The sequence below is a fragment of the Cavia porcellus genome, unplaced genomic scaffold, assembly GCF_034190915.1.
Source record: "Cavia porcellus strain 051 isolate PalLab524CR breed Dunkin Hartley unplaced genomic scaffold, mCavPor4.1 scaffold_29, whole genome shotgun sequence".
NCBI classification, from domain to species: Eukaryota; Metazoa; Chordata; class Mammalia; order Rodentia; family Caviidae; genus Cavia; species Cavia porcellus.
The window spans coordinates 10,785,747-11,774,464 of NW_026947512.1; the positions used below are offsets into that span (position 1 = coordinate 10,785,747).

General features: G+C 37.5%; 7 protein-coding genes and 3 pseudogenes across 28 annotated transcripts; 3 read left to right on the forward strand and 7 right to left on the reverse strand.

The window, feature by feature from the left end:
* Positions 1-3,708: 3,708 nt before the first annotated feature.
* Positions 3,709-68,008, reverse strand: Tnn (tenascin N). Its single transcript, XM_063240188.1, has 22 exons — positions 67,820-68,008; positions 60,735-61,176; positions 59,285-59,659; positions 58,464-58,727; positions 54,296-54,481; positions 53,028-53,117; positions 46,078-46,341; positions 41,723-41,986; positions 40,817-41,080; positions 35,723-35,986; positions 33,822-34,085; positions 31,714-31,977; positions 29,243-29,506; positions 27,849-28,112; positions 24,254-24,517; positions 22,056-22,186; positions 20,933-21,065; positions 20,241-20,392; positions 14,361-14,457; positions 12,947-13,114; positions 7,207-7,370; positions 3,709-5,276 (listed from the first exon to the last, which is right to left on the reverse strand). The coding sequence occupies exons 2-22, from the start codon at positions 61,141-61,143 to the stop codon at positions 5,136-5,138; spliced, it is 4,686 nt and encodes a 1,561-aa protein (XP_063096258.1). The 5' UTR covers positions 61,144-61,176; positions 67,820-68,008; the 3' UTR covers positions 3,709-5,135.
* A 46,592-nt stretch (positions 68,009-114,600) lies between these two features.
* Mrps14 (mitochondrial ribosomal protein S14) lies at positions 114,601-117,406 on the forward strand. The gene is made up of 3 exons (XM_003474666.5): positions 114,601-114,724; positions 116,435-116,593; positions 116,989-117,406. Exons 1-3 carry the CDS (start codon positions 114,680-114,682, stop codon positions 117,169-117,171), a joined length of 387 nt encoding a protein of 128 aa, XP_003474714.1. The 5' UTR covers positions 114,601-114,679; the 3' UTR covers positions 117,172-117,406.
* A 4,129-nt stretch (positions 117,407-121,535) lies between these two features.
* Cacybp (calcyclin binding protein) lies at positions 121,536-131,717 on the reverse strand. The gene is made up of 6 exons (XM_003474671.5): positions 131,478-131,717; positions 127,551-127,770; positions 126,038-126,134; positions 125,717-125,816; positions 124,163-124,260; positions 121,536-122,375 (listed from the first exon to the last, which is right to left on the reverse strand). The coding sequence occupies exons 1-6, from the start codon at positions 131,496-131,498 to the stop codon at positions 122,219-122,221; spliced, it is 693 nt and encodes a 230-aa protein (XP_003474719.1). The 5' UTR covers positions 131,499-131,717; the 3' UTR covers positions 121,536-122,218.
* A 7,293-nt stretch (positions 131,718-139,010) lies between these two features.
* On the reverse strand, positions 139,011-857,529 carry Rabgap1l (RAB GTPase activating protein 1 like). Of its 14 annotated transcripts, XM_063240009.1 has the most exons (30): positions 857,103-857,529; positions 855,766-855,853; positions 840,929-841,063; positions 799,565-799,749; positions 753,319-753,498; positions 751,509-751,701; positions 744,330-744,540; positions 743,046-743,220; positions 734,822-734,979; positions 733,120-733,230; positions 713,811-713,877; positions 709,374-709,476; positions 706,311-706,477; positions 664,960-665,101; positions 622,191-622,284; positions 605,173-605,202; positions 603,736-603,886; positions 444,158-444,271; positions 406,910-406,984; positions 381,604-381,729; positions 380,006-380,149; positions 346,581-346,622; positions 283,601-283,729; positions 177,274-177,366; positions 166,260-166,370; positions 160,619-160,723; positions 158,297-158,380; positions 150,934-151,005; positions 145,997-146,194; positions 139,011-144,534 (listed from the first exon to the last, which is right to left on the reverse strand). In XM_063240009.1, the coding sequence occupies exons 5-30, from the start codon at positions 753,484-753,486 to the stop codon at positions 144,382-144,384; spliced, it is 3,216 nt and encodes a 1,071-aa protein (XP_063096079.1). In that variant the 5' UTR covers positions 753,487-753,498; positions 799,565-799,749; positions 840,929-841,063; positions 855,766-855,853; positions 857,103-857,529; the 3' UTR covers positions 139,011-144,381. The 14 variants fall into 14 exon arrangements, with proteins under 14 accessions (XP_063096079.1, XP_063096078.1, XP_063096080.1 ...); XM_063240008.1 differs by lacking the exons at positions 799,565-799,749; positions 840,929-841,063; positions 855,766-855,853; positions 857,103-857,529 and adding an exon at positions 799,050-799,195; XM_063240010.1 differs by lacking the exons at positions 605,173-605,202; positions 799,565-799,749; positions 840,929-841,063; positions 855,766-855,853; positions 857,103-857,529 and adding an exon at positions 799,050-799,195.
* On the reverse strand, positions 305,331-336,777 carry LOC134473982 (coenzyme Q-binding protein COQ10 homolog B, mitochondrial-like; annotated as a pseudogene).
* On the reverse strand, positions 557,623-577,987 carry Gpr52 (G protein-coupled receptor 52). Of its 2 annotated transcripts, none has more exons than XM_063240021.1 (2): positions 569,330-577,987; positions 557,623-568,173 (listed from the first exon to the last, which is right to left on the reverse strand). In XM_063240021.1, the coding sequence occupies exon 2, from the start codon at positions 567,954-567,956 to the stop codon at positions 566,871-566,873; it is 1,086 nt and encodes a 361-aa protein (XP_063096091.1). In that variant the 5' UTR covers positions 567,957-568,173; positions 569,330-577,987; the 3' UTR covers positions 557,623-566,870. The 2 variants fall into 2 exon arrangements, with proteins under 2 accessions (XP_063096091.1, XP_063096090.1); XM_063240020.1 differs by having other exon boundaries at positions 569,193-577,987.
* A 15,805-nt stretch (positions 857,530-873,334) lies between the features above and the next one.
* Positions 873,335-882,325, reverse strand: LOC134473878 (uncharacterized). Its single transcript, XM_063239658.1, has 2 exons — positions 881,764-882,325; positions 873,335-876,374 (listed from the first exon to the last, which is right to left on the reverse strand). Exon 2 carries the CDS (start codon positions 876,305-876,307, stop codon positions 874,433-874,435), a length of 1,875 nt encoding a protein of 624 aa, XP_063095728.1. The 5' UTR covers positions 876,308-876,374; positions 881,764-882,325; the 3' UTR covers positions 873,335-874,432.
* A 17,157-nt stretch (positions 882,326-899,482) lies between these two features.
* Positions 899,483-899,893, forward strand: LOC100730211 (ubiquitin-conjugating enzyme E2 D2-like; annotated as a pseudogene).
* A 9,855-nt stretch (positions 899,894-909,748) lies between these two features.
* Rc3h1 (ring finger and CCCH-type domains 1) lies at positions 909,749-981,923 on the forward strand. 8 transcript variants are annotated; one of them, XM_063239999.1, is made up of 20 exons: positions 909,749-909,909; positions 936,993-937,376; positions 940,472-940,592; positions 941,526-941,765; positions 943,134-943,309; positions 946,176-946,376; positions 949,277-949,409; positions 953,101-953,219; positions 955,229-955,341; positions 958,304-958,585; positions 958,906-959,120; positions 961,875-962,248; positions 962,863-963,027; positions 967,765-967,917; positions 969,332-969,545; positions 969,844-970,003; positions 970,258-970,390; positions 972,352-972,522; positions 973,180-973,295; positions 974,411-981,923. In XM_063239999.1, the coding sequence occupies exons 2-20, from the start codon at positions 937,146-937,148 to the stop codon at positions 974,559-974,561; spliced, it is 3,468 nt and encodes a 1,155-aa protein (XP_063096069.1). In that variant the 5' UTR covers positions 909,749-909,909; positions 936,993-937,145; the 3' UTR covers positions 974,562-981,923. The 8 variants fall into 8 exon arrangements, with proteins under 8 accessions (XP_063096069.1, XP_063096071.1, XP_063096072.1 ...); XM_063240001.1 differs by having other exon boundaries at positions 972,379-972,522; XM_063240002.1 differs by having other exon boundaries at positions 969,913-970,003.
* Positions 981,924-987,517: 5,594 nt separating this feature from the next.
* LOC111758345 (U6 spliceosomal RNA) lies at positions 987,518-987,616 on the reverse strand (annotated as a pseudogene).
* Between the last annotated feature and the right edge of the window lie 1,102 nt (positions 987,617-988,718).

Consider the following 988,718-nt stretch of genomic DNA (forward strand, 5'->3'; position numbering starts at 1 on the left):
TTTTTCAGCAGAGAACCTTTTCCAGTAATTAACTAATTTAGCCAATAACTTTTCACCTGCCTTTCTGGGATTCCTTTGGACATGCTGCTGCTCTGACTTGCTTTTCTCCCTGTCCGTCTGTACAAGGTCTTTGCACACCATGAACTGGTCCTTTTCCTTCCTTGATCAAGATGCTTTGAGTCATTCCTTATCTCTCTCCCAGGATCCTTCAGAATTTTCTTTGAATCCCTGAGAATCCTAAATTGCAAAGCAGCTTTTTTGACCTCATTCATCAAACACAAACTTTGGGACCCATTCCCAAAGGAAATTGTTCTATCAGGAACAACCAGTTCCAAACACCATGAAGCAAGGAGCCATCCTCTGGATCCTGTCCATGCACCTTCTTCTTAAAGATCGCTCCTCCTCTTTCCCACTGTCTCAGCTGCACACCAAAAAGTCATTACCTCCTGCTAAGCTATTACAAGAGCCCTAGCCTGTCTGGGAATCTCTATGCTTTACACTCCCTCCCCCAGAGGATGGCCAGTGGGTACAGGGGTGCCCTGGACTCCAGGAACAACTTCTGATGTTCCATCGCTTGGTAGGATAACCAGGGTTGGCAACAATTATTGCATATCCCAAAATAGCTGGTAGAAAGGATTTTCAGTGTTTCCAACACAAACAAATGATGAGTGTCCGAGGTGATGGATGTGCCAATTACCCTGATCTGATGGTTACACGTTGTATACATGTATTGAAATGTCACGCCATAGCACATAAATATGTGCACTTACATGGATCAAAAACGAAAATAGATTTTTCAAAAATTTGACCAACCCCCATTCTCCAGTCCTGCCACCCGACATATTTCCAAAATCCAAGCTTGACTGTGCCACATCATGGTTTAAAACCTACAAGAGTGATCCACTGTCCACATACATCCATATGAGCCCTGAACCCTGGCTCTACCTCACAGCAGGACCCCAGGGCAGCCCAGCAACCTCAGATGCACAGGACTCGCCTGAGACACCAAAGTGGACCCTGGAAGGGACACTCACGCTGACTCTGACAGCAGTGTGAGCTGAGAACCACTGCTCCAGCAAGAATCCCTCCAGCCCAGCTCCCCGGCCCTCCTCATCCCTGAAAATCCACTTTTTGTCCTTCAATATGACAAGACATGCTCCGTGTTCTCATCTCTGCCACTGAGTTCCCCACCGCCACCACCATCCTTCCAGATCCAATGCTGGCATCAGGTCCACAGCTTTCTCCAGCACCCCAGGTAGGATCACTCTCCCCGACTCTGCTGCCCATCCTCCCACGATCCTCTCTCTTGTCTGCCACTGTCCTGGGTGGTGCACACACTGTCCCCACCACCCTGTGAGCCCCACAAGGGCAGCATCCTGTTTGGCTCATCACTGCCTTCCTTGTGTCTTGTGTGGAGTGGACAGTGCTCTCGAAACTTTGGCACAGGCTGTGACTTCTGTCGTGCTCCCGATTCTGGTGCTTCTACACAAACTTCTCCTTGCCTTGGTTTGTCCCAAGGGTAGGAACTGCTTCTTGGAAGCTGCCAAACCTCGGATGGCTCATAATCTGGCTCTCAAAAATGATTGCCCCTCTCTGAAAAGTCAGTCTGCCCAGACAGCCTTTCTATGGCCTATGTGTAAGTACCAGAGGCCAAGCTGCCGCAGCTGGGCCCAGGTTTTCCACAGTCATGATAAACTTTCTTTGCAAATGAGCTCCCGACTTCCTCACCAGCCCCAACAGAACTTTAAAGGACACTGGAGGATTTTTAAGCCCCAGCATAAATCCTATGGGCAAAAAAAACACAAGACCAAACTCCAGTGTCCCAAAAATCCTCTTCACAGGTAGAGATGAAGAAATGTTGGAGTCAAAGAGCCTGGAGCATGAGCTCTGTAATCTGTTGCTAACACAGACTCCACCAGAGTGAAGACCATGAGTGGCCCCCACATCCAAGTTCCGTAGGCTGTGGTCACCAGTTGGGCAGCAAACCCCATCCAACATCTGCTGGCTCAGAACATCTGAGGAGCTCAGAAATCTGTATTTTAATATATATGTTCAAGAAGCATTTTCAAAGTTAAGAAGCACTACCGTCATCCACCATCTCTGCCGCAAAGTCAGTCCCTGAGGGTGGGCTCATGTTGCCAAGATGACATTGTTTACTAAAGAACTTGACCTACCAGAGACAAGCCCAAGGCTTCTGAGTCGCTGAAGTGCGTACTCTGTGCCTACACAGCAGACAGCAGAAGGGAATTCAAGGAGAAGATTTGGAACTAAGCTGGATCAACTAAAAGAAATCTGATAGATTTCCCCCATCTCAGAAAGGCCTCCATAGCCCCTCAGCCCCTGAGAGAACATCACTGTTACAGTTTATATCTAGATGCTCCCCACAAAGCCTCATGTGCTCATAAGGGTGTAATTAGTCAACTTATGATCTTATACGTAAATGAGATGTTGGGAGGTGAAGCTTGATTGGAGGGGCTGTGTTGCTGGGGGCGTGGCCTAGAAGGATGCCTCTCTTTGTCTCTCCCTTTCTTTCTGTCTCTCCCTCTCTGTCTCTGTCTCTCTGTCTCTCTCGCTCTGTCTCTCTCTCTCTCCCCTCCTCTCTCATTCCTCTCTGCTTCCTGCTGCCATGTCATGAGCTGTTTCTTCTCTACCATGCTGACACACCTTGGAACCAGCCGACTATGGACTGAAACCTTCAGAAACTGTGAGCCAAAATAAACCTCCCTTTCCTTAATTGTGGGTGTCAGGTATCATGTCTTAGAGATAAGAGAGTAACTAAGACAGCCACCTCCAGGTTTCACCACCCATCAGCACCTCCAGCTCTTAATCCTGCTTTTTCTCCTGTGCATTTATCACTTCTTGCAATTATACATTTACCCATCATTTATTGTCAGCCTCTACCACTGAAATATAAGTATAATTTATTATTGTTTATCATCAGTCTCCATGTCTAGAATATAAGGAAGGACTAGAATATATAAACAAAATGGATACATGGATATTTTGTTTACCTGAATAGGTCTGATGCTTAGAGTAGAATTGTTGGGGTCTGTACTTAAATGCCCCAAGCCCCCCAAATGGGTGCACAGCAAAGGCCCAAAGGAATAAGACACACAGCATGGTCTTTAGGACTACAGGAGGGTAAAATCCTTAGCAGAGCTCATAACTCTGCTAGCTGGCCAACTGACTGACACTGGGCAGCCTGTACGTAATCAGAACAGGCAAGGAGGTGAGTGGACAATGGAGGAAACCTGAACAGAATCTTGGGAGGGTTCAAGGGCCCCTCAGAGCAACAGATGATGCTAATTAAGGAACACTATCCAGAAAGTCTCCAGGTGGCTTCAGCCATGGCCTATCTTGCCACCGGAAGTGTCTCCTAATTCTCAGTTCAATCATGCCGGGGCCATGCCACAGCCCTGCATGTGTATTCAACTTCAACACCCTCCAACACAGAACCTGGCACTTGATAGGATTTAATCAACAACTACTGAATGAGTGAGTGAATGAATGAATGTGCACCAGCTCTGATAGCTTGAGAACTAGATCTGTCTTGCCCACCTCTGTTTCCTCAGTGCCAAGCACATGCTTCGTTCAAGGCAAGCCAACACTTAATAGATTCTCCATCAATGAGCAACATGCAAACACATTTTTTAATGAGTGGCCCCAACATCAACAGTGGACTTCATTCAGGCCACTCGTTATCCGATCCAGCAGCCGCAGTGGCCTCGTTGATTGTGTCGGTCTGGGAAGTCTTGGGAAAGGGAGAGAGAAGCACACTGAAAATGTAACAGGGAGACCAAACTGCTTGTAGGAATATGGCTTGGCATTTCCCCAGAGGCTAAAACCTGGTGAAAGCTAGACAATGCCCTACACCCCAGCCTGGCAGGGCTCAAGGGCTTCTAGAACATTCACCGTCCTTCCTGCTCACGCACCTCTTCTGCTCTTCAGATGTCCCCATTCGCCATCACACAGCGGGGAGACCAGAGCCCACCGGATTCCACGAGCACACAAACTGTACTTCACTTGTGCTTAGGTTAAACTTAGAATTCAAGTGCACTTATGTGGGGAAAATAACACAAGGCAAGAGATTTTTCTTTCTTTTTTTAACCAAGTGTTTTATTTTCTTGAATAGGAATTTAAGTTACTTTAACGGTCACTGAGTTGGCTACAGAAAACCTTCCAAAATGATAAGAAATAAGAAAAAGGATCTGACTTGCCCAGCATCCAGTCAAAGACTAAGCCTCTCAGTGCCCCACTGCCTGGAAACTCGGGTCCAGCAGTGTGGGGAGCCCGGAAAAGAGGGAGGCTGAGGGCCTGCTAGGGGTGAAAGAGAGTCAGGGGAGAGTCTTGGGGAGAAACTAGTGTTTCAAACAGTCAAATTGTTTAAACTGAAATGAGTGAGACTTTATTTACAACGTATGCAGATCTGTGAAGATGATTATGCAAATGGATCTAAGGGGACTGTTAAAAATAGCAGTAAAATGGAGCTTTGGTTTCCAGCATGCTGGAGACTGTCAGAACCCAGCTAAATGTAAGCACATGTTGGCCCCTTTTTACTCTCTCTGTTCTTCCTCATAACACCAGCAATTAAAAGGGAGTGGGATTTACACTTTCTCCCTGAAAACCCACAGGGAATGGGAGGCAACATTCAACAAGTCATCCTAGCCCTGACTCTGCAGCTGGAACCTCTGTCTGGTGCCTTTCTAGAAAGATTTGTATTAGCAGAGATTTTAAATGCATATGTGTGCACCAGTTCCTAGAGTCTGCCAATCCGTGAGGTCCTGGAAGATTCACTTTTCTATCCTAATCCAGTATATCTGGTACCAAAAATGGGCCGAAAAAATCTTGACGTTCCAAAACGGTCTGTTCACCCTACAGACTACAACTAGGACGGTGCTGACTCGCTGGCCCCCCAGCGGTGATGGGCAAAACTGCAGGTGACAGGGAAGGACCCTGTGGGATTTGAAGCGCGCTGACCTCACTCGTTCTGTGGGTTACCCAGCAATCTCAGAAACCAGAGGCTCTGAGCATCCTCCAACCTTCCGTTCCCCAGCCGCCGCCACCCACCGGCCCCAAACTTTCGCACCCCTGACTCCAACTGGTCTCGTCTCCTGCAAAGATTGTTGGACAGGCCATCAGAACATTCTTGGCTTTCCTCCCAAAGTCCGCTTCTTTCTGCCGCGGAAACGCTCACTGCCGTAGCCATGAGGGCGAATTTTCATTTCCACATAAGGGATGGAGAATTCATGTCCTTTCCATGGCTTCCAGTTCACTCCCTACGCAAAAAAAAAGAAAAAAAAAGTCAACATCAAGAAGATGCAGTTGGGAAGAAGGGAGAGTGGCTTTCAGAACTAAAGAATCATTCTTTGGTAGTCAATCCATTTCCTTTCCCCTGAGCACAGAAAGGAGGTGCAAGGGGGTCCCTGGCGTTGTGATCCGGAAGGTGAGGACCAGAGTTAAGAGCACACGCCCTCTGCTGGCATCTTCGGTTAGACAGGCAGAGAGGACAGAGGCCAGGCCGCTGCAGGACAGTGAGGCTTTCAGTCCAGGATGTGGGTGAGGCCCGGCAGGCACAGAGCTAACACCGGGTCAGCCCGGCCAGACACGTGCAAACTAGGTTCGCCTCACTCTTTACTTTCGCAAAAGTTAAAGGCAAAAATAAACATATTAATTGGCCAATTGTGTACAATCATTTTCAATTTAGACTGTTTAGGTGTTAGCTCTCGGGTAACAAACAGCCTGCCGAAAACTAAATTTCATTTTATGTCTTTTGACTGGTGAGTGCAATAATATTTAATTCACTTAATAACCTTGCAACCTGGCCAATAAAGAGCCCAAGTGACCAATTTTATGTATTTTAATTTGTGAGGTAAATAATAAACAAGAAGCTAAATGCCTTGCAGACTGTGAAAAACACATTAAACAGATGAATGTCTTTTATTAGCAAATATGGGGATGGTTTAGGGCTTGCTGGCTGCTCATTTCAAATATCTGATCTCTGATGGCAGGCTTCTCTGAGCCCGTCCCTACTGCCACCATATTGATGGGCCACCTTCCTTGTCTTGGGGGGTGGGTGGGTACAAATTTCTCTTCCATTTGAAAAGCACATAAGGAGCTGATGAGGATGGAAGTAGTGAAAATGTCCCCAGACTTTCCATGTGCTGATGTTGGCAGTCACATTGGTATGGGGCAAGTTCTGGGGAAAGGGGCTTTCTGAAAGCTAAGGTCAGGACCTGGGAGGTGCAGGTAGAAACCCAGAATCAGGACTCCCAGGTTAGGGAGGGCAGGGATTAAGGATAATTAGGAGCCAAGATGCAGTTTTCAGGAGGCAAGCAGGAGGCTCCAGTACCTGGCAAAGAGTCAAGATAACCCGCGAGGGTCATGGAAGTGTAAGACACTGCCAGTAGGAAGGCATCTGAGCAAGAGAGGGGAGAGAAGCCCTCTCAGGCTCCCAGCCCTGCACACTCCTGACACAGACAGAGCTAGCATGGTGCTCTAGGCAGACTCCGGGTGTCTTTGGGCACAGTGGATCTAAGGAAGGCTCTGAGCTAAAGTGGAGGACTTCACTCTCCTGGTGATCAAAGGACTTGAAAAAATGCTCTGGATTAATGAGGAGAGCAACTAGAAAGTACTACGAAGTACCTGCTATGGACTGAATGTTTGTGTTCACCCAGGATTCACAAGTGGAAGCTCTAACCCACAATGTAATAGTAAGAGGAGGAGGCTTTTAGCAGGTAGTTAGTGAGCTTGATGGGGAGGACTTAAGCATGAGCTCAGTGTCCTTATTAGAAGAGGATAAGGTCAGGACTTCTCTCTCCCTACTACCCACCACCCACCACCCACCCTGTCCTCACAAGAATCCAATCTGCTGTCAGTCTGATCTTGGACTTTCCAGCCCCTAAAACTCATTCAAGCGACCCTCTCTGCAGTGTTTTGTTATGGCAGCCCAAGCCATGACAGCATCCTGGGTGAACTCTAACATGAAATGGTGTATGGCTCACGCCACAGTGAGTCCACAGTGGGGACAACCCGACCTTCCCACCATCCTGCCACTAAAAAAAGTGTGCAGCCCTGGACTGTACAGCAGGCAGTGGCCTGACTGGGAGCCTTAAAAAAAGCGGGCCAGCAGACTAGCCTGCAGGAGTCACTGTGGAAGCTGAATGTGGACAGAGCCTGAGACAGAGCAGACATTTGCCCATCACGTACCTCACTGTGCTTGGTCTCCCCGTATTTGCCATTGGGGTTGGCCAAATGGCAGTTCTTGTACCACCAGCCCCCGTGATGCGTCAGGGCACAGTTGCTGAGGGCGATGTCATTGTCTCTGTCAAAAGTCGTAAACTTCCATCCATTGTGGTATGTAAGAGCGTCCCCTGCAGGAGAGAAGAGGGGAGACCAGAGCCCCTGAGTAGTCATTGAGCACGTGATCACGGTCTGGCCTGAAAGAGGACCCAGCAGGAAACATCTGGGCACGAAAATGCCAAGGACTCAGCCCATTCTACATCACAGATGGTCACCACTCTCAAAATGAGAAAACAACACAGATGAGCAGGTTCTCAGCCTGTCACCCCATGTCCAGGCCTGTTTCTCCAGTGCCCATCACAGCTTTTATGGTTGTAGGCTCCACAGTCTCTAGTCACATAATGTCAAATGTCTGACCACCCCTTGCACAACATAACTGCTCTCTGTCTTCCTGTCTCTGCCACAGTGACCCTAGTCCCTGCCACCCAGTCTTGAAACCCCAGTGCCATGTTCCACAAGCCCTTTGTATCTTTATCCAATCTTTCTTTCTCAGGTAACTCACACACCCTATCACGGCTGCTGGCCTCCGTCTCATCTCACCTCTGTGGGCCCATGTGAATCCAGTGGCTTCCTCCCCAATTTCTTGCCCGCCAACCCCTCTGAAATTCAAACTCCTATTTTCATCTTCTCATCTGCACGCAAGAGGTAAATGACTCCTCCTCGCATTGTAGGATTGTCCCCTGGCGGCCCCTCTGCACAAGCTTGGGTCTCAGTCCCCATCAGGCACCCTCTACTTGCAGAAAGGAAAGGTTCGCCTCCAACAGGTCTTCATTCTGCCTTCCACTGGCCAAACCCTAACCATCCCTCAAGGCCTAACTGCACTCCATACTGAGGAGGGTTCTCACTGCTCTTCCCGCCACCCTCTCCACACAAATGCACACGTGCACACACATATGCACACACAATGGAACTTGCAGGGCCTTTCCAAGGATACATGCACAATTCAGTGCTTCATTACATCCGGTCTGGGATCTACCTTATTTTACCTGTGTCGCACCCATTTTCCTGTATTTGTCATCCTGTTACAAGTTTACTTGCTTTTTCAGCTCATAAAATGTACTAAGGGCTCACATCAATCACAGGATTAAGCAAATTCTGCTCCTGCTATAGTGATAATTCCATTACACCTAACCTCTGAGTCCATGGATAATCTTCACGCCCACGTTCTCATCTGATTCTGAGAAGTGGGCAGAGTGGCTCTTGATCACATGAAGAAATAAATTCACAGGGAGTGGACTTTATGACTTGTCAAGATCCCATAGTCCACAAACGAGAGCCCAGAACTCAACTCTGACCCCTCAGATTCCAAGACCAAGGTTCTTTCCGAGTACCAAGTATCCTATGGCTCCCTTATTTCAACAAAGGCTTTAATTATGAGAGGAAACGAAACCCATCTCTAACAACCAACCTCCAAGTGAGGCCTTCAGCAGCCCCTGAGAATGTGTTAGGAATGCACATTCTAGGATTCATCCCACACTTACAGAACCAGAAACTACACACAGCCTGGGCCCTGCCATCTGCATGGGCCAGCTCTTATGACCACGCTGATACAGGCTCCTGCATCATTCATTTTCCTATGCAGAGAATATTTACCCTCAGAGGACCAGCACCACATTAGGTTCTGGCAATGCAAAAGTGCTCTCAAAGCTTAATTGGGGTGAGTGGGCAGGACCATAAGGGGTTGCTAAGGGAAGAAGATGTAGCTCAGTGGTCAGCTGCATGCTTAGCAAGGGCCTGAGCTGGATTCTGTCCCCAGCACTGCGACAGAGCTGATAGCACCTTGTGTCCTGGTTTTCCCCGCCAGCTCTGCAAATTCAGACAACAGCACTTTCTGCCTCACCCAGCAAAGGCAAGAACAGAGGCAGAGAGGCCTCTTCACTAGGACAGCAAAATAGCTCCGCCCCATCATTGTTCCCAGCTGAAGAAAGGTGCGTTCCCTCCTCCCTCCAGACTCATGCACGTAGTTAACTACAGCTTGAAACAGCACACACGGGCTCCCTTAGTAACATGCTTTGAATGAGTACCGCTTACATTACTTGCACACAGAACTCCCAGGGCTGATTCGAAGGACAGGCAGAGGCTTTCTTAAAAACGGGGTTTGGTTATCTAACCTTGGGCACTGGGCCAAAGATGGGTGAATCAGGTTTAAGTCTATATGGAATTTTTTTCAGCAGGTAGATTTTTCTGCCTTCTAGAAACTGAAGCCATTCTAACGTTCAGAATGTAGACAGTGAGGATACTCGTGAATAAGAAAATAACTTTAGTCGGGTCATCAGGGGCTAGTGAAGACAGCATTCTGATTTAGGAAGCTAATTTCCCTAAGTCAAATGAAGTAAAATAAAACAGTCAAGCCCATGGTGCTCGGACTTCCTCCCTCCTCGGAGTTTTAGGAAAAAGCACAGCATTGGAGATAATTCGAGAGTGATTCCGAATGTCTTTGGTGAGGGGCTGGAACTTCTCAGGTGCAGGCTGGAGAAGCTGATGGAGGACATAAAAGGTCTGAACCCCAGTTCAAGGTAGGGTCACTGGGCCAGTCATCAACCATGTCATCCAAATTTCACTCTGAGCCCAATTCTCCTCCTTCAGCATTTCATGGGACAGAAAGGATGACCCGGGCAGCTACCACCTCAGACCAGGAAAAGCCATTACCAACCATCATATGTCCACAAGTTGCATACACCCTAAGACCGTATGTCTGGGTTGGGATCAGGAGAAAGCAAGCAAGAGTGATGTGACACGGGGCTGGGGATTTAGCTCAGCAGCATAAGTGCCTGCCTTGCAAGCAGGCAGTCATGAGTTTGATCCCTGGTACCAATAAAAAGGAAAAAAGACCAAAAAAAAAAAAAAAAAAAAAAAAGAGTGATGTGACATTTCTGGCTTTCCCTTTTATACACATAACCATTAAGTTATTTTTCCCCTTTCTCTTGTGCCAGGGTTTAAAAAGTTACTTCAAAACAAGGAATGGACTGGCATTCGAGTGGCCCCGGCCCACTCGTTGCTGGTACAGATTCCAAGAGTCTGGACCCATCCCCGAACCCGGGTACAGCTGAGCCCCAGACATTCGGAAGTTGAAATCAGCTGTAAGGAATGAAATCATTCGGCACTACTCTGAATGTCTATCTATGTTTCTATTTTCTTCTCTAAACAGATGAATAGTATGTTGAAGGTAGAGAGTATCCAACAGCCTCTTTGCCCACTCCAAAGCTTAAAATAAGAAAATTTACAGCATTTCATCCCTGCAGTTCATTCTTCATGAGGGAATAATGGATTTTTGGATCTGAGGCCCCCCAGACAGTCTGAGGAGGGGAAAAGCCTTGAACCACACATTTCCTCTGAGACTGCAACTCTCTCAGTTCTCAGTAGAGCTCTAACCAAGTCCGAAGGGAAGAGAGGCAGCACGTGAACAGAGAAATCAAAGTATTCACCTTCTGTTTAAATGCCTTTCCTCTATATAGGGCTTCCTAATTTAGGACAAGAGAAGCCAGAAGCTTCCTAAATTTGAAAGCTCTCCTCGCGGACCCATCAGCATATACAAGGAAAGCTAAAACTCTATTGCTCCCCCAGCCTAATTCAGACTTTAAAGGTGGGAATGATCATATGCACAGGAAGACCAGATTGCCGCCTAAATGCTGAGACTTGAAAGTCTCCCCAGACTACCTATTAAAAAAATATATCCTCCACTGACTGGCACTGTTGCCCTGGACAACTTTAGAATGGGAATTATCCCCTAATCACAGCTAAAATGCAAATAGAGTACCTGGGAGGAAAATCACATTAATCCCCAAATAACACAGACTCCCTTTCATTCGCTTTCCCATTAGCATCAGTTCATTTGCTGGATTATGTTAAACAGGCCCAGAAAAGGCAAATTTTAATGTTCTAGGAAAGCAGAAGGGACAGCCTGAGAGGACAGGCCTGAATAAGGTCCCCAAGAGGTATGGGATGCTGTGTGTGGAGGAGAGAAGTGGGGAACAGGGGCCAACGGGTTGTCCAGGGATCAATGGACCAACAAATGGCACCTGTGAAGGCAGGGACTCCAGGTGAGGAGAAAAAGCTGAGGCCCATGGCCGTGGCAAGAACAGAGAGAGAGTACTGGACACATGGGGATGACCAGAGAGGCTCTGTGTAGACTGAGACCCGAGCAGGAGGCCCCAATAGTGTAAAAGCAACTGGGTTGGGTGCCGAGGACCCATCAGGAAGCTGATGCAGTCCGATCTTATTTAGAGATGGGGTACAGATGGACTTAGTCCTGCAAGACATAAACCAACGGTTCTTGCACACTTTTCCCCACCCAAACCCTGCCTGGAATCCTCGGACAGTTCTATGTGGCCTAAACTCCTCAGGCTCTGGTAAGTGACCACCCTTCCTCCCTCACCCCTTCACCAAACTCACTCCCCCACCAACCCTGGGGGAACCTTTTGGGTCTCGGGAACTACCCTGTGAGACATTACACACTTGTGAGATTATGTTAAAAAGTCCTGCTAGAAATTTCGTTTTTTCAGCTCATTTTCTCTGTGTCAGGCTCTTTGCTAGGCATAGGGAAAGACGAGCAAGATTCATGTGATTTTTTTTTTTAAATGGATGATAGATCTCGAAGAAATTCACAGTTGCCTGCCCACAGGAGGGTGCAGACAATGTTAAGAAGTCCTGTAAGACTACACTGTAATACCCGTGGCTCAGCCCAGTGCTTGCTCTCGCTCAGGGCCCCTCCCTTCCTCCCACCTCTGTTCAGTCCGTCCCCCTGAGCTGCTCCAGCCGCTGCCCGCAGGAAGCTTCTTCCGTCCACACCAATCCTCAGGGCACCTGCTCTCCCCCTCCTTAGCTCCTCACTGGCCTCGCCACTTGGTTGACTCTCTGAAAGTCACCTGATATTTTTGCTGTGTCCATTTGGCTGGTGACACCTTTCAACATAGCTACACTAAAGTGCGAAACACAAAAACCAAAGAACAGACTTACTTAGCTTAAAAACCATAAATATAGATTTTAAATATTAGTATTAAGCAATAACCATTTCTCCTCTTTGAAATGAAATATTTACAGGTATAATTCCAGCATTCCCATTAAATTACTTAGTTTTGTTCCTATCTGTCACCAATAAACATATCAATGGCTAAAATGCAGCAAGCAGCTAATCAGGGCTAACGATTCTCTGCTTTGAGCTGAACGACTCTTTTCTGGGTTATTACAGTTGTTTTAAGTTAATGAGACCTATCCTTCTTGTTTGCACTTTCATTTTTCTGTCTTTATTTATAACAAAGTACCACAAAATTCTTAAATAATAGCATACACACACACTGCTGTGCAGACAACAGCCACAGGACCAAAGCCCTTGAGAGGCTGAATGTACCAGGAAATCATGAGAAAGGCTAATTTTCGTCAGCTAATTCCAACAGCTTCAACTGAGGAAGTATAAGAAAAAGGGTTTTATCTGAAGTGGGTACAAGAGTTCCAGATGCATGAAGGTCAAGGATTGCCTTAACATCTATGTTCACCCCCAGCGCCCTGCGGAAGGCAGGATCCCAACTGTCAAGAACAATTCTTCTCCATAGAATGCTATTCCAGCCCCACCCGCATCCATGGCACCTAGTGAAACAATCCTTGGACAACAGAGAGCAGGAGACCGTTAACAGGAAGGAAACACTCTTACCTGCTGTGCCTCTGTATTTCCCAACTGTTAGCTTATATCGCTCCTTGGGGGAAGCCACTTGGAAAAAATCATACACAGCATAGGCAGATTCATTGGAAGTCTGTAAATCCACTCTGACCTCATACCGGGTAGGAGTGCTGCTAGTGAGATTGTGTAGCTTGTCCAGTCCTAAAAATACAGAATGGAGTTCTAGTGACCATTTATGGTTTCTATATAGATGCCCCCCTCAAAGCCTCCTGTGCTCACAGGTGGAGCTTTTGGAGGTGATTAGATCAAGGGGGTGTGACCTTCATCAGTGGATTACTCCACCGATGTCTTAACTAACGGCGATTCTGGAGTGAAGCCTGGTGAGAGGTGAGTCACTGGGGGCATGGCCTGGGAGGGTCTCTCTCCCTCCTCCTCCTCCCTTCATGGTACTCTGCTTCCTGCTGACATGCCACGGGCTGTTCTCCTTTGCCTGGCCCCGCTGCCTGCCTTGGAGTCAGTCAACTATGGCCTGAAACTTCTACAAACTATTAGCCATCATAATCTTTTCACCTTTAATTTGTTGGTGTCATATATTGTGTCCCAAAAATAAGTAAAGTGACTGGCACACCAACCAACCCATGTGTATGAGCCTCTCCATTTGCATCTGAGACTTTCAAAGCCAAAAGCCATCCTAGCCTTTATGTTTTCTCCCAGTAAAGGGCCTTTCTGACACTTTTTCTTTGGGGGGAAAGGACGAATTTTCTCACTCTATTATTTTTTTTGGCACAGTCATATTAAGGACTCATGTGAAAGAGCATAGTTGGGGGATGGAAAAAATCATGGGGTTAATCTGTCCATCAGCTCTGTGTCTCTAAAACAAAAGTGATTCTTATTGTTCACACATCTCACAAGCAGACAACAGATCAATACTTGTTCTCAGATCCCTGAGGAGATTTTGTACCAAACAAACCACAAACATCTTCTACTCCATTAGACACAGAGTGTTCATATTATGATTTTTTAAATTTTGCAATTCCCAACTGATGCTTTTGGCTGTCTCACTCTCCGTGAACATCTGCTCCAGAGGAGAACAGGGAGAAGGGGGAAAGTGTAATTGCCTGTAAAACCTGGTATTACCATCAGAATTTCAGGGACTCTAGAATATCCCTCCTGTAAGAGCCCAGAATCAAAGCAGACAACTTTTTTTCTACTATTTGGAAGAATTTCAGGCTCCAAGAGATTTTGCAGAGTTTACACACAACACAAAAGCCACCTGGAGTAGTTCTACTTCTTAACAACTCCAGAACTCATGAGAACCTTCCCACTGGCAGGGGATCACCCACACAGCATGTCCCTGTCAGCTGGACCTCTCGTTGAGCTGCGTGACCACTTTGTCAAGGAGGAAATTATCCACACACATTCCACTTTTGATGCTCAGAAACCATACCAAGCCAGAATTCCTGCTTAAGGTCCCCAAAGCCTTCCACATAGCTCCGCCAACGCTTGAAGAAATCCAGCTGCCCGGTGTTCCGTCTCTGGAAGACCTGAAAAGGGATGCAGATGGTTTATCACGACACTCTATACAGAGAGAACGGAGTGAAAGGTGGACCATATCTGTGTGTCTGAAGGTGATATCAACAGTTAGGAAGGACTGACGCTTCCCACAGAGTGACTTCCTCCGCAGCACCACATCGTTCCTGTTCAGAAACGAGTCTAATTTCTATGTAGGTAGTTTCACCATATTTGTCTACAATATTAATAAGAATTTCTGAGCTACAAAGAAGCATGCTAGGTACTAAAACGTGTAATTTACAACAAAGAAGATTCCTTCCCTCAAGAAACTTCAATTAGGAGCACAGAAAAACTCAGGGAAGGGGTGTTACAGTTGCCAGTGGTGGCTTGGGTAGGACAAGACATTCCAGACTTTCGCTAGCTCTGACTCATAACCTTGAACATCTATTCAACTCAACTGAGGTACATTGTATTTATATGTTGTCTTCCTTCTTCCACTTTATATAGTTTGAAAGTGGGAATCATCTTTTAGTTCACTTAATTCCTAATGTAGCAAGTATATAAATTTATGGAGAACAAAGTTCATCCAACAAATATTCATTGAACATCTGTTATGTAGTAGGCACTATGCAAGATGATATGCAAAACTAAAAAACCAAAAATGTCCCTTCACTTCACAGAGCTAACTGTCCAGCAAATGACACAAACATGAATTAAACAACCAAACATGCAATTAAAACAGTAAGTGCTGTGCAAGAGGAGTGTGAGAGAAATAACTAGGAGAACCTGGTCAAGGAGCCAGGAAAGCTCGCCTGAGGAAGCGACTGAGAGCTGCAGGAAGAGTATCACGCATGCTCAGCTCTGTCTAACTGCAGTGCAGAGAAGGGACTGGCCAGGGCAAGAGTAGAAGACGGACAGTCAGTTAGGAGATCACTGCAGTGGACTGGTGAGAGAGGACAGTCCACGTGAAGGTGCCCTGAGGAGAGACAACGGTGGACCGAAAGTAAAACTGACAGTCATGGTAATAGAATGTGAGACTGAAGGAAGAGAAGAGAAAGGCAAGAGTGATTCTGATGGTTCTGGCTTGGAGAACTGGGTGACTATCACTAAACTCTTCACCTAGAGGGGAGATCCTGAGGCAGAACAGGTTTATGAGTACACGGTGAGCTCCTCTGGAAATGCAGTGTGAGATACTTCTGAGGCATGCAGCTGTCCCACAAGCAGCTGAGTGTAAGAGCTAGAGTCCTAAAGAGAAGTCTAAGCTACACTTTAAAGTGATTATGCGTCTTAGAAAATTCTAGTCCTTTTCAATTCCCCTCGCAGTTCAGGTGGAGCTGTGGAATCTCTAACCAAAAGGCTACACACGGGAGCATAGGAGAGTGGGTGGGAGACCCGTGTTATCTTCTACCACCCTGTGCCATGGTACCATGTTGAAGGCCAAATGTCGAAATGACAGAACCACAAGGTAGAAGCAGCCTGAGTCCCTGAGTCACCACTTAGAAGTGTCTGCCAAACCTTCAGAGGACACTGCACACATGAGCAAAAGGCTCATTGTTAGGCCACTAAAACATGGGGGTGGTTTGCTACTGCAACATACCCATTCCATCCTAATGACCAGAGACCCACTGGGACATCGGGGAAAGAGAAGTCCTGTGAACAGCGGAGGCCGTGCAGGAAGAAAATAGGAACTAAAGGGAGAAAATGGCCTGGGATCAAGCCTCAAGGACCGCTAATGTGTAACAGCCTCATGGGGAAGAATTATTTCATTAAAGACAGGAAAGTAGCTGGAAATATGAAAAGAAAGCTAGGAAAATATTGGCTCACAAAGCCACAGAGAAATAATGGTTTGTGGTGCCACATACTCTTGACACGGTGGGGAACAGGGCATCAAAGGACCGCAGTGACAGGGCTCTTCATTGGCTTTACCAGGGCTGTACAGGTGAGAGACAGGGCAGAAGAGAGTGTGAAATGAGATGGAGTTGGATACTGGCAGAAATGGCTTTTTCACAAAAATTCCTCTATTTGGAGAAGGGCAGTTCCCATCAGAGTAAATTGGATTCTTTTATATAAAGTAAATTTAAAAGTATATGAAACCTAAATCCACCTCTGTGCACTACTGGATTTGATCATATATAATTCCACTTGACCTTCAGAACCAAGCTAAAAGCCATCCTAGCTAACCTCAGAAATGATTATCACTAACCAAAAGCCAAAATTGCCTCTTTCTGTCAATTTTCCTCCATTTTCATTCAATCCTAAGCCCCAGCACAAAATCTAATCTCTCTGCTTTCCACCAGGCTTCACAGCAGGTGCCTTGCAGTAAAACACGCTATCCTGAACCTGTTAAAGGAAACCTTCTCATATTTGTGCATTCTTCATGTTTTTCTCTGGGAAGAGTTAGAGGGAGCTGAGGACAGGTTATCTTGCAGCAGCGCTGATACCTCACATGGGCGCTCCCCTTCAACTCCTCCTGAAGCACCGCTGCAGGCTCCCAGGGCCAGTAAGGGCTGAACTAAGGCACTGATAAGTAGGGACAGGTTCCAGGCTCTGGGTCAGCCATAGCCTGTCCCTGGCAGAGGGGAGGTGAGTCAGGCATTTCTGCTCCTGACCTTCTGCCAACTCATTATAAAACAGGGATAGAAGTGGGAAAGAGGGCTGTACCACACAGAGCTGCTGGAAAGGCCAAATGAGATGGCACATGTCCTGTGAAAATGTCCTACAAATGGGAAAGAGCTGAACAACAGAACTTAGGAATGACCACAGCATACAATCACACACTGCATTAACACTGACTTCCCAGGGCTCTGGTAGCTTCCATCCTTCTTCACTGGTTTACTCATTTATTGAGCACCTGTTGAGTGTTTGCTCTGGGCAAGGGTGCATGGTGCCATTTTGCAGATGTGAAGGTCAGAAAAAGCAAGTAGCTGGAGTCATACAGCTACTTAGTGGCTAAAGCAAGGGTAACACACATCTCATCTCTCAGACACTTTGAAAATACCAACTCTACCAAGCCTAGTTCCCAAACACCGTTTCTTAAGACCTAGAAGATATGTTTGTTTCCTAGCAAGATGCCTATGCCAACACCCTCCCAGGCCTCTCCTTGTACAATGTACCATGGAATCCTAGGGTAGATGTGGGACCTACGTTTGCTTCTACACCCACTGTGTCAAGTCACATTCCTAGGAGGTCAGGTTCACATCCAATCCTGCCCTTCCAAGGACAGTTGCATTACAATGGCATTTGGTCTTTATCACTGATCAATAAACATAATGCCCAAGCTTGATAAGGGCTTTCCAGTTGATTCTTTAAAACAATACTGCAGCTTGGCCAGGCAAGCAGCTTCTGGTTCCCCTCCTTCATTGTTTAGACCAGAGCCAGACTGACTAGCTGTGTCCTTGGGCAAGGTCGTCAACCTTGGGAAACTACTTTTTAAAATTATCAGACCAAGATGATAGTTGCTCCTCTGTCATGGACTGAAAGTGAGTTATCAACAAGGTCATTAATCAGAATAACCCATAAAATATTTAGTCCCGAGTCCAGCACAAATACAGTTGTTATTGTATCTCAATAAATGTTAGTTTGCTCTTGATTATATCAAATTCAAATGAACTAGCCTATAGAGATTATTTCTACATCATAAGCAGGCAGCCTTCACTCAGAATCTAGTTCACTCTCATTCTGAGTGAAAACATTATAATAACTATTTTGGAATAACAAGATCTCCTTAGCAAATAAGTCTGAAAAGGAGGGGAAAATTCCTTATGTCTGGTTCTGTTCTCCAGAGTTGTCATTACACTCAGTAACTTAATGTCTTAAATGACTCAATCAAAAAGAAAAAAATCAAAAATGCATTTAAAGACTGGTGGAAAGAGCCCCTAAGTACAATCTTGCAGACTTCCAAGACAGAAAACAAAGCTGGAAACATTTGAGACCTTTAAGTGTTCCCTGATGTTCTTTCCAGCTTCCCACCAGCAGCCTCTGTTACCTCAGGGCAGAGATTGTCTGGCCTGTTCACCAACCAGGGTTCCCGCTGCCTGGTGTGGAGAAGAATTTCCTTAAAAGAATTTTAAAAGTTCAAAAGAAGTAGAGTGATCTAGGTTGTCATTCAGTGACACAAAACCTAAAACACATGAAAACTGTCAGTACAATATGTGGTGACAAAGTTTTCAGACTCCACATGACTTCTGCAGCTTGGAAGAAAACACCATAGAGTCTTATGGATTATTTTCAGGAATCTGGACTAGAAAATAAGGGTTGGAGTGGAGTGCAGTGGGTGACTGGTGTTGGTTACATTGAAGAGTGCTTTCGTATTTCTAGAACTGACTTTGTGTTGGGCCAAGGTCATTTTCAGGGGCAGGATCAGAAGACAAGCTCCTTAAGAGCAGAGGTTTTAGTCTGATTCTTTCATTGCTGCATTTTAAGCATATAAAACAATACCTGATACATAGCAGGTGCTCAATAAATATCTGTGCAAAAATTCATGGACTTCTCAGCCAGACAGACTGACATAGCTGTTTGCTAAAAGCTACTCTAGACAAACATCCCTTTTCCTGTGTGAGCTTGGCTTTCAAAAAGACCATAGTAGACAGTACAAATGTCCTGCCAATGGTCAATTACAAACACAATGCCAGGAAATTGGGCTTCAGGCCTGAAGAGCCCAAAATGTTACAATGGTGCTGATGAAAAGCAGCAGGTACAACCCTATGGGTCTGGTCAGCTGGAAGACCTCCCACATTGCATTCTGTTCAGTTATTTTAGAAATCAATCAGGAATTTCTCCATCCAATCCAGACTGCCTTTCAGCCATCAGATGCCACTGTGCAGTTAATAACTTTGCTCCACCGCTGCTCATCAGATGGTATCATTTTACCCATGGCTGCTCAAGTGTCTCATTTCCCAGACCCATGAGTGAATGTGTAAATGAATGTAGTCTGAGCATCGTATCACGCTTTCTCTCTCCCACCATGAGTTGTACATGCACAGCAGGTGAGGGCTGCATGCTGGCTTGGGACATCAAGGGCTTCTATCAGTCTGAACACAGAGAGAAGCGGGATGTGGGAGATGGAAGGATCAGATCGCAGACTTCAAAGGGAGCTCATCATATAATTGGATCAACATGCAATCAGAGAGGGTGCCATGTGGTTTAAGCAGACGATGACCCAAGAGAACAAAACCTCCACAAGAACAGGAACCATCAGGACACTGCCCAAGCTTCCCTTTTTCAGGTGTTAAGTCTTTCAAATCAAAGCCCAAAAGGCTTTGTTTCTGTCTTGTTGGAATCAAGGCCCAGAACCTGGATAACAGGCTCCAGTTTGGAGAACCAAGCCCCTAAAGAGCTTGTCATGTTTTATCTTAGATGACCCATTGGAAAAACCAATGAGTTAGGAGCCCGGAGGCCTAAAATCAAGACCCAGCTTTGTCATTAATTTGTTTGACTTAAACAAGGTATTTTTCTTTGTGAGGCTCATTTTCTCTATCTGTAAAAGAAAATACTGTCTTGCTTAGCTAAAGCTATCATATGAAGGTCATGTTTTTCAAAATGCTTTGAGGTCGGTACAATTTAGATAATAAATACATATAGCACATTATTGGATGATGATAAACCCACAAGACTATTTAATCCTGATTTAATCACATCTGTTCTATGGCTCTAACCTTACACTCTCTCAAAACAGCTGCAAGTAACCAAAGATCCTCTCTCTCGTGGCTAAACAAGTATACGCCCCCGCCAAGTGCTCCAGGGGCAGCTGTGACCAGCACTTTGGGCAGAGAAACAAGGTGTTTCATGGAGCTCCCCTGGGCTTTGCAGGACTCACAATCCAGCCGCCTCCATCCGTGTCCATGTCACAGTACACCTCCAGGGGCCGGCTGACATCACCGTTCAGGTAGATGGTGTAGAGCCCACTGGCGGCATCGCTGTTCTGCTGAACTTGACTGCAATCCGAGGGGTGTGGAAAACGGGCATCCACTGGGAGCCAAGCAGAAGGGCAGTGTTGTTAGAAGAAATGCAAGGAAGAAAAGAATTATTTCTTTCTTTAAGGCCTCTACTTTGTTTTGCTTTGTTTTTTATACTGGGGATTGAACTCACAACCTTACACTTGCCAGGCAAGCACTTGTGCCACTGAACTAAACCCCTGGCAAGGACTCTACATTTTAAGGCAATTTATTTTGTTTGGAAATTATTTCATAACCCTCATTATCTTTCTTCTTCTAAATCTTGACTCACATCTTTTTTTCTCCCTCGCTCTGCTCTCATCAAACTCTGCAAATGCACCAGAACCAAGATCAAATTCATAGCTCTTCTTTCTCCAAACCATTCCACAAAGGAATGCTCTATTTCACTCCCTTCTGTGCTTCTTGCTGTGGGTAGATTTGTTTTGAACCCATCACCCCATTTTCAATTCCCCAGAGGAGAAGTCCACAGCTGAATATGCATTTGCTCCTCCCTGACCTCTCTCCCACTCAGCTGCTACCGCACTATCATCCTAGTGACAGGATTCCAAGGTACCTGTGGAAAGGGAGGTGGATACACTCCTGCTCTGCTGATCACCCTTAAAAGCAACCAGGGAAGCAGGGTAGGTGATGCCCTGTGAAAGGCCTTGCAACTCAAACCTCTCTTGGCCTCTTCCAAGCTTCACCTCCTACCAAACAAAAGAGATAGTAAGTAGAGAAACAGTGATCAGTGTACGATTCCCCCAGCACCCTAGCTGCAAACAGCATTCCCTGGGGCTACTGATAGATGCTCTCCTAGTGCCCAGTAGCAGCTCAGAAGCCCCATAGGCCCCAGTCACTTCTCTGGTGGCCTGTGTCACAGAGATTCAATCCTATTAGAAGCACTAGCTGAGACATCACCCCATGCACTGCCACTTGGGGAGCACAGTTAGTCTTTCCAGGGATGCTTGCTTTCAGATACGTACTATAGCATAGACTATAGCCATTACCAGCACCAACAAGGAGACAATGTTGGTCTAAAGAAACACTAAAAGAGGGCCCAAAACCTGGCCATTGATATCTGAGAGACAGAAATAATTGGTATTTCAGTACATCCTTTTGAATCTGTCTTACTTCCTCTATAAGTACAGGACTATTTGTAGACAGCCAGAGCATTAATTGCAATCAGGAATAAAGTTCCCTTCCTGTTTTTCCTACCACTTTCTTTCTTCCTTACCAAGAAGAAAGAATGACAATTTTCCATCTGGGCAAGTTTTACACATTTGCTGGCCTTCAGATTCGAGGGGGTGATATACGCTCAAAATAAGCACCTACCATGTGCTAAGCACGACCCTAAGTACTTTAGATACAAAAATAAACAAAACAGACAAAATTCCTTGCTCATGGAGCTTGTATTTATTAGGGAAAACAGACAATAATAATAATTTTTTAAAAGCGCAGATATGTGACCAGTAAATAGGCCAGTAAATGTGGCCAGTAGGAGCAGGCACAAAGGGCAGTCCTTAATGAGACCACAGTGGTCACAAATGACTGTACTTAGCACTGTCCCTTGTACGTAGCAGGTGATCAATAAGGATCAACTGATTGATCAGCAGGTTGCCAGCTGGCCAGCAGTCAAGCTGACTTTTCCAAGTCAGATGCTTCACAGAGAGGCACCAAGAGAAAAGAAGATTCAGTACCTTCAGGGTACCATTGGGGAACTGGTAGGTGAGGATGTAGCCATCAATCTGAGCGGAGGGGGGCATCCAGGTCAAGACCCCTCCAGAATGTGTTATACCAAATGGACGAAAGTTTGTGGGAGGATCGAGTTCTATAAATTAAAAAACCAAGTGATTATTATTACTAAAAATGCAACCAGACAAGGTAATTTGTGAGCTGTTAATTTCTACTTTCTTCCCTCATATTCCCATTCCTGTTCCTCCCTCCAAACAGGCAGCAAATCTGTTCTGCCTTGCTAGGGAGCTTTTCCCCACCCTCCTGCCCTTTATTTCCAAAAATAAAGGCCCTCTAAGGACAAGAAGATTAACGAGTGGGACACCGAGCTGACTGACAGGGAAGGGACTCGGGCCCCTTGCCTAGCAGATTCCCAGGAGATCTGGGCTCTGTGCAGTCTGGATAACACACGGGTTCTCCGAGAAGGCAGGGCTTCCAAAGATGTAGAAAAATGAGAGAACCGCAGGCCTGCACACAGAGCCCTACACACAGAAACCAGGGTGAACCCAGCACACACCTGCCTGAAGAAATGACAAAATGCCTACACTGGGGAACTGCTGAGGACTTACACAGCTTGGAAAGGGCACAACTCTTAATGTTCTTAAGTTTCTGACCATCAAACAGAATGGGGCTTATGATGGAAGTTAGTACAGAAACATAAAGTTGTACTTTTTAAATATACAAGTATGTGGCCTTACATGCATCCCCACTACAGAGAGAAGAGCAGACAGGAGAGTGTTTATAACAAAAAAAGAAGGTGGGAGGGAAAAGTAGAGAGCTATTCTTGTATGTATTTTTTCACCCAAACACCAAACATATGTGATAGACTAGGAAAACTGAAGCTCAGCAAAAATACTAGCCACCACCCTAACAACCGGCCAGACAGCTTGTTATTTTAACTAAATAAGATATGAATGGAAATTTCCATTTTGAAGAAACATCATAGAAGGCAGTTTTAATTTGGAAGCACCCAAAAAGGTCTCCGGGCTATTTTCTACCCAGTAGCATTTTAGCTGAGAACTGAATTGCAATATTTTAATAGAAATCAGACAGCTGTTGCTTTGAATTAGTTTGTTTTGACAAATTTTGAGCTTCTATGATATCAGCTTGGTTTGATTTTCTAAAGCATAACATCTGGCATGGATCTTATTCTATTTGTCACATAGAAAACTGGATTTTTTTTCAAAAATGAAAGCAAAGTAGTAACTATTTAAATATTTGAAATTCATTTCTGCCCCCCTTTTCCCGTGCCCACCGTCCCCACCATGGATGTGAGATGTCTACCTCGGTTAGCTTGTGTTTCTATGGAATAGAAAGATGGCAATTTCATTATCATCTGTTAAAATAGGGAAAGTGAAGCAATGAAAGATAAAGAAGGAAGAGATAACAAAAGGAACAAGGGAGAGGCAGAGAGAGAAAAGTGGATGGGAGGAGGAAGGGAAGCACTGGCTACTTGTTGACTCTGGAGAGCCTCACAGGGTACTAGGACCTCAGGGGCAGAAAAAACAAAAGCTTTCCTCACATGCTTAGTTTGAAACCTGTTGCTATAATAACATACTCATTTTCAGATTTTAAATACTGGCTAATTTTCACTAATAAAAATTACAATGAAGTTTAATTAACAGTAATTTACTTCCACCTGCAGTGGCTCAGTTAGTGCACTTGACTGTGGAAGGGATGGACAGACCTTGCCCAGTTTCTCTAAAGGGCCCTGTAGACCTTCACGTCCCACTAAGCCTGATGTTAAGCCAAGGCTGGAGGCCACATCATGCTCACAAAATACATATAGTGCAGGCATCTCTGACCTTCCCCTGGAAGCCGTGCAGAGGAGGCTGCTCCTCCTGAGGCCCCATCTGGGAAAGGGATACAGAAGTTCCTGCCTGTCTCTCCTCCCGACTGAACCCAAGGCCCAGCCAGACTCTGGGCCTGACATGGGGCTGAGGGAAGTCACCTTGTACACAACCACTGTACCACGTCCTCTGCACTCGGTCATCTTATCTAAACTGTTACACCAAATCACTCCTCAAAAGACAAGTAAAAGACATCTGCAAAAGTATCTTCAGATGAAGCAAAAACCCTTCCTGTTGCCCTCCCTGGCCCAGGCATAGGGGAGGATTCACTCTGGAAAGATCTGAAGGACTCCCCTGGACTGGGCCCACGGTACCTGTCAGCGCCTTGGTGTGGGCCTTCTGGCTCTCCCGGGACCCTTTCGCCGCCCATACTTGCACCGTGTAGGCCGTGCTGGGCTTCAGGCCCGTCACAATGGTGCTGCTCTGCTCCTTTGGCACTGGAATCTCCTTGGTCTTTCCATCCGCAGACGTATAACGCACCACGTACTTGTCTATGGCAGCTCTCACCGGGTCCCAGGAGATGGTAGCTGTAGTCTCTGTCACCCGATTGGTCACCAGGTTTTTGGGGCTGTCAATTTCTTTTTTCAAAAGAGAAAAGGCTGAATTTTAGGGAGCTCTCTGATATGATTATCAATAATCATGGTGTAATTCCATTTAAAGCGGGGTAAGAGGCCCCCTGGTTCCATTTTCCAGGGAAACAAACCAGTGGATATTAAAACTGGAAGGAATCATATCTTCTCTAAGTTTATCAATTTGGAAATTTTTTTGACTGTGTAGTTCTCGCTCAACCATAAAAACCTTAGCAATAGAATAAGTTACTGAAACTGCAGTTGAAACAACCTTTTTTGTAACCTCTCTGGTATCTACTGGCAGTTGTTTAAATGAATTTGAGAGCAAAGTAACAGCTTCTCTTCCATTTGATTTATAAAAGCACGGGAGAATGCAGGCCCAAATTCTTGTTGCTTTCTTGTGTTCAGTGTGAGATAGACCCTCTGTGCTCTGAATTTTGTGGCCTCTCAAGGACTTTGCCCCATTTCATGGGCCCCCTCCCTCCTGCACCATCAGAGTCTTCTCTGCCATCAGTCACAGACAAGCCGGCTCTAGGACGCCATCCCTCCCTGCACTGACAAAGCCAAGGGAAGGGTCTGCCTAGCTCAGCCTCACTCACCTCCCGCTCACTCCTCAACTCAGTCTTGTTTCTGTCTCTCACCACTAAATCTGCTACTCTAGGTCACCAGTGCTCTAGACAGACATCTTTCTAGTGGGCACCAGGCATGCGCACTTGGCTCAAATTTGAGTGGTACCCAGCAGAGTTAATGCACTTCCTCCTTCAGGTCTACACACTTGCTTGGTTTCCTCCTAACTCACTTACTCCTCTGCCGACCCCTCACTCCTTTGTTAGCAACCTAAACCGTGCCCAAAGCTCCCTGTTTTCCTATGTCTCTACATTTCTCCTTGGATAATTCTCCCCGCCACCACCACCACCAATGTCCACAGCTTGAACTTATAACTAGACACTCATTGTTCCGTAAGAACATCAGTTCTGAGCTCCAGGCTTGTAGCTACTACCGCATATCCATTCACAGTGCCTGGCCTATATTAGATACTCACTAAGTACATGTGGAACTAATAAACAAATCACTCAACTAACCGAGGAATCTAACGAGTATCTCAAACTTAAATTTATAAAAGTTGTGACATCATCCACAGTCTCCCTTCTCAAAAAATGGTACATAATTTTTCATTGTGCTCAAATCATACTTGTGAGCTATGGGTACAAAGAAGTGGGGACTCAAGTCCACAGTTGCTATCATTTATACCTCTAAAATACGTCCCCAGACGTCCTCTCTTCTCTCTCCCTACACCATCATGCTTGCTCAGATCATTACCCCTCACCAAGACTTTTATACTAGCTCCTTTACTAATCTTCCCACTTCTACCCTTTAGTCACTTTCATTTATTCCCCTTACTCTGATTTGAAAAATAGTTTTAAATGACTACTTCATGTCTTTTTTCTTCTAATAAATGTAGCACACTTCCTCTTTTAAGCGTCATGTGCTTCTATATGATCTGACCCTGGTCCTTCCACCTTGTGCCGGGACACTAGCTCCCTCATCTTCTATGCTCCAATGACATCAGCCTTGCAGTTCCCCAACTATCTCATGTCTGTTCCTACTTTGGACCATCACAAGTGTTCTTACCTGTGCCAAGAATGCCTACCTTCCCCGGTAGTCATCCTCCCCTTCTTCTATAAGCACACTGCCTAGTAATCTCTCTGCAGTGCCACAAATACTCTGTAATCTACACTGTCCAACGTGGTGGCCATTAGTCACAGGTGGCTACTGACCATCTCAAATGTGGCTGGTTCAACTGAAGAAATACTTTTTTATTTTAACGATTTTAATTAATTAAAATTTAATTAATTGCTACAGGTAGCTATTTAATTTCATTTTACAGTGAAACAGAAGTCAAACCTGGACTCATGAGTCATCCAGCTGAAGACCTCATTTCCAGCCACTTTGCACTGAGATCTGGCACTACGTCTTTTCTTAGACAACAAAGTGTGAGAATGGATGTGTGCAATACTCCAGTTATGCCTTGTCCTTTCCCACGCCCCTGCCCATCGGTGAGAATGCATACAGGGTGTTACCATGTAAATGAAGTCCACTCCCTAAGGATGCTTGAGCCAAAAAGAAAAAAAAAAAAAAAGACAAGAAGGCTGGTTCTCTTGTACAGAGGAGCTGCCCTATCGACCCTGGCTCACTTATCCTCTGCCATTCTATGGGGGTAAATAAATTCATTCATCACTTAAACAACTATCATTTGGGTATCTCTTTTAATGTGTATCCTATTACTATTCACCCCATTTAAGAACCATTCTTACCTGTTATTCTCTATTCCTACACTGCCATCATCTCCCTCATAGAACTTACCATAACTGATAGTTACAAATTTGTTCTCTTGCAGCTCTCTACTGGAGTTCAACAGATCACATTTGTTTTGCTTACTGATGCTACGTAGCAGATGTTCATTAAAAGTTAGCTGCATGTTGAGCACTGGGGTCCAGTTTCACTGGTCATTTGAAAGTTTATACCATTCAGTATTTATTAAGTCAAGGCCTTGTAAAATCACCTGCCACAAAACAGTTCTCCAATCTTTAGTTTTAAGGAGTTTTACATAGGTTTCACATTATTTAGTATAATTTTCTACTGCTGAAAGGCACAAAGTTTAAGAAAGCATTTAAAGACTAGTAGGACAGCTCAGCAATCCTACTCAGGATCTAATGCTATGCTTTGTTCTTTTTTGTTGTTGTTGTTGTTTTACAGCAAACTGTCAGCTATGGTTTGCTCCGAGACCCATGATGAAATTTAATTGCCACTGAGACGGTAATCAGAAGTGGAGTCTCTGAGAGGTGACTGCGCCATCAGGGCTCTGCTGTCTTTGATGGATTAATGTTACTGTCACAGGAGTGGGCTACTACGGTGGAGTAGGTTTAACTCCAGCACCATCTTGCCCTCTCGCTCTATCTCACCTGCCTTCACTTGCCCTTCTGCCATGTCATAAGTAGCATAGAGGCCCTCACCAGAAGCTAGCACCATGCCCTTGAACTCAGCCTGCAGAACTGTGAGCAGATGAACTTGTGTTGTTCATCATTTGCACCAGCTGTGGTATTCAGTTACAGGATAAAATGGACTAAGGCACTCTCCTAAAGCAGTCCACAGGGCCTGAGATCACAGATTCCCATAAGCAGCATTCATCACTTAGCAGCATTAATTACTCCAGCCTGCTTTTCTCCTCCCTCCTACTACATGATAAGGTAAGAAAAGAAAAACAAAACTTGACCTCCCAAAGATTTAACATGGCAGATGTTACATTCTCAAACAACATTACATTCCCAATATCCAGTACCTGTGGGGGCCTTGGTTTTGGCCTTCTTGCTCTGCCGGTTGCCCTTCTGGGCCCACACTTGGACCGTGTAGTCAACACCGGGCCTCAGGCCGGTCAGGACAGTGCTGGTCTTCTCCTTCTTCACTGGAATCTCCCTGATCTCTCCATCAGCAGAGGTGTAGCGCACCACATACCTGTCAATGTTGGCCTGCACCGGGTCCCAGGAGATAGTGGCTGTATTCTCTGTCACCTGGTTGGTTACCAGGTTTTTCGGGCTATCAATTTCTAAAAGGAAAAGGACTGATTAACATTGCTATGGGCAGGCCCAGGGTACAGAAACTGGTAGCCAGGTTGCCCAGGATGAGGCCCCTCATGTTTCGTGGGTTTTCCACTTCCTGTGCTCTTTTCTCATTTTTTAGCTGTTTCATGGATGTACATCTTCTCTCCCCAGACATACGTGTCTCCTCGAGTAGAAAGCACAATCAAGCAGAGTCTGAAGAACTGGGCTATTACCTCTACCAAAATTTTAACAAACCAAATCTCTCTCGTCATTTAGTAGGCTGCACAGAGCCCTCATCCAGTACAAGGCATGTTCTAGGCAGGGTGCAGCTTTCAAAGCTGATTTTAAAAATGCACAAGATCCAGCCACATATCTCTCTCACAATAATAAGGTATGAATGTAGCACAAACATTATCCTGATCCTCAAAACTCTGGATCATTTGTACTTTGCCACTCTACTGAGAAGAATAAACAAACATCTGTCTTGCTTAACTAACTGCTATTAGGTGTTTCCGTCAATTACGACTTACCCTGTACAATCTAAGAAACATCCATACCCCCATTCAATATACAAATATGTCCATATTATCCATAGAGTTATTATTATTTATAGGTGAAAGCAAATTTTATAAATTATGATTAATCCATACTACAGCAAACCACATACCTACTAGCTATAGATACCAAATCTATATTTTTAAAGTCAAATCACTCATACATCATTACTAATAATATTTTTCATGGCATAAGCACCTGCCTTGCAAGCGTGCAGTCGTGAGTTCAATCCTTAGTACCAAAATAATAATAATAGTATTTTTCAGCTTCTGCTTCCATTCACAAACTCACTTCTAGATCATCAATATTGTCTCCAGCAAAAGATTCATATACTTAAAAGAGGTTTTGATAAAGAAAGCTATCCAAAAAGAGTTTGTAGAGTATATGAAGAACTGATTATATACTCCAGAAATTAGATAAATGGAAGTGAGGAATGGTATGCATAATTGATACTGAAGGAACACTATCCTGCTGGTATATATACCATAGATGTTGCCTATGTCACAGGCGGAAAACAGAATTTGACTTCCTTCAGGCTTAGCATGACAGGTGTTACAGTCCAAAGAACAACATCCGTTACCTGTGGGGGCCTCCGTATTGGCCTTCTTGCTCTCCCGGGCTCCCTTCTGGGCCCACACGTCCACCTTGTACTCCACACCTGGCCTCAGGTCTGTCAGGACGGTGCTCTTGTGTTCCTTCCCCACCAGAAATTCCTTGGTTTCTCCATCAGCAGAGGTGTAGCGCACCACATACCTATCAATATCAGCCTCCACTGGATCCCAGGATACAGTGGCAGTGTTCTCGGTCACCTGGTCAGTCACCAGGTTTTTGGGGCTGTCAATGTCTAAAAGAAAAAGTGCTGATCAATAAAAACTACCAATGGCTACCAAACAGTGAGACATTAAGCTTGACATAAGATAGTTTTTTACATCTTATATGTTGGTTTTTATCTGTTTCATAGACAGAGACCTTGTCTGCACAGTGGATTCCTGGATGTTCACAGAGGAAGCATAGGACCATATCCTGGGTGAGCATCATATCCACAGTCAGAAGGGCTGAGTTCTAGGTTCAGGCCAAGGAGCAGATCTCGGGAGCAAGAAGCCCCCCAGTTTGTAGCAAGCAGACCAAAGATCTTATCCTAAACAACTCAGCTGCCTCTCACTGTACCTTAGTTTTGCCATCCAAAAATGTAGGCCTTAAACTTAGGTAGATGTTAAGACTCCCTAATATTCCCTGACTATTTCATGGATCCAGTAGAAATCATGCACCTCACTGTATTAAGCATTCTCAGTTGCAAAATAGGAATACTGATTCCTGCTCTACTGAGTCAATGGGAGGTATGTAAAATGGCATTAACAAGAATGAAAACATTCTCACAATTCCTCAAATATTAAAGATTGAACCATCATATGATCTAGCAATTCCTCTCATTAAGTATGTATGTCCACACAAAAACTGGTACAAAATGTTCAAAGCCTAATTTCTAACAATAGCAAAACCATAGAAACAACTCAAATGTCCAACAGCTGATAAAATGTGGCGCATCCATACAACAGATTATTAATTTACAATAAAATTAAGTCTGTTGTAAGTTACAGCATGGATGAACCTGGAAATATTAAAATGTGTAATTAATACAATATTATTGTATTATATATTGTATGAATCTTAAATGTTCAGAACAGGAAAATCTATAGAGACAGACAGCTGCTGTTACCTAAAGCTGGAAGGAAAAGAGACGAAGAGTGACTGGTATTGAACATGATGTTTCTCCTGGTGATAAAATGTCCTGAATTGAATAATGGTAATAGTTGTACCCCGCTATGCTATGCTATGCTATGCTATGCTGTGCTATGCTGTGCTATGCTATGCTATGCTATGCTATGCCTGCTGATATAAACTTTTAAAGGGTGGATTATTAAGATATATGTAAATAACATACAGATAAGGCTGTTCTCAACAAAGGAGAAAGGAAAAATGAAAAGCTTTAGCATAAATCTTTACTCTATATGCTACAACCACAGAATCCTCAGAGCAAAACATACAGTATTCAAAAGGGAGTATTCACTAATAAAGCAACAATCCTCTCTGTTCCAAACAGATCACAGTAAAAGATATTTCCCTAAAGAAGTGTATTATACTTTAGAAATCCCAACATGAATATGGTTCCTTCATATCCTCTTCCAGGGCTGGGGATTTAGCTCAGCAGCATAAGTGCCTGCCTGGCAAGTGCGAGGTCATGAGTTTGATCCTGATACCAAAAAAAAAAAAAAAAAAATCCTCTTCTATGATTCCCCATTACATTGCTTTTGAAGCCTTATAATGTTTTCATTCATTAGTTGGAATGGTTTTATTCTGTTTTGTTGTATTTTATTACGTGTGATAGTATGAACAGCTACTTTGAAGAAAACAAGACATTATTGGCAGCCATTGCTGATTTAATATCATCTTGCTTTGAAGTCCTACCATGCTTTTGTTCCTCTATTTCCATTGGTTCTATCATGTTGTATTTTATTGGATTTTAATATGTGTGATAGTATAAACAAATTTTTTATGGAAAATGAGATATAGCCATTGTTCATTTTCTGTTATTTGGTTCTGAATGCCCTGTAATACTTTCATTCTCTTGAATGGTTTTATACATTTTGTTATATGTGATACAATGGTATGTGAAAGTATGCTCAACTATTTCAAAGAAAGAGACTTTATGGTAGCTACTGTTAATATCGAGTTGTCTTGTTGGAAGTGCAGTATTACTTACATTGTTCTGTTCTATCTGCTTTGTTCTGTCTTCTTTTGTTTTATTCTCTTTAAAATAAAATTTTTTTTAAAAAAAAGAAATATTTTGAGACTGAACACAAAGGAAATACAAAATTGAAGAGACACTGGGTGAGTGATCAATCACCATTAATCTTAGGAGACTATAAAGAGCAAGGCTGATATCCTTATTTCATATTTAAGGTACTAAGGGATGGTGTAAGTAGTATGACAAAGGTTTACTGTATACGTAGCATGACAGATGTTACATTTCCGAAACACAACGTCCATTACCTGTGGGGGCCTTGGTGGTGACCTTCCTGCTCTCCTGAGTCCCCTTCTGGGCCCACACATCCACCCTGTACTCCACACCTGGCCTCAGGCCTGTCAGGAGGGTGCTACGGTGCTCTTTCCCCACCGGAATCTCCCTGGTATCTCCATCAGCAGAGATGTACCGCACCACATACTGATCAATATCGGCTTCCACAGGGTCCCACGAGACAGTGGCAGTGTTCTCAGTCACCTGGTCAGTTACCAGATTTTTGGGGCTGTCAATATCTAAAAGAAAAAGTATTGATCAATACAAACCACCAACAGGCACCAAAGAGTAAGACCATTTTGCTTGAGCTGAGGCATTTTCTTGTAATTGTAGTTTTCTCATTTCAAAGTTTGGTTTTTTTGTAGTTTCATGGAAACAGACTTTGTCTCTCTAGCTGGGCTCTTGGATTTTCAAGAAGCCAACCCAGGACCACATCCCGGATGAGAATCAGATCCACAGTCAGAGGAACTGAGTCCTAGGCCCAACCAAGAGGCAGAGCAGAGGCAGGACGCCCCTTGGGGTATGACCAGCAGACTGTAGATCTTATCCTAACTCTGCCATGAGCAGGCTGTAGCCTTAAATAACTTGTACGTCTGACTGCGCCTCAGCTCCTGTATCTGCAAATGGAGCCTTACATGAAATACATGTTAAAGCACCAGAATATTCCATGGCTATTTTGTAACTCAAACCCCAAGAATCATACCTAGGTTAGTAATTTGTAGAAATCATAACTTAACTGTATTTGAAGATTCTCTACTGCAAAATAGGGTTACTGGTTCCTGCTCTACTGATTCAACAAATTTATCTGGGGACCAAGTATCCTGAAGAAAACAATTTTCAGTCATTGCTGGCAGGCATGTAAAATGGTATAACCACAGTGGAAACATTCTGGCAGTTCCTCCAAAGTTAAAGATAAATAACAAATGAAACAGGAACTATTTTTAGGCATACATCTTAGAGAAAGGAAGATGTATATGCATCCAAAAACTTGTACATGGTAGGGATGAAAGTATAGCTTTGTGGTAGAGCTGTCTGGCATGTGCCAGCTACTGGGTTCAATCCTCCATGCAGAAAAACAAAACATACAAAGCCCTAGCATCATCATTCTCAGTAGCAACCAAATAAATAGTGCAATTATTGATGAATTGATAGGAAAATGTGGTCTGTCCATACAATGGAATGTTAATTTACAATAAAATTAAGTATTGATATCAGCTTCAACATGGATGACCTGGAATATATTATGGTTTTTGAAAAGAAGTCAGTCACAAAGGCACCTATATATCTCTATGTGTTAAATGTCCCAAACAAGGAAATCTATAGAGACAAACAGCAGTAGTTCCTTAGGGCTGGAAGTGATTGGTAATGGATCTGTACTCCTCTGTGACTATACTAAAACCAATCAATTGCAAACTTTAAAAGGATGGATTTATAGTTTACAGATACATCTTAATAAGCTGATCCTAACAAAGGAAGGAAGACAAATGAAAACCTTCAACACTGTAGATTGTTACTGTATATCATGGCAACCATGGGATTCTTAGAGTAAACACATAATACTCAGAAGACGATTATTCACAAAGAAAGCAACAGCCTCTTTTTTGTTCCTAATAGATCACAGTAAAAGACATCTCCCTAAAGTACACAGTTCCCAGATCCCAACATGAAACCTTTTCTGTTTAAAGGAAAATATTTTGAGACTGACCAAAAGGGAAACAAAATTAGAGAAATGCTGGGTTAGTCTGACCAATCACCGCAATCACAGGAGATTAAAGAGTGAGGCCTTATTATATATATATATATATATATATATATTTTTTTTTTTTTTTTTTTAAATCGGTACTGAGGATCGAACTCATGACCACCTGCTTGCAAGGCAGGTTCTTATGCCGCTGAGCTAAATCCCCAGCCTCTGGCCTTCTTATATATTAAGGGGATAATGTGAAAAGTATGACAGAGGTTTCCTATCCTGGTCTTCTACTAATCACTGATTTCTGCCAATCTCAGAAAAAGAGTACCAAACTCAGTCTTCCACAGACTTAACAAGATAGTTGTTACATTCCCGAAGAACAATGCCCATTACCTGTGGGGGCCTTGGAGTTGACCTTCCTGCTCTCCCGGGTCCCCTTCTGGGCCCACACATCGACCTCGTACTCCACACCTGGCCTCAGGCCTGTCAGGATGGTGCTGCTCTGGTCCTTCCCCACCAGAAATTCCCTGGTCTCTCCGTCGGCAGAGGTGTAGCGCACCACATACCTGTCAATGTCAGCCTCCACTGGGTCCCACGAGACAGTGGCAGTGTTCTCTGTCACCTGGTCAGTCACCAGGTTTTTGGGGCTGTCAATGTCTAAAAGAAAAAGTACTGATCAATAAATACTATTAACAGGCTCCAAGAGAGAAGCTGTTTGGCTATCACTGAGACAGTTTCCTGCATTTATAGTTCTTGCTTCTCATTTCTTGGTTTTCAGTTGCTTCATAGGCACAGACCTTGTCTTCAAAGCAGACTCTTAGATCCTCCAGGAGGCAGAGCAGGATCACATCCTGGTTGAGCATCACATCCACAGTTAGGCTGAGTTCTAAGCCCAGGCCAGAGGGGCTACAGGCAGCAGACCAGAGATCTCACCCCAACTCTGCCACCAGCCAGCTGTGGCCTCAGACAACTTGGCTGGCTCTGACCAAACCTCAGTTTTCCCATCTGTGTATGTGAGCCTTAGACTAAATGAAATGTAATATGCCACAATATTTCATGGATCAATATCCATTAGTCATCGGCTAACTATGCAATCTTGGCAAATCATGCACATCACCATATTTGAGGATTTTCAAATGCAAAAAAATGGTGATATACATTCTTGTTCCACCAATTCAACAAATTCTCCTGAAGACCAAGTAAATGAAGATGATAAATCTCATTCATTTCTGGTGGAAGTGTAAAGTAATACAATCACTTTAAAACTGTTAGTGCTTCAAAAATTAAAGATTGAATTTCTAAATGATCTAATAATTCCACTCATAGGCATATACTGATGAGAAATGAAGGTGAATGTGCACATAAAAAGCTTATATACAGCTTCTCATAATATCTTTATTAACAATAGCCAAAAACCAGAAACAGTTCGAATGTCCAATAACTGTGGAATGGATAGACAAAATGTATATATCCATACAATGAAATATTAATTCCAATAAAATCAAATACTTATCTATAGAAAACATGGATGAACTTAAAGAATATTACGCTTCATGAAAAAAAGACAGTCACAAAAGTTCACATATTGTATAAACTCACACATATAAAATGTCCTGAATAGAGAACTCTATAGCCAAATAGCAGCTGTCACAAAGGCTGGTGGGAGCACAGATGAAAAATGACTAGTTATGGGTATGAGATTCCTCTGGGTGATGGGAATGCTCTGAAATTTACCGTGATAATAGTTATAGAACTAGATGATTATACACTGAATTTTATATTTAAAGAGGGTGAATTTTAAGTGTGTAAACACACCATAAGGTTGTTTTCAACAGCTGAGAAATAGAAATGAAAAAGCTTTAAAACTGTGAGCTGTTATCAAATATCAGTGTACGCACAGGACCTCCAGAGAGAAATCCACAGAACTCAAAAGAGGACTCACTCCTTCAGACAGCAATCACTCCATCTGTTTCCACAGAGATGAGAGAAAAAGCTATTTCCCTAAAGTATTCAGGTCACAGATCTATGTACCATATGTGTTTTCTTTACATACATTCCCTTAAAAAGAAATATTTTGAGACTGGCCACAAAGGAAACACATAATTGGAGGATCAGTGAATAGGTCACTGATAATTGTTGTAAGACATGTACAAAGCCCACATTTTGGGATAACGTGTTAAAGGGTATTGAGGTCTACCACCTGGTCTTGAATAACCATTAATTCCTACACAAACTTGGGCGCCTATAAGATTAGCATAAAAGATGTCGCATTCCCAAAGAACAATGCCCATTACCTGTGGGGGCTTTGGTGTTGGCTTTCCTGCTCTCCCGGGCCCCCTTCTGGGCCCACACATCGACCTCGTACTCCACACCTGGCTTCAGGCCTGTCAGGATGGTCCTGTTCCGGTCCTTCCTCACCGGAACCTCCCTGGTCTCTCCATCCGCGGAGGTGTAACGCACCACATACCTGTCAATGTCAGCCTTTACTGGCTTCCAAGAGACAGTGGCAGTGTTCTCTGTCACCTGGTCAGTCACCAGGTTTTTGGGGCTGTCAATGTCTAAAAAGAAAATTGTTGATCAACACTAACTATCAACAGAGGTAACACCATTTTACTTCAACTGTACTTGAAATCATCTCATCTCATATCTGGGTTTTAGTTGCTTCATGGATACAGAGCCTATCTCCCCAGCTAGGTTCTTGGATCCCAAGAAAGCAGCATAGGACAATGGTGTGAGTAGCACAGCCATGGCTGGGGCAGCTGGCTTCTAGGTCTAGGCCAAGAGAGAGACCTTGGGGACAGGAAACCCCCTGAGCTGCAGTCAGCAGACCAAGGGTCTTGTCCCAGCTCTGCCACCAACCAGTTGTAGCCTTGGGCAATTTGGCTGCCTCTGCCTGTGTCTCAGTTTCTTCCTTTCTAAAATCTGCACTTGGATGGACCTTTAGTTTGATTCTATACTAACATTCCAAGCATGTATCTACTTTCATAAATTACTAACTTGTTTTATGACCTTAGGCAAATTGTTTCAATTTACTTCTATATTTGTAAAATAGAATGTTTAATAGTTATTGTACATAGCTCTCTAGTTAGCTCTGGAAATCAAGATTTTAAAATGGTACACAGAAAAAAGGGCTTTGAAAATGTTAAAGTATTGCAGCATTCCCTGTTCTGAAGCCATGGAACATTCACTCTATAATTCAAAATGTAATCAAGGGTAAATTAGCCTCTTTGCATCAATTTCCTCCACAGGAAAAAAAAGACAAAGGATGTGGAATCTGATATTATTTCTTCATGTCTTGTAGAGTTCCTGTACTATGTGAGCTAATATTGTGTCTCTTGTGATTGCTCTTAGCACTGACCAATGACTATGAACTATCATTATTAGTAATATCATTTTGTCAACATTTTGTAAATGCAAGGTATTGGGTCCCTGCACACCACACACAAGGAAGGTGCTCAAAAATGTATTTTACCAAGAAAATAATACCATCCTTTTTTTCTAAATAGTTCACTGCAAAATCCGTTTTCCTAAATGCTCATATGCCCTATTGCATATATTGATTTAGGCTGTGACTTCAAGAAAACAGATATCCAATTCCAACCTGAGGGTTCCAACCAAGGCAGGATCAACAGTCTCATAACCCTTGACTGACCAACTATCTTTGGCCCACAAAAGAGGCTGGAGAGGCCAGTAAGGTAGGCCTCAGGAGTTATCTGGAAAGAGCTGTATAATTGGTCCCACAAGTGGCAGCCACGCCTTAAACACAGCTTCAATGAGTTCTTTTTTAGAGACTATCAGTCTCTAGAGCAAAAGATCTCAGTAAGTATGATTAGCATTGTCTGAAGACACTTCCGATTGTCAAAACTCAGTGTAAGATGAGGTGATTACTGGCATCTAATATGCAGGTACCAGGGATACTGCTAAATATGCTACAATGCAGAATAAAAATCCGTACAACAGACAATTATCCACCTAAAAATATCAATAGTGCCAAAGTTGAAATTCCTTCCAAAAGCATGGGGAACACCATGAGCTAGTGTCCATTTTAGGGTGATACATCCCTAAAATATCAATAGTGAGAGAACTGCTGGCTGCTCTGATGCAGGAAAAGAGGCTGGAGCACTCAAAAGACCTGTACATCCAGCTGAATAAATAAAGGACACGTGTGATTCCCAGGGGGCCAGACCTGGGCAAAGCAGAGGCCTGCCTGGCTTGTGCTAGAAACTGTCCTAGGGGGCCACCTAGAGGAGCAAGATGACTCCATCAGAGATGCTGGGGTAGATGCTCTCCTTGTGTATGTGTGGAAGAAGTGGAGCAAGAGATCTGAGGAGACAAGCCATTGTCCATAGTATCATTAGTGACAGACCCTCCAGAAAAAGACATGCACAAAGGTACTCCACGGGAGAGTTAGCTTTAAAACTTACAGTCCCACAAAAGGCCCACAGCAGCCATGATTATTATTTGGCTTCTGTGATCTTCCACAAAACTTGGCCTCTCTTCCCTCAGAAACCCTGCGATGGTCTAATCTAAAATGGCTCCCCAAACCTCATGTGTTCGAGGTGGTGCCTGGTCAGAAGAGCCTAGAAAGATATATTCCTGTCCTGAGGTTCTTGGCTCCCTTCTTTCCCCTTCTTCCTCCTTCTCCTTCTCTCTCATTCTTCTCTTCTTCTTCCTTTTATCCCCCCCCCCACACTTTCTCTCTCTTCCTCTTCTCTTTCTCCTTCCTGGTAAGCAGCTCACTTCCATCATGCTGCTTCTGCTTCAGAGCAGATGACGATGAACTGAATGAAACCTGTGAAACTGTGAGGCAAAATAAACCTCTCCTTTAAATTGTGGGTGTCGTGTATTTCCCAGTGATGGGAAAGTGGCTAATCCAGAAAACTGGTACCAGGAGTCAGATCAGTGCTGTGGACTGTACCTCATCGGGTGGCTTACAAGCCTTCAGGACTTTGTAGGAGTTTGGTAAGCTTTGCAGATGAAGACTAAAGAAGTCCTAGGATGATGAAAGCAGAGCCTAATGGGTGATTCTGGGCAGACTCAGAAGGCCAAAATGCTGGTAGGAATGTATACAATAAATGCTCGGATCAAAAGATTTCAGTAGGAAATAAGAATTTGATTGGCAACTGAACTAGAGGCCTTGGGTCTTAATTTTGCCCATGTCATGACACTTTGCAGGACACTGAAATTAAGGGGAGTGGTAAATGATCAAGCAGAGAAAATGTCAAGGCAGCCCAACATTCAGACTATGGCACAGGTACAGCTGGGTTTTTTAGCCAGATTTACAGTGAGATTCAAACAAAAAGCAGAGGTGAATGATTTGAAAATTTTGCAGTTTCATCAGGAAAAAAAAAAACACCTGCAAAGTCTAGGTCAAGGATATCATGGTTGCTAAAAACATTCACATTAAAAAGAAGCCAAGTACTTTCTATCAGGACAGTAGCAAAAATGACTTAAAGACATCCCCATAACTGATCAGACATTATCCTTCAAAAGCTTAAGGGAATAAGGTCCTTTGAAATATCTTGCTTTGAGACAAAAGCCCCAGGATGCTCTGCTCATTCAGGGTTACCTAGAGAAATGTAGCTCTAAATCCTGCTATCTACACATTCAGAGGCTGCTGTGTCAAAGGAGGCCAGGTTCCTTCTTGATCTGACAGCAGACTTTGGCATCATCCATGTGCTTCTGGCTTTTCAGGCATGTAGAATGCAAGAATGGTGGGTCACGGAAGCTTCCAGGCAGAGGAAGGTTTGAGAGGCTACCCAGTGTGCCCAAGAAGCAAGGTGTGAAGCTATGAGAGTGAAGCTCAAGGTGCAATGGAAACTGTAAGATGTTGAAAATTCCAGGAACACGAATTATCTGCTGAGGAAAGCCACACGTAGTGAGAGAGAGGCCATGGGGGCTGCAATCAGCAAGGCCTTAGGACAGGGTTACTCAAACCCCTTGGAAAACACCTCACCACAACTGCTCCAGGTTCCTCCCATGGAGTTGTGGGACTTAATGCATGCCCTGCCGGCTTTCATTCTTGCTTTGATTTGGTATCACTTTATTCCCCTACTCCTTGTCTTTGGAATGGCAGTGCTTACCCTGTGCAACTGTGCATTGGAAGGGTTTAACTTTCTTTTTCATTTCTTACTGTTACTCATAGCTAAGAGTTTGCCTTGAGTGTCAGAGAAGACAGACTTGTCAGCAACGCTGAAACTGTTAAGACTTTGTTAACTTTTAAAGATGGAGTAAAACGTATTTTACATAATGAGAGGGACATGAACTTTTGGGAGCCAGCGTGGAATGTTATGATTTACATACAAAATGATCCCCCAAAAGTCTTGAGCTCAGAGGTAAGGCCTGGTCAGAATGGATGGGTCACTAGGGGAGTGACATGCAAAGGTGTATGCTTTACCTGGCCCTTCCTGACCTCCACCCCGGCATCCTGGCTGAAGGGTGAGCAGCTTTACCCTCCCCTATTTCTGCCTCTCACCCAGCCGTTTAATGGACTGGAATGTCCAAATCTGTGAGCCAAAATAAACTTCTCTTCCTTTGCGCTGCACGTGTCAGGTAGCTTGCCCCAGCAACAGGAAAACTGACTCATATAACCCCTCAGCCCCCTTCCTCTTGACCCCTGGCTTCTCCTCTTCCTCCTCCTCCCCCTCTTCTACTTCCCTCTCCTCATGTTCATCCCTGTTCCTACGACCTCTGACTTCTCCTCAGCTTAATCTCCCAACTGTGCCAAACACAAATGGGTCCGAACTTGTACTTAGCAAACTGGGAAGATTAGTGTTTGAGTACAAGCTGGGAAAAGACAAAAGAAGCTAAGCCATTCCTCCTCTCACTGCAGGCCGTTAGCAGGCAAATGGTCAACGGTCAGTGAAGGGTGGACTATTACATGGGAGTGGACGTTAAAAAGAAGTAACATTCGAGACCTACATTTGCTTGTTTTTAGCAAAAAAAAAAAAAAAGCACTGTAATAATGTTGGCCTAAATTTTCATCCAAAAGGCAAAAACATCATAAAAAGGATTTAAACAGGTGGAAGCTTAAAAAGTTGGTTTTGGAAACATAAAAGTTGGTTTCAGATCATAATTCTCAAATCTGGATTTCTCAGCATGACAGCTGCTGATGCTTTCTTTACATTTATTCTTTACCATAGCAAAGAGGCAAAGAAAAACAAGAGATCAAGAGCAATACCCATCAATCTTTAGAGACCAGGATTTAGAGACCACAGTATGAAACATATTCTAAGACATAAAGGAAGTGAGAGGTACATAATTTACTATGGAGAGATACCAACCTTTAATTTACAAAACCTCCCTGTCTGACAAGATCAAAGAAAAGGAAAAACAACCTAAAGACAGTGAGTTTAGCAATGATACAAGGATCCCACACACTCCATTACCTGTAGGGGCCTGCGCATCAGCCTTTCTGCTCTCCTGGGTCCCCTTCTGTGCCCACACATGAAATTTGTACTCCGTGCCTGGCTTCAGACCTTTCAGGATGGTGCTCCTCTGTTCCTTCCCTACTGGAACCTCCTTGGTCTCTCCATCAGCAGAAGTGTAGCTCACCATATACCTATCAATAGGAGCCTGCACTGGGTCCCAGGAGACAGTGACCATATTCTCTGTCACCTGGTCAGTCACCAGATTTTTAGGACTGTCAATATCTGAAAGAAATATGTTGGGAAAAGCCTTAGCTCAAAAGCTATGGAAGACATATCTACCACCCTGCCATCCTGATTTTCATCTTCTAGAGTTCTCAGCACAAAGCCAAGAGATTCCCACTCTGGGTCTCTAGGAGAAGTCAAGGGAAAAAGTAGCCTCTGGTTCTCAATTTCAAAGGAGGAATTGTTACACACTTCATACCGTTTCTTGGCTTTCAGCTCCTTAAAATGTGGGACAAACAATGTCTTCTTAGTAGTATATGGCTTATTGAGACTGTCCATTAAACATCCGACATGACATCATGTTACCTAATTGATCATTTTATCAAAGGCTATTCACTGGTGGGTACTTTAAAAGTATTATCACAAACACTGCAATAACCAGATCCTGTATCTTGGCTGTATATGCTAAAAATATTGCTACTATGTAACTTTACTTCTCACTTCTGGTGGCCAAGTGGTTTCATAAGTCTCATTAGCAGGGAAGAGTACCCCACAAAGAACAGTTCTCAAGCTCACTGCCAGCCTTGCATATTTAAGATTCCAATTACAGAATCTGTCATGTTGGCCAAACCTTTGGTACCATGCACATTTTAATCTACACATTCAAACTTCAATTCCAATTGATCATGTCCCTCTAGTTACCTGTGGGGGCCTGAGTGTTGGCTTTCTTGCTCTCTCGGTCCCCCTTCTGGGCCCACACATAGACTTTGTACTCCACTCCTGGGCTCAGGCCAGTCAGGTCAGTGCTGGTCTGCTCCTTAGCCACTGGAATCTCCCTGGTCTCTCCATTGGCAGAGGTGTAGCGCACCATATACTTATCAATTTCAGCCTCCACTGGATCCCAGGAGACAGTGAGTGTATTTTCTGTTACCCGATCAGTCACCAAATTTGCTGGGCTATCGATTTCTTTAGGAAAGATACAAAATAAGAGGGTAGCTTTTACCACCTTGGAGCTCCTAAAAAACCAGCCTAGATATAGCCAAAATGATGGTCTCAATAAATTTCATTCTGTTATATGCCAATGATTGAGATGAATCATGGGTGTAATTAAACAAATGATCAGCAATTCTAAGAATAGGCTATTAGCATTTAATGAGAAGCAGTTTTCAGATCAAGCCAATACACAGAAGCCAATCAGATCAAGCCAATATATAACTATAGTTTATATAGGTATAAATTTTTCCCACAAATTGCTTTTAGATAAAAAGAACTGATCTTCACATACAAATTTCTCCTTTACCTGGCAATTATGTAAGGTACTTTTATTCACTTCCTAACTCCTTGGACCTGAAAACAATTACAGTTCAATAAATATCTGCATCCGCTCTAACTTAACTGAGTGTGATTAAAAAAAAGTGTGGTGAAAACACTGTTTAGCACCATTCAGCCAGAAGATAGGGATCTTTCAACATGAGAAGCAGAGCTTCAAACCTTAGTGTGGGAAAAGTTTCAACTTGTTCAGTGCAGTCAATCAGTTGTGAGCTGTAGTTGTGAGAAGGTGTGTTTCAAAGTATGTCATAAATCATGAATCATGAAGCATTACCATGAAATTGGGTCAATTTCAATTGGGTTTGCACCATCCTACCACTTCCGATTGCAGTTTTTTAAGAAATGTCACCATGGACAATGAAACTTGTCTTATAATTATGATTCTGAGACCAAGATTCAGAGTGAAATTCATTCAAATTCTTGTGCAAAAAAGACACACAGCAATCAAGATCCAACAGTAAGTGATGCTGATTGTGTTTTCTGGCCATGATGGAACTGTTTGAGCTGAGTTTCCACTTGGGGACACTACAGTAAACTCTGACTAGCATAAGGGATTATTAGAGAATACAAGAAAAAAGCAGCCTGAGAAATGGACAGATGGTTTCATCCTTCCTCACCACACCTGATATCACACTTCACTTCTGATATGGCAAACTTTTATCCAACAGAACACGACAGTGTGTCCTTATCTGCCTCATTCACTGGATCTGCGCTGTGTGACTTCCAGTGCTTCCCCAAATGACCATGTAAAGTAAATGTTTTGAATCAACTCAGGACATTGAGACAGCCACAAGTGTGCAACTGAAGACCCTCATTGGATGAGGACTCCTACGAGGCTTCAGAAAGTGGCCGGAATGATGGGCTCAGTATGTTTGAAGGAGGGGGCACTGAGGGAGGTCAATGGTGATGGTCTTCTACTATAATAATTTTGTTTCTAATTTAAGCATTCACTGTATGTTTTGGTCACACTTCATATTTCTCCCAAGGAAAACACTCTGTGAGTGGGAGCTGTCAGTTCTTTCCATATAAAACATTATGTCTGTGGCTAGAGATCCAGGAGAGTTTTCAGTTGATGTTATCTGAGATCTGGACCAACAAAAATAAATTCAACTTGTGGGTCCTAGGTTTCTATGTGACTCAATTGTGTTAGAACCTGGCTTCTGCCATTTACTGATTGCCCACATGTGGCAAATTATGTAATTTAAGTCTCAGTTTCTTCACTTCTATAAAGAAGGAAATATTACTACCTACCTCATAGGCCATGATGAATACTAAAGGAGATAAAGCATTGTAAATGTTTGTGTGAGTTGTTAGTATAATGGCATTTGACATGTATAATGACACTTTATTCTCAAAGCATAAATCCTTAGAGTAAGATAATCCAAGTCATTAAGGCTATAGTTAGAAAATGCTATGTCTTTATCACCCTGTTTCAAAGACCAATTCCTTAAGAAAGCTGATCTTCCTGGGAAGGCAAACACACTTCCATCCTGTGCTCCATTGTTTGCCAGGCACGGCATGCCAGCTCGGTGGAGCAGGCAGCCAAGAGAGACAAACGTCCTTCAGGATCACAGAGCTCAGAGTGCACTGCAGACACCTGTGACACAGGCACAGAAGACTTAGCTCCTGAGACTCTGAGTTGGTTTTAATGCTCCAGCCTCACCTTTCCCTTGTGAACCACTTCACAGATCTGTCCACCCCGAAAAGCACTTGCCATTCTCTCACCTGCCACATTCTCACACCTGAGGCCTCTGCACATACTGCTTCCTCTGTTAACACCAGCCGTCCTTCCAGGCTCTGGGCAGAGGATCCCTCCTCCCACTGCCAGCCATGACCCTCAGGCTTTTGTTGCCACCCTTTTCCCCCTTAGGTTACTATACCTGCAAAAACATCTGTTTCCTTCGGAACATAACTCAGTGTACTTTTTACTAGTCTTTTCTACCTAGAGGATTATGAACACTACAAAGACACAGGCAAGAACTCTGTTTCTTATCTTGAGCCCAGCTCCACACCCAAACCCTTCCCCTGTAGCAGTACCATGTCGTATGGAGGGCTGGTGCCCCTGAAGGCAGGAAGATTCTTCTTTAACACAAGCCCTGTTGTCTTAGAAACTCTGCTCCACCTGTTCTCACAATGCTAAAAAAACTCCCAATAAAATGAAAGTCATGTACAATGTAAACCAGGAGGTGGCAGCCTGTAGTTCACTAGCCAAAATCTGAATCACTGCAGACCATTCATTCAAGTGAGATAAAACTTCACTTAGACTAAATTACTAGGCTGGGTTTAAATTTGCAGTCCTCTGCCTCAGCCTCCTAGAATGTTGAGACTGAACTTCAGATCTTTATAAATAAAGTTTTATTGGAATCTAGTCATCCCAGTTCATTTACATGTTACTTACTGTCTATGGCTAGTTTTGTGCTTTCTCAGCACAGGGCAGAGAAGCTGAAACCAAACCAGTTTGGTCTTCAAAGCTAAAAAATGTTTACTCTGTAATCCTTTACAGAAAGTTTGCTGATCGTATTTTTTTTTTTTTTTTAACCCAGGATCAAACTCACAACCTGGTGCTTGCTAGGCAGGCACTTATGCTGCTGAGCTAAATCCCCGGTCCTGCTGATACTGATTTTAAACAAACCTATGCCTCATTGCTGTCAAGTTCTCTCCTTGCCTGGAGAAAAGATCAATTCTTTGAAGCCTACTGGGACCCAGGAGGCTGCACAACACAAAATACTACAAAAACCAAACGTGGATTGCCATTCTAAGAAATAATTATTGCTATTACTTATATAGCACTTGCCATGTGAATCAACTCAGGTAAGCCTCCTCTGTGACGCAGGGACACTTGTGCACTACTTCCCAGCTAAGAACCTGAAGAACAAAGCTGAAGGAACTTGCCTGAAGCTACTCAGCTAGCAAATGGCCGAAATGGAATTAAAACATAGGCAGCTGCAAGCGTGAGGTTATGAGTTCTATCCCAGTACCAAAAAAATAAATACAAAAAAATAAAATGTGGGCAGGCAAGCTTCGGAAACTATGTTCTTAACTATGCACCTGCTTCTCTGACAGCCTCTGTCTATTCAGTGTCCAGATAATAAATGAATCCTTTCCCTCTGATTTCCTGTCTAGTGTTTTGGACCCTGAAGGAGGAACCAAGAACAGGTCTGAATTCAGGGAAGCATCAGGGGAAGTTTAAGCAGGAAGAATGGCCAGGCTCACCTGTAGGCACAAGCTGAGCCGCATGAGTGGGGGAAATGTGGGGACCCTTAAGTTTGTGAAAATGTGAAGGCAAAAATCAGTACATTTGGTGACTGTTGATTCAGAGGATGGAAACTATTTCCATAGTCTGAAAAAGCGTTCCAGATTATATTCAAAGTGCCTACACAGCCCCTACAAACTGAGATAAGTATTCAAATTTTCTTTCAGTGTGTTATTTTGAGTTTTCAAGTTCAAAAAATGAAAATGAGAAAGTGTTGATCTATTCTAAAAGAGGTGCATATGGGATTCCAGCCCAAACAAGAACGACCTTCTGTTTCAAATAAAAAGTCTGGTCTCGTCAGTTTTAGGTGAAGAAAAAAGGAAAATAATCATAAATATGAAACTAAAAATTGTCTTTGCAAATTTCCCCCATTCCTACCAACAAAAGCGCTCATGTCCATGCAATGACCTCCAGATTCAGAATCAACCCTCTCCTTTCCCTGAGGAAACTTGTCACGCTCCCGTTCTCCCATTACCTGTGAGGGCCTTGGCGTCAGCTTTCTTGCTTCCCTGGGTGCCCCTCTCAGCCCACACATAGACTTCGTACGCCTCTCCCGGCTTCAGGCCAGTCAGGGTGGTGCTGCTTCGGTCCTTGGGGACTGCGGTATCTTTGCTGTCTCCATCAGGGGAGATGTGGCGCACCACATATTTGTCGATCTCAGCCTTCACTGGATTCCAGGAGACTACTGCTGTGTCTTCTGTCACTTGATTAGTGACCACATTGGTTGGGCCATCAATTTCTTCATAAGAACACATTTAAAAAGTTAGATAGAGTATTTGGCTGGTCCAGAGCACAGATGCTTTAAGATCTAGTTCATCTTATAGCCCCGTTCAGTAATTGTACAATGCAAAGTGGTCTCCCCATCATTCATTGACTGGTAGATATCTGGCCTCTAAGAAAAGGCTCCCTGATGAACAAAAGAATCCACTGTATTTTCAGATCACTGAATGCATTAGAAAAACTCCTTCAGGTGTAGCTCCTAAATAAGCCTACCTTAGACAGACAAATAGAATCCATCTAATTCCTCTTCCAGGAGACTGCCCACAAAGGTTTCAAGACTATTCGTTATTCCCCTTCCAAATTTTCCTCAAATCAAAGTAACTCACTTCTTTTATCTATTTTTTTCTAAATTTTGCTTTCTAGACTTGACAATTATGTGTGTATAAAGGTCTTTCCTTTCCTTTCACAAATAAAAATCTCCACAGTAATAATTCATTGCACATCTATTATGTGCCAGGGAATGAAATAGCACTCAGCACTCATGAATGAATAAAATGGGCGGAACTCCCTGCCCATGTGACATTTATATTCATAAAAAACTAAGCCAGAACAATATGTTGGCCATATCCTAAACATACATGTGCTTTCTAGTAATATGTCCTCGACCTTAAAAAAATCCCTAATCTTTTTCACACATGTTCCTACTAACCCAGAGGTTCTGAACTTTGGTCAGTATTTGCTAAGTACCATCATTAGACAATCCACGTTAGAAAGTCTTGAGAAAGTTCTGGCATCTCTATTTTTAAAGTAAACTTTCAGGGCTAGGGGTTTAGCTCAGTGGCACAAGCACCTGCCTGGCAAGCACAAGGTTTTGGGTTCAATTTCTGGTACAATAAATAAATAAATAAATAAACTTTCAAAACTGTCAAGCAGCCAGGAATGGTGGTGCATGCCTGTAATCCCAGCACTGTGGAGGCTGAAATAGGAGGATCATCGTGAGTTCAAAGCCAGTCTATACTATATAGGGAAACTGATTTTAAAAAAACCTAAAGAAAAGAAAGAACTCTTAAGTAGCTCTGATACATATCAAAGGTTGGGAACCTCCATATTAAGACATGTTACCCCAAGTTCATCTGTATAAACTATATTTCCTGAACCTGACATTTATTCTTGTTATATTTTTGTATTATAGATTCTTTTTATAATTTAGTCCATTTCAATACCACTTTTTCAGGTCGAATTTATGATGCAACTTCTTATCATTGGACTTACCTCTAAGTAAGCCATCTTTGCACAGTTGCTGATAAACAACTGCACAGAACAAAGCTGGGGTCTCCCGCCCAAGGCTCCCTACATACAGACCAGCATCTTCTTGGCAAAAGACACACAAACACCTACACATGTTCCTCCCTCCCCACGCAGTTCTTGGCCTCTTGATCAAGGGCTCTCCCGAGACAAGGTACAACTTCAAATGGTTCCATTTTGTAATATCAGCTTCAAAGTACCTTTCTCACACACACCTTTCTTGAACACAGTGTTTTATTTGCCTGTCAAGGTGAATTATGTTCCATCACCAAAGGCAGTGAATATTTCACTCAGTAAATCAACTGGCCATAGGCTGAGTGTATATTAAATGTCTGGTACTTTTTATACCTTCTTTCATCAAATTCCAATTCAATTCAGTTTCAGATTTAGAAAAAAAGACATTTATCAGATTTCCTCTGTACCAGTTCAAAAAATCAATAAAGGCTACCACTTTTAGACCAATAGCTACATGCCAAACTGAGAAATGTTAGCTAATCTGTCTATGATCACTCAGCTAAGTTATAGGAGTTATCAACTTCTTCCTCCATCACCAATGTCTAATTAACGCTGGGGATTCAGTAGTGTCATGAATCGAATTGCACCCTCAGCAAAAAAAAAAAATAGTCTTTACAGAGATAATAAAATTCAAATGAAGCATTAGGGTAAACCCAATCCAACATGACTGGCATCCTTGTAAAAGGAAAAAATGTGGACATAGACACAAACATGCACAGCAGGACAAAGATATAAAGACATAAAAAGAGAGGAAAGCCCATGACTTGATGTACCTACAACTCAAGAAACCCCAATGCCCACCACAAGCTAGATTTCTCCACAGGCAAGAAGGATTCTCCCACCAGGCATCAGAGGGAGCCCTGGGGACACCTTGATATCAGAACTCTAATCTCCACAGCTGTGAACAGAAATCTGTATTGTCTGAAGCCACCCAGGTTTGGGTACATTGTTAGCACGACTTTGGGAGCTAATACAACCAATAACCAAAGGCTCTCTTTCTCCAGGGAGCTCACTTTCTCCAGGGAGAAGGTAAACAGTAAACAAAGAGTTCAGTATCACTAGAACAGATACGACAAGGCAAAGAGATTAACATAAATGAAGAGCATGGGCTAGAGGTGTAACCCAGAGACGGGCTGTGAGCTTAGCATTTCCTAGGTTCAATCAACAGTACCAAAAAGACAAAAAAAGAAAATGAGAAGCAAACAATAATCATGACTTTAGGCAAGGAATTCAGGAAAGATCTCACACTGAAAGGGTTACCTCTGAACAAAGACCTAAATGAAATGAGGCAGCTGGCCAGGTGCAGTTTTGGGGAAATTCATTCTAGGAAGAAGGAGCAGCAAGTCCACATGTCCTGCTGCTTCTGTGAGGAGGACAGCAGGAGACACAGAAAAGTCAAGCAGCCAACGGTGAGGCCAGCGAGGTCAGGGCTGAGGGGAGGCGCAGGGCCTTGAAGGCCATGGGAATGACTTTGGCTTTTATTACAAATTAGATGCGAAGTCTCTGCAGTTTTACAAAGAAGAATGAAGCACTCTACCTTATATGATAAAAAGATCACTCTAGCTGCCGTGCAAACTTTAGCAGGTCAAGAGGGAAGGTCACCTAGGAAGTATGTGGTACGTGCAAGGTAGCAGGCACGTGGACAACTGCAGGGAGGAGACTCATGGGAAAGGCTGGGTTTGGAGATGGCAAAGGTAACGCTGTCAAAATCTGCTGATGGACTGGACATGGGATACAAAAAAAAAAAAACGACTGGTTGGTTTGAGACCTGAGCTATTTGAAGAATGGAGTGAACCTTTATAGTGACAGGGATGCCTGAGAGCAGAGTTTGCAGTAGGGGGTAGAGACAGGAAGGGACCACGAGTTTGTTTTGAGACACATTAAGTGGTAGAGTCAAGAGTTAAACCAGTTCCCATCTACTACACATCTCTACTTTCTGCCACGCTATCCTGAGCTGCGCTAGCACTGGTCTGTTTGTATGGAATCACAGATAAGTATAAATAAAGTGTGATCTGTAATCTGAAATCCAGCATCTACAGTAAATTGGAATTTGGAGAGGCAACTAGAGAGAGAACATGATCTGGGCCTGTTGGTTCTGGGAGACAGAACCCAAGTACAGTGTCAAGGGAAAACAGAGGGGACGAGCAGGATGCCGACACCCCAGAGCCCCATCCAGGGCTGCAGGAGGCTCAGGCAGCTGCTACAAGGATGCCCAGGAGAAAAGAGGCACAGAGGTGGGATAGCTCAGTGGCACAGCACCTACCTGGCAAGTGGGAAGTCTGAGTTTGATTTCCGGTACCAAAAACAAAAAGTACACACATTACAGAAGACTCCCTCCCTGCACTGTTGCCCCTTTCTGTTCAAGAAATGATGCTGCACGTGATAGGGAAGGATGACTAGAGCCCTCCAAAGGCCAAATCTCAGTCTGGGGAAATGAGTGATGAACTGGGAATGGGAAAGTAAGCAGAAGAGTGCGAGAACATCCTAACACCCTGCTCCAGAAGTCCCTGGCCCTCACCCTTTCCAAAATGGCCCACCTCTGTACATCCCAGAGTGCCTCGCACCTCCTCGCCCCACCCCGAATCCCCCAGGCCCCGGTGCAGGTCCCCAGCGTGGCAGGGCAGACGTTACCTATGTGTTCTGAGAAGCTTGCCCCGTGGCAACACAGGCAAAGCATGTCCACACAGGCAGACCGAGAACAGAGCTGGTCTCCTTGACTTTCAGGACAATCAGGAAACGTTGAAGCACAAGAATGGGGAAAGAGCTCAGAGATGCAAACCCCCACAATATGCCAGCTCTATAACACCAAAACCTCCCTCTGCAGCAAGAAGGGATATGCAGACTGTTAAATAGTTTTTCCAAAGCAAAAGTTTCCAGTAGCTGAAGTGGCTGGCCAAATCATAGATGAGCCACAGCTGTACCTCAAGCTCCGAGACAAGCTCTCTTCACCGCAGCCTGTTTTCCTCATCAGGCTGCAGCTTCCTACCTGCTGGGCATCAGCAGCTCTGCTAGGTCTTTCTTGGAGTCATTCAAAGTCAGAGGAGTCAGAGAAATTTAAGATGGTATCTGTACGATTTATTATTTTATACTGAGGTAGAATGGAAAGTCCTTGCACCAAGCTGCATCCCCAGCTTGTTTTTATTTTTATTTTGAGATAGGATCTCACTAAGTCATGAAGTAACACAGGCTGGGCTCAAATTTGTGATCCTCCTGCCTCAGCCTCCCAAAGTGCTAGGTATGTTCCACCGCCCTCAGCTTTTAAAATCTACAAAACTTGATGGGTAACTTCCCCTTGAGTACATATGTTAGGTAGAAGACAGGTGAGCCCCAACTCAAAGAAATATAAATTGTAAAATATGAATATGTAGAAGGTCAATTAGAAGCTCTGTTTGCGTGAAGAAAGTTTGTTCCACTTTATGACAAGGTTCAGTATAGGGCTGGGAAGGAGTGGCTGTCTTCAATCTATACTCAATCTGTGGAGATATGAGCACGGGGCCAAAGATGTGGGGAGGTGGGGGCAGCTAGTTCCTATCCTACTGATTTGAAGGTGAGTTCAAATCACCTTAAGCTAGTTACTTACCTTAAACTGCTGTACCCATGCATCCTGCTGGCTCGTTTCCACAGATTTTCCATGGTGGCAACAAAATTATTCAAAAGGCATCATTTGTAGAAAATGCGCTTAAAGAGATCTATCCTTCTTCCTACTCTCTCTAGCTCTTCTTTTGGAAAGGTTAGCAACTGTGGTCTCAAGTGAATTTGAGTTCACTAGCTCACCCAGAGTTTCCTAAACTTTATAGGCTTCAATTCTCTTACCTATAACATGAAATAATACTCAAAATACTATTGTAAGGACCACAGATATTATATATGAAGGTTCACAATATACAGAAGCCCTCCAGAATACAATGGTTATTCAAATGGCTAAGATCACTGTCGTCCAGACTGAGCCCTCAACTTCTCTTATTAGTGTCAGCACTGAACTGAGCTGAACTGAAATGAACTGAATTACAGGACATCCAGTTGGCATTTGATGGAGAATTACTTGGTACATGGGGAAAATGCCCCCACACAGTTTGGGGATCAGAGGTGAATTGTTCTGTCTTTCACTAACAACATAAAAAAAAGAAAAAGCATTTGCCTCTTCCAGAGAGTAGAACTGAGAAGGGCTTTAACTTTTGACTAAACCCAAAGGCTCAGATTTGTACAATATGCATCCAGCTCCAATCTCTGTCATTTCCTAGTTGGTGATCCTGAGTTTAACTTCTCAGAGCCTTGGTTTTCTCATGCATGCCACAAAAATAGTAATATCTACTCTGTAGAATTCCCATAAAAACTAAACGCGATAATTTATGAAAAGTGCTTAGGAAATACAGAGCCTGGAACATAGTAAACTCCCAGTTCACAGCCACAGAGAAAACCATGGGAAGCCAGGAAATACTTGCCATCTTCCAGCTCTCTGAAATTCTTCATTAGTCCACTATGCACACACAACACGACCTATGTTGTCTAATTTATAAATTACACCTTATCCTTCAAAACCACCCAACTGTAATGTTCACACTCCAGTTGGGCAGCCTGATAAGTAGGTGAAATGGTGAACTCAAGTCTTGTGCCTTTTCCCCTTATTCTCACCACCTCGCCAAGCTACTTTCAGGACTGAATTGAAAAGAACTAAGACACTTTTTAAGCGATACTCAAAACTCCAAGTTCCCATCACAGCTCCAAGGATGATCCTCTCCCAGTTTTCCTTACATCCTAGATCACGGGTTCCCAGCCTGGGGCAGGCAGGAGCAGAGTTATTACAGGAGGCTCACGATTCAGTATGGGCTCAAGCAATGTTTAAAAACTAAGTTGCATAGAGGTCTTCTCTGTATGTTGACAACATTTCCAAATTCAGCTCTGATTAATAAATTACAAGTTATTACTTATAGCATTCTGGCATTATCTATTTTCTCAATATACAAATGCTAACAAAACCATCACTCCTGTGTAATCTTTAATACATTTTGAAAGCAGATTGTTCAAGTGTGAACATCAGGAAAAACAGTGCATTAAGAGAAAGAAATCAGAGACCACCTGTCCTTAGCTGTATCCCCAGGCCCAAGATAATAAGCACCTTAAAACCAGTGACTGAAATAAGTAAAAAATAGAATGCCAGAAATCATTGGTTCCTTTAACATCAAGGTTCTAGGGGAGATTTTCTACGGTAAGAAAAATTTGAAATAAAAGTTTGCCTTTCCCCACCTCAAAATAGATGTTCATAGCTAAAGGGGTAGCACCTCTCTACATGTAAATCCCAGAACTTTCTCTCAGAAAGGAGTCATCCAAGAAACACATGAGAATAAGAACATAAGTAAACATCCGCAGTGCCTCCAAATAGCTTACCTGTCCGGCCGTTCAGGTGAATCGGTGTGCCCGCCAGATCTCCTCTTATGGGGACCACAGTGATCTTGTAGTCTGTCCCAGGCTGCAGACCTGGAAATAGGTAGCAGGATGTGAGGACAGGCTCTGGGCCATGTGCAGCGCTGCTCTTCCCTGGATCTCTCTTGTGAGGGGTAGATGCTGGGTTCTGATCCCATGATCAGCAGGACCTGAGGCCCCATCAAGGGGTTGCCCTTTGCAGGAGGACCAGGACAGATGAGGGGTGAGTGGTGGAGGGTGTTTTTTTGTTGGGTCCTCTAGAATTTACTTTTCAATTTTATGTACAGCCCCAATATTTTCTTGTTCCCCAAAATCATTTTCTTTTAAAAATTCCTCTCTTTTTCATTGTAATAGCCTAGATTTTCCCCTATTTTAAAGTTATTTCTCTGCAGAGGCAGAGCCAGCCTAGAACCCAGGGCTCTCTCCACACTTCCACTCTCTCTCTCTCAATTCCCTAGTAACAGCTCAGACCCAAAGGCAGCTCTGCACAGAGCTGGTCTCCTCTCTGCAATACGAATGAATCTTCCTTATGAGACAACATTCAGGCTCCACTGGTGGGAGGAAGTCAAACAGCAGCGTGCATAGGGCTTCCACTCATCCACTCCATAAATGTTGGGAATGCTAAGAGACATTCTCCCAAGGAGGAATGGGGGAGTGGATGGCAAAAAAACGATTCAAAGAGGTCTTATAGCCCTCAGTGGCAAATAGCCCTCAGGACCCTCAGTCTCATGGACTTCTTCCAAAGCACCGTGCCTAACTGGATACTCATGACAGTGTATGCACTTTTTAAAGAGGGCCCCGAAAATTGCATAAATTTCAAACATTATAAAATCGAGTTCCAGCTCTCAGCAGAATGAGCTCAGAGTCTCCACTCCAGGCCTCCTGATACATCATTCTGGGCATCATGCTCAACAAAACAATCTCAACCACCTTCTTACACTTCAACACAGACACACACATACTCCCAAAAGGCAAGTCTGCATGCTACCAAATCCGTCCTAATACACAGACATGGTCTCACTTGGGAGAACATTTCCAAAGTGTGCTGCTAATGAGGTGCTCTGGGAGTCCAGCTCTGGGGTGCTGGGACACAGTCTGCAGGCCTCGGGGACAGGCCCGTGCCTGCCGGTCTCGAGGTCAGGTTTGAGAGAGAAGGTCCCGGGGGCCTCTGTGCACACTGTCCCCACGCAGCATCCCCAGCATCATTTCATGTCCCCCTTGTCAACTCTTACCAGTGATGTCATATCGGCTCTTGGGCTCATGGCTCTTGGGTACAGTGACCTCAGCCACCTCGTGCCCTGTTAGTGGGCCATACTGCAGCTTGTAGTAGTCTACCTCAGTTGGGGGATTCTCCCACTCCACGTCAAGGGAGTTCTCAGTCTCTTCTGTCACCCAGGCAGTGCCAACCACAGCAACATCTAGGCCAGGGGTCAGAGAGGGCAAGAGAAAGTGATGAGCAGAGGTCCTAAAGGTGTGAAACAGGCCTCAGTACCAACTCAGCTCCCTCCCTGACCCACTCAGAGCTTAAGGGGGCTCTCAGAGCCACCCAAGTAACAACTAGCTATTGTTCATATTCACCATGGAAAGAAACTGTGTTCTGAGAAAACCTTGGTGCCCCATCCCATCAGGGGCCATGCAGCCCTTCCTGCCCAAGCTGACTATGCAAAGCTGAGCCATGGCACTCAGGCCAACCATGCACACCACCCTGCCAGGGCTCAGGCTGCTCTAACCAATGCCTACCCTTTGGTTACCAAGTCCCCACCCTCACAGAAAACCTCGGGATGAGGTACACGGCCCTTCCGTGTAAAGTTGGGGACATTTCAAGTTTTCTATACCAGCTCCCTCTTCCAGCACCCAAATTATAGCCCTTTCCCTAAAATTCCCCACTAAAGGTTGACCTATGGCAAAAACAATCAAGTAGGAGACATCTAACTTGGTTTTTCTATGTATCCTCTTTGCCCCTTCTAACAGACATTAGTATTGCCACATCTCTTCTCATGTACCTATGTACGATCTGTGCTATGAATAAGGCGTTATCACACATCTGTATTCATAGGAAAGAACTTAGGGCTAAATGTTTGCCCTTCCACTTGGAAAAAACAGGAAATTGTAATAACTAATACCAAGAAATAGACTTCTGCTCCTGCAGAAGAGCTTTCTGGAGGACAGCGCTAGCATGTTTGAAGAGCACTTTGAATTCCAACTGCTTTATCCCAGGCTGAAGAGGAAGGTTGGCCTTGAAATTTGGAACAGGGAAGACGTAAGTCCCCTAGATTCCCAGCCCTGTCCACTCTGCTGTCTCATCTCCACCGTAACTCTCTGGAAGTTTCTGCTCACTCTGGATGATCACTTGTCAAGGAGACAGACAGGAAACCAGTACATCAGGGAAGGTGTGAATCATTGATCTCAATGTTCCTCAGCCTGCATGGACCGAACTTTCCTGTGTGGATAAAGAACCTCCTTGCACCTCTCCTCCCAAGCATTTCCTCTTACTACCAGCTTTTGCCTGCCAAATCTCCTCCCTGCTCTGTTTCTAGATTTCCTGCAAAGACAGAATTCCCTGAGGGTCATGTGACGGGGAGAGTAATGAAGGTGACTGAAGGGTTGAAGAAGAGTCCTACATGGCTTAAGAGAGCTGGGAGGGAGTCACCAGTGAAAACACAGGGATTTGATGAGAGCATTCAAGACTATGATGGGGGATAAGTACTGTTCAGTCTGAGCTTGCCCTAGGAGGAAAAAAAAAAATAATGGGTTTAACTTGAATCACATTAGACAGAAAGACAAACCTCACAGTAACAGGATTTTACAAGTCTTAGAGGGACTAAACTTTCAGAATACATGTCCCTGTCTGTCACTGGGAGGCTAGACACTGTCCTGGCTGTACACAGACACAGACACAACAAAAGTAGAGGAAGGAGGAAAGCAGCCCCTGCTGGCCAGGAGCTGGCCTGGCTCTCACAGCGTGGTGTTCTCCCCCTGGACATAACCAGTTCAACCTCAGCATCAGACAAGGCCACTCCACGACCACACTAGACCAGGACAAAAACATCTCTTCTGTGACCACAGCTGAACACAAAAAGTTGCTATTGGTTCCACTAATGACCAAATATCCCCTCTCCTGACTAATGGGAATGACAGCTACTTCTTCCCAATTAAAGTTTCAGCCCGCCTCTACATGACATTCGCTAAGATACCAACCACAGAATTACCCCCACTTCTTGAAAGCAACCAGTCAAAACAAATCCCTGTTTCCTTAAATCTTCCCCCAAATTAGCTAACCCAACCCAAATTCTATAATCACTCCATTCCTGAACCCTCTTACTGGGGTATCCCCATGATTTTCCATGGTGGGCACTCTGCCAGGCTAAAACAATCAACCCTGTTCAACTACAGGGGTATTTCTAGGGGTCTCCAGCTGCAGATACTGACGCAGGTCCTCACAAACTGTGCCCTCAAGCTGCCATCTCTCTCTCTGTCTGTCTGTCTCTCTCTGTCTCTCTGTCTGTCTGTCTGTCTGTCTGTCTGTCTCTGTCTGTCTGTCTCTGTCTGTCTCTGTCTGTCTCTCTCTCTCTCTCTCTCTCTCTCTCCCCCCCAGCTTTTTCCAGTGCTGTCCATCCCCATTCTGCCCTATTCTTGCCTCCAAACTAGGACACACAACCTGATGTTTCTGCAAACATAAATGCATCCAAAGTCTCATCCACTTGGGCCCTTCCCCAGGAGCTTAGGGCAGGATGGAGGCACTGAACTGTCATCAGCACATTGTACTGAGCCTACCACACAGTAGGAACTTGGCACAAATGTGTGAAATGGAGAAGTGGATAAGAGTCACTCAACTCAAGGGGAAACCTGCTGCCCTTTAAGACTGTTAACTGCCTTCAAAACTGTTAAAACCGATGCCAGGGATAAAGCTCAGCAGCATAGCATCTGCCTGGCAAGCCTGAGGTCCTGAGTCTGAGTCCTAGAACCTCCACAAAAAAACAGCTGTTAAAACTAAAGGTCTTGGGAGAGATGGACAAGAAACCAGACAAAATGGTCAAATCACTCTGACTCACACTTTTTCATTATAATACTAAATTCCTCCTGCAGAGGTGTTCAAGTCAGACACTTTTTTTTTCATGAGATATATGACCTGAGCATGCTCAGGACTGGATGCATTTCTACATGTGATAAGGAGTATTTCTTACATGAATAACTGTCTCAATAAAAACTCCTTGCTTTCTTTGTTCAGAGGAGAACACCGCTTTTAGTCACCTTTGGGCTTCTCCTTACTTAATGCAGGTAATAAGTCTCTCTCCATTATTTTACTTCTTGGCTGTTTCCTGGATTTGCATTAACCAAGGGGCAAGCCTAGTGCATTGGTGTGGCAGTTAGGGTGAAGGACCCACTTGACTGGCTTTAGAACACACTCAGGGGGCTGATGGAACCCACTGCTGGTGGTGGCTCAGCGAGTCATGCAGGTGTAGCCTTGGGTCTCTGTCTGGTCCCTGTCCCTTCCTCTCTGACACTGTTCCTCTGTTCTGCTTTCTTACAGGCAAGAGCCAGGCAGCTCTGCTTCACCACACCCTTCCACCATGTTTCTGCCTGGAGCCAACCAACCATAGCCTGAATTCACCAGAACCATGCATGGAATTAAACCTCTCCTGTCCTTCTAAGCCAGCCTTCACCAGTTCTCTGTTCTGCTGTTTTTCAATTTATGGACTCTAGGAATTAACTCAGGGCCCTTCCCCTCTGGCCTCTGAGTCCTGCCAGTAGAGGTCACCAGCAGATCAGAGAGCCGGAGAGAGTTCAGGCGACTGATCTTCACTTCCTCCCTGCAGGAATACAGTGGAAAGCCTGCAAGCCTCTACCAAATGACTGTGGCTTTTTCTGGGGCCAAATACTAACACCCACTCTTTTGCCCCATTGAGAAAGGGTGGATCCCAATGATGCTAGAACTAGAGTGTCACTCATACCTCTGTAAAAAACCCCTTCCTTAAACTGCCCGTATGTGTCCTCTTTCCTACCGAGATGGAGCTCATTGATACAGGCAATCTTGGCAGCTCCATACCTATATGTAAACTCATGTGGTCTTGGAGGCCCAGGGAGGGCTTAAGGATGTAAGTGAATTCTTTGGCTTTGGTGGGGGTTTAGGGCAGAGTGCAGAGCAATCTCAGGGATGCCGAGACCTTTTGAATCCCAGTTGGGCAGGATGCCATTACAGGCTCGGAGGACCCATAATCAGGGAGCGGGGAGAGAGAACTGGAACTCTTCTCAGAATCTAGGACTGAAGCAACCCTAACTTTCCAACCCAAAACTAGATCAATGGCCTGATCAACAGAGAGTGTTGTGTCTGTGGGAAGAGTAGAGAAAATAGTACGGGGCCCTTCCTGAAAGAGCAGAGTCAGCTGGCTGCTTCCTCACCTGTGGTGGCGAGCAGGTGCTGCGGGCTGCTGGAGATGTCTTTCTTCACGTTGCGCAGGGTGACGATGTACTTGGTCCCAGGCAGCAGGTCAGGAATCTCATAGGTGTGCTGCTCCTTGGGCACCCGGATCTGCCTCCCGGAGAGCTCGCTCCCCAGGGGATAGTAGCTGAGGAGGTAGTGGTCCACGTCGCTGGAAGGCTCCCAGCCCACCAGCAGCGAGTTCTCGGTGCTCTTCAGCAGCTGCAGGCCCTGAGGGGGGATGACTGATGCAAAACAGGGGCAGGTGAGAGAGGGCCGGGACGAAGGGGTAGAAATCCCTGCCAGTGAGGACCCACTCAGCACTGCCGCGTGCTTAGCACTATGAGGGCAGGGTGGGCTGGGAGGGTGTGGGCCTGCGGGTGGAACCCTTGTCTATACACAGACACCCCAGGAAGTTGTGATCTGGCTGGAGTCAATATGGACTCTCTGCCCTGCAGTGGTCATTCGATTACAAGGAAGACCAGGGGTCCCCAAAGCTCAAGCCCAAACCAGCAGGTCTACTGTAGAAATGCAAATTCTCAGACCCCCTACCTTTGTTTATTTGTTTAGACAGGGTCCAACTAAGTTGCTGAATTGCCCAAGCAGAAATTAAACTTTTGATCCTCCTGCCTCAGCCTCCCAGAGTGCTGGAATTACAGCAGTTTGTTTTAAAGAACCCTCCAGAAGATTCTGCTGTAAGCGGTTGGGACCACTGCACAAGACTATATGCAGCTGATGGTTAAACGTTCGGGGAGACCTCAGGGAAGGGAAAGTGAACGCAAGGATGCATCTCTGCGCTCACCCTGGGAGCAGTCGAGCCCAGTGAAGCCCAGCTCGCAGTAACACTCGCCGGTGTCACAGAAGCCGTGGCCGCTGCAGTCGCCGGGACAGCGCTGCTCACTGCAGTCCTCTGAGGTGAAGTCTTCGTGGCAGTGGCAGACACCACCCACGCACACGCCGTGGCCGCTGCAGTTCTGTGGACAGGGCGGGTACGCGCAGTCGGCGCCCACGTAGGGCTCGTCGCACAGGCAGCGCCCGTCCACGCAGCGCCCGTGGCCACTGCACGCCCCGGGGCAGGTGGGCAGCTCGCACGCGGCGCCCTCCCAGCCCTGCTCGCAGTGGCAGCTGCAGGTGTCGGGGGAGAAGGTGCCGTGCCCGCTGCAGTGGCGGCTCGGATCTGGGAGGAAGAGGAGAAGCATGGTAGACAGTGCGTGGGGGTGGGAGCCTTGCTTGGAGGCAGGTTGGAGAAGACGGTGGCTTCACGACTGTGGAGGAGGATGGGCTCCCCAGGGGAGACTGGGCCGGCTTTCCTGCTGGGTGCTTCTCCTTGGCCTAGGGAGCTACACAACCGCCTCCACCCTTTGCCCTTCCTGAGTGAATTCCCTGGTTCCTTCCGTCTAGAGGGCAGTGATTATTCAGTGCCTTTCTGTGAAAGGGACTTACAGGCTCCTTTGGTGGTGGGACGCTGGCCAGGAAGGTGGACTGAAATCCAGACTGAGATCTAGACTGTTTTCTCCTGAGGGTGGGGGCCTGGACCCTTCTGCTTCTCAGAATACCTATGTTCCTTCCTAAAGACCCTCCCAAAGCTGAGCGCCCCAGAGCAGGTCCACCCTGTTTGATCCATGGCCATGTCCTCAGCTGTTAATACTGCATCTGACATTTCACAAGGATTGATCACCATGGCAGTTCCTTCAGGTATAAAAATGTGTGCCGAACAAGGTACTCACTGTCATCTAGTGCAGTCTGGGCAGTTTATGTTTAGAAAAGGGTAGGCATAGGAAACTTTACCATAAAAATGAAATTGTATCACTTTATAGCTAATAGCTCCAACTTCCTGAATATTTACCATAGGCCAGGGATGTTATACCTACGTCTCTAGTTCTCAGGATGATGCTAGCTGGAAAATTACCCTCACCAGACAGCTGAGGGAACAAGAAGTTTGCCTAAAGTCACACTGGGCCCGACAACTTTCCTCCATTCCCCTTTGAGAAGAGATTGGGTCCATAGGTAAGGGGACCCCTGGAAGCATTTGCATCCAGCAGTATTAACCCAGGAGTCTACTCAAGAGCTGCTGGTCCCTGTTCAGGCCTCCAGATGCACCCACCCATAAAGAGAAGGGAAGTGGCCCCCTCGAGAAACCTCAGAATGAGAGGTGGGAACACCAGCCTCAGAGCACTCATGAGACTGATGGAGCACCTGGCACATAGTAGGTGCTTGTTAAGTGTTGAATGGACACCAGGTGGTACACTCACCAGTGGCCCCTTGGCAGCAGCGCTGGACATTACACTGCTCCTTCATCTCTGCCATCTCTTCCTCCAGTTTCTTCACCCGGGCCAGGAGATCCTGGAAGCTATCTGACAAGTCACAGTCCTTCTGCGGTGTCTGAAGGCGAATGTTGTGCCTGAAGACGAAGTTCTGTCCCTCTGCCTCCTCCCCCGTGGCCAAGAGTGAAGTCCCATTACCACTGAGCAACTTCGGGTCAACCTCCACCTGCACCAGGGGGGACTTGTTCACCTCAATGTTCAAGTTGTGGCTGATGGTGACCTGTTGGTCCTTGTGGCTGCAGTTACGCAGCTCCGGCGTGGCTGGGGCTGAAGTCACCGGGAGCACAGAGCCAAGCAGGAGCCCTAAGAGGAAGCTGAAAGTCCCCTGAAGACCCATCCTCGGAGAGATGGAGCAGACCCTCCAGGAGGGCTGTGCGGAAAGAAAGGTGCAGAGAGAGCCATGAGATCTGCTGAAGGAAACTGGCATTTTTAACAGATTCTAAGAGTCCACAGGAAGCCGAGAAACTGCGAGAAAGAATTCATCCCATCTCTCCTGACGCTCTGAACCAAGTATCTTCCTTTTCTTGCTCACACATCACCCATTCCTGCCTCCAAAGTGACTGTTGTGCTGACCCAGAAGCCCAGAGGATAGAATGGAATGGGTGGGGTGCATTTCTCAATGCCCTGGGATTTGGACTGTGAGGAAGAAGCATCTCCACGTTTGAAAGGAAGCTGCTCTCGTGGAAGGTGAGGGTAAATCAGAGTGAACAGCAGGTGGCAAGAGACAGGTGCCTGACTGGCCAGGAGGACCTTGGTTGGAATGTTCCGCATTCTGGCAGAGACGGGAGGGAGGCTTCCGAGGATGAAGCCTGCAGCTCGGATTTGGAGAGGCCAAGTTCATGCCAACTGAACAGGACCCATCAGAGCCTCCAAGAGGGCAGCTGGGTCTGTGGCATGGGTGGGCACACGTGCCCTGGGCAACCATAGCAGGAGGTGCTGGCAGGTAGGGAGCAGAACCTCTGCAGAAACCACATAGGGTTCTAGAGCAGCACGGGAGGTATTTTGGTTCTGGGCTTCAGCTGGGAGAGAAGAAAAGATGGGGCCGTAGGGGACTGAGCTCTAATACTGGAATGGATTTGCCTTCACAAAAGTGAATCTCTTCTAAGACCAAAGGCAGCCAGGAAAGCTCAGGGATCAGCTTGTGATTCCTAGGGGAGGTGGGGCGTTGGCAGATGTGGGCAGGTGGGTGGCAGGTGTAGAAATAATGTTGTTTCACAATTCCTAGGGGAGGTGGGGCGTTGGCAGATGTGGGCAGGTGGGTGGCAGGTGTAGAAATAATGTTGTTTCACCAATTGCCTTCTTAAAAGTTCAGCCAAATAACAATTCTCCGCTTAATGCTCAGGTTGAGAACTGAGACCTTGTGCAATATCCCACTAATCTAGAGGCTGGGGATTTAGCTCAGCGGCATAAACCTGCCTTGCAAGTGTGTGGTCGTGAGTTCGATCCCCGGTACCAATAAAAAAAAAAGAAGAAGAAAAAGACAAAAAATCCCACTAATCTGCTGCTAATGACTACAGACTCAAACCTGGGAGGGGGCAGGGCCGAGTCTCCATTGTGGCCCTGCTAACCCCTGTGTGCTCCTGGGGTCCTCACAGCAACACAGTGATCAGTGATCACTAAAGCACCTACTGCGTTCAGTGCAGCACATGAGTTTCTGTCATTCAGACTGAACTGCCAGACAATAAGAGGCAGCAAAGCTGTACTCTCTCCCCACCCCTTCCATCCAGCACCCAGCCCCAGCCCCTGCTCTCTGTCCCTGAGACCTAAATGGAATGCAGATGTTTTTCTGAAGAAGTTTTGAACAAATACAAAAAAAAAAAAAAAGGAACTCTTGCCATAAACCACAGCAAGGCTGTCCAGAGCCCCATCTCACAGTGTTTGTTTGTGAAGCCTAGAAATGAGAACTCTCAGAAGCTCCTGTGGAAGATCTTCCTGTCACCTGTCCTGCACTGTAAGGAGACATCCACTCTAATCAGAGCCTCTCAGATCCCACAGGTTGAGCTCAGATTTTCCTGAGCGGGGTGATTGCTCAAAAGAGGAGACAGACAGGAAACCCTCAACCGTAACTCTGTCAAGTGTCATGAACAAGCCGGGAAGCTGCTGGCACTGGGCTGCAACACATACAGGAGACTTTGCTCCTTGAACAGCATGAGAAAGGGGTGACGCCATCCACTTTCCAGTGAACAAAGCACAGTGCAGACTGAGCTCCTAAGGGGGCAAAGTGGCAAGGGGGCACCAAAGCCACCTAGAGGAACGCTGCAGGATTGTTTCTGAGTAGGGGTTATTATTCCAGTGAGATGGAACATCCCACAGAAAGTGGGGTAAATGCTGCTGGAATGCCTGAGGCCAAGGCCATCTACATACAGGAAACCAGGGTTCCCAGGACTGGCTGTCTTGAGGCTGATCACGTTTTTAATTCCGACTGCAGGAGGCCACTGGGTGGTGCGGGATGGTGGCAGCCAGACGCTACTTTATATAGGTTTTCTGCACAGGATTTTCAAGGGGCACACTGCCCACCTCGAGCTGACTGGCTGGTCCCCCTCAACCTGCCCTGAGTCACCGATGTCACAGGCTTCCAGTTCTTCTTGGTAGCTGCTCTAAGCTTTAACTTCCAGCTAGATACTGACTGCTTCCAAGTCTCCACATATGTCTCAGCTATCCCTGCAAGCTCAGCGATGCCACCAACTATATTGGACACTCTGTATCTCCATATCTCACCAGGTATTTGTGAATTAGATAAAGGTTACTAGAATTCCTCTGTTTATTAGATAATGGGAACTGTGCCTCATCACCTGCATTAGTCTCATTTTACCCTCAAAGTGTGGCTATCAATTGACTGCACTCTTTGTTATGAGTGCTCAGTGAGGTTAAGTGATTTGACCAGAGACACACAGCTAGTCAGCAGCAGAGATGGGATCGCACACCAGGTCTATGTCCCAGGCCTGGGTTCTTCATCTCTCTTCAGTGTGTACTGTAGAAAGGGAAAAACAAGCACAAAATTTCCTTTTTCCTGTCATATTTCTTTTAAGAGATAGATTATTATGAAAATAAAGGAAACTTAGGTCAGGTGTGGTGGTGCATACCTATAATTCCAGCCACGGGAGGCTGTCGCAGGAAGATGGCTGTGAGTTTGAGGCCAGCCTGGGATACATAAGCAAGTTCAAGACCAACAAGTGGGATAGGGGAAAGGAGAAAAGAAAGAAGGGAAAAGAATATATATACATATATACATATATATGTATGTATGTATGAGATAGATATACTACTAATCTCTGTTGGTTCATCAAAAAGGACAGTTGTGTTTTCATTGTCTTACTGATTATTTTTTATGCCTAGGTCTTGTGATCAAAACAACTACTTTCAAGATAACACGAAATATGTTAACTAGTGTTAATTTCATAATTTTTTTCAAATTCTGTATCATTTTTATCTTTTTCTGATATTAAAATAACAAAAAGACTAGCCTGGCCTGCATAGTGAGATCTTTCTTAAAAGTAAATAAATAAATAAAATAAACCAGGAAACTCAAAGCATGCTGGGCACTCAATAAACCATTGATAAGTTGATAACTAGGGGCTGGAGTTGGGGTATGGTCAGGGGTAGAGCCCTTGCCTGTGCCTGTGTTTCTCTGAGCACTACCAGGGTAAGTCTCAGAAAGATGAATTGTTTCCCTCACAGGGAGGATAAGTCCAGTCACTTCTGATGAGAAGCTGGAAATCCCCCCTCAGAATTCTACACACAAGTGCACCAAGACCTCTGGCCCGTGGGGCTGACGTCAACCAAACCAGAGTCAGCAGAGAAGGATGGACCCATAGTTCCGATGGTCCTCTCCAACCCAAGGTTGGGTGCCCTCTATATCACTTCATTCTCAACACAGAAGGACACATGTCCTGGGTCGGGGAAACATACCACTAATACTGAAGACAGCAGTAGCCAACTGCTGGCCACCATTACAGATCTTTCTAGTTAAAGTCTGGGCTTTCTCTGACTGCCGCATTACCTCATCCTGACTATGGTTAACCTCAAGCAAATGAGAGCACTGCTTTGGGTTTTAGAAAAACTGTATTATCATGGATTTCCAGTGCGGTCACTTAAGATACTCTCTACCCAAATGACAGGGTGGACATCACTGACCTTTGAAGGAAAATCAAAAGAGATGGCTAGGGATTTACGGGTGTTACGAATGTCACTGGCAAACGAGTCACTCTTTCCTTCACTCTCTTAGGCATATTTTGCTAGTGATCCACAACTCGGGCCTTGGGTGACTCAGAGGTCTTGTGACTCAAGTGCTCGTTTCAGTATAGCAAATTCTCAGTGGCTGAGGAACCAACCCCAGTTCAATGCATCTTGGAGTGGAGATCTCAGGCAACCAATGCACCTCAGCCTCTTTCTCCTTCCATGTGCTGGTGTGTGCCCAAGGGAGCAGTGTTTCTAAGCCAGCCCCCATCTGGCTGAATCAACTACAGTGCACACAACTATTCTTATCTCCAGCCTCTGTGACACTTACCTGTCTACCTAGGTGTTCGTGTAGGATGCAAGATAGGTGCTGGTGAGAAGGAAAAAGACTTAGTGTGAAAAGCTGCATCTGCTCTATAACATATCCTCCGGCCTCCTGCACTCAGAATTCAGTGGGGTCTGCCTGGGAAGTGCTTGTAGCTGACTCTCACCTCTGGGCAATAACCATCTGCCTGCAGAACTCTCCATGGGGGCTGCTACCTGCCAGATGCCGAAAAGATAAATGTGGGAGCCTCTACTCCAGCCTTGGCACTCGATGCTTTCTCAGGGGTCAACCCAGGCTTGTTTTTCTCTGCCAACCCAATTTTAACCTGCCTGGCAAGGGCCCAAATGGGTGATGATTATGGGATCTACCATTCTCTAAGCACTTGTGATGTGCCAGATTCTAAACGCTAAGCACCTTAAAACCTCTCTCTCTGGGGCTGGAAGAGTAACTCAATGGCAGAGCCTGCCCTAGCATGCACAAGGCTCAATATTCAATCCCCAGCACTGAAAAAAATCAAAACAAACACAAACAGACTTGTCCTTGAACACCAAAGACATCCATTCACCCCCATAGGAATGAGCTACTTTTTCACAGAAGGACTTTCTTCCTTTAGCTTTTTGGATCAGGCTCATCCACAATGAGAAGATAAAATAGACACAGGTTCTAAATTCAGAGACCTTCCTTCCCCGCCTCCAACCGAATACCCAATTCCCAGAATGACTAAGTATTACTTGATTCACAATTAGCTCTTTTCCCCACAGGCGTGAAGGACATCTGATGGCAAATGTGCTTCAGCTGCATGAGAAGGAGAGGCACGTAATGACAAGTTACAATTCCTCTCTCTAGTTCAATGTGGTTTTCCACAAACTGGACGAACTTTAAAGCTCTGGCTTTCCATCAAAGAGGAGTGGCTTTGCTAATTTCCAAGGACTTGTGCTGTTCCAGCCACACTCGCTGGGCACATTTGTAGGTGGCAGCTGGTCAGCATTAGCATGAGTCCACTGTGGTGGAGGCAGGCAAAGCCCCTGTCCCTCAAGGACCAGGCCTGAGATCTTAACATCATCAGCTCCCAGACCAGTGGCTCCAGATCTGCTACAGAACCTAACCCGCAATCTCGTGTCTGCAGCCAGACCCTCTTGGCGTAAGCGGTGGATGCTAAGAGTTTCCATGGACCTGGGCATAACTTCCTTGGGCACAGGAGACAGGAACAGACCTCCGTCTAGCCTACATTTCAAACCATAGGACAGCAAAATGGAAACCAAAAGCCATGGGATGATTTGGAGTTATCTGTCTTATTTTCCTTACTTTGGGAGTCAGCCACAGCCCACAAACTTGGGGACACAGCAGGACTCAAAGCTGTATGGAAGAATGTCTGACTTTCTTCCCTCCTCTCTGGGAAAAGATCCCAGCAGTGGCATTACTTCTCCCTGATTCCCTTTTCCCAAGACTGTCACCTTCACCAAGTCTGCAGTGAGCCCTCAGCTGCCAAAGGCACTGGGTCTTCTGCACAGATCCTGGGCTCTGCCAGTTACCAGGGCATAGCTCTGGATGAGCAGGTGTCACCTGGTATCTTGGTGGAATCTTGGCTTCTCTAAGAATCCAGCAACTTTGAGCCCTGGTGCTAGTCTGTGTCTAGATATGGGTCGTTTGTTATTTTGATGGAGAAGCACATTCTTTTTTCTTTCATGCTTATATACATGAGTGAACCCATTAATTGAAATTCTGCCTATTCTTACTTATTTTTTCCTCCCTCTTTCTTCTAAATCTCTCCCAAATGCAAAAGTTATGTGTAAATAAAAAGTCAGACCTCTAAAACCTAGTCTATTGCATCATTTTTTCTTTTCATTTTTTTTTCTACATTAAAGATTGAATTCAGAGCCTTTGCACTGAGTACATCCTCAGCCCATTTTTATTTTATATTTTAAAAGAGGGTCTTGCTAAGTCACTCATGAGATGTTTCTTTGAGACATTGTGAGGACATTGTATGGGAACTTAGAGAAAATAAGTTGTCTTACAAATGATAATTCAAATCTAAACAAACATATGTATAAATCTCAAAACCTTTCAAGTGGATTTGCAAACATCATCTTAATCTATACACACACATAACAAAAAAAGGAAAGTTCTAATAGTTTCATCACAAATGAAAAAAAGTTCTGTTTTAAGATTTAAAAGAGCAGTAAGATAACAGGTAAGAAATTACGAAAAAGAAGATGCCTCTGATATTATAAAGATGTCAACAAAGAAAACACAAGAGAAGGACGTGCTAGACTCAAGTCTTTTATCTGAAAATGTACTGCACCAGGTAGAATCTGGTTCAACACAGACTGCACCTGCCAGGTGAGGCCAGAGCCCTGACTGAGGACAGAATACAGCAGTAGACATGACGATCCTGGGAAATGCAGCACTTTCTACTTCAGGTCTAAGCTAAATGACACTGCCTGCGTGCCTTGACCCCAGTCACCGCCTGGCACCTTCCCCTGGCAGGTAAATCTGCACGGCTGGCTCTTACCTGGGAGGCTGCCGCCCTGCTTCCCGCGCTCGGCCTCCCCTGAGCGCCCAGTGCTGAGACCCTGGTGCCAGAGACCTTGGTGCTGCTCGGCCCCTCGCTGGCTTCTCTGCTCGGATCTTTTCCCTGGGTTTTTAAGTCCTGTCTAGGCCAGAGGAGGAGCCAGCAGGGACTGGGGTGTTTTCCTCCCTTCCCAGCAGAGCTCCCTTCCTGTTAAGGGCTGAGCAGTTCATTCTCTTATTCCAACTAGAAGAGAAAAAAATATACATTTTCATCTTCTTTCTTACTGTTATTACGCAGCTGCTAAAAATACTGGAGGCTGTTTCCATTTAAGTGGATCCAGAAAAAGGATATTAAAAAAGTTTGCATGTTTCTTGGCCAGGAGCTGAGTCTTAGGGTTTGAACATGCATTATAAGGTCACCTTCCTTCCAGGCGCCCTAGGACTTATTGTCTTCTCTCTTTAAAACAGGAAAAGAGAGCACAGAAAGGGCTGAGCAGAGGCTCACAGGGACAGATCCTGCTCTGACCCCCACCTCCGCCCACATCCTGTCACACCTGTGAGAGCCAGGACAGAGATCTGGGGCTCTTGGCACCACAGCTTGCTGATGCCTCCAGCACCCCGGCCACCTGGGAGCCAGGTAAGGCCAGCAGCTGCCCACCCAGCATCAGATAGAAAGGCTTTTGTGCTTTCCATGAACCAGAGTGATTTCAATGGCTGCCCTGCCTGAGGTAGATTCTGGAAGAAGCCAAGGGGTTTCTGTTTTGCACATGGAGCCATTGAGTGTTGCTGGGGAAAAAGAAGGAAGAGGACAGAAGAGAAGAGGGACGGGAGAGTTTCCCTCGGCGCTCTTCCTGATAGCCAGCCGCATTTCTGCTTGTTACTTAGGAGGCCAATGCTGAAGCAATGAACTCTGTTCGTTCACAAGGCAGCCAGTCGGGGGTTGGAGAGGGTCTCAAACTGTCCTCCTGAGGGTTACTAAAGGAACTAAAGAAGCGGGGCAGTGTAACATGGGGGGAAAGGAGACTGCAGGTGAGGACAAGTGATCTAATCAGGAGTCTGCACGTAGAGTCAAATTTCCTCCATTTCCCTGGGATGCATGTTCACGAGATGGCAGCCCTAGTGCACTCTGGGGGGAGTTTCAGCCTTCCAGTGTGAAAGGGTCACCCTCTGACATTTGCACAGGCCCCAGAAATGGGTGGGTAGCTTCCACAGGTTTGAGCTGGACACAAGTGGCCTCCAAGTTTCGGAAGAATGGCTTAGGGAGCCAGTACCATCGTGAGGAGGGGTTACCTAGAGCACAGCTGGTGGGACACTGGTCACCTGCTGCTTAGGCTCGTGACCTCTAAAGTTGTGATGAAAGCAAGCAAGGTGGGTCAAGGGATTTATTCATTTTCCCCAGTCTCAGTTGGATGGGGAGCCAGAGTGCCTGAATGTGAAGCTTGTGTTCTCTACCGGCAGATGACCTTTGATGCAACCTCTGTGTGCCTCTCCTTACTCCCCTTTCAAGCAGGTGTGTTAACCACTGCAAGGACTGAGTTGATGCACATAAAGAACTTAGATTCAACTCAAGGACACTCAGTGAGGATCAGTTGCTTTTGTTGCTATGGGGCATGTGTGTGTTTGTGTGTGTGTGTGTGATACTAACCACTGAACCCAAGGCTTTGCACTGAGCCACATCTCCTCCCATATATATTTTTTTTCTTTTCTTTTTTTTTTTTTTTAACTTTGAGACAGGTTCTTGCTAAGTCAACCAGGCTGGGCTCAAACTAAGATCCTCCTGCCTCAGCCTCCCTGTGCTGGAATTATGGAGGTGTGCACCACACACCCATGTATCCCACTACATGGTCTTGGATCATCTCAGTACAGATGGAATCATAGTTCTCTGCCCTTCTTCACTTAAACCAACATAGTCCTGCTATGTGCCCACAACAGTGACTGGTCAGAAAGCCACCCCTGCCCCAAGCATCTCTCTTCTGCCTTAAACTTTTTTCTTTTCTTTCTTTCTTTCTTTCTTTTTTTTTTTTTTTTTTTTTTTAATACCAGGAATTGAACTCATGACCTCGGGCTTGCTAGGCAGGCACTTTTGCTACTGAACTAAATCCCCAGCTCTTCTCTGCTTCTTAAATTTGAAAATCTCTTCTGGGAACTCCTATTCCCTTAAACTGTTCTATTCTTAATTCCCTTTCACTAATTCACCCCAGAAGAGTAGTTTTCATCTACTCTCTCTGTTACCAGTGCTAAACCAGAGCATCTAGTTCCTCAGGTTCCCCAGGGCAGCAACTTAACCAGAAAGAGGATTCCCTCTCTCACGGAAGTGCAGAGGAACAGTCCAGGGCTCAGAGGGTATTGCCACCTCTCTCCAGGGCCATCCCCCAACCAGTGGGAAAGCATAAGGTATGTGACAGAGTGGAGAGCATATTCATTCCTTAAGGACACACAAAACAATCCAGCTGCAGTGGCATATGCCTGTAATCCCAGCACCCTGACATCTATGCAGAGGGAAGATCCTCCTCAGTTTGCATTTGTCTGATATTTCACACTTACTGGCCTGAGTTTGGTCATGTGCTCATGCAGGAGGATGATCTTGTGCTCACCAGAGCTCAGGAGTAAAGAATGGAATGGAGAATGGCATTTTTGGACAGCTTGATGTCTGCCACAGCACCTATCCACACACCACTGGCAAAACATTCCTGACTCATGAAACTGCATTATACTCCTCCCCAATGTTCTCCAAAAACTCATTTTTTACAGGATCAAGCTTCTAGAGATCTCTGTAACTGCTCCATCACACTTTTTCTTATTTACCCCCATATCCAAACTCTTCTCCCATTACTTACAAATAGTAACTATCAGGGTCAACCGACTCAGACTCCTCCCCATCCCAGGTCAGCAAGGTACCCCTCCCTGTCTGTGTCCCTGGCTTTGCAGTCCCTGCTTCTGGAGACCAGGTCTATCTCTACCTCCATGAAGTTAGCTCTTATTTCTCCACTGCATCACCTGAATCAAGGTAGAATGTTGATTTTTAACAGTTGGCTCCAAAGCTTTCCTTAGAGATGCCTCTTTATTATGGTTTATGTTCAGATGGCAACCCCCCCAAGTCCCATGCAATCATGGCCATGGCCAAATCTGGCATTTGTGATTGCTTTGTTGTCTAGTGCTCAGATTGAGTACTACACCCGCCCAGGGGTGGAGCCATCATACAGAGTACTGCTGGGGAAGAAGGCGTGTCTTTCCTCTTTTTTTCCTTTTTTATGCTTGTTGTTTGTGTTGGCCATGAATGGCTGTACCACCACACCACCCTGCCACTTAGAGCCAACGGAGTGTGGACTGAAACCTCCAAAACTGTAAGAAATGAACTTCCCCTTCCCTAATTTTGGATGTCAGGTATTTTGCCTCAATAATGAGAAAAAAGTAACCAAGACTCTCTTTGTTTAGGAAAATACTAGCTAAGGATGGACTTACAGTGAAACAAACAAACAGAAAAAAGAAACAAACAACCCCTCTCCCAATAAAAAATAACCACTGTGCATGAAATGAATGGGAACTGAGCGTGGGAAAAGGAAGAAGATTGTAGAAGTGTTGAGGCTCAGACTTGGGAAGGAATAAAGTCAGTGAGAGAGGCCTTAGAAATTGAAAAATTTTTAAAAATAAGAATGTCTATTGAATATTAAGTTGTTTGCTCAGATTTATATAAACCTTCCTTTATGACCCCAAATCTTAAATTTGGTCTGCCCACACAAATGCTTTTTTCGACTGATTGGAGGGATGGAAAACAAAGAAAAGACAAGGAACTAGGTCATATCTTGGTCAGTGCTGCCCAGAGAGAAGGAAATGGCCATGTGCTCTAAGTGCCACCGAGTTGAGAAGAATGAATTCACAGCCTGCTCTGGATTCTCCATAGGTTGCAGGACTGAAGTTGGAGTTTGCTTTAACTTCTAGGAAAGGTGACTCTGGCTAGTACTCCCATTAAAGGATTTCTTCCCAGAACCCTCATTTGGAGAACTTTAGTGCTGCTTGCCTGTCAGAGGTGTCCTTACAGACACTACTTAACTTCGTTATGACCTAGAGCCAGAGGACTCTGTTTTCCTTCATTGCCTTCATTGCTTATGCAAAGTATAAAATGAGTTATCTGAAATTTCATCCCATCAGAAGGGTTCCTTGGGACAACATAAGGACAAGATAGTTTGCTAAGCCACGGGGAAGGTACTATTTTGTCTCCTTGGCAACTGCCATGCTCTTCCCAGTGCCCAGGGAACTCAAATTTTACTTCAACATCTACTCCTGTCCTCCTGATATGGAACTTCAGGGAAGTCTGGGGACATTCTCTGGCCCTGGTAGTGGTTTCTGACTATTCTAAACCAATGAGGTGTCATGCAGACACCTGCAATGAATTTGTGGTCAATAAGACATAAAGGAGAGTGTACTGGCAGAGGTTCAAGGAAAGCCCCTCCAGCACACACACACACACACACACACACACACACACACACACACTGACGTAAAGAAGAGCTGACTCTTGTTCCACCTGCATAGATGCCTGGAACTGTGGCAGAAACCCCGTAACTAACCATAGGAATGCTGGCCAGAGACAAAGGAAACACACCAAGGATGCCAGACAGGAAGTGGATGGAATCTGAGTTTCTGACCACAGTGCCAAGTTGTTGGATGAAACTGTCCCTCACATTCGTACTTCAGAACTTTCTAGAGTCAGGATTTTGTCACTTAGAGCTATCACTGTTCCACAGATTCAACAAGGAGTGGCTAATTTCTTAGTAGCAAAGGAATATATTGACATGCTGCTATGAACATAGAGAGAGAAAGCCAGGCATAATCGCAGCATTCTGGGAGGTTGAGGCAAGAGAATCTCAAGCTAGAGCATGGGAAAATTAGGGACTGAGTTCATCCCTGTCTCAAGTTTTTTAAAAAATAATAAATAAAAAAGGGCAAAGGGTGTAACTCAGTGCAAATACCCTGGATTTACTCCTCAGTGCTGTAAGGAGATTCTTTCAAAAGAAAGGAAGAGAGGGATAGAGGGAGAGACAGAGAGAGAGAGAGACAGACAGAGAGAGACAGAGAGACAGAGAGAGAGAGAGTTATAGAAGGAGCTCTGAGAGGAAGTGGAGCATCACAGGCCACAGCAGGGGCTCCAAGTCTTGCGGTCCTTTTAGTTCCACTATGTTGTCTTCAGAATGAGAGTCTCAAGTAGGTTAAAAATGGCTCACAGATCTTCTGCAGCTCCTTCCCTCAAGAAGATGCATCTACTTGCCCACTCCTGAGCCTGGATTAACTTAGTGACTTCCTCTCCCTGCTGGAATATATCTGAGGAACATTGTGCTTCTGAGCTCAGTGGACCTGCAGCTTCTGCCCACCTCCTGTTGGAACAAAGCACCCCAAAGCACAGGAGAGAGAGGCCCAGCCAGCCCATCCAACGCCAGACCCAGTCCGTACCAGGTGAACCATCCTGGTTCACTCTAGCCCCACAGAAGTTGGGGCAGATAAATGATTATTTTAAGTTACTACGGTTTGGAGAGATTTGCTATGCAGCAGTGGAAAAATGATACAAGAACCTACACCCAACCAGGGAAATTAGTTTAACATGAAAACAATTTCAACAGATCATTTCATCCATTCCAGAGCAATCTAGAAAAAAAGTTGCTGGTTCAAGTGATAATTCAACCAACGTATGATTATAGCATGTTCTTTTATTTGAGAAAAATGTAGGATAAAGCATTCTGGTTGCAGCCATCTGCAGTCATCTCCCATTGTATTTGTTCCTAAAAAGAAAAATAACCAAAACCCCAATAGAACAATGTGCTGGCTCTGAGGAAGAATGAATCAATTGTGTATGTCTGGAGAATTGCAGCTGATCTCAGCTGGTCTTGGTGTGTTTGAGCTACTTGGAAGATATGTCTTAGTATCTGTAATTTGGATACTGCTGAATCTAAAGAAATTTAAATCCGACCTGAACAGACGTCTATTGTCAAAATCTTACCTTGGCTTTCACGGGCATGCTCTCGCCCTGTTCTCCTGCCTCACTCTCCCTCCCTTTCTCCAATAATCATATTTATTCTGTATCCATGGGCCTGTCCTCCCCATGTTCCCTTTGTAGTAAATTCCAAATTCATGCCTCTAACGCTTCTTACAGAGATGTGCCGTCTCTGACTTCAGATGTGCAATTGCCTGTAAAAGTAGACAAGAGAATATAGAATTCAGTAAACAGGAAGCTTTATTACTCCCTTCAAGGCAATGCAAGACCTTGATTCTTATTCCATCAATATTTTCTCCTCTTGGGTCAATATTTTTTGATACCATCTCAGCAGAAGTCAGTACCTTCTTATTAATCTCTTTTGGCAATAATAGTTGCTATGAGCCAATGACCTGAAATATATAGGATCAGAGAACCAAATTTATAGCTTGGGCCTGCAATCAGGTAAGAGAAGGTAGTTTTCTTTAGAAGGCTCTTTATGTTTCACAGGCTCAGTGGTATTTTTAAATATGATTATTATGTTCATGATAAAAACAATTTATTGTTACAGACTAACTAGAAAATCAAAAACAAGAAAATTAACATATAATTACCATAATCTGGGGTAACCACCAATGTTTTTCTACAAATACATAAATGTGTGGAGAAATGTACATATCTAAGCACACATACAAAAAAGCATCAACCAATTAAGATTATACTATAGTATACAGGGCATTGTTTTCTGCCTTTCATTTTTTATATAGTAATTTTTCCCCATTTTCTTACATATATTTTCAAGGGCATGTTTTTGAGTGTTGCACAGTATTCTGGTATGTGCCTCTAATGTATTAGGGGAACAACTGCAAAGGAACACAAAACATTGAGGAGGCAAAGAAAATGTCCAATATATTGATTATAGTGGTTATCAGAGAACTTTATACATTTGTCCAAATTCATCAAACTGTTTCTTTCCTTCTGTTTGTCTCTTTCTCTTTCTTTCCTTTTCTTTTTCCATGTTGCTACAGATTGAACTCTGGGTACTATGTGATTAAGCCACACGCCTAGCTACAAAACCAAATACTTTAGAAGGGTAATTGTGTGAGAGAAAAAGATGGGGGGGAGAGACTGTTTATTTGTTTTGAGAGAAAATATTTTTTGTGCCAGGAATCAAACTCAGGACCCTGCACTTACCAGGCAGGCACTGTGTTGCTGAGTTATATCCCCAGCTTGAGACAGAATCTTGTGAAATTGTCAAGCTGGGCTCAAACTTGCAATCTTCCTGTTTCCATCCCCCAGTGCGCTGGGATTACCGGTGTGTACCACCACATCCAGCTGGAAAAGGTGAACTTTTGTGTATATGAATTAGATCTCAACCTGGGCATGGTGGGGCGTTCAACTGTCACACTCCGAGAGGCAGAGGCAGGGAGGCTCAGTGAGACCCTATCTCAAAATGAAAACTAAAACCAGGCTGGGGATGAAGGTCAATATCAAAGCCCTGGGCTCAATCCCCAGTAACACAAAATGTTGGTAAATTACACCAAAGGTGAAGAAGAAAAGATCTGTGAAGGATCAGCCCGCAATCCGGCCCAGCACTGCTGATGTCTTAGTCTACTGCTTCACTCTCTGGGTCTCGGCAGCACAGGGGAATGGCATGAGACCTCATAGACACGATGGCCAGGCTCCAGGTGGAGGGAACAGATAACGCTTGTGTTGGGCCCAGGGACCTGTCTTTTCTAAACACTCTTATGGTGGTTCTAAAAGGTGCAGTAGGCGGCCAGAGTTGAAAACCACTGAGCTACACAGTGAGTCAGACCAATAGGCAGGAAGAGATAAAATGAAGTGGGTGAGTTTCACAATCATAAAATACTTTGATGAATTCTGCAAGACTAAACATTTATTAGACCGCTGATTTTTTATCCTATTTCCCCAAAAGCCCTGCAATAGTCATATAAATACTTTTTACTGAGAAACAATGCATATCACAAAATTCATTCTCTGAAAGTGTTCTATTCAAGTGATTGTGCAGTGAGTGTGTATTCCCAAGGCTGTGCAGCCATTATCACGTTCTAATCTGAGAACATTTCATCAACCCAAAAAGAAACTCCAACCTATTGGCCATCAATTTCCAGGTCCCCTCCCACAGGCTTTGACAACTGCTAACCCCATTCCTACCTCTGTGGATTCGAGTAAAGAACATATAGGTGGGATCATACAGTCTGCAGTCTTTTGGGACTGGCTTCTTTCACTTAGTAGTGTTTTCAAGCTTCATCTGTGTTGCATTCCCTTTTATGGCTGAATGATATTTCATCATGTAGCTATATCATATTTTGTGTATTTATTCATCAGTGTATAGAAATTTGGGCCATTTCCACTTTTTTCTATTGAGAATAATGCTATGTGTACCAGTTTTGAAGGATATATGTTTTCATTTATCTTGTGTACTCACCTAGGAGTGGATTTGGTTATTGAACCATAAGGTAATTACATGTTTAACTTTTTGAGAAACTGCCAGCTTTCCAAAGTGGTGGAACCATTTCACATTTCTCCCAGCATTTCTATCTCTCTTTCTCATTATAGTCATTCTGGTGGATGTGAAGTAGTATCTTCAGGTTTGATTCCCATTTCGGTAATGATTAATGATGCCAAGCAACTTCTCGTGTGCTTCTTGGACGTTCATATATCTTCTTGGGACAAATATTTGTTTAAACTTTTGCCATTTTTTAATTGTGTTATTTGTTATTTGCCTTTTTATCATTGAGTTATAAGAAATTTTTAGTTATTCTGGCTACTAGCCTCTTAATAGCTACATGATTTACAAATATTTTCTCCTATATTTTGGGTTGTCTTTTCAGTTTCTTGACAGTGACTTTTGGAGCATAAACTTTTCATTTTAATGAAGTCCAATTTCTTCTTTTAAATTTTTTTCTCTTGTTACTTGTGTCTTAGGAAAAACCATGGTTTGCAAGCGTATTCTGTTTTGAAAACATGTTTGTAATTCAAAGCACTTACATATCAGAGCAAATATCCCCATAAGAAATAAGAGGAACTCAGATGATTCATTCTACAACCCAAAAATTCATACAAAAATGATACAACACAATAATATAATACAAAATATTACAAAATAAATCAATCTGTACTTACCTCTCAAAACCTTCATGGCTCGGATGAGGGAAATGAGAGAGGAGGGAATCACTGCTATCTACTGGCTCAGTGGAATCTTATTCTTTTCATGCAGCTTTAACAAGGAGCCTATCCAGTGACACTTGCTTTGCTTACTTTTTCGGATGTCACAGAAGTGTCACACGCACTGTCATTAAACACACTCATTGCTTGTACTGATACAGGCTTATTCAGGTGGAGCTTTCCTACCAGATTTTCCATTGCTTCTCATATTTTACACATCCTCCTAATCTCACTCGAAGTGAGAGATTCTGTTGCCCTTCTGTCCTCCTCTTCCATAACCTCTTGCTTTTGGGAGACAATCACCCACAATCCTCCCTGGGGGTGGGGCCCAGGGAGAGAAGAGAAGAACTATTGGCTCAGCTGTGATCACGTGACCTTCAGCGTCCTGTACTACTCATATTGGAAAATGCCACTCATTTATCAAGTTAAAATTTATTAGAAATGTTTGTTTCCCTTACGAAAGTGGGGAATGTTTGTTTCCCCACTTGTAGAACAAGTTACAATTCAAGGTTTACTGTGTTGGAAACTGTTGACTAACAAGCTCATGAGATTTATGGGTTTTCTCCTAAGGTTTTTGTTGTGTGTTTTAGCTCTTACATGCAGGTTAATGATCCACTTTGAGTTAATTTTTTATAAAATGTAAAGAGTTCCACTCCCTTCTTTTAAGTGCTATTAAGGACAGTGCAGTGGTAACAATGGGCCTTGTGCCCTAGAGTTGTGACTTCTATGCACCAGATTCTTTTTTTTTTTTTTTTTTTTTTTTTTTTTTTTGGTCTTTTTCCTTTTTATTGGTACCAGGGATCGAACTCACGACTGCCTGCTTTCAAGAATGCACTAGGTTCTTAACAAATACTTTTTGATAATTTGACTTTGAGGTCAATTTAATAAACATAGGATGATTTGATCAAGTTGATTGGTCTGATTCAAGTGAATCGCTCTGATCTACCAAAAGAACCAAACTGATCTAAGGAATGACACAAGAATCCTTAGGAGGACAGGTGCCTCCAAGCAGACCCACAGTACTGTCTGGGCATTTACCCCTCCCCCATGTGACTCCTAGCTAAATCTAGATTTATTCTAGTATATGTGCTGCTAAAGGAAGCACAACTGGATTTTTTCTAAACCAATCATAGTAGCTCGAGTCTCCCTGACATGATTTGACTCAGGAAAAGATAATTTACACAATTCTACCAAATGGGGCATCTAGAAAAAGTTCTCATAGACGGGAAGAGTTGGCCATTCTCCTGCTAATGACCGTTGCCCATACTTGCCTGGAGAATGAGGGGAGCTAACCAAAGGATGGCACATCTGAAATACAGAAGGAACCTGGATCTTTTATGCCATCCTTGATTCTCTGAGCTAATCAATTTTGGTGTATTCCTACACTGAGATTTCTCATCATCTAACATTATCAGGCTTTTTACTAATTCAGCAAGTTGAGTCAGGGTGTTTTGTTACTTGTACTCAAATTCTAACCAACGCAGACCTCCAGACTTTTCATAGAAAAACGCCCTGAATACTAAAATACTTCAAACTGAACATAGGAAAACCTAGGAATCTCATATTCTCCAAAAGGAGAGCTTTCAAACTTAGCCCAGATGAAACTTTCCTTAAGTCTGCAACAGACTTGCCCTCTAGGCTGGGGATGGTGGGAAACAGATTGTACATGCACTGGACTCATTATCAACCCTGGTCTCTGGCTTCTTCCGGGAGAACAACTCCTCTCTGTTGCTTTTCTAGGAAGAGAGTAAAGTCTCGGTATGAATGTGACTCGTGTAGTCTTAGCCTTTAAAAATGTTACACTCTGAAAGAAGTGCTTTTAAATTCTAGGCGGAATGATAGAATCTGAACATTTGTGGACTAAAAAGGAGTGGGGGGAGGCCATCTCCATCCCAGCAGGGGCCAAGCCAGGGGCTGCCACTCTGCTCAGTAGAAAACCGCAGTGGTGCCTCAAAAGCCAATGATGGCTCTGGAAAGCCAGTTATGTACATCTCTTCCTAACCTGACTTTCAGTGACAGCACATGGGTAATTTAAAAATCAGACATTATAGCTAGGCATGATCAGGCATGCCTCTAATCCCAGCACTTTGAGAGGCTGCAGCAGAAGGATCCCAAGTTCACCCTCAGCCTGGGCAACTTAACAACTCAGCAAAACCCTGTCACAAAATTGAAAAGGGCTGGGACATAGCTCAGTGCAGATGCCCTGGGTTCAAACCCCTGTGCTGAAAAATCAATCAATCAATCAATCAGGCCTTATGGGAGTGTTTCTACCATGGAAATCAGTGAAGTGCTTTTCTCCCTTAGAACTAGCCCAGCCTAGAAGTCCCCTCTGAATTAATTCTACAGGTAAGAGGTTCCTTCATGTCCTACTCTATCCAAGGTGTCACAACTTCTGGGGTGCAAATGGTAAACATGAAAACCTGAGCTGGCCTCTCCTGAAAACAGCTGGCTGCTACAAACAACAGGGAAATGTGATCCTTTTCCTCACCCGCTGAGTCACAGCTCCCCATCACATTTTCCTCCAGGGCCTTGCTGTTCCTGCTTTCTATCTTTCTTAACCCAAGTTTGAGTCTTCTTAATAGCCAATGTTTTGGGGTTTGTTTTGTTTTTTTAATTGTTGTTTTCTCAGAGGGTAGAATTACAGCGGGGCTGTGCTGCGGCTACCGCCCGACAGCGACTGTATCATTGCACACAGGGGCAGAGCTGTGAGTAATCACAAGGTCTTAGCATGGAACTGCTGAGGTCGCCTTCTGAGGCCATCTGCGCTCCCCGCAGATGGGGCCCGGGCCTTGCCCTGGGGACTGGGGCAGAGTCCCACTGCGCATCTCTGCAGACCGACATTCCTGTGCCCCACTGCCAAATCCTTCGGCCCTGTTACCCCTCAGTCCACCCAGAGACGGGCCTCAAGGGCTCTCCTGGCTCCAACCCTCTCGTCAAGCAGGGCTTAGGCGATGCTGATGTGTGGGGAATCACTGTTGACCTGGCCATCAGCACAGGAGCCTGACGCTGAGCAGACATTTCTTTTAAAATCATGAAACAGTTCAGATACACAAAGAGGTATAGAGAAGGGTATTACACGCAGGCTTGTGTCCCTCTCCAGTTTAGGAAATAAAACACAATGATCACTGTTAAAGTCCCAGGGAGCGCTCTCTGATCCTGTCGCCTTCACTCCCAAAGAGAAACACTTGCCGAGAACAGGGATCACTCGGCAGCAGGTCTTCGTGTTTATACTGCACGTCTGTTTGCAAATATAAGCATAGTTTTTTTCCTGGTGAACTTTTAGCTTTTATATATTCTAAGGGTTTTTCTGAGAATAACAAACTTGAAATTATTTCCCTCAACAAGTCTGACAGTTACTTTAACCTATATATCCAATGCTATCAAAATGCAATAATGATTTTAAGTGGTTATTATGTCATAATACGCTCTGTTTTTGGAATGGAACATTGTATATTCTTTTTCTTTTTTAATTTTTTTTATTTTACAAAGGGTAAAATTAAACACAACAAAACAGATCATAAGAAAATAATTTAAGAAACACAGATTTCGAAGCAAGACCACCAGAGATCTTCACTGTCTATCATATTATCTCTTGTTTTCTTCCAAATAGTTGTTCATATCTTCACACACAGTGAATACATACTGAACAATATAGTACTAAACTGATCCAAACAGGATGATGAAAGCATTTTAGGTCTTCAAGACCAGACAATAAGGGAGTCAACAATGGCTGCCATAATGTCTCTCATTCTCTTCGAAATAGCTGTCCATATCTTTATGTTGAAATTAAACAAAAGAAAATAGACTAATATCACTCTGAACATAGAATAATAGTATTGCTAGATTCTATATCATAATGCTACAGAATTAGCACTCAGTATCTTACTGTCTCTTCTTCAGAGTATCTGTTCATTACATCCTGCATTATATAATCTATTGTTGTAAACTGTTTAGAAATTCTACACATGCGAATCTCTATGTATATACCTATCCTTTCTGTATTATAGGGAAAAACAGATCAAAACAAGACAACAAAACAAATTCCTAGAAAAACATGAAATGAAAAAGACATATAAAACCACAATACTAGGTGATCTATAGTAGTTACTATGCTTTCTGTTGTTATTTTCAATAACTGTCTATATCATCAGGCATAATATAATGAAACATCGTACTACATAGCAATATTAATAAAAACACAACATTGGAGACATTGTAGGACTTCAAAAGCAGTTAATAATTAAACCAGAATGGGTATCTTATTGCATCTTGTCATCTTCAGAGTAGTTGCCTCTACTCTTAGACTTGATACTATCAAGCATACCAAATTCAAATAAAATCAGTCAAGACAAACAGCGACCTAACAAACCAGATTCAAATAAGATCAGTCATAGTAAGACAATGGGAGTAATACAGGGCTTCCATTTAAGTTAATAGGAAATTAAGGATAGTTACCGTACTCTATCTTGCTATTTGGGGGATAGCCGTCTGTGCCCTTAAATCTAGTATGAGTAGACAGACTGGAAAAGAATAAAATCAAACTAAACAGAGCAATAAGACTAATGTGGCTTTAAGTCCTGATACACGATTAACAATGTCCTCTGCCTTCTTTTTTTAGACAGTTCCTCCCCTTTCCCTTTCTCAGGGTGCTTTGTACATTTTGGGTCTCACTAAGTCCTTTAGTTTTTACATTAGGGGGGCAACCCATTATCTACCTAAGTGGTGCTGAACCTTTCTACCCCTGAGCTTGATCTTGAGCTGTATTCCTTTACCTACTAAAGCCTCAAGGCTTTCCTTCCTTATAGCTGAGTAGTTCACCACTGCACAAAAGTGTCATGACTTCCAACCTAACTGCAGCTGCTGGATGAGCTGTCCCTATTTCTCTCTGGTTCCCTGTTATATAGAGCATCATTTTCTCATCTTTGACTTTCAGTTTATTAATCCTCTTTCAGGTTGAGTATATTTCCTATTCAGAGCATCTTGATGGATCCTATCTCCTGATCTATTCTGCTTGTGTTTCTTTCTTTTTTTTTTTTTTTTTTTTTTTTTTTTTTTGTCTTTTTCATTTTTATTGGTACCGGGGATCGAACTCACGACCGCCTGCTTGCACGGCAGGTGCTTATGCTGCTGAGCTAAATCCCCAGCCCCTATTCTGCTTGTGTTTCTTTTTGTTAGTGTATCAAGGCTATCTACATTAGAGATTATAGCCCACCTTCTCTGCCTCATCTCTGCTATGCTATTGATTGTCTACTTTTCTCCTTCATTCCACTGTCTGTCCTGTTCATTGAGGCCTCTGTGCCACTGTTGCTGGGATCCTGGTATTTCTCTCTCTCTCTCTCTCTCTCTCTCTCTCTCTCTCATCCTTCAGTCTCTCTCTCTCATCCCTCAGTATTTTTTGTAGGGTTGGATTGGTGGCCATGAACTCCCACAGTTCCTCTTTGTCATGGAACCATCTTGTTTCTCCATTAATTTTGAGAGAGAGTTTTTCAGGGTACATCAATCTGGGTTAGAGGTTATTTTCTTTTAGGGCGTAGACTACTTTACTCCAAGCTCTTCTTGATTTGATAATTTGTGTTGAGAAGTCTGTCGTTATTTTGATGAGTCTTCCTTTATAGGTGATCTGTTTCTTTTCTCCAACCACTTTTAATATTCTGTTCTTGTGATGAATTTCTGGGATCATGATTATTATATGTCTGGGGGTAGATCTGTTTTGACTGTAGTTGGCTGGAGTTCTATATGCCTCATTTATCTGGATATCATTTCCTTTCCCTATGCTTGGGAAATTTTCCTTAATTATTTCTGTGAATAGCCTTTGTAATTCATTTGTGTTTACTCCTGCTTCTTCGCTCATGTTTTTTATTCTTTTTTGTCTTTTTCCTTTTTATCAGTACCGGGGATCGAACTCATGACTGCCTGCTTGCAAGGTAGGTGCTTATGCTGCTGAGCTAACTCCCCAGCCCCCATGTTTTTTATTCTTAAGTTAGAGATCCTCTTGTCATCTTCTAGCCTTTGTATTGCTACTTCCTGGCTCCTTGTTATTTTAAAGAGATCTTTTCTTTCATGATCACACATTTCAAATCTATCTTCAAGTTTTGAAAGTCCAACTTTAGTTTCTGTCAAGGAATTTTGCCAGCTTTCAATGGAGTTTTTAATTTCCTGGTAATCTCTTTGGATCTGTTTCATATATTCTAGATTTTGTTTATATTCTTCATCAAACGTTTCTCTTCTTTTTCTGAGTTCCTGCATTCTTCCATCTGTGTCTTCTTAATAGGGGCTTAACATTTCTTTCATTAATATTTTTATATCTGGCCTCACTTGAATTAGAATTTCAGTTTTAAGTTCATCTATGAGGTCACAAAAGTATTTCTTTGTATCTGCTGATGCTGTGGCCAATATTGCATGATTGTTGCCCTGGATCTCTTCTGTATTTACCTCTACTAGACTTATTTTCCCTGGGTCAGTGGCTGGAGGTTTTTTGTTGTTGTTGTTGCTTTCTTTTGTCATGTTTCTGGTTTCTTTCAGACAGGTGTATGGTGGAGGTCTCAGGCCCTTTCCATATTGCTTACAGTTTTTGTTTTTCTGAAGCATGAGGACTAGGGATTGGTGCCCTCTCCAGTTTACTGTTGATCTGAGGTACACACATAGATGATGTGTGCTGGCCCCTCTCCTCTGAGCCAGTCAACCAGCGAGTGCCTTCAGCATGTTAGTCTGTGCCATGCAGATGTCACAGGTTCAGGATAGTTTTGTCCCTGGCTGTAGGGAGTGGCTCAGAATGGCTGCTGCTGCCCTGCCCCACCCACCTGAGGGCATTTTGTGTGTCAGCCTACATTTCCCATGATCCTCTGCTTGCCTACAGTGCGCACGACGTGAGCAACTTCCCACTTCAGCCTACTTCTCCCATAATCCCCTCTTGTTGACATCATGTCCGCTTACCTATGTGCCTACGTATGACTTCCTGCTAGTCTGGTAGGCCCACTGCATATGAGAAGATCCAAGCTGGCCCATCCTATAAGGCCACGTCCTCTTTGACTCTATATAAGCCATGTACACTTCCTGAATAAATGAGACTCAATTGGAATCTCAACCTGTCTCCATCTCTCTTTTCTCTTGCCCAGCCCTCCATCTCTGTCCCCTCTCCAGGCGAGGCCCACGGACCAATCTGCGGGACGGATCAAGTGGCGCCCAACGTGGGGCAGACCTGGCACGAGGGATAACGACGAGGGACTGTTCACGGGGGTAAAGCGCCGGCCAGTGTGACTGTTTTGGGACTTCATTCCTGTGATCTGTGCAGACAGCCACCTTACGTCTCACCTGAATCACGGTAGGTGAACTGGATTAGCGTGGGGCAAGCACTTAGTGAGCACGAATTGTTCGTGAATGGCCTCAGGGAGGCACTCAAGATTAGAGGGATTAAGATTAAGACAAAAGATTTGATACAGTAATTTCAGTTTATACATTCAGTGTGTCCATGGTTCCCCCTAGAGAGCACCATTAATTTAAACAGGTGGAAAAGACTAGGAGATGCTCTTAAAGACTATTATGAGGTTTTTGGCCCAAAAAAGATTCTGGTAACCGCCTTTTCATATTGGACTTTAATCTCTGAGCTGCTGACACAATGTCACACAGATCCTCAGATCGCAGAGACACTCACACAGGGTGAGACTGCATTATCTGCCTCCTGCAATTGTACTCCACAACCACGGGGCTTATCTAAGGCACCCAGCCCTCCCGGCTCTGTGGTCCTTGATATCCTGGAGCCTTTTCAAGATGGCAAAATGCTGCCCCTCCCTTTGTCTAGAGACCACGAGGGTACTCAAAATGGTGTGCACCACCCCGATACTCAAAATGGTGCCGCCTCCATACTGACTCTGGTGGTGAAAAAAAAAATAGGGGCTGGGGATTTAGCTCAGTGGCATAAGTGCCTACCTTGCAAGCAGGCAGTCCTGAGTTCGATCCCCGGTACCGATAAAAACAAAAAAAGACAAAAAAAAAAAAATGGCGCTGCCATGCTCCCTTCTCCGTACTGCCCTATCTACCCTGGAAATGGGAGCTTATCCATTCTTACAAGTCGAGGTTAAAAAAAAAAAAAAAAGAAAGAAAGAAATGAGAGCTTAGTTGCTGGAAAGACCAAGAGGTGGTTTGGACTTGCGTAGGATCAGGAAGTCCATGGTTTGCGCCCACACCCTGTTTGTTCTTTCCAGGGCTCCAATGTCCCAGACAAAGTCAGTTCTACCTTTGTCCCACAGCAACAAGGGGCAGATCATATTGTAATTCCCCGGGAAAATATTTTTGTGCTTGTTGGGGCTGCAACAAGATGGCAACCCGCCTTCCCCAATAAACACCTTAAACTGACATTGGGGCCTCCAGGGTGCAGCCTAGATGACTACCCACCGGCCAATCAAAGACCTTGTCAGGTTCTAAACATCACTGTCACCAGTCCTGAAGACCCTGGCTGGCTGACAGGACGCACCTGGGGACTTCGAGTCTATGAGTCAGGCAAAGACAGGGGAAATCTTATTCTCATTTGAAAGGTTCCCCTACAGATTTCATCCACACCCATAGGCCCAAATCCTGCTCTAAAGCCAAAATATAATCCAAATCCAAAATACAATCAGTCCAATACAGATCCTGTTACTGTTGTTCAAACAACCACAGTAAGTCACCCAACCATAAGCATTTTTCAAGCCCCCCCACACACCAGGCAGATCATATACCTGCCCCTCAACATTCACATTCTAACCTATTCAGTTTGATTAAAGGAGCATGCACAGCTTTAAATCATACCCAACCTGATCTCACCCAATCCTGTTGGTTATGCTTGGCTGCTCCTCCCCCATATTATGAAGGAAAGGCCCTCAATTTAATCTTTAACAGTTCTTCTAGCTCATCTGCCTGTGACTGGGGCAATCACCACAAGCTGACTCTCCCTGACATCTCAGGTAGAGGGACTTGTCTTGGGGACTCCAGCCATCCACCAGCACTGGCAGCACAACTCTGTGCCCAGCTTCATTCAGAGTTCAAGCCAAATAATTACCTCATTCCACCCCCAGGAATGTCTTGGGCCTGCAATTTCAGCCTTTCTCCCTGTATAGCAACTACTGTTTTTAATAAGTCTACAGATTTTTGTGTTCTTGTACAGGTTCTTCCTCGCATAACCTTCCACCCAGGAGACTACTACCTCCAGGCATCGCAGACCGGCTATATGTATAAGAGAGAACCCACAACATTCACCTTAGCTGTATTACTGGGGTTAGGAGTTGCAATGGGAATAGGAACAAGGACTACAGCTCTAGTGCTGGGAAATCAGCATCTAGCTCAATTACAGGCAGCAGTAGATCAAGATTTAAGAGAAATAGAAATATCTATAACGGCCCTACAAAAGTCCTTAACATCCTTGTCTGAAGTAGTTTTACAAAATAGGAGAGGGCTAGACCTCCTATTTATGAAGGAGGGTGGCTTATGTGCTGCCCTCAAGGAAGAATGTTGTTTTTATGCTGACCACTCAGGAGTCATCAAAGAATCCATGAATAAACTAAGAGAGTGCCTCAAAGAGAGACAAAAAGAGCGCCTCGGAGAAACCACCTTCTTCTCCATGTGGGGGGGTCTCTTCCCTTACATTGCCCCCCTCTTGGGACCCCTAGCTGCCTTGCTGGTACTCCTTACTGTAGGCCCTCGTATTTTTTCAGAGGAACATGATGCTCATTAATAACGTTCATAACAGGATTGACACATTTATGACAAAGCCCATTCAGGTACATTACCACTGGTTGGAAATGGCAGAACAACAAACTTATCGGGAAAGAATACCCACCGACGGCCCACATGATACTGTGGCCCAAATGCCCTGAGACACTGGACAGGCAGCCAGAGACGGGCAACTAGGACACATATGTAGTGCCAATCGGCCACCTAAGACAGGTCCAGGACCAACAGCTGTCCTGCAGGCCCATGACAGGTAAGGCTCGATTGGGTTCATATGAGGAGTCCTTGACCCAAGACAAGTGCTGTCCTCCTAGGGCCTGCCATATTCCTAAAAAATGTATAATAATAAGGGAGGAGATGTAGGGAGCAGCTCAGACTGTCTGCTGCTGCCCTGCCCCTCCCACCTGAGGGCATTTTGTGTGTCAGCCTACATTTCCCATGATCCTCTCCTTGCCTACAGTGCACATGACGTGAGCAACTTCTCGCTTCAGCCTACTTCTCCCATAATCCCCTCTTGTTGACATCATGTCCGCTTACCTATGTGCCTACGTATGACTTCCTGCTAGTCTGGTAGGCCCACTGCATATAGAAGATCCAAGCTGGCCCATCCTATAAGGCCACGTCCCCTTTGACTCTATATAAGCCATGTACACTTCCTGAATAAACAAGACTCGATTGGAATCTCAACCTGTCTCCATCTCTCTGTTCTCTTGCCCAGCCCTCCATCTCTGTCCCCTCTCCAGGCGAGGCCCACGGACCAATCTGCGAGACAGATCACCTGGCTATTAGGTCCTAAACAGGGGCATGACCCAGCACAGGCAGATCCCACCAGTCCTCTTTGGGCTAGGGATGGCTGACTGATACTACTGCAGTTCTGGGTTTAGGCCTGTCCTGCCCAACTCTAATATGTTGTCCAGCCAGTCACACCTGCTGCAGGACCCAATCCTAGCACTCACCACAGATTAATGCAGCTCTCCACATTGGTTCCACTCTGTGTTGCACCACATCCTCCTGCCAAGGGCCCTGGACTCACCAACTCCTGATTTTTGTGGCTGCAACTTCAGCATGACCATGAGTCATCTGACTCCAAGGTGCGCTCAGCACAGCATGGGACAGGCCCCAGTGAGAGCGTCTGGTTCCAGCCTTTCATCCATGTTTTTCCTTTCTTTTTTCCTTTTTTCTCTTTTTCCTCAGTTTCTTCCTGGGTCGTGAAAATCCTTCTCCTTTCATCTGGTCTTCTCCGTGGTGTTAAATTCTAGCATCTGAGTTGTTTTTCTCAGAGTCTCTCTACCCTGCTACCTACCAAGCCACCATCTTCATACCCTAAAACTAAATTTCAAAATATGTCAGTTGGGGGCAACAATGGTACACACATTGTACATTGTCATCCCAAAATCATTCACCAGAGGATAAGACATCTGCGTTGGATTGTCTGAACAACGCTGGCACAAATCTTTCTCTTCAGTGAACTCAGAGAATCAGTAATACAACTATCCCATGTACTTTTTTATGTATATATACATATACATTCACATATGCATGTTGTTTCAGCATCTCACACTAATGAGACAATACAATGTTTACACATGTGTGTCTTATTTATTTCACTAATGACTATAGTCTCAAGTTGCATCCATTTATCTGTAAGTCTCCAGCTTATCCTTCTTTATGGTTGAGTAGTACTCCATTGTATAAATATACCACATCTTTTTTATTCATTCCTCAACTGATGAGCATTTAGGCTGTTTCCAAGATCTAGCTATTATAAATTGTGCTGCTATAAACATGGGTGCACATATATCACTGTGGTATGATGTGTTTAATTCTTTTGGAAAGATACCCAGAAAGGGAATAGCTGGGTTGAATGGGACCTCTAGCCCTAGTTTTTTGAAGAATCTCCACACTGATTTCCATAGTGGTTGCACCAGTCTACATTTCCACTAACAGTGGAGAAGGGTTCCTCTTTCCCACAGCCCCTCCAGCATTTGTTATTGCTTGATTTCTTGATAGTAGCCCTTCCTTTCTGAGTTGAGGTGGAATCTCAGTGTTATTTTAATTTGCATCTCTCAAATGACCAGTGATTTTGATCATTTTTTCACATATTTATTTGCTATTCTTATTTCTTCATCAGAGAAGTGTGTATTCATCTCAGATGCCCATTTTTTAATTGGGTTTTTAAGTCTGAGAGAACTGATTTTTTTTTTTTAGTTGTTTATATGTTTGTCTGAGGTACAGCTAGAAAACATTTTCTCCCATGTTGTGGGTTTTCTCCTCACCCTGTTGGTGGCTTCTCTTGTTATGCAGAAGCTTTTCAATAGGGTGAGATCCCAGTCATTGATTCTTTGTGATAGTTCCTGTGCAATCGGGATTTTGTTCATAAAGTCTTCACCTATACCAATGTCTTCAAGAGTTTTACTTACTCTGTTTTCCAACTGACTTAGTGTTTCTGTTTTAATATTAAGATCTTTGATCTATTCTGATTTTATCTTGGTCCATGATGAAAGATATGGGTCCAGTTTTAATCTTCAGCATGTGCAGAGCCAGTTTTCCTAGCACCATTTATTAAAGAGGCTTTCTTCCTATGAATGTGTTTGGCACCTTTGTCAAAGATAAAGTGGCTTAGTGTGTCTGGAATTATTTCCACATCTTCTAATCTGTTCCATTGGTCTTTGAGTCTGTTTTGTTTGTTTGTATTTTGCCAGTACCACATTGTTTTTATCACAGTAGCTTTATAGAATAATTTCAAGTCAGGAATTATGATGCCCCCTGACTTGTTTTTGTTGCCCAGGATTGCCTTTGCTATTATTTTGGTTCTGGATGAGTTTTAGGATTTTTGTCTATAATTCTATGAGATATGCTATTGGAATTTTGATTGGGATTGCATTGAATCTGTGTAACAGCTTTGAAAGTATGGCCATTTTCACTATGGTGGTTCTTCCTACTGAAGAGCACAGGGTATCTGTCCATTTTCTAATATCCTCTTCAATTTCCTTTTTTTTTTTTTTTTTTTTTGTAAGAGTACTGTAGTTTTCAATGTAGAGGTCTTTTATATCCTTTGTTAGACTGATTCTTAGGTTTTTTGAGGGGGGATGCTATTGTAAAAAGTATTGTTTCCCTGATTTCTCTCTCAGTGAGTTTATTATTAGCTATTAATTTTTGAGTATTGACTTTGTAACCAGCTTTGTTACTGAATTTGCTTACTAAATCTAGAAGTCTTTTGGTGGAGCTTTTGAGGTCAAGTAGAGTAATATGTCATCTGCAAATAACAATAGTTTAACTTCTTCCTTTCCTATCTTTATTCCTTTTATTTCTTTCCTATCTTTATTCCTTTTTTTCTTTCTTTGTCTAATTGTTCCAGTAAAGTTTCTAGGATTGTGTTGAATAAGAGTGGAGACAGTGGACATCCTTGTCTTGTTCCTGATTTTAGAGAGAAAGCATTCAGTTTTTGTCCATTTAGTATGACGGTGGCTGTTGGTTTCTCCTAGATGACTTCTGTCAGATTCCAATTTTCTGCAGGTTTTTTTTTTTTAATAATGAAAGGATGCTGGACTTTGTCAAAGCTTTTTCCACATCTATTGAGATGATCAGATGATTTTTGTCCTTGGTTCTGTTAATATGGTGTATTACATTTATGGATTTACATGTGTTAAGCCATTCCTGCATCCCTGGGGTGAATCATACTTGATCATGGTGTACAATCTTCTTGACAATTTGTTGCAGTTTGTTTGCCAGTATCTTACTGAGGATTTTTGCATAAATGTTCATGAAGGAAATTGGCCTGTGATTCTCTTTCTTAGTTGGGTCCTTCTCTGGTTTTGATATCAGGGTAATGCTTGCTTCCAGGAATGAATTTGGAAATATTGCTTTCCTTCAGTTTCATTAGAGTTTGAGAAGTAGTGATGTTAGGTCTTCTCTAAATTTCTTGTAGAATTCAGCAGTGACTCCATCAGGCCTGAGCTTTGTCGATAAGTTTCTAATCACATCTTTGATTTCATTGATTGATATTGGGTTATTTAGGATTTTTATATCTTCTTGATTCAGTTTTGGTAATTCATATGTATCTAGGAATCTATTTCTTCTGAATTTCCCATCTTATTAGAATACAAATTTTCAAAGTAGGTATAGATGATTTTCTAGATTTCTGCAGGGCCTGTTGTGATTTCACACTTTTTATTCCTAATTGCATGGATTTGAGTCTTTTCTTTCCTTTTTTTGATAAGGTTGGCTAAGGGTTTGTCAATTTTATTTAATCTTTCAGAGAACCAACTCTTCAATTCACTGATTCTTTGTACTGTTTTTATACTCTCCAGTGTGTTAATTTCTGCTCTAATCTTTATATTTATTCCCTTGTATGAGCTTTTGGCTTAGCCTGCTCTTCTTTTTCTAGAAGAAAAGGTTCAACATAAAGTTGTTTCTATGTGCTTGCTCTGTTTTCCTGATACAGGTATTTACTGCTCTAAATTTCCCCTACCTGCTTTCACTGTGTCCCACAAGTTCTGGTATGTTGTATTGTCATAATCATTCAACTGTAAAAACTGTCTAATTTCTTCTTTAATTTCATATATGACCTATTGGTTGTTCAGTGGGGTGCTGTTTAATTTCCATGTGTTTATGAAGTTCTTGTGGTTCCCTTTGGCATGGATTTCCCATTTCACTGAACTGTGGCCTGATAGTATGCATGGGATAATTTCAATTCCTTTGCATTTACTTAAGCATGTTCTATGAGTCAGTCTATGGTCTATTTTGGAGAATGTCCCATGGAACACTGTATATTCTTGCATTACTGATATTTTCTCCTTACTTGTACTTTTCTATTAACTTTCTTTCTGGTATTTTAATATGCAGATGTTTTTCATTTTAATTTGGTCAAATTTATCATCCTTTCCCTTTATGGTTTATTCTTTCTGTGGCTTATTTAGGAAACATTATCCTATTCTGAGGTCATAAAGATAGCCATCTATACTTTCCTATAAAGATTTTACAGCTTTACTTTAACACATTTAGGGTTATGATATACCTGAAATGTATTTTTGTCCAGGATACAAAGAAAGTACCCAGCTGTATTTTTTTATGTGGATACCTCTACTCAGTCAATGATCCAAAACAGCTAGATATCCATACAGAAGAAAATATTTGCCCATTTTTCAAATTTTCTTATACACATGATTTGCTTCTGGACTCTCTATTCTGCCTATTGATCTGTTTGTGGTTCTTCTACCAATATACTCTACCTTAAGTATGTTGTTTCATCGTAAGTCTGTGTATCGTGTCACTCATGTCCTACCATCTAAGTCTTGTCTTCAGAGAGTTTCTAGTCTATGCTTGACCTTTACTTTCTCATATACACTTAGACTCAGATTGCCAGATGCCATATAGGGATTCGGTTGGGGTTGCTTTAATTTGTAGTTTAATTCAGAGAAAGTTATTGGCTGAATAATGGTCCTCCAGATTTATGTGTTGAAGTCCTTACTCTCAGTACCTCAGAATGTCGCTGCAGTTGGAGACAGAATCTTCAAAGGGGCAACTGAACCTTAAGAAGGCCATCGGGATGGGCCGGGGTCCTTCTAAGAAAGGAAAGAGTGTGAGCATGCAGTCGAAGGGAGCTGGCCACCTGTGAGACGTGGAGCGGGGCTCAGAAGAACCAACGTTGCTGATCTCTAGACTCTGAACCCCCAGCCTCCAGCACCGTGAGGAGATAAATTTGTATTGTGTTTGGCCAGAGCTACATGTTGAGTGTTTCTCGCTTAAAATGGTTGGAGCCAGAAGCATTGCAGATTTTTGAGGTTTTTTTTTTTTTAAATATTTGCAAAGACTTAGCCATTGAGCACCCTTAACCTGAAAATGCAAAATTCTCCAGAATCCAAAATTTGGGAGACTAGGGTCAGCAATTAAAAAGCACCAAAAGTTAAGAGCATTTGGATTTCAGATTTTTGGATGTACTTTGTTATGGCAACTCTTATAAAACAAAGGAGAACATAGATGTGGTCACAATATTGAAATTTTTTTGTCTACAAACATGGGCTTTCCTCTCTCCATTCCCTTTATCTCTCCACCTATTACCCTCTATCAACAAACTTTTATAATTTTCTCCTTAGAAATCTTTACATCTTTTATTAGATTTATTTTCTAAGGTACTTTATAGTTTTGTTTTTATTCTCTTAAGTCCCATGTCTCCCCTTGATTTTCACAGGTTCTGGTCCTGCTCTCCAAGAGTTTTCTTCTAAAACATCGAGATCACATGTGTTTCTGAAGGCGATTTTGTCCCCTGGCATCCTGCAGCACGTGCTGTTTTAAAAGCCCGCCTGCCCCCTTCCCTCAGTGCTTTCTCTCTCCCTCCATTATGGTCTGTATGTTCTGTCCCTCACATCTTGGAAATAAAGTGAATAAATGTGTCAGTTCACAAGAAGACACTGACACTGGTCATTAATTGGACGGCAGATTCACATTTTCATGGAAAATCTAGACCCAGGAGGTTACTGACTGTTGGGGCCCCTCTTAAGCATATGACTTCTTTGGCACTTTGTATGTACATATTCAGACCAGACTAATTCAGTTGGAAATAGAAGCAATTTCAAAAATAAGGACCTGATGGTTTCCCACATTTTGATCAAACTACCTACATTCATTCCCTTTTCCCGCCACTGTTTTATGTGGCCTTGGACAAGTGTCTTCTTTGCTCCTATGTCAGTTGCCTGAACTTTCGAATGGGGATCACAGTGGTGACTGCCCATGTGCATGAGGGTGAAATGAATCAGGAATGTAACTCACCACGGCAGGGCCTGGCACATAGCGAGCCCTTGACAAACGTTAGTAAAGCCATGGGATGGTCACCTTTCCACTGTCCCTCCCTTACTGAGTGGATTTTAAGTTGCTTTTTCCTCGTATGTCCTAAATAGTATTAAACTGTCACTCTGTCCCCCATCCACTTTCCTCTGCAGCCAGGCACAGAATATTGCTCTAGTCTGATTATAAGTTTATTCAGGAGCTGGGGATTTAGCTCAGCGGCATAAGCGCCTGCCTTGCAAGCAGGCAGTCCTGAGTTCGATTCCCGGTACTGATAAAAAGGAAAAAGACAAAAAAAAAAAAAAAGTCTCTTCAGCCCTACCTTTCAATAGTCACATTATTATTTTCTTTGCTTTTACTTATTTTTCTTCCTAGTTTTTAGGGTCAGATGTAATGGCTTCCAGGTCACCTTTACACCATCAGTAAAATGCTGAGAAACAAGCTGACAGCACAGAAGGACCCAGTGAAGCCAACCATAGTCGGGGGGGGGGGGGGGCTGGGAACCCTGCGCGCTGGGAGAACCCGTGCGGGCCTGGCTCACATTTCTGCCTTCCATAAACTCTAGTATTACACAGGAGCCCAGCAGCCCTGGTGACCTCAATGACATTCATGCCAGCGTCACAAAGAATGGGGGCTGAAATGGAGAATGACCAGCGTTGCCCTCCTCTCAGTAAAATGCACCAAACACTGAAATTACTGACCTTCATTTCTAGGAGGGCGCCACTTTTGGTCACCATGTTATGCCAACACCTGGCACTCAAATCGATATGAGTGGATAGTGACTTCCCCCTGCACCCAGCCCTAGCAAGGCTTTCCACAGCTCTGGAGATGTGAGTTCTTTGAGGGGTGACTGTACGGGGACAGACACTCACTGTGATATGCTTCTGTTACACGTGTATGACTGCACACATCCTCAATAAACCATGGATAGAGAAAGTAAAGTCAATTTTTAAAATACAGCTGTGTTCACTAAGCAAGACGGCTCGCCTAGAGGAATGACGTATTGGACGTCATTTTCTCAGCAGAGGCAGATGTGCGCCGGGGAACTAAGCCAGGCATGGCACTGTTCCAGTACAGAGGTCTAAAGGGGCACAGGACACGGCTATAGCCTCTGGGGAATTCAGTGAGGCTTCAGGGAACCAGAAGCACAGTGCAGAAGGAGACTGAGAGGGCCAGGAATGCACAGACCGGCACTCAAGTTGGCCTCTGCCTTTTAGAAAACCCAGAATTGCAGGAAACCACAGCTGATGGTCTCAGCTGTGTACAGCACCATGCAGGAAATTCTCAGGTACGTTCCACACGTGGGCCTCCAGAGCCACAGGAGCGGCGGAACCCTCCTGCCCGGCCTCACACCATGTCTCAGGTGGGCGCCCGCATTGGTGGAATCCAGCAAAGGAGTCTGGAAAACGCAGGTCTCTGGCTTTCAGATCCCTAACTAAGGGCAGTGTAGAGAAAGAACGACAGGATACTAACAGGTAATTCAGCAGCATTTCTAAGGTTAAATATGGAAAAACGCTCCAGCGCAGCCGGTCTTCTCTGAGGACCTGAGGAGCAATGCGATCTAGGCTTCACTACAGGTGTGCTCCGGGGAGCTGGAGCCTCTGAAGAAGGCTTGGTCGGAAACCAAGACAAGGCTTCGTCAGTGAGGCAATGAGAACGAATAAGAAGGCACGGGGACCAGGACAATGCCTTTGTTCTCACACCCGCACACTGGTACTGGTCAGTGTCTGGCTGGACACACGGGCTCTGAGGCCCGTGTGAGAAAATGATCTTTAAGAAAGAAAATGACATGAGATCTCTCTGCAGGGAGACCATGTGGACGACACATATCAACACAGACTAAGTTGACCACACTGATGTTCGTGAAGAGAGTGAGTAAACCGTGCCGTTAATGAGAGCAAATCCTATCTGAGGAAGCGCATTTCTTTACAGAGCTGTGTCATATCATCCTTTGAGCCCTCTGCGGGAAGAGTAGAATCAAGTCTGAAACAATGCCTTTTTAATTGTGTCCTTTAGTATTGTAGATGTAGGACAGTACTGTATCATACCTCTGTGAATGTAAAATATCTCGTACCTGCTTTACCATGCGTAGTAGTGACCGTGCTTTATCAGAGCTGTTTTTAATGATGTTACTCTAGAATGTTTTCTTTCCGGATGATGATTAAGAAGCTAATTAAAAAAAATTGGTGCCAGGTACCACAACAGTAACAGAACTTTGCTGTTTTCTGGGTATTTTTCTTTCTTTCTTTCTTTTTTTTTAATGGAGTGTGCTGGATGTCTATAATTTTGTTCAGATGACTGCAGAACCTGGAAAAGCTGTTGCTGCTATTGATGCATAACATACTGCTGTTATTGGTCTTTTATATAAATATAAATATATATACATATATGTATATAATTTGAATCTTCGGAAACTATGCTATCTGGAAAAAGCTATCCCAGTTTACTGTGTTGAGTTGGCATTGTACAGAAATTAACAGCCATATTGGTCTAGAAACATTAAACTTAATTTGTTTTCCATTGGCACAGGGGGTAACGCACTGTATTAAATATGTCTACATGGGTTTGATTACAGAAACTAATACTCTCTGAATTAGAAAAAAAATCTAAAAACAAAACCAAAGTCAACCTCATACCTCAGTGTTAATAGTGTCCTCCAGAAGGGGACATGCAAGCAAGTGACCTTTTCTTTACCTCTGTATTTTCAAATATCCCACAAGAGGATGCATTACCTTTCAGAATAAAACAGATCAAACTTTTAACAGTGCGGAGTTCACACGTTTTGTGAGTTGATGTGCCTTCACGTTTTCCTGTCTACCTTCTGCTCAGGTCTCAGTTGATGATCAAACCTTCCCTTCACGGAAAGCTCGCACTCTCAGCCCCGGCTGTTCCCGGGCCACCTTGTCACTGTGACAAGTGTGCAAGCTCTGGCTTTCTCATGAGAAGGCGACCCCTCCTTCTGGACAGGCACCACCTCTGCCTTGTCCGCAGATGCTTCCCAAGAGCTTGTACCCATGCTTCATTCCGCTGATATTCTTTGAATATGTTAATAATGGCTCTAACGGATGTAAGTGTGCAGACAGAAGCCCTAGGAAGGTGACCCCCGCACTCCAGGCACTGAGGCAGGCGAAGCACTGTGATGAGTTCAAGGCCAGCCTGGGCTATATAGTGAGACTCTATCTCACAAAAGAAGAAGAGGAGGAAGAGGAAGGAGGAGAAGAGGAAGAAGAAGAGGAAAAGTAAGAAGATGAGGAAGAGGAGGAGGGAGAGGCACTAGTGAAGCTAGTAACTACTTGGAGTCATTTGATAAAACATAGAGGTTTGGAGAATATTTTCAAAGTAAAACTCACATGGTGACCAGGCATGGTGGTATACACATACAATCTCAGTACTCTGGAGGCTGAGGCAGGAGAATCTCTAGGAGTTCAAGGGCAACCTGGGTTACATAGGGAGTTCAAGGACAGTTTCAGCTGAGAGGTAAAGAGCAAGGAAGAATCTAGGCTCTGGATTAAAGGTCATCCTCAAACTGAAATTAAAGATGGACCAAGCGCAGGAGCAAAAACTGGATTCTGTTGTGGACATGTTTAATTTGAGCTGTCCCTGCTCAAAGATCCAAGCATTTCCAGTGATACTGAATATCATCAAAGAAGTGCAATGACATTGTAAGGATTTAGATTCAAGAGAGACATCTGGGTAGAACAGGGTACGGCTAGAGACATGGCAGTTAACACCGTCAGAGTAAATGAGAACATGTGTGAGATGAGAAGGACAAAATAGTGACCAACATAAAAGCACTTGGGAGACTGATATTTTCCGAGGAAGAAGCCCACCAAATGGAGACCGGAAGGAACATCAGGTAAGAATATCAGGACAAGCCAGCTGGGTCGCACTAAGGCTAAGGCAAGGACATTGTGAATTTGAGGTCAGCCTGAGCTACATAGTGAGTTCGAGGCCAATCTGAACTACATAACAAAACCCTGTTTGAAAAGAAAAAATACTAAGACGTTATATGAAAAACTGAGAGGCATTTTGATCACAGAAAGAGTCCACCAAAGTGAGTGGTTCACTGCAGGTGAAAGCAGGAGCCAGATTTGGGAGTCCTTGAATGTCAGGCAAAGAAGTTGCCTCTTTAAACAGCCCTTCATGATCAGTGGTGGTGACAGACTGAAATCTGATGGCCTTTGTGGACTGAGGCTCCTGTCTCTCTGGGGAACTAGGAAGCAGTGTGTGTCTGTCAGATTTAAAGGTAGGGCACGGAGAATGGTCTCTTAAGAATATACTTCTCAGTTGGGCATGGTGGCGCATGCCTGTCATCCCAGCACTTAGGAGGTTGAAGCAGGAGGATCAGTGAATTTGAGGCCAGCCTGAACTGCGTAGCAAAACCCTGTCTCAACAAACAAACAAACAAACAAAAATATATTTCTCATCAAAAAAAAAAATGTGTCATTTAACCCAAGTCACCACTGGCTTGAGTAAGCTGGAGAGTAAACCCTCGAATTTCAAGGGCTGTCATTATTTTTGCTTGGTTCCTGTAACCAGTCCCTTGGCAATGATGAAGGACAAAAAAATCCCCCAAGAATCCTGCCCATCTAACCAAGTCCAAAACCAAGGGCAGCTTCTCCAGGAGCCTCTGTGACAAGCCTTTGTCACATAGCCTCGGCGCCACGGGAACCAGGGAGATTTTAGTTTATGTTCCAGCGGGAGCCGTCAGACAGCGCAGAAAACCGTCTGCCACCTTTCCATTACCATGTTCCACGGGAGGAACCAAATGGCCCGAGGCAAGGGAAAGCAGACTTCGTGACTCTTTCAGACTTTGGCTGTCTTATCTTCCACAATGCCAGTGTGGTTTGGGGAGAGGTTCAAAAGTAAGTTTCAAAAACAATCCCAGATGCAAGGTCTGGTTAAGCATAACCACAGAGAGCGACCAAGATGCTCTGGATCTTTGTAGGGAGCTGGGGTACACGGTGAGTGTGTGAGCCTGACCGTAGGGGGAGGCCTTGGGGGGTGCTGCGGATGGGGGAGTGTCCACGGCACAGGAAGCTGCACCCTCTGGGTGGACTGGGAGAAGCACCAGGATTCAGACTGACGGGACAGATGATGGTAACCGCTGTGTGTTTATGAACGTCTGCGTAAGGCTGTGTTTGGCATAAACACTTTGCAGACGCACAGTGTGCAGCTGATTTCTGCAAGTCCTGAAGTTCCAGCCACTGACAGAAGTCAGAAACTGCAAACACTCAACTGAAGAATGAGCAAGACAGATCCGCTGCCCCAGGAAAGGCCTCTCCTGGGGGCCCTTGCTTGGGAGCTGGCTGGGACAAAAGGAAGAGAGTTCAAGAGCAGCGCAGGTGATCGTGACATTCTGTGATCGAAGACTTGACCCGTCTTCTCTCTGACACCTCCCCACCGCAGTTTCACTCTGTGCCAGATTTTTCTTCTTACTGAAAGGCGAGGTAATAGGCAGAGAAATCTTTTGGAGACGACGACGTGAAAGTTAGAGGCTGAGGAGCCGATTCCCAAAGCACCGGAAGCATGTGGCTGAGCTCGCTAGCCTTCCTCAGGACGCACCGTGCAGAAGGCAGGCCTCTTCCTCTTGGCTCATTGGGGAGGCCAAACGTGTTTGGCAAAGTCACCAGAGGGAAAGTTCCAAGTGAACAGGGACCACGAAGGGGAGAAGAATAGCAAGGAATCATAGACGGAGGCTGACTGCTAAGTGAAAAGCAGATAGGGAGCAAAGAGAGAATCTCCACCAGTTCTGTTCTGTCCTGTGCAGCAAATACACGAGCACCAGGCCCCACGCTGATGCTACAAACTGAGAAAATGTGGTTCCTGAGGTCATGGCTCTCTGGACAGCAGTTTGTTACAAAGTGTGATTGAATGTGCTTCAGTACTGGGCACTTTGACTCAGTACTATGAGAAGTACCAGGGAGAGCTCAGGGTCCAAAGGCAAATGAGGAGTGCTCCAATTCTGCCCGGAGTCCCCAGGAAAAGCTTGTAGAACAGGGCATGGAGAGGTGCTCTAGGAACAGGAGAAAATACTGTACATGTGTGCTTGTGAGCGCACAGGGGCATAGTACATATCACTCACAGTCCCTGCACAATATTCTGCATATGGCATGCATAATAAAGGTTGCATTGTAAACATTTTTTCCACCTCTCTGGGTATTCTTCTGCTGCATTCCTAAGTCTTCCTCCTCTTCTTTCCTTTGCTAGAAACACTCATTAAGTTTCATTTGGGGATAACATCCAGTAAATTGGATGACAATCAGACGTCAGTCAGTTATCAGACCTTCATCAGATGAGGCAATGTTAGGACAGGCTACCTGTGGCCTGCAGTTAGAAGCGCACATCGTTGTCATTGGAATCATCCCAGAGCATTTATTGAACACTGGCTGCATCTAGAGTGCTGTGAGTATGAGAAGTGCTGAGCCCTGTCGTCCTCGCAGAAACCCAGTGAGGTGCATGGTATCAAGTGAGGACCGCAGTGCACAGAGGGCTCACGGGGCTGGCTCAAGGTGGCAGCAGCATGGCCAGCACAGCTCAGCCCCAGAACCTGCAGCTCAGACCTAAAAACCTAAGGGCAAAATCATCTTGAATTCTCACCCCAGTAGATAGGCCAGATATTACCAACTATTTTAAAAGGTTTTTAAACTATACAACTTCTACAAGCTCATTCGTCCTAGATTGCTTCTGATTCCCTGTAAGGATTGGCAGGTCCTAAATTCAAAAAGTTTTATTAATAGCCACTTTTCCCAGGGTGTTTTCCTAGTATAAAGAAACATATGCTAGGAAAAAAAACACTACGAGATTAAGTTAGGCACATGGGATTACCATTGTCTTCACCGCGGAGTAGGGACAAATCAAGGTCCTGCCTCATTCTGGCAATCGGAGGCCAGAAGGCCTGGGGACGGCCACAAAAGAGCACAGTCAGGCTCAGCTTTCATGGCACCAGGAAAATATGTATGCTTTGGTGTCACCAGCTGGGAAAAAGGATGTTTTGGCCTCACTGAGCACTGATGACCAGACCCATACCTGTACCTGAGAAGTCTGGTTCTTCTTAGAGAAAGCAAAGATTCCCAAAACATACTAGCCTGAATTACACATTCACAAAAACCTGTGTCAACTTTTGATTCTTCCCAGGAATAAAAACAAGATTAATCAGAAGCCAAACTGAGACTTCCTGGAGAGGGGTAAAGGATCACTCAATGAAGCAAAGTGAAAAAGGGGGTCCTCTGGGAGACCGTGGTCATCCTTCCCAGACCAGTGTGCTCACCGGGAAGCGCCGCCTGCGTGAGGCTGCCCTCCGGTGCTCATTACATCAGCCTTTCCACCGACTCACCATTCCCCTCATTACTGCAAATGCTCCTCCTCTCCCAGAAGCAGGCTCCTGTGGTCACCTGGCATACAAGCCTGAGGTTTTGTACAGAATCCCAGAACAAATCAGAGCGGCAGACACAGTCTGATGTGAAACCCCAAGGATGTGCTCCAAATGTATGAGAAAACTTCGTAATGTCTATTTTGCTGATTCCCACAGTCTCTACGATTATATCAAATACAACCTGAATTCTATTTATTTTTCCACACATGTTCTCTGAGTGTGTGCCATGTGCGAGGCATTGCTCTGTGAGATGGGGATGGAGAACTGAACAAAATAAACTCACCGGCATGCCCACCAGCACTGCTGTCATCGTTCTCCGCACTGTGAAGTTCACCCTTTTAGAGGGAAAGACCGAGCAGCGTTCCCCACAGGAGAAGGGCTGGATATTAATGAAATGTTCTCTGTAGTTCTGGGAGAGAAATAAACGAATTAATGAGAATTTGCACTCATGTCTGTTTGAAGGCAGGTGCACTGTATTTCTCAGTCCTGTGCAGGCAGTGAGAAAAGCCAATGCTATGCCTCGTACCCTATGGAGAGGCAGCAATCTAGGTAGTTACCACTATCATTTTTTCCCCTTCTTTTCCTATATTTAACAGAGATACCAAGAGTACTAATTCATGATGAATTACATTTAAAGAAAAGAAAACAAAACCCCAGTGGAAGCTTGAAAGCAGATATCCAGTAAGCAGAATCCAGTCCTACAACTTAATTATTTGGGATTAAAATAAAAAAAAAAAAAAGATGGGGTCTGCTCTGGGAGGCTGAAGCAGGACGATCACAAGTTTGATCCCAACCTGGGTAACTTAACACCTCTGAGAGTCACTGTCCCAATTTTTTAAAAAGGGAGGGGCCAGCTAGGGGGGAAGGCCCCAGCTTGACGCTCCAGAGCCACAAAGAAGGGAGGTCAGGGTTACTCTGGGCTAAATGCCTTTATGTGCCTAAGCCCCGAGCTGGGCACCAAGAGAAAGTGCTGTGATGTGAATCTTGCTCTCAGGGACAAGATACCAAACAATCAGTAAATACACCAGAAGATTCTGTTAGCTCTTCTGACAGCACAGAACAGAGAGTAAAAAATAGTTCAGACATTCAATTTTAATTTCCTTTTCTAATATAAATCAGGATTCAATGTAAATTTGGCTGATTGACAAATGATAGACCCAGCAGGAGAACAGACATATCCAGGGACGATTTGCTTACCCTAATGTAAGTCATCCTGGATGGGGGTGAGATGGAGCTCAAGGATTTCTTTGAGTTTTTGTTTTGTTTTTAGTTTTAAGATGAGGCCTTGGGAGAAAGATGCGGAGAGTATGTCTTTGACAAACATGAAATGGAAGGATAAGATTCTCTCCCCTTTCTCCTTCCCAGACCCCCAAACTGGCTGTGGACATAACGACATTTCTGCTCCTTTGAGGCTGCTGGGTGGCCTGCAGGATCTCAAGGACCATGTATCCTCTCCAGGAACAGGGACATCTGCCTTAAGCTGACATCATCAGGACTCATCCTGTGGTTTTGCTGAAGTGTTCTGTACTTGGATCCCATTAACGTGGTACTGCTTTTTGATATTTGTGTCCCCATGACTACCAAAAGCAACGCACTCAAGCTAAATTGCTAACATTTTGCCTTTTTCATGAGATGGTTTGGAATTTAGAGGACAGAGAGTAAAGAGACATGATGTGGAAGAAAGACAAAGCTTCTTTCCTACTGACTGTTTATTTCATCAAATGGACATTACAAAAGAAAACCACACAAAATATTTTGTTTCAGCCTGGGCCACAAGCAGCTAGAGGAGCTCCTGAAAGTGTACTGAGTCATATTCAAAGACCCCAAAGGGTAGACTCCCCTCTATGGAGAGGAGAAAAGGGAACTCACTCCCTGGAGAGGCTGGAGTAAGCAGCTGAACCTGCTTAGCTGTACAGAGGCCATGGTTTCAGGAACCCAGGCCACAGGACAAGGAGGTGCTGTGGCATCCTGGAATTCTGCTGAGGCAGGACATCTGCGTCCTTAGCCCCGGGGCCCCTGTCTCTCCAAGCAGCAGGCAGGGCTGTCCTGAGCATTCCGGAGGAGCACAGTGATCACCTTTGTTTGACTATCAGTCAGCTGAAGGTTATGCTTTGTGACCATCGCCACCCTCCCCCACACACAGGGCGGGCTGGGTGCTGGCCCTCTCCGGGGCAGCCTGCTTGGTCCATGAACACCCAGCCCAAGCTTCATCTCTGCCTTTCAGACTTCACTTTGTTCCCAGAAGAACAGGCGTACACTTTGTGGCTGTTAGAGAGACTCAGAAGAACCCTTCCCGCACCACATGGTCCTTTTAAAGATTCTTTCGTTCCTCTCTCTCTCTGGAAGAGACAAAGGTTGCCACTGGCATCATTGTAAGCATGGTTTTTGCCATGGCTGGTTGTGTCCATAGAGGCTGGGCTTGAAGGGAATGTCCAAGAGCAATGAAGAATGACTCGGTGGAGTTTCAGTTCTCTCCCTTTCACAGTGGCAATGTCTGGTTGGGACACAATCACAGGTAAGACTTTGCATCTTTTCAATCCAGGAAATATTTATGAGCACTGTCTGCATACACACCAGACACTTTGCTGGGGACTTGAAAACAACATGTTTCAAGTAAATCGGGGCGAATACTACAAACACTGTGTAACAGTTGTGCATGAAGACGCCAGTCCTTCCCGCCCTGCCCTGACTACCTCTGTGAGAAGCTCTGTGTGTATGTGCTTACTTTGCACATATTTTTAGAGATGCAAAATGGCCAAGTGTTGCACACACAAATTATGAGTCACTCCTAAGGGAGTTAATTAGGGAAAAAAGAACTGAGAGTGGAGAAGGGAGAAAAGAGATGAAGCTGCTGACGTAAGTGGAGGAGCTGGCACTGAAGTCCTGATAGAGCAGAGCGGTGCCCGGAGCTGAACAGAGCCCCTCAGAACTCAACCAGGTGGCCTGCTTTGAAAACAGTGTTTTCAGATGAAACTAAGGTGAAAGCTGAGATGAGATTGTGTGGGATCGGGATGGGCCCCAGATCCAAATCAGGGCGTCTTAGTCTGCGGCAGAACAGGGATGCAGAATCTCACCCAGAGAAGGGGGCCACAGACAGATGAAGTGGGGACTCGATGGTGCCCCAAGCTGGTGACTCGGGAGTAGAAAGGCAAGCGAAGCTCCTCCCGCCGAGCCTTAGAAGGGATGGATCTTCTGCAACTCGATGTTGGACTGGGCCTCCAGGACTGTGAGAGGACATATTGTTGTTGTTTTAAATAACCAAGTTTGTGGCAATGTTTAACGGCAGGAAATTCTTACATCAAAGAAAAGTAAAAGAGATCCTTAAACCAAGAATTAGCTCAGTTTAAGGAAGTTGCTAGCATTGGAAAAAGGAGTCCTCAGTGCGTGCTTCCTCTCACAAGCGCCACAGCTATCACTGAGATTATAAACCCTGTGCACTGGATAGAGGAGATAAGACCTCTTTCCTGAACTGTGCCCCCACTGGTCAAATAAGATTATCCTAAAACCATTTACTTCTCAAGCAGTCACTTAGTCAGCACCTCTGACTGTCAGGCCCCTGTGCCCCTGGCCTGGGCCTGTCCTACAGTGCTGACCTGCATGCTGGGCCCACTGGCCCTGCAGGCAGAGCAAGAGAAATGGAGAAATGACAATTCCAAGGCTTCGAATCAAGAAGACACTGCATATGTGGGTGGGAAACAAGACTCAGAAGGCAAAACTTTTTTGCATGCAACCAATCAAAAAATCTGCAAGCGTCTTCTTAAAACTGCTAGGAAGAAAACTGAACACATGACACCAGGAAGCAAGGTCATTCCGGGAACCAGCACCTTGCTGGGCCACCGCCGGACTGGAACAGACAGACCCCAGCCTCTCTCCATGAGTCAGCGCCATTCATGGACTGGGATAGAGAGAACAAGGCCACACTAGCAAGGAAGCCCAGTCTGGAAACCAGGGCCAGGTGTGAGCTGCCAGCAGACTGGAACAGCCAGCCCCCAGCCCCTTCCAGCACACTCACTGGCAAACAAGAAGTACCGACCCCCCACACCCCTGCTCTGTAAGTGACAGGCTTATCCAGAGAAACATGGACTGCGATGATAGCTATGGAGGTGAAATGCAACTGGATGCCTGAGATGCTTTAGGGTTTCACTAACATTGCAGGTCTAGGGCCAGAGGTCTGATCATAGGTTCAGGGGATAGTGGTACACAGTGTGACATCTAGGGGGGATCTCCTTCTGAGGGTCGTAGCCCATTGTTGATTTCCTATGGTCTTGTTTGGAAGTCCTACATAGTTTCCATTGTTTGTTGGGTTGGGTTTTATTTTCTTTTGTTCTGTTTTATTATGTTAAATCCAATGATAGGAGCAGCTGTTTCAAAGATAGCAAGACATATTATGGTAGCCATTTTGGATTTACTGTTGGCTTGTTTTGAAGTCCTTGATTGCATTCATTGTCTTGTTTTATTGTTTCTATTCTCTTCTGTTCTATTTGGTTTTTACTATGTCCAAAGTTATCTGCAGCTATTTTGAAGACATCAAGAGGCATTACGGTAACTGTTGTTGATTTTGTAATGTTTTGAAGTCCTGTATCTTTTACATTCATTTGTTTTGATTGGTTTTATTCCATTTTATCCTCTTTAAAATAAAAGGAGGTAGAAAATTTAACACATTTCGTGAAAGTCAGAGGTGGTGAGTGGAAATCAAGTATTATATCTGCTACTACAAATTTGAAATTTGCAAAGTGTCACTTGCATTATCTTTATTTAGAAATCAGCCTTGGTGATTATTATAAAGATGAAAAGGTGCTTCCCACATATCCCCTACTCAAAACTTTACCACAAGATGTCAAGTGCTGCAAAGGCCAATTTTCTCATTTCCTTACCAAAATCAAAGCAGTGGCTCTTTTCTGGTGTAAAACTACTTTCAGACCTGTGAGCTGAGGCAAACCAACAAAACCCTTTATATGGAATCGTGTCCCCATGGGTCACATTCTGGGGCATTACCTCCAAGTCTTGTCACTTGCTCTCCAAAATGAGGCATGCCCAGTGCTCAGTCGAGCCCTTGGAGAACTGAGCTGCACAGGGAGGTGAGGAGAGCCAGGGAGAAGGCTTTGAGAGGAAGAGTGACTGCAGGACACACTTGACAGATGTGTTAGGGGGACAAATGCTGATAATGTCCCAGAGATCTGCTGTGGCCACGAATATGGTGCTCAAGAGTTTGAACTTCATTTTTCAGTTGATGGGGAACTACCAAAAGTGATATTTCCTTAAATATCACTTGTGGTATTTTAGAATATTCACCCTGGCAGTAGAAAAGGGTGAATGGTGTTGTAGGGGAGGTGATGGGTCAAATGTTTTTAAAAAACATGGAAGGCTGACAGAGCTCTAGGGAATCCATTTAGTTACAATATGGACAAAAGACCAAGAGGGTCTGATCAAGGGAACAGAGTAGGATAAAGACCATTAATGAGGCTATTTGTAGTAGAATCAACAACTTCAGGACAATTGGATGTTTTTTTTCTTAAATCTTACCTTGAGTGCTCCCCACCAATCCATTCAAAAACAGACTTTGGAATAAAGGCTTTTATGTAAGTATTTGGGAGGTAGGCTGTGGAACATGAATGAGGCATCAGGAAGAGGAAGAAGGAAGAATGGAAGAGAACAAGGAGGCCACTCACCCTATGCCTGCCACAGGCCAGTGGTGCTCACTTGATCTCTGAGACCTAGATCATACAGAGTGTGCTCTCACACGCTTCCACCCCACTGGTTCAAGGTGTCCCCTCAGGGGTCAAGTCCCCTGACCAGCAAGCTGTGTGCATGGTACCGCTGAGCAGGACTCTGGTTTCCTGCGGTCCAAATCAATGCCAGAGAATCCCCAGAGTGAAAAGTAAGAGGTGGACCCAAGCTGCCTCTTACTGCAGCTGAATTAGGGTGGTGGCAGCTGCTCAGAACTGGCCAGCTACACAGCAGCTGGAGCAAGAGGTGGGGCTGGGAAGGTTCACAGTGTGAGGGAAAAGGGACCAAAGGATGCTTGGTGATATTACTAAGTCATGAAGACAATTTAAGGAAGTGGCCTTCACCGAAGTGCATGCTGGGAATGCACCGCTCTCTGTGGCCTGCCCGGAAGTCCCCACTGTTTTGCCCTCACCCACCTTCTCCCTCTTACTAGCTTAGCTCCAGCCCGGCCTCATACTCTCCTCACACCATGCACACTTCCATCTCGAGGCCTTTATCCCCGCCACTCCTTCTGCAGCTTGGAATGGTTCTTCTCCAATGCCTCTTGGCTCAGCCCTTCATGTCCTTTAGGTCCCTGTTCAATGTTATCTTACCGATCTCCGATCACATTAAATAACAGCGCTCCACCCGTTAACTCTTTCCTCCTTCCCTACTCTGCTCCCACAGCATGTCACCACTTGACGTGCAAGCGTGCATTGCTGAGTTGACTCTTCCCCATCCTCCACTAGAGTAAGCTCAATCAATGGCTGCTCACTCTCAGACTGGCATAGGCATAGGGGACGGTGCTCTGACTTGTGGATTAAAACAACTCCTGGAGAGGCAGGCATGATGAGGAGTGGGAAAATGGTGTGGAGATGGCTGCATACAGGCCAGCCCATGGCCAGCTGGTTTCATAGGGATGTCACCTGCAGGCCACACAGGACTCTGCCTCAGAAGAGCCTGGTGCTTGGTTTAATGTTCATCCTGCTATTACTGTTTTTCTCTTCTGTCTCTCTCTCTTTCTATTTTGGAGATGAATTCTCACTAAATTTCCCAGGTTGCCCTAAACTTGCAATACTCCTGCCTCTGCCTCCTGAATAGCTGGGATTACAGGTGTGCACCACCATGTCCACGTCACTATTGTGAAATCCTTAATAATTTTACCTTGTGCCTTGGAAGTGAAGTCCAATGGGACAATGGGGTGCATTCATAGGCAGAGGAGATGCGAGCTCATATGCCTTGCTGCTCCCTCTGTGAACACCCCATTAGCAAGGATCCGGGGGGATCTACTGCGCATGGGAGATCAGCAAGGCTCAAAATGGGTGTGAGGTGAGAATTGTGTTTATGAATGAGTAGGCTGGAGCCTGGTAGCCCCAAGGCCACCAGATGTTGATTCTTACACAGAAAGAAAGGATGGCATTTTGGGGACAGAGGTTTAGCCCCTTTTCCTTCCATTCTTCCCCTACCAGTTAATAAGCTGAAGGTGGATGTTGGTGGAGTATGCACATATCAGACATGAAATCAAGGCTACTGAGTGAGTTTTATGCAGTGATTTCACCATTCTGGAGAGATGAGATGCAGGGGCATGTATACACTATAAAATATGAACGGTGTAAAGTTAAATGCTCTTATATTTCCCTGTTAATTGGCACCACACAACCTGAAGATGAGTGCTAAAATGCATGCTAACGATTGTAAATTAAATTTAGGGGTTTAATTTTTACTAAGAACAACACTCACTAGCAAATTAAAAGCTCATGACAAGTGGAGAGCCTGGAAGGAAGAAAAAAATGATATTTTACTTCCTGTAACAGCATTTTGCTTCCTGCTTTTTGGGCAAGGAGTTTGTGCTTTTATTTTGCACTGGACCCTACAAATCATATAACCTTGTTTGCCTGTGACTCCTACAAAAAGTGTAAGCCTAATCTCAGAGATCCCACCTTGCTTGTAGGAAAAGTTTCTGCTTTATTTGGAACACAGGTGTGTGTGCGCGCGCGCGTGTTCGCGTTTCTGGTTTGCTTCAGGAAGGGTGAGCAGAGCTGGATCGTGTTGAAGCGGACGTAGCACTACCGCCATCTGGCGTCCGATCTCATGCACAGCACACAGCTCCAGGAAGAGGCTCCGTAGGCAAAGACCCAGGCTGCTTCGAGAATTACGGAAGGCCAGGATCGCTAGAGCAAAATTGACAGACCAGTTGGATCACTATGTGGCTGGTGGTATTTACATGAAGGCAGACATGTAGCGAGAGCAGAGGTTTCATCCACTATTCATATATACCATTGCAGACCCAGCGTTGCAAAAGGTGGGGGGAGGGTCCCTTTGCTTTTCCATCCCCCACTGTGAGGGCCCAGGAGAATATGGTCCTGTTGTGTCTACGCACACCCAGCTGACATGAGGAAAACCCAGTGGTCATGGCTTCTCATGGGGAGTAGCGTCATTGTGGAGCCCTGCACAGACACATGAGGAACCTGTTCAAGGACAACGGTGCTGATGACACTCATCAAGGCCCGGACTCTGGGGACCAGAGCTCTTGGGACCATGCTCTTACTGTGCTACTATAACAGCTGCAGCCAGATGAATTCTATTACTCACCAGTTATGAAATAAGAAAATGGAGTCATTAATTAACCCTCCCAAACACAGAGAAGTTACTGTAATGTGCCAGCCTGTATTAGTAGAGATTGTGTACAAAGGGACAGTCATTGGCTGCATAGTAGATACTGAGCAACAGAAGTGAAGACACAGGCAGGGAATGACGTGGTGTGGAGATGAACGAAGCAAACGTCCTCAGTGGTGAGCCGCCTGCCTCTCTGGGCATAGTTCTGATGGCCACATCCCTCTGGGTGAGGGGAGGCTCTTGATGGAGACGGGCTCTTTCCTTCACCACTGCTAACACACTTTTAAAATATTTTGGGTAAAATAATACAGCCATCAAAAGACAGGAGCTAGATAATATTTTTAAGTTAAATTCAACATAAATGAGTCTAAAATTAATACATGTATACTGGAGGCATCACAATACCTAATTTCAAATTAAACTACAGAGCTATAGTAATAGAAACAGTGTGATACTGATTAAAAAAAAATAGACATGTAGACCAGTGGAACAGAGCAGAACACAGAAACAAACCCTACAACTACAGCCATCTGAGTCTGGACACAGAAGCCCAAAATATGTACTGCAAATAAAAACAGTTAAAGAACAATGGTGCTGAGAAAACCAGATAACTACTATAGAAGATAAACTACATCCTTGTCTCTCAACCTCCTCAACACCTGAAGCCAATGGCATGAGCAAAAACTTCAACAGCAGAGGAGATGAGAGAGTGAACAAATGAGGCTAATCGAATTACAAGTTTCTGTAGAGCAAGAGAAACACCCGACAGAGTGAAATGACAGTCTACAAAACGGGACAAAATATCTGCTGGCTGCCCTTCTGCCAGAGTATTAATATCTGGAATGTACAAAAGTTCAAAAACTTTAACACCAAAAAATCAAATAGCCCAACCAATAAGTGGGCAAATGAATTGAACAAAGTACACGCAGTCAATAAGTATATGGAAAAATGTTCAACACCTTTAGTTATTAGGGAAAGGCAAATGAAAACTATATGAGATTCAAGCTGACCCCGTCAGAGTGGCTGCCCTGCAGAATACTAAGTAAACAGAAAAATACATACATAAAAAATAAACACTGGTGAGGACGGAGGGAGAAAGAAACCCTCTATACAGCCAGTGAGAATGTACGTTAGTGTAGCCACTATGGAAAGCAGTGAGGGCTTACTCATAAAATAGAAAATAGAGCCACCCTTTAATCCAGCTCTACCACTCCTTGCTATTTTCCTAAAGGGATTAAAGCAGCACGCTCTCGGGATGCCTGTACACCTGTGTTTACTGCGGCACAATAGACAACAGCTAAAATGTGGGACCAGCCCAGGGGCCCATGGACAAATGAATGAATAAGAAAATGTGGTACATACACAAGGGGGAATTATTCAGCCTCAGGAAGACGTAACTTCTGTTACTGCAGGTAGATCTGGAGACCACGGTATTAAGTAAAGTAAGCCAGACTCAGAAAGACAAATATTGCATGGTCTCCCCGGTAGACAGATCTTTTTTAAAAAGAAATGACAGAAGAGAGACTATTACTAGACAAGAGGAGGAGAGTAAGAGAGGGAGGGAGGGTGTAAGAAGGCAGATAATGAAGGGATAGATACAAGCAAAATGTATACATCCAAAAAATGTGCAGACACGGAGAGAGGGCGGTGAGACTGCGGGCGGGCTGACAGGGGTCAGAGTCTGCTCTGTGCACGCACGCACACATCGCCAAGATGAAACCAAGAAAAAAATCAGTGGGAAAAATTGGAAATTTTTACATCTAAAAAACAGTAACTTTCTCCCTTCTAATCTTTCTTCTATCTAACCTGTATCTATACCTTATCTATGAATGTTTAAAATTTGAAGCCCATCGAACTTTTTTAATTTGTATTTTATCAGTATGTGTTTGCAATACATACTGATTACAATCATTGTGGCATCCGAATTTTTAAAATTTAGAACTGTAATTTTATTTAATTCATTTCATTACTCCTCTACTTTTGTACTTTATTTGCTCTTGTTATGAATAATCCCTTATATAAGGCAAATATCCTTATGTAAAAACTTTAAAGTTTTCCTATTAACCTGATTTGAACCCCTGTATTGCTCTCACCATCTTGTTTTGACTGATTTTCCTCTATTCTGTTTTGTTTGATAGTATCAAGTTTGAGGGTAGAGGCAAGTACTTTGAAGGCAATAAGATTCACTATGATGCACATTCTGCTTTGACTATTATCTTCTTTTGAAGTCCTGTAATGTCTCCAATGGTTTGGTTTTATTGGTTTTGTTCTTTACTGTTTTGTTCAATTTTATTATTACTGATGATATAGGCAATTCTTTTTAAGATAGCAAGAGGCACTATGGTAACCACTGTTGATCACCTTGTATTCTGTTTTTACATCATGTACTATGTCCATCCTTTTTATTTGACTGACTCTGTTTTCTTTTGTCACATTTGGTTTTATTCTCTTCAAAAAAAAAGTAATAAGAACTGTGGGAGAAATAAATCCCAAAATGTGTAATTGTTATTGTAAAAAAGAGAGGAAAAGTAAGTCTTTGCTAATTTGTTAGCTTGAATCTGTCTCATTGTTTTAATTTGCATTTTCTTGGAAACCAGTGATTTGAATTATTTTTAATGTTATTATTATTATTATCTGGGAATTGTCTACTGTGATTTAAATGCTTAAAAAATACAACCATATTTAAGTCTTTACAATTTATTTTGATGCATGGTAAGAACTAAAACTATATTTAGAAAAATTTCCAAAATCTTACCCAGTTACTCCAGGACTACTTCTTCAATGATTTTTATGTTTTAATGTACGACCAAATTCTAATTATATCGGGGTTTATTTCTGACCTATCAGTCTAGCTCATTTAGCTGTCTGTCAACTTGTACTAGGGTTGCAGGACAGAGGAGTGAGAAATTGTTTAATGGTGTGGGGTTTCAGTTTTGGAAGATAAAATTTTGGGGTGGATGATGATAGTTGCACAACAATGTGAAATGTAGTTAACATCACTGAGCACTTAAAACCATCAGGATGGTAGATTTTACATTATGCACTTTGCTTGGAATGTGTCCCCCAAAATTTATGTGCAGGCAATTGAATCCCCAATACAACAGTATTGAGAAGTAAGACATTTAAGAAGTAATTATATCAGTTCTAGTGGGTTCATGTTGCCATTATGGGGGCAGGTTCCTTGTCATGAGAGTAGGCTTGTTATAAAACACCTTAGGATGAACCAGGGAGTTAGCTCAGTGGCATAAGCGCCTGCCTGGCAAGCGTGAGGTTGTGAATTCAATCCCAGTACCAAAACAAAACAATCAAACAAACACCACAGGAAACTGAGACAGATTTTGTGGGGAAGGGGATCTCAGGATGGGCAGGAGATGAGGAGAGTGGAGGTGATGTGACATGTAGTACGTTCTGTGTATGATGAATCCACTGTATTCATTATGATTCACAAACATACCAATAAAAAGCCATTTGCTCTTTAAAAAAGATATAAAAGGGTGGGGATTTAGTTCAGTGGCATAAGCACCTGCCTTGCAAGCAGGCAGTCATGAGTTCAATCCCTGGTACCGATAAAAATGAAAAAGACACACACACAAAAAAAGACATAAAGACAAATTTAAAGATATCTTTAACAAGTGAGCTTGGCTTTCTTGCTCACTCTCATATTATCTTGCCCTTCTGGAATGATGCAGTAAGAAGGCCCTCACAGATGCAGGTCCCTTGATGTTGTGGCTCCTAGCTGCCAGGATATCCTTTATATGTTATGCAGTCTTAGGTAGCCTGTTAGAGCTGCACAAAATGTGCTATGATCACTGCAGATTGTACCACAATTTTTAAAAAGCCACTAATGCCATTGAAAGATGTTTGCAGAAATTTCGGGACAGATGGAGGTGTGGAGGTTCCTGGAGTGTAGAAAAGGCCTGAAAGTTCATGTATCTTCCCCTGTACTAGTGGCAGTGAACCAATAGCACGTGCAATAGTGGGATGTTTGTATCATTAGAAGCTCCAACCATATCTCCAGCACTGCCGTAAATCTTGCCCCATGCACCTCTTGCAACTGGCTGTCCATCTGTACCCTTTGTAATGTCCTTTATAATAAGCTGGCAAACAGCTGGCCGCATCCAAGGTATGAGCACCCACCTGCCACCCCTGACTGCAGGAGATCCACGCCTGCCTCTTCACCCACCATTAATTTACCACAGTCAGAGTAACAAACACTTGGGTTCACCTGGCTCCTGTGACTTCATCTTGGCCTTGCTGGCCACTTCTTAGGAAGATCAGGCGTCAGTCTTGTGCCTGGCCCAGATGTATGTAATCCTCCTGACTGTTCTTCCTATGGGATTGTGGGGGTAGGTTGTTGGCCTTGTTCCCCATCATAACAGTAATGTAGAGTAAGAAAAATCACCTACTGGGAAATTAAAAAGATGTTTCTAACACTATTTCTGAAAAACAAACACACAAGCAGGATTTCAGTGCACCCATTTCACAAGCCAATTACAGGGGTAACCCTCGACTGAAAGGGAGAGACAAAGTGTTACATGGGCTTGAGACAGACGCCTGCCTGAGGCTGATCCAAGACTTTTCTGTTCTAACAGGGGCTCATGTTGTCTTTTCCCACCAGCTGATCTGTCAGATACTCCCCCACTCCATTAGATATGTTCCAGTACACTTGAACCTCCAAATAAAGGAGTTTGCATTCAATTCTCCTTTCTCCCAGAAGGCGCCACTGTAACAATGCAGACATAAATAGAATAAATATGCACCGGTTCATCTATGACACGGGTACTTGCCAAACTAACATATGCTCCTTCTTATAGTTTTAACAGGATGTACGGGATGATATTGCCTTATGTCCAGAGGAGAGGGTCCCAGCTGTTATGAAGAAGACCTAAAGTTCTCTTTACTATACTGAAAACAGCAAGTTTTAAAGGGCGATGCAACCTATCTACCACCAAACAAAAACGTTTAGGCCCTGAAACCCCAATACGGACATAATGTGTATTAAAAACCCTAACATGTATGAGAACTATCCTCATCACACCACCATTATAGTGGAGAAAAAAAGGGACATTTGCAAGATCTATAGGAAATACGACAGAAGGAGCTGGGAACAATTTGTAGGTTTTGCCGACTAGTGCCCCACATGGAGTGGAGAACATAAAGGAGGAGGTTGGACGGGACAGAGAGGGGCCGGGGCAGGGAAGCTGGCAGGGGGGAAGGAAAAGAAGTGGGTGAAAACGTAGGTTGTTCATGACGGAAGTAAAGTGGATGAAAAGGGAGCAAGAGGTGACCAACAGAATGACACTGCACCAGGGACATCAAACCCCACCTTTGTGATTTGCCTAAATTCCTTGAAATACCGCGAGAGCTCAAATCCTATACCTAACCCTCCTTTAAGACCCGCCCGCCGCGCTGCCCCGCCCCCTACGGCTAGGCCCCACCTCCGCATCCAGGCCCCGCCTCTCGCGCTCTGCGTCATTCAGCTGTTGTCAATAAAGTTGTAGCGATTTGTTGTTGCGGCGGACAACATGGCGGCCTCCACGCTGGGGTCGCTGCTGCGGACCTTCCGGCAGGTCAGGCTTGCACTTTACCTCCACCCCTACCCCTCATCTCTGAATTCTATGGACTGCGGGCCGCCCTCGACCCTCCCCTTCACAGCGCCCATTGCATTCCAATCCCTGGGTCTTCGCTCCTCTCCAGCTTGGTTTAGGGCAGGTCCAAGCTACAGATGTCAGTTTGGTGTTAAGCAGATTACAGGAACAGACTGGCGTGAAATTTGCGAGATTGACTCAAGGGAAGGGGTCCGAAAGTTGCGGCCTTAGAGACTCCAGCCGCACAAAATGAAATTGTTAGCTAGGAAGGAAGAAAACCAGGGGAATGTGTGGCCTGGAAGCCAGCGATGACAGAATTTCAATAAGTAGGCTGTGGGCAGCTGAAAAGTTAGCTAAAAACGCTAACTGGCTGTTGAGTTCAGCAGCGCGAAGGTTGCTGGGACCATGAATAAAGCAGTATCCACGGTCTGATGGGGCAGAGACAGTCAACAGAATAGCAGAGAAATTGAAGACGGTGAGCAGGGGCAAAATGTGCCAAATTGATGTTCATTCATGCTTATTTTCAAAAGGTCATACTGGAAGCATTGTATTTCCTCATGGGACTTTTGTGTAGTAATGGAAGTGGAAAAGGGCTTAGTTTCTTTCTGTTAACAGTTTTTTTTTTTTTAAGTTGGTTCCCCTGGGGCTGGGGTTTTAGCTCAGCGGCATAAGTGCCTGCCTTGCAAGCAGGGAGTCATGAGTTCGATCCCCGATACTGATAGAAAAAGACAAAAAAAAAAAAAAAAAAAAAAGAAAAGAAAATTGGTTCCCCTATTCTTATTCTCAGTTTTCCATTTTGCTATGTTTATGTATTTCTTCTATAGACAGCTACAGGAAGCCATCATCATTTTCTGTAATTATAATTTAATATGTATATAACGTTATATACATGTTACAACATGGTATAAGTTAACATGTTGTATTTCTTCTGAAAGACTTACGTTTTTAGCAGTCGGTACCCTTTTGGCTGTTCTGTTGAAATTACAAATTGAGAACTAGTGTTAATTGTGTTATCAGTGATAATTTCGAAGTACTCTTTGACTTTGAAACTCTGCTTTCAAAAATTTATCCTGCAGATCGATCCTGAGATGATTCATACGTTATTCACTGTAGCATTGTTTATAATACGTGGTGAGGTACGTTGTACAGTCTGACCAATAGGTTGCAGGCTAAATAATGAGGTATCCATTCCACTGAACTATGCAATTTAAAGAAATCGAGATATGAAAAGATCTCTCATACTTTGTTAAATGAAAAAGAGGGGGCTGAAAATGGGAGGAGAAATGTATACGTGTATTCATAGAGACAAAAATCTCTAAAGGATGTGTAGGACACGTAACTGCATGTTCATGGCAGGTGGATATGACTGGGCAAGGGAGGAAGGAGGTGAGAGGGAGACTTCACTGTTTATTTTTACTTTTTTGAGATCAGCCTAAGTAAAAATCAAGAATTTCTAAAAATTTCTCATCTTCTAACGCAACTATTGACGTCATGTTAATTTTTACCACTTGGACTTAATGTGTGTTCATGAAAGTTATTCTGAAATAGTCTATTATTTTGAGTTATTACAGTAACAGAACTGTGAAAGAAATACTTGTCATAGTGACCAATGACTTCAGGACTGGGGAACACTCACCAAACCTAGGCCTGACTGTTCTTACCCTCCACATATTCCTTGCCTCTGTCTTTTAGATACTTCCTTCATCAGCTTCCAGCCAAGTGCGAGGTTACTACGTAGACTGGAAAATGTTACGTGATGTGAAGAGAAGAAAAACAGCCTATGAATATGCCGATGCGAGGCTGCGGATCAATTCGCTTAGAAAGAATACCATTTTGCCAAAAGATCTTCAGGTTAGCTATAAGTCCCTTTCTACAAATCATTAATTCACATCAGATCACTTTTTGTTACTGTTTGTTGCAGTATAATTTCTGAAGAATAAGATCAAATATTCCAAGTCAACATACACAAATAGCCTGTAAACTGACTTAAGTTTTAGAATAAAGATGACTTCACTCCTAACGAGCCTTTTAGCAATCTCGTTGTGCAACCCCAGGAAAGTACTGATGAGTGATGAACAGAGAAAGCAGGCTGTTATTTAGACCCCAAGTTTCCCCTGCATTTCATCCCTGTCCCTCTCAAGGGACTGGGAGGTGATAGTGGTCATGTTAGGTGAAGCGTTAGCCTGTGAAGGGAGCCGCAGGTCTGGCCTGGGGTGCTGATCCTGTACGTTTGTGGTTTCTCCTAGGAAGTGGCTGATGAAGAAATCGCTGCCCTTCCCCGGGACAGCTGTCCTGTTAGAATTAGAAACCGCTGTGTTATGACATCCCGTCCCCGTGGAGTGAAGCGGCGCTGGAGGCTTAGTCGTATCGTCTTCCGTCATTTAGCTGACCACGGCCAGCTTTCAGGGGTCCAGCGAGCCATGTGGTAAATCAGTGCCAGAAGCTGCTGAGCATTCAGCAAAGAAGACTTTCCTAATAAACAAAACCCTCATTTTTAAAGGGGTTCAGTATATTTATCCATGTGATGCTGTCTGTAATTAAATTACTTTTTAAGTTTTATATGAAGAAATTGAAATGTTTGTCAGTGAATTACCTTTTTGATTTAATAGTCATACCATTTTCACATAGAGCACAACCTAGAATAAAACGTATGTTCTGTGAAAATATGCTATGATTTCCTTTTCCTGTAAAGGGGTTTGTGTTTTTAAAAGAACTTCATCAAGAGTATTTTCTTAGTCAGGCATGGGGCTCATGCCTGTAATCCCAGCACTCGGGAGGCTGAGGCAGGAGGATCATCGTGAGTTTGAGACCAGCCTGGGCTACAAAGTGAGCTCAAGGCCAGCCTGAACTGCATAGCGTGAGACCCTGTCTCAAAAAAGACAAAAAAAAAGTATTTTCTTACAGATAACCCAGCTGATAGGTCATCTGTGGCATTCTGTAACCCTGGCCTGGCTTGCCTGACCTGCAGAGTTCACCTGACTATTAATTACTGTTAGTGAAATAATAGATTGGAAGTTAAAGCTGAACAAAAAGAACCACTGTGTTTCTGATTCATCTGAGGGTCTCCAGTATAAAATATGCCTCTAAGTCTGATTATAGAAGGAGGAAAAAATGTCTTGGAATAGTAAATATCTCCTCTATTATTTACATGCTGTAATAAACAATAAGGGTAGCAAAAGCTGACTTGTGGAATAACAATAACGTGATCAGCCCAGTGATGAAAAATATACATAGTGTATTTGTATGGAAGAATGTACTTAGGACCAGGAAAATCGTCACGGAGTGGATACCTGAACTTAAATCGGGAGACGAGATGACAGTCACTGCAGTAGGAATGAAGCACAGGAAGAAGAGAAATGAATGTGTCAAACAGAGAAATCAGTCACTTGAGTATATCAGAAATATGAAGCGTAACACAAAAAAAGCCACATTTACAGAGCATTTCACATATCCAATACCAGGTATTGGAGAGTTTTAAATGACATTAAGCCAGGCACAGAGGTGTACACCTGTAATCACAGCATTTGGGAGGCTGAGGTAGGAGGATCCCAAGCCAGCTTGGGCTACATAGTTCAAGGTCAGCCTGAATTGTATAGCTAGATTTTGTCTCAAAAAAAAAAGACAACTTACTCTGTAGATCATGATAGCTAGGTAGATGGTCATGAAAGACAGGCTACAGATAAGACCTCTGTTAGGATATGTGAGTTGCAACTAGAGCATGAACAGTAGCAAAGAAGAGGATTTGTCCTAGGAGTTGTTTTTTTTGTTTTTTACAGGGTCTCACAATGTTCAGGCTGGCCTTGAGCTTGTGGTGATCCTCCTGCCTCAGCCTCCTGAGTGCTAGTAACACAGGTGTGTACTCTCATACACAGCTAAAAATATTTTTTAGAAATCCAGACATAGTTTAAGTGGCAATGCTGGCTTCCTGGGTTCCTGCTGAGACAGATGGCAAAGGCCAACTCCAAAATAAAGAATATGGCCGGGGTGGGGGGGTACGTGCCTGTAATCTCAGCACCTGGGAGGCTGAGGCAAAAGGATCACTGCCAATTTGAGACCAACCTGGGCTACATGGTGAGTTCAAGGTCAGCCTGAACTTCAGTGAGACCCTGTCTCAAAAAGACCCCCCCCCCCAAAAAAATATATATACACATATTTTTATATATATATAAAATAGATCAAGAGAAGCAAGATGGGAATTGAGGTTTCATCGTGCAGTGTTTGGGATACCTGGTGGAGAAATCTAGAATACAACTGAATAGTCTGGAATTCCAACAGGATATAGGAGGGAATTAAGGTACACCTTGGGTTTGCATTTCCTAAATTCATATGGTAATTCACCAAGTGTCCTCTAATATCTCAAATTATAACTAGTATTAAATCCTAGAGCAGATTTGCTGGTTTTCTAGTTTGTTATTGATAGAATACCCTATCCTCTCTCCAACTGTTTGGTCACTTGGTCCTAAACATAATCCACATTTCATTCAGCAACCATTTCCCTACAATCCTTTTTGCTTCACAAGGGCCTTTCTTAGCCTTTTCTCCTTTGTCTTTCATTGGTTGGGGAAAACAAGCTGTCTAACATTTTGGCCATGCTTCTTCAGACCTCCTTTTTTCCTGTCACCTAAGTTTCCTATAAGCCAACAGTTACATCTAGAGGCTGGACTAGATTCAGGACATTTTGCAGTGGTAAATTTTCAATGGTGTTATTTGCTTTTCCAACCACATATGCTTAGACAGATCAGGTAAGGTCAGCTTGGTCCTTGCACTTAAAAGTTCATCACTAATTAATATCTTGCCTTATGGTTTATGTATTTCATTAGTGACTATTACCCTGGCTGTCATTTCATCAAGGGTTGCAAGTGTTTTTCTGATTCCATCATTTTCCTACATTAGCTAAAAACTACTACCTTGGAAGCCGTACCAAAAAACACTAGCACTCTTGAGACTTTTTAGTGTACAAAACTGAGAAATGTTTTTATCACTTAGAAATTATCAAGTATGTTATTTTTGTTATAGCAACCACATAGATCAAGAAAGTTTTGAAGTTTATGTATTTACTTTTTGACCGGGTTTCACTTAAGCTACCTATGTAGCCCAGGCTGGCCTTGATTTCTCAGCAATCCTCCTGCCGCAGCCTCCGAAGTGCCAATTACCAGCATGTGCCACTACAGCTGGCTGCTTTTTTCTGTTAAATTTTATGATTTCAAAGTGGAAACTGTAGGAAGATATTCACAGAAACAGCACTTTCACCTCCAACTTCTCCCCATGGGCAATAATGTACTAGTTTTGGTTTACTAGTTTCTTCTTGAAATAATAGGGGTGTTTTGTAGTTTTCCCACTTAGCTGTATCCTGATGATGGTTACCAGTGTAACCATTTTGACGGTTAAGTTCTCCCTCATATGGAGGTATCTTGGTGTTTTTTATCTAGGGGGCCCCTCCACAGCCTCGTGCTCACGGTGGGGCTTCTGGGAAGCAGCTGGATCACACATGATAACCCTCACTGGACCAGTCCAGAAGGGCTGATCAGTGGGGTGTGCTGTTGGGAGGTGAACCTGGTCTAAGGAGCTGGGTGCCTAGGGGGTGGTGGCTTGGAAGTGTTGCTCTTCTCCCTTGATCCCTCTGCTGCTTCCTGCTGCCATGCTGAGCTTTCTCCTCTGCCATGCGCCCTGGCTTGGTGCCAGTTAAGTATGGACTGAAACTTCTACAAATTGTGAGCCAAAATAAGCCTCTCCTTTAAAATGAGGGTGCTGAGAATTGTCTCACCGAGTGAGATACTTAGTTATGACACAGTCAGGTAACTTGCATTTGACCTTTTCATCTCACACCTTTTCCCACCACCTCAACACTCAAAACAATCTGTTTAGTGAGTTTTTCAGTGAGATAGAAAGTACAGTTTCTGAGTATTTCTTTTCTTGAACAAAGTGAGCACCTATTAAAGGTCATGGCTGGGGACTGAGCTCAGTGGCTCAAGCGCCTGCCTGGTAAGCATGAGTTTGATGCCCAGTACCAATCATTTATCAACCACTCATCATTGCTGGAAACACTCTGCTATTTGTGGTCATAGTAGGTTTCTCACCAAAAGTAATCAATATTATAAAGATTTAGTTTTCCTTTAGATTCCAAGTCAAAGTATAATTTCCCCCCCAATTCTTGGTTGCAGTGAAAATCTGTCTTTTAGTACTTGTATACTTTCATTTTTACATTTAGATCTTTTGATGTTTACGGAATGTATCCACAGTACTGTTTTGTTTTTGTTTTTGTTTTTTATTTTGTTGTTTTTGAGACAGGGTCTCCTGTGTAGCCCAGGCTGGTCTCAAACTCACAGTGCTCCTCCTGCCTCAGCCTCCTAAGTGTCACCATGTTTGCTTAACAGACCTATTTTTAATTGTTAGTCTCATTAAAATCTATCTTTACTGTTTTAAAAAGACATCTATCATATTCTAAAACGGTCATATAAATTGTTTATTCTATCCATTCTATTCTCGTCTTTTTATTCATGTCCAACATCATAGAGACACTATGTTAAGTACTTCCAAAAGCTGTCTACAGGCTTTTTTCTATACATTAACTTGAAATTCTACCACTTTTACCAAATTCTGCCTATCTGTAGTCTGAATGGATACACTTCCTTTCTCCTCCACGCACCTGCTTTCTCGTCACCACACTACTGGCTATTACTTCCATTATGACGTGCTGATGAAGGTCCCTGGCACCTCCCTCTGCCTTCTGAGTTTAAGCCAGCCTAACTTTCCCGTCGTCATACTTGTGGACAAACACATAGTGAAACTACTGTACATAAAAATCCAACTTTATTGAACACAGGAATAGACGATTTTCAAATTAATTATTTTTACTTGATGATTACTAGTTTTGAAGCTATCTGACCCATGGTATAACTTACTGATACTATATGAAGATGCTTGTCTTTTACCTCAATTCCATATTTGTTAACAAATATACTTAAATCTAGAGAGGAACGTTTATGATTGCGTTAGTGCATGGTAATCCCTGCTACTTACACTGCTCCTGGCAATCAGGGATCAATGGCTCTACAGTAAATTTGAAGCACAAATTTGAATTTTATACAAAAACTCAGTTTTACTCTTATTCTTACATTAGTGGGGAATGACATCTGTAACTTACAGGCAAGCAAATACTTTTGTTTTCTATCTCCTAGCTGAACAAAAATATACATAATATATTGTTTTCATTAGGCAAGACTTTTTATATTTTGATGAGAATGCCAGGTAAACCTTTTGTGAACAAAATGGCCAGGGTACAAACCATCGTTGGAGGAAGTACTTAATAAACATATCTCATTTAAATAAATCCTCCAGTAAGAAATGGAGAATTTGGTGCCTTTACTGTGAAGGCTTTGTAGTTATCTGTCAAATTTCTATGTGCAGCTCACCAACATTCCCTTACTGGAAACACCAGTATTTCTGTACTATAGTTCTCAAAAGGACTTGAAAGTCTCAAAATTCTGTGTCGCCTTTGGCTTGCTTCTCTCTTGATTCCACCCAGGCCTTATTAATAGTTCGCTTCATATCATCATCTCCATCTTCATAAATTTTCTTTAGAACGTTCATTAACCCCTCACTAGGATCTGTCTCAGCATCGTAGGATGGCTTTCTGTTAAAACAAAACACAATAATAGGAAAGTCAACACTCGGAACCATATAATTTGAAGTTGTTAACAGAAGAGACAAGAGGAAGCCAGACTGCCCAATCAAAATATTCACAATATAACAGACAAAATCCATCCTAATAATACACACTTGCACACAGTGCAAGAGTGAAAAAGGAAATGTTAGCATATCAGAGAAGTCTACACTATGAAACAGAAAAGACATCTGCTTATTGTCAGCTATTCATTCATAATACAGAAATGATAGAACTTGAAAGAAGTGAAGCTAAAACAAAATTCCAGCAGTGACCAATGATTATAATTCTATGGGTAATGTTGACACAGTTGACAAACGTCTAACAAGCTATCCTGCCATCAAAAAGTGAGAAAAAATATTATTACAAAAATTATTTATGCATCTTCTGGGCCAAACAATATGGAACTTATAATTCATTCAAAACAAGGAGGTTCAAAAAGTCACTTACAATTTAGATCAGATGTAACAGACCAAATAATTGAAAAATATGGGATAGCAAAATGTCAATCAGGATGTCCATCACTGGACATCTTCACCGTTACTTTTACTGGGAGACATTTTATTCAAATTATACTACCCACACACCTTCCCAAAAGAATTAAAAGCATCACTCTACAGTGATATACACACACTCCTGTTTATAGCAGCACAGTTTGTTATAGCTAAATCTTACAAAGAGCCCAAATCCCCTTCAACTGGTGAATAAAGACATGGTTTTTTTTTGGAGTACTACCTCTGCCATAAAGAAGGATAAACCTGAGACATTTCTAGCTAAGGGGATCCACCCTGAGATCATACTAAGTGGAATAAAATAAGACACATGTGTTGTAAACACTGTATTGTTTCTCTGGTATAAGAAACAGAAAAGGTAGAGCCAGGGATTTAGCTTAGTGACATAAGCGCCTGCCTGGCAAGCCCAAGGCCACGAGCTGAATCCCTGGTACCAAAAAAAATGAAACTAAAAGGGTAAGTAAGGACCAAAATGTAAAATAGATGTTGTGAAGTAAGAAGTAACTGTTCAAATGGGAAGGTGCAGAGCGAGGGAGAAGGGGGAAGGAAGGCAGGAAAAAACCTGCAAACAAAGCTTTCGTACGTAAGATGGGGGAGAGGGGCTGAAGGGAAGCAAGAATGGGGAAAAATAGAAGAAGCAAGTTACGTCATGTATAGGTACAAACCCCCTATGGTGAGTATGGTCATTAGTATACCAGGAAATAGTAAAATGTACCAGTAAACTTCATTTTAAAAGAAGAAATTACTATGCCCACAGAATAAGAGGAAAGGCCTATTAACATGACGATGCAAAGTGCTGTTCAAAGACAATAAAGCAAAAAGAGTTCAGAAAGACACTAGGTGTCAGGTATTCTGTCCCAGCAGGGGAAAAGCTGGCCAATAAAAAAAATTTTAATAATCTGAGAAATTAAAAAATGTAATACAGACATCTGAGCCTTTCCAGAGCTCCCAAAACAAAGCACTGGTAACAGGCTCAATTTACGGAGACAAATCTCTACATCTGGGAATAAAAACCAGTACTAAAGAGCCATCTGTAACAATAAAAAACTCCTTACAAACCAGCTCGCTAGGCTATGTCCTCTTCAAGCAGGCTCTGACAGTTGAAAAGCGATTAAGACAATAAAAAAATGACAGCAGGAGATCAATGGTCCATCAAACTTTAAGGACTGCTCTATCATTCACAGTCAAACTATAACCCCAGCAAGAACACTGTTAGAACCTTAAAGAAATGAAAAGCAGACTCACTCTTTTTCTTTGCACTCTTTTTCAACCTGAGTTAAGTACTCCCACTGAACATTTTCCGCTTTCTTTCTACACAAGATAAGAACTGTATCAGTCTTGATCTAAAGGAAAAGTAGGGAAAAAAAAAAGTATGGTTAGAGAATCATTATTTCCTCAGTTAAGTGTCCAGTAAGTGCAGGACTTATCCAGGTGCTAATACGTTATGAATAGGCTAGAGTCTGAAAACTCATTGAGGGGAAAGCGTATGTAAGTAAAATTTCAATACCTTCAACAACTGCTAAGTGCAACCCTCTCCCCAAAACACAGCACAACAAATCAGATGGTTAAGTGTCATCAAGATAAACAAGCAGGCAAGAACCTCATCACAAAGGCTTCTCTGACATACGACTGGAACCCTAAGATCCAGGAGAAGGGCATCCAGGCAGTTGTAGAGCAAGGAGAATGACTTCAGGATGAGCTGCTCTTGGTATGTTTGAAGAAAAGGAGTGTTTGAGTTTCAGTGATTAGAGGAAAGCACAGAGGGTCAAGAGAATGGGAAAGGAAGGTGTGACACATAATTCTTTCAACAATCATCAGTGTAGGGCTAGGGATTTAGCTCAGCGGCTCAAGCGCCTGCCTAGCAAGCATGAGGTTCTGAGTTCAATCCTCGGTATCAAAAAACCCCCCTAAAAAAACAAAAACAACCAAAAAAACAGTCGTCAGTGTAAATGCTAGGAGTCTTCTGAATAGCGCTTCACCTATGGGATTGTGGAAGAACACTGCAGTAACACAAGCTAACACTAAACTGCATTTAATGTTACTTTTAAGCTGCTATACGTGACACAGTAGAATACAATATATATGTACCAAATGTACTAAACTTCATTTATTTGAAGTGAACAGAAAATTGTGTCACTAGTGAAAAGTACGAATTAAGTTTTAAGAAAATTTCAAGCTGGGCATGGTGGTGTACGCCTGTAAACCCAGGTCTTGGGAGGCTGAGCCAGGAGAAGCTGCAAATTTGAGGCCAGCATGAGCCACAAAGTTAAGCACAAGGCTAGGTGAACTGCGCAGTGAGACACTGTCTCAAAAAGACAAAGACCAAAAGAGAGCTTTCAGTATTTTATAACCTCTACTATAAATAGGTTAAGTACTTAGGATTTCCTCTATGTGTTTAAAAAATATATGCACAGTATACCTAAGGGTTGCCATAATGTACATACCTTCTGCTCCCGTATTTAACACAATATTCTTACAACAAGCTGTTGCACAACATGAACTTGCAAATATTTTCCGTGAAGAGCCACACAGTAAACATTTTCTATCATTAGCCCCATGGATCTGCTGTACCTACTTAATTCTGCCATGCAGTATGAAAGCAGCCACGACCAACATACCAGCAGCGGTGATGTTCCAGTCACACCTTATTTACAGAACAGGCAGAGGGCCACAGTCTGGATACTCTAGCACAGTGGGTAAACTAATTCTAATTAGACAGTTATCTCAGTTCCAAATGAGTCATGTTCAATCTAATGAGGTACCACAAAATAATGATTAGAAAGAAAAAAAATCACTCACTTTTTTCGAACTGCCTTCCACTGAGATGGGTTTCAAAAGATTGTTCACAATCATAGAATAACTTTTCCCATTTAAGTTCTTTACCAAAAGATCAAATGACCTAAAAACAACAGTGAATGTATTATCTTTACAGTTCTCATTAAAAAAAAAAGCCAGCATACACATTTGACTATGCCAGATGATTTCTACACCCCTTCAAAGTAAGTATAAAACATATTTCTAGAATTTGAGGAGAATTTATCACCTGTACTGTAGAAAAGAATCCTACAGTAAGGCTGACTCCTAATGATCACTGTCATTCCCGTGATGAGAAAAACTCACCTTTCTGTGAAATACACCTGTACATTCTCAGCAGGAACTTGATGAACTCCAGTTAAGGTAATGTAGATTTTCACAAACTTGTCTGACTGATCCCAACCTACCAACAAAAAGGAAAAGATGAGTTGTAAGTTGGTCTCTCAAACCGTATCTGGAACACCAAGATGCATGTGGTTCATACAAAAACTCAATGATTGAGTCAAAATATGAAAGCCCAGTATAGAAATCAAAGTACAGATATGCCTTATTTAGTAACTGCTTGGTTTTCTGACTTTTACAGCTCTGTACCTTTTCTTTATAGAGCCTCAAAGTTGTTTTGCACAGTTCAGCTTGTTAATACAGTAATTTTTGCTGTCTTTTTTATGTTCTGTTATAGTGTGGTACCTTGGTTCAGAACTTAAATTTTTTCACAATTCTAGTTGCAAACCAAACTGGACAAGAACCAATTCAAATTCAGCGGTTAGGTTCAATGTTGACTTTATGGGAGAATGTGATTTGGTTCTTGTCCAAAATCGTGGAAGGAATTAAGTTCATTAACTAAGGAGCTGTGTAAGAGTTGTGCAAATAAAAGCAACATCATCATGTTGTGAGTTTCCTTTACCCACTGCTTTAGTCTGCATATTAGAATGTACATAGTATATATAGTTCCCCATTTGGCAAAGAGTTCATTAGCAGCGGGACGTTGGAAGACCTGAATTTGGTCATTAAATGGGGAATATCCATGTAAATATTTTAGATGAAGAAACTGATCTTCAAAACAATTAAGTACAAGTTAGAGATCTAACCTGGAAAACTCAGTTTCAAATTCAAAAAAAAATTTTTTTAATCAGTACTGGGGATCAAACTCACGACCACACACTTGCAAGGCAGGCACTTATGCCGCTGAGCTAAATTCCCAGCCCTCAAATTCAAATTTTTAACACAAAGCCTAGATCCTTTTTATTCCTTAGAATAAAAATATGATCAATATATTTTAAGATTAGCAATATACTTTAAGATTAGCTTGCCAGGTGTGTTCCCAGCACTTGGGAGGGTAAGAAGTTCACTGCTGGTGTGAGGTCAGCCCGGGCTAACAGGAAGTCCAAGGCCAGTCTGACCAGTATAGTAAGACCCTGTCTCAGAACAACAAAAGATAACTCATTTACTCTATATGGGAAATAATTCTGACTTACACCTAAATATTAATAATTCTCTACTATGCTGGATGGCTAAACACCCACACTGTTTAATTCTGTAATTTCCACTTCTCTGTGCAGTCCAAATTCAATTCTAGCTTCCTCAATTCCTCTCCAGGACAAGATTAAACACAAGCTTAAAAGACTCCCAATTCCTCATCAAAACTTATCTAGCTAACCTACTAACATCTAATAAACACCATTTCAGTACATACTGTCCCCCTGCAGTCTAACATAGATAAACTCTGTCAACATAAAACACACAAACCACAAAGCTTGAATCGCCAAGCTGGAGGGTGCTGTCTGCGGAGCAGAGGGCTAGATGGAGGGGCAGGTCATACCGTAATTACTGATTTTCACTGTGTATCCTGTTGTGATGGGAGCAACCACAGCAGCTGGTTTTTCACTGTCATGAAGTTCTGGTTTCTTTTGTGACTTCTGTTGCATCTTATTCTTTATTTCTGTTTCAATCTTGCATTTTTCAGCTGTCAGGGCATCACGAACTCTCTTCCTAGTAGCCTTTTCCAGCAACGTCTTTACCTCTTCTAGATCATTCTGCAGCTGTGTTGAAACAGAAGGAAAGTTAGCTATGACTTCTCATCTCAACTCACCAAAAGAAGAGCTAAAAATTAAGAAGTTCATCAATATTTTCCGGAATTGAATTGCATCTTCAGTTTTTTCCTTTAATTTACTGAGTTTTACACAATTCAACTCCAAATTTTTCAATTTTTTACTTTATCTGCCTTTACTTAGAACATTTTATTTGTAAGAAATCTAGAAGAGGGCTTGGGATTTAGCTTGGTGGCACAAGCACCTGCCTTGGCAAGCGGAAGGTCCTGAGTTTGATCTCCAGTACCAAAACAATAACAATGACAAAACCCAGAAACTTGGAAGATTTATAAAAGAACACAAAAATCTTTTTTAAAAAAGGGTTCAGAGATTTCCTTGTTAACATTCAGTGTAGTATAATAAGTTATTAGAAACTTTTTACTATTAAAGACCACTTGCGGGGCTGGAGATTTAGCTCAGTGGCATAAGCGCCTGCCTTGCAAGCAGGCAGTGGTGAGTTCGATCCCCGGTACCGATAAAAAGGAAAAAGACAAAAAAAAAAAAAAAAAAAAAAAAAAAAAAGACCACTTGCGTGTGGCCAAGGGCTATAGCTAGTTGGTGGAGATGAGTGCTCTACTTTCTTTTAATAACTGGTCCTCACTGATCTTCCCAGTCACATGCCTCACATAAAAAGTTTGAAGAGGACTGGGGATATAGCTCAGCAACATAAGCGCCTGCCTGGTAAGCGTGAGGTCATGAGTTTGATCACCAGTAACAACAACAACAAAAAAAAAAGTTTGAAGAAAAAAATTCAGCTTTTAAGAAAAAATCTTGTTTGGCATTTGTCAGTCTTACAGACAGAAGTCTGAGCTTGGCTGCATAGATGGGAAACCTGAGACAGATGTTCCAAAATGCAACGAACTCTTTAAAAACTAACTGAAAAGGTTATTGTGTTCTTCTCATGCATCACTTAATACGTAACCTGTAAGTCCTTCCTATTTTCTGGAGATAGAGCCAACATCTTATGAAAATTTAGTTAAAGATACTTAGAAAATTAATAGGTTTAAGTTCTTTTTTTTTTTTTTTTTAAATCGGTACCAGGGATCAAACTCACGACCGCCTGCTTGCAAGGCAGGTGCTTATGCCGCTGAGCTAAATCTCCAGCCCCTAGGTTTAAGTTCTTTTTCCTAATTATGCTGAGTTATAAAATCAATGCTCTCCATCTTTCCAAAAATCTGATTTCTGTCTTGATATGAGCAACATGGCTGAAAAAAATAAAACTATACAATAGCTCGACATTAAGTAAAAGGCTCAAACTGGGCACAGTGGCATGTGCCTGTAATCTCAGCATTCTGGGAGACTGAGGCAAAAGAAAAGCAAATTTACTAACAGAAAAACAGAAAATAAAATGGAATGCTAAAGAGGAGAGTTGAGCGTAGTAGTGTAAAGGGCGAGTTGTTCAATCCCCAGAAACTAAAAAAATATCCTTTAAACGGTAAGTACAGAATTTTAAAGCTGGTTTCTTAATGATCTAATGCAGTAACAGAAAACTACTTTTCTTTTACCTCATCTTTTATTATGTCATTTAATTCAAATGCCCTATTTCACCAATCTGTAACAAATTAACAGGGTATAAAAAAACAGTACTCAGTGCCTATCCCCAATTTCCCCTCCAATAAAACACATCTTACACAGACCTCCCTCCCAAACACTTCTTCTGAAGCTAGAAGCAATGTTTTAATTCACAATAATCTTTTTTTGTAACAGTTTCAAAAAATTCATGCAGATTCTAATGTGGACATAAACATGTAAAATTACTGTACTTGTTCTCTAAGCAGGGGTTTATTTAAAAAAATGAGTCAGGGGCTCAGCAGCATAAATGCTTGCCTGGCAAGTGCAAGTGCAAAGTTGTGAGTTTGGTACCAAAAATAGCAATAAAAAAAGTACGGTATAAACTAAAGCAACCTGCAGGTTGTAGCTCCTCCGTTTTTGTACCTGCAGACTTGAAAAGAGCAAAGGCGTACCATCAGTTCTGCACTTAGAAAAAGTCATCCTAGGGGCAGAGAGTACTTTCTGACCTAATCAGCATGCCGTTTTCCTGGCTTTCTTGGCATGCGTTTACCAATGGAAAGAATTGCCTTTTATTCCTACTCCATTATTTCTTAACTACTTCACAATTATTCACGAAGGGCTTTACCACCAAATTGCCCCCAAATGAGCAAAGAACCGTAACAGACTTTTCTGTAGATGTACAGACAGAAACCAAAAGGACAGAAGTTGTACACACCACTTCACACCTACCACGATGTACCATAAACACAAAAAAGCCCCAGAAACTCGACTCTTCATAATATTTCTTGTGGTTACTCTAAGATCCAGCAATTCCACTTTTAAGTCTATATCCCAGAGAACTGAAAACATGTTCACAGAAGACCTGTACACAAATATTCACAGCCTTATTCCTAACAGTCAACAAGGGGAAACAACTCGAGTGACCAACTGATAAAGAGATGAGCAAAATATACTATATTTGTACAATGAAATACTATTCGGCCATAAAAAAGAATGACATGATACATGCTTACACCACAGATGCAATGGAACACATTACACTAAGATAAAGGGGCCAAAAACCCAAAATGCCACACAGAGCATGATTCATTTAAAAGACATACCTACAACAGGCAAATTCACAGACACAAAAGATCTACTGGGAGCCAAGGGCTGGGGGTGAGGTGAGGTGAATGGTCACAACTGTCTTAACTGTATGAAGGACATTTAACCGGCTCTTACACTTTGGGGTGATGAAAATATTGTGAGGATGGCTGCACAACACAAAAAATCACCAAGCTCACACTTTAAAGTAGTTAAAAAGATAAATTTTATTTCAAAACCAAACGGAGGCGGTCAGTAATGTTTACAGAATGTTACACCCATAGTAAGGTCACCCAAAAGTCTCCACGGGGCACGTGGTACCCAAAACTAGTTCCCTACTAGACACTCAGACCAACACTTCAACACAAATCCTGAATTTTTCTTTACTTAATTTTTTTAAACGTTAAAAAAAAAAAGCAAATTAAGCATTTCCCAGTACTTGTTATTCTAATCGACTAACATTTTCTACAAGGCAAATCTTAACAGATCCTCAACACTGAGTAACAAACACTACAGTATTTGCCATCCTACAAGGGCAAGGGAAAGTGCAATGCCATTATTATTCCCATTTTATCGCTGAGCAAACCAAGTCTCCAATAAAGTTAAGTCAGCCCACCCTCAGAGCTTTCAGAACTAATAACTACTACTACAACAACAACAACAAAAGCTGCTCAATGTCCTACTAACAACGAACTTTCCGACTGCTTGTTTTAAGTCAGCATATAGTAGACTGCTGTTCGCCAAGCACTGTCTCAAACGTTTGGAATAAATACCTACCCCAGCGACCCTGAGAAGCGGGCGCCACGGCGGCAGGAAGAGGAGCTCGCCCGAGACGGCACGGCTCCCGGGGCAGAGCCCTCGCCACCGCCCGCGGACGCATGGGCCTGAGCAGCGGTCCGGACCTCAGGACGCTTCCCGGCTCCCGCCGCTGGAAGCTAACGGAAAGGGCCTCAGGAAGGCGAGGGGGACCGGCACCGCCCGGCCGGCAGCGCCTCCAGCACAGAGAACCCAGATCGGCCCGCGGGCCGCGCCGGGCGGCGCCGGAGAAGGTCCGGACCCCTTACCTCCTCCAAAACTGAAGCCATGGTCGGGCAGTGTCGGACCTCAAGCCCAGACTGCAGGCAGCACGCGAAGACAGGAACCGCCGGCCACAAAACACCCTCCACAAGCGTGGATCTCACCAGCGAGAGCCGCTAGGAGTGCGTCCGACCTGCGCGATGCCGCCGTCCGCCCTCCGCACGCGGCGACTCTGGAACCTTCGCTAGGCCGCTGCCTCCGCCCACCCCGAGCACCGCCGGCTGCACTCGGCCCCGCCCCGCTGCGCTTGGCCCCGCCTACCGAGCCTCCTAGCAACGCCTAACTCTCGCGATTGCACCAAGCAGTTCGAGAAAAGTGACGCTTTTTCCGTCCCAGCCGGTAACCGTGCGCGTCCAGTAGCCCCGGGTTTGCCGCGGCTGCGCACTCACAACCGGAAACCGCTACTTTATTTCAGCCCCGGAAATAACGTTCAGAGCTTCCGAGTGCAAGTCGGAAGTTGGGTAGAGAGACCGCCGATTCCGTCCTCCTTAGCACACCAGGCTAGGCAGGCAGCCATCTTGTCTAAGGGTGTTCTATGAGCCACCGAGAGAAAACGACAATAAAGGGAGAGGGAACAACCTAGTTATGTTAAAGTGGGAAAAAACGAACATGTTAGTCAGTGGAAGATTCTTGGAGCTAACAGCTTCTTAGGCGCGATGGAGACGTCACTCGCTTAGCACTTCCGACGTGGTGACGTCACCGCTCGCCGCAGTAGAGGGTGAGCGGCTTGCGTCAGCGCTACTGATACAGAGCTGCCCTTTAAGTGTTAAAACTTTCTTTTCCTTTGCTTTCACCTCTTTAACGGGCCTTTCTGTGAGAGTGTACGCGTGGTTGGATTCGATATGTCAGGCAATGTATCCAGGCTTCTTGCAATTGTTCTTTCCTGAAAACCCCATTTTTTAGATTTTATTTTCTGGCCTCATCAAGACGTTTACAACGCAGCTGAAACGTAACAGCCTTGAGAAGTCAGGTAACCAGTATGCAGCTCTACGGATCAACGATTAGAATCAACAAATCAGAGGAAAGAAAAACTGGAAAAAATCAGACTGACCCTTATCGCAGTAAAAAAAATCGGCAGTGCCCTACATACGAATGATCACAACACACAGAGTGACATTAAGGGGAAGAAGCGAGACAAAAAGAGTTCGTATTGTTCAGTTACATTTAAATGAAGTTAAACCAGCAAGCCTGGGGCTGGGGATTTAGCTCAGCGGCATAAGCACCTGCCTTGCAAGCAGGTAGTCGTGAGTTCGATCCCCGGTACCGATAAAAAAATGAGAAAGACAAAAAAAAAAAAAAAAAAAAGCCTATACGCAAACGAATTAAAGATGACCAGTCTTTCCTGGAGTAGGGAAGACAATGACAGATGTTACCACCAGGGGGCATTTCACATTCAGGTAATCTTGGTGAGGATACTGGTTATAGATGAGTGTGCACTTTTTATATAAGAAATTTTACTGAGCTGTAAAATTATATTTGTGCAGTCTTTTTTGTAGATTATACTTAAGGGACAATAGGGATTTTTTTTTCCTGAGGTGATAATATTACAAGCTCTGATGGGAGGGTGAGGAGGAAAGATTACTTGAGCCCACAAGCTGAAGACCAGCACACGTAAGTGGGTCCCGGCATGAATGAAAAGCTGTGTATTTTATTATATGTAAGTTTATGCTCTATTTTTTTAAAAGAAGTGTCCAACAAGTAGCCTGAAATTAAGAACATAATTGGAACAACTATCTCATTGCACTGGGTAAAACCGCCTTAATCACTCAGGCCAAAGGAGCATGTTGAGTCTTCAATATCAGCCAGAGCTGTCTTAATCTTCAAAATGTGGCAGGAATCAAACCACTTCTCATGTTCAGGCTGTCACATTTCCTTCTTCCCCTTTTCAGCTCTAAGAACGAGTGGTTTTATTATTCCTTGAACCCACTGGTGTTGCTCATAGCTCCAGGTCTGTATTCTGTTCTTCCTTTCTGCCTAGAATTTTCTTACAGGTCACATAGATCTTTTCCTTACTGTCTTTAGGTCTCTAAAAAGTGGGGAGGATCATAAGACTATATTAATCAAAGTTCAGTCAGAGAAGCAGAATTAGTAGGAGAGAATAAATAAGGAGTTGGTTTACACAGTGGTAGGAATTGGCTAAGTAAGTCCATACTCAGGCAGAAATGGAAGATCACAGACAGGCTGTGCCCCATGAACACTGGTAGCTTTTATCCATAAATCAGGGAGAGAACTTGACTTCCCAGGTGGGATTCCATTCTTCTCCTGAAAATTTAGGTGATGCTTTTAAGACCTCCAAATTGATTCAGTCAGGGCCATGTAGATTATCCAAGATAGCTCTCTTACTCAGTGAACTGATTAGAACTTTGAATATTTGTGCAAAATGTCTTCACGACAAAATTTAGTGTTTGATGACAGGAGTATAGAGCAACAAAGGATGCGTATCAAAAACCACTGTACCAATTTTAGCCTCAGCAGACTCAACACTTCTCTCTACATTGCCACCTTTTCTTTATACACTTTACCACTGAGATTGCTTAATCATTTTCCTGTTACAGTGGTTGTTCTTAGTTGAGTGCAGTTGTAGATATTTTGCTCACTTCTCTCTCCATGCATTTGGCAATACCTGGAGACATACTTGGTTGTCACAAATATGGGGGAAATACTACTGGCATTCAGTAAGCAGAAGCCAAGGACACTACTAAATATTGTGCAATACAGCCATCCCAAAAAAGAATCAAGGGGCCCAAAATGTCAACAGTGCTGAGGGTAAGAAGTGATATTTGAGTGTAAGCTCTTCAGAGGCAGATTCTCTTAGTTCACCGGGTTACAGGTAGCTGAGTTAGAAATATTATAGGCAGTCAGGGCTGAGCCCTCAAAGGAGCCAGAGCAGAAAACCAGATACCTTGCAGCCTTGGAGGAGACAGACTCCATCTGCTGTGAGCCAGCTCTCAAGACAAAAGGCAAAACAAATGCAACCACACCCTATGTATAAATATTAGGGATTGATATTTAAATACTTGTCTGGACACCTTGAGGAAGCCAGAAGCCACTAATCTAATCCCTTTACCAGTGAAGGTTCCCACTTGCTATGTAACAGGCTTTCCTATTGGATCCTAATTTAATCAATCTTTCCTGAGCAATTAGACTCATATCTTACTGGTTCCATAGTTCTGTCCCACCTCATGCCCATCAGCCTTGAAAGTTCCCATTTTCCCTCACCTTTGACAATGCCTCACCTTGTGGTTTTGCTCTATAAAAATCCCTGGGAAAGAGAGTGTTTGGCAGCCCACTCAGGACCACTTCTGTCTCTCTCCTGAGAAGCTTTGGTTCTCTTAATAAATATATTCTGCGCTTAACCTCCATTGTTCCATTCTTCGATTTTAGAGAACAGGAACTCATACCGGACATCTAGTAGGTTGGGAGTTGCATTCGCCTATATCAGCCTCATTTTCACTACGTCTCACAAAAGACTGCACAGTAGGCAATCTGTGTATGTGCTTTAATGGATTTAATAGACCAGATAATCCATTTTTAACACATCCCTAAATGATTATCGAGGAAGTTGTGAAACAAACCCTCAAAGTTGAGTAAAACTGATTAACTTTATATTGTTTCTACAACTTATTAGCCATATATTAGGGCTATTTAAAATCTCAGAAGCCTCTGTGTTCCTCTGTATAAATGGGACTAGAGTACCTAATAACAGTGTTTGGAGAGGTCTGGGAATATAGCTCAGTGGCACAAGCTCCTGCCTGGCAAGCACAAGGTCCCGAGGTTGATTCCTGGTACCAGCCCCCCCCAACTGTGTTTGACAATACAAAATACGAAAACAAACCAAAAAACCCACCATGGCACAATTTAAAAAAATATACTAGGTATATGTGATAGGATTATTTCCAAAAGATGAAAAGTATTTCCAAAAGATGAGAAGTATAAAACAAAAAGAGGCCTTTATTCTGAGAACATGGAGAGAGATGACCGACTCCCCCCAACACTGGAGTCCAGCGATCTCTCCAGCGGACACGTGCCGTGGGGGGTATGTAAGTAGCCTCGGTTTGGGGTGGAGCCTAAGGGGGCATCAGGGATGCACGGGTAGCCCATTGGTCCTAGGTTTCCCCGACCATAGGTAAATTCCCTGAAGATGGCGGCACAGGTAAATTCCTAGGGGCGGGGGAGATAGGGGCTTTCTGGTTCTGGTCGAGGCTTTCCTGGCTATAGTGTCCTGTCTGGGCCAAAACCCTTTCAATATGTGCTATAAGTGTTAGCTCAGGTTTTATAACAACATCTGTGACTGTGCCTTAAACCTCATCATGTCACAAAGCTGCCCTTTTCCAAAGATACTTTTCTTTTTCCAGCACTCCTGCTCTCTAACTGCCACATTATACATATTGTCCTTCAACATCTCACTTTGTTCCCTCCTGGCCTGTCATGCTCGATTCATGATTGTCAGTTTTATCACTCTTTATACCTGAACCATCCCCTGGCCCCTTTGTCATTCTAAAACACCTACCCTGCAAGACTCCACCTCTGCTTTGGTTTCCTATAAACATGACATGATTACCCTCATTCTCTCCCAGTTTTTCTTTTTACCAGCATTTAAAACAGTTCAGATCTTCCATCCATATGAGTCAACAAAACAAATTCAATTTGGCTTCTCTCTCTAGCTGTAGTCTCTGCCAGTCCATATGTTCACCATACAAAAGGAAAACTCCCTGACCTGCTGCCATTCTAATTGGGCACAGTGGATCCCCGAAGTGAAGAAATAACCCACACACCTCTACCTTGCACCCTGAGATAAAACTAGTGATGAAAACTAAATATGAAAAGCTAGAGGTAGAATGTGGCACCACAACCACATATACATGCGGCAAATTGTCTAGTTCTAGACCTCAATGGAGTTGAAACCTAGAGCCTGTTTTTCCTATAAAATAAGACTCCCTAAAATCAATAGAACAAAACTTCTAGCTTTTGCAGTACAGTTTGAAGATATGCAGTGAGAGTGTGAAGATCGCTTTTTTCCCCACCATGAACCAATTCTAGGTTCAAAAACTTGAAATTGTATGATTTTTAAAAATTTAAATACTGTACTTGTCATCTTTATTTGGCTGAGCCAGTTCTTCCAAAACCTGAACTTCCCAGCTGGTGTTCTTGCCACATTTCTTTGCAAGTAAGTGTTTAAAAGATTTTGCTTAGTCTTCCCTTGATAGTAATCAGAGATTTTGTGGAAGTAGTATTTCAGCAGAGTGTGGGGCGTAATCCCAGCACTTGAGAGGATGAGGCAGGAGGACTGCCACCAGTCTGAGGCCAGCCTGAACTGCATAGCAAAACCCTGTCTCACAAAGACAAAAAATAAAATATTTTAAAAACCCAACCATTTCAAAAAAAAGATAAAATCAAAGTTGTCATGAAAATACAACTATATGTATACATGACAAATAGTTTAGTTACCTCATTAGCAGGTGAGGATATTAGTTAGGATGTTAAAACTGTTTCAAAGTATTTATAAGCAACTTCATGGAACACTAGTACAGCTAGTGTAAAATGCTAGTACAGTTGCAAAGTTAGGTACAAACTGGCTAATACCCTATGGAGTAATAAAGTATAAACTTTGGAGTTATCTGTTCCACTCAAACTAAGGATTTACATTCTACTAGACAAAAACTATACAGATAAAGTACAGGGCCTTTAACCAGGAGTGAACAGCAAGATGCACACTGCAATCCCCTAGTCCTTGGTTTGACATTGAAGGAAGATGTCACTCACCTTTTTACCTTGTTTTCATTTTCGGCAATTTTCCTTTCAAAATTAAGTTCTTTGCAGGGTGTAGTGGCACATGCATGTGATTCCAGCCCTTGGGAGGCTGAGCTGAGGCAAGAGGATCACTGTGAATTGAAGGCCAGCCTGCACTACATAGTGAGATCCTGTCTCAAAAAAAAAAAAAAAAATCAGCCTTCCTGCCTCCCTCAGATATTGTTCATGTCAGACCCACTCACGACCTCCTATAGTGGACATTTTCTGAATAATTTTGACTTTTATTTTTCCTTTAAAATTTCTCATTAAAATACCACATGGGCCAAATATAAGCGGCCTGCACTCTAGATTTGAGCCACCGTCTGTAATTCTATGAGCTGATTAATATCTTTAATAACTCTGAATCCTAACAGTTCTAAGAGGAGCTGGCTAATCTCTTAGCTTTCACTTAGGTTCCATGGACCCCCGGCACACCATATACCAGTGCAACTCTCAAAGTTGGGGGGGAGAGGACTGTGAGAGGGTGGGAAAATAATTAAAAGCAGAGGTCAGGTGGAGCCCCTTCTCCTGATGGGAGGAAAGGCACTGCTCAAACATAGAAGTGTATTTATACACTCAGGAGGAAGATGTCAGTCTCCTCCCCTCTGCCTAGCAACTTGTTTCCTGGCTGGCCTGGGCACCTTGCCTCTTCACAGCTGAACAGCTTGTTTACTGGCTTGCTTTGAGCTCTTCCCATTCTGAACCCACCCCTTACACCAGAACAAAACATAAATGCGGGAAGAGACATGTATTGGGGTCCTCTCTCCACTTGTAGGCAAAACTCTGGAGCTCTGTTTAACTCTGGAGGACAGCATTACCCACTTTTATATTTCTTGAAAGGTTAGCAGCAGCCACTGGACCCAGAATTATCCAATTAGAATTCTGCAAGAATTTGGACTTAGACACTGAGATGGCTACTCCTGTAGGGAGCGGCACGACCGCCCCATCGTTGCCTCCCCATCTCTCTCCTATGGGCATATGATGCATCTGCCTACATTAACCATAATCCTCTCCTGCTTACATCACATACCCAGACGTGACAATGACCCTGTTGTATTCATCCCCGTAGCCTCTTCCTGTCCCACCAGCCCGCCCTTGGCCTATAAAAGATGTAATCACTTCCTGAATAAACGAGACTTGATTGGAATCCTCATCCTGTCTCCATCTCTGTCTCCCCCGTTTCTATTTCATCCCTGTTCCCCCTCCAGGTACACCCCACAGATTGATCCGCAGGCTGGATCATACTCCATCTCTGCTGGTTATTTGAGAGGACTTGTAAAGTTGGTATTCATGTATGTAGAGCAGAGAAAACTTTTTTCCCGAGAGAAAAATGAAACAGATAAGGATTATCTGAGAAGACACACAGGAGAGCCATAATGGAAGTGGTGGTCTTATTTTCTGGTGTCATTTCAGGCTTTCAGGCCCAGTGTTTGGGTTTTGAGACCCTCGCTACAGGTGCCTCTAACGTTCTACATAACTACAGTAACTGCCTTTAAAGGGGTTTTTCTTTTTACTTGCAACCAAAGAATCTCAATAGAAAGAGCACAGCAGTTGGCAGTGCTGCTGTCCACGGCATAATTTTGCAGGGCACTACGGAGAAAATGGTTTCTTTCCCTGGATGCTTTCCTCACAAGTTCACTGAAGCCTAGTGTCAGAAGAGGTGTCAAGACAAAACACGAAGTTCAAGCGATTCAGAGTAAAGTCAACTTGAAAAAAAGCAGACACATATATGGACTTTGGAACAAATGTTTATTACGGCTTAATGGGGCCAAAGAGGCAAACACAAAGCATCAGAAACATCACTGGCTCACAAAAACAGGCACCTTGTTACTTTCTTGGTTGCATCTGTTTATTCACAAGGCTTCATTCACACATAAAAACAAGATACTAATCCAGTTCAAGTTCATAACAATTATAAAAGTAAACATTTGTTGGGACAATGTACAATAAATTGCACTTTTCTTAACAAGCATTACATTTACATTTATAGAGTGTACTATACATAATACATGGAATTGTGGAAACATCTACTTGGTGTTGATAGAAGAGGCTGATACCTAATGTTTCAATTAGTTAATTAGCACTGTTTGTACTAATCAACTTCTTTATTCTACAACCTTATTACAGAAAATGTAGGTAAAATCGTAAGTTTCATAAAAATAGATAGTACAGAATTTCTACTACCTCCTTAGCAAGGGAGAGGTAGGAGTTGGAAGAAAGTGGGCCTGACTGGGAAACTTTTTCCTCTTGTTTGAATCCATGCATTATGCAAATTACCAAAAATAGAGAAACTGATGAAAAAATCTATTGGGACATCTTAGATCCTGGGACCATCTCCAGCTTTATTCATGTGCTTTCATGGTACCAGTCTTTTGATGTATTTATAATAATCTCACAATTCCGTTTCCTTTATCTTATTCCATATATAATATATAGTTATTAGTTACAGCTCATGGAAAATTTTTACATGTTAAAAATCAATAGCTCAGTGGCACAGTGCCTGCCTGGCAAGCGTGAGGTCCTGAGTTTGAGTCCCAGTCCGCCCACCCCCAAATCAATTTCCAGTGGAAAAAAAAAAGTAACTTAAAATGTTTATTTTCTTCTCAATGAATCATTTTTCTTAAACTTTTCAGAACACAACTAAGGGTACACCAGAGATAGAAGTAGAGAGAATGGGGTATATTGGAAATATTTTTATTTAGTTATTTATTTTTAGTTTTTTGAGACAGGGTCTCACTATGCAGTGTAGGTTGACCTTGAACTGACTATGGCCTCAAACTCATGGCAATCCTCCTGCCTTTCCAAGTGCTAGGACCACAGGCATGCACTACCATGCGCAGCTGAAGATATTTTTATTAGCAGGTCGAAAATTCATTTGTAGGTAAGACTGACATACAGTTTGTAAGATGGAAACCTGATATACCAGACAGCTGACTGTAATCACTAAAATCTCATAAACATCTACGTTTTGTTTGCAACTCAAGATGGGCATCACTGTTGAGGTGCAGTCCACAATGTGTCATTTTGTAGATTTTAAAAGGTAAGGAAGTTGCTAAGGTAAAGACCCTTAATTGTACAGACAGCACTCATACAGGAAGAATGTTGCCACACAGTTCCAGCTAAGCATGGGGACTTGAGAGTTGTACTCATACACCTGGTAGCTGGAAACAGGCTGCAGAGCTATTGTCCAGTCTTCTGGTTTTGATCACTGTGTTCTGACATATCAACATGTATTTGGCTGTATCGTATCAATATACAAAAGAGGCAAGGAATTCTATATAAAATATCGCTAATCACACACACACAAACAGAAAGCTAAGCGCTCAAATCATACAACAGAATTTGATCATTCTCCCATTTTCTTGTACTGCAGTAAGACAATCAAAGCTATTATAGTGTTTGTAAGGATAAATTATATAATACAATCATCTTGCTAAATAATTAAGTGTTCTTTCCTGGAGGCAAAACGGTATTTTTAAGTTTTCTCCCTACTTAACGAAGTCCTCGAATCATCCTCCTTAGTGTTTGATGCACAGTGTTGGTGAGACAGTAGACGTGTAGCTACAGTAGCTACAGTAAAGGAAAGCTCAGTCCCTTGCATCAGTCATGTGTGGATTTTTATCCCGGATGACTGACTCCTCTAAGGGTCTAACTCTTCCCTCCTGTGTCTGCACCTTTGCATTGTCTCGGGTTCATCACTTCTGCCATGAAATTAAGCCACTAGTTATTAACTAGAAAATATCTAAGGAAAATTAAAAAAAAAAGAAAATATCTAAGGAACATGGAGGAGTTTGAGAAAAAATAAATAATATACAGTAGGAAAGGATGAGCTTAAAAAACAACCCAGACAAGATAAACACTATTAAATATCCCAATATCGGTATTTGACCAAGAAAATTTAAGAAACTTAAAGAAGAAGAAATTATTACTAGCTAGGAGAAAAGAGAATCTTCATCATATAGAAACATAGGTCATAGGCCTGTTTGATATTTCTACTAATGTTCGTGATACACATTCATATACAGAACATTAGGTAACTGAGAACTTTGTGTTAAATTATATGTACCTAAATATAACCAAATTCTGATCTGGGAAGCTACCAAACATATGCACTGTGAAATTCAGCTCACTTTCTTTCAGCTTTAAAAGAATGTGTTAAATAAGACCCTCAAGATACAAAAGATAATGAACTGAATTACTGAATAAAGTTGAACTATAATCACTTTATTATATGGTATTTAAGGAAAAGAGAAGTGATCACTTTTCAGATATTACAAATATTAGATGTTTAAAGGAATGTTTTATGTAATATACATTCTAGGAAAAGGATGAGAATCAATGGAATGTTTGGGAATCGATATTTGGCTGGCTAATTCCTTTCTAAAAGTAATTCAAGACGAGTTGCGATTCTCAAATGTGTCCCAAAATAAGTGAAATTAAAACTAGTACTGCTTTGTGTTGGGCTGCATGAGTTTTCGAACAGACGTCAAAGGACACGTGGTTTGGAACACAGCCTATTAAAACACACTGTGTGACCCTCAGAGCACACGCCACAGTTTTCACTTTCTGTTGCTACTGACTCAAAGGCAATGCAGTAAGGGAAAATTTAGACTAATAGTATGCCGATATATACATACATAAATATGACTGGAGTTAGAAAGAAAAAGTACATACGGCTCTTATCTTTTGTAGAAGTTAAAATAAAACTCAACATTGATAGCTTTGTCAATTTTCAGAGTCAGGCGTGGTGGCACACGCCTGTAAACCCAGGACTTGGGAGGCTGAGGCAGGAGGACTGTTCTGAGTTTGAGACGAGACTAGGCTACAAAATGAGCTCAAGGCCAGCCTGAACTGCACACAGAGACCCTATTTCAAAAAGACTAATAAGACACTTTTAGAATGTATTACCTTGGGATTTTCTTTAAAGAGAAAAAGAAAAAGGACTACAAAATTGAGCCAACTCTGTAGATAAAGGCTTGACCTGAAGCCATTATTTTCTCTCTCAACAACAATATAAGGAAAACTATGTAATGAGGCATTCTGTGGAATCTGAGAAACCAAAAGGGTCTCCCTGTGGTCCTATGTGTTTACAACATAAAAGTGTGTTTTTAATTTAGCTGGCCATTGGAAAAGGTGATTTGTACAGGGTTTCTTGAATTCAAGGTACCAGTAAACTTAGTATAGTAGATGATTTATAAAAATGAATGCCAAGATATAATTTTCTAGTCATTATATATTACAAAAAAATTATAGCTTATCCAAACTGCCATGTAGGGAATGTTAAAGTCAACACAGACACTTGGACTGCCGGATTTTTTCCTATTTGATAGAAAGGAAGTTATGATGAAAGATATCAAAAATAACAAAAGTATTACTTTGAAAAATATAACACATACCAAAAAAACCTAATCAGTTTGACGAATTGTAAAAACAGATGAAGATTTCACTTTTTAGAATTTAAAGATAATTTAGAGGAAAGTATCTATCATGAGCAACTTGTAGTGTGTCCCCTTGGGGTTATATAAAGGCTGTTACTTGATTCTAACTTCTAAGAATGTGTTAGAGTTGCAACAGATGGCACAGAGAACCATTCTGGCACTACAGAGTATAAGATCCTTTGCAAACAGTATTTGCCATTGAAGCCAAGAATGAGTATCAATAAGTGTTACGGTAGCTAAAGTTGTTTGGTGAGAAAAGACTAGATATGTTTTAGGTTTGTTTTTTTGTTTTTTGTTTTGGTAGCAAGGATTAAACTCACGACCTTGTGCTTACCAGGCAGGCACTTGTGCCAGTGAGCTAAATCCCCAGCCTAAGACCAGATATCTTTTGAATAGCTATAAATGGAAAGTTAGTTTTGCTCTTACTAAACAATTTTCTGCAAGTACTATTTGTATAGTCGTGTTAAATGTAATTTAAAAAATACTTTGGCCAATTTTTAAACAATAGGTTCACCTTTTCTTGAGGCATTTCTATAAAGGTTCTTATATTCAATCAAATATGTTACAAATATATTTGTGTCTCTTCACCTACAGGAACGAAGGACATATTTTTAGGGTGCTAGAGATACAAGAAATGTTCCCTAAATTTAAACTAAGATAATGTAAAGCTGACCTCAATTTTCATCTCAACACTATGTCTTTTGACAAAATTACCAAACATTCGCGTTTCTTTAGCAAGTATGCCAACATCAGAAGACATTACTTTTGTCCCTGGCTCACCAGTGTATTCCATTCTCAGCACAGGTCTGGGCCTTGCCAGACTTCCGGTGCACAGGATCTAAGTCTACAATTCATGATCGCACCTGTCACTCTGCAGTTGCCGGAAGTCAGACCCGTATTTGTGCACAGGCATGCTAGGAACTTCCAAGTCCCATGTGAGTTCTTAAAACGAGCTGCTAGAATACCACAGCTGAAATGGTTTTATTGTGTGTTTCTCAAGATCTCAATTCTGTTCACACAGCGTTCTCAAAAGCTCATCTATCCCACACTTCTTGGCACTTTGTTTCCAGATGTACCTGACATAAAATGAAAATAACCCAAAATCTCTTTGGAGACTTTTCAGCCCCTGGTCTGTTCTTTCCTTGGGACAGGAGTGTTGCTACCCTGGGAATCAATTTCAGGATGAAACCTGACAGTGGTCATGACCAGCCCTACCGTGTGCTTTGTCTGAAAAAATCCTGGAAAGTTAAAGAAGTTTAGTGTAAAAAAAAAAAAAAATGTTTTTCCATGACAAAGATCTTATCTCTTCTACCTTACTATAACAGATGTCTCCAATTTTATGTAAGATGAAAATTATTAGGAATAATTAGTTCTAAATAAAAAACATTTAGTTCTGAATTACTAATTTCCAACTAAATACCAGGCATATAAAGTAATGTGCAATACTATGATGGATCTGAACATGGCCTTCCACTGAAGAAGCTGGAAAACAGGTGTTCGACATAAATCAGGTCAATTGAACGTCCCTTTGAAAAGCGTCATGGAAGAGAGAGCTTCTGGAAGATTCTGGTTTGCTTTCTGGCCTCCTTCAAAGGGACCCCAGGAAGAATCCTAGGTTTTCGTGTTTTGATCGTTGTGCTCTTGGGCTTGAATGAGGCTGGAACTATGTGCTCTCCTTGGGTGGCTGGGTGGCCTGTGGTGGCTGCAGTGGCTGCGTGCCCGTGGCCGTTTTAATAGAGTTCAGGGTTTTGCTAAACCAAGAGTTTTTTGCAGCTTGGATTTCATTCATAAGGGCTCCTCTCTGATGTTCAAGTTCCTAATTAAGGAAAGAAAGTCATTTGAGATATATATATATATATATATATATATACACACACATATATATTTTCTGTCTGCTAAAAGAAACTGAGAATATAACTTTCTGGAATCCCTGGATCTATGCAGCCAGTTTCCCACCCTCAAAACCTAGGAAAGATTTAACTGACCCCTTAATGGACAGAAAAATTTTAGAGCTAAAACAGTTACCACTGAAAGCAGACTCTGCTTTTTCTGAAAAGTAAAATCAAGTTACTATATTTTTTTTCTCCTATAATGTAGGTAAAAATTTAGATTTCAGAAGCCAACCTGTGCCCTCCCATGAGCCAGCCACTGTGCAGGCTGGAGACAAGAAGGAGCCCCCCACGCCCCAGCAAATGGCTCACTGGGGGAATCACAGGCTGAGACAATAGCCACTGAAGTAAAAATACAGCGGAACGCTTGTACTGTTTGATTGACTTTGCAGGCCTAAAGCTGGTAGTCTGAGCATTTATTCAGAGGATAACAGTATGCAATATAGCAACTATGGGGGATTTCCTTCTGTCTTGTATTTGAAATCCAATATTGTTCTCTCTGTTTTGTTTTGTTCTGTTTTATCATTTTGGTTTATTCCCTTAGAAAAAATTTAGGTTTCAGTTGAAACCCAAAATAACATATTCAAAACCACAAAAAAAAAAAAAAAAAAAAACAAAAAAAACACATGGATGTAGTGAGTTTTTACAGTTAGTATAAAGTGTCCCCATTCCAAAGACAAGGCCTTGGTTCATGAAAACACACAGGGCTCCGATCACACACGAGTGAAGGTGGCCGCACGACACAGGTCGGTGTCACGGCAGCACATGGTGGTGGGTAGGGGTCACTGGGGAAAGGAAATGGGGAACAGCCCACTAGAAGCCACAACTCTGTTTCTGGTTATGTTATTTTCCCATATGGAGAGGGAGAGAGCGGAAAGTGATACATGAAAAAAAATCAGCTGAAGATAAAAAAGGTACTTGTAAGAAAAAAAACAGGTATTGCCAATGCTCAGCCGTTGAAATAAAGATAATGGAGCAAACTGGCCTTTCGCTTTCAGTATCAGCCACCAAAGTGACCAAAATCAAAAGAGCATATGCTTAAATTCTCATAAGATACAATTTTACTGATTAAAATTTCATTTAATAGGCCAAGCATGGTGATGCACACCTAATTTCCCAGCAACCTGGAGGCTGAGGCAGGAGGACTGCCATGAGTTCAAGGCCAGCCTAAACTACATAGTGAGACCCTGTCTCAAAATAACAAATAAGTAAATTTTTAAAAAATACATGGTGTAAAATGCGATTTTGCGGGACTTTAGTGGACAAAAAATATATACAACTAATATAGTCAACAGGGTTCTGACCTAGCTGGACGTATTATAAACTACCAAGCCAGCCTGAACCATGACTGCTGGCTTCTCCTCACTGACCGTCGGTCAGCTCACCAACCTGGATTTTACACTTGGCCTCGACCAGCTGTAGTTTAGTTTGTGCCAGTTCCAGCTCCATCTCCCTCAGCTGCTTCTTGAGCGAGTCCTTCTCATCATCTGCTTCAATTCCCTGGTCGTCTCTGCTTATGACTGCCAGTTTCAAAGCACCTTCCTTGCTGAAGATGTCACTGCAGTGTTTGCATGCCATCATCTTACCCTGAAATGCCCAAAAGACAGGATCAACATCAAAGTGTCTTTCACAGGATAAATCATTTCCTAAACTAATGCACGACTTGGCCAGGGGTGCAAGGTTTGAAACCAGGGCCTTCATGCTGACCTATGTCCCACCCCCTGAAGTTCCGAGACAAGTTCTTGATAACTTGCCGAGGCTGGGTTCAAATCTGCACAGCTCTTGCCTCAAGCTCCCAGAGTGCTGGGATTACAGGTGTGTGTCACTACGCCTAGCTGATAGGATTTTTTAAAGATACTGCTTATTGCCATTTGATGCAGTCCCATTTCGGAAGCCATTTTTTTTGTTCTGCAATTAAAATGGTTAGAGTCAGCACAAAACTCAACTACCCAAGACAGTTGTTCCTTTTTCCGTAAGTATCTTTAGAAAGACACTGGTGGGGGATTTAGCTGGCAAACCTGAGGTTGTGAGTTCGCTCTTGGGTACAAAAAAAAAAAAAAAGAAAAGAAAAGAAAGACCCTAGAAACATTTCTGCTTGTCTTTGCAACCTGCTCTGGAAATTTCTACTACCATTCCTCTTACTAGGCACCAAGCCCTGCACTCTGCCCTCTACTTGTACCGTTTCATTTACTCCTCATGATTCTCACTGCATTTTATAAATGAAGTAACTCAGTTAAAGGAACTTGTGTACAGTAGACGGAAGGTCATCTCACCTGACTTGTTACCCTTACAACAAAGTACTTGTCTTATTGTTCAACCTTAAACAAATGCTTTTCAGTGTTTAAAATAATAGAAGCAACTCCACTACTTTTCCCAATTGCCAATCAAGCAACCGACACTGAACAGCAGCAATGCTTCCAACACAGGGATGCTACTGTTTTCCTAAAACACCTGAAATTACAAATGGGGATGGAGATGGGAATGTAGCCAGCAGTGCCCCTTGCCTAGCAGACACAAGGCCTGGGTTCCATCCCTAGCACTATAAAAATTAATTAATTTTAAAAACTTAAAACTTAGAAAATATACTACATGCTGTTTCTATTTTGATGCTTTACTGTTGAAAGTTCAATGTGTCCTTAACCATAATTAAACTTCTCTCTTCACACATCCATAAAATAACTCTGTACCAAGCTGATTGTCACTGTGCTTGGGTCACTCCATCATTGAGTCCTAAAGATTTGAGTGTCATCTATTCATCAGCTACGCCTGCATCAATTTCTCCTCTGACATGTCCAAGATTTTCCCTTCCAAAGCCCAAATACCTAAGTCACCTAGTCTGTTTCTACTGACCTTTTTCTTATCATGTTTGTCTCATGCTTTACATTCCTAATATTCATCAGACATGTAAAAAAAACACATACCATTGTCTTAGATTCTGAAAGAATAAGTAGCCCAGTTCTGACACAAAATACTACAAATATCTGCTGTATATGATAGCCATTCGACTAGGTCCAAAATGATTAAAAGTTTAACAAGCTTTGTAAGCAATTTTATTAGGCTGAACCAGATAAGGAATAGACTAATATCATAAGAGGAAGGCAACACTGTGCCAGAGAAATTAACATGCAAAACTGTAGCACCTTCTGAGAACTTAAAGGATCCAGAAAGGCCAAGAAGAGTATAAGTGATACAAAAGCGGGGGGAGGGGGGTAGGAAGGGAGATACGCGTTTTCTGTGGCCAGGTTGTAAATGTCCTTAAATACCATGCCACCAAATCCTGATTTTACCCTATAGAAAATGCATTCATTCCCTCCGCCTGACCTCACACCACATCAATTGGAGACAGAGCAATCAGCTCCATGGAGCTGCAGTCTATTATGCACGCACACGTGCTAAAACCTGGTAGGATCCTGCTGAATCCACCCAGCACCCTCTCCTTCCTTAGGGACAGACCCTTGGTTTTATTTGAGCTGACACAGAATCCAGAAATACAGTAACATTTCTCAGCCTCTAAGATAGGGGTGGCTGTGAAGCTCCGTTCTGATATATAAGCAGAAATATGGCGCGGAATTCTAAGAAAGTGCTTACCCAGCTGGAATAAGGCCCCTATGTCCTTGCCTCTCCTTTCAGCCTGGAGTCCTGCCCCAGAGTGTGGGTGTGATGACAGAAGCTCCAGCTGGAAGTTCTGATCTTTAGGTGCCACTGAGGATGGTCACCAGTGTGGAGGTCAGTCATGACAATCAAGAATGCAGCTTTGTGGCCCTAGACTGCTCTCACATAGCACGATCAACACTTTTTTGTGCTGAATATAATTAATCTGATTTGACTAGATGTCAGAATAACTCTAAACTGATAGCCAGAAAGACAGAATCAAATTTACACTTGCGAATGCTCATTCTGATTATAGTGTATGGGAGGAGGGGCAGCCATGGTAGAAAAATGATGTTACAGGAAGCTGGGAAAGTAAGAAGCTGACACATCATGCCAAATGCGATGAAGAGGAAGTAGCTCTGGAGAAGGGGAGGTAGAGTAGTCTAGTGGAGAAGAACATGGATTTTAGAATCCGACTCCCTGGGTTCAAGTCCTGGAGTTACTTCTTGACCAATGGTGTAGCTTTGACCAAAGAATTACCTGTTTTGATCCTCATCATTAACATAAGAAGATACAAAACTGTGTTTTCTAGGTAGTTAGAGTTAAGGAGCTAATGCATGTAAAGTCTTAGCACAATGCAGACAAGTGCACGTGTAAGTGATAATAAAGTAAAGGAACACACACGTATTACTGTGGCGAACACCGCGCGTGCCCTTCCTTCGGACCGCCATGACCTTTCATTGGGTGGCCTCACTCACTTATCCAACACTTTTCTCTCTTTCTTAGTACAAACCCTGATCACATCTGTCTCTCCTTCATGAGACACTAACATGCTCATTCTGGGTCTGCGCCTGCAATTTCTTCAGAACGCCCTTCTTTATCCTTTTCTCAACTGTCTAACCATCCTGTTTTAGTCCAACCTCCTCCAAAAAGTCTCCTTTGCTCCGCAGTTCTTATATTTGCTTTCTCTGAGGCCGACATAGTCCCCCTCCGCAACCTGAACTATTTCCTAAATATTTCATGTGTATGCAGTTGTCTTATAGGAGCACTCTGACCTCTTCTTTGTGTGTAATTCTTATAACAAAGTGGCAGTCCGACATCTGTGCACATAGTAGATGCTTATTAAACTCTTAAAATGTGATCAATGTAAATGTTTGCTTCATTTTTATTTACATAAAGATTTCAAGACAGCTAACCCTTTTATGGCAAGATAGTTCATCAATTCAGCCTTGGTTAGTGGACCTATAATATATAAACATTGGTAAATGCTAAGTTAAAAGAAGTACAAAAGTAGATCAGAAGATAAGATCCTAAATTTTACGAAGTTTAGAGAGGGAGACCTTTCTTTACTCACTAATAATCTCAGATCACTGTATTGTAAAATGATATTTTAAAAAACCACTTTTATAATGCAGTGTCAGAACAAGGTTCATATTTTCAGGTTTTAACATAAAATATATACTTACTGTTACTAACCTAAGCACTTTATACACATTCTTATTTAACCACCAAAAGGACTGTATGAACCAGATAGTTATCTCTATTGAACAGAATACAAAATGAAGATTAAAGGCATTATATAACTTTTTAAAGATGTTAATTGTATGCTAAATTGCCCCCACAATTTATTCACTAGTATGAAATCTAAACATACTCAAATACAATGCCATGTTTCTGTGCCATGATCCCAAGAGTTGACTGTGCCAATGCTGCTTCCTAAGAACATAAATCCATTTTGTTTATTGTTTCTAAAACTTTTCCCCCCAACTATAGCAGTAACATAAGGAGTGTTACCACCAGGGGGCAGCATAAAAATCTCTGCTCCAGGTTTTCTTTAAAAACAAATCATTGATAGATGCATCTTGAGATCATACTCTCAAATGAAACAGATTAGACACACATGTAAAATGTCACACTGTTGGCCTGGGGGTTTAGCTCAGCGGCATAAGCACCTGCCTTGCAAGCAGGCCGTCGTGAGTTCGATCCCCGGTACCAATAAAAATGAAAAAGACAAAAAAAATGTCACACTGTTTCTCTGGTGTAAGAAACCAAAAGGTGATCCAGGGACATGGCCTCGGAAACGTGAGGTGAGGTCCTGAGTTTAATTCCCATTACCCACCCACCCCTGCCCCATAAAAAGAAACCAAAAGGGTAAATAAGGACCAAAATGTGTAACAGATGCTGCGAAATAGGAAGGAAATGATCAAATGGGGAGAGGAGCTAGGGAGGGGGAAGGGGAAAAGAAGGAAGGGAAAAGGGAAAAAAAGCATCAGCAGAAAATGGCAACAAAGCTTTTGTAAATAAGGAGGCAAGAGGGCTGAAGGGAGGGGAGGGGAGTGGGGAAAAAAAGATACATCGCGAACAGATACAAACACCCTATAACCAATGTGATCAATATGTGTATCTAAAATACACCAATACAATTAATTTTTAAAAACCCAAACCAAACTAAAACAAAGCCATTGAAAATCTGGTTGAAGAACCAGCCAGTTATCTAACATACACAATTTTTCCAGCTAAATTCCATCCTGCCCTTGGGGTTTACTGTTGAAGACAGCGACAGGATGATGCCGCTGAATCCCACACTGGTTTATGGGCACACACTGTCTCGGTCGCCAGGAAAGGCAGCCGCACCCCAACAGAAGAGAGGTGCGCTCCACACCACAACAGAAAACAGGCAGGGTTGGCTCTTCCACGCTCAGGAGACTCCCGGTGAAAGCCAGGCCACGCCTTACCTTTACCGCTTCCAGCTCCTCCTTGCTCGCGGCTTGCTGCTTCTCCAGCCTGGTACTTAACTGGGAGCAGATCTAAGGCAAAGAAGAGCCTGTTTACTGGAAAGCAGAACAACTGGCTCCCTGCTTACCTACCTAATCACCTGATCGGCTCATGAAGCAGCACAGCTGACCCCGCAGACATGAGCAGATAGCGGCTTGAGCGGCTCTGCCCCCTGCGAAAGGAGCCCAGAGGCCTGAGTTCCACTCATCAGACACAGCTCTGCGTGGACCGCTAGAACAGAGCTGGGATACATGTGGTTTCTTGCCGTGGCTAGCTTTCTGTGACTACTTCCAATTATGCCGGGAACAGGATGAAGAGAATTTTGAACTGGAAACCCCCCTATCTAGTCATCCAAAGAATTTCTTTCTAGTCACAAAGCATTCCTTAAAGGAGCAGAAGCAGAGTGAAGCAAAGAAAGTTAATCAACCAGGAAATAATATAATTAAAACTCTTATTAAATGATTTAGCAACACAGGATGGAAATCAAACGCTTGGCCACTGATGACAAATTCTGCGTTTAAAGCCAGTCCAGTTCTACCGGTTTATAGTGTTGTGACCCTAGACAAACTCATTCCTCTTCGTGAGTCTCGGTTCCCTCACGATGGCAAACTGCCACACACAAGAAGCAAGTGAAAAGCTTGTGCAGAATGAATACAAAGTTGGTAAAGAACATAAAATGTTTATTAAATAATATCTATGATCCATGAGTTTAAAGGAAAAAAGATCTTGTTAAAAATTTGGGTGGTCAGGGGCTGGGGATTTAGCTCAGTGGCATAAGCGCGTGCCTTGCAAGTGCATGGTCGTGAGTTCAATCCCCAGTACCGATAAAAAATTTGGGGGGGGGCCTCTGAATAACATAAGAATGTTTTATTTTAGAGAAACTGATTAAAATTGATTAAAAACAGGAGTTGGGAGCGGAGGCACATGCTAGTGCACTGAGACACTGAAGCAGGAGGACCCCAACTTCGAACCCAGTGTAGGCAAGTTAGTGAGTTAGCAAGACCCTGTTCAAACAATGAAAACAAAAACAGAAAGATAGGGGCTGAGAGGTGGCTCAGTGTGAAGGCCCCAATTCAACCCCCAGAACCAATAAATAAATAAATACAGAAACATTCCATGATGAAAAAAAAGTCAAATTTTAAAGTCTAAGGCTAGAAATAAACATAATATAAATCTACTATCAAAAGACATTTAAAAAAATTCCAATTACTAACAAATAGTTCAAGACCAAGGCTTGCTTATTGAATTCAGTTTCCAATATTTCCAGACCCAAACCTGTGGAATAATTAGAAGGACTATATTATTAAGTAATGTTAAAAAGAAGAGTCACTGAGTATCATGGCACACACATATAACCCCAGCTACTTGGGAGGCTGAGGCAGGAGAATCATAACTTTGAAGCCAGCCAGGTTACCTGTCTCATAGTAAAAAACAAATGAACAAACAAACAAACAAACTAAAAAGGTCCAAGGATGCAGCTCAGTGACTGAGAACATGTTCAGCACAGATATAAGGATTAGGACTCAATTTGGGGGTCAGGTAGGTGGGGATGGAGCACACCCATAATTTTTTTTGTCTTTTTCCTTTTTATCGGTACCGGGGATTGAACTCACGACTGCCTGCTTACAAGGCAGGCGCTTATGCCACTGAGCTAAATCCCCAGCCCCCACACCCATAATTTTTGCAAACCATATACTGTTTCCCAAGAAAGTATTTAATGCCAGGCATGGTGGCACATGTCTGTAATCCCAGCACTTGGGAGGCTAAAGCAGGAGGATCACTCTGAGTTCAAAGCCAGACTGGGCTACAAAGTGACTGATATAATGAGATGCTGTCTCTCAAAAACAGACAAACAACAACCTCCAAAACAAAAGCATTTTGAAACATAGCCAATTCCAGTTACAGCATAAATTTAGAATAAATTTTGCATCCTGCCTATCTTCAAACAGGAAAGTCTGCTACCTTCTACCTTACTTGAAGGGCCTGCAAGATAATAGTCAAGAATAGTCCCAAAGGTTACTGCTTGAAGCCTGTGACATTTACATAGTGGCAAAATGTGGCAATAAGAAAAAAACGCATTTGCAGTGGTGGCAAATTCCACAGCACACAAGGCATGGTTTTTAATGTTCCTTATGTTGATTTATGTCTAACTGTCCCTAGTTACCCTAATTTAAAATCTCAGGATCAGCTTCCATCTTCTTCCTTGTCTATTGACTGGCAAAGACTATCTTTTGTATCCTTCTCTTCTGTTTTCTGATTATTACTTCATTTTAGCTTTTGGTGCCCTTTCTCTTCATACTCTGGTGTTACAGCTTTTTATGACCTGTGATCTTCCTGGGGTCTCTGCCATTAGTGCCACATTCCTTGCTGGGTCAGAGTGATGCCACCAATATATCCCTTGCTCAAAAATCCCTTCTATGGACTTCCGGGAGAACATGGCGGACAGATAACAGCAACTACCGGAGGCTCTCTGAAAGACTCGGCTCAGAAGCCAGGAATGGTGCGGACTAAGGAGACATAAGCAGGTGGAGATATGCTCCGCTGACTCAGGAACGAACTGGGCTGAGAGAAACCAACTTGGAATGCATTCCTGGTGCTAAAACAGGAACAGAAAAGCCTTGGTGTGGAGGCTGGACCCCGCGCCATTGTAAGCCGCGATTTGGATTTCCCGCCACGCGGCGGCTGGCTGCCTCTACAGCGGCTCGGCAAGGAGAGAGACGCGCAGAAGCTCTGAGAACGGCATTCTGCGAACGGCAGGGAGGCGTGCACTGACTTGTGGTGAGGTGAGTGAGAGAAGCTGACACTCTACCACAGTTTGACTCCAGCGGAGGACTTTCTGGGTCCGAGCAGTCCTGCGGGAGCAGGGCGCGGTTGCGACTCCAGCCACACATCCCCCTCTCGGGCGAGATTGGTGAAAAGTGCCTGGCCTGCGTGACGCTGCCGGCGGACCTGGTAGGCTGTCCCAACCCAGATCCCAGAGCCTGACGGTGGCCGGGAGGGGAGACGCGTAGGCTGCCTGGTCCGTAACTCCCTGGTGCGCAGCGGTGAGCGGGAACACCTAACTGGCGCAATTCGATCAGGCTGTGGCTGACTGGGAGAGAAGCTGGGCCTCTTATATAAGCTTGCACATATAAGCAACAGAGAAGAAGAGGCAGCATGGGAAGAGGCAGCAACAAGAAAGGCTCCTCGGACCCCAATTCTGAGAAACAGGCAATAGCAGACACCGCACCAATATACATAAGGCACCATATAGAGAGCCTCATAGACCAATTCAGGAATGAAGTTATCAATGACCTGAAGCTAGAAGTATGCAGAATAGTTAGAGAAATGCTAAGTACCACCCAAGAAAAAACAGGCGGTGGAATGGAAGAACAGAAAAAAAGGGGAGAATTGTTTGATGGAGAAAACAGAGAAAGCATAGAATACGTGAAACAGGTTCAAAGGGACTACCAAGATACTAAGAAGTCTATAGAAGACTGGCATAACAGCTTGAAAGAAACTAAGGACAGACTATCTGAACTGGAGGGCAGACTTGTAATATGGGAGAATGAAATGAAAAACTTCTTAAAAATAACAAAGAAACAAACAGCAATAATACAAAGACAAGAAGATGATAAGAGGATCCATAACTTAAGGATTAAGAACATAAAAGAGGAAGTAGGGACACAAACAAGTGAACTACAAAAGCTACTCACAGAAATAATCCAGGAGAATTTTCCTAATTTAGCAAAAGGTAAAGATACTCAGATGTATGAGGCATACAGGACCCCAGCTACCTACAACCCAAACAGAGCTACACCCAGGCATATAATAATAAAAATTCCAGAAATTCAATACAAGAACAGAATACTAAAAGCTGTCAGAGACAAGAAACAGACCACTTACAAGGGAACACCCATCAGAATTACAGCAGATTTCTCTGCACAAACCATCAAATCACGAAGAGCGTGGGGGGAAATAATTCAAGCTTTGAAAGATAATAATCTCCAGCCAAGATTGAGATATCCTGCACAACTGTCCCTGGAAATTGATGGAAAAACAAGGTGCTTCCAGGATAAAGAGGAACTGGGGGAATTTGCAACCACCAATTCAACTCTACAGAGAGTATTGCAGGATATTCTAAAAAAAGAAAAATACAAAGAATCCAGAAATAATGGCAGAGAGGCCACAATGAATGGAGCAGAGAACAAAATGAAGAAGACAAACTGACAGCTACTGACAGAAAAAGAGCTCAACAGAAATGAGGCAGAGAAGATTGGATGATAGGAACAGCTATTTTGGAGAAAATGACATCTTAATAGGTAATACTGATTTAGTATCATCTTGTTTTGAAGTCTTATCTAGCTTTTGTCCTTCTGTCTCCAATGGTCTAAATAGGTTGTATCTTACTGGATTTTATTATGTATGATAGTATAAGCAAAAACCTTGTAAAGACAAGGAGATTATACAGAAACCATTATTCATTTTCTGTTAGTCGATTCTAAATACTCTGTAATGTTGTCATTCTCTTGAATGGTTTTACATTGTTTTGATATACTTAATGCTACAGTATACGAAGTTGTACTCAAGGATTTCAAAGAAAGAGACAATATGGTAACTACTTTTAGGTTAGGATTATCTGGTGGTGAAACACTATTCTGCTTAAATGGTTATGTTTTGATCTGTGCTGTTTTGTTGTTATGCCCTCTTTTATCTCAATCTCCACTCCATTATTTACTTTTTTATCTTTATCCTTTTAATTAAAGGAAAAAAATAGCAGGATATATTATAGTAACCCACTTTGACTTTTCATTACCTTGATTTAAAGCCCTGTATTACTCTCACCATCTGGTTTTTAACTGATGTTCCCCTATTCTGTTTTGCTGGATAGTATCAGGTTCGAAAGTTTAGGCATCAGCAGTGAAGATAATGAGATTCATTATGACGCCCATTTTTGTTGACTTTTATCTACTTTTGAAGACCTACAATGTCTCCAATGTTTTAGTTTTGTCGGTTTTATTCTTTACTGTTCTGTTCAATTGTATTATAACTAACGATATAGGCAATTCTATTAGAGATAGCGGGAGGCATTATAGTAACCATTGTTGATCACCTTGTATTATGTTTTTACATTATCTATTATGTACACCCTTTTGACTTGACCAATTCTGTTCTGTTATGTCACATTTGGTTTTACTCTCTTCCAAAAAAGTAATAAGAACCGTGGGAGCAATGAAACCCAAAATGTGTAATAGTCATTGTACAAAAGAGAGGAAAAGAAAGTGCTCCAAACTATATAACTGCATGTATATTTAAGTGTGTAAGATAGAAAATGATATCACAGAGTTTTATTGGATCAATGAACAGAACTGATTGCAGTATCATTGATGGAATGTCCACTTTACAAGCTTTAATTTTGTGACTTGAACAATTATTTCTAAGATGGCAATATGTAATCCATTAACTAGTGATTTCCTACTGTTCATTTTTTTTTCTGTAAATCTGTATAACTTGTACCCTTTCCCTGCTTTTTTTTTCTTTTCTCCTTAAATAAAATTAAAAAAAAAATTTAAAAAAAAAATCCCTTCTATGAGCAAAATAAAATCCAAACTTCTACTCAGCCTGAAGACTTTCCCGGATCTGGGCTCCAGAGGACCTCTGCCTCCCTTCTGCGCTTGAACTTCTTACTAACATTTTTTTTTTTCTGTAAATCTCACTTGTGCTGCTCTCTGTCCATCATTTTCATCTCCTCTTCATCCACTTACATACATCTCAGTCTCATCCACGATCTGTAGCACAGCTCGAATCATTCCCTCTCCAGGAAGGGCTCCCTCTTCTCCCACATGTAGTAAGTGCCCTTTCCTCTTATTTCACACAAGGGTATTATCTCCCCATTTACAAGATAAGCTTCTAGAGGACAGATGTTAGATTAATCCAACTTTTGGTCACCAAGCATCAAGCCTCACATATATTATTATCATCATGAAAGAGAGTAAGATAGCTCTAAAATCTTCCATGAATGAGGAATTTTTAGGAGAAAGTGTTCATAACACATGAAGTGACTAATGCTACTCCCAAAAAATAAGATGGACACATAATTCACTGTGTTCATGCACATTATTTACACATCAATACATGCTCAACATATTACAATGAATATGTTTAGTTGGCAAAGTTAAAGGAGGTCTGTTTTCTACATTTTCCTAATTTTCTACACAAAAACACAAATTCCACTAATATAGAGAAAAACAAACAAAAATAGTATGCATCAGATCCTGATATGCTACATATCAGATGATCCCTGGGAAATCCTTGGGTATTGAATTAATTCTGGAAGCCTGGAATATGAATAGCCCAGTGAGTCTCCCTCAGCAATGACCAGAGTCCTTACCATATCCAGCCAATAGAAAGGACAAAAAATATAACGGCAGCTAGAATGAGGGCTTGCTGGGACCGCCTGTGACGGGGCTAGAAATGTCTCCAAGGAGTGCAAGCGCTCCCCTGACTGAGAAGTCACAGCAGAAAGTTTCCGCTAGGCCTGGCCTGCAGTGGGTGAGGTCTTGTTAAGGCTTACATCTACAGATGTGCACCCAGATCCTCATGTGGTTACAGGTGGAGCTTTTCAGAGGTAGCTGGATCTAGGGTGTGTGATGCTAGCAGTAAGGGTGTGATGCGGAGATGATCCATGGTAGTGCTAGGATTGGGGCTGCCCCAGCATGGGCATGAGCGGACAGAAGGTAAGGGGAAGAGAGAGGGCTCTGTTCCCTGCTGCCTTGCCCCCTTCTCCCTTCTGCCCGCCATGAACTATTTCTCCTAGGCCATTCCACCTTTGCAGCCAGCCAACGATGAGCTGAAACCTCTACAAACTGTGAGGTACAATGAACTTTTCCTCTTTAACTTTGGGTATCAGGTATTTTGTGTCAGCAACAACAAAAGTAACTAAGACAGGCCACTAACCATGCAGGAGGAAAAAAGGATTCACATTCTGTACTGTGACAGCAAAAGGTGCACTGATGGCCTAATTGCTTCCATTTAATACAAACATTAAACTCTGCTAAGGGGCAAATGTTACTGGTGATGTACTGGAAATTAGCTTCTGAGTAAGGCAGAAACAGAATTTCAATGATGATAATATTTCCCATCTCTCTAAATCTACCAAACACTATAAACAACGAACAGATTGCTTTGGTCAATTAGACCTTCCAAGTTATTAGCAAGCATATCCAACTGCTGCCTATTTCACAGGAGAGAATAAGTCACCAAATTAATAAATCTAAAAAAACAAACAGCAAAAGTAAAAAGTAATTACTTTTTAGAGCAACATAATCCACGATGGCTCATTACCTGTTTATATTCAGCAATGATTGCTGTGGTCTTTTTTATTTCATATTCTGCTTTCTCTAGCTGTTTCCTGAACACTTCTTTTAACTAGAAAAAAACAAAACAGGTTTCAGGCAAACTCTTGATACATTTTACAAATATCTGTGTTCAAGTTTTCCTGATTCATAGTCGGTGATAATAGTAACATCTATAACTAAATTATAAATTTTTCTCACTGAAGTTGTATTTGATAATTTGAAAATCTAATCACTTCCAGAGATGTAAAATTTTTTCTTTTCTGTAAAGTAGAAGACTTATAGCAACCGGTTATAAAACCATTCATGCTTAATTGACAATCATAATGCTAAGAAATGTCTATTCAGAAGCTGTCTTTATTACCAAGGAAATAGGGCATAGTGAATTCATTACTCGTGATGCTATACTATAAATTACCGAAAAAAAGCATTTTAGGCCTTCCATTGGCACTGTTAGTTCTTCTCTGAATACAGGGGTAGGTGGCTTTGGCATTAGGAAAAGATGGAAGTACAAAAGAATTTTTGAGATGGACCAGAGTTTCTGGGGGCATTTAGAAGAAGCTAAAGAGACACATTATGTAGGCACTTGTTATAGTCACTGAAGGGCTAAATTATGAGTGTTACTCTCAAAACCACAGATGCTTTGTGGCCCCATGGCTCTAAAATTCTGAATACAGAGTAAGTAATAAAAAGGGGTCAGTTGCTAACAGATAAAAAAATAAAGAATTCAATTCTGTCAAATTGTTGACTGAACAATCAAAACATAACTCCAGTTAATCAAGCACATAACTATAATAGCGATGAATTCTCCAAGGCAGCATCCCAAATTATTAGTGCATACATTACTGCAATTATATTAGACTCCATCATTAGAAGATTTCTGAATTTTTCATATCTGCTACATTCTAAAATTTGTAAAGCTATATGTGATTATACTGATTCAAACTTGTTTATATAAGCCTCTACCCTCTGTCTTACACAATTTAGGACATTTCCTGTGATAAGAACATACTGACCACAGGAAAACTTAAGACAGCAGAGATACTTTCAGCGAGTGTCACTAATTTTCTGAAATTAGTGATAGCTTTCTCTTGTGACAAACGAGAAGAAAGATCCCATTTCTTTTCACAAAGGTGCCCAAAATAGACTGTAGGGAGAATGCAGAATATCTCGTATTATTCCTGCCACGTATGTCCTAGGTGAGGACTCACCAAATGTCATCCTTCCCAGCTGAGGTACCAGTTACCCATGGGCTGGTGTGTATCTACTGAACACTGCGTCAGGGACAGCATGAGTTAAGTTAATTTGCCAATAGCTTCTTTTCACCTAAAGTACTAAAGTGGTCCAGGGAAATCCAGAGGTAAAGGAAACAAAACAAAAACAAAAAATCCGATCAAGAGGCCTACAGAGGCCACAAATTGGATAATCAGTCCTTCCAAACTTTTGATTAGCATAAAAAAAGTAGTTGGGCCACATTAAATGCCAGGCTCATTTTAATATATTCTAACAAGGGGGGGAAATCACAGAACACTATATAAATCTTCGAAGGTGTTAAATGACACATCTCTCTATGTGTAATTTCCCTGAACTTTTTTTCTGGTTACCTGGATGAAGGTCTTGGAAGTGCTTTATAGCCTGTTTTACATTTAGGACTACTGACGCTTCAAAATGAAACTCTCTAGTTGTGATAGAAGCTCCCTCACTTTCTCTGTTAGCTCCCTGCAGGACACCGGCCAACGGCCTGCTTTTCCACTCCTCTCTGCCCATCCTGCGCTCCCGAGGTGGTGCTGTTTCCCGCAGACTGGCTTCCCACCTGGCACAGACAGGCAGGAGGCTGGTTCCCCGGGGGTCTCAGTTTCCCCAGGGACCGGAGCTGAGAGCACTGCCAGGAACTCTGTGCTGCTCCCTCTTCCCAGGCGTGAGTCAGGAAAGTGAGCGTGACTGACTGAGGCAGAGGCTCTCCAGCAACCCTCAGGAGACCAGCTTCTTGCTCATCAGCCACTACAGAAAAATCACTTATCTTGGAGACAGGATGCAGAATTCCCAGATTCGTCAAAGCTCTTGGATCATAATCCTAAATTACTAAACTTACAGTAAACTCAACACTCTTACTAAATAGCTCCAAGAAGGTGAATTTCTAAAAGCTGCCTGAGGGGAGAAATACTGCTGCCCTTTCTAATACCCATCAAAAGAAACTCAAAGTTCTTACATTCACTGTTTCAACATGGTCCTTGACCTGGAATACATTTAATGTCACTTCTTTTTTACAGTCTTAGCTCTAGTGGACAGAAAGTGCACCTGGGCTTTTTACCTGGGTAGTCTCCTCTTCCTGCTTCCTCTTCTCCTCCTCGGTCTCCACTAGCCTCTGCTTGGTCAAGAGGAGCTCCTTATTGAGCACATCCGCCTTGTCTTCTGCCTGCAAATCAGGGCACAGCACAGCCGTGAGGAAGGTAAAGGACGTGTGTGCTGTCTCCAAAGCCGGCCTCCATACTGAGTTCAGTAATTATAGAAAGTGGCGGTTAGCTCAGTTGGTTACACCGAGGTGCTAATAGTTACAGAAGGCCTTTCTTCTCTCACGTAGGGGGCAGATGCTTTCTCAGGCCAACTATGTACCCAGCACTTAGCACATACTATTCCTACTCCTCACAATAGTTTATTTTCTAGATAATGACAGTGAGGTCTGGAGAGAGCAAATAGACTGTTTGGATCACATAATCTAGCATCAGAGTCACGATCTGAATTCAGATTTGACAGACCAAAGTCCAGGCTCTTTTAAAACACTTCTTATGCATTTTCAGATGTCATGACACTGTTCACTTTGTAGAGATGGATCTGAGGAGGAGATAAGAGTCCTACAAAGAAGCTTCTAACTGGGGGACTTTGGGGGAGGAACCAGAGGGGACAAGTGGACAGGCTGACCCACAATTGGCAGGTAGGTAAAAAAAATCCAAACACTCACTGACCAGTCACATGGCCTCTCACACAGATCAGTGGGTACAGTAACAAGAAATTAAAACCAAAAAAGTTCACAAAAAATTGTGAACCAAAATTATCTACAAAAGTCCTGTATGTATATTTAACTTGGTTAACACTATGTTTTTTATTTTTTCTTTTTTGTAGTACTGGCATTTGAACCCAGGGTTTTAGTACTGAGCTATATTCCCAGCCATTTTTCTCTTGTTTTAATTTTGCTAAGTCATCCAGAATGGGCTCAAACTTGTGATCCTCCTGCCTCAGTGCTGGGAATACAGGCATGGCATCACACATGGCTAACACTGTCTATTTTATACTCCAGGGTCCTCTCCTTTCAGCTTGAGCTTCATGTTCACGTGGCAGTGAAGCAAGAGCTGAGCTCTGTCCTACTCACTGCTGTCTAGGCAGCTCTGCTGTTACATCTCTGAACACCTTGCCTTAGAGAAGAGACAGCTATTTAAAGAAACTATCCTTGGCTGATAGCAGTCAAACATTATCCAAGTGGTCACATAAATGGTCCAGGTGTCCTTGGCTTTGTTTCACTGTATCTCCCACATATGCAGGTGCCAGGCTGGCACAGTCTGCTAGATGCTGGCAGCAGCCTCTCTCTTCCCACTGCCTTCCAGTTCCTCTGATCCCAGAGCCCAGTGCCACAGTTCTGTTCTCAGAGCATTTGGAACTACTGTATAGTACAGGTGAAAAAGTTCCTTGGAAGTCTTAAAAGATTCTAAGTTTGTTCTGATGCATTAAATTTTAGGAGAGAAAACCTAAGCAGCAAATACACAGGCTAAAATTAGAGACAGACCTACAACATGTAACTTGTAAGTGGTGCAAATTAGTCTTCATACATTGTAGGCTATCTGCCATTGATTATGAAAGCTCAAAACTGAATTCTAGAGCTGCCAATCAGATGACCCAGGTTACTCTCAAAGCAGGGAGATCCCCCACGTTTCTGGTGGACTGTCATAGAGTGGTGTATTGAGAGTTTCTGTACTGATCATGTCAATGTTCTTAAAATTCCATCTACTCTAACTCCCTGCAACTGCAGCTCACTGGTTCAAGGTTCATTCCAGATGTCTGAGTTCTATCAGTAAAAAAAGTCTGCAACTAAATCTTCTCTTACTCTTTCCCAGCAATTCCTACTTTGAAGAGAATAATCTTCTATAACATGCATTGTGACACTTAAAAGCAAATGCTTTTGTAAGTTTGGTCTCTTGAAGATTCATCCAAACTTTTAGCCTTTTGGAAACTTGAATAGTCAGTGCTACGTGACTTCAGAACAAGCTGAAGACCCTATTTGTTTTATTTAAGTTTTCTGATCTTTGTTCTGATGCCATTGATTAGGTCAAAATAAAGCAACCTTATTATTTTGTTGTTGTATCCAGCATCTGGAGCAACTTCTGTGGGTCACAGTAGTATAAGGGAAAAGCTGCGCAGTTTTCTAGGTAGCTTCTCAAGTTGTTCCTCTAGGTTAAATTGTAAAGGAGGAGCAACTGTCCAGCTCATCAAAATGTATAGTAATCTGATCTGAAATAACTTGGTTCTTCTTGTGAAAATAGACTTTTGGGTCTTTGTACAACCAACCATTATCCTTAATTTAAACAGAAATTATCCTTAATGTTGTGAACATAATGTTAAACAGACAGTTATTCCAATTCTGGATTTGGACAAAATTTATCAAACTTTCATCATGCGAGTAAGATTCAATTTCTGAATCACTTATGAACATCTTATCATGTCTTTTTTACTGAAAGTTCTGATTATAATGTAAGGCTACTGTAACAGAACTAACTGAGAGAAACAAGCCCTGCAAAGTGTACTTTAACATAAATCAAGCACGAAGATCTTTCAGGAATGATTCCAGAAAGAACCACCAAGACGGTTGCTCCATTTAAAACAAAATAATGTCAAACTTACTAGTTTCTAGTCTAACACAGAGCTTGCAGTGGTTAAAAGAAACATACATAGCGTCTTTGGTGGCATCGTCTTCTGTGTCTCTTTTTGTTCCCTGAGAATAAGGAAACACAAGGGCTGAAAGCAGGAAGCCACAGACACTAAAATGGAGATGTATCTTTTTTCCTTTCTAATCCCTGAAACATCCCTATTTAGGGAGTTAGAAAAAAAACAAGGCAGTTTCAGTAATAATCTTTGGTTCCCTGGAGGCCTGAAGCCAGCACTACAATGACAAGGTTGAGAAAGGATACCTAATTATCTTCCCAGCGATGGTTTACTTTATATAGTGTCACATATAGCCTGCTTTCATTTTTGCCTAATGTTTGCAGGAGCTTTGCTACTTTGATTAAGAGATCTCATTTTAATAATGAAAAGGTCCTGGACAAAGCTGGGATTCCCCTGGGGCTGATGCCCTTCCAGAGGGCAGGAACCTTAAACTTCAGGGAAGACTGGTGGCAAAAAGTCCCTGCTAAGGCAGAAAGTACAAAACAGAAGTTAGGATGTGTTATGCATGACACAGCAACTTTTATTCTTTCATCTAGATAACTGGGTCCAAAAAGCAGGATCTAGGCCTTAATACTTTTTTAAAAGAAAGGGAGAAAGAGATGGAAAGAGAGAGAGACAAAGAGACAGCAAGACAGAGACAGAGATGCACAGGAGAGAGGAGAGGGACAGAGGGCTAAAGGAACTGTTTCTCTAAGGGCTGATCTTATACCCCCACAGTGAGATACCTGGGTACTAAACAACCCCTTATTCAGAAGTATCTTCTATTAGCAGTCATTTTAGACACAACAAGGATTCTCTTAGATGCGAAATGATTTTTAAAATATTTTTTTCTGATTTTAAAAGTTATGCATATTATATGTAAGAATAAAATTTATTTAAAAAAGATATTGAACAATGTATTATCATTCTCCCTTACTACTAGATAGGCACATTTGGGGGGGGGGTACTGGGGATCAAACTCATGATTTTGTACTACGGTATTTTGATTTTTTATTCTTACAAGTAACACTGAAGTAAACAACTCTGCATATGTATCTTCTACTAAGTATTTTTTTAAGAGTAGCTTTTCTAGTTAAGACTACAGAGATGTTGGTTTCCTCATTCCTAAAATGAGGGATTTAAAATAACACTTGTTTCATGAAATTAGGAAGAGACAGTAAGAAAACACTTAGAAATTGGTGTCTGATGACTATCTCATAATTAAATACCTGGCAAAAATTAGTATTTTTATATCTGAAATCTTATATAGGCTTAATGCATACCAATACAAACAGTATGTTTCTCTCCCTCTTCCCCTCTGGCTTTTTGAGACAGAGTCTCACTATATAGTTTAGGCAGGCCTCGAACTCATACAATCCTACACTCACTTTCCCAGACAACTTTCAGCCTCTCTTCAGCTCATTTCAGTGCATCCCAACACCCACTGTTTAATTTTTTTTCATTAGTCAGTTACCTGATGGAAATTATTAGTGAACGAAAGATTCAAAATGTCAGAAGCAGGCATAGATCAGTTTTGAAAGTGCACGTGTAGTAAGAGTTGTGTTTTCAATGGTACTGGCGGTCTGACTCCTAGTGGAGTTTGGCCCTGTCTGAGTGGAGATCCTTCGGCCTTTTTTGATTCTGGCACTCGTGGCCACGCTTTCCTCACACCACTTTTCTTAACTTCCAAATGGGCTGGTGAACGAAGTCTGTGGTTTAAGGAACCAATTTTTTTTAATGGGTTGTTTTTTCTATGTCCTGCATCCTGTGTCCAAAACAACCTAGATTTTTTCTTTTTAATCACGGCAAAGTCCATTGAGAGGCTGGAGGTATAGCTCAGTGGGACAGCATTTGCCTAGCATGCATGAGGCCCTGGGTTCAGTCCCTGCACGGGGGTGAGGTGGTAGCTGTAGTGGTTCAGTTCCATTTAGTGTTCATTTCTTTAGCTTCCTCCTCTCTGTTAGCCTTACTTTCCTGGGTCTTGGCTGTCACAGTCCTGTGGTTAAAACTTTTGAGCTGTGTATGTAAGAGGAAAAGAAGTAGTAACAGAAGCCATTTTTAGCTATTCTTCAATTTTAAGCACACATGCAGATCTATGTTACTATTTGGTTTGTATCTTAAATTCTGTCAAGGCAGAATTACAGGATAGGTAATGGTTCTTTCACACTCGCCAACGTGAGTTTCCATTTTTCTGATCCTGCACCATCTGTTAGGAATATCTATTGTCAGAAGTCAGAAAATAGGATAATAATTTCAAATCTGCACAAAGCTGCTTCCACCATGCCAGTCATCTCTGAAAATAACAGCAGAAGAAAACAGGAAATCCTGAGATTGTCAGCACTTTTAGGAGAGCAAGGAAGCTAAACAATTGAAGGTCTTCCTAGCAATAACTAACATTTATTGAATACATACTACTGAAGTTCTTTAATTCTTATATCTCTCTATAAGGGAGATACTTTCCTGTATCTGTGAAGGTAAGGAAACGCCTCGGGTCACTCAGATAGTAAGTGGTTGGTGCCAAGATTCACATTCAGGCAGCCTGGCTCTTAGCCCCTAAAATGCCTGTCAAGTCAACAATCCAGCTCGTAATGATTGTACTTCATATAAAACTTCACATTCATTATAGATGAGAATCCCCACTGGAAGAAAAAGTAAGGTGCCTACAAATGTCAGAGCAGCATTAGCGTACTCCTGGGTGACTAATATTCTTCGGTGATTATGCTGGCAGTTCTTGGTTTAGGAAAGTACTGATAGAAGGAGACATCAGAGAAAATTAAAGCCACAAAAAAATAGGTCACGCAAGCTATTTGGAATTGACCCAAAGTAATCTCAAAGGCTTCACTTCCCAGTCTCGCCGATTTGTATGAGATTAGGGTGGAGCTACAGCACTACAGCACTGACTGTGTTGGTCTCCTCCCACTTGTCACCCACTTATTTCGCTATCAAGCAGAGGGAATGGGAGATGTGGGGGAGAGCAGCTTGGTCCCTGCCCTCCAGAAGTTGTCACAGACTCAGTTCTACCTCGTGACCTACAGCGTTACCTGATCCAAGTCGTTCCGCAGAGCAATCTTGCTGGTTACGAGCTCATGGGCAAGGTCATCGTTCTCTTGCTCCAGTCTCATGCTGGCCTCCTGTAATCTTCTGTTCTCCCTCTACAGAAAAACAAGCAACAGCCACGGGTGGGTGTCAGCATCTGCACGTACAGTAGACACGGAAGGAACTAATGGGAAAAATAAGCAACAGCAACAAAGTGAACTTTCGTAGGTGTAAAAGGAGAAGGCGCAAGTGGCACAGGAAGGCAGGATTGCTGTCTGGGAAACAACAGTGAGTTTAGCCAGCAGTGCGGATGCGGTACTCTGCCCAGAGGACTGAACAATTACCCCTCAAACCCTCCGGATAGAACTGAGTAATAAAAGTGAACCACAAGAGCAAAATTTCCAGCCAGACTCCCAATCCCATGGGGTTTTCATGGAGACCTAGAACACAGACACAAGCAATTCTTTGTTTGAAACATGCACAGGAGCGCCACCCTGACTGCGAGAGAGACTGAGAGACACAGTGGGGATGACACTAGACATTTTACCCAACTGTTTTTCCAGGATCAGGGTTCACACTGATGGAGAATATTTAAGAACACTCTAAATCGAGTCAAGATATGTGAGTTCATGATCCTAGTATCAGCTAATTTTTAAAAATTCGTTGAGTAAAGACATTTACTTTTCTGAAAACATATTTTTGTGTTAGTAAAAGCCATAGTACCTATAGTAAGTTTGTAAATATTTATTTTCTTTAAACTTTGGATAAAATGATTCTGGGTAAAATAAGTTACTGGTGTGTTTCTTTCTCCCCATACCCTTGAACTCTCAAAAAAAATCTGAAACAAAATTATGTGATGAAAGTACCAAGTGACTAATTCTTACTAAGCAACATGCTTCCTTAACTAGCCATTATCAACTTGGTATGTTGACATTTATTTTCAGAATAGCAATTTAGTGTCTTCCATTCCAAAGTATCAAGACTGCTGTCTTTGCTACTGGTGCCAGTTGCAAGAGATTCAAGAGCGCCAACAGGAATGACTTCTCGAGATGATGCCTCGCTGGTTTTAGGCTTATGCTCCTGTTTTCTGAAAGGGAGGCAAAACCCTCCCTTACACAAGACTGAGAGGAAGGACTTATTAAAAGAACACAGAAGACAAATATCATGTTCTGGAAGATCGTGCATCATAGTATATGAGGGGGTGTGAAGTTAATTTTATCTGTGTTTCTTATACAAAGAAGAGAACCTAATGTGGTTTTTTTTTTTTTTTTTTTTTTTTTTTTTTTGCTTTTTGCTGTTTTTGTTTTTAAAGAAAGACTGAAAAATAGACAGTAAGGGGAAAGCTGAGGTTCTCCCGGGCCAGAGGACTCATAAACAAGGATGGCCGGCAAACAGGTTAAAGGACAAACCTGTACTTTGACTGTATCTTCTGTCTGTGTGTGTATGGGTGTTTGGGGGGGGGCTGGATGTGAAAATTCTGTATCCCTTAAGTATATTTAGGTAAATTTATGGCAGAATTCTACACAATAGTAAAATACTAGAAAAATAATGACAGAAAATACACTATCTTGCAGGGAAAAAAAAAGATAAAATGTGGAAATTCTATTTTTTAAATAATATAAACACTATAGAAACAGGGTTAGTGGTACATTATTTTTAGTATTATTCTCATCCTTTTTAAATTTTTCCAAGTTATTTACACTGAATATATATAACAGAATTTTTTGAAATTTTTGCTTAAAAATGGGCAATTTAGAATTTCCATTTCACTAGGAGAAGAAAGAGACTGAAATGAGCAAAAAAATATTAAGTCTACTCCTGACAGAAGGTCATTCTACCCAAAACCACAGTGGGTCATCTTTTGGGACAAACTCAGTGTTACCTCTATAAAGCGCTGTCTCGCAAGACCTCTTTCCCCAGATTCTCTGAGAAGGCACGATGCACATCTGCGGAGTCAACTTGTATTCATCAAATTCTGTCTGTTCCCCCAATTTACACAGGTTGTGCCCTCCAACAGGAGCATAATAAATGTGGGAACCAGGTCAGAGCTTCTATGAGTAACCTTCTGATCTTTGGAAAGGAGCCCATTTTCTAGCAAGGGCTAGAGAGCTAGTTTTTATTTCTGATACAGTCATTACTTCTTTTCATGGAAATAACTTTTATACTTACAGAAAACTTAGATTTAAAAAAGAAAAAGGTTTCAGAAATTTCTTCACTAAATTTCCTCCTTGCCAGGAAGGAATAGCAACACCTAGCACAATTTCAACACAACATATTTCACAGTACACATGCTTAGGTGGGGAATTTTTCCCATTTCTTGATAAATACTTTAAAGAGATCAAGTAAGTCTACTACAATACCTAATCCTGAGTGAAATGTCCTATTTCTACTTGAAACTGTACTCAAAGAACTACAAGGTACAAACTGCTTCTTCAGCTATTATTTACTTTACATTAATTTGGCACAAGTAAAAAATGTCACAAGTACCAGTTTTTCAGGTTACAGTTACCTGTTCAGAATTGCATTACGATAACCTCCAGGTAAAGGCACATGATGTTTGTAGGAAAGTACTTTATTAAAGTATTTAAAAAACCGTACCAGGTAGCTAATCCACTACTGATTAAAAACAAATGTCTAATGGATTATATACTACAGAAGAAAGCTATGAGTGAACTCAGCTGAAATCCTGACAGGTAACTTCTCATTACAATGACTGCTAAAACTTAAACCCTTCCTCAGAGGGATACACATAAAGAGGTACGAGTATAGCTGGGGAAAAACTGGGGAGAAATTGAGTGTCTGAAGATCCCTCAAAAGCAGAATAGCCTAGGGGGAGGATCTACTTGCTTTTGCTTTAGCAAGAAGTTTCAGTTTGGTGTCTGCAAAGCAAGCCGCACAGTGGGAAGTGTCAGACTTCTGCTCTGCACTCACAGACAAGTGGGAAAGCAAGCTTCAGGGCCAAAAATGCAGTATCGTCCTCCAAAGTATGAGCCTGAGGGTGTCAACGTGTACTTGCAAGTCCTCAAGTGCCACTGAGTGCTACTGTGAGACGTGGCTACTGAGATGGAGACTCCCTGTGAAGAACTTGCCAGGTACAGATCAACAATCAACAGAGTGGACAGTGCTTAGCTGTCTTTTCCAGCCTTTCCTAAGGAGCCAGAACGCTTTTCAGAACGACTGATTCAAGAAAAGTTTGTTTTTATTGGAATGGAGAAGGAGGTTGGATCTGATGGCTTAGGAAAGTAGTAATCTTGTTTGGTTCATTTGGAAATGTTGGCAAGGCCACTCATAGGACAGACCTAAAGTCAGCCCTGATAACCTCAGTCTGCCCAGAGAGAGCTAATGCTGTAAGTTTGCAAAAGCAGATATATGGAATGCTCAGAGCTTGTAAACAAAACAGGCAGATTGCTTCCTGTGCCTTTCAGAAAAGCTCATAGGAGACACTGGTTACATAACCCTTAGAACTCACCCTGCGCAGTCTGAAACATACTCCGTCTCACACAGTCGGCACTGTTTGAACTAAAAGCAGAAGATAACTTTCCTCATTACTTCTTTCCCCTCTTCCATAGAAGATGGATCACTGGGGAAGTTTGGTTAGTAACTTTTGGGAGGAGGATACTGCATTTTTCAAAGAGACAGACGCTGATACAGACATACATACATTAAAAACTTACCTCTTCAAAAGTCATAGACCAACTACCGTTTTCAACCATAGGTACAAAGACAATTGAAAAAAAAAAAAAAAAAAAAGAAATATCCAATGAAATTGTACACCTACCAATACATTTAGGAAATGGCAGTAACAAAAACAGACATTTGTTAATGCTATTTTTTTCTTCTGTTTTTCTTAGAGTGTCATATACTCTAAGTTCTCTCTGTGACTCCAATTACTCAAGGCAAGAAAGTATACTTGAGGCAGCCAGTGGGCAAGTCTCAACACAGGAAGACTCATACTTAAAAACTCCTCCCTCTCCACACTGCTATTTGCAGTTTGCATGACTTATAGAAATGCTGCCTTTGGAACTATTAGCAACGACAGCAACAGCTTGAGTTGTTTATGCTGTGTTGTGAAAGCTGGGTGGAAGGAACTTCCTTGTATGACAGGATCAGAAGCTTTGCAAAATAGTTCAGGCAAAAGAATGAAATTGTTGAGCTAGGGAATGTGAAAGAAAAACCATTCCCACTTCACTGGCTTCTGACGGCTGAAGTCTGGGTGAAGAACTCCAAGGAATAGAAAATGTCGTTTATTCCGAGAGGAGAAACCAAAGAAATGTGAACTGGCAATCAAAAGAAAATAACTAAGCTTAAAAGGAAAAAATGATGCGGAAGGAGGCGGTTACTAAACTCTGGTAAATATTTTGGGTGTGTTGTCTGCTGCTACGATGAATTCTTGGCACATGCTTTTAAAGATATTTAAGGGTCAGGAAAAATGTGTTTTTAAAAGACCCAACACAGTGTCCTCAGCAACAACACATTCAATTTTTGCCAAAAAAACCCCCAAAACTTTAAGAGTTGACAACCATCATATTTAAATTTTCAGCAGTTTTTTTGGCATACAAAGATAAATGCCTTTCATATGTCAAAGTCTATATCATCTGTAAATGAACATTTAAGGAAGTATGGACATTTAAAACTGTTTTATGCCTTCCTTCTTTCTCACCGGATCCAGTTTTATCTTCCTGGTGGAAATTTCAAATGTCAAACTAAAAACATAATTTTGTCAGTAATAACTGACAGTCGGCAAAACCAGACTGCATTTCTTTTAGCCCTTAAAAAAATAATCTCACATTATATTCAAGTACAGGGGTCAGCAAACCTTCAATGTAAATAGCCAAATAGTAAATATTTTGGGCTTTGCAAGTCACACATCTATGTTGAAATTACTCAGTTCTGTCACTGTCAAGTAACAGCAGCCACAGACAATAACTAGACACAAAGGCGTGGCTGTTTCTAATAAAACATTATTTACAAAAACTGGCAGTGAGTCCAACTTGGCCCACAGGCCTGAATGTGTGGATCTCTGTTTTAACACGGGTAAGATTCTCAAAAAGCAAATGGGTTACAGAAGATGTAGAAACATATTAATGTCACCCAACTTCCTTAAACAGGAAACAAAACTTTCTCAAAACTAAAGGATTGGAGAATTCTGAAGACCATCAATAAGCACACTTAGAAACTCTTTTGGAGTGTAACATGTATACTTCCCCCACACGTTAAGTGTAACAGAGTCAGGGAACCAGCAGCATCAGAAACCGCCTGCTCCTTTTTAGCTACATTGCTTCAGAAGCTTCAAAGGGGCTCAGGCTTGCATTCTTCACCATCCTACAATAACAAATTCACTGTTAACCAGGCTCAAAAAGAAAGTGGAAGCCTTCTCAACTTTGTCATTAAGTTATCACAGACAGGCTGAAACAATCATGTCCATTACTATTCATTAAAAGCACATTATTTCATAAAATAAATATTTCTAAAACTCAGCAATAGTCTCTGTGATATGAAAAACATACTAAAATGTAAGCTTATTTTTATTGGTAAACAGCATTTTCAAATATAGATTATTTTGACTTCCATCAGTAGGCAGGGCCCAGCAGTGAGGAAAAAAAAGTACTCTTCCTTTTTTAATGAGTAACAAATTTAGCATAATGTAAGCATGCTCATTAGTCAAGCTTTTTAAAAATGTGATAGATTTTAATAGATATGTAAAGATGGCAGATAATACAAATACAATTAATTTTTACTCCAAATATTTTAATTATTTTTACTATGCACAATAAAATAGCTTCTAAAAATTATATACAGCAACAGTTGTGCTACATAAATAATAAGTATGTGCAAGAAAAACTTCGTGTAAATTTAGACAAATCATTTCTATTTGGAGTGCTTTTTTTTCTTTGGATGCAGCATTAGGGATGGAATCCAGAGCCTTATATACTATGTAAGCACGCAACTACCTCCATCCCCTTCACTTCTTTTGGTACCAGGAATGGAAGCTAGGATCTTGTGCTTGCCAGGCAGGTGATGTGCCACTGAGCTATATCTCTGGCCCCTATGTATATGTATATTTTTTTCCTTTTGAGACAATGCCTCAATATGTAGGCTGGCCTTGAACTCACTATGTAGCCCAGACTAGCCATGTTCTTGCTGCAATCCTCCTGCCTCCATCTCCTTGGGTATCACACTTCCATTTACATTTTCATTAAAAAGAAATTAAGATTGGGCTTGGCATGACGGCTTATGGTTGTAAACTCAGTACTCAGGAAGCTGAAGCAAGAGGACTGCTTGAGTCTGAGCCTCGCCTAGGCTATATTGTGAGTTCAAGGCCAGCTTGAACTACATAGTGAGACTCTGTCCCCCAAACACCAAAAGTACAAAAAAGATTAAGATCGGCATGATGGCACATGCCTGTTAATCCCAACCACTTGGGAGGCTAAGGGAGAAAGGTCAGAAGTTTGAGGCCAATCTGAGCAACTCAGTGAGACCTTTACTCAAAAAATGAAAAGTGATGCATAACTGCAATCCCAGTACTTGGGCGGCTGAGGTAGAAGGATCAAAGAGTCTGGACCACATATAGAGTTTCACACTAGGTTGAACTCAGAGTGAGACTGTCTAAAAAGAATAATTAAAAAATAAATAGGGGTGACATTCAGCTCAGTGGTTCAACCCCTGTATTGCACATACATACCAAACACACATACTTACCTACCTACATCCATCCATCCATATAGATATACACACTAGGTCTAACTAACCTCAAGAAGGAAGCTGAACATTCTAAATTTAATTATATTGAACTAGGATAATATATTTCAATAAGAAATTATGTACATAATATCTGTATACGGAGCCCAAGAGAGTGTAAGCATTCTATTCTTTCTAGGATTTCCCATTCTGAATAGGTCACCTTTATGGTGCTTTGGGATATTCACTGAATTTAATTAATTAACTATGTTTTTAAAGGCTTAAATTACATTTATGAAAGCAGTTCTTTAATTAAACAAGAAAAGCCTGTCATTCTCCAAAAGCAGATGAAAGCTGCAGTTCTTTAATTGATTACATCACCAGAAACTACTTTTCCCCACAATGCAAACAATTCATTTCCTAAAGAATGAAAATACTATTTTGATTTCTAGAGTTAGTATCTGCTTGGGTGTTTGGTTACTAGTTTTAAAAATGTTCTAAACAGCTATACATACCCATGAATGTGTATTTGCTAGGGACTTGCATAAAATGAAAATTACTCTCTTCATTTGAAAACAGTCAATACATTTACAAACTGAGTTATCAGAGTACATAAAGAATATTACATAAATTTGGTCAGGCATAAGTTCAGGAGGATATCAAAAGAAGTTTAGAATAAATATTTTGTATTTGTCTTCCAGTAAGTTTTCTTTCTGTCTTTTAGTGTTGTCATGAAATTAAACAAAAAGAGAACACTAAAGGCTATTAGAGGTCATTGTGTGGTTCATTGAGTTTTAAATACAAACTGAAGCTGAGAGCAGGTGGTACAGGCAGGGTGCACCTGTGTTGTCTATTCATCTACATAAATTATCTTTATGTGTGTGTATGTGTATTCCATGTACAACATATATTCTACCTAGAAATTAATGAGCATTACTAAAAATGAATGTCACCACTTGTGCTGGTCTTTTGCCTACAAATATGGGTACATATAAGATTAATAATCACTAGTTGGCTTGAGTTTTTATAGTAGGAAGGACTCACTCGTACAAGTATGGATCCTACACCAGTATCTCTGATGTCACTTTGGGCTCATGAACTAAAAATGAAGGGCCTGAGAATCATTTTCTTGGGATGTGTTGCTTGTTTTATAGGGATGGGGAGTAATTTCATTGACAAATTGGAAAATCGTGGTTTCAATGTACAATTCAGTGATTTTAGCATATTTACAAAGTTATGCAATAATCACCACTGCCCAAATTCACAATATTTTCACCATGCTTACTATGTTAAGGTTTAATTTTATACCACTACTATTTTTTCCCTTCTTTGTGGTTGAGACTGAGGTATTGAATACATGTGAATATAATGAAAGAACCTTAGACTGTATGTTTGCATATGTCATAAAAACAGGCACAAAGCACATGTTTAGATTAATAGCATGAGAAGAGTGACTGCTGAGAGCCTTCGTTACATTACTGGGTCTTCAATTCCAACTCTGGCTTTTCTGAAATTGTCCTCTCATCCATCTCTTTTCTTTTTGATACTGGGTCTTTTTATGTTGCCCAAGCTGGTATTGAACTTGTGAGCTCATGATCCTCTTGTCTCAACTACGAAGTACTGGGACTACAGTGTGTGTCACTTATCTATCTGCCTGCAATATCCCTTTAAGGTCTCCTACCAGATCCAAGAGAAACAGCATCAAACTGAAATATACCTTAGAATATCCTGTATGTATGCTGTATGTTATTTCAGAAAAATGATTATCATCACTAAGAGTGTCCCTAACTCCCTTGCCACATGGCAAGTGAGAGGTGGGCATGGCCCTTTAAGCAGTGTGACTCCCATAAGGAGGGTGTTACTCACCACTACATTGACCTCCAAGACTTACTGTGGTTGTTCATAAACTGGGCTCCCAGTCCCAAATCTAGGAATTATGAAGTGCTCACTCCCCATATAGAGATCTTATTCTTGACAAGATCAAATTGAGAAGATCCTTAGAAGTATTTTCTAAGATACTTTATGGCTCTAATTTAGATAATTAGTTTCTTAAACTACACATTGATCATGTGAAGGACCAAATCTGCTGATGGTTAGAAACTATGTTGTTGGGGCTGGGGATTTAGCTCAGCGGCATAAGCACTTGCCTTGCAAGCAGGCAGTTGTGAGTTCGATTCCCGGTACCGATAAAAAGGAAAAAGACAAAAAAAGAAAAGAAACTATGTTGTCAACTATACTGTCAAACTATGTTGTCATCTACCTTGAAAATGTAATTACAACTTCAGGATTGTAACTTTACAAAATGTATCACCAGGAAAAATATCTAGACATTATTAAAGGGTATAAGAATGTTAGATAATGTATGAGAAGCTATTACAGTACTACAAAAGAGCTACAGAGAGTATCTGATATGGGCAAATAAGAGTTTATAATACTGAAATTAACAGTAGCATTTTCTTTCAAAACAAAAACAAGAAAGCTTAACTGTATATCCTTCAATTATACACTATGTTGATAATCTTATAAGTCACTTAAAAAGGAATATATATCATTATTTATTTATACATACCTGCTTTGATACTAAAAGGATTTAAGACTCAATAATAGTTTAGTCTCCTCCAGTTTTTGAATACACAACTTTGATTTTCATTTCCTTCTCTTTCTTTCAGTTGAAAGCACTGTTCACAAATTTTATTCATAATTATGGTGGCATTAAGAAGATCAGAATGATACAACAGTAGGAAGGTTTCATTTGGATCTTTAATAATACTTTTCCATTGCTTGTTTCAAGCTTTTCTAAACCAGTCTGTTACAGGATCTACATTAAGGCTGAACTTATTTTAAAATGAAAAAAGAATACTTACTAAGGGAATAATGATGTTAGACATTACGAGCACCTGACCTGCTAGAAGTTGTCTACCATAGCTACTTAGAGGATTTTATTATCAGTTCTTAAGCCTGTTCTGTAAACAAGAGAGGAAACATACTGACTAATGTCAGATGATCAGGGAACAGTACTTAGGAGAAAAAAGAGGACAGTCCAAGGGACCGAAAGGGCAGGCCCATTTGGGGTTACATGATTATAATAATTCTTGGATAATTCAGTAGTAAACTCCATGAATTATTAATAACCATATTTACTGAACACCAACTACCTGCTAAGTACTTAACATATAGCGTCTGTCATCTTCATAACGGTCCACCAAGAAATCATACACATTACACATTTTACACGTGAGATGTAGGTTCAGTATTTAGTCCAAGATGCTGAACAGGCATAGATATTAAAACCCCCAACTAGGATTCCACGTCCTAGCTGGATATGCTTTAGAGAGCCAGGATTTGAACTCCAGTCTGACTACAAAACCCTCACACACCTTCTATCATGCTCCTCTATCCACAACCCATGCTACTCAATTCAACAACAAAGTGAAGACATACTGTGTGCCTGTGGTGTCCATGTCCAGCTCTCTAACCACAGAGTTAAAGACAACTCTGGTTACAAAAGTGGCGGGCATCCCTAGTAATTTCATTAATGTCACGACAGTACTTTCCTTAGCAGGGTATTTTGGCATTGGCAGGGTGATGATGTGAAGAGGGAGAGAAACACACTGTACAGATCTAAAGAATTAGAGCATGTTGAAGAGAGACAGTAATATTTCACAAGGAAAAAGTACAGCACTGACTCCAGGAGCCAGTATTGCTCAGTACCACTGAGGCAGTCTACCTTCATGAATGGCCCAATTTTTAAAAACACCACAATTAACTAGGATATTAAATTGAAATCATTGAGACTGCAAGCTATATACAATGTCACTGTTATCCATCAATTTGTGGAAATAAACGCTGCGACAAACACCGTTACTGTGCTTGAGATACCTTTGTGCCTTTTATTTTTCTTTCCGAGTGAGTTTATATTTTTTAATATTTGCTATAGACAGAGGTCAGTTTGTAACATCCTTGTGTCAGTCTTGGAACAGTTCACCTTCTAAAAGTCTCTGTGGAAGTGATCATGCACAGCTAACACAGTACTTTGTCATTTTCCTTTATTTTTTCTCCCATTTTGAAAGTAGAAAGCCACTTTCTTTCCTTTTCCCTCTCTTTCTCTCAGCTTCTTATGAAGAGTCCCAGTATAAGGCAACAGCTTGGAGTTACCTACAAATATACAAACTGAAAGAAAAGAAATACGGTTGGCTACTTGGGAGTCTGAAATAAAGACACACCCGGACAGTTAGCGTGTTCAAATAGAATTTAAGCCAATCAGAGTGGAACGGACTTGGCACAGATGCTGCTATAAGGGTAAAAAGCGTTTTGCTGACAGGTGCAAAGTGGATCCCCTACCTTGTATCTATCCATTGGGTCTTCCTGCTGCAGCTGGCTCTCCCGCATTGTCTGATATTCTTTTTCATACTTCTTCAGCTTTTTGGTTGGTACCTGCAAAGTTTGAAGAAGTGCATGTTAGAGAAGACAGTAAATTAGGAACATTTCTAAATGTTATTCCCAACTGTGTCTCTAGCATTCTAAAAGAGCATTCCTAACTCAAAGTTAAGGGGGTGAGGGATCTAGATGCTAGAGTAGGGCCTGGCAAATGTTTCCTATAAAGTTCTAGATAGTATGTATCTTAAGACTCTACACTGTGGGGGTCACAATCATTTTACTCTGCTGTTACTGTACAAAAGTTGTCCCAAAAGATGCATATGCAAGTAAGTGTAGCAGTGTTCCAAGAAAGCTTTATTTTATAAAAACAGTCATAGTTGGCTATCGATATAGCTCAGTGGCATAAGTGCCTGCCTGTCAAGTGCAAAGTCCTGAGTTCGACTTCCAGTACCAAAAAAAATCATAGTTTAGCCAGCTCTGTTCAATAATTTGGTTGATGCCATGACCTTGTCTTAGGTATGTATTTAATAGTGGCATTTATTTTAACTATATTTAGGTATAATTCATTCATAGTCTTTTATCTTGAAAATAAAAATTATTTTATAGAAATAAACTAATAGAATAATAAATATTTTTAAATGGAGTTAATATACTGAAACAATTCTAAAATTTGATGCTGAAACTCAAATACTAAATTCCATTCCATTTCAGTATGCTAACAGGAGTAACAGAAAATAATCTAAACAATACATCATTTTCTTACTAAAATTATGTCACCCTCAAAAGACAGTGGTGTACTCTTTTCTAAAAAGACTAGAACCTTATAGGATCTTAAAATTTTAATGATAAACAAGCACAATATAGCATGCAAGTCATAGAATTTGGCACTACATAAACCAGGGTCTGAATGCCCACTACTTATTTATGAACCACAACGAACAGGTATTTTAGCGCTCAGCCTCAGTTTCTTCATCAATTTGTCTTTTTTGTGTGTGCTGGGAATTGAACTTAGAACCTTGTGCTTGGCAGGCAGGCGCTGTGCTGCTGAGCTATATTTCTAGCCTCCTTTTTTCATCTATAAAACAGTAAGTAAACAAATTTCTACCTCGTAATAGTTGACAGGAGGATCAAATGCTATAACAGAGGTAAAGTATCTAAAATAATGCCTGTCTCATGGAAACTTAAAACTTTTACAAAAATTACTGTCAAAATTAATTTATCAAACTTATTCTGTTCCATATGACAGATGAAATCGACTTTCAGCCTTTCTTTAGACAATCAAAATTATAAAGTTCCTTTAAATACAAAACTTTTTTCTTAATGTTTAAATCTCAAAGAAAGAGATTTGGAAAAATAAATTTGTTTTTAAATTATAAACATGGTATTTTCCTGACTTCTTGAAGAGTCAATGAAGATAAGAATGACAATTAGTCTCAGTATCTACTATGATACGTACCAAAGGAGTTTGCCTGTTCTAAGTCCTCTACGGGTTACATTTCATATTGAATTAAAAATAAAGTATTAAGGGAAAATATATAAATACAAAATACGTAATATATACATATATATTACATAAGAACAAATGCATTAGGGAGAAAAGTGAGAGTGAAAAACTCCCAGCATGAATGTGATTATTATACAGTTTTCCAGATTAAGGATAGTTTCAATTCTCTGAAATCAAGCCAGAGACTTTGTTAAAAAAACAAGAACACTGGGATCATTTTCTTAGTCTTTTTACTTTGTATTGCCATCCACGAGCCCCATGAAATACTGCAATTATCTGCTTCTGACAACAGCTGGGAAGTTTCAGTCTGGGTCCCAGCCCAGTAGGAGTGAACTGTTCAGCAGCCACTCCCCTCAAGTGGCTGAGGGGAAAACTATCTCCCCAGTCAGAGCGGAAAGGGGGACACTTTCCAGGGTGTATCTGACGGCAAAGCCACTGCGGAACACTGCCATTAGGAACACTGATCCTTGATGTCCCATCTCCAGAGCCCTGCGGCAGCACACTGCGACCCACTAGAGTGCAGCAGAAAGGAGGCCCCACCCGCCCACTGTGTGGTCACAGGCCATTAGCTAAACCAGAAAGCACACAGATCATGTGTTAACAAGACAGCAGCAGTGTTTCCTTGATTTTGATGGTGGGGGCTCAATTTCCTTTCATTTTCTTTTCTATGCATATATTAATCATATATTCAAAAAACCAAAAATAGACTCTCCAGATCAGTAGCAAATCACTGACACAAAAATGGCACTGAAGCTAAGAGAAGAGGAAAGAAGTCTCAGGGTTTTAAACCGTGACAAAGCATTTCACGTATATCCCTACAAATGGGCCAATCTAAAGCACTGAGAAGACTTACAGCTAATTTACCCATCACATCAGAAACACTTTAGTGTTTTACAGCTGGAATACCATACTACTGGGTACCAGGCTGACTATCAGTCCTGAGTGTAAATATCCATTACACAGTTCAAAAATGGATCCATTCATTGATGGCTGGATTACATATTGTAAGCTTCTTCCGGAGAATTCTTTTAAAATCTCATTTTTTAGATTCTCACTAATACTGAGGTTTTTTTTCACATGTAAAAAAGTTTTCACTTAAAAGTAACTTGTTATTTATGCTAATGGGTTTATTTCAAAATGATTTTTTTTAATGGGTTAAACACCGTCAATAAGCTAATCCTTTCCCATCTGGCTGAGATGCAAGGATGCTGGCTTCATCTTGTTCAGGGAAACAGAGCAGACTGCCAGAACAATATGTTGCTAGGAAACCTTCCAAGCTTATTCATCTTGTGTTGTGGGGTGATACTGAGCATCTACCCATAAATTAGCACAATGTGAAATGGGGGAAAGGGTGAACGAGGAAGAGAAGAGAGCTGATATGAAACTTGTTATTTATGAAGTGATCAAAGAAAACATTATCTTAAACACTATCTTTCAGACAAAACTGTATTTTCTTTTAGGGAATGGAATACTGAAGTTTGAAATTGTTTTTATTGGAGGAAGGAACTTGTAAAGAAAACTTCTTCAATATTATCATGTAGCTTTAATTAAAAGAATAAATCCTCAAAAATCCCACAACTGTTTATGAATGTAATTAACAACAAACATTCATCACTTCACTACGATATTTATTAAAAACAACCAAGCAAATAAATAGAAAAAAGATAAACAATGTAGGCAAAATAACTTTAATGAGTATGTAGGGAACATTTAAATATCCAGCCAAGGCTTGACATTTTGGATTTGGCAACTACATTTTGGGAAGACAGCATTTTAAGAGACAACCAGTATTTATACCTTTTAAATCATTTATAATCTTTAGTGATATTTCACAATGTGCCTGGCCCTGATCTTTAAATTCATATCATAAATAACTATTTACATGGAACTAATGAATTCAAGCTCAGCCAAGACCGCCTGTGGTGTAAACACTTTCTTTAGGATGAGGAAGCCAAAGCAGTGGCCCAGTAATCTAGAAGTTGGTGGGTCTGGCCCCTGGAGCCTCCATGCCACTGCATATTTTGCCTTGTACTGGACATTTTCAGATGAAAAATTTAGTCTTCAATTTTATTCATTCAAATTCTGTCATTATTTTTGCCATATCCGATGGCATTTTACTATTTTTCTTTAAATGAATTTAGTTTTTTAAACTAGGTAAGGTAGAACACACCTATAATTATAGCACTTTTGGAGACTAAGCTGGAGGTTTGAAAATTTGAGCCCAGCCTGGGTAACTTAGCAACTGAGTGAAGCCTGGCCTAAGAAAAGAAAAGAAGAGAAAAGAAAAAGGGAGGGAGGGGAGGGAATAGGAAGGTAGCTCAGTGTGAAGATCCTGGGTTTCATCCCCAGCAAACCCCTTCCATAAGAAAATAACTTATATTCAACACATATTTATTTTATAAGAAAATAATGTTTGTTATTATATAAGAAAATAAATAGCAGTTAATACAGAAAAAGTGTTTCTCAAAAATGTTGCATTCTAATTCCTAAAGGATGTAAATTGCCACCTTGCATGGCAAAATGGACTTTGCAGATGTGATTAAAGTGAAGGACCTTGCAATGCGAAGATGATTTTAGATTACTGGGTGGTACCAACAAAGTCCTTAAACAGGCAATCTTTCTAGACTTCATTCAGAGAAAGATGTGTTACTGCAGAAGGGCCAAAGAAATCTCACACTGCTAACCCTGAAGACGGAAGCAGAATTCCAAAAATTAGGAAATGTGAGCAGCTGGAAAAGGCAAAGAAATGAATTGTCTCCAAGAACTTCCAGAAAGGAATGCAGTCCTAAAAATACCTTCATTTTAACCCACTGAAACCCACAGAAACCTCCCCAACTGTAGAATAATAAATTCATATTGTTTTAGGCACTTCAATTGTAGTTATTTGTTATGGTAACAGTAAGAAACTAAACATATTAGAAGTAATATCTACTCTTATTAGAGCTATTAAATGCTTACAAACAAAAAGTGGAAACTCCCAATGATGTAGGACCTGGGCGTGGCAAAGCTGGCTGGGGAAATAAGCAGGACCTGTCAGTTATAAGGTCCCAGGGCAGTGCCACATAATTCCCAGACCCCATTATGTGGAACTTTACTCGCTGGCTCTCAGGAGATGTGGAATAATGCAAAAAATGAGACAAGCCACCATGAGGAGCCGTCATGGTGTCTTTTATTTTTGCTTTTATTCTTTCCTTACTTTGGCCAAAATTAACTCTACAGAGCTACTTTTTCCCTTACCCTACACCCATTAACTTTTCAAATAAATTTTTGGTATCACTTTTGGCTGGTCTCATCTATTTCTTTGTGGCAAAAAGGACTTGAAATACATTTAATTGGTGAGCCATTTTTAAAGGAATTATCTGAAAATACTAACATTTTTGCTGAAAGCAAAATACCCTCTCACCCTTCGTATGACATACAAACGTCAGTATAAAATAAACGGCAATTGTTAACCCTCATAAATATCAGGATACCAAACTATATACCAAGCTTCAGCCAATGTACCAACTCATGCATTCTGTTTTCTCCCTTGTATTACTAATCACAACTGGCTGTGATACCTGCATTTGTTAAGTTGCACCTAATTCTTGCTAAGGACCTGGTAATATCCACTGGCATTTCTGTTATGGTTTTACTGTACTCCACATCTTAAATGATTGTTTAGGCCCTCTAAAATGATTTCATGATCAGCACTTTGAAGAACACTACACTAGGGGCTGGGAATTTAGCTCAGTGGCATAAGCACCTTCCTTGCAAGTGTGTGGTCTTGAGTTCGATCCCTCGTACCGATAAAAAAGAAAAAGACAAAAAAAAAAAAAAAAAAAAAGAACACTACACTAAATTGCATTGTTTCCCCCACTCCATCTATGCCCTCTGATGGCAGCATTTAAAAGTCTACACCACTGGGGTAGCTTTATGAACTTCACTGTCCATGATCAGTACCCTCACCTGGCATTTACTGATGAACTGAGTCCTATTCAACTATTATCAGGAATTAAAGAGAAAAGCCTAATAAGTTTAAGAAAAAGGGAAGTGGAAAGGGGATGGTGAGGAAATTTTAGTAACCTTCAGTCACAGGAAAGGAGAAAGAAAGCACGGTGATTATTCACTTGCCCCAATCTTTATGCAGGTCATGCGGGCCTCAGCCAGAGATATGGGAAAAACCAGAAGAGTACAGGTTGAATATCCCTTACAGGAAATAACTAGTAACAGAAATATTTCAGATTTTGGAATATTTGCATATATAGCATGTAATCAAAAGATAAGGTAAATGTTTACATAAACAATAAAATAACTTTAAATCAAGGGGAAGCATTTTGAATATTCTGAGGAGGAGTAAAGGCAACATGTCTTTTACTGTAGTAAATATTAAATGCAAACATTCACTGCTTTTGTTTTTCTTTTTGAGATAGGGTCTTACAGTGTAGTTAGGATTGGCCTTGAACTCATTATACCGCCCAGGCTGACCTTGAACTCACCACAATCTTTCCCCCTAAGCCTCCCAAGTACTCAAGCGCTGGAATTATAGGTGTGTGCCACCAAACCCAGCTCACTAAATTTTTTTAAAAATCACATATCACCAATCAACCATTTGCAGCATTTTCAGTTAAAAATACTGTGATGTGTATGATGTGCCCTCATTCACCATCTTCACTGCACCTGACACCATGTAACTGCTGGCTTCTTCCCTACAGTAAAAATGTCTGGAAGGATAAATATTTTTAATTCAGGACAGCAAGGCAGCTATGACATTGCATCCAAAGACACAAAAGAAGGACTTGCAGAAGTGCTTCAGAAAGTGGTAAGAATGATGGGATAAATGTGTTCAAAGCAAGAGAGAATACTATAAAGGGGATAGATGACCATGTGTCCTTTACTGTAATAATTTTTTTTTATTTTAAAGAGAAAAAAGATAAAACAAAAATTTCAAAACACAATAATTAGAAGGTAACAATGGTTAATACATTATGTATTGCTATCTTCAAATCAGTTACCCAGAGTACAAGCTAACTGCGTTTAACTGTCAGAACAATACTAGCACAAACCTTTCTCTTTAATGAACTCAAGAGAAATCAGCAGTGTAACTATCTTAACTATCATATGCATACATATACATATTATTTCTTTTAGCTTCTCACACTAGAGACAACACAATGTTTACACATGTGAGTCTGATTTATTTCACTTAAGAGTATGATCTCAAGTTGCATCCATTTATCTATGAAAGTCTCAAGTTTATCCTTCTTTATGGCTAGGTAGTACACCTTGTATTAAAATACCATATCTTTTTTTATCTGTTCCTTGGTTGATGGGCATTTAGACTGTTTCCAAGATCTAGCTATTAAAAATTGTGCTACTATGGCTGCACATGTATCACTGTGGTATGTGTAACGAATTGTAACGAATTTTTAAAAATTAAACATTCACTTTTTTTATTATACCACATATACCACATATATATGAGGTATCTTGGGAATGGGAAGCAAACATAAACATGAAATTCATTTATGTTCATATATAGCTTATACACATAATTGTAAGGTGATTTTATACAATATTTTTAGTGCACCTGTGTTTTGAATACATGTCATATGAAGTCATGTGTAGAATTTTCCACTTTTGGCATTGTGTCAGCGCTCAAAAAATTTTAGACTGTGGAGGATTTCAGATTTACAATTTTCAAATTAGGAAGGCTCAATGTGTATATACAACTTCTTTCGTTGCCTATTTCTCTCACTTAACCTATTATTTACTTTTATACGACTCAAGTAGACTGAGTATGTATTAATTATGTGGTATATTATTCTAAATAAACTTGCCTTAATAATCTTTATCTTGCTAGTAGTGCCTACCAGAATAATCATTTTATTATGTATTTTAATGTCACTATCTTGACAGTATTAATATTTAAATTTCACCCAGATTATTTTTAACAAAACCTTTCTTATCTCACAAATATGATTCCTGATTAGCAAATATAATCTTTGTACAATTAGGAGATCAAGTGATCTTAGCTGTGGACAGTCAACGTCATCAATGTCCTCCTGACATTGTGACAATTAAGATGCCTCTACATTCTTCCAAACTGAGGGTAGATGTTGAAGGTTGAAGGTTTGAAGGGCAGATGTTCAGTATGGGATTTGTACTGAAAATTATCAAGGGAGCCTGTGAGTAAAGCAGGGAAGAGGCCTGACCAGATTGTAAGATTATAGCATTGTACTGGTATCCTCTGACGTCCATATCCCTCAACAAGTTTGATCAATAGTAAATGGTATTTTAAAATGTGTCATATTGGGGCTGGGGATTTAGCTCAGTGGCATAAGCACCTGCCTTGCAAGCAGGCAGTTGTGAGTTCAATCCCCGGTACCGATGGAAAAAGAAAAATGTGTCGTGTCAAAAAATTGCAAATCATGTACAATGATAACTTAGAAAAATATATATATTTAATCTTCCCAACAAGACTATTTAGCAAGGGTTGCTCAAATTTTACAAATAAGGTGCTCAGTCTAGACAAAGTACCAAATACCATACATACACTTTCCAAAATACAACAACAGAAGTTCATAAAAGGCACAAGGGCGATCAAGGGGAAATCTCTCTGGGAGGGAGGAACATTTCGGTAATGATTTTATGATTTTCTTTTTTTTGGGGGGGGTACTTTTGAGACAAGGTCTCTATGCAGTTCAGGCTGGCTTTGAACTCACTTTGTAGCCCAGGCTGATCTTGAACTCGCAAAGATCCTCCTGCCTCAGCCTCCCGAGTGCTAGGATTACAGGCGTGAACCACCACACCCAGCTTCGGTAAGGATTTTCATTACAACTGGTTTAGTTAAGTTTCCTTGCCCACTTGAACAATACAATACTTCTCCTGTGCTCAAAATTAACACTGGGCCATTAGCTAGTATTCAGGACTTAAGGATTCTGACTCCATTTTAAATGAAGAATTTTTTTAAAATTAATAATGGATGCAAATGCTGATAACATAAATTACTGTTTATATTTTTTAAATCAGGCTGGTATGAACTCAGGTTAATTTTTTTTAAAGTAAATGTTTTGTTGCTCATAAATTCAAGGGCCTAAAATCTACAGGAATGAAAATGTCAAAGGTGTTTTTGTTCACTCCAACTAATTTCTCAGGATGAATATAAATTACTTCATTTAGTAAAATCATTGGATTAAAAATCAGACTAAAAGTATAGCATCACATGCCTTTGAAAATGGGGGTGGGGCTAGGATTTCAAGTCATAGAGAACTTAATCAAGATCCAGATCATGGATTAGTAGCAACAGAAATTCTAACACTTTGCCATAGTATCATGGACTTGGGAAAAGTAAACGGAAAGACATCAAGAAGACACTTGGGAAAGAAGAGAGACCATGTCCTTTGGGTTTCACCTAATCCTCTTCCTATTGGTCAGCAAAAAAAAATTATGTTGACTTTTTTAGCTTCTGGCACTAAGGAACTGTTGGTCAATGATATGATAATATCAAGTATATTTTAATACTTTAGGAGCATAGCAGTTTAAGCAAGTAGGAACAAAGAATGTATTTCTTTCTAACTGCAACTCTAACACACATCCCAAGGCCTACAGACATCCAATTACTAGTATTTTTTTTTCCCAAATTCACACTAACATGTAATCTACAGTGCCGCAATTGTTTCTGTCTCCTTAGAGGCATCTAACTTTCCCAATTACTCAGGCCTGCAGTGCATACAACTGTGACAAGTTCCTGGACTCAGTCATGAATAATTGCATAAGGATGAGAGGCACCTTCCATCATTCACAGCTCACTTCAGAAGGAACAGTGCTCATCAAAGTGTCTATGGAAGCTTTGAAATATTAATTTCTACTTCCTTTATCACATTCAAAGTTGTCCTGTCTGAATGTTATAGCAACTGTAGAAGACTCCTGCATTTATAGGATTTGCTTATATGTTTATTTATAGTTACTCTTCTCTAGTTCTATAAATCTAACTTTGCATACTATTTTTGTTTAACTCTGGCACTTTTGCTGTAGAGTTCTCTTCTTAATAAGTAATATATAAAGCAGAGGAACTTTTGCATTAAGTGTGGACAACTTTCAAATTTACAGTTTCCAGACTAGAAGTTCTACGGCGCTAAAGCTACATATCTAACAGCTAATTTTATATCATCACTTGGATGGCTCACATTTGAGAAATTTTAAACCTGGACTCATGCCACACCCTGAACCTCTCTACCTACTCTTCTTCCATTATTTATTTTTCATTAAGAAGTTCAAGTCAGAAACTGAGCAGTCACTTTTGACCACTCCCCCAGAGATACTCAAGACACCCAACCTCTACACAGTACACAACACAGCATGCTTCCCAAATGTGGCTCCATCATGGCATCTCTCTTTGAACCTCACTGGCAGTGCCCTGGCTCAAGCCATAATCACCTCAAGACTACTACAATGACCAGCGAACTGGTCCCCCAACTCCATGCTTACTCTACTGCAAATCTCACGATGAGCAGCCGAAGTCCTTTTATCAGATGGAAGTCTGATGTCACTCTCCTTCCTAGAAATGTTTAACTGCTTCTCTTTATACTTAGGAAAGAAGTTCCCAGCATGGCTCTGCTGGTTCTAGAGGATCTGGTCCCTCTATGCTTCCTCCCCTTAACCTCATTGTCCACATTTTATAAACAGCAAAAGGTAATCATCAGAATTTCTTGCCCTATTTAATTCTTCACCTCATATTTTTTAAATACTTTTATCTGCGCCTCATTTTTATAGTGTAGATATGCCATGGGTGGTAGTGCAAGTCTGTCTTCATGGCATTTGGGAGGCTGAGGCAGGAGGATCACTTAGTTCAAGGCCACCCTGGGCTACATAAGGAGCTGCCAGCCTCAACTACAAAGTGAGACTCTCTCAAAAAAATTCCCCCACAAGCAAAACAAACCCCCCGCCCAAAAGCCCAATAAAACAACAACCACCAAAAAACAAAAAACAAAAAAATCCCTCAACTATAGTGCAGGTATATAACTTATTACAAAATGAAAATACATGTTAGAGGTGCGTGCGCAAATGACTTTTTCTAACATGGATGGACAATCAAAGAGTTTTTAGGCAACTAGTCTTTGCTCCAGCCACACTGGACTTCTTTTATTTCCTTTAATACATCATGCTCTGCCCTCCCTCAGGCTTTTGCCAGGTCAGACACAGTGTGTTCCTAGCATGATTCCCAATAAAAGATCTGAGGTGTAGTCAGGCACTTTTATTTTTACAAAGCTTCCCAGGCAATTGTGACACATGGTCCATTTGAAAACTGATGCAGGAAAATACTGAGTCCCAGAATGAGAGAATTCCCAGGGCATTCATCAAAGTGCCTATATCAAAAACAGGTAAGACAGCATTTTATGAATTGGTCTCGAACTACAACTATCAGTTTTTGAGAGAATATCCATTCTGAGTTTCAAACAACAAATTTACAAAAATAAACTTTAAGAGAGAATAAACTATAAGACTAATGAGCTTTATTTTCAATGTTCTAAAGTATTTCAAGAATTTTTTGTTTTGTTTTGTCTTTTTGAGACAGGGTCTCACTATGCAGTTCAGGCTGGCTTTGAGCTCACTTTGTAGCAAAGGCTGGATTTGAACTTGCAAAGATCCTCTCCTGCCTCAGCCTCTTGAGTACTGGGATTACTCCAGAATCTCTTTTTATTGATTTTTTTAAAATTTTATCGGTACCAGGGATCGAACTTACAACTGCATGCATGCGAGGCAAGCGCATATGCCGCTGAGCTAAATCCCCAGCCCCCAGAATCTCTTTTTAAAGATGGGAAGTATCACACTCCAAGAGCAATAATTTGAGCAACACAATTTTTCTTCTACACTGTGTACAAGTTTGCATTTGAAACTTTGCTCTGCCAAATACTAGCTATATAATTTTATAAACAATTCATTTAAGCCTTTTTCTCAGAACATCAATTTTTTATGTTCTGTAATGGAAAACACAACAGTTACTACTACAACCATTTCCTTCCTATTGAGCACAGAGTGCAGGTCACAGCACTGGGCTAAGCGCCTGACATAAACTTGAAGCCTCACAAAAATGAGCTGATGTTACTTCACCTATTTCATAAGGCTAAGTAGCATGCACTGGCACCATAACAAAGTCAAATTCAACAGGCCTTGGTGACACCAAGCTAAAGCCTTAACTTTTGTATTTCATCATCTGAGCTGCTGTTCATTGAGGTGCCATACCTGGTTCTCAAACCCAGGGCCTCGATCAGTCTTCTCAATAGCATGCTGCAGTGAAATTAACTACTTGACTCAAAAATCAGTACAGTGTTATTTTAATACGTGAGCAGGAGATAATGAACATAAAATATTTGTCATATTACCTGCCATTAAAAACATGAATACCCACCAGGTATGGTGGCCTATGTCTATAATCCCAGCACTTGGGAGGCTGAGGCAGAAAGACCGCTAGGAATTTGAGGCCTGCCTGGGCTACATAGTGAGATGCTGTCTCAGAACAAAACAAAACAAAACAAAAACAAACCCCATCTTTACCCTGATAATTCTGGTCAAGCTAGAAAAAAAAAATAACAGCTGGGGTGGTTAACTCAGGAATGTAATTCTGGAGAAGCTTGCTTAAAATTCCATAAAGTCTTAGAGGCATGGATTGAAATGATATATTCTCCTCCTCCCCCAACCTTCTGAAAAAAACAAACCAAAACAAAAAAGCATGTGAAGACATAAAACATTCTGAGATTTACATCTTAGAATAAATCACCTTAAAGTACTGGCGTGGGTCAGTGCGCACACGGAACATGTATTGAGGCCTGCACTTTCCATGAGAAAGCCCTTCTGTGTGCATTATTTCTGCATTTTTTTTCTGTGTTCACTGTGTCTCAAATAAATAATGCTGAGCTCTTTTTTCACTCACATGTAACAGCTGCTGTGGGATTATAAGTATTTCTTTTACCGATTTTTAAGTCTCTTTTTCTTAGATTCTTTGAATTTGAAGGAAAGGAAAAAAAGACATTTAGACTGATTTTTTTTTAAGCAATACAAATTGTTTATCCTCACTTTGGGGCTACTATGAAAACTGAGATTCTTTCCTTTAAAAATTAAGAAGCAATAATATCTTTAGTTAGTGTATGATGTGAACATTTTCATTTCTTTTCCTTTTGGGAGAAGCACTCAAAATCTACTGTAATATCCTGAGTAAAATTCCATTTCTAAATGACCTTTGGATTAGAAAGTTATCACTGAGAAACTTTAGCATAGTGTGTGAAGAATAATAGATTGATAAACAAGTAATAAAAATGAAAATTATGATTATATATATTTATATAACATTAAGTTTGGTTACATGTTGGATGGTACAGGTCTGATTCCAGGGCACACATTAATCATATGTAGTCCCACAACTGGGCTACAGAAGGCCAATAAAGCTGTGTATTCAGAGTGAGCTAACTGAGCTTATTTGAAACTAGACTGTGAGACAGAAGCCAAAGAGTGACTGAGGAGCTAAGCAGGACACTATTCTCTATTACCATCAAATGCTATACTCCTTTGCATAGTGCTTCTGTACCACACAAGTGGTACAAAACCTGAAGGAGTATTTTTATGGCAGTTGTGTTAGCAATTAGATCAATGGTAAACACATCCCTTGCTAAAATACCCACAATAGGCAGAAGACTATAGACATTTATACTGTAAATTTAACTTAAGACTAATGCATAAGACAATATATGTAAATCTATTACACAGATGTAGCTTTACTAGACTAAGGAGAAATAGCTGGGAAAAGAAACAATCGCTTTTACTGTATTCATCTACCTTTATCATCAGCAGTATTACACTGCGTGATGACTGTATTGGCAATATCAATTTCTTTTTTTTTGTCTTTTTCGTTTTCATCGGTACCAGGGATCGAACTCACGACTGCCTGCTTGCAAGGCAGGTGCTTATGCCACTGAGCTAAATCGCCAGCCCCAAAATCAATTTCTTAACATTGAAAGAAAAACATCTCAACAATTTTGCTCATCAAAATCAAAAACAGCCAGGGATTTAGCTCAGAGGCACAAGTGCCAGCCTTGCAAGAGCTCGGTCGTGAGTTTGATCCTCGATCAAAAAAAAAAAAAAAGATCAAAAACAATAAAACCTGTCTACTCATTCCTTCAACAAGTATTTGTTGGCTCTTTACTATGCATCAGGCATAGCCATCCCAGGTCATATGTACAATCCACCCTCTCAAGGAGTTCACAGTCCAGTATGGAGAAAGACTTAAATAATCACACAACTTAAATAAATACTTATTGACAAAGTAAACTAGGTGCTCTAAAAAGTAAATGTGGAATGACAATAGCGCTGAACTCTGAGTAATTCAGCCAATAAGAATGAGCAGGGAGAAACAGTGTTCTGGGCACAGGAACTGATGAGTACAGCATAGAAAAAGGCAAGGCCAGCTATACAATTTAGCAGCTCAGTGTAAAGGAAAAATAAGGTCCCTCGCTTGAAAACTAGCATTTCCTGATGGTGACAGAGCATTAAATCAACTGTAGGGAACTGTGTGACTGCACAGGTCATCCATGAGCCCAGCTCTGGGCAAGACGGATGCATGTTTAGGACTGCAGACCAGATGCGGGAGCACAGCAAGGGAGGAATCAACAGATGAGAATGAGAGGTATGAGAAGCACATGGGCACTAGTGCAAGGTATGGGGCCTCCAAAGAACCATCTAAACAGAGTGCCTACTATGTCTCCTGCACCACTGACCTCAAAGAGCTGCAAAAGAGCTGCTACATAAGCCGGGTGACTAGGTAATTATTCAGTTTGTGCTGACAGTTCTTCTAAGGAGTTTATAATTCTACAATGTAGCACAGAATCTGCTAAATCCCACAAGGAAGTTCTAAGCACTATTTGTGGGGAACACATAAAGATTACTCCCTTGGGGTAGGGAACTGAAAATTGACTGAAATCAACATCCTATTTCCTTTAGGGCAATGATTTGACCCTACCACTGTAGGAAGAGCAAACACATCCAGCACTGTCCATGTCTCAGGCATTGTGCTTCATATGTAGCAAGGTAGGTGTTGTTATAATCCTTAGTGTACAGAAAGGGAAACAGAGGCACAAACGGTAAGTGACTTGCTCAAGGTAACATATCTAATATGATGGAGATCCATTAAAATCCAGGCAGTTTGGGGCCAAAGTCCTTCCCCTGAACTATATTCTATCATTTTACTAACTACATGTTTTGTTTTGTTTTAAAATCTGTATTCTATAATCGTTCCTTTTCTTTTTCTCAGTCTGTTGTCATTTCAATCTTTTTAACTACTTAGTTATTTACACATACTGCTTCAAATTGGCTAGGAGATATAAAACAATAAAAACAGTTGTTTCAAGCAATTATACAGCTTTATCATCCACTAGATCTCAACTTTTAGAGCCAGACTTGGCAGGAGCAGAAGTATAAAAAACATTTAGGTCTGAATTTCTGAAAGATAACATAGATAACACTACTTTTCTCTGTTATTGATGACAATCCCAATCGTTGTATGATGGCCAAGTACTTCAAGCACGATTGCTATTGCCTCGCTGGAAACTCTGAACCCTTCACTGATGGAACTCTGGGAACTCATTCATTGGCTTCAGTGTCCCCATGGCCCAATGCCAGACCTGCTTCTTACAGAACTGCAAAGCACATGGATGCACTCGTTAATTCAACAAAAGTTCACTACGCACAAGGCACTATTCCATGTGCTATGTGGGGGATAAGTTTATCAAGACTTACAGTACTTTAACATTTTATTAATATAACAGAAGTACCAGCCTCAAGTTACCATGGATGAGAGGAGAAAGCTTTCACAAACTCATCAAGAAATTTACGATGGATTTTTAGTAGAAACTGGCATGTAAGAACTGTCATACAGCTGACCATTCAAAACTGTCAGGATTTGGGGGGAGAGGAGCAGTGTAGTTATCAGTTGCCTCCAACAGTTAGAAAAAGGCATGGCAGAAGTATCTTCCACACCACCTTACTATTGGGTAGAGGCAGCCAACAGGCCCAGTATAATTCATTTCAAAAGTCATTCTGCAAGTGTGAAGCTACTAAGCTTGCCAGATATTATATGCAATTTATGCAAAAGACCCTGCATAGTATTTCTAACCAATCCAATTCAAAAGTACTTCTGTCATCATTTATGTTAACTACAAAAAGCCTCTGGTATAGATTCAAGTGTAAGTAGATTAAATTTACAGTAGGTAACTTCTAATTAGGGTCTTTGGAATGCCAATCAACTACTCCCACACTCAGTGTGCTACCCCTATCCCATGTTAGTATATTTCAAATGTTAATTACAGTCTTGTACAAGGTATACATGAACACACTATGTAGGATGAAGAATTTTCATGTAAATTATAGTCAAGTAGCACCACCAGAGGTATGGATGGGGCAAGACCTTTCAAATGGAGGCAACAACTCAGTATTGCTTATTTCTTTCTTCAATCCATAAAGAAGGAAAAGTCTGAAGGCAAAGGCATAGAGCTAAGAAAAATATGCGCCTATGAACTGTGCTAAGCAGTTATGTGTGCCTGGGTGAGGAGTGAGATGACCTAGCAGAGGGCACCTGCAGAGCAGGCGGAAGGAATGCACTCAGGCCATACTGTAGATGATCTGGGTTTGCCTGAATCTATCCTGGTAGTTTTCAGTTAGTTACTACACTCTTTCTGAATTAAAAACCAGACACATGGTTTAAAGAATGTTTGCTTCCATCCTGGATATGAAAAGCAATTAGAAATATGAAAGAACTCAGAAACAGCACATATTTTTGGATTGTTTCAGTGACTTACAGGATTTATTAGTCAGAATATATGAGATTAGAACCCCATTTTAAAAAGAAAGTCTTGTTAAGGTGATGTTAAGAAGTCACTTAAAGTTTTTATTTTATTTACTTACCTTGTAAGTCCTTTATGTATTTATTTTAAAGGAAATAAAAAGACAATAAAATGAAACAAAATAGTGATGAGACAGTAGGAAATCTACAACAGTTACTATATTGCATACTGTTGTCCTCTAATTTAGGCTGGCTCAGAGGAGGAGGGGGCTCTGCCCGGTTCACGCTCCAGCAGGCTCACAGGCAGGGACTTAGCTGCCTTCCTGGTTTTCTCTGGTCTGCACTCCCACAGGCCAAGGCTACTTAGCTTCCTTCCTGGTTCTCCCCGTCTGCATTCTTCACTTAAAAGTTTTAAAATGGGATATTAGGGCCCAGTGGACTTGCCCAATATTCGTGAAGACTTCTGATCCCCAGCACCACAGAAATTAAAATAAAATGATAACTGTACTTTTAAGAATTAGTCTGGAAGTGGTATACATGCTAACCTAGCAAGAAGAGTAAAGAAAACGAGACAGTAAAACCGAATCAGTTGAGAACATTTAGGAAGTTATGAGAATAGATTAGGAACAATGACTGCTGCGAAGAAAGCGATAGTAGATGTGGAAAGGAAGGAACTAATGAAAGAAAAGGTGTTTTGTTTTGTTTGTTGTGTCTTTTTGTTTTGTTTTAACCAGGGATCAAACTCACAACCTCAAACTTGCCAGGCAGGCTCTTGTGCAGCTGAGCTTAACCCCTCGGGCCCTTGTTTTTTTTGTCTTTTTGAGAAAGGGTCTTGCTATGCAGTTCAGGCTGGCCTTGAACCTACTGTGTAGCTCAGGCTGGTCTCAAACTCACAATGATCCTCCTGCCTCAGCCTCCCAAGTGTGGGATTACAGATGTGTGCCACCACACCTGGCAAAAGAAAGATTTTTTTGTTAAACTGGGGTTTGAATTTATGACCTTGCATTTGCCAGGCAGGCACTTGTGCAAAAGAAAGATATTTAAAGTAACTCTTCCCCAGTCCTTTGGCCTGTGATTCCTCCCCTCCTTGAACCTTTTCAGAGTAACTGTATACCCCTCATTTAATAATCAAATATGGCTGGGAGAGCTTTCTCCGGAGTATGGATTTTCTTAACCCCGCTGATATGCCTTAAGGCAAAATCCTTACACAGACTTAGTATCTACTTAAACAGGAATCTGAATACCTAGTTGTTGTCTAGTAGATTTATTCAGATAAGTGTATTCTTAGTGTCTGCTATTTCAAATGGAATTTGTTATTTAGAGTACTTAAATAAAAAGATGAAGACTACACCCACATATTTTCCTGGAGTATAGGTATTATAGGAGATAAGTGATGACAGAGCTGATAAATGAAAAGACATGGAATTCCACTTAATATAGGACATTTTTGTTTCCTAGATTAGAAAATTGTGATAACCAATTAAAATAGCAGTTTTATCTGATATGTTTGACAGAGTCAATAATTATCTCTGCTCTGTGGGGTAATGCCTAAAATAAGGCATAAAAATGAAACTGTTTGAGAATTTTATCTGTTATGCAGTTGTTTCCTAAAACAAAATCCATTTCTTTAATCTAGGAGGAAACAAATAAATAAAAACAATATAATGGGGGCTGGGGATTTAGCTCAGCGGCATAAGCACCTGCCTTGCAAGCAGGCAATCATGAGTTTGATCCCCGGTACTGATAAAAAAAAAGGAAAAAATATATATATAATGCTGAATTCTTAACATGAAAAGTAAAAATATACCTAACAAAAATATGTTGAAGATAATTCTCTAAAAATTGTTTGTTAATAATGTTGAATCATTTTTTATGTGCAGGGTAGATCAAGTGAGAACATATTTGAAATTATGTTTGGCCATACCCAGATAAAGGAAAAGCTGTAGGATCCACTTGTTTTGCGTTTCTCTGTAAGGTCCACTCACTCCAACACACACACACACACACACACACACACACACACACACACACACACACAAGACTGCACTCTGAAGTTTGAGTGGTGAGTGGGGTGGCATTTATAGTCCCATTTCTATGGAAACTGTAGGGCGGTAGAGAAAAATAAGGTATAAGGAAATGTGTTTCAACACCCTCTTCCCATCCACCCATCCAGCCCCTCATTTCCATAGAAACAGACGCTGAAAGACCCCCTCAGAAGCCAAGTGCAAGCTCACCCCTAGACTGCAGCTGTTTGAATGTCAGCTGAGAGCTGCAAATGACAGTTTATGGCTGCTGTTAAAATTTTTAAATGATGTTTTCCCTAATAAATTCTCCACTGTAATATTTACTAGGGGAAACTGAGTATAAAGCTAGTAAAAATAAGAACACTGGAAAGAATTTTTGGAGGCCTTGACTGTTGCTCTTTTGTAATTCTGATATCACTTATTATTGTTAAAAGAATGACTGTAATAGGAAACATAGTGAGATGAAAGTACACTCATCAAGCTACTCAGATGCCACAAACTTCCCTCAAATGGTGAAGTAAAAACAGTTCTGAGAAACTAATTAAACTGAGAGCAAATGGAGGAGGGGAGAAAAAGGGATCTAATTTAACATTTAAATACTATTCAATTATATCTTATCATAAGAAACTATGTGAAAATTGTCAGCTACACCCAGAATTGGAATGCTGGCCCACTAAATTTGGCAAGAGATGTACACTGTTTTTGGAGTGAATTTTATAAACATACAGCACTGCAATCCGAAACACTGGTTCCTGAGTTTGAATGGTGAAGTATATCTATGTTTCTTTACCTTCTGTAGTTGTAAAACACAGGTCAGAATTGGCTCGCTATTTCTCTGTCCCATATATCAAAGGTCTTTACCATAAATATGCTGAATGTTTTATATGGGAAATTTGTGCTATATTATGGGAAATATTCTCATTGATAACTGGAAATGAATCCCATTACATGAAACACATCAAGGTTGAAAAAGGAATAATATATTTTTGTTTTACATGTCCATAACTCAACTTTATGGTATTTTTTACTTTTTATTAGAGAAGTTGCTTTCTCAAATTATTCCCTATAACATGGCTTCTACTCAACACATGCCTCAGACAAATACGAATGCTGTTGATTTTTAATATAATTCAAATGAATGGCGTCAGGAGCATTAGCCAACAGAATAAGAAGAAGCATTCTATGTGGAGTCTAAATGGACTTCTTATTCTTATCCCAATTTCTGGGGTGACATCTCCAAGACAAGAATATGAGAATAAAAGTTCTCACTATTGATTCAGGCAAAATACAATTCTATTTATTTCAAGAAGCATACTTACTTATAACTCAGTTCCAGGTATATCTATATTTATGATAAGATATTCATTTAGATATCTTTTCTTTTTTTCAGTACTGGGTAGTAAGCCTTAAACCCTGGGCCTTTGCACTGAGCTACATCCCCAACCTTCTTTAGTTTTTATTAGTGTCTTGCTAAGTTACCAAGCGGTCCAAACTAGGCTCAAACTTGCAATCATTTTCCCCCATCCTCCCAAAATGCTGAGATTACAGGTATGCTCACCACACCTGGTCATATCAGTTTTTTTAAAAAATGGCCAGGCAGGCAGCTCAGCAGCACAGTGCCCTCCTGGCAAGAACAAAGTCCTGAGTTTCATTTCCAGGATCTCCACACCCCACCAAGGCACTGCTAATTTTAATCATATAAAACAAATATGGTACTTCTTTCTCATCCTTCACTACTTTAATGTTGGTGAAGGTTTACCCACATGAAATATAAGTGAGCTTAAGGACCCAGGATGAGTCGGTGAATATGGGACCTATGCAATTGGTAAATTCTGGCACTTTCCAGTTCTCAATGATGCTGAGTTTCTTCTTTCCCTTTAATCAAACTAGTTTTTCAGAAGCACTTTGTTGTCTCTATAAAGTGTGGGATAATTTACATTCATTAATATAGATGGGAACTATTAGGAAATTTACCAAGGTAAAGAATGCTTTAATTTAATCCAAACTGCTTTTTCCCCTCAAAAATCACCATTTCCTTAGATTTCATGTTCTCAGCAGTTGTACTTTTATCAGTAATAGTTGGCTTCTGTTCTGTTCTTCACTCATGAACGAAATTAGATTTAAATCTACATGTGCAAGAGACAACTGGGGTCATCAAGCCTTACTCCTTAACCAATCTTAGGACTTCTACCAAACTACAAAATGTTACAGTGTCATAGCTCTTAAAGAAATGTCACACAAACACAAATGATAAATTCACAATACATTTTACACAAGATCTATCAGATTACAATTTTCTAAGCTTTTTATATTTCCTTTTTCAAAGCTAATAACTTCCTCAAATATATTTTCGGGAACTATTTATAAGTGAAAATACATAGGAACCAGACAAAACTGAGATAAAGTCCATGCTATATGATTTTTTTAAATTTCATTGACTTTGTAAATGTGATTTGGCAATTAATTATTTGTTTTAGTCTGGAACAAATTAAAGTACTATACTTATAGATTCTCAAAACTAATCACACAAACTCAGAAGCTGAAAACACAGACCATTTACTTATTTTAAGCATGTGAAGCATAATACTGACACTGCATAAAACAGAGACCTGAAGATATAGCTCAGTGATAGAGCACTTACAAGGCCCTGGGTTAGATTCCCAGCATCACAAAAACAAAAACAAAAATATCTGAAACAAACCCATAACCAGTATATGAGAGTCACAGTTCATTAATTATGCATTATATCAGATGTGAGATTAAAAACTGTACAATTTTCATGGTTTTGATACTGATGGTCCCTAGTTTAAATTTATTAGGTTTTAATTTAAAAAAGAAAAGGGAAAGTTCAATTTTTCCATAATGTCTTGATTTTTCCTAGAAGACTGGACTTTCCATGGATGAATGGTAGGTTGAACTGGAGAGATAGTCCAATCCTGAGCCAGGTGAAAGACCTTAATTTCTGGTCCATACCTGGAGATCTTCCTCTCTAGTTTCTTTCCTTTTAGAGCAAATTCTTTATGTCTGCCTGTTTCCTGAAAAGGGGAATCTTGCTACTTTTGCAAGCTGACCTCAAATTCCTGGATTCAGTGATCTCTCTTCAGCCCTCTCAGTAGCTGGGACTCTAAGTGCATTCAGTAAATTCTTGAGTACTCTTCAACCATCCAGTTTTCTTTTGTATCCAAAGCCAAGAATACAAAGTGCAGAGTGGTCTAGAGTCAGGAGCCTGGGATGACCCCATGTAGGGTGTGTACGGTACATACCAAGGGTGATGAGGGCATTTTTTACAGCGTGGCAGCCTGGCATGTGTGTCTCAGAGCACAAGCAGAATGAGGAAGATGTCTGTGGGAGGGTACAATCTGGGATGAGGAGTTAGAGCAGGGTGAGGAGAATGTTTACATAATTTAGGAAGGCAGACTTGGCACATACAGAGTTCAGCATCCAGATTTCTGATTGTCACAGAAGGGAGTTTTAATTAGAAAACTAACAGACAAAAATATAATGAACTTTATGGTGTTAGATTAGAAGAGAGGAAACAGTGCAGTCAGTTTTCAGGCATATATAGTTAAGCGAAATACAGGTGCAAGTACAGGGAGTGTGTGTGTGTGTGTGTGTGTGTGTGTGTGTGTGTGTGTGTGTTCCTAGTTCTGCCTGCTGAGAAGACCTAGAAAGCAACAATATCTACCCCAGGAACAAGAAATGTATCTACTGCTTAGATCTTGGTTTCTGACTACCACAGTCTACTACAAAGAACCAGGCTCCCAGGAAAATACGGAAAGCACCAGGAACATCTTGCTTTTCCAAAGCAAGTTACACGAAAAAAATAATGGGAACATATTAAAAGTACACAAAAGCCATCCTGAAAGAGTTCCCAATGATGAAACATGGGATAATTTCAGTATCTAAATAGACGGAAGAAGATACAACATTGAACAAAATAGGATATAACTTTGAATAAAACATTATACATGAAATACAACCTTACATGAAGAAGTAACACTCCTCGGTCATTTTTCTAGGTCCTTCCTACTTATTAGCCAATCGGACTTTGTTTACTATGTTATTACATTATGTTCATAACAAAAATGCCCCATTAGTTTGAGACAACTAACTTTGGTTCAGCATGGACTACTAAAATGTATTACAGTAACTACTGCTCTTCTGATCTCTTAAAAAAAATTAACAAAATTAACAAAATTAACAAAGTGTATAAAGTACACTTTGATTTGACTCAAGAGCAAAATTCTATTAAGCTTTAAAAAGGTTCACAAAGAATATCCCTGAAAGAATATTAATGAAAAAAAGTATTACATCTTAGAAGTTACAGCAAATGCTTTCCTTATCCCAAGCATTCAAAGCCAGGCTCAGAATTAGAGGACTACACTAGAAGATCAATTTCATCATTCACAGCAGGGACTCTGAATCTGAGTTTCAGAATATAATGCAAAATACATCATATTATCTTTTCCTCTTAAAAGAAATGAAAAATATTCATCATATAAGAAAATAATGTTTTGCTAGACACATGATATGTGATCAAAACTACAGTGAATGTTTAAATTTTTAAAGTTTATTACTGTAAAAGACACACTGCCATTAATTCCCTCAAAGTATTCTGCTCACTTTGAGCACATTCATCTTATCACTCTTCCCAGCTGATGAAGCAGTTGTGGAAGTCCTTTTTTAGAGGTGTCTTTAGCTGTACTGTCTTGGAAGCTTAGATTCCTTGAACTGATTCAAAGAGTTTATTGTTCATGATTGTTATGATTTGGGGGAAGAGCCAGAATAAGGACATACTGTAATATTTTTATGACCCTCTTTTCCATTACATGGCACTTAGCAGCAGCATTCACTACTTCTGATCATACTTTGAAAAGACACTCACAAAAGACAATTTCCAGAACAGCTTCAGAGAGCAGCAAGAATGGTGAGATAAGTGTGCTCAAGTGAGGAGGAGTGTTCTGAAAGGGGTTTGTGACAACATGTCTTTTACTGTGATAATTTAAAAAAGAAATTTAAACATTTACATGTATTTTAACATCCTTTAAATATTTATTTCTACCACCCAGAGTCTGGTCTGGAAAAGCACAAATACATTGTGAAGTACTCTAAGAATAAATGAAATTATACTTTCAGAATATCCACATTAGGTGGGGAATTAACTCAGTGGCATAAGCACCTGCCTGGCAAGCGTGAGGTTGCAAGTTTGATCCCCAGTACACAAAAAAAAGACTATCCATATTACTACCCCTATCACTCATTTATTAAAACAGGGACAATGAAGGAATGATTTTTAAATGTTTCTAGCTAAAAACAAAACAAAGCAACTCCCTTTGAACTTGAGAGTTGAAAAAAAAAAAAAACATTACCCATTTGATTGGAATCTTTTACATTCCTTACCTTGAACATGGGTTGCCTCATATTCATTCCAATTTTTATTTTTTAAATTTTAAAAATGTACCCATTGGCTCTGGGGATTTAGCTCAGTGGCATAAGCGTCTGCCTGGCAAGCATGAGGTTGTGAGTTTGACCCCCAGTACCAAAAAAAAAAAAAAAGTACCCATTATTAGATTATGAAATTTAGTTAGTGTGATATCAATATTATGGTCATGATTTTAAAGTTCTTATTTTTTTTTAACATACACACTTAAGTATTGGAGCAATATGCCTAAAAGTTTTACTATTACACACACAAAAATGACGGAGAAGACAGGATACAGTACAAAAGAAAGAGCAGGCTGAAAACCTTCCGGGTGACGAGTACATGGGTTTTCATAGTACTCAGCTCTCTATCTGCATGGATTTGTCAATTTAAAAAAGGAAAGGAGGGGCCAGAATTTTGGGTTTGACTTACTTTTATAGCATTAGTTTAAAAATCTAACTATGCTAGCTATTGTTCAACAGCTAATGCTATAATTGGAGACACATAATAGCTACAGTCAAATCTAAAATATAACAAAACCAATTTTTATCCATATTCAAATGTTATGAGTCAATAATACATTATTTGTATTTCATAAGTTTATGACATAAATGGTTCCACTGTATTTCAATTTCTGGATTATGTTATTTAAAACACATTTTTTTCTTATCTCTCTCCCAATTTGGAATACAGGAGAGAATAAGCACTAAGTCAACAATCACAAAAAACATCAAATTTTGCCTTGAAACCAGCAGAAATGAACATATTTGCCAAGATGTACAGGAAACCATCATTCATGAGTCATGCCTATCGGGGCATGACTCTTCACCTTCCTGTGAAGCCCAGGAAGACAGGACATCTTCTTGGGTTTAGAACTGTACGTGCGGATCCACAGCCACCATCAAACCCATGTAGGAAGCTGAGGCATTAAGGACTGAAAAAATACTATTCTTGAGAAAAAAATAAAATGAAAATTATAGCTAAAAATTTAAAAAATGAAAGTCAGAGTGACTGCACCAAAACTGTACTCTCCAGTTACTTTTTTTTTTTTTAATTTTATTTAAGGAGAAAAAGAAAAAAAAAACAGAAAAAGGGTACAAGTTATATAGAATTTCAGAAAAAATAAACAGTAGGAAATCACTGTTAATAGATTACATATTGTCATCTTAGAAATAGTTCAAGTTACAAAATTAAAGCATATAAAGTGGACTTTCAAACAGTGAGACTGCAGACAGTTCTGTTCAATGATCCAACAAAACTCAGTAATATGGTTATCTATCTTATACACTTAAATATACATGCAGTTATATCCTTTAGAGCACTTTCTTTTCCTCTCTTTTGTACAATGACAATTACACACTTTGGGTTTTATTACTCCCACAGTTCTTATTACTTTTTTTTGAAGAGAGTAAAACCAAATGTAACATAGCAGAACAGAGTCAGTCAAATCAAAAGAATGGACATAATACATAATGTAAAACAAAATACAAGGTGGTCAACAATGGTTACCATTGCTGCCTCTTGCTATCTTAAAAAGAATTGCCTATATCATCAGTTATAATAAAATTGAACAAAACAGTAAAGAACAAAACCAATAAAACCAAAACACTGGCGACATTACAGGACTTAATAAGAAGATAATAGCCAACCAGAATGGGCGTCATAATGAACCTTATTGTCTTCACAGTTGTTGCCTATACTTTCGAACTTGGTACTATCAAGCAAAACAGAATAGAGGAAAATCAGTCAAAACAAGATGGTGAGAGCAATACAGAGTTTCAAATCAAGTTAATAGGAAATCAAAGTGGGTTACTATAATATATCCTGCTATTTTTTATTTATTTTTCCCTTAATTAAAAAGATAAAAAAGTAAATAATAAAAAAAGGAGATTGAGATTAAACAGGACATAACAACAAAACAGCGCAGGTCAAAACATAACCATTTAAGCAAAATAGTGTTTCACCACAAGATATCCCGACATAAAAATAGTTACCATAGTGTCTCTTTCCTTGAAATCTTTTGAGTATAACTTTGTATACTCTAGCATCAAACATATCAAGACAATGTAAAACCATTCAAGAGAATGACAGTATTACAGGATATTTAGAATCAACTAACAGAAAATGAACAATGGTTTCTGTATAATCTCCTTGTCTATAAAAGTTTTGTTTATATTATCACATAGAATAAAATCCAATAAGATACAACATGTTAAGACCTTTGGAGACAGAAGAACAAAAGCTTGATGGGACTTCAAAACAAGATGATACTAAATCAGCACTAGCTATTATGATGTCTTGTTTTCTCCAAAATAGCTGTTCCTACCATCCAACCTTCTCTGCCTCATTTCTGTTGAGCTCTTTTTCTGTCATTAGTTGTCAGTTTGTTTTCTTCATTTCACTTTCTGCTCCATTCATTGTGGCCTCTCTGCCACTGTTTCTGGAATCTTGGTATTTTTCTTTTTTAGAATATCCTGCAGTATTCTCTGTAGAGTTGAATTGGTGGTTGCAAATTACCTTAGTTCCTCTTTATCCTGGAAGCACCTTGTTTTTCCATCAATTTCTAGGGACAGTTGTACAGGATATATCAATCTTGGCTGGAGGTTATTATCTTTCAAAGCTTGAATTATTTCCTTCCACGCTCTTCATGATTTGATGGTTTATGCCGAGAAGTCTGCTGTAATTCTGATGGGTGTTCCCTTGTAAGTGATCTGTTTCTTGTCTCTGACGGCTTTTAATATTGGATTTCTGGAATTTTGATTATTATATGCCTGGGTGTAGCTCTGTTTGGGTTGTAGGTGGCTGGGGTCCCGTATGCCTCATACATCTGAGTATTTTTACCTTTTGCTAAATTAGGGAAATTCTCTTGGATTATTTCTGTGAATAGCTTTTGTAGTCCATTTGTTTGTATCCCTACTTCTTCTTTTATGTTCTTAATTCTTAAGTTATAGATCCTCTTATCATCTTCTAGCCTTTGTATTATTGCTGTTTGTTTTCTTGTTATTTTTAAAAAGTGTTTCATTTCATGCTCCCACATTACAAATCTGCCCTCCAGTTCAGATAATCTATCCTTAGTTTCTTTCAAGCTGTTATGCCAGCTTTTGATAGTTTTTAGTTTCCTGGTAATCTCTTTGAACCTGTTTCATGTATTTTTAGAGAAATCTATGTTTCCTCTATTTTCTCCATCAAGCAATTCTCCCCTTTTTTTCTGTTCTTTCATTCCACCATCTGTTTTTTCTTGGGCAATGCTTAGCATTTCTCTAACTATTCTACTTATATCTTGCTTTATTTTGTTAAATACTTCACTTTTGAACTCATTTATGAGGCTCCGGAGATATCGCTTTATGTCTATTGGTGCTGTGTCTGATATTGCATGTTTTCTGTCCTCATTCTCCTTTGCTGGATCAGTGTTCTCAGGATTGGTGACTGAGGACCCTTTCTTGTTGCTCCCTCTTCCCATACTTTTTGTTCCTTCCATGCAAGCATATATAGGAGGCCCAGTTTCTTTCTTTGTCGGTTACAGTTTGTTTGAATTGTGCTGGCTAGGTGTTCCCACCCACTGCAGTGTACTAGGGAGACACAGACCCGGGCAGCCTCTGCTGGGCCTGTCCCTCCAGATCAACCTAGTGAAGGCTTCACTGCTAGGGTATACTGCCAGGCTCAGGGACCTGGTTTAGGCTAGCCTACTGGATCTTAGTCCGCGGCGTCACCAGGCCTAGTGCTCCCCACCAATCCCACTTGAGAGGGGAATATGCAACTAAAGTCACTGCAGCGTCCTACTCCGGCTAGTCTGCCCGGTCCCGGAATGTCCTCTTTTGGGGCCTCCTAGTCTATGGAAGGGTCCCCATTCCTCTCACTCACCGCAGGTCGATAAAGGGCCCCCCAGCAGTCCCACTCTCAACTCCATTTGCCGATTCCCGCTCTCAGAGCTTTCGAGTCTCTGTCCCTGCTGTGCCGATTGGGATGCAGCAGCAGTGGCAGGAAATTCAAATCGTGATTTCCAGAGGCACGGGTTCCAGCTTCTGTGCTGAGATTTTATCTGTTCCTGTTATAGCACTGGGATTGCATTTCCAGTTGGTTTCTCTCAGCTTAGTTCGTTCCTGGGTTGGCAGGTTATATCTCTCCTTGCTTAGGTCTCCTCACACTGCACCATTCCTGGATTCTAAGCTGGGTATCTCAGAGAGCCTCTGTAGCTGCTGTTATCTATCTGCCATGTTCTCCCAGAAGTCTCTCCAGTTACTTTCAATACTGTTTCATTTATTTTTTGTGGTGCTGGGGATTGAACCCACAGCCTTTCACAGGTTATGCACTCTACCACTGAGCCATCCCCTCAGCTCAATAGACTTTGAAAGTGGGACTAAAATGTACCCTAAAACATATAAACTGGAAGATCCCAGTACACATTTAGTACTTCCCTGCAAATACAGGGATTACACTTTACTAACCAAAGAGGATTAAAAAAAAGTATCTTATCTCATCAGGGAGATAAGATCTAAATATATAAAACAAGACAAAAAGTCACACCTGATAGACTATAATAAAGTAGTAACTATATGGTTTAGTGAATAAATGCTATTCTGTGATAAATTTTAATCTCCAGCATATTTGAATATCACTGCGACTAAACAGTGCTTGCTGTCTTTGACTACAGTAAATATGCTCAGAACACTCACATCAGCATATGGTTGGGCAAAATCATCTAATATAACTGTTTCTAATAAAGTGTTGAATAGCTTACATAATTTATTGAAAAAATCAAAATCAAACTACAGTTTCTATTAAATATATATCTTAAAGTCAAAACACCATAGGTTGAACCAGTGTAAATTGGGGATTCTCTGAGTACGTGTTATGAGTAACTGGAGCTAAAAAATCATATGAACAAAGGAGGTTACAGAAGACACTTAATCTCTGCACTCACTTTAAAGTCTAGGAAAGCTGACTGACGAGTGACAGATCCAACATAGGCACTTAAGTCTCTTTCACTTCCAGTTCAGGGATCTTTCCAAAACACAATTACTTCATAATTCAATTCTAAATTATAATGACCTTTTATTATTATTCAAACGCAGTATTTCAGGATGAGAAGACTGCTTTCTGCTCAAGGCCAAACATAATTGTATTCCCGGATTCAATGTAACCTGGTAAAACCATGAAGTGAAGAACTACTAAATAAAAGCAGAACAGGAAGTTGTAAATGGTGTAGTCTGGATCTATAGTATTTCAATTTGGAAAAAAAATAGCACTTCAATTTCAGAAGAAAATTCGTTGTCATGATACTAAGATTACTTTTCCTATCACCAATTATTAAATTCTGGAAATCTCACTGAGGGCAATCTTTACAATTCCCAAAATAGTGCCTCAAACATAAATGCTCAGTGTTGACTTTTTGATGTGTATATAGGTAAGCATGACTAGATATACAATTTATAAATATAGGGTTTTGCTTATTGATGAGCTATGTTCTGAAAAATGGATTGTTTTGTCATTATACAAACATCAGAGTTTACTTATACAAATTAAGACGGTTCCATCACTAGGCAACACAATTTTATGGGACCAATATATCATATGCATCCCATTATTGACTTAAATACCATTATGCAGTGCATGTCTATACGTAATATTAATACAACTGTAGGAGTAACCTGCCAATTGCTTCTGAACATACTTTTTCCCAGTATGGACTAAATGTTTCTGTGTCAACCCAAGCCCCCAACTAAAGCGAGATATTAAAGCCCTAAACTCTGATGTGCAATTTCATGACAGGGCCTTTGGGAGCTAATTAGGTTTATATCAGGCCATGAAGGTGGCGTCTCCATGACACAGTGTCTTTATATAGAAGAGTTTCTCCCTCTGTGCCATGTGACAGCGCAGTGAGCAGACAGATATCAGCAAACCAAAATGAGGCCTTTCTCCAAGGCTGAAGCTTCCCAGCCTCTAACTATGTGAAAGTAAATCACTGTTTCAGTCACTTCAGTCAATACTGCTGTTACGGCAGCTCGAGATGACGAGGACCCTCCACTCGTCCTTCAGAACTGTACGTTTTAGCTGGGGACACAACATCCAGCTAACTATTTTGCTTCCAAGATTTCTTTGGTTTTTTTTTTTTGTTTTTTTTTTTTTTTGTCTTTTTCATTTTTATCGGTACCGGGGATTGAACTCACAACTGCCTGCATGCAAGGCAGGCACTTATGCCGCTGAGCTAAATCTCCAGCCCCTAAGATTTCTTTTATCTACTATAGCCAATGATGAATTCTCGCCAATGGAATCTGTGGAACTGACACTGACATTTCTTTCACAGGAAGAGACATGTCCTCCTTTTCGTGTTTGGCCCACTCTCTCCAACTGGAATATGGACCTAAACACATGAAGATGAGAATATGCAACCAATGAGTGGTAAAGTCCTTAAAGATACCAGAGCAACAAGGTAAAATGTGTTTGCATTCCTCATTCATTGCAAACATATCAGACTTGGGCTGTGTACAAAAACTGATAACAAAAGACAAAAATGAAGATCTCTTCTTGTTTAAGGCACTGACAATTAGGTCTCTGGTTAACCTGACATTAATATAACAAATACTTTATTTTTGTGACTGTATGTTTTTTCTCAGTTTTGACCTTTTTGTCCTCTAGATTAACATCTGATCTACAAATTTAAAATTTTATTCACCTCCTAAATCATTTTCTTCAGTGATGTTTAAATGTTATGAGGTCATTTCAGGTTTCATCATTGACAGGAATAGATGACAAAGCAAGATGATAAATCTAGGCAGATAAGGACAAACATACAGATTAATGGGGAAAAAAGAGAGTTCAGATATAAATACTTGTGTTTACAGTCATTTTTTGAAAAGAATGCCAAGGAAATTCAATGGGGAAAAAGAATGATGATTTTTTTTTCTTTAACAAATGGTACCAAAACACCACTTTTGCTGTGGGGCAACAAAAGATTGTAGACTTATTTTACACTAATAATTAAAGAGTAAGATCAAAGACCGAAGTGTAAAGAGTAAAACTTTTAGAAGAAAATATAGAAGAAAATCTCTGTGACCTTGGATTAGGCCAAGAGAAAAAGACTGGTAAATTTAACTTTTTCTCCTTAAAAGATACCATTCATGAAAAGTCACAGACTAGAAGACAATATTCATAAATCATATATTTGAAAAGGACTTGTAGCTGGGGATTTAGCTCAGTGCCATAAGTGCCTGCCTGGCAAATGCAGTGAGTTTGATCCGCAGTACAAAAAAAAAAAAAAAGGACTTGCACTCAGAACAGTATTTAGAGAACTCTCAGAACTCACTAGTAAGACAAACAGCCCAATTTAAAAAGACACACATTCCAAACAGATTTTACCAAAGAAAATACTTGTGACTAATAACAAATAAAATTGTCAAAAGAGATACTACTAGCTATATAACCTCTAGAGTATGCTACAAGGTACAAGACTGAGCTAGTTAGTGTTGTGGGGGATATAAATATCAAAATCCTTATACATTGCTGATAGAAATATAAAACATCATAGCCATTTAGAAAGCAGCTTGGTAATTTCTTAAAAGTTAAACATAGCCTTATTACACTCCTGTGTCTTTATTTAAGAGCAATAAAAACATATTCACATACAACTCAGGAATTTACACAGTAGCATTACTCATAGTAGTAAACAACCTGAAACAAGGAAAAAGTCAGTAAATGCGTAAGTAAAATCTGAGATATTCATATGATGGAATACTATGAAGCAATGAAAAGGAACCAACTCTTGATACACAGTATAACAGGGATGAATCTCACAATTATTATGCTAAATGAAAAAACCCAGGTATAGAAGCCTGTGCCTCACATAATTACACTTACATGAGCTTTTTAGCGAAGGTACATAGAAAGTAGATGGGGTAACTGGGTGTGATGGTAGGATGAGGAGTAAGTAAAAATGACCATGGAGAACCTTTTTGGACTCAAAAAAAGGTTCTAAAACTGAAGGTAATGATGCGTGTACAGCTCTCCAGATCATTAAATATAGTATAACAGTACATTTTAGGGTATTTCAATGATACCTTAATAAAGATATTTTTTAAAAACTAAGAAAAATATCTAGCCAAAATCTTTTTGACAACAGTATAAAGGAAAAGGGAGATGGAGCACTGTGTCATATGTTAATACAAAACTTCACAGTCCCATTTTAAATCTGAGGCCATACATTCATGAACGTACTTAAAGCTATTACTGTGGCCAATACTAATAAAGCTGTCATTCACCATCCAACTCTGCATTTCTTCTTTCAATAAATAATCTTTTCTGAGTTTCAACTGGCTCAAGATTACCCTCAAAAGGATCATCTTTCTCAGCCATTCATTCTTGCAGGTCGCTATGGGCCTATGAATAAGTCTGGCTGCAAACAAAGGTGACACTGTTTCACACTTACTGTGCCCTAGAGCAAAGGGCTGTATCCCGTTTCCTTTCCCTTCTGGCAGCTAGATGGCCAAAGCTCTAACCCTCTCGGGCCCTGAGATGGAGGCAGCTTGTGAGGATGCCAGAGGAATCCTATTGGCTTTTGACCTTTTATCCTAGGACGGCATATGGAAAAAAGCACTAGACTTTAGTAAAGGATGGAGTTCATCTCTAAACATCTGTTAAATGTGTAGTATCTCAGGCAGCAACTATTTTCATAAACTACTTGCAGACCAGCAATTGGAATGTTCTTATCTAATTAAAGAAAATGTATGCAGCAACTTCTGTTGGTTTTCAATATTTAAGATCTGTTGTAGATAAATATGCTGAGAGCTCTATCCTGGACACTAGTATGTATCTAAAGTGTATGTATTTAAAGAATGTTCCAGAAAGTTACGGAAGCTTTGTAATTTGCTTCTATCTTCTGGTGTGTTAAGACCTATATTCTGAAACAATGACTTGCCAGCCATCTTCATTTCATACAAACAGTAACATTAACACAGAACCAAGTGAAACATTGTCTCTTTTCTTTCTGCTACAATCAGTCTGATGAAACTCTAAGGTACAAGCAGTTACACCCTGTAAAAAATTCTTTGTTGGGGGGCTGGGGATTTAGCTCATCGGCATAAGTGCCTGCCTTGCAAGCAGGCAGTCATGAGTTCCATCCCTGGTACCGATAAAAAGGAAAAAGACAAAAAAAAAAAAAAAAAAAAAAAAAAAAACCAAAAACCAAACCAAAAAAAACACCCAAAAAAACCCCTCAAAATTCTTTGTTGGCCAGCTGATTTGTAGACATAAGCTGGGCATGTAGGTACTTGTCACCTGATTTAAATAGAACTGTGACAGTCCTCAGCCAGGAAACTAGAAGTTGGAGTCAGTCCCTTTTACTACAGAAGTTACAGGGTTAAACCTTGTAAAATTTCCAGAAAGAAGAGTTTGCTAAACCTACTCTAAACCTATTTACTTTATCAAGATTGTATCTCAAACAACAGCATGTTGTTCTTCAAGCAAAACAAGAGAAACCGGCTCCCTGCTTGACTGCTCACAGATACAAACCTCCTCTCCAGGAACACAGAGTCTAGTGCTAAGTCTTACTTCCACGACAATGATAAACAAGTCAAAACCTCCGTGAATCCACCAAAATCCGTACAGTGAGATTGTTTTATTTCACAGGTCTTACAAATAGGCATGTAGAGAGGGCACTATGCAGTATACTTCTGCTGTGTCTTAAGGATATAGTGTGTGTCATAAATAATAAAGAGATACAATCTTTCTCACTGTGGTACACAATATTAAACTTGAACACTGTGGTACTAGTGAGGATGAAAACGAAAGCAATTAGAGGCTGATGCCATTAAAACAGCACATATTTCAATGATTTTCAGTTTAAAAAATCTGAAAACATAAATGTATATATATATATATATCAATCATACATATAGATCTGAAATAAAATCTGTTTTTAAATGATTTTTTTCTGTTAATAGATAAGATAAAATTTCAGTTAATTTCAACTGCCTGGCATGTAGCATCTCCCAGGCTAACAGACCTTTTAGATAAAATAAACATCTGATTAGATGCCGTTGACATGGTCCCAAACAGTTCTACCTTTAGAACTGTACTTAGTTATATAATCTGCACTTGTTTATACTTTGCTTTTAAGCCATAAGATATTTCTAGAGGTATATTATTTTTTGAGAATATTGAAACTTAGATCAAAAACCCATGTATTTGACTTTCTCCAGTGTCCCTTATAGCAAAACACAATATATCCTGGCCACCTATACATACATAGTTTTACCTTACACAAGGATGAAGCAAGTTTTTGAACATTTGGGCACATCTTTAAATTACTTTTCCAGGAGAATGTATATGAGCTGATCTGTCTACATTCTTTTTTTTTTTTTTTTTTGTTCCCTTTTGTGAGACAAATTTGAGAGGCAATTGGCAGGGAAACAGTAAAATCCACAGAACAGAACACAATCATCTGTTTCATCTAGATGTAGAGCATATGGCTTGTATCTCATTAACACCTGCCTGCCATGAACAATGCTTCTGACAATCTTTTACAGTTTTGATTTTACCTAAACAATGAGTTCACAAATGCATACATGCTTACCCAACTCAATTTACACTTCAAAAATTCATAGGTAAAAATCAAATTGTACCTACTTACTCGAAATACAAAGAAAAAAAGGTTGCCAACAGTAGGAGCTAATGTGAATAGCAGTGCAAAATGCACAACAAGAAGAATAAATCTCCAAACTGAGCAGGCTTTTTTTTTTTTTTTTTTTTTTTTTAAACTATGTTGCGCCTCCTCAGCAAGCACATCACAGAGCTGGGCTGAGGCTGGGGTGGAGGTGGAGCCTGCCTGGGAGCTTAATAATCACCACCTCCCCTGGGCTTCTTTATATCCATTCTACACTATTCAGACACGCACAGCCTGGTATTCAGAAGCATAAAGCATCCCATACTGCTCAGTCATATGCATCTGTGTTCACCAGCTGAGACGAACTGTACGGTGGGCAAAGGGGCTTTGATTTATACAGCAATGAACAATGATTCAGTTCCATAATAGGAAGATTTGAATGGGCCAGGCATGGTGGCACATGACTGTGATTCCAGCACTTGGGAGGCTGAAGCAGGCTGACTGCTGCGAGTTCAAGGCCAGCCTGAGAATCAAAGTGAGTTCAGGACCAGGCTGAATTACATAGTGAGACTGTCTCAACAAGCAATCAATCAATGAGATTTCATGGAAATTAACTTTCATTAATGAAAAGGAAGGGACAACCTAGCAGAAATTTTTACATATGAGAAAATATTCACAAATCTTGTAGCTGATAAAGATCCAGAATATAAAGAACTCTTCCAACTCAACAACGTAAGACAACCAAACGATTAAAAACTGGGCAAAAGATCTGAATAGGCATTTCTCCAAAAAATATACAAATGGCTAGAAAGTACATGAAAAATATTCAACATCACTCATCATTAAGGAAAGGCAAGCCAGAACCCAATGAGATACTACTTTACACCTTTTTTTTTTTCTCTTTTAGAGACAGGGTTTCTCTATGTAGTTCAGGCTGGCCTGGAGTTCACTTTGAAGCCCAGGGTGATCTCAAACTTGCAATAATCCTCCTGCCTCAGCCTCCCAAGAGCTGTGGAAGAAATAGAATTTTTAAAAATAAAAATAACGGGGCTGGGGATTTAGCTCAGTGGCATAAGCGCCTGCCTTGCAAGCAGGCAGTTGTGAGTTCGATCCCTGGTACTGGTAAAAACGAAAAAGACAAGATAAATAAATAAATAAATAAATAATAACAAGGTTGATGAAGGCTGAAGAAATTAGAACTTTCATACACTGGTAGTAGAAATGTAAAATGATGGGCTGGGGATTTAGCTCAGTGGCATAAGCTCCTGCCTTGCAAGTGTGCGGTTGTGAGTTCGATCCCTGGTACTGATAAAAAACAGACCAAAAAAAAGAACAAAGAAATGTAAAATGATTTATCATAGAATTGGAAAGAAGTATGAAATATAAATGACCTTTATTTTAAGAATGAGGGGAGAGACCCCCGACCCACAGGGGTCTGGCATTCTCTCTGTTGGACACGTGGATGGGGACATACATGTAGCTTAGGTTGGGGGTGGTGCCTGAGGGGCATTAGTGATGCACAGGTAGCCAATTGGTATTCATTTCGCACCACAGGTAAATTCCTAGAGGTGGGGGAAGATACAGCCACAGGTAAGTTCCCTGGGGTGGGGAAGACAGAGCTCCTTGGTTCCACCTCCAAGGCTTTACCGGCTACAGTGTCCCGTCTGGGCCAAAATCCTTTCAGTTTAACTGCTCTGGAAACAGGCAGTTCTGCAATATGTTAAATTTACAGTTAGTATATGATCAAACAATTTCACGTATCAGTTTATAATCAAGAGAATTGAAAACAGGGACTCAGATCCTTGTACATTCATGTTCACTGCAGCATTATCCCTAACAGGTAAAAGGCAGAAATCACTTTTGTCTCCCAACTAACGGATAAGGCAAACTGTAGTATACACACAATGGAATAGTACACAGTCATTAAAAAGAATTATTAATACATACTACAACACAGATGGACCCTGAAAACATTTTTGAAGTAAAATAAGGTAGATACTCAAGGACAGATATACTTCTACTTATGTGAAATATCTATAACAGGCAAGCTAATAATCAGAAAATAGATTACAGCTTTCAAAGTTTGAGGAAGAATGGAAATAAAATGTTTAATTGATATGGGCCAGGGATTTAGCTCAGTGGCATAAGCATCTGCCTGGCAAGTGCAAGGTCATGAGTTCGATTCCTAGTTCAAAAAAAAAAAAAAGAAAAGAAAAGAAAAAAGAAAAAAATGTTTAATGGATATAGTTACTGTTTTAGCAGAAAACTGTTGATATTATTTGTATAATATTGTCACTATAATTAATGCCACTGAATTGTATAACTAAACTGGATAGAAAGGCAAATTTTATGTTACATACATTTTATCACATTAAAAAGAAAAATTCACAAAGAAATATTTTATAACCATTAGAGTGATAATGAGGAAAGAAGTGTTGGCAAGGCCGTGGAAAACTCTGGAGTCCTCATGCACTGCTAGTGGGAATACAGAATATTTTGTGCACTGGAAGAGCAATATGGTGGCTGCTATGATCTACTTGTGACTTTCTAAAATTGATGTATTGAAATCTAATCCCCCAGTGTCATGGTATTGAGGAGTGGAGCCCCTGGGGGTGATCAGCATATGAGGGCCCCATCTACAAGACTGGGATTAGTGCCACTACAAAGGAGATCCCCAAGACACACATAGTGATGGATGCCTGTAAATCCTGGCATGTGGGAGGCTGAGACAGGAGGATCACAGATTCAAGCCCATCCTGGACAACTTAGTAATTTAGGTGAATCCCCTTAAAAGGGCTGGGGATATAGCTCAGCGCAAAAGTCCTGAGATGAACCCTTAGTACCCCAATCACTCAATCAACAGAAAGAAGGAAGAAACGAGTGAACAAACAAAGGAAGGAAGGAAAAAAAAGACCCCAGAGAACTGCTCTTTTCACACAGCAACAAGCACCATCTCAGAAACCATCCCAGAGTGAGTATACTAAATCTGCTAGCAACTTGATCTTAGACTGCCTAGCTTTCAGAACATAAGCAATACATTTGTTTATAAATTATCTGTATTATAGATCTCAAACAGATCAAGACAGTGTTTCCCCAGAAAGTTAGAAGTAGAATTACCACATGATCCTGAAATTAGACTCCCAAGCATATACCCAAAAGAAAACCGGCATCCACATGAGTACATGAACACAGATGCTCATAATGTCACTACACACATCTATCAACAGAGGAGAAGGAACACAGTGTGGCACAGGAGGTACATGTGATGGGATACTAGTCCGCAGTAGAAAGGAATGAGGTACTAATACGTGCTGCACGCTGCGGGTATAGCTCAATGGTTCAGCGCCTGGCACCAAAACAAACAAACAAATGAAAACACACTGCAACAGATAAACACTGAAACACTTTGTGAAAGAAGCAAAACACAGTGGTCACTTATTGTGTGGTTCCACGTGCATGAGACATCCAGAATACGTAAGTCCATAGATACAGAATGTGGACTGGGGTGGCCTGGATTAGGGGAAAGAGGAATGGGAACATAGAGAGAAAGTTCTCAATCAGGAAGAAGTTTTACCTTGCAGCGACATGAATGTTTTAGAGCCAGACAGAGGCAGCAGGTGCACATTATGAAAGTACTAAATGACAATGAGTTGTTCACTTTAAAGTGTTGATTTCATGTGAATTTTACCTCAATAAATTGTTAAGAGAAAATTTTTGCAAGGATCTGACAAGTGATATTAAACTACAGAATTTTTAAAAATGGAATTCATAATTCTCTTTTTTGATGGTCAAAATTCTAATTAAGGTCAGTTTGCAACTAAAGAAAAACAACAGCTTTGACTTTCCATCCTAAGACACCCTTTGTGAAGTAATCACCCTAAACTCTCTGAAACAATCAGACAAAAATAATAATATTCAACAGTGGATGACATAAACACTAGTGTTCCTCACTTGATACGGAATTTTAAACCCAGATTTTCCCCAAGGCAAAGAAATCCTCAGCCGATGAAATACCTTTCCCTTACCATCCAACCCAACCAAAACTTAGTGAAACCATCAAACACTTACTGCCTATCTTAGGAGCCTTTTTAAAAATGCCATATACTTGATACTGCTTAGCTTTTTACTCTGCAAGTCTTTTATAACTACAAACTTTGTGTTATCTTCTAGAAAATGAACCATTTTTATGGCGTAGCTGCCTCCCAACCTAACCCCATAATCATTCTCCCCGGTATGACAGTCTGTATACCCAGATGCCAACATTCCCAAGACTGCAGACAGTTCTCTAGTGTCATTTCAAATTGTTTTTACCTATTTCTTACATACCTATCTAGGACTATATAGTTTTATGCAGTCATACAGGTGGAGTACCCCTTATTTAAAATACTTATGACCCAGATTTCAGAGTTTTTCCCCTAGATTTTTGAATACCTGTTGTATTAAATACCTGAGATGTACAACTTGAGGGAGAAAAAATACATTTTGACTCAGATTTGATGGTTCAGTCCATGGTCAGCTAGCTCCAAGACTAAAATGTCACAGCAGAATGGCAAGGCAGAGGAAAACTCTTAACCCGGCAGCCAAGAAGCAGAGACCAGGAACCATATACAGTCCCCAAGGTCACACCTCAAGCCCACCAAGACACACCAGGAAGTGTGCTTGACTAAGCTTCAAGATGTCTCTCAAGCCAGTCAACCTGACCACCAAGATGAACCATCACATCTAGAACACATCTATAATGAGATACATATGGAATGTGACCAAAGCCTAGACATGAAATCCAGCCATGTTTCACATGCACACATAGCCTGAAGGCAACGTTACAGAGAATTTCAGTGTACCTGTGTCTTGCCTGCCACCCTTCTCTCCATGTCAGGTATGGTATTTTCCACTTGTGCCATCAGGTCAGTGCTCAAAACGTTTTAGATATTGGACTGGGGATGCTCAACCCATAACACGAATTGATTTGTTCAAAAATCTCTTCTCACATCCTCTATATGAAAATTTCTATTTCCCTAGTACACTACCATACATACCAAGTCCACCACTGACTATCAAAAGATACCAAAATTGGGAGACATCTGTGTCACAGGAAAATGTCTGAGAGCTTTTCAGTATGTTTATATATGATCTTAGTGTAAAAGTTCATGTTTCACTAGATGTACATTTCATAAATCCACAGTTTTAATGGGACAACTCCAACAATGGAATTATACCCAATTCTATGGCATACATGGATGCTGAAACTTTAGGCAAAGACAAATGAATTCTGAAGAAGATCTATACTGGTATATATATATATATATATATATATATATATATATATATATATATATATGAATTTTGTGATGAGTTTCCCAAACTCTCCAGGAAGAAAAAGAATTGCACTGTGACTGCTTTATCTCTAATTTATAAGAAAATGCAAACAATGAGAAAAACAGGGCTACTGGAGACGGAAGCTGAATTTAGAATGTAGCCCTCGATAGGTTCCTTAATCCCCACACCTTTAGTCTCCTGTCCTGATAGCTATGCAATAATCTGCCATCTCACAGGTGGTAAAAACAGGACAATACAAAGCCCTAGCACTTTGGGTTTGTCAAACACCTCAAAGTCCGGCAGTGAATACTCAAATAGAAAATGTAATATTCAAATAGAAAGCAGAACTCTGAGGAGGCTGTCCCAGGAAAATGTCTATATAATATTAAAAGAAGTTTCTCAGGATAGAGACTGCTGGCTTGGAAATCTTGTGAAGGCAGAAACTGAATTTACCTTACACTTTTAGTTTTCACACCAACACATAATTAGGCACAAGTAAATAGTAAACATTTTCTTTTAAAAAGGCTTACTATCTTTGCTAAAAATATTAATATACTGCAAATATGCTCCACTATACACTTTACATTTGCTACAGAACAAGGCTTCTTCATACACAAAGCCAAACTCAGAACTTTAGGAATACAGAGAAGCATGATTACTTTACTTTTCAAATACTTTAATGAAAGTGAATAAAAACCTGATAAAAGGCCTAACCATTGTTAAAGCAATCATTCACTTTATGATCCCTGCTTCAAAAATTAAGGGAACTCTAATTATAGATTTGATATCTACTTTTTGACCTTCCTGAGACCCATGAAGCATAGAAAAATTCAGATTCTAATAATCAGAAGGATACACACACACATAATAAATGGAATACTGAGTGTAATGTCTAATGAGTACAAAGCACAAATGCTGTGCATTTTGAATGATTAAGAACACAGCCCTGTAGCCAGTGAGGCTGTGCCCATATCCTGATTTACAACTCTCTAGCACTGTGAAAGATTAGTCTATGACTCATTTTCCCCATATGTACAATAAACCTTAAAAAAATTGTACTTCCCTCATAAAGTTGTTGTGAGTATTAAATAAATACATGGGTTACTCTTTTTATTTGGATTTATGGATTCTGCCCTTCATGTTCCTCACTGTGTCAATTCCTTTTCATCTTAGTTTATGAGAATACTAATTTTCTCTTTTCAACTTTAATCTCCTAATATGAAAGTGCAGAATCAAAAAAAGGAAATTAATTCTTCCCCTTTAAAGGGATATCAACACAGACAACAGGCAAGCACATTCTGCTGTCATATGGGAAATTCTCTAAAAGCTGAGCAACACAGCCTACACAACAGAAGGCTACAGAGACACTCAGAGCAAGGGAGGTCAGTACACTGTGGGCAACGTTCATATCACAGAATCATTTAAGTCTCATAATCACACGCACCCTGGCAAAGCTGACACCTACTGGTTTGATGAAACAGGTCAGAGGTGAGTGAAATTTGAGGTGTGAATTCATGACTTTACATAAATATTCAAATACATGAATATTCAAACATATTCAATGTATAAGAAAAAACTATATAAAGGTTAGAGTAGGCTGAATGTCTTTATTTTACCCTGGATGGAATAATTCCTTTGTCTTGCTGTTTTTGTTTCTGTTTTCTGATTTTTATTTAGGAGGAAGTAACAAGTAGCTTTTCATTATGGGATACTTCAAATCTACAGCCTTTGAATATTTTCAATACTTTATTCTCAAATCCACATTGAGAGTTTTTAGAACAGTTTAAAAACCTAGAATTCAACAGAATGATTTTCATTCATATATTTTATTTGCTGCTTTGACCAACTTTGGCAGAATGTCCACCAGGTAAGAGTTGAGGAAAAGTCCTGTTGTTTGGTAGGAGTCTGTTGAACAACCTGGGTCCAGGCTCAACAGCCCTCTCTTGCAGGCCGTTGGCAGAGGCAGCTTCATTTTTTTTTTTTAAACTAAAATGATGGTTTTTAAAGAGAACCAGAGGTATGGTTACAATTACATAGTCTGACACAAAAAAACTGCAGCTTCGAGGTTGGGGATTTAGCTCAGCGGCATAAGCGTCTGCCTTGCAAGCAGGCAGTCATGAGTTCGATCCCCGGTACCGATAAAAAGGAGAAAGACAAAAAAAAAAAAAAAAATTGCAGCTTCATTTCTTAGCAATAATAAGGAAAAGTGAGCACATGTACTAAGGTGAAATTCCTCGTGAGGAGAAAAACAAACTGGGGACTTCAGCCAACTCAGTCATGCCCTTCTTGGTGAGATAAAATATAGTCAGATCTGTTCCAGCCTTCTCTCGGCGCCCTTCCCATCACTGAAAACACTGACTTCCTGTATAACCATCTTGAGTGATATGTTATATCCTACTTCTCCGTCTTCTTTGAAAAGTTCAAGTCAGTGACAACTTGCACTACACATTTACAGATAACATTAATACTTTAAATGGAAGCTGTATTTCCTGTCTCTTTAATAAGAGGGAAGCTGAGCAGCCTACATCCAAGAGGGAAGGCAATTTACAACTTTTAGGCAGGAGCAATAAAAATGATCCTTTTACATGAAGGAATCAAATTAATGCAACTGCGAGAGGTTGGAGAACACTGGAGTGAGCACTTCAAGATACATTTTAACCATTCTGAATCTTCACATTTATCTCACACTGGGTAGTTCTGAGATTGCCTTGCAGATACAGAATCCCAAATTATTAAAATTGTCACGATGCATCAGCTTGGGGTACTTCAGTAGATAGCTCACTAAATGCATCTAAGACTTTCACTCTACCCCTGTGCTACTCCATTATAATTCTCAGAATGTAATTATGGAGAATGATTTGAAGATACCTTAATGTACTTCTCCAGCAGTAGGATGCATGTGTTCTAATGACATTACTGACTTGGACATACTTTTAACTTCTACATCCAAAGAACAGCCAAGAAACAATATGCCACAAACTGTCCCAACAGGCCCTATGTAACAAGTGAAAGATTTGGCTATTAATAATATTAGAATTATTCCAGAAGAGGATGTTTGAAGCATGAACTGTGGAGTCAGTTTTCTGAAACTTCCCAACCTTTGAGGCATTGTTAAAATTGTTGAGATCTAGGTTAGAAACTATTGCGAGTGCTACAGAAAGAAAAGGGCCACATATAAATTAGATGGCCCTAAAAAGCTTACTGTAAGTCCCTTAGGGGCAATTAAAATAAATTGGCTCCCAAGAAGATCTTCATTGCGCAGTTCTACCGAACAACTATGTGGTGATCTACGTAGGCATATGCATCAGTTTTGCCTCCCCCCCCCCTTTTTCTTTTCTTTTTCTTCTAGAAGGAATCACAAGCATCTACTAACAAGTAGTTGTCCCTGGACACCTATAGTTTGATTTAAACAAATATTATTCATGTTTCAGCTTTTATTTATATGTATTTTCAAAAATTTTATTCTCCCATTAAAGTCTAAGAAGAATTTTTAGAGAACAGACCTATTTGGTGAGCTTTGCTTTAAGTAGAAAAAAATGGTCATTACTTTTGTAACATACATAAACTTATTAAATCATTTCTCAACGCAAAACTTTCTTCTACAGAGTTAAAAATATCAGTTACTTAGCATCATCAAAATTTTTCATGACTAACTCCTACTCTCTCACTACTTCCTGGTCTTACCCAGTTCTGGCCAGATGGAACTAGCTGAAATCCCCACACATGCTTGCTGTCTCCTGTGTGCCTCTGAAAGTGCTAATCCTCCTGTTTAGAACATCCTTCCCTTCCCCTGATGATCAGAAATCGTCTGTAACTTTCTGTAAGTTTTTCTTTAGAATACTGTTCAAAAGTTTGCAGGTATAAATTCTGATAGATAATTAATACATCATATAAGATGAACAATTTGGTTTTATAAAAGTATCAAATCCGTGTGTCCTTCAACTCACCAATTCCACTCTTAAAATTTAACTACAGATAAACACTTTCATGAAATGATGATATACAAGGCTTTTCACTGCAGTATTACAGCAGCAAAATATTAGAAACAACCTATATATCTATATATTGGGAGTTAGTTAAACTTATGGAATCCATACAGTATAATACTACACAGCTTTCAATGAACAAAGACATTCTTTGTCAAATGACATAAAAAACCTCTAACACACATTAAGTGGGAAAAAAAGCAAAATATGGAAAAGAATGGGATACCAAAAGTTCTGTAAGAAGAGAAGGCTAGGGTGCAGCCTAATGGGCATAATACATACTTAACATGCTGAGGTTATGGGTTCAATCCCAGCACAAAACAAAACAGTGCTGTAAAAGACAGGGGTGGACGCATACAAATTTGCTTAGTAGTTGTATAAAAGTATTTCTGGAAAGATATCTAAAATACTTAGTAACACTATTGTAGTAATAGGAATGGCTGGGAAACTACTGGATACCATTTTATATTTGTTGAAATTCTTTTTTTTTTTTTTTTTTTGTGGAACTGGGGATCGAACTCATGACCTTGCACTTGCCAGGCAGACACTTATGCCACTGAGCTAAATCCCCGGCCTTATTCGTTGAAATTCTGAAACTACATCATTGTATTACTCAAAAAGTTAAACTGTAAGAGTTTAAAAATAAAACTTTTTTAAAATGTCCACCTATGAAAATATGTGATTCATTCCCAAATCACCTGGGCAGCGTATGACAAAGGGTAAAAGACACAGAGGCAATAATTTAGAATGCAAAGGGGGTCTAGGGAGTCCAGAGGGTCAGCGCTCTCATTAGGCTAAGACCAAGAATCTGAATTTCTCTCTGCATTGAATGCACACAGCTTTTCCAGGGGTTGTGTAGGGAAACCCTGGGAACAGGAGTGGAGGGCACTGATGCAAGCAAGGTCTAGAAGACACAAGGCATTATGCCATTGATTAGTGGCAAACTTATTTTTCCCATTGGTTAATATTTACTTCTATAAAATTTTGTGCAAGAGTCAAGAGAATTCCCAGCTGAATGCTATCTTGCTTTCTGAGATGTCACAGTCATGGGTCACAGAGACCTCTACTGAGACCACTGGCATAGGGAGTTGTTTCTGCATGCCAATTGCTGGCTCATCAGGCACGGCACATAGGCCTTGGACAGACTCAGACCTTCAATACAGAAAGCCAACTCATGGATTTGCAGCTTGCTCAAGGTGGTCTCCATCACTCCTCCATTATGCCCTCCTTCATTCATTAGAATCTTGCTGCCTTCTGACACTTGTGTGCCAGGTGCTCTGGTGGGCAGAGTGGGGAAATAAAAACCTGCAAGGGAAGTGAACCTCAATGCTAACTTGAAAAGGCAGACAGAATATCCCACTGCGGTGGGGCCTAAGATGCTGCAGGTGTAGCAGGAGCACCTAGGAGAGGGAATGCCATCCACATCTCCTGTACAGCCCACATCACTGGCTCCTAACGACTATTTGCACAGCTGTCTTTCAAATCAGACTGTCATCTCTTTGAAGATCTCTCGAAGATTAACACTGTGTTATAAGAGTAAGAGGTAGCCATCTTAAATGAACCATAGAATAAATTAAGATACAATAGAAATAACTATCCCATTGCTTTTTTTTTTTTTTTAACCCAACAGTTAAGAGCTAAATACTCAGGTAGACTCTAACCTGATACTACACTGTTTTGTAAGATTTTAATGTATAGGTGTAAGGACAAAAGGATTTTAAAATAACTATTTTTATGAGTATACATGTCTACTTATGAACCTGTCACAATATGCAGTAGATCAAAATGATTACACTTGTTTAGTACTTCATTATCTCCTAATACTATTCATATAGTGTGTACCATACACACAAAGCTCTGGAGGACAAATAATGGTAAATAAAACCAGCTCTGCTCTCACGGAGATGATGGGCATGAGATTAATCAATCACGAGTTTCAGAAGTGTTAACCTTTTTGTTAAAGAAGAGAGATACTATTCACGTTCAGGGCAGCACTATTTACAACAGCTAGAAACAGGTTAATCTAAGCATCAATCAACTAATGAATGGATAAAGAAAATGCAGAATAAACATAAAATGGAATACTACCCAACCCTCTTTAAAAAAAAAGAAAAAAAATTCCCGTCAGTTGCATGACAAGACTGGAACTGGCAACTGTTAAGCTAAATGAAACAAGCCAGGTAAAAAAAGATAAGCAATGCATGATTTCCACACGCGGAATCTAAAAGGTTGAGCTCATAAAAGCTGCTGGAGAATGGTATTCACTAGAGCAGGGAGGCGAGGAGAAAGCTGATCACTGAACCCCAAATTACAGTTAGGAGAAAGAGGTGCTGGGTTCCTCTTGTATAGCAACATGACCATAGAGAACAATAATGTAATATATGTTTTAAAAAGCTATAAGAAAAAAAGTATTTTTATCACAAAGAAAATTGTGTTTGTGGAGCTAGGTATGTCTTACCTAGTTTAAACATTATACAATGTATATATGTATTCAAACATCATGTGGTACTCCACCAATATGTACAAACTTCATGTTCTTTTTAACAGTTCAAAAAAATCAATTTAATTTTAAAAGAGGAGAATTTTAAAAGAAAGAAATGAGAGGGCTTTAGCAATATATCAGTCTGCTAGAAATCCTACTGTGGACATTACATTCCTCAGGGGTAACTTTGGGATTTTTTGGGAGAATTGTATTTATATCCAACCTTTGAGTTATGTATATTAAATTTTAAGACAATTTGATTTCCTATTGAGTTTGCGCACTACAGTGAATTTCTGATGTAGCACTGCTTTCTTGTTATTTAATCACTGTTTTGGATTTCTACTAATCATACCTATATCTGATTCACCAGATTTTTACAATATAATTACACCATATAAATAATAAAGCTTGAAATACTTTATCTGGTTTACAAAGCCCTATATGATAGCCTGGCTTCCAATTTCTTCCTAATCTTATTTTTTATCACTCTGACCCTGGTTCATGGTGCTCTGGCCACATTGTCTCCCCTGTTCTGCTAAGGTATCTATCTAGCTCTGCCCTCTTTGGGGGCTCTCAGAGGTTTCCTCTGTCTAAGATACAATGTTTCCAAAGGTGTCATCGAGATCTTAAATGGCATCAGCAAGGCTCTCACTGATTACCCACTATAAAGCCTCCAGTTAATCACTTGATTAGAATGTAGCGGTTCATTTTAATTTTCTGCATAGCATTTATCATTACCTCATTAAGTGATATCCCAGGCTATGTTTATCTTATCTTTCCCTATTATAAATTCTCAAAGTTACATATTTTCTGTTTACCTAGATTTCCAGTGCCAAGATCACAACACAATAGAGTAGCAGATCAGTAAATGTTTTTGGTTTATTATTAAATTAAATACAAATGTGGGTGGCTAAAACAAAATAATAATAATAATACAAAAGCTCTAAAGTAATATTTTCAACTATTGTAGATTGGCTGTAATTTTATGAAACATTAATTAAGATTAATTTACTAAACATTTCACATCAACTGTTCTAATAATATTTTTTTTTCTTTCTTCCGGTCCCGGGGATCGAACTCACGACCGCCTGCTTGCCAGGCAGGTGCTTATGCTGCTGAGCTAAATCCCCAGCCCCTGTTCTAATAATATGACATTTTGAATAGACTCACAAGTAAACCCCATTCTACTATCAAGTAGGGACTATTTCTCAACATCTGAAGTGTAGTTCTATGGCAGTAAAATAATTTTAGATTATAACAGCAAAATAACATTTTTTTATTTGGATGGTGAGCTTATTATAAAGTCTTGTTCAAAGTTAATCTTTTATTTCAAGATTTTAACTAGGGCTAGGATTAGGGTTAGATTTAGAGTGCTTCCCCCATGGCGGCTTCTGAAAAGGAAACATCAGTTAAAATAATGACTAATATTTTCATTCTTCAATATGTGAGGCATCACTAACTGATTTAATTCTCCCAACGATCTTACCCAGTAAGCACTAACGTGATTCAATATTACATACGAGAGTAATACAGACCCAAGGGGTCAACCTGCATGCACTTGCAGAGCTAATTGGGGTGAGACAGGAGCTGACCCACAGCTGCACACTACACCATCATAACTCACCTATCATGATTCAGTGGAATTTTCTCCAAGGGAATTGAGTTGTGATTCTAGGGTGGCCACATAACTCTGCTTTCAAGCAGAACAGTAAATCTGGATGGATGGTGTGTGGCAACAATATTCTGCCATAAGGAGGAGGAAGCCAAGAACTCAGGGAAAGAGAGGTAAATAAAGGAAGTGCAAGAAGAGAACTGAACTGATGACAAGAGAATGGGAAGAGAATATCTACTAGCATCAGAGCCATATTTGCTTCCCAGCTGAAGCCCTTGAAAGCGAAAACCCCCGGCACTAAAAGGAACATGCCCTGGGTCCACATGATAAATTCTTTTTATTTAAGATTACACCAAATTTTATTGCTTGCAATCATAAGAATCATAACGCATCAGAATTGATAAGCCAAATGAGGGAAATTTGGTTCCTTGGCCTAAAATGAATTGATAAAATAGTGCCAAAATATTTGCAATGTGTATCTAGTGATAATTTAAAAATATCTGTACTAATGCTATTGTTTTCTCCATCTCTAGCATATGGAATGACTCTTAATTTTTAATTTGATTTGCTTGATGGAATTTCTTACATGCCAGACAGAAAAGGAGGAAGTAACTGCAAAACACTTACCCTCACCTCCCATTTATAGAGCACACACACAATATCTCTGAGAAAGAGCTCCTTTCCTTTGTTGGCACAGTGGTGCTATTTTAGTATCTGTCAGTTAAAAATGTCAATCCACTGCCAAGGTAGTATAGCCATGTGTTATCTGGTTAAGCAGCTTTCCTTAAAGGACAATGCTCTAACCACTGATCAAGTCTTTTGCAGAGATACCGAGACTTCAAATTTCTAGACGCAGAACAGGGGAAAGTCAAAAAGGATCATCTCTTCTCCATTGAATTCTTGCTAGCTAACTTTCCCATTCACATGACTACTGCAACAATCTTTCTGTCTTTGTAAGCAGAGAAGCTTTACAGTAATTTTTAATGTATGCCAATCATTTACTTTTCCCATGTACTGTAGAATTGTTTCTTCCTAAGTACTATGACTCCATTGCTATAACTAACCAACATGTACAGAAAGACTTCTTCACTCTCACTGGCAACTGTCAAGTGTCTAAGGTCAGACACTTGGCAATTCTTTCCACCTCCATTGTTCTAATGCCTGTTAGAAATTTTCCCTCATGACCAGTATGCTCCTCACCTGCCCATGACTGCCAGATTAATGCAAATGTAACTGATCCATCTGCTCAGCAGATGGTTTGGCTGAGGCACACTCCCTCCTATTGGTTCCTACTCATCCTGGTGAGTTCAAGCCTAAAGTATTTTGCACCATCTTCAGGGCAGAACGCTCCAAGTTTCCTATAGACTGACCCCTCACAGTGATTCCCTTGTCAAGTAGACTAATTCATCAGGATAACTTGACTGGTCTATTTTTTCTCCACCCTCTCCTTCTGCTAAATGCCTATGAAGCCTTATCTGCTCGACCCACTCCTTCCTGCAGACCTCCTTGAACAGAAAGTCCTTCTTTTATTAGAAGAGAAGACAAATGGCAACACCGTGGACTGTGCTAAGTACTTTACACACGCTCTTATTTAATCCTCATAGTAATCCAGTTAGCAAGTACTGTTATATTCCTTATTTCTCAGAAGAGGAAACTGAGGCTTAGAGAAACCACGTAATTTCCTCGAAAGTAGCTGACTCAAAACTGATCAGGTAATGTCAAAGCCCCCAACAGTTACTAATCTCCCACTCTCTTCACAAGCTCTGCCCATGTTCAGGAGGGCCCCACCTTCTTCCTCTGGCTGGAACGCATGCTGTAAGCCCTCAACACTGAACCTCAGAGCCTGAATAGCTTTGGGGGGCTTCTTTCACAATGCTCAATTAGTGATATTTATTCTCCAATTAGTCCTACTCTAAAATAGCTAATAATCCCTTCATAAATATTCATTTTGCCTCTCTCTTACTATATTGTGTAGGTGTTTGAAGGGCGGCTTGCAACCAGACCATTGTATCTGCTCAAAAACATCTGTAATACTATCGACTGGCCCTTAGTAACATATATGTGAAAGCAATGTTGCCTTCATAGGTACTTTATAGATGAAAAAGCTGAAATAATTCAGCACAATATAAGTTGACATATATATGACAGGTAACTTCAGATATTTTAGGCCCTCAATTGTTCTCAGGTGCTTCTTGTGTGACTGTTGCTAGAAGAATGTAAAGATCATTTTGTATAGGTGTGGGGCGGTTAAAAAAAAATTCATTCTTTTTTTTCCCCTCACTTTTTGAGACAGGATCTCACTAGGTAGTTTAGGCTGGTTTCATGAGAGTCCTCTTGCCTCAGCCTCCTGAGTGCTGGGATTAAAGGTGTGTACCATCAATGCCTGGCTAAAAAAGTTCTTTAAGAAAATGTCTCATCATATAATCTAGGCTGGTCTGGAACTCATGATCCCGCTTCAATCTCCTGAATACCAAGATTACAGGTGTGTGCTACCATACTTAGTTGTATATTATTTATTTTTTCATTTTTAAGGGATTACAGGGGTGTAGCTGTATTTCTCAAAGTGTGAATGGAAAGACTTCTGAACTTATCAGTGGTTCATTATTATCCTTTAAACAATTAAATAGAATAAATGGGGAAAAAAGAATAAATGGGGGCAAATCTTGAATATATAACATATAGCAATATGGGTACTGTTAAATCAAAATTTCCTGCCAGTCTTGTGTGTGTAACAGCCTGCATGGAATTCAGTATAAAACCAAAAGTAAATGACAAGGCTGGGCATGGTGATGCATGCCTGTAATCACAGCATTCAGGAGGCTGAGTCAGGAGAATTTGTGGCCAGCCTGGGCTACGCAGTGAGACTTTGTCTCAAAAATAAATAAATAAATAAGGTAAATGATAAATATTTTGTCTTAGAGCATTTTGTTTTTCAGATGAACAAAAACCAATTATTACCCTGAAAAGACTATTTTAAATTTCAAATCTGGTAAAGAAATTTCTTCAGAAATTATATAACTTAACACTTCAACACCCAGACCACTGATAGTGAAACTTTCAGAGCTTTCGGTGGTACAAACAGCTTGCTGCACCACGCATCAGCACCACTGTTAAGACTACTGAAGAGTCTGGTACACAAGCTGCGTTTGGTGGCACATGCATGTAATCCCACTTACTCTGGGAAGATGAGACAGGAGGACCTTAAGTTCAATGCCAACCCAGTCAAGTTAGGGAGACCATGTCTCAAATTTTAAAAAAATAAAAGGGCTGGAAGTACAACTCAGTATTACAGTATCTCTAAGTTTGATCCCCAGTACTAAGAAAAAAAATATGGGGGAGAATATAATGAATCCCTTATCTTCTCACTTCAATACGCAATACAGCACTACCAAACCTCTACTAGGTCCTTCTTTTCGCCAACATTTCATCTATAAATGCATCTCTAAGTCACCATTTCAAGAAACAATCATAATATTACTGTAATAGATAGCTAAGTGAGGCAGAGATATTGTAGGCAGTCAGTCAGGGCCAGGTTCTCAAAGGGGCCTGTGTGGAAGACAGGATCCACTGCAACTGCGGGAGACGCATGTGCAGAGGTCCAGACTTCAAGACAGAAGCTGAAACCAATGCTCCCACACACTTGCCTTCGGATGAACACAGTGATGGGAGATTCTCCATAGTCTCCAGCACCCTGGGAAAGCCAGCAAGGGCCACAGAGCCACCGTCTCCAGGAAAAGCCCCGGTCCTGCTTCCTGTCTGCTTGCTGCAGGACTTGCTTCCCCATTTCATCAACATTACCTGAGCAATTATGCTCATAATCTTATTGGGTGACCAGAGTTTTGTCCCATCTCATGCCCCCCTTGTGGTTTCCCATTTTTCCCCACCTTGGACCTGTCTCACCTCATGGTTTTGCTCTGTAAAAATCTCTTGAAAAGGCAGAGTCCTCAGCAACCAGCTCAACATCTCTATGTCTCTCTCTGACAGAAGCTTTCTTTCTCTAATTAATGTATTCTACTCTTAATCTCCAGGGTTCCTAGGATCCATTCTTCAATTTTAGAGAACACAAACTCATACGGGACATCTAGCAGGTTGGGAGTTCCTTTCCTCTATATCATTATTTTACACAAAAGTTAATTCTCTTAATCTTTTTAAATGATTAGTGATTAGATTTCCCCTGTCCATCTTATAGATAGTTTCAAATCTGTAGCAAAACAGGTTAACAGATTGCATCTAGTTGATATAATTCTTTCATCTTATGAATCAAACTACGGACTGAACACTTCATTGCAATTTATTGCTTGAAAAAACTGTCATACTAGTTTTATAAATTCCAGTGCCTTAAAATAAAGAAATATAGTTTCATACTGATAAGTTTAAATTTTTATGACATAATATTACACCGTGCAATGAATGAGTTCTTTCATCGAGAACTATTAAATATAATGAACAAGAGAGTATTCAAACTATAGTAACTTTCCTAACAGGTACAGATCACTACCTTTAACTCAGTGGGTTCTGTAAGAACAATATCTACAAAAAAGAAACTGAACAAACACTTGTGAGCACTTATTTTCTCTATTAATGCCAGCACACACACAAAAGCCCTACAGAAGGGTGAAAGGGTTTTTACAAGTATTAAATCAAAACTAAAACAGTACCAAAGCATTTGTAAAGTAGTTCTTTTTAGCAGTGTGGTAGTTACTGAAAACTATTTGATTTTTAGTTAACTCAATTTGCAAAGAGGTTATGGACTACTGAAAGATATCTTCCACTTCAGAGACTAAACTATATATATGTAAATGAAGATAGTCTCACCAAATAATCTATACGCGCATACAAGGCAAAGACTTGGGACAAAGTGCTATTTGATCACCTAAAGCTCTCTCCACCTTACTACACAGGAAAGCATTAGTCTAACATCTGAAATGTACTGCTGATGTGTAACAATGTTTAACTATGTAAATAAATCTTTGAAAACCTGTAGACCTGGCTGTACCACAAAGTCCACAACCATACTTTTATTTTAATTCTCGGGAAGCTATGCCTCAATTGCTACAAGCGTGCTAGAGAAAGAACAGCCCCAGCGAAGTGTGCAAGGTGCCACCTACCAGAGACCTGGGCTTGCTGATGGCCACCAGACTAGTGAGGAAGTCTTCGTCGTGCAGCTGGCTGAAAACATGGGCGTCATAGGCAACCATAATGGAGATTTCTTCCATCATCTTGCCAGCTGGCCTTTCCACAGCAGCAGCTGCTGCCCCCGCTTCCACACCAGACAGACTATCCAAGGAAAAATCCTACCGCAGCTCAGTGCCAGTGCGTACACCCACCTGAGTTCAAAGGGGGCTGCGAATCCAACATCCAGAAAGAGAAAGAGAGGGGAGGGAAAAAAAGCAGCTGCTATCACAGGCAATTCACCCCCAATAGAAAACTGAAGGAGCTTTCTTATCTTTGTAGGAAGTACACCCTATAAACACCTTCTGCATTCTTAGCACAGCAGATGGAAAAATTTAGCTTTTGGAGATATTCAACTTTAAAACAGAAAAAGAAATTTTCTACACAGAAATATCCTACATCAAAAAACAAAAAGTTGATTTATGTTCATGGTAAATAAAAATGTTTGTAATGGTTCATGGTCTTCAGCACTATTTATATGAAAATTCTTGAAGGAAAAATACTTTTTTCATAACTCTTAGTTTTTTTCTTCTTCATACAGTTAGAAAATAAAGATGACAACTATTTTAACTTCTCAGAATTTATACGCTTCTTTGTGTATTAACATTTTTCTCTTAAAGCATGAAAAAAGATTATTTCACCCTCTGTTTGTCTTAAAAAAGCACCAAAATATAAAATGGAAGATTTGACATTACCAATTAACAATCATTTTCCTTTCTTCCTCTAAAAAGAGAAACCACAAATATTTTACATTGGACTTAAGTTTTCTGTTGTTAGAAAGTTAACACGGGTCTCATTTATAAACTTTTTTCTCATAGATAAATGGTCTCCTATTTTCAAGGTTGAGGGTTTCTTTTAATTATAAATTCTTTTAAGCAGTAGGCATACATGAACTGTCTGTTAATGCCTTAGCCAACAGAATTTTTTTAACATACAGCTGGAGACCATAGATGAACCTCTGTGTTTCCAGATAAAAAGTCTGAAAACTACCCACAATTATTATTACAAAATTGCCTTAACTGTCAGTATATAACACATACTAGTTGCATGGAAAAAATATTAAGCAAATAAAAATGGAGGGAAGACAAACAAATTTCCTCTAAAAGTTATTTATTCAATATTTCTAGGTAAGCCAAAGACCTGCCCTGCTTTACATAGATGACACTGCATACTATGAGAAGTACTTCTTGTATCAGAATTAAACCTGGTGATGCCTGTTTAAAATCAAATGAAATATATCTACTAACTAAAATTTTAGTCTTCATTACCAGTAACAGGATTGTGTTGTCTAAATGTTTGCTTTTCAAAATACAAGTAAAACTCAGAATGAATTCTGTCTGTTTTCCCACAGTATCTTCATTTTCCATAGATTAACATGAATACTTAACTAGTACTTTGTGCCATTTAAATAGGAGAGTTTTGCAGCTTCCAGAGCATTCAAAGCACTTGCACATGGATGGGAACAAAAACATCCCATTGCTAGGAAACAAGTAAATTTAATAGGCTTAAACAAAAAATTGCGATATTATAAATAAATCCAAGATTAAAATAGCTTCAAATTATGTTTGACCCTTGCTGGAGCCAATAAAGCATTTTTACTTCATTTTCCCCCACAAAAATAATAGTGCTTTGTGTTTAAAGCATTATTATATTTAAAAAAAACTTTTCCCAGCTCACTGCTCTTAATGCTGACTGTGTAAAAATTAAATGATAATCAGAAGTCAAGGCATTGTAAGGCATCCAGGCAGTTCATACCTTTTAAATTCTTTTTTATCTTTTCAGTAGTACTTTAACAGAGACTGTGAACCTCTTCATAAATTCATTAGCATCAGAAGATTTCAGATCTATCTTGCAGCACTGCTGTCTAGAAATGAAAGCAATTGCTGCTTTCATATTTTCCTTCGCGATGGTGACTCAGTGCTTCCACGCTGCTATCTGAATGAGGGCGCTGACAAAGACACCTGTTGTGAAAGGTAAAGAAACCTCTTCCCAGAATGCCTCACTCCCTGCTGGTAACCGCCCAGGGGCAAACAAGAATTAGAACGGCACAGAGCACTTCGCCTTCCTGCCCTGGGAGGGCACATTCAGTGTAACAATAGGTAATTTTCCTGGGTAAGAAGAACACTTATAAACCAAGAAAAAAACCAGGAAAACAGTATCAAATAGCAGCTAGAGGTGGTGTGGATTAAACTCATAAAGACATTTAAGGCATTAGAATAGAAGGGCACAATACACTTTTAGAACAATCAAAGGTTGTAAGAATAGTTTAATTTTAAACAAAAGATGACTACTTCAAATAATTAAGTCTTTTTAGGATTCCATACAACTTCCTAGACAAATATTTTTAAAAACCTTCTGACTCACACCTTCAAACAAATTGTACTACTAGCTACAGTGACCAGATTATCAACATTTCTAAATCCAAGTGGTCCCCCATTTTAGCCAGTCATGCATGCATTTTCATAAACAGGGCTTCTCCACACTTGATTTGTGGCTTCCATTTTTGCCACCCTAAACTGTTTCTTAAAATATATTTCACTTTTATAGTCCAGGAAGAAAAAATTCCCCCTCCCCCTTACATAATTAAATGTATGGCTGTGCTTCCAATAAAAAGCATGCTCTTTAAAACCTGATAATCAGAAAAAATTTGTTCCCGTACTGATTCTTTTTCTTTTTTTTCTTAGACATTTTCTCGGATCTCAAAGTAGCAACTAAAGTAAAACCCTCCCCAGCTTCAGTAGCTGTTCACAGTCACGTCTACTTACAGCCCTTTACTCTCTGGCCAGACTTTTACCACCCTCATGCCTTACTGACAGAGACCATGATCCTCCAAAGGTTGTTTACACCTGAATTCAGGGCAGCTGTCTACTTCACACCAAGCGAAGGCACTGGAGGAAAAGGCCAAGAGCTTGAGAATTACCTGAGAAGGAGGTTATGAGTCAGTCACCACCCTTTGCTGCTACAGTGCTAGGAGAGCCCAGTGCACCAGACAGGCAGTAAAAAACAAGGCATTCAGGGTACCCAGCAAGGGCCCCAGTTTGAGCAGGAACAAGCTAGCTGTCTGTCCCAGGGCAGGTCATTTAACTTCCCTAGGTTTCAGTTTCCTCATGGTCATGTAAATTGAGAGGGACAGGCTAAACTAGTGGTTTTCAGGGTGTGCAAGAGTCAAAAGCAAAGTGACTATTTCCTTCCACTATAGGTTTACTGGGGTTATTTGAGGATAGTAATACAGTACCTTCTTAATCTCTATTACAATAAAAATCAAAAGGGGCTGGGGATTTAGCTCAGCGGCATAAGCGCCTGCCTTGCAAGTGCGTGGTCGTGAGTTCGATCCCCAGTACTGATAAAAAAAAAAAGACAATAAAAATAAAAAAGTAACATTAATTCTAGAAATTAAGAAAGTTCCTCCAGTGTTGTTAGAAGATGCCTCGCCAATGTATCTACTTTGTACCCGAGTTGTGGTTTTCTAGCATCAACTCTTTCACTTAAAAAAGAGGATTCAATGACAATAGCTACACTTCTCCTTAGTTACATCGCAATTTATACTTCTTTTATTCAAAAATAAAGCTACCAGTAAAATAATTTTCAGAAGTCCTTCTGGATCTTTTTACACATACATATTTGTAATTCTGAATATTGAACCCAGGACCCCGCATGGAGCTACACCGCAGTCTATTTTAATTTTTCATTTTAAAGCCCAGGCTAGGCTCTAAATTGTGATCTTTCTGCTTCGACCTCCCAAATAGCTGGGATTATAAACAAGCACCACTATGCTGGCCAGATTTCACACAAAAAAATTATTTTGGGTACTGAGGATTGCACCCAGTATCTTTGCACAGAGGTATATTCCTAATCCTTTTACATTTTTTTATTTTGACATGGAATCTCTTTAAATTGCCGAATTGTCTAGGCTGGGCTCTACTTTGTGATCTTCCTGCCTCAGCCTTCCAGAATGCTGGGATTACAGGTGAGTGTTAATATGTCTGGGATTACAGGTGAGTGTTAATGTGTCTGGACTGCAATTTTTAAACAAATCACACTTCGTTCCTAGTAAATACATATCACAAATAGCATATCCATGGTCTTCAGAGAACCTCTATTCTCAAGTGTCAAATTTAGAAACAATCAAAAAATCAGAAAAGCCTCAATAAAATGTAGTCATTTTTCTATTTCTGTATTCTCCCCAAATGAAGCAAAGCAAAGCCATCCTATTATGAGAATGCTATTTTGTTATCCAACAGTTGCATGCAAAAACCACTAAAAACTGACTCCACCTCATAAAAAAAAAAAAATGATTCCAGCACATGCAAGTGGCTGTCAAGACCCTTTCCCTGTGGCTCAGGTTCTGCTTCTGGACCAGTCTCATCATGATGTTTCAGGCAGCTGAGTGAGAAATAGTACAGGCAGTTAGACAGGACCGAATCGTCAAAGGAGCCAGAGCAGATGCCTTGCAGCCTTGGAGATACAAACACCTCCTGCTGTGGGCCAGATCTTAAGACAAAAAAGGAAAGCAAATACAACCACATCCTAAGGATCCACTGTCCAAATAGTTCTTTATCACCCTGAGAAAGTCAGGAGTCAGCACCTCAACCCCTACAGGAAGGGTCACTGCTGTTAAGCATGCCTGCTAACCTTCCCCATTTGTTCCTGATTTAATTAATTTTACCTGAGCAATTAATCTTGGTTGACCACAGTTCTGTCCTGCCTTATGTCTACCTTGTGAGTTCCCCTTTTTCCTCATCTTGGACCCACCCATCTCACCTCATGATTTTAGCCTATAAAAGTCTCTAAAAAAGACAGCCTGGCAACCTGCTTGGAACCCCTTCTCTCTCTCTCAGACAGCTTTCTTTCTCTCCATAAATATATTCCATTCTTAACCTCCATTGTTCCTAAAATCCATTCTTTGATTTTAGAGAACAAGAACTGTACTGGACATATAGTACGTGACATTTTGTGCCCCTCTATCAATGACAGGCATAAAATCAGGGTCAGGTGGTAAGCAAGACAAAACACCTCCGGACTCCTCTGAGAGCTGTGTGGACGCTTCTTCCTGCCCAAGTGACCCTCATCTAATTATTTATGAATACACACAAGGTACTATACAACATAAACATTCATTAAGCAGTCACACCTGATTGTGAAGAGAATCTCCAAAATCACAAAATGTTCATAGTGTTGACATCAAAATAAAGAACTGTAAGAAAGACAAAATTCTATGAGTATTTTTCAATCAAAGAAAACCAATATTCCAAGCAGGTCCATATCTAAGCCTCGGAATATACAAAACTCAAGTTTTCTAAATGGGAGAACAAAAGATGAAATAAGATGTGAATGAGAAACTCTAGGAGTAGTAACAGAAGAAAGCTTTTCAGAGTATTTTGGATTTGGGGATCGCCTCGTAACACCTACTGAGTTTTTACAATGGCAAAAGAATAGCAAGTACAAAGATAAGAGAAATTTTAGCCCTCTTGAAAATAAAGAAAACCATTATTCTTGTTGAATTCTGGCCATTAGCTCACTATCCTTTCTATCTTTGCTAGTAATTGCTAGGCAAATTTAAAACCTCAAAAAACATACTCCTTTTTTTTTAAACTAGTATTAAGCTAAGGAAAGAAAAATCCCTGTGACATAAATACTTTCTTACCAGATAAGCCTGGATATCTTACTGCCTTATTTACATCTCACTACAAAGAATGATGGTGAGGTAGATTCCAGAAGATGAAATTAGAGCTGTAACTCGCTAACAATTCAGCTTTTCACCTCAATTGTAACCCTAAAATCCCCAGTCAATACATTCAAATTAAACTTTACCTAACAAACACAAAAGAAGTGTGTCAAGTGCTCCTAAGCATTTACTGATACTAGCTGTCACCCAAAATGAAGACAGTTTCAGACCCATCTATAACAGGAATAAGGCTTCACGCTGTTTCACTGAGCATACAGCGAGTTCTCCTGAATTCTCCTTAATTTCGAAGGTGGTCAGTAAGGCTTTTTATCTTGTTTTTTGGTACCCTGGGTCAAACTCATGACCTCATGCTTGCCAGGCAGGTGTTTATGCCACTGAGCTAAATCCTAGGCCCAATAAGGCATTTTAAAGACTACATAAACAACCAAATCAAGGAGCTGGGGATTTAGCTCAGTGGCATAAGCACCTGCCTTGCAAGCAGGCGGTTGTGAGATTGATCCCTGGTACCGATAAAAAGTTTAAAAAAAAAAAAAAAGAGCAAACAACCAAATCAAGCCATTCCACATGGCGCATGTGTTTTACAGCTCAGAAGGCAGGGTTCAGAAGAGCAGGGGGTTACACAAGTGCTCCCTGTCTCAGCTTCTCCCAGCCCTGTGACTCCTTTTCCCAGGGCCCTCAGACCTCTGCATCACACTGCGTCCAGGCAGCTGACTTGGCTAAAACCCTGCAGTTAAATCCTGATGAACAGAATGGCACGCAAATTATATCTTAGTCTTTTGAAAAAAGCAACCCAGTGTTTACTAATGCTTACAAAGTATGTGGTGGTGGTGGGGTTTACAGAATTTAAACTGTAGCACATTTTACCTAATTATATGAATTAATATTTACTATAAGTTTTATAATGATAAAATAGCAGCTAGGAGTCTAATATACATGTATGCTCTTTCCTGATTTAAAAACAAAGTAGCAGCTAAAATTTACTAACTTCTATGTATGTCCTACACACAGAATCGCATCTCATGTTCACAGTGTAGTATAAGCATCCTGTTTCATGGATGAAGTAATTAAACTGGAGGAGTTTGGGGATTTGATTTAATTCTGACAGCGAGAAATAGAATTCATACGATTCAACACATATACTTGGCTCGAACCAGCATATCCTTCACTGTTAAAGGGTGTCAAGTGAAGGAAGTGAACTCGTACCAGAATGGACCAAAAGCCAAATGTTACTTCTCAGACTTTTTCTCCTGCACCCCTCTAACCTCCCTTATACACCCACATACTTTGCAGAATACAAAGCAAACAGTCTGTTAAATAAACAATTAAACCAGGTGTGGAAATCCACACCTATAAGTGCTGTCTCAGCACTCTGGAGGCTGAGGCAGGAGGGCTGCCACAGTTGGAGGCTAGCCGGGGCTACTTAGTGAGCTCAAGGCCAGCCTGAACTGTATAGTAAGACTCTGTGTTGAAAACCATAGATAGATAGGTAAATACAATTAGTGACATAAGTTGTCAACAGCATGAACTCCTTCTGCAGACAGAGGATCTTCATGAAAAAAGGATTTCAAAGGCAGATTTGGATAGGCTGAAGGTGGGTTTCAAATACCAAGTCAATAGGTTTAGCACATGTGACGTGTAGGCCAAGGGCACTCATAGAAGAGTACAGGACCTCTGCCTTTATAGCTTCCAGTTTTGTCATCAGTGGAGGAAAGCATAGCACACTGGTTACACTTGGCCTCTGGAGACGAGAGTGACTGGTCTGTACCTGGCTCTACTGCTCACTGGCTATATTAACTGTCTTAGTCTGCCTGGGCTACTACTGTAACAAAATACCACAAAGTGTCATTTCTCACTGTTTGCACGCTGGGAAGCCCAGGTTGAAGGTGCTGGCAGATCTGATGTCTGATGAGGGCCCACTTTCTAGTTCACAGAAATCTGCCTTCTCACTCTGTCCTCGCACAATGAAGGGGAAAGGGTATCCCTGGGTTCTCCTTGTAAGGACACTACTGTAACTTCATTTAAGAGGGCTCTACTCATGCAAACAAATCACCTCCCACAGTGGGTTAAAAGGTCAACATACAGGGGCTGGGGATTTAGCTCAGCAGCATAAGTGCCTGCCTTGCAAGCAGGCAGTCGTCAGTTTGATCCCTGGTACCGATAAAAAGGAAAAAGACAAAAAAAAAAAAAAAAGGTCGACATACAAAATTTGAGGAGACACATTCAGTATACAGCAGAGATAGAAGCATACTGCAATGCACTCTTAGTTTCCCTCATAAAACAGAAAATAATGACCACTGTCAACACAATTGGAAATAAAAAGATGAAGCACGGAGTTACAGTATCTGGTTTGGCTAACACTTGATTAATGATACTTGCTATTATTATCAGTATTAATAAAAGCAATATCTGTAGGGGCAAGATCAACCACCAAAAACTGAAGAGAAGATGGAATTATAAGCTTTAGAGACTGGGCGTGGTGGTGCACACCTGTAATCCCAGTACTAGGAGGATGAGGCTGGAGGACTGCCATGAGTTTGAGGTCAGTTTGGACCACATAATGAGTTCAAGGCCAGCCTGAACTACATAGTAAGAGGCTGTCTTGGAAAAGAGAAAGAAAGAAAGAGCTATACAGATAGGGCTAGGTAGGAGTTGGGGGGCATTCTTAGTATATAAGAATAAAACACGTGCCTCTGTTCTGCGGGATTTTGTTTTTTACTTTGTTTTGTTTTTAAGACAGGGTCTTGCTATATAGTTCAGGCTTACCTTGAACTCAGTATATAGTCAGACTGGTTTTGAACTCTGGCAACCCTCCTACCTCAGTTTCCCAAGTGCTGGGATTACAGGTATGGACCACTATGCCCAACTAACCAATGCCCCATTTTTAAAATTCTGTATCCCTGTCCAGTTAATAAAAATCCATAAGAAACTAAAAGTTCCAGCCACAGCAATCACAGTATATAAATTGGAAAGAGAAGTCAAATTGTCACTGTTTATAGATATGATCTTATATATAGAAAATCACTGAAGATATCCCCCAAAGAACAATTAAAAGTATTAAATGAGTTTAGCAAACTTGTAGGCTATCAACTCAACATACAAAAATTATTGCATTGTTATATACCAATAATGTATTATCTGAAATAGAACATAATCAAGAGAATACTTTCATCTATAATAGCTACAAAAAATTTTAAATTCCTAAGTATCAGTTTAACCAAAGGAGTGAGAGATCTCTTTAATTAAAATCATAAAACACTGATTTAAAAAAATTGAAGAGGACATACACAAAAAAATGGAAAGATATTCTGCTTTCTTGGATTAGAAGAATCAACACTGTTTATATGTTCATACTACCCAAAGAGATCTACAAATTCACTGTACTCACTGTCAAAAAACCAATGGCATGCTTAACATGACTAGGAAAAAATCCCTGAAATTCATATGAAACCCACCAAAAAAAAAAAAAAAAAAAAAAAAAAAAAGGTAATTTTGAGTGAAAAGAAGTAAGCAAGAGTTATTACATTACATAGAAAAGAACACAGCAAAAATGCTTCAGGACACTAAAATTGGCAAACATTTTTGGAGAATACCCCAAATGCATTAGAAAAAAAGCAAAAGTAGATAAGTATGTACACTTTTATCAAACTAGAAGCCATCAGCAAAGCAAAGGAAACAACTGTGAAGAAATAATCCACAGGAAATGGGAGAAAACATTGGCAAACTATATATTTCACAAGGGATCACTATCCATACTATATAAGAACTCAAATCCCAACAGCAATAAATAAATAACCCAACTATAAAATGGACAATAAATTTAAACAGGGATTTCTCAAAGAAAGACATACAAATAGTCAATAGGTACATGAAGAAAAAAGGAAAAAGAAGAAAAGCTCAACATCACCAATCATTAAGAAAATGCAAATCAAAACCACAATGAAATATCACGTCACACAGGTAAGGATGGCTTTATCAGAAACTACAGAAAACAGGTGCTGGTGAGGATTGGAGAAAGGGAAAGCTTTGTGCATTGTTGTTGGTAATATAAATTAGGGAAGCCACTATAGGAAAAATATGGAGGTTCCTGAAGAAACGAAAGATAAAAATACCATAGGAGCCAGCAATCCTACTACTGAATATAGGTCCACAGGAAATGAAATCAGCAGATCAAAAAGACAACTGCACTCCCACATTAACTGTACCACTATTTACAATAACTAAGAGATGAAACAACTAAGTGTTCATCTTGCGATGAACAGATACAGAAAATGTGGAAGATATACATAATAACATACTATTCAGTATTTTAAAGGAAGAAATCTTTGTCATTTGTGACAACAGGAATGGTACTAGAGATAATGCATTACATGAAACAAATCAGGCACAGAAAGATAAATAATGCATGATCTCGTTCATACATGGAATCTAAAAATGCTGCTCTCATAGTGGTTCAGAGGAAAATGGTAGTTACTAGAGGTTGAGAAGTCTAGGGGGTAGAAAGGAATGAGGAAAGATTGATCACTGGGTACTAAGTTATGGTTAGGGTAAGAAGCTGTGGTCTGCCCAATAGGGTAACTACAGAGATTGTGTGTCGTATTTCAAAAAACTAGAAGCGTTTTGTTTGTTTGTTTTTTGGCGGTGGTACTGAAGACCGAACACAGGCTTCCACACTGCGCTGGATCCTCAGCACTTTTTATATACTTTTAAAAAAATTTTTTGAGATGAGGTCTCACTAAATTTCCAAATTAACCTAGCTGAGCTCAAACTTGTGAGTCTCTGCCTCAGCCTCCCAAAATGCTAGGATTACAGGCACGCACCACGTCAAGCTAAGAAAACACTTTAAATTTTTTTTTTTTGGTCTTTTTCCTTTTTATCAGTACCAGGGATCGAACTCATGACTGCCTGCTTGCAAGGCAGGTGTTTATGCTGCTGAGCTAAATCCCCAGCCCGCATTTTAAATTTCTTTACCATAAAGAACTGATAAATGTTTAAGGTGACAGATGTGTTTAACATGATTTAAATATTACAAAATATATATACATATCAAAACATTACATAGTATCCCATTAGTATGTATGTTTATGATTTTATGAATTAGTCATTAAAAGTTAAAAAATTCAGGAGGGACAAATAAAAGGGATCACATGACATCAAGCTACCAGTTTTCTTTAAGTGATTAAATCTTCCTAGACATTGCTTCAAGAGCAATTTTGTAATTTACGTGGGCCTTGTCAGAAATGCTTGAGACAGGTCAAAGGAGGTAAAAGATTGACAATGGGGTGGGAGCAATCTTCTGTAGTCTGGTGCCCTCTCCAGTTTGCTCACTATGATGCCAAGAGAATTTAATCAATTCCCTGTTATGAGGTTGAGCAACTGTGAATAGAACAGGTAACAAAGAGAGCATTTGTTGTATAATGTTATTCATATCTATAGTAAGCTGATCAACAAAACACCATTACTACTGACTAGCGTGTGAGCAAGTAACTGTTCTTTATAACTGCATTACAATAAGGTTTACATTGTCCATTTGTATCTTAAGAGTCAGAAGAAATACCCTATGAGATAAGAGTAGCAGCTTATCCTCAAGATTGGAAAGAACCAGTAAACCTATAATCCACTTTATTTTGAAGGTAACAAGGAGTTTGGATTAGGGCTGAACAGGGACAAAGGAGAGAAGGAAAACATTTAATGAATACTTGCTGGGCCAGGAGCTTTAATAAACTGTTTTTTCAGTTACACAGTACTCTGGGGCTGGCTTTTTTTTTTTTCTTTTGTGCCAGGGATCAAACTCACAACCTAGTGCTTGCCAGGCAGGCGCTTAGGGTGCTGAGCTAAATCCCTGGCCCTATCTGGGGCTGGTTTCATTGTCACCATTTTACAGAAGATAGCTGCCTTCTGAGTTTAAGTAAATAATTGTGGGGTATTTTTTTGGGGGGCTGTCTGGTTTTCTTTGAGACAGGGTCTCATTATGTAGTTCAAATTGGTCTTAAACTCACTATGTAGCTCAAGCTGGCCTTGTACTCTATCCTCCTGCCTCAGCCTCCTGAGTGCTGAGATTACAGATTAGCATCACCATGCCTGAATTTTCAAATAGTATTATTTTTAAGGCATTTCAAAATATAAAGAAAAATAAGGCAAATTACCAGTTTCTCAAGTTACTAATGAGTACAGTATATAAATTAACAATCTGTGATGTAACCACAAAGTACGGACTGAGGCAACAGTTTTGGAGGTTTTTTTTTATGTTTGTTTTGGAGAGGGGAAGTTTGAGACAGAGAGTTTCACTATATAGTTCAGATTGGCTTTGAACTCACTAGGTAGCTCATGTTGGCCTCAAATTCACACAATCCTCCTGCCTGAGCCTTAACTGCTGGGATTACAGGTGTGCACCACCACACCAGGTTCGAGGCAGCAGTTTTTGAATGACCCATCATTCAAAGTAGTAGCTTTCATGATGTGACAAAAACTAGCTTCTATGTTTGCTTTAAAGTAATAGCAAATTATAGGCATGGCAGTAAATGCCTGTAATCTCAAGACTTGGGATGCTGAGACAGGAGGATCACATGAGTTCAAGGCCAGCCTGGACAACATGATGCATTCAAAGTCACTGATTTGTCTTAAAAGGAAAGGGGTGAGGGGAGCCATAGCTAGTTGCTTAATTTAGGCAATACTGAATTGCTCACAGCTACTATAACTATAATAATAGAACAGTTCAGCTTCAATTAGCTAATATAAAGTTCATGTAAGGGCTGGGGATTTAGCTCAGTGGCATAAGCGCCTGCCTTGCGGGCACACAGTTGTGAGTTTGATCCCTGGTACCAAAAAAATAAAGTTCATGTAGAAACTACAATCTGTAGCTATGAGTAATTCAATATTGCTTAAAACACACACACTTTATTTTGTTAGGGTAATGTCTCCTGAAGATATTCTGCTTAAAAAGAGAGAGAGAGACAGAGAGAGAGAGAGAGACAGAGAGAGAGAGAGAGAGAGAGAGAGAGAGAGAGAGAGAGAGAGCGCACTACTGGCATTGAATAGAGGGTAATTAACCATTATATGAAAAAATATCTCAGGAGTTCATTCCTAGGAAAGAAAAAAAGTTGTGCACGTACCTGAAGCATATCTTTAACATACAATTTAAAAGCGGTCATTTTGCAAAGGGGCTTCATTTTAAATTAAAAGTTTTTTTTTGTTGTTTTTTTTTTGTTTTTTTTTTTTTTTGGTACCAGGAATCAAAGTCATTACCTCATGCCTACCAGGAAGGTGTTGTGTTGCTGAACTAAATCCCTGGCCCCCTTTTTGGTCCTTTTTGAGGAAGGGTTTCACTTCATGTGTTCAGTTTCGAGCTTCAGTGGCTCCCCACAAAGGCCAGCCTGAACACACGTGCCAGGCTGCAGCTGAGGACTTCTGGCTTCAATCCCACATAACAAGATAGAGACTGTAGCTGCAGGCATTTCACTCCTGTCAACCCAGAGACTTTCTGCTAAAGTTCTTCTCCTAAATTACATAACCTGTTACTTGGAAAAGTCCCTGAAACACTCCAAGATCGGGCTCAGTTTCCTGTGTTTTCCCCTCTGCCCCTTCTTTGTTTGAAAACTAAATAAATATGGGCTGCCCAGAGACATTCCTTGTCTTAGTCCCCAAAGTCCTGAACTTTCCTAGAGGCTTTTGATCCTCCTGGAGCCCTAAAATCATACCATTTGTCTCATTTATTTAAGCCTCTGCTGTACACTTGTTTGGGAGACTGGGGATCGTGGCCAGGCCCCCGATAGGCCTTGAACTCACTTTGTAGCCCAGGCTGTCCTCGAACTCATGGCAATCCTGCCTCAGCCTCCCAAGTGCTGAAATTACAGGCATGTACACCAAGCTCGATTAAAGTTCTTTGGGAGGTTGGGCATGGTGATGCGTGCCTGTGGTCCCAGCACTTGGGAGACTGAGGCAGGAAGATCACTGTAAGACTGACGCCAGCCTGGGGTACCTAATGAGTTTAAGGCCAACCTGAACTGCATGGTGAGGCCTTGTCTCAAAACAAAAACAAAAACAAAAGGAATTCTCTTTGAAACTACACAATTTCCCTTGCATGTAGACATCTTTAGGACTATTTATGCAAGTTTCTTGAACTCTTTTTATTGTTAATATTTCTATACAGGTCATCTTTAGTTTTTCAACACCACAAAATACAAGTGGAATGGTGAGCAAACTTACTGGTAAATATTTTGACTTTACCTCAGGATAGTAAAGCAGAAGCTGATGAAGAAAAGAGGCCACAGACCTGGAATAAGAACATCTGTGTCTGTTCTCATGACATGAACCTCAGACAAGTGCACCTACCAAGGCCCCGAGGAGCCGCGAGCATGTTGCAGTGGAACGGCACCCAGTTCACCCCAAGTTGGCAGCAGTGCAGGTGACTCTGCTACGGGACTGCCAATCAGGTAACAAAGATAAAACCATCAGAAGTATTGCCGACCTCTTTAGTTTATTCTCTAACCAATTCCCTTTTATTACTTCAATGTATGTCTTTTTTACAAAGTTTACAAAGTTAGTTTACCTGCTAAAAAGCAAGATTACAGAACTTTGTATACGATGAATTATTCACCATATTGTCACTGACAGGGTATTATGATGGAAGAAGACCCACAGCTGTAATCCCAGCACTTAGAAAGCTGAGGCAGAAGGAGCCACAGGTGGTTCCCAAGTACGAGGCTGCCCTGGGCAACATATTGTAGGGCCAGTCTGGACTATGTCATGAGATTTTGTCTCAAAAAACCAAAAATTACACAGAAAGGAAGGCAAAAAGGGAATAGGGAAGGAAAAAGGCAGAAATCATAAATTCAGTATCTTGGTTTTGATGATCAATAACTAAAAGATAAATTTAATAGTCGTTCAAGTCTTTACTAGGTTCAGGCCTACTAGTGATTTAGGCCATTGCTAACTAACATTCTCTTCTGTAGTGCTAAAGTGTATGAAATTAACAGGTCTCATGAAAAGATAAACTGAATGAAAAATTAAGGAACACCAGAAAGGGAAAAAGCATTAATTTGCTAAGTAGTTTGCAGATTTAATGGCCTCAGCAATAGTGATTAAGCATTTTTTTCCACTTGCACCAAATGAGATGATACTTTAGCACATTAATATTTTAATTTTATTGAAGTAGTGATCATAACATGCCTATACACAAAAAACTAATTATTCTGAATACCTTAAACCATATTAGGATACTCTAATTATTAATGCTCACCATGATATTCATAGATCCTGTTCTCTAACAGTATTTTCCTACAGTCACCAGCTGCAGAGTATATCACAATCTAGGTTAGTGCTTAAATAAAAATCTTATTGGTGTAATATGAAACTTTCATGATGCAGTACAGAAACTTTAATTTTTGACAAGGGCACCAACAATACTTAACAGGGAGAGGATGGTCTCTTTAATACATGATACCAGGAAAATAAGATCTTCCTATGCAAGAGAATGAAATTTGACTCTTACCTTAAACCATAAGAAAAATTAACTTGACACAGATTAAAATTTTAAATAAAAGACCTGAATTTGTAAAGATCTAAGAAGAAAACAGAGAGAAAACTCCTTTATACTGTCTTGGCAATGATGTTGGATATGACACCACCAGCACAGGTCATAAAAACAAAAAACAAATGTGACTATATCATATTAAAAAGCTTCTGCATGGCAAACAAAGCAATAAAATGCAAAGAAATGGGAAGCAATATGTGCCAACCACGCATCTGATGGACTAATAACTGAAATATGTAAGAAACTCAGACAACTCAATAGCAAAGGAAAAAATGCCAAATTATAAAATTGGGCAAAGGACATTTAACAGACATATTGAAGGAGACATACAAATGGCCGGTAGTAAAAAAGTAGTAAAATATCACAAATCATCAAGGAAATGTGAGTCCAAACCACGAAATATTATTTCATACCTGTTCGGATGGCTACTTTCCAAAAGAAAAAGAGATGAGTATTGGTGAAAATGTGTAGAAAGGGAATCTCTGTACACTATTAGTGGGAATTTAGATTGGTCTAGCCACTATGAAAAGAGTATGGAATTTCCTCACAAAAAATAAAAATAGAAAAAATTAAAAATAGAAATATTGTGTTACATAATTCAGCAATTTTACTTCTAGGTATTCATGGAAGTAGAGCCTAATATAGTGATTGCCCAGACGCCAAGAGGGTGTTAGGAGTAGAGAGATATTAGTAAAATGGGCACAAACTCTCACTTATAAGATGACTAAGTTCTGGAGACATAATGTACACCATGATCACTGTAATTAATACTGTGCTGAAATCTGCGGAGATCTTAAAAGTTCCACCGCATACATATACAATAAAAAGTAATCATACATGAGATGTTACTTATTAATGAGATTGATTATAGTAATCATCTGATATACACCAAATCAATTATGTAAATCTTAAATATACGTAATTTAAATTTGTTGATTATACCTCAATAAAGTGTGTGGAGGGTACTATTATATCCCTAGTTTTTTTTTTTTTTTTTGTCTGTACCAGGATTGAATCCAAGACCTTCCTCACATGGTAGGCAAATGATTTCCCATACAGCTATTCTCCTAGTCTCCCAGTATTTGATCTGTAACGTCAGCATGTTAGAACTCTTTAAACATCTTACTGTGTCAACTCAACAAGTAAAAAGGAATGTTGTTCAGTCCGCTGGGCATAACAATGGAAAATCATATTCCACCCCTCTACTTCTCACCTTTTCTCCTTTTAACATGTTGAAAGTTGTATAAATGGTGCCAGGGTACAACTGCCACTTCCCCTACTCACTGAATGAATTCTTCCCCCAAGTGTTTTTTTTAAGTCCATATTGAGCAATTTGATATAGAAGTAGTGAGTTCAGCTTTAGTAAGTGAGGCTGGAAAAAAGAACTTACACTGTGATGAGTATCATAGGGAAGAAGTGGAGTTCTTGAGTGGGATTGTAGTCATGTAATCAGGCACTGTATTAGCTTTGCAACCAACAAACCATAAGCACACAGACAGGCAGCTTCTTTATTTTGAAATGGCAAAACTGACCAAAACGTTTGGCCAAGTCTACTTTAATTGGACTTCATGCTGAAGTATATTGTTATATAAAAACTGTTATTTATAAAAATTACCTTGTCTTTAAATGTGCTTGCCTGGAATAGTTATTACCTGACACTGTAGTAGGGTTTTGTTTTTATTTTTTGACTACTTTCTCTTTTTGTTTGTTCATACCAATAATAATGGTTTTAGACCAAACTCAGAAAGTCATTGTAAAGGTCAATAGTTCAGTAGAAATAAAAGGCCAAGAAAGAGCCACCAAGCAGTACATAGTGAGACGCTATGAGATTTTTTTTCTTTTCCTTTTTTTTTTTGGTACCAGGAAGTGAACTCACAACCTTACGCTTTCCAGACAGAAGCTGTGCCACTGAGCTATATCCCCAGCATTGAGCTATGAGATTTTAATGACCTTTATTGTATTTTCAAAACCTGCAGGATTTTTACCAATAGACTGTAGAAATAAGATAAAATTTCTACATATAATGAAAACTGAATATAGAAACTTCATATCCTCCATATGCATATATGTATATACACACACATACAAAATATTAAACTCACATTCTCCATATCCATATCCATACAACACATAAACTCAAATTCCTTCTCATTTCAGACTGTTTTAAATTTTGTCAGACATGGTGGCACAGTCCTATAATCCACCATTTGCAAGGCTGAGACAGGAGGATTTCCATGAGTTTGAAGCTAACCTGGTTTACATGGTGAATTTAAGGCCAGCCTAAACTACATAGCAAGACCCTGTGTCATAAAACAAAACAAAACAAAACAAAACCAACAAAACAATCCCATCAAAAAACATTCTTTTTAATTTGAGCCCTTTTTTTCACATAACATATTGTATAAAGTATCTTCTTTCTCAAGAGTTTTGTGTCTTAGCTAGGTATGGTGGTACATCCCTATAATTCCAGCACTCTGGGAGGCTGAGGCAGGAAGACTGCAAGTTTGAGGTTAGCTCCAGCAACTTAACCACTTAGTTAGACTCTGTCTCAACAAAACAAACAGGGAGTAGCTCAGTGAAAAGGTTCTGTGTTCAATTTCTAGTACTGAGAAGAATAAAAAGAAAAAAGAGCTTGTGTCTTTAACACAAGTGTGCAAAATAAGGCCCATTGGAAGTATAATGCTTCACAATTCTATAAAATCAGCCGGGGATTTGGCTCAGTGGCATAAGCACAATTCTATAAAATCACAAGGGGAATTTAAGCTCATGAGGTAAGAGCATGACAGGATCTCTCAGGTTCTTTAGCTCAACTGCTTATGTGCTTATGTCACAGGTCCCAAAGCATAAAGCTGTTCTACTCAGTTGCAAAATTAAGAAGGGAATCAGCTCTCTTGACTTGTAAGCAAGGCCTTATGGGAAGCTAAAAGCATGACTTGCTTTTAGACTGTGTATGGGATCCAGTTATTCCCAGCATTCCACAGCCAAACTCTTGGGACTAGAGCAAGAATAAGCTTTCTCTAGACTTCTAGACTGGAGAAGATGCTCTAAGCCTGAATGGGGTCATGAGCACGACCATGTGGCTGGGTGGTTCTAGAGCAAGGCCAGAAATGGACTGGGCTCTACTAACAGAACACATAGCCTGAGTCAAGTGGTAATTTGACTCCCTACACTTACTATAAAATCAGGCTTTCCTTTGAAACACAACTTTAAGTCTTTTACTCTCTTTATTAAGAATGTCGATCGATAACCATATTTCTAAGTTTTTTTCGGATAGTTGAACAGAACTGGTTGCAATCTCACTGTTTAAATTCCCACTTTATATGCTCCACTTTAGTATCTTGAATAACTATTTGTAAGAAGACAATCTGTAATCATCAAGTAGTGATTTCTTACTGTTTATTTTTTTCTTTGAAATTATGTATTATTTCTACCCGTTTTCTATTTTGTTTAGTCTTTCTTTAAATTAAATTAAAAAAAAAAAGACACTATAGTACCCAGTGCTGATCATGGAGTGTCATGATATGAAATCCAGCAATACTATTATTCTTTGTTCAGAATGATTTTAAGCTGCGTTAGTTTGTTTAATCTAAACATAAATGAAGATATGGATAACTGCATGTATGTTTATGTGTATAAGATTGACAACCATGTTGAGGTTAGTAGCTGAGGTTAGTAACCATGTTACTAAGCTTTTGTTGGACAGTTGAACAGAACTGTTTTGCAGTCTCACTGTTTGAATTCCCACTTTACATGTTCCATTTTTGTATCTTGAACAACTATTTGTAAAATGACAATGTGTAAATATCAACTAGTGATTTCTTACTGTTTATTTTTTTTTCTGAATGAATGTATTATTTCTACCTATTTTCTGTTTTGTTTAGTCTTTCTTTGAATAAAATTTAAAAAAAAAAGCATGTCACAGAGAAAATATACCTAAAAAAGAATGGGATAGAAAAGGAAGGTGGAGCACTTAGAAAGCATTTTTAAAAAGGGGTGCCATTACATCGAGTATACGATAGCCATAATTTTTAAAAGGCAAGAAGTCTTATTTCAATTCACTGATGAACTCTATAAATATATCTCTCATTTCCTGGTTGCTTAGGCCATTAAGGGTCTAATCTATTTCCTGAGCTGAAACTAGCTAATGGAAAAATATTTAGAATAGTAATCATCCACTGAGATGGGCATTTAGTACCTATTCACCCAAATCATATTCTTGTTCATAATTCCCTTCAGTAATTTATATCGTTTCTAAAGAAATCATCTTATTCTTACAACGAAAGTGAATCTCTGCGACGTGCCAAGGCTCCCCTCCCCCAAGTGCTCTGAGAATTAGGGAGCTCCTCTGCGGCATTCTTCGACTCCAACACACATGCAAAACGTGTCATTTGCTGTCTGGAAGTGTATTATTTGCTATCCTTTCAACGAATTTACTCATGAAATCAATAAGAGTAAAAACAAAAACATGAGGTCAGTGCTGTTATAGTGACAAAGCAGAGATATTTACATTTAACTGCTGGGAATCTGCAATAAGCTAATTATACTACCTATCTGCTTCAAAGCTGCAGAAGCGCACATTAACGGAAGCAAGCTACGGTGAGCTGAGGCAGGGTTCCCTGCAGGCAGCCCACAGTATGCCATTCACTGTGCTCAGCAGTCTCTTTCCCACACTTAACTTTTAACACTGTCCATCACTGTTCACAGCCCGTTTCTGTTCTGCTGTCTAATTTAGCCCAGGAGGGGCTGGGGATATAGCTCTGTGGCACAAGCGCCTGCCTGGCAAACGTGAGGGCATGAGTTTGATCTCTGGAACAACAACACAAAAACACACAACAAGCCTAAAAACAGTATTTAGAAGATAAACATGCCAGAGGACAACCCTAAAGGCAGCAGTGCATCAAGCATGATATGGGAGTGATTAGTTCCACCCCTCCCTTGTCTTCACCTTGGCTGAACAGAAAACCAGTTGCCTTTGAAAACTGAGCCAGGGGGCTGGGGATCTAGCTCAGCGGCATAAGCGCCTGCCTTGCAAGCAAGCAGTCGTGAGTTCAATCCCTGGTACCAATAAAAATGAAAAAGACAAAAAAAAAAAAAAAAAAAAAAACTGAGCCAGGTTTGGGCTTTGGAAGCAATCTCAGCTTTTGAGTTGAGGCATGGGAGTATGTTTTTGGGAGCTCACCTCACACAGCTCATGTATGAGTTATTTAATTATGAAATCTGAGTCCACTGGACTTTATACCAGTATCTATATATAGCTCATACAGAACATAAAGCTCCATTACTGGTCTTCATACAATCAGGTTGTTCTTTCAAGTAGCATTCTTATCATGTTATGCATGGTCAAAAATTTCTCTCATGACAGTTTTCTTCTCCCCTTTCCATTACTGGAGATCAAAAGTAGGGGTGCTCTAGTACTGAACTAAAGTTCAGTAAATCATCAGTACCTATCCATCTATCTATCTATCTATCTATCTATCATCTATGTTAATCTATTTTGAGACAAGGCCTTGCTAAATTGCCCAGGTTGGCTTCCAACTTGTAATCCCTTGCCTCACCCTCTGGGGTAGACTGAATTACAGGCACATCACCACAACCAAAGCTCTAATGAAAATTTAAAATCTAGGTTATACAAACACAATAATATTTAGAAAGACAAGAGTGAATTCCTAGGATATCCAAAGGGGAAGGAGATTCATCTTCCTCACTGAAAGCAAGAATGATCAAAACAGAAATAGCTCATAACGACTTTCAGGACTACAATCTGAAGCAGGAGAGCATCAAGGCAGATATGAAAAATGCATCCATTGAGAGAACAGCGGAGCAGAGGACATTCATTCCAGCCCCGCCAGCTGCCTCTCCCACCTGAGAAGTGCAGCACAGCTGCCAGCCAGAAGGAGGGAGCTGGGCCGAGCCGCTGGAACCTGCTCAGAGCTCATCTGCAATCTTCTTTTGACCTGGAGAGCACCAGCACTACTGCCACTGCCTGGAGGACGGAGCAGCCCTGCAGAGGAGGTTTGAGGCCTACCTAGGCCATAGGGGTACCCTCTATCAGCCTGGGGAGCTTTGCTATCCAAGGAGCTGGATGACTACACAATATCTAATACCTGGGAGAGTATGAGATCCTGGCTTTAGGGGGTTGGGGGTCCTCTGGGCTTGTAGACACACTAGGTTGGGCTTAGCAGGATTTGGGATTGCCTGGACCACACCAAGTGGCCTTCTTTCCCTCAGGAGAGCTTTGCTACCAGAGAGGGAAACTGTGCAGCTCAAGGAGGCTTTAGGTTTACCTGAGAGGAGCCTGGCACCCCTCTTTTAATCCAGGGGCTCCACTGCCCAAGGAGGGAGCAACACTACCAGAGGAGTCCCAAGAGCCCAGGTCATAAGAGACAATTTCCAACACATCCAGGGAAAACTCTGGAACAACATTTGAAACACGGAAATATAGGAAGATGAAAAGACCAAAATGCAATTGCAAATATCCAGCCCATCCCAAGAAAGCCTAGGAGGCATGTACATAGAAGAAAATACATGCCATATACCTGAAATACCTGAAACAATAGTAACTGAAATAAAGAAGCAACTCCGGGAAGCTTTAAAGGAATTCAAACTAGAAATAATCTCTCAGGCAACCAAAGAAATGATAAAAGAAATGAAGGAAATGCTGAACATATCTAAAGAAGACACAGTTAAAAAATTGGAGGAACTAAACAAAAAGATAGAATCCCTGGATGAACAATATAAGAAACAAACAGAATATACAAAACAGATGCAAAGAGATATACAGGAAATCAAAAATTCCATTGAAAGTTGTAAAAACTGCCTCAATGAATGTGAAGATAGAATTTTGGACCTTGAAGACAAGATTGGAGCCATTGAACAGGAAAGGGAAGATCTTTTAAAAATAACAAGAAATCAAGAAATAACAATTCAACACCTGCAAGATGACACAAAGAAAAGCAACATAAGGTTGATAGGGATAAATGAAAAAGAAGGAGACAACATAAAGGATGTCAAGAGGATATTTAGAGAAGTAATAGCTGAAAATTTCCCAAACATGAAATTGGAAACTGATATCAGGATCAACGAAGCATATAGAGCTCCAAATAGCCATAGCCAACATAAAACTACACACAGACATATAATAATCACCATCCCAGAAATCGAAAAAAAGAACAGAATATTACAAGCTGTCAGAGAGAAAAGACAGATCACCTATAAAGGAAAACCTATCAGAATCACAGCAGACTTCTCAACACAAACAATAAAGGCAAGAAGAGCATGGAGTGAAGTATTTCAGAACCTAAAGGAAAATGATTTCCAACCTAGACTGATGTACCCTGCAAAACTGTCCTTCAAAATCAATGGAGAAATAAGATACTTCCACGACAAAGAACAGCTGAAGAACTTCATGATCACCAAGCCAATCCTGCAAAGAATACTGAAAGACAGTTTAGATATACTTAGGAAAAAACCACTAAACAAAGCAGACAATTAAACAGAACAGAAAGATAAAGATGCAACAGCAGAAATATAACATGTCAGCAATAAACCAAGATATAAAAGTTATAACCATTAATGTAAATGGTCTCAATGGACCAATTAAAAGAAATAGACTGGCAGAATGGATCAAGAAACAAAATCCAATCATATGCTGTCTACAAGAAACCCATCTAACCCAAAAGGATGCGCACAGACTGAAAGTCAAAGGATGGAAAACAATACTTCATGCAACAGGAATCCAAAAAAAAAGCAGGGGTAGCTATTCTATTTGCAGACAATGTGAACTTCAAACCAATAATGATCAGAAGAGATAAAGAAGATCACTACATACTGGTTACAGGAAAACTTCAAGAGGAAGAGATAACTATCTTAAATATACATGCACCAAATTCTAGAGCACCCAGTTATATAAAACAAGTAATATCAGAAATGAAAAACCAAGTGACACCAATGGACAGATCAACCAGACAGAAAATTAGCAAAGAAATAAAAGAACTGAATCTCACCTGTGAACAAATGGAATTGATAGACATATACAGAGCATTCTGAACAACAACAATAGAATACACATTCTTCTCAGCAGCACATGGGTCATTCTCCAAAATAGGCCATATATTAACGCACAGAACATTTTTAATTTAAATAAATGCAAAAGAGTTGAAATTATCCCTTGCATGTTATTGGATCATAACGCTATGAAATTAGAAATTAATGATAAAAGATACTGCAAAAATCCCATAAACACATGGAAACTGAATAACACACTCGAGTAATCAGTGGGTCACAGAGAAAATTAAAGAAGAAATTAAACAATACCTACAAACAAATGAAAACACAAATACAACTTACCGGAATCTGTGGGATGCAATGAAAGCTGTCCTCAGAGGAAAATTTAGTGCACTGAGTTCCCACATCAGGAAAACAGAACAAATACAAATAAATAACCTCATGTTACATCTCAAACATCTAGAAAAAGAAGAGCAAGTCAAGCCCAAAGCCAAAAGAAGAGAGGAAATTATAAAAATCAGAGCAGAAATCAATGCAATAGAGGCTAAGAAAACAATCCAAAAAAAAAAAAATCAATGAATCAAAGAGTTGGTTCTTTGAAAGAATAAATAAAATTGATAAGCCCCTGGCCAGCCTTATTTAAAAAAGGGAAGAAAAAGCTCAAATTCATGCAATAAGGAATGAAAAGGTGAAATCACTACAGACCTAATAGAAATACAGAAGATCATCAACACCTATTTCAAAAACCTCTACTCTCAAAGGTTTGATAACACAGAAGAAATAGACAGATTCCTAGAAGCATATGAAGTACCAAAGCTAGGTCAAGAAGATATAAAACTGCTGAATAACCCAATTTCTATTAATGAAATTGAAAACATAATTAAGTCCTTACCTACAAAGAAGACCCCAGGCCCAGACGGATTCACTGCAGAATTGTACAAGAAATACAAAGAAGACCTAATGCCGACACTCCTCAAACTCTTCAATGAAATTGAAAGGGAAGCAATCCTTCCCAAGTCATTCCTGGAAGCAAATATTACTCTAGTTCCAAAACCTGAGAAAGACCCAACTGAAAAAGAGAACTACAGACCAATCTCCCTAATGAACACAGATGCAAAAATCCTCAATAAAATATTGGCAAATAAGATGCAGCAAATCATCAAGAAGATTATACACCATGACCAAGTGGGATTCATCCCAGGTATGCAGGGATGGTTCAACATACGTAAATCAATAAATGTAATCCACCATATCAATAGAGTAAAAAGTAAGAGTCACATGATCATTTCTATAGATGCAGAAAAAGCTTTTGATAAGGTACAACATTCATGATAAGAACCTTGCAGAAAATTGGAATAGATGGTCTTTACCTCAACATAACAAAGGCCATCTATTATTACAAACCAACAGCCAGTATCATACTAAATGGCCAAAATTGAAGGCCTTTACTTTAAAATCAGGCACAAGACAAGGATGTCACCTGTCACCGCTCCTATTTAATGTGGTACTGGAAATATTAGCCAGAGCAGTTACACAAGAGAGAGAAATAAAAGGCGTAAAAATAGGAAAAGAAGAAGTTAAATTATCATTATTTGCAGATGATATGATACTCTACATAGAAGACCGCCAAAACTCCATTGAAAGATTCCTAAATATAATAAATAAATTCAGCAATGTGGCTGGATACAAAACCAATACTCAAAAATCAATAGCATTCCTATGCACTAACTACAAAATCACAGAGAGAGAAATAAGAGAAGCCACACCCTTCACACTAGCAACCAAAAAAATGAACTATTTAGGAATTATTCTCACAAAAGAAGTGAAAGACCTATACAGGGAAAATTATAATACACTGAAAAATGAAATTGAAGATGATCTCAGAAAATAGGAAGACATCCCTTGCTCATGGATAGGAAGAATAAATATTGTGAAAATGGCCATTCTCCCAAAACTGTTATACAGATTCAATGCAATCCTGATTAAAAAATACCATTAATATACCTCATAGATCTTGAGAAATCACTCCTAAAATTCATCTGGAGTGAGAAGAGACCCAGAATAGCAAAAACAGTTCTAAGAAGCAAAGGCAAGGCAGGAGGCATCACAATCCCTGACTTGAAGTTATACTACAAAGCAACTGTAGTTAAATCAACATGGTACTGGAATCAAAACAGAGCCGAAGATCAGTGGAATAGATTAGAAGATACAACCACAACTACGAACACACTCAACCACCTTATCTTTGATAAAGGGGCCAAACATGTTCACTGGAAGAACGACAGTGGAAAAACTGGCTCTCCATATGCCGAAAACTAAAACTAGACCCATGCCTATCACCATGTACTAAAATAAAATCTAAATGGATCAAAGATCTAAATATTAAAACAGAAACACTAAATCTATTGAAAGACAAATTGGGTAAAAACCTTGAAGACATAGAAGTAGGTAGAGAATTCATGAACAGGACTCAAATTGCACGGGAAATACTTCCCAGAGTCAATAATTGGGATCACCTCTTATTAAAAAGTTTCTGCATGTCAAAAGAAATCTCCAGCATAGTGAAAAGAAAACCCACAAACTGGGAAAAAAGTCTTAGTGAACTGTCCCTCAGACAAAGGACTTCTGTCTAAAACATACAAAGAATTAAAAAAATCAGACCCCCAAAATTCAAAGACCCAATCTAAAAATGGGCATCTGAGATGAATAAACAATTTTCAGATGAAGAAATACAAATGGCAAATAAATACATCAAAAAAAGGTTCACCATCACTGGTCATTAGAGAAATGCAAATTAAAACCACACTGAGATTTCATCTCACTTCTGAAAGAATGGCCAAGATCAAGAAAACCAACAACAAATGCTGGAGAGGCTGTGGGGAAAAAGGAACTCTCCTGCATTGTTGGTGGGAGTGTAGACTAGTGCAACCATTGTGGAGGTCAGTCTGGAGATTTCTCAGAAAGCTGGGACTGGAAGCCCCATTTATTCCAGCTATTCCACTTCTAGACATATTCCCAGAAGAACTAAAAGCATCATACCACAGTGATATATGTGCACCCATGTTTATAGCAGCACAATTTGTAATAGCCAGATCTTGGAAACAACCTAAGTGTCAATCAACTCAGGAATGGATAAAAAAGTTGTGGTATTTTATACAATGGAGTACTACTCAGCTACAAAAAATGATCACATTGAGATATTTATAAATAAATGGATGCAGCTTGAGACCATACTCATAAGTGAAATAAATCAAACTCACATGTATAAATATCATATTGTTTCCCTAGTGTAAGTAATGATAAGAATACATAAAAGTACGTGGTAATCATGATTCCCAGTCACACTGGTTTGAAGCCATGTAATGTTTTCACTCATTAATTGCAATGGTTTTAATCTGGGTTGTTTTATTGTCTGTGATACAGACATGTCAACTTAATTTGTTTTTTGGGGTCTTGCTGTGTAGTTCAGGATGCCCTTGAACTCACCGTGTAGCTAAAGGTAGGCTTTCTCCTGCCTCATGCTCCCCAGTGCTAGAATGGCTGGTATGCACCACCAGACCTGACTTAATTTGCTTTCTAAAAAGAATTACCTCTTTTATTTATGAGTCTGATCATTGTATTTTGTGTAATTTATTAACTTTTTCTTTTCTTTTTTTAGGTTTATTTTATTGATCACTCGACTAACTTTTGAGTTAGATACATAATTTAGTTATTTCCTTTGTTCCATGGGATGGGTGCTTCTTGTAGTCTAGTTCTATCCCAGTAATTTTGTATGTCGTGTTTTCGGCATGCTTTTTTCCTAGAACTTATTTGATTTCTTTTGTAATCTAATGATTACTTAAGTAGAAATTTCAAAAGGTGATACAAAGGATTTTTATTCTAATTTTTTTCTCTCCAGAGTTCTCAGTGAGAACAGCATGCTATATGTATGTATTCATTCTGCCTTTTTAAAAAAAGCTTATTCTCATACCAAATTCCTACAATGAATATAATCTCTGTGCATGGGAAATATGTAGTTATTACATACTACATATTAAAACATTAATACAGAAGGAAATGAAAAGGCCTATTAAATACCACATGGTTTCTCCTGTATAAGAAACTCCAAGGGTAAATAAGGAGCACAAAGCAAGATAATGAGAAGTAGGAAGAAAATGTTCAAATGGGAAAGGGAACAAGGGAGCGGAAGAGGAAGGGAAGGAAGGAAAAGGGAAAAAAGAAAGGGAACGGAAGCGAAAAAATAGAAACAGTTTTGCAAATAGAAGAGGAAGAAGGGTTGAAGAGGGAAGAGGAATGGGAAAACAGGAAAACTGAGACATACTACGAGCAGATACAAATTCCCTATGATACATGTGAACAATATATATGACAAGTAAGTACTAAACAAAGAAATAAAAACACCTCTGCTTAGTTTTCAGTGATACAAACTTTGACAGATATCAAATGCTTACTTTATTACTTTATTTGGATTTTCTTTTTCTTATTTTTTGCTGATCTCTTATGAACTAAGTACTATGACTTAATATTTCTTAGGCCTGCAAAATGGCCTATACCTTTATATAATGTGATAGATAGACAGACTCTTCCTCTTCAAAGTCTGTATTTTCTTGGATAGGCCCAAACTTTTCTATTGTTTATCATTCTTTGTCTCAGTTACAGGGCAAAAATAATAAAAGCAGAACTCAAGAGCACTTGTGTAAATTAGGACTTTGGCTCCAAAGAACAGAGATTTACCCAAGTTACCTTAGCACCTGGGTGAGGTTGTGTATGGGGGGGGGCGGCACCTGGAAGTAATTATTCTAAAATTTCAAGTGAAAATCAGGATCATGACAGGGCAGTGTGGGTGGGCCTTACAGGGTTCATGGAAACGGCTTTCCCAGCCCTTTTGAGAACTACACAGAGAATATTAAATTGTCCCTAACGTACATCAGCTAAAATCTTTGTATCCACCCCCATTCCCTGCCAACATACACCTTTACAAAATTTCATGAGTTGGCTTCTGCGTCATCACTCTTGCCTATATGGCTTCTCTTGGTTCATGTCATCTTTGCCTGCTGTTTTCTTGTTAAGCATTTGATTTCTGTTCCCACCAACTTCTCTCTACTTCAAACTTAAAATTTTCTGAGAGAACATCTGATCAGTCCTCTATGCCACCATCATCAGTTACTAAGGCACTTGCACAGCCTGCTGATGGGCCAGCCTCTAAATAACTTGATTACTTTAGATTGTGTTCTTTCAAGGTATGGTCAGCATGGTGAAGTCAAGCAAGATAGAATATGGGTACCTGCATGTATCTGCCTCGAGCTGATGTCCTCTGCAAGGGCTAAGGTTATGACCCCTAAGGGACAAGAGTATACGGATATTCCCAGGTTTGGCTGACATCACCTACTACTTAGTTTTCCTCAGTTCTCATGACCAGCATCCTGCACTTTACCCCAGGTTCTCTATGGTTGCCAAGATTATCAGTTCCATAAAATAGAGCTGCTGATTTTATTGCATTTCAAGCACTCCTTTTATGCTTAAATATAACCGTCAAGATAAATATCCATATAACATGTAGCTATATGATATATGTTAGGTAAACAGTGTCAACACATAAAAGAACATCATCAGCCTGTATTTGGGGTTCCAGGCTGGACTGTGTGGGGTAACTTCAAAAAGAGGTCTGAGTCCAGTTTATTGAGCTAGGTCTTTTACGGATAGGGTTAGGGGAATCAGTGGGAAGGGCTCAAGTGAGGTGAGGCAAAGGAGGGTGTGAGATTGGAGGACTGAGAATGGCTGAGTCTATGGCTATAGCGATGGGCGCTGTGACCCAGCAGGTGGGGTGGGTGTACTGTGTCCTAGCAGAATACGCCTTGTTTCTCTGCTCAGGTAGCTGGGAAACAGCCATTCCAGGAACTTGGGCGCATGGGGTTGGTGTCAGACCTATCACTATATTACCAAAGGCATCAGAATGGATCCTAACCAGCTAGAAACTCTTGGAAATAGCTAAATCAAACAGTTCCTCCTCCTATCTGTTTATCAAGAGGTTAAAGTGGCTAATATATCTGCTTCTATCAAGGAAACATACACTCACTAGGATCAAGCACTAGGGTGCCTAAAAGAAATTAGAGCTTACTTATAATCATATTTCTGCCACCTAAGACCATTTAGACAAAAGCTTTTATTATAATTTCACTTAAGACAATTTAGAACTGAATTTAGGTTTTTCCATCACAGTCCCCATGGGAACAGGTTTTACTATCATATCATAGAGAAAAAGAAACCTCAGAAACCAACAATACCATCATTCTAGAGTAGAAGTACATAAAACTCAAAGAATGGACTCTGGTTGTCAGCTGTTGGGGCACAGCTGACAGCCTGGCCTAGCTGCTGAGCTGAGACAGTGCTTTACTTAGTACTACATCTGTTTGCCAAAGCCTAGCCAATGCCACGGGGATAGAAGAGCAGGCACTTCTCCCCAAGGCCAGAATCTGCTCTTTTAAAGTGCTTGTGGGAGCTTACACATCACATGGCTTCTCTTATACAACAAATTTGAAGTATAAATAATTTAAAGAACAAAATAAAAGAGAGATAATAGGAAACAGGGAGACAGACCTTTTGCAAATGGGAAGGGCATCAACAGATGAGGAGAGAATATGGGTAGTAAAAAATCATTAAGATATGCTAAATACATGTACCAATTCCCCATGATGAATATAATCAGTATGCATAGCAAATATAAACTACTAATAAAAAAGTGCCTATGAGGGTACATGCCCCCATCCCTCTTTATGAGATTTGCCTAATTGTTATGTAATTATAAGCTCTGTGAATCTTAAAAATATGATAGTTTAATAATGCACCAATTGAAATAGTCATCAAAAAAAGTATCAAAATTTGAAATATTATCCTTAGTAACAAAAGGTTACTGATGAAAAGTTTTTCATAAAAAGATTTTTAATTAGCAGATAACAACCTGCATCTTATAGCTACATTGCTGATGTGGAACAAGGAAATTTTCTATGAGTAGTCCAGAAACTGTACTCTACAAGGAACACTCTTCTTGTCCGATGTATAGCACATTACTTTTCAACATTCATTTGGTTTTCAGGCAAGAAGCTGCAGAGCATTTAATATACAAATCTGCTAGGAATCGCCTGTGTATTCAACATACACAAATCAATTTACCTCATACCTTCCCTCAAAGAAAAGGAGCCATGCAAGTCTAACATGCAAAAAAGACTAACAATAATTAGAGAAAAAAAAGAATATGTCTGACTGACTAATCCCCTGGCCAAAGATCTGTAGAGAGTTCTCTTTCCAATGTTTCTTTCTTTTTTAAGACAGGGTCTCACTGTGTAATTCAGGCTGGCCTTGAGTTCACTATGTAGCCCAGGCTGGCCTTGAACTCATGGTGATACTCCTGTCTCAGCCTCCTGAGTGCGGGATTTTAGGCATGTGCCACCCAATGTGTCTTTAGACAAGTTTTTCATTTCTCTCAAAGGACTGGTGTGCAAAGAAAAAGATATTTTTCCATTTTGATTTATTAGTACTTTGCATTCCAGGGTGTATGTAAATGTGATTATGAGAGAATGTTAAACTCAGCCAGAAGGGACAAGTGGTCAAGTTGTCATCAACTCTGTTTTGCAGTGAGGATTGCTATTAACAGGTGGGAAGTTGCTTTAGGGGTTCAGCAGCTTTGAGACGAACCAATGGATCAGACAGAAGAGTGTGAGGTATTGTCTATGGAAAACAGGAGGCAATGACATCCACCAAGTCTTCTCTCACACCTCAAGAATTTCTGCTTCCCTTTTCACTGTGTAGACTTCCTAATGTCCTAATCATATCGACTGCTCATGCCTGGGCAGCAAATATACGTTAATGGAGAGAGATAGCAAATGTACATTAACACAGAGAGAGAGAGAGAGAGAGAGAGAGAGAGAGAGAGAGAGAAACAGAGGGAAACAGAGAGAGAAACAGAGGGAAACAGAGAGAGAGACAGACAGACAGACAGAGACAGACAGACAGGCCATGGGTGGCACCATATCCTCTGCAATTCCAGCATTGTGGGACCCTGAGTCAGGAGGATTGCAAGTCTGAGCCCAGTCTGGGCAATTTACTGATTTAATGAGGCCTTGTCTTAAAAAGAAAAGGGAAAAAGCCCAGGATGGAGTTTAGTGTGAAGATCCCAACTTCAACCCTTAATATCACCTGCTCCCCCCAAAAAAACAAGTAGGATGGAATTATATCCTTGATATTACCTTGACAAAAAATCTCTGTGTGTATGTTTGCATGCTCACTTGCGTGTGTGTGCATGTGTATGGTACTAAGGATTGAACCCAAGGCCTTCACACTGAGCTACATCCCCAGACTTTTTAATTTTTTTTTTGAGACAAAGTGTTGCTAAGTCACAGCTGGGCTCAAACTTGTGATCCTCCTGACTCAGCATTGCAGAGTACAGGGATGACAGGCACATAGCACCAGGCCCCCAAACTACCATCTTTTGGTGTGATAAAGCTAATTGATATAATTAAATCATAAAATCTTCAAGACTTAAAACAATAAAAACTTATATTCTGTTCATGCAAAGTTCAGTTTGAGAGGAGAATAGATTTGGGGAATTCTCAAGCAAGCAATCATTTAGAAATCCCAATCGATAGAAATTCTGTCATCTTCAACATGTAGAGTCCAAGGTCACTGTGGGTGCCAATATTTAGCTGCTACAAGGGGCAGACAGAGAACACGGAGGCTATAGAAGTGCTTTTCAAATAGATCCAAGGAAGAAATGTGTATCTCTTTTACTCTCAATTTCTCTGTGCAGAGTCACAGGACAGCTAACTACGCATAACTAAGTGTAAGGAGGCTGGAAAATGTCAGAGTATCAGCAAAAAGGAAAGTGAACTAGTGAGTGAGCAAGGGAGCCTGCATGCAAGAGGCTTAGTGAACAATTAGCTTCTCTGCCATCGTGTTTTCCTTAGAATCTTAAATTGTTAGGGTTTTTTTTGTTTGTTTTTTGTTTTTTGCGTGGGAGGGAAACAAAAGCAGGAAAAAAAGGTCTTTAGTAAAGGCAATGGAGGCCTGCAGAAGAGTGCAAGAACCCTCTGAGGCAGACAAAGAGGCCACAGGGCTTTTATTAGGTTGAGGGGGTGGGTGGGAGGGTGCTTGAAGGGGTGGGCAGAATGACGTACTGACAGCTGATTGGGGAGATGTTGGCCTGTAGTGAAAAGCTGGAAGTTCAATTTGGGCTTGGAAGAAGAATACAGAAATCAGTATTGAAGGGACACACTGTCCTTCCAGGGTCCAGTGCTAGGTTGGGCAGATGCCATGCTGGGCCTGACATAGTTTCATACGGGCAGAGCCCATCAATACTTTATCTGCGGGCTGGGGATTTAGCTCAGTGGCATAAGCACTTGCCTTGCAAGCAGGCGGTTGTGAGTGCCATTCTCGGTACCAGAAAAAAAAAAAAAGGATGAACATAGTCAAAGGACTTCTGTCTAAAACATATAAAGAATTAAAAAAAAAAAATCAGACCCCCCAAAATTCAAAGACCCAATCCAAAAATGGGCATCTGAGATGAATAAACAATTCTCAGATGAAGAAATACAAATGGCAAATAAATATATGAAAAAAGTTCATCATCATTAGTCATTAGAGAAATGCAAATTAAAACTACACTGAGATTCCATCTCACTCCTGAAGGAGTGATCAAGAAAACCACCAACAACAAATGCTGGAGAGGTTGTGGGGAAAAAGGAACTCTCCTGCACGGTTGGTGGGAGTGTAGACTAGTGCAACCACTGTGGAGGTCAGTCTGGAGATTTCTCAGAAAACTGGGACTGGAAGCCCCATTTGACCCAACTACTCCACTTCTAGGCATATTCCCAGAAGAACTGAAAGCATCATACCACAGTGATATATGTGCACCCATGTTTATAGCAGCACAATTTGTAATAGCCAGATCTTAGAAACAACCTGTGTGCATCAACTGAAGAATGGGGTATTTTTATACAATGGAGTACTACTCAGCTATAAAGAATGATCACATTGAGAAGTTTATAAATAAATGGACGCAGCTTGAGACCATACTCATAAGAGAAATAAATCAAACTCCTATGTATAAATACCGAATAGTTTCCCTAGTGTAAGAAATGATAAGAATACATAAAAATATGTGGTAATCATGATTCCCAATCATATTGGTTTGAAGCCATATAATGTTTTCACTCATTAATTGCAATGGTTTTAACCTGGGTTGTTAGATTTTAGTATTTATGATAGTATGAATAGCTATTTTGAAGAAAACAACACAACATAAAAGCTAGTGCTGATTTAATAACATCTTGTTTTGAAGTCCCATCAAGCTGTTGTACATCTGTTTCCACTGGTTTGAACATGATGTATCTTACTACATTTCACTATATGCAATAGTATAAACAAAATTCTTTATAGGCAAAGAGATAATATAGAAACCATTGTTCATTTTCTATTAGCTGGTTCTAAAAAGCCATAATTCTTGCATTCTCTTGAATGGCTTCACACTGTCTTGATATGCTTGATGTTATAGCATACGAAGTTACACTCAAATAATTCAAGGAGAGAGGCACTATGGTGACTACTATTATGTTAGATTATCTGGTGGTGAAACACGATGATGCTTGAATTGTTCGGTTCTGACCTGCGTTGTTCTGTTACAATGTCCTCTCTTATCTCAATCTCCCCCCCCCTTTTTTAAAAAAATTAATCTATTTTCTCTCATTTTTTTAATTAAGGGAAAACAATTAAAAAATAGTGGGACATATTATACTAACTTTCTTGGTTTTCCTATTAACCTCATTTGAACCCCAGGACTGCTCTTTCCATCTTGTTCTGTCTGATTATTCTATATTCTATTTTGTTTGATAGTATCAAGTTTGAGGGTATAGGCAACTACTTTGAAGGCAATAAGATATACTATGATGCCCATTATGGTTTGACTATTATCTTTTTTTTGAAGTCCTGTAAGTTCTCTAGTGTAGGTTTTATTGGTCTTGTTCTGTATTGTTTTGATCAATTCTATTATACCTGATGATATAGGCAACTCAATTTAAAAATAGCAAGAGGCACAATGATAACCACTTTTGATCACTTGGTATTCTATTTTTGCATCATGTACTATGCCCACCCTTCCATTCTAATGGACTGTTTTGCTTAGTCATGTTTGGTTTTATTCTTTTCAAAAAAAGTAATAAGAACCGTGGGAGTAATAAAACCCAAAAAGTCTAATTATTATTGTAAAAAAGAGAGGAAAGGAAGGTGGACTAAGGGATATAACCGCAGGTATGTTCGAATGTGTAGGATGGAAAACCATATTACTGAGCTTTTGTTGGATCATTGAACGGAACTGTCTACAATGTCACTGTATGAATGTTCACTTTATATGCTTTAATTTTGTAATTTGGACAACTGTTTCTGAGAAGATAACATGTAACCTATTAACTAGTGATTTCTTAGTGTATATATTTTTTCTTGAAATTCTCTATTACTTGTACACTTTTACTGCTTTGTTTTTTCATGTCCTTTCTTTTTTTCTCTTTAAATAAAAAAAAAACTTTACTTGCAAATTTATTCAGATCTTCTATCTTAGGTTGTGATGAATTTAAATAGTGTACTTATTACAGTGGAATTCCACTACTTAACAAATCTGCCTCCCAATGAAACTGACTAGAAATTGGATTGCTCATAAAAAGATAAATGTTCCTTATCATTACATATTGACTTATTCAGTTATGAGTTCAATGTATACAAATGTTTTAGAACTTCTTTAGTTCAGTGTGTCAACTAGTGGGGCTGTCTACATTTGCATTTCTTACTGGTCCAACTTAACATTTCTTTTGTCTCTTCTCTTTTTAACATAGGGTCTTGATGAGCAGTTTAGGAACTCACTATATAGACCAGGCTGAACTCAGACTCCTGATGATCCTCCCAGCTCAGCCTCCCCAGGGCTGGGACTACAGGTGAGCACCAGCACCCCCAGCCCAATTTAACATTTCTAAATCTGAACTGTGGATCCTTCTCTGTCACGTCCTAACTACATCCCCTGATGGTCAGTTATTCCAGTTAGGTGCTTGGGAATAACCCTTTATATGTTGTGCACTCTCAAGCCACCCATCCAATTTATATCAGCAGGTTACATGTATTTCACTTTTAAGTGTATTACTTTCTTCCAGTTTTCCCTACGCAGAGCCAAACCCATCTCTACCCTGGAATCCTGCTACACTGTCTTCTCAATTTTTACTTTAGAGTGGCTCTCTATTTTATACTCTTTCATCAGTTTTTTTCTTACAAAACTCAAGTAATATCTTAAAAAACCTTTCAAAAGAGTTGCACTGCACTTAGGTTAAAATTTAAAATCCTCGCCAAAGCCTCTGAGGCCTTTCAAGGACGCTGTCCGCAGGCTTCACGGTCAGCCTGTTCTCTAGCACTTCTCTTACCCCATCTGCTCTACCTTGCTTAGTTCCTTGAAAAAGGTCAAATGCTTTCTGATTATAGGCCTTGAAAAATAGTATTTTCTGTTTAGAGGGCTTATATATTTTTCCTTTTATTATGAACTATATATTTAAAATTTTAAACAGGGCTGGGGATATAGTTCAGTGGCACAAGCATCTGCCTAACAAGTGCGAAGTTGTGAGTTCAATCTCCAGTACCAAAATAAAAAAATAAATAAGATAAAATAAAATTTTAAACAGTAACTGACTATAGAGGACTCCTTCTGCCTCAAGCACAAAGATCAAGACAGGAAACTATCTCAACTGTACCCCTCTGGGAAGTATACAGCTCACCATTAACAGAGATGTGCTTTTGTTTTGGTTTTTTTAGAGATGTGTTTTAGAGGCACAGACTTTGTCTATTAAATCCAAAGACTAGGCCACCAGGGATCAGTAAGTACGCAGAGAATAAAACACTGGTTCAGAGTAGAACATCTCAAGATGCAGGTTTTGTCGTAATTTATGGCTCATAAAGATTTTCTTATTAACTGGTCAGGTGTGGTGGTGCATACCTGTAACCCCAGCAACTTGGGGGGCTGAGGCTGGAGATCGCTGTGAGTTTGAGGACAATCTGGGCTACACAGTGAACTCAATGCCAGCCTAAACTATACAGTGTAAACCTGTCTCAAGAAAAAAAATTTTTTCTTATTAATTAAGCCACACATATAAAAATGTATTTTAATTATTTTGCCTAGAGTTTATACTGATATCTAGTCTACTATAGTAACCACAGTAATAACGGAATAGCATAATAAAAGCTAAATACTGTATTTACTACATATGATCACCTTGCACTACAATAAGTTAAATTCTACAAGTGAAAAATTACTGGTAATATTAAGCAACTTTTAAATTTTGATTACTACCTAAAACTAAGCAGTATAATATAAGAGTAATACAAAAACAATGAGAGTAAGAGAAGTAATAACGGTCAGATTCTGGAAGTAGACTGCTGGATTCAAACTCTGGCTCTGCCACTTATGGGTCAAGTAGCCTTTGTTGGGACTTAAACATTCTGTGGTTGTTTTCTGAGCTATAAAATTGGGCCAATGGAAATACTTATTTCGTACTGTCACTGTGATTACCGTATGATAAACATGCTGGGCTTCCAAAGAAGGAAGATACAATTGCTATGTTTTTCATCACAAAGTTAATGTTAAATAATGTGGTGTCTCTGAGCAAAAATGACAAGCTGCACAGTACCGTAAAGAGAAAATATGTAGGTATATCAAGCTGAAAAAGAAACCTCAGGTTGCAGGCATGCCAACAAGAGGCAGGAACACTCAGACATCCATGAGGGAGGCAGGGAAAGGCGGTGCATGGTACGGTTACCAGCAGATGGTGTGACTGGCACAGTGGTCACAGAAGGGGCTGCTGGACGGAGTCTGCACTGGGTTTGTGATCTCGCAACATGCTCATAGTGCTTAGTTCATCTGTTCCTCCACCAGTTCTGTGGGGAAGGATGTCTCTGGATCTGTTTTCAGGTTCAATGTATCTAAAATACTTGGGAACATGAGCCAAGGATGCAAGATCGGCCTAAAGCAAGCCACTGAGCAGCTCAGCTGGTTATCAGTGGAAAGCTAATATGGTAGAAACATTCATTTGGTTCTACATATTTTCAACTGATCAGTGTCAAAAAAAGAACATGAAGATTGTCCTTTCTTCAAAACAAGATGGAGTTAACTTATACCTGGAAAAGGGGTAGGACATATATCTTGTGAAATCAGTAATAATATTCAACATTAACTTCCTACTGAAAACTAATATGTAAATCTAAAGGTCAGCTACAACTCTATCTCTGCTAGGAAATGGTATTTTGGGAGATTCAGACTGTCTCTAACCCTCCGACTGCAGTATGCACATGCACCACTGTCTTAAGAAAGTGACTGTTGGTGGAAGCAGAGTGGAAATAGGGGCTGGGGGAGAGTTCCGGCCATGGAGGGATTCAGGCAGCTTATTCACCCGCCCTCTCGGTAAGCGTCTGCAATGCAGGCCAGGAGGAGAAAAGAGTTCCAGAGTTCCGGCCGGCCATGGAGGGATTCGGACAACTTATTCACCTGGCCTCTCGGTAAGGTCTGCAACGTGGGCCAGGAGAAGAGAGCTCCAGAGTTCCGGCCATGGAGGGATTCGGGCAGCTTATTCACCTGCCCTCTTGATAAGCACCTGCAGTTTGGGCCTGGAGGAGAACCATTACCTGTGAGCCAACTTCCACGGGAGCTGAAAATCAAGCACCCTTCTTCCACCTGCCCCCTCCCCCTTACCTACTGGGGATAGATATTTCAACATCTCTTGGGAGGATGACCATATGCAGTATAGCAAATATGGGGGATTTCCTTCTATCTTCTGTTTGAAGGCATAGGTTGTTTTCAATTTTGTTATATTTCTTTTGCTCTATTCAGTATTCTCAATTGGTTTTACAATGCTCTATTTTTGGTTTGATTTTACAATACGTAATTGACTGGATAGCTATTGTCAAATTAAAGAGATATACCATAGTACTTAGTACTACTATCCCAGTATCCCAGTGTGAAATCCTGTACCAATTTCACAGCATTGTCTCGATTGGCTTTGTTCTGTCTTATGCTGTTGCACAATTGCTACTTTCAAAATTAAAAAAAAAATACATATTAAGACCCATGCATGTGTAGAATCTATGAACAGTTTATGAGAACTGATCTTATGACAATTGATGAAATGAACAGATACTTTGAAGAAAAGGAGACACTAAAATACCCAATGCTCATCCTGGAGTGTCATAATGTGAAACCCAGCAACAGTGTTATTCTTTGTTCAGAGTGATATTAGCCTGCTTGGTTTACTGAAAGTCAACATAATTGAAGATATGGGTAACTGCATATATGTTTAAGTGTAGAGGATTGATAACCATATTTCTAATTTTTGTTGGATAGTTGAACAGAACTGGTTGCAGTCTCACTGTTTGAATCCTCACTTTATATGCTCCAATTTAGTAGCTTAAATAACTATTTGTAAGAAGACAATCTGTAATTATCAATTAGTGATTTCTTACTATTTATTTTTCTTTGAAAGTATGTATTATTGCTACCTGTTTTCTGTTTTTTTAGTCTTTCTTTAAATTCAGTTTTAAAAAGAAGACACTACAGTACCCAGTGCTGATCATGGAGTGTCATGAAGTGAAATCCAGCAATACTATTATTCTTTGTTCAAAATGATTTTAACCCGCTTTAGTTTGTTTAATCTAAACATAAATGAAGATATGGATAACTGCATGTATGTTTAAATGTATAGGATTGACAACCATGTTATTAAGTTTTTGTTGGACAGTTGATTAGAACTTTTTGCAGTCTCTCTGAATTCCCACTTTAGATGTTCCATTTTTGTACCTTGAACAACTATTTGTAAAATGACATCAACTAGTGATTTCTTACTTTTTTTTTCTCTGAATGTATGTACTATTTCTACCTAAAAAAGAAAGAAAGAAAGAAAGAAAGTGACTGTTTATTTGGGCAAATGTATAAATGTATTCTTCTTTTCCCCATTGACTAATGCTGTTTTGACTATTCTTTTTAGAGCCAATATAGCTCAATAGATCACACAAAGCACCATTGAAAAGTGCCAAAGTTTTATGAAAATTGAGTTAAATTTTAAAAAATTTTTTGAGGTTTTTCCTCAAATCCTCTACAAATTTTTAATAACCACGAAGTAGAAAACAATGTTTTCAGTCTTCTTTGAAATCTGTAAAAGCAGCTTTCTGATGTCCAGTAAAAATCAGTATCATAAGCTCGTGATCCTCTGTAATCAAAGAATTTCTACTTGTTTTATTAACAATTCACAAGTACCAGGGTCAGGGATTTATCTCAGAGGCTCAAGCACTTGCCTGGTAAACACCAGGTCATGAGTTCAGTCCCCTGTACCAAAAACAAAAACAGGGATAGCATTCTGTTTGCAGACATTGTAAACTTCAAATGAAGAGATAAAGAAGGTCATTGCAAAAACAAAAACAAAACAAAACAATTCACAAGTATCTATTGCTTCTGCTGGAGCATACAAAGGGATCTAAAGTGATACCAGGTTCCCTCATTTACTTGTTTTAGGAAGTATTTTTTGTTCATTTGTTTGTTTGATTTGAAAAGTAACAGCTTGTGGTTATAAATTCAATGGGTTTGCAAGAATATTATTAAATAAAAAGTATTAGTTAATAAAAGCTAATTTTGTTAAGTGGCAAAAAGTCTACATGTCAAGTAAGACTCTCAGCCGTCTCCTTAGAAACTAAGTTAAAGTACTTTATGTACTGAAACATAAATTTCCCATGCCTGTACACAGTGTATTCCTACTGGAACCACTCACAGTCTGTCAGGCCTCCGTTTACCCATCCCTGTTGTGTAGGGCATTGACTCTAAGCCATGGCACACTGATAAATGTGACAAAAGCAGAGGCTTGAAATGTGTTTCTGCACTGGGTCTGCCTGACGGAAGCACACCCATGGCACTGGTACTGTAAAGCAGCTGAGAATGAAAAAGCACATGGAAAGAGCAGCCCCACCTTGAGCCATCCTGCCAGCCGAGTGCCACCACATTAGCGAACCCTGGGGATGTTCAGCAGACCAGTCAGCTAACTCACAGAATTATTTAACTGCTGCTTTAAACCTGTAAGTTCTGGGATGTGTTGCTCCACAGCAAGAAAGTATCAATGCAAAGTGCAAACATAAATATGTAGGTATCCTGATAGCACTGCTTGAATTTAATTTATGAAGAATAAAATAGAAATATATAAAGATATATAAAGATGCTCTGTGTGATCTATTGAACTATATTAGCTCTAAAAAGAATAGTTGAAATATATATAAATAGAAATAAAATAGAAATGTGTAAAATAGAAATATATAAAAAACAATAGACTATCTTATTTTAATTGAAACTCTATATATTTGATATTCTACTCAGTTTTAAAAGTCTGTAGTATGGGGGCTGGTGATTTAGCTCAGCGGCATAAGCGCCTGCCTTGCAAGCAGGCAGTCGTGAGTTCAACCCCCGGTACCGATAAAAAGGAAAAAGACAAAGAAAAAAAAAAAGCCTGTAGTATGTAACCTTAACACTGATTCTTTCAATAGTATTTTTACTGTAGAGACTAAGAAGTTTAGCAAATTATACTTGAATATACTTTTAGTTTTCTAAAATTGATGATTAATCATCCAAACATATAACACAGATGATGGGCAGTATCTGACTATCCAGAGCAACCATAAAGAGAAGCAAATTTTTTTCATTGTCTTAAAGGCCTGCAAAAGTGGAAAATTCATAAATTTATATTTTATAATCCTTGTAAGCTACCCAGTATGATAGATGCTGTTCTCATAGGAGAATTCAGAATGATTTCAATTTTCATCTCACTTTCCTGTAGGAAAAGATCTGAAATGTCATTCAATATGACACATAAGGATTTTTTTCTGTTTTTTTCCAAAAATATTTTCAGGGAAAATTTAAAGCTCAATATTTTTCAGTTTTTAAACAGATTTTTAAAAAACTGTATAAATAAAAAAAACCATAGATGGACTTCTTTGATCCATCTACTATGCTAGGTGTTAGATAAGGCACAAGAAATCCAGAGGGGCAAGGAAGTGTTACACTCTTGAGGGAATCATAAGGAAAGAAACTGACTCCAAATGCCATAGTAATAATTAAACATTAACTTATTGTATACAATGCATTGCATTATACTAAGTTTCTTACTTGTATTATTTTATGTATTATCACAGCAATCCTATTCTCTAGGTACTGTCTTTGTTCTACAGAAGAGATAAGCAAGGTACAGTGAGTAAAAGAAACTTGCCAGAGTTAGTAAGTTGAGAAGCCAAGATTTGAACTCCAATAGCATGGCCTCAGAAAACTACATTCTTCCCGTGCTGGGTGGTGGGCTAGTGAAGGAATTGCCAAAGTTAGAACAAACCAGTTTTTGTTCCCAGACAAAATGGCCTGAGGTGGGCCTGAAAGGGTAAATAAAGAGTTTGCTTGACTGTACAACTTAAAAATCAGGAATTGGTAAATAGTTTGGCCTGTGCTTCACATATGTGCTTGGTTTAATTAATGCTTGCAATACTTCTGCGTGGTTGCAATTAGCCTTATTTCATGATGAAGAACTCATACTCAAGGAGACTTGCCACTTTCTCAGGATCCCTCACTCAGTAAGAACTAAAGCCAGCTTCAAACATGTTTGTCTGCCTCCAAAGCCTCTGCCTTCTCCAGGTACTCCACAAAGGAAGAAGATGTAAGATGGACAAGGGAAGGATGTCTCAGTGAAAGATAAGGGGACGTGTGCCACGCTGAGATGTGTGAGGCTTATCCTGCAGAGGACAGGGAGCAGCATCGCTCTCGGCACTGAAAAGAGATAAACTGAGGTTAGTTTTGCATGCAAGACATTGCAGGTTGGTAGTACGTGGAGGAGACTAGAAAGAGAGAATGTAAAGGCAGAGAGACCAGCTACGAGGCAGCTACCACAGTCCAGAGAAGCAAGGTCAGGGGCCTGGACCTATGAATGTCAAAGGCTCTAAAACTCTTACTATATCACATGGTTTTTAAATTTCTTCATATGGTAGTGGTGCTGGTGGTGGTGGTGGTGGTGGTGGTGGTGGTGTGTGTGTGTGTGTGTCTGACATTTGCCTTCTTAAAGAAGAGCCATCCTAAAATTTGATAAAATATTTTAGGATAACAAGTTTTATTCAATGGGCATGGTGGTAGATTCCTGTAAACCTAGCACTCTGGGAAGCTGAGGCAGGAAGACTGTAAGTTCTAGCCCTGCTAGGACAATTTATCAAATTTGTGAGACCCTATCTCAAAATAGGGGGCTAGGATATAGCACAATGCAAAAGCCTTGGGTTCAATCCTCAGTACAAAAATTATAAAAAATTTTACTCAGGGGTGGGGCTGAGTAATTTACTCTCACTGATAGAGCACTTGGCTAGCATGTGTGAAGTGCTGGGTTCTGTCTCCAGTAAGACACACACACACACATTTTATTCAAGTGATTTCGGAAAATAAACTAAGTCTTTGTATCTTACATAATATCTGAATTATGTTATTGCTTAAAATACTCCTTCTATCATAATACAGTGTAGACTTTATTCTTTCACTGCACATTGCACTAAGAACTATTTATTTGCACAATTCATTGCTCTCATTTGGAAAAAGAATGGAATGAGGAAGGTTGTGGCTCATGTGAAATGTAACACAATACAGAAACAGGACAATAAGGAAGTTAATGCAGTAAAACCACACTAGCAGAGGGTATGTGAGGCAAATTAGGACTTTTGTCAAGCTAACACACATGCCACAGGAAATTCCCTGCCAGCGATGTGGGCTCACAGAAATGGAGACTGGAGCTGTGAAGAAGAAAAAAAATCTAAGAATACGACAGTTTAGGGGGAAAAGGGAAAACTTGGGTATGCTGACCAAAATAGTAAACTGCCACATGCTAACAGATGCAGGAGTACAGCATGGATGACTAAGCAAGCTTCATGTTCAGAAGAAGAGAATATCTACAGAGAAATTGAGAAGAAATCTGCACACTTCGCCTTTGTGAAAAGATCAAGGCTATGGGCTGGGTTGTGTCCTTTCCCAAATTCATATGTTGAAGTCCTATTTAAGCCTTGAAACAATTTTATTTGTTGAACCCTTTAAACAGATAATTAAAATACAATGTTCAGTAGGCTGGGCCCTAAGCTAATATGACTTGTGTCTTTATAAAAAGAGTATTAGAACACAGAGAGACAGATGATCACACAGGGACCCCAGAATGTATAAGCCAAAGGGAGAAGCCTCAGAAGAAAGCAACACTGCTGACCCCTTGACACAGTCTTTAAAACTCTTAGAAAATAATGTCTTGGTAAGCAGGGTGCGTTGGCACACGCTTATAATCCCAGCACTTTGGAGGATGCAGCAGAAGGATCAGGCGACTGTGAGGTCAGCCTGGGCTACATAGTGAGTTCAAAGCCCACCTGAGCCACAAGGCCAGGGAGACACTGTCTCAGGAAAAAAATAAATCTGAAGTTCAGTTTTCTCAGTCTGTGATATCTTGTCATGGCAGTTTTAGGAAATTAATGCAGACGTGAAACTGGCAGCAGACATGAGAAATAAAAATGAAATTGCTTCCTCTTCAGGAAACAACTCTGGGAGAAACTTCAGCTTAAACTTTGCAGGATAAAAAATAGCAAGAGCCAGAAAGAAGTATGGTGGGCTAAAGGTAAGGAGTAACAGAGGCCAACCCAAGACCTCCGAAACACCAGTAAAAAAACAAATGAGTTGACCTGGGGCCAATTAACTGCTGGAGCTTCCTTTAGCGCCCCTAAACTACCCTTCGCTTCCCTTCTCTAAACTGTTCTACCCCTAATGAGGTTCATCTGCCAAGCTACCTTCATATTATAATAATGAAGACAAACAAGTATTTGAAAGAGACTACTTGAGCTACATATAACAATTTGGGTAGCAAGTGTCTGAAACAGAGAAAAGAGAAAAGGCAAAAGGCTAGAAGTTCCAGGTTAGGGAAATGTCCCCCTCCTTCCCAGAGGTGGGGACAGAAAGTCCCCAAGCCAGAGGACTTGTCAAAGAGAAAATACTGCCCATTTAATCACAACCTATAACGACAGTGAGAAATAGAATTTTTCCCCTCAGTAGTTTGTTTGCTTTTAAGTGGAATTCTAGAAAGCTTGACAAACAGCAGCTGGAGATATGTCACATTTGAAATTGTTCACCACTTTTTTGAGTTGCTATGATCATTTACACGATGTTTCCACCATTTTAAAATGCACGAAATTTTACAGCAGATGTGAGAAGCACAACAGAACAAGTAGCTTCTCCAGAATATTAAGTAAATTCAATTATATGCCAGCCAAATGGATCCAAGAGTTGAGGAAATGAGAAGATGAATAAAAACTAAATAAATATAATACAATTACACTTTATAGCCTAGGGTAGATACACTAGTATCTGAAACAGTTGTGGTAAAGTTTGGAATATAGACAGCCCTTAATTTAGCATGGTTGAAGTATTTTTCAGTTTTCTCGTGGTGTTAAAGCAGTATGTGGTCAGTGGAAAGCACGGTTCAAACTTGGAATTTCAACCTTTCCCTGGGCTAGTGACAGGGGCTAGGGCTTCACAGTGCAGCTTCTGGTCACTACATAATGCAAGGGTAAATTCCCACAGTCTGAGTACGCTGCCCTGCTAGACTATGAGGTCCTGGGTGGGCATATCAAACGCATCTGTGACACTGATATTTTCAGGTCACCATGGATTTATTAGGAGGCACCATTATCCTATATCAAGGGGCATCTTTACTAAGTCCTGAAATCTAATAGCCCAGTCTTCTTAACCTAACCTATTCTATACACCTAAAGCATTTAAATTTATTTTTATTCTACTAAAAGAACAAAATTAAATCATTTGCAGTATGCAGCAACAGGGGCACAGCAAAACATTATTTGCTTGTTTAAATCAGATTCCAAACACAAACTAAAAGTATACTTAAAATATAATCTCAATATAAATTTTAATAGCAAAATAAACAGATGAAATTGAGGAAATGCAGATTTTATTGTAAGCAGTTGTGGAAAAAATTTTATGGCTGCTTCCAACATTGAAGACAAATTCTAACTTTATCTCCAACATTGGTAAGTACAAATTTTGACAATAAGGTAAAAGAATACTGTCACAACATATCAGAAAGATATGTGTAACATGCAAATTCCCATTTAAGAATATCATCATTAATCTTACTAAGTCTTTATAAGATCGCTAGGGATGAATTAGGTGCAGAAGAAAGAACACATAAAAGTATTGAAGAGTGAGAAACTACTTGGTAAGACCAATAATTCTGTTTTTCCTTTTGCTGTTGTCAATTAAATACAGAAAGCACAGAGTCTTGATTTTAGAATGTATATAAGGTCATAAAGATTTACTCCTATTATTTACTAATTCCTTTTCTAATAAAAGAGGTATCTGTTAAAAATCGGTTTTTGTATCCACTTATTTTTCTTTGGGGAAGGAAAGTTGAATAGCTCCACACAGAATAGTTCAGGTATAATACCCAGTTCACCCATCAAGTTTATTTTAAAATGTCTGCATGGGTTTCTTTTTAATGAACTAGCAGAAAATGGCTGGCAGAGCAGTTCCAAGGGCAGAAGCAAATAAAGGGAACACCCACTCCGGCTGATTAGGAGCGGCATCAAAGCTGAGCTTCCTACATGTAGAAGAGGCCTGGCACCCGGGCATCTGAAGCTATATCCTTCTCTACCTGTTAGCAACTGTTCAGAGCATCCAACATTTACATGTTCCTTTCTCACTGGGGAAAAAATAAAACAACACCCCAAATCTGAGGCTCCATGAGAATGATGAATGCTAACAGACTCCTCAAAGAGGGCTAGGTAGGGGTAGCTTCTTTAGCATGTGTTAATAACACTTATGTCTCTATGCCCTACAACATAAAAACATTTCTCCAGCAGATTATGACACATTAAAATAAGCATCTCAGATATGATTGTCAATGTAGAGCAATCTTCATAGGAAAGGAATATACAACACAGTTTTAAAAATGAGTATTTTGGGGGCTGGGGATTAAGCTCAGTGGTATAAGCACCTGCCTTGCACGTAGGCAGTTGCGAGTTCGATCCCTGATACCGATAAAAACAAGTAAATAAAAAAAAAAATAAAAATGAATATTTTAAATGATGAACTTAAGAGGGCACATTTTAGATCCACACAGTTAACAAAAGTTTCTGAGAGGTTTCACTTCAAAGAAAAGTTCTGTGTGGGAGGGCAGATTCTTGTTCATAGATGGTAACAACAGCTAGTGGTAAGTAGCAAACAGTGAGATGAAATTGGAGGCAAATTGCTTTAAACATGAAATGTACTATACAGTTTTGCTTTAGAATGAAGTTGTTCTTAAATAATTTCAAGGTCTGGGGATTTACCTCAGCAGCACAAGCAAGTATGAGGTAGTGAGTTCAACCCACCAACAACTAAATAAATTAATAAATAAATAAATTGAAATCCACATTACAAATTTGGATGAAGGTCTTAGAGGAGAAAATATTAAATTGTAGATAAAAGAATTTACCATGTGAAAGGGTTTTGGCCCACGCCAGACATTGCAGCCAGTAAAGCCAAGGAGCTCCTATCTCCCCCACCCTTAGGAATCTACCTCTGGCGCCAAACAAAGACCAATGGGCTACCTGTGCATCCCTAATGCCCCCCTTAGGTTCCACCCCAAGCCCCCAAGCCGAGGCTACTTATGTGCCTCACTCCGCGTGTTCCACGGAGAGATCGCTGACCTCAGGGTGGAGATGGCGCACTCCAGGGGGTCTCTCCCCACATTCTCAAAATAAAGGTCATTTATATTTCATACTTCTTATCTTTCCAGCCGCCGGTTCTCCCCCCACAGTTCTATCACCATGATCCTGTTAAAACTATAATTTGTGAAGAGTAATATCAAATTGTACTTGTCCGTTCTGGGAGTGTGGGAGATTGTCCAGTACCATATGCAGGTAACTGAGCTGGAGGGCAGCTTAGAATATCTGAGGCAAGTAGATACCATGACATCTTGTCATTGGTAGTTACCTTCTGAACAGAGTAGGAGGATGCCAGCTTAGGATTATATGCACAGCCACTAAGGGTCCTCCTCACTCCCCTACTAATTGCCTGTGCCATTTGGGTTTATTCCTCTGTAATGCATTGAGAAGCTTTGGTCAGGTAATTAAAGTGGTGGCAATGGTGGAAAGGTTGGGACAAAGAGGAGGAGATCACAGGAGATGATCAAGAAAGCCAAATTAGTGCCTAGCATTGTTTTTCTGCCACCAATTAACCTGAGCTGATAACTGAAAAATTTGAGCACAGTATTGCCTTCTAGTGGCAGAAAACTATGTTTAAGAATTTTTGAAGAAAAGATATTTTTTTCTTGGGGAACTACAAACAAGAGTTGAAGAGCTTCATTGAAGCTCCTCCTCTACCATTTTTCCTGTTCAAAGAGTTCAACAACTCTTTGTTCCTCTGTCCGTTTTATAGTTGCTCAGTCCTAATTTGTCTTTATTTTCCTTCCTATCAGTTTCCATTATCCACCACTCGACATTCCCCTTGACACTGAGCTACGCTGGAACCAGAAGCTCAGGAAAAGTGACTGTTAACAGAAATCACGTGATATGGTTATGGTTAAGTCACGGGCAGCTTAAAATTGGCCACAGGGGGGAACATCTCCATCACGAAAACTAGCAAAAGCTACAAGTAAGGAGGGATCTTCTGCTTCCTAGTATCCCCTACCTAAGATACAGTTTACTAGCACATCATTGCCAGGGGTCCCATTGCGAAGGCCTTCTGCTGGCAACCTAAACTCTCGATAAAATAACTAACTGTCTGCTTTTCTCATGTATACATTAGTCTGTGGCATATTTTTAGAAAGACTCACAGAACACTGCAGATTTTTGCAGACAAATTCACAGTTTCCAACAACATAGCTCAACTATTCCTTTGTGTTTTTCCAGTCAGTTCTTTTGTTCAATACAAATGCTTTTCCATGTTATTCAAATCTGTCTCTCCACTACATTCCTTTCATTCTCCATATTGCTTATTAACAGAAATAACAAAACTTCAAGTGGGGTATCTTCATTTTCTTCCTCCCTAAACTCCACTTTCACCTCTTATCTCAGACATCTCAGACAGCTTACTTTCTCCTGCTGTAATGGAAGAAAGACCATTCTTTTGAGACAAACCTCTACCTCCTCACAGTTTCTCTCTATCATATATTTCTTTAATCTTCACATTTTTCTCTTTGTGTGGGTCTCTACTTCTCACAGACAGATGAAAACAGTCTGGACCAGGACATCAACCCTCATCACTCTACCGTCACGCTGGCCTTCTCCGAGTTTGTAAAACTTCCTGTAAAACTTCTATCTCACAGGTTTGCACATGTAGTTCCCTCAGTCTGGAATGCTTCATCATCTCAGCTCAAGAAGGCTTTCCCAAAAAATTGCTGAGTCAAAATCAGGTTCCTTTGTTCTTTGCTCTCATATCCCTATATCACTTTTGAGTATTTATGTCATTGGAAATATGCATTTATTACTGTGATTACCTAATTAACATCTTTCTGACAGTATTACAAATGTTGAGCTCAGAAAGCATCTCTGTTTTTGCTCAACTTTGTGTTCTATGGATATTGAACAGTGCCTGGCATACAGTCAGTGCTCAATGAAGAAATATTTATTAATTTTTGAGCATTTAAAGATTCATCTTTTCCATCCCCCAGCAATCCGTCTTAGCCTCGTGCCTTCCCTCTCCCTTTCTCTCTTTTCTTCCCTCCCTCTCATTTACTCTTTGGCTTGCTGGCTTTCTCTGTCATTACCCATCTTGTCCTCCTTCCAATCTTTTAGAAAAAGAATCTCATTTTTATGTCTCCCATTTATTCACCTCTTATTTATTCATTTAATCACTGGCTCTTATATTTCATTACACCACCGAAAATGCTGTCACTAAGACCATCAAGGACCCTTTTGTCATTAACTATTCCACAATAACCACTTTCCATGCCTTAGTGCCTCACATGACTTTGGCACCAATGACGTTCTTTATCTTCTTCCTTTTGCTCCTCCATCATTTTTTTGTTTGTTTTTTTCCAGTGCCTCACACACATCTCCTTCCCCTTGGTACTCACATTTCATACTCTTCTGGGCTTCTTTTGCCCTGCCTTCTTAGTCTTGAAGGTTTTACTTAGCCCATCTAATCTGTGTTAATGTGTCTACCCTAAACTTTTCTCTCTTAGGTACTTCTCTATGCGAATTCACCCACTCTCTCGGTTTCAACGCTGATCACTTCCAACTGTCTACATTTAACCCAGGTCTTCTGTAATACTCATTTGCATAGTGGATATTATACAACTTTGTTGCTATGTACCATAAACTTAACATATCCCAGATTTAATTCCATCCAGGTAATCTGTTCTTTGCTCATTTCCTTACTCAATGTGATCACTGCCAAACTCTCTAAATAGAATGCTGAATGTTATCACGGATTCATTCCCTGTCTCAATGCCATCTTGTCACTAGGATCTGCGATTCTATCTCTTGAACACCTCTCATTCATTTCTCTTCACCCCATAACAAATATTCTGGTCACTTTTCACCTAGATTACTACAATAGTGTAGTAAATGGCCTGTCATTAATATCTCAATGTGTATCTTCAATCCATTGTTCACGTAGCAGCAGCATGATCTTTCTGAAACATAAATGTGATCACTTTTGACTTCTACTCAAAGCCTCTCAATCACTACAATCCCCCACCCCAAGATAAAATACAAACCGCCTGCCATTGATTACACAGCCCTCCACAGCTGGTTCCTGCTTCCTTCTCTAACCTATCTACTCTCCATACTCCCTCATGCTCCACACATCCTAATCTCCAACCTAAATACAAGTCTTGGATACTTCACATTTTCTTCCTATGAGTTTCAGCATATTTTCTGCAAGGGTCATCCTTCCGCTTTCCTGTACTCACTGTAAATAATCCTTCAGGTCTCATCTTTCCCCTTACTTTCTCTGCATAGTTCTTGGCACAAAACGGGCACTCATAATGATCTTTCTTAAGCAAATGTTTAAACAAATGTTAGACTTGGCAATTTTAATTCTGTTGAAGTTATTTTACTAATAAAATGTGAATTAAATAGGATAATTTATATTTTAAAACATTCAATTATGAAGATCTACCAAAAGAATATTTTGGGGTTTTTTTTGTGTGTGTGCTTCTAACTTTTCACTAGTGAAGTTCATTATAAATGTGGCATCTGCAACATTCCAAAAAAGACCTGCATTCCAGTCTTTGGAAAGTAATTTTCAGGAAAGTTTCACATGGTTATAAAACCTATGCACATATAATACTCCAAACCAGGGGTGGTGAACATAAGGCACACGAGCTGCAGCAGGCCTTTGTATCACAGCTTTAAACTATAGATGTTTCATTCTTTTACTTCATCTTTTAATTTTTGGGGGGGGGGGAGACTGGGGATTGAACTTGTGACTTCACACTTGCCAGGCAAGTGCTTATACCATACAGTTATATCCCTAATCCCTCACCTTTTACTTTTTATCAGATCAGTATCAGCTAGGTGAATTCAGTATCTTTGAAAGATTCATATTTTTAGTACTTCATCATCTATCTAAATAGCACTGACTTGAATTTTAAGGAAGTATATAATATGGAATTAAATCATACCTAACATCTAAAAATTGATACGTTTTGACAAAAAGACTGATAATTTCATAAATCCAACTTAAATATAAATGATAGTAAATAAAATACAATATAAAATTTGTAGAAAAACAGGTAATCAGATCAAGAATTATAAAGGTTATATATGTATGCACATGAATGTGTATTGTGACTTCCAATATTCTTTTAATGTTGAATTTACTTGACAATTTTAAGATTGCTCCACAGTATAGAGGCCAGCCTTTTTGAGTCACTGATTTCCCTTTCCTGTCTTACTAGGAAAAACAAAATATTTATATGTTCTACAAAGAAATTCACATATGTGGTAATTCAGAATTTCTAAAGTCAAATTTCTAAATTTGAGAAGCTCCGTAATAGAATTTTTAACTAAAGATGAAAATTGAATAATAGACTCAATGAAAAGCTGACTTCCTGAATAATGTAGGCTCTTTAGGCACTTTCACTTAGGTCTTAGTCGACTAAGCAGCCAAGTGACTAAAGTAAAGTCTGATGAGCCAACGTATTTTCTGATTTTTGCTTAGTTGAAGCCTCTCTGGTGTTTTTGGAACAACCAGTGGGCTGAAGCCTACTTTCAAACTTAGCGCCTACAAAATTCAATCACAGGCAGCATGTCACTACAATAAACTTTAAAAATGGCTCGGAGGCTCAGCCAAATAAAATAATAATAAAATAATAGGTCTCAAGGACTTTGAAGAGTTTACAATTTAGATTTCAGAGGCCTGTCTTTCCTGTCATACTTAGAAAATTATCCTTCTGAATACAGGGTGTGTTTGACTATTTTTTTTTCCTGCTTATTTACTTGCAGCATGGAATTGTGCTAATATTTGTAATTTACTTTAAAATGGGGGTTAAAATGGAAAAACAAATATTACACTAAAAAACCTATACAGAGAGTATGGTACTTAAAAGAACTCTTCCACTCAAAATCTTGCAAGGGTTTCCACTTCAAATTAAAGCCTAAATCATTTTAAACAGTCACAATTTCTGGTTCTCTGTAAGCAATCTAAATTCCTCTCCTGCTACTCTGATTTAAGTCACTTTACTCCAGCTACATCAGCCTTCTTGCTCACACCCAGGAATATGGGAGCCTGGATCCTTTGAACCAGCTGTGGTAGTCACTGGAATGTCTCTCCCCAGGTCTCCATGAATAACCCCATGACTCAGTCACATTCTCCATAAGATTATCCTCTCCAATAACAATTTCAATTCAATCTTTCCTCTTTCTCATTTTTTTCTTTTTCAGAACTATTGTCACTTTTTAATTATTAAATAATTTGTTGTGTTAATTGTTTTGTCTTTTTTTCCTGCAAGAAATATAAGGTTCACAACACTTATTTTTTCTTCTGGTACTGGGGATCAAACTCACAACCTCGCACTTGCCAGGCAGGCGTTTATGCTGCGGAGCTAAAACCCCAGCCCCCATAACATTTATTTGTCCATCTGTTTAGGAAACAAATTTACATTTGTGTCATGGTTAGATAGCAAGACTCCCTAGTATATTTTTCAGAGATTTAAGAATATTAATAAATTGGTTTCAACTACTTTTTATTTTCTTTCTTTGTTTTTAGACTGGGTCTCACTATGTAGTTCAGACTGGCCTTGAACTTACTATGTAGTGCTAGGCTGGCCTCAAACTTGTAGCAATCCTCCTGCCTCAGCCTTCCTCATGTTGAGATTACAGGTAAGCATCACCACAGCCACTTGGGTTTCCACTATTTGAAAAGTGTGCTCTCTTACCTTAATATTAAAACATTCCAGATAGTTTTCAGTTTAAAATTAAATTATAGGATTTATTTAGTTTTGGGCCAGGGATTTAGCTCAGTGGTGCAGCACCTGCATGGCAAGTGTGAGGTCCTGAGTTCAACTTTTGGTACACCTCACCTTAAAAAAAAGTTCAATTTTTGGTACACCCCACCCCCTGAAAAAAAAAAAAAGAGATTTTGGTTTTTCAGACATTTGACATAGACCAGTGCAATGACAGACATTTGGCCATGTGGGATGGGAATAAAGATTCAATCTTTCCAGATTGTTTCAATAAATGAAAGCACTTCTTAAACAGGCTTTTCTTGCTTTGTCCTAAATAATCTTAAAACATATGGCAAAAGTGAAAAACCAAGTCTGCTGTCATGGAAACCACAGCAGCCTTTTCTAGCGCTCTATCTATAAAATAAGTATTTGACTTCCTATTGTTAAAATCTGAACTTGTCCATTTTTACTGTAAATCCTACCAGAAGAAATAGCAATTATATATTCAGTAACCTGACCAAAAAAAAAGTCTGGAAGAGACTCGTTTATACAAAATCATTGGTTTAAACATTGTCAGACTCCTACAACATATATAAAAGGAGTTTCACATATTTGCTATGATATTCTGTATTTATCATCCTTAAATTCAGGCATCTTACTTTGATGTTGCAAGCCTGCTCCATCAGTCTTCTTGCATTTTCCTCTGCTCTGTATCTCTTGGGAAGCTGAACTCTGAAGAACTTTAAAGCACCTTCAAAATCAGCTTGCAGAAGATCTTCCTTGGAGGTCTGTAAAATAATCAAAAATCACAATTACATTTTAGCCTGCATGCAGGACAAACACATTGCAAAAGGAATTTCTATTTTCTTAAATATATTTTTATATTCTTGAATATATTAAGATTAAATCATTGCCAAAAATTTTGAGAAGACACAGTATTCCTAATACTCAAAAGATAAAAGCTGTGCCTGGTATTACACTCCTGTATTCCCAGCACTGTGGAGGCTGAGGTAGGAGGATCACAAGTTGGAGGCAAGCCTGGGGTACCTAGCAAGTTCAAGGCCAGCCTGACTATATAACAAGACCCTGCCTTAAACAAATAACCGAACAAGTAACTCAAAAAAAAAGATAGTGCTATAAGCTGAAATAAATCACAATAATCTTAAAAGCAATCTAATTTAATTAGCAAATTGATAGTTAATTGACATTTGAATTCTGTCAAAGTTTACCAAGTTACAGCTCTTACATAAAGATAATGCCAAAAAAAATTATAATTTGACTTTAACCTGGTGAACATTTTAAGGTCATTATTACAAATCTGGCTAAAAACACAGGCAAGGCAATCAAAGAGTTACGTAATATACACCTAATTGAAAGTTGGTTTTTCAACCAGCTGCTGAAATGAAAAGAAGGAACTGATTCAACACCTTAAAAATTTACTTTGAAAAAGTAAATGAAACGAACTACTTAACTACTGACTTGTAAACTATGTTTGTAAAGCCGATTAACGCTAAAGTCTGCAATAATGAAACATACATGCAGTCAGAAAACTAAGTCTACTTATAATAGGGATGGGTCAGGATACCACCATCCTAGTACCAGTATTGTTACCTCTGGCTGAGCCACTTCATTAACCTAACTGGTTTTCTTGGTTCCACTCTTGCTCCTGTCAATCTGCTGTCCTTACTGCCAGATTAAACACTTTCAGAGCACATCACTCTTCAGTGTAATGTCCAAGGTTTCCAGTGTACTCCGAATAAAATCCAAATCCTTCCCAGGGTCCACCGCACCTTTCGTGACCTGCTGACTTCCCCTCTAGTCTTGTTTTTGTGCTGCTCCTCCTGCTTGTTCTCAGGTTCCAGGTGCAGGCCTTCTTTTTGCTGTTTCTGTACATACCAAATTCACTCCTAGCTAAAGGCTACTGCTCTGGCAGTTTCTTCTTTCTGGGATAAATTTTTCCCAGAGCTTCACAAGGATAGAAACTTCGTGTAATGCAGATTTTAGCTAAGATCTGAGTGAGGCCTCTGAGCACTTAAATTCTTTCCCCAGGCCATTTCCAGTTTCATGTCTATTCCCCTTTTCTAGCTCCCATGCAAGTTTCTCTCCACCCTTGCCTGTCTTGTTCACTGTTGTATCCACAGCATCAAGAATAATGCTCAGAATACAGGAGGTACTTAATTAAAATCTGTCACAGAATGAGGACTGAGGATGTAGTTCAGCAGTAGAGTGCTTGCCTAGCACAAGGGAGGCCTTGGGCTCAACACTCAGTACCTTAAAAAACAAAACAAAACAAAACAAAACTCGGCTACAGAATGAATGAGGTCTACTTTCATCTCTCTTTTTCTATCCCTATTCTTTTCCCTTCCTTCTCCACTGCCCCTTAAACAGAAATGTGTTTTTTTAGAGTATGTTAATATTGCGCAGATTAACAAGGGTCTAGGTAACCTTTAGGTCACCAGATTAATAATTAGAAACTAAAGGTAGGCCAACAGTGGCAGTAAGGAACAAAAGGAAACAAAAGTAATTCAGTGTATCTCAGATTTATTTCTTTCCTCAAAAATACTCTGATGCTCTGATGTATTAGCAATAAGTGGTGGAGAAAACATTTAACATGCTACCTGACTTTGACTTTGCTGGAAAAAGCAGTTACCAGAAAAAAATTTAAAAGAGCTATCTAACTGAAATTTCAACTCCTGCATTAGGGGAAAAGCATCAGCTACTGTTTATATAGAACATACCATATCATGTAATGCTAATTTTGATAAGAAGCTTGCTAATGGTTTGGAAAACTCAAGATGGGCTGCTTACAGTTCACAGTGAAACAGTGGTTCTCTTTCCTGACTACTCACAGGCCCCTGAGGGCACTTCCATTTTCAGTGCATCTAATCTCTAGTTACCTGGAAAGAGAACCCCCAAACGATGAGGCCAACCTTTTGCACGCAGGCAGTAGTTTGGTTACCCAGTTTTCTAATTCTACCCAAGGCCTAATTTCAAGTCCAGCCTTTCAACTCATACAAAAGCAGAAAGACTGAGATGGAGGATAAGGAATTCCATAACCTCATGTACAGGACCTCTAGGCAGGCAGAATTGGCCATGCAAGCAGTGATGCTGATTGGAGGAGGACATGGCTCTGGGAGAGGCACAGCCTGGAGTACCCAGTGAGGATGGGGTGGAACCACCTCAGACCAAGGGTCTAGGGCATCAGGAATCGTCCCTCCTAGACACTGCTGGTGTTGGCAATGCTCCAAATCACATGGCTTGCCCACCTAGGTAAGCCCAAGAGAAAAAGCTCTGACAACCATGGAGGGGTGGTGTACCAAAGGGAGAAATGCCAACTTCCTCAATTCTCTAACTTCAGCCTCCAGAAGGCACTTGGCCCACAAAGACTCAAACAAGGCTGCAAAGACTGGAATAAATTTATTCTAATTTCACAAAAGTGGTAGTTTTATAAATTGTCTCTGTGTTGCCCATTATATGCTCAGACATCGATACTGATGGACTGACGGCAGTACTGTGGACTGGACCCACAGCCTTGCGCTCTCTACCACTGAGTCACATTCCTAGTCTTTTTTATTATTCTGAGATAGGGTCTCTCTAAGCTGCCATGCTAGCTCTGAACTAGTGGCCCTCATGTCTCAGACTGCCAAGTAGCTGCCATTATGAGCAAGCCCCATCATGTCCAGTGAGTACTGGTTATTTCAGTGGTTAAAAGCAGTAGTTCGTTTTCACTGACTTTTTTTTTTTTTTTTTTTTTTTGAGACAGGGTCTTGCAATGCATTCCAGACGGGCCCTGAACTCATGCAGCCCAGGATAGCCTCAAATTCATGGTATCCCCCTGCCTCAGTTGCCAGTGCTAGGATTACAGGTGAGTACCACTATGTCAGGGCTGATTGACATTTTTAATTCCATAAAAAAGCCAGTCTAAGTTATAAGAATTTCTATTCTTCTTATGAACTTCAATAGTTAATTTTATGATTTCACTGTGAATGAAAAGAAGAATGCCACTATTAAACACATAAAAAGCCTTGCTCAGTACTCTAGGAGACAACCTGCAGTCCCACTTTGATTTTGATGGGCTTTTCCTTCCATTTCCTGCCTTTATGAGACTTCCATAATCATTAAGTATCACTCAATGCCTTTCTAATGTCATAAGCAGATTATAAGCTTACAGGGATAACTTTCCATTTTCTGACAACTGTATCTAAGAGGTTTTCCCTCTAATCGAAGGTTATACTTCTTGCTCTTCGAAGATTTGGGTGGCTAAGAATTTATCAGAAAGTAACACAGGTTCTGTTTGGGGCTGGGAATTCAAGATACACCTCCTCACTCATGCTAACCAGTACACACAGAGCTACCACAGAGCTCTACCACAGAGCTACACTTCCAGCCCCTGAATTTTTCTTGCAAGGAACACCTTGTTATTTAATCAGAATTCCTGTATGTATGAATGTCTACATGGACATTTCATTCGTTTTTTCCTGATTACATATTCATGGTATCCAAAACAGCAAAATACTTTTTTAAAGTTTATCATAAGATCTCAATGCCCAGAAACAAATTCAATTAACATTGTTACAATACTTGTCTTTTTCCTTTTTATCGGTACCAGGGATCAAACTTACAACTGCCTGCTTGCAAGGCAGGCGCTTATGCCCCTGAGCTAAATCCCCAGCCCTACAATACTTGTCTTTTCCCCCATCCTCATACACACATTTTACATACATTCAACAAAATTTGCATGATAATAAACATATTTGTTAAATATATATGCCACATAAATGCCAAGCATTAATGTAATACTATTGTCTAAAACATAACAGTGCTTTCTACGAAAATAAAATAAGGTTCTAATCAGTTCTTATGCACAGTAACTATTAAGAGTTTCCAGGGGCCAAGGATATAGCTCAGTGCCACAGCACCTGACTGGCAAGCACAAGATCCTCAGTTTGATTCCGGTAACCCCCCCCCCCAAAAAAAAGTTGGATATGAAAAGATAGATCAATGGTTATAATCAAATTTATAATTCTTATAAATACCAACCTTTGATGATGAACAGAAACTTCACATAATTTGGTGATGATAAGACCAAATTTTTAAAAAGGTACTCTTAAAAGGCATACTAACATTTAAGGAATCAAACCAAAAAGTTGTTGCTGACCTCTGAATTATCATTATGTATCTGGGCTCATCATACAGAATCCTACCAGGCTAGAACTGTTTTGAACTAGAAATGCTATCCTTATCTTCGAAATTCTTAAGAGCTTTTCTATAATATCTTCAAAATCATGCTAAGGGAAAAAATAAAAAAAACAAAAATACAATTACTTTCATGACTTTATTTGTTAAGTAGTGTTAGTCAAAAGATAATATAGACAAGAACTGGAAATATTTTTTGAGACAGGTCTCACTGTGTAGTTCAGATTGGCCTTGAACTTTCACTGATCCTCCTGTCTGAGCCTCCCAAATGCTGAGATTACAGGCATGCACTATGCATGGCCAACTGGGTATATTTTAATAAATAAACTAATTTTTTCTTTCATTGTGAAATATAAAGCTCTACCATCTTTTAAATAAGAATAAAGGAGAAGTATTAAAAATTAGTACCAACATCACCTTTTATCAGTCAAACTTTCAGACAAATTTTTTAAAATTATCTGAAATATGTTTACCAATTACATCATCAAAGATGGCACTATTCTTTCATTTGAGCAGAATTAAATAGAAAACATCCTGCACAATTAAAGACATTTAAATAATACTTTTACTTCCTTTCAAGTAGGTAGGAAGAAATATCCAGAGGGAAAACATAAGATGTTACTGTAAGTATCCTTTGTACTTGCTTCCGTAAAATCAATTAAGCAAATTGCCTGGCACACTAAACATCAACATAAATGTACTCCAAAAATTTGTAAAGGCCCTACTACAAGCGTACCTAGTATTAAAAGGCTAAAATGTATATAATCCAAATTAAGGAGCAGATTTAGGACTTACTTTTATATAAAAATTGATTTTTGAATTTTGAGGGCATTAAAAAAGTACATGACAACACCTGATTGGTGTTTTTTTATTAATTTGAAAGTTGTGATCTCTTTTCAGTGATCAATCCTTAAAGCTGTTAGCTATATAGATACAAGTAGGAGACATACTTTGTCTCTTGTTATTTTATCCTTGCTTAAAATTAATATTTCAAGAAAGTTTTAAAAAGTTAAGATGCAATTTAACAGCATAAGAAATCTGATCAAAATGAAACCAGGCCTGGTGAAACATGTCTATAATCCCAGCACCCTGGAAGGGGAACTACATAAGTTTTGTTTGAAAATTACAACCCTAAAGCCAGGTATATTGACATACACCTGTAATGTAATCCCGTCACTTTGGGAAGCTGAGGCAGGAGAATCACAAGTTTGAGCACAGCCTCAATTTAGTGACTTTGCAAGATCCTCTTTCAAAATAAGATGAAAAGGACTGGGGATATAGTCCAGTGCAAAGGTCCTGGGTTCAATTCCAAGTACCAAAAAAAAAAAGAGAGAGAGAAAGTAAAAGTAGGGAAAGGGTGGGAAAAAGACAGAAACCATGGCTCCTCAAGGCACAGTCACAGTATCTGCCAATAAAGATACAGATAGAAACAGAGTTCTCAACCTTCCTTGGCCTGGAAGTTCTTTAGACCTACTGTGGAAAGTATTAAAACTATACCCAACACTAATTTTAGTATGTAATTATCTGATAATAATTTAGGCTGTTATATTAGCAAAAGAAAAATTCTAGAGGAGAAAGAAGGGATTTTGAACATGAACAGAGTAAAAGGTTTTCTTTTTTCTCCAAATTTTGCACCCTTACTCAATATGCCCTCTGGCCATGTGCCACTGCTGATACCATTTTGAATGTGTTTTCCCACTGAAATATTCAGTGCAAGAGTATCACATCTTAATATGACTTTTTTTTTTAAGACGCAGGGTGGGTGGGAATAGCTCTAATATCTGAGTGTTAGCTCCAGATGCTTTAATCCAAATTTCTCTTTACTCTTGGAAAATTAATTTTTCCTTAAGGATCACTAATAAGGAGTGAAGTTCAGGTTTGATTCTTTTAGGAGATTATTTGGGGGAAAATAGCTAAGCGTAGTTGCCTTTCTCATTGTCACCATTTCATCCAAAATGGTCTTTCTTTCTTTCTTCTCTTTCTTTCTTGCTTTCTTTCTTTCCTTCCTTTCTTCCTTCCTTCCTTCCTTCCTTCCTTCTTTCATAAAAAAACCCTACATTTCTTGGCCTCCAGTAAAAATGTAAGGGTAGTCAGCACAATATGAACAATAAGTTTTACAAACACTCCCAGTGCAAACCACTCCATCAGCTGCCTTTTTACATTTTATCGCAGTTGCCATTGCCACCACCTCACTGCTGTCTTAATTCAGTGATCATTTCTGTTTGGAGACACTTTGTAGAAGATTAATATTATCTCCTTTCAGCATGATCTGCCTACTTGTTTTTTTTTTTTTTTTTACTTTCTTTTAGAATGAATTTCTTCTGCATCATCTAATTCAAGGTTCATGTACTCATCAAACTCAATAACCAGTACTCTATCCGATATTCACATGCTCATGGAGCCACAGCTGAATCCAGGACCCATTCCACAAGTATCTGAAGATGAAGTTGATGGGCTGCCCCTGGACACCATGGTGAAATCTGACAAAACGCCCACCAACTACCATGCTACCTCTCCCAAATGGCTTTTTTCTTTCTTTCGATGGCGTCAAACAGGATTTCTATTTACTCAAAAAATACTTTTGGAGATTTGAGAATCATTTGAAAGCAAAGTCTTCATAAGAAAACATTACTTAGCTGATATCTAGGATGTTTATATTGCCTACTTTGGTGTTTTAACTTCACCAAAGAAGTATGTGTCAGGTGAGTTGGAACACAGAATTGATTGTTGCCCTGTGGTAATATCAAAAACAAAGAACTTGCTATCTAATTTGCTAGAGGCAAATTGTTCATTACTCCAATATAAGAGGAATAAACAAAAATTTCCAAGGTATATCCAGTGGCCTCTTTATAAATAAGTTTTATAAGCCTAGTGATCTAGTGGTGTTATGGTATCTCTGTTAATCAGGAATAATAACTAAAACCCTGACCTAGCACCACCCTGTGCACATTAGCCATTGATCTCCCATCGTTAGCTAGTTAGTTCAACACACTAAGCTGAACAACTGTACTTCCCCCTGGTACACATGCCAAACTGAGTAGTTACTCATTGGATAACAAATCTCAGTTTATGGCCAAATTACTAATTAAAGGGCAAGTGATTACCCAAAATTTAGAGTATACTGGTTCTGGCAATAACTTTTCAGGTGTAACTGTGTTATAACAAGGTCTGAGGTTTCCAAATGGTCTCATAGACAACTTGGCATATGCTTTTCACATGCAATGTAAATGGCACTATTATTTAGGGTCAGACAGAGTTCACAACAACCTGAGGCATGTACCACTTCAGATACTAATTTGGCAATCAGACTTTGTATAACTGCAATATACAGACATAACTGACCTACCAAAAATCTCAAGTTTGTGAGCCCAACTGCCTGTTGATTTTTTTGGTAATGATTTTTAAGTAGAGGCAGTATAAATTCCTCTTGAATGGAGATTTAAGTGTGAGATATTCTTAGATATTATTAAATTAATAAATGTTTTCCCTCAAACCATTCAAAATGTAAATACCTTAAGAGAGGCAGATGACTGGAAAGTTATCAGAACAAGCCCTTGAGTCACAAAGTTAAGTCGTCTTTAAGAGCAGAAATTATATTACACTAAACTTGATTGCTCAAAGATGCAGAGAATGTGTTGACATGTATTTTAGACATCAAAGTGTAACAATTCCTGAAATAAAATGATTTCTCTTTAAAAAAAAAAAAACCCTTCTAGTAAATCGTGACTCTTAGCTTTTCTCCGTTATTAATAAACAAATGTGATTCAAAGAAGCAGTGGTTTCACCTAGGCATTACAACACATGTACTGAGCTCTTTTTATTCCTTAAATGGAAAGGAACTATATTTCTCAGATAAGCTCCCCATAATTGCATGCTGGTCATTGCATCTAACTCTGTTTTACAGTGATAAACACACTTCCTTTAGGGTGGAAAATTCCTTAGATAGCTATCTACCCAAATATCTGTTATGAGTACACGGAAGAGATTATGTCAATATGTAAATACATATATGAAGACTGAATTAATAGTCCCAAATATAAGTATAAACAGAGGTGAACTTTACTGGAGGAAGATATGTGAGAGAAAAAGAGTTAAATACAGTCAAGTAAATATCGCACTGAAAAAGACTTGAACTGAGATAATCATAATGAGGAAATGGTCTGGAATGGTATTCAACACAATTTATTTAACAAAGCCAAATATTTCTTGCTCGATTACTAAGTAATGGTATAGGAGTACTGCAGACCAATTATACTGTAAAATAGTTGCTAGGTACAGCTATCAAACCACTAAAGAGAAACCCTGCAACAGTGATTGTGGGTATTTAATTTTAACCCTTGGTAGGAAATGAGGGAGGCTGATTTTTCTCTTGTTCAGGAAACCAAATAACAAGCTAGTCAGATTTCCCAGACTCATAGCACAGACCCAGATGCTTTAAGCTGTTTTACAGATACACAGTTCAAATCATGTCGGGAAAGAAAACCACAATTTCCCTTCCAAGGATTTATAGGTAGTAAAATTCCCTATCAAATATATAAATTGAATTGGCAATCAAAAGGATAGGTTAGAAAGCAAGCCCCATGTAGTCTAGGTCAGTGGCTCTGTCTGTTGTAAAATTTAACCCTTTGGAGACATAAATAACGGAACACCTACATCAAGTACTTGGATATTTTGATTTACTGCTGAGCTTAGCTATCAGAAGAAGAAACAAAATCGTTTTCCTTTTCTTCCCTTCCATAGAGATAATGCCACCAATATGACCCTGGTCTCTGAGAAAAGAGCCATGATTTCTTCTAACCAATTAAGGAGTGGCAGGGACCAGGCTCCAAGGGAGCTGCACAGCAGTGGCCACTCAGCCCTTCCTTCTTGCTAGAAAGGAGAGAAGCAAAGGAAAAAACAGATCACAAGCCTCCTCCAGGGACACATTCTCACAGAAGGTAGCAGATTCTCTACAAATGAAGTGCAATAAAAAAACAGTCTCACCGCCAGAAGCCGAGGCACAAACAGGCGATGCCCCATCCCCAGAAGTTCCAGCACTCGGCAGGCATACTCATTCACCAGCTTGCTCCTCTCGTCGTGCATGTCCTGGGACTTTTTGACAGGAGGTGTGAGCTTAGCAGCTGGGGCTGGGCAGGGCACCCCTTCTTCCATGAGCAGTAAGTAGGTATCCAGAATGAGAAAGCTGGATCTTTTATCCACAATATAAAGACTGCGGTGGGAGGGTAGCCAGGCTTCTATCTGCCTAGGAAGATGCACAGGATAGTGTGCGGTGGCAACTGCCAGCTAACATCTCCACAGGAAAGACATTCTGCCTAAATTATCCACTGTGCAAGAGCACCAAAGTAGACTGAAAAATGAAAATGAAATCAAATGCTGATCTAAATAAAAAACAGCAAAAGCAATCAAATGCAGGAAAATGGCCAAGAGTGATGCAGGAGGGTTCAGATACATGTGGAAAACCGGAGTAGCTGCTTATAAGGGTCTAGCATGTAGAGTGTGTGGTGTGTGTGCATGCGAGAGCGTGTCTATCGCGGTATGTGTGTGTGCGTGTGTATGTATCTGTGTATGAGCAGACAGCGGCAGCAGTAGCCAGGAAGCCAGGGCAGTTGTGAAGCTGCAAGGAGAAAAGGATGAGCTCATTGCAATCCTTGATTCGTGACAAGCAGCGCTGCTGCCGCCGTTGCTGCTGCTGCTGCTGCTGCTGCTGCTGTGCTGCCTCTTGCTATGAATCAGTAATGAAGGTGTCAGAAAGGAAGGGGAGGGAAAAGGAGGAGGTAGGTGAATGAGCATGCAGAGTGCGTCTCGGGGGAAGATGCTGTAATAAGAAGCCAATAGTGAGCTGTTGGATAGAAGCACTTCCCCCTCCTAGACCACCTTCAATCAGTGTTAGCGTGACAGCTCGTGCTGTTGAATCCTAAATCCAGAGACAGATGAACTAGCTTCTTCAGTATGTGACGCTCACGGAAAAATCAGACAGTCATCTAAAAGACTGACCCTGTTCACTCTTGCTTTCTAATAAGGAGACCAGAAAAAGTCTGATATAATTCTGCATATTTAAAATGGGAAGCTCCAATCCTTGTCAGATTACTGAAATGTCTACACAAGAGAGGTGCTAGTATAAGATGACAGAGTATGAACAGAAGAGCTAGAATCAGGCATCCACGAAGTGACACATTTTCACATTAAAGTCTTTATGCAATAACAATGACTCCTTGCAATTCTGGAATGTGCAGAAGCATTTCAGCACTATGGAAACGGGCACAATTAAAAGTAAGTTTCCTTTTTTTAAATAAACACACTATGATAAAACATAAAAATCTATAATATTGAGTATATATTTAAGAAACTACTGAAGTTGAGATTCACAAAGCAAAAATAACCTTCTTATGTCACAGAACTTGAGGAGTTGCTTAAAACATTGACTTGACAACATCGGGAATTGTCTATAGTTTAAAGTTTCTACAGCCCTCATGCTAGTGTCATGGTGGGGCTGGGGACTTAGCTCGGTGGCACAACATATGCCTGGTAAAAGTCAGGTTCTGAGTTCGATTCCCAGTATCCCCCCAAAAAAAAGGGTTATAGTAATTTTTTTGAAGTGAATATCAATTGTAATCAAGTGAAGACAAAAAAGACAAGATCACTTTTAGGGAAAGTCTTTTACTTTACCCTAACATGAATTAGTCTATGTTCAGCACTTTGGTTCTGTAGTTCCTTACTTGGTCTGATAAACATCATATTAATATCTTTATATAAGTTTTAGCATGGTACAAAGACTAATGGGGCTAAAAGTGCGAGCAATTTTACCTGAGTCTTGGTTTCTGACAAATCAAAACTACAAATCTGCAAGTAACTAAATAAGAAAATACTTATTGACATATCTCTGCATTCCTAGTAAAAGAAACAGATTAATTATGAAACTAGAGCTAAAGGGAAAGAAATAGGAAACATTTTTCTGAAATAGGAAAACAAAACTTTCAAAAATAAAAATTCTAAACTATTAATTAACAAAAGATCGTGAGATAGTTATGTAGTGCTGCCAAGCGTATTATTTCTTTCAAAACCTGTTTCTTAAAAACTATACAAAGCTATCTTATTGTAAAATTTTAAAAGGTATTTGAATATTATATATGTACTTATATTTATGTAGTTATATAACTTTCACATCTCTAAAGTTTTGGGGAAAAGTCTTTCACAGCTAACCTGAGTTGGGGCAATTTCTGCTGAACTGGGAGACTCTAAGTTGAAGAAAGAGTTTTGGGGTCTTTCACATTCTAGTCACACACACATACCCCAGTCCCATTTTTGCCTTGTTTACTGGTGGTCTGATGCTTTCGAGTCTATTAGAGAAGAATGCTACTGCTAGGTGAGAATGAAAAGCACTGCCCCAAACTTCAAATTTAAGAACAAGGGACCATGCGGACTTGCAAAGAAAGCCCTCAGTGATTCCTCAGCTTACAGAATATTTTCTGATCTACTTTTTAAAGAGTAGGGGAGATATCTGTACTCAAAAAGTATCTGCAGAAAGCTACTGTTTTTCTTAGAATTAAAAACAAATAATTTCTTGCCCACAAGAATTCTGGTAAGAAGTAAAACTTAAAGGATTTTTTAGAACTCTATGGTATGGTTTTGGTACTCTTAAGTCAAAATTGTATTGATTGGGTACTAAATATAATAATAAAATGGTATGTTAATGAGCAAATCACATTTAAATTTTTTTTTGTGTGCCGGGGATTGAATTCACGACCTCATTCTTGCCAGACAGGCGCTTATGCCGCTGAGACATTTAAAATATTTATGTACATTTTTACAGAATGTTATGGTAAAGGAACTGATATAGTGGAAATAATATAACTCCCACCCTGCTAGATGTCAGATACATAGAGTTCATGTTCCCCAAAATCAAAGAATGAATTTCAAGGAACAAGGGAAATTAAGAAAAGGAAATTGATTTTTTGTTTTGTTTTGTTTTTTTAGAACCAGGGATTGAACTCACAACCTCACACCTGCCAGGCAGGTGCTTGTGCCACTGAGCTAACTCCCTGGCTCAAGAATAGGAAATATTTATTGAGAGAGATTGCTCCTGAGAGACAGGAAGGGCCTTGAAAGTGGGTTGCCATTCAACCCACCTCACAGAAAAAGTTTTATAGACCAAAATCACTAGGTGGGTACAATGTGGGTCAAAACTATGTATGAGCAACCAGTAAGATTACGAGTATAGCCACTTAGGTAATATCAATCCAATGGGAAAGCAGGTCACACATGGAAAGAACCAAGACCTTTTAAGGAAGGGATGGGTCAGGAAGTCCTGGTCACCCATCTCGATGACTATCTAGACTTTATTGGAACTGGTGACAACAATTATTATCAATTTACTGCAAATCTCTTGGGGAAGCAGATAGGCCTGGTCATTCTGTCTTCGTCCTGGGCCCTGGCCTTCAGTAGATGTGCCTCCAGCCACAGCTGCAATGTGTTCTCATCTTATGCACTGACTCCCTCAAGGGTATGGTCCTAACTGGCTATAATATTTCTATCTAACTTAGTTGTCTATAATAGTACCACTATTATAATCAAAAAATATATCATTTGCACTTTCCAAGTTTGCATAATTTTTCAGTATTGGTCCTATTTTTAGGTGGAGTTTCGAATAAGGTGTTGATCAATATCGGGAAAATGACTTGTGTGCAAGATCACGGAGTAAAATGAATGAATGGATTCTAGGAATTTTTGAGGCCCTAGGACATTACCCTCATCTCAGCATTTCTTCTCTTTTCTCTCAAATCCCAAATAATTTATTTTTGATGAGCCTCAGCAGTAATTCTCAGAACATTTTTCAAAAAAAAAATGGAGTTAAGAAGTTCAAAAACTGTAATAGAAATGTAAACTCAACAGCATAAAGATAGTATGAAAAACATACATAAAGCACATATGGAAGAGAAAACCTTTTCCACTTTCTCCTCCTAGGTTCTCTGGCTGGCACTCTACCAGTAAGCCTGACCAAAGATACACTGACAAGAGAAAATCCAACAGAAGTTCACACGTGCAGTGTGCAAATGCACAGGAAGAACTCAGTAATGAGTGACTCAAAGCATCAGTTAGAATTTTTGCTTATACTGCATGTTAGCAGAAAGCAGTCATTTTTCACGGAAGTCATAAGACAAAAGGAAAAAAACTGAGCTTCTGAGGGTTGACAAACTGTAGGCAGCCAAATAAATGGCGAAGTAATGAGTATTATGGCCAGTTAGCAAGGCTTGTTTCTGTTGACATATGTGCAAACTGTCAGTGCCATCTCCTCTTCACTGATAAGGTTTCTACCCACTTCCTGGGATGCAAAACAGAATAAGGAGCATTTAATGCTCTACGTTCAGGCAGAGAGCTTTTTCTGTGTCTGGTTTTTCTCAGTTGCCTCTTTATTGTGGGCTGGAGATACAGCTCAATGGTAGACTGCTTGCTTGTATGTGCAAGGCTGAGTTTGATCTCCAGCACTGAAAAATATTGCCAAAAACTGTTCTTATGCTCAAGTACTATATTTTTGGATGGTATATTCTGAACTCCTTCAGATCTAGTAAAAGAGCAAAAAAAGAGGGTCAGCAATGGTCCCAAAGTCATGGTCTAATGGCCAGCAGTGTCATTCTCTGGAGTGCAGGAAGCAGGTGGTTGGCAGTGCAATCCTAATTGCAGGCTAGCACTCCAGAGTGCTCTTTCGAGGCACTCGACTGTGTCATGATGGTCAGACCTGTTCAGAACATAAGCAGATTTCCATTGTAAAATGAAAATCATATTTGACTTAATTCACAGACCTATAATTAAGAACACTGAGAAAAAAATTTGCAGTGATTACTTCAATGGTTACAAAGATAGAAAAGGAAACTCTTTTTGATCTGCAAAAGCCTAAAATAAAGGAGGTATCTGAAGATAAAGTCATGTGTGATGGACATTTTGAAAGGAGGAACTCTCCCTGTGCTCAGGTGTTGGAATATTTTTGTCGTCCACAGTAGAAGCAAACAAAAAGAGGCTGAAGTAAATATATCTCCAAGAGTAAAACAGGGTATTGCTTATTACACCACCTTTTAGTTACATTTGCTAGCTGTATGGCATGAGCTAATTTACTTACTCTCTCAGCCTCTGTAAAATGGCAACATTACCTACCTAGCCAAGATGCTCTGGAAATTTAATGTTACGCATATAGAGAAACCCTTAGCTGATGGCAGATACTCAATAACCAATAGATTTCTTCATTTTTAGCAGGAAGTAGTATGAAAGAGGACAGAATATATAAAATGCACTGTGCTCATCTGGACTAGGGTTTAAAAAAATGAAATAAATGTTGCATATATTAACAAAAGAGAGTCAAACACTGGGCTTTGGTTTATATCTGGATGCCCCCCAAAGGCTCATGTGCTCATCAGTGGGACTTCTGCTGGGTGACTGGATCATGCTGGCATTATTCTCCTCAGTGGGGTAGTTCACTGATGAGTTTATAGCTAATTGTGATGGTAGGAGGTGAAGCTTGTTGGGAGGAAGTAGGTCACTGAGGGTCCTCCCTGGAAGAGTCTACCCTCCTCTTTCCTCTCTTTATTTCTCTCTGCTTCCTGCCTGCCATACCATCAAGCACTTTTCTGTTACCCTGCCCTGTCCTGGAGCAGCCAACTATGACATGAAACCTCCACAGAGTGTATGGCCAAAATAAACCTTTCCTCCTTTTAAAAAGTGTGGGGGTCAGGTATTGTGTCCCAGGAAGGAGACAGGAATTATGACACAGTGATAAGAGACAACCCTAGAAGACCATTTACTTTTTTCCTCCAGTACTAGAGACTGAACTCAAGGTCTCCACAAAGAGCTACATCTGTAGCCCTTTTCCTTTGTTAATTTTTTGCTTTTGAGACAGGGTTGGGTTGACACTAAATTGCCAAAGCTAGTCTCAAATTTGCAACCCTCCTGCCTCAGTCTCCCACAGTGCTGAGATTACAGGTGTGTACCGCTATGCCCAGCTATTGTTCATTCTTAAGACACAGGTACATTAACAGTAAATAGTAAAACACTCACACTTTTCTCAACAAGGAGAGGTAATACTGCCATAACTTAATTCTCTAGCTATTTACTTTTTGTTTGATGATCAGCCCTCAATAATCTGACAAATTCCTAAGATCAACAAATAGGCCAGGTAAAGGGGATAGAATGAGCAGCACTGGTATCTTGGCTTGGCTTACACTCTTTCTCCCATTCACCTCTTTAATTCTGCTCAGTGCTGCATTATATGCTTGTGGATGCAGAAAGATGTTTAAGTTGTTGCTTCCAGTTTTGTAGATTATTCAAGGATTACTTGAAGAAATGGCTACAATGAATGCAATGAGACTGGGTTATAAGTTATATCAAAGGCAAATTTTATAGTTGAAACTCATACATCAAAGAATTAGAGTATAAAGTAAAAGATTCTACATAATCTACATACCGTAGTAGGTGGTTCAAATCTACAGAATTACAAATCTACAGAATTTCAAAGAAAAAAAAGATTCCTATAAAATATTGTAGATGTACCCAGGTATTTTTTTTTAAACAGATGCTCTGATCTCTTGTGAGACTTTGTTCATAAATGTTGGAGGAGGGTTTTTATTGTTGTTATTTGTTTTTAATAGAAGAAAAAACTTTCCCCTATGAAAGCAACTTAACATTCTAAGCAGACATGGCAGCATCATGAGTATCTTATTACCTATCCTTGTAATCAGATTCTAATGTAATGCATTGATTAATGCAAGAACTTCCTCTACAGCCACTTTAAAACATGGTCATTTTGGGGCTGGGGATTTAGCTCAGCGGCATAAGTGCCTGCCTTGCAAGCAGGCAGTCGTGAGTTCGATCCCTGGTACTGATAAAAAGGAAAAAGACAAAAAAAAGGTCATTTGTTCTCTATTTCTCCATCTGCACTGACAGGTAGCCCAAGAGGCTGCCTATTTCATTACTATACAGTTATATTTGTTAGAAAAGGTCTATCTATAGTAAGCTATAAATCTGAAACTTACAGGCACAAGGTTCAGATACATATACATATTTTAATTACATCATAGAAGTATAATTGGCATACAGAAGCCTGTAGATATTTAAAGTGTGCAATGATGTATTTGGACATAAGTCTACACCTATGAAACCATTATCATGATCAGTATCATAATTTATCTATCATCTCCAAAAACTTTCTCCTGTCCCATTGTTTTCTTTTGTGGTTATAGCATTTAATATAAGATCTACCTCAACATTATATTTTATAAAAACACAACATAAGTACACTTCTTTTTCCTGGTGGTATTAACTATTTGAGGACAGGGTTAACTTTATTTTCTCTAAGTTAATTATCCTTGCTTCTAACTAGGTCTCTAATGAGAGGATTTTTAGATCATTCTGGACTGTTTACTGTCTACTGCCCCAAGTACATACTTATTTGCCTAGTATTTCTCAATATAGTGCTGCCCACAATGAAAAAATTACAACTGAAAAGAGAATCATATATTAATTGGATCTTATTAGACTCTAGGAAATACAAATGTCAATAATATGTTTATCCTATTGATGAAAAGAGCAAGGCTAGCAAATAAATGACTGCTTAGGATCAGAAACTTGTAGGAAACACAGCAGTAAAGCCAATGTCTCGAAGCGCAGACGCACAGCAGGGAATCAGGCATTTTTAGCATTGTAATCTGCTGTATCAATTAATGCAGCCCATAAAGAAACTACTGCATTATAAGGACTTTGTGTCACCCTTTTATCTGCATAGAATTGGTCTAGAATCTGTCCCTGCCATCTGCTATGAAAGAATCAAAGAATCTTACATTTGAGTTCAGAGGGGATATCCACAAGCCTGCCTCAAAAAGTCACTTTTACATATTTACTTATTATATTAAAACACATCTGATTCTCAGTTTTTAAGAGGTAAGTTCTTTTTCAAATAGCTGCAGGAAACTACTTTGGCAGCTCAGCCATCGTAATTATATAGAGGCTGCTTTCGGAGCTATGCTTGTGACATGGGCTTGAAAAGGATGCTATCTCAATTCTCTCATTCTTTTCCCTAGGCAGTGTATATAACACTCATATTTATTTTAAAGCTTGAGCAGAAGGCATAAACATATGTTAGCAGAGGCTTGGTTTTTAAAAAACTGATAAGATGAAAATGATGACACATAGAATCAGTATTCTTCGATCCTCTAAGGTAGGTATTTTTAAAATCTCTATGTATACGTGTGTTTGTCATTGTTCTTAAAATAATGAGGTGTTTTATATGTCTTGGTAAGTTGTGAATAGCCTCTACCTTCTTAATAAAGTCCATCTCCAATTCTCTATTACATTTGCAGTCTTTGAAGTCGATGTTATGCAGAATGTTAGGTGCAGATTAACAACTGTCACTGTGAAAAGTAACATTTTCAGGGAAGGAGTTATATTGGTCAACTCATGTATTAGCAAGTGAATTTCTGTCTATAAAATGAATAGGTCAAGATGGGGATCCTCATTTGTTTTAAGTGAACAAGTCCATGTTCCTTTACAAAGGTGGTAAGACTGTACGTTCCTTCCCACTGCACCCCTTCAAATATTCACTTACAGCTTCAATGGGTTTAGTAAAATTTCACAGGAGGCAAAATGGTAGAAGTAGTTTTTTTCCTCTACTTTTACTGACGGTGATCTGTTCTCCCTCCACTCCCTTAAATATCTGACCAATCCACTGCAGTCCTTGAAGTTAAACCAGTGTCTTTGCACTGAGCTTCATCTCCAGTTCTTTTGAAGATTGTTTAAAAAACATTTGCTTTAAAGACAGGACCTCACTATTACTAAGCTGCCTGTGCTGAGCTTGAACTTGTGATCCTCTTGACTCAGACTTCCAGAGTGCTGGGATTACAGGAATGCACCACTATGCCTTGTTCCTCCAGCTCCCTCATGAGTTTAGTGCCTGTCAAACTCAGTATTGCCACAGCTGACTCTCATGGCAGCAAGTCAGCCAAGTGCGCATCAGTCTTCTCTGCTTCATGGTTCCTTTACTTGTCTTACGCTTGTGTTTGTTCCAAAGAGATTAATACAGCAATTTGCATTTCAAGTAACTAGAAGTATGAATAATTACTTTTATTCAGTCTTTATGAGAGCTATGAACTATACTAAACCCTTAGTTTGTACCACTGCATTTAATCAACAACCAATTCTGCTCATTTTATGTGCAAGGTACTAGAGCATAGAGAAGTTAAATGACTTGCCAAAGGCATGTGGCATGTTTGGAGTTCTGGATATGCTAGCCTACAATATAGCATCTTACCACTAAATAGTTTATGTTGAAGAAATTTGAGGAATATCAGGAAGAAGATTTCCTTATCCTAATTCCCTGAAAGCAGACAATGAGACTCATGTAAGAGGTTCCCTTTATATATCTAGCAAAAAGGAGCCCAATTACCATTATTTGTTTATTTAATTTTAATGAGAATAAAACCAAACAAAATAAAACAAAATAAAATCAATCAAAATAAAACAGTGAACACAATACAAGACTTCAAAACAAGGTAATAGGAAATCAACTGTTGCTACCATAATGCCTATTGTTATCTTCAAAATAGCTGCCCATACCATCAGACATAATAAAATCAAACAAAATAGAACAGAATAAAACCAATCAAAACAATGAAAGTGATATAGGACTTTAAAACAAGATGATAGGAAATCAACAATGGCTACCTATATATCTTGTTATCTTTGAAACAGTTGCCCATGCCATCAGATATAGCAAAATCAAACAAAACAAGACAGAATAAAACCAAACCAAGTCAAACAGTGAAACTGATACAGGACTTTAAAACTAGATAATAGGGGATTAACAATGGCTACCTTCTTTAGAAGTAAATCCCACATAGTTGCTATATTGCATATTGTTATCCTTTCAATAAATGGTCAAACTACTGGCATTAGGCATGCAAAGTCAATCAAACAATACAGGAATTAAGCTATTTTCTTTTCCGTTTTGTTTTGTTTTTTTACTTCAATAGCTATCATCTCAGCCTGTGTTTCTCCAAATCAGCTGGTTGCTTGGGTAGGGAGGGGGTAGAGGACACTCAGCTCTTTTTGCCTCCCAGCCTGCATGCAGCTGGCTCACAGGAAAGGGTCTGCCCTCCTCACAACTGCTGCTGACTCACAGGAGGTACCCCATTATCTTTGAAGACAGAAAAATTCTAGAAAATCTGAATTAACAGGCTTTGATAAATTTTACCCGAGAAATTTCCTACTCTTACTTTGTACCACTTATCCAATCACATTATTCCATGACTCTATTTTTCATCAAATCTAACAAAAGAACACTGAAGTTTACCCAGCAGTGTATGCATTTCCTTATAAAGTTATATAATATAAACTTTATATTATGCAAATTTGTGTTTTTCACTTGTTACTACATTTAATCCTAGACATAGAAGCAATATATTTTTCTCTTTTTAATTAGTCTTTTCCTATCAGAACCCAGGCAAGAACTGAGAAGGGTAGAAGGAATGATATTTTTCTTCTCCTAAACTACCAGGTTATAATGCAATTATACTTTTTGGATCATTATACATCTGAAGTATCTTCAATCTCATTTGTGTTATTTAAAATAATGAAGAAAGTAGAGACAAACATAGCTCCCACAGAGTAATCAAGTTACTCCCATGCACATAACATATTTGCATAGTCATATAATTATGAATATGCTGAGAGACTAATGTATCTTGGGCCCAAATGAAATACCAAAAAGAAAATTTATGCTCTAAAAGCAGCATCTGTACCTTGGTGATCTTATCCTTCTTAACTCATACCAAAAGTCTAATCATTAGGTCAGCCTGCTCTCTATAATTCCCAAGTATATATCCACCTCCTTTCTGAATATATGCCATTTATCTCAACATGTCTGAAGTTACCATTTCATTCTTAACATATTTCCTACTCTTGAATTTCCTATCCTAATTAATATTATCCAATCTACCCAATTAACCAAGCAGACATGGATACTATAGTAACAGTGGCTGGTTCTATAGGGTTGCTTCCCTTCCTTTTGGCCAGAATTTTAAATTCCAAAGAAAAGTCACACCTAAATGATTCAGATGTTAAATGCTAAAGAATCTTTCTTTAAATGGAGTCCAGAATATCCAGTGACTTTCAGATAACATGAGAATGTGAATGACCCCTCCTTATTCTTTAATTCTGTGTGTTGACTAACACAAAGCATGTAAACTGAAATGATATTTAACCTGCAGGAGTAATTTTTTAACTATCGTCATGAGGTCACGGTCAACTGAGACTTCCAGCCAGAGGGATAATTAGAGCCCCCACCCTCATCTTGCAGGATATCAACACTTAAATAACCTGATCTCCTTCCCACCAACTCTTGGGTCCCAAATACTTGCTTTTGAGATAAGACTGCAGTCCAGTAACAATAAGGCCCTCTTTTTACTTCCACCTATACCTACCCCATCAATCAATTCTTTTTGATTCAAGTTCATCATCTTTCAAAATTAGTCCTTCTTATATGGTATTTTTTTTTAACACAATGGAGTACTCTTCTGCCATAAAGAAGGATAAGCTTGAGATAGCTGTTAATAATGGATGTATTTTGAGACCATTATCTTAAGTGAAATAAATTAGACATATGTAAATATCACATTGCTTCTCAGTATGAGGAAAATAAAAGTGTAAATAAGGACCAAAATGTATTATTAGGTATTATAAAATAGGAAGAAAATGTTCAAATGGGAAGGGGAATAAGGCAAAGGGGAGCAGGAAAGGAAAGAAGAGAAAATGAAAAAAAAAGTGAGAAAAAGAGGATAAAATGAACACAAAGCTTTTGTAAATGGGGAGATGAGATAAAGGAAGGGTAGGAAAATGGGTGAAAAAAGAAGTTATGCTATGTGCAGATACAAATTCTCTATGATGAATGTGATCACTATGTATATCTAAAATGTACCAATAAAATCTGATTAAAGAAAAAAGAATATTCCTTCTTTTCTATCACTTCTCATTTCAGATCAGTGCTTAGTATGACATCCATGTACTATTTGCAATATTTAAGTAACCTAAGTTCACTGCACATATAACATAATTGCATGCTTCCATACCTTTGTTCATGTTTCCATTTTTTCTTGACTGTACTCTCACAGTCATTTATCTTTTCCTAATCTGTCAAGACTCAACAGTCAGATGTTAATTTTTCTTTCTTTCTTTCTTTCTTTCTTTCTTTCTTTCTTTCTTTCTTTCTTTCTTTCTTTTTGGTACCAGAACCTCAACTTAGGGCCTCATGCTTGCCAGGCAGGCACTGTGCCCCTGAGCTATATCCCCAGCGCCTCTCAGATGTCACCTTCTGCAGAATCAACACATTCAGTCTCTAGATTCTGAGTACATGGCCCTTCTCTTTGCTCTATTTTTATTTATGCTTCCTCTCTCATACTTGCAGTTTTGTATTTGAATGATTTATGCCAAATCAATGGGAAAGGCACAGGCTTGAGTTTGCATAACAAATCTTAACATGCATCTTGTTTATCATCCTCTTCCCCATTACCTCTCCATAAGTGGTCTTTCCTATGTCTTACTTCTGTGTTTTACCTGAACATGGTAGTTGAGCCTGAATTTTAAGTTACTTCTGTGAGATTTTTCTCTCTTATGGGTGTCTATAATATATACATGAGATACACAGTGTATGTTAATAGACTTGTTTTCCTTTTGTTAATCTGTCTTTTTATTAAAGGGGGCCAGCTTTCTAGCTGAAGATTAAAGGAAAAAAGATGTTTTTTTTCTTTCCCTGCAGTGGGGGCATTGCATTCACTTCACTCACCAGAATGTTCCCAGCACTCAGCACAATGATTATATACAAAGGGACTAGGGAACTATTAATGAAGGGTGGAATCTCATACTAAATAATACTAAAAAGCTTTGTAGCTTTTTAATCATGTGTTTTTAAATTTGGTGACCTAATAAACAGTAATGTTAGAACACAAATTCTTAACGAAATGAGGCCAAGGTACAGGTGAGGTGGGATTAAAAAAAAATAAAAGGTTAAAAAAAGAACAAAGAAATTGTTATGGTTGATGGACTGTGTCAAGTTTAGCTGTTTAACTAAGCTACTCAGCAGGAAGCCAGGGTCCTTAATTTGTAAACATCCTGAGCCTGTGTAAGAGTAGGGCACTAAGGTGGTGTGAGAGTTAGAGCCACCATGGCTGGGTGATAGCCTCCTTACAATCTAAGGGAGGTGTTGATATATTTGATGCTATAGTATACGAAGTTATACTCAAAGATCTCAAGGAAAGAGACAATATGGTAACTACTTTTATGTCAGGATTATCTTGTGGTGAAACACTAATTTGCTTAAATGGTTATGTATTGATCTGCATTGTTTAGTTGTTATGCCCTCTTTTATCTCAATCTCCATTTTATTACTTACTTTTTTATTTTTATCCTTTTAATTAAAGGAAAAATAAATTTTAAAAAAAGCAGGATATATTAAGTAACCCACTTTGATATTCTATTAACTTGATTTGAAGCCCTGTATTGCTCTCACCATCTTGTTTTGACTGATGTTCCTCTATTCTGCTTTGCTTGATAGTACCAGGTTCGAAAGTTTAGGCAACAGCTGTGAAGATAGTGGGATTCATTATGACGCCCATTCTGGTTGACTATTATCTACTTTTGAAGACCTGTAATGTCTCCAATGTTTTGGTTTTGTTGGTTTCGTTCTTTACTGTTTTGTTTAATTTTATTATAACTGATGATATAGGCAATTCTATTTGAGATAGCGGGAGGCATTATGGTAACCATTGTTGGCCACCTTGTATTATGTTTTTACATTATCTATTATGTCCACCCTTTTGATTTAACCGATTCTGTTCTGTTAAGTCACATTTGGTTTTACTCTCTTCCAAAAAAAGTAATAAGAACTGTGGGAGCAATAAAACCCAAAATGTGTAATAGTCATTGTACAAAAGAGAGGAAAAGAAAGTGCTCTAAATGATATAACTGCATGTAAATTTAAGTGTGTAAGATAGCCAATGATATTACTGAATTTTGTTGGATCATTGAACAGAACTGTTTGCAGTCTCGCTGTTTGAATGTCCACTTTATATGCTTTAATCTTGTAACTTGAACAAATATTTCTAAGATGACAATATGTAATCCATTAACTAGTGATTTCCTACTGTTTATTTTTTTTCTGAAATTCTGTATAACTTGTACCCTTTTTCTGCTTTTTTCCCCTTTCTCTCCTTAAATAAAAAAAAAAAAAATCTAAGGGAGGATCCCCGAACCCCATTAGCAAATGGGAACCAGAGATCTGAGCATCTCTTGGGAGGTTGACCATATGCAATACAGCAAATAAGGGGGATTTCCTTCTACCATCTGTTTGACGGTAAATATTTTTACTACTGTTTTGCTTTATTCTGATTAATGGTACTGCTATGTTTTGATAAATTATATAATATTTTGTATTTCATTTTATTTTGCTATATGTGATTGAAAAACAACCACTGTTTTTTTTCCATTTTCATTACTTCTTTTTTTTTAATTAAAAAAAAGATTAAAATAAAAGAGGACATAACAAAACAGGTCAGAACAGAACAGTTTAAGCAACACCACAAGACAATCTGACCTAACAGTAGCTACCATAGTGTCTCTTTCCTTGAACTAATTGAGTATACTTTCATATACTACAGTATCAAACATAAAAAGACAGTGTAAAACCATTCAAGAGAATGAAAGTATTACAGGGTATTCAGAATCAACTAACAGAAAACGAACAAAGGTTATTATATTATCTCCTTGTCTATAACATATTTTATTTACACTATCATATATAATAAAATCCAATAAGATACAACATGATAAAACCAATGGAACAGAAGAACAAAAGCTTATGGGACTTCAAAACATGATGATATTAAATCATCACTAACTATTATAATTTCTTGTTTTCTTCAAAATAGCTGTTTACACCAATGCAGACAATAAAATCAAACAACCCAGAATAAAATCATTCCAATGAATGAAAACATTATAAGGCTTCAAAGCAATATAATGGGGAATCATGATTACCACATACTTTTATGGATTCTTACCATTTCTTACACTAGGGAAACTATTTGACATTTATATATGTGAGCTTGATTTATTTCACTTATGAGTATGGTCTCAAGCTGCATCCATTTATTTATAAATATCTCAATGTGATCATTCTTTATAGCTGAGTAGTACTCCATTGTATAAAACACATTGTATAAAGACACCACAACTTTTTTATCCATTCCTCAGTTGATGGACACTTTTATTTCTCAGATCTGGCTATTATAAATTGTGATGCTATAAACATAAGTGCACATATATCACTGTGCTATGATGTTTTCAGTTCTTCCAGGAATATGCATTTCTCTAATGAGTAATGATGATGAACATTTTTTCATGTATTTATTTGCCATTTGTATTTCTTCATCTGAGAATTGTGTATTTTCATCTCAGGATCCCAGGGAGATACAAATTTAAAAAAAAAGAAAAGAAAAGAAAAGAAAAACCAGGGCAAAATAAAAGAGGACCTGAAACAGACAGGAGGGAACAGACCTGCAGTGGGACCCAAGTGAGACAGAGTCAGAGCAGAGCTGTCAGAGCCAGGTGTCTGTTAAACTGAATGTCAGACATGTAGCAAAAGAGCTTTTAGTATAAATGTGCAACCAATATTGCATAGCCCTGCTTTATAGCACAGACATACTAAACATGTATTCATTGTTTATCTGAAAAAAAAAATCTAAGGGAGGAGAAGAGGTTAGTTTTTCCTCATTTTGCTTTTGTTGCTTTTGCTGTCTTTATGTTGAAATATTGTCTGTGTGTTGTGCCATCCTGCCTTTGAACCAGCTGAATACGGACTGAAACCTCCACAAACTGTGAACTAAGTAAAACTTTCCTTCCAAAATTTTGGGTGTTGGTATTTTGTTCCAGCAGCAAGAGAAAAGTAATGAAAACAGAAATCTAATTAAAAATTGTATTGTAAGAAGACTGCAATTTTTGGGCTTCAGTCAGAGTTACCAAAGGTGATCCATATGAACATTCCCTTGTTTAAATTTGGACTTCTTTCTTTTTAGATCCATCATACTCAAAATTTCTCAGGAATAGTGAAAGTACATAAATTGACTTAATTGAGAAAATAAGGAGCAACAACCTGACCCTAAGATAAAAAACTAAATTGAAAGAATCCATAAGGTTTAAATTACCTATTCAAAAAACAAACATATACAGACACACACACACTCAGGCCCATATTTGTAGAATGAACTACTAACTTCTGGAGAGTGGGCCACCTTTTCCAAGAGTTTTTGCTCATCAAATAAATAGATAAATGTTCCCTGATCAAGGAAACAACTCTTGAGAGCACGCACTCTACTTTTTTTTGTGAGTGTGTACTTTTTAATTTCTAATAAAACTCTTCTGTAGTGTATTAACTAACAGTCAACTTGTAACACCCAGCTGAACGGAATCAGCGTGGTGCTAGGTGTGGAAGGCCCACCTGAGGACTGTTGCCAACAGCATACAAGGAGAACTAGAGCAGGCGATGGTGCACTGTTGATTTTCCTGAAGAAGCTTGTCCCACAGACTTTCCTGGTATGAACTCAGTTGTTCTCACTATCAGAGGCACTTAGGACCTCACTATCATGGAGGATGCCTGCGGTTCTTTTAGGGGAGCTCTTAACTTTGAGTGTCATTTCTTGGCTCCAGCACAGATCCCTCAGCCCGCTGGCACAGATCCTTCAGCCCCCTGGCACAGACTTTCTAGCTTCCACCACTGACCTCTGGGCCTTCCCAGTGCCCAAAGATCCTTGTACAGATTTGCAAGAAACATTATCCTGTGCTCTAGGGCTCCAGTTGGACTTGTGAGATGCAGTGCCATATGCTCTAGGTCTTCAGCTGGACTCATGTAGCACACTGTCATGGCATCCAGGCCCTCAAATGGATTCTTTGGCTCTATAGTGTGCGAACAGATCTTCTGCCCTCTTCTGCATCTGACTCTTTGGGTAAGCATTATAAAACAATCCTATAAACTATGTGTCCTGTATTGTTTCCCTTCTAAACTGTGACTATAGCACTTTTCCATGCCTCTTACTATCTAATCCTGAAAATTCTTTTCCCACAATGGAAGCCAGCAAACCCACAAACTCACGCTACAAAAACAATGGGTTGGGCTCCTCATCTCAACCTCTGTAACCTCCTCGACCCAGTCCACCGATATTTTCTCTGGTGAGCCAGCAGCAGGAGGAAAAGAGCAATGGGACGCTACTCTGCTAAGTGTGTCAAAGGCTTTTAGATTTGTTTGTCTGCCGCGCTTTCCCCAATCCTCTGCCCACTGAAGCATAGTCGGTCTGCCTGCCGGCCTGCCTGTCTTCCTTTTCCTTTTACAAATTTCTGTATCTACGGACTCAAACTGAAAAGGAACCTACTTGTTTTGGTTTTTGTTTTTTCTCCTCCTCCTGTATCCCTTAAGAAAGCCCTAACCCCCTTCTTGTCCTTGGTGTCCCATGCTGAGGCTTTCCTTTGTCAGAAAACTCAAATCCTTTAAATTTCTCTGACATTAGTTATCAGGGAGAGGCAGAGGGCAGGACAGTGGAAGGGAACTGCCTGTAGGTAGTTTTAATGGTGTTTTTTATTTGCCTGTCGGGTTGCTTTTCTGTTAGCTTGCTTCCTCCCTCCATTTTGTTTGGTTTTGGCATTTTTATAATTTTGGCCTCAAGTTTACCTCCCTATCTAAAATGCTATGTGCATTATAGTTGCTAAGTGGCATCTCTAGACTTTTTTTTTGGTCTTTTTCCTTTTTATCGGTACCAGGGATCGAACTCACGACTGCCTGCTTGCAAGGCAGGCGCTTATGCCACTGAGCTAAATCCCCAGCCCAATCTCTAGACTTTTAAAACTCTGTATGAATTCTTTGTGTACAAGTCCCAACACATAAAGATCTTTGGGTAAATTTTTGAAGAAAGCCCAGTTGTTATGCACAACTTTTTTCCTGCTTTCCTGATCCCCTGATGAACACTGGAGTAGCTCTGTGTCAGCAACAAAGATGCTAGTTCTGAAAATGAGCAACAGATTTCTATGACAATCACAGTGCATGGATTTGTCCATGACAAAAAAACAGCAGAGCTCCTCCCCACTGGGAAGTTCCGATTCTGGGGTAACAGGTCAGAGCTGCCAATTGCTGGTGGATCTGACCCTGGGGTAACGGGACAGAGCTGTCCCTGTGGGCAGTTCTGGCTCTGGGAAATGGGGCTAGCTGCACATGCAGCATGACTTTGGGATGAGCCAGGTGGCTCACAGCCTGACCACACTGATCTAAACCAGAACCCATCTTGTCTGTCTGTCTCTCTTTTTTTTCTTTCATCTCTTTCCAGGACCACACAAAGGAGATCTTAAAGGTACATTTTAAATGATTATGGGCAACTCAATGGCTGTCCCCAAATGTCGCCTTTAGTTTATATTTTATAAACTTGGAACCAATTTAAGATGATTTTAAAAGGTTGCATTTTTCTCCAGATTAAGTTAGAGAGTAAAATGACAAGGCCTCAGATTTGGTTTTATAATAAGGAGGGAAAGTCAACAAAGATCCTCTGGAGCAATTATAGCTCTTCTCTCTTCCCCCTTCTGATCGTTACATGTTATGAATCTAGAGTATTAACTAACAAGAAGTAGGTATTCAGAGTAGCTTAAATAAAGTATTATAAGAAATATTGTTAAGACTCATATAAGAAAAAAGGAGAGTTAAGTAATAATCCCCGGGAAAAATTCTGACTAGTCTGTTTATAGCTATAAACCAGAACTAAAAAAAAAAAATTATAATTCAGCCTGGCCAAAATATCTAAGAATGTATTCTGATTTAATGTAATTGTTTTATATGTTCTATATGTTTTCTTATCTATTTGTTTGCCTGTACATTTGTTTCAGTAATTGGTTAAAATACTTGCAGGTGCTTCATTTAAGAAAACATTTTTTGAACCCATATCAATTTATTTTTATTTTTACTTTTTTGCCCTTATAGACTTCTAGCTCCACTAGGGCTTTCAATAAAAACTGGTTAGAAAATAATCAAGGGTAACTAAATCACTTAAAACATTATCGGGTTTAAAAAAAAAAAAACCCTGTGAGAATCAAGATTTACGTAAGTCTTGCAAATAAAATCTGGTTTTGTGTGTGTTAACTTTCAGGTGTATTTTACCCTCCAAAGATTCTACTTAAATTAGCTTATGGATAAGTGGACACTCATGATATAGCCAAACGATTTTTATTCACATGGCTTATCAGTGAGCTAATTTAAATTGGTAGGTAAGATAAGAGCAAAGATGTCTTTAAAGCTAATGACATGCTTTTATATAGGTTGTTAGCCAATCAAGATAATATTCATCTTAAAAATTATTTTTATAAGTTCAATATCCATTGTTTTCTGGGTAGAATTTTTATTCTACTTGGTTAAAGATAATACATAACTACGGTTATTAACTATGCTATGCTTTGGTTCATATGAGTTATCTAAAGTAACTGTTAAAATGAATAAATAACTACAAATAGAAATAGCCCATATAAATGCTCATAGCAATATATAAGCTATCAATTGCTAAATATAATTTCAGATATTCTTGGCTTCTTAAAGTTTATGAAAAATAAGAGATTTGGTTTATTAAAGGTTTCATAAATTAATATATAAATGTTTATGATTATTTCTTAAAGTTGACTAAGAATTAAATTTCTTGCATATAATTTTACATTAAAATAATTTAAAAATTTCCCTCAAGTGGGGGCTGCTGGCCCCGGGGAAGTACTGCCTATGTGCTGTAAAAGCAGTTGCCGGAGCCCGTCTGCTTCTGTTTTTCCCACTGGTGGTAGCTTCTCTGGTTTTCCTTCAGTCTTACTGTGCCCCAGCCCACAAAATGTTAAAGAAATTACACATATAAAATTAAGTAGCCTATAATTAAAAGGTCACATTTTCTATGTCTAAAGCAATAAGGCTCTCAGGATATTTAAATGTTCTTGGTTAAGCTTAAAAGAATGGATTAAAGCAACAAAATTTTAGACTTTACCCAGGTAATTTCTAGAAACTATAAAAATTGTGCTTTTAAAAAGATTGCAACTTTTGGACTTCAGGCAACGTTGTCACAGTGTTAGCACTGCCTTGGTTAAATTTAGCCTCCTTCCTTTTTATTTTTTTTAAGGCCCACCACATCCCAAATTCCTCAGGAAAACAGAGTCTATAAATTGGCTTAACTGAGAAAGTAAAGAACAGGAAACTGATCCTAAAGGAGCAGACTGAGAGAATTTAAAGAAGTTTTGAATTACCTATGGTATTTAAAAAACAAATTCGGCCCATCCCTTTAGAGTGGGCTACTACCTTTTCCTGCAGTCTCCACGCCTTTCTAAATAAATAAAAAATAAATAGATAGGTAGGTAGATAGATAGATAATTAACCTGACCCAGGAAATTAACACTCTCTTGAGGCAGGAAGTTAACCCTCTCTTGAGGCCTGCACTTTATTTTTTTTTTTTTGAATGTGTACCTTTTAATTTCTGCCAAATAAAACCCTTGCCATGACTTCTATTGCCTAGTCCTGAAAATTCTTTTTTTGTGATGGCACTCAGGGAACTTGCAAGTTTATTCTACAAAAAAGGTGGGTTATGTTCCTCACTTTAAATTTGGGTATTGTTTGACAACAGTTCTGTCCCACCTTATGCTCGCCTGCCATGTGAGTTCCCTTTTCCTCCATCTTGGGCCAGCTTCACCTCAAGGTTTTGCTCAATAAAAGTCCCTAGAAAAGACGAAGTCTTTGGCAACCCACTCAGGATCTCTTCTGTCTCTCCCTCAGACAGAAGTTTTTTTTTTTTTTCTCAATAAATGCATTCTGCTCTTAAAAAAATAAATAAATTTGGGGACCTTCTCAGATCCAGTCCAGTGACACTACCCAAAGCAATCACTGGATTCAATGATAATGAATATATTAAAATACCAATGGCATTCCTCACAGATCTAGGAAAGCAATCACAAAATTCATATGGGACTACAAAAAACCCTAAGTAGCCAAAGCAATATTGAGTAAAAAGAACAAAGATAGTCATTATAATGTTACTTCAAAGTATAGCACTAAACTGTATGTAGTGACCAAAATGGCATGGGTTGACATGAAAATAGATGCAACAATGCAACAGAATAAAATATCCAGAAATAAATGAACATATTTACAGTTTATTTTCAATAACAGCAAGAATCTACAGTGGTGAAAGAAGAGACTTCAATAAAAGATGCTGGGAAAAGCAGGTATCCATATGCAGAAGCAACTAGATCCTTGTCCCTCACAAAGTAAGAAAATGTCAATTAAATATGTATTGAAAACTTAAATGTAAGACTCGAAACATTTAAACTACCAGAAGAATTACAGAGAAGGTGCTCTAGGACATTGGTCTGGGCAAAGATTTTTTGTATATGGTTCCCAAAATACACACATCAAATGGGATTCCATCAAATTAAAAAGCTTCTATGTAACAAAAGAAACACGGTAACAGAACAAAGACATAAGCCAGGGAATAGAAAGACAATTCATCCAACAAAGGATTAATTTACAGACTATATAGGAAACTCATAGTCCTCAACAGCAAAAAGACCCAATAACCCAATTTATAAATAGGCAAATAACCCAAAAACACATTTCTCAAAAGATGATATAGAAACAGCAAGCAAACACATAAACTAATGCTCAGCATCTCAATTTTCAGGGAAATGCAAATCAAAACCACAATGAGATATCATTTCACCCCAGTTAGAATGGTTGGAATGGTTAAGAAAAAGACAAAAATAACAAATGCTGGCAAGGATATGGAGAAAGGGAAACTCTCATACACTGTTGGTGGGAATGTAAATGAGTATAGTTACTATGGAAAACAGTGTGGTGCTTCCTCAAAAAGCTAAAAATAGTATTTTCAACGGTGTGATCCAACAATCCTGCTACTGGATATGTAGCCAAAGGGACTGAAATCGGTATGTTTAAGAGACATCTGCACTTGTATGATTATTACAGCACTGTTCACAAGAGTCAAGATACACAATCAGCCTTGGTGTACATCAAATGGTGAATGGACAAATGAGGCATACACCCATAACAGAACATTATTCTGCCATAAAGAAAAAAACTTCTCTCCTTTGTAACAGCATGGATGGGATTGCTAGAGGACATTATTATAAGTGAAATAGGTCAAACATGGAAAGACAAATATAGTACCACATACCCTCACTTAAAGGTAGAAGCTAAAATGTTATCTCAGAGAAGTTGAGAATAGATTAGCACTTACCAGAGCCTAGAAGGTGTGGAGACAGGATAGATGAAGAAAAGATGATTAAAGGACACAAGGCTGCAGTTGGCTGGAAGTGATTTCCAGTGTTCTATAGTACAATATGCTTAACAATTAATCGAATATTTCAAAATAGCCAAGTCGAGTGTACTTTAATTTAATTTAATTTATTTTGGAGGGAATGTACCAGGAATTGAACTCATAACTTCATGCTTGCCAGGCAGGCACTGTGCTACTGAGCTGGCTAGCAGAGTGGATTTTGCATGTTCTCAATACAAAGAAACAATATGTGTGTGTGATGATAGACATGTCTAGTTATTCTAATCTGAAGCATTATACCTTGTACACACGTATGGAAATGCCACACTTTACTATATAAGTATGTTTAATTGTTTTGTAACTAGAGTTTTCACACTGAACCCTTTTTATTTTTAATTTGAGACAGAATCTTACACTAACTTACTAAATTGGCCAGGCTGATCTTAGTCCCCCGAGTACGGGGATTATAGGCATGCACATCATGCCCAGCTCCCTCATCTACTTAAATAACAGATTCCCTAAATGTGAACATCATTGTCTGCAATCTTCTTACTGAAATGTCATTAACCAAGAAAGATTAAACTCATATAGTAGAAGAACAGACTGAAAACTAAACCATTCCCAGAGCCCAGAATAACTTAAACAGGTCATTATAATTTGGGCCCCCTCATCTCCTCCCCAAATTATTCACTATCACTTTAAGATTACCAACATTTTCCACTTCCCTATCCCCTATGAAAAGGGTATTTAAGCTTCATCCACTGGCATTTATTTGAGTTGCATGTTTTGTGTGGCTCCTATGCACATGTGTATATTAGTAAGTTGGTAAATTTTTTTTCTAGTTAATCTATTGTCAGTTTAGTTCAACAGCTTCAGTGAACTTCCCTACACTTAGAAAATCAGCTTGCCTAGCTCCACAACATCTTTTGCTATATTTTGAAGATGACTTCTCTCCCAAAGGTTCACGTGCTAGAAGTTTGGTCTCTAGCGTGGTGGCATCAAGGTGGGGGAAGCTTTAAGAAATGGGGTCTAGTGGAAGGTAATTCTGTCACATGGGCTGAATTCTCATGAATGGTCTTATGAGCTGGGATGAAATTTTCAGGAGTGTACTAGTTCCTCCAAGAATTGGTTGTTAGAAGCAAGTTCAACATCTTGGTTTACTTTCTTGTACATATGTTCCTCCTGCATGGAGCCAAATCCCTTCTGCTTTTCTGTCATGTTATAATGCAGCCCAAGGGGCCCTCTCTAGGAAACTGGCACCATGCTGTCTGTACTCTCCAGTTATTAGCATTGTGAACCAAACAATTCTCTTTTCAAGTCAGCCTCAGGTATCTTGTTATAGTAACATCAAACAGACTAAGATCCTTGATTTCTCACTTTTCCTCAGCCTTCCAAATCTAATTCATCTGAAAGTCCTGTCACTCCTATTTTCAAAATCTGTCTTCCTTTTCTGTCTCTGTTGTCATTCACTACCTTGGCCCAAGCTATCATCATTTTTTGCTTGGTCTACTGAAATAACATCTAGATAGTTCTACTGTCACTGTTTTCAATGTACAGTCAACATGCTGGGATTTCTTATCAAAATGATATCCTAAAACCATGTTGTAAAATGATCTACTGATTAAAACTTACAGCTTCCCATTGTATACAAATGTAAACACATACTACTGCTTATGTAGCTTTACTGATCTGGCTCCGACCTACTTCTCTGACTATCATTTCTTCCTCTTAATATCTCACTTCCTCAGTCACATTGATATTTCTAAACATACACAGTCTTTTCTACTACAGTAACTTTTTACTTACTATTGCTTCTAATGTTCATGTAAATGGGATCTACTGCATTATTCATCTCCAGTATCATCTGACTTACAAGTACCTTACTCCAATCCTATCTAAAGGAAAGAAGTACTGTGACACAGTAGATATTCTTCTAGTACTTTTTTTGTACCAGAGATTGAACTCCTGAACTTGTGCTTGCCAGGCAGGTACTTGTGCTACTGAGCTAAATCCCTAGCCTTTTTTTTTTAATTTTAAAGAGAATAAAACAGAATAAAACCAATCAAAACAAACCAGTGTAAGAGATGCAAGACTTTAAAGCATTACAAAATCAACAATAGTTACCATAATGCCTCTTGATGTCTTCAAAATAGCTGCAGATAACTTTGGACATAGTAAAAATCAAACAGAATAGAACAGAATAAAAACAATAAAAACAAGACAATGAATTCAATAAAGGACTTAAAAACAAGCCAACAGTAAATCCAAAATTGCTACCATAATATTTCTTGCAATCTTTGAAATATCTGCTCCTGCTATTGGATATGACATAAACAAAACAAGAGAAAATAAAACCCAGCCCAACAAAACAATGGAAATGATATAGGACTTCTAAAACAAGACCATAAGGAATCAACAATGGCTGTGACCCTCAAAAGGAAATCCCCCTAGATGTCCCACTGCGTACCGCTGCCCTCTGAATCTATGATCAGACCTCTGGCCCTAGACCTGCAATGTTAGTGAAACACCAAAGCTCTACAGGCATCCAATTGCATTTCACCTACACAGCTATCATCACAGCCTGTGTTTCTCTGGATAAGCCTGTCACTTACAGCAGCAGGGGTGTGGGGGGTTGGTACTTCTTGTTTGCCAGCCCATGCACTGGAAGGGGCTGGGGTCTGCCTGTTCCAGTCTGCTGGCAGCCTGCACATGGCCCTGGCTCCCAGACTGGGCTTCCTTGCTAGTGTGGCCTTGTTCTCTCTACCCCTGGTCCATGAATGGTGCTGACTCATGGGAAGTGGCTGGGTCTCGCTGTTCTAGTCTAGCAAAGGCCTGTGCATGACGCTGGTTCGCAGAGTGGGCTTGCATCCTGGTGTCCTATTACTTCTTTTTTGACATCATTACTTGAAATTGTTTGTTTGTTTATGTAGTTTAGGGTGGCTTTTTTGGTATCAGCACTTGAACTTAGGACCTTGTGCTTTTTTTTTTTTTTTTTTTTTTTTTGGTATCAGGACTTGAACTCAGGCAGGCACTTGTGCTGCTGAGCTATATCCCTGACTATGAACTCACAATGTAGCCCAGGGTGGCGTCGAACTACAGCAATCCTCCTGCTTCAGGCTCCGAAATGCTAAGATTATAGGTGTATGCCACCATGTTTGACTCTAGCTTCTTTTTTATGTATTGCTTTTCTGTAGTGCCCAATAGAAAAATAGCACAGATTCATAATGGAAAGAAATGTGAACTTTAAAAAACCTTTGACAAAATATTACAGGAAAACAAACAAAAATAAGACTTTTCATTTGTACTTTAAAAGGTTATAATTTTATAAGGCTTTTGAACTTCTTTTTCCTTCAGGAACCAGTCCACTAAAGTGACTGCTTGACATTTACAGATTTAATATTCATTGCTTCTGCTCTCCCTCAGAGACTCTTCAGGGCCACAGTGCAGCAACGCATTAGTTTTCTGAGGAATGAACTAGTTATTCCTGTGCAGCAGATGGTGAACAGGGCTGAATTATAGTCCCTGTCCTCTGTAGTTACTATATGTTGTTATAGAAAGGCAATTATTTTGTCTTAATTCATAATGAAACTGAGCTAAAAATTGTAGCGGTATTAAAAAAACCAAAAAATTTATGAGCACCTTCAAATGTATCCTGCATGAATGTTGGCCACCTCCTGCATTGAACCTATTTTTATGCACACTAACAAAGTACACTACAGTCCAGCTAAATTGGACTGCCTATTACTGTAGTGATGCCTTAAGAATGCCATAATATCATGGTTCCCAAAAGGGACTGTTCGTCTCACTACAAAGACTAGCCACAGAAAACGGAAGAGACCATTTTAGGCATGCAAGTGGCTGAGTCACCGTGTTTTCAGTTACATCCCCAGCCCCTACTTTCGTATAGGATAAGGAGGCTGCTATACTAAAGATTATCACAATATTTAAATTGCCCTTTGAGTTTTAGATACTATATGCTAGATAAATATCAACTACTTTAGGAAAGAGAAAAACATTAACACAAAGTTAGAAACAGCTCTCAGACCTCGTAAGGAATAGAGGAATAAATGAACTCTGGGTTGCTTTAGCTTGGATCTGGAATGTTTCCCAAAAGTTCTCGTGTTTGCAGGTGTGGCAGTGCATACCTGTAATTGTAGTACTCAGGAAGCTAAGGCAGGAGGATTGGAAAGAGTCTGAGGCCACCCTGGGTTACACAGTGAGTTCAAGCACAGCCTGAGCTACACAGCAAATTCATATTCTAAAAGCTTAGTTCCCAGTGCATTGTATACTGGAAGCTTTAAGAAGTGGGGCCTAGAGGGAGACCTTCCATTCCTGCGGTGTAGGCCTCTGAAGGGAATGGTGAGACCTAACCCCCCCTCTCGTTCCCTACATCTAGTACCTGCTCACTTCTCTCAGGCATTCTCTCCCTATGCTCTCTTCCCAGCTGCATGACGTAAGTAGCTCCCCCGCCATGATGTTTTTACCTTGGAGCCAGCCAATCAGGGACTGAAATCTCTGAAACTGAGCTAAAATAAGCCTTGTTTCCTTTAAGTTAAAGATGTCAGATATTTTGTCCTTGCAACAGAAAAGATAACTAATATAGCCCAAACTTTTTCTGTAATTATGCTTATCTCATGACTTTGTTACAGTAATGAAAAGCTGACTAATATAGGCGTACAGGGCAAACAGAAAAGATCTTCAATTCTCTTTGTGTACACCATGAGCCAGAACTCTGCTCAATGCTAGATATAATACAAAAGGAGCCCATAACTTGCTCTTTGCACTCAATAGTATTGTAGACTTTATGGCAAGATAAAACCTACAGATTGGAAGAATTAGAGGGTTTATATGGCTGTGTATAATAAAATTTCCAGCAGGTACATCTGAAGTCAAATTATGATGAATATAAGATGCTACAAAATGGCTTTTCTGGACAACAAGAAATGAATGATGATAGTAAGGTAAGTTTTAGAATCCAATAGTACAGGGCAGTACAGACTAATTGAAACATACTGAAGTAGAGAAGCCACAAAGCTCTTGTAGTAAATTCAGTGTGACACAAGAGTGTGGACTGGTGTGCTTAGTGTTGAACTACCAACTATGCTTGAATCCAAGAGGCATCACAAATGAAAAACATCTCTTCAGTATATCTGTCTGATTTTCCAAAGTATGTGTGGCTTATTATATCCTATCTGTATAACTCATTGATACAAAACTGTCTGAGAGATGGTATTCTTTACCAAGTATCTTGGTTACTTTCCTCTCATTGCTGCAACAAAATACCTGACAAGCCAAATTAAGGAAAGAAAGGTTTATTTCGCTCACAGTTTGTGAAGTTTCAGACCATAATCAGTTGGCTCCCAAGCAGGGTGGCATGACACGGGGCAACACTTCAAAGTGGAAGAAAACAGCAAAAGCAAACGAGGAGAAACAAGCCTCTTTTCCTCCCTTACATTATATGCCGGCTACTGCTCCCTAAGGTGGATATAACACACCATCTCCAAACCCTCCTCTTATACAGGCTCAGGATGGTTACAAAGTGAGGACCATAGCTTCCTGCTGAGTGGCTGTTAAACTTCTAAGCCTCTCAAGTTGACACACTGTATCAACCATTACACCAACTCAGGGAGGAAGTGGATTGCCTCCTGATAAATACACAGAGCAGCTGTCTAAATATTCCTGACTTTGAGGCACAGATTCGATTAGAAAGCCATTTGATTTGGTCATTCTCTCTACACTATTTATCATCATTGTCATCATCCTCATCATCATTATTGTTTTTTGAAATAGGGTCTCACTACATAGCACAGGCTAGCCCTCAAACTCACCGTAATCCTCCTGTCTCAACCTCCTAAATGCTGGGGTTACAGGTGTAAACCACCATGTCCAGCCATCTAATTATTAATGGAACTTAAGCCATAATACAATAAACTGAATCAAGCAGAAGCTGATGTGGTATCACACTTTAATTGCCAAGGGACAAGCTGGTTATTGTGAGATGAGCCATAAATGAGAATAAATAAGATTTTGTAAGCTGGGGTCGGGGACACAGCTCAGTGGCACAAGTGTCTGCCCGGCAAGCGCAAGGTCGTAAGTTGCACTCCCAGTCCCCTTCCCCCCAAAAAAGATTCAGCAAGCAGCCTAATTACAAAGAATATTTTATGGCAGTTCTTTCCCTTAAAACGGATGGAAGAATGTGATAGGCAAGTTTTAGCTTGAAGAGAAAGAGAGAAAGGGAAGAAGAGGAGTAACTCTTAGTATCCATCATCGCACATATCCAAGCATTCCTAAACCTCCCAGACAGTACATGGGAAATGCTCAATTCGTCCACCTTTATCCTATTACACAGCCATGGTTAAAGACATCGTCATACTTCTCTCTGGGCTTTTGTAAAAGTCTCCTAACTGGCTGCCCATTTATTACAAGTCTCTTCATATTTCATTCTATTTTTATCAGTTTCTAGTTTTATCCCAAAACTATCTTTTCAAACACAGTATCTGGACATGTAAGTGTTTGGAGGTGTTCTCTGGGCCAGAGGTTTAAAGGTTAGCACACATCCTGAACACAAGACACCCTTCAGACAATCTAGACTTGTCCTACCTTCCCAGCCACAGTAAGTACCTTGGTCCTTCACGTCCACTGCTCTCATAGAACTCATTTTCTTAACGTGTTGTTTCTTATGCTTGGGTTACTCACGTATACCATCCCTATGGCCTAAAACATTATTCCTTGTCTTCTGTTGCTCCTCTTTCAAGACTCAAATGCCCACTATCACTTTCCCTTTCAAGCCATTCCTGTCATTAGCTCCCTTCTGTCTTTGTATCCTGTTGCATTCATGATCCTACGATAAATCTCCCACAGCGATCACATGCAGACGTCTGTCTCCCTACTTCTCAGTGAACGCCAATGATTAACCACAACATATTCTTGTTTGCATGTCCAGTTTTAGTTTCTGGTCCCTGCAGTTACATAAATACTGAGTAAATAAATGAAAGAAAAAATTACAGTCAAATGAAGTAAAGCTATAAATAATATTAAAATACTGCTTCATTTTTAAAAGAAATACATTAAACTAGGGAATAAGTGTACATCTCTATTTAATGACTAAATAAGAAGGCTCAAAATGAAAACAAACGAAACATTGTGCATTTTGAAAAGAAAGGAAGGAAAATACACAGAGTAAAACACTGTAAAAGGAATAAAATGTATATAAAACTCAATTTAAAGGTATGTTCATTACTGGTTGGTGTTCCTTCAAAATCATGTAAACTTGAGGTGGGGGGTACAGTGTTCCTGTTATAAGATAGGCTGGTTCCCTGGAAAAGAACTGAAAATATTCCACATACATTGCAGAATGGACACATGAGAATCTAGTAGTTATGATTTTTTTGTTTGGATATTGAAGAAGGAATATCAAAGAAAACAGTATTTCACATGAAAATAAACATGAGTAGAGGGAAATAGTAGCCTACGTAGCCCTAAGTTATAAGTATTCAAAAACCAAGTCATAGGGGCTGGGGATTTAGCTCAGTGGCATAAGCACCTGCCTTGCAAGCAGGCGGTCATGAGTTCAATCCCTGGTACCGATTTAAAAAAAAAAAAAAAAGTTAAAAACCAAGTTATTAAAGTTCCAAAAGGTTTCAAACAATGCCAGCATGCACCCAAACCATCATCAACATAAAACACACGTTTAAGAAAATACCTAAATAACAAGTTTATTTTCCAAAAAGGTCAGTTATTTAGAATTTACGTTCAACAGGACTAAAATCAAACTCAAGAAAATGACATGGAAGTCACTATGGTAAATGGAATTTCCTTTCTCTATGTCTTCTCTGCAAGCTGTTATATCTAAAGGACAGGAAAACTACTAGGAAGTCACTAAGCAATTCAAAAGGGAGGGAACATGGTTACATAAACAAATCAAAGACCTGGGTGTGAGTGAATTCTCCTTTGTATATATACGTTTTCCTTTTTTAAAATCACTAACCTCCCATGTTATAGCATTCTGATCATGGGATGGCAGAACATTAAAGCTGAAAAACTCAGCCAACGTAAGAGCTACACATCTAATTCATAGCACTGTGAATACATGTTAGGAACCTGAATACAGAGCCAGGAAGGCCTAACAGCAGCTGTCACCATGGCCAGGCTCATCGTGTGCACACATAGTGGAGAAGCAGTACAGGGACAGACATGGCACAACACTTGAATACTGCGCTCAGAAGTTCCCACAGGGCTAGACAAGTTCTGTTCTTAAAAAGACATCACTGCTTTAGCTCTACAAATACAAGAGTCAGCTTTACTGTCCTTGCTCTGAAATGAAAACAAATTATTCTCCAACAAGAATGCCTCAGCAGCAAGAGTGCTGAGCAAGACCTTTTGATTTCTTCTCTTTACCCTAAAATTGTCTAAACAATGTACTTAACATTGCCTCTATCAAGACAAGATGACAATAATTGTATTTCTAATGCCTTTCTGAAATTCTTGATTTTAGTAATAAAATGGTAGCAGACAGATAAATTAGCCTTTATATAAGAGCAAGATTTAATTCTCTATTTTAAAATTACTTAAATGGAAATATATTTTAAATACTGTAGTATATTCTCACCCCCTAAAAGACAAAGAATTTTCCATGTGCCTATTTAAATACTGAGGACACAATGGGTCCTACGTGAAAGAAACCATCTTTCAATATTTCATAATTAAGGGGGAGGCATCTGCAATTTAATAATTAGGAAGAAACTGATTGGTAGCTTCCTTTCCAGTGCTGACAATTTAAAATGGAGCTGGCTTAACCATGCAAGGGCTTGCAGAACATGCAAGTGCCCAGAAGCAGGAAGGCACCGGCTCTGCTCGCCACCCATGTCCAGGTGGCCCTATTTTACAATCTTCTTGATCGATTTTTCTGGTAGTTCAGTCTTCCTGGCTCTGTATTCAGGTTCCTAACATGTATTTCAGGCCATGCTCGGTGGCTTATGCTTATCTCAGTGTTCACTTCATCTGTTCAACTCTCCACCTTTGCAATGTGTTGTCATCTTGAGGGAAAGATGTTCCCATTACCAGCTCCCATTACGAACCATCACAGGAGGAACCTCAGATTGGTGATATAAAAGAAAGCAAGCTGATAATATAGAAACAACACACACACACATATATAAAATACAAGGGCTATTCAGATGGTGGTGGTGGTTGTGGAGTCTATGTGTGTTATTAAGGATTGAATCCAAGACTTTGTATTTTCTTGTTTTGTGTTTTAAGACAGGGTCTCATTAAGTTGCCCAGGCTAGGCTCAAAGTTTTAATTCTCCTGCTCAGCCCAACACAGTACTGGTACAGCAGCATACTGCTATACGCAGCTGACCATTCTTGAGTGAAACTGGTAATCCATCTTTTTCAAGGGATTTGTGCATGTTACGTAACTTGCCAAATTATTACCATAAAAATTTATGTAATTTTTTTTTTAGTCTTTTTCATGCTTAGAGAATTTGTGGTGATTTCACCTTTCTCATTCCTGGTGTTGATAACTTACATCTTCTGTATTTTTTTTTTTATCACTCTGGCTACAAGTTTTATCAGGTACATAAATGTCTGTTACCTTGACGTGTATTTTCTGTTTCTTTGATTCACTGTTAATCCTCCCCACCATTTATTTATTTATTGCCAGAATCAAACTCAGGACCTTGCACTTGTCAGGCAGAGGCTGTGCCACTGAGCTATAACCTTGGTCCCTCTCCACTTTTAAATGTTTCTTTTAGAGTCACTAGTTTGTATGATTGACTCTTTAGCTATTTTTTTATGTTGTTATTTCACTGGTTACTTCCTTAGCCGTTTTTATAATTAAGATGTTAGTGATGAATTATTTTAGACTTTTATGTTTCTAAAGTAATTACCTCCATTTTTGACAGACATCTTTCTTCTCCTTTACTTCCAGTCTTGGGGACTAAATTCAGGGTTTTTTCACTGTATTTTACCTCCAACCTTTTTTATTTTTTACTGTAAGACGGAGTCTAGCTAAGTCATTAAGTTGCCCAGGATGGGCTCAAATGTACAGTCCTTCTGCCTCTGACTCTCTGAGTTCTGAGGTTCCAGGCATGAATCACCATGCCCATCCTTTTTCTTTTTTGGTTTACTATTTTAAAGATATGGTTCTAATTACTGTTGACATTGTTTCTAGGGAGAAATCCGTAGTCACAATTATCTTTGTTCTTTTGTACATTTGTCTCCCCTCACCCTGCTCTGGTTTTGAGCAGTTTATTCTGATGTGCCTTGTGTAGTTTTATTCAAGTTTCCTTTGTTAGAATTCATCAAACTTTTTGACTCTGTGGATTTACAGTTTTCATCGTATTTGAGAAAACAGCTATTATTCCTTCAAATTGTTTGTACCTCTCCCTTTCAGGTTCTCCAACTACTCTTCCATTAGGCTTTCTGAAGAAAGGCTTTTCTGTCATAGCTCAACTGATTCTTATTTCTTTTTAAAATTCATTTTTCTCTTTGTGTTTAATTCTGAATAGTTCCGATTGTCACGTCCTGGAATTAACTAATCTTTTCTTTTGCAATGCCACATCTGCCCTTTGATTTGATTTACTTAGTACATTTCTAAGTTCTATCTGGCATACTTTTGTCTCCTAAGGCTCAATTTGGTTCGTTTTTGTATCTTTCATTTCTCAACTTTTTGAACATGGAATAGCTATCATTATCATACTAATATCCTTTGCTAACTATAATATCTGGGACAATTTTGATTTTTCTCTTCATTATGGATCAAAATCTACTTTAAATACATAGACGAAAATTATATTCTAAAAGACAATAAAGCAATGACTCTCAGCTCGAGGTGGTTTTTGCCCTAAGTGGACATTTAGCAATGTCTAGAGACATTAATCATCTCAACTGGAGAAGTGCTACTGACATCTAAGAAGTAGTATAGTAGTAAGAAATACTGAAAAATCGTATCATACACAAAATACACAAAATGTCCAAATAGCATGCAGTTCTACAAAGCCTGCATCAAAACAACAGGATGAGAGGAACAGAGGTTTGTGAACAATCTTGTGGAGCAGAACTACCTGTCAACCTGGGCCACATTTACTTTTTACATACAACCATAAAAAACAGAAAAATTAATAAGCAATTGTAGTTCTTAATTAATTTTTTATTGGTATGTGTTTGCAGTACTTAATAATTATATTTCGTGTGGGGAGTTGGTATGAATACAGAACACAATTCTTTTTTCATTGCCTTCTCCTCCCCACTCCCCTCCTTGTTCCTCTATTCTTGTGTTTTTCCTTTTGCAAATGATCTGTATCACTATTTCCTATTACATTTTATTTTTCTCTTTATATTTTGGGTTTCTCATATAAGAGAAATTATGCAACATTTAGGCTTGTGTATCTGACTTATTTCACTTAACATTACAGTCTCAAAATGCATTTTCCTACAAATGACTCCAAGTTTTCTTTTATGGGACAGTAGCTATATTGTGTATAAGTATTACATTTTCTTTATCTACTCATTTATTGATAGATATATAGGTCACTTCAAACTTTAGCTATTATGAACTCTGCTGCAATTAACATGGGTATGCACATGTCACTGTAATGTTATGTCTTTAACTGTTTTGGGGAGATACATAGAAGGGGAATGGTTGGGTCAAATGGAATTTCCACTTCTAGTTTTTGAGAAATCTCTATGATTTCCATAGTGGTCATACCAGTTTACAAGCCCCTCCAATAAAACACACATGTGGATCAATGGAGCAGAATGGACAATCCACAAATAGTACCAGGAGAAGCAGGACTTTCTGAACAGAAGCTCAGTTACACAAAAAAAGGCCTTAAAAATCAACACATGGTATCAGTTCAAATTAAAAAGCTTATACACAACAAAGGAAATAGCCAACAGAGTGAAGAGACAAGCTACAGAATGGGGAAAAGTTTTGTTTGGTATTCCTCAGGTGGAGATTCTTACCTAGAATATATAAGGCCATTAAATTTTGCAATCTGTTTATTACAGCATTTTGCTTATACAGATGCTCCCTGACTTAAGATGGAATTGTATCCCCATATACTCATTGCAAGTTGAAAATATCCTAAGTCAAAAGCACATTTATACGCCTAACATATCAAACATACAGTTTAGCAGCACAGCACACTGAAGAGTATTGATTGTCCACCCTTGTGATCATCTAGTTGACTTGGAGCTATGGTTCACTGGCTCTGCCCAGTGTAGTAGGAGTACCCTGTACCACACACTGTTATCCTAGAAAAACAAGACAAAATTAAAACACAAGGCAAACTGTGGAAGGCCAGGAAGAGAAGCCAGTTCACCTTTCCGATAAGCTATGCAGGCCATGCAGGGCCCAGGAAGAGAGTAGCCCACCCACCCCTTCCTGGGCGTCAGCAGAAGCCATGCTGGGTCTGGGAGGAGTACAACAAAAAGCCAATTTGCCCTTCTTGTAAGCTGCATAAACCATGTGGTGCCCAGGAAGAGAGAAGTCAGTTTTGCAGGCCTATGGCTGGTAGTCTGAGCATCTGTTAGGAGGATGATAGTACACAATATAGTGAATATGGGGGACTGCCTTCTGTCTGGTTTTGGATTTCCAATATTGTTCTCACTGTTTAGTTTTGTTTCAATTTATTTTGTTTTACTTAATGTGTGTTTTGATTGGCTTTATTCTGTTTTGTTTTATTTGATTTTATTATGTCTGGCAGTATGGACAACTATTGTGAAGATATCAAGATATATTATGATATCCATCATCGATTTCCTATTATCCTGTTTTGAAGTTCTGTACCACTTTGAAAAAATAAAAGTTAAAAATTAAAAAAAGTTAAAAGCATAGTTTCTACTTAATATACATCATTTTTATACCCTCATAAATTAAAAAAAAATCAAATTTCTATACTTTAATACAGAAACTGCTACCCAGAAATGATGCACTGTCAAAATGTAAAACTTCAAACTTAGGATTTTTCTTGGCTTTGTAGTTGAATAAAAGCTAAGGTAAGAAGATAAAATACTGGTTGGCTAGAAAATTGACAGTCCTTTTTAATGTCATATCACAATATTTAGTAAAACAGTTGCCTCTAAAGACAGACCACAGGCCTATGATGCCTGTCACTCTAGCAAAGTGGCTGGGAAGTTGTGTACAGTCTAAATGGAATACATTTGGTGGCTGGAGTCTGAGGATCAGAAAATCCAACTACTTTTTCTAAACAGAAAGAAGAATCTCTGTGTTCATCACAAGTATCTCTCAGGAAGACTTGTCAACCAGCCAGGGGAGGGGTATATGCTTATAATCTTAGCACGTGGGAGGCTGAGACAGAAGGATTGCTGTGAGTTCAAGGCCAGCCTGAGTTACATAAGTAAAGTTCAAGGCCAACCTGCACTACACACGGAGACTTTGTCAAAAAGAAGACTTGTCAGTCAAGACACAGTACCAGCCAAGAAGCCCAGATCATATTAAGAGTTTTGCCCTCTCCCCTAAGTTTGTGCTTTTATCTGGCCTCAGTATAGCAAATATTAAATAGGGAAAGAAGAAATCTCTAAAAACAAGCAGACAAATAAATAAAACAAGAAGACTTAAGAATTATGCCTAGAAAAAAGAAATCTTTGGATCTGTTACTCAGAAGAGTTCACCCAGAAGCAAAAATACCCAAAGTGTATAGAAGCATTGAGGGAGTTACTTCCCAAAGAAAATCAAAAAGCTAGCCTAAAAGAAAAGCCTGTATTTGATTACTAAAACACTTCTCAGTGTTCCAAATCTCCACAAATAGCAAATTTTGAAAGTTTGCAGCTCCCCAGGAGGATGTACTCTCTAACGCTATCTTTAGATATCATCATAGAGGAGACTGGGTAATAGTTACAGATCAGAATTAGAACCAGGAAACAGCCAGATGAGAAAACAAGAAAACTCCAGGACTGTAGCAAGGAATCTTAGAAATTTCTACAGAGTAGTGACTGTGACATGTTTCTCATTCTTCTCTTTTTTGAAGAACAATTTTTCCTATAACTATTCTTTTCCTTCTACTTTCTTCCCCGCACCCCCAACCAGGGATTGAACTCACAACCTCAGCTTGCCAGGTAGGCATTTATGCCACTGAGCTAAACTCCCAGCCTTCCTTCTACTTTCATATAGTGGGTATGAGGTGAACAGGTAACTTGTCCATGGATTAACGGGATGATCTCTAACCCGAAAGACAGGAAAGCACACTATGCAGAGACCTCTAACTTCAGGTAGATGAAGTAACTGAATGGAACCTTGCGAATGTCTCTTGAAAAAGAGTCTGTGTGTGGGAATAAAGGTGGTCACAGACGCTGAATGGCCACTAGGGCAAACTACAACAGGCTGCTAATTGTTCTTCAGAATCTTCTCCTCCTTTTACATATATAGAAATTAAGAGTATACTTGGCTGCTAACTACAGACTATATTGCCCCTGCAGCTAAATGTGGCCACTGATAAAACTTCGTAATGGAATGTAAGATTGATGTATGCAACTTCCTTCTTGCTTTTTTAAAAGGAAACTGTTTGTCCTATATTTATCCTTGAAATTTCCTTGTTCATTTGAAATGGAACAGGGACAGACAGAAGCACTGACATAGCTTTAACCATGTACTTGAAGACAGCATTGTAGGGGGTTTGCTGAAAAAACAAAAAACCAAACCAAACCATAGAACTTGAGTCCCTGAGTGACCTCATAGAACAGAGCTTCCTACCTTTTGGGGCAAATTATCATCTTTCTAGACTGTGATTTGTAAGACAAACACAGTATCATATTTAAACCATTATATCTTTTTTATGGTTTCCCTGTTACATATTCATTGTCTTTTTAAGTAGACATAAAAATGATATTATTTAAGGTTACAAATGCCACAAACAAATGATTTGTTCTAAATTCATTTAAACTTACCAAAAATAAATTCTAGTAGTAACAGGAAAATATAAGAAATAAACCAACAAGTCTACTTTTGTGTTTCTATTAAACACAAAAGTTTTTGTTCATCATTAATAAGTCACATATCACATAAATTTGTTTATGCTTCCATTGAATTTTCTCTGACTGGCTATACTATTGCGATAATATCAATTAATTCTCACAGTGGATCATCAAACTGTCAACACTTTAATGAAAAAAATTAGTCTATTTCATGCTGAATAGCAATACCAGCAGCTCTTATAGATAAAAAAGGTCATAAAAACTTATTGGGCAGTAACATCTTTTGACAAAAGTCTCCTGATAATATCTCCCTATCATCAGTTCACACACACTGATTGGTCAAAGTAAAATAGAATCTGACTAGAGCATTAAGCACCTTTCAGGAAGGACTTCATACATCTTAGAGACAATGAAAGAACAGTGGATTGGCAGAACTTAGAAATCAAGTATCGTTTTAGTCAGTCAATAATATGATAATTTTGAACACTGAGTTCATTTTCATCAGCCTAAATTTAATTATTTGTTGGCACAATGGTTCTTGCTTTCTCTGGCTCTGCTTCTATCCTATCCATTTTTTAATTGAGATAATTATCTTTGAACATGCAGCCTTCAAATAACTTGGATAAAACGCTTTTCTTTTCTCTTTGTACAATGTCAATACAGATTTGTGAAATAGAGGCTGACTTCACTACAATGTAAGGGTCTCCTGCTATATAATATATTTTTTAAAGCATAGCATTTTGAATGAGACACATAAACACATAATCACATATATGTACACACATGTATATATACATATAAGACAGACTACCAGTTTGTATAACAGAAACTTAGAGACTTAGAAACTATATTTTCTTGATTCCTTATTTTATAAATAAGAAAGGTTATTAGAAAGGTTAGATGATCTGATTAAAGTCTCAGGGAACTGATGGCAGCCATGTAATTAAAGCTCTCGAGAACCTCATCTTGTGCAAATGCACTCTGGCGGAGGCCTGGCCTTGGCCACTTTCCCTTGTACTCTGCCTACAATTTCTTATTCTCAGGTTAACTGCCATCTTTGGAAAATCTTTCCTGGTTCTCCCAGAATGAAACTGGCATCTTGTCTCTAGCTACTCAAACCTCCTTTTTAAACCCAAAACCAAGCACATTGAATTGTAAGTGTACACTTGGATGCCTCCTTCATTAGACTCATGACCACTTTAGGATGTTGAACTATATACTCTCACATCTAACCCAGAACCTAGCAAGAGTAAACACTCTCAGAATGTCTGCTGAACAAGGGAACTAACCAGTCAGCACAGGTTCCTCCAAAGGGAGGTAGGACAGGTGGAATCATGGACATGGGGTCAGGACTAGCCTTGGAATAAATGCAGAACACATTTTTATTAAATACAGGTACAAAGCAAGGGAGGGGTGAAGACAGAGCTTTTTTAAGTAAAAAGAGATAAAAGTTTGAATGAGTTTATGCTGAGTACTTATTTTGCTCATAAAAATAGTGCAAGGAAGACAATGAATTTTACTATTCTTGTCTCTGTCAAATGACCTTATATTTCTTATGGCACATAAATTCAAATTACTTTTGAGCATGGTGTGTTTTCCCTACTGTTTTGTCTTCCTAGTATTTTAGACTTTCTCATGGAAAATAAATAATAACAAATTCCTATTTAAAATATGCATGGTGCTATGATGAATGATTTTTTTCCAGATGTAGATCCCTAATTCATGAAACACATAATTTTTGAAACTTTAAAACTTAAAAATTTTTTGAGTATCCTATAGTAGTTAGAAGCCCTGTATTTTTGTTGGTTTATGTTAGCATTTGCTAGACAGTATCTTAACACTAACCTACCATCAAACTGAAGATACACCAGAGTATGGTTAAAAACAAACAATTCAAATAACAAATGATGTGGAGGAGAAAACCAAATTAAAGAAATACTAACAGCCACAGAATTTAAAGTATTATGTTCCAAACTTTTTCCTATCACGAAGTGGTGCATTACTGCCACCAGCAGGACAACAGAGATTCCTTCAAGCAGAAAACAGTATAAAACCCACTAAATTTCAAAAGAAGGCTGCTTTCATTTTTCTAAGGTCCCTAGATTTCTAACCTGAAAGTCAACTGCAGGAATCGCACTTCTGATTTCCATACATTTTTATCTTCAAGCACAGAAACAAAGACTTTGAACTCAATTTGCTGCATCTAACACCAAAAGAAAGAAATCTATTTTCCAGGTGTATTGTCTCTACTTCCCCTCCTTTAACCCTTTATATATTGAAACAAGATCCTACAAGGAGTGGCAGGAACAGCATGAGTAAGTCCTTCTTCCCAAGGCCAGCAAAGGGGAGGCAGGAATGCCCTTTAGAAAATCCTAGGGATGCTTAACTAATGAGCATGGTATTTAATAATTAGGGTTTTAAAAATTCTTTAGAATAAACAGTCTTGCAGTACGTGGTGGCACACGCATGTAATCCCAACACTCAGGAGGTGGAGGCAAGAGGATTGCTGCAAGTTTGAGGCCAGCATGGGCTTTATAGCAAGTTCAACTGAACTACATTAAGGAGACCCCGTCTCAAACAAAACAAAACAAAACAAAACATCAAATAAACAGGTCTTACTTCTCGAGTTATTTTGGTTCTCTATTAAACCTATTTTCTTCTTTTGCCCATTCAAAAATGCTATCAGTGGATGAACTGTGTCCTTTTTTTTGTACCAAAAATAAACAAATTAACTTTATTAAATTACAACTTCAGTCCTTACATTAATTTTTAAAATACCACTTTGTAATGTTATTGAAAATGAGTACACACAATAAATAGGAAATGGGGCTGAGTGGTGCTGGAAGATGATCAATCAATGTTGATCAGGAGGCTCTTGGGTAGACAAAGTATCACATGCAGTGAGCGTCACTTAAGGAGCAGCCGCAGCACCTGGGAGGAGGCTGAAAGCCACTAGGAAGGGAGCTGCATGCTCTAGACCAGAAAGAACAACAACAAAACAAAAAAACCCACACCCACACCTCACTGTTCATCTAGGAGCCAAACTCACTATGGCACTGAATTACAGCCTACTTCCCATCACAACAATTTAAAAATATCAACAGTGCCAGGAAACATTTATTAACAGTTTTGTTTTGTTTTTTGTTTTTTGGTGATGCTGGGGACTGAACCCAGGGCCTCAAAGAGGCTAGGCAAGTGCTGTAGCACTGAGCTATATCCTCTGCCCTTTTTTCAAATTTATTTTGAGGCAGTCTCACCCAAGTTGTCTACAGTGATCTTATAGTTGCAATTCTCCTGCTTCAGTCTCCTAAGTAGCTGGGGTTACCGGCATATGCCACGCATGTGGGTGAAGTTCTTGCTTTAAATATATGAAAAGTCCGGGGGCTGGGGATTTAGCTCAGCGGCATAAGCGCCTGCCTTGCAAGCAGGCAGTCGTGAGTTCGATCCCTGGTACCAGTAAAAAGGAAAAAGACAAAAAAAAAAAAAAAAAAAAAAGAAAAGTCCTCAAGTATCTGAAGCCATATTGCAGGCTCTCCAGCAAAAGTTACACATACTCTGAATTTAATAACTTAAATACAACATGATTAATATAACATACACTGCATATCTCAACAAACTTCTTGAAGGTAAGGTGATAATTAAAAAGCACTTTAAATTACAGTGTTAATTCCTGCTCAGAGAAATGATGTTAGTATTCCAGTGACAGTGGCGACATCCCTTACTGTAAATGCAGAACCTACTAATGTATGCCTCTCTTGGAAGTTTACTTGATTGAAGAGAGAATTCTTACCTACATGTGAGTCCACATTCTACGTGCAAGTTTTCAACAGAGCATGTTTTTTAATCAAAACTAGGTTTAATAAATACTTTCTCACTTCTGAAAACAAATCCTGAAAGCAATTCCTAACTATGAAGAGAAGTTAAAAGCAGGTGACACCAGCCCTTTCCCCTTTGCATGTGTTGCACTTTTGTGCAGCAGTAATTCCTGGGATGCGTTTGTTTCCAGGTTCTACAACTTCTTCTTTCAAAGGCAGTGACCATCTGCTTTACAACTTCATCCAAAAAAAAAAAAAAAAAATCAGCAAGCTGCGAGTGCAGAAGTGAATGGAACGCAAACAAAACCAGAAAATCCAAAGTGCAAGTTCTTCAGTGACCAGTAAGACCCAGGCTGAGACACAAACCATCCACACTGAAGTCTCCCATCCATGCAGGATGTCTTTATCAAATGTGATTTTCCTAAGGTTACTGCTGATATGTATTGCACCAACACAGGCAAAAATCTGATTTTGACCTGGGTTTTATAATATCCCAAATTCCTCGATACTTTGTCTGACTTTTTCCACAAAGGAATAAAACGATCATAATCCTCTAAGCCCAACACCATATCATAGTCGTCAACATTGAACATCCTATAATTCCTCTCACTGTATATTCTTTCTTTTGACATTAAAAGTATAGTGATTTTGAAGAAAATTCTTGCATGGATCTCTTTAGGCAAAATTAAAGTATACAGTGAAAGAGTTTTATTCATCAGTGTACCTCAGGAAGCCTAACATCTGATGTTCAACATGGATCTTGTGTGGCTCCTTGTGCTACCCTTGGACAGCATTCCAAGATCATCTTCTGCCATGATCAACCTGAATTGTGCTTTTATTACTATAGTTTGGATCTTGGATATCCCCTAAAGGTTCATATGCTAAAGCTTGGTCCTCACAAAAGCACTACTAATAGTGGGAGGCTACAATACTTTTTAAGAAGTGAGCCAAGTGGGAGGTCTGTAGATAACTGGGCATGCCCTTGAAAGAACTGTGGGACTCTAGTCCTTTCTTGTTTTTCTCCTTTTTTCCCCACTTCTCATGTTAAGCTGGAAAGGCACTTCAAAGGCTGTGCAGCCATGACTGAAGTATGCCCAAGTATGGCTCATATTGATAGCAGACTTTGGCATCATCTAAATGATGCTGGTTTTGCAAGCATGCAGAATATAAGAGCTTTGAGATCATAAAGGCTTCTACTGAGATTTCAAAGTAAAGCCTGGGAGGTCAAGAAAGTGTTACAGGATCAGAATTCTTGCCACCACTTACTGTGTGGCAATGTGTCAACTGGGAGAGTGAAGCTGAAGATGGAATGGATACTCCAGGGAGGAACAGGTGCCAGCAGTGAGCAATGCTTCGGAGGGAAGTTACAGGCAAAGAACAAAGCTAGTCCAAGAAAGTGCCATATAGACTATAACCAGCAATGCTGTAGGGGCAGGGCTGCCCACGTGCATGGGAACCTACAACTCACCACAAATGCTGAACACGGAGACTTAAAATTTAACGTTTGCTGTGTTAGGTTTTAGTCTTCCTTTGGGTTGATTTCTTACTATCTTCCTATTCCACCTTTTTGGAATAGGAATATTTACCTGTGCTTATCCCATCACTATATCTTGGAAGTTTGTAACTTCCTTTTTCACTTTCACAAGGGTTGACAGCTTTGTTTGCCCTGAATCTCAGAGAAGACTTTATACTTGGGCTTTAGAACAATGATGGGACTTTTAAGATTTTAGAGATTCTTAGAGGTAGACTAAATGTATTTTTCATTGTGAGGGAAGAAATGCTATTGTTTGTATCTCAAATGTCCTCTCTTAGTCACAAGCCTGCATGTTAAAGGCTTGGGCCCCAGCATGAAGTCCTGGGAGGTACAGAACCTTTAAGAATTGGGGGCTAATTGGAGGTTGTTTTATTTTATTTTATTTTAATTTTTTGGTACCGGGGATTAAACTCATAATCTCACACGTGCCAGGCAGGCACTTATACTGCTGAGCTAAACCCCTAGCCTGCCTTTTTTGAGGTCTTTTTATCACTGAGGGAATGTTCTTGAAGGGAACAATGAGCATACAGTTTATTTCTCTATTATAAAACTACTACCAAACATGGCAGCAAGGAGATGGTGGTAACAGTGGTAGTAATGATAACTCAGAAATAGTTATGGGGAGAAACCTTTTCTGAAAGAAGGTAAATGAGATAAGGCACAAGATGACATGTGTGTTCTTGCCACCTCCATTTAACATTGTATTAAAGGTTCTAGTCAGGCCAATTAGGCAAGAGAAAAAATAAAAGCACCCAAATTAGAAAGGAAGAACTAAAAAAAAAATTTTAAAAAAGGGAGAACTAAAGTTTTCTGTAAAAAAATTTCTTAAGATCCACCCCTTCCCACTCATCAATATCATGGCTAAAAGTGAGTTGAAGAGAGGGGCTGGGGATTTAGCTCAGCAGCATAAGCACCTGCCTTGCAAGCAGCCAGTCGTGAGTTTGATCCCCGGTACCGATAAAAATGAAAAAGACAAAAAAAAAAAAAAAAAAAAAAAAAAAAAAGAGTTGAAGAAGTTTTTAAGATAGAAAAGCAATATAGACAAATCAGTTGTATTTTTACATGTTAATAATTAAGAAATGAAATTGACATTTATACCTTGAAATAAATTTAATAAAAGAAGTGCAAGAATTTTGTACACTGAAACTATAAAGCATAATCAAAAGAGATTAAAGAACTGAATGGAAAAGTCTATGAGCATGGATTAGAAGACTAAATAATATTTACATGTCACCTTTCCTCAACAAAGAAATTCAGTGCTATCTCTGTTAAAATGCCATTGCCTTTCTTGCAGAAATTGACAACATGATCCTAAAATTGCAGGGGACCCAGTATTACCAAAACAATCTTTAAAAAGAATAAGGGTAAAGACCCATATTTCCTATCTTAGTTACTTCCCTCTTGTTGCTGAGACAAAATACCTGACATCCAAGGTTAAAGAAGGCAAGGTTTATTTAGCAGTTTTTAGAGGTTTCAGTCCAAAATCAGCTGGCTCTAAGGCAGAGTGGCAACCATTCATGAACAAGAGAGGAGCAAGCAAGCTTCTTTCTGTCCCTTACACTGCATGCAGGCTACCTGCCCTACAGAAGGTGTAGCACTCACACCTTTAATGCCAGTATTAGACAGTGAGTCAATCACAAATGCTAGATTCAACCCTCTTCGAAAACACTGCCTCCCATGACTGCATGAGGCTTGGAAGAGGACATCCAGACACAAACCAAAAATATTTCCTGATCTCAAAACTCACTACATACCTGAGTAACTACACTTGTAAACTGACTGGTTAACCATAGTTCAGTGGTTAACCTCATACCTGCCTGCCTTGTGAGTTCCCATTTTTTACTACCTTAGACCTGCCTCAGCTCATGGTTTTGCTCCATAATAATTCCTAGAAAACACAGGATCCTCAGCAACCCACTTGGGATTCCTTCCGTGTGTTAGAAGAAGCTTTTTTTCAATAAATATATTCTGCTCTTTTAAAAAATTACTACAAAGCTATTATAATCAAAACTGCATGCTACTGGCATAAGGACACATATTAATGGAATAGAGAGTCTAGAAATTAAATCGTGTGCATATGATCAAGTGATTAATTGACAAGGATGCTAAGAACATTCAAGGGAGCCAGAACATTTCAACAAATGGTATGGGAACAATTAAATAACCATGCACTAAACCACAAAATTGTACCATGAGACTTTACACACATAAGGGTAGCTGAAACTCAAAAAACTGACAGTAACAAGTGTTGACAAGCATGTGGCAAAATGAAACCCCTCATTGTTTTAAAAACCTCTTATTTGCCTTATTTATATGGGAAGAATTCTTGCTCTAGGGTTAAGGGAATGGTAAAGCACACTTGATAATGGACAAATGAGACTGACTGCAATTTATTAGCCACACAAACGCACAACCCTAGGGGAAGATGGCATTGCATCATTTATAACAGAGTTAACAATCAGAAACAATGGGAAGCAGACTCCGTAGTACCAACAAACTGGGGTGCCCCCCCACTTGGCTTCCTCAAGAGAATCTGACTGGCTTGTTTAAAGAATGATGCAGGCTGACAGGGAACTGAAACCTGCTACTTTTAAGTAAGAAGAGCACCTCTTCCTTTTGTTAAGAGGTTTTTTGATTTTTTTGTTTGCTAGGGAACCTTATCCATGGAAGCAAAGAAGGACATCTTGCTGTTAGATCTCTGAAGGCCCTCTGGCTTTGCCCAAGATGTCAAGAGAGTACTTCGTACTGAACTTTAATTTTAGGCTTTAGACCATACTCGTGCATTACTAGTGGGAATGCAATGGTGTGGTAACTTTGGAAAACTGTTTTGAAGTTCTTCAAAAAGTTAAACACAGGTTTAATTTAACAAGACCATCTGACCTATGTCTTAGCTACTTTTCTTATTGCTAAGACAAATTACACAACATCCAAAATTAAAGGAAGAAAGACATATCACAGCTCACAGTTTAAAGAGGTTTCAATACACAGTTAGATGGCTGCCAGGCCGGGCAGCATGGAAGAAGAGCATCATAGAGGAGAAACAATTCATGGTGGGCAGAAGGGAGCAAAGCAGCAAGCAACCACAGCAGGCTTTTTTCTGTCCGTTATATTCTATTCTGGGCACGTGCCCTCGGGGTGGGCAGCACTCCTACCCAAGGTGGGCCTTCCCACTACCCACAACAGAATTATACCGAAACAATCAGTGAACTAATTTAGTAATCATACACCCTTAATCCTAGCAGCACACACTTTAGATCCAACTACTCTGAAAATCCCCACCTGTGAATGGATGAAGCTTTGGGAGGGGACATTTGGACCGACCCATAGCAACCCATTAATTCTGTTCCTAGGCTTATACCTAAGAGAACTGAAAACATATAAACACACACACACACACACACGCACACACGCACACACGCACACACACACACACCTGCACACAAAATTTTCATAGCAGCATTATTCGTAAGTCAAAAAATGGAAACAATGCAAAGGTTCAACAAATGATGATAAAACAAAATGTGATTCAGTTATAGATAAAGTATTACCTAGCAATAAGGAATGAAGAACTGATACATGCTGCAACACAGAAAGGCCTTGAAAACATTATGCTAAATGAAAGAAACCAGTGACAAAAGGCTATTTATCATACATGATTTCATTTATGGTAATGTTCAGAACAGGTAAATTCACCCAAACAAAAGACAGATTGGTAGTTGTAAGGCCCTCTTAAGGGGAGGAAATCACTTTATGATTATTGGGGTTTCTTTCTGGGGTGATGAAAATGATCCAGAATTATGATAAGAGTGGTTGGTTTTAAATTTTGTGAATATACTAAAAACCACTAAATTATACCTTTTTAAAAGTTAATTTTTATGGTATGTAAGTTAATGAAAATAAAATAAACTGAATACTGGGAACTAGAACAATTAATTGCAAAGGTTTCTTAAAAAAAGACAACCAAAGATGAAAATGAACTATTACCCTAGCAGAATTTTTATTCATATCCACATATTAGGAACTAAGAGAAGCCAATTCTTTCTCAAGATGAGTGACAGTCAGGTCATAAATATATTTTTTTCACTTGTTTGTTTTTTGAGACAATCTTTTTGAGGGGATACTAGGAATCAAACTCAGGACCTTGAGTTTACCAGGCAGGCAATTATGCCATTTAAGCTATATTCCCAGCCCCGTGAGTTACTCTTACTGTGTAGTTCAGGTTGGCCTTGAACTCACTGTGTAGCACAAACTGGCCTCCAACTCGCAGCAATCCTATTGCCTCTATCTCTGCCTCTGCCTTTGCCTCTGCCTCTGCACCTGCCTCTGCACCTGCCTCTGCGCTGGTCTCTTCCTCTGCCTCTGCCTCTGCCTCCCGGATTAGGGGTGTTGCCACCATGCTTAGCCGATTAGGCAGTAAATAGTAAGAGCCTTGTAGCATTTAAATATTCATATTCATATGTGTTTAATTACTACACTGTTTTATTTAAAAAATGCAGTCTCCAAGAAGGCAGCATCTTTCCTGGACACTACTTTACCTGCGATGCCTAGACGGTAACCTACACTATACATTTTCAAAATTTGTTAAATGAGGCCACTGCAATAGTCTAACTTAGATAGTTCCATAGTCTAAACTACCGAAGAGGAGTAGGAGAAGCGTTAGTTCTAAATATTCTCAAGAAGTAGAAACCACCAGACTTCATGATTAGGAGACGGAGGCGGTAAGAAAATAAAGGATAACTTCTGGGTTTCCAGCTGGAGCAGCTGGGTAGCACCTTTACTGAAGGGGAGGTTCCTGGGGGAAAAGTGCATCGTGGAGAACAACACATCAGCTCAGTTTTGACTAGGATTTGATGTACCTGTGAAATACACCCAAACATTTGGGTTTGGATTAAGTATGAGTAAACATTTACAGATAAGATCAGGGGGAATGAACAGGATTTGCGAGAAAGATACATGGAGCAAATTCCCAGGGGCTGGAACTCGGTGGAACTCCAAATTAATGGTTAAGAAAAAAACAAGAGAAAAGAAAAATGAGAAGCAGAATAGAGGGAGATAAAAAGATGAGACAAAAGAAACAAGGGAAGATGTTTTCAAAATATGAAAAGAAATGTATTGTCCTTATATCATTTGTCAGCTGTTAAGGGATCAAGTAAGATAAAAACAGATGCCCACTAGATTTTACTAGTGACTTTATCAAAAAAGCTTTGCTGGAATGGCAAGGAACACACAAAGGAGAGGCTGACAAACCAAAACCAAAGGCATGCTTCAACACTCTTGCACAATATACAAAGCCCTTCCAAACTAACAAGAGGCCCATTCTTTTAAAATTTAGCCAGGATCAACTGGCATTCCTAACAAAACTGGATGTTCCTAAACAAAGGAAGTAACAAACTCTTCAAAAAGAGTTTTATTTATTTACAATGAAGCAAATTACTTCTGTAATTACTTTTCAGCTCCCTTGTTTTACAATGTGATATCCATGCCCACATAAAATAAAAAGCACACATTTAGAAATTCTTGTCGAGTATGGGAAAAACATACTTCCCTGATGCTGGTAGAGAGCATTTTTGTAATATGCCACAGAAATTAAAATATGATTGCCATCTGACCTAGCAATTCCACATGAGAAATTTACCTAGGAGTTATCATTAGATAACACAAAGGTGGAAATTTAAGAATATCTGTTACAATTCATTTAACGTAAGTCTAGAAATAAATGATCACGAAAATTAAACACAAAATTTGTTAAATTACAGTATGTATAAGAAGATAAAAAACAGTAATTAAAAAATAAATTATCTGTCTATATAGTAGCACCTGGATAAACTGTTGTACTTACTGAGTTCTGGATACCAGTTATATTAACTTATTAAATCCTAATAATCCTATGAGATGGGTATTACCAATACCTTTATTTCAAAAATGAAAAAACTACTTTTTATTTAAAATCACTAGATAAATTATTGGAGAGAGTATATGTCGTTAAGTAGTCTGGTTCCCTTGTCTGCATGCTTATAATTGCTATATGTGTGTGGTAACATGGGAAGATAATCATGATATGGTACTAAATGAAGAAGAGTACTGTTTTAATAATGAAAGGGAAAGAAAGTGCTCAAAAGGAAAGAACAACTTATAGACATACATATATAATTGTATGTATATATGTGCAAGACAGATAACCATACTAAGTTTTTGATAGTTCAAACAGAATAGTTTGTACTGTCATTGTTTGATTGTTCACCTTTTGTTTTGATTTTGTAATTTGAACAACTACTTCTAAGATAACAATATGTAATATATCAGCCAGTGATGATTTCTTAATTTTTTTGAAATTCTGTACCATTTCTATCCTTTTTGTTTTGCTTTTTTTTTAAAAAATAGAATTTTAAAAAAGAATATTGTTTTGCAAAATTTCTGGAAAAAAATAAACATATATCCATCTTTTACAGTATTCTGGATTTCACATCTATCTCTTTATCTCTTCTGTAACTCAAATAAAAATATATACATATCCTTGTATACAGATATATAATGCCTGCTTATATGTTCACAGACTAAGACATGGAAGGAACTTTCTGTTTTTGTTTTTTGCAGTATTAGGAATGGAACTCAAGGACTTACATATGTTAGGCCATTCTCATGACACTGAGATATATCAGCAATCCTTTCTAACTTTTGTTTTGAGACAGTATTGGTAAGTTGCTCAGGAAGGCCTCAAACTTTTGATTCTCTTGCCTCAGCCTCCATAGTACCTAGAATTATAGGTATGCACCAAGACAACATTTTTGAAATATTTGAAAAATATTTGAAAATATTTTTATGCCAAATTTTTATTATGGTTATCTTTGGTGATGAGATTAGTAGTGGGCTTTATTAATCTCTGTAATCTTTTCATATACACACAAGACAAAACAAGCATCTAATACCTTAAGAAAGGAGGTAGAAAAGCATTCTGTTATTTGCTTTTAAGCGCAGTCAGAAAGCAAAGAACACAAGAGAAATTTCTCTGCCCAACATGAAATGGCTAAGATCAGTTTTGATTGATCATTTTTAATCTGCTGAATATAGTGCACAATGACTCCTAAATGCTTGATATAATAAATGGATTAGATTTGGGGAGGATACACATACCATAGCTTTGGAATATCAAATAATTTGATGATGCTACCTACTATGGTGAATCATTTAGCTTAAAAGCACTGTAACTGCCTTATAAGCAACAGAGACATTCATCCCATCCCTGTGCTATTTTAAAATTATAAATCCAGACAAAAGACTTCAGCAATCTTGGGCCTTCATCTCCTTAGTATCAATAGGGTACAGGCCCATGCTAGCACTCAGTGGAGCAAACACTCAAGAAAGATTAGTTCTCTGAGCTCTCTCATCCTAAGAAATACTTCTAATTCAGAGAAACCTAAAAATTTCTACTCAGTAAAAAATTATTAAGGCTAGGTTCAGAAGTACTTTAAGCTTTGTGCCCAAAGGGTTTTGTTTTGGTTTTTAATCCATATCCATTGTTTTATCTGCCATAGTAGGTCAGAAACAGGAAGCCAGCCATAGGCATTTATGTTTAGATATTCTTTTTGCCAAGTAGAGCAATCAGATCAATGAGCAGAAACTTGAATTGAGCTCTTTCTACATTATCTGTGCATGGAGTTTCAGGATTCACACAAGATAAGTATACCAATACAGGCTACTAGAGATAAGAAAGCTCCCTTTTACCTTCTCTAACCAGCCAAAGTCTCCAAGATAAATGTTCGTACAGTGTGGATATAATGTTAGAGAAGACACAGACAAACTGTCTGCCCAGAGGCCAAATAATGTTCCCTGCCCAGGCCACTTGTGGCTTAACATGGCCCAAAACCAATGGTTATAACACAAGCAAATCAACATGTCAGTCAAGAACACAATTAACCAGCATCTACACCTGTATGCAGATTACCCAAAACATGAGGCAAGGGTTTTTGGAATTGATGCAATATGTGAGAGCTAAAATTAGAAATGATAAAAAATATCAAAAGTTTTTGGGTTTCCTTATACTTAGTTTTTTGTAACCTGAATTATATAACATATTCATTGCTTAGACATTCTAAAAATCTTAGCCCTATTAAAAGGGCATATTTAAAAATTTTTTTTTCTTTTTCCTTGAAGGGGGCTTATTTTTTGTTGTTTTGTTTTGTTTTGTTTGCAGTACTGGAGATTAAACTTAAAAGACTGAGCTACACATCCCAGTCTGTTAGTTTTTTTTTGAGAAAGGGTCTCAGTTGTTCAAGGCTGGCCTCGAACTTGCAATCACCCAGCCTCACCCTCCAGAAATAGCTAAGATTATGGGTGTATGGCACTGTGCCTGGCTAGTTTTTGGTTTTGATTAGTTTCAATGACAGAAAAATTAAGGTCAAAATCCATGATTTCATTAAAAGATGTATTTTATTAAAATATCTTAAATATTTGCATGACTCAACTGTGGCATAGAAATTATCCATAGTTAATCACAAAGTGATTTACTAAATAACAAGCATTTTATTAACTTCACAGAAAGCAAATATTTAACAGTGATGAGCGGTGGTTATCCATGTCTTAAGTTTCAGAGGGCCCAAAGTATTTCACGCTTTTGGTGAGGGTCAAAGTGTGTTAAATATCAAGGCTCTCTGAAGGGAGCCTAGTAAGAGCCCCTACCAAGATAACTGAAGGACTGGGCAAAATGAAGAGGAACCTGAAAACACACTGAGGCACTTATGAAAGACATCGCTAATCATAATAATGACAGCCAACATTTATTAGGCAATAAAATGCTCTAAATGCCATATGAAAAAATTTTACGTATAACCTTAATTATAATACATTAATTTTGTATTATTATTTCAAAACTCCAGCTCTGAGCACTTATGACAATTTGCCCAAAGTCACATAGTAGGAACTTAAGTTAGAAACAAACCTCGTCCTTGTACATAAATCAACTTAAAAATTAAGACATAAAACTCTGAAATTTTTAAAAGAAAATATAGGAGAAATTCTTCAAGATACTGGTACAGGCAATAATTTCCTGAGTAAGATTCAATACCCCAGGAAACAAAAGCAAGAATCAAGAAAAAGAATAATGTCAAATTAAAAAGCTTCTGCACAGCAAAAGAAACAATCAACAAAGTGAAAAGACAACCTAAGGCACAGGAGAAAATCTTGCCAACTATTCCTCCGGCAGAAGATTAATATTTAGATTATATAAAGAACTTAACATCAAAAGATCAAATAATTTCATTGACAATGAGCAAATGATCTAAACAGACACTTTTCCAAAGTAGTATAAATAGCCAGTAAGTAAGCAGACAAAATGTTCAGTATCTTTAGCTATCAGGCAAAATGAAATAAAAACTACACTGAGATTCCTTTTCACTCCTGTCAGAATGGTTATTATTCGGAAAAATAAAGTGCTGTTGATGACTGGGGAAAAAAATAATCCTTCTGGACTGCTAGTAAGCACCGAAATCAGGATAACCACTATGGAAAACAGCACAGAGGTTCCTCAGAAAACTACAAATAACACTACCACAAAATCCAATCGTACTGTTCCTGGGTATTTAACCAAAGGATAAAGCAAGCATACAGAAAAATACTCATATGTCCATATTTACTGCAGCACAACTCAAAATAGCCAACATACAAAATCAGACCAGTCCCCATCAATAGACAAATGGATAAGGAATATACATTCTTCACAATAACACGATGGAGTGTTATACAGTCATAAAGAAAAATGAAATTATATCATTTTCAGAAAAACTGATGAAATTAGAGATCATTGTGTTAAGAGAAGTAAGTCCGACACACAAACACTGTGTAAGTACCACACAGTGTCTCCTGTGTGTGGAAACAAACACAAAGAAGACTTATGAACAGGGCTCAGCAGTACAGTGCTTGCTTAGCAAGCATGAGTCCAGTAACAAAACAAAACAAAAAAGACTTGAAAGAAGAAGGGGAACAGTTAGGGAAGATGATCCAGGAGAAGGAGGAGAGAAGGGAAGGTAAAAGAGTTACAAAGGAAGATAGTGCACGTATCATGCCTGAAACATGATGCATGACCAAAGTGAAAGCCATTAATTTGTACAATTAATATATAATAAAAATTAAAACCAAATCTGTCTGAGCCCACTGTCTGAGATATTAACCATTTTATACCAGGGAAGAGTAAGCTTTGTCTTTTTATAAACCAGGCAATTATCACCCTCCAGTAGCAGAATGACTTCTTTGACTGGGTTATTTTCACCAACCAAGGCAAATGCCATATTGTTACCACACTGTTAAAACTACAGTGATATGTTTATATACAATCTCACAAGGTAATTACAATTAAATTCTAAAGTGTTTTATAAATTTCCAGCTGTCAGAAGAACTGCAAATTGAAATGTGCCAGTTTCTTTTTCAGTTAGTGTATTGTAGAACCTTTTAAATAATTTAATTATATACTTAGGTGCCTCCAGGAATGCTATGATGGTAAGTAGTATTTTAAGAAAAAAAAAACGGCTTCATTTTGACAGAAAATAGGTTTTAAGTTTTTCTCTTACCCAACTCACATGAATGAAAGCTATGTTACTTATAGAAATGCTGTAGTAGCAAGATTAAATGGGTTATAAGAAAAACAAATTCCAAATAAACACAGTAAGAAAGAATGAGAGGGAGTAGAAAAGATCAGAATTTCTTAGAAATGAGACAAAGGCTTTAAGGTGAATTATTTTAGCTCTAAGGGCAAAGAGCTAACACAGTTTAACAATTTAAGATAAAACCAGACTTACCTTTAGGAGAGCCAAAGCTACATGAAAGATTATGTTCAATCCCTAAAATAGGAAAAAAAAAAAGAGTAAAAATCAATACTTTCACATCTATCACTTTTGTTATTTTCCTAAGACTTTCATAAATCTTTAATAAAATTCCTAATTGCTTTCATCTTCACATTAACACTAATTAAATCATGAGATTTTTTAAAAAAGTATGTTAGGGTGCTTATTAAGGTTTAGGCATATTTTGTCAATAGTCATAAAGAGGTATTGATATTTTCAATGAATTAGTTTTCTTCTATACATTTCTGGGTTATTTTCTTCTGTCCAAAGTTTGTGAAAGTTGTTTCTTGCTCAAGATAGCAAAGTGATACGAAGTTTGAAATTATTAATTGAAATTCCTGATCCTGGACATTCAGGAGCAAATGAAATGAAACAAGGCTATGTTCCTAATAAGCAGATTAATTGTACAGGAGGAGTTTTAAGTATCACATAGGAATTCCAATACTGTTCTTAGAGTTTTGTTGCTTTAGTGCTGGCTTTCAAGTATATTTCTTCAATCGTAGGTGGTAATTAGAGGCTAACTGTCAGACTTCTTTTTGCTTTTCTTCCCTGGAAACCAGAGCATTGTATCATTCATTAGCAGTAAACAACCTGAACAGCTTTTAGAGAAACCATACTGGAGATGAGATCTGAACTTCTGGCTCAGCCCAGTGACTCTGAAGAAAGATTGAGCTATTAAACCAAGAGACAGGGAATCTTACGTGTTTTAAGATAAAAGAATCAGCAATAAGGTTGCTATGGAATGTACTGTAGTTTCCTTACCATGAAAGTCAGCATATATGAGAAGATTTTTCAAGTAGGACTCGACATCTCCCGTAAGTCTAGGATCTACTCAGTGTTTCCCCCTTCATCTTGATCACAAATATAATCTGTTTACCTTTTGGATATAATATCAGAGGTATTGGGCAAAGAATTTCTAATAAACCATGCGCTGTCTGTCTCCAAACCAGAAGGGAAGATTAGGATTAGATACATAACAGTATATTCCTGTTATGAATTGCTAAAGTACTTTCACATTCATCCACCAAAAATATGATACAAAGGCAGAAAGAATAAATAATAAACACAAAGTATTTGTTTATGTAAAATATAAAATATAATTAAGCAAGTATTTGGCTTTGAGTTATTCGGCTAATTTTTTTACGAAACCAAAGACAGCAGAAAACAAAGTGTTATTAGGACAGGAGATAAAAACAAACTGCCATATTATTATACTAATGATGATTTTAGACTAGTCATGATCATAATATTTACCAGTTAGAAAAAATAAAGACTATTCTGGACCATTATACAGTTAAGCAAAAATTGTTTACAATTGGGTTATAGTTAAGCAAATCTAAATTTAGATTTTCTGCAGCTGGTATCCACCTGCCAAAAGTCACCACTGAACTTTATGTTACAGAAGACTGGCCTAGTGACTAAGTGACTGTGGCAGTTTGGAACTTACAGATCCCAAAGGTCCACGCGAGGAAGCCTGGTCCCCAAGGTGGCAGCCCTGGAAGTTGATAGAGCCTTCAGGAGATGGGGCGTGGTGGGAGGTCTTTAGACAACCAGGAAAGGGCCTTTGAAGGGAGCTGTGCCGCCCTGATCTGTGCTGCCTTTCTCTCTTTCACGTCCTAGTCATGAACCCTCTATCATGATGTGCTGCCTTGCCCAGAGCAACAGGGCCAGTGATGGTAAAACCTCCAAACCTGTGATCCACAGCAAACCTTTTTCTTTACATTTTGATTATCTCCAGTATTTGTCAAAGTAATAGAATGTTAACACAACAAATAAATTAATCAATCCCTTTTTGGGGTACTATTTAATGTGTTCTCTAGTTCCTAAAGTATTAAACTGATTCCTTCCATTTAAATAAGAGCAAATTTTAAAAGTGAAGTACAAAGACAGCAAACAGACAATCTTTACCAAACTTGATTTTCTTATTTGTCTCCATGTTGAAAATACAAAAAGTAGCTGACTGCTTTTTGACAGGATATGAGGCAATAAAAACCCTGCTTTCTGTAGAAAGAAAGGGTCACCACCTTCCTCCAAAACAACAGATTGAGATCAGCCGTGTGTGCATGAAGAAGTGGTTCCTTAACTTGTTTGGATACTGCTGTTTCAAAGTTCAGTCTAGCAATATCTTTGCCTTACGAAACATTTATAAGTAATTGCCCCAAATTGAATAATTGCTCCAATGTGCAGATCACAGTGTTCCCAAGTAGGCCAACAACTGAGCACCCACAATCCTGTATAAAATGAAGGCTGACAGTAGAACACGCTCTGAAACAAAGACACTGAACATTTTGGCTTTGATGAGCAGGCATTTGTGGGTTCAGAGGGAGCTGACAGATTGTGTAAGAAGCTGTCAAAAAACTGCTGACAGCCCTGAGAACAAATGCTGAAAGGTAGTACCAAAAAGTGCCAAACATACATCAGCACCTGGGACCTTGGGGATTAAAATAAAATAGAAAGAAATAGTATGTGGAAATGGAAATCCTAGCGACAAGGCAGTAAGAAATGACAGAACCTATAGCGGCCAAGACAAATGGAGCTGGCTCACAGACAAAGCCAGAGGAAATGGTGCTGCCCTTCCCGACCTATCCCAAATGGGACATACCAGCCTAGGAAAGGTAATGATTAAATGGGGCAGCATATAAAAAGCACAGCAAAGGAACTGTGCGTTTGGTAAGTGATTTGGCAAATGCTAGCAATTACTATTAGGTTCATATATTTATTGCCTACTGTATCGAATCAAACCTATGAACAACTCTGTGGCTTTTTGTTATTGTCACCATTTTAGAGATGAGAAAACTGAGGATCAGACATCATACTTTTACAAATGATTAAGCCAGGATTAGAGTTTAGGTGTATCAGACTAAAACAAATCCCTGCCCTTTTCACTAATTTCATCTCAATTGTTTATCCAATAAAATTTATGTTAGATATCTGTGATGGATTTTAAAACGTTCAAAATTCTTTAGTAATTCTCCTAATGAGAGTCAAGGTCTCTATCCTATCCACTGGATGTGGATACCTATGTACCACTCTGACAGCCGGGAGACAGCAGAAGTGATGTCATGGCAGCTTGGAGCACTCCCTTTTGGAAGATGGTTACTATGTAAGAAATACTTAGTCTCCTGGCTGTAAGGGCCAAGAGCCACGAGTGACTGGTGCAGAAGGAAGACCCTGGCCACCAAGGTGCTGGATATGTGAGTGGACTCATCCTGAAAGCCAATCAGATGGGATAGCTGATGCTTTGTGGGTCAAAAATGAACCATATAGCAGAATACTTCCCAAATAACCCAACTCATCAGGTCATGAAGAAATGCATGGAAATTATTAATTTTTAAAAATTTATTTTGAAAATAACTTTAGGTTTAGAAAAATAAAAAAAGAAATATCAAGAGTATCTGCATACCTTTCAACTTTCACTCAATTTCACCAAGTGTCAATATTATGTATAACAGTACAATGATCAAGGCTAAGAAAATCAGCATTAAAATGTTGTTAAATGCCTCACTAATGTCTTTTCTCTGATCCAAGATGAAGCTGGATCATACTTGGAATTCAGCTGTTGTATCTCTTTCATCTTCTTCCATTGAGAGGGTTTTCAGTCTTCCAGTGGCCTGATACTTCAATAGTGCAGGCCAGCTACTTTGTAGGATGTACCTCAATTTGATCTGTCTGATATCTTCTTATAGTTAAGTCCAAATTATGTATTTTAGCACAAATATCACAAAAGTAACACTGTGCTTTTCTCAGTGCATGCCATCAGGAGGCTACAGAACATCAGGCCTCACTTAAAAAACTGGTTTTTAAAGCCAGTCTTGATGTATTTTGCTATTCACAAGAACCGAACTCTGTTGGCTTTTCTTTAATAAGCTTCTCACTTCTATGGTCTAAAAGTAATGCAGTTTGTTGTTTTTTTTTTTAAGAAGGTGACATAATTATCCTATGAAGAAAAAAAAGCACATTTTGGTTGCTCTTACATATAGGTTACATACAGAGAGAATATTTTATGTCAGCCTTGAAGAAGGTTATATATTTATTTTACTTTATTCTGTTTCTCATATTTTAAGCCCCTTAAAAACTCAATCTTTTAGGATGTCTAAACAGTGGAATAACCTATACAAGGGTATTTGGGATGTGAGACATGTTTCTGCATGTCCACTAGAGGTCAGGAGTGTAGCACTGAAATCTCAAGCAAGAGCCTTTTGGCTCTGGCCAGGACAGAGCATAGTCCTGTATTTAACAGTAGGAATAACCCTGGAAATGATAAACTAGTCTTATAAAATACACAAAAATTGGGCGAGTCCTACCCTTTCTCTCGTTTCATCACATAGTTTCCATTTTTACTTTATCTACTTTATTAAACATTTTTCATAAATAATTAGTGAACTGAAAAGTTCCGGAATGGAGAGGATGAGCCATAAGCAGGAAGTCATTCCTCTCTCCTCCCCGGGCCTGCCTCCCGTCAGCCCACCTCCCTTAGTGACCTCCCGTGAGGGGCAGGGAAAAAGTGGCTTCTTCTCAGGGAATTCTCCCAGACCCCAACCTGAGCCTTGGGTCGTATTAGACGATGCTCCTCTATTCAGAATAGCCTTCTCCCTCAGCTACTGCCCTCCTGCTCTGGGTCTGCACTTACATGCACAGGGCTCTGGAGCTTTCTGTGGCTTTCTCTGGCTAAGCTAAGTACTCCTTATTGGTGGTCTATAAAATCCTCCTCCCCATCACAGCCCCCACTCTGCAGCTGTGGAACTACTTATTGGCAGCCTCAGTTCCCTGGAAGGTGTATGAGGTCAGAAACCCTGGGTGTGGTAGCTGCTCAGTGATAATCAAATGACTTTATGTAATGAACAGTTGTAGGAACAAAGAAAAAGATTGTTGATGAAAATTAAAAATCAGTACTGCTTGAAGTAATTTCTTTCTAAAATCTGTTATTAACTGCAAAGTTTTTTCTTTCTTCTTGGTTTCCACATTATTTGATAACCATATTATTAAATTCTCTCAATATGACAGTGAGCTCATATTCAGACAAATTCTCTTTTATCTTCTTCTGCCCTAGATAGGAAAGGTTCACATCCCTTTCCAAATCTGAAAAGTAGGGTGTACTGCACCAAGCTAATTTGCTCTGGAAAACAAAACCAATTACACATTAATCACAGTCTTCAGAGATGAGCACAGTCTATTTTAAGCGCTCTCACTGCAGAATCAGGCAAAGCAAAATGCTCAAGAACTTGCGGTCAAATATATGGCTGAGAGGTTTTCGAACCTTGAAGGTTATATAATTTTGTTTGGGAACCGGCAATGAGCCCGGCAGAAGGCTGTCCCTCCACTGACACAGCGGTAACGCTGCGCATTCCTAGTCTCACTCCTCCAAGGTGAGGTCCTGAGCTCTGGGTCGCGCTAGGGAGCCAGTCATCAGTACACTTATCTTTACAGACCCTTTCTCTTCTGTCCTCATCCAGTCTACCGGCGTTAGCGCAGCTTAACCACCAGGGACAGCAGAGACAGAAGTGATTCTGGAGAAAAATACTGGGAACGACTATGTGAGAAAGTCAAATCATATAAACAGTTCCACTCTGCCTACCATGTTCCCGTGAGGGTAAAAGAAAGATGTTATTAATTACATGAGCTCACAGTTTTGTTTTTAATCACCAGCTTGGAACAGCTCAACCCTTCCCTCCACCTTCTGTCCATTCCCAGACGCTCAAAGGCACTTGCTACCTGGTCCACGTAAAAATTCAGTGCAAACTTTAAGAATCATGTTATACTTTGGGACCAGTAGAAGAGTCTAAGTTGTTTTTCTGCCTCGGAGATCTGGCCTCTCTGAAAGAGTCAGGGCCAAGTTAAACATACCACTTCACAGCAGCCACTACATGTAAGTCTCAACTGCTGTGCTCCGGGTAGCACTGTATACCAGGGAGCCCTCAAGTACTGTTTCATTGAGCTGCGACAGTATCGGTCCAGTATAGAAGCCATTATTTATACCACCGTTTTACAAATGAAATTCAAGCACTAGGTGGTTTACCTGAGTTCCCAGAATTAGCACTCTCTTTCCATTAAACTATCGGTTCACAATTACCGCTACTTATTAGAATCACCTGGGAGCTTTATTATAACCCACTGCCACAGGAGCTCCACCTCAGAATAAATGAAAAATTTCTCAGGGGTAGAGTGGAACCACTTGTATTTTTAAGAACTTCCCAGGTGTTTTGATCATAAACCCAGAGTGAGAACTGAACATTAGGAATTTTCATGCCAACTGTACATTAAATCCAAAAGCTTTAACAACACCTTAAAGACAACTAATTTAACTGATGAGAGAAGAGCCCAGCCTTTTCAGATGATTTGAAGATAAAGCCAAGTGTGAAGGTCACTGCATAATACCTTCAACAACCACATCTTAACCTTTTTGAAGTCTCCTTGTAATCACTGCTTTGTATTTAAAATGTTTCCCAATGCCACCCATGCAAAGTTCTTAAGGTCAAACATCAAAATTGTGACTAAAGTAAAGCGTATGGCATTATTACTAAATAATTACAAAATGCAATTATTGTATTATAGACTAGCTAAAAATAACAGAACTCTGTTGTTCTAAAAGCCAGGCCTGGTGGCATATACCAGTAACCCCAGCACTTGTGAGGCTGAGGCAGGAGGATCACTATGAGTTCAAGGCTAGCCTGGGCTACATACATAGTGAGTTTAAGACCAGCCTGAAATATAATAGTGAGACCATGTCTCAAAAAAAAAAAAAAAAATATATATATATATATATATATAAATAAAGTCTAATATTAAGCAGTCTGGAAGTTCTCTGTAGAATTTTAGTAACATACCAAACTTTTAGAACACACAGCTCCATTTCTCCCCTCAAGTGTCTCAACCTCTCTGTACACAAGATTACTAAGCAATAAAATAAGGAAAAGTGGTTAAGAATATCAGGGTGAGGGCCAGAGATTTAGCTCAGCGGCGTGAGTGCTTCCCTGGCAAGTGTTAGGTAGTGAGATCGATCCCTGACATAAAAAAAAAAAAAAAAAAAAAGAATACCAGGGTGATTTGTTAATAGTTCAGATTCCTGGATCTCACCCTGGAATACCCTGATTAAGTCCAAGATGTGCATGGACTTCTATTATGTGTTTTAGGGCCTCCTATTCCACTCTGCAGATTCTAATAATAAAGCAAGTTTAGGAACCTTCAGTTGCATGTTTTAAGAGTTAGAAATCAAAGGAGAAAAAGTTAGAATGTTAGCACAGGTCAAACTGAGGGAGGCTTTATGCAAATAAGTTCACTCCAGGTGACTACTAGGTGGGCTGTCATTCTTCCTGCACCCATACAGCTCATTTTACTGAAATTGCACAGGGTGAAAGTCATCAGTGAACCCTTTCTGATTATGTGCTGAGTTTCCTTCTATTTCTCTGAGACCCTGTTTCCTTCCCAAGCATGGCCAACTGAGTGAAGCTGAGCTCAGCTGGGAAGCTTTCAATTCCAGCGAGAACAACCCAGCCTCTAAGTTTCTCAGTGACTTGAAATGAGTTATAAAAGATCAAGGCACTTCTTCCTAAAACTAAATGAACTTTCTTCCCATTTTTAAAAAAACAATTCCAAACAGGCATGTATGTGATCCAAGGCAACCTGAAGGAAAAACACAAGAATTTCAAGTGTTTAACATCAGAACATATTAATTAATTTATTAAATCTATTGAGTAAAGATCACACTCTGATGTGCCTGCAGCTCAGGTTGATCCCTGGTATAAAGAGAGGCCTCAGTGAGTGTCTTCATTTGAAAAGTAAGTAAGGAGTTATATAATCCAGTATTCAAAGAGTGAAACATGAAGAGAGGTTAGATTATAGCTTACCTCTGACTTGGTGTCTTACTCATAAGTGCATTTGGCTTTTTCCTAAGACCAAGAGTCTATTTCTAATGATTCTGGATTCTTACTTTGTCTATTTGCCATCCTCAGAAGCCACTTAATTCTCCAGGCCTGTTTAGGTCTGAACTGTTGCCAGTCCCTTTTAGAAATGAGGTCATGCCTTTAAATATTACCCCTTTACCTGGGCCTCTGGAAATGTTACTGGGGTCTACCTTTCACTCTGAACACCACCATCTCTTGTATTCCCTAGAGTCATGCCTGCTCCTCAGTTGGCTCCCAGGGTGACCCCATCAAGTCCCACGGCTTTAAATATACAGAAGTGGATGCTTCACATATTAACATCTTTAGTGTCAGTTTCCCATAAACTTGCAATCTTCCAAACTTTCCATCTCAGTTATTGGCAATGGATTCTTCTAGTTGTTCTGGCAAAAATCTCTGAAATCATCCTTTCTCTCACAACCCACAATCAATCCATCTGCAAATCTTGTTGGGTGTGTGTGCTTATGAAATATACCTTTCACCCCCAATCCAGCTATCTCTTATCCATGATGCTTCCACCTTCACCCACGCCTCCATCACCTCCTGACTTGGGTTGATGGAATAGTACTCCCCACATTTATTCTAAACACAGTGGCAAGAGTGACCTCTTCAAAACATGTATCAGCAGGGTGCACTGGCACATGCCTAGAGTCCAAGCTACTGGGGAGGCTGAGCCAGGAGGATCAGTTAAGCCCAGGAGTTCAGGACAAGCCTAGACAACACAGTGAGTCCTTGTCTCTTAAAGAAGATTGAGGGGACAGAAGGAGCAAGATACTAGGTCACTTTCTCTACTCAAACTTTTTTTTTCTCCTTATATTGTGAGTTTCTTTAAATCAGACACTTAGACTGATTTCACTGTTTGTTCTCCTAACACTTCTTGGCACACAGTAGTGTTAGGTAAACAGTTTTCAAAAGAAGGAATGAAAGTACAAGAGAGGGATGTACGTGGCATAGGTGGAGCCCAAAGGTGGAAAGTACACTCCTTGTAGGTAGGGAAATGCTTTGCTTGCAAAGCAACAGATACTTTCAAAGCAGTGGATGCTTGAGCAGGTTTTCAGGAGCAAACACAAAGTGACCACGTTAAAAAGTTTGGAGGTAAAAAGTGTGAAACAAGAGCACAGCAACTGCACAGGTGGGGGCGGAATGCGCGGGCTTGTGCACTCAGGAGGTGCACGCGGTCTAGAGGGCTGTGAGAAGGTGCGGTGCAGAAAGAACAGGCAGAGCCGCAGACTTGCTGGCTTCCCATGCTCCCTGTAACCCTCCAGGTCTCGGTTCCAGTTTTCATCAGCTCAAGAGACACCTGGGTGACATAACACAACTTTCACTTTCCTCGAAGGCTCATTTACTTCCTGCCTTATTCCTTTCTGCAGAGGCAGCAGAATGCAGGTGTGAGATGGACCCTGGAGCGAGCCCTCAAGGTCTGCATCAGCTTTGTGCCTCCTTCTAAATGTAGAGCTCAGAACAAGTTATTCAAACTGCACCTCAGTGCTTCATAAATAACACGAGACTCCCTGCATTCTGTCATGGTCACCCCTGCCAAAAACTGTATAAAAGGCCAGAGGCCTGAAACATCTATGCTATCTGCCTTACACAACAGTCCTTTCCTGCTAGCAGGAACTTTTCTCTTATTTTTTATAATCCCCCACCCCGCCGCCTGCCGCTTGCAGTTTGGTCAGCTTCAATCTTCCATGCCCTAAAATAAGGACCTGAGAGCAAGGGGAATCGGGTTACTGTGGAGATCAAACCAGGGCCTCACACATGTCAGGTGAGCACTGCGTCATGGGACTACATCTCAGCCCCATTTATGCAATTCTTATACAAGCAGAAGACACAGTGAGAGCACAGAATCAGGAAGTCAAACTGCGAGTTCCCTCAGTTGCCTCATAACCTCACTGAGTTGTGATGAGCATTAAATGGATTACTATACATAAAGCACCTTGTAAAGCTGGTATATTTTTACATTTAAGTCCCCAAACTTGAACTCAGTGCCCCCTTGAACTTAAGATTTTGATAAGCAATGTCAGGATTTGAAGAGCTTAAGGAATCTTCTACATATTTTGACAAAGGCAGATCTGAGTAACTGTTGTCTAACTCCTGGGGGAAAATCCTGTCTTTTCCAACTTGATCATATCAGAGACTCAGTCTAAAAAGGAAATGATTAAGCTATTAGGAAATTAGGAGAAATAAATAAGTAGGAGAAGTAAATAAATGACTTTAAAATCAACCTTAAAAATGGAAGTTTCATGGTGTCTGATTCTAGAAAATGATAGGAATTGACTAATTTAGCCTTTGGCATTTTTTCCTTAATTACTAGTTGGGGTTTAAAAATGATTCAGAGCTCACTGCACAGATGACACAGGAAGTGTGACAAAGATAAAAATCTAAAGGACCAGGAATTTAGCTCAGCAGCACAGCACCTGCCTGGTAAGCGCAAAATCATGAGTTCAATCCTCAATACAGAAAAAAAAAAGAAAGAAAGAATCTAAAAGTCCCTATAAGATTATGCAAAAAACACTCAACTAGGTTGGTAGGTTGTAACCATTTAGGCCTCTGGGTGCAAATTCCAACTACAGAAACCAGATACTGATGATGGTGATGGTGGTGGTGGTAGTGATGATGATGATAATAATAATAATAATGGAATTTTAAGGAGATTTTGAAGAAGGTAACTAGGAAGTCAATATCTCTCTTTTCCAATTTATTGGCTTCATTGTGGGTATCTGTCTCACATCTAATTTTGCTATAGTGTACATTTACTTCTTTTTGCCATAATGTAAATTTATTTTGTTCCACACTCAAAGAAAATGAACATAATTTTCATGTCACTGAGGATGCTTTTCAATGTGTCTTTTTCAAGATTGGTGTTAATTCTTATAATCTGTCTTTATATGTATCAAATTTCAAATTCTTTTTGCTGTTCATGTATGAATTCTCTTTAAGACCTATAAATCTCTTATCAACAAAAACCAATAATAAAGAAAAGTAGAAGAAAGAACAAGCCCAAATAGTATAGATTATTATTAAAGAATTACCTACTAAAAGTATTGACGTTAAGCACCAATACTCAAATGCCTATTCCTGATAAGATCCTGATACCAGGCATAGTTCTTATAAATTTAGAGCCATATTTATATATTTAAGTAAGGGGTGTTGGCCTAAATTACTTGTAAGGTATCCCCCATCAAGCAATTTATGATTATGATTTGGATATACTAAAAATATAGTTCGCTGATTGTTTTGTTTCAAAATAACCAATGACTCAATATATTTACAGAAATGTGGCAGTCTTTAAAATCTAGATCCCTGTTGTGCTAAGTTAGGTACCAACATTAAGTCTTGAGATAAGATCCATTCAGAGAATAGGCCTATAGAATCCAGCTTTTTCAAACTAGAGGAACTTCAAGGCTTTTTACACAGTTAAATCTTGGGTAAATCTTTTAATGAGAGTAAAGATGAACAGTCAGCAGTGAAATGGAAAATAAAATTCTCAACTTAGAATTCTAGGGTATAATGAAATTTATTTGTTGTATTGGTTGATTGGGGTTGACTGCTGTATTACCTACCTTAAAATACAGTTCAAAAAAGTATTCTCAGATGTTGTAAAAGCAGGAGAATTAAAGATTCTCAAATAAGACTGGATAAGTTTCATTTTAGACATTCTAAACATAAAAATACTCATTTTAGAAAGATATTGAAATATCTGAAGTCAAGATAACAGTGAAACCTGTTTATATAAATCTTGTTGGGCTTTATGTGACATTTTCATAGTCTCAAAGCAATACCTGCAAGGGCAGTGTGCTACATTAGATAAAAGCATGATATCCACTAACATCATCTCACAGGAAGTAGGAAGGAAGAGCAGGATTTGTCTGCCTAAAACTAAGGGTTCCTTCTCAGAGAACATTATGAATAGACATCAATACTGGTGAATTCACCAGTACACTGGAAATATGAGTATCAAGGTTTAAATCCAGTCAATGTGTGGGGGTGCGAACATCAAGAAATAACCTCTGTATATTCATCTTGGAAAAAAGAAAGAGGAGAAGAAGAATCAGGAAGGGAAGAGAAATGAGGGGAGGAGAGAAAGCAGGGAAAGGATGAAGAGGAGAAACAAGAAGAGGAAAAAGAAGAGTCATCTTGGTATAAACAGTGGTTCTAGAATTTAGAATAAGTTATTGGGGCATTCATTTGTCAATGCTATAAAATATTAACAACAAAATAAAGAGAAAACAACTGAGCAACAAACAATCCCTACAAATAGAAATAAAAGTTGTAGTGGAACTTTAATTATTTTCAGTTAAATATTCAGAGATTGTAATGTTAAAGGATATGGTGCTTGGGTAATAACTTTGTGTTGGATATAATTCTCTTAAACGACATCGTTTAACAATGTCATTGCTGATTAATATTGCTACAAAAAACAAAATGTTGTACTGAGTAACAAAATTAGTGCTAGTAGTAAAAAATAAGAAATTAGCCTGCAAATGAGCCTTTGGAGGGAGACGATGGATTCCTTTTTTCCTCTACAAAGAAGTACAGATATTTACAATTGGTAAATACAATTATCTCTGTGAACCAGAAAGCCAGGGTCCGGACTAGTGGTTTCCTGTTTGGTGTTTTCTAAAACCTTGCCAGAAAGTATACTCTGTGGAAGCAGTAACCAGCATCACCTAAGAGTAAGTGAGATAGGCAGACTCTCAAGTCCTTATCCCAGAATGAAAAGCCTCACATGAATTGGAATTTACATAGCATCAACAGCAACCAAATGTACAGTAAAATTTGAGGCCCACTTGTTAAAGCTTCTCATAGCTCAAAAGAACTTATCTTAAAACAACAAAAACTATTTCTTAACAATGATTCTCTGAAATAAGGCAAAGGAGAAATTCAATGAACCTAAAAATAAAATTTAGTGAAAGGGAAGGACTGTGCTAGTCATAGCAAGTATATCTCATTTAACCCTCACAACGAAGTCAGGAGGTAGGTATTATTTTCCTACAGAAATACTGCAAAGTGAGGTAATTTGTGTAAGACTGCACAGCCTACAAGCATCAGCTTATAGTACAGGTGCCAGTACAGTCTCAGAAACAAACAAACAAGCTAAGTGAGACCTAAGCCAAAGAAGTCAACAACTAAATGTTTACTGATTCCTTAATCTGAGCCAAGAACTGCTACTTTTAAAAAAAGTTAAGCTCAGCAAAGAAACAAAATTAAGACAGACTACAATGAGTACAAAATCTTCATGTAAGTACTAAAAATAATCAGAATTTTAAAATGATTTTACATAAAAAAAAACCCAGACAATTGAGCTTCAAACAGGCTACACTTTGGTTTTTTTGCATTTGACTTTTTTTTGTATTTTTATTGTAGACATATAGTTATTCCACTTAGTAGTTCAAAATACAACACACTTCCCAGAAACAGCAGATGGCACCATGGATCAGTGAAGGAATGACAGAAAGTTTAAAAAAAAAAAAAAAAAAAAAAAAGCTGTCAAAATTTATGTCATTTAGGAAAACGACTCAAATTTTTCTTACTAGATCTGTAATAGGGACAGATAAATTTAAAATACTTCATTTTAATAATTCATTAAAGATAAAGAAGTTATTTGTAATTCTTTCTTACTGATCAGAAATTATGTTAGGAGCTAAAAAAAGAGGCATCCTAATTTACAAAAAGTGTGCTGAAAATCAATTTATAAGTATAGCTTATTAACAGAGGTATTAGTCCAAAAAGTCTAACGAGAAAATTCCAGCCAGCTGGGGATTTAGCTCAGTGCTATAAGTGTCTGCCTGGCAAGCATGAGGTCATGAGTTTGATCCTGGTACCAAAAAAAAAAAAAAAAAAAAAAAAAAAAAAAAAAAAAAAAAAAAAGAAAAAAAGAAAATTCTAGCCAGCACAGATTTCTAGAATATAAATTTAAAGGAAAAATTCAATGTGTTAAATTATTAAATAAATGCATTAGCATACAAATTAAAGCTCATAAATTAATGACTATGTATGCCCTCAAAAGTGATGTAAATCAATAAAGATGGTATGGTCTAATGTAGTTCATAGGAAATTTTATTTTTTCCACTCTACGTTATTGCAGTCCTTTGATTCCAGACATTACCAAACACGGTTCTAAAACACAAGAGAAATTTAGAGGCACGCTAACTGCTAGAGTGTAAGTTAGCCTCGCCTTTCTTTGGCCCAGCAAGCAGTAACAGACAGGCATTACTTTAGAGGCTGTTTCATTCTTTGAAACATAAAGCAGCTCGTCTATCTTCTTTCAAAGGCACAAAACAAGATTCCTTAGATACAATTCCTATAAAAAGGAATAGAAGGGTAAATAAAAGGTTAAAATGAAAGTAAGAAGTAAGTGGTGGTAAATTGATGCTTCCAACTTATAAGTCTAAATTTCACCAAATCTCTTTCCCAAGCAGAATACTTCTTGGGAAGAAAAATGGAACTCATGTTTCAGAAGTAAATAATAAGCAAATCTCACCAAATTTTTTCCTCTTAATTTTCTTCTCTCTTAATGTTCAAAATATATAATACACTGCTTTAGGGAGTACATTTTCCACTGTCCCTAGCTGCATATTTGTTCTAGATAAAATAAAGCAGTAACATTTCTTTGTTAGCTTTCATCTTCAAATGTACAAATTCAGGCAGCTTTCAGTGTCAGCAGTAGTGGTTCCTACCGTCTCCCTAGGCTCACACTTACACCACAACCTGGAATTGCATGCTTAAAGATACCTAGTGGCTTCTCACTGAAAATAGGATGCAATCCATGGATAAGGACAGTGTCTACTTTATTAACCATGGTTTCTTTTAGGACTAACTCAATTGCAGCATATATCAACTGCTTGGTTATTTATTAAATAAACAGAATGAATGACTGAATAATTATAAGATTATCAATAAGATGGTATTTCTTTCAGCAAGTATATCTGGTCCCTTGGTTGTTAAATTGATGAGTTATTAGTTATTTTCTAGAGAAACAAAGCCTTACTTCCAAACATTTTAGAAGCATTTGTGGTTTCTTTTTTGGCTTTCCTGGCATCTTTCTAACTGTGGAAAGTACTAGTTTGACTCATAGTCAAGTCTGGAATTAGATAGGCATCCACTTTTTTCATGGTTGTCAAAGCCTTTGAAAATAATTTACTCATAAGTTCTTTTAGATTCCTATATGAACCTTTAATAATTTAGCCAATAAAAGTCTACTTAATCCTATGATATAAAGCAATACACAAATGTGTTCAATGAATTCCTTCCCCTACATATAAAACATAACAGAGAAATGGTTATAACAGAATATCTAATCGAATAATATTGTATGCATTGTCTAAAACATTCCCTCTCCGTGGTTCTTCAAAACTGTAGCCATTATTAGACAGTTTGTTGTTATATCACATATTTTTAAAAAATGTATATTTACAGAAAAAGATAAAAGGCTAAAGCATAGACTTACAAAGCAGCAATCCACAATTTCAGCATTTATTGTTAATGTTTCATTCATAAAGGATGACTTAGTCCATACAATCGAGACACCTTTTTAAAAACAATTTCACCATGCTATTACCACAATTTAATCTTTCAGTGACTTCTCATTTATAAAACTGTGTCCCAAATTGAAGTATGCCAAGGCACTGAGATGGTGAGACCTATGTATAAGGTGAAGTAAAGCCAGGGCAAACATGCTGTATCTCTTTGGACAGACAACTTATGCTTGGATATATACAGGAAAAAATACACTAAAACAACTCTAGCTCTATGATGAAGCAAAATGTAAATTTTACATGTAACTTTAGCAGATGTTGTAACATAGGAGCTTTGCTTTGGGAAAAAGACATGCAATAAACATGTCAAGATATTATGAAGAATTTCACTTATTTATTATCTAAATAGTGTCTACTATGGCCTAGAAACAGTGAGACTGAACACTAGGCATTCTCCCAGTTTGGATAGGTGTTACTTGTTCTTGTGATCTTCTCTCCAACATATCACTATTCTCAGTATACTATTAGATTGAACCATAGAAAACTGTCAATATTTAATAATTTTGGTCTCACAAAAATAGCAAATTCCTACAGTCTATGATATAGAGTTCATCTTATTTATGTCTTATTATCCAAATCTGCTCCTTCCAAAGATGTCCATTACTTCTGTCTCCATCGCCATGTACTGTGATTAACCAAAACAGAGCACATTAAGTACTGCATAAAGGTTCAGCATGGGACCATGTGTACACAGTGTCTGAGTATCTCAAGTTCCACCATGTGAAGAAGGACGACAGGTCATAGATGCCCCGGAGTTCACGCTGAGCAGTAGATAATTCCTGTTACATAACAGTCCTGACTGAGACTTCAGATGAAAGAGAAAAGTGAGAAGGGCTACCCACATTCAGGCTCTCAGATCCAAAATGAAGAAAGTATTTGTTCCAAAGCCCGTGACTGGACTTACATATAACAAAACCATTCTAATACACCATCCGTGTAAGTGTAGAATCTTTTAAGTGTCATTTTTTTTTTTTATGGCCAAAGAAGAAAACGGGCTTGATCAAAGTTAAAGTGCTATCAACCACAAAGAATTTATTGTCAAACTATACTTCACTCTCCTTTTTTAAAAAAGGTATGTATGAATAAAATTTTTAAAAATCTATGTTCACTTGGGAAGGAGAGCATTTTTAGATGTTTCAAAAGACTCTCTAAGCTTAATGTTCATACGTTACTATTAATAACCATGTATCATTTTCTAAAATAGTGAAAGTCAACACCTGAATAAGCCCACAAGAATCCTGTAATGAGAAAATGCAGAACCAGCTACGTTCTCTATTGGCAATCCTAAATAAAAGATTCCACCTTGTTCTTCTCCTAAATCTTCATGAAATTAAATATCTGCCAGTTTTTAATCACAATTTGTCCTGTTGCAGCACTGCTATGAAACAAATCTTCTCTGGAGACTATTGCTGAGGAAGTTGAGCTGTTAAAATTCACATCTGCTTTCTGTCAACTTGGCTTTGTTGATCAGCCTACGGTAACATCGGACCAAAAAAAGCCTCAGTAAAAAAAAGCACGCCAAGGTTTTTACCCCCAGAACCAACACTAAAAACACAGCAACCACAGAAACACTGCAAAATATTTCCTGTAAGCTTTTTGTTTCTCTGAATTAATTATCTTAGACCATTATCTTACTTCCTAGAATTTGCCAAACTAATGAATTCAAAGAAATGAAGAAAGTGCACACTTGCCTGCCTCTCCACTCTAGAAGTTTGCTGATACTGTTCAATGACCCCCATATTGGGAATAATTCGTCGCTGCCTTTTGTGTGCATTTGGAAAGTGATCAAGAAGCCCACCTCCTTTAGCAGGACGTGTTTTAATGTATACACGCATACCACAGTTAAGTCAGGTGCCCTTAAACTCTAGGGGGAAAAAGCTGATGATACCTGCTAAGCATGCAGATTTCTAGGGCCATATTCAAGAATTTCCTATTAGCAAATACTTTTTACTCCTCCCAACCTATTTTTTAAATTGAGATAAAATTTGGTCCTTACAATCATATTATTCTGTGGTTTTTCAGTAATATTCACAAGTTTGCACACCATCCTGGCTAATTCTAGAACATTTTTATGTCTTCCCCGCAAAGAAATGCTGGACCTGTTGTCCTTGCAAGTAGCCACTCCCACTTCCCCTCCCCCATACCTACCAACCACAGTTCTCCTCTCTGTCTCTATACATTTGCCTTTGCCTATTTTATAAAATGGAATCATATGACATAAAGCTTGTGTGGGCTTCATGAAGCATATTTTTATGTAGCTCAGTATTTTCAAAGTTCACAGTCATGTTATTGCCTGTATCACTACATTCCATTTTATGGCTACTTAGTTCATTACACGAATATATCACATTTTGTTTATTCAGTTATCAGTTAAAGAATACTTGGAAGATTTCCCTCTTTTAAACTATGATAAGTAACATGGGAATGAACATATGTATGTCATTTTTCATGTCGAACGTTAAGTTTTTAGTTCTCATGGATACATATATAAGAGCCAACTTGACAGATCACACAGTAGCTTTGTGTTTAACTTTTTCAGGAATTTCTAAACTGCTTTCCAAAAAAGCTGTACCATTTTTAACCCCCCACTAACAAATTATAAAGATTTTAATTTCTATGATTAATTAATTAATCTAATTTCTTCACATGCTCATCACTACTTTTTGTCTTTTTGATTACAGATATATACTTGAGTAAGCCTGAACAGATATTTCTTTGTGGTTTTGACTTACTTCCCTCTTGTGGCTAAAGCTATTAAACATCCTTTTATGTTTTTATTGCCCATATATATATTTCTTTTAAAATCCCTTGCCATTTTTAAATTGGACTATTTTTGTTTTTACTGAGTTAGTAGAGTTCTTTAAATATTCTAGATTCAAGGTCTTTATTAGATATGTAATATGAAAATACTTTCTTCACTTTGTGAAGTTTTCTCTTTCTTGATAGTATTCTAGGAAACACAATGGTTTTATTATTTATTCACTTACTTACTTACTTACTTATTTTTGGAGACAGGATCTCACTATGTAGTTCAGGCTGGCCTCAAACTCATTGTGATCCTCTGCCTCAGCCTCTTTTGGGCTGGGATTACAGGCACGCACCGCCTCACCTGGCTAATACCTTTTTAATCTAAAGTCCAATTTCTTTCTATTTTCTTTAATCTATAGATTAATACCTGCTCCATTAAACACACTGTTTGGATTACAGTAGTTTTTTGTAGTAAGTTTTGAGATCAGTTCAGGCCTGCGTTATTCTGATGAAAGCTGCTTATAAACTATGATTTGGAAAATACTGTCAATGCTTTCAAACATAATTATATTCTTTAATATGTTTTATTTTTATAATTAACATAAATATATCTTTTGCAATATGTCCTCTACTGTACATCTATTAATTTATCAAGACAACTTATCACTCCCACTACCAAATTTCCCTTCAAAAAGTATACTATTTTATCTTGTAATCTAAATCAGAGGACACAGAAGACAGTCTTTGGCTGAATTTGGACTGATGATACATTCTATCTGGCCAGATAATACTTTTACAAGTGTTCTAATGTTTAATTTCTTTATATTGCATATGATGTTCTAGTTTACTAGTTTCTACTACTCTGCAATGCTTTATACCTAGCCTGTTTCACTAATATTTGTGTATCCTCATGTAGGCAGGCTGATCTCAAACTCATGGTGATCCTCCTGTCAAATGCTGGGATTACTGGCATGTGTTGTCATATAAATAGGGCTTATATCAGTTTTTTTGTTTTTTAGTACTAAAGTTGTTTATGTATTTTACTTAAACATTTAGTTTTTTAGGAGAGGAATTTGTTCTCATTTTTAGAACATTTGTTTAAATTCTAACTTGTTTTTTAAATTTTATTTTAAAGAGAAAAAATAAAATTTCATAACAACAGGAGAGTAACAGTGACTAATATATTGTATATTGTTATCTTCAAAGTGTCAGAGTACAAGATATAGGTATGAAAACACTGTCCCAACAACACGAGCACACACTTTTCTTTTCAATGAAGAGAAATTAGTAGTGTAACTACCTTAACTATCTTGTATATATGTATTTTTTCCTAGTCCCTTCCTTCTTCTTTCCCCAATCCCACATTCTCTTTCATTTTGAGCAGTTTCCTCCCATTTCACAACATCTACTATACATTTTGAATCTTATTTGCTCTTTCAATGTCTCACACTAGGGAGATAATATGATGTTTACATATGTGAGTTTGATTTATTTCATTTACGAACATGGTCTTAAGTTGCATCCATTTACCTATAAGTCTCAAGTTTATCCTTCCTTATGGCTGAGTAGTACTCTATTGTAGAAAATGACCAGATCTTTTTATCCATTTCTTGATGGGTGGGCATTTGTGTTGCTTCCAGGAATAACCAAATTCAGTAATATCAAATGGTCTAAACATATTCACTGGAAGAAAGATAGCCTCTTTAATAAATAGTGCTGGAAAGACTGGCTTTCCACAAGCTGGGGCTTGTATGATTTTAAAAGATATTCTAAAGACTGTTATAAAGAAGGCCTCAAGAAACTGCCCTCAATGTGATAATGAGGGGGTCACCCCTTCAGTCTCCATCAGCCATGGCTGCAGTTTCAACATGACTTCCTCTCTTGTCCTTCCTTACTTCTTATGGGTTGTTCTGGGCCTCTCCCATCTCACACTCAGCCTGATATCGCCGGAGGAATGTTTTAATGTTACTAGAGCAGTTTATATAGATAATGATACCAAAAGTCCCAAGAATGGATGGACTTACAAAACACTGTGAAAAAATAGAAACAAAAACAAACAAACCAATGTGATAGCAGATAAGCCAAGACCAGACTTTCCTCCTCTATCACCTGACCTAGGATGACAGAAGAGGGTCTTTTTAACATAGTCCTAAATACAGAAATGAGGTAAAGATTTTTAGAACACAGTGTTCCAATAGTCATTATGATAGTGAGAAATGCTTATCTGTTTTACTTATCTTAGATCCTAATGGCCAGTGCAAAAAGTTTTCTTTTACCTTCTTCTGCATTCTGGTTGGATCTGAAACTTTCTCATGGGTAAAATTAGATGAAAATAAATAACTGAAACCCAAGCCATAAACCTGAGAAGAGGAAGAAACACGGCAAGGCAAAGGAATAAAAGCAGAGAGAAAGATAAAGACTTTGGCAGGATAAAGAGAGGAGAGGGCGTGCTTCATAAAAAGGTTCTATAAAATCCCTGAACAGACTTGGACACTACCCCGGAGAGAAGACGCAGGATGCAAAGCACACATAGGGACCCTGCCCTACCCTACCTGATTCCGCACTCAAGACAAGTTCGACAGGTAAGTGGCACCTGAGAAGAAATTTACTCTATCCATCCCAAGACACTGATGTAACTGATCAACTACATGAGAATATTGGACTGCACCTTTCAGTTTAGGGCTGATCTTTATATTGTTCTGATTTTAAGAAGGAGAGTCTCACAGAACAAGCAGCATTTATAAATTTCTATGCAGTTCACTACTAGATATCAGATATACTAGATTCCATGCAGTTTACTACTTTATTTTTTGCAGGAAAAAAAACTAGAAAAAAAATATCATAAAACTAGATAGGTAAGTAGGGAAAATAGTATGTGGTTTCTAGAGGTGATGTTTTCCAGAGCTCTGAAATTTAGTGTGTTTCAACGTAGACACACTCTACTTAAATATATTTAGCAATATTAGCTTCAACCCATTGTCATTTATTTTAAGCAGTTTATTTTTGAAGTCAAATGTTTATTAATTATTAGAAAAATATCATTTGATCTTATTTAACTGGGAAAATTCAGAATACATAAGCTTTTCAATATTATTAGGTATTTTTTACCCTTTTAAAGGCATTTTTCAACCTGCCAGGATTTAAAAGAAATCATGTCTTTCTACCAAAAAATTGTATTTTAAATGGAGTTAATCTATCAAATCAGAAAACCAAGAGAACTAATCTGAAGTAGTATGAACCTGTTTCATTGGGCTATTAGGGGAGCAATCAGACTAGATCTTAAATAAGAAATTCACCATCAAACCATAATGTGGCCCGAGTTACAATCTAATGTAAGAGGTCAAGGAGCTAGTGGACAAGGAAAAAATTGTTCTATTCAATTATAGAAAATTTCCTGGCATTATTACTTAGAAAAGAAAAGCAAAATTGACTATATTACTAGTACATGAACAAGAGGCAAAATGTCAAGTAGGCTTTTAAAAAATAAGAGCTAAAAAATAAAAAACTAGACCAGAAAGTCCTATTATATCTCTTTTTAACCAATGCAATCAGCAATTCTACTACTGACAGCCACATGCCATTAGCTGGTAGTAGTTCCAGTGCTGGTATGCCTAGATACAATTAACAGGCTCTGGATAAATGAAGAAAAGGTCAAACCGTTGTTTGGTTAAAATGCCAAACACTGGATGCTGGTAATAAAGTATCTGAAAAGGGCATCTGGGACAGAATACCAGGAGCATCAGACGTGATTTAACAAGGAGAAATCCTGCTAGATTGCAGAAGGAGCACCTGGGCCATGAGATGAACAGTCTTGGAATGAAATACCCAAACTGCTGCTGAGAACTGATAGGACTTCGACCTTAAAAGGAGAGTGATAATGAGGACTTCTCAAGAGAGACAAAACCATCTGTTTAGCTGCTGTAGAGATGAAGGACAAGAATAATCAGACGATCTGCCTGTGAATTAAAAAAAAGCACAAAAACTTATTTCTAAATTGGCCAACTGTGTGAGGGATGAGAAGGGCAGCACATTGCTTGGAAAGGGATAAGGTATGCAGTTTTAGTATAATATGTGGCTCAGACACACTCTCAGCAAAGCCTGTCAGCATCTCATCCTCAAATCTCTGCGACTTATAAGAGAAGCCTGAGAGTTTATCAGTTAGATCTGTGTATGCATAAAGCAAGATAGTAAAGGCAAGTAACTACTTTCTAATATAAAGTCTCATTTTTTATCTATTTCCAGATGATACTGTAATGAGTCGATTCTCTTTTGTATAACTGAATAATTTATAAAGTGAAGGAATGCTGTTACTAATAACTGCAGTAGAGATTTTTCAACAAACATTAGTTAGAAAATGTTTTCACAAACCAATTTCTGGACAATGGGAAGCATTCAAATACTCCATCTAGTTTTTCAGCTAATCATTAAACTAGTTTATACAGATCAAAATTGCATGGGTCTATATTAGGTTTTCATTGCTATGACCAAATACCTGGTAACCCAAAACTTAAAGGAGTAAAAGTTTATTTTTTTTACATAGGTTCACAGATTTCAGTATACGTTAGCTGACCCAAGGTCAAACCACCATGGCAGAAGACTGCTGTGAAAGAGAGATTCTCATCTCATCGCAGCTGGGAAACAGAGAGCAAGGGAACAAGCAGGAAGAAATGGGCAAGGCACCAGATATAGTCCCAAAAGTTACACCTAAGTGACTCCCAAAGTGTGCTTTATTAATCTCACAGGCATCTGCCAAGTAATCAAACCCTACAATCAATATTAATCATTACAGTGGTTTTTATTTACAGTAAGTTAATCTTACTGCAACAAGTATACCATGAAAATGTTCATGGAAAACTTCAACTCTGAGGATCAAATTATACTTTTAAAGGCTATAGCCTATTTTATAACTATTTCCATTCCCTACTCTAATTAAATAAATACCAAAAGCTAGAAAATATGTAGCTTGTTTTTGAGATGCATTCATTTTAATTAATAAATGTGTATTTATTAAATGCTTATTGCCCATGCAGTCAACACTAAGAACTGTAGTCCATGAGCTACACACATACTAAAAAGGTTTCTTGTGCCATCCATCAGAGACCCCTCTCAGGAAATCTGCCTCCATGTACAGTTAGTGTTAAGAGGGTGTGGGTGTAGGACCCGTGATTGGTCCCCGTCTAACTCCCTTGCACAGCATTCTGGACCAGGAATGCATAATTGGCCTAAGGTGACCCATACTGGTGACCTATGACTGTGAAGATTTATTTTAAAATATGTGTAGGACCAATCCAGTTCTTTCTCAGGAATTTTATCCAAAAGATACATAAAGAGATTACCAAAAATTGTTGGTATTACAGTTAAAATGTCATACAGACATTTCTGAGATATTTTAGGCCCTGAACAAAACGAGGCTATAAAGAAATGGGTCAGAAAAGGGGAAAACATCTGATTCAGAGAGAGACTGCCTGAGGTTACTTTGGTGCTTATCCTTGAAGAATTTGGTCAACTTTTCCTGGATTTTCTCTGTATTTATGATAAGCTTCTACTTTACTGGAATAAATTTCTGCTTCTTAAAATATCTTAAATAAAATGGAAGCAAGTCCTTTTAAAGGCATTAACTTTTTGTTTTCCTTGTACAATTAAAGAGGCATTTTTCAACCTGCCAGGACTTAAATGAAGATGATAAAAATAATTTAGTCCACAATTCTTCATTCCTGTTTTCCTTCAGCAGATATTTTCTGTATGTCTACCATATGTTAAATGAGATAGCAGATATTCAGTAGTACAAAAAGATAGCTCTTCCTTTTAGAAGTTTATAATCTAACAAAGGCAACAGTTATTTGGAAAGAAATGCAAAGTAGGTATATAAATAACCAGTAATCACAGGGTATTATCAGGAAAAGAAAAACTTAAGAATGAGTGATCAAGGAAATACAGACTGAAAACAATGCCAGGGAAAGAGTGAAGAAAATGTTCTAAGCAAATGGGAAAGAATATTTCAATGTTCTCAACTTGAAAAAAAGCCTTAAGAAATGAAGTGCAGTGGGTTAGGAGGAAGAATGACTCTAGGATATGGTTAGAGAGAAAGGAAGAAATCAACAACCAAGTGAAACAATGCGAGAACCACCAAGTGGGCCATCACTGCAGGACTCTCAGCACAGGAGTAACAGTCTGATACGGGTTTATAAAAATTCACTGAGGATGCACTGGAGATCTGGAGGATAAAAGACACACAATGACAACTGGGAAGACCGGTGAGGAGGTTACTCAACAGGAGATGATGCTGATTTAGAAAAGCTCAAGGCCTATTTTGGAGTAGAACTGAAGTAACAGTTAGTATATTTTCCAAATGTGTTTAACCACAAACTGTTCAAAAACACAGGGTATCAGAGACACAACGTGCATGTATGTGTGTGATGAAAATCAAGGTATGTAGGATAATGATAAATACATAATTCTGCGTAATGACTCATCTGAGGAAGGCCAAAGGAGTCTGATTATGAGATGGTACATAGAGTTTCTAGCCTTGTTGGTATTCTTCAATTTATTTTTCTTTTTTCTTTTTGTTTGTTTGTCTCACTATGTAGTTCAGGCTGACAACTTGCTGTGATCCTCCTGCCTCAGCCTCCCAAGTGCTGGGATCACAGGTGTTCACCACCTTGCCTGGCTTTATTTTTTAGCTAAAGAGGCAGATACACACAGTTCAAGATGTTAATAACTTTGCCATGTTTTAAATATTTAATAATACATTTAAAAGAATAGGTTCAGTTACTTCATTCAACCTATGTATATACGTAATTTAATTGCTATGAACTTTTATACAGCAAAGTGTCTGTAGAGAATAGGTTTCATTAGGAACTGGAAGGTTTGTTTTCCTTTGTTTTGTTTTGTTTTGAGTGTTTTAGGTTTGGAAGGAGGAGAACTAGGGGCTGAACCAGGGCCTGGCATGTGCTAAGGAAGCCCTCTACCACTGAGCTCCATCCCAGGCCTGGAAAATTGTAGTAAAACAAAAACCTTGTTAGTCTATATTTTAAATCATTAATCTTTGTTCTTATCTAGAGAACTAAACACACAACTAAACACAACAGGCTTCTGAACAGGTCCAAAGTATACAGTCTTTGTGAGTTTTCAAAGAAACGGGTTGATTTTACTGAAGCAAAATATCATTCTTATCTTTAACAATAAACATGTGTCTTTATTTAAAAGTACTAAGGCTGACAAGGTTATTCTATTATTCATCTTTTGTCATTATTTACTCTATGTTTTATCGATACCACACTGACCTTAAGTATCCTGAAGAGCAACAAAATCTGCTTCTTACAATAAACATGGAAGAGAAATTGCAACCAGAGCACTGTCAGAATAAACCATGTAAAAATAACATTCTCCAGTCACTCCAAAAACATCAACTATTTCCATTTGTTCTCGGATGCAGAGAACTTACTGGCATGCCAGTGATTCTTCTCTTCCACCACTGCCGAAAGCCAGAACATGGGACTGGGCCACGCTGACACACCAGGACATCCTATCCCCCCTCGTTCTGGAACCTGCTCTGAGCTCAGCCACAACTTACCACCTCTGCCATCATCCCTGTGGTCCCAGAGACCATCACCTCCTACCCTCACCCCTGCAACTGCCACCTCTGTAGCTCTCAATGCTCCCTCAAGCCCTGTAATACTCCTTCCAAAGCACAGCCTGAGTGATCAGGATAAAGCACGTGTCCAGGATAAAGTGTACATCCGTGCACGCCACTCTTATGCTCAAAGCCCCCAACAGTTCCTCATCTCAGCCCACAAAGCCTGGTCCTCACAACAGTCAGAAGTCTCTGTTAAGATCTCCTGTCTTCTTTTCTTCCTTTATTTTTTGCCATAGAACTTTATACCAATGGTACACTATATATTGTACTTATTGTCTGTTTCTTCTATGATGACAAAAATTTTACAAAGATAAGTTTTATCTGCAGTTTTGTTTCACTGTAGTACACCTAAATTGGAATGGTGCCACCATTCAGATTTAAGTTTATTGGATTTCTTTAGTGTTTGGTAAATTTTAATTTCTTTAGTGTTTGGTAAATGAATGGTCTTCTAAAAGGCCTGTGGTTGCAGTTTCTCCTCAGAACAAAGAAATGCAGATGCCATTTGAACTTTGAGAATTTTGTCCCCTCTGTAATGTCAACATTAATGACAATGCAAGAAAGACTTGTGATATAAGATTCATCACAAATCAATGATATAAGAACCACAGGAATCTTTGTTATGTGGGAGAGCACTGGGGTTCAGAATGAATTTATAATTAACATATATTAACTGTACCAACTTTCTCTCCCTTCACCTACCCTAGCAAGGTTGATTCCATGTGTAAGCTACTGTGAAGAGTGCCACAATAAACACATGCATGCAGGTATCTCTTTTATATGTTTACTTTATTTCTTTTAGATATATAAGTAGGACTCTCAGAGCTGGATCACCTCATAGCCCTGTTTTTGGCTTTCTGAGGAACCACCATTTTTTTCTATAATGGATATACTGATTCACATTCTTACCAACAATACATAAATATTCCTTTTTCTCCACAAGTCTTTCTCACTTTTTTTTTATTTCCTACTTTCTTCCCTTCCTTCCGTCCAACTGGGGTGAGATGGAATCTCACTGTAGTTTTGATTTGCATTTCCCTGATGGTTAATGATATTGAGTATTTCTTCATATATTTATTGGCCAGAATATTTCTTTTTGATAGTGCCTATTCAGATCACTTGATCATTCTTACAGCTTTTTAAAAAATTGTTACGTGCTTTGAGTTCTTTATATAATCTGAACATTAACCCTCTGCAGATACATAACTTGCAAATATAATCTACATTCTGTGCGCTGTCTCTCTGCTGTGCAGAAGTACCTCCAGCAATGGAGGCTGAACACGCGGCCTTCATACTGGCCTCTCATCCCCAGTCCTTTTTCCTATTTCTCACTAATTGTCCTGGATCAGCTCAAAGTTGCAATCCCTCTGCCTCAGCTTCCCGGACCACTGGGATTAAAGGCATGTACCACCATGCCCTGCTTGAAATTTTTAAATCTGCTTTTATTTCCTGTGTTTTGGGGATCCTACCTAGAAAATCATTTTTGTACTGATATATGGAAGTGTTTTACCTATGTTTTCTTCCAGGAGTTTCAGAGTTTCAGGTTTTATATTAAGGTCTTTGAATCACTTTGAGCTGACTTTTGTACAGGGTGAGAGACAGGGGTCAAGTTTCAATTTTCGGACTATAAATGTGCAATTTTCCTAGCACCATTTGTTGAAGAGGCTTTCTTCAATGCATGTTTTGGCACTTATGTTGATAATCATTTGGCTATAGATGTATTGGTTTATTTTTGGGTTCTCTATTCTGTTCCACTGATAAATGTGTCTGTTTTTATGCAATGCCATGCTGATTCGTTTTTATGGCTCCACAGTCTTGAAATCAAGTTTTGATTTGTAGCTTTGCTGTTTTTTTTCTCAAGACTGCTTTAGCTAGCCTTTTTTGTTCCCATATAAAATTCAGCATTATTTTTTCTAATTCGGTGAAGAATGCCATTGATATGGAATAATCAATAGCACTATATTTAATCAATATATCATTTTACTTAATATGGACCTTTTATAACATTATGGGCGGCCTCTTTGTCTTTTAATGCCTTCTCTAATTTCTTTCATCAGTATCTGGTAATTTTCATTGTAAGGGGTCTTTCACTTCCTTAGTGGGTTCTTAGAATTTTTCATTTGTTAATGTGTGTTTGCTTGTGTCTCTTGTGAGTGAAAACTGTTTTCACAATTTGGGAATGAAATTTTAGACAGACATTTGTTTTGATCCTGAAAATTTCTGTTAAAACCTCAAAGTAGCCTAAACATCTTTTTTTTAAACCTCTATGCTTATAGCCAATTATTAGTCTTATACTTTTCAGAAACATTTGTTTTTGTCAGAGACTTATTCTTTTTATGAGTTCATTCTGATAAATTTGAGGGAGGGCAATGGAAGTGAAAAGAGAGAATATTACCTAACACACCTACCTTCACATGACTTTAGCAAACTTTCTTGAAAGGGGAATCATACCTAGTGATATTTAATTAGGTAGTGTAGACCTATCATTTTTTCATCATCCCAAGAAGAAAGGAAAAGCAGGAGATACATTCTAATTTGAAGGGTCAATGATTTCCTTAAATTTCCATGAAATACCAAGTTACTATATAAAGATGAATATATTTGGTATTCTAAAAATTGAACTATCTGGGAAGAGTCAACTTCAAAAACCAGCTGTCAGTTACATTGTCAAGACTGAGAGAAATAATGGAGTTTTCCTTGTGTCTTTTGTAAAAAGGTGAAAAGGAAGGAAAAAAAATTTAAAAAAACAAGTATTTCTAGAGAACTACTTGAATACTACTAGAAAAAGAAATAAAACAGAACTCCCATTAAGGTCACTGGCTAAAATTTTTCTTTGTTATAAAGAAGTATCTCAACTTAAGGGAGAATGATTGAGGGAGGTAATTGAGGAAACTGAAAAGTAACTAAAAGGGTTCTATATAGGTAGGTGAAGCAGAATGTATTGAAATATTATTAATTGGGTATTTAGGAACAGTGCTAGGTACTTTATGTCACAATTTCATTTAATCCTTATACAAAATCTGGCACATAAGTATTACTAGCCTCATTTTACAAATAAAGGTTTTGAGACTTACATAGATCAAATAACTTGAGCAAGATAATTCAGGAAGGATTGACATACAAAGCCCAATATTGTAACTCCACTATGGTGCTTCTTCTATAACTTCATACTTTGCTCGAGTTTTCCCATGAGGGTGATTTCAGCAAAAGGGACTCAGTACTTACGTTTTGTTTCTACCTATGTGCAACTTCAGAAATCAAGTAAACTGAGTTTCATTGTGGCATATTCATGGATTGTAATCTGACGTAGGATATACTATTTAAAAACAAAACAAAGAAATCTTCCTTCATCTCAAGGAAGACCTTTGCAAAAGCAATCCACAAGGGCTCAGACTACTTTGTAAAGTGTCTTGCAGTGTCTATTCAAGCTGAATGTAAGAACCCCTAACCCAGTCATTCCATTTCTAAATGGAAAACCACAGAAGTACATATCTATATTGACTAAAAGACAAGTTCAAATCACTCACTGCATCATCTTTCATAACAGCCTAAACTAGAAATAAACAAATGCTCATCAGCAGTAGAATGAAAGGATATACTACTGTACACTCACACAATGAAACAAACAAGCCATGTACTGATGCCACAATATGCATAAATCTGACAATAATGAACACAAAGAGCTCAATAAAAGTTCACATTGTATGGCTACAATTTACAAAAAGTTCAAACAGGAGCAAAGCTAATCCATGGTATTAAGTCAGGATACAAGGATAATCACTGAGGTTAACAGCAGGGGGATTTTGTGAACCAGATGATATTCTTTGATATTGGTGCTGGTTACATTTTATGAAAAACATTCTGTTTATATTGTTTTGTTATTCTTCAGTAAAAAGTTATTTTAAGAAGTACAAGCAGGCAGGGTGGCACACACCTGTAATCCCAGTACTGGGAAGGAAGAGGCAGAGGGATAGCTCAAGGCTACATAGTGATTTCAAGGTCAGGCTAAACTACATAACAAGACCCAGTCTCTCCTCCTCAAAAAAAAGAGTGCAATGTTTTATAGTTGGTAGATTAATATCATACCATGCACACTACAAATGTTACAATGTTTAACCTTTTTCTCTCCAAATAGCAGAACACAATAAAACAAAACCTTTAAAAAACAATTTTCATTTCAATTACTGACAAAGAGACACTTCACAGAGTTTTATTCTTAATATAAGAAAATGTTCATAGGATTGAATCAATTTTGCATGTTTGTGTCTGGTGATCTGAGGAACTCTTTTGAAGATTACTATGCAAAATAACAACCTTGGTTCTGTTTCTACCACCTTGTTTTGAAGGACCATATTGTCATTGTTTTAGTCTCTTTGCTATTCTTATTTGTCTTTTTTGTTTCTTTTTTTTCTAATAATTTGTTTTGTTTTTCCCTTTAATGCAGAAAGGATAGATGTATATGCAGAGCTTTATATTTGGCTAGAACTTCTCCTAAACAGTTTATGAGAATTGATGGTATTATGTGTGATGAAATGAACAGCTATTTTGAAGAAAAAGAGACATTATGGTATCCACTTCTGATTTCCTATTGTCATGCTGTGAAATCCAATAATGCTTTTATTCTTTGTTTAGAGTGGTTTTAGTCTGTCTTGCATTATTTAATTTCAACATACATGAAGGTATGGACAGCTATTTTGAAGAGAACAAGAGACATGATAGTAGCTATTACTGATTTTCCTATTGTCTGGTTTTGAAGGCCTGTAATGCCTTCAATGTTCTATTTTGATCAGTTTTACACTGTTTTGTTATCTATGAATTCATTATGTATGAAGATATAGACAACTATTTAGAAGAAAACGAGACATGGTAACCACTTGATGTCTTGCTTTGAAATCCTATGTCACTTACATTGTTTTTGTTCTGATCTGCTTTATTCTCTTTTGTTTTACTCTCTTTAAAAATAAAAAAGAAACAGAAGATGTTTCTCTGAAATCTAGATTTAAATCCTCTTGCCATCTATCTTCAAACAAAAGAATTAATACACATCAAAATATATTCAGATTTAACTAAACATTTTAAATGAAAGTTTTTTCTTTTAACTGAGCCGACATTTTCAAAGTCTACAAAACTGCTAGGTGTGTGGTACATGCCTATAACCCCAGAACTTGGGAGGCTGAGGAAGGAGAACGCCCTCGAGTTCAAGGCCAACTTGGTCTCCATAGTGAGTTTGAGGCCAGCCTGTACCACCTAGTGAGACCCTGTTTTAAAAAACAAACAAAAAGCAAAGTCTTCAAAATTATTCTATTTTTATTAAATTAATTTCATATTCTTAACCTCAAGATGAAGAAATCCTTAAAAGCATAGTTTAGGAAAGCATGACCCGAATATGCCTTTGAAAAGTCTAAAATTCAACGCCTTTCCTTTTCACTTTACAATAGAATCGTTGAATAATAAAAATACTTTGCAGACCAATATTTTGTGTCAGAATGATGAACTCCGAAAAATCAACACGTTTTTCTATCACATATGAAAAAAGAAATTTGATATAAATATTTTATTAAGTGCAAGAAGGAAAGGGGCAAAAGAAAACACAGGCAGGAAATAAAAGTTTATTCAAAATTTCCTTTGCAAAATAATTCTTGACAAAGATGAGTTAGTGGAAAGAATGAACTTCCTGAAGCACACTACAGTATTTTTCCCAATAATGTTTATTTTGAAAAACTACTTTATTCTGTTATTTCGCTTGCTATCATGATGCTGTCCGTTAACCTTCCCCATATTTCAGAAAGCTGTGCAACTTCCTTAAACAGCTACAAAGCACAGGTTTAAGGGGAAGTAAGTCTATGTTCCTTTTATTACTCAAAATGAACATAAGTTCTTTCACCCACTATCAATGGGACTTGTGGGTGACAAATGATCAAAACGTTTATAAATAGTTTGCTGTTCCATATCATAACTGTTGCTAATCTATTTAGCAAGTGGCATTAGAAACTCAAGGATCTTCAAGATGAAATTTCCTGAGAAATTTTGAATTTTGGTTCAAGATAACCATGAGCAGGTGCCTGGAGTGCCAGTATTCAGGAAATGACAGCTTTAGAAAAATCATCATTTCAGTGAACTAAACAGCATTATTACTTTAACAAAAGTGAACGGAAAACCTAATTTAGCTGTATGATTAAGCACAAGAATTTAATTTCCTTTTCTATAATAAAAACCACAGACCTAATCTAGTATGAAATTAGATAATTTCAGGAAAAAATGTGAAGCAATGATAATAAATATGTACAAGCTAATGATAATAAATAATAAACTAATGATAATAAATATGTACAAATATGTACATATGTACAAAATGTAAAAATTATTAACATGTCATACTCCAATTCCTATTTTTATGAAATATCTTGAAAGATTAACCTGAACTGAGTATGGAATATATGTCTAAGAATATTTATTTACAAATCTATCTTTTATTTATTTTTTGACTAATCATCTTTTTACTTTTTTATTCTAATTAAAGTCATTGGTACAATTTATTTATGCACAATAATCATATTTATTATGGGGAATTTGTACCTGTACATGATATATCTTGGTTTCTCTTTCTTTTTCCATTCCCCTCCCCTCTTTTCAATTCCTCTTCTCCTCCTTATTTACAAAGTTTTGTTTCCATTTTATCATCTTTTTTTTTCTCATTAAAACACGTACTTATCTAGAAAGAAACTTTTTTATCATGCTAATTGCCAAAATTTTTGATGGACAATATAATTGTGTATAGGTGTAACATCACTTCTTTAAAACAGTAGAGTTCCCTGTGTACCTCAGTAGAACATATGCTTGGCATGAACAAGGTCTTGAGTTTGATCCCCAGGTACACACACACACGCACGCACGCACGCACGCACAAGTAAATTAAATAAATTTATCCAATGATAGAACTAAAAAGAATAAAGTAAACAAATATAAGGACTTATGGAATTGTGTAAACTAATATACTGTTTAAAAAAATAAAGAGCTTGGAGATGTAGCTTTGTGGGAGAATACTTGCCTGGCATGCATAGGACCTTTGATTTAACTTCCAGTATCAAAAAAATATAAATATAATTATATGATCTAACACTTTGTCATTTTTCCTAACAACTGGTGGACTATTCAAACATCATACACACAGAGATATTCTGAATTGAGGAATTAGCTACTGCAAAAGTCTTATTTATATTTCCAATTGCAGTATAATTACATTAATATTACAAATGTCTAACTCTAAATTAATTTATTTCATCTAAAATATGTTACATTAGTAATATATTATTACACAGATGCAGGCTTACTGTAAATTTAATTTACAAATCTATCTCATATTCCATTGTGGCAATTATACATACCCTAACATTTTTATTCCTCATTAATAATAAAATTACAATTAAAATACCCTTTACTAAAAATGTGACTAGAACTATTTGACCAGTAATGTTGCATGAAAACATTTGAAAAGATTATAATCATTTTAATAAGAACTATTTCCTATTTTGGCTTCAGTATAGAAGATGGGAGTCACTCTACCTCACAAAGCAGCAAGTCAATGATGTGGAACACCATGCAGAGTGGGAACTTGGCAGTAAAGAGAGTGAGAAACCATTGGGATGCATACATATGAGCTTCCAGGTTCAGATCACAAAACCGGCTATGCAGGTCTGGTAGCTGTTCCTAAAAGAGAAAGTGAAAAACTTAGGGGAAGGAACACTAAAAAAGCTTTCTTTTCTACCACAACTACAATTTATAACAAGCTTTCTGTGGTCACTTCAACTGTACTCCAGGATTGGCTGCAGTTTATGTAATGACAGAGAAGTGATGACAAGAGATGGGAATTGAGTGTATGACAGATATGTGAAAAAAAATACAGACAGACTTGTTATAAATAAATAGCAAAGCTTATCTTGCTCACTTGACTGTTCTTATTTCTGAGGAAACGCTTGTTTTGACAAAACACCTGCAGTCCAATGAATATTTTGACTTCAGTGTCAAGCCATGTATCCCCATTTAGACTTCACCTTCTACTGAGCTAGAAAAGAAATGCACCATCTCTTTGGACAACATAAAATATCAACGTAATTTTAAAAGTGCCTGTTGCTTTTAATGTTTGTAATCATGAAATTCTTCTTCATCCCATGCCCGGTTGTGTCTGTGCTTACGGCTCATTTCATATCCTCTCCTGCTCTTTAAACTTACAATCTTTCACTCCTTTGTCTTTCCATCAGTCTTTCGGCTTCATTACCCTCTTCAGATACATATGAATTTTCCTGACAGGTTCGATCAATGAAATTCTACCAGCATGTTTCACTCCCATAACCCACCAACCCTCTTCTCCAAACTTTGCCTTTCTCCAGGAAACAATCAATCCATTCAAACACATCTGCATTTTCCTTTGGTCCCCAACTTATCTCTTAGTGAAAGTTATATAAATATGCTGAATAGAACCATTATAAATTTAAGATTTGCAATCCCAGGTTAAACTTCAAAGTTATCCAGTAATTTCTTTTGTCAGCTCTGTCAAAAATTCTCTTTCTCACAATTGTTATTATAGAATATTTATATAGATAAAAGAATATATTTTTCATCCATATATTTTTAAAAACCATTATAAAGGACATTAAAACATTGACTGAGGTTAGGCACTTACACGAAAAAAATTGAACTATGTCCCTACATTATGGTATTTTAGGTGTTTCTGTACTCTTACTGAAATCTTTCTATCATTTCCATGTGTGAATTCAAGTACAACACTGGTGCTAATTAGCATGGAAAGAGACATTAGATATTTCAATTTTTATTTGATAAATACTTTGATTTCTCTACAATAATACATGGCAATCTTTTTACTGACTTAATTCATAATATCCCCTTTTTAAACTGTATTAAAATTGACTATTTAAAGGTGAAATAATCAAATTGCTAAACACATATGTTGTTATGCTAAAAAAAAATGTAGATGTTAGTAAAAAACCAAATCTATTTATGTTTCCAGTGATATTTCATCAAAGTTTCACAACTAGTATCAAAAAATCTCAATAGATTTGACAAAGATTGTTTCCCAAATCCTTTGGGATTTTTTGATATATCCACAAATCCCTAGGTGATAAAAGCTCCTAATTTTTATTTACCTGCATTAGTCTCTCCAACTGATAGAATTTGCAATGAAGATCTTCAAAGTTATTTTTGTAGAGGTCTCGCAAACCATAATCATACATGATTTTCACCAAAACACAAAATGCTTGTTCCTCTGGCATCTACAAGAAAACACACACATATAAAATACAGTAAGTAAGTGGAATTTGGCCAGAATATTAAAAAAGTACTTGTATGTTATTAGTCCTCTACATAAGGGGTTGAAGGCCTATAGTGAATGAAGCCCATCAGAGAGAGCCTTCTGAAGAGACATTGGTAAAATTTCTGTTCAAAGTCTCTAGCCTCTTTACTTGAGATGAATAACCCTCTTTTGCTAATTTTTAACCAACTTGTTATGCACTCACTGGGATACCTTGAAAAAACAGGTGATAGCCACAGGTTTCAAAAAATCTGAACAATATTTTGTCACACATTAAGCCTTTGTACCTGCTCTACTCATCTCCTTTGCAAAACCTCATATTCTTAATAATTCTCCTATGTTCTGTCAATGTTTCCTTATGTAGATAAAATAATCACATTTCTTATTTTACTTTGCTCCTTTCCTACACAAAAGATAATATTCTAAAAATGCTGCTACTCAACTTATTTTCCCTTTCACACCATAGGTTGTATTTTTTTCTCATTATATAAATAATTACAAATAGCTAAATAGTATTCCACTATATAGATATACATTTAATCAGTATCCTGATAATGGGTACTGGAGATGGTCTAATATTTTATCATCAATAGCTACAGTAAACAACCTTGTATATGCATCATTTTTTACACTTGCAGGGATGTGATAGGGCATATTCCCAAAACAGTGATTCGTGAGTCAAAGACTAGCTGTACTTTTAATTTTTTTTATATAGGGTCTCACTATGTAGTACAGACTGGTCTTAAACTCATTATGTAGCGCAGACTGGCCTCAAACTCAGTAATCTTACTGCCTCTGCCTCCAAAGTGCTGGGACACAGATGTGCACCACCACGCCTGACATGCATTTTTAATTTTGATGGATAGCATGACACAGTCATCCCAGACTCAGAAGGTTGCTATTTTCATTCCTGGAAAAAAATAATTTTTAGGAAAGGATCTTACAAGTTTTTATCATTTAAGTGGTCACTAAAATATATTAGCCCTCTAAGATTCTTTTTCTGAACAGATAAGAAAAATCTGAACTGAAAAGAACTGACCTCTAACTGCAATAACAATAATCTAAAAGAATACTGGAACATGATCAAAATTCTAGAGAGTACACGACACAGACAGAAAAATCTACTACAATTATTCAATGTCCTAGGATTAATTATTACATAAACATCTATTTAAAATGTCTCCCTGGAGAATCTGAATTTGGCAATGTTATTATATACCTTTGTTAAATTAACTTCATGCTTGAACAACTGAACCAAGCAGAGTTCCATTTACCAACTTAGAAATGTAATTAAGGTTTGTATAAAATTAGTCACTTGTAGAAACTATACAATACATGGTTAAAAAAAATCAACAATTAAATGAGTATACATTACTTTTGCCATTTTGCTTATTTGTTTTTCATCTGGAACTACAGGCCTTTTAAAAGTTTGGCCTCTGAACTTGGCTGTTCAGGTGAGTAAGCATTTTCAGCTTCTATTTAGTTATTTAAAATACAAGTTCACAGTTCTTTCCTCTTTCAGCAATTCTGTCATCTGTGCTTCAAGTGAAACTGACTTGCATCTAGACAGCCAATGATATTTCTCTATTAAGTGCTCCGCCACCTCATCTTCCTCTTAGACCTCTATTTAAGTGGCTGTATAAAAAAGCTGCATGTAAAAGCTACAGCTACAAATGGGAGGAAACTGTTCAATAAAAAGAAGAAACTAAGATAGGAGAAAAGAGAAAGGATAGAAGGGAAAAGAAAAAAAGTGCAAGTTAGTTATACCACTAGTGTCACTTAGTTCACTAAATAGGAAAGGTTGTGCTAATATTGATTGAAGTAATTTTTATGCCCATATTTTGTACTTGAGTGACTAAAGATAATGTTGTGTAATTTATTAACAATTGTTACTTTTTCATTGTTTTGTTGTGAAAATTTGTTTTACCTTTTCTTCTTAATATTAATAAATAAAGTAATAAAAAAAAGCTACAGCTACAGAAAGTACTTCACTACAAGTCTTTCTCTTTCCTAGTGAATAAAAATTAGTTGAATATTTTAACAACTGATATCTTATATATGGGGTAAATCTTTATTTCCTTCAATGGCACAAAATCACTCAAGAAAATAAAACAATTAAAAGCTTTTGATCTCCCAGTGCATACTGCTGGAAGAGACAAGACATAGACTCTGTGGGAGACTCAAAGGTCAACAGGAAGCACACAACACCTTCCTGAAGGATGAGTCAACAGGCAGCTCCGCTTGATGAGGAAACAGAAGTTCTAAAATAGGGTAGGCTGGGTGCACAGCCAACATCACTACAGCTAGAACGCAAGTAAAGGAAGGCTTGGTATGAACTGGATCAGGATTAATTATTCAAAATAGTCATTGAGTGATGACTATTTTTATTAGTATATGTTTACACTATGTAATGATTACATACATGGAGGGCAGTTGGTATTTATACACGACACATTCTAATTCTTTTAACATCCTCTTCCTTTGCCCTTCTTTAAGTTCTTTATTCTCCTCAGTTACAAAAGATCTTGTTTCCTATTTTGCCCTTTCATTTACTTACACTTTGAATTTCTCATATAAGAGAAGTCATGTGACATTTAAGCTATGTGTCTGATTTGTTCCCTTAACATTATAACCTCATGTACCTTCCTACAAATGACTCAAATTTATCCTTCTTAATGGAAGAGTAGTACTGCACTGCAAGAAAATACCACACAGCATCCATTCATCTGTTGATGGACATACAGGCCACTTTCAAGACCACTGTTACTAACGTGAGTATGGATGTATCATTGTAACATGGTGCCTCTAATTCTTTTAGGAAGACACCTAGAAGTGGAATAGCTCAGTTGAATAGGATTTCTAGTGTTAGTTTTTTTTAGGAATCTTCCTAATGATTTCAGTACTGGTTGTACTAGCTTACATTTTCACCAATGATGCAGAATGTTGCCTTTTCTCCAACAACCTCACCAACATTTTTTATTTGATTTCCTGATGCTACTCATCCTTTCAGGTATAAGACTGAATCTCAGTATTATTTTAATTTGCATTTCTTTATTGGCCAGAGATGCCAAACATTTTTTCATGTAGTGTATTTAATGGTCATTTGAACTTCTAAGAAGTGGCTATTCATTTCAGCTGCCCATTTTTTCAAATGGGTCTTTATTATTTGGGGATCTAATTTTTGTTTGTTTTTTAGTTCTTTATATATAGTAGATGTTAGTCCTCTGAGGAGTATTTGAAAAACAATTTCCATTCTGTAGATTATCTCTTCACTCTGCTGGTTGTTTTCTTTGCTGTGCAGAGGTTTTTAAGTTGATGTAATTCCATTTGCTGACTCTTGATGCTATTTCTTGTGCAAGTGAGGTTCTGTTCACATCCTGCTGGGTGTTGTGGCATATGCCTATAATTCTATGACTCAAGAGGCTAAGGCAGCAGGATCACAGCAAGTTTGAGATCAACCTAGATTACATAATGAGTTCAAGGCCAGCCTGGACTATACAGCCAGGACTATACGTATCTCAAAATAAAATAAAAATTAAAAAGTCCTTTCCTATGCCTGTGTCTTCAAGATTTTACTTAATTTATCATCCAACAGATTGTTTCTATTTTAATATTTAGGCTTTGATCCATTTAATTTTAGATGAGAGATGTGGGTCTAGACTTAAACTTCTGCATGTGTACAGCAGTTTCTCCAGCACCATTTATTAAAGAGGCCCTCTTTCCTCCAGGGTGTGATTTTGGCCTCTTAATGTGCCTGGGATTATTTTCATCTATTCTGCTCCACTAATCCACATGTCTCTGTCTGTGCCCGCACACTACAATGCTGCTTTTATCAGTGTGGTTTTGTAATGCAACTTGAAATCTGGGATTGTGATCTCCTGTTTTTTGCTTTTAATGCCCATAACTGCTTTTGCCACTTTAGGTCTCTTCTGGCTCCATATGAATTTCAGGATTGATTTTCGTAGTTCTGTGAGGAATGGTGTTGATATTTTGAATGAGACTAATATATAAATTTTGGAAGTATGGCCAGCAGCACTTGCCAGGCAGGTGCTTACACCACTGAGCTAAATCCCTGGCCCTATCTTCCTATTTTTAATGTTCTCTTATACTTTTTAGCAGATTGTAGTTTTTGTTGTAGAGGTCTTCAATTTCTTTGGCAATTTTTCTTAATTCTACTGTGAATGGTATAGCTTCTGTAATTTCTTTCTTGGTGAGTTCATTGTTGGTGAATAAAATTGCTATTCATTTTGTACTCTGTTACCTTGCTGAATTTATTAGTTCTAAGAGTCTTTTGGTGGAATTTTTGGGATCGTCTACATAAAGGATCACACTATTTGCCAATGAGGATAGTTTGGCTTCTTCTTTGCTTATACATATCCCTTTAGTTCTCTTGCCTGACTGTTGCAGCTTCTCTTTGTAATTTAAAGATTAATGGGATCTATTTAGAATGTGCACTTCAGCTTTCTGTGGTATCTCTCCTTCTTCAATTAATTTTCATTATCAGTACCAACAGTCAGGGTAAACTTACAAAATTTACCAAAAATGTCAAAGATTTTAAAAATGAAAGCAGGCATCTAAAAACTCTATAAAATAGGACTGAACAGTAATTGATTGACCTTTACACTGTGAAGAAAAAAAGAAATTCACATATTGAATCATAATAGTATTTTGCTATTAAAGTTATAACAACTCATGTTAAGATGCACCTCAGTGTGGTGGAAATATCAGAAGTAAAGGCTGAGCTCACATTTATAATATTATGCAATACAGACGGTATGAAAACATACGTCTGAAATACTAAATGATATTCACTTTCTGATGGTTACTAATGACTTCATTGATGGCTGACAAATTTACTGAATAAAATTACTGGCTTTCTCCACAAACGAACAGAATACTGTACTAATAATATGAATAACAAGTTGACAAACAAGGGCCCTGCAGTAACATTAACTGTGTGAGGTAACAACTGACACTTCATATAACACTAGAAAATAAATGGACTGGAGCCCGATGTGAAGTATAGCAGGACATCATTATATACCATTTCCATTACAAGTATAAAGGGTACTTGTATAGCTTAAAGAGCATAGGGAAAGGAAAAAGTTGCGTTTTTGTTATTTTATCTTTTTAATATAAGCCATTTAAGCTTGTAAATTTAATTTTTAACCACGGATGTGTTTACCAAATGATTCATAAAATTCCTCAAATTTTAACAACTGGTTCTCATTAACTGGTATGATCTGATTTCGGCACAGTTCTGATACTGAGCATAATGGAGAAACAGGACTGTATTCTAAATGCAGTGGGAAAACATTAGAGAGCTTTAGACAGGAGATCAGATTTTTATTTTTACAGACATTAATTAGTTGCTGCATGGAGAATAGGTTACAATAAAAGAGTATAAATATGTTGATTTATTAGGAATCTGTCACTCTCATTTCATAGGAACCTGTAATCTATAATAAGCTATACCCAACTATTACCCTCAAAAAAGGCTATCCAGTAACAGATGGTCAATACAGAAAATGTGTTGCAGTGGGAAAACATAATTTTGGAGTTATAACAATAGATGTGAATGCCCAGATAAACTTTTAGTTATTAGCTGAACGACTGGAGCAGAAAAATTTTCAATGCCTGAATCTCTCCAGTTTCAAAAACTTAGATAATAATACATGTGTCACAGGAATACTGTAAAGATTGAATAAAATATATGTGTATTTTTGGTAATGAATAAATGCCAATTTCCTTCTCTTTCCCCCCTTGAAAATGGACTATGTTATACATATCATGACTACTATAGTGCTTTATACAATGGTACTCAAAAGAATAAAAAAAGCATGGGTAAAATTTTACCTTGTTGCAACTTCTGTAAATAAAATTTGGTCTTTACTTTTGACAGACTTACTTAAGTAAAATCTGTTACTCTGAATTGTTAGAATATATATCTGTAGTAACAAAAATGTGCTGTTTTGTACATAAATGACAACATTTCTTACATACCACTGGGAATAATGCCTTCTTTCCTACCCTTTTGCATAAATCAGTAAGTGACAAGCTGTCCTTTCCTGGTTCTCTTTGTAGTTAGGATACATAGGTTCAGGGTGAATGACTGGGTTGGGTTAAACCATGTAGCATAGTTCTGCCTCCAAAATATTAGTGATCTTAAACAGGTTGATCATAAGTAGAATTTAGATCATAAAGTCTTTGCTATTCCATTTATCTTTATGAGACCTTTACTTTTTCTGAATTCAAACTCCTTGTTTCGTGGATTATATTACTCGCCTATCCCTAGCCTCTAATTTGTATTGTCTGAACTTCCCCCAACGGACCTTAACATACAGCCTCCAACAAATAGCCAGTGTGATGGTTGATTGATTGTGTCAATTTCGTAAGTAATACCCAACTAAATTAGTTCAGCATAATTCTGGTGTGAAAGATCCACCCTGGGGAGGACTACCACCAGAATGATATAAAAAGGGAAACAAGGAAGGAAGGAAGGATTGCTTTTGTGTTCTGAGGAGCTCTGGTCTTCACTTTCACCTTGGTCATTGTCTCCTGGATTCCAGCGCAGACTCTTCAGCCTCAAGTACCAACCCAGCAGCCTTCCAGCTCAAACCCTTCAGCTTTCTGTTGTAGAGCCTTGGCCCTGTTACAGACTCACATGGGACACTACACTGAGATCCAGGCCTTCAAGAGTTTCCTTCAGATCCCCTGGCCTATTTGCACTCTTTCATACCCAATGCTGGGCAGCCATTGTAACCTGATTTTATAAATTCTTTTTTTTTTTTTCCTTTTTATCGGTACCGGGGATCAAACTCACGACTGCCTGCTTGCAAGGCAGGCGCTTATGCTGCTGAACTAAATCCCCAGCCCCTAAATTCTTATATATTTGTATATCTTACATTAAATCTGTTTTCTTGAGTAGGTACTGACTGATATACAAAGCATTAAGTATTTTTGAAAGATAACTTTAGTAAAACTCTTAAGTAAGTACCTTTCCCTATAAAATGGAGGCATGCAACATGAGGAAGGCAATAGACAGGTGAGGTATTGCCAAAGTTTGTAAAAGTTAACAAAAACATAGAAAGTGGCATGAAAACTTGAAGCAAGTGGCTGCTAAATACAGCAAAATTAGACCCGATTTCCTGTGATATTATTATAACTGTAAAATACAAGGAATTTTTTTAATATCTGTATTTTGTGTGTTGGCTACCAATGTGTCCCTAAATTAACATAAAGAAAATCAAAATCTGAGACTCAAAACCTGGATGTACTATCAAATCCCCCCCCCCTTTTTTTTGGTCTTTTAATCGGTACCGGAGATTGAACTCATGACTGCCTGCTTACAAGCAGGTAGCCGCTGAGCTAAATCCCCAGCCCCTTCTAATCCCCTCTTACTTCATGCAATTTACTCATGCAATTGGTGTGGTATCTGACAATTTAAATAGAAAACATTAAAATGACTAACCTAGTATAGTGATTTAACATTTCACTGAGCAAGACAATACAATTTATCATTGGTATGCAATTAATTTAAAGTACAATAAAATAACTGAACAATAGAAGTTTTAGAACATGGTGGATCTTTAATATTTAATGTCCACTTTGCTATGTATAGTTATTTTGTCATGTAACTGGTGCTATCTAATTGGGGGAAGCAGGAGATAAACACTAAAACCTTATAATTTAAGATGTCAAGCTATCTTTCATGGCCCTATGAAATACAAAAAAAAGAAAAATCTCTGTGGCATGTGTTGGGAGCCGCAGCCCCGAGCCCGGTCGCCTTACTTGGCGGACGTGAGGCCTGTAGTAAAGAGTAAAGCCTGAGGTAGATTACCCCGCCCATCGAGCACGTTAGTTTCCTGCTTACCGCGTAAGCAACCCGCTCAACAATATAGTCTGCCTGGCAACTGATGATGTTAGCCAATCAGCTTGCCTTGCTTACTGTATCCGTATATATACTGGTGCCACCCCTGGGGGGGAAGAAGAAGCCCGGAAGTAGAAGCCTAGAAGGAGCCGCGGGGAGCGGACCAAAGGAGGCTTCGGCTGGGAGCGATCCCAGGGCAGGCTGTACGGAGAAGGAAAATAAAAGAAAAGGTTGTCCACTGCCAGACTTTGTCGTGTGTCCTTCCTGCTGGCCGGGAGCGACATCGACATTTGGTGGCCCGTACGGGGACTGATCACCCCCGAGACGTTACAGCGGACAACGCTCCAGTACAGAGCTGCGAGACAGGTGAGTTGGGGATAAGCCTGGGCTCTGGGTGGCGCGCACCTACAGGGCTTTTAGACTCCCCTCAGGCTCACGCGTAAGTGGCGGATTCCTTGGGCCTCACGCGGTGAGTAACATATTAAAAGATGGGAAACATGCTAGGTAGCAACACTAAGAGCGAGGGTGGTTGTGGAGAAAGCTCTCAAGAGCTTACAAAAGTACGCAGGGTATTTGAGCAGGCCCAGTCGGGGAGCTCCCGAGAGGGGCCCGTCAAGGGGAACAAAGATGCTAAGGAGAAGGACGGGGCTCTAGCCTCGGAGTCGTCTGACTCCGAGGACGAGGAAAAGTTGAATGGCAAGGAGGCCAAAGAGACCAGCTGTCAGGAGCCTAAGTTGCTCGATAAGGAGTCGCAGGGTTCCTTCCCAGCGTTGCGCCGTAAATTGCGCTCCGCTCAACTTGGTCTGCGGAGGAGTAGAGAGCTCCTGAGCGCTCCCCGGCGCGAGAGGGAGGCGAAGCCTTCCGCCCCACCTTGGGGGGTGTTCCCGGAGGCGATCCCTCGCCGCGAGGCGGCCGCCCGGGAGCTCCCTTCCCCTTCGCCAGAACAGGAAGTGATGCACGGGCCCCCATTTTCCGCCCAATCATGGCCGCCGTCTTATGCTCCGCCGCCGGCGGGTCGGTATTTTTACAGGCGGCTTTGGCAGGGGGGACGTTTGTCTCATGAGGTACATCCACCACCTGGGATAGATAGTGGCCCCTACGGGATATTTCCTGTACAAGTAGCTATGGGCCAGGGACGTAATGCATGGGAGCCTTTTGAGATAAAGCAGATTAGAGAACTTAAAAATGCAGTTACAACCTTTGGGCCGACTGCGCCTTACACCATTGCCATGCTGGAGAACCTGTCTTCTGGGCCCCTCACCCCCGCGGACTGGATTCAGCTGGCAAAGGCGTGTCTGCCCTCGGGTAGTTACCTAGATTGGCGAGCCTGGTACACAGAGTTCTCTGCCGAGCAGGCTGAAAAAAACGCCGGTCGAGGAAATGGGGGCTGGGGATTTAGCTTAGCGGCATAAGCGCCTGCCTTGTAAGCAGGCAATCGCCAGTTCGATCCCTGGTACCAATAAAAAAAAAAAAAAAAAAAAACGAAAAAGATAAAAATAAAAAATAAAAAATAAAAAACAAAAAGGGGGAGTAAGCCAAGGCCTGCCTCCAAAGGCGCGGTTATCTATGGCATGACAATGGGTGGGCCCGGATCCGGTAATCAGCTGGAACCGAGGCGCGGTTTGTGTTTTCCCACAGGAATCGGGACGAGAACCACTGTGGGTACCGGAGAGACTGACACGGGCGACAAAGCCCTCGACTGAAGATCAGACCTGCCCTACCGGAGATCCATCACAGACCAACCAACAAGATGAATAAAAATAGCGGTAGCCCAAAATGGACAAGAAGATCCTCAGGCATATACATGGCTCGCTCGCCTAGCCTACGACCGAGTCTAGGGGCGGTGAGCTTCCCACACTCCTCCTCTAAAAAATTATGACATAGCTGGGTAGGAGAGTCAATGACGGGTAAGAGCGTACTCCCCCGGTGCAACTCAACCTAAGCCAGGCCCTACCCCATCCTGCACGTAAGCCGCTGGACTGTTAGATGCTGCCCAGGTCTAAATTTCTCTCCGAGGGGATTTCTTTACGGAGAGGAAATGAGTGCAAGCTTGTGTGCATCCAGGTTCCGTCCAGTTTGTGCCTGGCCCTAGAAAAAGGACGAGGGCCTCAGGGCCTTGGCAGACCATGGGACGGCCGACCAGGGTCTAAGCCAAGGACCTACGGTGGGCCTACGCATAGGGCATAAGCCTCTACACCCAGTCCAGGAAGGGCTACGATGCGCACATTTATAAAAAATAAAAAAGGGGGAGATGTTGGGAGCCGCAGCCCCGAGCCCGGTCGCCTTACTTGGCGGACGTGAGGCCTGTAGTAAAGAGTAAAGCCTGAGGTAGATTACCCCTCCCATCGAGCACGTTAGTTTCCTGCTTACCGCGTAAGCAACCCGCTCAACAATATAGTCTGCCTGGCAACTGATGATGTTAGCCAATCAGCTTGCCTTGCTTACTTTAACATGATTGGACACTGTATCCGTATATATACTGGTGCCACCCCTGGGGGGGAAGAAGAAGCCCGGAAGTAGAAGCCTAGAAGGAGCCGCGGGGAGCGGACCAAAGGAGGCTTCGGCTGGGAGCGATCCCAGGGCAGGCTGTACGGAGAAGGAAAATAAAAGAAAAGGTTGTCCACTGCCAGACTTTGTCGTGTGTCCTTCCTGCCGGCCGGGAGCGACATCGACAGGCATGCACAAGAAAGCATGTTGTAATCATTGTTTGGTTAAAAAAATATTGATAATGATCTGCCATCTGTGCTAATGGAAATGATCACTAAATGGAGACCATCTCCAAGTTTCACTGCTTATCTCTACAGCAAACATGAATCAAGGCATTCAAAGTACTTCAAAATTCTCTGAGATTCCTGCAAAGTAATGTATATCAAGATATCTTTTGAAATAAATTTTGTTTTGAAAATTAAAAATAATTTGCATATTTAGGATAACATAGTTTCCTATCCCATTTTATTGATCATCCATCTGAATGATCACTTTTTCCTTAAAGGCAATGAACACACCACTGATTTTCAGAAGTTTCTGCCACAAAGATGGGTATTAGTCACTATTTTTAAAGTTATAAGCTCGTAAGTCTTTATTTTCTGTTTACACACAAAACAGTAAACAGAATGAAAACTGCTAACCATTTGTCTAATTTCCCTTCCAAATGTTATAACATATTTAAATTAAATGTCTATTAGCCATCAAACAGTCATTGTGCAAAATATTAGTTTCCTATGTGTTAACAATTTATAAATTAGTACGAGCGGGGACCAAAAGAAAATTGGCTGGGCAAATAATTATTAGCTTAAAAATAATAGCAATAGCTACCATTATTAAACATAGTATGACTCCATTTGATTCTCTCAAAAATCCTTTGAAGTAGCTATTATTTCACATACAAGACTAGTGAAGTTCAGAGAAGTTAAGTGATTTGCCAATAACTACAGGCCTTTATGTTAAAATTAGATTTACTAACATGACTATGCTGTTTTTGTATCACATACAAAAGAAGTAATGCTATACTCATAACACAATGTATTCAATACTCAAAACAACCCTAGAAGAATGATAAAATTATTTCCATTGGATAAATGGAGAACCTAAAGTTCAGTTTAGGAATCTTCCCCAAAGTCATATAACTTGACAGATATTAAACTACCATTCAAATTCATAGTTATACTTACTAACATTCTTTGAAGGATTTCAGCTTTAAAGTGGCATATCTTAATGGCTAAATAGGAGTCTATGATAATAGCTAAATAAGAGAATTAAGAAAAGTTTTTTAAAAGAAAAAGTCTTGAGTGTACATTATAGGACACAACAAAAAGATGGGAGGGGCTGGGGATTTAGCTCAGCAGCATAAACACCTGCCTTACAAGCAGGCGGTCATGAGTTCGATCCCCGGTACTGATAAAAATGAAAAAGACAAAAAAAAAAAAAAAAAAAAAAAAAGAAAAAGAAAAAGAAAAGAAAAGAAAAGATGGGAAATGACTCAAAAACACATAAGAATTAACTCAGAATAGACAAATCAATGTTTATAATGAGAACTTATTTAAAAGTATACTAAAACTCTTATAAAGACATCAATCAAGATGATCTATCTATCTAACATGATTTCTCCCAGGCATGTGATTTAAGTCTTTCCATAGGAAAACCATTCTACTTTTCAGGAAGAGCTGATCCCATCATCACTGCAACGAACTCAAAACTTGTACTGTGCCAGACAGAATACCCTACACTCCTGGCCTTCGAAATTGATTCAGGAATGGTACCCATTCCAAGGCCAACTGGACTCCTTCAGAGGTGAAAAAGAATTTGTTTAATTAAGGATCAAACCCTGGGGCATTCTGCCACTGAGCTACGTCCCCCTCTCTTCTTACTTATTTTGAGAGAGGGTCTCACTAAGTTGCCCAGGGTTGACTCAAACTTGCAATCCTCTGCTCCCAGACTCCCAAGTAGCTTGAGATTTCAGGCTTGTGTTATATATCCTGCTGTTTTGATTTTTTTTTCCATTTTTTTATCAGTACAAGGGATCGAACTCATGACTGCCTGCTTGCAAAGCAGGCGCTTATATGCCGCTGAGCTAAATCCCCAGACCCCCATTTTATTTTTTAAATGTAGGAGTGATAGTGAAAGATGGTCCCTTTTAAATGAAGTTGCAAAATGAAGCCAGGCCAGCCTACAGTCATGCTGTCCACTTTATGGTCTACTGAAGCAATCAAGTCAAGAAAATTTAACATGAGTGAAGATTCAAACCCAGACTCCTGATGACAAAATACAAACTCTGGATTCCGGCCACAGTAAAACCATCTTTGTCCTAGATTATCCAACTAAAGCTAATAACTATCCTTTTTAAAATTAATCTACTTTCAGTTAGGGTTCTGTCATATGTAACAGGAAGAATATTGAATAATAATGTCACAAAATACTTTTACTCGTGTATATACATCAAGACATTTAGGAGAATTTCATCTGGCATTTAGGACTCTGAGAAATATTTATTTTTAGGAAAACTAGTAAGTAGGTATAGCTTTTATTACTTACATTCATTTATTAAAAAATGTTATCCTAGCTAGGGGTGGTGGCATACACATATAATCCCAGCATTTGAGAAGCTGAGACAGGAGAATTGCTGCTAGTTTGATGCCACCATAGGATATATAGTAAGTTCAAGGCCAGTCAGAACTACACAGGGAGATCCTGTCTCCAAATAAATAAATAAATAAATAATCCTAACCTGGTCTTTTTTAGGGGTTATATTAAAGGATTTATATTTTTTCAACTTTCTTTCTTTCTATCTTTCTTTCTTTTTTTGAGACAGGGTTTCACTAAGCAATTCAGGCTGACTTTGAACTCACTTTGTAGCCTAGGCTGGCCTCCAACTCACAACAGTCCTTCTGTCTCAGCCCTCCCAGTACTAGATTACAGACATGCACCACCACACCCGGCCCCAAATCTTCTATTCTTTTTATTTTATTTTGTCTTTTTCTTTTTTTATCGATACCGGGGATCGAACTCATGACTGCCTACTTGCAAGGCAGGCTCTTATGCCACTGAGCTAAATCCCCAGCCCCAAATCTTCTATTCTTAAACACAAAAGTTAAATGTACACATTAATGAAGTATTCATTATAAATTAAAAGCAAGTCATTATAAAGAACTCATGCAATAAACACCCAAATTAAGAAAAGACAATGCATCAATACCCCTGAAGATCCCTGTGCCCCTGTGAAGGTTATGATCCTTCAGTTTATTCCTAGAAAAGTCACTATCGCAACTAACAGTAATCACTTCATTGGTGTACTTTATAATTTTTCCGTCTATGTAAGATAGTAAAGTTTTATTTTCCTGTTATTGAATCTCACACAAAATTAACTCATACCAAGTGTAATCTTATACTTTCCTTTTTAAGTACCTCTTTTCATGTATGTTTCATTCACAGCAACCTATTCATTTTATTATTACACAGCATTCTGTCATACACATACAATGCAATGTATTCATTTTAATGCTTCATTAGAGATCTAATATTGTCATTCTAATAGTGGATATTTGGGTTGTTTCAATGTTTTAGCTATTACAAACATTGATCTCTGAACAATTCTAGTGTGTTTTGGTGTAGACATGCAAAATACTTCACTAATGTATTGAAGTATATCTAGAAGTGGAATCAATAGGTTTGGATATCTATCAGAAAAAGCCATAGAAGTTGTGCCTAACTTTAGTTCTTTTTTTATTTCAATAGTTTTAGATATTCTACATTTTCTACATTCTCCATTTTTCAAATGTATTCCTTTCTACAGCTGGAAAGCTTCTACACATGCCAATATCAGTATGTGTATAATAATTTAATCTTAAAAATAAGCATGATTTTCTAACTATCTAAAATTATTATTTGTTCATTTTTTAAAAATTAAAACTATTTGACAATAAATACAGTAGAATAATATACTGGGTAAAGATTTTATATCATTTTTATGATTTACTATTCCTCAAGTTAAAACAAAATCAAAAGTTAAAATGATGACATTAAAGATTATTACATATTTAATATCAAAGGCAGCTGGAAATTCTAACACTTATAAGCAGTCTGTGCTATAATATTATTCTCCAACTATACATGATAAATTTCTCAGATTTTCATAAATAAATATGACATCATCTGCTGTGATAACCATTTAATTCTTTTAGTGCATAAACAAGCACATGTTACAAAGCTCCAGTGTCAAGCGTCTGGAGCTTTCCAAGCTCAAGGAAAAGCTAATTATTTTTGCAACTATCGAGCGCAATTTTGGTTTTGTTCTTTATTTCCTCGGAGGCAATGAATGTGAAATATAAACGACCAGGGTGAGGAAAGGACAGCATTCCAAAGAGAAGCAAGTTCTGACAGTGATTAATATGGGGTTTCCAAAGGATGTCTGGCATGAAAAAAAAAGCAATAGCTTATGTAACGGACAAAAAATCAGTCAGCAAGACCCTAATAATGTATCTCCTTGGAACAAGAGATAGTGCATTCGATGAATTATTTAAGATAGTCTGTATTCTTCTACCTGTTTAAACAGTGGAAACAAAATTAAAGGAAAAAGCCTTTCAATTAAGTTTTGTTGTTCAAAATGCCTGATGAATGGTTTGGGAAGTTAATGGAATATGCTGACTAACAGAATTGTCACATTTAACACCAATTAATAATCAGACCATACCTTTCATTAACACTATGCTGACTAACACATGTTAATCTTTCCATAAGAATTCTAAAAGCATTTCTCTATTTCAAATTATGTTAGCCATGGTAACAACTGAATAATCTTATTAATAATCTTATTAAAGTAAGAGTCTGTACTATATTTTTGTCTGTCTTGTGATATATTTGGGGAACTATTTTATGGGGTAGGTTCACAAAGGTTAAGTTGTCAGGTGGTCCTTACTATGGTTTATTGGCTATGTAGAAAAAATTCTATATATTTGAGTTTTCTAGTTATTTGATTCACTCTTTCTCTCTTTATAAGATCTAGGTGTAGGATGTATTTACAAATAGAATTACAAACTCAAAATTAAGGTTCTAAGAAATTCCACAACAGATTCTTCTCATTTAACTTTAATCAGTTCACTATAATGTGTTAAACAGGCATACAGGTGAAGCCAGACACGGTGGAACCTGCCTGTAATCCCAGCATTCGGGAAACTATGGCAGAAGGATCACCACAAGTTCAAGGCCAGCCTGGGCTACATAGTGAGTTCAAGGCCAGCCTGGACTACACAGTGAGACATAAAAAAACGTATAGATCGAATATGGGAAAATATAGAATATTCAAAGATTTTGTTCAATGCAAAGATACACCACCAGGTTCTCATTGAAGTGATTATAATCGTTTCTTTTAGAAGACAGATGGCTCTGAACTTGATGACCATACTTATGTCAGTGAGACAGCGTTCAGTTCTCCTGGGATCAGGAGCCTTAGATGTTAGGTGGGTTTAGCAGTGGAAAAAAGGGCCCTGACAATTTGTAATTGTAAATAGTTTAATCATCACAGGGAGTCCCAAGAAAATGGGATGTAGAAGCATCACAGAAAAAATTGACAGAGAGAAAACAGAAACAATCATTAATAGATGAATGCCACAGGAAAGAAAAATCAGCCTCCAAGTGACATGAAGTGTATAATAACAATAGCAACACTGTGTTTCACTATTCTTTGAATCGGGGTATCAGAATTAGGATAATGAGTCTACCATGAATGTTGTTCATCTTCAGAACGCCAAACTCAAAGGAAAATGCTTTAGTTTTAAACTCACTAGGCCTTTCTGTTGCATCTGACATTATGCAGTGCTTTCTCCCTATTGAAAAGCTGAATTTCTTCAAGGATTCTACCTCCTCATCAGCCATTTCAATGTTTGGTGCTCTAGGCTTTACGCCACTCCTCTTAGTCTATTCATCCTTCTACTCTCCTGATTTCACCTTTGATTTCTCCCCCAGTGTCAATCAGTCTTCACTATCATTCCGGATGCTCTTCTCAGAAGTCTCAAAATTTCCCAAACTAAAAGAATTCCAAGCAAAACTCATCACCAACTCCTGAACTTGTTCCCTACTCAATCTCATTAGATATATTTTCTGTTTCAGCTCAAAATATCAGTCATCAGTCCCCAAAGACAAAAAATTAGATGTGTCACCTTTGACATTTCCTCTGCCAACCCATCTATAAAAATGTATCAATTTTGCCTTCTGAATGTTTCTTTTTTCTTTTTTAAAGAGAAAAAAAAAATAAAGCAGTAAAAGGGTACAATACAGAATTTCAAGAAAAAAAATACAGTAAGATATCACAAAACACTTGTCCAAATTACAAAACTAAAGCATACAAAGTGGACATTCATACAGTGAGATTGCAGACAGTTCTGTTTAATGATCCAACAAAATATGGTTTTCTATCCTACACACTTAAATATAACATGCAGTTATATCCCTTAGATCACTTTCTTTTCCTCTCTTTTTTACAATAACAATTACACTTTTTGGGTTTTATTACTCCCACAGCTCTTATAACTTTTGTTTTTTGAAGAGAAAAAAAAAAAAAACCAAATGTGACAAAGCAAAACAGAGTCAGAACAGAAAGATGGATATAGTACATGATGCAAAAACAGAACACCAGGTGATCAACAATGGTTACCATTATGCCTCTTGCTATCTTAAAAAGAGTTGCCTATATCATCATAGTAGAATTGAACAAAACAGTACAGAACAAAACCAATAAAACCTACATTGGAGACCTTACAGGACTTCAAAAGAAGATAATAGTCAAACCATAATGGGCATCATAGTAAATCTTATTGCCTTCAAAGTGGTTGCCTATACCCTCAAACCTATACTATCAAACAAAACAGAATATAGTAAAATCAGTCAGAACAAGATGAGGAGAGCATTACAGGGGTTCAAATCAGGTTAACAGAAAAACAAAAAAAAATTACTATAATACATCCCGCTATTTTTTTAATTTAGTTTTCTCTTAATTAAAAAAATAAGAAAAAATAAATTATTTTTTTAAAAAAAGGGGGAGATTGAGAGCAAAGAGGACATAGCAACAGAACAACACAGGTAAGAACCAAACAATTTAAGTATCATTGTGTTTCACCACCAGATAACCTGACATAATAGTAGTCACCATAGTGTCTCTTTCCTTGAAATATTTGAGTATAAATTCGTATACTACAGCATCAAACATATCAAGACATTGTGAAGCCATTCAAGAGAATGAAAGTATTACAGAGAATTTAGAACCAGCTAACAGAAAATAAACAACAGTTTCTATATTATCTCTTTGCCTATAAAAAATTTTGTTTATACTATCGCATATAGTAAAATATAAGATACAACATGTTAAAACCAATGGAAACAGATGAACAACAGCTTGATGGAACTTGAAAACAAGATGATATTTGAAAGAGTTGCTGGGCCAGACCAAACACTGTAACCAGGAAAGGCTGCAGCTAAGTTAGAAACTCCTGCCCCCCCCCCCCGCCCCCTATAAACTTGACTGTAACCCTATACCCCTCCCTAGGAACCTGCTTTCTGGCGCTAAACCTGTGCGCCAATGAGATACATGGCCTTAGGGCACTGCCCTAAGCTTAGGCCATTTATATATTCCCCCATGCCACGTGTCCGAAGGAGAGATCGCCAGAGAGAGAGAGAGATCGCCAAAGGGAGATCGCCGGATTCCAGCAGCCAGCGCGCCAGTCTCCTCTCCCCGTGTTAACCACGGCCCCGGGTGCAGTGGAGAGGCTGCGCCCGGGGCCTGCGGCGGGGGGGGGCCTCCCCGCATTCCCGGAATAAAGCCACCGCTGCCCACTATTTTCACGGCCGTCCACTCCACTCTACTCCTTCCAGGGACCTCTGACCTCCACCTCTACCTCCACCTCTCTCCCTCCCTCTCTCCTCCCATCCTCCCCCTTCTCTCAGACCTAACAATATTAAATCAGCACTAGCAATTAAGATGCCTTTTCTTCAGAATAGCTATTCATACTATCACAGACAATAAAATCGAACAACCCAGATTAAAACCATTCCAATTAATGAGTGAAAACATTATATGGCTTCAAACCAATATGATTGGGAATCATGATTACCACATACTTTTATGTATTCTTATCATTTCTTACACTAGGGAAACTATTTGGTATTTATAAATGGGAGTTTGATTTATTTCACTTATGAGTATGGTCTCAAGCTTCGTCCATTTATTTATAAATAACTCAATGTGATCAGTCTTTATAGCTGACTAGTACTCCATTGTATAAAAATATCGAAAATTTTTTATCCATTCCTCAGTTGATGGACACTTACGTTGTTTCCAAGATCTGGCTATTACAAATTGTGCTGCTATAAACATGGGTGCACATATATCACTGTGGTATGATGCTTTCATTTCTTCTGGGAATATGCCTAGAAGTGGAATAGCTGGGTCAAATGGGGCTTCCAAATCAGCTTTCTGAGAAATCTCCAGACTAACCTCCACAATGGTTACACCAGTCTACACTCCCACCAGCAGTGCAGGAGAGTTCCTTTTTCTCCACAGCTTCTCCACCATTTGTTGTTGGTGTTTTGATCTTGGCCATTCTTTCAGGAGTGAGATGAAATCTCAGTGTTGTTTTAATTTGCATTTCTCTAACGCTTAATGATGATGAACATTTTTTCATGTATTTATTTACTCTTTGTATGTCTTCATCTGAGAATTGTGTATTCATCTCAAATGCCTATTGTTGGATTGGGTCTTTGAATTTTGGGGGACTGATTTTTAAAAATTCTTCATATGTTTTAGACAGAAGTCCTTTGATGGGCAGCTCACTAAGATTTTTTCCCAGTTTGTGGGTTTTCTTTTCACTATGCTGGAGATTTCTTTTGACGTGCAGAAACTTTTTAGTAAGAGGTGATCCCAGCTATTGACTATGGGAAATATTTCCCTTGCAGTTTGAGTCCTGTTTATGAATTCTCTACCTACCTCTACATCTTCAAGGTTTTTACCCAATTTGTCTTCCAATAGATTTAGTGTTTCTGTTTTAATATTTAGATCTTTGATCCATGTAGATTTTATTTTAGTACATGGTGATAGGCATGGGTCTAGTTTTAGTTTTGTCATATGGAGAGCCAGTTTTTCCTACAGCATTTATTAACGAGACTGTCATTCTCCCAGTGAACATGTTTGGCCCCTTTATGAAAGATAAAGTGGTTGAGTGTGTTTGTAGTTGTGGATGTATCTTCTAAAAAAAATTCCACTGATCTTTGGCTCTGTTTTGGTTCCAGTACCATGTTGATTTTACTACCATTGCTTTGTAGTATAACTTCAAGTCAGGGATTGTGATGCCTCCTGCCTTGCCTTTGCTGCTTAGAACTGTCCCTGCTATTCTAGGTCTCTTCTCTCTCCAGATGAATTTTAGGAGTAACTTCTCGAGATCTATGAGGTATGTTGATGGTATTTTTATCGGGATTGCATTGAATCTGTGTAACAGTTTTGGAAGAATGGCCATTTTCACAACATTTATTCTTCCTATCCATGAGCAAGGTATGTCTTTCCATTTTCTGAGATCATCTTCAATTTCATTTTTCAGTATATTATAATTTTCCCTGTATAGGTCCTTCACTTCTTTCGTGAGAATAATTCCTAAATATTTCATTTTTTTTTTGGTTGCTAGTTTGAAGGGTGTAGCTTCTCTTATTTCTCTCTCTGTAATTTTGATGTTAGTGTATAGGAATGCTATTGATTTTTGAGTATTTATTTTGTATCCAGCCACATTGCTGAATTTATTTATTATATCTAGGAGTCTTTCAATGGAATTTTGCGGGTCTTCTATGTAGAATATCGTCATCTGCAAATAATAATTTAATTTCTTTTCCTATCTTTATGCCTTTTATTTCTCTCTCTTGTATAATTGCTCTGGCTAGTATTTCCAGGGGTTAGTATTTCCAGGGCTAGTATTTCCAAGCCAGGGGACATCCTTGTCTTGTGCCTGATTTTAAAGTAAAGGCCTTCAATTTTGGCCACTTAGTATGATACTGGCTTTGGTTTGTCATAGATGGCCTTTATTATATTGAGGTAAAGACCATGTATTCCAATTTTCTACAAGGTTCTTATCATAAATGAATGGTGGACCTTGTCAAAAGCTTTTTTTGCACCTATAGAAATGATCATGTGATTCTTACTTTTGGCTCTATTGATATGGTGGATTACATTTATTGATTTACCTATGTTGAACCATCCCTGCATGCCTGGGATAAATCCCACTTGGTCATGGTGTATGATATTCTTGCTGATTTGCTGCATCCTATTTGCCAATATTTTATTGAGGATTTTTGCATCTGTGTTCATTAGGGAGATTGGTCTGTAGTCCTCTTTTTCAGTTTGATCCTTCTCAACTTTTGGTACAAGAGTAATATTTGCTTCTAGAAATGATTTAGGAAGGATTGCTTCCCTTTCAATTTCATTGAAGAGTTTGAGGAGTGTTGGCATTAGGTCTTCTTTGTATTTCTTATAGAATTCTGCAGTGAATCCGTCTGGGCCTTTTCAATTTCATTAATAGAAATTGGGTTATTCAGCAGTTTTACATCTTCTTGACCTACCTTTGGTACTTCATATGTTTTAGGAATTTGTCTACTTCTTCTGTGTTATCAAACCTTTGAGAGTAGAGGTTTTTGAAATAGGTGTTGATGATCTTTTGTATTTCTATAGGGTCTGTAGTGATTTTGCCTATGTATTCTTTCAAAGAACCGACTCTTTGATTCATTAATTTTTTGGATTGTTTTCTTAGTCTCTATTGCATTGATTTCTGCTCTGATTTTTATAATTTCCTCTCTTCTTTTGACTTTGGGTTTGACTAGCTCTTCTTTTTCTACATGTTTGAGGTGTAATATCAGGTTATTTATTTGTATTCGTTCTGTTTTCCTGATGTGGGGAATCAGTGCAATATATTTTCCTCTGAGGACAGCTTTCATTGCATCCCACAGATTCCGCTAAGTTGTATTTGCGTTTCCATTTCTTTGTAGGTATTGTTTAATTTCTTCCTTAATTTCCTCTGTGATCCACTGATTACTCAAGAGTGTGTTATTCAGTTTTCACGTGTTTGTGGGATTTTTGCAGTATCTTTTATCATTAATTTCTAATTTCATAGCGCTATGATCCGATAACATGCAAAGGATAATTTCAACTCTTTTGCATTTATTTAAATATGTTCTGTGAGTTAATATATGGTCTATTTTTGAGAATGACCCATGTACTGCTGAGAAGAATGTGTATTCTGTTGTTGTTGGCTGGAATACTCTGTATATGTTCATCAAATCCATTTGTTCACAGGTGTGATTCAGTTCTTTTATTTCTTTGCTGATTTTCTATCTGGTTGATCTGTCCATTGGTGTCAATGGTGTGTTAAGATCTCCTGTTATAATTGCGTTACTGCTAATTTGGTTTTTCATTTCTGTTAATACTTGTTTTATATAACTGGGTGCTCTGCAATTTGGTGCATATATAATTAAGATAGTTATCTCTTCCTCTTGAAGTTTTCCCCTAACCAGTATGTAGTGACCTTCTTTATCTCTTCTGATCATTATTGGTTTGAAGTTCATATTGTCTGCAAACAGAATAGCTACTCCCGCTTTTTGTTGGGTTCCTGTTACATGAAATATTGTTTTCCATCCTTTGACTTTCAGTCTGTGAGTATCCTTTTGGGTTAGATGGGTTTCTTGTAAACAGCATGTGGTTGGATGTTGTTTCTTGATCCATTCTGCCAGTCTGTTTCTTTTAAATTGGTGCACTGAGACCATTTACATTAATGGTTATAACTGTTATATATTGGTTTATTGTTGACATGTTATCTTTCTGCTGTTGCATCTTTATCTTCCTGTTCTGTTTAATTGTCTGCTTTGTTTAGTGGTTTTTTTCCTAAGTGTATCTAAACTGTCTTTCAGTATTCTTTGCAGGGTTGGCTTGGTGTTCATGAAGTTCTTCAGCTGTTCTTTGTCATGGAAGTATCTTATTTCTCCATCAGTTATGAAGGACAGTTTTACAGGGTACATCAGTCTAGGTTGAAGATCATTTTCCTTTAGGATCTGAAATACTTCACTCCATGCTCTTCTTGACTTTGTGCTGAGAATTCTGCTGTGATTCTGATAGGTTTTCCTTTATAGGTGATCTGTCTTTTCTCTCTGACAGCTTTTAATATTCTATTCTTATGTTAGATTTCTGCGATGGTGAGTATTATATATCTGGGTGTAGTTTTATTTTGGTTATGACTGTTTGGAGTCCTATATACTTCACTAATCCTGATGTCAGTTTCCATTCTCATGTTTGGAAATTTTCAGCTATTACTTCTCTAAATATCCTTTTGACATCCTTTATGTTGTCCCCTTCTTTTTCATATATCCCTGTCAACCTTATGTTATTTTTCTTTGTGTCATCTTGCAGGTGTTGAATTGTTATTTCCTGATTTCTTGTTATTTTTAAAAGATCTTTCCTTTCCAGTTCCCTGGCTGCAATCTTGTCTTCAAGGTCTGAAATCCTATCTTTACTTTCATTGAGGCAGTTTTTACAACTTTCAATGGAATTTTTGATTTCCTGTATACCTCTTTGCATCTGCTTTATGTAATCTGTATGTTTCTTATATTGTTCATCCAGAGATTCTATCTTTTTGTTTAGTTACTCCAATTTTTAAACTGTGTCTTTTTTAGATACGTTCAGCATCTCCTTCATTTCTTTTATCATTTCTTTTTACCTGAGAGATTATTTCTAGTTTCAACTCCTTTAAGGCTTCCCAGAGTTGCTTCTTTATTTTGGTTACTATTATTTCAGGTATTTCAGGCATATGGCATGTATTTTCTTCTATGTACATGGTTCCTAGGCTTTCTTGGGATGGGCTGGATGTTTGAGACTGCATTTTGGTCTTTCGTTTTGACATTTTCCTATATTTCCATGCTCAAGTGTTGTTCCAAAGCTTCTTCTGGGCGTGTTGGAAATTGTCTCTTATGTCCTGGACTCTTGGGACTCCTCTGGTAGTATAGCTCCCTCCTTGGGCAGCGAAGCCCTCAGATTAAAAGAAGGTTGCTAGGCTCCTCTCAGGGAGATCTAAAGCTTCCCCAAGCTACACAGTTCCCCACTCTGGCAGCAAAGCTTCCGTGAGGGAAAGAGGGCTACCTGGTGTGGTCTGGGCAATCCCAAATCCCGCTAAACCCAATCTAGTGTGGTTGCAATCCCAGTGGGATCCCAACCCCCTAAAGCAAGGATCTCATACTCTCCCCGGGATTGGATGTTGTGTAACCATCCAGCTCCTTGGGTGGCAAAGCTCCCCAGGCTGACAGAGGGTCCCCCTAATGGCCTAGAGTAGGCCTCAAACCTCCTCAGCAGGGTGCTCCCTCCTCCAGGCAGTGGCAGCAGTGCTGGTGTTCTCTAGGCGGAAAGAAGGTCGCAGGCAAGGTCGGAGCAGTTTCCAGCAGCTTGGCCCACCTCCCTCTTCCCAGTGGGCAGCTGTGGTGTGGCCTTTGGGTGAGAGAGGGCGGTTGGCAATGCTGGAATGGGGTCTCGCGACTCAGTCCAGCTCCCTCTTCCTGGCAGGCAGCTGCGGTGTGGCCTTCGGGTGAGAGACGGCGGTCCTCAAGGCTGGAACGGGGTCCCGCGGCTCTGCCCAACTCCCTCTTCCCGGCGGGCAACTGCAGTGTCTTCTGAATGTTTCTTAAATCTGCTTATTTTCTCAGGGTCTCAATATCTCTCATTTAGACTGATATTCTAACTTGTTGCTCTACTGCTGTTTGTTCTCTTCAATTCCACCCTCCAAATGGGTACAATAAGACTTTTTCTGAAATGAATGTCTATATCATCCCTTTGCTTCAAACCAATCAATGATTCGTTAGCTTTCAAAGAAAGCCCACATTTTTGACATACAGTCTTCATGATTTAGTCCCTGCCAATCTCACCATTTTTACCTCCTATCACCTCTTGCATGTAACTCCTTTAGTCAACTATCACTCTGCACTGATCCCTCTGTGTACTCTACTCTGGTGTTTCTATAGTTGTTCTAGTTCCTCTTGTCTAGAACGTGGTATTCTGTTTCCCCTTTTGCCTTCTCAACCTCAACTATCTATGTCTTAACTATTCAGTCACCTGTTTCACAAAGATTTTTTTCCCAAAAAAATTGTGGAAGAACTTGATTGTAGAACACTGCTCTTTATTTTTTTACCTTATGTTTCTTTTCGACTTAGCACACTATAAGTTCTCTAGTGAGTATGTATTACTTTTGTCCTCAGAAAAATCAAAACACAGGAAAGAGAATCAAATAAGTTTATATCTACATTATCTGTACCCCATCCTGGACTGTAAGATGTTAGAGAAGACAGATTATAAATGATTCATTTTGTAATCCCATTTCCTAAACCAGTACCTAGAAACTGATGGTCAATAAATATCCTGTTAATGACTGAGAAGAAAGACAGTAATATAAAAATAAATCACAGAAAAAATAAAAGATTTTCTTCCTTCAAAGTAGAGCAAGGTATTTGGGAAGTTACTCTGACTACTTTGTTCTAGCAGGTTCCAGTATAAAATGGCTTCAAATAAACGATTTATTTGCTTCTAGCCAGCAAAATTAATTCTCTTAAAATTCTCTGGTTTTGACTCTAGATCTCTTTATCACTCAAGGTACATTTTTATGCCATGTGTAATCTTTATCAGGTAAATAGAAAATCAGAAGAAAATAAAAAAACAAGAAGAAAATGAAGTAAACTTGGTAGCACAATGTTATTTATCACATGGAAAATTACTTACATGTAACAGCAATACAGCAGCAAGAAAAGACTGTCCTTGACAATACCCAATGTCTTCATCAAACACAGAGTACGCCTAGAGAGAAGATGAAAGAAAACATGCTGTAAGTATTCACAGCATTTATAAAACTAAGCACAGCTCGCCTCAGGTTCCCCCTGCTTGCTTCTGCTGCAGGGCTGTCCAGCACAATTCCATTTGTTTCAGCTTACTTTTGTGTAACACGGGGACAGCAGGATTCCCGCCAAGAGGCTGTTTCCTAAAGCAGTCCTAGATGTCCCAATACCCAAGGTCATCATCAGAACTTGAAAATAAAGACATGCTCAGAGCCTGAAATTAATTTTAAAAGCTCCATTGTCATATGGGATCCGACGTATGATACCATGGGAGGGAAAGGGCCATGAAGAAACAATGGGGAAAGGTACAGGGGTTCTCAGGTTGTAGGAAAATTCTAAGACGTCAGCCCATTATTCTGAAAGACAAAGAACTTATGGTGTAAGCAGGACAATTGTAGAAACAAAAGTTAGTCGTGATGTTATATTCATTTCTCTCGGTGTTATCAGAAGCTACCTATGACCTTCTAAGCTACTCTCCCATTTCCCATAAGGCTAAAGAAGAAAAACAGCTCCTCTCATCTATAACAAGTGCCTAGTACTGCTCGGTCTCTTTGCCATATGGATGACAGCGCCCCATGTCCATCTATACCTGCCACCGTAGGTGCTCAGGCAGTTCCACACTGCTTCCAGGCTGGCTGGGATAGCCAAATCCCTTGGGAAGTAAGGCCATACCATTCAACTTAACATTCGCCTCTTTGTCTCCACAGGAAAGGAAATGAGGTTGTATGTTTAATATACACTAATGAGTACTTCAGTTATCTGGATTTGTAATTTAAACATACCTTATGCTAGTTTTAAGGAAACTGAATCAGTAACAGGAATGCGGTGACTATAGAGTAATGAACAGGAGTTAAAATTTAAAAAAAAAAAAATTAGGTGCAGCCAGTTATTCTTAAAAGGCAAACATCCCAAGGGTGCGAGATGTAGATAACATGCCGTATATCCCACTAGAGTAGTTAATGTGCTTTTACCTTAGTAAAGGAATTTCCATTTAATTTGCTTGACACAATGTGTTATGATTTTAAGTTTAAAACTATTTCTGTCCAGGGAAATGGTTATCAAAGATTATTAGGAAATGTTACAGGGAACAGTAAGTATGGTATTTCCCTTCTATCAAAGCAGACTGCAGGGTTTGGGATTCTCTGTTGCTTTCAGAGCGGGGTACACTAGGGATTGAAACCAGGGTCTGGCATGTGCTGGACAAGTGCTCTACCCCTGTGCTGCATACCCAGTCCTAGGGAATCTGTGATTTATTATTATTTTTTTTAAATATGGCACAATCAATGAAACCATGTATTTTAACAGAATAATTCCTTGAATAGGGCATTATGTAATCAAACCTGCTCTTTCAAGATTCTTTTATGTTTCTCTGCAATTCAGGCTGGCTTTCAGCTCACTATGTAGCATGACAGCCTCAGACTTCAAATTGTACTACAAAGCTACAGTGATAAAAACAACATGGTATTGACAAAAAAGAAAAGAAAAAGAACAACAACAATAACAAGATACTATCTTTGACACAGGAGCCAAATCCTTTCAATGGAAGAAAGATAGCTTTTTTTTTTTTTTGTACCAGGGATCAAACTCACAACTTTATGCTTTTGAGGCAAGTGCTTATGGTACTGAGCTAAATCCTGGGCCCGGAAAGATAGCCTCTTTAATAAAAGTGACTACCTGCATCCAGAAGATTGATTCTAGACACATATCCATCACCATGTAGTAAACTAAAATCAAAATAGATCAAGGATCTAAATATTAAAATAGAAACAATATACTTAAGATAAAATAGATAAAACTCTTAAAAGACACAGACCTACGCTAGAACTTTCTGAACTGAACCAAAGCTGCACAAGAGATAACACCAAGAGTCACCAAATGGTATTATCTAAAATTAAAAACTTCTGCACAGCAAAGGAAACAACCAACAGAGTGAAGAGACAACCTACGAAATGGGAAAACATTTGGCAGCTATTTCTTGGACAGATCACTAATATCTAGAATACATAAAGAACTTGACAAAATTAACCCCCTCTAGAATAAGAGACTGAACAAAAAAGTGAGCAACTAAGATGAATAGGTACTTCTCAGAAGAAATACAAATGGCTCAAAAGAAAAATACATGAAAAAAATCAAACATTTCTGACGATTACAAAAACGCAAATTAAAACAACACTGAGATTTTACCTTACACCAGAAAGAATGTCTATCATCAAGAAATCAGATAATAGTAAGTGCCTGCAAGGCTGTTTGTGTATGTAAGTGAGGAAGTTTCTTCACTGTTGCAGGGAATGTATATTATTAGTACAACCATTATGGAACTCAGTATGGAAATTCTTCAAAAAACTAAAACTAGAAATTCCACTTGACCGAGCAACTGCCAGTCTAGGTATCTTCCCAAAAGAGCTAAAGTCACCATATTACAGTGATACATTCATACACACACTTATAGCAGCACAAGTTAATATTTGAAACAGACTATATGTTTACCAATGGATGAATGAATAAAGAAAATGTGGTATTTATGCACAGTGGAGTATTACTCTGCCATAAAAAGAATAAGCTTGAGCCACCTGTAGGAAAATGGATGCACAATGAGAGTATAATGTTAAGTGAAATAAGACACATGGGCTTAATATTGCATGGCTTCTAGGTGAGAAATTCAGAATATTAATAAAGAAAAAAGATAAATAATAAGGGAAAAAAGAGACGAACGAAGAGATAGGGATGGTGGGGGGATCTAGCTGGGTGGCAAGGAGGGGAAAGGGACTTACAAAGAATTAAGATGTGTTGTGTACAAGTACTAAGTCCTCACTATGAATGCAATCTGTGTACTATAAGTATGTAAAGAAAAACTTTTGAAAAAACCTCAAAATATGATGACTTAAAAACAATGATTTAGTTTTTTAAAATAAATCATGTTTATTAAAGTATAATTTACATATAGTAATTCAACTTTTGGTCAATTTTTTTAGAAACAAAAATTGTGTTTGTTGAAGACAAATTCTTCAAGAGTCTTTTAGTTCTGTTCTGTATGAATCTAAATAATGAGGATGCAAAATACTTTACCCCAATAGAACTATCTGTGCTAATACTTGATTTTACATATTCATCCCTTCAGACTCAAACAAACTCAATTCCAGAACCCAAGTCCACAGAGGAATAATCGATAGGCAGCTCTTAGGCCTCATTTATTAAGGCCCACTACAGTCACTGTTCATCTGTTTCAACAAATTCCAATGCCTAGGATAACCAAGTAACCCTCTTGTCCTCCAAAATCAGTAACAGCATCAGCTTCACTTTCAAAAGTTTCCTACTTAGGGTGGTAATAGCAAAGCCATCCAGTGCCAGACATGGTAGCACATGCCCGTAATCCCAACACTCAGGAGGCTGAAGCAGGAGGATCACTGTGAGTTTGAAGCCAGATGGTGCTACATAGTAAGTTGAAGCCAGACTGAACTGTATAACAAGATCTACCCCAAAGAAAAAGGAAAGAAGGAAGGAAGGGAGGGAGGGTGGGAGGGTGAGAGAAGGGGAAGGAGGGGAGGGAGGGGGGAGGGAGGTAGAGAGAGAGACAGGGAGAAGGAGAGGAGGAGGAAGAGGGAGAGAGGGAGAGGTAAAACTATCCCATTTACATTAGGACCCTATACAATAAAGTCCTCTAAATTTGTGCCTTAAAGTGCATGTTGAGAAAATTATAGTATTTCACATTTCAGCATTTTTTTTTTTTGGCTCTGTCAGGAATTAACAATCAAAAGCATCATTCACTTCTGGGAGAACATGGTGGACAGATAACAGCTACTACGGAGGCTCTCTGAAAGACTCGGCTCAGAAGTCAGGAAGGGTGCTGAGTAAAGAGACATAAGCCGCTGGAGATATGCTCTGCTGACTAAGGAACGAACTGGGCTGAGAGAAACCAACTTGGAATGCAGTCCTGGTGCTAGAACAGGAACAGAAAAGCCTCAGTGTGGAGGCTGGAGCCCGCGCCATTGGAAGCCACGATTTGGGTTTCCCGCCGTGCGGCGGCTGCCTCTACATCAGCTCAGCAAGGAGAGAGACGCGTGGAAGCTCTGAGAACGGGGGTCTGCGAACGGAGTCGAAAACAGGATGGGCAGGAAGGCGTGCACTGGCTTGTGGTGAGGTGAGTGAGAGAAACTGACACTCTACCACAGTTTGACTCCAGCGAAGGTCATTCTGGGCCCGGGCAATCCTGCGGGAGCAGGGCGCGGTGGCGACTTCAGCCACACATCCCCCTCTCAGGCGGGATTGGTGAGGGGTGCCTAGCCTGCGTGACGCTGCTGGCGGACCCAGAGGGCTGGCCCAACCCAGATCCCAGAGCCTGACGGCGGCCGGGAGGGGCGGGCCCCGTGTAGGCTGCCTGGTCTGGAACTTCCTGGTGCGCTGCGGTGGGTAGGAACACCTAATCGGCGCAATTCGATCAGGCTGTGGCTGACAGGGAGGGAAGCTGAGCCTTCTATGTAAGCTTGCATATATAAGGAACAGAGAATATGGGAAGAGGCAGCAACAAGAAAGGCTCCTCGGCCCCCAATTCTGAGAAACAGGTAATAGCGGACACCGCACCAATAGACATAAAGTGCCATATAGAGAGCTTCATAGATCAGTTCAGGAATGAAGTTATCAATGACCTGAAGCTAGAAGTATGCAGAATAGTTAGAGAAATGCTAAGTACCACCCAAGAAAAAACAGATGGTGGAATGGAAGAACAGAAAAAGAGGGGAGAATTGTTCAATGGAGAAAACAGAGAAAGCATAGAATACGTGAAGCAGGTTCGAAGGGACTACCAAGAAACTAAGAAGTCTATCGAATACTGGCACAACAGCTTGAAAGAAACTAAGGACAGACTATCTGAACTGGAGGGCAGATTTGTAATATGGGAGAATGAAATGAAAAACTTCTTAAAAATAACAAAGAAACAAACAGCAATAATACAAAGACAAGAAGATGATAAGAGGAGCCATAACTTAAGGATTAAGAACATAAAAGAAGAAGTAGGGACACAAACAAATGAACTACAAAAGCTACTCACAGAAATAATCCAGGAGAATTTTCCTAATTTAGCAAAAGGTAAAGATACTCAGATGTATGAGGCATACAGGACCCCAGCTACCTACAACCCAAACAGAGCGACACCCAGGCATATAATAATAAAAATTCCAGAAATTCAATACAAGAACAGAATATTAAAAGCTGTCAGAGACAAGAAACAGACCACTTACAAGGGAACACCCATCAAAATTACAGCAGATTTCTCTGCACAAACCAACAAATCACGAAGAGCGTGGGGGGAAATAATTCAAGCTTTGAAAGATAATAATCTCCAGCCAAGATTGAGATATCCTGCACAACTGTCCCTGGAAATTGGTGGAAAAACAAGGTGCTTCCAGGATAAAGAGGAACTGGGGGAATTTGCAACCACCAATTCAACTCCACAGAGAGTATTGCAGGATATTCTAAAAAAGAAAAATACAAAGAATCCAGAAATAGTGGCGGGGAGGCCACAACGAATGGAGCAGAGAACAAAATGAAGAAGACAAACTGACAGCTACTGACAGAAAAAGAGCTCAACAGAAATGAGGCAGAGAAGATTGGATGATAGGAACAGCTATTTTGGAGAAAATAACACCTTAATAGGTAATACTGATCTAGTATCATCTCGTTTTGAAGTCTCATCAAGCTTTTGTTCTTCTGTCTCCATTGGTCTAAATAGGTTGTATCTTATTGGATTTTATTATGTACGATAGTATAAGCAAAAACCTTTTAAAGACAAGGAGATTATACAGAAACCATTGTTCATTTTCTGTTAGTCGATTCTAAATACCCTGTAATGCTGTCATTCTCTTAAATGGTTTTACATTGTTTTGATATATTTAATGCTACAGTATACGAAGTTGTACTCAAGGATTTCAAGGAAAGAGACAATATGGTAACTACTTCTATGTCAGGATTATCTGGTGGTGAAACACTATTCTGCTTAAATGGTTATGTTTTGATCTGTGCTGTTTTGCTGTTATGCCCTCTTTTATCTCAATCTCCACTCCATTATTTACTTTTTTATTTTTATTCTTTTAATTAAGGGAAAAATCAATAAAAATAGCAGGATATATTATAGTAACCCACTTTGACTTTCCATTATCTCAATTTAAAGCCCTGTATTACTCTCACCATCTTGTTTTTGACTGATGTTCTCCTATTCTGTTTTGTTGGATAGTATCAGGTTCGAAAGTTTAGGCAACAGCTATGAGGATAATGAGATTCATTAAGACGCCCATTCTCATTGACTTTTATCTACTTTTGAAGACCTACAATGTCTCCAATGCTTTGGTTTTGTCGGTTTTGTTCTTTACTGTTTTGTTCAATTTTATTGTAACTAATGATATAGGCAATTCTATTAGAGATAGCGGGAGGCATTATGGTAACCATTGTTGATCACCTTGTATTATGTTTTTACATTATCTATTATGTCCACCCTTTTGATTTGACTGACTCTGTTCTGTTATGTCACATTTGGTTTTACTCTCTTCCAAAAAAGTAATAAGAACCGTGGGAGCAATGAAACCCAAAATGTGTAATAGTCATTGTACAAAAGAAAGGAAAAGAAAGTGCTCTAAACTATATAACTGCATGTATATTTAAGTGTATAAAATAGACAATGATATCACTGAGTTTTATTGGATCATTGAACAGAACTGTTTGCAGTATCATTGTTGGAATGTCCACTTTACATACTTTAATTTTGTGACTTGAACAATTATTTCTAAGATGACAATATGTAATCCATTAACCAGTGATTTCCTACGGTTTATTTTTTTCTGTAAATCTGTATAACTTGTACCCTTTCTCTGCTTTTTTTTTCTCCTTAAATAAAATTTTAAAAAATGCATCATTCAACTCTACAAAATAGCTCATCTTTGGTATCTTATGTATTTATCTATTTTACATGAATTTTAATTTTGAAAACTCTCAGGTTTTTCAGTAAGTAAAAGGACATTCACTCAATTAAAAAAATCACACTACAATATACTGTCCTCTTTTAACCTTTTTCTACTAATGATGATATTACCACTCTTCTCTAATGAGAACATCTACATCACTGGAATCTGATCAATTTGAAAGAAGCTTTTCTTCATTATCTCCAATTTGCAGAGCCCTGCCTAATTTTAAACTGGAAGTTCAACTGACCTCTCTTATTTCTTTTTCTTTAATTTATCCTATTACATTTCTCATGGTTTAATTTGTACTTTTGTACTTATCAGAGAGAAAAATTCTGTGTGTGTGTGTGTGTGTGTGTGTGTGTGTGTGTGTGTGTGTGTGTACTGGAGACTGAGAATACAGAAGAAAAAAGGGGAGGGGTTTTGGAGAATGTTTTTCTTATAAGGTGCTCTGCCATTTCCTTTTCCATTAACTAGGAACTCTGAGGATTGTGCACAAGAGACTTGTTACAAAAATGATAAATATATTCTCAAAGCATCACCTTCTCCAAGAGAGATGTCTAAGCTGAGACATTTTAAAACTGTGGTCTCCTCATAGGGGTAGGCAGAGAATCCATGAATAAAACGCAAACCGCACGGGAAATACTTCAAAGAATCAACAACTGGGATCTCATATTATTGAAAAGATTTTGCACTTCAAAAGAAATCACCAAGAAACTGAAAAGAAAACACACAGAATGGGAAAGAATTTTAGCCAGCTTTCCCTCAGACAAGGACTTATATCCAGAACATATAAAGAATTGAAAAACATCAAGCCTCACAAATTCAAAGACCCTCCCCAAAAATGGGCATCTGAGAGGAACACACAGTTCTCAGATGAAGATATGCAAATGGCAAATAAATACATGAAGAAATGTTCACCATCACTGGTCATTCGAGAAATGTAAATTAAAACAGCATTGAGATTTCATCTCACTGTGGAAAGAATAGTTGCCATCAAGAAATCAACTGATAACAAATGTTGGGGAGGCTGCAGGGGGAAAAGGAACACTGCTCCACTGTTGGTGGGAGTGCAGAATGGTGCAGCCACTATGGAAATCAGTATGGAGAATTCTCAGAAGACTAGACCTGGAAGTTCTATCCAATCTAGCTATTCCCCTCCTGGGTATTTTCCCAGAAAAACTGAAAAGGTCGTATCACAGTGACACATGTGCACCCATGTTCATAACAGCACAATTTGTAATAGCTAAATCTTGGAAACAACCAAAATGCCCATCAACTGCAGAGTGGATGAAAAAAAGATATGGTATTTTTATACAATGGAATATTACTCAGCTATAAAAAGGATGATCTTGAGGCCTTCTTAATAAATGGAGACAACCTGAAACTATCCTCATAAGTGAAATAAATAAGAATCCTATTTATAAATATCACATTGTGTCTCTAGTGTAAAAAGTAATAAGAACTGTAGGAGTAATAAAATCCAAAATGTGTAATTGCTATTGTAAAAAAGAGAGAAAAAGAAAGTGCTCTAAAAGATTTAACTGCATATATGTTTAAGTGTGTTGGACTGATAACCATATTACTGTTTTTTGTTGGATAGTTGAACAGAACTGTTTACAATCTCACTGTTTGAATGTCCACTTTGTTTTTTTTTCTTTTTTTTTTATTTAAGAGGAAAAAGAGAAAAACACAAAACAAAACAAAGCAGTGTAAGGTTACACATAATACAGAACTACATAAAAAAAAACATAACAGTAAGAAATCACCTGTTAATAAATTACATAATATCATCTTGGAAATAGTTGCTCAAATCACAGTATCAAAGAATACAAAGTAGACATTCAAACGGAGAGACTGCAAACAGCTGTGTTCAATGATCCAAAAACATTAATATAGTCAGCTATTTAACATCCCTAAACACACTTGCTGTTATATCCGTTAGAGCTCTTTTTTTCCCCCTCCCTCTCTTTTTTATAACAAAATTTACACATTTGTATTTTATTACTCCTTAGTTCTTATTACTTTTTTGGGGGGGAGAGAATAAAGTCAAATATGGCAAAACAAAGCTGTCAGTCAAAACCAAGGATAGACATAGCACATGATGTAGAACAGAGTACAAGGTTATCAACAATGGTTATCAACGTTGTCTCTTGTTTCCTTAAAAGGAATTGTCCATCTCATTAGATATTATAAAGCCGGACAAAACAGTGGAGAACAAGACCAATAAAACTTAGGCATTGTGAACATTACAGGACTTCCAAAGGAGACAATAGTCAAACCAGAATGGGCATCTTTGTGAATCTTATTGCCTTCAAATTAGTTGCCGATACCTTCAAACTTGCTACTATCACACAGAATGGAACAGAGTCTAATCAGTCAAAACAAGATCTTGGGAGTATTACAGGACTTCAAAACAAGTTAATAGGAGATCAAAAAGAGTTACTACTATATATCCTAATTTTTTAAGTTTTTCCCTTAATTAAAATAAACATAAGAAATAGCTAAATAATTTTTTAAAAGAATAGTAGTTACCATAGTGTCTGTCTTTTTCCTTAAAATATTTGGATAAAACTTCATATACTATAGCTTCAAATATTTCCATATCAAAAAGCCCAGAGTAAAGCCTTTCTAATTAATAAGTGAAAATTTTATAAGGCTTCAAGGCCACATAATGGGGAATCATGATTATCACATATTTTTATATATTTGAATCATTACTTACATTAGGGAAACTATTCGGTATTCATACATGCGAGATTGATTTATTTCACTTATGAGTATGGTCTCAAGCTGCGCCCATTTATTGATAAATATCTCAATGCGATCCTTCTTTATAGCTGAATAATACTCCATTGTATAGAAATACCACAACTTTTTTATCCATTCCTCAGTTGATGGACACTTGGGTTGTTTCCAAGATCTGGCGATTACAAATTGTGCTGCTATAAACATAGGTGCACATATATCCCTGTGGTATGATGCTTTCAGTTCTTCTGGGAATATGCCTAGAAGTGGAATAGCTGGAATGAATGGGATTTCCAATCCCAACTTTTTGAGAAACCTCCAGACAGACCTCCACAAAGGCTGTACCAGTCTACACTCCCACCAACAGTGCAGGAGAGTTCCTTTTTCCCCACAGCCTCTCCAGCATTTGTTGTTGTTGGTTTTCTTGATCCTGGCCATTCTTTCAGGAGTGAGATGGTATCTCAGTGTGGTTTTAATTTGCATTTCTCTAATGACCAATGATGATGAGCATTTTTTCATGTATTTATTTGCCATTTGCATTTCTTCATCTGAGAATTGCGTATTCATCTCAGATGCCCATTTTTGGATTGGATCTTTGAATTTTGGAGGTCTGAGTTTTTTTAATTCTTTATATGTTTTAGATAAGAGTCCCTTGTCTGAGAGAGAGTTCACTAAAATCTTTTCCCAGTTTGTGGGTTTTCTTTTCACTATGCTGGAGATTTCTTTTGACATGCAAAAACTTTTTAATAAGAAGTGGTCCCAGTTATTGATTCTGGGAAGTATTTCCCGTGCAGTTTGAGTCCTATTCATGAATTCTCTACCTACTCCTATGTCTCCAAGGTTTCTACCCAATTTGTCTTCCAATAGATTTAGCGTTTCTGTTTTAATATTCAGATCTTTGACCCATTTAGATTTTAATTTAGTACATGGTGATAGACATGGGTCTAGCTTTAGTTTTCGGCAAATGGAGAGCCAGTTTTTCCAGCACCATTTATTAAAGAGACTGTCGTTCTTCCAGTGAACCTGCTTGGCTCCTTTATCAAAGATAAGGTGGTTGAGTGTGTTTGTAGTTGTGGTTGTATCTTCTAATCTATTCCATTGATCTTCAGCTCTGTTTTGATTCCAATACCATGTTGATTTTACTACTGTTGCTTTGTAGTATAATTTCAAGTCTGGGATTGTGATGCCTCCTGCTTTGTCTTTGCTGCTTAGAATTGCTTTTGCGATCCTAGGTCTCTTCTGGTTCCAGATGAAATTTAGGAGTGATTTCTCTAGATCTATAAGGTATGTTGATGGTATTTCTATTGGGATTGCATTGAATCTGTATAAGAGTTTTGGGAGAATGGCCATCTTCACAATGTTTGTTCTTCCTATCCATGAGCAAGGGATGTCTTTCCATTTTCTGAGATCATCTTCAATTTCCTTTTTCAGAGTAATATAGTTTTCACTGTATAAGTCTTTCACTTCTTTCGTAAGAGTAATTCCTAAATATTTCATTTTTTTGCTTGCTAATGTGAATAGTCCAGTTTCCCTTATTTCCCTCTCTGTGGTTTTGTTGTTTGTGTATAGGAATGCTATTGATTTCTGAGTATTGATTTTGTATCCAGCCACATTACTGAATTTATTTATTGTATCTAAGAGTCTTTCAATAGAGCTTAGGGGGTCTTCTATGTAGAGTATCATGTCATCTGCAAACAATGACAACTTAACTTCTTTTTTTCCTATCTTTACCCCTTTTATTTCTCTTTCTTGCCTAATTGCTCTGGCTAGTACTTCCAGTACTATATTAAATAGGAGTGGTGATAAAGGACATCCTTGTCTTGTGCCCGATTTTAAAGTAAAGGCTTTCAATTTTTGGCCATTTAGTATGATGCTGGCTGTTGGTTTGTCATAAATGGCCTTTATTATATTGAGGTAAAGACCATCTATTCCAATTTTCTGTAGAGTTTTTATCATGAATAAATGTTGGACCTTATCGAAGGCTTTTTCTGCATCTATAGAAATGATCATGTGATTCCTATTTTTGGCTTTATTGATATGGTGGATTACATTTATTGATTTGCGTATGTTGAACCATCCTTGCATTCCTGGGATGAATCCCACTTGGTCATGGTGTATAATCTTCTTGATGATTTGCTGGATCCTATTTGCCAATATTTTATTGAGGATTTTAGCACCTGTGTTCATTAGGGAGATCGGTCTATAGTTCTCTTTTTTAGTTGGGTCTTTCTCAGGTTTCGGTACTAGAGTGATATTTGCTTCCAGGAATGACTTAGGAAGGATTGCTTCCCTTTCAATTTCATTGAATAGTTTGAGGAGTGTCGGCATTAGGTCTTCTTTGTATTTCTTGTAGAATTCTGCAGTGAATCCATCTGGGCCTGGGCTCTTCTTGGTGGGTAAGGACTTAATTACATTTTCAATTTCAGTAACCGAGATTGGGTTATTCAACAATTTTACATCCTCTTGATCTAGCTTTGGCACTTCACATGCTTCTAAGAATCTGTCTATTTCTTCTGTGTTACCAAACTTTTGAGAGTAGAGGTTTTCGAAATAGGTGTTGATGATCTTCTGTATTTCTATTGGGTCTGTAGTGACTTCTCCTTTTTCATTTCTTATTGCATGAATTTGAGCTTTTTCTTCCCTTTTTTTAATAAGGTTGGCTAGGGGCTTATCGATTTTATTTATTCTTTCAAAGAACCAACTCTTTGATTTGTTGATCCTTTGGATTGTTTTCTTAGTCTCTATTGCATTGATTTCTGCCCTGATTTTTATAATTTCCTCTCTTCTTTTGGCTTTGGGCTTGACTTGCTCTTCTTTTTCTAGCTGTTTGAGGTGTAGCATCAAGTTATTTATTTGTATTCGTTCTGTTTTCCTGATGTGGGAACTCAGTGCAATAAATTTTCCTCTCAGGACGGCTTTCATTGCATCCCACAGATTCCAGTAAGTTGTATCTGCATTTTCATTTTCTTTTAGGTATTGTTTGATTTCTTCTTTAATTTCTTCTGTGACCCACTGATTACTCAAGAGTGTGTTATTCAGTTTCCATGTGTTTGTGGGATTTTTGCGGTATCTTTTATCATTAATTTCTAACTTCAGAGCGCTGTGATCCGATAACATGCAAGGGATGATTTCAGCTCTTTTGCACTTGGTTAAATATGTTCTATGAGCTAATATATGGTCTATTTTAGAAAATGATCCATGTACTGCTGAGAAGAATGTGTATTCTGATGTTGTTGGGTGGAACATTCTGTATATGTCTATCAAACCCATTTGTTCACAGGTATGATTCAGTTCTGTTATTTCTTTACTCATTTTCTGTCTGGTCGATCTGTCCGTTGGTGTCAATGGCGTATTAAGGTCTCCCGTTACAATTGTGTTACTGATAATTTGAGTTTTCATTTCTGTTAATAATTGTTTTATATAACTGGGCGCTCTGGAGTTTGGTGCATATATATTTAAGATAGTTATCTCTTCCTCTTGTAGTTTTCCCCTTACGAGTATGTAGTGACCTTCTTTATACTTTATGGTCATTGTTGGTTTAAAGTTCACGTTGTCTGCAAACAGAATGGCTACTCCTGCCTTTTTTTGGATTCCTGCTGCATGAAGAATTGTTTTCCATCCTTTGACTTTCAGTCTGTGAGTATCCTTCTGGGTTAGATGGGTTTCCTGTAAACAGCATATGGTTGGATTTTGTTTCTTGATCCATTCTGCTAGTCTGTTTCTTTTGATTGGTGCATTGAGACCATTTACATTAATGGTTATTATTGTTAAATGTTGTTTAATTGTAGGATTCTTATCTCTCTGCTGTTGCATCTTTATCTTTCTGTTCTGTTTAATTATTTGCTTTGCTTAGTGGTTTTTTCCTTTGTGTATCTAAACTGTCTTTCAATATTTTTTGCAGGGTTGGTTTGGTGTTCATGAAGTTCTTCAGCTGTTCTTTGTCATGGAAGTATCGTATTTCACCATCTATTTTAAATGATAGTTTTGCAGGATATATCAGTCTAGGTTGGAAATCATTTTGCTTTAGGATCTGGAATACTTCACTCCATGCTCTTCTTGACTTTATTGTTTGTGCTGAGAAGTCTGCTGTGATTCCTTTATAAGTGATCTGTCTTTTCTCTCTGACAGCTTTTAATAATCTATTCTTGTGTTGGATTTCTGGGATGGTGATTATTATATGTCTGGGTGTAGTTTTATTTTGGTTATGACTATTTGGAGTTCTATATGCTTCACTGATCCTGATATCAGTTTCTGATCTCATGCTTGGGAAGTTTTCAGCTATTGCTTCTCTAAATATCCTCTTGATATCCTTTATGTTGTCTCCTTCTTTTTCATTAATCCCTATCATTCTTATGTTATTCTTCTTTGCATCATCTTGCAGTTGTTGAATTGTTGTTTCCTGATTCCTTGTTATTTTTAAAAGATCTTTCCTTTCCTGTTCACTAGCTGCAATCCTGTCTTCAAGGTCTGAAATTCTATCTTCACTTTCATTAAGGCGGTTTTTACAACTTTCAGTGGAGTTTTTTATTTCCTGTATATCTCTGTGCATCTGCATTATGTATTCTGTTTGTTTCTTATATTGCTCTTCTAGGGATTCTATCTTTTTGTTTAGTTCCTCCAATTTTTTATCTGTGTTTTCTTTAGATATATTTAGAATCTCTTTCATTTCTTTTATCATTTCTTCTTTTATCTGGGATATTATTTCGAGTTTGAACTTCTTTAAAGCTTCCTGGAGTTGCTTGTCAACTTCAGTAGCTATTGTGTCTGTTATATGAGGAGGATGGGATATATTTTCTTCTAAATACACTTCTCCTAGGGTTTCCTGAGATGGGCTGGAGGTTTGAGGTTGTAATTTGGTCTTTCGTTTTGTCATTTTCCTATATTTCTGTGTTTCAAGTGTTATTTGAAAGCCTCCTCAGGATCTGTTGAAAATCCCCTTCTATGTTTGCAGCTACTGAGACTCTGGCACCACTCTACCCCAGGCCATTGGGCCTGCAGAACCAATGGCCCTTCTCTGCTTGTTCAGAACTCCGCGGTTCCAGACAAGCTGGGCCTCAGGGACACTGTGCGCCCACCTGCCCCTTGGTAGATCCACAGCTCTTGGATCGCAGCCGGGTTAGGGTACTCACCACAGACCGCAGTGCCTCAGGAGCCTGTGATCCCCCCCTGCTTGCAGAGATATCCACAGACCTCCAGACAAAGGAAGGGCCTCCTGCGGGCACTCCAGATCTACCCAGCTCCTCCTCTGCACGCAGATGGCTATGCGCGGCTGGGCACAGGCCGAGGTGCCTCAGGAACCCGGGACCCCTCCTCCTCCAGACAAAGGAAGGGGCCTCTGCAGGCGCTCCGGATCCGCGCAGCTCCTCCTCTGCACACCGATGGCCAGGCGCAGCTGGGCACAGGCCGAGGTGCCTCAGGAACCCGGGACCCCTCCTCCTCCAGACAAAGGAAGGGGCCTCTGCAGGCGCTCCGGATCCGCGCAGCTCCTCCTCCGCACACCGATGGCCAGGCGTGGCTGGGCACAGCTGAATGTCCACTTTGTATGCTTTAATTTTGTAACTTGAATAACTCTTTCTAAGAGGACTATGTAATTTATCAACTAGTGATTTCTTACCGTTTATTTTTTTGAAATTCTGTATTTTTCTACCCTTTTTCTGTTTTGCTTTTTTTTTCTATTTAAATAAAATTAAACAAGAAACTATGGTCTCCTAAAGTCAATAATGCTCAACACTATATAATTTTCCAAAATGTTTGATGTCTTCTTATTCAAATATATTTAGTATTTTGGAGAACTGTACTACTTACTTATATGTCTTTTTCTGTTATGAGAAAAGTCCAATAAAAAAAAATGGAATTCCATGGTGAGAATGAATTCAGTGATTCCACACTCTGGTTTCCAACTATAGAGTTGAGGCTAAAACTGCAAACAGTCAAGTGTGGTGGCGTGGGCCTGTAACCCCGCTGAGGTAGGAGGACCACCTAGAGTTCCAGGCCACCCTGGGCTGAACAGTGAGCTCAAGGCCAGCCTACACTGTACAGTGAGATCCTATCTCAACAACACAACTCAATCAAAATAACCACCACTAAACTGCAAATCAGCAATTTATTAATCTTACTTTCTATATATATCTCTTATGTTCTAGGATTTGTTTAGCAGCAAAAATGACTTCTGACACAACAACTTTTAAACTGGTATTGTGATTTGCTAATGGATTTTGACACAGTTTGAAAAACACGGTATTACAACAAGCTTTCCTTTAAGTTCTTCAAAGTCCTGTTCTGCTTTATTCTAAGGTTTCTCTAATTTGAATAGGATACTCTCCCTCTATTCAAAATATACCTGTCTTTATACCTCACCATTCTCTTCTGCTCATTTATTACTTCTCTAGCCAGCTGCTTGGATTAATTTTTGAAAACCATTCGGCTATCACTTCTGGAAACAAGAGAAGCTCCTATTGTGCCAACCTTCTCCAATAACAAATTTAAATTGTCCTGAGAAAAATACGTGAATCATCTACCTGAGTCAGGCACAGTGGCAAATCCCAGGGCATGGGAGGCTGAGGCAAGAGGATCACCTCGAGTTTGAGGCCAACCTGGGCTACATACTGAGTTCACAGCCAGCCTGAACTACAAGGCTAGACACTGGCTCAAAAAAACCTAAATAAACAACAAACTACCCAAGAGAATTGACCAACTGAACAAAACCAGGCAGAAACTAGATGAAAGAATGAATATATTTGGAAAAAAATTACACTTAACATTCTCAATTCTTTATGACTCTTGCCAGAGTTAGGCTTTAGCTACCTGCTAGAGTATCTAAAACTTAAGATTAAGAACTATAGTTTCACAGGTTTGGAAAATCAAAGAACATACTGAGATAATCATACCAGCTAGGAAGTGGGAGTGGAAATTTTGGATAAAAGCAACAGAAGGAAAATATACATACTCTATGAAACCACTTAAAACAAAGTTCTATAATAAGTTAAACTAATATATGGTAAAAAGAAAATCAGAATGGTAGAAAGGTCAGAGATTGAAGGGAAAGTCATGAGAAAACTTCTATATCTTGAATTGTAAAGACACATTTTCCCTCTTCCTTCCTTCCTTCCTTCCTTCCTTCCTTCCTTCCTTCCTTTCTTCCTTCCTTCCTTCCTTTCTTCCTTCCTTCCTTCCTTCCTCCTTCCTTCCTTTCTTCCTTCTTCCTTCCTTCCTTCTTTCCTTCCTTCCTTCTTTCCTTCCTTCCTTCTTTCCTTCCTTCCTTCTTTCCTTCTTTCTTCCTTTTCTTTTCCTTTCACTGTTGGGGATCAAACCACATGCCAGACAAGTGCTCTACCACTAAATCACATCTCCAGCCTACACTATATTTATCAAAACAATGAAATGCGTTTTGTGTATTTAACTAAAAATAAATTTTACCTATAAAAATATGTTAACAGATTCTGAACTATTTAATAACATATGTTGCAATATTTAGACATAAGTATACTGATGTCCATAACTTTGATAAAGCTTAAACTAGATTAACTGAAAAAAGAGTATTGAATAGAATTGTATGTGATTAACAAAATGTCAACTGTAGAATCTAAGTGGTAGATTTATCTATCGATTTAAAAGTTTCACAGAAGCAGTTGTGAGAAAGTTTCTGTGGCTGGATCTTTCTGCTCTAGCCCATAATTTACTGGATAAATTCCCTTAAGTACTTTATACTCCCATTTAGCAGGCCAATATTTACTAAGAGCCTCCTATGTATCAAGCACCGTGCTTAGTAAGGCAGCTACAAAGATGAAAGACATAGTCCAAGTTCCAGCGCCTACCACGGTCTTGTGGAACAGATGAGCAAGTACAGTGAGAAAGTCTACAGTGAAGGCAGTGCTGACATATGTACGGAAGGGCAGAGGGAAAGAGGCAGGAACTAAGTCATAATACTGGGAGCAGAATTACAGGGAAGGAAGGCATTGCAGTCAAGGTGATGTCTTCACCCTAAAAATGCAAGCATGACCATAACAGCTACAACACTGGTCTTGTGTTCTTAGCAGAAGAATGCAAAGATTCTCTAGATGATGCAGAGGAAAAGCATATAAGAAGGCACTAAAAAGTCCAATATGCTAGATTCTGTGTATGCTTTTCTGTGTTTTGTTTTATCCTCACAAAGTTCTATGTGATGATGAAACTGAGGTTCAAAGAGATTTTTAACTAGTGCAAAGTCACATAAGAAATACTGGATACAGCTAGGATTTATAATTAAATTTATCTGAATGCAGAGACTACCTTTACTACATTATGTAGATTATCTCTGTGCAGAATTATTCCCCTTAGATATTTATATGCTTTTGTCCATAGGAGATGGAAGGGGCCACATTCTGATTAGCCTTTGGGTTCAATAAAAATGGAGAAGAGGACACACTATCCTCAAGGAGAAACGATGACCTGATCAACAGCAGCTTAATCCTTTTCATTTTTTGTCTTCTGCATTTAGGGAAATAGGACTTTGTATTTATTTACATAGTATATTTACTGCCAAGTTGATCATGACCTAAAATTTAGGGATTAAAAACACAGTGAATAGGAGCTGGGGATTTAGCTCAGTTGCATAAGTGCCTGCCTTGCAAGCAGGCAGTCGTGAGTTTGATCCCTGGTACTGAAAAAAAAAAACACACACACACAGTGAATAAAGGGTAATCGTGTTGGTACTATGACGTTAAATTCTCCTTTATAAAATAAATATGCAAGACATTTAATGTACTCACTTCAGCATCATAGATACAAAAATTGGAATGCACCTGACATTTTTGCCTTGGAAGTAATTATTAACTCCTGATAGGAATGCTAATGGAGTTAACTTTCTGTCACTGTGACAAAATGCCCTAGCAAAATAAATGAGGGAAGGTTTAGAGTCTGAGGTGTTAGTTCATGTTGACCTAGCTCCATTGTTTCTGGGCCTATGGTAAAGCAGTATATTATGGTGGAGGGTTTTGTGCAGCAAAGCTGTTCACTTCATGGTGGCCAGGAAGGAAGAGTAAGGTAGGGAGGGAAGGAGGGAGACAGAGACAGAGACAGAGACAGAGAGAAACAGGCTTCCTCTGTTGGCTTGTGTTCTACCTAGGCCCCAGCCCACTGAAGGATAAGGGTGCCTTCCACACTCAGGGAATGTCTCCCCTTCAGTTTGCTGTCCCACATGCTAAATGTCTCTGGAAACATCCTCATAACAATACGTACAAATGTACTTTATTAGTTTCTTAAATATTTCTCAACTCAATCAAGCTGATAATGAGGATTAATAATCACCCTAACTAGAAAATTAATTTCTAACAGAAAGCCAGACTCTCTTAGCCAACCCTAAACACGAAATAATGACTACTACTCTCAGAAATCATTGAAGAATGTTTTCAGTCTTAGTGTTACAGTATCTGTTTGATTTTTGTTGGTGGGGATAAATTCAGAGCCTTGCATAAGCCAGAAAAATGCTTTGCCAATATGCCACATTCTCAACTCAGACACACTTATCTACTCTCTTTTCTCTCAATCACTCGCACACAGAAAAACCTTTGATAGAACATACTGTATGGCATATGTCTCCAGAGACCCAGAAACAGGAATATACAATATCAGCACACTTAACAACAGACATGCTTACATATGACAGAAGATTCACAGGAAGAATAAAAGGAGTATTAAAAGATGTTCTTTAACCAGATAGACAGGCTGTTATGTGGGCATGCAAGAATGGGTCAAACCTGCGAAACAGATCATTGTTCATCCCCTTGGTACTGTTAAAGTATTGCTGATTTACTGACTATTGGTAAAAAGCAGTTAAAACCACCAGCTTTAACTATGACAATCACGTTTCTCCAAATTCTAAATATTGTGCTGTCATGATTTTTTTAGTACAATATAACAGCAACACACAGCACAATACTAACATGGACTTTTTTCTCACTTTAAAATGAGTTTGACATTTATGTAAAGCAGTTTGCCATTTATTACATAAACTTCCCCACATATCACCTACAATGAGTTTCTACAAAAATGAGGTCAAAGGGAAAAAAAAAATCAGTCTTTCAATTACTCTTCTTGACATGAGTAGCCCTTAAAGTAGGATGTCAGAAGAAAATGTAGTTTAAAATATGTGGAATAAATGGAAGCAAGGGCAATAATTAAAATTCAGTAGATTCAACAATAGCTTTTGACAATTTCAATATCTTTTCATGAAGGAAAAAGATTACTGAAGAAAACAGGCATAGAAAGACCTTATCTCAATATGATAAAAGCCATTTATGACAAACTTACTTCCAATACCATATTAAATGGGAAAATCTGAAAGCTTTCCTTTTAAAATAAGGAACAAGACAAGGATATTCATTCAATATTACCACTCCTGTTAACTTGAAACTTAGGCCAGGGGACTCAGGTATGAGAATGAAATAAAAGGGATAGGTATAGGAAAAAAAGACATCCAATTATACTTAAGATGACACGATCCTTTATATAGAAGACTTGAAATTTTTCACCGAAACACTCCTAAAACTAATAAGCAAATTCAGCAAGGTAGCAGGATACAAACTCAACACACAAAATCAGTAACAGTCCTGTACACTAATAATGAATACATTGAGAAAGAAATTAGGAAAACAGTACCATTCACAATAGCATCAAGAAAAAACTGAATGCTTAGCAGTTAACCTAACCAAGGAAATGAAAGACCGCTGTAACCCACAGACCATGCTCTCTAAAAGAAGTCTGAAGATTCCATATAAAGAAGAGCTCCACAATTGCAAAAGTGACCCTACGTAACAGAAACAAAGCAGAAAATGCCATATTTCTGGATTTCAAGTTATATTATAAAGCTAGAGATAAAATTTGCATGGTACTGAAACAGAAACAGACATGCAGATCGATAGAACAGAACAGAAGATGCAAAACAACCCCAGACACACTGTCATCTAATCTTTGACAAAGGAGCCAAGGCCCATAAAAATAGACCAGTACAATGTTTTTAATTAATAAAACCAAAATTTTACTGATTAAAATAATGAATCAGTAGTTTTAGGTTCCAAATAGTATAAAAAATCAAGCAAATCATTAATGTAGATATATTCTAAGATTATAATTTCATACTTTAAATTGTCTATAAATGAATACTTTCATTAAAATCTTTCAGGTACCCAATATTCTTCATCATATTCCTTTTCCTTGAAGCCTTTAGAATCATTACCAATTACATGCTTTCTTATTCCTTTAGTACTTAGTACAGGTAGCCCACAATTCCCTCATAGATTGGGCATGTGTTGTTGGAAAGAGCAGACCTGTACAGCCTGTTGATCCTTTTATAGGTGCCAAAGAGTATACCTTGTGCTTGGAATACTTTTAAAGCAATAGTAGAAGTTAAAGCAACAGTAGAAGTGAAATCATGACTAAAGAGTTTAAAAAAGAAGTGCTGGGCATTTAGCTCAGCAGCATAAGTGCCTGTGTGGCAAGCGTGAGGTTGTGAGTTCAATCCCTGATTTAAAAAAAAAAAGATAGAGAAAGAGCAGAAGGAGAAGAATTAGTCAGAGGAAACAAACAAACATTTTGAGGATTTTTTTGGCAATGAGAAATAGATATCTTTATCTGTAACAGAAAAGTAATAATATTAGTCACCATATACATTTATATGAGGAATAAATACAATGTCTAGCATATAGTGAAATGTGGAATAAATGCTAGCAATTGTAGGCTGATATCAAGGAGAATTGCTATGTTCTTTCAAGTTTATCATTTACCACCGGGAGGAAGGAACACAGAGCTTTCCAGATGGGATATATACTCTTATTCATTACTAAAATTCTTATAGATTCTAAGACTTAAGAGTTTTCTTAAGAATGATCAATCGATTGATCAACCCAAATCTATCAACTTATTTACTACCTCTGCTCACTCTGTGAAGACAGATACATCAATGTAGTCTAAGACATTTTTGCAAAGTCCCATAAATAAAACACATGAAGAACAGAAAGGGTAATAAAATTCATCTTTAAAAAGTCACTGAGCTTCTCATTCTTTTCAAAGCCATTAATCAGAACAAGATAAACATTCACACAGGGAGTGGCCTGGTATGGGACATTATATCATAATAAGGGTGACAGGACCATCCTTGTTAGGAAGTGGGTGCCTAAGAATGGAGAACTGGCGCATGGAAAGATGAGGGAGTCCATGCAGACTGCCGCCCAGGCACTGGTGTTATAGCCTGACTATATTAAGGAGCATGTGTGCATGCAAGAAGAGTGGCAGAAGAAATGGGAGACTGGTAACACGTGGAGACACTGTCAAAATGGACAAATATATTACAGATAATGGGAGCTGTGTTTTCTCTTCAAAAAAAGGAGATACAAATATGAGAGGGGAGAACACTAAAATTAATCCCTGGTGCTGGATTAGAACAGTTGCTATGATTTTATAAATTTGCAACTCATAGAGATAGATTTACAAATACATAGGGCAGTGACATCAGCAAAATCACAAAAAAGATCTGAATATCCTCCCTAATCTCAGAAAATATGCCAAAAATGTAAGGAACCAGGCACTACAGTAGAAGGTGAGCTACAGGATAGCAAGATGAGCTTTTGCAGTATTTATAACCATTCCCCCTTGCTCACATTACCATATGACTCTGCCTCCTATGGGATTAGAACCTCATAGGAGCACGAACTCTACCATGAACTGCACCTGTGAAGGATCGAGGTTGTGTGCCCCTGATAAGAACATAATGCCTGATGTCTTAAGGTGGAATTGAGACAGTGCTGCCAGTACTGCTAACATTGTACAAAAGTCTGCACAGAGATCATAAAAAAATCAATTGCTTACAGACTCGTATTCTTGAGTGGCAAGTGGCAGTAAAGCTTCATCTGGTGGCAGCCTTTAAATTACAATCAGACACTTCGCCTGTGAAGGCCCACACATTATATTATTTACCACTTCCATCCATGTTCTTTCTTGCATTCTGCACTGGTCTCAGTCACAGGTTTGGTAAGCTTCTAAACTAATTCTAGCCAAAGTAAGTTTAAAGAGATCACTAGGAGTTTCTTTGAAAAGAGGGAGAGAACCAATGATGAGAGAGCAGAAGACTCTAGCACTGCCAACAAAAAAAAAAAAAGCTGCATTTAAAAGTCTTGCTCTCAGCTAGGGCACGATTATCTGTCTCAGGTTTCCAAAGAGTTTAAACATTACTTCCAAACCACAAAGACCATTGGACTGGGAAAGAACTGACCTAGAATCCATTTGTGAATAAACTAGGTGAACTGATTTTTTTTTTTTTTTTGTATTAGAAGAGGACCAGCTGCTTGAGATCTCAAATGATGGTGGGCTTAAAAGTGTATTTGTGACAATTTTGAATGTCTACACAGCTCATTCTGGATTAAAGACAAGCCAGAATATCCTGAGATTGCTACAAAAGTAATGAGAGGCTTTTCTCCATTTTTAACATCTTACCTTTGAAGCACAATTTCCTGCTGTGACTGTGACCAAAATGAGATTATGGAGCAGACAGGACATTAGCAACATCCTTAAGGTATCACTATCTTCCATCACCCTACATGGGATTGTCTAGTTGCAGGAAAACAAGCTCAGGGGTCCTACTGATTCTGTATTATGACTGGATATAAAGTTATCTTATTATATATTATAATGTATAATAAATGCTACGTGCTTGAATCATCCCAAACACCCACTGACTTTTAATCTGTGGAAAACATTGTCTTCCGTGAAATTATTTCCTGGTGCCAAAAAGGTTGTGGACCACTGTGTGAGAACGTTCTACTTGCAATGTTAACCCAATGTAAAAAGGCTTGTCCCCAAAGGTATTTGTCAAAAACATTTACAGGCAATTGTTTAGTTTTATGGGCTTAGTCAGTGAATAAAAATTGTGGCAAACAATAAAATAATGAAAAAACTTAAAAAGAAAATCTGAAGAATAAGACATCCACAAAGCCTTTGAACAACTCAGACATATAGTAGTACCTCAGTTCATGAACTTAATTCTTCCAAGTTCTCGTCACAAATGCAGGCGGATAAGAACTGAAAGAAATTCAATACTTGGGTTCAACGTTGACCTTATGGTGAAATCTGATATAGTTTTCATCCAGTTCGGTTTGCAAAGTTTGTGAACCAAGGTACACCATACTTTTAGCATCTAGACAATTATGCTCACGTATAGGTAGGCACTCGTCTGAGGCATTCTGCATGCTCAGGAAAGGCCTGAGAAGGATCCAAGCTCTCATTTCTTACTTAAACTGAAACTCCATATAAGCAAGAGATGAAGGCAAGACATAGTTTTCAACTGGCTTGGTGAGTAATGAGAAGACATTACACATGGTGGACAACTCAGCAAAGAATGGGAGATTTACTTATTTCAGAAACTTGAGAAAAATCTGTTTACTCATTACTGACCATCAACCAGAGATCTTGATGACCACATCTGACAAAGAATATAGACTTTACAGAACTAGTTCGTAAGTGACTAACCAAACTACTGCAAAGAACAATATAAGGCACATCCATAGGACAGAATATAGATTGACATTTGCCAGAAGCTGAGGGAAAAGGTGATAGAAAGTGACTTCTTTTTTTTTTTTTAATTTTATTTAAAAGGAAAAAGAGAAAAACACAAAACAAAACAAAGCAGTGTAAGGGTACAAGTAATACAGAACTACAAAAAAAAAAAAAAACAACAGTAAGAAATCACCAGTTAATAGATTACATATTATCATCTTAGAGATAGTTGCTCAAATCACAGTATCAAAGAATACAAAGTGGACATTCAAACAGTGAGACTGCAAACAGTTGTGTTCAATGATCCAACCAAAAACATTAATATGGTCAGCTATTTAACACTCCTAAACACACTTGCTGTTGTATCCTTTAGAGCTCTTTTTTTCCCTCTCTTTTTTACACCAAAATCCACACATTTTGGGTTTTATTACTCCTTAGTTCTTATTACTTTTTTTGGGGGGGGGAGAATAAAGTCAAATATGGCAAAACAAAGCTGTCAGTCAAAACCAAGGATAGACATAGCACATGATGTAAAACAGAGTACAAGGTTATCAACAATGGTTATCAACAATGTCTCTTGAGAAAGTGACTTCTTAAGAGCCTTTTTTTTTTGTACCAGGGATCGAACTCATGACTATGCGCTTACAAGGCAAGCGCTTATGCCACTGAGCTAAATCCCCGGCCCCAGAAAGTGACTTCTGATGGTTACAGGGTTTCTTTCTAGACTAATGGAAATGTTCTGGGATTAAGTAGCCATAATGATTCTACAAATACGCAGAAATACTAAAATCCACTGAAATGCAGATCTTAAAGTGGTAAATTTTAAGGTATGTAAATTTTACCTCAATAAAATAAAAAATGAGCACAAATGCATGTTTGTATGCACACACACATCTATCCCTACCTCTGTCAAATAAAATGACTTAAAACGATCCTAATAATAAAGTTCCCACCTGGCATTCAAATTTTGGTTTCTTAACATTTTCTTTAAAGTCACAGGAGTTTCTGTAGCAATGTGTAATCCTAGATCTGGTGTAGAGAAATAACCCTGGAACATCTTTTTGAGCCATAAAAAAAAGGTCATGCTCAAAGAATGATAGAATGCTTCAAAAGGACACAGAAAACAGCTTAACGACCTCCTACTGGTCAATTTGGGAACACTCTGAGCACCAAAACAAGCAGGATAGAGAGATGTAATACAATGAATAAAACAAGAATTCATGAGTCCTCATGAATCAATAATAAATGAATATATTAAAAATGTGATTTAAAATAGGACATTTAAACAGTTATAGAGTATCTTCAAAAAATCTTCAAAAGTATCAAGGTTAAGAAAGTAAAGAATAAGGAACTATTCCAGGCTGAAAGAAATCAAAGAGATATAACATTTAAATGAAATTGGTGAAATTGAACAGGAACCTTTTTCTCTAAAAGACAGTTTGGACAAAGAGTGAAACCTAAATGATATCTAAGGCTTAAGTAGTAGTAATATGTCAATGTTAATTTACTGATTTGGATGTTGTGTCATGCTTACTATGGGAGACTATCCTCGCTTATAAGAAAATTGAACCTATTTAAAGGTAATGAGGCATCACACTGGCAAATCACCCTAAAAATAGTCCAGAAAAACAAAATTATATACTTGCAACTCTACTATAAGTTTGAGATTCTTAAAATATATATAGCATATATAAATATGGAAATATATGTATATATATATATATATATATATATATATATATATATATGGCAGTATTATTTTGTCTGCTGACTCTAATAAAAAAAACTGAGTTTAAGAAAGGTTGTTAAGTTTGTCCTATATGCCAGCATCACGGAGAATATTAACATAAACTAAAAATAGATTCACTGGTAGCAAATAAACTAAACACTGGAGAGAAATGCAGAATGCTAGATATATTCATAGATATTCACTCACAGAGCAATTTTCTTATCTAACATAGCTGGCAAAATTCCTAGATGTAAGTTTCCCTTTATATAACACATTTTTAAAAGAGGCCGTTGGCAACAATTTAGAAGTATACTGACATGTTCTTTTTTAAAAAGGCAATGTAAACTAACTAGACTACCTCTTTTAAAATTTTTTTAATGTTCCTATTACAAGTGAACTACTCCATGATTATGGGAAATTACTCAGTGTTTAATTTGTATTCTTGAACTTTTGGTTTTTAAAAAAGGTATACTAGAAAAAAAAAAACTTTTAAGAACCTATAAAATGAGGCAAGAAACCTACTGTCAAGGAGAGGATCATGAGGAAGGAAATGTAAGACTAGAGACCTCTGTTAAGGTTTACATGAATTAAAATTTCTTATCAGGGAAGTTTGCCTTCTGAAAAACACGGAACTTCACAGGTAATTCTGGCTGAGGTCTCCACACTAATCTTGGCAAATATTCTTGGAAGTATACTACAGACTAACACATTTTACCTAATTTTTTTTCTTTCTCTCATTTGGACTTAAATACCAAGTGGTCCAATGACTCTCCAAGTTCTCTCAGTTCTCTCCTTATTGTCTCTTATAGACATTCTCCTAACACATTACTGAATGCTTAAACCCTGTCCTTGGGACAGGCTTCTCAGAGAATCTGAATTAACAGTCAGTTTCACCACGTCAAGTCCACAGAGTTAATCACATTGACATGGTGTGAATGGTACTCAGTATGACTAAGACAAAGAAAACGTATTTTCCTAAAGGCTGAAAGTACAAAAATGACTTACATGAAATTAATCAGGTATTGTTCAAAATATACACCATCATAACACTGTGACTTTTATTGAGTATTTTTAAAATTAATTTTATTGTGTATTTTTGAAGTTTAAAACGATGATATTATGGGGCACATATAGACAGTAAAATTGTTACAGTAATGAAGTATCTAGATTAATGCATTGTATATCATTACTTTTTTTTGTATGACTACCTCAGCTAAAATCTACTTATTTAATTAAAGTCTCTGAACAAAATATAATTTTATTCATCACAGTACTCATGTGACACATTAGATTGCCAGCTTTGTTTCAATCTGTAGACCCCTGTAGCTAGAGGCTGTATGAAAGCTTCACACAAGAGATGGCAAGCGACATTAGGACAGATGGGAAGGAGGAGGAGGGCAATCAGATTCACGTTCTTCCGAAGGAAGAAGGCAGGAATAGAGAATTCATACATGCACAAAGAGGTCTGATTAAAGAGGAGGTGTCCACATTTTAGAGATGTTGCCAACTGCAAAAAATTAGTAAACAGGAGATAAAGCCTGATAATTCTGTAACATAAATATCTCACTCAGGATTGACTAAGATTATTGTCTAGGGTACTGAAGGCGTTTGAATCAAGCAGTAGGTGTCAACTGTGAGGGTGTAGCTCAGGAGTTAGTGTACTGTCTAGGGGTGCAGGAGGGCCTGGGTTCCATCCCCAGTGGAAAACAAAAAGACAAAGATCTTGATTGTGAGGGAAAAAATAGTAATTTCATGAACATTATTGTATTTGAAGATTCCTTGTGTTTCATCTTTACAGATTAGTTGTTTTCCCTTTTCTCTGTTTAGAAGGAGAAATCCTATTTTTCTTTTCTTCTTCAAAAAACATTAGGAGTCAAACCAATCCCTTTATTCTAACTCTACCCATTTTTATCATTTTCTTAATCCTACCCTTCTTTTCTGTATCCTTCTAAAAGTATGCTGCCTTCAACTGGCCTTCAGTTGAAAGACAATGGATTCCATGGTAACTATAAAACCATTTCAAGAAAAGCTCTTCTGGGACCCTGAACATGGAGAAATGTAAAAAATCTCTTCAGGTGCTCTTGAGAGCATTAGAAAACACTGTCTGTCTAGGACTCAGTGTCATAAACCTGATCTTTTCATTGTTATAATCTCAGAAGACAATCTGTATTTTAAAATCATATTTTCCCAGATAAAATAATATAATTTCCCTTGACTCACAGAAAGTCTATCCTACTGGTATATACATAAATAAGACCAAAAAAATCCTCCAAACAATCCTTCCATATGTCTATGTTGATACTAATAAATATAGTATAATAAATAATTTTGAAGTCTTATAAACAGAGATTATATAACATTAACTCTTCAATACACACACACACACACATACACACCATACACAGAGGTGTGAAGCTTTCCAACTTTGATTTGCTAAAGAGTTTTTTAAAGGCTTTACCTGCCTGCTCAATCCTTTCTCTCCTGTATTTGTAAATAATCCTTCATTAAAGAGTTAATTCTATGTGTGTGTGTGGGGGGGTCTTTTTTTCTCTCCCTCTATTTTCTTTTTTGGTACCAGGAATCGAACTCAGGGCCTTGTGCTGCCCTGCTGAGCTATATGTGTATATGTGTACAGATACTTACTGTTCTAAGTAGTTAGAAATAGGTTGTCATTGACAATATTGAACAACTCTACAAAACTGGATCATGCAAAATGATTTACAGGGAGAAAATAAAATAAATTTCTTACTCAGAATAAAGATGTATCAGTATGCAAATACAGTACTTTCTCAGTTCTTCTGGGAATATGCCTAGAAATACAGTACTTTCTCCATCATATGTTGACAAATGGGTCAGTGCAAATTCTTCTCTCCTTTAAAAAATGTGAAACTATGAACCAATAACTTGTCTGCTGAAAAGTCTGAGAATGTTATGAAAAAAAAAACTAAGCACTTGTATTTCCTCACTGGATATGAATGACATCTTATAGAAGATAAAATTTTGGGAAATCTAGCCTGCAACAGTGCCAAAAATAATTAAGCCAAGGTTTCAGGCTCAGTCGAAGGCAAGGCTCTTCTATGATATCTTCTCAGGGTAGTCTCTAGTAAATATCTCAGGCTCCTGGAAGGACTTCACTCTCTAATCAAGTTATATAATAGTAAAAACTGGATCAAAGAATGTAGCTAGGAGATATAGCTTAGTGACAGAGTGTGTGGGTAATGTGTGAGGCACTGGACTCAATCTCAGCACTGAAGAAAAGGAGGCAAAGAAGGAAATCAACAAAGTGAAAGTTGAGTCTGGAAAAACTAGTAAAATTAATAAACTTTCAATTTAATGTGAATCAAATTAAAATCCTGAAAGTCTGTTTTTCCTCAAAAACTAATGAGCTGATTCTACAACATGAAAACAGAAAGGGCCAATGAAACAAAACAATTCTGCTTCAGAAAAAACTTAAAGGCCTAGTACTCCCAGATAATACAAGTTATTATCTTATTAGCATCTTATATAAAGCTACTATAATATTAGTTGGTACAAAGATGGAACATAATAGTTCACCAACAAATGTACACATACCAGAGCCTTATTTGTGACAAAGATCCTGCAGCATTACAGTGGGTAAAGTATGATTATTTAAAAACAGTGCTGGATCGAAAGGCAATCTATAACTGGGGAAAAAAACCTGACTTGTACATCACAAAAATCAACTATGGATTGATCATATTCCTCATGCAAAAGACTGGAATTTCTAGATTACACTGGACAATATTTTCATGACTTTGTGTTAGGCAAATATTTGTTAAAAAAGGTACAAAACCACTACCATACATGAAAAGATTAATAAATTAGGACTTTTAAGGTTAATTGCTCTAATTTACCAACAGATGTAATTAGGAGAGTGAAAAATCAAGCCGTAGAGAAAATTATTTGCAACATGTATATGCATTCTTTAAAATCAAGCCGTAGAGAAAATTATTTGCAACATGTATATGCATTCTATGTTCACATCCAGAACATAGAAATAAATTGTAAAAATGTGCACAAGAAAATAGCTGTCATGAAAAAAAGGATTCCTAATGGCCAATCAGTGTAGGAAAAGGTGCTCATTTTCACTGGTCATAAGGAAAATGCACAACAATGTGATACATATCCAATATTTAAAAGTTTGCCAAGTTTCAGTGGTATTTTAGAGTAACTAGGTCTCTTACACATATGCTAACTGAAATGTATATGATAAATTTTGAATATATGTTTGCCATGTCTACTGAAACTGAACATATGAACACTCTTTGACCAGCAAATTTTATTCCTAGCATACATAGCTAACAGAAACGCATATACAAATATGCCAAAACATTATTATTAATACAAGAGTATACATGGCTAAAAACTGAAAGAAACCTAAGTGCCTACTAAAACCAGAATAGATGCTTAAATTCCCTCAGTAGGGAAGACTGTGAAGTGATAAAAATAATAAATTACTGGTTATCAATTACCAGTTATCGGCAACAGAATGGAATCCACAGTCAATACAGATGAATCTTATAGTCAATGTAATAAAACTGACGATCATATTCTCACAGATTTTAAAAAGAAGATGTAACAAAGTCCATTGATACGGTATGAGTCTATTTTTTAAAGTTCAGAGACAGGGAATACAAATGTGTGATAACAGATACCAGAACGACAGTCACCTGCAGGAAGGTAATACCAGCAGGGGAAATAAATAAAACTTTGAGGGTACTAGTAAATTGTATATCATTATCCCAAACATTTTACACAGGAAGGTTCATGCAGTAAAGTTCACTGAGTCACGGATCTTGAGTACACACTTCATGAACTCTACTTCTTTTTTTTTTTTTTTTTTTTTTTTTTTTTTTGTCTTTTTCGTTTTTATTGGTACCGGGGACCGAACTCACGACTGCCTGTTTGCAAATGAACTCTACTTCTAGTATATGTGTTATATTTTATACTTGTAAAAAAGATTTTTCTTAGGGTTGGGGATTTAGCTTGCCTGGTAAGCATGAGGTCATGAGTTTGATCCCTGGCCGCAGAAAAAAGTGTTTAAAAAAGATTTTTTAATGATGACAGTGAGGTCTGTGACGATTTTAAGGAAACTATTTTTAATAAGGATGAGGGCTTTAACTCAAGGATTCTTCCTTCTTATAATTGGCCACAATAAAAGAAAAAGCATATCATATGATATCCAACTTCTACCTAATTAAAAGTCTTTAGCCTTACTAATATCTTTAAAGGCCCTAAACACTAAAGAGATTGTGGTGTCAATCCACCATAAGTAGTTCAAATAATCTTTTAGAAAGAAATAAAATCTATATGCAAACTGAAATTAAAATAACTTTTCAGAATTTTAGATATAAAAATTCTGAATAAAATCATCAAAAATAAATTGATTTTTTATGATGCTTCTAAGCATGTCTTTGGCTTATGTTCTAATAGCATATTAGTTATGCCAGGAAAAAAAGAACTAAAATATTTATCTTGCCTAAGTAACTTCAAGCACACTGGTGAAGATTATATCAGTACTCCTGATCACGTCATTATGGTTTTCTAATTACTCATATATATATAAGGAATACATACATTTCTTCTTTGCATTTTAGTATTTAACTTTACAACAAAATGCTGTATAGCCCTCTGAATTTCATTTAAGATGCTGTTACTGCTGCTAACATCCTCCTGAAGCAAACATACTGTCCCTCTAACTTGAGAAAAGCCACCATATCACAAAATGGGTAAGTACTCTAGAGTTAGCGTGGCCTTCCTTAATAACTAATGTCTTCTTTGTGTGATGAGTCAATGCTTGGTCTTCCTGAGGATTTGTTGGTCTAAGTACAGAGATATTTTTATTTTCAATGCATGTAACTGTCAAGACTATAAAACATAATGTGTAGAGAGTGCATAGCATAGCCTCTGGTATTAAAAAATTTCTTTTTCATTAAATATGTACAATCATAGCATCACTATAGAAAAGCTGCAGAATTTTAAGGTAAAATAGTTGAGTTCAAGGTAGCCTCTGCCATTCAGTAGCTATGTATTTCCGGCCAATAATTTCATTTCTCTAGATTTTATTTATAAAATGAGGTAAAGTCTTTCTGCCCCATGGAATAACAATGATGATCAAATAACATACATAAAAGTTTTTCTAACCATAGGGCTTCATTTCCTATTATCTTGTTTTGATGTCCTATATCACTTTCACTGATTTGTTTTGATTGTATATTCTATTTTATTTTGTTTGGTTTTATTCTCTTAAAAAATAGGGCTTCAAAAGTTTCCATTATTATTATTATTGTGATTATGTTGATTACTACTAGGAAATGTCTTCAAATTTTCTCTAAGATCTTAAAGAATTCCTCTTTTTTAAAGGAAGTTAATTTGCTTTGAGAATACGGTCCTTTAACATGTGCTCAATCCACTTAATAGACCGCTTATAAGAATCTGGTGTCATAGCAAAAAATGGTCCCAGGGGTTCAAAGGATTCCTCAATAACTCATGTTTGAATCACCTTAGAGGCTTTCAGTAATTCAAAATAAATTCACTAGGAAGAGAGGAAGAACAAAGAACATTTAACACCCTGCTTGAGTCTCTATGAGCTTCCTGAATCCCCCACAGCACTATTTCAAATTAAATCCTTTTGAGTCCATTTTGATTCAAAGACACCTATAACTGCACACTAAAGGGTTCTCATTCTGAAACTAACCACATTTGAAAGACATATAAGTAGGAGGGATCCCACTGGTTGCTCATAATCAGTCAAACAGGCTTATGTAAAGAATACTGGGCAATAATTTTTACAATGAATAAATTTGTTCATTCAAACTAGAGCTAATTTGGGTATTTCAAAGAGGAGAGCTGAATTAATGTCAAATAGCTAGAAAAATCTATTTAAAATTCTGTCAACACAGAAAAAATAATTCATTCTCAACATCACAAATACCCTTTATGTCTAGAAAACAAGATGAATTGTGTATGATTGTATCTCATTTGCATTTATCAAAATTGTGCAACAATTTCATCATTAGTATCAAAATAGTAACTAAAATCAGTTTTCATAATAAATTCAATCTTGTTTTGACAAAAGTATATGATAAAACAGAGGCTAATTATTTTTTGTCTTCCCACAAACCATTATTAACCCTTATGAACAGAGGTATTGATCTCTCTGTAATATATTCACTCTCTCATTAAATTCACAGCAGTAGCCTCTTTCAGAAGACAGTTACTCTCATCAGAGAATTAGAAAAAGCAATATGCACAAATTAAATTGCACAGCAGAAGTCACTTCAGTTTGTATTTTTGTGAATAATACTTTAGCTGATTACTCTGACCAACTGGACTTACGTCTCAGAAAGAGATGTGTATCTAAACATAAACTAACCACGAATGAACTCCATGTGATGTTATAGACAAACACAAGAGAAAGTCAGGCGAAGCCAGGTGTGTCTCTGGTGAAATAGGTAACAGGATTTAATTGCTAAATTTTAGGTTTATCTATTATATTTTTGAAGAAAAAGACTAAACAAAATCTAGAATCACAGCAAATAAGAACTAAAACAACTTTATTGAGAACTATCTTACTGGAACAATCATCCTGAGGAGGAAACCTACAATGTGACTTTTCTAATCTTATATACGCCTAGTAGAAGAATCAAATCCAAATGCAGATCTTCTGGTTCCCAGTCCTTTACAATGCATCAACATGTCTCCTAACGTAAGTGTAAATTTTTTGTAACATACATATAAATTAGAAAAGTGTTAACACACGAAGTATATTATGTACCTTCAAGGACTTTTCTTTTAAAATAAGATACTGGCATGACTAATAGACAATAAGGGAAGAAGGGATCAAATGTTTTCATTTTCAGGAAACTTTCATTTGCAGAAATCTATGAATTCTATCATTTTCCTTCCAGCTCAATTCTCCCCATATAAATTTATGACAACGGAAGATTTGGACCATTTCGATTTCCTCCTACTCTGAAACAGGTATTAAAAGGTGAAACTGGAATTGACAGGACTATTAAAACATGACAGAATATTTTTAAAGTCATCTTCTTATCTGACAGTTCAGATCATTTCTCATTTCATCAGAGTCACAGAAAACTTTCCAACTACAAAGTCAAACTGCCGTATCCTTGAAACTAAAGTTGATTTTTAAACTTATTAAAAAGGAAATTCTCCTAATAATTTGTGTTCAATTTAAAAGCATAACATATTGGATCTCTAGCATAGGCTGTGCTGATGAGAAATTGTCAAAAATAAATAAGACAATATATGTATTCTGAAAATGTCAAATTGTTGTATCATATTGAAGACACTGAATTTTTTTTAAAAAAATACTTGTAACTGTGTTGCTGATGGGAGATGAAACACATCATTAGATGAAACTTTTTAAGACCGAAAGCAAAATAATGTCTATTGTCATTGTTTCATTTTAATAGTAAACTAGAGGTTATGGTCAGTGTGGTAAGAGAATAAAAAGAATAAGAATTTGTAAAAAGAGTGAAAAATGTTCCTTATTTATAAATTATATAACAATGTAGCTGATGTAATAGTATGGTGTCTTTAATGCTGGGTATTGAGAAAGGAAACTAATATATTTCTGAATGTCAGGTATACTACTGGGTATTATTCTATGAATAAAAATGTTAGAATTTATATTACACTCAAGGGACTTATGGTTATACAAGGTTTTTAAGGATATAGATAAGCAAAAAATGAAAAAGAAACAACGGATCAAACTGGACCCAGAGTACAGAAAAGTGGACACGAGCTTGAGAAGAATTATTTAGTCCTAAATTACTTAAATATATGTGTGTATATATAATATATATATGCATTTTTGAATTATCATGATGCTTGAAAATTCACTAAATGCTAGGGGAAAAAAGACTCCTTGACATGAACACCAGGCTGCTAAAAAAAAAAAAAAAAAGAAAAGAAAAGAAAATTAGGAGGAGAAGGAGCCAGGCATAGTGGCATAAATCTGTAATACCAGCACTTAGGAGTTAAGGCAGAAGGTCTGCTTTGAGTTTGAGGCCACCCTCTAGACTACATAGTAAGTTTAAGGCCAGTCTGAACTACACAGCAATATCCTATCTCAAAAAACAAAAAGCAAACAAACAAAAAAGTGGAAAGAAACTAGGTCTACATGGCAGAAAATTTTGACTTCTCCAACATTTGGTGATATATACATTTCTGCTCACCTTCATTATCAATGATTGTTGTAAAATTACATAGATATGTACAATATTAAATGCCTTAACTATCATTTAATATTCTGCACATGATTGTTTTTCCACATATTCACAAAATCTAGTGCAAGTTAATATAACGATGATCTTAAGTTTTCAGTTTATAATAGTCTTCGCTCATAGAGTTTTAAAGCTAATCACATTGTACACTGATAATCTAAAGTGACTATGTGAGCTATATGAATGTACCAATGACTATTCTCTAGAACTAATGAACTCCAGATTGTATTATTATCTGTATCACCAAAGCAAAGACTACCAACTATTTAAAGGTGCCAATCATTTTACTTGTATCTTTGTGTATATAAATGTTTCAGCTATTTCCCTCTAAATATTATATAATGAAGCAAATACTATTTTTACTACAATGAAGCAAAAGATTGAATCACAGCCTGAAAGAACATGGAACCATCTGTTTTAGTCATATGAAGAAAGTTGTATCAATCCAGGAAAATGAGAGAAAAGTTACTGATTGGCTAAAAATATATTGTTAGGGAACAAATGTTCCATATGCCAAAAGCCAAATATCCTTCTAAAAACTTAAAACTATATAAATTTTTCTATCTTATATATACAAATCAGAAGCTGATTAGCTCATAAAATTTCAAAAGTAGTACAAAAAACATTAACAATTACTTTTACAAGCACATAATGAAAATTATATTATACATTTTTGAACTGTCCACTGGTTTTAGGTATTTTCTAAATTAGATGATGTATTATTTCAAGAAATTAGATTTTAAATTATTTATATATTTATAGCTTTAAATGATACATCTATATAAAAGTAGCTTTCCCTTTCAAAAAATCTGCGATGCTGGAAATAAAACATACAGCCTCATGCATGCTAGGCAAGTAATATCACTGAGATATACCCTCAGACTCTCCAAAATAGATTCTGACCAGTGTAAATTTATAATACTCCAAAAAATGTCAAAAATAAGACAGAAAGAAAAAAAGACAGAGGAATGAGAGGAGGGCAAACCCTCCAACATGCAAGAAGGATTTGAATGAAAGATGTGGCATTTGCAAAATTAACCAACTATACTTGCTTAGCATATGTGGGCGAGTACTTTTATGAGTCCTTTTCTAAAACAGTAAATACAAAATGAAATACTTTCGTGGTTATACTTCAGCCTATCTACTGGCCAATCTTTACTACTTGTTAAAGGACTAAATTTGATTACTTAAGTACTAATTCTTCATCTTACAAATTAGCCATGGTGTTTGCTTTTTTCTCAGTATCACCAGATTTTTGTGTAGTTCACTATCCATTAACAATCTCTCCTGCAATAACAAGTGAGAAAGATATGAGTATATCTACCATATTTCATTCTACATTTCTGCATCACCTTGAGAAATTAATAACTTGCTGGCTATCCTGTACTAATAGAGTCAGAATCTTTTGTATTTATATAGAACACATTTACTGAAAATCAGAAGGCAGTTATTTTTTCCAACTCTACTAATAATGAAGAAATATTTCAAAATGAGATATAAAAACTATACAGAGATCTATGATGTGACTTAAGAGCATATTAACAATTATCAGAGGACTTGCTATTCAAGCAGGCCCCACACTGATTCTCACACTTGCCTATTGTCAAAAAACTGAGACAAATGCCACATTACATTGTGAGAAGGACAGACTCAACTATGATCTCTCTGCATAGTCTGAGAGGACATTCTGTGTCTTTCTTGTTAGCAGGACAGCCAGACTGAGGCTGTACTTGGCCTTCTTTGGAACATGTAGGCAAAAAGTCATCTTTGAGGATCAGTATTGAGGAACTGACAATGCATGTGTAAACCAGAGAATACAGTACAGTGCAAATGAAATCTGAAGATAGAAAAATATCTAAAAATTTTTAACGTGAGTTTGTAAAATATGTCAGCAAAAGTGAGAGGAAGGGCTTTACCTTGCAAATCTTGTAGAGTGATTCCTGACCATCTCCTCCCGTGTCTTTGAAGTAATCATGTGCAGGAAATGTACGATGAATATCTCGTGTAATAACATTCTCCTGGGCCGAATCCTAAAAAGAAAAACAAAACACACAAACAAAAAAACCCCAAGGCTTTGTTATAAATGCAAAATTTCATTTTCATAATAAAAATAACATACACATGGTAAAGTTCAAGCAGCAACCACAAAGTATAAAAAACTTTTCCTTCTATTTTAGATTGACAATCCTATTCCTCAATGTTAAATGCTATCAACTATTTTTAAATGTCCATTCATCCATCAATTTATAATCATATGTATGTATAGTATGTACAGTTAAGTAGGGAGCAGAGAGGGAGGAAATGTGTATATATCCATTTCCATTTCCAAGCAAAACTATCCCTTCTTTTTATTTAACAAGATAAATTATCAAATATTCTTATCAAGTCATACAAATTATTTTATTCTTTTCAGGAGCAGATAATAAAAAGAATGACAAGTATCTAAATATAGAATAGTTTCATATTCTCCTATTAATGATTTTTCACATTTTAACATTATATAACAAACATAAGAAATGAAATATATGTATATGTGTTTAAGGATAGCCTCCTAGAAGTTGAACTGCTAGGTGAAAGATCACATACATTTTTAGTTTTGATAAAGATATTCTTCTTCCAGAGTTATAACAAAATATACTCCAAAAACAGTATGTTCCACATTCACTCAGTATCACACCTTTTTTAGCACATATTATCAAATTTTTAAATACTTGAGAATCTGATAACTGAAAACTCAGGTCAAAGTCATTTAAATGTAAAAATATTATCTACCTCTCTGCTTCATGCTAGGTTAACTACTCAACTAATTCACTCAAAAAACAATATACTATATTAAGATGACACATTCTTTAGTACATATGCTGCTAAAGTGAGCATGACATATCCTTTAAATATAAATCCAGAGTATTCCTTTTTTGACAGGTTCAGGAACTAAACCTCAAAATTGAATAAATTCTAAGCATTATTAGAATAATTACTCACTTGATCTCATTTTATTTCTGGAAATATTTGGCATATCTGTACTTAAATGTTAAGAAACAGGATGGGATTACTCTGAGCAACCTTGATGATGAAAATACTTTGTACATTTCAAAGCAGCATCAAAGACCACTAATTACAAATTAAAGATATTGTTTTGTCTTACTTCCATAAAGATTCAAACAATTTCAGTCTCAAGAAAGAAAAATGTTTTAAAGTACGAGTTACTGTGTGAACGCTATTTCCCTTTCGCTCTACAACTAAGAAGTTTACAAGAAATGGGGAGTTATTAGTTTTTGGTTAAGCAAGCACTCTCTTGCTGCCATTTTCATTTTGGTTGCTATTTCATGCTGATCTTACCATCTTTCTCAGGAAAAAAAAAAAGCAAACTGAAAAGTTCCAAATTTGCTAGCCAACACAGAACATATGACAAATCAGTCTAGAGGAAATTCTGATGCCTTATTGGAATGTAATGCTAAAACTGAATAAACATTGGAACAAATTAAACTATCTTGTGTGCATGTACCAATTCTCCATGAGTGTAATATTCTATACTGCAAACATGTACCAATAAAAATGAAGATGAACAATAAAAGATCACCTTAACTTAAGGACACACACACACATATATATTTGTCATGGTAATATAATTCCAAATGATAGAGAAAATTTTAGATGGGGCACCTGAATAAGGCACACACAATATGGGGCTGGCGTTTATCTCAGAGGCAGCACACATGTTTAGCATATGAGATGCCCTGAGGCCAATACTCAGCACTAAAGAAAAAAAGATAAATTATGAAAAGTTTGTTTTATCTGGTCTGGAATCTAAATATGAAAATCTCATAACCGGGTACAACATGTTTTTACTGCCCAGGTGTTTCCCAATAGAAAGGTGGGCTTTTTTGTTTGTTTGCTTTTTCCTACAGTAAAAGTGTCTACTTATAAACTACTTGAAAAGATGGCCAATAAAATTTTACTATTGTCATTGATAAACTATTTCAGGAGCAAACATGTACCCAATAGTCCACAGGATAACTCCTTTGCAATTTGTAGGACTTTAGAAAGGATAAATCACTGAAGCACATTCCCTACAAACTGCTTACCTCTGAGGCATCATGTTGTACCTAAATGGTACTGATGCTCTGATTCAGAGAAAGGGAAATTGCTAAAAAAAATTTCCAAAATGTAAATTTACACAGTAATAGCCAGTTCTCTATGCATATCTGATCTTCCTTATTTAAGAAATAAAGGGCAAAATTAAAGGAAAATAAAATTACCAACTTTTCCTGGCTTTTCACTTCCTAGGACTAGTTTTTTTTAAAGTTCCTCTAAGATAAGGCCTCAAACGGCCTACTCTTGCTGATTACCTATCTATATAATTTTTAAATGACTATATTATATATATTTAAAGAGTATATTCTGCTGAAGGTTTAGTGTGTTCCCGAAGGGTTCATGCATTGGAGGGTTTGTCCTCAGTGTGGTGAGGCTGAGAGTTGGTGAAACCCTTAAAGTGGTAGGACTGGTATATGATAGTGATGCACTGGGGAGGGGTACTGTCCTCTGAAGAAATTAATGTCACAGTTGCTGGCTGCTGGCTTCAATCTTGACAAGACTGTTGTTACAAAGCAGCAATACTGGCTCTCTCTCTCTCTCTCTCTCTCTCTCTCTCAGGCTCCCTCTTCCTCTTCCTCTCTCTCCCTCCCTCTGACTCTCTCTCTCTCTCTCTCCTTTTTTTTCTTGCACATATTCTCGCTAATATGATGTTACCCAGTATGAGCCTGCACCAGAGCTAAGTAGAACTGTAAAGTCAACAAACGTCTTTTCTTTATGAATCACCCAGCTTCAGGCATTCTGTTATAGCAACAGACTAAGAAGTAGTCTGGTAGTTCAATCCTTGGATATACTATATACAATGATCAGATCACAATAGCTGGTATATCCTTTATCTCAGACATTAATCATTTCTTTGTGCTAGGAAATCCTCAAAATTTTCTCTACCAGCTATTTTGAATATGTAATTAACTGCTGTCAGCCATAGTTATCCTACTGTTCTATAGAACATCAGAAGTTACAGTATGTCATGGACTTACAAACAAGTTACCTTTTGAGAGAATGTTTAAAAGTCATATTCATTCATAAGTCTGACATAGTGAGTCTTATATCCCTTTGACACAAATACACAAAATAAAGCATAAAAAAATCCAAATGCACACAAAAGCACAGTAAATAAACTACTTTTACAGCTACCTTAAAATGGGTGGCACTATACTGTACAACTGTCGATAAACTAGCTTTACTTTTACAGTTACCATAAAATGATAAGCTGGATACACGAGATACTTTCATACTTTGTTCTCATGTACAAATGTTCCTAATGTGAGGTCCAATGGTATCTGAAAGTTTGTGACTGGAAAGCTCTGTAGGTCAGGGACTTAACGTATTCCTCTTACAGACTTGCACTCCTGTACCCACCAACATCCCCTCACCCTCACGCTCAACTCACCCAGCTTCTGGTAACCACTGTTCTACTATTACTTTGAGATCAACTTTATAGCTTTTACATATAAGTGAGAACATGCAGTATTTGTGCTGTTGTAGTTGGCATATTTCACTTAACATGATGTTCTCCAAGCTCATCCCTGTTATGACATGAGGACACCATATTATCTTTATCCACTGATTTGCTGAAGGATGTTAGGTTGCTACTGCTGATATTGCTACAATTAAACTAGGAGTGCAAATATCTGTCAACATATTGATTTTCTCCCTTTTAAAAATGTACTTAGTAGAGTAATGTAGGAATCACATTATAGATCTGTTTCTAGTTTTTTCTTTTTTGAATCTCCATATTGTTTTCAGTAATGGCTACACTTACTTGCATTCCCATCAGTAGTGTATGAGTGCTTACTTTCTCGGGTTTAAGTTTAAATGTTTTCTACATATGTATTTCTAAAGTTTTCTTCTCATAGTTTCCCTAAACTGGCTAACAGAATAACTTCTGGAATGTTAAGATTAAGTATGCTATTTTGCTACAATGCTCGCTAATCAATCTCATATCAGAGAAGGTCAAGAGGTAGACTCTTCTTTTTTTTTTATTTTTTTTCATTTTTACTGGTACCGGAGATAGACTCTTCTAAGCCAGAAATAGGAATGAAATTAGGTACTAGCCTACTAAAAACCAAAAGAAAATAATCATGTTTTCAGAGTGAAAACTAGCATTAACTTACCTCTCAATTAGCTGTAAGAGCTGAGACTAGAAGTGTATACTTAATCCACACCCAACTCCACATTCACTCACCTACTTATTCAACAAATACTTAAATAAATGACTCAGCAAAATGAACTCACTGAAAGGAAGACAAAGCAAATTTTTCTCAATATTAATTTCTCTATTATTAAGACTTATTTTGATAAGAGTGGTCAATTTTTATAAGAAATAAAATGAACTCAGAGGAAGGACAAAGAGAGGCTAAACAACTTACCATTTAAATATCTAAATTAAGGCTACAATTGATCTGTCTCTAATCCTGCCAATTCTCTTCACCACGAGAAAAGGGAAGTCATTACTTCACAGACATCTACTTCTCCAATATCCACACTCACAATCTGATCCATAATCTCCTTCCCAGTAGGTATAACTCCCATTTTACTTGTCAGAGTCCAACAGGGTGCTAAACAAACTCATTGATTCTGTTTCTGCTTTCCTCATTTAATACATCATAGGATCTTGGACAAATTACTTATCTTGCTGTACTTTAGCTTCTTCATATGCTAAATAAAATGATAATACTGAATATACTATTTTACTTAGGATAAAATAATCTATGTAAAATGTTTAGCACATTGCTTAGTATAAATTGAATATTCATTATTTACCTGTTTGATATTTTTTGTGAATATGCATCCCAGACATTTTTCTGTATTTAAACATTATGACTATGAAGCCAATTCTTCTAGGATTTAAAGTACATTGATACATTAATACATACACACCTGTTCCTACTTTCCTATATATAAGATATCCTAAATTATCTTTTATTTCTATTAATTCTCTCGTAGATTCTGGAAGAACATGGCGGATAGATAGCAGCAGCCTCTGAGGCTCTTGGAGAAACACACTTGAAATCTAGGAATGATGCCGGACAGGAAGTCCCAGGCAAGGGGGGATATTCTTTGCTGACCCAGGAATGAACTAAATTAAGAGAAACCATCTGGAAACGCAATCCTGGTGAGACAGCAGGCACAGAGAAGGTCTCAGCACGGAAGCTGGACCCGCGCCACTGGAAACTGAGATTTGAATTACCTGCAGCCGCTGTTGGGTCCCGGTCAGCACGGCAGGGAGAGAGGCGCGAAAGCTCGGAGAGTGGGAAGCATTGAAAGCAGTTGGGAGCAGGACTGGCCGGGTGCCCTGCATCTACCTGCAGTGAGTAAGCAAATTGGTACCCTTAGGCTTCAGAGGAGGGCATACGTGGACCTGGCAGACTCCCCGAACAAGCAGCTGCAGTGACTTCTGTCACATATCCCCCTCTCAAGTCGGATTGGTGGGGAGTGCCTGGCCTGTGAGACGCTGCTGGTTTAGACCCAATAGGTTAGCCCAACTCAGGTCCCATCGCCTGAAGGTGCAGCCTAGAGGTGAAGTCTTCGGTAGATTGACTTGAGGGGCGGGTCCAGCAGAGGCTGCCCAGGTCTGTGTCTCCCTAATACACTGCAGTGGGTGGGAACACCTAGCCGGCGGATTCAAACAGACTGTGGCCAACAGGGAAGGAAGCTGGGCCTCCTATAGACTCTTAAATATAAGGAACAAAGAATATGGGAAGAGTGAGCAACAAGAAAGGGTCCTCGGCCCCCAATCCTGAGAAACAGGCAATAGCAGACACAGCACCAATAGATATAAAGCGCTATCTCCAGAGCCTCATAGACAAGTTCAGGAATGAAGTTATTAATGACCTGAAGCAAGACATAAGCAGAATAGTTAGAGAAATGCTAAGCACCGCCCAAGAAAAAACAGATGGTGGAATGGAAGAACAGAAAAAAAGGGGAGAATTGTTTGATGGAGAAGATAGAGAAAACATAGAATACATGAAGCAGGTTCAAAGATATTACCAAAAGACTAAAAACTCTATCGAAAACTGGCATAACAGCTTGAAAGAAACTAAGGACAGATTATCTGAACCAGAGGCCAGATTTGTAATATGGGAGCATGAAATGAAAAACTACTTAAAAATAACAACAACAAAAAAAACCCAGCAACAATATAAAAACTAGAAGATGAAAAGAAGATCTATAACTTAAGAATTAAGAACATAAGAGAAGTGGGGACACAAACAAATGGACTACAAAAGCTATTCACAGAAATAATCCAAGAGAATTTCCCTAATTTGGCAAATGGTAAAGAAACTCAGATATATGAGGCATACAGGACTCCAGCTACCTACAACCCAAACAGAGCTACACCCAGGCATATAATAATCAAAATTCTAGAAATCCAATATAAGAACAGAATATTAAAAGCCATCAGAGACAAGAAACAGATCACTTACAAGGGAACACCCATCAGAATTACAGCAGACTTCTCGGCACAAACCATCAAATCATGAAGAGCGTGGGGGGAAATAATTCAAGCTTTGAAAGATAATAACCTCCAGCCAAGATTGATATATCCTGCACAACTGTCCCTAGAAATTGATGGAAAAACAAGGTGCTTCCAGGATAAAGAGGAACTAGGGGAATTTGCAACCACTAATTCAACTCTACAGAGAATACTGTAGGATAGTCTAAAAAAAGAAAATATCAAGATTCCAGAAATAGGGGCAGAGAGGCCACAATGAATGGAGCAGAAAACAAAATGAAGAATGGCAAACTGACAACAAACGACAGAAAAAGAGCTCAACAGAAATGAGGCAGAGAAGATCGGAAGGTAGGAATAGCAATTTTGGAGAAAACAAGACATCATAATAGCTAGTGCTGATTTAGTATCATCTTGTTTTGAAGTCCTATCAAGGGTGTATTCTTCAGTCTCCATTGGTCTTAAAAGGTGGTATCTTATTGGATTTTATTATATATGATAATATAAGCAAAAACTTTTATAGACAAGGAGTTTATATAGAAACCATTGTTCATTTTCTGTCAATTTTTCTAAATACCCTGTAATAATGTCATTCTCTTGAATGGTTTTATAGTGTCTGGATATGTTTGGTGCTACAGTATAAGAAGTTATACTCAAAGATTGCAAGAAAAGAGATACTGTGGTAACTATTTTTATGTCAGGATATCTTGTGGTGAAACACTGTTTTGCTTAAATGGTTATGATTTGACCTGCGCTATTCTGTTGTTATGCCCTCTTTTATCTCAATCCCCCCCCCCTTTTTTTAATTATTTACTTTTTTCTTTTTATTTTTTTAATTAAGGGAAAAATAAATTAAAAATAGCAGGATACATTATAGTAACCTACTTTGATTCCCATTAACTTGATTTGAAATCCTGTATTGCCCTCACCATCTTGTTTTGACTGATTTTCCTCTGTTCGGTTTTGCTTGATAGTACCAAGATCGAAGACAATAAGAATCATTATGATGACCATTCTGATTGACAATTATTTTCTTTTACAATCCTGTAATGTCTCCAATGCTTTGGTTTTATTCTTACCTGTTCAGTTCAATTTTATTATAACTGCCAATTCTTCTTAAAATAGCAAGAGGCAGTATGGTAACCACTGTTGATCACCTTATATTTTGTTTTTACATTATCTATTATGTCCATCCTTATGATTTGACTGACTCTGTTCTGATATGTCACATTTGGTTTTGCTCTCTTCAAAAAAAGTAGTGAGAACTGTGGGAGTAATAAAACCCAAAATGAATAATTGTCATGCTACAAAAAAAAAGAAGAGAAAGTGTTCTAAAGGTTATAACTGCATATATGTTTAAGTGTGTAAGATAGATAACCATATTACTGAGTGTTTTTTTGGATCATTGAACAAAACTGTTTGCACTCTCACTGTTTGAAAGTCCACTTTATGTACTTCAATTTTGTAACTTGAACAACTATTTCTAAGATGAGAATATGTAATCTATTAACTAGTGATTTCTTACTGTTTATTTTTTAAATTTTATATTACTTGTACCCTTTTTCTGTTTTTTTTCCTTTTTCTCCTTAAATAAAAAAAAAGAAAGAACAATTCTCTCGTAAACACAAAGGTGAACAATTATTTAAGAAAGGTACTATGTTTATCAATTGGTAACCACTCAGGCTCCAATTCTACATATAACCCATGTGACAAAGAAAGATGCACACACATATACTCAGAAAAATGATGTGCATGAGGGGTAAGATGGAAGTAAATGAGCTGAAGCAGTTACCTCTTCCACTACACTTTAGATTTTATCTTTAAGGCATCAGAGAAGGGTTGAAGATTCTCATGATAAAGAAAAGGATAAATGCCTCCTTTCTGGACCATAACCACTGAACGTGAGTTGAAGGCACAATTCCTGAGTCTTTGTCTTGCCTTGGCCAGGCTGGTATACACAAAGACTGACTGGGAAACACAAAGTAATAAAATGTTTGTAATAAACTGAAAAGTTAAATTTTACCCTCATATTCCTGAAATTATCACCACACAGAACCTATCTTTCACATAATCTCGTAATTTCAAAGATTCTCTTTACTTGCCAAAGCATAAAGTCATATGACTGACCATATCTTCAAAACAATTTCTAGAGGGGATAAAATCTATGCTCCAACAAAGAATATAATTCATTTTGTTGAAGAGCATTTGAAAATTAACTCTAAGAGGTTTGGTAATGAGCTTGATTAACTTTTGATAATTTTTAAGCGGGTTCATTTGAAGCCTGCCCTCAAGAGCTGTTCTTCCACTGTGACTTACATAACCTTGACATTCTTGCAGTTCCATTAATTCCTACCAGAAAAGAATCATCACTTGTTTGCTGTGGAAAAATAAATGAATGCAACACTCAAGTGTCATTAAGTATTAGAAAGACAGATTTGGGAGACAGAATATTATATTTTATGAAACAATTCTGGACTGTTAAGACCAAGGAAATTATTTTAGTGAGGATGAATATTTTTACATGTGACTTTAGCAAGAATAAAAAAGCACTACCATGACAAATAAATATTTTGTTTCTACTTTGATTTGCCATATGTTTAAACCATGTTATCAGATTTTTTATTTATCCACATTATCAAACCCAAAGTATAAGCTACATTTTCATTTTGCATGTACCATAAAACCATCCTACTTTAGGAGAAAAAAATTATTCAGCTTTATAAGTACTATACCAGGCTGTTAGCATCACTAAAAATGCCAAGGTAAACTATTCATGGCCAGTCAGTCAGCAAATAAATGATTTAGAGCTTAAAAACTCTGACCTTAGAGTGTGCTCCTCATTTTTACTCTACAGGGGTTCCCCTTTAGTTCTATGTTGGATGACAAAACATCACAAACTAGCCAGCTTACATGTCCCTGAAAACAGATGGGTTTGCAGTAGTGGGTTTCATTTATTTGCCTTGATGTCTGAGAAAAGCCCAGAGAGCCAGAGATGAAAGAAGAAAATATTAAACTGTATTCCAGATTCAAATGTGCTACTAAAATTACGAACTAGAAACAGCAACAACAACAAAAATGTTGGGTCACTGCCAGTCATTATTTCTTGAATATGGAAAGTGTTAATATATAAATAACCCTCAATTAAATCATATTGTGAGCGAGCTGCTTCCAGGCACTCTGTACACATGCCAAACGCCTCAGAACCAAAGCCTAACATAAAGGTCAAAAATATAAGCCATATTCTACTTTCAAGTGAAAAGAAAGCTCTGGAGAAAAGTGGTAACAGCAAAACCTAAAGGCAAGAGATCCATGGAGAGAACTATAATTATATAGTGGTCAGTATTCATGACAGATGCCTTGCTGCTGGAGGAAATGCCCACGTGAGAGTGGAAGAACATGAACAGAATTCTTTGGAACTAGAAGACTTGAAGGCCCATGAAGTTTGGAGACAGCCCAGATTTCCCAGAAATCCAACAGACTCTAGGCCCGAGTTCAAGATGACCATGAAAAACATTTGGGGTTACTTTCAGACTCCAGGTACACCTAGCATATACATCTATGCTGTTTAGATACACACTGATTCTCAGCGCTACTCACTGTTTAGTGTCACAAAACAAAGGCTCAAATACGGCACATGACAACCTTGGAACTTGTATCAACAGGCAATAAACTTCTGATAGAATGAAGAACAATATCTGAACTCCATGCTGCTATTTTCTAAAGTTAGATATAATTGTAAATTTGCATTATTTCTTAAATTGTCAAGTTGGGATTTTTATCAAGATAGCCTTTTTGTTTTGAAATATATAAATATTTAAAGAATAGCTCAATATTTATTACCTACTGTGTAAAAAAATATTTTTCTACATTCCAAAATATTTCAATGAATATTCCTAATAAACCCAGTTTGATATATCTGTATTCATTTTAACCCAGTCAATTTGTAATCAGATTAATCCTGACTTTGTGCAAACCAGTAGTTATTTCTACAGTGTGAATAATTGTTAATAGTTTAGAGAGCAATCTACCTCTTTTTTGATCACATTAAAGTCGACTTTGAAATTCTTCAAGTTAGCTATATCTTCTTAACCTAAATGAAAAATCTGAATTCTATTTACCAGAAATATCCAGAACACATAAACCCATAGAGACAGAAAAATCTGTGTCTTCTAAAGAGGATGGTAATAAGGAACAGGGAATGACTTCTTAATGAGTACAGTGATTTCTTTGTGAGCAGATAAACATTCAGGAACTAGATAGTGATGATGTACAATACTGTGTGTGCATCAAATACCTCTGAATCACACATTTTAAAATGGTTCAAATGGTGAAATGTTATACATGTATATTTTACTACAATAAAAAAATCAAATGATAAAAAACTGAATGTATACAAAAATAAGTTTTTTATTTGCTATATAGTACAAATACTTTCACATATTCAACAAATACATCCCTGAACAATTACTAAGAACCAGACTGTATTTTAGACATAAGAGATACAATTGTTAGCTAGACAGTCTCTGCCCCTATGGAGAATATATTCTAGTAACAGGACAGAATGACATTAAACTAAAAATATATAATGTTGGTCAGTGAAAGGTACTATGTAAAAATAAAACAATAAAAAGACAGTTATGTAGGGTGGCTTTGCCTCTTTGAGTGAATGATGTGCAAAGGCCCTACAGTGGGAGTGGCATGGCAATATTTCCTTTGACATTTCTCAGCATTTTTTTTTTTTTTTTGGCCACTATGTTTGTAGATGGCCTCAATTAATTGCCAAAAATGACTTCTGTAATTTTCTGGGTTAATATTACTTCAGAAATGTATAATTTGGATAAGTTTTACAAAATTCTTTATTCACATATTTCAATAATGTGCTCCCTGTCACATATGGCCACATGAACAGTAATAATTCAAATACTTTTTAAATTTGTTATGTGCATGTAGACACTATAATGGGATAAGGGGACCAAAACAGCATATGGAATAACCTGCAGGTAACAGCTTACAGTTGCAAAGTTGTAAAGACAAAATATAGGTATAAGTAAATAGAAGAAAAATATGTTAACATCTGAATAAATTATGCAAGCAATGGTAACTATAGAAATTGAAAGGAGAAAGTGATTGCAAAGGCTTTAGGTAATAAAAGTGGCCTTTTAGATGAGATAGAGACATCAAAAAATTTTAGACTCAAAACCAAAAGGTTTTGACAGGAAGCATGGTAATAAGTAGAGGCTCCAGGCCAGGAAATCACTTGGCATGCCCAGGAGCTCTGAGCATTCTAATTAACTGCAGAAGAGAACTCATAAAAGGACCAGTTGAGCATGATCCAGAATACAGAAAGATGATCTGATAAACACATTTTAACTAAATCCTACGGGCAAAATGGAGTCATCCACCACAGTCTGTGTAATCTCAGTTTTGTGAGCACTTGGTCCAGTTTGGTCTCACTGTCTTTTACTATCTGAAAGAACTGCTGTGGCAAAGAATTAACATTACACAAAGTCAGCTCTGGCCTTTGCCACTTGCTACTGAGAAGTGATCTCTAGGCCCACTGAGTGCCACACCTGATGGGAAGACTTGTTCACTTCAGGGTCTCAGCTACTAAACAGCCAACAATGTGACCAATGCCTAAGGCTTTGGGCCGCCAATGTGCATTGTGCTACAGAGAGGTGAAAACAAAAAGTCAAATTACAAACACAGAGGTTGATTAAAATCTTACAAATTGGCCATCAACAAATCTGAAGCCCTACCTGTGGTATTCTGCCTAGTCAATTTTCCCTATTCAGAGACAGGTATCATTATCTACTTTTTCTAGTCTGACAGGATCCTGTCCAGAAAAAAACAGTTCACTGAAGCTATTAATTTAGATGGCTTTTCAAAACTAATTAATTTAGAACCTTGAATGTTAAATATACAAGGTGTGATCAAACAATATGGCACATATTTAAATTTTTAAAAAATGGTGAAAGACATGTTGCCATTAATCTTCCTCAAAATACTCCTCATCACTTGGAATACTCTTATCCCATTGTTCCTGATGCAGTTTTGGAATTCGTTTATCATGAGTGTCTTTAATTCTAATACTGTGGCTGCCTCAATGTACTGAACTGACTGCCAATGTTTACCTTTCATGGTCATTTTGACTTTGGGAAGAGCCAGAAGGTATCTCGTGATAAATCTAATGAATAAGGGGAATAAGGAAACACCATAAAGTTTCACAAGCCTGCTTTTCCACTGCACGGTAATCGGCAGCAACATTCACAATACACATATTTTTTAATCCAAACTCACAGTGGCACTCACAAAAGGGGCCTCAATAACTACTTCAGAAAGTGGCGAGAATGATGGGCTAAATGTTTGAAGCCAGTGGGAGTACGCAGAGGGGGATCAATAGCAATGTGCCTCTTTTTTTTTTTTAAGCAATGTATCTTTTAGAGTAATTTTTTTTAAATTTAAAATCTCACCACACATTTTGATCATCTCGTGTATTAGGCACTATTGTTCATTTGAATGAATGTTCACTGAGTTCCTGAAAGATCTATAGTTCTCAGTGTAATGAAAAATACTAAATAGAAAGCAGTTCACATAGCTATTTAAACAATCTTAATAATTACTTATATAAAGAACCTGGAATCTCAAAAAACAGTGAATGTAATCTATTCTCATTCATCCATTTAAGGAAAAAAATGAACGATAATGGACTATCTGTATATCTTAAAAACACTTTATGGCCCCTATTCTACTTTGGGACATGAATTTTGGAAAAGGTAATTAATTTTTATATTAAGTCCTATAATTGCCATATTGTTTCTTTTTATGACACCACAAATTTCCATTAGCTAAATTTTTAGTCACATAGGAATAGAAGATATCCTGATTACAACATTAATAACAGGAGAAATAGCAACAGCTATGAATAAATGGATTTGATCTCAAGAGATTATAACTGTAATCTATGATTATCAAAGCCATTTCAATAAATATCCTAATTTCATCTAGTAATTATATAATTGGATATTTTTTATAAGTTATGGATAATATTACAATTTTCTTTTTAGATTCTATACCTTTTTCATTGACTCTCCTTAAAGGAGTCAATTTCTATTTCCTAAATAGATTTTGATACTATTCCTCCACTGAAAGTAGAAAATACCTTTATGAAATAATGCATTAACAATAAAGTCTAACTTGTTAACCAGCCCCCCCCCCAAAAAAAACTTGGTCCATTCCATTCTACAAAATTGCAATATTCTTTTAAGCTTCAACGGCTCTGAGCAATTTCCTGCTCCTAGATGACCCTACTTCCTAGAATTTCCCCTGCTGAAATCCTGTTCATTCATAAACGTTTATTATACTTCCTAATGATCTAAGGTGAAACCATCTCCTATACTAAGTTGCATTATACTTATATAAAACGTAATACTTATTGTCTAGGGCTAAAGCACATCTGATCTCCACTGACTGAAAGATTAGTTCCCGGCTATTAGAGATAGTGTGTTATAGTAACATGCAGTAGGAGCTAAACAAATATTTGTTGCTTAAACGATTCTAGAAAAGAAGAGGCAAAGCAAAACGAAAGGTGGAGAATAAAGAGTGTGTAGTCAGGGATGTAGCTCAGCAGCACAGCATCAGCCTGGTAAATAAGGTCATGAGTTCAATATTCAGTACCGAAAAATGGCGATAGAATGTTTAACCTCTTAAGTGGAGGGTGAATCACATCTTAGACTGAGCCATAAACGAAACAGTATTGCTCAACTGGGGCAAATTTTCCTTTGTTGGGTACTTACATCCACTGTGTGAAATGCTTTAAGCTAGAAAACAGTATATAAAAACCATCATAAGGCAGAATATGATCTGATGGGACCAGTGCCATAGTCAGTGCCATGATTCACATTCTTGCTCACAAGAAACAAACAGCCTCATTGTTCAAAGACCTACTTTGCCAGGAACCACTTAAAGATAACTTTGGAGCAAGTCATCACACCTCAGCTCATGATGCTAATCTCCTGATATTCAGGAAAGAAGGGCCAAAAAGCCTTTACACAGCTGTATAAAATATGTATTTTTCTTAAATCTATGTTTGACTTAGCTTAAGCTAAAGTGCTTTACAAAGGTGGTATACAGATGCAATTTATATAAGTATCAATGAAGCAATACTCTTCCAATTAGTATTTCTATATGCTGTGAAATGTGTTCAAGGTCGTAACGAAAATGATACAGCCCTTAAACAAAACTGGAATAGTTTGAACTAGAGAACTTTTCACAAATGCAGCAAATCTGAAAGATACAGTAAGAGGAAGACAGTGACAGATAAGTGAATCATTAAACAACAAACATGCAACACTATCATCTTGAGTATCAATAAAAGAGGATATCTCTGATCTTGCAACTGGGGCAATATTTGCAATCCCTCAATGTCAGGTATAAATAAAGATGCGATGGTGTAAGTAGAGGAGAACTGTGGGCTAGTTCTAACCTCTGAGAACAAGTATTGAAATACAACTGGACCACTGCCACAGACAGAATCAAGGAAACTTTAGCGTGTAAGGTAGAAAAGGATGACGTGAGGTATAGCAATATTTCATGAGCACAAGAACTGTTAATTTGTTGGGGTTGGTTTTGTATGTTTTTGTGGGTTTTTAAATTTTTATTTTACAGAAGAATTTCAGTACAGCAAGCTCTACAAGAATCAGTGCCCTATGAAGGTGATATATTCAACATCCTATAATATGGGCTTTACTTATCAAATAGTCTTCTAATGCGATAAGTATTACAAGCTACTACATATTTCCTCAGCTTTAAGATTGCAAGATAAAACACTGTATGAAACATATCTATTTATAAAATTAGTCATTGATTCTCTGAAATTAAAATTTAAATGGGCATCCTGTGTTTTATTTTTTGGCACTCCTGTCCAGATTACTAATAGGCATTGGGAAAAGAAATTTCTGAGGATCTTCACATACAGTTTGAGTTTTGTTTAAATTGCTTACAAATATTTTGGTCTGAAAGCTACCATTTTGATATTAAACTAATCAAGTTTCTAAGCAAGCTGTGCTAAATTTACTTAATGAAAATGAGCAAATACTAGTTAGAAGCGACAGACACTGCTACATATAAAATTTAAAAATCTGATCTAAACCCTAAATGACTGGGTAGAAAATGAGGACATCTAGATAACAATGGACAGACATCACCATTAGAGAGAATATAAAGACCATGAGGCACAGAAAAACGGAATTGATGACCTGGAAACAAGATCAAATTAAGATATAGCTGACTGGTCTGAGGTCCTTAAAGACAAGAAGGGAGAGAATAGATAAAGATTTCTTTCAGGGAAGGTGATGACAATGTTTACCTCATCAACTTGTCCTCTGATCAAATGCCAAATAAAACTCAATCAATTCACATTGGAAAAAATTTCTAGCCACAGTAGAAAGTAACTCAGGAATTAGCATAATAACTGAAACCTACACCAAATCAAAGGACAGTTTATTTCTCTGTAATTTACATCATTAATATTGACATGAAGGAATATCAGGACACAATTTAAAAGACTTACTGCATGTATTGGGTGCAACAGACGGGAAACCTTTAAGCAAAACTACCAATTCAGGAAAAATAAAGATGTTTGAGTTATATATTTTTAAACAATTACTTTTAATTCAAAACTCAAGTAAATGTGAGCAACCTTATGAAACATTTTAAATTATTTCTCTGAAAAAAAATTTTTTTTAATGTTTTAGGGCTGGGGATGTGGCTCAGTGGTAGTACTCTTGCCTTGATGCACAAGGCCCATGGTTCAATTCTCAACACCAAAAAACAAACAAGTAAATAAACAAACAAATAAAAACTTCTACAGTCATTTAATGAACTAGTAGAAACTATAGTATTTGATTATAATGGTGAACATTTCATTAAACTATTAGTCTTTCTTTAAACTGTGAATTATTTAACTAAAATATGATTTTCCTCTATTTAAAATAATTTTTAAAGTGAAATTAATTTAAGCAGAAATCACACACATTCCTACTCCACACACACACTGCAGAGTACTTCCACTGAAGCAACTTTCAAAAGAAACTTTGATAGATAGATAGATAGATAATGCAATCCACACACCACAAAATGAGATTACCTCCCAACACTCAGAAACTTATAAGCCTACTATCTCATCCTGCAGTGCTGTACTCACAACTGTTTGGTGGTCTTGGAAGGCAAATCACAAAGACTACAACTAAGCATAGACAGGGTATCAGCAAAGCAGAAACTCTGAAAACTGAGGAGCAAAATTCTCCTGGAACAATTTGACAGTTTAAACAAAAGCAAAACCACTGAGGTACTCATAATGGGAAAACACAAATTCTTTTGGGCTTCTAAATTTGCTTCCTGGAGTACCTTCAGCAAATGCAGTGTCTCTGCTTCATGAGCCTGGTATTCTCTCCTTTTCCAGTCTACCCGTCCTCACGCCCACTGGGGTAAAACTGATTTTGTTGTTGCAGTTGTTACTGATGATGTTTTTATCTGACTAGTAAAGCACCGAATCTTCAAGCTGGGGCAGAGGGTGAATAGGACTCAGAAGAAAAGGCGGCCAAAATTTAACCTTACTCTTTGATTGAGGTGAAAACAGCACTGATCTAGACTCAATGCTATGCCAAAGAAATGTAACTCAGGCCACAAATATGATTTATAATTTTTTACAGTCATTAAAAAGTAAAGGGGAAAGGAAGAAATATATTTTAACAAGTTTATTTAACCCAGTATATCTGAACTATCATCTCAACCAACCTATAGTCAATATTACAATGTATTCTCTTTTTTATGGTAAATTTTGAAACCTGGTATGAATTAACTTGGTACTTATAGTACCTGTTAATTCTGATTTGACACATGTCAAGGCTCGTTGGAACATGTGGCCAGTACCTATTACATGGGATAGAACAGATCTATATTTTAACACAGAAGCCACATCAGGTACCTTTGATCCTTTTTGTCACAAAATTTTCTCTCTGTGAGGACTAGAGAAACATGTCTTTTGTCTAGGGGAGTGACAAGAGAGAATGAAAATGAAGTTCTTAAAATCTATCTCTGAGAATGTATCAGCCCTATGACTAATCAGTTCAGAGAAGAACTGCTTATACTCTTTCTTTCTTTCTGGCTTGAAGTATTAGAAACTGTATCCAGGACTTTCCTACTGACCTACATATACCCCCCTACACACACACACACACACACACACACACACACACACACACACACACACACATATCCTATTTTGCATTATGAAACAAGGTCTCACTACCTTGCCCACATTAGGCTCAAACTTGCCATTCAGCTCAGTCCCCCAGAAAGCTAGGATTACAGGCATATGTCACTATACATGGGGTCTACTTATGCTTGCGTTCCTTCCATCAGACCTCTAAGATGCCAAGGTTTCTTAAAAAGCGGTCAATCACATTACTAACAATAATTTTTGGCCATGCTTCTGTATGGGACATAACTAATACAGGCTTATGTATCACCCTAGGTTAACAGAAAAACATCAGCAAAAAGCACAAACAAGCATGTGAGCTCAAAGATTTTCTATAGACTTTTTTTTTTTTTTTTTTTTTTTATTGGTACCGGGGATCAAACTCACAACTGCCTGTTTGCAAGGCAGGCGCTTATGCCGCTGAGCTAAATCCCCAGCCCCTCTACAGACTTTGGTTTCAAACAATTCCACAAATAACTGTGCAAATCTCAGAGATAACCTCTGCTACATGCTGCCAAAAATTATGAAAGTGATTTTCTTTACTAATATACTGAGAGGATAGTTTACTGATTTTGTTGGCATTGCCTGAGTCCTCCATCTGAGCAATAAGAATGCATCCAAGTCCAACTGGGAACTATCTCCCATCACAGGTCTTTCAGTCTTCTTCAGGAACAATAATGAAGGACAGCTAAGATGATCCTCCACAAAGAAATGTTCTTTCCACAAAGCACAGCAGGGGCAGGGGGAGTGGCCTTTAAAGCCACCTACAAACTACATATTCTCAGGCTATTTAACGTTTCTAAGTTTTGTTTTCACTTTCCCTCTCCTACATTAAAAAAATGGTGTTAATTCTAATTTTAAAAACTGTTTTAAGAGTTGATATTATCTTTGCCCTTCCTAGGATCTGACACACAGTAAGCATTCAATTCATGGTAGATACTAGTAAGCCTGAAATTCTTTTGCTTTTTCTATGGAGCATGAGGATAACAATCCTAATACCTGGAAGTTGGGCAACTCCTGCAGCCTACTGATACTGCCTGGACGGTGAATTACACCCAAACCTTCTAAGACAGTGTCAGGGTGAGAAAATTAGGGGTAAGCAAATATATTTACTATTCATCATAGTGATTCATAATCAGAACTAGAAGAAAAATGAAAATTGCTAGTGCCATAGTGCATCTAATAGAATCGCTTCTAAAAACTGTTGCTTCTGATTGAGAGGCATATAAATGTGCATATATGGAGAGTAAAAATAGTTTGAACATCCCTACATTAGAACACACTAGAATTTCCAAGGGTCCCAAAACCTGTCACTATTTAGGAGACATAGACAGGCAAAAGAAAATAGAGCATCTGACTCCCTTGGAAAGAAACAGATTTGCTAAAAATGGGCTCTGAAATACGTGTAAGCGATAAGATACAATGAGATAATTTTGATCAATATGGTTAGGTTCAGGTTAACAATCCTCAAACAACTGGAGGATAAAATACAGCTAGTTAGCTAAGTGATATAAAAATCTTTAGTAAATAAAACAAAACATAGATATTTTCCTTAATTTTTGCTATTTCTTTATAAAAGAACTTGGGAAATAAAAGAGTTAAGGCTCTAGTGTGAGGAATTTTCCTGACTTTATAAATAGGATCTGATATAAATCCTTTTTGCGTGTAGTTAGGAGATTTACATAATTTGAGAATCCTAATGATGTGCATAATACAGATGTTATTGCTATTTTTGGTTATGAACAGAAATTCAACATAGATTAAAGCACATGTGATTTTTAAACAATGAAGCACAATGGACTGGAAATACGTGGATGAAAGAAAACAGTACTAGCATTAAGAATTAGGGAAAACAACCTAACTCTATGCTATCTTTAAAGAAAATCTCCTTTGAAACCTGTATGAATTCTACCCTCACTACTTTACTGAAATTGCTCCCCCAAAGATACAGTGACCTCCAAATTGTCAGCCCAAAGGATATCTGTGAGTGTTCCTATCATGTGAGATGGACAGCACTTGAAAAAGCTAAGCATTTATTTGCTCCTTGCATCTCTTCCACCTCAGCTCCTAAGCACATCTTGCTTGATTTTCGAACTCTAACCATTTCTCAGCTTTTGCCAGCAACTATTCTTCTGCAAAATTCTGTGTTCTTGCATCTTTTTTTTTAAACCAACATTCTATTTGCATGGTTTTGTACATGCATGAAACTCAACTTTAAGGCATTCACTAATGATTCTCAAATCTCTAGGCTTTCAAACTACATGTGAAGTCACGGATGGAGCTATCCACCTAATTGCCCAGAGGTACCTTAACTGGGTACACTCAAAACCACTAAGTATCATTCTTCTCATATTCCTACCCCACTATGGCATAATCTCGAAGCCTCATATACACATCTTCCACCCTTTCAGTGTCAAATCACCTTCAAAGCCCTGTTTTGTCATTATTGGCTTTCAATCCTGTCATTTCTCCATTTCTGTTGCTCCTACTTTACCTCAAAACGTTAGCTTCCACTCCCTGGAATATTATAGTAATATAGTTTTGTTTAAAAATCAATGCACTGAGATACAACTTATATTCTAGGAAATTTACCTATTTAAAGAGTGTTATTCAATCATTTAGAAATTATCCACACAACCATGCAGTTGACACAAGTCTAGATGTAGTACATTTTCATAACTTATAACCTTTGATCATTATTCCCCCAATACAGTATTCCCGTCGCTCCCAACCTTGTCAGCCTCTACTTTCTGGCTATGTAAATTTGCTTGTTCTCAATATTTCATTGTAGACAGCAGTCATATGACGTATCATCTTTCAGGACTGGTCTTTTTCATTTCATTTAACATTCATTGTTTTCAAAACTGGTCATGTTACAGCATGTATCAGCACTCTGGTCCTTTTTAATGCTATTCCATCATATGGTGAAGGCATATTTTATTTATCCATTTATCACTTTGTTATGGTTCAGATGTTTCCCTGTTGGGGATTTGAACACTGCTTTGAACACCTGTATGTAAGTTTTTGCATGCATTTGCCTTCAGTTCTCTATGGTGTATCCCTAGGAGTAAAACTGCTGGTGCCTATAGGAACTTTATGTCTAACTTTTTAAGGAACTGTGAAATTGTTTTGTTTAACAACAGCAGCATTTTTACATCCATTTTTACAAAATGAATAGAGAGGGAGCCTCATTCAGAGCTACTCTGAGAAATTCAGCTAAAAACACAGGTAATGGGAAGAAAAGGGGAGGACATATATACTGAAACCAAAATCAATCTGAAATAAAGACTCATAGATCAAGCAAAGGTAAAGTAATAAAATGTGCAGCCAAGGGGCTGGGGATGTAGCTCAGTTGCATAAGAACCTGCCTGACAAGTGTGAGGTTGTGAGTTTGATCCCCAGTACCAAAAAAATTAAAAATAAATAAATAAAATAGCCAGCCAGTCTATCAGGCTGCTGATGGGTGACTCAGATAATAAATAGAAGGCATATTTGGAGAATGAGATTTTCATATTCTATTTCTTGAAATTTCAATACCTTGAATGATATATTATACTTGTATTTTTTTCATTCAATAGTTACTAATGGAAGACATTTGTAGACAGTATATGTCTAAAAACTACAATTTTAGGGCCAGGGATTTGGCTCAGTGGTACTTGTAAGCACCTGCCTGGCAAGCACAAGGTCATGGGTTCCATCCTCGGTACCAAATACATACATACATACATACATACATACAAACAAACAAACAAACTACAATTTTAAAGTCTAAATGAAAGTCTCATGAAAGCAAACTGATCATAAAACCATCTTACTTTTAATAAGTCCAACACATTTCTAAGATCACATTGATTGTGGTGGCCATTTTATGAAAGTAATGACAAACATAGAACAATTTATCTCAGTAAAACTTGCAATAGCTAAATCGTAGAAACAACCCAGGTGGCCATCAACCAAGGAATGCATAAAAAGATTTTTTTAATATAATGGAGTACTACTTAGCCATAGAGAAGGATAAACTTGAGACTTTTATAGGTGAATGGATGCAACTTGAGGCCATAATCATAAGTGAAATTAATCAGACCAATATGTACAAACATCATATTGTCTCACTGGTGTGCAAAATTGAACAAGTAAACAGAATGAATATGTACAATAGACATTGCAAATTGAGAAGAAGCTATTAAAAACAACACAAATTCTAATAGGAAAAGAGGAAAGGAATAAAGGGAAAAGGGGAAAACTATATGTATACACAAGATAGTTAAGATACATAGCTAGCTTCTCTTAGTTCCTTGAAAAGAAAGTTTTGTGCTAAAATTTCTTAGACAAGATATCATACCTATATCTTGTACTCTGAACAACAACTACAAAGACAATACACAATATATCAATCACTGTAAAGATCCAAATAATTTATTTTGAAACTCGGTTTCATCATTATGTAATTTTTTTTCATTAAAATAAAAAAGTAATGGTCATTATACACACAAGCTTCCTAAGCGTCCTATTTTTATTCTTCATTTTAAAAAACCAATTTTACAGTGTAATTGTTTTTACATTCTAATTTTCTTTTGAAGTACAATGATTTGAAACTTTCAAACAGGCAACTGTGAACCATTTTAAAATTTCTTTTATTTTAGCTATATCTGGCTAGATAATATTTTTTCAGCATTTAACCAAGTGTTGGCAATTGAAAGAGAACATCAGTTTGATTTGGTTAATTAAGATTTCAAAGAAACTGCTGCTCCCAGAGGGGTGGCTAATTTCTCATTTATAAGCCCATTTATAACAACGCCAGCTCTGAGAAATGGTCCTAATAAAATTCACAGTTAAGTAGGCTTTCAAATGCATACCAGCCATTAACATTTGGACTGCCTGCTGCTAGCTAAATATTAATATTTGATGCCATGGCATTTTCATTTTATAAATCAGTTGCAGAGTCTTATGAAACAGCTTTCTGTATGTGTTAATACAGATTACTCTCAGGTTGTAATGGCTAGTTAGAAAGACTTCAAAATAGTCTACAGCTACTCAGAAACTATATATATTTTTGATTAGACTACTGGCCTATCTTTCTGGTAATAACTGCAGGAGGACACTATTTTTAAAACAAAGACAACTTATCCTGTGGGCTTTTACTTGAATTTATACAAGTGCTGCTGCTTTGAGCTGGGGACAACAGATACTTAAGAGAGCATTTATTTAACAGGTTGCCCAGCACCAAGCACTTTATACGTGCTGAATGTTTTTTAGTTTTTTGTTTTGTTTTTGTTCTGGAAAGTGAACCCAGAGTCTTGGCAATGAGCTTCATATAAGTTTCAAATCATTGTACAAAGCTATTTTCGTCTTTGTTTGTACTATTTAGATATCAGGAAAACTAAAACAAGAAGTAAATGGCACAACTATGAATTTCTTATTTCATAATGGTATCTAATAATATCTGAATCGTTAGAAAAAGATGCCACATCAATACCTATAATAGATAATACTTAAGTAACAATAATGTATCATTTTAATATCTAGTTGTCCTACATATAAAAGTACACAACTGGCACAATTTAAACATGGACCTTATACTTTGAAACTACTGATATGTCCTTTCTACTTTTGACTTTAACCTTCACATCAATAGGAAAGTCAGATTTCTTTACAATTTACTTCATCAACAAATGAAAAGATTAGTTCTGGCATCTAAGAAAGTTACTAACTTTCATTAACTTAGGAACAAGATTAGTGTGAGCTTTGGACATACATTAATTTAAAAATGTGAAAAATTTTAAACTTCATCTCTAAAAAGATAGTATAAAAAACTTAGCTACCATCTTTCATTTTTATACATTAGTATCTACTTTGTACTAAGTGTCAGTCGATTGTTTAACCATGGTAATATCATGAGAAAATGATTTAAATATATTGAATTTCTAATTATAGAATATTTGTAAAGAAAAGTTAATTTATTACATTCAGCAGAGAGGTCCTCGGGGACCTGCTGTAAGGCCAAGATAAAGCTGTATGTAATTAGTATGCATCTGTGTATATGTTAAATTCCGAACTACTGAAGCTGGCAGCTCAGGGACATTTTGTTCTTTTAACCATTTAAAGCATTCCTTTTCTCATCTTATTCACATGATTTCACATACACAATAAAAATAGAACTGTGGATCCTAAAAAGTATTTCGTTCATGTACTATTCACCATCCTTAATAAGACTTTTAACAATGTCTTTACTAGGTTTAGCTTTATCCTGTTCTAAACATCTCTTTGTTAAGCATTTACTACTCTCACAACATTTTCTTTTGGCTTTAATGGTTTATTATGATAACAAAGACAAAACAAGCCTGAAACCACAACAGTAATCATTTCTGTCCATATCTTCCATATTTAAGAAACAAGAAGAAAACAATCATAATCATTATGAGGAAAAAATAAACTATAACATAGTAAGATCAATGATCAATTCTTTGCTTTTCTAACACTGAGCTGTATTTCAGACTTTAGATCAAATGTCTTCAGTTGGCTGTTCGGTAGGTTGGTTGATTGGTACCAGGGATTAAAACTGAGGCACACAGATCAAACCACACATACCCTCTTTTAAATTTTGAGACAGAATCTCTTTAAATTATTAAATTTCCTAGGCAAGTCCAAATTGACAATACTCCCACCTCAAATGATACATTTAAGACTACTTTCAGTAACATATTTTGAAAAATATCTAATATAAATCAATGATTTTTAAAGTAATGACAAAATTAAATGTGCACTGGCTTGGAATTCAAGATTCTGCTTTTTTGCAGTTATCTAGATATATGACTTAAGGAAAGTCAATTATTATATCTCAGTTTAATTAAACACATAATAAAGAAAATATCTAATTCCAACCTATGATTCTGTAAGAATGCTACTAAAAGAGAAAAATACTGTTTTCAATTCCAATGTATAAAATCTTCAAGTTATTTTTATGCTTAACAATCTGCTGTTAAAATGATGAAGGAAGTTTCAACCAATTTCATTCGTTCTCTTAAGTTTCTTGTGTAGTGAGAAATAAGACCTTTAATAACCACATTCTCATCAGGCATGGTGGTGCACACCTGTAATCCTAGCTCTCGGGAGTCTGAAACAGGAGAACTGCAGGGAGTTTGAGGCCAGTCTGGGCTGCATAGTTGAGTTCAAAACCAGACTGAACTACATAGCAAGGCCTTGTCTCAGGAAACAAAACAAAACAAAACAAAATGGAAACATTCATTACAAGGTTTATCATCACTGTACTACAGTGGTCATAATTCAGAAATAAGTAAGGTTGACAGCTATACTTTAACCTCTGGCTGATGAGGTTCCAAAACTTTCCACATGTGAAGTAGCTTCCCTCCAGTCTTCTCTTTCTCTCTCTCTGCCTCTCAAGCTCACTTCCTAATCAGTTACTTACAGCAGCAAAATGAAATTTCTCTTTTGGTCTCCACTTGACCTCTACTGGAGATAAAAACTGTTAAAAACAACACAATTACCATAAGCTTACCAACAGAGGAAAAAGATAAAATAAAATGTAAGGTATTTACCAACTGGATATTTAATAATTAGAAATATCATGGAGATATCTTTGTATTTTGGGAAATTAATGTGAAAGGGATTTAAGAATCCTACTTAGGAATAAAGATTGTTTATATAATTTTATAACATAACATCAATGTTCATCTGCTTGAAAAACAATTTATGATTTTACATTTATCAAACAAACTAAGAAACCTAAGGCTTTAGACATGCCAGGAAAAACAGTCCACCGAGGCACCCAAATCTTCATAAAGCAAATGGATCTAACCAAGTTTCTGAAGAATTATCCTCTTCTTCAAATTTTCCCTCAAGCACCTTTCTTGTATCACATAAGGACTTGTATCCAAGTTCCCAACACAAAGCAATGGCCATGGTGGGAAATGACCCTTGGGTAAAAGTTCTTTAATTTGTGAACGGTGCTTGGGAATCACAAACTTGTTTGTCTTAAAAATTTTAACTTCAGATGTACTAGAAAAATTCTGAATCTTTTCACGTTTGGAAACATGGATTATAAATATTATGACAACTGGCTTAATATTAAGCATATGCAAAGAAATTCAGAATTGGAAAGCAAAAAAGCTAAAGTGACCAAAGAGAAAGTAACTATCCAAAAATAAATAGATAAAAGTGAAGCCATGATCTAGAAACCAACAAAACATAATCTTCCAATAAGGTTGGAAATAATTAAAATCTAAGAAGCCAAAAGCTCTCACTTGGGAGTAGGTGATAAAGTATGTCAATACACAACTGAACACAGTCATAGAGTGAAAGATATCTGCTAGAATAAAACCTGATCCAGCCTGTGTTCATCTGTTTGCTGTTGCTATAACAAAGCACATAAAGCTTGGTATTTAGTAAAGAGGCTGATTTAGCTCACAGATGTTGAGGTTCAAAGTCCAAGACTGGGTGAGTCCATCAGTTTAGCCTCTGGTACCATCTCATGGTAGATGATACAATGATGGGAGTGCATGTGAAAAAGATCACACAGCAAGAGAGGAAGTGAGGGAGATTCAGAGGGTAGGCTGCTCTCCCTAGGACCAATCAGGGTCCCACAAGAGCTAAATACCTTCTAAAGACAGCACTCTCAAAAATTTAATCACTTCCACTAGCCTCTATGCCACCCTGCTCAGAGGTTCTACCATTTTCCAACATTATCACACTGAGAACTAAACTTCTAGCATATGACTCTTTGGAGACACACTAACACCATACCCCAAGCATAGCATAGCCCTGGACATTTATGTTCTGGTTGCCTGAAAATGGCCTCAGGCCAAATCTGGTCTATCAGTTGTTTTGTAATTAAGTTTCAAATAACCATTTAACTACTGTCTATAGCTGCTTTGGGGCTATACAGACAGAGAGGAGCAGCTCTTACAGAGATTGTATTGGTCAGAAGTTCATCAAACCAAGCTCCTTCTAATAAACTCATCTACTAATCCACTAAGTGTCCTTTAAATGTGACCTTTCTTCAAAGCAATGCCTACATACTCTCTATAATACATGCTCTCTAAGCTCACAAATAGAATAAACTAAACCTATGACAATATTTTATACTCTAGAGGGAAATGACTGTAGAGCTCAAGAAAAATGAGTAATATAACCTTTAAAATAGCTTCTTTGGGGGAAAAGTTGTATTATTCTAGGAGACAGTAATATACAGACAGGCATGTGAAGTGGTCCACCTTATTTTAGGTCTGTCACTTTTACAATGATTTTCCCAAGTCTAGGATGCAGAGAGTCTTAAACATATGAAATAAGGAGTTTTTCCCCCGTAGCTTCACGTATCTTGAATCCCTCCAAAGTTGACATTTCTACTAAAACAAAATGTTTTCCAAAGCAACTAAGCTACCTGAAATCACCAGAGACCTCAAATTATACGTGGCTCCCATGCATAGGATCTGAGATGCTTCAATCAAATAGAAAAAGTACATAAGACAAACTAGAGCAGTTAAAACTGTTAGATGAGACACAGATGGGTTTAACCCTGATGAGCTACTTTGCCAAATGTGGGACTCTGGCCAAGTTACATGTTCTCCATGCTTCACAATCCTCACTTGTAAAATGTTGATAATAATGGAAGTATCACATGGGTTGCTGTGAGAGTTAAACGAATCAACATATGTTAAGCTCCTGGTAGTGGCTGACTCACCTAAAATGGTCAATAAATGTTAACTGCATAGAGAGAAGTTCAATAACTGGTTCCTAGCTGATTGATTATAATTTCTATAGCAACACTATAACTAATATGTCCAAAGGAATAAAAAAGTGAAAACTAAAAATTTCATCTTTGTACTTATTGTTTTTAGCTTTCTAAAAAGGAAAATAAAGAAACTGCCTTAAGTCACTTTCCTCATTGCTGAGAAACAAGACATGCCCAAAAAGTAAAGAAGAAAAAGTTTAGTTTGGCTCACGTTTTAAGGTATTTTAGTCCTTGCATTGTTGGTAGCAAGGTGGAAGGGCCTGGCCAGAAGAAAGCAGCTCATATCACAATGCAGGAAGCAGAATAAAAAAGAGTGATGGAAGGAGCCAGGGAGAGAGGTAATCCTTCCAGGCCACACCCTCAGTCACTTAGCTCTTCTGATCAGACCCCACATCCTAACAGCAAGTTAGCTCTAAGACCTCATGATCTAATCACCTTCCAAAAACTCAGCCTATGAGTGTTATGTTTCCATCTAGATGTAAATCATAACCTTCTATCCCGGGACCTTAAAAGACTCATGCATATTCCTTTATGTAAAATGCATTTGGTTCATCTTTAAGGGTTGACAAAGTCCTAACAGTTTGGGTATTGCAAAAAAGTTAAGTCCAAAGTTTTCCCTGAAACTCAAAACAAACCCTTAGTTGCAAGTCCCTATAAAAATAAAAAATTTATGGATGCCAACATACAATAGCACAGGAAAAACATTTTTCATCTATGTTCATGTAAAAGGAAGAAATATTGGTATAGAAACTAGCGGGACCAAAGGAAGACTAAAACTCAGCAGAGTCAACATTATCTATGATCCCTTAGTTTTATGTCCTGCACCCCGGCCAAGCTGTGGTACAATCCCAGTCCTACAGCATCACTGGTGATTGTAGATCCCATAGCTTCTCTCTTGGGCTAGCCTTGCTTCCTTCTTGTGGTGCTCCTCGGATGTTCCATATCTGTGGCTTTTTCAGCCTTCTGGGGCCTCCATTTTCGGCTTCACTCTCATAGTTTTAGGCACTGCTTCATTGAGGCACACTTCCTGCTTTCCAGCTCTTCTTCTAACATCTGGGTAGAAACCTTTCTGAGTCCACAATCCTCACACTTTGCTTGCCTGTAAAACTTGTACCAAGTGGATGATACCACGGTCTGTTACTAGGTGAAGAAGTACTCAGGCTGGCTTGAATTGTAGCTGCACTGGCCTGTGAATATCTGAATGGCTAAACACTGTGAATGAAAGCCCAGGCAGCCAGTTACCTAGATGGCCTTTCTTGAGCTAGCTACCTCGGGGCATTTATTAAAGAGGCTATCTTTCTTGTAGTGAATGTGTTTGGCACCTTTGTCAAAGATAAGGCAGCTGAGTATGTCTGAAGTTATTTCTGTGTAACTTCTAATCTGATCCACTGAAAATCTAATCTCTCTCTTTTTTTTTCGCCAGTACAATGCTGTTTTTACCACAGTGGCTTTACAGTATAATTTCAAGTCAGAGATTGTGTTCCCCTGCCTTTCCTGTATTGCCCAGAATTGCCTTTGCTATTTTAGGTCTCTTTAGGTCCAAATGAATTTTAGGATTGTCTTCTCTAATTCCGTGAGATATGCTCCTAGAATTTTGATCAGAATTTCATTAAATCTATATAATATTTTGATTAGAATTGCATTAAGTCTGTATAACAATTTTGGAAGTATGGTCATTTTTACTAGATGGGTTCTTTCTACCTAAGAACAAAGAATATCTTCCCACTTTCTAATAGCCTCTTCAATCTCCTGGAATTTTGTTTGTTTATTTTGTTTTGTTTTTTGGTACCAAGGATCAAACTCTACCTCATGCTTGCCAGGCAGGCACTTATGCCACTAAGCTAAATCCCCCCCCCCCAAGTGCTGTAGTGTTGATTATAAAGATCTTTTTACTTCCTTCATTAGATTAATTCCTCGGTATTTTTTATATAATTATGAAAGGAGTTGTTTCCTGAATTTCTCTCAGTGAGTTTGTTATTCTTGTACAAGAAGGCTACTGATTTTTGAGTGCTGACTTTGTATGCATCTACACCACTGAATTTGGTTATTAAATCTATAAGTATTTGGTGGAGTGGGGATATTCTGTGTAGAGTATCATCTCATCTGAAAATAATGATAATTTATCTTCCTCCTTCCCTATACCTATTCCTTGTCTAATGTTTCCAGAAGTACACTGAATAACAGTGGTGATACTAGACAATCTTGTCTTAATTTTAGAATGAAATCTTTCAGCTTTTCTCCATTTAGTAAGATACTGGCTGTTGGCTTCTCATAGATGGATTTTATCAGATTAAGACCATCTATTCCCATTTTCTGTAAGGTTATTATAATGAATATTTGCCTTTGTCGAATGCTTTTTCTGCATTGATTGAGATGATCACATCATTTTTGTCCTTGGCTCTGTTAATATGGTCTATTACATTTATTGATTTATATACATTGAATCATTCATGCATCCTTGGTATGAATACCACTTCTGTTTGCCAGTATCTTATTGAGAATATTTTTCATCTATGTTCATTAGCGAGATTGGGCTACAATTCTTTCTTTGTGGGTCCTTCTCTGCTTTTGGTATCAGGGTAATGCTTGCCTTGGAATGAATTTGGGAGTATATCTTCCTTTTCAATTTTATTAAAGAGTTTGAGAAGTACAGATATGATGTCTTCTTTAAATTTATTGGAGAATTCTTTAGTGAATCAATCACGCCTGAGCTATTATTAGTAGGTGTGTGTGTGTGTGTGTGTGTGTGTGTGTGTGTGTGTGTGTGTGTGGTTTTTCTTGAGACAGGGACTCACTATGCAGTTTGGGCTTGCCTTGAGCTCATTTTGTACCCCAGCTAATCTCAAACTTGCAACCATTCTCCTGCCTCGGCCTCCTGAGTGCTGGGGTTACAAGCATAAGTTACCATACCTGGCTTTGTTGGTAGATTTTTAATTAAATCTTCGATTTCACTGACTGATACTAGTTTACTTAGATTTTTTATATCTTCTTGATTCAGCTTTGTTAGTTTATATGTATCTAGGAATCTGCTCATTTCTTCTACAGTTTCCAAGTTATCAGAGTACAATCTTTGAGGTAGGTATAGATGACCTTTGGACTTATGCAGGATTCATTATGATTTCATGCTTTTCACTCCTAATTGCATGGATTTAAGTCTTTTCTTTTATGATAAGACTGGCTATGGGTTTGTCAATTTTATTCAATTTTTCAAATAACTGACTCTTTGATGCACTGATTCTTTGTATTGTTTTCTTAGTCTCCATTGCATTAATTTATGGTCAGATATTTATTATTTCCTCGATTGTATGAGCTTTAGGCTTGACTTGCTCTTTGTTTTGTAGAAGCTTGAGGTTCAAAATTAAGTTGTTTATTTGAGCTCACTCTTTTTCTGCTAAGCATTCATTGCTGTAAATTTTCCTTGCAGGACTATTTTCATTGAGTCCCATGAATTCCAGTATTTTGTACTGGCATTACTGTTTAACTGTAGAGGCTGTTTAATTTCTTCTTTAATCTCACCTCTGACCCACCAATTGTTCAGAAGTGTTTTATCTAATTTCCATGTGTTTATGAAGTTCTTGTGGTTTCTTATGGAAATGATTTCCAATTTCATTGCATTATGGTGTGTTATTGCACAGAATAATTTCAATTCCTTTGAATTTACTTAAGTTTGTTCCATGAACTAGTATGTGGTCTCTTTTGGAGAACATACTATGTGCAGCTGAGAACATGTTTTCTGAGGTTGAGGTATGGAACACCCTGTAGATATCTAGTAAGTCTATTTATTCAAAATTTTGGTTCACTTCTAATATTTCATTGTTGCTTTTTTATCTAGTTGATCTGACTACTTATGTCAGTGGGGTACTGAGATCCCTCCCATACAATAGTGTTAATACTTATTTGATTTTTCATTAATATTTGTTTTATGTAGTTGCGTGCACTGGTATTTGTTGCATGTATTTTTATGATTGTTATCTTGTTTTTTGGATTGTTCCCTTTATGAGGATGCAGTACCTTCTTTGTCTCTCTTAATCAGTCGTTGCTTAAAATCCACTTTGCAAATAGATTAGCTACCCCTGCTTTTTTGTGGGTTCAGGTGCATAGAGTATTGTTTTCCATCTTCTGACTGTCAATATATGAATTTCTTTTTGAATTAAGTATGTTTCTTGTAGGTAGCATACTGTTGGATGTTGCTTCTTAAACCATTCTATCAGTCTGTTTCTTTTGACTATTGACTTGAGACCATTAACATTGATGGTTATAACTGATATGTATGGACTTATCTTTTTCATGTTATTTTCCTGATGTTGGATCTCTTTTTAATTGCTTGCTTTATATGGTGGATTCAATCTGTTGAGGTTCATGAGTTGAAATCATGTCTTTCTAGCATGTCTTTCAAAACATTTTGGAGTGCTAGCTAAATGTCCATGGATTTTCTCAGGTGTTCTTTGTCATGGAAGTATTTTATTTCTCCATCAGTTTTGAAAGATAGATTTGCAGGGACTATCAGTTTGGATTGGAGATGGTTTCCTTTTAGGGCTTGAAATAGTTCAATCTATGCTCTCCTTGACTTCAGGGTTTGTGTTGAGAAATCAGCTGTGATTTGGAAAGGCTTTCCTTTACAGGTGAATTGCTTCTTTATCTCATAGCTTTTAATATTCTATCCTTGTGTTGAATTCCTGGTATCCTGACTGTGATATGCTTTGCTTTGGATTTTTTTTTTTTAATCATGGCTAATTGGAGTTCTAGATGCATCACTTACCTGTATGTCAAATTCTTTTTCCCTGCTTGGGAAGTTTTTGGCCATGACATCTTTTATGCTATTGGTGTTGCCCCTTGCTTTTTTCACTGACTCCAATCAATCTTACGTTATTCTCCTTTGCATCACCTAGCAGCTGCCGAATTGATTTCTTGCTCCCTTGCTACTTTTAAAAATCTTTCTTTTCATGATCACTAAATGCAATCCTGTTTTCTATGTCTGAGATTCTGCTCTAACATTGACTCACTCTTTAGTGAATATTGTCAGTGGAATTTTTAATCTCCTAGATATCTGTTTGAGTCTGTTTTATGGATTCTATTTCTTTCCTATGTTGGGTATTCATGGTTTCATTCATTTTCCTAAGCATCTCTATTTTTTTCATCTGTATCTGCTTTACAGTCATAAGCATGACTTTCATTTTGATCAGCATCTCTGTAGCTATTTGATATTTCCGATTTCATTTTTTTTTCTACAGCCTCATTCATTTGTCTTGTTATTTCTGCTGTTACCACTTCAAATAGGCCATATGGGTAGTTTTAGATTGCTCCACCTTATTGCCCCACCTCAGTAGCCCCCTGCGGTTGCCTTTAGTAAGCTGGACATCTGGAGTTTCAATTTAAGAGTCTTAACATTTTCTTATTTTTTATAATGTAATTTCTGGGTTGATGTTTGTAAATTGCCTGTGGTGAGCAGCTTTATTGCTAGTATTTAGAACCTTTATGAAATGACAATTTCACAGAGGTAGGTATCTTCCAGTTCAGCTGGCTTTTGGATTTTGAATCTGTTGAAAGATCCTACATCCTCAATTTATTGGGGATGTGAAGTCACTGCCTATGTGGCCTACCCTGTAGTTCTTTGGCACTGGCCTATAATATTTTTATGACCATTAGGCCATCTCAGCATTAGTATAATGAGAACAAAAACTAACTAGAAAAATTATGTCATTTTGGCTAACATGGTACAATCAGTAATAACCATAACATCAAACAGAATCTGGAAAATGACAAACTGAGGTAACTTCGATTTACCACCTTTAACTGTATGAACTAGAGTTGTGGTTATATAACAAAATCTAAAATCAGAAAACTGTATTCACCTTATAAATAAACCCTCAATTTTAAATTTCCTCAGGAGATAATTTAAAAGCAAAAAAAAAATAGAGACATAGAAAAAGAGGAAGAGATTAGAAGTAAGGTTGGTAGACACAGGAAGATAACACAAACTTTGAGAAAATGGTGCAAAAGACAGGAGGGAAAAGGAGAAGGAAGAAATAAAAAGAACAGAGGAGAGCAACAACCACAAAAACTGTAGAAACTATGTTGATATGCACATACAAACAAGAACAAGCAGTGAAGAGAAAACAAAACAAAACAACCCACAACAATAAAAACGACAATGTGGGTAGAGTCCAAATCCATGCTGATTAATCCCAGAAAGCCAGCAGTAGCTTTTTCAGATGAGTAGTGGATAATCCAAGTGAGTCTGCATGTTTATTTCCTCTTAAATTCAGGATCATTTCTGGCTGAGGCTGGAACCAGACTCGTTGGACTTTGCAGCAACGTTGTGTGCCTTCTGCAGGCTTGAACTTGGCTGGGTGCCAATATGTGGAGCCAGAAGTTGTTCAGAGTTTGAGCTCATTTGGCCCCTCACCAAGACAGCTGATACCCATTCGTCTTCTTCCACTGGACATCAAATCCACATCACACATCAGTCACTGCAGTCTTCCATGTCCACTGCTCCTTCCCACCGGTGTGTCTTTCTGTGGAGGCCTCTGTGAGTCTGCAGGTTTGAGGTGCTACTCCCATTCAATGAGCACAGGCTTAGAGAGAAGGTGCTGCCTGCCACCTCGTTTTTCCACATTGAAATTTCTCCCTTTGCTCTCCCTATGGGCTTCAGTTTTTACTTGAGGTCCATCCTGGGTCCACGGGCTCCACTTCCCTCCTCCTCACATTGCTATATTCCAGTGGCTGGACATCAAATCTCAGAACGTCTCTTTCTCTGCTGCTCAACACTCTGTAATCTTTCTAAAAGCCTTGATATTATTTTTAAATCATATACTTAATGTGTGTATGTTATTATTTCTCAAAGTTTAACTCCACAATTTTGATTTATATATAAGACACAACTGTAAAAGAGCACTTGTCTTTATTTAACTATGACCCAGAGAAGCCCATCAGGCCACGTGTCAGGCACCCTGCCTTTTGCTTACTGTTAGAAATCTAATTAAGGAGCATGCTTGCCTTGGAAATTCCAAGCATAAACCAAAGTACAACAATGTAAGAAAGTTACATGGCTATCATCATTTATTATTACTCCAAGAATTACGAAGCACCAAAAAATAAACATAACTTACTTAACCAACAAAATTTAAAAGAATTTCATTTTCCTTCTTTAAAGGAGACATGATTCATAGGAAGATTTACAAGACACTCCCTACCTTTCGGCCCCTATAAATATTTTCACAGAAAATCATCTCTCTAATTTACAAGGGAAATGCTAATTTCAAACTTTTAGCAATCTACTTTTCCTTAAACTGAGAGAAATTATTTTGAACAAATACAAGATGTCTTTAAAGAAGGGAACAAGACATGGAGTTACAGAATATAAAGAAAAAAACTCAAACATCTCATTTCATGAAACTTATTACACCATATTTTACACTGAAGTAAAAGTACCATTTATTGAAATCTATCATCATAAATTATCAAGGAATTTGCCTAAAAATGCCAAGATGCAGTGAATTAACTTAAATTGATCTCACTTCTATAGCTACTATTTATAAAGAAAAATTATCCTAATTAGAAACATATTATAATGAAACATTTCTAGGTATTTCCTTAAAAAAGGAGGAAAATTTCAGATTAAATAGCTCAATACTTTAAAAAAATGGAAAACAGAAGTACATTGTTTGTCTTTTAAAAGGCAATTAAGAAGTCCAACCTTAAAAGCTAGAAAAGGACACGGTTCAATTTGCAAAAGTAATTATGTTGTATCTGGAAAACACTGGTGACACAAATGAACTAAATAAAATGAGACTGTAAAACCCTACTGTATTTTGATTATAAATTAATTCATTTTGTGACTACAGTAGTAATTAAAAGAGCACTGAATTGAGATTGCCATTAAAGTGGCAGTCTTTGATGATTAATCTCACAGGGGAGGCATACTGTCTGTAGTTCCTTCTAGGTCTGTAATAGTTATAGGACTTCTTTACCTAAGTTCATGAGAAATAATGTTGTACAGTTATATTTTCTGTACTGCCTTTTTGTTTCCTGTGTAGTAATATTGGCTTCATAAATAAATAAATAAATAAATAGGGAAATATTTTACCTTTTTCTGAAAGAGATATTAAATTGGGGTTAATATTTCTTCAAATTTTTGATAGAATTCTCCAGTGAAGCACTCTGACCTGGAGATTTGTTTTTCACAAGCTTTAAAATTACTAATTCCGTTTCAGGGATGAATTTTGGTGGCTTGTGATTTTTAGGGATCTGATTCATTATATCCAAATTATCCATCTATGAGTATGAAACTGTTCTTTGTTATTCTATTACCATACTAGGAGTTGAACTCTGGGTCTTGTACAAGTTAGATAAAAACTCTATCACTGAGCTATATGCTCCAGTCCATTTTATTTTTAATGACTTACAAGATCTGTACTCATATTCTCAGTGTCATTCCTAACAATGGTGATTTCTGTCTTTTCTCTTTTTAAGTCTTGCCACATGTTTACCAATTCAGTTGATTTTTAAGATCTTGATTAGAGTTATTTTCAAAGAATCAGTTTCACAACACTGATTTTTCTCCACTGTTTTCCAATTTTGTTTCCTTAATTTTTAAATTTTTTTTTTCATTTTTTATTTCACTGGCTATGTTTTTTCTCTCTTCTTTTTCTAGTTTCTAAGGTAAGAACTTAGGTTCCGGTGAAGGAATTTAACATTATTGCTTTGAGAATGTTTCTTATTTCTAATGTAAACAAGGATTACAAATTTCTTTATTAGGATTTATTTAAAAATCTTCCACAAATTTTGTTATGTTTTCATTTTTGTTTAGTTGTAGGTTTTGCTGTCAATTTCAATTTAGACTTTCTCTTTGACTCTTGGATCATTTTTCTCTGTGGTCATTCTGTTACTGATTTTTACTCTGAAACCAAAAGAACACACCTTATATGAATTGAATTCTGTAAACTATGTTAGAGGATTGTTTTATGGCCCACTATATGGGATATTTTGGCAAACATTTCACTTGAACTCTTATTGGACAGAATATTTTACCTGTGTCAGTTAGAGTATTGGTTGGTTTTGCTGTTTGGGTTTTTCAGATCTTTGCAGATTTTTCTACCTAGGAGTCCCATCAATTGCTAAGAAGGGAACCATGATACAATATATTTACATTTTGATATTGCCTCTATAGCAGCCACATCAGATTTACTAGTGTCTTTTGCCCACTGAATACTCATTAATGAATAATGAGCTAGTATAAAGAAAATGCATTAGCAAGCACTGGCTGGATGAATCTGAGACACTTCATCCTCTCATTGATTAGCTCTCCCTCAGAAGTACAGTGAACTGAACTGGACCTGCTTTTGATTTACAGATAATCAAAACTATGTATACAGATCCAAAGTTATTGCTAATTATTGGTAGGTAAGTATTCATGATTTGAAATTTGGGGTAATGAAAAATTTTCTTGTTCTGAATCTAAAATTTCCTTTTAACTCTCATTTCACACTTTTGATTTTCGCTCAGGAAAAAAAATTTTTTTTGAATGAGACCAAAACCAATTTTTCAAGTCAACATTTGTGGATGTATGATTTTTAACTAGTTTTTTCCTTATATTAATTTAAGTGTCAATTACTGCAATGAAATAATAGCTTATAATGCTGAATTTTTGTTATTTGTTGAAAAAATGTTAACCATAGGACATTTACTGCAACCTAATACAGTCAATATAAGATACAGGAGAACACTTATTAAACAGGATGACCAATAACCCTAACAGAGGGAATATATGTCTCCAGATAAACACTTTGGACAATGAAAACTATGGATAGTTTGGAAATCAGAGAAAGACAAGACTAAATTAATGTTTTAGAAACAGAAATAGCTAGTGCCCTAGACAGGTGCAGACCAAGGAGGGAAATCAGTTTAAGTAGAACAGAAACATTAGTAAAATACATGAATGAGATCCCCATAGTTATATGCACTGAAAAACTTGTATTTCATATGAATATATGCTTCCCACAAACTAAGAAGAAGGAGAGGTTGAAGGAAAGGATTATAAACTAGAACAGAGCTTAGCCTCTAGCTAGTTTTAATTTCAAAGGTTTCAGATCAGAATTGTACTCAGTTTCTTGTTTAATGGTAAAACTAATCCCCTGCACTATTTATAGAAAAAAAATCCTGAGAGTCTGGAGTTATTCTTAGTTTTAGGGATTCAGAAGCATGTTGGCTTGACTGTTCCACAGTTTTACTTCTTTGAACTGTTTCATTTCTTGAGATTACAAGACCTATTACCAAGAGCTTAAAGCTTTTATCTCTGCATACTTCTACACTTTAGCTTGGAATGGTAGCAAATGCTGTATAGACTTAAAAAAGCTTTTCTCTTCACTAGAATTTTGTTTGAATACTTACATAGGATAATGCCTCAATTTTTAAAATTCAGTCCCCTCCTTTAAAGTCTTATTCTTCTCAGTACGTCCAGTAACCTTATTCTTTCAAGTGCCTACCCCAGCCTCCAAAAGCCAAAACAATTTGTTTTGTTGTCAATTTCAATTTAGACTTTCTTATAATTTTGTTGGGTTTTATGTGCTATAGTAAGGAAACAGACATACTCAGAATAATGTATTACTCTGGGAAAATAAGTCTGCTTGTTCCATTGCCTTTTGAGAAGTATTATTACCACTATACTAAAACTATGTTGTATATTAAAGAGTAGGCTCAAATACCAAAAACTGTTAGTATAAACTCTCAACAGAATAGCCTTCGGCTTTACCAGTGTTGGCTTTCCTGGAGTTGAATGTAATATGACAGAAGGATAATAATCTAATTTTCAGTGTTCTCCCTATTCATCCAGGACTCAAAGTCAGGGCTTAGGCATACTGGCAAAATGATTTACACTTGCCTAACCTGACTGTATTATTCCAGGCATTAGTCATTTAATTGTTTTCTGTTTTTAAAAACAGGGTCTTGCTATGTTGCCCAGGCTGGCCTGGAACTTGCAATCCTTCTGCCTTATTCTTCTAAGAGGCTGGGATTGCTACTATGTCTGGCTCAGTCTTTGAATTTTAAAATCTTTATGGGAAAAACAAAACAGTAAGGTATTTTGTGGTTCTGAGATTTTCTTCTTCAATTTAGATCAATATTATAAATTTATTTTCTTGAAACACTTTTTGGCATTTAAGTTGCTAAATCTGGTAATCTGCTAACAAGATTCAAGTATACTTTTAGTATTATTAAAACATGTAGCTGAAACAATAGCAAGTAGTTACTAAACATTAAGTAAAAATTTAAAAAAGTGACAAGACAGAATCTGAAGCTTTTGCAGTAGATATACTTTACAACCAAGATGAACCAGCTAAGAAAAATGAAAGAAAACCTGACCAAATATTAGGATATTAGATGAGTGATACATAGAAGCCCACTGCAAATTTATATAAGAGTGAAAAGGTACACTAAACCAGACAAATAAGAGAAGTTTCTCTGCTCTGAAAAACAAAACAATTTCATTTATAAACTTCCATGGAAAAAGACTATTTATTATTTATCCCTAATAATAAGTATATGACATATTCATACACAAACAATTTCACAGATCATTATTTTTACTCATAGTCTTAAGAGCCTGGTAATCAGGACTTTTAAAGGACTACAGGACATTTTAGTGAGAGAAACTATTAATTTACAAATGGATAAAGATAAACAATTTAATCAATATTATATCAAGGGGCTGGGGATTTAGCCCAGCGGCATAAGCGCCTGCCTAACAAGCAGGCAGTCATGAGTTCGATCCCTGGTACCGATAAAAAAAAATTATATCAAAACATTTAGAAAAAGAATTCTAAATTGCTTGGCTTCATTGTGTAGATCATGTTTTCCATTAATTATCTCTACCCTCAGAAATTATTTGTATATACGGTTCTAAAGTGCACATATGTGTTACTACCTTGGAAATCATCCATTAAAGTTGTTTCTAAATTATAATCTCCCAAACAGCCATCAAGAGTACTGATAATTTTAACAGCCATTAAGTTCTTAATAACTTAAGGCTTTACAACATATTGGACAGTTGAGGTCCATGAAAGGGACTACAACAAAAAGTACAAGAAATTAGAATATCTAGCTAGTATTATATGTCACATCACAAGTGGTGACAAGATACCACAGAGTCCCTTATAGAGCCTTGCTAAAAGATTATTTTCAAGTATAATATTCTATGTAACAAACTGATATGTGTGAGGTCAGTTTAAACAGAAACAGTAGAGAAACTAGCTGTCTCTAAAGGATGTTAGGATTATTGCAACTTTACATTATTTTAAAGTAAATCAAGAGGTACAGCATAAGTCACAGTGATGCATGCCAGGAATCCCAGTACTCAAGAAGGCTGAGGCAAGAGGATCACTGTGAGTTTGAGGCCAGCCTGCACTATACAGTGAAACTCTGCCTCAAAAAAAAAAAAAAAAAAAAAAGGTACAGCGTAAGAATTACTTGTTCATCATCTCTACCACTATAAGAATGTTAAATGTTGACACTCACTAAAAGCTTGCTTGCTAGGTGCCAGCAGGAGGAGGATACTATTATTACTCCCCTATCCCACTTTTTACACACGAAGAAACATTACCACTAGCAAGATGTAGAATGAATCCAAGTCTAATTATAAATCAGAGTGACAAAACTCAATTCTAAAATGGGAACTTAAGGAAATATCCATTGGGTTTGTCTTAACTGAACTTCTTTGTATAAAACCAAAGAGTGCTGCTTAAGAAAACCACATGAGGGGCTGGGGATTTAGCTCAGCAGCATAAGCACCTGCCTTACAAGCAGGCGGTCATGAGTTCGATCCCCGGTACCGATAAAAATGGAAAAAAAAAAATGAAAAAAGAAAACCACATGAGTCAGATCTACAGTCCTTTTCCTCAATTTTCATAAAGCAATTCTAATGGTTCTAACATCCCCAACTCACTATGACCAAAAAAGACACCTTAAAAAAGAGCCTCTTATAAAATTATCTGAATTATTTCTGATTTAAATTCTATCTTTCGTGTCATTATTGTCCTCAGCAGTCAAGTTTCTTTCTTTCTCTTTCTTTTTTTTGTTCAAAACGGAGGTTTGGTTACGGTAGTTTAGGCTGGCCTTGGACTCACTATGTAACGCAGGCTGGCCTCAAACTCACAGCCATCCTCCTGCCTCTGTGTGCCACCATGCCTGGCTAGTAATCAAATTTTGATTCTTAGATGTATGCAATTATACAAGGGCTCATTTCCAACGCTGAATCAGCCATTACATTATATATAAAACTGGAAAAAAATTTTTTAAATCTCTTATGAAATATCACATATACCTATGTGGTATTATTGGCCTTGAAGTTCTAAGGCTATTTGGCATTTTACCAAAATTATTTATAAGCTTTGCCAAGATTTCCAATATTTCAGAGAGAAATTGCATGATACTTGCCATAAATTGATGATTTTCCTTCCAAAGAATTCTAAGTATTTCTTTGATAAATACATAACAAATTTATAACACAAAGTGAAGTATCATTACACCCACTTCATAGATTTAAAAAAAACACTGTCATAAAAAGTTAAATGTCAGGATAAATTTCAGAGAGTAAATGGCAGCAAAAGGAACCAACTATAAATGTCTTCATATTGATGGTACATACTAGGTTATATTTTTAGTTAAATTCAGTAGACATTTATGGGACACAAACTATATAGGATGTAGAGCATCCTACAGTATCAGACAAGAACAATGCTGAGAACCCTTAGGAAAAAAACCAAGTAAACAACAATAAAAACTACACAAGATTTGGCTGGGAATGTGGCTCAGTGGTAGAGTTCTTGGCTTGCATGAACAAGGCTCTGAGTTTGATCCTCTGCGCGCACACACACACACACACACACACACACAAGAATATACTAGACAAGATTTACAAAAAATCTAAAGGAGAAAGAAATTACTGTCAGACTGAAAAATGGGAAAGTTTCTAAGACACTTCCTATTTTATTTGAACATTAGAAATGGTTATAGTGTTTCAAGCAAACATTAAGAAGCATGAGTTCCAAATGGAAATGCCAACTTGCCTCAAAGTTACAAAGGAACAGAGGGACTAAAAATTAATCCAGAGACTGCTGTACGAAAACATATATGAGGAGGATAGTACTAACTATGATTAGAAAGACAGGCTCAAAGCAGATTGTAGAGAGTATTTTTCAGGCAAGTTAAGGAATCTGGAGTTTTCTTCTCAACAGAAGCAATGAAAAAATTATATAACAGAATGCAAGCTTCAAAGAGCTTTCTTTGACAACATTTTCAGAAGGTTATCTACAGAAGACAGTAACTTATTGTACAATTACTTTGTGTGAGGCATAAGAAACTGCTGGATACTCATGGAAGAACTTCTTTGAAAGTCAGTTTTAGTGGAAGTTTAAAAACTGTAACATTTTTTGTGGGTAAAACACACACAATGACAGATGATTCTGATTATGCTAAAGCAGCACCACGCTACCCTTTTCTATCAACATCTAGTTCCCTGTCCTTTGCTGACTGCTTAGAGTTCTAAGGTAGGAATGTTAAAGAAGCACAACATAAGGGTGCAATAATGTAGGTGGGGAGATATTATAAACAACATAAAAAGGCCGACACGGATAGGACAGAAGTTGGGGTAAGGCAACGGTGGTCATTCCTTCTTATATTCTGCCAAAACTTGCTAAGAGGCCTGTCCTGTAAGCTCCCACAGAATGTTTACTTCTGACTCACCAGTTATCAGTTTATATCCTAATTGCCTGGTTTCCTCTTTGTGTGCAGCTCACTTCAACTTGCGCCACCTCAGGGACTGGCTTGGTATAAAGCTGTGTGCCTAGTTACTAGACAGGTCTGGCACCTAGGAAGCCTATGGTATCTGCTGACAAATTTAGATGAAATGGCATCACAATTTTTCGTATTTCCCTTTCATGGAGGGAAAGAACTAATTTGTTTATTGAAAATCCCCTTGTTTTATCAGGTTTCAATCAGGACAAAAGTGAGAACAGGTTCAGAGCCATGGTGTGACGTGTTACGGTGAGAATGAGAACTGCAACCCCTCCTCCAGCCCCAGTTATAAAAGGGGCTCAGGAATAGCGTTGCTAGGGGTCAGAGTTGGGGAGAGTGTGTCTGTGCACTGTGCATCAGCACAGGCACGGACGGAGGTGAGGGAAGTACAGACCAAAAGGGCAGCCCTCAGTATACTGAGGAGATTCGACCAGACTTAGTGAGCCAAGGGCTCTGTCGTTTTATTTAAATGTGAATATAAATTTCATATTTTTATGCTTATGTTTAAAATACTTAGAGTACCGTTATTGGTTTCAAAGTAATATTTCTTTGGAGTAGAAGTATGTCAGTCTCTTCATTTAAGATCATAATAATCAAAATTCCTCCTTAAGAGTAAAGATAAATAAAAGTTTAAATTTCTATAAAATCTATCAACACATATAAAATAAATAGACAGTTAAAAACTATGTCTCAACAATAAGGATCCTAAATATTTACAATGGAATTTTTTAAAAATGAGACTTAGTTAAAAGTATAAATAAGATTTATAGAACACTTAACATTGGGCATCTAATCCTTTGGCTTACATGGGTTATACTAAGTGAAGAAGAATTGTCTTGGGCCATATGTAAAATATCTAAGTGTACATAAGTAACAAAAATTCCTTTATTTACTTTTTTATTACAACAGGGAAAAAAGGACAAGTGGCCTGCAGGTATGGCTTGACACTCCCACATACAAAATTATAAATTTTGAGAATTGAAGACACTAAGAAATAATCCTTTTTTCCCATTTTCTATACATATTTCTTTTCTTGGATAATTAAAAAGCTAAAACATTACTAAGTAGCTACTTTCTGCCTGTAAAGTATATACCAGTAAGACAGCCCAGAACTTCATGGAACTCACAGTATCAATAAAAGGAATAAAAAAATAAACCTGCTGTAGAAGATATGGTAAATGATGATAGTAGTACAAATAGCCACACTGTGTATAAAATAAAAACAGTAACTCTGCATAAAATAGTAATCCTACAAAAATAAATAAAAGTCAAGGAATGGCAGTGTATGCCTATAATCTCTATACTCGGAAGGCTGAGGCAGGAGGATGGCTATGAGTTTGAGTCCTGCCTTGACTAAATAGTGAGTTTAGGGTCAGCCTGAAGTGCATAGAGAGACTGCATCTCAAAACTAATTAACTAATTAACTAAACACTTAATTAATTAATTAAAAATAAAGACTAGTATGAATTCATATTCTGGCCAATTAGCTTTATTGATAAAGCTAATATTAGAAATTTACTAATTGTGCTACTTAATATGAGATACTGTATTTCTTCCCAGCAGGTAGAATTTAAAATGAGGAAAAAAACCAAAAGTTATTTTCTTTATATATCGTTGCAAAACCTTAGCATGTAGTACTTTGTAAAGTAAAAAGAAAATTCTTTACTCACTTCATGGTAAAATATTTAAAATTCTATCTAGAGAATTCAGGAAAAACAAAACGACTAAATACGTAACAGTCTGACAATAAAATATGCATTCCTTATGTTCTCCAAAGTATTTGGTAGCATGTGGAAATGTTTACAATGGTTTAAGTGAAATCAGAATGAAGATTATAAGCAGAGTGTATATAAAATACTTACAGTTGATCAGAAAGAATGATAATTCTACTTGCCTATGAAAAATCAAGAGCTTCTGCTATGAGTTAGAAAAAATAGAATTCTGTTTCTTTATAGGAAACTTGTGATTCCTTCAACTCTGCTTTTATATATTTTGATTCTGATAATCAAATTTAATTCACTTTAAAACCCTACCAATTTCATCCACTCATAGCTCCCCCTAAAAAGGTAAAAATAACCTCATTACACATATATCTTAATTTATTATTATTATTGAGACAAGGTCTTACCAAATAAATTTTATAAGCCATCTCCAAATACAAACAGAGCTGCTGGCAAGGACATAGAGAAAAGTGTACCCTGACACACCGCTGATGGGAATATAAATTAGTAAACTCATTGGGGAAAACAATACGGAAGTTCACTAAAAAATAAAAACCAGAACTATGCCATATGATCCAGTAATTTCATTATGGGGCATAAATCTACAGAAATAAAATTATGAAGAGACCTCTCCATTCCCTTGTTGATTTGTAGCACTATTCACAACAGCCAATAAATGATGTTGACCCAAGTATGCAACAACTCATGAATGGATGAAGAAAATATGTACTAATAATGTAACAATACTATTCCATAAAAATGATGCAGTCCTGTCACTCACAACAACACAGATTGAACTCAGAAGTCATTATTTTAAATAAAATAAGCCAGGCACAGAAAGACAAGTACTGCATGGTCTTATGCATATGGAATCTAAAAAGGTTGCGCTTACAGATGAGAGTAGAAAGGTGGTTACCATGCCCGAGGATATAGCTCAGTGGCACAGTGCCTGACTAGCAAGTGTTCAATCCTCAGTACAAAAAACAAAAAACGGAAAGAAAGATGGTTGCCAGGGGTTGGGGAGAACAGTAAGTGGGGTTGGGTTAGTGGGATAAACTGATCAATAGACACTAAGATACTGTTAAATAGGAGAAAGAATTTTTTGGGAAAAAAATAATTTCTGATGTTCTATTGCACAATACAGTAATTATAGATAATGGCAATATACCATATAGATCAAAGAATTTGAATGTTTTTAATCATAAAAAATGATTGTTTCAGAGGTACATACTTTTTTCCTGATTTGAACACTACTGTATATATACATGTACTAAAACACTACATGGTACTCTATAAATACATATACTTATTTTTTTCATTTGAAAATTTTTACATTAAAAAAATAGAACTGCCAGGCGGGTGTGATGGTACATGCTTGTAATTCCAGGACTCAGGGAGGCTGAGGCAGGAGGACAATTTCAAGCCCAGCCTGGAACAACTTAGGAATTTAACAAGATGCTGTCTCAAAATGAAAAATACAGAAAGTGCTGGAGATTTAACTAAATGTGAAGGCTCTGGGTTCAGTCTCCGTAACAGGAAGGAAAGACAGATTGGGGAGGAAAGGGAAGGGCAGGAGAAGGGAGGGCAGAGGATCACAGGAGGAGAGGGGAGGGGAAAAAGAAAGGAGGGGAAGGAAAGCAATTACAGAAAGAGAGAAAGAAAAGAAGCTGCCTGTTGTTTTTCTCCTTTTTATTTGTCTCATCCGATTTTCCACTGTCAGTATTCTTTAAATGGAAATCTTTTCTTAAAATAGAAAGCTGTTAAAATGTTGTTTGCCTTCCTACTCAATATTTAAGCTTACTGTTCAATGGCACATGACTAATAAGATGCTAAAACTACCTTACACACAGGTATACTTTGCAATAATCCAAACTTTCATTGAGAATTAACAGAGTATGGAAAATAGAATCAGATCTTTTAAATTCCAGAAAGGAAGAAAAATTTAAATTCTCTTTTAGCGGTAGAAGGTACAAGAATTGACTGGTGATATGTAATGCTTATTAAGCAGAAAACTGACTGCAGAGGACTGGTAAGATATAGACAAGATTGTTTTATTTATTTATTTTTGGAACTGGGGATTGAACTCTCGAACTCACAGCCTTGAGCTTGCCAAGCAGGCACTTGTGTAGCTGAGCTAAATCCCGGCACCCAGACAAGATTCTCTTCCTGACTTCTGACCCAGTAACCACAAATGGGAAAGAAGCATGTTCCTTGGGAAGACAGGGTCTCAGTAGTAATGAATTCAGGGGGTTACGACTTTCTGGATCTCTCTAGTAAGAATTTTGTTCTCTAAGCGGAATTCATATTTCTTTGCACCCAGCTCAGGTTAAGGAAAGGTAACCATTAGTACCTACATAGCTCTGTGCTTCTCAAATTTTATTAAGCTACTTTGTACTTGATTGAGACTCATAATAAGAGCTGTCATAGCAACTTATTCAACTGCTACCCACATGTAAGTTTGTAGTCTATTTTTAATTGAAACTTCATTTTACTCATAGAAAAACCTGCAAAATACAAAAGTTCAACTGAAAAGACATTTATAAAATTACCTATGGTTTGGTGAGGGAGACAACTCACTATCTCAAAAAAAAAAGAAAAACAAATGAGACTGCTTAGCCTTCTGGCCTTTTCAGTCATAGAACTGGCTTCAGAAGCAGCAAGATAAATTTTCAATATGCAATGAAACTTAAAACCTCTTTGAATTTAGAACAGTCTTCAACTTATATTTCCAAAGAAAACTGCTTTAAAATGTAAAATAAACTTTCAATATCTAAAAGTATCTCATATTAAAAGGAAAAAAAATAAATTATTTAAAAGCTCTAGGATAAAACTATATTAGTCAAGAATGCAAAATATTTTACCTTCACCAAAAAGAAATAATAATATTAACATTTCTAAGTGCTCAAAAACTTCCTTAAAGGGACTATAGAACATTTTTAGCATGATATATATTCCTTGACAAAAGGGGATTTTACAGTTCTTATCAAGCAACCCTCAATTTGATCCAAAAGTTACTATTTCTGGGCCTTATAACTAAATTTTAAAAGAAAAAAATATAATTCTTTACTCATTAAAGAAAAATACTTATTTTCTATTTAATCTCTTATTCACCCTGGAAATGTGCCACAATTTCATGGGAGGCACATTGCTCTCTCTGTCTGTCTCTTTCTCAGGCCCCTGCCTTTACATCTTTTCCTCCCTTCTTCCCAATCTTTTATACACATATAAGTTGCAGACTGTTAAATGTATCGTAATTTTAGTCTCAAATTATTCCTTAAGGACAGTGATGTAAATACTGATAAAGAACTATACATTAAATTTCCAAAGTATTTTTCCCCTAATTCACTGTGAATGAATTCTCCAAATTCAGACTTCAATAAAGTGCTGGGGAAAGAATATTTGGAAAAAGAAAAAAAAAGTGTTATGGTAAAAAACCTGAGGTCAAAGAAGGATAACATTTCCTACACAAAGCACACATTACTTTACACACATTCCACATCTACATTACTATGGTATTTACAAATTCCTTTAACATGATGGTATAACATAAACTTAACAAGTATTTATTGAGTGAATACTACATGCAGGCATTGTTCTAGAAAACAAAAAAATTAAAGAAAAAATTTTTCTTTTTTTCTAAGAAGCAATTCTGAAAGATGAAAATCTTACTGTTAGAACTTTCAAAATCACAATGATAACTTTTTCCTTTGGAATTGATTTTTTACTGTTTTACAAATTGCATGTTTTACAAAACTATTTTTCTAAACTATGGTAAACATGACTTTTAGGAAGCAGACACGTCAGAGAAATTGGGATACAAAGAGATACAAGTTGTTAAGTGTGAAAGTTCCAAGATTTTGACAATTAATTGAAACTTCAGTACTCCCAAAAGGGTTCTGAACACTTACAGGCACCAACTCTATCTTCTAGTATTCTCTCATAGTAACTGCTAAAGCTGAGGACAAACTTCCTCTGGCAAATCAACCATCAAGTAATTGCACAGGCTAGGTACTAGATTGCTCTGCAGTTTTATGCTACAATCATTGCTGATTTAGACCTTATTATTTAGACCTTTAGAACTGTGCACAGCATGCAGTTCTCCGATTTTATTTTACTGTATGTAAGTATGTATGCGTGTATTTTTGGTCTTTTTGAGACAGAGTCTTGCTATGCATTTCAGGCTGGGCTTGAGCTTACTTTTGTAGCCCAGGCTAGTCTTGAGCTTGCAAATATCTTCCTACCTCAGACCTTCGGAGTGCTAATTCTCAGATTTTAATACTCTAGACTTGCAGAGTGCCAGGTTTCTTGGGTCATCTTGAAGCTGTGAGATACAGTAGAGGTTTCTTTTTTTAAAAAAACCACTAGCTCCAGGTGTGACATACATGCCTGTCATCCCAGTACTTGGGAGGCTGGTGCAGGAGGATTACTATAAATTCAAAGCTAGTCTGGACTATACAGTGCATTCAAGGTCAGACTGAACTACATAGTAAGACCCTGTTTCTTTCTCTCTCTTTTTTTTTTTTTTTTTGTCTTTTTCCTTTTTATCGATACCAGGGATCGAACTCACGACTACCTGCTTGCAAGGCAGGCGCTTATGCCGCTGAGCTAAACCCCTAGCCCCGAGACCCTGTTTCAATCAATCAATCTTTGGAGATGCTTCTGAGAAATCTAGAAATATGTATAAAATGCGATTTCACTGAATTTATACTTGATTATATTTATTTGATTCTGATACATGTAGGAAGAGAAGATAAACATGATATCCCAAAAAAAGAAATATAAATATTAATTTAGAAAACTGAAGATCTAATAAACTAGAATGACAATAGTTGAGATTTTCAGAGTGAATATCATGCAGGTGCATCAGGAGATAGTACCTTAAAGTCTGTAAGTCTGAAAAGGAAAGTGGCATATATGTGTGACTTCATTTAAGACAACAATCATGTCAGCTTCAACATCTGGAATCATAACATCATTTTAAACCCCAAAATACAACCTACTGAACTGTTTAAAAAAGTTATAATCTTCTAGAAGCAAGAAATTTCATGAGACATTAAAAAAATTTTTTTTGGCTGGCCATAATGGCACACACATGTAATCTCAGCAGTCAGGAGGCTGAGGCAGGAGAATCATTACAAGTCTGAGACCAGCCTAGGTTACAAAGTGAGTTCAAGACCAGCCTTAACTGCAAAGCAAAACCCTATCTCAAAAAGACAAAAAAAAAAAAAAAAAAAAAAACAAAACAAAAAAAAAAAACACAAAAAACAACTGTAAATTTCATTTTCTTTCACATACACATATCCAAGTAAACTATCAAAACTGAATACTACTGAATTCTACAGGCAGGATGAATACTCGTTTTTCTGTGTTTTTCTATTCTTCTGTTTTAAATGATTTAATATTTAATTAAATCCAATTCTGGACATTAGAATTAAGCAAATGTTTAAATTCAAGTAAAAAGGAACATAAAAGCTCCATAGAGGAAAAAAAAAACTCACATACATTTGAAACTATATTAGAAAAAATTTTAAAACTTTAGTTCCATGTAAAGCCAAAAAAGTGAATGCTAGTAATTACTATCCTCCTTAAAATTATCTTAATGCAACATCATTCATGACCAGTGCTTTGTCTATTTCCACATTATCACAAATTTAGTTTAACATTTTCCGTCTACATTATAGCTGCATCTTTTTTCTAACATTGTATACAGTTGTATTCTAGGCAAAAGTCTCACATGTAATTCTGACAGATCTCCTGTCAAAGTATAAAAAGAAATTGTGTGCACTATTTTTGGTTTTAATCTCTTTGATATCATTTTTTAAACTCTTGTTGAGATTCACAAGAGCATAATCTTTTAACTTCCTGTTTATATCTCCTAGAGGTCAATTATTTCTTTTCATCCCCAAATGAAAATCTTACTTTTATTTAAGTAACCAATCCATTCTTATTTCTATTAGTAGATACAGAGCAAAAAACACTTAAAATATAATCATGGCATGAAATTCAGGAGTTAGAACACACTAGTATCTTTTTATCAACAATGATAGAAAGATGATTGAATTCTAACAAAAGATAAGATAACTAGGGAACAGAGGCATGGAATGGTGGCTCACAGAAAGAAACAGTTTATTAAAAATACAACAACAAAATGGAACACAATTATAATTTGAAAAGATATGTTGAGAAAACACATACTCATAATATATAAACATGTGTATAATATAATATGCATTCCAGTTATATTCATATATGCAAAGCCAAGTATTTCACAGCATAAGAAAATTATATGAAACTAAAATATCTGCACCCATAAATAAGTTTTAATGGAGCACAGTCATGCTCATTCAATATTGTTTAGTGGTGCTTTTATACAAGGACCAACTAGGTAAGTGCAAGAGACATAGTTTGGTCCAGAAAGACTAAAATACTGACTATCTGCCCCATTATAGAAAAGCTTTAAAGAGCCTGGCCTCAGTCCTAGAGGACTCTCAGCTTTGTGAATATTCCTGTGCTTTCTGGCCTTCACACTTTCTCTATTCTTGAAGTTCTCTTGACTTGCCCCATCTGTGAAAATACCACTTATATTTTAAGATTTAGCTCCTCATAAATGCCATCTATTATATCTATTCTATCAGTTCCATCCACATGATAAAACCTTTCCAGACACATCAGACTTCTGCTGTGATCTGGTTGTTTAATCAGCCCACGATTTAGCTTCCATGTTGAGATTTTCCTTCCCCTTATCCTGAGGATTCCCTGAACCTTTCTCGCTAGATTTTTGCTTCTCTGTATCTTCCCTCTCTTCCTTGTTTCCTTCCTGCTTTTGGCAGTAAGCATCCTATAGTGGCTTCTTGAGAAAGGGTAAATGGAGACTCAGCACACCTAAAAATGTCTTTAATGTGTACTTGTAACAGGTAATTTTGCTGGGTATAGAATTCTAGGTTGAAAATATTTTTTCTCAGATATTCAGGTTGTTAATCCACTGTGCCCTACCTTTCAGTTTTACTATGAAGAAAATAAAACCTATTTTTTTCTATCAGCTTATAGGATCTTTTGTTTTTCATGCTCTACAATTACTCAATAAAGTATCTTTCAATCCCTCTATTTTTATCCAATATGCTGGATACTTGGCATACCCTTTTATGGGGAAACACAAGTCCTTGTAACAGCAAATATCCTTCATGTAATTTTTTTCTTGCTCTTTAGATTTTCTATTTTTAATCTCATCATGGAACTTTCTGACTTTTCTCCTTTTTTACAGAATTATTTTAACTGAATTATTTTACACAGTAAAATATAAGAAATTTCAATATACAACATAAATAATTTTTCACATGTATAGTTGAGGAACAGGCACTATACCAAGATGCCTTCTTATATTATGCTCGACCTTGATACAGGAAACCACTATTACGATTCATGAGCAAGTAGTTTTGTGTTCTTGAACTTCAAGAAAATGAAAGAATGTATTCTCTTAAGAGTGGCTTCTTTCGTTCATCAGTTGTGTTTTCAAATTCACCCTTATTGTTATATACAGCAGATATATTTTTTATTGTTGTATTTCTAATTCTATTGTCTATCCTACTTCCTATGTCTTTGTGTATTTTTGTCTATTTTCTGAAAGATTTCCTAAATTTCACTTTCTGATATATATTTGATTATTTTTAAAATTGTGTGGTGGCTTTTTAAATATTTGCAAATTTTAGATCTATTTTAATACCCTGACTGTTCCTATTTGCAGAAATATATCTTATGTATAAAAACATTGGTATCACTCAGGATGTTTAACTTAACTTGCCTTTTTAAATGTTTTCCCACTTATCTTGCATAACCTCTGTTCTGCAAGTTGCTTTTATCTGTTTGTTTTGGTCTTTTTCTCAATGGCAAATGTTTTCATCCAATACGGCAGGATATTTGGTTATCTGCTCGTCCTTAAGAGCAGGGCACAAAACAAAATAACAACAACAAAAACCTAAGTGCAAGGTCAGTAGAATGAAGGGGCCCTGTCCACAGTGGCGCTCACTAAAAGAAGAGCTGAGTAAACTATGTTCTTGGAGCAAACCTAAAGAATCTGCAAATCTTTTCTTGAATTTCCTAGATTTTCTAGAGAAAATTCTTCGAATTTCTTGTATCAGTGGCATATGCCTGTTTATCAATCTGCTTAAAACTGTAAGAAGACTAGAAGGCTCAATATTGAATTTGTTTATTCAACGAATTTGTTTATTCAACAATTTCATTTACCATCTCTAATTTCCTTTTGTTGTTGTTTATGTTAAAGAGAATAAAACAAAACAGAACAGAACAAAGATCAGAACAAAACAATGCAAGCAACACAGGATTTCATAACCAGATAACAGGAAATCAACAGTGGGTACCATAATGTCTTTTGTTTTCTTCAAAACAGTTGTCCATATCTTTACACACAATGAATTCAAACCAAGCAAAATACTATAAAAACGATCAAAACAAAAGAATGAAAGCATTACAGGCCTTCAAAACCAGACAATAGGAAAATCAACAATGGCTACCATGTTTCTTATTCTCTTCAAAATAGCTGTCTATACCTTCACACACATTGAAATCAAATAATAGAAACAGATTACACCCAAACAAAACGAAGCATAAAAGAATTATTGGATTTTAAAACAAGATGATAGGAAATCAGCAATGGGCTACTAAAATGTCTCGTTTTCTTCTAAGTAGCTGTTGATACCATCACATTTAATAAAATTAATTCTTGTAAAACTCTTTAGGAGAAGATCTAGGCATGTATAAGCCTATACATGTACATCTATCATTTCTGTATTGGAGGGAAAAACAAAATACAAGAGAAACTAGAAAAGAAAGAGACAACACCAAAGTAGAGCCAAAAACAGTAACAATATAGGCTTTCAAAACAAGGTGGTCGGAACATAACTAAGGTGGTCATTTTGCATAGTTATCTTCAAAAGTTACTCAGATTACCAGATATAAACACACAAAATTGATCTAATCCTATGAATGTTAACTGTTTTGTTCCAAGAACTAATAGAATTACTAGTACAATCATCTTAAGCTCTCTTAAAGTGCATCTATTCAAATTTATATTTTTTCTTTTCCCTTCCTTCTTTTCTCCTTTTCCCTAAGTTATTTTTTCCGCTTGAGCAGTTTCCTACCCTTTCACAATTTTTATTGAAGATTCTGTATCTTATTTACTCTTTCAATTTCTTACACAAGGGAGACAATACAGTATTTACACGTGTGAGTTTGATTTATTTCACTTGAGAGTATGGTCTCAAGTCTCATTCACTTACCTACAAAAGCACCAATGTGATCTTTCTTTAGAGCTGAGTAGTAGTCTATTGCATAAAAATGCCACATCTTTTTTATCCATTCCTCAATTGATGGGCATTTGGGTTGCTTCAAAGATTTGGCTATTACAAATTGTGCTGCTATAAACATGGGTGTACATATATCACTGTGATATGATGTTTTCATTTCTTCTGGGAACTGCCCAGAAGTGGAATAGCTGGGTCAAATGGGACTTCCAATCTAGCTTTTTGAGGAACCTCCAGACTGACCTCCATAGTGGTTACACCAGTCTGCACTCCCACAAAGAATACAGAAGAGTTCCTTTTCCCCACAGTCTCTCCAGCATTTGTTATTGGTTTTCTTGACCCTGGCCATTCTTTCTGGAGTGAGATGGAATCTCAGTGTTGTTTTACTTTGTTTTTCTCTAATAACCAATATTTTTCTTGTATTTTGTTTTTCATGTATTTATTTACTATTTTTATTTTTTCATCTGAGAAGTGTGTATTCACCTCAGATGCCCATTTTTGGATTGGGTCTTTGAAATTCGGGGATCTGATTTTTAAAAATTCTTTATATGTTCTAGATAGAAGTCCTTTGTCTGAGGGACAGTTGACTAAGATTTTTTCTCAATTCATGGGTTTTCTTTTCACTCTTTTGGAGATTTCTTTTAGTTTGCAAAAACTGTTTATATAAGATAAGATTCCAGTTGTTGATTCTGGGAAGTATTTCCCTTTTAATTTGATTTTTGTTCATGAATTTTCTGCTTAAAGATTTGCATCTATGCGGTCTTCCAGCAGATGTGGTATTTCTGTTTTAATATTGAGATCTTTGATTCATTGTGACTTTAGTACACGCTAATAGGCATGGGTCTAGTTTTAGTTTTCAGCATATCCAAAGCCAGTTTTTACCATGTCTAATTTTGATCTGGTAGTCACATGTCTTTCTGCCTTCTACTGTTTTGTGGCTTACACAGTCCTGGCACCCTTGTTTTACCCTCCATAAAACACATATAATAAACCTTTAGCCTCCTAAAGACAGTACCACAGTCCAGCTTACATAGTGGGGAACATGGGATTTTGAGGACCAATCGCTTCTTACATAAATATTAAAATTAATTTTCTTGCTTATAACTCATTGTAACTCCTACTCACAGTAGTCAACATTGATGCTTCTAATTTCTGGGTATTATGGGATAGTGGCATATATATCTGATTTCTATCAGTTTCCCTCACAGAAAATTTACAACTGAACTTCATCACCTTTAAATTAGGCTAATCCCTTCTAACCTCAAATTTTATAATTTATCTCCTCTCCCATTTTCTTGGCCTTCATGAATTCAGTTTAAGATTCTTTTAAGAGATGCTTTGGGAATGATCTGAGCCGTCTACATGTGTTTAATCTATGTCTAACCTTAAGTTCTTATTGGTTTGTTGTTGTTGTTTCTATATTTCAAAACAACACATACAGAGTTCACAACCAAGAAGTCTAGTTTCTAAACTTGGATTATAGCTATATTGTCCAAATCTAGCTTTCTATAAACTTTAATCAAAGCATGAGGCATAGAGAAGTAAAACTTCAAATCAACTGATTACTTCCTCTAAATAAAACCAATAAACTCAAACGGAAGATATTTTACCATGATTTCAAAAGGACAGATGTTAAGGCATAATTTAGAACATGACTAAGTAGTATGCTAAATTTCAATGCATCCAATCAAAATATTTTTCTTTTATAACTATAACTGAATTGAATTAATTTTCTCAGCCTATAGTTAATTATTTTCTGTGGATATAAATTTTATTGGTTATTATCATACCTTTCCAATACATTCAAGATTATCTGGACTACATAAATTCTTTAATAGAACATCTTAGTTATCAACTTTTTGTTATTGAGAATAAAATATTTTTAAATCAGTTGACTACAAGACAAGAAAATCTAGAAAATCCATAAGCCTTTTTAATTTTTAACACAAAGCCTATTTCAACATACTGATATGAAATAGTTCTGTTTTGAATAATGAATCTTTTAAAAATGCAAAGTATTAAACATGAAATAAAGTTATTTTCTATTCTTTCTATGGCAGTGAGGAAATGATGAGAAAAAAGAAAAAAGTAAAAAAAGCTGTTAAATAGTCATCATAAAGCCATTTTATTCCTAATAATTAAAATTCACTCTACATCAGTTGCTATGGCAGCACAAACTCACTGAACAATAAAATTAAGTTCTGCCATATGAAGGATGCTGGCAGCCTGAAATCTTTAATTTTGAAAATAGTGATAAATTTATATATACATACATATATATAATGTTGTATATTATATGTAATATAATATGTAATGTTACATAATTATGTATTTTATATATAATTTTTCCAGTTTATAAATGTCTAAGCAATAGTTGGAATTGTTTTGCAATCCATGGTAAAAGGTTTGTTCTCAGAGTCCTGAGGACTGATGCTTTTTGTTTGGCTTTTATTTCCTTATCCATTTAAAAAATAAAAACACTCCTGAGAAGAACCATTTCAGCAGAGCTCACCTCAGGCGGATTGGCTGCGACTATAAATAGTAAATCTGCCATCTGCCTTTCTATTCTTGTGCTGAATGCAGTGCTGAATGCATTGTGTTCACACTTCACTGGTGCCAGGCCTGATGCTGTATAGCCAGCAGAAACAGAAAATAATAGTGCAAGACAGAGATAATGAGGTGAAAAAACGAAATGGTACTACTATAATTAACTGCTGTTTTGATATACACCACAATAAAGCATACACAATGGTGCTGAGAGCCTAATGCCACATTTCATCTTAGCCTCAGAAAAAAGTTTGAAATCTAAAGTGTTGCTCAAGCCAAGTGATTTGGCATCATTTAAGATTAATTAAAATGTAAAGAACCTAAGCACAGTCAGCACTATATTTTGGTTACGTTAGAAAGAGACTCAATAGGTGTCCCATGTATTCTTTATTATGATGCTTTTTAATGAGGCGTTTCATTTTGTAATCATAAGTAAATATTTTTCTGTTTCAAAGAAAATAAACTTGCTATAATATTTCCATAAATAGCAATAATGAAAATGCCCTTTTCCTACACTTGATACTTTCATATTCTTTTAGATCTGAAGCCCTAAGCAAATTTTAATTTCATACATAATTCCCACTATTCCTCTTGGGATCTTAGTATACTAAGATACAAATTTTTTTTCCAGTCTTGCCATTATACACATATGACCTATTTTAAATAGAGAGTGATTACCAAGGCCGTCATTTGTACATAGAAATTAGAGAGGAATGTATAGAAAGCCACTGCCATGTTGTATATTCCTGTATCAGTGATTACAATGTGATTTTTGATACAACTAGCAGCTGCTCCAAGAAGTCCCACTGGTGCACAGAGAAGTGCTTTTCATGCACATTTCACACAATGTACATGGTGCCTCCTTGAGCTGTACCACATGGTGTTACTAAATGTATATTTAATGCCCACAATGAGATAGTACTGAATATACAGATAATTCTATGCTGTGATCACCAGCCCTGACTATACATCAAAAATATCTTATGAGCTATTTTAAAAATGCTCTTATATATGCTTCTGCCTAAATCAATTAAATAAAAAATCTCAGATGACCTTTGGCTTTGGTTCACTTTTTTTGTTTGTTTCTTGGGTTTAATATTAATGCACAACCAGGGTTCAAAAACCAGTGTCTATATAATAAATATTGATAATTAATAATATTAATATCTGACTCAAAATCATTCCAGACAAAAACATATGCTTTAACCTCATGTATCCATTAGTATCTACAAATATTTACCTAAAACTTTAACCTAGCTTTAACAGTAAAAAAAATTACTAATATTTAGCAGATAAATACTGACCAGTATCAAATATAAAGAACTATTTCAATGCAAAAATACCATGTGAATATTGTCAGTTTTGTAAAATTATAAAATAAAAGGATTAAAGAGTCTTAATGTAGTGCATCAAAGACTGAAAGACATATTCTTTGCAAGTAGATTATTCTGCTTTGTAACAGACAGATTTACTGAGTTGAAGCCGGTAGCATCTGGAAAAGTCTACTATCACAGAACAACATTTACATTCAATAGCTACAGCCAACTTTTTGTAACACACTAATAGGAAAGGAGGAATTTTAATACACAGCTCTAACTTATACAGTGTATTTCCATGGCATCCACCTCTTCTGATACCCACTTTGTTAAAAACTTCTTCCCCAAGAAGATGTATTAAAGCCCCCTTGCACAGCAGTGATACTACCAGTACACTCCAGATTTATAATGTGGCCTTTAAATTTGGCCTTTGCATCTACCTATGTAGACATTTGCCAGGAAATAGTCTCTGGCTTCTTAGAAATGAAGATGGAGGTCTTACACAGATTCTTAAGAATATAAAAATATAATTAAAAAGTCAGTACATCTTGTGTTTTTCTCAAATTGTGTCCTCAAAATTATTTAACCAAAATCTACGTTTAAATGTCCTCCTACAAAGCATATTTCAAATGAAATAATGAATGCTTAGCTCAATGCTATGATAAAAATGATACGTTAAACACTAAGTTAGACTGTAGCCCCAGAACATCCTACTAATGACAACAGTGCCATAATTTTTTGAACCACTGTTCATTTCTTTATCTGACTCCCTCCCATTAGTAAAATTACAGGGATTTTCCACAGGGTTTCTTTTTGAAATAATTAAAGTTCTACATTTTAAAAGAATTGTATACCAATATTTGATAATAGAACTGTATAACTATGCCTTTTATGACCCTGAAGTAAAAATATCACTCTTCAAATCATTAGGTTCAAACTTCAGTTCTGTCATTTACCAGGGCTATCTAACCTTAGTGAGCTTCAGTTTCCTCATCTATAAAATGAGGGTAATAACAATAGCTTTATTTATTTATTTATTTATTTATTTTTCTTTTTTGAGACAGGGTCTCGCTACGCAATTCAGGTTGGCTTTGAGCTCACTTTGTAGCCCAGGCTGGTCTCAAACTTGCAACAATCCTCCTGCCTCAGCCTCCGAGTGCTGGGATTACAGGTGTGAGCCACCACGCCCGGCCTCAATACCTTTATTTTCAGGATTAAATAAGAAAATTCATATTTCATTTAACAGTGCTGGCACACAATGTACACTCAGTCTACTACAATTGTCTAAAATGACTTAACCATTCTAAACTCATAATAGCCAGGCATGGTGGTGCACGCCTATAATTCTAGCACACAGAAGGCTGAGGCAGGAGATTGCTGTGAGTTTGAGACAAGCCTGGGCTACATAAGTGAGTTCAAAACCAACTTGGCCTACAGAAGTGAGTTTAAGGCCAGCCTGCACTACACATCCTGCCTCAAAACAAAAACAAAAACAAATAAATTGGTATAAATTTGGCCTCTGCATCAAAAGGGTTCACTTGTTCTCTTTCCATAATGTCTCTTTTTATAATTTTTATTTAAATTCTATTCATCTGATATCAATATAGCCTGTCCTGTTAGCTCTTGGTTTCCATTTACGTATTTTTTATATGCACCCTCACTGTTGAAGTTAGTTTCCTGTGGGCAGCATACTGTTGGATCTAGCTTTTTTAATCCATTCAACTAGTCTATATTTTTAATTGGAGATTTAATTAATTAACATTCAGTGCTATCATAAGGACATAGTGTGTTAGTTTTTGTTTTTGCATATTTTTATTTCTCTTTTCCTCTAATATCTGTAATTTTGATATTTTCTATATGGGTAGGATTTCATTCTCTCTTCTAAATCTGCTCTACTGCTCTATTTTATACTTGTGTATATATGTTTTCATGATGGTCACTAACACCTTTTACTTCTATTGTAGAATGTTCTTAAGCATTTCTCTCAGGGCTAATCTGCTGGTGGTGAACTCCCTCAAGGCTTTTTCTAGCAAACCATGCAGCATCTACAAAAGTCTGACTGGTTAGTTTCACAAACATGTCTGATGACAAAGCTTTACCTAATCAAAATCCCAAGTAGTTTACTTTTGTTTCCTTCCTCTATTATTACTTACATTCATTATCCATTCTTGACATATCCTTTATCAATTTATTCAAGCATATTCTATCTATTCCTCACACCATTTTAAATATTCTTCCCTTAGATCCCTAAAATACAGTTGGTTAACTCTATGCCTTTCAAGTCTTCCTTTATCTCATCTTAACTGATAGTTAGCTTTCACATTCACTTCAATGCAAATTACTTCTTTTTTTTAATTTAAAGAGAGAAAACAAAACAAAACAGTAAAAGAGTACAAGTAATACAGAATTTCAAAAAATAAAAATAAACAGCAAGAAATCACTAGTTAACAGATTACATATTGTCATCTTAGAAATAGTTGATCAAGTTACAAAATTAAGCATACAAGGTAGACATTCAAACAGTGAAACTGCAAACAGCTGTGTTCAATGACCCAACAAAAACTTAGTAATATGGTCATGTATCTTACACACCTAAACACACTTGCAGTTGTGTCCTTTAGAGCACTTTCTTTTCCTCTATTTTTTATAATAACGTTTACACATTTTGGGTTTTAAATTCTTATTTTTTGGAAGAGAATAAAACCAAATGTGACAAAACAAAGCAGAGTCGGACAAAACAAAGGATGGACATAGTGCATGATGTAAAACCAGAATACAAGGTAATCAACAATAGTTACCATAATGCCCCTTGCTACCTTAAAACCAACTGCCTATATCATCAGGTATAATAAAATGGAACTAAACAGTACAGAACAAAACCAATAAAACCTAAACATTGGAGACATTGAACTTCAAAACACGATAATAGTCAAACCAGAATGGGCATCACAGTGAATCTTGTTGCCTTCAAAGTAGCTGCCTATACCCTCAAAGTGATAATATCAAACAGAACAGAATAGAGTAAAACCAGTCAAAACAAGATGGTGAGAGCAATACAGGGCTTCAAATTGAGTTAATAGGAAATCAAAAAAGTTACTATAATATATCCTGCTAATTTAAAAAATTTTTTTTCTCTTAATTAAAAAATAATAATAAAATAAAAAAATTTTTAAAAGGGAGGAGATTGAGATAAAAGAGGACATAACAACATAACAATATAGGTCCGAATAGAACAATTTAAGCAAAATAATGTTTCACTGCAAGATAACCTGACTTAATAGTAGTTACCATAGTGTCTCTTTCCTTGAAATATTTGAGTATAACTTCATATATTATAGCATCAAACATATCAAGACAGTGTGGAACCATTCAAGAGGATGAAAGTATTACAAGGTATTTTTAGAACCAGCTAACAGAAACCAAACAATGGCCCAGTCCTGCGGAACTCTCTCCCTTGCCTGGAAGCCAGGCTGTGGCTTCCTGTCCAGATCAGTGAGTTCAGCAGAGGCAGGGAATCCCTTCCCAGCCTGGCAGAACTCTCTCTCTTGCCTGGGGGCCAGACCGTGGCTTTCTGCCAGGAACAGTGAGTCCGGCCAAGTCACAGAACCCATCCCAGCCTGGCGGTCCTCTCTCCCTCACTTGGAACACATGAAGCTCGAAAATATAGGAAAATGACAAAATGAAAGACCAAAATGCAATCTCAAACATCCAGCCCATCCCAAGAAAGCCTAGGAGCCATGTGCATAGAAGAAAATACATGCCGCATACCTGAAATACCTGAAATAATAGTAACTAAAATAAAGAAGCAACTCTGGGAAGCCTTAAAGGAATTGAAACTAGAAATAATCTCTCAGGTAAAAGAATAAATGATAAAAGAAATGAAGGAGATGCAGAAAATACCTAAAGAAGACACAGTTAAAAAACTGGAGGAACTAAACAAAAAGAATCCCTGGATGAACAATATGAGAAACAAACAGAACACATAAAGCAGATACAAAGAGATATACAGGAAATCAAAAACTACATTGAAAGTTGTAAAAACCGCCTCAATGAATGTACAGATAGAATGTCTGACCTCGAAGACAAGATTGCAGCCAGTGAACAAGAAACGAAAGATCTTTTAAAAATAACAAGAAATCAGGAAATAACAATTCAACACCTGCAATATGACTCAAAGAGGAACAATATAAGGTTGATAGGGATAAATGAAAAACAAGGGGACAACATAAAGGGTGTCAAGAGGATATTTATTTATTTAAAGAGAGAAAAAAAGAAAGGACATAAAAAAAACAAAGCAGTAAAGGGTACAAATAATACAGTATTTCAAGAAAAAAATATACAGTAAGAAATCACCAGTTAATAGGTTACTTTTTATCTTCCCAGAAACAGTTGTCCAAATTATAAAATTAAAGCATATAATGTGGACATTCAAATAGTGAAATTGGAGACAGTTCCGTTCAATGATCCAACAAAAGATGAGTAATATGGTTTTCCATCCTACACACTCGAACGTACTTGCGGTTATATCCCTTAGTCCACTTTCCTTTCCTCTCTTTTTTACAGTAACAATTACACTTTTTGGGTTTTATTACTCCCACGGTTCTTAGTACTTTTTTTGAAGAGAATAAAACCAAATGTGACTAAGCAAAACAGAGTCAGTTAGAACAGAAGGGTGGGCATAGCACATGATGCAAAAATAGAATACCAGGTGATCAAAAGTGGTTACCATTGTTCCTTTCAAAAGGATATTTAGAGAAGTAATAGCTGAAAATTTCCCAAACATGAGATTGGAAACTAATATCAAGATCAATGAAGCATATAGAACTAGCATATACTCATAAATGAAATAAATCAAACTCTTATGTATAAATACCGAATAGTTTCCCTAGTGTAAGAAATGATAAGAATACATAAAAGTATGTGGTAATCATGATTCCCAATCATATTGATTTGAAGCCATACAATGTTTTTACTCATTAATTGCAATGGTTTTAACCTGGGTTGTTCGATTTTATTGTCTGTGATAGTATGAATAGCTATTTTGAAGAAAACAACACAACATAAAAGCTAGTGCTGATTTAATATCATCTTGTTTTGAAGTCCCATCAAGCTGTTGTACATCTGTTTCCACTGGTTTTAACATGTTGTATCTTACTATATTTTACTATATGCGACAGTATAAACAAAACTTTTTATAGGCAAAGAGATAATATAGAACCCGTTTTTCATTTTCTATTAGCTGGTTCTAAATACCCTGGAATTCTTTCATTCTCTTGAATGGCTTCACACTGTCTTGATATGCTTGATGCTATAGCATACGAAGTTATACTCAAATAATTCAAGGAAAGAGGCACTATGGTGACTACTATTATGTTAGACTATCTGGTGGTGAAACAGTTCGGTTCTGACCTGCATTGTTCTGTTACAATGTCCTCTTTTATCTCAATCTCCCCCTTTTTTTAAATTAATCTATTTTTTCTCATTTTTTTAATTAAGGGAAAACTAAATTAAAAAATAGCAGGATATATTATAGTAACTTTTTTGTTTTTCTATTAACCTGATTTGAACCCCAGTATTGCTCTCCCCATCTTGTTTTGTCTGATTATACTATATTCTGTTTTGTTTGATAATATGAAGTTTGAGGGTATAGGCAACCACTTTGAAGGCAATAAGATATACTATGATGCCCATTATGCTTTGACTATTATCATTTTTTGAAGTCCTGTAAGGTCTTCAGTGTAGGTTTTATTGGTCTTGTTCTGTACTGTTTTGATCAATTCTCTTATACCTGATGATATAGGCATATCAATTTAAAAATAGCAAGAGGCACAATGGTAACCACTTTTGATCACCTGGTATTCTAATTCTGCATCATGTACTATGCCCATCCTTCTGTTCTAACTGACTCTGTTTTGCTTAGTCACGTTTGGTTTTATTCTTTTCAAAAAAAGTAATAAGAACTGTGGAAGTAATAAAACCCAAAAAGTATAATTGTTATTGTAAAAGAGAGAGGAAAGGAAGGTGGACTAAGGGATATAACCACAGGTATGTTTGAGTGTGTAGGATGGAAAACCATATTACTGAGCTTTTGTTGGATCACTGAATGGAACTGTATGAAATATCACTGTATGAAAGTCTACTTTATATGCTTTAATTTTATAATTTGGACAACTGTTTCTAAGAAGACAGTATGTAACCTATTAACTAGTGATTTCTTACTGTATATTTTTTTCTTGAAATTCTGTATTACTTGTACCCTTTTACTGCTTTGTTTTTTTATGTCCTTTCTTTTTTCTATTTAAATAAAAAAATTTTAAAAAAGAAAACAAACAATGGTTTCTATATTATCTCTTTGACTATAAAAAATTTGTTTATACTATCATATATAGTAAAATCCAATAAGATACAACATGATAAAACAAATGGAGACAGAACAACAATTTGATGGGACTTCAAAACAAGATGATACTAAATCAGCACTAGCTATTATGGTGTCTTTTCTTCAAAATAGCTGTTTATATCATTATCAAACAACCCAAAATAAAACCATTCCAATTAATGAGTGAAAATTTCATAAGGCTTCAAAACCATATAATGAGGAGTCATGATTACCACATACTTTTATGTATTTCTATCATGTCTTACACTAGGGAAACTATTCGGTATTCATACATGTGAGTTTGATTTATTTCACTTATGAGTATGGTCTCAAGTTGCGCCCATTTATTAATTAAATATCTCAACGGGATCCTTCTTTATAGCTGAGCAGTACTCCACTGTATAAAAATACCACAACTTTTTTATGCATTCTTCAGTTGATGGACACTTAGGTTGTTTCCAAGATCTGGCTATTACAAATTGTAATGCTGTAAACATGGGTGCACATATATCACTGTGATATGATGTTTTCAGTTCTTCTGGGAGTATGCCTAGAAGTGGAATAGCTGGAACAAATGGGACCTCCAATCCCAGCTTCTAGAGAAATCTCCAGACTGACCTCCACAATGGTTACACCAGTCTACACTCCCACCAACAGTGTAGTAGAGTTCCTTTTTCCCCACAGCCTTTCCAGCATTTGTTGTTGGTGGTTTTCTTGATCCTGGCCATTGTTTCAGAAGTGAGACGGAATCTCAGTGTGGTTTTAATTTGCATTTTTCTAATGAGTAATGATGATGAGCATTTTTTCATGTATTTATTTGCCATTTGTATTTCTTCATCTGAGAAGTGTGCATTCATCTTAGATGCCCATTTTTGGATTGGATCTTTGAATTTGGGCGTCTGATTGTTTTTAATTCTTTATATGACAAAAGTCCTTTGTCTGAGGGACAGTTCACTAAGATTTTTTCCTAGTTTGTGGGTTTTCTTTTCACTATGCTGGAGATTTCTTTTGACATGCAGAAACTTTTTAATAGGTAATCCCAGTTACTGATTCTGGGAAGTATTTCCCATTCCAAATTACTTCTTGTGCTATAAGCCATTCCTGGGCTTATCTCTGCCAGCTAAAGACCACTATTCCACCAACTTTCTATTTTCAATTCCTACGCGTACATGTATGCCAATCTATTACCACTCTTAAACTCATCTCTCTGGACAATTTCCCTTTTAATTATGGTTCAAAAGTTAGTCCTGCCCTGTTTCTGTACTCAGATTACCTAATTAGCTACACCAACCACCTGCACTTCCTAAATTCAATGATCTACATTCCACTCACTCCGCCAGAGTATCATTGCTGGCTTCAGTGAGGCTTTTACTGCCACTAGGCAATTAGTGCAGTCTTTTTCTTTGTCTTCCTCATCAAGTTCACATTTCCTAAATGCTAATTTTAAATCTTTTTTATTTTTTGTGTAGCAATAATCATTTTCATATATACATATATATATATACATACTTTACTAATGCTTATTAATTTTACAGAATAGTGGGTTTCACTGTGCCATGTGACATACTGAAATCACATCCATTCCCCTACTAACCTCTATCAAACCTCCTTGTTACCTCCTCCAAATTTTTTGCCTCTTGTCTAGTATCTTTCTTCTACTCTGATGCCTCAGGACTCGTCACTAATTGGTTTTGAAAAGTGCAATGAATATGAAAAATGACAGGTGCCAAATAAATTCTTCTCATTGGGAAGGGTAACAAGTTATGAGGCAATCAGCACTGGAAAGTTCTCACTGAGACGTTGAGTACTAAATGATAAGTCCTGGGATGAAACTTTCACATCAAAATGTGTCATATATGAAACTCAACTAGTTTCAAAGAAGATGAACACCAAGGTATGGCTATATTCATGTCAACTTCTTTCCTAGATTTTATATTAGGAAACATTGGTAATACTTGTCTTTGTAAGTCTAGCTTATTTCACTTATCATGATAATCTCAGTTTCATTATTTTCCTTCAAATTACATTATTTTATTCTCTTTTATGGCTGAATAATATTCTGCTGTGTAACAATACCAGTTTTCTTTATCCATTCATCCACTGACAAGCACTTAGGCTGATTTTAAGACTTGGCTGTTGTGAATTATGTCATAATAAATATGGGTACAAAGATACCTCTATAGCATGTTGATTTTAATTCCTTCAAGTACATACCAAGACACAGTATATCTGGATCATATGTTAGTTCTATTTTTTATTTGTTTATTTTATTTTACTTCATTTTACTGTTTGCAGACAAAGTATTGCTATGTAGTTTTTTTGGTTTTTTGTTGTTGTTGTTGTTGTTGTTGTTGTTGTTGTTTTTTGTCTTTTTCCTTTTTATCGGTATTGGGGATTGAACTCACGACTGCCTGCTTACAAGGCAGGGGCTTATGCAGCTGAGCTAAATCCCCAGCCCCTGCTATGTAGTTTTGACTGGTCTTGAACTCACTATGTAGCTCAAGTCGGCCTCAAATTCATGGTAATAATCCTGCTACAGCCTCTTGAGTGCTAGGATAAGAGGCATGTGCCACCATGCTTTTTGGCATTATTTTTTACTTTTTATTTTTCTAAGTGGCTGTAGTAATTTGCATTCTTACCTACAGTGTATAAATGTTCCTATTATCTTATATCCTCACCAGCATTGGTTTTTTGGGTTGTTTTGTTGTTGCTGTTGTTGTTTTGTTTTGTTTTGTTTGTTTTTGAGATAGGGTCTTGCTATCTAGCCCAGGTTGGCCTCAAACTCATGGTGATCCTCCTGCCTCACTCCTTTGACAAGAATCACATGACTGCAGCCATGTGCATATTTTTGTTTATATAATAAAGCCATGCTGTTCCTGTTATTATGGTTCTATACCATATATTTTCAATCAGATACTGTGATACCCTCAGTACTGCTCTTTTTTTCAAGATTGCTTTAGCTATTTGTGGTCTTTTGTGTTTCTGTATGAATTTTAGAATTTTTTTCTAGTTCTGTGAAGAATGTCCTTGTTATTTTCATAGGGAGTGTACTGAATCTGTAGTTCACTCTCAGTAATTCATTTTGCCAACCCTTGAACACAGCAGGTCTTTCTACCTTCTATGCCTTGTTCACTTTCTTTCTTCAGTGTTCTGTAAAATTTTTTCAACTCTCTTCACCTGCAAATTCTGTTATACCCAATCATTATCTTAGCAGATGCCCTCTGCTGTGCTCTGTTTTATGTTTTTTATGTACTGAAAAGCTGAAATTGTCTTAACATTCTTTTTCTTTATTTCACACTTGCCTTATACCACCAACCATACTCTCTTACTGGCTATTTACAAACTGACTTTCTTGCTTTTCAGTATAATCACCAGAAAATGTGCCTCTCCCCACATCTTTCTCTACGTTCAGTGGAAAATCCCCTTTCTTTTTGATTCTCTATATAGATTCTTCCATTGGCAGCAAACATACAAAATAACTTCCCTTAACTTTCAAAGTCCTTCTGAACTACCATGTCTTTCCCACTTTCTTTTATACTTTCAGGCACAATTGACTGGATCTCAAAAGAAAGAAAAAGGTAACCAGGAGTATGTGCCATGATCCACTTGAATGTAAAACAATATTCAAATTTTCCAATACTTATTTTAATCTATCTTATTTATACTTTATACATGTATATGAGTACATGGCATATGTATTTAACATATATATGTAATGTATATTCCAGTACTATATATGTACATTTAGTTTATATATAAAACATCCATAAATAAATTTTAAAAGACTTAGAGGTGTGTACTCAAATATACTTTCCAGACCAGGTGTACATTCAGAAAAGACTAGAGAATAGGTAATTATACTTCAGAGCTGCAGGGAATGCCTGAGGCCTATATCACATAGTATAAAATTTAAAGCCTCCAATTTCTTGACTACAGATAGATTTAAAGGCAGACAGAGAATGCTGCTGAATTTTAAATTTGAGGGGGGTACTTGGTATGGAACTCACGGCCTCATGCATGCCCAGCAGGCACTTATACTGCTGAGCTAAACTCCTGGCCCCTATGCTGCTGAATTTGAACTTTCTTTTTCCAAGGGAAAGAAGAAAGGAAGATAAGGTTCAAAAAAATACCATTGACATCTATAACCATAAAAAGCAGAGCACAGCAATCAGGGTTTCCTAGTACTGAAATATTACTATGATCTGAATGTTTTGTCTCCTCAAAATTTATACACTGAAACCTAATCACCAAGGCAATGCTTATTAGGAAGTGAGGTGTTTGGTAGCTGATTAGACCATGATGTCAGGGCTTTCAAGAATGGGATTAGTGCCCTTAGAAAATAAGCACCTGAAAGGTGCCTTGCTTTTCTACTATGCAAGTGACACAGCAAGAATTTAAAATCTACAAATCAAGGTGTAGGCCATCCCCAGACACCAAAACTAGTAGTACTTGATCTCAAATTCCCATTTCTATTATCTGTAATCTACCCAGTGTATGGTATTTTATTGTATCAGCTCCCTTCTCCCTAGATGGTGGCTGAAGAGGGCGACAAAAAATAGCTTTGAAACACAATACAAAAGGCTCATACTTTTTTAGAGGGTCAGCAAGAGCAAAACGGTCTTGTATTACTAATATCTGCTTTTATCACTCTCTCTGTCATGAGTGTATAGTGAGAGCTGGGGATTTAGCTAAGCAGCATAAGTGCCTGCCTTGCAAGTGAGTTCAACCCCTGGTACCGATTAAAAAAAAAACAAAAACAAAAACTGTGAACATGAGTGCATAGTGGAATTTTCCTAAGGCTAAGTAATGTAATAATGCAACAAGTGAATGCAGAAGCAGTCTGACATTCTAACCATCTTACATAAAATCTGATGCTAAAGACATCTGAAATCTCCTATCAGTTGATCCATCAATTCTACCGTAGGCATACATCTGAAGAAAAAAAAAATCAGTCCTGACTGTTAATCATGATGTATCAACTCCACTAGATTAAGTAATGGCCAGCAGATTACCAAGACACACTTCTGGAAGTGTCTGTAGGGTGTTTCCAGTGATGACTGAATTCAGGCCAGCAAACAATGGAGGAAGACACATCATGATTGTGAATAACACAATCCAATACACGTAAGGCCCAGGTGGAATGAAAAGAGATCAGTCTGCTTTGCTGAAACTGTTTATGAACATCAGACTTCAGTTTCTTCAGCTCCAACAGACTTACACTATACCAGTAACCCTCCAAGGAACTTCCAGGCCTTTGGTCTCAAGACTGGCATTGCACCCTTCATCATTTTTGCGCTAGAGTTTCCAGCTTCTTGGACTGTCAGCTACTGACTCTTCTAGCTCTCCTGTGCACAGACAGCTATTGTGGACTCTCCCACCTCTGATTTGATAAGCCTGCCTAATAAATCTCCTTACATAATTATACCTAGTTTTTCTATTGATTCTGTTCCTCTAGAGACCCCTAACCAATACACTATCAGAATATTGGAGACGTCTCCATTTTCATGTCTCTTTAGACTATTGTTCATAATAAATGCAATAGGGAATCTGCTTAAATATGTATCAAACAGATGAATGGATTTTAAAAGTACAAATGTAATGGAATACTACTCAATCTTCCAAAAGAAGGAAAATCCATTATTTGCAAGAACATGGATAAGCCTGGAAGATACAGTAAGTAAATTAAGCCAGACACAGAAAAACAAGTATCCCATGACTTCACTTGTATATGGCTTGTACAAAAAAGCAGAAGTAGATAATAAAAAGATCGTCACATGGGGGGCAGCATGTGTACATGTGTGTCTGCACATGCATGTGCATAGGGGTAGGGAAGTACCAGTCAAAAGATACAAAATTTTAGTAACATAAATAGAGTAAGTTCTGAGTTAATAAAATTAATTAATAGTAAAATCTATTATATATCACGGTAACTATAGTTAACAAGCCACTTTATTCTTTGAAAATTCCCATGAGAATGAAAAATAAAGATATTAGTTAAAAAAAAAAAAACACATGCAATGCCATAACTCTTCTCACTGAATTACTTTCACATTGGAAAATAGTCATTTTTTAAAATATAATGTTAACATATATGGTCTTAATGAAGTTTTAAATAAATTGAAAATATTTTTTAAATTGCTCGGTTTTCATTTCTTACATAAAATATATACAAAAAATTGCATATGAGCAAAGCCTTTTCGAGTCCTCCATATTTTTAAGAGTATAAAGCAGCTCTGAGACTAAAATGAAAACTGCTGCCAACAGACACATAAATTAGATTCTCAGGGCCCAGACTGCACATTTGGATCCAATCAAAAACCTGTCAGAAAGAATTGTGATTAAAGAGTGCAGTTCAATTGGAAATGTCTTGTGAAAACAAAAAAGGAAAATCATCTTGATCTAGAAACCAAGGTTCACTAATTTAAAAAAAAAAAAAAAAAAAACCTAAAAAACAAAACTCCACAGTGAAGCTCTGAACATTCCGGGATTGCAATTTTTGCATCCTCTTCCTCCTCCTCCTCCTCCTTACCATTCCTTTTCTGTCCCTTCCACTTTTTCCCTTTCTTGTCCTCCTCCTCTTTTTTCTTCTACCTCTCCATATATCACACTTTATTTAAGCAACCCCTAATTCTCGACATTTAGTCATTTGCATCGTTTTTTGCCACACCATGGCTTACACGGGAATTCACTTCATGTAGGTGAAGGGAAAAAGCCCGTGTCATTTACAGATGGCTCTGCCAATGAGGTGGATGTTACTTGAGAGGCACAGCAGTGCCGCCACCAGTCTAGATTAAAGAAAAAGGGAGTCCTCCTGGCCCTTTGAGCAGAATGCATTGTTGTCTGGAAGGAAAAAGAAAGGATGACTGCAAGGAAGTTCGGGGAGTTAGCAGAGGACCTTGGAATGGACCTGCCTTCATCATCTTATGTAAAGATTTGGTCCCTTGTGATTTACTTAAAACATGGTGACTGGCAGTGTGACAAACAAGTGAGTAAACTTTATTCACAACAAACAAAATCAGCAAACTATAGGAGTTTTAATTCACAGCAAATCAGCACTAATTGCCCTTTTCAGGCTCTTTACCTGCTATCTAACTTTTCAAGTCAGCTTTCTTAAACAAGTAGCTTTTGGTTACTTTTTCATTTCCTCCCCCTCTCTGGTCTCCTTGAAGTCTGACTTTCATCCCAATCTCTTCTCTCAAGCTTTAAATAAGTAAATAAATAAATCCCACTGACACAAAGATCCCTACGTTCATTTTTTTGAACATACAATGTAACATAATTTATGGTTGAAAAAACACATAGCTCAAAAGCACTGGTGACTCTACTTTTTACTCATGATTTCTCTTCTTCAAAGCAACCCTTTTTCTAATAAGTAGCACTATACCTACATATATTCATATGCTTATGTTGCTATTGCTTGGTTTATTCTTTTTTAACATTGCTGTAAGCTCTTGCTCTAATGACTGAAGCTTCATCTTTAAGTGAACAGCAGCATTAGTTGTCAGCATTTTTTTACTTTTCAAACCCTCTTCTTTCACTTTCATGTCACTAGGTGTCAAAGTAGAACAAACCACCAACTCATACAGATATATACAAATCATTTGTTAATTTGACTTTACAACTTTATGCAAGAAGTGTATACACTTTAAATATAGCATCTGTTACAAGTCTAACAGAGATCTGTTACTTGTACTGTATATTTTAGATAACTTTATTTGAATAATAATTTTAGATGATTTCACTGCATTATCAGGGGAAATTCTACACCAAAATAGACAAAACATTTATTTACAAAATATTAAGCTTAAAAATATTTGCTACATTAGTGAAAACATGATGTCAGTAATATAGTTACAATGATTTCTTAGTAAAGTATAACTGATAACAGCTTCCAGCCTCAAAGTTTATTTCTTCAGCCAGCAAATACTTGTTGAATGGCAAAATCCTATTTCAAACCAAAAAGAAGTTAAATGATATTTAAAAATTATACTGAAAATACCATAAAGAAGTGCTATAAAAATGTTTTGTATGCATTTCATAGGAAATAACTGAATGATGAGCTTAACAGATATTATCTAAATCTATAGGAAAAATTAAAAGCACAGTTTGGTTATAAAGTAACAACTGTCATGAAATCTTGCCTTAATAAATATGTAAGACCATCTAGCATGATAGGAACATTCTCAAGGAGAACTGAGGCTATCCACGAGGCTTACTTCCACAGCATTGCAGCATTATGATACCACAGATGAGGAATGTAAGCAAGAGCTAGGAAATGTAAGTACTCTGAGTAACAGATGATATTTATGGATATATGTTGGGGACCACGCTATATAATAGATTATGGAGGGCCCAACTATATGACTTAAGCTCCCACCCCCACAGTGTGACCTTACTTCAAGAACAGGGACATATAAGAAAGGCTGTTTGTGCCCTGGCTGTGGGCTGAATGCTAACAACATCACTCCTAAATCCAGGCATTTGGGACTAGAGAAGATCTCAAATGGGATGGCTCCTCATTAACTTAATCCTTATCCACCCACTTTCCGTAGTTGCTGTTTCCATGACCACGTGTTACCCCTCCCTAGGCACTTCTTGGTAGCCAAAAGTGATTCAACCTCAGAGGTAGCCAGTCAGTCTGTTAGAGGCCAACTCCTCCAGGTTCCTCTGTACCCTGAAATTTGTCTCTTTATCATCTTTATTCTCTGTCATCCCCGCTACAGGTATTTAAGGGTCTGATCAGCCTTCAGTATACATACACACATACATATACTGCAACCTGAATGTTACTGGTTACGGTCATATTCGTGTTTGTGTGAGAAAGATGACCACAGTTGTGTCTGTCCCCTGATGCAGAGTTTTCAAACAAAAACAAAATTTTGCCAGGGTCAAGGATATTTTTCAGTGGCATAGCACCTACCTGGCAAGTATGGGATCGTGAGTTCGAGTCCTAATACCTCCCCAAAATTTTTTTGGGCCAAACACTTGTTTGTAAACTACACTGTTGGCAAACAGAAGTATTTGTGGACCAAGCTACCAAGGTACATGTTTAAATATTTGTTCTTCTCTGGAGAAAACAATGTTATCTCAAAGCATTGCCTTTAGGTGCTCTCTTTAGCAACATATATAATAAAGTAATGTCTTTAGCATTTGGGCTCTAGAATAAAGAATACTTTTAATACAGCTATCTCACTGCCACTCACACCTCTCCACTCCCATCAGACCAGATATATGATGTCAGCCATGGAGATCCAGGTAATTTTTGAAATTCTGATTTACCAAGACAAACCATTCTAAATTTTTTCTAGCCTTGTGCAAATTTAAAAATCACAGCAAGACTAAAAGCTTACAATGTGGTCATTATGCTCTGAAAACACATGGCTTTTTATATATGGCAAGATGATGCATTTTAGTTGTTTCCTGAACTTCTAAGCAAGTAATGTGTTAAAGCATAACATGTAATTTCTAGTAGTCTTCTGTGCTAACTTTTTACATATGCATTTATTCTCTGTATGTCTCTATTTTAAGTAAAATAGGCTAAAACACATGTCACCATACATCTCACAAAATATGAAAAGTGCTAGTTTAAAAAGTTTGTTGGAAGCCAGTGATTAGAATAAAAGCCAGAAAAATGGTATCCCTACCACTATCACTGCTCCTGAATATAATGCCAGCTATTAGCTACCACTATGAACAAAATACTAGGCCACAAAGTTTGTATCTCAAATAACAAGTCTTACATTTTAATGAGCACACTTGTGCTGAGAATAAATATAATTAAGAACATTTTTCTAATTACTCTTAAGATTGGTATATTGTTCATTAAAAATCATGTAACACACTTCACAATATAATTACTTGTATAAAGAAGTCATATACTATTGAAAAGCCCACCAGTAGAGAAATTAATCAGAGGACTCCATGGAGAATCAGAAAATTTAATCAAATGAGAAAAAAACCATGTGTACCTATATTTACTTCAGTAGCCCTGAAAAAAAGCATGAAATTTTAATTTCACCTACCTGGAAATTAGAACTTAATTTATTTCAGTTCCAGTGTTTCAAATCTCTGCTTTTTAGAGCAGGCATACTTAATTGTAAACCTTTAGCATTACATATGAGCCTCTTAAATTATCCTAGAGTCAAAGAAATTACATACTTATCAACACCTATTTTTCAATGATAACATACACCTCTGCTTAAGTGTTTTGTTGATAAACAGATCCCATCCTCCTCATGTAGTCTTGCATACTTATAAATACACTTATTTTTTGACTTTATAATTAAAATATGAACTGTCCTTTGTCTATCATACTCTTCTATATAACTAGTCATGAGGCTAATTGGCTTTTACTAGTGTCTAAAATATCTATTAGAAATCATTCCTACATGATGTTAGAAATGTATAAGTGATTTAGAAATGATAAATTAGAAATCATTTATCAGGTTATAAATCTAAAGTGTTCTATTTCAGGTCCTTAAAACACATGTCTATTTGAGAAAAATTCAGAATTCTGGCATCACATTTTCATCATGATTCTGCTTTCCTTTACTGCCTAAAGTTTTGACCTTTGTTAAATAAGAAAGCAAATGAAGATACAGATATAGAGGTATTTTTACTGTTGCTAGACAATCAACCAAACTAGTGCACCTTGAAAACCAACTGAGAGTAAATTAGCATCTTAGAATAAATGATTCATGTCCATAATAAGATATATAAAAGAAGCTTTCTTAATAAATTTGTTACATGGAATAACAAACATGGTGTTACAAGTCATGCAATAATACAGACAATCTAATTAGAAGTCACAGGTCCACAAGCCACCACTTACTTGAACATGGGCAAAGCCTCAGGGTCAATTCCCTACAACTTTGTTCTAAAGCCCACTACCTGGAGGCAGAGATAAGAATAACAAAGACCCCCAGAATTTTACCAAAATTCCAAACCAGTATAGAAGGGTGCAAGGCTGGCCAGCATGACCTACAATGACCTTTCCTCATTTGAAACTTGTTAAAGGCTCACATATATGGACTACAATTCAAGTTTAGTTACAACAGGTGAATTATGGGGCAAGACTTGTACAGTAGATACAACTGATAGGATCGAGTGCCCTGTCAATTACATTGTCAATTGTGCTCTGAACGGCTCAACAGTAGGCAGTCTGAGTCCAGCACACATTTTCAAATCCTTAAGCCCAGAATACTAAGCCAGTATGAGCCTGCTTCCTCTGAGCATAACTTTACCCTTTAAACCTCACTAAACTTAGGTGTTCTTCCCTTATCATTGCATGCTACATCCAATTCTTTGTGTAGTGCACACAAGAACCTGGAAACCCAGCCCTCAATCCCACTGTGCATGTTAAAAGGGCAATCCTACCACCACTCAAAAGAGAAAAATAAACCAACTTGGGACCCCTCCTCACTCCAAGGACTTCCCCATCAGATAATGCTATGTTTTTACTTTGTTCTGTCATTTAACCACATTACAGCACTTCTGGCCGGTGCTGTGCCTCCCTCCTCCTTTTCTTGGACCAGCTGTATCCTCACGTACCAGCTGTCCTTTGGCATAATAACATTAAACAGCTTCACAGCCTAAATGCATAGAATTGTAAACTTGTCACCTCTAAATAACTGCCTTTGTCCTACGTGCCTTTTCTTGCCACGAGCTCTCTATAGGTCCTCTCCTAACCCACAGTTGGTGCTCAGAATTTTGAGTGCTTGATTCCTCTGGGCCAGCCAGCTTAATAAAGCTTGTCTCTCCCTCCACTGGGAGTTCTGCTCACGTTTCCAGCACCACCAGTGAAATCCAAAATTGCTGCAACACACTTAAAAGCAGTTCCTTTTAAATCAGGACATTTCCCATTCACCAAATATTTGGTGACACTTGACCTTAGTACGGGGGCTGTATGTTTATGCTTTGTGAATAACAAAGTACAGCTGAGAGTAGCCACAAAGCGTTCTTAAAATGGAACTGGTCTCTAAAACCAAGGACCTTTGTCCAAATTGCCTTGGAATCTTTTCAATGTTTTCTAGTCTAGGGTCATTTGATCACAATGAACATAATGAACTTGTTAGGACAACCAAAGACAATTTACTGGGATAATAGAGGACAATTATTCAGAAACAAAAGTCAGAAGGGAATAACTTGATTCCTGTGAACTACAGTGATATCTCCATCGTCAAACTCAATTTGCTCCAATTTCATGTTCAAATAACGAAAAGCTTGAGAATTGAATATATTTTTCCCATCACAGAAAAACAAATAATTGGTTGTCGAATAATTATACTTATGAATTTGTTCTTCCAGGACTTTAACAAATTTCTGAATGATTTCTTTTAATTCTACTGTGCTTCTCACTTTTTTTTTTTTTTTTTTTTTTTTAGCTTTACTGTTGGAATTACTACCTTTCTTTGGAGCCATAGTTATGATATTTGACACAAGTGACACAAATAAGGTACACGCACACACAAAAGCACAACGACCAATGTCTAAACACACTAATACAAGCACAACATGTTGCCTGGGAGAGAGCAGCACTTACAGCGCGCGCGCGCGCGTGTGTGTGTGTGTGTGTGTGTGTGTGTGTGTGTGTGTGTGGCATACAACTCACTCTGAACCTCTAGAGGTTTTTTTCACGTCAGATTTTCAGTTCGACTGTGAACAAAGTTACATACACTGAGTGAATTTATTTTTCAATATCTGGTGCTCAAGTAGTGGAAAGTTCAAGCTTAAGCTTGGAGATGTTCAACAATAGAGGTATTACAGACAGCTAAGCTGGGTAAAAATATTATAAGCAGCCAGATAGGGTGAGGCCCGCAAAAGAGCCAGTGCAGAAAACAGGAACACAACTGTTGGCACAGACCCATTGGTTGATGGCCAGGTCTCAAAACAAAGATAGAATGACTATACATATATACTTCCCTGAGGGATAAACAATAATAATCTAATGATCAATACTCTAAATAGGTAACAGTCACCTGGGTAGGAGACCAAGACCTTGACTTATCCCTTCCAGTAAAGGACTTTGTGCCTACACATACACTTGCTATGTGACTTCCTTCCTCGTTGGATCAATGTTACCTAAGTGACTATACTAGTAACCTTATTGGTTGACTATAGTTCCGTCTCACCTTGTACCCACCTTGTGATTTTGCTCTAGAAAACTCCCTTTGCTAAATGGACTCATGGGCAACCCACTTTCTAGGTTTCCTCCTGTCTCTCTCAGGGAGGAGTGATCTTTCCTTCAATGAATATTAACTACTCTTAACCTCTTTTGTTCTTCAGAATTAATTCTTCAATTTTAGGAAATATGAACTCAGCATACTAGACATCTACTTACCCATTCATTCAATGAATGTTTCTTGAATGCCTGCTATATGTTAAACATTGCTTTAAGTTGCTGGGGATATGCCAGGCATGGTGATACATGACTGTAATCCCAGGACTTGGGAGGCTGAGGGAGGGGGTTGGCTTCGAGTTCAAGGCCAGTCTGGGCTACCTCGTGAATTCAAAGCCAGCCTAAACTAAACAGTGAGATCCTGTCTCAAAAAAAAAAATAAATAAATAAAACAGTGAACATAGCAGATTAAAATAAATAAATGTCTTCAGGAAATTTACATAGCAACAGAAAACACACATGGATAGAAAAAAAATGAAAAGTATTTCAGGCAAAAAAAGACATTCTATTTGTCTAGAGTATGGCATACTGGTAAAAAATGGTCAAGGACCTAGACTGAGAAGGGCTTTGCAAATAAGGCTGAATTTCCTGATAAGAGGCAGGAAACCAGGACAAGTTTTTAAATGAAGCAATGGAATCATTAGACCAGTTCTTAGGGAAGCAGATCTATGACTGGTGATCGGAAAGGACTAGGAAAAAAGCAGATCAACGGCAACAAGTTTCATATCCTGGTAAGAAGACATGAAGACCTCAACCCTGGCACCTGGCAGTGAGAATGAAGCGGAAATAGATTTGATGATGTTACATAAGTAGGACAGGCATGACTTTTAATTGAAGACATAAAATTTTCAAAGTTATCAAAAGTGAGTGATGGTGCTATGAATTCAAATAGTAAACACAGTGAAAGTGGGACGGTTAAAGAGAATAAAGAATGCCTCTGGACTTTGAAGTCATTTAATTTAAGATGTCATTATACTTTCTGTATAGAAATCCAAGTAGTAGCTAGAAACGTAGCTTTGAGTCCAGGAAACTGAAAGAATCAAACTATAGTACAGTACATGTTTGAGCATGATTACACAGTGTAATGATAGAAATAAAGAATTTTCAAGGCATATATTAAAGAAAAAAAGAGAAAGGGCCGAACACAACTCATTGAAAGACAGCTATGTTATTTCTAGATGTCCTTGCAAAAGCCTCATGCAGTCTGAAGCTTTTTTGGAGGTGGCTAAATCTAGTTTGTGTGAGTGCTACACTTGCCCTAGAATCATGGCCTACATCGGATATAAGGGAGAAAAAGGCTTGCCCTGGTCTCTTTCTCTCTCTCTCCTTTGCTTGCTTTTGCTATCTTCTAGTATGTGACCTGTTTCTCCTCTGAGATGCCCCTCTGCCAATTCACCCTGCAGTGGAGCCTGTTATGGTTTGTTTAAGTGTTCCCTGAAATCCTCATGCTGTCATGGAAGCAGCTGAGTCTGTTTGTGACTGGTTCATTGTCTAGCACTAGGATTGGCAGCGGGAGTGTTATACCAGCTCAGGGGCGGGTAACCTGAAGACAATACAAAGGAGGGAAGAAGGTGTGTTTCTCCACGTCACCCCCACCTTAGCCCTTTTGCTCTTGCTGCTTGCAGTCACTATGAAGGGTGGCCCCTGAGCCACGCCACCCTGCCTTGAAAGCCACCTGAGTATGGACTAAAACCTCCAAAAACTGCAAGCTAAATAAACCTTTCCTTTTCTAGTTTTAAGGATCGGGTATTTTGTCCCAGCAATGAGACAAAAGTAACCAAGACAGAGCCAGCCAATTACAGACTAAATCTTCTATGAACAGTAAGCCAAATAAACCATTTTTCCCTTTAACTTTGGGTGTCAGGTATTTTGTCCAAGAAATGAGAAAGATAACTAAAACAACTGGTATTTAAAGTTTAAATTAAATAGTAATAAATGACTCGCCAAAAAGTTAAGAAAAGCATAAAAATTTAAGCAATCTCAATTTAGGTTACCATATTGCATTCGCTTGTATTAGGTGAAAAAGAGGAAAAAAAGAGGAGGTGTGAAAATATGTATGTATCATCATCATGAAGTTGAAAAAAGACAAGAACAGCAGCAAGATTAATGGTTTTAATTTGAAAGTTGTTCTGAGACCACATGTATTTCCCTTTTTTCAACAAGGATATAGAATAAGGCATTACAATTTGTCTCACTCAGCAGTATTTACTGGACTAGTTGTGATTACATGGAGATTTCTAGGCATTAAACCTAAAATAAAGAAATAGTATCTGAGCAAGAAGCTTTCATTCTTCAAGCCTTAATTACCTTACTCTGAACAATGAGACCAGCTATTTTTATTCAGAGATCTAGCCAAAGGTGTTCTAATTACCTTGCCCTGCATGCTCCACTTACCCTTATTAAATAGGTCCTGCACATTTAAAATTTGCCTGTAGTTCTTAAAAGATGGTATAATACTATATCACTCCAACTTAATTAAAAGCAGGATGCAGATGTGCTTTTTTTCATTCGTCACAAAATGAATACAAGTAAACATGACCTGCATATTATATAGAAATAATTAAACACGTATTAGTTGTATATCAGAATCACAGTTCTCTAGAGCTGAGTTGGTATCTTTATTTCCAGGGTAAAAAAATTAAAATTTTCATATAAAAATGCCACATTTATTCCGAAAGGACAATCATTTCCATGATACATTCTCGGTCTCACTATGTCTCACAGATATGCTACTATGAATAATTTTGCAGCGAAACAATGCTGTAACAATTTCTCTAGTACTCTAGTACTCAAGGGAAAACATTTCTCTCAGAGAACTGGGTGGAACACACAACTGCAAATGATATGCCAATTCATCAAATGTCACAGATCTTAACCACTTTTTCTTTGCCTGTGGTACCACTTAGTTGAAAAAAAACCAATATTCTTCCAAAACGAACATGGCAGAAATGACCAAAAATTAGACTATAAAAAAATGAGACTCAATAGCAAATTAATACAGTTTAATTACTGTCTTGGTTCAAAGAAAAAGCAAAAGACTATGAAACGAAAGTGCGTAACAGATTTACTGAGCATGTTTCAGAATGATAATGGGCTATAATATAAACCATATTAAAAAGATGTTCTCTGCTACGATGATGGAAATCAGAAAAAATAACAAGTAGATAAGAACTATAGGCTTTGTTATACACTAACATGCTAAATAGTCACAATTAAAATTTTGTTTAAAGCATGCACATTCTACAAATTCATAAATTCAATGATTCTTACTGATCAGATGTGTTGTAGTCTACCGAGTAATAATGAGAAATTATTAAAGGGACATTTATAAAACACACCTGATTTTGGTAATTAATGAACATGTGAATACTACATACCCAAGCACACATAACTCGTATTTATAAAAATACTATACATGTGTGTTTCTATCATATATGTACTTAGGTTTACATACGCATTCATATATTTACTTTTCAGTAGAATGCTTAGATTCTTTAACTACTTTAACTATTTCAAAACTAAACAACAAAATACAAATCTGAGTTAAAAGCCATAATAAGTTTAAGGAGTTAAAATTATATTCTTTCTCAGGCATAATTGAGATCTTTAATAATAAAAAATTAAAAACTGGCTTTTTGTATGTGATGTAAGTAGTACAAAAGTATATACTACTTACATCACATACAAAAACATGGCCTCAAAATAAATCAATCCTGTACGGTAACCCTTTCAGGGATTTTATCTTCCCTTCTGGATAATATTCCAAGAATCTCTGTATAATTAAGACCTCTGAGAAGGAAATCAGTAAGCAAAATTAATTTGGAGGCAGATTCTGTCAGAGATACTGATACTGTAACACATAATTCTCTGACATTAATATAGATACTCAGCAACACATTCAATGGCTGATCAGTTTTCTTAGTTAAGAAAATCAATAGCCAACAAATAAAGGGTACTAGAATCTTCTGTTCAAATGATAATCTGTTCAAACAGCCAATGAACGTTTGCTTCTGAACAGTTTTTGTTAGACTGTTTGTTAGAGGTGATGCAGGGGCAGAGATTTGGCAAAAGCTGCGGAGAAAAAAGCACAGGGAACAGGATCAGATACCCAAGAATCAGTGTATCAGAAAAAGCTGGGAGATAAAAGAAGGGACATAAGTCATAAAACACAAAAAGGATCAGAAAACTAAATGGGACAAGGGAAGGGAGTATCAGAAGACATATAAATGCAGTGGAGTTATAAAGAAAGAGTAAAACAGAAAAAAAATGCAAAGTAGTGGAATACAATATAGTTTCTTTGGTAAGAAAATTACTTTCAATTTCAGGCTTCACATGGAAGTTCATTAAGCTTCCTCGGCCAGGTCCCTCATATACTGCAATGAAATGATCTTCACAAAACACTATTTACAAGCTTTGTGCTGGGTGTATCATAAATACACAATGTTAGCTACTATTACACTTGAAAAAAAGAGATAGTAAGTAGTCAATTGGGATATGGCAGATACATGCTGGAATAGTTTAAGAAATATGCTACAGGTAATTAGAACTCAACTGTAGTAAAGAATATTCAGACTCAAGCAGAATTCTATTAAAGATAATGGAAATAATATGGAAATTTGTGTTTGTTATGATCCATGGTTTAGTGTCTTACAAGTGGGTATGGAAGACCAGAACTGCTCTTCCATAGCATCCAGGTTAGGGTATGTGTATATGTGTTGGAGGGGGTGACATATAATAACTGAGATACACAAATCATACATAAATTCCTTTTTCTATAATTTCTATCATTCTGACCTTCAGCCTCCATTTATTTTAGCAGTGGTGGATGTGGGTAGGGTTGAGAGTTCTTTCAACTTTATCAGCTAAAGATAATTTATTCTTATCTACTTTAAACCAATCTCCTTTGAGTGCATAGTCTTCCAATTTAAAGTCCAACTTCTTTAAGGGCTCTCCCCACTCCTTTTTTCCTAGGTAACAACTTGGAACAAGGAGCATATTGCATTTTGCGGGGACCAGGCTATGTGATAGATTATAGGGGGCCCACCTATGTGATTTAACCACCCTCCCCACCAGTCCTGAGCCCAGTGTGCCCTTCTTCAGGAACAGAGAGGTATAGGGAAGGCCAAGTGCTCCCTGGCTATGGTCTGAATGCTAATAATCCCACTCCTGGAGCAAGACAGCAATTGCTAAGGACAGTTGTCAAAATACAGGCATTTGGGATTAAAGAAAATCTAGATCCTCACTAACTTAATCCTTATTTGCCCATTTGCTATCCTTGCTGTTCCATGAACCACATGCTACCCTCCCCCTATGCTTCTTGGTAGCCAATAAAAGCCAACCTCAGAGATAGGTGAGCCAGTCCACTATAGGCAAACTCCTCCTGGTCTCCTTCATACCCTGAAATTTGGCTGTTTTTTCTTTATTCCCTGTTATCCTCCCACAGGTATCCGAGGGTCTGAGCAGCCCTCAGTAGCAGTGTCTCATGTTTATTGTTGAACAAGATCGATGCTGATTCACTCACTGAAAACCAGATAATTGGTTGGTTTCCCCAAAGACGGCTGCCTTTAAACTGGTCAGTAATAGCCTATGCTTGTGTCCAGTGAGAGTTGGCTGGTGTTTTTGGTAACCACTATTAGTGACCTTGAATCTTGCTACAGCCTCTTGTTTTGAAGTCCAGGTACTATTCAGTCTCCAACTCTGTAGACTTTGGCAAGTATACTAGTGCTCTTAGAATTTCTCTATCCATAAAAAGTCGTCACTAAAGTTTTAATGTACCACCCAAAATTTACACTGAAATTTAATTGCACTGTGATAGTATTAAGAAGTGGGACCTTTAAAAGTGATTAGGTTAGGTCCATCATATAAGGCTTAACCCCACTGTAATAAGAGTTGCCTAGTTATCACTGGAGTAGACCCTTGATAAAAGGATTAAATTCGGCCATCTTCTCTCCCTTGCTCTTCTTCTACTGTTGTGTGATCCCTTCTGCCAGGTTATGCCACAGCAAAAATCCCCTCACTAAATGAAACCCTTAGATCTTTACTTCCCAGCCACTAGAAACATAAGCTAGATGAGCTTCTATTTTTTTGTAACTCACCCATCTATGGTATTCTGTTATAGCAGCATAAAATAGAATAAGCCGGTCAGCTTGCTGACAATCCTACTGTTCTCAGATTTTCTCTTGAACCAAATTATTTTACTTCATCTCTAACTTGTCAACACCTCTTGTCTTTCCCTTGAAAAAACTATACAGGGACACAAAGACATTGACCAATGGCTCTTCTCTTCATTAGTAGGATTCCTTCCAGTGTTGTAGAAATTGCCTGTACATTATCCTGAGTCCTCTCTACATCATGGTTTATAGTAAAATGATGTACAGTGATACACTGATACTCAATATTACTTGGTTCTGGGAGAAGCAGTGAATACCAAACAAATATTGTGACTAGAAGGGGCAGTGAGTCACAAAGCAACTGACAGCAAAACATTCTAGGTTGCACATCAAATATCAAACAAAAGAAAAGTATTAGGACCCAATTCTTATATCAAAATGCATCAGATACAAAACTCAATGAGTTTTAAATGAGTTGAATACCAAGGCATGATGAGTATATGGACTTGCAATTTTTATACCTAATACATACTGAAAAAATTCTAGATGTTAAAAAATTATTTCTCTTAGAAATTTAATCATGCTACAGTTTTCATAGACCAGTGCAAAACAAAGGCAAAACTAATTTAAAATTCTTAGATAAAAATATCAGTATCGGGGCTGGGGATTTAGCTCAGCGGCATAAGCGCCTGCCTTGCAAGCAGGCAGTCGTGAGTTCGATCCCTGGTACCCGTAAAAACGAAAAAGACCAAAAAAAAAAAAAAAATCAGTATCTGACCCAGAATTTCTAATCCTAATTTATCCTACTGATCAGGTGTTACTCATCCCTGTTTGTTAAGCCATGAGAATAGGAACTAATGTGTTCACCAACAAGATATGATTGCTGCTACTGGTAAGAAGAAATGAGTGCCAAGGATGCAAACCAGGGACTTATTATGCAAGATTAGCAAATGCTGTACCACTGAGCTACACCCCAGGTTCCCAGAGCTTCAGTGCTGGTGTATCTTTTCTGGACTTGGAACTAAGTGACATTATTGTAGGAGGTAAAGGAGGAAAAAAGGAGAGAAGATTGATGGACAATTATTGCACATCCTTTTTGCATCTTTTCAATTTTGTTCCTGTACATGTACTTTTCAATAAGACAGCAATTTATTTTAAAAAGAAAAAATAAAAATCAGAGCTGAAGACCTATATAGGGAAAACTATAATACCCTGAAAAAGAAATCGAAGAAAATCTCAGAAAATGGAAAGACTTCCCTTGTTCATGGAAAGGGAGAATAAATATTGTGAAAATGGCCATTCTTCCAAAATTACTATACAGATTTAATGCAATCCCAATGAAAATACCATCAACATACCTCAAAAACCTGGAGAAATCACTCCTAAAATTCATCTGGAACCAGAAGAGTCCCAGAATAGCAAAGGCAATTCTAAGCAGCAAAGGCAAGGGCAGGAGGCATCATAATCCGTGACTTGAAGTTATACTACAAAGCTACTATAATAAAATCAACATGGTACTGGAATAAAAACAGGTCTGAAGATCAATGGAATAGACTAGAAGATAGAACCACAACTACTAACACACTCAACCACCTTATCTTTGATAAAGGAGCTAAACATGTTCACTGGAAAAACGACAGTCTCTTTAATAAATGCTGCTGGAAAAACTGGCTCTCCAAATGCTGAAAACTAAAACTAGACCCATGCCTATCACCATACACTAAACTAAAATCTTAATGGATCAAAGATCTGAATATTAAAACAGAAACACTAAATCTGTTGGAAGACAAAGTAGGTAAACATCTTGAAGACATAGGGGTAGGTAGAGAATTCATGAACAGGAATCAAACTGCACGGGAACTACTTCCCAGAATCAGTAACTGGGATCACCTCTTATTAAAAAGTTTCTGCATGTCAAAAGAAACCTCCAGCATAGTGAAAAGAAAACTCACAAACTGGGAAAAAATCTTAGTGAACTGTCCCTCAGACAGAGGACTTCTGTCTAAAACATACAAAGAATTTTAAAAAATCAGATTGCCAAAACTCAAGGGCCCAATCCAAAAATGGGCATTTGAGATGAATACACAGTTCTCAGATGAGGAAATACAAATGGCAAATAAATACATGAAAAAATGTCCATCATCGTTAGTCATTAGAGAAATGCAAATGAAAACAACACTGGAAATTCCACTTTACTCCAGAAAGAATGGCCAGGATCAAGAAAACTACCAATAACAAATGCTGAGATGATGTGGGGGAAAAGGAACTCTCCTGCAGTGTATTCTGGTGCAACCACTGTGGAGGTCAGTCTGGAGATTCCTCAAAAATCTGGGATTGGAAATCTGGTCCTATTTGACCCAGCTATTCCACTTCTGCAAGAACTGAAAACATCATACCACTGTGATATATGTGCACCCATGTTTATAGCAGCACAATTTGTAATAGCCAGATCTCAGAAACAACCTAAGTGTTCATCAACTGAGGAATGCATAAAAAAGTTGTGGTATTTTTATACAACGGAATTCTACTCAGCTATAAAGAATGATCACATTGATTATCAGTAATGATCACATTACTACTCAGCTATAAAGAATGATCACATTATTTACTAATAAATGGGCGCAACTTGACAATACTCATAAGCAAAATAAATCGAACTCACATGTATAAATACCATAGTCTTCCTAGTGTAAGAAATAGTAAGAGTACATAAAGAATTTATGGTAATCATGATTCCCCATTACATTGTTTTGAAGCCCTATAATGATCACAGTTGTAATAGGTTTGTCCTGGTTTTTTTATTTCATTATCTGTGATGCTATGAACAGCTAAATTGAGGGAAACAAATCATTATAATAGCCAGTACTGATATAATATTACCTTACTCTGAAGTCCTACCATGCTCTTGCTCTTCTATTTCCATTGGCTCTATCATGTTGTACCTTACTGGATTGTATTACATGTGTAAGTATAAACAAATTTTCTATAGAAAATGAGATAATATAGTAGCCACTGTTTGTTTTCTGTTATTTGGTACTGAAAATGCTGTAATAATCTCATTCTCTTGAATGTTTTTATACTATTTTGTTATGTTTGATACTATTGTATATGAAGTTATATGCAACTATTTCAAAGAAAGAGACATAGTGGTAGTTACTATTAATTACGAGTTGTCTTCTGGTGAAATACTGTGTTGCTTACATTGTTCTGTTATGTCCTGTTTTGTCTTAAGCTCTTTAAAAAAAAATCAGAGGGGCTGGAGATTTAGCTCAGCGGTATAAGCACCTGCCTTGCAAGCAGGCGGTCGTGAGTTCAATCCCCGGTACCGGAAAAAAAGAAACAAATAAAAAATAAAAAATAAATAAATAAAAATCAGAGCTAAGCAATGATTCCTACAATTGAGCCTGTACCTAGCCCAGCTGTGAAATAATGAATGCCAGTGACTCCATGGATACCTGAGGGACACCCTGAAACTACGGCAACAAAGGAATACTTGGAACAAAGTATTACTGTTTTAATACTCCCCGAAGATGACTCACATCAACAAAACTAAGCAAACTTTGGCTTTCTGACATATCTCCACTCCATGAATTTTTGAGACTAACAGAAAATAAAGAATGTAATTTCATGATATACATCTTCCAAAGAGAGAGCCAGTTTCCATCAAATATAACACAGAAAAAAGCCCAAGGACTAAGGCAAATACTTACTGAAAACCTTACAACACAGGCTATGAGTATCATATTGAGTTAGGAGCTTTTCAAAGGCATTCAACTATTCTAATCAGGACAAGAAATGACAGATACAATGGCAAATGGCAGGAGTGAGGATATTTCCTTACTAAAGGTATTTTCCCTACAGAAATTAAACATCCATTAGGATGCTGGACTTAGCAAAACATATAACACTTGATTATTCCACTTTGACCTGACCATATATAGTACAGAGAAATCCTCTTTCCCTTACCATGGCAAGGGAACAATGAGGTAGGGTACTATCTCTTATACCTACTTGCAACCTACACCCTAAAGTAAATGAAACATTGTAAAATGGAATGGGAATCAACAGTATAAGGAGAAATGCAGGAAAAGCACACTTTAAAACAACATTCTAAAAGCCCAAAATATTGGCTGCTAAGAACTCTTCTACTGGTCAATTTAAAAATCTCACATTTTTAATTCTAACTAATTTACAGGAACTAAATTAGTTTTATTAACTTTAATCATCTGAGCAGGAAGGAAAACAATCAAGTGATTAAGATTCTGAAACCAGACATTAACAGGTAAAAAAATCTCTAAAGACTCAGTTCATTTCACACCAAAAATCATGAAACCTCTTGTAAATTATAAATACTTTACAAAAAATTATCTTGGGAACTTTTTTCCTCTAATAAAAGAACAATAATAATTCAATTGAAAATGAGACAAACAGAGTGTCAAGGTCTATGAAACAGTTTTGCAGGGCTTTAAATAGCAACAAACAGAACCGATTTCCTTCCCTCACATGTTTTATCTTAGAAGACACAGCATCTATTGGCCCCAGGGAACAGCAGAACATCAGCACAAAGGCTGCCTGGCTGAAGGTGGCAGTGGCTTTATCTGCAGGAGCCCATCAACAGACATAAGCCCACTTAATTCTACATAAACCCTTCCGAGCCACCAGCAGAGTATTACTTTCAAAAGGGAAGAAACAGATCAATGCCATTTTCTCTCTTTAAGAGTTAGTTTTCTAAATATATGTTCTCTCAAAATACTAGACACTCCAATGAAGAAAAGCCACAGAAAAAGAAAATTATGTTCTTGAAAAATAATATCTAATTGTAAAGTGGCAACTGCCAAAAAGGATGTAAGTCTAAATGCAGAGGTGAAACAGTAAGTTCTGAAATTAAATGTTAACAATGAACTCTGAATAAATTTAAACAATTAGCTCAAAAATAAAAATATATTGTACTGTTATAGCCTGAATTTTGCCTCTAAAATTACTGTTTAATTTCAGATTAGGGTTTAATACTGAGTTAAGGTTTAACACTGAACTAAATGCTGAGTTTAATACTGGATAAGGTTACAAACTTCAACGGATAAGCTGATAGAGAACCTGAAAATAGTTTTGTATTGGTCTAAGTTGAACATATTAGTTTTGTCATATTTTAAATTACTACTAAATTCCATGAATGTCATCCAGTGAATATTTATTAAATACCCATGATGTTGATCTCTGGAAATCCAGTACTCAGCAAAAAATGACATAGTTTCTGACAGTTAAGGAAGAAGACAATTAAAAGGTCAATGTAGTACTGTGTATTTTGGCCAAAATGGAAGTGCAAGGTGCTAAGAGAACACAAAGCAGGCACATCTGAAGAATGGGGAAGAGGAAAAGGAGTGGTAGTAAGTAGTGACGAAAGAAAACCTTCAGCAAAAGTTCATTAAACCAAGACTTTAAAAATAACCAGAGCTTATTCAAAGGGAAAAAGGAAGAAGGCTCAGAATACAAGGATTATTTGTGTCAGAGAAGAGTGGTAAGAAGAGGATTGTGGTAGAGTGGGAGAGAATGCAATACAGTGCACGTAAGGTATTCGAAGTAATTGAATTCTTTGAATAAAATATTATCGTCACTTGACAACTCTATTCGTTCATTCATTGTTCATGCACCTACTATGCTGCAGCTTTGTTCAACAATGGAAGTATCTTTGTCTTTTTCTAATGATACAGCTCAACTTTTAAACAATTACTACAAGCTATGAGGTTTCCTTGGATAACTACATCATCTAGAATTCCTTTCTAAAAAAACCAGAAAATAAATCTGGATAAAAATGAATAAATTCTCTTTGGAGAGATTTTTAAAGGCCTTGGAGTAATTGGTTGATTAATTTATTTTTCAACTTTTCTTCCTACTGCCTCTAAAATTTCATGTCCTTTTATAGATTGATTTGTATGAATTCTGACATGCGTCTTGCTGAACAAAATTCAAAGTGTGAGCAAGGCTGCATTTGTTCCGAAAACTATACAGGAGAATCTTTTCTTGCCTTTGCTAGCTTATAACTGGTGTCTATCCTCCTTCACCAGGGCTCATTTTCTGCACCCTTCAAGCAAGAGCTACTTGAGTCTTTCTCTTACGCACTACTCTGAATCTGTCTTCTGCCATCCTCCTCCATTTTGAAGAACCTTTGTGATTACAAAGAGCCCACCTGCATAAAACAGGATAATCTCATTATTTTAAGGACAAATGATTAACAACCTTGATTCCCTCTACTACCTCAATTCGTTGCAATGAATGCAACATATTCAGAAGGTCCAGAGATTCATACATGGGCATCATTTAGGAGTCACTAGGTTCCTTACCAAAATAAGATTACCGATGCTGCTAAATTAAAAACTGGTGGTCAACTTAAAAACCAGCTGAACTGAATCAGTATGGTGCTGCATATAATGGCCTACTTGAGGAAAGTTGCCAGAATAAAAAGGAGATCAGGAGAGGAAGAGTAGTGTTCTGGGTTCTCCTAAGTGTTATTATTTGAAGTTGTTGGTTCTCCTGGAGGAGATTGTCATGTTGGCTCTACTGATAGCAACTCAGCTGTTATCATCTGAGGAGCTCTGGACCTTGTTACTAAGAATGGCTGCAGTTCACTTTGGGGGAGCTCTAGTCTTTACTTTGAGCATTGCTTCCTGGCTCCAGAAGGGAAGATATGTGCTGTTCAATCTCCGTAAAAGCTTGTCATGCTGGCTTCCTGATATGAACTCAGCGTTTTCATTGTTGGAGGAGCTTGAGACCTCATTGTCATTGTGGTACTTTTCGGGGACGCCCTAGTCCTTATTTTAAGTGTGGCTTTTTGGCTCCAGTGCAGAACACTCAACCTATGACACAAATCCTGTACTATGCTGGCACAGACTTTCTGGCTTCCACTACTGATCCCTGAGCCTTCACAGCACAGATCCATGAAACAGACTTGCATGAGTCATTGTCATCAGCGTCTAGGCTTCCAGTTGGACTCATGGGGAGCACTGTCATGGACTCTAGATATTTAGCTGAACTCATGCAAGTTATTACCATGGGATCCAGGCCCTCGGCTGGATTTTCTAGGTCTTTAGTGTGTGAATGGATTTCCTGTACTTTCTTTGTATTTGACTCTGGGTGACCATTATAAATAATACTATAAATTGTATGTCCTATATTGCCTTGTTCTCCTTGCAAATCCCTGACTACACTGTGGAGTATAGACAACACTGAGGAAGCATTAGTGATGGCCTTTTTCTCCTGTGATTTAAAGCTGTTAGAGTAGACAGAAATGTGTACAAAATCATATATATAGACATGTGTGCAAAACCAAATATACAAAACATATGCATCTTGTAAATTTTTTTATTAGGAATTATATGACTAAAGAAAGATGAGGGTTTTTTCAATGCAAAATCTTAAAGAGGGCATATGAAGCAGGATTATAAAACTAGCCATAAAGCATGGGGAGGACCTGTAAGAGACAAAGATGGGTATAAGATGATATTTCAAGAGGGGACTTTGTACCAATAAAGACAAAGAATGTTTTAAAAACAAGGGAAATATTTTTCACAAATATCATTTGTTATGGATTAAGAACTGGTGGTCAACGTAACGCCAGCTGGATTACATCAGCATGACAGTGGGCGAAGATGCTCCACCTGAGGAAAGCTGCCAGGAAAAACAGGTGGAGAAGAATGGAGGTGTTGAGAGTTGAGGCGTTAAGGAGGCATTGTAGGTTCTCCTACGAGTTGCTGCCTGAGCTGTTGGTTCTCCTGGAGAAGCTTTGGTCCTCATATCCAGCATTGCTTCCTGGCTCCGGAGGGGAAGACGTGCTGCTTGGTCTCCAGGATGAACTCATCATTCTGCTTCCTGGCCCATACTCGACTGTGCTTGTCATCGGAGGAGCTCAGGGCCTCCGTGTCACTGAGGATGGCTGTGGTGCCTTTTAGGATAGCCCTGGTCTTTTTTGTGTGTGACTTCTCGGCTCCAGTGTACAATCCTCATGCCACTTGCACAGCTCCTTCATCCTGTTGGCATAGATTTTCTGGCTTCCACCGCTGACCCTTGGGTCTTCCCAGCACAGATCCGTAAAAGAGACTGGTGTGAGTCCTTCTTGTGGGCTCTGGACCTCCAGTTGGACTCCTGGGAGGCACTGTCCTGAGCTCTGGGTTTTTATCTGGACTCATGTGGGACATTGCCGTGGGGTTTAGTTTAGGCTCTTGACTAAATAATCTATGTCTTTGGTGTTGTGGATGGATTTCCTGCATTTTCCTGTGTTAACTCCCAGTGACCATTATAAATAATATTATAAACTCCACGTCTTGACCCTAATTGTTCTCTGTGTACAACCCCTAAAAACAACACCATTCAGGAAGAATGAAGAATACTCAATGGGATGGAGTGGGAACTGAGAGTTTCAAGGAAAAAAATGTGAATGATTCAAATTGTGACAACGATGAAGAAATAAAGAGATTACTGAAGTTTTAATTAGTGGAGCATTGGTGACTATCAAGCACTTACAGTAAAGTAACAGTTGGTGACAGCAGCCAGTCTGCAACTCTTACAGAATGAGGTGGCAACAAGAAGTGAAAGTGGGTCTTGATAAATGTGTATAGAAAGCAAAATAAAAAATTTGAGATGGTAGTAAGATAAAAAGTTCTAAAGTATGGAAATGAAACTAGACAATGCAAAATAAGAATATAAAAAAACTATCAAAGACATCTACTGCAGGCATACTCTAGCAGCCATCTGAAGACAATGCCCACTGATAACCAGCTCGGTGGGGAGGCAGTAGCCACCCTGCCCCTGGGAACACTCCAACAGCCCTCCGGAGGAGGCTTCTGCCCAGGTAACCAGCACACATTAGGAAAAACAGAAGCTGGCCTGCACCAGCACACCCAAGGACCACCATTGGCCACCCATAGCCAGCACTGGCCAGGAGAATCCAAACAGTCACTCTCTGGAGAAACTGTAGCCAATGTGGGAAGTGCCTGGAACCCCACTGCCCTCTTGTTTGAAAGAACTCATGAAAATTCAAGAAGCAGCAAAAGGCAGTCCCTGGTCTCCACCCAAGCAGAGCAAGTCCAGGAGATGAAAACATGCAAGAGACTGGGAGCTGCACACCTGAAGTTTCTGAAGTGATGGCAACAGAAAAAAGAAGACAGCTTTATGAGGCTATAAAAAAATTAGAACAGAAATACTATCTCAGGTAAAAGGAGAAATGAAAAACATAACAAAGAATTGCTAAGTATCTCTAAAGAAGACAGATATAAAAATTGAGGAGCCCAGGAAAGTGAGGGAAACTGAATGAATAATATAAGACAGATTTAGAATGCATGAAACAATTTCAAAGGGATATCGAGGAAATTAAAAACTCCACTGAAATTTGGCAAAACTACCCGAAAGAAACTGAAGACAGATTTTCAGACCTTGAAGACAGGTATGCAGCTTGGTGACCATGAAAGATATCTTAAAAATAACAAGAAACCGTGAAATAATTCAACAGCTGCAAGAGGACACAAAGCAAAATAACTTAAGAATAATAGGTGCCAGTGAAAAAGCAAGGGTCAACATAAATGACATTAAAATCCTATTTTAAAAAGTAATAGCAGAAAAGTTCCCAAACATGGGAAAAGGACATGGTATACTGATAAGTGAGGCATATAAAAACTCCAGCTAGCCATAACCAAAATAAATCTACACCCAGACACACAATAATCAAGATTCCAGAAATTCAGCACAAGAACAGAATATTAAAAGCTGTTAGGGAAAATAAACAGATCACCTATAAAGGAACACCCATCAGAATCACGACAGACTTCTCAACAAAAACCATCAAGTCAAGAAGAGCTTGGAATAAAGTATTTCAAATCCTGAAAGAAAACAACTTCCAACCCAGATTGATGTACCCTGCAAAACTACCTTGGAAAATTAATGGAGAAACAAGCTACTTCCATGACAAACAACAACTGAAGGAATTAATGATCACCAAACCAACTCTACAAAGAATACTGAAGGACATTCTAGAGAAAGATTTAGAAAAAGACCACGGTTCCAGGTAAAGCAGCAGAGGTGGATCACTGAGTGGGGCAGACAACTGAATGGAGGGGAAAAGTAAGCAGCCAACGGCAGGAAAATAGCATAGCAGAGAAGAACCAGGGCATGTTGGCCACAACCATGAATGTAGATGGTCTCAATTCACCAACAAAAAGAAACACAGGCAGATGGATCAGGAGACAAGATCCATCAATATGCTTTATTCATGAAACACATTTAACTCAAAAAGAAATTCTTAGACTAAAAGTCAAAGGAGAGAAAATAATGCTTTATGTGACAGGGAATCAGAAAAAAAAGGAAGGGTAGCCTGCTCAACTGCAGAATGGATAAGAAAGATATGGCATTTCTATACAATGGAAAGCTACTCAGCTATAAAAAAAGAACCTCAAGGCTCTTATAGGTAAGTGGATGCAACTTACGGTCATGCTCTTGGGTGAAATGGTTTAGAGTCACGTGGGTGAACATCATTTTGTCTCCCTAGTATAAAAAACTGAAGGAGTGGGGCTGGGGATTTAGCTCAGCGGCATAAGCACCTGCCTTGCAAACAGGCGGTCATGAGTTCGATCCCTGGTACCGATAAAAATGAAAAAAAATGAAAAAAAAAAAAGAAGGAAAAAAAAAAACTGAAGGAGTTAGTGGATCCAAAATGTACAATAGAGGTTGTAAAGGTTGAAAGGGGAGGAGATATCTAGAGGGGGAAGGCAGTGGCCACTGTTAATCTATATCCTGTTTTGAAACCCTGTATTGTTTTCATTGCTCTGTTCAGCTTGGTTTTATTCTGTTTTGTCTTGTTTGATTTTAAAATATTTGATGGCATGGACAGCTATTTCAAAAATAACAAAATATAGTAGCCATTATTGATTTCCAGTTATCTTGTTTTGCAGCCCTGTATTGCTTTGTTTTCTTTTGACTGATTTTATTCTATTTTGTTTTTGTTTGATTTTATTTTGTCTTGATGGCATAAGCAGCTAGTTTGAAGATATCAAGATGTATTATGGTAGCCATTGTTATATTCTTATTGTGTTGTTTTGAAGTCCAGTATTGCTTTCATTGTTTTGTTCTGATTGGTTTTATTCTGTTCTGTTTTATTTGATTTTATCATGCCTGATGGTATGGCAACTATTTTGAAGATAACAAGAGGCATTATAGTAGCTATTATTGACTTCTTTTCATCTTGTTTTGAAGCCTTGTACCATGTTTGTTGTTTTGTTTTGATTGACTATTCTATTTTGTTTTGTTTGATTTTATTATGTCTGATTGTATAAATAGCTACTTTGAAGATAATAGGATGCATTATGGTAGCCACTGTTATATTCCTTGTCTAGTTGTATTCCCGTCTTGTTTTGAAGTCCACTATTGCTTTCATTGATTTGGTTTTGATTGGTTTTATTCTGCTCTGTCTTGTTTGATTGTATTGTGCTTGATGGATAGGAAGTTATTTTGAAGTCAGCAAGAGGCATCTTGGTAGCCATTGTTGGTTTCCTTTTATCTTGTTTTGAAGTCTTATATCACGTTCATTGTTTTGTTTTGATTGTCTCTATTCTTTTATTTCTTTCAGCTTTATTCTCTTCAAAATAAAACAAATTTAAAAGTCAACTACTGCAACACTTAATACCTAAGGAAGAGATTATAATAAAGTTGCCGACAAGCTGGCATGGTGGCACATCCCTGTAATTTCAATAGTCTGGGAGGCTGAGGCAAGAAGAGGACTATGGGTTAAAGGTGAGCATGAGCAAGTTAGCAAGACCTTGTCATAAAATAATAAAAAAGGCTGAGCATACAACCCAGTGTCACAGTCCTGGGTTCAATTCCAGTACTGCAAAAATAATAAATAAATACACAAATGAGCAAAGAAAATTGAAAACCAAAATTCTAGACAAAATCAATCTTAAAGCTCACATTCTTAAGTTTTAGTTGAATGGGCAAATACTGCAGCAGACCTTAATCCACTAACCTCACTAACAAATGGACTACTTGGGCTACATCCATTCAAAATACTATGAGGGCTCTTAACAGATCCACATAGGAGATTTCCTATGAAATTTTAGAAAACAATTTATCAGGCTCTCAGGAAATAAGAACTCCAAAACAAATCCTATATCCAAAATGCTTCTCACCAGTTACACAAGAAAACAGTTAAATTTTTAACCTAAAGTTTTACTGATGGTGCCCAATAGAAGAAAAATATATCAGCTACTTGAATCCTTAAAATATTGATGTCTCTGCTAAACTTCAGACAATAAATACATGTGTTTGGAGGGCACGGGAATAATCCAATATTCTAAAAAACACAAATTGTTAAATAGGACTCACAAACCATGGAAGTTTACTTCATTATAGCTATCTCTTTCTGAACACAGACTGTAATAAAACATCTCAAAGTGTAAGTTACAGTGATTCTTTGTCTCCTTTGCATGCCTTTATTTCAGTAACCACTAAGTATGTAATTAAATGTCTAACTACATGTCACCAAGAAACTACCTAGGACTTAATTCAAGTCTATTACATGTTCCAAGACTCTTATCTATTGCAATATCTCCCATGAGACAAGATACAATACTGCCATCAAAGGATTTTTAAAATGATTCTAAAGTTCTGCCAAGAAAAAATAAGTGAGGAAAAATCAGTTAAATGTGTCCTCTTCATTGTAATATTTTCTCATACTCTTTAAATTTCCTGAATGTCAAGACAGATGTTTTTAAATGAATTACAGAAAAGGCTAGTAACACTGAAAATCAAATTTAGGAAAACTGATACAAATTAAAACCACAAGAAAAAGCATCAATAAAAGAACTTTGAATGAAAGAAATAATTTATGACCTCAGATATTGGGATATTTGAAAATAGGAGAGGATAAAAAGAATAAAGAGGAGTAAAGAGAGTTTTCAGGAACTTCAGGATGGCATGAAAATCAAGAGCAGCTTGAGAATGCCAAAGCAATACAGAGCTTATTCAACTATAATAACAACAAATTTCTCAGCTATATAAAAAGACACAAATACTCAAATATGGAAGGTCACATGTCACCAGTCAAGAACAACTCAACCAACTTTACTCCAAATCATATTATGATACAGCTCTCAAAGGTTAAAAATTAAAAGATCTTAAGGCACTAACAGAAAAGATATAAATGACAAAAAATGTCCCAATTCATCAGGCAGCAAACTTTCCAGCAGAAATCTTACAGCTCAGGAGAGCAGGATCAGATTTTTGCAGTACAGAGTAAAATAAACATAAACATAAAAAATAAAAACCCCTGTAAACAAAGACCACCACTCTGAGCAAAGCTACTCTTTAAATGATGAAACAGACATTCCAGAGCAAAAACTGAAGAACCTTATCACCAGAACTGTTGTACAAGAAATGCTAAATGGAGTTCTTCAAACTAAAAGAAAAAGATGTAATCAATAAGGAAGAAATATTGAAAACATTATTTTCATTTTCACAAGCTATATGTCTGTAATTACATTTTGCTGAAGTAATTTTATTAAAAGTGGACATTAAGCCAAATCTTCATGAACTCAGAAAAATGTTATTTGTTCATTTTGAAGTTGAATATAACTTGGTACAAAGACTTTCTAATTTGGCACAAAAACCTATCTAATTTTCTTTTTAATTAGAAGTTCATTGCTTAAATTCTATTAGAGATAGCGGGAGGCATTATGGTAACCATTGTTGATCACCTTGTATTATGTTTTTACATTATCTATTATGTCCACCCTTTTGACTTGACCGATTCTGTTCTGTTATATCACATTTGGTTTTACTCTCTTCCAAAAAAGTATTAAGAACCGTGGGAGCAATGAAACCCAAAATGTGTAATAGTCATGGTACAAAAGAGAGGAAAAGAAAGTGCTCCAAACTATATAACTGCATGTATATTTAAGTGTATAAGATAGAAAATGATATCACAGAGTTTTATTGGATCAATGAACAGAACTGTTTGCAGTATCATTGATGGAATGTCCACTTTACAAGCTTTAATTTTGTGACTTGAACAATTATTTCTAAGATGACAATATGTAATCCATTAACTAGTGATTTCCTACTGTTCATTTTTTTTCTGTAAATCTGTATAACTTGTACCCTTTCCCTGCTTTTCTTTTCTTTTCTCGTTAAATAAAATTAAAAAAAAAAAAAAAAAAAAAAAAAAAAAAAAGAAGTTCATTGCTTTTTAAAACATTAACAAGTATTTTTTACGCTATTCATGAATTCTCTTAAAGCACCTGAAATAAAAACAGAAATATCTAGAAAAGTGTGATACCTTTTTAATTTGTTAAAAACTGATTATGTATTATGCTGGAGAATATCGAAGCAAACTCCTTATTCACATTTCAATACAACTACCTTCTAATATGCAATGTAAACAAAACTCCCCAATTCTAAAGAGGAAAGAATATTACAGATTGGGAAATAGAGTTTTCAGGTTATTGATATTAGAATAAATTAGAATATTCACAACAGTCATCTCAGTAAGGTCATTTAGTTCACTATTCTTACCCGAGGGAGGATTATGTTATATGGCCACTGCCCCATGACATGTTTATTATCCTCTCACTTTTACTTTCAGGCAGAACTAATCTCTGTGATCCTAAAGCCTATTGTGTGACAAATGTCCTCACACAGAACACTGGGTCATGACGGTCTTTGAAACTGTCTCTGCTACAGACCTTGAAACTCTCAGAGGCATTATAGCAGTGGAACAAAACCATCCAGACACAACACAAAGAAACCGGTTCTTAAAGGCAGAGGGCAGAGAGTGGTGAAATTACAGATCACTTATCTCATATTTCTTTTCTGGGCTGACTTTGATAACAATCTGATTTAATTCAATTCATTCTGTATTCTTTTTTGGGTAAATTACTGTTTGTGCTAAATTTTTTGAATTGCAAAATCATATGCAAATTAGCAAACAAATACATTTAAATAGATAATCGATTAATCCTAAATAAAATTTTTAAATCATTTCGGCTGAAATTACAATTTGCTGAGCAAAGTATTCTAAATGACACCCAGTGCTCCTAGTAATATAATTTAATAACTGCAACCTCTGCATAACCCTTTGTTTTAAAGGATTTGTGTAGAATCAATTAGGTATTACATAAATAAACTCACATCCTTAAAATACAGATATCAGAAGATGAAAAATCAAATGGAAAACTCAAAAATGTAATTCTTTAAAAATTAACTTTGAATGACATACTTTTGGAATTTAACTACTCTTGAGCAAAAGTAACAATGAATTCATTAGTTGGCTAAATTCCTAATTTTTTAAATGTAAGAACATACTTTGTAGTTTATATGAAACGGTAGTTTTATGATACTTGTTAAGTCTAATAGTAAGTAATATTAGAGATTGAGATCCTCATATAAAAAAGTGAAAATCCTTTTCAGAATATCCAAGAAGAGAATCAATATTGATCAACTATTCCACAACATACACCTACTTATCGCTTACTTCTAACCAATTAATTTAAGACTCTTTAAAATTAGAGAGTGAAAGAAGCTGTGTTCTTCAACACAAATAATTTCAATAAATATGCCCTCTCTAAGGCAACTGGATAAAAAAGAAAAAGATGGAAAATTATATCACTAATTTCCTACTAATCAAACACTAGCACTAAAAGCACTGACTTTTCAGATAGGCATTTAACTGTATCCTTGCCTTTAAAAACCTGTCATTTCAAGAGCCCATCCATTTCCACATTAATTCCAAACTTCACAGTATTGTATTCTTTCTTAAAGCAACATCAGCATGCTTGCATCAAAATGTGAGGAATTTTGAGAAGTTCAGATTCCCATGTTTCAAAGTTCACCAAAATAAGTTTTGAGCAATGGACTCTAGACATGTGTAGTTTTAGCAAATTATCTTGCTCATGATTTTGATGCTTGTTAAAGTTGGAAAAACCACCGCTTGAAAACACGTTAGACCTGTCACACTCAGTAAGTGAATTAAGACGCACTAGACAGATGCAAACCATACTTGCTAGCCAAGATAATGTCTCTAGACCTGGAACAGTGGCATCAAAATGGCATTATGTTAGATATGCAGAAACTCACATTTATCTCAACCCTACTGAATCAGCGTCTGTATTTTAACAAGTTCTCTGGTGATGCATATTTGCATTAAAGCCTGATACTCACTGATGTACAGCAGTTATTCTTGGATACGTGTGTTTCTGGGGCATGATCTTACATCAGTCAAACAGCACAACATTTTAGAGGTACTGTGACAAACGTGAAATACACATTACAGGAAAATAGGCAACCACAGCCAAGTTCCTATTGAAGAGCAGATTCTAAACATCTTTCAGTAAGTATAAAATCATTCATGGTCATATCATTTCCATTCTATTCTATCAAGCACTGTATAAATGGTGGAAGAGATTATAGTCATTAATATCCAACTGAGAACAAACAAAATTTGAAAAAATAAAAGTTTCATAGGTAGCTATTTTTTGTGAGTTGCTTTGGTTCCTAATTTAAGACAAAAGTGGAGACAAATAATAACCAAGATTGTATAAACTTGCTTATTCAGCACATTCTAAAAGTAACATCTCATATTTATGATTGCAGTATAGTTTCATATTCAGTAAAAATATCATATAAAGACTCACAAATCAAAATGAGGGGGGAAATGCTCACAATCCGTGAGCCAGTGGCAGTCACACAGGCCAGGAGAGAACCAAGAAGCCAAGCTGCACTGCTGCACCCTCCCATGCACCAGCAGCAGGTGCAGGGTTAGTTGTGTCTGTCGAGATAGAAGAGCCTCCTACACACACACTAAGCAACTGGCTGATTCGGAGGACCACAGGCTGAGGTGATAACAACTAAAGTAAACAAATAACTCAACACTCATATAGTTTGGCTGACACTGCAGGCCTTATTTGTTCTATTTTATTGTTTTGCTTTCTTCCCTTTAAAATAAAATTTGAAAATACTCATAGTTACCATGAATTAAAAAAAGAAAGAAGAGGGAAGCACAAATTAATGACAGCATTCAAAAAGAAACACCTGAAAACTATACAGATAATAGAAATATGCATATCACAGATAAGTATTTTACGCTAACAAAATATTATGCTGCCTCATAAATATATTTTATGTAGAAATGACATTTATTTTCTTTTTAGAACAAATTTATTTTCTTAATCAGCATATTAAATTAGTCATAAAATTTATTAGTATTTAAATTATTATAACTCAGCTATATGATTTCTATTTATGTATCATGTTTATAGAATAAAAATGCAGACTATTATATAAATAGCTTTTAAATCTTTTTGGGGGGATACCAGGGCCAAACTCACAATCCTGCACTCTCCAGGGAAGCGCTTACACCATCAAGCTAAATCCCAAGCCCTTTAAAATCTTTTTATAGAGTTAAACTTTAAGACACATTTAAACCTTAACTGATCTCAGAGCACTTAATAAAGATCTTATTAATGTGGATACAAGGATGAATTTTACACAGAGACAAGTATAAAATCAGTATCAATATACTCCTGAATAATTTTATTTTCACAGATGTAAGAGTTCTTGTTGTATCTTATAACATTACCTACATAACTACAACATAGTTCCAAACACAAAATAAGTGTTATATCTTATGACAATACTGGCAGAGGAAAAAATATGCCCCGGTGTAAGTACTTCTCACATATCTAAGGACCTTAAGAACTAAGTTTGAAAATAATGCCACCAGAAGTAAATACCAGGCCAGGTGTGGTGGTACATGTCTGTAATGTCAGCACTGGGAGGGCGAGGCAAGAGGACTGGCATGATTTCGTGGCCAGCATGGGCTACAAAATGAGTTCAAGGATAGTCTGGACTTCAGAGCAAGACACTGTTTCAAAAAACAAAACCAGGGGGAAAAGGAAGGAAGTATCAGAATATTATGTGAAATGGCTATTATCTATCTGTTGAATCAGAATCAACATTTAAAATGAAAGCTTATTCTACTTTTTTACTATCTGTACGAGAAATCAGATTTTAAAATACTCTTAGGTCCTTGCTCAGAAGTTATAAACACTAAATGATGATGACCCCTGTATGTAAATACCACAACAGTGGCCACAATCATAATGAGAATAACTCTAAGATGCTTAGAAGCACAATGGACATTATTTGCTTTTGAGCAGCACAATTTTAGTTTGTAATGTTGTTTGTTCATATATATGTACACTTTAATATTCTAGTTGTCATTGAAACATGTAGATTTGGGGGCTGGAGATTTAGCTCAGCGGCATAAGCGCCTGCCTTGCAAGCAGGCAGTTGTGAGTACGATCCCCGGTACCAATAAAAAGGAAAAAGACAAAAAAATTAAAAAAAAAAAAAAAAGAAAGAAACATATAGATTAGCTACACAGATTTATAAAAGTAGGCATCCAATAATATCTTTTGGCATTTTATTTCACACTCAAAGTAATAATTCCATAGTCTGACAACACTCAAAAACCAATAGCATCCCAACAAACTCACTGAGAAAGAAATTAGGGCAACCACACCTTGTCATAATATCATCTGAAAAATGAAAAAATTAGGAATAAACCCTACAATGGAAGTAGATCTAGACATTGAAAATTATGGTAGTCTGAAAAAGGAGATTGAAGAAGACCAGAAAATGGCAAGGTATCCCTTCCTTATTGATGGGAAAACCAACATAGTGAAAATGGCTATACTCCCAAAATTATTATACACATTTGATGTAATCCGATCAAAATACTACTAGCATACCTCTCAGAATTGGGGAAAAAATCCTGAAATTCATTTGCAACCAGAAGAGACCTAGAATAGCAAAGCCAATCCTGGGTAAATCAGGGGCATCACAATTCCTAACATGAAATTACACTATGGGATAAAATCAGCATGATAGTGGGGGAAAATAAAACAGACCTGAGGATGAGTAGAATAGATTACAAGATGCAGAGATACACACTCAGACACTTTATCTTTCACAAAGGGACCAAACATGTTCAGTGCAAGAAAGATAGCCTCTTTAATAAATGGTGCTGAAAAAACTAGCTCTCTTTACATGCCAAAGAGTAAAACTAGACCCATGGTTATTACAATGCACTAAACTCAAGACAGAACAGGTCAAAGATCTAAGTATTAAACAGAAATCCTAAATCTACTGGAGGAGAAAGTAGGCAAAAATCTTGAAGATATGTATAGGCAAAGATTCCATGAACAAAACTCAAACAGTATGGGAAATACTTCAAAGAATCAACAGCTGAGATCTTACCTTTATTAAAAAAGCTTTTGTATATCAAAAGAAATCACCAACAGAGTGAAAAGACAACCCACAGAGTGGAAAAATTTTTAGCCAATTGTCTCTCAGACAGGATTTATATCTAGAACATACAAAGAACTAAAAAAAAAAAAATCTGGGGCTGGGGATTTAGCTCAGCGGCATAAGCACCTGCCTTGCAAGCAGGCAGTCGTGAGTTCGATCCCTGGTACCGATAAAAACGAAAAAGACAAAAAAAAAAAAAAAATCTGACCCCAAATTCAAAGACTCAATCCAAAAATGGGCAGCTGAGATGAATACACACTTTTCAGATGAAGAAATACAAACAGCAAATAAGTACACAAAAAAAATGTTCAACATCATTGGTCATTGAAGAGATACAAATTAAAACACTGAGATCCTATCTCACTCCAGAAAGAATAGCTATCTTCAGGCAACCAACCAATAACAACACTGAGGGGGTTGTGGGAAAAAGGAAGCTTTCTCCTCTGTTGATGGGAGTGCAGGCTGGTGCAACCACTATGGAAATCAGTGTGGAGATTTCTTAGAAAACTAATATTAGAGGTTCCATTCCACCCAGCTAATCTCTTTCTAGGTATTTTCCCAGAAGAATTAAAAACATCATGCCACAGCGATAAATGTGCATGTTTATAGTAGCACCATTTGTAGTAGCTAAATCTTGGACACAAATGCCCAAATGCCCATTAACCGCTGAAAAGATTTTAAAAGATACAGTATTTTTAATCACTGGAGAAAATTGAGACTTTTATAGGTAAATGGATGCAAGTTGAGATCATACTCAAAAGTGAAATCAGACTCACAAGTGTAAACACTATATTGTCTCCCTAGTGTAAGAGTAAATAAGATCCAAAATGCAAATTAAATATCATGGAAATGGGAGGAAACTGTATATATAGAGAGAGACATATAGATATATACCTATATATATCCAAAAGATAGTTATGATAGTTATACTGCTAATTAGACCACTCAAAGAAAGGTTTGCACCTATATTGTTTGATCAATCTTTCCTGCCTATATCTTGTAATCTGAGGAACTACTTTGAAAATAACTATACACAATATGTGGACCTTTGTTACTCTCCAACTATCTTACTTTGAAATTTTGTATCATTTTTATTTTTTCTCTTTAAAATAAAAAATAGTATGAATAAGGTTATATGAATAGCATACTCAGTTCTATTTCTGCAAACACAGAACTCAAACAGTACCAACCATGAGGTTCAGGAAAGAGAGGACACTACCACAGATTGTGTATTTGCAAGGGCTTTTGCCATCATAAAAAAAAAATTAAATGCATTAAAGAACTTGTAGATGCCTTCTGCCCCTGGGATCTGGCCCTCTGACTAAACAGTGTTACCTGAAACCGAAGGAAATATTACCTTATATCTCTTGCCCTGTGTCCTCAATAAGAGGATAACAGATTGTGCCACTGGAGAGAGACAGATCCTACAACAAAGAGTCCAGTGAATTTGAGCGATGAAAGCACTTATGTGAGAGACAAGACAAATTAATTAACTTGTCAAATCCATTATCATGAAAGAAATAAATCCCTGCTTCATCAAGGATCATTTCCCAATATAGCCAAGCATCCATTTTGTTGGTTCTTGTTTAAATTTGTGGTTCCTATTTGCAAGAGTTACACATAGGGGTAGACAAGTACTTCAGACTATCTTGTGCTTTATCTTTTGCTTTAATACATACTTTTGCATGTTAAAAACAAAGTAATCTGAAGTTACAGTTTAAATTTTTAAATAATTATTTTAATTTCTATTTTTATAAAAATATATTCAAATTTTGAAATTTATTTTGAATAAAATATACAACTGATCAATAAACTGTTCCAAACTTTACTATAAAAATCTAAAAACAAGATATAGGTATGAAAACTTGGTCAAACGATATGATTTCTCTTAGAGCAGTTTTTTCACTATATCTATCGTAACTTTTGGATCTTATTCACTTTTTCATTTTCTTATACAAGCAAGACAATACAGTGTTTACACATGTGAGTCTGATTTACTTACTTATGATTAAGGGTTCTAGCAACTTTTGAACTTGAGCAACTATTTTGAAGATAACAATATGCAATATAACAACCATTGTTAAATTTCTATCTTGTTTTGAAGTCCTACATGACTACTAGCTTTTGTTGTTGTTTTGCTTTTGCTGGGTGTTTTGTTTGCCTGCTTTTTGCTTTTTGTTTTTTCTCTTTAAATAAATAAATTAATAAATACAGTAAATTTAAAGATCTCAAAACAAAATTAAAATTTAAATAGAATAATAATTTTGAGAATTCAATAGTTTTAAATTTAAAATCAGAACACTAAGGATGAGAAAATTGTCATTTTTTTCTTACACTGTAGACTGAGACTTTGTTTAAAAATTCTTTTCACAAAATATCACAAATATATGGAAAAGTTACAATTAAGTCTCACATTTCCAAGGTTACTCTCTCAACATTCACTGGAACCAAAGCCACAATTCATATTTCCTGTTAGCCTACACTCTCAATTTCAATTTACAAAGATTTATAAAGTCCATTTTACTTAAATATTTAGGTTTACTGTTGTAATTTTTAGCCTAAACATCATTCGCAGACAGTCAGAGAAAATGGCTGGAGAAATGATCAGTCTCAATGTGCCTGCCATAAATCCCTTCCAATTTAATAAAAACCACAAAACCTCTAAAACTCAACAGGATACTGCTGTTTACCTATAATGTCTGCTCATAAATGTTTGATATACACCACTGCAAGATATTTTAAAAAGTGCCCTTGACATTTTACAAGAAGGAAATTTTCAAAACAATGTAATATATAACTTCAAAGCTATTCATCAGTATTATCCAAACTATTATTACCTTAACAACAAATCATTGTATCTGATAACACAGAGATTATCCAAATCGACATACATAAAAGAAAAAATAAACATGGGAATCTTGAATACTGTGGTGTCTGCTACTCCAAATGTGATCTCTACCCTATGGCATCAGCTTTGCCTATGGTTTGTCAGAAAAACACACTCTGGACTCTACCTCATACCTCTTAATATAAACCTACAATTTAACCATCTCCAGGTGATTTGCACTCCTGTTAAAGCTGAGACACCGCTGGTTAAGCAGATTGATCTCACCTGCTTGTATTTGACAAGCATTTACTAAGTACATATATTTATTATGTATGGGATATGCTTACATGGCTAAAGATTTCAAGTATTATTTTATTTACTTAGCACAACAAGGTAACAAAATCACACATATTATCTTTACACAAAATGCCACAAAAGAGAAGAGCTAATTCTACCAAGCTTCACAAAGGAATTAAAGAAAATCTAGGAAAAGGTAACAACCATAAAAAACAGATTGATACGAATTAACTCTCTGATCATTCATTTTCTCATCGACTGTATAAAGGAAGGTAGCTGGAAAAGACGAGTAATTCCAAGTACTTGTAACATGATCTATACAGTGGGTGTCTGTGGGCCTCCGGATCCTGCTGATTTTAGCTTTCAACCTGTTAAGCAGTTGTTACTACATGTCCACAAATGCAGATTATAAAAGAAGATTTTGTTGGCTTTATAAGAAAGTTTTAGAACTTTGAAAATGTAGCATTATTTAATTTTATATGCTAAATGATACTTACCTGAAGGGAAGTCTAACAATAGTCTGCCCAGAAACCATTAACTACCAAAAGAAGCCTCTCAGTAAGAAAGTAGTGCAGGAGAGGAAACACCATCAAGACTTCTATCATCTGTTCTTGATCATACACTGTTTACACGTCCCACTTCTAACTAGGACAAAACAGATGAAATAGACAACTATTCCAATAACAAGCAAGAAAGATTTGCTAGAAAACTCTCTTTGAGAAACTTCCATATGACACAAGAATCTATACAAACCAGATTATGATACATTAACTTTGTGCAGTGGGAAGAGTTGGACTGTTACTGAAGTAACAGAATGCAGCATGCTTCTGCACAGCTCCAGAGATAGTAACGTGCTAAAATGTGGGGAATTCTGCACATCAGGACAGTTGTCTACGTCACCAATGGATGGCACTCTCAGCACAAGCATCTAATACCAACAGTGTTGCAAAGTGCAAATGGAAGAGAAAAGAAAGGCAAGACTAACAACTGGGTTCCACTAGCAAAGGGAGAACTTCAATAGGGACAGAATCAGAAAAGTATCAAATACCATTGGAATATTTCTGTATCATAGATTTTTCCCATTATGCTTAGGAAACACAATTTGGTAGTTGGCAGGTAATGGAATAATTTTGCAGGCTGTTGTTTTCATAAGAAAAATACAACAGATATGACTGGCGAATTTTGCACTGCACTTGATTTTCCGGGGGAAAAAAAGAAGTATATTTTCTACCATTATCTTTTCTGTTGCGGGGAGTTCAGTTCTTCACACTATTTTGCGGAGCATAATAATTATCTGCCGCTAAGTATCTGAAAAGATTCTACTGAGTAAAACAAACCACATCAATGGCATCATCCCAACTTCACAACAAACATGTGAGACCAGGACAAATACTTTGTAATATAAGCATTCTATTTTTTCTTGCCCAAATGTCATTCTTGATTAAACTTACAACAATTTCATCATTAACCAGAAGTAGATCTTTCCTTGCATTTTTCTGGTTTAATGAAAATAATTAAGCAGCAAAACTTTAGTCAGGCACTTAAGATAGCTTCATGTGCCAGAGATTTAGCTCAGCGATGCAAGCCTGGCAAAGCGTGCGGTTGTGAGCTCAATCCCCAGTACTAAAAAAATAAAAATTTAAAAAAAAAAAACCTTCATGTTATGGGACCAAGTAAGTATCAATCTCTATTTCAAATCTCAAATAAATATTTTATAGGTGGTCCTAGATACCACTGTTGTTAGAACTGAGCCTTTCGTAGTTTCATGCCTCACTTTATGTAAGTCCATTTTAGTAGGGTATAGATTTCCACAAATACTGAATTGCTAACATGGCTCTCTTGAAAATTAAATTTACACATTTTATTTTTAACACATTCATATTTGCCTTATGTCTGTTTTTTAACAGCCATGTCTCAGCATAAGTTTTAGAGTCCTTCTAGAGACTGAAAATTGTAACTTGTCTTAATAACATTCTAATCAAGTCTAGGCAATTTACCTTGTATCACACATAAACATTCCAGTGGTGAATGGGGAAGAAAAGATAACAATAAACATTAGATGGAAAAGGCATATTCTTCCTATCATATCATTCTCTTACAAATCTACAATAAAGAACTCCATTAGAAATACAAATAAATAGGGGCCGGGGATTTAGCTCAGCGGCATAAGTGCCTGCCTTGCAAGCAGGCAGTCGTGAGTTCGATCCCTGGTACCGATAAAAAACGAAAAAGACAAAAAAAAAAAAAAAAAAAAAAGAAATACAAATAAATAATATCAGTATTGAGTAATGTACTTTGGGGTAGTTCTTAAAATCAATATATTATAAAGTATCTAAATATCTCTTTGCGCTACCTGAGCTTCATTACCAAAGGAACTATACAGATAATTCTTAACATATAAGAAAATATAACTTAAAATACTGTTCTATGCTTTGACCTTAAAGATCTGATATTTCACTTTATTCTGACTTGTGTTCTTAATATTTGTCAAAATAATCTTTTTGATAGGTCTGGTGAACTAATACAATGATTAGAGTCAAATTTTGTTTCTATTATGCGTAAACTTTGTTAATAAAAAGAGACACATACATATAATTTTCCTTCCAATCTAAAATATTATGGTGCAGAAAAGATTCAACTAATGCAAATCTAGAGTCTGTTATTTTTGAAAATACTCACTGAGAAGACTAGCCTTTTGCTACCAATGGGGAACTTGAATTTCTGGACGGTTCTCACAGTTCCATAACTGATAAATGTGGTTTGCTGAACATAAATTAACTGTAAAAACAAGGTGACTTATGCTAATAACCACTCTCCTTCTGAAAATCTAGAATTTTGCTAGGCCAAGGGTGCCTACATGATAAGACTCTTAGATTCAAAATTCTGGACTCCTACTCCTCACCCAAGTGTCACTGACAGACAAAGCTGCACATCTGTCCCAATTGGGTGCTGCAGGAAAGCTCATCCTATGTAACTCCACAAGGAGAAAGTTCTTACAAGCTCGAGCATGGCTCTCTCCAGACTTTGCTCCCTACCCCTTTCATCTCTTTTTTGCTTTGTAGCCTTTCATAAAAACCTATTACTTCTGAAAATATAATTCAGGATTACTATCTTTGTATACATAATGCAGCATTACCATTTTCCTCTCTGATATAAATTTGTACTGAATATGCATTGTGAAATTACAGTTTTCTGAGTTGAAATCTGAAGTAAAAAGTAAGAGCACCTAAGTCAAGCTTGCAAAGTCGGAATCTACTTTTGGCTGAGGACAGAGAAGAAGACAGATCAATACATGAAAACGTATCTATAATGTGAGAAGGGGAGCTGCTAAGCCAGGGCATTTAGGGAGACATCTAATAAATGCAGAAGTAATCCTGTGCTAGTGAGATGAAAAAGTCGAGCTTGGCTGTAGAGGAACTTGAGTACACAGCCACAGCAAATGCTTACACACACAAGATGCATTTAGATTAAAATTCTCATACAGAGAAAATTCTGCTTTCATAGACCTGGAACAACTGGTACTTTTCTCCCTTTCTTGGCAGGTCAGTTCTACGATAGCTAGTTCTTCCCTAGGCTTTAAAGTGAGAGGCCTCTTTGGCAGTGACATTCTCTAATAAAGGCAGTTAAGATGTTTCAGGAGCTGAATGAAATTTTGTTTCCTTTTTGTATTGGTCTATCAAGTAATTTTGATGTTCCTATTTAGTTCCAATCTAACAGCTTTAGAAAAGGGTATGTGTGGTTCTAACTCAAATTGACACAATCAGTTGCTTATGACTGATTATCTTAGAACTTCAATGGGGCAGAGAGCTCATGGTCAGGGATTCTTGCTGCAAAATTTTCAGGATCCAGCACCACTGCAGGACAGGACACTTCTAGCATAGTTTTATTTAATAATTCTCACATATCTGAGTGTATGGATATCACTTCAATCTTATAAAAATTCAGGTTTCAGAATCCCACTTTCTAGATATTCTAATTCAGACAGTCCAGGATGATTGCTGGGGATATACTATTCTAATAGGTCAGAAAACAAAATTCAAAATGTATCTTGTACCACGAAGATTTTATGATTTTATAATATTTCATATGATATTTCATGGATTTCATATAATATAAAATATAGTATTTTATAATATTAAGATTTTCTTACTCAAGGACATATGACAACTTTAGTCATGACTTATGAATTCTCTTCTCTGACTTTGGAAATCTTTTCTACACCAAACTGCTATGAACTTTTTGGGGATAAATGCCTACTGAGAGAAAAATAGTTTCAGTTTAAAATAATTTGAGTATAAGGTTAATTGTCAAGTAGCAGGGGGAAAAGGAAGCAGCATATAGTAGAGTAAAAAGAATTTGGTTTTGGTATCAGACCAAAATGGGTTCAAATACTACAGATCCTCCCAATTGTGACAAAGATATTTAACTTCTGATCCTAAGCTCCTTAACAGAGTTGTCAAAAGTTAAAGGAATGATATGTATTTCATATGATTTATATGTGTATTTATAGTACCTGTCATACAGTAGCTGTGTTGCAAATATTATTTCTTTTCCACACTATAAACAGTTTGATGCTCTAACAGAAATCTGAGAACCATGACTAAGTAAAATGCTCGGTAATTCTCCATTTTACTTTCAGTCTCTGTTATGGCTTAAGTGTTCCACCAAAGCCTCACTCAATCATGGAGACAGCTGAATCTAGAACTTGTGATTGGTTTGTTGTGTAGCACTGGGACTGGTGGCATGAGCGCTGCACCTGCCCAAGGGCGGGTAATCAGCATACAATATAAGGGAGGGAAGAAGGTGTGTTTTGCCCCTTTTCAACCTGTTGCTTGCGGCCACCCTGAATGGCTGCCTGTTAACCGCGCTACTCTACCTTGGAGCCACCTGAGTTATGGACTCCAAAAACTGTAAGCTAAATAAATCATACCTTCTCTAGTTTTGAGGTTTGGATATTTTGTCCAGCAATGAGACAAAAGTAACCAAGAGAGTCTCTCATGCCTCTGTCTCATTTTTAATGAGGTTGAGAGTAGCTACTAAAAGATCTCTCAGTATTACCAATCTTCGAAATGTTGTGGACCATTGGAAAGATGATACATTTGTAAAGAAAAGACAGTTTAAGCCCTGAAAAGAAAATACAGATTTCAGAGATGGTAAGTGTGATGCTTCATCTACTACAATTCTGGGCAGATGGCTTAAAAAAAAAAAACTTAAAGATATTTTCACTATATGCATCCCTAAGAATAAATGGCCAAAAGTCAGTAATATATATACTTACATGTATGGAATATATATTCAAGTGTTTTTAGTCAGAAAAGCCTAAGTTAGAGTATATTTAATTTCTGCCATTTCTAACATTTATTGGGCTCATCTGTATGCCAAGCTCCTGTGATAGGTGATTTATATTCTTTCTTTCACACACTCCTACAAAACAGGTACAATTATTTAAAAAGCAAGGATGAGAGAGGCTCGGTAACATGCCCAGTATTATGCAGGTGACAAGAAACGAAAAAATTAAAACTCAAAACTATTTGACTCTGGAGTTCAGGCTGAACCACTATGTTTAATTCCCTTGGACAAACACCTCAAGAAATAGCTGAAAATAAGAAGAAAAAAATGAAAACTAGATTTTAACACACTGAGTCGATTTAGAGGTAAATATATGGCCATACTTGACAATGTGCTAATTAAGTAAAGCAAAATTAAATTAGAAGAAAACTTCTTAGTGGAGTTTTTCTCTGTCACTCTATTTCTATCATTGCTGACTTGAAAAAACCAGGACAGCTTTTCAAACCTGTACCATTCAGAAAGATCAAGTAAAACCAGAAGAAAAGTTAAATAAATAAGGGATGACTAAAACAATTATGTTCAACAAACTGATTTTATAAATTCAAAATCAATTAAGGTCTTGCTGAAGAATAGTTTATATATGGCAGATTTGGGGGAAAAAAAAAAGTAGAATGACCCTGACTTCGAAACAGTTAAGTACATCCGAGGCTGCCCTACGAACTACCTTTTTCCCTGTCCACTATGGCATGAAAGTCCACTGTCTAATACGGCAGCTACTTGTTCTTGAATGCAACTGGAGAATACCGTCTCCAAGACCAACATCACTCAAACATCTAACTTTGTGTCTTAAATAGTGACCTTAGTAATGTGGCAATCCAAATTGCTACATATCACATGTAATAAAGGAGCCCCCACTTTGCTGTGTACATAAGAGACATTAACATATCAAAAGCCTGTCCTTATGGGGATTTGAAAATGCCGAAGGCCAGGCATGTTGCTGTAGCAGAGGGCAAACAATGATGAGACACTCGTAAACTACGCACATGGAGAAGCAGCTTCCCATCTCTATAATACTGTTTTATTTTCTTCATGGTACTTATCATAATCTGAAATAACACTATCATCTTTTTTGCTTGATGTCTTAATCTGAAACACTTTTCATACTTGGTTGGGAGGGTAAGTGCTAGAGATTGAACCCAGAGAGTATGGTTAAAAACAAAAGTGGTAAGGTGAGGTGTATTACAAAAGAAAGGTTTTCTGCTGTAAAAATAACAAGTTTAATCTCAACAAAAGGCTTTCAAAGTTATTTTATGAACATAAAGAAGACTGAATGACTCATTTTGGTGTGTACCATAAGAAATTATAGCTCACCAATACTCCAAAACACTACACTATGAACATATTCTTTTAAAGGTCAACCTAAGATAATGTATAGCAAAGGTTCAACAGAGCAGGCTAATCTACCTATCCTTAGAACAGCCAAGTAGAAGGCTGTCCCTTAGCTATGACCGAGAACACAGCCATTAATGATTCCCTACACTGATATAAAACTTCCTCTAAAAGAAGAGGGTGACTCACTATGCCTTACTAATTTATGCAAAACACAGATTATGTTAAACATTTGATTTCCTTATACCTTAATTTTGGTAGGTCCTAGGAAGAGGAGGGCTATGTGACCAATCCCCAATAAAAACGTTAGATGCCAAGTCTCCACTGAGCTTCCCTAGAATACAAAACTTTGCACATGTTGTCACAACTTGTTGCTGGAAGAATTAAGTGGGTACCATGGAACTTCCTGGGAGAGGCCTAAACTATTTCCACCTAATTCCCTTTGCTAATTTGGCTTTACATCTTTTCTTACTGCTATAAATCTCGGCCATGACTGAGCTAATATTATGAGTCCTTCGAACATCGGATTAGTTTTTGGGAACTTAAAATAAAGTCAGAGTTTGGGACTGTTACATTACCTAAGCAATTTATCTAGGTTTATATATTAAATATATATTTACCACATTTGTAGATGGCATAAAATTAATGAATGTATTACAAGACAGAGCAAAGTTTCAAAAAGACTAGAATGACTGAGTCAACTCTCTCAAACAAGGACAAGTTTAGGGAGAAAGGTAAGACTGCGTTAGTCAGCTTTCCATTACTATAATACCTGAGATAATCAACTTATAAAGAGCACATTTTTATTGTGGCTTTAAGTTTGGGAGGCTTCAGTCCATGGCTAGTTGCTTTTGGTACTAAGCAAAAACAGGACCTTGTGATAGGAGAACATGGCGGAGGAAGCCACTCACCTTATAGCAGCAAGGAGGTAGGCAGCTAGGGCCCACCATCCCTTTTGAGAGCATATGACTTAAGACCTCCCACTGGACCCTACCTCTTAAAGCTTCTACCACTTCCCAGTGGCACTACCATACTGGAAGAACAAGCTTTTTGACATGGTCCTTTGTGAGACACTACTGATCCAAATTGTACTATGTGTAAAACTGGTTTTGATTTCTAAGATGGGGTCTCACTGTTTATTTCAGGTTGGCCTTGAATTCACTATGTAGCCCAGGGTAGTCTCAAATTCATAGCCATTCTCCTGCCTCAGTCTCCCAAGGGCGAGGATCACAGACATCCACCATCATACCTGGATAAAATGGTTTTAAAAAATACAATATGTGTAACTTATTACACATATAGGAAGAAGAAACACATAACTGAGCAAGTAGGGAAAAGATATATAAATTTGCATTTTATTATCTTAACAACAAAATATAATTAGCACAATAATTAATTTCTTCTGGTCTGAATAAACAACAGTACAGTGTACAAACAAGAGAAAACGATACTCTCACTTTTACTTGTTACTGGTCGTATTACACTTAAAGCATTATATTCAGCTTTGAGTGTGATTTATAGAAGGGTATATTATAGCTTTCTCAAGGAAAAGCTGACGAAGAGCTTCAAACTCACATTTTATGAGAATGGTTCAAGACTAGGAGAAGATTAATAAAAATAAAGGCTCTACTAAGGTATACAAACAGTTCTTAGGTAAAAAAGAAATTTTAATTTTTTTCCATATAATCACAGTTGGAAGAAGTTAGAAGACGTTAAAAATTTCAGCTAAATATAAAGAAGTATTTCCTAAAAGCCAGATACATCAAAAGGAATTTACTTTCCTCACACATGCATCGCAGAATACAGTTCCACTGAATGTATATAATCAAAGGAAGAATTCAATTAAAGTGGATAGGTATAGTAAATGGTAGCTATAATAAATAATCAGACAAGATCAGGCATGTTCAGGGTGGTCTGGCCATATAGTATTAAGTAATCTTTCAACTCTGCGAAAATATTCTTTTGTGTATCTTGTCACGCCGAGGATTTAGCTCAGTGGCGTATACGCCTGCCCAGTAAGTGAAAGGTCGCGAGTTTGATCCTCAGTACCAAAAAAAAGAAAAAAAAGGTTGATCTGTATTATGGCCATTTATGCACTAACAAAAAGACAAAGAAAAAAGATTTTTCAATCCAACCACACCCTCACTGAGCTGGAGGGAAAGGGATGGCTGGGAAGAGACTCAAGAAACATGATTAATCCTAACAATTAAATTCACTCAGATAAAAAAATAGGTTACTATATACAAAGCGCTTTGCACACAGCTCAACAAATAATGGAGTAATCACCACACACAAAGCATACTGAGTTAAAACTAGAGAGATAAAAAGATACACTGAGAAGAAAAAGACCTGTGTGCCTGCCTGCCTCAGGTATGACTTCTATAAAGTGGCAAAGCCACTCCCCTGTCTACCACGCTCCAGTCATGACTCTCAGAACTACACCCATGGTTCTGAAGGTTAGGGGAATATTAAGTGCTAAATCCAGGCCTGGAGTCCTCAGTCAACAGCTAGATTCTTCATATCACAAGCTTGTCAAGGATATAGGCCTCCATGTATTTTCCTCCCTTAGGAAAAGACCCTACTTTATCTGAAGAAGCCAGGATGAATGTCACTGTTAGAAGAGATGCAAAAGAATATGAAAAAAAAAAAAATCTAAGCTTTTCTCAAAGTGTAGCACACACAAGGTACCATGAAATACACAAGGCCGAAGCCAGCACTAATAATGGAGAACAGCACTGACAGAACTCATCATTTTCAAAATAATACATAGCCTTGACAAAAAAAGTGGCACAGAGTAAATGGTAAATTCATAAAAATGGGAAGACGATCTAAGCTAAGAGAATCTTGAAATAAATAATTTGAAACAATTTTTTTAAAAGAGGTTCCACAGATCCATCTTATTTAATATATCTCCAATTTTATTTTTAATTGTAGTGCAGAGAAGAAAAATACCATGTAGAACCAAAAATAAACTGAAACTCTAATTCCCTTAATTTATTGATTAATGTAGAATTGCTGTTGGCAAGTCTGTTGTAAAACACTGTCATCTGATACACTATTGGCATGAAGATAAACTGACTTGCTCTTTTGGAAAACAATTTGGCAAAACATATGAATAATTTTTTATCTTCATAGAGTGTAGCTCAGTATTTTCCAAAAAACTGTAAGAAAATACTATTAAATATGGATAGAGTTTTATAAAGATTTTTTTAAAACAGCATGGAATAATATGAGAAAAATACAAACGAACACATTTTTTAAAAAACCCTACTTTCAGGAAAGTTCTCCCTCCCCCAACAGGGGGAAACAGAAAAAGAACAAAGCAAAGTCAACAACCATTATCACAACTAGTTACATGTGGGTAAATGAACTATGCATGACTTATTGCTTTATCTTTTAAATAGTCTTCCTAATGTCCTTCAAGAAATATTTCTTTAAAACTTAAAGACAACAAAAAAGAATCACATTTGAAGAAGAAAAAGAATGTTAGTTATATGAAAAAGACAGGAATTAGAAGAGGCATAATTTAAAAATGAATGTAGAGGATTAGCTACAATTAATTCTGTTAAGAGTAGTCAGAAATAAAAGGTGCTAAATAGTAAAAGGGAAGCTGGTGGGACATTATCTTTCCACTCAAGTGATCTCTGCAAGAAATCCCTCTGCTCTTCTCCTAAGAGCCTACGGTGATGGTTCTGAAATGGGCAGGAGATTCTAATGAGCCCTTGAAATCTGTTTTAAAAATCAAACTAATAAAAATGTCACCATTTACTATCTTTCACTGCACCGCTTTACTTGATATTATGCTATTCATTTTTTAGAAAAAACACGATCAACAAATTATTAAAATATTCACTGGGAGTATGTGGGTTCAAATGATGGTTCTGTTACTTCAGTGCTTTCAAACAGTGCTTAGTGCATAAAAACACTTAAAAGAATTGGTTTTTATTCAGAAGGAATACTGTTTACTTTTATTCTAATGAAATATTGAAGTGTATGATTAAGATAAACGTCAAGATCATGTATTCATTTTCTCTTACTAAACTTGAGGCAAAAACTCTCTGATAGATTTACCAAGTCAATAACTTATATATAATGCACTGAACACTTGGAGTTAAGTGAGTGATCAAGGTTTTTTAAACTGTTCAATTTGGGATGGATGTGGTGGCACACTGCCAGCACTAGGGAGGCCAAGGCAGGAGGATCACTGCAAGTCTGAGGCCAGCTTGAGCTACAACATGAGTTCAAGGCCAAACTGAACTGCATAGTGAAAGCCTGTATCAAAATGAAAAAAACAAAACAAAACTTCTTAGTCTGGGAGAAAAATCAATTGTGATTCATTTAAAACTGCTCTATATTCTCACAAATTAGTTGCCAACATCAAAACATAAAATTTCTACGGCTGTAATAAATCTTAGCTTCGTGTATGACTACATCCACTCACATTCTAACTTACAAATTACCAAGAAATTACTGATAATGTCATATAAATTAATGTCAAACTATAAAATCTCCTAGTCATATACACTTTAGAGCTACATACGTATTTGACACACTACTACTACATCTTCAGTTCTTACAGTTTTCTGTTTTACTGCTTCTTGGATTACTACAGCAAAGGATTTTTGCTTTACAGATCAATCAGCTCATTACTGATAGGAAGTTTAACAAATTCTAATGTTTGATGATTACATCCAAAGTTATTAATGATTTTGTATTTAAAAGTAAAATGAAACATATTAGTTGAATAAAGATAATAAGTTTTACATGCAAAGAACTGTATCCAAATTTTAAAAAAAACTAGGTAGATCAACTATATAAAGGTAAAAATTACTTTAAAAGAGTAGATCTGCACTTCATTGACAGCGTTCAGTGGACAAACTGCAGGAGTCATGGTTTTTATCTGCATGTCAAAAATCTTCCTTATGCCTTGATAAATCGGGCTGAAATCAATCACTACTCCTTCTTTAAAAAATTCTTTAGCAACTACAAAAGCACAACATTCTATTTTTCTTTATTCTGTCTCCATTTTCCTCATGAATATCCTGCATTATGATTCTGAGACCTCATGAGTAATTCCACTCAAGAATGGTACTTCAAAATCTAATATCTACCTATCAGTCCATCCATCCACCCACCTACCCATCCATCCATCTATCCATCCATCTATTTATCTGGTATCTGTTTGCAATGTATAATAATTCCAGGCATTAGGAAAATTTCTGGTATACAGGTAAAGACCTAGATAATGATTCCTCCTCTGTAATTTTAGTAATTTGCTGCTAATATATTTTCATTAAAAATTTACAACTTTAAGTGGCATGAAAAGTAATTAAATACCAACAATGATTACAATTGAGAATGCAATCCAGGTTTGTAATTTGAGTACAAGTGAAGCCTTAAAACAAACACTCACGTACATGCACAAAAATGTATTTGCCCTATGTGACCCCTTACTTCCAAAACTATAAAAAATAAATCAAATTAAAATCCTCTAATAAATGTTAATGGTTTGTCCAAATATAATTATTAAATCTCATTTATAAACAGAGAAAGCAGGGCTAGATGTGAAGCTGATGATTAAAATAACAGAAGCTACCACAAGACCATTTAGTAATATCACATTTTAAATATGAATTTCCAAAATTTACCTCTCCTGATTCATTTCCAAATAAATATATCTAAAAATTCAGTACAGTTTTAAGATTGTAGACATTTCCTAAGTGTTTTGTTTTGTTTTGTTTTCATAAAAACTGTCTTAGGACATAAGGAGTGAGATAAAATTAATTTGAAGGATATTTAGTTTTTCTTCAAAATATATTCCAAAAAAACAAAAAGATGAATGCATATCTTTTTACGCTTTTGATTACTACATACCTTAAATTTTAAAATAATTAATGGCAAGAACATTTTTTTAAAAATCCATGATACAGGGGCCCAGGATTTAGCTCAGTGGCAAAAGCATCTGCCTCGCAAGAGCAAGGTCCTGAGTTCGATCCTTGATAAAAAAAAAATCCATCATACAAGTATACTGAAGTTATTATATTATATTAAAAAATTATACCCTATTTTGAAATTGGCTACTTTACCAATTCTATGTAGAATTTTGGTTTATTTTGGTTTGGGTTTTTTTGTTTTTTTGTTTTTTTGGTTTTTTTTTGAGACAAGATCTCACTATATAGGACAGGCTGGCCTTGAATTCACTATGTAGCTTAAGCTGGCCTCAAACTTACAGCAATCCTCCTGCCTCAGTCTCCCAAGTGCTGGCATTATAGGCATGCACCACCATGTCTGGCTCTAAAGGAGAATTTTGAATCATTTTCCTTTGCCAAAATAAAAATTCAAAAGCCAAATATAATTTAGGTTGTTATATTAAAAGTGGGCTTTTTCTACCTTTTCCTTACCAAATTGTCTTTTAATCCTCTTCAAATTTATAACTTAAAATATCAATTTAACATACTTAATTATAAAATTCATGAAAGGGTAAATGGAAAAAACGTGACAATGCTAGCAGCACAAAATGCATGATATAGTATAGCACCTATTTTAAATTTCAAACTCTACTTGGAACATAAAAAAACTGTTTAAGTTGTCATTTACATAGTATACATCTGCATATGCATATATATATATATATATATATATATATATATATACTTATGTCAAGAGATAATCTCAAGTCTAATGCACTGTTTATCTCTCGCTATCTCTGTTTGGTTCAAAAATACAACCTAAATTTTAGAGAAAAAACTAAAGTCTGGACTATTTTTGTGCTTCTCAATTAAGGTAATTCTACTGACCTGAATTTACAGTTTGTTTTGGCATTTTTAAACTTTCGCAACCTTATTTACACTTATGCAGAAAACAACTAGAATCAAAATTTCTAAAATCAAAGACGAGTTTAGAAATTATGGAATTTTCCTATATTTAAGAACATCTGGGTTCAATACATCTGAAATTGAGAAGTGGTATTTTAGAAAACATTAATGACCAATGAATTAACCCTATTTAAATTGGAATTAGTGATCTTTAAATTGTGATGGTAATAACCATGGCACCCACAAAGATAAAAAGCAGCTACCATATTCTGAACAACTTTCTGGTATGCAACAAGCTCGGTTAAGCACACAAGCTACAAAATCTCATTTAGTCTTCAAATCTATCTGAACAGGGAGGAACAAGTGTCTGACTCTATTTATCAATAAGAAAACTGATGATTTGGAACATTTGGTATCTTACCTAAGGCCAAGATGCTTATGAGGGCCAGGATTTCAAACCAAATTTCACATGCTAGTAGGTAATAAAGCCTTTAAAATACTGCATAACTTTAGAAACAACTGTAGAAATCAGAATCCTTAAGTGATAGAACACAGCATCATTTTTTACTATCATGTATAACCAAACTAGACAGCTACTACAGAGTACAATAGAATGACAGCAAAAAGTTACCCAGTCGTCAAACATACTAATCTAAACAATACAGTACTTTCAAAATAAGTATTACTTTATTATGCAAACATAGTAAAATGTCAAAAGAAAGCAGCTGCCTGCCCAAGAGTTGCATATAAAACCACTGCAATAAGCAAAGAACCTAAATCAGAAGTTGCCTGGCTCAGTCTCCTCTCAGTGCAATAAAGCCTTTCTTTTCCATTCTTTGCTTTCAAAAGACTTTTTCAAAAAGAAATTCAAAGAGATTTGAAAAAGTTATTCAAGGAAAACTTAACAAAATTGAAAAAAATAATATCAGGGAGATACCATGCCCTAGAGTTTCAGTTTGATTAAAGACTGAACTGGTAGGTTTGAGCTTTTCAGATTGCTATTTTAATAAAAGAAACCCACAAGATCAAAGAAAAAGATATCACAAGCAAAGAATTGTAGTTTTTTGTTATAAAAAAAATTAAAATTCAGAGAAATTCTGTAAGGAAGAAAGTACAGACAGAAGTAAAAAGGTCTGAAGGCCTTTGGAAAGAAAGCAGTGTAGCATAATGGTAAGTGCACAGGGTCGGCTCCAGGCCAACACACTGTGCAGGAACCTGTCACTGATTGGCTGAGTGACTTTGGGTACATCACTTCTCTTTCATTTCCTCATTTCTGGACTGTGCATAACCATACTACCATCTGTAGTGAGGACTAAGTGTTGTATTACATGTAAAATGTAACACTTAAGCCTGGCACACAACTGATAATGAATTTCTTATTCATTACCATTAGGAAAACCAAGAAGAAAACATAATAGTATGGCTTTAAGCTTCCTAAGCATCTTCAGAGTCTCTTCAAACTATAAACTCTAGAGTAAAGGAATAAAAAATTATTATTATTATTATTATTATTATTAATTATTATTTTGTCCTGGGAATCAAACTCAGGACCTTGTGCTTGCCAAGAAGCTGCATGTGCCATCCCCAGCCGCTTCTGGGCTATATCCCCAGCTCCAGGAATCAAAATTTATTCTCAAATAATGTATTCAATGTTGAAGGTTTTGTTTACGATATCTGAAAAATTGGCAAAGCCATGTTGCCTTGAACTTCAAATTTTCCTTGAACTGGTTTGAATTTAAAAGGGACACTTCCACTCATTCAAGGGTCCACTGGCAAACAGGAAACAAGAATAAAAATAAACCCTTATGAGAGAAATGTGAAACAATTTGGTTTTGCATCACAAATGAGTAAACTCTGGATCCTTACATTTATTAAACTGAAACAAAGTCTAATTTTGATATATAGAATACTCTTTTATTATTTATTTTAAACTTTTTCTTATGCTTAAAAAATACACAGGGGTTCAGAACAACCTCAATAAAATGACAACATTCTTACTAAATAATCTGTGAAGTCAAACCACCAGAGTGCAAACATGGTTGGCTTTTAAATTAAAGACTCATAGGCACATTTCATTAAATGCATTTCATCAAACATGGAAATTATAATGCTGAGAAGAGAAATACTCAGTAGTGCTATGTAAAATTTCCAACTTATGATAAAAGGTAAGGTATAGATGCTCTACTGCTTACACCTGCTTCATTATTAATTTCTTTAATGCCACTTTGCTACATCTAAACCCCTGACTCTATTACATAATCTCAGCACACTAAAAAATAAATTAACCTCTACATCTGAAAACAGATCATTATAAAATACAATACTGATAAGTCTTAGCTGTATTTGATTATTTAATTAAGTATATTATATAATCTCAGCAGCACTAAAAATCACCTTCATCTAATATAAATATCTAAATATTTAACAACTACACAAAAGTATTTTCCTTTTAAAATAGGTTCCTATGTATACTTTTCCCAATGCTGACAACTTTAACATTTGACTTCTATATTGTGCTAAGAAAACATTAAGCACAGATCACATAATATAATTTACATTTCTTTGTTTTAAAAAATATAGTATGTGCAAATGAATATTACACAAATGACTACTGGATACAACAGTAAGCAATTATAGACCTAACGCAAAAAGTTTTTTAACTTTTAACCTAACACAAAAAAAAGCTTTTTAAAAAGGACATTCCAACTAACATCAAGAGTGATACACCTCTACTGAGTATCCTGCATCGGAATTAGGATTACTTGTGAGGTTTCTTTAAAAAAACAAAGCTCTACTCCAGCAAAAAATGACACCACAGTAGGCACATGAACTAATTTCAAAGAAACAAGATAAAACTGTTCCAGAAACCTATTAAAAATATTTGACCCAGTCTCCCCAATAAGTGACTACATTGCTTAATTGGAAGGAATAAATTATTTAACATTATGATTGCTTTTATACACTAGTTTCTTTCATTAGCTAAGACACTTTGGAAGTAAGGTACAATAGGATTTAGATGGAAAAAAAAAAAAGGAATGAAGAAAAAAATAGGCTATTAGAAAAATGGGAGGAAAGTAAAGTCACTTTACCCAGAAGAAAAAAAACAGGGGTTGTTCATTTGCAACAGAAAATTTGGGCTGCAGAGAAAATTATAAAAAAAAATTTTTTAAAAAAGGTGTGTGACAGATCACAAAATGTAATGCTTACTCTGTGTGTCCATAAAGAAATCACTTAAGGTTTATAGATTAGTGTATTTAAAAGTATACTTGGATACAAATGGTTATATCTCGCCACATATTTAATATGTAGCAATCTTCTGTAAAGGACAATTTATACATATAATTTCCAGAAACACAAAGCAACATGAAAAGAAACAAAATCACAGACAAAGACAGAAAAAGAGAGGTGCCAAGGATTTTCTTATGTCCTATAGGAGACTTTCAGAGACATACTTTTTTCATCCTCAGTACTTAACTTTTCTTATTACTGCACATTTATATATTCATACACTGATTTTCTCATAGTATTACCCAATTCACATCTTTTACTATAGTTTTCTCCACAAAAAAAGGTAAAAGAGAGAGAAAGAGTAGGAGAGAGAATAGAATAAAATAAAATAGAGAGAGAGATCTTCAGTGTCATCCTTCATTTTGCAGTGAACTATTCAAATAAATATTTCTCTGGTGGCAACCTTCCAGATGAATCAAGAATATAATCTAAACCCACTGTCAGATTACATTTGATTTACTGTCTGAGTCTCCTCAAATGGAGCAGGAATTCGCCCGTTTCCTAGGTTTGGGATCTCGTGCTTCCTGATCTTTAATACATATACAAGATGTGCACATTGTCTCAGAAAGTCTTCGGAGGCCTAGCCGGAAAACACTGTTGGAGAGGCTGTATATCACACAGTTACAAAAGCTATTACTTATAGCCAGCCAGGTTGTTAAGAAGGACAGTGTTGGATTGTCCAAAACTCGGAAGCTTTCTAGAAGAAAGTATATAATATAGGGGAGCCACAGCATATAAAATACACTGGTTATTCTAAATAAAACCATGGCATAGCGTCGGTCAGGGCTGTGTCCTGTCTCTCTAGAAGCATCTACTTCATGGCTAGGGAATCGGGCCCTTCGGTCATTTATCTCTTTGGTGTGCTGCCGGCAAATTCTGAAAATGTGAAAGTAAGTGAAGCAGACAACAAAGGCAGCAGGAGCATAAAGTAAACAAACAATAAAGCCAGTAAAATAGGCACTCGTGAGCCAAGAGGTGGCACACCATTCAAAAATGTCACCATGGTAACCAGGTTTCCCCCAGCCGAAAAAGGAAGGCAAAAAAATTAGACAGGAATAGATCCAGATCAAAATAATGCAAATTCTCAGGCGACAAGGGGTGACCAGTTGATTGTAGGAAAGAGGCTTGGTGATTGCAAGATAGCGATCCACACTGATGCAAGCGAGACATGCCATAGAAACACTTTTTAGAACTGAGATGATATATCCAAAAACCTGGCAAGTCAATGACTCGTGGACACCTGTAGAGTAGTGAAGAAGTGAGAGAGTAGGAACCAAGCAGCTAACTCCAACGAAGAGATCAGCATACGCCATCGTCTGTATAAAATAGCTGGTAGTATAATGATGCAACAGTGGAGCACAATGAAAGACAAAGATGACCGTTAAATTCCCAGCAATGATTAGAAATGTCAGCAGGACAATAACAACTGTCTCCAAGATGCAGACATCCACTGCACTGTAGTGACCAAATCCAAGTGGGCAAGCGTGACGCTCAGACACATTCACAATGTCACTGCTCATGTTCAGGATGTTCCATTCAGTCCACCTGGTTTCATTCATGGCTTGGAATTAGAGGAACTTGCAGTCTTGGCTCCAGCAAGCAGGTGCCCTTTGCAGCATCTGTTACACTCTGCACACAAGTGCCTCAGAATCTGCTTCGGCAGACAGTGTCAGTGCTTCTGTTACAGCTGAGCATCCCAGAGTGCTCAGGTCTCTTCATCAGCCTTACTTCACCACTGACACATCTCAGCTTTGGGGAATAAGAGAGGAGGGCAAGCTAGAAAGGTGAAAAGAGGTCTCTGATTAGCTTCCTCAGGTGCTCTCAAGTAACTTTTTGCAGACACGAGGCACTTCTAAAGAAAATACTGTAGATTTATTACCTTGTGCTATGAAAAATTAAATCTGTAAAAAGAAAAAAAGAGCCAAGAAAAGGAAAGCTTCTGTGTGTAGGCTGTTTTTCTCTCCTAAGAGAGATAGTTTCTTAGGAATCAAATAGAAACGGAGAGAAAAGACAGTCTTAAATTGTCTCAGACTTCCTGCTTCATCTATGATGAGAAATGCATTCATATTTTAGAATTTAAATAATTAAGACCTCAGTTTGGTTTGAAAGCTAAGAGTTCACTGTGGCAGAGTGTCCTTGGGCTCAGTTCAGGTTTGATGCTGATAGGGCAACTTTGTGATTCATTCCTTTCTCATTTTTTTTAAAGGTAAGAAAAACTATATTGTGGTTAATTCTAAGACTTATCTTTATATGGGCACAAAGGAGTAACAGACTCCAGATTGCCCTATAACTCTCCTGAGAAAAAAAAGGTGTACTTCTAATGGGGAAGGTAACATACAGTGAGTTAATGGTCTAACACTTGAAACAATACTATAAACTCCTGAAGTTTTCAATCTGCAGACATTTTTAAAGCATTTTTGAGGAAAATGGGTTTAGTTTGGGGCGTTACTAACAGCAATGTAATTTATACCTCTTCAAAATGAAATCTTTTTTGCCATTAACTTCAACAGCTACAACTGAAAATAACTTTCATTATTTGATATGCTACTTTCCTTACAATGAGCAATACAGTAAATTTTTTGCTTAAAGTTAATTTTCTTTTTCACCCACTCATATCCCACATATATGCAAATAGAGATGAAATTTAGACAACAGAAACTTTCTTATTTGACTACAAATACTACCATTACTTATTTCTAATAGGTTTCACATACTATTATATCTTTCTATTTCCATTAGATCATTAGCATACTAAATCATTACTTCAACTAAGTCTTCTGAGAGTGGAAATTTACCTTATTTATTCTATTTGGAATTATGTAGCCACATGTTAAGAAAATGCCTCTTCTATTTCTGTATTCTATTTTGACCAAGTGCTCAATTAATACCAGGGCCATTAGGTAGGTTCTGAGATAGACTTGCTTTAAAATACCTCAAAACATCAAGATGAGTTTAAATCCTCGACTTTGAAATACTGAAAGGCTGGCAGGATAAAATCCATCCAAAAGGCTTCCAAGGTCATTCTTGTATCAGGTTAACATTTGCCAAAGTCTTTTCCCCCCTCTTAAAGTACAGGCATTTCAAAGAATCTCTTGTCAGTCCTGGTTGTCATAGCTTTTGAAGAAAGAGCATATAATAGAAATAAAAACATTTCCTTCAGGAACAATGCAGCAGCTTAATAGAAAGCATTCTTCAGAAAGTTATTTTCTGGTGCACCACCACATCATTCAGGGAAATCCTTCTGTGATAGCCACGGGATATTCTTCCTTTTACCGTCTTAGTTTCATTTATCACAAAATAGTTCTCTTGTTACAGGAATAAGGTAATGCTTCTCACCTACATTCACTTTTATCAGCTGCTAGGCTAAGCTGCTTGATTCAGAAGTCCGATTTACTGTGATGCAGTTACCAGGATGCTGTCGGTAGATTCTCTCAGTATCACTGCCTGCCTCCACCTGAGCCCAAGCTCTGCTCCTCCTCCTCATCCTGAGCTGATGCAGAACTCACCATCAGAAAGGTGACTCGGTCCTCCTGCCCCAATCAACAACACAGCCAATGGCTACTGCAGCTGAAACTGTCACTAGGTAACAGTTGCCAGGCACATGCAGGCTTATAGACTTCTCAGCAAGCTCCGAAAAAGACTGACATAAGGAGACAATGGAACTGACCGATCCTTACATTATGCTAGCATCATTTAGGAACTTGTAAAGGAATTTTCCCTATATTTTGTGCATACTGTATCATGTAAACATTACAGAAAAAAAAACCTGGAATACACCTTTAAACTGTGGAAAAACTACCACAAGGTACTGTGACACTAAAAAGTCAGCAGTAACCTAATGCTCATTGGCAGAAAAAACTTATTAATTATTAAAAATCAGACAAGTCTTCATGAACTGAAGAGTTATGACTACTATTTTTTCTAAATAATATATAGTTATATTTTGATTAGAAGTTAAAAGCCATTTACTCATCTACTAAATCCCGGCCACACCCACACAATATTGATTAGTTTAAGATATTTAACTGTACAAAGCAAGCACTGGACCTGATAATAGCTTGATAAAATCTATTCAGAGCAATATTTAAGGTCAAATATGATCTGAGATAAATTAGAATAAATAGAAACACTGTTTAGCCCACTTTTTATCCTAATATGTGGAAAGGGTCAAAGGATAAAAATACTGTTATATAATGCTTGAGTTATACATATCCAAGTCACAAGACACAAATCAGATATTTGCTAAAATATGTGATGAACATTAAAAACATTCATTTTTATTTACTACATTCATTTTTTATTTACTACTTTCATAGTCATTTACCTATTCTAAACATATATCTCATGATGTCAGTACTTTTCTTAAAAACTGACTCAAACTAATTTAAAATTTATTTCAGAATTAAGATAAATCAGGAAAATTAAGGCAATGATGGAAGCCGACCAATATTTTTTCAGAGCACATTCTATGTATCAAACATGATATTATGTGCATTTATATATCTTCTCTATAAAAATGTTAAATCTTTATGAAGAGAGTACCATAACTGTCAAGAAAGTAGACACTAGGCAAGGTCAGTATGGATCACCTACAATTACAGAGCTGTGCAACTGGTCAAAACTGTCATTCTTAACACCATTTTGATAAACACCATCTCTTCTTTCCTACTGATAGCTGCCAGTTAGGAATGTCTTAGATTATTTCAAATTTCATAAAAATGTCTGAAGAACAGAAAGCCCCCTTCCTTCCTCATATGTAACTGCCTTTCATGAAGACAATGTGTTATTGCTAAAATCTTTGAAGGTTTAGGTTAAAATATAGAATTATAAGCACATTTCTCAATACCAGAAATTATTTATAAGATCAGATAAAATAAAAAATTCTATAATGAATACTTTATTCAAGTTTGAAAATAGATATTTAAAGTTAATACAACGAATTAGCCTTACTTTACAGGGAAGCATTTTGACTTTAAGAGATACCTAAAAGCATGAGCTTTACTACAAAATAGTTCTACAGTAAAATCTATCAGTTATTGAAGCTAACTCAAAGTCACCAAAAATTAAACATATCATTTTAAAAGTGTATACTTACACATTTAAAAATAGTTTTGAATTGTAGTATTTCCAAAACTAAGGAAACAGCAAAAAAAAAAAAAAAAATCTCATTTGAAGAATTAAAACACCATAGGGCTGGGGATTTAGCTCAGAGGCATAAGCGCCTGCCTTGCAAGCAGGCGGTCGTGAGTTCGATCCCTGGTACCGATAAAAAGAAAAAAGGTGTTAAAAAAAAAAAAGAATTAAAAGACTAAATTGCTGTTTTGACACATACACTTTCAAAAAATATCACTGGCAATGATTTGAATCTAAAAATACTGTATATAATCCAAAATTACACATGCTTCCAAAGACACATGAACATGAGACAATTTAAGAAGCAGTGTCTTTGACCCAAGAAGCCTTTCTTTGATTCCACTAAGTTAAAAGAAAAAAGCTTCAATAGGTATAAAAAGATAATTTTCTTCTTCCTAGCAACTGACTGTACTAGCCCTTTACTTTTCCTATCTTTTTTTTTAATATGGTTACAATAGGAACTAATGTATAATGTGAAGCTCTAATAATAAGACAGCATTAATATCACATATTTACATAGCTCATTACATGGTGCATTCTTTGTTTTCACATTAGGCATCATTGTTTTCCTTTTAAGGGTCATTAGGTGTTTTATTACTGTCATTCTTTTTCTAATCATTACCAATTACTCCTTTCCACCGATGAATGATACTCAGGAAATATCTAAGAGGAATCGTTATTTGGGATTACTTCACAACTACTTCTAATAGTTAAAAGTATATAAATTTATTAGATGACATATTATAAACATCTGATTTTATTTAAAAGCAATAGAATATCATAACAAGTAAACAGAGGCTACAGTAAACATTTTGTTTTTAATACATTTTAAAAGGTACTGGTTTGGAGATATAGCTCAGTGGCATAGTGCCTGCCTGGCAAGCATGAGGTTCGATTCCCAGTATCAAAAATAAAATAAAATAAAATAAAATAAAATAAAATAAAATAAAATAAAATAAAATAAAAGGTACGAAAAGGTGCATGTATTTAAGCTACATCGATCTCCTCAACTACCCCTCCCACTGTCATCATCCTAGGCAAATTAGGATGATCTTGTGCTTGGGAAACTGAAGTGGTTTCCAATCTGGTCTCTCTTGAGTTGTTTATGGCTTCTTTTCAATCCATTATCCACAAAACAGACAGTATATTCTTTGCAAAATGCAAACCAGATTGTGTCATTTCCCTGTTTAGAATATTTCAGGGGTTTTATACTGCACTTAGTATAAAGTCCCAAAGCATGCTTTAAAATCTAGTCTTCATGTATGTGTCCAATCTCATTTCTCTTTTATTTAATATTCCCCAAACTGCCTTTGCCTCTTCTAGCCCATCTCCCTCACCACCAGCCCTGCATACTGCTTCAGGATAGCTATACCTACTTTCTAATATGCTATCACACTTCTTTAATTCAGATGTAATCTTTTGTCTCTGTCCAAATATTTTCTCTGAGGAAATTCCCTGAGTTTCCTACAGTGGATGAAACAAGATCCCACACTTAATGCAGTTTATAATTATTTATTTTACTCAGTTTTGTTTTGACTAGATTGCAAGCCCCACAAGAGAAGAAAACACCTGTTTTGTTTCCATTAGCTCTCAAGTCCCTACATTATAGTATTAGGCAAAACAAAAAAAGTTTAACATTTTTAACATGAAGTATATAAAATGTAGACTAGAACAGTTTTTCTGATGCTCAGAATAAAGTTACTTGCAGTTCCTTGTACAACAGACTAGATTCACACACACACACACACACACACACACACACACACACACACAAAGAGTAGAAAATCTATGGCTAAAAACTAACCTCCTAACATATACAAATTAAGAATATTAGTCATCTATGCCTCCACCTAAACCAAAATTAGTATGATTATTTGACTGGTGTTTTGAAAATCATATTTGGCAAAAAAAATGATTAATTGGTATTTGAAAGATTTCAAATACTATACAAATGCAGTAGCAGTGCATTTTAAGTGTGTTATCAAATTATAATATCAAATTTACTTGGTCTAAGAGCTAGAATACAAACTACAATACACAGCACAATCTACTTATTTAATGATCTCTAAAGGCAAAAAACAAGCTTATATTCTTAACTTTGTCTCATTATGTATCATTGAATTGGTAATTTAAAATATTTAGCAAAATTAAAGATACTGGTACTTAAATTTTTTCTACACAAAGAAAATTTTCACTAGAGAGAGAAAACTCTTCAGCCAGGCATGGCCTGTAATCCCAGTTCTTGGGAGACTGAAGCAGGAGAACAGCTATGAGTTTGAGGCCAGCCTGGGTTACAAATTGAGTTCAAAGCCAGTCAGAACTATAAAGTGAAACCCTGTCTCAAAAATCCAAAAAACAAAAACAAAAAACACAAAGCATAAAAGAAAAAATAAACACCACTATCATGCAAAAAAAAAAAAAACCCTCTTCAACCTGATAAAGACACTCCACAAGAAAAACTACTCTTGACATATTTAATGATGAAAAATTTTAAATGTTTTTCTCTCTAAGAATGGAAAAATGTAAACGCTGTCTTCTCTCACCATTCTATACATTTTAAACTATAAGTCCCAGCCAAGAAAATATGAAAGAGAAAAAACAAAAGACATTCAAGAAAATAAAGATATGAATGTCTAAATAAGAAACACTAAAATGTCTGCTAAAGTATTCTGTAGAACTTAACAAACTCTGTCAAAATACAAAAAAATCATTTCATTTCTATATACTTATAACAAATAACAGGAAGTGAAATTATGAAACAATAAACAATTTACAATGGCCAAAAGGAAATAGGGGTAAATTTAATAAAAGATGTGTAAAATCTCTACTCTGAAAACTTTAAAATGCCATCAAGACACAGTAAATAAAAAGTCCTAGATAAGTGGGCAATAACTATCTTAATGAAATTGAAAACTCAACATTGTTAAGAATATCATTTTTCCCCAAACTTACCTATAGATTCATTACTACTCCAGTTAAAATTCAAGCTTTTTTGTTTGTTTGTTTGTTTCATTATTTGCAGAACAAACAAGCTAATGATTGTAAATCTGTGTGTTAGGGGTGAGATCCAAACTTTCGCCTAAAAGACACACTGAAGCCGTAACTGCTAGCAGATGGGCATCTGGAGAAGGGACTGGATCATGAGGGTGCTAACCTCATCCCTGGATTAATCTATGGATAAATTCATAGGTGACAGACTACTAAGAGATGAGGTCTAGATGAACAAAATGAGTCATGGGGCAGGCCCTTTGGGACTACACTGTGTCTTATTCCCAGAAAAGCACTCCTCCCCTTCTCCTCTCTATGCCTGCCTCCCTCTGGCTGCCATCTGAAGTAACCACTTCTGCTCTTTTTCTGCATGACCTTTTGACAAGATATACTGCCTCACCACAGGTCAAAACAATAGAATCAGAAGACCATGGACTGAAACCACTTAAACCATGAACCAAAATAAATTTTTTTTCACTTAAATTGTTTTCTCAGCTGTTTTGTCACAGGCACAGAAAGCTGACTAACACAACACACAGACATAAACAGTCTAGGACTGCTAAAACGACCTTAGGAAAGAAAACAAAAGACAAACTTGGGGAACTGGCACAACCTGATTTCCAGACTACAAAGCCCATGGCAGTCAGACTGGAATAAGCATAAACAAAAATATCAGGAAAAATAATAGAGGTTCCAAAACACAAAAACAAAAATCCACAAACTGAATTTCAATAAAAACTGTAAAACAATTCAAGGAGAAAGGAAAATTGTTTCAGCAAAAGGTACCAGAAATATCTAGATCCCTGTCTAGGGAAAAAAATTGACCTTTCTTATACTACACACCAAAATTTAGTTGAAAAGGATCATAGATCCAAATATATGAAACTACCAATACATAGCTTCTAAAAACAATTCTAGAAAAGTACATAAAAGTAAACAAAGAATTCTTTAGGATAATAAAAGTACTATAAAAAATTTAACAAATAATACTCAAAATAAAAGGAAGGAGGACTGCCATAAGTTCGAGGCCAGCTAGGGCTACATAGTGAGTTCAAGGCTGGTCTGAATTACATGGCGAGACCCTGTATCAAAAAAATATAAAGAGCAAGCTAAAATGGGGAGGTAGTATTATCAAAATATAGAAAATGACCTATATCCTAAATATATGAGTGCTATAATTAAAAATACAAAATAATACTACTCAGCAATAAAAAGGAATAAAACTGATAGCACAAACAATATGGATCAATTCAAAAACTAAAGAAAAGAAGCCATTCCTTAGGAAGTACACACAGCATGATTTCACATTACTTCTGAAACAGGAAAACTAATTTTTACTGAAATAAATCAGAAGAGTAGTTGCAGTATATGTACATACATGTACATATATGTATATATGCTCATATACACAGATTCAAAACCAATAGGCAAGAAGCATAGGAGCTTTCAGGAATGCAAGAAACATGCTGTCTCTTGATAGGTGTGGGTTACATGCAGATACATAGATCAAAATTAATAAAAATATAACATTTAATATTTGTACAAATTATAACAATGTTAAAACTATGGTTGCACTTGCATGTACAAAGTGCTGTGTGTCTGTGTAAAACTATAAAATGTGAGCTTCAAGTCACCTGAGTAAATTTTATGACAATACCAGGAAAGCATACATACTTATTTTGAAAAGAAACATACCAAAATCTACTAATACCATGTTTCATCAAGAATAAAATTTATTATACTGTCTAAACAAAACAAAGACTAATGTATCTAGTCTTTGTATACTTTCACAATCAACAAGTACACCTTACTCATGGTTCAGTGCTATACTCGGAGACAAAGCAGCCAGTGTGACATTGGGTGAGAAAAACTTTACTGTAGGGTAGCTTTATAACACTTTCAGACTGCCATGGTTAGCTGAGATTTAACACAACTGACCAAGTAAGACAAAGTTTGAAAGGTTCCATCAAGTTCAATCAATTACAAAGGAAAATGGAGAAATAGAATGCTAGTTTGCATGTACATTTTATTTTTTCTTAATGGAGGAACCCACAAATTAAAAAATATTTAACTGATAGCACATGCCTGTAATCCCAGCACTGGTGAGATAAAGGCAAGTGTACAAAGCCAGCCAGGGCTGCACAGTGAGTTGCAGATCAGCCTGAGCTACACAGTGGTATGCCATCTCAATGAAAAAAAATTAAATCAACTGACCAAAACAGTATGCAGAGCACTAAAATAAAACCATGTACGATATGATCTTTCCACATTTTTCTCATACATATTACATTTAATATTTAGTTAGGTTTGAAAATGAGAAACTATAACTTAGACTTAAGAGTAGAACTTTGGAATTGGGACAGATTTGGGTTGGCACAATGACAGCACCACTCTATCTATGAAGCGTTGGTTATGTCATTTTTCCAAGCATTTCAGCTTCTATCTGCAAAATGGAGATGACTCCTACCTTTAAAAGGTAGTTATGAAAATTCGATTCTAAAAATGAAGTACATAGCAATTGTTCACTCAAAGCTCAGGAAATTAGTAAGAATACTTTCTTTATTCTATTGAATACCACCTCCATCAACATTCCCTTAAAAATATACGTCCTTAAAAGAAATATCACTGTCTGAACCTAACTATTCATGTTACAAAACTCTAGTGTTTGACAATATAACAATGAAAATTACCAAGCCTTAGTCCATAAAATCCATAGTTACATGGCTCCTACATTTTCCAAGTAATGGAGGAACTTTTTCAATTAATATTTATATTTTAATTTCCATAAGATGTATAATTTATCTACTCAGCCTCCTCAAACTAAGAATTCTGAACACAAAGATTGCTAATAGGCTGACATCATAATTGTTAATATCAATTAGAACACTGCCTTTTAATAGACTGATAACTTTTGGAGCTGCTGGATATCTCTGTATGTATATACAGAGATATACATAGAAATACAGAGATAAAGGGAGACAAAGATGCAGACGCAGATGCAGATACAAATAGATACAGATAGATATATGGGGGAGGGAAAGTGGAAGAGGGAGATTGATTTAATCTTTCAAGTACAATAACTACGTACCTAAACGTATCTACATATATAGAGAAATCTCTGTACTTCTGACTTTATTTGCATAGCACACATGGTAGTATCTTTTCTTTCCTATCCTAAATCACTATTTTAATTTTTTAAAGGTTCTAATATCAAAAGCTAAGATTACTAGAATTTTTTTTCCTCAAATGAAAATACTGCTCTGAGTAAGTACTAATAAGCCTAGATTTAGGTTACCAATTATTCTAAATAAGTAAGGTCATAACTATTTCAGTTTGGCACAAAAATATTTGAAATGCAGTTTAAAAAATAATATAAGTGGTTGCACATGCCTGTAATCCCAGCACTCAGGAAGACTGCTGCAAACTGGAGACCAGCCTGGGATATATAGTAAGGCCAGCCTCAACTACAGAGCAAGACCCTGTATCAGGGAGGGAGGGAGGGAGGGAGGGAGGGAAGGAGGGAGGAAGGAAAGAAGGAAGGAAGGAAGGAAGGAAGGAAGGAAGGAAGGAAGGAAGGAAGGAAGGAAAAGAAAAAAGACAGAAAAATTCCAAGCTTTCTCATATCTCCCATATAACAGCCTTTCTTTCATTAGGAAATAATCTGAAAATTCAATTATGTAATAAGATGTTTATAACAATGAAATTCCATCAATAGTTAATGTATCATAGAAAGGGTTCAAAATAGCCATTTCTCATCAAATTTTACACAGTAAAAAGATAAAGGAAAAAGTTTAACTATGCAATATTTCCTGCAAAAGCTTGTTAAAACTGTATGAAAAAAGAAGAGCACAATCACATTTTAAATAATACATTTGCATTAAAGGAAAAAATATTAATTCAAATTCATTTTTAATTTTAAGGAATTTTTCTCATATAAATGGAAATTGCTATTTTTTAAGATATCTTATTGTTATGGCAACTGAAGTGCTAAAAATAATAAAGAAATATCAAAGTTGTTATAGCAACTAGGATTTTAAAAAACCATGAAGTGTAGAATAATCAAACCTTAACTTGGCTTGAAAAGCAACATCCATGACTCAGTTTTCAAAAGAAAACTGGAAATACTCATGTTCTTGTCTTTATGAGTTATTTCTGAAGTTCAATTAAAAAAAAAAAAACTTCAGCATAAGAATTGGAGTATCTCTTTTATATCACTTATATTCCCATCAAACAATACATATTTGCTGGGGATTTAGCTCAGCGGCATAAGCGCCTGCTTGGCAAGTGCAAGGTCATGAGTTCAATCCCTGGTACCAAGAAAAAAAAAACATATTTGATAATGTGGCTTTGATATCTCTACATGCTACAGAACTCCATAAGAATAAAAATTTTTCTTGCTTTTTAAAAAATTAGTCTATCTTTGTTGTATCATTGCTACAGTCATTTTGGGGAACTGATACATGTATGTGGCATGTCGTGATCATTTCTGGTCCCTTAATCCTTACCATTCCCCATCCCTCCTCCCTGATCCCTTTTCCCAACTGCAACAAGTTTCTCTTTTTTGTAAATGTTGAATTTAACCCAACTGTTCAGTTTGTGAGAAGTCTGGATTTTATAGTCTTCTAAATGGCTTTTGAATTCTCATCTTCATACTCTGCTCTAGAATATCATAAAAGTGAAAAAGATGTACTGCCTAAGTGCTATGCCAGCTTAATCTCTTTAGTATCTACAAGATATTTATCGAAGGCCTATCACATGGTAGGTAATGCTCAAGATTCTAGGACACTGTTCTCATAGAGGAAAAATTTCATGAAGGTTCTATATATAGTACTAAGGCCTTTGAAGGATTTAAACTAGGAAGTAATATTTTTTTTCCTAGAGATGGTCATATTGGCAAATTAAACACTTATATTTATATGCTTTGCATTAGAAAACCAAGAAAAGTCTTTAGTTTCTTAAGTTCCTTGGTCATACTAATGACCAAGAGTCAAAGGCAGTGAGTGATATTATATGCTGTTAACACAGCGTATTTCTCTAGTATTCATGCACTAGACAGAACTGGCCAGCAACAGACACATATATCTATTGATGATATAGATACATAGATATCTCTATATGCTTCTGCTTTATTTACACTTTTTTCTCCTTTTCAGTTTCCTAAAACTACTGGTTTAATTGTGAGTTAGTAAAGAAGAATTGAGCAGGTTTTGGTAGGGAAAATGCCATGGTTTTCTTCAGACCTACAGGGACAGTTAAGCTCTTGCTGACTAGTAACAGCAACTGTGGAATCCTGCAACTGTAGAAAGAGAACGTCTTCAAAAGGACAAATTCCTTCCCTTTGACTATCTTACCCAGTAAAGAGTATGGCCTGTCTTGGCCATATTATTTAAATGCTGAGACCAATACAATTTCCTTCCATTCATTAAATAACTACTGTGATTCAAATGAATGATTTGTAAAACCTCGCTGTATTCTTAACTCAAACTTATTAGTATTAGCCAACAAAATATTTTTCTTTATTTTTCCAAAAAATTACAATTCCAGGCTGGGGATTTAGCTCAGTGGCATAAGCACCTGCCTTGCAAGCGCATGGTCGTGAGTTCAATCCCTGATGCCAGTAAAAAAAAAAAAAATTACAATTCCAAAGCACCAGAAAAAGAACTTAGTATAATTTTTATAATTGTATTAAGTGACTAGCTTCTACCTACAAGTAAGTGAATGTTCAATAATTTGATTAACTAGAGTAATTTAGATTCATGTAATGTATACATGATTTTACAATAATCACTTCTGCCTCATATATACATTGCCTACATATATGCATACAGTATACATTTTATAATAATTCTCAAACTAGAGTCCAAGAAATCTTTGAAACTGTCACCATTATATGGCCAGGAATGCTCTTGAATTTTTTTCAATTTTCAATTTTTATTTCTCCAACAATTTAAAAGCTTTACTTGAAGTAGATTCGGATAATCTGGCTGCTATCTCATAACAAAGTATTGTTATGCAACATTGATGCCAACATTTGTTGAAGCATTTACCATCATATTAGAGCCAAGCAGTTCTTAATTTGTTGCAGGCTAAGAAAACACAACATAAGGAGATTAAATATGTAAATGATGTTCAAAATGAAGGTCATATGATCTATCACCACACCATACAACAAGTATTTCCAGTGAGTTGGAAAAAAACGGAACCATCTGAAGACACATGGCCTCAAAAGCATGCCAAGCTTAGAAAAAGAAAAAGAATATATATATATATATATATATATATATATATATATATATATAAAAATCACACATACTACACAATAGTTGTCAGTATCATGTTCACAAGGTCAGTAGTAATTTAGTTTCAGGAAGATAACCTTGATCATAACATTAAATTACTCTAGTAAATAAGTATTTTTATAATTTTTATAGTTTACATCTACTAGATTTATTATTACTGTGAAAGTTAAAAGTATAGGTAGTTTATATTTAATTTCTGTGCTCATATATTTAAGTAGTATTAAAAACAAAGTAGTCAACATTGGTAGGAGTATCTTTGACAATCTCTGTCCCACACCACAAAATGCTTTAGAATATTATTCAAAGTTGAAAACCTCAACACATATACAGTAGTTGATGTTCAGAAAATGTCTCTTTATAATGATGGTCAAGTTCTCTGGTAGTGCAATCCATAGGGAAGGCAATACTAAACACTATGTAACCAAGCTAATAAAGAATTAACCTAATTTTTGAGTCTATAGGGTCTATGAATCTTAAATAAAATGTCCAATTACAAATTATTTTAACAGACACAATTTTATAAGATAATATAGTTAATAATCCCCAAATGCTCCTTTTCATATACACTTCTATTACATCAAGGGTTAAAAGTGTCTTGATTGTTACCTATCCCCCACCTCTACAAACCCCCCTTTATACTTCTCATATCGCTCCATACAAACAATGCACTGTCAGCTTCTATACCAAGACAGTGGTCTCAATTATCTTTGTATCACTAATGAATCATAAATATTCAGTAGCATGTTTGTTGGACAGACACAACACAGACCAGCACTTTCTCCCAAAGATATCTTAAAAAGCAGATTCTATTGATAGTACAAATATATGGCTTAATGAAAATCATATTAAATATATGATGGAAGATGAAATGTCAACAGAAAAGAATAACATGAAACTTCCCGTCATTTTCTCATTGCTAGGACACAATACTCAACATCCACAAATTGGAGGAGAGATTTATTTTGGCTCAGTTACAGTCCCTGGTTGGCCAGTTTCAAGGCAGAAGACGCATAATGTAAGGGCCTGGGCAGAGAAAAGCTGCTCATGCCATGCTAGTCAGGAAGCTTAGAGGATATGAGGACGGGCTGGGTTTAGAGATACACACTTCCAGGTCATGCTCCCAGTGATTTGCCTCTTCCAACCAGCTCCCACATCCTAACAGCAAGTCAGCTATAGCACCTCCCATGATTTAATCACCTTCCAAATACATAAGGCTTTTGGGGGACACCCAAGATGTAAACCACAACACCTCTGATACATAGTCCCGGGATATATTAACCAGAAGATCACTAAGAGTCTGTTTTCAGGGGCCTAAAGAAATCTACTAGGTAATATGGTTCACCAACCAATATATGATAGAGCATATTTGATCATCTTCAAATGAAGACTGCTGAAAAATTGGAGAGCTATAATTTTGTCAAAGACAAAATTACAATAAATTCAGTTAGTTTTTAATTGTGACTCCAGATCAGGTAATTTCTCTATATACAAAATAGAATGAGTATACTGAAGGGCAGAGCAGAGGAGATTGGCAAAAATGAGATTGATTATTAAGTTACCTTCCTTGTAAATGTTATGGTGGAAGAGACTTCCTTAATAAAACATTTAAAATTTGTCTGTTTGGGAATTTTGCTATTAACTCTTTTTCTCCAGATTTCTCGAAAAGGGGGGAAAAAAAGGAAAAAACAAACCAAAACAAAAAAGTTTCAGTCTCATAGGCTTAGAGGTTTAGCATGAGTGAGTCCATCTTGGTTTGGTCTTTTGGGCTTCATGCAGGAGCTTCCTATAAATTTTATTTTAATCATTCCATGGTTTTGGAACCACTCAAAAGGGAAGGCACTACAAATATTTCATATATGATAAAAGAAGAAAAGAAGCAGAAGTGTATCAGTGTCACTGATACACATTTATGGTTATTCTTCATAAGTAGCTCATAAAAAAAAGTATGAGTATTTTTCCAATTGTAAATGTTAATTATGTTACTTACTATTAATGCTTTGAGTTTTAAATACTCAGTTGATTCCACCATCTTATTATCAGTACATTATCCTATAAGAATCTATTTTTAATCTAAGATATTTATCCTTGAATAAAATCCTATTTTTTCAAAAAGCTTTGATATTTAAGAAACTACTGCTATAAACCATCTTCTATTTTATAATGCTTCTGTACCTGGTTATTTCAACACCTGAAGGTAAGTTCAAGAAAATGATCAGAAGATATTAGCAATTTAATTAGAGTCCCTGTTGCATGTCCATGATAAACAAGGCTGTGTTTATACTTGTCACATAAAAGAATCTGGAGCACTGCAGGGTTGAAGTTGGCAATGTAGAAATGTGGATGCCAGATTTATAGAAATATTTAATCTCTCTTCAAATGTGTCGATGAACATTTAGTTAAGGTCTGCTCCCAAACCCAGTAGTTTGTTAACACTTGCATTGTGCTCTTTAGTGGGTCAAATATTACCCAAGATGATTGCCGATGCTTATTTCCAGTTTTTATATAATATTTTCTTTTTTAATCCATGATCCTCTTGAATAAGAGCATCTTTTTTTTTTTTTTTTAAACTGGGCTTCTGCCCATTTAGCAAGGTTCATTCCTCTTTTAGGCATATCTTGGGTAAACAACATAATAAATTTATTCTTTCGTTTCTCAATTTCTGTCTCTTAAAAGTGATTTCTGTCAAGAGTTCAATGTTCTGAGTTGTTCCCTATGCTACCTAATCTCTTTAGCCACTTTACTGAAACTGCCTGCTGAAAAATGCAGTTGTACTGGCAGATACAGGTTAGTTCCTTTGGTTGGTCATTTTTCTCATTGCCCTATAACTTGACCCAAGAATAACAAATAAGTATAGTATTTTTAGCTTCTTTTAAAAATCTTTATATTGGGGCTGGGGATTTAGCTCAGCAGCATAAGTGCCTGCTTTGCGAGCAGGCAGTCGTGAGTTCGATCCCTGGTACCGATAAAAAGGAAAAAGACAAAAAAAAAAAAAAAAAATCTTTATATTTTGGCTGAATTTAAGCTATCTCAAATCTCTAATATTTTGAGAATTCTGCTGAATATTCTAGATTAGACTTGCTATTTTTCAGTAGTCTTCACAGGGCAAAAGGCATAGGAAAGATCTTGAAAATTTTAGGAAACCACTTATCTAATAATTTATTGTGAATTTATACTTGAGTATTCGATATTCTTAATTGTCTAAATGCTTATGAATTTTTGGGGGGCACCAAAAGCTGGCTACAGAAATGTGAAGAATTCTAGTTACAGTAATGGGTTGGAATGACATTTTGCTTAATAACTGCTTTTATAAATGTACCGCCCAAGCTGAATGTCATTATGGGACTATTTATAATTTAGAGGTTTCTGTCAAGATGATTTTATGCCCTGACATGGCACTGAGTAGGCTGGGAACAGCTGTATGCCCCAAAGGGAGACAAAATTATTAGTGTTGTTCAAGAGCAAAAGGATTAAACAGACAATATTTCTTACAGAACTTCATGATAATATGATGGCTAATTGATTGCAACATGCACTAAAATTATGACATTCAAATAATAACAATTACAATAAATGCTATTCAACTAATAAAATTTCTTAAGTAGATAAAATTTAAAATTATAAATATAGCTCCAATCCTTAGCATTTCCTAATAAACTATATGTATAGTAGTAATACAAATCAATCTTCATCTGTGCATAAAATAAGTATTACAAATGCTTTAGATGGGCTGGGGACTTAGCTCAGTAGCATAAGCACCTGCCTGCCTTGTAAGTGTGCAGTCATGAGTTAGATCCCTGGTACCGATTTAAAAAATAAAAAAATAGGCTTTGAAATGTTCAGAAAATACATTTTCAGTATGTTTGCAATGTCTTTATATCTGCAAATTTTAATGTTCTATAAAATAGATTCAACTACTATGAACAGAGACAAACAGTCATTAAGTAACATAAGCACGTGCTACATTAGTGGAAAACACTGGTCCAAACTCTATCACTAACAAAAAAAATAGGACAATCAGACTAGGTGTTCTTATTTTTTTTCATTTATTTAGTGTGTGTATGAAAAAGTTATTATGTTATGTGTAATTTGTTCCTCACATTGGGCAATGTGGTCATAAGAATCTAAGTTTGAAGAGAATTCTGAATATGTTTGTTACAAATACTCTTCATGTCACACCCACATGGAAAGCAAGAGAAGAAAATTCCAGTCCACTTTTATTCACTGCACGACAAGAAGTCACAGCTTCTCATCCTTACTGCTTATCTGTCTCATTTATAAAATGGGATGGGACAGCAAGACTAGATGTCATTTTAAAGTTCTTGGAAGCCCTGCTTGGCAGTGTCTACTCATATGCTTAATTCACAAGCATGTCTCTTAATGAGAGATCTGAATATCACAAATGTGGGCTGAGATCAAAGACTACACATACAGTAGTTGCAGAAAACTATGGATACAGAATAATATACTACTATATATTTGATTGTGCAGGACAGACATCATTTACAGTAAATGTCACAACAAATTCCAATGAAAAAACTCAGCAAGACACAAAGAGTTCCAGTGCTACGATTTATGATCTGTATATCTTAAACAGTATAGAACACAAGAACGTTCTACATCAACGAAAATTAGCAATAAAAATGTAGAAAATTTGATTATTTGCAAATGGGATGGCTTAACCATTCTGTTCTACTTCCTTAATGATAATTCTATTACAGGCTTATTTTAATTCTATGACAATTTGGATTCCAGCTACATTTTGCAGTTTTACAACAATAATGCCAGAAAGTACTAACCAAGTACTTGGTTAAGTACTGGGAAACTACACAAATAGAACATAAATATGTATCATGAGTATTACTGTATACAAAAAGCAATTCCTAATTTTATTTCATAGTATTAATAAGATGCTTTCCAAAAAAAGTGTGATTTCAAGATAAATATCACATTGCATGTGGTTAATATTATTAATCACCTTTTGTTTTCTTACAGGAAACAAAAACCCAATTGTTAAATGAAATTATAGTTACCATTAGAGTACACACAGCTGAGAGGTGTTGCACTAAATTTTGAAAAGTAATAAAAATGTCCTTAAAATGTAATGCAAAGTGTATTTTTACCATATTATCAAAAAAGCATTGAATAAATAAAGAAATACATAAATGGCTTACTTCCATGGGAGGAAATAAAGATCTGCATTTCACTGATTCTAAATGCTACCCAGAAGATATAAAAATAGCAAAGCTTAAAGCTGTGGGCCAATATCTCTATGTACCTTAAAGGCACAAAGTCTCCAAGTAAGGCACATAAAGATTAGTACTCTTGCTCCATACTAAGTCTTACTCCCGGACAGCACTACTGAAGATAATACTTCTATTTGTTCTTCAGGGGTGGGTGAGGAAAAATAAAAAGATGTATCTTATATTCTAGACAGGCCATAAAAATATGGAGACACATTGTCTTTCACTCATCATTCAGTGAACTTTTTCTTCAAAATCTGTATGTTATTCTTTGTTTTTGAAATCCTTTAGTTTCAGTTGAATATATTCTCCTTTTAAGCTGTGCTGAGTTTTCTTTTAGAAACAAGAGCCTATTTCTCAGATCATTTGCCTTTGGCTTACACATCCAAAAATAATTTTTTTCTTTTTCTGAAAAAAGAGAAAGTTTGGTTCCACTTAGATGTATATAAGTCAAAAGGAAAGGAATACTCAATCCACCTCCCGTATTTAAATTACCTTCAGAAAGTGTTCCAAAGTTAGATTTGAAGGTCTGGCCAAAGAATACAGCCTCAGAGAACAGCACACTACACTAAGATAGTAAGGAAAGAGAGGGAAAGGGAGGGGAACAAAAATGAGGTGAGCCAGTCGGAGCACAAACCAGGGAGAATCAGAGAAGAGGCTAAGCCCGCCCGACCTGTGAGGCAGTTAGAGTAAGGATGGAGAGAGCCAGGAAGGAGGGAAGGTCTGCCTGCAAGCCAGCCTGCAGGCAGGCAGGGGTGAGAAAAACAGCCCCCCTGGCCTCCTCCCCTCCACCCCAGCCCTGTGAGCAACCAGGTGATTCAGAGGATCTGTACTGTTTAACTTTGTAAGCCTAAAGCCAGTATAGTAGTGTGAGCAACTATTTAGAAGACAATAATATGCAATGTAGTAACTATTGTAGATTTCGTACTATCATCACTGTTCCAATTCATTTTATTGTTGTTTATTCCCTCTAAAATTAAATTTAAAAAAGAAATAGATCTTAAAAAGATTTCTGAAAAGTTATATAGAAAAATTATAAATATTTATGTAGTGTTTTTCATTCCAAAGCATGTTATTTAGCCTTTTTGTCCCAGAAGTCGTTTAAAATTTTTAATGATTCTAATTCAAAGTACAGGTACCTAGCACTGTGGAAATACTATGCATTTCATTTTAAAATTAAGAAAATGAAGTTTTACCTATGGTAAATTTTCCAGAAAAGAATAAAAAAGAAATATTGCCAAAAGATTTATTTACATTTACAGTCTGTTCATTAAAGTGTGTTGAGTGATTCATACAATGTCAGATGCAATCTAAAGACATGATAAGAAAATAATGGTGAGATATTGATAAATGTATGTCACATACTGTCATATGCACTGAACAAAAGAAGATAGTGCAGTACAAAACAAAGGGCATAAAATCATGTGTTAGATTGGGCCTACAATTTCAGATGATATAATCATCACTTGTGTAAATCATTAAATCAATTTTTCAAACCTAAGATTTTCATCTGAAAAAAACTGGTTATTTAAAAATTATGATAGGCTAATTTTCATATTAATCTCAGATGATTAAATGTTTAGTCTTATTTAATCTTGAAGAAAGGAAGATTAAATAGAATTATAAAAGATTTTAGAAAAAAATCGTAAGTTGTGCTGAAAAGTCACTATTTTACCTGTAATAAGAAATCTCTTATAGCAAATTTTAATCAGAGACAAGTACGTAAGTGGTTGAAGACTATTCCATCTACTTTTCATGGGTCTGTATTTGCACACTTAATGAGGACAGTAGAATTATTACTAGCCTAAGGCAAGGGTTTTCATAAGGATAAAATTAGAACATAAATGGAAATAACCATATAAACTATGGAGCTATACATTTAAATTATTACTTATGAATTTTATTTTTTATTCTTAAAATTTGTTGAAAGTTGGCCAAATACGATTATTATTGTTTTTCTGAGCTATATTTTCTATTTTGCAAAAAATCTTAAAATTGGTCAAATATTTAAAACATGTACTTAAATTTTGATGATTAAATTTTAATTAGTCACAGGTAGCCTCAACTCAAGGCAATTTTCACTTAAGAGGCAGAAAAAATATTCTGGCTGGTAAGACTTATAAATTTCCAAACTGGTAAAACACATACTGCAAAATGAAAATCCAAGGATCCTGTTCAAGCACTATTAAGAATGTCAAGAGAGCAACTGCAGAACATTTAATCAAACAACAGAGCTTCTAAGTCTGCACTCTATGAATCCATACAAGTCCCACACACATAAAATCAGTCTGGAAAGATGACACAGGAGAAATTCAGGAGAAATTATAGAACACAGAAGACTCTAAGATAACATCTTCAAAACACTGGAGGCAAAACTATTAGCCTATTAGTTTGTATCTAATGAAAATCTCTTTAAGAATAAAGGCAAAATAAAGATATGTTAAAATAAAGCAAAGATAAGAAAAGTCATCACCAACAGACTGGAATCACAAGAAATGCTAATGAAATTATTTTAAGATCAAAGGAAATGATATCAGAGAGAAAACTGGAATTAATGAAAAGCATGAAAAACAGTAAACATACCTGGATCTTGTTCTTTATCCCAAATACATCACTGAAAAGTTTTTAAGAACAGTTCTGTGAGGCCCCATTTGGAGGGCTCGCCTATGATTCCAGCACTTTAGAGGCTGAGGCAGGAGGACTGCTGTGAGTTCAAAGCTAGCCTGAGCTATACAGCAATACCTTGTCTCACACACAAAGAGTCTCTGCAATGTGGAGAACAAATTGTAGAAAACAGGTGATGTGAAAAGATGGCATTATAAAGACTATTTACACAGTTATTATGTTGCCTAGAAAAAAGATGTCTTAGGACTCTGGCAGTAACAAAGAATACAGAGGAAGTCCAGGTTGAATGCCAGCTGTAATATAAAACCTATTCTCTTTCTAAACATACTGGACTGGCCAGGCATGGTGGTGCACATTTTTAATCCCAGGACTCAGGAGCCTAAGGCAGGAGGACCACCTCAAGTTTGAGACTACCTTGGGCTACATTGTGAGCTCAAGGCCATCTTCAACACCACAGCAAAACCCTATCAAAAAAAAAAAATGGATTAACACTTTGAAATAAAAAAGTGTTTTCTTAGTTTATGAAATTAGTAAAAGATGAAGTTTAAATTAACCTTCATTCTAGTCCTCGAGAAATATGCTTCCTAGAAATATTCATATCTTTGCTTTTGTAAAATTCAACACATGCAAAAATGTTCCTTCTTTAAACAATTCCTCCCTTTAAAGTGTATAAAAAGGATATAACTGTATATATAGTGTGTAAGATAGTTGACCATACTACTAAATTTCGGTTAGATAACTGAACAGAAGAGTACGCGCTATCAATGTTTGAGTGTCTAGCCACTTTTTATGCTTTGAATTTGTAACTCTAATAACTATTGTTAAGATGACAATATGTAATGTATTAACTAGTGATTTTATGATGTTAATTTTTTTCAATTCTGTATTCTACTTTTTCCTTTTTTTTACTTTGTTCTTTTTAAAAATTTTTTTTCTTTCTTTCTTTAAATAAAAATAAATAAATAAATTGTATAAAGTCAGACCCCCAAAAAACAGAATCCACCATGGACACTCAAAACTATTTACTAAGTACCACAAACAGAATAAAAGGCATTTGCTCATTCTAAGGGGGGGGGGCAGGAGTTCTGTGTACATGTACCATCTCCTTACAAAGAATGTTACCAGATGTACTACAAAGATGGATAATAAGTAAACACATATGAAGTGGTTCAAGAAGCACAGGCAGAAGAGAGAGGGGAGAAAGGAGAGTTGAAAATGTCATACATGTTCCGACTCCTCAAAATGAATGTAATCATAATGTATTACACACACATGCACCAATAAAAGGCATATTAGACATAACAATTTAAAGCTAATTTACATATTTTCTTCAGCATTTAAATCTTAAATGTTGAGTTTCATTTATAACACACTTCCTCAAATTAAATTAGTAACATTCAACCAAGTATTCGCTACATCAATAATCTAGATTAGTATACAGCATATCCCAGATTCATATCATGTTTGTCAGTGAATGTATCATGAATAATATCTAAACTCATTTTCTTCTTCAGAGTGAATTCTAAAAAGTAAAACAAAGTGGCTGAGTTAATGTATTTAGTACGTTATTTTGTTTTCCGACAAAGGCAGGTTTAACTTGAGGGCTTGTTCTCACAATATCTTTCTGGCTACATTTTTATATATTAAAGGAAGAAGACCTGCAATAACTTTAAATTCTGTACAGTCTGCATTTTAACAAGATCTGGACACAGTAGAAATGCACATTAAATTTTGAGATCTAATGCTTCTGACAAATAAAAGACAATCATGAAATTACAATGGAATGTAAACAAACTTAGAACAAATTAAAAACTAAGTGTATTAAAGATTAGAAGGAAGTACAGAATTAGTAATGTAGGATGTATTTAAATTCTTGTCTCTGTAGGATTAAAGTTACATGATGTTAGTATGCATTTTACTGCCACATTTTTATGAGATTAAAGACCCTTGAGTCCCATGACACGTTAAAAATCTCTCAAAAATCCTTAATATTACCAAAGTACAAACAGGTATATCTCATTTTTCAAGGATACTTCATTGCTGCAGGCATTCTTAGATAATGTTTCTTTTTCCAGAATGAAGAGATACAATTATGATTTAATTGTAATTTATCTCCCAAAGTATTAATACGCCATTAGAATGCCAACATCTAGTCACTGGAGACACGACTGAACCTGGTCCAAACCGGAATTGAATTTAGCAGCAAGAGAATAAATATTTCCTCTTATCGGATAAGGTGATTTTATAGCTAGTGCGATAAAACAATATTGTGGGAAGTCTATCTGTTACCTTGCTGAATCTTAATATGATGTGTTACCTTAGAAAAGTAGTGTCAAGGTTCAATCAGTTGGGCTTCATTTTGTAATGATACCCAGCTTTCATTCAATGCCACAAGTGCACCGGAAAGAGTGGATATTAACCATTGGTGCCCAACCCAGACAAAAGGGCAAATGAGTGCTGCCAATGTGCTTTCATGCCTCAGCCTCTGAAGAGAACATCAGAAGCCAGAAAGTTAACTCTTAGTGTTTAGCTTCTGGAGGTGCTATTCACTGATGGAAACTCAGGTCTGTGATTGTACCACAATACAAGAGAAATATTCCACAAGCAGTGATCAACAGAAAACATTAAAAAGGGGTTAAAAATCATAGATAAATTATTGGTAACTTCAGTTTCTATTTCTAATTCTGACATTTATCTTCCATTTGACTTTGGATTGAGTACTTTTAGGCTTCTGTAACCATAATATTATTACTGGCTATCAACATAATCTATAGATAGTCATACTCTATAGACAGGTCATAAAAATAAATTTAAAAATGACTCAATCAATTCTTTTGTTTTTTATTTTTTATGAATACATGTTTGCAATACATAATGATTATATTTCTTGTTGGGAACTGGTACCTATACATAATACATCTTAATTCTTTTTCATTCTCTTCCCTTTTTCTCCTTTCCCTTTTTCTCCATCTACCTTTTGATCTTCTTCCTATTTAAGAAAGATGTATCTTCCCTACTTCTTATTATTTTTTATTTAGCTCTTTACTTACGTTCTAAGAGTTTCTCATATAAGAGAAACCACATAAGTATGTCTGATTTATTTCACTTAACATTATAGTCTCAAGTACGTTCATTTCCCTACAAATAAACAACATACACCAATGCTTAAAAAAGGTGACCACTTGAGAATTGAATTGTTAACATAAGTCCACATACCTGCTGTTCAAAGAAAACCCTTAATAAAATAAATCCAGAGATATGAAACTTGAATAAAAGTTATGGCTACAGAACTGTTTCCAAAATACTGTCTTTTCCCATCAATTGCATCACATATAAAATAGTGGCATTTCTGGCATAACAACCTCTGTTTCCTTGTTTAAACAAACTACAAGTTTAATGGGTCTACATCAACCTGCTGAAAAGCAATTACCCTATCATTCACAAGTCTGCCATGCCAGGAATGCCATGAACTCAGTAAACATTTCCCTGGGCTGTAGCAGCAATCATTTGCACAAGACTTTCCATACTGAACTATAACTGATTTGAAGTAATAGCAAAAAATAAGCTGACCCTCTAAGCTCCATCAAATTGGCTTCATAAAAATATATTCAGAGTGTTATGGGTCAGTGGGTGGGGATTAAAGAGTGGGAGGGATACAAGGAAGAGGTGAATTACACCAATATTGCAGTACTTTTCTGGTTCTTACATTCTAGAACTCATCCAATCATTGGTTCTTTTTTTGGGAGGGTAGGTCATGGGGGCTCGAACTCACAACCTTGGTGCCTGCCAGGCAGGCACTCATGTGGCTAAGTTAAATCCCGGCCCTCACTGGCTCTTTTAAAAACTGATAAATCTTTATATTTGTATTTAGGACAAATATTAAAAGATGTAAAAATGATAGAAGCTACATTTAGAACAGCTATAAAATTCTCATTAGTAATTCATAATTAATTACCATTAATTAAAGAAAGACGATATGATGAATATGGTAATCACACAAACACAGAGCAATCCAGGAAACAATATATAAAATACATTTATAATGCACATACTATGTGAAATTAAACTACAGTAATATTGTAGTATTTGTCCTTAATTCATTCCAGGGGAACTCTATGAATACCAAACAATTGTTTTAGGTGTAAAGGGCAACAACTTAACAAGACAATAGACACCTACAATGTCTAGCTTTCACATTAAGTTCTAACAATGGTAGGCTGGAAAATAGGCCCAGCTCTATACCCACAAAACAAGAAAGATTTACTACTTATCTCCTATGCTGGTGGCTATCTCCCACATATGTTTTTACTTGGTAGCAACAGAATTCCTTCTTTGGACTATTCTAAAAACAAAAACAAACTAACAAACAAAAAAACTGATGAAAGGATTTAACTGTTTTTGTGTCCTTGTGTTTTGCGGTGACAGAACTCCCACTCCATGGCCTCACAGGCTAGGCAAATTCTTTACCATTGAGCCAAACTCCCATTTACAGAACTTTCAGCTTCGGTGCCATATCATCTGAGATTTCATAGAAATGCAGTGGTACCTCAGTACTCATTGTTAATTGGTTCTAAGAGGCATGACAAGAACAAAAACCACAAATACTAAACAAACTGTTTTGGCTAGAGAACGTAGTGAGACAAGATAATCAATAGCTTCAAGTTCTAAGTTGTGCATCGAATACCAAACAAATGACGAGTACCAGGACAGAATTTCAAGTCAAAATGGGTCTGGTACCAAATTCAATGAGTTTCAAAGCAGTCAAGCACCAAGATATGTCTATAGTTTCTCTCATATGGTAATTCTCTAAGACTTGGGCTAACTCTGCTATCAGAATGTCAATATAAGTTATTTGCTAATAAATATTAGATTTCAAAATTTTGATCTTGTCTGACAAATGTTTGTTTATATTTAAATATATTCACATACTTATTCAAATGTTGTCTACCAGTATCATTTCTAATTTGTTCCAGTATTTAAAAGACATAATAACAAAAGTTTAAAAGCCTTATAGATTGACCACATTATTCTAACTCTAGAATTATTGCTCTTATATAAATTATGTGAAAAGAAGTCCATTAAATATCAGATATTATTACTACAAAATAAGGTTGGCTAAAAATATTTTTGAATTTTTCCCTTTAACTGGGATATATACAATTAAAGAATGTTGCTAGAAGCTAGTGTGCAGTTAGCCTGTGTATAGCTCCTTTCCATAAAATAGTCTAACCTGGCAGCTGATGAGCAGTTTACCTTTTAATTAGAGTTGTTTCCTGATTAATTAGTTTCAAAACACTTAATGTAAGACTACACGATGCCACTGGGACCGAACAATGATTTCCCTCATGGTACTAGTTAAACATCATTTCTCCCCCAGGATTAAGCTCAATATATTTTTTGTTCAAATGGAAAAGGTCTTTCCACAGGAGAAGTGAGTTAGAAAAATTACAGCTCAGTATCCAGAAATATATCATCAGTCCCAATAGGAAAATAGAGTATGTCTATGCTCCAGAGAAATTCCTTCAATTAATTTAAAATTCTGCTTTAGTCTACTCAAAAAATCTAAAGTAGCATGTAATAAAGATTAATTACCCTTTGGAATGCAGGGTCAGATCTATAAAAACAAGCGAAAATGAAATTTTCGTCAACATATCCAAATCTTCCCTGCCAACAATTGAGCTTTGAAACTGTTTAAAGCAAAGATGATCTAAAGTAAAACTAAAAAAAAAAAAAAAAAAAAAAAAAAAAAAAATAGTGACTACAGTTAGTTATTATGAAGAAATGGAACCTTACTTAAATGCCTAAATACTAACCAGACAGATGAATAGAAAAATTCAAATAAGCTTTCGATCCAAAACTGCCATTCAACTTTTACATGCAAGAACTGAAGATTTAGAGAGATAAGTGAAAATTGTTCCTTCTCACATCATTTTTTCAGGTATCAAGAGAAAAGCTTCTTGATGCTGTCTTCAAAAAATTAGTCGTCTATTATAAGATTAGGCAGTTTTCATAAACATGTCAGAGATCAGCTTCTCCAAGGGTAGATATGACTGAATCTTTCTGACATTAGTAACAATTTAAGAACTCCCTTGAGGAAGAAAAAATGCATACCGGTAGTCATTTATTCTAGGAGTACAAAAGTTCTGATAGACTTTTTACCTAGTCTCTTCAACTTTATGAGAAATAAAAATGTCTGCATGTACCAATTCCCCATGCTGAATGTAATCATTATATACTGCAAACATGTACTACTGAAAAATAAATTTTAAAATGTTTAATACGTTGGGGTAGAAGCTTGGAGCTAGATTTTTGGTACCTGCTACTTGTTATCTGCTGCCAGTTCCTTTTTTTCATGTCATAACTAAATAATGACAAACATATCTACACAGGGGATTTAGCTCAGCGGCATAAGCACCTGCCTTGCAAGCAGGCAGTCGTGAGTTCGATCCCTGGTACCGATTTAAAAAAAAAAAAAAAAAAAAAAAAAAAGCATATCTACACATAAATTTGAATGGAAACATAAATCACAGCAAAAACAAAAGCCCTGCAATAAACTCAGCATACCATATTGCCTAATAAAAGATAAGTATGTTCTAGAAAATACGGACTAACACCAAAGAAAACAGTATGAAATGGGATCATAATCCCAGGCTCTTGAAAACTTGTCGGAACCAAGATTTCCTTTTCTCTTTCATTCATTAGCCATATATTTAGCTGTAATTTCATTACGCCACAGAATGATTTATCTTCAACAATATTATCAAAATACTTGTCTAAAAGCAGTATATTTGGAGCCAGGTTTGGTGGTGCAAGCCTGTAGTCCAAAAATTCAGGAGGCTGAAGAAAGATGATCCCTAAGTTTGAGGCCATCCTGGGCTACAAAGTGAGTTTAAGGCCAGCCTGAACTGCATAGTGAAACCCTTTCTCAAAAAGACAAAAACACAACACAGCACAACACAACAAAAGCAAACAAACAAATAATATGTTTCTACTCTAATTCTATAACATGAAAATTTTTCTTAATCTACTTTGAAACTATTAATGTTGAAAGGACGGCAAAATTTTAACTTTCCAGTAGTAAACACCACTTACGTACCTAAAAATAAGAATACATTTTTTAAACTTTTACACAAATATCACTGCTGAAGGACTGACAGGAAGCTATTCACTCTTAAATTCACCTAGAATAACAGTTTATATGTATGTAGATATCACTATAGGTATGTATGAGAAAATGAAAGACTCAGGAGATGATGACCAATTAACTGCATAACTATTGAGCTATGGTAAAATGACAATAAGCAAAAGCGTTAATTATGTAGTAGGAAACTACTATCCTTACTATGCAAAAAAAGAGAAGAGGTGGACCTCTTTTACTAATTGGAATCCCTTTATAAAAACCTTCCAGTGTACACATGTTCCAGGTATTAACAATAATACAAGTATATGCTTTACTCTCTTTGCCGATCTTTTTATTACTAAATTTTAAAGAATTATAAATTTTCTGAAGAAACTTTCATAAATTTTATGACTACAGCAGTATGTACCAGTAAAACCCCATGATTTTTATAAATGCCAATGCTACTGACACAGCTGGAATAACCTCATTCTATCAAAAAGCTCATTTCCCACAACTAGACAAGGTGATGACACAGAGCAGAGCAGCCATGTAATTAAGCAATGCGTTGACTCTCAATGAATTCTATTGTTGAGTGTTACTAGACTAACACAGTCATAGAATTTTTAAAAAGTAAAAGTTATGTAAAGAACATGCAAATATTTACCTGATTAAATAATGCACAGAGTTTTATTTACTAATGAAACCCTATTAAATAAGACTATATAACTGACAGCACTTGAATTTTTAATTATTCAGTGTATGTTATTCAATAAGAAAAATAACGATTTAAACATTTCCTCTTGAGAATTTACAGTAGTATAATTATAGCACAATCCTCTAAAGCAGAGTAAAAATTTTTCTTTAGTGGGATGTTTTATTAAAAGCCATCTGCTACAATAATACACTGGAGAAAAGAGAGGAGACAGGTTTTACTCTGAACAGTACCAATAACCTGACAGAAATAGACATAGTTAGGCTTTATCTGTCCATACAATAATCAAGAAAGCAGTGATCTTGTAGAATCTTAAAAGAGGCCACTCTTGGCTTGTTTTTTATTTATTATTCCAAAAAAGACTTTTAGCAGCAACTACCAAATACTTACAATTCCTCATTTTGCTCTCTGATACAGGTTTAAGCAAATGCTTTCTGTAGTATATAATATTGGGTTACTCTTTTGCAAGTTTATAGCGTTTCATTTTAGTACACTGATTATATTCTTTCAGTTAATGGCTTATAAATAGTAATATTCACTATATCCACTAGCACAGTACCCAGAATACCATAGATATTCAAACATTTTTAACATTTTAGATACTCTCATATTATTGGTTAAAATTCTATTGCACCAATCCTAGATAACTGATTAAATATTATCCTCTGGTATCATTTAGATATGATGTATTTTTTTCTCAGGGATTTCATTATGTTTATTTCTTCTAATAGAAACAGACTTGAATTAAATTCCTTCTATTTAAAAAGGAGACAAGCATTAATGCATGAACAGTAGATGTAGCTGGTCAACTGGGTGGCAGTGTGGTAAGAAAAGAATAAACTCATCTTCCTCTCTAAGCTCTCTGCATAATCCAGACTAGTCACTAACGGCAGAATCTTACATAAGACACTCCTTTCACAGGCCCTCTTCTCCTATGCTACTCAGATATATTTTTAAAATTCCTATCTCAAACATTGTCTCACCTGTGATTTTTCCCAGGCTCATACCACACAGAGCGGTCACTAGTCCTCTGTATTTTACACATCTAAGACACTGTAACCTGTATCTTAATGTATATAAAGGCTTGGCTTTCCCTTATCTGTACTCCTCAAGGATGTGAACCTTTTCTATCTATGCATCCCTAGAAATCACACAAGAGTCTGGCCCGTAAAAGATTCTCAATCAAGAGTTACTGGATGATTGGGCTGGAGGTTTAGCTCAGTGGCATAAGTGCCTGCCTTGCAAGCAGGCAGTCGTGAGTTCAATCCCCAGTACCGATAAAAAGGAAAAAGACAAAAAAAAAAAAGAGTTACTGGATGATGTTCAGCATGGTAGCACATGCCTGTAATTTCACCCCTCAGGAGATGGAGGTAGGAGGATTACCAAGAGTCTGAGCCCAGCTTGAACTACAAAATGAGATTCTATCTCAAAAAATGTAAAGAAAAATTACTGAATGACTAAAGATTGGTATCCTGAACATACAAAAAACCGTTACAAATCAGCAATAAAAAAAGACAACCCAAAAATTTTAAATGGCACAAGATTGAGGAGTTTGTCAAAATATTAAACACATTTACCATATGAATACAGCAGTTTCACTGAGACCATTATAGAATCTTAATCATTATTACCAGTATCATTCCTTTTACTGTTGTTATTGCTCAGGATGTAGTACACTTATAAAAATAGAAGCTAGTCTTGAGTTCTTGATGGGTATTGAGAACCTCATTATTTTATTTAGTTTGTACAATCCGAGTACATACCACTATTATGCCTGCTTTACAAATATAAAACTGAGGCTTAGAAAATCACAATCCTCAAGAGAAGTGAGCTCAACTCTAGGCCTGTCAAACAATAAAACAAATCCTTTAAAAATAAAATCATACATACATATGTGAAAGAAAAGATTCATTTGGAGAAATAAAAATTCAAATGTCAGGGAGAAGATGGCTCATGATTTTGTTATTTCTCAGAACTTATCAATTAAAAGCCTGTTTTTATTCCAAAAATAGACTATGTATGTTACAAAATATATCATAACTACAAAAGAACAAGACAATACAATTTCATAATTTTTATCTTATGTAAGTACTAATCAGCACTCCTGACTTGACACATTATATCATAAATGCCTTGTAATTACTAAAATTGCACATTCAATTCGGTTACACTACATAAAATTCAATATGCCCTGAAATATACACAGCCTCCCCCATATCAAATGGCTCAGAATATGTGAAAATGTGGTTATTACTCAGTGCTCCACATGCTAGCAATTAAGATTTAATCTTCACTTCAGAAGCTCTAAATTCTGTTTGTTTCTACCCATAGGGACTACAAGGTCACTATCTTTCTATTGTTCCCACAGATCACCTAAAAAGATTAATGATCAGCAAAATATAAGGAGTTTTTGCTTCCGAATCATTAAAACAAAAAGTAGAGATGATCTATCTGTTTCATGTTTAGAATTTTGTACTTCATGGGCTCAAATACTGACTCTGTTATTTAATAACTATGTGTCTGAATCTCTCTGCACCTCTTATTTCCTTGATGGTAAAAATGAGGATTAAATAACTGTAATCATCAAGGTTACATGGAGAAGGCTTACTGTTATGACTTATGTCCAGATATCCCCCCAAAATCTCATATGGGTATAAGTGGGATTTTTTAGAGGTGACCAGATCTGAAGTGTGTGACACTGGGATTGCAATGCTAGGCGCTAGGGCCGTAGGATTAAAGATGTGAGTGCTACCCACCCTACATGGCCTGTATAAAATATACAGGATGGAAATATACAGAATGGAAAGAGCTGTGGCATGCTTTGCTGGTTTTGTTACCTTCTGCCCACCATGAACTGTCTCTCTTCTGTGATACCTGTCTGCCATGCTAGCTTGTCTTGGAGCTAGCCAATTATGGACTGAAAACTCTACACACTTTAAGCTAAACAAACCTTTTCTCCTTTAACTTTGAGTGTCAGGTATTTTGTCTCAGCAACAATAAAAGGAGAATCTGGGGTTGAATATTAAGGTTGAAACAATGAGCTCAGATGCCGGCCTTGCTCATTTAGGCTTTCAACTCTAGAGGGCCCCATGGGTCACAATGAACTTCCCACAGGGCAGGACCTTTCACAACTCTGCTTTTACAGTCCTCTCATTCAAATTCCTCCTTGCTAGACACCTGTTCCAGCCTCTGGGCTCCCTTATCACTTCCCTCACACCTGTGCCATCGCACTGAACCATTTTATTACCCTTTCGTCACTTTCTTGGCTGCCTCCACCGGTGGACTAACCTCCTCAAGGGCCAGATATAGGTATTATTAACTTTTATATCACACAGTAGTGTCTAGCACATTGTCTGACACAAAAATGATACTGTTTGATAAATTAAAGAATGTGGCTCAACCAATTAGTGGCACACGTAGACAACACCATGTTCCACAAAATCTTGCTTGCTTTCTTTCTAACCGCTTTTCAGATGGTTAGCCTATAGCAATCTCCACATTTTCTACAGTACTTCTCTGTGCTACTTATTTAGCACTGACGAATATGCTCCTTTATAGTATTCCTTATTCTCTATCAATGATATTTTCCATGTAGTAAGAACATATCAAATATTTCATATGAATTATCTTATTGAATCCTCGCAAAAATCCTGTAACATAAAAAAAAATCCTGTAACATACACATGGTTATGCCCATTTTACAAATGAGCAAACTGAGACAGGATAATTAAGAAACTTGTTCAAGGTCATATGTTAGTAAGGTGCAGAGTTTTAGTTCTGAATCCAGGTTCTAATTCCATAATGAACACCAGCATACCCATCTAAAGTTGTGCCTGATGTTCCTTTCTAAGGATAGCATCACATGCAATATAATTCTCCGTCATAGCTCCTCTAACTGCTCTGTGCACGGCCCTGGCTCTAGACAGATTATCAGTTGGCCTACAGCAGTGATGGCAAGCCTGTTAAGAGCTCTCCACGATACCAACAGCCCACTGTGGCACACATGCTGCTGGTTTACCATTACTGGTCCACAGCTGCTGACCTGGTTCATCTTCACTTGAATGTAGTTCAGAGTTTTTCATGCAGTTTAATAGTTTTGTCTCAATAGTTATTTCATATGTGTCAAAATTACAGGCTAATCTTTATTTCCTGGAAATTACATTATAAAAACCAATCAGCCATAGAGTATGATCTTTCCACACTATAGTTCAGTCAGGTGACTGATGATACTTCAATCCAGCCTACATAATGAAATCCTAATAAAAACTCTGAACAAAAGCTTGGTAGGTTTTCTTTTAAAATTGTATAGTCACACATTGATTCCATAAAGATATGTTCTTGAGGATGATGCCAAGAGGGTGATATGTCTCTGGAAATGTGAGAAGAACTACCATATCTGGATCTCTTAGTGCCTTATTTTACTCTATACTTCCTTTCCTTTGATTGGCTCTAACTTGTATCCTTTCACTATTAAAATACAAAAACAATCATGAATAGAGCACTTTTCTGAGTTCTGTGACTCATTCTAGAAAGTTATCAAACCTGAGGGAGTCTGTCAGACCTTCAAATTTGTGCCTGATGGTGTAAAGTCAGAATGGCCCTGAGAACTCAAACTTGTCGATATCACAAGTCTTGGACAACTTAGCAGACTAGAAGACTGTACCTATTGTCTTTGGCTTGGTGAATGTGGATGGTGTATTTTTTCCTTATTTTCCAAACATAGTGCTAGATGTAGAACAGCTACCTTGTGCAAGCATATGCCATACATATCAGATAGAATTCAGATATTTCAAAAAGTAATTAACACAAAAACTTGGGTACCTGACCACTGGAAGAATTGGAAGAGCCAAAGATATAAGAGACTAACTTGTAGGTCTGCCACTGTAGTAGTGACAGTCAGAGAATCAGAAGACTGCTGCTGCCACACAGGTTAGGAGACTTCAGGAAACTGAAACTACACAATGATTGAGGATGAAATGTCCAGAGGCAGATGCAAAACTTCACAACTGGTGAAGCTCACCTTGCCAGAGAAAAGCCGTATAATTTCTGCATCCTTCCCATCATCCTTGACAGACAGTAAATCATAGCAAGGACTCCAAAAAGAAAGCAATCTAAGAAATACAGTTCTTGGGCTTCCAAGTACTGTCCTTAGATCTTAGTACGTGGTGATGTGTGTGTGTGTGTGGGGGGGGAACCTTCCTTTTTCCGTCCTGTCTCTTGATCCAAGCTTTTTCTGCAAGTTATATATTCGAAACTTCACATTGTTTAGTATAAGTGGCTAAACTTTTATCACATTTATGAACATATATTATCAAGAGTTAGTATATACTATTGTGGGATAACATTCTTTATATCTTTCCCCAACTTTGAAATCTTAAAAAAGAATGCATCAAAGAAGCCTGTCAATATCAAAGCAGGAAGGCATATAGTTGCATCTGCTAATTCATGAACAGTCATTAGAAGTACATAATCTGTTACTTATATGAAAAAGCAACCCATAGTAAAGCACACACACATAATTTCCACTAACAAAGTCACTTAGTGATGTTTAAATTGCTAAATGTTTCAAATTATCCTTCTTCATTTATTTCCAAAAGTATTCGCTTTGTCACTAACGACCATACATTAATTTTCCCTTGAAGTAATAGGTTAACTGTTATTTTTAACACATCTTTATATATACCAGCTCATAACAATAATCTTTTCAAACCATTCACCCATTTTACAAGGGCTAATTTAAAAGTAGATAACATATCAATCCCCTTAATCTATCATATGAAAACTACAAGAAAATTGTGATATTCTTTTTTTTTGTCTTTTTCCTTTTTATTGGTACCAGGGATCAAACTCACGACTGCCTGTTTGCAAGGCAGGTTCTTATGCTGCTGAGCTAAATCCCCAGCCCCTAAAATTGTGATATTCTGAAAGTGAGTATCTGAATGTGGCACACAATCTGCAAGTCCCACAAGCTCAGGCCACTTCTGAGCCACAATTTGACATGTGGCCATCAGGCCCGAGGACCACAGCACAGCAAATATTAGTGTAATTTGACATTTTGGTTATTTTTTAAAAATGCAAATTGAACTTGGGGTATTTTTCCCACATATACCAATGGTTCACCTGGCATATCCTACCATGGAGCTCACTAATCTTTAAAAAAAATTGTGGAAGTTATACTTTTAACCTGAATTTATCAGAGACAAGCACTTAGAAGTTATTTGTAAAAAAGCAAGCAAGCAAAGAGGGAAACAAAAAAGGAGAAATTATATGGGATAAAAATTTTTAAGTTGATTTATTCTGAAGAATAAATATGAAAAAACAGAAACTTACTATTAAAGTTCCAAGATTTAGAGTAGATTAAGAGGTAAAGGGAGACCTAAGAGGAAAAGGCCAACACTTATCTTTACGATGGCTTGTAGTGAGTTATTTAGACATACACAAAGGAATTTACACTGGAAACAAAGCACCTAACAGAATAAAAATCTGGATAACTATCCACATCATTCAGGTGTAAGGTGAATGAGCACAGAAATCTTTTTAAATTCACTTAAAAATTACAATAGAATTTGTAAAACTCTAACTATAAATTTTAAACACAAAGATGTCTGGTTGAAAGTCAGAAAAGACTTGTAAAACAAACACAGTTTTCCCTTGGTATTTGTGGGAGATAGTGGTTTCAGACTTTCCCGCAGGTACCAAAAATCTACCAATGCTCAAGTCCTTTCATAGAATGCATGTATTTTCTTGTAACCAATGAACATCCTCCCACATACTTTAAACCATCTCTAGATTCCTTATACTCCCTGATACAACGTAATTACTCTGTAAAATAGTTGTTGTATTCTTTAGGGAATGATGCCAAGAAAAAACTCGGGACATACTCAGAACAGATGAATTTTTTTCAAATATTTTCAATGCATAATTTGTTGAATGCACTAATGCAAACAGAGCTCAGGATACAGAGGGAAAACTGTATATTCAAATTTAGCAAACAAAAATTACAAAGACGCTAATGAAAAAATGAAACAGCATGAAGTGTTCAAAGACAATTACAGGCATTGTTTACCAATGCCCATCTGACAAGCACCCAAAAAGCAGAAGCATTAAGCCACAATACCAATATATTTTTAAACAAGTTTGAAACACTTATGCCTTATGGAACCTACAAAAAACAGTGTTTAATATGTTACCTCACATGAAAATAATATGAAAAGTTTCTACCTTTGTGATAAGAATTCGGTATCTATCCAGCATTGCCTGGTTGTCATGGCAGCCTGCTAGTAACTGCCATACTTCTGCCCTCAATGCTTCAGGAACACCGCTCTTCACCAAGGTAGATAGCCCCTTTGGTCGCACACCGAGGTTGCTGTGCCTGAAGAAAGAAGAAAACAAAGCATTCACACTCCCTCTACCACTCCTAAATTCTCTATTGTTATACAAGCGATTTTATTAGTTTATACAAAAGTATAATCCTGGGTCAAAGACAAAAACTACAGGGCATGAAACAATAATAGTTCTTAAGCTTAATGATGTCTTTGACTTTTTCTTTTCCTTTTCATCTTATTTATTGATGAGCCATATTCTTCTAACTTAAGGGAAAATTTTTTTAACCTTTCATTTACTTGTTAAAATCATCCTATAAACGTATTTATAATAACAGCTATGTTAGCTGTATATTCATGGGCATAAATAGAACTCTCTGAGCCCCCTGAGATATTTAAATGTATGGCAAGTTGGCTAGTGTGTGAGGTAGAAGACTAATGGACAAACTGCTGGTAGGCCTATCACACCTTGAAGGGATTCCCTTCTCTGAGATCAGCCTAAGCTGCGTCAAGTGCAACTCAGTGGAATGAAGCGCTACACTCTTGTTTTTTTTTAATAATGTTACATCATATAAGTTCTACCACCTCATAATTTATTTTGATTCAAGTCCATCAGTATTATCAGTTTAGTTTCCATAATCCAACAATACAAAAGTTTAGTTAGCTGATGGGTATAAATATGAACATCACGGGGTGTGGTGGCACATGTCTGTAATCTCAGCACTCAAGATTCTGAGCTGAGGCCAAAGATCAATGCCAGCCAGGGCTACATAGTGAGTTCAAGGCCAGCCTGAACCATATATTGAGACTTTACCTCGAAAAAACTCTCCAAAGTCCCAGCACTTCTATTTCCACTGGTAGCAATTTTAGGATCGGGGATTTAGCTCAGCATTATAGTGCCTGCCTGGCAAGCGTGAGGTTGAGTTCGATACAAAAAAAAAAAAAAAAAAGCAATTTTATCTACTGTAGACTTCTGTAATAACTTCCTAGTACCCATTCATCCTACTACTATATACCTCCAACACTGCAGGCACAAAAAGAGATCAGTTTGATTTAATGTTCTGTTGGTTCAAGGTCTGTATAATTATTTACCTGAGCTTTTGAAAGTTAAGATCATATACATGGATACATTCATATATATATGCATTCTCATATTCTTTATAACAGTCAACAGTCCTTAATAAATATTGTATCTATGATGACATAATTCAACTTAACTGATATTCTGCCTCTACTACATCCTCAGCTATTTGTCTGCCCATGAATAATGAAAATGTCTTACCAGTATCCTTAAAACTTAGGGGCCAGAGATATAGGTCAGTGGCATGGTGCCTACCTGGCATGTGCAAGGTCCTGAGTTTGATTCCTGGTACAAAAAAAAAAAAAAAAAAAAAACCTAAACACTATTCATCTTTATAGACTGAATTTTAAAAGAACTGGGTCCATTTTCCTATAATGGATGTACCTTGAAATCATAATATTAAGAAAAATAAATCAGACACAAGTATAAAGATGGCATGATTTCTCTTACATCATAAAACCAGGGTACATATAAATTACAGAGCAAAAAAAAAATAGGAGACAGGAAGATGGATCACTTACAAATGTAAAGGGGATACAGAGGCAGAGGAGGGAAAGGGAATCTAAAAAGCATGAAGAAATATTATGAACATGAAACAACTTCCCACGATGAATATAATCATTATGCCTGAAAACATGTACTAATTAAATTTTTTAAAAACTTCTTAATATGTGATCACACATATTAAGAAACAACTAATTTATTGATTATCCTGATACACCATGTCAATTATACTGCATACAACACCAGATTATTTAAGAGGTTCTAATTCATAGATACTAACCCAAATGCTACAACTATACATGTATGAGAAGGAAAGATACAAGAGCAGTTTATTAAAATAATCCTTTGTTCTCAATATTTTTATTAAAAATATAAGTACACATGGCTTTCACAGAACATTAACTGCAGCCTTCAGAACTGCAAAGTAGGCAACTAGTTATGACATGTGCTGAACACCATGCTAGAAACAAAACACATACTGTGGTGAATTCACAACTGGGCAACTTGTGACACCCAGCTGAACTGAATCAGTGCTGGGTGTAGAAGGCCCACCTGAGCATTGTTGCCAACAGCATAAAAACAGAACTGGAAAAAAGATGGCACACTGTTCACCCTCCTGGATAAGCTTGTCACACTGGCTTTTCTGATATGAACTTAACTGTTACTGCTGGAGGAGCTCGGGTCCTCATTGTCACTAAGGATGGCTGTGGTTTTCTTTGGGAGAGCTTTCGTCCTTAACTTGAGCATCACATCCTGACTCCAGTGCAGATCCCTCAGCCTGCTGGCACAGATCCTTCACCCTGCTGGTGTAGACTTTCTAGCTTACACCACTGACCTTTGGGCCTTCTCAGTACAGATCCTTAATACAAACCTGCATGAGACATTGTTATGAGCTCTAAGCCTCCAGTTGGATTCGCTGGGGGCACTGCCATAAGCTATAGGACTTCAGCCGGACATATGCAGAACAGTGTCATGGGATCCAGGGCCTCAGCTGGATTCTTTGGGTCTGTAGTGTGTGAACAGATCTCCCACACTGCTTTGCATTTGACTCTTTGGATATTATATAATAATTCTATAAATTACATGTCCTGTATTACATTGTTTCCCTTATAATCCATGACTACAGCAGATAACTTCTAGAATTATTTTAAAGTCACACATAAGCAAATAAATACTAACTGTAAAGCAATCAGTTTTTAAAGTATGAATATAAACTCCACAAGGGCAAGATGCTGTGTGTTCTTTACTTACCTATGCTAATCACCTAATATTACCTAGCACATAGTTGACATTTAATACAATTTTGGTAAATAAAGGAATATGCTTATACAACAAAGTCAATAGGGTCAATTACAATATCAATTACTAAGGTCCTCCTGAAAACAGTAGCAAGATCTGTTTTAGATGCTGAATATTTCAAAATGCAAGTTCTGGCAATTTTAATATCAAATTATATAAGGAACTTTGGGAATTGGACAGCATATTTTCTGGATAACTGCATCTTATCTTGAAAATGTGTAAATTTAGTAACAAAAGGTAGCAATGACCTTGAATACTTGGCATAAACATCAACTTTTATAGAAGAAATTACTTGAGTTTTTATTAGTACATGATTGCAAAACATAGCGATTACATTCATCGTGGGTAACACACATGACACATCTTAATTCTTTTTTCGTCCCCTTCCCATCTCACCCTCCCATCTCCCTGAAGTTCTCCCATCAGAAACTTTCTCTCTTCCTTTCAGTCACTTGGTTTTTTTCACGAGTGAAACAGCTTAACTGCAATATTTTATAAAAACATCCTTTACTAGTGTAGTCTGTTCTCAGTTTTTTCTATATTGTCCTATTTTAAAATATTAGGGATCTTTCCTTTATATCTTTCTGGTAGCCTACTCAGCTGTGTAAATTCTGACTTTATAAAGGTTTTGTTTTAGTAAGACTGACCTAGTTATTTAACAATAAATTCAAAATAGTTTACTAAATTTTATTTAAAAGTTCATTGAGAATACAGTCTATCTCCTTCCTTGAAGAAAAATTTTCTCCAGGCACAAAGTTTAGGGCTCTATAAAACAGATGCTTTATCCTAATAATCGCATACAAAGAAATCTTCACATAATGCTTAACTATTATTCTTGAGACTAAAAATTCTTGACCTTAAGACTAACGTTTTTTAACAAAGACATTCTAAGAGCAATATTTAAATTTTTCCAATTCTTATATAATAAGCTTTTTAGGCTGAGCAAGTTTTACCCTTCTCATGTTCAAAAGTCCAATGAGTCAAGTAAAAGAAAAAAGACTGTAAAAATTCCAGAAAATTGTTTAACGGTTTAAAAACATTTCTCTTAGTTCTTTAAAATAGTTCCCTCAGACTCTTCTAATGAATTTCTTAAAGTCCACTAATAAAAACAGTATAATTTAGGGGGGTTTTATTTTTGAAGAAAGACATATGCTGCATTTTACCTGATAAACCCTGTCAATTCTATATCAGATGTCTTTCTCCACTTAAAGCTTCTGTTCCAAACAAAAGTGCATACCCAGTTAGATATAGACCTCATCGGCCCATGGAATTACTTTCCAACCAGTTTGTTTTATTCCTACCCCAAAATTACCTTAATAAAAAATAAAAAGCACCAGTACAAAGCTCAGCTTTTCTCTTTATATATAAATATATATCCATATATGTAAACTTGTGATACAAAATTACAATCACCTTGGGGAATTGGTATCTCTATGTTCAATCTTGATCATTTTTACATCACCTTCTCCTCCCCACCCTCCCGCTTCTCATCTCCAAAAAAATCTACCTCTCTGTTTCTTGTAATCTCTTTTTTATTTTGCTTCTTAAATTACTAATATTTTGGGTTTCTCATATGAAAAATCATGTAATATTTAACTTTCTGTGTTTATTTCACTTAGCATTATGGTTTCAAGAAGCACCCATTTTTCTACAAGTGACTTAAACTTTTGTTTACAGTTAAGTAGCAGTCCACTGTGTACGTATTCTAGAAGTTTGTTATTCACTCATCTGTTAATGGGCATACAAGCAGCTTCTAAGCTTCCAAGATTTAGTTATTATGGGGTTTGCTGCTATAACCATGTATACGCATGTATCACTATAGTAAGATGTCTTTAACTCTTTTAGGAAGACACCGAGGCAAAGTTTGATCAAATGGAATTTCTAATTTTAGTTTTTTCAGGAATCTTCATACCATTTTCCGTAGTGGTTGTACCACAATCCCAACCATTTAGAAAGGTTCCTTTTTCCCGATTACCTCTCCAGAATTTGGGTTTTTTTAGTTCTCGATGAATGTCTTTCTCTTAATTAAGTGGAGTGGCAGTGCATAAGGATTTATTGAATTTTTTGTACATTTTGTACATTTATATACCTTTTAAACTTTCTACAAGGCCTTTAATATCTAAAGAAAAATTTATTAACTATACTACAATTATCTTTTTAAATGTCTTTAAGCCTCTATAAAAAAAAAAGCCTTGAGAATAGAAACTCTCATCTTTAAATCAACAGCATTCACTGGAAATCTTAAATGATAAAATTTAGATGATAAAATCTGAATAAATGAATCAATTGACATTTTACAAAAGAAAATTAATAAAATGGTCAAGAAATCTGACATAACTTCAGTGTTTCATGTATTTTACTAAATTATCTGTTATAAGTAGGCATCTTATCCACTTTGATTACAGCATTAACTTCAAAGGTAATTACTATGTCATTTTCTTTGGACCTCCACATTGCTTCATAAATTTATACTGAACCAAGTTATAAATCTGGTATTTTATAAATTAAGGAAAGATCTCTATTTTGCTGTCTACTTAAAAAAATATTCTTTTGACCTGCCATCATTATTATCTCTCTTCAAAATTATGACTAGAAGATTTAAGCACTGCCTGGTCATTGGTATCAATTTCCACATCTACTCACACTCCCAACTTGTACTGCTACATGCTCCTACATAAATTCAGCAACCTACCTGTCTACTTATAAAAAAGAGTTCTAGCTTCTGAGCCAGATACTGTCTGCATTCAAACACTGACTGCCACTTACTTATTGTATGCTCACGGCAATGCAAGGACTGTGGGCCCTTGACTAAGTAGACCTATTTTCTGTCATTATTTGCTAGGCATATTTGCCTCAATTTTTTCCTCTCTAAATTGAAGATACGATGGTACCTATTTCAGAGGAAATTAACTGACATATGCACAGCACTTTAAAAACACCTGGTACATGGTAAGAACCCTCAAATGCCAGCTGTTAGTTTTGTACCCATGCCTCACCTTTCCCCATTATAATGGCCTGTGCTCCTAAAATGAACCCAGAAGATAGCTCAGGCTTACCTTGAATTTTATCACTTGATTGTTTCCTCCTTGATAAATATAGTTTAACTGATTTCTAACTCGGTTCCTCTCCTACCTCACCGATGGACCTTTCCTGGACTCCTCTGCACGGTTTTCCTCGTCTTTCCACTCCCAACACGGGCTGTCAAAGCCTCAGTCCTGCAGTGCCTTCTCTATCTGTACTCACTCCCTAAGAAATCTCCCTAAGAAATAAATGTATATAACAGAAATACATATTTATATATAATGTTTATGGCTCCCAAACTCGTATTTCCTTCCTTACATTTCTTTTGAATATAGACTTATATGCAATCAGCAAATGAGCATATTCACTTAGATGTCAAAAACACATTTCATTATCTTCAAAATATTTTTATCATGCAAACATGTGCATTCTCTCCTTTCATATTTGAATAAATGGTAAATCTTCTTGAAGTTCAAAATAAAAACTTGAACAATAATCAGTTATTTCTTTTTCTCAGTCCACACTGGAAACAAGCAAGCTAACAGCTCTGTCTCAAAATATTTGAATACATGTCACCTGCTCTAGCCTGTTTTGAGAAATCACCTCTGCCCTGGATTATTTATAATTACATTATAGCTATTCTGTCTGCTTCCAATCCTTCCTCCTTTATAATTCATTTCTCACTTCACAGCCAGACTAATGTTTTTTAAATGTTTAAGTCAAAACATCTCACCATGTCTTGACATGATGAAGATACAAGATGGACAAATAATCTTCTAAAGGGTTTGAGAAGGAGCCACATATAAAAGAAATGACTACTTATAATCTCACAGGAAGTATAACAATTTAAAAAAATCTCATACAATAAAAATTAAAATATGGATATAAAAATGTTCACAGAAATGAAAAGACAACAGTCTGTAATAGTACTATTTCATTTGTAAGTATTTATAATCAATACTTGGTCAGTAAGTATTTATCGAATACTTCCAGGCACTGTAACAGATACCTTGCATCAGTTATAGCTTTAAGCGGTCATGTGCATTTGACATAATTTTAATGAGGGATAATAAAAAATTTGTTAAGAAACACTGTTTTAATCTTCCTCAATCTTTAATCTTTTTACCATTTAACAAATAGTTTATGCAGAATAAAATTCACATTTTAGTGTATAGTTCTGTAAGTTTCCACAAATGCATACAATTGCATGACCACTGCCATAACCAAGTTACAGTATGATCATAACAATTCCTCCAAAATTCCTGTGCTCTCTTGTAATTGACACCACTACAACATTTGCATTCCTTGGTGATCAAGGATATATTTTTCTGTCATTAACAGTTTTAGCTTTTTTCCAATTTCACATGAATACATTTCATATGATAATACAGTATTAAGTCACTTAATCATATATAATATAATATATTTGAGATCTATTATGTTGCTGATATCACTAGTTCATTTGTTTAGATGCTGAGTAATTTTCCACTGAATTAATGTACCATAATTGGTGAATCCCTTTACCTGTGGAAAAGCATTTGCAGTTTCCAGTTTAAGATTATTATGAACAAGGTTGTCATAATCATTCATACATAGGCTGAAATTTCATTTAGGTAAATATGTAAGAGTACAAGGGAAACTGCTTGGTGGTATGAGAACTATGTGCTCAACTTTCTGTGCCAACTCCTGTTATCTGTCTCTTACTATATCCTAGTGGGCATTTCCCTGATGGTTTTCATTTCCCTGATGACTAATGATATTAAGATACTTTTAATGTGCTAGTTGACCATTTGTATATCTTATTTGAAAAATGTTAGTTGTGTGTCTTTACTTCTGAACTCTACTCTGTGACACTGAGGTGTTTCTATCTTTGTATTAATATTCTTGATTACTATAATGTTTTCCTAAACCCTGAAGTCAGGCAGTATATCCTCTAACTTGTTTTATGCTATCCAAATCATTTTGTCTATTTCCTTAGTTTAGTGTTCTATATAAATTTTACAACCAGCTTTGTCACTAGAAAAAAATCTGCTGGGATTTTTATTGAAATTTCAATTAAGTATATAGAACTTTAAGAACAAGTGAAATCTTAAGAATATTGAGGGGCCAGGAATATAGCTCAGGAGCATAAGCACCTGCCTGCCAAGCATGAGGTCATGAGTTTGATTCCTGGTACAAAAAAATGCTGAATCTGTCATTCCAAGAACATATTTTCCAATTTATTTATATCTTCTTTGATTTCTTTCATTATTCTTATCTAATGTGATCTAATGCTGAACTTCGACTTAAGTGTTTCATCTTTTGATTTGATGCCTTTTTACTTTTCTTAAAGACACAGTCTCTCAAAGGTAAAGGTCGACCACCGCACATATAAGGCCCTATATTTAGTCCCCAGCACCACTAAATAAATCAATACGTAAGACAGAGTCATTTTGTACTTCAAGCTGGCCCTGAATTCACTCTGTAGCTCAGTCTGGTTTCGAATTCACAATAATTTTCCTGCTCCCAAGCACTGGGATTACAGGGGTATGTGACTTATTCTGGTGCTTTTATATGGTTTTTCATTTCAGATTTTTTACTGCTAGTATATAGATATAAGATTGATGCCTACATATTTATATCCTTTAAACTTGCAAAATTGGGGCTGGGGATTTAGCTCAGCGGCATAAGCTCTTGCCTTGCAAGTAGGCAGTCGTGAGTTCAATTCCTGGTACCGATAAAAAGGAAAAAAACAAAACAAAAAAAAACCTTGCAAAATTTATTTCTCAAATCGTTTTCTTAAACAAATAAAGTCATGTCTCCAAATAGAGATCACATTATATTTACCATTCAATTGTTTATTTTTTTTCTTGCCTTATTGCACTGCCTAGGACACTGGTAGCAAACCTATGCACACATCACAGAAGGCTATCTTTGAAAGCTCTAGAAGTTTTGCCATCACTGGCCTAGGATCTCAAGAGCAGACATTTCTGTCTTACTCTTAGGTGAGTCTTAGGTGTTTCACTCTGAAATTAAATTGTTACGCTATTTACACACGTAAATCTGATTTATTTCACTTATGAGTACAGTCTCAAGTTGCAATCATTTACCTATGAATGTCTCAAGTTTATCCTTTTTAAAAGCTGAGTAGTACTCCATTTTAGAAAATACTACATCTTTTTTATACATTCTATTGCTTTTTTTTCTTTAATTTTAAGGAGAAAAAGAAAAAACACAGAAGAAGTGTACAAGTTATACAGAATTTCAGAAAAAATAAACAGGAAATCACTAGTTGATAGACTACATATTGTCCGCTTAGAAATAGTTGTTCAAGTTACAAAATTAAGCATAAAAAGTGGACTTCCAAAACAGTGAGACTGCAAACAGTTCTGTTCAACGATCCAACAAAACTCAGGAATATCACATTGTCTATCTTCTACACTTACATATACATGCAGTTATATCCTTTAGAGCACTTCCTTTTCCTCTCTTTTGTACAATGACTATTACACATTTTGGGTTTTATTACTCCCACAGTTCTTATTATTTTTTTTGGAAGAGAGTAAAACCAAATGTGACATAACAAAACAGAGTCAGTCAAATCAAAAGAATGGACATAATACATAATGTAAAAACAAAATACAAGGTGATCAACAATGGTTACCATAATGCCTCTTGCTATCTTAAAAAGAATTGCCTATATCATCAGTTATAATAAAATTGTACAAAAGGGTAAAGAACAAGACCAATAAAAAACCAAAACATTGGAGACATTAAAGGACTTCAAAAGTAGATAATAGTCAACCAGAATGGGCATCATAGTGAATCTTATTGTCTTCACAGTTGTTGCCTATACTTTCGAACTTGGTACTATCAAGCAAAACAGAATAGAGGAAAATCAGTCAAAACAAGATGGTGAGAGCAATACAGGGTTTCAAATCAAGTTAATAGGAAATCAAAGTGGTTACTATAATATATCCTATTTCTTATTTTTCCCTTAATTAAAAAGATAAAAATAAAAAAGTAAATAATAAAAAAAGAGATTGAAATAAAACAGGGCATAACAACAAAACAGTGCAGGTTAAAACATAACCATTTAAGCAAAAGAGTGTTCCACCACAAGATATCCCGACATAAAAAAAGTAGTTACCATAGTGTCTCTTTCCTTGAAATCTTTGAGTATAACTTCGTGTACTGTAGCATCAAACATATCAAGACAATGTAAAACCATTCAAGAGAATGACAGGATTATTAACTAACAGAAAATGAACAATGGTTTCTGTATAATCTCCTTGTCTATAAAAGTTTTTGTTCATAATATCACATATAATAAAATCCAATAAGATACAACATGTTAAGACCGATGGAGACAGAAGAGCAAAAGCTTGATGGGACTTCAAAACAAGATGATATTAAATCAGCACTAGCTATTACGATGTTTTGTTTTCTCCAAACTAGCTGTTCCTACCATTCAGCCTTCTCTGCCTCATTTTGGTTGAGCTCCTTTTCTGTCATTAGTTGTGAGTTTGTTTTCTTCATTTCGCGTTCTGCTCCATTCATTGTGGCGCCTCTGCCACTATTTCTGAAATCTTGGTATTTTTCTTTTTTAGAATATCCTGCAGTATTCTCTGTAGAGTTGAATTGGTGGTTGCAAATTCCCTAGTTCCCTTTATCCTGGAAGTACCTTGTTTTTCCATCAATTTCTAGGGACAGTTGTGCAGGATATATCAATCTTGGCTGAAGGTTATTATCTTTCAAAGCTTGAATTATTTCCCCCCCACGCTCTTCAAGGTTTGATGGTTTTTGCCAAGAAGTCTGCTGCAATTCTGATGGGTGTTCCCTTGTAAGTGATCTGTTTCTTGTCTCTGATGGCTTTTAATATTCTGTTCTTATACTGGATTTCTGGAATTTTGATTATTATATGCCTGGGTGTAGCTCTGTTTGGGTTTGTAGGTGGCTGGAGTCTTGTATGCCTCATACATCTGAGTATCTTTACCTTTTGCTAAATTAGGGAAATTCTCCTGGATTATTTCTGTGAATAGCCTTTGTAGTTTTGGTTGTTTCGCTACTTCTTAAGTTCTTAATTCTTAAGTTATAGATCCTCTTATCATCTTCTAGCCTTTGTATTATTGCTGTTTGTTTCCTTGTTATTTTTAAGAAGCTTTTCATTTCATGTTCCCACTTTACAAATCTGTCCTTTAGTTCAGCTAATCTATCCTTAGTTTCTTTCAAGCTGTTATGCCAGCTTTCAATAGAGTTTTTAGTTTCCTGGTAACTCTTTGAACCTGCTTCACATATTCTATGTTTTCTCTATTTTCTCCATCAAAAAATTCTTCCCCTCTTTTGGAATGAATGTTCTTTCATTCCACCATCTGTTTTTTCTTAGGCGGTGCTTAGCATTTCTCTAACTATTCTACTTATATCTTGCCTTACTTCATTAAATACTTCACTTTTGAACTCGTCTATGAGGCTCTGGAGATACTGCTTTATGTCTTTTGGTGACGCGTCTGATATTGCATGTTTTCTTCTCTCATTCTCCTTTGCATTTACCTTTCCTAGATCAGTGTTCTCAGGATTGGGGACTGAGGACCCTTTCTTGTTGCTCCCTCTTCCCATACTTTTTGTTCCTTCCATACAAGCGTATATAGGAGGCCCAGGTTTTTTTCTTTGTCAGTTACAGTTTGTTTGAATCCGCCAGCTAGGTGTTCCTGCCCACTGCAGTGTACTATGGAGACACAAACCTGGGCAGCCTCTGCTGGGCCCGCCCCTCCAGGTCAGTCAACCTACTGAAGGCTTCACTGCTAGGGTGCACCACCAGGCACTGGGACCTGGTTTGGGCTAGCCTACTGGGTCTTAGTTGGCGGTGTCACCCAGGCCAAGCACTCCCCACAATCCCGCTTGAGAGGGGAATATGCGACTAAAGTCACTGTTTCGGCTAGTCTACCCGGTCCCAGAATGTCCTCTGCTGGAGCCTCCTAATCTATGAAAGGATCCCCATTCCTCTCACTCACTGCAGGTCGATGCAGGGCTCCCTGCCAGTCCCACTCTCAACTCCGTTTGCCAATTTCCACTCTCAGAGCTTTCGTGCATCTCTCTCCCTGCTGTGCCAATTCAGACACAGCAGCAGCAGCAGGAAATTCAAATCGTGATTTCCAGAGGTGCGGGTTCCAGCTTCTGTGCTGAGATTTTATCATTCCAGTTATAGCACCAGGATTGCATTTCCAGTTGGTTTCTCTCAGCTTAGTTCGTTCCTGGGTAGGCAGGGTATATCTCCCCCTGCTTAGGACTCCTCACACCACACCATTCCTGGATGCTATGCTGGCTGTCTCAGAGAGCCTCTGTAGTTGCTGTTATCTATCCACCATGTTCTCCTGGAAGTTATATACATTCTATTCTTGATGAGCACTTGGGTTGCTTCTAAGATTTAGCCACTATAAATTGTGCTGCTATAAACATGGGTGCAGCACATTTACCACTGTAGTATAATGTTTTTAATTCTTCTAGGAAAATAACCAGAAGGAGAATAGCTGGGTGAAAGGGACCTCTAGTCCGAATATATTGAGGAATCTCCACAATGATTTCCACAATGGTTGCACCAGTCTATACTCCCACCAACAATGAAGAACGGATCCTTTTCTTCCACAGTCTTGCCAGCATGTTATTGGTTGATTTCTCAATGATGGCCATTCTTATTGGGATGAGATGGAATCTCAGTGTTGTTTTTATTTGCATCTCTCAAATGACCAATGATGGTGAACATTTTTTCATATATTTATTTCTTCATCTGAGAACTATGTGATCATCTCAGCTGCCCATTTCTGAACAGAGACTTTGAATCAGGGGTGCCTGATTTTTTTCAATGCTTTGTATGTTCTAGATAGAAGTCCTCTGTCTGAGGGACAGTTGGCTAAAATTCTTTCCCACTTTGTGGGCTGTCTTTTTACTCTGCTGGTGATTTCTTTTGATGTGCAATAGCTTTTTAATAATAAGGGATCCCAATTGTTGATTCTTTGAAGTGTTTCCCATACTGTTTGGGTTTTGGTTCATGAACTCTCTGCCTATCCATATACCTTCAAGATTTTAATCTACTTTCTCTTCTATTAGTGTTTCTGTTTTAAAATTTAGATCTTTGATCCATCTTAGCTTTACTTTAGTGTATAGTGAGGGACATAGGTCTAGTTTTAGTCTTCAGCATGCAGACAGCCAGTTTTTCAGCACCATTTATTAAAGAGGTTATTTTCTCCCAGTGAGTCTCTTCCTACTGTCTCCCTACTTTAAGAAGCTGAAAAGGTAAGTACAATAGAAATTGTGAAATGGGAAGAAACTATTCAAAAGGAAAGAGAATCTAGCATGGAGGAAAGAAGCAAAGAAGGGAAAAGGAAAAATACATATATATACACAGTTAAGATAGTTAAACTACTAATTGCTATTAGTTCACTGAAAAAAGTTTGTGCCTGTACTGTTTGATCAATTTTTCATGCCTATATCTTGTATCTGAGCAACTACTTTGATGATAACAATACACAGTATACCAACTATTGTTATTATCCTGCAATCTTATTTTCAAATTATGTACTATTGTTTTTGTTTCTGTTTTTGGTGTTTTTTTGTTTTTGTTTTTGTTTTTTTGGTACCAGGGATCAAACTCACAGCATCACATTTATCAGGCAGGCTCTTCTTGTGCTGCTGAGCTGTATCTCTGGCCCTGTACCATTGTTTATATTGTTTTTTTCTTCAAAATAGAAACCTTAGCTGTTGACTTTTCATGAGTACTTTTTATCAAACTGAGAAAGCTTACAGTGTTCCTAACTTCCTGAGTTTTTATCATGATGAATAAATGCTTAATTTTATCAAATGTCTTTATATATCTGCTGAGATAATTTATATATATATATATATATATATATATATATATATATATTTTAGCTTGTTGATATGGTAACTGTTTTAGTCACTATTCTCATCACTGGTACAAAATACCCAAACACCACAACTTAAAGGAACAAACTCAGAGATGGAGGGAGGGAAAGGGGAAGCAAAAAGAATTAAGGTGTTATGAACATGCACCAACCACGCAGGATGAATATAATTATTATGCGCTACAAACATGTACTAATAAATTTTTTAATTTTTAAAAAGGAAGAGAGTTTTTTTCGCTCACATTTCAGTCTATGATCAGTGGACTCCAAAGAAGAATCAACATGGCAGAGAGGCACAGGGAAAGAAACTGTGGTCTTTGGTGACAGGCAAGAAGCAGAGGGAATGAATAGGAAACCAGAAAGGAAGACACACCCTCCAGGTCATGCCCCAGTGACCTACCTGCCTCTCCCAGACAATTCCCACACCTCTGAAGAAGGAGTCAGCTATAATGCCCCATAATTCAATCATCTTCCAAACACAACAGGCTCTGGGGATCATTTTACATTGAAATTGTAACACAGACTTACTTTATTGATTTTCTGTTCTCAATTTCATTTATTTCTGTTTTATGTTACTATTTTATTTCTGCTTCCTTTGGGTTTAGTACCTTCCCCCTGCCCCAACCTAGAAGAACAAAGTTAAGTCACAGGTTTGGGATCTGTTTTCTAATAAGTCATGAACCTTAAATCTATATTGAAGTAATGACATTCACAAGCAAACAAAGATTTTTCTAAATTAAATTTTGTTTAAATTAAAATTTTTAGAGTATATTAACTGCTATGCAAAATGATGTTATGAAAAAAGTCAAAATCAAATGAGACTTGCTTTCAAAAGAGATGTGTGTCTACCTCCCTTCCCATTCTTTTTCTTCCCCCTTTACCTGAACCCTTCTTCCAAAAATACGTGAGGCTTTTGTTCATCTTCCTTTCAGTGGAAAAGTCCAGCATATATGTGCAAATTCTACAGGATTGTTGATATAATCCAAAACATAAACTATATATATATATATATATTTATATGTATGTATACACACACATATGTATATATGTTTATATATATTAAGAATTTGGCTATTTTTCCAATCAATGGACAAGGCAGGAGAAGATATTCCACCTCTAAGACACAGAGAAAGTTTGCATGCATGAGTAAAAACGTGAAAAAGTGAAGTATCTTCACTTCAAAAATGAAACTTTGAAAGGTTAAATGATCTGCCAAACAACATAAAAGATTATCACTACAACTGGAGCTTTAATCTAGTTATTGTGAGTTTCAGCAGAAATTTCCTTTTAATTATATTCTCTTTTTAAAGGTCTTATCAGAATGAAATTTTTTGGTCATTGAGAATAAGATTTGAAAAAGATGAAAATTTTTATCAAAAAAGTTTCATAATACAAGTTTTAGCATATCTTAATGTCTTCTTGGTGATTAATTTAAATTGAGGTATAAGTTATTAGTTTTAGGTATTGCTATACTTTGGTATTCTGGAAAGAATGTGTTAAGTCAACAAAGTAAACATCCAATTCTCAGTACTAACAGATCCAAGAAGAAAAAAGCCCTTGGCTTCTGAAGCAGTTATCATGAAAGAATAGACTCTTGTTCTTGATTAGAGATCTAGGGAAAAATAAATCCTTAACAAAGAGCAGAAGTGCCAAAGTAAACAGCTGCTTATTTCTGTAATGTATTCAAGTACTATGAATTCCTCGCTTCCCCCAACAAATAACTTAAAATGGACAAAGAAGAAAGCACACAACAAGAAAAGTCAAACTATGGCATCAAAACATACACTACCACAATACCTATTGCCAATTACGTCTGTATGATTAGACCATAAAGTATCCCTTCTGACCAGAGGTGAAGGAGATTAGGAAGGTGTCATGGTCTATATCTAATACTGCCCCAAAGCCTCATGCACACACAGGTGAAGCTTTCAGGAGACGCTTGGATCATAGGCACAGGATAATCCTCAGCAGATTAATCCACCAATGAGGTTAAGGCTGACTTACTATTAGGAAGTGGGATCTGGCCAGAAGACTTAAGTCGCTGTGAGTGTGGCCAGTAGGGTTTATCTTCCCTCCTCCCTTGGCTGGCTCTCTACTTTCTGGCTGCCATGTTGTGTGCAACCCTCCTCTGCTATGCTCATGTGCCATGCTTCCTGCTTTGTAGCCAGAGGAGTATGCACTGAAATCTCTACAAAGTGTGTGCCAAAACAAACCTCTTTTTCTCTAAATTGCCGCAGTCAGGAATTGTGTCTCAGTGATAACAAAATGACCAAGACAGAAGGACAAGCTGTTGGTGCTGTTTTTGTATTAGTATCCCAAATAAATAAATCCCTACCTAAAATGCATGAGTGCTAAGAATGTCTTATTCAACTGATCCAGATAAATGACTGAATGAAAATTAGGATAGGCTATTTCCTCTGTGCAATTATTTACCTACTGCCTCTCAACTATGTTTCTGTGTTCTAGTCAATAGTGCAAGGCCTAAGAATCTGCACACTATACATCCTAGACTGCACTGCCAGCTAGCTTCCAGGTTAGGTTCTGCCAATGATAACAGTCGGACAGTAATGTACAGGTTAAAGGTACAAAAAAGGAAGAAGGGAATCCATTTGAAGGATAAGCTATACTACAATAACAGAAATACAGTACCACCTAGGCTTTCCCAGAGGCATCAGCATGAATTATACAGCCCTCTTCTATTAAATCAGAGGTCAGTGTATCTCTCCTGAACTAAAGAACTAATCAAGTGTCCCATCTCTAGACAGTTCCTTCTAAGTCTTAACAGATCTGAGCATCCTCGGGAGTTTAATCAACAAGTTGTGCAATCCTCTTCAGAAGTCCTTGCAATAGCTCCTTGATCTTCTGTGAGTTTCTGGATTCCTCCCTCCTTCATAGATCACAGCTGCTTACCACTGCTTTAGCTGTTTCACTGTCCTTTTTCTGTCCTTGCAGCCTATAACACTGTAAGCTAGTTCTCTGCATTAAAACCTCTCTGAAAAGCTAGGCATGATTTCTGTTTTCCAGCCTGGATTAATTTGTCTTTAAGTAGGCTAGTTAGTCTTTGGTTAGGTTTCCTGTTGAGTGGAACAGTAATTTCTCTGAGTGGGTTAGTTTCTACTCTCAACAGGTAGGAGATAATGCATAGAAAAATGGCACTAATGCAAATGTTTCCTATCCACAGCTATGCAAATAATTCCTGTTTATTAACTGCCAGATAAAGCACATAAATTTCTAAATCAAACCTCATTTTAATTAGCAATAATATCTTTCTGGTTCTCCATTAATTAATGATTAGACATATTCTTTGAAATCTGTTTGTGTTATATTTGTATGAGTAAAGATAAATAAAATTTTCTGTTTAATAAAAAAGCTGACACTTCGGGGCTGGGGATTTAGTTCAGTGGCATAAACGCCTGCCTTGCAAGCAGGCAGTCGTGAGTTCGATCCCCAGTACCGATAAAAACAATGAAAAAGACAAAAAAAAAAAAAAAAAAAAAAAAAGAAAGAAGCTGACACTTCCATCCTCTCAAAATAGTTCCTTAAAAATAAAGGGATCAATGCTTTGGTCAGAGTTTAATAAAACCAATCTCCAGATTTTACAATGAAAAATCAAATAAACACCTTAGAATTGTGAATATATATGATACTTCCTAAATTATAATTAAGGAATTTCTTAGAGTATACCTTTTAAAATGTCATAAAGAACATCATTTATCTCTACAGAAGATTTTTAAGTTTTCATTATTTTGACTTTTACCTAACTATACAAATGCACAAAATTCTGCCTAGAACATGGAGTCTCTCCTAGACTATCTGCATACATGTAATCTGGTAACAGTCAATAATATATCATGTCCTCTATCTGTATTGGTATGATTTTTTAAGATTTCACCAACATAATGAAATTCACAGTTATCTTTTTAATAATTTGTATACTGCAAATACTCAGATTATTTATTTTAATAAATATAAACAGTATACCTTTTTATAGTTCCAAGTAAAATATTCCAAAAATGTAAAATAATACTTTTAAACAAAAAGAATAAAACAGACTAATTTACAATTTACAATTACAGCAAGATGAGTAATTCCAACCCTTTTCAGTGGCAATAAATATAGTAAAGAAATAAATATAATCCTTTAACCATGGATATTGAAGTATGTTTGCAATGTAGCACAAAACTGACAACTCTGATTACTGTTATATCTAAGTGGAATAATAAGTCAAATGTATTTCTCAAAAGTAAGACTACATGCAGGAAGACCTAGGCAAACATAAAGGGCAGCTATTAATTCTACTGTAATTATTATGTTTTATTAATGTTAGCTTATTTATTTTGGTTTATTAATTTTCTTGTGGCAGTTTATACATGTATATACAAAATCTTAATTCCTTTTTTTCATCCCCTTTGCCTTCCCTCCTTCCCCCTCCACTCATCTCAAGTTAAATTTTTGTTACTCTTTTAATTTGTATTAACATACAGATTTTAATTAACGTAACAAATTAACAACTGTGTAAATATAAAGTTTTTAATAAGAAAAAATTTTTACCATCTTCCTAGTAACTCTCCCCAAGAATAAAGGATTTTCTCAGGACAATCTTTAGACACATCACCTGTTCCACTTGAGAGTTCATTATCACTCTCTGCAGAAAAAAACACAAAACAAAACCAACACATTACATTTTATAGTGGGCACTTACATATTACAAAACAAGAAATGTGACTGAATATATGTCTAACAAAAAAGTCAAAGAACATTGCTTTTGATATTATACACATTTAAAAAGTAACAGTAAAACTTTCATTAAGGTAAGTTATTATTAGTGCCCCAATAAACATTTTATGAAGAATTTTATGAAAATTGTCTTCCAGTTTATAAAGTATGAAACTGAAAGTGTCTATAATACAAAGCCAAAGTGTAAAACATTTATTATGAAGTCAGCAAGATGGCAGAATAGGAAGTCTTAGGCCCAATTCTTCTCCACAAAAAGTTCAACTAGCAACTATCCACAGACCCAAACGTTCTTTAGAAAACACCTAAAACCTGAGGACAAGCCAGAGGCACCAAATAGTATGCAGAACTGAAGGAAATCCAAATCAGAAGCATTAGAGCAACAGTCTTACTCCAACTGTGTCACCTTTCTCCATCCCCAGGTGGGCTTATGGACAGGAATTCCGCAAGCTGTTTCTAAAAGGAGAAAAGAGACAAGACAGTCTTCCACCTTTCCTAGCCCTGATGCTTCTCACTAATCCCACTCTGGTTTCAATTCACAGGAAACACTAGGAGAAATGACCACCTGGGGCTGGGTGTGAACAAAGCAGGTGAACATCACCCTAATCTTGGTGTTAACCTCTGTATTCCTGCCAGTTTAAGTGCCTGGAGATAACAGTCAAACCTCAGAGCGTACCTGCAAAGTCAGTCAGGTTTAGAAGCAGAAGTGAGTAACAACCTAGGTTGAACCCTGAGACTGCTGATCTCCACACCCAGTCCCAAAATTACAATGATCTTACCCAAGCAGAGTCTCCCACTTTTGTGAATTTCAAAGGAGAAATGACAGTGACTTGGCCTGCAAAGACAAGTAGCAGACCCACATAGCCAATGTGCCTACAATAATCCTGTGCAGTTGGGAGACTTTATCTCAATGGATGTCAAAGAAGTGAAGAGGCTACACCAGAGTTTGACTCGGAGGAAGAGCAGTGGCTCCGATCGGCCAAACGGCCATCAAAATAAATAAATAAATCTACCCAGACACTCCTGACTTTGTGCTGTTTAGAGAAGCATAGGGGCAATAACTGCTTGATCCAGGAGGACAAACAAGTCAGCCAAAAGCACATTCCCTGGATCCACTCATAATGAGAACCCTCGATGCTGCATCTCTAAGGAATACAGTATTGGATCTCACCTGACCAGAACAGCAACTTCTAACCACAGAGATCCACCTCTACCCTGCCCACCAATAATAGATCTTAAATAGCCAGGGAGTAATCACAACACCTAGCCAACAGGTCTACCACACAGCAGACCCAGCAGTGGTCTTACTAGACAGAAAAGCCCAACTACCAGGCTCATTTGGCATCCAACCAAAGGCACTGGCTGGGCCAATCAATTAGAGAACTCATAACAAGCTCTGCCTACCTAGGGTCATCATGATTTGGCCTTTCGAAAATCACAGACAAGACTAACTAGTAAAGTTCTATCCCTGCCAAAGAACACACATAAAGGACAGAAGTGGGGGATGTCTGTAAAACAATGAAAGGACACAAAGATTTTAAGGAATCAGGGTGAGAAAAGATTTTTCTAAACAATACCTGAGAAACTAAATAACAACCAGACTTGTCTTACAAGAAATACTGGGCTGGGGATTTAGCTCAGAGGCATAAGTGCCTGCTTTGCAAGCACGCAGTTGTGAGTTTGATCCCTGGTACCAAAAGAAAAGAAAAGAAATTCTAAACAGCTGGGTATGGTAGTTCACTCCTGTAATCTCAGCACTTGGGAGGCTGAGGCAGAAGAATTGCTGCAAGACTGGGCTACATATTGAAAAGTCCGGTCTCAAAAAAAGGAAATGAAAGAAAAGAAAAGAAAACTGAAGTGCCATAGATGACAAGTCCAGAGCTACATTGCACTCCATGGATTGGATTTTAAAGCTTTTCCTCTAAGATAAGACAAGGGTGCCTGCATTTACCACTTCTGTCCAATATAGTATTAAAAGTTGTAGTCAGAGACCCAGCAAGAGAAAGAAATAAAAAGCATATGAAAGCCAAACATGGCAGCATGCACAGCAAGATGCACCAGCTGTCACAGCTACTGAGGAGGCTGAGGCAGGAGGAGCATGAGTTTGAGGACAGCAAAGGCAACACACTGAGACTCTCTCTGTAATGTTCTAAAAAGGCATACAAATGAGAAGAGAAACAGTTAAATCGCTCCTGTTAGCCGACCATACAATCTTTAAAATAGGAAACTTAAAATCTGTTAGAATTAATAAACTAAGGGCTAGGGATTTAGCTCAGCGGCATAAGTGCCCACCTGGCAAGTGTGAGGTCATGAGTTCGATCCCCAGTACCAAAAAGAATTAATAAACTAAGAAGAGTAACAGGATACAAAATCAACAAAAAGAGGTCTGACATTTCTAAACACCAACACTATCTTAAAAAATCAGGAAGTTAATCCATATATAATAGCTACAAAAAACTAAATACTTAGGAATAAAATTAACCAAGGAGGTAAAGATCTACACACTTAAAATGGTAAAACATTGATGAAAGAAATTGGATAAGACACAAATAAGTAAAAAGACACTTTATGCTCATGAATTGGAGGAACTAACACTATTTACATGTTTGCAGTACCTAAAGCTAATCTACAGCTTCACTGCTATCACTATAAAAAATACTAATGACATTCTGCATGGAGAAAAAAATTGCAAAATTCATACCTAACCACAAATAACCCAAAAATAACCAAAGCAATCTTTAGTAACAGGAAAAAATAATATGGAAACATCCCATCACTTTACTGCCAATTATGCTACAAAGCTATAGTAACCAAACCAGCATGATTCAGGCATAAAAACAACCTTACAGAGAATTTAGAAATAATCCATCAAATTACAGTCAATTGATTTTCACCATGTCAAGAACTCAGAAATAGAAAATATACTATCTACAATAAATGGTGTTGAGAAAACTGGATGTCCATATGTAGAAGAATAAAGAGGATTCTTTCTCTGACCATAAACAAGTATCAACAGAAAATGGATTTAAGATCTAACTATAAGATCTAAAATTATAAAATTACAAAAGGAAAATGGGAAATACTCTATGACACTGGTTTGGGTAAAATTTTTGCATAAGATCCCAAAAGCACAGGTGACAAAAGCAAAGCACAAGTGAGAACACACAGCATTAAATACTTCTAAGCCACAACAGAAACAATACAGTATAAAGAAAACTTGCAGAAGAGAAAAAATATTTCATCATATGAAACTAACAAATGGTAAATGTCCTGAATATATAAGGAGTAAAAACAGCAAAAATAAATGTGATAATAATAATCTGATTTTTAAATGGGTGAAGACCTAAACAGGTATTCCACAAATGAAGACAGACAAATAACTAACTGGTATATGAAAAAATGCTCAACACTACCAATTTTCAAGGAAACAAATGTAAAACAAAAATGAAATATCATCTTCCTATATTTAGAATGGCTATTATCAAAAAGACAAAACAACAGCAAATCTCAGCACAACAAGGATAAAGGGGAAGTCTTAAACACTGTTGGGAATATAAATTAGCATAACAATTAAGAAAAACAATCTGGAAGTTCACAGACAAATTAAGAATGCAAGTACCATATGCTCCAACAAATTCCACTATGGGGTATATATCTAAAGGAAATGAAGTCAGTATGTTGAAGAGATACATGCATTCCTGTGTATAGGGTGGCACTATTCACAAGAGCTAAAATAAACCTGAATGTCTATCAACATATGAACAGGTAAAGAAATATATATATGAACGTTTTATATATATATATATATATATATATATATATATATATATATATATGAATAGAATAGAATATTATTCAGCCATAAAAAAGAATGAAATCCTGTCATTTTTAGCAACATGCATGTAATATGGAACATTATTCTATGTGAAAGATTAGGCACAGAAAGACAAGTACCATTTAGCACATTTATGGAATGAGGTAAGAAATATAAAAAAGATACGGAATAAGAGATATGGTATAGAATATAAAAAACTGATCTTATTGAAGTAGGGTAGAAGAGTAGTTACAAGAGCCTGAGAGAAGAAAATATAGCTAACAAGACAGGCGATAACTGGTCAATGAATGTAAAGTTAGATGGAGAGAATAATTGTTGGACAGCAGGATGACTATAGTTAAGTACGTTATACTCAGCATTTCAAAATAGCTAAAGAAATGATTTTTTGAATATTTTAACCAAAAATAAATAATAAATGTATGAAGTGATAAGATTATTCTGATTTTATTCTGATTTCTTATACAATATATACATATATTGAAACATTAGTTTCCAATAAATGTTTAATATTATATGTGAATTAAAAGTTTTTAAAAAAACTAATGGCAACACAATTAAAACTTTCTGAAGGCTATATCAAAGCTCAACAATTATATCCCATTATAATGCTCTGACACTGAACACTTGAGTTAGAGGAAACTGGAAGATCTTAGAAGCTGTCTTGGAATCAAGTTCTCTCTGACCTGCCCTTATCTTTTTCCCCAACTCAAGCACAAAGAGAAACATTTCTTTGAAATTCTCTTATATGCTTAAAGACTAGATCTGCCTCCCAAAAATGGCATAAATGCCGTGGATTCCTTCCTTGAATTTCTATTAACCAGGACAGACTAAAATTACCAATCCCAAGAGCTGGGAATGTCACCACACTAACTATGCTGCTGTTATAAGCTACTGTCTATTCTTTGGTACAGAATCAATTACAAACTACTGGACTGTCATTCAATTCCCTTAAAAATCACTTATTACCAAACACAAATTATCTAAATCCCTCCCCATCTATGAAAACAAGTTTACTGTACAGTGTGTTTCCAAGTCTCTTGGGTTAGTGATCACTTGTCTGTGATGCCTCCATACATTTTAACTCATTTATGTGCCTTTTCTCCTGCTAATCTGTCTACAGTCAGTTCACTTCAGGGAAACTACAGGGTACAGAGGAAACATTTCTCTCACACCATAAGTACTCTATTCACCAGAATATTCTGAAATTTTATTAGGCTAAAAGATATACATACATATGGCCTGAAAAACATTTAAAACCAAGGCACAACCACCAGTCTAAAAAGAAAATTTTTTTTTTGATTCTTTCAACATACATATGAGTGTTCTGTCTCCAAAGAATCAAATTACTACCAATTGAAAGTAGGGGAAATGGCTGGGGATTTAGCTTAGCAGTATTAAGTGCCTGCCTTGCAAGCAGGCAGTCGTGAGTTCGATCCCTGGTATCGATTAAAAAAGAAAGAAAGTAGGGAAAACAACACAGACAACAGCATTTACACTGTATTGGTAACAAAAAGTCAATTTCAAGTACATAGGTAGATGTATAAAGGTTATACACAAATACTCTGCAACTTTATATATGGGACTTGAGTGTGTTTGGATTTTAGCCTTTAGCCCATCAAAAAGTCTGAAGAAAGCCTTGGAGCCAATTCCCTATGAACACTGAGAAACAACTGTATTCATTAAAAATAACGTTTTTTTCCCCTTTTACTAAAAGGAAAGATAAACTGACCTTTTAAACAACTTCACATGGGGCCAGGAATTTAGCTCAGTGGTACAGGCACCTGTATCAGATTCACAAGGTCATGGGTTCAATCCCTGGTACCAAAAAAATTAATAAATAAACTCCACAAAACATGACAAAATGTAAAGTAAAAATTAGGATATTTTACAGTTTATAACCCATGATGAAAATGACTCATTTACAGTCTTTAAACCTTTTAAGCAGTAACAGAGGTAGCAAAGAAAGGAAATGTAATGCACATAATTTATATGTTATAAAAAGACCTTTTGTGGGCTAGTCCTGGCGTTGTACACCTATAATCATAGCACTTGAGGCTGAGGCAGGAACACTGTGAGTCCAGGCCAGCCTGGGCTACATATGAAGTTCAAGGCCAGCCTGAAAAACATGTATTGAGACCCTGCTCTCACAAACAAACAAAAAAGACCTCTGGCAGAGAACTACATAATTTCTTGGCAAACATGGGAATGGGACCAAGAGATGACTGGGAAGTGGAGTGGAGGGAAGGGAAGAGGGAGTACAACGGAGTACTATTCAGCTATAAAGATAAACGTGAGACTTAAATGGATGCAACTAGAAAACAAATACACAAGCACAATAAATCAGACTCACATGTGTAAACATCATATTGTTTCCCTAGTGTAAGAAACTGAAAGAGTAAATAAGACTCAAAATGTACAATAGGTATTGTGAAAGGAGAAGAAGCTGCTCAAAAGAAAAGAACAACTGGAATGGATAGGGGAAGGATGGGGGAAATGTGTGGGTGTATACATCAAGATAGCTAAGACAACTGTACTACTAATTCCAATAGTTCATGGAAAGAGACAGTGCTTATACTGTTTGATCAATTTTGCATGTCTATGATAATCTGAACAACTATTCTGAAAATAATACACAATACAATAATTGTTAATTTCCTACCATCTTGTTTTAAAATCCTGTATCATTTTTGTTTTATTTAAATTTCTTTAAAGTAAAAAAGAATAAATTAAATAACAGAATAGAACAAAAAATGATATACAACAAACTATAACCAGAAATTTGATTTAATACTTAACAATGTTTTATCATATACTAAGCACTAAGTAAATATTTAAAGAATCTATCTTTCATTTTTGAGTGTTATACTTCTGATATGTTTTACCCTAAATATGTATGAAAATAAGCATAGGAAAAGAATTTTTATCTTTTGAACAACCTCTATTGCTATAAACAACAAAAATCTATTTTATTATTTAAAAATTCTACTATGGAACTACAAAATCATCACTAATAACAAGAATGTTTCGTCTTCCTGACACTTTTCCCAAGTTTTTTTCCTAAGACAAAAAGGATATAGAATTGTAAAAACCTAGGATGGCAGAGGAAGACTGCAAGAAAAAGAGGAAATAAGCACAATCTGAAATAAAACCAGATAACCTGGAGAACAACTATTAAGAAACTGGTAACAGCAAGTAGTGGACAAATATTTGGGAGGAAAATATAGAATTCAGTCAAAGAGGATAGAAATCCAAGCTTCGGTATCTTCCTTTTAAAAATCTATTTTCTAAACATTTTTCTATATTTTATAGGCTTTAATTCAGGTAACCCACTACATGGTCTAAAGAGGTAGTCACTACTAGTCTGCCCACTTCAAAAATGAGAACAGGAAGGTGTAGAGAGTTTAGGTAATCTGCCCAAGATCTTTCTACTAATAAGAGATACAGGAATCAGAGTCAACCTTGGTTGGAATGCAGAATCAAATATTACTGCTGCTACATTCTCCCTACCAAGTTTTTTTTTTTTAGAGAGGGGGATGTACTCATCAGTTAACAGTATCAGTCTGTGTGCCAACTACCAACATCTAGTAAATGCCAGGAGCGACAGGCAAAAATGAAAAAGCTAAGCCATTTACAGCAACATGCTCACAAAATACTAAATTTGGGGTAATAGATATAACTGACAAGATTCAAGAAGATGTAATTCCCCTTGATGTCTAGAAAGAACTATGAAATTAATTTCTCATGGCCTCAAGAATGAGTGCCAGATCTATATTCTTTGCTGCAGAAATCAATCATGATTATTTTAAGTACTTATTATTCTTCCTTATAGAGAGGCAGAAAAGGGCCAAAGGCAAGAAAATTAAATTTATTACTATATTAGATAAGATAGAGTTCCTATGTAAGAGGAAAGAAATAAACAGAAGAAAATAAGAAAAAGACACTTGCGACCAAAGTACAGTACAAAGCACAGCAAACAAATTGACAAGTAGAAGAATATTGCAAAGAATAATTTTTTATATAATACAATCATGGAGACAAGTTTCAGGTTTTGAAAACACCACTCTCCATCTACCTTGGGAAAAGAAAAGAGGATGGGAGAGAAGGGAGACAAGGCAAGGAGGCAGGCAGGCAAATGATAGAAGATTAGGATTCCTGTCCTATCTTAGCCAAAGAGCCATGGTCAAATCCTACCTTTCAAACAAAACCCAGGTTAGGGGTTCACCTTTTCTGCATGGGCTAAGCACCTCTCCTCTATGTCTATTCCATCACAGTAGCTAGCAAAGCATACAACTACTTTCTTCTGTATCTTCTCTGGTCAGACTTCTTTCTTGGCAGTGGGAAGTAACCTCTACTTTACTATATTCCCAGTGCCTAGATAAGCACAGGGCTCCATAAAAAAATGTTAAAAATTTCATGAATGAGTGAGGCAAAGGAAAATGCATTACAATTAGAATAAAAAATATGCCTTAAATGTTAGTGACCTATAGCACACAGGCGCCTGTGTGCAAATGTGGGTAAAGGGAACTAGATTCATTCAATCATCTGTGATGTTCACATTCTGAAGCCAAACTGGATGGATTTCCAACCTAGTCTACCACATACTAGCGATGATTGTGGTCAAATTTTACTTATTTTTTTTCAAGTGGCAACAATGGTTGGTATATACATTGTACACTGCTATCCCTCACTCATTTACCCAGAGCACAAGACATCTGCATTCAATGGTCCAAATAATAACAGCACAAATCGTTCTCTTCAGTGAATTCAAAGAAATTAGTAGTATAACTATCTTAACTATTTTCATATATGTATACTTATACATACACAAAACTATTTTCATATATGAAAACATATACATACACATGTACATGTTTCAGCTTCTCACACTCATGAGACAATATGATGTTTACACAATATATTTATTTAAACTATGCTTCAGTTGTCTTTTTTTAAAATAAGAAAAATAATAATTGCTTTTTTATATTTAAAGACTAAACAAAACAGAAAATGGGTAGAAACAATATATACTTTCAAAGAAAAAATAAGCAATAAGAAATCACTAGTTGATGATTACAGATTGTTCTCTTATGAATAGTTATTCAAAATAATAAAGTGGAGCATATAAAGTGGGGATTCAAACAGTGAGGTTACAAACAGTTCTGTTTTACTATCCAACAAAAACTTGGAAATATGGTTATCAATCCTATACACTTAAACATACATGCAGTTATCCGTATCTTCAATTATGTCAAGATTGAACAAACCCAAGCAGGCTAATATCACTCTGAACAAAGAATAATACTATTGATGGGTTTCACATTATGACACTCCAGGATCTGAACTGGGTACTTTAGTGTCTCTTTTTCTTCAAAGTATCTGTTCATTTCATCATGTGTCATAAGATCAGTTCTCATAAATTATTTATAGATTCTAAACATTCATAAGTCTTAACATGTATTTCTATCCTTTCTATATTAGTGGGAGAAACAAAACAAAGCAAGACAAAACAAAACAAAACAAAACAAAACATATTCCTATAAACACATGAAACAAAAAAGATATATAAGACCATTTTACAAGTTCTACCATAGTTCCTGTGTTGTCTCTTGTTATCTTCAATAGAATTGGCTATATCATCAGACATGGTATAACTGAATATCTCAGCACATAACAGTATTAATAAAAACACAAGTTTGTATATAGTGTAAAACTTCACAAACAGGCAGTTATCAAACCAGAAAGTATATCGTAGAGTCTTGTCATCTTCACTGTAGTTGCCTATACTCTCAGACTTGATACTATTAATCATATCAGTTTTGAATAACATCTGTCGATACCAAACAGCAATCAAACAAAGCAGATTTAACTAAGATCAGTCATGATAAAACAATATAAGTCATACAGGGCTCCAGATTAAGTTAATAGGAAATTATAGATGATTACTGTGCTATATCCTGATGTTTTTGGGATAGATGTCTGTGCCCTCAAATCTAATGCAAGTAGACAAACTGGGACAGAATAAAATCTATCTAAGCAGAGTGGTGGGAGTAATGTGTGTTTTAAATCCTGATACACTATTAACAACATCTTCTGCCATCTTTTTTAAGACTCTTCCTCCCCTTTCACTTGCCCAGGGTACACTGTGCATTTTTGGGTCTGACCAAGACCCTCGGTTTTAAATTGGGGCGGGGGACAACCTGCTATTTACCTAAGTGGTTCTGAACTTTCTCTCTCCTGGACTTGATCTCTAATTGTTTTCCTTTACCTATTAAAGCCTGTCTTTCCAACCCATCCACAAATACTGGTCTAGTTGCCCCTATTACTCTCTGGCTCTCTGTCACATAGAACATTGTTTCTCATATTTGATTTTCAGTCCATGTATGCTTTTTTCATGTTAATTATATTTCCTATAAATAGCATCTTGGTGGACCCTACCTCCTGATCTACTCCACTTGTGGTTCTTTTTTTTTTTAATTTAGTATATCAAGGCCATCTATGTTAGAGATTATAACTAATCTTCTCTGTCTCATTTCTGTTATGCTCTTTTTTTGCAATCAGTTGTCTGCTTATCTTCTTCCCTCTGTTTTCTGTTCCATTCATTGAGGCCTCTCTGTCACTCTTCCTGGAATCCTAGTACTTTTCTTTCTCTCTAGAATACCCTGCAGTATTCTCTGTAGAGTTGGATTGGTGGTCGTGAATTTCCCAAGTTCTTTGTCTTGGAAGCATCTTGTTTCTCCATTAATTTCTAGAAACAGTTTAGCAGGGTATATCAATCTGGGACGGAGGTTATTTTCTTTCAGGGCTTGGAATATTTCACTCCAGGCTCTTCTTGACTTGATGGTTTGTGTCAAGAAGTCTGCTGTGATTCTGATGGGCCTTCCTTTATAGGTTATCTGTTTTTTGTCTCTAACAGCTTTTAATATTCTGTTCTTATATTGAATTTCTGGGATCTTGATTATTATATGCCTGAGTGTAGCTCTGTTTTGATTGTAGGTAGCTGGAGTTCTGTATGCCTCATATATCAGAATATCATTTCCTTTTCCTATGTTTGGGAAGTTTTCCTTAATTATTTCTGTGAATAACCTTTGTAATTCCTTTGTTTGTACCCCTGCTTCTTCATTCACATTCTTTATTCTCAAGTTACAGATCTTCTTGTCATCTTCTAGACTCTGTATTGTTACTGCTTGTTTCCTTGTTATTTTTAAAAAGTTTTTCCTTTCATAATCACACATTGCAAAACTGTCCTCCAGTTTGGATAATCTATCCTTAGTTTCTTTCAAGCAGATCTGCCATCTTTCCATAGAGTTTTTAATTTCCTGGTGATCTCTTTGAATCTGTTTCATATATTCTATATTCTTTTATATTCTTCATCAAATGGTTCTTTCCTTTGTTTGAGTTCCTCCCTTCTTCCATCTGTGTCTTCTTGAGGGGTGCTTAGCATCTCTTTTACTAATCTTCTTATATCTTGCTTTAATTGGCTAAATATTTCACTTTTGAACTCGACTATAAGGTCCCGAAGATATCTCTTTATGTCCACTGATGCGGTGTTTGATACTGCATGTTTGCTGTTCTCATTCTCCTTTGTATTTATCTGTTCTGGGTCAATGTTCTCAGGGTTGGGGGCTGGGGACTTTTTCCTGTTGCTTCCTCTTCCCATCTTTTTTGTTTCTTCCAGGAGGCCTCAGTTTCTTTCTTTGTTGGTTATAATTCTTCTGAAGCACGTTGGCTAAGTGACCCTTCCCACTGCAGTGTGCTAGTGAGTTGCAAACAGGGGTAGTGTATGCTGGCCCCTCCCCTCTGGATCAGTCAAGCCGCTGAGGCCTACACTGCATTACTGTGTGCCGCCTCCCCTCCAGATCAGTCAAACTTCTGAGGCTTCACTGGTTTACCGTGCGCCACCACCATAGGGACTTGATTTCAGATAACCTATTGGGTCTCAGTCAAGTCACATGACCCAGGCCTAGCTCACTCCACCAATCCCATTCGGGAAGGAGACAACTGACTGAAGTCACTGCTTCCCCTTGTACTTGCCAATCCTGCCCGGTCCCAGAATGTCCCCCTTTCTGTGGAATGGCTCCACTCCCGTCACTCACCACAGGTTGATGCAGGCTCCCAGCCAGCTCATCTCTCTCTTCAGCTGGCCCATCTCCAACTTCAGTGTGACTGTGTCTGCAGTGAGTCAAAGCAGCAGGACCTTGGATGGCTCAGCAAGTTGCCCACTGTGGTGGGAGCACTGAACCTTTAGCTGTTCCAATAATAGCACTGGGATTGTATGTTTGATTGGTTCTTCTCACCTTAGTTTCTTCTTGGGATGAGAGAATTCATCTCCCTCTGTTCCGGGCTCCCCATGATGTATTATGTTGAATTCTAAGTTGACTATCTCAGGGAACTTCTGTAGCCAGCTGTTATCTATCCGCCATCTTTGCTTGAATAATAATTGCTATTTTATAGATGTGTTATGAGAAACCAGCAAGAATCACCAAAACATGTCACAATGCCTAGTCCAAAGAAAAACAGCTAATACATTAGCTAGTATAAGATATTTTTATTGAAAAAATATGAATGATGTAATGCAGAACTTTAGGATAGAGGCTACAATGCATTTTGAGGAATGAATGTATGAGAAAGAAGTATAAATAGTAAATACACTTTTTTTTCTTTACTCAAACTTACAAAACAGGGAGGTGAGATAATAGAACTAAGAGAAAGTCCAGAGTCAATTCAAACATTGTATTTCCTTTATATATTTGAAATTCATATATTTGATATATATATGGGGGGAGGGGGAGGGGAAAGGAGAGGGGAAGAGAGAGAGAATTTCTGCCATTAAGCCTGAAAGATTTTTGTGAAAACACGCCTGTTTCATTCTTAAAGTAGAATCTGCAATACTCAAGCTTCACATGTATTTTCCTCCTCTGGAATCCAGGCTCATTCAGTACTTAAAGTAGGTTGTATTTATCTTTATATAACAGTGTTAAGCAGGTAACAACATTCAGATGTGGAATACACACAAGGATTTCTTTGTGATTGTATTACCTTTACAATATGTTCATGAGTTTAACAAAATGAAAAGCAAAACAGTGAAAAAGAGAAAAACAAGTGAATTCCCTAAAGACATAAAAGTGCTCAGGTTTAGAGGATGGTGACTAATCAGCAGGGCATTTCATCTTTTGACTGGATAGAGCACTTTGGCAAAGTCTGAAGATGTTAAGAGAAGGAATAAAACGAATTTCAAACTAACAGTTTCACCTGCTACAATATTTAAATTTAGAAAAGTTCCCTGATAGACTATGCTTAACTGAGGGAGGAGGATTTGATGGAGACCCTTGTATCTGTCTAACTTCAATCCTTTTCATAAGCATTTTCCCTCACTGACTTCAGTATCTCTGCAGTTTGTCTCCTTCAAAAAGAAAACTAAAGAAGGTGCTCCAAACAGCATCAGATCCATACAGCAGGCCTACTACTTTCTTCAATTTAGACATATATATTTTTAAACTTATAGCAATGCAAAAATTAAAAGAAAATATATTTGAAGTACTAAATAATATGACTGATACATGGTAGTACACATGTTAACTGCTATTATTATTATCATTATTAATACATCCTCAGTTTTCTGCCCATCACTTCAAGTAACTACAACAGCATTCTAAGCTTTCCCTATTGTTAGGCACTGACTTTTAACATTCAAGAGCAGCAGCCAATCATGCAACACCAAAAGAAACTGCAGCACATGTAAATTTTTAGATCAAACAAAATAAATATGTATGATACTTCAACTGAACTAATTTAAGGCCTCCTGTCTTAACTCTGACCCTCTTGCTTTGAAAACCAAATTGTTTTTCTATTAGCTATGTTTTTTATCCTAAGCATAAAAGGAGAATTTCAAAAATAGAATCCTGACACAACAAAAGGAATATACACATATGTACAATTCTTTTTTTCAAATAAAATTAAATGATATTAAGGAAAAATAAAAACAAAAGCTTCAATTTTTTCTTAAGGAGTACTCAAAAAATGAAAAGGGAAAATAAAATGTCATTACAAAGGATTTTTAGGGGTTTTTCCTCTTAATTTTACTCTTTTTGAATAAACGCTTGCTGAAAATCACACAACTGTAAGTTTATATAAATGCTCTACTAACGTTATAAGAAGCGAGACAACTAAAACCTTAATCATGCAAAACCTATAACAACATACGTACAAAGGTAACAATGATTCCTGTCTATCTAGATTCCTGTCTATCTAGAACAGCATAAAAATAATGTTTCAGTTATCTCTACGTATAAAATATGACCTGGACAACCAAAAACTAAAACCATATCTATATGACCTTGAATATAATAAAATCTCACTTTTCTTACATGACAGTGTCAGAACATACTTGGTCCAGATGTAAAATGACAAACAAGGATAAGTCATGAAAGTTAACATAAAAGATCTTCAATTTCTGAAATATTAGATATTTCCCACCATCAAACCCAAGGTGATTATAGAGAAAAAAATTCAACACACAGAAAAAACCACATCTTGAATAATGTATTCCCAAATAAATCATCATCATTGTCGTACTGAATCTAATTACAATTTTCTAATTGATAGTCCCTGATATTGCAAAGTATAAAACTATCACTAACTGTTAAAATCTGCTAATGATACTAAGGAGAAGTAATACAGCCAACATACCCTACTGAAAGGACAATTAACAATGTCAAGCAAACTCCTATCTTAATCATGAGTTTAGTATACTGCTATTATTTTTTAACTTTGTAAGTGGAAATATCTACTTTAATTTTTTTACATATGACCCTTTTTCAGAACTGATGGATAGTGAAGAAAGAGGAATATCTGGCAGATTAATAGAAAGAATATATATAGATACATATTTTAACATTCAAGGAGCGACTTTTTAAAAAGCAGCCAGTCAATTAAGAAAAGTAAGTTAATTGGCGCCAGAGAAGTAAGTCTCCCCATGAAAACAGCTCAGATTTAACCAATAGATGGAAAAAAGTTCGCCAACATCTATAGCATAGTCCTTTAATGGGGATGGTCACTACCTTAACCAAGCATGAAACTCTGAAAGGGAAAATACAAAGGGAGGAAGAACATGCTTAAAACACTAACTGAAACAGCCACGTAAAATCAGGCCATCAAGGGAGCAATAGTGAGAACAGGGTACTGTCCCCTCCAAACCTCTACACACTGAATGGAAAGCAAGGTAAGCATCTAAGCAAATTAGGTAACTGCACATGGAAAGAGAGATTAATGATTATATTATCTTTACAATCATCTGTCTTTATTGCATGTATGTATATATGTGTGTGTGTGTGCACATGTGGATAGGAAGAATAGGAAAAGAGAAAGAGAGATGGATAAATGTTCTGACAGGAGAAAGGGAGAGGAACATAAAATCTTGAGGAAATGGTTTCTACTTAAGGGAAACCATACTAACTGATAAAGAGTTTGCCACACTCCACATCAGAGGAAAAGCAGAAACAGCCAAAGTAGATGGTTAGTTTTTAATATAGACTAGCTCTTACACAAAAAGATTTTAATAGTCAAAGTGAGCAGTAAAAAAGTTAAAACTCTCATTGTTTGTCCATTTTTTATGCTTTGATTTTGTAACTTGAACAACTACTTCTAAGATAACAATATGTAATTTATCAACTAGCGATTTCTGGGGTTTTTTTTGAAATCTGTATTACTTCTACCCTTTTTTCAGTTTTGCTTTTTTTCTCTAAATAAAATTTTAAAAAAAAAAGTTAAACTGTGAAAGCAATGGAAGATAATGCGTTTGGTAACAAAATTTAGAATTTTAGAGTAAAGGTGTTATTTTGATGGATTGGCTAACCATTCTATGAATAGCCTGTCATTAACACTTAATCCTCTGCAATGCCTGAATATTTGCCTGCCTTCCTTTCTAGAACAAGTTACTTGCTTAAAAACTTGCATTCTAATCATTATATTTCTATTTCTCATTTTATCAAAGTATTCAGCAACTGCCAAGCACTAAGTCTGATGAACAAAATAAAAAACCTAATACTTTCACAATCTAGGCATCAACAGCCTCCTTGACATTTCCACTTAAGTATCTAATAAAATTCCAAAACACAACTATGTGTTTAAATTATTAGTACATGTTTGTGATACATAATGAAGACATTCATCTTGGGGAGCTGGTACCCAGATATGCCGCATTTTTTTTGCTTCCTCTTCCCCTCCAATCTCTCCTTCCCTTCATCATTTGCAAAAGGTCCATTTACATTACTCATACTCTGTGCTTCTCATGTAAAAGACACCATGCACTATTTTAATTTTCTGTGTTTATTTTACTAAGAATTATGGTCTCAAGATACACTCATTTTCCTACAAATGAGTTAAATTTATCCTTCTTCAAGGCTGAGTTGTCTTCATGGTGTCTATCTGCCACATTTTCTTTATCCATTTATCTGTTTACAGATAGGCTGCTTCCAAAATATAACTATGGTGAGTTGTGATGCAATAAACATGAGTAAACATTTATCATTGTAATATGTCTTTAACATAAGAAGACACCTAGAAGCCAAACAGCTGCATCGGATGGAATTTCTAATTACAGTTTATTGAGGAATCTCCATGATTTCCATAATAGCTGTACCAGTTAATACTCCCACCAACAATACAGAATATAGAAGGGTTCCCTTCCCTGCACTGTTTTGCCAGCATTTGTTTTCTGAGGTTTGGATGACATTATTCTTTCTAGAGTAAGACAGAATCTCAGTGTCACTTTAATCTGCACTTATCTAATGGCCAGAGGTATTGAAGATTTTTTCATGTACTTACTGGTCATTTGTATTCTCATCTTCTGAGAAATGTCTATTCACATTTCACTTGCCCATTTTAGCCCCCTTAAGTCTTTTATTTGGGGAGGTCTAATTTTTTTTTTTTAGTTCTGTATATAGACTAGCTACTAGTCCACCATCCAAAACAGCTAGAAAAAAATTTTTTCACTCTTTAGTTTGTTTCTTTATCTGTTGGTTGTTCCTTTTACTGTGCAAAGCTTTTAGATTTGTTACAATCTTATAATCCCACTTATTATTTTTATTAATTCTTATGCAGCCAGGCATAGTGGTGCACATCTATAATCCCAGCACTTGGGAGGCTGAGGCAGAAGGATTCTTCAAATCCTTCTGCCTTGTAAGATCAAAACCAGCAAGTTTTCTTGCAAGTTCAAAACCAGCCTGGGCTACAAAGTGAGCCCAAGGCCAGCCTGAACTGCACAGAAAGACTCTATTTCAAAAAGACCGAAAAAGAATTCTTATACAATTGGGGTTCTGTTCAGAATGTCTAAGCCTGTACACCTATGCCTCCAAGAATTCTATTTTACCTTCCAGCAGACTGTTTCTGTTTCAATATGTCTTTGATTCATTTTTATTTCAATCTTTTGTGTGAGATACCCAGTTTTCCCAGCAACATTTTTTGAAGAAGCTGGCTTTGGTCCCTTTGTCAAAGATCAGATTTCTGAGTGGCTGGATTTTTTTCTATATCCTCTATTCTGTTCTATTGATCCACATTTAAGTTTTCGTGCTGGTGCAATGTGGCTTTTGTGATAAAGCTTGAGATCCAGGATTGTGATGGTTTCTGTTTTTCTCTTCTTTTCCAGGATTGCTTTTACTATTTTGAGTCTCTTCTCATTCCATATAAGTTTTAGAATTGTTTTTTCTGGTTCTATGAAAAATGACTTCGATATTTTGACTGGGATTGCATTAAACTGTAAATCAGGTTTGGTAATACACCATTTTAACAGTATGAGTTCTGCCTATCCAGGAACAGAGAATGTCTCCATTTTCTAGTGTTCTCTTCAATCTCCTTTTTATGGATATTTTACTTTTTACAGGAACTTTGCCTCTTGGGTTATGTTAATTCTTAAGTGTTTAAATTTTTGAAATTATTCTGAATGGTATTGTTTTCTGGATTTCTTTACCAGTGTATTTACTGTTGATGTTCTGGAACACTACTGATTTTTCTCTACTGATTTTGTATCCTGCAACTTTGCTGCATTTATTAGGTCTTTTGTGGAATTTTTTTTGTAAAGGATTATGTTATCTATGAATATGAATAATTTGACTTCTTCCTGTTCTATACCTATTTCTTTTCTTTTTTTCTCTTGTTTGATAGCTCTAGCTAAAGTTTTCAGTATTGTGTATACTGAACAGGTCTGGAGAGAAGAAACAGCCTTATCTTGTTCCTGATTTTATGGAGAAAACTCTCAGTTTAGCCCCTTGTAGCATAATGTTAGCAGTAGATATGTCCTAAATGGCTTTTACTGGGTTGAGATAAAGTCCTTCTATGCCTATTTTCTTCAGAGTTTTTATCATGAAGGGGTGTTGGATTTTGCCAAAGGCTTTTTCTGCATCTATAGAGATGATGCTATGGTTTTGGTCCTTGTTTCTGTTTATGTGAATAATTACGTCTGCTGATTTACATACACTGAAGCATCCTTGCATACCAGAGATAAAGCCAATTCGGCCATGATGTAGGATCTTTAGAATGATTTGTTGCATTCTACTCACCAGTGTCAAGGATTTTTGCATCCAGTTTCGTTAAAGAAACTGGCCTGTAGTTTTCTTTTTGTGTTGCTATTATCCAGTTTTTGTCTGGTTTTAGTATCAGGGTAATGCTAGCTACCAGGAATGAAGCTGACAGTACTCCTTTTTAACTTCATCAAAAATTTTGAGGACTGTTGCCATTAGAACTTCCCTGACATTCTGGTAGAACTCGGTGGTGAATTCATCAGCTCCTGGGCTTTTTTTTTTTTTTTTTAAGTTGGGAGGTTTTCTATTATTTCCTCAATTTCATTGCCTGTTATTGTTTTTATAAATTCCTGGTCTTTCGGGGGAAAGTACTGTTTGAGAGTGTTGAAGCTGAATACATGTGTAGAACTGGAGTGGCCCGGGCATGATTGAACTGAGAATTAGGAGACACTTCAAGTGGCAAGATAGGCCACAGCTGAGGCCACCTGGAGACTTTCCGGATAGTTTTCTTTAATTAGCATCATCTGTTGCTCTGTGGGGTCCTTGAATCCCTCCCAAGGTTCTGTTCAGTTTTTCTCCATTGTCCACTCAACTCCTTGCCTGTTCTGATTAAATACAGGCTGCCTAGCGTCAGCTGACCAGCTAGCAGAGTTATGAGCTCTCTCAAGGATTTCATTCCTCCTGCAGCCCTGAAGATCATGCCATTTGTCTCACGCCTTTGAGCCTTCATCGTGTACCCATTTGGGGATGGGACGCCTAGGTACAGACCCCAGCAAGATACAGAAATTAATGGTTTATATCTAGATATCCTCACCACCATCAAAGCTTTTTTTGCTGAAGTGCTTCCCACTTCAGTTTCAGAGAGAAACAAAAATAAGATCAAGAAAAAAAAAGTTATAACAAAAGTTAAAAATAAAATGTGAGCAACTGATCTCCTAAGACTTTATACAAACCATCCAGGATAACATATCATGCATGTCCTTGAAGACATTTTTTACCACACATATACTGATACGGCTTATAAAATCCTCAAAGCAGAGAGTACATATGAGGATGGCATAAAAGGCTCTCTGCATCTTCCGTAAATTCACCTCCTGTCATTTTCCTTTCTTAGAAGTGAACTATGTTTTACCGTACATACAACACTGCTGCAAATCATCCAAAGTTTCTCTCTGAAAGGCAGGAATTTTAAAACATGATTGGATTTTAGAGGCCCTGTAGCTAACTTGCTATCAGGAAAGAGAGCCTGGTCAGAAAAAGGAGGCCACTGACTGAATGACCCAGAAGATTATAACTCCTTTCCAGACCACTCTCTTTGCTCTCAGCTTCTTGTCTGCTTGTCTACCATGCCACTGCTGCCTGGAACTAACTAACCATACAAAGATTAAAACATTCACAGTGTGAGCCAAAATAATCCTCTCCTCCTTTAGGTTGCAGGCCTTTTGTTCTAGTGATGAAGAAAGTGATTCTAATATATGGTGTGTTTCAGAAAAAATTCCATGTGCTGCTGAGAAGAACGTGTTGTTCTTTGTTCTGTTGAACACATTCTGTTGTTCGGTTGAACACGCTATAGATATCTATTAAGTCATCTGTTAGAAGGTGTGTTTCAACTTTGATATTTCTTTATTGATTGTTTTTTGTCTAGTTAATCTATTTGTTGACACTTGGGGGCTGAGGCTGCACACTATGACCGTGTTAATGTGTATCTGATCTTTTACATCCAATGGTGTTTGACAAAACTCTTAACCTTCGCAGACCTACGTTTTCCTGGTTTTCCCATTTTCCTAAGTAACAACTTCTACCTTTCCCTACTTAAATTCACTCTCCACACGTATAGCTACAGTGATATTTTAAAACCATAAATCAAGACTTTGCTTTTCCCCAGCTTTAAAACACATCAAAGTTTTCACAAAGTACTTAAATTTAAAAAATAGAAAAACTAAAACCCCTTTTTGGGGCTTAAGTAATGTTCCTTGGCTACAATCCACACTTTCTACCACTCCCTTGCTGGAACCTATTCTTAAGACATCTATGATCCTATCTCTTCTTTAAACACAGCAAGCATTACATTCTGTCTTGAAATGCTCTTCCCTCATCTCCCAATGGATAGCTTCCTCTTGTCATTGAGATCTCAATTTAAATGCCACCTCCTCAGAGCAATTTTTTTACTGAACTCTGGAAACTGAAGTGGGAAGATGGCTTGAACCTGCAGTGCAATGTCAGCCTGTCCTACACAGTGAGATCCTGTCTCCAAAAAAGAAAATTGTAATTATTAATAATAAAAATAGATAAAACTAAAATGAAGCTAAAAACAGTATATCCACCATTCACTCATTCAAGGTTTTATCAAATAATCAAATTATGAAGCTTTAATAAGTGAAATGAGCACATTTCCCATCCTTGAGATAGTAGGGATAGTAGAGCGGATGTAGGAACAGTAAAATCAAGGGTTACAGTTGGATGGAAAAGATGCCTTCAGTTGAAACATCTAAGCTTGTGCTCACTTCAGCAACCCATATACCAAACACCTAAGTAAAGCAATATGGAACAGAAAAATGAAAAACTGAGCTCTAAACTCCAAAAATAAGATCAAGAAAAAAAAAGTTATAACAAAAGTTAAAAATAAAATGTGAGCAACTGATCTCCTAAGACTTTATACAAACCATCCAGGATAACATATCATGCATGTCCTTGAAGACATTTTTTACCACACATATACCGATACGGCTTATAAAATCCTCAAAGCAGAGAGTACATATGAGGATGGCATAAAAGGCTCTCTGCATCTTCCGTAAATTCACCTCCTGTCATTTTCCTTTCTTAGAAGTGAACTATGTTTTACCGTACATACAACACTGCTGCAAATCATCCAAAGTTTCTCTCTGCCTAGAAGCCCCTATTGTGGCATCCATATACTTCTGGCTAAGTACTATGTGCCCTGTTCATATACGATTTTACTTACTTTACCATTCTGTATAAAAATCACCTATTTATGGGTTTATTTCTGTGCCAGGTCTTATTTATCTTTGTATCCATAGCACTTAGAAGTAGTAGGTGCTCACGAAAGTTTACTAAACTTTTCCAAGTTCAGTAAAGTCTACTGGAAAACGAAAGTTGGACATACCTTGCTAATTAGCATGAACTTATCCAGGTACTTAAAACCATTTAGAGAATAAATCACTATATTTTTGTAGAAAGGCTGTCTTAATTATCAACTGTCTTCATCTTTCACAGGATATATATTGCAGACTCTTTAAAAATCAGATCACTGGCAAGTGATCAGTACTTGTGGTCAGCACTGTGAATAAAAGATCTATTCTCCCTGTACACATCTTAAGTACATGGGCAGCAAAAATGAAATTTATTACAGAAGTACAGAAGTCAATAAGCCTTCCATGCATGCCTTCATGCCTGAGATAAATGCCAAAGAACCTCAACATAGGTGATTCATAATCAATCATTCTCTATTTTTTTCTACCTGTATTAATGCGTACATATGCAGCTCATTCTTATGAATGGTATTTTTCAATGTACACAGTACATTCTCAAATAAGGCACACAGAACTTAGGTAACAAAATACCTCCATATATTGCAAATTACTATTTCAAACACACACACACACACACACACACACACAATCAACTGAAAGATCACAAAGGATCTGATTTATCATTGCTTTTCTATGTTTATAATTTATAATGTATTATCTTTCCTTTAAAATTTTTAGAAAAAGCCAGGTGTAGTGGCGCACACCTGTAATTCCAGTCTTCTGGGTGGTTAAGGCAGGTGGATCTCAACTTTGAGCGCAGCCTGGGCAACACAGCAAGACCCTGTTGTAAAATTTTAAATTTTAAAAAGGGGCTGAGAATCTAGCTTAGTCCAAAGGCCCTGGGGTACAATTCCCAGTGCCAAAAATAAAACAAAACAAAAAAAATATGTAATAAAAATGTGAGAAAGGCTAGTACATAAAATGTGACTGAAGTGAAGGTCAGACACGTCATTAAATTCAAGCCACAGTCTACACTTCTACTCCTTTGCTCTAAAATCTGAGTATAGGTAATACTAGAGGAAAAAAAAAAACAGGAATCTGCCATATCAGTCTATGAGAAAGACTCATATGTTACTTATACAAGCTATCCTCTTCCTTACAAGAAAATTAGGGAGACTGGAACTCAAAATTTCTTGAAAGTTTTAATCCCTTAATTGGATAGCATGAATATGATAAATACTCAACATAAATCTTACTTTAGGAAGGACCATAGGTATGCACACAGTCTTCAAGAGACAATCATCCAAAATTTAATCTCTAGACTTCAACTTTTCTTGATCTTATCTAATACCTTGCACTCATTTTTATCCACATCTCTTTTAATATGTAGGCTGCAGAGCTCCTTGTGAATAGGAACTCTATCTTGAACATTTAATATAGTACCTTGCCTATTATAAACAAGCACTAAATCTAATTGAATGTGGGTAGAATACAAGACAGGAATCTTAGAGACAAGGGTAAACAGGACAGACCTATGCTTAGAAATTATAGAAACAAAGTGGAAAAAATAAGCACTAGAGTCATAAAGATTATGAGCACGGGGGCTAGGGATTTAGCTCAGCGGCATAAGCACCTGCCTTGCAAGTGTGCGGTCGTGAGTTCGATCCCTGGTAGAGATTAAAAAAAAAAAAAAAAAAAAAAAAAAACGAGAAAGACAAAAAAATAAAATAAAAAATAAAAGATTATGAGCACAAAAATCATTACAAAGTTACTAGGCAGATTATGATCAGCCAATTCTGAAGAAATATGAAAATCTAAAACATTTCTCTAATGTAAGATTTGTTTGTAGTTTTTGTACAAAAGAAAAAAGAAAAATTAACACTATCTAGTTTCAAACTTTAGTTTTATTGCTAAAATATTAAAAATTTAATGTATTCAAATGAGTACCACTTAGAATTTGTATTGAACAGTTAGCCTGACTCTATTTACATTTCTATGAAAACATTAACAGTGCTTGATCATAGAACCTTTCTACTGAAATACATTCTACAGATATTTACTCCAGCCCAAATAGTAATGCAAGTGTGATATTTTTAGAATTAAGTTTTCAGGAAGCTCAGCTCTCTTCCTGAAGTTATAAAAGACCTATGTCATTCAATTCCCATGCCATCTTCAAATCATTATAACACCACATTCCCCTGGTGTGACAAGTCATAATTTCTCCAAGTGAAAAATTAACCTCTCTCCTTCACAGTACCAACTGCAGTGAAAGATAATGATACATGAATTACCTTTACAAGCTTTCTGCAGTTAATAAACCCTCAATCTAGCCCCAACAACACAGTTAACTCTTTGTAGAACGTAATTATAAAGTCAGTAGAAGCCTAGATTCTGGTCCTAACACTATTTTTTTAGTTTCAGTCTTAGTTTCTAGAATTATGAATGAGATTGTTTGGTATAATAAAATTCAAGCATTCTAAGCATATTCTGTATTATTAACATTTTCCTGATTATGATAGATTATATAAAGAGACCTCAGAAAACTAGCCCTGTTCTCTTCAGGGCTCTTCCTTAGATACCTACCTCCCCAAGCCTGTCCACAGACATGCACTTGGGGGTTGCACCTGCTATCAGTAATTTCTCCTTCTAACTCAAACCCCAGCAGGAGACTCCATACCTATTTGAAAACAAGGGCAGGATCTGAGGAAATGGAAGATTCAAGAAGGCCTAAATAAAGGTTTTGGCAAGAAAAATATTCACAAACTACGTGACCTTGAGGTAGCTGCTTAACCTCTCTAAGCTTCAGTTTTCTTTCCCAACAAATGGAAAAAATGCCACCTTGTAGGGTTGGTGTGAGAAGTAAATTAATAATTCAAATACTATCTTGAACATATTTCCCATTATTTCTAAGTACTAAATAATGGAATTAAGCCAGATGTGGTGGAGCATGCCTATAATCCTAGCACTCTGAGAAGCCAAGGCAAGAGGACTGCAAACTTAAACCTAACTGGGCAAATTAATGAAATAGTTTCCAAATTTTTTTATAAAAAATTTTTTTAAAAAGGATTTTTCTTAGGATGAAGATCCTCAGTACTGGGGGAGGGGGGAGTAAAATTAAATTCTATGTCAATCAGTCACTCTGTCCATATCCACAACAGCCAGTCTACCAGATATTAAGAGGATCTAGCTCATGAAAGAACAATCAAATCAGCAGAAGATTCTAAGATCTCTATGACTTCAAAGAGTTACTAAAAATATGCAACATGCTTTTGGGTACCCCATATACCTTAGCAATGGTGCCAGACTCTAAGGTCTGCAGCTTTCACTAAAGATCATTCTCCAAAACACTTAACTTTCTCAGGCCAGTTGCAGCAGGACTAAGATGTCTTGGTGATCTTACATAAATATATTTTTATTTATTGCCACTACCAAATAAAGCTGGTGTCAGTCAAGGATGAAGCAGCCTAAGTGACCTAAACCATAGTGCTGGCACAACAGGCAAAAAGTAACATCTAAGAGGAAGACCAGATTTCAAAGGGAAGGAAAACCCCTGCTTTCAAATAGGACGACCTATTTTTTGAGTTTTTATAAGTTTTAATATGTATTCCCAAAGTAGATGTACCTGTGTTGAAAATACAGTTCTGCTTATCTGATAAACATTTAGAAGGAGTGGGAGCAAAGAGAGAGATGGAATGGTTTCTCATGATTCTTTCCCTATTAATACTACAAAAATAATGCTCTATATTCTTTCTTGACTTCCCTTTAGACTAATATGCATGTAAACTTATAAACCAAATCATATTTTTAACTGAATTACAGGTATTCTCAAACATCAAATCTGACACAAAGTTCAGTTCTTATGAAGCGCAACAGTTACACAGATTACCTAAAAAAATTAAATTATTCAGTAATATGAAACTCATATAATCTCACTTATAAGTAGGGAAATATAAACAAAATCAGATGCTATATATTATAAACAAGAATACTAAAAACAAGCTGGGTGTAGTGGTGCATGCCTGTAATGCAAGCACTCAGGAGGCTGAAGCAGGAGGATTGTTGCAAGTTCAAGACCAGCCTGGGCTACAAAGTGAGCTCAAGGCCAGCCTGAATTGTGTAGTGAGACCCTGTCTCAAAAACACACACACACACACACACACACACACACACACACACACACCCCAAATGCTGAAAGCACTGATAATATCTACTTGAAATTACAAGCCACGGCATGCTAAAATACACCATTAGAAGGGACTTTTGGAAAGAAATTTGCACCTATCAAACATCAAACTGTGGGGGCTGGGGATTTAGCTCGGCGGCATAAGTGCCTGCCTTGTAAGCAGGCAGTCGTGAGTTCGATCCCCGGTACCGATGAAAAAGACAAAAAAAAAACCAAACATCAAACTGTGCATACCAGAGCAATTCTATTTCCAGAAATCTGTGGTTATGCTTTAGATTATATGTACAAAGACTGTTCTTTCTAATAATATTTGCATATTTACAGTAGCAAAAATGAAAGTTATTTATAGAATCTGTAAAAGAGAAATACAAAATTAAATCATACCCTGTCCATGCCATAAAATCTGCCTCCACTAAATAGAGTGAGAGAGCTGGGGTCAGTTCTCTGGCATAGCAGTGCCTAGCCTGCAATCTGCATCCCATCCCCAGCACCCCTGTGCAGGTTTTCACCACTGTGAAAAACAGTTTAGTGCAGTGCTTAGATTGTTGCAAGAGGGAAAACAAGTTGTCAAATAGAACACAGAATGCTTTTTTGGGGAAAGGGTATATAAATTGCTTTTTAAAATTCTCCTGAGTATTAAAATTGGTAGGCAGGTGAGGGAGGTAATCCAGTTTACACTGGATGATTTAAAATTTTTAAACACTAAAAAAGAAAAAGAAAAGTACACATTTTTGTTTGTTTTCTATGAAATTCAAAACTGCTTATCTTACCAAATCGTAAATCACCAACTAGCTGTACAAAGACAAATTTCATAATAGTTGTGTTGATTTATTCAAACGTCTCAAAGATGTAATAACTATATAATTTTCTCAGTCAAAAACAAATAGCATTTCAGACAACCACGTTAGTTGATTTACGTATCTGGCAAAGTTGAAATGACAAACATATCAACAACACTGACTAGTTAAAAATAGAACATGTTATTATAGGTTTATCTTTGAGAAAATTCAGTTAAGGTTTTTCTGTTACACTTGATTCACCATTTGTCAACAATTATTTTAAGAACTCTAGTTGTTTCTGAACAATCCCTTCTCTTTATTAGGCTATTTAAAATGTCACTGATAACATATTAAACTGTAACCACAGCACGCTCTTTGGTTCTTTTAGCACTCTTGATCTAGATAAGCTTTTCAAACACATCCTTTACTGAACCACCTAGGAAAATATAACTAAATATAAAAATGTTAATAGAAAAATTATTTAAAATCAAATCATACTTCTTTTAAAAAGCTATTTACCAACGAGCCAGCTGCTTGACTCTTCAAGTCCAAAATGCAGTTATTCATCATTTAAAAGTCAGCTGTACTATCAACAAAGACAATTTCAGGATTAGTGTAAGCCTTCCAATCTTTAAATAGATATTGTTAGAATATTAAAGTTTGGCACATAAATATGCAAGATTTCTGTCCATTTGAAATATATATTGCATCACAACAAAGTAAAACAAAGACCCCTGACTCATGAAATAATTACTTTCCTTGGGAAAAAAAAGGTATCAAAATGATATTTCATATTAACACCTTAGAAGTCAAACATGCGGGTCAGGGATTTAGCTCAGTGGCCTAAGTGCCTGCCTGTTGGATCCCCAGAACAATAGCAACAACAACAAAATAATAATAATGATAAAAAGAAATCAAACATCCTCCCACCCCAATTACTCTATAAATTAAAGTAAGTAGGAGAAAAGGGAATTACTTTCATAAAAATCCCATTTCAGTTCAAATTTAAGGAATAAAAGTATCTTTGTACATCATGTTATTTCTGAATTATGTCAGTAAGAAACATGAGTAAATGACAGTTTTCTCCATTCAGATGTGATCTAGCACTGGCCTTGATACTGTGTCCAACAATTTGCATTAAAAAAATGTATTAAATTCAACCTCTCTACTATTTCTCCTATCTTCTCCTAGCCATCTCATGCTGCTCTATAATATTTATAGAAAGCATTGATAAGAAAAATCACACTGGTCAGCAGTGTGTTAGCCTTTAAATAAATTATAGATTAATTTTAATCTTTGTCAAGAAACAGTTTCAGACATCAAACAAGGCAAAGAAGCATCATATTAACTGACATACAGGAGAATTCAGGGGTTTGGAAAAGGGCTTTTATCACACTAATGTGCAGATGATAATGGACAGTTGAATGCAAATTATTTGACATAAAAAGCACTAAATAAGAAAGAAATAGGGATAACCTTAAATACTGCTTCACTCTAAACTAACTTACCAAGTTCTGTAATATATTTTAAGAGAATCAAAAGAATCTATAGTATCATTATTCACAGCCAAATTAGATGGAAATTAAATGTACAGTCAGAGAGATACTGGGCCAAGAAAGTCAGCACAAAAAATAAAGATAACCAGAATTGTGGCTGGAGTCAAATCTAAAGACAGCCAGGACTCAGATGGAAAAACAATAGCAAAGCCTGCATGCCTTGCTAGAGATAACAGCAACTTGAGATTGTACTGTAATTAGCACCACCTGGTCCCGAGAGACCAGACAGGCATCAGGCACGTAGGCCAGTGACCAGGATATCCAGACCCATGCTACCCACTTCCCAAAAATGCCTTTGTTCTTTCTAAGTACACTTGCTACATGAGTCTTTTCTCTGTTGGATCAGTATAGCTAAGTGACTATACTTGTAATCCCACAGGTTGATTGTAGTCTAAATCCACATTGTACCCACATTGTGATTTTGGCACATAAATTATCTCTGACAAACAGCATCAGTGGCCACCCACTTGGGACTCCTCCTGGAAATCCAGGAGCTATTTTTTCTCTTATTTCCAATAAACTCTCCTAACTTACTCCTTTGGTTCAAGACATCGTTCCTCAATGCTGTGAGACCATGAAAACCTGAAAGATCTGACAACTAACCAGTCAGAAGTCGGTTTTCCTATATCAATACTAACAACATTAAAGACCAGTCTTTAAAATAGTTTTAAACAATATAAAAATATTTTCATAACCTTAAAATGTAACTTTTTATTATAGCATTCCTTTATAGTACTCTGAAATACACATTTGGGGATTTCTAAAACAACCCACATTACATCTGTAATCTTGAAAACTAACAAACTGTTTAGACTCATTTAAACAGACAAACAAGGAAAATGGGTGCCAGCCATTACACCTATATTATGAAAACTAGCTTTTAGTATGCTTTCATCTTTCTCTTGCTACTTCTCATACTTCCAATTGTATTTTATATTGAGAACAAAGTCAATTTATAAAAATGTAGATAGTTGCATTTAATAGTTTCAAATTTTAAAATTTTTAATGTAATATCTTTAATATTTTTATTAAAAATATTAACATTTTTAATATCACCCACACTAGTTTTATAAGAACAGTTTACTTTGGAGCACAATATAAAGACTTATGTAACAAAATAAAAAATAACATGAACTATAAAGTCATCCCATATTATACACACAAAGAAAGTAGAATGTAATAGTAGTGCACTTTGGAGATTTTCAAGAGTTACATAAAATTTTATTATGCTGCAACTATTGAAGTCAGCCAATGTTTTCTATAAAAAGCCAAGTAAGTAAATGGGCAAGGAGGCACATACCCATAATTCTACAGTAGAAGAACCACAAATTCCAGCCCAGCCTGGGCTACTTCTCAAGCCCCATCACAAAAAATAAAACAGACAGTGTAAAGGCCCTGAATTTAATTCCCAGTACAACCCGCTGCCCAAAAAGTATCATGCCTAGATCACTTTATTGCAATGTATTTTCTTCTCTGTAAAACAAATATAATGCTCACAATAGCACCGTCTAGGGCTGATATAAGGACTAAGTAAGTAATATAGGTAGGCAATTTAAGCATTTACCACTCAAAATGTAATGTAACCAAAAGTAGGGACACTAAGATTTTTTTTAAAAATCTGATCAGGTCCCAATCCACACTTGAAAATAAGATTTCATTTTAATAATATTTCCAGGTAATGAACATACACTTTTAAACAATCAGAAGCTCTTTTACCTGCACACCTATATTCTATATGAATATTCTATCTTAGAAACTATTTTCCTTGGGGTTATGGGTAACCCCAGGGACAGAGTACTTGCCTGGCATGCTCAAGGCCCTGGGTGCAAGCCACACTAGGGAAGGGATGGGTCATTGCTTTTCTGTATCTTCTAACTACATTATAGAATACAAAGAATTTTTACTTGCAAATTTATTTCTACTGTGAAATTTGCCTATTGCTGTCTAAAGTCTAAGAATTAATAAACTTCTGAGTTCAGATTATTTTGCTGTCTAGTTATGAAAGAGAAGTAGTACTGAAAAGTTAACTGTCACTTAAATCAGAGGGAAAATCTTTTGCAGATAGTATTTTACCCAATCCAACAGCAAAAACAAAAGAACATGCAGATTATGATAAGCTAAAGGCACAGTCCAGTGTGAGGCTTATTTAATGTTACTGTGATCCTGGACTTCTCCAATTACTCGAGCGTGTGTCCTAAGGGACAGAATACTGTGTTTGCCATCTGTTGGTTCAAAGGGTTTCTTGTAGCTTACTATCCACATTGCAAGTATATATATATATATATATATATATATATATATATATATATATATATATAAGTATGAGTTTACAAACAGCCAGATCGGAATTCATATGAAGCAAGCATATCCCAAGTTTCAACAGCAGGAAGAATTCAGAACATGTAAGATACATGAGGGTGACATGGTCATTTAAAAATAACCCCTATAATGCTGCACTCATGGCCTTAACTTTCTGCTAAGATTATTTACATTCAAAGTAACACTCTAACACATTTCATTTCTGAACAGCATTTGAAAATTATAAAAAGATATCTTAATTCATTTTGGATCTTTCCCGGAAAATTAAGAGCAACTTTAGTCATTTTAAATCTGTATTCCCTTTTAAGTTAAATTACAGGCTAAGGCAAGACAATTTAGAATGACTTGAACTTCCACTTTTGCTTTGACAGGCAAATTGTTGAAAATAATTAAATAAAAGAATAATCCAATTCCCCCCCAGGAGGAAAACATTTCTATGCCACCTCCAGTTCTAACTTTTGATATTTGCGTTGACAGAAATGTCAATTATAGAACTAATAATAAAGTGTATTGAAAAAGTATGAACTCCTATCTATGAAAGAAGAGAAATGATTATTTCCTACTCTTTGATTTTTTGGTAGCTTTTTTTACACAGGTGATGGGTAACACATTTTTCAAAAGACAAAGTAACATCTCAAAAAGCGAAAAATGACAATAGAGTCAAAAAAATTGGACAAAACCAGAATTTTTTCCCAATATCATATTCACTTATTTATTTTATAAGTATTTGTCAATTATCATAAAAAGATATTAACAGACTAATAGGCCAAAAAATATATAAAACACATAAGACAATTACAATATATTAAAGTACACTTTAGAAACATTGACCAAAAGATGATAATATGTAATCTATTAACAGGTGATTCCTTACTGTTATGTTTTTTTTTTTGTAGTTCTGTATTACGTGTACCCTTACACCGCTTTGTTTTGTTTTGTGTTTTTCTCTTTTTCCTCTTAAATAAAAAAAAAAAAAGAAACATTGACCAAGCTGGATTACAATAACTTTTTTCTTTTTTTTTTTTTTTTTTTTATTTAAGGAGAAAAGAAAAAAAAAACAGTGAAGGGGTACAAGTTATACAGATTTACAGAAGAAAAAAATGCGCAGTAGGAAATCATTAGTTAATGGATTACATATTGCCATCTTAGAAATAATTGTTCAAGTCACAAAATTAAAGCTTTTAGAGTGGACATTCCAACAATGATACTGCAAACAGTTCTGTTCAATGATCCAATAAAACTCTGTGATATCATTTTCTATCTTATACACTTAAATATACATGCAGTTATATAGTTTAGAGCACTTTCTTTTCCTCTCTTTTGTTCAATGACTATTACACATTTTAGGTTTCATTGCTCTCACGGTTCTTATTGCTTTTTTGGAAGAGAGTAAAACCAAATGTGACATAACAGAACAGAATCGGTCAAGCCAAAAGGGTGGACATAATAGATAATATAAAAACATAATACAAGGTGATCAACAATGGTTACCATAATGCCTCCCGCTATCTCTAATAGAATTGCCTATATCATTAGTTGTAATACAATTGAACAAAACAGTAAAGAACAAAACCGACAAAACCAAAACATTGGAGACATTGTAGGTCTTCAAAAGTAGATAAAAGTCAACGAGAATGGGCGTTATAATGAATCTCATTATCTTCTCAGCTGATGCCTAAACTTTCGAACCTGATACTATCCAGCAAAACAGAATAGGGGAACCTCAGTCAAAAACAAGATGGTGAGAGTAATACAGGGCTTCAAATCGAGATAATAGAAAGTCAAAGTGGGTTACTATATTATATCCTTCTATTTTTTCCCTTTAATTAAACAGATAAAAATAAAAAAGTAAATAATGGAGTGGAGATTGAGAAAAAAGAGGGCATAACAGCGAAACAGGGCAGATCAAAACATAACCATTTAAGCAGGATAGTGTTTCACCACCAGATAATTCCGACCCAAAAGTAGTTACCATATTGACTCTTTCCTTGAAGTCCTTGAGTACAACTTCGTATACTGTAGCATTAAGTATATCAAAACAATGTAAAACCATTTAAGAGAATGACAGCATTATAGAGTATTTAGAATCGACTAACAGAAAATGAACAATGGTTTCTGTATAATCTCCTAGTCTTTAAAAGGTTTTTGCTTATACTATCGTACATAATAAAATCCAATAAGATACAACCTGTTTAGACCATTGGAGACAGAAGAACAAAAGCTAGATGAGACTTCAAAACAAGATGGTACTAAATCAGTATTACCTATTAAGATGTCATTTTCTCCAAAATAGCTGTTCCTATCATCCAATCTTCTCTGTCTCATTTCTGTTGAGCTCTTTTTCTGTCAGTAGTTGTCAGTTTGTCTTCTTCATTTTGTTCTCTGCTCCATTCGTTGTGGCCTCCCCGCCACTATTTCTGGGTTCTTTGTATTTTTCTTTTTTTAGAATATCCTGCAATACTTTCTGTAAGGTTGAATTGGTGGTTGCAAATTCCCCCAGTTCCTCTTTATCCTGGAAGCACCTCGTTTTTCCATCAATTTCCAGGGATAGTTGTGCAGGATATCTCAATCTTGGCTGGAGATTATTATCTTTCAAAGCTTGAATTATTTCCCACCATGCTCTTCGTGATTTGATGGTTTGTGCAGAGAAATCTGCTGTAATTCTGATGGGTGTTCCCTTGTAAGTGGTCTGTTTCTTGTCTCTTACAGCTTTTAATATTCTGTTCTTGTATTGAATTTCTGAAATTTTTATTATTATATGCCTGGGTGTTTCTCTGTTAGGGTTGTAGGTAGCTGGGGTCCTGTATGCCTCATACATCTGAGTATCTTTACCTTTTGCTAAATTAGGAAAATTCTCCTGGATTATTTCTGTGAGTAGCTTTTGTAGTTCACTTGTTTGTGTCCCTACTTCTTCTTTTATGTTCTTAATCCTTAAGTTATGGCTCCTCTTATCATCTTCTTGTCTTTGTATTATTGCTGTTTGTTTCTTTGTTATTTTTAAGAAGTTTTTCATTTCATTCTCCCATGTTTCAAGTCTGCCCTCCAGTTCAGATAGTCTGTCCTTAGTTTCTTTCAAGCTGTTATGCCAGTCTTGGATAGACTTCTTAATTTCTTGATAGTCCCTTTGAACCTGCTTCACATACTCAATGCTTTCTCTGTTTTCTCCATCAAGCAATTCTCCCCTCTTTTTCTGTTCTTCCATTCCACCATCTGTTTTTTCCTGGGTGGTGCTTAGCATTTCTCTAACTATTCTGCATACTTCTAGCTTCAGGTCGTTGATAACTTCATTCCTGAATTGGTCTATGAGGCTCTCTATATGGCGCTTAATGTATATTGGTGCGGTGTCCACTATTGCCTGTTTCTCAGAATTGGGGGCTGATGAGCCTTTCTTGTTGCTTCCCTTCCCCATATTTTCTGTTCCTTATAAAATGCAAGCTTACATAGGAGGCCCGGCTTCCCTGCCTGTCAGCCACAGCCTGATCAAATTGTGCTGGCTAGGTGTTCCCGCCCACCACTGCGCACCAGGGAGTTGCGGAGGAGGCAGCCTACGCGGGAGTCAGTCGCTCCTCCAGACCACCGTCAGGCTCTGGGATCTGGGTTAGGCCAGCCTACTGAGTCCGCCCGCAGCGTCACGCAGGCCAGGCACTTTTCACCAATCCCGTCTGAGAGGGGAATGTGTGGCTGGAGTCGCCACCGCGCCCTGCTCTTACAGGACTGCTGAGCCCAGAAAGTCCTCCGCTGGAGTCAAACTGTGGTAAGGGGGTCAGTTTCTCACTCACCTCGCCACCAATCAGTTTTCGTGTACGCCTCCTTGTCCGTCCTGTTTTCGACTCCGTTCGCAGACTCCCGTTCCCAGAGCTTCTGCGCGTCTCTCCTTGCCGAGCAGCAGTGGAGGCAGCCAGCCGCCGGGCGGCGAGAAACCCAAATCGCGGTTTCCAATGGCGCGGGGTCAAGCCTCCACACCGAGTCTTTTCTATTCCTATTTTAGCGCCAGGACTGTATTCTAAGTTGGTTTCTCTCAGCCCAGTTCGTTCCTGAGTCAGCAGAGCATATCTCTACCGGTTCATGTCTCCTTAGTCCGCATCATTCCTGGCCTCTGAGCCGAGCCTTTCAGAGAGCCTCCGGTAGTTGCTGTTGTCTGTCCGCCATGTTCTCCCAGAAGCCACAATAACTTTTTTCATAGGTCTGTCTATGATTTTGTACTTTATTTATACATTGGGTTTCTCACATAAAGAGAAACTATGCAACATATACACCTGTATGACTGATTTACTTCACTTTATGGGTTTCAGTGTGCATCCATTTTCCTATAAATAACTCATATGTCCTTCTTTATGGCAGAGCAGTACTCCACTGAGTATAAATTAACATTTTCCTTCTCCATTCATGAAAAAATAGAAATTTGATGACTTGCTCACATTCAGACCATACAGAAGAATGGGTAATAGGGGGGCAAATTGGAGCATAATTTTGTGAGATAATCAGGCTTCTGTCATTTACTATACTTTGAACAAAGAATCTTTCTATACAACAGAAAATAAAGAAGCAAACATGTTGGAGACAAGATTCTGGAAATGCAGCTCCACTGTTAATGTACAAGGATTGATGTCGCGTGTGGAGGTCAGATTAGTCAGGGCCCTCTCTGCCTCTGTTGAGTGTGTGCATTGTCTGATGTTTCCAAACCACCAGCTTCACCTAGGATCTTATGAAGATTTACTCATTCAAACGTCCCTGTTACAATCCTCCCTAATCCATAACTTTCACAATCAGGATTGTAATCTGCTGACAGCCTTCCCATTCTCTCGCTACAAAAATCACTACTTTTGCAATAAGGTTCCAGAAAAACATGGAGTTTTTCCATACTCTGTATCGTCAAATGAGCCACCTGTGCTAACAAAAGCAAAATACTGATTTTTACAGTTTTCCCCACCCTCATAAAACCACTGTGACAGTAATCAGCAATCAAAATGAGCAGAACAGGAATAGCCTCAGGGGTCAAAACTACACTGACCCACTATGAGGTGTCTCTAGAGGGTTCAGCAGTTTTTCTTGAATAAGCCACTTCTCAATTTGTTGTTTGATTTTGGTCACTTTCCAAAGTCCTGAAATGGATACTTTAGAGGATCTTTTCCCACTTTTATCATTGCTTTGAGAAGTAGAGTTGCCAAGGTCCTCATTCAGCCAGTCTGCAATAACTGTTTTAAATATAATTAGCCTGAGTAGCCTACTAAAAAAAGTCATAGGAAATATTTTGAAACATTTCTAAGTATAGAAACTGTCACCATACTAAAATTACCATTTCCTTTTGACTGTTAAAATGCCTCTGTTGAAAAAGCTTACTCAGGTGGACTTAAGTGGGAAAAACCTTCTAAGTAAAGTAAATAGCATTTGTAAAGATACAGAGGCCTGGCAGGAAACCAACTGTTATGGTTAAGTGTTGGGTTGGCGAAGTCCTCTATTTTTAGCTCTCCATCTCCAACTACAAAGTTCAAATCTCTCACTCTTAACCATGTCCTTGCTGGAGCCAAAATAATCTAGTATTTTTAATACAGTCTTTCTTCCTGTCAGCAAATTTCTTGAAAGAATAACTCAAAACACTGTTCTCCCTTTTCTCATTTCTACTCAATCTTTAATCCATTACAATAGAACTTTTATGTCATCTTTATTAAAATCAACTTCATAGAGATTCAGCAAATTCTCAAATTAACTAATTCCGAAGACAAGTTAAATTTTGATCCTCACATCACTGAAACTGCCTGTTTCATTTAACTACACCACAGATTATTCCTTCTTTGTGGATCTCCACTTTTTAATCTGTTCTTGGTTTTCTTTGGATTGCTGTCATCATTTTTCTGTAGATCCTTTAGCTGGAGTTTTCTCTTCCTGGACTCTATTTTTATTCACCTTTCTACTTTTGCCAGGCCTACTGGCATATGCCTGACACAAAAAGTAGTCTTCCGCCTCAAGTTCAAGCCAAACCTGGACAACTCAGTAATTCATAAAGATCCTGTCTCAAAAAATGGAAAAAAAAAAAAAAAAAGGCGGGGGGAGGGGGGAACCTGGGGATGTGGCTCAGTGAAAAGACTCTAGGTTCAAATGCCAATACCATTAAAAGAAAAAAATCTTTAGCTATAAAACACCTCTCACAGTATAAGGTTATTTCTCATGAAAGGGGAAAATAACCAGTTTTATCATAATGTTCCACAGTGAACTCAAATTCAATGTCCAAAACTGAATGGATCTTATCTTCACCTATAAAACTTTTCTTACTCCTCCTGTGTTCCCTGTCTCATTTACTGACCTCAAAATCATACAGTGACCTAAACTACAAACAAGGATAATAGCTTTGTTTCCTTCTCTCTGCCCTTTTACCACCAATGATATCCAGAGCATTTATTAGCCTCATTAATTTTCCTCAGGACTAATTTAATTTTACCTCAGGACTACCTGAAGAACAGTGAGTAATTTACTGTGCAAAATGCTTTGGAAGTTAAGGTGTGCTTATTATCAAAAAGACTTCTTTTGAGGAGAGTATTTTGCTTTCCATAGATTTGTCTACAACTTGGCCTTTAAAGAACTGTGTGTGGTTTCTGAATGCCTGAAGTTAAATATCTGATACCTAAAAGTCTTTGTTAATAATGCACTGGTTTACTTGTATTGAAATTGCTCTCTGAAAATGATCCCATATAGGATGGAAGCTTCCTAGTTAATGCCATTTGGAAGATGGTATTGATGTTATATTGTATTATACCCTTTCTACAAGTCTGCAATTTTAGATCCAAAATATCTAGTATATAAATACTATCTAGAATATACAATGCAAACTGTTTTGTTGGTAAAGGGAGTACTGAAAATACTACCTTTTAAGCAACTAAAAGTTGCAGTTATATCAATTTAGTGGCTGAAAAGAGAAGAACTTAATTTTGTGTATCATGCAAGACCATGGGCTTTAGGGTAGAACTGACATAGATTTCTGTATGTTATACATAATAACTTATTACTCCCATGACCTCAAATGATTTACCTGAATTTTTTAGTCTATTTCCTCATTATAAACATGATAATGACTACTGCTCAGAGATAATACAAATAAAATACAAAACTAGGTCTATTAAACATCTGATATATGCAACAAAACATTCCTAATTCACATTAGTTATTCTACAAAGGTAACAGGAAGGTTTTTTTACTAAATTAGAACAAAAGAGAATTACAAAATACAAGTTGTATATACATACATGGCAACAGGGGCAGGATCTTGCCAGCCTCAGTCTCATAACCCCTCTACCACAGCCTTCCAAGTGCTAGGATTACAGAACTGCACCACAACTCCTGGTTCTATACAAGAGGTGGCTGAAATATACAGTGAACGATCTTTCTCAAAATACTTTCCCATAGTTCAAACACACTTATCCCATCATTCTTTCTACTTTCTGAAACAGTTTTGGAAGTCCTCTTTCATGTCTTTACAATGCATGATCAAAAATACTATGAATACTGCTATGAAGTACACCTAACACAAAGACAAAGCTCATAAAAATATTTCATTGTGCTCTTATCCACCTTTCTCACCAGATACAGCACTGTGTGATGGCTGGCTCTTCCCCAAAGTTAAAATAGCCATGAAAAGTAAACGTTTTGAATCAATTTAGGTGTTTGAGGCAGCCATAACAGTGCAATTAAGGATACAAAGAATGCAGGGGGATGGGGCTGGGGGTTTAGCCTTGCAAGCAGGCAGTCCTGAGTTCGATCCCTGGTACCAATAAAAACGAAAAAGACCAAAAAAAAAAAAAAAGAATGCAGGGGGAAAAATACTGCAAGAGCTAAATTTAATCTAGAAAGCCAAATGACCGAGAGCCTATGAATCTTAACAGTTCCTTTCACTACAGAAGCAAGGCAAGGCTACTCTAACTATGAAACCCATGTGCTTAGGTTAAAATTAAGTTGCTCAAAATACCAGAAGAAATTAACATAAGCTAAATAAATACAAAGACATCCTCTTGAATAGATTAGAAGACTTAACATTGCTGAAAGGGTAATATTCCCCAATAGAATCTAAAGGTTTAATAAAGATTTTCTATCAAAACCAGTCTCTCTCTTTCTCTCTCTGTATCTCTCTCTCACCAAAAAGCAACATTGTCTATTTTTCAGAAATAACAATTTTATACCATCATTCATTTAAAATCAAGTAACATCCAAATAACTGAAACAATGTTAGAAAAGAAAGAAACTAAGCTCACGTCTTAATTTCAGAACTTACATAAAACTAGAGTAATCAATACAATTCAGTACGGGCATATGGACCAACAGAACAGAATTAACAGAATTGAGATCCACAACTAAGACCATATATCTATAACCAAGTAATCTATAAGAGTGCCAAGATTATTCAATACAGAGAGAATATCTCTTTAACAAATGGTGCTGGGACAACTGGAAGCTACATGCAAAAGAAGTAACAGACCTCCTACCTCACACTGTATCTTTAAAATTATCTCAAAATGGGGCGGGGGATTTAGCTCAGCAGCATAAGCGCCTGCCTTGCAAGCACACGGTCATGAGTTCGATCCCCAGTACCGACAAAAAAAAAAAAAAGTTATCTCAACAAGAATCAAAGATCTAAATATGAGTCAAAAACGTCTTAGGAAAAAATACAGAGGTACATCTTCATGACCTTAACTTGACAATGAATTCTTAGATATGATTCTAACACAAACAATTAAAGAAAAAATAAGTAAATTGTACTTCTTTAAAATTAAAAAATATGTTCGGCATGGTGGCACATGCCTATAATCCCAGCAGTCAGGAGGCTGAGGCAAGAGAGTTACTATGAATTTGAGGCCAGCCTGCACTACACAGTAAAAGCCTGTCTCAAAAGAAAAAAAAAAAAAAAAAAAAAAACCTTAAAACTATCACAGGAAATTTACAAAATTCAATAAAACACTTTCAAATCATATATCTAGTAAAAGTTAAATATCCCAAATACGTTAGCAACTCTTACGACTTAACAAAAAAATAAAATTCAATTAAAATAGATACCCAAATATAGCAACTATGCAGAATTTTCTTCTGACTTTTTTGAAACCAATATTGTTCTCACTATTTTGTTTGTTCCTTTATATTGTTTTGTTTTATTCAATGTTCTGGTTTGATTGGTTTTGTTCTCTTTTGTTTGAGTTTATTATGTCTGATGGTATGGGCAGCAACTCTGACAAGAACAAGAGGCATTATGGTAACCACTGTTCATTTCCTCTTATCCTGTTTTGAAGTTCTGTATCACTTTCACTGTTTTGTTTTAACTGGCTTTATTCTGTTTTATTTTGGTTAGTTGTATACTCTTTAAAATGAAATTTAAAAAGAATAAGCAACCATTTTTAATAGCATTTCAGCAGGAAAATAAACAAATGGCCAACAATCACTCAACATCATTATTCATTCAGAAATACGAATCACAGCTACAATCATATATAACTTCATACTCATTAGGACAGTAATTTTAAAAATTTGAAGAAAAAAAAATACTGGGCAAGGTTTTACAGAAACTGGAACCCCTATATAGCGCTGGGATGATAAAATAGTACAAATACCCCTGGAAAGCAGTTCAGCAGTTCTTTGAAACACTAAACAAAGAATGACTATAATGATAAGCAATTCAAGTTCTTTTATATCCCCAAAAGAATTGAAAGCAGGCATTCAAACAAACACTTGTACTATTAATCATGCTATTTACAACAATTGATAGAACAACTCAAATGTCCATCAAGTGATGAGTGGGTAAAATGTAGTATGACTACATGATTACGTGTTATTCAGTCATAAAAAGGAATGAAATCCTGATATATATTCTAACATGTATCAGTGAGGACAACTCCCAAAAATATTGTGCTAAGTGTAAGTCACCAGATACCAAGGTCATATTCTATATGATTCCATGTATATGAATTATACAGAACAAGTAACAAAGAAAATAAACCAACAATTGCCAGAGGAGAAGAAAAGGAGAGAAAGAAGGGTGACTTCCTAGGTATGATGTTTTTTTCCAGGGTGGTAAAAATGTTTTGAAACTAGATAGAGGCGATTGTTTGTACTAAATTCTATTGAACTGTACACTTTTAAATGGGTAACTTTATGGTATGTAAGTTTTACGTTGGTTTTAACATGTAAGCTTCTTGTATGTTTTAGTTGCTTGCTACCCTGAACACAGCAGTGGTAATTGCAAATATCAGAATCACACAGCCTGGGTTCAGAGCTCAATTTTGTATACATAGTTGAGTGAAAGTAAATGTTAATGCATTTAAAAGAAAATAATGCCTCACAGACAGCAAAACAATATTGTAAGCCAAAAATAACTATTGGTTTTATGGCAATCAAAAACAGAGAAACAAGTTACATGCAAGACTGAGAATTCAAAAGTAATGATATGAATTCAGATATTTAACAAACCCAATGCCAGAAATAGAAAATAATAAAAGTAGAGACATACAGCCCCCTGGCACACACAGGCTGCCACTGGGAATCTCCCACGGGTAGCCAGTGCACGCCAGGAAAACCAACCAGCCACACCTTGAAGAAGCTGCAAGTATCTGGAGAAGCCCATCTTGCTCCCCACCACCTTCTGGAGAACCTAGGTTAGCAGAAATCCAAGTGCCTGATCCATCCCCTTACAATGGACATGCAGCTAACATGGGAAGCACCACACAATCTACTCAACTGAAGGAACTCGGGAAAATGTCAAGACAAAGGAGCAAAAGATGATCTATGGCCTCCAGCCCAAACAGAACAAGTCCAAAAACAGGGACATGGAAGAAAGCAAAAAATCACACACCTGAAATTTCTGGAATAATGGCAATTGAAATAATGAAACTACTTCATGAGGCTTTAAAAGAAATCAGATCAGAAATAATATCTCAGGTAAAAGAAGAAATGACAAACATAATAAAGGGTTGCTGAGCTTATTTAAAGAAGACATACATTGAAGAATTAAGGAAACCTTGAATGAAAAACATAGAGGAGAATTAGACTACATGAAACAGACTCAAAGAGATATACAGGAAATTAAAAATTCCATTGAAGGCTGGAAAAACCACTTAAAGAAATTGAAGATAGATTTTCAGACCTTGAAGACAGGATGGCAGCTAGCAATCACAAAAGAAAAGATCTCTAAAAATTACAAGAAACCAGTAATAACAATTTACTGGCAGCAAGACAACACAAAGAAACATAATTTAAAATTATAGGTATCAACAAAAAAGCAGCAATTAACACAAATGATATAAAGAAATTATTTACAGAAATAGAAGCAGAGAACTTCCCAAGCATGGGAAAATGACCTGATGAACAGATAAATGAGGCATACAGAACTCCAATTGGCCATAACCAAAATAAATTGATACCAAGACATATAATAATCAGGATCACAGAAATTCAGCACAGGAACAAAAATATTAAAGGCTTTTAGAGAAAACAAACAGATCACCTGTAAAGGAAAACCCATTAGAATCATGAGAGACTTCTCAACACAAACCATCAAGTCAAGGAGAATTTGGAAGTATTTCAAGTCCTGAAAGAAACCCAGATTGATGTGCCTGCAAAACTATCTTTCAAAATTAATAGAGAAATATGATACTTCCATGACAAAGAACTTCATTACTATCAAACCAACCCCACAAAGAGTACTGAAGACAGAGATTAAAAATGACCACAGTCCCAGCAACAGCAGCAAAGGGGGAATCACAAGTGGGGCAGATAACTGAATGGAGGGAAAAGTAGGGAGTCAACAGCAGGAAAACAGCAAGGCAGGTAAGAACGAGGGCACGTTGGCCGTAACTATTAATGTAGACGGCCGCACTTCACCAACAATAAGAAACACGAGCAGAGTGGATCAAGAAACAAGATCCATCAGTATGTGGTATACAAGAAACATTTAACTTGAAAAGAAATTCATAGATTGAAAGTCAAAGGAGAGAAAGCAAAGCTCTATGCAAGAGGGAACCAGAAAAAGCAGGAGTAGCTTGCCTATCAACTGCAAAATGGCAAGAAAGATACGGCAGTTTTATACAATGGAAAGCTATTCAGCTATAAAGAAAGATAATCATAAGGCTCTTGTAGATAAATGGATGCAATAACTATCAAATGTAAATAGTTGCATAAATGGCACTGGGACTATACAACCAAGGAACTTAATGAATCAGATTTTCTTCTGCATGTAGCAGAATCTAGCTATAAAGAGTGGAAGATACAAGGAATTACCATCACTCCTTTCCCTCTAGTGCAAACACACACACACACACACACGCACACACACACACACACACACACACACACACACACACACGCACATACTCTCACCTTTGCAGATGATAAGTAAGGCTGCTACTGAAATAGAGCAACTGAGAAAGCTCAACTTCTTACCTTCTTCTGCTTCATCCTCTTGGGGTGACACTGGAACCCCTCCACTAGTAGGAGTGACTGGTTCCTCCTTGTCACACTGTCGCTGTAGACTCACTACCTCATAGATTGCATCTCCAGCACTGGCATGGCCTTTACCTTCAGACTGTGAAAGATATAACATATATTTTAATATTGGCAATTAAAAGGAAATACTAAAAGTGCTTCGTTGGTTTATTAAAAAGAGCTAAAATTAAAAATAACATGTCACTTATCTATTGCATGTCTGAAGCTGACACACTTTTTAAAGTGCATTGCTCTTCATGTGATAATGTATGGTTCTTTTAGCATTATTTTAATCAACATAAACATATTAACCATCTTGACAGAACTCAATTTCTTTTAATCAGAAAAACCTGATACACAAGTTTTGTGACAGATAAGCAAGTGATGTTTGACAATTACAGCTAACTCACACTCGAGTGAAAATATCAGCAATACCCACCAATTAACTCATAGAAGTAGACAATGTTTGCCTTATGAACAATCTGCATTCTAGATGGTCATTTTATTTCAGGAAGGAAAATAAAGGCAACTATTAATTAAGCCATCATAGCATGCCCAACACAGCCCAAAACCAGTAGGGGCAAACCTACACCATGTGTGCCACAGCAGGCTTTTTCTATCTTTGAGAGCTCTAAAATGTTCGCTATCACTGCCCTAAACAAATCCACCCTGCCTCTCCAGCCTCATCTCCCACCCAGAATTTGTTACTAAATTCCAGCCACTCTGGCCTTGTTTCAGCTTCTTGAACCCTTTAAGATCTTTTCTAACTAAAGCCATTGGATTGTCCTTTCCTCCTTGCTAATAACAGTTTCTCTCCAGGTCTTTACCAACTTTCATGTACCATGGATACTTACTTCAAATGTACTCCTAACAAAAAGGTTTTCAACTGCCTCTTTCCCAATCTAAACTAAATTCGCTGTTTTTTATTTTTATCAAGTCCTGCCTCTTGCCATCGTTGCGCTTACCATAATGCTATTATGCATCTTTTTATATTTACCACTTTAATACTGTTCTCATTCAAAAGAGGGTAAGAATCATATGGCCAAGGACTCTGTTAATTTCAATCCATGATATACAATGCATGTGGAATGACTGATTGAAATAATGATAAACATATCTATCTGGGAGTCAAAAATATCTGAATTTGAATGCAAATTTCATTACTAAGTAGATGTACCACAGGATAAATTACTATGTGGAGTCATAGTATCTATCCCAATAAAATGAAAATACATATAACAGATTGTTAAAATTAGATATTATCGTACTTTTGATATTCATTAATGTGACTGAAATTAATTTATTATATTTTCATCATCACAGGATCTAAAGGACACAAAATAAAAATCTCTAGTATCCATCTACAGTATAATGCATTTAAATTAGAAAAACATAACTATCTTAATTATTATTTACTGTTTTCAAGAATTCTGAACCCTGGTCAAATTTCAAGTACCCTTCATTTCAAATAATGAAAAAAACTGTCCACTGGGGCTAGAGCTTCATTCCGTTCAGTGGCATAGCACCTGCCTGGCAAGCATGAGGTTGTGAGTTCTCAGTACCAAAATAAAAATAAATAAATAATTTTTAAAATTTCACTGTTCATAAATTAGCTAAAACGAGGGCCATGAAAAGTTAAGATCTTAAGTTTAAACCAACCCAATTGTTGCTACATTGCTACTCTGTTCTGAGACAGAGAGCTCAATCCATAATTACTGAAAGTTTCATCTAAATCCAGTAAAAATTAAATCTTTGCAAAGTTTTTAAATAACCCTAAACAAAGCAGGAAAGAAGAAAAAGTAATGAAAAGCAGAAAACAAATAATAAAATGGTAGCCCTAAATTGAAACATAACAAGTATCATGTAAAATACAGTCTAAACATACCAATTAAAAGACAGATTAGATTACTTAAAACACAAGATGTAAATACATTCTGCCTCCAAAAAACACTCATTTAAAATAACAGTATTAGCAAGCTGAAAGTAAAATAAGGAAACAAGATATACCAAGGACACACTAATCAAATCCAATAGTTGAGACATTGTGGTTAATAACTAGAATCTTAACTAACTCAGCAGTTCTACATCCTGGGGTTCCTGGGGTGTAGAGAACAAGCCTTTTACTGCTTTAGACTGATACACTGTGTCAACTTGAGCAGTTTATAAGTGTAACTCAGCATGGGAGCCAGAATCTTTACTTTGTAAACATCCTCTGTCTGTGCAAGAAGACAGCATGGAGATGGTGTGCTGGTAGCCTGCTCAGGATACAAGTGAGGAAAAGAAGCTTGTTTTTCTCCCTCATCTTGCTCTTATTGCTTTTGCTACCTTCTGCCCTCTTGAAGTGTTGCCCTTGTTGAAGTGTTGAAGCTGATTATGGACTGAAATGTCCATAACAGAGACTAAACAAATCTTTGCTTCTTTAATTTTGGGTGTCAGGTATTTTGTCTCACCAATGACAGAAAAGTAACTAAGACATCAAAGGAAAGCCAAAGAAGAGACTGTATTAATATAAGACAACAAAGACTTATTAACCATTTAGGGATGAAGGATGGTACACAATGATAAAAGGACCAATTTAACAAGAATATCTAAGAATCCCAATATATTTATGCACCTAACAAGAATGTCTCAAATATATGAAGCAAAAACTGACATACATGAAAGGAGGCTGACATCCATAACTACTATTGTAAACACCATTATTTTTCTTGTGTGTAATCAATAGAAAAAGTACACAAAAATGCATAAAGGCTACTAAAGAAATGAATATCATTACCAACAGGACTTGATATATACCATTCCATACCACTACTCTATGCAGCAACAGCTGCAAACACACATTTTTACAAAGCACACGAAGTATACATCAAAACATAATTTCTTGAACTATATAAAACAAAGAAAGCTTCAAAGATTGAAATTAAATTGTACTCAGTGACCAAAATACAATTACATTGAAAATAAGCAACAGAAAAATATTTGAAAAGTTCCTAATACTTGTAAATAAAAATAACACGGTGCTAAATAATTCATGGATAGAAAAACCAGATTAGGATATCGTTTGAATAGAACAAAAAAAGTAATCCAACAAATAAAAACTAGGTGAATACAACTATATTATACACAGATAGATTGCTGTAAATATTTCATCTACAAAAGCAACCAAAAATCAATAATCTCATCTTTCACCTTAAGAAACTAGGAACAAAAGAATACAATCTAAAGCAAGCAAAAGGAAAGAAGGTAAAAGCAGACATAAAATTGGAGAAATAACTTTAAGAACTTTTAAATGGTAGCTCTTTGAAAAAATAGTAAGTTAGTAAAACTCCAACTAAACTGACAAGAAAAAAACATAAAGCATCAATATTAGAAACAAAACTGAGGGGTCCGGGAGAACATGGCGGACAGATAACAGCAACTACCGGAGGCTCTCTGAAAACTAGGCTCAGAAGCCAGGTATGGTGCGGACTAAAGAGACATAAGCAGGTGGAGTTATGCTCTGCTGACTCAGGAACGAACTCGGCTGAGAGAAACCAACTTGGAATGCAGTCCTGGTGCTAAAACAGGAACAGAAAAGCCTCGCTGCTGAGGCTGGACCCCACGCCATTTGGGTTTCCCGCCGCGCGGTGGCTGGCTGCCTCTACGTCGGCTCGGCAAGGAGAGAGACGCACGGAAACTCTGAGAACGGGAGTCTGTGAACGGAGTCGAAAACAGGACAGGCAGGGAGGCATGTTCTGACTTGTGGCGAGGTGAGTGAGAGAAACTGACACTCCACCACAGTTTGACTCCAGCGGACTTTCTGGGCCCGGGCAGTCCTGTGGGAGCAGGGCGCGCTGGCGACTCCAGCCACACATTCCCCTGTCGGGCGGGATTGGTGAAAAGTGCCTGGCCTGCGTGATGCTGCCGGCGGACCCCGTAGGCTGGCCCAACCCAGATCCCAGAGCCTGACGGAGGCCGGGAGGGGCGGGCCCCCGCGTAGGCTGCCTGGTGTGCAGCAGTGAGTGGAAACACCTAACCGGCGCAATTCGATCAGGCTGTGGCTGACAGAGAGAGAAGCTAGGCCTCTCATATAAGCTTGCATATATAAGGAACAGAGAATATGGGAAGAGGCAGCAACAAGAAAGGCTCCTCGGCCCCCAATTCTGAGAAACAGGCAATAACAGACACCGCACCATTACACATAAGGCGCCATATAGAGAGCCTCATAGACCAATTCAGGAATGAAGTTATCAACGACCTGAAGCTAGAAGTATGCAAAATAGTTAGAGAAATACTAAGCACCACCCAAGAAAAAACAGATGGTGGAATGGAAGAACAGAAAAAGAGGGGAGAAGTGTTTGATGGAGAAAACAGGGAAAGCATAGAATAGGTGAAGCAGGTTCAAAGGGACTACCAAGAAACTAAGAAGTCTATCGAAGACTGGCATAACAGCTTGAAAGAAACTAAGGACAGACTATCTGAACTGGAGGGCAGAATTGTAATATGGGAGAATGAAATGAAAAACTTCTTAAAAATAACAAAGAAACAAACAGCAATAATACAAAGACAAGAAGATGATAAGAGGAGCCATAACTTAAGGATTAAGAACATAAAAGAAGAAGTAGGGACACAAACAAATGAACTACAAAAGCTACTCACAGAAATAATCCAGGAGAATTTTCCTAATTTAGCAAAAGATAAAGATACTCAGATGTATGAGGCATACAGGACGCCAGCTACCTACAACCCAAACAGAGCAACACCCAGGCATATAATAATAAAAATTCCAGAAATTCAATACAAGAACAGAATATTAAAAGCTGTCAGAGACAAGAAGCAGACCACTTACAAGGGAGCACCCATCAGAATTACAGCAGATTTCTCTGCACAAACCATCAAATCACGAAGAGCTTGGGGGGAAATAATTCAAGCTTTGAAAGATAATAATCTCCAGCCAAGATTGAGATATCCTGCACAACTGTCCCTCGAAATTGATGGAAAAACGAGGTGCTTCCAGGATAAAGAGGAACTGGGGGAATTTGCAACCACCAATTCAACTCTACAGAGAGTATTGCAGGATATTCTAAAAAAAGAAAAATACAAAGAATCCAGAAATAATGGAGGCCACAACGAATGGAGCAGAGAACAAAGTGAAGAAGACAAACTGACAGCTACTGACAGAATAAGAGCTCAACAGAAATGAGGCAGAGAAGATTGGATGATAGGAACAGCTATTTTGGAGAAAATGACATCTTAATAGGTAATACTGATTTAGTATCATCTTGTTTTGAAGTCTCATCTAGCTTTTGTCCTTCTGTCTCCAATGGTCCAAATAGGTTGTATCTTACTGGATTTTATTATGTATGATAGTATAAGCAAAAACCTTTTAAAGACAAGGAGATTATACAGAAACCATTGTTCATTTTCTGTTAGTCGATTCTAAATACTCTGTAATGCTGTCATTCTCTTGAATGGTTTTACATTGTTTTGATATACTTAATGCTACAGTATACGAAGTTGTACTCAAGGATTTCAAGGAAAGAGATAATATGGTAACTACTTTTAGGTCAGGATTATCTGGTGGTGAAACACTATTCTGCTTAAATGGTTATGTTTTGATCTGTGCTGTTTCGTTGTTATGCCCTCTTTTATCTCAATCTCCACTCCATTATTTACTTTTTTATTTTTATCCTTTTAATTAAAGGAAAAAAATAGCAGGATATATTATAGTAACCCACTTTGACTTTCCATTACCTCGATTTAAAGCCCTGTATTACTCTCACCATCTGGTTTTTAACTGATGTTCCCCCATTCTGTTTTGCTGGATAGTATCAGGTTCGAAAATTTAGGCATCAGCTGTGAAGATAATGAGATTCATTATAACGCCCATTCTCATTGACTTTTATCTATTTTTGAAGACCTACAATGTCTCCAATGTTTTGGTTTTGTCGGTTTTATTCTTTACAGTTTTGTTCAATTGTATTGTAACTAACAATATAGGCAATTCTATTAGAGATAGCGGGAGGCATTATGGTAACCATTGTTGATCACCTTGTATTATGTTTTCACATTATCTATTATGTCCACCCTTTTGACTTGACCGATTCTGTTCTGTTATGTCACATTTGGTTTTACTCTCTTCCAAAAAAGTAATAAGAACCATGGGAGCAATGAAACCCAAAATGTGTAATAGTCATTGTACAAAAGAGAGGAAAAGAAAGTGCTCTGTACTATATAACTGCAGGTATATTTAAGTGTATAAGATAGAAAATGATATCACAGAGTTTTATTGGATCATTGAACAGAACTGTTTGCAGTATCATTGATGGAATGTCCACTTTACAAGCTTTAATTTTGTGACTTGAACAATTATTTCTAAGATGACAATATGTAATCCATTAACTAGTAATTTCCTACTGTTCATTTTTTTTTCTGCAAATCTGTATAACTTGTACCCTTTCTCTGCTTTTTTTCTTTTCTCCTTAAATAAAATTTAAAAAAAAATTTAAAAAAAAAAAAAAAAAAAAGAAACAAAACTGAGTATATCATTACAGATGCAACAAACATTAAAAGGGAAAGCAAATATTGCTGGCTACACTACAGCTCTCAATTATTCAATCAGATTAAATAAAGTAATTCATAAAAGCCAGTAACTACTGACACATACTCAAGAAGAAATAGTCTAGTAAACAAAACTAAATTTGTAACTCTAATCCTTCTGAAAATGAAAACTGTAAAGCAGACAGTTTTGACAACAAATTTTTTTTTAAAATACATGAAGAAGGTATTATGGCTTATATCTTGATGCCCCCCACAAAGTCTCATCAAGTCACAGGAGGGGTTTTTAAGAGGTGGCTGAAGCAAGCCATGCCCCTGTGAGCCTGATATCTAATAGCTGTCATCAGGGCCTGGTAATCAGCACAGGCCAGGATAACCAGCCTGCCATACTTCAAAGAAACCACATGTGTCTGGAGAAGCCCACAATGTGCCCCACCACCTCCCCAGGAACCTAGATTAGCAGAAACCCAGGTGACTGACCCATTCTCCTATGCCACAGATGGGTACCCAATGCAGGAAGCACGTGGGACCCCACAATCAGCATATCTAGAAGAAACCAGGGAAATATCAGTAAGAAAGAACAAAAGACAATGTCCGGTCTCCAGCCTACAAAGAACAAGACCTGGAGACACAGACATAGAAAAGTTTGAAACTGAAATTTCTGGGAGGATGGCATCTAAAGTAAAGAAACAATTTCACAAGGCTGTAAAAGAAACCAGATCAGAAATAATATCTCAGATAAAAGAACAAATGACAAACATAATGAAAGAAATGCTGAACATACCTAATGAAGGCACAGATAAAAAAGAGGAGCATTAGAAAATGATGGAAACCTTGAAGGAACAATACAGGAAAGAACTACGATGCCTGAAACAGAGAATATCTGAAAAGAGATATCCAGGAAATTAAAAACTCCACTGAAAGCTTGCAAAAGTACTTGAAAGAAACTGAAGACAGACTCTGAGACCTTGAAGACAGGATGGCAGCTAGCAGCCTCAAAAGGAAAGATCTCTTAAAAATAAAGAACCAGGAAATAGCAATTCAATAGCTGCAAGACAATGCAAAGAAAAATAATTTAAAAATTACAGGTATGAGCAAAAAAGCAGGGGTCAACACAAGTGACATAAAAAGGCTACTTACAGAAAGAAATAATAGCAGAAAACTCCCGAAGCATGGGAAAAGGACCTGACAAATAGATAAGCGAGGCAAGCAAAACTCCAACTAGCCATAACCAAAATGAAGCTACACCCAGACACATAATAATCAAGATCCCAGAAATTCAGTACAAGAACAGACTATTAAAAGCTGTTAGAGTAAATAAACTACCTATAAGGGAAAACCCATCAGAATCATGGTAGACTTCTCAATGCAAACCATCAAGTCAAGAAGAGCTTGGAGTGAAGTGTTTATTTCAAGTCCTAAAACAAAACAACTTCCAACCCAGGCTGATGTACCCTGCAAAACTACCTTTCAAAATTAATGGAGATTAAGAGATTTTAATGATAAAGAACTGAAGGAATTTATGACCACCAAACCAACCATACAAAGAATACTGAAGGACATTCTAGAGAGAGATAAAAATAACCACAGTTTCAGGAAAAGCAAGATATGGGGATCACTGAGCAGGCCAGGCATTTTTAACAGAGGGGAAAATAAGGGAGCCAACAGCAGAAAAATAGCAAGGCAGAAATGAACCAGTGCATACTGGCCATAACCATTAATGTAGAAGGCTTCAATTTGCCAACAAAAAGAAACACAGGCAGAGTGGATCAAGAAACAAGATTCATCAGTATGTGGTATACAAGAAACATTTAACTTGAAAGGAAATTCATAAATTGAAAGTCAAAGGAGAGAAAACAAGGAACCAGAAAAAAGCAGGAGTAGCTTGCCTATCAACTGCAGAACGGCAAGAAAGATACGGCAGTTTTATACAATAGAAAGCTATTCAGCTATAAAGAAAGATAATCACAAGGCTCTTGTAGATAAATGGATGCAACTTGAGATCATGCTCATGGGTAAAATGGTTCAGACTTACATGAGTGAACATCATATTGTCTCCCTAATACAGAAACCTGAAGGAGTTAGTGAGATCCACAATGTATAACAGATATTGTCAAAATGAAAGGGGAGTAAATGTCTAAAATGGAAAGGTGGTAGCCAATGTTAATTTCCTATTATCTTGTTTTGAAGTACTGTGTCAGTGTCATTGTTCTGTTTCATTTGATTTTTTTATCTGTTTTGTTTTGATTTTATTATATCTCATGGTATAGGAAGCTATTTTGAAGATGACTAGATATATTATGGTAGCCATTGTTGATTTCCTATTAACTTGTTTTGAAGCCCTGGATAATTTCTCTTTTGTTTGATTTTATTATGTCTGACACAAGCAGTTACTTTGAAGATAACAAGAGGCATTATGGTAGCCATTGTTGATTTCCTACTATCTTGTCTCAAGTCTTGTAACACTTTCACTGTTTTGTTTTGATTGGGCCTGTTCTGTTTTATTTTGTTTGGTTTTAAATAAAAGGGAGAGATGGCTAGATCTAGAGCATGTGACATTGGGATGGAGGATGCAATGTTAGGATTAAGGGTGTGAGCTCTACCCATCCTCAGGGTGGTAGCCTGGACAAGGGCAGAAAAGAAAGAAGGTTGTTGCTAGCTGCCTTCTGCTTGCCCTGCTTTGCCACAGACCGCTTCCCTCTGCAATGAACCCTGTCCTGCCACCCTGCCCTGGTGCAAGCCAATATGAACTTAAACCTCTACAAACTGTAAGTTGAAATAAACTTTTATTCCTTTAACTTTGGGTGCCAGGTATTTTCCTCTAGCAATGAAAGAACTAAAAACTGGTAAGAAATAACACTAATGTTTAAAAATTTTTCAGAAAATAATTCTTTATCAACTCAATGTACAAACATCATTTCCCTGATACAGAAACTAAAGAAAAAATTACAAGAAAAGAAAATCACAGACTAATATCCTTTTAAGCATAGACAAAATTCTTTAACTAAATATTAGCAAATTAAAATGATTTTTATAGATACAGCTAATAGGTATTATAAATCCAATCCATATATATATAAATTTTAATTCAAACATGTTCATATATACATTGAAGTCAAATACATAGGTAATCCAAATTGCAAATTATGTATATATGTATAAAATAACAGTAATAACAAGTGTAGGGAAGGCTAAGCTGATTCAGTATTGAGAAAAATCAGCATACTTCATCATATTAACAAGGTAAAAACAAAAAAAACCACATTATCATATCAACTGATTCAGAAAAGACTTTTAAGGAAATTCAGCATTCATTCATACATATCAAAAAACTTAGTGAACTAGGAATATAAGGGAACTTCTTATCTTCATAAATGCTTGCTGTGAAAATTCTACATTATACTTAATGCCGAAAGAAAGTTTTCCTCCTGAAAATAAAAGAACAATGTTCAGTGTCATCATTCCTGGTCAATATCCATCACACGTGTGGGCCAGTGGCAGAGGGCAGGAGAGAAGGAGGGAAAAAGGGGAAAGGATACACAGATTTCAAATAGAATTTATTTACTGACATTGTAATTAACTTTCTCTGGGGCTTTTACTACTAAGTAAGAGTTAGAGAATACTATAGACTTTGTAGGCCATGTCATAACAAATCAGCTTTGTTGTTTTAATGTGAAAGTATTACAAGCTGTACATACCTCATCTGCACTCAGTTTACTGTAGTCAGAATTTCTACTACTTTTTCATGTAGAATCTAAGCATTATATCAAACAAGTTTAAAATATTTTTTCACTAAAATTCTTTTTAATTTCTGATAATTACACATTTTTAACTAAAATACTGATCTGTATTTATAAAACAAATTAGCTGCTCCAATAATAAAATTCATTACATTTTAGGAACATGAAATACCTAATAGGCACTTAATAAATGTGCGTTAAGTTACAAAGAAAGACTCATCATACTTATACAAATAAATTCTAATTTTTTTCAGCTCATCAAATACAAAGTACAATAGCTACAAATATATATAACCACATGGAAAAATAATGTATGTCTACATAAATAACATACACAGAGAAATATATAAGCTATGCAGCTTCTGTTTGCCTCCATACTGAAGATTAAAGAAAGCCAATACTATTTTATTATGTATGATAGTATAAGCAAAAATTTTTAAAGACATGGAGATTATACAGAAACCATTGTTCATTTTCTGTTAGTTGATTCTAAATACCCTGTAATGCTGTCATTCTCTTAAATGGTTTTACATTGTTTTGATATATTTAATGCTACAGTATACGAAGTTGTACTCAAGGATTTCAAGGAAAGAGACAATATGGTAACTAGTTTTATGTCAGGATTATCTTGTGGTGAAACACTATTCTGCTTTTGATCTGTGCTGTTTTGCTGTTATGCCCTCTTTTATCTCAATCTCCACTCCATTATTTACTTTTTTATTTTTATCCTTTTAATTAAGGGAAAAATAAATAAAAATAGCAGGATATATTATAGTAACCCACTTTGACTTTCCATTATCTTGATTTAAAGCCCTGTATTACTCTCACCATCTTGTTTTTGACTGATGTCCCCCTATTCTGTTTTGCTTGATAGTACCAGGTTCAAAAGTTTAGGCAACAGCTGTGAAGATAGCGAGATTCATTATGACGCCCATTCTCGATGACTTTTATCTACTTTTGAAGACCTACAATGTCTCCAATGTTTTGGTTTTGTCGGTTTTGTTCTTTACTGTTTTGTTGAATTTTATTATAACTGATGATATAGGCAATTCTATTAGAGATAGCGGGAGGCATTATGGTACCCATTATTGATCACCTTGTATTATGCTTTTACATTATCTATTACGTCCACCCTTTTGATTTGATTGACTCTGTTCTGTTATGTCACATTTGGTTTTACTCCCTTCCAAAAAAGTAGTAAGAACTGTGGGAGTAACAAAACCCAAAATGTGTAATAGTCATTGTACAAAAGAGAGGAAAAGAAAGTGCTCTAAATGATATAACTGCATGTATATTTAAGTGTATAAGATAGAAAATGGTATCACTGAGTTTTATTGGATCATTGAACAGAACTGTTTGCAGTATCATTGTTGGAATGTCCACTTTACAAGCTTTAATTTTATGACTTGAACAATTATTTCTAAGATGACAATATGTAATCCATTAACTAGTGATTTCCTACTGTTTATTTTTTTCTGTAAATCTGTATAACTTGTACCCTTTCTCTACTTTTTTTCTCCTTAAATAAAATTTAAAAAAAAAAAAGAAAGCCAATACTGTTAACAAAAAAAAACCCTTCTACAACTTTTATTTTCCCACGATAATCTTGTTAACTTTGTTAATTTTCATCTTTCTGCATGTAAAAGATTTACTATTATTTATGTACTATTGCTTATTTACTGATTATACTTTGATTTAAATAGGTTTAAATCAACAAGCATCTTCAAAAGGAAATTTTCTCTTTATGCTTTTTAACTCTAACAGTTGATAAAACACTTTATCTTCAACTGTTTGAGGCACCCAAACGCAAGAGATTTCATGGAGAGGCCAAGAAAACACTTCATGTTTTAATATTAAATCTACACTTAGCACACAGTCCAAATCAAACCTTTAGAAGACCTGTGGCAGGAAAAAGGCATAAGAACAAGCAGACACTTCCACCTCCAACCAGACTCGTTCTCTTAAGCAAAGACTGAAAGAAATGGCTTCCTTTTCTACACTTAAGGTAAACTCACAGGAGCTTCAGAGAACAGGTAAGATTATGAGAACTTCCGGTCATGATCTAGATCCTTTTTTTTTTTACAGGCAAACCTCCTCCACCCAAACTATCTCTCTGTCTAAAAACAAAAGACAGGAAGATGACATTTGGAGAACAGACAAGATGTATCACCTTCCTTATTAATATGAAGTAACAGAGATCCTTAGAAGGTAAATATTGTATTCTGAACCTCATTACAGTACTATGAACACCTAACATACCCTGGATACCAGATGTACGCCTTTGATCTTTGAACTGACTTGATTGTAACAGCCAAGGAATTATTCGTACTGAAAATCTTTCACACAGCTCACTTAATTCCAATGTCATTGAATTTTATAGAAAAAAAAACTTCAGTTATACTTTTATTGAGACTCTTACAATAAGAAAACTATCAGTTAAAGAGATAAAGTGACTCCTGCTAGAACTTTTATTTTTTATTTTCTACTGAGAACCAGCCTCTTGTGACATACTTATTCTATATTCAAGCTAAAAACACTTATTTTCATATACTAAATCTAAAATATACCCACCAAATTATAAATGAGGATTGGTAATTTCTTTTCAAGAAATGTAAAGTTCAGTATGTCTTTTAAGGACTAATGCTCCAATAAATAAACTTTTTATTATTTTTTTTAAATCTCCATTAAGTACCAACTTTTATAGAAAAGTTGTATGTTATGATATCAGGCGCACTAATAGAAATTATTTTAATAATCGTAATCTCACTAATTCTATAACATATGCTTTCCAACTATTTCAAGAAATGTCCATCTGCATTAAAATATGGTATGCTGATCTCAGTATGTCTTGGATTTCCCAAACTATTATAAACAAGATTGTTTAAGGTTACGTTTAAAATGAGTATCACAAAAGCATTTCTTCCTTCATGACAAATTTTTTAAATAACTGCTTTAAATTCTCATTTATAGTTTACCACACATCCCAGAAGAAAGAATTCAAGAAACTCCCTGTGTGTTTTCACTGCTGTGGATTCAGCTATCCCCTTGAAAATTGAGCTGTTTTATAATATTATCTTGTCATCCAAATCTGCTCCTTTTCCAGACACTGTTCTCAGAGATACCTAATTATGTAATAAGATCACCGAGTTCACTGAAGTGTTACATTTTCTAAGCTTGCTCTTCTGCATGTCTATTCTTTCACGCCTAAAATAATTTTATTATCAATTTTTACTACATTTTGACATGAGCACAAAGTAGAAAAATTACTATGAAGAACAACACATTTAAATAACAGGTTTCAAAATGTCGAACAAGTAGTATTGTAAAATAAGCAAAACTTGATCATTAAATATCAATTATTTTCTTCCTTCCCTTACCGTATCCAAATAGATCTCTTTGTTAGATACTCTACATGTGGTAATGAGCCTATGGTTTTCATTAAATTTTCAACACAGTGCAGGAACACAAGTCTTTAGATAAGGGTGTTATGTATCACTTGCAAGGATATGTTTTCATAATCCCCACCAAAGAAAAGGATGGGGAAGGAATGCTGATACTCAACGAAAAGAACTCAACTCACTGAATTTGCCATCCTGTTTTGCTTAAAACGTGGCATATTATTGTTTTAAATACACTGCAGAAGAATAGATGTAAAAATTCTTTCCTTTCTAACTTATGACTTCAAAATTTCTAACTACTACTGTTTCAGAATTGATCCGAGTCATTCACCCAACAATTCCACGTGTTTTTGGTGGAGATCTATAATAAACCACTTATTGTCATTTTAATACCTTAAGAAAACAGGGCTGTATTCAATTTTCTTTCTTTCGTAGACTCATGATAACATCCCTGATAGTCTTAAGGCTATACTACTCCAAAATACAGCATCTTGTCATTTAAGACAGCAGCAGCAAAAAAAGGTCACTCTCAACTTACTCTTGCTTCTGTTCCCTTAAAGTGGGCTATAAAAATCCAGCCAGAAGTAGGTCATAGAATTTTTATTTTAGATGCATCATTTTCTTTGAGCACCCACACTCTACTATTGACTGTATCCTATATGTACCTCTAATAAATCATTCTCATGTCTCTAAAAAAATTTATTTAGAAGCTCCATCAAAAAGAAAGGAATGTTCTTATCCTTGAAGACATAGACACCAAGAACAATCTGAAGAGGCCTTGCTAAAGCTCACCTTCAATGTATTACCATTAGATCATATCACTTTTTTGTCCAATCATACTTCTACATACTTGTACTCATCAAACATAAGCATAAGTATGTGCTTTTTCTGTCTTCTGTCACGTAAAACACACTAAGTTTGCATCTTTTCTAATATTTCATTTATTATAAGAATCTCAGCCATGAATCTATCAGTGAATAAAAATTGTTTCCCCTCTATAATCCATTTTACTACAATATACAGGAAATTTAAAAATAAACAGCAGCACCTAAATGTTCCTAGTATTCTATACTTATTTCAGCTAATCATTACCAGCAGAATATAGAATTATTATGTAATGTAAAAATTAGAAAATAAAGCACTATGAAACAAAACACTTCTACAAAGGTTATATTCCAATCTCCTTATCAAGGAATCCTGCCATTAAATATCTTATGCATAATGAAATGCATGACATTTATTTCCAGTAATAGGGAAAAAAGAAATAAAAATTCACTTAAAAATTGCTTAGGGAGTTTACTAAAGTAGCAATAGATAGTATCAGTACAGGTTTTAAATATTTCCAAAATAAACTCTATTTGGAGATACTTTCAGACTGTACTTTAAAAAAAAAATCACTTACTGAGGCAGTACTCACCATCCCTTCACACCGAACCTACTTATGGGAATTTACTATTTTTAAAGTTTTACACTGCTGTATAAAAAGATTTGTTTTATTCATATACAATAAAGTCTTAGAAATATCACTACAAACTGACACAATAAGCAAATAAAACATGAAACAATGGGACTCTGCAAGATTCTTTTAGTTGTTTTGGAAATCCTTCAATAAATTTAAAAAATATCAAGTAGTAAATCATGTCTTCACCACATCATACCTACAGAAGAAACTAGTTCACTTTTAACACATCTACTATGCCCTTCCTGCCAACATTGGCAGCAAAATATTTTCAGCACCTGACTTCATGTTTTAAGGGGGTGCTCATTTAGAAGTATCAGAGGCAGGAGTTTGGCTTCTAAATTTAAGAAAAGTACAAATAAAGACTGCATTTTCTCAAAAGTGCAATATTATACCAGATAAAGTAAGTTATATCTAAATAGTTTGGATTTGTGTTTACAACCTCTTCTGTTGCTAATCATACTAGGGGCAGAAAGGGGAAATTTTGTCTATCTTCCATCTTAAATCAATTGCAATGTGACTTCTGCCCCTACTATTGTTCGGAAATCATATAAGTGTTACTTAGAGTCTAAGACTATTGCCCTTATTTTCTAATTGAATTCCTAATTTGCCTCCCTGCACAAACTGCTTTTACCAGCCTCATGTTCTTACGATTTTACTCCAAGATCTGTGCACATTTTTCTACATTTACTTGGCTCAAATCTCTTCTACTGACAATCTTGTAAATACCTGCTTTTCTTAGGGGTACGTGTTTAACATTAACTCTTCCTTAAACATCTACTCCTGGAGGTTTTGTCTACTCCTATTTGCTACTCTCAAGCAATGACCATTTTCTGAATCTTTATTACCCTAAGCTTAAGACAAATATTCAACTATCTACTGAACATCTCTAACTGGGAGTCCCACAGGAATATGAATTCCGCATTCCCCAAACTCCAGTCTTCTTTTTTCCTCAAAACTTTTCTCTCTAAACTCTGTCTTAATCAAAAGAATTTACAGTCACCCGGTCACTTGGAACTAATCATAGCCTCCTTGTTCTTCCCTCATTCATTCATAAAATCAAACACAAAAAGCTAGATGATTTTTACTTCTTTACAGACTCAGCATTTCTGCTTTTCCACTGTTCTCACTCTTTTCCACAAAAGTCTTCTTACTCTATGTTTACTGTGTCTAATCTCAACACTCTTTCCACTGCTATTCATAGTGACTTCTCTCAATTATAAATGTAATGTCAATCATAGTTTAAAAGCCTACAGTGGTTCCTCCCCAACTGAGAATAAAACCTCTAAATTCCCAAACAATGGTAATGATCTGTTTTCAGAAGAATTACCCATCATGTCCACTGATGTCCTAGGAAGATCTGATTTCCCACAAATCCTAAATATTTCACAGTGCCTCAATCTTATGAATTTGTTCAACTACTGACTCTAACTAAACTCTTCTTTGCCCCATCATAGTTCAAGTTCACTTTTCCACCAGAGTTAATTATTCACTTATTGATTCATTCATTCACGTAATACTAAAGATAGTTCTCTATCTGCTCCAAAACAATACATACTAAAGAGAAGACAAGCAAGTAGGTAGTTGATTAGTATTAATAACAGCTAGGCTGGAGATGTAGCTTAGTGCTAGAGCACTTACCTACCATACATAAAGTTCATTCAATCCCCAGAACCACAAAACAAAACAAAACTATTGAGCATTTACTAATGGACAACCACTGTTCAAATGCCCTTATGGGATTAAGATTTATTCATGACAACTCTTTGAGAAGGTACAACTATAGTCTTCGTTTAGAAATGATGAGAGTCTTGCCTAAGGTTATAAACCTAGAAAATATACAGCAGGGTACAATGTGATACAGACTAAAGAAGTCTGACAAATTCAATGTGAGCAGTATGGTTAGTAAGGCTTTTGTAATTTTTATAAACTTTTATTACTGCATTGTCATCTTTTACCTCTATGTTGCTCCATTCTTAGGGACAGAGAATACACACAATATTATTCATTTGTGTATCCCAGACATCTACCATAATCATTATCACATTGAGGACACTCAAAAATGTTTAGTAAACTAAACTAAGCATTAAAAATCACTTTTTAAGTGAATATTAGAATGCCGCAAGACTATATGTGATAAAGGCCTTTGGCCTTCTCCTCAATGCAGTGATATTTTATATCAAGCAGGAATATCTTTGTGATTCCTTTACCTTGACCTTTAATAAAGCATAGCCTAAGAAAAAAATCTCATTAAATTCATTAAATAACAACAACGATATGACTGGTAAGTTACTAAGATGCTTTCCCTTGGGTATATTCACATTTTATCAGGTAGCAAAGATTTAAAACAGTAGAGTGAATATCTGATAGTAACTACTAGACATTCATTAGTGTTAGAAAGTTTCTGAGCAAATACTTTCCAAATAATCCTATATAAAGAGTGTTCTTCCTAGATCAGCTTCAAACATCACTGAATTTTACCAGCAGAGACACCCTGGATTTTTAGAGGCTTAAGACTGGGTACACTGCCAATGTTCACAACATCGTAAGTTCTTTCTCAAATAAAGAACAACTAATTTAAAAAGTAATATCAACAATCAAAGAAAGTGCAAGTAAAGAAAAGGAAATTAAATTGAAATATAATAAAAATGATTAGCACTCAAAAAGAAAAATTTTCAGGAAAAAATCCAATTTCAATTTGACTAACATAATTTTTTCACTTGTCATAAACACTTTACAAGTTTTTCAGTTAAATTACTTAGTTCCAGTTCCTGGTCTATCACTCAATAACCTTTCTATGAGTCAGTATTTTTCTGGAAAGTGGGACTAAAAATGGTCCCCACATCTCAATAGACTTGTACTGATGGTTACTGAAGTAAACTCTACAAGTAAACTCTACAATGCTAGTGCTATTATGTTTACTTACAGAGTAATAATCCCAGAAGTCATCACTGACTGGTATCCATAAAAGACATCACAGAAAAGCCATCTTATAGCACTTAACATTATCATTTATAGGCTATGTCACTCAGCAGCTATGGAATATGCATTACATACAAGTGCTCAGAAAATGCACAAAGATAGGCCACATGCTAAGTTAAAAAATATAGACAATTTAAAAGACTTCATATAGTATATTCGCTGACAAAAACTAAACCCAATAGTAATGGCAGGAAAAAAATAGTCCACAAATACTAGAAAACGAAACATTGTGCTTCTAAATTAACCCAGCTATTACAAAGGAAATTATGACTAACTGTACAGTTTTGGGTTGTTTTATTTTGTTTTGTTTTTGAGAAAGGATCTTGCCATATAGTTCAGGCTGGCCTTGAACTCTCTAGGTAGCCCAGGATGGCCTGGAAATCACAATGACCTTCCTGCCTCAGCCTCCCGAGTGCTGGGATGATAGGGGTACACCATCATTACTAGCTATAAAATATTTTAAATACAATGAAATAAACACACATTATATCAAGGTTTATGGGACACAAGTAAATTAAGTCATATTTAGAGAAAAGTTTGTAACTTTAAGAATGGAAAGGGAAAAGGGAAAAAAATTTTAAAGAATGACCAAATCTTCACCTGAAGAAGCTAGAAAAACAAGTTAAAACCTATAGGAAGAAAAAGACAGCAAAGAACAAAAATAACCAATTGAATAAACAAAATAGTAAACAAGAGAAAAATAGGGAAATCAATGAACTGAAAATCTAGTGTGGGAGGGAAGGGACAGACTCATTCCTAATCTGGTGAAAAACAAGACAGAACACATAAATCACAAATATTAGGATAAGAAAAGATTCTACAGAACCTATAGACACTGAAATACAGCAATATAAATTAGAATAGATGAAAAAACTGAAAAATTCTTTGAGATATAAAACTTATCAGTAATGCCTCAAGACCTGCGTGGTGCACATCTGTAATCCTAGCACTCAGGAGGGTGATGCAGGAAGATTGTCATGAGTTCAAGACCAGCCTGGACCACAAGTCAGTTTAAGGCCAGCTGGAGCTACATAGGAAGACCCTATTTCAAAAAAGCAAAAAACAAACAATCGCTCAAGAACAAACTTAAAGCTATTAAATGTAATAATTCAATATCTACTAAAGATATTAAGTTCATTAAAATAAAAAAAAAAAACTCTTCTCAAAAATAAAGTATAGACCCAGGTGGTTTCACTAGTAATTCTAGCCACTATTCAAAAATAATACCAATTTTATACAAATTTTGCCAAAACACAGAAGAAATAGTATCTAACTCATTCTTTGAGAATAATCTTATACTAATACTAAAACCCAACAAAGACACTTAAGAAATCTACAGAATCCCTTAATGAAACATAAAAACTATTTCTAAGACATTACTAAATCTAATATAGCTACATATAAGAATACCATCATGGCAAATATATTTAAAGAATACAGTCTGATCAAGGAATTTATCCTAAAGAATGCAAGGCTATCTTAACACTTTTTTTATTAAAAAAATTAAAAGAATGAAGATTAAGATAAAAGAGGACATAACAACATAATAACACAGGTCAGAACAGAACAATGTAAGCAACAAAGTGTTTCACCATAAGATAACAGTAGCTACCATAGTGTCTCTTTCCTTGAAGTATTTGAGTATAACTTCCTATATTATAGCATCAAACACAACATGACAGTGTAAAACCATTCAAGAGAATGAAAGTATTACAGGGTATTTAGAACCAACTAACAGAAAATGAACAATGGTTTCTATATTATCTCTTTGTCTATAAAAAAATTTTGTTTATACTATCACATATAATAAAATCCAATAAGATACAACATGATAAAACCAATGGAGACAAAAGAACAAAAGTTTCATGGGACTTCAAACTAAGATGATATTGTATCAGCACTAGCTATTATATTGTCTTGTTTTCTTCAAAAATAACTGTTCATACCATCCCACACAATAAAATCAAACAATCCAGAATAGAACCATTCCAATTAATGAAAACATTAAAAGGATTCAAAGCAATACAACGGAAAATCATGTTTACTGCATAATTTTATATATTTTCACCATTTCTTACACTGGGGAAACTATTTGGTATTTATACATGTGAGTTTGATTTATAACACTTATGAGAATGGTCTCAAGCTGCATCCATTTATCTATAAATATCTCAATGTGATCATTCCTTATAGCTGAGTAGTACTCCATTATATAAAAATACCACAACTTTTTTATGCATTCCTCAGTTGATGGGCACTTGCATTGTTTCCAAGATCTGGCTATTACAAATTGTGCTGCTATTGGCTATTACAAACATGGGTGCACATATATCACTGTGGTATAATGTTTTCAGTTTTTCTGGGAATATGCCTAGAAGTGGAATAGTTGGGTCAAGTGAGACTTCCAAACCTACCTTTCTGAGAAATCTCCTAACTGACCTCCACAATGGTTGCACCAGTCTACACTCCCACCAACAGTGCAGAAGAATTCCTTTTTCCCCATAGCCTCTCCAGCATTTGTTGTTGGTAGTTTTCTTGATCCTGGCCATTCTTTCAGGAGTGAGATGGAATCTCAGTGTGGTTTTAATTTGCATTTCTCTAATGAGTAATGACGAACATTTTTTCATGTATTTATTTGCCATTTGTATTTCTTCATCTGAGAAGTATGTATTCAGCTCAGATGCCCATTTTTGGATAGGATCTTTGAATTTTGGGGGTCTGATTTTTTTAAATTCTTTATATGTTTTAGACAGAAGTCCTCTGTCTGAAGGACAGTTCACTAAGATTTTTTTCCCAGTTTGTGGGTTTTCTTTTCACTATGCTGGAGATTTCTTTTAACGTTAAGAAATTTTTTAATAAGAGGTAATTCCAGTTATTGATTCTGGGAAGTATTTCCCGTGAGGTTTGATTCTTGTTCATGAATTCTCTACATATCCCTATGACTTCAAGGTTTTTAACCAATTTGTCTTCCAATAGATTTAGTGTTTCTGTTTTAATATTCATATCTTTGATCCATTTAGATTTTAATTTAGTATATGGTGATAGGCATGGGTCTAGTTTTAATTTTCAGCATGTGGAGAGCCAAGTTTTCTAACACCATTTATTAAAGATGCTGTCATTCTTCCACTGACCATGTTTGGCTCCTTTATCAAAAATAAAGAGGTAGAGTGTGTTTGTAGTTGTGGTTGTATCTTCTAATCTATTCCATTGATCTTCAGATCTATTTTTATTCGAGTACCATGTTAATTTTACTATGGTTGCTTTGTAGCATAACTTCAAATTAGGGATTGTGATGCCTCCTGCCTTGCCTTTGCTGCTTAGAACAGTCTTTGTTATTCCAAGTCTCTTCTGGTTCCAGATGAATTTTAGGAGTGATTTCTCTAGATCTATAAGGTTATGTTGGTGGTATTTTTATTGGGATTGCATTGAATCTGTATAAGAGTTTTGGGAGAATGGACATTTTCACAATGTTTATTTTTCCTATCCATGAGCAAGGGATGACTTTCCACTTTCTCAGATCGGCTTCAATTTCTTTTTGCAGTGTGTTATAATTTTCCTTGTATAGGTCTTTCACTTCTTTCGTGAGAGTAATTCCTATATTTTCATTTTTTTGGTTGCTTGTGTGAAGGGTGTGGCTTCTCTTATTTCTCTCTCTGTGATCTTACTGTTAGTGTATAGAAATGCTATTGATTTTTGAGTATTGATTTTGTATCCAGCTACATTACTGAATTTCTTTATTATATCTAGGAGTCTTTCAATGGAGATTTGGGGGTCTTCTATGTAAAGTATCATGTCATCCGCGAATAATGATAATTTAACTTCTTCTCTTCCTATCTTTACCCCTGTTATTTCTCTCTCTTGTCTAATTGCTCTGGCTAGTATTTCGAGTACTATATTAAATAAGAGCGGTGATAAAGGACATCCTTGTCTTGGGCCTGATTTTTAAGGTAAAAGCCTTCAATTTTTGGCCATTTAGTATCTTACTGGCTGTTGGTTTGTCATAGATGGCCTTTATTATATTGAGGTAAAGACCATCTATTCCCATTTTCTGTAAGGTTCTTATCATAAATGAGTGTTGGACCTTATCAAAAGTTTTTTTCTACATCTATAGAAATGATCATGTGAGTCTTACTTTTGGCTTTATTGATATAGTGGATTACATTTATTGATTTACATATGTTGAACCATCCCTGCATGCCTGGAATGAATCCCACTTGGTCATGGTGTATACTCTTATTGATGATTTGCTGCATCCTATTTGCCAATATTTTACTGAGGATTTTTGCATCTGTGTTCATTAGGGAGATTGACCTGTAGTTTTCTTTTTTAATTGGATCTTTCTCAGGTCTTGGTACTACAGTAATATTTCCTTCCAGGAATGACTTAGGAAGGATTGCTTCCCTTTCAATTTCACTGAAGAGTTCGAGGAGTGTTAGCAGTATATCTTCTTTGTATTTCTTATAGAATTCCGGAGTGAATCCGTCTGGGCCTGGGCTCTCCTTTTAGGTAAGGACTTAATTACATTATCAATTTCATTAATAGATATTGGATTATTCAGCAGTTTTATATCTTCTTGACCTAGCTTTGTTACTTCATATGTTTCAAGGAATCTATTTCTTCTGTGTCATCAAACCTATGAGAGTAGAGGTTTTCAAAATAGGTGCTGATGATCCTCTGTATTCCTACACAGTCTGTAGTGATTTCACCTTTTTCTTTCCTTATTGCATGAATTTGAGCTTTTTCTTTTAATAAAGTTGGCTAGGGGCTTATCAATTTTATTTATTTTTTCAAAGAACAAACTCTTAGATTCACTGACTCTTTGGATTGTTATCTTAGTCTCTATTGCATTAATTTCTGCTCTCATTTTTTCTTTTTAATTTTATTTAAGGAGAAAAAAGAAAAAAACAAAAAGGGTACAAGTTATACAGAATTTCAGAAAAAATAAACAGTAAGAAACCACTAGTTAATTACATATTGTCATCTTAGAAGTATTTGTTGAAGTTACAAAATTAAAGCATATAGAGGGAACTTTCAAACAGTGAGACTGCAAACAGTTTTGTTCTATGATCCAACAAAACTCAGTAATATGGTTATCTATCTTTAACACTTAAATATATATGCAGTTATAACCTTTAGAGTACTTTCTTTTCCTTTCTTTTGTACAATGACTATTACACATTTTGGGTTTTATTACTCCCACAGTTCTTATTACTTTATCTTTGAAGAAAGTAAAACCAAATGCGACATTCCAGGACAGAGTCAGTCAAATCAAAAGGATGGACGTAATACATAATGTAAAAACAAAATACACGGTGATCAACAATGTTACCATAATGTCTCTTGTTATCTTAAAAAGAATTGCCTATATCATCAGTTATAATAAAATTGAACAAAACAGTAAAGAACAAGACCAATAAAACCAAAACATTGGAGACATTACAGGACTTCAAAAGAAGATAACAGTCAATCAGAATGGGCGTCATAATGAATCTTATTGTCTTCACAGTTTTGCCTATACTTTTGAACTTGGTACTATTAATCATAACAGAATAGAGGAAAATCAGTCAAAACAAGATGGTGAGAGCAATACAGGGTTTCAAATCAAGTTAATAGGAAATCAATGTGGGTTACTACAATATACCCTGCTATTATTTATTTTTCCCTTAATTAAAAGGGTAAAAATGAAAAAGTAGATAATAAAAAGGAGATTGAGATAAAAAAAAAAAAAAGAGGGCATAACAACAAAACAGCGCAGGTCAAAATATAGCCATTTAAGCAAAATAGTGTTTCACCACAAGATAATCTCGACATAAAATTAGTTACCATAGTGTCTCTTTCCTTGAAATCTTTGGGTATAACTTTGTATACTGTAGCATCAAACATATCAAGATAATGTAAAACCGTTAAAGAGAATGACAGTATTACAGAGTATTTAGAATCAACTAACAGAAAATGAACAATGGTTTCTGTATAATCTCCTTGTCTATAAAAGTTTTTGCTTGTATTATCACATGTAATAAAATCCAATAAGATACAACAGGTTAAAACCGATGGAGACAGAAGAACAAAAGCTTGATGGGACTTCAAAACAAGAGGATATTAAACCTATTATGATGTCTTGTTTTCTCAAAAATGGCTGTTCCTACCATCCAGCCTTCTCTGCCTCATTTCTGTTGAGCTCTTTTTCTGTCATTAGTTGTCAGGTTGTCTTCTTCATTTTGCTTTCTGCTCCATTCATTGTGGCCTCTCTGCCACTGCTTCTGGAATCTTGGTATTTTTCTTTTTTAGAATATCCCACAGTAATCTCTGTAAAGTTGAATTGGTGGTTGCAAATTCCCCTAGTTCCTCTTTATCCTGGAAGCACCTTGTTTTTCCATCAATTTCTAGGGACAGTTGTGCAGGATATATCAATCTTGGCTGGAGGTTATTATCTTCCAAAGCTTGAGTTACTTCCCCCCATGCTCTTCGTGATTTGATGGTTTGTGCCGAGAAGTCTGCTATAATTCTGATGGGTGTTCCCTTGTAAGTGATCTGTTTCTTGTCTCTGACGGCTTTTAATATTCTGTTCTTATATTGCATTTCTGGAATTTTGATTATTATACGCCTGGGTGTAGCTCTGTTTGGGCTGTAGGTGGCTGGGGTCCTGTATGCCTCATACATCTGAGTATCTTTACCTTTTGCTAAATTAGGGAAATTCTCCTGGATTATTTCTGTGAATAGCTTTTGTAGTTCATTTGTTTGTGTCCCTACTTCTTCTTTTATGTTCTTAATTCTTAAGTTATAGATCCTCTTATCATCTTCTAGCCTTTGTATTATTGCTGTTTGTTTTCTTATTTTTACGAAGTTTTTCATTTCATGCTCCCACCTTACATATCTGTCCTCCAGTTCTGATAATCTATCCTTAGATTCTTTCAAGCTGTTATGCCAGCTTTCAATAGAGTTTTTAGTTTCCTGGTAATCTCTTTGAACCTGCTTCATGTATTCTATGTTTTCTCTATTTTCTCCATCAAACAATTCTCCCCTTTTTTTCTGTTCTTCCATTCCACCATCTGTTTTTTCTTGGACAGTGCTTAGCGTTTCTCTAACTGTTCTACTTATTTCTTGCTTTATTTCATTAAATACTTCATTTTTGAACTCATCTATGAGGCTCTGGAGATACTGCTTTATGTTTACTGGTGCTGTGTCCGATACTGCATGTTTTCTCTCTTCACTCTCTTTTGCATTTACCTTTCCTGGATCAGTGTTCTCAGGATTGGGGACTGAGGAGCCTTTCTTGTTCCTTCCTCTTCCCATACTTTTTGTTCCTTCCATACAAGCATATGTAGGAGGCCCAGTTTTTTTTTCTCTTTGTCTGTTACAGTTTGTTTGAATCCGCCGGCTAGATGTTCCTACCCACTGCAGTGTACTAGGGAGACACAGACCTGGGCAACCTCTGCTGGGCCCGCCCCTGCAGGTCAACCTACTGAATGTTTCACTGCTAGGGTGCACCGCCAGGCACAGGGACCTGATTTGGGCTAGCCTACTGGATGTTAGTCCACGGCATCACCAGGCCAAGCGCTCCCCTCCAGTCCCACTTGAGAGGGGGATATGCAACTAAAGTCACTGCAGGGCCCTGTTCCGGCTAGTCTGCCTGGTCCCAGAATGTCCTCTGTTAGAGCCTCCTAGTCTATGAAAGTGTCCCCATTTCTCTCACTCACCGCAGGTTGATGCAGGGTTCCCTGCCAGTCTCGCTCTCAATGCTGTCTGGTTTACTGAATTGTGCTCTCAGAGCTTTCGCGCGTCTCTCTACCTGCTGTGCCAATTGGGATGCAGCAGCAGCCAATTTCTGCTCCGATTTTTATAATTTCCTCTCTTTTTTTGGCTTTAGCCTTGACTTTTTTTCTAGATGTTTGAGGTGTAGCATTAGGTTATTTATCTGTATTCATTCTGTTTTCCTGATGTGAGAACTCAGTGCAATAAACTTCCCTCTGAGGATAGCTTTCATTGCATTCCACAGATTCCGGTAAGTTGTATTTGTATTTTCATTTGCTTGTAGGTATTGCTTAATTTCATCTTTAATTTCCCCTTTGACCCACTGATTACTCAGGAGTGTGTTATTCAGTTTCCATGTATTTGTGGGATTTTTGCTGTATCTTTTATCATTAATTTCTAATTTCATGGCGCTATGATCCGATAATATACATGGGATAATTTCAAGTCTTTTGCATTTATTTAAATATGTTTTGTGGGCTAACATATGATCTATTTTAGAGAATATCCCGTGTACTGCTGAGAAGAATGTATATTCTGATGTTGTTGGATGGAACACTCTATATGTCTATCAAATCCATTTGTTCACAGGTGTGATTCAGTTCTGTTATTTCTTTGCTGATTTTCTGTCTGGTTGATCTGTCTCTTGCTGTCAATGGTGTGTTAAGGTCTCCTGTTATAATTGTGTTACTGCTAATTTGGTTTTTCATTTCTGTTAATACTTGCTTTATATAACTGGGTGCTCTGGAATTTGGTGCATATATATTTAAGATTGTTATCTCTTCCTCTTGAAGTTTTCCCCTAACCAGTATGTAATGACCTTCTTTATCTCTTCTGATCATTATTGGCTTGAAGTTCACATTGCCTGCAAACAGAATAGCTACTCCCGCTTTTTGTTGGGTTCCTGTTGCATGAAGTATTGTTTTCCATCCTTTGACTTTCAGTCTGTGAGTATCCTTTTGGTTAGATGGGTTTCTTGTAAACAGCATATGGTTGGATGTTGTTTCTTGATCCATTCTGCCAGTCTGTTTCTTTTAATTGGCAAATTGAGACCATTTGCATTAATGGTTATAAGTGTTACATATTGGTTTATCATTGACATGTTATCTTTTCTGCTGTTGAATCTTTATCTTTCCGTTCTGTTTAATTGTCTGCTTTGCTTAGTGTTTTTTTCCTAAGTGTATCTAAACTGTCTTTCAGTATTCTTTGCAGGGTTGGCTTGGTGATCATGAAGTTCTTCAGCTGTTCTTTGTCATGGAAGTATCTTATTTCTCCATCGATTCTGAAGGACAATTTTGCAGGGTACATCAGTCTAGGTTGGAAATCATTTTCCTTTATGATCTGAAATACTTCACTCCATGCTCTTCTTGACTTTCTTGTTTGTGCTGAGAAGTCTGCTGTGATTCTGATAGGTTTTCCTTTATAGGTGATCTGTCTTTTCTGACAGCTTTTAGTATTCTATTCTTATGTAGCATTTCTGGGATGGTGAGTATTATATGTCTGGGTGTAGTTTTATTTTGGTTATGACTATTTGGAGTCCTATATGCTTCACTGATCCTGATGTCAGTTTCCGTTCTCATGTTTGGGAAATTTTCAGCTATTACTTCTCTAAATATCCTCTTGACATCTTTTATGTTGTCCCCTTCTTTTTCATTTATCCCTATCAATCATATGTTGCTTTTCTTTACATCATCTTGCAGCTGTTGAACTGTTATTTCCTGATTCCTTATTTTTAAAAGATCTTGCCTTTCCTGTTCACTAGCTGCAACCCTGTCTTTCAAGGTCTGAAATTCTATCTTCACTTTCATTGACGTGGTTTTTACAACTTTCAATGGAATTTTTGATTTTCTGTATATCTCTTTGCATCTGCTTTATGTATTCTGTTTGTTTCTTATATTGCTCATCCAGGGATTCTATCTTTTTGTTTAGTTCCTCCAATTTTTTAACTGTGTCTTCTTTAGGTATGTTCAGCATCTCTTTCATTACTTTTATCATTTCTTCTTTTACCTGGGAGATTATTTCTAGTTTGAATTCCTTTAAAGCTTCCTGGAGTTGCTTCTCTATTTCAGTTGCTATTATTTCAGATATTTCAGGAGTATGGCATATATTTTCTTCTATTTACATAGTTCCTAAGGTTTCTTGGGACAGGCTGGAGGTTTGAGATTGCATTTTGGTCTTTTGCTTTGTCTTTTTCCTATCTTTCTATGCTTCAAGTGTTGTTCCAAAGCTTCCCCTGGATGTGTTGGAAATCATCTCCCGTGCCCTAGGTTCTTGGGACTGAATGGAAATTGCTGAGCCTGGTCCAGTTAGGCCCTCAGGCCCTCCTGTGCCACCTTCAGTGTTTCAGTTAGCTGGGCAGGCACCTAACCACTGTGGATGATGGGATGAAGCTCTCCCTGAGCGAAGACCAATGCCCTGGAACTCACTTCACCTACTCTCAAATCCTGTAATTGAAGAAGGTCATTGGGCGTTAATATAGGTCATCCACAAAACCTCCCAAGGCTAGTCTAGTGTGCCTGGTCTCTGGATGGCTCCTTGAGCTCCGGAAGAAATGATCTTAAAGTCTTTCGGGTTCGAGGTAGCAAAAATTTACCTCTGCTGCCACTGAGTTTCCTGGTTTGGGAGAAAGTCATTGGGCGTGTCCTGGGCAGGCCTGAAACCTGCCAAGCACAGCCCAGTGTGGCTGGGCTCTGGGCGGGTCCTTGAGCTCCGGGAGAGATGATCTTAAGCTCTCCCCAGGGCTCGGAATGGTGTGCCGGCTTACTCCAGCCACCTGAGTTTCCTGGTTTGGGAGGTCACTGGACGTGTCCTGGGGAGGTCTGAAACCTGCGAAGCGCAGCCTAGTGTGGCTGGGCTCTGTGCAGGTCCTTGAACTCTGCAAGAGATGTTCTTAAAGTCTACCCGGTGCTCGGGATGGCCCGGATTCACTCCAGCCACCAGCTGAGTTTCCCGGTTTAGAGAAGGTCACTGGGCATGTCCTGGGCAGGCCTGAAACAAAGCTATCTTAACACTTAAAAAAATAAATCTATGTAATTTCAACGTATTAATTGGGGAAAAAAGGAAAACCTCGTAATAAATACAAAATATTTAGTAAACATATAATTCTGTTTATGGAAGGAAAAAAAAACTCATCAAAGCAAGAAAAAGAAATTATAGGCACTCTGGAAACCAGAATATAAAATATTTTACCTACAGACAATATGATTATATGTGGAAAACATTAAAGGACCTAGAAAGTCTATAAAAACTAACAGTTTAATTCAGGAAATTTGAAGGAAAAATCATTAATATACAAAAATCAATTATCTTTCAATACTCTAAAAGTGAAAAAAGTCAAAATTTTAAAAATACAATATATAGCAATATAAAAACATACAGATTCTGGGAAGTGACATCAGCAAAAGGAGTGTAAGAGATTTCCAGTTATACGCTCTCACAGAAACACCAACCAGCAACTATACATAACAAGAATCCCTTTTCAAGTGTCCAGAACCTGCAGGTGAGGCTGAAGCACCTCTGTTAAGAACAAAATATGAGAAAAGTCACAATACGAAGGTAAGAGGACAGCTTCACATTCATCACCTTGTGACTGCCTTGAGACAGCACAGCATCACATCAAGAGAGATTTCCTGGGTGCACAGTTTTTCTAAAAGGAAACAAGAGAACATGGCACAGATATCCAGCTTCCCTAGCATTCTGCGGCACTTCCGCAGAAGCTAACTTCTATCTTACTTCCTAGGAAACAATGAGGTAACTGGGCTAGACTACTGGCATTAAAAAATCTTAACAATGCTACAACACTTCTGAAAGCTTCATCAGACCAGGGAGCCAGTCAGCAGTCAGACAGGGTTAATGGCTGGAATGCCTGATTGGGTGGGGATGACTGCCTACTTGCAGAGTGGTACTGACATGTCATTCGGCCAGCAACTAGAATCAGAAGTCTTGCTGCTGGGTCTCTAACCAACAGTCCAGACCAGCTTCACACTACATCTTCCCAACGAGGCCTCCCAGTCAGTGACCTTGGTAAACTTTGTGGCACATCCTGCAGCCTTACCTAGTCAGGGAGTGTTATGGTTATCAACTTCAGCAGTTTAGAAGTTTAACTAAGAACTTAGCAAGGAGACAGGGTTCTTAATTTTGTAAATATCCTCATTCTGTGCAAGAGGAGGGCAAGATTTTCTGAGTGCTACACCTGCCATGGAAGAGGGGTGGCCTGTATACCATATAACAGAGGAAAAGAGGCTTGCTTTCCCTGATTTTGCTCTGGCTGCTGCCTGAACTGTTGTCCCTCTGCCAGGCCACTCTGCCTTATAGCCAGCTGATTATGGATTGAAACCTCCACAACAATGAGCTAAATAAACCTTTCCTTCATTTCTGGTGTCATGTATTTTGTCCCAGCAATGAGAAAAAGTAACCAAGACAGTGAGTGTAGTTACAGCCATGTCTAACTGCAAAGTGCAACCTGTGGCACCATTCAATTGCAGAGCACAACCAGCAATCTCTCTAAGTGTTAGGTGGTACACAACCTATTTCCTCACTCCACCAAAAGCAAGCAAAGAGCCTAGATAGTGACTCTGCTGGATCATAAAGCCCAGCCAACAGCCCTACTGGACTAGGGAGCTCAGCCTTCCAAGAGCACTACCCAAACTTCAAGCAGCATCACTGCTGCTATCAAATCAGACTTCAGCAGCTTTGCCTGCCCAAGGATGCTACCAACCTATCCATCCAGAATCTCAAAATAAGCAGACTTCCGAAGGTTATTCATGCCAAATCAACATGTAAAACTAAAAGCTATGAACACTTCCTCAGTTATACAGACACCAGGGCAAGGATACAAGAATCACAAAAAGAAACAGGGAAATACGATACCACTTAAGGAAACCAACAAAAATGCAGTAACTTACTATACAAAATGGAGATCTATGATAAAGGATTCAGAACACCCTCTTAAGGTTTACTGAACCGCAAGAAAACACAAATGGACAACTAAACAAATGATGAAAATAAAACATCAACAAAATAATACAGTAACAAAATAAGTTAAAACAATAAAAACCATTTTCAAAATCTTACTACTTAAGAACACAATGACTGAATTGAAAAATTCAATTTAAAAAAAAATCTCAATAGAAGTCTTAATGAAATAGAAGAACCAGTGAGCACAAAGAGGTCATTTAAATTAGCCAATCAGAGGAACAGAAGATGGTGGGGAGTCTATGAGAATTACAGGAGACCATCAACCTGAAATGACATACACATTACATTATCAGGCCCTAGTTTTGGCTCATTATCACTGTTTGTATCTGCTGGATTCCAATACCACAGGCCCTGGAAAGAAAGTAGTCACCCAAACATATCAGCACATAATAAGTGTTTGATTCATTTCTCTTTTTTTAAACTTATTTATTTGTTGGGGATCTTTTCTTCTTTTTTATTTTTCCTTTTCCTGTTTTTTTTCTGTAACTTTTAACTAATTCTACTTACTTTCTTTTATTCTCTAATTGTATTCTTAAATTTCATATTTCTTTTCTTGTTCTCATCTTCCTTTCTTGATTTCAAATTTTACTTTTTCACTTTTCCCTTTACCATCTCCATTTGTATTATTACTATTAAGCTTTATTAATTTTTAACTATTTAGATTATTACTACTGACTTCTATTGTTCACAGTGATGAGTTATGCTTTTAGTAGACATTTAATATAATTGTGTAAAGCATTTCTATATTATTATTGCACATCTGTTTTCTACTTTTATAATTTATTTTAAAGAGAATGAAATCTAACAAAAGGAAACAAAAGTCAATCAAAACAAAACAGTGAAAGTGATACAGAACTTCAAAACAAGTTAATAGGAACTTGATTTGAAACTCTGTATTGCTCTCCCCATCTTGTTTTGACTGATTTTCCTCTATTCTGTTATGCTAGATAGTACCGAGTTTGAAAGTATAGGCAACAACTATGAAGACAATAAGATTCATTGTGATGCCCATTCTGGTTGACTATTCTTTTCTTTTGAAGTCCTCTAATGTCTCCAATGTTTTGGTTTTATTGGTCTTATTCTTTACTGTTTTGTTCAATTTTATTATAACTGATGATATAGGCAATACTTTTTAAGATAACAAGAGGCATTATGGTAACCATTGTTGATCACCTTATATTTTGTTTTTACATTATGTATTATGTCCATCCTTTTGATTTGACTGACTCTGTCCTGGTATGTCACATTTGGTTTTACTTTCTTCAAAAAAAAAAAAAGTAATAAGAACTGTGGGAGTAATAAAACCCAAAATGTGTAATTGTCATTGTACAAAAGAAAGGAAAAGAAAGTTTTCTAAAAGATATAACTGCATATATATTTAAGTGTATAAGATAGATAACCGTATTACTGAGTTTTGTTGGATCATTCAACAAAACTGTTTGCAGTCTCACTGTTTTAAAGTCCCCTCTATATGCTTTAATTTTGTAACTTCAACAACTATTTCTAAGATGACAATATGTAATTAACTAGTGATTTCCTACTGTTTATTTTTTCTGAAATTCTGTATAACTTGTACCCTTTTTGTTTTTTTTCCTCCTTAAATAAAATTTTTAAAAAAACAAGTTAATAGGAAATCAAAATGGCTACCATAATGTATCTTATCTTCAAAATAGCTGCCCATACCATCAGACCTAATAGAATCTAACAACACAAAATAATAAACTAAACCAAACAAAACAATGAAAATGATACAGGACTTCAAAACAAGGCAATAGGAAATTAACAATGGCTACCACTTTCTCTTTTTAGACATTTCCTCCTCTTTCACCTTCACAATATCTATTGTACATTTGGATCCCACTAAGTCCTTCAGTTTTTTATACTAGGGAGACAATATGATGTTCACCAATTTGAGTCCAAACCATTTACACATTAGCATAATCTCAAGTTGTATCCATTTACCTACAAGAGCCCTGAGTAGTCTTCCTCTGTATATAAATACCATGTTTCCTAACTATTCTGTGGTTGCGCAAGCTACCCCTACTTTTTTTCTAGGTGACCATCGCATGGAACCTTGTCTGGTCTCCTCTGATCTTCAGTCCATGAATTTTCCTTCAAGTCAAATGTGTTTCTTGTATACAGCATGTTGATGGATCTGTCTCCTGATCCACTCTGCCTGTTTCTTTTTATTGATTAGCTGAGGCTATCCATATTAAAGATTATGTCGACATGTACTGGCTCATCTCTACCATGCTATCCCATTATTGGTCCCCCACTTTTCCCCTTCACTCAACTGTCCGCTCCTCTGCTACTGTTCCTGGAACCATGATCATCTTTATCTCCTTCTAGAATATCCTTCAAAGTACTCTTTGTAGCGTTGGTCTGGGGGCAGTGAATTCCTTCAGTTGTTTTTTATCATGAAAATTTCTTGTATCTCCATTAATTCTGAAAGATAGTTTTGCAGGGTACACCAATCTAGATTTATTTTAGGACTTAAAATACTTCACTTGAACCTCTTCTTGACTTGATAGTTTGTCCTGAGACATCTGTTATGATTCTGATGAGTTTTTCTTAATAGGTGATGTTTCTTTTGTCTAACAGCTTTTAATAGTCTGTTCTTGTGCTGAATTTTGGGTATCCTGATTACTCTATGCCTGGATGTAGATTCATTTTAGATATGGCTAGTTGAAGTTCTATATGCCTCATTTATCTGTTTGTCAGGTCCTTTTCCCATGCTTGGGGAGTTTTCTGCTATTATTTCTGTAAGTAGCCTTTTTATGTTACTTATGTTCACCCCTGTTTTTTTGCTAATACCTATAATTCTTAAATTATTTTTCTTCGCATTGTCTTGCAGCTATTGTTATTTTCCAGTTTTTTATTTTTAAGAGATCTTTCCTTTTAAGCCTGCTCGCTGCCATCCTGTCTACAAGGTCTCAGAGTCTATCTTCAGTTTCTTTCAAGTAGTTTTGCAAGCTTTCAATGGAGTTTTTAATTTCCTGGATATTTCCTTGAATCTGTTTCTTTCCTGTATTGTTCCTTCAAGGTTTCCATCATTTTCCAATGCTCTTCTTTTTTATCTATGTTTTCATTAGGTATGTTCACCATTTCTTTATGTTTGTCATTTCTTCTTTTGCCTGAGGTATTATTTCTGATGTAGTTTATTTTATAGCCTCTTGTTGTTTCTTTACTTCAGTTACTATCCTTTCAGAAATTTCAGGTGAGCAACTTCCAATGTCTTCCATTTCTATGTCTCCTAGACTCGTTGCGTATAGATTGAGGAGGTCTGAGATTACCCTTTACTCTTTTTAATCTTGACAATTTCTGAGTTCCACTGGACAAGCCAGTTGTGGGGTCCCAGGTGCTTCCCACGTTGGCTGCCTGTCCACAGTATAGGAAAATAAGTCAGATACCTGAGTTTCTCCTATCCTAGGTCCCCAGGGAGGTGGCTAGAGTGCAAGACTGGCTTCTCCAGACATGTAGAGAGCTACACAAAGTCTCCAATGATGACGGCAGGTGTAAGGGAGCCTGGCTGGCTGGTTCTCCCCACCAGCGCTGGCTATTGGTCCCTGATGGCAGCTGGCGGTCTTGCTGGGTCTTTGTTTCTTCTTTTGGTGTTTACAGTTCTATGATAATGTCTGTGCTGCATCTTATAGATGTGCTGGTTATAGACCTGATCTTGGCCTCTGGATATGGGAGCTGAGACTAGTCTTCTTTCAGTGCAATTATCCAGAGTTCAACTGCTGTCTCCTTGATGCTGCTTCAGATACTTCCATGTTAGTGCCCTCACTGATTACTTCACCCTCCAGAAGTGTGTGTGTCTCTGTGCATCAGGCTGTTGTCCCAGGTCTTAGGATTCCCACTGGTCTTACACTCTTCCAGCCAGCCTGCCCTCTGGGATAAATGGATGAGGCCCGGATCACAAATTCAGTCTTCCAGCCGGCCCACCCTCCTGGATATAATGGAGGGGCACAGAGCACAGACTCACTCTCCTCCAACCAGCCTGTCCTCTGGGATGTAAAGGAGAAGCACAGAGTATAAACTCACTATTCTCTAGCCAGTCTGGCCTCCAGGATGCAATGGCGGGGCGTAGAGTGCAGACTCACTCTCGTCCAGCAGGCCTGCCCTCTGGGATGTAACAGAGGGGTGAAGAGCACAGACTCACTCTTCACCCACCAGCCTGCCTTCTGGGATGGTAATGCAGGGCGTAGGGCACAGATCCACTCTCCTCCAGATGGCCTGCTCTCCAGGATCTCTTTTCTACTGTTAAGGGAGGCACAGTTGTAGCTTTTATTGGTTCTCACAGTATGTCAATATCTAGTTTGTCCATGCCTCCATTATTACTGCTGATTATTTTTGTCAATGGTGGCACAATTGTTGCTTTTAGTTGGTTTTTACTGTATACCAACATCTGATTTGTCTTTGTGTGTACATTTATACAACTAAATACAAAAAAAACCCTAAATAATAAAAATACACCAACTACTTAAATTCTTGAAGAGACATTGTTCAAAAGAATACATACTGAATGGCCAACAGATATATAAAATGTGTCCAACATCACTAATCATCAGGGAAAGTATCAAAACCACACATCTTTTAGAATGGCTGTTATCAGAAAGATAAGAATTGGCAGGATGTGGAAAAAAACAGAACGCTGTGAACTGTTAGTGGAAATATAAAGTAGCTCAACTATTATGGAAAACAGTATGGAGATTCACTAAAAGTTAAAACCAGAACTACCATACTACTTGGCAATTCTACTTTTGGGTATCTACTCAAAAGGAAATGAAATAAATATATCAAATAGGTACCTGTACTTCCCTCTTTACTGCAATATTATTCACAATACCATGACATGTAGACAACATAAATGTCAATTAACAGATAAGTAGATAAACCTTTGTAATACAACACAACCACAAATAAGAACAAAATCCTACTACTTCCAACAACAGAGGTAAACCTAGAGAACACTGTATTTAATAAAATAAGCCAGACCAGAAGGACAAATACTGCATGGTCTCAGTTACATATTAAGACTAACAAAGTGGTGGTTGCCAAAAGCCAAGAGTATGGGAAAAGGTGAATGTTGGTCAAAAGGTTCAATCTTTCAGTTATAAGACAGTAAGTTGGGGCTGGAGATTTAGCTCAGTGGCATAAGCGCCTGCCTTGCAAGCAGGCAGTCGTGAGTTCAATCCCCGGTACCGATAAAAAGGAAAAAGACAGTAAGTTGAGAGATATTACAGTGATTAACATTAACAGTGTACTATTACATACCTGAAATTGGCTAGAAGGATACTAAGTATTCTCACTACAAAAAATGTGAACTATGTGAAGCAATGAATGTGTTAGCTAACTTGATTGTAGTAATCATTTTATATCATACATGCACTGAAAATCACCCTTTAAATACATTCAATTTCACTTGTCAACTATATGAGGTAACCCAGGTAAAAAGCAAAAAAAATATGAAATAAATTCTTTTCAAGATAAACAATTTTGTATCTCAAAAATGATATAATAAAATTAAATAAGAGCTTAAAATGGGGTGGTGAACAATAATATATGCCACATTCACAAGTTAGATTATGATCATTAAGATAGTACCTCTTCCCTATATAATATCCAGTCTCAAAGCATTTGCTTTCAAAATCGGAAAAAGCATTTTTCTTCAAATAGACTGAAATGCAAAAGACTTCCAAGAGACAATACAACTTTGAAAAGGAAAAAAAAGTTAGAAAACTTCCATCAGGTTTTAATACACAGTATTGGGTTCAATCATCAAGACTAAGTAAAAAGAGGCATAAAAATAAACCTAAAGATCAAGGGAAAGAGCCCAAAGACAGACCTACGCAGCAATAATCAACTGATTTCAGATATATTAATTCAATAGATAAAAAGAATCTTTTCAACAAATGATGCCTGGAACAACTATCTATGCAGTTGAGGAGAGGTTTAAAACAAAATCTCAAATCTTACTGCATACTATAACAAAAATCCACTCAAAATGAACTACAGACCCAAAACTATAAAATCTCTACCACAAAATATCTTTACAACCTTGGAACAGAGATTTCTTATATATGACACACAAAGTATCAACAATAAAATAAACTATTCTTAAATACAACCTAATCAAAATTTAAAACTTTCACCACTCCAAAGGACACTGTTATAAAACTAAAAAGGCAAGCTACTGTCAAGGAAAAATATTCAGAATATACAAACAAGAAGACAATTTAAAAAATGGACAATTATAAAGAAAATATATAAATGACCAATAACAATAAGAAAAACCATTCAAAATGATTACTTTACATGAAATGTAATTTAGCACTGAAATGAGGTATATTTGCATATACACAAAAATAGCTAAAATTAAAAAGACTGACAGTACTAAGTGGGGGCAAGATAAGCAAAAAATTGAAACATGTGAACACCTACATATATAAGTGTAGGGAAAACAAAATGATGGAAGTAGCCTGGAAAAAGTCTAGTACTTCCTTATAAAGTATATGCTTAACATATCATATCTACTCAAGAGAAATGAAAACCTATGTCCCACAAAGACCTACATATAGTAGCTTTACTCATGTCAACCCAAAACAGTAAAAAATTCAAATTTCAAACAGATGAATTAATAAACAAATTGTGATAGATTCATACAAAGGAAGGTCCTGGGTTTAATCCCCTGCACCTCCTCAAAAAAAGAATGCTATGCAAGTGGCATCACACAGTATGTAATTCTTAGGGTAAATATCACAGTTTCCCTTACAAGGAGAAACTTAAAATACAAATAAGGAGCAAAATAAAGGATAGCTGATAAGCATGGAGACAGATTTCATAGAGATGTGAAAGTGATCTGGGGAGACACAGGAGGGTAGAAAGGAGAAGTAAAAACGATCAACATGCAATATGTTTATGTACTAATTTCCCAAAATAAATGTAACTATTATGTAGTCCAAACACTTACTAGTAAAAAAGAAAAAAAAAAAGACAGCCAAAAAGAATGAACAGCTGATATACAACATGGATGAATCTCAAAAGCACTGTCACATTAAAGAAGGCTTACCCAAAAAAATTAAGTAGATATGATTCCTTATACAAGCTCTAGAAAAGACAAGTCTAAACTACAACAGAAGAGGAGAGGCTGGCTAGAGAGGCAAACTGGAACTTTTCTTTTTAAGAAAGGTCTTCCTGGGTAGTTCAGGCTAGCCTTAAACTCAGTATATAGACGAGGCTGACCTCAAACTGGCAGCCACCCTTCTGCCTTAGCCTCTCAAATGCTAGGATTAGAGTTGTGCTCTACCACACCCAGCACACACTGGAACTTCTCTCTGTTGGAGACAGGATCTTGCTACGCAGATCAGAATGGCCTCAAACTCACTATGAAGTCCAGGCTGGCCTTGAACTCGTAGTAATACTCCTGCCTCAGCCTCCCAAGAGCTGTGATTACAGACATACGCTGTCACATCCAGCGGGAACTTTTAAGAATGAGAATGCTATCTGAATTTTGGTGGTAGTTATTCACATGTATAAATTTGTCAAAATTTAATAAAATGTACAATTAAATGGGCACTTTATCATATGCTACCTATACAATATTAAAGTTGAGTTTTAGAAGAACCCTCAACATGGAGTGTAAAATCTCACATGATCAGAGACCTAGCTTCTTCTCATGGTCAACTCTGTTGCTCCTAAACTTTCTAAAGCTCTGGACATGTACACATCTTGTTTCCTACTCTCACCTAATTGATTTCTGCTTCCCTGTTGGATCTCAGATCAAATAACTATCTTGAGAAAATGTTCCCAGATACCTTAGTTTCAGATCCTTTGTTACTTGCTCCCCTTACTGTGTAAGTGCAAAACAAATAACAATGCCATTTGGTCCTGAATGGACACTCATCAGGAACAAAGTAGGTATTCATTTATCTCCACTGCCCACAGATGAAGTCCTGCTACATTTGAGAATGTGAATACTTGGTTTTGTTTTTTTTTTTTTGTCTTTTTCATTTTTATCGGTACCAGGAATTGAACTCACAGCCGCCTGCTTGCAAGGCAGGTATTTATGCCGCTGAGCTAAATCCCCAGCCCGAGAATGTGAATACTATGATGAAAAAATAATTTGTGGATAGGAAATTGCCACGAAATGTTTCGACACGAAAACCACAGTGTTATATCCAGAAATCTGGCCTAATACTGTTTAGACACAGAACTACTAAGATCATCCAACATAAGTGCAGTACTGTAGAATGAAAGAAATGGTTCCAGGTGTCTAAATCACACAAAACTAAGAGTAAACCATGCTCCTTGAATCCTTTAAGAAACAGTAATAGGGCTGAGGATTCAGGTCAGCATCAATAGCGCCTGCCTTGCAAGCACAAGCTCGTGAGTTCGATCCCTGGTATAAAAGAAAAAAACCAGTAATAGCCTAAACCCAGATTTTCATAGGTAATTTCATGAATTCTATCAGAGTCTAACCTAATTCTTTCTTTATAACAGTGTTGCCTAATCAGGACCAATCTGGTTTCCAGAGTTATCTAAAGCAGCTAGAGTGGTTTCAGACAGCTGCATAATCTGTTCTAAGGTAGAGTTTTAATTTCAGCTCTTGTAATAATTATCCATATTGAATGTTAATCTTTTTAACTTCTCTACATTTTAATTTTTCACTTTTATTATTTCAGCTTAAGGGGGTAAGTCTTCATACGTGGACTAGTCAATAATCTATTTTCCATGGGTTTCCATACTTTTTCTTTAATGAAGATTATAACACTAATGTTAGAAACCATCTTTTTCATAGTTAAGATGCATTTACATTAGTTTCACATTTAATAAAGCTGAATATTACAACTGAATCTTATTTTTTAATTCATATGAAACAATCTCATGTAGCATTTTGAATGGTTTATTATTATGCAAACTTCTATGATATTCATTACTCAATACTAGAAATTTTTAAAATATGAAAATATTTAATAATTCACCTTATTTACCCACATGTGCATATATACATACATGAAGATATTGCAGAACATGCATGCATGCTTTTTTTCAAGTTTTAAAAATGTAGAATTCACATCAAAATAATTTAGTTATTAAAATAATGACAGCCCACTTTCTATACAGTTCCTTTATTGACTGATTTGCAAATGTAAATAATCCCCTGGCTTACAATGCTCAAGTCTTTGATAGTGATAGCAACTATGCTATCAAAACAAAAGGAAGTAAAGCATGAGGAATGGAGGGATGGAAAAGGCAGAAGGAAAAGAATCTCACAACAAAATATTAAAAGATGCTTAGCAGTTTTAAATATTGCTCATATAATGCTCATTACAATATGCTGCAAAACAGTCCACAGTAATAAAAGCTGACTTGAACTAGTTACAATAATTTTATGAAAGATGAAAAAAATAATTCTTTCAAAGTATATGAGGCCTGAGCCATAAGATTTTTTTTTAATATAAAAATGGGTAAGTGGCTTCTATATTTGTTCATTGTGCTGGTGCTTGCTTTTGCTCCACTGCATTTCGACTGTTACTGTTTTGAAGCAGCAAGTATTTTAAAGCTTGAGCAAGTGAGCATAGTAACAGATAACACATAAAATATTTCTATCATTCAACAGAAGTTCCACCCTGATTTTATAAAACTGAAAATTTTGGGGCTGAGGATTTAGCTCAGTGGCATAAGCATTTGCCTGGCAAGCACATGAGTTCAATCCCCCGTACCAAAAAAAACCTGACACTACTTCTGAGCAACTATTTTGAAGACAACAATATGTAATGTAATAACCATTACTAATTTCTTATCATCTTGTTTTGAAATTCTGTATCCCTTTTATTGAGTTTTTTGTTTTGGGGTTTTTTTTCCTCTTTAAAAAAAACAGACATTACCAGAATTCAAATTATTTTTTTCCTATTTCTTTCTTTACTCTAAAACAAAAACTGTATGTAACATATTAATATTGCCCAGTTAAAGATATCATGGAAATCTTAATTTTGTTTACTTAACATAATAATTTTTTAATCTTACTGATGAGCCAAAGAACAAATTCATATAATGTAACTTACCTAATACTGCAAGCAGAAATGACTGAGACAATGACATATTTCCTGGAAATTTTTTCATTTTAACTTTATAAATACAGTATGATATTTCTGTATCCTATCTCTTTTAAGTAACTGTATATAAAAGCTAGACAAGTTGCTTTCATATTTAGAGTATATATTTTTATTACTGTCCTACTGATAGGTCATATGACAGGTTTTTAAGAAAAAACAACATAATTATTACAATAGCTGGCTTTTTAAACATGTATGTTAGCTAAATGTGAATTTTTCACTCTGCTGGTTGACTCTGAATATTATTTGGATTTCTGGAGGAATATTATTGCTACTTAAAGAATTATCTTGATATTAGAAATAAACGATAGAAAGTATGTTATTACATGAAGAGAACAAAAGGTCCTACCTGTTTTAACCTCATGAAGAAAGTCTCTGTGAAAGTCTTTCTGCTGAAATACCAAAATCGCTCATTTGCAGGGTACACACGAACTACAGTCTCCAGGAGAAAGCGGACAGGCTCTACCACCTCCGTGACTACCATATCCACCGCCACAGTCATGTACACTCGTTTATCTGTAGTAGAAATTTCCTAGGTTTTATTATTCCTTCATTATTTAAGAATATAACATTTTCTCATTTATGAAAGAATAGAGGAGAAAAATGAAAGAATAGAGAGATTCCTTATCATTATACTACCTGCTATGCTTTTAAATACTTTAAGTAGGTAACCAAGTACTCCAAATGTGTTTCTCAAGCACTAATGATCCTATCTTAGTAAAATATCCAAAACTCTCAATAGCTATCTTTCTGCATATCCCAAATCCTATCCATAACAAAAATAAGTGAAAACTGGACTGGGGGTGTGGCCTAGTGGTAGAGTAGTCATCTAGTATGCACAAGCCCTGAATTCAATTTCCAGCACATAAATAAATAAATATTTTACCCTAAAACTACCAAATTTCTTAGGTAAATGCTGGAAAAATGAGAGATTTTTCCTCCCATCTTAAAAAAAAGAGGAATAATAGAAATTATTAGGTTAGTTTAATGAGTTGTTTCGAAAAATTGTCAAACCAAAAGAGATGCACAGCTTCTCTATGTTAAACTTGCATAGACAAAATGTTATTGACAGACATTTCACGCTGTGTGCTTTAGGAGAAATCCCTGGAGATCTGTCGGAACCCTCATAGTTCATAATATATTTACCCTCAGGAATTCATTAATCAAAGTTCCAATGAAATACTTATATAAAGTTTCTGTACATATATATGCATGTTTGTGTGTGTATACACACACAAACACACTACACATATGATACATAAAATTGAGGCATGACATGTGCTTTGATCCAACAGGAATACAGTGCTATCAGCCTAAATGCTAGTTATTATTCAAAATGTTTACTCAGCCACAGGTTAAATTTAATTTGTGCCTAGAATCTTTTAGGGTGGTTTCCATGGGTTTTCTCTGGTTTTCATCATAAGAGAAAAAACATGGATTTCATTTTATTTTATTTACCTGCTTGATATTCTCTGGGGTTTTGAAGCTATGGCCTGATCATTCCAAATCATTTTGTATTTTTGAAATTTACTTAGTCCACAATTTTTAGTTCTTAATGAAAAATCTAAATAAGCCCACTACTAGAAGAAACATTCAACAGTGTTTTTAAGGCATTGCAGAACATTTACGTTCACCAAATGCACTTTGACTGATGTAAGCATTACAGTTGTCAATTCAAAACAAATCAAGATTCTCTAGACATTGGGCCTATCCTAGAGGACTTTAAAGGGAATACTGAAAAGAAGTAAAAAAAAAAAAAAAAAAAAGCACCTTAAGACATGAAATATATTACTCAACTAGATCTTAATGCAGTAAAAAGATCTAAGATATTTCATCTCTTGGGGCCTAAACTTCTTCCACAAAAACTACATGTTATTTATGAATTCTATGAATTATGTGTAATTTTGAGGGCACCATTTGCAAATTTTAAAGCAACATGCTTATGTACCTTATAAAATAATTGTAAATTTAAAATACATAATTAAGACCTGAATATTATTGTAATATAACATTATAAAATTTTAATCAAACAAAAATCTCTTATAAGATTAAATATATTAAAACTCAAAATGAAACTAAATTATGGGTTATATTAAAAACAGGTAAAGCTACTTTTACAAGTTGGCATTTGAAATTCTTATATTTTATTCCTTAACAATTTCTCTTTTTTTGGTACCAAGTATTGAACTCATGACCTTGTGCTTGCCAGTCAGGTGCTTATGCCGCTAAGCTAAATCCCTGACCCCTCTTCAACAATTTCAAATGGCTTATTTCTCATTTCTAAAGTATTTTCTTTCTGAATAATTTTAAGGAAAAAGTTGGTAAGCCTATCTCCAAAAATAAACTGTGAGTATAAAAATTCTCTATTGCGGGGCTGGGGATTTAGCTCAGCGGCATAAGCGCCTGCCTTGTAAGCAGGCAGTCGAGTTCGATCCCTGGTACCGATAAAAAGGAAAAAGACAAAAAAAAAAAATTCTCTATTGCTAAAACAACTTTTTAAGCTAAGTTTTATAAAGTTTTTTTTCTCTTTTTAGCCTTCACTTTTAGACAGCTTATTATGTGATCAAAAACATGAAATTTATTCAATTGCTAAACATTCTCCCTAAGGAAAAATATAATTCTAATATTCTTCATTAACATTATATTTCTACACTAATATTCACCAATGCTTCTTCTTATTAGCCAAGAGTCTCCTGTGGGTATAAACTGAGTAATAAAAAAGCAAAGCAAATTGATTCATCATATTCCAAATATAAATAGTAGAATGACAATAAGCATTTAAAGTGGTTGAGTGACTAGAACTCAGCAAATAAAACCTTAAATTTCATTTCAATGCAGATGATGAAGGAGCAAAAAAATAGGCAATTAACAAATATCTGAATAAAGTAGTAATCAAAAAAGATAATGGGAAAAACAATAAATGTTACTATTTAATATTTACAAATTTCTGTCAAACTAGAAACGGTAAAACTAAAACGTAGGAAACTAGGGGGGAAAGTGCTCCCTACAAATGAAATCTTAATATAAACTGTTACAATCTCAAAGATCAAAAGACAAAAATGAATAATTAATAACTGAAAAAAATATAAAAATATAATCTCTAAAATAAGGTTAAAACAATAATCAAAGATTTGCAAAATTCTAGCTATTGTTTGGTTTTAACAATTCTATAGGCATATATGAAATACAAAGCCCAAATGCCTTCTATGTAATCTAATCAAATTAACTCATGTCTTTTAGAGAAATTCTTTCAAATGTTAATAAGGGTTCTCCATGGAAGCCTGGAGTATTAAAAGCAATCTCAAATTCTAAATAAGAGTACCATTATTTTAAATAAGCATCCAAATTTTTTAAAAATGTAAGACTGCTCATAATATAAAAATTTTTTAAATATTTTTAAAAGAAAAGTCACCTTTTGGTGTTTCTTCATTAAGTGCCAGAAATATCGGTGCATTAGGATTCCACATGCCAGTAATAACATACGCTCTCCCATCAGAACTCTTCCCCATGGATTCCTACAAGTTAAAACAGCAATCAGAGATAATCACCAATAAAATCACCATTTTACATTGCATCTTACTTAAAGCAACCCAACTAATTAAAATTTAGATTTATATTCAAATAGGGGCTTTATTTTCATTATAAATTTTTTAATCCTATACAAGCATTTCTTTAAATATTATATCCCCTTACAGCTTTCTTCAAACACAAATTCTATGTAGAGGTATGCATCCATCCCTCAGATAAATGGAGACACACACATATACATATTGAATCACAAAAACATAAAATTAAATATAATGTTATATGTTATATATAAATATAACTAAAATGTTACATTTAACTTCACCTTATGCTATTGCCAAAATTTCACGTATCTATGCATATGAAGATGCATGTAGTTTCCACAGAAACAGTAAGAATTAAATGAAGACTAAATTAATAGCCAATCATGGAGTAGAAAGGGAATATCTGTCTTTTGATGTTCTAATTTTTAATGTATTCTTAAATATTAATTTACTTTATAGCAATTAATACCTTAAACATTAGTTGTCTATTTTCTATATGTCAGATACTCATACACTTTCTTACAATCACAGATCTATCTCAGGAAACTAGCATTAGCTTGTAATTAATACTCAAGTTTTTGACTCTTCCTCTCCCTATTTTTAAAGTGACTCTCTCCTTCCTATCTCTTCTTTCTCTTCACTGCCTCCATTGTAAGACTTTGAGATCAAATACTTTATTCTTCGTAAAGAAGCTAGGAAGTACTACTGTCAAAGCAAAGCCACAGAGAGATTGTGTACCTGTGTAGGGAGAGGAGGATGAAAGGTTCCCCATGAGAAAACTACACAAAAGCAAATAAATACACAGATACACAAAAGGAAAGCATCTACAGTACTTTGAAATTTTTGTATTTCCATGTAGCATGAAGAGTGCCAGAAGGGTCAAACACCACAAAACCCTTTTTTACATCATCACCCCTCATAGATGTTTCTCTGAATCCCTCTAAAATTATGCCAGTCATTTGGTAATGACTACGTACATTCTCTTAGGACATTGGAAATAATTCACTAATCAGATTGTACAGCTCTCAGGTTGATACCCTTGCATTCCAGAGATGAAATACACTCAATGTCATCTGTAAATGAAACCTTCCTCAGCACCTCCAACCTATTCAAAATCAGCTAAAATCAATCTATCTCCCTCAATATCTGTCTCTACACACACACACACACACACACACACACACACACACACTCCCTTAACTTGCCACCTTCCCTCTGAATCAGGTCCACATTTCGAACAGGAATGGATTTCTGACCCACAGATTCTAAAGCATTTGTAAACCAGAACGTTTGCTGTGCTTGAGTCCAAAAAGATAAAGGATGAACTGGACAAAGCATAAAAATCCCTCTTTCAATTAACGCAAATCAAGGAAAGTGCGAAGTTAGAAATGGAAGCTGAGCACATTTACTGAGAAGTCAAGCTGTGAGAGGTCACATACAAAACTGCTATAAAATTATGAAGTGGGAAAAATACATAAAGAATAACAGAGTATTAAAAACTTGGTAAGTGGTAAAAGAGAAATGGAGAAAATAAATGTAAAAAAAACACTAAAATTATAAATCATGTAAGCAAAAAACAAAGGCAGATACTGAGAGGTCGGAAGGGAGAAAATACAAGGAGAAGCACAAGGTAGCAGCTCAAAAAGAAAAGGGCAGAGGGAGTAGGGGGCAAAGCAGAAGAGAAAACAGCAGAGTTCATCACACATGTAAGGATTACAGACTGCCAGGTGTACTGGATTAACATGTGAAACGCATTTGCAACTGTGGGTCAAGCTTCTGGTTTAATGTCAGGAAGCAGTCAACTGTAAGACTCTACAAAACTCCCTGGGGAATCTTTCGGTCTTAAATTTTAAACTGTGACCCAATTCCAAGAAACCTGGCTCTACTGAGTTTTCTGCTTTTTTGGAAATTGCTGTTATGCTTCTCCTGATAAGGCAAAAAAACTTCTGTCCTTATTCTTATAGTACAAATTCCTTGACAAAAAATGCTGCCACTATTGGAAGAAAATTCAGTCTCTTTACTTGCATCCCCCTAAATTAATTCTGGGATTATGTGATTTTATTTGTGTGTATATAACTATGTTACTGAAAAAAAATGTCATGTATGATTTTCTTTTATGAAGACCTTAAATTACATTTATACATTTATTAAACTAGAAGTCACAGTTCACATTGCTCATTAGAAAATATTCTCAAGAAGAAAAAACTAGTATTGCTTAAAAACTGTTCAAATTGAAAGTTCCATAAATTAACATGGTAAAACATTTTTCAATTTTGCATGACATTTGGATGTGTCCAGAAAAGAGTAGAAGTGAGCCAGGCATGGAGGCACATACCTATAATCCCAGCACTTGGGAGACTCAGGCAGTAGGCTCGTAATGAGCTAAAGGCCGGCTTGGACTACAAAAGTGAGTTTAAGGTCAGTCTGCACTACCATAGTGAGACCTTGTCTTAAGGAAACATCAGAGAACAGAAGAATTGACTGGAAGCCATAACTAAGACTAATCGGGCAAAATTACAAGGAATTTGATTTCAGCTGATTACAAAGAAATAACTTTATAATGACCAATGCTATCTCTCAGGCTTCAATGTAAGGTAATGAGTTCCTTTTCATGAGATTTAATCTATATAATAAGATATCATGAAAACTGACAACATCACAACTGTTGTCAACTGCTGCAAATGCAAGCTTTTCTATATGCCCATTAACTGTGTAGCCTAAGCATATTTTTCTCTCAAGAAGCATGACAGCCTTTCATTTTGATGCCTCAAAGGTAGAGGACTGCTCTGTAAATCAGATGTAAGTTAGATGACAAAAGAATCTCAGAAAATCACATCAGTATCAGAATTTTACAATCTGCATTTAAGCCGGGCATGGTGGCACGTGCCTTTAATCCTAGCACTTGGCAGACTGAGGCAAGAGGACTGTTGCAAATTCAAGACCAGCCTGAGCTACAAAGTAAGTACAAGGCCAATCTGAACTGCAACATCTCAAAAAATAAATAAATAAATAAATCTGGATTTACACTTTATAGATAAATCATACCAGTCAATCATCTTAAATCTTTTAAACTCTGAAAGATCATAATATAGGACCCAGGATCTTAAAAGTTTTTATTGCCTAATATTCCCAAAATACTACCTCACTGAATATTCACAACTCCAAAATGGTATGACTTGCTTTGGGTAAACCGCCATCTTTAGTGGTATATTGCAGACATCAGTAGATCAATAACTAATTTGTTTTCTCCTTCTGTGTAACCACTGTCCTTACTTGACCTATCCAAGGCAGTGTTTCCTTTGTTCCTTGCTCCAACAGAGAGAGCACAGCACCCATTACTGTAGTTACTTATTTAAAAGGTTTGTTTCCATGATAAGACTATGAACCCACAGGTATAAAAAGTTATGGTTTACTCATCTCTAACCCCAGCACTTCACACAATGCTTGGCACATAAGTAGTTGCCAAGACGTCGAAAAGAAAAGCATTCTGGTATTACTAGATCAGTGTTGATATTGCTATGAAATAACTGAAAGAAAAACTTGACATAATTAGTGATATTTAACTGACATTTACAAAGCACAGTAGAAAGTAAAAACACATGCAGTATCTACTATCACTAAAATTTTCAGTTCACTAAGGAACATTATACTCACTCTAAAATGACTATTTCCTATAAGATTTCTAAACCATAAAGCAAATGTTTTCATTCATTGCAATATTAGAAGGTATACCTAATACTGTGCAAAAGTTGCCACTTTTGTATCAAATACTAACTCTTGAATATACATATTAACCTTTAAGGGCATTTTTTTAAAGGGCATTCTTTATGTGAATATCATAAATATATTTTGCTAGGAAAAGGTAATCTAGGAGAAGTTCAGAAAAAGAAATGCATTAAACTAAACAAGCATCATTACAACACTCAAATTAATAATGCATTAAAAAATGAAAGGCACCATATTCACTTTGGAAATACTTGTTTATAATCATATTCTTGTTATTTTGGGCTCAAAGAAAAGAAGTCCAACAGATGAAAGATGGACATTGTGATAATACTATCCTTTTATTTGCTTTCAAACTGCATGACTGTTTTGGTTGAAAATTTCCTAAATCCCTCCCTCATAAGTAATTTTTAAACAGCTACCAAATTTAATTATTATTATATGCAGTAAAAAGAAACAATTCTGACAATAAGACAAGCTTTTTAAATAGAATGTACTTTAGAACTATAAAATAACTACTATCTATACTTGGTTAAAGTGCTTAAGATTATCATTACCATATCCAGTAAATGCATGTCACTGTTCTTCACGTTTCGACCTGGACTTAATAACATTCCAAAACATCTGAAAATATTGGGGGGGGAAAAAAGGAGAAATAAGGTATCAAGAATATATAGAAGCCCAGACAGCAAAATGCTTTCTTAATAATTATACAATCTTAACTTTGAATTATAAATAACTTTTTGTTACAGGAAGACCAAAAATAAAATTAAGATACATAATAAAATCACACAGAAATCATAGAAATGAGTTATCCAAATTCTTAGATTTTATGTGTAAAATATTACCAGGATCAGAAATTGCCATGAAAATGGCCATAAATTGCTTACTGGGAAAAAAAGAAAACCATGGTACTACAATATGAATTTGTTTCTAGGGAGATAAGAGCTTTTATTTGCTTGTAGTTACTAGAAATATACAGATCAAGATCAGAGAAACCAGCTAAATAAATATAAGGTTTTAAAAAATAAGAACAAAACACTGTGTTCTCTACTATTATATCAATGAATATACAATCAACATGCTTTCTGGTGCCAGAAAAGCTTCAGAAACCCTACCAATGCTACCAAAATACTACACACTTCGATAAGTTTTAAAATTCCACCAAATCTAAAATTTTTATATTTTTTAGGCTACATTAACTCTACCTTTCTGATAAGCAAAGCAAGGTCCAGAAAAGTTAAACAATTTAATCAGATTCAAGCTGCTATTTAATCCATCTTGTACCTCAAAAAGCAATACAATCTGTCCTGAGGGTCCCTCTCAAAACAATGCTTCCTCAAACATGACAGAAAGTCTTCATCACAGTTGCCCAACACCTAAGATATGCTGTAGTGTTTTACAGAAGGGGTAAAGAATGTAAATAAACATAAGATGTTTTAAATTTCAAAAAGTGGCCATTCTACTCTGCCCTAAAGAAGGATAAACCTGAGTCATTTTTAAGAAAACAAATGCATCATGAGACCAGACACACATAAGTGAAATAAATTAGACACACATGGTCAAATATCATGTGATTTCTCTTATATGAGAAACCAAAACTATAACTGAAGAGCAAAATAAAAGATAGCTAGTAGGTCTTTTTGCAAAAGGAAAGGGAACCAAGAGATGGAGGGAGGAAAGGAAAAAAAGACTTAAAAAGAGAATTAAGGTATATATATACCAACTCCCCACAAAGAATATAATTATTTTAGGTACTGTGAACATGTACTAATAAAAGTAATTTTTTTAAAGTTGCAGTTGGCCAGTCAATGTTTTACCCGCTTTCTTGTTTTCCAAAGGTTTACTTTTTCTAGTAAACAAGTCTCTTAAGTAAACAAGATAGGTAATTGGTCTAATCCAAATATGAGTTTAGTAAGTACACACCTCTGTGAGTACGTAAAGATAACTTTTCAAGACTTCCTTTTGACATTGAAAAGTGATCATGCATGTAATGAATCATGTAAAGTTCACAATCTCCAAGGATAACTTTCTAAACATCTTACCGTACTAGTGAACAAAATACCATCTTCTATAACATAATTTCACTCTATTATTCATTTCACTATGCTTACTACGTGCCACTAGGATTTCCCATATAAAATCATATAATAAACAGTCTGCATAAATTATTGCCTTAAATTTTTGCTAAGTAATCAAAGACTGAATTCTTTTTCAGATAAAAATTTGGTCTCCTCACGTAAGGCCATATGAGGACAAATTTGTTTATTTTCCTATATACTTTCATTTAACTTGTACCTCTCCTAGGTTTTTGTTTTTGCTTTTAAACAAGAATTTTCTATATCATAAAGCTTTTAAGTTACAAAAATATTATATACTCACTGTAATAAGTTAACAAATACCAAAATGCTACATATTTTAAAATAATCACTTGGTCCATCCTTCTCAGCCCCTTTTGGAACCAAAGGTAATAGCTTAAAATTTATCCTCTCAACTTTTTTTCTGCTTCTTCTGAAAATCTAAACTTTTATACAATTTTGTTTTTCAAGCTCTGCGAAGTAAGGATAAATGGATCAAATCATAATATTCCCATATTAACCTCTACAACAAAAGGACCCTTAGAAGTTTGGATTTCCCTGAAATGCAATACTTATCACTTTAGCTCGATGATCTCTGATATACTGCTCTTTCTGACTCATAAAATATCCTGCCACCAATCTGCACTGTGACTTTAGAGAAAGCACCTAGAACCCTTGGGCCTGTTTCCTCTTCTAAAAAACAGAGGTGTGATATATGAACTTTAATGCCCCAAGCACTAAAATTACATAATTTTTTGTACAAAGCTGTATTAGTCATTTCCAAAATTATACCTCATTAAAGCACATCAGGCTTCCAATAAGACCAGCAAGAACTATTAAGAATAATGTGTCAGGATTTAGATATTATTAGTAACACAAACATCTAATATGAATATTAAAAGGTTCAGTCATTCGACAAGGACTATTAACTCCAAAGTATGGTTAAAAAAAAAAACAGCTATTTCACCGATTTTCTCAAGTTCACAAATGACAGAGGAAGAAAGTAAACAGACCATAACAATCTAATATGGTAAGTTCCAGGATACCTGGATATACTGAATATTAAAAGAGAGAGGAGACACACATTATTTTTAAAACAGAAACAGTTGACCTAACCCAAAATCTGAAATCAAACCTGAAAATAAGATGGCATTATCACATTAGTAATAATAGGTATATTGTATCAGCCACCGCTTACTGAATGGTTCAAGACATATACTACTATATAATTTGTCTATATTTCAAAACAACCCTCATCCAACAAATAATAAATGATTTTCAGGAACCAGAAGTGATTGGCCAATATCACACAGCTATGAAGTTATAGGACTAGAATTTGAGCCTATATCTATCACTACAAAACGATATGGTCTTCAAATCAATCTGAGATTCAGAATCCAAACCCTGGAAAATAACAACGTGGAGAAGCAAAAATAAAGGAGGGAAGTAGATCCCTGGGAAGCAGAAAAGATCTGACAGGAATATTAAACCCACCAGAGAAGTAAGCATTACCCTGATTGTAATATACAAAAGAACCCAACCAAGCAAGAGAACTACAGGCCAGGGTCTTAAATGAAATTAGATGTTAAAATCCTCAATAGGCACTGGTGATACAGTGGTGAGTCAATTTAAATTTATGGGCCAGGCTGTAGCACAAGCTGTAATCCTTGCAGTCAAGAAGCTGAGGAAAGCGGATTACTGCAAATTCAAGACCAGCCTGAGCTAAAAGTGAGTTCAAGACCAGCCTGAACTACATAGTAACCCTGTCTCAAAAACCAAAACAAAACAAAGTACTGACCAAAAAAAACATGTTTTTGATTAGTGAATCAATGGAACAGGACAGAGTATGCAGAAACAACTCCAGCCACCCTCAACTACTTATTTTTGACAAAAGGGCCAAATATTTTCACTAGTGGAAAGGTAGTTTCTTTTAAACGGTGCTGAGAAACTGGCTATCCACATGCTGAAGATGGAACCTACAACCATATGTCTCATCTTGCACTAAATAAAATGAAAATGGATCAGAGATCTACATATTAAAATAAAAACAATCTGCTGGAAGACAAAATATGTAAAATTCTTGAAAACACAGGTGAAACCAAACAATTTCTGAACAGAATCCTGGTTTCACAAGAAATAATACCATGAATCATTTAATTAAAAAGTTTCTGCACAGCAAAGCCAACCACCAACGGAGAGGTGGTACTGGCACAGGTGTTAGAGACGACATACAGAATGGGGAAACATTTTTGCAAGCTACTTCTCTAAAGACTAATATATACAACAAATAAAGAACTCAAAACACTTAAATCCCCTAATTTTAAACACTCAGTCAAAATATGAACATCTGAAACAAAAAGATGCTTCTCAGGGCAAGAAGTATAAACAAATAACAAATCATGAAAAAATTTTCAACACTGATGGCCACTGAGAAATGCAAATTAAAACAACACTGAGACTCCACCTCACTACAGAAAGAAAGGCTATCATCAAGAAATTAACCAATAAAAAGGCTGAACAGGTTGCAGGGTAAAAGGAACCTTCCTACTATTGATGGGAGTGTAAACTGATACAATCACTAGGAAATCTGTCTGGAGATTCCCCAAAAAATTAAAACTAGAAATTGCATTTGAACCAGCTATTCCCCTACTAGATATCATATCTAGAGTTAAAGATATCACACCACAATGTATGCATACCCATGTTTATACCCACACAATACATAATAGCTAAATCAGATGAATGGATACAGAAAATGCAGTATTTATACACAATGGAGTGCTATTCTGCCATGACGAATTATAAACCTGAGTTATTTGTATAAAAACATGGATGCACCCAGAGACCATAATGTTAAGTGAAGTAAAGTAGACACACAACCTTAAGAATCTTGTGGCTGATCTTATAAGGGAAATTCAATATATAAATAAAATATAAAATAAAAGACAACAGGGAAAAAAAGAGAAAAGTTATTATAATGCAACACAAATAATGTATCTAAAACTGTGCCTTAATTTAACATTACTGTTTTACATGTTTATGTTTGTTGGCCTGTTAAGTCCGCCTGTTATTGGGATTTGAAAAACACGAATGAATCTGATGTTGCCAAAAAGGGGAGACTGGGGAATTGTGGAAGAAAAAGAAACTGAGATGTGTCATGTATATGTAGCAATACCCTATAAGGAAAATAAACATTATATACTATAAACATGTAATAATAAAAGAAAATTTAAACGTCTGGTCTTTCATTTTATCATCTGCCATCTCCATAGGCTATCAATAGAAAAACTGTCTGAACTACAAATATTAGTTGCTTACATCTTCTTTAGTTAACGGGAAATTAAAAAGACTCAGTCTAAGTGCACTGTAAGTTGTAAGCAATTTTCAACCATGAATTATTACTACATTACCACTCTTAAGAAAAACTCCACTTTCATAACAGTAACTTTTTAACTCAAAATAAAGCTTTATTAAACTTTAACGCCAAGTTATCCCTAATACCACAAATGCAGCATCTGTAGTTTTACTTTAGAAAAAATGAGAAAAGTGTTTTATTAATGCCCTACAAGAGGAACTTCGTTTTTAACTTTTACCTTCACCCAGCAGAGCACCAGGCATCCAAAAAGAAAGGGACATCTGACCAATTATCAATTTAAAAATAGTGTCTCTTACTAGACTGTTTTGTTATTAAAAATGAAAATGATATGACAGAAGCAAATAAACTACAAAGAAGAAAATCTTTAACTTAACCAGTTTTTCATGACAATATGCAAAGCACAGTAACAAAATGATTTTGTAAAAATTGTCATCCTTAACAGACTAAAACAAACACATAGTTAGGAAAGTCTCCTATTACAAAGAGTCAGTGAGCTTTTCCCTTTCTTACTAAAGGTATCAGACAGGGAAAGATACCATGCACAGTAGTGTACAATCATAAAATCCATACAAAATCTGAAAATGTGCAGGTGGTTGTATCAATGGAAAATAGAATGATTGTTCTGTGACCTTTGAAAGTTTTTTATCAAGAATAGTTTGAACAGTGTTTGCTGCTCTCTCACATAATTGGCAATATGGAGTAAGTACCTTTTCCATACCTTAACAAACTGTCATACACCTTAAGTTTGGATCATTTTTCAATACTTTTTCCTTTGCATTTTCCATGTTTTGAAACAGCCAAGAGTTCTTTTACAATGTGCAACTTTTGCCAGTCACTTTCTCTGAGACACTGACCTTATTAATCATTTAGTTTGAATAACTTTTCTTATTTACATAGAAAGTTCATCGTCCCTAAACTCCTTTGGCTGCATATAGAGCCCACTGAATAGCAGCAGTGTAAACATTCCCATAGTCACTTATTTCTTCACAACTCCACATGTATCTTACTCAAATCTTTAAAGATTATTTCTACAGTGAAACAGAATTTTGCTCTGCTCTATACATCCTATTCATTGTTGCCTCTTATCATGATGGTTGAATATCTCCAACTGGATGGTTTATATCACATTACTTCCAACTCACAATTTAGAGATCAAATCAGAAGCACAGAGAAATTATAACTTGCCCAAGGTCACTACAAAGCCAGGATTCAAAACCAGATAGATAAGAGCACTCAACAGTTTTGATCTTAAAATTTTCACTCTAAGGAGCAGGGCATGGTGGTGCATACCTGTAATCCCAGCACTCAGTAAGCTGAGGCAGGAGGATCATTGCAACGTTGAGACTAGCCTGAGCTACAAAGCGAGCTCAAGGCCAGCCTGAACTGCACCGTGAGACCCTGTCTCAAAAAGACCAAAAAAAAAAATTTTTTTTTCACTCTGCTACCTTAGTACTATCATTAAACCTCTCTCACCAGCCCTATTTATTTAAATATAGGATGACCAAAAATTGCATATTTTTCATCAATTTTTATAACAAATATAAAATAACGATTTTATCAAATTTATTCAATATAAGAATCAATTGGTTAAAATGACACCTGACTGAGCGACACTCAGAATAGTATGTAAACAAAACACACACGTTGTCCAGGTGGTGCTGAGGGTAAACTGTGGAGTGGCTAATAGAAAGCAGTCTCTGCTATGATATATACTTACTGGCTAGTGAGATCTAAAAACTAGGTACTCCTTTCTTCACTCAGCATCCAGGAAACATTATCTGCCCTTGTATTAGTCACTTTTGTACCACTAAAATAGATTGCCTGAGACAATCAACCTAGTAAGGGAAAGCATTTATTTAAGTTCACCAGTGTTAGAGGTTTCAGTCCATAGTCAGTAGGCTTTATGGCCTCGGCTTTTGGCAACAGTACACCATGGCAACAGAATATGCAGAAGGAGCCTGTTCACATCATGCTAACCAGAAAGCAGAGAGAGACAGAAAGGAGCTAAGTCCCTTTCAAGGGCACCCCAGTGACTTAACTTCACCCCTTTGAGGTTCCACCTCTTTAAGGTTCCCCTTCCCAACAGAGCCACAGGCTAGTGATGAAGCTTTCAATATACAGGTCTTAGGTTCATAGCATCTCCCAAAGATTTCCTAGTTTACTTACTAAGAAAACAAACAATTTAAAATAGATGCCTAGGATAATCTAATATCCACTACCCATGCACAAAAGTGTGCTACAAAAAGGTTATGAAAGAAAACAGTTTCACATGACCAAATAACAAGCTTTGGCTCCCACCAAAAGATATAAAGAAATAAATGACACAACCCACTTTTCAGAGTTTTTCACTTTAGTATGCAATGGAAATGGAATAACCATATGACAAAAGTCATTAAATGGTAGTTACTGTTACTGTCACTATTATGACTATTAAGAATATCTAAAATAACCAGTTGTTTTGTTGATTTGTTTGGTTTTTCCAAAAAGAATACCAAAAACTTGATCAGTGGGATTAGTTAATATCATTAGATACTCTTTCAATTAGATAATATCAGTTGATATCCAATCAAGAGACAAAACAACAATTATATGAACAGGAAAAGTTTACTAAACAGAATTATCAACTAATAGAAAGATAACTTACCAAAAAAATAATAATAATAAAGCATCCCAAGAAAAAGTACATTTGGAAGGTGGGGAGGTGTCCTTTCTCTAAAGGTAGTGCTGAGAACTCCTAGGAAAAGAATGAGTGCAGCTTTATGCATAGCAAAGAAGTTTGCTGAACAGTCCAGGAAAAGCTGGGGTGCAGGCAGCCAAGTTTGGAAGGCAAATGAGTAAAGAGAATCAGGGCTCAATAAGCAAAGATGCAGATCTGAGGCATAGAGCTTCTACATCAGGAAGGCTATACAAGCCCTCACTGAGCCAGAACCAAAGTAATGAGCTCACAGGGGAAATGTGTGCATAGCAGAGGAAGAGCATGACTTGATGGCAAAAGCAAGAAACACATTTGAACTGGAAAGACAAACCTTATCTTCCCGCGATGCTGTTCCAGCACCCTCCACTGTCAAAACTGAGTATTGCGCTTGCTACACAAAGAAAAAACCTACTGGTAACTGGAATATAGAATATAATTAAGATATCTCATCTCTTCTAAATGCATAGCCCAGGTTACAAATACAAATTGCATAATCCAACAAATTAAGAAATTACTAACATAGAAATATACTATTGTTACAGGCAACTGAGCTAGGTAGAAATATTAGAGACAGCCAGACAGGGATAGGCCCTCAAGGAAGCAAGCACAAAGGACCAAGTGACCTTGGAGAAGACACACACCTCCTGTTATAGACCAGATCTCAAGACAGAAGGCAAAGATCCAGAGAACATGGCGGATAGATAGCAGCAGCTATGCAGGCTCTCTGAGAGACCCAGCTTAGAATCCAGGAATGGTGCGGAGGGAGGAATCCTAACCAAGAGGAGATATACCCTGCTCACCCAAGAACGAACTGGGCTGAGAGATACCAACTAGGAATGCAATCCTGGTGCTATAACAGGAACAGATAAAGCCTGAGCTTGGAAGTTGGAGCCTGTGCCACTGAAAGCCGCGATTTGGGTTTCCTGCTGCCACTGCTGCATCTGAATCGGCTCGGGAGGGAGAGAGACACCCAAAAGCGCTGAGAACAGGAATCAGTGAACCGAGTTAAGAGCTGGGCGGGCGAGGAGCGGTGCATCAACCTCCTGTGAGTGAGGGAAACTGGGACTCTCCCATGGTCTAGGAGGCGCCAACAGAGGACATTCTGGGACCGGGCAGACTTGCTGGAACAGGGCGCTGTAGTGACTTCAGTCACATATCCCCCTCTCAAGCGGGATTGGTGAGCAGTGCCTAGCCTACATGACACTGCTGGCTGAGACCCAGTAGGCTAGCACAACCCGGGTCCCAGTGCCTGAAGGTGCACCCTAGCGGTGAAGCCTTTCGGTAGGTTGACCTGGAGGGGCAGGTCCCACATAGGCTGCCCGGTCCGTAACTCCCTGGTGTGCTGCGGTGGGCAGGAACACCTAGCTGGCGCAATTCAGTCAGACTGTGGCCAACAGGGAAGGAAGCTGGGCCTCCTATATACGCTTGCGTATATAAGGAACAAAGAATATGGGAAGAGGGAGCAACAAGAAAGGCTCCTCGGCCCCCAATCCTGAGAAACAGGCAATAGCAGACACGCCACCAATAGACATAAAAAGCTATCTCCAGAGCCTCATAGACGAGTTCAGGAATGAAGTTATTAATGACCTGAAGCAAGACATAAGCAGAATGGTCAGGGAAATGCTAAACACCACCCAAGAAAAAAACAGATGGTGGAATGGAAGAACAGAAAAAGAGGGGAGAATTATTTGATGGAGAAAATAGAGAACACGTAGAATATGTGAAGCAGGTTCAAAGAGAATACCAGGAAACTAAAAACTATCGAAAACCGGCATAACAGTTTGAAAGAAACTAAGGACAGATTATCTGAACTGGAGGGCATATTTGTAATTTGGGAGCATGAAATGAAAAACTTCTTAAAAATAACAAAAAAACAAACAGCAACAATACAAAAACTAGAGGATGATAAGAGGATCTATAACTTAAGAATTAAGAACATAAGAGAAGAAGTGGGGACACAAACAAATGGACTACAAAAGCTATCCACAGAAATTATCCAAGAGAATTTTCCTAATTTAGCAAATGGTAAAGATACTCAGATATATGAGGCATACAGGACTCCAGCTACCTACAACCCAAACAGAGCTACACCCAGGCATATAATAATTAAAATTCCAGAAATCCAATATAAGAACAGAATATTAAAAGCCATCAGAGACAAGAAACAGATCACTTACAAGGGAACACCCAGCAGAATTACAGCAGACTTCTCGGCACAAACTATCAAATCTCGAAGAGCGTGAGGGGAAATAATTCAAGCTTTGAAAGATAATAACCTCCAGCCAAGATTGAGATATTCTGCACAACTATCCCAGGAAATTGATGGAAAAACAAGGTGCTTCCAGGATAAAGAGGAACTAGGGGAATTTGCAACCACCAATTCAACTCTACAGAGAATACTGCAGGATATTCTAAAAAAGAAAAATACGAAGATTCCAGAAATAGTGGCAGAGAGGCCACAATGAATGGAGCAGAAAACAAAATGAAGAAGACAAACTGACAACTAATGACAGAAAAAGAGCTCAACAGAAATGAGGCAGAGAAGATTGGATGATAGGAACAGCTATCTTGGAGAAAACGATGTCATAATAGGTAGTGCTGATTTGGTATCATCTTATTTTGAAGTCCCATCAAGCTTTTGTTCTTCTGTCTCCATTGGTCTTAACATGTTGTATCTTATTGGATTTTATTATATGTGATAGCATAAACACAAACTTTTATAGACAAGGAGATTATACAGAAACCATAGTTCATTATCTGTTAGTTGATTCTAAATACCCTGTAATACTGTCATTCTCTTGAATGGTTTTACATTGTGTTGATATATTTGATGCTACAGTATACGAAGTTATACTCAAAGATCTCAAGGAAAGAGACAATATGGTAACTACTTTTATGTCGGGATTATCTTGTGGTGAAACACTAATTTGCTTAAATGGTTATGCTTTGATCTGTGCTGTTTTGTGGTTATGCCCTCTTTTATCTCAATCTCCATTTTATTATTTACTTTTTTATTTTTATCCTTTTAATTAAAGGAATAATAAATTTTTAAAAAGCAGGATATATTATAATAACCCACTTTGATAATCTAGTAACTTGATTTGAAGCCCTGTATTGCTCTCACCATCTTGTTTTGACTGATGTACCAGGTTCGAAAGTTTAGCCAACAGCTGTGAAGATAGTGGGATTCATTATGACGCCCATACTGGTTGACTATTATCTACTTTTGAAGACCTGTAATGTCTCCAATGTTTTGGTTTTGTTGGTTTCGTTCTTTACTGTTTTGTTCAATTTTATTATAACTGATGATATAAGCAATTCTATTTGAGATAGCGGGAGGCATTATAGAAACCATTGTTGATCACCTTGTATTATGTTTTTACATTATCTATTATGTCCACCCTTTTGATTTAACCGACTCTGTTCTGTTAAGTCACATTTGGTTTTACTCTCTTCCAAAAAAAGTAATAAGAACTGTGGGAGCAATAAAACCCAAAATGTGTAATAGTCATTGTACAAAAGAGAGGAAAAGACAGTGCTCTAAATGGTATAACTGTATACAAATTTAAGTGTGTAAGATAGACAATGATATTATTGAGTTTTGTTGGATCATTGAACAGAACTGTTTGCAGTCTCACTGTTTGAATGTCCACTTTACATGTTTTAATCTTGTAACTTGAACAAATATTTCTAAGATGACAATATGTAATCCAGTAACTAGTGATTTCCTGTTTTATTTTTTTTCTGAAATTTTGTATAACTTGTACCCTTTTTCTGCTTTTTCCTTTTTCTCCTTAAATTAAAAAAAAAAAAAGACCTCAAGTTGTTCACACACACACACAAAAAAAAAAAAAAAGACAGCAAAACAAATGCAACCATACACTAAGTATAAAAATTAGGGATTAGGTGTAGATCACCTGGAGAAGCTAGGAGTCACCATCCCAACCCCCTACAGGAAGTCATTGATCCATAAGAGTGCTTACTTGCTATGTGACTTGCTTCCCCATTTGTCCCTAATTTGGCCAATTCTACATGAACAATTAATCTGATTAGTTGATCATAGTTCTGTCCTACCTCATGCCCATCTGCCCTCCCAGTTCCCAGTTTTCCCCACCTTAGACCCACCTCACCTTATGGTTTTACTCTATAAAAATCCCTAGAAAACACAGAATTTTTGGCAACCCACTTGGAGCCCCTTCTGTCTCTCTCAGAGAGCTTTCTTTCTCTCAATAAACATTTCCACTCTTAACCTCCACTGTTCCTAAAATTCATTCTTCGATTTTAGAGAATATGAACTCATACAGGACAAATGGTAGGTTAGGAATTTTGTTCCTTTATATGATTATGATTAAAAGATTCAGAAAGAGTTCCAAGAGAGGACTACAGATTGTAACAATGTCAATTTTCCAGTTGTGACATTGTACAGTAGTTATGTAACATGTTACCTGGAGCCTTTCAGTACTACTACTGTTATTTCCAATAAGTCTAAGTACTTCAGATTTAAAAAGGTAAAAACCAAATAAGCTCTGTAAGTCCAGAATCAACCAACTTATAAAAGATCCAGAATCAATCAACTTATAAAAATATAAGAAACAATATATTTTCATCACTCATATAAAAAGTATCTTTTAAGATATGACGCTGATACATAAGGATATGGACAGCTATTTCAAAGAGAACGAGAGACATTATGGCAGCCATTGTTGACTTCCCTATTGTCTAGTCTTGAAGACCTAAAATGCCTTCATCATCCTGTTCTGATTATTTTAGTACTATAATGCTCGGTATGTATTCACTGTGTGTGAAGATGTGGACAACTATCTGGAAGAAAACAAGAGACATTATGATAGACAATGAAGATCAGTAGTCTTGCACTTAAATTCATGTTTCTTAAAACTGTTTCCTTATGATGTTTTGTTCTGTTTAATTTTACCCTCTTTAAAATAAAAAAAAAAGATATGGTGCTGAAAAGATAACAGTATTACATCACGTGCACTTGCACTTCTACTGAGTGCCAGCAGAAGCCAGCAATGGAAGATGCTGAAATGTCTGTCCTAATTAATTATAAATTCAGATCCAGAGGTTGAAAGTCAAGATACAAGCTTCCAATTATCCACTCCACAAAGTACCTGATAATGGTAATTGTTATCTAGTAACTGTCACTTGAAATGATTATGAGAAAATGCTGAAATTATTTTTGTATAACACCTTGTTTTCCTAATGAAAAGAATGCCTTAAAAAGAAAAATTACAAGGACAAATAAATAAACATAATAGCTTTTAAAATATTATGCACAGTATAGGTTTTATTTTCAAAAAAAGACATGAGTAATTATTATAACATCTAACACCACTTAACAGTTGATTGTGCTAAAAGAGTTCATAGATGCATAAGAAAGTAAAACATGCAAATCAAACTAACATCTACACAACTTCTAATCAGTGAGTTGGGCTGTTTTAAAAAAACAAAACTATAAAAACTTACTAAGGCAAATACAAGTACTAAATAAATTTATCAAAAGATCCTGAGAACTGTTACATCAAGATTAATCAGCCACCATCCACCATAATGAATGTATTTATTATGTACTATAGACATGTACTAATAATAAACTTTTTTATTATTTTAGCTTATCAGTACATGTGTGTAATATAAATCTACATTCCTTGTGGGAAGTTGATACATATAGCTAACACATTTTAATTCCTTTTTTTTTACCCTCTTTCCCTTCCTTCTCTTCTTCTGATTCCCCTTTTTTTGTATGTTTGTACTATTTACATAACACATCCCAATTACTTTTTATCATCCCTTATTTTTTCCCTTCCTCGACCTTTTCAACTTCCATCCCATCTCTTGATCTCATTCCCTTTCTTTCCCTTATCTCCCTATTTCCTATTATCTTTTATTTTATTCTAATAAAATTATGAAATCACCCTAACCAAAAAATTTAAAAATACAAATATTAAGACTTTAAAATTTTTGATGAGCCAAAAAAATTCAAATTCTACCATTCATCAACATCAGTGGTATGAAGTCATACTTAAACAACTGTGAGAAGAAAAAGGCTCTAGGTAACTGATTTTGGTACTCCCTGGGCTAGGAAAACCTTTTACTCTTAAAACACACACACCAGGCAAGGTATCTATCAATACTTCATGTTGTATATTATGGTATTAATTACTTCAATTTCTCAATATATGGTTTTTGCAGCAAGCCAGCAGGTACAAATTAAGGACTTAGGGAGAGATGCATCTCTGAATAACTCTGTAAATGATCAAAGTACAAGCAGGGGTGGGGGGGGGTCTTCAACTCTATTGCTTCATATGGTATAATACATGATCATTGCTATCTAGTAAGGATGTACAAAATTTTTTCTAATGTATACATAATTAATTGTATCCCTCCAAATTAAAATGAGATAAAAATGATTCATGAAAATCTCTCCCTTCTAGCAGTGATGGCTAATACTCAGTGCAAACTGAGTTGTGAGCATATAATAAATGTAATCATTGTACACTGCTTGCTGTTATCATTACTTCATTCTGAGTAGCACAACCACATGAGGGCAAAACCTGGACAACAGAATGACATTACAGACATAAAACCATGAAGTCAAAATCACTTTACTTTCCTTTTTCTCTCTTTGTTGAATATCAAGCATAGTTAACAATCTATTCAAGGCATCCAAGTAGATGCTTGATAGTGAAATATACTAGTATTTTAAACACTTAATAAGGTTTTAAAATTCCATAGCAATGAACATAGAATACAAGTAAACATTTCACTGTAGTTCTACACACAGCAATACTAACACCTAGGGAAAGATCAGGGCAGAAATAGTGATCACCTTCATTTTGGGAATACCAGAAGTGCTTGACTAATTAATCCGGATTTGGTTTAACAATTCTGCTGAAGTTTCCCCAATAAATAGGATTAGATCTGCCTCTTCACTTATTTCAGATTACAATCATTCCACTATCATACTAGATACATGAAAGCACAATTCATAAAGGCTAAACCTTGGAAGCAGCCTGTATGTCCATCAATAGCCAGATGATAAGATGTGGTATTCGCACACATATAGAAAGCTGCTACTCATAAAGAAGGATAAATGTGAGTCACTTGTAGGAAAATGGATGTACTTTGATGCCATGTTAAGTAAAACCATAATGTTAAGTAAAATAAATCAGATACCGAACAATAAATATCACATTGTTGTTCTCATAGGAGAAACTGTGAATATAATAAAGAGCAAATTCAAATATAAAAGGAAGTAGGAGATAGGTCTTTCCTAAATGAGAAAGCGATCAAGAGACAGAGGGAGAGGGTTGAGGCAGAAGGGAAGAAAGAGGATGAAAGCGCAGAGTATTAAGAATTCTCTTGATAAGATTGCCACCTACTGGATTTCTTAAATTCCACAATTTACAGTTTGTAATTTAAACACATTATATATACCACAATTAACATTAAAAAATGTAGAAATTTTCTTTGTCCAAAATAGATAAACCTGAGTATTTATAAAATCTCTCACATCACAGGTAATTCTGTTCGTTAAACCAAAGCATTGTTTGGGCAAAACTCATTAGCCTAAAGCAATCTCAGTCACTGCTCATATAAATATCTATAGAGGTCATCTGACAGAATGTATATACAAAAGCAAGCCAAGAAACATCACAATTTAGTGATTACTGCTCAACATATGAACTCAGACTTGCAAGTATGAGATACCATCATCCACAAGATAGTTACATTAAAACCAAAGCAACATAATTTAGTCTTTCTGCAATGCATACAAATCTCAAAACATGTATACAGTATATACAATGTTATCAATTTTTTAAAACTATGTAAAGCAATATAGTAAGTGGTTATAAGGAATTTTTTTTTAAAAAAAAATTGTGCTAATGCATGAAAGTAGGTATTTGTATGTTAGAAAATTTCTAAAGATAGTAACACATACAGAACTTTTTCTGTTTCTCCAAAATAACTTAGGCAAAAGCTGAGATGCAGGGACAGCTCAGTTGTCAAAGGACTCCAAGCTCGAAAGTTTCACTATTCAAAGAGAAAAGTTTGGGGAAAAAAAAAAACCTGCCCAGTGTTTACAACTTTGCTCAACAGTAGAACCAATCCAACTTGAAAAAATGTGCATGGGCCAAGAGTAAGACACAGGAAGCAAAGGGTTGAGGCTCAGTCCCAGCACCACTCTCACTCGCTCAGACAACACAGAACCTGTATCAGTGCACTATGACATTCGTCATTGTGGTCTGTTTCTAGTTTTCTTGGGTTTTTTGCACTTTATTTGTGAAAAAGGTAACCATGGCTCTAAGGAAAGTTAGTGATACCAGAAATAAAGCTAAATAAAAGGAAAACTGTGATAACAACAATAGACTTAAAGCCTGGAAAAATAAATTTGTAAGAATAATTTGGGGGTCTCAGAACCAATTATTTGGTTTTGCATTATTTCTCATGGGAAAAATATATTCAGTTTTACACTTCTTGATGTGCAAACACGAATTTGGAACCAAATGAGTTTGATAACTGAGGTTTCACTGTAATGTGGTCTACGCAAATGTCTATGCTCTGAAAAAAATTATACAAGAAGTAGTTTACATGTATTAAAATATTACAAAGAAACCTGTTATTTTGCACAACTAACATATGTTAATAATGATAATATTTTTAAAGGAGGTTAAGTGATGATGAAGTGATACCAAAGATTATTGGGGAGCATCTGAATACAAACATTTTATGAAATATAAAAGTAGCCAGAAAGTAACATTTCTAAGTTGCTAGTATTTTCCTATATATTTAAAAATATATGTCTAAATATTTAACAATGATAACAAAGAAAATATAGTTAGGGTATCAGCTATTCCACCTATATTTGTCAAGATTGCTATATTCAAGTTAATCAAACTTGGAGCTTCACATTGGGAAGTAGAATTGCTTAATTTTTTGGCATGGCCTATTTATAATATGCCATTGAATCATAAAACTCTAAGATTTTAAAGTAGTATTTATTCAAAACTAAATTATTCAAACCAACATCTAATACTTCATTACATGTTACCATAGAATTATTAAACTGAAGAAGTTTTTTGTTTTGTTTTGTTTTGTTTTGTTTTGTTTTGTTTTTGCTACACCAGAAAGGAAGTATACAAGAAATGATTAGAAATGTCAAAAGACATGGAGTTTGAATGCACTCCTACTACTAATTCTTAAGTATCTGGCCACCAAAATAATTAAGTACTATAGTAACTTATAAAGTGTTGAGAAAAAAATGAAATTCAAGAGCCTATAGCAATGATCAGTAGCTAACTAAATGGGACAGAAGGGAAAGTTCTTCTTTGCATTCAAATGCCCAGGACTGACTGGTATGGAAGATAAAGAGTTCAATCAGTAGAAAATTATCATTTTACTCTGGTTACCAGAGTAAAAGTTGAATCAGACAAGAATCACAAATAATATCTAGGTCGAGGAGGAAATTTTGATGAGAAGCAATATATTTTGTGATCTTAAAAGGGCTTCCTCTCACTTAGTAGTTATGCGGGAGGGAGAATAAAAAAGTAAACAGTGAAGAAATCAGGTATTTTGCAGGATAATCAACATTAATATCACCAACAAGTGACAGATGACTATCAAGCATCTTCAGAGGTGATAATTGGGGAATTATACAACATCATCCACACAGTAATGTACAATCTGAATCTAACCATGAAGAAATACTGGACAAATCTGAAATGAACAATGTTATATTAAAAAAGGGTAAATATATTTTTCAATGTATTTCTTGTCTTAAAAGACAGAGAGGGCCTATAGATATGTCCCGATGAAAGAAAGCTAAAGACAAATGGCTACTAAATAGAGTATCCGACGATAGGCATACATCTAAACTGGAGGAACGTAGGGGTATTAATGGATTAACTGACAAAGAGTAGATTTAATAAAAAGTAGAGTTCAGTAAACTTACCACGTCACACTGAAGTTGGTAAGTATACTATGTAAGTGATTCCCTATGATTAGAAAATACACATTGAAATATTTAGGGATGTAATGGGGACCTAATGCATGTAACATATTCTTAAATTGTTCATAAAAACATGTGCATGAAGACTAAGAATGGAGGACACAAAGCAAAAGGGATACAAAATTACCAATAAGTAGATCTGATTAAAAAGTATGCAAGAGGGGCTGGGGATTTAGCTCAGCGGCATAAGCGCCTGCCTTGCAAACACACAGTCATGAGTTCAATCCCCAGTTCCGATTAAAAAAAAAAAAAAAAACTCTACAAAAGTATACAAGTGGTCCCTAAGGTACTACTTTTACTGTTTTTTTTAACTCTTAACCTTGACCTTACTTCCCAATTATAAATAAATGGCTGGGGATTTAGCTCAGTGACACAAGCACCTGCCTGGCAAGCGTGAGGTCATGAGTTCAATTCCCAGTACCAAACTAAAAATAAATAAATAAAACCTCATTATATCTAATGCTGGCCAATTTTTCTAATTAAAGTCATTATATAAATCTAATCACATTCTTTTAGAACAATATTCAACATCAAAAGTACTTTTTCTCTCCAACTACTTTTTTTTTTTTTTTTACTAATTTTAAGACTAAACATTATTTATTATACCACTAAGAAAAAGAAAGATGACAACTGTAACATGTTATTACCAGGTACAGTGGTACATACACCTATCCCAGTTACTGGGAGGCTAAAGCAGAGGATTATAATCTGAGGCCAGCCTGGGTAACTTAGTGAAACCCTATATCAAAATAAAATTTTAGAAGGTTGGGGATGGAGCTCATCACACAGCACTCACCTAACATGCACAAGGCCCAGGATGCACCCTGTATTAACACAGACACACAAGGGGCTGGGGATTTAGCTCAGCGGCATAAGCACCTGCCTTGCAAGCAGGCAGTCGTGAGTTCAATCCCTGGTACTGATAAAAACGAAAAAGACCAAAAGAAAAAAAAAACACAGACACACACACACACACACACACCTGTATTTACAAATTTTAAAAATACATCCTCAAACTGAGGAAGGCTGAGCCAGAAAGGAGGCTCAGCCACAAGTCCTGCCTGGACAACTTACTAAGATCCTATCTCAAAATAAACAAAAAGGGATAGGGATGCAGCTCGGTACAGCACCTCTAACCTTACTCCCAGTACAGATTTTTAAAATATGTTTTGAAGATTCAAAACGTCCAGAAACCAATAGGAAATACAAACTATATGTAAGTAAGAGACAGCAGGAAAAAGTGAATAGAAATTTGAAGATGTTATTATTAGTCTAAAACTAAATCATTTCATCTTTATTTCCTCCCATAAATTGGAATTTGTAGTGAATCAGCTATATTTATCCTAAAGTGGAGACATTATTATTCTTTTTTCTGGGTTTGGTTTGGTTTGGTTTGGTTTTAGGTTTTTCTGTCTTTTTTGTCTTTCTGAGACAGGTTCTCACTATACAGTCAGGCTGGTCTTGAACTCATGTTGTAGCCCAGGCTGGCCTCACATTCACAGTTCTCCTCCTGCCTCAGCCTCCCGATTGTTGGCTTACATTATTATTCTCATTCTTATTTTTGATTGGAGAAACTAAATTATGGTGAAAAGTCAAAATAGATAATACAGATGAGATTCAATTGTACACCTTTTAAAACACAATTAGGTCAGTACAAGTTTTTAGTAGCATTTAAGAGATAGCTACTTACCTTTCAATAGCTAATTCTTTATTTGAAAGTTGCTGCACTGTGATCACAATCTTCTTCTCTATTCCTTGTTTTAATTTGAAATAAAATTTATCTCTATCCTTAGGCACAGGACTGAAATATTCAAAAAGAACAAGAATTACCAATACAATATGATTAGATAAATGAGACAATAAAATGATTAAATAATCTCTTCCAAGCTTAGAACAAGACAAATTATTTCTGCAACAAACTCTAGTTATTCAGATTTACTGAACTCTCATTTTGCTATATGTAACAATTATGCATTTTGTACTCAGCAACATAGAATGTCTATTAATTCTTAAGCTGGACTTTAAAACGCCATATATTTTATCTCAAATCCAAGGTTAAATCCAAGATCTAAAAAGATACCAATAATATAATTTCAAGTTTTATTTCATTTTCAAGTCCCTCTTAATTTATTTTTTAATGACTTCACATTTCTGGCTGACCTGGTTGAGTGGTCCTGAGTAACCATAAAACAATGAAACCCAAGACAAAAACAGTAAAAATTAAATCTTACATTTAGACACCTAGAATTTGACATGACTGTGACAAATCTAACTAAAGTAAATATAAGTGAAAGAGACATGACAAGATATAGATTGTGATAATTTAATCAAAGTCTAACAAGTGAAACTGAATATTGTAGCAATATCATCAAAAGAAGTATCTTAAAATGAGTTGTCATATCTGCAAAGGAAAAAAACCTTGAGCAACTTATTTGACCCGAGACTCAATTTCTACACGCACAGTAGAAACATTGATGCACCTTAAGACCATACTTTGAGTCAGAACAGAAATTTAAATATCCCATGGCTTATTAAGAAATCTCAAGTACTACAGATATAATGTAAAGAGCAAAATAAAAGACAGTAAGAAACAAGGAGACGGATCTTTTCCAAATGGGAAGGTAATCTAGAGAAATATGGAGAGGGGAAGGGAAGGGAGGGAAAGGGAAATAAAAAAAATTAAGGTATGTTATATACATGTAACAACCTCCCACAATGAACGTAGTTTAATTGGTACTACAAACAGTACAAATTTAAAAAAATACCTAGCAACTATTGTTAAATGAAAGGCACATTTAAAGAACATAGGTTAACAGCCTTAAACTTCTAAACTAGGGAAATACTTTCAAAATACAATAAAATGAAATGATTGATCAAATGATGGTCAAATCATATAACAATACACTCTCAGTAAATACTTTTGATGTAATGATTTTGTAGCAATGATTTTGAGTAAGCACATCTTTACAATTCTTATATCATAAAAAGAAAAAACTATGTAACTACAATTGTGTAAAATGTCCTCTAAAACAAAAGGAGTAATTATCTGAAGCTAGCAAGATTACAGCTTATTCTATTTTCATTGTTTAACTAGATTTTCTATAATAAATAGAAGCATTTTTATTTTATGGTATTTCTATTTTCTAAAAACATTAATAATAGAATTAATGGTTTCCACTGTGACATTTCCATACATGCAAGTATAGTACATCAAATCATTCAGAAACCACTGAAATATCCAAAAGACAAGAGAACAGTGAATATTCACTTACCAGCCAAGTATTTATCATTTCAAAGCTTTATGCCAACATTAGCTAATTTCTAGAAATTCTGTATTAGCTGTATTATATTTCAGACACAATGCTAGTTTTTATTCTTTTCAATAACCTTACCTAAAGTTTCCTTTCCCATCATCTTCCTTTACCTCCAAAGAAACACTGAAGGTAAACACATCACTGTCAGGGGTAGGAATAATTGAGTCCTTGACATCAGGCGCTTGTCGGGAAGAACGTTTGAATGCTGTACTGAAACTATATAAAATTCTGCTCACCTAAAAGAATAAAAACAGAAATGCCATTAGGCATAGATTTTAACTGCATTATGATACATTTTCCATTAACACAATTTTTTATTAAGGTGTTTACTAAGCCATCTGACAGTTGTTTAAATATTACCTAAAATATTTTCATCACTTTTCAGGGTAAGCAACTATATACAGTAAAGGCAGGCCATCCTAACTCTAAATTATTACAACCTAAAAAACTGTCATCAACATGAAGGGATAACATTCCAAGTAAGGAAATATTGCAAAGTCAGGTGTGATAGCACATGTGTATTGTCCCAGCACTCAAGAGGCTGAGGCAGGAGCGTCACTGCAAGTTTTTTTTTTTAACTTTTTTTTTTTTTTTTGTCTTTTTATCGGTACCAGGGATCAAACTCATGACTGCCTGCTTGCAAGGCAAGCGCTTATGCCACTGAGCTAAATGCCCAGCCCCCTACATCACTGCAAGTTTAAGGCCAGTCAGGACTACAAAATGTGTGCAAGCCCAGCCTGAACTGGATACTGAAACCTTGTCCCCAAGAAACAAAAAACAAAAAACTTTGTTGTAAGTTTCCCAAAGGGTAAATTAGTTTCATAAATTGTTTAACTTCCTTAAATTAGTATTAGGGTATCATTTCATTTTAAAGAGAGGAGTTAAATATGAGATATGTTTCCAAACTTATAGATAAAATTTAATAGCAAGCACCACCAGTACAAACATTACGGGACATAAGAAAACTAATATTTATGAGCTGCAACTAGAATCTGGGCTCCCTAAGAGTGAAGAAAGGAAAGAGGGTAAGGCCCATTAAGTTGATGTCTTTCACTAGCATTAAGAACATCTCCCATTACATAACCACACAGGAGGCTTGGCCAGAAAACAATATTGTCAGTATTAGAGGGGATCATTTCATCAGAGGTTTTTAGATGATTTCTAACAAGACTACCTTCCCCTAAAAAAGCAGAAATTGAACATGGACATCATTTGTCAGAAAAAAATTTGTTCTATAGATCAAAGAGTATTTTATTATCATAGTCATTACTCCCCAGTGTAAACAGCCAGAGTTTCTTTGGTGCCATATACATGAATAGGTTACTCCTCTGTTAGGGGTTAGATGTTATTTACTATAATCAATTAATAGACCCTTTACAATGGAAACATCTTTTTAATTTTTAAACTCCATTTACATACAATACTCTATTTGATCTTTGAAAATAATCACACAGAACAGGTGCCTAACAGGTATTTGTAATGCTTTTTGTAAATGAGTAAAGTAGGGTTTGATAACTTCCAAATGTATCATAGCTATTATTGGTCTGAGTGGAGGGATTTTTAGAGACTGCTTCCTATCATTATTTTGATTGGCTCCCTGCTATCAATAACTTTCTCCTATAGAACAGTAGAGAGCCAAGTTCAATGAATTTATGTATATGTGCCAAGTGAGAGTATCCATGTATGCAAAACATGTTCATATTGAGGAACATAACTTCACTAAGAAACAATTCTTTAACTTAAAAAGTCATCTTTCAAATATTCCTGTCCTTTCATCTCTAGCATTTACACATAGCAACACAATGAACTAAGTTCACAAAACAAATTACAATTATAGGTGTCTCTAACCTTCAAAATACACTATGAAATACTGCAATGAATGGATCCTAAGGTCACTATTAGGATGATACTACACATCTTCCCAATGAACACTCAAACGTAAGGTTTTAGCTCAAGTCTTTAAGTTTTCTTTTCACTTCTCTCAACTTCAGAGGACTAGATATTGAGTCATAGAAGAAAAGCAAATAATGGGGTTTAGCAATAAGCATACAGGTAACATCGTTTGAAGAGCTTCCAGCATTTTTTGCTCAAAGTTGTTGTGATACGAAAACAGTGAAGTATTCTCGGAATGAATGAATGAATGATGAAATGGTCTTAATCTAGTCTCCAGAATTAGATCACTACAGTGACTACTTACAAGGTATGAGAAATAAACTTTTTCCCTGAAGTGGCAAGATACTATTAATCCCACAGTCATTCTCTTCCTTGGTCCCAAAAGAAGCACTGTAATACTTTAAACTCTTGAGCTTGAAGCACAAATGATTCTACAAATCTCTCAGCCCACCCACACATTCAATAAGGAAAATAAGAAATGTGCGAGGTAAACAAAACTATACTTTCAATACCTCACATTCAGATGTACAAAGACATCGTTCTAAATATTATCAATCTTAGATAATACTGAAAATACTGTTGAATACAGTAAGTCAAAGCATACAATATTTTATAATTTGCTTGACACAAGAACACTACCTTTACAAGCAGAATTTAAGTGTGGGATCTCTCTTCATTTATCTCTATTTTACTCCTATACTGTATTCTGGTATGCAATTTCTTCTGTATACATATAATCTATCACATTCAAAGTCAAATATTACTTAAAACTTTTAACAGCCACAATACATCCATACCCTAATGCCCTTCCAATATCAAACTAAGTTTCTTAAATTAACTGATTAATACTTTTTAACACTTTTATTCAAAGAAATGCTCCTGTCAGCCTAAGGTTCAACTTCACTAATAGCACCATATTTGCACCTTAAGGTTTTTCAGGTAAAAAAAAAAATCTACCATCTTATCCCATTATAATTTCATATAAACAAGTAAAAACAAAAGAGGTAAAAGACTGCACTATGAAAAATTGTAGACTTCAAATTACACATTTAACACAATGATAAATTTCCTCATTCAATAAATGTTTGAGTATCTTCTATATGCACAGTATTACTCTAGGTGCTAATGATAAAGAAGAGAATATGGAATTTACATTCTAATGAATACAAACTGAATGTGCTCAGGTTAAGTAAAAGGAAACTATAGGCCAAAAACAGAAATGTGTAGCCTAACTGCATACTAACTGAACTTAGCCAAGGAAGAGACTCAAAGAGCACTCTAGAAATGTCATTCAAAACTACACCTACAAGATAAAATAGTAAGGACTTTAAGCTACTTTTGGCTGTTTGGGTCCTTTTCCTTCTTAGCCCTACTCCGCTCCAAAATGCAAAATCTATGCTCTGCTTTTTATTCTTTCAACCTCAGTACACTTTAAGAAAACATTACACGGGGCCGGGGATTTAGCTTAGTGGCATAAGCACATGCCTGGCAAGCATGAGGTCGTGAGTTCGATCTCCAGTACCAGAAAGAAAGAAAGAAAGAAAGAAAGAAAGACAGAGAGACAGAGAGACAGAGAGACAGAGAGAGAAAGTAAGCAACCGAGCAAGCATTACATGTGAAAATAAGAGGACCATCTGTACATAATGGTATATAAGACAAATTTCAACAAATGTTATTTTTTCCCTATCTCCATCTCGTCTTCTGATTCATTTTCTTTGTGACAAGAGAGATCAGAAAGCCTCACCAAAAATGTCAAAGAATTCAGCAAATTCTCAAGAGGATGTCAAGGCATCAGGAATTTGTTTTTAAAAGATTAAGTATATGGGGCTGAGCCAGAGCGGTAAAGGTGATGGGAAAAAAACAGACTGAACCTTTCTTTTGCAGAATAATATACAACAGTATATTAACTTCATTAAAAACAACCAAAAGTCATTTAACGCTAACCACGTTTTTACAAGTTGCCATTTCCACAGCAAAAGTTAAAAAATCATTTTCAATAGAACTTGTGAATAGGCTGAAGTGGTGAACCAAGGACTACTAAGTTAAACTTCATAAAAATGATTATCAATATGTATGATTTTGGGAACAAACTGGATAACCAATCACATGAAGAAAATTTTAAAAGTATATATACATATATATGTGTATAAATATGTATCATAGCAAAGACTCCAATAAATGTCATGTTATTAAAGCACATGGACACACAAAAATGACCTAGAGTGGGCATTTTCCTTGCAGAAGGCAAAGGTTTATTGACAAATAATTCAATACAATTTTTCCCAGAAAGCAGTACCTTAAGAAAATACTAAGTTGAAACAGAGATATGCCAAAAGCTTAACTGTGGTAGAAATTTAATCATTTTTTTATTCTCTTCTTTATTTCACTATTTTTTAAAGCTTCAAACATGTATTACATGATAAAAGTACAGTTATATTAGATAACAAAGATATTTACTTAAATAGATTTTCCAAAATAAAGCCTTCCATTAATATTAGTTGGTGTAAGATAACTTACTCTTTTTATAAACACCATATGTCAAGAAAATGTTCACCCAAGAAATAAATGCAGAAAAAAATTCTCTGAAAGATAGTCTGAGTTGGGTGTAGTAGCACATGCCTATAATTCCAGGCATGGGAGGATGAGGCAGGAGGATTGCTGTGAGTTCAGGCCAGCCTGAACTACATAGTAAGCTTAAGACCAGCCTGAACTACATAGCAAAGAAAAAAAAAAAAAGAATTAAAAAAACACTACTTGTTCAAATACATTACTCACTGAAAAGAGCTAAAATAAACTTTTTAAAAAATGTACTATCCAAGGAACTTTTTAAATTACAAAAACCAACTTAAGAAAAACATTGACAAGATTAACTTCTAAATTAACTTCCAAAATAAAACACTAAAATACTCATCATAATAAATATTTATTTAGGTTATTTTCCCATGTAAGAAATAGTTTTCTTTCATATAGTGGCATAGTGAGGAGGCCTCCTAACACCCAAAATAAAAATGCATTCAGAATAAAGATCTTCCCACCGATATCACTGATATTTACTATGAACCACTTCTAAATATCTCTCACGACAGGTAAGAAAAACTGTGGTTCTAAAATACAACGTTCAGAGTTGCTAGTATTAAAACGTACAAAAAATCATTAAAACCTGATTTAAAGAAAGTAGTTACACTGGCTAATAAAAACAAAATTTTAAATGGAGTCAACTATGACTTTTTTTTTTTTTTACTTTTTTTTTTTTTTTTTTTTTAATCGGTACCGGGGATCAAACTCACGACCATGTGCTTGCAAGGCAGGCGCTTATGCCGCTGAGCTAAATCCCCAACCCCTAACTATGACTTTTAAAGTATCATTTAAAAGTTCCGTATTATCTCCACAAAGATTCAACAAGAACAAGGGCCTCCATCGCTTCTTTTACTAATTCTGAAATTTGTTTTGTTTGCAGCAGAAGCTTAACACATCACTTCCCCATTCTAGGATCACTGACATTTAAGATACTTTCAGTTGGAATGTCAACTCTTTTGCCATAGGTTACATAGATTCACTTCAACAAGGTCCTGTAGAAGAATAACCAGCGTAACAAACAAAATGTGTCCCGATCTTTCCAAGGATACCCCTAATCCTTGTATCACAGATGTTCCAGGCAGCCATTTCCCTAGGCCTTCCTGCACCAGTGCTGGTGCTTACTGCTTTAAGAGTTTTACAGTGAAATAACAGCATCATAGTGACAGCTGGTGGTGGTAGCCATGTTGTTACTCCTGCTTGAGAAAGTCTCTTTCCTCTAATGAGAAAAAAACACTTCCATTATCATCCAGATACTCTGAAAAAAAGAAAAGGAAAGGAAAAAAAAATAAATTAGTGGCACTGCACATCCTTAAGTGACAAAAACGTCTGTGACATAGTTCCTGAGCTATCTATGGAAATCATTTGTCCACATCAAGAACTCAAATACTGAGGACTACAAGTCAGGAAACTTGTGGGAAGCAGATAACCAAGAGAACAGTAAATGTAACTGACACACTTCAGACTGCACAGGAAAATGTTAACATCTTCTGTAAAAGTTGTTATGTAGATATCGAATCTCTTAATAAAACAGCTGAACATCAAAAATCTACATTTACTTTTTATAATACTTAAGCAGTAAGAAAGTGGTTTTTGAAAATATATTGCTCTTCAGAGTCAAAGACTTCAATTTGAAACCCAATGCTATTATTATCCACCTCTGGTAGCCTTAGAAGGGTAATCACACAATTTATCACCCAAACCAGAACACTTCTGAGAATAAATAAAAGATTTTAATAATATACCTGGGCAACAGGCATAAGGCAGACAAAGAGAACAGAGTCACTCATCTAAATAAACACTACTAATGCCACTGACACTGAATATCAAATAGATACTTAGCACATTCATTTGATAATAAAATGCTGGGGCCGGGGATTTAGCTCAGTGGCATAAGCTCCTATCTGGCAAGTGACAGGTCATGAGTTCAATCCCCAGTACCACAAAAAAAAAAAAAGATAATAAATGTTTAGCACGTTTATTTGGCCCTGGTACAAGACGTCTATTTATATTGCATTAGTCTTCATTTACAAATGATGGCTTACAAATATGTTTAATAGCCAAGGACAAGATCCTTGAAATAATACATTTCATCATCAATACAATGTAACACTTTCAAACCCGTACTCAAAAAAGTGAATTAAATAATACATGGAAAACACTTTCTCACAATCTACAAAGTACTAAATATGCTCCCTAGAAATATAATTATTAGTTCATTCTACTGCCAAAATAGGTTAAGAATTTCCCTGCTTTTTTACACTGCTTACCTACACTGTAGAAGCTCGAAAATAACAAACATTTCCCCACTTATAGATACTGATATCCCCAAAGAATTTCATACCATCACAGTTATGAAAATGCTTGCAGTAGGTTCCTTTTCAAAGCCTTCTACAGTACAGTTCATATCTCTCCAAGCCACATGTTCTCCCATTCTTCAAAGTTCATTTGCTTGCTGTTGGGCTCCACCGATCCAGAAATCACGCAGGTGTGTTAAAATGCTGCCAACATGAAATGCCAGGACTCTACCATCTGCTTCCCCACCTCTGTAGTGGAGTTTTTAAGGATCAAACATAGCGGTTCTCATTCAAAAACACATATATTCTTTCAACACATCTAGATTCATGCCTATTACATGCCAGGCACACTAGGCAGCACACGTGTACTCATTCACTCTCCTATGTATCACACCCTTTTGAGGAGTAAGTCAGTATACATGCATGCATATGTGTGTGTGTGTTGGGATGACTTAGATTAAGGCCTATCGAAAAACAGACAAGATTTGAACTTCTTACACAAACGCACAGGAATTCCTATACTTAAAATCTAAATTATAAGTCTGCATATGTTCATTTTAGTGTAAAATAAACTGATCACCACGGCTTAAGAACTGATACACTCACCATGCTTAACAGAAAACTCACAAGATCTACATTTATATGAATGTTCACTTCGTGGCTAGAATTAAACTCTCAAAATTCCAATTAATACAATGATTTACTTATGTTTCATGGTAAATGGAGACTAATGTAACTGCTCCTTTTAGCATCTCCTGCTGATAATTTGTATTTTCAAAAGCAAACACATCTGAAAGTTTGCCCTGTTCAAACTTTTTATCAACTCCTTTAAACTGATTTCAGGCACTAAACTAATAATTTAACTTAGTTTTAATTTGGAAGCAAATCAAAGGATATAAGAAAGAATATATCCCCATGTATTTTATAACCATTTGATTCTGAACTATTTTCCCCATCTAAGAATAAACCAACAGTTGCTAAGAAGCTCCTGGAATCTTCAAAGGATCAAAAGTTGATATTTCTGATCTATTTGATCATCTATATTTGTAATTAGGTCAATAAAACCAGCCTATACATGAAAGAGTCACCAGGAGAAAACCACAGTGATCTATGAAACAATATCAGTGCAATATCTAAGTGACGGCAGTGTGCAAATTTCAAGCCAATGAGAAAAATAGATATTATTACAAGCACTTTTAAAAAATCACTGGAACCATTTTACCTGGGCAAAATAATGAGTGCAAAATATTTGTCCCTTCTAAGAATAAACAATTACTACAGTGGTGAACTAAGAGTTCAATAAGTAGTATTTTTCTATTACACCTATGAGAATGCCCCGCCTACAACATCATCCCAGTGCACAGGCATATCACACTTAGCTTTCCATATTCTGCTCTATGCTATCACAAATATTAACTCTGCCTTTAGAAAAAGTCTCCAAATTTATATAATGTAGTTATACAACAGGGAAATTAAGAATTTAAAAATTTTACCTTAATTTAACTTGATGACAAACTGCTAAAGTATATTATACTTACTGCCTCTTTAATTTCACAGGAGAAAACATGTATCTGAAATTCTTCTGAACCATGGGAACTCTCTGTAAATGCAAAGCAATTGCTCTCTGTTGTCCCATCATGTCCACGAGCACAGAATAAGACTTTATATATTGGAAAAGATGCTATCTCCATATTTCTGGATTGGTCAATGATTCTGTAAAGCAATGACAAAAAAAACTGGATAAAATATTAAGTACTAAAGACAAAGGCAAATAGTTCTACTATGCCAATGGGTGCCACATAAGCATAATTACCTTGGACTCACAAAATTAACTGGTATTAACAAGCAAGGAAAACTCTTACACACATGCATGAACACATACACAAATGTTTTATTTTCTTCAGACAATGTCTTCATTTTTGTGTTTCCTAATATCCATCTCATTTACTCCAAAGCCAAGTATATACCACCTCTTAAAATCTATTATCATTCATCCCTAAATTAGTATAGTCTTTTTTTGTTAAAAGGAATGCCAGTATACAGTAGCATAAGTCATCTCTGGAAAGCCCATTTTTTTCACAGCAACACCTTGTAAGTTTACTAAACCCAAATTTTTGTACAACTAAAACTAATTTATCCCAAAAAAGGATCAGGTGGTTCCAAAGATAGACTCAACAACAGACCAGAACTGCTGAAAGGAGTTCATAAGATTCAGAAGCAAACAATTCTGCGGCTTTCACTACATAGCTTCTAAGTCTAAACCCTCAAGATAACTGAGAAACCCGAGGGACGGCCTGAGCCTGAAGGACAGCAATTACCAGGAACACAGAAGCAAGTCAAAACACTAAATTTTGCACTCCATTTGGCAGTACATATACTACAAAAAACACTAAATCTTTGTCAAGGAATGGTTGGCAAATTGAAACTAGCAAAAACACAAAAAGACATTTTAAGCATTTTTACTCAAATTTTGAAAATTTATATTGCTATTAGTTTGGTACTTAAAACTTAGCTATTATTTTAGATATGTTAGCCACTTTTAGATGACACACTAATGATATATATTTATGTTCAGTCTGAGTAGTACAAATTAGAAGAATTTTTACATTTTATTTCTATGTATAATGCCCTAAGCACAACTTTGTAAATATTCCTAAGTACATAGTCTCACTACAAAGCCTACGTATAAAGTTTACTTTTGCATTTCTATAAGATATAAGTGAATTCACAGTAGATTCTACATCAGAATTATGATGTAACAGCCTCACTGCTACATAAAAGATTTAATAAACATCTACAGAGAAAAGAAACTAAGAGCTTACCTCACAGAACCTTCTGGAACATTTGGCACATACAGAGTAACAGGAAAGGGGTTCTGACTAGAAAATTTCATGGTTGCCATTGCCCGTAAAGCCTCTACTTCATTACGTGGAGAAGAAACTTTCATACATCCTAAGTAGGTCAGTTTATTAAATAAAACACTGTCTTCTTCAGATATTCCACTGGGAGAAGATGGTCTGGGTGTGGAAATTTCTGAAGGAAAAGACAAGAAACATTCGATATGCAAAACTCCACAGTATACTTTTGCCAAATATTCAAAAAGAAATACTTCAAAAAAACCCACTAAAAACAATATGGTCTTAATATAATGAAAATTAAATAAAATAAAATCAGGTACTAAGCAAGTTACTAACTTTCTAAACAAAAATAATTAACAATAAATTGTTATAACTCATACCAACAAAACCAAAAGTCAAGTCCTATCTTCTCCTTTCGTGCATTACTGGCTTCTATGAACAATGCAGTCTCCAACAGAATACTTTTTCCTCAAAATAAGTGTTTTTGATAAATGAGCCTATGACAACTTCATCCAACTCTACTCACTTCCCATAGTGGATTTTGGGGGGTTAAAAACTGTTCACTGTAACTCAAAGTACAGCATGAAGCAAACAACCAATTATGGTTAAAGATTATCTATGTGTATGTTATTAGCAGTATAACATTCTCTCTTTATGGCTCCATCTAAAACACATATTTGTTTCATTTCCAAGTTTTCTCCCTTTTTTTTAACCATATACATAATGCACAACACTAACCACATGTATTTTACCTCAACTAGATCCTTACAGCATGTTCAATTTCCTTTTGCCTGGATTCCTCTCATAAGATTTCTTTGTTGTCGTTATTTTGAGACATAGTCTCACGACAAAGCTCTAACTGGCCTTGAGCTCACTATGCAGTACAGGCTGGCCTGGGGTTCACAGTAATCTTGCTGTCTCAGCCTCTCCAGTACTGGGATTACAGGGATGTGCCACCATGCCCTGCCTTCTCAAGGGATTTAATGAATAATCCAACAAATGCTATTATAAACTTTCCCCATCCAACTCCTATATATTATATTAAAATAACCTCACCACCAACTTTTTAGTGAAAAAAAAAAAAAAAGCCATTCAAAGTGAACTACTCATGGGGTTGGGGGTTTAGCTCAGTGGCGTAAGTGCCTGGTTGGCAAACGTGAGGTTGTGAGTTCAATCTCTGGCACCCCCTCCCAAAAAAAAAAAAAAAACACCTGTAAAGGTCTCAATACAAAGTGAACTACTCAAATACCATTTTATCTGTTACTGAAGCATGTTTTTCTCCCTTCTGAATTAGTTCAATGTACAAACTCCCAAGAGGAAAACTAAAAAATTACAAATAATTCGAAGGTTGAATAGTAAAATGTTAAATTATACTTAGCATTGTTATTACATGCACATATGCTATTGCACATTTTTGTTAATTTTAAGCACTTACACACCAGAAGTTATTTGCAAGGTACTATGATAAAGTCATACTGCAGTGATTGACAAGCACAGTGGAATGAGTATTCCTGTGCTTATCACAGAAATATCACAGTGGAATGATATTTCTGTAACTGCTATCCTAAAGGGAGTGGTTAAAGAACACTTACAAACTTATAAATTCAAGATCCAGAACTTTATAGACTCCAAATATAAGAGCAGGGAAATTGTTCCAAAATAATATGTAATAAAACTGGCAGGTAGGCCTTTAACATTATAAATACAATAAAAGATTTAAGAATAGCTAACATAACAAGTATAAAAATGAAAGAAAAAAAGAACCAAAAGTTTTAGACTAGCCAGACATGATGGCACATGCCTGTAATCCCAGCACTTAGGAAGCTAAAGCAAGAGGGTCCACTGTGAATTGGAGGCCAGCCTGGGCTGCAAAATGAGTGCAAGGCCAGGCTGAACTGCATAGTGCAACTCTGTCTCAAAAAAAAAAAAAAAAAAAAAAAACCTAGTTTTAGATCTAAAGAGTACAAGATGTAAAATGAAAAAATCACTTGATGGCCATATCAACAGATTGTAAATTACAAAAAAGACTATTAAAGGAAGTTCTTCAGGCTAAAGGAAAAAGGACAAAAGGAACACACAAAAAAAGACTTTTCCTTTGCTTTTTAAATTTTTTTCAGAATGTTACAAAATTAATTAAGGCCAAAAGAAAGACCAGTACTCTGCAGAATTTGTAACGTATGTAAGAGTAAATTAATGACAATAAAGTTATGAAGTCAGCTGGGGATTTAGCTTAGTGGCATAGAACCTGCTTGGCAAACACAAGATCTTGAGTTTAATCCCCAATACCAAAAAAGAAAAAAAGTCTAAATAAAAACACAAAATCTGCAAGGAAAAAAAATGAGGATTTTAGGGCCAGGGATTTAGCTCAGCAGCATAAGTAACTGCCTGGCAAGCGTGAAGTTGTGAGTTTGATCTCCGGTACCCCCTCTCCCTCCCAGAAAAGAAGAAGATCTTCACAATACACACAAAGTGTTACTGGACTGTAAACTTGTTAAAAACTTAGTATATAAACTCCCAGATCAACTACTAAATTAAAACAAAATTAAATAGCTAGTATATACAACAGGAAAAGAGCTAAAGAGTACATTAAAAAATAATCTCCAAATATATATATGTTCCAATTCTCCAAAATGAATGTAATTATTATGTACTGAAAACAAACACTAATTATAAATAAATAACTTGATTGAAAAGATAAGGAGGGCAGAAGTCAAAAAGGATAAAGAGAAAATGTAAAACAAAAAGGTAGATACGCTGATATCCAAACATATTAAAAAAAATCACATTAAAAGTAAAGCCCCAGGCCAGAGGACACAGCTCAGGGACAGATCACTGTCCCAGCATGGGTGAGACTCTGGGCTCAATTCCCAACACTGCCACAGACTTTTTTTTTTTAAACAAAATTCAAAACTTAATTTATAGCCACTCAAATGTGAATTCCATATAACTTTTCTTGGTCACAAAATATTATTCTCCTTTTGACATGTTTCAATCATTTAAAATGTAAAAACCATTCTTACTTACAAGCAATACCAAAAACAAACAAGGGATAAGACTTTTGCCCCTAGATAATAGTTTGCTGACCACAGCCTAACCCCAAGGGGCAGAGTTAACTGAGGTCCAAACCCAGGGCCTTCATCCATAGTGTAGGGTTGAACTTGTAATCTTCCTGCTTCAGCCTCCCAGAGTGGTGCGATGATGAGTGTGCGCCACCACATTAGGCTCAAAAAACAAATTCTATGAAACTGTCATGTTGTTGTTTGATGCTTTAAGAAGGCACTCTTCACGGATCACTACTGAAAAGTCTGGAAACAACTACCTGAGAACACTGAAAAAACGAAAGAAAACAAAACAAAAGAAAAAGAAAAAGAAAAAACAAGCAAATTGGACAGGGACATTAAAACCTGAAGAACTACTGTTGCAGTGCTGAATTTTCTTTTTTGCCTTTGTCTCTTTAATCTTTTTTATCTCCTGGCTTTGACCTAAACATAGCCAAATTGCAGTATTTTGCAGTGAATGGTAAGACTGTGTGAAGGAAATGCAATCTTTCTGGCCAAAAGAGAGAAAAATGAGTCTTTACAACCAGAGTATTTAGGGAAATCATGATTCTTCTTTACATTTTCATCTAAAGGAAATTAAAATCCAGTATAAGCTCTGAAAGAAATGCTACAGAAAGTTCTTCAGCTTAAGAAAAACATCACAAGACAAACTGGATTTTAAGCAATATTGAAAATACAGAATATAATAAATTGATACAGCTTCACTCCAAGAACATACATTTTGTGAACCAAAGCTAAAGCAGTTATTTTTAATATGCCAAGTTTTTCTTACCATACTCAATGTTCATTCTACTGGGTTGCAGAGGGAACTATTTCAAATCCCACATCAGTCACAAAATAGCTGTATGAACCTCCATAACCTATGGACCTCTGCTACTTCATCCATGGCACACCAAGCACTGTTCAAAGGATATGGTTCCACAGGAACATGGGGGCTCCACCAAGGTGCTTCAAAGGAGATGAAGGGCTTACACTTGTCCCCGCATCCATTCAAAGCAAATGTGTTGTAATGACTGTACTGGGCTTAGACCTAAGATCTTTTGTGATTTTTATTTTCAGGTTCAAATTCTCTAGTATTAGTACTAATGATGATGATGATGATGATGATGATGATGATGATGATGATGATAAAACATTTTTAGATACTCATTTTGGGCATTTTATAATATATGGACAGTGTCATTTAATCCTTCTACAGGCCTATGATCAAACTGAATTTCATCTCTGCTTCGCACTCAGAGAAACTAACATTTGAGAGGTTAAGTAACTTGCCCCTGGCCACATGGTCAGGTCAAGATAGAGTTGGGGTTCAAACTCAGTTCTAAACTCCAAATACCATGTCTTCAACTTTATAGAGGTTTAAAATAAGATGAATTAGTAGCAAAGAGTAATTCTTATTCTAGTCTTAATTATGGAATACATAGCTCTTAAAGGAAAGAAACTAGCCTCTTCATATTACGAGAAGTTAACAGCATTCAAAGACTGAACTTTTAATGTATATAAAATGAATTAATCATTAAATAGGGATAATAGTCCTTTCAACAACCTACCAAATACATGTGATCCTGGGCAGTACCTTAATCCTATCCCACCCACAAATAAAGGTACCATAACTTCATATAGGTAAAACTCATAGTAATTATCAGATTAGATTATGACTAACGAAAATCCTGAGTTAAGCAGACAAACAACAAAAACACTTTTAGGAAGGCCAGACTTGCAGGCCTGGTAAAAACCAGATGCCAATGTAGAAGATTCAATTCCACCTACATAAATACAAATCAGTCCTATCTATTCAAGTCATACTTTTTGATTGCCTTATATATTCCTCAGCAGAGAAATGCAAAGAATAACAAAAGGTATGAGGCAGAAGACTCATCTTTATAGTCACAATATTTTAGCACATAAAATAGTAAGCCAGCACAGATTTCCTAACAGAGATGAATCTAAACAGCTAGGGTACAAGAACAGTAAATGACACAAAAAAACTTACCAAAATGTTTAAACAACAGTTCTCATCAACCTGATTTTAATCTGACAAACACTACATATTTATGTTCAATTTAGGCCACTTCAGTCTAGTTCACAGACAGTTTCCTGCCACTTTCCAAGTAAATGACAGTTACCTATCATTTAAAGTCAACTACAATTCTATTAGCAAACATTATGCTGATTACAACTAAAAAATGCCAGCAGAAATGTTCTTTTATTGAATATGAAAACTAAAAATATATGTCCAGAAGGGAAAAAATTACAGAAAACTTACTTATAAAGCAAAGAGTCTTCTTACCCACAGAGATATTTAGTGAAACGGAAATTTTTTAAAATGTAATCTGGGTAATGGGTGTTAAAAATACAAAAGGAAATATTTTCTGAAGGATATGCTCAGATAGCCAGGCGTGGTGGTGCACTCCTGTACTCCTAGCACTCGGGAGGCTGAGGTGGGAGGATTGTTGAAAGTTCAAGACTAGCCAGGGCTACAAAGTGAGCTCAAGGTCCACCTGAATTGCATAGTGAGACCCTGTCTCAAAAAACAAACAAACAAACAAAAAAGGGTATGCCCAGAAAAAGGAATTGGAAGAGTTAATTCATTCCAATAACTCATTAAAGTCACACTAGAAGATACAAAGCATTCCTTCCTTTCTATTAATCCAGGTTATGGTTTCTATCTAGATGTCCTCCCTAAGCCTCATGTACTCAAGGGGGTTCAGGGGTGACTAGATCATGAGGTCACAGTGCACATCAGTGCATTACTACACTGGTGAGTTTATGGCTAAATGTGGTGCTGGGAGGTGAAACCTGGTGAGAGGAGGTGGGTCATTGGAGCACTGACTGAAAAGGTTTGTTCTTACTGCTATGCCTTGAACAGCAATCCTCTGCCATAACCCCCTGCCAGGCCACCCTGCTTAGTTTAGTAAACACACACTCTAGATCCAGCCACCTCTGAAAATTCCAACTATAACCACATGAGGCTTTGGGGGACATCTAAACACAAGCCAGAACATATAGTATATCATACTGATGAATTTTAAAACTGAATCATCTTTACCAGAGAAGGCATCATGATTACATTCCTCACGTATCATACCCCACGTTTAGCAGTTTAGCCTATATCTTTACTTATTCTATATCAATACTCAAAAATGGATCCATTAGTGCCCTGAGATAATCAGGATGAAACCAACCTTCTCTCAAAGTGACATACTAAAGAGTCTCAACATAACACACTAATCACTTTATCTCATTTCCCTGATTACTATAAAATGGTCAGTTTGTTAAATCATAGTGAAACTCAGAATTTTTGTTCAATTAGTAAAAGAATGAAGCCTTTCTCTCTGCCACCAAGCATGAATGCATTATCTATACCTACCAGCCTCTGCTGGCAGTTACTCTGTGAAGAATGACATGAAGAAAATCAGAACAGAGTACTTTTCAAGAAGACACCAAGATCAAACTATATCTCTAATGTTTAAACCAGCTAAAATTGAAGCTGGTTTGGGTATTATTTTCTTATACCCAAAAGCATCTTGTCTTAAAAGCTGGTGTTGAGAATACAAATCCTACTTACTCATGGATGGCACCATGACCCCAGTGCTCAGGAAGCTGAGACAGGAAGGTTGTTGATTCAAGGCCAGCCTGCTGATTTATATAATAAGCTCAAGACCAACCTGAACTACAGAACAAGACCTTGTCTGAAACACACACACACACACACACACACACACACAGATGGAGTTTACATGCTATTAAAGGCACATAACATGAAAGACAGTCCAGTACACTATTCTGATGCTCAAGAATTCATTCATTTGTTCAGTAAGTATTGATGACCTACCATGTGCCAAGTGCTGGGGGTAAAATAAGAACCCACGCAGAGCCCTTCTTTTGACAGAACACTAAGACCCGATTTTACAAGCAGATACACAGGCACAAACACAAGAATCAAAGTATTAACTCAACCAGAACTGAAAGCCTAATGGTCCTCATCTTTAAAAAGAAAAAAAAAAGCTAAAGATTTTCTAAGTTTCAACTTAAAATTTCCGTTGTCATTTTCCTTACGATTTCTAAGAGTAACATAAAATACCTGTGTTCGATGGGTCCAAAATTAAATGAAGAGATGGCTTATATGTTTGGCTGGCTGAAACATCTCCAGTGGAACGGTTTGGCTTCTCACTGGAACTTTGACAGTCAACAAGAGGACTGCTCTGCCCCTTCTCAGAATCTCTCAGAATCTCTTCCATGGCTTTTTCCAATTGTTCATCTCCATTAGAAACTATCTACAGACAAACCATAACAATTCTGCTTCAATCTTATTATATTTCTATACAATTTATGAAAAATGTTTGATTCCAAAGAGGTAAAACAATCTAAATATTTAAACATATAGTTGAGTACTCATGTAATGTTACACAAATATAATAATTAAAATCCTAAATAATAAAACCAACTGAAGGATAGAATTATTAGCATCACTAAAAGAGTCTTCATAAAATACTTCAGGTAGTTTCCCGCTACATTTGAAATACGATCTAATTTACAGTGATTTTTTTTTAAAAAAGAAATACATCCTAAAAATCATATAATCTTAAATTTATATGTTTTAAAGAGAAAAAAAATCAACTAAGGGTTTGAATAAGATCTACTGTGACTATCATTTAAAAGATTTTTCTCTAGTTATAGTATAAATATATGACCAATTTCTTCATACATTGTTTGCTAACTGCCAAGGGAATACTGCTAATTTCCTTTTTTTTTTTCTTTTGTCACAAGGTTTTGTTATGCAGTTCAGGCTGGCCTTGAACTCACAACAATTCCCCTGTCTCAGCCTCCCGAGTGCTGGGGTTATAGGCATGCACTGGCCCATAAATTTAAATTGATTTAGTTAGGTGTGGTGGTACATGTCTATAATCTTAGCGCTCAGAAGGCAGGAGGATCAGGTGAGTTCAAAACCAGGCTGAATGACACAACTTCTCAAAAACAAACAAAACACAAGACTGACTTAACTTTTCTTAAAAGCAAGTGTAGCACAAAGCCTCAGTAAATAAATAGCTTAAAGACAATACTGTTAAAATACAGATAATTAAAAGCCATTGACCATTTGAATAAGACTATGCATTTTAAGTAAAGTAAGTATTTAATAATCTCCTTTTTGTAACACATTTTATTGTATTGAAATGTTAATAAAGTAATATAACATGCTAATATTGTATATTTAATGCCAAGTAAAAATCATACAAAAAATAGCAATTTCGACTGATTTTTCTATTCCGGTTTCTATAGGACAGTTATACAATTCTTGTACACATATACTTGGGGATTTTTGCTTCTTTTTCTCTAAATTAAGAAAAAAAAAACCCAAAAAATTTAAAAAAAAAAAAAAAAAACAGACCATATCCAAATGAAAACTCTTCTGCCAAAAATATAAGATACAAACTTTAAATACATGTAGAGGAAAGTCAACTGTGAAATCACCTAACAGAGAGTTACCAGATGATTTAAAATATAAAACTTACAATGGAAAAAAAGTATCTGGAATGAAAGAAAGACATACTTTTTATTTAATTAACTTGTAAATTCCAGAAGAGAAAAAAAAAAAACACTAAATAATGTAAAATTTAACAATTAAGCTTAATTAGGCAACTACCATTTCTCTTCTAGTTTCCCTTCTATTTCTACCTTCTAAAATTCCAAGTTAAAAGATAAATAATCAAAAGCAAAAAACTTTAAATATGTTCAAACCAAACATCCAGCCTTTGGATATATCAAATGTTGATTTTATTCTCAACGTCAGTACTTGAGAAATCCCTTAAATCTTTATACATCTCCTAAGTTTCAAACAGTTTAAAGGAAAAAAAATAAATAAATATAGTGCCATATTAGAAAAAAAAAAGTACCTTCAGTTGAGGTTTTTCATCATCTTTTGTAGAAGCATCATCTGCTTGCTGAGGAACCAAAACAAATCCTTCACTGTTCATTGCTGCCACAGAATCAGATGATCCGCTAACCTTCTGTAATGAAGCTCTGACCTCCATTTCAGTTCTGTAAACTTCTCTCTCCCACATCCACCTGAAAAACTACAAGGTTTAAAAAAACAACAAAAAATGGATTAAAACATAAACTAAAAACATGAACTAATGGTTTAAAAATGGTACAAAAGAAGAAGAATCCTACTTGATATTTCAGAATTAAGAGAGGCTACCTCTTTGGACTGGGCCACATGATGGCAATGTACTCTCTTTCACTCAGATTCCAGACTGAAAGAACCATATTGTTCCCAGAAAAACACACAAACTAACCAAACAGATTTACCTCTACCTAACTCACTTATTTCTCTTTAAAATACTGTTTGTGCTCTTTTTAATGATGAAATAATTAAGCATGATACTAGAAACACCTACAAATTCACACACATTCAGCTGAGTGCATGGTATACTCCTATTTCCCTGAATACGTGAGGAGCTGAGGCAAGAGGATCTCTGCGCAACAGAGCAAGATTCTGTCTCAAAAAAACTTTAACATCTTTTTTGAAATCAAATTACTTTATTACATCCCAATGCTTTCAAAAATCTTATCTCCTTAAAACTAAGTATTACATCAAGTAAAATACTTAATACTTTAAGACCAAGTATTAAGTATTTTTTCTGGGTCACTGAAGTTGACTAATTCAACACCCTAGAATGTATTTTTTCTTTTCCAAACATGTTAATACTTACAGCACAAAATAGAGGCACACATTTCTCCACAGAAAAAAATGTTCCAGTAATAGCCTTACTACTTTACCTCACAGCTGACCCAAAATACTCAACACCCAAAGTTAAAAGAGGAAAGGTTTATTTGGCTTGCAGTTTGTAAATATTTTAGTTCTAATTGGCTGGCTCCAAGGCAGGGTGGTACATGACAGAGGGGCATCACGAAGACGCAAAAGTCCGTGGCAAAGCAGGGCAGGCAGAATGCAGACAGCAGCATGGCAACAAGCAAGAAGCAACCCCCGCAGCCCTCCTTCTGTCCTTCTATATTCTATCCAGCCTAGATGGCCTTAGAGGGCAGAGCACTCACATCCAGGATGGGCCTTCCTGTTATTCACATTCAGAACTATCCTGAACCAATCAGTGGGCCAATTTAGTAATGACACACCCTTGACCCCAGCATCACACACTCTAGTTGCACCCATCTCTGAAAAACCTCTACCAACCACTCCATGAAGCTTTTAGGAGACATCTAGATACAGGAAGCTTTAACAGGAATCAAAATACAATTCTGTTTTCTACTTTACCCCCACAAAAATTCAACACCCTTAGCCTTTCCAGAGGTTTATATATTCATACAAATAATTCTGGCTGAAAATAAACCCTATGGAACAGATACTGCACATAGCCCTATGGTTGCACAAGTAAGGGAGATAGGTAGCCTGCTGTATTGGAGCTCACACACTGTTAAGCAAAGAAACAAGCAAGCAGACAAATAAGAGGTAATTTCAAATGACTCTAAAGGTTATGAAGAATTTAAAACAGGTTAATATGACAGGGAAATTCTCATGTATAGGGATAACTTTAGGGTGGCAGGAAAGAACTCTTTGAGAGGGAAATGTATGAGCTAAAACCTGTTTTTTAAAAAAGAGAAATTATATTCATGCAATCTATACAGAGGCAGAACGATGTGACAGAGGGGCAGGCCAAAAACAGGTTGGCTAAACCCTGGACCTCATAAGTCACAGTAAATTCATGCATAAAATCTCTGAAGAAAGGGGAGGTTGTGTTTTCAGTTCTACATATAAATAAAACTGCAATATTCCATTTTGCCAGTAGGTGACACTAACAACACTACTCAATAACCAAAATATTTATTTTCATCTTCAATTTATACTTTCAAAATATATTTTGACTTTATTAAAAATCAAAATTCCCAAAAATACCTTCAAAAGTTATTTTTTTTACACACGACAATATCTTTCTTAAAAGTCTTCAATTCAGGCACACCGATTCTGTCCTCTCAAGGTTCTTCCCACTCTGCATGTTGTGTGTCTCCAGAAATGCACTCTGTGTTGGCCAGCCACATGTTTATTCCATTAGGCTACACCATGAATCCTTGATTGCAATGTACCCACACAATGTACTCACACAACCCAGATGTCTTTCTGCAGCAAATCCCTCTACCAAGACTTCAGGTCATGGCTCCTTCACACGACTTCTAAATGCTAGAAGTTCTTTTCCCTTGGCATAAACTAAGCAATACCTTTCACTGTCATGAACTAAAATGGCAAATGTGTATTATGCGCTAATAGTCTTCTAAATGTTTCTCCCAATTCAAATATCTCCTTCAATTTACTTAAAATCCAATTCTCTGACATTTCCAAATAAAAACCTTAACAGTACCTAAAGTAAAATTTAACCAAAATAGTATACCTAATATCTCCCTTAATTTTCCCACTAGTATTTCCCATTTCAGTGAATAAATTACTCAAATAAAAAATCTGAATATCATCCTTTATTCATCTCCGCTTCTGACAACAAGTCAGCGTCACTTCAAAATAACTCCCATCTATCCATTTTCTATCATGCCCACTACTAACAGCTAATTCAAATGATGTTTTTATCTACTACAATGCCTCCTGCCGCCAATCTTTACTCCCTCAATCTTCTCTTCTCAGGCATGCCTCCTCAAAAAAAAAATTGGAAAAATAAATCAGATGGAAGTAAATCTGCACACTGAAACCTTTTCATGACAATTCAAATAAAATCCAAACTATTTGCCACAACTTACAATGCCCAATATACCTTTGCCCTTGCCACTTTCTTCTTCTTTTTTTTTTTTAATTTTATTTAAGGAGAAAAAGAAAAAAAAAGCAGAGAAAGGGTACAAGTTATACAGATTTACAGAAAAAAATAAACAGTAGGAAATCACTAGTTAATGGATTACATTTTGTCATCTCAGAAACAATTGTTCAAGTTACAAAATTAAAGCTTATAAAGTGGACATTCCAACAGTGAGACTGAAAACAGTTCTGTTCAATGATCCAACAAAATTCAGTAATATCATTATCTATCTTATACACTTAAATATACATGCAGTTATATCGTTTAGAGCACTTTCTTTTCCTCTCTTTTGTACAATAACTATTACACATTTTGGGTTTTGTTGCTCCAACAGTTCTTATTACTTTTTAGGAAGAGAGTAAAACCAAATGTGACATAACAGAACAGTCAGGCAATTCAAAAGGGTGGACGTAATAGATAATGTAAAAGCATAATACTAGGTGATCAACAATGGTTACCATAATGCCTCCTGCTATCTCTAATAGAATTGCCTATATATTAGTTATAATAAAATTGAACAAAACAGTAAAGAACAAAACCAAAACATTGGAGACATTATAGGTCTTCAAAAGTAGATAATAGTCAACCAGAATGGGCGTCATAATGAATCCCACTATCTTCACAGCTGTTGCCTAAACTTTCGAACCTGGTACTATCAAGCAAAACAGAATAGAGGAACATCAGTCAAAACAAGATGGTGAGAGTAATACAGGGCTTTAAATCAAGATAATGGAAAGTCAAAGTGGGTTACTATAATATATCCTGCTATTTTTTATTTTTCCCTTAATTAAAAGGATAAAAAAAGTAAATAATAAAATGGAGACTGAGATAAAAGGGGGCATAACAGCAAATCAGCGCAGATCAAAACATAACCATTTAAGCAAAATAGTGTTTCATCACAAGATTATCCCGACATAAAAGTAGTTACCATATTGTCTCTTTCCTTGAAATCTTTGAGTATAACTTCGTATACTGTAGCATCAAATATATCAAAACAATGTAAAACCATTTAAGAGAATGACAGTATTACAGGATATTTAGAATCAACTAACAGAAAATAAACAATGGTTTCTGTATAATCTCCTTGTCTATAAAAGGTTTTGCTTATACTATCATATATAATAAAATCCAATAAGATACCACCTGTTTAGACCAATGGAGACAGAAGAACAAAAGCTTGATGAGACTTCAAAACAAAATGATACTAAATCAGTATTACCTCTTAAGACGTCATTTTCTCCAAAATAGCTGTTCCTATCATCCAATCTTCTCTGCCTCATTTCTCTTGAGCTCTTTATCTGTCATTAGTTGTCAGTTTGTCTTCATTTTGTTTTCTGCTCCATTCATTGTGGCCTCTCTGCCACTACTTCTGGATTCTTCGTATTTTTCTTTAGAATATCTTGCAGTATTCTCTGTAGAGTTGAATTGGTGGTTGCATATTCCCCTAGTTCCTCTTTATCCTGGAAGCACCTTGTTTTTCCATCAATTTCCAGGGATAGTTGTGCAGGATATATCAATCTTGGCTGGAGATTATTATCTTTCAAAACTTGAATTATTTCCCCCCACGCTCTTCGTGATTTGATGGTTTGTGCTGAGAAATCTGCTGTAATTCTGATGGGTGTTCCCTTGTAAGTTATCTGTTTCTTGTCTCTGACGGCTTTTAGTATTCTGTTCTTGTATTGGATTTCTGGAATTTTAATTATTATATGCCTGGGTGATGCTCTGTTTGGGTCGTAGGTGGCTGGGGTCCTGTATGCTTCATATATCTGAGTATCTTTACCTTTTGCTAAATTAGGAAAATTCTCCTGGATTATTTCTGTGAGTAGCTTTTGTAGAATATTTCTGTGAGTAGCTTTTGTAGTTCATTTGTTTGTGTCCCTACTTCTTCTTTTATGTTCTTAATTCTTAAGTTATAGACCCTATCATCTTCTAGTCTTTGTATTATTGTTGTTTGTTTCTTTGTTACTTTTAAGAAGTTTTTCATTTCATGCTCCCATATTACAAACCTGCCCTCCAGTTCAGATAATCTGTCCTTAGTTTCTTTCAAGCTGTTATGCCAGTTTTCGATAGACTTTTTAGTTTCCTGGTATTCTCTTTGAACCTGCTTCACGTATTCTATGCTTTCTCTATTTTCTCCATTAAACAATTCTCCCCTCTTTTTCTGTTCCATTCCACCATCTGTTTTTTCTTGGGTGGTGCTTAGCATTTCTCTAACTATTCTGCTTATGTCTTGCTTCAGGTCATTAATAACTTCATTCCTGAACTTGTCTATGAGGCTCTCGAGACAGCGCTTTATATCTATTGGTGCTGTGTCTGCTGTTACCTCTTTCTCAGGATTGGGGGCCGAGGACCCTTTCTTGTTGCTGCCTCTTCCCATATTCTTTGTTCCTTATATATGCAAGCATATATAGGAGGCCCAGCTTCCTTCCCTGTCAGCCACAGTCTGATTGAACTGCACCGGCTAGGTGTTCCCACCCACCGCAGCACACCAGGAAGTTGCAGACCAGGCAGCATATGTGGGGCCTGCCCCTCCAGGTCAATCTACCTTCAGGAGCTGGGACCCGGGCTGTGCTAGCCTACTGGGTCTCAGCCAGCAGCATCACGTGGGCTAGGCACTGCTCACCAGTCCCGCTTGAGAGGGGGATTGGTGACTGAAGTCACTGCAGCGCCCTGTTCCCACAAGTCTGCCCGGTCCCAGAATGTCCTCTGTTGGAGTCTCCTAGACCGTGGAAGAGTCCCAGTTTTCCCTCACTCACTGGAGGTGGATGCACAGCTCCCCGCCCGTCCGGCTCTCAACTCCATTCACCGATTCCCGTTCTCAGAGCTTCCACGCATCTCTCTCCCTGCCGAGGTGATGCAGACGCAGCGGCGGCAGGAAACCCAAATCGCGGCTTCCAATGGCGCGGGCTCCAGCTTCCATGCTGAGGCTTTATCTGTTCCTGTTATAGCACCAGGATTGCATTCCCAGTTGGTTTCTCTCAGCCCAGTTCGTTCTTGGGTCACCGGGGCATATCTCCTCTTGCTTATGATTCCTTACTTAGCACCATTCCTGAATTCTAAGCTGGGTGTTTCAGAGAGCCTCCGTAGCTGCTGCTATCTGTCCGCCATGTTCTCCCGGAAGTTGGCACTTTCTTCTTATAGCTCATTAACTGCAGCAAATTTCCTCCCATGTTAGGGTCTCAGTTCCAGTCTCCTAACCTTTATATTGTTCCTGCCTTCAGACATCAGTTTTCATTCATGAATTCAACATATACCTTGTAATTCCCTACTATACCCCAGAAATCCTACTAGTGAGTCAGGCCACAGTAGTCTATATCTTCCTAAAGCTAACATTTTAATGAAAGAGACCGAAAATACAGAAGATAATAAATCAAAATCATGTACTGTAATCCAAAAATGAAGAAAGTGCAATAGGTAATATTGACACTCGGGTTTAAAATAAGAATAAGTCAGCATTGGAAAGAATTAACAAGAAAGAACCTCAAGCAAAAAAATAACAAATGCAAAAGCCCATAAACAACAAAAGACTTTGCAAAGAACCATAAGGAGACCATACTAGATCACTGATAGTGATATAATGTGAGCAAAAGAAAGAAAGAAAGCAAAAAAGTAAGCTCACTCAACTGTCTAAATAAGCCACCTTTCTTAAATAGAAACACAGAAACTGAGATCTGTTTATCTGAGACCCAGACCTGTCCTAAAAGAAATGTTAAAAATACAGCTGATTCTTGAATAACCCACATTAAGTATGAACAGTAAGGGCTGATTACCACATAGGATTTTTTGTTTTGTTTTTTGTTTTGAGAAAGGGTCTCGGCAGATAGTTTAAGCAGGCCTCAAACTCGTGATGTAGCGCAAGCTGGCCTCAAGAGAAAATTTTTGCCAGAGCCTTATCCCAACTGATGGAAAGAACTTCCTCCCATACCAGTGCTCTCCAGCCTCAGTGGAGAAAGGAGGTAGCAAAGAGGTAAGAGAGATCAAAGCCTCAAGAAAATGCACTGGAAGTACTTCAACCAGTTTAGGAAGTAAGGGGCCAGGAGAGTAAATCCTATTGCACTAAACAAATACTTGATATGGTCACAACTCCTAGACACAGGTCCACTAAAGACTGAAATTTAATTTAAAATTTATAGAATGTCACATCCCTGACACAGACACAAACATACAGGGTACAACTTTTACTATCAAACAAGCTCTAAAATGATCCAGTCTTAAAAAATGTCCAAGGAGGAATACTCAGAGAAACCCAAAGAGGTTAAAATAAAGGAATCAAGAGAAAGAGCAACTGGGATAGGGCAAAGGAGAAAAGAAGAAATGGAAAAGGAGAAAAAAAAATACATACATATATATATATATATATATATATATATATATATGATAGCTAAGATAATTGTACTACTAATTCTATTAGTTTAAGGAAAGGAACAGTTAGTGCACATATTGTTTGATCAATTTTGCATGCACATATCTGATAATTTGAGCAACTCTTCTGAAGATAACAATATGCACTATAACAACTATTATTAAACTCCTACCATCTGGTCTTGAAATCCTAGTATTGCTATTGTTGGGGTTGGAGGTGTTGCTTGTTTTTTCTGTGTTTTCTTTTTCTTTTTCTCTTTAAAATTAAAAAACCAAAGACATCATAAGAACTGAAACCTCTAGCACCTATAGCTACAGCAAACACTAAAGTGGATCAAACTTATGAGACTGATTGTTACTTCTCACAGTGAAGAGCTATTTACTATTTTCAATGAAATTTACTATTTTCAATGAAAATTATGAAGCATTATAAAAAGCAATTAAAAAGGAGTCTGAAAAGACAAAACAATCATCAGAACCAGATAGCTATCACACAGTTGTCAAAATTAGCAGGTAAGGAATTTAAACAGTCACAATAATAGTGATTAATATGTTAAAGGCTCTACTGGGAAAAATACAATGCACTAAAGAACATATGACTACTATAAGCAGAGTAGTACAAACTAAGAACACTTAAAAAAATTTTTTTAAAACACAACAGAAATGAATACCTTCAACAGTAGGGCTCATTAGTAGACAACACTGCTAAAGAGGGTATCTGACAACTTGAAGATAAGTTAATAGAAAGTAATCAAGCTGAAAGAGGAGGAGTAGAACACAGACTAAGGGACAACATCAAAAAGAATAGCATATACATAACCAGAGTTTGATAAGAAGAAAAAAGAGTGGAGAGCAAAATGAATAGTTAAAGTAATAAAGCCAAAATTTCCTCAAATTAATGAGAGACATCAAAGTGGAAGGAAACTCAGAAAACATCCCAAATGATACATAGACTCAGGGAGACATGCACTTATGCGTATCAGATTCAAGCTCAAGAGAATTAAAAAAATCAGAACAGAACATCTAAGAACTGTGGGAAAAATATCAGAATATAGACCATACACATAACATGAATAGTAGTACAGAGAAAAAGAAATACTTAAACTAACAATAGCCAAGATATTTCTAAAATTATTTTTTTTGTTGTTTTTTTTGTTTTGTTTTGTCTTTTTCGGTACCGGGGATTGAACTCACGACTGCCTGCTTGCAAGGCAGGCGCTTATGCCACTGAGCTAAATCCCCAGCCCCTTTTCTAAAATTATTAACAAGACACAAATCAATAGAGCCAGGAAACTTAGCAGACATCAAAAAACAATAAAGATGACAGAGAAAACATACTTAGGCATGTCATAGTCAAACTGCACAAAATCACAAAGAAAAATCTTTAAAGACAGGAGAAAACACCTTACCCATTATAGAACACAGCAAAGTAGTAAAATACGCTTTGTACCAGAAACCACAGAAGCAGAAGAAAATGTGTAAACTTTTCCATTAAAGTGTTGAAAGGAAAAAAAGGAAACAGAGAGAAATAAAGACTCTCAAAGACATGCAAAAACCAACGAAAATGATTGTCAGCAGACCTGTCCTAAAAGAAATGTTAAAAATACAGCTGATTCTTGAATAACCCACATTAAGTATGAACAGTAAGGGCTGATTACCACATAGGATTTTTTGTTTTGTTTTTTGTTTTGAGAAAGGGTCTCGGCAGATAGTTTAAGCAGGCCTCAAACTCGTGATGTAGCGCAAGCTGGCCTCAAACGCTCAGCAATCCTCTTGGCCTCAGTCTCCCAAATGTTGAAATCACAAGGCATGTATCACTAAGCCCAGCAGAATTTTTCAGGCATTTGTAACAATTTGAAAAAATGTGCAAATGGATTATAAAACCTAGAAATACCTTTTTAAAAAGAAAAAGAAAGGAAGAGAAAAGGAAAAAAGGGACAGAGGAAGGAAGCAGTACAGCATTCATATAAATGTGTAACTTAATTATCCCTCAAAGGTCCACATCTCTAAAGTTTTAACTGCATAAAATGATCACTCATGCCACATACTGTCCTACTGTAATGTCATAGCCAACGCCTGTTTATTTCTGCAGGAACTTGTCCTGAAAATGCTCACTTAAAACACCACATGATGTTAATCACCTCCAAAAGAGCACTTTGTCTCTCCAGTAAATTGTGTTTCACATTAAAAAGTGATGTCAGCTATGCATGGTGGTACACACCTGTAATGCCAGCACTCTCAGAGGCTATTACAGGATTACAGTCTTGAACCCAGTTTGAGGAATTTTGCAACTTTCTAAGATCTGGTTTCAAAATTAGTAAGAGCAGTAGTAACAGTGATAAAAAGTTTGGGACACGTAGCTCAATGCAAAGATCCTAAAATCACTCCTTAATACCAGAAGAAAAAAAATTATATCTCATGACTCTCGTGTATTTTTCACTGCATGCAACCTTCCAAAAAAGAAAGCATCAGACAAAGATGACTTTACTGGTAAAGTCCACCAAACTTTTAAGGAAGAATTAACATCAGTTCTCTAAGATCTCTTCCAGAAAATACAAGGAACCCTGCCAAACTCATTCTGTGAGTACAACACCCTAAAAATACCAAAACCAGATTACTACAAAATTATAGACTAATGTTCCTAATAACACAGAAACAAACATCCTCAATAAGATGTTAGAAAAACCACATCCAACAATGTATAAAAAGAATTATATACTAGGTATTCAAGACTGTCTTAACAGTCAAAGCATAATCAATGTAAACAAACATATCAATGACTAAAGAAAAATCCTGATTATGTCAACTCAATCATGTCAACTAATGTAGAAAATGCATTTGACAAAAAAAAATTCAACACCTATTCACAAAAACTTTCAGCAAACTAGCAGCTGAAGAGAACTTCAATTTGATAAAAGACAATTTTAAAACCTATAGGTTAATATCCTACTTTATTGTGAAACATTGGATATATTCCCCTTAAAATTGGGAATGCCAGGATACATTCTCTTACCAGTATGACTCATCATAAGAGATAAAAGATATAAAGATTAGAAAGGAAGAAATTAAATTGTCTTTATGGGGGATTTCCTTCTGTCTTGTTTTTCAAATCCAATATTGTTCTCACTGTTTTGTTTTGTTCCGCTTTATTATTTTGTTTTAGTCAATGTTCTGTTTTGATTGGTTTTATTCTGTTCTGTTTTGTTTGATTTTATTACATCTGATGGTGTTTTTCCACGTAAGAAGACTGCTATACACTAAGCCAGTTTCAACCAATGCTAGGGCTTTGTCTGAAGTCTTGACAAATTCACTGTGTTTATGAAGCTGTTCTACGAAATATCCCTTTCAAAAGCTAGTTTAATAAGCTAGTTTAAACTGAGTTTCTAATAAGCCCTAATATAATCTTATAATAGAAAAAAAGATAGGGTTAAATAGGTTACAGAAGGCAGTATGGTTTCATACAGTACCTTCCTGAGACCTCTACACCCCAGGTAATGGCAACTCTACCCTTCTAGCTGCCCTGGATAAAAACTCACCACAGTGATACCATTCCTCTCTTTCTTCGGTCACTTCCTCAAGTATACATGTGTACACATGCACATGTGCATGTACATGTGCATGCACACACACACACAGAGGCTCTCTTCCTCCTCTTCTCTCACATCCAACCACACATATATCCCTGCTATTTACAGTCAGCAAATTCATTTGGTCTCACCCTCAAATTGTATCCAAAAAATTCCTATTTCTTACCACCTCTACTGCCATTGCCTGGTGCTAGCCACCATCATCTCTTATCTAGATTATTTTCAAATTCCCAAAACCTTCTGTTTACTTACTCTCACTGGTCTATTTCTAAAATAAGCAATCAAAATGATTCTTTTAACTCAATTTTTTCACTTCCCTAATTAAAATCCTTCAATGTATCCTCTATTTCACTCAGAATAAAAGTCAAACTTCAAAGATACTATATGCCTGTTATTACACAAGCCCTCCTCCCAATTGACCCCGCCTCACTTAACCTCACCACTATAACTTATCTCCTACAATTCTCTCCCTTGTTCACTCAGCTCTACCTACAATGGACTCCTTGCTTTCCTCCAAACAAGACTGGTACCCTTGTTCTGCCTGTCCTATCACTTTCTCTCATGTGTCTGCTCAGCTAGCTGCCACTCTTAGTCTTTCATTCTTTTCTTTGTTTAACTCTCATCCCCTTGAGAGAGCTGCTCTGATCACCTCGTCTAACTCTGCCTCCCATCGCTAGCACACTGAACTCTTCATCCCGCTCTCTTTACTCTGCATTTTCAGAATACTTATTTTCCAACATATAATCTATCTGTCTATTAGCCATACCATTTATTGTTTCTCACAGTAGAGTACACTGATGTAATTCAGGCACCTAGAAAAATATCAAGCATGTATCGCAGTTAAATATCTGCTGCTAGTAAGTGAATCAATATTCAAGATGAGAACTGCAGAAGTCACTCAGTATCTCAGTCTGATCAGTAATGTGCCATTTTAAATTTTTTATTTACTCTCTGTGTGACGCTGGGAATTGAATCCAGAGCCTCTTATATTTTAAATTCATGCTCTACTACTGTAATCCCTCAGACCATACTGTTACATTAAATGAATGAGAGAAGAGCAATGATGGGTTTCTTTCATTAGACAACTAACAAGCTTATATATTTGAACTTCTAAAGATTTCTGACACAATGAAACTATAAGAGATAATGTTTGTTTGTCTGTTTGTTTTGTTTTTTTGTTTTTAGAGACAGGGTCTCACTGTGTAGTTTCTGCTGCCCTTAAACTCATGATGCAGTCCAGGATGGCTTCAAACACAAAGCAACACTCCTGGCCTCAGAAGAGATAACTTTTAAAAGACAAAGTAAATTAGAACATTAGACATTTCTTTTTCAAATTCCCCACTATTGCAAAAAATTGACAACACTAATTAGTTAATAATTTTAAGGAATTGCAATTCTGAGTGTGAAGATGGTGGTATGGCTATTAAGGAATCCTTGTCTTTCAGTATATGTTCCAAATTAGCAAAACAAAAACAATGAAAACCCAAGGTAATAACTTGAAAAGTTAATTAAAAAAAAAAAAAAGAATCACACACAAAAACACGTATTCTCTTTGACATCTAGCACATAATATTACACCAAAATCAATGATAGCAGAATCACAGCTAATGGTGTCTAAAACTACCATAATGATGGGAAGCAGGTTAAAACAAAATAATGACCAAAGTGAGCACCTCCTTCTAAGTTAAAGAAAATGACATGAAAAATGGTGGCCTTGATGGTTGCTATGATTTAGTAAAGAAATTTGTCCAAATAAGCAAAACTCCAGCGACCTCAGATTAGGATGATTGGAAGAAAAAGAAGACATACTTAGAAGACTTCATCTTTCCGCAAGGTAAAGGGCACTGCACTTTAATCTATCATAACAAAGTGAAAGAAAATATGGCTAAAATTTTATACACCAAATAACACTGTAGCCATAATTAGTAGAAATAAGAAGATCAAACTTATTTTTTCCTTTTTGCAGTGCTTGAACCCAGGGCCTCAAGTTTGCTAAGAACACTGAGCTCTATCTCTGGCCCCAAAAGATAAAGTTGACTACAAAACAAAAATAGCAGAAAAAAGCATTTTCAGTCATGAAAAGAGCATATTAAAATAAATGTTTAAAGCACAGAAATTTATTAAACTACTGATGTACTAGAGTAGCATAAACTAAGTGTAACCAAATTTGCATCCTTCAAAACATAATTTGTACCATCACTGGAACCATCTTCAACAATCTTCTCAGCTGATTTATCAACTTTGGTTAAAATGATATCCAGCCAGAGGTGGTGCCACACACCTGTAATCCCAGCACTCAAGAGACTGAAGCAGGAAGATCACTGTGAGTTCGAGGGCAGCCTAGGATACAAAGTGAGTTCAAGCCTGAACTACATAGTGAAACCCTACTCAAAAAGACAACAAGATAACATAACATAATGTAACATAAAATATATCCAATGGACTTATGGCTTTGGGGGTTTCGGGTGGTATATATGTTAAAATCTGGTTTCTCTTTAAGTGTACTTTATTAATGTTGACTTCTGCTGTTAATTGTAGCATACCTGCTGGGTTTTTTGTTTTTTGTTTTTTTTTTTTTTTTTGTCTTTTTCCTTTTTATCAGTACCAGGGATCGAACTCACGACTGCCTGCTTGCAAGGCAGGCGCTTATGCCACTGAGCTAAATCCCCAGCCTCAATACCTGCTGCTTTTAATTGGTTTTTGTGGTATATCACATGGTTTGTCTTTTTGACAATGATATTACCAGAGTTTCTTTTCTCCTTTCTGAGTAGCACTGGGGACCAAGGTTGTAAAGAAGGCTGGACACAAAGAAGACCCTCAAATCATAGTGGAAGAAATAGCCATCCAAACAGATGCAAAAATTTCAATATCGATACACAAGAAGTATGAAAAAATAAGGCAACATGATTCCTCAAAATCTCCATAATTTGTCCGCAACTGACTGCAGTCCATGTAAGTGGATGGAATGATAGACAAAAATTTGAAAGACTGATTTTTTAAAGATTAACAACTTTCCTGAGGACACAAATGAACAGCTCAATAAATTAAGAAAGACAATACAGAATATTAAGTAGCAATTCAAAAAGGACATAGAAATTCTGAAGAAGAACCAAATAAATTCTGGAAATGAAAAGCACAGTAAGTGAAATTGAACACAATAAAGAAAAAAAAACATGAACAATAGATAGATCATTTGTAATACTAGTTTCAGTTAGTTCACTGTAAAGAAAGTTTTGTGCTATTATGTTTCCTCTTTATAAGACAGAATCTATTTTGTCTATGTCTTGGTACTCTGAGTAACCACTTTGACAATAATGATAAATGTATTAACTATTATACAATTCTTGTTACTAAATTTTGTTTTGTTTTTTCATAAAATGAAAAAAGGAAATAAGCACATTCAAGTGATTCAAAGTTTGTTTTGTTTTTTCATAAAATGAAAAAAGGAAATAAGCACATTCAAGTGATTCAAAGATAAGCAACTGTAGATGAAACATACTAACAATGTCAAAAGAACCACAGAAGTGGGTATTATCATTTATCAGATAAACCAGTAACATAAATTTTATGTTTAACTATGGTTTCAGACATAGTTTACTCTTAGACATACACTTACTTCATCTATGAAATCTTCAGAACATTTGGTCTAATATTCTGACCGCTTTGAAAACACTAAGTCGACACCATCTGCTTCTGTTGCTGTTCAGAAACTGGGGTCTTGTCTACTTGAATATTCAGTTCTACAATCTAATTCCAACTTTTATAAAATAGGCCATCTTTCCCTTATCAATGTATAAGCCTTCCTAGACCTCCTCTTACTCTGGTTAGTTAAATCTGGTCATTTCCTTCTGAACTAACTCCTCCTTCCTTGTCTCTGTTGTTCTACAAACTTTCCTGATGACTCTAAGTATCTACATTATTCTGCTTAGTGGTTAATAAACACTAGGGCATTAGGCAAGCTGCCCATGGTACACCAGTTATAAAACCAAGGCTAAAGCCAAGGAGAAAAAAAGCAACAGAAATATGAAGAAAAGAGAAAAAGATTATAGTATTCTATAATCTAAATGACCAGTTTGTTTTTTCTCAAACTAGTTACACAAATCCCCAAGCATAAACTGAAATGTATTGGGCTAAGAAAAGGTGAACAGTAAACTTGCTAAGTAGTGACAGCTCTCTTCCTTCACTCTACTTTTCCAAACCACTTTTTTTCCTTGCAAAACAGGGTCTTACTATGTTGCTCAAGCTGGCCTCAAATTCACACTCTTCCTGCCTCAGCAGTAAGTGTTAGGATTGCAAACATGTGCCATTATGCCCAGTTAATTTTCCAGGATTAATAGACAAGAGGGATTTTTTTTGGGCGGCGCGGGGGGGGGGGGGTGTCTAGTAGTAATTGAAATATCTTTACATTTCCATAAATAGTATGAGTAAAATATAAAATTTCACATCAACTCTTAAGATAAAAAAAGAATTTAAGAAACTTTCAAGCTGTTCTAAAGTATATCCCAAAAGGTCTTACTCTTCCCTGTCTTTGCTGACAGCTTAACAAGCTGTGTTTTATAGAAATGTGAAGGGGATTTTATAAACTCAATAATTTAAAATATCTGGATTACCAAATCTATAAACCTCCAACTCTTCAAAAAAAAGTAAACCACTCTCTCTCCAGTGCATATAATAACATTTTTTAGTTTATATTCTTATTTTTATCACATAATTATTTATCTATATCTCATCAATTATAATTATTTCCCCTAGAGGGCAACCACACTTCATTCATCCTTTAATTCTCAGCTTCCTATAAGTAATATAGTGTACTACATAACATCTGTTGAACATAAATGAGTTAAACTGCCCCCTGTCAAAGACCAAAATAACTTCTCACTAGTAAAATCATTCCAGCACAGAAAATTTCAAAAGGTTTGAATTACACTACACAATCCTTCCAAATACTAAATCCAAATCCACTTTATAGCTAATAGGATTTGAAAAACTAATGTCTTTACCCACAGTTGAGAAATCACATTACACAGACTAAATGCTTACATATTTCTTTCTTTATATATAAAATATGCCCTGCCAAATCAGAGAATTTCTGGCCATGCAAAAATAAAACTATAATTAAACAGGAAAAACTTTTACAAACGATGCCTTCCAGCACATTTCATTAACGGCAATAGATTTTAAGACATATCAGAATTGCAGTAATTATTTTAGCTTTAATTATGTATGTGCTAGTTCTAAGATCTACATTTTTAAATCTACCTGGTTCTCTAGAGAGCAAGAATCATTACATTATATAGAATCATATGGAATATTTTAATTACTTTAGGAAAAGAATATACAATTATTAATTGCCTGTGGCCTTCCTAAGGTAATTTCCCAAGATGATCACATTTTTCAACATAGTATCAACAAAAAATAGATGAAAGACTATTTTTAAAAGGATAGTTTCTACATGTCTTTCAAAAGTTCCCATTTTAGTATAAAATTTACATGTTCTTGCCGATATTCACATCTGAAAAAAATCTTAAATGTACCATATTTTATTAAATATAATGCATACTTGGGTATACACATTTCCATTTAAGACATACTACTGGCTAACAATAAAGTAACTGGCTCTTTATTAATGCCCCCATACAAGTAATTAATAAATACACTATATGCAATTAATAAACATCTGGTTGTCTATAAATGTTTCTTATTTTTATAGAAGACATTGACCTAAACACAGGCTACTGTAATAGACAAATCCAACATCTTTTGCCTTTAATAGTGTGAAGGAAAAAAAAAGCATTCAACAGATAACCTCATATAATTATCAAATGTGGCAAATATAATGAAAAATAACAGGACAGTTTCAGTTGGGTTGGGGAACCTGGGTTTGTCCTACTTTATACTAGAATATTATCTACTACTGTATTTAGAAAGCTAAGATTTTTCTGAGAACAGAACATTTTAAACAATACGTGGAAAGGTCTGAGCCAGCCAAAATTTACATGACTATCACATGACTGGAACAGCAGATAGAAAGACTGAAGCAAGGATTAGATTGAAAAGCCAGTATAACTTGATCACAGAAAACCAGAGAGGAGATTTAAAAGAAACTGGTAAGGGGCAAGATATTATTCAGTATTGTGCCATTTATAAGAATGTAAGGTTTTATTCTAAATCACTGAGAAAAATAAAACATTGTAAGTGAGGTGCATGTAAGGAAGACCAAGACACAGAATCCACAGGCCCTAAACAAAGCTTGGAAAATGAAGGTACAGAGAAATTTCAAGTTAAAATGTTTAAGACACTTGCTTTCATGATTCCTTCTTATAAACAACTTTTTCAATTATCCCATCATCTACCATCACATTCTCTTCCTTTTCTCTGTATGTGTCTAGGCTAGAGATATAATAGAACAGAAAATGCTCAAATATAAAAGAGGACCAAAAAAAGGCCAGAGATATAGCTCAGCAGTGTAAGTGTCTGCCTGGCAAGTGTGAGGTTTGACCCCGATACAAAAAAAAAAAGAAGATTAAAAAATACATAGATAATGACAAACTGTAAAGTCAGACACTGAATTACTGAGCAGAGTATCATCTACAAGCTAGCAGAAACATACTTTATTTTTAAGTAACACTTGCTAAAAGAAATACAATTTAGAAGCATTCTTCAATGTGCGTTAGTTCCATTAACTCTCAGGACAGGCCATATATCCTTTCCATCTCAAAATGTATAGTGCTTACTTACTAAATAGTCTCAAACAGTAGTTTTTGAAGTCAGATCTAAAAGAGTATAAGGCATTTTTAAGTTTCCTGATATTTCTCAGTCATCAACAGGAGGTTGGCAGAGAACACTGACAGTTTTCTCAGAGATTTCCCTCATCACTACACAAGCAGCCTCATGGATCCTATGAACCTGAAGAGGAAAAGAATCATTGTCTTTCACAGACAGCAAAGAAGAAGCTGAGCAGAGAAAGGTTCCATCAGAACAACCCAACCTTCAATAAGCTATGGAATTAGCTCTGATACTGCTTAGGTTTGTCATCTTCTTAAAATACATATTTTTGGAATGCAAGTGCCAAAATAAAAAATGTAATTTTCTTTGAGAAGAGAAGCAGCTCTTGGCTTTGGAATCTGAACTAAGTAAATCATGAGGAAAGCACAAGGGATCAACAATGCGGAGTATTATGAAGCCTCTCTATTAGAAGACTAGGCAAACATAACTGCCAATATGCTTTTTAAAATATGAACATCTAGAGACAAGCAACTAGCACTCAACCTGCCTGGAACAGTATTTTAAAAGTTCTCTGGAGCATGATTCCCAAAGCTTACAAATGCTTTGTTTTGTTTTAAAGAAACAAGAAAAATACTGACATTTTATTTTAGGTATTTTAATTTTAAGTGAACACAACTCCACTGTTATTTCAGAAGGGCTAAGGTCTTCAATAAACCAATCCTTTACAAGACAGAAGAAAGAATTTATACTAATACATAAATGTATATTATATATTCATTATAGTATATTTGATTAGGTTACATAATGTATTAAATACATTATTAATAAATAAATATTAAGATTTATTATTTTTGAAACTTCAATAGGTTTCAAGTAATTTTGTTTGGTATTACATTATATATAGCCCAACTTTCTAGTCAATTTCTTAAAAAACCAGTTAACTCAATTATAAAACATATACTGTCACATCTCCAAATTCCAATCAAGTGTGTTTCGGAAAGCAAAATCTCTATCTTCAGTTATACAGTTCAGTTTCTCTGCTTCCTGAGAGAGCCACGTATCTATTAGAAGTTTATTACAAGCAAAGTGGCAGGAAGTGGGAGGTACTTTCGTAAGTACCACGACTGTTAAGAATATTAAAAAGTTACTAATAGTTACATAAATAATTCTCAGATAAAATTAACACTTTAAACTTCAAAACTCAAATTCTGATTATGTTACTGGGTTTCATTAAACAGGAACAACTTTAATAGCAAGTGTTGATAAGAACATGGAACAATTAAATCTTAAACTGCTATAGAAGTATAAATCAGAGTAACACCTTTGGAAACTTTTTGACAATACCTACAAAAAACATTGGTAGTTTAAAAAGTTGACCACTTTTTTTAAAAGGTGAAATGTACCCCTGAATGTGGGGGTGGTATAGGGACTCACTTTTTTTAAAGACAGAAAGTAGAGAAAGGGATGCTATACTCTGGAGAAATGGTTTTAAAAGGCATGTGGCTTTCCCTTTGCTTTCTTTTTCAATCATTTGCTCTGGGGCAGGTCAGCTGCCATTTTAAGAGCTCATTCAGGCAGCATTAGGAAAACACCCTCGTAATAAGGAACTGAGGACCCCTGCATGATGCTATGGAAGTATGGAGTCATACAAGTTTAAAACACACGCATATAAAGAAATGGTTTGGGCTAGGGATGTATGTAAACCACTGAGTGCTTGACTAGCATGCATGAGGCCCAGGGTTCAACCACCAGCGATGCAGAGAAGGAAGAAGAAAAGGCTTTAGAAAGTACCATGTCAAGATGTTAATAGATGTTATTGCTGGCCTTACATAATACATACAGATAGTTCTCATCAGTGGGGGAAGAAAAAGCCTCAAGTAATTTTACGTGGCCATAATGAAAGACAACATTAAAAAATCAAAAGTTGATATATTTATAAGGGAGATACATGTTGGGCTGCTTTAAAAACAGAATGACACACAGAAAAATCTCTAAACTGCTACCAAAAATTCACTCAAGTGGAGAAAGAGGTTTGAGTACAGGAACTTCTTGAAGGAACTTGAATGTGGGTAAAATACTCACAACTCACAACTACATCCCAGCTCCATGTCCTTAAAAACTGTTCCCTGAATAAGCTACAATTTACAAACTTATGACTGCGGCATTCTCATTTCTTCCTTGCCCTATCACTGGCCCTCTCCCCTGAAAAATCAGTAGTTACTAACCTTTATAGTCATGAAGCCTTTCTCAACCAAAGCATTTCACTGTGATCTCACTGTCCTTTACTATAAATAGAGGGAGAAGATGGAAATCATTTGTACTTAATTTTTTTATGAGCTGCAGGACTACTATATTAAGGTCACTAATTAACTGACTCTTTACCAATACAAAGAGAAATTCTATGAATTCCAGTAATTAACTCATAGAAACTATATTCTACTGCCTTAAAGTATACTTCTTGTTATTTTCTCTGAATCTTCTCAATTTCTTCCCAAGTTTCTGACACTATAGAGTAAAACCGAATTCTTTAACATGGACCTAACTAGAGTAAATCAAACGGTTACTTATTTGTAAATGAAGGACACATATTAATTTATCCCAGCATTAATTCCTCCACACTTTGCACCATCCATCTGCATCCTAATTTACACTACTTGACCATTGTTATTGTCGAATCTCCGTATGTTCTACCCCAAAATTCATAGCCATACACATTTCCTCACTTAGTAAAAATGTATGGAAGAATATGGTCCTTTGCCTAAAATCAGAGTCTATACTAATTACTAAAACTGATGTAGGTCCTTGAACAACGAAGTGAGATACAGATATGCTAGGATGACAAATCAAAATAACAGAAAAAACCTGAGGATGTGATGTTTCTGAGCTACTGAATTAACCAATCAAGTCCTGTTAAATGTAAGATAATAAGAGTCTCCTATAAGTTCAGTTACTTTTATGGTTTTACAGCAGGAAAGAACTAGACAAGGTTTTATATCACTTCTGCCATTTACAAACCACCTTACATAGGACAAATTACTAAACCTTGTGTTCTCTGATTTTTCATCTGTAAATATTAAAGAAAGCACCCACTTCACATGGTTATTTTAAAGGAAATAATGCAGTTATAGCATGTAACAAGTACAAGGTATATGTGATTTTATTATTATTAAATAATTAAGACTAAACACATAAACACAAGCTTTTTTGTTGTTATTTTGGTTTTTTGTTTTGTTTTGACTTTTTGAAACAGGATCTCACGGTATAGTTCAGCCACCTTTGAACTCGCTTATGTAGCCCAGACTACGTAAGTCACGGCGATCCTCCTGTGTGCGCCACCATGCCCACTATCAGTCAAATTTCAAAACACAGAAAAGAATATGTTATCCAAGGGCCAAAGGACATGATTTTTACAAAAGCAAAGTACAACCTTTCAAATTTTGTTAAAGGCTGACACAAAACATTTCCAGGTGTCACCATGACAAGATCATAGTCATCAATACTACTCTTATACTAACAAAAGATCTCAAGAGTATACAAAGCAGCAATAAGGGGCAATCAGAAATGACAGTATGAGCTGTGTATGGTATAACATATCTATAATCCCAGCACTCTGGGAGGCTAGGGCAGAAGGACTGCAAGTCTGAGCCTAGCCTAGAGTACTTAAAAGATTTAGCAAGACCCTTTCTCAAAATAAAAAAAAAAATTTAAATTAAAAGTTCAGGGGCTATAGCTCAATATAAAAGCCCTAGATGCAATCTCTAGTAGAACAAAAAGAAGTGGAGGGATGATAGTGTGGTCATATAATTTACCTAAGGTTAGATGGAGAAGTCAGGGTTGAAATCAGGCATGTGTACCTCTAGCTCACTACTCTCTGATACCTCCAAGTGAAGCACTCACACACACTTGTGTGTGCGTATACATGTGTACTCACTAAACCATTCTGTTTTCTACAGATTTGAGCAGGAAGCCACTCTTATACCTTGAACTTAGGAACCAATACAAAGGTACCCATTAAGAATTTTAAACTGCCAGGCCTGGTGGTGCCCATCTGTAATTCCAGAACTTGGGAAACTGAGGCAGGAGGATTGCTGCAAATTCAAGGCCAGACTGACTTAATAGGGAGTTCAAGTCCAGCTGAACTGCATGGTGAAACAAGACAAAAAAAAAAAAAAAACCCAAGTCCTAAATCCTTATAAAAAGAATGGGGTTTTTAAAAACATGCATTACAAAATGAGTTTTAACTTTTATACAAAAATAGTTGCTGCTGCAATATACTCTCTTTTTTTGTTACTGGGAATCAAACTCACATGCCTCTGAGCTATATCCTTAGCCCTGCAATGTACTCTTCCCTAAGGAACATATTTTGAGATCTTAACAAATATCCAGATTCTTGAATATCTGTAACATGTATTTTCTTCATAAATTCATACATAAGAAAGGCATATGCAGCAACAAATGCTGGACACATACAGAGCTTGTTCTATACCAATTATTTTCAAAGTGTAGGCAATAGTCCCCCTACAAGTCTTCAACATCCTTTCAGAGAGTTCACAGGATCAAAGCTAGCTTCCCACTAACACTAAAACATTACTTGACTTTTTTGCTCAGCTGATATGATAATGCAAAAGGTACAACTGCTGGTGTCTTAACACAGATGAAGCAGTGGCACTAAAATAAACTGTTAGTATATACTCTTCATCACCAATTATGCTCCATTAAAAGAAGAGTATAAGTGCACGTTTTACTTAAGACAGTCTTTAATGAAACAGGAAGAAATAGTTTTTTATTAAATTTCAATATTTAAATATTTACCTTTTAAACATTCTATGTGACAAATTCTGCACACTGCAGTACAAGTTTACAAAAGAGAAAACACTTCTGCAATTGTTTAAGTTGCACACTGAACTAACCACTTCATTCACAGAATACCATCTGCACTTGAAAGAGCAACTACCAAACTATGGTTAAAAACAGTACTATGAATATTATGAAGACATTTTCTTGACAGTGAATAAAGACTGTCACTTCAAGGAAAAGAAATGACAGGACTAACTGCCAATGATAAAATTAGTTTCCACAAAAAGTAAGCCTAATGGCTTTTTAACAGTTAACTCTTCTGATGAGATTGGTGTAATACTATTAACATTATAAAGATCTATACAACTCAGTAGACCGTTGTTTCCAAATGAACAATATTACAAAACCATGCATTTGGGCCAAAGGTTTAGCTTAGTGGCTTAAGTATCTGCTTGGCAAACATGAGGTCATGAGTTCGATCCCCAGTACCAAAAATAAAAAAAAAATAAAAATTATTAATAAGATAAAAGATCCATTAAAAGTGCAAAACAAACCAACCAGTTGCTTTCAACTAAGTTAATCAATACAAGGTTAGTTCTACATGGCAACTACATTTAGAAATTACCAACTATAGAATTCTGATGTGATGTCAGGAAAAATATAACTATCTTAACAGGCTATTAAAACTCTTTCTGCCCTCTATCTATGAGTCGAGCTTTTCTTTACATGCTGTTATCCAAATACCATATTACAATGGAATGAATACAGTAGATAGTAAGACAGTCTGTCTTCTCTTAAGCCATATATCAAAAATGATTTGCAAAATATAAAGCAATGCTGTCTTGTCACTCTTTTTGAAATAGCAAAACATTTAGTAAATTCAGTGTTTGTTGTTGTTATTTTTAAATAAATAAGCATTTTAGCTATTAGTTTTAATTTCTAATGAGCAATAAGCATCTCCATATCCAGCATCTTAACTTTGGACACTTACAGTTTTCATCTACAACATTCCCCAATAAAGGGAGAAAGGTGAAAAGAAAGGAAGATAGAAGGTAGGCAGAAAGACAGAAAGGGATGAAGACAGGCAAGAAGTCAGGAAAAAAGGAAGGAAGGAAAGAAACAGGTGCTGGTCAGGGATATAGCTCAGCAACATAGCATCTGCCTGGCAAGCACAAGGTCCTGAGTACAATTATCAGTACCAAAACAAACAAAAAAACAGGTGTTGAATATGTCAATTAGTTTGATTATAGTGATTATTTCACAATATATACATATATCAAAACATAACTGCTCACTCTGGTGCATGCAATTTTTATCAACTGTACTTCAATAAAACTGGGGAAGGGGGTACGCAGAATGTTCCCCCATAAACCCCAAGGCTTGGTTGCCAGCTAACGGGATTAGAGACACACTGGCTCCAGTTTCTTGAATAGCATAATCCACTGCATTTTTATCATTCTCTGGGCTTATTGTGATATGGTGTCTACTGGATGACGTGGGTCCCAGGGAGCATGCCTTGAAGGGTATATGGTGTCCTTAGATCCTTTGTCTGCTTCTCAGCAATGAAAACAGCATTCCTCAGCCATGCTCTTACACAACCCCAAAAGCAACAGATCATGCTAACTATGGACTGAAGCCTCTGGAAACACAAATTAAGATAAGTCTTTCCTCCTTTAAGTTTCTCATCTCAGGTTACATTGACAGTAAGTTAGCTAACAGAAAGCTATTACAAAAAGTTTGGAAAATCAGGCTGAAGAAAAATATTTTAAGCAAAGCTTGATGGGCAAACTCGGTATGAGTTCAGAAGACCAGAATGTGCAAATGCAGACAGTAAAGTCTGTGCTCATTAGATTTCAAGTGGGAACATGTACTCTATCGGGAACAGAGATCATTCATATTACAACCTGGCAAAGAACTCATCTACATTTGTCCAATTCCTAACATTTTCCATGAGGCTGAATTTAAAGGTGATGGACTATGAGTAAATTTCAAAATAGTGCAACATTAAGTCTCTGACATGGATATTGCTGACTGCTTTTAGCCCAAGATCTGCAGTCAGAATTGGGAGCAAAAAGCACAGCAGAAAGATTTGAAAACTGGCAGTCTGGCCAGAAAAGCACATGTAAAGCTGAAAAGTATGGTACGTGAAAAGATTAGCATTATTACTTTTTTATTTTTTTTTATTTAAGGAGAAAAAGAGAAAAAAAAGCAGAAAAAGGGTACAAGTTATAGAGAATTTCAGAAAAAAAAATAAACAAGAAATCACTAGATACTGGATTACATATTGTCATCTTAGAAATATTTGTTCAAGTTACAAAATTAAAGCATATAAAGTAGACATTCAAACAGTGAGACTACAAACAGTTCTGTTCAATGATCCAACAAAACTCAGGAATATCACACTGTCTATTTAAACACTTAAATATACATGCAGTTATATCATTTAGAGCACTTTCTTTTCCTCTCTTTTGTACAATGACTATTACACATTTTGGGTTTTATTACTCCCGTGGTTCTTATTACTTTTTTGGAAGAGAATAAAACCAAATGTGACATAACAGGACACAGTCAGTCAAATCAAAAGGGTGGACGTAATAGATAATGTAAAAACATAATACAAGGTGATCAACAATGGTTACCATAATGCCACCCGCTATCTCAAATAGAATTACCTATATCATCAGTTATAATAAAATTGAACAAAACAGTAAAGAATGAAACCAACCAAACCAAAACACGGGAAACATTACAGGTCTTCAAAAGTAGATAATAGTCAACCAGAATGGGCGTCATAATGAATCCCACTATCTTCACATCTGTTGCCTAAACTTTCAAACCTGGTACTATCAAGCAAAACAGAATAGAGGAACACCAGTAAAAACAAGATGGTGAGAGCAATACAGGGCTTCAAATGAAGTTAATAGAATATCAAAGTGGGTTACTATAATATATCTTGCTTTTTTATTTTTCCCTTAATTAAAAGGATAAAAATAAAAAAGTAAATAATAAAATGGAGATTGTGAAAAAAGAGGGCATAACCACAAAACAGCGCAGATCAAAACATAACCATTTAAGCAAAACAGTGTTTCAAGACAAGATAATCCCGACATAAAAGTAGTTACCATATTGTCTCTTTCCTTGAAATCTTTGAGTATAACTTCGTATACTGTAGCATCAAATATATCAAAACAATGTAAAACCATTCAAGAGAATGACAGTATTACAGGATATTTAGAATCAACTAACAAAGAATGAACAACGGTTTCTGTATAATCTCCTTGTATAAAAGTTTGTGTTTTTACTATCTCATATAATAAAATCCAATAAGATACAACATGTTAAGACCTATGGAGACAGAAGAACAGAAGCTTGATAGGACTTCAAAGCAAAATGATATTAAATCAGCATTACCTATTAATACGTCCTTTTCTCCAAAATACCTGTTCCTATTATCCAATCTTCTCTGCCTCATTTCTCTTGACTCTTTTGCTGTCATTAGTTGTCAGTTTGTCTTCTTCATTTTGTTTTCTGCTCCATTCATTGTGGCCTCTCTGCCACTATTTCTGGAATCTTCGTATTTTTCTTTTTTAGAATATCCTGCAGTATTCTCTGTAGAGTTGAATTGGTGGCTGCATACTCCCCTAGTTCCTCTTTATCCTTGAAGCACCTTGTTTTTCCATCAATTTCCAGGGATAGTTGTGCAGGATATATCAATCTTGGCTGGAGGTTATTATCTTTCAAAGCTTAAATTATTTCCCCCCACGCTCTTCGTGATTTGATGGTTTGTGCTGAGAAGTCTGTTGTAATTCTGATGGGTGTTCCCTTGTAAGTGATCTGTTTCTTGTCTCTGACAGCTTTTAATATTCTGTTCTTATATTGGATTTCTGGTATTTTGATTACTATATGCCTGGGTGTAGCTCTGTTTGGGTTGTAGGTGGCTGGGGTCCTGTATGCTTCATACATCTGAATATCTTTACCTTTTGCTAAATTTGGAAAATTCTCCTGGATCATTTCTGCGAGTAGCTTTTATAGTTCATTTATTTGTGTCCCTACCTCTTCTTTTATGTTCTTAATTCTTAAGTTATAGATCCTTTTATCATCTTCTAGTCTTTGTATTGTTGCTATTTGTTTCTTCACTGTTTTTAAGAAGTTTTTCATTTCATGGTTCCATATTACAAATTTGCCCTCTAGTTCAGATAATCTATCCTTAGTTTCTTTCAAGCTGTTATGCCAGTTTTCGATAGAGTTTTTAGTTTCTTGGTAATCTCTATGAACCTGCTTTATATATTCTATGTTTTCTCTATCTTCTCCATCAAACAATTCTCCCCTTTTTTTATGTTCTTCTATTCCACTATCTGTTTTTTTCTTGGGTGGGGCTTAGCATTTCTCTAACTATTCTGCTTATGTCTTGCTTCAGGTCATTAATAACTTCATTCCTGAACTTGTCTATGAGGCTCGGGAGATAGCGCTTTATGTCTATTAGTGCCGTGTCTGCTATTGCCTGTTTCTCAGGATTGGGGGCCGAGGACCCTTTCTTGTTGCTCCCTCTTCCCATATTTTTTGTTCCTTATATATGCAAGCGTATATAGGAGGCCCAGCTTCCTTCCCTGTCAGCCACAGTCTGACTGAATGGCACCAGCTAGGTGTTCCTGCCCACCGCAGCACACCAGGGAGTTATGGACCAGGCAGCCTATGCGGGGCCCGCCCCTCCAGGTCACCTTCAGGTGCTGGGATCTGGGTTGTGCTAGCCTACTGGGTCTCGGCTAGCAGCATCATGTAGGCTAGGCACTGCTCACCAATCCCGCTTGAGAGGGGGATATGTGACTGAAGTCACTACAGCGCCCTGTTCCAGCAAGTCTGCCGGATCCCAGAATGTCCTCTGTTGGAGCCTCCTAGATCATGGAAGAGTCCCAGTTTCCCTCACTCACCGCAGCTCGATGCACGGCTCCCTGCCCATCCCGCTCTCAACTCCATTCACCGATTCCCGTTCTCAGAGCTTTTGCACATCTTTCTCCCTGCTGAGCTGATTCAGACGCTGCAGAGGTAGCAAGAAACCCAAATCGCGGCTTCCAATAGCGCGGGCTCCAGCTTCCATGCTGAGGCTTTATCTGTTCCTGTTATAGCACCAGGATTGCATTCCCAGTTGGTTTCTCTCAGCCCAGTTCGTTCTTGGGTCAGCAGGGTGTATCTCCTCTTGCTTAGGATTCCTCACTCCGCACCATTCCTGGATTCTAAGCTGGGTCTCTCAGAGAGTCTCCGTAGCTGCTGCTATCTGTCCGCCATGTTCTCCCGGAAGTCAAGATTAGCATTATTAAAAAGAAGAAAAGTATTTTGCACCAGTACAGAAAAATGCCTTGAAGGCATCACAGAACCAGCAAGACACCACCCTCTATAGGCTCAATGGTATAAAAAAAAAAATGTAACCTTTCATCTGAGAATAAAGCCTCTTGGGCCCCTCCTCAAATAGGAATGCCTTGTGAACCCATTTCCTGAAGTTCATTTCACTGTGCTCAGTCATCTAGGCACTCAGAAGGCACTGTAGCTGTGGTCCAAGGCAGCCTCACTACTATTTACACTAGCAATGGACCTTGGCACCATCCACATCATGCTGGTTTTGCAGCCATGTAGAACGCAAGAGTTACAGGGTCACAGAAGCTTTCATTAAAATTATCAAGAAAGCCCTGAGCAGCTCCTTAGAAGGTGACCTATGAACCTATGAGTGAAGCCAAAGCTATAATGAAGACCCCAGGAACTTAGAAGTTCCAGAAATGTGGAACATCTGCCAAGGAAAACTGCAGTAAGCAGAGTCAGCCCAAGAAAACCATCACAAGGTACAACTGGTGAGGCTACAGGGGAGGGCTGTACAAGTCTCTTGGGGTTCATATTATTCCACCATGTGGCCCAGATGCTGGACATGGAGCTGTGGTCTTAATATTTGCTCTGCTAGGTTTTGATCTTGCTTTCATCCAATTCCCTTCTATGCCCCCATGCCTCCTTTTTAGAAGGGAAATGTTATCCAGTGCCATTCTTCTTTGGAATTAAGTAACTTTTTTAAAAAACAAGGGTGCACAACTCTTGAGTCTCAGACTTTGTACTCGGAATGCTGAATAATCCTGAAAGTGGGGAAGGAACTGGTGCATATTCAGCTGCACACAGACACAGGACATGCTAGATGGAATTACAGCCTTGCTATTATCTTCATCTGGAGATAAAACATGATTTAATGAGATATGTTTAGGTATCAAACCTTGAGAATAAAGTCTCTGGGCCCCTCCTCAAACAGGAATGCCTTGTGAATCGATTGCACCAGTACAGAAAAATGCCTTGAAGGCATCACAAAACCAGCAAGACACCAAGAGGTAGACTTGTTATTAATTACAGTTAACTGTCAAATTGATGGAATTAAGAAACACCTCCAGAGACACTAACCTCATCAAAGAATTAATGCATTAATCAGTTTATACTATTAAGTGAATGAACTACTTGGAAGCAGAACCAAGCAAAAGGAAGCAAGTCACTTGGGGCACACTACTGGAAAGTGTGCATGATCCCTGCACGTTTCCCTTCTGACATTCCACCATCTCTCTGCTTCCTAGCTACAGTGAGATGTGCAGCCTTCCTTCACCATGCCCTCACACCAATGTCTGCACCTTGCAGTCAACCAGCTATAGACTGATGCACCAAAATAAATCTTCCCTCCTCTAAGTTGACTTCCTCAAATATCTGATGGAAAGCTAACACAGTCACATTATTCCATTTACGTGAAGCATCTTTTCACTTCCATCTGGTCACACCCAAAACTCAACTCAGTTGTTATTTCTTTCATCATCTCCTACACATCATATACCACATACGATTCTCCCATTTGATTTGCTGATGTATTTTATCTGAACTTTTCTCACGATTATCATCTCTATATAATTTATCTACTTTAGGGCACACTATTGATCTTTGTAACTCTAACCAACATAGTGAGCATATAATGAGTAAGTAGTAAGTTAACATTTATAAAATTTGACAATAACAAACTATATCATAAAGAACAAGAAGAAGCAATATAAAATAACTTTTTAAAACAGAATGAATAGACTAGGGTAGCCATAGATTTAAAGGGGTCCTTAGAAGCCACTGAGTTCAACTTCTGATCTAAAATATCCTCCAAAGTATTTCCTCCTGTCAGAATTCTTTATTAAGAAAAGCAAATTATAGCTACCTCTGTAGAAAAGGAACTGACTACAAAAATCTCCAGAAAACTAAGGGATCAGAATTATAAAGGCCACAGAGCAAAGAACATGCCAGAAAGCATGCCTCAACCTGCCCAGTGATGCCACTGTTGCTTTACTATTTTGCTGGGCCCAGGTGCCATAGCTTGCACACACACATCGTCAACAGTCTAGGTGCCACACTTAAAACTACTGTATCTGTTGCTTCTGAAAGGAACTAAAATTGTGGCTACTGCCACCACTCATCACCAGAATGGATTTTGTAGAGCTCCATCATGATTATATTACAAGTTTTCAGTCCTACATTGGAGGTGATCGATACACCAAGGTACGTAGCCATGCTCTACATAACAAGGAGACTAAAAATAAAGCTTTTCCAGTGAAACGAAGGCTTTGTCACATAATTAACAGAATTCACAAAATACATGAAGGAGGTTCAAATGCTGGAAGACACAAACAATGACAAATGTTCACTACTCAGAAACCACATTATCACAAAACGCAATTATCAAAGCCACATAGTAAATAGACTTAAGTATTCCACTAAATACTTGTTGATTACATGGGAGGAAACAAACAGAAGGATCAATTTTTACTGTCATGACTTTTACCCAGTGATCAAACTTAGGATCACTGATAATATGAAAATCAGATATGTGGCCCCAGATACAATATTACAGTATACACAGCATCAACTATTAAGTATCTGTTCCATAAATATTCTAACTTAAATAAACCATTTAATATAAATTTCAGTTTGCAAGAAAAAGAAGACTAGAAAATAAAGCAAATTCTAAATGTGGGATAGAACCAACTTTCTAGTTGCTTGGGCAGTCATGAAAAGAAGAAAAAAGATTAAAATGGACATAAGAAATTTACAACTAAATGAAATTTCATAGCCTTTGACTATGCTATCAGTTTAAACAAACCCACCATAAAATACACTGTTTGTTATGGGCTAAACTATGTCCCTTGGTGTTCATGTGCTTATCTTCTAACCTTAGGATGTGACTATATTTGGAGATAGGACCTTTAGAGATATTAAGCAGTCAAAATAAGGCCACTTAGAGTGGGCTTTAATCCAAGCTGACTAAAGTTCTTATGTCTTAATATGTCTTAGATACTTTTTCATTGCTGAGACAAAATACTCAATACCCACAAGTTAAAAGAAGAGAGACTTGGGCTAGGGATTTAGCTTAGCAGCTTAAGCACCCACCTGGCAAGCACGAGGTTGAAAGATCGATCCCTAGTACCAAAAAAAAAAGAATAAGAAGAAGATGATGGACTTATTTTGACTCACAGACTATAAAGGTTTCAGTTCATAAAGGTCTGGTTCCAAGGCAGGGTAGCCTGGCAGGGGAGCATGTCAGAAAAACAGTTCATGACCTGGCAGGAAGCAGAGAGGGATGAAAAGAGGAGGAAGGATATACACTATTCCAAGATACACCTACAGTAACCTACCTCTTCCCACCAAGCTTCATCTCCCAATATCACACCAAGCTAGAACACATCAATGGATTAATCAAATGATTACTATCACACAGCAACAACCCAGACACCTCTCTAATCTATCAGGACCTTAGGCTTTAGGGGAACATCCAGATATAAACCATAAAACCTTAAGAGAAACAGAAATCTAGACACACAAAAGAGACATGAGATACGCATGCACTCAAGATTAGACCATAGGAGGATACAGTGAGGTGAACCACATGCAACCCAAGAAAAGAGGCTCAGAGGAAAACAAATGTACCCATATCTTGGTCTAACAGAAGTAAGGTCCAAAAACAGTAAATCTAGGAAACCAAAATTTATCATCTTATCTACCTATTTTAAACCCCCTATAAACACATTTCATTGATATTATCCTTAAGATACTTATGCTAAATGCTATCATAAGTACAAATTTGAAAGGGTCAAATATATAAGTGTTTTGAGCTAGTAATGTAATTTGAAAACTAATTTGCTACCATTAAAAGGACTATATTATTTTATACTAGTCATTATCCATTTCAAGATAGTCTTAGGGTAGTCCAATTCAGCTCTAACAGTTTAAACATTCACCTAACAAATGTTACTGAAATCCTAATACAAAACAATAAAGGAAGAAATGCCAGGCATAGTGGCAAATGCCTGTAATTCCAGCACTTGGGAGGCTGAGGCAGGAGGATTGCTGTGAGTTCAAGGCCAGCCTGGACTACAAAGTGAGTTCAAGACCAGCCTGGATAGCACCATGAAACCCTCTCTCAAAAAGACAAAAAAGAGGAAAAAAAGAAAAAAATAAGAATTTAACTACCAGCCTGAATAGCACTATGAAACCCTCTCTCAAAAAGACAAAAAAGAGAAAAAAAAAAGAAAAAAGTAAGAATTTAACTATCTCGGGCTGGGAATTTAGCTCAAAGCAGCATAAGTGCCTGCCTTGCAAGCGTGCACTTGTGAGTTCAATCCCCAGTACCAAAAAAAAAGAATTTAACTATCTCCCAGGATTTGTGCTACTATTCAAGACAAATAACCTTATGCAATTAAATGTTACCATATTACCCCCATTTTACAGGTAACTTCCCATAAACACACAGTACCAATATTCAAACCCAGGGTAGGTCATTTCAGCGCAGGATTTGCTCTCAAAAAGCCAATATAGAAACAGACAAGTTAAAATACAAAGTAATTGTTATTCCACAAGGGGCAGAGTAGACAGGTTGCTCTGATTACCCATGAGAGAATTCTAGCACAACCTACATCCTTAGGAAAATCTTTTCCAAGTGTTATGCTGAAACTACAGCTACATGCTACCCAAAATAAAGAGATGACCTGGTTCATGCTCCCTAAAAACACTTGGTATCCAATGGTCAAAGTCTAAAATAAAATGAATTTGAAAAAAATATTCTGGCATCTCCTATAAGCGGACAAGTTTTAGCCACAATTACATCACAAATACTGTATTAAACTATGTCTACATAAAATCTATAGTCAATACATTTCACATATATAAGAAAACTAATTCAAAGCCTTTGGTAGCCAATAATTCTGAATTTACCATTTAATAGCCAAATTTATCTTCTCTACCTTTCATCTTATTTCACAAAGAAAACCTATTATAAACAACTTAATATTTAATAAATGTATTGTTATTTAATTTTAGGTGTCAGTTTTGCTAAACTAATGAATAGCTAGATAACTGGTAAAGCATTATTTGAGTATGCTTAAGTGTGTTTTCAGAAGAGACTGACACGTGAATAGACTAAGTAAGGAAGATCTACACTCACCCAAAGTGAGTAGCCTCCATTCAACTGGCCAAGGCCCCAGATAAAAAGGCAAATTCATTCTCACATTTATTCATTCCCATTCATATTCCTTCTTTTCGCGTTCCCTCTTTCCCTGACCCTTCCTCCCTCTCTCTTTTCTGACCTGCCCTAAGACATCAGAACTCCAATTTCTCTTCAGACTCTGGGACTTGTACTAGCAATGCCCCACTCCACCCCCCAGGTCCTTAGGCCTTCAGCCTAAGACAGAAAGTTACACATTCACATGCCTTTGCATTGGGGATTGAGCCACACAACCTGCTTCCCTTGTTTTTCAGCTTATAGACAGCCTATCATAGCAATTCAGAACCTCCTAATCATATAAACAAATTTCCATAATAAAATTCCTCTCCTGTATCTATCTTCTAGGGCTGTGTGTTTAGTGAAACAACACAAATACTATTCCAACCATATACTGTATTTAATCCTTTCTTGGTAAAAGAGGCCATGACACACTGTCATTATTATTCTATAGAACTACATATACATTGGATACCCTTAAGGCTAATTAGGTTATACAAGTTATTTTTAATACTATCTATGGATTATTTGGTTGCTTTATTTTCTTTTTTCCTATATCTTCACTGTTATCATGTTAGCAAAACTCTCTCTGTCCTGTTATGCTTATGTATTTAAGGTAATACCTCACTGCTTGTAAATTATTCCTCTTTCTAATCTGCTACAACCTTAGCAACCACAAGCATCACAAAAAAAAATAAATAAATAAGCAAGCTCTCAGTAAGAGAAAAAAGAGCTTTATTTATAAGTAATTTCCTAGATAACTATCAGAGAGATGAGGAGCTGCCACTAGCTTTAGATAAATAGGCCCATTATTTTAGAATTTCACATCTCTACCTAAAATACCCTTCCTGACTTCTTTAAATTGAACTTAGAGAAACACAATGCAAATATTCCACACAGTCTTACCTGATACCCAACCAGATTATTTATTTATATACATATATACATAGCTTACGGTAAAACTTGAAACTAATATACATACAGACAGAGATCTCTCTCAATCTTTAAGATACATCCTGCTTTGACCCAACCTTGCTATACTATACTATTTCCCCAATATGACCATCAGCTCTTTAACAGTCTCTCATCTTGGGGCTGGGGATTTAGCTCAGCGGCATAAGCACCTGCCTTGCAAGCAGGCAGTCGTGAGTTCAATCCCTGGTACCGATAAAAATGAAAAAGACAAAAAAAAAAAAAAAAAAAAACAGTCTCTCATCTGTGTTTCCCAAGCACAAAATCCAAATGCTGCCTTATTAATAAATGCTTGTCAAATAAAACAATGGCAGAAAATAAAACCAAGTGCAAAGAAGGTCATAAAGTTGTAATATGACATAAAATAAAAATGAACTTTCTTACTCATAACAATACTAATCTTTTGAAAATACACACTCAGGAAATACAAATTTATGGACAAGTCATAAGAAAGTATTGAATACTAATAATGTAACATATATTAAGCTGTTTCACCCACCCAACCCCAAATATATTTTTAACTTGGAGAAAAGAAAAAAAAATTAATTTCACTCATTCACTATATGCATTTATTTAATCTAAGTGCAAAAAGTTGTCATTCAAAGATAGTGACTCTTAAAAAATAGTTTGACAAACTAAAGACCTAAATCCATAAAACTCAGAGAAAAAACTATAGGGCCCAAACCTCTTGTATCAGTGTGGGCAATGATGCTCGATATCAAACAAAAGCTTGGTCAACAAAAGCAAAAATAAGTAAGGAGAACTACATCAAATTAAACAGCTTCTACACAGCTAAGGAAACAATCAAAACTGAAAGGCAACCTAGAGACTGGAAGAAAACATTAGCAAACTAAATATTAGCAAACTAAAAATAGCAAACAACTCAAGCCAAAAACTGGACAAAGTACCTGAACAGATATTTTTCCAAAGACATACAAGTGGCCAACAGCTATGTGAAGAGACGCACTAATTGCCAAGAAAATCCAAGCAAAACTAAAAGAAGATACAGCTCATATTTATCAGGAGGGCTAGGCTACACAATCAAAAAAAAAAAAGTTGGGAAACATTTGAAGAAAAGGGAACCTTTCTTCACTGTTGATAGGAATGTAAATTTGTACAGACATTATGGAAAACAATACGAAAGGTCCTTTAAAAAATAAAAATAGAACTACCATCTTTCCAGAAATCCTTCCAAAGGGTACATACACAAAGAAAATGAAGTCAGAACCTCAGATAAATCACAAAGCCTATAGGTGAAACAACCTCAGTGTCTATCAATGGATAAAAATGGGAAGGGTAACTGGTGATGACTACAAATTATGGTAAAAGGGAGCACTTTCCACCTTTTATCTGCACCACACTCCACACACCACCTCCACTCCTAGTGTACTAGCTAACTTCTCTGTGCTCCTGCCCAGCACAGGCTACTGCTGTCTCTCTTCAGCCACTGTCAGACATCATCAGATACAATGAGATGATCTCTGACCTAAGATCTTGTACAGGCTGGGCCTGGAAATGGAAAGGAAGATGCTCAGTACGAAGACTGTAACACTGATGATTCAACTCATTAGCAGACAAAAGCCTGTAATCCCAGCACTTGAGAGACTAAGGCAAAATGAGAAGTTTAAAGCCTCCCTAGGCTCCATATAGTGAGTTCAAGGCCAGCCTGAACTACCTATGAAGACCCTGTCTCCAAAAAAATAAATAAACAAATAAATAATAGTAATATATTGTATACTGAAAATTTGCTGAGAGTAGATTTAGATGCTCTTCCCACAAAAATAATAACTATGGAAGGTGCTAGGTTAATTTGCTTTACTGTAATAATCACTTTATTATGTTTCATTTTACTCACGTATCTATAAATAAAAAAAACAGCCAGGCCCAGGTTTGAAGCAGAAAAACCACAAGTTCAAACTCAACTTCAAGTGAGATGATGTCTCAAAACACTCTAAATATGTAGCTCAGTGTAAAAACCCTGGGTTCAAACTGAATACCACAAAAAAAAAGGTTGATGGATGATGCTAAAATGTAAAAGCTATTTTGGGTGTTTCTTGCTATTTTGAGGATTCAGGACGAGAAATTATCTTTCACAAAGACTCACAGATTCCAGCTATTGGGAGGATTTTACCAGTCACCTGGTATTATTTATATATACTCTTCATCACAAAAAAGAATTCAGGATGCTAGAGACTACCTAGCACACTTTTTATTCAAAATACTCCTACATTTTTGCTTTTCTCTGCCTTTCACTTACTGACCCACTGGACACACATAAGGTATGTCTTCTATATTCTGCATAAATAGCCTTTCAAATATTCATTTGTCCAACTTATTTTATGGCACTAGTGATTATTAATTACAAACTAATACATGTGCATAATTTCACATATTTCTTTGGCTTTTTAATGTCCAATAAAATGAATATAGCAGAGAATATTTACATTGTTTTATAAATCTTACCTTTTTAATTCTCATAGCCACCCTATAAAATAGGCAAGACAACTATTATCCCTATTTAAAGATAATCAACACAAAGGAAATTGTGGAGAATCACTAGAAGACTGATTCAGGAGCAAGAGAGACTTCTTATGAGTTACATGACTTCAAGCAAGTTGCCAAACTTCTCCAAGCCTGCTTCCTCATTTGCAAACTGGGAATAATACTACCGTAGTAGCTCATTGTGAAGATTAACTAGATAATATGCATTATCCTATGCAAGTAGTAACCCATATATTCAGTAACAGCTTATTATTAGTATACAAAGAGAAAAAAGCTGGCCAAATCACACTCTGAATTTCACAGCAGCACTAGATCAAGAATTAATTACCTACATTATTTTACACAAAACTAGAAACGTTTTTATCTATTTGCACCTTGATAACTCTTCCTTCCCCATGCCGCTCTCACTGAGCAACTAATAATAATTTCTGAAAGGTACTACTTTCATCCTCTTCTAAATAAAATTCTAAAAATTTGAAAAACTGCTAAGACTGTCTAAGAAAATAATAGTGGAATGTAATAGCACACAAACACAATGAAATTAATACTCAAAGTGGGAAGTAACTAACTGTTAAACGGATTTCTCTAACCTATTAGATTATCTTCAAAATTTCTGTCTGATATCTTCAAGTGAAAGACAAGGCTAATTTATTGTTTATGATACCAAATACAACAAGAGAAAACTTTTTTATCTATCAAAACTATTGATAGCCAGGGATTTAGCTCAGCAGCCTAAGCACCTGTCTGGCAAGCGTGAGGTCATGAGTTCAATCCCCAGTACCAAAAAAAAAAAAAACAAAAAAACTATTGACAATGTTGGCAAGAAATATAAAATGCAAATCAGAATTTTAAAAACTTAGAACCAGACAGTGAAAAATCAAGATGTGTAACATGTAAAAATTTTTGCAGGTAGCAAATTTTGACAAATAGACTCAAATAGGATTTGAACAATAATGGTATCTAATTTCACTTTCCTGTTGACTTTGCCAGGAAGCTTACGCCAATGTTACAGTACAACTAGTGGCTGTGGTGAACCTATAGCCAGTGTGCCACAACAGGCTCTACAAGGTTCATGATCACTGGGATAAAGGAAACACTGATGGAATTATCATTCAGTACAAATGGGTAATACAACTTGGTAACAGCTCTCTGTACAGAAAGTGTGAGAGAAAATCAAATCAAAACATTAGTCCAAAAATGACCACAGACAGCAAGGCAAATATTAAAAAATGATTTTTTAAACAAAAGAATATAGTACACAAGAGAACTTTGGGAAAATACAATGACTAATGAATGAAGTCTGCTGTCAAATATATAGCTGTTAAATAACAAAACTCCTGTACTGTAAAAAAAACCTCAAAGCCAGACATGGTGGCACACTCCTGTACTCCCAGCACTTGGGAGGCTGAGGCAGGAGAATCATCTGCAAGTTCAAGCCCAACATGGGCCCAAGACCAGCCTGAACTGCATAACAAGACCCTGTCTCAAAAAGACAAAGAATAAATAAACAAACTTCAGAAGCCATACTATCTGCCTCTTTCGGTATACTTCCCACTAAAGTATGAGTATAACCAACCAAATGCTAAACCAGATAAATTTACAGACATAAACTAAAGAAACACCTAAAAACCATCCTCACAACTATTTACACTTATATACTATCTTTAATAGAAAGCCTCCAAAAGACAAACATAACATGTTGAAGAGCAGAATACACCCTCCATGGTTTTAACAAATACTAGTCCTCCATGTCTCTTAAAACTGAATTTTCAGTGGTTTTTGTTTCCTAAAAATAGTGCTTGTTATTTGCATCCCCTGTAGAAGTCTAATTTGAGGGTAAAATTTGGAATGTACATGTGGGGTACGGAAAAAGCTGAAAAATTCTTCACTAGTATGTGAATGAATCCTACACTTGTCTTTCAAAGTGTGTTTCCTTCCTGGAAATGGAGCATATAAAAATTCCCTTTGAGTTTGCATTATTTTCCTATTTGTAAATACTTCACATGATAGTCTTCAATGAACAGCCCACTTGATTTCACTCATTTGCCAAGTGGGCTATTTTTTTAGCACAAATTCCAACAACTAAGATGACATGACACTCATACACATATATAATACATGCATCTACAAAAACAATTAAAGAGCTGAAATTAAAGACATTAACACCACACTGCACCACAGAAAGAAATAATGAAAGACAGACAGACAGACTTGAAAGAATTCTAACAGTAATCTCAATTTGTGAAATTTAATATACCAAAACGTCTATGGTGACTTGATTAGTTATTTAATTCCGGGATTTGAGGCATACTGTATGTAAACTCTTACTGCGCTATTTGGGGTACTACTTGGGGAGCAGTTCATGCAAAACTGCTGATGCCTTCTAATATGACATGACACCATAGTTAACAGATCAGAATCTTAAGTAAATGAGAAAAACAGTATGGAAGCCACACAATTCTTATTTTAGAAGCAAGTCTCATCCCCAAAACTTTGTTTTTTACCAAAGTTATTTACTATAGCAACTTCATTACCATGAGTTCCAAAATTTTCCACACATTTTAATGATGAGCTATTAAGAGTCTCTGTGTGCGCTGTTATCTGGGCAACATTCTAAGGCTTTTACCTTTCAGAACTAGTGGGTCAAAGAGAAGTAAGGCTTCTTCAAATGAACTGTGCATCATTTTAACTAGAAGCAGTAAGTATGAAATCAGCAGACGGAAAAGCTTAAGAATTGCCCCCAGTGATTCAATATGATTAACAGACACGACGTGCTGGCATTTATCTTCATTTCTAGCCACCTAATCCCCATGCAGAACAACACAAGCTCCACCCAGGACTTCAAAAATCCTGAGACATACCAACTGTCAAACACATAAATACTGAAATCCAAGGAAGTTCTTGGAATTAACAATACATCAATCTCTCAGAACTGGATTTAATATTAAATATTCTGTATTGCTATCCAGAATTCTGACACCAGTCAGCTCAGCTCTGGATCTTTATAAACTATCTTTCTGCCTGAACCACACCTGCTTCTGGGCATTAAGATCCAGTCATTTAGAAATCACATTTTAGAAGCCTCTTTAAAGACCATCAAAATTGCCTCCCATTCTGCCATAGCCAATTTAATTGTGTTTATAGACAAAACAAAAGAACACTAGTATCTCCTTATAAAAAAAACAGTTTTCCGTCCCAAAACTTTTAGGATGGTTAACTCAAGGTTGTTTCTCTAACATTAATTATCTTTCCCTTCAACTTTTAGTCCTAGGATATGTAAGTACTAAGTCATATTTTTTTCCTTTTTTGGGGGGGGAGGACTGAAATGGGGTCTCCACGTAGTTTAGGCTGGCCTCAAATTTGTGGCAATCTTCCTGCATGTCTCCCAAGTGCTGGGCTTATTAGGTATGTGCCACTACCAGGAGCTATAGGTCACATTTTAATCAGAAGCACAGCACAGAAAATTTGTTTACTGCTAAGAAGTACTTGACCACTCCAGATCCAAAAATGACAAGACAAGCTGAAAAGCAGAAGGGAAAACTGGCGTTCTGGCATCTGGTGCTGACTCCTGTCTAGCTCTTTCACTATTTATTTTTTCCTGTCCATGTCCCTATGCCAGTGAACTTTGAGCTTTCAAGGATACAAAGAGCCCACTGTGGCACATGTGTCATAGGTTTGCCACCCCTGCCCTATACCCTTGATCACGTAGTTCTTTGGTCCAGAAAAGCCATTCTCTCCATACAAGCTGTCCTATTTCCAAATATCCTAATTCTACCTATTCTTCAAAGTGCAATTAAAAAATCATCTCTTTCCTTATCCTTACAACTAAAAGTTAAGTCTCTCTCCTCTCTAAACTCATACGGTACCTTATCTTTATCTCTTCACCACCCTTTACTTTCCGCCTTCCATTATCTTTGTTTCCACATTTAATCCTTCATGAGTATGAAGACACAGCGCCCAAGTCCGTGTCTGAGTCATCTCAACTGCTTAACATGATGTCCTGCACAGACTAAGTTTGTGATGGCCAACCTTTCAAAAACCAAGTCTCCAAACTACAACCCAGACTCCACTGATTTATCCCAAAGGACCAATGCTGCAATTAACCTTACATACTGAGGTTGTAGTTTTAAAAAAAACTGTTTTCTGATACTCAACTGCTGGAAGGAATTGACTCACACGTTAACAGAAGGGGTCTGTGTGCTCTGTGTGCCCACTATAGCATGTATGCCATAGGTTTGCCACCACTGGACTAAGTCCTCCAATTGAATTAAATGAGAAGCTGGGGTTCAGAAAGGAGAGAAGCCCACTAAAATCAACTTTGAGAGTCCAGAGCCCTGACTTTGCTAATAACTAGTTATAGGACCTTAAACATCAGGCTATTTGTATTATTTACCTGCAGAGCTAGGAAAATAGGCTAAACCAGTTCCTTTTTGTTGTTTTTAACTAGACTGTTACTCATTAGTTGAGAATAAAATTAATTTTGGGGTTAAAAACCTACATTTTGTAATGAAATGAATATAATAAATTATTTTGTACATAGTGATACGCTATAAATGTTTAACAACTTACTATGCTATGGGGGTGGGGGCAGAATTACACCATTTGCTGACTTCCCTGGTATAAATACTCCCCCACCACGGTCAATTTCAAGCTACAACACCATATCACTGACATGAAGCTATGCAGGAAGAGATATGCACAATTGCTCTTACAAGCAGGATAAGCCAACTCAGCAAGGCCCTATAAAGATAAAAGAGTATTTCACCAAAGCTTTCTTTCATTTTTGTATTTGTGCACAAATGCACACTAAAATAACATAGAAAACATTTCTCATTGTGGGTCACAGTCAAAACAGTTGAGGGCAGGGGATATAGCTCAGCAGCACAAGTGCCTGTCTGGCAAGTGCGAGGTAAATGAGTTCAATCCCCAGTACCAAGAAAAAAAACAGTTGAATAAGTGTTCACCTAAATGATTTCCTAGTCTCCTTTATATGTACTATACAATGCAATAAATCTTGTTCTTGATTACATACTTAGTCTCTCCACAATTCACATTTCCCTTCAAAACTGAGAGTTACAGATGCCTAACAATATCATCTGAAAGCAAATAAATTACAAGAAGTAGGAATTGGTTTAGGAATCATCAGTCAAGGTCAAGGTTCTCAGCCTTTATTCAGCTTCAAACACCTGAAAGACAACACACTTCTACTGATAGCAAGGACTCACATAGTAATAGGTTGAGGAAACAGGAAAAAGCAATTTATGGTATGAAAGAAAGAATACAACTGATTCCTATATTTGTGCCTATACTCCTCCTAACTAAGAAGTCTGGTATAGAGAAAATCAGTGTAACAAAACAAGTGAATTTTTCATACCTGAAGTTTCCCAGTCAAGATCCCCAGCACAACCCTGCATTCCTAAATATAACCTTTATTACTAAGAATCCCCTTCTAGAATTAAGTTTTTGCCACAGACAAGAAACATATAGTACTTGCTGAATTTAGAATAGGCAAGAAAAATAGCTCAGCAACCAGTTGTTAGACCTGATATTCTGGGAAAACCAGGCTGTTGTTGGGAAAAAAATATTTTCTTACTTCTTATTTAAGCTTACTAAACTGGGTGAGAAAGGGAGAGGGTTCTTGAATATATTTTTGGCTGTACTCTTGTCTATCACAACAACACAGCCTGTAACCAAATTTTTCATGAGTATTTATAAAGAATTCTGTTTTCTATTTTAATGCTTTAGAAAACAAGACAGGTTAGAATTTCAAATACCCTAATAATCCTCATCCATATCTAACTCAAAGTCAATTGAGTATACATGTATGCTAAAAGTTTCCCAGGAAAATCCCCAAAATTACACCACAAACCATAAGATAACAAAAGAGAGTCAGTATGAGCTAAACTCAAACAATTGTGGCATTCTAGGTTGAATAAGAGCAATATGAAAATAAGTGATGTATAAAAAAGAGAATGTTGAGATACAAATTTTGCCTAACTCCATTAACTCTTTCTCATTAGGGTCCACTGATGTCCACATACTTATTTATACTCCTATTCCAATACTAACTACAAAGTAAAATTATTTCTCATTCTGACAAGAGAGGAGACAAGCAGTGTTTTTTTCCATAATCTCAACATTAAGGCTCTTCTTAAAAACTGAGTATGTTTTACTATAACTCAGGCTCAGTCTGTCCTTTCTCTGCTTCCACTGTCTGTCATAGCAAATATTCATAAGACTATTTCCATAAGAAGTCCCACAGCTTCAACAGAAGGTAAAAGAGCCTTGAGCTGATGGTCACTCCTAGGCCACCGGGCTGACCCATTTTTGTAAGGCAAGAGTTACAAACATGTAGCATATTATCAATTGTGTTTCAATGTCCCCCAAAATCCTGATTTGGTCATAAGTGGGGCTTTTTCAGAGGTAGCAGGCTGTAGAGTGTGTGATGCTAGAACTGATTCATGGCACAATGAAGGGATCAAGGGCTCTAGGATTACAGGTATGAGTGTTAGCCACCCTAAGTAGCCCAAACAGGATATAAAGGATAGAAAAAGCTGCGTCTCTTGTTGCTTTGTTACCTGCTGTCTGCCTAAAACTGTTTCTCCTCAGTGATGACTATCTGCCACTCCACCCTGCCTTGGAGCCAGCAGATTATGGACCAAAACCCAACAAACTGTGAACCAAATAAACCTTTTTCCTTTCAATTTTGGATGTCAGGTATTTTGCAAGAGAAAAGTAAGTAAAACGCAGCCTTTTTATTAAAACTTGTGAGACATAAGGAAAAAAATGTGTGTATGTCTCAGAATTCTAAAGGCCACATACAGTACTGACTTCAATTCCCAAACACCCTTCATTCAGTAGTGATCAGACCCTACCATTTGAAGACAATGGTAAAATGGAATGCAGGCTAAATCTGACACCCCCAAAACTGTGTAAGAAATGTTTGCTACTTAGCTACTATTCTCAGTATCTTCAAACCTGACTATCTCCCATGCATAATACTTTTACTTGGTGAAACATAATTCATTCTTCTGACTACTCCAAGACAATAATAAAAAGACTTTCAGCTTTTTTACATTGAAGTTTTCCGATTTGTATACTGGGGTACTGGGCATTAAATCCAGAGTCTCATACATGCATGGCAAGCACTTTACCATCCAACTATAAACCCTTCCCTAGTAAACTTTCAGCTCTTAGGCCATACCATCTGAGAGTTCCAATAAATATACAGTAATTAAGCAATTTCAAGTGTGGGTTAAGGCAAAGAAAAAACTACAAGTTTTTACTAGTGACATACTCAGAACTGGAGAATTGATAAACATGAACACTTTTTTTTTTTTTAGTACTAGAACTCAAACTCACGACCTTGAGCTTGCCAGGCAGGTGCTTATGTTACTGAGCTATATCCCCAGCCCCTCACATAAAATTCTGTCACTCGAAGAAAAAAAATAACTTCTAGAGTGAAAGAAAACCATCTGGATCACGAACTAATTATCAACAAAACAAAAATTCTCAGAACATCACAACTATACCATACAAAATTTCTATAAAATAACACAGACCAGGGCTGGGGATTTAGCTCAGCGGCGTAAGTGCCTGCCTGGCAGTGTGAGGTCATGAGTTTGCTTCCCCGTACAAAAAAAAAAAAAAAAAAAAAAAAAAGGCAAAAAAATAATGCAGACAAAAAAAAATACATTCATACATTTACAGTCACACTTTTCTAGGTTGGTTTATATGTTACTATTTGCCCTAATAGTATTGGGATCTACTATCTTGTTCCTGGCTTTCTAGAATACAATGTAAGTTATGTAATATGTTCACAAATAAGCCCTGCACTCATCTATTTCTTCTCAGATGACTTAACAAATATCAGAACACATCTTCAACTGACTATAGATACCAAACTAACTCAGTCTTACCTAACTTCCTAAGTGACCATTTAATACAACTTGATGATGATGTAAATACCAAATTCATCTAGTTTTTCTCCTTTGTAAATCTTGTCAGTTTCATACGAGAGCTCTATGGATATAATAAATCACAGGCCAATTTTCCAGTGCTAGCAGCTTGTAGAACAGTATTTTCCACAAGCAAAATTCACTTCCAATTTGACCACAAACTTCACGTCCACATCTTCTGACATCGTAACTACACAAGTATAAGCACAGCAGTCTACAAAAGTACAGCAGACAACAAATGTAAATACAACTATGCAAAAGTCGGGTTTTCATGATATTGTTTTCTAAATTGTACACGCAAGTTTGTTTTACTACTTTTTAAATGCAGTAAAAATCCATAAACTTTCCAGTGCCAAATGTGAACCTTGAAATCTGTTTCCAAATAGCACTAAAATCTGTCAACCAAGCAGTTCTCCTCACTTTCAGGGTAATGAGGTTGGTATATTTCAGCTCATTTCCATTAAACTATCAATTCTGCAAGTGCCCAACTAAATTAAAAATTAGTGCATTCTCTAAGATAATTCTGAGAGGTCCAAGGAATACACACAAGCACCTGGCCTCACTGCCTTGGGATCAGAACTGAAGCCTGCCTTCCCCCCGGCCACCTCCCGCTGGCCAGTGGCTCTTTTCCACATGCTGACGCACTGCCCAGCCCAGCACCGCTGGCGACCAGTGCAAAGTACCAGCCCGGTCTCAGAAACTTTGACTCACTTATCAGGACACTGAGCAACCATAATCTAGGAGGGGGACGGGGTATTTGCTATGGTTCAGGCGGTCAACTTTGAAGCGCAGTCATTCTTTACAGGTAGAAACTGCCCGGGACGAAGATGGGCTACAAAACCACAAGCATCTACAAGAGCAGGAGTCGGGCAGCGCTCACCGCAGGAAAGGGAAGAACAAGTGAAAGACACAGCTGCGAATAGAAGCTTGCGCGCGGGTAAGAAAACACCCTAACCACACGCCCCCCGGACGCGGGGTTGATGGGACTGCGAGCCCAGCAGCAGCCAAGGCGCAGCAGCCGGTGGCGGAGGCGGCGGCGATGTCAGGAGGGCAGCGCGGGAGACGCCGCGCCGAAGCCACCTCCCGCCCCCAGGTGAGGGGCGCCGGCTCCTCCCGCCCGCGCCCGCCCCGGCGGCGAGGAGCAGGCGCCCGGGGGCACCACCGAGACGCGGAGGCGGCCGGCAGTCCCGCGCCCGCCCGACGCCGTCCTCCCACGTCCTCCGCATCCCAGTCCCGGCCAGCCCCCACCTCGACCTCTCCCGGCTCCCCTCGGACGCCAGTGCCCCCGGGCCAGCCCTGCCCGGCCTGACCGCGGCTCCCGGCTGCCGGGCCACCCACGGGCCCCTAGGAGGCCGCCCTCACCTCACTTCCTCACGTCTCCGCGGGCGCTGCCGGAACAACAACTCTGCCGGGCGCCCGCGTCCCACTGCCGCCTGCGCTCTGCAGCCGGGCCGGTCCCGTTCACTCCGCCGCCGACGGAGCCCTGAGAGGGCGGAGGGAGCCGGGAGGGGACCGCCCGGCAGGAAGAAGCTAGGGAGGGGGCGGGCTGAGGAGCGGGAGGCGGTGGGTCGGGAGCGCGCGCGTCCGGGCCCCTCAGCGCGGCGTGCGCGCCCCTGAGGGCGGAGGAGCCTTCTCTGCCTCGGCGGAGGCCGGAGGCCGCGCAAACGCGCGCGCACATCCTCTCCGGGCAGAGCGTTTCCCGGGGACCGCGGAGCTTAAATCTGAGGGAACCGGAGTATGACCAGCAGGGACGCGCAAAGGGACAAGAGCGCCCTCGGAAGGGCACCCGCGCCTGTCAACCAACCCTGAGCAAGGTGGACGGAAGCCCTGCGAGCTGAGTTCATAGATAATCCCATTTGAGCAGAGCATTTTCTTACCCCATAATTCTGGTTTGCAAATTCTCGTCCTTAATTTCCTACCACCTTGAGCGATGTCACCTCAAAGTGGGCTAACTTCTTCACTGGTTACTCTTCTCTGTCCTCTCAAGGTGTCTGTTTATGAAGCGCTGCCTTGTTGATAGCTTCTCCGAATTCAATTCCAAGAAACTGAAGAAGAAAATAACCTGCTAGGAATGAACAAGAAAGTGCTGAGCACTGCTGTGCATTTATATGAAGACAGGGTACTCTCATTTGCACGTGTGTGTCCTTTGAGATAATACACGCTGGAGCATTAACTAGGTAGAGGTAAAAAGAAATCAGCGCTTTTCCCTACTGGATCACAAGGATCAAGTAGCTCCCCACCCTTACATGCAGCCAGAAATGACCCTTACATTTCTCCAATCTCCTTAGCACTGTGTCTGTAGGTCTGTGGCACTATATATTCAGTTTTAGGCTGATCTATGCAATATGATACCCTCCCTGAGAACGAGCTTCATTCATTTTCATACTTCCCACAGCAGATTGTGCCTGACTCACAGGAAGTATTCTAGAAATATGATTGTAAAAATAAATTCGGTGCAGCAAGAGTTAAGTGTGTCTAGTTATTTGAGCCTTGGAGTGACTTTTTAGTTTAAATTTTCCCTTCTATCCCACTTCAATACCCTGGTTTCATTTCCCCACCCGGATTCAAAAGCTACTCTGAGAAATGTGACATTTTTCCAAAGAGCTCTCTGCCTCAAATTTTTGCGTGTGCACGCGTGCAGACACACACATCCTTCTCTAGTCTTAGTATCTGTAGATGCTGGCATGTATCAAGGATGTGCAAGTATGAACTTTGTGTTTTCCCTATTTGCTAGGTTCCTGCCTGGAATGTCCTTTATTGAACTTTATATCCTGAGAGACTCTCAAGCCCTGGGCCTGACTCAGTGAATGCTGTAAGTTTTGATGATATCTAATGAAGTTAGGATTAGAATAGCACAAATGATCTCTGACCTCCTGAGACATACAAGATCTACTAAAAAATATGCAACATGTAGGTCCCAAGATTTTAGTAAGTACTATTGTTATTCTGGGCACCATAGGAAAGTCAACAGATGAAAAAGTCATTACTTCTGTCTTCTGATATCTTCTAACTAGAGCAAAGCTTTTTGATAAAAGGACAGTGCTGTGATAATTATCAGCATTCAGTAAGAAACTAACCCAAAAAGAGAATTTTTTAATTAATAAAAGTCCAAACACAATTTGATGTTCCCCAAATTCAGCTCCATAGGCCTTTGAAAACAATAGAGATTTCCACTGACTATTATTAGTTGGTTCTTCTATCTAAATGAAGGGCAACAGCTAAATCACTTACGGTAGAATCAATCCATGTACCAGCTTGCTAACAAGAAACAAAAACTCTGTCTCACAGCCACATATCACATCTCTAATTACCAGTAGTTCTGTTCTTTGAGGGAACCGAAATAAGATACAGTGAAAGTGGCAGGATATGATGGCCCATACCCATGTTTCAGTACTTTGGAGGCCGAGGCAGGAGGATTGCAAGTTCAAGCCCAACCTAGGCCATTTAGCAATGTGATGAAATTCTATCTCAAAATGAAAAACAGGGGCTGGGGATATAGTTCACTGGTACAAATACCTGCCTAGTAAGCATGAGGTTATGAGTTCAATTCCTGATAACAAAAACAAAAAAATAAAATAAAATTTAAAACAAATAGTAAAAAGGGCTGTGAATATAGCTCAATGCAAAGGTCGTGACACTGGATACAGTGAAGGTGTCTTGGAACAACTCATCCTCATCACAGGGAAAACCATTCTAAACTCATGCCAAAGAATTAATAAAAAAAGCATTCTTCATATAATGTGTGCTATCATTTTTCTCTTCACGGAGGCTTCCTAAGCATATTCTAGCAGCCCAGGCCCATGAAAGGACTAAAGGTTTCACTCTGAGGGAATATGTTATAAAATATTTTAGCATGATTTATATCATGACAGAATATGGTAGTCTAAGTCTAGATCTAAAATACAAATATGTTTTGTTTGATCTGCACACTTTTAAAAAAAGACAAAAGCTAAAAATCAGTCAATTTCATATGCATTTTGAATTTCTGTTTAAAAAGATTTGAGGTGGGTGTGGTGGTGCATTCTCATAATCCCAGCACTCCGGAGGCTGAGGCAGGAGGATTACTACAAATTCAAGGCCAGAATGGGCTCTATAGTGAGTTCAGGTCCAGCCTGAACTACATAGTGAAAGCCTGTGTCCTAAAAATAAAAATAAAAAACAGATTTAGTATTTATGGCTTACTTTCTCCATGATAACAATTAGCTACAGGACATGCATTGTGATTTATCCTGACATCCCCAATCATTGCTTACACTGTTTTGGTTTCCTCAATCAGGTCTTCTTTGACTCCCTTGCTTTTTTGTTTGTTTGTTTGTTTCTGAGACGGGATCTTGCTATGTAGTGCAGGCTGGCCTTGAACTCACTATGGAGCCCAGGCTAGCAATCCTAATGCCTCTGTAACTCCCAATTTGTAAGGTCATGATATCAAAAACCTATAAAGAAATACCACCATAAGAACTATAAATTTAAAGAGTTTAACTTAAGGTATTTAATGACGTAGAATATCATATTATTTTTTTGTGTGTGTACTGGGGGTTGAACTTGCAACCTCGCGCTTGCCAGGCAGGTGCTAATGCTGCTGAGCAAAATCCTCAGCTTTATCATATTACTTTTGTAATGGATATTCTTGGTTGGTTATTCCAGTATGTACTTCTACTCCTTGGTAACTGTAGGTAGCCAAGGACTTCAGTGGATGAGATGCATCTCCTACCTCATGGATAGGCATTGAAATGGGTCTAAATTGGGCCATAGAAAATGAGATCTTATGTTCACTGTAAAGTAAAAAGTGCTCTTTCTTACTCTGGCTGGAATGATGGATGAATGTGAGTCCTATAGTGACTGTAGCCATTTTGCTACCATTAGAAAAGGCAGGCTGAGGTGAAGCTGACTCATGATGGAAGCCTTCCTCTGGAGTTAGTGACTTCTCTGAGCCAATAAAGGTTCTCAGATGTCTAGGAGTTTAACCTTTTGTTACTTGCAGACAAAGCTAAGTCTTTCTATGTATGTTAGAGAAGAAAGAACTACAGTTGTATTATTCAACTCTTACTAGGGTGTATTTCCAATGAGATAAATAGGTAACAACCTTTTAAGTAAGATTTTAGAATGAATATTAAAAAGTCTTAAAAGGAATTTGACCACACACACCCCCCAAAAAAATCCTTCCCTGAACAGGTTATCTGATGTCTCAGAACCAATGCCTCACTACACCATTATCTTTTGCTCAGTGGCCTAAGTGCCTGCCTGGCAAGTGTGAGGTCGTGAGTTCAATCCCCAGTACCAAAAAAATAGAAAAAATTATTGACAATGTTGGCAAGAAATATAAAAGGCAAATCAGAATTTTAAAGACTTAGAACCAGACAGTGAAAAATCAAAATGCATAACTCATGTAAAAATTTTGAAGTGTATGTGAAGTGTAACATGTGACAGGTTTTGATTACGTGCAAACCTGTGGAACTGTCACCACAATCAAGATAATGAACATATTCATCATCCCAAAAAGTTTCCTTGTGCCCCTTTTTCTGTTTTGCCTCACCTCCCATAAACTCTGGCAATAACTGGATCTGCTATTGCTATAGATTAGTTTATATTTTCTATAGTAGATGAAATCATACTGCATGTATTCTTTTTTGTGTTGCTTTCCCCACTCAACGTAATTATCGTGCTTATTATCACCATTTTGAAATTCACCCATGACATTGCACATGTCAGTAATCTGTTGCTTTTTAGTCTTTAAGTCTCTCCTCATGTCTCCCATTCCAGTATTTACATGAGCCACTGGGCTTAACAAATACTTACCTTCAGCTCCTTTGCCATTTAGGCCAAGCCAGCTGCAGCTTAGCCATTTTCCTCTGTCTAGAATCTAAGAATTTCCCTTTCTTTGCTTTCAAGATAGACAATTTTATTTCTCAATTTTTAAAATTATCCAACATTTTAATGTTTTTTTAAAAGATAGGGAGACTTCCCTTGTTAGCCTCCTTTGCCCTTGTTGATCTGAATGAATCTTTTAATGGTGTGAAGAAACTGTTGAAAAAGGAACGTTATCTTTCATAACAACATAAAGGAACTCCGCACTGAGGGCTTGCCTCTTTGTGGATGTGGCACCAGCCATTTTTAGCAGGCTTCTTCCTCCCTAATGGTTTCCCTGTATCACTCTGTCCAAACACAGCGTTGGCAGTAAACCCCAAATTCCCTTGAAATTTCTTGCCACAGGCCCAAGAAATTCTAGGTTTTGGACATATAAGAAACATTCCTTAAATACATGTGTTTTGCAGAAAAGCAACTTCAAAAATTACAAATGTTTTCATGGGACAGAGAGGAAAATTACCACTTTCCTCTTCTGAGTCAAGGGAAATCCACATCATCTCTACAATTCCCTGACCTGCTTACAAAACCTGTTTTTAGTCCCTTTGCTCCTTGCCATGTAAAAAATAAGCTGCAAATTTGAAAAAAGATTTCTAAGTTCTATGACAATCTAATTTAAAAGTAAATGAAAAGTACTAAGTGATAAAATGATCGCTTTTAGGATGTATTAAAAGATACATAATACTTTGTCTAACACTTCTACAATTTCAGGATGATTTTTACTGTTTTTCTTTTCCTTTTTTTTTTTTTTTTTTTTTTTTTTGTTACTGGGGATTGAACCCAAACCTATCACACTGACCTATACCCCAAGCCATTTAATTCTTTGATTTATTGACAGTAACAACCACTTTGAAGAATTGTTAGTTTATGACATTTATAGCTGCATATACCATCACTAATAACTTCAAACTTCATACCAAAATCCAGATTTTAAAGTTACTTCTGATCAGAATTGTATTCTGTAATTATTCAAAATGTAAGGTAGAGGAGTCAGTGCCATTCGTGGACTGGAGGTAGAGAGAAAAAAGCCACACCAGCGGCAAGCCCAGTCTGGGAACCAGTGCCTTACAGGGGCCACCACTGGACTGGAACAGACAGACCCTTAACCCCTTCCAGCACACAGGCTGACAAACAAGAAGTACTAACTGCCCAACCTCCCCTCAACGTAAGCCACTGGCTTATCAGGAGAAACACAGGCTGTGATGATAGCTATGGAGGTGAAATGCAATTGGATGCCTGTGGTACTTTGATGTTTCACTAACATTGCAGGTATAGGGCCAGGGATCTGATCATAGATTCAGAGGATAGTGGTACACAGCGTGGCATCCCCCTCCCCTTCTGAGGGGTGCAGCCACTGTTGATTTCCTATGGTCTTGTTTTGAAGTCCTATATCGTTTCCATTATTTTGTTGGGTTGGGTTTTATTCTCTTTTGATTTGTATGATTATGTCAAATCTGATGGCAGGAGCAGCTATTTTGAGGCTAGCAAGATATATTATGGTAGCAATTTTAGATTTACTCTAGGCTTGTTTTGAAGTCCTTCACTGCATTCATTGTCTTGTTTTTCCTGTTTCTATTCCATTCTATTCTGCTTGATTTTTACTGGGTCCAAAGGTATCTGCAGCTATTTTGAAGACATCAAAAGGCATTATGGTAACTATTGTTGATTTCATGTCATGAAGCCCTGTATCTTTTACACTGGGTTTTTTTTATTGCTTTTATTCTGTTTTATCTTTTTAAAATAAAAGAATTTAAATTTAAAAAAAACAAAATGTAAGGTAGAGGGTGAATAAGTGGATATTCACTGGGTTGTCACTATACCTTTTGGTATATTCTAAATATATCAAAAATAATCATTTTTATCATTTTATGCCTTTTTATGAATGCATGTCCTTCCATTTTTCTTTATAGAATTGATAGTCTCTACACAGTACAAACTTTTTGTACAGCACCTACACAATTTCTTGCATTTCAAATTTTTTTTCATGATTGTCTTTCTGCACTAGACAATAGATTCACTGAAGACAAAAGGCATGTGCTTTTTTTTAAACTACTACTTAGGTGCTCACATTTGTTTTGTGAATGATTGAGGGTCTTCACAAATTTGTATTGGACCTTCCTTAGATGCTTCCCTTCTCAGTGAAACAGAGAACTTAAATAAATACATTACTAAGTATCCTGATACTTGACTATGAATTAAGCTTCCTTTGGTTGCAAATGACAGAAATGTTCTCTTCCTAGGGAAAGCAAATGTTTAAAGAAAAATCTAAAAGACAATTAGGATCAAATAATTCTAACTTTGCAGTGATCAGTGTTAAAGCTAACCATTTTAAGAACTATATTTAAGTCTCGGTGTCACAGACTCCTAACTGCTTGCCTCAGTATCCATTTTTTCCTTCCACTTTAGTAACAGACCCCAAATTTATTCAAGATTAAAAAGGTTCTCAGGTAAAAGACTAATTCCTGGCCTGCCTTGGAGCTATGTATTCTAGCAAATCAGAATTACTGCAACTGGGAAGCCTTTAAAGAAAGGGCTTTTTTTCTTCTCTTTTGTTTCTTTCTAGTACACAGAACAGAAATGTAATAGTTGACTATGACAATCATTTTGAATTACCCAGAGGATAGTGGCCACCTTAGAAATGATGGAGTGGTAAGTTAAAAGTAGTTTAGGTCTCCAATGACTTTATGGTACCTCTATCCCAGCAAAAGTGTTAACTTCCAAACTTATTATATGGAAAATGAAACCCTTACATATTTAACCCATAATTATTTATTGTTTGGGATTTTACTAACTGCAGCTGAAACTACTTGTAACCCGTACTCTTGCCTTTAAACATTATGATCAGGGGGCTGGGGATTTAGCTCAGTGGCATAAGCACCTGCCTTGCAAGCAGGCAGTCGTGAGTTTGATCCCTGGTACCGATAAAAACAAAAAAGACAAAAAAAAAAAAAAAAAACATTATGATCATATTCTTTTATAAATGATTTATATGATTTTAAAATAGAAACTTAGCTTCATAATATAATTCCTTTAAAATTGAAATTCCTTATTTGAACCTGTCTTATCTAGAAGAATAAGCATTACACAATATTGGGACAATAATTCTAATACTTATTTTATCTTAATTAGCTATGACTAAAAGCCTTTTTAAATCTCTATTGGTCTGATAATTTTGTACTAAACATTGGCTTTATTCTGTTTTTTGTTTTGTTGGATTTTACTATCTTTAAAATTAAAAAATTTTTAAATAAAAATTTAAAAAAATTGTACTAAGCATACAGTGTACTTTCTCCCCTGCCTTAGGAAGACTGAACTTTTCAACTTCTTTTTTTTTTTGAGAGACAGGGTCTCATTATACAGTTCAGGATGGCCTTGAATTCACTTTGTAGCACAGGCTGGTCTCGAGCTCTTGCCTCAGCCTCCCAAGTACTAGGATTTAACATTTCTTGCATAAAGTTTCAGTAATCTATGTTTATTACGGGATTCTACTGTACTGCATGGTAAATGAAACTAATATAGGAATTGTAAATGTTTTTATTTTATAAATTTGGACTTGCAATAGATGCTTTTCCCACCTAAGATTTGTAATTGCAAACGTTTTGACTCACTGCACAGTGGAAAATCTGTGTATGCACTACATTAAGCAAGTGTAACTTATAAGAGATAGTCAAAACGTCACTTTTCTCTTATAATCAACTAAGTGGAGTGAATTTTTCCCTTGCCACAGAGGTGAAACTTCATCAAGTCTCATGATTTTTCTGCTTACTTGTAGAAAATAGCCTCACATTTTAAAAATCACAATTCAGCTTGCATTTGGTATTTAGAAAGGAAAGCTTTAGAGAAAAGTAAAATGGTCATCTCTGTCTCTAGGCTCAAATTCATCCCCACTCAGTGGCTGCTGTTAGGTTCTCTCTGGGTTGGAGAGCAGAGAAGGAACGGAGAAGAGAAAGGTCTTAACTGACTACAGGGCGAGGGATATGACTTCAAGCTCTCTGGGATTGACAGTTGTTTCAAGCTTATTCTTTTTCTTGTGGGCGCTCATGTGATTGCTTCAGACACCCACATGTATGGCTACTTAAGCCAAAACTCATCCAGTAGCTGTGATAGAATTCATATATTTTATTCCTTTTGTTTGGTGCCACTTTCTCATTACCCTGTGTTGTTGTTATGTTATTTTCCATAACTGAAGTGAACCTGGGCATTGCACATTCCAGACAAGTTTTCTACCACTGAGCTATATCCCCAGTCAATTTTATTTTTTTATTTCTAGATGGGGACTTGCTAAGTTGCTGTGGCTGGCCCTAGAACTTGTAATTCTTTTGCCTCAGTAGCTGGTAGTAAGTACTGAGTAGCTGGGATTACAGACATGTACCGCCAGGCCAGGCCACCCTTAATTGTTTTGGTTTGCTTTAGTGTAGAATGTGTGTCTGTTTGTTCTTCCCTATCGGGAACTGAAGCATGGCCTTTGTGTTGCTTTGCTTTGCTTTGCAGACTGAGTTCAAACTTGCAGTCCTCTGCATCAGCCTCTCAGGGTGTTGGCATTGTAGGCATGTGTCACCAAGCCTGGCTCCCCTTTAGTTGTCTTGTGGAAATCCACACCATATTTTTCTTTGCAATCCAGTCACATCTCAGGTGGTTTTCTTGGACAGGAATGAATGAGACTGCAGAATGGCTCTTTCTTCCCTGTGTGGCCCACGTGTGGTCCATGGGAAGTACTCCATTAGGCAACTGCTGCCTGACAAACTCTGAAGGAGCTGGCTGATCCTAATGCAACTGGGTATCGCCTCTACAACACCAAATACACTCCCAGGTGTCTCTTTGTGGCCCTCTAAATTCTCCCAGGGGAAATCAGACCTCATTCTGTCAGAAATCCCATTCAGTTGGTAAAGGGGAAAACACCTGCTTTTCACTCTACTGAGAGCGGCAGAGGATGCACAACAAGCTTTCTCTAAAGAGCACCTTGTCACAAATGTACTTTCGGTTTCCACTGTCTGACCTTTGTGGTTCTTAAGAACCACCTACCAGTGGAAACTTGTTTTTAAATTTCTGTCTGTTGGTCAAACTTTTCATTCTGAATATCACACCTGTTGCACTGGAGTGCTTAGGCCAGAATTTCCTATGCAAACTTCTCTTACGTTTCCTATAGCTTTAGGATTCTGAGTCCAGCTTCTCAGAGACATGTTTTACCAAGAGAAGACATAATTTCCCAATAACTTGTGTTTTAAAATTAGTACCTTAGCCAAGGATGGTAATACACATCTGTAATCCCGGCTTGTCAAAATGCTGAGACCGGAGGATTATAATTTTGAGACCGGGGCAATTTAAGAAAACTCCCAGTCCTACATCTTCTTTCCTACTCCACTAAGAATTCCTTCAAACCTAAGAAATCCTTCTCTAAAAAACCTTGAATTCTTCTCAGAGTGAAAAACATCTTACAGAATAAATATTTGACCACCTTCTATAAAACAAAATACCTCTTTAAAAACCAAATGCTCAGGGGCTGGGATATTCTCTTAGTCAAAGCTTACTATAGAGTTTTAATTTAGTTATTGTTACTTAATAGTACCTATTTCCATTTATCCACTGAACAAATAGTTATTGAATATTTCTTAGGAAAAGGAGGTATTCTTGTAGATATTGAAGATGCAACATTAAAAATGAAAGAAAAAATGCTAGGTCTTATAGATAGTTGTGAAAATACCAATAATAAGCAAATAAATACATGCTATAATATTAAGTGGTGATCAACACAATGAAGAAAAATGAAACAAGGAAAAGGAATAGCAAGTGTTATTTTAGATGGAGCAGTCTGAGAGGGCCTCTTGGGAAGAGTGTTGGAGCAGAAATCCTAATTGAGGTGGGTTAGTATAAATGGCCTGAAATGACAGATTCCTTGATGAACAAAAAGAACAACAGGGAGGCCAGGCCGTTTGGGGCCAGTCTTGAAAGGAAAAATAGAAGGAGGTAAGTTGGAGGGTGAGACAGATAGCTACAGGCCAAAATGATAGAGGGCCTAGTAAATCATAAAAAGAAATTGGATTTTATTCTAAACTGATGGAAAGCATTTTGAATAGAAGAGTTAGGAGATCAATTCCCTGCCTTGAAAAGACCAATCTCTCTCCATTGTTGAGAATTAACTATCGGGAAACAACAGTAGAAGCAAGGAGATGAGTTAGAAAGCTAATTTAGAGGACGGGATAGAGGATGCCATTGTCCGAAATGCAACAGTAGTGGGCAAGGCGATAAGAAGTGATTGCCTTCTGCCTATATTTTGAAGATAGGGATAAAAGGATCTGCTGATGACCTGATACTGAAGCAAGAATCTGGGATTTTAATAGTTTTAGCCTATATAAGTAACTAACTGCATGGTAATAACATTACAGAAGGAGCAAACTGATTTGGGAAATGGATACACGATCTAAGTTCAATTTCACATTTTTAACCTTGACAATGATTAGAAATCTGAGTGAAGATTTTTGACTAGAAAATTAAGCATAACCTTGGGTTCAGATCCAATCTGGAGAGAAATTTAAGACTCAAGGATTTAGTTTTGTTTCTTACAAAAAAAAAAAAAAGAAAGCAAGAAACTTGCATGAACAACTTTCTCTTAGTCACTGGAGAACAGTGACCAGAGCTGATAGCAATAATGACACCATGAGAATGCTGATCTAATGCCCCAAGATCTAATGCACACCTGATACTTTAATGTATTCTTCCTACAAAGGACATTTTCCTTTATAAATACACACACACGTGCACGCACACGCACACACATCACATCACATCACATCAAAATCCAGAAATTAGGTATAGTATGTGTTTGTGGCTTGTATCTAGGTATCTAAAGAAAGACTCATGGGCTCACAGGTGGGGCTTTTTGGAGATGCCTGGATCTAGGATATATGATACTGAGATTAAGGGTGTGGAACTAAATTAATCCACTGATGAGTTTTGCACAGTTTTAGGTGTGGATAGTGGGAAGGCCTATGTATAGTCCGGATGGAATATAAAGGGAGAGAGAGAAGGCAGGCTTGATGGAATCAGCATGATGGCTGCTGGCTGCCTGCCGCCTCCTGCCTGCTGTGCCATAAGCTGTTTCTCATTTGTGATGCTTCTCTGCCATACCACCCTGCCTTAGAGCCAGTCAACTATGGACTAAAACCTCTACACATTGTGAGTGGAAATAAGCCTAACTCCTTTTAAGGTGCTGGATATTTTATCCAAACAACTACATGTATATTAAAAATCATTTGATCTTCAAACAGACCTTGTCTAAATCATATTGTCCATAATCATATCAAAATTATTTGGCTCATGGACTGCCTTTGTCTATTACATTTCCTTGACTCTATCAGTCAGGAACAGTTTCTTAGTGTGTGTTTGATTTTCACAAGATTTCCACTGGACAATTGCAAGACTTTGATTTTAAAGTATGTTCCTTAATCCTGTTTCTTTGATGTTTTGTCATTAGATTCAGATTAAGCATCTTTATAGAAATATCACACAAGTGATCCTGTGTTGTTCTTATTACATTCTATCATGGGGTGGGTATGATTTCAACATATTTCATAATTGATGGTGTTAATCTGAAGCACTCAATTAAAGTGATATTTTACAGACTTTTCAACTTTATTCTTTTCCCTCTTTGTAATTAATAAGTATTTTGTACTTTAAATCTATGTAAATATCCTACTTGTCATCAAACTTACATTATGTTTATTTATTTATGTCTGCACTGGCTTACAGTCCTTTTTTAGGCAGGATTAATAGCAAGAGGCCTTTTATTGAAATCAACATTCATTTCATGATCATATCTCATGGCAAATTTAATTCATGATAAGTACAGTTAGATTATATTTATAGCATGGCATCAAAAGAATATGAAAATTGAACCTAATTATTAAAAAAGAAAAAGTTTCCTTTCTTGATAGTTTTCATATTCATGGCCAAGGTTCTCTTCACTGGTAATATTTTTCACATTACAAAATATGTATTAGACATCAGACAAGACTCTTCATCTGATATAAATTAATGGAGATGCAGAATATCTGTGGTACACTGAAGAACTGTGTGGTTTATTATTTAATGAGTTATAATCTATTCTACCATTATTTAATGTTCAATTGTCCCAGATTTTGCCAGTGGAAATCTCTTCAGGCTCATGTCTATGTCCTTCTTCACATGTTCCCACCATACTTGGATACTTTGCTTTCTGTCTCAGCATAGTGTTCCAGGCTTATCTTACACTTTTTTGCCCTGGTACTAAAATTGGCTATTCTCCAAAAATCCAGTTTATTACTATGGTGGAGAATGAATGGTACTGTAACAACAAAATCTAAGTGCTAGATTTATTCGGTTTTTATTAGGGCACTGCTATTCTTTGGAATATAGAAATAGAGATAAAATAAGCACTCTCTTTCATATCTGTATTTATTTCTATATCTGTATAGCTTTCAAGATATATAACTACATAGTCACACAAATAACCTTCTGTTCCAACCTAACATCACAGGGTTTATTCTTTTCTATCTAACAATGAGGAATCTGGCTCTGTATCTGTAATATGTTGACTTATATCATCAACATGCCTTCAAATAATGTATCTTCCATTGTTGCCACTGCTCCCTTCTGGACACAGATGCCTGCCTCAGCTCACTCAGACTCTGACACCCATGCCTGCCTGCCCTCCAAGATGAAAGCCCTCTTCATTCTGCTTAGGCTTTGAGTCGTCTTGCATGGCCAGTTTTCTGTGTGCATAGCTAATGGCTTATGACAGGTTGTCCCTGTGCTCACGCTGTGACTCTATGCTAAGCAGTCCTCTTTTGTAGATACCCCTCTTTCCCAAATTGAGTTCCAAGACCCTGTGAGCCTTTGTGATTCTCCACAATTCAGGCCCAACGCCAGTCTTGTTTTATTTAACCTAAAGGCTTTGAGTACAAATGATTAATGACGAAGTGGGGGGAGAAAAATAAAGGAAATGGAAACAGAAAAATTTATGAGTATAGTACTTGAAGCCATGAAACTATTTGAGAGTTCCCAGAGAATGGGGAAAGATAGAGAAAAAGAGAACTGAGCCTTGGGGCACTCCAATGTTGACATTTACTCATAAAAGTAATGAGGAGGAACCTACAAAGTAGGATGTGTAAGAGCCAAAAAGATAGGGAGAAACCAGGAGAGGGAAGTTTCTTGGAAGCCAACGTAGAAAGTGTTCCAAGAAGATTGTTGTGTTACGTATGGCTGATAGGTCAAGCATGATGAAGACTGAAAATTGGTCATCGGGTTTAGTGACTTGGAGGGTAATGGTACCCTCCAAGAAATGAGGCCGTGCCTTGATGAGAATATTACCAATGCAATAGTTAGCACGAAAGGCCTTATTCAAGGAAGAATGAGATGATGATGTTGGGATAGAAAATAGAGATAACTCTTGTCACTTTTTCTGTAAAGAAAATTAACAAAACAAGGCAATGCCTTAAGAGGGGTATGGGTTCAAGAAAGGGCTTCTCTTATTAATGTCTCTAATTGAAAAGAGATATTAAACCTATTTGTATATTGGCAATAATGGTCCTATATAAAGAAAACAACATGGAAAAGAGACTGGATAATTTTAGGAGCTAAGACATATAGACCCAGAGCATAAGAAGAGCACTAGAGTCAAATACAAACAGGGACAGTTCAGCCTTCATCTAGGAAGGGAGGATGAAATACAAGGTGAGAAGAAATGATGGGAGCCTGACCAAATTCTCTTCTATTTGTCAGTGAAATGGGAAGCAAGAGCATCAGCTGAAATAAAGCAGGAGGAGGAGGCTGAGGATCTTATCTAGGAGAATAGAAGAGTCAAATGAACAGGAACAAGTAAAGCATTACTGAGCAGCACTGACAACCCACTTGAGACATATTTTAAATTGAGTTCAGTTGGCATGGTACAGTAATTTGGTTTTCTGCAGTTGATATGTGCACAATTGAGTACAGGAGAAAGTGTATTTCACCAGGCTTGGGATTTTGGCAAGGAAATACTAAAGCAGAGAAGAGCAAGAGTGTTAAGTGTGTGATCTATCAATGCTCACAGTATAAACCCTCTCAAGAAAGAAATCGTAAATATTTACCATTTAATGTGCAGAATGTACTTTAATAAAATAGTAAAATAGAGCTTAAAATAATAGTTTGTGAGTACAAACAATATAAAACTATATTTATATAGTTGTACCACAATGAGGTGTATATATAGAAAACATACAAATATATAAATAAAATATACTCTTCTTAACTTTAATGACCAAATACATTTGGAAGTGATTTTTTGTGGGTTCTAGAATTGTAAAAGTTCCACAAATTCAAAAGTCAATATCATCTTTATCAATACTGTCACTATTCAACTGTGGGCTCTATAATAAATAGCTATTGCTCTTTACTTTGAACTGAATGCAATCTAGAAATCTCTGGACTAAATGTTTCCCTTTACATCTAGGGGGTTATTAAGTTAGGTTCAAGTAAACCTCATCTTCTGTTCTGTTCTGAGGCACCAACAGTTTACATTGATATTTGTAATTTTATTATCTCATGGCAAAATATTACAACAAAGTCAATAGGGAATACATTAGTACTGTCTGTGAAAATAGCTGTGTGTATCACAGATGGCTCCACTTTTTTATTTAGAGAAAGATAAAACAGAATAGAAAATGGGCAGAAATAGTACATACTTTCAAAGAAAAGAAACAGTAATAAATCACTAGTTGACGTATACATATTGTCCCCCCACAAATAATTGTTCAAGATACAAAAGTGGAACATATAAATGGGAATTCAACCAGGGAGACTGCAAACCATTCTGTTCAACTATGCAATAAAAACTAAGTAATATGAGTATCAATCCTATACACTTAGACATGTTTGCATTTATCCATATCTTCATTTATGTTGAGACCTAACAAAACTTAGTAGATTAAAATCTTTCTGAACAAAGATTAATAGTATTGCTTCTTTTCACATCATGACACTCTGGAATCAGCACTGGGTACTGCAGTGCTCCTTTCTTTCCTTCAAAGTATTTGTTCATTTCATCATGTGTCATAAGATCAGTTCTCATAAACTGTTCATAGGTTTTATGCAAGCATGAGTCTTAACATGTATTTCTATCCTTTCTATATTAGAGGGAGAAACAGAAAAGCAGGACAGAACTAAACATATTCCTATAGACACATAAAACTAAAAAGACATATAAAACTGCTGTATAAGGAGTTCTAGCATGATCACTGTGCTGTTTCTTGTTATCATCAACCAAATTGGCTATATCATCAGATAAAGTATAATTGAACATATCAGTACATAACAGAACTAACAGAAATACAACTTTGTAGATAGGGTAGAGCTACAAAAACAGGTAGTAATCAAATCAGAATGGATATCGTAGTGAATCATTGTCATTTTCAGTGTAGTTGTCTATACTCCTCAACTTGATACCAGCAACCTAACAGTTCTGAATAAAATCTGTCAATAATGAGCAGTATTCAAACAAGTCAGATTTAACTAAGATCAGTCATGATACAACATTATAAGTCATACAGGGATCCTGATTGAGTTAATAGGAAATTAAAGATGACCACTATGCTATGTTCTGTTATCTTTGGGACAGCTGTCTGTGCCCTCAGATCCAGGGCTTGTATACAAACTAGGATGGAACAAGTTCCAATCAAGCAAAGTGCTATGAGTAATAACGATTTTAATTCCTGATACACTATTAGCTATATCTTCTGCTATTTTTTTGGAAGACTATTCCTCCCCTTTACTCCCCCAGAATGAACTGTGTATTTTCGGGTCTTTCCATCACTCACAGTTTTATATTGGGGGCAACCTATTATTTACCTAAGTATTTCTGTATCTTCTCACTCCTGGATTGGATTTCTAGTTATATTTCCTCATTTATTAAAGCCTGTCTGTTCAACCTATCCATAAATACTGGCCTAGTTACCCCTATTACTCTCCGGTTCCCTATCACTTCGAGTTCCATTTTCTCATATTTGATTTTGGTCTATATAACCTTCTTCAGGTTAATTATATTTCCAATAAAGAGTCTCTCAGTGGACCCTATCTTTTGATCCACTCTGCCTGTGATTCTCTGTTTTTTTTTCCCTTAAGTTAGTGTATTTAGGCCATCTATATTAAAAATTATATCCAACCTTCTCTGCCTCTTTTCTGTTGTGCTCTTTTTCTGTCATTAGTTGTCTTTTTCATTTTGCTTTCTGCTCCATTCATTGTGGCCTCTCTGCTATTGTTTCTGGAATTCTGGTACTTTGCTTTCTCTCTAGAATGTCCTGCAATATTTTCTTTAGAGTTGAAATGGTGGTTGCAAATTCCCCCAGTTCCTCTTTATCTCGGAAGCATCTTGTTTCTCCATTAATTTCTAGGGACACTTGTGCAGGATATATCAATCTTGGTTGGTTATTATCTTTTCAAGCTTGGATTATTTTGCCCCATGCTCTTCGAGATTTTATGGTTTGTGCTGAGAAGTCTGCTGTAATTCTGAAGGATGTCCCTTGTAAGTGATCTGTTTCTTGTCTCTAACAGCTTTTAATATTCTATTCTTATATTGGACTTCTGGAATCTTGATTATTACATGCCTGGGTGTAGTCCTGTTTTGATTGTAGGTGGCTGGAGTTCCATATGCCTCATACATCTGAGCATCTTTCCCTTTTCCTATGTTTGGGAAGTTTTCCCTCATTATTTCTGTGACTAGCCTTTGCAATTCCTTTGTTTGTACCCTTGCTTCTTCTCTCACATTCTTTATTCTTACTCAAAGGGATGGGGAAATTTCTCAGTAGATATGCCCATAAAATCATGCCTTAGTAGGTGTTCAATAGATGCTTACTGAACAAATGATAAGAAGACCTTTGTCCTTAGTCAATATGTGTTCTTCTCAGTGCAACCATGTGCAGAGGGTTAGAAGTCTCAGATTATCCATTCTCATCTTTGGTTTCAGTCTAGTAAGTGACAGATCCAAGAATGTGGGGGCAAGAGGAAGCCCAAAGGAGAGTCATGATGAGAACCTCAGCTGTTCCCCACACATTCAAAATCACAGAAAAACTTTTTGTTAGTGGGTGAGGCATTTTCTTCTTCCCTTTCCTCTTTCTTCTTTATCAGTTTACTGGGGGCTGGGGACTTTTCCTTTGTGCTTTTTCCTTGCCTCTTGTCTAGTTTATTTCCCTCCCTTTTTAATTTTTCTCCCTTTAATATTTTCCCTCTTACTTGTACTCTCCATATAATTTCTTTTTCCCAACCTCTTTTTCTGTTATTTTCTATTTCTTCTGGTTTTTTTTTCTGCTAGTTTTTATCTGATCTTATAAACATATGGCTACTGCAATAGGATACCTTTGTCCCATTTTTAGCTCCTCGACTCATATCATATAATTTAAGGTTTCAAGTGTTTTCTGTTGCGTTTTCCTGTTTCCAAAACTCCCAATGCCCTTGAAGTCAATCCAGGGGATTTTGAGGACAACAGTGTGAGCCATACACCTGAATTACTTGAAAAAATTAATAGAAGAGGTTCACAAACAGATCAAACAGGTACTCTGTAGGATCATAGAAAATATAAACAGATAATGGAGGTAATAACTAAAAGGTTTCAAGACCTTTCAGAAAACACAAATAAAAAGCTAGATGAGCTAAACAAAACAATACCAAACATGAATGACCAGTTTAGCAAAGAATTAGAGTCAATGTAAGGTTTTGATCAGAAATCCAGAATAAATCAGAATATATCAGAATAAAAATGATATTGAAAGTACTGGCATCAGAAGCAACTGGTGTAAGGATAAAATTTCAAAACTAAAAGATGATGCCTCCAAAGACCAACTTCTCAAAAACACCTTAAAAGCAAAAAGAGGGCCTGAAAAATGGATCCAACAGCTGCTAGATGGTGCAAAGGCTAATCTATGTGTAACTGGAATGAGCAAAAAAATGAAGAGATAACCCATAAAAAAAACCTGTTCATATAACACAGCACATAAATGGCATAAAAAACCTGTTCACAGAAATAATGACAGAAAACATCACATGTATATGGAAAGAAATAAACATACAGATGGCTCATGTTCAATCCCAAATAGTCATAATTAAAAGAAAATCTCTTCATGTCACATTATATGCAAGGTTCCAGAAGTAAATCACAGGGATAAAATCTTAAAAGCTATTAAAGAAAGGCAACAAATATAAAGATAAACCATTATAAATATAGCATACTTCTTTACACAAGCTTTAAAGGCCAAGAAGACTTGGAGGGAAGTGTACCAACCTGTAAAAGATAACATCTTCCAACTCTGATTTATGTATTCCACAAAATATTTCTCCAGAATTGAAGAAGAAATCAGGTATTTCCATGACAAAGAGCACCTCACAATAGCATTACAAAAAAACTTTCAAGGATATCCTAGAAAGACAGAATGAAGCCAATGCCAATAAATCAAAAAGGATAAATACACCAGGTGGGATGAACATCTAACCAAAGGAAAAAATAAAGAAAACAGCAACAGGAAAAAATGGAATGAAAGGAATAAATTAATACACAATTCCCCAATCAAAAGACACAAATTGCGGCAGAATGAATCAAGAAGCAAAACTCGGGACTTCTGGGAGAACATGGCGGATAGATAGCAGCAGCTTCGGAGGCTCTCTGAGAAACCGCACTTAAAATCCAGGAATGGTGCCAGGCGAGAAATCCTAAGCAAGGGGAGATATACTTTGCCAACCCAGGAATGAACTAAAGTAAGAGAAACCAACTGGAAATGCAATCCCGTTGGGACTGGAAATCCCATTTATTCCAGCTATTCCACTTCTAGGCATATTCCCAGAAGAACTGAAAGCATCATACCACAGTGATATATGTGCACCTATGTTTATAGCAGCACAATTTGTAATAGCCAGATCTTGGAAACAACCCAAGTGTCCATCAACTGAGGAATGGATAAAAAAGTTGTGGTATTTCTATACAATGGAGTATTATTCAGCTATAAAGAAGGATCACATTAAGATATTTATCAATAAATGGGCGCAGCTTGAGACCATACTCATAAGTGAAATAAATCAATCTCGCATGTGTGAATACCGAATAGTTTCCCTAATGTAAGTAATGATTCAAATATATAAAAATATGTGGTAATCATGATTCCCCATTAGGTGGCCTTGGAGCCTTATAAAGTTTTCACTCATTAATTAGAAAGGCTTTATTCTGGGCTTCTTGATTTGAAAATATTTGAAGCTAGAGTATATGAAGTTTTATCCAAATATATCAAGGAAAAAGACACTATGGTAACTACTATTAAGTCAGGTTATATGGTGGTGAAGTACTAGGTTGTTGAAACAGTCATGCAGTGACCTCTATTGTTATATTGTTATGTCCTGTTTTATCTCAATCTCCCCCTTATTGTTTTAAAAAAATTATTTAGTCATTTCTTATGTTTGTCTTAATTAAAGAAAAAATTCAAAAAATTAGGATATATAAATAGTAACTCTTTTTGATTTCCTATTAACTTGTTTTGAAGTCCTGTAGTACTCCCACGATCTTGTTTTGACTGATTAGACTCTGTTCCATTCTATATGGTAGTATCAAGTTTGAAGACATAGGCAACTACTTTGAAGACAATAAGATTCACTAAGATACCCATTCTGGTTTGACTATTGTCTTCTTTGGAAGTCCTGTAATGTTTACAATGCCTAAGTTTTATTGGTCTTGTTCTCTACTGTTTTGTCCAACTTTATAATATCTAATGAGATAGACAATTCTTTTTAAGGAAACAAGGGACAACGTTGATAACCATTGTTGATAAACTTGTACTCTGTTCTACATCATGTGCTATGTCTATCCTTGGTATTGACTGACAGCTTTGTTTTGCCATATGTGACTGTATTCTTTCCCCCCCCAAAAAAAGTAATAAGCACTAAGGAGTAATGAAATCCAAAGTGCGTGAATTTTGTTGTAAAAAAGAGAGGGAAAAAAAAAAAAAAGAAAAAGAGCTCTAACGGATATAACAGCAAGTGTGTTTAGGGGTGTTAAATAGCTGACTGTATCAATGTTTTTGGATCATTGAACACAGCTGTTTGCAGTCTACCTGTTTGAATGTCCACCTTGTATTCTTTGATACTGTGATTTGAGGAACTATTTTCAAGATGATAATATGTAATATACTAACAGGTGATTTCTTACTGTTATGTTTTTTTTTGTTTGTTTGTTTTGGTTTTTTTTATTTTGTTTTGTTTTTTTGTAGTTCTGTATTACGTGTACCCTTACACCGCTTTGGTTTGTTTTGTGTTTTTCTCTTTTTCCTCTTAAATTTAAAAAAAAAAAAAAAAAAAAAAAGAAATGCAATCCCGGTGATATAACAGGAACAGATAAGGTCTCAGCGCGGAAGCTGGACCCCGCGCCACTGGAACCTGTGATTTGAATTTCCTGCAGCCGCTGCTGCATCTCAATCGCAAGGAGAGAGGCAAGGAGAGAGGTGCGAAAGCTCTGAGAGTGTGAAGTGGTGAATGGAGTTGAGAGCGGGACTGGCCAGGAGCCCTTCATCGACCTGCGGTGAGTGAGCGGATCCGGGACCCTTCCATAGAGTAGGAGGCCTCAGCAAAGGACATACTGGGACCAGGCAGACTAGCAGGAACAGTTGTTGCAGTGACTTCAGTCACATATTCCCCTCTCAAGCAGGATTGGTGGGGAGTGCCTGGCCTGCGTGATGCCACTGAGACCTAGTAGGCTAGGCCAAACCAGGTCCCAGCACCTGGAGGTGCACCCTAGCAGTGAAGCCTTCAGTAGGTTGACCTGGAGGGGCGGGCCCAGCATAGGCTGTCCAGGTCTGTGTCTCCCTAATACATTGCAGTGGGCGGGAACACCTACCCGGCGGAATTCAAACAAACTGTAACTGACAAAGAAAGAAACTGGGCCTCCTATATTCACTTGTATGAAAGGAACAAAAAATATGGGAAGAGGGAGCAACAAGAAAGGCTCCTCGGCCCCCAATCCTGAGAAACATGCAATACCAGGCATGGCACCAATACAGCGCTATCTCCAGAGCCTCATAGACGAGTTCAGGAATGAAGTTATTAACGACCTGAAGCAAGATATAAGTAGAATAGTTAGAGAAATGCTAAGTACCGCCTAAGAAAAAACAGATGGTGGAATGGAAGAACAGAAAAAAAGGGGAGAATTGTTTGATGGAGAAAATAGAGAAAACATAGAATATGTGAAGCAGGTTCAAAGAGGTTATCAGGAAACTAAAAACTCTATTGAAAACTGGCATACCAGCTTGAAAGAAACTAAGGATAGATTATCTGAACTGGAGAGCAGATTTGTAATATGGGAGCATGAAATGAAAAACTTCTTAAAAATAACAAAGAAACAAACAGCAACAATACAAAAACTAGAAGATGATAAGAGGATCTATAACTTAAGAATCAAGAACATAAAAGAACAAGTAGGGACACAAACAAATGGACTACAAAAGCTATTCACAGAAATAATCCAGGAGAATTTCCCTAATTTAGCAAAAGGTAAAGGTATCAGATGTATGAGGCATACAGGACTCCAGCCACCTACAAACCCAAACAGAGCTACACCCAGGCATATAATAATCAAAATTCCAGAAATCCAGTATAAGAACAGAATATTAAAAGCCATCAGAGACAAGAAACAGATCACTTACAAGGGAACACCCATCAGAATTGCAGCAGACTTCTCGGCAAAAACCATCAAATCTCGAAGAGCGTGGGGGGAAATAATTCAAGCTTTGAAAGATAATAACCTCCAACCAAGATTGATATATCCTGCACAACTGTCCCTAGAAATTGATGGAAAAACAAGGTACTTCCAGGATAAAGGGAACTAGGGAATTTGAAACCACCAATTCAACTCTACAGAGAATAGTGCAGGATATTCTAAAAAAGAAAAATACGAAGATTCCAGAAATAGTGGCAGAGAGGCCACAATGAATGGAGCAGAAAGCGAAATGAAGAAGACAAACTGACAATAAATGACAGAAAAAGAGGTCAACAGAAATGAGGCAGAGAAGATCGGATGGTAGGAACAGCTATTTTGGAGAAAACAAGACATCATAATAGCTAGTGCTGATTTAGTATCATCTTGTTTTGAAGTCTCATCAAACTTGTATTCTTCTGTCTCCATCGGTCTTAAAAGGTTGTATCTTATTGGATTTTATTATATATGATAATATAAGTAAAAACTTTTATAGACAAGGAGATTATACAGAAACCATTGTTCATTTTCTGTTAATTGGTTCTAAATACCCTGTAATAATGTCATTCTCTTGAATGGTTTTATAGTGTCATGATATGTTTGGTGCTACAGTATACAAAGTTATACTCAAAGATTTCAAGGAAAGAGACACTATGGTAACTATTTTTATGTCAGGATATCTTGTGGTGAAACACTATTTTGCTTAAATGGTTATGTTTTGACCTGCGCTATTCTGCTGTTATGCCCTCTTTTATCTCAATCCCGTTTTTTAAAAATTTACTTTTTTCTTTTTATCTTTTTAATTAAGGGAAAAATAAATAAAAAATAGCAGGATACATTATAGTAACCTACTTTGATTTCCTATTAACTTGGTTTGAAATCCTGTATTGCCCTCATCATCTTGTTTTGACTGATTTCCCCTATTCTGCTTTGCTTGATAGTACCAAGTTCAAAAGTATAGGCAAAACTGTGAAGACAATAAGATTCATTATGACACCCATTCCAGTTAACTATTATCTTCTTTTAAAGTCCTGTAATGTCTCCAATGCTTTGGTTTTATTCTTTACTGTTTTGTTCAATTTTATTATAACTGGCAATTCTTCTTAAAATAGCAAGAGGCAGTATGATAACCATTGTTGATCACCTTGTATTTTGTTTTTACATTATCTATTATGTCCATCCTTTTGATTTGACTGACTCTGTTCTGATACGTCGCATTTGGTTTTACTCTCTTCAAAAAAAGTAATAAGAACTGTGGGAGTAATAAAACCCAAAATGTGTAATTGTCATTGTACAAAAGAAAAGAAAAGAAAAGAAAGTGCTCTAAAGGTTATAACTGCATATATGTTTAAGTGTATAAGATAGATAACCATATTACTGAGTTTTTTTGGATCATTGAACAAAACTGTTTGCACTCTCACTGTTTGAAAGTCTACTTTATATGCTTCAATTTTGTAACTTGAACAACTATTTCTAAGATGAGAATATGTAATCTATTAACTAGTGATTTCTTACTGTTTATTTTTTAAATTTTGTATTACTTGTACCCTTTTTCTGTTTTTTTCTTTTTCTCCTTAAATAAAAAAAATACGCAAAACTCAACAATATGCATTATACAAGAAACACAATTCAAAAACAAATCCACAGGATTTGATTAAAAATCAAAGGATGGAAAACAGTATTCTATGCAACTGAAATATGGAAAAAAATAGGAGGAGCTATTTCAATTTCAGACCAAGTGGATTTCAAGCTAAGACTGATCAGAAAAGACCAAAGAAAGTCTCAACAAATTAATTAAAGAGTACTCCAATGGGAAGAGATAGCTATTAAAAATATATACCCACAAAATACCAACATGTCCTACTTTATAAAACAAACATTAATGGATATTTAAAAATCATATAAACACCAGTACAATTATAATGAGAGACCTTAGTACTTCACTGTTACAAATAAGTCAACTAGACAAAATATCAACAAAGAAATACAGCTGAACCAAACCTTCAAGCAAATGAACTTCATAAATGTCTACAGAATATACATTCTTTTCAGCAGCATATGGGACTTTCTTCAGATAGACCACAGACTGGCTCATAAAGCATGCTGAAGTAAATGCAAAAGAATCAAAATTACCCTAAGCATATTATAAGGTCATAGTGCAATGAAACTAGAAAGTAATGGCAAAAGAAACCACAGAAACTATGTAAATACATGGAAATTGAACAGTACCCTCTTAAATAGTCAATAGGTAACAGATAAAATTAAGGAAGAAACTAGACAGCTCCTATGGTCAAACAATAATGCAAGTACAACATAACAGAACTTATGGGACACGGTGAAAGCAGTCCTGAGAATGAACCTTACAGTGATGATTGCCCCCATCAGAAAAGTACAGTGGGCCCAAATAAATAGTGTAATGATGCACTTCAAGGTCCTACAAAACAAACATAATCCAAATTCAAAGCTAAAATTAAAAAATTATAAGTTTAAGTTTAAATTTAAAAAATACAAAGACTGGGGCTGGGGATTTAGCTCAGCGGCATAAGTGCCTGCCTTGCGAGGAGGCGGTGGCGAGTTCGATCCCCGGTACCGATAAAAAGGAAAAAGACAAAAAAAAAAAAAAAAACAAAGACTAAAAATAATACAGAGTCAAACAGTAACTTCTTTGAAAGAATAAACAAAATAAACAAACCCATAGCCAATCTTACCAAAATAAGGAAAGACCCCAAAATGAAAACAGATAGCAACACAAAGCTTTCTTTTCAACAAACTAAGATAAACTAGTAGTACAAATGAAACAAATTAACAAATATATTGAATTATTTATTAAACAATCAGACATAATTTGAGGAAGTATTTGAATTTCACCCTACTTCCTGTTTAACTCTCTTCTATTTTTCTCTCTCTTTCTCCATATATATATATATATTATGTGTAGGTTTCTCATATGAGAGAAAACATGGTATACTTGAGCTTGTGTGTCTGACTTATTTCACTTAACATTATGTATGTCCTCAAGTTGTATCCATTTACCTATGTATGCTTCAAGTTTATCTTTCTTTATGGCACCGTAGTACTCCATTGTTTATAAATACTATATTTTGCTTATCCATTCATCTGTTTATAGACTGATACATTGCTTCCAAGATCTAGCTGCTATAAATTATGCTGCTATAAACATGAGTATGCATGAATCCCCATGATATGATGATTTTAACTCTTTGGGGAAGATACATAGTAGGAGGATAGCTGGGTCAAATGGGATTTCTATTTTAGGTTTTGGAGGAATCTCCACACTGATTTCCATAGTGGTTGTACTAGTTTACATTCCACCAAAAATGTTGAGAATTCTTTTTATCCCCACATTCTCCACAGCATTTATTATCTTTTTGGTTTATGTCTTGTACCCTGAGTAACAACTGTGAAAATAACAATGTATAGAATATTAATTATTATTATTCTCTTATTTTTTATGAAAATTTTATTTTTTATAAAATAAAAAAACCCAAATCTATGCAATTAGAAATGAAATCACAATGGATTTTGCTGGACTCCAGAAAATCTTTGGCACCTACTTTGAGAAACTGTATTTTAATCAAATGGAAAATTTAGACAGGATGGATAGGTTCCCAGATACATACGAACTACCAAAACTGAACCAAGAAAATATAAAAATCCTGAATAATTCAATATCAATTAATAAGTTTGAAGATGTAATTTTAAAAAACTAAGAAAATCCCAGGTGCTAACAGATTCATTGCCAAATTTTATCAGAACTTTAGAGAAGCTCTAATACCAATAGTGCTCAACTTTTTAATGAAATCAAAAGGGAGCAGTACTTTAAGAACATCATTCTTAAAAGAAAACATTAACCTGATTCCAAAGGAAAAAAAAGGAAGAACTACAGACCAATATCTTTAATGAACATAGATGCAAAAACTCTCAATAAGATACTGGCAAACAGAATGCAGCATATTATAAAAAAGGTCATACATCATGACCAAGTAGGATTCACTCCAGAGATTCAAGGATGATTCAAAATATTTAAATTAATAAATGCAATACACCATATAAACAAAAGCCAAAACAAAAATCACATGATCATTTCATTTGATCAAAAGTGGCATCCATTTATGATTTTAAAAAAACCTTGAAGAAAATAGATATAGAAAGTCTTTCTCTTAATCTAATAAAAGCCATCTATGGAAAGCCAGCGTCGTACTAATGAAGAGAAACTGAAAGCTTTTTCTCTAAAATCAGAAATAAAACAAGGACGTCTACTATCACCATTTTTGTTCTGTATAGTTCTCAAAACAACAGCCAGGACAATTGGATAAAACAAGTAAAAGGAATATGGATAGAAAAGGATGAATTTCAATTTTCTTTATTTATTTGTAGATGACATGATTCTCTACACAGAAGACCTCAAAAGCTCCAGACTCCTAGGCTTAATAATCAAATTGAATCGCAGAATGAGAATTAAAAACCAACATTCAAAAATCAATAGTGTTCCTGTACACCAATAACAAACTTACCAAGTGAGACATTTGGGAAACAATAGCTTTCACAACAGCATCAAGAAAAATGAAATCCTTAAAAATTAACCTAACCAAGGAAGTAAAAGACTTCTACAATAAAAACTATGGCATTCTGAAAAAATGAGATTGAAGAAGCTAGGAAATGGAAAGATATCCTGTTTCTGGATAGGCAGGACAAATATAGTCAAAATGGCCATACTTCCAAATCTGTTACACAGATTTAACACAATCCTAATCAAAACACCAATAGAATTCCTTATAGAACACAAGTCAATCCTAAAGGATAAACTTCAGTAATCTGTATGAAAATGAGTACACCTTGAGACCATAATGTTGGGTGAAGTAATCAGACACACAAGCTTAAATATCATATGGTTTGTCTCATATGAGAAACCAAATATATAAATAAAGTGCAAAATAAAAAACAGATAATAGGGGGAGAGAGACAGAGACAGAGATTAGAACCAAGGATGACCAATATATCTAAGTGTACCATGACTTAGTATAATTGTTTTATATGTTTTATATGGGGTTTTTTTGGCCTATCAGCCTGGATGTTAATCTGTGTTTATGCTACATAACTTGATAAAGACTTAAAAATAAATAAATGTGATGCTGACCAAAAAAAAAAAAGAATCGACAAAAGAAATGGCCTTAAATTTCATAGTACTAATTTAAAAAAAATTTCATAGTACTGTAATTAGTGGAGAAAAGATAGGTTTTATTGGATGTTCCTCTTGAAAAAAGAAAATTAAAATTATGAGACTAATTTTATGAAATGTATACTTTTAAAAATATATATTATAAATACATAATTATGTAAGAGTTCTTAATGCCAGAAAAGAACAAATTAACTCAGGTTTTATATTGTTTATATAATTTCACAATGCATGTGTATTGTGGCATAGAGTGGCATCTCTGTCCTTACAGTATGATCTCAATGAAGATGATTTGTACCAAAAAAAAAGTTTATGAATTTTCTAAAAAAGCATTGGCATGAGAGGAGGGGCAGGGATTGTGGATGGATGACAGCTGGCTGCAGAGGCTCCCTGGAGTGGTTGGCTTGTAGTTCAGCATGGTGCAGGGTGGGGACCCCCAAAAGAGGGAGATGAATTCTCTCCTCCCAAGAAGAAATTAAGGCAACTTGCTGGCCATCCGAGGTCCCACCACAGCTTGTCGGGCCATCCAGGGTCCACTGCTTCGGCTCACTGGAGGCGTGGTTGCATTGAGTTCGGGGGTCCACAAGCCGAAAGGAGGGCTGAGTTGGCAGGGTGCCTAGGTTAACCTGGGGTGAGTGACGGGAGTGGAGCCATTCCATAAATAGGGGGGCTCCGATGGATGATGTTCTGGTACCAGGCAGGACTGGCAAGTACAAGGGGCAGCAGTGACTTCAGTCTGTTGTTCCTTTCCCAAATGGGATTGGTGAAGTGAGCTAGGCCTGGGACATGTGACCTGGCTGAGGTTAACCAATAGGTTATCCGAAATCAAGTCCCTACAGTAGTGGCGCGCACTAACCTCATTAACCCAGTGAAGCCTCAGAAGTTTGACTGATCTGGAGGAGAGGCAGTACAAAGTAATACAGTGCAGGCCACAGCAGCTTGACTGACCTGGAGGGGAGATGGCACAAAGCAATACAGTGCAGGCCACAGCAGCTTGACTAACCTGGAGGGGAGGGACCAGCATATGCTGCCCCTGTCAGCAACTCACTAGCACACAGCAGTGTGAAGGGTTATCTACCCAGTGTGCTTCAGAAGAATTGTAACCAACAAAGAAAGAAACTGGGGCCTCCTGGAAGAAGCAAAAAAGATGGGAAGAGGAAGCAATAACAAAAAGTCCCCAGGCCCCAAGCCTGAGAACATTGACCTAGGACAGGTAAATACAAAGGAGAATGAAAACAGTAAACATGCAATATCAGACACAGTGCCAGTGGACATAAAAAGATCTATTCGGGACTTCGTAGATGAGTTCAAAAGTGAAATATTTAGCCAATTAAAGCAAGACAGAAAAAGATTAATAGAAGAGATACTAAACACCCCTCAAACAGTCACAGACAGAAGAAGGGAGGAACTCAAACAAAAGAGAGAACCATTTGATGAAGAATATAAAAAATATATAGAATACATGAAGCAGATTCAAAGAGATCACCAGGAAATTAAAAACTATGGAAAGATGACAAGTCAGCTTGAACGAAACTAAGGATAGATTATTCAAACTGGAGGACAGTTTTGCAAGGTGGGAGTATGAAAGGGAAAACTTTTTAAAAATAACAAGGAAACAGGGCCTGGGGATTTAGCTCAGCGGCATAAGCGCCTGCCTTGCAAGCAGGCATTCGTGAGTTTGATCCCTGGAACCGATAAAAATGAAAAAAGACAAAAAAAAAAAAAAAACCAAGGAAACAAGCAGTAACAATACAAAGGCTAGAAGAGGACAAAAGGATCTATAACTTGAGAATAAAGAATGTGAATGAAGAAGCTGGGGTACAAACAAAGGAACTACAAAGGTTATTCACAGAAATAATTAAGGAAAACTTCCCAAACATAGGAAAAGGAAATGATACTCTGATATATGAGGCATACAGAACTCCAGCCACCTACAGCCAAAACAGAGCTACACCCAGGCATATAATAATCAAGACCCCAGAAATTCAGTATAAGAAGAGAATATTAAAAGCTGTTAGAGACAAGAAACAGATAACCTATAAAAGAAGGCCCAGGGGCTGGGGATTTAGCTCAGTGGCATAAGCACCTGCCTTGCAAGCAGGCGGTCATGAGTTCGATCCCTGGTACCGATAAAAATGAAAAAGACAAAAAAAACACACACAAAAAAAAAGAAGGCCCATCAGAATAATGGCAGTCTTTTCGACACAAACCATCAAGTCAAGAAGAGCCTGGAGCAAAATATTCCAAGCCCTGAAAGAAAATAACCTCCAGCCCAGATTGATATGCCTTGCTAAACTGTCTCTAGAAATTAATGGAGAAATAAGATGCTTCCAAGACAAAGAGGAACTTGGGAAATTTGCAACCACCAATCCAACTCTACAGAGAATACTGCAGGGCATTCTAGAGAGAGAGAAAAGTACTAGGATTCCAGGAACAGTGGCAAAGAGGCTTCAATGCATGGAGCAGAAAACAGAATGAAGAAGATAAGCAGACAACTGATGGCCAAAAAAAAGAGCATAACAGAAATGAGGCAGAGAAGATTTTATTCAAAACTGATATGATTGATAGTATCAAGTCTGAGAGTGTAGGCAACTACACTGAAGATGACAAGACTACGATACACATTCTGGTTTGATAACTGTCAGTTTTTGAAGTTCTATACTATATCCAAAGTTGTGTTTTTATTAATACTGTTATGTACTGATATATTCAATTATATTACATCTGATGATATAGCTAATTCTATTGGAGATAAGAGACAACACAGGAACTGTGGTAGAATGATTTGTGCAGTGGTCTTATATGTTTATTTCATTTCATGTGTTTATAGGAATATGTTTTGTTTTGCCTTGCTTTGTTTTGTTTCTCCCTCTAATATAGAAAGGATAGAAATACATGTTAAGACTCGTGCATGTGTAGAATCTATAAACAGTTTTTGAGAACTGATCTTATAACACATGTTGAAATGAACAAATACTTTGAAGAAAAAGAGACACTAAAGTACCCAGTGCTGATCCTGGAGTGTCATAATGTGAAACCCGGCAATAGTATTATTCTTTGTTCAGAGTGATATTAGCCTGCTTGAGTATGTTCAGTCTCAACATAATTGAAGATATGGATAACTGCATGTATGTTTAAGTGTATAGGATTGATAACTATATTTCTAAGTTTTTGTTGGATAGTTGAACAGAACTGGTTGCAATCTCACTGTTTGAATCCCCACTTTATATGCTCCGCTTTAGTATCTTGAATAGTTATTTGTAAGAAGATAATCTATAATCATCAACTAGTGATTTCTTACTGTTTATTTTTTTCTTTGAAATTATGTATTATTTCTACCCATTTTGTTTTGTTTAGTATTTCTTTAAGGTAAATTTTTTTAAAAGACACTGCAGTACCCAGTGCTGATCATGGAGTGTCATGATGTAAAATCCAGCAATACTATTATTCTTTGTTCAGAATGATTTTAACCTGCTTTAGTTTGTTTAATCTAAACATAAATGAAGATATGGATAACTGCATGTATGTTTAAGTGTATAGGATTCACAACCATGTTGCTAAGTTTTTGTTGGACAGTTGAACAGAACTGTTTGCAGTCTCGCTGTTTGAATTCCCACTTTACATGTTCCATTTTTGTACCTTGAACAACTATTTGTAAAACGACAACATGTAAATATCAACTAGTGATTTTCTATTTATTTTTTCTCTGAACGTATGTATTATTTTTACCTATTTTATGTGTTGTTTAGTCTTTCTTTAAATACAATTTTTAAAAATGGAGGGGCATGGATTTAGCTCAGAATTAAATTTAGAATTAAGACCAAGTTCACTTACATCATATATAGTATATTCCTGCCTCTGTTTATTAGTACTCTTTTATTCTTTGTGCTTCATCCACACTAGCCTTTCCCTAAATGGGCCTATTCCTTACAGCCACAGGACTGTTCTTTATCTGAACTCTGTCCCATTTCACTGTACCTCAGTCATTATTTCACTAGGAAAACCTACAGGGATCTTTCTGCCTAAGGCAACTAACCTATTGTGGACAGTGGTAATCTTAGATTTCTCAAGGTGATTCTTTGACTAGTGTTTGCTTTTCAGTGCCACATATATATGACAAAAGCCATTCTGATATGACTAAATCTTCTAAAGAGCTCTGTGGATGTCCTGAAACTATGTAAAATATTTTTGTACACCAGGTAGGTATATCTTTTTTTGAAGAGAAGGACCACAGTGTATATCTTATTTTCATTCGTTAGAAGGAAATTATATTTATCAGTTGATCCTTTTCCTTATTTCTGGTTGGCCTTGAGCGTCCTATTTAAAAGCAGAAATGTGATGGGGAAAATAAATGAAAGACTTAATAGGGTTCTGTTGTAAAATGTAAGATACTAATTCCATTGCACCCCAGGACTGTGTTATATAATATAAGAAAATGTCTCATTTCTTTATTTTTATTGTGTGGTTTGAGACAATCTTCTATATATCCCAAGGTAATCTTGAACTCATGATCTTCCTGCCTCAGCCTCAAAAATATGTTTTCCTTGTTATACACAATGCTCTAAAAATTGATGCTTGTTCTTCAAAGTTCCACGTGTATGTATTTATGTGCCTGACACAGAGACTGTCTTCAGATTCTTAGAATGCCAGAGCTTCCCAGACTCTAACTAATGCAACTAGACTCAGGATGGAAAGCCCACTACCTGGGATGCCCATAACATCCCCATGGTATTCTAGACTAAAACAACAAGATGGGCCAACCCGTTGGTTATTATACTCAGATCCATAGGCTACCATCCTGGAGGAAGGAGGATACAATTTATAACCTATGCTTCAACCCATTAGCAGCAAGCAAAAATAATCCCACCACTCTGGCAAACTGAGCAGGATGATCACAAATTCAAGCCCATCACAAACAACTTATCAAGGCCTGCGTCAAAATAAAAATATAATAAAAAGTGATGGTGATGTAGCTTATCCCAAAAGCCCTGTCTGTGTTCAATCCTCACAACTGGAAGAAAAAAAAAAAAAAAGAAAACGAAGGCACCCTTAACTCTCTAAGTGGGCGAAGAAAACCTTCTTGAATAGCAGACTGCAGCTGGATAAATCCACAGCAGATGTAATACAGCAACGCTTCTCACCTTCCACTCCTCCCAGGCACACTAAGGGCAGCTGGCCCGACAGTGCAGGAGCAGTGAAGGCCGTGATGGAAGGCTGCTCTGGGAAAACATCTGAGCAGCATGTTAGGCTATTTCTTTGTAAGCTGTCTAGCAAAACTCACAGAAATCTTGATAAGAAGAGTTTAGGGAACTGTAATGTAGGTAAGTGATTATATTTCCATCAGAGGAAAAATGAAGCATATGGTCTGCTGTCTGATTTGGCAAGAGGACAGAATATCTGAAATTGGGACTCTCTGGACGAGTAAGAAACATATGGTCACTTGAAGCACAGGGTGTAGCTTGGGAGGTTCTAAAAGGTGTGAGGGGAAGGAGCCAAGGAAAGGGTGATTGAGTACACTAAGTGAATGTCTAATGTCATCAACATTGATTGCAGAGAGCTAAAAACGGAGCTGAGATACGGATGCCAACAAACCCCTGCAGAGCCTGCCTCTTCTCTCTGGTGTGACTGACACTAACCCTTCCAGCAATGTCCAGTAAGTAGGCTGCAGAAGTGGTGATGATGGGTTCTGAAGAAATATCAGACATAAGTGTCAGCAAAAACAGCAAAGCAGTTAGGAAACAGGCAAAAGGTACTAGTTGCACTTCCTGTAAACTCCCACATTATCAAATGCCAGTTTCATAACTATTTTATTTAATGCCAGATGGTCTATAAATAGAAGAGAAAGCCAAGTATAATTTTTAGAGGGAGGTAATACCTTTAACTTAAAGAAAAAAAAATGATACTGGCCTGGTGGCGAATGTCTATAATCTCAGCCTTTTGACTGAGACAGGAGGATTGCTGCCAGTTTGAGGCCAGCCCGGGTTACCTAGTGCATTCAAAGCCAGCCTGAACTATATAACAAGTTCCTGCCTCAATAAAAAATAAATAAATAAATAAATATTATTATTATAAATTGTATTTTGGTGCTACCTGCTTAATTTGTTCCTACATATGGTATAAATTCCCAAGTATCCATTACTGAAAATAGTTTAATCTGAGTATGATTTTTTTTTGAGATAAAAGAAAATTAATTTGGAAAATCTAAGGACTTCTGAGAGTAAAAGAAAGGAAATCAGAAAATTATGCCAGAAATTAAGTAATTTGTAGAACCCTAGTAGGTAGATGATTATAGACCTCATGACAATTCTTGAGAGATGCCATCACTGCTTTCAGAATTTGAGTTTGCTTCTCTCAGTTTCAGTATACAGTTAAGTGGTTAATTTCCTATGTCCCCAATGAAGAAAAATGGGCACTTGATAGGAGCAGATAATTCACAAAAGAAGAAATACAAGGCTCAAGAATATGTTAAAATGTTTAGCTTCACTAGTAATTAAACAATAAACTATCTCTTTGCCTATCAACTAATAAAGGCTAAAAAGGATGACAATACTCAATGTTGTCAATAGTACAAGTAGACACTCTCATTGAGATTGGTGGGCACATAAAATGGCACAACTTTCCTGCAAGGGAACTTTGTCAAGATTCAAGAAGAAAATGAAAGATGAGTATGTCATCTGGTACAGACATTTTACTCCTAATTTTATTTTTGAAAAATAACTGGGAAAATGCTCAATGATAAATATTCGATTTTTAACAGTGTTGTTTAAAAAAGCTAAAACTGTCAGACAAAATTCATTATTAAACTAGGCAAGGTGGCACATGCCTGTAATTCTAGCACTCAGGAAGCTGAGGCAAAAGGATTGCCATGAGTTTGAGGCCATCCCAGGCTACACTGTCACTATAAGTCCAGCCTTGAAACTGAGACTGTTGCAGGCATTAATATCATTTATAGATGGAGGAAATTGAGGCATAAGAATTTAAACGACAAGGCCAACCTCTCAAACCACATCATAAATAGTAAAAGGAGAATTTACCATCTACCAGTAAAAACTGTGTCTTTGATTAATTAACTTACAAAATGAAACTGTGTCAAAAAACCAAAAACAAAAGCTGGGGATATAGCTCAGCAGTACAGTGCTGTCTGGCCAGTGCAAGGTTGTGAGTTCGATTCCCAGTATCAAAAAAAAATCATCATTGTTATATATTTATATGTAGTGAAATTTGGACTCATTTAAAATTATATCTATCTGGAAGGAAATTCACTGTTATGGTTTATGTCCCTTGCCCCCAGGCCTCATGCATTTGCATTGTGCATTTGTGATTGGTTCATTGTCTAGTGCTTGGATTGGGGGAGTGAGTGCTACACCCACATAGGGGTGGAGCCAGCATACAACGTAATGGCAGGAAGGAAGTGTGTCTCTCTTGCCAGTTTCCACCTTGCTGTTTACAGCTGCCATGAACTGGGGGGCCGCCATGCTGCCCTGCCTTGGAGCCAACTGAGTATGGACTGAAACCTCCAAAAACTGCAAGAAATAAGCCTTTCCTTTCCCAACTTTGGGCATCAGGTATTTTGTCTCAGTGACAAGTAAAAAGTAACTAAGACATTCACAATACTACCAATAAAACAGATTCTAAAACAATGTATATAGTTTGAACCCAAATACTCACAAATTTTAAAGCAAGAGACATAAATGTTAACAAAAAAGGATTGCCAAGATATTAGCAGTCACAGAATTATGCATGCTTGTGCCATTTGTGGTCCCATATTTTCTATTTTTTAATAAAGATGCATTATTCATATAATAACATTTTAATAACCATTTTATGCACAGGAATATCTTTTTTTTTTTTTTTTTTTGAGACAAGGTGGTCTTACTATGTAGTTCAGTCTGATCCTTAACTTGGCTATGTCGCCCGGGCTGGCCTCAGCCTCCTGAGTGCTGGGCTTACAGGCATGTGCCACCATGCCTGGCCATGAACAGGGATATTTTCACTGAAGTTTTTTTTTTCTCTAAAGTACAGAAAATCGAGGTACTGGAATATGAAGATGTCCTGAATGTGAAGCACCTGAGAAGGGACGTGTTCAAGAGGTTGCTTGATTACCTGGAAAAATGACAAAGAACTTCTACATGTGCTACAAGACCTATAGTTCAGTGAGATTTTAAGTCTTCACTTTCTGCTATGTCTTTGAGGGTAACAATTATTTATCTTGAAAAGTAAACATTCATAAGTGTGGGGATTATGGGATGGGAAAAACCAAAGATTTCTGTCAACAACTTTACTTTTAAGTGATTTTATCTTCTGTCAACATTTATCCTATCATCAACAAAATAATAGTCTGGACCATCAGAAGTATCTCGGGATTGCAAAAATAAATAAGAACAGTTATTAATGATGCTCCTTTAGAATCTTTCAAACTACTAACATCAAACAGGCCTGCAATAACTGTATAGACTGAATGATGGTATTATGGTTCATAGGGTCATCGTGAGGCACAGGTTGCAAAACTGCTTATTCATAAAGGTGTCTGTTTTAGCCAGGATTCTTGATGGGAATAATAGAGACCAACACCGCCTGATTTAAATGGAATACTAGTTGATTAAAAGGTTATTGTTTTAGTCCATTTGGGTTGCTATAATAAAACACCGTAGACCAGGCACCATACAGAAATTTATTTCTCATAGTTCTGGATGCTGGGAAGTCCAAGAAGAAAGGACTAGCAGATTCAGTGTCTGGTGAGGGCTCCTTCCCCAGTTCACAGGCAGCACCTTGCCCCTGGGTCCTTGCACGGCAGAAGAGGTGGAAGAGGTAAGGTAGCTTATTGGGGCTTCTTTGATATGAGCCCCACCTCCTAATACCATCACATCGCTGATTATGCTTGAACATTAAAATTATTAGGGGGAGAGAGAAACAAATATTTGGGCCATTTCAGATATTGAATTATTCTACACATTTTTAAAGGATAGTGAGTAGCTCACAAAATTGTTCAAAGGGCTGGGGAAAAAATCAGCCTTGAGGCGAAGCAATGGGAATGAACTACCCACAGAACTGATCTGATGCAGAGAATTGGGTAATGTGACCAACTTCCCTAGTTTTCTTGAGATTGTTTTTTCCATATATTCACAGCCTGCTCTGCTAAAACCTGGAAAGTGCTGTGGTTTCCCTGTAAGTGGTACCACAGACCTCAACACTCTGCATGTAATCTGCCCTTTGGTCTCTTCCACACTGGGAACTCAAGCAGCAGTAATCTCTACTGTTTCCAGGGGCAAAAGGCAGAGGGGAGCCGGGAGAGTTGCTTATCTCCTGCTCTGAGTCAAAGTTCGTGTGCAGATGCCTGCTTGAAATGCATAGGTCACATACTTGCACCCTTACTGCAAGGAAGGCAGAGAAAGTATGTCAGCTGCCATTTCCATTGCTTGCCATCAAGATTTGTATGTTAAGAAATACTCTAAATAGCCAGGTGTGCTGGCATTTGCCTGTAATTCCTGCACTCAGAGGAGACTGAGGCAGGAGGATTGCTATGAGTTCAAAGCCAGCCTGACTGAACTATGCAGTGAAACTGTCTCGAAAACAAATGAGCAAAAAAATCTAACAAAATGCTGAGGGATGTAATTCGATAATAACACTGTGCTTTTAAAATGCTGCCAAACACATAATTTGAGATAGACAGTCCAGATATCATTATCATTTACAGACTGACGAAACTGAGACTGTTGCAGGCATTAATATCATTTATAGATGGAGGAAATTGAGACATAAGAATTTAAATGAAAGGCCAACCTCTCAAACTACATTGTGAATGGTAAAAGGAGAATTTTGTTCTTTACCATCTATCAGTAAAAATTGCCTTTGATTAATTACAGCATATTTGTTTTATAGTTTGATATCTTAAGACAAAACAATAAATCTTAATGGGTTTGCTCAAGATCACTATAACAGAAATAAACAGCTAAGAAAAATATGCGTGAACTCTGGCTCGAAATCCTTTGCTCAAACCATTTGACCACAGTACAGTAAATATGAAGGCTAAAGAGTTGCACAGAACACACTGTCCATTACTGTTCCTCTAAAGATTTGTCCTAGATAAAAGGTTTCCATTAAAATCCATTTCTTCTTGGCAAATACTTTAACCTTTGCATGACTCTCCTTCTCAAGAATTATTGAAGAGAAATAAGGGAAATATTTTTCTGAGTAAATAATAGAAATGGAGCAATCTTGACGAGCAAAGGTTAGAAGGACTATGTTTTCTTAGTCCCAAGATGGCCTCAACTTTCAATCCTTCTCTGCTTCAGCCTCTAGAGTGCTGAGATGACAGGCATGTGCCACTGTGCCTGGTATCTTACAGCATTTAGTGCTAAAATGCAGACTGTTGCCTTTGATTTTATCTTAAAAATATGTCTCTGTGGGCTGGAGATTTAGCTCAGTGGCCAGCATCAGAACCTGCTTGGCAAGCATGAGGTTGTGAGTTCAATCCCCAATACAAAAAAAAAGTCTCCGAAACTCTATTTCTTCATTGTCTTTTTATTTCCTATACCAAGGAATGAACCTAAAGCCTTTTATGCTAGGCAAGCTCTCAACCACTATGCTACCCCCCAACCCTAGTACTCTGAAAATCAATTTTAAAACAATAAAAGCTAACAGATAAGTTCATTTAAGTCTGTGGTTATCTTCTGTATAGCAGATTTTTAAATGGTAATTATTAATGTGATTTTCTTGTACTTACTGTTTCTAGGACTCTAGTCTTTCAAAAGCTTTCTGAAATCCATTTATGGTCCCAGGATGCTGAGATGTTCTTCTGATGTTTTATTTTTATTTTTATTTTTTTTTGTCTTTTTCCTTTTTATCGGTACCGGAGATTGAACTCATGACTGCCTGCTTGCAAGGCAGGCGCTTATGCCGCTAAGCTAAATCCCCAGCCCCCTGATGTTTTATTTTGCTTTGCTTTGCTTTGTTTCATTTTGTTTTTTAACCTAAGAGGTTGAAGATAGACTCCATAGAGGAGGCAACCATTAGTACAGCAGATAAAAAAATAATAGAATTATTTCACTTAAAATAATTGCCCTATTAGAGACCTAAATCATACACTCCAGTTATAAGGAGAAGGAACAAATGGAGGAGAACATGTTGAAAATTTGCTTAACAAATACACCCTGTCTACATAGTGAAAGTACCAAGTACCTAAGAACTAGAAAAGGACTAAAATACTGCCTCTAAAGTGGCTCCTTTGTTTTTTTGATCTCCAGCCTTTTAAATAGTGTCTGGGTAATCTCATATTAACTCTCAACAGCTGTGAATTTATAGATTAAAAACTGCTAGGGCAGGGTGCCTATTCAGTTAATCAAGAACCAGATATACAAGCAGACAAGATAGTTATTTTGGCAGCTCCATAATTTTGGCTCTTAAGTAGGGAAAAAAAAAACCCTCAAGCCTACTGTTTTACAGCAGTTCTTATAATTTCTCAACTTTCACTGTCTCAATCTAAATAGAATTCCTTTCTATTTTTAAACATCTTTCCACAAAGAGAAAGCTAGATATACACACCAGTTTTTGTATTCTATCCATCAACACTTTAGTTGAAGACAACTACATTGCCTGTTAATTTCAAGTGGGATAAATCCTTCTAATTTTTCCTCACACCTACTCTGTGTGTATTTATCACACGAATTTGGACGAGGGCAAATGATCTGAAGAGGCACTGCTGTCTGATCTCTGGATGACATTGGCAATCTCTTGGATTCTTTTCCTAAAGAATGTAATATAGCTAGTAAATGTAGTTATGTAACTGTTAAAGAACAGCATGCAGGGGCTGGGGAGTTCGCTCAATGGCACAAGTGCCTGGCTGGCAAGCACGAGGTCATGAATTCAACCAAAACAAAACAAACAAACAAACAAGAACAATATGCAAACCCAAAAGGTAAATAAGGACCTTAATGGAAGATAGCTGTTGGGAAGTGGGGAGAAAATGTTCAAATGAGAAGGGGAAAGGGAGCTTGGAGGGAAGGAAGAGGATAGAGATTAAAAAGTTAAAAAGAACAGAAGGAAAACAATGGTTAAAAAAAGTTTTTTAAATGCAGCAAGGAAGGATTGAAGGGAAGGAAGGAGAATGGGAAAAAAAGAATTAAGATATAAGATACAGTACAAGATATTATACAAATTCCCTATGATGAATGTGATCATTATGTACGTCAAAAATATACTCAATAAAGTTAACTGAGAAAATAGAGAACAGCTGGGCATAGTGGCACACACCTGTAATCTCAGTACCCAGGAGGCTGAGGCAGGAGGGTAACTGTGAGTTTGAGCTCATCGTAGATTGCATTGTGAGTTCAAGGACAGCCTGGACTGCATAGTGAGACTTTTATCTCAAAAGAAAGAAAGAAAAGAAAAAGAGACACTAAGGTATCCAGTGCTGACTCTGTAGCATTATGATGTGAAATCCAGCAATACTATTATTCTTTGTTCAGAGTGACTTTAGTCTGTTTTGTTTTGTTTAATTTCAACATAAATGAAGGTATGAACATATATTTTGAAGAGAATGAGAGACATACGGCAGCCATTGTTGATTTCCTTATTGTCTAGTTTTGAAGATCTAAAATGCCTTCATCATCCTGTTCTGATCAGTTCTATACTATTTTGTTTTGTATGAATTCATTGTATGTGAAGATATGGACAACTGTTTGGAAGAAAACAAGAGACAGTATGACAGATAGTGAAGCTCTCCGGTTGTCTTGCTTTGAATTCTGTGTCCTTACATTGTTATCTTATGATCTTTTTGTTCTGTTTGTTATGTTTAATTTTACCCTCTTTAAAGATAAAAAAAGAAAAGCCAGGTGTAATGAGTGGCACACTCCTGTAATCCCAGCACTTGGAAGGCTGAAGCAGGAGGATCCTTACAAGGTCGAGACTAGTCTGGGCTACAAAGTGAGCTCATGGCCAGCCTGAACTGCTAATCAAGACCCTGTCTCAAAAAAAAAAAAAAAAAAGAAAGAAAGAAAGAAAAGACAATAGTGAATCCAAAATGGCCACCATAATATATCTTGTTATCTTTGAAATAGCTGCCCATGCCATTGGATACAACGAAATCAAACAAAACAAAACAGAATAAAACCCAACCCATCAAACCAATTAAAATGATACAGGACTGCAAAACAAGATAATAGGGAAATAACAATGTTTACCACCTTTAGAAGGTGATTCCCCCATAGATGCCACACTGCAAACTGTTATCCTCTGAACAGATGATCAGACTACCAGCCCTAGACCTGCAAAGTCAGTGAAACACCAAACACCATAAGCATTAAATTACATTTCACCCTGATAGCTATCATTGCAGTCTGTGTTTCTCTGGATTAGCTGGTCCCTTACAAGGGGTGCTGGGGGTGCTGGAGGGAGGTAATATAGGCTCTTCTTGTTTCCCAGCCTGCACCCTAGAAGGGGTTGGGATCTGGCTGTCCTCCAATTGGTAGTAGCTTGTGCATGGTGCTGGTTCACAGGGAGGGTTTGCTTCTTGGTGAATTCTGGTTCTCCTTCCCCACAGTTCACAAATGGCGCTGACTCACAGGGAAAGGCTGGGGTCTTGCTGTCCCCCGTGGCAATGGTGGCCTGTGCATTGCACTGGTTTGCAGGCAGGGCTTGCTTAAACTGCAGCATGATTGATTTCATTTGTTTGTTTATGGTAGGATCTCGTTATTTAGTGTATACTGGCCTTGAACTCAAAGTGATGCTTCTGCCTCAGCCTCCCAAGTGCTGGGATTATAGGTGTGTGCCACCATGCCCAGCTAGTTGATTTCTTGATAGGGAGGGCAGAGGGCAGTAATAGCACCAGAACCAGCAAATCTCATTAGGAAAGTAGAGTATTCCATTCGGGAATATTTATACATTAGCTGAGTCTAAAAACTTGACTTAATTTTTCTTAAGACTAATACATGCAAAGCTCTGGGATACTCTAGATGTGACCAGTATCACAAAAATCCATGAAAGCCTGGTTTACTTAGGCACTTAGAAAAGACGCCATACTGGAGTTCCACCTTCACCTATCTGGCCAGTAACTGACTGTAAAGGGGAATGACTTCAACCCAGCCCTCATCCCCACAAGTACTAGGAGGCCCCCAAGTTACAGTGACATGAAGGTTTAGGCGGGGGTGGGCTGGGGCCGCAGAAGAACTTCTCTACCAAAAAGAACCTGTGGTCCCCTTTTTGTTTAGTCACCACCATTTGATGACACTTGCAGATTTCCTATCTTCAAACCCCACCGGTTGGGGCCAAAAGCATGATAACTTAGAATTCAGGGGATGGGAAGATTTCTAGTTCTTAAAAGCCTGAAGAAAATACTCAGTTACACAGAACAAAGTGTCACATACATCCCTCACTTTCATAACTTTGTAAACCTAAGCAAGAACTAATTAAAGTGTTTGCTGTGGCACGTTAACACTTTAACAAGAAGTTACTTACCTTGCCAACGCGAACATCGGCTGATTCAGATTTCCATTCAGTGGCATGGAAGTCATTCTTCATCCTAAAGGGCTGAGGATTTATTTCAGCAGCATAAGTGCTTGCCTGGCAAGCACAAAGTCATGAGTTCGATTCCTTGATACCAAAAAAAAAAAAAGATTTTTTACAGCCTTAAACTTCTGACACACACTATAAAGGGTTCGATGTTTTTTTAAAATTAAGAGAACTATGTTACAAGGTCTGGTTAAAAACCCAAAAAAAGCAAAACCCAAAAACCAAGAATCACTCTTGCAGAGTCCTAAATAATGCCTCTAAAATACCATGCTTATCAATTAATTTTCCATTCTTATTTTTTAGAACCCAACAACTTATATAAGATATGTTAAAACATCATTTCTCTGTCTTGAAAGGCAACTACTTTCAACTCTGTTCTCTTCACATTATGTTTAGTTGTACTGTGAATAACATGCTTGTACTGCTATTTCTTATCTTTTAATTGTAGGCATTCACTACTGCTTTGATCACCATACCACAGCATATATACAGTAGGTCTCATTCTTATCACAATATAGTGATAGAACTTTATTTACATAAATAAAGCATATATAATTATGGTTATATATGCTTTTAGAACAAAATAATGTAGTCAACCATAATCATTTTCCTTTCATTCAGAATTGTTCTGGAGTTAATAATGTGCGTGCATGTTTACTTACTGTTATAATCCCTAATTCAATCTAGCTCTCTACCAGTGGTTCACATTCATATCATGTATTCCATCAATTTTATCTTTCCAAATAATTCTGTCCCAGGGCCTCTGGCCTACCCCAACATTAAATTGTTCCATAGCTATTCACCCCAGAGTCTCTTTCTAGTTTATATCCCCTGTTTTGATGATATATGACCTTTAACTCCCTCAAAAAGGATACATGGAAAACTTTTTTGACAACTTTCATGTTTGAAAATGTCTCCTCCTTTCTGTTTTTCACACTCACACTAGATATGGAATTCCATGTTGGAAGTAATTTTCCATCAGAATTTTGAGACCATTTTCCCATTGCTTTTTGCCTTCCAATATTGCTATTAAGGAGTCCAAAGTCATTCTGATTCCTGAGCTTTGTCTTTTATATGAGGGCTCTTTCTCTCTCTCTCTCTCTCTCCCTCTCTCTCTCCGTCTTTCTCTGTCTCTCTGTCTCTCTCTGTCTCTCTCTCTCTCTCTCTCTCTGTGTCTCGACATTTGTATGATATCCTTATCTCTGATGTTTTGGTATTTGTTTTTCATTCTTTTGGTATTTTTTTTTTCATTCTTTGTGCTACCTTTCAATCTGAAAAATCTAAGAACTTCAGTTTGGGGAAATTTTTTTGTTATTTTGTTAATGGATTCCTAACAGTTTTCTTTTCTTTGTGTCTCCTATGAATCAGCTATTGGACCTCTTCAACTGGTTTTCTGGATTTTTCTCTCTCCTCTCTTATTTTCTAGTCCTCAAATTTTTTGCTCTACTGTCTGAAAGATATCTCAACTGAATCTTCCAGCTCTTCTATGAGTCTTTCATTAATATACTAAAATTTCAATGCCAAACAATACTTTCTGTTATCTAAATGTTATTTTTATATAATATCTCATTTCACGAATGTAGTATCTTCTCTTGTACTTGAGGATTTTTTTCTCCTTATCTATTTCCTCAAATGTTCTTTCTTGTGTTAATTCCTTTGGACTTTTGTCTTTCTGTTATAGGATTTCTTCAGTTGCCTCTTTTGTCATATTTAAGAGTAAGACACTAAAATCTGATAAAAAGGTCTAAGCATATGTATGTTAGTCCATTTGAGTTGCTATAAGCTACCCAGTTTATACCATAACTGGGTAGCTTTTAAACAACAAAAATTCATTTCCAACTGTTCTGAGGCTAAAAAGTCCAAGATCAAGATGCTGGCAGAGCTTGACAAAGACTATTTTCTGGTTCATAGATAGCATTTTCCTGTAGCCACTCATGACAGAAAGAACAAGATAGCATTCCAAGGCCTCTTTTTTGAAGAAAATAACCCAAATTGTGAAGGCTCCACTCTCATCACCTAATCACCTCCCAAAGGCCTAACAATTAATATTTATCACATTAGTGAGTAGTTTTCATCATATGAATTTTGAGGGAGGCACAAAAATTCAGATCCTAGCGATAATGTCATCTCAAGTTTCCTTATAAAATCATACGGTTGAGTCATTTTCTAAGCAATCTCTGAATTGGTACATTCCACTCTCTTTTTCAACTACTTTGAACCCTATTAACAAAACTTCCTGTCTCCTACTTAGGAGGTCTAGGCCTGGCTGCCAGTGTTTCAGAGCCAAATGTAGTAGGAAGACCTCAGAGTCAACTTTCTACACACACTCACCTTCCCCCGCACTTGGTGCAATACCCAGTTAACTGTGACCAACAACCTCAACCCAAAGACACTGCTTTACGCATTCCAAAAATGTCTCCAGTGTTTTGTGGAAACAGGTAGATAATCCATCAGAAGCATGGAGTGAGAGATGAGATTTAACTATTTCCTTTTAACAAATTCTCATTTTTAAATGATCCTTCTGCTGGGCATGATGGTATATGTCTATAATATAGAGACTTGGGAGACTGAGGCAGGAGAATTGCTGTGAGTTTGAGGCCAATCTGGGCTACAAAATAAGTTCAAGGCCTGGCTGAACCACATAGCAAAAAGACCCAAAAAAAGAGGAAGAAAGAAATAAAGAAGAAAAAAAATGTTCTTCCTTTTATTCATTGCCAGAAGTATTGCTCTTCCTTTATCCTGGTCATTTGAGCATTTCTGCAAAACTAATCAGTTTTGTTCTTGACTTTTCCCTAGCTAATTTAAGATTTTACACTCTCTCAACTGCTGTCAGTAGTCAACCATCAATCAACCTTCTTCATAGCTTCCTATAGGTTGGTGATTTTGTTAACTTTCCTGTTTCCTAGCTTGTCCGTTTATGACCTTATTTTTTTTCCTTGGGCTGGGGATGTAGCTTAGCAATGGAACACTGGCCTACTGGGTTCACTCTCCACTACTGAAAACAAAACAAAAAATTTTTTCTAGCATATGCAAAGCCCTGGGTTTGATATCCCACAATGAAAAAAATTATTATGTTTTGGTGGAATTTCAGAAGTGAACAAAATTAAGTGCACATGACCTTTTTCACTGCAAACCTCAATTTGTTAATCTGAGAGATTAGTGAATAAAAAGGAATTTAATCAAAACCAGACTTATCAGAGGGAAGACATCACAGGCTAAAATGGTTCTCCTCTTGTTCTAGCAAAGAGAAAATAATGCCATACTACTCCACACAAAGATGGAGACCCATTAAAATATGGGTACAGTAAAGCACAATACTAATTAATGAACTATGGGGGTAATCAAAAATACAATAAATGTTTACATTTTAATTTTTTAATTAATGTGAAAGATACATTGCTATTAATCTCTGTCTTAGTTACTTTTCTGTTTGCTGAGACAAAATACCTGACACTCAAAGTTTAAGGAGAAAAGATTATCAGCTCATAGCTTGTAGAAGTTTCAGTCCATCATCAGTTGGCTGCAAGGTGGAGTGCCTTGGCATAGGACCGTCACAGAGGAGCCACAGTTCATGGCAGAGCAGGCAGGCAGCAGCTGAAGGCCTCTGGTCCCATTTTATCCCATCCAAACTACAAGTCTTTTGAGTGGTGCCACCCATATACAGGTGGGGTTCCCATTACTCACACCCACAGCAACAATAAACCAGTAAACCAGTTAGTGGACTAACCCAGTACCAAACACCCTTAATCCCAGTATCACACCCTTCACCCACTTTAGATTCAGCCACCTCTGGAAAGACTCACCTATGACCAGATGAGGCTTTGGGGGGACATCTAAATACAAACCATAACATTCCCCTTTGTTTTAAACATGCTTATGCTATCATCCCTTACCACTTTCTGAAGCAGTTCTGCACATCCTCATTTGTGTCTTTACAAGATATGATAGAAAGTGCTATGAACACTGCTGCCACAAACTCCCACACAACAGCAAAGCAGGCTTGGAAAAACACTGTCGCACATCCTCATTCACCAGATAGGGCACTGTTAGTGTCTCCAGCTTCAAGTCTACAATCCTTGGTGATTTACATGACTCCTCTAATCCTATATTATCCCATCACATGATCTCTAGGCTAAATCACAATGACAAACACCAACTCTATATACATATATATAACATAAAAAGTAGAGAAAATAAAAATGATTTTAAAATGAGTATATTCCTTTATTCAAAAATAACAAGTATTTGTTGAGCACTTACTATGCCTTAGGCACTGTTCTATCCATGGGAGTTAACAGCAGGGAAAACAAATTCTGTTGAAAGTGACAGGCAGTAAATATGATTAGTGATGAGGAGAAAAATAGATGGGGGACAAAATTGGGTAGGAGAGCAAGGGAATTGCAATTTTAGACAGGATAATCAAAGAGGGACTTGTGGAAATGTTCGCATTTGAGTAAAGCCCTACAAGAGATGAAGAGATGAGATAAAGCAACAACTTTTGAGCTCACTAAGCAAATCCTTGGCTAGAAAGAGGCTGAGTGACATCTATAGTATCTGCCGTTTTGTCCACCTAATTATTAAGCTCTTTCTCTGAACTGGACATCTTTCTATGAACAATCTCATGGGACATAAATATTCTAACATTCTGGGTCCATTCTGAAAGATCTTGCCTCAGACCATGTTCCTACATCTCCTTTTCAGGAGTTTTTAATCCTGTTACTCCTTAATTTCCTGACTATTGAGCAGAACTAGTGGTTATTGTCCATGAAGTCTTGCTTAAATCCTCATTAATTTGGCTTGAATATTGAATGCATGTCAATGAGATATTTTGTGTCCCATCTGCCATGAATTTGATATTATCTAACTAGACATAAAGTCAAGTCTCAGCATGCCATCAAATGGAAAGAATGTCAATCGGACTAGACCTAAGCAAGTCCAAGGCAATAGGAAAGTTATACATGCAGGTGGCTCACACTCTTCCAGAAAGCATGTTCTTCCAATTCCATTGCCACAACTCCCACAGCCCGCTCCTGTGGTCTCTTGGGCACTTCCTTATGACCACTTACTCAAGAAGAAAAAACCCAACTATTTAAGGAAAGCTCTGTACAATGTGGTAGCTCTTGCCCTACATGAATTTATGAGATATTTAGCTGTATTTATGCAAACCCCAGAGAGTAGTGGGGAAGAGGGAGAAACTTCAGAACTTATAAATCATTTGGTTATTTGCTTTGCAACTGAAAGCATCCTATGTGAGTTTTCCATCCTGAGTTGTCTCAAATAAAAAAAACAAGCCTCTGTGGGTTAAGAGTCTGACACCAGTTGGATTTACAGGTCTTATCTTGCACTTGGTGTTGATTATGTAGGATACTGGCATGGCTACAACTATTAAAAACACAGCCGGCAGGGGTGTGAGGCTGGGGTGTGATCATACAGGGTAAGGAAAATGCTCTGAACCTTTCAATTTTTTTCAGGAGGAACCAAAGGAGTGTAAATAGGGCTGTATTTCAAAAAGTTTTACATAATGGGCCTTGCACAGAATATTTATTTCCTGATTTTGTCTTTGCTCATTTAGCAGTTTTAACAATTAAGGCAGGAGTACCTCCACCAGGGATATATGTATTTTGTGTTGTCAACAGAGATGTGGTGTCATAAGAAAGGAAGGATCACTATTTAAGTTAGAACATAGCCGAGAGACAGCCATTTGAGAATCATTGGTCACCAGGTGTCAGATGTGAAGGTGTAAAGTAGATTATTCCTCTGAAGAAGAGTGCAGACTGAGCAGCCAGCCAAAGACAGCATCCTGGGAAATCCCAGAATCAGAGGCAGAAGAAATGAGAACAGGCTGATGCAATTTCGATAAAAATCAATGAGGCATTTCCACTTTTAAATGGTATTTGGCTAGCAGCCTTCGACTCAGCCTATCTCAACTGCTGCCTAAAGCATATACAAACATTAAAAGAAAAATGAGAAAATTCATATCAATGCAGAGTATAAACAACAGGCTGCTCTTGTTAAAAGGAATTAGACTAATTTATGAGGCTAATGGAGTTGGATTCAAAGAAATCCAATTGGTGACCTAGCCATACTCTGCTTTGTGATGTAGAACAGACCCACCAGGAGGTAGGAAGTCTGGGTATCCCCATCCAGCCACCCACCCATTGTCTGCTTAACGAATCAGAACCCATATCCATAAAGAGCTACAAACTGAACAACTGACCCTCGTTAGCCTTCAAAATCTGAAGTCGTACTCTGAAGAGTGATTATAGTACTGTTAGAGGTTATCATCTTTCTTAGAGAGACTACAGTTTCCAAAATTCAGTGAGGAAGGACAGGGTGGATTGCAACATAGTAGCTGTCCATTTTCCTGGCTGTTTTGTCCCTATGAACAAAGTCTATAGGCAGAGTTCTAGTCACGATGATTGCTGAGATGAGAGCAAATCATGGATTCTATTTGTCTGGTTATCAGATATTTCGTTAGTTGCTATCCCTCAAAACCATGACATTACAACTGTAATGTCCAATTATTGCAGTACAGCAGAACTAGGAAAAAAAGACTCTGAGAAGTACTCTAATATTGGACATATCACTGTGCCTCTAATTAGAGGTCTGAAAGTGAAGCCAAAAGAAATCCAAATTTTCTGTCTGATTATATGATATATATATTATTTATAGCATATATATATGCTATAAATGAAGAAGGAGGAAAAACTAAATTGCCTTAAGGTCTTAATAATCCTCTCTACTTTTAGCACTATGATAAACTGTCACACACACACATGTTTTATTTCCTCTGGTTTACATTCCTGGCTCTGTCTCCAGAACCTGCAAGCTAAGGTCAATGGTGCCTGAAAACCTCTGAAAAAGATCAGTTCTTAAGTGCATCTTCTACTGATTTCATGTTTCAGATTATTGTTTGCTTCTCAAGACTGCTTGGCAAAGCTCCTAGAATCCAATTTTGTTGCCTGCCAGGCATGGTGACCCACGCCTGTAATCCCAGCACTCAGAAGGTAAAGGCAAAAGGATAGACATCAAGGCCATGCTGGGTTACATAGTGAGATCACGATCAGCCTGAACTACATAGCAAGACAGCATCTCAAAAAGCAAACAAACAAAAAATTTAAATTTTTAAATGATCAAAAATCAGGTAGATTTCATTTAGAGCATTCAGTGTAACAGTTTGTAACAAAGTTTGGGTGGATAAACTTTTTAATTTGAACTATTTTTTAGGTGTGAATCAGTGTGTTTATGTGTGATGGAAGGAGAAAACATGAAGAAATTCCAGGATAAAAATGTCTCTCTTTTTAAAAAAATTTTTGAATGTATATTCAACTTCTGGAATGAAAATTCCAAATAAGAAAGCTGTGTTGTGAAAGATAGTAGTAAACACTAAAGTTCAGTAGTGTCATTTATTTATTAATTAACAGGTACACATTATGTCTTTACTGTGCACTAAGTATTGGAAATTCAATAATGAGAAACACTTGTCTTGGAGCTAATGAGAAATACATAAAACTAGGTCATTATAATCAAGTTTGTACTATGTAGAAGTTATAGGAACAAATGGCAGGACAGAGGAAGTAAAAATTTTTAACATATTTATTTTTGTAGAATTGGGGACAGAACCTAGGGCCTTTGCACTGAGCTTTCTAAAAGTTTTTTTTTTTTTTTAATTTCAAGACAGGATCTTGATAAATTGCTGATTTCCCTAAGCTACACTCGAATTTAGGATTCTCCTCCTTGGCCTCCGAGCACTGAGATTTCACACATGTGCATCATAACCAGCTCCAGAAAAAGTGACATTTTAGCAGAGACCTAAAACATAGCTGGGAATTAACCAGGCAAATAAGACAAAGGGAGAAAATATTCTTGTCAAAGTGAAGACTCTTGTAAGCCTCAGAAACAAGAGAGAGCATTTAAAGAACAGAACTATCTTCACCGTCTGGACATTGCTTTGGAAGCAGGCTCGCTGGGGCTGGAACATGACTGAAAGGCATTCTAATGTGTTTGGTTTTTATTGTGAAGGTAAGCCGAGGAAGTTCATGGAAGACTTGATTAGGAAAACAGTAATCAAACTTAACTTTTGAAAAATATTTTTCTATACAGTTAATAAGCTATAGTACACAGATGGATTGAAAAGATACATACAAAAGTACAGTTAGGAAGTAGAATCCACAGAATGTGGGAAATGATTGGACATTGCAGGTGAGATAGAGGAGGAGTTAAGCATGATTACTAGGACTAGGGATGGAGCTCAGTGTTTGCCTTGCACACAGAGGGTCCCAGGTTCAATCTCCCATACTGCAAAAAGGAAAAGAAAAGTTATTGCTCAGTTGCTAGCAGGGATGCTGCATGGATAACCGTTCTGGTACTGAGAAGGGAGATACTGAAGGAGGACTGAGTTTGGAGAAAGTTCCATTTGGCACTTTAGGGTCATTCAAATGGTGGCTCAAGTAGACAACTACAAGACAGGTACATGAACCTGCACCCAAAAAAATCTGTCCTCACATACTTATTTTGAAGTTAAAAATAATTGTCAGAAAGATTTGCCCAAGAATGTTCATAGGAAGTTTTACTCATACTAGCTCCTAACTGGAAAGAAATCCAAATGTTCATCAATAGGAAAATGAATAAGCACACTGTGGTACATTCCTACAACAAAGTACCGTTGCCCAGTGACAAGAGAACCACTGATCTACACAAGAAAAAGGTTGCTTTCAAAAGCATACTAAGTAGAAGAAGCTGGACATAAAATACCACATGCTATATTATTCCATTTATTGTTGAGGTCTGTTCCCCAAATGTGTGAGGCAAAGGCTCAAAGGAATGAGACACATGGACGGCATAGTCTTTAGGGCTGCAGGAGAAGTGAAATCCTCAGCAGTGCTCATAACTCTACTAGCTGGCCCACCAGCTGACACTAGGCAGCCGGTATTTAATCAGAACAAGCAAGGAGTTGAGTGAACAATAGAAAAAACCTGAACAGGGTCTTGGGAGGGCAACAGATGATTCTAATTAAATAAAACTAGCCCCAGAAAGTCTCCAGGTGGCCGATCTTGCCCCCTAAGGTTCCTCCTCATTCTCAGTTCAATCAAGCCTGGGCCACACCACAGCCCTGAACATGTATTTAGCTTCAATGCTCTCCAACAATTTATGTGATGATTAAGATGAGATAAAACTGCAGGATAGTGACAAAAATCACAAAGGTTGGTACCTGGGGTTTGCTAGCTGGGAGGGGTGGGGAGGATGAGGAGAGGGTCCAGGATGGAGAGGGGTCAGAGGGAATTTGTAGCTGGATGGAGAGGGGCCTGGTTTTTCTTGCCTGGGCTATCTGTTACATGGGAGGTACATCTGTCTCGACTTATCAAGTTGCATGCATAGTATTTGTGGATTTTACTGCATATAATACAAGTACACTTTCATAAAATTAATCAGTGTAAAATAAATTTTGTAATTTTTTAAATAAAATCCTCGTGACATTTCATAAAACTTTTTTTCAAAATTGACATTACTGGGGCTGGGGATTTAGCTCAGCAGCATAAGTACCTGCCTTGCAAGCAGGCAGTCATGAGTTCTATCCCCGGTACCGATAAAAAGAAAAAAGAAGAAAAAATGTAAAAAACAAAATTGACATTACTTCCTAGTCAATCAAAAAATGAAAGCATTCAGGAGAAAATTTCCTTGAGTTCCTACTGTTGTCACATATATTCACCGTATGTCTATGCCCAGAAATTGGCTTTCCACCCATTTTTTCAAGCCAGCCCCTCCATTTTAGCATTAGATCCCATTCCAGCTCATCGTACCTCATCAAGGACTTGACTTTAACAATTCTCTCCTCATCGTCTGCCATCAAAAAAATATTATATTTCTACCAAATCATTCACATGAGCATAGAAACATGCTACAAAAATCCTATCTCAAAGAGAGAGATCCTACCTTTATCAGACATCCCACCCCAGCTTCTATTCCATTTCTTTTCTCCTGTTTCAACAAACTCTTCACAAATGTTGCCTATATTTTCTATTGACAAGCTCTCTCCATGTCTTCTGCTAAACACAACCCAAGTAGGCCTTTGTCCCCATCACTCCGCACAAATTGCCCAGTAAGAGACAGGAACATGGCTCAGCGGTACAGCACTCACCAAGCCTGTGTGATGGCCCGGTTCATTCAATCCCGGGTATTCTCTCTCTCTCTCTCTCTCTCTCTCTCTCTCTCTCTCTCTGGCTCTGTCTCTCTTGCTCTCTTTCTGTCTCTCTCTCTCTCACACACACACACATAAATATCACCAATAACCTTAATGTGGACAAATCTAACATTTAATTCTTGGTCTACTGGTCTCTCTTTTTCTGTGAAACTCATTTTTTATTTGCTGCCAGGAATGAATTTTTCCTCTCACCTCACCTCACTGACTTGTTCTTCTGTTGGTTTATCCTCCTCAACTTGATCTCCGAATGTTGGGCTTACCCTTGCACCCTTTTTCTTTCCTATCAATGCTCACTCTGTGGGTGGTTACATCCAATCTTATGGCTTAAGTATAGTCTATGTGCTGATAATATCCAAATTTTTAAAAATGTATCTCTTCAAGACTCACATCAAGACTTGACAAGAGCTCTAAATCCATAAAAATAATTAATCGCAGTATAACTCAGAGGGGAAATTGCAAGGTTTACTGAAGGGGAGATAATACTATCTATGCAAAACAAACAAACAGCAACATGGCAGTGGAGGACAACTTGTATTGTCTGAAAACTGGGGAGCACAGTGACGGTACATTGTAAAGGGGTTAGACAGGAGCAAAAATGTAAGGTTGGATCTGACTGCATTTATCAATATAAATATGGACATTTACTATGTTCATTTAAGTCCTTGGACGTGACTCTAAACCTTTGCTTGGAAGCTAGGCACAGTGGCTCCCACCTGTAATCCCAGCACTCATGAGACTGAGGCAGGAAGACTGCCACAAGTTCCAGGCCTGTCTAGGCTACATAATGAGTTCAAGACCAAATATTTTATAATATGTGGTATCACATTATTTATATAATACAAAAACATATAGGAAAAGTAGTATATTAGATTTCTCTAGAGGAACAGCAGGGGATGCTTTCCCGTCTCTCAGTTTGCTGGCCCACCTGCCAGAGATGTCTGGAAATACCTCTACAGGCACATCACGAAATGTGACATTGATGTGTTTGACTTACCTCCTAGGCATCTCTTAATCTAGTCAAATTGACCAAGAATAACCTCATAACCAGGCATGGTGACAATCACCTGTAATCCCAGCACTTGGGAGGCTGAGGCAGGAGGATAACTGCAAATTCCAGGCCAGCCTGGACTACTACATAGAGAGTTCAGGATCAGTTTGAACTACATAGCAAAACTCTACCTCAAAAATACCAAAAAGAAACCAAAACAAAAAAAGAATTAACTTCATAATCAGTTAATAAGATGCCTTGTTTACAGGAACCATCAAACCCTGAAAAAGCTCTGTGTTGTCTGTCCTCTGTAGGTGACAAGAAAAGTTGCCATGTGAAACTGGGAATCACTGATGTCCATAGAGTAATAGGATCTAGGAGGAGGAGGCCAGGTGGCAGCATTTAATCATTAGAGACAAGATACTCAGATACAGTTACCACACTACACAGCACAGAAGTGTTAATCAACTATTTTGACACAAGAGATTCGTGGCTGTACTTAACAATTACAAGATCCCTGGTGAGGAGTTAGATGGGCAGCCTATTAAATGTTTGCTTCAGAAAATTTCTAGGACTTTAGATAATACACTTTATGCCTTTACTTAAAGGTACACATTTAGGAACATTTTGTAAAGCTTGTATTAATTGTATGCGATATGAGGAATTTTAAAGATATTTAAATTCACTTTTACTCTACACTGTGCAACTGTTTTAAGCTGGCCATGGGGACACATGCCTGTCTTCCCAACCACTCAGGAGGTCAAGGCAAAATAATCTCAAGTTTGAGGTAAGTCTGGGCACCTTAGCAAGACTCCACCTCAAAATAAAAAATAGTGTTAAGGACGTAGTTCAGAGATAGGGTGCCTCTGGGTTTGATCCCAGTACCACAAAGAAAGAATATAAAGTATTTGAAGATGATCAGTACATAAATTTATTTTAAAAAGCAGGACACAAAGCAGCAGTATTATATGATTCATATTCTAGTAAATATATTTACTATAGAACAATAGTATGTCATGTACTATTTATTTACATATACTATACATAGAGTATAATATATAAAACATGAACTTTTTATTTCAATCAAAATTTAACAACAGAAACTTGCTTTTTACTCCCACCTAAAACAACCAAAACACTGATCAAAATTTATGGAAAGACATAAACTACAAAAGAGCACTCAAAATGAAGCAGGAATTGAAATAGTACTAATTCAATTTTTAAAATTGCACTTGTAGTTACAAGCTTTCTCATTAAAATCAAACTACTCTAGAATCCATTTGAATTCTTTAATGAACTCAACAATTTAGGAAATAAATAATACCAATGCTATGCCAATTCTTGCAAAAATTTGAAAATAATAAAAATAATAAAAGACCACTCATTCTACAAGCTAGCATTATTCTGACAACAAAATCCAATAATGATACTGCAATACACAAACAAAACCATGTACAGGAGAACTAATATCCCTCATGAACATAACTGAAAACGTTCTTAAAAATCTACCAAGCCAAATCCAACAATGTACAAAAGTGGTAATATATTATTCCCAAGTGAGATTTTTCCTAGAAATGTAAGACTGGCTTAACATTTGAAAATCAATAGAATTCCCTATATTAACAGACTCAAAACAAACAAAAAGCACCTATCCCATGTTCATTTCAATGGATGTGGATACATATATATATATATATACATATATATGTATTACCTTTTAGAACAATTTTGGAAAAAATCTAATTATATTTTTAATTTTAAAAACTCTTAGCTAACTAGTAGTAAAAGGAATAGAATTTTCACAATTTATAAAAATTAACTCTTAAAATTTATAGCTAATATTGTACTTACTGGCAGAAGTCTGAATAATTTCTCTAACAACTAGGAACAAGGCAAAAATGTAAGTTCTTATCACTTATTTCAATATTTATTTGTGTATTAAAGATTTAAGCCAGTTTATTAAGACAAAAAAATTAACAAAATGTACCTGATAGGTTTTTCGGCACGGTTAGAGAGACAGGAAATATGGAAGTAAAAAGGCTTTCATTTTAAGGATGAGGAGAGAGACTCCATGACCGCAGGGGACCTGGCTTTCTCTGCCCCACACGCGGTGTGGGGGGCATACATATAGCTTTGGTCTGGGGTGGTACCTTAGGGGGGCATTACTGATGGGCCAGAAGCCGATTGGAACTTATTTGTGTCACAGGCAAATTGCCTAGCGGGGGGCGGGGGGAAGAGACCTCACCTTAAAGCCCCTTGGTCTCGCCTCCCAGCCTCCCACCACTGCAGAAATCCAGGGCAAAATCCTTTCTGTACCCAGATTGGAAAAGAAGTTAAACCAACATTGACTATATTCAACCTAATTCTAAATAGATTCCTACAGAATCTTCAAGAAGAAAAGCTGATAGAACTGATAAATGAATTCCACAAGGTTGAAAGGTACATTATCAATATATAAAAATCAGTTATATTTCTATATTCTAGCAACAGATAATCAGAATTGAAAAATTTTAAATCTTACCATTCACAATAGTAGCATTAGACAATATTTAAAAATGGGAAAAAAAAATCCGATAAAGATCTGTAATACCTCTGTCCCCAAAACTACAAGACATCACTAAAGAAAATATCGAAGTAGGTCTAAGGAGCACATGCTGTAATTCCAGCACTTAGGAGTCTGATGTAGGAGGATCACATGTTCAGGACCGGCCTGGGCTACCTAGTGAGCTCAAAGCCAACCTAGAGCACAAAATAAGGCTCTGTATATTAGCTTTGCTGTCACTGAGACGCAGTACCAACACCCACAACTTAAAAGAGGAGAAATTGAATTTGGCTCATGATTTCTGGGAACCCAGTTCATGGTCGTCTAGCTCCAAAACAGGAATGTCATTGTGGAAGGGCACACGAGAGGAAAGCAGATCACCTCATGGCCTCCAGGGAGAAAGGGAAGAGGAGAGGGAAAGGAGAAGGGAAGGGGAGAGAGGAGAGACAGAGACAGAGACAGAGACAGAGACAGAGACAGAGAGACAGAGAGAGACACAGAGAGAGAGACAGAGACAGAGAGACAGAGAGAGACACAGAGAGAGAGACAGAGACAGAGAGAGAGACAGAGAGAGAGAGAGGTAGAAGAGGAGGAAAAAGAGGGAAGAGGAGGAGGAAAAGAAGCCAGCAGGTAGCAGAGACAAGAATCCACCGTTCCAGGTCACACCCCCAGGAATCTGCATCTTCTAACCAGGCTTACCTCCTCATAGCACATTTAGTTATAAACTCATCACTCAGTCCACAGAGGATTAGAGCGCCCCTATAAGTCCAGGTACCTTTCGAAAGCCATCCCTCTGAACGCATGAGACTTTTGAAGATGTTCTAAATCTAAACTGTAACACTTTGTCTCAAAAAAACCAAAAAGTCACACACAAAGTGTTAATAACCAAAATGTCTTCAGAGTTCTCAATAGTAATCATTGAAGTTAGCAAAAATGAAGAACAACGAGAGAATATTATTTCCAACCTAAAATCCCATCCCTCTCAAACAATTGGTTATGTGTAGGAGTAGAATTAAGACATTTTTAGACAAGTAACATATTTTAAAAATTACCTCCCACGCACTCTTTCTCAGAAAGCTGCTGGAGGACGTATGTCACCAGAAGGAGGGAAGGCACCAGATGGCACATCACACGAGGTAACTGAAAAGAGTTTAATAAAGGACTTTGTGAGGTTTGGATTATTTGCAGGGTTTAGAGAAAGCAGCAAGCAATAGTGTAGCACTCTGAGTTGAGGAATGCCCAAGACTTGGCGGAGTAAAGGGACGGAGTAGTTACTAGAACCAGAGATACAGCTGTGAAGAGGGCTGCAGCTGACAGGGGCTGTGGCTTCAGGTAAAGGGACGGAGTCGAAGGAGTCAGCTCTTCATCTTTACTTTCCTCCCTCACTCAGATCTGGTGCTGTTCCTCCAGATGGATGAACTCAAGCTAAAACCAAAAGGAACCATTCATGGCATACTGTTAGGGAAGGCACACAGCAGAACCGAGAAGGAAAAGATGAGGCTCTTGGGAGAGGGGCTAAGAGCACTGCAGTAAGGGGATATGAGAGCCAGGAGGCGGCGTCCATCCAAGCCTCAAGGCAAAGGAGCTTCTCAAATTGAAACTGAAGCAGCTTGCAGTCTCACTGTTTGAAAGTCCCCTCTATATGCTTTAATTTTGTAACTTGAACAACTATTTCTAAGATGACAATATGTAATTAACTAGTGATTTCCCACTGTTTATTTTTTCTGAAATTCTAACTTGTACCCTTTTTCTGGTTTTTTTTTTTTTTTTCTTTTTTCTCCTTAAGTAAAATTAAAAAAAAAAAAAGAAAAAAAAAGAAGAAACTGAAGCAAAGCCCTGGAAGAGTACTGTGTAGTAGAATTCAGATTAGAAAAAGACATTGGGGGACTATAGGATAATTATCTTAAAATTTGAATAAAGAAAAGGTGAAAAAGTCCTCTTGATTACCTGCTCCATTTAGTGTTCTAACAGATACTTACACATCTTTCTAAGAGTTCAGAGGATAATTGTCATAGTGTATAGCAAACTAAGCAAACTAGGGATTAACTGAGGCAAAATTAATAGTACCAGAAAGAAAAAGAATAGTCTTCTCACTTAGTTCAACTGTGGATAAATGTGCATATAAAAGTTATTTTTAAAAATACTGAGTATTCATCTTTCTATTTTGGCTTCTCACTAGGTTCCCCCACCACTGCCACCAAAAGCACTCATAGGTGGGGCTTTTGTTGGGAGTGGCTGGATCATGGGTATGTGATTAGGATTAGGGTGTGTGATACTGGGATTAAGGGTGTGTGATAACTAAATTGATTTTGCATAGATCTGGGTGTGCGTGGCACCACCCGAAGGACCTATAGTTTATAGATGGAATAAAAGGGAAAGGAAGGCTTACTGCTGCCACTGCTGCTTCCTGCCTCCTGTCTGCTCTGTATTACTGTTTCTCCTCTGCCATGCTTCCCTGCCTTGGAGTGTCGATGTCCGCTCCCGGCCGGCAGGAAAGACACACGACAAGGTCTGGCGGTGGTCAGGCTTTTCTTTATTCTCTCCTTATACAGTCTGCCCTGAAGCCTCTACCGGTCCGCTCTCCGCGGCTCCTTCCGTGCTTCAGTCTCTCTCTCTCTCTCGGGGGTGGAGGCACTGGCTATATATAGGATTAATAGCTAGGCAGACTACCCTGTGAGGCGGGAACTTAGTGGGGTGATAAGAAACAGGTGCCACACAGGCGGGCTCGATGAGAGGGGTAATCTAGCCCAGGCTTTTGTACTTTCCCACAGGCCTCGCAATCACCGCGTCTGATGACTTGACAGTGCCACGGCTCCCAACATTGGAGCAAGCTGACTACAGCCTGAAACTTCTCTCTACAAACTGTGAGCCAAAGTATTTCCTATTTTAGGTGTGGGTGTCAGGTATTTTGTCTTAGCAAAGAGAAAAGTAACACAGAGGGGCAGGGAATACAGAAATATATATGATATAAATAGATGAAATATATAAAATTATATATATATATATCCAACATATAGCAATATCCTATTAATTTGGGCTCTCCAGGAAACCCTAAGCAGTACATGAAATAGTGATTACCAGAGAATAGAGGGAGGAGGTGAATTTAGGGGACGAATAGGATTGAGGATTGCATTTTTCATTACAAATCCTATAAAGCTATTTGAATTTTAAGCTATATGTAGCCACTAATGTGATAAAAATTTAAATTAAATTTTAAAATAGCAAATTAAAATGCGGGCAGCTGTTTTATACCAGGATAGTGAAATAAGCAATAAAACTTTTTTGTTCCCGCCTTGCTCCAGTTCCACAATTTCCAAGTTTCTTCTTCTCTGTGCACCAAGTCCCTCACATTTTATTAAATGAAGATTACTGTATTTTGCCATGTCTCAAGGAAGGAGAAAGAACTAATAAAAATGATTGATAAGTATAAAGAGGCCTGAAAGATGAGGAATCTAGGGCAAGTCTTTTTTTGGTGACAACTGTCTGAACAGGTGATATGAAAAAGAATTCTGGAATACAGGAGCTTAATTCAGAAACTCCCTTCTTGGAGATAGGATTTTATTAAACAAATACTTTCTGCAAGCGACAAAGAGGGTGATCTTCCAAACTTCACTTGACCTGTGGATAGAGTGCTCCAGACAAAAGCTGCTTCAATTAAAACCTAACAGAGACAACAATAAAGCTACCAATAATTGAACAATTGCTAAGTGGCAAATATTGTGCTTTATTTGCATTGTGTCATTTAAATCCTCAGGGAACCTATTAGTTAGGCTACTCTCATTTCCCCTTCAGACAGAAAGCCTGTTAAAGGATGAGTAACTCATTTAAGGAAGTGTCAGGGCCTAGACTGAAACTCAGCTCTGTCTTATTCAAATGTTCAAGCTCTTGTAAACTTCCAGTGTATTTTGAGCAAAACCATAAATAATAACCCATAGAGGATGGGGGTGGGAGAAAATAAGAAATGACAAGAACTGCAAGTCTCAAGGCGAAGCACTCAAACGGAAGAACGTCAGTGAGGGCCACTTAAAACTGCAAAAGAGAGCTGGAGATTTAGCTCAGCAGCACAGCACCTGCTTGGCAAGCATGAGGTCATGAGTTCAATTCCTGGTACCAAAAAAATAAAGAATAAAACTGCAAAAGAATGCCACAGTGGATTATCTCATAGGCACCACTAGAAGAATGAAATTTTTAACTTCTATAAATGAATAGGATAATAAAATTAATTTGCCAAATATTTATTAAATGTCACTGAGTTACATGTTAGTAATATAAATTCTTGGTTTATATAATAAAGTTACAAATGAAGACTTAAATGATGAATTACTACAAAACTAGGTGTCTTTTGCAATCCTGAGACATACTCTCAATAATTAGTTTCTTAGAGGAGATTAATGTGAGTACTAATTTGTCATACATGCTTATTTCAGCAGAGGGCACTACATGACCTAGGTATTTTGAACTTCAGGCAGCAACATCGTTAATAGAAGCATCTTCCTGAACTGTACTCATGATTTTAAAAAGCATATTAGAGCCAACCATAGTGCACACGCCTGTAATCCCAGCACTCAGGAGGCTGAGGCAGGAGGATTGCCACTGAGTTTGAGGCCAGCCTAGGCTACAAGCGAGTTCAAGGTCAGCCTGAACTGCATAGTGAAACCTTGTCTCAAAACAAAACAAAAGCAAAAACCAAAAAACAAAAGCATATTAAATGTTCACAACTGGAATAAGCCATGAAAGAAAGAAAAAAAGTTTTAAGTATGAATATTGGCAAGATCACATGGGTCATTATTCTAGACATTTATATAATTACAGCTTTTTGAGTGATTCTCTTTATAAAATGATGCCCATTATTTAATGGCAAACTCTGCTTATGGTAAACAGGAAATGTGCGTTTAGCACCTTATAGTTGTGAGAGAGGTGGATTAGAGCAGTGCGATAAACCTGGGTCAGAAGCCAGATTCAAGGAGTTGGGGGGATCCTCTCTTTGCCCCACTACTGCCTGTTACTACCTGGGTATGAATGACTTAGGACTCAGTTTCTATTTCCACACTTCTGAGATGGCAAACTCATTTTGAAGGCAGAAATCAGATCCTGCAAGATTTCCACCCCCAAGGTAGTGTATATTTTTCTACCTTAATTAGGATACATTATTATAACACAGTTGAAACATACACCCCCCTTTTTTTTGAGGCAGAGTTTCACCATGATGTTCAGTCTGGCCTTGAATTTTCTTTGTACTCCTGATTATTTGGTTCTAGCACATATTAGATCCTTCCAAAGTTTCTCATTGCCTTCTTATCCTTGAGTTCTGTGAAGAAACATATTATTAAAATAATATGTATTTTCCTGAAAACATCTTGTGTTAATTGTTGTTATTTAATATTGATATACCTTATCCAAGCCCGGTATCATCCCAAAAATAAAGATAATGAAGACATAGAACTGGGGCAGAGCATTCTAGTCACAGAACATGGTGTAGGAAAGAAAAATTATAAGGGTAGCCACCTTCTGTAAAAAGCACCCATTCAGTGGAATGAGACAAACAGCCTTCCAGGGGGGCAGTGGCATGTGTTGGGTGCTAACCTCAAAGATTCTTCAGCCAAAAAATATAAACAACATTGACAGGCAGGAAAGTGCACCAAAAGTTAGGGACTCAGCCCTCCAGGTGCAGATGTTAATTTCTAGAGATTAATTTGGCAATATCTACTACCATTCTTTTTTTTTTTTTTTTGTCTTTTTCCTTTCTTTTTTCCGGTACTGCGGATCAAACTCACGACTGCCTGCTTTCAAGGCAGGTGCCACTGAGCTAAATCCCCAGCCCCTCTACTACCATTCTTAAAGTAGATATACTTCTTTCAGCAGAGATTTACCAAGTCTTTTTTATGTTCTGGGGACTCCTTTTGTACTTGGGAATAAGGTACTAAAAACAAATACCATCCTGTCTGGCCTAGGAAACTTACTTTTTTGTAATTTACTTTTTTTTTTTTTTTTTTTTTTTTTGGTACTGGGAGTCAAACTCAAGACCTCATGCTTGCCAGGCAGGTGCTTAGCTAAATCCCCAGCCCTTAATTTACATTCTTGGCAGTTGGTTAAAGAAGAAATAATTAATCAGAACATAGTTTGTAATTTTTAGGAATTTAACAAAGGAAATAACCAAGCAAGTATACATAGGTGTAGGCATAAGAATATTATTGTAATTATTTACAATGTTAAAAATTAGAACCAAAAGGTCCAGTATTGAAAAATGGATTAAATAAACTATAGTTAAACCCATCCTGTTGTGGTGGCACAAGCCTGTAACCCCAGCACTCGGGAGGCTGAGGAAGGAGGATCACTGTGAATTTGAAGCCAGCCTGGGCTACAAAGTGAGCTCAAGACCAGTCTGACTACATACTGTGACCCCGTCTCAAAACAAACATACAGTAAATCCAAATAATGGAGTGCCGTGTTACAGTGCAGGGGTCGCGGGTGCTGGGAAGGAAATTTAGTGTGTAGCACAGTAGGAAATAAAAACCTCATACAAAAGCCTGTGAAATTTCAGAAACCTGAGGAAAATGAAAAATTTGGTAAGTTTTCAAAGGTAAAAATATTATATATATAATATCACAAATTAGAATAGTTTTAAACTTGTTTTGAAGGCAGAATTCAGAGGTAACTTGAAAGATTCCCATACCCAAGGTGCTGTATATTTCTCTACCTTTAGTAGGATACATTACTGTGACACTGTTGACTTTGTATTTTGTTATTTTAAAGAGAATAAGACCAATCAAAATAAAACAGAATAAAACCAATCAAAACAAACCAGTGTAAATGACACAAAACTTCAAAACAATACAAAATCAACAATAGTTACCATAATGCCTCTTACTGTATTAAAAATAGCTACAGGTATCTTCTAACACAGTAAAAATCAAACAAAACATCAAAATAGAACCAATAAAAACAAAACAATGAATGCAATACAGGACTTTAAAACAAGGTAATAGTAAATCCAAAATGATTATCATAATATATCTTATTCCTTCAAAATAGCTGCCCATACCATCAGACATAATAAAATCAAACAAAACAAAACAGAAAAAAAAAAAAAAAAACCAAACAAACAACACAATGAAAATGATACAGGACTTCAAAACAAGATAATAGGGAAATAACAATAGTTACCACCTTCAGAAGGAAATCCTCCATAGACACTACATTGCATATTGTTATCCTCTGAATACATGACCTGATTACCAGCTTTAGACCTGCAAAGTCAGTGAAACACTAAACACTCCAAGCATTAAATTGTATTTTACTCAATAGCCATCATTGTAACCTGTGTTTCTCAGGATCAGTTGATCACTTATGGCCAAAGGGTACGGGTGGGGCAGTGGGGGTTGGCCCTTCTTGTTTCTCAGCCTGTGTGCCAAAAGAGGCTAGCAACTGGCTGTCCCTCCAGTAGCCCAGGCATGGCACCAATTCACAGGGAAGGCTTGCTTCTTCTTGTTGACTGGCAGTGAGTCATGGGAAAAGGCTGGTGTCTGGCTGGCCCCAGTGGCCTGCACACAATGCCTCTTTTTTTTTTTTTTTTTTTTTTTTTTTTTTTTTGAGACAGAGTTTCACTATGCAATTCACTATGGCCTTGAACTCACTTTGTAGCCCTGGCTGCCATCAAACTCAAAGCCATCCTCCTTCCTCAGCCTCCTGAGTGCTGGGGTTACAGGCAAGCACCACTACACCCAGCACACAGTTCATTTTTTTAAGAAAGGCTTGACCTAAACAGCCTTAAGAAAGGTGACTCCTCGCACCCCCTATTGGAAGGTAAACCCAAGGCCTCCTCACTGAGCCATATCCCCAGCCCTTCTTTATATTTATTTTCAGTCAGGGTCTCACTAACTTACTAAACTGCCAGGCTGAGCTCAGACTTGCAGTCCTCCTGCCTCAGCGTCCAGGGATGAGATCGCACACCCATGCCGGGCTCACAGAAATGGATGAGTTCTCGAAATGGATGAGTTCTTCTGGAAAAGGAGATTTTCCCTGGCCAGCTTAGACTCTAAAGAGTCTAAAGAGCTAGGGACAAAGGCCGTGTAGCAGCTGAGTTCATATCTGCCAGCAGCCAGCAAGGGGAAAGTGGTTTCAGATAGGAGCACAAAAAATACCTTGATGCACATGGAAACTAACTTTTCCCCAGAGCTCTCTAGAGACAAACTCAGTCCAGCTGACACCTGAATTTCACTGTTAATACCTCAAACAGAAAATCCAATCACTCTCTACTCCTACTTCTGATTGTGGAACTATATGCTAATAAATGAGTACTGTTTTCAGCTGCTACATTTGTATGATTTGTGGACAACCACAGAAAAGGAAAGCAGGTTCTCAATAGCAGCAATGGAAAGTAGTCAACAAAGTTCAGTGTGAAGGCTCAAAATTCTGAAGAAAATTTATTTCTCCAGAAATAACCTAAAGTTATATGCCTAACCATAATGCCAATTAATTATGAGAGTAAATTGTGATTCTGAAATTATTCAAAGGATGTTTGTCATTATTAAGAAGTTAGGAAAATTGGCCAGATTTTAGAAAGCTGGGACGGAAAACATGTAGTTAATGATTTTTAAGGATAAATTACTCCCCACTTCAAAAACATCAACTTCTTCAGAACCCACCGATGTGGACCCCTGCAGGGTTTGCTTTTTTCTGACTGACTCACTTCACTTAACATCATCTCTTCCAGGCTCATTCATGCTGTCAGAAATGATGGGATTTCATGCTTTTGATGGCTCGGTCGTGTTTCCTTGGGACTCCACCCCATCCTTCCTGTATCCACGCTGCCACTGATGGACATTTATTAGCAAGATGATGTATTGTGGGTATTGGGCAGAGGGCTGCAGTGAGCACAGAGGTGCAAGCATCCTCTCAGCATGATGAGTTAGTTTTCTATGGATGTGCACCCAACAGTGGGTCACCAGGGGCTGCAGACAGGAGGAGGAAGAGGGGACTGGAAGACTCCGGTCATGATGACAATGTTATATGTAAACAGTGGTGAGAAGACAAGTGGAAGAGATAGGACAGAAACTGCAATGCAGGCAGGTATGTCAAAGGCGCAATTGTTACACATTTAACACAAGTTTGACAAGGGGGAATACGCTCTGCTATGCTGTGGCACAGCGGGGCAAAAAATAAGTAACAATAACGTAGCCGGGAGTGGTGGCACAAGCCAGAAATCCCAGCACTTGGGAAGCTGAGGCAAGAGGATCACAAATGCAGGCCAGCCTGGACAATTTAGTGTATTAACAAGACCCTGTCTCAAAATAAAAAAAATTAAAAAGGCTGAAAGTAAGAGTTTAGTGTGAAGGCCCTGAGTTCAATCCCCAGTACTGGGAGGAGGGCAGAGGGAATTTTCATCGTATTCATCATCACTAAGTGATAAAACTTCAGGGTGATAGATATTTGCAACATATGCAATCACCATTACCCAATAATATACACATGAATCAAAATATCACCTTGTACCTTAAAAATACGTGGAGCTATTATGTCAATCGAAAGTATAATTTTCAAAGGATAAACTATGTAAAACTACAATATTTAGCTGTGCCACGTACATATAATTTGGCCTCTGAAATATCTTTAGACCACGCATTTCGTTTCACTTGGGGGTTTCCCCATGTCACTTTGTACACTACTCAGCCCTTTCGGCTGTCTTTCCTCAGCCATTTCACATATTTGGATTCTTCACTTGGCCCTCTGTAGTATGGAAACCCCTGAGAACTACAGAAGTCTTCTTTGGGAGAAATGCAAGGATACGTAGACACTGATCACTTACAAAAGTTGTCATTGATCGTAAAGAGCCAAGCAAGCTTTACTATAGGCCCCTAAAGTTTAACTTTGTTGTTGTTGTTCTTCATGCGGATTCATCTCACGGCCTTTGCTACACCCCCGCCCTCGCCATTTTTTATTTTGCAAAGATGCTAAATTGCTGTGCTTGAATTTGTGATCCTCCTGCTTCAACCTCCCAGAATTCTGGGATTACAGGCACGCATCACCACGACTGGCCAAAAAGTGTAAATTTTGAAAATCTACACAATTAGGTACTTTTGAGGGAAACATACCAGAAACTGTAAACAATGTTTATCTCTGGAAAGCTGAAAGTCCAAATAGCATAGCGCTAGCCCGAGCTACATCACCGCACATCAAGCAGCACCACATTGATGAGAGCAAAAACGTCAGCAAGTGAACACCGTGAAGGGATAGGGATTTAACTCAGTGACATAACGTAAGTGCCCACCTGGCAAGCTCGAAGTCTTGAGTTCAATCCCCTTACCAAAAAAAAAAAAAAAAAAAAAAAAAAAAATCAAAAACCAGGGAGGGTGGGGCTATCTTTGGGACCGCCCACCAGGCCCCACCTCTTAAAGGTCCCACCTTCTCTCCTAACCACTGCGAGGATATCAAATGTCAACACAGACTGGGACAAACTTGCCAGGCTGGAGGCCTTCTCTAAGTTTTATATCCTTGAGAAAGCCACTCAAGAGTAGCAGCAGGATCAGTGGTTTATTTGAAAGGGAGGGGAGGAGAGGAGAGGCATTCCACAGCGTGTGAGTGGGCAATGAGAAGAGGTCATGGTCTCAAGGGAGCTTGGTGCTCAGGGCTTTGAGCCTAGGGTTTGGGGTAGAGTTGAGGGTTTGATCTGAGGTATGACTCCTGCCAATGGCGTGTTGACTCAGCTCCTGAGTCTCGAGGCAGAGTTTTTTGTGGGGTTTGATCTTTTATGACCCCTAAAGGGAACTGTCATGGCATCCAAAGTGGGCTGGGGTAGGGTCAAATCTGCATAGTCAATAGCATGGTAATCAGGCGTAGGTCTGCCAAAGGTTGCAGAAGACCACACACACACACACACACACACACACACACGCCTGGGGATGCACTGTGTGTAAACTACATTACCTGGTTACCTTTTCCCAGTGTATTTAGATCTAGGAGGCCTGGGTTTAGTGGCACAAATCTGTAATTCAAGCATTCCCTAGGCTGAGGCAGGAGGATCACGGTGAGTTTAAGGCCAGCCTGCACTATATACCAAGATGCTGTCTCAAAAAAGCAAAAGAAAAAAGAATGAAAACAAAATAGATCTGGACATGTTTAATGCTCCAAGGTGGGCCTGCCCCTTTCCCCCCAAGTGTTTCCTTGGTTATCTTTTGCCTCAAATGGAGCCCAAACTGCGTTCCATGATAGGGCAGCCCTCCCTTCATTCTCCACACTTTTCCTTAGCTATTTGCTGCCTCAAAATCACATCCAAATCATAGCACACAAGAAGAAGAAACTTCTTTTAAAACTTCAGGTTCACTAACTGTGTGGACCGGACCGCTACAACAACCACAAAGCTCCTCCAAGCAGATTGCTGTGAACAGGATCTCTGGGAGTGCTCTGGCGGGACTATGAACAATGGATTCACAAATGAAGATTATCAAAACACTACAGAATAGTTTCTCCGGAGTGCTAAGCACTCACCCCTGGTGTCAGTGATTTGCAGTTCTCTGTTAGGAGATCTGGAGGAGAAATTAATTCTCAGGTCCAGGGCTTTGACTACAGCAAGTTACCCAGGTTTCCTTGAAGCACAGTGCTAGGTCATGCTGGTTGATGGTGTCCGCATTCCTGAGTGGCAGAGCCAGTGTGCCATTCGGGACAGAGGCATAGATGCAGTATTTGCTCTGGAAGGTGACATTCCTGATGAGGGTTTTCTGGCTTCAGAGTGCAGATACCCTGGTGGTCACCAGTATAGCTGAAGAGCTCAGCCCCAAGTGTGAGGTTGGAGACATCATGCTGATCTGTGATCATATCTACCGACCTGATTTCTCTGGTCAAGACCCTCTGAGAGAGTCCAATGCTGAAAGATTTGGAGTTTATTTCATTGTCACATCTGATGCTTATGACCTGAATATGATGCAGAAAGCTTTCAGGGTCTAGAAACAAATGAGGGGAAGAGAGGTGCCTCTATGGTGTTGGATGGTATTGGGGACCTGGCCAAGATCCCCAAATGGCCGAGATCCCCAACAGCCTGTATGAAGATATGGAGAAGGATAAAATAAGAAACAGACAATTTAGTAATGCATGATGGCGGCTGGGAGGTCAGTGCCTTAGGACAGGTAAAGACTCAGATACTCCGACCACTATTTATTAGGTGTGTTCAATACAATAATAGGAGGGGCTAGTGGAAGAGTTCAGGACTGCAGAAGATTTCAGATTTGCAGAAGGTTCCTGCAGAAGATTGAGAGGACATTCAGAGGTCTGAGACACTGCAGGCAATGGATAATCCTGGGATGACTCAAGGAGGTGGAGATGATTTTATGCTAAGAAGGATTTTACTCTGGAGTGTTCTTTTTCATTTTAGTAGTTTTAGTTTAGTCTTAGTGGATGGGAGAGGATGACCCATCCCAAGAGTTAATGGGGTCTCAAAAGAGTGAGGCCATAATCCCAAACCTCCATTTATCTCTTAGGAAAATAAGCAAAATTAGCCATTGTGAATTTGTGGTCTCCAGTAGGCCGGCCCCAGCTTTAAGACTGTGGTGGGATGTCTTCTGCTGTAAAAGCAGATGCTGTTGGTGTGAACACAGAACCAGAAGCTTTAGCTGCTTGGCACTGAGAACTTCAAGTCAAGGTTACTACAGATTATTAAAGCCTGAAGAAGGGTTAGGGTTAGGGTTAGGGAGAGCAGAGGCTGCAGACAAGCTCCACAGAAACTGGAACTGGTTGTCTCTTCTCTCAAGTAGCATTCCACGCCCTGACAATGCCCACTGAGAGAGGTCGCTGGCCTCCCTGTTGGGATTGATATTGCTATGGCCTATTTTGAGCCCTTGCTGAGGTCACCTGCCTCTGCTTGGAGACAGTAGCAGCATGAAAAGTAGCTCTCTGTCCTTTGCCTTCACACTTTCTCCCATCACATCTCTCTGGCACCAAGTCTTTTTGCTCAGTTTTTGTCTCAGAGTAGTTTTTCTCCCCAGGCCTCTGTACGAGCTGGAGCCCCATGCCCTGCCACAGCTTAAGACATGCCTGTGATTTGACACAGGCCTTCAACTTTCTTTCTAACAATGCCTTCTACTAGTTCTGTGAGGTGATGCTCTCAAATTCTTGGTACTGTATTCTGCTTCACCTACAACACTAGGGACCAAACAAGGACCAGCCCATATGACATCATTCTTTTGTTTGTTTGTTTTGAAACCAGGTCTCACAGTGTAGTTCAGGCTGGCCTTCAACTCACCGTGTAGCCCAGCTGGGCTTGAACTCTCAGTGATATTCCTGCCTCGGCCTCCCGAGTGCTGGGATCACAGACATGTACCACCACACTCACAAAGTTTTTGGGAGCATAATGTTTTATATACAAAGAAGTAAAATTAAATAAAACTTTAAAACTTTCAGAAATTGTATGATACCCATTTTAAAGGAAAAATAGAATGTTTTGAACATTCCAAACAGAATGTAAAAAATATCATAGCAATTTTCAATTTGGTAGTAAAAATAATGTGATTAGAAAGTTTGAAAGAGAAATGTAACAAAATATCTCAGAAAGCAGAGAAGGGTAGAAAATAGAAAATAAAAGGGAGATAGAAGATCAATCCAAAAAAGCCAACATTCAAGTTATAAATTCCTAAAAAATTTAAAAGGAAAATAGAGATGAATAAATAAAAAATACTAGAAAGTGGCTCAAACTCAAAAAACAGACATCTACAAAGTAAAAAACTAAATACTCAGAGCAGTGGCTGGAAACATACACACACACATACAAATGCAGGCACACGCACACACACCCACACACACATAGTCTGTCATTGTGATGGAGGAGGATACTGGGAACTGAATCTTGTATATCTGGACTGAGCTACGCCCTTAGCTTTTTTTACTTATCTCTTTCTTTGTTTGATTTTGAAGCAAGATCTTGATAAGTCACTAAGCAGCCCGGCTGACTAGACTCAAACTTGTAGTCCTCCTGCCTCAGCGTCCAGAGTGCTAGCACCTCAGGCCCAGTCTCATTGCAAAATGTTATAACATCAAAAACAAATACAAGATTTATTAAGACTCCCTAGGAGAAGCCAGGCATGGTGGCACACACCTGTAACCTAGCTGTCTCTCAAGAGGCAGAAGGAGGAGGATTTCCCTGAGTTTGAGTCCAACCTCAGCTACTTAGTGAGTTTAAGACCATCTTGAACTGCACAGGGAGACTCTGAGTCAAAAAATTAATTTAATTAAAAATTTAAAAAGCAACTATTTCAGAATTCTGAGAAAAAAAATATTTTCAAAGCAGAAAGTAAGGTCCTTGAATATATGACAGGACCCAGAAATTTATTTCCCAACTAGCCTTTGGATTTTCCTAGGAATGTGTCCTGGAGATGGGGGAAGATAAGTAGGGCCTAAACGAAGTAAAGAAACAGAGTAAACTGAAGGCCAGGACCTGGATGAGCTGCATATAAACCCTGAGAAACTAAAGTGCAAAGAACAAGACCCTGAGTAAGAGAAGCCTCAAAAAAACTGGCATGCAAAAGACTAAGAAGTAAGGAACCCTACTGACAAGAAGAAGCCTAGCAAGCAGCTGCACACCCGGGTTTCACCCCTTTCTCGCCCTTCCGTGAAAGGCTGCTACATTCAGCCTGCCTGGGCTCCTCCTTTGCCCTCCCATCTAGCGAGGACTTTCCTCCCTTCTTTCTAATGGACCACACCCTGCACCGGTCCCCTCTGCTGTCCTGTCGGCCTCCCCCCTCCACTGCCCTCCGCACAAGAGCCCTGAGAGAGAAACCAGGTTACAGAAAAGCGGCAAAAGGATTTAAATGATGAGACACAGAAAGACATGGGATCAAGGAAACAGTGCCCTGCACCACTGAAGACGCAGGCCGGGAAACAGGCAGCGTAGACATAAAGTGGCTGCTCAGAGAAGGCTCTTGGGAAGTAAGGAGCTGCCCTTCCCTTACCCAGGGGCATTCAGGGAGAGCCGGTGGGAGGGACTCTGAGCAGTTGTGACAGCTTACTATCATCCAGTGGGTCCCCCAAAATTCATGCTAAAATTTAATTTCTGCAAATTTCAGAAAGGGATTTCAGAAAGGGATTAGATCTGAGGGCTCCTCCCTCCAGAATGGGGTTAACAGATTTACAAAAGAGGTTTCACACCATGTTTGGCCCTTTTTGTCCTTCTACTTTCTGCCACAGTGAGGACACAGCCAGCAAGTGCTCACCAGATACTGATGGGCAGTGACTCCATCTTGGACTCTGGGTCTCCAGAACTGTGGGAAGGAATTTCCTCTTGTTTGTGAGCTAGCCATCCAATCTGTGGTATTTTGTCATAACAGCAAATGTTTCAGACATAATCTAAAACTGTTTCTTTAGAAAACATGTTCAAGAGTTGCAGAAAAAACTATAATAATAGCACAGTTTTGAACTCTGTCATGAATAGTATTTATATAGACATAATACCCAAGCAATGTCACACACCTATATTGCCAGCACACAGGAGGTTGAGGCAAGAGAATTGCCATAAGTTTGAAGCCAGCCTGGGCTACATAACAAGTTCGAGGCCAGCCTGAACTACACAATAAGAGCCTGTTTCAGAAAAAAATTCAAGCAGATGATTAATGTAAAAATTATTTTGAATAGTCACACAGCACTTAGTGACATGATACATCCTTTGAAATATGCAAGCAATTTTGTTATGCAAACGTCATAGAGCGCACTTACAGAAACCTAGGTGGTATAGCTCACTACACATCCAGGACAATTGTATACAGCATTTGGTATAGTCTATTGTTCTTGGTACCAAGGAGACAGTAAACAGATGTGTTGAATGTCTACTTTATATGCCTTAATTTTGTAACTTGAACAATTATTTCTAAGATGACAATATGTAATCTATTAACCAGTGATTTTCTGTTTATTTTTTTTAATTCTCTATAACTTGTACCCTTTTTCTGTTTTTTTTTTTTTTCTTTTTCTCCTTAAATAAAATTTAAAAAAAAGAAAAAGAAAAATGTACCATGCCTGGAAACGTGAGGTCCCAAGTTCAATTCCCAGTACCAAAAAAATTTTTAAAAAGGAAAAATATATCAAACATGATTCCACTTGCACTTTTGCATGTTGGTAATTTTTTTAAAATGTAAGAATGGCTAAGGCAATAAAATTCAATTTTTGATGCACTACACTGGAATGGTGTGGACTCATAATTGATTTAGGGGATGTGTTAATGGTGAACTTATTTGGCACAACTTCAGATTTAATTTATTATTAAGACAGTGAGCAAGGTTAAATTAGGGCTTACTCTTCAGTGATGGCTTTTTAAAATTAATTGTCCTCCCTGGTGTGGTGGCACACGTCTGTAACCCCAACACTGGCAGGCTGTAGCAAAGAAGCCCAAGTGTGAGGACAATTTATCAGCTTAATGAGACTTTGTCTCGAAATTTTAAACTCTTTCAAAAAGGCTGGGGATGTAGTTCAGAACAAAGGCCTTGGCTTAGAGCCCCAGTACCAATAAATAAACGAATAGCAGTAAAATAATTGCATTGCTGAGCAACATATGTATTTGTTAGGTCTTGTTAAAAAAAATCTTAGTTTTGGGGCTGGAGATTTAGCTTAGTGGAATAAGCACCTGCCTTGCAAGCAGGCGGTTGTGAGTTCGATCCCCAGTACCAGTAAAAAGAAAAAAAAAAATCTTAGTTTTTTTAATGGAGTGAGGTAGACTGGATTTCCTTGTTTTAGCTTTAGTGATAAACTTTTTTTTTCTTTCTTTCAGAGACAGGGTTTCACTATGAAGTTCAGGCTGGCCTCAAACTCACAGCGATCCTCTTGCTGAGATTACAGGCATGTAACACTATGCCCAGTAGTTTTAGTGTTAAATTTTAACCATGTTTTTGAGGGTTTTTTTCTCCCAACCATTTCCTTTCCCCTGCTAACATTAGAAACACACGTCTCTGTGTGGAGCTCTAGGAGTTCTCTGGTCCAGTGCGTAAAACAAACTACAGACTTTGGAATCAAGGCTTGTCAGCTGCAAGTTGGTTTACATGAGCCAGTTACTTAATTTCTCCAAGCCTCAGTTTCCCCACCTGTTAAATGGAAATATTTTAAAAATGAATAGAAAAGTTGATACCATAGAATATTTTTGAAAACTTAAACAAGAGATATTAAAGTGCCCAGCCCTTAGCTTATCAAATGAGTTAGACATTTTGATTGATTTTGTGACATACTTTTCTCACCTTCCCATAGGTTTACCTTATGAGGTGAGTATTTGTACTTATTTTACAAACTCCGTTAAAATAAATTCAGATTTGACTTTCAAGATTCTATGAGATCTTTTGAGACAAGTGTTCTGTTATCAAAGGAAGGACCTGGTTTTTGTTGCTTTTTTTTTTTTTTTGAGACAAGGTCTCAATACATAGTGAAGGCTGGCCTTGAACTCACTGTGTTGTCCAGGCTGGCCTCAAATTCGAGAGAATCCTCCTGCCTCAGTCTCCTGAGTGATAGAATTACAGGCCTGCACTACACACTTAGCGTGGAAATTTCCGTGGTGTTCACTTCTTAGCAACATTTGAGTAAAAGGAGCCATGGAAAGAATTGTAGGGGTTATTTTATCTATTTTGTATATATTTGAAGTTTTCTATTTTGAAAAGCTAGGATAAAGACTAGATTTCCCCCCCCAAAAAAAGGCGTTAAATCAGTCCCACTGAGCAAAGCTTTTCTTGGTGTAGTGTACCCTTCAGACTCAGTGGGTCAATTTAGAAAAGAGGCCATTTCCTCAGAAGTGTTTTTCTTTACACATTCTATTTTTGCTTTTATTAAGGAGAGGCGCCTAAAAAGCAATAATGAAGATTCAATCTCTCTGCAGCTACACAGGCCTCGGCCTGCTACACACCCAAGGCAGAGACTCCAGGGAAATCTAGGCGAGAATCACACTGCTGATGAGTCAGCCCATGGCACACTTTCCCTGCGATGATACTAAATCAAAGCTTGGCTTAATGACTAGGTCTGCTTGGCTGCTACAGTGCTGCATCGGGGGTGATAATAAGATTGAAGGTGTAGCTATGAATAGACTCTTAACGCTTCTTTCTTTTTCTGGTAATATTTGTTGCAAAAGTCAGAGTGTTACAGATCTAATGAAGGTATTATTAGGATATTTTTAAATGGCACTCCATCAGTTTTTTAGTTTCAAAAAAAAAGATGCCTCTTTTTCTGCCCTAAACCATTTGACAAGGTTATTTATGCATTAGGTTGTACCCGCCTAGTCTTTCCCGTAAAGGCTGTGTTTTGCTGGTTTGTCAGGTGACTCATCTACTATCTATGCATACGATTATAGTTCACGATGTTGTAAGAATTAATTAATGTTTGCCTTGCACTTTACAATCCTTAGATGAAAGGCACTAAGGAAATGTAATGTGCCTACATCAAATAATAACACCAATGCACATCATCAAGAATATGAGGGCTGGGCATCAGGATGCATGCTTTTAATCCCAGCACTCAGAAGGCTGAGGTAGGAGGGTTGCCATGAGTTTGAGGCCAGCCTAGACTATAGAGTGAGACCTTATCTCAAAACAAAAGTGTGTGTGTGTGTGTGTGTGTGTGTGTGTGTGTCGGTGTCGATCCCGGCCGGCAGGAAAAAACACACGACACGAGTAGTCGGCGGATAGCCTCTGATTTATTTTCTCTCTCCGTACGCCCTGTTCCGGGATCTCGGATCCCGCCTGAGGGAAGCCTCCTCTGGTCCGTTCCCTACGGCTCCTTGTGTGCTTCTCTCAGCAGTCCCTCTTCTTGGTGTGTGTACTCGCCCCAGGGGTGGTGTCAGCATATATATGGACACATCGACCAATCACATCAAAGTAGGCAAGACGAGCTGATTGGCCAGCGTCAGCTGTTGCTGGGCAGACTAGCTTACAGGGCGTGTTGTTTACTAGCTAGGGAGCAGGAAATGGGCGCCATCTTGGCATACTCGATGGGAGGGGTAATCTAGCTCAGGCTTCACTCCTCACCACAGGCCTCATATCACTCGGTCGACGGGAGGGGCAATCTAGCTCAGGCTTCACTCCTCACCACAGGCCTCATATCACTCGGTCGAGCTCCCAACATCTCCCCCTTCTTTATTTATTAAGATAGGGCGGTCTGTGGGTCCATGTGAGGTGTCTGGGAGTGGGCCTATTTCGCAGGCCGAGGCATGAGAGAATGTAGAGGTCTATACCCTGCTGTGCATCACCTTGTCTCGTACATATCCTTGCGCCAGGACCATGCTCAAGGTGAGTGGTTCATTTTTTCGCAGGGCCAGGCTTTTGTGAACCGAACCTGGATGCATATAGACATTCATTCCTGCCTTCCCCTCAACCCTCGAGGCGGATGGCACTGCAGTACCCTTGGTCTCGCATCTCAATGCCATAACTCTCACTCCCTAGAGGACCCTCGGAGTAGAGCCTGTCTTAGGTTGATCAGGAGAACTTCTCCCGTCTTACCCGTCGTTGGCTTGCCCACTCAACTCTTAAAGCTTATATCTTGGGGGAGACACGGAGGGGTCAGCCGAGTGACATTTGAGGAACCGCGTAATCACTAATTACCAACCATAATCCCCGTTCACTACAATCACTAATTACTATTTTCTAATTATCAATGGGAACACGCCTTAAGCGTGGGGTCCTTCTAGTCTAAGTTCGCAGCCGCGACGGGGAAGGAGACGTACGTAATAATACTAGAACATCCGTAAGAATAATGGCGAGGGCAGCCACGTACTGGTTAAAGGAGCCGTGCCTTTCTAGCCTGAGCCCAGAAAACGCTAGGTGTGGAATCCCCTTGACTCTGGGCCAGCAACATCATCAATGTCATATGTGTCTTTTGGGTCGCCCTTATCGACCGCAGGCACCTAAGAGTCACGAGAGTGACAATCACAAGAGCAAGAATGATCCCATACGCAAGAAGTGACGAAGGTTTGAAGAAGGAGCCTATCTGGCTTAGGACATCATCAAAAAAGGAGGCTGTAAGTATAGGCACCTCTATCTGATCTAGCTGCCGGATAGTCATATCCAGGCGCACGCTAGCGTTCCAAAAGGAAGAATTATAGGTGGTGAGAACATAATCCTGAAATTGCCTGTAAGCCGAACGGTTGACCTGGATGGGGGTAACGCACAACTGGGTGAATGCCCATCTGGCGTCACATAAATTGTTAGCCACCTCCCAGAGTCCCTGGACTTCCTGAGCGATTAGGTCGATCTGCTGCTGTAACGCCATTATGGCGTTGTGCTGGAGGAGGTTGACTTCTTGTTGCTCCCTCAGCGCCAGGGAGGTGGTGTCCGTAAGATTGGTAAAGGCCTGAGCCGTCAGCGTAGACTGGGTCAGAGCAACGGCAGCCGTCACAGCCGTCGCAGTCAGAGTCACGAACAGTGCTGTCAGGGCCGCTGTGATCCCAAAATCTCTCTTACGTCTGAGCATGGGTAGTTGGTCCTGCTGATAGACGGGATGAACCCAAACAGATTCGTTAAAGGGAACCCACATCAGTGGGGGTCGAAGAGCCAACATAGCATACGGGAAAGACCCATTCCAGCAGTTCCCTGTAAAGCATGGTTGGTTACTGCACTTAAAGGAGATGTCAGCAGAGAATACCCATAAGTAGGGCGGTTTTACGCATGCAGCCTCAGAATTAAGGGTGACATTGGTGGTTCCATTAGAGGCAGAAGCGTTAATAGCGAGCATGGGTCTTAAGTCCATGCAGGCTCCGGTGGAGAGGCACAACCAATTTTCATTAAGGGGGAAGGGGAAGCTTATTGCCCACTTGTTGTTCACTCTCAGGTAGGACTCCCACCAGGTCAACGCGAATATGTTGTTACTACCGGATGGAGGAGAGAACCGGGACCACCAAGACATGTTTAGATGAGTCACTCCCACGCCGTCGACAGTACAGGGCTGCCATGAAAGTTGTGACAGGTCCACCATCTGTCTTTTTCGGCTTGGGGACACACGGTATGGGCATGTGGGGAAATCGGGACGGGTGTGCATGGCTGCTCGGGGTTTGCAGGTTGAGTTAAAAGTGATGACTCCGCCGCTAAGTGTGCCAGCTTTAAAACATCCAGGCGAATGCAGGGATGGGACAGACAACCTCACCGTCAGGGAGGTATTGTACCATTTTACAAGGAGGGGCAGGAAGCTAACGCAGGATCCCCGGTGACACGAGGGGTTACTATTAGTGGAAAAAATGACCACGTCATTGGTGATGGGAAGGTCAAAACGTATGGGTCTGATGGTTAACGGTATATCTGGTATGCAAGGCAATCTGGCGGAGCAGTTTTTTGCATACAACTTTGGGAGAGAGGGGGCTGTGGTGGAGATAGCGGCTAGCGCTGGCGGATGATGTATCGCTGCCCACACCAAGTCTGCTCCTATTTCAGTAGTGGTGGTGAGCATCAAAACCAGAAGGAAGGGGGCTGCCGGAAGGCGGCGTGGCCTAGCCACTCTGGCTGCACCGTACCCTAAAAGAGAGCCAATTACTATCGAGAGCATAATCATTACTGTGTCCCATAAGTCATACGGTATTCCTCGGTCGAGCAGCAATATCCTGGTCGGACCGATCTTGATTAGGCTGTCCGCTGCCGTTGAGTTTTGGAGTGTCTCCTGCATTATGTTTCGTTGGATTCGCCACACGCGTCAGCCGTTCTGGGACCCACAATGGTTCTCGTCCTGGTTCCTGCGGGAAAACACAAACCGCACCTCGGTTCCAGCTAACTACTGGATCCGGGCCCATCCATTGTCCCGTCAGGACATCTTTCCATTTCACCCATCCCCTATTGCCAGGAGATGGATTACAATGTTCCATGGCCGGGGAGTGATTGTTGTTATTCAGGTTCAGAAAATTGTATGTGAACAGTGCCATGGAGAGCCGTGCCTTTGGGGGCAGGCCCTGACTTATTCCCCCTTTTTGTTTTTGTAGAATATCTTTAAGGCTCCTATGAGCCCTTTCAATAATTCCTTGACCTTGGGGATTGTATGGGATGCCATGTTTTAACTGTACCCCCATTTTTTCACAGAACTCATTAAAGGCTCTGCTTGTATAAGCTGGTCCATTATCAGTTTTTAATATTTTTGGTTTGTCCCATGCGGCCCAAGCTGTCAGGCAATGATTGATTACATGAGACACCTTTTCGCCAGTTTCAGCAGTCGCAAATATAATATGAGAGCAGGTGTCCGTAGAGACATGAACATATTTAAGAGATCCGAATTCTATCATATGTGTGACATCCATTTGCCAAGTGTCGCCAGGAATCAATCCCCTGGGGTTAACTCCCGTTGATACGACGGGTGTGTATGTGGCGCAAGAGCCGCATAACCGTACGATGTCCCGCGCGTCAGCCCTGGAAATGTGGTACTGGTTGGCTAACGTCCTGGCGTTGACATGAAATCTGTCATGAAACAGACGGGCTTGTTCTATTGAAGATAACATATTGAGTATCCACAACGGGCGAGTGGCCACGTCAGCTGCCGCATTGCCCTGTACCATGGGCCCTGGCAGGCGCGTATGTGCTCTTATGTGAGTGATGTATATTTTGTTGTGTCTATTTATCAGCAGAGTCTGGATAGACAAAAACAAATTAGTCACTTTGGAGGTTGGCTTAATCGGGCCCGCAGTCTCAAGGACCTGCATGGCATTAACAACGTATTTTGAGTCAGAAACAATATTAAGGGCCCCTGGGAACTTCTCGAGGACGGTTTGTACAATTTGTAACTCTACCACCTGTGGTTGATCTGGTTCAAATTGTATGCTGATCGGAGGCATACCTGAGACCACATAAGCCCCTATCCCGGTTTTTGACCCGTCCGTATAGATCGTTGTTGCAGGAGTAAGTGGTGTGGACGCGGTGATTTTTGGAAATATCACCGGATGTTGAGTAACAAACTGTAGTATGGGGTCCCTGGGGAACTGGTTGTCTATCTCCCCAAGAAAAACACATCTCAGGATGGCCCACGTATCTATACAAGCAGTCAGGATTTTTATTTGAGAAGCGGTATAAGGTACCCGAATAGCATGGGGTGCAGAGCCAAAATGTTGGATAGCCCTGCCATGTGCCTCCAAGGCCAGGGAAGCGACCGTTTCCGGATAATGTTCGATAATCTTGGCAGGTGAGACCTTAGGGTGCACCCACAAAAGTGGTCCCTTTTGCCAAATCACTGCCGTAGGTTGAGAAACGGTCTGCAACAAGCAGACCTCAAAAGGCTGTTCTGAGTCAATTCTCCGCAATGCAGCTGTACTTAGGGCTTCCTCTATCTTTCTCAGAGCAACTCTGGCTTCCGGGGTGAACTCCCTGGGGGAGGCAATATCCGGGTCTCCTTTCAGGAGGTCGAACAGGGGCTTTAAGTCCGAGTTAGGGATGTGTAAATAAGGTCTGATCCAGTTTATATCTCCCAGTAGCTTTTGCATGTCATTCAAGGTCCTTAGGCTATCTGTTCTGATGGTTACCTTTTGTGGAGAAATCGATGTGGGGGAGACTTTGGTGCCCAGGTAGGTCACTATGTCTCCTCCCTGAATCTTGTCAGGGGCAATATGTAAATTTGCCTTTCTCAGGGCCCTGACCAATTGGCCAAGCATATCCTCCAACTCAGTCACATCTTTTGCACTGATTAGCAAATCATCCATGTAATGAATACATCTAATTCTGGGGAAGGCTTCACGCAAGGGGGCCAGTAGAAAATCAAGATACATCTGACACATGGTGGGACTGTTGGCCATACCCTGGGGTAATGTAACCCACTCGTACCTCTGATCAGGACTCTCTTGGTTAATGGTGGGTAGGGTAAAGGCGAATCTGTGGGTGTCCTCTGGATGCAGGGGGATTGAGAAAAAACAGTCTCTAAGATCTATGGCATAAACTGGCCAGGACCGAGGGATGGCTGAGAGGGCTGGTAGTCCCCTCTGGATCGCCCCCAGGGGCTGCATCTGTGAGTTGACAGCCCTCAGATCATGGAGCAGCCTCCACTTGCCTGATTTCTTCCTGATAACAAAGACAGGGGTATTCCAAGGGGAGGTTGACGGCTTTACGTGTCCCGCCTGAAACTGGGTTTTGACTATCTCAGTTAATGCTAAAAGCTTCTCCTTGGGTAAGGGCCACTGAGGCACCCAAACTGGATTTTGAGATTTCCAGGTGATCTTAATTGGAGCGGGCAGGAGAAGTTTCTCAGTGACCCCTAGGAAAAACCCAACCCGTGTCTACCTTCCCTTTTTTCTACAGGTACGGGGGATGTCCGGCCCTGCAGGGCTGCGCCCAGGCCCTTGCCGGGGACATATCCCTGATTTTTGAGTATCCCTTTGGCTTGGGGAGAGCAGGTGGATGTAAGAGTGACATCCATCTGGGTGAGAACGTCTCTTCCCCACAAGGATACTGGCAGCTGCAAGACAAAAGGTTGAAAATGTCCTCGGTGACCTTCCTCATCACCCCAAGGCAGGGTCACAGCACTAACCTGGGGGGCAGCCACTATCCCCAATCCTTGGAGTGTGTTGTCAGCTGTGTTGGTAGGCCAACTAGGGGGCCAGTCTTTCTTGGAGACGATGGAACGGTCTGCCCCTGTATCTAGGAGTCCTGTTATCTTTTTTCCGTTAATCCTGAGCGATAGCATGGGCCTTTTATCAAGAGTCATATGAAGCCCTTCAAAAATTTCCTTAGAGGAGCCAAGTCCCTGACCCCCTCTAACCCGTTGACCGGACCGGGGTCTCTCATGGAGACTGGGGAACAGTAAAAGTTGTGCTATCTTATCCCCTTCATCAATTACTATGGTCCCTATATGAGATTGTACCATGATTTTGATGTTTCCTAAATAATCTGGGTCTACAACTCCAGGGATCACGGTAAGGCCCCGGAGGGCTGTGGAGGACTGTCCAATCACTAAACCAACTAGCTTGTCGGGTAGTGGTCCTTTGGAGGTGGTTTCAACCACCTGAACGCCCATATCGGGTGTTAATAGGAGTCTGGAGGCGACACAGAGGTCCACGCCTGCTGGCCCGGGGGTGGCCCCTGTGGGGGGGTGCCATCTTGTGTTGTCCTGTCTAGGGAGTGGGGGCCCGTCCGTAAGGAGGGCCCCCTCTGGCCGTTTTTTGGCTCCGTAGTCTCCCTGCCACTAATACGGTTCCCCTGGGCATCAAAAATAGATCTGCAATCTTTTGCTTTGTGAGAACCTTTACCGCACCTTTCGCAGGTTCCCGTTCGTCTGTCTGATTCCTGTCTCTTGGATATAAACTCCCCCTGTCCGGTCTTGGGGCAGTTTTTCCTTATATGGCTGGGATCCCCACACTGGAAACATCCCCTGGGCTTACCAGGGTGATTGGTCTTCTGAGGCCCTGTCTGTTGTAAGGCGGCGGCTAAAAGGGCAGCCACGCCTGAGTTGGATAATGGCCCCCCTATTTCTCTACAAATTTTAATCCACGCCTCTATGTTTTTACCTTTATGGGGTGCTATGGCTGCCCTGCAGTCCTTGGTGCACTGTTCGAAGATTAACTGTTTAATAAGAGGAGCAGCAGCACTCGGATCTGAAAAGAGTCTGTCAGCTGCCTCCTGCATTCTGGCCACAAAATCCACAAAAGGTTCTGTGTTGCCCTGAACAATTTTAGAGAGGCATTGTGAGGCCACCCCTGTGTTGTTTACCTGCTTCCAGGCGCGGATGCCTATGTTATGTATCTGTTCATACACATTTGGAGGGAATCTAGTTTGATCTTGAGCGTACTGACCCTTACCCATAAGCATATCCTCATTTTGCCCCCTATGGCCCCTAGCCGCATTTTTTTCAGCCTGTTCGGCGGCAAACTCAGTATACCAGGCGCGCCAATCCAGAAAAGCCCCGGGGGCCAGGCAGGCTTTAGCCAGTTGGGTCCAATCACTGGGCGTCAGAAAGCCACCGGCAGACAAATTCTCCAACATAGTTATAGTGTAAGGAGCAGTAGGGCCAAATGTGGCAACCGCATTTTTAAGCTCCTTAATTTGCTTGATCTCCAGTGGTTCCCAGTAATTGGGTCCTTGGCCTTGCGCTAGGAGCACCGGATAAAGCCCACATTGTTCATACTCATTCGCCCCTTGAGGAATCTGTTCCATTCTAAATGTCCATCTACGAAAATACCTTCCCTGGGACCTTGGCATTTTTTCACAGGGTGGTGCCTCCCCATGAGATGTCTGTCCCTCCCTATCACAAAATTGTATCTCTTTGTAACATGGCCGACCAGTCTTTGGGGCACAAGATGGCGGGTCGCCAGGCAGACAAGATGGTGGCCCTACATGTGACAACGGTCCAGGCCACTCCCTCCATGGGGGGGGTGACGGAGGATGGCCCCAGGCCGCCATCTCACCACAGGAACCGGTGTTTGGGACCTCCCAGGGTGGCGCGGAAGGCTCTACGGCTTTCCGTTGGGGAGTGCTCAGGAGTTTCCTTCCCTTCTCTAGGTCTGTCTGCATCTTGACTAGGTCTCTACGTAAAGCTGCAAAGGGATTAGGGGGGTCACTTGCCTCATTGTCCTCGCCTTCCGAGGTATCTGAGCCCGAGGAATCCGAGGCAGGGGGTACCTCTCTCTTGCCTCGCTCTCGCGAGCGCCTCCGCACGCTCCCTGCGACGGACCCCTCTCGGGAGGACTCCGAACGGGCCCCTTCAAAAGCTCGGCGGGCCTGAGAGAGCCCATCTGCGCTATCCTTAGCCCCATTCCTCTCCCCTTTGAGGCATGAATGAATCATCTCCCAGAGCGGCCGAACCGAAAGTGGGAGTCGGCGCTCCTCTTCTGCTCTCTCTAAATCCTTACCTAATTTCTCCCAGCAAGGTAGGGACAAGTGCCCCGTCGGCAGGAACCAGGGTGCCGCCTCATCTACTTGTTGGAGAAACTCCGTAAGTGTCTTGGAGCTCATTGATATACCTGAAATCTTGAGCAGGTCTTTCACCGCTCTTACCAGTGACTTGGAACTCTTAGTGGGTAAGTTGCCCATGCCTGTCACTGAGGAGTCCGTTCTCACCGTGTGAGGCTAACCTGCCACATACACGTGAGCTTGAGGGGAGTCTAAAAAGCCCTGTAGGTGCGCGCCACCCAGAGCCCAGGTTTATCCCCTACTCACCTGTCCTGCAGAGCAATACTGGAGCGTCGTCCGCCTCGCCTCGGGGGTGATCAGCTCCCCGTACGGGCCACCAAATGTCGGTGTCGATCCCGGCCGGCAGGAAAAAACACACGACACGAGTAGTCGGCGGATAGCCTCTGATTTATTTTCTCTCTCCGTACGCCCTGTTCCGGGATCTCGGATCCCGCCTGAGGGAAGCCTCCTCTGGTCCGTTCCCTACGGCTCCTTGTGTGCTTCTCTCAGCAGTCCCTCTTCTTGGTGTGTGTACTCGCCCCAGGGGTGGTGTCAGCATATATATGGACACATCGACCAATCACATCAAAGTAGGCAAGACGAGCTGATTGGCCAGCGTCAGCTGTTGCTGGGCAGACTAGCTTACAGGGCGTGTTGTTTACTAGCTAGGGAGCAGGAAATGGGCGCCATCTTGGCATACTCGATGGGAGGGGTAATCTAGCTCAGGCTTCACTCCTCACCACAGGCCTCATATCACTCGGTCGACGGGAGGGGCAATCTAGCTCAGGCTTCACTCCTCACCACAGGCCTCATATCACTCGGTCGAGCTCCCAACATGTGTGAATATCAGTTCCTGCCCAACATGATGATGTATGCCTATAATCCCAGCATTCATGTAGCTGAGGCAGGAGGGGCAGCTGCAAGTTTGAGGCAGTCTCATCACAAACAGCACCAAATATCAGTTCCTCCTGCTCACGCTCCTTTGCCTGGGTTGCGCCTCTCAGCATCTCAGCTCAGAGTTTCCACATCTGGTTGCCTTCCTTGAACACATTTTCACCCTGTGTAGCAAACTCCTCCTAGCTAAAGTCCCTTTCTGCCTTGGAAGGCAGCTGTTTCCACTCTCACCAGCCTGAGATAACAGCCTGCTCAACGGCACTGTTCTCCTTGGAAGGAAGCCTCCTTCACAGTCTTTACATCACTGTTTTCCCCCTCTACTAATCTTATTTTTTGTTTGCTTTTTGATATAGGGACTTGCTATGTATTCCAGACGGATCTTGGACTCATTGCGTAACCCAGGCTGATCTTACGCTCACAGTAATCCTCCTGCCTCAGCCTCCCAAGTGCTAGAATTACAGGTATGCACCACCATGTTTGGCTACAATCTAAATTTAATGTTGGTTTTCTGTTGTCTTATTTTGAAGCCCTAAAATGCTTTCATTCTTTGATTTTGACTGGTTTTGTGTCTTTCATTTTGTTTGATTTTATTGTGTGTGATGGGAATTGACAGCTATTTTGAAGAAAACGAGAGATTATGATAGCTATTGCTGATTTCCTGTTGTCTTGTTTTGAAGTCCTGTATCACTTGCATTATTCTGTTCTGATTTGCTTTATTATTTTTTGTATTGTTTTACTGTCTTTAAAATTAAAAAGGCTATAGTTAAAACCACAAAAAATCTAAATTTAATCTATTCATCTTGAGAGAGAAAGAGAGGAGAGGAGACAAGAACATCCTCTTGCAGGTCATGTCCCCGTGAGCCACCTCCATCAGGCCCAGCATCCCACCAGCACATTTTGCTTCTGAACCCATTCAGGGATTCATCCACTGATGAATGGTGGGTGTGGCACCACCCACCTTCCAAACATGAGACTCTGGGGAGCATTTTAGATTTCAACCGTAACACATTCTTACAGTTTCTGACTAGTTAGTGCTTCCCCTGACTGTGCTTATTCTCAGTAATTATGCTCTATTTTTAAACTCATTTGGCTTCTGGGCACCTAAAGTTTGTACCATGGACTTTCATGTCCTTACTCTTCCCTACAAAATACCCTCCTCTAGAGTAAAGGCTGGTTTGTTTGTTTGTTTGGTTGGTTGGTACCGGGGATCAAACTCTCGATCTTGCACTTGCCAGGCAGGCACTTATGCCACTGAGCCAAATCCCCGGCCCTCACGGGCTGATTTTTAGAAACATTTGCATCTTATACAGACTAGTCGTGAAGAAGCATGAATGGACACAAGATTTCTTTTTTTTTTTTTTTTGAAGAATGGGTCTCACTATGCAATTCAGGATGGCCTTGAACCCAGTATGGAGCCCAGGTTGGCCTTAAACTCATGGAAATTCTCTTGCCTCAGCCTCTTAATTGCTGGGATGATAGACCTAGGCCACCATGCCTGGCTAAGATTTTATTCTCTAATACCCACAAGAACTATTGAGAAAGCTAGTGGACATGTCCAATCCATTTCCTGACCTGTGAAGAAAGATATTTTGTCTAGGAGCAAGGATCATCAGCCTGTGTGCCCTCTGCTACAAGAAAAGGAATATTTCATTAGCTGTGCTCAAAGCTAAAAGGAAATATTACCCCCAGGGTAATTACCCCCAGGGAATTTTCTATTTCCCTTGCTACAATTCTGCTTTCACTAATAAACTTCCTGGGTTTCCAGGTTCTTCATAGCAAGAAGAGTGAGTTGCAGGTTAAGAATCTCATCTGGAAAAGAATACACCTTATAAGACTATGACTGTGAAATTAGGCCTGGTGGTGCACACCTGTAATTCCAGCACTCAGGTGGCTGAGGCAGAAGGATCTCTGTGAGTTTGAGGACAACCTGAGCTAAATAGTGAGTTCAAGGCCATCCTGAACACACACACACACACACACACATATAAGGCTGTGATATCAGTGTCCTATGAGGTTGATTAGAGTGAATTGCCTTTAAGACTCTCACCACCTCTGGGTGAATGAGAAAATCCAGTATATGAATCTCCTAAACTGAAGAGAGTCACCAGGCAAAGGTGATCTTGCCAAATATTCTGCCAAAGAGCCTGCCAGGGCAGTCAGCCCTTAAACTAAACTTGTATGCAGTGTGCTCCTCAATCCTCTTCAAAAAAGCTGTCACACGCTTCCCTTTGTCAAACAATCTGTCCTGATCGGGCTACAACAGGGAGGCATGGACTTCACAGCTCGGCAGCCACAGGAGTCATGAGTTAGGAATCGTGGTGACTTACTAAGCCACTGCCTTGGTCAGCTTTCTCTCACTGTAACAAATACCTGAGATAGGCACATTATGAAGGTTTATTCAGGTTCACAGTTTGTGGGGCTTTGGGTCATGACTGGTTGGCTCCATTGCTTTTGGGCCCCTAGGAAGGTAGACATCCTGTCAGAGGCACATGATGGGAAAAAACTGCTCAACTCTCCAAGAGTCAGGGCGCACAGAGAGAAAAAGAGGAAGGGACAGGGCCCCCAAGGAGCTAAAGGCCTCTCAGTGGATTCTGTCTCTTAAAAGTTTTCACAACAACCGATAGCATCTTTCTAGAGACCAAAGCTCCAAACAAGGAATTTGGGAGGACTTTTAAAACCTAAACTATTGGGGCTGGGGATTTAGCTCAGCGGCATAACCCCCTTCCTTGCAAGCAGGCAGTCATGAGTTCGATCCCCGGTACCGAAAAAGACCAAAAAAAATACACCAAAAAACCAAAAAATCCAAACTATTAACTGGGAGTAGAGGCACATGTCTGTAATATCACTCAGGAAGCTGAGGCAGGAGGAGCCTGAGTTATATAAGCAAAGTTCAAGGGCAGCCTATTCTACATAGCAAGACTCTGTCTCAAAGAAACAACATCCAAACCACTACAGTCACCCCAGAACAGCTGCCAACCCTTTTGTTATTATCAAGTAGGATGCTGCTATGTAAAAGGAGTCAAACATGTAACCGCTTAATAAATAACAACTACACAAAAACCAGTTCCAGGTAAGACTATGATAAAATTAGTTTACCCCCAACCTACTGAATAATTTTGGTAAAATACAAGGAACAACTTGTAGAACGTGTTTTTTGGGTTTTTTTGGTTTTTTGTCTTTTTCCTTTTTATCGGTACCAGGGATCAAACTCACGACTGCCTGCTTATAAAGCAGGCACTTATGCCACTGAGCTAAACCCCCAGCCCCAGAACGTGTTTACATTTTGGGAATAATTGTTACTTTCTCATTTTTGTCATGTCTTTTGACTACAAACATGTTTCCGCATAGCAATTAACAGTGATTTCTTGGAAAGAAAGGAGCCCTCTGAGTTTTCTCCTGAGGTCAAGCAGTCTTTGCTCAGATAGCCTTATAAGGAAAACAGTAGACAGGTTGGTGGCAGTTGAGAAGAAAGGAATGCAGGGTGAGTCACAGAGCCAGAAAGAGACACAGAAAGAACCAGAGACAGAGGGAGGGGGAGAAAGGGAGAGAGGGAGAGAGACAGAGAGAGGGGAAGAGAGAGAAAGAGAGAGAGTGTTGAGAGGTGTCACTAAATCTCTAGAAATACTTCACGATCTCCTCAGAGACAAGAGCATCTGATTTAACTAAAGGTCAGCCCAATGCTTGTTCTCAGTTCTTCTAATAGAGAGACTCCAACCCTTTTATACATTGAAGTTATTTGTAAGTGAGCTCTTGGTTAATACCCAAGAATGTACTTTTTGTGAACTTTTCCCCAGGAAATTGAAATACATTGTATCCAGTGTACTCTCTGGGTGCTTTAGAACCCTGCTTGGTATTTTTTAAAACTTGATTGTGCCCTTCAACAAACTTTCTGAGTTTCACCATCTTAACATTGAGAACCAAATTGATCTTTTGCTTTGATTCCAAGATCTCCTCTAAGAATACGAGAAATATGTTTTCATCTATCCAGCAACCTCAGGTAGTTTCTCCTTCCCCTACTTTTTAGCTGTGCAACTTGAGTCCAAACTCTGGATCCCATTTGCAAGACTCAATTCGCCTTGCCGAGACTCAATTACCACTTTCTGACAGGAGAGCTCTGGGGAAGTAACTTAAATGGTCTCCTCCACTTCCTTGTTTGCAATACAGTGATCATAACACTGAAGCTCCAACTTATAAGCGTGTTATAAAAATTTAAATGAATTACTACATTTAGAACAATGCCTGATACGCATGTAGCCTTTAGATGAGATTAATTACTACTGATACTTTTATTTTTCTTTTTAAAATTGCCTACAATTTAGATATTATTCTCCCAAATTCCACTCCTTCTGTATGTTAAGTTCTCTAACTCTTTTCAACTTTAGAGAAAAATATTGGCACAATTTTCATTCATTTTAGGGTTTCTGAAATGGTTTTTGTTTACTACTTCTATTTAAACTCCCCCCCCCCCATTCTGGATTTCATTGCATTTTTAGTCACCACTCCTTCTCTGGAAACAACCCTGGAAAGGTACCAGGAGCTTCCTACTTCCCACGTCCATTGGTCATGTCTTAGTAAATGTGTTACTCGACAGATGTTTCCACATACTCATATTCCATTTACTCATATTCAAAAAATTACAATTTTTAAGTCCTGGGGCTTGAGCCAGGGTCTTTGCACTGAGCAACACTCCCAGTGTTTGTTTGTCTGAGTCAGAGTTTTGCTATAAATTCAAGCTGGACTTGAATTCACCATGTAGTCCAGGTTGGCCTCAAACTCATTGGGAACCTCCTGCCTCTACCTCCCAATAGCTGGAACGTCAGGTATGTGCTACTGCACCTATCTTCGCTTGTCCTTTTTTTGCAATTTTGAGACAGTTCTTGCTAATCACTAAATTGTCTGGTCTTAGCTCAAACTTGCCACCCTCCTGCCTCAGCCTCCTGAAGTGTTGTGATTACAGGCATGCACTTCTGCTGCTGAAACCTCCTTGAAACTGTCCTTGTTGTTGGGTGGGCCATCAACCCTCCTCATTCTCTTCCATTATGAGTTTTTCTTAAAAGTTGCATTGCAATGTTCTTTCTCTTTTCACCGTTAAGTAGTTCTTTTTCTATTAATTTGACAGACCCTCCTTACATGTGATTTCTTCTAGCGAGCCTTCCCTGGGGTGCACTGTCATGGATCTCGTCAAGCTCCCTTCCAGCCTGTATCTGTGCTTCACTCTTGGATCTTGCCCTTCTCATCCCATGCTGTTATTTATTTGCTACTTACGTTGCTCTCCCTTTGGATTAAAACTTCCTCATGAGTTTTATTCGTCTCTGTGTCCCCCGCACTTGCCAAATTTTCACAACAGAATGATTTCCCGATAACTATTTCTGAATGAATGGATGCATGGATCTGCTTTTCAGTGGAAAACCTTCTGTTTCCCACTCACCTTGTTCTTCCCTCTGTTCGGCAGAGCAGTCATTATCATAAAAGATGCCCAGAAGTGGTATGGAAGGATGGTTAGGTACTTGGTAGTGAATATCTGATACCTGATATGTCTGAACACTTATCTTCCTACTACATAAATCATTAATGCTGCATATGAGCTTGTGTGACCATTGGGAACTAGCAAAGAGCAGGCCAGTGGACATTTGACACAAAAATCAAACAACTTAGACTCTAGTTCTTGCTCTGTTACTTGTTCAGTGACCTTGGACAAGTTATTTAGCTGACCTGAAGCTTGAAATTCCTTTCTTTGTGACAGTAATAACCTCTAACCTGCTTATTTGATAGAATTGCAGTATAGAAGATTTGGGGAAAGTATTAAAATGCTTTAAAAATAGTCTTAGATTATTATATTGGTTGCAAAAAAACAAAACACACTCAAATTAGCCAGGAGTGGTGGTGCGCACCTGTAATCCTAGCATTTAGGATGCTGAGGCAGGAGGATTGCCATAAGTTTGAGACCAGCCTGTGATACATAGAGAGTTCAAGGCCAGGCTGAACCTCATAGTGAGACCCTGTCTTGAAAGCAACAACAATAACAAAATAAAACAACAAGAACAAAACACTCAAATTATACTAGGTATTACACAGTTTATTGAAAGGATACACAGAAAATTTCTAAAAGAAAATAAAGGCAAATCTGAGCCACAAGTCACAGTCAGAAAGGAATTGATCAGACTGCATCACGCAGGGGTAACGAGAACTTGAGGACGGTGAACAGGGCAGAGTCTGTGACGAAGTTTCTGAACTGAACATTTCTCCAGGATCCAGCACAAAAAAACAACTCCTTTATTGAAAGAATTTGCCCATTTTTTCCTGAGTACTCAGCTATTGACATTCTGTCTCTTCTCTCTATGCCAATTTACCTCCGAGTGACTGCCTGCTTTTGTTCCAACTACCAACTAAATGACTTTCTAAATGTAGAGGTCAAACACTGGACAGTCCATGGCTGAAGACCAGCCAGTCAAGCTCTCTCTCTAGGTTTTCTCCTAGGAACTTACCCACCCAAGAGCTGCCTTCCGCCAAGTAACACTTCCCCAGCCCAGCGTGGTGGCTGTGGTGATAGTTAAGAGGAGCAGATGTATCCACTTTCACCTGTGCGTAAAGCTCTTGCTCTAGCAGGCATAGCTGAAAATTTCCCTCATAAGAGGCTGTGGGTTCAACTGGCCCATCAGGTGAAACATAGATTGTTTCTAAGCATGAGACAATGCTTGGTGATATTATTATCAATAGCAGAGTTACAAGTTTTAAGCCAAAAGAAAGATGGGGTCATTTTAGGCTTTTGTCAGCAGGATGGGAGATAATCAAGGTGTCCTTTAGAGTTCAGACCCGCAACACCCTATCTGTGACTCAGGCCAAGATCGTATCCCACCAGGCTTACAGAAGCCTTGAAAGGCCACGAGGACAGCTCAGTGGCAGATTGCTTACTCACCCTGGATGATTCCCCAGCACCATAAAAGAACAAAAACCGGAAGCCATTCCAAATAGTTAAAACAAACAGAAGTGACTGGTGGAATCTTTAAGTAGATGTTACAAGAGGCAATCCAGAGATCAGTGACTCACCCCTCTAGGCCAAAGATGCAGAGGAAACAAGAGCTGAAGGAGTCCAGGGTCTAGATTACCTATGAAGGATACCGCAGAGGCCCCAGAAACCTAGAGAGAGAGGAGTGGATGAGGAGTAGCCTGGCTTCTTTATCCTCCTGCTCCCCCAGCTCTTCCCATTGAACCCACGAGGCTGTGCTCCGTGTGCGACAAAGATTAAGGAAGGCAGCACACAGATCTGAGGGCAGACAAGCTTGGAACAGCGCTGTACCTTACTTGGCTTTTCATTTTTCACTGCTGTACACTCTTTCATGCCTTCAAATTTCTTCCCCATTCATGCCCCAAGGCTTTACTGAGGACTGAACCCTAGGCTACATCCCCAGTGATGAGCCACACCCCAGATGCCTCCCGCATGCATTTACAGAGGACCCTTGAGTTATGACCCGCCTGACATACAAACAACTTGGGTTCTGGCTGGAATTTCAGTTTTAACTTATGATCCGAGTCTTAAACTATAACCTGAATGCCACCCACTTGTGCTTCTTGATGGTCTCAGATACAGATTTAACCCTTAAAGAGTTCCGGAAGGAACATTACAACACCCTTTCCTGTGTGTGGTTATTTGAGAGATCCTGGGGCAGTGTCTGTCTAAGGACCCTGAGACCTGTCCGTAGGCAGGAGGGACTTTAGGCTGTGCAGAGAAGCCAGAGCCTTCAGTTAACTACTTGACTTAGACCCAGCCCTCAGAAAGAACTGAGTTCCTAAGTCAGGGATCCACTTGTTTGTCTGTTTTGTAATGCTAAGGATTGAACGCAGAAATGTTCTACTACTGAGCTACATCCTCTGCTCTTTTTAAACTTTATGTTGAAACAGGGTCTTGCTAAATTGCCAATGTTAGCCTCAAAATTTTGATCCTTCTTTTCGTGTTTTGAGACAAGGTCTCTGTGTAGTTCAGGTTGGTTTTGAACTCACTATACCACCATAGCAGAATCACATCCACAGAGTTTTCAATGCTGAAATAACTTGACACAGAATATCAATAAGTATGATGTTTATAGAAATAAACAAAGCTTTAAAATATGGATAAAAAGTTGGAGGGCTCAAAAAAGAATCAGACATCTATTTCTGATATTGATGGATCGGAGAATTCAAACCAATCTTCTTTTGAGAACAACCAGAAAAGTTGGTAAAAACAAAACAAAAAAACTTCAAAATCCCAGCAAGGCTCAATGGTTTAAACTTGTTAGGATAAAAGATTTGAGAAGGTTGAGATAAAAGGATGGAAACTTTGTCAAGTGTGGTAGTGCACGTCTCTAACCCTGGCACTCTCAAGGCTGAGACAGGAGGATCACCGTGAACCTGAGTCCAGCCTGGGCTACACAGTGAGTTCAAGACCAACCTGGTCTACAAAGTGAGACCCTGTCTCAAAAAAATGAAAAAAAAAAAAAAAAAAAAAAAAGAATTTCTTCAAGTGAGTTAGTTTATGATAATGAATTCTCAAAGGAAATGTTTTCCTCTGCAGTTAGCACTAGAGTTTAAAATGGATAATTTTATGTAGTCTCAATGAAGGGAAGGGTACTCATTTTTAATTCACCCTAATACTGGGGATGCAATGTTTTAGGGCCTGGCTTTTTTGTATCTTAAATCTTGCCTCACCTTATGATCCCTGAATCCTTCAGGTCCATGACACTGGGTTTCCCAGATAGGCACCCTCTGAAAGTGTTCTCAAAGAGAATGCTGAGTCCTCACCTCATTCAGGGTCTGGCCTCTCTGGTTAGCCCACAGGTATATACACTAGATCATTTAAAGATTACTTTTTGGACTGGGGATTTAGCTCAGTGGCATAAGCACCTGCCTTGCAAGTGTGCGGTTGTGAGTGTAATCCCTAGTACCGAAAAAGACCAAAACAAAAATTAAGATTACCTTTTAACCAAAATTTTTGTTGCTTTCAGCTGATGGTTCCATCTAGGTATCTGATATACATTTTTATTGTGTTTGTATTATTTAAAAAGAATCACTTACATTATCCAGGCACAGAAGTACATGTCTGCAATCTCAGTGCTTGAAAGCCTGAGACAGGAGGATTATGCACACAGGCCAGACTACATAGTGAGACTCTATTTCCAAAAACTGAAAGACAGAAAGAAACAAAGAAACAAAGAAACAAAGAAAGAAAGAAAAAATTACACATGGTTTCATAACCCGGTCAACTGTACAATCAGCAGGAAAAACAATTGATATTCTAAACTATGATATTCCATATAGTATCAAGTGCATTTTTTCTTTGTTTTTATTTATCTTCTTTTTCTTTCTTTTTGGCATTGTGGATTGAGCCACATCCCCAGCCATTGAATGCATTTTTTTTTTCTTTTTCCTTTTTTATTGGTACCAGGGATCGAATTCACGACTGCCTGCTTGCAAGGCAGGCGCTTATGCCGCTGAGCTAAATCCCCAGTCCCTTGAATGCATTTCTTTACTTACAATATTTTCAAATTATGCTGCGTTTATTGGGATGTAAGTTCTTTGTAAGCAGAAGAGGACTTGTATATTTCACCCTCAAGTACTTCAAGATGCCCATCATAACTACAGTTTAGTATTTATGTATGGTATTTATATATTTATTTTGAGGGTATAAAGACTAAATCCAGAGCCTGCACACTAAACTATACCCCTACCACTTTCAACGTTTTTTTGAGACAAGGTCCCACTAAGTCACTAGTTGTCCAGAATGTGCTTGAGCTTTGTTTTTTTGTTTTTTTTTTTTAAATTTTAAAAACAAAACAAAAAAGGATAGAAATGATACAGAATTTCCAAAAAAATAGGAAATTAACAATAGTTAATATGTTGCATATCATTATCTTAGCAGTTGGTCAAATTGTAAGATTTAGGCATTAAAAAATGGTCAACTGATGAAAGCACAAACTGTTCTTTTTGATGAATTTAGAGACTGCCAGTATAGTTACCTGAGGCTTTTAAAGGTAAATGGATGCAACTTGAGACCATTCTCACAAGTGAAATAAATCATAATGTGTAATATTGTAGAATACATGTGTAAATATTGTATTGTCTCCCTAATGTAAAAAAAAATTAAAGAGTAATAAGATCCAAAATGTACAATAGATACTATGAAAATGAAAAGCAATGAAAAAGAGAGAACCATTGCGGGGAGGATGGACGAAAAAAGGAAGATGAGCTTGGTTTTTATAAGAAATTTCAAGACTTTTTCAAAGCATTTCATACACACACAGAGTAAAGAGTTGAAGGATAGGACAGAAGCTTTCTAAATATAATTAATCTTGTAGACTAAAAAATGTGTGTACATGAAGTAAAACCTGTAAAGGGTTTGTTGACACTCCAAAGATCGTGAGCAGCATTGAAAAACAATGCCATTTGAATCAGTGACTCACGTCTGAGGTAGACGCCCACCTAGGACATTTCTGAATGATATATGTATATATGATATAATAGCTTAATATTGATGTATGCATTATATATAATAGCTTAATATTGATATCTATATAGGCTTGTAATCATTTAAAAGTTTTAGGTATCTATCAACTGTGTCACAGTTCAGTTTTTTCAAAGACATTTTAAAACTCCTTTAAAACATCAGAAACTTTAAAAAAATAAATAAATAGCATTTCCTATTCCTGTTACTCACACGAGGAAGAACTAGTTGCTCTAGATCCATGAAAACTTACTCCTACATCCTTGACCAAGGACCGGTCCTCCTCTTCCCCCAGCAGGCAGCATATGGTGTCTTGAGGGAGCAAGGGGACCAACCGCTATTGTAAACCCAAATATCAAGTTCAGTCATCCAAGTATTGTAATCCTCTTCCTAGTTTTCCTCACAATCCAAAAGGTTATATTTGTAATCCCATTGAGATGTCATTGGAATCCTAGCAAAATTCTACCACCACCAATGCAACCCACAGCGAGAGTAAAAACTCAAAGACACATTCCAAATTAAGGGCAGCCAAGGGGTCCTGAGTCCAATCCTTGTGAGGATGTGTGGACAAAGGCCTTGATTCTAGGTCTCCTCCAGAATTTATTGTCTTGTGAAGAAGAAGGGTGGCTCAGAGATGGTGATAGTGAGGATGAGGGGAATCCCATGAGTAACTTGAGCTGGCTGTCCAGGTGCAAGATTGGCTTCTGTAAATTGTAGAGATAAAGAGGGGCTATTGCTTTGATTTCTGATATGCAGACTCTTGTGCCCTGGGGAGTCATAGCTAAATTCCCAGTCCATAGCCTCTTATCTTGAGACGCTACCCAGTGGACATTTCCGGAGCTATTAGCTCTAATGTCTTGCTGTACTCAATCCTGTGTTGTGGAGAACACTAGGGTAGGAAACAGGACTGTCTGATGGCTATAGATTTTGCATATTAGCACCTCAGCTATCCTTACTTGTAATGAATGCTGGGAGCCAATTGAAGAGAGAAGGAAATAACCTAGACAGCTTTTTACATATCAGTATAAAGAAATGATTCTCCAAATAATCAAAGTCACAGTAATTGTTTTAGATTCAAAGGAAGTCATTGGAGTTGTCTCCCACAGACTACCAGCTGGCCAGCCTGATCAGCTGAATCAACCCTGGTGATCAGTGGATGACAGATGTTACAGCCAGATCACCCTCACAACCAGTTGCTCTCTATCCTTGCTAACTTGGTGTTTGGTTTTAGAATGGCAACAGCTACTGTATCTGTTTAATGGAGATAGATCTAGGAATGCAGGCCAGGTGCCTTGCGCCTATAATCCCAGCACTCAGGAGGCCTAGGCATGGGGATCACAAATTCAAGCCTCGCCTGGGCAATTAACTAGGTTAGGGGCCTTGTTTCAAACTTTAAAAATTTAAAGAGGGTAGGTATTTAGTCCAGTGGGAAGACCTTGTGTTTAATTCTCAGTTTAAAGAAGAGAGAGAGAGAGAGAGAGAGAGAGAGAGAGAGAGAGAGAAAAGAGAGAGAGAGAGAGAGAGAAAAGAGAGAGAGACAGAGGCACAGGACAAAAACCAGGTACGATTTCCTAAGTCAAAAGAGGAAGGTTCATGAAAGGACAAGAAATTTTCTCATGTACTTTTGTTTGCCTGCAGTACATTTTCCACTCTGTCTTTTACAGAATAGTTTCCTCAACAAGTAAATTTTATCACATCCTTCTTCAATCTCTCAGACTCACTTTGCCCTTAAAAACAGGAAACAAATCTGCCAGATTTAGCAAAGAAAACCACAGGATGCCCAGTCAAATTTGAATTTCATATAAATGAAATTTCCAGATTAATTATCTTTGAGGCATACCAAATTATCAGTATGAAATATGAATTTCAGATCTGTACTTGAAATATAAATTAACTTGACTTCTTATAAATTATCAGGCAAATCTATTTTAAAGTTCAAAACATTGCCTAAGTTAAGTATATACTATTGCCAATAAAATCATGTATTAACAGGTTTCAAAAATATAACAATGTAATTGAGCACTAAAATTCAACATAGAAACTCAAAAATGTAATTTTTTTTCTCCACAAAGTGCATTTGTCTGGTGTCAAATAAATTATAGACCCATGGCCAGGAAATTTAAATTGCTCTAATTTTTTTCCCTGTGACATTTCATAATTTAGCATTTTCTCATTTCAACTAGTAAAAGAATTGTGTTTTTCATTTCCTCTTGGGTTGTGGCAAGCTAGAACTATTATGGTAAAATCTGGGTGTGAAAAAATAAATCAATTTTTAAAAACCCCCAAGCCCTGAAAGTTGGCTGATGGAGCAAGGCATTGGGAACAAGGGGAAGAGATGGGAAAAACCAAAAACCAAGCGGCATCCTGTTGAAACTTTACCTGATACACATCTCTTATGAAAATGGAGACGAAAGGAAAGCAGAGGCTAGCTCCCCTCGGACCAGCCTCGCCAGGGTTCTCAGCCCAAGGTTTGATTGGCCATGGGCCCTTTATAGTCCTGTTTCAGTGTAATACCATAAAGAAATCTAGAAAAATAAAAGTGGCTCTTTTATTTTTAATGGCTGATTTCTCACCCATTTGAGCAAAGATGAAATTAACAACTGACAAACTGATTTTGGTTCATCTGCTAAGAAATACCGCTTCTAGGTTAAAAAAAAAAAAACTTTCATTTCTATGTTAACTAACTAAATAAAAAAACAAAGTTCAAAATTCCTACTTTGTCTTCCTAGATCTACCTGTAGACATTATCTCTGTTAGGCTCCCTCTGGATCTCCAGCCAAATAGATGTATTTACATCAGTTCCTTGAACACACTACGTTTCCCTCTATCTCACAGTTGTACATGCAGTCCACTGATTTTGTGCCTTGTTTTTGCTTGGATAATCCCTACTCATCCTTTGGTTTAAATTAATTGGCACATTCTTAAGGAAATTTTGTCTCAGACCAGGTCAACTCTCCCTATTTTTGTTTTCTTGAGGCAGGGTCTCACTATGTAGTGTAAACTGTCCTTAAACCTTATGGAGCCAGCCTGGCCTAGAACTCAGGTGATCCTCCTGCCTCAGTCTCCAAATGCTGGGATTACAGGCATCCACTGCCACACCCAACACGTTTTTGGTGTTTTGAGACAAAGTCCAAGTATGCAGCCCAAACTAGCTTCAAACTCAAGATCCTGCTGCTGTGTCTCCTGAGTGCTGGAATTACAGGCATGAACCAACATGACTGGTTTAGTTCCCAGTGTTAAATATCTCATGCATTTTGATCTTCTGGGCATTTATTTTGAATATTTTGTCTTCTCTGCTGAGCTTTGAGCCTCTGAAGTAAAGTGCTCACTGTTCTATAACCCGCAGTGTTATTGGGTGGCTACTTCTAGAAGTGGTTTACTAAATAAACATTACTGGGTTTGGGTTGCTCACCTGTCCCTCTGGAATTGGACTCCAGGCTCTCATCTTGAATAAAGAATTAAATAAAATGAGCAAAAACCAGTGGGAATGTTTATTTGAAAAAGCAAAAATGAAGAGTGAGAGAGAAACTGCCTCTACAGTGTGAGCTTGGGCTAAATAAAAGAGGAAAAGGCAAGATAAAAGTACACCCTGGAGGAAGCCCACTGGGCTACCATGAAAGAAAACCATGATGACATGCTCTTCACAGTGTCCGTGTCCGTTTAGATGGTCAAGTCTTGAGGAAATAGCGAGAACTTCTACATAGCAGTCCTGAGAGGCAGTGCTGGCATCCCGTGCTTCAGGTTAGCATCAGGTCCAGGCCATTCTATTGAGAACTCACTCAAGTTCTCATAGGAAGTCCATGTGCAGGGCCCTGGGCACCATTCTGCACATATGTGCTGGGATTTTGTAATTCACAGGTCACACCTAGTACCTCAGTTAGCTTTGCCATATCCTAATCTCCTATGTCAACAACAGGATGCCTATCACATTATAGTACATAACAGGTTGTCAAATATCTGTTATTTGTTTTCATTGTTTTGTTTTGTTTTGTTTTGTTTTGTTGGACCAAAGATCCAACTCACAACCTTCACTTTCCAGGTAGGCTCTATATCCCCAGCACTGTTTTTTGTGATAGAGTGAATTCAATCACTTTGGGAGACTGAGACAGAACCACAATTTTTTTTTTTTTTTTGTCTTTTTCCTTTTTGTCAGTACCAGGGATCGAACTCACGACCACCTGCTTGCAAGTGAGCTAAATCCCCAGCCCTAGAACCACAATTGCTGGGCAATTTAGAAACTTACCAAGACCCTTACTCAAAAGAAAAAATAAAAAGGGATGGGGATGTAGCTCAATGCAAAGTCCCTGGTTTTAGTCCCATTGTGGTAATTTAAATATTTTTATTGCAAAAATTTTAAGAATTCTGTTGTGTGGGCTGGGGATTTAGCTCAGCGGCATAAGCGCCTGCCTGCAAGCAGGCAGTCATGAGTTCGATCCCCAATACGGATAAAAAGACAAAAAAAAAAAAAAAAAAAAAAACATTGCCACAAAAAAAGAATTCTGTTGTGGTCATGGTTTATAAGGAAACAATTTAATACAAGACATGTAAATTACAGATTATTTTATAATATTCACCTAAAGAGTCAAATGCAAAAGAGTACAGGAGATCTGTCTACACATAGAGACACAAAGAATCCAGCTGGAGGTCCTGGATTCCATGGCAGTGTCCTGCACAAGTTCAGCAGGAGGCCTAGAGCCCACGACAATGTTTCGTGCAAGTCCATATCAAGGATCTGTGCTGGCAAGGCCCAAAGGTCAGCGGTGGAAACTAGAAAGTCTGCATCAGCAGGATGAAGGATCTGTGCCAGCAGGCTGAGGGATCCGCACTGGAGCCAGGAAGCAATGCACAAAGTAAACACCAGAGCTCCCCTAAAAAGAACCACAGCCCTCCTCAGTGACAGCCAGGATCCAAGCTTCTCCGATGATAAGAACAACCAAATTCAAATCGGGAAGGTCAGCACAATAAGCTTCTCCAGGAGAATCAACACCATCTCTCCTTCCAGTTCTCTTTTTATGATATTGGCAACAATATTCAGCAGGGCCTTCCACACTCAGCACCCTGCTGATTCAGTTCAGCTGGGTGTTTCAAGTGGCCCACTAGTTAATCCAACACAAATTCTTTCTCCATGTAATTTTAGCATGGAAGTCTTTGATTGCCCTAGATAAAATGTTTGATTAAGATGTTTCTTGTTAGCAAAAGAAACTTAAGAAAAAAGAGCAAGATATGATGGCACATGCCTGTAATCTCAGTACAGGGCTGACATAGGGGACTTCAACTTTGAGGCTACATAGAGATTTCAAGACCATATCAGGACTCTTTCTCAACATTCTTCCTCCAAAAGAGAAAAACTATTTCACATTTGTAATCATTTTTAGCTAAGAAAGAAATTTATACAGAGCCTTTTTTGTTGAAAAATCTGTGCAATGTTAGTTTTCAAAATAGACAATACATAGTTTTGGCAAATGAATAAAAAATTCAAACTTCTAAGAGAAGTGCTTATTATTTAGCAATAATCAACGCACTAAGTTAACAGAAGGAAACATGTAATTTAACATATCATTTCAGTGTAAATGAAATGGAAACAATGTACCCTTAAGTTTTAAGACTGATAACTCAGATCATAAAAATCAGAACACAGAGAAAGCAAAAAGAAAGATAATTCTTTTAAACTGATGACTATATGTAAAATGGAAAAATAAATTATTGACTGTAAATATATAGATTTTCTGCACCCTCCCCCTTATGTGTTAAACTATCTCAGTGGCTAACTTAGGCAAAGAAGAAATTTACTGGCGTAAGAGCTAACTCACAGGTTTGAAAGTCAAGAACTGAGGGCACCTAGAGAGTCAGTACTGACCATGACAGCTTAAATCAGCCTTGAAGTGGCCTCATAAGGCCGCTGCTGCCACGCCCAGAGAGGCTAGTGTCACTCCAGGGGCAGCAGCCCTCAGTCCCTCATATGCTCACGTGGTCACTCTCTGGGAACCACCAATGACTGAGTTCTGTTTACTTCGGCAAATTCATTCCAGATACAAAGTCCCAAGGAAGGGAACATAGCTGAGGAAGCTTAGATCACTTTCCCTCACCCAAACTGGCTGCATATTGGGTGTCAAGCAGGGGAGGGGAGGGAAGCTAGGTAAGTATTTGGGCTTCCTGGCTCCTGGGTTGAAAAAAGGGATCCCTACTACTTTCCAAAGGGAAAATTCTCAGTGGAAGGAGGAGAGTCAACATGTGGATGCCAAACGGTACTAATGTTCACAATACTTATATTTCAGGATATATGAGAACCTTGTTCTATCCGAAGGCCACTATTGCTTCACTGTATGAGTGTAGCTGTAGGTTACTAAGTTAACTATCACTTGATTGAAACACACCCATAGCTGCACACGCAGCCACATGAACTAATCCACAGACTTTTCTAAATTTACTGTTCCTGCTGAGAAAAGATATTTTTCTTTCTTGTGGGTTAAAGGAGATAGTGTCATAGGTGTCATTAAAGTGCAACAGATCTGACCCACGACCGCTGAGGTGGCCTCAGTCCTCCTTGTTCCTTCCCCACTCCCACCCTGTGGGATAGTGGCCACCTGCTTCCCACCATGGCTACCTGCTTCCCACAAGGAATTGAATGAGCTGGCACGGGACACACCAGCACAGTGTTCAGCAGGTCCTGTTGGAGATGGTATGTTCCATCTGCAAGCTACAATAATGGGCCAAATGATAGTCCCTATCAGAGTGGAGTATTTTTCTTAAAAATTCATTTCCCAGCAGATTACCCCTTCAAACCACTTGAGGTTGCATTTACAAGAATTTATCATCCAAAAATTAGCCTTAACGGTAGCGTTTGTCTTGATATTCTATGGTCACAGTGGTTTCCAGCATTATTTCAAAAGTACTCTTTTCCACCTGTTCCCTGTTGTGTGATCTCATCCAGATGACCCTTTAGTGCCAGAGTTTGCTTGGATCTACAAAACCGGTAGAGAAAAGTAAAGCAGAATAGCTCAGGAATGGACTCAGAATTATGCAATATAATTAAAGAAACTATTGGATAATCTCTACAAATAAAGTTAGGGGAGCTCTGAAAGAGAAAAAAATGAAGTGCAACCATAACACAGTTCCTAAATCATGAGGATAAATGTAACAATAATGTACACTTTGATGAAGAAATTCAATTTTGATGAAGGCAAATTTAACCATGTGGAAAGTCATGAAATATTTTTTAAAGAATCACTTTTTAAAAGATGGCCTTTTATAGTCAGCCCCATGCAAGAAAAGGGGGTGGGATGGGAACATATTTGGGGCCTTATTCGCCTTTGTACAAAAGTTCTTGAATGATCCTTTATATATCTTTATTTTACCTGTATTTTAAAATCAAGAGCAATAGGAAAATCTGCTCATTTCTGAACTGAGTTTCACATTTAGCCTTACACAATCATCTATTTATGCTACAATTACTCATCTAGGATTACTTGTAAATATTATGTCTGTGCTGTTGTTTTAGATTTCTAAGTCCTTGAAAGGCAGGAGCTCTGTCAGTTTAACTAACTGTATGGCACCAAATATTTGTCATTATATGTAAGGCTTTTAATGATGCCATTGAACATAATAATAACAATATACTTTCCTTGGTCATAGTAAATAAAATCTCTATATAAAGAGATAAACTTAGCAAAAGCCTGGCAGTTAAATTCAGCTCCCCACTTCTGTCAGTTTCTATAAATAATGTTTTACTGGGACATACTCATTTATTTACATATTCCCGTTACTGCTCTCACACAATACTGATGTGTTGAATAGTTGCGACAGAGACTGCATGGCCAACAAAGCCTAAAATATTTACTATCTAGTCCTTTAACAAAAAGGTTTGCTGACGACTGATGTATGTTGGTGGCTCTTATCTGAGATGAAAGGATGGAATCACCCTTAAAATATGGAAAGAGAAAAATGCCTAGCCTCACACCATCAGCCCAAACCCAAATCTCAAGGGTGGGAGCTGAAGTTTTTTGTTTTTGTTTTTGTTTTGGTACCAGGGATTGAACTCACAACCTCACAACTGGCAGGTAGAGGTTTATACCGCTGAGCTAAATCCCCAGCCTTAAAGTTAAATGTGGACAGTTAGCTGGGCATGGTGGCTCTTGCCTATAAACTCGGCTATGTGGCTGACTGAGAGGCAGAAGCATGGAAAGTTCAAGGTCAGCCTGGGAAGTTTGGTAAAATGCTGTCTCAGCTAACTGTGGGCACTCACACTTACAATCCCAGAACTCCAGAAGCTGAGACAGGAGGATCACCATGAGTTCAAGGGCACTCTGGGCTACATAGTGAGTTCAAGGCGAGTCTGAATTACATAGTGAGATCCCGTTTTGAAACAACAACAGAAATGACACAAACAAGACCTTGTCTCAAAACAAAATTTAAAAATTGTGCCCCTAGGGGTACAATTCAACACTCCTCAAGTTTAAGCGCCACTACTGGGAAGGAGGGAACTTGAAACAAAATTGAGAACTACCAGCCTAATGCAGCACAATTTTAAGAATTCTCACTCATGCAGCAGCTAATATACTTTGGACAGTATACTAGATGTTCTATGTGTGTTTCTTTCTTTAAGTCTTCACAAAATATATTTTATAACCCTTATTTGATAATGAAAGAAATCAAGCTTTCTGAGGTTAACTTTTATAAATTCATATAGCTAGTAGCTAGAAAAGCAAGGTTTGAACTAGATCTTTCTGCCTGTCCCATGTTGACAACAGAAGAAAAACACCAAGATACTGACTTTGTCTCTTCTCTTTTGGGAGAAGCTTAGATCATTTCCATTACTGTTATATTATTGGTCTGTTTGAGAATGACTGGCTCAAGGATGGTTGCAGAACTGTCCAGTTAGCAGAAGGCAGTACAACTGAGAGAAGACTGGAGCTTTCAAAGAAGCTTTTATTCACACTTAAGAAAGAGCAACAGGAAAAACTGAAGGAGTAAGAAGATCCAAAATGTATAATAGATATTGTGATAATGAAAGGGGAAGAAAGTGCTCTAAAGGTTATAACTGTATGTATGCTTAAGTGTGCAAGATAGGTTACCTTCCTACTAAGCTTTTGTTAGTTCATCAAACAGAATGGTTTGATGTCATTGTTTGACTGTCCACTTTTATGCTTTGATTTTGTGACCTGAGTGACTAGTTCTAAGATAACAATATGTAATTTATCAACTAGTGATTTCTTACTTTTTTTTGGAAATTCTGTATTATTTCTACCCTTTTTTCTATTTTGCTTTTTTTTTTCTCTAAATAAAAAAAGAAAGAAAGAGCAACAGGGAAATTTTCTCATGGAGTAACACGGAGTTGATTATTCATCTTCAGTAAGGGAATCTGTTATAAGGGACATCTTTATCTCCCTTTATCATCTTTATCTCCCAGGACCTACCTCCAAGTAGTAGAGATCATCTTAGATCCTGATCCTCTGAAATATCATAAAGAATTTCTAAGGCTCCCAACATTCAGATCCTGCAAAGTTGTCACTGGGCATGCAGTGAGGGGAGATCGAGTGTCTCCTGAGGGGCGCTGTGTTGAGGCTGCTCCACTTGATTGGAGTCAGGCCATCCTAGATATGTAGCTTAGGCTGGGCTTGAATTCACTGTGTAGCCCAGGGTGACCTTGAACTCACAGTGATCTTGTCTTCTGGAAATCTGGGTTTACAGGCATGCAGCACCAGGAACTGGCTTTGCCAATTTATTTATTCATGTATTTATTTATTTATACAAAGACTCCCTAGGTAGCCCAGGCTGGTCTCAAACTGGCAGCAATTCTCCTGCTTTAGCCTCCTAAGTGGTAGAATTCCAGACACACTGGGTCTAACAATTGAACTTTGAGGGTAAAAACTCATACTCTCCTTTTCCCATATTTTATTTTATTTGTGTATTTTTGGTTTGTCTTGAGACAGAATCTTATTATGCAGCCCAGGCTGGCCTCGAAGTCCAATCCTCCTGTGTCCATCTCCCATGTGCTGGGATTACAGGCATTTACCACCATGCCATTTCTTCTCCCACATTTTAGATGAAAGATTTATCCACTCAGGTTAATCCTGAGTTCTGGTATTAATATTCAAATTGTGGAATCTGTGGTCTCATGACTCAATTTGTGATATGACTACCTAATTTTTATAATCAACTCTTTTTATAATCAATTGTTTTTATTCTAGTATCTTTTTCTTATTGCTAATTTATAACAAATAAGACATCGATGTTTTTTTGATACACCAAGTAATTAGAAAAAGAAAGAGTTTGGGCTTAATGGGGACATTTTAAATGGTATCTTTACAAAAGTGACTTTTATTCATAACTATAATATCCTGTCAGGCATGGGGGCACACATCTGTGATACTCACTCTGGGAGGCTGAGGCAGAGGGGTCACAGATTTAATGAATCCTATGGTGAGTAATTTAGAGATTTAGTGAGGACTTGTCTGAAACTTTAGAAAGGGTCGAGGACATGGATCAGTGCAAAGACCTTCTTGGATTCAATCCCCAATATGAGGGGGAAAAGGAGGAGGAGGAAGAGGATATCCTTACAATTCTGGACCACATTGTAGCCCCCTACAACGAAGTTATACATTGAAGACCTAACCCCCTGTAACCAGAAAACTGGTGCATTTGGAGAAAGAGGAAGTCAAGGTAAAACAAGAGCATAGGGGTGGCCCCTGATCCAACCTGACTGTTGTGCTTTGAAGAAGAAAAGGTTAAGATACAGACAGCAGGACTGGGCATAGTGGCACACAGTTGTAACCCAGCACTCAAGAGGCGGAGGCAGGAGGATTGCTGTGAGTTTGAGGCCAGCCTGGGCTACACAGTGAGTTCAAAACCAGCCTGGACTATATAGCAAGACCTTATCTCAAAGAAAAAAAAAACAAATAACAAAAAGAGACAAGATGAGGAACATCTGTGTGAATGAGTGTTGATACAATGAGTAGGTGACCACTCCAGGCCAGGAGCGAGACTTCTGAAGAAGCCAAATTTGGCCACACTTTGATTTTGGATTTCTAGCCCACAGCAGTAGTGGGGAAATTAATTTCTGTTGTTTAAACCACCCAGTCTGTGGTATTTAATATAGCAGCCCTAAGAAACAAATCTGATGATGCTGCACCAATATTTTGGTGTGTTTTGCCAGGAGAGAAGTGGAGTGGCTTTCTTATTCCAACACTATTTAAAGCTGTGCCTAGAATGAGCTGTTTCTAAAAGTAGACCAGTGCCTCTGTTGTGACAGCATCCCTTCAAATGGAAAGGCCCAGGGTCAAGCCCCAGCACTGCCAAGAAAAAAAAGGAACAGAAAGAGAGAGAGAAGGGGAGAAGGGGAGGGGAAGACAGGAAAGGGGAGGTGAGGAGAGCAGGGAAGGGGAGGGGAGAGGAAAGGAAAAAGGGTTTATTTTACTTACTGTCACTCTGGGAATCTCGTGGGTCGGTTGAAATTTCCATGCTGGACTGAAGGCCTTTATGGAAGATGTGTGTTTAGACGCAATTGCATGTAAGGCCTAGAAACACCACCTGTCTTTGTTTTTTTGGTACTGGGGTTTTAAACTCACTACCTTGTGCTTGCCAGGTGCTTGTGTCACTGAACGAAATCCCCGGGCCTCTGTTTTGTTTTTTAAAGTACTTTGGGAATCAGATCTACAAGGCACTTAATTGTAGCTCTAGAAATTCAAGATGTCAAGTGGTAAGTGAATATAAGGCGGTGGCTTGGACTTGCTTGTAGTTTAGAAAGGGACTGGAAGGTAGGCACTAGAAATTGCCTAGGGTATCATCCTCTTCCTCTTGTGTTTTCAAGTTTCATTTCAATGTATTCTGGACATAGGAGGGGTGCGATGTTGTGGGGTGGGGAGGGAGTAGGCCGGGGAGAATCTGTGGGTGGCAGCAGAGCCAGGGCTGTCTTTCCTTCCCACTTTTACCGAAGGCAGTTTGGAAAAGCCAAGCAACTCAGTTTAGGTCTCTGTTTTGTGCAGGAGTCTGAGGATATATTCCCTCTCCTGTACAGATTATCCTGGAGATTTCTCAGGTTCTATCTGTACATCAATTTTTCATCCCTTATTCTCCTTCATCCCCTGGTGTCACAAACTGAGAGGGTGTTTGTTTGTTTTTAGACAGTGCCTGGCTATGAACTCACCATCTAGCCCAGCCTGGCCTCCAATTCTCTCCTTGATCCTCCTTGCCTCAGCCTCCTGAGGGCTGGGATCATAGGTAGCCACCATGCCCAGAATGATGATTATGCTTTTATACACTAGGGTACACAGCTATTATTGTAATATCACCACTGTCAGCATTTAGAGTCTGAGACACTAGAATAAGGATTTTTTAATACTGGGAATTAAATCCAAGTCCTTCACACTGAGCTGTATTTCCAACACGTTTGTCATTCATTTGTTGTTGTTGTTGATTTATTTCAACTTTGTATCTCATTTGACCAAACAGATCAGTACACTTTATTATATGTCAAAAAAATTTTTTTAAGAGTAGGAACTTTTATTGCAGAAAAGAAATGAGGAATAGGGGTGAGGAGTAAGACAGGAGGGGTCCCAAATAGGTTGCCTTCTTGTTCCTTATTTTGAGACAGGATTTAACTAAATAGCTAAATTGCCCAGCTAATTGCTGGGTTTGAACTTTGTCTTCCTACCACAATCTCCCAGAATGTTGAGATTTACAGGCATATACCATCACCAGTTTAGAATAAAAATTTTAACTCAGCTGGATGCGGGGCTGGGGATTTAGCTCAGTGGCATAAGCCTGAACTGCATAGAGAGACCCTGTCTCAAAAATTTTTTTTTATAACTCATAAAACGTTATAACAAACACAACTAAAGGCTGACAACATTCTGGAGCAATTTTAAAGTATGTAGTCTCTTCAAAACTCATTCAGCATAATCTAAAATTTATATGTTGTTTTCAGAAAGTATTAAAGCAACAGGCATGGTGGTGCACACTTGTAATTGAAGCATTTAGGAGGCTGAGGTAGGAGAATGTTGAGTTTGAGACTAGCCTGGGCTATACATAGAGAGCTCAAGATTCAACTCACTATGCTAGCATGAGCTACACAGTAAGATTCTGCCTCAAAAACAAAAATAAAAACAAAACAAAAAATTAAAGGAATAAAAATAAGGTACTTGAGAAAATATATTCAAAATTTCATAAGGCATTATTGTAACTGACTTGTATATGACCTAAAAAAAAAAATCCCACTTTTTCTAGGGTATATGATAAGAACAAAATTGTATTTGATAGCTTGTCATTGTTATTTGATCAAGAATTTAAAGACTATAATGATATACATAAAATGAATTTCATTTCTTTATTGTCCTGGGGATTGATTTCAGGGCCTCACATACGTTGGGGAAGTCCTCTGCCCCTGAGCTGCATTCCCTAGCCCTTTTTAAAACTTCATTTTGAGAGAGTGAGTCCCTTGCTAAATTTTCCAGGCTGGCTTCAAACATGTGATCCCCTTGCCTCAGTCTCCCAAGTACCTGGAGATTATGGGTATATACCATCACACTCAACCATAAAATTAAAAATAAATTTTTTTGTAGTACAAGGGATTGAACCCTGAGCTTTTTCACTGAGCTACATCCCTATTCCTTAATTTTTTTTTTTTTAAATTTTGAGAAAGAGTCCTGCTAAATCACTAAATTACCCAGGCTAGGTTTGACTTTTTGATCCTCCTACTTCAGCTTCCCAGACGGCTGAGACTATAGGTATGCACCACAATGCCTGGCTGTCATAAAATGAATTTTAAAAATTTTTATTGAACACTTACTGTGTGGTAGCACAAAGCACTTCATACAAAATGATTCATTTAATTTTCAAGATATATTAGTGGTAGAGGCCAGCGCAGAGTCTAAATTTCTGAGCATTCCAAATGAGATTAAATAAAATATGAAACAGAACTGAATGGTTTAAATTGTCTTGAAGCTACAAAGTAATAATTTCTAAAAACAAATGACTATAAAACATGTAAGCTCTCTGCCTTAACTAGTGCATTCTTAACATTTTAGCTTTAGTTTATGGCACCTCATAAAACACTATTTGTTTTCTGTAGCAACAGAGATATCTCTAAATTAAATGAATAATCAACATTAAGGGTTTGACATTTAAACCAGGCATCTTGTAATGCCAACACTTCAGAGGCTGAGGCAAAAGTATTGCCACAAATTCTAGGTCAGTCTGAGCTATGCAGAAAGTTCAAGGCCAACCTGGACTATTGTGTCTCAAAAAACAGCAAGATCGTGTCCCAAAAAACAGCAAAAAGCTTTGAAATTGAAATTATATATGTACATTTGGTTTGTTATGTACATTTAAACCAACATAATGTCTCATTCAATCTTATTTGCCCTCATTCACAATGAATGTCAACACAATGACAATTATAAAAACAATTTTTAGGGGCTGGGGATTTAGCTCAGCGGCATAAGCACCTGCGTTGCAAGCAGGCAGTCGTGAGTTCGATCCCTGGTACTGATAAAAAGGAAAAAAAAGACAAAAAAAATTTTTAAAAAACAGCATAAATCGGGGGAAAAAGCTCAATTCATTAGTTAAAATTTCAAAATGGCTGACAATGTTATGGAATAAATGGAATAAAACTCCGATTATGTTTTCTTTTGCCCCTCCTGCTGAATTCCCACATTATCTTCCTTCTCAATAGATTTAAGTCTCAGAGGACTTGATATAACTCGTAATTTTAGTTTAACCACAACATATAAATGACTTCTTAGAGACTAGTCCTGATTATAAATGCTTGTTTCTTCAAAGTTGCTCCTTTTTTTCTGCTAAATTTTATGATTAAAATGATTTTTTTCATTAAAATGAACTTTGAGAAACACCCCTGCTTTTAATTTTTAACTGAAATATTGATGACACAAAAATAAATTTTAAAAATCCTATCAGGGAATTTTGAAGGGTCTTTGCCATCTAAAGTACAATATTAATGTTTCAAATAATTATATTATCTAGGTTGCTTGTTCTGGAAGCTGAGTTACTCGTGCTTCACCTACACAGAGAAGTTGGCATGCTTGCATAGCAACAGCTGCTAAAACCTTGTTGTGGAAGGTTCCCTAGGAGTGAGCGGGAGGAGGAGGAAAAGGCAGGAGGAACACATTAATCTTTTTTTTTTTTCTAGCAGGGACAGCGGCCTTGTTTGAGAGAAAACCTTTTTAAGAGATATCCTTTAAATTAACGTGCTAGCCTAATTCCCTTGTAGTAGCTGAGATTACCATTTGCAGAGTATATACCCAGATGTTCACTGGATCCCTACAATCAAGGAAGGACCTTCTGTTTTTCTTTTGTCTTCCTATACTTAGGATAAAATTTAATTTCCAAGGCACAGTAAGAAATCAACAATAATTAACAATAAAATAGGAAAGCTATAACAACATACTATAACAAGTCATTTAAAACATGAATTATTCGTTTCTGGAATTTCCTATGTAATATTTTCAGAGAAGTGACTGCGAGCACAGAAAATTCATAGTAGAAGCTAGTATATTAGCGAGCTGGGGAGATGAGGATAGATTTGGTCCACTTCAAAGGCAGCAAATTCAGTCAATAAGTCTTCTAAAAAGAAGCTGTAATTTTAGTGGGAGGATACTATTAACTAAAAAGAATCCTTCCTTGCTAAGTTTGGGCAAGTGCGTGATACATGTTTTACAACTATAAAAACACTATATTACAGTAATTCAATTTACTATCAAGTTAAGAGACAGAAGCATAATTTTTCTTGGTAGTAGCAATGATGCCAGCCATGAAGGGACAGAACAAATTCTCTTCTTCCCCAGGCCTTGATAGACCTGAAGTAAAGTGTAGAGTATAGAGCATTAAGTGGGTGTTTATTTGAGAACTCTTTATTTTAGACCATTTATTTTGAAAGTAATACCATATGGTATTAAAAATAATTCTATAACCAGGCGTGGGGCTGCGCAGGCCTGTAATCTCAACATTCAGCAGGCTGAGGCAGGAGGGTCACAAGTTGGAATATAGAGCGAAACTCTCAAAACAAAAATTCTATTCAGATCTCTCTCTTCAAAAGCAAGAATTTGGCTAACCTGAATTGTCAAGATGTCCCCTACCCCCCTCCACCAGGCAACTTTTCAAAGGTGCAAAAGTTGGTTTTTTAATCCAGGAGAGCTTCTACTGGAATCTTCTCCTGTCACCCGGTGCTGCTCTTAATTGTTCACCCAGCTGGAGAGAGACTAAGGCACCAGGGCTGGTCAGTCTACGGGGTGCTCCACTGCCTCGGGAGGCTGAACTGTTTGGATTCTCTGTGACAGGTGACGGAGAGCAAAACTAGTGTTACGGAGAAATGCGAAGGAAAAAAACGTGGCGTGTGAGGTGAGGCGTCCGCAAAAGAAAAGGACACAGAAAGGGTGCAGCGCAGTGACAGCCACAGGAGTACTGACAGCGCGGAACCCGACGGCAAAAACGGAACTGTTCCAATTCATCCCGTCCGCCTGGGCCCAAGGCGTCGTCACGGGCGGACAGGGCGGACGCCGGCAACTGGGCAACTGCACCGGCACCGGCTCCCGGCTCGGGGCGTGGGGGCGCGGGCGCGTCGCGGGCTCCTCCCGGGCGTCGTGGCTGCTGACTCAGAGCTTCGCCCCGCGCCCGCCCCGCCCTCCGCTCGCCCCGCCCACTCCCTTTCGCCCCGCCCCAGGAGGCGGAGCCTCGCCCTCTTCTCCGCCCCAGTCTCCGGGGCGGGCCGGAGTCTGAGGAAGAGGAAGGAGACGAGGACAACGAGCTACCGGGCGGCAGAGGACTGGGGGGAGGAGGAGGAGGAGGAGAAGGAGGAGGAGGAGGAGGAAGAGGAGGCCGACCAACAAGATGGCCCCTGCTGCAGGAGCAGCCTCGGCAGCAGCAGGTGGGGGGCTGGAGGCGGCGCTGGTGGTAGCGGCGGCGACAGCCGTGGCCCGGCGGCCTGGGACAGAGTCAGAGTCGATGGTGGCAGCAGCGACGACGGCGGCTGCCGCGGCGGTGGCGACGGCCGCGGAAACTCGGAGCTGAGAGGAGCTGCGGCTCGGACCAGCGCGGTGAGCGGCGGGCTGCGCGGGCAGCTGGGGCTGCGGTCGGTCTGAACAATAGGCGGCTGCGGCGGAGAAGGGGCCGGCCGCGCCCGCCCGACCTCCCCGGCCCGGGTGTCACTGGCCGGCGTCCTGTAGGCCTCAGGCCTCCGCGTGCCGTCCGCTGGGCCTGCCGGGGGACGGAGGCCGAGGGAAGGAGAGGGCCACCGCTGCCGGGTCCCCCAGCCCCCGTGAGGGCCGCGGCCGGCGGAGAGGCGCGCTGGAAATGCTGTGGGGACCCCGTCGGCTGGTGTGGGAGGGCGGAGGCGTCTGTAAACAGGCGCGGCCCCGGCGTCCCCACCTCGGGGCTGCTCCCTCCCCTGCCTCTCTCCTGCCGAGTGCGCTTTACGGTGTCCGTTTCCCTGGAACGCCTGGAAATTAAGCCCCAGACAATCTTGTTTCCCCTTGTTAGCGAAGGGAAAATTGAGCGTGCAGGTGTCTTTAAAAAAAAAAAAAGTAGTGCAAAAACAACAAAACACAAAATGTGGTTCTTGGTCAAGGACGGGGCGATGAAGGTTGTATCTGTGCAGACGTCTCTAAGCATCAGTTCTCTGTAAACATCACTGCCGCTCGCGTCCCTGGTGAGAGTGAGTTGAAACAAGGGCTCTTCTGGAGCAGTAATGGTATAACTCTTGACATTCCAAAATAGTCCCAGAAATTAGAAACAAAGCCACTTACTGGCAACGCGGAGACAAAATTGTAATGTTGGAGTAGAACTTTTCTCCAAACGACCCGTTTTGAATTATCTGTGTGCGAAGCAAGAAACATTAACTAGCCTAAAATGCACTTCTTCAAGAGTGAGAAGTGGTTTATCTCCAGCCATAGTACTTCTTGTAGTTTTAGTTTTGCCTTTTACTAATTTGTCCTAAAATTATTCAAGACCAATCTTTTCCTGTAAGTTCGATTTCTAAGCCATAATTTGTAGGATTTCAAAACTTTTACAAATTGCTAAAAAACAACAACAACTGTGGTTTTGTTTTGAAAATTGCTTTCCACTGCTTAATATTCAGTTGCAGTCTCTCATGGTAGGGGCTTTAGTTCGAATTCTTAAAGGGAAGATTGACCGTTCAGAGAGAGTAACAGTTAATATCTTTTGCCCTTTTAAAAAGGGTGAATTTCAAATTGGAATTGTGTGTCTATCATAATTAAAAGCATTGTCAGGTGATAAGTTTAATGAACGGACTAGTCTAGTTCCTACTTCTTTCACAAGAATAGACAATTAATTGAATAAACGTGGAGGATTTGAAGGCTAGTGGATAAACAGTACTTTATGCCTAACCGTTGTGGATATTATGCTCTTTTGAACGATGGTGAACTTTCAGATGGAAATTGATTTTACTTATTTTATGTCAAAATTGTTTAAAGATGTGGTTCCTCAATTGTTATATCTTCAATATCAGTGTTTAGTCTCATTTCAGTTAAGATTTTCTCACGTAATAATGTGAACATTTCCTAAGAAGCCTTGAAGTCATAACGTAAACATTATACTTTCATTTTCTTAGTAAAAGTTAAAACAAATGTTAATATTGGATTCTTTTTAAAGATTTGGAAAGGATAATTTTGTTCCTGAAAGAAATTTTAGCGCATATTTGTTGGGTAGAAACATCTCACTTAATCCTCTTAATTATGCTGCAGTGTTGATAGTATTGTCTTTACTCATGCAAAGAAACTGAGGCTAGGAGAAGCTGAGTAACTACCATAGCAGAAAGGTCATATACTTATTGTTTCTAGTCTGTTCTGTTTGATTTGTACTATGTCCAAAGTTGTCTGCAGCTATTTTGAAGGCATCAAAAAGCATTATGCCTTCAAATGCTTCATTATTGATTTCATAATGATTTTTAGCCCTGCTTCTTTTGCACTGATTTGTTTTGATTGGTTTTATTGTGTTTTATCCTCATTAAAATAAATAAATAATTTTAAAATAAATAAAAAAGTAAAATTTTAAAAAGGTCATATCCTAAAGTAGAAGAACTTACTCAAACTCAGGGCTTTACTGCTGCCACCATATATGTCACTACTAAATTTTGAAACATCATCTGTGTTAAATTTTTTTTTAAACCTCAAACTATGTTTTGTAATACAGTACTTGGCATTAGCTCTACTTTTCTATTATCCCCTGCCAAATACTCACTTACGTGACCAAGAAAGTATTTATTCATATGAATCAGAAAAGAAACACTTATTTTTGTTTTCTGCAAAACTGAGTACTATGAAATAAACTGATACCATTTAAATAGAATAGATTTGTGACATAGCTATTAATTTACTATGTAAATTAAGTATTGTTATTCTGTTTCTTGGATATTAAATTTTGTTCATAAAATTAAAAAATTTGTTATGTAAACAATTACAAAATTGTACCTTTGAAGTACTTCATGAAAATTTAGAAGTAACTTTTTAGAACTTTCAGTGGTGTTAAAGATGAGTCAGATAATGTTTGAAATTTGTTTATAATTTTTTTAAACCACAGATCATTGAGAATGTGCAGTATTTTTCACCTCAGATGTTTGACGTGGAGTTTGATGGGGTCTAATAAGTTTTATCCCTGAATGTCTCTTGAAAGTGGGGAGCATCCAACAGAGTGAAAAATAAACTGATAGATGATCCTATTTGGTGAACACCTCAGATCAGATGTTCCCTGGCAGGGACTCTGACCTGGTTTAGGTTTGGCCCTGTCTATGTTTAGGATTAGATATTCTTCAGGAGTGGATTCACTAGATTGGCCTGTACCAGTCATGGTGAACCACTCAGTGCTTTTAGTGATGCAAATACCCTGCTGTTCGCATGTGTGCTCTATTTACTAGCTTATACCAGAACAGCTACAGATTTCAAAATCAGCCTGTTCCCTAGGATCCACATAGAGATCTCCTTTTCTTTTGTTTAATCCTGAAGTCTGTGCTGGGTTGAACTCAGAGAGTATAAGAAAAATGTTGTAGGCATTTGTACAAGGAAATATTTTTTATTCTAGATTTCTTAGTGTATTCTTACATTTCACTGAGAGGGGTACCAATCTGCAGTGATGTTGCCTTGCATACCCTGAATAATTAGAAAGCATTCATTTCTGTTATTGATCATACTTGTGCTTGTTTTCCTCTAATGTAATAATGTTTACTTTTGTATAATAGATAAGATACTTTATGTTTTCCTAATGGATTGAACTTTGGAGAAAACTTTCCCTAAATTTGAATTCACTTTACATTCAGTGTCACAGGAGTAAATGTTTTAGGTCTCTTTTTTATTTTTTGTTTTTGTAAATGGTATTCGAGTAGTTCACTTTGTATTACAGGTGGTTTTTTGTTTTTTGTTTTTTGTTTTTTGGTGTCAGCGTTTGCCAAGCAGGCACTTACTCCGCTGAGCTAAACCCCCAGCCCCTCTTTATTTTTCTCTGAGATTATTTACACATGTAATTGAGCAATATTCTTTTGATACTTACCAAGCATTGTTTTCAGTTGACATCATTAGAGCTCTCACTGATTATAGTTGTGTGCACATATAATAATTTAATTTATAATGCATTTTTTCTAAAAATCTCTAAGACTTAACGTAGCATTTGAACCTGGTAGCAATATGGGGTTTGTTTTTTAGGGTGGGGGGACTGGTGCTGGAGATCAAACCCAGGGCCTGACATGCACTTGACAGATGCTTTCCTATGAGGCTACACGGTGGTATTGTTTTTTCTGAAGAGTTGAATTTTGTCAGGATGGTGAGGAGGCAAGGGAGGCCAGTAGTGCTGGGGTAACGCAGGGTTTTTACACTAAACTGTATCCCCAAACATTTTTTTTTTTGAGACAAGGTCTTGCTAAGTCTAGTTCATGATCCTCCTGCCTCTGCCTCCCAGATCAGGGATTATAGATATGTGCCTCTGGGCCCAGCGATGAGGTGAAATTTACATAAATTAACCATGTCATCATAGTGAACAGTTTAGTAGCTTCTAGTACATTTGTAATGTTTCATAACCACAATCTCTGTCTAATTCAGAAAATTCCCCTCTCCTCTACATTCCTGGTACCCATTCCATTTTTTAACCTCTGGATTTAAATAAAATTATTTTGAGATAACATTAAGGAGGAACATTATGTGCAGTTGAATCTACAGGAAAACCTTTGGGATGTGATTAAGAACAAAAAACCACCTCTTTGCACTGCCAATCTAAGTATAGTAAGCATGCTGCTAGGGGCTCTTTGTGAAAGAAAACTTGAGAGTTTTAACAGTTTTTGGTTTTAGTTTTGGGGTTTTTTTGGTTTTTGTTTTTTGAAATAGGGTCTTGCTGTGTAGTTCAGACTGGCTTTTAACTTGGTATGTAGCCCAGACTGGCTTCAAACTTGCAGCCATTCTCTGTCTCAGCCTCCCAAATTCTAGGATTATAGGGCTGGTTTTTGCTTTTTCAGAATATATTGAGATTCTTTGGCTAATTGGTGTTTTTTAAACTCATTTGTAAGAATTAACTAAAATGTAGTGTTCTATACAAATATGAGCATCTAAAACACTCATCTAGAAATCATGCCTTTTAGTTTTTAGGTACAGAAGAAAAGAAATACAAGTCAAACCATTATCTTTTTTTTTTTTTTTTTTTGTCTTTTTCCTTTTTATCGGTACCAGGGATCGAACTCATGACTGCCTGCTTGCAAGGCAGGCGCTTATGCCGATGAGCTAAATCTCCAGCCCCTTTTGTTATTTTTGAGACAGGGTCTTGCAGTGTAATCCATGCTGGACTCAGGCTGTGTAGCTCAGACTGACCTCAAACTCTGCAATCCTCCTGCTTTAGCCTCCCCAGGGTTGGGATTACAGATGTGCACCACCAAGCCTGGTGAAAAGAAATATAAACAAAGGACTTGAAGTCACACTGAGATATGGTTTTTAGAATTACATTGAAACTGTTTGATATCTATGATTATAACTTTATGACTTTTACTTATTTAATGTTTAGCATATTTGGAGTTTCTAATCCTTGTTAAAGGGAGTACTTTTTAACCCTGTTAAATTATCTTTGGGGAGGGTTCGCTTTGTTGTCTGGGCTGATCTCAAACTCATGAGCTCAAGTAAATGGAACCTCTGGTCTTACACCACCACGCCTACCTTTTTTGTGTGATTCTTAGAGACCTAGATGGTTGCCCTGTGGTTGACTTTCTCCCAAGACAGACAGAGACTGTTACAGAAGCCCTTTTTCTGACAGGTTTCTTTCACTCAGCAAAATTCATTTAAGGATCCTTTTGCATAGCTTTACAACTCATTTCATTTTACCACTGGATAACACTCTATTGTTGGATACATTTAAATATGAACTAAATAAAATCGAAAATTTAGTTTCTTGGTCATACCAGCACAATCCAAGGGCTCAATAGCCACACATGGCTAGTGCCTACCACAGTGGAAAGCATGTGTTCACGTTTCATTTTTCTATTTATATTTATTTTCATGGAGAATGTGCTTATTTACAGGGTCTTAATTTGTCCTTATGCCTGCATTTTCAGTACTTTAATCTGTTTTGTTGCTTGTGCCATCAGCTAATAATAGCATCATTTAAAATAACTGTGTAGCCTTAATGTATGGTTTCCTTTCCTTTTCCTCTTCTTTGTCCCTCAAATCTAATGTCATTTTACTTTTATATTTATTTTTACTTTTTTTATTTCCTCTAAACCTTTTGAATATTTAGAAATACAGGTCTCAGAGGCAGTCAGTGATAGAGTTGGAATTAGAACCTAGATCTTCCTGTTTTAATTCTCTCATAGAATTAACCACTATTGGGTTTGCTTTTTTAAAGTTAGAATCATATTTGGAGAGGTTATTGATGACCATTTGATTATATATTATGTAATTTTAAAGTATCCTTATAATTTATATAGGCCGTCACTACAGATTCAGTAAGTTTATCACTCATTATTTAGATAATTAGAATCTCAAATGAGAGCTGGGCATGATCATGCATATGTGTAATTTCTGCACTCTGGTAGGCTGATACAGGAGAATCACAAGTTTGAGCCCCAGCCTGGGCAATTTAGTGACATAGCAAGACCCTGTCTCAAAATAAAAAATTAAAAAAAAAATTGCTAGGGATGTAGCTCAGTGCTAATTGGGTTCAGTCCCCAGTAGCGGTAGGAGGACAGAATCTCAAATGAGGAAATTTGTCTTATGTCTGATTTCTGTGTATAAAGAGAAACTCAGTTGTGACTAAAAGGGTTTTCCTTCATGTGTTACCTAAAGATAACAAAAAATTTCTAGTGCTAACATAATTTGGCTGGTTGGGTAAATAGTATTTAATTGAACATTTTGGGTTATCCACAATTCGTTATTAACATCAGCATTTAAATTCTGTTCAAAGTATACCAGGGGTGGTGGCATATGCCCATAATTTCAGCACTGGGAAGGCTGAGGCAGGAGGATTGCTGTGATTTTGAGGGCTGGCTGGGCTACATAGTGAGTTCAAGGCCAGCCTGAACTATGTAGTGTAACCTTGCCTTAAAAAAAAAAATCTATTCAAACTGCACTTTGATCTGTAAGTCCAAATAGATTACACTGGGAGCTTGTATTTTTCCTAAACTGATGATATAAAGTGTCTATAACTGGAGAAATAGAGAGCCTCATTTCAATTTCTCTCTCTCTCTCTCTCATAAACTCTGGTATTTAGTTTTTTGGTACAACTCGTCACACATTCTATGGTCTTGATTTGACCTTTACTATATACTGGGTATACTTGCATAAAAGTCCTTTTTTTTTTTTTTTTCATCCATACTTTCTGCTAAAGGGTTGTTTTCTGTTTTGTTTGGCACTGGGGATTAAACCCAGGCTCTTCACAGTGAGCTATATCTTCTACTTTTTATTTTGAGTTAGGGTTTGGCCAAGTCAACCAGGGTGAACCCTTAACTTGTAATACTCCTGCTTCAGCCTTCCAGAGTGCTGAATTACAGGTATGTGCCACCACATCCAGCAGACACCTGGATATAAATCTTGATTTTGAAATGCTTGCTCTATAATTACTGCTTATGTCCTTTTTTTTTTTTTTTTTTTTTTTTTTTTTTTTTTTTTTTTTTTTTTTTTGGTCTGTTTGAGACAGGATCTCTCTGTGCAATTCAGGCTGGCCTTGGGCTCACTTTGTAGCCCAGCTGGTTTTGAACTCGCAATGATCCTCCTGCCTCAGCCTCCCGAGTGCTGGGATTACAGGCGTGAGACACCATGCCTGGCTTATAATTACTGCTTTTGAAACTCTTTTTTTATATTAATTACCCATTGATAGCAAGTTTTCAACTGTTCTGATTAAAACTGTCACTGTTTAAATCTAGCCTCTCATTAAGTTTACTAAAAACCTAAAAAGGTTGGGCATAGCAGTACATGCCTGTAATCTCATCACTTGCAAGGCCAGAGGATCTTTATGAGTTCTAGGATAGCTGGGTTACATAGTGAGTTTGAGGTTAGCCTGGAATACATAGTGAGACTCTGTCAATACCCATATCCCCTAAAAAAGTATGTAAGGCTTTCCATGTATTTTTAAATTAAGTTATGAGTTCATTGGCTTGATGCATTATCTAAGTCCGTTTTACTGTTTGAAAATGTGGAATAACAGAAGAGGAAGGAGGAATTAGAATTAGGGTATTAATTTAAAATAAAATGATCAGGAAAGGCTCTTTCTGAGGGAAATCACATGTTAATACTTACAGAGAAATAGCGTAAGAGTTAGGGAAAGAATGAGACCAACCATTTTTTAAAGAACTGGACTCACTATTTTTTCTAAAGTATAATAGTGGATTTATCTACTTTTTGTGCAACTCTTATCAGACTTCATTTGCTCTTTTATTCCCTTTTCACTGCCACACATACTACACAATCCTAAGAGTAAATATAATCCCTTGAGGATTGTCATTACATATTTTGAAGAAAGCACTTCAAAATGAAGATTGTATTTCATTCTGACCTAGTAGCAGTAAATCATTAAGTTCTCTAATGGTAGCAGCTATTTGGGAATTACCAAAACAAATTCTTTTACAATTTATATTGCTGTTCCAAACTACCTTATGAAAAGATGGAAGAGTAATTAATACCATATAAGTGAGATTCACTGTAGCTATAACCCTCTGTTTGGAGTTCATGTAGTAATTTGTTCATTCTTTTAAACTCTTCAAAATGAAATTTTGCCTGCAAAAATAACCTATAAATAATCTAAAGTAGAAAATCAATCAGTTCTTTTCTTTTTCTCTTTTCAAGTACTTGCAATTGAAAATCACTTGGACACTATTTTCTGGAAATTCTAAGGCAGAGTCCCTAAAAGTATGGACAAATAGGGGCTGGGGATTTAGCTCAGTGGCATAAGTGCCTGCCTTGCAAGCAGGCAGTCGTGAGTTCGATCCCTGGTACCAATAAAAATGAAAAAGACAAAAAAAAAAAGTATGGACAAATTAATGAAAATGTCTTTAAGCCCTGACCTGAAGATTATGAAGATAATATGTATAACAGTGCTGACATTTTATTATTATCAAATATATTGGATTTTTGTCTTTAATGCCAGAAAAGCTGTAGGTTAGAGTATACATTCATATATCACCCAGTCATAGCAAAAAACATGTGTTGCATTTGCAGCTCACTTGTTTTTATTTGTTTTGTATTTTTTTCTTGAGGACATGTCTCACTATGTAATTCAGGCTGTCCTTGAACTCACTGTGTAAGCCACACTGGCCTCAAACTTGCAGTGATCCTCCTGCCTCAGCCTCCCTAGTACTAGTACTCCCAGCTCACTTTTTTCCCTCCAAGTCCATTTTATTTCAAGGAGAAAAACAAAAAACTAGCCTGTGGCAGCTAACAGACACTACAAGAAGTCTAAGTACATCACATTTCATTTCAAATTTATCACAAAAAGAACCAGATGTGGTGGTGCACACCTGTAATCCCAGCATTCAGGAGACTGAGGCACGAGGGTCGCTGTGAATTCAAGGCCAGCCTGAACTAAATAATGAGTTCCTGTCTCAAAAATAAAATAAATATATACACACATGTACATGCACACAGTAATTAAGATTCATTTTCTGTTTTAGCACCCTTCTCAAGTGTTCTAATAAATTGCTCAAAATAAATCAAAGTTACTTTGTGATTGTCTTCAAAATTGAAGTACAGGAGTATTTCCTTTCAGATATCCCCTACTTGTCCAGAGTAGCTGTCTGCCACGTCTGTTGCTCCCTCCATTTCTCCCCACTTCAAATAAATTGTTTTCATTTATTTAAAAAATAATAAAATAAGTGCAGTGTGCTACAGCATGTTTTAAATTTTTTTTTTAAATAAACACATAGGCTTTAACAGTTCTAGAATTCCTGTATGAAACCAGCTATGGAGGTGAGGATATAGCTTTGTGGTAAAGCACTTGCCCATCATGTGCGGGACCTAGATTTGATTCCTAGAGACATCATAAAAGAAATTTCTAGGGCTGCAGACAAATAAATAAACCAGTTGTGGTCTGTTAAAACTTAAAACAGGCATTATTTAATTTAGTTTTTAAATCTAATTGACCTGTCTAGAAGCATATCTTAAATGAAGCAAGCCAGACTTAGGAAGACAGTTATCTCATGTTTCCCTAATACATGGAATCTTAAAAAAAAAAAATGATGTGAAAGTTGATAGGAGATTGTAGACAAAAGGAAGGGAATAAGGAGGGGTATAAGAGGGTAGTACAGCCAGGCATGGTGACATGCCTGTAATCCCAGCACTCAGGAGCCTGAAGCAGGAAGATTGCCATAAGTTTGAAACCAGCCTGAGCTACACAGTGAGTGTAAAGCTATCCTGAACAATATGAGACCCTGTTTCCAAAAAAAAAAAAATAGTAGAGAGGATAGATATTAGCAAAATATGTTACATTTTATGAAATTAAAATTCAGTATTTCATAAAATTAATATATATTAATGAAAATACATATTTTTAAAAGTATAGTAACATTATAGGTGCTGAAGTTAGAAGGCATTGTGTTATACTGGCAACAGTATAGGTTTTGTGTTACACCGATTTGGGTTCAAGTTTTAAATAGATTGTTACACGAATTACCTATTTTCTTTTTTCATCAGTGGAGGTAATAGTATGTATTTCAGAATGTGGTTGGAAAATTAAATGAAATAACCTAAAAATAAATAATTATCAGATTTCTTTCCACAGTTTTGGGGTTTTAGGGAAAAATATTTGGTGATTATTTAACAGTCATTTGTAGGTAAGTAAGTGAAAACAAGTTAGAGGTGAAAAGAAAGTTCAGTCTTTAGATTGTATCCAGTGAGAACTGACAATATCTAGATTGGAACATATGAATCATAATCACTGTAAGAGTTAATGGTTTAGCACATCACCATGGAAGACTGTTGGGTGGATGACAATGTTAGCCTGTTGAATTTGGAATATAATAAATTTTTAGTTGACTTAAATTGAGCATAAGTGGTATCTATTTTTTGTTTTTGTAATTAATATTTTATACATACACAAATAATCACATTCATTATAAGGAGTTTGTACTTGTGTATGATACATCTTTTTTCCTTCAACTCTTCTTCCCTTTCTGATTTACAAAACTTTATTTTCATTTTTTGTTTTTTGCTGGTTCCTTCTTTCCTTTCCCCTGCCTTCCTCCCTTGTTGGCATTCTTATTTGAGCATTTTTTTCCCATTTCGCAAAATCTATTATATATTTTGGTCCTTATTTACACTTTTGCTTTTCGTACCAGAAAAACAATGTGATATTTACATTTGTATTTCTGATTTATTTCACTTATGAGTGTGGTCTCAGGGTGCATCCATTCATCTAGAAATGCTCAAGTTTACCCTTCTTTATGGTAAGGTAGTACTCCATTGTATAAAAAAGTAATGCATTTTAAATGAATTGTGTTTCATAAAGTTAGAATTTTGCTTTTAGTTATTGATAATTTGGGCTGCAGGATTGTAAAGTTAAATTTGGGCAGGTGCTTTTTAAGGTAATTTAATATATTAGTAATTTTAGTACTTTAAAAGAAGATGGTGATTTCTTTGTTAAAAAGGTTGTGATTTAATTAAGAGAACTTTGCAAGTTCTTTCCAGTTTCAGTATTATATTCTGCATTGTTTTCTCAAAAGGTTAAGATGAGCTCCAGGCATGGTAGTATTGATTGGCCAGTGCCTGTATTTCCAGCACTCAGCCTGAGCAATTTAGCAATTTAGCAAGATCCCATGTCTAAATTAAAAAAAAAAAAAAGTGTTGGCTCAGTATGAAGACCTTGTTTTTTTGTGTTCAGTTCCTAGTACCACAGATAAATACATAAGTAGGTTAAGATGGAATCTAAAAATTAAAATCATGCAACTATCAAATACCTATTACTGAGTAACAGACTAACTCTAATATATAGTGGTTTAAAAGAACCATTTTATTTGCTTACATTTCTGTGAGTCAGCATTATGGGCTTGCTTGAGCTGAATGGTTCTCTCTTGAGGCTACTTGTAGAACTTCAATTATTTGGCTGCTCAAATTAGAGCTGTTTTGTTTTGTTTTGGTGAGGGTGAGACAGGTCTTACTTTACAGTTTAGGCTGGCCTTGAACACTCACAGGATAGCCCCAGTCACCTCAAGTTGGTGGCAGTCTTCCAGATTCAGCCTCCCTAGTGCTGGGATTATACAGCCTCCTTAGTGCTGAGATTCTATTTTGTAAGAGTTTATGAAGAACTAGTATTTCAGTTTTTGGTAGAATTTAGCAGTGGATCCATCAGTGCTGAGATTACAGTTGTGTGCTACCATGCCTGGTTCAGCTGGGTTTGTTTGTTTTTGAGCCAAGGTTTTGCTGTATAGTTTAGAGCGATCTTTAACTCAAAGAGTGTAGCCCAGGGTGGCCTTGAATTTAGAGTTGTCTTCCTGCCTCAGGTTCCTGAGTGCTGAGATGATAGGCCTGTACCACCACACTTTGCTTCTCTTTTTACTATGTGGTCTCATTCTCAGGCAGGCTATCTCAAGCTTCTTCCCCTTCCAAAGAGTAAGTAGAAACTGTAGAATCTCTGGAAACCTTGGTTGAGGCGCTCTCTTGGTATCACTTCTATTGCATGCAGCTGTTCAAAGTAAGTCATGGCTACCCAGATTGAAGGATTGGGAAAAAGACCGCATCTCTTGATGGATAGAGCAGCCAGGTAAATTACAAAAGGGCATATCTACAAAAATGGGAGGAGTGCAGGTCATTTTTCACACTACATGATTAAGAAACCTAAGAAGGTTTTATAATAGTAAAGCTAGAGAAACCCAGTTATGAACCTCAATTGTACTATTGATGTCTCTTTCTTAAAAATAGACATTATTTTAAAGTAGTTTTAGATTTATGGGTAATTTGAGCAGATAAAGCCCTCATACCCAATTTCCCTTTTATTCTCATTTAACATTAGTGTGATACATTATTTCTTTGGGGAAGGGAGATGCTTTTTATCATGAATGGCTATTGAGTTCTGTCAGATACTTTCTCTAATATCTATTGAAATCATGTGACTTTAAGTTTTTATTCTTTTGCTGTGTTACATTCACTGTTTGCATGTGTCAAGCCAACTTTGCATTCCTGAGATAAATCAGACTGATTGTGTTTAATTTTGTTTTTGTTTCTTGAGACAGGGTCTTGCTATGTTATGTAGCCCAAGCTGGTCTTGGATTCATGGCAATCCTCCTGTCTCTGCCAGGTCCTGGAATTACAGGCATGTGCCAACATACCTGACAGTGTAATGTTTAATGTTTTTAAAAATACATTGCTAGATTTTGTTTACTAGTGCTTTGTTTAGGACTTCTACATTCATATTCATAAGAGATACTGGTCTATAGTGTTTTTTGATTTGGCTTTTGTTTTTCCTTTTGCTGCGTTTGTCTCGTTTTGGTAGAATGTTTCACACTAACCAGAGAATAAGCTGGCCGACGTGTGCATCTTCTATTTTGTAAGAGTTTATGAAGAACTAGTATTTCAGTTTTTGGTAGAACTTAGTAGTGGATCCATCAGTACTGAGCTTTTCTTAGGCAATAGTATTGTGGGGTTGGTTTTTTGTTTTTTGTGTTTTTTTTTGTACCAGGGATGTAACTCATGACCTGTGCTTGCCAGGTAAGTGCTTATACCACTGAGCTAAATTCATGGCCCAGTAGTTTTGTTTTTTGAGACAAGATGCAGGCTATGTAGTCCAGGCTGGCTTTGCATTTACTGTGTAGCCCATGCCAGCCTCAAATTCTGGCAGTCTTCCTCCCTCAGCTTCCCTCGTGTTTGGATTACAAGTTTGGGAATAGGTTTTTTTTTGTTGTTTTTATTGGTACCAGGGATCGAACTCACAACTGCCTGCCTGCTTGCAAGGCAGGCACTTATGCCGCTGAGCTAAATCCCCAGCCCCGTGGGAATAGTTTTTATTGTTTGTTTGTTTGTTTGTTTTTTGTCTTTTTTCTTTTTTTTTTTTATCGGTACTGGGGATCGAACTCACGACTGCCTGCTTACAAGGCAGGTGCTCATGCCGCTGAGCTAAATCCCCAGCCCCAATAGTTTTTATTGTTAATGTAGTCTCTAATTGTTACAGATCTCCAGGTTACCTATTTCTTTAGCTAGTGTTTCCAGTTGGTGGCTTTTAAGGAATTTTTCCTGTTAATCCAGATCTAATTTTTGTTATATGACTGTATCCGTTATAAAACTTTTAATTTCAGTAATTTAGGTAGAACTATACTCTTTTATTTCTGAGTCTTTTTTTTTTTTTTTTTTCCTGGTCAGTCCTGTTCTAAAGATTTTATCAACTTGTTTGTTTCACCGTTTTCACTTTTTGGAAAATGATTTCATACTCCAGGAGGCAGAGGCAGGCGGATTGCAGGTCCCAGCCCGGAGCACTCCACTAATGAACTACCTTCCCCGCTACCTTTTATTCCCTTTTCTTTTTTGATATTTTGGGTTTTTAAACCAGGGAGGTCACATTGAGCTACATCCCCAACTCTTGTTTGAGTTTTTTTTTTTTTTTTTTTTTTTTTAAAAAAAACAAGGTTTCACTAAGTTGCTAAGTTGTTGGTCTTAATATTACAAATCTCTTACCTTATCTTTCCATGTAGCTGGTATTTATAGGCATATGCCACCACACCTAGCAAGTAAGATTATTGATTTGACATCCACTTAAAATATTAGCATTAAAGCTATACATTTCCCAGTAAGCCCTGCTTCAGTTGTGTTCTATGAGTTTTGGTGTGGTGTGTCAGTTTCATTCATTTAAAATTGTTTTTTTCAAAATATTTTTTGATTTCTCTTTAGATCTTGGACATTTTGTTTATTTAGAAATGTGTTGTTTAATTTGTCTGTGTATTTGTGAGCTTCCCAACTTTCATTTTGATCTATTTTTTTAAATGGGCGACGGTTACTGGGAGTTGAACTCACAACCTCATGCTTGTCCCACAGGGCTATGCCACTGAGCCATATCCCTGACCCTCCAACTTCCATTTTATTGTGGGCAAAAGATATCCTTTTTATTATCTTAGAAATTCTTTAAAATTTACTGACATTTACTTTATGCTGTATTATAGAGAATGTTTTATATGCACTTGAGAAGCATTCTGTGTATTGGGCAGTGTCCTGTTTTAGGTTTGATTGGTTTCTAGTGTTGTTGAAGTCTTGTCTTATTTTAGACTTTTGTGTACTACTACTGTACTCTAAAATAGAAGTTTCCTAATTGAAAGGCTTGCTAGTATGTAAAGGATAATTTGTATGTTAAAAGGTAGAGAAAATAGTGAGGAAAGATACCTAAGATACTTTTGATCTTTAAAAGGAACTAGAGTGTACAGTGTGTAAAATTGTTTCCAAACCACCTCAGTTTAAGCCAAATGTTGACAAACTTTTGTTTCTGAGTGCATATAAAAGTAAAGTTAAAAAAAAAAAAAAAGGTCAGGGATTTAGCTCAGTGGCATAAGTGCCTGCCTGGTAAGCTACTGCCTGGCATTAAAAAAAAAAAAAAAAAAAAAAGGAAGAAAGAAAAAAGTTTGAGTGTGATAGTGCATATCTGTATTTCCAGCATTGAAACAAAAGGATTGGATTTCTGTGAGTGTGAGGCCAGCTTGGGGTAAGCAAGTTCAAAGCCAGCCTGAACTGTATAGTGAGACTTTGTCTCAGAAAACCAAAAAGAAAAAAAAAAAATAGGTTTACACTATTCTGTACTGTATTAAATGTGTGATAGCATTATATCTAAGCATCAGTATACATACCTTAGGTGGTCATGAGTTCGATCCCTGGTACCGATAAAAAGTTAAAAAAAAAAAAATATTTTGTAGCTAAAAAGTGCCAGTGATCATCTGTTGAAAAATAGCAGTAACAAGACTACCTCAGCAGAGGGTTGCCACAAACTATGAGTTTGTTTTTAAAAAAAAGAGTACAGTATCTGACACAACAAAGCAAGGCTTGATAAAATGGGCTGTCTGTAGTTATTACTGCTTAACATTGTTCTGTCTAGGAATGCAGTTCTATGGCATAGTGCTTGGCTAGCGTGAACAAGGCCCTAAACCCCAGTTGGGGAGAGGGGCTGTCACAGAAATCCCAGGAACCCAGGGAAGGGTACAGATGTAGAATTCAGCAGCGTCTACTTAGTAGTCGAAGGCATAAAAATAGATGAAATCACTATGAGAAAGTTTTTAGAGAAGAGAATGGAAGAAGGGATTCTGAGCAGCCATCAGCATCCCAAGGATGGGCAGAGGAAAAACCCGTAACACAGTCTGTCAAGGAGGAATCTGTTATGTCGTGGAATATGTATGTTGTCATGGAAGCCAGAAAAGGGCAGCATGTCTGTTAACACTGTTAACTACTAAGTAGAAAAAAATAAAGAATTTGAGATATGACCATTGAATTTCCTTAAGATTCTTGATGTGTTTGTTCAATTGTTTCTAAAGTATTTGAGGTAGAATACTAGAAGGTGAGTAAGAAAGCAGAGACTAGGTATAAAGAGTAGAGACTGCATGACAGTCTACATCACAGAGAGGTTGAATGACTTTTTAAAAAAAGGTTAGATAGATTAGAAGAAAATTTCTGTCTCTGAGTAAAGGTTTAAGTGTACTGATGAGCAGTAAACTAATAAAGAGAAACAAGAGCAGGCTACAGTCCGAGCCCCTTGGAAGGCTGAGGCAAAGGAAACAAAATTTGAGCCCAGCCCAGGTAAGTTAGTGATTTAGGAAGAACCCGTCTCAAAAGGAAGGAACGGTTCTGGAGCTAAAGCTCAATGAGAAGGCCTTGGGATCAGTCCCTGGCACTGCTCGGGATGGGAGGTCTTTCTTCTGTGTGTCATTCCTTCCTGGAAAAACCCTGAACGTCCTCTCCTTACCTCCTTTGTTGTTAATTGATACTTTGCTGAGAATTCTAATCCTAACTGTAATAATGATGGTTCTTTGTGGGATTTTGTTGTCGTCTTGTTGTGTTTTTATTTCTTGCTTTTAACTTTATTTTTCAAGGTAGTTAAATATTTTTTCTTCTCTGATGTGGTCTGCATGTTGGTTGCTATAGAAATGTTCCAGGGAGCTGAAAAATTAAGTTAAGGTCAAGAATAATGATTTTAAAAACTCATCTCAAAGAGCGAGGCAGGGAGAGATCAAAGATTTTTCTTCTTATGGACAATAAAGTTTTGTTTACCATCTCTTCCAGGACAGTTTATACTTCAGTTCATGTATAACCTGGGTATTAATCCAGTGGAACAGTAATGCTTCTGAATCTCAAGAGTAACCATCTATGAAATGAATGTAATGATGTTTCAGAGGATGACTAGCTCAGAGTAGCTCTTTGATAATTTTAATTACCATTTTTCTACATCAGGGACATATGAAATGAACATGTAATAGAGGAAGTGTTAATACATTTGTGATAATTTTAAATGCAGTCTGCAGAGCAGTATAATTTAGCTGTGTAATAGGGCTATTGCTGTGTTAATAGAACAAATATGAGTAATATTTTTAAATTGTTACATTTAAGAATTTGAAAACTAAGACTTATAAGAAGTCTTTAATGATTATTTTAACAGTTTTATTGAAGGGTAGATTTTTTTGTCCGCATGTTTATTCTTGCCTGAAAAATACTTATTATATTCAGTAAACCATATACTATCCTGTGTAGTGTGGGTATGAACTTGTGATCCCTTTGCCTTGTCCTCCCTGAATACTGGTATTATAGGCATGCCTCCCCCCACACCTGGCAAACAGCTGTCTCTGAGAAACTTGGAGAATGTTTTAAAAACTGAGTTTTGAGAAAGATAAAGAATGAGGAAGTAGAAATTTTTAGATTAGTATCTACAATTAAATGACATTTTATCTCTCTTTGCTTTGTGATTTTATCCTGCAATACAATCTTTAAGAGTGTCTTAGCATTGTTTTTTATTTTGTTTGGTATTTGAGACAGGATCTTACTATGTAGTTCAGGCTGGCTTGGAACTCCTGGCAATCCTCCTGCCTCAGTCTTCCAAGTGCTAGATTTACATGTATGTACCACATGACCAGTCTCATTTATGTTTCTTAATCATCACATTTCCCAGACAAAGTTAACTTTGAAAATGCTAATTTTGCTATGATCTCTCAGATCTATCTTTATGGTATAAGAATGCTTTTACTTGTAATGAAGAACTGATTGATTTTTACTTGTAATGATTTTTACTTGTAATAAAAGAATGCTTTTACTTGTAATGAAGAACTGATTGTTTGTTTTACAGTTGTTGCTAAGAACTGTTTTACTAGACAAATGAAGAAGTAAACAGCCATACAGCCTGTTTCACATAGAATAGAAATGGCAGTGGTATTTAAGAAACCTGTGCTTGGTCTTTGAAAGAAATGTTATGGAAACTGGGTGTGGTGGCATATGCCACCAGCATGTTGGGAGGCTGAGGCAGAATGATTTTTAAAAGTTTGAGGCTAGCCTCAGCAATTTGTTGACTTAGTGAGATTCTGTCTCAAAGTAAATCAGACAAGAGCCAGGTTCAGCCCCCAGTACCACCAATTAAAGGAGGGAAGGGAAGATTAAATTGGTTTTGAACAGAAGTAGTAATTTTTGATTTAGCTCTCCAGATGTGTAAAAGAAGGTAAGTTTAATAAGAATGTTTGAATGGTTTTATCTTTGAAATCCTAAAATGTGTTTAAATGTTTATTCTTGACTGAAAGAATTTTATTGTATTCGTTAAGCCACATATATCCTGCGTGGTTTAGGTATAAACTTATGATCCTCTTGCCTTGTCCTTCCTCCTCCCGCCCCACCTTCTCTCCCCTTTCACCTCCTCCCTTTGTAGGTGCTAGGGATCAAACCCATCACTGTCTCACACTTGCTACATCTCGCCCCCTAGCTTTTTATTCTTTCAGTTTGTTTCCACTTAATTTTTGACTGTATACATTTTATAAGTTGTCCAATTATAATTTAAACTGCTATTAAATTAGTTGGATGTTTTTCCAGAGTTTTTTTTCCATCCATTTATATGCATTAAAACTAAAACAAGTAGGTAGATTTTTTTTTTCTTGCTGATACAAATGTTGTGATATGTATTAGTCTGCGAGTTTTGTTTTTACTTAGTGTATTTTTATTACAGTTCAAAAGTATGGGTGTACCTCTGTTTTATCCAGCTGTTCCCTTTATTGAATGCTTGGTGTTTATTTTACTTACAAAGATTCCTAGTGATTTTTTGGACAGTGTTTGGACATTGCTAAATTCTGCAGGCTGGGCTTGAGTTTGTGATCTTCTTGTCTCAGTTTCCTAGAGTCCTGGGATCATAGGCGTGTATTACCGTACCTGGCTTCTAGTTTTTGTTTTTAAAAGAATCTTATTTTTCCTATCTTTATAAAAAGGCTTATTTTTCTGTTATAGGAGCAATTGCTATAATTTGAATTTTTTTTTTATCTTTTTGAGACAGGGTCTCGCTATGCAGTTCAGGCTGGCTTTGAGCTCACTTTGTAGCCCAGGCTGGTCTCTAACTTGCAACATTCCTCCTGCCTCAGCCTCCCGAGTAGTGGGATTATAGGCGTGAGCCACCATGCCCTGCTCTGTAATTTGAATTTTTTTTTTTTTTTGGTCTTTTTGGTTTTTATCGGTACCAGGGATCAAACTCAGGACTGCCTGCTTGCAAGGCAGGCGCTTATGCCCCTGAGCTAAATCCCCAGCCCCCTGTAATTTGAATTTTTACATATCAGATTTTCTTAACACATTCATGACAAGGCTATAATTCACATGATTGTCTGCCAGATGATTCTGAACTACAGTGCATGACCAGTGGTTCAAGCCAGCAGGAACATGTTAAAGTAAATATGTTGCTGTAATAGTATATATGTGCTAATTTAGAGCCCAGGAGTGAAAGAGATTAAGTGATACAGAGTTGTCAAGTTGCTCTTTGTACTTGACCTTAAAAGATGTCTTAACAGACTGTGATTGGTGAGAATAATATCACAGATACAGGAATATTCAAAATGATGTATTGAGTCACTTCCTGCTCCTTCAGAGGCTTTATACTCTTCTTTATCATTTTTTAAAATTATTTTTGAGCTGGACACACTAGTACATGCCTATAATTCCGGCACTTGGGAGGCTGAGGCAAGAGAATCACTGTGGAGTTCAAGGCCAGCCTGAATTACCTAGGGAGACCTTGTCTCTAAAAAAAATTATTTTTAATTTTTACACAAAATAAGGACACCATATATATTAAAAGAATATGTTTCAATAAACTTGTAAGATTGTATGTTTAAATCTGTTAAATATGTCTGTCATCTCATGTATAATATTTGAATCAGTTTAAACATATCTGTTGTTTCAGCGTGTACAGTATGCTATCGTCATCTGCTCACCTTCCTGTGCAGTGTAACACAGTAGAACTTTCTATTGCTAACTAATTTAGTGCACATTTACCCCCCTCTCCGCTCTCCATTAACCTCTGGTAACAACTATTCTACTTTCTACTTAAATGAGACCAACTCTTAGATTCAATTGATGTGTAAATCATGTGGTACTGTGCTTGTCTTTATATGCCTGGCTGATTTCACTTACTATTATGATCTGTTCTATCCATAATGTTACAAAGGACAGAACTTAATTTTTTATGGCTGACATCATTACATTTTTGTATGTGTACCACATTTTCTTTATTCCTTCAATAGGTGATGGACACTTAGATTGTTTGCATTTTTTGACTATTATGAACAGTACCGCACTGAACAGGGGAGTACTGATGTCTCTTCAGCATACTGATTTTGTTTCCTTTAACTCTTTACCCAGTAGTAGGATTGTTGCATTGTATGGTAGCTCTGTTAATTTTTTTGAGGGACTTCCATGATAGGTGTATTAATTTATATTCCACCAGTAGAGTGCGCCAAAGTCCCCCCCCCCAGCATTTAAGTCTTTTTGATAATAGTTATTCATATTGGGGTTAAGGTGATTAACTTCATTGTGCTTTTGATAACTAGTGATTTTGAGAATTTTTAATGTTTATTGGTCATTTAGATTTCCTGTTTTGAGAAATGTCTAAGTCTATTACAGATTGATTGATTGATTGATTGATTGCAGTGTTGGGAATATCCCCAGTGCTTTTCCACTTGTTTGTTTTTGCTTGTGTTCCCTTTGTAATTGGGGTTGTCTTCAAAAAATCTTTGCCCTTTTCAAACTCCTGAAGCATTTCCCCTGTCTTCTAGCAGTTTGATAGTTCCAAGTCTTAAATATATCATTAATCCATTTTGAGTTGATTTTTTTTGTGACTGGTAAGAGATAAGGATCTAGTTTCATTCTTCTATATATGAATATTCAATTTTCCCAGCACCATTTATTGAAGGTCTGTCCCATTTCCAATGTGTGCTCTTGGCACCTTCGTTGAAAATCAGTTGCCTAATAGGCATGTGGGATACTGTTCTTCACATAATGGTCAAATACCACATAGTGTGTGGAAGGTTCTGTGTTATGTGCTAATTGTTTAATCAAGCCTCTAAATTTTTCTTTCTTTGCAGCTATATTTTGTTTTGTTTTTCTGTCTTGTTTGGTTTTACCTTTCTTTTCCCCTGCTTAGTTTTTTTATATTCTGTCCAGTCTAGAAACCTGTGTGTCTTAAAAAAAACAAAAAACAACAAAAAAAAAAACCTGTGTTTGCTTTTCCTTTACCTAGAATCCACACACATCCTGTATATTATATACTGTCATCTTTGTAACTTTGATTTTGCAGTTATCTTTTACCTCTTGCCACAAATATCACTATCTCAAACTAACCGTGTTCCACACACTCCTACCCCAGTGTGGTCATTTTCCTCTGTCATGTGTGCTTATGTCTCCCCCATCTAACCTTCATGTAACAATGTAATATGCACTCATGTATTTAGTTGTGTGATTACAGTTAATGTGTGTAGTAGAAGGAAAATGTATGCTCCACGTAGACCTGGAATGACTGGCTTGTTCACCGAATATTTTACATCACATAATCAATAGTTTTTACTAGGAATGGAATAAAATTTCTGGCTGTCGTTTCTAACAAAAACTGGCTTAATGGAGAGCTAGAGTTGTGAATAATAGCATTTAAGTTATTTTCCAATTAATAATATACATTTATGTATTGACTTACATGCATAATGAAACTGATAGGAAAGTGTTAATGCAGTGGTTTATCTCTGGGTAGGTAATATTGAGAACTAGGGAATGAGAGATATGGGGAGGGAGATATTTCAGTGTAATAGTTCTTAAAACATTTTGATGCCTACAAAGCTAGTTGAAAACATTCTCCTGTGTCTGAGACTGAGTGTCTGAGACTAATGTAAATGCACAAGGAATATAGGCTCGTAAATTGTTGTCCATTTTTAGTCTTTTCAACAGTTATTTTATTTCCTTATGTCCAGGTCAGTGTTTATTACCCATCCTTCCAACAAGACTTTTGAGTACTTGAAAACCAAGAATGAGCATGTATACGTGAACAGTTTACATAGCCTTCCCAAGGTTAATGGTTTTCTTGATCAAGTATTTTTAATTACAGTTTAAATATGATTTTTAAAAGTTTTAAAAGTGATGGAATTTTTATGTGAATTAGTCCATTGGAGGTACATAAGACACTAAAACAGTCCTCAAAATTGGTTTCTAATGATCTAAGTTCTGCCATTAACAAACTGCATGACTTTGAGTGAAACTTTTACTTCTCTCTCTCTCTCTCTCTTTTTTTTTTTTTTTGATGCTGTGGATCCAACTCAGGACCTCACGCTTGCCAGGCAGGCGCTTACGCCACTGAACTAAATCCCCATCCCCATTCCTCTTGTTATTGGTCTATTCCTTGTTAAGTTGATACAGTGAAAATTTCAGCTAGTCTGTAACCCCTAGAAACAACTCTCTGAATGTTATTTTATTTCTCTGTAAAAATAGGGAAAATGGTACCAGCTACTGTGAACTTTAAAGATTAAATGAAAAAAGGTATTCAAAAGCTTAATAATACTTGATATTATTAGGGACATAAGTAAATATTAGTTGCCTCATATTGAAAAATTAGTTAAGCTAGAACTCAGTGTTCTCTGAAGTATCTTCTACCAATAAAATTTTATGATTTTATTTTAGGACATTCTTGTTACAGAATGACAGTTTGGAAATTTTTGTTATGACAGCATTGCCCTAAATTATGCAGGAGAGCAAAGAAATACTAAACTAATATCATATTTTCTGTATGCTTTCAAATTTTTGGAATGCCAAACACACAGAAAATCTCATATACTTGGTGCAATTTTAAGATTCCTGAAAGAATAACATAGATTAGAATTTCTTAATCTGGAGATCTTAAATATCCAAGGGATCTATTAGTAAATTTTTCATAGGTCTCTGGACTCTTAGAAATTTCAGAGTGAGGATCTATGGCTTTCATTGTGAACAACACTGTGGTGGAATGAAAGTGACCTAGAGGGTATTAAAGAGTTGTAAGTTGCCAAGGAAAGCTTCTGAGTAGTTGGCTTCTTCTTTCCTTTCTTCCTTCCTTGCTTGCTTTTGGCACTGGGTGTCAAACCCAGGCCTCACACTTGCTGTTAGGCAAGTGCTTTGTTGCAAACTACATCCCTAGCCTGTTTGGCATTTTTGGTAGCATTTAAATGATAAAGAGGGGCATCTAGTTCAAAGATTAGACAGAAAATAGCTGGCATTAAAATCCAGTGATAAAAAAATGTTAGAAGATGAAGTTGGAAAGATAATTATAGGTCATATCACTTGTGGTTTGTAAACCATAGAAAGAAATCTGGATTTCTAGGCATTTCCAGGTTTTAAACTAGAAAAGGATTTTTTTTTGGGCGGGGGGTAGAGATCAAATTCACAACCTCCCATTTGCCAAGCAGGCACTTACACCGCTGAGCTAAACCTCTGGCTGGAAAAGGATTTTTTTTAATAAAAGGAAACAATATAAAACCACAAGGACTCTAGCATTTAGAAGTTTGAGTTCAGTTTTGAGAAGGAAAGAAATGTCATTCGTTGACACTTTGAAAGTGAGGTTCATCTGTTTCATACCTTGTTGAGAAGGCAAGATTAAAACAATAACCTGACCATTGGATTTGGCAAGTTTGCCATAAGACCAGAATGTCTATGAGGTCAGTCAGTATTAGAGAAAGGAGGTTGTGATAGTTTACACCATAGCCAGTATCTGATATGGATTTTAAGTGAAACTATAAATAGTTCTCTTTTTGTATTTCATCTTCAATTTTGTGGTTACAAGTTTTGGATTTCAATATCTAGATTAATATATCTGTATTTGTTGTGTGTGTGTGGTTGTTTTGTTTTTAGCTTACTAAGTTACTCTAACTTTTTTGGGATGCAGTAGTGAGGCAGTTAGCACAGTATGTGGCACGTGGCCATGTGAATAGTAAAAACTTAAAATGATGTACAGTATTTTGTACCCTTTGAGATTTGTATAGTGTTTAAGGGTTTAAAGTGTTCTGTCTTTTTGATTAATTTTAAAAATCCAAGTTCATCAAAACTCATATTAGTAGAGGGCTGGGGATTTAGCTCAGTGAGTGGCTTAAGCGCTTACCTGGTAAGCGCAAGGTTGTGATGTTGATCCCCAGTACCAAAAAAAACCCCAGCAAAATTTATACCAGTAGAAAGGAAGAACTAACATGTGATATGTATGTGTACCAGCTCCCCATGATGAATGTATTCATTATGTATCACAAACATACACTGATAAAAATGTATTTTTTAAAAAGAGCTATTGAATGTCCCTATGTTTTTGCACAGATTAGCACAGGATCAGATTCTTCGTAGGCATTAATACAAACTGCCTTGCTAATTACTAGTAAAGTTGAATATGGTGAGTGCTTTATCAACTCACTCAGCTTCAGCAACATTTTCAGATATTCAGCTCTCATTTTGAATGTTATGTCTTCTAAACACCTTTTAAAAATTTATTTATTTTATTTTAAAATGTACTACAGCCTTATGGACCATTATAGCATTTGACTCTGCAATCAATTAAATTATCAGATATTTTATTTTCTTTTTTGGGTTTTGTTTTGTTTGTTTGAAAAAGGGTCTTGCTATGTAGTTGAGGCTGGCATTGAGTTCACTATGTAGCCCCAGGCTGGCCTAGGACCTGTAGTGATCCTCCTGCCTCAACCTCCCGAGTGCTGGGATTGCAGGTATGTGCCACCATGGCTGCCATTTTTTTTTTTTTATAGTTTCCAAGTTTCACATTTATTAAAATCAGGAAAAACAGAAGGGCAAAGGGGTGAAAAGGAACTCCGCAGAGCAAGTTTGGGCTGAGTAAAAGGGGAGAAAAAAAACACAACCTACACTGTGGGGTGGGCTATCATGAAGGGACATCATAGCCTTATTTTCTTTTTCGGCATCTAGAAGACAATTTGAACATATTAAGTAGCAATAATATAAACCTGCTTTTAACTGTTTATTTGTAGTGAATTTTATTTAGAATATGTTTTACTGTAGAAGTCAAAGTATAGATAGTTTCACAATATACTCTATTGTGAGAGCAATTTGAATTACATGTAGGTAATGATAGAACTGATATGAAATTTACTTGGGCACTATTTACTAAACGATTACTCTTTCTGTGGATTATTTTCATTTTAGTGTTCTTTCGTGGGGGTTAAACTTTATTTTTGTGGTACTGGGAATTGATCACAGGGTCTGGTGCATGCTAAGCTAAGTAGCATACTTTGTAAATCTCAAAAGTTGAATTATAATGAGACTGTTGGCTACACAAAGGCAGATAACCATGACTGGTGTCCCACTATTTCCCCCACAATTTAAATAGTCTGACATATAATAGTGTTTGTAAGTATTTGTTGAATGAATGGATAGATTTTAACATACTTAAAGGAAATTACTCTGAATCAATAATTAAGATTTAGTTTTACTTTGTGAATCAAGCCCTGAACAGAATCACATCTCTAATAAATTATAATACTATAATACTTTATTCATCAATTCTCATTTTAAAAAAATTATCAGTAAATATAGTAGTTATTGTTTAAAATACATGCTAGAAGTTTTGTTTGTTTTTTAGTGCTTATTATCAAATCCAATGGACTAAACTATATCCCTATCCCTTTTTAAATTTTGAAGCAGAATCTCACCAAATTGCTTGACAGAGGCTCAAATTTATGATCCTCCTTTCTCTGCCTCCCAGAATGCTAGGATTACAGACATTGCTAAGATTTCAGGCAATTGTTTTGTTTCTAAATTTCAAAGTTTAAGGTCTTTTTTTTTTTTTTTTTTTAAATATAGCATTTGTCTATGTAGTTCAGGTTGCTCTTCAATTCTTATTAGCCAGGCCAGCCTTAAACTCACAGTGATACTGCTAGTTCAGCTTCCTGAGTGCTGAGATTATAAGTATGCCCCATTATACCCAGCTGGGAATTTAAAAATCTTTTAAGTTAATATGTTAACCATGTTGTCCTAGCAATACACACCATATATCTGTAAAACAAACTGATATAGGCTATGCAAGGAGCTTTAAAAAGATACTTGCTTATATACTGAATTTAAGAATATCTAAAACTTAAAAGAAGAACCTTTTAAAACACCTTACGCTCATTATTTCCACCAAATTTTATGATAAAATATTTTTAAGGTAGTTTTTATTTTAGGCCAGTTTTTCCAAAACTTCTTTATTGATGTATAATGTACATAAAGGTCCATATAAGTAAATAACTTGTCACCACTGAAGAGACCAATGTAACATGTCCAGTTCAAAATTATTATTATTAGTCCTAAAAAAGATTTTTGTTTTGTCATGTCTCTTCCTCATTCTCATTGCTGATCAAATCACTAGGGCCTCTTGCGTGTTAGAAAAGAATTAATCCTTAAAAGTTTTATCCATTTATTTATTTTGGTTCTAGAGACCGTACTCAGTGCCTTAGACTCACTAGACAAGTGTTCTACAACTGAACTAAGTTCCCAACTCTCCAGAAAGTTAACTTTTAAACATATACATATGTGAATATGTGTTTGTATGTTGGCACAGTATATAAAAAGTTAGAGGCTTAAAATTAAGAGACTTAAATGTCCTGGATTTAACTTTGTTACTAACTACAAGTGTCACCTTAAGTGAGTTTCCTTCCTTCTTTCTTTCCTCCTTCTCTTTTTTTCTCTTTCTCCTTCTTTTCCTTCTTTCCCACCCTCCTCTCTCCTTTTCTCCCCTCCCTTCCCTTCCCGTCCCCTCCCCTTCCCTCCCTTCCTCCCTCCCTCTTTTCCTCCCTCCCTCCCTTCTCTCTCTCTCTCTCTCTCTCTCTCTCTCTCTCTCTCAGGTTAGGGGGTTGGATTTGGTTTTTTTGAGACAGGGTCTTGCTATGTAGTTCAGACTGACCTTGAACTCACTGTGTAACCAGGTTGCCCTCAAACTCACAGCATTCTTCCTGCCTCAGCCTCCTGAATGCTAGAATTACAGATGTTCACCACCACACATGATTCCTTATGCAAGTTATTTCGTCTTTTTGGAAACTATTCCCCATCTCTAAATGAAGGAACAACACTGGATGTTTTATTATGGCTTTAATTCTGTAAAGTTACAAAAAGATGGATTATTAAAAGTGTTTTGAGAGGTTGTAGGGCAGAGAATGAATGAATTTGAATTGCTTTTTAAAAGTTTAATTGAAGCAAAAGACATACTCTAATTTTTTTCTCTGTTTTTCCAGGTTAAATTTCACACTATGTGCTGACTGTATCTACAGAAGATAATTTAAAAAAAAAAAAAGATAAACTTTTTTTCAAAGATTTTGATTCCAGTGGAATCTTTGCTTTAGATTTTGTGTGTGTGTGTGCGTTAGTGAATTGTAACTCCAGAAGCAATGCCTGTACAAGCTCCACAATGGACGGATTTCCTCTCCTGCCCAATTTGCACTCAGACTTTCGACGAAACAATTCGGAAACCCATCAGTTTGGGGTGTGGCCATACTGTCTGCAAGATGTGCCTGAATAAACTCCACCGCAAGGCTTGCCCATTTGACCAGACCACTATCAATACAGACATTGAGCTCCTCCCTGTGAACTCAGCATTGCTACAGCTAGTGGGTGCTCAGGTAAGATCAATGACCTCATTCTTTATCCTTTGTGGTGCATATTTTCCTTTTAGAGAAATTTGTTGAATTAAAACTGAGTAATGTTGCCTTCTATTTAAGTAGGTAAAATTTTTTACTGTACAAATCCTTTATTTTGTATGTTAGATTTATTGTTGTAGCCCATTGTTTTTCAGTTATAGTATAGAAACATCTGTTTCATCTTGTGGCTTGGTTTTCAGCAGTCCTATACATATGCATTAGTAAAGAAACTTAAGTGATAAGTCATAAGAACCTACCACTGAGGAAAATGTTCATAAATCCTTGCACTGTCCTCAGTAGGAAAGATGAAGCTGCTTCAGACAGTTTTACTTAGTAGATACCAATTTTAAGATGAGAAAGGTGACAAAAGTATTGAGTGCAGCATTTGTAAATAGTTTGTTTAGAGTAAGAGCAATATCCTTGATATATACATCTGAGCCTAGCAGTTCTGAAGGTAATTTTATGTAAATATTCTCAAATTAGAGACCAATGTCCTCACAAGATTTAAAACCAAAATATGCAAGTTTTTAGAAACAATTCATTTAGACAGTCCTCACTGTTTATACAGTATGAGTCTAAAGTCCCATATATTTACCATAAGTCAAAGATTAATCTTTCTATAAAATGCTAAAACATGACAAATGTTGATATTATGTGTACTGGAGATAAAGTCAACTGTTCCAAAATAGCTTACTCATAAAGAAAATCTACTTTATTTGCAAGCCTATCTTGTTGTCACCAGTGCTGCTAAATATTTGTCAAAAAGAAAAATGGAGTTGATCCTTTTTATTTTCTTCCTGTAATTGTTCATTTCATAAGGCTGGCATTCAAGAGGCTGAGGCAGGAGAATCACCATGAGTTTGAGGCCAGCCTGGGCAACTTAAGTGAGTTCAAGACCAGCCTGCACTGGTAGTAAGACCTGATCTTAAAGAAAAAAAGAAAAAAGAAAAAGAACAGCCTACCTTTCATACTTCTATACCAATATAAGACATTAATAATAATGGATGCAGGGTAATAGAATGTTCCGTACTATCTTTGTCATTTTTTTGTAAATCTAAAGTTGTTCTAGTCAAGTATGGTTACACATGTATTCCCCCCGCATTTGGGAGTCTGAGGCAGGAGGATTGCTGTGAGTTTGAGGCCAGCCTGGACTGATGACATAACAAGACCAAAATATAAATAAAATAAAATCCCTCTGTAAAATAAGGTTTATTAACACATTCTTGCCAGCCTGAACCACTGGTGGTACAAACATCTAATCACTGTCATTGCTCTATTAATAAAATTAATAAAAAACTGTCCAAGGACAGTTGTACATGTTCTAGCCACCTGGCTGGGTGACATATAATTTACAACCATTCATAAACTCATTAAAGTTGGCAAAAGATCTGACTAGATATTTCTCCAAGAAAGATGGACAAATAGCCAATAACCACATAAAGGATTTGAACATCTTCAGTCAGGGAAATACAAATTAAAATTACATTAGGGCTGGGCACATAGCTCAGAGGTAGAGGATTGATACAGCATACTAGAAGCGCTGGATTCAGTGTCCAGCCTTTCACAAAGTTGTAGTGAGAGGGAGAGAATAGATGGGGAAAAGGGAGCTGATGATCACAGGTACTCAGTTTCAGTTAGACACGAGCAGTAAGCTTTAGTGATCATTGTATAGACTTCCAGAGCTGTTTCAGAAAGTGTCAAAAACAGTAAGATAAATCTTTTCTAAGCAAGGGAGAGTAAGAAGGGAGTTGATGTCACTTTTAGTATAATGAATTTTTTTAATGCATCTGAAGTGATAATTTTCTTTTTTTTTTTTTTTGGTCTTTTTCTTTTTTATCGGTACCAGGGATCGAGCTCATGACTATACAGTTGCAAGGCAGGCGCTTATGCCGCTGAGCTAATTCCCCAGCCCCAGTGATAATTTTCTTAACCTGATTTGTGTTGTGCCCCATAAATATATACAACTATTTTTTATAAATTAAAAATAAACAGAATGCACAAGGCCCTGGATTTGGTTCCCACAGCCAAAAAAAATTTAGAAAAATCTACTTTTGACCTACTAAAATTGATAATGATAGTAAAAAGTAGTTAGTAAATGTTATAAAATGGTATTCCACTTTTGGAAAATAGTGTGAAAGAGTTTCAGAAAGTTACCACTCTTATGTATATATACTCAAGAAAAACAGAAATGTCACGTAAAAACTTGTATACAATGTTCATTATTGATGCTAGTCAAAAACAGAAAACTCAAGACAATCTGCTTACCAGTTAATGCCTACATAAGTAAAATGTTGTACACATGTATAATAGAATGCTATTCATCAGTAAAAATAAATGAAGTACTGATGACTGCTACAGGCTAGACAATCCTTGAAAACATGCTTAATGGAAGAAGCCAGTCAGAAAAGCCCATGTATTGTGGGATTCTTATTTTTTCAGTCCAAATTAGGCAAATCCATAAATCCATAGAAAACAGATTCATTTTTCCTAAGGGATGGTAGAAAATGGGGAGGACATGACGGGAAGACTGATAATAAAGTATAAAGTTTCTTTCTGGGTGATGAAAATAGGAGATAGAGGCAGAGAGGATCACAGGTTTGAACCCAACCTGTCACCTTAGCAGGGTCTCAAAGGTCTGGGGGTTTTAATGTAAAGACCTTGTTTTTAATCCTCACCCCCCATCTAAAATTGATTGTGGTAATGGTTGTTCAACAGTGAAGGTACTAAAAATCATTGACTTGTGTGCTTTAAACCAATCTATCACTTGGTATGTGGATTCTCTTTCATTATGGCTATTACAGAAACAAAGCAATGCAGTAAGCCAGGCAGGAGGCAAAGACAGGAATGATTGCAAGTTTGAACTCTTCCTGAGCAATTTAAGGAGACCTGTTTCAAAACAAAACAGTGACGGAGCCCAGTAAATTCTCAGTGCAAAGATGTGTCATATGTAAAGAAAGCCTTTGAAAGCATTAAGTAAATTTAGTAGTTTCCATTGTCAGTGTTAGCAGTTCATAAACTGCACTCATGAACTTATTTGTTAATTAATGTATATTCAGACCTTTTCTTTTGGCTTCTAGGTCCCTGAGCAGCAGTCCATTACATTGTGTAGTGGTGTTAAAGATACAAAGCATTATGAGGAAGCCAAGAAATGTGTAGAAGAATTAGCATTGTACCTGAAACCACTCAGCAGTGCTAGAGGTAAACCTGATAAAATTATTCATGCTAAGCAGACATCCAAGTGACACTTCCAATTATCTCTGAAGTTGTAAGCTATTTGAGAGTGCCAATAAAATTTATTTAGTGTAAATCAAACCCATTTTATGTTAAGTAATACTACCACATCAAATAAAATAGAGTTTGTTTGATGCTGGAAACATTATTCGAATTGATGGCAAAAGTAAGTATAAGCAGCCAGGTATGGTAGTGCATGCCTGGAATCCCAGCATTCGGGAAGCTGAGGCAGGAAGATTGCTATGATTTGGAGGGCAGCCTAGGCTATATAGTTGTTCAAGACCAACCTGAACTGGGCCCAGGGATATGGCACAGTGACTACCTGGCAACCACAAGGTCGTGAATTTTGAGTCCTGGTACCATTAAAACAAACAAACAAACAAAAAAAAAACCAACTTGGATGTACATAGCAAGACCCTGTCTCAAAAAACAAAATAAAATCAGTGCAAATGCTTTCTCTTGTCATTTGACAGTTCTAAATAGTCTCTTAACTAATTGTAAATGATGTTATAGGATATATTGTAATAAAAATAGAAGTTGTCATCACTTCCCAGAAAGCACATACTACTTAATTATAAAAGATTAGACACTATGAAATAATATACTAAAACTGTTAGAACTTCAAGATTTGGGTTTTAAACTAATTTTTCATGTTGCCTGGCCTCTTCCCCCATCCCTCATAATTAAATGTATGATAGTATTTGAATATTTACAGGAGATTTATGTACGTGTTTGTATATTTTTAAAATGCTCCTGTCTTGTTTTATTTGTTTTAAATATTTTAGTAGGACCCAGAGGTGTTCACACACCCACAAGTCAATCAGCCTGTCAAAGGAAGTGTTCCTGGACTGTAAAATTACATTGTAAACCTACAGATAACTTCTTTCTTCTCTTCTAAAGGAGTGGGTCTGAATAGCACTACTCAAAGTGTTCTCAGTCGCCCAATGCAAAGAAAGCTTGTGACTCTGGTCCACTGCCAACTAGTGGAAGAAGAAGGCAGAATTCGTGCCATGAGAGCCGCTCGATCTTTAGGTGAACGAACAGTTACAGAGCTCATTCTCCAGCACCAGAATCCTCAGCAACTCTCTTCCAATCTGTGGGCAGCAGTCAGAGCTAGGGGCTGTCAGTTCCTTGGACCAGGTATATAATCAAAATTGAATATTCTACCAGAAATTGTAGAAGTGTAATGTAAGAACTCCTAAGTGATATACAAAGACTGTTCTGTTTTTTTTTTTTTAATTTTATTTTGAAAGTATACAACACAAAAAGACAAAATAAAGCCAACTAAGATTGAACAGTGAAATTAGTACAGAACTTCACAGCAGGTAATCGGGATAACAGTAATAGGTATCACAGTATATTTTGTTATCTTTATAATAGTTGTTCTTTCCATCACGTATATCAAATTGAGATGAAATATAGAACACTATAGAACTTATCAAAACAGAATATTGAATAGAGCAGTACCATTAATCAGAAAAGTGCAAAACAGTAATAAAAATATTTGCCTTCAAAGAGATGGTAGAAGGAAGTCCCCCTTATTTGCTATGGTCAACCTCCCAGGAGATGCTCAGATTTCTGGTTCCCATTTGCTAATGGGCAGTGTGTGTGTGTGTGGGGGGGCGGGTAGGGGACGTGGGATATTTGACTCTAGGCCGTGCATCACTAGGTTCACTGTTGCTTAGCAGGGAGGCAGGCTGGTTGTTTGGTTTCACAGTGTCCTAAGTTCCAACATGGTGTGGATCTCAGGAGCTGCTGCTGGTTCTCCCCCTGGAAGGGCTGCAGTCTGCCAGACCACCACCGCTTACCAAGGAGGGGAGGTGCTTGCTTGGCTTCCCAGGGTCCTAAGTTCCAACATGGTACAGATCTCAGGAGTTGCTGCTGGTTCTCCTCCTGGAAGGGCCACAGTCCACCACACTGCCACTGATTACCAGGGAGGGGAGGGGAGTTGCTTGTTTGGCTTCCCAGGGTCCTAAGTTCCAACATGGTGTGGATCTCAGGAGTTGCTGCTGGTTCTCCCCCTGGAAGGGCCACAGTCCACCACACTGCCACTGATTACCAGGGAGAGGAGGTGCATGCTTCAGACTGTTCTGTTGTTAACAAGTAGCGTCCCACTTAAAATGCTAGCTTAGGGCTGGGGATTTAGCTCAGTGGCATAAGCACCTGCCTTGCAAGCAGGTGGTCGTGAGTTTGATCCCCAGTACCGATAAAAATGAAAAAGACAAAAAAAAAAAAATGCTAGCTTAAGTAATCCTGTTAGTTTTTCAAAAACTTTAAATGTTTCCTTTTAATACCCAGAGTTGGTTCTTTTTGAGAGAAGTTTTTAAATAAAGGCATGAATACCTTATTAAATATATGCAGTATAAGACCAAGTTGCCAGCAAAATGGTTTAAAAGTATATCTGTAAATATCTTCTGTGGTGTTATATCTGCAGAAATGATTGTATATTCTTTCTCTGATGAAGTGTGTTTCTCTACGTGATACATTTTGGTTTTGCCTAAATTGCAGCAATGCAAGAGGAAGCTCTAAAGCTGGTTCTTCTGGCCTTAGAAGATGGTTCTGCTTTGTCTAGAAAAGTGTTGGTTCTCTTCGTGGTGCAGAGGTTGGAGCCACGGTTTCCCCAAGCCTCCAAAACTAGCATTGGGCATGTTGTTCAGCTCCTTTATAGAGCCTCTTGTTTCAAGGTATGAACCAAAATTCAGCTTAAAAAATAGCCTCTTTTCCTAAACTTAAAGTAAAACTTGGAGTGTTACGTTCCCTGTGCCCTTTATAAAAACATAAGCAGTTTTTGTTTTACTCATTTGCAATACTGAGGATTGAACCCAGGGCTTCATTGCTAGACAAGTACTGTTTCACTGATCCATCTTTAGCCTTTTTTAAAACTTTATTTTGAGACAGTATCTCACCAAGTTGCTAAGGATGTCCTTGAACTTATAATCCTCTTGCCTCAGCTTCATGAGTAGCTGGGATTACAGATCTGCATCTAACACAAACATTTTTTGTTGTTTTGGAGCTGGGTCTTGTTACATAGTCCAGGTTGGCCTTGAACTCATGATCTTGCATCTACCACCTGAACATTAGAATTACAAGTGTGTGCCTACCGTGGCTGTCACGAACAAGTTTCATTTGGAGATTTGTTCCTGCTATAATTATACATACGCTATACTGGCGTTTCAATTACTGTTGTGATTTAGCATTTACATTAATGCTGGACATAGTCTCTTGTGTCCCATGTTTGAGGGACCAACTCCAATATTGGTACTCACTTTGTATCACTTATTGTCTTGTTTTATTTTCTTGACTTCTTGAAGTGAAGTTTTGCTGCTGGTACAGCTCATAACTATACTTCATGAACATGCTAGCTATAGGGAAGTCAGTTCCAGATATCATCACATTCCCTCGTCTGATACACTTTTCCTGAGGACCCCTAAGACTGTCAAAACCTGTAGCCAAAAGTACTTTAACTGGTTCAGATTATCTCTGAATACAGTAAATCACTTGTGTTGTAATGGTTAAGGCAATGTTATTATAGCATATAATCTCCCCAAAATTGTTTTTTACTTGTGGGGAAAAATAAGTGCCTCAGCTAGGTGCTGTGATATATACCTGTGATGCTTGTTACCTGAAAGCCTATGGCAGAAACATCTTAAGTTCAAGGCCAGCCTGGACAACTTTGCAAAGTCTTTTCTTAAAATAGAGTTGGGAATGTAGCTATGGTAGACTATTTGCCTAGTATGTATAAAGCCATGGGGCATGTGTTTGCACGTTCATGCACACACATGCCCAGTATACCCACAAAGTAAATCTCTCGATTCTAGTTAAAAGCATTATTTGTGGGTTGGGGGTATAGCTTAGTGATATAGTGCTTATTGGGCCTGGTTTTATACCTTAACTCTACAAAAAAAAAAATCTTTTTACAATAATTTTAACATATTTCCAACTTAGTCATTCTTTATAGGAAATATGTACCCATGTAGCCATGTTGTAACTTTTCTTTTAGTATATCTTATATTTTCATCTGAAATATTTTTCAAGCTGCTTTCACAGATTTGATTTTCTTAGTATATTACAGTTTTAGGACTTGATATATTGCTTCCCCCTGGAATTTTTTTTCCATTACAGTTCTAAAAGCCAAGCCCAAAGAAATCAGTATAGTACATAGAAAGCATACTTTGCCACTTAATGAAGTTCAGTCTGTATTAAGGGAATGTTTCATTCCATATATATATTTGGTTTTTTGACTTGCATTTGAATATGGCAAAATATAATTTAGGAGCTCTTTTCTTTTTGTCTTTTTTAAGAGAAGGTCTCATTATGTAGGCCAGGCTGGTCTCAAATTCATGGTGATTCTCCTGCCTCTGCTTCTCAAGGGCTGAGATCACAGACATGTACCATGGTGCTGTCTAATTTAGGGATTTTTTATTATAGTTCTTGGTTTTTATGTATTTGATCTTTCTGTGGATTACCTACCCAAATGTAAAGTATGCCTTTCTTTGTAATAAGAATGGAACACACTTTAAAATCTACTATCAGTGTAACCTAAAATTCCTGACTACAATATTTTGTAATTTGTTAGGCAAGAGAAAGGAGAATTTTCTATTAAAATAATACAGACTTGTATGGAATAAAAAGTGAAGGCAAAAAATACGGTTCAAAATATGTTGCACAATAGGTGATCCTACACTCAAATTACTTTCTTTCCTTTGACAGTATGCATTTAACCTAAATCCAGCCGGATCCAAAATATGTCAGTTATTAAAGTGATAACAGAAGTACCTGAATCAACAAGAGAATTAAATGAATTAACATATAGTATAATAATAAGTAATTTAACATACTGACTGGCACATATGAAGTGCTTAAGTGGTAGGTTTGTTTTGTTCTTAGACGGGGTCTTACTGTATTACCCATCCTGGCCTTAAACTTGTGGTCCTTTGGCCTGAGTATCTAGGATTACAGATGTGCACCAGCATGCCCAACTCATACGTACACTTTAAAATGCATGAATATGTTAAATTCACCCAATCTTTGAATTTCAATCCTACACACATTTATTCTTTTCATAAACCTGTCCCAGAAAATTTTGACATCTATAATGGGGAATGTTACAAGCGAAAGTATACTGCCTTTTTTTGTTAGGGGGAGCATTTGGGGTTTTTGTTGTTGTTGTTTGTTCGTTTGTTTTGAGACACTGACTACAGTGTCTCAAAAGTCTGGGATTACAGGTATGTACCACTATGCCTGGCTAATCTTTTTATTGTTGCTGGGAGAGACTTGTTACGTTAAAAATCATGCTGTTGTGCGCCCCTGTAATCTCAGCAACTAAGGAGGCTGAGGCAAGAGAATCACAAGTTTAAGGCCAGCATGGGCAAGTTAGTAGTGAGACCTTTTTCTGAAATAAAAATTTAATAAATGGGTTGGGGATATAGCTCCCTGTAGATGCTCTAGGTTTAATCTCTATCTCACATACACACAAATTATCTATATGTATTAATATATAAACTTACTGGGGTTTTCTCCTTTATTATGAGACTATTTATATTTTACTAGGTCACTAAGCGTGATGAAGATTCTTCTTTGATGCAACTGAAAGAAGAATTCAGAACGTATGAAGCTCTGCGGCGAGAGCATGATTCCCAGATAGTGCAGATTGCTATGGAAGCAGGCTTGAGAATTGCCCCAGACCAGTGGTCATCTTTGCTTTATGGAGACCAGTCTCATAAATCTCATATGCAATCCATTATTGACAAGGTAGATGCTTTTTTGTTTCTTACTTCTTGAGACTAATCTTGGAGTTTTGGTAATTTGTGATTTGGTTATTTATTTATTTATTTATTATTTATTATTATTATATATATTATTATATATTATTATTTATTTATTTATTTAACAGAGGAGTATTAAAGTGAATTAAAGTAAAGGAGTATTAAAGTAAAAATTAAAAAATAAAGTGAATTCCTCACATTAGGCCTTTGTAAATTGCACCCACTCAGGTTCATTGTCACATCCTAACTTGTCATATCAGAATACCAGTTTGTTTATATACTTGTAAGTATTTGATTAGTGTTAAAGGTTTATCCAGTGCTCTCTAATATTCCTTGGCGGATCATCCATCTGAGTTTTGCCATCGCCTTTCTTCACTGTTCTTTTTGAGTTTCCATCATTGTGTTAGTTAAACTCATTTTCTAACTGTGTATTATCTTCCCATAGCAGCCATTTACTCATCTGTAAGCTATATGTTGAACATAGAGGTTTTAAGAGTCTCAAGTCAGAATAATTTTATGTGTAATGAAGTTTTACCACCATTCCAAGTTTGGTCAAATTCTCAGTACTTATTTCTGTTTTATCTGTTGCCTGTTATGATGAATCAAAGTAGATATAAATGTTAGATGAGGTTCCAGTTAGTTATATTTCTCTCTCTTTTTTTTTTTTTTTTTTGTCTTTTTCTTTTTTATCGGTACCAGGGATCGAACTCACGACTGCCTGCTTAAGCCGCTGAGCTAAATCCCCAGCCCCTAGTTATATTTCTCTTAAAACTGGAGTAATGTTACCAATTTTTGATGTAATTCAACATGAAACGTATGAAATTGCTATTACAAAGCCTTAAAGCAATGCAGTATTTACTGTTGTATGTTAAAAAATAGTCATTATATTTTACTATGTTACCTTAAATACTTAAAATTCCAGAAATGCCAACTCCAGAATCCACCCCACATTTAGAGAACCAAACTGTGAAGAGTAGCTTAAAAATCATAATGGTTAGAATTTAACAATAGAAGTTTATTATGTACCTACTGGTTTTGAGCAATTCATTTAATGCTGTCACAAGCTCCCAAGTTTTCCTTTTGACTCAGAGATGAGATATTAAATTCATTTTTTCAAATCACTTCAGTATTAAGTGACAGAGGTAGATTTGAATCTCTGGTATGCTGACTGTAGAATATGTTCTTAACCATTGAATTTCTTATTGGACCGGGCATATAACTCAGCAGCACAGCATCTGCCTGGAAGCGCAAAGTCCTGAGTTCAATTCCGAGTACAAAAAAAATTTCTTACCATGCTATTTTGCTCCTATTTCCAAAATAGGACTCCTTCAGCTGGGAATGGTGGTGTGTACCGTAATCTCAGCATTTAGGAGGCTGAGGCAAGAGAATCACAGCAAGACCCTGTCTTTAAAAAAAGAAAATAGAGATATCATTGTCAGTTAGTACATGACATTTTGTACTAAAAAATTACTGTAAAGGAACTAGGGGTCCCTCAGCTCAGTGGAAACGACTTGCCAAGGATGGGCAGGGTCCAGGATTTGATGATAACCAGCGCTGCAAAAATTAAAATATGTATATTTCTTTCTCCTTTTTTAAAAAGGGATAGTAAGATTTTATTATTTATTAAGTCTTAGTAGTGGGTATATATTAGATACTTTTATTTGAAATATTTTATAGTAAAGGTATTTAAAAATACAAAACTTGCTACAGTATTAAAGAAACCAAAACACTTAAGTACATTAGTGGCTATGTTTATTTTTTTTTTAACTTTTTATCGGTACTGGGGATCGAACTCACAACCGGCTGCTTGCAAGGCAAGTGCTTATGACTGCTGAGCTAAATCCCCAGCCCCGCTATGTTTATTTTAAAATTAGAATAAATATATTAAACAAAGGCTGGATGGGTGTATTGGTACACTATAGTCCCAGCACTTGGGAGACCAAGGCAGAAGGATCACTGAGAGTTTGAAGCCTGCCTGGACTACATAGTGAGTTCAAGGACAGCCTCAACTACATAGTAAGACCCTGCCTTGAATGAAAGAAACAAATAGACAGACATGTACATGCTGAAAGTCTTATTGGTATTTTCCATGTGTATTTAAATGTATACTATTTTTTAAAAAATAACTTTATAAAGTGACAATGTGGGAGAAGGAAGATACTCATCTGCTTTAAGAGCTAAATGTTTTTATACTTGATCTTAGCCAAAAGGCCAAGAAACAATGAGCTAAATGTTTTTAAATAGCAACCCTTATTTACTGTCATAAAATCAGTGTTTTTTCCAGTTAAAGGTCAAGGCCAGTTGAAGGGATTTAATGTGACAGTGTGTCTTCTTAAGGCTTAGGGAAATGATACAATGTGAGAACTTCCAAGAATCTCAGACTAGCTGGGCTGGTGAGGCACACCTATAATCCCAGCACTCAGGAGACAATGCTGGAGGATCACTGTATGTTCAAGCTAGCCTGAACTACATACCACGACCCTTTCTGAGAAAAACAAAAACAAAACAATCTCAAGCTAATACAGGACTTTTTTCGAGCTGTGGTAGACTTTTAAAATTGTTTAGCCTACTTATCAGATGGACTTCAGGTTGATGAGATTTATATTTAGTGTCATAGTTTTTTATCAACAGAATTTGGACTCAGATCCATTTTGACTGAACTCAGCATCCTTGTTTTTGCTTTTGTCTCTAAATTATATCTCCATGTACCAGTGTGTGAGTGTAGAGAAAGGCAGAATTTATTCAGGTAACAAGTAATTTAGTCTGGTCAAAGCATAGGATATGTTGGTGAATAAAAATTAAATGTAATAAAAATTGTGAAAAAGATTTTTCTTTCTTTGAGGATTATCTGGTCTTTGGAAAAGTTAATATTTATCTTTTTTTAAGTTGCAGACCCCAGCCTCTTTTCTACAGAGCGTTCAGGAACTAACAATTGCTCTCCAGAGAACTGGAGACCCAGCAAACTTGAACCGTCTAAGACCCCATTTGGAGCTGTTAGCAAATATTGACCCTAGTCCAGGTAAACGCAGTGGAAAACAATGGATTCTGTGTGCCCTTGGTGCTGCAGTGTTTCTGCAGTTGTCTTCTGTTACATTTTTCTAGAGGTTTTTAAGTTCTTTTTGTGTAGTATTTTAGTTTTGTCTCAAGTCTTGTCCCTTTTTATCTCATGTAAGTTCACATCAACTAATACTTAACTTTTACTGTACTACTCAAGAGAAAAATAGATATCTTTGGGCCCTTTCTGGTTTTTTCTTTCTCCCATCCCAGTATTCTTCAATATTTTCTTACTTTGCTAGAATTCATGTTTTTCTCATTTTTATTATTATATATGCTTAGTTGTGTTTCCTTGATCCCATTTTTATCTTTTCCATGATACCTGGTTTCTTGCTTATCTCTATTTTGTCAGTCCTTTCCTGTTCCTTCTCTTTGACCTGAAATTGTATTCAAGTTTCATTTTTTCCTGATACATCTGACATGTCCTATTTTAGTGTTTATTCCCACTACTGAACTGAAACTCTCCTCATATTCCCTAGTAGTTTCCTAGTGTCTTAATTCCTCCTCCTCGTCCTTCTTCTCAATTCTTAAATTACTTCATTTATCTTCAACTTTCAATAGTTGTTGACTACTTCCTTAATATAGACTCTTCTGACACCTTATCTTTCTATAGTCTCATATTTTCTGACTAGAGTGCTGCTGCATTTACCCACAAAGGTATAGCTTGCAAGAAAGAAGTGAATGTTAATAAGATTATGCTCCTGGAACTTTGTTTCCTCTGTATTCTTTGTTGTTTGTTATTTTTAGCATCAGATTAACCCTTCCTAGAAGAGACTGTTAGGTAGCTCTGTGACTCTTATCTCTGCAGCACCATTCTGGTCTCTTTCCCAAAGGCTTGCTGAGGGTCTTCATTTTCTGTCCTGTTCTTTTTAAAGTGAGTTCCTCTTCATTCCATACTTGCTCTTTCCCGTGTGTTTCATATTATCAACCTCATTCTTTGAGGAATGTAAGCTTAAAATGTCCGCCGTCTGTCTTGCCTCATCTCTTTTCTTTCACTTGCTCTATGTACCATTTCCGAAAACTGGATTTATCTGTTCCTTAATTAATTGTCCTGTGTCTTTTCTTGCTGCTTATGTTGACAGTCTCATTCATTTTCCCTGAGACTGAAAATCTTCCAGTGTCCTCTGCTGTTCTCTAGTCTGCTCATTGCTGCACAGTCAGTTGCATCCTCGATCTTAATTCCACGCTCATAAACTTTCAGGGCTACCCCATTATTTATAAGGCTTGGGATGCATGACTGTAGCAGTCAAGATTCTTTGTGACTTATTTGATTTTTGTTTCATTTTACTTTTTGTTGTGTTTTTTCCTTCTTTCTTTTTTTGATTTGTTTATCTGTTTGTTTGTTTTTGAGACAAGATTGTGCTATGTAGTTTACACTGGCCTGGAGCTTACTGTGTAGCTGAGGCTGGCAATCCTTCTGCATCAGCCCCCAAGTACTCACATTGTAAGAGTGCACCACCACATCCAGCTTGTGGGGTTTTGTGTGTTAGTTTTATGGTACTAAGGATTGAACCCTAAAAGTAACACTAAACTATATCCCCAGCTCTTTTTATTTATTATGTTAAGATGGGTCCCACTAAGTTGCCAACGCTGGCCTCAAACTGGTAATCCTCCGTTCTCTACCTCCTAAGTAGCTAAGATTATATGTATACACCACTATGCCCAGTTCTCTTCTTTTTGTTTTTTCCCCCTTTTTATCAGTACCAGGGATCGAACTCACGACCGCCTGCTTTCAAGGCAGATTCTTATGCCGCTGAGCTAAATCCCCGGCCCTCAGTTCTCTTCATTTTTTTAAAGCAACCTATTTTGTAAGTTTGCTCCAAAGATTGCTTCATCATACTAAATCATACTAAATTTATTCCTAGAATACATTTTTTCCCAGTCTTAAGGATTCAACTCCAGGCCTATGCACTGAATCACATCCTCAGCCTTCCTCCCCACCTTTTTTCTTGGTACTGGGAATCAAATGCAGGACCTTGCACTTGGCAGGCAGGGCTGTGCCACTGAGCTATATTCCAGGCCTTTTAGCTTTTTTTATCTTGAAATACGGTTTTGTGAAGTTGCGCAGGCTGAGCTCAAACTTGTAATTCTTCTATCACAGCTTCCTAGAGTGACAGTATTATAAGCATGTATCACCACAGTTGGCTTCAAGTGAGTTGTATTTAGCCAGTTTCAAAGGTCACTTCTAAGTTCTTGTGTTTAACGTATTAGCAGCATTTATAACATTACTATTTACTCTGTCTTCCTTAAAAAGCTTTTCTCTTGGCTTATAAGTGATCACATTCTTCCAACTTCCTTTTTATATTATTAGACTTCTCAAAGTCCTCTGCTGACTTCTTGTCTTCATTGCTTCTGGCCTTGAAGTGTTTCCAGATTTTAAACCTGCTACCCTTTTGAGACAAGTGTTTGCTGTGCTATCCCTCTTTTCTATTTATGCCTGTCTCCCCTGTTTTGTAAGTTTTCCCCTAATATCTTCTCTATCTAAAATTTTATACATATTTGTTACCTGTCTTTGCTTTATGTTTTTAATTCATCATTAGCTACGCTATATTTTGATTATTGTCTTTTTTTCTGCAATGTGAAGATACTCTCCTTGAATATGACACAGTTCTATGTTTTTATCACTGTCACTTCTCTAGCAGCTAGAGCAATCTCTCTAAAGTAGTAGCTGTCCAAAAACTTAACTTTTGAATGTTTCTCACTACCTCTGACTATCCCCATTTTTTCCCCCAGAAGAAATTTCATATGTACTTCTTAGCCCAGTTCACATGCCGTCACTGAAAAGTCATCACTGAAAATGTCTTCTCACTTGATTTTATATGTATTTTAAAGAATACTTTATATTCAGTCTTGTGGTTCAGTTTTTCATAATAAAATCACAGTTCTGGCACTGAGCAAATATTAAATGAAGAAGACATGTAGCAGAATTGCTTTATATGATAACTCATCTGTTAAAATTTTATGTAGTACTTCATTTACTACCTATCTGACTTACATAAAACTTCAAAATAAACATACAAATTTGTAGCCAATAGTAAAAGTTTTCTGTGGTATTCAGTGTTGGTTTGCATCTTATTCAAAAATTTTAAGGTGCCAGCACTTAAAATCTTAAATTTTGATTGGGAGCATAGCTCAATGGTATAGTGTTTGCCTGGCATACACAGAGCCCTGGGTTCAGTTCTTCACATTGCAGAAAAAACAGAAGTCTGATGAGCATTACTTCAAATGCTCAAATTTAGGGTGTCCCTGGGAAACAGTAATGTGTATGGTAGGACCAGCCTTGCATTTTCACTTAACAACCAGCTAAAGCTAAGATAATCATAATCTTAAGATGATGAATATACCCTTGGATCAATAGATTCCCTGTTACTCTTCAGTACTAATGACTTCAATACTATGGGTCTGCTGACATTTGTTGGTATTGTCTGTCCTTTGTTACCTTCCTTTTCCCTTTTTTTGTTTTATTTTGTATCCTCAACTTTAAAAGACTAATGTTTATGCCTTTAAGACGATGTTTGGTGAATATGTGTAATATATAAAAAGCTATATGAGGCTTAACTTGATTTCACTGAAGTGCTGACATTAAGTCCTTTATTAATTTAATATTGAACAAAATACTGCATTACATTACAGTTTTTTTAAAATTTATTGCATAGATGCTCCTCCTACTACATGGGAACAGCTAGAAAATGGGCTGGTTGCTGTGCGTACAGTGGTACATGGGCTAGTTGATTACATTCAGAACCACAGCAAAAAAGGAGCAGATCAACAGCAGGTGAGTGAGCAGTTTGAAATTCACAGGTAAGCTGCTTTAGTTGTAAACTTAAAATTACAGATAGGCCATTGGTGAGTATACCTCCAGATACAGAGCCAAAAAAGTCATATGAATATTTTGACTCTGACTAAATTGGCAGCTAATTTAATGGTTACCAGCTAATTTAATGGTTTAGCCTAGTAATTTTATCTGACAACATTGAAATAACTCATTTGGATGTAATGTGCTGAGGTCACTTTGGATATGGTAACTTTTTTTTTTTTTTTTTTTTTTTTTTGGTCTTTTTCGTTTTTATTGGTACCAGGGATCGAACTCACGGCTGCCTGCTTGCAAGGCAGGCGCTTATGCCGCTGAGCTAAATCCCCAGCCCCGGATATGGTAACATTTGAGGGAGAAAGTAGATTTTCTTCTCCTCACTTTGTGTTATATTTCATTTTGATAAAAGGTGTCACTTTTTAACTGAGTGTGATGGTGCGTACTTGTAATACCAGCGATCAGGAAGCTAAGATTGATTGATACAAGTTTGAGGTCAGCCTGAGCTACATAGTGAGTTCAAGACCAGCCTATACTACATAGTGAGCCCCTGTCTCAAAAGTCATTTTTTATTAACAATGTATTATCTCACAAAAACTGCTCACACATTTGTAGATTTTTTTGTATTAGTATTTTAAGTGTTCTTGTTTACAGTGCCTCTTACTCCAATGGCCCAAATTTTCCTTTCCTTTTTTTTTTTAAATGTATTATAGGGAACAATCCAAGGTCTTCACACTGAGCTACATTCTCAGCCCTATTTATTTTTTAATTTTGAGACAGGGTCTTGCTGACTTTACCATGCTGGACTCAGACTTGCATTCCTCCTGCCTCGGCCTCCAAGAATGCTGGAATTTTAGACATTAACTAATATACTATCATGCCTGCCTTTAAATTTTTAGAAGTGAAATGTGTGACAGTAAATTATAATACATTATAGCCAGAGTTTCTATTTTTATTGCCAGTAACTTTATGCTAATGATTTAAAATTCTATAGTTTACCTATAATTAATAACAGGTCAGGTCAGGGATACAGCTCAGCAACACAGCGCCTGGCTGGCAAGCACAAGCTTGTGAGTTTTTTTTACAGAAAACGGGTGCAGAGATCACAAGTTTGAGGCTCTCTGGCAATTTAGACTCTATTTCATAATTTTTAAAAAGGGAGAAGTAGAAGCTGAGAATATAGTTCAGTGGTAGAGCATTTGCCTAGCATTTGTGAGGGTATGTGTTCCAGTCCTAGTACTGAAAGGAAATTGATTACAGGGCTTGTAGTACATTTTTTGATGTATAATAGGGAATAATTATACGTGTATAACTTCAATAAACATTGCACAAAAGATATTAGAAAAGTTTACTTTCTTGAAAGTCTTAAACATTTTTGGTTGGAGGTTGAAGCAAGAGATCACTGTGAGTTCAAGGCCAGCCTGGGCTAAATAGCAAGATCCTGTTTCAAATAAGAATATCAATAGGACAAAAAAATCCAGTTTAATTTATTTGTAAAATAAAACTCTGAGATTTCCAACACAATGACTTTTCCATGAGTTTTTTTGGGGGATTGTTTGTTTTAGGTGGGAGAGAAGTTTTGTGGTTTGGTTTGGTTTTGGTTTTGGTGTTTTTTGACACAGGCTCACTATACAATTCAGTCTGGCCTTGAACTCATGGCTATCTTCCTGAGTGCTGGCCTCCTGAGTGCTGGGACTATAGGTGTGTACCAACACACTTGGCATTGCTCTTTTAGTTTAGATAAACATGGGACTGGGGATTAGCTCAGCACCATAAGCACCTGCCTTGTAAGTAAGTGGTCGTGAGTTCGATCCTGACAAAAACAAACAAAAAAGGATTTAATAAAAAACAAACATGAGATTTAGTCTAAATTATGCATGTAGATTATCAGGACTCTAAACTGACAATGGAAAGTTCATGTTTATTTTGTTTTGATGGCTTTTGTTTTATGTCTAATGTTTTGATTTTGGTTGTAGCCTCCACAGCATAGCAAATATAAAACATACATGTGTCGAGATATGAAGCAGAGGGGAGGATGCCCTCGCGGAGCCAGCTGTACATTTGCACACTCACAGGAGGAACTGGAAAAGTAAGTGTAAAAGTCATGAGACTTGGCTTTTAGAATAATATAGTTTGCTGATTTTGAGAAGTACAGAAATGAGTAGGAAATCCTTAGAAAACTGAAAACATAATTTTTCTTGAAAAGCAGTTTTTCAGCTTTGGCTGTGTTGTAGCTACTAGAGTTAGGAAGCTGTTTCTGGTGAGTTAAATCTAAATTAGTTGTTTGTTTCATTTCATTTCATGTTTTGTTTTTGTGGTACTACGAATTGAACCTGAAGCTTTCACATTAAACTACATCTGCAGCCCTTTTTAAACTAGTTTTTCTTTTGACACACATTTTACTAAATGTGTTTGAACTAGGGTTTCTTTTACTTTGGCCCCCCAGAGTGCTGTGATTACAGCCATGCACCACCACACTAAGCTTGAATAAACTCCAGGCTCAATCAGAATCCCTTAATGTATTAAAATGTCATAGGTATTTTTCTACATGTTAGTAAATATCTTTATTCAGTCTTAACAGAGACCAATAACTGTTAACCTTGTGTCCTATGCTGAAGTGAATATAAAGACTGGTATTTCACAGGAATTAGAGTGAAAAGCATATGAACTCAAGTACATGTACTCAAGGTAACATTTTAACTTCCCTGTTTTAATAGGGAAGTAACTCCTATACATTTGAAAAATTTTACCCCAACCTTTACAACAGAATGAATTTTTGTGTGTATATATATATATATATATATATATATATATATGAAGTAATCAGAAATTTCAATATGTAGGAAGGAAATCAGGGTACTTAGAGGTGTTTTTGTTGTTACGTTTTAAAGAAGGAAAGAATTCTTTATAAGTGACAGTCCTATATCCATAACAGAAAGGATTGATAAATGTGATTACATAGATTAAAGTAAACTACAGTTAAATTAAAGAGAAGCCAGACATGGTGGCACATACCTGTAATCCCAGTGCTTGGAAAGCTGAAGCAGGAGGATTGCAGTGAGATTAAGGCCAGCCTAGGTTACATAGCAAGTCTGTGTCTCAAAAAACAGGGAGATAGACAGACAGACTGACTGACCAGAGTGGGGAAGATCTATACCTGATACAGGATGAGCTTCTAAAGATCTATAAGGAAGATAAAGCATGAATCACTGGATTGTGTTCTAATCCTGTGTTGCTTTAACAAAATACCTTTGGCTGAGTAACTGGTAAAGAGGGTTATTTGGCAAAATAATTCTGCAGAGTCCAAACAGTACAGGGCAGATTCTCTGTTGTGTGTGTCACGACATGATGTGAAAGCAGAAAGGGCCAAGCTGTGGTGTGGTGTGGTGATTGTTCTTGCACAGACTGATTCATTCTGCAGCTCCAGAATGAACACCTTCCATGAGCAATAACCAAATTACCTTACACTAGCTACTGCCTCCTAAAGGTTCTGCTACCTTTCAGCATTGCCACACTGGGGACCGAGCTTTTGGCACTCAAACGTTTGGGGGAGCACATTCAACCCATAACTAAACCTTAATAAATAGACAGTTCACAAAAGTCATGCCCACTACACATGTAATATATTCAGTCTCTCATTAAAGAAATGTAAATTAAATACTATTTTTAAACTATCTAATTAACAATGACTGACACTACCCAGTATTTCATCAGTTATTAAAAAGTATTTTCCTATATTACCAATAGAAGTTATTAATAGTTTTAGAGAATAGTATAGCATTAAAATAATGTGTAATATGCACACCACTGACCTGTGTGTATACTGTTTCTGGTTATTCACACAAGGGTGCAAGCATATATATATATAATTATCAGTTACAGAATTTAACTGTATTTTAATAGCAGGGAAAAAAAGAAGCCTAAGATGAACTAACATAAAGGAATGTTGAAGATTAAATGGAGGGAAAAAATCACTATGTGATATATGACCCTATTTCTTTAATAGTCTTAACATGCATATGAATATGAATATTAAACATAGTGTCTAGAACAAAAAAATCTGTGTGATTCTCAATGATGGTTAACCCTGAAAGGTACCCTCCTAAATTTCTCAGATTTGAAAAACATAGAAAAATAACAGTGATATTGTAGTGGCATATAGTTTTGACGTTCTTGAATACATACCAGCAACTTGCTTTCATTGTTGAGAGACAAGAATGCAGGAGTCTGGCAGCTTTGTTTTTCTGCTTTTGTTAGAATCTGTGTAATTTTTTTAAAGTATAGCAACCATATAAATTTAGGCCATTGTTCTATGGTATTGTTTCCCTTGACTTTTAAAATAACTTCAGTTTTATGTGAACACTCATTATACATCAACATTTGTGAAGCAATTCTCATGAAAGTCAGTATTCTTAATTATGTAAATGTTTTAATGTAGTAAACAAAATTTTCACTGTACATTGGCTTTTTCTTTTGTCTGTGTTAGAGGCTTGTTTTTGCTGGGTTCCCTAGTCCTTATTTTTTTCCAGATTCTTTGATTATTGTTTTAAATTTTTTCTTTTTTTCCAAATCCACTTTATTTCGAGGATAAAAATTTTAAAAAGAAGAAAAAACTGCAACAAAATTTCATAACATGTCAATCAGAGGGTAACAATGAGATATATATTCCTATTTTTTGTTTGTTTTGTTTCTTTTGATTTGTGTTTTATTTTCTGATGCTGAGGATTGAGCCTAGGGCTTCAGACATGCTAGGCAAGTACTCTTTCACTAAATCAGATTCTTAGCTTCTATTCCTTACATAGGTTCACTATATCTAAAGTATACATTTGACGAAAAGCTAAAGTAAATATTTCAAACTGTCTACCCTACCTCAGTAATTTTCAGAAATAGAAATTTCAATAAATATTAAAAATGTTGACATGATTGGTAATGGTATAAATATTAATGCATATTTAGTAGGAGAAATTTTATGTAGAGAATTTTAAATACATTTTAGTTCTTGGTTATCCTTTTTTTTTTTTTCTTTATGTATGCGTTATCTTTTTGTATAGATTTCGTAAAATGAACAAGCGTCTGGTTCCCAGAAGACCCCTGAGTGCCTCTTTGGGTCAGCTTAATGAGGTGGGCCTGCCTTCAGCCGCAATCCTTCCAGATGAAGGTGTGGTGGATCTGCCTAGCAGGAAAGCCTCTGCGCTGCCCAATGGAATTGTGTCAGCGGGGAACACAGTAACACAGCTCATCCCACGAGGGACAGACCCCAGCTTTGATTCCAGTCTGAAACCAGGAAAGATAGATCATCTGAGCAGTAGTGCTCCCGGATCCCCTCCTGACCTGTACGTCATTTTTTGTGTCTTAAGGGTTCTTCTTTATACACAGAAGTAGAAGGAAGGGGAAATAATTGTTTTGTTTTGGGAGAAAAAAAATTTTTTTTGTCTTAACTTCTGTTTCCTGTACTAGTGATTTTTTAAAAAAAAGATACAATAAGCACAGATTTTAAAAGATCAAAATATATATATATGCTTTTTAGAGATGATGACTATTAGAATAAGCCAGTTTCTCAAACCGAGCCAGTCTTTTTTACCTGTAACAATTTATGTACATTGGAAGTATTTTAGAGACACTAAACTTGAATTGTATAATCTTACTTTCTTAGGCTAGAATCTGTCCCTAAAAGTATTTCTGCCTTACCTGTGACTCCACATTCTGTACCTCAAAGGGGGCCACCAGAACTGCCCCCCATGCCTGTCACCAAACCACTTCAGATGGTACCACGAGGTTCTCAGTTATATCCACCACAGCAAGCTGACGTTTATTATCAGGATCCTCGAGGAGCTGCCCCACCATTTGAACCAGCACCTTATCAGCAGGGTAATGATCTTACATTATGTCACTTGCTTTTCTGGTATTTACCGGTATAAGAAGTTCCCAAATAAGAGTGATTGTTTTACATAGTAGCCTTATTAAAATAAGTGCATTTTTTTCCTTTGTTTTGTTTTTTTGAGACAGGGCCTCACTAAGTTCAGGCAGTTTGAACTGTGTAACCAAGGCTGGCCTCAAACTTGAGGTGATCCTCCTGCTTCGCCCTTCTGAGTGCTGAGATTACAGGAATGTGCCACCATGCTCAACTGCATTTTTTTTTTTTTTTTTTGTCTTTTTGCTTTTTATCAGTACCAGGGATCGAACTCACGACTGCCTGCTTATAAGGCAGGCGCTTATGCCACTGAGCTAAATCCCCAGCTCCCTCAACTGCATTTTTAATACTTGAAAAAACATGGGTTTTTTTCTTTGTGATCAATTGCACAAAACTGCTTTTATATACTGAAGGCAAATCTTTAAAAAAAAGTGTTTATGTTATTTATGGAAGTAATAATTCACTGAAATAGACAATGAAAATCTGCTGGTAAGGGGGGAATAATTCTGAACATTTTTCAACACAATGAAAAAATTAGCATTATAGTAATATAAAGTGCACATAGTATATTTTTCTTTTAATCATCAGGATTTTTCTAGATCTTATAATATGTATGAAAAATGAAGCAAATCTACTATTAGGGAATATAGCATATAGAATTAACAACAGTAAAGAAGCTGGTTGTAGTGGTGCACGCCTATAATTCCAGCATTCAAGAGACTGAGGCAGAAGGATCACTGTGAGTTCAAGGCTACTCTGAACTACATAGTGAGACCCAGTTTCCAAAAAAAAGATTGGAGGGAGATTTAGAAATTAGAATCAGGTATGGTAGTGCACTCTGTAATCCCAGCACTTGGGAGACTGAGGCGGGAGGATTGTTGCAATTTTGAGATCAACCTGGGCTACAAAGTGAGCTCAAGGCCAGCCTGAACTTAAAAAGACTTCATAAGACCCTGTCTTAAAAAGACTGTCTCCCCAAATTAGATTTTTCTAAGATTTAATGATAGTACAAAATAAGAAGAAAAAGAAATAACTAAGTTTTCACATTTAACTTCACTAAAGTGTTGTACCTGTGTGAAGAAGCATAAGGTATAATACATTTTCTCTTTTTCAGTACTGGGGATTGAATTCAGAGCCTACACATTGAGCTTCATCTGCACAGATTTTTTTAAGACAGGATCTTGCTCAGTGTCCCAAACTGAGCTGGAATTTACAGTTCTTTTGTTTCAGCCTCCCAAAGTGCTGGAATTATGGGCATGTACCACCATACCAAGCTTAATGCTATTATTTTTTAAATGGTAATAGATCAAAAGTGTCCTTTTTTATTTAATCAAGGATGTCTTTTAATTTTAAATAAAATCATCTCTACATTCAAAAAGAATGGATTTTAATTGATACAGCGTTACTAATACATGATTATTATTCATTACAGGAAAATGCAAGTACTTTTGTTGAAGTGACCAACATGTAACTTTAAATAGACTGTGTATCAGTTAAGGTTCAATTGTAGATAGCAAAAATAATTTTAACTATTAAGTAAAAAGAGATTTTTGGTTTTTGTTGTTGTTGTTGTTTTGTTTATCGGTACCGGGGATCGAATTCACGACCGTCTGCTTGCAAGGCAGGCACTTAGGCTACTGAGCTAAATCCCCAGCCCCTAAAAAGAGGTTTAGTACAAGAGTTAAGTACTTATAATATTGGTGGAAATATTAGAGAAGCAGGCTTCAGATAAGTCACCGGAAAGAAACTAGAGCCAAGCTGAGCATCCTAGTGGTGCACGCCTATAGTCACAGCATTTGAGAGACTAAAGTAGGATTGCTGCAAGTTCAAGCAGCCTGAATTACATATTGAGATCTTGTCTCAGAAAACCTCTACTGGGTCTGCACAAAATGAATGTTTTGTGTATCACATCTCTTACTAGTTAATTAGTTTCACATTTAAAACTCCAACAGATTCCTGTAATCCCAGCACTTAAGAGGCTGAGGCCGGACAGTTGCTGCAAATCTGAGGCCATCCTGGGCTACATAGCAAATTCTCAAAATGAAAAAATAAAGTCCAGTAGAACCTAAACTTGAGGGATATCTGCAAAATGAAAGTTTTTGTTTTCTCACGTCTGCGTTCATTAAGGCATACTAGAAAAAGACAGACAGCAAGAGCAGTCTACTATCGTAGATTATAAATTGATTAGATTCTTTTTTTTTTTTTTTTTTTTCATTTTTCAAACTCAAAACCAAGCACTTACAAGGCAGGTGTTTATGCCACTGAGCTAAATCCCCAGCCCAATTGACTGGATTCTTTATCTTTATTAATGGTATGTGCACATAGTTGGGATCAAACCCAGTGCCTCATGCAGACTACACAAGCATTGAACTACACCCCCAGCCCTGAGGAGAATTTTTGCTTCTTGTTTCTCATAAAACTGACCTGACTTTATTATATAGCCAGAGAGAAAACTTCTGAAGAAATAAGTATGTGATTAATACTTCAGTGTTTCCCATACTTTAAAACAAAAAAATTTTTATATAGGAAAACTGACTAGCCTGGCATGGTGGCACATTCCTATAATCCCAGCACTCAGAAGGCTGAGGCAGAGGGATTGCTGTGAGTCCAAGGCCAGCCTGAACTGCACAGTGAGACCCTGTCTCAAAAAGACAAGAGAAAAAGAAAAACTGACTCCTTGCTGCTTTTGGTTCCTCTTTTGAATTATACAGGGATGTACTATACTCCACCACCACAGTGTGTGTCCCGCTTTGTCCGACCTCCACCATCTGCTCCTGAAGCTGGTCCTCAATACTTGGATCATTATTCACCCTACCTCCAAGATCGTGTCGTAAACACTCAGTATGGCACCCAGCCGCAACAGTATCCAGCTATGTACCCACCTCACTATGATGGCCGTCGAGTATACCCTGCTCAGTCTTACACAGCAAGAGAAGAGATCTTCAGAGAAAGTCCTATACCCATTGAGATTCCACCTGCAGCAGTACCATCATATGTACCAGAATCCAGAGAAAGATACCAACAAGTGGAAGGTTACTATCCAGTGGCTCCTCATCCAGCTCAGATCAGACCTTCATACCCCAGAGTATGCTATCTTTTTTCTCATATGTACTAATTTGATGATTGATTACAGTGATTCCTTTTTCTTTTTCCCCATGACGATGACCCTTTAATCAACTTTTTTCTTTAATTTTCTTTTTCAGTCTTTTCATAATTTGAGGTTATTTTTTAAAAACTATCCATTGGACCACCTTCTAACTAACCATTCTTAGTTTGTGAACTTTCGATGATTGTAGTAATAATTCTAGATCTAATAGAAATTTTTGGTCCCTAAGGAAAAAAACTCAAATTTTTAATTTTTAATTCACTTTTTTTTTTTTTTTTTTTTTTTTTGAAGATAGGGTCTCACTTTGTAGTTCAGGCTGGCCCTGAACTCACTATGTTACCCAGCTTGGGTAACTCATGGTGATCCTCCTGCCTCAGCCTCCTGAGTACTGGATTATAGGTGTACACTAAGAAATCTAAATTTAGCTCTTTATGAGATCTTGAGAGTTTGGGTTGGTTTTGTTTTGTTTTCTTTGTTCTTTTAAGTCTTCCTATTTGCAAATTGGTTCCAATTTAAAAGACATACAAAAAATACATGGTAGTTTAATTAATGTGTTCTGAAATTCTTTGTTAATTTAACTGATGTATTTTCAGGAGCCTTCTTATGGCCGGCTTCCTCCTCCACAGCCCCACCCTAGTCTAGATGAACTGCATCGCAGACGAAAGGAAATAATGGCCCAGTTAGAGGAAAGAAAGGTTATCTCTCCACCTCCTTTTGCACCTTCACCAACATTACCACCTGCATTCCATCAAGAGGAAGTAAGCACATACTTAGAATTACCAGTTTTCCTTTTTAATAGTTGTGTGTCTGCGTGTCCTGTCAAATTAATTTTTTATCTATTCCCAAGGTTACAAAGAAATTTGTTTTTTTTCCTAAAAGATTATTTTATTTTATAATTCACTTAAAATTGAATTTTATATAGAATGCATTGGGATTTAAAACCATTTTTTCTGGGTTTTTGTATTTATTTTCTTTTTTTCCTTCTTCAGTGCTGGCTTCTGGACCCAGGGCCTTGCACATACTGGGCAAATGCTTTACCACTGAGCTCGTCACTCGCCCCATATCAATTTATTTTTCCCTAGTAAGGATATCTCATTGACTGCACTATTTAATGAGCATCCTTTGCCTGCTAGGCTTTATTCTATTTTATCCATCTATTTATATTCTTACACCATATTCTCTTAATGTAGTTTTTTTATTTTTATAAGTCTTGGGTATATTGGCAGTATATGTTTTCCGGTACTATGCTTCAGGAGTCAGTATGTTGCTTTCCAGAGAAGTTTCCTGCCCAAATTCAGATGTGTGTAAAATATATTCAGGGATTGAAGATTTGAAATCTTGATTAAAAAGTAGAATATCTCATTAATATTTTAATATCATGGCTATATTTTGTGAAATGAAATGTGTCATTAAATTCACCTGGGTTGGTGGCACACGCCTCTAATCCTAGCACTTGGAAGGCTAAGCCAGGAGATTCACCATGAATTTGAGGCCAGCCTGACTTATAGTAAGACCCTATCTCAAAAAAATAAAAAGTTCGCTTTTTTTTTTTTTTTTTCCTTTTAGTCTCTTTTTTGTGTCAGGGTTTCACTGTGCTGGCCATGAACTCACTGTGTTAACTCAGGCTGGCCTCTCACTCACAAGTCTTCCTGGGTGAGCCTCCAGAGTGCTGGGATTACAGATATGTACCACCATGCCCAGTCTTCTTTTTAATATGGCTACTAGAAATTTTTTAAGATTACATGTATAGGTTACATTATATTTCTGTTGAACAGTGTTGCTTTGGGTCAGTGTAAGTGATATTTTTTCTACTTTCAAGTCTCCATGAACATAATATACTCTTCCATTTATATGGATAACTGATGGTTTTTTTGAAACTAATTTTAAAGGAATCCTTGTTTGTTGGTTGATTTTTGATTTTGGGAACCAAACCCTAGGCTTTACTTTTATGTAGCAAAGGCTGTAATCACTGAGCCACATCTAGGCCTGTTAAATTGAACCATTTTTAAAATTTCATTTTCTGGTACTAACATAGAGAAACTAACCGAATTTCAATCGTTCTATTAAACAGGCTTTCCTTATTAATTATAGTATTTGCTAGTGAATTATTTTGGGTTTTCTTAGTACACAATAATATCTAATGTGGATAATCACATTATTTTTCCTTTTTCAGTCTTTGTCTTTTTTTTTTTTTTTTTTTTTAGCCTTCTTGTACACCAGTGTAAGTGACACATTAAAGATTTATTTAATTCAGTAATGAGGAAACTAGTGTGGTCAGGAAAAAACAGGCAAATACAGATAGTAAAAGTGAAAAGCAAAACCAAAACAACAACAACAAAAAAACCTGAAATAGAGTTGCTTTGAAAAACATGAAACTGACTACTGAACCACAGAGCAATAAATAATTACTTTTTTTTTTACCTTTTTTTTTTTTTTTTTTTTTTAATTGGTACCAGGGATCGAACTCGCGACCGACCACCTGCTTACAAGGCAGGTGCTTATGCCGCTGAGCAAGGCAGCCCCACAATAAACAGTTATTTCAGATATTATCTTCTTTGTATTTCTACAAGAGTGCTAATAGTTACTATGAATGGTCAGTCTTGTTAGAATGTTACCAATTTTGTCTCTTAAAATGCCAGCTTTTTTCTTTTTTCTTAATGTTTCTTTTGATTTGTTGTATACTGCCTCAGCTTGTAGTGTACATCCTTTTTAGGAACCAAATAAGTTTTCTGAGCAGATTTACAATTGATATTATTGTAAGGAAACATATTTTACACCCTTTCCATTTGGAATTATGTTTCTAAAGAACATTGTTAACTGACAAACTATACACAATAAACAATGAAAATTGAATTTCATTATACATAGGCATCAGTAACATTTTGAATGCATGAAGATAAGGTACTAAATAGAAGTTGTCTATAGTATTTAGCTTTCTCACCTAAAAACGTTAGAAATATAAGCATTTATTTGTGTATTGATACACTTAGTGGTACTGGACATTGAACCTAGAACCATCAGACTGAGCTATATCCCCAGCCTTTTGATTTTTGTTTTGAGACAGTGTCATGCTCAGTTGCTCAGACAGGGCTCTAACTTGGGAGTTTCCTGTTTTGGCTTCCAGAGTACTGAGATTATAGGCATCTACCACTACACCTGACGAGGAACTTGTTACATACAGACTTGTTTTACTGTCATATAGTGCTATATATACTTAAACCTCAGTTCTGATTATAAACAGTCAACATGTAGTTATATCAGATTTATTCATTTTAGCCAGGAATGGTGGCACATGTCACTCTGGGAGGCTGAGGCAAAAGGTTCATAGATTTGAGCTTAACCTGTGCAAGATCCTGTCTCCAAATAGTGTGAGCCAAGTATGGTGGTACACACCTGTAAGCCCAGCACTCAAGAGGCTAAGGCAGGAGGATTGCTATGACCCTGTCTCAAATAAATAAATAAACAGGTGGGTAGGTAGATAGATAATATGTGTGTGTGTTGGGGATAGAGCTCTGTGTCTGAAGGCCCTGTACTGCAAAACGACAACAGAAAAAGGAATCACAGATTTTAGCAGTATGTAATATAGACAGAATGACTTATCCAAATGCCATTTTCTATAATAACCATTGTCAGTTTAATATATAAACTTCAACTTTTTTCCTGTGTATGAACTAAGAAATTATTTTCTAATAGTATTTAATAATACATCCTGCCAGCCAAGTATAGTAGTACACATCTGGACTACATAGTGAGACCCTGTCTCAAAAAATAAAGAATAATATGTTCTGAGGTTTTATGTCTTTTTTTTTTTGAGATAGGTTTGTGCCATGTAGTTCAGTCTGGCTTTAAACTCACTATCTCATGGTCGCCTTGAACTCATGGCAATCCTCCTGCCTCAGCCTCCCAAGTGCTGGAATCACAGATGTGTACTGCCATACCCAAATTTTAATAGCTGTCTAATACAGTACAGTATATTTAATGGGAAGAGCACACATATTTTTGAGACAAGGTCTCAGTATGTAGCCTAGCCTGATCTTGAACTCATTGTGTAGCCCAGGCTGACCTTGAATTTAAAATCCACCTGTCTCAACCTCCTGAGTACTGTTGGTATTGTAGATGTATAGTACACCCAGACCCCCAGCAGGGAAGCATTCTTGTTAGTAACTAATGTGTTTTAAAAGCTAGCTGTTCTACATGAAGTTTTATAAATGGAGGAGAAGTAAACATGGGAGATGAAGCTGGGCGTGGTTGCTCACACCTGTAGTTTCAGCACTTGGGAGGGTGAGGCAGGAGAATTGCCACAAGTTTGAAGACAGCTTGGGGTATATAGTAAGTTTAAGAACAGCCTAAAGTTCGTAACAAGACCTTGCCTCGGGGCTGGGGATTTAGCTCAGTGGCATAAGTGCCTGCCTTGCAAGCAGGCAGTCGTGAGTTTGATCCCTGGTACCGATAAAAAAAAAAGGAAAAAGACAAAAAAAAAAAAAAAAAAAAGACCTTGCCTCAAAAAAGCAGAGGTGTGTGTGTGTGTGTGTGTGTGTGTGTGTGTGTGTGTGTGCAAGTTGTCATTGAAGGAAGTATTAAGTATTATTGAAGCAGCATGCCCTTTATCAGCGCAAAAGACCAAAAATTTACACAGGATACAGACCTTGTAACTGTAGGGGGAAGTATAAAGCCCAAATTATGTATTCCTTATAGGTATTATTATTATTTAATTGTAGTGCTGCCTCTTCTTGGTAAAGCCTTGATGGAATCAAAACTTTTCCTATCATGGACTGAACTTATGGAATATTTTACATGAAAGCACTTTGAAAATATTAGATACTAGGTAATTGTAGAACTTAAAAATTAGACATCTTTCCTTTTTATCTCATTGAATCACTATATAGACCATATTTTATTCAAAATATGATTTACTACTATTAAAGAGATTTCAGTAAAGAGTTGTCAAAGGCTGGGGATATAGCTCAGAGGCTCAGTTCCTGTTTGGCAAGCAGAAGGTCCTGAGTTCAATTCCCAGTACAAAAAAAAAAAAAAAAGAGTTGTCAAATCATCCACTGAGTAGAACCTGTAAATTATATATAACATTCTTGTGTCCCTAGGATGTTACTGGAAAAACTACTGAAGCAGATCTAGCAAAACTATGGGCAGTCACCACTGAAATCCTAGCTTGAAAGCTGGGAATGTAGCTTAGTGGTAAAGTGATTGGCTAGCGTATGTAAGGCCTCAGGTTCAATCCTTAGTACAGGGGGAAAGTCATAGCTTGAAAAATATTGAAGTGCATTTTTTTGACCTGCTAATATCAAAATACGAAGCCTAAAGACATCATTCTTCAGTTGTGTTTTTTAGTCTACAAAAATCTGTCCTGACACTTAAGAGTCAGGTAACTGTCCTTTTATCGCTATAGCTTGTTTTAAGAAATTCACCGTAGTCTCTATCATGGAACTCATAGACCCTCCTATTTTTGTCTGTCTGAGTTTGTGTCTTTCTTTTTTTAGTTTTTGGATGATGAATTGAAGATAGCTGGAAAATACAAAACAAATGATTATAGCCAATACTCTCCTTGGTCATGTGACACCATTGGCTCCTACATTGGAACCAAAGATGCAAAACCCAAAGATGTTGTGGCAGCAGGGAGTGTGGAAATGATGGTATGTGTTAATGACTAAGGCAGAATTGATACAATCAAGACAAACCAAATAAATTTTTAACTATTGTAACTTAGGCACAATTGAGCTTTAAGAGTTTTAAACTGTAATCTGCGGTTGTGTGGGCTTTTTAATTTTGTTCAGATATAAATAAAAATCTGAGCTGGGCATGGTGGTGCACGCTGATAATCCTAGCACTCGGAGGCCAAGGCAGGAGAATTGCCATGAGTTTCAGGCCAGCATGGACTACATAGTGGGCTTCATAGTATAGAATTCAAAACTAGCCTGAACTGCATAGCAAAACCTGTCTCCAAAAAAATAAAAATAAAACATCAGTTATCTAGATGGAAGAACATTTATTAGATTACTATGAAGGTCTATTTCCCAGCAATTGTTTAGAGCCTGTATTTAATTATTGAGGTCCATGTTTAGTTGTTTAACCGTTAGGCTCAAGTGCAAGGCCAGACTGAACTACTTAGTGAGACCTTATCTCAAAAAACTAAAACAAAAACAAAAAAAAAAGTTACACTTAAAAATTGTATTGCTAGGTTAAAATAGGTGCCTTAGCCCATTTGCCCTTTTTAATTTTGAAAACGTTTTTTAGATTATTATGTAGCTTTTATTAGATAAATATGTTAAGAGAAGATTGTTTCTTGGCAATACAAATGATTTGTTTGTTGATGCCACCACAAATGAATAAAATTACGGTTAGAGTATAAATACAAGTAGACGGCAGCCTCCAAAAACAGAGAGGCAAGAAAAGCGTAACAGTCCTTTAGCGGGTTGAGGCAGCGTACTTGCTTAGAATATGTGAGGTTCTGGGCTTAATCCCCAGCACTGCAAAAACAAACCAACCAACCAGAGGGCCTTTCACTTGGATTTTTCTTTGGTATGAGTGAGGAAATACTGCTTTTAAGCTAGATAAGCCTTTAATTTGAGTGACACAGGATATGGAGTGAGGCAGGAACCCTTGCTTTGTACTTTGCTTTGAGTTATTACATTAAAATAATGTAAATATTAACAAAATAAAGCTAATTCCCCTAAATCAATACAGAATGAAAGCTTTCAAATGTTTGAAGATTTCCTAAATAATTAAAAGAAGTCTAATCCATTGCTTTTCAAGCATTAATGTACACACATATTACCTTGATCTGTATGACAGTATATGTGTGTGTAAAATATACGTAGAGATAAACATATATATATATAGATAGATAGATAAGTAGATTTCAGCCATAAAATGTTTTTTACTATGAGCACCGGTGGTTTTAAAATGTTTTATATGACAAAGGTAACTAATATGTTGAGTCTTGCTAGTATGAACATTATACTGCTAATTAATTATTACAAAGCTAGAAGAAACTGTGTTCTAGACCCAAGTGTGGGATAGATGTCTTACTATGCTTTTTTTTATCAGAATGTGGATACTAAAGGAATGCGAGACCAGAGAGTGGATCTTCAAAGAAGAGCAGTAGAAACTAGTGATGATGACCTTATTCCATTTGGAGACCGACCAACAGTATCTCGGTTTGGAGCCATCTCTCGAACATCCAAAACGATATATCAGGGTGCTGGCCCAATGCAGGCTATGGCACCTCAGGGAGCTCCCACAAAATCTATTAATATTTCAGGTAAGACTCAGAGGATGGATGAGGGTTCATATTCGTAATATTCAAGGCAGTAATTTTCCCTGTAGAATTATCCATGTAAGAAAGGTAATTTAAGGGGGTAAACTAAAATTAAATGTCAATATATTAAGATTCCCTATTCTTTTTTCTTTAAATAGCCTTATTAATTTATTAAAATAATGTATTCTCATTATAAAAAAATATGAAAGGTGAACATTCGTCAGGGAATAAATATCCACACTACTATTTTGGAAGATATTTTTCTGAACAGCTGTGTATACAATATGCCTATGTCTTTCAGATGATGAGTACCTTAGAAGAAGAATCAAACCTGAATTGCATCATACCACAGTAACTCATTCTCTTACAGATTATAGTCCATACGGGGCCCATGGTGGCTGGGGAGGCTCTCCATATTCACCCCATCAAAGCATACCTTCTCAGGGACACTTCAGTGAGAGGTGCGAGTCATTCTTTATTTGTACAGATCTTTAAGATTATTCAACTTTTCTAATCTTGTTTCTCTAATGAATAACATTTCTATAAAATAGAACTTCTAGGGGCTGGGGATTTAGCTCAGCGGCATAAGCGCCTGCCTTGTAAGCGGGCAGTCGTGAGTTCAATCCCCAGTACCCATAAAAAAAAGGAAAAAGACAAAATAAATAAATAAAAATAGAACTTCTAAATTTGTTTCATGCTGTCTTTCTCATGAAAGGGAGAGAATATCCATGGCAGAAGTGGCCACTCATGGAAAGCCCCTTCCATCTGCAGAGAGAGAACAGCTAAGACTCGAATTACAACAACTGAACCATCAGATTAGCCAGCAGACCCAGCTACGTGGATTGGAGGTACTAGCAGATAAGATACTTCATTCCAATTTTTTAAGGGTTCTCAGAGATTTTAAACAAAAGCAATTCTAGAATCTGGAAGCTGAGCCAGAGGATCACTGCAAGTTCAAGGCCAGCCTGAACTACATAATGAGACCCTGTCACCAAAAAAAGAAAAACGAAATTAAGAGTTAAAATAGACATTCATGTCCGTTCTTCAGATAATTCAGTACAAGGTTCAGTTCTGGAATGATAATGGAAAACAATTAATACACCTAAGTGTAGAAAACAGATTCCCATTAGAAGTTTATTTTAAATTCCTGATATGTTTAAGATTAAGATACATAGTCTTTGTCTACCAATGATTTTAACTTTTGCAGGATTGATTTTTGTTTCCTTGTTGACACTTGGAATTTTGGCTTAGCCAGGCACAGTGGCACACACCTGTAATCCCAGCACTCTGGAAAGCTCAGCCAAGCGGATTGCAAATTCAAGCCTAGCGTGGGGGAATTGAGGGACTTAGTAAAATTCAGAATAAAAAAGGACTGATCATGAACTTTAAAAATAAAACCCTTTTACAACATTAATAATAATACCTTTCATTTATATTATTTTTAACAGTTTACAAGTTAATGTCGCATATCTTATTTGACACGGTGTCCCTAACTAGTATGTTTGGTGCTATTGTCCTCCTTTTTGATTGAAGGATACAAAGTTGGGTTTTGGGGGATTTGGGGGTTTTTTGTTTTTTTGTTTTGTTTTGTTTTTATCAGAATACTGAGCTGTGTGTTGTGGTGCACAGAGGAAGCTGAGGCAGGAGAATTGCTGTGAGTTTGAAGCCAGCCTGGGCTATTTAGTCAGTTCAAGACTAGGTGCATTCTACAGAGCAATGTATGTCTATCTCATAACAAAAAACCAGTGTTATATTTGCTTATGTTGGTCTTTACTTAATTTTTTAAATATTTAGATTTGCATTTCTATAAGGTACGTTACTCCTTATCTTCAAATTAAGGCTTTTTTTTTTTTTTTTTTTTTGTCTTTTTGAGACAGGGTCCCACTATGCAGTTCAGGCTGGTCTTGAACTTGCAATAGTTCTCCTGCCTCAGCCTCTCGAGTGCTGGAAATTGAGGCTTTTTATCTTACTTGAAATTAGCTGGTTTTTATTTTGTTTTTTTGAGATGAGGTCTTAGAACATACTCAGGCTGGCCTTGAATTCACTGTGTGCTATGGGCTGGCCTCAAACTGGCAAGAATCCTCCTGCCTAGTTCCTGAGTGCTAGGATTACAGGCATGTGCCACTACATCCAGCTTTATTTTAGTTGAAGTTTTGAAATTAATTTTCTGTTTGATAGAGTACTAGGAGCCAGGGGTTTAGTTCAGCAGCTCCAATGCCTGCCTGATACACATGAAGTTGTGAGTTCTATCCCCAGTAACCCCAAAATAAATAAAATAAATAAAAATCACTTGGTGTGTATTGACACTACAAATAAAAAAATATCATGGGCCAAGGGTACAGCCCAGCAGCATAACATGTGCCTGGCAAGTAAGTGTAAGGTCCTCAATTCAATTACTGGTACCACCCCCCCCAAAAAAAAGATATATATATATATAATTTGGAAATTTGCCACATACTGTATATTAAAAATCCTTGCCATTATTGAAGTTTTATTAAAATAAATTATAGGATTTAGTTCAGAGAAAATTAAAAAAAAAAAGAAAGTACCCATGAATAGGTGGCTTATCTTACAAATAAGAAAAATAATACTGTTATAACTAAGATGACATAATTATTCATCAAATTTAAATCCTGTATATTTTGTCCTTTTTTATTCAAATGATTCTCAGAAACTGTCTTGTAATTGTGTTATTTTTATTGTGAATACTGTGTGATAAGCGAAAGTAGCTATAGTCTGAAATGGGCCTGGTTATTTTCTGCGTGGTGTGATGTGTTGAGTTGTATATATGCTTGGCTTTATGTACTAGGCTGTTAGTAACAGGCTGGTGTTGCAGAGGGAGCCAAACACCCTGGCAGGCCCGCCACAGCCACCTCTACCACCTCCAAAATGGCCTGCAATGATCTCCAGTGAGCAGCTGAGTTTGGAACTGCACCAGGTAGAAAGAGAAATCGGGAAGAGAACCCGGGAACTAAGTATGGTAAGTGTCATGGTGGGGAAAAGGGAAGATGAAATGAAAACTGAGATTGTATCACTGTTGTAAAATTCTAGAATAATCCGGAGCTCAGTCCAGGCTCTCTGATGAGTGATGAAGATTTAAAATAGTGCTTGCCAGGCATGGTAGGGTCAAGGCTAGCCTGTACTACATAGCGAGACCTTGTCTCAAAAAAAATCCTCATGAAGATGAGCTCCCTCTCTGTTATATCATCCCTTTCATTCCTGTTTGGTTTGAATGTGTTTCTGTTGTAGAATTCTTTGTTAGCTTTTAAGGAAAACAAGGTAGTTGGTTGGGAATTTTTAAATTTCTGTTCCTAATGATTAATTTACCAAATAACATTTCTAGTTTTCATAGTCTTTAAATTATTGATGGCCTATTTTTGTGAATTTCATACACTGCACATTTTTCTTCTATACTAGTTTGAGGCCCTCTCTCTGTATTGTCCAGTTTAGATAGTGAGCCAGGTAGGTTATACTCATTTTTTTTGGTGTATGTCTCTTCTAGTCTGCCTGTTTCTTTAGTTTTGTTATAAAACTGAATATGATTTCTGGATCAAGGTATTTATGTTTAATTATTTGGTCATCCTATTAGCACCATTTAATAGACGATAACTGACTTTATTTCCTTCTATTTTCAAAGGAGAACCAGTGTTCTCTGGACGTGAAAGGCAAATTGAATACAAGTAAGCAACCAGAAAATGGACAACCAGAAACACAAAGTAAGGTTCCAGCTGAGGACCTTACATTGACGTTCAGGTAAACAAAGAAGAAAACAAAATAGGAAATATCATTTTCAGAGGGGAAGGGGAGGGAAGAAACAAGGGTTGAAACAAAGAACTTGGGATGTGTTATGTACCAGCTCCACACAAGGAATGTGAGTGTGGTTTATTATACACATGTGCAAATAAACTGAAAAACAAAAAAATAGATCTTGCTGATGTGATGGTTCATGCTTGTAATCCCAAGCTATTTGGGAGGTTGAAGCAAGAGGAATGCAAGTTCAAGGCCAGCCTGGGAGGCCATACCAACTTGCCAAAACCCTGTCTTAAGTAAAAATTACCATGGACTGGTGTGTGTGACACTCTTGAGTTTGATCTGAGTGTGTACACCTTACTCCAAAAATAAAGTATTATCTCAAAACAGTCCTGAGTTTGAATTATTTGTTAATTTCTAACAAAATTTTGTTATATTTTTTGCTTTTAAATTTATTTTAAATTAGCCTTATTTTTAAGTTATAAAAGTAGCCAGGCATAGTGGCATGTGTCTGCAATTCCGGCATTTATGAGGCTGAAGGAGAAGGATTGCCACAAGTTGGAGGCTAGCTTGGGCTACATAGTGAGTTCAAGGCCAGCCTAAACTAGCAAGATCCTGTCTAAAAAAAATTACAGAAGCAATATATGCTCTGTGTAAAAGCAATACTAAAATCTAAAAAAAGAGAAAAATCAGAAAAACACCCTGACCTCTACGTTTATTTTTTCATGATGAGATTGAACCCAGGTCTCTCATACATAACTTGGCTGCACCACTGAGCTACATCCTTAGTACCTCCTTCTGTTTTGTATATTTGATTAAAAATAAGTTGGAGGAAATTGGAAATATTAGAAATAGACAAATTTAAAAGTTTCCTTTGGCACTTGGGAGGATCGTTGAGAGTTCGAGACCATCCTGGGCTACAAAGTTGAACTCAAAGCTAGTCTGAACTGCATAAGCAAGACCTTATCTCAGAAAGATACACATACAAAAAAATCTCTCATACCCATAGAATAATCATTAATATCTTTCCCATGTTTTTTTTTTTTTTTTTTTTTTTTTTTAAATGTGGGGACATTTGGCCAAAAATTTTGACTTTTTTTTATTTTTTATGTTAACAGTGATGTACCGAATGGATCAACCTTGACACAAGAGGATATCAGTCTCCTGTCAAACAAGACCAGCTCTCTGAACCTGTCAGAGGAACCTAAAGGAGGAGGGGATAACAGTGACTCCCAGAGATCAGGAGTCACTCCCAGTTCCACTCCCTAAAATAGGAGGAGTTTCTGCTTTGATCTTCTGCTCCTAATCAATTTGTGGGGCACAGGTGAAAGAACAGATGACTTCTAAATTTTTTCTTGAAGAGCGGTCAAAAAAATCAAGAAAAAGCACCGAAGGCAATGTGCACAAACACCACTACTAAAAACAAACCCTGCACATAGTTCACATTAATGCATTTTTTTAATTTAAAGAAAAGGAAAATTAGCAGTATCTGCAAGCAATTCAGATTAAATTTGTTTTTGTTCTGTGAATGAACTTTATTTTAATAACTTTGGACGCCTTGGATCCAGGGCTTTAAAAAAAATATTATATATACACTCTGTTTGATTAATTGTATGATCTTAATGAAGTAGGTTTTTCTTGTACTTTGGTATTATTACATACCCAGTGTATAATTCCTTACCTCCAGTCCTTCCCAACTTTAGCCATCACATAGACTAAACCAGAAAACAAAAGCCCTGGCATTTCTGAGACTTCTGTGGTGCTTAGAGACAGTGATAGACCAAGTTATTAGAAAATGTGCAGCAAACTAAATTTTCTCAGAGCTGTTCTATGTAATTCTTTCCTTTATGGACCACTGGCTTTAGGAATACATTGTTTTCCTTAAAACATTGAAACTTTGAGTTCCTCATTTGCATGTTAAAGATCCTCTGCATTTTCTTAATGTAATCAAAAAGTTGATCCATTGTTTACATTGTTTGATTAGATAAAAGAAAGGTTATTTTAGGAGTGAACTGGAACTTGCTAGCATTGAAAATCTGCCGCTGGTGTATTGCCTGTTGAACTCACGGTTATATTTGGAAATTCAGAGTTGTGCTTTCTAACTTGCTGAAATCATAGGATACTCAACCATTTTTTAAAAACTAACCCTTGATTTGAACATAAAATGAATAGATAGGGATATTATTTCAGTGGGTATTTTTGTTTTTACGTTCAAAACCTAAAAGCACAAAATAAAATTCCTGTATACTGGAGTCCCTAGCTTTCAAAGAGATTTGGCAAATACAAACTGAGTCTTAAGGATAGTTTATCAGAATTACTAGCATAACTAGGTAGTAAATACCTTGCAGTCAGCCTTCATAGAGTTGGCTTTCTCATTAAGAAAAGCTGCTTCAAAGATTGGGGTGGTTGCACCCGCTTTGATCTCAGCACTGCGAGTGGCTGAGGCAGAAAAATTGCAAGTTGGAGCCCAACCTGAGTGACTTAGACCTTGTCCCAAAATAAAAACTAAGAAGGGGACTGGAAGATGTAGCTTGGTATGAAACTCTTAGGTTCAATCCCTAGTGTCTAGAAAAGTAAAAGTTTCTTCACAAGAACGTTGAAAAGAGTAAGGAAGGTTTTTGTTTTTATTGTTATGCTGCACATATTCTGATGCCACGAGTCTATACTTAATCCCTAGAAAACATTTACCAGGGATTTTTTTGTATAGTCACTCTCTCTCTCTCCATCCCTATATTTGCCTTATATTTTCAGTTCCCTTTCTGGGTTATACTTTTAAATCAGAAAGCACTGGTTATGTAATAAGTTACTGCATTGCTTTGGTTGGGTAAAGCAAAAGTTTATATTTTTCTTGTTTCTTATATTCCTACCCCTTAACTCCTGCTGAGGTCATAGCAACCTCTGTCTAAGCTCTGTGTCCATCATATTAACTGCAACAAATGGGGGTGGGTGGGAAGGGTAATACAGTCCTGCCATTGCCTACCAGTAGGAGAGTCCAAACAGAACACTCTTTTGAGTAGCAATTATTTAATTTGCCCAGTCAAGGCACCATGTTTATATACTATTTCACATTGAATTTGATTATGCCCTACAGACCTGGCTGGTCAAGGATTTGATATACACATATTGGCTTGGGATTCGAGCTTTCTTTTTTATTTAAATAAAAATTTATATATATATTATATATACATATATACATAGCTATATCTGTATATATATTGGGTATGTTTTACGGATTTCTTCGCATGAGCGCAGCTGTAGCGATAAAAATGACCGATTGGGAGGTAGAAGCACTGAATGAAGGTGAGGCATTTTTTTCAGTAGAAACATACATTTTCCTTTCTTTCTCACATTCATACATTCACTTTTTTGGCCTCCCCCCACCCCCACCCCCTGTAAACCCTCTTAATACTTTATTGGGAGAAGGAAAGAAACTTCCATTCTGTCTGATAGTCTTAAAAGTTTTCATTTCCCCGTGTAACAATAAAAGACTAAATTATTGTCTTATTACCTTCAATAGGCAGATTTGTGCAGATCTTATTTCTTTTTTGGATATAGCAGATAATTTCTAGGTTTTATAAGCAGTTGGTTTGCTTTAGAAATTAGAGTGAGTGATTTCAACATTGGGAAACAATATGGGTTTTGGGTTGATTGAGAATCAGAAAAAATGTTGCATTTTGAGTATGTATTAATTTGGGATTCCTAGTCATTCAAATTCTATTGTTTTTGTTCTTATTCCTGCAAATATGCTAGTATTTTCATTTGGGGGCAAAATAGTTTTTAAATTTTAGTTTGAACTCTACCAGTATTCCTCCCAATATTCCTCAAAGACCCTGTACTGTAAATGCAATCTGCCTGGATAGAAAAAGTGGTGTACTCCCATTGTGCCTAATTCAGCTATTTTAGATTGGTCATTCTGCCTAATACCTAATGAAAATTCTTACAGCTTTCTTAGTACCCACCAACAGGTATATGAATTCAATAAAACCCCAAACTTTGGAATTTAGTTTGTTTGGTTTTGAGTTTTTCCTTTTGCTTTTATGATATTGTACTCTGCTATAAGGAGCCAGTAATTATTAATGACCTGTTGAGGCATAATTACTTGACTCTACCTGCTTTTAAAATGCAAATTAACAAAGCATTGATTTTTCTTTCAGCTTTTTAATTTCATTAGTGCCTTTAAAACATTGACATGAAACCAATTAGATAGTACAATTTTTATTCTTTCTTATTTAAATATTAGTATCTTTTAATAAGACTGTTTGCTTTTCCCGAATTCAAAAGCAAGACTTAGACATCTCAGATGAACATGAATACTTCTGAAAGAATTAAGGTAGGAGGAGTAGGCATATTTAGCTAACAGAGGTAGGGGTTTTATCATAGGAAGTACTCTGGCTTACTCTGTTTTGAAAAGGTCTTTAGACAAGGGTAGACAAACTTGAGTTAATAAGACATCCACACTGTTTCCTGAAAGGAAACTTGTTCTCTTGATTAATTTGTAGATACTGTTGTAAGATAAGTGTAATAACTACCCTGCAATGGATAATATAAAGAGCCTAAAGTGACCAAAGACCTATTGTTTATTACTTTTCTAATTAGTTACAACATAGGTTTTTAGTAGTATGACTCATGATAAGCACTATTACTAATGTCAACTACAAACATTCAACTACTCAAAATATGAAAAAACTTCGTTTGGTACAACATTGATGTCAGTGATTTCTTTCTCCCATTTTACTTCCCTTCCCTTTTCCCATTCTTGTCATATGTTTATTATTTTGCCTACAGTCAGAAAACTGGTAATATTCTCATTTGTTACTTCAAGTATACAACTCCTTCAGACTTTCCATGGGTCTTCAGTTGGAGCTCAAACTTTAATTTCTTAGTTTTCTCTTAAATAGCTTTTGTTCCTGATCTTTTTCCATTCCACAGTTTCCCTTTGACTTACCCACCGCCCTTCCCAATCTGTAACAATTGACAGTTTGCTGCCTCAAAACAGAGCATTCAAATGAATTCGCTTAGCCAATAACTTCTATGAAGTTGCCTTTTCTAATGGTGTTTATTACTCAGTGATGCACAAATGTGGTATTTGCCCTACTGGTAGGCAAAAAGGTCTGGTTAAGAATGGTAACCTGCTGTTTTCTCTAAAAGGAGAGCCAAAGACTTGTGCTTTACTCTGTTTTGGTTTGGGGGGAAGTAGCCATTTTGATTGTAAAACTTTTCAGTGTCTGTGAGTTCATTGTATTTAGATTTGTCTAACGTTAACTGTTATATAGTTGGCCTTATAAAATGAAAAAGTAATGAAAATTCATTTGTGTTTCTTAAAGAGTAAATGTCATCTTTTATAACATTGTAAGTAATTCCCCCCACTTCTTTTTTTTTTTTTTTTTGGTTTGAGGTTATATTGTCGTGATTGCATCTTTTGTATTTTACGTTTTTTCACTTGTGCCTAAAGGATGATGTACTATGATTATGATTAGGTGATGAGATGATAATCTTAAGTGAGCATTGGCCAGGGAGAAATAGTAAGCTGTAGTCAGTTTATTTTGAGAGTCAAAGAAACTAGATTCTTTGCACTAAAAAAGATTCAGTTACTATTACTTATATACACAGTGGTGATGGGTAGGAGTCTCATTATTTTCTACTTTTTGTTTATGTGAGTAAAAGTTCGATATATAAAATCTCTGTGGGGCCAGGGATTTAGCTCAGTGGTATAGTGCCTCCTTGGAGAGTAAGAGGTCCTGAATTTGGTTCCTGGTACCCATCCCTGCCCCACTCCCTGCACCAAATCTATCTGTAAAAACCACCTGTACTGATTATTATTTCATGAAAAGAAACAGCCTAGTTATTTTCTAGGTTAAAAATAATAATCTGTCTAGAAATTAACTGCAGTGTTTATTTACATTTTGTACCTGAAACAGCCCAACTACGTTGAAATTTTAATTGGTAATACATGGTTACAGTGTTGAAAATTGATCGCTTTCTTAGATAATAAAAATTAGAGCTGCTAAACTAAAAACAGATTTTACTCAGTCTTAGGCACTGAACAAACAAGTATTGTAAGAGAATTGCAGTTAATATTTTTTTAATTGCTCAGTTCACCTTTTCCGAGCCATGTCAAAAAGAAAACTTTTTTGTCAAAGGGCATTTACTATTAATTTTAATGAATAACAGTATTGGAATTTTAAGATTTTATTTCTAGTTGCTAAAGATATTTTCATAAATAACATTCTAGTTGACAAGTAATACTAGATTATTTTAAAAAAGAATAAGGAACCCCTAATATCAGGAATAGGTGAGATGTAAATAAATGTGTTTCCAGTAGGTGGGTTTTCAATACTGCACTGAACAAAGTGGTTACAGAAGCTCTTTGGAACCCTGTTGTGATAAAGGCACCTAGCTCATCACTGGCATCTTTGATTTCATAGCCTCTGGATTTTCAACCAAACACTGAATTTCCCCTAAACTTTGTCCCTGAACAAAATATCCTTAAGATAACCTTTATTTTTAAAGAAAATAAGGCTAGAGAACTTAACCTCAAAACACTATTACATCTGAAAATGTGCATTTAAAAAAATAAAATTCTGTGGAATTTATTGTCCTAAGGCATATACTAGATAAGGTGACTTATTTTCTTATATGAAGGTCACCCTATTTCTGGATGGTTTTTCTGCTTGGTTTGTGGTGCTGCTGCTGCTGCTGCTTCAACAGAGCTCACAAGTCTTTGGCATCCACTTTAAGTTGTATACTCAGAGTCATCTTAGAACTGGAAACTGTCAGGTGGTTCCCCACCCCAGTGAGAGTATAACAAGGTCAAGAAAAGGATGGAATATACGTTGGTAAATAACTGGTTGGGTTAGGAGAGGAGGTTTTTCTGCGTTGTTTTATGCCTGATTTTTAAGTCACCATTTGTTAATATAATCTCTTCATTGACTGGTTGCCATTCTTATATCTGAAACATCTCATAAAATATTCTTCTGACTTGAAGACATTTAAAGCTTTTGCTTCTCTTTGTGACATTCTCTGTTTAAGAGATATCTTCAGAGCGATCTTTTTTTTCCAGATACCTGTTTTCATTCACCCTTTTCCACCCTTTATCTTTTTCCCAGCTTCTGGGAATGAAAGGAACTTGATTTTTTTTTTTTTTTTTTTTTTTTTTTGCCTTTTATACATTGTGAAAAGGGCCTCATTATCTTTATGATAAATCTGTGATTTTTTGAAACAGGAGCAATGGCAAAAGTGAATTAAGGTCATGAATAAAACCTTTGATCCACTTAAGCATTTTCCAGTTGTGAGATTCCTCTCTGGGTGTGTGGTCTCTTCCCTCTGAGTCTCCTGCTACCCTTTTCCCTGACGATGGTCAATTGGTCTTTAGGGTCATACCAGTCTCCCTGAGACATTTCTGCAGTCATTATCACCTTTTTGGGTGGATTTTATTTTTACTTTTTTTTAAAAAATAACTTTTTAACATTGATTTGCTTGGGATAGAGCTTGTGAAATTTACCAATCGTATTGATTGTATGTGATTGTGCCCTGCAGAGGTATACTTAACAGAAAAAAATAACCTAGGTTAATAAAGGAGCCCATGAGATTTGAGTCAGTTTTACATGATTTAGGGAAATACAGTTTTGAATAGTGAGAATTCTATCTCTTGTTCTTCTAAATCAGCACCACACCATATTTAAAAGTTTTCTTGCATGCCTGTTTTTATTTTTCCTATTGCCTCAACCCCTTGTTCTTTTCTTACCTGTCTCTACTTACCTCTTCAGGGAAGGAAAAAAAATGAGCCTTAAAAGTGACAACTCATTTTTAAAATATTGAGCTTTGTGAAATTTTACTTTTTCCAGATGTTTGTTTGTTTCTGTTTCTTTTTTTTTTTTTTCTTTTTTTTAATGAAGACAAATAGTGGTTTGGAATTTCACACTGAATAATTTCTAAGCATCTGGGAAGTTCTGAAATCTTACTTGAAGATATCTTCTGAAAGTTCTTTTGAAGGGGGAGGAACCCTTTAAAAAGGAACCTTTTTTTCCTCTTTTTAAATGTTTAGGATTTCCAGTTTTTAACCAGCCTTCAAAACAAATGTTCTGGAAAAAAAATAGTAATAAGAGTGTGTTTAGAAGCCAGGAATAGTAGTGCACACCTGTAATCCCCGCATTTGGGAGGCTGAGGCAGGAGGATCTCCATGTTGAAAACCAGCCTGGGCTACAGAGTGAACTCAAGATCAGCCTGAACTACATAGCAAGACTGTCTCAAAAAGACCCCCACCCCAAAAAAAAGGTGTGTTTAGGGCAGCAGAATTCTGGGTCTGAGTAGTTTTGTTTCATCTATTGGAGATTTTTGAAAGGATTAGGGCCATCTTTGAGTTTTGTATCACCTGTATGCATGTTCTTTATACCAGAAATGCCACATTTTGTTAAAACGCTATTTCTTTCTTTATTACCTTGGAATCTGACTCAGCCTCTTGTTGCTCCTAATTAGTGTTTAAGGCTCCTCTGAGTTGCAGATAAAAGGATTTACTTTAACAAGTAGAAGAAATGGTTCACCTTTTGGATTGTAAATACATGAAAGTATCTATAAGGTCTTTATCTGCTTTCTGTGAGCATTTATATTAAATGATAAATTAATGAGGAAAAATGTACAGTCTTTTTTTGAGTCTGTGCCATCTTATTCTAACCTGTTGAATTATTTTTACAGTATTTTGTGTAAGTTTTCTTTTTTAGATGAAAAATAAGCACTGATTTCCACAAGCAAACACATATTTGTAGTAAGCAGTTTTATGCAGACATCATGGTTACATGCACTACATTGTTACATGCACTACAGTCTAGATTCCTTCATCTGTTGTACTGTGATTGTACATTTAGGAGTGAAGAGAATGGCTCTGAGACTCACAAATTAGTGTTGAGTGGGACACCTGGCTAATACCCAACATCTTGCTTTTTTATGGCTTCTGTTTCAATCAAGACCATCTTTATGCTAAGCAAAATGGTCTTGCTCTTGATACCCTCATGAGGCAGAGTACTTATCTTTGTACTCTTACTCACTTACTGTTTTGAATTCCCATTAAACATTCCTGGCAGTTGGAGGGTAAATGTAAGTTTATTGTCTTGTTGAAACCATACATAAATTAGTGAAAAGAAGAAAGATTTTTGTAGATTTGGGAGAATTTATACAAAAATCAAATGTAATGTGAACTGTTAGAATCTTGATTCTAATAAATATACAGGCATTTTTTATACAGTTAAGTAAATGTATAAGCATTATTAACTGACATTTTTGTACAGTGTGATAGCAATCTGGTGAGATTAAAAATCCATATTTTTATATCCATATTTAGTGTCTAGAATTTCATTTAATGTAATTAAAATAATGGAAAATAATAACCACTATAGTGAAGGTTGTAAATCTCCCAACAGTCTGCAATTAGGTGTTCATTGGCGTCATATCTGACAGACCACAGTAAAGAAAGTTCCGAGGGAGAAGATTAAATGCAGCCAACTCTGAATGAATGATGATACTATCTACAATGGAAGTTTCAAAATCAGACTGCTGTCTTTACTGCTTGCCTAGGCATGTACATGTACCAGCTATCCTCAGTGTACTATTTATATGTCACAAACACAAACTGAAAGTGGTAATAATGATGGTAAAAATGGGGGAGGTGGGTGGGGAGAAAAGCGGAATAAAAAGAATCAAGGTGTGTTTGGTACATGTACTCACTCTGTGTAAGATGTGTTAAACATCTCCATGTACTCCAAACATAAAATGAAGAAAAACCCACAGTGGGAATTTCTGGACTTGAACTCAGCAATACTCTTGCCTCAGCCTCCCTGGTACTGGATTTACAGGCATATGCCACCGTGCCTGGCCTGGAAATTTCAAAAAACTGTATCTGCTGTTTTTACCACTTTCCTAGGCCATTCCTGCTCATAAGTATAACAGGTGATCAAAATACAGTGAATGTTGCTCTCAGGTACCATCCAATGGGAAGGCAGGCTTGTAAAAACATTTCACTGGGGGCTGGGGATTTAGCTCAGCGGCATAAACGCCTGCCTTGCAAGCAGGCAGTCGTGAGTTCGATCCCCGGGACCGATAAAAAGGAAAAACAAAACAAAAAAAAAAGTAAAAAAATAAAAATAAAAATAAAACATTTCACTATTTCTGCATCCACCTAATTCACTGTATCTGGCACCATGCAATTTCCAGCTCTTCCCCAAAATGACCATGAAAAGCAAACATTTCGAATCCATTCAGGGCATCAAGTCAACAATAACATGCAACTAAAGACAGTCATGAAAGAAGACTTCCAGAACTGCCCAGAGAATGCTGGGCTTGGTGGTACACCTCTGTAATCCCAGCAGTTGGGCAGCTGAGGGAGGAGGATCTCTGCAAGTTCAAGGCCATCCTTAACTACATAGGGAGACCGTGTTTCCAAAAAAACAAAAAAAGCAAGAACAATGAGATATGTTCAAAGTGGGCGGGCAGAGGAAGGTATTTTTAAGGGGATTAATGGCCTAGTGTCTTCTACTGTAATAAAATGTAACTATATTTTGATCATACTCTGTAGTACATTACTTAATGACCTCATCTGAAACTCAGACTAATAGGAATTTTTGTTTTTGTGTACAACAGTATTTCAATCCAAATTGCAGTGATCAATTAGTAAATGTCTTTGGTTTCTATATGGTGGTTTATCCAGTAAATGAGTACCACGGCTTTTTGGAAAATCCAACATTCAAAAATTTAGCACCTACTCACTGAACAACCACTACAGTATGCATAATAATGTCTACCTTCAAGGAGCCCTAATTATGGGTCTTGGCAAGTACATAATTTTAAGATGGTAAAACAGTGACAGAACACTACACAATTACGAGTTATTTAACTCCATTCTCAAAGGAAGCCAGGCATGCTGGTGCTTGTCTGTAATCCCAGCAGTCTTAGAGGCTGAAGCAGGAGGGTAGCAAGTTTGAGCCCACACAAGAAAGCTTACTTTTGGTTGGTTGGGCTTGCCTAAGGAAGTGGCCTGGAAGGTTAGAGCAGAGATGGGAGAGGGACGAGGGGACTGAGAGTGTTGGAAGAGGAGATAATGGCCGGATGCAGTGCAGTGCTTGAGCTTGCCTGGCATGTGTTAAGCCTTGGATTCAATTCACGGTGACACTCGTATGTGCACACACAGTTTATCAACTGTAATCTCAGCGCTTTAGGAAGTTGATGCAGAAGGATCACAGGTTTAAGGCCAGCCTGGGTAAAACAGTAATTTAGCAAGGTCCTGTTTTCAAAATAAAAAGATGTAAAAATACTGGGGTATAATTGAGCACAAAGGCTGGGTTAAACACACAGTACCGCCAAAAATAAAAGCTTGACCATGAGGAGTGCACCCTGTAATCTCAGCTACTCAGGAGCTGGGGCAATGTGGTGAGACCACATCTCAGGAAAAAAAAAAAAAATACAGGTTGGGAATGGAACTGACTGGTAGAGCTACTTAGCTGGCATGCAAGTGGCCCTTGATTTCCATGCCGGATTAAAAAAAAAAAAAAAAAAAAAAAAAGCAGAGAAACCAGATTTGTGTCGTTTGTTCACAGATAAAATGCAGCCAGCCTGAGTGTCTCATGCTCCCAGGCAGTGCCTTTGCTGTCTGAAGAGCACACTTTTCAGTGTAAGGTTCAACATAGTCATTTTTTGAAGATCGTGTTCTGCCTATCAGAGACCTTAATGTCAGGGAGTAAGGTGGAAGACAACCCTCTCTGGAGACGGAGGAAAGTGGTGGCTCAGCCTGAGTACACCACTGAGACAGGAGGATCACTGCAAGTCTGAGGCCAGGCTGAATGAACTACATAGCGAGACCCTCTCAGAACAAAAAGGTTGAAATCCTTATCTGCTATTTTGAGTCATTTGCCAATTCCTTAGTAATTAGAAGCCGAGAAAGATCAGAAGCTGGGGTGGGAAGGAGGGGTGATATGATTATTCTGATTTGAAGTCGGATAGGGCCTGAGACAAAGTCCAGTTAGGAATAATTGTGATAGACTTAGAAAAGATAACGACGCCCTGCACCCTGGCAGTGGGATTCAGAGGGTGGGATCCCTGAGACTAGGCAATTGTAACAGGAGGACGTGTCATGAGCATGGTGATCGCTGCTGAGCATGCCCTGCGTGATTGGTGGCAGTCAGCTGCTTCCCTTTGGTCTCCTTAAGCAGACAGTACTTCAGTCCCTGTATCATCAGTTTAAAGGAGGAAAATGACTTCGACAGCATCAAAGCACTAAAAAATAGTTACAAGGAAAATTTAGTTATTTTAGTTTATCAGCACTGTCTTACCCTCCCAAATCCAAAAGCCCTGAAGTTATCTGCAGGTGCCTTCTGCTTCTCCTTAGTCTCTGCACTTGCTCCTGGTCTACGGCAAGGCCTTCCACTCCGCTCCCAGTCGGGACCTGGCGAGCACCTATTGCTGCAGGCTGGCCTGTTTTTCTCCGGGCAGTGGGCAGCACAGGAGTTTTGCCTTTAGCACCTTTCTGGGTAGCTGAGCTGCCATAACCACTCAAGGCATTAGTCCTGAAGCCAATGTTTCTGTAGAGTTAGACCTCATCCCCAGGCAGCATCTGTGCTCAGCACAGACCATTTGGAAAGGTGAGGCTTGGCACCCTGCATTCATTCCCAGCTGTCCCTCCTTATCCTCCGATGGACTAGGTCAGCTCACTAGAATCAACCTCAGAAGACACGGACAAGAAGCACCAGGCACATACTGGTCTGCATGTGTCAACTCTTAGCTGGATCTCATGGCACATGCCTCCTGTAATCCTGGCACTTGGGAGACTGAGGCAGGGGGATTTCAAGTTCCGGGCCAGCCTGAGCTACAAAGCAAGATCCTGTTAAAAAAAAAAAAAAAAAAAACGAAAACAAAAACTCTTGGCTTAAACATTCAAGTTTTGTACGAACTGTTTTGTGTTTCTCTAGGCAGCTATTTAAATGTGTTTTTCAAGGGACTTTCTCCTAAGTCTGCCCTCTGCTTCTCCATCTTATTTTTCTTTTACTGCTACAGCTTTTGAACTAAGATACAAGCAATGAGCTTTGACCAAACCCCATGCATTTTGGTCTTGCTCAACCCACCAAAGGGTACCCTCGCCCAGAGATTCTGTTCGGAGGAGGTGCAAGCCCTCTGGATAAGTAAGCAGCCGCTTTGCTTACCTCACTATAATCTTAATTTTCCATTTGGGAGCCATTTAAAGTGTTTTTTAGCTGCGCACCATGGTGCCTCTGGGTAGTGCCAGCCTTGGGAACGTGAGGTTGGGAGGGTCACCTGAGCACAGGAGTTCAAAACCAACTTTGGCAACATAATAGAACCCTATCTCAAAAAATAGTGATACTGTGGTATTGACAGGACTTTGAGATAACAGCCAGAGGGAAGAAGAAGGCAACTGTAGCTTCACAATGAGAAAAGGTATCCGAGAATGATGTCACACACCTGTGATCTCAGGAGGCTGAGGCAGGAGAATTGAAGCGACTTTGGGGCAAGTCTGGCCCACATCGTTCAAGGCCAGCCTGAGCTAGATCGAGAGACCTTGTCTCAATACCATAACAAAGAGGGGAAAGATAAATCAGGCTGTTAATTATGAGGCGAGATGCGAGATGCGGCAGCTGGGTGTGGTGGCAAATGCCTGTCTATAATCTCAGCACAGGATGACTGATGAATTTGAGGCCAGCCTGGAAGATCCTGGGGGGAGAGAAGGAGGTTTGGGAAAGTCTTTGTAGTCCTGGGATAGAGTATAGTGTAGCTGGCAATGGTGGGTAGCACTCTGGGAGGCTGAGGCAGGAGGATCATAAGTTGGAACCCAGCCCAGGCAACTCAGTGACTTCATGGGAGGCCCTGTCTCAAAATGAAGGAGTGTGAAGGCCCCAAGTTCAATTCCAAGTACTGCAAATAGAAAAGAAGGATGAGAAGTTTAGGTGTGCAGGCAAACTGGACAAGACAGGTGAGCCCGCTCCCCTGATGCCATCGCCACAAGGCAGTTCCTGAAGAGGACTCCCGGGGGGGCAACATCTTCTAAAGCACTTTTTGCACCATGTGCAAAGTCATACCGGCTCAGCAGCTAAGCTCTACCCTGCCCAGACACCTGCCCTGGGGAGGGGGCGGGAAGAAGGGAATGAAGGAGGGCAGGAGGGAAGAGCCTGCCTGTCAGTCGTCCGCAGAACTTCAATGGGTCTAAATTTCTTCAAACACAAAAAATTTTTTTAAACATGGAACACTTCATGAATTTGCGTGTCATCCTTGCACAGGGGCCATGCTAATCTCTGTATCTTCCAATTTTAGTACATGTGCTGCCAAAGCAAGCATCAAACACAAATGTTATTGAGTATCTGGGACCTTCAAGGCCCAGAGCTGTGTGCACTGGACATGTTCAATAAATATTTGCTGTTTTGATTTCCCTGAAACCAAACTGAACTTTCTAACTGTTGTGAGGATTAGGGCAAATTCCAGGGTGATACTCAGAGTCTCAGCTAACAGCTGCCAAATAATGGGCAGGATTAACTTTGATAAACTGTCTCATTGTAATGAAAATACTACCATTGCCTAATAAACTGAAAATGCAGGGCAGGTAGAGATCCCACGGTGTTTTCTTGCTAGATTTCCCACCAAATTTCCATGGAAGTGTTCATCCTTGAGTTACTCAGTAGCCACAAAAAGAGCTGGGCCCTGCCACAGTCATGCTGGGGACTAAGGGGAAGAAGGGTCTGTCTCCAGGATGCCAGGCACTGAGCGGGGCCAGCTGACTGCCCGGCACCTGAGACATGGCCAGGCTGGAGGCAGGGCTGAGGAAGGTACTGCTGATTTTGGAAATAGTAAAATCCAGAGGGTGAGCTGGGCATAGTGGTACACACCTGTATTCCCAGCATTTGGAAGGCTGAGGCAGGAGGACAGCCGTGTTTGAGGCCAGCATAGGCTACATAGTGAGTTCGGGTCCAACCTGAAAGACCTTGTCTCAAGAAACCAAAAGCAAAATAATAAAGAGGCTGATCAAATGCTACATTTTCTCCTCCCCATGGCTCCTCAATCCACCCCATCTGCAAAGCACAGGGACCAGTGCCCCTTCCAATCCTGTTCCCACTTCTAATAGAGAAAAACAGTGCTGCACACAAGTGGACTCCTCCAAAAACAAAGTTGTGCCTGAGAAAAGTTCTCTAGTTTGCTTCAAGTTCCACTAATGTTTAAAAGTTTCTATAAAGGACTTAATTTAGAATACTTTTATTATATTAAAAATATGTACAGTTATTCCAGGTGACCGGCGCAGCTCCAATGAACAGGAGACAGGAGACGCTTTTGTGGACGACAGTTAACTGCTAGTTTATTTAGGCGGGCTCTGGTTTATATATTCGGCCGTGACCAATCACAGGCTGCCACAAGGAAGCAGGGCGGGAATGGGATGTAGGCTCC

Bases quoted from the DNA above. Each gene is read 5' to 3' on its own strand.
- Rc3h1 (XM_063239999.1), top strand. From the start codon at position 937,146: ATGCCTGTACAAGCTCCACAATGGACGGATTTCCTCTCCTGCCCAATT. The intron at 937,377-940,471 runs GTAAGATCAATG...TTTGGCTTCTAG, and splicing joins TACAGCTAGTGGGTGCTCAG to GTCCCTGAGCAGCAGTCCAT. The intron at 969,546-969,843 runs GTAAGACTCAGA...TATGTCTTTCAG, and splicing joins AAAATCTATTAATATTTCAG to ATGATGAGTACCTTAGAAGA.
- LOC134473878 (XM_063239658.1), bottom strand. From the start codon at position 876,307: ATGCAGGAGACACTCCAAAACTCAACGGCAGCGGACAGCCTAATCAAG.
- Gpr52 (XM_063240021.1), bottom strand. From the start codon at position 567,956: ATGAATGAAACCAGGTGGACTGAATGGAACATCCTGAACATGAGCAGT.
- Mrps14 (XM_003474666.5), top strand. From the start codon at position 114,680: ATGGCGGCCTCCACGCTGGGGTCGCTGCTGCGGACCTTCCGGCAG. The intron at 114,725-116,434 runs GTCAGGCTTGCA...TCTGTCTTTTAG, and splicing joins TGCTGCGGACCTTCCGGCAG to ATACTTCCTTCATCAGCTTC. The intron at 116,594-116,988 runs GTTAGCTATAAG...GGTTTCTCCTAG, and splicing joins TTTTGCCAAAAGATCTTCAG to GAAGTGGCTGATGAAGAAAT.
- Rabgap1l (XM_063240009.1), bottom strand. From the start codon at position 753,486: ATGTGGGAGAGAGAAGTTTACAGAACTGAAATGGAGGTCAGAGCTTCA. The intron at 751,702-753,318 runs GTACTTTTTTTT...GTTTGTCTGTAG, and splicing joins ATGAAAAACCTCAACTGAAG to ATAGTTTCTAATGGAGATGA. The intron at 713,878-733,119 runs GTAAGTAGCTAT...CAATATTTTCAG, and splicing joins AAAGAATTAGCTATTGAAAG to ATGTTTTGGAATGTTATTAA.
- Cacybp (XM_003474671.5), bottom strand. From the start codon at position 131,498: ATGGCTTCAGTTTTGGAGGAG. The intron at 124,261-125,716 runs GTGAGTGATTTT...CTTTTCCTTTAG, and splicing joins TGGAAGGCAGTTCGAAAAAA to ATCAAGACTGATACAGTTCT. The intron at 122,376-124,162 runs GTGAGTCTGCTT...TTGTTTTAACAG, and splicing joins AAAGAGTGCAAAGAAAAAGA to AAAGCCATCCTACGATGCTG.
- Tnn (XM_063240188.1), bottom strand. From the start codon at position 61,143: ATGGGTCTTCAGGGGACTTTCAGCTTCCTCTTAGGGCTCCTGCTTGGC. The intron at 22,187-24,253 runs GTACCGTGGGCC...TTTAATTTATAG, and splicing joins CCACACCAAGGCGCTGACAG to AACTCGATCCTCCCACAAAC. The intron at 13,115-14,360 runs GTATGGTTTCTG...CTGTATTTTTAG, and splicing joins TAAGCAGGAATTCTGGCTTG to GACTGGACAAGCTACACAAT.